The sequence below is a fragment of the Megalopta genalis genome, chromosome 2 (genome assembly GCF_051020955.1).
Source record: "Megalopta genalis isolate 19385.01 chromosome 2, iyMegGena1_principal, whole genome shotgun sequence".
NCBI classification, from domain to species: domain Eukaryota; kingdom Metazoa; phylum Arthropoda; class Insecta; order Hymenoptera; family Halictidae; genus Megalopta; species Megalopta genalis.
The window spans coordinates 41288184-42441616 of NC_135014.1; the positions used below are offsets into that span (position 1 = coordinate 41288184).

At 37.7% G+C, this 1153433-nt stretch overlaps 4 protein-coding genes and 10 long non-coding RNA genes across 24 annotated transcripts; 8 read left to right on the forward strand and 6 right to left on the reverse strand.

Annotated features, from left to right (window-relative positions):
- Positions 1 to 34621: 34621 nt before the first annotated feature.
- Positions 34622 to 294337, reverse strand: zfh2 (Zn finger homeodomain 2). Of its 6 annotated transcripts, none has more exons than XM_033468677.2 (7): positions 293346 to 294337; positions 293252 to 293282; positions 212909 to 216264; positions 206527 to 209378; positions 202955 to 205693; positions 201707 to 202154; positions 34622 to 45642 (listed from the first exon to the last, which is right to left on the reverse strand). In XM_033468677.2, exons 3-7 carry the CDS (start codon positions 216057 to 216059, stop codon positions 44897 to 44899), a joined length of 9936 nt encoding a protein of 3311 aa, XP_033324568.2. In that variant the 5' UTR covers positions 216060 to 216264; positions 293252 to 293282; positions 293346 to 294337; the 3' UTR covers positions 34622 to 44896. The 6 variants fall into 6 exon arrangements, with proteins under 6 accessions (XP_033324568.2, XP_033324569.2, XP_033324570.2 ...); XM_033468679.2 differs by adding an exon at positions 83838 to 83908 and having other exon boundaries at positions 45475 to 45639; positions 293252 to 294337; XM_033468680.2 differs by adding an exon at positions 83838 to 83908 and having other exon boundaries at positions 45505 to 45642; positions 293252 to 294337.
- A 12000-nt stretch (positions 294338 to 306337) lies between these two features.
- LOC117219494 (uncharacterized) lies at positions 306338 to 309328 on the forward strand. The gene is made up of 4 exons (XR_004490033.2): positions 306338 to 306511; positions 306728 to 306858; positions 306930 to 307004; positions 307180 to 309328. It is a non-coding gene; the product is annotated as an uncharacterized LOC117219494 (long non-coding RNA).
- Positions 309329 to 309593: 265 nt separating this feature from the next.
- On the forward strand, positions 309594 to 310971 carry LOC117219495 (uncharacterized). Its single transcript, XR_013032842.1, has 2 exons — positions 309594 to 310328; positions 310682 to 310971. It is a non-coding gene; the product is annotated as an uncharacterized LOC117219495 (long non-coding RNA).
- Positions 310972 to 334274: 23303 nt separating this feature from the next.
- On the reverse strand, positions 334275 to 585492 carry LOC143258893 (uncharacterized). Its single transcript, XR_013032847.1, has 5 exons — positions 585093 to 585492; positions 558532 to 558599; positions 469690 to 469740; positions 381930 to 381965; positions 334275 to 334671 (listed from the first exon to the last, which is right to left on the reverse strand). It is a non-coding gene; the product is annotated as an uncharacterized LOC143258893 (long non-coding RNA).
- Positions 386377 to 419796, forward strand: LOC117219496 (uncharacterized). 5 transcript variants are annotated; one of them, XR_013032844.1, is made up of 7 exons: positions 386377 to 386641; positions 393656 to 393910; positions 394587 to 394779; positions 397050 to 397234; positions 405503 to 405671; positions 413947 to 416658; positions 418878 to 419796. It is a non-coding gene; the product is annotated as an uncharacterized LOC117219496 (long non-coding RNA). The 5 variants fall into 5 exon arrangements; XR_013032843.1 differs by lacking the exon at positions 397050 to 397234 and adding an exon at positions 402575 to 404266; XR_013032846.1 differs by lacking the exons at positions 397050 to 397234; positions 413947 to 416658 and adding an exon at positions 402575 to 404266.
- A 24731-nt stretch (positions 585493 to 610223) lies between the features above and the next one.
- Positions 610224 to 614007, reverse strand: LOC143258894 (uncharacterized). Its single transcript, XR_013032848.1, has 2 exons — positions 612987 to 614007; positions 610224 to 612140 (listed from the first exon to the last, which is right to left on the reverse strand). It is a non-coding gene; the product is annotated as an uncharacterized LOC143258894 (long non-coding RNA).
- Positions 614008 to 616973: 2966 nt separating this feature from the next.
- Positions 616974 to 628202, forward strand: LOC143258895 (uncharacterized). Its single transcript, XR_013032849.1, has 2 exons — positions 616974 to 626672; positions 626776 to 628202. It is a non-coding gene; the product is annotated as an uncharacterized LOC143258895 (long non-coding RNA).
- A 164282-nt stretch (positions 628203 to 792484) lies between these two features.
- On the reverse strand, positions 792485 to 824590 carry LOC117219420 (CYFIP-related Rac1 interactor B). Of its 2 annotated transcripts, XM_033468575.2 has the most exons (8): positions 823956 to 824590; positions 803959 to 804156; positions 801262 to 801398; positions 800883 to 801107; positions 798929 to 799263; positions 796932 to 797011; positions 796673 to 796799; positions 792485 to 795416 (listed from the first exon to the last, which is right to left on the reverse strand). In XM_033468575.2, exons 3-8 carry the CDS (start codon positions 801344 to 801346, stop codon positions 795279 to 795281), a joined length of 990 nt encoding a protein of 329 aa, XP_033324466.1. In that variant the 5' UTR covers positions 801347 to 801398; positions 803959 to 804156; positions 823956 to 824590; the 3' UTR covers positions 792485 to 795278. The 2 variants fall into 2 exon arrangements, with proteins under 2 accessions (XP_033324466.1, XP_033324465.1); XM_033468574.2 differs by lacking the exon at positions 803959 to 804156.
- Positions 824591 to 838331: 13741 nt separating this feature from the next.
- On the reverse strand, positions 838332 to 1038192 carry LOC117219431 (tRNA dimethylallyltransferase). Its single transcript, XM_033468595.2, has 9 exons — positions 1038032 to 1038192; positions 984557 to 984697; positions 983756 to 984045; positions 921111 to 921246; positions 861358 to 861473; positions 842986 to 843082; positions 838961 to 839074; positions 838695 to 838880; positions 838332 to 838608 (listed from the first exon to the last, which is right to left on the reverse strand). The coding sequence occupies exons 1-9, from the start codon at positions 1038146 to 1038148 to the stop codon at positions 838471 to 838473; spliced, it is 1335 nt and encodes a 444-aa protein (XP_033324486.2). The 5' UTR covers positions 1038149 to 1038192; the 3' UTR covers positions 838332 to 838470.
- LOC117219432 (uncharacterized) lies at positions 844382 to 846482 on the forward strand. Its single transcript, XR_004490017.2, has 2 exons — positions 844382 to 844668; positions 844739 to 846482. It is a non-coding gene; the product is annotated as an uncharacterized LOC117219432 (long non-coding RNA).
- LOC143258896 (uncharacterized) lies at positions 886893 to 890479 on the forward strand. The gene is made up of 3 exons (XR_013032850.1): positions 886893 to 887206; positions 887309 to 887401; positions 889942 to 890479. It is a non-coding gene; the product is annotated as an uncharacterized LOC143258896 (long non-coding RNA).
- On the forward strand, positions 920065 to 922217 carry LOC117219433 (uncharacterized). Its single transcript, XR_004490018.2, has 3 exons — positions 920065 to 920321; positions 921061 to 921378; positions 921462 to 922217. It is a non-coding gene; the product is annotated as an uncharacterized LOC117219433 (long non-coding RNA).
- Positions 1001660 to 1003892, forward strand: LOC117219434 (uncharacterized). Its single transcript, XR_004490019.2, has 2 exons — positions 1001660 to 1002092; positions 1003472 to 1003892. It is a non-coding gene; the product is annotated as an uncharacterized LOC117219434 (long non-coding RNA).
- Positions 1038193 to 1047486: 9294 nt separating the features above from the next.
- Positions 1047487 to 1109743, reverse strand: Myc (bHLH transcription factor Myc). The gene is made up of 3 exons (XM_033468663.2): positions 1109192 to 1109743; positions 1100865 to 1101644; positions 1047487 to 1069696 (listed from the first exon to the last, which is right to left on the reverse strand). Exons 2-3 carry the CDS (start codon positions 1101637 to 1101639, stop codon positions 1069092 to 1069094), a joined length of 1380 nt encoding a protein of 459 aa, XP_033324554.1. The 5' UTR covers positions 1101640 to 1101644; positions 1109192 to 1109743; the 3' UTR covers positions 1047487 to 1069091.
- Positions 1109744 to 1153433: the final 43690 nt, after the last annotated feature.

Sequence of the window (1153433 nt, forward strand, 5' to 3'; positions counted from 1 at the left end):
AAAGAACAGATTTTATACATCTATAACTAGACAATGGATTGTATGAATTCATGAGAAAAATGAATGCATCCAATGCAAGACAGAAAAAACTATTCAAGAATTTAAGAATACCGTGAAAATACTTTCACCTCAAGAAAATAAGTAAGAAAGAAAACGAACTAACACTTCTATACCATGCAATTAATGTAATTTCTATTTTGCATACAAATTCGCGGTTTAGTTGGCACAAAATGAATGGGTGCAACACAGAATTGCGAGGATAGTAGAAAATGTGAAAAGACTGACGAATTATTATTGTCTTATTACTTATTATTACGCATCACTACCGTTCCTTACAAATCGACGTAGAAACTGTTTATCCTGCATAAAAACCCACACTCCGAAAACAAGAAAAGAGATATAAAAGACGATCATTAGATAGAATAATTCATACCCAATAACGAGACTCAGGTTTTCGATTGCAATCCCGATTTAAAGCGTGTTATCTCAGTTCCCAGTTGTCATTGTACTTTCAGCCTTGGAGAATAATTTGATCAACGGCGAAGTACGATAAAGAAACTTCTTTATCGAAGAGATTGCGAGAAGCGAAGTTCGCGTACGAAGCTCTTATACTCGAAGCCATCGTTTAATCTTGTTTCGGCAGGAGGGCAGGTTGTTGCGGTAAGAATCGTCATCGAGTGACAGTGGATGTGGGTCGTCGGTGGATTTCCACTGTTCGTTCCGAGTGGTGTTTAATCTTTCCGTATTAAATCGGACTATATATTACGCGACGGGGATCGGTTTCACGGTTCGGTGCAGCTGATACGAATTCAAGTTTGCCTCATGAAGGAACTTCTCTCTGTTCGATTTGATTTCATAAAGCGGGCGAGGGGCTTGGGCGTGCGCGAGGAAAGAAAGCTCGACGACGTTAACCGGGAGACATGAATGAAAGAATAAAGGAAAGATAAATCCCGGAATTTTAAGCTTTCGTTCGGCGCGAACTACTGCGGGACAACGAACAGAAAGGAAGAAACGGGGAGAGGGAGGGTCAGCGGGAGAGGGCAAGAGGGGGAGAGGTAGCGAAAAGACCGAGGGGGATCCCCGATGGTATGGGGAGGGGAAAAATATAATGGTGGCTGACAGAGAAGGGGATATATCATCGATGGATATCGAGTAGGCAAGTTGATACGTGAGATAATAAGGCGTGCACGGATACGCCGATGGAAACCGCACGCGGCATTATTCAAATTGAATCTGGTAAGAGTTATTATTGGCGGGCAAGTCGGTCCGAGTTGGTTCATTCCGCGGGCGCATTTGCGAATACAAGGAGGAAAAGAGGATCTGTAGGAGTCAGGTAGAAGTAGGCGGAGGTGGAGGAGACCAGGTGGAGGGAGGAGGTGGAGAAGAGGAGGTGGTGATGGTGATGTCGGTGGAGGGAACGACCTCGCCATCACGACCTCGGCGTATGATCCGCTGCAGTATCGCCCGATGACCCTGGTGTCATTACACCTCACTTCGGACATCATTACATTAATGTCCATCCTCCTTTTCTTCTCTTCATCTTCACTCCGATACCTTTCCTTTTCGCTGGTCACCGCTCCTTCCCTCGAAGGATACTTGACACAGTTAGTGTCCCGATCCTTGAACAGTCGATGCCCTTGCGCGCCGGTCCCAACCTTACTCGAACGACGTGTAAGGCCATTCTGATTGGTACTTAACCTTCGGGTCTCTTTATTTTTTTCTCGTTACCACCTGGTCATTCCTGTTTCCATTGTGTTCCATTCTGAGGCACTTCGGAGCACGCATCGCGCGATTTTTAACGAGTACGCTACCTTCTACCGGCCAACACGCCCAGACACTTTCGGCGAAGCAAGCTGAAATTCATCGACACCAACCGTTGCCTTTGGATCGGAATGCTAGAGGAATAAGGTAAAAGTACCTATTTATGGAACAGTTCTCAAGGGGCATAAGATTATCATCGATTTTATTACAAATAAAAAGTATATTATTGTCGAGTATTTATACTACTGTTCGATAGATCGATGTATCTGGTTAACGTAATGAACTTTAAAATATTTGTTTAATATGAATACAGAATACAGTAAAATCTCTCTATGTAATTCGAGTGAATTAGTGAAGTACGAGAATGTATCTATTATGGAACCTTATTCGAATAAACATATTTTTTTTACAGCTGATTGTTACATAACATTATTTGTGTGAGTGAATTTATAAAGAACAATGTTCCAAAATATGGTCAGAATTTTTACATCCACTTTCATGTGCCCTATTTTATTGCATTGTTTGTGCTACTGCTCAAGAAGGGGTTACATTTAAGCGGTGTGTGTGTTTCATAATAGATACTGTTATCTTGCTGGGGTTCCGTTGTCGCTATTTTCCGAAGACGGAGATATTTCGGGTTCGCTGCGTTTTCTATTTGATGTAATGCATCGATGACGATCATTTGGTGATTAATCTCTGAAGTTGCTTTCGTGAATCAAGTGATATAAACAATTCAGTGCATATATATATTCTTTTCTTAATTATAATTACACTGTTTGGAATTTTGTAGAAATTTTCTACAAGTTTCCTAGCATCGGTATTAAATGCATGAGCACACTTAATGTTGTAGTACGATTTATAAATTGAATAATTTCGTTACATAGTAATGAGTTTTATAGAATGTATGTAATCATTAGGCATACAATAAGTTTCATATAATACCATATGATATACCATTCTATAAGTCCTTTTGAAATTAAGTTTTTTCGTGCTTTAACAGTAAACGATTTATATAAATTATTAAGTTATCTTCACTGATTCAACCAATAATAAAAAATTAATCTTACGGGCCCATTTGAAATGCCCTTGTCAATGTTTCACCCCTTCTCTCCATTCATTTCAAGAGAATTCAGAGTGAATTAAATTGTGTGAAAAAGTGCACATTCAACCCTTTGTACTTAAGACTATTTTAATTCCAAAATGAAGGCATTTGTTTCAATCCACAGTATTTCCTATTTGATATGATTATTTTTATTTGATAATATGAAATTGAATTTATTATGGATTTGACAATTTATCGTATACAGATAATAATGTGAAAATTGTTTTGAAAATAGTGTAGCAATTTTTAGCGTCGCCCCAGAGTCACCACTCGAGTGCAAAGGGTTAATAATATTCGAAGATCAACATTAATTATAATCCAGAGGAGAAAGTAAAATAAAAATGTCATTTTAGAATGATTCAAATACCATTCTCATTTAACTGTATATGTATATTAACTTCATCTACATAAAAGCAATATAATTGAACAAATAAACACGTTATAACCTGAAGTTTTAAGTGCAGTAATGAGAAATACTGTGAAAAGAAAATTTGTGAACGGTTGCAAAATAATATTAATAGACGTTATTTCCCAGAACTAAAAGAAAACTACTGTGAAAAGTACCGCTTGAGTTAATAAACGATTTCTTAATTAAATTTCGCGTTTCTATGTATTTTAAATAAATCTACAGGGAAAAGAAATCAGAAAGTGACATTTGATCCACCCTGTATAATTGATCTCATCTCCGCCCAGTGGGCACCCGTCCGAGATTTCGCTGTCAATCAGTCCTGGTTTTCTAGTCGTCTGCGATCTCTCGCCCCCTCGCATTTTCTTGCCGGTTTTTTCTCGTCCTTGCTCGGCCAGGCATCCTGCCGAGGTGTTTGGACCGCAGACCACACCGAGTCACGCGCTGTAATAACCCTCCGCAAGGGTGAATACGGTTACCGTCGGGTTAAAGCCCCACGAGTTTCGTCCTGGCCGCTATACTTCGAGTTTTTACGGTTCATAATTCAGCCGAGTGTATTTCAAACGCCTGCCAATGCGGGACCGTAACGCCGATGCGCGGCCGTCTTCGCTCCTTACCCCGTCGCCGATTGAACTTGGGCAACCCCGCATTACGAGGCGTCACTTCGGCCCCGAAGAGATTTAAGGTCTTCCCATGTGACGCGAAAACTCGTCACCCACGATTGCTTGGTTATTTATGCACTCCGCTAGTACCGGACGTTCGGAAATTAGTTACGAGCTCTGAACGAATTGCGCGGTTCTGGCGGCTGTTTACAGCCGTTTCAGGGGGTATGTCCCGCGTTCGACAATGAGGGTCAGCCGTAATGAAATATACTTTAGGGTTCAATAAATCTCGGCCGAACAATTTGTTGTATAAAGAAGAGAGAACTGGCTGCCCGATTTTGATATGCGCCGGACGCGGGAACCGTTCCTTTTTATTCTCTCGCTTTGTCTTGGCCGCGGCGGCCTCTTCACGCTGTTCGAAAGTTTGCGTTTCGTGACTCAAAGAATTTATTGCTACTACGTGGTTCCGCGATCCAGCTAACCTTCGATTACATAGTTGAGCGACGCGATCCTCGGGCAATTTATTGCGATGCCGGTGATATTAATGAGGCTTTTGTTTAGCATTTGTACAATCAGGCATGGGACAGAAATGGGTAGACGCGATTTAAAACGATGTATTGAAAGAATTTTAGAATATCGACACAATAGTGTCCGATTATTCGAATCAATTAAGGGAGAAAGAAATTGAATTCTGTTCGAAAGACAAGTTAAATAGGGAATTTAGTTTCTCTAGTTAATTCCCGTTTCTTGCAATGGATGCAAATCATCATTATTCGAAATGTAGCTCGATTAAACTTGTTTGAATAACTATGCGTGAATAACAGCTTTAAAGCATAGCGATCAGGGAAATAATATTCTCATGAAAAAATGCATAAATATTTTGTAATTCAGTTCCACGTTTGTATCACTTAGTTTAGATCTCGTTAAAATATTAGTGAGTAAGAACTATTTAGAGAAAGTAGCATATTACTCATTGTTTGACATTGTAATTATGCTCGGACTATGTCGTATGCATTCATTTTGTCAGAGTTAATCATTTAGTGACAATTTAGGTGCAAACTGTTATCACACTATTATTTATGTGCAAACAGTGGCACTTTTTGTTTCTAATATTAAATTTTCATTAAAAAATTCATTATTTTTACTAACAGCGGTACGATATTTCACTCGATGCTTTCGTTATAAATCCATTCTCTTATAAAATATGAAATAATATTGTCACAGAGAAGTTAAAAATTCTCCAAAGATCATGCTGTACGTTAAAATTTTAAGTAACGTTAGACACAGAATCATGGATATAGACTTGGAATTGTTAATTAGAATTGTTAATAATATCTTCGAATATGTATTACGATTATTATATAATATATATATTATAATATATCGATTGATTTTTCAAGTTTAGCAAGAAACGAAGCTTCGCACGAGTAATTCTCCGTTATACGTCCGTCGTGTTTGAGAAATTGAACCACTTCCTTCTCGATTGCCGCACGAATTAGGTCTTACTCCGAATAGTATCATGGCACCTGTGCTTATTATTCGATCACGACCGGATAGCCTTGTCTACAAATTTACGATAAGTGCAAGCACAGAACGGCTCTCGAATGGGAATGCAGGTGATCGATAAATCAATTGTCATAGCGTATAACTATTGAACGAACACCAGGAAAAAGATGTTTCGTTACTCGTGGCAGCGTGTAACTGTATTAGGAGCAGTTCGGCCCAGTGGATCAATTTCAATCTGAAATCCGCATGTTTTACGATTTGTTACGGACGTGTCCACTATTTTTTCGAGATCCGCAAGTCAGTCGAGCATGATATTTAATTGATTGTTTCAGAATACCAGCATACGATCAGTCACGAGTCGACTGGCAAGGTACCGTGAGCTGATCGCGTTGCTTTGCAATATGCTTCAATATTCCACGCGGCACACAATGCACGTACGCTATATAGATGTATATGTATATATACACACACATATATATACATATATACATAGAGATGCCTCCGAGGTGTTACGGCATAACTCCGTCATTATATCTGCGGCGGCCGTGATCGTCCAAGGAGAATTATATTCAGATGAGAAGGAAATCAATTCTAGGATGGAATCAGCGAGCCTTCGATTAGAATCGAAGCAGAAACGGGAAATGCAACGGGAACTGGATGATATTTTAGCAGGTGTTTCATTTTTCAGCGTTACCGATTTCACATATTATTTTCCGAGATGAAATCGCAATCTGCGCGGTGAACCTGCGTTACGTTAGAGGATATTCTTCGATAGAGGCGCGAAGGATTTTAGAAGCTTTCCTCTCGAGTCGCAGAGTTTGAAATCTTTTTGGAATGCATGCTGTAATAATACAATAATACAATAATACAATAATACAATAATACAATAATACAATAATACAATGATACAATAATACAATAATACAATAATACAATAATACAATAATACAATAATACAATGATACAATAATACAATAATACAATAATACAATAATACAATAATATAATAATACAATAATACAATAATACAATAATACAATAATACAATAATACAATAACACAATAACACAATAATACAATAGTACAATAATTTGTATTAGTATTTTTATTAATATTTGCTTTACTTTGATCATAGAAAAGCGTCGGACAATAAAGCATACTTATTGAGCAAAGAAAAAATACAAGAGTTTAGTGGACAAGAGTAATGAATTAAATCATGACTATAATATAGTAAAACTAAAACAGTAATAATATATTTATAACTATTGATATTAAAATTGGAAAAGAAGTATCTCAGTTGATTGTTCGAAAGCAAATGTATGTTCTGATGTAGAAACATAAAACATCTTTCTTATTTCTATGTTAAACAATGATTTTAAATACACAGTGAACAAATTTTTGAAAACTATTTTTGTCGAATAAAATATTATACTAAGCTTACGTTTAATATAATTAAGCAATATTTTTTCTCGCGACTATTGCAAAGTCAAGGAAGAATTGTCGCAGTTGGTAATATTTCTAGAATGTAGGAAATGAATGAATGCCTCAGAATTTTCCTGCTTATGAAATATCGACAGAAGAATTTATGTGAGTATTTATGTAATATGTTATACAGGAAGAAATTCATGTCGTTTCCCTTTGCCGTGCCAACTTTCTCCATGTTCCAAGTCTATGTGAACTTACAATTAGATCAATTCGAACTGCATCATGCAGACTGCTAGATCACATCAAGGTTATGAATTTCGAGAGTGGAATAAATCTGTTTGACTCGATTGATGCTTTCCCGCGAGAACTTTGAAAAATGCAGTTCTAATATATACTACAAACTGTATTCAAAAAACACCATATTGTACAAGCTACAAAATATATTATTTTAGTAAATGCTCATTGTAAAACTGAGTCTTTTAAGAAATACAAGAATCTGGAATTTTTTAATAAAGCACACATGAAGTAATTTGTTTGTTGGAAGTGAAATATTGATAAATTAATTTTAACTATAGAATGTAATTGTCCAAAAATTATTATTGAAATCTTCATGTATCATTTTCTACTTGATAGTTTTATCCCAAATGATGGTTATGATGGTTCAAATTTATGTCACCTAATCATTTAAAAACACATATGATGATGTAAATTTATTTAGTTCAAGTGGAAGTAAGTAGAATAAAAGTACGTAACATAGCTCAATGTGCCTGTGTATTACTCACCGTTTCTACTGCCATAGAACGCTAATCTGTATTATTTACTATTCAGAGTTTTTTTGTTACCCATACATAAGATTTGTCGGACTATCTCAGGAACGTCTTTGTTCGACAATGTATTTTTTATTCCTTAAAATATCAAGGTTTAAAAATTGTAATTTAACATTTCTTAAAGTTCTACATATAGTGCCATGTCTGTTCTTAAATACAATATACTACAAGAACATGTTAGAATATTAATCAAGCATTGAAACAAAACCTTGAATGCTTCAGAATATATTAAATTGAATTTAATACATTGGTTGTCGATTTAAAGAAAAAAATCTGAAGGTCACAATATTGATTTTACATAAAATCCAATCCATATATGGAGGTATATTTGATTCGTGCTACTTTTTGTCCAAACACAGCATTATTCAACCAGTTAATACCAACTTCAACTCAAGCTAGAAATTGTTGTTAATCTAAGTTCTCTATTCTAGTTTTAAGTTCTACAGTCCATCTGATCGAAAATTAGTGCAAATGACCGTCGAAGAGTATCATCAGAATTTCGAGATGCTAGGCGAAAAAATTCGATGACCACGCAACATTCTACCCTCATTTTGCTCTCTTTATTTCCATTTACTGTTCTTATTCCGTTGATCTCTCGTATTCTCTGTACGGTGTTTTCTTGTTCCAAGTCCGGCGCGCACCACTTAATTGGCGATAAAACCTTGCGGCCTCGTAAAAAAAAATCTCGCCTACCCCCACATTGTATTAATTAGGGCCCTTATAATACCTTAAATAAGGCGCACCTTAGTTATGGGTTGGCCGAGGCGAGTTGCGCCGTGTTATCTCGCTGGTTACCTCCCCACCGTGTCCATCTTTCTTCTTCTTTCTTCCTCCTGCGTGTACGAGATACCTGAACGACCAATTATCAGCCATAATATCATCGAAGCCCGCTGGGCTTGGATTAATCGTATCCGGTTTTCTATCTTGCGGAAAAAGCGCGGTGAAAGAATTTTGCTTTGCAGAGAAAACGCTCGGGACGGTTCTAATAGAATGTATTGGTACACGTTGCGACGTGACTTCTTCCATAATCTTTGTTCCCCGGGCTTTTTATTGGGTTCCTAGAAAGGCGTAATTGTCAGACCGGAAAACGGTTTTAAATACTCCCGCCAGTGCACTCCTTATTTTATTAGAGCGTATGCTACGCAAATGTTCTCCGTAATAATACTCTGTTCTGCGGGAAGATTGCACCGGAAATATAGTTTCGAACAGTGCGCCATAATCAAAATTCTCGAAGCGAACGAAGGCCGACTCGACACGTTTCTTTCGATTAAATTATTTTATTGGGTCGGCAAGAAAGTAATTTCGATGTTGAAACAACGATTACTTGGATTCTTCGACACTATTACTAGAATTTGTAGTCACATTAATTCAGTTAGCTGTGATATTGATTTATTTTCGGGTTCTATCAATAAATATAGGCAATCGGCTCTCAAAATCACCAATGTAACCTGATCAAAGTTAACATCGTATTGTAAACGATTACTCAAATCAGACTTTCATTATTCTAGTTTTGTATGTTTGATTGTTATTTTTTCATCTGTTTATATTGTACAATAGGGCTTTATGGCTAGTCCAATAAATAAAATAAAATAAAATAAAAATAAAAAATAAAATAATTATGACAATGCTCTCTTGGTGTGACAACCGAAAATATTTTCTTGCCAATAGTTCGAAAGTTTTTCAATCTTTGGTATTTGTTTCGAGATTACGTAAAGTAGAAAAGGTATCGTAATTGCTGAAGTAGAAATTTGTATATTGAATTTTATATAGAATATTGACACATTCACCTTGCGATAATGAACAGATTAATTCAGGGCAATTCACAACATCATTAATTGTACATTGTAAACTATGTTTAAGTAACAATTTTGTTATCCGAACACTTTCGTTTATCCCAATTGGTTAGGATAACCGAAGTTATAAAGCAAGTAATATTGATGCAATATTTAGGTTTTAGCACTTTATGTTAGTTTAGGAACTTTGATAATTTACAATTAAAAATTATTGTACCAGCAGCGAACATTTGCAATCAGAAACATATTAGCGCTATGCAATTGCGAAAGGAAGTTACTATTTCGGTCTTGCATTGATATGCACAGTTAACATTATAAAATGTGCATAAGATCTAACGTCTAAACTATTACCATATTTATTTACGTATGATAATAGTTTAGATGAAGATAACTATTTCAGATGGAAAAAGATTCATTTTAAGTGTTCGTTTGCTGAAGAATCTCAACTTAGTGTGTCTTTTAATTGCAACAAAAATTAATACAAGTAAATGAGAAATATTATTAACCTTTTGATAGAACTTTGCAGTCTCTCTGGATCCCATAAAAATTTTCCACAAACCGAGCATTGCTAATACATTGCAAGACGTTTACACACACAAACTGTTTTCACCATCTTTTGAATGTATAGAGATTCTACAATCTGGATGTATAAAAGCATCGGGGCACACATATTCTACGATATTGTGTTAGAACGATTCAAACTTTTTACTCTCTGAAAACGCGATACCATTTTGGAGTTCAGTATGCAGTATTTTATAGTATCCAGTATACTATATAGTATGCAATATTATGTGGTATACAATATGCATTTTATAATGCAGTATTTTTTATATTGAAGAATTATGATCAAGATCAAGCTAGTGCGAACAGTTTACAGTAAATTCTTCCTAATTTTCTTTCAGCTTGTAAACAAAAATGGACAATTTGTAACTATAAAAATGAGCCCCGAGGCTCGAATAATCGTATCTTCTCTATCCAAATTGCCCATTTTTGTTTACAATCGGAAGGAAAATTGCGGAGAATTTCTTCTACTCGCAACAAAGATCTTTCTAAAGATACATCGACAGTAATACACGTCCGAATCAATCGACTACCGTTCCGCAACTAATCCCGGTATTAACGTCTAATCATTTTTGAATAATAACAGCCGAGAGTTCTAATATACCGGATAGATTCGCGATGGTAAATCCGAGTACAAGTCTGGGGTCTAACCCTCTCGATTCTTGGGCGTTAACGGCACGCGCTTGGGTGGGACTGGAATCAGAACTTATTGAGCCGGGCTCCTTTCGTTCGATTTTTATCTGGTACGACGCCGCATATAATTACAATTAAAAGAGATCTTGGTCGATAAGGAAGAGGACCAGCGTCCACCTTCCTTCTTGGCCGCGCAGCAACCCTCCCTTTCTATCGCCTCTTACGGTCCAGTCGATATATCCACCTATATGGTTAAGGGAAGGCCAGGGGAGGGCGGATCACGGGGGAGGGAAGAATGGTGGCATAATATCCGCTTGAACTTAAGTTATATTCCTCCTCGTGCAGCCGAGATATCGGTGCGGAGGTGGAGTTCGGTTCGAGGGTATGCTAATTCCGGCCTCGGGCCACCACGCAGCCCTTAATAGCCAGCTGAGCAGCTCTTATGCCGGCAACTAGCGCTCGTACATATATACAGAGAGGGACGAACAGTATCTCGTAGTTATAGAGGTCTCGGAGTCGATGGTACCGTCGGCGAGAATCACCGGTTTTTCGGAATGTTAATGTCCTGGTAGAGAGGCGCCCCTACGGACTCATGGAAGACGATTAGCGCCCGTACGTGTAATTGGGATAATGCGTGGACTCTCCTATTACTTATTTTCCAGGTATTCGGGGGAGCTTTTTATCGTATTTAAGTGAAGGAGTTTAAATGGCCGTGTTCGAATACCTTCGGGGATTCAGAGTCCTGCGAGCGCGAGCGCGAGCGCGCGGGTATCACGATCGCCGCACCGATCGCCGATTGTTCGCCAAATTATTGGACATCGCCACTTTGTATCCCTTAATCCGTCGGGGTCTTCGCGGTACGCGTCTCGAGGTATACATTACGCCCGGATCCGGGAACTTTTACGTTTTCTGGGGTCCACGATAATCCCCGACTCGCACAGCGATACCTTGAAAATTGTCTCCCCGCGCGACTTCGGTCGCGATTTTTCTTCCCCGCTCGACTTCTCTCTGTCTCTCAGCGGTTGCGTCCCGTCGCGTCGCGTCCCGTCGCGACGCGGCCGCAATTGATCGTTATTTATCGACTAATTCGTCTCCATTTGGAGAAAAACATCTGCCGTTTCGAAACGAGCCCTTTCGCACCGCGAGCTACGACCGGCCCACGGCGAATAATTCTTAGAGAGAACGGTCCCGACGCCGACGAACGATTCCTACCTCATAGGCAGATAATCGCCTTTGATTTCTCTCTTCGATTCCTGTTACCCTCCCCCTCCTCTCCCCCCGGCCGTGGCCCGATCGTTCCGCAGCCCCCTCCGTCGCCACCGCCCCGTACCCTCGCCCTTCATTTCCTTCTACTCGAGTCCGTGCGATCGGAGATCACTCCCTTCTTATATAATTACCTTATTTCCGAATAATTGGCCAATTTATACTTGAGTCCCAGCTGAAAACAATCCACCTCTCTTGCTCTCTCTCCGACTCTCTCCGTCCCGCTCGATCCCTCTCGATCCTTCTTCCCCGGATCGTACACGGTGTGCCCCATCGGGCCCCGTAGAGCAGTTATTTTATGTATATGGGAGTGTGATTAGATCAGGCCTCGTGTCGGTGTGTGGGTATGATAATTCTGCCCGTAGGGCTTCGTGGCGCAGTCTCCACCTACGCCACGCACACACCACATATTGCATCTCTAGGCTTTCTGTCCCGCTCCGGTCCTCGCCCTTCTTCCTGCCCTCCTTGTCTCGCCTTTGTCCGGCGCAACGGTGTTCCTTCGCAGTTCTCTCTTTCTCTTTCTCTTTCCCTCTCCTTCTCTTCGCCCGTCTTTCCGTCTCTTTCTGTCCCTCGATTCTGCAATTCTATGTTCTACCGTGCGGTAACATTGTAATCATCCGCGTACCGTGCATTTTTGCGCCGGTAACCGTGCCGTGGTCGTTTCGGCTCATTTGAATTCGCGCCCCTGCGAACTAGCATTAGGGATCACGAAAAGTGCCGCATCATTCCTTCCAGGCATCGGTATCTAGGATTCCTGGGATTCAATGCTCGATCTGGTTACTGAAATTCGCTTTCGACTAGTCCCGTCCGGGTTCTTGTATTTCTGTAGACTGAGGATTCCCCATGCATTTTCTGCGAAACTGAATAAGTGAAAACTGTGAAGATATTATATAGATTTAGGAATATTCTTATATTTTATGTCTGAATTATTTAAATGATTGAGAGTGGAAACATATAGTTTTATTTAACATAGTTTTATTTAACTTCTGCTCTTTGTGACGGACTTAAATCAGTTTTATTTATTTAATCATGTATTTTGTAATCATTTCTTACTCTGCATAAAAAGATCCAAAGTTTGTGCATATATGTATATTATATTTAGACTCTGTAAACGAGTAAACGAAATATTATAATCGGTAGAAAGATTAACAAATTTTGTAGATGACAGTACGCTATGATAAGCTTGCTAAGGTTATTAAAGGCAGAAACATAGTTTTGTTTCGTGCCCAGCTTTTACAATTGGTGCTGAATATTTCTATTTGGCATAAGGAACTTAGTCTAATTATATACATTTAAATTATTTCATTATCTGTATGTTTTTGTATAAGATTGTTATCACTTTATTAATACATTTAGTTTCTTTAAAGTTTCTACAAGTTTCTACAACAAAGGTGAACTAATAATAACATAGCAATAATTTAATTTATTGTATATACACCGTATTGATAAATATAAAGTGTATATTGTTGTAAGAATTATATTCATATATATTATATTTACATATAAATCCATTTATGTTAAATATATTGCTGTTTAAATCAATTCTATCTTTACGAATTAATTTCAGAAAATAGTAATCGTATTTAGAGTTATTAATCTCATTGGAGACCTCAATAAATAATCCATAGTTACGTTAAAGGAAATTTTGTACAATACATTGATTAATTTTATTTAAGTTTCTCATTGTAAATACTACTAATATTTAGAATTGTGTTTAAACAAATGTATATTTCAGTAACAAAAAATATAATGAACAGTAAGAAATCAACTGTTTTGATTTTCAATTATTTTCGACGAGAATACGTATAAATGAATATATATTACAATTCTACCTATTAAACGATTATAAACAAGATAGTTAATATGTTTATTAGATATAATGCTACAGTTTGCATCTATGTATTATATTTGTGTAGGATATATTTTGCATAACATCGCAATTAATCTTCTTAACATATTCGAAGCAGTATCCCAACGATCTTGATTAGGAATCTGCTGAATCATTCCCCTTGAATTCGTACACTCGAATGAATGCTTGTCTTGTTACTGCTGGTGACGCGTTGGTAATAACTATGGAGGTTAATACATTAATGATTGTCTGTAACGGACACGAACGTTTCATCATTGTACATTTAAAATTCTCATTGAATTTGTGTCTGTAGACTATTTTGTACGCAAAATATTACCTTTTTACACAATTCTCGCTGAGCAATTATATTTATATGCGAGTATTTCAGAGTTCCGAAAGTTAATCAACAAATAACATAAATATTTTAATATGATTGATTATCATAAGAACGTGTATACTAATTATGTAATTATACCTGTGAAAAGTGGAAACATAAATCTTTTCTTACATTTTTTAAAGTGTTTAAATATATTTGTAATTCAGTTCCTTGGAAGGACTAAAATTATTCGATAATTCGAATAATTTTTATATATTTAATTAATTAAACATTATTCGCGATCATTCCTTGCGATAAATTTTTGTCACTACGTAGACGGTTTCGTATTTGCAATCTTAATTTTTCGTATTAGCACCATCTTATCCTTGTCAATGCGTTGTCAGATAACTTCCATTATTCGCTTCAAAAATTAACTAACAATAACATATAGGCATATTAAAAAATATAGTTAAATTGAATAATAATTATTAAGTTTTTTAAACATACATATATGTCGGTAATGCTATCAATCTTATACAGAGTTCTATGAACTCGTATCAGTTTAATATGCGAAGCTTTATAAAATATAACGAGTGTTCAAGGTCTATTAACAAATTGCTTAGAACGATAAATTACTGCAAAGCGTATTCCGCGAATTTATGTAATCCTGAATACAACTCAGTGTATAATTTACTACAGCAAATAATTTAGCACCGTTTCGTAATTTTCGCGTGTTAACGAAATCGAACAAACCGTCCAATAAAATACCAAACAATTCCGCAAATTAACGTACATAAACATTTACCGCCTGCTCGAGCGTTCTCCGGATCTCACCGAGTAACAATGGTATCGACGAATCGCAAAGCCGTTCGCGATAATCCAATCTCGAACTTTGGAAGTGAATCCGCGTTATAGTTTGTCAGAAAGAGATAAACATCGCGCTCCGCGAAGGAGGAAGCATTTACTATACGTCGAATGGCAAGGAACACTCGGTCCCACGTTACACTTTTGCTACTTCCTACTTGGTGAGAGGTTCGTAGAGAGTCGCATAACACGGGGAAAGGTAGAAACACAGGGCAAAGGGAGTCGGCGAAAGATCGCGGGCGGGTAGGGGGATGAAAAAGCAGGACTGATCGGAACGAGATCCAGCGAGTGTAGCAATTAACTGGATGCTTACGAGGGTAATTAGCGAAGGATCGAATAAAGCAGCTGGTCAGCGGAGGAATCGGGACTCATCTTCGTCCCTCTTTCCCTCTCTCTCTTTCTTTCTCTCTTTCTCTTACCATCCCTCTCGGGTGAGCATTTACCTACATAATTATCGTTACGATGATTATGATTGTGCTTGGCCGGATCCAATGGAATCCGCCGGCATATCGCCGCGCGGCAATTTCTTCCTCTCTTTCCCTTCACCTGTATGGACCAAAACTTATTACACTCTGTCCTGAAGTAGCAAACCGCTTTATAAGTTGTCCAGGAACTCGTTGCTGTCTCTAACGTTAGCTGTGCACATAGATAGATTCGTTACGTCTAACAAGGCCAGTGTAAAATCTTGGAGTCAACGATCTTGCTGAAATTTTATACATTTATAGACCTCGTTCTCCGGTTTATGAAAGTACCTATACTATCATAGGGATTGTTTTTTTTTAGATATAGTTAGAATAGTTGTTTTTTAGATATGCATGATTAAACATTCAATACTGGAATGTAATTCTGCGCAACTTAAACCCACGAGCTGATTCCTCTTGTGGCCGCTACCCCCAAGACCAGAATTTAATTACGATAATGAAACTTTAGTATTGACCCTAGAGCGGATCACTGGGGTTGCCAGCGATGTCACAAAATTTTTAATTTGTCTGCAAACGTGTAAATAAATACTGAAACATTGAGGTTATACATTATATAACGTATAAAATATAATATAACAATGATAATATACATAATATACAATATATAATAATAATACATATAATATGTAGTAATAATAATAATAATATATATAATGCATAGATATAATATATAATATATGTTTGATTATTTTATTTGAAAGTAATAAATAATATTTTAATTATTGAGATCTTATTCTGGATCGTTCGCAACTCCACAATGTTACTTATGCCAAAAATAGAAGGGGGACGTTCTAGAATTAAATATCTAAGAAACTATTGAGCGTCTATAATGTCCCTATAATGGTATAAAAATTCGTGAACAGGAGAACGAGATCTAAAAGTGTACAAAACCTTGAGAAAATCGGTGACCCGAAAGCCTTGCATTATCCTTGTAAGAGAGAAGAGGATGCCACGTTTGCAACACGCATGAACTAGTAGGAATGCGGTCGGTAAATCTGTAACTCGCGGTGATCAAAAACGAAACGGGTCTCTAAATACGAGGGCTTGGTAATTGCGACGAACTTGGTCGTTAGGCGACCACGGGGCTAGGTGAAAGTTCAGTTAATTCGATTAGAATCGCCCTCGTGTAGATCCCTGGTCAGGATTCGCCGTGAGCGACTCTCCATCATGGATCTGTTTTACGTTCGGATTATGAGAGGCCCGATCGACTAATCTTCTTTCTGGAGGTCGTGCTTCGTTTGTCGGACTTCCTGGTGTTGATGATTCCCTCGTTCTTGTGCTTCTAAACTAGAGTATTACTTTACTGGTTTACTTCGACTCGCGCGCGCGCGCGCGTAATGTCAATGGTCTATGTTGACATGTTCCCGTTGCAAACACGGGTATGTATACTTTCTTTGTATTTGACGAGATTTGACGTTGCCGCAGAATATCAGTTATTCGAAGTTATAATATCTGTGGTGTTTATCTGTTCCTTATGCGAGTAGTTCAGCTTAGAACGATCCATGCAGTTAGTAAAGATTTTGTCTAACGCTGTAACTAATTGCTCTGTTATCCGAATACCAATTATTTGTGTTGTTCAAATGTCATTCCATCAACTTATATATGAGACTGTACATGAAAAGATCACAGAAATATGTTAACGTTTCATATAGTGCAATGAGTCAGAGTCGTGTGAAACATTTAAAACAAGATCTGTCAAATAGAAAAATAATTCTTTTCTTTCAAAACGAAATAATAAATTGTTCTTTTTTCTTTGAAACTATTGTTACAGATAAATAAGTTTTAACTGTTTCTACCATAAAAAAATATTGTACAGCAAAGAATCGATCCAGTGTAATATTACTTTTTAGTTATCAAAACGTCATTCGAACATGATTCGATTGCAGAGAAGATGTTGTGTTCTGCTTAAGATAGTATGGCAGTTTAGACTTTATAATTAAGAAGATTGTTACACTCTATTTTATAATAAATAACGTAATAATTTCATGTAATTGTGAATTTCATTTTCTTGTTAAAAAAGAGATATATATATATATGAATTCGAGTATCTCTGACATGTCTTACTCTACGAGTTTAATCATGGTTATCATGGTTCTCAAGCTGTTGAGGCTACCTACAACAGTTTCACCATGTATGGATATAATTACATTGCTCAGAGAACAGCTGCGAAATGGTGGTTTTTTGTTTTCAGAAAAAAACTTTTTCAACAAATGACAAACAACGTTGCGATAGACCATTTAATTTCGTTGAAGATCATCTGGAAGCTCCGTTAAATTATCTGGAAAAATGTATTCGTTAAAGAGTGCTTCAACATTTATTGCATACACCAACTTCAAACAAATATTGGATGTTTGAATAACTTTCTGTCGTTTCCTAATAGGTGTTGAAAGAAATTGCAAAAATGGAACATCGTCGCCTTAAATTTCGACGAGCAAACAATGATTTTCAGCTGCATTTTTCCTTCAAATGAAGTAATGAAGGAACAAACCTGTATGTATTTTCGGCACGAAATTCCACATTTTTAGTATAATTAAAGCATCTTCCATTTCCTTTAACTCTGATGTTAAGTACTAACAAACTCGTAAAACTTGTAAAACTTAAGCTTGTTTATAATTCTATCAGATATGTTTCGAATCTTCCATTCTCTATTCTATCAGACTGTCTCAAATCCGCCTCTGTTCTATCAGACTGTCTCACATCCTCAATTCTCTATTCTATTAAACTGTCTCAAATCCTCTATTCGTTATTCGTCCAGATCATCTCAAATTACATGCAAGTACTACAGTAGAGCCTCGACTAACCGAACTGGATTCACCTCGATCATTATTATGTAGATTTTATTTTTAGACCTTTTGCCAGGTAACTACAATGAAACCATAGAAGGATCTCCACCAAATCTCGACTTATCATCTTATCCTACTGTATCAATAATTAATCGAAAATAAAGAGAATTCAAGTATCAATTTCGAAATCGAATAATCGAAGTTCTACTGTATCAGTTTCGACATCTATTGGTAATCGGTAGAAACATACACAAAAACGGTAGAACTGCGATCAATGGTGCATACGATCTCCCAACTCATTATCTAGGCACATCATAAAAGGCAATTAACACTTTAATGGCCACTCACACAACACGTGTGTGATGCTTTAATAATTATGTGGGCGATTGCTTGAATAATTATCACACAAAGGGAAAATATTAAATTTGTTGTATTAAATGTGTTGTTATTGTTGTTGTTGTTTTTGTTTTGTTTCATGTGTATGTTCGCACATGTTGAATTATTTCATGAATTTACATAAATATTGTCGGCTCTTGGCGACGTTTGACTGCGTAGACGTGCGGCCATTAAAGTATTAAATATGAAATCCATAGATTTTATAGTAAAATAATAGCGTAAAGTGTGCATTCCATACTTAATGACCTAATACATGTACATGGATTGACCTCAGACGATCTATCATATATATACAGGGCTATTTAATGTACAAGTTAGCAAAGATTTAATCCAACGCATTATCTATGTAACTGCTCTATTATCCAAACACTCGCGTTACCTCGATTAACCGAGATTCTGTGCCCGATAATTAAAACACAAACGTTTGACAAAACCTCAGGAGCCCGCGGACCAACCGAACATTGAATCGTATTTCCGGTCATCCCGGCGTATCGAGAATACGGTTGCAGCATAGTATCGGTAACTAGGGGAAGAAAGAGTGGTTTTAATGCAGGTATAAACATTCGACGGGCTGGCATTGCAGGCATGCAGCAGAGTTCTCTGCACGAGGGTAGCAAGAAAACGACGGAGGGGGTGGACCGGGTGGCAGTAGCTCTGAGAGATGACGAAGGAGCCTGGGGCGCGGGGTGGTTCCCCGGATCGATGTGTGTGCCCCCGCCCTCCACGGAGAGTCACCCATCTCCCCCTGCCGTCCCTCTCGCCGCTCCTGGGGGTAGTTATACAAATTTCCAAGGGTGCCTGTCTCCTCTCTTCGTTTCCTTCGTTTCGTCGAACCTCCTTTTCTTGGCCCTCCACCGACCTCCACCCTGTACAGGGCACCTCTCACGCTAGCTCCTGAGTTTCCATAGCAACCCGGGGGCGGGTCTTTGCATATTATACTCTGTGTGTGACAAGCCGACTCGTTATGTATGCTCGTGTAGGTGTGGGGAGGTATACCTACCGAGTGCCGTGTCGGTAAGTGCGTGCGTGTACGTCCGCGTCGGTGCGTTTAGGCGAACGGGAAACCAGCGAATCTACGTGCAACGGTGTCTACGTGTGCATCTGTATAAATCTGTGTGGGTGCGTCGGTGCGTGTGTGTTCGTTCGTTCGTCTGTGGATCGCAGAGGGGTTGCAAAGGAATCGGGCGGAGGTGTGAGCAGAGGCAGATGAGGAATTGTCACCTCCGACGGGACTGGAGGAAGGGTAGGAAGTAGAAGAGGCAAGAGAGTATAAGGCGGGGAGAAAAGTCGAGGCGGAGGGGCAAGGGAGAGGAGAAACGTAAATGCGAGGAGGGTGTGCACGGCTATGCCGGTTCTTTGTACTTTACAGGGTTGCTGCAATCTCCCATACCCCACGGCACCCTCTGCCTCGCGAGCGAACTCACCCCATGCCTGAGAATCTTCCATCCTACCTCCCTCCATTCCTCTTTGCTCCGCGTCCTCCTCCTACACCGCCTTCCTCCCCCGCCGCCAACCCCGAAGCTGGAAATTCTACGAATCTTGGTATCTTATATGGAGAAACGAGACCGGCAGAAACCCGACGCACTGTGATTTTTACTGGTCTCCTTCCTACTGAGAACCGCCGCGAGATCCTATGGGGGTGGCTTTGATTTTTTGAAAGGAATCGGAAGTGACGGTTACGCGGATGTGATCCTGGGGGTGCCGCGTGACGCGAGAGGCCTGTGAGCAGACACGATTTCAATTTGGCAGTGTCTACACTGTGCTATAACGTGCCGGGGTTAATGGCACGCTGAGATGTGGTTCCGTCGAGCACTGTGCCACCCATAAACAGCCATGCTTGGTACCGAACAGTTTTCATAGAATTCTGTAACATTTTCATTGTTTCATGGTCAAAATAAATGTTTGTCGTGATATTATTGCCGTAATTAAGACGAAATTTGTATATATTTCATCTTGCTACTATTACCATAAAGCAATGTGTGTCGGTCGTATTTAGTGTTGCACAGTTCTAATGTTAAATAAAATATTTTTGAATATTCTCTGAAAGCAAATGTTTAGAAAAATATGGCACAATGAAAGAAAAGATATGCTGTTGAACATTGCGCGCAATCCTGAAACAGGAACAACTAATCCTTAGCGCAATAATAACGAATCAGACTCGCGATAAAAATGTCATACAAGACCTACTGTATGCATATGAATGTCATTCATTTTTTCAAAATCGAAACGAAATTTGATTCTTTCGTTGCCAAAGTAAGTAAGTAAGATATACAAAAAGCAAGAAGCGCTAATGAATGCAGGTGTGAAAGAAATCGTAGTCCAAGGGGTTAACACTGTAAACGTAATGTAAGAAACAGAAAGCACTAGCATAAGCTAGGATAAGCTAGGTTGAGGAAGAGATAGAAAAGAAAGAATTGCAACCTCCTTAGGGGAATTAATTATATTAATATACGTAATGCAAGAAGTAGAGAGGTTAGTTGCGTCGGTTTGATGGAACAAATGATTTTTACGTCGAGTTCTAGAGCAGACGTTTCTGCTATTCGGTAACGCGTTAAAGTTTTCGCGGGGTGACATGTTTTTCTGGCAGCCCGGGGGTGCGAGCCTCTAATTATAAAATAAAAAAATCAATATCTTACCCCAGCCCGGCCGAGGGCAGAAAAAATAGGGTGACTCCCCCGTCTTCTCGTCATTTCCACTGCCGATTCTCATCCCACAATTCATCCCTACGTCTTTCAGTCGATGCACCCTGGTTGTTTCGGCCGCGGAGCAGATTTTTTCTCGCCCCTCCACGGTATTCGTTGTTTCCCTCTCTTTTCCTCTCTCTCTCTTTCTCTTTCTCTCTAGGGTAGATAGATAGATAGACAGATATATAGATAGAGAGATAGAGATAGAGAGAGGGAGAGGGAGAGGGAGAGGGAGAGGGAGAGGGAGAGGGAGAGGGAGAGAGAGAGAGAGAGAAAGAAAGAAAGAGAAAGAGAGAGAGAAAGAGAGAGAGAGTGGAAGAGAGAAAAAGAGAAAGAAACAAAGAGAGAGAGAGAAAGAGAGAGGGAGAGAGAAAGAGAGAGAGAGTGGGAGAGAGAAAAAGAGAAAGAGACAAAGAGAGAAAGAGAGAAAGAGAGAGGGAGAAAGAGAGAGAGAGAAAGAGAGAGAGAGAGCATAGAGAAATCGAGAAAGATGTTGAAAAGATGGTATGGAGTGCACGCGTAGACCTAGAGTTCGAAAGTGGTATAAGAAGGACGGTGGAATAGCGGGTAACGGGAGAAACTGCACGACTTTATTTCGTTGCGCTTATTGCGTTTCCTGAATTTTTATACGTTGCATGTGGCCCATACTTATGGACTTTTAATACCTAGCTGGCACGTGCTGCGCGCTCCCAATTTCGATATCTACTGCGAATACAGATGCGGGAGTATTTTGAAGAGTAACGCGGTGCTCCTATCGGTTTACAAACATCCACTGCCAGTCGAACGCGTGGTGCCAACTGCCGTAATTAATGAAACTTCCGAACTTCGTGGAAAGTTAAGATGAGCAAATAGGATAGAATTAGATGAATAGGTCAGTTAATACACATTTGTAAATGATTGCAGTTATTGTGTTGACAATAAATTTGTGTTTTTAACCCCTTGACATACTATTCTCTTCGCAGTTACTGCGATTAGAAATTTTTCGATTACCATAATTTCTTAAAAGGGAAAGAAAATTGATGCTTATTGTGTGTGTGTGTGTGTGTGTGCCTACATTTACTTGAATGCTTAAATATTGATGACAAGAGATTAGAATTTTATTCAAATTTTAATGGACAGAATAATATATATACTCAATAAGTTATTACTAGAAATTTTCATGACGAGTCGGACTCGTCAAAGTACGGCAAGGGGTTAAGCACATTGTATGAAAGGATGTAATAATAAATATGAGCATACAAAAAGAGTATAAATTGATTTGCAGGATTCAATGAATTTGACTCCAACGACGTGGTACTTAAAAACGTTTGACAATAAGACTAATACATGACCTGGAGCATTTAGACTCCGAACAACATAGAAAGACTAAGAAGAGAATTTGTGTAAATTGTTTTCCTAAGTAAATAACATTCATGACTTGTAGTACATGCTAAAATTAAATTCATATCAGATTATTTACTTCAGTTTAATATGTATATTGGACGCTACTGGCCACTTACCTTTAAATTAAAATTTGTGCATTTATGAAAAACATAGATGGATGAAATATAAGACAGTGAAAACATTCGAAGGATTTACGAACATCATATAGTCTTTTCAATTGATTAAAATACCATTATTTTTTGCATTCAATAAGGAACAATTGTACTTTACATAAAAAATTCATAGACTATTTCTGATATAAAAGCATACGAAATTTTTAAGAATTGAAAGAATTACTTAAATATCATGGATGATGCTAAAACAGAATGGTTCTCAACGGGATATTGATCATTTGAGATGGATGGCAATGGGGAGAAAACTGTGGCAACGTAATCGTGAAGGGGGATGATTGGAAATTCAAGATAATTGAATGCCCGTCGTATTAAAATATATATAATGATTTATTAATATAAACGATATCGTTTTTCTGAACATCTAATAACATACAAATGTATCACAGTTATACATATGTATAAATAACTGTCTTATAACGTAGAACAATCGTCACATATAGGGTGTCCCGCAGCATGTGCGACCCATTTCAGGAATAGATTCTACACATCAAAACAATAAAGAAGTTTCGTATAGCCATATGTTCTGTTTGACTTTGTTTTCCAGTTATGGCGAGTTTCTCTCTTAACTCGAAAACAAAGTAAAATAGAACGTATGTCCATATGAACTTTTTTTTATTGATTTCACGCGTATAATCTATTCCCGAAGTGGGTCAGACATGCTATGGGAAATATGTAATATATGTAATAATAAATTGTTCCAACAAAGTATCTACAATATTTCTCTCTCTCTCTCTCTCTCTCTCTCTCTGACATTATTGGTTGACTATTTAAACTAAACTGCAGTCTCTTAATCTGCAGGTTAAGGAAACCACGACGCGTACCACATAAAATCTCTGTTTCATCAAGGTCGGTTTCACGTGAGCCGTATACGGGAAGGCAGACGGCGTCGGCGTTGGCGGTACTCAATCAATACATGCATAAATATCATCTCACAGCGGCATCTCCACGTGCGTGTGCTCGGTACACGCGTGCGTGGCCGTCTCCGCGTGAAACTTTCCACGATTTTGTTGAGCGCCGATAAGGGTGGCTGTAGCGATGCCACGGCACATCGATTCCGTAGATTCACCGGCGTCGTTTTTGTCTCGCGCGACGACACATTCAAATAAGTAAGACCATCCTTTCGCCCCTCGGGGCCCCTCCGTGTCACCCAATCCTAGGACCTTGCGTTGCCACCCCTCGGCCGTACGGTCCTTCTTCTTTCGTTTTCTTCGCCTGCCCCCTATCCACCCCCTCCGCACACCCACCTCCCACCGCCCGAACCTCAGGTCGGCCCGTGGGATGGGTCGCGACGAGATTAAAAGAAGAATCAATAGCGCCTCTCACCCCACACCATCGTTGTGCCCCTCACTTCCACGAAGGTGGGTGCCTCCTCTTGCCCTCGAGCACCCCAACCCCCGCAACCTCAAAGACCCTTGCCATATATTGAAATGCTCTAAGAGAGGACTGCCTTGGAACCACCCCACCTTCAAGCTCTCCTGCAACAACCACCACCTACGTAGGTAGCCCTGAGAGGGGTGACCACCCTTTCACCCTCTGCCGGCCTCTACGAACACACTCACTACTTCTTCGAATCCTTCTGGACAAACACTGCGCGAGTAGCGTTTCTCTCTCTCTCTCTCTCTCTCTCTCTCTCTCTTTCGCTCTTTCTTTCCATTTCTTACCCTCCCTCCCTCCCTCTTCCTCTGACTATCTATCTTTTTCTTTCTCTCGTTCTCGCTCTGCCTCCAGCAGCGTCTCTTACCTTTTCTCGGGTCTTTGCCTCTTCCTGGCATAGCTTTTACAAGTGCTGTTCCTGCTTCTGTTTCACCCTTTTCGTCCGGGCCCGCATCTGTCTGTCTCTCGATGTTCTCCGCATAGAGAAAAAGATTTGTCGCATGCTATCGTTGTCCCTTCCCTTCGTTACTCGCAGCTTTTCAGAACGGTCGTTTGAAGGTAGACGAAGAAGGAACACGGACGTTTCCCGCGGCACAGAGGCCAGGAGAATTGTCATTTTCTATCTCCGCCGCTCCTTTCTTTTGCATAGCGAGATAAGGAGATCTTTCACGAATGATTTTAGCGGGAAATAGCGTCGAAGGGTCTTTGAACCCCCTTTGGATCTCCGGCCGGTGACGGAACCGTGGCCAAAGGCAACACTACGTGAAATCGCCACAAAGCTGGGCTGCCGACCGCGGTTGCGATGGTCAGCGGAAGTGCCATTTTCCAAATAGCTTTCACTCAACGCTTGGGAAAGTTTTAAATGCCGTACGCCTACGATGCTTAAGTAATCTGGTATATTTCTAATTATCTCGTAGCTGGATCCTTGATACGTTCGCCGTGAATTCTTTCACGTTCTTTTTAGAAACGGCTAATGACGAAAATAAAGTAACGTCGCAAAATTAATTGATTTACTTTCTCTAACATTTGATTTTTGTATTCGTTAACTTAATAACGTACCTACTAGATAGTTCGTGTCACCTAGCACCTATAAAAATTATAAAAATTTGAGTATCGCGTCCAGATTTAGTAGTCGAAGTTTATGTTCATAGCTTGTTTACTGAAAGTTAAATACTTCATAATGCACATTTAAAAAAAGAATATACTTTCTGTGGATGTAATAATACACTTGAAAATTAAGTACAGCCAGATTGATTATCCAAGATAATTCCTCTAGTTACTCAATGCAAGGAGTCGTCTATGTAGTGTCTGAAAAAAAATATCTCCTCGGTAGTATGAAACTTAATTTAAGGATCGTGTTTTTATCTTAACATGAAATCCAAGTTGCTTCATTAACGATAAATATTAACTATTAACTAATAACGAACTCTAATTTAGCAAGATCCAAAGAATTTTTCTTCGGTATACACGTATTAATTGCGATTTCCAGTCCAGAATTTACTGCTGTTAATTACGAGTAATTAGAACCGTATCCGCGTAACGGATATACGCTGTGTTCGTTTAAAGATCGACAGATTGAGAAATACCAGCGGTCATGAGACAGTCGTATAATTATTGAATGAATCGCGGTTCGTATTGTCAGTAATTATCTAGTTCCAAGGTAATGAACGGACGAGATTGATATTATCTTTAATTAGATTTCGCAACGAGCCGGGTGTCCAGCTGGTAATTAAAACATAAACTCTCCGAATGGGTATAATCGAAATAAAACAAGGAACACCTTCGGATGAATGATTAGGAGTAATTTTTGTAATTATCACGATAATTCCTCGTCTTACATTCTACCGGTGAACGTTAACCTATGAAAGTTTAAATAATTCTGCAAATCGCGAATACATCGGAAAATATTGAACGCCTTGGCTGTCAACGTCACAACCTTTAAAATTGTATAAAATTAAAGTATCTTATATCATCGAACTCTAAAATCGAGAAGTCAAGTTGTATGTACATCGATTATTTTCTCAACGTTCTTACGTTTCGCGAATCGTGATCAAAATGGGAAAATATAATATAATAGATCAGCGTAAAAATGAAATTCCAAATCTGAGCGAGTAATTCTGTCAGCTATGTACATATATGGGTGAAGCGGCATTCGCAGAGTGAAAAACACGTAGAACACGTGTAAAGTCAAAACATATTTCCAGAAACTCCACTGCCTTTCATTCTACGAGTAAAAAGGTGCATACCGTGTGATGCAAACTGATTGTTTAATTTGACTTATGAGCTACGGTTGCATGCGTGGCCATAATAACATATATTTTTTCTCTTGGTAACAGTTACGGCCAAACTTAAGTCTCGAATAATTTCCCGTGAAATCGTTCCGAAGCCGGTTGGCTGTTGCCCAGAACCGGAACACTTATGGGGGAAGCTATTTCCGAAATTACTATCTCAGCTTGCGACTGTGATTATGTTAATGCAGCTTGTCTTAATGATTCGATAAAAAGCATTTACCGTGCGTAAACATGTGTAATAGCGGTAGAAAATATGTATCCGTTCCGATTGGATCATCAGTATATTGATAACGACGATCGAGCACACTATCGATTTCGTTAACCGTACGGATGAATGTGTAGGTATTAGTCGTGAGCTTGCTCATGTTATTATACCAGCGGATTAACGATTGCTGCTCCACTTTTTTCACAACTGACGGCGCAGTTCAAATTCAAAATATCCTGCTGTCGTTTATTGTTTTCAAAATGGCGTTAGAAAACTAGATGCAACACATTATCGCAACTTTTCTATTTTACTTTCTTATAGTCGTGGACAAATTTATACGTGAGCCGTTCACAGACCAAATCGATTAACTCCACTTTTTGAAATATTTTAAATTTAAGTGTAAAAGCACTTGATTCAGTCATAACTTTTTTTATTTATAACAAATTTCCTAAATAATACAGAATTACACCATCACCAACTAAATTTTTTCGGTCGCCGAATAATAAATAATTTATTTCAGTCAATAATAATTACACCAAGGCTATTCTATCTTATTCGTTCCATATGTCTTTATATGAAAGCTATATCTGTATTTATGCGTTATACAATGTTTATTTCAATCTTTATTTTAAAGGGAATTTGGAGAAACAACGTATATCACTTCATCATATTTCTCCACTTTCTGTTTTATGGAGTTAATCGATTTGGCAAGTGAGCGGCTCATGTCTGAATAATTTTCAAAACGGAAAAACTTTTCTAAGATTGGACGCAACGATTTGATTTTTCTTTAGATCATAGAAGCGCTAGATAAAATGCATACAAAATATTTTGCAAACATTCCAATTTTAACCTTTACATAATTTTTACAGGATACGTGTTTAATTTATTCCACTTCTCTCTATTTTCGGCCATAATTTGTGAAAAATTATTTTTGTTTACTACATTTAATTCACATCGAGTTTTCATTTAATTCCGAGATAATTTGAAATTGTGTGTCGCAGTTTTTCGTAAATTAAGAACTTTAGTTTAATATGATTCGTGTCAAACAATCTTGTATCAAATTCTACTTAACACTAGATTATGGCAAATAAATATTGTTATTTCACTATTTAATTTCTGTCAATTATTTTAGACTTTCACACGTTTTATCTACAGAAATACTAACGTGTTTAAAAGAAGCATCTTAAACAATATGTTGAGAAAATGAATAAATGAAATTATAAACGATCCTAAGCACACTTAAGTATGATTTTATCAAAAAAGTCGTTCGAATGTTAAATAGAATAATTAAAAAATAATTAAAAATACGTTCCAATTATTGGTAATTGATCTGAGAAAATTCTTCGAGTGCAAAGTGTGTTAACTTTCTCAAAACTAAATACTATATTAGGCTTTAATAAAAATGTGTAATGATAATGAAATATAAACTACATTATATTAAACACTCTGCGTTATATAATCACTAGACTGAGGATTGTATGCATTTATGTCAGAAATAAATAGATTGGTTTAAAAACAGTGGACATATTTAAAGAATTTAAAGGTACTGAATGAATCTTTTATCTGGTTGAATTATTTTATTTTGCATAAAGTACAATAAACATAAATGACACATTGATAGAATGGCAAATGTTATAAATATATGTCCAATATATTAAACTTCTAAGTTCTATCGCATCCGAAATAAAATGAAAATCATTTACAATCTGGGTAAAAATCTCAAAAAATCGCTTCTCTAATTTAAGTTTCATCGTTTTAATTAAATTGGTCATTTAAACTTGATTCAATAATTATTTTGAAAGTCTGCAATTATTGCGCAGATTTTCCGAAATCGAGCCTTCTCGCTCGTTGAATCAGATAAGGTGAATTTTTTCGAGAAAACTCATTCCCCCCATCGGTCTGCACGTTCGCCGCTTTGAATTCGCCACCGCGGAAATTGCAGTCTACATTTTGTGGTCCGGCTCTGACAAGGTGAATATTTTAGCGGCACCCTGTAGGTTGTTGGTTCTCACATGCATATGCGTACACACGTACACAGGTTGAAGATACGCTTCGGTCAACATCGTCGAAAAATGTATTAAAGGCAAACACATGCATTCTAAGGAGGTTGGGCTCCTTCTCCCTCCAGCATCCCCCCCTTTTCCTTCGTTTTCGGTCTCCACGACATACATCTACGTTTTCATACGAGCCAGAAGGTAATTTTGCCAATCCCTTTTCTGTCGAGCTTTCGTTTACGCACGCTAGATCTAAATATGTTTCTATCGATACGTTTCGCATTAATTCTTTTCGTCCGCGATTTTCTCTTGTGAATTCTTGTATTGCGCTGGACAACCAGCAGGAAAATAAGTCGTAATATAACATAATTACTAGCGGTTCTTCATGCAAAATTGATGTGCAAAATATGCGAAAGTATATGCAAAATATATGCGAATTATATGTACGACATATTCAAAAACATGTAAAATAATGAATATGTATATTTTCATTTATTGCTTGTTGTAATTTATATTACAATATGTAACTATGATTTTTTTTTCATATGTGTATGTTTTCTCACTGAAGATTAATTTGTATGCTGAAAATGTATTTCAACGTCACAAGAAGTAATTGATGTATATGTGTATGTATTGAATAAAGTATATGTGCACTAATATTACATTGTATACACACTACACACATGTACAATAATTTTGACCATCGATCGATTGTCACTTTTGTAACTGATCGAAAAATACATTGTTTTTCTAGATACAATCGTAGATTGTGTCGTTATACTTAGGCAGAACTATATTACCGAATAAAAAGATAATGCAATGATAAAATTAAAATTGACATTACACACTGATATATTACAAATGTACTCTATTATAGTAAGATAAGATTGTCTTTCGTTTTATAGTAACTAATTTATTTATGAATGTACTTTTTAATTATTGACAGTACGATGCTTACTGTACTGTGTAACAGTAGAATATTGTATGTTGTTAAAAATTAATTTCTAGATAAAAACGTGTATATAACCTGTATGTAATAAATTATTTTCCTACATATAACTGAAACAATTTGAGAAATTAACTAACTCTGTTATAATTTTGCTGAGGTAATATTACTTTAATCCTAGAAATCCTAATTTTTAGTAAATGCGAACAAGAATCGTTTAACACAAATTTTGAAATCACAGGTAAAATAATTTTTCTAAACGCTTCGGATGAAAACTAACACATTTCTCATGTTTATTAATATAATTTACTTGATGTTTTGTATAATATTTTATCAATAACTAGCCTTTTCGTTCGATGCTGCTAATTAATATGTATTTGGCCTTTTCTAATTTAATTTTCTATTACATATTACATAAATATAAGTCAAATACTTTTTATTAAGATCAATACATTTTATGAAAAAATACAGCAGGTTTCACAATACAACGATGAATGACAATTTCATATAAAAATATATGTATTAGAACACTTCTATTGAAAATTGTGAAAACTACCACAAAATCAATTTCCCGACTATCTGACTACTTTTTGAACAGTCCCTAAGGAAATGAAATAATACTTATAATATAAGCGGTTTACACGATAAATCCATTAATACCATGAATTTACATTTTACGCAGCAAGAAATCACAGGTAATTTTGTGCTCAAACTGATTGAGGGTTAATAAACGGCTGAGATTTTTAGACAGGTTATCAGATATGATTTATCATCGGCGACAAACGGTTTTCGCTTCGAAAGAAAGTGTTTCCGAAGTAATCTCCGCGGAGCTGGTCGCCACAATCATTTTATTTCGTACTAAAAGATAAAGAACGCTTCGAATGCGCGCGAGCCAACTTGTTTTATGCCCCGCGGAAGATTTGCGAGCCTTTCTTTTCGGATCCTTAGGCTCGCGACGATTGCGAATAAACGTCGGCTCGTTGCGACGACGACGTGTCACCGTGGAATTTGTATTAATTGCATGGAGAACGGCCGTTGTTGGTCGGTCAGCGAAGGGGAGGTCGGAGATAGGAGTTATGTGGCGGAACGAGTTATTATTTACTTATTAGACGCTCGGCGATCGGGGGCGCCCACTGAGGGGGTGTGAAAATGAACTAAGGCCAGCTCGGTAGAAATTAAAAACGTGACTCTACCGCGCGGGTAGCTTCATCGCACGGCTAACGAGAAGATACGACCTGCTGGTAAACGTATATGTAGGTATAACAGTCTTATATGCTACAACACCTGAAGATGTACGTTCCTTATATACCGGGTGCTTGTTCCGAGAACACTGCTCAAGAAGGAATCATGTACAGCCGCATTTTTTCCTGCGTATACTGCCTCTGCATGGTCTGCGCTTTACTTAACACATAACTTCTTTTGGATCATTTTATCGCAGTCCCGAGCGCAAATTATATGACGTTCCTCGCAAAAATCACACACAGTTACTCAAAAATTAACTGCACCGTACTTCAAAGAATTACGTGGAACGCAAAATACTTTTCTAGCGATTTTCAAAGCGATATTTTTGAACAGTTGTCTCTAGATCATTCGTTGCTTAAAATCTTTGTTGTTTCTTTTAAGAATTTTTGACAAGTTTTTGGAAAAACGTCATATAATTTGCGCTCGAGAATCGAAAGAAAGAACAAAAATTTTGAGTAACGAATGATTTAGAGACAACTGTTTAAAAATATCACTTTAAATTGCTGGAAAAGTATTTTGTGCAGTTAATTTTTGTGTGACTGCATGATCTGTGTGATTTTTGAGAAAGTATACTCTTTGTTTTATTTCGAATACATTGGTCTATCATTGCTAGACTCTGCGTATTTTATGCATTTATGTCAGAATTGGGCAGTTACTCGTAAAACAGTAAAAAGTTTAAATGAATTTAATAACATCAATACATAATTTGGAACCTTTTAAAATTATGGAAGATAAAAAGACGTATTTACTTGGTTTCTGTCTCTTGGAATTGACACAGACAAGATTGTGTGTAAAAAGAGCACGAATTGCTAAAATGATTAATAAATGCTTTTTTATAATCATGAATTTTGTAAAGTCACGAAAATTCAATTGTTACATCCGAAAATGTAATAATGATATTGATGCAAATGAATTTATGATCGCAATTTAATTGTTTTCTCAATCATACGTGTCATTTGTTACGTTTATTGTTTTATAAAATTTCTTCTTCGCACCATTCAGGACCATGAACATTTTTTAGACAATGTTATTTTGTTGCGATACGAAGTATAAAAATGTCATACAAACGTTTATATCATAATATCATACAAAGGAATAAACACACACATTGATGCTAAAACCTTTTTCATAAAATATTTTATATTTGATAAAAATATATTTTCTATATTCTCTGATATTGCTTTTCTTATAAAGGATAATTAACTGATAATTTAATTTTGCTGTTGATAGAAGATATATAAAGAACTATGTATCAAACTCTGAGAGAAATTGTTTCGAATATACTGTTTGCTAGATACCCAGATATGTAATACTAAAGTGTTCGATGCGATTGAGTGGAAATGGAAAAGATAAGAGGAAAACGTTGTACGTTCCTGCTTTCGTCATGTGTAGAGGAATCTCGGCGAGGCTTTCTACCATCTTCTTTAGTTTCATGTACATCCATAGCTATTTAGAATTGTACGATGAATAGATTGCAAACGTATCTGAAATTTAACGAGTTTTTCATAAATATGTACTATATTTTTCACATTGTTTATTATATCGTTATTAATAATTTGAACGTTTTATTGAAATTTTAGAGTAATCACTTCCTATTCTGTAATATTTATTGTCATATTTGTCATAATCATAATCTATTATTATTGTAATTATTACGTGCATATTGAAAATATCTTTTATATCATCACGTTGAAGAATATATTACTAATAATACATAACTCATCTTAATTTTCTTCGAAATTTACAGGTGTTGAATTCTTTCTTATTACATTTTTTCCTTCCCTGATCAAAAATCGTATTGAATCTAATAATCCAATTTATTATTCTCTGAGAAGTATATTTATTAACAGATATTTGCTCGTAGAAAGTTAAATAATTTTGCTAAATACGATTAAATATATTTAATGTTCTGATGGCGTGTATTTTATTTTATGTATCACGACGTTGTCAATGATCTATGTTAATTTTGTTCAGAAGCAATTTCAAGGACTTCTTCCCTTAATAGTTGAACAACGTAAAAATAATAATAACGTTTGTAACATTTATTGTAAATTATAAAATAATCTCAAGAGTATAATTCTTCGGATAGGAACAGCTGATAACGTTTTGACGTTTGCAACTATGCAACTGTATTGCAACTATGTTATATTTATATTATAAATTATATTATATTATTTATATATTATTGTATATTATATATTATATTGTATTTGCAACTATGAAAAATAAAAATTGTTTACTTCCGATGTAAAATACAGCAGTACTGTAGTTCCTTGTTTAATAATTTAGAAAAAACGCCGCTAATTGTATATTAACATTATTAAATGTTTTTAATCTCCTTACTGTTTCAAATTACAGATGGTCATTTTCACGACAAATGCGTAAAACCCGCAGTCTAGCAATAACAGAAGACTCGAAATCAATTAACACTTTCAAAGCTCGAGAATCGCGTGCAATTTAATAAAGATCGAGATTTTCCAATAGAGCACTCGAAAAGAGCAAACTCAAGTTCTTCGATATTTCAGAAAAGTTTACTGTTAGCATTTGGAAGAAGGCGTTGTCGTAGGGATGCTTAAGGGTTTCTCGAACGAAGAAATTGGGGTGGTTGAGATGGAGACCGTGCCGAAGGAGGTGAAGAATGCTTTGCTGTCGCAGTCCGCTATCCAAAGGTTACGAACAGCGAGGATGGGGTCGCATGTATTTTATGTGCTGCCTTTATTTCGATACAACAGGGGTTCGATCCCCTTCTAAACCTAATTTGCGTTTCATCTCGCGAGTAAACTCTCTACGAAGACGACGGCGATCCGCCTTTCCTCCTCCTCTTTCATGTGAGAGCTATTCCGTACCCTCGATTCTTTCTCCGATCCATCGCAAAATTCGTCGCGACTCTCCGTGTTTGTCGTATTCCGTCAGCAATTTATTTACACGCGTAAAGATGAAATCTTTTCCTGAAATTGTGGACCGACTTGATTTTTCTTCGACAGACTCTCGCGTTCTCCTAACGAAATCCACGGAGTGCTCGAAACACGTTGCAAACCAGATTTTCACAATTACACTGCGGATTTTTGTGCAAAATGAAAATTTTCTGTATCAATTACTAGGAGTAGATTTTATTTTGATAATTTTAATAAGGTAAAATTAATATTCTTTTAGCGAACTTATTTATTTATTTCGGTAAAATTAATATTAAGCAGCATTTTTTAAGAAATATTTTTGTAATAGTGCATAAAATCGGTTATCTATTTATGATCATAGAGTAAATGTTATAAAGATTGCAATGTTTGACCAAAGTGTGAAATAAATAACGTTTAACAGACGTATAAATCGTCATATACTTCACAGAAGTTGTAGCATTTTAATTTGATCGATTGAGCTTCGCTCACAGTCTCATGCTTGAAACAAATACGTCAAACTACAACTCGATTCTACAGAAACGAGATTTACAATATATAAAAATTATTGTACAATAAGAGATTGTACAATTAAACAACAAAGAGCCATTCAATGTTTCGATCGAGTAGATACAGAAGTACGAAGACGTTATTATTTGAGCAACAATATTCCCAGAGATCGTAATGTTTACTCTGCCAAGCTTATTGCGGAGGATAAGATATTGAAAACGTATACTTACGAACGATCTTCTCTGTCGAATTCGATGAAGGCGAAGCCGTGTCCGCAACGAACGATCGCGAACGGGGCAGCAGCATAGAAAGCAAGATGCGAGTCGTTTGCCAAGGAGATCAATGAAGAAACAATAATGTCGATTTTCTGATAAACTAGCGTTTAATAGAATACGTCGAAGTTAGTACACTTTAGTTGTTGTTGATGTTGTCGATCTTGTTGTTGTCGGGACTGAGAAAACTCAAACAGACTTTGCACGATATTCGGGGACGTGGTACTAGAAAAGAGACGGACTGAGTGTGCGGTAAGGGACAAAGAGGAGGATTGAACGAAATTGTTTGCAGGCCTGGGGTTCCGATAGTTGGTCGTTCAGTGTCGTGGGAGGCGACGCAGAAATAATTCGAGATCGACGGCGATACGATGATTTCAGACTGTCGCGGCGCGGCGACGAAAGCCGGAGAATCGATTACGTCCGCAGCTCCATAGGTAGATCCATAATGACATCATTGAAAAATAGCGCCGGGTCATCGTGGTACGGGCGTTACCTGTGTCGCGTGATACCGCGATATTGGCTCGCTAAGCGCTCGTGTTTCGCGTCTTTATGCAAATTGCCAGGTGAGCTAATATCGGAACTCGGAAATGGGACACTCCGCGGGCCGGGAATCCACGGAATCAAGCCCGGCGTGTGTTCGTGTACAATTCATTCTGCCGAAATAATATGCAACTTTCGAAATATATAGGCTCGCGGGGAACGAGACGATCGAAGCTATCGTCGCCTCCCACGATCGATTAAACGCCGCGAGGTTTGCGTTCGTTTGTCGAACACGATCTACTCCTCCAAAGCATAGTCTCCCTTACGGCTGTTTCGGACGAGTCCAGTGATTTCGTCGAGCGTCGAGTAGTTCAGTAACTTGCTGTGCATGGACTTATTTTTTTATTTAGTAAAACTAGAATAGATCCATTTCGTTCTGATCGAGTAGGCTTCTCCCAATACTGGCTGATAGCTAATGTAACAAATCCGGATGCATTTGTTTAGTCGAGTTCATTCCCGACATAAGAGAAACACAAGATGCCATGCTGGAATTCCAAAGCAGAGCTGTACCAATCCGGACACCTTTCCATGCACTGAACCATTTTTAGTAGCTACTCGACTAACTCGACTACTCGACCAAGTCACTGAACGTGTCCGAGCCAGCCTCAACAGCGAAACACGACGCACTGTGCGAGTTCACGGGATTCGTTAGAACTTCATTGAAGAAACGAGTGCTCACGAGAATGAGCGCCCGAGTAAATGGTTCTTCGACGAATGAGTGATATGTTCGTTTTCTTACCGAAGAGAAGCTTTATTTCTGTCAGACAGTTTTCCATTCGTGGTTTGGTAAAAATTCCTTATCAAAGTCTCCCTGTCGCCTTACGTGTAGGGAAGAAAACGGAATAGAGGGACGCGCGTCCCGTGAGCAAGTGGGAGAAAGTGGGAGAGAAATAGAGAGAGAGAGAGGTATTATAGACTGGAGGTCAGATTCGTTAGCAAGAAAAGCGCATTTCACCGGTTAGGGGAGAATAGTACTTGAAGCGGCAGTAGATTACCGAAACCATGGAGAAATCAAGCGACGGCGGATGGGGTGGGGGGGGGGGGTAGGATTAAAACGAGGTACATCGGATATTTTCAGAGAAAGATATTCTTTGTTTTCAGTATTCTTTTTCTTTGTTTCATTTTTATCTGTTGGCAAAGCCTTCTAGAGTAACGTGAACACGGTGTTATCCTAGGAGGCGTTGTCCTTGGACGACGCGTTAGGAACCAAAGTTTATCTCTTTTTTTCATTTTCTCGTCTTCGTTCGTTCGTTCGTTCGTTCGTTCGTTTCTCATCTTTCCCTCGCAACGTCTTCTTCGGCCCGCTTTCGTCGCACGTCGCCCCTCTCAATCCCCATCGTTCCCCGCGACACCGGCCCACCCCCCGCGGTGATATCTGCATACCGAAACCGTAACGATTGCCCGGCACAACGTGAGATTGAACGCTCGCTTCGGCGGACGGCCGTTTAACAACATCGACACCCCGGAAAAAATCTAGAGGCTCTGTTTCGTCTGACGCTTTCTTTCCTCGTTTCTCTTTTTTGCTTCCGTTTCATCTTTTCTCTTCTCTCTCTCGTTTCGTTAAACGCGGCTAGTGAAAAAACTCGTATGCCCTGCTTACTTCTAGACAAAGAGGTTCATTATTTCTTTTGTTCGCGAGGTCCTCGTACGAGCTGGCGCGGAACACAACAATCCTTACCGAAATGCATCGGTCCCAGCTCGCAGAATTGCTACACGAGTGCTCGCGTACACGCATATCCCAGAGCTGATGCGTGTGTGTGAGTGTGTAGTCCTGTTTACACGTGAGGAAAGGATTTATGTATATGGGAAAATATGTTGCAATTTCTTTTCATCTCTTTAAGGGGAAGGAACCTGGGGAAACGGGGAATCTTCATTTTTTTTTCATAGTTTATAGACTAGATCTATATAATCGTATCGTATGTATATATATATGTATATATATATATATATATCCAATAATATATATATAATATCATTATATCCTTCTTCATCATTTTTATATTTAGTGGTATAATTACTCGCTTAGATATGAAACCTAATAGGAACATGATTGCACCGCACCCATTTGCCGCACGATGTTGGCGCCTCGACGCATCTTCCTCGCCTCTTTCTCTTAAATTCCTATTTTCTTTTTCATTTACTCTTTATAGGAATATCGCACGTAAATATGTGCATCACTGTATGCTCGCGTATATTTATATACGTATACAGGTACAGCCATCTTGTATGGCACGTGTATCGTGTGTACGGTGTGTCCGTGTGTGGGCGACGTGTAATACACCGTGTGTGCATCCGCGTGCGCATTTGTGTGCGTGCGCGAGCCTGTGTATGTGAGTGGGGTGTGTGTGTTTGTGTGTGTGTGTGTATGTGTATCTCCAGTTGTGTACATGTCGATACGTGTGAACGCGCGTTCATTTTTTTCCTCGTCGTTTTCTTTTCTCTATTATAAAATCTAGATGCGCGCGTGAATAAGGAGGTCCCCTATTCGCGCGCGCATAACACATATGGCACCATAAATATATATTTGTACACAAGGGGGCGAGCGTAGGTGGCGGAGATGAACAAGAAAGAACGTCCCGAACGTGTCTCTCTATCTTTATCTCGGCTGATCCGTGGTATCATCGTTATGTATCTTTACCTTACTTGCTTTTCTGTTCGTCTCTGCGCGGTCTCTGCAATCCTCCTGAAACACGTGCGAGGATAAACGCGCGTCGGGAATTAGGCGGCGAAAGACGGCCGCGGCGACGTCTCCGCGTCGCGAACGCGCGGAAACAACGAGCGAGGATCGCGAACGAAAATGGATGGCGGGTGTTGGAGATCGATACAAAACAAAGTCGGAAAAAGATGAAGAAGAAGAAGAAGAAGCCCACGCGTTACGTCTTTCTTACGCATCCCTCCGGTGAAGTTACGAGGCGTGTACGCGCGCGCCCTTTTTTTCTCATCTTACTTTTTTTCGTTCGGTTTTTTTCTTTTCCCATTTAATCCGGAGCCCGTCGGTAATCGTATCGTATCGTATCGTATCCGTATCCGTATCCGTATTCGTTTTCCGCTCGCCTCGTACGTTCTCTTTAGCAGCTTTCTTTTTCATCTTCCTCTTTGTTCTCTTTCTGTGCTCGTGCTCTCGTCTGGACGTCTCCCCGCGCCTCCGCGTTTTACAAAAAAAGGGGCGGGCGCGAGGCGCGAAGCGCGAGGAGCTTAGCGTCGCGGTCCGAGAGGAGTACCTGGATGCTTTTACACTGGGCGACACGACGATCGAGGTCTTCATTTCTTTTTTTTTTTTTTCATTTAAATTGCTCTCGTATTGCGGGTCGGTGCACGGCGCCAACATCGTCGGGGTCTTTGAGCCGGCGTTTCGGACGCCCCGCGTCCCGACGGCGTCTCGCGAGCGCCGCCGCGCGCGACCACGGGGCCCCATAGTGAGTACATATAAGATATACACATGGCAATCTCTCACAAGAATTAGTTGCTATCATTATCAATTAGTATCCGTTATTAACTAATAGTCAATGAAATAGTCGCTCGAACAAATGTACAATTCAATCGACAATAATGCGAACCGCAATAATAGCAATAATAATAGTCGTAGTCGTAATGCTCACAATATAATAGTAATAAACACCCTCTATCGCCATAATAATAATAATAATAATAATAATAATAATAATAATAATAATAATAATAATAATAATAATGATCATGACAGTAATAATGACAATAATAAAGTTAATAATAATAATGATCATGACAATAATAATGGCAATAATAATGTTAATAATAATAATAATAATAATAATAATAATAATAATAATAATGATCATGACAATAATGATTATAATTATAATAATAATAATAATAATGATGGCCGCAATAATAGTCCATTGCAATAGCAACAGAGGTTAACCAATCGTGTTCTACAATAAATACTAGTGTCTCAACATATATCGTAGAAACTCAACGAGATTAGAAAACTGAAAAACTTTCTCGCCGCCGACTACTCTATTCTGTCGTCGAGTACGAACGGTAGGTCTCCACGGGTTTTGCTTTGGTGCCTCGATAAAAGAAAGATCGCCCTTTTGATATTCTTGAACGGTATTCGCGAACTGTATATTTATATTATATTATATCGTATTGTAGTCTATTAAAGATTCCCGAATTTTGTCATCGTAAATAAAGATTTCGTGATCCCGTCGATCGTTGTAAGTGGATCGTGACAAAACGTTCCGGGAAGAACGAGATGTCGGACACGTTCGCCGGGATCGGGAATGACACAATTGACGGTCACGTAACGACGAGAGAAACGAGAAACGGCGGCGGAGGACACATTAAGTCTCACAACATAATTAATATCTTTCTTTCACATCTTTCCATTGCATCTGTCTCTTAATCATTCCTTAAATTATTCGCGCACGCTTATCACTCATTCATTGTTGATTTTAGGAACAGCTAGTAGCGAGGTTCGGTTACTCTATCACGCAATCTCCCGTACTCAAAACTCAAAACGCCAAAACCAGATCCAGTTTTGCGTACACGCGCACGTACGTTACCGCGTTTTGAGAACTTACGCGCGTTTATGCGATATTATCGATTCGAGAACGTTCTCGAAAATTCAATGTGTGTACATACATATATGTATATATATATATGTATATGTGTGAGTGTGTGTATATATGTCTAGGTGGTTCCGCGTGTTTGTGTTTTCGTGTGTGCCGGGGTGTGTGTGAGCGCGCGCGCGCGCGCGTGGTGTGTATACGTGTCCGTGCGTGTCACTTCGTGTCTGTATGCGTCTCGTGTGTTCGAACGTACACAGCGTGTGAGAAGTGTCGCGTTTCCACTTGCGCGTTCGTTGATTTCCCAATGATCATCGTGCAATCGCATGACGGCGAATCAATTAGAAAAATTAATCGTTTGGCGTATACATATACGTGTATATATATATCTGTGTATGCATGTCCGTGTCGGTGTACGAATATGTATACGATCGAAAGGAACATGATATTACTCCTTTGTGCGCCAAAGTGTATACCGTTTCTTAAAAATGTATGTTAAAAAGATCGCATCGTCTTTTGGAATACACACCTCGTGCTAAGATTAGTGATACTGGTTTGAGCGAGGTCCGCGTTAGTGCAACGAGTCGTTCCCGAACGGGGACATACGCGATCGCGTCGTTAAGACGTTCACCAATTTTGTGGAAACAGGGGCTGATCAACTTTCTCCGGTGACGTCTCGCGTGACTTCGGATTATCGGCATGGTGCACGACGTACCCCCTGGGGTGACTGTTAAAATATGTTGTATTTACACTCCCCAGTACGTAATCCGAACTGTGTTGCGCTCATTTTCATGGCTGAACGTTAAGAACCCATTGTTAACATCCCCCACCGGCGGAAAACAAATTTGAAGTGTTTCGAGGGCAGTGAGACGATCGCCGTTATACAATGACCTGTTTCGTAGCGATCGCCCGCGAAAGTGGGATGACAAAGTAACGGTAGAAAATGGTTTCGCGAACGTGTTGCACTAGCACGGGGTTCGCCGAAGTTTGTATTTTCTTAATCGCCATGGGGAGGGCGTTCAAGATCGACGAAACTGCGAGACCTATGGTAACGCAGGACCACTACGATCTAAATCGAATTATCTACAAAGATTAATTAGTCCGCGACCACCGAATAGTAACAATTGTCATATTTTGCGAGGTATCAGTTACAAAGGTATGCTCGATTCGATGCTCGGAATACGATGACCAAGAAAATGGATGGTTACGGAGCAAGACGATGTGTAATCGTGTTAGTCTCAATTCTGAACGATTTCCGTTCGACGCGGTACGACTGTATCATCGATGTATCTCTGTAACATTTTGCGTGTACTTTGTTATGACTGTGTACGTGTGAGAGAGTACTCATACCTTTCCTTCTCGGTATCGATCAACGCTGTAACGTTTTACATAGATAATTAATAAATACGTGACCACATATATGTAAATATAATTGTCGTTAATCTATAATAAAAAATAATGATAATAATCAGAATAATTCAAATATAATATTAATAAGTGCCGTTATCAACGTTACATTAGAAAAAGCATCTTTTACAGACAGGAACCTCGAGTTTGCTTAGTACCTTAGAAATAATTGTTGCATCGCGCTTCGCACGCCCCCTACGACCACTTAAACTTAATTTTTCCATCCGCTTCTCGCCCCCTTCTCCGCCCCTCCCCCCCGGTACCCTCTCTCTTCCTGATTTACTTTCTCAGAAACCGAATCCGTTTGTCGTTTTGTTGTCCCGTTTCTGTACGCCTTTGCTCTGCCGTCGTCGTTCGCGATTCAAACACAACAAGCCCCCATTCTCGTGCGATCGCACCGAACGCGCAAACTACACGTCAACGCGACTCGCAACCGCGACGACACCGTTCGCCGTTGTTTGTGTTGGCATTGCCCGGTCTATCCCGTGATCGCCCGACGATCTTCCGTCAAATGTTCGTTCAGATCATCCGAGAACAGCACGGATCGCCATTATTTCGAACGCGAGAAACACGACGTACGTACGCGTGCATACGCGTCACCGTTCCGGATATTACCCGCGAGGATTCTAGAGCGTTACAACATTATATATGTACATATGAGACATATATTGTGCATACGTATACCCGCACACGTACAATATACATCGCACACACATATATATTTATCTACTTAAATATATATATATATTTTATTTATTCATTTTTTATTCATTTATTCATATATATACGCAAGTATATATATGTATATATATATATATATATATATTTATATTCTCCGCGCACGCACACATACGCCTATATACACATATAAATCTATATAAATGTATATATGCTCGCGCACGCGTGCGTCCGCCAGTCGTCTACCGATGCGTGTCCTTTCGTTTCCCTTAAAAACTATAGCATTAGCTGTAATTATCCGTAACTTACATCCTAATAGTGAATTCATCGTCGTTCCCGAGCAGATCTTTACAAAACCCTTTATCCGCGTCGGTCGAGAGGCGCGTGTGTTTCTCTCTCCTCTCTCTCGATCGCCTCGCGATCCAGTGCTGCGTTCGAGAAACACTTTCGAAATTGTTGAAAAATCGATATAACCAGCGCGCGCCGCGTTATTCTGTGCTTACCTTTGTCGTCTCTAAAGCCGCCGTCCGCACCCGTAACGTCTCTTTCCCTCTACCGTGAAACACTCCCCCGCGTACGCCCACGTCCGTCGATCCTTTTCGTCGATCGGCCCGGCGCGGGACGATCGGTTTCGGCGGGAAGAGAAAAGACGGGACACGACTGCCGGAAAATCCGTTCGCGTGCTAGCCGCAGTGCTCTTTCTCTCATTGCCAGCACTGTGAGCCCGATCGCGTACGTCAGATATACTCGACCGACCGACCGACCGATCGACCGATCGACCGACCGACCGACCGATCGATCGATCGTTCGATCTGTCTACTAGAGCACGATTATTACAGCTAATTGATAGCTATAACTATGATTCTTTATTACTATCATTATTTATTACTATGTTTATTGTTATCATTAGTATTATTATTAATCATTATTTTTCTGTTTAGCGTTATTAAATATAATTTATTAAATATAGGAACCATGTTGCTGGGTTTTGCTTGTTCGTGAACGCGAGCTGTGTGACACCGCGACGGGGCGCGGGGACAGGTCGCCGCCGCCTTGCGTCTCCGTATTATTTTATTTTTCCTTTTTCCATCCGTTTTGTTTCTCGTGTTTTCGATTATGCTTCGAACGCTGTTTCGTGAGAGTGTCGCGTCGTTCTCGGCCAGAACAGAAACAAAGAGGAGAGAGAGAGTAACGTTTAAAATTCGCTACGTCGCTAGCGAAATGTCATACTTAAACCCCACCCAGCTACGGGGTTACCGTGCCCTGTATACGTGTACGCGCGCGTGTCCTGTATGTATCTGTGTACGTATGCATTCATGTAGGCACGTACGCACGTGTACGTTAATTCGAACAATGTCTACACACGCATACGCAGATGCATAATGCGCCGGTGTTCGCGTACCGTGCGACCGCCTAAATGTGTGATCGCGTAATGTGTGACCGCGTAGTGTGTGATCGCGCGCGTGTCCCTGTCACGTGTTTACCTGTAAAAACGAACGCGCGTGACTCTGTGTGTGCAGGTGTGCGTGCGGGCCATCGGTCGAAGTTCACTTCTGCCACCGATTTTTCACGGGTCGCCGTAGACCATTCGTCGATCCACCCGTCGCTCATCCGCGCCAATCCCTCCGTCGTCCGCTTTCGCGTGAAAAGGGACGCGGCGGCGGCTCTACCGCAGTTCTCTTTCCCATTTCCCATCGGTATAGTTTAGCAAAGGCGTTTTCTCAGTGGTCATCGTCCTCGTCAAACGACACGCTCACTCCTCTCGCATACCGTCCGACACGCGGCTCCGTGTCTTTTTGTTCTCGTTCCGCGTAAACCACACATACACACGCACGTAAAAAAAGAAAGAGAGAGACAGAGAGATAGAGAGTGAAGATTTAGATGAATATGTACGTACGTATTCGTAATAATCGCGGCACTTTGCGTTCTCTTTTCATCGTTTCTCTTTTTTTTTGTTCTCCATTGCGAATGCCGTGCCCTCTACCCTACCTCACCGCGCGCCTTAACACGTCTGCCCTTTTCTTTAGTAACTCTTTTTTGCATTAAACTTTTATTATTACTTTACATAGGAACGTTTAAGTCAGCCCACCCCGACGCGTCATCCTGGCGTCGCCGTCAAGGGATGATCATCATCGTCGTCATCATCATCATTATCATCGTCATCATCGTCATCAGCATCATCATAATCAGCATCGTCATAATCATCATCGTCATAATGATCATCATCATCATCATCATAATCACCGTCGTCGTCGTCGTCATTATCAGCATCATCATCATCGTCACCATCATAATCGTAATCATAATCATCATCATTATCATCATCATCGTCCGTCCACTGCTCGTCGTATTCGTCCTGTCCGCGTGAAGCTCGTCCGAACGAGTCCGTCCATCTTCTACCCGCGGCGAGCGAAACAGCGTACTTTCACGGATACAATTTCGTCCCGAGCGTCATCGGTTTCATCGACGATCCGCCAAAGAAAGCTCTACCGGCCCGTGTATCATTATCATCATCATCATCATCATCATCATCATCATCATCATCATCATCGTCATCATCATCCCCCCACCCCACACCCCCAACCCAGCCCCAATCATAACCGTTAATCGAATCTCGTAATTCTCTCAATCGAAGGAACTTTGGTGTACGCGCTGCTCGATGGCACGCTGTTTACAGTCGTCTGACGATAAAAATTAATGGTAATACAACCGACGGTGCGCGACAGTGGCAGTGCGCAACGGAAATGAAAAATGAAAGCAAAGAGGGGGTTCGCATGCGGTCATCTTCGAGTAATTGGTCCACCGTCCACGCGCGAGTACCCGGAGTATCGGAGATTCCCTGGTGTGCCCGGAGCGGAAGAAAAAGCCTCTCACCGACAATATCATGCCTAGGTTGGAACCCTCTCCCCGTTATCTAGTCAGTTAGGAACGTTGTTTTCGTTATCGAGTAATTATCCCTCACAGAGCACCCATCGAACACTTTCTCGGCCCTGTTCAGCCATGTCTCACCGTCGTTCGGTCCCGTCCCGGCCGCGAGACAAGGGTTGTCGCGGTTCGGGGCGAGACGCGTCGCATCCCCGAGGACCTATCACACACATACACATATTCCATCGCACCCTTCCGCGAAAGCTTCAGCCCAAAGCGTTTCGCGCGTTCGTTGAGCAGTCCGCGCGGCAGGTCGGCGAGCACTTTAACGGGCCCCAGCTAAAGCGGCCACCTCCTGCACAAGTTTCTGTCTCTTCACGTCGGGAGCGTTGTTGTTGTCCGGGTTCGCTCTCTCGTTACCCTGAGATTGGCCGGTCGTGCTCTCCGCGGCCGCGCGAGCAGCCAGCAAGGTGATTTGGTTCACGACGTCCTCCATTTCGTCGGTGAGCGGGTGCACTTCTTCGCCGCACTGCGCGCCAGAGAGCCCGCTGATGTTGCCGAACTGTTGTTGCTGCTGCTGTTGCTGATGCTGCTGCTGATGCTGTTGCCGTTCCTGGTTGGCCTCCAGCCGGGCACGGTGCTGCAGCGTTTCAGCGTGACGCCGCCATTCGCTCACGGTGGTGTAGGTGCGTGCCGGGGTGTTGCCGTCGCACAAGGAACAGCTGTAGCGTGACTGAACCAGACGCAGTGCACCGCGACGCTGTTGGTTGCCTAGATAACAGGAACGCTGGTGCGTCAGCAGCGTCGACTCTTGCGGATAGGCCCGGCCGCATCGGCGACACACCAGACACAATTCGGTCTCCACCTCGCGACAGTGCTGCGGAGGGTCGCTCTCGTCGGAACCGCACGGTGGTGTCGGCAGCCGCACCGTCTCCAGACCAGGATGGTTCGGGTCCTGCTGCAGGAACGCCTGCATCAACGAGCGAGGCACCTGGACCTGCGTGCCACCTTCCACGTGCAACGACATCAGACCGTTACCGTGCATCACGCTGCTTAAACCTGGAGCCGCTACTGAAACCAAACGACGGATCGATGTTGTTAGCAAAATTCGTGTTGTCTTTTCTATTATTATTCTGTGATCATGGGGAGGGTAGTCTTGTTTGGGCCGGCATCTAGGTTGAGCCGCCGTGAATTTTGAGAAAAGAAAGTGCTCGCAGTGCTATTAACATTAACCGTGTCGAGCGCTAAAAATGACTGGGATGTGTCGCTTTGCGACTAGACCGAGGATTTTTATGCAAAATTATCTGCACAGATTGCAGAACACGCGAGGTACTCAGGCATTTAGTTCTTTTCTAAATAATTTTAATGAGTGGAAAATAATGCGACAAAGTCTGCAAATTCTTTAAACATTTTCACTGTTTTACATTTGATCTCATTTCTGTCATGGACGCATAAAATTCCCAGTCTATTTGCAACTATTGCAAGATCGAATTTACTTAGATTGTTTACTTAATTTTGATATTGATTCAAATGAATTAATATATTTATTGATTTCCGATAGAAGTATCTTTTTAGTGTCATTATATTAATCATATTAATGGTATTAGTTGTCTGTAAGTTGTAAATTAGGTTCAACCTAAAAGCTCGTTCAAATTTGGTTGCTCTTTAATAGAACATTGTTTATCAGACATACATAATAACATTCTATTAATTTCGAAAATAGAATTTAGACCCATACGTTCAGTTGTCTATAGTAAATCGGATTACTATAGTTCTCCTGTATTTACTTAATAAATATTGAATTTCCTAAGTGAACAATCGTCCGTCCTAGATTTTTCGGATTTGATTTGTCTTTCTGTCGGATTGAGATAATAGTGAAAAATCAATACGATATAAAGATAGATAAACGACTTAGAGTAAATTGCTTGTTTCAGAGCGAAGAATTTAGATGTGGTTAAGAAGGCGAAGAACTAGATAAGTTTAATCCTTATATCCGTACTTGAATGTCCCTGCACTAAACTTGAAATTGTGATTAAAAGTTTGTGTACGTTCTTGTTGATTAATAACACAATTGATATAGATCGTCACTTTCTTGGATAATTAACAACAAACCATGTTTTCAAATATCATAGAAAATGTCGGGTATTGACATTGAAGCAAACATTGATATTAGGATTTAAATATAATAATAAAATAATAATAATAATAAAATTCGTGTCATTCATAATTAGTAAAACAATGCACAATACGTACATGCACAATATATAAATTATTAATATTAATATTTACGTATTAAAATCAGCGAACAAAGTGTCAATTTGGCACAAGGTTCAATAAAATGCTTGTTGGCACTATGAATAATTATTATTTTATTTAGTGTATTATCGAATATTTCAAATAAAAATGTTATCTACGTCATCTGTAAGTTGTTTATTATTGCACGCTGTACTAGGGTTTAATTAAATATCTTCGAATCAGTTTCACGAGAAGGAACAAGGTGAAATCAGTCCAGTGGTATTACATTCCACGAAATCGGTAACCCGAATAAACAAGAATATTTATCAAGCAGTAAAAACGCCTTTCATGCGCTCCCGATTACATCCGCTCAAGCATCTCAAACAGCAATCTTCATTTTCGGTTTCATTGCTATCGCTAATCACAGTCATATTGTCAGTGTCTTTGCCATCATTCCCACTTGTACTTTCTATTGCTATGTTTACGATGCGACTGCATTCACACTCCGAGTGCTTGACTTATCTACGCGCGTAACCACTCGTTTCCAAGTTTTTCCTTCAATCTTCGAAGTCCTAAGTGACCATAAGTAATCTGCGAAATACATTCTAGCGAAGAGATACAAAATAGCTCGAATAGTTTCGAAGCTGGTGCTTGCCTTTGGCCTCTCTAAGACGAAGGTGGCCAAGAAAGCAGAAGGTAGCGTATAATTGATTTGTGCCAACTTTGTCATAATAACGTCGCCGATGTAATCGGCGGAGAATTTATATAGGACTCGTTTCTGCCTCGGTGAGACAGGTAAATTGGTCGCTATTAACCAGGCCGCAGGGCAACGGGCATTAACGGAATAACCGCAACCGGCGCGAGAGAAGAATTCAATACCATTTTCACTGGAGTCGGACAAATTGGAACATACCTATCGCAGATTAATTTTAATTCGATTACTCCTTTTTCCGCTTGAGCTTCGCCCCGATTCCAGACCGTGAAAGAATACGGCACACGGTTTTACAACCGATTCCCGGGAACGAGGAGTTTTCGGAGAATAGTTCGAGATCGGTTCGATTAAATGCTTGTTAACGGTACGGTCGGTGTTCGATGTCAATTAAGCAGGTTGACAGGTTTACGCAGTGACGCGCAGGGGTACAGCGTATATCGTGTATCAGACGAGGAGTCGTTACGAGGCAGGAAGTGTTAATGATACCCGTGTTCATTCGCTGGACGCTCGTCTGTAATTATCAAGCTTCGTAGGTCGTGATCAGCTCGATCCGGAGCAGCGTAGGATCAGTTAGAATATTATTATCGACGCATACTATCGATGCCCTCTAGTCAGCATCCAGCTATGAAATAGAGCTGCGACTTATTATGGGCAGGCTGCGAATTTTATCGCAAAAATAGATGAACGAAGCGCAGAACGGGGTATACGGGTGAAGCATTTAAAAATACTTCTTTCAATGTATAAACGTCATTAAAACACGAAATACATTTTTATCTAATTTCAGTATCATTAAATGGACGATGTAAATTTTTATTTTGCCTAAAGATCCGCAATTCGCTGCAAAATAAAAGTTATTTTCATCAATTGCAACAAACACGGGACAAGTAGTAATTTCTTTCTTTCTTTAATAATTCCAGTGAGCGTGTCCCTAAATACTGTAAATATATTCGTTGTTTTAAATTTCGCCTACACGTTTTTGTCATAATTGCATAAAATTCGCAGTCTACTTATGAGATACCTGGATATTCGAGTCGCCCATATGATACTTGAATAAACGAAAATTATCCGATTATATACTTGGATATCTCGTGCGATAGTTTAGTAGTATTAATTTCTTATTAACTCTTTGCACTAGAAGCCATTTTGATCCTGAATCCAGAATGGTTTTTTTGGATTACAATATTTCCGTTTTACGAGTATATTACTTAAGTGCATTGTATGTACACGTGATTCAGTCTTACGACTCATACAACAGACACGTTTTTAACAGTTTTTAACATATAAACAAATTTGGCAATGTAAATATTATATCGGAGTATGATACAACAATTTTTAGTAAATAAAAGAATTCAACTGCTGAAAATGTTGTCATTTGCAGCCTGTTTCGTGTACTTCTGAATATCAGAGTGATGTCCTCCAATCTTTTAATCATTTACATTAATCGGTATTGTAATCTAAGATAACGAAGAATCTAATATTATAATCATAATTAATATATATCATGTTATATGTATTATAATAATCAATATTATAATCATAAAATATTATAATTTCTACTATAGAGACATACAGTGAATATATCCAACGTGTATAGATCCAAGCTTAGGTTCGGTACATTTGGTTATATTCGAAGGACCTTAATTATAAATGAAAGAAATTAATGATTGGTGTTAAATTAATAATAGCTCTCGTAGCCAGTTATAAGATCTAATTTATGAGGTACTCGGCTACCCAGCTGCCGCGCTCAAAAGATGCGCGGATATCTTTGCTCTCGTGGGTGTCTCATGAGCACTCTATAGAATCGATAGTTAGTAGGGACGATAAACTCGCTTTTGCGTGCCGCAGGAATCGTCGATCAATTTTTCTGGTATCCCCGATCGTAATGAGAACCCCTGACGCTCGTGTAACGTTGTTTGACTAACGCTTCTTTCTGGTACCTCGTGGCTGTCTGGATTATGGTCCGCCACGATCATAAGAGCAAATAATCCGCGTTTTTATGTCTCGAGATGGACGGAATCTTTTTTTCGCGATGCAGGACGAAGGTAAAGCGACGTAATAAGCAAAGGAAGAAAAAAATGTTGGCGTACGAATGGAGGTATCCGCGAGCCAGCGCGAGCCTAGCTCTTCCGAACTTTTATAGGTCGTGGAGTTTCACGAAGAATGTAGTAAATTCATTATAAGGCCTCGGACTATTTCAACCGTGACGCGCGAAGGCGATTGTTAGTTGCTATAATCGGCTGAGTTATAATCTATACGCGGCTAGTATAAATAGCGCGAAATCCGAACCGCGAGCGACGTACCCCATAAAATAACTGAAATTCTACGCTAGATTGGAAGATATTGTTGCGTCGTCGTTAGTCGATCGTAAGGCCGGGGCCTCTTTCTACGAAGGATAATCGTTTCCATTTTGAAACACGAATGCGGTCATTCCAGGAATGATGGCATGTGCTTCAAATATACTCTCCATAATAACGAAGAGTTGGGATAAAGAAAGTGTTCTTCGGACTAGGAGATTTTTTACAATTGAACGGAAACCTTGAATAAGGGTCTGTGTTGCATTTGAGATACGTGCAACGGTGGCCTTTGTTCGTGGTTTCCATTCAATTGTTATCTTGTGTGGAAATGAAATGCAAACATGAAGTGACATACACAATTCATCGAAAGTACGTAATCATTAAATACGTGCATTATCTGTCAAATATGATACCGTATGGTGCACTGTTATATCAATTTGATAAAGTTAAAAGTCACGTGTTATTATTTCATCCAAGCCTGACAACAAATTTCAATTTTTTACCTGGTAATGTACATTGAAATAAGTTATTATTAAAATGATTTATTCCAGTCACATTTCTATTTCTTTCATTAGCTTCTTTCTACATTAATTGCTAAATAAAAATTTATAAATATAAATATTGAATGATCAAATCAATTTCATCTTTGCCGTATTATTAATCAAATTCAATCGCAAGATCTTCGTCGCAAATATCTGGCAATATTTCTGGTTCATAAGTATTTGTAAACATATGTGTCCAAATCCGTTAAATACTTTTATTTATTTTCTCACTTACGTAAAATAAAATGGGAATTCTTTCTACAAGTTTAGATTTCCATCAAATTTATTCGTCAAATTTATTTAGATATACCAAATATATTCTTAACTTCAGTTGTTATTTTAAATAAAATTCATTTACTTGTTCTTTTATGACTAAAATAGATTGTCATACAAATTTGACTTGTAATAAAAAAGAAAGTTTGATTTTACTAAAGAACTGAAGGTAAATAAGAAATAAGAAAAAAGATTCGCAGTTTAATAATTATTTTCGATAAAGGTATTTCAGTATGCTATAAAAGTTCCACGAAATAATCATAATTTATTTTATGAAAACTGTGGATTTTTATACAAGACTTGTCTGCAAGCAATTGCAAGCAATAGTAGGCTTATTTCCTCCTCTAACAATTCTAATCAGATAAAAGTGTATCGAAATTTTCAAGTTTTCCTAACCTAGTGATCACTTTCAACTTTAATTTATTTTGCAAGCATTAACGAAATTTAATTAGCTCGAGTTATAGCCACAACAATAAATTGTGCAACACTTTGAATGTCGCGCCAACCACCTCAAAAATTGCATAAAACGAAAGTATTTTATTCGAAATTGTCAAATACAACAGATTAGCGTACAAATTAATTTTCAAATCTGAGCGAATAATTCAGTCACCGACGTGTCGTTGACGGCGACAGTCAAAGTGTTAATTCAAGATTAAGATATCCGTCGCATCTACGAGCTCGACAGTGGTTGAACAAGAAGCGAGAGAAGACACGCGCGTGTAGTTCGTGTCGTCTAGTCGTCGAAAGGAAGTAAGGATCACTTGACGTTCTGTAGGACTGTCTTGTTAATAGGGTTCTTCTGTCAGCAAGGTCACCGTTGGGCCCCGATGCAACCCCGAATCAAATAATATAATAAGGAAGACCGTTAAGTAATGCGCAGTATCGCAGCTGCCCGATCCGTGTGACACCCTTGAAACAATCGGCTCGACCGAAGAGAGGGTTATTACTCTTAATGAGCACTGGTTATTTCTTTGAGTGGCTCTGATTTGCCCTCCCTTCTGCCCAATCTCTCCTACTGTTCCACGCCTCTACGTACACGATCAACATCGCGGTTATGGGCATTGTGTACGTATTGGCGCACGTGTGTTCAATTTATGCACGTAAAACACATGGAGCGGCACGCACTTGCACATCCAAGGAAGCACTTTTACACGGGCATCGCTCTTGCCTCGTCTTCTTAGAGGGCAGAGGAGCTCATTTGCGTACGGATTGAGATAGTAGTGCTTCGGTACCACCTCGATGTGTGTTTTTGTTTAAATGTGTGACTACGTACGAGATTCTGATTGCCGGCCGCTCCCAAGTCCCAGAGGTTCTCATATCCGACACGCGACCCTATAACAATTCATCGGCACGCAAACTAACGGCACGATTCCAACATGAAACAACCGAACGGTTCGTTTGTCGTTCCACTCCATCGAGCGTACAAAACATCGATTGATTTCTGTCGAATCTCGAGCAACAAGCGGCGATGAATTTTTAGTGGCGCGTCGAGCGCGTAGGTAGAGGCTCCGGTGGTCGTCGTAGAAATTTTATAGAACTGCATTTTAAGGTGTCGCCGGTTTTATTAACAAGCCAGAAAGTTAACGATCCCGGCCAACCCGCCGCGGTTCAGGGTTGAGAAGCACTGGCCCTAAGATAGCCGCGACACATGCTGGAAATTTGTTCGGCGGGAATTTACGAGCGAGTTTCCGTGTCAGACGCAATACCGTGGGCTCCGCTGGTAAGTAGGTATATGTCTGTATATCCTGACAGCTATAAACTCGCATTCGAAGGGCGTCGAACAAAATAATCGGGAATGTCGTTAGCGCCTTCAGGAATTTTAATGGATGTCCTGGAAGAGCGGAACGACAAGGCGAAGTTTGTCAAATTGATTCCGCTTCGCTAAACCGAGCCAGCGGCGTCTAATCGAATTGCAAACACCGATTACATTGAATTTCAGATGAAATTCTAAGCGACCCCCGATGAAGCTGTTTTATGAATACGAAATTTCTAGCGCATCGGAAGTAGTCGAGCAATTACCGAACCGTTAAGCTATTGCATTCGCGAATTGCATTCTGACGTTGCCCGTTTCGACTTTCTGAGCTTTCGATGCGCATCATTGCATTTTGGAAACGTGAATGATCCGTTGGTCATTGTAATCTCACTTCTGAAAGCTAGAGAGTGTTACAAGTTCGTAGCATATTTTTTAAAATTCAATGTATCGGTACAATTCATTTAGGTTCTCGTTTTCTTTGAAGATTAATAGCAACTTTAATATGCCATGAGTAGATACGTGTTCATTATGCAAAATAACAATTTTCTGTACAAATTGCGAGGTACTAGAAACGAATAGAGATATTATTCTTTCTTTAATAATGTTAATTCTTCGTATTTTCTTACTATTTTATTATTTCACTTACTAATTTTTGCCATAATTGCTTAAAATTCTAGCTATAACTCGACTCATATTTAAATATAATAGATTAATTGAAGTAAGAATCGTTTCAATCAGATAAACTAATCGATAAACAAGCTTTAAAATAATATATGTAAATCAAAGTAAACAATAAGATTAATTAGATTCAAGTAAGCATTGCATGAAGCTAACAGAATGTACTTTCTTTAAGGCTTTAGAACTACCAGATAGGTAAAAACGACTTGTTCCTCATTTTTTCTTACGTGTTTATTAAGATTATTATTTTCTAGCATTTTTTTGTTATAAATTATAAATGCTAGCAGATCGAATTTAAATTAAAGTTAAGTAATAATTAGACAAAGTTAGGCAAAATCTTATTCGAATGACGGATAAGAGATAAAGACTAACGAATAAAATTTTATTCCACACCATCGAATAAATGTCCCATTAAATAAAAATTTATCTACAGGAAAATTGATCCGCGTAAGATTTCATTCGAATATGAATTAATCGTATGGGAATTCATACGGAAAATAATCAATTCGAATAAAACTGATAATGTGTCTAATTTTATGATTCTATAAATAATTGTAACTGAACCGATCCTAAATGTGTATTCGTACAATTATATTCTCATAAAATTACGTGAAAACAAAAACAGTCTACAAATATTCGCATTATTATTCAACGAATTTTACAACTCGAATAACTAATTCGAATAATTTTACAATTCGTACGACTTATTCGAATAAAGAATTATGCGAATGATTTATTCGAATACAGAATCATTCAGAATCATCGAATAAGGATTCATACGGATAATTATACTGGATAAATATTTATTCGAAAAGCTTCGCATAATGCACAGCTATGTTGTCAGAGAGTTTGCAGCAGGATTTTTGCTGAACTAAAATAGCAGGACGGTGGTAAGGAAGATCGTTGATTTTCGTGCGATCCCGGCGATCAAGGTGAGACCGAGAAGCGGTGGATCGGCAGATCGGGGAGAAATCAATGCCACGGTCAGGATCGATGCATCCGCGCATCTCTAACCATGGTACGCGAAGTATGCAACAACTGTGCATTCCGTGTGTGCTCGCTAGTCGGTTTCTCACGTGGTGACCAGCACACCGACGTAGGAAAACACGTTGTGAACGTGGGCGTGCATTCCTGCCTTCGTATTATCTTCTCTTCACTCTCTTCCATTTTCCCTCCTTCGTTCTCTATCCAGCGGGCCCCTGTTTCCGTCCCGTTCTCGTCCCCTCTCTCTCTTTCCGCCGATCGCCTTCCTACGAGAGAAACCCTTCCACCACTTTTTATACCGCATCGAGGCCCGTTATCGTGGATACCACGGTCCAGAACGGCTGTTTCACACCTCCGCTCCCGCGAGAATTAGGAAATAAATTAGCGACCGGGCTAATTTCGTTATCTCGGCCGACGCGGGACCCTCCCGCTTGAGACGTCAAGGGACCGATGTCCAAGTCCTCGAACTGCTGCCCGGACACGGTTTCAACCGTGTCCCACCACCAGGATCAATGGCTCTTTGCTCGTTCCTCGGCTCTGTTTATCTCTTTTCTTTCGCGCTCTTCTTCTTTCGCCGTGCGTATCTCTGGATCAGCGAATGGCACTTCGTTAGAAACGGTTCGGTCATGATTGGGATGGCAATAGTCGGCCTCGTCGAGTGCTATCTTATAAGAAAAAAATCGTGGTTCTTCGCGTCCACGATTGCCCGGCCGAACGTAAATGCGATTTTTCAGACGCTGCGGAAGTTTCAATAAAACGCGGCTACAAACGCGTTTCCACGGTCTGACAATGATGTTTCGCTCTCGTGTTTTACGATCGTATTCGATAGATCTAATTGTTTCTGGTCAAACGTCTCGTTCTGTGAAAATTACTTGAAGATTTATTACGATGTACTTGTAAATAAGCAAAATGATTATTTTGATCAGTCTGTTAGCTTTACTGTATTAATCGTGGCATTCCTAAGGATGGGTCAAAAAATGTCCACAGAATTTTAAACATGTATTTTTGTTAGAACAAAAATGTTCTTTTTGAAATTTTTTATATTTTAGTTTTGCATTATTAGATATCTAAATGTATTGTTTAACAATATTGTATAAATATTTATACAGAAAAAGCACCGAGGCTCGCAAGATGGTGGCCAGGTCAATTTTGACTCAGAGTGTTTAAATCGTCGTTCATTTAGTTATTGAATTTTCGGGAATTAAATAATATATAAATTGCTTATATATGAGGAACAACAGAAAAGCTAATAAGTCTGCAAGAAATATCTTGAATAAAATATGTTTTGAAAAATTTCTGAATAAAGTTTAGAATTGTTATAAACATCGTCAATAGTACAGTTGCGAAAATGGTCCACCATCCGAGAATTAAATCGTTGCACTCGAAGTCATTTTAACTCTAAATCCAAGATAGTTATTCTGACCTACGGTATTTTCATTTTATATGCATATAAAATTGAGACTTGTGATCCATGCAACAGTTACACTTTCGACAGATTTTGAAATATGAACAAACGTGACAATGTAAAAATGATTTTGGATCGTGATATAACGTTTAATGGCGAATCAGACGAACAACTCGAGTGCAAAGGGTTTAGAATGATTTGCTTTGAATTAGGTTTGCTAAGTAAACTTCGAGAGGTTCAAATTCCAAACTGAACTAAATGTTTCTATTTGATTGTTCAATCTGAAATATATTTACCGCAACGTTTCAAAATCTCAATTTCACTTCCAACATTGAAGAACGTCTTAAAATCCTTTTTCAGTAACCAAGCAATTTTATGCACATTTCGTACGGAACCACTTAAAAATATTTCTCCCAGGACAGATTCTGAAACAAGAACTTCGACCCAGTTCCAGATATTCATTTCGAAAGTGTTTCAACATTTCCGCTGCCCTAAATTGCACCATGCTTGCATGCATTTTTCGCGGTAAAGTTTCCACTCTAGTGGTGGCGGCAGAAATGTAGAAATGTTCGAGCGAATATAGCGAGAAGCATAAAGTTCAATATAATCTCTTAATCTCCCGAATATAGTTATCCGAAAATCAAGAAATATCTGGCCCGAACAACTCGAGCATCGAATTTCCGGATGACTAAATGTAGCAATTAATAATGGGGAAAGGTAAAACTCTTAACGATGTAATTTCATTAAGGGAGCACGGAGATGGTCGGTAGCTTATGATAATCTGAATAAATAAAGTCCGTTTTTATTGAAAGAGGGAATACCTGGTTCAGGAGGCCACGAATAAATTCGGGAATACTTATTTATGCGACTAAATGGCCGACATTCATATTCGAGGTCCCAATTTCGGGTCGGACCATTCCGAGTCACCTGCCCACCCATTTGACGTCGATACGGAGAACGACATTCGTTGTAAGGGCTCTCTGCACCTCCCTCAGGAAATGTTGGATGTCGAGGATCACGAGGAAGTCGTAATTTGTACGAGAACGAGGCAGCCGAGTGAATTGACGACGGCTTATCTCCCTGCCCGGCCACAAAATCGTTTCGTACGCGTATCGGACAAGATAACGGCGGTGGCGTATCGATAAATTCTGTTAATTAATTATTGACATGTCTCGAGGCTATTTTTGCGTTTGCCGCATGTGAAGGTAGACAGGTCCCTTTCTCTCGAAACTCTTCCTTTTTTCTTTTTTATCCGAGCTTTCCTCGAATAAAATCATGCCCGTCCCGCCAGTGGGCGGTTCAAATTATTCGACGCGTTAATCTGTTTCCCATGTAATCCATTTTCGGTTGCGTCATTCGTTTACGCCGAAATTGTTCGTACTGCCCTAATGCTTTCACTGTCACAACAACCTCGAAAGCTTTAGAAAATTAAATTTGACATGAATTACTTTGTCATTATCCTTATGTTTTACGGGTCTCAATAAAAGTGGATATTAATCAAATATTCGGTCAAAGTGTTAAAATTTCATTCGAGCATATTTCGATTTTCTGAAAAATAATTACAGCGATGAGGATGTTAACAGGTTTGCTACCAGCGTCACACAGGTGTGACGACCACGATTTTGTATTTCACGTTAAGAACGTCGAATTAATTTTGTAAACATAATTATTTAAAATTGTAGCGCATAGCATGATATTTAGAGAATTTATAGCTTCTTTTCGACGATATTTTTATCATATTCTCTAAGAAGATACGACGTATTTAATACGATAAATACAATGAATATGACTGTGTATACTAATGACGCTGGTAGCGAACGTGTTAAGCAAATGACATTTTAAAATTTTTAATTTGAGCCAATTTTGATTTTTTGAAAAATCATTATTGTGAAAGCAATGTTAAGTAAATTTTTTGTTTTTTTTTGGAGTAGGCACGTGTTGAAGTTGCCTTCAGAATTATGGACACGTTTACAATCCCATGCGCGACATGCGTGACCCTGTTTCATTCCTTCAGGATAACAATGGCGATAAAAGTTGTCTTCGTAAACGTCACACCGACTGTGTCGTATTAATAATAAGCGAAGTTCAATCTCGATGTTGAATATTGTTATATGGTAATTTTCAAGACAGCGTTGCCGAGGCAGGTGTTGTTTTTAACACCTGTGCACGATGTGGCGAGTTGAGAGGACTTGGATCAAGAAAAAACTTGAATTACTACTTCTTACGAGTATTTAATAACGTACAAACGTATTAAATATTCAAATATTATCGTCGTTTCTTGGGTTCGTTTTAGAGTATGTTCATTCCTAATTAATTAATTTCTTCTTAATATTATTTGCCCCTTTTCTGTCTGCATAATCAATGCATTATTTTCAGCTAACTGAGATCATTAAAGAAAGAGAGCTGTTTGTATTACTTATTTATGGTTGCGTTAGTATTATTAACGATTTAGTATCCTGGTTCGCAATATATTCTACAGTTTAGCAGGTTTTAAGCAGTGTTCGATCCACGTTTAATCGATGTAAATAATTTGTATCCTGCATACAGATCCGCGATCCACTGATAAGTAGACTGCGGATTTTATGTATTTATGGCAGAAACGTGTAGCTACAACATAAAGTTATGACGGCACGATAATTCAATGATATAATTACACTAGTTTCAGCTTGTTGAAGCTATTGGAGAAACAATTTACGTTTATCTAATTTCTGTTTCCCACAATCGCGTTGGAAAACGTTTACTCTGTAGAAAGATCCGCAGCCCGGTGATAAGAGATCGAGCAGTTCTCGCAGACGATTCCGACACAGGTATCGCGGCGGTGTTCAGCGGCGAAGGAGATACTGTGTGATCAACCTAGACGAAGAACGTTTCTTCGGGCGATCGGGCGAGCGATCCGCAGAAAGCTGGATCCGTATTGAGTCCGCATAACAAGAGGGTGTTGCAGAAGCCAGAAGGTGGAGTTTGCTGTCAGGTACCTGATTCCTCGACCTGTAACGAAGAGGTATATAGAAAGGTCTTCGACCGGTAGCCTAAGTCGAGAAGCAGTCCCTAAAGAGGCACCAGGGTCATTAGCGAACGGAACATTTATCCTTGTCCCTCGGCTCTTCTCTTTCTCTTGGTCGGGTGTTCGCACTTGATTTGCCGTCGGTATCAACGGGTGCCAGGCAGGAAGACCCGTATTATCGAGTCAATTGTCTCTCACCCTCCTCCCCCGGGTAGTTCAGCTGACTATAAAATCATTATCACCCGTCCACCACCACCACCACCGTCACCAACCACCAACCTTTCCCCTACTCCCGGGACTCTTCTCTTCTCGCTCGACGTTGAACGCTCGATTATCCCATTAATACGACGGGTCCGTGTGTCCATCCGTCCCGTCGGATCTTTAATTATTTAAATGCAGAGCAACACGGAGCATCCAAAGTCAGGGGCGGATCACGCTCGCGCAGATTCACCTCGTTATTTTCACCTTCGGCTACACGGCCTGCCCACGAATTCCTCGGGCTCCTTTCACGAATTCGGCCGAACCCGAGGCCGAACCACGGCAAAACTGTTCGCCCGTTGTTGTTTCCTCTCCGCCGCGATAATCATCTGGCGATCGTTTAATACTCCTCCTTGACGTGACACGAAAAACGTAGCGTGTCCCGATGAAATTTTCGACGCCGAATCTGTTCGACGCGTACACCGCATCCCTCATCCCCGTTCAAGCCTGATGGGGTCAAGTGCCGATGGCTATCGCCGTCTGTCGAATGTCAGCGTAATTATTTTCTTAAGATTTTTATACGCGCACGGTTTGTTCAAGCACGCCGCTTGATCAATTGGTTTTCTGTATTGGAGATCAAATCGGTAATTGTTCGGGTTACTGGCGCGCGACTGTTGCTAATGGACTACCATTAATTACTGGTCGTTAGGTTCTTTGGATACACTCTGTGCAGTCTTCCCGTGATGAATGTTCTATGTAATTTGCTAGGCTATGGGTGTATCTCTTTGTGCTCTGTTTGTGTTAGCGTATTTAACGAGATTTAATTTTAACCAGTTTCTTGCGATCTCTGTTTTTGCCGCTCTAAATTTTCGCCACTCTAATCGATCAGAATTAATGATTTGCGCTTTCAATGTTTAGCCTGCACTGCCGGTATTTGATTTAATTTGTGGTGTTTAGGAAATATTTGATCTATCATGATCATTACATGATTTATAGTGTGAATATAATGTAAGTACGAGTAGAGTATGATCTCTACATGACGTTCATATAATACGAATATTAAGTAAGGACAAATAATATGATGTAAATGGCGTTCATGTAATAAGAATATAATGTATGAACAAGTAATACGATCCAAATGGCATTCATATGATACGAATATAACATAAAGTCATAAAATAATATGAAGAGTAAATTTTTATATCACTATATTTTCTCATTTCAGTCAACGTTCAAAGAGTAAAATTATAATCATCCTTTTGATGCACTAAAGTTTGCTTTAATAATTCTGAATTACAATATATTCTCTCAATAGAAATAATCATTTACTTCACTTTTATTTAATTCCTTCGTGAACGTGAATTTGCACTCGCGCGCGCGAACTGCTGCACTGCCCTCATCAGTTAAATTGTCCTAACATTTCTGATCATCCAAAAACTGAAGTTTTTAATTATTAAAATCATTTTTAAATAAGCGGAAACAAATAAATGGAATTACATTTGCTACTCGATGAATATTCTAGCGATAGTATATCGATAGAATATTTTAGCATTGTTTAAAAAGTAAAAGTCACGCGATGTTTCGAATATTTTAAAATATCTTAAAAAGCGGCGAATTGGTAGATGAAACATTTTAACTGAAGATGGCAACGTAGTCCATGCATCACAGCCACAGCATAAGTGGTGAATTGAAAATAAAATGCGGAGACTTTCCAGTGAAGACAGTAATTAATACAAAATTGCAAAAAATCGTCTTTTCAAAGTCAAAGTAATGTTGTAAAAAATGATTGCGTGGCCATTAAAAACAATAATTCGTTGTTACGACTAACCTGTCGTAAAACATGACTTCGCATTAAGATATAAATGCGGATGTTAGGATCGATACTTATTAAAATAAGGTTAACTATGATATATCGTGACTGTTATGACTGTGTATGTGATTATAACCATAAAGGACGTAGACTCGTAACCATCGTTAAGCGACAATTTAATGAGTGAGGCGTGCCGGACGTGGGAAGTCGTCTATCGTGCGGTAATTATTGTGTTGTAATAGGGATTGAAGATAGGAGTGGACTCTGTCATGTGATCATGGTGTAGTGGACCGCTTCAACGGTTCGTGCAATCAGATTTTATGAATTCACAGCATCATATACATATGTTATGATAGAAAGAAAGAAAAGAGAATCATTCTCTCTCTCTCTCTCAATTAATAATTGGCCGCCATCGGCATTCGTCAATTAATTATCTTTAATTGGCATTTTTATTATTATATATGTTGCATTACAGAGATCGCAATATCCATAGCAAAATTTATTCATGACCGTACTCAAATTAAAATTCCCGCTTTGGCTAATGACAGTTTCCTTATGTCTCACTTAAAATTGAATGTGTTCAAATCAATTTCTATTGGATTACATTGCTTTAAGTCTTTAAAAGTCTGCCTCTCAGACGCGGTATTTTCACAAATAAATGAATCAAAATGAAAGAAACGCATTCAAAACAGTAAAAAATTCGACAAACTGAGCTATATATATATATTTAATTCAATGAAGAGAAATTCATCGTTAAATTTCCGTATGAAAATGTAGGGGTTAAATCTAAAAATTTTTTTTTTTGGATAGAAATTTAATTTACATTCGATCTTTCATATAAATGCACAAGAAGAATGAGTTTTCAGTTAACTGTATAATAAGACAATTTAATAACTTTGATGTATTATTTTCTTTTAATAAAGTTTTAAATCCGGAGGGGGAAAATTATGTACATACATACGTATTATTGGAAAGTTTCAAAGATGAAGTACTAAACCTAGCCTAAACATTCGATCAAGATAATGAATAAAATTGTTAAAATAACTATGAAGACGTTTACTGAATATCAGAAATACATACCATCAATCACTTTCATTTATCGTTAATAAAGATAATATTTTAAATTATCAATAATGATTTGTTCGATCGAATACTTTTCGCCAGGAGTACGCACTGAAAAACTAGTCAATATTCTTTTACCGTAGCAGAAAGTAAAATTCGACGAAAGCGCGCGTCAGTCAGCAATTAACGCGGTAACGTAAAATGTTGACACTCGGTGTTCGACGAAAGAAGTCACGGTGCGAAGGCGAGGATGGCCTTCGACGAGGGATTACAAAGAGACACGATAAGGAGACACCCTTTTGCGACATTTCGTTTACCATTCCACGGAGGCCGATTCTTTAATAGACGCCACGTCGGCGGATTAGGTCTCGTTAAGATATCGCGTAGTCGTTAAAAATAATTGTCAGTTGGATAATTAAGGGGTGGAAGCCTCCCTCTCGAGGCCGAGGAAATATCGTCTTGGCTCAAGGAGGAAAACGGTTTTCACTGTCTGCTTCTTAAACCCAACTCCCGAACCTCTTATATTTGCCTTCGCCAGCCCTTACTTTTTATTCCACCTTTACGCACAGCGATCTCCTTCTCGTCAATCTGCTTATGTTCCTCCTTGAGCAGCCCTTTATCCGCGGTCCGTATTTTGTTAGCACATCGTTAGGAAGCACCCAAAGGGGGTGCGCTTTCCTCTTTCTCTCTTTCCGTTCTCGCTTTTTTTTCTTCTTCTTTTTTTTTACGTGCGAGCGGAGAGAATTCTCGTGGCTCGTTACAACAAACGGGCATACCTCGCTTGTTACGCAGATCAAACGCGCGCGGAATGGAATTTTTTCGGTCAAGGAAAACTCGAATTTGCGCTCGCGACTCTTTAGCATAATGGATCGATCGCTGCCAAAAGCGATCTCCGCATAACAATTTAACCCTGTGTGAAAAAGTCTAATGTAACTCGATCCGGTGTGAATTTTATGCGTTTGTTACAGATTCGAGTAGATGCAAAACAGTAAAGCCATTTGGAGATGCAAGTTTTGTAGTACTTTCGACTCTTTCAAATAATTGAAACCAGAAATTGATGTCTGTGTAGTTTCCGTATGTTATAATCAATGAGATTAATTGTAGTGAAGATTTATCTAATGGACATTTTCAAAGGTACTTTTATTGGTTCTTCTACATGTGGAAACACAGAAATACAACATTAGACGTAAGCTGGAACTGAAACGTTCGTTTGAAATTGCTTCTGAAGTACTTAATAAATACTTAATAAATACTGTCACTTACAACGAAAAGAAGTGAACCTGACAAATGAAACAGCAGCTTGTGTAGATTATCAAATTTTCTAGGTGTATGGACATGAATTATAAAGTTTGTCGATGCAACAATGGAATTTCTGAAGTAGATTGTATAATTTAAATAAATATTGCCAACTAAAACGAAAGGTAGTTAATGTGTTGAAGAAACAACAATTTGGATAGAGTATCAAACTATTGGGTTGGCAAGGGAATGCGACCAGAATTGGTTAATCGTAAAGGTGTGATTTTCCACCAGGACAATGCTAGGCCGCACACGTCTTTGTCCACTCGGTAAAAATTGATGGATATTGGTTGGAAATTGATCTTACACCCACCATATAGCCCTGATCTCGCGCCATCGGATTACCACTTATTTCGATTCCTGGACAACTCCCTTCGTGGTAAAACTTTTAATGATGATGACGCTGTAAAATCTCACTTAACTCAGTTTTTGGCCGAAAAGGATCAGACTTTCTACGAGCGTGGAATTTTCAAGTTGTCAGAGAGATGGCAAAAGGTCATCGAACAAAATAGAAAATACATTACAGATTAAACTTCATTCCAAGTAAAAAAAAATTTTTTATTTCATTGAACAAATCGGCGATTGCCAACCCAATAGTATCAAACTACTTAAAAATATGGACATGAAACGCAAGACTTGTCAACGTAACGATAAAATTCCTGAAATACATTTTAATAAATACTGGAGACTAAAATGGAAGAAAGCAAATCTCTCTCTTAAGCGAAAGAAAATTGATTTGTACAAAAGTACGAGAGAACCCGAATTAAACCGTTGTTGATACGAATACGAATGTCAACGTAATAGTGAAACTCTTGCAGTACATTTTAACAAATACTGTCATCCGAAATGGAAGAAAATTAATCTGTTGAACGAATAGAAGTTAAACTGTTAAATGAATAACAATTAATCTGTTAAACGAAACAGCAATTTGAACAGTTTATGTTTTCCAAGAGTAAGAACATGAACTAAGAAGCTTGGCAACCTAACAATGAAATTCCTGATAGAAAGAAAGCCAGGGTTATGTCCGGGGTGGGTTCGTCGCTCGCGTAAACCCTTTGCGCGAAGGGATGACTGTCGGGGTACCATTGTAAATATTAATGCGCCGGGTCTGGGGAAAGAAAAATATTTGAATAATAATTACCGAGGCACCCTCGGCCCTTGTTACGCCTTCGTATAATAAAAAGGTTCGCGGAGCGATGAAGGCGCCCGCGAAGACGGGGTCGCTACGAGAATTTTCTAATTAGGAGGATTCGAGTCGACCCCGCAAACAATGCTAGAAGCACCACTTCCTTCTCTTGGGGAAACACTCAAAGCCCGCCAAGGAGAAAGATTTTAATATCCGAGGCTCCTGCCGTTATTATCACTCCCTTATTACCGTTCGAAAGAGAAAAACAACGAGGTCCGCGACACGAATGAAAATTTTTCGATCTTGTAATTTACGGTTAGACAGAAAGGAGGAAGAAAACGATCGGCAATTTAATGATTATTCCTGGGGTGCTGCTCCGGGCTCGTTTCTTTTCTTCCGTCGTACAGGTGAATTTTAATTATCGCGTCGATAAGGAAGTCCTATCGAGCTCGTCGAGCGAGTAATCGATACGCAGACGTTAATTATCCAGGCTGCCGTAAAACAAAACCAATGCGGTCCCGCGATCAATGCGAGGCAAGTTGCAAATCCGAGTTGCGAGTCTTCCTTTTGCCCAGCGTATCGTCTCGCAGCACACAAGGTTGCATATATGCAGCATCTACCTCGTCCATTTTCTGTTTATGACGTTTCTCGTTGCTTTTAATTATGGAAATGCTAATGTGGCTGCTTTCCAAGCCCGTGCAACGAAATATCGGGAATAAGTTATATTTACCTCGATTAAAATAATTCAAAAGATTTATTTATCGTTGATCGTGTCTTTTAGAATTGTTCTCAGATATGTACGATTGTTTATTATTTGTTATTAATAGCGTGCTCGGAAGACGCAATAAATAAATCGCGTCTTTGTAATCAAAGGGCCTAATCAATTTTATTACCTGGATCAATAAAAGGCATTTATTAACTAGTGTAATATAATGTAATATAGCTCTGCACGAAACAATTTCACAGAATAACAGTGTATTTCGCTGGCCCACTTTAATTCACGAAGAAGAAATTTAATCGGCAAAGTAGTACCTGCATCTTAATTTTGAAAAATGCCGTTTCATGTTCAGTGAAGACATAAAATCGAGCCCGTGCAAAATATCGTAATGCATGCAGGTTACTTGGTAATCGCAACGAAAAAACAGAAAAAACGTAAAACGAACCGACGACTTGAAATTTCCCGAAAAATAATGCAGGTGTGTCTTTAGCGTCGTAAGAATCGTCGTCAACGAACAGAAATTAAGAAATAAAACAGCAGCGGCGCCCTGTAATCAGAATCCTCGAAGGCGTTAATTGGATGAACGGTTGGTACTTATCGCGGGAAATGGAGTTTGCTTCGAGCATGTTAGGGTCTTCTTCCTTCAGCTTCGCGTTAAGAAATTCTGCTGTAACCGAGCATTAAATCTGTCCCGCGATTGGTCGATCCTCGTGACACCGACACATGATTAAAGTAATTAAGCCGGGGCTGAATAGAGAGTGTAAAAGTAGGGCGTTAGTGTTTCCCAGAGGGGATTAAGAAACCCTATCGAGATGGCAACCGGTACCCGTATAATTTAAATTCGCATTTATATACCGTCCTCTCAACGACCCGAGTCGAATTAAGGGTTCTTGAACAACTTTTGCATACTTTCGTTGTATTGTTTCTGTACGTGGCCCTCTCCGACCGATGTGTAGAAGCTTCTCTCGACGCAGTCGAACCGTTTATTATTTCCCCTTTTCTCTCGCTATTGTCTTCTCAAAATGGCACTTTCACTCGTCAGTTGTGTTTATTGCGGTTCTTTTGCTTCCAATTATTCTGGACCTTGCACATTTTAACATCTGCAATTACCTAATCGTTCCCGCTTCGTTTCGTATTTTTCTCCATACCTATGTATTTATGTATTTTTCGAATGTCATTTTTTTTTATTGATATCGTTTCTGATTTTTCTGTCTCATCGAGATAATTTGATATTGTGTGATGAAGTGAAATTCTCACGATCGTGAATTGAACCTTTGCCAGTTTTATTTGTGATTTTAGACGCATTGCTATTGTACAAATTTTTATTCTGTCGATTGCACTGCAGCATTATGCAATGTTGTGTATTTTTTGCCACAAGTTGGACTACCATTATACTACTACTACTACCATTATATTCTCGTTGTAAGGACAATAAGATCATACAATGATTATACGTACAGTTTATCGTACACATTCATATAAAATAGGTGTAAATATGTAATAAATATTCTGCAGCTTTTATTATGAAAAATCTGCGAATGCTGTTATATTATGCATTAATCACTTGCCGTACCATTTCGGTCATAATTGCAATGAATCGTCTGTAATAATTTCTTAAGTGGAAAAGAAAGTTACATATTCATTATATATATGCCTACATTATTTAATTTAATTACTAAAAATTTCCGTCACAAAAGTAAAAATTCTACTGGAATCGACACAGAATATTTTGATAGTGCACAAAGTCCTAAGTTTAATTACAACATATTAGGATAGACGACGATGTCCCAACACATAATTAATTAATCTACAAAAATCTCAAACGTCGCCGACACAGTTGGGCATTATTCGAATAACAATTACTCATTATTCGTCATAAATTATTCAATCTGTACTTATTCGATTAATTTGTATAGATATTGTGAAATTATTCGAACAGCAACGCGAATAATTATTGACACTGTTTTTACGTAATTTGATAAGAATATATTTCTATAAATACATTCAGAGGATCAGTTCAATTTCAAATACTTGTAGAATTATAAATTTTTATCTAGATAATTTTTTGTACGATTGCATATTAATTCGATAGCGTCGAATAAAATTTTATTCGCTAGCGTTTGTCTCTTATCCGGCATCCGAATGAAATCTTTCCCGACTCCGGAACGTCCTACATTAAGAACTGTTTGGACATTTTCTCGTCGATGATTGAGTGTCTCAGAAGAGTGTGCCGGTACCATATATTCGGTAAAAAACGTGACGTTTCAATCTTCGGTAATATCTCGAGTTCGCCACGGAATGGAATAAAGCGCAGACGAGAGGAAGTGAGAAACTAGGTCGTCAGATTTGTCTGGAAAGATTAAGAAGCCCTATCGTGATCAAGACTCGCGCATGTAACTATTAGATGGCTCGGTGCCGTAATAAGCAATGAAGATTTCCAGGGTAGAGGGCAGTAACGTACCGGGCTGTCGGTTGTTTAATTCTCCCCGATATTGATTGAATGCTTGGTTAATTGGGGAATCAGCGGGCCCGGGAACGGCGTAATCATATCGGCTGAAGAGAACCAGCCGGGGCTCGAAATCCTTAGAATATGCAAACGCCGTCGGTGAGTTCAAAGGGGCTACTCGGAATAAATTAAGCAAAGGGGTCACGGTACGTGGTTTTCTTCTTTCCTGCTGGTTCCCTGACAGTCATTAGGATAATCAACGAATTAGCGTTCCCGCGTTAAGGACTGGATAAGGTATAGGGAGTTAGGTGGACAAAGTGCGTCTCGGCACGCGATGCCCCGGAATGGTGCAGATACGACAAACACTCGTCCCTTCCAGATTCGCCTTTTGACTAATTCGACGCCGTTTCACTTTCGCCAATTTTCATCAACTATTTGAACGATCATGTCCATCTACACGGTGTCCCGCAAGTTCTCGAAATTCTATCACGTTTACGGCTGGGAGTTACACCGACGTGTTACAAACGCTCGTAAAGTATTTGAAATTTATAAACAGTCTGCATACGTTTATGTATATTTCATTATTTTGTAAATTTATATACATTGTCTTCATGTGATTTACGATAATTTATTAAGAAAACAACACCGAATTGATGCAAATGCAGAAGACACTACAGTCTAATTATGAAGATTAAACAAGTGAAATTTTAAATAATTATAGGTACTTATTTTTGTATCCTCCTAATTGATTAATTGTTTACACGTGTACTTGCTATGTTTCGTGCTTTTATTATAGCTTCTTAATAAAATATTGATTAATTTCTTAAAATCGTTATTTAATTTTACTTTTATTTGATAACCATTCAAATTTTCGCATATTATTTACGCTGTATAAACTGATTTTCGGGAATATATTCAAAATTGTGCATGCAAAAGTGTTGACAGTGGATAAATAACATACAAAACACTGAAGACGTCAGGAAAATAAAAAAGTGTTGTCATAATACAACTTAATAAATTTATTAAGAAATAAATGTTTGAGTAACGCTTGTTTCTTCAAACGCAAGTAGAAAATTTGTATTTTGCATAAAGATCCGCAGTCTACTAATTAGTATTGTAGTCTATATTTGTAAGAAAGGTTGAAAGTTGTCGATGTATATTGTGACTTATGTCACGAAAATGCCACACGTCCAGATTTAAAGAGCACATTGAATGTAGTCTTGGTTCAGTAATTAAGAAATATGTGTTTACTCGACGAAGAAAAAAAAGCGCAAGTTCGGCGATACGTAAATGTGCACGCGCGAAGGCAAGTTTTTACCCTCGGCGAGGGAGAGTCCCGGAGAAAAAATTTGCTCGGGCTGTGTCCGAAGATCTTCTCTGTAGATAAACCGACCCACGTGGTAAAAGAGCTGAACTATCTCGTCGTGTTTTTCACGCCCCAAGACAGAATCTTTTATTCCGTGGCGATGCGGGGTATGCTCGCGTGTGAAATTGAGCAAGGCGATAGACGACCATGTTAACTTGTACTAATTAAACACTTCTTAACTCCGGCCGGAAACAGTCCATCACGTTTACCACCCATGCGCTAATACGGGTTACGGTGCATGTGCATGTGCACTAAAATATCACTTTGCATTTCGTTCTTATTTCGCTCGTAATAAACGGATGTCTACAGTGAAATTGATTTTTCGAAATTAATTTCGCCGCTATAACATTTACACGCTTATATAACTGTGATAAATGATTTTGTTAGGTTACTCAGCAAATGGAAGATACTTCAATGGTAAAATATCTTCAAATATATTAATGAAACCGAACGTTTCATTGCTATTTATGTATCTTCGTTTCCTAGAAATTTTACCGTCTAGGAATAATAAGTAATTAAGTATATCTACTGTTTGAAAACTGAAGTACGATTTTCTATAACATTTTCTATTACGGGTTTCCAAAATTTTAACTATAATTGTCTAAAAGTAACCTAAAAATTGCAGTATATTATTTTGAAGTTATTTTTAGTTAATTACAGTTAAAATGTTAGAAAATCGTAGTAGAAAATGTTTTCTCTGACTTTTTGAGTTACAAAAACAGCAAAAAGTTAAATTGATTGTAATACGGTCTTCTTTTGACTTTATTAAAATGGTTGAAAGAAAAAAAGATATTTTAGATTGAGTTCAATTTGTTGCAATTAATTGATTAATTATTCTAGTACTGTAAGACTTAAAATCTAACAATAATTACCTCACTGTTTTTGGTAAAATGATATATTATACATTTACAGAAAATGTAAGTTCTATTTGCCAGAACCTTAACTGGCATTAATTAAGAACTCAAATGTTTAGCGTTAATATTATTTTATTAATCGCTGTATATGTAAACAGATAGAATAATCATAGAAACACGACGAAATAAACCGAAGAATTCTCAAAATGCTGCGGATTAAATATTTTAAGATTTGTTTTGACGTTAATTAAAAACCGGCTTACGCCCAACAATCCACAGAAGACTACAAATCAAGATGCCCGCGCAAATTGAACATCCGCCGTTAATTCGAATCAACGTATTCGAGTGCCCGATTCGTTAGCCGAGCGATTAAGAGGACCTGTGGCTTGATTATCAACTCGCGGGGACCTCTTTAAGAATTCCTCCGCTTTAAGCCTTTAAGCACCTGACCATGAAGTCAGTGGTAATTGTCTCGGTGAATCTGAGCGATCCACCCTCGCCGACAGATATGCAAATAACTCGGGGTTAGTTAGCTAATGGGGTTGCCAGAGGTCGGTGTCAGTGAACGGAGTTCATTCATTAAGGGTTGATGGCTTAATTGCCAGCTCGCAGCATCACTGCCACCCTATCAGCCACCGCGAGCATCATCCTACCCTGTCCTCGTGTTTCTCTTCTACCACCTCTTTGGTTCCCTAGCAACAGGTTGCAGCGGGAGGACGTTTGTACAGGCTGTTCTCGGTAAGCCAGGATTCAACTCGTTTGCGCCCTAAATTGAACGGCTAAGACGGCGTTAATTAATTGTCCCCGGCCGGCCTGCCGTCCCGCGACGACAGGAAGACCTCTCTTCCTCTACCCCCGCCGTTTTCCCTCTTCCATCCGGCTCGGTTAATTGTCGAGCACGTCGTTAACGCGATCTTTTCTGCCCTTTTATTTGCGCTCTGGTTTTTAATGAGCTACAAACGTCCGTTGAAATTCGTCGCTTTAATTCTTTCGACGCCACGCTATTCGCGTAATTACGCCGGCTACAAACGTGATTTTTTCGCGAAGTTCGTCGAGCATACTTGGTAGATAGAGTTAGCGTACTGTTAACCCGGTAGTGTTTCATATTATATTGCATTATGTCATATTATATTATATCTTAATAAAGATATAATATCTTATAATATATATCTATCTATATATATCTTAATAAAGATATAATATAAGAATTGATTAATTGACACTTGTACCTTAATATAAATGTGTATTGTATCTATTCAGATTCTTCGTCATCTAATGTAACGAAAAAAAGAATTAGTATCTAAACGGTAGTATTTTAGTAAACTGTAGCATAAATAAAACAAATGGATTTTTAAAACGCATAGCCAGTGAGAACGTAATAAAACTTAAGGTACAGTAACAAAGATTGTAAAAGATGCAATGCAATATTGCAACATCTAATAACCTTGCAGATCAGCAATAACATTATCAATAACACGTGGTCATAAAAAGGTATAAAAATTGAATAAAAAATGCCGTTTAATAACTTCGGGTTGCGAATCCGTTCCGAGGCAAACTGTATTAAACACCACATTGTGGTACAGCAGCGGCTCCTTAATTTATTTAACATTTATTTATTTATTCTGGTCTCGAGCCGCGGAGGAAATCACGTTATCTATCACGAGTAGGATACGTCTTACAAGCGATTTCTGGCCCCAATCTCATTCGCTCGGCTCGGTATGAATTTTGCCAGTGATTTTGCTGCGGACACGAAGTACGCATGAATTTTTCCGATTTGTATGCAACACGGTGACACTGTTGACGCGGGTCAATGTGAACGATCGCGAGTGTCGAGCTTCACGTGCGCCTCGTATGAACGGTTTAATTTAAGGTCGTCCGTTTAATTCTCGGTAGAAAGCCGGCTCGCGACAGTACAGCTGGAATGCCAGCGGACGGGAGAATTAGAAAGAATGCATTTCTGGGATCGAACGATCCGTTATTTTCCACTCGTTCGTCGGCCGGACACGTACTTTTCATGCAATTTTTCAGTATAAATGCCCGATCGAGACCGCTTTAAACCCAGCCTTTGTTCAACGCGGACAGTAAAACCGCTCGGTTGGACTTCTTCTCCGCATATTTCCCTCGGACAAATACTATCATGGCTGGCTAACGTTTATTATATGGAAATCCTCTCGACGAGGGGAATGGCAAACCGATTTAATGCTAGTCGGCGAATCGAGAGCAGTTATCAATTTAGATATTTATGGTTTATAACTGTAATTACAAGGCGAATAGTTATGCAAATTTCGGTGGATTTTTTTCGCGAGAGACGGAATAAGAAGATTCTTTACGATAAAGCTCGTTAATGTTTATTAATGGCAACGTATTATACCAATTAAAACTCTAAATGCATGAAGATTCGCGTAATTTGCCGAAAAGACCTCGAGCTAATTTTCTCGTTTGTTTTATGTGTTGCGCGAAGTAAATGAAATATTATAAGAAATCAATCGTTATTGAACATTCGATGAGGACATAGTCTAGAATTACTTATTTAATGTCTGCAACCTGTATATGAGTATAATGAAACACTAGCAAGACAGTTAAACGTTACAAGTACAATCTCACAAAAGATTTGGCAACATTAAAAATCCTAAGAGAATAATTGTATCATGCTAACTTCAATCTTGAAGTAGGTTATAGTAAAATTATGTTTGAAATAACAAATTTATTTATTTTCTTAAAAATATGTACAGTGGCCAAGGTAAGTATCCGAACGTCGTTTGAAACAGATGAGTATAAATTACCGGGACCTACAAAACGCATTGTTCAGATCTTCGTTCTCCGTAACGTCACGAAAATAAATTCAGATCATTTGGTCCGATTATAAAGAATTTGCTTTTTAAAAGGTTTCCGAATATTTTCACGAGAACTGTAAAACCTGTAAAAACTGTAAAACCGTGTAAGAATATTAGCGTATTCAATGCCGAAACTCGAATCGTTCTATTTTCATTGTTAGAGAGCACTGTGTTATTAACTTTCCGGGTTCCAAATATCTTTGCGAAGGAACAGCACAGCTTTCCGCCATCGGATACGGTCCGCCGTGGAGGAAGAAAATGTGCGGCGGATGAAAATGGTTCTACTTAGGGTAGAATCCAGAAATTCCCATCCACGTGATTGTCTATCAGAGCGCCGGTACGAGGAACCGTGAACACCGTCGAGGGCGGGGATGATTTAGTAATGAAGATATTAACGGAGCAAAAGCGTGCCACAGAATACTGAGATTCAACTATCTAACAGCCAATATAACTCATGTTTATGACTCCATAGCGGCCGCTTCTTCCTGCAGCCTTTGTCAGACCGTGACTCTTTTTCTTTTCGCGCACCCGCTACAGCGCGGGCAATTAATGTCCGAATCGCTGGGGAAACATTTGGCGAAGGCGTTTGCGGTTTCGCGACAATATCCGATGATTCACACTTAACGTTCCACGAGATTAGACTGTTAGAATGGTGAGATTAGAATCTGAGATAACCGGCCGTCCTTTTAGGCAGCTTGTTTCGTAGCTTGTTAAATTGTCGTAAAATAGAAATTTTCTGCGCCAGTTTCAACAAATCGGAGTTACTCAGACATTTTTGTCTCTCGATTTCGTCTGTTCTTACATTGAAACGGCACGTAGTAATCTGTACCATGTTCTACTCGGTTCTAGCATAGGAAAGCAAGAAAACATCGAGAGTAAAAAAGAAGTCAGTCATGTAATTAATGAAACCGAAACTAGAAAGTTAACATTTAAAGTTAGCATTTTCCATAGAAGAAGATATTAGTTTAACTCTCTCGTATTCTAAAAATTCTGGTAATATTCAGTTTGCTCTGCAGTTTCATTTATAAATTTCAAATTTATTTATAAAATTAGAAGTCCATAAATGAATTTGGTTCTCCTATAAACTTACTTATTAATTTTTGTATAATTTCATGTATATTCAAGTTCATTACAAATTAATTTACTACAAATTTATAAATTTTAATTCCTCTATGAATAGATTTATAAATATTGTATTTTGTTCACAAATACATAATTCTGGAATTTATTATAAATTTATTAGTAAATTTAATTGCGTTATAAATTTTATTATGAGAATTTATTTCAATTTCAAAACTTAGTTAGTTAAACGTGTCAACAGCAGTAAACAAAGATACGATGCGTTTTCGAACGATTTCGTGTCGATTTTGAATCTATTGCGATAAAGTTCAAATTGCGAGCGGCGGGATGACGTCTTAATGAATGTAGATCGTAATACAGAGGGACGCCCTCCCTTATAAGGTAGTTTAGGGGTCGCAACGGGACGGAGGAACAGGAAAGATACGAACAGGAGGGAAAAGGTGTAGCGTACAATAAGTTTCAGTGGGCTACATTAGCAGGGTTATACTCCCGGAGGCACTGCTGGCAGTGCGGTATACCTCGGTTATTTTTTGCGATCGTCCCTTGCGACACGCACGTATATGTGGAAAGGGTGATTTTGTCATCCTTCTGTGCACCCCTCTCTCTGCTGCAAAGCAGGAAAAGGGGCACCGACACATCGTCCCTCTCGCTTTTATTGAGTTGTATTATTCCGGAAAAGCAAAGCATATATATATATATTACGTTTATAAAAACATAAATGATATCTTATTTGAACAATTACAATTTGTACAATTTCTCATATTTTTATTACTTTACAGACTAACTAGGAATAAAATATCAAAGAAACTTTTTCTTGAAATTAGATTAACGTATTTTTTGCACTGTTTGTTTAGGGTCTATCATGACTCTGGTATAAATTTTTGAAAGAATCATCATATCAGTTAACATATGTATGTGTAACGGTGTATCAATTATCAGCAATACCTTAGGGTGCAAAGAGTTGATAATTATGTCCAGTTCAAACATTTTTGTTCTAATATGCTGCGGATTCAGAATAATTTGATTCAACTCTCAACTGTATCAGGTTATTGTTATACTGTGCAGCTTTTTTAAATAAGAAACACGTTAACGATTCGCGTCAAACAAACAAAGCTCCATATGTCGGTTTCGAATCGTATTTTCCACGCGTCGCGTTTTCTCACACGGATGATAGAAAGTTGTCCCAGGGGTTGGGGATATTTTTATATTTATGGCGTCACGAAGGGGAGGGAGGATGGTACTAATGCCTGCCCCCCTTTTTTGGTAATAACCATGCGCGATAGTCACGCAGAGCGAGAAGAGTCGAATTATGGGGTGGGTGAGGATATTTCGTGGGGTAAAAAAAAACTTATATCGAGGGGCCGATCATACGCAGCAGGGTAGTATATTTTTTTTAGAATCGACCCAGCTGTTTTTATGTTTCGTACTTACATATTCTTGGTTGATAGATCTGATTAATTGGGTTAATAAATATTACTTAATAATGGTGCACGTATACTACATATATCAATTTGTTATGTTTTAGAGAATATGAAGAACATGTTTCAAATGTGACATACAAGTTGAATCACCGCTTGAAATTAAATCTAAAAAATCTAACTCAATTAATACAAGTAACGATAGAATTTATAACAGCTTCTAGTAATTTTAGAACTTTAAAAATCTTTGTCATTGCTAATAAGTTCAATGATTCGTAAAAATATTCTAAATATTTGTTATAAAACTTAATTGTACTATATAAGATTGCATTATTTTTATTAAAAATGAAATAATTGTACTATATTAAAGTATATACAATATTATGCTCGCTCACACGTTTTCAATTATACTTTCATAAAAATTACCACGATAGGATTCCTTATTCGTCAATTCATCCAGGATTTAATTTCTTGGGAAAAACGTATAGTAGAGACACTGTGCAGGAAAGCTTTCCGAACGACCTAATAATTTTCGGATAGTTATGCTAGCTCGAATATTTAAGTAGAACGGTACAGTACTTCGCATTTACCGGCTGAACATATGCGAACATATCGAGGGTACTATTTTACTATAGAAACTATCTTTACAAAAACGAAACATTTCCTCTTGTTCAATGTCATGCACGAATAAACTTAAGCCAGTTAGAAATAATGACGAGGTACCGCCAGGGGTTGCTACCGTATTGTCAAGGGTAGGCCGATGATAGGTCGCGTACCCGTAATAAGAAAGAGGCTTCGAATGATAGAGGAAGAAGTTCCATAGTTTTTACAAGTAGACAATATTGTATGTTCGAAAATGATTATGCTGTACTTCATTTTCTGTTATTTCGATTGTTGCAACGTTGCTATTCGTATTGATTTCATACACAAGAAGGATCCCTGTAGTAGCATTTCTTATCAGGCGAGTAGTAACAAAACGCAACATTCGAATAAAAAGTAATTCAGCAAGTGCCAATAATGTTTATCAAATTGAATTATTCATAATATTCATCATAATTTCTCGTATTAACGTATAAAAGTGGGAAGTTGAAGTAAAATATATTTCTAACGTTAAAATTATAATTTAGTTAAACATTGACAACAAATGTTGTTACATGTTATTGAAATCATTTCTCTTGCGACTCGAGTGATGGCAAAATTTTTATCTATAAATAATCGTGTTGCATTAAGTGATGACAATAATTATTTTAATTAATTATTATTTTAATTTTACTTTAATTATAAAATGCAACAAACGCGTTTTTACAATCGTATTTGCATTGAAAGTTGTTAACTCGTTTATTAGAAATGCTTCGCGGTTAAAAATTCATCGGGCTCTTATGAATCATTTTTTCCAAATTGTTATTGTACAAGTATTTGCTGGGTAAGAGAAAAAATTAGTTTCCTTGTAATGTTTTTCAAAGATACCTTCCATTATTGGGACCGTACCGCAAGAAAATGCGTACTCATTTTACTGATTCTTGCAAATGTATTCCGATTATATGCCTGCTTTGTACTTTCCCATATCACGGGACACACGATTGCCATGAGTTCTTACGATGGGAGGCGCCGAAAAAAATAGCTTCGTGTCACGAACGGTCATTACAGAGTTTTTTTTTCAAAGAGGTGACGCGTGGCAGAGTCAGGGATAACCCCTGACCTTCGACAAAGCGCGGAAACGGTCATTCGCCTTGAATATCGTGCATTGTACAGGAGCCGTTCATTAACAGATAAAATAATCATCGTTCTAATTTTTCGCCTTTGTATGCGACCCGACATTTTATGCGTTTATTACGGCACGCGTTTCGCATAATGCTGCACGTGCCGTAAGCAAATAGAGAGGTGTGCAAATTGTCAGATTGCAAATTATCACGTTTCTAGTTGCGAATTATCTTTTTACTGTGCAGACAGTGATTATTTTCTTTCGAGAAACAATGTATCCGTTCCCAACTCAATCTGTGATTTCAATTTATATTTATTCTTTTAAATAAATATTGTTATATAATTGGTAATAATTTTCGTTCCAAATAAAAATAAATATAATGAAACATTAATAATAATGCACTATTATTTGTTTATTTGGGCGTTGATAATTTTAAGAGACTGAAATATTTATTAGGAATATTATGCATTCATGAAATGTGGAAATTTATGAAATACAAGAAATCCTACGTGTTACTAAAAATTAATAATATCTTTATACTATTTTCATTACAAAGAATTCAGTAGCTAATGGATGACATTTTTCTCTTCTTTCAGTGTTCATAAAATTATATCTGCGGATTTTATGCATTTATGAGAAACAAGGTTATGTTTCACATTGCGAACTTCAATTTTTTCGATGTCCCGATTTACATCCATGTTTCATATTTAACGTCCCTATTTTGGAACGGACATTTGACACACATTTGGTACGAAAACGGTGTTCCATAATAGGTACACGCTCGTACTTCAGAATGTTATTATTAAATATTAAATAAATATTTCGAAGTTCATTATGTTGTCTAGAAATATTAATCAATCAAACAGTAGTATAACTATTCAACGATAACGTTATTAACACGTTGAACACTTCACGCTCCGAAGGAAAAAAAATTTACGAAAGTTTATAACGTATTGTCCTGAGTGTCCAGAGCCACCCCAATTATGTTTACAATGTTTTAACGAATTCCATCGTAACTAATAAAATGTTATAATATTTTAAAAACAAATTTAAGCATAAGTATAATTTGTTAGTATAAGTATATTTTCTATTTCATTATCTTATTTTATTATTAGTATAAGTATATTTTTAATGTTTGTATCTGTTTACTTTATACTTTATGCTACCCTATATTGTCTATACTCGTCATAGTTGTGTTACAAAGAAAATTACTATAAATTACCTCCAAAATCCTGCTTTAATTCGTCGAAGACTCCGGAAACATAGGCGTGGGTGACGTGGCGTTCAACGTGTTAAGTTGCAACGAAGTCGATTCTAATCTTATACCCTCTGGAAAGCGTCCTAAAATAGGTACTTCTATTATCAAGAATTTGTCGAAAATCGGATAGTGTGTGGAAGGTTTTTGTAAGCGCGGTTAAACTTTATCGGCCATCGTCGCCGAATAAACCCGCAACTCCGGCTATAGTTCAGCTAGAAAGTCGCAGCCGACACAGATGTTTCGCGTGGCTCGTTTCATTGGCAACGACGCATCGTCCGCGAAATTGAACGGGCAGATTATTTCTCTCGAGCAATTACTATCGTTTCCGTTTAAAACGTTTTAATCCGGCCGACGACCCGTCGTGTCCCGCCGTGACATTTTGATACACGTCGGATTCGGCCCACCCAGACACGGTTCTAACAGTCACGAGATACCTCGAGGAACGAACGATTGCGAAAAGACCGGCGGGCGAGCCGGGAAGATGGAAGTGTTTCGATCCGAACGTCGATTTCACGCTCCGCGCCGTCTCTCATCGAACGTGATACGCTGTTTAGTCGATATGTCACCGGGATCACCTCGTGCACCCCGATACACTGGAGACTTTACGGAAAGAATAATTTCAGCTATCTAACAACCTGCATTTCACCTTTCCCGTCACCTTCGCCCTCCGCCATCAGCCGTCTTTCTTTTTCGCCTTATTTTTCCTCTCCTCGTCGCGCGTTCGCCTCGTTTCGCGCTGATCGAACTTCGACAACAAGAATTGCCGGCCCGAAGTTCAAAGCAGAGACGTTTTATTATTGGACCTACCGCCTTTCCTGACACCACATCCCCGCCCCTCTCCACCTTCCCCCCACCCCTCGCTGCTCTTTGACAATGTCCCAGCTCTCTCAGTCAACAAAGGAATTTATTTTTGCAATTCCAGCGCTATCGGATGTCGTGACTACTGACGAGCGATAATTGGATATCCCTCCACTTTCGCAGTCCATCGTGGCTCGTTTATTATACTATTTGTTACCAAATCTTTCCTTATTTTTCGGCAAATCGTGGTTCGCAAGTTCGGAGATAGTTCTTGTGGAATTCTTTAAAAATAATTTGGTGATATAATTTATGTTGAAATCACTTAAGAACTGAAAGCACGTTCCACATTGTCGAAAGTGAAAGATTGAAGATTTCTATTATAAATTTGAATTGTACTAGATTTTTATAGAAATTTGAATTTTAATTGAATTTTAATTGATTTTAGATTAAAATAGATTTTTTAAAAAATTTCTTATTATGTTTGACTTTACCAATGGATGTTTAATAATTATGTAATAAAGAATTATTTGATATTTTTGGTGCAAGATGCATAAGGTTATTGTTATTATATAAAATGGTGCTATGTTATAAATACTTGAAGAATTCACAATAAATTATTAGCAGGTTTGATAATATTGAAATAATTGGCGTAGATGTCAAAGAAAATTCGATCCATTAAGCCAAGCGAGTTAATTCTAGAATTATAAAAGCGTCTGAGCTTAAGTTACAGATTTTTAAATATTCGTCTAGTACTAGCGTGACGATAGTTCAGTTCTCATTGTTGATTCATATTTGTGCGAAGCTATTTTTGGTAAATCGCGGAAAGAGGTTTCAGTAGCAGCTTAACACGGTGAATAATGGAGTAACGGCAATAAGCATTGAAATTATTCTGGAGCTCGATGTCCGTATTGTTTGGTACAATGCGGAAGATTACAAATGTGCATGACAACAGGCAGACTTGACTGTTTTTGGGTCGTGTTAGGGGTCGAGGTTCGTAGCTGATAGGCTTCATGATACGTTTATTTTCACTGTACCTAATTCTTTTCTGTATTGCAGTGCTGATAAGGCTTTTGAACCACGGCTATGATAGTTACAATACTTATGCAACAGTTCATTTTTCTTGCACACGTTTTATCTAATTAGTTCTGAATATTCCTCTAGAAACTATGGAGTTTCGCAAAATTAGTCTTATAAATGCAACAGTATTTTTACATTTTTTAAATGTTTCTACTTGATATATTCTTTTTTGTCATATGTGTATGAAATTTGACTTTGTAACATCCTATTTTAGATGGAAAGATTACGAAATGTGGCAAACTTTTGTGCAGAATTGCATTTTGATTTCCAATTCAGAGAGACTTCACACATCAAGTTGTTTAATTTTGCATATTGATAAATGAATATACTAACCTTTGACAACGTGTCATGTAAAAACTCCTCAACTATAAAGTGTTCAAAATAAAAAAGTGATCAAATATATGATCAAAATATACTCTCAGATTTTGAAGAAGACGTCAATGATCTCGTAAAATCTTTATAAACATAAATTTTGAGGAAAATTGTTCCTCAACATAATACAGTAAATTCTCTCTAATTGTCTATTAGCTTGTAAACAAAAATGGACAATTTGGGAAGAGAAGATGCAATTATTCGAGCCTCACGGCTCGTTTTTGTAGTTGTTGATTCTTCCCAAATTGTCCATTTTTGTTTACATACTGAGAGACAATTGGGGAGAACTTACTATATTTGGTTGTTCAAACTAAATAACATTTCATTTTAACATTTTTCCTTATCAGTGCGTACAAATGAGATGTTTGAGATCATTAACAACCTTTTAAACTTTAGAGTAAGATTCTTTTTAACAACTTTATTAGTTATTATACATAAGATATCTGATAACTTTGTGCGACCAAAGTTGTTTCTTGTCTCTGTTCCATAAAACGACTAAATAAAATCATACAGCTAGTTTTTAGGGCTCGTTATTACGGGGGAGCTTCAATCTTCAAATCTATGACAGATTTAATCATGAAAGAAATTTTCCAATATTTTTGGAGATTTCAATATTCCGACTATTATTTCATGTAATAAAATTATAACAGTCTAAATATTGACAATATTTGTCGACAATCAGAAATTAGTGTTTTTGAAGCTACAGTACACCTCTTGACATCATTTAACCTACGAAAGATAGTTTATGTCCCGAAATATCTGTCACTCATAATTTCTATACCTCTGTTATGGTTTGCGTCAGTCTCGACACGCGACAGGTTAATTCAACCCCATCTAAGCGACGATATTAACAAACCAAGAAAGAGAGAAAAAGAGAGAGAGAGAGATGTTCGACCATTCGGCTGGAGTATTTCCTTTCGGAAGAGGACTCGTGGTGCGCACACGCCCTTAGCAAAGGGCGCGGTAGATCCGCGATACGCTGATTTGCATGGAGGGTGAGGCACGCTCGAGTGGAACCGAAAGGGAACCAAAAGGGAACGGAAAGGGAGGGGAAAGCAGAAAAAAACTTCTGGTCGCGCGACGTAATTCAAAACAACGTTACCGTACAGGTTTCGAGTTTCATAGAAAGATATAAAAAAAAAACGTGCCAAGGGAGAGACTTCGAGGGTAGGCGGGCAACTAATTTGAGGTTACACTAATTTTGCACGCAATGAAAAAAAGTCGCTTGGGGAGGCAGCCGCGGGTACGAGGAAAAAACGCGGACGTGGCTTATGGGGGCTCGAGGAAGTAATTAGACCGGCGATTCTGTCGCTGGGGGTTGGTATGCAGAAACGACCGTGAAAATGGATTACGATGATTTAAGCTTCCGCCGATTTCCAACCGGCTTAGGCCAGTTAGGCTCCTTTTTACAGGGTGAAATGTATAAAGTGTAACACAAAACCAATGTTAACCACTGTTCATCCATTTGTTAACGCTAAACCTACCGAGCGCTAGAAACATTTTCAAATGTGCTGCCTCATGAAAATAGCAATACTGAATTTATTTAGACTTTTCGTAATTTTTATTATAATTTAATACTTGGATTATGCAATTTAATTAATCATATCCTACGAAGGAAATTTCATGACTTGAACAATGTTAATGAAAGAAATTTGAAACCGGTCAAAATGACCGCCACAGTAGGTTTAATGTTAATACAGAAATGTAGAACCTCGATTTTCCGGTTCTCCAATATCAGAATCATCTGTTATTTTAATCATCTGTAATCAGCTCAATCAAAGGCGAATCATATGCAAAACGATTTATTATATAAATCAATAAAGATGACATCTGGCACTTTAACTAATTAATTGTTATATTATTTGAGCATTTATGTCACTGTGCTTGCACTGGATAATCGAAGTTCTAGTGTAAATCCAAAATAATTCCTCCATAATTATTTTTGTAATTGGACGTATGATATTTGTTCAAAATTATTTCATTTAAGTTTTAACATTGTATCGTTAACGCTAAATCTAACAAGCACTAAAAGTGATCGATGTGTGTTATCTTATAAGAATGAGAAGACTAAATTTATTTAGACATTTGGTTATTTTTACGAAATGTTTTCAATCATTTCCTGTAAAAGAGTTTTTATAATGTCAGCAATCTTAGAATAAAAAATGTAAAATTTGTTAAAATGGTCAGCATGGTAACTTTAGTGTTAACTCTGAATATTTTACACATATCTTCGTAAATAACCAGATGCTGATTTTTATTTACCTAATACTGATCACTTCAAAACATTTTCTCAATCATATTTTAAAATTCTTCGACGTGAAATATCGGGACTATGAAATAACTGTATTTAAATTGTACCTGTTATTTTACTTGTAAATATTCTGCCAGAATTGAGGAAGATATTTTTTAAACCGTTAATGAAATAAATTACCGGAGCTGTGCTATCTTTATCGAGAATTCTTACAAAAATTTTATTTAACACTTTTCTACCTGTCCTCATCTATTTTTAAAGTTCTTAATAATAATAATATTATTAATAATAATATTAAACCACGTTTTATTCCAAAAACAAGAAAAAGATAAAAGCGATAGAAAATGTGCGAGAATGTAAAGAAGTTTGTTTACGAATATTTTAAAAATTTGATAGAACCGCAGCTTCGTGCAAGCATGGGCACAGCAGCTCAAACATGTTATTGTCTCATTGCACATGTGGCTACAATTTGCTCTGAAATGGGGAGGGAAACTTTCGAAGTTCCCTTGGCGATGCATTTGCCCGAGCGTTATTATCGTTTTAAAGTTTTTGTTTGATGATACGTTCCATGTGAAATGAACGACATTATAGAGGAAAAGTAGGGACAACAAACAATTAAATAGTTGCTTTAACAGAGAATATACGATCAAGCTGCGGTACGTAACGTATCCAAACTGGCACGACAGTGTCCAGCAGCTTTCCCTTTCACCGACACCGATTAAATAAACAATTGCGTTTACGTTTTATAATCGGTCATTGTAATTTCCTCTAGGTTTCGCGTGTGCGAAGGAATCTATTTATATATTGATTTAATATATCATAAGTTAGATTTCTATTTATACTTTTTAGTAGCGTAACATCGATGTCGCGTTTAAATATTTAGCAGCACTAAAAATAGTTTTTCAAATTGAAGGGCACATTCAATCGAGTTGCAATTGCAAATTAGAAAAGAATTTTCTGATCGGGACACACGGATGAAATTTTTCACAAAAGCATTTTACGTACAACTGTTACATTATCTATTTCTATATATATATATATATAATATTAATTCTACACATATTTACTTCACATGCAGATAAAACTGCTATTGACGCCACTCACAAAAGTACTAATCAAAGTGAGGTGCTGTTAAATGCGCATAGATGCAATGAACAATATCTCAGTATCATTAGTAATTAACAATTCATCTACACAATGTGTTAGCACGTTGACCGCCGACTCAATGACCACAAAAGAACAATGTCTTTAACACTAGATTTACGAAACCCGTCAAAATGACGGGTCACTAATTTTTTAATATTTACGATTATTCATATCGTAAAGATACATTGATGAGTTATTTATTCAATCTATATGTTATTTACAGCAAATGTTACAATAACACTTGTTAAAAATCAGAATAAATGTCTTATTGTTATTTTTATAAACTAATATAAAACAGCTGTTTTTTGTGCTCCATAAGAGTCTAGTGTTAATAACATCAAAAAATTTCAATTCTCCTGTGTTCCATAGATCGTAAGGAAATTCGGTACGATCGGGAAAAGAATTCGTTTGGAAGTTTCCACGAGAAGAGTTTCGTCAGCCAAATGGAGACGATGCGGCAGTCAACGTGTCGAACACGGACAAAAAAAGACAAGACTACCAAAAGGCGTACACACTATTACGCTTCCCATCGGATTACGCGTAAAAAACTTGAATATTTATCATTGTTACTGACCTGTTGATGGCCAGGACGCGACTGAGGCTGGGAGAGAACCTGGCCTGCATGGTCTACTTGCACCGCTGAAACTATCACAAGCATTTGATGTTTTATTCGGTCTTGATGGTGATTCTCGTAATTTTTTTTTTACTCGTAAACTTAATTTTCTGACACACGAAAAAAATTTTTGCGTAAATAACAACGACACAGTGGTCCACGTGCACGAGGAAGAATTTCGTAACCCGCCGCGGAACTCGATCGACTCGAATGCAACTTCGTGAAATGCGTTCGGAAATCGTAACAGGTCGCGTCATTATAATTTCTGAACCGATTCGGAGAAACTACAGAGCAGGCCAGACTCTCTCTCGCCTCGAAACCGACGCCTCCGTTGTGAACATGTAGAACTCTTTTACAGACGTTTCACTCTGTTTGCCACGGAAACTGGCACTCGCATTTTGCCGCGGCTACAGGATGCTTTGTTAGAACAATAAACATTGAACGCTGATCGTTCAAGTGGTGCGGATCAATAATAATCGCTCTTCATTTTCATATCGTAGACGATTGTCGTTTCATTCTTGGCACGCAGAGTCCGGTTTATAGCGAGCACGGAGACGTTTCCGTAACGTGATTTATAATTTGCTATTAAGGAACCATTGAACGCGACGATACCAGTTTGCGGAACATGAAATCTGGATTTTTGACACACAATTGGTTCGCAGATTGGTCGTAATCTATATACTCGTTCATTGAAACACACTTTATCAAATAGTTTTCGTTGTCAGTTCGCCGAATTATCAACTATGCGTGAAACTTCGTTAGGACAAGTCATCGTTTGCACGACGATTCACTTGTTTCATAGTGGTATGAAAATTATAATTGGAAATTAACCTGTTGATCGGGATATGACGACCTTTTCCGTCATGGAAATTTTTACCCACTAAAACCTAGAATGATCGTATGGTAACGCTCCGAATTTGTACGGTTTAGTTTCAAACATCACTATAACGTTTTTTATATGTATGTATTAAATTGGTGCATATGTATGGTGCATATGTCGGATTTTTACAACGTGTTAATGTTGTTATTTATAATATAGTCTCTTTTTCAGTCTTGTTGCGTATTACCAACGTTATATTTTTCCAAAAAGAATTTTTTCAACATTCTGTATTTTTGTCGTTTATTGTAAGTTTTGTATGAGTATGAATACGAATAAAGCCGAGGTTATTCATTCAGCTCTCCTCTAAAAATGGCATATATACATTAAAAATATTTTGGTTAGAAAAACATCTTTTAAAAAAATATATGAAGTTTAAAATTCATATTCATTTAAAAATTCGACATTTCATATGCATCAATCTATTAATGCACTAAGGCTGTCAGAATATACTAAAGAAAACTGTGTAACTAATAATAATAATAATAATAATAATAATAATAATAATATACATATATAATAATATATATATATTATTATTATACATATATATGTATAGTGTTAGAGAAGGTATATTATTTTCACTTGTTAATTATTTATTTTGTCAAAATAATGTAACTTCTCATTACGAAGGAAAGGGCCCCATTGTGAAATAAGTTGAACAAAACTTAATTCGACGGTTGACAGGTTAAAGTAGTTTTTCAAATATTTGATGTCATGGAGTGTGTTAAACTTCTACCGTGTTAAATGTGCGAAGTTATTTGTTGTAAGTATACTGGAGAAACAACAAAATTGAGTTTATTAAATATTTAAATGGGAAGCTGTAACAGAAAGGTTGTCTGTCTGAAACGGTTCACTTTTCTTGTTTGAAACTTCGCGAAGCCCTGACTCTCTTCTCCGTGAGCGAAATACTTCTTCTTGTGGTTGCGCGGCAACACTGTACGTAGTTAAGTATCGGCGTAAGGTAACGCAACCTATAATTAACATGCGGCGCAAAGTGCGCGTATGAAATCGCTGGTCGATAAAAGGTATTAACTAAAGTGTTCTACTTTTGCAATCGTTTCAGGTAAGATCTCAGCCTTCGCGCAACCCTGCCATTTTAATGTATCCGTAGTGACAAAAAGGCATCTAAAATTTAAATTAAAACCAGTTAAGGTCGTATGTTTCTTTCTTAAAAATAAAGCAAACTGTTCGAATAATATGTATACGTTTATGCAAATTTTCGATTTAACCGGAAATAAAAATAATTGATTGACTTCGTCTTTTTTTTTGGAAGGAATTTATTGGAATGACAACTAGTGAAAATGTTCACCAATTCTTGGATGAGTTTTTGGCTTTAGTATTTTACGCACGATCACATTTGTTATGAATGCATGAAGTTCGGTATGTTCGGGTAATCTGGTACGGTTAAAAGTAATAATAATTGAATAATTTTGCATATTAAGTTTTAAGTACTGGATAAACTAGTTATGTAAGTAGTAGTTGCGAAAGAAGTAACAATTTTAACTTTATTATGAAAAAGTGAAAACAACGTGATACATATTAATACATAAATTAATACTAATATATCGTTATTATAATAGTTTGTATACGTTCATTGAACTGAAAGATCAAGGATATTGAAACGAACGTTCGAAAAATCAAAAATTTTTTTGCGAAACCTTGGCTCTATTTTTTATTTATTTCCATAAAAATATTTCCATTATCATCTTAATGTAAGTTAATATATAGTACATTATGATACCATTGTATCAGTGCTCTTCATCAACAATTTGAAATGATTTTATTTTGTCATCTTTCAAACTTTTTAAATCTTATTTTAATACAGGTGGCACTATTATCTCAACAAATTAATATTGATTTTCCATCAAGGATAGTTATAGTTTCTAATTAAGCATTCCAACATATTAAATTATTATTTAAGAAAGTTACCTAGTCATTCAGTTGAAATACCCCATCAGACATTCTTACATTCTTGCATGACTTGAATATGCTACTATGCGTAGCACCATTTTGTGAGATGTGGAAATCACGTGCCAACGTATTAGATTATATTGGTGTATATGGAAAAATATTCGACCGAAATTGTGAATATAAAAAATTTAGCCAGCATAACAAAATACGAGAATAGTTTACAATACTTTTGCACGATTGTATGGACCATAATGAAACGTGTGAAAGTTTAAATTAATTTTCGAAAACTAGAAATAACAATCCGCGATCTTGTACGAGAAGCCACCGAGTTTTTGTGCTTTACCACAATCATATCATTTATGTTTTCTCTATACTGATTCTTTGAATAGGATTCTCAATTTGATTAACACCTATAATAATATTTATGATTTGAATAAATTTTGAGATCAACTATATTATGTTATCAAAAGTTAGAATGTTTAATTTCTGTTTGCTTCGTATGTTGTAATCACATTGTTTTCATTTTCATTTTCATTTATATTATTACTATTATTATTATTATTATTTTTGTTATTGTCATGATATTGAATTTTTGTACAAAAATGAAAATGGTATCTAGACCGATCATGTAAATAAATCAAATTGAATACCAATATTTACGGTGCAAACGGACCTTGAACGTATTAACGTAAAAATGAATCTTTCTTAGTGAAATAATTTGATCGCCCGTGTACATTATAAGCGACAGGGCAGTCGAGGTGTTAACAAATGAAAGGAGAAACAAGCAAAATCCGCATAGTGAATGTCCCAAGTAGATAAATGCTCGTATCCGCAGTGGATCGTCGTATGAGCGGAGTTTACGGTGGCGGGCCCGGGGTAGCCGAGAATGAATCGGAAAGCAGCTTCATCAGCATCGTTTCCGTAAATCATGCGAGGCGAACCTTTCACTTTTATTCCTCCGAAGCGTGCAGAAAAAACGATTCGAAAGAAAGGGCCCGAGGAGGGAGGGAAGAAAAAACGCGAGAGGGGGGGCCTAGGGAGATCACGAAGCAGCAGGGTGATCCCGCGATGGAATTTAGTTAAACAGTCGTCGTCGGGGACGACGACGAGGACGAGGACGTCGGTCGGTCGGTCCGGGTGCTTAATAAAAATCGAAGTCGTATGGTCGCTGCCTCCAACCCCCTCTCACACATACTGCGGCCCGGGAGAGGCGAAGCAAGTGCCACGACAGTACCCTCGGATGCGTCTGTGTTCCCCTTACACGGATTTCACGGGGAAGCGTGTGTTTCCTTCGGGTGACCGTGTGTCTTCTCCCGTACTATCCTACTCGTGTGTGTCCCGCTCTCCCTCTCCTTCTCTCTCTCTTTCTCTCTCTCTCTCTCGTTCTCTCACTCCCTTACCCTCTATGTGTGCGCGTTTATAGCGTTTATAGCGAAGAACGCGAGCGGTTGGCGCGCGCGCGCCCCTTGGCCACGAGTACGGTAGCGATACGTTTCTCCGACAAATAAATAAAACGAAACCGTAAGCGAGGGAATAAAATGTGATTTACAACGGTGGAAAGACAATGGCCGAGGCTCCGCACGATAATGTATGCGGATGGCGCGGACTGGTACCCAGGGATACTGACTTCTGATTGGTCGTGCCCCGACGACAGCGCTACAACGGAAAGCGATAAATAACTGCGAGCAGATAAAACCTTTCTTTCTGCCTTGGGCTTAGCCTGGCCACTCTCGCATCGGGCTTAGCACTCCAGGCTTCTTTCCCTTTCTTTCCCTCTCTCACTCTTTCTCTCATTCCCTCATTCCCTCATTCTCTCCCCTGCCCCCCATTTCTGTTTCTCAGTCTCTCGCTCCCTTTCCCCTTCTTTCTCTATTTCTCTCGCTCACCCTATTTCTCTCCGTCTCTCTATTTCTCTTTCTCTATCTTTCCGCCGGCTCTGCCTCTTCTCTTTCCATTCGCCCCCCCTTTCTCGCTTTTCTTCTTCATCTCGGTCTCTCCTCTCCTCCTCTTTTCGCGGACTCGTTGTCTCGTTGCTGCTTGCACCAAACGATTTCGAATCATGAGGACCGCCGGCTCGCACGAAACACGACAGCCACCGCCGCGTGATACGTGACGAGCTATATAACCCCCCTTTTCCCCCCCGTTTCAACCACTTCTATATCGCAGTTTTGCGAGCTTCCCGACGCGGCCCTGTCGCCCCCGTCGCCGTTGCTGCACCGCCGCTTCGCGGAACCCTCGATTTTGTCTGGCGCATTGTCAATCGGAGTTTCCTGCTCTACAAGCGATCCCACCAGAACGAAAAATCGGGCAGGACTCTCGCTTGTCTCCTGCCGCGGCGCCGGTTCGCTTCGCCCTTATCTTCCGCAGCACCCCGACCGGTCGTAATCTCCGGTGTAACACGGAGACACGGTCACCCGGCCGAGATTTGGTAAAGAACGACACGCCTACGATCGCCCGATTTGCATCACCGACTGTTGTTTTGGAGACCCGGCGACAGTCGTCTGCTTATAAACAATTTTTCTTGCGGCCCGTGTTCACGAATAGAGGATTTCGACACGTCCCTCTGCGTATCCTTAGATGTTACTAGATGTGACAGGGGTTTTAATGGTAATTTCGGAGAATTGTGGCTCGAACTTGACTTTATTAGTATTGCAACGAAATTGAACTATAAATAAGCTTCTATTCGGTATGGCTCGAGTTCGTGTAGATCCCGAGAGTAAATATTGTTATTTGATCATGTAGTTTTTGACAATTAATTACGATTCACTTCGTAAAAATATGTTTATTCAGATTTTAAACAATTTTTATAATAATACATGCCCCAAGAATCAAATTTATTGGATAAATTTTCCATGTATGTATGTACATCTATAACTATAAAGTAGATATAAAAATAGATATAAAATAGATTTAGATGCCCATATATAGATGTAAAATACATCTATAAAAATGATTTCTCCATTCAAAATGGATTTTTTCATTTCTATGTTTCTAAAAAGATTTTCTAAAATTTCATATTAATTCATAAATGTTTCTTGCAAGTAAAGGTTCTCCAATCTAAATAGTCGAAAATTAAAAAATTTGGGACTGATCAAGTGGACGGATCCTGTAAACCTGATGCTAAGGTGAATGAAAAAAGTAACGCGTCTACACAGTGTGTACCTTAAAAAATTTGTTGAAGAAAATTCATAACAAAAATTATAAATGGTAATAAACATGCTCGGTGATAGTTTTGTTAAAGAGGTGCGTTATCCTAATGTTAAAACGATGTATTAAAAGCAATATAAGCGATCAGATTTATTAGAAAAATTATTTATAAAGCGAAATTATTTAAAATGTCAAGTTGGCAAATTGTAATATGACTATTAGACCAATGCCAATCTATGAAGAAGAAAACTGGCATAAATTTAAATTTATTACACCTTTATTCCAACAAAAATGCTTGACAGAATAGTAATAATAATTTGACCATGACTGAAAATATCTTTATGGAAGAGAAATATGGAATCGTTCATGCTTAGCTGATTTATTAGCACTACATTCAACGGTGCGTTAAGAAAAGCTTCTAGATTGGCGTGTCATATATAAACATACTATACTATCAGACGCCATTTAACATTCCTAATCATTGTGCCACAATAAATAACTTGATATATTGCATTTGATAAACCTGCCAACCAAATAAATGTTACACCGCTATATTTTCTAGAACGTGATGCGTGTGATTGATAGTTTCATTTAACCCTTGCATGACGATGACCGGGTCTGCGATGACCTTTATGTGTTATATGTGTAAGAAAATATAATAAATTACTTATTATAAGTAGAGAACAATAAATAGTTTTTCGTACCCTGTCACCTTTCATTGTAATAATATTAGGAATAATCAAAAAATGAATAGATTAATAGAAGTGAAATGAGGCTTTTACATGTACGCGTTCCAGCAAAACGTTGAACGAGTATATGTAGATGCTATGGTCCGTCATGCGAGGGATAAAACACTACAAATATCCCACTTTAACGTCACACTCTTCATCAATAGCATTCTTGATTGCCATTCTTAAACGAAACATTTTTAGCCAAAATAAAATCGAAAACGACCAATTGCGTATACAGAAGGTTAATTATTTAGACTATTTCATAATCCTATGTATTTTTCTGCTTATATTTTTCTATACATTCTTAATAATTATATATATTCTTCTTATTATATTTTGTTATACATTCTTAATAATTCTATATATTTTAATTCTTTTTATATTTTCTTTTATAACCTTAATAACTGTATAAATTCTCTCCTATTTATATTTTCTTATACGTTCTTAATCATTTTCATACTTTTTTATACGTTCTTAACAACTGTTTTTATATATTCTTAACCTTCAGTCTGCGACCTTATTTATACTGACAAAGTAAAATCAAACACAAGACAGTACGCAGAGGGAGGGCAAATTAAAACGCTTGAAAATCGTGAAAATGAATAAATTTCCGTTGTAATTCCCAGCTCGTGTCAGGGCCGTCACGAAAGTTGACGCAGGTTCGCGATCAAGAATGTAAATGTTCCCAACAGTTTCCCCACGTTCTATCCTCGGCGCGGAGGAGACAATAGGCGAGAGACGGTTCGAAGACGATCGATCGTTTACCGGCTCGAGATGGTGACTGAAATTCAAGGGGGATTAACTAAGGAGGGGAGCCTTTACAGAAATATGATATTTTCCCCCACAGTAGCTCGTTAAAAAATATCCAATGACGAGGGCACAACACCCTCAAAAGCGGCGGGTCCCTTGGACGCTTCTAATTTCCCAGGGTTGCCGAGTCTCCATCGGAGCGTTACCTGGCGGTCGTTGACGATTCCCCAAAAAGAGCGGAAAACACATACACACGTATACGCACATGTGCACACAAAGAAGCCGAAAACCCTCGTTTCCCTCGTTTTTCAAAGGAGAAATATCAGGCGAATTTAATTTCCAGGGAAACACACGGAAACGATCGAACGGCCATTTCAATCCCGCCAATGACTTTTTCCACGTCCGCGTCTACGCAGATAGAAACCGGCTGATAGCCAATTTTATAAATCCCCGTTTGGCAACGTGTTGTGGCGCGACCAGATGCCAAAATTTTCTTTTCATCGATACGGCCGATACTGGTATTTAATTAAAAATCGCGAGCTGCCCGGCGCCCGGGACCGGGCGCTCCATGAAAAACATGACTGCGCGCCCGCAGAGAGGGTGAATAGCGAATGCTCGTGGGCGTGGTCGATTCGAAATATTTTGCGCAAACGAGTCGAGCCGAGAAAGGGTGACGGACCTGCCACAGCCCGATGCTATAGAGATGCAATTATTTAAAACAGCAATCACGGAAATGAAAGAGAGGATTGAATAGGAGTCTCCTTCCAAACTGGAGAACGCGCAACATTCGACCGGCCTTCCCAGCTGGAAAAACTCTCTAAAGGCGTTTCTTCCGGGCCGGCGAGCAGCAATGCAAACCAAAAATCAAACGGAATCGGAGAGCCGACATTTCCTCTATTTTTTTCGTTCCCTCTCGTTCCTTGTTTCGCGGTGCCCAAACACTGTCTCGCCACCCCGTCTTTAATCCTCGCGTTTTATTTGCGAATCAGCTCACGCTCGTACGCAAATACGCCTCGCGTTTCGTTTATTTATGCGCGCCCCCGCCACGGGGAAATCGTTTGCCGTTTTCCCCGGGCCTTGTTCCGCCCGCGTACCATTAGCGGGGCCTCCTTCGTCGGAACTATTATGCGCGACTAATGCGCCGGAAAACGTAACGCGCGGAAGGGATTTTTATTTGTTCGTTAGGTAGCCGAAGAACGGCGATCTGATTTTATCCGGTCTCTTAGCTTGTTTGCCAGAAAGACGCGCTGGTAGCGAAATTATTGTATGCTTTCAGCCGTGGCTTGTGTAACTGTATTATTTTGTGCACGGTTGTTACTTTTTCTTCTTCCGAATGGATAACCGTCCGGTCTTGTGTTTTGTTTTCACTGTTCTCCGATGTGCGTTATTTTTTGAATAAGTGATGACATTTATGGTAATAATAGCTCTAAATATTTATGAATTATTTTTAACACACGGAATAGTTTGGAGGATTAGGGAAACTTTTCCTTCGTTCAGGTTGGAAGAAAAATGTCCATAAAAATTTGCAGCTTGTATGTGGCTGTTCAAATTAGAAGTAAATTTATTGTCTCTTGGTTAAAATACATATCGAAGTGCGTGAGGAATCTAACAAACGTTTGAATATTTTTTTTAAATAGTATTTAGAAAACAATTCATCCAAGTCACTGATGTACGTGTATCATGTCCACTAAACAACAAGAACAAAACAGTAATTATTTAAAATCTTATTACAGAAAATAGTAACAAAAAAGCTACATTTCTTTATTTGAAATTTGTTTTAAAGAATGAATACTTTTCAAGTAAAAGAGTAAATTGTTCAACCCATTTATTTAACTTTTGCTACGATTATGACGTATTTCCAAATTTCCAAAGTAAATTACAGATCTTTATGTAAATTACCATTTTCACAGATCATTTCATAAAAATCAGAATAAGATATAAATTTAATTCATCGACAGGAATATCGTTTACCATAAACGTAAAATAAAAATGCAATGAATGTGTTAATATAAACTGATAATTTACTTGTATTTGATTTCAATGGCAATTATTACTATAGTATAAATGCCTCAAGATCTATTACAAGCATTCTGCAACCGGTTCCTCGTGAAGCTTCTGTATAAAATTTTGCAGCTTGAACGAAATCTGACTAACGGCGCTACATTGACAGAAATAAAGAAATTTCCAGGGACGCAGATTTTCGATTGTTAGACGAGCTACGCGTGTTAAGGGATCGGCTGAAATGTTCGCATTGACCATGTCCAGGTTTCCAGGCAGTTTGACGCAAAATCATATTAAGTTTATTGTTAAAACATGATCGATGGACGGCAAGCGATTATACAGATTACGGCGGGCAATCCCTGCATTTGCTCACATATGATAGACACCCCTGGCCGAGCTTGAGAACAAGCCACCACCTTTCCCTCTCTAAATCCGCCCCCGGTGACTTCTACAGCCTTTCACCGGACCCTCTTGAAAACCGGCTATCGCCTTTTGTGTTTGCCACATCGGCGAGAAAGCCACTTCTGCCTTGTATTTGTTATTGACCCTGATGATTGATCATTTTGATTTGATAATAGAGCCTGATAGCATCGACTAAGGGTGGGCGGTGGCAGATAAAAAGCTGACCGTATTTCAAGCGATCCTCGGCGAAATTAGCTTGATGAATGTTCATAACTTCGATTGTCTTCTCATTTTTCATTCCACTAAAATAATCACGGATAATATGCATTCACAAAAATGATTGACTTTGCAGATTCGTTGCACGGTATAGTGTCATTTGTATTGTTCATTTCTTAGCGTGGTGCTCATTAAGATACGATTGTTATGTTGCTGGATCATTAAATAGAGTAGTTGAGTTTATAGTATTTAGTTTAGTTTAAACGATTACCTTGTTAAATCTTAATTTAAATTGACATAACCATTAATTTGACATAACTTTAACAAGCGTATATTCAAAGTTGACGCAAATGCTAATATGCTTACTCTTCTCTGTTTATTAAAATTATTATCAAAATAAGTACATTTCTACTTAATTCAAAATTAATGCAATATAATTAGAAAGTTATTATTTTTCATACAGATCCGCAGACTAATCATAAGACTTCGTAAAATGCAGAAAAACGTTTTCATTAATAAACGACGTTTCTACCAGAGACAAAAAATGACAGTTTTTAAAAGTTCGATAGAAAAAACTCAGGAATAGAAAATTGATTTTCATTCACATAAAGGGTAGTTATCATTAAATTATTAAAGAAAATTTAAAAAAATGCAATGATTAGAAAAAATGAACTTTTATGTGTTGTGATTATTAATTAATGGTTGTAAATGATGGAAACAATTTTTGGTTACCAATAATCAGTATAAATGACGGAAAACATGATCGATGGACGGCAAGCGATTATACAGATTACGGCGGGCAATCCCTGCCTATAGACATTATAAATGAATGTCAAATAAACATTACAAATAAACATTATAAATGAAGGAAGCAGTTTTTGGTTACAAATAAGGATTACAAATACCGAAAATTGTTTTCCGTTACAAATAACAATTATCGATGACAAGAACTTTAATTGATTACAAATAACCATTATAATTGGTGGGAACACTTTTTGGTTATGAATAACCATTAATTTTAAGCAAAATTCAATGGTTATTCTTTAATTTTTTCTCTTTTTGTTTATAACAGTTATAGTCTCTGGTTTCTATCCTACTTTCCATTATATTTCTCTGAGTTCAATTTTAATCAAATAACCGATGCAACGAGAATTCCCTTAGCGCTCCGCAGTCTAATTATTCTACGCGCAGATAATTGAACGCACGAGGGTAAGACGAGTGAAATGAGCCATGGGTATCGAACTTCTCAGATATACCGTTCGAATTATCGTGGCTCTCTCCGAGGAAAATTATCGAGGCGAATAAGTCTCGCCGAGTTTCCCTCCCGGTGGTTAACAAACCGAGGAAGGAAAGGCGGCGGATAAGGTTTACAGGAAAACCATCGCCTTTTCCTGAAAGATCGACGGAGGGAAGGGTATCGAGACTTTAATATTCTTCGACAGTCCTCCCGCCCCTCTTCACGGCGGGGGATTTTTCGTTCTGGCCGCATATTCCCGTCCTCCGCTCCGCGGTTTGCTTCGAATTTTAATAACTCGGGGAATGCTCAGAATCCAATAATGTCCCCGAGCGGCTTTCTTCGTACGAACACGCGCTTTTTCCCGTGACTAGATTCGTCTGCTTATGCGCTACGTGTACGTTACGTATAGCGGAGACTCAACCCCACCCGCCGCGCCCATTATATCCACCCCTGAACGTCCGTTTCGCCCAGATACACGCTCGCGAATTTCTCTCTCTTGGACCTTCTCCCTTCGTCGTACCGCAAACCTCTTACCTACGACCACCCCTCCAGCGGCGCTCCTGAAAATCTCATATTCTGGAATGACGACGCAATTTCAACCCCTCCACGACGACCTCCGCGCCAGTCTTATGGGGGATATTCTTTACACTACAGAAATGATCAGAATCCGGACCTTCCGCGCGGAGTCGATTATGAATAAATTTCTGCTCCAGTTCCCTTCGGTGCCGAATAAGCTATCAGATTATGGAAACGCCGACATTTTTGTTTAATGCGGACGGAATTACATTGGATTTCGGAGAATGTTGCAAGCGAGAAATGTGAGAGAGGTTTGAAATTTGGGCCGCACCGTAATTAGTAGACTGCGGATCTTTATGCAAAATAAAAATTGTCTGCATTTATTGTAAGAAATTGACGTAGAATAAAAATGAGTTTCAATATACTAAGTATAATCTAACAATACTTTTAAATTCTTCTAATTTCTTCACAGTTCTGAATTGAATCGAAATATGAATTCTATATATAAATTCCATATCGTAGAAATTTGGAACGTATCTTTTACGTCGAAATAAAATTCTATCTAGCTATTACAAATATTTAAATATTTAAGTAAATTCCGTGATACAATAAATATAAATTACCTGCCTCGCATAGGTATTTATTATAACATTCAAAGTCCCCAGAATGCCCATTTATGCGTATTCAGTGTGATGAAAATGAGATAAAGCGACGAATTTTTTTACATCAAAGCCGAAATGTTGCAGAATAAGGAAAAAGTAGAAAGGATGTAGCATGAACATTTTTCAACCTTGAAAAGTTGTGTTACATTTGAAATATTCCAACAAAATTATGATTTATCCTGTATCACGTACAGTTGTATTTTTTAATAATACGTCATACATCATTCCTCGTAGATTTTGGCGCGCTGATTTCAATGCCGATCGCAAAATTGATCTAGCACTTCAAGATTTTGAGAAAATATCGATTTAAGTGAGGAAACTGACGAGAACGTACTAAAATGAACCTATCATTATTTCGGCCATTCTACTTCTCTCTATATTGTCCATTTCAATAAAAAGCTACGAAGTTAAACGTCATAAATAATTAACCTCTCAACTTGTACACAGAATATTTTATTAACACAGACAGTTTGATCTGTATTGTTTAAACAGTATTTCATATTGTATGATTATTTTGTATGTACATCCACGTGAAAGTTCTGTTTCTCTAACTGCGACGCTGTCATAAATAGTAGATAATTTGTCCTTGACTGCCGAAATGATTACCGAACACATACAATGGCTATGTACAATAGTGTAGGAATCTATTAATTGATTTATTACTATGACGTAACATCTTACTATTCATCACTATTGATTTATATCCGTGCCAGGCAATTCGACCAACTTGAACGGCATTGAAAATGTCCGGTTCCTATTCGAGTCGCTTGGCTGTGTATCTATCACGTGACTACGTTAACCGACTTAAAAATAACAATTTTAGATATTTAGCAAGGTAATGAAGACATGGAGGATACAATGAAGCAATATGTATGGAGCGTGACGGACGAGGTTGTGAACGAATTATTAACACGTGTACAGAGTGATTCACATAGGGGTGGTTATCTGAATATCTTTTTACAATTTCCGTAATGTCAGTTGGACTTCTTATTTTGAAAGTGATGTAAATATGGGTATTAACTTATTAAAAGATGTGGATAAATAATACAATTTCAATATAATATAATATAATATTCAAATAATATCCTTACTAAGGCTTTCAATGGTATCAATCTTTGATATTAAGAATACAAATATTTCCCACTTGCAACTTATTGCTACTCTTTCTTAGCTTAATACATAAAATGTCACGTTATTTATAAGTGGACTTGGACTATTTTTGAAATAAGCGATCCAATTAATCAATACATTGCATAATATAATTTAAAGACGATCTTATCGAGACACTGAACAAGATCACTGCTATTTTTCAAAATACAATGAATAATTAAATTATTCCAAAATAATTTATCGTACAAATCGCCTAAAATATCGCGTTCACATTTCATTTTTAAGTGAAAATTCTACTAGAGAAATTGTATTATTTTTAATACCATATCGATGTTTGTAAATGCGTAATAGATATTGAACAACTTTTTCCATCACATGGACAGTAAATACAATTTATCTTCTGCATACTCTACTGACATACGTTTAGCGATGTGACCTTGGGATAACTTTATACTCCTAATAAATTCCACATGAAATATCCTTTATTCGGTTATAAAGAAGATATTTAGGTTAACTTATAAGTTGGCCACCCTATGCAATAAACAGTTAGCTGTTGCAATCTCTTTAGAAAGTTACTGCAATTACACTGTATATGTTTAATTTTGTTCATATTTTGTTTCAATACAACATTTTATATAAAATATATAATTTAATCAAGAATATCAAATTATATATCCTTCTTAACCGCTTACATATTCCTGACGAGTATACTCATCATGAAGAATTAAAATTAAACTTAGGGAAATATATATATATATAGAATGGAAAATGGGATAGAAACCAGAGACCATAACTGTTATAAACAAAACGAGAAAAAATTGAAGTATAACCATTGAAGTTTGCTTAAAACGATTATTAATGGTTATCCATAACCAAAATCTGTTGCCATCGATTATAATGATTATTTGTAACGAATTAACATTCTTCTCAAAAACAGCTAACTGGTCAAGTGACTCATTGCATTCACAGTTCGATGCAACGCACGCATCTCGTCCAAAAATTCAGACTTAGTCCAAATCAAGTATTTTGTACCCTATTTTATTTTACCTATTTCTTCAGTCCTCGTCAAATGAAAAAACTACATTAATTAGCAAACCATTTAATAACACAATTAACGTCACTTAAGTGGTTAAAGATCGTTCGAACCCAGCAATCTCCGGGCAAACACGGCCGAGCGGAAACGTCTTAAGTCTAACCAGCAAGTTTCCCCCATGTGTTCGCAAGAAGGCAATAAACGGCAAACTCTAAAATAACACGGGCCGCGGTAACCATAGGGATATCGCGTAACAGCGATCCAAGAATTTCGGCATCGACGCAAGAACCCTAATTTCTAGCCCCCTCCCGTTCGGATCTCATTCGTTCCTCGATTTCTATTTCAACCCTATTCCGCTGCCTCGCTATCTGCGTCTCTCGAGCGAGCCGTTCACGGGAGAATCAGCCCTTCGACGTAGGTGAGATCCATCCGGGATTTTGGGGCACCTGCACCCCGAAGAATAGATTTCAGGGGTGGCGGCGTGGGTTGGGTAGCTGAAGAGAGGTAGGGGTAGCCGAAAGTAGCGGGGATTGCGACGAGGAATCGCGACCGATCGAGTCGGCCGACGACGTTCCGAAACGAGAATGGAGAATCGAGAGTCGAGGAAGAAAAAGAGGATTGCCGGGTCAAGGTGGTTGATGGCAGTTAGACGGAAGGCGCAAGGGGTGCTGGTTGGTGAGCTTCGAGGAATAAGGTAAGGATAATCGAAGCAATCGAACGGCGCCGCTAGCTGGCGACGAGGGCGTTGGGCCGCGAAATGAATTCCACCCTTCCCCGAAGGGAGGGAAAAAAGAAGCACCACCGTCGCGGGCGCGCTCGCACACGTACACACTCGCACACCCGAAACGACGCTCGAGGCTGTTCGAAGAATGATAACGTCGCACTGGAAGGAAGATTTGTGAATACATTAGAGAAAATGCGCAGGGGTGCTGTGGAGGTAGCAGGGCGGGAAGATGGACTCTGAGGGATGGCGAGATCGGCTCCCTTAGGAGAACGACCGGGAATCTTTTTCTACTCGAGTATTTATCTTGCGATCGCGAGAGTTACGACTGTCGCAAGTCAACGAACTTCGATGTGTCCCTCGCTGAGAGTTCGTCCGAGATTGTCGCGCACGCCGATTTAGGGCTCTGCCGAGGGCTGTAGACCCTCAGCAATTTGTGCCACCGTTTTAACATTCAAACCTTCCCCATGAAAATAGCTGAGCAGGTTTAGAATCATTTCCAATTTTATCTAGCAATTTTTTAAACCTATTTTTTAAGGTGCTCCTTCTAGACACATTGATTCTTTTCTATATATTCTATAAACCTTAAGGGAGGCCATAGCATGCTTAAGGGAGGGTCAACAAATGTCCACAGAATTTTAAATATGCAATTTTGTTCTAACAATGTTCTTTTACAAACTTTTTATATCTTATTTTTGCATTAATAGATACGTAAATGTATTATTTAGTAGTATTCTATAATATAAAGAAATATACCTCGAACAGAAAGTACAATATTTGTAGCACTTTTTCTGACGTAGATACAAAATGACCTTCCCTTAAGCAGACCTGAAACCCTTTACTACCTTCAGTGTCATAGGGTTTTAATGAAACTGTGAAGATTTAAATTAGTTATCACAAACTTGAGATTTCAATAATAACTTTTAAACTCTGGGTCTAAATGGACCCGGGACCTCTCGTTAAACTATAAATGATGGGAATTGTGAAGCAAGGAATGAAGTTTTCCTAGAACCGACTACTATAAAATTGTTGGCTGCTTTCCGATTAATCTTTTATTTCACTGATTCAAACTAAGACATTTCTTATGGAAATCTGCGTAAGTACTTCTTGAAATCTCTCTTAAATACCTCTGAGAGTAGAGTGACATGAATAATAGATATCGAATAATGGAACAGTTATTTGATGAAATACCCAGATTTCATTTTCATTAATTTGTACAGTAAATCGTTTTGCACACGTTCTACCGTATAGTTTGTTTTACTATAGGCCATTAGAAATTAATTCAGTGCTAAACTGTCGAATTCTTGCTATTAAAGATTTCAAACACGATTCAAGAAATTAATGTTAATAAAACAAGAACTATCGCTTGTTCTATTCTTTGAAGTTATAATGAATTTAGAAACATTGATTCTTTAAACATAGAAATTCATTTTGAGACATTGATTCTTCAAAGATTGAAATTCGTTTTGAAACATTAATTTTTTAAATATGGAAATTCATTTTGAAACATTGATTCCTTAAAAAAATGAAATTAATTTTGAAACATTGATTCTTCAAAGACAAAACATAATTTTAAATCATGGATACTTTAAAAATTGAAATTAATTTTGAAGCATTGATTCTTTAAAAATTGAAATGAATTTTGAAACATTGGTTTTTTAAAAACTGAAATTAATTTTGAGACATTGATTCTACGAAAATTGAAATTCATTTTCAAACAGTCACTTTAAAAATTGAAATTAATTTTGAATCATTGATTCTTTAAAAATTGAAATTAATTTTGAATCATTGATTCTTTAAAAAATGAAATTAATTTTGGAACATTGATCGTTCACAGACAGAAATTAATTTTGAATCATTGATTGTTCAAACATAGAAATTAATTTTGAATCATTGATTCTGTAAAAACTGAAATTAATTTTCAAACAGTGATTCTTTAAAAATTGAAATTAATTTTGAAACATTGTTTCTTCAGAGATTGAAATTAATTTGAATCATTGAAAAGATTGACTCCTTGAAGTAAATTCATGAAGAATTTGTTTATCACAAGCATTATAGAACATAAAAGAATATCGCAGAGGTTCGTACAAATTCTAGTAACTTCCAATGCCAATAGAATCAAAATTGTCATTTTACCAACGATTGTTTCAGTCAGAAACAACACGTGACAAGATTTATTCTAAAACAATTCTCGAAGAAGTTTAAAACGACTTCAGATGACGCGAACGTGTTCGAATTTAGAGAACGATGGTAGAGGAATCGGGGCGGACGGAATTGCGATCGCTTAAAAACCTTGTTAGCACTCCCCACATCTCTGTCTCATCCCAGTAGTGTGGGACACCTAATTCTTAACTCGACAAAGCGATCGGTTCGATCTAAATTGCTCCCCGTTACTTTCGCTTTTCGAGCAGCGGGGCTGCTCGGAACGTTCAAAGGACACCGTGTTTCGCGACAGTGATAAAAAGAGTCGTCGGTATTACGAAGGTGGAGACATCGTTTCCGTCCTCTATCCCCGTCGTTTCTCATCTCTGTCATTTCTTTTCGCCTCTGCCGGGCTTCTCGCTCGCTTACTCTCCTGTCGAGAGACTGATGGCGGTTTATATTACGCGGATTCATATTACCACCAATTAAACTCCTATACCAGCTCGAGCCTGTGGTGTTCATACGTTATACTGGGGGATATGGGACGTTGGTACCTGGTGCACGGTTCTCCCACATGCTCGTCTTTAACATTTTATACCGGGTGTCTGCGACGATCTCAATCGGTTTAACGTCTTTGCAAATAATGAATATATTTGACTATAATTATAAACACATGCGCATATGCTAACAAATTAGTCAAACTAGTCAACATGACTGGTTTCTGATTACATCTTTTAGAATTATTCTTGATGTTATAAAAATGTTTCTAATAGACATGATTAAAACAGAGTTTAAATAAATCCAATCTTGTCATTGTTGTGAAGCAAGATACAATTAGTCACTTAGGGCTTGGTAGATCTAATGCTAAAAGTCATCTGTATCGGTTTTGATAATGGGATTGGAGAACGTCATTTAAATTTGTATTGTTACAAAAATGTTTACAAAAAGTAGCATCAAGGAAAATAATATTTTCTCAACTCTTGTAAACTAATAATAAAATAAAATCTTATTATATTTTGTATGTTGTATTTTAAAAAATTTTAAAGATTTTTATAACTAGAGATAAAACTTTGCACTTTATTGATATAAATAATATTCGTCTTTAAATTGATTTATGTTCAACGCGTAATGTAGATACTGAATATGTACAAAACACATGATTCTCTAGCACAGAAATCACACTATTCGCTAAAATAAATTTGAATCTGCACTGTTACAAAATAACACAAACAGAAACATCAAGATAACGCGTACGCAAGAGAAGAATAGTGCAGGTATGTAATGGTAAACTTTTTATCTAAATTGCTAGCATTTGATTCTACGTATTCTGCATAAATTAAACAAGCTCCGACGCGTCGCTTTCTCCGAGTCTCTTTCGCGTCAAACTGCAGAAAGGTTAATTTTTCACTGATCGTGGCCGTTGTCGTATTTCTCACGTCTCTATCACGGGACCCATGTACCGTTTCCAGTTCATTATCGCGTTTAGAAGAATGTTTGCTCCTTCGTAAATTACACAGCGACCTTTGCGTGCGACGATCCCTCTTACGGAAGGTCCCTGGGCGAGATGACTTGCAATTATGTACGCGTAAAAGTCGCACTGACGAAATCGACGGAGGATGAACTTTGAAGAGCAAGACCCGATAGCCGATGATTTTGAGTACATTTTTATTCTCAAAAATCATAGACCCGACTGGATGAACCCGGATGAAAGTTCAAGCAAATTAACCGACAAAAATCAGTTGTTACTTTATTAGAAAATCTGAGCGAGACACGAAAAATGTGCAACGCGATGTTTTTCTATTTATACTTTGTAATGGAGGAAAGACATCAAAACGCACTTAATGTACAAACTTTAATTGTTATGTTAAAATAAACTTTATTTGTTTAATGGTTCTTTTCAATATTACTTATTTCATGTGTTATTATTTATAATTTTCATGATAATTTTATACACTTTATAAGAATGAATTTTGTTTAAAGTAATTCTGCATATTTAAGACAACGTTTTCCATTTTTCTTCGACCTTTTTCTGTGAAATCTTTCTATACTGTAGGATTAGTTAAATGCTGTGTTGTAAATATAAAAATTAATCTTCGTTTTTAGATACGATAAAAACTCAATTTCTACAGATCAACAATATAATAAGATCAGGAGTGTTCAACGTCTACATTTAATGTTAAAATCATTACTATAGGTGTCAAAATCAATTGTGAATTAATTTAGGTATGCACTTAAAAGTATCATTCTCTCAAATATATAATATTGCAATACATCAAATACGTTTAAATTTTTACAAAATCTCACAATTATTAAACTATAAAGATACAATAGTAATACGTTAAATTAAATTCATTTGTTTTCACTAAAAACATTACAGTTTGTCAAGTATGTTCAAATTTTTACAAAATTTTGCAATTATTAAACCATAACCATATTCATCTTAACGGTCACACCGAATTTTGAGGCGTTTATACTAATATGATAAAAAATGTTTGAAATAAAAATTAATGAGTACTTCGAGGGGAACAAAGTGTAATAGTAAAAATTTCGAATAATTTAAAAAATAGCATTATGTATTTTTGTCTTTATAGCATCATACTAATTGACGAAAAAACGATTTCAACGGTCAAGTATACAACCCTCGCAAGGCTAAAAAATATGTTTTAAAGAATTACTGACTAAAGCTCAGAATTTTTATAAAAATCGTCAATAGTATGGTTGTGGCGACGGTTAACGTGTAAGAAAATTATTTTTTCAATTACTGCGAATTTTTAAGCTAGGAGTTTTGAAATGTGTACAGAAAAGTAGTATAAAATAATAACAACATAAATCAGCAAAAATAAAAGACTGAGACAAGTGGTACCGTCAAAAGTACCACTACTATATAATACCATTAAAATTACCATTTCTGTCTTATTTTCGCACACACTTTTGCATTAATAGTTACTTACTTTCCTGATTTACATTATATTTATGATTAATGTCACAATTACGCAGTATATAAGAATAATTGCGGTATATTTCATCTGTTCCAATTTGGTTGTAAAGTTAAATATGGAAATATGAGCGAATTATACAATGTTATATTCAGTTTCATTATTGTATATACGCCTGAATTCAGGATTGCGAACATAAAGTGAAAAATAGTACAGGCTAAATGTCTGCAAAAAGCACTGAAATCTTTATCGTAAAATAATTGATAGACATAAAATTATTATTGCATAATGTTACATTGAAATGAAAGAGGCACTTTGGTCTGCAAAGATTTAACGAATGTAACATATCAAATAATTTTCTGTTCCCCCAAAGATGCTAGCCACGTTTTTCGGTGTCACCCGGTGTGCAAGGATGCGAGGATACCACCGCGCGAGAGGAGACATTAATATTAAACGTCCCCACCCGAGCGGCACGAAGATCACCGATAAGATTTTTATAGTGCGATCAGGTGGCGGCGGACGCGCATTGCCAAATCGCGCTAAGGTTCCCTCAACGGCAGCTTTTGCAGTTGCGACCTGGTTGTAGCAGCGTCTCCAGAATGCGCTCACATGGGTTTTCCCGCGCGAAAAAACACTGTTCCGTGGTATCGTTATCGCCGGCAGACAAAGAATGTTCCGATCGAACCGAAAGAAAAAAGAAAGAAAACGAAACTAAATGAAAAGGGAAGACAAAATGTTTTTAGCAAATCGTCCGTCTAAAATTAGCAGGTTGAACAATAGAGCCGAGTACTAGAGAAGCCATCAATTTTCTAGGCTCTACAACGGTACTGGAGCCAGCCAGCTCTCGTACCCCAATTCCCAGAACTCATTTCAATCCGGGAGGATAATTCTACGCCGAAGACATTCCAACGGTCAGTGAGTCCTTCCACATCATGGGCCAGACATTCTTAAAATAAATCTCTCGGCTGCCAACTTACCGAAACTTATTTTGATGAAATGAATTACGCCCGCCGCGGCCATTAATGGGAACGAAACGCATACGCGTTCTAATAAGAGCAATTCGATTTTACTGCGTGACACAGGGTGGCGACGAAAGCAGACCAAAGTAAAAAACAAGGAAACAGAACACTAATAAAACACAGTTGGAACGTGTGAATTTAAATGTGTTGTGTCGATATAGCTTAGCTAAACGCAGTAACCTAGCTAGTATAACCATTCTGTAAATCAATCCGCAGGACAGTAAATGTTTCTTTAAGTAATCGTGCTTTTGCATCATCCTTTAAAATACATCGATGCAAGAACTCTTCGATGAGACGATGTAAGCAACATTTCCTGAATTAATTGTTGGCAGAAATTTTATACCGCTATGGAAACTGAGACTATGTAACACCTAGTTAATTTTTACTTGAGCAGTAATATTTATTCATTTCTTTTTCAGTTCGGACCTAATGCGAATTGTTTTCTCTGTCAACATTTTAATTATATATTCATTAAAATTTTAAGCAGTGGAGGAAAATAGCAAGGCTGGGAATTGAGCTCATGTCTTTATGCTTTTTCTGCGGTTCGCAGGAAATTGTTTACCCGTAAAAAACAGTGTCACCTATCGATTAATTTGTGTTCATTTTGTAATTCATGTTTCATTTTCGCTTGAGCAATCATTTATTAAGTTCTTGTTTAACACCGCTATAATACAAACTATTATTCCTTTTGACAACATTTTAGTTATACAGTGAGGTTGGAAATTACACTTTTGTCAATCATTATTTTTTTCTAGTTCGTAGAATATTGTTCTCTCATGAAAAATGACATCCTTTTCAAATGAATTAGTGTTAATTTCATGTTTTGTGACTGTAATTTGTTACAATGCTGCTAGCAATAAATGTTGCTCATTATTTAACAAAATCGTTTCATAGTTCGTTAACTATTTTTGACGAGTGCACTCATCATAACACGAAATAGTGGCATTTCTTCATGATATATACTTTGATATTCTTGATTAAATTATATATTTTATATGAAGTGTTGTATTTAAACAAAATATGAAGAAAATTAAATATACGGTAATTTCTCCCTAATTCGCGCTCAGATTGCGCAAAGAAATGGACCACCTTGGAAGAGATTTGTCTCTTCTGTATAGTTGTTGACAATCGGTAAAATAATCGTATCTCCTCTTCCCAAATTGTGCATTTTTGTGCGCAATCTGAGCGCGAATTAGGGAGAAATTACTGTATACGGTATAATTGCAGTAATTTACACACTTCTCGAAGTGATTTTGCAACAGCTAACTAATACTTCAAAAATTAAGCTATTGCAAAATTTGTCAATTAAATACTTGAATTTGCATGAGAATCTCCGACGTATTTGTGTAAACGGACTGCTTCTTCTCGCTGCACCTAATTGATTCGTTTTCGGTATCAGTCGAGGCAAATGTTTAACGCAAAATCTGTTTGTTGATAGTAGAATGGAACCGGATAGCGAAGTTCGATTAATTCATACGATTCGATTACATCATGCCGCCAAGGAAGCCTAGAGAGGTACCTATCGGCCGAGACGCGAGAACTCAGCGTAGATTAGCCCGAAGCTTCTTCGGGATTGAAAGTTCACTGGCATTGGGATTATCGTGAGGGCAACGATACGTGCGAATCACGTCGCGAGTCACGGCCCCTTTCGTGACCGGCGCTCGTGAATGCCGATGGGCGTATTCGTGTATACGTCCGAAAGGAAGGATCGATCCGAAAAGATTGAGCCGAGTATCCATACGGAGGCAGTGGTAGCGAGTTCCGTTTCTTCTTCTTCGTCTTCTTTTTTTTTCTCTTTCGGCCGATTGAAAAGTGTGCTGCGATTGTTATGGATCGCGCAAACCGTCAGAGTGAAACGGTGAGAAAATCTCGTCGCGCGATCCCGATAAGATCGCGATCAAATTTTTCTCGTGAACACCTTGTGCCAGTAAAAACCTTGATGCAACTCTGATTTTGTCCTTGAAATTAGATACGCAAACAGAAGGTTTGGAGCGACTGAGAAGGATTTATTTGGTGTGCATAATTGAAGATGCGACAGTTTCCTATGTTAGTTTAATGAGTTGTCTCATTTAATTCGTGCATTTTTGTGATTATAACGAAGTTGGATAATATTGTAATAAAGAGGCGGGTGTAATACGTTGCATTCGTATGATTTGTGTGTAAACTGTTTCGTGTTGTAAATATTATATCTGTTTCAGGTACAGATATTATTTTACAATTTTTACAAGTTCATCGTAATTGAAATATGTGTAATATATACCCAGGTAATTAATTAAATTGGTCAAACATTACAATTATGCAATTCTATACATGAAGGTAAGACACGAATGCTTGAATATTAAATTTGTTTCAAAATTACAACAGAATTATTAAATATAAGAACTATATCAGGTTAATCGGTGATATTAAACGATAAATATAATTACTGTGTTTATTACATTCATTCGAGCCTCCTTATAGTAAAAACTTATCTGATGAAACAGAATTATTTAATGAAAAATGTCACTGCCTGTAAATAGTTAATAATTTCTTCAATAGCTCACGATACGAGTATTACATAAAATCAATTCGGAACAGTGATATATTGTTTCTGCTCCCATAACGAAATAAATCTGACCTGATGATTTTCTTAATCTCGGTGCAGAATTTTCAGATATCTTTTTGTAACATTTTTTATAAGAGAAAAAGAACCGTTGTTCTTTGGGAGCAGTCACGTCGGTAGCGAATGAACAACATGAACAACTACAGAAAAGTGTAACGTGATTCGGGGGAACATTTTACGGGCCCCTCTTTGAATGCAACGTCGTGTAAGTTCGTGCGCCAGTGGTTTAAGCAGACGGTAACAGGTATTGCCAACGCAACAGCGGGACCGTAACATTGTAATCATCTCGGGGGAGCGTAAAAGTCAGTCGTTCGAGCGGACTTTGAAATTTCGAATCACGTCGCGGCAGAAGGTAGTCGTGTGTTCGCGATCCGAGTGATCAATTCTTAATGTAACTTCGTGCTATAGAAGGAGCTACGTAATTTGTGCGGTTCATTTGAATACTGTTGTTATGACCGTCCGATGGGGACCTACGAAATACGCACTTTTTCTCAGCATTCCACGTTTCGACTTTCTTCAACGACGAACACAAACGTAGCTAATCTTTTAATTGACACGAGCCACTGTCACGCCTGCGTGACATCCACAATCCCGTAGTTTACGTAAAAATGTATGAATTAATTTAATTTAATTACACGTTGTTCTTTTAACCCTAGAAAGATAACCATATGATAACGTACGTAAAAGATAACCATATGCTTCAGAGGCGCATGCTTTTCTAAGGCGTCAATTTTATACTAACAATGGATATTTATTTAAGTTAATCTAGTCATTTTAAAGGTTTGGCATTATTGTAAAAATAAAATGCATTTATATTATATTTTTGTATATTTTAAGTAATTTTAAACTTAAATCACTAGACCTCTATGAAAAATTAACAAAAATCAACAGTCTTCGCAGGCGCCTCTGCAACGTAGGTTATCTTTCTCGGGTTAAATCGTAATACATAGAATGATGTCCAGGAAGCACGCAGCTTTGCTTTACTGATTGTTTTGATATTTCTTAATAGAGGTATGTTATATTTAATCAACTATTTAAGCAATGGTGATAAATAACGACGGAAACGATTTGTTAAATCATATGCAACCGCCATTTCAAGACTATATCTAGCCGAACATAGATAAACAATACATTTTGTAAACTTATTTTGTGCTCTTTTTTAAGAGTGATGCAATTCAGCTCATTATGAGAATGTTGAAGGGACGCTTCTCAACCAAATATGAAAATCTTATAGTTGGTCAGTAGAGAACAGCTGTATTGTTCTTTCCAATTCTCATGATAGCGTGCTTTAGTCAACATTAAATGGGTTTTTTTATGAACGATATCGCGACTGTTATTGTGAATAAGTATCGTTAAAATATTCGCTTGTGAAAATATTCACTCTTTTAAAAGATTGGATCAAGTAATTTGAATCTTATTTAAAAGTTGGACAATGTCTAAACGAATTTTGTTCAATAACCTAGTTCCTCTAACATCTAAAAAAATTGATCGTAGTTCAGCTTGTTTTGTGAGCATTCTTCTTGTTCACAAATTGCATTAATAAAGTGAAGTCTATGTATAAGTAGCGCCGCTTCGTCACAATTATGCTACACAATTACGACAAACAATGTATTCAGTACATCAATGGCATTGTTTAGCAAACTAGTTTTTGTTTCATCATCAATTCTCGTTCAATGAAATGCAAATAGATTTAATGATGAATATATTTTATTCTTCGGACTTGTACCTAAAGAATTTCTCCCCAACACGAACCGGAGGCTACGCGCACGAAAAATGGACATTTGTCTGAACAAGGCGGCTGGCTCGAAGCTGTCAAGCAGCAATGTATCATCCGGATTAATACTTTTTAGAAGACGGCATTTTGATAGGCAAACGCATTCATTTATTCGCAACATTGTTCCCGTTCTACGAGCTTCTGCTCCCCGACGAAAACTTTAGTATGCCGCGGCAAACTTTTACTTCGTTTGATAAGTTTCTTCGGTCGCTAAGTCGACCACAGCGTGTTTAGCTTTCGGGGGACTCTGCGGAGATAAATAAGGGGAAGTCACTCGACGAAAAAGAGAAGTAACTTCGAAGTAAAAGAAAGAAGAAGCGTGAAGGTAGGTGAGTAAGTAGAATAGGTAGTGAGGGAGAGACCAAGAAAGAGAGAGAGAGAGAGAGTGAGAGAGAGAGAGAGAGAGAGAGAGAGAGACCATGTGTAAGCGTAAAGCAGGAAAGTGCCCCTTTTGTAGCCGTTGGGTGATAATTTTTAATCAGTGCATCGTAGGTCCATCGTGAACGAGTCCGCTCCTTTGTGCTGCTTTCGCGAGGAACCGAGCTGGGAAAGGTATTGACCGAGACCAAGGGTCCTCTGAAGCGGAAGGACAAAAGTTTCGGGATAATTGGGAGAGGCCAGACGTTCTGGAACCAAGAATGGGTAATCCTATAATGCTGATTTTCAATAGGGTTCGGCGCATTCTTTGCAATAAAATTTCGATGATTATATACGAACGAAACTCGACAATAAATGCTTAGTCCCACCGCCAGTTAATTACCTAAAAATATTTTCTTAAGTATTGTCATGTAGAGATAACAACATTTTGTATTATGACGAGTATACTTGGAAAAAAGACAGTTGACTGGTTATGTTAAGTAAATGAATAAATAAATGTTAGTAATAAAATTTAAAAAAAGACAGCTATTTCGTTAAAACTTAATTCTATATTATAACAGCCACGCATTCACTTTAGAAAGAGATTGCAACAGTTTACTGGTTGAACTGAGTTCATTGGTCGTTGAGGATTCGTGCGACATGGATATCACGTGATACGTTTATTATGGTTAACCATTTGCACTCGAAGAATTTTTTTCACTCATCTATATGAATCTCAGCTATATGAATGTAATTATTCGTGAAGTGTTAAGGAACATTTAAAATAAAATATATAATAATTTGATGTCGGAAACAATGACTCTATTTAAATAGAATTTCACATAAAATTGTATCCCTACGATTGTGTAAAACAAAGATCGTTAATCATGAGATTACAGAAGAGAATGAAGAAGTTTAAACATATCGATTTTAAACAAATTAAAATCGTTGAAGAAATAAATATATGTGTACGTGGCTTCTGTTTCTTGCAACTGATTAAGAAAATTTAGATCCACAGTCTAATGATCAATCAGAATGTCGAGCCATTTGAACACAACGATAAGCACTTTCTTTTGTTAATCATTTAACGTTAATTTAGACAATTACATTGGTGATCAACGAATTTTAATTTGCTCAATGGTTGCCCTTTTAAGAACGACCTGTAGCAGTTTATGGATTTGATTTCATAAGTTGATAATAGTCTGAATTTCCTGATGAAGAGGACATTGTAAAATGGAGGAATATTCCAGATCAATTCGCAGAAGTGTTTAAGAACAGTTATCGCTACATACGACGACCTATCATTTTGATAATAGACAACTATCTCTCTATTTGACAAGTTAAACTCCGGTTCAATTGCTGCACTTAAACTTTCAACTTGGATAAAGCTCCTTGTTAATTCTTTGTTCTCCATGTTCCTATGTGATATCGTATTTCGCACCTACAGAATCGCACAATATTAAATTCCCTTTTATCAACGTGATATTAGAGCGGCTGTAAAAATGAATACTGACGTTAAACAGGCTATTAAACTATCGGCCGTCTTAAAATTGCAATATATCGTAAACGAGTAACATAGTTTCATAATTTAATACCAAATTACTACTGTCATTAGAACTACTAAGCCCTAAACGCGACTAATGCATAATAAAAATTTTTCAGTTGTATAAAACAAGGGTGAAATCAAAATGTATTTGTTCCTTTCATAGCATTAATCGATTGGAAATAACGTAACGATGTTCTTAAATTCTTCCAATGGTTTCACTATTCTATATCTCTCTTGTTAATTTTGCCATAAATGCATTAAATCTGTAATCTACTAATGTATATTGTTTTATAAGAATGACAATATCGAATTTATATATAAACTTCGTACGATTTCTATTATAATATATGCTGGAATAAGGAAGTTTATTTAAAAATTTCACGTAGAAATATTTTTGTAATACCAGAAATCATGAAAGAAACGATCAGAAACCAATATGAAACCAAATGATTTATCTTCTTTTTGATAAATAAGAAGTGTTTGCATGAAATCGTTATTATTAAAGTCCGCATTTCGCCGCATTTATTGCAATCGCAATGAATGGGCCGTGAAGTGTCGAAATACAATCGGATACGTCATATCGAACGATAAAATAATTAAACTGAAGCAATTTAGGGTAAACACAAAAGATCTCATCAGCCACAAGCACGACTAATGGCGAAAAGGAAACCGCCGCTCCGGTCCGGGCAAAAAATTTCTTCGAACCTCCGCAGGCATCATTTCATAGTCAAATTAAAGCTTCCCCCGGCGCGGCGCGGCGCGGCGGTTGGATGAATGCGTTTAATTCAAGGAATGGGAAGACGATTTGGAATCGTGTTTAATCGTCAGGGACGAGCCGCGGATCAGCATTGTTTTGTGGAATTAGGATCGGTTCGAGTGGCCCGGCCGAGAAAGGCCAAGGGACCGAGAAAGAAGATGAAGAAGGGAGGACAGGATGAATTTGTGGTGGAGATGGAGCAGCCGCTGTCCGCATACCTTTAATATCTCCACACAGAGTCCTTAGTAGCTGTTGGACAGCCACGGCGATGACGTGACACTACCGGAGTTAAGTGGCGAAACGCGCGGACAAAAAGCCGGGTGAAAAACCGAACCGAAACCGACGCAGACCAGCTAAAACAAAGGAGGTGTGGAGGTGTGACGAAACGCTGAAGAAGGAACAGAGGAAGAACCCATCGGAACCACCCGCCTTCTTTCGGCGTCTGCGCTTTTTCCGACCAACGTGGAACGCTCCTTCGAAAAATTTCTCCTTCCCCCCCTACTCTGTATCTTTTTCTTCTTCTCATTCCGCTTTGATTAATACCGTAATTTAATTTTCGTTCAACTTAATTGCTTTATAGGTTTTTCTGCGGATTTTGTGCATTTACGATGAAAATGAGTAAATCGAACACAAAACGGTGAAAATATATGAAGGATTTAAAAACACTGTTGCTTTGTTTTCAACTTATTAAAATTATTGAAGACATTTTGCATACAATTTTTATGTCGCATAAAATCCCGCAGTCCAGTTGTAACATTACATTATATTTCAATTTGTTTATTCTTCAGTTGCACTGGCAACAAAAATGCTAATGACATGATATATTTTGTTTCTTGATATAATAGTTATGGGATTATTATTATAAATAATAACGTCTTTTGAATATTTCCCAAAGTTTCACATGACAAACAATTTCGTATCCCACTGGACTGTTCAACTGAAAATATCTAAATTCTATTTTAAAATATATGAATTTCATTTAAAAATACCTGAATTCCACTTAAAAATATCTATATTTTATTTAAAAATATCTATATTTTATTTAAAAATATCTTAATTCCATTTAAAAATGTCTGAATTCCATTAAAAAATATCTTAATTCCATTTAAAAATGTCTGAATTCCATTAAAAAATATCTGAATTCCATTTGAAAATATCCGAATTCCATTTAAAGATATCTGAATTCCATTTAAAAAGATTTGAGTTGTATTTAAAGAGATACCTGATTCCCTTTAAAAATATTAGAACACTAAACAGCATACAACACAAAGTCCCAAAGAAATGACATTTCTCCTGCACGTTTATACTACTTGATAGAAAAGGTTCGCACAATACGCTAAATTACGCAAGGCAGACAAGACGCCCATACAGTACAATAGCATACTTTCGCCTGAGAAAAGTAGTATAAATATTCCGGCGGTATAAATGATACAAGTTTATTGAACGGGCAACGAAATTCGATCAGACCGACGGACGATTATTAGGCTGCCTCGCCTGGGTTGGGATAAAAATTATTTTTCGCCTTGATTGAGATCTCCTGGGAGCGGGTTCGTGAGCCGGTACACACATGTGGGCCACATTACAAGATCCAGCTCTATGAAATATCAATGGCTTATTACTAATGTAATTTTTCGTTCAATGCCCGATGATTGCCAGACAGTCCACCCCCTCAGGGACCTCGAACTTTAACGTAGATACAGTATGGAGAAACTATTTCTTTTTATATAGAATATGTACAGGTGCTGCTGGGACAGTTTTCAGTCCCATATGTAATTTACAAACACTCAGATTCGCACTCGTAATTTTCATGTACCTTTTTAATAATGCAGATTGATCAACGTTTCAAATAACATTTATTTCAAACATTTTCATTATTTTGAAGAGTCAAAGTGTAGTACGTGATTGTATTATTTACTTTTTTATTAATCATCTGATTCCTGTATTAAAATTCACCTTAAAAACCGTAAGTATACTATCCACCTAAATTGAGTTAGAAGTTACAAGTTCGGAATTTATTAATGCTATATTTTTACAGCTGAATAATTATTAACTTTGCGCAATGAAGACTGTCATACTAAGCAATGCGATTAATAGTTATCAAACTGCGAGACTTTATGCAAAATAAAAATTGTTCCAGTCAGTTGTAAGAAATACATACATCATCTTCATTAATGTACATTTGTTCGGATGTTTTTTTCTCAATATTTTCTTTTATTAAATTTTAATAAATTTGCTGAAATATTCACTGCAACATTTCATTCAATTCTGTCGAAATTTGAAGGCTCATAGAATGTCTACAATAGCACTTTTCAAATTTTTTGGCTGATTCAAGTGCTTCATAAAGATTTACCGGCTACGCAAATTCAAATCTTGTAACTTGATATCGTGTGTAAAAAAGTTTCGCGTGAATAGCGTAATAATTTATTGCGCGGGAAAGAGACTCGCGTAAAGAAAGTGCGCGTAAATTAGGGAACAGGTGTATATAGTGGGTGGCAAATGGATTCAAGGCAACCGATCGCCTTTCAGTTTCATTCTCGATCGGGCACGTCGCGAGGGTGAAGTGACAGGGATTAGAAAAAAGTAATCGAAATAAATCCGAGAGGCCGGGGCTCGGGCTCGAGCTTGCATGCCAAACGGCCATTTTTAAAACTCCGCCGGGAAAATAAGAAAAACTCATCAAGTAGGGATGATTGCCGTACCTTCCACCCTTGCGGTGAGCAACCAACAACCCTCACCCACGGGAGCCACCACGGCCTTCACGGTGTTCCTTGTCTGTCATCTAAGCGCTACCCCTCGCCGGGCTCTGCTGAAATTCGCCTACGGGTTATTGTCCAAGTATCTTCGCTATGTTGACCTTCGATAATGAAAGAATATCTTGGAAGAACGGCGCACGAGTGGATCCGGAGGAACGTGGAAAATGTCGGAGATTAATCCTTCGAGAATCGGGGCATGGTTACATTAAAATTTATTTAAGAATTTCGGCAACTTTCACAGTATATTAACCCCTTCCGGTACTTTGATGAGTTTGACTTGCGATGGGGGGTTTTTTTTTTAGTAATAACCTGTTTGTTAAGTATTAACCTTATTCCATTCTTTTAAGTCGAAATAAAATTCTGTTCTTTTGTCGACCATATTTAATTATTCTATTAAATGTAAATTCTCTTTTTCATCTAAGAGATTATTACTACAATCGAAAAAGTTGCAGTCAATTGTAACTAAACTGCGAATTTTTATGCAAATTCTTATTTTCATTTGTTATTTTACAAAAAACTCCAATCGGAGAAAAGTTTTCCCCGTCGACTTAAAGATTACTCATTGTGGTGAGAAAATAAAAATGTTGTCAGATAATGAAATAGAGTAAGATATGAAATTGCAAAAATATCGGACAAATTTCGGAACATTGTTACCCTATTTTTTAATTTATTCGAATTATTGATTGAAGAAATACATTGTCCTTTAAGTATTGTTACTAACAAATTATTTTCAAAATGTTCGCTTTTCATGAAGATCTGCGGTTTTATAATTATGTTCGTACATACTGTTTATACTCATTTAATACATCACCGTTGTTCATTCAGAATCTGTACAATGAATCTGAAATTCCCGTATCACTATTATTTTATAAAGAATTTCAGAAAAGTTTCAATCGACAATGTCCGAATCTACTTTCACCCTTAGAAAAATCCTCAACCGTTTCGCACGTTCTCGTAGATTGATCAATGAAATTCAAATATTTGAATAGATCAAGGGATGAAATAAGTTTCTAATAAAAATTCAGTTATTTTATCACGTTACGAAATAGTCATTGAGGGAGGTATTCTTATTTTACGGTTTTCTCGCACCAATCTAAAATGCTTCGTTAAGGCGCGATGCGAGATAATTTGAAATTCTCTTTGCCCACGAAAATCGCGCAGCGAAGTCGGTCTCGGAGAAAGGTCTCATTTTCCTTGCCCTAAAGGCACCTCAAAAAGCCCGTACTTTTTACGCTCCTGTACGCGCGTCGATCCAATATTTGCCTAAAGGAATTCAGAGAAGTTTGTTCATGAGTCTCGAAGCTGACTGCCTCCCGAGCGCGGCTTTTCTTCAGTCAATTTTCTTCTCGCGACCCTCTTTCCGTCGCCGCCTTTCCTTTTTATAATACTTCCACGTGCGTCGGGGGGTTTCGCGGTCGTCGTTACGCAACGTAATGATACCATGCCGCACGTATAAAAAGACGAAAGAAACTCTAAAATGCAATATAAAATTAATTTCGCAGTCGACGGTGCGAAAATTATTCCATCGAATGCGAAAGTAGTGGAGCAATTTGAAATGTTTTCATAATTAAAACCGTGTACACCCCTGGCGAAACGTTGTCGATCAATTCAATCTAAAATGTGTGTAAAAGAAAATGTTATTTAACAAGGTATTTACAAGACAGAGAATGAGAAAATTTCGAATTTTCTTCAAGAAGAGTTAAATCATCTGTTAGCGTCAACTTGGTCATTTGAAATATGGAACTATTGTTTTTTTTAGAATTTAAAATTTTAAGAACGAGTACCATTTTATTGATATTTTGTTCGAAACTGCGTTAGCCCTTGTTTGTTATGCTTAACCTTTAATGTTCGCTGCAAAGTAAAATATGATTAAATAAGTTTTTTCCAGCTTTGAATTAATAAATGTCCAATGAGAAACTTGGTTTTCATGTTTCATCATGTCCTGGCCAGGGCTAATTTAATTCTGAATGTGATTGAAAGGAAGGCGGGAATATTAATGCGTACGACATTGTAACGAACCTCATTATCATTTCGACTGTCATCGGGACGCGTGAGACGCGAAAGGTGATTTGTAGGCTTAATGCGACTTTCTCTGTGAATCTTGTACCTTATAAAGTCATGAGTAATTATGTAAGGTTTGTAGAAATCGCCGGAAGTTCTTCTCCCATTCCATTTTATTTCTTTCACTTCTGGCTCGATATTAAGTTTCATATTTCCTTCTTGTATCAATCTTGTACCAATTTCCGCCTCGTACCAATGGCTCGATAGTACTTGATTGCTCGCGAAAGTATTTCTATACTATTGTAATGGTATAATTTAAAAAAAACCGGATTAAACGACTTACAATTCTTTTAATGTCAGAGCGACTGCAACGACCAAAATACATTCTGTTAATTTTTCTATCACTTCGAATGGCAGAAGAATGTATTAACCCGTTAATAAAGTTTCTAAAAGTGGCATGAATTGCACTTTTCAAAAAAAATTGTCATTGTCTAGTAAACTAGTCTATTTATTACCTCAAAACAATACAAGTCGTTTCGTTCACTTTCAAAAAGTTATTCTGTTTTAAAAGATGTTCGAATACTTCCGTGAGCCACTGCATACAGTTAACAGTCACTGCAGGAATAGAAGCAATGTTTTCTTGATTCATCGGTATTTTTTTGGCAATTGGCGAACGATATGAAAGCGAATACCGGAAAATTGCCGACTATTTCATTTCTTATCAAAAACGGAACGCGATGGGATAAAGTTAAAATTGAAGAGCACATACTAGAACACGATAAATTAAAAGAAGAATTATCTTGCAAAACCATCAACGTCTTCAAGAGTAGCAACGGAGCAAAGTGATCGTAATGTTTTTGAGGCTTGTTTCACAGTAAAACTTTTTACTGGTGAGAATCCATTCATTTAGAAGAAATCATTTTAGAGAAGCTCGTAAAAGTAACACCTAACAAGTACCGACACGTTCGACTGTTGTCCCACGACATTTACGAGGTAATCGTACGCGACAAAGGGAAATTACGAAATTTTACGGGGTCCCAAAGCGCAATGAAAATGTCCTTTCTTCGAAACCACAATTACAGACGCGTTACGCGGCCTGCTTGGCACGCATTTCCATTTTTTTCGTCGATCATTCGGTCGCCCGAGCGTAAGATTTGCGTTTAAAAGGCATTGCCTCGGCGTTACCGCCCCGTAAAAAGAAGGGACAACAGCAATCCGTGAGATAACGTTGGATTCTTTATCGCGTTTTATAGCCGTCCACCTGGACTCCTCTGTTTTAGGCTTCCAACAACGTTATGTTTTACATTTTCACGTTCCCGAGACGGCGTGACTTTACGAGTTTTCCCATGAGAAGCCTGCGTTTCTCGTTCCGTCCCGATCTCGGCGTTCGCTGCGTGTAAATGGAGTAATTGCACGTGCCTGAAAGCTTTTTACGATTCCGATAATGTAAGTGTCAAATAAATATTAAATAACCGAGCTCTCTGTTTGAGCAATCTACGGTTTGTTAAGTACGCGGTCATAATTAAAAAAAAGTTGCTTTCATTGAAATGTTGCTCGGCGTGTTATTATGAATGATATAGATCCTCGTTTGAAAGAAAAAATTAAAAAAAACAATATTCCACCTTAAATTCCATTAAAATGTTCAACTTTAAAAAGTTCGTATTTCACAAAAGTTTCAATTTACGCTGTATTTGTGTTCGAAAGAAAAAAATAATAACTTTATAGTTGCTATGCCACTATATGCATATGTATGAGTTGGTTAGAATCACAGTGGTATGACTCACATGTTTTTCATTTTGAGAAACAAGGACTATTATTGTTTACTAACATGTGTATTTTTTCTGGCCAAATTTATTGTTGAGATTACACTTTATAGATTACACTTTAAGACGTGAGTCAACATTTTTGAAGATGTCACTGACGTCACTATAATTCTAACCTTCTCACATATCAATAAAACGTATTGGATATTAAAGCAAAGGATTTACGTGAATAATGAAAAATAATAAAACCGTATTTCGACACACTAATTCTGCCAACACGAAATATCGAACTAAACGGTTCTACCAATAAGTCATCTATAGTTACTGTCTACATCGATGACTGTAGATCCAATGAAAAAGCATGATCAACTGCGCGCGGTATCAACGAGATCTCATCTCCTTTTGAATTTCTCTTGACTTCATCGCGGATTGTACTTTTTTCTTCAGCCGGTACCGTGGAAAAGCCAGACTGGCGGCCATGTTACAAGGATAAATCTCTTTTTCTGGTCCACGATTCTTAACCGACCGAAGAAAGGAGTTTTCCCGTCAGTTCTTGTCCAAGGAGGAACCTAGGGGGATTTGAATACGATCGATTCCCAATAAATAAGGATTCTCGTGATTATGGAACCGACTCTTCTACGTGGAAAGCGAATGAGGTTGAAAGGGTACGGAGGAGGTGGGCTTGCTATCTGTAAAAGATAACGAGACAACCCTTGGCGACGGCAGTTGGGTTGGGCTTCGTTAGACCGAATCCCTCTCACGGGTTCTTCAATTTTATTCGAACAACTAGCGAAGGAAGAACGCTGATAGAAAGTATTCGACTTGAAATTCCCGTTGAATTTTGTGAATGATGCGACGATGGAAATTTAAAGAGACATTTCTTTTATTTTGTAATCGATGCACCGATTTTTAAACAGTTTTCTTTTTTATAAAAAGCAGATCATATTAATTTATATGTGTATATGTTTGATTTAATAATTATTATTATTTTTATTTAATAAAACTGTTTGTTTTTAACATAAATGTATTACTGAGGGAGATTATAGGAAATATCGTCGTCTATGTGAAATATCAGCATAGTCAATATGAGAATTTCTTTTTGAGAAACTTTTCAACTGCATTCATTATTATCTCCTGGAAAATTAGAGAGCATTTTGTTTTAGGATGCTAATTACACATTCCCGTATAATTCTCATACGGCAATGAATATTTCGTTACTATATATTTCGATAGCAACATTTATTCAACTGTTGCGTCTTCTGCGAGAATGTCAGCGAGCAATTCTTCCGAATATTTTGTGTTAATACAAAATAAATACTCCACTTCAATGTAGCATAATTTAAATATAGCGTATTCGTATTCAGTACTGATGAGGTACATAAAAAATATGTGAGATTACCGTTATTGCACCCGCGCCCTCAATTCACTTATTTAATCTGTTTAATACATTTTACAAAAAATGTCGATCGTTTTAAACACCTGCAAAGTCACAGATGATATAAGAAGGCTTGAACAACGTTTTACAATTGCTTGTTACTTATATCGTAATAATCAAAATAAACAGAATTTTCATTCATACTCTTCAAGCTCGTTTAAATGTCATCTTGCCTCCTTAAAAAAACATGTCATATTTTGTAGATGTACATCATGCGTAAACATTTGCTGTTTAAATTGCAATTTTAATGAGAACTAAAATATATTCGTAAATTTTAAGATGTATCGAATATTTTCGAGCTCGTTACGAAATAGAACGAACAAATAATTAAAAAAAACAAAAATAATTCTAATGGAAAACTTTCACAAAGTAGGTACTATGTTTCGTTAGTAATCGCTTCATCGATTACATTTTACGACACACTTTATGTACACACTCCTCGAAGTAGTCGCGACAGCTAACTGGTTAATCGACTTTGTTTACCTCGTGAAAGTGTTTATAAAAGCTAACGGAGCAATAAGAAAAATACAATCAACTTGTTTCTAAATCATCCACGACGCCGCAGTTAATTACAGGATGCAGTAAATTTTCTGCAATTGTCCTTTAGCTTGTAAACAAAAATGGACAATATGAGAAGAAGAGGTACGATTATTCGAACCTCTCGGTTTGTTTTTATAATTTCCGATTGTCAATAACTATAAAAATGAGCCGTCTCTCTTCTCTCAGAAATTGTCCATTTTTGTTTACAAGCTGAAAGACAAATGGAGAGAATTTACTGTATTTCGTGGCACGTTTGTTACAATAATAATTCTCCACCATCTCTCGATGGGTTCTTTTTTACCAAGAACAGTAGATTTCTTCTAATACACGCCACAGATAGTTGTACGAAGGACGGTGCCGGATCGGAACCTCGGCGCGCTCAAAAATCGAGAAAGAAGTCTCGCATGATGCATGGTTGTCATTCGTCACGACAGCAACAAAATAGCAAAATTTATTACGAATCCGAGCGACGACGTCGACGACGTGGTCCTCGTTAACTCGCCAGTGCAGCGACGAGTCAACGCGAGACCTCGCGATCGAATTAATTCGACGTTCCGTCACTTCGACGTCCGATCCGCGAACGAACTCCGAAATGAAACTTACGAGAGGGGTGGAGGGGGGAGCCAGCGGAGAGGCACCGCGCGAATTCCTGTGCGATCAAAACGAGAGAAAAAAAGGAGAAAAGCCAAAGAGAGAAGAAGAGGTAACGGAGAGAGAAAGAGAGAGAGTGAGAGAGAGAAAAAAAAGAAACAATCGAATACCTGGTCGGTAAGAATTCGCATCGCAAATCCGTCCCACGTCAGCGGCGCGGACCGAAATCACGAATTCTCGGACTGTTGCGTGATCCGGCGTTGATTTATGACAAATAAGAGAATTCGGGCTGGCTACGCACGTTTCGAGCGGTATAACCAGGCGCGTACCAATAATGAATACGTATAAGGAAGAGAAGGAACCCTCCTCCTCCTCTCCACCCCCCGGCGAGGGGAGAATGCCCGAGAGTACGAGCGTCGACTTATTTGAAATGTAAAGACGCGCCTCTCCTCTCTCTTTCTCACTCTCTCTTCTTCTCTCTCTCTCTCTCTCTCTCTCTCTCCTTCCAGCTCTCTCCCTCTCGCGGGCTCTCCTCGTCCCTCTGCTCGCGAATATTCCATTAGCGACCGTGTGTGCGTGTAGGGCATTGCGCGTGGCATACATGCATAATCGTATATCAAATTATTTATATGTGCACCGGTGTACGGCAATGCGTCTGCGGAATGTACGTGCACATCACATCTGTTAAATGTGCGCGAATAACTCTGTGCGTGTTTTATCGTACGTGTGCGCGCGTGTAACCGCGTTTGCGGGTCTGTTCGGTGTATGTGCACGCGTGTGTCTCTGTCTCTGGGTATGTGTGTGTGTGGATGCTCGCGTATCTACGCGGAATCATACATAAACGGCAGAAGGCGCCATCGGTCAATATTTATAAGCTCGTAGCTCTTCGTTTGTTTAACCCTTGATGGTTTCAAGACCGATCTATCGGGATAAATTCTGTTCGCGATCCTAACTGCTTTCGGAAATTATGTCTTGAAGAGGGATCGTAACCAGTTGGCCGTTTTTCGACGAATATACTCGCAAACGATTAACCATTTGCACTCGGAGAATTTTCTCAGATAAGCTACCGACGATTGAAACATATTTGTTCGTGAAGTAGTAATTGACGGTTCAAATGAAATATGAAATAATAGAACATTGGGTGTAATTGCTCTTTTAACCTCTTGGGTGTGGACGACGTGTACAAGTTATAAAGAAATGGCAATTTTACATCTTACAACAAAAATACAACTTCTCCCACGATTTAGGTTAAAATGCTTGTGTAAGATATTCATGAATTTCACACACTTTGGAGTAATTCTAGAACAACTTGATCTTAAAAAAATAGATCGACGAAGCTAAGATTGTTTTGATACAGACGATATGAAAATAGATTTTTACTTGTAAAACTGCTATAAATAAAAAATGTGCATCGATGAGAAGAATAGAAATAGCATATCAATTCAAAGACGAAACCTATAAATACGTTCTTTCATAAGGATGTGCATTGTTTTCCCCCTTTTTAATCTTGTCTTATCATAATCTGAATTAAGATATTTACTGACATTTAAATGTTAGTCTATGGTACACTTCTGTCATCCATACGTGGGTATCGCAATTATTAATTTAGATCTAAAAATTAATTTGTATAACTTTAATCTAAATCACTATTTTAGTCTAATATTTTAATGTAATATTTTAGTCTAATCACTATATTGATCACTAGGATAAATTCAATTGTAAAGTACAACTTTTAGTAAATACAACATTTTCGATACTATTTAATGTTAGTGCTCGCAGAAAATCATAAGCAAATTGCATATTATAAGTTGACTTGTTAAAATAATACAACTCCTACGAAATATTGTATACAATCTAGATTGTAAAGAATATATATTGTAGACATACATTGTGTAACAATTTTTAACGAACCAGTTACGTATTTTAGTTGAACGATTTCAAAGAATTTAACGATAGTATATATTTTCAGTTAAGCGTATAAGTATAATATATATAGTCCAACTTATAAACACGATCGTAATCAAAAGTATTCGAACTGCAACATTATTTAACAGTATTCAACGTGAAATAGAAGTTGGTTTAATACGAAATTAATGGGAAAGATATTTGCATTTGTAGAGTAGCGGTGCCCGATAATAATAGTTTGCAGCAAGGTAACTCTTTCGATATACTAACTGCAGTCTTTAATTTTCTTTCTATAGCATGTAACAAGCGCTCGATGGTATTTAAATCGAGACTATGTCATACATATGGCGGTATTTTAAGAATGCTATACATCGCCTATAAAATTTGTGTAGCATACGCTTTCTGACGTACTATTGCTCACGGAAGTATTCCAATGTTTAACCATTAAAATAGGCTAAACTGAAATGTTTAACCCCTTTAACCCTTTGTTCTCCACGCCATCCCGGACGTTACCTATCAGCTATAATGATATTCAATTTATATGAATTTGTAGACATCGAGGAACATATATTTGCAACAAAAATCAACATTTTATTTCTTCTAATTTTGTATTCTGATATAATAAACTTTAATGTCCCCTGAGAGGGGACAACAATTATGCATTAACAGAAACAAGATATATCTTAACACTGTATACAATATTTTCTTTATATTTAGTATTATATTTAGCTCATTGTAGTCAAAGATAACCTAATATAATACATTTTAAACCCACTAATGTCGCACATTTGCAATCAATGATAAACTAAACAGTGCTGTGAATAACTATGAGCTCGAAGTAACTTTTACATTTTTACTGATATTTAAACAAAACCTTAACGGAACACCATATTTGTATATTTCTATGTATAGTTAGAAACAAAAAACAAGGAAAAAATGCATAGTATAGATCTTCAAATATCTGAAAAAGATGTTCTTTTAAAAAGTGCTTTTTAAGTTGTTAATAAGCATAAACTCAGTATTGATTTCCATAATTTTTCGGTCAATATTTCGTAGTCTTTCCTTTATTTCCTATAACCTGTAGTAATCGATTAGTTATCAATTAGCATATTTCATTCTTTTCAGACTTCTGAAGAAGATCTGTATTACACGTTTTTCCTTGTTTTTATTTGGGACTATAATATAGGGATATAATGATACCTTTTGTTAAGTTGTTGTTTAAACATCAGTAAAAATGTAAAAGTTACTTTGAGTTTATAATTATTCACAGCACAGAACGTACAATGTTTATTTACTGAACATGTATCATACTGTTCTTTAGTACAAATACAGTTTTTTCACAGACTCTTTTGTCGAGTACTGCAAATTTAATCATCATCATTTCTATCATCTATCATCATTTCTTCATCTAGATCAACTAAAACCTCTCATGAACTAATTTAAATGATAAATACACTATATAGTATTTGCCTTCGTATCCGGCAAACAAAAAGGCATCAATTCCAATGAATCAGATATGCTTATTCGGTGCTCTCGAATAATAATGGTACAGCTTCGGTCGGTATAAATTTGCATGTTGTAAAAAAATGTTATCATTATGCCCCGAACATTGAATTCCAATGTATGTCGTGTTTCAAGGTATCGACTGCTTTCTTACATACGCATCGTTTAACACTTTTTGCCGGCCAATTTACGTCCGCGCCGGCTTCACCTTCGATTGAGGCGGTTAATAAAATGAATACTGGAAGAGAATGAATGGAGAAAAAAAGATGACGAATTCAAATGACAGTGATTTCGCGAGTCTACGATCCCAATGTGTACGTGCGATCGCACACAACCGCGGCGTGGCATTTTCAAATTATTCTGACGTGCACGTGCACCGATGCATATACATCGGTGGATCGATATATCCTCTGTAGTTACGCGCACGAATTATCTGCAAAGCGTTTCCCATTATGATTATGTTACTCTTACGATCCAGATGTTCGTGGCACGTCCGATACAGCCCGGCTTTGTACGTGATCGGTAAGAGGGTGCCTCTGCTCCTTTCGATAGTCTTATTTTCTTTATGCTCGATGGGGTACCGCGGCATTACCAATCGATTACCAAGACCACAGACCAGGTATAAGAATAGACCAAACATCTTATGGACTTTCTTGGCCCAAGACGACTGTCTTAGACGACCTAGAAATTTCAAAAGCTATCGCGACTTTTCCTCGCTGGCGACTGTCGGCTGGCGGACCAATTAACCCTCTAAAGCTCGATGTAACACTAAAGTAACGTACAAACTCATCAGATTTTCTAATCTAATTTAATTTTTGATTCTGCTACTTCTGCTTCGTCATCAAGGACGTTACGCGCCGCAATGTCCAAGATTCACTTCACGTATCAGAGTAAGCTCAATTTTCTTTCCTGATTTTGTAATTAATTTATATCTCGAGATTGATATCTGCTGGTTCCGAATGTATATAAATTTTGTATACACATATACAACATTCGAATCATGGAGAGTTAACGTACATGTAATTCAACGACGCGGAAATTTGGTTTCTGTAAAATTAGCGATATAAAACTGTGTGCATGTGTACTGATATATGTATGACTATATAAAATATATACATGATATGTAATTGTATAAAACTGAAATAAAACATAAATTTAATTTGTCAAGTTAGCTTTTTAATGACGAATGTCGTGTGTTAGCTGTTTAATTAGCACTTCTTCATCCTTAATAATTATACAGAGTTGGTTAAAAAGTAATCTGATTAATGATTAACGATTGTAACTCGTTACTTATTATAACCAATTTATAATAATTCTGTAGAATGTAATCTCATTAATTATTAACGAGTATAATTCTTTAGTTATTATAACCAATCTATAATAATTTATAATAGTTAATGAATTATAATCGTTGATCATTAATCGGATTACTTTTTAACCAACTCTGGTCTCAACTTACTTTCGTTCCTAAATATTGATAACGGAAGAATCAAATTTTGTTTCGATTTAAAAGAATGGGATAACATTTATGTTTAATAGATTATGTATGAAATCTTCGTCAAATCTGTGCACTGATTGCAAGCTTATGGTTTGCCTATATATACTATATATACCTATATTGCCTATATATACTATATTGCCTATATATACTATATTGCCTATATATACTATATTGTCTATATATACTAATACAAAACCGGAATACATTGTCCAAAGTAAAATTTTCTTAGCAAAAGATTAAAAAACATGTATAGTTTCATTTTGCTGCGGCAAAAAGATTTTATTAAGTCCATAAAGCGGGAAACAGAAACAGAATTATTACAATCGCGCGCGTCGAAATTAAAAATTCTACACGACATAAGCATTTGCTAGTACAAAATAAAATGGATAATTTTATATAAATGTTCTTCCACATTAAGGCGTTATATCGAAATTGTGTTGTATAAGTAATCTCGTTATATGAAGATTGCTACAATTTGTGACCGCGTTATATCGAGGCTGTGTTGCGTAAGTACCGTGTTGCAGGAGGATTACCTGTAATATGGAATGCAAAAGAAACGTGTGAATTTAAATGAATTATCCACAGTCTACTGCCGAAATGAGGAGAAGTGCCCAGGTGTATAAAAACGAAATTGTATACCGCTGACTTCGGTGAACCATGAACAAGTTTCTTTCGTTTTTAACATTCGAACGGCGGTCATTCTTGTCATAAATATAACTGGACAACCGAATATGCTACGAATCATTTATAATTTTATTTATTAATTTTGTCAATATGTTTTTTGCGACATGAAGATTTAAATCGGTTCTCGGAGACTAGGGGTCCAAATGGACCCGAGATACACCGTTCGAGTGTTAATACCTTTCATTTGTGTGCTTTATTTGTCTACTTATTATCATGTATTATCTAGAATGTAAAAATTTAATTTTTACTATAAATTCATATTAGTTGAGCATCGATCTAAATGCAATTATTAGATATTATTTTCTACTCCAAAATATTTTGATTTCGAACTATGTGGTGTTCACTGGAAAAGAAGTACTTCTTACTGTTCATTGAGTTGCAATAATAATTGATGCGAATTCCAACGCGACAGTAGGAAGAATAATACGTATTCCATAGAGGGTGATGGCAAAGTGTAACTCTACGACTATGCGTTGCATACTGATTCGGAGCGAATCTCGCATGCACACGCATTATCCGTGAAATTCTTCCCATTATGATTATCCGTTGGCTGTTGTGCGATCTGGCCGCGCGGTACGTTCGATCAAGCTGATCGCAGTACGTGATCAGTAAGAAGGATATTTCTCCACTTCTTGATATTCCTTCTGTGTACTTGACCGCGTAAAGAGATGTCACTGATCTCCGTATTAAGCTTTCCTCCATTTCCTACCTAGTTCTCTCTCTCTGCATTACTCAACGTCCCACGTTAATATTACGCGAAAAGTTCAATCTCCCGTATCGCACGCAGAATGCAAAAAATTTCGTTAAATATTCATGCAAGAATTTTGCTTCATTATTCAGTCCCTTTAACGAAACCGTTCTCGCTGACTCTTACATTTTTTTTTTAATTAAATGTACATTAGTGTGATAAAATGCTTCTCTCTATCTTGAACAACAATCTGAAGGAAACATGATTTTCAGGATATTTTCTGGAAAAGTTAATGAATTTTTCTTTGCAATAAGAATCTCATTTAAAATGTGTATATTATAGAATTCGTAGCAATCTTTTGGAAGCAAGATCTTTGCAGAAACTGTTCCCCTGTAGGATTTTATATAAAATGGCAATCGTTTGACGCGAGAATATTATTTTATTATTTGCTACCAGATCATACATTCGCGTAATCTTCATTAAATTTTTGTATGCAGATGATTCAACTGTGAAAAACTGTCATTTTGGGAAAGAAGATGGTACTCAGAAATTTTTTAAGATTTTACTGCAAAAGAATTCCTACAAGTTGTACAATATATGCCTTTTGACATAAGATACTCGCAGATTGTTAATTAGAATGTTCCTTTTCTAATTTTAGCAATTCTCTAATTCTCTTAATTCTTTCATTTTAGCAATTCTTCAATTCTAGCAATTTTATTAGTTATAAAAATTTAGTTCAATTCTTTAATTTTAATAATTCTATAATTCTTCAATTCCAACAATTCTATAATTCTTGAAATTCTTTAATTCTACAAATTCTATAATTCCTGAAATTCTTAAACATAAAGACTTTCTTCAGGCAATTCTTGCATTAACGGTTCTTCTTACGATTGTTCTCCATAACATCGTACGAATAAAGATAGCCACGAAGATTTCATGAAAGTTGTTCCGCAGTTAAAATTTGTGTCACGGAGCCAGATTGTTAATCGCGATTTTTGATTCAGCGCAGCGACCCGTTTCTTCGATTTCTCAAAAGCCGTTGATTGATCGATGGCGCGGAGTGCCGGTTAATGGGAAAAATGACGAGGGACGGATTTTGTTTGGGAGGGTTGCGATGGGGATGGGGTTCACGTACACATTTACGTGATCAGCATTGACCCTCATCACTCTTCGTTCCTTTTTGGTTAAAAAAAGGGAACGTTTTAAATTTCCTTGACTATTTCGAGGGTGGCCTCCTTTGATCGGGAGAATGTCATTAGGGCTTCCACTCTTACGAGCCCGGTTGCCCCAGGCCGGAACTTCGGGTCGAATCCGAATGTCTATCGACGAATTTGCTACAGAATTGTGCTAACCTAACCCGCTGTCTCGAACACTTTCAAATTCGCCCGGATGACAATATAGTTTCATTGGAAACCAGCGAAAACTAATTTTCATATTTCACTCGTCTCGTTTACTTTCTAAATTATCGTCGAGTTGGTGAAACGGTTTTTTTAATTCTTATACTAAGAAAAACTAAGAGGTCATTTAAGAATTTATTATTAGACTAGAATAACGTAAATATTTTACACAACATGTAAAGAAATATTTTTTTCTTCGTCAATACTTCTAATAAAAGAGATATAAACCGCGTACTGCAGTAACAATTAAATTTTTCGTTTTACTGTTTTCATTTTTATTTTATTTTTGCAGACTACAACGCGCGTCTCTCGGTTTTCAACACTAGTTAAATGAAAATATATGTGTATTGAATATAACAGTTTGATCGAGTCATTTAAAGTCTGAAATCGAAAGGACTGCTTTTTCATAAATCAATTAAATTTCTCATCGAACAATTTCTAAAAAAATTCGTACATCTTGTGGATTCATAAAATTCAACAATCTAGTGATTATAACTGTAAATTATACTTTGATCGAATTTTCATTTTATTTTATAGGACTGCTATATTTTTTAAAGTCAACCTTTTTTCTGTTTCTGTTTTCTAACAATGGATCAGTAAAAATTAATTGAAATACAAACAACATAATAAATACATCACCATTAACGATGAAATGTCCTCCGTTCAGAGCGTATACGATTTTCATAATAAATGCTTAATTTGCCCGATCGAGTACTACATTGTCGAAGGTAATGGTAATTTATTTTCACGAGGTACGGTTATTGGCGTGCCATCGAACGGTTCCCGGATTCCCGGGCAACGAGATGCAGAATTTAAAATCGGCTTGTAAAAACTGCGCGGGACTTGTCCGCGCCGTTACCATAACCCGGGGACAACGTTAGCACGTGGAATCATTATCGTCGCCGAAAGTGCCAGGGGAGGGTATCGCTCGAAGTATTGATTGCCGATCGTGTCGCGCACCCCTGACGTGAATTATCATCAGCGATACTAAAAAAAAGCTCTGAGTCATCGGCCGTTCGATAGTCACCCTTCATCAGGCAACACGGAACATTCGTTCGCCGGTTTCGTATTCCGTATACAACCGTCTCCTCTCCTTTGCATTCTTCGGCTCGTCGGGGAAAGTCCAATATCATTTATCATAATTTATTGACATCGGCGAGATAAAGTGGCTGCTTAACTCGCGGCCGAGCGACCGTGTGCATTAACAATCAGAGTGAACGCGCTCCGGTGATTTGCTCGGTTGAACATTTTACGGTGAGAATCTCCTCTTTGTGCTACGGTCACAGAAATATCATTCTTCGTCTTCTTGTTTCTGCGTTACGTCGCGAACCGTCATCGAAATCAGGAATATTCGCTCGCGCTTCGGTAAATACGAAATTGCAACCTGTAGAAGGTATCGAGGACTTAATTGACTTTTGTTAAATCCAGAATGTTAGATTAACTTTGTATTTTGAACTTTTGTTCTGTTAGCTTCATCAAACATCTTAGCAATGTTATCGCGTTGTCACTGGTTTTGCACTCTAAATTAAACATTCTGTACATCGTACTGATTTCTCAAATTCGCCCTTTGTCAAATTAAATTCATTCGTTCGTAATTATTTGTGATAAAATTCGTATTGATCTTAAAAATTGAATGATATTTAAAAATTGTATAAATAAGTAGGTTATTATTACATAATAACAACCTTGAACTCAATTCATTGCATTTATAGATAAGTGTATAAATTCACATTAAATTTAAAAATTGAATCAAACCGTATAAACGGCTATTAATACGAGTTTAAGTTGCAGAAGGGTGAATTCAGAGCGCGAGAAACTGAATACGATCGACAAAAGGATCAAATTGTAGTGGAAAACCTGCAGCGCGAGAAGAATGTTTAAGATAATAGAAAGCTGATCGGTACTTTCAACAAACGACCGATGTCATAAAATATGATAAATTAATACGACGCGTGGAGAAATTTATCATTTTTTCAATCCGAGGTTTGCCTTTCATTCATTCGCGCCGAATGATGCAGAGTCATCTCCGGCTTCAAAGCGTTCGACTAATATGCTCGTCTTAATTCGTGGCGCGCGGGCACTTCTTTCGTTTTTCATAGCAAACGTATTCAAATTACGGCCGAAGTTAATGGTTTTCGTGTACGATCCGTGAATAAAATCGATAAGCCGCGCGCGCGGCGCGAACGCGCGAACAGGAAGCAATTAGCAGCGGACTTTCGCGAATCATCATCATCAGACGTTACTTTCTCATCTCATTTTCTAAGTAATATTATCGCGGAGAAAATAACGCGCAATGATTTCCAGTCGTACCGCGGTTAAGTATTCCTCTAAGAGCATTAGCAGCGTTTACCGACGCGAGAGCCCGGGACACTAATTTTTCCACTAGCTTTTACAATTCAGCTATTTACTTGTCGCCTTATGTACAGCCGGTTGTCTGTCTCGCCGGCTTTTTCCGCGACGATTTACCACGGCGCGATGCGACTTGTCTAGCGATTACAATGACTCTGCAAGCAGCGTCCGGCTCGCGATAAAAGTTTCGAAGGTAATTGCTCCTAATGACTCGAGATCGCTGCGCAGACGCCGAGCGTGTTGATAGAAACAGTTTGGGTAACCAGTCGTCGATCAACGCCGCGAATCAACCTAACTGGACGTTAAATGTCGATTTTGTCGAAGCGCGAGCCAATTAACGCTTCTACGAAACGTACAGCCGTGAAATCATAAAAAACTAGTTTAAGAAATCAATTTCTCTTTGCGTAAATCAAAACCACGGTGTAAGAAGCAGAAATGGACCGACCTTATCCCTACTTCTGCGATCTTAGAGATTCACTTCTGACACAGTCCGCTAAGTGCTCTATCAAACTTTCGTAGTATCGGTGAGAGTTTCTATTGTGCGCGCGAGAGATGCCCACTGCAGTAACACTGCCGTAGTAGTACCACACTAATACAAATATAATTTAAAAAAATAATGTATCGGTGAGCACCGATGTTTGATTGGCACCTCTCGCAAGTACTCATGGAAGTGAACTTCTAGCGTCACAGAAATTTTGTGGTGAGATAACCGTTGTAATCTTTCCTTCTTACATCGTGATCGAAACTACGTATAGCGTTTTAAAAGTATACTCTCGAATTACTGGATACGCAGAAGTAATGAAGTTGCAGCTTGTTTGTATTTGCGATACGCCAGAGTGTGATTCAGCAAGCGTTTGGCAATTAATACACACCTATACCTTGGTACTTTTTGGGTTCTCTTCCCGGAGTATATCAACCGCGCGTTGTTGCCAACTTAAAAAGACCTGTTCAAAAACGATATGTTAGAAAATTGTTCAGGTTAGAAAATTACAAAATTTTAACAGATCTTTCAAAGCATTTTACGCATTTGTAGAAATAAAAACGAGCGAGTGAAACGAGAAACAGTATAAACATCGTCGTGACTTGGGAATATTGGAGTTACTTTGAAGTTATATTAAAATTATCGAGGAAAGTTATATCAGTTAAATCATTTTTTTTATCTTACTCCAATTTCACGTGCAATTGACTCAGATCATTTTGATTTTGTACGAACGACCTCCGTTTCGATATTACCCGTTGCCTTCCGGTGTCGTAAGAAGAGGTAGCTAATGAAATTGGTACCGTGACTACTATGGTGTATCTCATTGCAGTAGAATGGCAATGGTACCGCAATAATGCATCTAGTTGGTGCGTGGTGGAATTTGTAGGCAAACAATATTATCACTGTGCAACGCGGCTTCGCTGATGGCAGATCTTCGAGAATCTCGTGACAAGTTCAAAACTTCAGAGACAATCGTCAGATCAATCTCGACACAATCTCGAGGAACTGTCACTATTGAGTAACAAGATGATCGCAATGTACGATTTTCTAGTTCGTTCTATTCACACGAGTTTCTCTTTCTAATGACACTTTGATGCGATACGACTGGGGACAGCGATTCCAATCACGAATTAAATTTGTAGACTTCATATTCTTGCTTCGTTATGGTATTTAATCTTAATTTCGACTTCAATAAACTTTCCCTCGGTTAGAAGAAACTATTGCAATTTAGTGGAACTGCGCCACGTCAGACAGCGTTTCGTAATTACTAAAAATCACATGCTACGATGATTAATATAAATTGAAATTATATGAGTAGAATGAGTGTTCACTGTATTAATTCACTCAACTGCCTCGTGCTTTACGTGGTTCTGTAATTAGTCCTGAGCAAGATTAATAATAATGTACGTGTAATATGCTGCACCACATTGGCTCTCTCTCTCTATTCCTTAGCGTGATTGTACTGTTCAGTAGAACGAAGTAAATGACATGCTTTATTAAAAATTTATATTGTTGATGTAATCACTGCATCATGTAGTACATCTACATGCAGGTATAACGATACTTTCCATGTTATGAAGTTTTATTTAATCCTCTTTTAAATCTCTTTTCAATTCCTACACTCAAATTAAGTTTTTAAACATCAATATTTATCTTGGATCAATTTTATATTAGAAACGACAATGTACACTTTACATCATGATACTTTTAGATTACAAAAAGGCAGGCATCTGGAATTATTTCAGTTCTTAGTTTTCCATTCGACTGCTGAATTTTACAAAATGCTTTCTTAGTGAACACCTACGAATTAAGACAGAACTCCCTAAAAAATGTTGTTCGCGTCCTAGGTCAAAGGGTACCAAAAACACAGTGAGTCAGTGAGCGACATTTCGCATTTATATTACAGGTTGCGCAATGGCAGGGGGGTGTCCACCCTGAAATAACTTCCAAATTGCACGTTGCATTCAAAAAATTACATGACTGCTATGGGGCGATGGTATCTGCTGGAAGGTAATTATATTTTCTATATTACATTTTCTATATTCCGTCCGACATGTTACCTTGATTTTTTCATTGAATAATTGTAGTACTTCCATTCGCGGTACAATTAAGAATAAAATCTTGTGATTCATACAACAATTACACTTTCAACAGTTTCTTAAATATAAACGAGTTAGGATTCGACAAAATTTTATTTGGATGCCGGATAATAGATGAAGTCAAACGAACAAGATTCTTCTATTCAACACTATCGAATAAAAATGTATGCGAATCAAATTTTATTCGCATGAGAATTCATTCGAATAAGAATTTATTCGAATTATTGCATCTATTTATTCGAACAAAAAGATAGAATAATTTATGACGAACAATAAATAATTGATATTCGAATAGAATATTCAACGAAAAAGAATTCATTCGGACAATTATGTCATATAAATAATTCGAATAATTCCCAACTCTGAAACAAATTTTATAATGTAAAAATTGTTCTGTGCAAAGGCTTGATATCGGCCTTGAAGATGCGTACAGCACTAAACAATTCTATCCCCAAATGTTCCAACGAATGAACTACACCTAAGATCACACTCTCAATCTCTAAAAAAGATTCATCAAAATTCGCCTCAATTGAATCTTCGGTGTCAGAAAACCCTGAGCCTGAACCTCGGCCGCTGGAGCTCGCGGAAGACAAATAAACCAATTTTCACATGTTTGCGCTGGGAGGAACGGGGTCTGGACATTGATAGCGATCCCACCGGGCCAAGGAGGAGACAAATCACCTGGCCCGCAGACCGACGCAGCGCGCTAGCCTAAGATCCTTACGCGTCCCGCCCTCCCGGATTGTCCATTCAAACTAAGCCCTGCGCGAACCGTTAAAAAAGTCCCGGGTTCATGAAGAATTCAGAAGCCCGGGGAAGGTAAGAGAACGAGGTTGGAGGTGCCGCGACGATGCTGTGGTACGCGGTTTTTCGTTTCAGTCCCGTGGCTTACGGCACCCCAGAGGCGCGGCTTGTCCGACGGTGGGCATACCGAGCAGGCATTACTTGATTGTCTCGTCAGAAACGAACCGGAGGTCCCTTAGCTTTAATCTAACTTCCTTGCCTCCTTTTGTACCCGATATCCTACGTGACCCGGTACAGACGGCCCGCTCTCGAGAATGACGAGGCTCTTACATAGAATGCTCGAGCTGCGACCGCGCTGCTTGACCACTACTAGTGCAGGGGGTTCAACTTATCGTGGATGGATTACCTAAATCCTTTGTTCAAGCTCATATCGCATTTTAGTGGTTCTCGGAGCCAGCTGATCACTAGCGGACTACGCGGAAGACAACCAAGCTCGTGAAAGCGGTTTCGGGCATAATGGGGAATTATTTTGACAATGCATCGTGACGGGCTAAGGAGAAGTAATTGTTTTTCTGATTAGGCGACCATTCATTGGCGCAGATTTAACGGACGACTTTTTCTGTATCTTCTTGCACGTTGATATTGTTGAAGAAAATATGCTGGATGTGGAACTAAAGAGTATAAGGTAATGAGCAATTTAGTGTTTGTATTAGAATTAATTGTGAATTTTCGTATTAAATATACAGCGGTGTGCTGAAAGTAACTCTTTCACGTTGTTATTGATATCTAAAATATTTTTATTTTCTATTATTTTCAGAAATATACTAATATAATGCTTTGTTCAGTTTTTTAAACATACATGACGTCTCAGCTAGAAGAGGCCACCTACAGTGCTGTGAGTAATCATAATCTCAAAGTAACTTTATCATTTTTACTAAACTTTGTATAACTCAATTTTCTATTACTTTTAATATGGAAATATACAAATATGGTGTTTTGTCAAGTTTCTCTTTAAATATTACTAAAAGTGTAAAAGTTACTTTATATCTATAATTATTCACACCCCACTGTACATACATCATGTTTTACTATAATTTACTTTACCAAATTGGATCAATGAAAAGAATTTTACTCGTGATTGAAACGGACCTCTAGTATATATATATATATAAATCTTTCATAAAAGAACAAAGTTTTCATTTCTTTTTATTTATTGTTTCTTTTTAATACTCTAAGGTAATTATGTGAAATACGTAAATAAAACCACAAAATCTCTTATTTATTAATTCATTTCAAGTTTGCATAGCAAAGTCACAATTTTTGCAAAACTTGCTCCGAATTGCTGGTAGGTATAGGTTAGAACATGGCTAACATAATTAAGTGTTACTATCACGTTCATTTTGCAAGGCAAATAAACATCATGTTTGCTAAACAATATTTTTCATCATCATTTTGGTATCAAAAGTTTTCTATTTAATTTATTATTCAGTTTTTATATAGCTTCATATCATTCATAATATATTTTGCCAACACGATTTAAGTTTGAATACGATTACATAGATAGATTTATAGTCGGATCTATTAATACAAGATATTATTATCAAACATGTCGGTTAAGGAAAACGTGGAATACATTCATTAAAACAATCGCTATTTATTTATAATAATTATAGTACATTGGTACTAGATGTTTTCAGACGAGTAAAATGTAGTATCTTAAGACCACACTTTTTATTCGTTTATCCTCTTTAACGAAGTTGCGGATGCCCGTTGTAAAAATTCACGAAATATCACGTAGCCGCCGAACTTCTTTATACATGCGCCGAATCGTACAGCTGGGAATAGCGTAGAATAACTGATAAAACTGTTCGATGTCACGTGGACAGGCCTGAGAGCAGAATTGGGAATGCAAATGGTTCTGGACACGAAAGTATCCGGCATTTTGTAGTCCTCTGGTTGTCGCTAAATGTTTAACAACCTCTAAAATAACGAAACAAAGTTTTATTGACTCTATCATGAAAGGTGATGCAGAAAACAAATTCTGACATGTATTCAGTTGTCTGTATTGTAACAATTGTAATTAATGATCACAAATGGACAAACTATTTGAACGTGCTATAGTCATTCAAAACTAATCTAGACTCGTCGTTATATCGATTTCTTAGTTACATACTGTGGAAATAAATACGCAATCCTTGTTTAGGAATATCAGATTGTAAAATTGTGAATTTCTATCATGTTGAATTGCTTTTGAGAACATATCAATACTTTAAAAATCGATTTTGAGTCACAAGTGTTATTACCGGTTTTTATACAAAATAAAAATGTTCCAAATCAATTGCAAGAAGCAGGTGTCAAATAGAAGTCTTTTATTAATAATTTGAATAAGTCAAGAATAAACATATCCTTAATTTTTTAAAATCATTTACTGTTTTAAATGTTACATACACTACTTGATGCATAAATACATGAGATTGGAACTCTACATGAGCGGAGATGTACATACTTCACAACTTAGCACATTGATTATCACACTTTGTATGATGATAATATAACAAATTTGCAATGCGATAGAACACCATTGCAAGTGAATTGAACTATTAATATTAAAAGTGCAAACAACATTTCGAACTTAATGCATTCATAACAAAAATGGGTAAGTGACATATAAAACTGTAAACGCATAACATGGACTCAGTAATATTGTTATATCAATTCTGTCTTATTGAGCTTGTTGAATCAGAAAATACATTTTTATCGTACTTCTGTTCCTTGTGATCGACGCAAACAATTTTCATTCTGCATAAAGATCCGCGGTCTACTGGCAACGCTGTGAAACACGCCAGTCTACGCATTAAAGTCTCTATCAAAATCAGCCCCACAATTTCCGTTTCCTGTATCAATAATCGAAAATACCACCAACATCTACAAATTGAACGATCTTCGATCGAATTCACAACAAATCGTAGCTAAAACAAGCTTTCCTTAACAGATGGGCGCAGACGATAACAGCTCGGAGGCAACGAATTCGGCAAGCGCTCATTAAGAGCAACAAAGGAACGTTAATTTTCCCGGCGGTCTCGAATAACTCGTCTTTAGCAATCTCGAGTTTCATTATTTAAATCCGAGGCCCTATTCTTCTCGAAATCATGTTAACACGACCGGCATCATTTTTCCCGAGCGGGCTGCAATTACTCGTCTCTTATCTGGGAGGGCGGCGATCCCGCGATAATGTACGGCGAGATGTAACGCGTTTCGCTGCTTGAATATAATCATAGCCGAATAAAACGCAACGGGAAGAAAACAAAAAGGAAGAAAAGGGTCCACGGGGTGGGGGTGGAACGACGAAGCGGACCACCTCACGAGCCCGAGACGTTAATCAGAATATAATACAACCAGTTTGTAGGTGGGTACTTTAATCGAAGCTGCGTTTCGGACTAAAAGGAACCGGACGTATTTAACCGTGCATCTCTTTTTCTCTCTTTCTCTTTCTCGCTCTTTCTGTCTGTGGCTATCTCTGCCCGGCTCTCCTTTTTCCTCTTTCGCGGTCAATTAGGATCGACCGGTTGCGTGGTGACAATTAGCACGATCCGGTCACGAAGCGTCTTCAACCGGATAGCCGTGATTAGCCGGCGGTGACCTCCGATCGCCACCTATGTGTAATTAAACGGTTAACGCACTGTCCTGATTAGTTAAACAAATTAAGCGACGGTGACGCAAGGAAACGTTAAGTGGGAACCAGACCGTGCTCGAAAACAGCCGCCAACACAGAGTCGAACCGCCGATTCTACTTGACCCCCGCCTCCTTACCTCGTTGCCGTCCTTTTAGCTTAACGCCTGACCGTGGTAATTAGAGGCGTGCATAATTAAGCTCCGCTGATTGTTGACACGGACTGTTAGCGACCTCACAACGACTGTCTTTCAAGGGAGCGACTCAATTAGTACTAGCCACGAACGAGAGTTAAAGTGTTTGCCGTTGCACTTCGCGCGTCCCGGTAATTCCAGCAACCGATGGCTGCTTTATTAATTACTGCTCGAAGCCTCGGGTACCGGCGACAAATTACTCCGGTGTGCGAGGACGCCGGACAGGGGGCTAAAAAGGACGCTGCTCGTCGATGGACGGAATTCTTGACGACTAATCGTTGGATAAATATTCGGCGGACACGTGTGCACGCGAATCCGTAAGAGCGTGCGTTCTCCATTAAGCCTGTCGTTCTAATGAATTTGCGGGAACCGATCGGTACACGGCGCATACGTCGGTGGTTAGTGCAATATTTGAATTTTTGCCGACATTCGTAGTTTCTTCTTCTTCTGTTAACACGTTGAGTATCGGATATCTACCCCACAAAATTCCTACGATATCAGAGTCGATTAACCAAAACGTCTGGCGTCGAATGTCAACTCCAAAAATTCTCACGAAACGGAAATAATTTAGGGGTTGGTATTTTAACTGTTTTGCATTTTAAACAGCGTCGTAGGATTCAGTTTGTTCGAATATGTCGCAATAAAAATGAATTTTGAATACTGGTCAAAAATTAGTGCCATCTACAGTGCTAATGAAACCGGGACTAGAAAGTTAAAATTTACCACAGGAAGAATTAGATTAACTCTTTGATTTTCTAAAAATCCTAGTAATATTCAGTTCGTTCAATATATTACAATAAAAATCAATTTCATTGCCGAGTCATGCTAACTGCTAGCAAACCCTTTAAAGTTAACAATAAATGTAATTTTGAAGTCGCATATTGATCTACCGTATCTTTTAATCCAATTTAATTTTTAGTCAATGTTCTATTGTCTCTCCTTCGTAATCGAAGACGTTATACATTCTAATTTTTAACTCTTACTGCTTCATACGTCAAAGTAATTTCAATTTCTGTTTACATCGCAAATTCTAGAGATTGATGTTTGCTGGTTTCGATTTGTAGAAATTTGTTTATACTTGTGTACAAAATTCTGTCTGTAGAGCGTTTTACCAAAAGATTTCGTGTTGGTAATTAAAGGTAATTTTTTAATCAGAGTACAATATTTCTTTTGTCTGTGTGATCTATATTTGTCGTATTATTATCATAATTACTTCAAAATGTATTCCGATTTTTCGATCTGTCCTGAGAGAAAATTTTGAAAATTTTCATTTAACGAATTGGAGAACACTTCTTCGTGGAACTTTGTTAACTTGTTTTTAAACGTCTACGCCGTGTGCAGCAGTTTTCATGCATGGTTAACATAAAAATTATAGTAATTGTTCACCGCAAAAATAGATTAAACAAAGTAATACAAATTACGAATCCACTATTTTCCAGATAAATGATCGTAATAAGATGAAGAAACGAGAGAAGTTGCGCGTGATAAAATTGATTTAGAAGACAGTATAAATATTGCTGTTTATTTACCTGGAACGGTGTACCCTCGACATACCTGATGAGTAATTGTCATTGTTCGTACAGGCATTGTCGCGGTGATAAATGTTCCACAAGGAAACAAAAACGCTACGATTCCCAGATGGAAAGTAGTCACATTCTTCGTGAGTTGAAGAATCAGTTCCACGATACGTATTCAATGTTATTTTTAAAGTATAGGGTACACCGTAGTACGTGACTCGAATAATGGCTGGGTTAAAATCCTTATTTGTGAGCGTGATGATCTTACGATGAACGTGAGATAATTAAGTCTTTTTTAGGATGCTAATAATCGTGATCAGATTTTTAATGGAATTCAAAGAAGGAATGCCGTAGAAATTATTTGATGATTATTCGGGACGCTGCTATGAATATTTTAAACGGTACAGATAAATTCTTACGATGTTTTTGGGAAAGACGTTTGTAAACGACTTGCATAAGTGGTAGTTCTTCTGTTTTGTTGCGGCATACACGATTTGGTGAAGATATAATAATATTTAGACGCTAAGTCTTCGAAGCTAGAAATGAACGATATAAGTTTCATTATTTGCGAACTAACAAATGTCGTTGACAAATTTTTATCAAGATACCTTAATCCTTTACTAGAATAACTATTCTAAAATTTATCAAGATATCTTAATCCTTTACTAGAATAACTATTCTAAAATTTACCAAGATATCTTAATCCTTTACTAGAATAACTATTCTAAAATTTACCAAGATATCTTAATCCTTTACTAGAATAATTATTCTAAGATCGACGCATAAACTTCCGAATTAGGAAATTGAAATATACTTAAATCATAAATGTTCCAATAATTTTGTAGGAAAGTTAGATTAGTTCCATAACTGTTATTTTTCGGTTCTCGATTTCGGTTATATGTAATTATTACCGATATTATATCGATTCTGAAGAACCGAAACCGATATAAACCAAAACCAATAAAGCTGACAACACTTATGAGATCTTTTCGATTCCTCGTAATTGTTTGAGTCAGGACTGACATACATTAACAGCGCGAAACAGTTATTTTCGGAACCTTTTCAATTCTCGGCGTAAACAGAACTGAATCGACCCCGAACCATCGGCGAACTTACGGAACCCGGGAATACCAGTTGGTGGACACAGAGAGACGCGTCTCACATAACCGATTGGATCCTAATCAGATCAGAATCTCGGCTGGCTGTGGCCGCGGCCGGTTCCCGTGAGGCGCGTTAAAAGTCGCGCGGACCGGCGCGGGCCGGCGCGGTTTCCGTCGGGGTCCGGTCTACTGTGCCCTGTCCTCGGCAGTTCTGGCCTCTATTTCTGTCGAGCCGGTCGTTTACTATCGGCAATCTGCATAAGCGTTTAACCGAAGCGAGGCTGAATCATACGCGCGAGAAGAATAGGAAGGCAGCCGAGGTGTTTGTGCGTGGGGGAATGTTCCCGGTCGACTCTCGGCCGGCCTGAAGAAGAGCCGAAGCGAAGAAACGGAGGAAGAAGTGGAACAAGAAGAAAAAGGGTGCACAGAAGAAGGAGGAAGGTGGACCAAGGAAGGCGCGAAGGCGCTCGCCGATGGAGGCGAAAGTTTACGACGCGTCGCCTGGCAGAGTTACCGACGCTACCACGGAGTCTCCGCTCTTTTCACTCCTCCTCCTCCTCCTCCTCCTCCTCCTCCTCCTTCTCCTCCTCCTCCTCCTTCTTCTTCTCCTCATCCTCCTTCTCCTCCTCCTCCTCCGCCAACATCTTCAGTCTCTTTGTCCCACTGTTTGTCTCTCTTGCTCGAGCGTACACCTACGTAACAACACCTCGTACACAATAACGCATCCTGGTGTATCCCGGTAACACTATACATCGTGCGGCGTAACAATGTGCCAGTCCGCTAGTAACGGATCATTGGTCAGCTTCATTGCTCATTCTGCCGTGTGTGTACGTGAAATCGGCCGGGAGGGGGTACAGTGTTTTGCCTGTGATTCATTTAGGGGCCAACCGAAATTTCGGTTGCTTTACGCTGTGCGCGATGATGAACGCTTTTCGGAAGCTTAGGACGATAGCGAACCTCGAAGAACAAGTTCGTTGATGCTCGGTGAGAGACATTCTTTTAGGACGTCCTTTAACCACGTGCGCTATGACCATAGTCTGACGCGTGATGGAGATTTCATATTTAATCTAAACTAAGTAAAGCGTGATTGTTATTCGTTTCACCTTGTTAATGTTTGTTGGTTAACTGTTTTGCGCACTGTTGAACATATCAGGTTTCAGTTTTACGGTTAAAGCATTTGTATTTATGACAAGTAGACTGCGGATTTTTATGGAAAATAAGAATTCCATCCATTAATTGCAAAATGCAGGAATAACATAGTAGTTTAATATACTTTTCTTGACAATTTCAATAACCTAAAAATAACGCAACAATGTTTTTGTATTTTTGAAATGTTCTTTCTGTTTTGCAGTTGATCCACTCATTTTTAACAAAAGTGCATAAAATCCGCAGTGTTCACAGTTGCAGTATGTTGCTCTTAGAATAGATCAATTATATTTAAACACATAACAGTGTACAAACTCGATGTCGATAATAATGATTAACTTTATCAGGTACGTTTTACAGTTACTTCGAAATCGGAACAAAATTTGATTCTTCCGTTATCGAAGTCTAAGAATGAAAGTAAATGAACAAACTAGAAACAAAAATTGTTTTATTCCATTAGGGACATTATATATGCCAAGAAGTGCTAATCAACCTAGTTATAAAAAAGTCACAGTGCAAAGGGTTAGCACTGAAAAAGGCTGTCCCATAAAAATGGCGAATTTGTTTAAACCTTTCGACGTTTGTATTATAACCTGTGCACGAATTAATAAATTCATTTGTCCATTTCCTATAAAAGGGTTTGGTAACATCAGCAATTTTAAAGAGAAATTATATGAAACCGGTCATTTTGTATTGTAGGTTTAGTATAAATCGGATCGTTGTGAATTGGAGAGTTTCTTCAAATAATTATCCTGATTTTTAGACTTTCATATTTAGTCTATGGTCTACTCTTTAGTTAACTGAGTTATGTTATCTATTATACACTTTAGGTATGTTGCTCAGAGTCTATGAAATCATGACAAACGAAAGATGTGACAGGTAAGCGAAGGAGAACCATCGTTCATATACAGGTTTCTGGAAGATGTTCGTTAGAATTCAGTGATCAATAGCATAAAATCGTATCATCAAAGTCATTTCAAAAAGGACTTGGTACAGGTCTAGAAGATCTATGTAATTGGCGTACAATTAGATGTTTCGTAAATCCCTTTCCCTTCTACGACAGTGGTCTTGGACTCCGAGCAGGTAGAATGTCCGCGTGTCCCCAATGTTCCCGTTCCACTGAACTGTTTTATGATCTTTCGAATTCGGGGAAGCAAGTCCTGCAAAAACCAGTGTTGAAAGGGCAAGTGGTTTACGCTGGATCATTGATCCACCTTGTCAGGGGCCTGGCTCCCCGTGGCATGCCAATACAGCGGGTCTATCGTGTTTCTTATCCCCAACCGGGGATCTGCGGCTATCTGAAAACTCGGATGGCACGTGGACGTACGACTTGCTTAGCTATCGGATCCATCTTAGTATATCGTATGCTATTCCCTGGCACGGATGGTTTAGCATAACGAAGATAATATGAGAACGAAGCCAAGGAGTGCAATTTGCAGTGCGGTAAATAAAGGATAAAGTCGGAGAAAAAATCGAAGAGAGTGAGAAGCTGTTTAGAACCAGTCGCTGGCAACGGATCCGACGCGGACGGTCACGCAAAATCTTTCACTGATATCAGACTGCTATGTCATTCGTCATGTTCATCCGTATTAGCATAAATGACTCTTTATGTTTGTGAACCACAATCCACTATTTAAATGTTCGTAAGTGTGTATTGTAAATTGGATTCGCTGGTCTTGTGTCTCTCGCTTTTGTTTTCAACGAACGGAAAACGCAGATTAGCATGTTTCCGTTTATCGGGATGATGTTACGCGATATCACCGTAAAATCACCGTTTAGTGTTTGCACTGTACTCAGGACTCATGGCTCGCTCGTCTCTCATTTTCGCCGGCCCGAAGACTCGGAGTAGCGGTGGTTTAGAATTTCTGGTTTTCTGCAGATTCGTAAAATATTCGAAGGATAATTATTCGAAGAGATAATTTTATGGATGTATTCGAAGAAGCAGAATTATTTAAAAGTGTTATTTCACTTTTTGAAATTCTAATTTCAGTGAATAAAAAATACTTTAGAAGCAGCTGAATTCGTATTTTTAAAGCTAAAATTCTGCAAGTGAACGTTGTACAATTTTATTTTGTTATAAGACTAATTGTAACAAGACCATTTAGTATATTGTATAGTTAGTACAAATATGGTGTAAACATAATTCATTATATTTGAACATTTTTAACCCCCTGTACATATATCTCCATGTAACATTGAAGTCACATACAAATTTACATTTTTTAAATCTAGTTTCATTTTTATCAGCAATGTGGCAAAAGTATCTTGTCCTGTCGCTTCTCCTTATGTTACGTTATGCAAAGCATTTTTTAATTTTATTTTACATTTGGAGATTGACATTTTCTGGTTATCAGTTATATAAATTACGTATATTGGTACAAACAATTCGGAAGATAGTGGGTTAAGACTTTTTGAAATAGTATCCAGGAAAAGATGTTAATTCTTTTAGCATGAACAAAAGCATGCGAGCACCGAAGGAATCGAGTTTCTCCGTGCATTTTTCTTCGGTTGTGTCAACATGCACCGGCTACCGTAATCGGTAGCCCGAGTAAGGGCCCCGAATTTCACGCCACTTAGGAATCTTCGAGGAACATCACTCAGCCACTTTCTCAGGTTACGTGGAAACTTTGAAAGCGTTCCCGATGCTATTGTAATTACATTAGTTTTATGTTAACATATTTTCCAGCATCAATTATACCATGTTTATTGGTCACCTTTGTTTTTAATTGAACTGTGAAAATACATGTACATATATTGTTTCCTTGCCTGTTTCATTATAAGGTCGGATCAGAATCTTGATGAAGATTTCTTACATAATCAACTAAATATGAATTCGATGAATTTATCAAACTCTAGAAATTAAAGTAAGTTAATACACACAAGGGTTCACCATTTTCTAATTTACGTTTAGCGAGATTTTGAGCATACATTTACGAAGAATTAATTCAATTTTGTCTCATTGAGCATATATGATTATAACAATCGCTAAAGATCCGAAGAAATATATTCTCGTCTTTTTTTTTCAAGTAATATAAAATAATTGAAGACGAAGAAATGCTAATCAATGCAGTTACGAAAAAGATTCGTAGTGTAAGAGTTTTATTACCTACTGAACATTGACATGTGCGCGCGAAGCTATTTCGATCGTTTGTCCAAGGAGCGAATCAAGTAATGATACGTCACGAAAATGTCGCAAAGTGCGAACGCGTGAAAAGAAAACGCGTGTTCGCAGCACGACGCGACGGTTCGCCGGCTTCTTGGTTTGCGCGGCTGCTCGTAAAATCGGGCCCGTCTTCGTGAATTTCGGGGCCCGTGCGCGGCCGGGTGTTGCGCAGATGCGCGCCGTGAGGCCCTTAGAGGCGATACGTCATCTCGGTTTCGAGTTCTCGCGTGCTCGCTGCGGGGACAAGCGGAGGCAAAGTTTGCAAACGCAAACCGAGAGAAGCAAACGCAGTCGAAAGGGCACGCGGGCAGCCGCGCATAAACTGGCCAACTAACAACCTACACGTACTCCTCAATACGAACGAAAATCTGGGTGGGGGTCGGTCAGACGGACGGACAGACGCACAGACACCATTAAGTCCGATGCCGGGGCTCTCGGAGGGCTAGGGCTCTCTCCAGCATCCGCGCCGGTACAATCTTCCCGAGGAGTACATACGTGTGAAAAGAGAGGGAGAGCAAGCTCCGGGATAAAGCGAAACGGAGAGAGAAAGGGAGCCGAGGTAAAGGGTTGTAAATTATAATTCCACCGCGAGGAGTCGAACCCTGAGACTAACCTCAGCCAGACTCGTAAAAATATTTCTCTCGTTCGTGGCCGACACCCGAGTTCAAGTCACGACTCCCTACGGAACCGAGGCCGCGAGTCTTTTCGACCATTATCGATCTGGTCCCGCGTTCCGAAACTTCCGACGCTCGATTCCCGATTACTTTGTTCCCGCGATCGAGAACTGTAGGATAGCGGAGCCAGTTACTGTGGGGTGACCAATTGCTGTGCCCTTGGCTCATTTTCGGGCATAATGAACTTTATATTTGTCGAATAAGACGTGTTGAATTTTTTTGATCATAAACGAACAAAGTGAAGCAATATAAAAAAATGTAATTGTCTTGTTCGATAAATATAAAGTTAGTTAAGTTAAAAGTATCTGTTATGAAACACCGCTCCATTGTAACTTCTGCTTGAAACAGTAGCACACATAATACAATAAAAAGCGGATGAAAGCGGATGTAAAAATTCTGCCCATATTTTTGAACATTGTTATCTATAAACTCACTCACGCAAACATTGTCATGTAACAATCAGCTGTAAAATATATATTTATTCGAATACGGGTGTCTCTAACCAAGGACACACTGTTTCATTTTGTGTACTTCAATTTTTTCATTGTCCCGATTTATGAATCACGGGGACATGCTATGAAAACGGTGTTCCATAATAGGTACACGCTTCTACTTTACTATTTTATTCGTATTATTTTTTATTCACATTAACACTGTCCTTACTATTTTATTTTGTACCATACAATTTACCGAATTAATTTTGTGATGACTATACCAAAAGTCGCGGTGTGATTACGTAGAAAACATAGAACTTATGAAATAATTTTTAATACAAATGATTGAAAGATGTTGGTAGAAATGTTCGGTAGGAATTGTGTCAAATAAATATTTCAGAGTTTATCACGTTATCTGGAAGCATCAAACTATTGAACATTAGTATAAATATTCAACAATAACAGTTTTAAGTTACATTAAAGTGATAATCGTACTCCACTTGAAAAGCATTCTATGATGGGTACATTTACCCATTGGGTATATTTACGTCCGAAAACGTGCCAAAGGCGTAGCAATTGGTCACCCCACAGTAACCGGCTGCAGTACCCTAGTTACGCACAGGAAACCGTGCAGATAGGGCCGCCGCTTGTAATTGTCGCGGAGCTAGCCATCCTCGAGTAGCAAGTGAAACGACGGCAGATCGAGGAACGATCCTGGGGCCCTGGATTGTCAGGTTTTACCGGCGGCGCGTAAATCAAAGCTATCTTCCCGGACTGGCGAGCTGGTTCGCGAGGCTTTCACGGTCCCCGTTGCTCCCCCCTGCTCTACCGTTAGTGTCCCGTCTAAGTAATAATTTCGAATTAAACGTTTGAGGTAATGTAATAAAGTCGTTCGGGAGGATAAATTTAGTGCGGTGGTCCCCGTGGCGGCGGCGGGCGTCGGTGGTGGTGGTAATGCTAGCGGCAATCGCGGTGTGTGGACCGGGTCAGCAGAACTTGGGACGGATACAGTTGTGCCGCGGCCATGTAGGTAGGTGTTGGACACCCAGCGGGGTATACCGCGAGTGGGCGGCCCGTTGCACACGTTGCAGAAGGACCCTGACAGAGCGCGACAGAAAAGAAGAACGAACGGCCCGGTGAGAAGAAAAGGGAAGGAGGACGGAACTAGAGGAACGGAGAGAGAGCAACCGCCGAGATAAAGGGAGAGAGCGAGAGAGGGAGGGAGTGTGACTGTGTTATAGCACGAGAGAGACTCTGGTATCTGTATTTGTAGATACCGAAGTCGAACGGCGAGCAAGAGCCAGAGAAGAAAGAACCGGAGGAGAGAGCAAGAAGGAATCCGACCGAAGCACGGTCCCCCTCTCTCCGGCCCTCCCGACACCCACACACAACGACGTCGAGCAGCCGGCCATAACAATAAATAACTCTATCCTTCCATGTGTTACCGCAGGATTCCTCAGCGCGGTAGAACCGCGCCCTCTCCTTCCTTCGAGGAAGTCGCGCACCACCGTATTGCCACCACTTCCATTGCCAATCAGGGGGTTCCCCATGGGCCACCTCTCTGTCGCTTCCTCTGACCCCTGTCTGTCCTGTCCTGTCCTCTCCTGTCCTCTCCCTGTCCTGTCTTGTCCGGCCATTCCGTCTCGCTTCAATCGCGTTACTCCTCGGACCACGGCTTATGATCGGATGCACTCGCGATTCGGCGATGTTGCAGCTACACCCCGCGCGCACCGTCTGCGCCGCGATAAAATGACGTGCTGACTGATCGTGTTGCGGTCCACCGACAATGTCGCTGCGAACATTTGGTAACACGCTCGCGCCGGCTGCTATAAATTCTTCGGGGCGAGCTGCCCATGCACGTTGCACTCATTTCTGCGTGGCCGTGATGCATGAGAGATGTGTTTAATGAAACAATTCCTTTCGAGTGAAATCCGCTTGAAGTTTATCGCTGCCATGTTTCATACGGCTCGATCAAGCGTGGTCGAATGCGCGCCTGTTCCGGGTCGTGTGCATGGAAAATGTTTCAGAATGCTTGCGGGACGATCTTCGAAGTATTATATTTATGGCGAAAATAATACGGTGATATCGGCCGATTCTTTCAGTGTCTTCACAATGAAATTCGCGAGAACTGCAAGTTATCATACTTCGAATACATTAGTGTGCGGAAATTTCTGTTACCCCTTGCGCTGTAATATCATGTAACATAATCTATTGAATACGGATTTCGGAATTCGCTTCTTCTAAATCGAAAGAAAATTCAATTTTTCTGTTGTCGATATTCAACGATTGCAATTAATGTAGTCACACAATAGATTAAAATTGCCTGTACCGTGAAGGGACTTATTAAATCCTCTACAGCTGAGTGCATCGTTGAAGTCTCAGACTGATTTATTATATTTTGAAATCTAATTTCGTTTTTATCCATGATATGACGAACGTATCTCGTTCTGTAGTTTCTCCTAAGTAATCAAAGACGTTATTTAGTCGTGATAACTTCTACTTCACACATCTGAGCAAATTCAATTTTCTTTTTAAATTATAAATTCGTCGTTAATTTCTATCTGTATTTTTTTTTGTACGGATACACAAAATGTGGGCCATATAAAACGAATGATAAAAAATTGTTAATTAACGTGGTCATGGAAAAAATCGAAATATTGAATATCGAATAATATCATCCACGCAGGTCATTGTAAACATACTTAACACTTTACCAGAAACACCCTTCTTAATACTCGAACGGCTCGGGTCGATTTAGACCCAGAGTATAATTGTTGTTATTCAACTATCTACAACTATCACACACACATTGAAGTGTCTAGAAGGGGTAGCTTAAAAACCATGTTGAAATAATCCTGCACTGACCGGATAATAAAATTAACCATGTATCAACGCTAGTTAATAACTGCATCGTATCAGAAATAAACTCAATAATTCTCATTTAAAAATGTTCCCAAAAGAGACGACGAATTTTGTTACTCAAAAGTTTCGCTCCCTAAAAAGTCCCCGGCTGTTGATCACGACATTCGAAAGCCTGTTCCCCGATAGCCGGAATGTTAATCGCAATAATTTTCATTGGCGGCGATCTTCGATACGCGACCATAAGAAGAAACAACCAGTCAGGTCAGTGAGTGTCAGCCCGTCTCCGATGGGTTTAACTAGATCGAACGCCAGCGCGGCGAGAACTAGGTAGTCGAAAGTTTTTGTACGGCTAGTTTCCGTCCTTCCTCCTTTCTCTCGATCTTCTCCTCGGACCGTGCCGATGCCGCCGAGTGGCAAGAATCTGACGACCAGCTTGAGGTACGAGCGCTGCCGCGGAGCAGGCCGGAGAGAAAAAAAGAATCAAACGGCAATAAACCGGGAGAAGATAGGCGATCCAAGGATTCACCAAGGATCCCAGACAGCTTGGAGTCTAGCGGTATGCTGGCTGCAACTTTGCCAGAGTTCTTTCGGCTACTAATAATCTGCTTCTAACGACAGTTTCGAATTCGTTTCTAACGACAGTTTCGAATTTGTTTCTATCGAAAGCGGTGTTCATTCCTGTACCGATGGGGATACATTTTATCAGAAGCTTGCAATTATCCTCGCTTATGAGAATATTATAGAAAAGGCTTGCGATAGTGATTCGTTAACCAGTTGGCTGTTTTTGACGAGTATACTCGTTGTAACAAAACGTAACCATTTCTTCAAGACGAGTATACTAAAGCAGCTAAGCAGTTAAGACTAAGCAGTTAAGAAAGATATATGCTTCGATATTCTTTATTAAATTGTATATTTTATAAAAGAAACATGTACGAAAAAATAAAATTAATTGGAGTAATTTACACACTGTCCAAAGAGATTGCGTCAGCTAATTGGTTAAGGAAAGAGTAATAAATATTCTCTCGAATAACAGTAAAATATAAGGCCACAAATATTGGCCATAAATATTTATCGTCAAGAAAGTCAACAATAGTTTCTTTTTAATATTTTTGATTCTTCTCTATGCGTTTTCATAAAGGATATGAACACACTTGACATAAAGTTTGCAATTTTAATAATAGTTTTCTAGTGTGCACGATCTGCTAGAAACATTATAAAATAAAATTGGATCAATTAACTCCTGCAGTTCACAATTAACGATGTCATGTGCAAGGATATTTTGTCAAGTTTTAGAAACTACGTTCGATTAAATAATGAAATGATTAAAACGTGTAAAAATTTGATGGGACAAAAGATATATACATATATGTTTCGCAACAAATTCTAGCAAATGACGACAAAATCGAAAAGCCAAAGTTCTCGTAACGTCGTAATGCCCGGAGAAAGCTGTGCGATTACTAAATCCCCTAATCAAAGTGCACTTGTTCCAGTTCGACACGCGGAGTTAGTCGCGATACCACGGTAACAATAGAGGTGGTTGTAAGCAAACCGGAAGAACGGCGCTAGATTTGCCCGTCTTGAAATGAACTGCCGTCTGCCAACAATTGTTTAGACACTTGCTTGAACGCAATCGACAGCTTTCTATTATTACTGTACGAAGGCGTTATTAATTAGAAGCAGCCTTATATAGATCTCTCTTGTAATTACAAAAGCACGTGAGGAATGTAAATTAATTGTTATCCATTGTTGTTTTGTTGTAGAAATTGGTATTCGATTATGATATGATTGCCCCTTCGCTATCATTATGTTGTAAAGATAAAATGAAGAATATTGTTGTATACTTTGAAACGAGTGGAAAAAGAAGATTCTAACGCGTTGACTGCCAATTCGACGAATGTTCCATAAAATGAAACTATCTTCGATGAAATAAACAATGAAAAGTTGAATTGTATAATACTGATTACTCTGCTAGACGCTCAATCTTTGCACATTGAATATATTAACAAACAAAAAACTGCTGAGTAGCTAATAGTAATAATATAATCTCTTGAACTAACAAATTAAAAACAAGATCGCTTGATAAATCTTGATAATAAGGACAACATTAAAATAGTGAATATATAGCACAATTTGGAGAACATTTATAATCTTACACCAATTAAACATTGAATATCGAAATAGCAAGTACAATAAATTCTCCCTAATTGACGCAGAGATTGTGCATAAAAATGGACAATTTGGAAAGAGGAAATCGTATCTCAGCCTCAATCAGGAAGAATTTACTGTATAGCGTAATTTGAAGTTCATTTACGGTAAAACAATGATTAAATATTGAATATTGAAATAGTAAGTATATAGAACAATTCGAGGCTCATTTATATTACTACACTAACTGCTTACGAACGATGGTGTACATCTGTGATATATTGGAATAGGTACTTTCCTGTCTACAGAGCTGTGACACAATCATGTCAGAAGCCCGCATGTCTCCTCTACCACGATTCCTGTTTCCTTTTTTTTCGGATGGAGGACAGATGAGGTGTCGGTGGATCAGCGTTTATGCCCGAACCGATCCACACGGAACCCCCCTCGGCACTTGTATTTATTTTAACGGCATACACGCCTACGTCTATATGCATTTAAAATATAGCACAGTTGGGCCCTAGTTTATGAAGGGTCAGGTCATGGAGCGCGGTCAGCGCTGCGAGGAAGGAGAGAAAACGCGAGAGAGACCGGGGAAAAAAGAGAAAAAGAGAGATAAACTAAGAGAGAGAGAGAAAGAGATAGGGGGGTGAGTGAGAAGAGAAACGGGGAGCGGGAGTTCAGGGGAGGATATCGGTGTGAAGGAACCGTCGAACCTTCGCTGGGCCTCGGGCCCCGTTTAACAAGACTCTGTTAATGCGACTCCATAGATCATCTTGTTATGCACTAAATTTGAAATACACATGTACAGGTAAACACCGCGTAAATCATCGCGATAAATTTGAAACTCGATCGATGACATAACAATTTCCCATCGTGTCGTTTCAACTTTTAATAATCGCCGGTCGACGATCGAACCATCTACCGACCATTTCGACGCAGTCGCGTGCTAACATTGCTTTTGAACTGAAAAGGATTAATTACATGAATAATGAGCACCGACAGCTTCTCGTAAACTTCATTTCGCTACTTTCGTTTTCCACGCGGCAATTTCCTGCGATTCGACGATAATAATTACAGTGGCCGGCGATGCTCATGCGGGAGACACTTAAATTTGTAAAACATTATGTTCACCCTCGCTTGTCGAGCGTCATTATGTCATCGTTTTGCGAAACCGGTTCCGCAACGACGACGAGACGCCTGCGATGATTTTTGCGGTCGCACTTTAACAAAGTATAAGTCCCGAATCGATTTCGCGTCCCCTCGGGGTGAGGCATCGTCGAAATTCAAGGAGCACGACAACAGAGGGAAGAAAACGGTGCATCGTAATCGTTTACATCCGCCGGGATTATCAATTTCGTTCGCATCATCTTCTATTCTTTTTCGTACCGTTCCGCCAGCACGGAGCCGCGCGGCCAGCGAGACGTTTTCGCTTTCTGTGCGCCATGCCGGCCCCGGCGACGCGCAGATGGCACCCTATTAAACATGGTCGAAGATCCGTGAGTCATTTGTCATCTCGCTGAAATTGGTCTTCGACCTTCCTTCGCTTTCCGCTCTTCAAAGACAATCCAAAGACCATTAATTCTTCCCTGATCACGGCCGGTATCGACTCGCCCCGCCGAAAATCCAGTCACTTTCTCCGCCGAACCGCGTCGCGTCGCGTCGTTGCGCAATCACCAAATTGATTTATTTTTTGTCCTCGGTCCTTACCTTTTGATAGGGACCGAGGTGGGACGCTAAAAGTTAATCGAATAACGCCCAGCGTCGAAGCGATGATCGATCATGATTACCGTTCATGTCGCTTATTTTTCCCGAATTTTGTTCAAGAAACCGAGGCCACGGCCAGTTTCGTATTGGTGTCGAGTGTAAGTTTTGACAAAATCACAATTTCGTTGGAATGTGTCAAATTTAATATACATTTTCAAGGTTAAAAAATGTTCATACTACATGCTCTCTATTCTTCCCTGATTCTGCAATGTTTCGGCTTCAACGTAAAAAGAGTAGCACTATACGCCGCACAGTTGGCAAAAATAGCCAAAAGGCAGCCAGGACACTATTTTTTGACGTAACGAATATCGATTATACGAGTTGCGATATCACTAGTTAACACTTCAAAGTATAAGTAATAACAAAAATTTGACAGAAAAACTGGTTACAGAACTATTAAAAAGCAAAAATTATCGCCTGCTGTTTTCTACTTATTATCAGATGTGCCAGTAGAATATCAATCAGCGACAACAAATTCGGAATTGAATTCTCATTGATTTTATGTACTTCATAAGCGTTTATTTTATATTTTTCGTTTGTATATAATAGCTGAAATATGTATACATATCTTCAAGGTACTTGTTATTAAATATTGCCTTATTGATATTCTCGCATTTGTTCTCTAACGTGTGTGTATGTGTGTGTGACGTTAATAAATTAAAGTTAAATTAATAGCATTGATATTTTATGAAAGAAAACGTCTTCTTATGGATACAGAATTAATTGAGACGTTGATTTAACCGATTCGAGACGAAGAAATTCGACAAATGCATAGTTTTAAGTCTGTAAAGAATATTTCTTAAAAAATTGCCCTTTTCGTAAAAATAATTCAATTTTCTCATGAACAATATATTAAAACAATAATCATTAATCATTAAAACTGTGGTCAGTGACTGCAAAAAGTCTCCACGTATTTATTTTTAAAAACAAATAATTTTTGTGTATAAAATTTCCTTTTTATTAACGAATAAAATTAAATTAAATGAAATCATTAATTTGATATTAAATTCGTGATCAGCGAACCTAAAAACCCTAATGTGATACTTTTATCTACGCTTTATGTACGTTTATGTACCAAGCACGTGTCTGCAAGATTCATCGTGACCTGGCATGACCCCCACCTTGTGGCTCTATTCAAAGCAAAAACGAAATCGAAAAAATAAGAGTTTAAAAAAAAGGCAATTTCAAGGAATTAAGTTATGTCAATCCCTTTATCGCTCCAGGGATTTATAGCTCATCATACAAAATAGCTCTTTAATTGTACAAAAAGTGGATATAATTGGATAAAACCTAAATAAAAATTGAATTAGGTAAAAAAAGAAACAACTACTATATGTATAGTCGTTATTGAATAAACGTTTTTTTACCGCATTATCAAATTGCTTGAAACACAATTCGATGTGACTTTGGGCAACTCGCAACATGCAAAATATTAGTTCACGGATATGAGAACCCGTATCTAAAGTTTCAAACATTCCCAAAAAATTGAAAATCTGACTTTAATGCGTATTCTCGTGGATCCGTACCGCTGAGCGCCGTGGCGAAGGATCTTTGACCTATCAAAAGTGAAACGGCCTTCTGCGCGTGTGACCTTAGTCCTGACCTGGACCATCTCGAATTCGGCAAACGAGTGCAGTGTCCAGGATACAAGGAGACCAGTGGGTCTGGGTCTTCCTCGGAGGATTCCAAGGAGCTGGTCTCGTAATGCGATATAAATGGAGGCAGGACCGGCCCAATGAAAAGCCAACGGGCAACCTCGGGTAGGAGATATATCAAGATTGGGCTGACGGTTGACTCCGTACGCGACGGGGGGAACGGGTGGTCGGGACGCGGAGGATGGTAAGGTAGTAAAAACTGGATCCCTCTCGCCACTCGGCTCGGTCTTTTCGAGCCTCCACCCTGCCCCGAGCATAATAAGGACAAACCTTTAATCTTGGACTCAATTATAATTTCCTCCCTGGTCGCTGCGCTGGATGTCGCGGACGATCTCCGATCGGTGTGGAGAGTAGAATCGTGGATCGAAAGTGGACCACCGGTTCGCCGGTTTTTGTAATCGGACGCGGGCTCTCGGGGCCCGACCGCGGCCCGGCGTCCCCGGGTCCCTTATCTCGACCATGGCCGCCGTAAATTCGGCCAGTAAATGGTCCCAGTTACGTTATAACGCGTCCGACCGTGAATTTGCGTTCTCACACGGATTATCGAATTGTTCTCGCGATTCTATCGACTCAAAACCCGATCGAGCTCTGCCCCGCCACATTCCTGTAATTTTTCTGCTCTTGAAATCGTGATGCTTATCACCACCGTTTTATTCCAATTTATTCTATCCCACGCGCTGTCGGATCTAAACAGTATAGAATAGCGTTCAATCGCTTCATAAAGGAATTTACAATCGCTCGATTCTGGACCATCTTTATCATACAATTAATTAAGTGTTTAGTGTCGTTTCAGTGGCGGATTTATTTTATGCTGTTTCTTTCTCAGATAGCACGCGACGTCTTAAAGACGTCCATTTTACGTAGATTTTAGGTCTGAACATCTTACGACCTAACTGACTCTGAAATGAGACGTCGCTTTAACGTTTGATATAAAACGTCTTAAAGACGACCCGAACTGGACGTGGTTAGGACGTCTGAAATAAAACGTCTTCGAGACGTTTTCTAATGTCTTTATTGTTTCTTTAAATCAATCAATCAAGTGCTTTTAAATACATATTTTAATGTGAATACAATTTAAATACAATTAATATGACGTCTTTAAGATGTCACGAATGTTCACGAATATGTATTAAAGACGTCTTTGTGCTATCTGAAATTCGATAATATGATTCGCTATCAACGTTTTTGTTAAAGTAACTGATCATTTTCTTCATTGGTTCATTGTAGCACATTTTACTTCAGCCTATTTTCAAACATAAATGCCAACTTATTAAATTACAATTACAAACATTGGAAATTCGTTCGATCTGTTCTTATTATTATTCAACTATTATTCCATTTCATCCGAATGACATCTCTGAGATACCAATAAAATTGACCACACACTGTAATTTCACACAATTTTCACGTTTCCAAATCAGTTCGTATTCCGCGAACCATGAGGATTATTTCTAGTATTTTGTTACAAAAGCTCGTAAGCTGCCTGGGATTTTGCTATGTGTTACAATTTTATATAATTATATTCACAAAATTAATTTGATGTTCTTCATGTGAAATGCAAAATCATGGCCGTCACACATGTGAGACGCTGGCAGCGGACGCGTTAAAATATCTTCGAGCACAAATGGTTAACACCGAAACGTGAATAGAAATAATAATCTTATCACTCGAGTTTCATCGTAGCAATTCGACGACGTTACTGTGTACAGCGGTCCCAAGAGGACATAAAGTGTGTGCGTGATAAATTATTCTTTTGAATCGATTCATGGGGGTGTGAATGGCGATCCGATGACGGGCCGCGCCGAAAAGATCGGATTCGAGAGATTTTTAAATATCGCGTCTCATTTTCGGTCCCTTCGACGGGAGCCAGGTAATCTCGGGAATCGGGGGACTCTTTATTCTTGCTCCCGGGTGAGAAAACACTTTGTCATCTGCGCTTCCGCCGTCGGGGGTGTGCGAGGCCGAGCCCTCTCGAATGGCTATGCCTCGGTGTACACATTATGTTCATTCGGTGTGCGCGAGCGCGTCCCGAAAAAGCAATGCCACCCAGCCAGGTGTGCCCGTAAGGATCCAAGTCGTTACAGCATCCAGAAAACGTACAGTTCCTTAGAATCTCGCTAACAATAGTGTCGTCCGTCCTCTCCAGTCTCAATGGCGTCCCCGCCGTTCCGAAATGGAGCAACGTATTTTACCGAGCGAACGCGAACGCGTGTAAATACACACGCGCGCGTGTGTGTGTGTCGGTGATTTAGCCGCGGAGAAACATCGTTCGAAATCCGCTGGTTTACGAGGGAACGTGTGCTCAACGTTCGGGGAGCCAGTTTGGTTACATTTGAACGCCGCTGCTATTTTATGAGTGGATTGACGCGACCCTCTGCAAGCCTCATTGCCACACGAACGCGCTCGATATTACGAAATATTCGTTGTCCCGGCGAAATTCTTGAGACAATAAACTCCCAGCAAGCCCGTGTAAATACTAAATTATTCTAAACGGCCGTTTTATCCATACCGCGTTTTTGTCTCCCATTTTTTAATCGCTCGCATCCGGGTGCATAAGATTGGGTTCTGTAATCGCAGTTCTTGGGGACCAAATATTTTGTTCCGAGAAGAGACGATTGAAAATTCTTCTGAATTTATTTGCTTCCATTCTCATTCTCTATTATTAGGGTTTACGCATTTATGACAAAAATGAATAGGTGCTATTCAAAGCAGTAGATTAAAAGTGTTTAACTCGTTGGCCTACGATTTCTTGCACTTTTGCGGTAGTTGCAACTTCTTTGTCGTTCAGAAGTTCTTAGTTATTGTGTTTAAGCATTAACTATAATGAATAGATTGCGGATCTTTGTGCACAATAGAAATGTTCTTAATGAATTGTAAGGAATAGAAGTTGAATAAAAATGCATTTCTTTTTCAATTTCTTTTTTAATTTTAACAAGGTCAGGAGAATGTATGAACATCCTTAAATTTTACCATTAAGAGATCAAATCTGCTATCTAATAAATAATGAGTAAATTAAATCATACTTTGAAATTTAAAATAGATGAGTAACATGATCACGAGTCGGACACGATGCTAATTCCAGCTTATTAAAATCGTTGTGGGAAGAATCTATTCAGTTTCAGTTTCTGGCAGTTAATGGAATCTATTTTTATTTTGTGTGAAGATTCGTTGTTTGTTTATTACACAAATGCTGTTAATATTGTATACGTATTGTCTCCATATTTTAATGGGATGATTGTCGTACGTTAAGAAAGTTTGTTGGAATTATTGCTTTCAACACTTTTGCATTTTACAAGGTAAAAAAACGTTTATTTTTGTGATTATAAATGCAGTAACACGTGAACTTATTTCCAAATCACACGTCAATCAATTTATTAACACTAAACCTACCGCTGTCAAAGTGACCGCTTTCTTATTTTGCAATTCTGCAAAGTTCCGAGACTCTTTCGTGGAAAACGCTTGAATAAGTTATGTTATTGGAGCAAGTTTTATAATAAAAACTTTACAAATTCCAAATAAATTCGGTCTTCTCACTTTTGTGAAGCAGTATATGCCAGTTAGTATTACTGCTTGGTAGCACCGCTCCTAGAATACTGCTTGAAAAAGTGTAATCTGCAATGAATGTAATTATTTTGATTCACGAAGATTTCAAACAGCAGTTTTGGACACAAAATTAAATCTGTATTCATTCAACATCGAATATCAAATGTTACACGAATAACTATCTAAAGGTGAAAGCTACAGTGTATTCCAAACAATCTCAAAACCACCAGAAGCAGAGAACTCGCACGATGAACATCGTTATACCGCGATTTTTTAAACATCGCGAAGCACAGTACCTTTTACGTCTTCCACCCAGGCGTTAATCGAATGGTCATTAATGCGAATTAGGCTTATACACTCCCGTTAAGCTACTATGTCTACATACCACGAGTTAATATAAAAATACAAAAATAAGTGAATGACGTCTCTAAATTAAAATAACTGTGGATGGGAAATTGTAACATATCATGCTGCTCACTATAAACTCGTTGTCGCATAATCTTATACAAATTTATTGAGAAAATCTAACCGCCAACTATTCTTAGAAGACTATCAATCGAACGACTGTATGTAAACCGTCGACCGTTGATACAGCTGCATTAAAACGTCTAAATAGACGAAAAGGCGTGACTCCAGTAGGTACAGATATACATGTATATTTAAAATTAGATTATAATCTCCGGCTATCGACGAAATAATAACCGACGTACCGGAGGAACGGCATTTGGAGTAGGGGGGCAAGCTCGTGATTCCACGGCGTCGATAACGTTTCCGCTTATCTCGCAAGACGATTCCCACGGGCACCGGCATAAATATGCGAAAGCAATATCGCCGGCGTCCTATCAATATATTACCACGGATTCTCATTGCGCGCTTAGAGACGTCAGCGATGCCGGACCATCGGGCCGAAGCTAGAGAGAGATAGTAAAAAGAGAGAGAGAGAGGCAGATCCTATCGACACCTTCGCGGTTCTCCACCAAAGCCGCCATTTTCTCTTCATGTATGTGTATGAGGGCCCGCATTGCATCGATAATGCATCGGCCGCCGGTTGTCGGCGAATACTCCACGGACTAATCGATTTCCTTTTGGTGTCGATGACTCGGGGATCGCGTTCCTGTACACCGTGCGATCGTTTTCATCTGCCATTGCCGGAACCCGACATATGCCGATGGAACCGCGGCACACGAAAAAAACCGGGTGTCTCTCGCGAAGATAGTCATTTGGCCCTTTATGTTCCCGCGGCACGCTTGCTCCGATGTTGGCTACCTGTTTATTATTGCCGGCATTTCGCAGACATTTCTGGGAAAAGCAACATCGCGCCACGGCATTACCAACTTCTTGCGCAAAGTAGCAGCCCTCGGGATAATCAATCTGATTTTCGTTATTGAAAATTACTGGATATCGGCCGCACGAAGGTCGGCGAACGAGCGAACTCTCGCCGGTGTTGATTGATCATGCAACGGAAGCGAGCTTTAGATTACATGCTGCCTCTTATTTTACGTCAGCCGTGGAATTTATTCGCGCTGTTAACCCTTAACACTGCGAACATTGTTCCAATCGTTCGGCGATTTCGCAGCGTGGGTTTCAGAGGTAACGATTTCGTTCCGAGAAGAGACAGCCGTCGGTCTCGCGAATTATTAGTAGGCGAGCACTGCCATGATTGGCGCACTCTTATTTAGGATCAAATAACAAACAGACTAAACTTCCTATGTAATTATAGTTCGGAATATTCGGAAGATCAGTTCTTTTACTATAAGAATGCATAGTGTGAATGAATTATTTACTTATTTTAGTCTTATTAATCATTCATCAATCAGTTGCAATTAATGGGACAGACGCATTTGTGAATGGGACAGTGTCAAATAAAAGGTGTTCACAATGGTACGTACGGTGATCGATAGAAAGGAACCGAAAAAAGTTAACAAAATACTCTGAATGAAGATATCTTAAAAATTAATGACATAATAAGCAAAGAAAGTTTAGGGCACCTTTTATGCAGCATGTTTCACTTACCCATTCATGAACTTGGTAACGACATTAAGATTTAACTTGTTTCATTACCATGATAAAAACAACTATCCGATGCTATATGTTAACTTTCTTGAAGAAATACCTGATCGAATGCAATAAATAAAAATTCAATAAATATTAACAATAGCTCACACAATGTTACGAGGAAAAAGGAAAAATATTACTCTTAAGCATAGTCTGCCATAATTGTGTATTAATCGATAGCGGCTTCATATTCTATGCGATCAGATATGCATAATATAGTTACACAAAAAACAAGTATAATTTGATTATAGAAAGATCCGCAATTTTTTTGAGATTATGGAAGACTTTAGAAATTAATTAATTAAGGAAAATGGATCGATTGAAGATGTTTGAAAGTCTTCGATCATAGTAAGCAGAAAACAATATTCTGTGAGACGGACAAAGGTGGCAGAACGATAACAGCTACGGAGCCAGAGATCGTTAAAGCAAATGTCACCATACGCTTGCTACGGGTATGGCGACAATCAACAGGGGACCGTGAAGAACGGTGAAAGCCCATTAATCCTCGGCAGAAGAAATGATTTAGGATCGGTTCACATACCGTCGTCCGTGTGTGTCCCAAGCTATCACAAACAACTAATACAGATTTTCTTTCCCATGGTGTGTCAACTATCTCTGACAATCGACGCTCGAGATTATTTTTCTTGGTAAACATCGACGTCTCAATCGTTACCATTATGTCGCGAATCTTTCTTTCCGTAGACGTCTCGTGGGACGTAGTTTATTTAGCAATTCATTCTCGCAGCCATCGCAAGAGTAACAAATGTTAATCGTGTGATTTCGCTTATAATATTTTTGTATGTCGAATTACCGTAATATGGAAGCAACATTTGAGAGATAATTCAGTTTATTTTTAGGGCGCAATATTCTTCAAAGTTGTTTGCATTAATACCACCATTGTAGCACATAAAATTTGCATACATAATCCTCAACTACTACAATTATTAAAATTTATGTAACAACTATTGGCGGCCTCTCAGATAATTTATTGCGTTGTCATTGAAATAAAAGACGTAAATAAAAACTCAAAATCAATTGTTCATACTTTGCATACTTTGCATCAGTGATGAAGGGATCTAATCTGGATAGTTCGATTGAATAGAAGTAAGTGTATTAGAAACGTTTCTGTTTTTATCACTTTGCCTACAATTATATTATCACTACAAATAAATAAGTAGTCAGTAGAGGTCTGACAGACCAGCAATAGTAGTGAAGGGTTCATGTAAATTCTCTGTTATCCAAACACGGTTAACATAGTTCAAAAACGACTCATTTATTGATTTAGTTTAGCAGTTTGTCCAAGTGACAGTGCCAATATCTGAATCAACCCCTAAAATTGCACGGCAAGTTAGAAGGAAGACGAAACGTCTAACAATAAGAATTCCTAAATTACACCCCTTACGACATAACTAAAAATTATTAAAATCGGATTGGAGTTCAAGCTTCTGAATAATTGCCTCAAGTGTAAAGTAATCAAAAAAGGCGATCACCTGAATCAACCCTTAAAATTGCACCGCAAGTTGGAAGGAAAACGAACTGTCTAACAATGAGAATTTCTAAATTACACTCGCCACGACATATCTAAAAATTATTAAGATCGGAATGGAGTCCAAGTTTCTGAATAATTACCTAAGATGCAAAGTAATCAAAAGACGATCACCTGAATCAACCCTTAAAATTGCACCGCAAGTTGGAAGGAAAACGAACTGTCTAACAATGAGAATTTCTAAATTACACTCGCCACGACATATCTAAAAATGATTAAGATCGGAATGGAGTCCAAGTTTCTGAATAATTACCTAAGATGCAAAGTAATCAAAAGACGATCACCTGAATCAACCCTTAAAATTGCACCGCAAGTTGGAAGGAAGACGACTCGAAAACAAATTGTCTAACAATGGTAATTCCTGAATCTTAGAAAGTTTCGAGTGGTTCTCGAGTGTGTAAAAGCAGTATGAACAAGGAAACGATGCAAATGCAGAAAAGTGTGCAGCTCAACGTGGTTCGCGGCGCGTCAAGAGGGAATCTGTCCCCACCAGCTGAGAAGAGAGAAGAAGAGAAGGAGAGAGAGAAGGATCGCGAAGGTGGACAAGGAAGCGGTGGTGGAGGACGGTGATCGAGGAGGAGGATGGAGGTGGAGAAGGAGAAGGAGTCACATCGTGGACCCTCTCTGCGTACCGAGAGTCGAAGCTCTGTCTCGCGTACGCGAGAACCAATCCCAGTACTTGCGCTTCCTTCCTACCGTGGATGGCGACCACCTCTTTCCAGGGGCGTAGCCGTCGCGATCCCCCTCTCCCCGTGGACGGCATAGATTTTTCACGCGCTCCAAATTCCGCCTCGAGCATCAACGGACCGATGCACTTCATCGAGGAACGAGGGAGAAACAGTACGCTTATTGGTAACGCGCTCAAGTTCGTTCAACTTGCCCGATCATTTCTGATTGGAGCTGGATCTTGACGTGGCTGGGGAGAGATCGTTTGCATCGATTCTGGCTTACCGGACGCAACTTTGGCTATCTTTTAACGCTAGCGGGACCGAGACCGCCGAGATTAACCTGCAGCCGCCGCTTTACCTTCTGTCAATTTCAGACGTTCCTCGCAGGCTACGTGCACTGCGATTGATATAACAAACCACTCCGATCTGTATATAACGAAGCATTCCGATCCACATTTCGGATTTTTAATTCGATAATTCTTCGAACCATGGATATTCTTCATTTTGTGTATTCGAGGAATTCGACCATTTTCCATTGCTTTTAGCTTTGAGTATATCGTAAATTTTTATGGTGAAAATAAAGTTGAGGAAGTGGGAGAGATGAGAGGGCGTTGACGAATTTACACGCAGTTGCGGGTCATTTTCGACGCTGTTTTTAACCCTTCATTGGATGAGCTCTCACAGGGAACGTAACAGCTGATGATTACGGTATTTTCAAAATTAACAGTTTTCTTTTTTAAATCTGTATCGATACATGCTTTAACAAAATTTTGAATTTACGCTTATTCAAGTTACATTCTCTTCATTGTGAGAAACAAGGAGCGTTTACTAACATGTGTATTGTTTACTGACCAAGCTTGTTGTTAACATAATTTAGAGTTAAGTTAATTTATAGTAACTTTATAATTTATTTCACTTGTCTTTTTAACATTCTGGACATCGTTTTAATATTTTGTAACTGGTAGTTAGAAAACTCCTCCAGTTCTTTTGGAGAAATGTAATTTATGTGTGCTTTGGCTTCAAATAGATTTGTTTATTTTTATGCGAAATTAAAATTGCACACAAAATGTGCAACGCAAATAGCACACAAAAATGTCGTTCTTTTTCAGCGATTCCAATGAGATAAATTTAATATATCGATTCTCTTGAATACTTCTAATCTTTTTACCGTTTTCAATTACACCTAATCATTTTTGTCATAAATGAATAAAATCCGTAGACTAATCATTAATCCGGTTCTGTTTTTCTAATGTAATAACTTCATTGCAGCAAGAGTCGTGAATAATGTCTTTTGAACAGTGATAAATGGCCGAGTTAAAGCATTACACTTCCATTGTAGCAGTTGCATAATCCGTCTACATTCTCATTCTCTGAATAGTTTTACGTGGCGTTTTTATATCTTCATTAAGTATCTTCTAAGTAATTGTCAATTTAACAGTTAAACCAGTTTCTTCTTATAATTTAATCTTGACTGCATATCTCCATTACTTCGTAACATTACGAAACAAATCTTGAAGAATCAAAATGTATAAATATGCGAGTATTCGTCCATGTATAAACAGTTGAAATAATTTCATGTTCGATGTCCTGAAATCACGGTCTATCTCAATGAGTTTCTAAGAATGAAAACAATCGGGGAACACGGATCCCGAAGTCGGATCTTTTGTAGAATGCGCGAACACGCAACGAATTACGGAAATTCACGTAATCCGGCGCAAGGAATCCGACGAGAGCGAGCCGATGGTGGAACCGTAGAATGCGGCACGAATAGGATCGGAACGGTCGAGTCGTTTCTCTAAATTTGCGGCGTTTCAATAATTGCCGGTTAAAACAGCACGAGGCTTCGGGAAGAAGCTGGAAGTCGAAAGGGGGGGGGGGCACCGGAGGAAGAAGCAGATAGATAGACGGATGGACAAAGCTGTAGGAGCCCCCGAGTATTCTGTCGCTGACGCGGGCAGATTTACGGGCGGCTCGCCACGCAGACGAGCGTCTCTTTGCGGATTCTTGGGCTTCCACCGATATTATTAGCGATCGTGTCCTCTTTTTGATCCTGGTGGAAGGATGGAACCCCTTTCTAGCCGTGGCCGAGCGTGGATGCGGCGGCGGGTGGTTTTTTTCGTGAGCTGCGCGTATAATGTGCTGGATAGACGTTGCTTGCTCGAAATCCTTCGAATCCTTTTTCCCTTGTTAGGGGCCAGCCGGGGTTTCAACGAGTACTCGAGCCCGTGTCGGCCGGGAGGTGGAGGGGGCAGGGGGGCAGGGGGCACGAATTTATTTCTTCTGCTTGCATTCCGTTTCCTCCCGATCCGTGCTACCAGACGATGACGAACATTTTAATGACATGCAGCCGGTCAAGCATTGTCGTCCACGGACACGGCGAACCCTGTGTTCACGTTTGTAAAATTTCGATACCACCGAATCCCAGCGGCGTCGCGCCACTTATTTCTCCGTCACGGGATCTTTAAACCTTTCCGGACGGGGACTGTTCGCGGGTAGTTCTTCCGAGTACAGTAAATTCTCCCTAATTGACGCTCAGATTGTGCAGAAAAATGGACAATTTGTGAAGAGGAGATACGATTATTGAAGCCTTGCGGCTCGTTTTTATAGTTGTTGACAATCGGTAACTATGAAAACGAGTCGCAAGGCCCGAATAATCGTAGCTCTGAGCGTCAATTAGGAAGAATTTACTGTACTTGGTAGAAAACTGGTATGCGCTTGAAGATTACAATGTGAACACCTATTCATTGATGCATTATTTGAGATACTCATCGACAACTTTTTCTTGACAATTTCAATTTGTGACTTTTTAAATTTTGCACAGTGTGATACTCTTCGAAACAGTTCTTTGTATGCATAAATGGTTTCTCGTTGATCGAGACGTCCCACTTTTGAACGTGACATGGCTTGTGATCGTTCTTCATTCGTTCGATTTCCGTGTATTTCATGTATTTGTTATAATTAGACTGCGGATTTTCTGCATTTATGACGAAAATGAACGTTGTAAAAGAATTGGTAGAATTTAAGAATAATGGTACATTATTTTCGACTTATTACAATTATTAGAAAGACATTTCCATCTAACTTGTGTTTCGTGCAATTAACTCAGACATTGATTACTGTAATCGGTTTCTCAATTTGGACAGATCTATCCACACGCACTCTTCTATTTATATCTTGTGTTGCATTTGTACGCTAAGTACTCAACGTCGACACAATTCTTTTATCCTTCCCTGATAAACAGTACGTAGAATAAAATAGAATAGAATATATCTTTATTTTAAGTGATAGGGATTATTATAGCCCTGTTACACTGTTGTCTTTAAATTTGATACATCTCATCGTTAGTGAGTTATAATCCTTTAACAAATATATGAACTCCCTTTTATCTTATATTTAAATTTTTATAAAAATTAAAGTAAACCTATTTTCTTCGCAGTATTCTGCACTGTAAATTTTCCGTAACAGTAGGTAGATCTAAGTTCTGAACATTAATGCTTATACTGCTGTCCGCAGACAGTCATTTGCATAAAAACACTTTGCGTTACTATGTCGAGTCAGATAGTGACTTCTGCATTAACAATTCCTTGTATTGATGATTTACATTGCATTCGCTAGTAATCTATAAGATGATATATTAGGTCTACCGGAAAGTTCTGTCCGTTTTTGAATTGAAATATAACACAATTTTCATACATTTAATAATATTTATTGTAGAATATACTTTCCATCGTTACTTATGACTTCTTGCCAGCGTGATGGCAACTTGTAAATGCCGTTTTTAAAAAATGATTTATTTTTAGAGGCGAAGAACTCAACTAGTGCTTGGTTGACATCAGCTTCAGTTTTGAATTTTTTTCCTGTAAAAAGTTTTGCAAAGAGAGAAACAAGTGATAATCGGAGGGTGCTAGGTCTGGGGAGTATGGTGGATATGACAGAATTTCCCAGCCTAGCTCTGCGATTTTCTGACGAGTCGCTAAAGCAGCATGTGGTCTGGCATTATCATCGGTAGCCATGTTTTCACGATCGCGTCTCACTTAATAATGACATGAGGCATTTTTGTTGCAATTTATTTAAGAAAGTACATGTGTGTAAATGCAATGATAAAAAGAGATAGTCATATATGTCTCAAATCAACATGTGCACATGGATTGAAACTTAAGGTGACACTATTGGACAGAACTTTCCGGTAGACCTAATATAAATATGTTATATAGGAATGGTTGTATTAGTTTTATCAGCTGTTTTAACCCTCCTAACTTTTTACATTAATGGTGTTCAAGTCACACAGATCCGACTAAAAATGTATATGCATACTTTTGGAAACTGTACTGCAATACAATGTTCTCAAGCTTATGTATGAAAAGATGTAATAGTCAAATAAATATAAGGTGATAATTGAAACAGTTCAGAGTTTAGGTCACACAGATACAACGTAAGGAAGCAATTGAGAATACTTCTATTCATTAGTTTTCGAAAACATATTTTTGGAAATACTTTTTGACTTTCTACCATGTCTTCTTGTTTTAGGAATAAGAGTAAATGGAGACAAGAAGATAAAAGAAACGAGAAACAAAAATTATCTCGTTTTATTAGAGAAATTATTAAGGATCACGGTCGTACATGGTTAATGCCATTCGTTGATCAGATTTAGATATTAATTTGTGCCGCCAAATATCCTTGCGCACATAATTCTAATAGAGAATTGAACAATATTCTTTCATCAAGCTTGAAAACTAATTTGTGTCGACAAATTAAAATAAAACCAAAGAATTACTTTGGTTTATTAAGATTCGTTGTAATAGAATCAAAGAATTAATTACTAGACCGTGGTTTCTATGTATTTATAATTACATTATTAATGAAATTATAAATTGCAATTACGTTGTAAGTGAAATTATAAATTATAATTACATTGTAAATGAAATTATAAATTGAAATTACATTATAAATGAAATTAGAAATTATAATTACATTATAAATGAAATTAGAAATTTAATTGATAAAATTCCATTAAAGACAATGATTGAATGGAATTTCAAACAATAGAAAAAAATTATAAGAATTTGGGAATATCAACATATTACTTAAAACTTTTTAGAAGTATCAAAAAAGGAAACAAATTGCTATGTGGTAGTCTAGTAATAACTCTGATCAATATCAACTACCAATATCAATAAGAGTTTCGGTTTCCTTAACTAAAAAATTACATTAAAGTGGAGAATTGTTTGGACATTGTGATTTAACAATGAACGTGTTAATTTCAGGTGGCTATCGCCGTCATCTCTGACACCGGATTTTTCATATCGCGCCTGTACGAATGATCGTTACACGGAACGGTATCGCTCCTTCTTGTACATTCGCCATTTATTATTTGGTACTCCTAGCAAAAGAAACGCATAATTACACTTAATTCCCGCGGTATTTATTATGCAGCGGTACAGTTGCGACCGACCGACCGGACGTTCTGTGTCATTGTTCGCTAATCGATATCTCTTTGTCTATAGCAATCCAGAGCACGCACATAAGCAACCGCGTTTAATTTCCCGAGAAGTTGCACATTTTTTTCTGAAGGTGCTGGAAGTAATCGATCTCGACGGACTTGAGAATTGTAGTCATCAATACCAGCGGCACGCATGTTGCGAAGTATAACATTTCTGATAGTACAACCAGGAAATCCTTGTTAAAACCTCCTTGGTTTCATTTCTGCGACTACTGCAAATTTAAAGAAACAGTACCACTGAATACAAGGCTCTATACGCGTGCTCTAATTTCAGACAGTTAGTAGTACTCTATTCTTTTAGTCAGTGATCCTACATGATATTGATAAAATCATTGATGTCTTCAGTTGTCGGGAGACTATCGAAGAAATACTGATGGGTAAAATGTTAATTTAAGATATTCATATTTAGAAAGAGCAGAAAATTGTTAACAAAAATTGGATCAATAAAAGTTGGATTTTTAACAATTAAGTTTAAGCATAACTACATCGACGAATCAAATTCATGAAAAATGTTTTCTTTAGTTATTTTAAAAACAGCAAAGCCAACTATTACGGTGTTTATAGCACCAAAGATTATTAGAAATTTATGTTACGGTTACACAACACGTCCGAATAGTTCTATGTCTGACGAGATTGGAAAATATTCTATATTTATATAAATAATATATGTTATATAAATAATATTGTTAAACGGTGTAAATAAAAAAATTCCAAAAACGCGTAAAAATGTAAAAAAAATGAATAAACAATTAACAAGAAAAATTGTAATTGTTAAAAAGAAATTATACTTTTTTGAATATCGTTTAAACAAATAGCTTTCTAAAAAATTGTTTCAAACGACTAAAACTGTCAATCAAAAACACACGTTTAAAAATATTCATTGTTCTACGTCCTCTAGTTCTTGATATGTCTAACAAAATATCTTTTTCAACTTCGTGTTTGAGGGCAAAAACATGGATTATTACAGATGTAAAAAAATACGTGTCGAATATTTTTCAAGAATCTATATTATACTAAAATCCGATAGAAATCGACGTGTTACGCTTGGAAATGTTCTCTTGTTAGAATATTATGGATCGGAAGTGATTCATAAGTTCATCAAAAGCTTATTAATGAGGTCGTTGAAGCTCATTGTTATCTTAAGAAAGGGTTATCGTAGAACAAAACTACAAATAAGAATCTTAATTTTTCTACGTTACACGAAATAGAAACAGTCGAAACGAACAGACGATCTCGGCTCGTCTACGGTAACAAGCCGAAAGTTTATTACTTCATCGCGGGGATGGGATGTCAAACAAAAGTTCCAACAAGCTCGATTCCATGTTTGGCGAAATCTAATCGCGAGATTGAACGAGCGGGTTCCGCGCACGCCGATTCCACGGTGCTGCGCGCGGTCGAACGCGACCGGCTCGACGCGTTCCATTTTCGAATTCACACGGTGGCGTTCGCGATTCTCGCGTGCCCCGCGGAATCTTATTGGCTATTCAGGCCACGATGCCTTAACCGCCCAGGATACGATGCATAGTAGCCATAAAGCATCGAATACGGAGGCCGTAGCCGGGTACAGATCCCGCGAGTTACCGTGTCCCTTACGGTAGGTATTACCGAGATTACAGGCGTGCAGTCGAGCCTCTCCGACCGAGAGCAATGGATGAAAGAAAGGAGCAAACACGTCGTCCCGGCGAAAAGAGCGAGAAAACGAGCATGTAATAACCCCTTCCACCCTCAATCCCATATCCACGTAGTTGATGAGATGGCCCTTTACTCCGCTAAGCAGCCCGACAACACGGGATCCTCTGTCCTATCCTCTCTGTCTCTATTAAAATCCGTGCGAGATAATCGCTCGACCGATAATACGCCGCGAATCCGTGAATCCTCACCAACTACGTAGCTGGGTTAATTCACCGACGCGGGAACACGCCGTTGCATTCCGCCGTTCGCGTTACAAGCACCCGACTAAACAATTTATACACGTTACGGAACGTTTTTATCATTCGGTTAATCTGCAGTTTTTGCATTTACAGTAGAACAAATCACTGCAATTGTCTGGAAAATGAAGAATCTTTTTACGACGAGAGAACCCTAATTTCGCAATAGTCATTTCGAAGTTAGCAGCGACTCGCGATTGAATATCTTTGTACTTGAAGGTGAAAGGTTTCGTTAGGCTAAATCTTCAATGATTTGTACAGAAAATTCTGACGTATATGTTCGGGTAATTGAGGTTCTAGTGTACTATTGCTGAAGGTATGCTCACTTAGGCATGTTCTGTTCAACCCTAGAATGACCCCTCCCCCCGTCGGTTGCTGGCGATCTCACTAAATCTTTAATTTGTCTCCAAACGTGTGTGTAAATAAATACTAAAAAATCGAGGTTATACATTATACAATCTAAGAATATATAATAATAATATAATAATAATAATTTAATAAAAATATAATAATAATACGTATATAATATCTAATATATGTTTTATCAAATTTCGAAAAACATGAATAATATTTAAATAATATTTAAAATTTTATTTTAGGTCACTCGCAACCTCACAATGTTACATATGCCGAAAAATATAAAGGGGTAGTTCTAGGGTTAATATTGTCTCAGGTCAATTGTATTGACATATTCGTTAATAGAACAGAACACAAGCTTCTTGCACGCATATAATATGAGTTATCACGAAAATTGCTCGCACAAAAAATTAAATTCTGAGGTTTATAAATGTATATAAACATTGGATAGTCTATTAATGTAACGTTAAAATGTCATTACAATTTACAAGAGGTACTTACATTTTGTTGCGTTTAGAGTTCTTTTCTGTTTTCTTGCGTAGCTGGTTTTTCAGTGAACTTCCGAATCATCAGTATGAATGCGGTATTCCTAACAGCGCAGACGCGCGGCAAGATTTATGACCGGGAAGCGATCTACCATCGTGGAAAACTCGGTTACCCATGTTTGGCGGAATCTGATTGGTGTAATATATGTGAGGTAATTATTTTGATCACGAGACTTTGTGGGCACGCTGATTGCGGATCCGGAGATCCGTTGGGCGTGGGGAATTGGAGGCCGCTCGTCGTTTCTGCAAATTGCTCTTTGAATGCTCCAGTTATATGCTACACGCCTTTCGAGGTGGCTGCGAACAGCTCTACAAAACCACGAAACCTTTTCAAAATTCTAATTACACTTCTAATGGAAATTACTTAATCAGTTCATACCAACTCTGATTCGATGTAATTCATACGGTGCGAGAAATGAAAACAGCAACGTTTCTTTCGACATTATTTAACGCTGGGAATCGTCAAATTTGAAACGTACTTTTTTTCGCAACGACAAAATATAATATTTTATAAAACAATTGAACCTTTTCATAAATATTGTTACGATTTTATTCAAAAATTTTATTTTACATATCTCACTTATTGAATCGTGTGTGGTGATGGTAAAGCAATTTATGTTAGAGTTCATGTATGAAACATGCTCACAAGCTATGGTTAAACCGTTGTATTGGGTTGGCAACTAAGTAATTGCCGATTTCAGTTATAGATGTCTCTCACTCCCATTTTTATGATATCCGTGAATGTTATATTATAAAATTATTATTATTATTATTATTATTATTATTATTATTATTATTATTATTATTATTATTATTATTATTATTATGTCATTTTTTATTATCCGTGAATGTTAGCAACTGGACAAATTGAATGCAGGAATCAAGGAAAACCGACCAGAATTGGTCAATCGTAAAGGTGTCATTTTCCAGCAGAACAATGCTAGGCCGCACACGTCTTTGTCCACTCGGCAAAAATTGATGGATATTGGTTGGGAATTGATGTTACACCCACCATATAGCCCTGATCTCGCGCCATCGGATTACCACTTATTTCGATCCCTGGACAACTCCATTCGTGGTAAAACTTTTAATGATGATGACGCTGTAAAATCTCACTTAACTGAGTTTTTGGTCGAAAAGGATCAGACTTTCTACGAGCGTGGAATTTTCAAGTTGTCAAAGAGATGGCAAAAGGTCATCGAACAAAATGGAAAATACATTACAGCTTAAACTTCATTCCAAGTAAAAAAAATATTTATTTCATTGAACAAATCGGCAATTACTTAGTTGCCAACCCAATACTACAACAACAAGTCATCCACTAAATCATGATCTACCAGATATGGACGTTTTCAGATTTCTAAATTGAAACAAAATTTAATTCTTTTGTTATGCAAATCTAGATATGAAAGTTGTCATTAGTCCTTGCTGCCGTTTGCATTAATGTGTTTCTTGTTCGCCTACCTTTGTAGGATTTGCTTTCTGATGACGTCTTTACGCGTTGTTTAGCTTGGGTTGTAGGACTTGTTCCCTTATCTTACTAGTACGTCGATTAACACAATTATTGACTTCCGTCACTTTTCGCTCGGTTTTGACCAGGTCTATTTATACTTATTTTCTTCAGACAATTCTCGTGCGCAAATACTTTCAGAGAATGCCATCTATCGATTCCTCTAGGTACAAAAGTAAACGATGATATGCGAGAGAAATTACGAAGAACGACTCAGGGTCCATTCGGACCCAGACTAGAAAGATTGATGTTTGAATGTCAAGTTTCTGACAACTGTGATCTCAATTTTTTCTCATTCTCACATTTTCACCACAATTTTTACGTTTCGTTAAAACTTATAGAAAACTAACGTATCTGGAAGGAATACCAGAGAAAATATATTGAAAGAAAATTGATAAATAAACAGAGACAAATGATCCTAAGTATTACCAGTTACGTTGTCTCAGAAGCCCGCCATTCGAGGGTTAACCAACAGTTATTGTGGAAAAGAAATTGTAGCGCGAAGGGTGAACATGTACAACGTGTACTAATAATACATGGTTGTTACGAAGGGTTGGACGTTAAACGACGTCCTCAAGCCAATACCTCGCAGTTTGTAAAACAAACAACACCAATCGTATATCTATTTAAATAATAAACTCTACTCTATAGATCCCTCTGCAATTACGAAATAATAAAACTGAATTTCGATTCCACGCGAACGAGAAACTTCAATCTTGCAATTCCGGCGATATCGCGCAACCGATATCCATTTTACTTACAAAAGATACAAATGATAGGAACGTCAGAAAATTCCATTTAGAATCCAGGTTCAAATAAAGCTCGTGAGAGACGCGAAATTGTTCCAGCGCGTGGATGTGCAGCTTTCGTAGGAGTTTGATCGAAAGATATCTCACGTCGGGAAAGGAATAATTCAGCATAAAATGGGAAGACGGCAGACTCAGCGGGTACTTGGAAAATAAGTAAAAAGGATTGTAGGGCGAGTTTTCCTCGTTTCTGCCTAACAAGCTGTGCACGGGCTTCCACCCGTTAGTCACGCATTTATACAAGGGATGTATCTCCTTATTCCAACGGCAGATACGAGAGATACCTATCTCGTGGTTATTAATGTATGTCTGCAACCCCCGCCGCCAACCCCCAGCCGCCATTCCCGAACAGACTTTGAAACCGAGAAAGGGCTGGAATGCCAAGAATATTGGAATCTGCGCGAAGAAGCATTTTCACGATGGTTCTCAAATATCCAACTACTGTTCCAAAAATATCTCTAATGAATTAAAATCCTCTACCTTGACATATTCTGTAAAACTCGATGAAAGTAAAATAATAATAATAATCATTAATTAGAATTAATTAAAATTAATAGGATTAATTAAATTCTAATGAAATTAGAATGAAAGAAAAGTTTTCTTCGTCAACTAAAAGATCGTAAAAAGCAGATAAAGATGCTGTAAGATCTTGTTAATTTGGATGTTATCTTGCATTTTATAAATCTGCATGGATTATAAATGCATAATGATCCGCAATTTCAATGTTTAGCGGTATGTGTCAGTCAATAATTTCCAATAGTTATTTTCAACAATTATTTCTTTCCAGAACGTAGAATTACAGAGCAGTAAACACGGCATTTCTTCAAACGTAATGTAATTTTTATTATTGTATATATTTTAATAGGTAATATCATTCGAATATTTATCATGAAGACATGTTCGATTTCAATAATTGTGATACAAACTATCATAATCAAGTTATTTTGACTGGCCTGGCAGTTCAAGGGTTAAATATGATGTAAAGATATTTTCGACATTATAATTGCAGGAAGTGTTTATTGGAGACGTTTAATGCAAACAATCAAATTTCGTCATAGTTGTCCTGAAAATAACAGAGCTAAAGTATGCAAACGCACTCGCAGAACGAGTAAGGAAAAGATATCGCACAATTTTCAATAAGCGTTGAAGCGACGCGCGGTTTTAAAGGTTCGTAAACTTTCATGTTTTATTCTCGTTGTCTATAAATGCAATCAACAGATCGCTACGCCTCTGCTTGATTCTTTTACACGGCAACGTATTTCGTACTTTCTCCTCGGCGGGCATCGTTATACCGCGCGCAGTAATTGAAAAGTGTTTAAACATTGTAATTTATCCTCGCGGCCAGCGCGCTGTGGTAAATAGTAAACTTGTTAGAGGAGTTTAGTTCGAAGATTCGATAAATTAATGATTTTATGCACAGCCGTCGTCGCTCGGCGGCCCAACGGTATCCTCCGAGTGACACTCCCTCGATTGAGTATCGCTGTTCATAAAAATAACTCTGTATTGATCATACTTGAGAAGCCTCCCACCCCGGCCAAGATATGAATTCCTAATACGGTACGCGCTCCCTTCACCCCCGTTGAATCTCTTATCGACGCCGGCAAGCTCGAAAAACTTTGTTACGTTCGACGTTCCTGGCGATGATCCAATGCCGATCACAACCATCTTTAATTCCTTTCTTCGGCTCCCCCGGCGATTCCCATCCGAGACTCCCCGTTATCATAACTAATCTGAAAAAGATACCCGTAAATTCTATTTATATTTCTGTTTATTGCGCTCGGACAGATCACGCCGTGATAGATCACTGTGATTAACCCCTCGCGTTACAACGAGTTAGACTTGTGATTGCATAATCTGCTAAGTATTGTTCATTTCGTCCAGATTAAATCAAAATATGATCTTCTATTTTCAAACTTCATACATGAAAGTGAACTGACACATGCTTCATTAAGGTAGTTACCTAAAAAAGCAGCTGTGTCATTCGTTGTCGAATATTATCATGATTTTTATATTTACTTTTTATTATATTAGAGAACACATTCTAACAATTACGTATTAAATATTTCACTAATAATAACAAACAAAAATGTTATTTTCTTATCGACGATATAGTTGACTAATGCTTTTAAAACTGCTTTTACTTTTATTTTGGCAACTTAGCTGTCTAGCTAATTCATGTTTGTTGCAATGGTTCAAAACAATTTCTATTTTGCATTGGCTCAAAGAGATCTTCATTTACAGTATTATTTTCTGTCACGAGAATGTAACAATAAATTAAACGCTAACAATTTATACACAGCAGAACCTAGTTATGAATAAATATCTCTCATTAATCTGACACCAAATGCGATCCAATTTAATTCTGAAAATATTGCATCGCATAAACGGTATAAAGTAACGCGTCTCCAACAATATTACAATATTACAACTGTTGAACGTTGCAAATGGAAGAAAATTATAAAACATTCGAGTCTATCTAGCTTAACACCAAATCTACAGAGTCGGTCAAAATGACCGAATGCACAGTGTTTCTTTCAAAGTCGCTGATTTTCTAAGATTCTTTCGTGGAGAACAATCGAATAAATTTCTTCATTCAAACATACGATAAAATAACAATGGCGAAATGCGTAAATAAATACAATCTTTTCATAGTCTTGGGGGTCTAATGACCTGTTCAGATACGAACTTTTATCTGAAATTCTCGTTGCTAATAAATTTCTCGGCAAGCAAATTGCTTCTTTATTCCCAGCGACGAAGTTCGCAGCTATTGAAACGTCAGCCGCGTTGCTCACGGCGCGAAACTCAAGGTGAGCGAATTGGGTCTCCTCGGAATGAGTAACGGGCTTGACAGCGCCATTAGAACCGCTGCGGTTCTAGCTTTCAGCTATTTAATAAACACGTGGTTTCATCCTCCTGAGGAAACTAGCTCGACGTTCGAGGACACCCTGCGCATTTGGCGGCAACCGAACGCGAACCAGCCATGGGCGTAGAAATAGGAAAGATCGGCAATTACTTGAACGAACGTTCGGCCGTGTCATTTGATTAGAACGATCCGCGTTACTCCTTTTTCGGTCGGGACGTAGATAGATTGTGCTCCGCGGAGTAACGATTTCACTTCGGGATTCAAGGGTGCAGTCAACGATACCGCAGTTTGTCACACCGGCGCGGCGCTGGAACAACGCCGCGCCGCGCCGCGCCAGCTGAATTATCCGAATAATTGTGGACAGAAGAGCCGGCCGGGCAATCTGCCGCAGAAACAATAATGCCAGGACCGGGTCGTCATTAGCCGGCCAGCGGAGTTATTATAAGCGAGTTAGGACGATGGCGCGCGGCGCGGCGGATCGTTACGCTCTCCGTTGCGCCGAGAAAAAGGAAACGACAGGCAGGAAAACCAGCTCGAAACGGGGAAAGAAAGAATCGTGCGCCCTCTTTGTCGGCCGCGATCGTACGAAAAGGAAACGCCGCTGGTCATTTGCTGCAGTGTCCAGTGATTTTCTATAATCAGCTAAGTTATGCCTGATTTCAATTTCGCTCCAACTAGCTTAACCGGGAATCCTATCGTGCTTCACGTTTACGTTGCTCGTGTAAAATCAGGCGTTAAGCGGATTTTCAATGCGCGAAATAAATTGCTGCGATTTCATGTGAATGGAAATGACACCAGCTTGATTTAGCGTTCTGCATTCTGATATTCCTTACCGCTCTTTCGTACAAGTACTTTAGAATTGTAAATACGCGTTAACGCTTTGACCGCCGCGCCAACAACCTCGAAAATTTCATAAAATTAAACTATTTTATTTAATTCAATTTTTTAAAATCGTCAAGTAAAGTTTTATGACATCAATTGATTCTTCGACATTCTTCATGAAATGTGAATCTTCATAAAATTTTGATATTACAATACATTTGGCTAACGCGACAGTCACAGTGTTAATTGTGAATTTTTGTTGCGATCTTTGAAGTACCAAGTGGTATTTTAATTGTATCAGCAGAGGCAATTAAAATACATAACCGGATGCAAAAGAATCTTTTCTTTACATAAGTATGTAAAATTGTTTATGTACTGCAAAACTGTTTTACAGAAGTATGTAAATCGTAATGTGTATAATTTTTACACGGGTCAATAACACTGTACGTTGAGAAAATGTTTCTGAAGTTTCAACAACAGATTGGAAGTGTTAACAGAGGTACAATCGATTCTACAGTTGCGTGTCACACAAGTATGTTAAAGATCGTGATGCGTGATCTCGTGTCTGCTCATTCTGTCAAATGTAATGAGGCTATTCATAATTTAAGTGCATATGTCGACAATTGTGTACTAGTTAAAAGTACGTGCATTCATCGTAATGAGAAAGGAATCGCGCATTAAAATTGCTGAAATTGTCGTTTCTGTAATTTGCACTTCCAACAATGACTATAAAATTTATGATTACACGACGATTGAACGAAACAGTGTTTGAAGTATTTATGACAATATACTCGTGCATATGATAAAAATATCATGTAAAAAATGAGGAACTTACACGTTAAATTGGATAGATGAAGAACAAGAATTGGATTTCTATTAACTCAGAACATGCACGTATAATAAGTTATGTTGATCTGTCAATTAAAGCATTACTCTTAGAGTGTGAATGAACAATTTTGTTTAATAAATGTTGGTCTTATTTATGGTATGTGTAATATTGAAAAGTACAAGAAAACTCATATATTGACAGAAGTTAATAGTACTTTTACCTTATTTTTAGCGCAAGAAATTTCTTGGTTGGCAAAAGAAATTCATGCTCAATTTGTGTTACTATAAAATAAACTTGCAAAACAGGGGTTATCAGAAATATCCACAAACTAGTCGCAATCCCAAAGATGCTGTCAAGAACGAGAAAAATGAATCTCATGCACCAACCTAATATTTTTTCGTACTACATATAGGGTGATCTGTCTAATGGATGAACACCCTCAGCATCTTTTACATTAAAATGTATACAACCGTTCTATCATACACCTACAGATTAATTAACAGATGTCTTAACGATGCGACGTCCCATAATATTCATGGTACTTATTGTTTTTAAAATCAGTAATTCATATTATCAGCTGTGTTCAATGAAGCTATGATAAATTAGTTCACAAAATATCATTCTCTGGAACATTACTGTTGGTCGTTCGACGTACTTTTCACAAAATCTTAGACTTTCAAAAGTCGCTATCAAGTTGCTAAAATTCTATTCGAGGATATATGAATTTACAACGGACGTTTGAGAACCCATAAGAAAAATAAATCCACATAAATAAATCAGATTACAGGGCATACATTTACAGCAAATTTAAAAGGGTGAGAAAAGCGCTTGAGGCAGTTTCGGTATCCTCGAGAACTGCAAATAATATTGAAAAAGAAGTTAAAACATAAATGATATCTTAATCGCAAATTTTTGGACAGTTTCGTAAGTTTTGGATTTTGTGGATTTATAAACATCCCCTGTTACTATTAAAACAGCTTGCTTACGGTAACACCGTTCAGAGTATAAAATAACGATTTGTGGATGCTCATCTCAACAAACATGCGGTTTATGTGATCGTTGACTGAGCAAGTCACCCTAGTGTACCGCAACACGAATCGCCGATTTTTAAGCGAACTTCGACCGACTTCTACGCCAGATACGTTTCATAATTTCCGTGATTTGTTCATGGGATTCAAGTCGGCCTGCAACTAACCGTGTTTGCGGCATATAGAGCCACAGGCGACGACGGACAACTACGTGGCAACGTCACGTAGCAGAACCGCGGCGACTCTCGTTCGTCGTACCTTCCATCACGGCGCGCGGCGCGGTGGCTGCAACTCGAAAATCGCGTTTCCACGACGCCCGTCCGCTAGTAGACGATAGGAAGATCAGGGTAAAGGACTGCGCTGAAGTGGATTACGTCGGCCGACCGAAGTCCGACGCGGGCCGTGATGAACGGCTTGATGGCAGTCACGTTTCACGCTCCCGAAGAATCAGCGACATGATCGCGGGAAAATTATTTGAACCAGCCAGTCTCTTCCGGTTCGCGGTCCACCGACGAAAAGATCGACTCTCCCGCTGCGCCGCCAGAAGGAAATGAGTTTGCTCTATGGTCCGATTCCGGCAAACCGAATCGAGCATTCCACCGTGATATTGCGGTAACGAGGAAAGAAGCGTTGGTAACGTTCGCCGGATTTTTCCTGTTGCAACGAGCCGACACTGCGTCAGCTTTACTTTCTCGTTTCGTTCCTTGTTAACCAATGGACGGTGCTTGTTTCGGTTTGGACACCGACGACGAAGATTTCGCAAATCGCTAGACATTGGGAAAAGTGTGTACAGTGGAACTCCGCTTGTATGAACTCCGTTTATATGGACTCCGTTTGTATGGATTCCGTTTGTATGAACTCCGTTTATATGAATTCCATTCATATGAACTAATTTTTCGCAGTGTCGAGTTAACTAAATTCTATACTAAATCCTCTTATATAAACGAACAATTATAGTCAGTAATGGACTCCTTTTGCACCATCCTTAGCTAAAATATCTAATTTATTAATTTACCTCTTTTCAGAATATTTTCAAATGTTTGAAACATTTATCTTTTAAACAATGCTCGAATATTCTATATACTTCAAAGAGTTCCAAATGTAATTCCATGTATCTGTCTTCACTTATTCGAAAACGATTTTATTAATTTAAAGCTTCGTTTCTTGGATGATCAGAAATTTTAGTTAGGACAATTTAACTAAGAAAGTTAGTGTTATATAAATCACCTGATTAGGTGAACCAACTTGTCTGGCGACAGGTTTATATAAATGATATTCTACTGTAAATGGAAATGTGTAATGCAAGAACGCGTCAAGTTAGTGTGATGTTAAGTTCGAAGCCTATTGATGGCAACTATTGTTGCAGAAGCTGTTTCTCTAGATCTTGGATCATTGTCACTATTCAATTGTAAGATGACCTACCCAGTGAATGAATACTCTTTCGAGCGTCGCGTCGGTCACATATGGGTATCAATCATTTTTAACTAGGTTTCAAAGTTCATTTTTATTGTGATGTAGTCGAATAAATTGAATGTAACTAGGATTTTAAGAATGCGAAATAGTTAGCTAGAAATAATAGCTACCATGGTAAATTTTAATTATCTTATTTCGGTTTCATTAATCGGGCGACTTTGATTTTATGAGAATTTTTGGTGTTATGTTAAGCTGTATGTTTGTCAATCTAATCATTCTCAAGTCGTTATTTAATTTTCTGGATGTTGTTATCGTAAGCGAGGTGTTGTTCTGCTACTAAGTTTATACACCGCAACGCAATTCTAGCATTTTTTGATAGCCATAGCATTGTTTCTTAAATGTAATATAAGATTTAGTGATAAATGTGTCAATCGTCAATGAATGAACACTTAATAAAATCGATAAATTTTTACAAAATTACAAGGAATCGAGAGATGCAAGACACCATTGGGTGTATAACAGAACTACAGTGATGTCTCCCTAACTGACGCTCGGATTGTGCACAAAAATGGACAATTTGAGAAAAGGAGATACTATTATTCGTGCCTTGCATCTCGTTTTTATAGTTGTTGACAATTCGTAATTATGAAAACAAACCGCAAGGCTCGAATAATCGTGTCGCCTCTTCCCAAATTGTCCACTTTTGTGGACAATCTTGAGTGTCAGTTAGAGAGACATTACTGTACTACATAAATTTTGTTGTCTTCCATATGCCACAGGAAATGTCGAGTCACTGAGATTGTTCATTTATTGGACAAATCACGTTGATTACTAGACTACGGATGTTTATGCAAAATTAAAATAGTGAGCAAGAGTTGTAAGATACGAGAGCTATGTTGACATTAATTTCATACCTTAATCATTTTAATTAGCTGAGGATAATGCAACGGTACTTTGAATTTCTGTAAACGATTTTACTGTCTTGCATTTTATCTGGTCATTTGCACTCGCTCTCCTTATAGCCCATAAAGACTGTCAAATAAAAGTATGTATCCTACATATATTTAATACTATTTCTAATCTCCATTTAACGCTCTTTTTCCCCAAAGAGGTTAAAGGACACCTTTTCAATAATTTTTCATAAAAATTGTTTCCTACGTTCTATGTCTTCTATGTTAATCACGTCTCGACCTTTGCTATAGTTATCACAAAGTTAATTCGGTAAATTTTATGATACAAAATATCGATAAAAATAGTCTTAAATCGCAAATTAGTCCAGTACGATCATTACGTAATCCTTTGTATTACCGACATGTTGCTGCTACAGGCGTCGGATCGTCTAGTCTGTTAAAAAAAACCAATCCGAAAAGTAACAGTCATAGAACCGAAACCGAAACCGAAACCGAAACCGCCATCATATATTATGATGACAATAACCGTTTCACGAACCGAAACCGATATCATAACTGTCTCGAACCCCAGTTAGTCCCTCAGTTTCGGAGCCATTAGATCCGTCATCATTCCGTAGTAATGGTGACAAACGAAGCAGCGGCGTACGATCGCGCCGATCCTCGTAAGATCAGGTTGGCAAGTGCGGCATTCATCATTCGGTTCTCAATTTATTCGCGGTGATGCTGGCCCGATGAAAGTCAGTCCCGCGATTGTCAGTACGCTGAGCTGAACGGAGGTTCGATCTATCGTTGTTTCGGTCCGATCCGGCTCGTTAGGATTGGCTCGGCTGCGATCGCGAGGACCATGCCCGGTTCTCTGTTGGTCTTGCTCCCGGTCTCTTTCTCCTTTCCCCTCTGTCTCCCGTTCGTTTTTCTTTTCTCTTGTCAAGCCCGTTTCATCCTGAATGGTGGCGCGCGGAATGCAGTAAAGCAAATAGGCTCCTCTCGCGGGCGAATAGCTAATTACGCTTCTTGGTATTCCTGTTTCTGGTTAGGCAGGCAGTCAGCAACAGTCGGAAGACCGAGAGAGCGAGAGGGAGGCACGGAAGCCCGGCCAGCTAGCCGAAGGAATTACAAGCTAATCCTGAACTCGTAGGAGGACACGAGCGGCCGCGGTCACCTGACGACGACGAGGAACCCTCCCAGCGTATCCTCTTCCTCGTCCTTCCGACGAGTTAGCTCGTTCGCCCTCTGCCTCGTTCGCACGCGAGAGACACCACCTCTCGTGCTCGAGAGCTCCGCTCTCTCCGTTTTCCCTCCGAGTCGGCGTAATGGCGTTGTTTAATGTTTAATCATAGCCGCCGCGTACTCGGAGTATAATCAGAGTATAATTCAGGCAACAACATCAACCACCGTCAGCCGCGCGGCGTGTTCGGGCCGCGGTAGCCTCCGCAGGCTTGCGATCTGCGGTCGCCGTTCGTTCGGACCCTGCTACGAAGACACCGAACCCGCCACCCGTGCACCCAGCTACGTGTACCTCCTTACCGAGGTATTAGCCAGGATGCACCGCGGCTACTCTTTCCAGCACGCTTACCCCAGATCCAGAAAAATTCAGAGCGTCCTACGGTCACCCAGGCCACCGTTCATCTTCTCGCGGGTCGCTGCAACTACCGTGCTGCTTCAGCCGCGTCATTTCGCCCGGAATTAGTCTCCGCGATGCTTAAACACGATGATTTAACCCTTCAGCGAATACTCCGTCTCCGGTCGAAACTTCTGCCGGAATTTCCGTGTTTCTGTGCGACGAACTCTTGTTGCGTCGCTGCGACATTGAGCCGTTTGTGCAACAGACAGTTTTTGGTTCTTTTGCTTTGTTGTTTTGTATCGCTGTTACGCCTCTGTCACCTGTTTTGTCCTACTGCGTTCGTGTGTAGCGAGTAAGAGGAAACGAATTTCTATAATATTTGCATGAAGATTTAACACTAAAGCTATTGGACATTAAAAGTGACAGATGAAAGATTTAAATTGCGATAGATTTTTAATAGAAATTTAAATTGCAACAGATTTTTTATAGAAATGACGTGTGTTGGTGTATAAGAATGAGACTACTGATTTTACTTACAATTAGACGTTTCGCCAATTTTGTTATAATATATATTTGAATTAAGAAATTTATCGAATCATTTCGTATGAAAGAGTCTTTATAATTTCAATAATTTTGGTCATTTTGTCAGGTACGGTAGATTTAGTGTTAATGATAGGGCGCAAGTTCGTAGAAATTGCTTATTTTGGCGTCGAAGGTACAAATTGACGTCCAGTACGATGATTTAGATTCTTTCAGGAATTCAAGGTTCCTGATTTTTAATCTGTGAAATAAATGGTATTGCAACATGTTGGAAAAATTGTGGCAAAAGCAACAGAAGCTGTGAACGAAGAATAACCTTATAAATAAATTTTACTTACGTCTCTTTTGTTTGTATGTTGGTATGTAATTACAGATTGATAAAACTTCTAATTCTCTTTTTACTTCAAATATAAAATTTAACAAAAGCAATTAATCAAGTTTGTGAGAACCTTGTGAATCAGTGGAAGAATTCGTAATTCTTCACCGTTATGATTTCAGAGTACGTATTGACTGTTTCGCTACCATGCAGATGGCGTATAGCATGGCATAGATTGTGTGTCACATTAATTCTCATTAGAGTTCATCGTGATAGCTGCGTGACAGCGATGATTCTCATTTTATGACTATAAGAATGTCGATGATTAATTAAAATCTATCATAGATTATTAAAAAAGAAAGAAAGTAGGGTTTTTTTTTAAATTCTATAGAGTCATTTCTTTTTCAAATTGGATTTCAACGTTAAAAGTCGAGAGACACGCTTGGAGAAACATTCCCTTGTTTTAAATAATTAATCAGTAGAAACCAAGTGCAGACGTACTGTGCTTTCCAAGTATTATATAGAGTTTCCCTTCACGTTTGAAGTACGAAGAAGTTCTGTCATACGTTATTATCAGCAGGGGAGTATTACGTCAGTCAAGTTTTACTTCATGATGATACTCGCTTATTCTCGAAGAAGAGGATTAGATATTATGCATGTTTCGAATGTTGCGTGACTTATGAAGTTCAGTTGAGCAGTAACGTGTATTGAAACCTATCACAAAAAATGTACAGAACTGAAAAGGCTACATATATTTAATATTATTCTTATATTATGTTATGTTATTATTTTGTACAATATTTTATATCATGCTTAACGGATTGAACAAAATTCAAGGAATATAAGTTTGTACACCGATGCTTGAATATTACTCTTAGCAGATTGAACATTGTATAAACAAACAAAGTCCAGTAATGAAGATAAAGTTTAACAATTATATTAATGATCACGATGCTCTTTTGGTATCGAAGTTATCTTCAGTCTTCAAAAAATTTATAATTTTTACAACTAAAATTAACTAACTCCATTATATATATATATAGTTCAGTATGTGAAATATTATTAAATTATTTAGAGAAAATTGCAAGTAAGGTTCAATTACCATTTACATAAGAAAATTTCAATTTCCAGACATTGCTGCTGTTAGATTATTGAACATTTTGTCACTGGTTAAACACTAATTTCTTTGATGGCCATCTGGATGCAAACATATCTAGTTCATCTCTGTTTTTCAAATCACACGATTTAGATATAAATATGTATATCCTAAGCTCCCATTAAATAGCTAGCTATTCGAAGGACGATTTGCGCTACGAGCGAGCGATGCCGTATCTAGTATACAAATGACAGAGTTCGACGCAAGTGATCTTTGATTGCTTCAACTATTAGATTTAAATGCAGATACCTCTGTATGCATTGTACAATCACTGTTCTTATATTGTACGTTGTAATGTAATGTTACGATATATTACGCTTAATTTGTAAATATTACGAACAACATGAATTATGGATACGTGTGATCTAACAGAAATTACACGTTTAGGGACAACACCCTTAATTAACAAAAAAATAAACTGACATTTGCGACTGCTAGTTCAATTGGTTCCATTTATAGATTCTCGAGACAAGAAAAATATATTCTTGTTATTTTGTTCAATTATAAAAAGAAACGTTTCTCATGACAATTCATGCAACTTAAATATTGTACAATAACATTTTATACAGATTGTTATTCTAATTACTTATTATTTATTTATTTCAAAAACCTCCGATAGATTCACTAAAATCAAATCGTTACAGAAAACGAGGACGCGCGTCGAAATAACATTTTGGCATAAATAATCACCGTGGTGAAAATGGAAAGTTTGAAAATATAATGGCCAGTTGAACTTTTGATCGACGTCAAATACCGCGTATCCTAGTTAACTCAGAGCCAAATGTCAAGGATAATTTCAAAGGAAATTATTGTAACTTCTGCTTTAATAAAACATTAAGCGTCCTACAAGCTTAATGTTAATAGATGCTTGCAACACCATAATGCACTGTCCTGGCTCAGAAATCAATAGCAACAAGGGTTCGAGAGTGTAGAAACTAGATAAAAATATTCGGTATCATCGTTTACCATCATCGAGTGTACTAATGAATAATGTATCATTCTTTTAACGATATAACAATCTAGTTTTAAGACAGTAGATTTCATTCTTTTTCGTTTAACATTAGAACTCTCAAACCAGTCAAAATGACCAGTTGAATAAATCCAAGTTTGAATAAATCCAATCCTGTCATTGTTATGAAACGACATGCATTTGTCGCGTTCAGTATATGATAGTCCTAGCGTTAGCAAAATAGATTATAGAACGTAAGAAAATACAAACAGATATTTTTAAATCGGCTTCACGACTTATAGAGAGTGAATGAAAATAATGTTCTGCTAAGAAATTCTAATTCTATTTTGATTTTAGCAATCATATTTACTTAAACAACAACTTCGCTAATAACGTTTGCATTATACATTAAATTAAAGCAATTCGAACACGACGAAGCTAAATTTCTTCAAAAAGTTATCGCGATGGTTATATGGTGAATTGTATAAAACTGTAACGATATGAAATTTTCATAATTAGCGTTTGATTCTTTTATATTGCTGACTACTCGGTCCACATCGAGATACCGAGCGACTTTACTCTTTTTTGATTGCCTCAAGGTCCATCGGTACTTGCATCGTGCCGAGTCATGCGTGGAACTCCCGGCATCATTGCCATAACTCGTCTCGCCGTGTTGCCTTCGCGGAGTTTATGGTACCATCGTTCTCCGCCCGTAACAATTCGGTCGCCTTGGCATCATCCACGCACAATTGCGGTGAAATTTTTGCGGTACATCCAGTCGCGTTGGAGCGGTGATGAATTATTGTCGCAATTTTTATTAATTTCGCGGAAGGAAATTATGCTGAATGGCACGGTCGGCTATCATTTCTCACAGAATGGGGTTGAAAATAGAACGCACACCACAGCAGTTCAAAATTGGATTCGTGTTGCTGACAAGTTTTGTATCGCCGAGAACATTGTACAGTCATTGAACTTAACACAATTGTACTTCTATTATGAGATCATTATAAACTCAACATAGTTATCTATGCAGCTAAACAACTTTAATGTTTTCCTTCGTAAGTATGTACGTAAATTAACGTTTCTCATACTTCATGATTGTCTTATGTTTCATAGTAAATTGTCACGAAAATGTACTCCATAGAAACATTAAACATTTAGGTTAAACAATTGATGTTTTCCTTTTGTTTTAAGTAACATGCTGTTTGATGCAATGTTTTTATACTATTGAGATAATTGAAAAATATCATTGAGCAAATGCAAACAGATTTTTGTAAACAATCTGAGTATTTTGTTTAATTGCAGTTTGTAATCAAAAAGATTTCAAAAAGACTTTCGTTATCAGTTGTACTCAATGAAATTAACCATTACTGAATGATAAAAATAAATGATGAAAATACAATTTTATACTTGCGGCAAAAACGAAGATGTATGAAATTTTGAAACCAGCAACAAGAATTCACGAAATCAAAATTTTCAACGAATAAAACGATTCATACCTTTTACAAAAAGAAATTAAGATAGAAAATAACTAACATGGGAGAATATTACAAACATAATCGATTTCGCGACATGATCATATAAAGTAGCTTTTCTGGTTAATCCATTACGTATGTATTTTTCATACTTGTTCAAACAACATTTATTCTTCGAAACAAATTCGATTACGAAAGCTGAACGAACATGAGAAAGTGAAAAATGCTGCGATTGCGATAAACCGAAAAAAATGAAATCATCACATCTCTGCCAATTTACTGCTTTCCCTCGAGCGCCATAATAAAGACGAATCACCGAAACGATTCGTTTATAATTCCGCAGAAAAGAGAAGGATATCTCGTTCGTTGGTTCAGCGTGTGCGAGAAAGGTTCCTCCCGCATTCCAGCGGAAATAATTACGCCGCGGCGAGGGAAAAGTGAAATGAACAGCGATTCGCGGGCAAAAAATCGCGGCATTCTCTCTGTCGCCTGGAACCAATTTTTTTAACGAGTTTCTCCGTCCGAGCAATCTTCGATCGCGCTACTTGGACACCTGTCGACCGTCCCGGAATCGTTTTCACGGCGGCGTCGAGGTCACCGAAAGCGGCGCGCCGCGACGCTACGAGGAAGCGTCGCGTCGCGTCGCATCGTCGTCGTGGCCGTCGTCGACGAAGAGCCAGCCCGGCGTGTTGGAAATCACGTGGCATGTTGTAGTCAAGCATTAGAGTGACCGGTAGCCAACCGGTGAGTTTTTTGCCGGATTCCAGTAGCGCCTTTGAAAAACTACAGCGGAGGGAAGAGTCGTCCGGCCTCTATAGTTCGCTACTTTTACTAGCTTATTCACGAATGGTCTCGTGACTCGTTTCACGCCAGCTCCTCTCAGCACCTTGTCCGACGCAAAGTCTACCTGAGCCAAGGGCCGAAAGAAATTCTTCCAGGAATTTCTCGTTACGGCGCTTGCGTTCGGCGAAAGTAAACAATCCCCGGGAACAGTTCACTGGGCACAGGTCGAATTCTAGTTTTCGGAGCGTCTTTTTAGATCTTTTGTGTTTCGAATTCCACGTATTTTTATTTTTTATTATAGTTCTTTTCTTAGCGTTTTAAAGCCTCCGAGACTCTTTAGCACCTGGGTCGCAATCCCAGCGGTTGCAACATGTAGACAAAGCGGAAACAATTTGACACCATCAAGTCAGTCAAAATGACCGGTTCCATGTTTTTTATTTTAAGGTTGCTGAAATTCTGAGATTCTTTCATAGGAAATGTTTAAATTGTTTCTTAATTCAAGAAGATATTATAACAAAAATTACGAGAAGATTAAATAATTTCAATCTTGTCATCGTTATGAAGCAACACACGTTAGTTACATTTTAATTTAGTGTTAACACTTCGCTCTCAAACGGCGACTCTAAAGCGCCACTAAAAATTGCTATACCATATTAGATGACAATTTTGTCAGTATGAAATTTGCTTATATTTAAAATACTGTGAAAACTGCAAGCATTGTACGTGTCAATAGACTCAATTTCATATGCATGTTGCAATAAATCATACAGGAAATACTGTAGATCGGAAAACATATTTTGGATTTCTAGTTAAAATAGTTTCGAGTGTGAATATCATCACGTGGTCATTTTGAATTTTTAGGTTTCAGAGATTATAAATCAGAAAAATCAGAATTCTCCTTGGAAATTTTTTTGAAAATAACATTAAATAAAGAGAAATGTTTATCCAGACTTAAGAATGAATTTTTGCGCAAATATTATCGATATAACAAATTTGAAAGTTGAAAGAATTCTCTTTATCATACACATTTTTCTTCGGTTTTTTATTTTATTCAGTAAATTATTTTAATTTTATGGGATTTTCGACGTTGCTAGATTGAAAATCATAGTATTGATAAAGAAAAAACTGTGATACGATAATTAATTTGTTAAGAAACATCATACAATGGTATTTTGAACTGAACTATGTTTTCAAATATTTAAGTATACTTGCATCACATTAGTGTTTTAATGAAAACGGTAATTTTTAAGTATATTTAGGCATTATAAATGTATTATTACAAAGGCATTAAAGATGTTTTCTAATTACAATTTTCAAAATAATCGTGGATAAAAACGTACTGTAAACATACTGTACAGTTTGTCTTTTCAGTGCAACTAATTATTCTGTTACTTGAATAATACTTGTAGAATACCAATATATTCGACTTTCATGAACACTGATAAAAAAAGATTTTTCATTTTTGTTTGTATATAATTGATTAACAAATTATTGACACTTCTGACGAACAATGAACGTACTATAGGTACAAATTATTTCTCAAAATTTCTAACACTCCTAATCCAATGCAATAAATCAAATCACACATATCTTTTCAATTTTATCCCGAACTACGAGTACTACCGAAACCAAACAATCTACATAGACAGAGAATCAATTACCATTTATGGTTGACACTGTACATAACCATTTTCCGAAGAATTTCAATTTCGCAAAGACAATCATCTGATACACAGTTCTCGACACAAGAATACAAATATTAATATCAGGCTGCGGATTTTAATCCAAATTCTCATTTTCATGCGCGATTGCACAAAAATTAGAACTAAACAAAAATGTCCTTCGCCAACTAAACGATTGCTCGTTCTTAAAGGAAAATAACAATGCTGTTAGACTATTACATATTACATTACTATATTTATTAATATATACGTTCTCCTGCGTTACCACAGTTAAATCTAGTTATTATTATACCGTGGATTTTATGTATTTGTAACAAAAACGAGTTGGTCTAACACAAAACAGTAAAAACATGTAAGATATTTGAAAATACTGTTGAACTGTTTTCGACTTATTAAAACGATCAAAAAATAAGATAAATATCTATACGGCTCCTGTGTGTCTTGCAATTAGTGTACACAATTTTTATTTTGTATAAAAATCCACAGACCAGTTTACACAAAACAACTTGTGGACGATCGTGGCTCAACATACGGTGCCTCCATCGTTCTCCCGACCGCGTTTCCCCAAACTGTGATCGGATCGATAATCCCGGAACTCAATTAACGAATAAATCCGCAGCCGGGCCGAACGGTTTCCATATTTTTTACCGAAAGGAAAAAGAGGCATCGACGACGATTACCGCAACCCTAGGGTGAACTCTCAGCCCCTGTAGCAATATTTTTTTCGCCTCCCTTCACCTCGGATCCTGGTCGGATCTCTGTACCCCGGCATGAGTCACATAATAGTTCCTCCATGTCGGGCCCTAATGATTTATGCCTCTGGCCGAGTTTTATGTATTTCTGTGCAATGCGCGAGAGACTGCTGCATTTTTTTAGGTTCTCACCCCGTTGTCGGGGCGGTTCGCCGACGAAGGGAGAGGAAGACCGAGAGAGAGAGAGAGAGAGAGAGAGAGAGAGAGAGAGAGAGAGAGAGAGAGTAAGAGAGAGAGTAAGAGCAAGTGAGAGAGGTAGGCGAGGAGGGGAAGAGAAACGATCAAGGGGGAAGAAGAACCATAAAGCGTTGCGGGACCTGGTACTGCTTTTCGCTGCTACGGCTAACTACACTGCCTATATAGATCGATATAATTAATAGCTCCGCCGTGTATCGGGTAACATATGGCCTGGGACACGGCAGAAGAAAGGAGAAGGACATGGAACGCGGACGGTAACAGAGAGAAGGGGGCAGGAGGAGCTGGAGAAGAGAGGAGGTGGAGACGTCGGAGGAGGAGGAAAAGGATGCAGAAAGTGGGAGAGACGAACGGATTCGAGATACTCCTCCGCTGCCACCACCTTAGAGTCGACCGTGCGGTCCTAGCGCTGGAGCCAAAGGGATTAAAGGCGAATAAACGAAGACCGCGAGGGTTCCCGACGGCGGTAGAAGAGAAAAAAGAAGGGTCGAGTGCCTCACGGCATGCTAATTCTTACCTGGTGGCGTCCCCAAGGCCCTTCCACGGGAGATCCTCTACCAGGTGAACTCGTTTGGGCTGTCGATTCTACGACCGCTCCGGACGCTACTGTGATTTCAGATCGCGTGGGACGTTTCAATGTAAACACGGTATTTGCGACTACGAATAGACCGACGGGAGTTCGTTATGTCCGGAACAAAGATGTCCAAGCCGCCATACACCGCATCCGGAATTCACGGTTCGCTTGTACAACTCGGTTATTCGAATTAATCGGAAGAATGTGGACGTTCGAATAATGGAACGGTTACTCAGGCACAATTCCAATCTTACGTAGGCGAGGATTCTTTGACCCTTTGTTCTCGAAGAGCTTTCTGGGATCAGCTGCCAAAAACCCGTACACATTTATTCGCTATGTTACGCTTTAACATTTAGAACTATAAAATTCATCGTAATGACTTTCCTTAAAAGTTCCTGATATTATAGAAATGCTTTTATGATCAATTTTTATATAAACTTCTTTATTCAAATATATATTATAATAGAAATCGTACGAAGTTTAAATTCGATCTTGCCGTCGTTATAAAACAATGGACATTAGTGCACTGTTGTGTAACGTTCAGTGTACTCTTCAAAACAATCTAAAAGAATTGACTGTTTAAATATAATTTGATAAAAGACCGTATTCGTATAGATTTCGTGACAAGAAAATTGTTAATTTTAAAAGTACCATAATTATCAGCAGTTTTGTTGTGTCTTAAATAATGTAAAACTTAAATATTAAGTAAAGTGAACAATGTGTCCTGATCTTTTGTTATATGCATAAGCAAATTCTAAGTTTGATGTCGCTGATAAGTTAAATCCTTACTAATAGTGACAATAAATAATGTTGCACATGGGTCGCCTTAAATTGTGTAATTTACATGTGACAACGGATAATAAATGATTGAAATGTTCGGTTAACCGAGGTTCTACTATACTTCGTTTTCCTGCGACTGGTGTCTAACTTTGTCCCGCGAGAGACTTCTAATTTCGCGTCGAACTCGACCACGGAACGAACAGAAGTTGGAAAAGCAATTTGTTGTATAGGGTGGATGTAATTCTGATTTCTTGCTACCCCTCTGTCGGACAGAGTTTTAGATTCCATATTCGAAACGTGTCTGAATAAATGAAAACGTAATCAATTTTTATCCTCGGCTTGAGTTGTACACCGCGGATGTAGTTCGTGCGGGTAGCAACTCTTCCACGAGCTAATTTATGGAATCGGGAATCGAAGGAAACTTCTCGTAGGCTATTGAGAGTTCGAAAACAATGGATGCTATAACTGTAGAGAATTTGCTGCTAGGAACAAGACCTTTATTAGGTTTTTAAATACTGTGTGAACTAATAAGACGAATTGTATGTGATTGTGAGATTAGCAGTTCGAACAGCATTTTGGTGTTCGTGTAACACTTGAATGGCTCGGTTCCACTTGGATGCAAAGTATAAATACTGTTATTTGACTGTCTAGTTTCTCGCAATTAATTGAAAATTTCATACGTTTCATTTAAGTCTATAGAAAAACTAACGCGTCTAGAAGAAGTATATTAAAAAATGTAATGAAACTTGATGAATAGAATTAGTAATGATTCTAAGCATACTCGAGTTATATTTTTGTCGAGGAGACCTGTCGTTCGAGAGCTAATGTGTACTAATATATTAATATAAATATTATAACTAATTATTAATATTTTCACGCTGCCAAACATTTGCAAGTATCCTCAACATTTTTGAATAACTTCAAATGATATCTTTGATATTTTGCAATTTCTATTCATCCATTCCGGAGGAATAGAGAGTAAAGATTAGTAAACCTTTGAATCAAGATAATTTTCGTCACTATCTATTGTTTCCTAAGGTTTTACACGCTGAATAAACAGATCCTCCGTCAAGAAAGTACACAGAGGATTACGAGGAAACACATGAAAAGCCTCGCATCAATCTAGCAAACATTCAATGAAAAAACAAGGAATTTCAATCCTATTTGTTAAATATTTAATTATACATGTTGCAACAGGTCAAGGAGACTATGAACCAAAATGTAAATTAAAATAGCAACTGTAGATCGTGCTTAAACGACTTCTTCAAATGCAATACCAAACTTCAGATATTCTACATTTGTAAATCAGGCAACGATAATCTTCTCACATAAGTCAAGCTGTAGTTTGTGTTATGACAATATATCGCCGTGACAAAAGCCTAACACAAAAAGTTAACAAGAATTCTTTTGTTAATGCTATTAGATGTAACGATGTCATATACAATACACCTTAGATAAATTTAGTATTTATCTAAACTTTACGTACAAGTACCTAGAATAGAATATAAAAACCGTCATGTCATAATCAATACAATAATGAAACTACTGCAAAAATAGATCAGCAAGTATTCGTACTCTTTATGTGAATTCATGTGTTTGTGATTAATATATGTATATGTAATATAATATTGTATAATATTAATATAATGTATAAAAATTACCAATTGCTAATGTTGAAGAACAGCTAATTATTTGAATATAATTTAAATTCCAAAAAACAATCATCATATATTTGTAGTTCATCGAATGCAATGCATTTTAAAGTCGTTATAGCACTTTTCAAACAACATTGGGATAAACAGTTAACGTGAGTATAATGTAGCTTGTACTAGAACGAATGCGATGACACACGAAAAAAGAAAGGATTATCGGTTGAATAAAGAAGACAATGAAATTGAAAAAAAACGAACGTAGGTTTCTTTCTACCAACTCCGAATAATTGTCGAACTGCATAGAATGCAACGGAGATTGTACAGAGGAAGCTGAAATCTTCAAATTCACGATAGATTCAGTGTATAAAAATTTCCCAACGTGTTTAACCCCTTAATGTACACGAATCGTACCACAACTTTATATCAATTTTAAATCTTGTTCTCACTTGGTCGTTAAACAAAAATTGACATTACTCGATACCATCGTGGTAGAAACTTTTGCGCATGTACAAAAAAATGAAACAGTTTCGAATTCAATATAAAGATCTAATTTATGCGGTTTAAAACTATTCTCTGCTAATTTAGTGTATGTCACGGGCATAATCGTTAAACGATTGAACAAGTTAGAAAGAAAGCGTGTCTTCGGTTTAACAGCGAAGAAAATGAACAACGCGTCGAGCTTCAAACCGAGTCCAGGTGCATCGTGCGTCCTATCGAAAATCGAAAGCTCTCGGTGTTGCAACACTCTTTCTACACCACCGTATATAAATACGTCAACCTCGAGGTATTAAGTTGCCCACGGCAATTCGGAATTCGACCGAGTAATTAGGCTGCATTCGTTCCATCCGCGCGAAGCTACCTCGAAAACGTTCCTCCGTCAAACGTAAAGCTAATTGGATCGTAAACGGTGTTCGTGTAGGGTGATGATTCTTGTTGCTTACGACCCGGCCGGCGTACTCTCGGTTCCGCGATTTTCGTGCGAGCTCGCAGCGCGCCCGGACAAAAAGAATGTCCAACCCTCGAGACCAGTTATCATTTGCATTCCCTCGTCGACGGGGCCACGTGCCTGCCATGCGAGTCGTTTTACACACCCTCCATGCACGCGAATCAACAGCGTCCTTTGTAAGTAAGGCTCGTCGTCCCGCGCTTTGCATAATTTCACGAATCGCGCGTAGAATCGTTCCCCGTTCGCTGCAGAAACGCGTAACGGTATGCCGTGTCGCGACCCCCGGAGACCGCCTCTTCTATTAGCAACACAGTTTTCAAAATAACGCGTGCACACCGGCCCGTTGTAGGTGCCGACACGTGGCCCGACACGAGCCGCAACGGCAAGACGTGCCTCGAAAAGGGTTCGCGTCATGAATTTTTACAAGTCCGTATTATTTCTGCCGAGGCTGTCCCTTGCGAAACTATCCCTTTCTCTCCCCCCGAGGTAGCCCGAAATGTTTTCGTGCACCAATTCAGCCGGAAGAGACGTTCTTTGCCAGGCACGTGACCATGGATCACCTTGAACCCCATCCTCCTTTCGCCGCTTTGGAATCGCATGATACGCTAATTCCAGCCGACGGTGATTTTGTAAAGAGACGCCATAATAACCTCGCTTTAAAATCCTCTTTCATGCTCGATCCTATTCGTATGCTTATTTCGCGGTGAAATACTCTCGAATGTTTGAACGAATTTTTCTGCGGGAGATTCGAAAAATAGGATCGTGATGTAACCAGAGTTAGGCATTAATGTTATTCTTCTCGAAATGTACAAAGGTCACCACCCACCTTGAGGAAATAAACGGGGCGTACCGCTTCCAAACCTCTTGGAACCCCGCCTTACCCTTCCGTGTCTCGCCAATATGTGCCTGCTCCCTTCTCCCACTCTTCCTACCGAGATCCTGCATCCCACCCCGAGGAATGCATTTGATCTGTACTAGGTAATAGGCTCGACAGTATACAGAGTGGTCCACGCAATTGTTTCAGGTCATAACTCCATTATGAATGCATTTACGAAAAAAATGCCAAAAGAGCAAGATAAATGGCTCGAAGAGCACCACATCTGTAGGACCTTAGATTGTTTTTTAACCGTTTGCGTACCAGATGGTTCTGAAAAAACAGGATCGAAGAGCGCAATAGCGCTCCTTCGATAATGTGTCGTAAAAAGCCGAAGAGCGCAATAGCGCTCCTTCGATTATGTGTCGAAAAAAGCCGTAAAACATAAAATAAAACGTTATGAATGAAAATATATATACTATTAATTTAGAATAGGTAACAACAAAATGCAAATTGGATTACTGACAGCGATGCGACGCGCGACGTATACATGCGTCTCAAAGACTGAGCACGTTTCGACAAATTTCGGGTGGGCCGTAAGTCGTCTGTTTCGGCCAAATGCCCTGACTTTTCTCGATACAAAATCTGAAGAGCGCAAAAGTGGCGCGTGGTACGCAAACGGTTAAATACATCTGTGCGAGTGTAATTAATAATTGCGTCATTCCTTTGACATTTTTTCGTAAATGCATTCGGAGTAACGGAGTTATGACCTGAAACAATTGCGTGGACCAGCCTGTAGAGTGTAAAAGCTAAGTTGCCACTACGTCCCGAGGAAATCACGAATTGTATTCCTTAGAATTCATCGTTAGAAGACGATATCTGGGCTCGATGCAGGCCTGTAGATTTTTCAATACATCTGGCAGCCAGGTTTGTCCGAACTTAGACCATCCCGTCAACGAGTATCCGTGGCACGTGGCAAGTCCAGGTATGTCAGGCGTGCATACAGTGGTTCGCAAAAGTATTCGTCCAACTTTTAGAACGCAGGAACTTTTTTAAAACTGGACTGAATAATTTGGATTTTTTTAGATAATAAAGGGACTAGTTTACTAGATAATGACTGTAATGCTTCTTTTTAAATTTTGCTATTACTTGGAATGATAAAAGGAAATAGAAAAGTCTCATTTCTTAACTTTTTTATCTGAGCCTATAACGAAAATTTAAAAAATGCGTTTTGTAGATCTTGATAACTTATATGCATGTTTTGATAATTTTATCGGAATCGTTTGACGTTGTCATAAGTTATGACAAATTGAAAATCGGAAAGATTGCAGATTTATCACGATTTTAACTCATAACTGTAAGAAATCTGCAGTTTTTTTTATACCTTTTAACGCCTGTAGCTCGGCTCTGTAAACCAATTTCGATCAAATTTTCAGCACGCATAAAAGTTACGAGAAAGGCATTTTTTAAATTTTCGTTATAGACTCAGATGAAAATGTTAAAAAACGAGAGTTCTTTTATTTTGTTTATCATGCCAAGAGATAGAAAAATTTAGACTACTAGTTTCTCTATCATCTAATTAGTACAATACATTTTAAATCAAAAGCTGTCACATTAAAATAGATATTTGATATATTAGTTGTACAAAATTTTAATCTTAATATGTTGTCACAAATGCGTTTTGCTTAATATCACCAGTTAACCATTTCGGCATGTTATAAATAATTTCTTTTAAATATTCTGAATAAGTAGAATATATTCTTATTTATTCGAGTTTATTCTTCATTTTTATTTGAATAAAAAACAATTTCTTATTCAAATTAAATTTTATTCGAATAAAGTTTATTTGGGATAAATTCGTACGTGGATAAATTTATATTCGGTTGAATGTTTATTCGATAGTGGCGAATACAACTTTATTCGTTAGTCTTTGTCCGTCATCCGAATAAAATTTTCCCCAACACTGAAACTAATTTATAGAAGACATGCATATTAATTTTTATACTAATATTCTCTTTACGTGCAACCGGTATTATCATCATATCTGCTTTTATTGACAATGAAAATATTTGTCGCGTCAAGCACACGAATAATTGTAATGATGGATACGTTTCTGCCGGTGATGTGAATGTTAATAAGAAACTTGGATCGCCGCCATCTAAAATGACTTTCATCCACGGATTTCACGCGTCGGATGTTTACGCGAAGGCTAAACAAAGGATTATTAGATTTCCAAGGAATATCGAGCCTTTGTCGCGACGCCGGTACAAAGGATACGAAGACGGGGAGGCAAAGTTGAAACGCGGCGACGGCTCGCCGTCGCTAAGGAATCAATTTTCCGAGTGAATATCCGAACCCTTTGTTCTCGTTTTCCTTGAATGCGTCCCGTTCCATTCAGCGCGTGAATCGCGTCCTTTAGGGAATTTCGTGGCGATGGTGTCGGTGGCAGTGAACGGGCCCGTCAACGCCGACCATGACCGTGTGTACAATGGTTCCCGCAACTCGCAATCATCCACCTCCCCACGCATCGTCGTGTATAGATCGGTTCTATTGTTATACCGGGGACGCCTCGAAAAAGTGCCGCGACTAATTACCGGTCGGTCGATCGACAAAACCTTAGAAAGTCGGTTATAAGTCACGTAACAATTACGAAGTCATCGTTGTCAATAGCTGTACAAGATGGTTCTCCCTCCCCCCCAACTCGCACTACGAATCCATTGTTTTTTCTCTGGTCAATGAAATTTCCATTGTGGATCTGGTGAATTAAGTAATTTTGGATTTCGTAATTAAATCCATGTAGAAAGATTTGTTTAATTGATGTGATTTCTTACGTTTAAATCTATCGGACAGGTTTCAGTCGTCGTGAAGTTCAAAAGCCCTGTACTATAATTTTAAATGTATAAGTACTGGCGTGTAACGTTTCACATACGAAATTCTTTTATCTGGAATATGACTCAAATTATTGGACACCTCAAGTCTTTACAATTAAAAAAACTGAACTAAATTCAGTTCATCTATAATTTTACGTAAATTCAATAACAATCTTTTTACATTGGATTCAATCCTTTGAATTCGTATAATATTTATTTACGAAGTAGCATTATTATAACCTTCGTAACTCAATATTTATAACTTAGCAACCTATTATTCGTGTTTAAAACGTATTACGCAAATGTCATTACGAATATTGCTATGAAAGGCATTGCTATAATTGCATTTATAAAACACAATGAACATTCTGCTGTGTTACATTTAGTATAATATTTATATGTTTAGTGTATTTGTATTTAGAATATGGTTATTACGAACACCACTGTATTCCAAGCTAAATAAATTCTTATTTGGAATGAACAGAAACACTGTTTTTAATGCATTTGAAATACTGTAAGAACAATAACTGAGAATCTACATTGCCCGCTGAATAGCCGGAGCCCCGTTTAATTATCTCTTAATACGCAAATGCGAGGCTAACTAGAATTGTATTTAGCGCTACATCATACCGACGATCTCCAATCGAATTTCCCATCGCGTAATGGCCGCCAACCCTTTTGTTACGAGAACTGTTGCCCCGTTTCGCTTATTGTCCCCCGTTTTCCGCATGTTTTTCGCAACGCGGAATGATCGCTAATTGAACAACCACCATTTTACCGCACACACGTTCGATCGGTGAGAATACTGTGAAATGTGCTCCATTTTGCATCGGACACAGTCTATTCAATCAGGAACGTGCCATACACGCGTTACCTTCGCCGACAATTATCATAATAACGGTAGGTTCGTTACTGGGCTCGTAGGCTCGTCGAACATGTTGCTTCTGTAAGCTCGCGTCGAATAATTCCGGTGTTCACTTACCCGAGAAGGGAACAGCAAAACAAAAAAAATCGGGCCCTAGTGGATGAAATAGAAGGAAACGGATGAAAACTTCAAATAAGAAAAAACCAAAGATTAATCTTATGATACTATAGCTTTATTTTAGACTAGAACGGAAAAATAATATAATATTAATATAAAATAATAATAATAATAATAATTAATAATAATAATAATAATAATAATTAATAATAATTATTAATAATTAATAATAATAATAATAATTAATAATAATAATGATAATAATAATGATAACTATATACACAAGAATAGTAGGACCGACATACATAACATTGTTTTCTGTTCGTGTGCATCTGTCGTGTATCATGTGTATGCATCTTTTGCGTAATTCACGCGTGTCCCAAGCGTGAACGTGGGAATCGCGCGTGTGTCGTGTGAGCTCGTGTGTCGGTAAAGGAAAAAAAGCGAGAAACGGAGCCACACCCTCGACGGCTGCGGATACGAGCTCGCGGGAAACAAGATAAATTGAAGACGAGCCAAAAGACACAAAAATAACACGAGAAATAATAATAATAAACGAAGAATAATGAAAAGAAAGAACCGCGAGAACGTTAAGCGCAATGGGAAATGGACGTGCGTCGAGCCGCTCGAGGCTGAAAGAGACACTCGGACGAGCGAGTCGTTTCCGGCTGAGTACCGGGGCCGACCGAGAGTGTGGCTATCACAAAAAGAAACTCATAAATAACTAACGCATAAAATAATAATAGTAATTAGTACTAGCCCTGATTAAGATCGATGTCGTCGTAATGGCAAATTGGAGTCTTTTCCTCGCGACGACGCGAAGGGTAGCGAAAGAAGATACGGGTCAAAGAAAACGAGACGCGTAGGGTTCATGGATGAAAATGTGGGTGAGGGGTGGTGAGGGTTAAAATGTATGTACGTGGAACGCATCGTTTGTTCTCGAAACGATCGCGTTCCTGCAGCGATCACGTGCTCCACGGAGGCCAGAATCGGGTTCGTTCTTACTAAAAGGGGCCCCATCCGGGCCTCGGACAACAGTGAGCACGGCTCGCCAAGTATTTACAGCGTACGCTACGAGCACATTTAAGAAGGTTTCCCACCGTGTTGGGTGACACGGTCTTGGAATGGCTTCGCGGATAATGACGACGATGATGACGATGATAATAATAATGTAAAATCGAAACAGGGAGAAACAAAGGTGTAGGGGTGCGCGACGAGACGGAGCGACGCTTCGCTACGCTATGTAGGAATTAAGGGCAACGTGTATTCTCCGTTCTTTCTGGCTATAGTATAATGCATCAAACGCTTCGAGTAATAATCGAAATGGATAGTACTAAGAATCCATTATAAAATATAATAATAAAGTTCGTAATAATCTGTATCTCTCTAGTTGCGACGATCGTTACGTTTAATAGCTAAAGCTCGTTGCACGCGTACGTTCTCTCCCTCTCTTTCTCTCTCTCTCTCTCTCTCTCTCTCTCTCTCTCTCTGCTCACATGCATGCTTTTCTTTTTCCTTCGATCTTGCTCTTTTTCATTTTGCCTCGCTCATTCTCACTCTCATTTTCCCGATCTCTTACTCTTGTACTTGTTCGCTCTTGGTCTCATTCTCTCTGATGCTTTTTTCTTCCACACGCTCACGCACACGGAACGAACGCGGACACACAACGCAGACATACTTTCGATCTTTCTTCCGTTCGCCCCCTCGTATTCTTGTTCTACGCTAGAATAGTCATCTGATAGGAACTTTCAGTATTGCCTAGCTCTGGGTATATAATATTCGCACTATATATGTAAAGATCTTTCGAAAACCTCTCTGTATATTAATTCCATACAGCGTCGGGCCCCCTAGAGTATCACACGGGCCGAATTGTACAGGTGTGTGTATACACGCGGTAAACAAAGAACACGTGCACAACATACAACGACGTAGCTCGCGCAAGTTCGAAATTCAATTGTCACGTTTAAAAATCGCAAGAAAATAGAAAAAAAGGAAAGACGAAGAAGAAGAAGGAAAAGGAAAAGAGATTCTTGCACTTTCATCAAGGCAGTCGTTAGAAAATAAAACGAAGAAGGTAAAACGAATATAAAACGCATCCCGACGTTCAAGATAATTAAAAATAGCGTCCTCGATCGGCATACGATGCACGATTGGGCGAATGTGTGTGTTTCTTTTTTTCTACAATATGTGGATCCTCGTGCGTCAAATATGCGAATTTCGAACGAGGCGCGTGTCGATCGGTCGCTTACAAGAGGTCAGCGAGGCACTCACCGGGCGTGGTGGTAGCCGTACTAGGCGTTGCGGCACCCGGGTGTTGTTGTTGCTGCGGCTGGAACATCGCCGTAGGGTGAAGGAACAAGGATCCGTACATCATGTTTTCGTCCGATTGCTGCTGCTGGCCGGCTTGCTGATTGGTAGCGCCAACCACCGACGCGTTGCCCATCCCCGCGGCGGCGGTGTTCCCGGTGGGGAGGATCGGCGCGCCAGGTGTCGGCGGCACCAGGCTGCCCTCCTCGACGGCGACACGCACCGACTCGATATGCCGTCGCGAGAATACGTGCTCCTGCAGCGGCGACTTCGCCGAGTATCGGACCGAGCAGAGTCTACACTCGTCGGGCCCGGTCGGGCCGCGATGCGGTTGCACCGCCGAGCCTTCGGCTGGCAGGCCCGCCGCTAATCTGGCTTTCTTTTCCTTGGCGCGGGCGTTCTGGAACCAGACCTACAGTCGGCTCGATTAGATCGCGGGCTCATCGATGCACACCGGTCCGGATCGAACGATCTACCGAGATTTCGAGGATCGAGGATCGATATCTACTGAATTTGCATTGCTTCCTAAATGTCCACCGACCTTGAAAATGAAGAAATTAAGAAGATTTAATAAGAGCCGCATGGGAACGTTCGTTGTTCGACGGTCTCGTTCTTTTCTTTTCCGACAAGAAAGAACCCATTATTGCTCACGATATTGTCACTTCCGGGTAATGCAACTTCTCGCGCGAAGAGTTGATACAGTTGACTAAAAATTACTGTTCGCGGCGCATGAAATATGTAACGCAAGGAATCGTTCTTTGCCTCGTTTCACTACGCAAATTACTGTTTCAAACTGTCGTTATTACGTTGCTTTACGTCGCGCGGCAGTATCGACAATGATCATTATCAGTACAAAAGAACTTTTCTATAGTTATTTAAGACTATAGTCGTATGAGACCGTCATCTAACCCCTCCGCTATTCGTCTGCACTCACTTGAAACCGTACTATTCGAGACTGCATGACAAAATTTATTCCAAGCATATTTCGATGCAACATCCGACACCGCTATTCGATCTTTCAAAGTTTCCTGAACATGCGACGATGAACGAAGTATTAAACAAACGATTTTTACAAGCAATAAAACCGTGCAAATTCCCATACGTTTCAAGAGTATCCGTGAAACGTCTAAAGTTCTTCGATCCGGACCCACTGAAGGACTGAAAAGCGTTCGCGGCTAGCAATGATTCTGACCGGTCATCCGGAGTGCTCACCTGTACCACGCGCTTCGGCAGGCCTATCTCGCGACCGAGCATCTCGCATTCAGCCATGGTTGGTGTCTTGTAGTCCGAGAACAGCGACTTCATCACCTTTACCTGAGTCGCTGACATCTGAGTGCGATACCTTTTGCCGCTGGACTGGCCGGTTCCACCACCGGCACCGGTTACAGCCGGCACAGCAGCGCTTCCAGTTCCCACGGAAGCGGACCCCTGCCGCGAGCTCTGAGTGCTCGAGGCGGGACTCGCTGGACCGCTCTCGTCGTCCAAGAACTCGGTGGTCTCGCTAAGGCTGTCGTCGTCGCAAATGCTTCGTTCGGAGAGGTCGGTCAGCGGGCCGCAGTCGCTGCCGCCGCGGAAGTGCATGCCGTGTTGTTCTTCGAGGAGGTTGCTCAGCCCGCCGAGACTCAGCTTCATCGGTCGGCTGAGATCGACCGGTTTGCTCAGGTCCAACGGGGACTCGCCGCTGTTGTTGCCAGAAGCCTGGTGGTTCGTCGCTTCTTGCTTACCGTTGCTGGCGTGGGCCTGCAGCTCGCTGATGTATCGCTTCATGGACTCCTCGTAGTACTTCTTAAGGGAGGCCTCCATGTCGGTGTTGAATGGAGGGAACAGCGGCGGCATCATATTGGGCGTGCTGGGGTTCGAGGGCGCGGACTCCATCGAGAGCTCCTCGTCGGGAATATTGTCGATGTTCACCTCGCCGCGGGCTACCTGGTCGGCATGCTTGCTGCTCAGATGAGATTCCAACGCGGACTTCACCTTGAAAAGCGCCGGGCAAAACGGGCAGCGCTTGTTGATCACCTGGCTGTGCGCGCGGAACTGACCCTTGCGCTCGCGAGCGCGAGTGTTTTGGAACCACACCTGCACCACACGTTTCTTCAATCCGACCTCGCGTGCGATAGTCTCCAGCATCTTTCTAGACGGGTTCGACTCGACCTGGTATTTCTGGTAAAGATAGTCCAGTTGTTCCGGGAGAATTGTCGTCCGCAATCGCTTGTCCTTGGGCTGCTCGCTGTGTTCGGAGTTCGAGCGAGACTCGCCGCCTGTGCCGTCGTCGAAGTCATCGTACTTACGTTTTCTGTCTTGCATCATCGCGATCAGGGGATGAGGGGTTTCGGCCGCTACGCCGGTGGTAGCATTGAGGGCTTGTTGCTGTAGGATTCCGAACGGCGAGTCCGGCGGGTAGGCGGGTGGAAACAGGGACGGGTTCATGATATGTACTAGCTGATGCTCGCGCCACAGTTCGAACCGTCCGAACATCAGGTTGCATTTGTCGCATTGGTAACTCTCCTCCTTGGACTCGGCTTGCGACTGAGCCTGTGATTGGGACTGCGACTGAGACTGTTGCTGTTGCGGTAACTGTTGTTGGGGCTGCTGATGCGACTGTGTCATCGTCTGTTGTTGATGGTGAGGAGATGCGGTGGTGTTCAGAGGCTGTTGCAGTTGCTCCGTGAGGGCTGGCGCAGAGGATGGGTTGTTGGATGTGATGTTCGTGGTGGTCGTCGTCGAGCTGCTGTTGCTGTCCTCGGAACTCAAGACGGCTGCGACCTGGGCTGCAGCTGCCTGCGCCTGCGCGCTTCTCTTCGCATCCTCCTCCTTGAAGCAATGGGTTTTCTGATGTCTGATGAGCTCGTAGTACCGTTGGAATACTAGCAAGCATTTCTTACACTGGTAATTCAAGCCTGGTGTTCTTTGGAATCGGCCGGACCCGTCGTCACCTTCGCGATTGCCTGGTGTCACTGGCTCGGCGGCTGGCTGATTCTCGTATACCTTGCGCGCTTTCTGCCTAGCATTTTGAAACCAAACCACGATTACGCGTGGACTTAATCCGAGAAGCTTGCTCAAGTACTCGAGGTCGTCGTCTTTTGGGTACGCGTTGTTTTCGAAAAATTCTTGGAGAACCTTAATCTGGTAATCCGTAAATCTTGTTCGATTCGCTCGTTTGCCAGAACTGTTACCCGAGGAGCTGTTTCCGTTCGAACCACCACTGAAGGAGTAGTCCGTCGGTCCACGGCCGGGACTGAGAGATCTCTGAGGTGTCAAGGTCAAACCTGTTATGGAGCCAGGTACCACTCCACCTGGGCCAGGGTTGGGGCTAGCAAAACTCTGCGGGCCCAGTTTCGGTGGTAACATGGGGATGCTCGGCGCGCTTGTTGTCGTTGAAGAGTGTGACGAGACGTCATGGTGCATCGGGAATACGGAGCTCATACTGAGTGCTGGAGAATGAGGGCGAGATTGCTGACCACCCGAGCTTCCAGGTGAATGATGTTGCTGCTCTTCCTGGTGCTGGGACTGCTGTTGAACGTGGCACTGCGGTTGCTCTTGTATCTCCTGCTTTATCTCGGTGGTCTGAGACGCGTTGACGCTCGTCGTCGACGGAGGCGGAGATGCCTGTTTGTTCGGGCTTTTATCGTCCGAGGAACTGTTACCGGATACGCTAGAATTTAACGGAGTAACTTTCGCCTCCCCGGTCTTCTCGTACTCTTCGAGATTCAACGTGGTGCTCGGAGGATTGTTGAAATTATAGGGGCTGTCTTTGTTGCGCTGGCGTTCTTTGAACAACGTATTTCGGAACCAATGTTTTATTACTTTCGGGGGCAATCCGCTTTGCGCCGCCATGTCTAGAATCTGCTCCTCGCCCGGCGAATTGTTAATATCAAAATGCGCTCGTAGGATTTTTAGCTGTTCGTCTGTTATGCGGGTGCGCGCACGTTTCTGAGAAGCAGCTGCACTTGCCTGCAACACGAAAATGTGCATCTGTTCTTTCTCTGCATTTCTGGCTGCGATTAATCTATCGCGTTGGCGTTGCTTTAAATTATATAGGAATCATCGAAAATATTGAATCTGTTACCATTAGTAACAATAATTTGTACATTAATTTCGAAACACGCAGTAATCAACGATCACAGTAACAATCGCACAAGCGATACTAACACTTGTCAATGAATAGACAAGTAAATAAAAGTTAACAGTCGTTTTCATATAAATAAAATAATATAATAATATAATATCTGTATTCTCTCTCTCTCTGTTTGAATGTGAAAATGACACCGAATCGGGGAAGCGTACATGCATTTTCAATTGTTAAACAAATTTTTAGAAAGAGTTAGAAGTATCATAATATTTGTCATGTTATTCTAGACAATTTGCTTTCTAATTTAGTGCATCTCTTTATTATCACATTATTTTTATTTTTATTTGCGATTTTTAGTAAATCAAGAACGAATATTTTTCTTAGAATATCTCTAACTGTTGGATTCCATTTCTTTAATATAGAAATGACATTCCCTCAGTGACCATAATCATTATTTTAGAACAATTTATCAGGAGAAACATACATTTCCTATAGCTGTTCACGTCAGCATTTATTAAAAAATATCTAACTCATAATTTCTATGGACACATTAGTAGAAATCCCTAATTACCAAGATTAACGTTGGTATCATTAAAACTTTGAACGCGTGAGGGTTAAAGTATCACGAAAGTTTACACGAAAACTAGAAAAATGACCTAAGGAACAGTACTGAAGAGAACGTAAAACAGCATTAGAGGATTCAATAATTACTCACAGCCGCCGCTTGTTGCTGTTGCAGAGCGAGATGTTGTTTCGCCAGAAGATCGGCCTGAGCGTTGATAGGTGGATACGCGGTCGCAGCGCCATCGTAAGGCGGCGGCGGTAGCATCATAGGTACGAGAGGTGGTTGCAGATTCATTGCGGCCAAAGCAGGAACATTCAACCCGAGAGGAAGGCCCATCATGCCCATCATCAATCCAGGATATTGCTGAAGTTGTTGTTGCAACTGAGAAGCCGCCATAGCGTTCAATGCAGCCTGCATCTCGGACATCTGTTGAGCCAGCGTCAGCTGAGCGTGCTGTTGTTGTTGCTGCTGCTGTTGCTGCTGTTGCTGTTGTTGTTGCTGCTGCTGTTGTTGCTGCTGCTGTTGCTGCTGTGAATGATGAGTCTGAGCGGACGGTAACACGGTGGCTGTAGTCGAATCGGTGCTCGACACGGGCGTGTTGCTCAACGCAGGAGTAGTTGCGGGTGTAGTCGACGTTGCTTCCGGTGTCTTGGTGATGCGTTCTTTGTTCTCAGCGATCTCCTCCTTTTCTTTCTCGCGTTGTTCCTTGTCGGAGCTGAGATCTTGCGGCTGACCGGACGCGGGGGTGGAGCTTCTGGGCGCAGACGACGTGGACGAGGACGTCGCGACGGTGACCACCACGCTTTTCTTTTCATACTCGCACTTGAACTGTTGCGCGTACTTCTCGAGAAACTCGCGGGGCACCAGATCGCGATGCACCTCCTCGCAGTGCGCCTTCAACACCCAGACGCTGCTGAACTCCTTATTGCAATGCTGGCAAGTGCTTCTGGTCAGTTCCGGTATAACATCGTCGTCGGTCGGTTCCTCCACCTCCTCCTCCTTCTCGCGGGCCGCCTGAGCTGCGAGTGCTTGCTTCTGCTGTTCCTGCTTCTGTTGTTCTTGCTGGGCCTGGAGCGCGGCCGCAGCCTCCTCCTCCTTCCGCTGGCGCCTCTGGTGGTTCTCGTTGAATTGCATCACAAGATCGAAACCGAAGCTCTCCAACAGATGCTTGTACATTTGCGACGTTTTGTGACGTGGCTGCGACAGGATGTCCTGTGTCGTCTGCGAAGCGTGCTGCACGCTCTGTTGCATGTGTTGCTGCGGCCCGGGCGTCGTAGACGTCGGCGGCGGTGTTTTGGCGGTCGTAGACGGGACGAGTTGCTGCGACGCTGCCAGTTGTTGAAACAATGCCAGTGGATTGCTGAAAATACAATACAGCTGTTGGTGCGTGGCAAGCTGCTCCTGGTTCACGAACAACGCGCTGCATCGGGGACAAGACAGCATTCCTGTGCTACTGGTGTTCATGTTAACAGGTGGACTGTTCGGGCTGGATGGGGGCGGCTGCTCGATCAACGGTCGCGCGAGATCTAATTGCCCACTGGCAGCGAGATCTGGCAGTTTGCTGGCTCTTGTCTGATGTAACACACTTCTCATATGAATGTCTAGGGTGCTGCCCTGCGAGTAAGCTACTTTACAGATGTTGCACTTGTAGGGTTTTTTATCTTGATCCTGCTGGGAATCCGGCGACTCTGTCGGGCTGGCCGGCGGCACCACCGATATCAGCGTGTTGTTGTTACCCTGCTCCTGCATGGCCCTCTTCAATTTATGCAAGTGACTCACGCTATTGTAGTGGACCAACAGTATGTTCTTCTGAGTGAAACTCTCCTTGCAGACGTCGCATTTGTACGGTCTGTTCGGGTCCAAGTATTTCTCCATCGGGTAGGACATTTTCTCTCCCTTGCGGTGCAGCAGCGTCTTGTTGTGCCCGGTCAGGTAGCTCTGCCGCGTGAACGCGAGCTTGCAACGATGACATTTGAACTTTCTGCCGGGATCATGGTAGGAGTCTTCGGCGACCGGTTGGCTGTTTAGGTAGTCTTCCAGGAGACGCTGTTCCTTGTGCATCGGCGATGAGTCGCTCGCGTCGCTTTCCTCCTCCTCAGCCTTGCTGGCATCGTCTTCTACGCTCTGCTCCCCGCTCAGGTTCCCTTGTCTCCGAAAGCTCTCCTCGGTGAGCGCTTGAAGAAGCGGGTGCGCGTGCAGCAGACTCTGCTTGTACTGCGCCAGCTCGTCCTCGTGTAGATCCGCGTGAGTAGACTCTAAGTGTCTCTGAAGTGCCTGCACCGAGCGAAATGATCGACCGCACAGAGCGCACTTGGTCGCGTCCCTTATCGCGTGATACTGCGAATGCTGCTGCAATTTTTCCAAGGTCTTGAATGCCAGGCTGCACTGACCGCACCGGTATTTGTACACGTGTTTCTCGCTGACCGCCAGCGTGGGCGTCGTCGCCGGATGGGTCTCCCTGTGGTGTTGCTGCAGTTCTTCCAGGGAGCGACAGATCCGGCCGCAAATTGTGCACCTCGTGATCTCCTCGATTTCGTCGTTGCCACCGCGCTCGTTCAACTCCTCCTCTTGCGGCGGTTTCGTGGTGGTGGTTGGCGACGTCGGCGTCGTCACCGCTGGTGTCGACGTGTTCCTAGGGTTATTGTTCAGCCAGTGGCTTTGGTCAACCAACAGGAGCAGTCGCTGCAGACCGTCCGTGTTCACCGAGTGGATCTGCATCACGTGCTTCTCCAGCGCGGATCGCTCTCGGAATCCGTCTTGGCACAGCGGGCACAACAGGTCCGGCGGTGGCTCCTCCTTCACCGTCTCCGCTTTCTCGTCCGTGTCCTGCACATGAGCCACCTGCAAATGCTGTCTCAATTCCTCTCGCGATGTCGGCTGATAGGTGCAATACGGACAGGAGACGTCCTCGTGCTCGTTCTCCGGTTCCTGTTCCGTTTCCTGATCATTGTCCGGCTCTTGCTTCACCTCGTTACCGCATTCGCTACCTTCTTCCCGTCGTTCTATAAAAATCGGAAAGGGGCTCACTTCTATTAGAAATTTATAACTACGAATTTGTAACTACGAATTTCTAACTACGAATTTCTAACTACGAATTTCTAACTACAAATTTCTAACTACACATGCGAACAGAACTCAAAGCAGAAAATCAAAACATCAGAAAAACAGAAAAACAACAAGCAAAAAAACAGGAAAACAGACAAACAAAAAAATAGAAAATCAGAAAATAAGAAAATCGAAAAATTAGAAAATGTTTTTGCGACAAGCGATGATTAATAGCGTTTCTTTGCTAAAAAAAAAGAAAAAAAAAAGAAAATTATGAGAAAGCTTTGCTAAGCGTTAAAATTAATATAACCTTGACATTAGTTATCTTCTTGTTGTATTTCTTGCCGCATCATCTGCTTAAAAATTGCAATGAATAGAACTGTTTCGATTGTAATGATTTCTCAGAAGACGTGACAAATTTACACTCATTATGTGATACATTTACTTGAATGTTTAAATATTGATGATATTGGTGATGACGACTTGTTGACGGGCAGCATGGGGTTGAACTCCTTGCCACTGTGCAAAGTGCAGACAAGTTATTACATTGTGAAGATATAAACAATCAACAAAATCACTGTTAATTTTCAAAGAACAAATAAAATATGTACAACAGCAACAATAAATACTCAAAGAGAAGTCTTCAGCTATAGTAATCGACACGTTTAGGTTACTATAGAATCAAATTCCGTGTAGTTTTGTTTACAACTGATAGTTTGCTGTTAATTTTAACATGGTGTACAAAAATGAACATTTTCGACACATTTTACTCTTTTATCTTCATAAAGGCAAGAAAGCGGCCGAGACTCACAAAGAGATATGTGAAGTTCATGGCGTCTACTGCCTTGTTCTGCTTGACATTCTGAAGTTGATGATGACAAAATCAAAGTCATAATTGAATCGAATCGTCATATAACTGTACGAGAGATTGCAAAAAGGTTAAATGTATCACAAATCACAATTGAATATTACATAAAATGTCTTAGACTTGTTAAAAAGTAAAATTCTCTAGAATCTCTAGAATCAGTATTAGCGGTATGCATTTTAAACGTAATGTAATCGATCCCTTCTTGAAACAAATTATTACTGGTGATGAAAAATGGATCGTTTACAATAACATTAATCGAAAAAGGTCATGGTCCAAGCGTGGTGAACCAGCACAAATCATATCGAAAGCTGAATTGCATCAGAAAAAGATCATGCTCCCTAAATATAGTGGGACTATAAAGGTGTTGTGTATTTTAAGCCGCTTCCAAGCAACCAAACGATCAACTCAGATGTTTACTGCCAACAACTTATGAAATTGGACAACAAAGCAATCAAAGTAAGAAGGCCAAAATTGGCAAATCGCAAAGAAATCATGTTTCACTACGACAATGCGAGATCTCACACATCTTTAGCAACACGTACAAAATTATTGGAGTTTGGTTGGGAAGTGATGTCGCATTCTCCATGTAGCCCCGACCTTGCACCATCGGATTATCATTTATTTCGAAGTTTACAAAACTTTTTAAATGGAAAAAATTTCAATAATAACGATAGCCTCAAATCGCACTTGATTGAGTTTCTCACTGATAAGAATCAGAAGTTTTATGAACGCAGAATCATGAAATTACCAGAAAGATGGCAAAAGGTCATCGAACAGAATGGGAAATATTTGACTGATTAAAGTTCATTTTTTCTATAGAAAAAATTGAGTTTTATTTCACATTGAAATACCGAAATTACTTTCCTTCCAACCCAATATTTGCAACGTATGCATAAAGGAAACATTGTAACCAGTTCGAGTACGATACCATCGTTTAATATCTCTATGAATTATTAGTTTGGTTGTTTAATCAGCTTAGTAGCAACTTAACCGAATAATCGTATTTGCGATAGAGGGGACACGATAAAAAGTTTCCATTATGTCGCATTAAGGGAAGCAGTTTTAGCAGCAATGCGGTGCGCGAGTAGAATGATATGTCGTGGTGTGTAGATATCGCAGATGCTTCCTTGACTCGAGTAACAATGCCGGCGAAATTACAGATTGGCAATACAAAATTATCGATGGTTCGTTCCCGGGACAAGAAACGTAGCCCGGTGGCGAAAGCAAGACAAGAAATAAAGAACGACCGCCTATTCGCGTGGTCTGGTATTGTCCGAAACCGCATTTACATCGAACAGCGTCAGTTGCGAGAACACAACGGAACGAGGCAACGCGTGCTACTGGTTTTCTCCTCGTATACGTACGTCCTTCCTCATATATTTATGTAAGTACAGGCCGCCGATATAATAACGCTCTGTATTGTGCGTGGCGCGGCACACGCCACGACCATATGCCACGCTAAATTACTGTCATTGCCTCTTAATTACGCGATAATCGATGAAAACACTGAATTCACGAAGGTGTTCTTAACGCTTTCTACGACGCTAGGTTTTCCTTAGGCCGAGGCTTTTCATAAAAACAACTCATTGAAACGCCGGCTAATCACCCACTGAATCGTAATAATTTGATGACAGATGGCCGCTATTAAGCCGAGAAATTAATTCGAGCAAACGCAGGCCGTCCTAACAAAAGAGATGTAATGTTTTATTCGAGCCGCCGTGAAATACAAACAAAATGTTCCATGGCATTATTTTTAAGGGGAATGCTGATTAGTACGACTATGTTGTCCGGAGGTTGTTAGACACAGCGCCGATAATTAAAAATAACGAGCGCAGCATTGTCTCCGCGTATTATTCGAATTTCGGAAATTGCGAACGTTACCGGGCTCCCAAGTGTTAGGACGGTACAGATACCTGTCAAGAAAAGCGATTGAAGTGCGTGTGCGAATAAATGATCATGTTTACGTTTGAAATCCAATGAGCTTCGTGTGATTTAAAGACATAAAGTGTAAGTTAATTCGGAGAGTCTTGATCGAGCTATTCGTCGCATACGGAAATTTACATGTGTAAACATATCCAATATTGGCACTGCCTAAGATTCACAAAATCCAGCATTTAATTCAGTGCACCGCCATCCCCTTTACGTAAGGTTCACGGTGAACAGGGGCCGTAATGTGTTTCTTGTGTTTTGATCGATACGGGATGTACAAAGAAAATAAAACATTATTCGTCGTGAAAATAAGAAAAGATCGGTGCTTCCATGAAATGACATAACCAAAAAGCGAAAGACATTATTCGAATAAAAAACAGATTTTTGACCAGCAATTAAATGTTATTAACAGCAAGCTGAAAAATAAATCCCAATTATTTTCACCATCGCATAGAAGCGTTTGTCGCATAGAGGCATTCGTCAGACAGAAGCATTCGTCGCATACCTTAGATCACCTGAAGAAGATATATACAACAAATTCTAAAAATAGCGTAGATTAATTACATAGCAGTAGCTGTTACGCCAAATCAAGAAAACAAAATGAAACACTTTGCCATTCCGCTATTTATAAAACAAACTAAGAACTAGAAGCGAAAAGACGTAAGAGGATAACTAATCTCGAGTACGCACCACTGTTGACACTGGTAGCGTTCGGGGTGCTAGGTGTATTTGGACTCGATTGTTGGGCGGGTGGTGCATCAGGATCGCCGACGACCTGAAAAACGTCGCCGATATCGGTGTGCGGTGTTTCGTTCCCTTGGATTCCGCTCCGCCGATGAAGTTGATGCAGTTGTTCCATTTGCAGGTGTCTCAGGGAACGAACGTGCTGGAGAAGAGGCAACCGGTGTCTCGCGCTAAAACCGCATAGGGCGCAATGATAAAGCTTCGCTTGGGTGGGTACGTTGGTGCTGGCTTCATGCAGATGACGAAGAAGGAGCGCGGCGGCTTCGTGTCTCGGGGACGCGGCATGAAGGGCCAGTTTATGAGCGCTGTTAGTGTAATAGTCGCACGCGTGGCAACGCAATTGCGCGGTGCTGGTGGGCGATGCCAAGTACTTCAACTTCCACTCGTTCCTCGGGCCGCCTTCCTTCACATGGTTCACGTGCTGCAGGCGCTGCAAATGCTTGTCCGTTTTGCAGTGGAGTTGAAAGTTTGCTTTTAAATTAGTTTTATAGGAACAAAGTTTGCACACAAAGTGGCCGGCTACCAGCGCCAGGATCTCGCCCTCGCGCGTTCGCGTTCTGTCTACAGCCAGATGGTGGGTCAGGGCTTCGAGGGAGTCCGTCGCGAAGTTGTTGCAGACGCAACACTGATAGAGATGGGACGGGTCGGGATCAGCCGGTTCCGGAGGAGGATCCATGCTGTCCGGTGAAAGTCCGACGTCTCCGCCAAGATTTCCCATCGCGCCCATACTCGCCATGCCGCCCATAATTTCCGGTGGGAGCTGCGGTGGCAGCTGACCACCGGTCATCATTTGAATCAATAGGGCCTGATTGTAAGCCATGTCGGCCAGAGCCGCTTCGGCGTGTTGGGGTTTGTCCAAGCCTCCCAGGTGCAGCAACTGCTCGAGTTGCTGTTGGTGCTGCTGTTGCGCTTGTTGGTGATGATGCTGTGCTTGCTGATGGTGCGACTGTAACGCGGACAAGGTCTGCATGTGTTTTACGTTCTGTTGCAGGACCAGCATGTTGTGCGTATGCTTTTCACTGGTCATGTGTATCCTTAGGTTGCGCGCAACGTTGGTCTCGTAGTTGCAAACGTCGCAGCGAAACGTCGGCTTCGGCTTGCTTTGGTTTCCGGCTTGGCCAGCGATGTGCGGACTGTGGTTCTGCTGGTGGTGCGGACTTCTCGTTGGCATCGGCGCGTCTTGCGAAGAGGATGGATTGCTGGCGCCCGAGCTGCCGCCTCCGCCTTGCTGTAACTCCTGCATGTTATTCAAATGCTTGTCGCTCTGCATATGAATGCTGAGATTGCCCTTCGTCGTGGTAGAATAATTACACACTTCACACCTGTAGGGCTTGTAGCCGCAAGTGTAAGTCTCGCCCCGCGCTAACCTAGGATGCGGTTGGCCAGCGATGCAGTATATGCAGGACGTTTCGCTCTCCGGATGCTTCTCCTTCATGTGGATCTCCAGGGTTTCCTGATACTTGTAATGCCAATTACATTTCGGACACTTTAACGTCTTGCACGAGTTTCTACTGTGAATCCCAGCTAACGGCCCTCCAGGACCCGCTAAGCGGCTACTGGCGAGGATCAGTTCACATTTCGGGCACTCGACGCCGCTCGGTCTGCCTTGCATGTGTTCGGGACACACGCCGATGGTGGTGCCCGTCAGGAAATTCGGTGGCTGCTGGGTCAGGGCAGCGTAAGAAGACGGCGAGCCTTTGGTCGATGAACTTGGCGGAGGTGGCGAAGTGTAATGCATAGTGGCGTCCGGTGCTTTGGCCCAGGAAGCAGCGCTCACCTGCGCCCCGGTCCATTGATGTTGCTGCGTTTGCTGATGATTGTACGTTAGAGGATGATTCGAATGCGACGTGGGTGTGGTGGGTGTGCTCGGCGATGGCCTCTGTTGCTGTTGCTGTTGCTGCTGTTGGGGACTGCTCGGGACTCCGGGCGTGCTCGCGGGCGTGCTGGACGCCGTCGGTGGCTCGTGCTCGTTGGATTCGGCGCGCTGCTGTTGCTGTTGGCTCTGCATCTGCGCGGGCGACGATTGCGGACACGTGGAGTTCGTCACGGGCTCGAGAAAGCTGACGAGCGGCTGCTTTCCTCTGCCCACGGCCTGGATGATCGCCGATGCCGTCGAATGAGAAAGTACTTGTCTCTCGTCTTCCATCAAGGTGAGTTGATGCTCGCCCTGGGCGTGCGCCACGAAACTTTTCGCGTACCCGAAGCTCAGTTTGCATATGAAACACATCAAAATAGGTTTCACAGGCACCGAAGCGGCAGGCGGTGGTGGCGCTGTCGGGGGCGGAGGCGGCTGTTTGCTCCCCTCTGCGCTTCTGTAGCTGATCACCCGATAGCTGTGCATTACAGGAAGATCGGGATTGTGCTGCTGGGCCGCCGAACGTTGCTGTTGTTGTTGCTGCTGTTGCTGGTACGCCTGATGGGCGTACAGTCTCGACACGTAGTACGCGCTCGCGATTTGAGGAAATACTAAAGAATGAGGAACAGAGACACCGCGGCCGTCTACAATGCAACCGTCCGGCAGGGAATCATCTTCACTCAGTTCGCTCTCGCCCTCGATTATGTACGCCGAACCGTCCGGGTTATAGACGATCTTCCCATCGAATTTCTCAACGTCGCCGCCCGTTGGACTTGGGCTCGGGCTAGGACCTTGCTGCTCTTGCTGTTGCTGGCCTTGCGATTGCATGGTCATAGTAGTAGTCGTAGTGGTCGTAGTCGTATCCGCGATCGGCGTGGGCGTTGGTATGGCATCGCGGGTGCAGGGTTCTGTGCCCGAGGGTGGACTGGCCGTGCGGGGGTGGTGGGGCTGATGCAGCGCAGCCCCCGCTGCCGGGGGGGACCCGCCCCCTCGACCCCCCTCCTCCTCCGGGCTCATCTCCTGCTTTTGCTGCGTGTACGGGGAATTTTGAAAGGGCCCGCCGTGTTGCTGTTGTCGCTGCTGCTGCTGCTGGTGTTGCTGTTGCTGATGATGGGCCGCCACCAGCTGCTGGTAAAGCTGATGCTGCCCGATCGCGTTCGACGTTTGCTGTTGAAGATGCGAGGGAGGAATGTTGTGGTGCTGAAGGTGGTATTGGGGGGGATGAGGCTCACTGGAGGGCATCACCCCAAACGTGAGGCGGGCGCCAGCCTCACATCACCTACGGCGCCTGCGCCTACACTCTCTCGACTTACTCTTCTTCTTCTCCTCCTCCTCCTACCAAATGCTGCGCTCCCCACCCTCTTCAATCGCAGTCTATCGGTAATCGTAAACTCTTCACGATCAACGGACACTTTACTAGCTACCCCGACGCAACCCCAGGTCGTACCTGTAACACAGAACAATTCGTCTCGTGAAAAACGTCTGTCTCGATAACACAATGCGTCATTAACGCCAAACTTACCGAGCCGGACGTAATGACCGACTTCACATATTTTGTTTTCTATCGAGAAGATTCTTTCATTGAAAATAATTGAATTGATTTGTTCATCCAAGCATGTATTATAATCAAAATGACGGAAGATCTGAATTCTTACCGGCAGGCTCAGTGTTAACACATAACATTAAAGTGAGCTAATTAATGTTATCGAAACTAGAACGTGCAAATTTACCGTAGGGAATAGTAGTTTAACTGGTTTGCATTTCGAAAAGAATGAGTTTCAAAACCTAATTAAACATTAGCGACACCTATATGTGATCGACGCGGTACTCGACGAGTGAATTTTACCATAAAGATTCGAATTGGAAAACCAACTCGCTGTGTTCACACGGGTACAGAACGAAGCTAGTCTTCACAATAAATTGAACTAAGTTCGCGCAGTGTTCGCGGTTCGCGTAGCAGTCTCAGATTCGTTTTCGGTGCCGAGTATTCAGGAGATCTCAGTTCGCCCGCTCGAGAGGGAATGATTTCGCGAGGAGTATTATGAGATGGTCTAGCCGGTTAATCCGGACAAACAGTGCCGGCTCCGAGGACAGTCAAAAGATAGTGAAATACGTAGAAAATGCGGCAAGCTGCGTGTACAGAGGATCAAGCCAGCGATGGCCCCGGGTCGGTACACAACGCCGAAGAGAGACTCGGCATGGTAACACAAGGCATCCTGTGTTCGGATTACCTGGGCCCTCGGTGGACCCAGCTGTGTTTGCGGCCCGACCATGCTTATCTATCGATTGGTTATTGACGTCTCTCTTCTGCTTGCGACCACCAGAACAGAACAACCATAACGGAAAGGGAGATCGCACGGTCAAATTCGAGGGAATGAATGTAACTCTTGTGCAGGCTTAGATTAAGGCGTTCTTTTCCCGATACCCCCCATCTACGACTAGTTTTTCTAGTCGTAAAACGACAAATTGTCCGGTTCCGCAAACAGATAACGAAGACGTTACGAGGACTTTGAAAATAGCGCCGCGAGATATTCCCTTTGGAAGCATTCATACGTTTTCTCGACGGGCACCCCGACGATCCTAGATTAGCGGATGCGTATTCAATGATCTAGTCGGCGACTACGCCGCAGTCCATAGCCGCAGATTATCGTGTTCGAAAAGACGAACGCACGAGGGTTCGCGGAATCTAACGGACCAACGTTGAAAAGAGTGGGTGTATTCGAATTTATGCATTTGTGGACGCGCGCGTGTGCGAGGGCACAGCGCCGCGTGACAGACCTCTGAATCCCTCTCATCCCGTGGAAGCAACCGCGGGATTCTTTGCCCCCTCCCCCGCCCGATCGCGAGCCGCAGTTTCCTTTCTTGTTGGCTGCAAGTGCACCGCTGGACATCATGATACATACGTGCACGGTATTATGCGGTCTCTCCTTCGCTATCTTTATTCGCCGCTCGCCCTTCGCCTTTCCCTCCTATCAACGCGGTTATAATTCCGCGTCTCCGGCGACGCCACTTTTATAGTGCGTCGGGCCACCGCAAGCGATCGTTTCCTCCGATTATCCTTGATCTAACCGCCCGGAATAATGTCAATCACGCGGCGGTCACGATTATATTTAGCGAATTTTCTTGCCCGCGGAATCGCCCATGAGAATTAATGCTCCCCAACTCGATGTTCGGCGATCAATTATTTCCCTCCCGTTCCAGGTCGAACGGTAGTTCTTTGTGATCCGTGTTAGAGTCAGAAATCTGGTTTACCCGTATACACATGTAACCGCGACATCTGTGTTTTGTATTTAACACGAATGTGAAGCGTTTCTTGCAATTAGTCTAAAGGTGCGCGTTGTGAGTGTCGGTCGTGTTGTTAAAATATCTCGAGTACGGGTCTTTCGTAGAAACGCAGACACGTTCTGCTGAAACAACCAGCGTCCAAGGAATCATTTAACACAACAACCGGCGCTCGTGCAATTCGGGTTAATGCATAAATTATTGAGGACAGAAAAGAAAATCGTACTTCGATTCCGAAAGCAATCGACGCGTGAGAATTTCGATGCACGTTCGCGAAATGCATGCAAGTATACGGGTGTATCGTCGTAACTAAATATCAGGATTGCTTGAAACGTTAGGCGAATCAATTCGTCTGTGGGAAAACTTGAATGTTTGCGGATAACAAGTTCGGTTCTACCGGCTGAATTCTTAACACCGAAAAAAGTTGCGCGGCATTGCGACGCTAATTATATCCAGATTAAGCGTTTCGGCTTGTCGTTCGCCGAACGTGTAGATCTGAAAGCGAATAAAAAATCGAAAGAGAACCACGACCGTTATAATAACGTAATTTATAACGACATTAGCACGGCTCGTGTAATCGTCTACGAAAAAAATATAGGTAACGGCGATACCGGCTAGATTAGGGCTCCACTATTGTGTAACCAGAAACATCTGCCAATCTAACATCACCTGCCCCGAGTTACCTATTTCTAGCTAATTTATCACCCGCTTCGACGGTGCTAGGAACCAAAGGACGGCCACAGACGAACCCGACTCGATCGGGACTAGATCTGAATAGAAACCTCTACTTTCATCAGTCCTTAGCCTTTCATTAAAAGATACCATCTTAACTGCTCCGAGACCATGCGAATTCTTGATTATAAACACGTGGCTGTTCCACTGATTCGTGCCGATAAACCCGCCAATGTTCTCTTCGTTTGCATCGAGCGAAATTTCCTCGCCTAGAAAGAATGTTCTGCTGGAAGAAAGCTGGGAGCTCGTTGACTCCGAAGAGAAATGGACGCGGCGCCGATTTAATTAAACCGAAGATATGTCGGCAATGTATAATCGTTTAAAATCAATCTCCATTTCTTCATTTCCCTTCTAGAATTTTATTCTTCGACTAGACATACTGTATCTGTGACTGTACCTACCAATTATATAAATAAACTGTGAATAAACAAGCTGTGCAATTATTTTAGTATGTAGCTAAAATTCGTTTAGATTCAGTTGAACTGTGGATATTTCTGCAGTGTTTCATTATTTTAAATCAATCCTCATTTCTTCGTTTTCCTTCTAGGACATTATTCCTTAACTACATAATGGTGCAAACAAGTCATAAAAAATTATTTGCATCAATAATCTGAGCGTGCCAATTATAAATATATTATAAATAAAGAAATCATGCAATTATTTTAGTATGCAGGCTAAATTGGCTTAGATGTTAGCGTCCGAAAAAACGCGTTTTTCTACGCAAAGAAAGGAATTTCATTGTATTCGAAGCAGCGCTAAAATTTTATCGCGTATTTGCGACATTCAGAGTCGATTCGTGCAATCGAACTTCTGAAAAACTGGCTTCCCATGATCGTGATCGGGTCGGGTATCTACGAAAGGAAGAAACCTGTGTTCCCGCCTTTGCAAGAGCAGCGTATAATTTGTAATCATCCTAGAAGTTGAGGAAAACACCATCGGATAGTCTGATGGTGCGACGAGCGACGGATCATTACGTGCATCCAGGATTCATTAAGCCGGGGTATCGATTGCTGGTACCTCTACCTTTTCATCGACGACATATAGAAGACTCGTTCTTCCGCGAAACATAGTTACTGCTAATGCGATCGATGAATTTGATTACAGTGTTCTTATCGGCCACTGTCGAAGATTACTGAAGGTTACCGCAAAGACAGGCCCGGCCTGTCCACGATTAATAATGTACAAGATTTTCTAGTGGCTGCGGGAACCGATCGCGTGAAGCTTCCTACGATTAGTCTGCTTCCTCGAATTTACACAGTTCTCTGGATAAACATTCATTTCGATTAGGAACCCTATCTTAATCACGCGAAACCACCAGCTGCGCCCCGGTCTCGTTCTGCACGCTTCCCCTTGTACGTTTCTCGAAAAGACAATCGTTTTGCGGATACGTCACCAATTTTTATTGAAACTATAGTTCTCCGGACACATTCATGGTGTTAACAATGCATGTGTGTCTTCTTCTTATTTCTTACATTCTTATCGAAAGTTTAACAATATATTTGCTTCATAAGGATATGCAATGGAGGCATCGAAACGTTAGTTAGTTCAATTCTTGTTTGAAACTTCAAATCAGCAATTTATGTTTCACTTATCGTGTGAAATTTTAAAGGAAATTGTAAACAGAAAGTTACATACTTCAACAAGAAAGTGATGCCCTCTCAATCTGAAAAATTCTCTAAAGAACGCCTTTTTAAAGATCACGTTTAAAGTTTAAGAAGATCGGAATGTTTGTGTCACCAAAATTAGCCAATAGGGGGAGGCTGTGTAAGAAATATTTTTTTCGAAAAATGTTCGAATTACAAGAATCGATTTGCCTAAAAAATCGAAATCAATGAATCGATAATGACGAGAAACGTAGAAGACGAGAAAAACCTACACATCAAATAGTTTGCTTGATACTTTTACTAATAACAATTAGTTCTCCTAAAAGGCAAAAATCGAATTACAATTCTCACGCGAAAGAACCGATTTCAGAGAAGATCGGATGCGAAAGAAAGAATCCGAAAGATTGATCTTTCAAGCAAAAGAGTTGGTTTTCTAAAGAATCGAATCGAACTCGAGCATCCCCAGTTTGAATGGTGTCCTGCGCGTGTCGCCGGCGCGCAGAGACAACGGTCTCGCGGCGGCAAACAAAATGGGCGACTACAACGGTGGACGCGAAACATAATCGTCGCTTGGGAGAAAGTCGAAATGAACACAGGTGGTTGATGAGTTTGTACCGAATGACGGGAGGGAAAAACACGGGCCGGGATACGGACGGGACAGAGATAGACGCAGAAGTGGACTGACGGTGTTCGGTTGGGGGATGGGTAACAGTTAAACATTCAGCGGACGACCGCGAACGAGGCGCACCAGGCTTTTGTTTGTCGCGCCGTTTCACCGGAAACCGAACCGATGTATACGCGGCTTCTCACGCGAAAGTCCCTTTTGTGTTTTCTGCCGGCAGAAAGAATCGAACGGCGGGCCCCGCGGGGCCAAAACATGCCCGGATCGGTCGCGCGTTACGTCGCGGCACGAAATACGCAAGATGCGCGCAATTATGGCCCCCCAATTATCTCGTACGCGTCTCGTTATTTATTGAATATCGTGCCTGCTTATTTCTCAGGCGAGCTTGCGTGCCACCGCAGCGACGAAACGAAGAATCGAGAATAACAGAAATAATCGTCGTTCGACGTTAATTGCGCTCTCGAACAGTAGCAATGACCGATGGTTCGTGTCAATTAATGCCCTTCCGATCTGTTCGACGGCCTCAAAATTTCTGTTCCCACGAAAATACAATTACATTCGGACGAAATTTACACTTACAGTGACTTATATTTTCTATTTTTGTATTATTCTATTTGTTCTATATTTTATTAATCGATGTGATATCTTTAATTTATTATATTTATATTATATTTATTGTATTTATTATATTTATTATATTTATTATATTCATTATATTCATTATATTCATTATATTCATTATATTCATTATATTCATTATACTTATTATATTCATTATATTTATTATATTTATAGAGGAAAGGTCTCCATATATCTTCTCCTAACCCCATGCACTGCGATTTCTTTCAGCGTTAAGTAATTCCCCCGTAGAACGAGACAATATTTCTTGTAATTCTCCATTTACTTTCATTCCTAGGTTACCATAACAGAAGAATAAAATTTTGTTTGGATTTAGAAGAAACGAATAACCAACTATGCACGAAATCTTTGTCACAAGTGTGACTCATTGTTACAGCGCAAGGGGTTAACACCGATAAACGGCTGTACTTTTGGACGCCAGTTTTTATAAGTACTGTTGGCCAAGACAGTCGCGATACCGCTTGCTAATTTTTCTACCATCCGAATTAAATATCTCCTCGATGTAGGATTTACACACAATGTATATCTCCTTGTACCCTACCGAACTGATCGTAATGATGTATAGTTGTCCCCTCGCTCAATTAACGTAGTCTCGGGCCCACCTCACAACAGTTATCGAGGAAGATAGGTGTTCCGAGAATCGTCGGACGTTATCTTTCTTAGGGTCGCTCGCTTCTTGAGTATATCAAAGACGAGAACGAGAAACATAGGGTGTGAATGAGACGGACGATAAGATTCCTCGCTGTGTGGAAGTGGTGACTGTGAAAAAAATGGTGAGAAAATTAGTATGAAACCTCGTGCGTTTGCTTGTACGTTATTTTGTGAAGTTTAGCAACCAGTTGCGCGAGAATAATATTTAATCCCTTGCGTTGCGATTGTCACAGACAATTTAATTTAGCGCAACGAAAGTAAGGAAAAAATTCTTAACATAATTGTAGTTGTCGTGAACAAAATTTAAAAATTATTTACGTTCCTTTTTGATGTTGTTTATATCCTAGTAATTCGTTATAGCTATTTTAGATAGAAAAAAGCGAGGGAATGTATCGATTTTAACAGTTAAATTCGAGTTTTACACAGAAAATGTTTGCGGGCGAAACTCGTCATTTCAACTTGAGAGGTTGAAAAGAGGTTTCTGAAAAGTTCATTGTTCTGTTATGGGAAATTCTCGTTTCAATGAAAAGGGCTTGTTTCCTCGTTGGTTCGGATACGAGAGGCTCTATTGTACAACGGAGCAACTATTATCCGTGCATATTGAAGAACCACTGGCAAGAAACCCTGGCAAAATCTATCCCGTAATCCGTTTAACGATATCGATCATTAAACGTAACACTCCGCGACTCCGTGGCCACGATTAATCTCTCGCCCTGTTCCTTTCATTATTATCATTACACCGGCGACTTTCTACTTAATACCCGCGTACACTGTCCGATAAGACCTATCGAACAGCCGAACAAGTTCGAGCGCACGCATCGAGAACAAGCCACGGGGCCCACGCGTTGCGAGAACTCGAAACGCATCGACGTGAAACGGTCATCGATCCACGATAATACTTCGTCACGGAAACTTCTTGCGACTGTCAATTAATGAACGGAGTATAGGAATTATCGAATCGACGGCAGCAATTTCAGCGACCGGGCTCTGGAGAAGTTTCGTGTTCGAATCGGAGATTTCTCAACCCCGTTTTCGGTGCTCAGGTGAACCTATCGTAATTGTTGGAACATTAATGACAACTGATCGCATTGCCATAGAAACCTTGATTGTCAAATGGTAAGCGTACATCGATTACTTATTCATAAAGATATGTTGTCTGCTTTAATTACAAGATGCAGGAACTGCACAACTATTTATTTCATTTCTCAATCATTTTAATCGGTTGGAAATAGTCCAATAGTATTTTTAAATTGCTCAATGTTTTTACTGTCTTGTACTTGGTTAACTTGTTTTTGCCACAGATGTATAAAAACCGCACATTACTTTCGAATTGCAGATATTCGGATAAAATACAATGTTGGTTAAAATTCACATTTCTTCGTTTGGAGTTGCTCCAATTGCAAAGACTCTCGTGTAGAAAATAATCGAATAAACTTCTCAATCCAAGGTAATAAAAATAGCGAGAAATTTAAATAAATTCTGTCTTGTTAGTCTCGTAAAGCAACGCACGCCGGTCACTTTTATTAACATTTATGTTATATTATATTAACGACTATGTTGAATATTATATTAACTACTTTTAGTAGCAAATAACAAGAAAAACAATGTTCAATTTCCAATTTGTTCAAAGTTAACGTTCGATTGAAAGAAGAAAACTTTGAACTCTACACAAGTGCTACTAGCTCTCGCGAATAAAGAGTAACCGAAAGCAGTGTGAAACTGTTACATCAATTACTGCCATTTTTACACAGCAGTTTAAAACAATGCACTTTCATAAACATCCTTGAAACCTGATACCTCATTAAACGATACGCACGCTTCGATATCAAATCCGTTATTCCAGATTCGATCTACTTCTAACCGAGCTCCGCGATGGAATTAAACTCTACGATCCTGCTTTCGCTGCAATTTTTCCTCTCATTTGCTTACGATTAAGCAATTCTTTGTAATCTCGCGAACGTGTCGAAACAAGCTTGGTCGCGGCTATCGAGGTTCTGCCGCAGTTAATTCGCGGGGATACTCGCGGCCAATGAATTAATCGATGGCTTTTCAATTGCGCGAGCGCATCCGCTGTTTGCCATTCGCGATGGCCGTTCGCGGTCGAACGAGAGCAGGAAAACCGAGACAGAAAGCGAACGAGAGAGAGGGAGAGGGAGAGAGAGAGAGAGAGAGAGAGAAATAAAGCGAGACATATGGAGAAAGAGAGAGAAAGGGAGCGGGAGAGAGAGGGAAGAATGGTAGGGGCAGGGAGTCGCGACGAAGGGGGGTGAGCGAAGAGGAGCACGATGGGAGAACAGAAAGAAGAGATTCGCTCGAAGACAACGGTAATAAGTGAAGGGCAGAGCACACGGAGGAGGCGCGCGTAATTTACGTGCAACATGGATCCGGGCGGCGTTTAATCCGGCGAAGGAGCTGGCGATTATGAAGTTAGGTTGGGTTAGGTGGTGAGCGCAAGCAGAGCCTCTTTGTGATATCAATTAAGTATGATTTGCCCTCTTCGAGCGGCGAACGCTTTCGCCTCCTTTCTTTCCATCTCCTTCTCTCTCTCTCTCTCTCTCTCTCTCTCTTTCTCTCTCTCTCTCTCTCTCTCTCTCTTTCTCTTTCCATCGTTCGATGCTCTCTTACCCCCGCGGGGTAACCTGGAGTTTAACCTCATCCCTTATAATTTTCTTCGAGTGCACCGTGAGAAACTTGCCCGTAACACGCACGCGCACGCATGTGTAGCCGAAGTATATTGGCCTGCTCTCCCGGCTCATCCGGCGGTCACCGATTATTAGATTTCATCGAATTTTCGTCGTACACTCACGTGGCGGCCCACGGCCGTGCCCCCTTCGGACGCGGATCCGCCAATTAACCCGGTTAACGTCCTGGCCCCGCAATTAAGCCAATCCGTGAGAGGAGCGAATTCCAGGATCCGCGGGATACGCATGCCCCTTTCCCGCCTACCGGGCCTACGATCGTAGGCGGAACGAAGGATGCCGAACAATGCCGCCTCGCGGATCACGAAACCGCCTCTCTCGCCGGTCTCCTCTTCCATGGAACTTTCGTCTCCGATCGGGCAACACCGTGGCTGATTGAACGCCGCGGGAAAATTCGTTTTCCAATCGGGTGGTGTTAGGCGCTAAGCTATCGTCCTGGTCAAGGTAACCGATTAAACAGCTGCTTTTGACGAGTATATTTATCGAAATCTCTATACGAAATTTCTTTCTTTTACTTCTTCTTTTGTAACAAAAGGTGTTTTTCCCGTGTACATGAATAAATCATTATTATTATTATACTCGTGATGCCTAAAAGTAGTTACAATTTGTTGTTCAAATTGCGATTTTAGTGAAAACTAAAATACATTCGTAAATTGGAAGATGTTTTGATGTTTTGGAGACCAAAACGAAATAAATCGAACAAATAAAAAATATAAATAATTATTACGAAAAGACTGTAACGTGAACAAATAATTGTTCTTTCGTTTGCGACACATTTTAGGTGCACGCTGTTCAAAGAAGTGGCATCGGCAAACTGGTTAAGAGTGTTTTCTTTCGAGGGAAATGACTGCGAATTTTATAAGAAATAATTAGACATTACGATGAAAACGAGTAGGTGAAATATAAAACAGGAAGAAGATTAAAACGATTTAAAAGTATCGATGTATTTCTGGCATCTTATTGTAACTATTAAGGGAAATGTAAAATTTTAATTTAACGCCTACTGCTTGTAAATATAGTGGAATCAGTTTTTAGTTTGCATAAAGATTCGCAGACTAGTAATACATAGATACAAACTGTATAGATAGTAATACAAACTGTAATAAGTATTAGAAGAAAAAAATAGAAAAACGGAACATAATGGAGTTTGTCGTCAATTGTTTCGTACAGGATTATTTGATGTGTTCGGTGTATGAAGTTACTTTTTAAGTTATCACACTGATAAATTCTATTTCTTCTATTCTCTTGTAATAATCATTAATATATCAGGATATTAAATAACATCGCGTATAAAATTAATTTGTCAGTAAAGACTGTCTATCGGTGTTTCTTTCAAACGCATACGTTTAAGATATTATACATATACGGTATTGCCAAATGTTTTAAATGCAAAAAGACGTACAAATTAATAAGGTCTAGCAGGATCTCTATTTTCCATTTACGATAAGTAATCATTTAGTTACCAACGAAACGTTCCCTAAACTCTAATTTTTATAAAATTAAATCAAATGCCAGCTGTGCGTTACAATTCCAAATAAACACACGTATAAACAAAATTGAATTATTTTCACGCAGAACATCAAATGGCGTAGCAACCCTGTTAAGAAGGGGATACAGTAAATTCTCCCTAATTGACCCCTAGCTTGAAAACAAAAATGGACAATTTGGGAAGAGGAGATACGATTATCAACAATTATAAAAACCGCAAGGCTCGAATAATCGTATCTCCTCTTCCCAAATTGTCCATTTTTATGCACAAGCTGACGGTCAATTAGGGAGAATTTACTGTATCATCCAACGAACGCGTGAAACCAGATTGGAAACGAAGTGTGCGAAGACCCGTTAACCCTGCGTTCCCCGCAATTGTCTAGCCGCCGTGCAAAAATACAAAAGTTTCGAAAGGAAAAATGGCATTCGTTTATCGAACACGACATCGACACCCATTAAAATTCCACGGTAGACCACGTAAATCCGAGGAGACCGGCGGAGTTAAAAGTGCCTAGGGCCATCGAGTGGAGCGATGCGCCGCTGCGTGACCCCACGAAATAATCCCGTCACGTAAACTCGTGTGTACCGCCGGTGGTAGTACCTACAAGCGGCACTCGACGCGTTAAGGAAACCCTCTCTCGAATTCCCGAATTCCATCGGCCAGTCGGTGTTGGTGTCGGCCCGTGGAAAGGGGTTCGAGGAGCGTAGGGTAGAGAGAGTTCCGTCGTCGATCGCCGCTGGGAAGTGTTTTTGCTTCGACGTCGACCATGTACGGGCAACAACGGTCGCAGGGGTGGCTAATGACAAAATCAATGCAACATAATTAGACATGGCGACTACGTAGCCGGCTAGCTAGCCTGCTGGCGAGCGATTCGAGTGTCCGTGTGTGCGTATCCGCCGGCATTGTACGCGTTCACCTGGACATTTCTGTTGTCCGCCGCTTAAGCCAGGCGGGAATTATTCGAAGAAAACATCGTCTAATGCGATCGACAAGGTTTTCTTGCCATCCGGAGCCACCGCTCCGCCGATCCCGAGCGTTTCGATCCTTCGCGCTGGGAACGCGCAAAATTCTCCAGATAAAAGCGCGTCGATAGATCCCATAATTCACCGCGCCCGATTTTTTATCGAGCGGTCGCGCGTCGCTCGATCGCAGTCCAGCACGTGCGAACGATACTGATTGGGTTCGTAGTCGGTTCGATGTGGGGCGCTAATGATCTCAGTTAGCGGATGTCCAGCTTCGAGAGGAACGACTCCCGCTTGATTTATGATCCGCGCGGATTTCGGCGAATCGGCAATAAGGCCTGGTTCCCGGCTCGATACTATCCGATCTCGCTGAATAATTCACATTGTTCGAGAAGCGTAAAACTCGGCCGCTGGAGTACGTGTATATCACCGGGGGCGTGGGCGTGCGAAATAACGGTGCTCGGAGGAGCCTCGTGTACGAATTAATCGAGGCGAGGCATTCCTATCTGTAATATAATCGATAGTTGTTCGGCCCCGTTCCGCCGCGGCGTTTCGATTTCAATAATACATCTAATTATTATTTTCTAAACGCTCGTTTGAATATTGGATCGGTGGGAACGCGGTGCCTGTCCCAGACAGCGACAGAACGCGACAGAATAAATATGGTGTGAAATAAATTTCTAAGAGGAATACTAAATTGCGAATCGATTTGCCGGCGCATCCACGAAAGCCGACATAACTTTCCCGCCAGCGCGGCGGAGTAAGGAAACGGCGCTATCGGTGGAAACGGAAAACAACAATATTACACTGTCGGGGCGCATCGCGAACGTCCACGTCGGCCGACTGTTTGTCGTCGAGGCCCGGCCGCGCTCTGCCCGAGAACTCGGTCTGGCTGCGTTATTTTTTGCTGGATAAGAGGCGAGCGCAATCCGCGATGCAATGTGCCGATGGCATCGTCCGCTTCGATTTTAAGAGAATCCGTAGGTAGAAGCGCTTTATGTACGAGCTCCGGCGCGGCGTATGTAGAGCTAATTATACCCATGAACACAGGGTTGCTCCGATGACGCACACGTAAGGTCGGAAAACATTGATGAGTGACTATATACATTGTGCAGTACGTTCTATGTATAGTATACATTGTATACTATGTATACCGAGTTGCGGTCAACGTTACGTGTCGGAGACAAAATGAAGAAGCCTTTCGTGCATCGTCTTCGCTTTGACACCATCTTTCCCAAGGACGATCAAATTATGCATTTGTACGCGTACAGTGCCGGAAAAATGTATTCGGACACCTTTAAAGACGCAGTGTGTCCTTTTTGAAACTGGACCAAACGACTTGAATCTTAACACTTTATCGTCCGGTCGTGGTTGAGGCTGCCACTCAGTAAGGACTGGCTTAGTCGCGCGCGCATTTGCTCCCAGTACCGGCTAAATTTTCGCTATTCATTGTGTTGTGCTTATTCCTTTAAAAATAATAATAAATAATAATAATTATTATAATTATAATTCATAAGGATATGGGGAGGTCAGCATACAGGAGGTCAGCTACTAACAAAACAGTAAAGAAGCGAAAACCGTCGATAGCTAAAAGTCGATTAATAGGCTATCGGTCGATAAGCATTGGCAATCGAAAAGCCGATTAATAGGCTAGCGATCGATAAACATTGGCAATCGAAAAGCCGATAAATAGGCTAGCGGTCGATAAAGTGTTAATCTAAACGACAGAGCGACTAATCCATCAAACAATAACTTCTTTATCTGATCCTGTAACGAAAATGAGAGTAAATGTGTTTTGTAGATCTCGGTAACTTATATGCATGCTGAAAATTTTGTGGCGGCTACCTCCAGACTCGACAGCAGATGGATTCTCTTTCCCCGCTAGTAACCGACCGATCCGCCTCAATTTGGACAAACTTTGTCCGTTCTTACGACATCCCAACGTCTAAGGCAAGGAACTGCTAGAATAGCTTCACTGATGAGTCCTCTACCGGGTCACAGACGAAACGCTTCCCCTTCCTTTTTTCTTCCAAACCTTCGTCTTTTCAGCAGCCGTCAAAATTTCATCGAAATCGATTGACCTTGACACACGAGTTGGAAACAATTGAAGATCGCGAAGATCGCAATTTTATCCCGATTTTTTGACAATTTCAACCAATAACTGTCAGAAATCTGCAGTTTTTTAAAAAATTTCCACGTTTGTAGCTTGACTCTGCGCTGACCGATTTCCATGCAATTTTCAGCATGCATATTGCATGTTACCGAGATCTACGAAACGCATTTTTTAAATTTTCGTTATAGGCTCAGACAAAAAAGTTGAGAAACATGTGTTTCTTATCTTCTTTTGTTATTCCAAGTAATAGCAAAATTGAAAAAAAACGTGTCATTGTCTAATGGACTAGTCGCTCTATCATCTAAAAACATTGCAGTTATTTAGTCTACTTTTAAAAAAGTTATTGCGCTTTAAATGATGTCCGAATAAAGTTCGAAAGGGCACATTAAACAATAAGCTACGTCACTTAGAATAAGCTAGCGTTATGTGGTCTCCTCGCCAAAGTAGATATAATTCAACTATCTAATGTGATTAAATAAGTAGTAAAATGATTAATTTCTTGAAAACTGTGGATTGTCAATTTAACAAGAATGAACATTTACAATTCAATCGTACAGCAACACATGTCGGGGATGTTCATTCTTATTCACTCGATACTCTGCAGTTTTAAACAAATTGATCATTTTATTACTCACACGGAACGAACAAATAAACACTCGCACGACAGGGGAAGACCGAAGCTGACGAATGACGTATGAGACATAATTGTTAAACAATTATTACGCGGAAAATTTGAATCGAAATTAAAACCCTGCGAACTTATGGACCGACAATTACAATAGAACACTGAAAATACTCGTCGCGGTCAACGTTACATGTCGGAGACAAAATAAAGTTGACTTTTGGCTTCTCGTCTTTTCTTCGACGCCATGTTTCGGTAAGGTGGATCGAGAAGATTCGCGTCCGAAAATTTCGAAGAACGATCGAAACGATCGGAGGGATCGAAATCGACCGCTGATCGGAAGCGGCTTTATACATAGAACGCTGGAAATACTCGTCGCGGCTACTCGTGCGTGTCCGTAAATTGATTTAAATGCTCCACGCCCATATCTGTCTGAACCCGTGGGATCGCTTCGCGAGTCAACGGCAGATCCATCAACGCCGGTGTGGTAACGCGAGCACCGTGTACCGACGCTAGTTACAAAAATAATCTTGCAGCGAATAATATCGAACCGGTCGCTACAGCGAGCGCAAAAGCTGATAGACGCATCGTGCTCGCGAGCCTCTGTCCTGATTCCGTTTCGCACTGCGTATCCCTGCGGTTTAGCGAAGATCGTTCTGCCCAATTTTCGATGAGCATATTAAACCTTGATTTTATCATGTATATTTTTCAGATCAATGTTACTGTATGATGGAGACGTTATTTTTCGTTTTAGTTATCAATAATGAGTTGCAATTTTAAATTAATATTATTATATATATATATATTATTTATTTATTTTATATATATATTATTTATTTATTTTATATATATTTTAATATTATTATATATTTACTTGCTGATTGTCACTTCTATCAATTACGGTACAATCAATTATTCGTAGCGTGATTGCGATGCTCTTGATTTAATCCCGCATACGTGACACATGTTTTTTTTTTAAAAAAGCTGCGCTGCATCGACTTTTTTCATAGAACCTTCGATGGAATCAAATAAAATCTAAATTAACAGAAATAAGCGTGTACATATTATAACATTTACACTTAATAAAAAACCGTCACCACTCAAAACGAATTATAAGTATCAACAACAAACTATGACTATATCGTTTAACGTTTAACGTTATTCGGATATAATAATAATAACTGTTATAATAATTATTATAATAACAATAACAATTCAGATATATTTTGTAACCGATAATATAAATTTTTAACAAGCTTTGGAGCTATACATACCGCGGTAGTTGGGCGAGTTACTTTTTAAAATAGCCGAAGAAGATGCTGTACGTATTAGTGTGACGTCATGACCACGAAAATATGTTTCACGAATTTGGATCGTCGATGTATTAAAATAAGTTCTTATGCTGGAAATTAATTGTTAAAAATCCTATTTTTAGTCAACGAACCTAATATTGCCCCCCTAATATTCAACGATCCTATCTATAACGGTGCTAAATCGGCGCTAAAATTTCGTACATTTCATTAATTATGAATATCCTAAATCAACATTTATTCGATAGTCTTTCACAACTAAAGGCATTGACGACTGTTTCAAATCATTCAGAATCATTGGTTAAAAAAATGTGTACTACGATATTACATCCTGTATTTCTAACAGATATAAGCCAGAACCAATCCACCTTGTAACTATACTATATATACTGTACTATACTATATGTATATACTATACTATACTGCCACGTGTGTATTATTTTCAACTCACTGAAATTATTGAAGGAAGAAAGAAATTTCTATTCGACTCATGTTTGTTGAAATCGATGAAGATAATTACTACTTTGCATAAAGATCCGTAGAAAAGAAATGTATTTAGTATTCGAGTGAGAATTTGCTGATTTGCTGATGCACGCTGTGAATAATACAGAGAAGATCCTTGTTCCCCACTTTTGAGACACACTGTACGGTCCTGCATTACGGCTAGAACATGTAATGCTCGTAACCAGGTACAGCGAATAGTATAACGATGAAATTACTTGCAAGGCATAAACCGATAGACGGACAAGCCTCGTTTTTTCGGAGGTCGTTTAACGCGGCCGACACAAAATTTATCTGCTCAATTATTGGTAGCGGAGCAGAGAGATCGCGCTGGTTAGAGCGGATTACGCAAGCGGATATCCGTGTAGCATCTCTGCGGCGATAGCAGCGCAAGAAAAAGAAAACGCCGCGGTATCAAAATTCTCGCCATTGAATTCGCTCGGAAAAATCCGGGATGCAAATTGAACGGAGACAAAAAGACGGCCGGCCTCTCGTTTTCTTTTCGCTCCGACTATTTTCTCTGCGGTCGGCGATAAGCCCGAGCCAGACCGGCGCGGCGCGGCCAGGCGCGCAAAACCTGTTAGCAGCAGCGTCGCAAGAACGCTTACGCACTTCCGGAAAGGGCTGTTCGGTATCAAGTCGTGTTGTGTCGCGGCGGCCTCATTAGCAACCCACCTTGGCTCGCCCACCCTCGTTGCCATTTTCCAGCCCTGCGATGCGTATCTCACCCTTTACGGTGAAAGCACGCGTCCGCGGCAATGCGCATACCTCCGCGATTGTTATACGGGCAAGCGCGAACAGGATCCTTTACGAGCGACCGAGGAAGGACGGAGCTGCGAATCGGCGCTAATTAAAAGGGAGGGAAAGGCGAATGAAAATTCGTTCCACGAAATAAAGGGGAAGTGGCCGCAGTGAGCATTCGTTTTACTGTTCGCTGGATGTTTGCTGCGCTTTGTTCGTCGCGCGAGTCCTTAACACTTTGCCGTAACCGTTTCATGGGTTTTCGACGACCAATGATTCTTCCCCGAAGAATTCTTCGTCGACTTTTCAATGCGAATTTTCGACGAAGAAAGAACGTCTAATTTTCAATGTAGCACAGATGCTGGGATACTATTGGCGAAATTCAAAATGATACAGTCATCAATTCAAGCGTTGTTTAGTTTGTGGTATTTAAAACGATTTGAATCTACTTCGATTTTTGTATAGTCTATAATATGAATATAATGTAAGTGAGTACAAATAATCAACAATTTTAATGATATTCGTGTAATACGAATATGATATAAAACAAATAATGAATAAAAAGAATATAAAAAATAAACATTTCTTATATTGTAGCAGAGTTGGGAAAAAAGTAATATGATTGATGATTGACGATTATAATTGATCAGTTATTATAAATTAGTTTATTAGACTATAACTCTCTCGTTAGTTATTACAACTAATTTATAATAATTTATGATCATTTGTAATAACTAATGAGTTATAATCGTTAATCATTAATTATTATAATTATTGTGAATTAATTACAATAGCTAACGCGATATAATAGTTAATCATTAATCGTTATAAATTATTATCAATTGATTACAATAACTAACGAGTTATAATCGTTAATCATTAATCAGATTACTTTTGCATTTAAAATAGAAAGAAATTAAAAGAATTTAAAAATGTCAGTGTCTTATATTGTGTCTCACTATTTCGTTTCTATCTCTTGCAACAAATGCAGACGATTTTTATTTTGCATAAAGATCAGCAGTCCATTAATCAACATATTCAACTGGATTATAGCTTTTCACGCTGAATTACCGATTGTAACAATTATAAAGATGAGCCGCGAGACACCGTACCTCCTCTTCCCAAATTGTCCATTTTTGTTTCCAAGCTGAGGGTCAATTAGTGAGAATTGACTGTATTACCAAGTTTGGTACTGTTCCGTACGGGTTTCCTTCTATAATTTCTTGAGCAATTAGCGCCGTCCGCAACACTTCTGTGAGTAACGATTAAATAGGTTCGCGACAAATGCGAAATACGGCGCAAAGAACACGGAAAGCTGTTCGGGATCGCGGGACAGTTAATAATAAAGCGGCAGATGAAGAAACTAACGTTCGTCTATGGAACCGACGGAATGATCATCAAATTCCTGAAGCCGAACGAGATCGTTAAAGCAGACGCTCTGCTAGAAGAACAAGAACTCCGTACGTGCAGGGATGCTCCGTTCGGTCCGAGGGGATGCATAGGTAGAAGTCGCGTTCATTATTTCAGGGGGATCAGCGTGAAAAATTCTGTGACAGATCCCGAGAAGTGGACGAAGAAAAACGAGGAGAGAAACGACTCGACGAGGCCGAGATATGGTGGTGATCGTCGTTAATGAAGCGTCAGTTTGCGACCGAGAAAGTATCAATTGCGACCGTTCGGTTCCAACACTTGATTCTCGTGAAGATAATATTTGTTTACGTCCTCTGTTTTCTTCTCTTTCAGCTACAAATTTTCGCCGAATTTTTTTTTATTTATTTACTCAAGGTTGCATCAGCTTACTTTGCCATTAGCGACCACGGTGTATTACATGTTATATATATATAACTTAATATATAATATGGTACAGCTTATATAATAATTATAGGCTAATCAAGATTACAAAAGATCAACAATATTATTCTATATATCCTCATATAGTTTAATATCTTTTAGGTAGTTTGTTATTCGTTCTATATATTTTTTGTCGTTTAGGAATTTTTTTTATGTTGTTAGGAAATTTTTCTTTGGTTCTAATATTATTCTAGATAGGACAGTCCAGTAAGAAGTGTTTCACAGAAATCGCCGAATTAGCGTTTAAATTAATAGGAGCTCATTGAGGAATAATTGTTTTATGGCTCCGTGTAACTTTCGAGGCTTATTTATTCATAGCGATTTATTATGTGCTTTAATCTAATTTCATTTGAACATTGTGGATAAAATGAAAATAGATTGAAACACGTAATAAATCGCTATGAATTCGTTGTTGGAGCCAAGTGTAATTATCATTCTTTTTTAAATAACTTTAATAAGTTCAAATTAATACACCAACATCCTTAGTTTTTTATTTATATTTCCACTTTATATTTCATCTATCCACTTTAGCCATAAATGCATAAAATCCGCAATCTAAGAAAGTTGTGTTAATCGTCGTGATTTTCAATTGCTACTTTATACATGAAAATAAAATGTTTTAAGAAATTACAATACGAACCATAAAGAGTTTAACAATCAGTATGGATATAATTAATGATATCTACATATATAGAATGCGCGAAGTTTGCTTGGCAATTGAAACGTCCGTGATCATCGTTTATTCAAGCAACAATCTTCCGTTAAAAGCATCGTTCTTCTATCGTGAATCATACAAATAATATTCTGCTAATAACATTATCGAGCCACGTGTTGTGAATCGCGTGTAATGCTAGTAGCAAACACGTTTAGATTAGAATCGCTGCAAGCAATACGCAGACTTGACGGTGACTCGAAAACGTAGCGACAGATTTATTCAACGATCAGATTTTATATAATCAACAAGGTTTATTAAATAAATGGATCGAGCACCTTGTATAGGCTGAATGCAATAGTGACTCTTTGGCGCCGCGCTGCGTGTTCCTTGCATATTGCCTCTATCGGCGAATGCGGGCACATTGTCTGGCCGCGTTATTACTAATTATTGACTGTCCTTCGAACAATTGTCACGTGTACGCTCGTAATCTTCTCCATGGATTCTCAACTTTCAATTACATCTCGTGTAAAGCAGCCGTTCGTTTGACTTTATCTTCGTGCGACAGCATCTGTCAATTCGTCGCAATTTCGGACCCTCTTTCGCACCGCTGATTCAGAAAACGTGATCCGTGAAACAGAAATTCGCGTTGCTTTCGATTACAGTATAAACTCGGGTAAAAAACTCCGTGGTAATTTAATAACAAAAATGCTCAAAAATTCACTCAGACACGAATGTTAATCAAATTGGTCGAACGGCGCCCGTCTTCGAGACGATCGAGAAAATATCCCACCGTTACGATGATGTTGCAACTATTTCAATTATTTCGTTTCAATTTTCTAAGCGGAGGCAAATTCGCAGGTGTTTTTGTTTAACCGTTAAACGAACGCGCAGGTTTCGTTTTCCCACGAATCATCGACTAGCGCCCCTCTCTGTCTGACTTATTCCAGTGATCTGTACATCCGTGAGCAGACAATTGTACGTATCGTATCGTCGGATGTTACTATCCCTGAAACTATCCCTGCGACGATATCCTGCAATTGTTACGCCTCCTGTACCTAAACAGTTACTTCGTCGTTGGGACTAAATTAGGGAAGCGTTCCCCACGTGGATTATCCGGCGACATGCAACCGTCGGACAATTTCGGAGCATGTGGTAATGATCGGCAGTTTGCAGAAATCGTCTTCGACGAATTTCCACGGAGATTGCGGAGCATTAGGAACACGTTGCGAATAATTCGACGATTTTTGACTGAATTCGCTCACGGTAAGGTCAAGAAAACTGACTTCTAATAATATTCCTTTATTACCCTGCGACATCCTGTTGCATACGTATCGAATTCGAATTGCTTATCTAATATATAAATCCTCGAAGACATTCTCATCTCTCATTAATCACTCGTTAGTTTATTTATAGAACGCAAAAGGCATTACGAAGGCAAGAGGAAGAGCACAAACAGCATGAAATGGAGGAATTTATACGGTAACAGCTCTGACATAATTGTTAAAGATAGAAGGTAATAGGAGATTATACGACTCATTAATGTAACAAGGATTTTTAAAGAGCATTACGAACTTTTATTGTTCCGATGATATTTCAAAATACCCTTTTCATTGAAACACGACTATAAATAAACATACGTAAACTGTTATTTTCAATTGTAATTAATTTCTATTTATACGTACAAGTCACACTCTGCACGATTTTGAAAGATTTTAGAACAATTTGGGACAAGGTGTCGAGTAGCCATGTTTATGCAAAATAAAAACGTTGTACATCACTTGCAAGACACAGGAGAGCTGCATAGAACTTTCTTTCTTTCGTTAATAATTTTAATAATTTGAAAGTAACGTATTGGTATTCTTAAATTCTTTTTATCTTTCCACTGTCTAAAATTTGACGCATTAAATTTTGTAATAAATGCATACAATTCATAGCCTGGTATCGAGACATTGAAACTTGTCGAGACAAAATGTAGTGCCAGCATGGTTGCTCTTTGCATAGCTCTCGATTAGAAGACAAACGTAGAAACGGCACAGACGGTGGCAGATATAAAAGGAAAGTAAAAATGTAGCAAATCATACGGCAATGGGACACCCGTTAGCGGCGCAACAGCGAAGCGATGTAGTACTCGTCGTTCATAGATACGGGTTGGATAGGGGGGTATTCAATTATTCATATACCATTAGTTGGCGAGCATGTACCGGGTGTATCGTATGTGTAGGGATTCACACTGGGTAACTCGTTTCGTAAGGACGTCTGTAATTTTCCTTGGAAACAACGTGTCATTATTAAGTCAGTCTGCAGCGCATAGGAAGGATAAAGAGAGGCAAAGAAGCCACCGTCGATAACGCCCGATGATAACAGACTTCTCAACTTTGCGATCGATGTATACACAGTGAGTCACACGTTAAATGATCGATTCTTGCCTAACCCACCGGTAACTGGAATCTTTGTTCGCTACTCGATGCGGATCGCTCGATTTCGGTAGCTAAAGTCCAACGGCTGACACGTCCAAGAAAATATATGCATAGATCAAACAGGTTGCCTCTTCGTTACACTTAATTGAACTTTACTACATTAATGTACACTGATATCAGGTTTTTTCTAAGCAGTGAATTATCGTGTGAAAGAAAGCTGGAGTTTGAGATTCGCGATGAACGTGTTATCGGTAGACTCTAGACATCAAGCGTTTATGACAAATGTGAATAGGTGCAATACGAAACTGTGAGGACATTGTAAGAATTTTAGGTTACTGTTACGCTATTGTTAATTAAATAAAACCATTAGGGGAAAGAATTAATTTTCAATTATTTTTCTAGTTCTTATAAGTGACTCAGCAAATTTTTATTTTATACAAATGTTCGCAGGCTAGTCATTACATGCTTCTACGATGGTTTATGCAGCTCTCATATTTATGAATGGATAAATACAAGCAATAAGAATGAATAGAAAATATTAGTGTATCATAAATAGACTGTGGATTTCATGCATGCGAAGAACGAGCTTCCTACTTAGTTTACATTTATGCAATTAATGCAAACAATTTATGTTTCGTATAGCGATCCACAGTCTGGTTATCGCTGGTGTTTTCTCCTTAGCATATGTTGAGAATGTCAAGGTTATATTATTCTGCTTCATATAAAATATTTCTCACAAGAGAGAATATTTCCTCGATGTCGCTCTCGGACCTGATTCTGTCCATTGAATTTCAATTACTCTCGACACACATATTCCTGCTATTAGTACAATGTGCATCGTATTTTCGAACGGATCAACGAAGGTTATAAAAATGAACAGTAAATGTTACAGTGTGCCACGAGGAGCAGAATATGTAATATGCGCGAAGCGTTGCCGAAGAGACCTCGAAATATGACAAAAGGGAGGACCGCGGAGGCGCAGGGTTTCGTCGAGCGTGAAAATCCTGGTCGGTGTACGCAACGCCCACGCGATACATTCGGAATTACTCTCTGGAAGGGATGAATGGACGAAGATAATCCTATTTCGAAGGTGGGACGTGAGGAATGTTCTGGTTTCCTGTGTTCCTCGGGGTTGCGTTCTCTCGTCGCGGAGAGGCCGCCCTTATCGAGACGTGGGATCGCGTGCGGTTAGGGTCGCCTACGCCCGAGGAAACTTCCTCGTTCGGTCGGAAGATACGAATCGGCCGTGATCCGATTAATTAATTCGTACGATTAATTGCCCGGCCTCTATCTCGATGGATCTTTGGCGTCTCTGTAAGCATTATGCAGACGTCCAGAGCGAGAGGAAAGGGACCTAGATAAGAGACGGAGCAAGAGCCTCGAAGGTCGCGTGGGAGGGTTCCGTCCGCCAATGGACGTCTTCCAGAGGAGACACGGTCATCTGGAGCACGACGCAAAGAAACTAAAGGCGATACCGAGCGTATCGCCCTGCAATCCACCCACGCCAACTTGCAAATTCATATTTCCAAGGTGTGTCACCGTGGTGTGTCGCGTGGGTGGCGAACTTCGGCCTTCTTACGCCGTAGGGGACCGCTAACAATCAACGAATTGCACTGCCTTTTCGAACGTTCCCGAAGGTGTTCGATTTAATTCGCTGGTTACTGAACGAGAGTCGCCGTTAACGAATTACCTGCCGGCCGGAGTTGGGCATTATTCGAGTGAAATGCTATTCGAATAATCTATCGAATAAATTGATCGAATAAAATTTTAATCGACTAATCTTTCGATAAAGTTTTCGTCGAATAACGATTCGAATAAATTTTTGAAATAACATTTTATACGAATAACGTTTCGAATAAATTCTATGACTGATACTTTGGCTAAATTCTTTGAATAAAGTTTTATTCGAATAATGATTTGAATACTATTTCATCCATATAACGTTTCGATTAAATTCTTCGAATAAAATTTTATCTGAATAACGTATCGACCAAATCCTTCGAATACAAATTCTTCCGACTAATTTTTTGACCGAATTCTTTGAATAATGTTTTATTCGAACAATGATTCGAATAAATAAAATTTTATCTCATTAATATCTCTTAACAATCATTTTATCAATCAATTTTAAATCATTTCTTCGAATGAAATTCTTTTTCGAATAATACAAGGTGTCCCATAATTATGTTAACACTCGGAAAGAGCTGATTCCTGAGGTCATTTGAAGTAACTTTTTCCCTAGCGGAAAGGAGTTTAGGAGTTATTAACGAAAAAGACTGACCAATGAGAGGCCAGCTCAGTTGGCGCAAGACGGTCGAGCCAACGAGCAGTCGAGTCAACGAGCAGTCGAGCCAATGAGCAGTCGAGCCAACGATGAAACATTTGTGGAGTGCTACAGCCTGCTCTCTCCACCAGATAGATTTTCCTTTCTTGCAAGTAGTCGATTAACTTTGCTAGAGCCTTACTGAAAAGTCCTCTAGCGGAACGCCGACAAAACGTTTCCCTTACTTTTTTTTTATATTCCACGATCACTCTCGACAACATATAACTAGTGAACGACGCCAACACATAACCTCCACAGATTATTTTAACGTGTATTCTTATTGAAATTACGTATTTTTAAATAGATAATGTTTAGGGTAAAATTAACCCCACATGGTTCAGAGGATCACTTTCTTCACCTGAATAACAGAAGGTTAATAATATTGTTACGCCATTTTCAAATTATCAAAATTATTGCATGGAACAATTTATTTTTATTTTCTTTTTATTTCTTAACATCTCTACAGAAAATTTTTATTTTGCAGAAAGATCCATAGTAATTATTATAATCCGAAGTTATTTATTACAGGTCCCGAAAAAGTCTATGTTGAATTAGTCCTCTAGCAGAACGCCGACAAAACGTTTTCCTTTCTTTTTTTCTATATTCGATGCCAACACATAACCTCCACAGATTATTTTAACGTGTATTCTTATTGAAATTACGTATTTTTAAATAGATAATGTTTAGGGTAAAATTAACCCCACATGGTTCAGAGGATCACTTTCTTCACCTGAATAACAGAAGGTTAACATGTTCCGTGCCGAGCTTTTTTTACTCGAATCTTCATACTTTGATATTTTACTAAAACTTGATGTATTACGTGCAATTATTAATTCTCGTACACATAACAACGTAACAAAAACTTATCAACGCCCATTCTTGCGGTGGAAATTGATTCTTCGGTTCTAAATTTCTTGTAAACAATTTGTTCAGTTCACTAAGTAAACATGCAAGCGTGTACCATCGATGGTACACGTGGCACGGAACGTGTTAATAATATTGTTACGCCATTTTCAAATTATCAAAATTATTGCACGGAACAATTTATTTTCATTTTATTTTTATTTTTTAATATCTCTACGGAAAATTTTTATTTTGCGGAAAGATCCGTAGAGTAATTATTATATTCCGAAGTTATTTACTACAGATCCCGAAAAAGTCTATGTTGAATTAGTAGATAAGGAACTCAAATATTGTCCTTCCGTTTACCCAGTGGTTTCGCCGTGTCGAAAAGATATCGATCCCTAGACCGATAAATCTACGCATGTCTACTCACCTTTTCCCACTCTGTTTGAACATGCTCGATTAAAAACTTCAACTCGTCACGATAGGAAAATTCGAGGAAACATAAATAGATATCGTGTATCGAACAGCACCGAAAGAACTTAATTTCGAGTTTTCTGACATCCCCATTTCAGCTAAATGAATGGAGTCTACAGGAAACGGAAGCTGATAGAATATCGGCTGCCGAGGCATAAAATAGAGATATGTCATTCGTAATTACATCAGCCAGAGGGAAACGTGTCGTGCAATATTAGAGACCGCAAACTAAAAATGTAAATCGCACGCTTACGTCTTTCGATATGTTTTACGATACGGGCGTCGCGTAATTTTTTTTAATAAAGTTATATCTCACTGTACCGGTGTAGACACACGTGATCGGGATAATGAACGCAACTGCGCCAGAATCCGTACAATCGCATTTCGAACGTTTTGCTGGAAGCCTCTGAAAAGACGTCTTATTCCATTTTCAATTTCTTCTAATTTATAATACAGTGGCGAACTATGATGCCATCGATGTCGTCTTGGTCGCGAAATATTCAAAACATCTTGAAATTAACGAATACATTTTACTTTTCAATAAAATGGCAATTTAAACGGTAAATTCTTTCGCGCGACGAGTATACTCGTAACAACGCAAGATATTGCCATTTCTTCGTGACGAGTATGCTACTGTTCTCAGTTAAGATGTTTTACCTGCTAATTCGCCACGTGTCTTTTACCTTTTAAGCAAACCTAGACTGTTCCGTATACTTCGTAGAGTTCCAAACGTAGTTCTATTTATTCGTGTTGATTTATTTGAAAATGATTTTATTAATTTACAGCTTCTTTTCGCGGATGATCAGAAATATTAGTTAGGACAATTTGAACAAGAAGGATAGTGTACTCTTCAGAAAACACGCGCAGTAAATCCTCTCCAATTGTCCCTCAACTTAGGAACGAAAATGGAAGAATTTATGAAGTAGAAGCTCGAATAATCGTGTTTCCACTTTCATTTCTGTTTACATTACTGTAATTAGTTAAGCAGCTAAGAAAGAGTCTTTTGATAATTGGCAACTAAGAGACGTGAGACCTGTCAATTTGTCTGTAACGGTAGGTTTTGTATTAAGGAAGACAATGCCAGAGGACAAAATTTTCAAGCTAGCAAGTCTCACTTCATCCGAGAAGTGGCCCCCTGCGCGTTACCCTCGCCGGATTTAAGCGTTCAGGCCGAGGTCATCGTCGGGTTTACCTTTCCAACGAAAGATTCTCTGAATGGACCTAGCTGCGTCTCACGTTGAGTTTTCCCCTGAGCTTATTTGATCCGACTGGACAGAAATATCCGATAGTAAAATCGAACCGTCCCTGAACGTGCAGGTCATCCTGCCAGGTGTTGTAGTTGGCTCGTAAAGATCCTGCGGCTGACTGGACGCAGTCATTGTGTCCAGTCGACTAAATACCCGAAAAGCACCATCCGTGTTTCATCTTCGACCAGCTCACCGTCTCTCCTCCTCTTTTTCTTCCTCCCTCTTTCGTTCCTTTTCAAGCCTATTGTAACACGGATCCTCCCGCATCGCGGCGGAGATATAAACACGCAAACCGGGATCTACGCGGCGTCTTCGTCAATAGTGAAAGATGAATCCCGCTCCGTTCCTGGAAAGAATCGATCGAACCCGATTTCGTTTTATTGTTCGGAACCACGACCGGATTCCAGAATCGGTCGGACAATTGTCCCATGGTGATCTATTGTCGGCCACGTTCAGAAATTTTCTGAGGGTCTCCGAGATTTTGTATAATTTCTGAAGATGTGTCTCCGCAACAGTTCTGCTTCAGTCCTCGGTTCTTTCATTTTTGCTTTTCATTGTTCCCTCGCCTTTTTTCCTCCGACAGTTTTCTTTTCCATTATCTCGCTGTTCGGTCCCGAAAAATTTCCGGTTTCTTTTAATCACGCGAAATTCCGTTTTATTCTCTCGTCTTTTCTCCCGGTGTTCGTCGCGTCTTCGCGAAACAAATGTAATGCGATTGGATTGACAGTAAATTCTCCCTAATTGTCCCTCAGACAATCGGTAACTATAAAAACGAGCCGCGTGGCTCGCAGATTAATTCGAGAGAATTCATTGTACTTCGATCGACCGCGGACGAAGGGAATTTTTCTACGACTTCGTTTATTTGAAATGAAAAATTAGGAGATGGAGTACCAAACAGTTCAGGAATCATATATGCGTCTGAGTTTATCTCAGTAATATGGAAATCTACTATTGAAATTGTAGTGTGGACCGAGCAAACGCGAAAGTTCGGGTATTTCCTCCCGCGAGGACAGGTGAAGCGGCGACGCGTCTGCGTCGGTTTCGTCGCGTAACAACGGAAACTCTGTTTCTTTCGACTGGTTCTATCCAAATAATCTTACAGATTACATCTCTACATACGGTATTACATCTCCTCAGCGTACAGCGCAGTCAACATTTAACATTGTAGAAATAATACAATAGACGCAATAAACAATTACAAATTTACTTTCTTGTGATTATACTTTTTGCGATCACTTGTTTTTGTGATTAATTGTGATGCTTTACAATTGTATTATTATATTTTTGTTATCGTATTCAAAATACAATCATTCATTTCTCATCATCTTAGCGAATTGACAGCAATGAAATAGTATTTTCAAATTGTTTAAATGATTTTGCTATTTTGCATTTGATGTAATAATTTTTCTCATAAATCCATAAAATGCACAGTCTAGTTATAATACAAATGTCGGAAGGTCTAAATAAATTCGTCGTCATTCATCAAATGATATCAACAAAAAGGTATCAACTATTTTCAAAGAAAACCGTGTTCAAAAAATCCCACTAATAAAACTTTAATAACAAATAAATTTAAGCAAACACGAGAAGAATCGTTTGCAACAGTTCGCGCAACATTCGAATTTCATTTGCCCAGCTAAGCGAGATATTCAACGTTCCGAGTCTTTTGTATTATCAGAGATCTCGGCATTTGATGACATTTGAAGCAGTTTCGACGGTAGACAATGCGCAGAAACGATATCAAGATCACCTTGACTTTTCGAGTTGGCAACAAGCAGCTCGAAAAGTTGCCAAATTGCAGCTTCGATTGGGTTAATAATATATCACGCAGCCTGCACCGACTCCTATTAACCCCGGCAATTATGTTCCCTCATTAAAGGAGCAAGAAGCGGTGTAGTGGTAAGCGAATGCAACCCAGAATACGATCTCATGCTGATGAACCCACGCAGCCACCTATACGATGCTCTCGAGTGACGACAGAGCGTCCATACGTCCGATCACATCCCTCTCGGTTATTACCGTAGTCGCGTATCATGCTCTAATATGTTAAGTGCATCTGTTTGCTTCTGATACACGCAGTCGAAGGACAATCTTGTAAATTCCTAACTCTATATTCATCGCACACCTATTAAAAGCCTTCTTCACGACTGCGAACGAAAAGGCTTTCTAATTTCTTTGTTACATTACCTCCAAAAAAAGCAAGTACTTATTAGCAGACTGTGGATTTTATGTATTTATGTAAAAATTTGCTAGGAGGAATACCAAACAAGGAAGGCATTAGAAAAATTTCAACATTTCCTTACGTTTTCTTACATTTTCTTCAACTTTTTGAAGTTATTAAGAGCAGACTACTACTACTACTTATCAGTCGATTTCTAAATGTCTGACTTATTTCAACTAATTCTAACGTACTTTTCATGTATATTAAGAGGCAAATTGTTCACCAGCAATTTAAGAAGATAAATCAATTTTAAATTGATTTGGATTTCAATAAATTAGATTGAAACGCTAGATTGAAACTCTTAAGTGAGGATGTTTCAAAAAGCGCACGATACTAAGGATACTGTCTACAAAGAACTGGATTGTGTATCAAAGACTAAGGTCGTCAATATGCCAACATTCGTTCTCAAAGGGTTAAAATAATTTTAATCGAAATGAACTCCTTGCATGAATGTAATATAACTTAACCTATGCGACTGTAATAATTAAACTACGAATCTTTGCGCAAAATAAAAACGGTCCGCATTGATTGTAAGCTGCAGGAGCTACATACTTCTTTTTTTTAATAATGTTAATAAGTTGAAAACGATACAACACTATTTTAAAATTCTTTGAGTGTTGTCGCTGTTTTACATTTGATTTATACCGTTTTCATTATGAATGCATAACTTGAAACGATAAGAATAACGAGATTAAATCGATGCGAAAATTCACTAGAAATCTAACGATTGAAAATTGACGTAAGTAGTTGTCGGTTATTGTTGCCGCGTCGAAATCGAACGTCAATTTCACTGAGTTTTTTCGATGGGTTCGGTTTCCGAGTAGTCGGTTAAACGGCAAAGCGGCGCTCATATTTTAGCTGTCGAAGAGTGGCGAAACAGCTCGCAAACGTTTCAGTTCTTGCATGGGCACGCTCCTCTCAAGTTGACGGACATCTCTTAAAAGGTGGAAAAAACGGGGTTCCCGTGGAGCGATGTAATAACCGAGCATATACAACTTCTGTGCGTAAGACGGTGGCGTGTCTACATTGATTTGTGCGCACTTTGTGAAAGGAAGGTCGCGACAAGCGTTCTGCTCGATGGAATCCACAACGGGCGCGCGTGTACGCTTCTGCGTCCGTTCTTCGAGAAGATCCGTCGTCCCTCATTGTGTTCGGGCACCACGAATTCGAACCTCGTAAACTATCCATCACTTACGCATCGCGATCTTGGCAGTCTCTTAGCGAAAATTGTTTCGGAGAAATACCGGAGACGAAGTAGAATTGGTTGATGACTGCGCGGACTTTATGCATTTCTGACAAAAATTGTTTGATCAAATACAAAACAGACAAGCACTCGAAGAATTTATAAATACTGTTGCGTTATTCTTAGCTCATTGACGTTATCAAGAAACGAAGCAGACGTCTGTGTAGCTTCTGTACCTTGCAATTAGTGCAGACAATTTTGATTTTCTTTCATGCAAGGTTATCTGAAAATCTGTATGTATAGTCCAATGTTTACAAAGTTTGATCGATCTTCCATGAAACATGGTGTAGATTTCATCGAAGTAAAGAGATTTTTATAATATATTAATTTGATGTTACGTGTACGTGTGAGTAGCTTATTAGAACACATGCACTTACGGGCAGATGTTAAGAAACTTTAAATTTTTAAGACATATCGTTGAGATTTCAGTGAAATTTCGTATTTTAACAAATATATGTCTTGTTAAATGAAAGGTACATATTATTGTGAAACATACAACATATTATTTTACTTAATGCACACAGCAAATAAACGGAAGTATTAGATTTTTCAGGCACAAATAAAGAAACATCTCGGAAAAAGACATTATCCGAGGTTGTAACAGAATTAATATTGTCATCGACACAATAGAAATCTTTATTCTTTGTTAAGAAGATTCGCTACAATCAAAAATGTGTACCTGTGCAATACACGAGTATTGCGAGTATTAGAATATCAATCTGATCGACTACGTTGCCATAATAACATAGACCAGTATCATTAATTAAAACATGAACGAATATGTTTAATTTATTGCTCCACTTCAGAATCAATCTAATCTGGAAAATTTGATTCGATTTGAATCCGATCATTTTAATTTATTACAATCGTGTAGATTATAGATTAATGATTAATACTTTTCGTGCTAGTCTTCCTAGTTAGTCGAATCGCGGAGAAGCGAAAAGAAGGTGAGGACCACCGGCTCGAACAACTTTCTCTGACACCTAATATGTAATTATAACGCAACCTTCGGGGCAAGTTCCGAGCCGAGCGAGACAAACGTTCGATATGCATTAAAAACTTTCGTGTAATTTAGTTTTACGTTTCATTCGAAATTCGTCGGCCGCGATACCTCGAACGCGTTGTTCTTTCGAAGTACACGGAAAAAAAGCTAGTCAGGTAATTGAAAACTCCTCTGTCCTCCTCGGTTGCTGATTCTACTTATAAAGTGTGCAAAAAGTTGAGAAAATTACAGGTGAAATTTATCGTTTTTGAAAATAAGTATTTGACGATACCCTGCGCTCTGTGCAATGCGCTATTGGAAAGTTCGAACAATAGATAACGGGAATAGGCTATAAAGTTTTATTAATTAAGGTTGGGATGGTAATTATTGTGTAATGCCTTGTTACCTTCCTGTTCCTAAGGATGAGTCCTCGGCAGGTAAATAACTGTCATCGAACAGAAGCGAGAAAGTTACAGGGTCCATTCACGTAGGTACAGCAAGATAAAAAATAAACTGTAAGTAAAAAATGGATAATTTTGGAAGAGAAGAATTCACGATTGTTGAGATTTGTGACAGGTGTTCCGAAAATGTTTCGCAATACAGAAATGAGGGGTAGCTGAGGTCATTCTAAGTAACGAGTTGTTTACGAGTTATTAACGAAAAACACTTCCCAAACTGACCATTTTGGTTTACAAGCTGAAGGAAAATTCGGGAGAATTTACCGTATATGTAATTGTAGTGGAACGTTACTATATATAATAAAAAAATTTTACACACTTCCAACACTTCGTTACTGGGGTGGACAATTTTTATTTGAGATAAAGATAACAAATAAAAACAACAAATACTTACCTCAAATAAGATAACAAATAAGTTTATTTGAAATAAGCATACATATACAAATAAATTCTGAAATATTATTTGAGAAATAATTTATTTGTAAATACTTTTAATGTTCAAACTTTGTCAGTATATTCTATGGCACAAAGTAAGAAAAAAATGTTATGTAAACATAACAATATTATATAAATATATTATATATAATATAAATATATTATTATATTTATAATAATATATATATTATATTATTTATAATATATATAATATAATATATATATATATATATATTATTTAAAATATATTATAATAATATTATATATATTATATAAATATATTATAACAAAAATTCGTTTAATGAAATGAAGGAGAATAAAAACAAAATTCGCACGATCATAAATTCGATCTTCGATCGATGTCAATCATGTATAGTCAACAACGGTAGACATTTTGAAATATATTAATAAACACTGATCTATTCAAACCAGTGCTTGCAGTAACAGCAAGTTGATTACTATTCCTATTCTGAATTTTTGTTATAACTTCTTAATAAAGCTCTATATGACCTATGTTTACATAACATTTTTTTCTTACTTTGTGCCATAGAATACACTGACAAAGTTTGAATATTAAAACCTGGGACATCCTGTATACTGCTTTTTACATTATTGGCTTCTATATATTAATATAACTAATATATAAAAGCCAATATGTTTTTATATATTAATATAACTAATATATAAAAGCCAATATGTTTTTATATATTAATATAACTAATATATAAAAGCCAATATGTTTTTATATATTAGTTATATTTATTACTGGCTCTTAATACAAAAAATACAAAAAATTGTTATTTGTTATTTTGCATTGCTGCATCACAAAATTGAAATTATTTGGAAAATGAATTATTTGAAAATAATAAATTTGTCGAATATATTCATGAACAAATAACATTATTTCAAATACAGTGGTAGACCAAATAAGAAACAAAATAAAAATTTTATTTGAATAATTATTTGAATAATATTTTATTTCAATAGTGTCTATCCCTGCGCTGTTAATAATAAAGAAAATTAATTTCAATTTCGTTTTAATTGAGAATTTTCTGAAATTATACTTTCATGTGAACTGTTTACACGTGGCTGCTAAAACATGTTTAAATAAATTTCGGGTTCTACTGTAAATTCTTGTTCAAGATTCTCAATTCGTATTCTTGAATCGTAATGAAAATAATTCTAGTTTCTAATCATTCTAATTGCAAGTAATTCTATTTTATTGATGAACTAGAAATAATAATAAAATGTTCAACACTATTTTCACCAAAAGAATCAACCGACACTGTTCAAAACTTCAATTCGCCGTTATTCATACCGAAGAGTTCAAAGGACAACTTCAAAAATTTTCATTTAAAATTATTGTCTAACTTTCATCACTTTTCATAATGATTATAAAATTAATTTGGTAAAATTAGAAAAAGAAAGATCGGTAAAAATAGTATTAAATGGCATGATAGTTAACACTTTATAGCGTTAAAATAGAAAAATAGAAACACAAACAATTTTGATAAATGATCCAATGGATCATTTCGTGCGATTATTCAATCTCCTTTTCATTGGGTGTCCAACGTCCCTACAAGCGTTACGCGATCGTCTAAAATGGCGGTCATAAAATTTGATAAATAGAAGCGGAAGTTATTTTTAGATCGAAGCTAATATTACACGGGAACGAATAAATTCGACCAGAATACGAAATTAGAAATAGAAACCATGAATGCATAAATATAAATATATCTACGATATTCCGAAGCAAACGGAACGGCGGAACGTGGAAAAGAAAATACGTGAGTGCTAGACAAAATACGACTTCGCAATTACGGAGGAGGCAAAAATCCGGCGAAAATTCCTGCGGCGATTAAGAACGAAAAGGTGCTGTATATTAGAACGTGACACCGAGCTCGACAAAAGTCAGCTAATGATTCATATAAACTTCGAACGGTGGAACGAACTAAAAGACCGATCTTGTTTCGCCACAACGATTGATCGATTTCATGCATAAGGTAGCTGAGAACTGGTTCTGTGTTTGCAGCGTGAGCTCCGCGAGTGTGTACGCTCCGTTCGAGTTACATTCTAAGCTGTCTATTCCCCGAATCAGCCGAACCTCTTCCTCTCTTTACCCTCGCGATCTCTCCAATTAGCAATTAACCCTGAGTGTTCGCTATAATGAGAAAGTACAGTCGAAGAAGTATCTGCATTATGTATTATTTTCATGGCTTCACACATATTATACGACTATCAATCAAATTACATTACATACTCGATTATATTACAAATATCTTAAAAATGGTGAATGTATAATCGTTTCTAGAAGTACTATTTATAGTGTATTCAATGAAGTTTAAGATTTACATTATCTTACTAGTTTTGCATGTCAAACGTGCGAAAAGAGGCAACGAGAATAAATTTCTTAAAGGGTTAATAATGTATAAATTTTATTCTATGCTATTATAATTATATATATAAAATAATTTGTGTATAAAGACTATAACTGTATAAACTTGAATAAATAATTTCTTTCTGTATGCATAATTTCACTTCAATGAGTGTAATTCTCAGTCAGCGAAGCTCGCAGAAAACCTTCATTGCGTATAATTCTTCAAAGAAATCAAATTACACCGAACAGAGTTTATATTTTTAAGCACGAATGCTTTTCGCGGGTTACGGTGCACGCAACAGAGTCAAAATTTCTCACGGAAGAACCCATCAAAACCGAAAATTCGCTCGTCGAGTCTCGACATCCGTGTGCGCGCGTTAACGAAATCCTCGAGCGGCCTTTTCGCGTACTCATAAACAACGGAATTATTTAGGCGATCCCATTTGCATCCTCGGCGCAATATGCATTATCCAAAGCACGATCGAATGATTCCAGGGAAAAAAGCAAATTTTCAAGCGAGAATCTGTTCAAATTTATTTACATTAGCCACGAATAACGCTATGGAACCGAACGGCCCTGTAAAAATCCGTTATCACTTAACATTAGTGTTCGTTAAAATTCGTCCTGCAGTTTTACGGTCGGCGAAGATAAGGATTATTTTTGTAGTACGTTTCGAACGGCGAGAACGCGCATTCCGTAATAACAGTATAATAATCCGTCGCGTATGATTAGTGATAATATTTGAACACGGTCCGTCGTGTCGTGATCCCGGCGCGGCGAACAGCGGCAAGCCGGTATCGACGATCGAGCGTTACGCTTGAAATCGCAAATGGACGGCCGAGACACGAAAAAAAGCATCGTCCACGTGGCGGTGGTCACGTAAATTAACCGCATTCTCGATCAAACGCGAAACTTCTAATAAAGAAACATGATGGGCGCCGATCAGCCGGTGCAGAGCGACGATGTCAATAAACGTCAGCCTGATGTATTCATTGAGAGATACGAGGAGGAGAAAGAAAGAGGAGCATCGTAAAATGACAATGGCCGATAACGTCCGTCCGATCGGAGACGATCGGCGACTCCGCCGCTTAATTAAACAATCGGTCAACCGGTTTTCCGCGAGCGGGCTGGAGCGGACGCGGCTTTTCCAACAAATGATCGAGCATCGATCGACGACCTCGATCCACTAAAGGCCGAGCCGACGTCGATGAAAATCGGGCAATGATTCATGCAAACGTCGATACGGGGCAGAAGAGCTCGATCGTTCCACCATCACTCAGCCGATCTTGTCTTCGAGAATTACGATTGGCGAGTTCCCGAGCGGTATGCGCGTGCACACGCGACGAGGACCTTTGTGTAAGCGTTCACGTTCAGTCGATCGGCGACACATCGCAAGCTCCTAGTGTTTTAAATCACCGACAGACACCTCAAGGCTGTCGGTCGAACCCGCTGGGCGTCACTTCCACTGGATTCACCGAACGAGTAAAAGAAGCCAAGAAGAGGCCGACTGCTCGCCTCGCCTCGTCTCGTCTCGTCACGCCGCTCCTCGCCGAACCGCTTCGACTCGGCGTTGTCGTCGTCGTAGTCGTCTTCGCCGTCGTAGTCGTCGTCGTCGTAGTCGTCGTCGCCGTTGTCGTCGTTGCACTGCACCGTTCGTTTTCAAACAATCGTCGTTGGACATCTCGTCGCGAGCCACGATACAACTGTCAACTAACGGCGTTCTTTTAATTTTAATGCGCGGATCGTTAGATTGCGGAACTTGCGGTGAATATCTTCTGCAATAAATGCCACGCGGACTGTAGCTTCTCGTTCAACAATTAAGATTTAAACAGAACTTTTGGATTATAGTATATTTAAATTTCGTGGAACACGTGCTCTTCTTTAGACAATTTGATTTATTATAATAACAATGATAGTAACTTCATTGCATCAACGGCATAAAGGTATCTATTTTGTAGTTATGTAATCAGACTGCGGATATTTGTAGAAAACACAAAATTTCTGCAAAATGCAACAAATTTATTTCATGTCCTAAGTATTTTAGTAAATTGGAAATAATATTATAATAATTTTGAATTCTTCCAAGATTTTTACTGGTTCGTGCTTGGTCCGTCAATTTTTGTCATAAATACATGAGATCCTCAGTATAAATATTAGTAATACAAAATAAATGAAGTAAATAACTTGAGTAAAATTGAGTACATAGAGTGAGCAATAATAAAAATATCAAGACACAGAATTGAAAAGGAAAGTGAATATATTATAAATAAATAATAGAGAATGAAACAGTAACGAGATCAGAATAATAATAATAATAATAATAACGTATAATTTTATATAGCTTATACAACGTGAGTACCAAAAACAATAGAGAAAGTTAGTTAAAAAGGGGGTGGTATTTATATATTGGTGTACAATAGCATAAACTTTCCAATTAGGTCTACCAAATGTAGTTTTGCAAAAGTCATACAAGTAGAGTATAAAATATAGTATAAGTACAGTTTAAAATATGACAAATAATGCGTAAATAAATTTCTGCAAAACTGAAGTTTTTGTAGCAACCTCGTGCGTTGTGTTATAACTAGACTGCAGATCTTCTACATTTACGAGAAAAGTGAGTAGAGCGAACACAAAACAGTAAAAACATTTAAAGAATTTCAAAATAATATTGTAGCGAATTAAATTCACTGAATAATTCTATTACTAGACTGTGAATTTTATGCATTTATGATAAAAATTGTACAGACATTAAGACAATTCAAGATTATCAAAATATTATTAAGAACTCGCTAAAATTATTAAACAAAGTATTACATTTCTATCTTATTTTTGTTTGTTGCAATTTATAAAGAAATCTTTTATTTCGCATAAAGATTCGCTTGTTACTGATAGGTTATGTCAAGAGACAGGGAGAGAGAGAGAGAGAGAGAGAGAGAGAGAGAGAGAGAGAGAGAGAGAGAGAGAGAGAGAGAGTGAGAGAGAGAGAGATAGTATTATTTATAATCCAAATTAAGAAATAATTCGATTCAGTTATGATAAAATTCGCGATCAAAAGACCGATGCATGGAAATTTTGAAACGGCCTCCGAGGTATGAAATTTAATTCTTGACAAGTTATGAAAAGCCGTACAGGGGCTCATAGAGACATTGCAATGGAAGTTTGTGTCGGAGTGTCTAGACGGCACCGGCTATATCATTGGATTTGTTTGTATGACTGTATGACAGTCCCGCCAAAGGTTTCGTCGATAGAGCAAAATAATTAATGGTACGGAGCTGGTCGATTTGTTTCGATCAATAAAAAAGCTTTCGTGTGTGTAACGATTGATAATTGTCCGATAGTACCATTTTACGTAACGACAATTAACGTGCGTGGCTGCAGAATTAACAACTGGCCAATTGAAAAATGAAGTAAGGGCTGCACGAACTACACGAAGTTGTAGGCAACACATCGTCGCTTCGTATTTTTCCCGCATTTATTAAGCAGTACTCGATGAAACGTGTGGTGATAGCAATAAGCCTAACACATTACTTTCGCAGAAATTCTCAATGAACGATTACATATTTACACTTCGACTGCCGTGTCACGCATACGTGGGTGACAGAAAACGTGCGAATGTTGAAATAATAATTGATGTATAACACACACTGAACATTTCAATATCGATTCGATTGAACGAAATACTTTCGACTTATTTTGGAGTTCTTAGCGTGGCAGTCAAAATGTTAATATAATTGTTACGTTCTTCTTGTAATTATCTTTAATAATAAACTCTCAGCTTTGTCGAGCTTGCAATGGTGTTTTGGGGGTCTCTCCTGACCTACACAAAATTATATATTCTATAAGAATCGCAAATGCGAGGTCTCCCGAACATCAGAAGATTTGTCTTTTCCGATGTATTTCGATTTTCAAAAAGATCTCTTCGTGGTCTGAGAATCGAACCGCTTCAGGATCGAACACATCGTACGTATAAACGACAAATTGAAATTTAAAGAATTATTAAGACCGGCTTTGAATAATTCGATCCGCAGGTTTACAGGTAACGTAGGAACTGTTTTGTTATGCTCAGCTTAATCTTCCCTAGTTTACGTCAAGGCAGCGTCACAATGCTGCCGCTGCGAGATTAGGATTTAATTGGCTCTAACTATCGTTCCTGGTCTCATGACATTAAACGAAGGAAGCGCTATTGTACGTCCGCTCCGATTTGCGCCGTCTCATCGTCAGTTTAAGGATCCGCTCCGAGACGTCTTCGCGAACAGTTCGTTCACGGCTCCGACCTTTACATTCGTACAGCATGTCGAACCAATCTGGTCGCGACATCACGCGCCAAATATGCGAGGTGTAGCGGGAGAGTAAGGAAAGGTGGGAACGCGGAGAGAGAGAGAGAGAGAACGAGAGACACGGAACAGGGGGGGGGGGGAAGAGAGCGAGAGAGAGAGAGCGTAAGCGGCGCCCACACCGAATTGACGCTACATCATTAAGTCACAGCACCGGAGGTCGCTGTCTTCGGACAAGGTTGCTACAAAAAATCCGAACATTTCGATCTCACCACTCGAATATTTAAATAAAAACGAACAACCTAGATAATCCTTCGAAAAATGCGGCACCGAAACAGGTTGCTTTTAGGAGAAGAAAGATGACTGCCCGCTTCATTCGGCTAAACAGTTATTATAATTACTGAAAGTTTTGATGATGAGGGCTGTCGAGCATCAAATGCGACGCCCGACAAAATTAGATTTACTTCGACATCGTAGAATTTTTATTGCACTGTGCGCTCGGATAAAGAAGTTCGTTGAACCAATTCTAAACGCGATAAAATTCCATATTTTCGAACTTTGTACAATTTCTACTATTACGTATACTCATCAAATTCAATTTAAACGGGTCTAACGACAACATTGAATTTGCTCGAATTTCCTACAGTTTCTATTATAATGTATACTTGCTAAGGTAAAGAAGTTCGTCGAATCATATCTAAACATAACTGACGACAAGAATCAATTTACTCTAACTTCGTTCAACTTTAATTGTAATATATGCTTGGAGAAAGAAGTTCATCAAACCAAACCAAACATGATAGTTAGAACTATATACTTAAACTAGGTACAATTACTGCAGTAATAAATGTTGGAACAAAGAAGTTCATCGAACTAAATCTACATGCGACTAGTGGCAATCATTTACTCAAACCTTGTGCAATTTTCACTGTGACATATGCTTGGACAAAGTAGTTCATCAAACTATAAAAAAGATCGTTTTACTCAAACTTTGTACAACTCGTATTATGACATATGCTGGAATGAAGAAGTACGTCAAACTAAACCCAAACGTGTCCAACGATAAGATTCGTCTTTCTATTATAATACAGACGAAGAAGTTCGTCGAACAATTGTCATAACATCATTGCCTAAGAGAAAGATTCGAAAAAATGTCACTTTGGTAAATTAGTCCCAACGAAAAGCACAGTCTCGATCCACAAAATGAGCACAAAATCTTTCCAAATCTGGAAACCTGTTCAGAGCAGTGACCAAATGTGACAAGGATGAGGAAGCATAAATCGCATGGCGATTAAATCCTTTAATCGTTGTTTAATGAGTACGCGAACAATTCCGCGAGTCGGCGTACATTTTCGAGGATTTAGTCACGAAGGACGGGTAAATTGTACATGTCCGGTTTAATTATGGCGAGTCGTCGCTTCGAAGGAACGACGCGGAATGGTCACGATCCGTTTCTGCGAACCGAAGAAACCGCGCGTCTCTCGTCGTCTAGACGCGAGAGTGCCGGGCATTAAGCCGTCGCTGTGACAGCCCGGGAAAATAATTTAAGTCCGCGGAAATTCATTGATCAATCAACGCGTTAAGAGGCCGAAAGTTACGTGTTTACGTTGTTACGCTGACGCGAATCCTGGCAAGACGGAAAAATCACGGAACCTCGATCGCCGGAGGGGTTGGCGGAACGAACGCAATGCAAAACGTGCCAGACCAGTTGTGACATGGAAGGGGCCCGAATGGCTATCTGCTGGTCGGACACATCTTATCCGCGATCTGATCTCTCACCCTGTTACGAACGAACGCGTCGGGGCCACGACCCGTGATGTTCGTTTCAAGCATTTTTATCCTCGTGCCAATAACAAAGCCGTAAATGTTATAGATACAGATAACGGAGAGACAAAGCTCTGCGTTTGTACATCCCTTCTCTTTACTTCGTTGTCGGTGAAAATGCGGGAATACGTAATTCTACCCAAGGAATTCACGCTAAACCACCGTGCAGGTCAAAACGACCGATTTCACATTTTCTCTTTTAAAATTGTTGGAATTACCAAGACCCTTCCATAAGAAATAACTGAATACATTTCTTAAATCAAGCATACGTTATAATAATAATAATGACGGAAGTTCTAAGTAAATTCAACATTGTCCTTCTTATAAATCGATGCATTATAGTTATGTTTAGCACTTGGTAGATTTAGCCTAAAGGTAGATCAAACCTAAATCAATCCTCCTATATCAGAATTCTTTATTGTTCAATTGGTTTTACATGCAATCTAAGGTAATCGATATAAAAAACAATTCAGTGTGTAAATCAATAAAGATGAAGACATGAATTTAAATCAAATGAACAGTAATACAAAGACATTTAAAAAATTTGAGAGTAGTTGTATCATTTTATTTTTGTATCATTTTCGACTTGTTAAAATTATCAAGAATTGCATATTTGATTTTCTTAAAACAAATTCTTCGGCTATATTTGTTATCAAACACATAAATCCTTCCCCGCAATTAAATATTCGTTTTAACGAGCTTTATAGCTTGTACCAGGAATTGTTACACTAATACAGTGGTGTAAATAATTATAGACTCAAAGTAACTTTTACATTGTTACCGATATCTGAATGAAAACTTAATAAAATATTATATTCATATATTTCTATATCAGAAATAATAGAAAATAAAAATATACAAATATGATATTTTGTTAAGATATCAGTAATAATGTACAAGTTACTTTGAGTCCATAATTATGAACACCATAGTACGTATTTCTACAATTAAGTAAAATTACTTTATCTCTAATTCGACGAGTTTACATATAAACTACAACATGCACCACACATATCACAACAAAATAGAACAATTCGAATAGGACTCATTATAACACAGTTGTTCGAAACGAATTTATGTTCGTATTTTCTTGCCGTCGTTAGTAAACGATCAATTTCGAACGCAACAAAATCGCGGTTAATTAAAATTCGTCGAACGCCAGTTTTCCAAGAATTTTCGTGAGAACATCCGAGCCACTTCTCATCGACGTACACGAGACCGCGGTGCTTGTAATTATATCTCAGACAGTACAGGGCGAGTGAATCGATAGGGTCGTCGCTGTGCAGTCATCGTGATCCACATGGCAGACCCACAAAACTCGTCAGGACAACCGTAGAAGCGCAAGCCCTCTCTCTCCCTATGTACGACTCGTACTACGAAGAAGTATAGCAACAGTCCGCCTAATGAATGCGAGGGCACATCCGATACCGTCGTAGCAAATTAATCCCGGAGACTAACGAATCAACTTATTTGAATATCCTCTCCCCTCCCCCCCGCTCCTAAGCGATCACCGGTCCCGCCAGGCGTGAGTTGATTCGTCTTTTCTCGGACAAAGAATCGCATGCTAATTCGGGGGAACTGAAAAATTCACCTGCGAACCTGGCCAGGAACGTCGTCGCTATATCATTCGGACACCGAATTATTTCGTTTCGTAATGCGATTAAAACACGTTCCATCGATCATTTGTTCTTCGAGTCCCCTTTAAATACTTCTACTGTTTCATAGATTAGATCTATTATGACGTCGTAGCATTTCTATTGTAGTGCATGCTTAGATAAAAATGTACATCAAATCGAACCTAAACGCGACTAACAAAATTTAATTTTTTCAAACTTCGTACAATTTCGATTATATTGTATACTTGGATTAAAAAGATCATCGAACTAAACTTGTACATGGATAATGATGAGATTGAATTTACTATAACTTTGTGGAATTTTCATTAGAATATATGCTACGATAAAGACGTTCATTAATACTTTAATGGCCGCTCATCTACGCAGTCAAACGTCGCCAGGGGCCAGCAATATTTATGTAAATTCATGAAATCATTCAACATGTGCGAACGTACACGTAAAACAAAAAGAAAACAACACATTTAATATAACGAATTTAATATTTTTCCTTTGTGTAATAATTATTAAAGCAATCACCTACATAATTATTAAAGTATCACACACATGTTGTGTGAGCGGCCATTAAAGTGTTAATCCAAACTTAAGTGCAAGTAGCGGCGAAATGTGCATACGTTGGAATTAAATGTGTACAGTAAATTCTCCCTAATTGATCCTCAGTTTTTAAACAAACATGGATAATTTGAAAAGAGGAAGTATGATTATTGTGGAATAAGAAAGATATCGTTTATTAATAATAAAGGATTTATCAAATTTGTCTTACTGCATTCCGCATAATCTTCCAACAAATTATTTTTATTGTTTGTTAATAAAATATGTGATTTCTTATCACAAAAGATTGCTCTTCATGTTAAAAAAAAACAGATACATACATTAAGTAGTGTGTTTAAAATAATTTAAAGAAGGAACACAGAGTTTTCACCCATAAAAATACTGTCTTTAAAAATTCTAGCTTTTTGAACTGTATTTTATTAATTCCTTCATTTTTGCGGTTACTGGACATTTAGAAGATAATAAAAGTTTAGCAAATATCAATAGTAGAAGGATGATTTTTTGACAAAATGTCACTGAATTTCTTGATCCGGACCACTGTGCGGCACCGGCTTCGACCGTGAGAAGCGACGGCTTCGTGCCGCGTTCGGAACAATGAACAAGTTACGGAACGTGAACTTCCCGAATTTTTTGTACTACGTAACATTGATATTTTTAAGAAAAACGCTGTTCATCCTTATTTTAGAATGTTTGTAGAATATTTACTAAGTTTTGAAGCCGAAATACTAAGTATTTAACCGTGACAGCCGTTTTAATTATTAATTGAGCCGTTTATTATATTCTTGTTTCAAACAGAATATATCTTGTTCCAAACAAAATTCAACGAACAATTCGCAAACCTAATTTAATAATAAATCCTGTTAAAGAGCATGAAGGATATGTTTGTTTAAGAATTGTGAAGAATATCATTAATAGTAAACTCACTCAACTTACCCGAATTTTGTACACTTTCTGTTGGAATATACACAGTGCGACAAATAAGTTCGAGACTCGGACCATATCTTAGTAACTAATAACGCCATCTATATTTTTAGACCGGCGTTTGAAAGTTTTGACATTCCTCTTTCCGGTAGTATCAATTTTGGTTCAATCGGTTGATAAATAGCAAGTTTCTTGTCGATGTTGAAATACTAACATGGAACACAAAGAGCAGTTATTAGATTTCACGCAAAACTTGGTAAAAATGCATCAGAAACATTCCGGTTGTAGCGCCGGCATCAAGTGTACGGCACTTGGTGATGGTTTGAGTAGAGCAAATGTTTTTCTATGGCACAAACGTTTTTTGGGAGGCAGAGAGAGGTTAGAAGACGATAATCGTGAAGGAAGGTCAACTTCAGCTCGGACACCCGAAATGTTTGAAAAAGTGCGTGAATAAAAAAATCGAAAAATATTCATATATCTTGTTTTAATGATGTTTTCCTTGGCCAGTCTCGAAATTTATTTGTCGCACTGTGTACATACGCTAGGGTAATGAAATTCATTAACCCTCGAACAGCGAACCTTTCTGATAAAATATACGGTGAGTGTAGAAAGTATTGGGTTGGCAACTAAGTAATTGCCGATTTCAGTTATAGATGTCTCTCACTCCCATTTTTATGATATCCGTAGATGTTATATTATAAAATTATTATTATTATTATTATTATTATGCTATTTTTTATTATCCGCGAATGTTAGCAACTGGACAAATTGAATGCAGCGGTCAAGGAAAAGCGACCAAAATTGGTCAATCGTAAAGGTGTCACTTTCCACCAGGACAATGCTAGGCCGCACACGTCTTTGTCCACTCGGCAAAAATTGATGGATATTGGTTGGGAATTGATGTTACACCTACCATATAGCCCTGATCTCGCGCCATCGGACTACCACTTATTTCGATCCCTGGACAACTCCCTTCGTGGTAAAACTTTTAATGATGATGACGCTGTAAAATCTCACTTAACTCAGTTTTTGGCCGAAAAGGATCAGACTTTCTACGAGCGTGGAATTTTCAAGTTGTCAGAGAGATGGCAAAAGGTCATCGAATAAAATGGAAAATACATTACAGATTAAACTTCATTCCAAGTAAAAAAAAATTTTTTATTTCACTGAACAAATCCAACCCAATATTTGTATACTGTATTATAATTGGGCAAAATGGTCTAAATTTTGGGGGGATGTTAGAGTGATTAATTGACTAGATAAGGGCTAAAAAATTATTTTCAAAAATTGCAATTTGTTGGTATGACAAAAGAATTAAAAAATGATGCTTTTTAACTTTTTTATCTGAGTCTATAACGAAAATTAAAAAAAATAAAATAAAAGAATAAAAACGATGACAACTTTTCTATTTCTAATTTTTTGCCATGATTCGAAGGCACTTCGGAGGCCACATGACGCGATTCGAATGCAATTCGAAGGGCACGTGACACGATTTGAAGGAAATTCAGAGGCCACATGACACGATGCGAGGGCAATTCGGAGGCAACATGCCTACGATACCTAGTACCTACCATGTACCTTGTATGTTTTGTACCTTGTTTTTCTTACCCGACTCACACCTAAACAGGCCGTTTTGTATTGTCTTTCGGGAATTCGCGTCGCGTGTCGCATCACACGTTTGATCGACTCCGTCGACCCTTAGCGTCGACGTAGCAATAAATTACATAAGCGTAGGACTAGCATAGGGAAATTCATAACAACCCGAAATTTGACATTTCCGGGACAAAATACTGTAATGAGGGAAGTGTTCTGAAACTAATGTATGAAGATTTCCCTTGGATAATGCTCAGAATCATTATACATATGTGCAGATAATCGCATTTAATGTGGAATATTATATATATATATATATAGTTCATGTGCCGTATTTTTGACGTGACAATTAATAACAAATATTTCACCTTAGTAAACTTATAAACAATGCACTATTTTAAATTTTAAACGACAACTTTTTTGACCGGGTGAGGTAGCAGGACGAGGCGATTTTCGCAGATGTGTCCACTGTCTTACAAGGTACAATAAAATGATCTTATATACAAATTATCTTACAAAAATGTTATATTATGATAGTTTATCTGTATTTACACTTTTGAGAATATAACTTTGCAAAAATTACGATCTGTATTTTAGTTTCGTATGATAATTTATATGATAAATTATCAAATTACAAAAGCATAAGACCAAGATGCATTCTTGGCTTATCTGGACATATATCGCATTAATAGGTCGTCTCATGTCTTCCACCTGGTTTGTTTCGACTAGAACTAACTTTGCAATACTCCTTTGTGCCAGTAAGAATTACATGGTGCTTTACGTTTATCCGAATTTCGTCAGAATTGAAGCTCGATCTCGCGGTTGTCGAAAATCTACACTCAATTTTTTTATCAAAACTTTTTAAAAGTGCAAATATGTAAGTTGCTGTTCGTTTCTCTGCCTTTTTACTTGTTTATAGAGAATATACGAATTAATTAAATAAATTTCCAATCCCCAAAAGAATAGTTTGCCGTAACCATAAAAAAAAAATAATCATAAACACCGACTGTCGCCTCTAACTCCTGCCGCGCGCGAGAGTCGCCTCTCGTCCGCTAAGGGTTATCAATTAAAATGCATGAAATGCACGAAATATTCTCGAATTAATATATTAATTTTAGTATATTTACGCGAATAAAGGGATCATTACAGAAAGATAAAATATTGAATAAAAAAGCCATCTAAGAGCTCTTTATCCTTTCTTTGGATATGTGTTCCCGTCGTTCCCCGCGCGACCCTGTCCCTTTTATTTCCCCCAGTGTCCATCAGCCCCAATACATCTTTTTCTTTCTCTCTGATGATTTTAATCCTTCTTAGCGCATATCCACGAGCACGTCCGCGCACACATTGCAGTCTCGATGCCCACGCACAATGGGCCCTGATTGCGGATTAAAGATTAGGAGACAAAAGCATTGAAGACCGGAGCCTTCGGCCATCTTCGCCAAACAAATGGGATCGATTTCGATTAGGCCTTTACCGCTACGCGTCTGTCTCCTCTATCTGTGAATTGAGTGACGGATGAAACTGCATTTCGCTGTATCTCGCCTTTTAAATTGTTCGAATCAATTTCGATGGAACCTTACATTCAATGAAATATCATCTCGCATCGGGCCCGTGAATTTCGTTCGCAACGCGCCCAAGTTTTCGAAAAACAATTCTGTAGCTATCAGACAAGATGACGTACGTTTTACGTCTCGCAAGAATTTAATACATTTTCCGGTCAGTGAAACTCTTGGCGCAGGGATTGAATGTTTAGGAAATTACAATGTCTATCAGCAGTTTTCTATAATAGTCCGTTTAAGATCGAAAAACAGTAAATGGGAATTTTTTAACCGGTTAGCTATTGCGATTTCTTTGAAATGTGTAAGTTACTGAAATTATACTGTATCTGCTTGATTTTTTTCATATCTTGCTTAAATACAATACCTTTATAAAATATATAATTGAATAAAGAATATCAAAGTTATATCCTTCTTAACCAATTAGCTGTTTTTGGCGTGTATACTGGTCATAAAAGAATGCCAATATTTTGTGTTATGACAAGTACACGCGTCAAAAACAGCTAACCAGTTAATAAACATCGCAAAAGCGACAGTAATTTTATCTATAATTCAACAAAATTTTTGGATTAATTGATTATTATTGGATTGATTAATTATTACGCAACTACTTCTTCCGAAATTGTTATTTAAAAGAAAAGTAAAGAGGTTCTTCTACATATAGATCAATTATTGAAAAGTAGTAAATTAAAAATGTGAACTTTCATAAAAACGAATGAATATGCTTTGTATTTGAAATGCAAAGATCTTTTGTTTTTAGAAGGGAAACGAGTATGTTTCTCTCATGATATTTTGGTCTAATTTGTTCACTGACTAGTTAATTTGTCATTCGGTGCTTGCTATCGCCTTCCAGTAGCTTTCCGTTTGCTTCTTAATTCAACGAAGCACTCTTTTACTGAATCGTGTCACTCATACTATTCATTACTTGGCTTTCCATGCATCTTCCTAACTGTTCGTAATTGAAAAGTCACTCAACCGAAAGGTTAAATACTTCTGACATTTTGCGAAGTTAAAGTCTATCTTTGGACGTCATCTTCTGGAGCAAAATTCGTTGCTCCAGCTAGGTACTCGATACAATATATTTCGATTGAATTCGACAAAGAGGTGCCGACAATATATTATACAAACATATAAGTAGACTACGAATCTTTATGCAAATAAAAATTTCTTGCATCAATTGCAAGATACAGAAGCCAGGTGCAAACTTTTTTCTCTTTTAAATAATTTTAATAAGCCGTAATTAACCAGTTAGCTGTTTTTGGCGACTATACACGTCGTCACACAAAATGTTGCCATTTTTTCATAACAAGTATACATGTCAAAAACAGCTAATTGGTTCAGGAGGATATACATATATTTTTGTATTCTTTATTAAATCACCTATTTTACAAAAGTGTTGTATTTAAACAAAATGTGAAGAAAATAAAACATACAGTGGATGTAGAAAGTATTCGTACACCGATCAATTTCAAACAAAACTTCGTGAAATAGCAGTTTACTAATAATTATTTTATAAACAATGAGTTTGTACATATTTTCGGAAGTCTCTAGAATAGATACTATGCAAAAGAAAATTTGTAACTTGCATAATTTGTGAAATCAACAAGAAAAAATAAAGAATCGACAGAAATAGAGAAGCTTAACATATCCATATTTTTAGTTTTTTTAAAAATTGTTTCGCTATTCCACGTTTCGTCTACACATTTTTTCCAAAAATGCATTAAATCCGCAGTCTACAATAAAAGGAATCGTAATAAAAGGAACGATTTATCAATAAAAAGAACGATAAGTCAATGATGTCCAAACCAATGAAAGTACTCGATCTTGAATTAAATTGATCAATGAAAACAGTTTTGCTTCGAAACGAGAAATTCGAAGCATAGAACCGACCAAAGTCGATGGCAAATCGGGAACCGGTCGGGTGAAATTCGCTCTAGAAATTCGTAGTCCTATCAGGCACCTTGGAACACTCGAAGGATCATTCGATCCCGAGGTCGCCCCTTTCGACTGTTACAAATCGTTCGCATCCGGCTTCCGGATATCCGAGATTACAAGGCATTTATTAGAGGAACTCGCGAAGCATTGCAATGGGGCGAGAGTGCAGCTCGCTTCGGCGTGCATGCACACGTGGACAGGAGATACTGTGCGCCGGGACGCGGACACACGTGGCTCGTAACTTCGTCCGTCTGTTCTGCCATGACGGGACTGACGATGAGATACCGCGAGTGGAGAGTTTCAGGCCCATCCGAAGGAAAGGCCGGTGTGCGCTCGTGACGAGAGGTAGGAGGAGGAAGAAGGAGGCTGGATAGTTGGACGAAAGGTGAACGGAGATGGAGATAAGCGCCGTTGGCCCGCGGCTGCGACCGAGAGAGAATGGGAAAGAAGAGAATGCCTAGGATCAAACGTAGAGACTGAGGGAGAGAGAGAGCGAGAGAGGGAAAGAGACTGAGAGTAAAAGAGAGAGAGAGAGAGAAAGTGAGAGACAGAAAGAAGGAGAGTGTGACCAACCGACAACTATTGTCGCCGGCGTAAAATATTGTTTTCCATGCCAGGCACGGCGCGTATGCACGAATAACGACACGTCGATTAATGTCCGCATCGCCAACCGCACGCTCGTCTATTAATAGCGGCGCCGACACGAGATTTCTAGGTGGTGGCATCGAAACCGTTTTAACCGGACAACCCCCCGAGAAAAATCGGTCCCCGAGCGCCGGCCGAGGCCCACGATCGATCGTGATTCACGATTAGAAAAAGATTAATGTGTGCCGGAAGAACGCGCGCGGCCCTGCTCAAAATTGGTATCTTAATTTCCTCTCTTTGTGGAACAGGATATGTCTTGTTCCTCGAGTGGACACTTCGATTTATTCCAGTGATACTTGCTGTAATTACTTGCTGTAATTTCAATGAGGTATGCCGTTACGGTAGGACCTCGATCGTTGCTTGCCAGGGAAGTGAATGCGACTATCAAGGTTTCAGTAACTAACTAAGTGACCAATGAGATGTATTGGGATCTTTCATTTAGAATTATAGGAATATACTATGTAATATGATATACTATACAATATGCTATAATATATACTATAATATACTATACAACTATACAACAGTCTATAAAAATTTATACATAATTTCTACAGAACCATGTGTTAGCACTTTATCGTCCGGTCGTGGTTGAGGCTGCCACTCGGTAAGGACTGGCTTAGTCGCGCGCGCATTTGCTCCCAGTACCGGCTAAATTTTCGCTATTCATTGTGTTGTGCTTATTCCTTTAAAAATAATAATAAATAATAATATAATTATTATAATTATAATTCATAAGGATATGGGGAGGTCAGCATACAGGAGGTCAGCTACTAACAAAACAGTAAAGAAGCGAAAACCGTCGATAGCTAAAAGTCGATTAATAGGCTATCGGTCGATAAGCATTGGCAATCGAAAAGCCGATAAATAGGCTAGCGGTCGATAAAGTGTTAGGATCGTAATATGACAATCGATGACTACAAAAACGAGCCGCAAGGCTTAAATAATTGTACATCCTCTTCCCAAATTGTCCATTTTTGTGCACAAGCTGAGGATCAATTAGGGAGAATTTACTGTAGTTGAAGAGCGTTACATTTAAATTCTGATAGCGTACTAAAAAAGATCAGTGATTCGTATAATTAATTTACAGTATTGAAAATTCTTTCTAAGCAATTGCATTAATTTTTTCAACGTTCGGTATTGTGGGCTAGTATGAAGCTCAGTAAATTCTTTCCAATTGTCCTTCAGCTTGTAAGCAAAAATACACTCCGTTTTTATTGTTGTCGATAATGAGCAACTATAAAAACGAGCCTCAAGGCTCGAATAATCATATCTCCTCTTCCCATTCTTGTCATTTTGTTTACAAGTTGAATAGTATTTTTATGTCGATTATGTCTTATCTCGATTATTATATCGAGACAGGCGCACTTTTTACTATTAATGAGATACAATGTTTTTAAAATTAAATTGTATTTACAATAAAAAATCTAATCGTAGTGGATTTTTATATAATCGTAATAGATTTTTATAGAAACTTCAATTGCAATACATTTTTAATTATAATAAATGCTTAACATGAAATTTAATTATAATCAATTTTTATTATAAATTTAAAATGTAGTAGATTTTTAATAGAAATTTAAATTATAATATATATAGGGTTGGTATTTTAGTGGAGAAGTTTTATAGTTTTAAGTAAATTTTACTTTAGATCTACTGCATGTAATGGAGATTTGTTTTGGAGTCAATGATACTCTATTTGACTCAACGATGCACAACAATTAACCCTTTTAATCGATCTTGAGAATAAATTTTATATTTCTTGTGTCAAGGTTATATCAAGGTATTTTTATATTTCTTATGCGTCCACATTTACTTGAGTGTTTAAATAGTAACGATTGAACAACAAAATATTATTTCGACTTTAAAACAGGGTATGACATCACGAGTCAGACTCGTTAAATTATGGCAATGGGTTAATAACAAATAAGATATTTGTATTTTAGTTTCTGTTCATCGGCACTTATTCCAGCGGCAGATTAAGATCGGGTCTCATCTCGCAACTGTAAATACGATCTGGCGACTTTGCAATAGCTCGCAGGCCGCTACGTTCGATCGCCGAATATAAGAACGTATCCGCCGCCCGACTCCGTAAATCGTGGCCGCTAGAAATCTATAGGTATCGCGTGCACGCAGCGACTTTTGGCAAGAAAAAGAAAAGGAAAGAAATGGGGCTCGCGCACCTGAAACGATCCGCAAATTGCAGTTTATGTGTCGCGGAGTGTCGGGAATGCGAATCTGTTTTGCCGGTTAACCGTCACACGTTCGCGGGTGCCGTTCCACGAGCGAGATTCCACGAAATCGTTCGTGAGCTTCCATTTGGAATTTCGTACGTTTCTTGGTCCGTTCCTTATTTCAATTTTTCGTGTTCGGCCCGAATCAGCGATTCAACGAAGCCGCGCCGATCGATCGCCGCTCCGAGCATCGATTTTCGCTACGTGCGAATCCTACTGATTCCGAAATCGATTCTCCGTTCCGGTATCGTTCGAAGTCGGAGCCCTCGCAACATGGCAGGGATTTACGATTCACCTCAAAGAATCGATTCTCGAATCCATTCAGAATTGATTTCTCTGCAAAATAGAAACTAAAGAATTGATTCCGGAAAAATCGATATGAGAAGAATCGGCACAAAACAATCGATCCTTCTTATATTATAGTTACAGTTTCTTCCATAGTTATTGTTGGTTATTTAGCACGATTTTGTCACTATTTCTATGCCATTTATTGTTTGCTAGCCTTTGCTTGAATGTTTAAATATTGACAACAGCAGAGTAGAATTTTATTTCGACAGAAACAACTAGTACAACAACCATATTTAGCAGACCATGTTCCAAAACTTCGTGACGAGTCTGACGCGATATTGAAGGGTAAGGAGTTGAAAATCGAAAATGTGAAACAGGATTTCGTAAGAATAAAAGAGAAAATGATCGTGTAAAAAGTACGAGACCGAAATAATTTATATATCGAGCAGTTTGTCTGGTGTTTTGGCCAGGAACAATTAATTTTCCCATGAAAGAATGGATTCTATGAAAAATCGAATACCAAAGAATCGATCTAAAAGATCGATCTCTAAACCAAAAAAGAATCGGTTTCATAAGGAGTCGAATCGAAATTGAACATCCCAGTTTCGCGGCCGGTTCCATCGGCTTTCACACTCCGACCGGAAATCGGCACAATTAAATCGGGCCCTGTCGGGCCTGTCCCTTTAATTTTTCACATGCGCGGGCTAACACGACCCGTAAAAATTAGAGGAGAATCGAAAAGATACAATTAAAATGATTGAGAGGCCGCCTCGGGATCGTTTTCGTTGCGACTATTCATCAGGATCACTATAATTCAGAGGGGCGAAATATAATTACGTTAATGACGGAAATCTTATTTTGCAATTATCTGTATCACATTTAAACCGAAAATTCCGGAGACCCTCGTTGCCGCACCATATTCGGAACGTATCCTTATTGCTCCGGCCGTATAAAAAACTAAATTATCGCATTCCTCAAATTACGGAACGCCGACGTAACGTAATTGCGAATAATTTACATGCGTAACGAAACTCCTCGGTAGCAATTTCGTTTGTCGGCGGTTAATAGATCATTTTCCAAATGTAACGCATCTATCGTGCAGGTAAATTTTATGTTTCGACGAACGCAACGCGTTTAGAAAGTATTGAATATGCGATGAAACCAGTGAAAATATTTCACCTAACAGGGAGTGGTCCCTAGGGTTGACGCTCATTTTTTGACGAGATTTGGTACAGTGATAGAGCTTGTAAAGTTGAATTCAACGATACCTGGTTTTGGAGGCAGACGGATTATAGTTTTTGAAATAGTTAATGTTAAAGTTGCTAATAAAAGACTAGAAAGAGGCGCTGTATTACGGCGCGAGTTATAAGAAATACAAATACGGTAAATTCTCTCCAATTGTCCCTCAGCTTTTAAAAAATGGACAATTTTAGAAGAGGAGATACAATTATTCGAGCTTCATAACTCGTTTTTATAATTCTTGACAAGCAGCGACTACAAAAACTAGCCGCGAGTCTCGAATAATCGTATCTCCACTTCCCAACTTGTCCAGTTTTGTTCACAAGCTGAGGGACAATTGGAGAGAATTTATTATATTTGCAAATAATATGCTTCTTAAATATGTTACATGTTTTATTATTTAGTATTTTATCAGTTCCTTTGAAATAGTAATTTATCTGTATATTAAACGAAGTAATAGTTTATAAATATGGAATTGATTTTACAAATAAATGTTTGCGTTTACATTGAGTGCTGCACTTTTTCTAGAGGTTTATTTTCCCTCATCAATATCAATTGTAAGAAGCAGAATTTCAAATAATTCATAGAAAAGACACATGGAACACTATTTCAAACAGTTATTTCCAGTACACATCCTACGAAAATACTATTACAATTAATAATTTTCTTTGCCACGATGTAAATTCTATATATTCTATCAGTTTAACATATTAATCACAAAACTGAACAGTAAAATTTACGTTAAGCGTTCAAAATTTCTGCTTCAAATTCCTTCTGCTTCAATAGGGTAAGTCTGGGAGAATTCGAGCACTTTTTGAAAGAAGTATCATATTGCTGTGGTTTTTCAGAATTTTATTGTATAAACCAAATTACAGCAATGTCTAATTTTACGTCGAATTAAAATATATACTACTGTAAGTGGACGATCTCATCCGCATTAGCGGGTGATTCTTTTTTTCTATATTTCCCTTGTGTTCTTCTTTGTCTCTTAATTGTATTCTCTGAACTATTTATAATATTTGCAAGTTGCCTACCGCTTTTTCTGACCACGACAGTTGCACTTGTTTGTGAAAATACGGTAATGTCTTGCTAAGCCTAGCGGAATTCTTTGGAAGTTAAGCTATTTTGGTTATCGTAATTTTGTTCCACGCATTTCGTAAAACTAGTTTCAACTAATTCGTCGACTTGTATAATTGATTTTCTACCTTCAATAAGAATAGTTTTAATTCTCCTTTTTACAGTCCTCTCTACCTTTTTCCCTCCGTGTCCACAAGTCATAAGCATGAAATTCCATAAAACAGTTAAACATAGATGTACGTTGCATTTGGAACCGATTGTCAAAGAATTTTTTGTGATCCCGAATTTTCCTTATCTGACGATGATTCAGTACTAAATACAGCATCATTGTCAATGATATTCATGTGTCGTCTGATAAATACTGGATGATCTTCATCGGACTCAGAATCAAATAAAGAATCTTCGGATCTATTACCGCTAATGCGTCTAATTCTAAATCCTCTAGTAGAAGAAAGCACAAGCATTATCCTAAATGTATCGAAATCTACTATAACAGCCCACTGTAACCTGAAAATCATAAAACTGTATCACAAATAGTAAAAAACTGATTATTGAAATGCAAATAAATAAGTCGTTATTGTTATATAAACCCAGAGCTATTATGTACGCTTTTTTTGTTTAGTAAACACCGATAAAAGCAAAGATAATGTCAATTGCAGACAGACAACTTGCAAAGCATTTACTTTGATATTTCAGGTTGATAATGCTGCCAACCGTCATCAATATTGTTATTGGTTATCTCAGAGACATTATATCTTGTGAAAAAACTAAAATTATTTGGTAAAATGTCGATATGTCAAGCATGTGACCTGAAAGTTACACGGGCCCATAGAGGATTAATAGACTTTTCAATAACTGAACTGCATCTAAGAAAAGTATGATCATTTAAATAATAATTTTAAAGAAACCTGTTACATTATATCAGTCTAAATAATTTTATAAATTACAGATAAGATTGTTGTAGCTTTTTAATAACTTTTTAAAGAAGTTCTTAAATGTTGGCCTTTGAGTATAAAGAAAAAACTGTTAAAAAATTGCTGGTAGATAAAGTGGCGAGCTGAACGAAAATAGAAACGTACATGAGCAGCGCTAATAGATGTAAAAAAAGAAACAAAGAATTCGGAAAACAAAATAGATTTGGACGCTAACCATTTGCAGACAAAAGACGGAGCGTTTTTTTAATGAAGGAACAGAATTTTCTCCGCACCCATGCATAACAGTATCGCTATCGCTTCGGTATCGGATTTCGCTGAACTTATTAAATTCTTTTCCTACTGTCAGAGCACTTCGCGGGGCTTCGGCTCGAATGTTAATTCACAATAGGAACCTAATAATGCAACAAAAAGGACGACCATAACCGGTTGAACCCGGAAAACGTGCTCTCGTGACTTAAGCCGCGTTTACAAATGCAAATCGCAGCATGAGGACGACTTTCCACGAGGATTAAATCACGGTACCCGTTTCTTTCTTCGTTTAACTGAATTCTTGAGGCTACCTGTCGGTTTCGCGGGGTGTAAGCCGTTATTAACAATCGTCGAATTGTGATCTCGCGCAGCGCCGGGCCGCTGCGAGCTCTGGTCGTTCGATTCGATTTCGCACGAATGTTTATCATCGTGATACCAGCATTCTTTAATAACAGTGCGGACTCGCATTGTTCGCCGGAACATATCGAAAATATTTATCAAACATGCGAATCTTGTATAAACGTATGCTTCGGTAGCCGTGTTTGTTTCTCGAACAATTCGGTACACGTGGTTGTAAAAACGAGGAAGAAATAAATATTCAGCAGCAAGAATGAATATTTACAACACGTCGCTCATAATTTCTAGCACAGCTTGTGGGGTTTTTTTCTTTCTTTTTTTTCTTTTTTTTTTTTTAAAGAAACCAGAGACACATCGGTGGTCGTAATAGCTGTCCACCATAATCACTTCAAACTTATGACGTCTGTATGCACGAAGTAGGGTGGTCGGATATTACGACTGTGGGCGTACCTCGGGTACCTTATTGCGGAAAACAAGCCATTAAAGCTGCAAATTTATGTCAACAATATCCGTTTTCCCGGAAGATATATGAATGAGTAATAAGACGAACTTCTGAAGTGCATTCCTCATCGCGAGAAATTGTGGAACGTAAAATTTCATTATTGGTGACAAATTACATGCAAATAATATTGATAACATAAAAACACAGACCAGCCAGTGTAGTTCTAACACAATCACCTGCAAACAAATAGTTATTTCGACTACTAATGTAAAATTAACACTAGTATAACAATTTCTTTTACAATTCCTGATACTCAAGTTTTATTAATTTTTATTAACTTTTACAAAAATTTCTTTACTCCAGAGTACCAATCTTGCCATTGTTATAAAATAATATGCATTGGTCATGTTTCGGGCTCGATAGTTCTAGTATTAAATACTGTTAAACCTTTGAAATGAAACTTGTTAGTAACACTGGGTTTACGGAACACGTTATTTGGACACGTTATAAATTGTTTAATTTATGATATCTAATTTTTCAAGTTATATAGATACATTTATGAAGAATTTATTCAATAAATTTGTATTCATTGAACATATACTATAATACAAAATTGTTAAAAATCTGAATAAAAGGGTAATGGAACCGGTATCAGTGTCTTTGGTTTGTTTTCGCGCAGAAGTAACTTTATATTTATCAAATAAGACATATTAAATTTTTTTACACGAAAATAAAGAAAATAAACCGCAAACATTCTAAAATTGCTCTACCATTACATGTTTGGTTAGACCCTATCATACTGACCCCAGAGTATTATAGTATCGCCTGGTCAGCATATCATTAATATTTAAATGTGAATATTGAACAGATGAATATTGAACGATGTCTATAAGTGATCATGATTATACACTGACATTGAACACCTAAACATTATATCTTTTCAACATAGACGGCTATTGCAGTATTTCTTGTTAACTCACAAAGTATTAAACGGTGATATCAATTAACTCCTTGCCGTACTTTGACGAGCCCGACATGTCGTAATACGTCGTATACTTATTGAGTATAGTTGTTATACTTTCCTTTAAAATTGGAATAAAATCCTAATCTCTTGTCACCAATATTTAAGCATTCGAGTAAATTTAGGCGCACAATAAGCATCAATTTTCTTTCCCTTCAAAGAAATTATTGCAATCGAAAAATTTCTAATCGCAGTAACTGCGAAGAAAATGGTATATCAAGGGGTTAACAGCCCTGAAAGCGATCTTTTTAAACTGCGGCTATTTCGTCCGTTTTTGAGACGGAAGTATGTATCTCGTTGTACAGAAATCTCGCCGGACTCTGTATGCTCGTAACAACTTCGTAAATAGAATCATTTGCAATGTAAATCAATACTGCTATAAATGAAATTTTAATTGCCCATACTGCACTTTCCGTCAGAATGTATTTAGGATTATTTAAGCATCACCAGGTAAAGCATCTTGTTGCGCTATGTTAATTTGTACGCTATTCTTACAAACCGCTAACTAAAGGGCTTCAGCTTGTAAATAAATATTACTATTGTTGTTAATCCCGAAGCACAATAGGTCGCGGCGTTCGAAATTTGCTGGGCGACGAGCGCGGGAAATTCGGAAGACGAATGTCAGCCACGAAGCAGTTCACACCTGATCGAATACCGTAGGCCTTTCTTGCAGTCCACGTCAAATTCCGTTCGTCGGCCAAGAAATTCGATACTTATCGATTGGGTCGCGCGTACGACGCGTGACAGGAATTGTCCGTCGCGTCGCTTTGCGTCTCGTCGTGTCGTGTCGTGTCGCGTCGCGTCCCCGTGGAACAAAAGCGTCGCAATTAATCCGAATGAGACGCAGTCGTTTCGTAACGAAAAAAGGTCTTCTCGCTCTCGGCGGGAAGCCCGCCGAAACGCGATTACGCCGTAATCGGCGGGTAGAGCCGAAGCGTGGAATTATCAGGATTTAAGGAGGCAACAAAGTGCGTTTTTACGAGGGTCCGTCCAAGGATGGCCTTTAAAGTCTACCATACTCGTATTCGCCTTCATCCCCCCTCCCCCTCCCCACCTCGTCGTCGCCCCACCCCGCCACCCTTAGGTCCCCCAACGGACCGTATATAGGTATGTAAACGAGCGGGCCTGTGTGCGTGAGCGCGCGAACGAACTGGGCCTCTCCGACTGTGTACGTAGAAATGCCGGAATAATCGCCGCCAAGATATAATTAAGCCACTAATGACCACCATTCGCTGAGCGGGTTCTCGCACGACCGCTCGCGGTAATTATCAAATAACATAAACACCTTCGGGAAGGGACACACAATGAATCAAATCGGTGGCCCCCTTTCTAGAAGGCCCGCATGGCTCCACTAATCTCTCCGGCTACGTCGAAACTATTTCAACGGGCCTGGTCTGCTCGGACACGGAACATACATCGTTACAGTTATCTATAGCATAATGTTCCAAAGGTGAGAGAATAACACTGCCGTGCGAAACTTGGGAGAGTGTCACGTACGAAATGAATTTGGTGTGCAGGAGAGATCGTTTTAAATGAAATGTTGTCAAATTGGAAAGAAACTATTCTTATTTCATCTATAACTGCATTTATGGCAAATACGGTAATATTGGAAACTGTGAAAAGATTGAAAGAAACTAAGAATGTTGGGGACTGATTTCAGCTTGTTGAAATTATTACAGAAACAAATAAAATTATGCTTGGCTTGTCTGTCTATTCGAATTGATGGAGAACATTTTTATTTTGCATGAAAATCCACGGTCTATTTATAACCTGACAAACTTGATTTAACGGAAATGGATAGAAGACGAAAGGAAAAATAAAGGATGACACTAATTTTTGAGATCGAGTTCTGAAATTAATTTTCATCTGAATTACTAGAGCAAACTGAATTTTACTAGAATCTTTAGATCACAAATTAGTGAAAATTAGAGTTGAATAACATTTTATTCGAATAACGAAGACTAAGGAATAAAATTTGATTCGACACTATCGAATAAATATCCAATCGAATACAAAATCATCTAGATAACAATTTATTCGAATACGATTTTATTAAAACAACTCATTCCAATAAAATTTTATTAAAATAACAATTCATTCGAATATGAATTTATTCAAACAAGAATACATTCGAATAAATAGATAAAATAATTAATGACGAATAATGAATATTCGTTATTCGAATAAAATAATCTATATGTCCGAAACAATTCGAATAATGCCCAAATCCGGTGAAAATACTATTCGATATGATAAATTTTGATTCTCCAGTTGCAGTTTCATTAATCGATTTGATTGCGTGGAAATTTTAGGACACTCGACTTCTTAAATTGGAGACTGACAACACAAGAAAGTTCACGTTCAGATTGATTTATTTATAGTGATAGGAACTGCATGCTCCTTTTACACTGTTACAACACAAGAATAATCATTTCAAAATGTATTGTATACTGCACGATATAAATTGCACAACGATGCACTAATCGAAGTTAAACCAAAACGAACGCGTTTGCCATTGTTAACGACCGCGTCATAGAAAAATTGAAAGGTTACAATATATAAATAAGTAACATTAAAAATGATATCTATGAAAGCATATCGTGACTCTCACAATGAAAGCGTTCTGTACGATCAGAAAGAACGGCGCTGTAACGGTGTAAAACGAATATAACATGATAAATATGATGTAGGATGTATGAGAACAATACGTCTCTATTCCGCGGCGCGTTGTACAGCCAGATACCAAATTGCCACTTCCGCCACTTCATATTTTTGTGAGTATTTACATACAGTCTCCTCGGAAAGTAAGTTAACGATCAGTATATGCAGGTAGAGTATAATAAGGTATATGTTCAATAATGATGTTAAATATTTTAGATATGCATTTTTTTAATTCACTTCTATCATACAAATACAAATAAAACAATAATTTAACTTTATCTTTATATTTAAACAAAAATAAATGAAAACTGCATATTTTGTACACTGTCATAGCATCGGAAAATAAGTTAACGCTTCCAAATTCGTAATAAATATTATATATTCTAGTTAAACTAATAACGAGTGGGCTATCCTTTCGCTTCTATAATAGCTTTAAAGGCGATTTGGCATACTGCAAATTAATTTTTTACCGACATCTGTGCGTATATTTTCCCATTCCGAATTCAACGCGTTTGTACAAATATGTTTGTTTTCTCTTTCACTTCTTGGCACATTTCTTTTCAAATGATCCCGTAGATGCCTTACTGAGTTCAGATCTGAGCTTTGTGGGGGCCACTGTAGCAACTGAATATTATTTTCTTCAAAATATTTCATTGTAATTTTAGCTTCACGTTTATGATCATTGTCCTGTTGAAATATAAAATAGTTCTCGAATTTCATTTTAATCGCAGAATTAAATAAATCTTTTTTTAAGATGTCTATGCATCTAATTGCGGTTAATTTATCATTAACGATTACTAAGTTCCCAACTCTCGAGGATTGGAGCATCTCCATGTCATGATCGATCCACCGCCATGTTTCACTGTCATCTTTACATTGCTCTTTTTAAACGCTTCTCCCGGTTTTCTCCAAACATACTGTCATCGCGGTTATTATTAAGAATTTCGGACTTTGATTCGTCGCTCCATAAAATATTTTGCCAAAATTCGATCGGTTTATTAAAATGTTTATATGCCAACTATAATCGTTTCGCTGCGTTAACTTTTGATATTAATGGTTTCGTACGGCATATACAACCATGATATTCAGCTTCTGTAATCCTTTATCTTATTTGTGCAAGTACGACAGGTAAATCTAAGGTTACTTTTATTTCTTTCGCTGTCACTAACAGATCTTTTTTTTATTTCCCGAAATATTATCCTAAACGCCTACTTTTGATCAATTATGCTTGTTTACGATTGCTGACAATGAGTAACCAGCCTTTCTCATCTCGAATGTTCTTAATCTCGCCTCTACAGATCGTTCGCCCCTCTTTGTCATTTTCTACGGAAATATCATACGAATATTGATGATAAAGGTTAAAGGCTAAAGTTTATAATTATACTTGTTAAAAAGGTCTTATGGTTTAGCAAAGGATTCAATTAAGTATTATTATACATACAAAAATACAATCTATAATATCGTTAACTTACTTCTCGTTGTTGAAATATGCACGGATAATTGAAAATAAATAATAATTCGCCAAAAATGCTCCAACCAAGTGATCGTCCGTTTCGCTAAACTTTAACAGTATAGAGACAGCGTTAACTTACTTTCCGAGGCGACTGTATCTGCACCCATCGTATTGTTACCATTTGTGAATCAGCTTGTGCAAGAGTTGCTTGTGTTTATTTATTTATTCAGAAGCATGCACTCGACCGCACCCGGAGCAATCGTTGATAACACATTTATGTTAATTATCCATGTTCGTTATATTGTTACAACTAAACGTGACTTTTAGGTTGTTCGACACAGTTTGCTTACGAATTGCAAATATAAAATATCGTTCTCTAAAATCTGTGCACTTTCTATCACGATATTACGTTTTCGTTCCATGTACAACATCGGTTTAGCTATTCGATATGTAGTTTTAACACCATTATGATTTTTTAAACCGAAGGATTTTGGAGTAAGTGACGTAATAGACGAAGAGAATTTTTATTGAATAATAAAAAGTAATGAATTCCTTTTTCTTGTACTTTGAGTAAAGAAGTGAATAACTATTTAATACAATTAATTTAGAACAGATTATTTAAAACAGCTATTTATAGCAACTACGACAAAAATCTTAGAATGTATTAACTTAATTCATCGCAAGTCTATCAGTAGCCTTTCTCAAGACTGAGTTTTTCATCTGAAATAAACTCGAAATGGTTTTATTTATAGAATACAGTTACAACGAACGAATACAATAGAGAACAATTATTCTAACTTTTTTATTTCATATTAAATTTATCCTAGATTGTGTGGAATCATTGTATCCAGTAACAATTGTGCTGTATATTTGGTAATAATAGTTTGTAATATATATATGTGTATGTATCTATATCAATATATCAATCGATGTTGGAAATGGTTGCTATAACGAACGAGATTTTAGAACGAATTCGTTCTTCACAGAATACCCCAGTATGATTTCAGCCGAAATCGTTACATTATATTAATCCAAATAATATATTGATTATAGTTTAAATTGGTGTCAGTTTTTATCAATATTCTAACAAATTGTTGAAGTTTGCTTCGAAAAAAAGCTATTGAAACACAGCCCGTAGAAAAAAATGCTAAAGTCGCGTTTACCGACTTTACGATTTATTGCGCATGCGTGTTGCATGTCTGTAAACAAATGGCAAAATTGTTGTTAATTCAGGATGAAAGTTCGCGCGGCGTACACGCTAAATCGTGGCGTATTAGTGATAATGCAACGCAAAAACCGCAATTCGTCCGCGAGCACTCGTCGCGTGTGTCGAGCGTTGCCTCTTGATGAATGTTCGAGAGCAAGATAAGAGTATAATCGTTCATGTGGCCGATCCAAAGAATGCTAAGCGGTATTTAATTCCAGCACTTATACAACTGACTCGCGCCATTAACAGCACGGCTGCGCGACTGATTTATATTAATCAAATGAACGCTGAATACACGCTGTATTCGGAGAACGCTACTCCCCGACGGTTTTTAGTTTATATTGAGGGATAAAGGAAGCTCGTTAAGACTTGTTACGAATAATTAATTCCTGGCATGAGCCCGGACAAATATGCCAGCGTAGACTACAACAGCGCCGGATTACACGGATTTATAATCAAGCAAGCACGAACCGTTAAACAAACGTGTTTTACTGCCGCGGCACACAACGCTGACAAAACTGGAGAAAATATCGGAATTAAGGCTAACGTGAAAAATTAACTCCGGCGCGAGCTGCACTGCGAGTTAGCGCGGTATTAGTTGTAGGATTATTTCTTGGGTCGTGAATTAAAACGAAGCGGAATTAATTTCTCTCGCTAATATTTCATTTCACTGGTTAACTAGTTAAAATTTGTCTGGTGTGCGAGTATGCTTGTTAATAATTCCGTGAGAAATTGCCATTTTGTAGAGATTTTTTACATTCTGTAGTTATCTCAAGGATGCATATAGTGCTCGCGCTTTTTATACCGAATGAAAAAATGCTGTTACGTTCGCGAAGTGCAACGTCAAACTAGTTACTCTACTGAAAATTAATCTGCAATATTCCGAGAACATATATAGAAACACTTCAATGAACTTCGCACATTAAACACGTTGATAAATCAAGAGAGATTCGGAAACTATACTGAACGAATTATTTATTTTTAAAATTAATTTCTAACTCGTTAAGTATGTATGCAAAATATGAAGAAAATAAAAGTATACAGGATGATTCACCTAAATAAGCCATCTAAATATCTCCTCTAATTGTGGGGGTACAAACAAAAATTTTTACGTTACTTCAATGGTTTGGAAAAACCATCGTATTGCAACAAAAATTTTTTTTCTAAGGTTATTTTTTTCGAAGTTTTCAAGGTCATCGATATTTTTTGCGTACAATTGTGTAATTTTTTTATTGCATCGTGTAACTGATGTAAAAATATGTTTAGTTATGTACATTACATGACCTTGAAATGACCTTTGAGATAAAAAATTAAATGGAAACAACAAATTTTGGTCTATCGAGATTTTAGAGACGAAGACGTCGATCGGGAATCTGTAAGTATAAATACACATGTTTACTATCATGAAACCCCATCATGAAATTTGTAAGGCTTTTTTACGAACCTATTTTTTAAATTGTCATTTTAATAGATGTTCGAAATGATGCCCCTCCACATTGATACATTTTTTAAAATATAACCAAATATATATATTTAACCTGAGTAACACGTAGTCTAAGTTTGGTCCCATCCATTTTGTACACCCTGTATGTACAGGGAAATAGGGGGTAGCTGAGGTCATTCTAAGTAACTTTTTCCTTAGGCGAGGGAGAGAGAAAGAAAGAAAAAGAGAGAGAGAAAAAGAGAGAGAGAGATTGCAATAGCTAATGTTAAGAGTTTCTCAAGTGATAGCACTTAGACAAATTCTTTTAATGAAAAGATTAGCTAGATAAATCCCTGATGCTACGACAAATTTTGTAACCCAATGACGCGATGTAAAATTGATGGAATTGCTGCGCAAGGTGTCAAAATTTCGAACAAAATTCGGGCAAATATTCACGGAGGATCCCATAGCGGCCATCGAGTAACGAACGTGAAAGGATTCGAGTTGTATCGACTGCAACCCCGGATTCGCGTTGGTAACTGACCAGTCGAAGCACGTTCACGTAAGCCGCGATAATAGATTATGATAATAAACGGCATTGTGCCGACATAAAGGCACCTAATACAGGGTCTCAGTCATATTCATGGCTCTCCCTCGTTGTCCGGTAACACGGACACTCGCGGAGATATCGTAAAGAACGCGGCCGCTTATTCCAGGTAGATTTCGAGCAACACGAAGAGATCTCGAAAACTGGTTCGATAGATGCCTTCCGAAGTATTTTTCTTTCAACTGTTCCTGCGCTCGAAATCTATCGGGCGAGCGTAAAAGTCTCGATTGCTTTCTAATGGATGCTGCGGTCATTAATATCGTGGAAATAATAGACAATCCCGTTCGGATACGTGTACTCTAATTGATCGATGTTCGGAACCAAAATCGGCCGACTCGAGCGAACCATTTTCCTGCGAATGAAAGCCGAAAGTGGACAAACGCTGCACATTTCTATACGCTCGCGCGTGCAAGTTATTTACGAGCCAGAAACATCTGCCTTCCCAAATGATTGTGCAATCGAAACCGCATGCCAGAAAATGAAGAAAATTATTTCGCAAAATGCTTTAAATAACTTTTTACTAAGTCGAGTGTCGACGACGTTCGTTAGGTAGAATATTAATAATTTCAGTCGAGTTGTAACTTGGAATTTTCAAACCTTTAGGTAGTTCACTAAGTAGAGATATAAGCGTTAGTATATCGAATTTATAACGAAACTCTTTCAATTTGAAATACACAAATTTTCTCTTCTCGATAACTAGTTAGTAAACAAAATCTACACATGCATTAGACCCACATGCTTCGACTATCTGAATCTTTGATGTCTAAATTAGCTATTAATTACTAGACTGCGCAATGTTATGCATATATGACAAAAATGAATAGGTCAAATTCAAAACTGAAAACACATCAGACAAATTTAAGAATGTTATCACATTATTGTTGATTTATTATAATTATTACAAGAAGAAAAACATCATTATGTAACTTATGTTCCTTACAATCAACTTAGGCAATTTTTATTTTGCACGAATATCTGTATTCCACACATAAATAGGCTAATCTAACCATTAAATAATGTGGTCCATAAGCAACACTAATTATTGCAAAAATTAGTAACATCTTAATGTAACGCAGCATCCAACCAATAATATTAGAACGCAGCGATAAAGTGAAAAGTGCAATCACAACAGCGTGGGACGAAGTACAAGAAACCATACGACGAAGTCTGATTGGATGTATGCAAAATCGAATATATGAACTCACTAAAAATAGAAGTGAGCCCACGCATTACTAACTTATTGTTATCATTTCATTTTATAGCATTTTGCGTTGAATTTTTGCGCAACGAAGTGTTCAATTCTACTGGTGCTATAGTTACGAAACAAGAATAAATTAGATCTTTTCTACTCTTTCTTTTTTTTTTACTGAATCAAATTTATCGCTTTTTAGAAAAATATCGTTTTTCGATGCACTCTCAGATATAACACACCATTCATTGTTATATTAACTACAATGTATAACAACTGCAAATTTTTTAGTGGTTTTACAGTTACGAGGCGCTTATAATATCGCTTATAATAACCATTAAATGATGTGATCTACAAGCAACATCAACTACTGCAAAAATTAGTAAAAATTTAATCTATTCGCTGCATCTAATTACTATTTCTTATTACTTCTCCAAATTAGGATAATCGCTTCTCTACTGCAAGATCGCTTCTCTTCCTTTCCATACAATTACCGCTAAATGCCGAACAAGTTCTAATCACTGTAGCTCTGTAAAATGAATCATAAGATGAACGGTTTCGTTAGAATTCAAGCTTCGTTTCCCAAGCACCAGCTTAATAACCAGGCGATCAAAAAGCACACCAACAAGAGATACAATGTAAGAAGCTGTGCAAGTTCTTGCGCGCGATCCACTTGGATCTAGCCCCATAACCAAAATGGAGTCCCGCAACTCTTTCAGCTGGCGTCGACGCGATCCATTCGGAATGCAGAGACGCGTCGAAACGTGCCGACAAATCGGACACATGCCCGGCACGTGTTGCGTCAATGGTTTATGATAATACGCGACATTGGGTAGCGCGCGGTCCGCGTTTGCACGCGTAAAGGCGTAAACGTGGCTGCCGGATCCCTGGATCGTGGATCTATTCCCATTGTGATCGCGGCGAAGGGCTCGCATCGGGCTCGTGCGTATTCCTCGCCTCCGGCCTTCTCCCTCTTTCTTTCTCTCTTTCTCTCTCTCTCTCTCTCTCTTTCTTCCTGTCTCTCTCGCTCTCCTCGAAGATTCTGCGCGACTTTCATGCAAATCGAAACGGTAACCGAGGAGCGCGAGAGAGATCCTGGGAGCTTTATGAATACGTGATCAGGGTGGCTCGTGTGCCGTTCAGGAAAACCGAGGCCAGACACGAAATAAGAATTGGTAATCGGGAATGAAGTAAAAGCGCTTATTAAAAGCGAGACGAGCCAGGCACCGGGAGAGAGGGAACGATTGTCTGGGGGCCTCGACGGTGTTATGCAAATGCCGCGTCGCGGTGGCTGGATTTTAGAGACAAAGGGACGAAAAAACACGGGGAAAAGATAAGCACCAGGATCGGTGGGGCTAAACGATAGGGGGCGGAGATGCACGAAAACCAAAGCTTCGACGTCGCGGATAGAAAATAATCGGACGTAAGGTTCGCGATGCGTCCGCGCGGCCACGCGAAACTAACTCACGCTAGTTGATCAATCGCGCTTATTTCTGGGAGCCTCATGCAAATCCGTCGTAACGGGGAAGGGAGCCTCTGTTCTTTATGAATACGAGAGTAGGGTGCTTCGAAAGCCACCGAAGAACGAAAGCCACCGAGAAGTAGGAGCAAGCACGAAACAGGAATTCTTAATCAACAGTCGAGTCAACCCTTCATCACAAATTGTGCTTATTAGCGAGGAAGGTCGTTCGATGTACAATATCGTCTCGGCAGTAAATATTCGTCGCGAAGAGCACTTCTCTCTTCCCCGCCTGTCTCTCCTTTACCGATGCTGGCAATTTTTAAAGGGACAACGGCGACGTCGAGGATGATTTAAACGGAAACGGATCGGATAATTTGACGATCGTTTACATAAATAGCGGCCTTTAATTTCACGATGAAAATGGACTCTTCTTCTCTCTCTTTCTCTCTGTCTCCCCGCGTTTGTCGTTTCTTTATCGTGGCTTAGATGTTCCTTTCGGAGGCATACCCGCCGCTTCGGGATAATTATCAAGGACTCGTCGGCTTTATCGTACTCGAATCGTCTCCGCATTAAGTTATTTGGAAATTGCGTTAATAATAAGTCGAATTATACGGGAACTCTCTGATATACAATACTGGTCTCGAATAGACGTCAAAAGGGTGAAAGATATATCTCAGGACGGAGATTTACGATGCTTCCTAGCCTGGCTAGAAATGCAAAACGAAAGTCTTTCGGGCGATAATGACCAATGATATAAGAGTTACAACGACTCGAACGGCTCTGGCCACCCACTTCGAGTTCCGCCGCACTTCGAAACTTAATCGGAGATGTTAAAAATTTACGAGCCGCTCGTGTCCTCGAACGCTCTTGCCACGTTCTTTTAAATGAAGAAGCAAAACTTCAAGATAATCACGCTACGTACTTGCGAAACACCGAATCACGATTGGAAGCTCTTTCGAGACATCGGAATGACGGCAATTTTCTGTTCGATAAGACAGAAAATTTAGTTTCGATCCGATTTGCAGTAATTCGTTCTTGTAATAATAATAATAATAATTATTATTATTAAAATAATATAAAATATAAATATATATATAAGACAGAAAATTTAGTATTATTATTATTACAAGAACGAATTACTGCAAATCGGATCGAAACTAAATTTTCTGTCTTATATATATATTATTATTATTATTTATTTAGTATTAACACGGGACAAAACTTTTTGTTACAAAGATAAAGACAACAAGTTTGTGGTTGATGGTTAAACGATAACATCAGAGTAAGATAAAAACGGATGCATCGAAGTTATGGAAAGGTTAGATTCGTCATATCGCTTTCGTGACAGTGCGTTTAAAATCGAAAAGCGAGTTAAACAAGAAATCCGGAGTCACAATAACGGTTGGCATTGTTACATTATCACGATTTAGACGATTATACATATTTGGCAAATATAATCCTACAAGTCGGAAGAATCTAAATGGAATGGTTTCTAAGGCGAGTATGAAAGATTAGCAATCGTAGAACTTCAGAAGATGTGATCAACTGATTAATAGTACTACGTAGAAACAAAAGATCTGCTGTTATTCGACATTCCTCAAGAGGTTCGTTAATACGAGATCTGATAATACATGGGTATAGTCATGGCAGTAAACAGACATTGGTGTGTTTCTATAATAAGATTTTTTTTTATATTCGACGAAACACTCGCATAATAACAGATGAATATGTGGAAAAAAGTTTAAATAGTTGGTTAGAAGTATCGTTAGTTATTCGGTTATTATTAGACTGTGGATTTTCATATGCAAGATAAAAATTGTTTGCATTGATTGCAAAATCCAGAAGCTATGTAGATACATACTTCAGTATTATATAACATTACATCCAGTATAATATTATTAAAAGACGAAGTTTCTACAACAGTATGTTTAAATTCTTGAAATGTTTTCACTGTTTTCAATTCGATCTACTTATTTCTGCTACAAATACATAAAATCCGCGGTCCAGTGATTATATTAGACGCACTGACATGCGATACTGCCTCGAAACTGTTTCGTGATTTGGTAACGTACTACGCGTTTCTCGGACAAAATATTCGCGTTGACCGTAAACTTTTAACCCGACAGCATTCCACCGACACCTGGGAAATCTTTTTACCCGTCTACCGCCACACCGGTCCGAGCGCCTTTTGTTTCTTTTTTCCTTATTTCTTCCAGATGACCATGGTCGTCACGTCAATTAACGCCGTCCACGGTAAATGTGAGCCGAAGAATGAACACCCTCGTTTTTAATTGAATCGGCGCAAATCGAAAACCGGCCCCGAAACCCGGCACTCGGGGTGTCCATTAAACGGTCGATCGTTTCAGATAGAGAAAGTAGTCAGGGCCGTTTTAATGGACCCTGATCACCCGAGATAACTGGATTACATTTCGAGTCGTCGGAAACACATGGCCCGACTAATTTCGGATTTGGTTCAAGCCGGAGATCTTCCCAACGGAACCCGTGTATTTCGTGCGAAATCGTGTATTACGATGACACGTCGGTAATTAACGGTCCAACTTCGGCACAATCTTTCTCCCGATTAAAGCGGGTAACGAAAATATGTATAGTATTTGAGCCGCGGGATTCTGAACGTTTAGAATGCCAAGCTGAATTCTATGGCTATAAAAGAAACGCGCATCACGGTTTCAAAAAGTTTTAGTTTATGCATTAATTGAGCTGTGGAATATTGGATTTGCCTGTTTGTCGGAGGACAAGTCGTGAAAACGAATTCGATAGGCTCAAGACTATAGTGCAATTCGAGACACTACCAATGCGAAACATTAGTGATCAGAACTCTAAGCGATGATATCTTGATATTGAAATCGTGTGACACGCGGTTTCTTTGCAATCGCAGAATTATTTTCAGCCACAAAGGATCTCGTTCTCCGAACATTTTCCAATATACGAACGCTTCGCGGAACGCTCGCCGCGTACGCGTTCGCGAGGATGATTAAAAAGAAATAGTTGAATCGATTACCCGGCTCGCGAGAGATATGCAAAAATTCCATTAGCGTGTCGATATAATGTAAATTACTAACACCAAACAAACTCGTTCCTTTTTCGACGTGTAACTGATTTATAATAATGTCCCGGCATTCTCAGCCGTGCATTCGGCCCACGAACTTCTTCTGGAGGGGGGTTCCCTCTCGGCCAGACGGTGTCAATATTTTAAATCAATTAAATCCGTCAAGTGTAACAGACAGTTTATTTCGAATTTAACGCTGTTAAATATTTATCGAGCCAGCCGGATGCGCGCCGGCACAGTACAAATTCCGCGCCGGCTTGATCGAGAATTATGAAATCACGAAAACCGGCGCTCTCTTGGAAACATATATTATCGTTTATCGTAACAAACCGTGGAGATTCAATGAAAAGCATCGGAGGAATTCGGGATTTGACGCCTTTGGGACATTAATGTTGACAAAATTATTCACGCGTGCCTTCTCGAAGAATTAAACACACTGGCGCGTACGAGTATTTCTCTCTTTTTCTCTCTCCTTTCTCTCCCTTTCGCTCTCTCTCTCTCTCCCTCTCTCTTTCTCTCTCTCTTTCTGTCTTTCATTCTCGAGATTTCACCTCGATAATAAACGAAACGGTGTGCATTCCGTGAGGCAGCGACGGCCTTTTCGTTCCGAGCGAGACGAAGATCTATTTCCGGCTACGTTGGTGGCCCGCAACGGTGATTTCAATGCGCGGCGTCCGGGTCCGTCGGATTCGGACTCGTTAGCGACGCGCCGATGAGCCCTCGTCGCGTCAACGACGAATCCAGACACCATCCCGTTCACCGTGATCTGAGAATTCCGTCATGGAATTTCGCGAACGCGATCGTTCTTTCAATTACAACGCGGATATATTCCGTGCGCGGTTGCACTCGCGCGTAAACACGAGTCGCCGCGAAACAAGATAATAAATTATTACTATTTTAATTGCGCTGCGTCGACCGTTCTTCCGCGAGTCTAAATTATGGGCCGAGTGACGATAATATATTATACCGAGCGATATTCCCTCCACCAATCGCTAATGATTTATCGCGCGAACGACTGGGAACTGTTAAATGCATCTCGGTGATATTTCCTACGAGAATGCGAGTGTTCGTTGAACCTGAAGCTCTTTGCGCGGGACATTAGAGCCAGCGAGGATCATTTACTTTGTATCTACACGCTTTCCACCACGGCTACACGGCCAAGACGAAGTTTATATAATGAAATTGAATATTAAATGGTCAGAGTGGTACAAGTTGTTACCGATGTTTCGCCTAACGGACTGCTGCGAGGCACTTTCGGATTTCGAAAAATCCTAGACCTCGTGTCAATTAATTTCTGCAGGTTTTCGCGACGAAGATTGTGTTCGAGATTGGAGAGATTCTTTTCAGAAGCGACTGCTTAATTATTTCAAATCGGACACGATGTCTGATAGGTTTGTTAATGTTAGCGATCGGTGGAATTATCTGATGAAACGGGACTGCGTTAATATGCTCAATATCGCTAGATTACGGATCTTTATGGAAAATAAAAATTGCCCGCATCAATTGTTAGGAACGGAAGACGATTAGAAATTTAATTCTTTCTTTAATAACTTTAACTAACGAAAAATAGTACGTTGATGTACTGAAATTCGTTTAATTTTTTCACAGCTGTAAATTTCTCTTACTCAGTTTTGTCATGAATGCATAATATACGCAGACCATACATCACAGATGACATAAACGATCAACTAAAACTTTGAAGCAATGACAAATGTTATTTATCACCGGTCTGCGGATTTTATGCATTTACGACAGAAATCACTAGGTCCGAGTTTGAACAGATTGAAAGTATATAAGAACGCGAATATACCAGTTTCAGTTTCTTTACATAATTAACCCCTTGCATTGTAATATCGTGTCAGACTTGTGACAAAATTTTGGAACATATTCTAATAGATGTGGGTGTTATTCACGTCTTTTAACACTAAATCTGTAATGGCGATCGGAATGACCGGCCTCACAGTTTTCATTTTCAAATAGTCGAGATTATGCTCACAATTCTCAACACTAAACCAACAAATTTTTCATTTTAAAATCGTTAGAATTATACACTTTCGTGGAACATAAATCAATTTCATAAATACATTATAATAAAAATGGCGGGAAGATCAAATAAATTCTGTCTTGTTATTCCTGTAAAGTATCAGTGTTATTTTTAGCATTCGGTAGGTTTAGTGTCGAGGAACGGCTGAAAAAATCCTGCATTCAGCTTTATATTATAATAAAAATGATGATGAGTCTAAATAAATTCACTTATGTCATTCTCATAAACCAACACACGTTAGTCACTTTTACAGATCGACGAGTTTAGTGTGAAACCGAAGTCAAATTTTATAAATCTATTATCAATATCTAATCGTCAATGTAAAGGTTGGCGTATACTAAGTAAAATCTTTTTTCTAGTGTACGAATTTGTTAGGAACAAAGTAGTGCTAAGCAACGTGATTATAAAAGGAACCATATTGCAAAAGATTGAAGAAAGTCTATTTGGTTTCTATTTCTTGCAACTGATGCAGAGGATTTCTATTTCTGCACAAATATTCGCTGCTTGTCATCCAAAATTTCTGCTGTCAATAAACAGATACCGCAAGCAGAATGTAGTCAGATTCGACTTCGAGGATAAATGGAGTACACTTCTGTTCGCCTAATTTGCTCCTAAGCTAGAAAATAGTGTGACTTACAAGCTACCGGGTATTAGGAACCAGAAGCAACGGTTCTCCAAGATCTTCATCATAGAGTCGCTATTAGCGGAACGATTTTTTGCAAGCTTACGCTGCTCGAGTTTCTATTTTCGCCCGGGCGAATCGGCTGTCCAATAGCGAGCGTTAACGAGCCGGTGAACGGTGTTTCTTTAATTAACCGACTTACGAAATCGCTGCTACCCGCGGACCTCGCCAGGATGGATCGAAAAGCTAGCGCATGCAGTTCATCGATCTAATTAGTTTGTGAAACGGGCGTGCGGAGCGACCAGTAACCGAGAAAGCAGTTCGAGGAGAAAATGCGCTTATTCGTGTACACCGATCTCGATTAATTAACCCCTCGGGATTGTTCCTATCCTTTTCTTTGGCGGATAAACAAATTACGGCAATGTTACTGATTAGCCGGTCGTTGGACAGAAAAATGCCAACGATGCGGTCGCGTTCGCTTCTTTGTATCGGTACCAGTTTCGAGCGTTCGCATACTGTTTCAGTGACTTCTGGCTCTTGCGAATTCTCGATTCGCGAATTAACCCCACAAGCGACTAGACCGTGACATTCTGAAATCAAATATTTTATACACTGTGTAATTTAATTTATTTTTTCACTTTTATTATCCCCTTTCCATACCGTTCTCTTCATAGTTACAATGGTTAGAAGTTTTTCGAACGTAATAATTTCTAAGAAGAAAAAAGATAATTTATATTTATCGTGTGTCTACATTTACTTAAATGTTTAAATACCGATGAGAGGAAATCAGAATTTTATTCAGACTAAAAAAGACGGAATAGCATTCATATTTAACAATCTTCATCACTTGTCAGGCTCGTCAAAGTATGGCAAGGGGTTAAATTAAAGACAATACGTTATTTTCACTTCCTTTAAATAAAGAATGTACGTTATTTCCACTTTTTTTAAAATAAAGGCGCTAGGTTAAAATCACTTCTCTAACCATAGAATAACTCAGCAAACCATTTAACACTCACCATTCAGTCTATAGAATTAAAAAATTGTTATTCGAATAACAAGGTTCTGATCATTTGTTTAACTTTTTACGTGTTGCATGAAGGTATATTAGAAAATCAACGTGCTAGGAGTAGCTTAAAAACTACGTTGAAAGAACTGATAAATAAAATTATAAAATGAAGTTGAGCATAGTCAGTTATATTGTTGTCAAAAAAGTCCGCCGTTCAAGTGTTAATAAAAGAAAAACGGTGGACAAGCTTTAGATCGGGATCGTTTAAAGGGTTAAAATTCACAGGATTCGATGGAGATTGTTAAATTTTTAGTGCTTGATAGAAAAGAGCGCCAAGGAATCTGTCGAGAGTAAATATTACGAGGCTGGCCACTGAGTCGACCCTTGCACAGGTAATCTTCCGTAAATTGGATTGAACTTGACACCCAATTAGAAGAGGAAACCTGAATCGTGATATTTATAATTTTGTTCGTCGGTTAATAAGTTTAGTTTCGGAGTACATTGTCACATGTAAGTGACAGCTTCCTAGAAGGATAAATTCAAATGTGTTTCAGTAATGTTTCAATTTTCTGCACAGCTTTACCAGTGCCGGAGGATCTGTCCCTCTAAAATTTGAGTGAATCGAATGAAAATCTCAGAGTTCGGAACAGTAAATTGGCCACGGTTCGGACGTCGTTGGTTTCTCGTTTGCGATAAATTTCGAGATTCGTTCATAACATTCCCCTCGGCCGAGCGGTCTAGGCAATTAGACTTTCTAACGCAGGCGCGAGAGCGGGGACCGGGCGTATATCAATCGCGGTTAATTAGTCGCCGGGTGGAAGGCGCGTTGGTTCGTGGGCGACGAATAAAGGCCGGGCATGCGCACGCACGAGAAAACATCGGCAACGCGATACCGTTGACCCCAATGGTAAATTGTTTTTCGAGAAAGCTCCGCAGATGCAAACTGCACGCCGGTTTAATTAATTGCGCACGCACCACGGACAACACGGGCCCGGAGCCTACCCGTGAAAGCTCCGCTCGGTACGCCTCGGCTCCGATTATTTACGATTAATTAACCTCCCGTTCGATTTAGAGAAATAAATTCCCGGCGATGTCGCGGCATTTTTCTCGGCTTGACTTTTCTGACCGGGGTCAAGCGAAGCCGCAGCACGCGAGACCTATTCCTTCTTCTGCCGTTTTCCGGAAAGGGGACGCTGGGAAACGAATGGCCATCTCCGACGAAAGAAAGACCAGCTACAACGTTTTGGCAACGAGCGACACCGAATTATTTGCTGTTTATGGAAACACAACGTGCTCTCCCATAGACCGGCCGCTTAACAATGGCTTCCCGGAACGGATAATTCGTTCCCGAGGATCCAGGAACGCGGCCCGACTGACCTTTAGATCTCCGCTCCGCGGCTCCTTGACGGATACCACGAGAAGCAATTGAATACTTTCCATCGTGAAAACCGGCGAGCTCGATTCACGAGAAACCGGGAAGAACTGTCGACCCTGGCTCATATCGGTGCACTTCTGACCACGTCAAAGAGAAACTAAAAGGACCAATTAGGGACTCGAATGATCCGGAGATCCCATAGCTCTCTGCGATTTCGTTTCCTTCGAAGAACCGCGGTGAGCAGATCTGCCGAGGTGCTCGGGCCACTCGTGTTCTCCAGCGCTAATTATCTGCTCTTCTACCTCGAGGAACGAACAGCGTGCTCGAGTGCACGCGCCAAGATGCTTCTCGTCGCTTCGGATCGAGAAACGGATCAACGGGTCTCGCGGGCAGAGTACCTGAAATCGGTGCGTTACACGCGCGGCCCCGTAATCCTACATCAACGATTCCACTCGAGCCTCGAAACGCTCCAAGTGGTTGACGTTGCACGCATTCTGACGGACGGATCCGATTGTATCAGGCACTCGGCATTCCTCGGATTTTTTCGCGGATCTTAATCGGACTCGTCCACGCTGGGCGCCGTCTTCGCGTGAACCGGTGTTGGTAAACAAAAGCCTGGATATCTAAATCGCGACGGTGTATCGCGCCTCGCCGGCTCGAGAGGCCCCCTAATACCGGTTCCCTTATCTGCACACGAATCGAAATCTGGCGTGTCGCACGCGTTTCCACTGCGTTCCCGGCCCCGATGCTCGCTGCACGCACCTCCGAAGCACGAACGTTTGCGACAACAGCTCGTAACGACGACGGAACCGGTTGAAATTTCAACAACAAGGAGGACGATCGTGTCGAACTGACGAGGACCGCGAGGACCCGATGCAATGCTCTGCGATTCCAACTACTAGTCCCCGATCACGTACCACAGACAATTATTTTAAGAATGCTCCGACTGCTCCGTTTCATCGGCGACAAGAACGTTCGAACTTGGCGGCAAACTTGGAAATGCGGACTCTAAACTGGACACTAGATTCATCCCTTTCGGATGGTGGATTTGCAACTAATCTTAAAACAAGTCGAATAGATAATACGATTCAAAAGGAGATGTTTAACCTTCACGATTGCCAAGACTGTTCAAAGAGTGACTATTATTACAGGTATTCACCTATTCACAGAGTTACAAAAGGTGAAATTAGGTGAGCACAATAGAAGCGGAAACCGAGACCAGCAGTGTCTGCAGTGCCTGCTTAGTAGAAACATCTTGTCGGAATACAGTAAATGCTCTCTCCAATAGTCTCTCAGCACGTAAACAAAAATTGACAATTTCACAGGAGGGGATACGATTGTTCGAGCCTGTCGATTCGATTTCATAATCGCTGATTGTTAACGATTATAAAAACGAGCCTTCTCTCTCCAAATTGTCCATTTTTAAATACAAGATGAGGAACAGTTGGTGAGAACTTACTGTATTCCAAGAGTTAACCGCACCATTTTCCCTTTTCTGGTCCCCACTTAACGTCTCTCACTTTCTGAAGCACTGAAGGAAGTACCAAATTGAAGAGAGATCTGTCTATCGAGCGGGAGCTCCTGTACAGACATCGGTCCACGGTATTCGAACGAGAATCAAGGTCTCCTACGAAAGAGATCATTTGCACGGCGGACGTCGGATTCGCGAGAGTTACGCGAGTCTTGCGCGATTATCATAGCCTCGTTGATCGTTTTGGAGCAGCGTTGCTGGTGAGAGTGTATATCACTGAGACGTCGACATTCGATGTATGTCGCAATTTTTCGTGGTAGTTACGTAATTATCGGACAACTTGTACACCACATCGATTCGGTCGCCACCGCGAGACCTCGGCACGATGCACCATCATCGGACCCATCGCTGCTAGGGGAGCCCACTACGCGTTTCAGCATTAGCATACGTCACAGCACATGGGACGACATTGGTCCTGTCGATGGTCGAGGCGAACGAAGCGAACGAGCCGAACTATCCTAGGGACCACTTTGTCCACTTTGACCACTCGTCATGTGAAACGATAGACCACGTACCTGGGTTCATATCCCGTGTGCTGCCAGATTTCTGTAACCAGCAGTTGCACTGTTACCCCTCGACGCACTGTACTCTTCAAGCACGATATATTACCTTTTCCAACGAACAACCAGCGATCAAAGGTCTCGACACTTTTAGCCGCGCGTCTTCTCTCGCACCATAGACCGAGGAACAAGGAACTTGAACAGTGGAGCACCTTGATTATAGGAACGCGGTGAAAAATAGGAATTCTAGGTTTCAAAGCACAACACACAGTTCTCGGGTTCTCCTTCGAGCCGGCTTGCCGAGGGACAGTCACCCTCGGGAATCCGGAGGACTTGGACACCACCGGCTTAACTATCCTTTCAGAATTGTGCGCGTCCCGACACTTCGACACTCGTTGTCCAGAACGGCGTGTTGCAGACGTAGGATCTGTCGTAGGCGATGGAGGTGGCGAAGGTCGATCATTCGAGGTCCCCGGTGTTTCCGGTCCAGCGATTTCCTTCGGTGGCGGAACCGTGTTACTAGCAACTGATTCGCCCGTGTGGTACACTGTGAAATACACCGCGCCACCGAGACCCCGAGGAGGTAGCAGCCAGTAGGTAGGTGTGCGGTCGAGACGGGCTGCTGAGCTCTTATTCCCTGGTTCCGGCACGAGTTCCGGGTGATACGACACGTCACGGGCCAGCCAGTGGACACGGAACGAGTCCAAGCGGTACGGGTACTACGGGTACAGGTCGCGCGCACTGTCAGGAACCACCGTGTTTGACCTCTTGTACGGATCACCGATTTCTTCGCTGGCACACACGCGCCGCGCGAACCCGATCTCGAACTCGACGATAATCCTTGGCGAGCGTGTGGCGGGTAGCCCGGCTTGCAGAAAAAAAGCCAACGTTCACGTCCGCGTCCAACCCCTCGATAAACGCAAACGATGCAGGACCCGTGACGAGGGGGTGGTAAGAGTGCGTTGCTCGTTGCGTGAAAACGGCGGCGAAGGCTCGCCGGGCTCCGCGGGTCTCTCTCTCTCTACGCACAGAATAATATTTTAATGAAGGAAAGACCGGCCAGCGAAGTGCCCACGTCGGGTCGCGCTGCCGAACTGCTCGCTTCCCCGCCCCTCCGCGGCCAACCGCTTCCACCCCTCCACCGGCGCCGGGTCCGCCGAGTGCGCTCCGTGTCCGGATAATCCCCACCATGCGGCTCCCTCCACACCGAGCTGTGCTCGCGCACCCCTCTCCGGCGTGGGCTTCGCGGCAGCTGCGCCGCGTCGATGGTGGGAGCAAAGGGGCGTGACCTATTGATACGAGTGGGCGTGGCCTGTCGAGCCCTGGATGCTGCGCCGTCTCTGCTTGGTGGGAGATTTCGCAGCGCCGTTCTCCCTCCCAGCAAAGCCGGCTGTCCCCACCACGCCGCGTGGAAACGGCCGGCCAAAGACAGCGCTTCGGCGACAGCGCAGAAGCTGAGGACGACTCCGCTGAGACACCGTGCCGCCTGGTGGGGGAACAGGCGCGAGTCGCCGCGCCGCTTCTGCCTTGCAACTTCCCGGATATTTTTCCGGTAAACTTTCCTCTCCGAAGGGTAGGCTCTCTCGTTCTCTCTCCCTCTCGCTCCCTCTTTGCTCGCCTGTCCGGACGTATCGTCTGCTTGACTCGATCGAAGATCCAGGATTTCCGACGGGAGGAGACGCCGGTAGACGTCTTCGTTGCGTATACTTTTATTCTCTTCTTTCTCATTTTTTTCTTCGTCTTCCCGACGAGCCCGACGAGCCCCTGTGAGAGTTTATCGGTGTGCCTGTGCATGATATTCTCCTTTTCAGGACCTGTTAAAATGTGACTCGCGTCTCCGGCCGTTCAAGTTAGATCAATTCCGTCGAGTTTCGGCCGGGGTGGCAAGTGCGTTTTCGGTGTCTAGTCGCGTTCTCGTTACCAAGGCGTGCTACCTCTTCTTGCTCATTTTACCGTCACCTATCGCGGCCCATTTTCTTTTTCTAGCTGTCGCCATCGACCGGCAACTTTTAACTGGAGACCTGTGCCTCCCAGACTGTTGCCTCCAACGATACTCCGTTTTCAAGTGGTTCGTGGTGGTAACTAGATGGAAACATTGTCGGATACGATTTTGTATAAACGATGCAAGGTTGTTTGCTACGATTCTCGTATGGATTACAGAATGAAGAAATGTCAGTTATTCTGCTACTCGATATAGAGCCTAGGGTTACCGCCATTGCGATTTCTGCTGCTGCTGGCTATGGACGGTATTTCAAGAAACGGTGACTGTGAATATCGCTTCTCTGACTTCAATTCTCTGACAGATGCCCGTTTTTACAGTCTTTTCGTGCCTGAGGAGTTAGTCTGCTTTAGCCAACATTTAAAGCGTACCATTTGTATACATTTTTCTTAACGAAATATCAACTGTGCTGCTTTGTATTTTTATTTCTGATTTGAATTATTGAAAGAAACACGCGCCACCCGTTCCTTAAAAAGTGAGAGAACACATTTGAGTTTTATGTTATTGTTTTAACGTGCTCGTAGATCGAATTTGAACGATCGCTGATAAACCTAACTTAATTTGTTCAATCAACTAATGTACGACTAACCATTAACACAGCAACACGCGTTCTGACCATTTTTAAGAACTTTAACGTTTTATGCGAGCAACGTGATTTAAGTACAGGATTCGTTCGTTCAGTAAATTGCTACAGTATTTTTGCTACCCATTTACATGCAGTATATGATTTCATTAGTATCATCTTTGTGTTCACAAATTGCCTAACTTGTTTATTACTTATTATTATTCCGATTGAGATACACCAATTCGATATAGCATATAAAAATCATACATTCCCAGATTGTTCTAGTTAGAATGATTCGAATGATCTAGTATTCGAAAAAAAGTTGTTTGCTTTAGACACAAATTTTAATATAGAAACACCTGTCATTTGGAGAAACTTAAAACGATAAAATCAGTGTTCAATAAATTTAATAAAGCGATTGAGCAGCAGGACTGTTCGTTTTCGTGAACAATCGATCAAAAGCCAACGATCATGATCGAGGAGGGTTGAATCGGCTGTTCAAGGAGCAAGCGGCAAGAGGGTGGAGAGGGAGGGAAATCTGTGAATGGATGGACCGAAAGGGAGAAGGCTCCATTCGTTCAAAAAAGGATCCCTGCTCTGTCTTTGGTCAGTTTTACTGCACTTTTAGGATTCCAGGATCCAGGAATGCCCTTCGGCCAGGTGTTTCGTCTTGTAAAGGGAAACTCATAAAGTGACTTTAAACCGATTTCTCCTTCCGTTCCACAAAATCACTTTTTCTGTCGGCCGAAGACGCATGTCTCTTTTTGAAAACACCGAGCCTGAACTGTCGGCTATTCATATTTATTGATGAATTGTACTGTCGGAGGTGATTGCACAATGAATACTTTTTTTAAAAGAATCTACAGACGTCTACCTTTGAACACATGGATGCGAACACGATTTAAGGAAGATTTATTTATGATCCCGTATTTCTTATTAAATAAATCTTTCGATCATAATAATGGAAGTTCGATGTTTGGAAAAGAAAACCGAAAAATATATTTGTTTTTCTTAAATTTTTATGTAAACCGATTAGTGTTTTATAGTCATTGTCTCTACGATATTCTTTTTTTTTTTAAATCAAACCTTAAGTTTGTTTTTCGATGATTTTAGTAGTTTCTAAACTTCGACGAAGTTGATTACTACGACCTCCACTATCCGAACCTCCAGTGACTGAATTCGATATTACCTAAATACGTGGTGCAGTAAATTCTCCTTAAATGTCCTTCAGCTTGTAAACAAAAATGGACGACTTGGAAAGAGGAAATACGATTATTCGAGCTTTGTGGCTCGTTTTTATGGTTACCGATTGTCAAGACCTATAAAAACAGGCCGCATGGAGATCGTATCTCCTCTTTCCAAGTTGTCCACTTTTGTGTACAAGTTGAAGGATGATTGGGGAGAATTTACTATACTTGCGAATCGCTGAATCTCAGACAATCTTAGCCCTTTGGAAAATAGGCTATTAAATAAAACGATGTGGAATACTTTTCAATATAACGATGACTTTATTTTAACGAACGAACAAGGCACGTCTTTACCGTATGACTGGAAGATAGAGTGGCGAGTCAAAGCGAACCCCGTCATGCGTCCACAGACCCTATCGGTCTGATGATCGAAGCTCTGTTGCCGTTTAAATTATTTTCACTATTCTATGGTTACAATCTTCGGGACACGTAAAAGAAAAATATTTAGACTAATTCGATTAAATCTTTCACCTATTTTATCAAATATGCTTGATGCAAAATGTATCACCGACGCAACTGCAGTGACTAAATTACACTTCCTAAAACTTCCTATACTTCCTATTGACTCATTGCAACTTGATACAAAAACGTATAGCACAATTAACACAATAACTATAGTGTTAATACTAATACCATAACCAAACCGGTCGAAATTTTTTGTTGTTTATATCCTGACTGCAGATCTTCATGTAAAGTAAAAAATAATTACAAGATGCCGGAACTACATAAATATTTCTTTCGTTTCTTAATCCTTTTAACAAGTTGAAAATAATTCAACGGTATTTCTAAATACGTCAAGTGTTTTTACTGTTTCCTACTCGATTAAATCATTATTAGACTGCAGATTTTACGCATTCATGGCACAAAAATGAGTAATTTCAATTTAAAATAGTAGAGAGATCAAAAGAATTTAGAAATGTCATTGTATTATTTTCAATCTAATAAAATTATTAAAAGAAGAACGAACTTTGGATTAGTTTCTATTTCTTGCAGTCGACGTAGACAATTTTTAATGTGCATTAAAATCCGCAGTTATTGCGACGAATGTACAAGATCTATGTACATATATCGATCCGATAGGAGGTTCTGGACCCGGAACTTGTCGAAAATCGTTCGTCAGATCGGCGGGAAGTTCCTTATCGGGACTCGGAGCTAGTATAACGAAGAAAAAATGGAATTTTAACAGAGGCGAAAATGGCGGGGCGTGCGTGGAGAGAGGTGGCTCGTCGGATGGTACGGTTTTATGGGGTCGTCAAAACGTTCCGCGATTCTCCGGTATGCGCCCGGGCTCCATGCATTCCTCGTCGCCGCTGAGGCACTGAGGAGCCTGCTGACCGTGTCCTGAACTATGAGAAATATTACAAAGAGTTAAACAACGACACGGTAGCCGGCGGTCGTTCAGCAAACGGTGGGAAAAGGTTACGCCAAAAAAAGCCAGACCAGCGCCGCTGCCGGTGCCGCCGCCACTGCCACCGCCGCCGCTTGGGAACCCGAAACGATTCTATCGTGCTCTAGCAGAACTGGCAGCCGTAAAATCGAATTACTATCGTTTTACCTCGGTAGCCTATCCGAACGATTTGCGAGGATCTTCCCTGCTACGCACGATGAAGCGTTGCTTGTGCCTCGAACGCTTAACGTTCGGCAGCGCGGGGTAAATCCTATGGAAATTTCGCCGGGCAGTAAAACGCGGTTTCTCGGCATCGGAACGAGCTCGCGCTTGATTTCGGATGATCGTAGACAGTGGGAACAGACGGATACAGAGCTTGATAGAGACGGTAATGGAATTGTTCGCAGGCTTTATGCCTCGAACTTTGAATTCTTTCGGTTGGTCCACTCGCTATGGGATCGGCAACTGTGGTCCTTGAACAGGTGTTACTGTTCAGCAGATATTAAAAACAAGAGAACGCATAAAATGTATAAAATTACTCGTGATTTCTTTCGAACTTTGCACATTAACCTTTTGCACTACGAGTCACCTTTGTGATGAAGATTTCATAGACAACCTGTTAGACACGAATCTTATCCACGTCTTCCAAATCGAAGTAAAATCGTACTGCAAGGTGTTAATAACTTCATGGATCTGCCTGCTGTCGGTTTTGCACAAAATGGATCTTACTAACAGTCAAGATCAGTTTATGGATTTTGCTGCAACTGTCAATAAGCTTTATAAAAAATTGACGTCGACTTTTGCGTTGAATGATATTTAATTGTTGTACCTTTTTTATTATTAGACTGCAGGTGATAGGTATTCATGATAAAAATGAATAGTTGCAATTTGAAACGGAAGGACGGTTAACCCCTTCATTGTGCTTAATGATTTTACGTTTTAATATCTATTATCCGAATTTGTGAAAACTATTCACTAAAATATATTATTTATAAAATGATTGCGACAGTAATTTTTACATCGAAATTAAATATAGCACGTATTGTACGTGTTGGGATGACAAGGAGAGGAGAAGGTAGATACTCGATGTTGTAAATCCATCTATGGTAGAAACAATACGCAATCATATTTACGGCAGAGTCTGCCAGACTCCGTGTCCGCAGTTAAGGGTTAAGAGACTCGTGTTGATCATGCCAGATCATTTTTCTTGTTCATAAAGATCCACACTCTACGTAACATTTTATTGCTTTATTCGAACGGTTCTCGCATCATCCGCGCAGGCTTCAAGTTGTTATTCGACGGGCAGAATGCAAGTTGTTGTCGAGAAGACTAAACCTCCCCTTTATAAAACAGTGTCGTCATTAGCCGTTGTGCCCGCGAACGTTATTATTTAGCAGGCTAAACGAACCGTCACGTTGCGCGCGTTTTCGCGAATAATTTATCCGCGCCGGAGGCGTAACTCATCGCCGAGTGGAGCGCAGGTTGCGCGGTTGTCGGCGAGCAGCGTGTATCCAAGAAACGGAGTTGCCGAGCAGTCGCGCACCGGGGCAAAACCTGACCTCACCCTCGCCCCGGTTTTCGAGCCTGAGTCCGAGGTCCGTCAGAAAATTACGTGGTCTCACGCGCATGCACAGAATTCGGCCCGGCCTGGAAGGGTCGTCCTAGTTGCGTGTGCATCGAGCACGCACCCGACACAACAGGGGTGGAAAACAACCCTCTCGAAGGACATTCTGTCGGCTCGTTCCCCGAACGACTCGTGAGACGCACGCAACGCGTCTCGTTACCAGGTGAATGGTTCCTGAAGGTATCGGAGAGGATCCGGACACCGGCCGGCAGCGGTTGGGGGAAGGGAGAAGCGGCGCGAGAAGCCTGAACCTCGAGTTCAGGGTAAGAGAGAAAGGAACAAGAGAAAATGAGGCGGAGAAGAAAAGTCTGCCGGAGAGAGAGGCGAGGAGCACGCACTCGGCTGCGCAACTTTTGAACCGGAAGGAAACCGGACTGACCAGACTGCCGGGCGCCGTTCATTTCACCCTTCTTACTCGACGAACACGAGCTGTCGACCTTCTTACCGATTCCTCCGTGCTGGCCGGTTCACCAACGGATCAGATCGTTGCGACGGCTATTGTTGTAAATCATAAATCTCGACTAACTGGTCATGATTTCGGTGGTCTGCGACCGTTTCTCGTGTCGGGACACGGTAAATAAAGCGCGCGCGCGCACGTTTAAGAACACTCGTCGCGCGACCAGCTTCTCACAGAGTTTGAATTTCAACTGTCTTTTCGCCGAGCGGATACTGATCCCCGTCGTCCAGCTTTCGATTCTATCGCATTGGCCCGCGAATAAGCTAAAACACCCCTCAATCGTGTCCCCTTCTTGAAACAGTAACACAAACAATCCAATAAAAAAAAACGATAGAACACATGAAAGCGAACGTAAAAATTCTGCCTATATTTTTGAACATTGTTCTTCGTAAATTCATTCACATAAATACTGTTACGTAACAGGCAACCGTAAAAAAATGTTTATTCGAATACGAGTGTTTCCAAGCATGAACATACTGCTCCATACTGTGTACTTAAATTTTTTCGTTGTCTCGATTTATGGTACACTTGGCAAACGCGTTTCATTTCAAATGCCCGTCCCAAAATAGGGACGTTAAATATGTAACACGTGGACATGATACGAAAACGGTGTTCCACAAATAAGTACATGCTCGTACTTTCATATTAAATAAATATTTGAATATTTATTGCGTTATCTACAAACGTAAATCTATTGAATAATAGTATAGTTATTCAAGAATAACACTTTTCAGTTGTAATACAATCCATAATGATCTTACACTCCCCGAAAATCGTTCCACAATAGGTACCTTTACCCCAGTCAAAGCATCGAGCTCTCTTTACTGAACCTTTGTAACAGAGGTGCGCACGCATAGGCGCAACGAGAACCGCACCATTGTTATATAGTATTTTATATACACAACTTCAAATTTAGTTTAATTAATATAATTAAATATTAATAATAAATACAAAATAATAAATTAATTTAATAATGAAAATGAAATATAATAAAAGTGCATTAATAAAAAGTATAACATTTGACGAAAATTTCGGAATAAATCTTTGAAACTATCACACCTATTAAAACTTGCGTAATATGTTATTATTATCATACAAACGTGAAATGAAGAATCAAAATCAATTATTCTTACTTCACGCACTAATAACGAGCAGATACGAATTCGGTTCAGTAGAAGCAAGTGTATTAAAAACATTCCTTTTCTTACAACATTTCTGGCAATTATGGATAAGAACTAAATATGGATAGGAACGAATAAGTAACTAGTAGCGTAAAGCCTGAATTCTGTGAGATGATGATTGGTCAACTGTGAACGATATTTTATACTGGCCAATTTTGTTAGTCATTTTAACAAAATTCGTTGAAAAAATAAATGAAATAATATGAAAAAATCGAATTGAATTTTCAATGGAAGCCGCACTTAACGAACAGCCGCGTTTGCCCATCGTTGCTCAATAAAATCAGTTTGCAACCTTGAAATCGGAGGCTAGAAAACGTCGATGACTAGTTAGATCATCGACCGTACCAGAAGGAGAAGAGTTTCTCCGAATTTTTATAGACGGAAAGTTTGGAGTTGAGTGTGCTGTTCAAGGAAACGGAGAGGAAACTAAGCAACAATTGTCCAATAGTAAATCGACTTCGCGCGCAAGAGGATCGCGCAGCTTGAGCTTCATTGTCCGCAGTTTCTCCGGCTGTTCGGTCCGCAGTTATGAAGATGATCCTGATCTTTTTTTTTCGGCGGCAGGCCTCCAAGAGCAACAGGAAACGAAAGCGGGATAAAAAGAGGTGGAGATGCTACGAGAGAGAAAGACAGAATTTTGGCAGATTCGGTTGTTGTTCATCAGGTAGCTGGACCTGGTGGTAGAATTGTTCGACACCAGCAGGTGCTGGCCATCGGCATTCAAAGTAAAATATTGTTCTTACGTCCCCGTGGCGGCGCGTCGAAAATGCCCGGAGGATTTCACCGGTCTTTGCCTAGGGAGAACGACTATTTTTACGTCTCACGGACATCCATCCCTCTAAGCCTTCCATTCTTTCTGTGGAAACAGCCCGTTTTCCACTACCTGTTAACATCACTGGCCTTGCTGGTACTGAGAAAACCGCCGCCCGAATGGTCACCACCAGTCGTCCCCGGGGTCTCTCTCAGTTTTTAAATAGACCGAGGTCCACGCGAAGCTGCACGTTCCACGATTCTACCTCTAATGAAAATAACGGCGCGTGACGTATGAACACATCAAATTAATTACAATAATTCCATAATATTCAGGTGGTAAATTATATATCATTTAAATTATCGCTGCACGCGTACTATAATTACCTTAATATTACGGTAGAGTGTCGATGTTTATGTAAATATCCAGTTCAGCGAACTATTTTGCATAACTCGATTCTAGCGGAAACGTCGACTGTTTTCTAAACAATTCAGCAGCGCGGTAAGTAAGAATAAACCTTCAATGGAAAAATGGAATTCGAACGAAACTAAACCGCTCGAACGTGGAACGGGACGACCGCCGCAGCTAAAACACAATGCTACTTGTTCGACTGTATTTCTTCTATACACCTAGTGGAAATAATGCTCGCCCGAAGAATTCCAATGCGAATTAAAAGAAACCGACGCATTTAGTCCGGACTGGAGCTCCTCGGTTCGGCTCGCATAACTCGCGGCCATAACTCGGTTTTCACACTTTCTCCGTGGTCAGTAACATTGGCAAGCAGCTTTCCATTCGTTCATCGAAGCAAGGTTCATTGTTCGAAAACGTGGAATCGGATCGCACGACCATAAGCGTCGCACAGTGGAGTAAAGTGACGAAGTTCTGTTAAAATCAAAGAATTTCTCATAGAGGCGGAACCCTTTTTTTACGACATTGTCATAATTATTAACATCCCTATAGCGGTGCAAGAACTCCGCTCGGAATTACCAAGCAGTGCAGGAAATAATTTTCTTCACGAAATGGACAATATCAATATTGCAGTTTTTCATTAAATTATACTTTTGTTTATAAATATTATAATAAATACATCACACCAATTGTTCCGTACATGTATGAGTGTCCCAAAGTTATTGCGCGAGCGGGAAATGAGGGATTCCTGAGGTCATTTTAAGCAATTTTTTCCTTACCGAAAATGCAATCCGTGTCTTTGTTTATAAGTTATTATCTAAAAACAGTGACCAATGAAAGCTGAGCGCAGGATCTGCATGGTGGTTGAGCCAGCGACGGAAGGAGGGGACTACGCCCAGGCTCCGTGCCCCGTTCGAGGCAATGAACAAGCCTCGGAGCGTGAACTTTCCGATTTTTTTAACCACGTGGCAATAATCATTTTAAGAAAAATGCTGTTCATCCTTATCTTAGAATGTCTCAAGAACATTCAGTAATTTTTCGGACCTGAAATAATAAGTAGTTTAACTGGAACAGCCGACGGTAACGAATAGAAGAACGTCTCCGAGCAAGCTATTCTAACGTTCACTTTCATTGCACTATCACTAAACACTGATCACTTATTCGATAATAATGTCGGACGAACTTTTTCTATGAGACACGTTCCAAGTTCACACCGTTAAAAACGCGCAACGCGTTTACTCCAAGGATGCTGCAAAGGGTTCAGGGGAACGTTACGAAATGTGTCAACGCGGCACGCACTTCGGTGCGAACTTCGTATGTGTCTCATAGAAATATCGGCACTTTCTAGAGCCACACATATTAAACCAGGAAAGTTCGTCTGGAATTATTATCGAACACGTGATCAGTGTTTAATGATAGTGTAATGAAAATGAAGTAGCCTGCTCGGAGACATCCTTCTGTTCATCATTGTCGCATACAGATCAGCTGTGCAATCCATCGTACATTGTACGAGGTCAATGCACTCTTCCTGCACATATTTTCGAGCAAGAAGTGGATTTTCAACTTATTAATAATATTTTTCGCATTTCTCAAACAAACAAATCCATTACGTCCTTTGACGAGGTTATTTATCAATAAAATAGCTTTGAGAATTATTTGTCGAATTCTGTTCGGACACGGAATTATTTAAATTAAAATATCATTTACGTACTTCGACGGAGTTACTCTTATTGTTAATTTCACTGTACGCGCCGCATACAAATTTCACATGGTAAACATGAGATGTCATGCACACCAGAATGTTAAAACGGCTGTTACGGTTAAACTACTTATTTTTTCGGGTCCGAAAAATTACTAAATATTCTTGAGATATTCTAAAATAAGAATGAACAGCGTTTTTCTTAAAATTTTGGAAGTTCGCGCTCTGTGACTCGTTTATTGCTTCGAACGAGTCACAGAGCCTGAGCGTAGATCCCCTCTTCTGTCGCGGCCAGGGGCGGAGCCAAGTTCCGCTCGCTGGCCAACCACGTCGCAGTTTCCCCTCTCGCCTCTCATTGGTAACTGTTTACGATAGTAACTCGTAAACGAAGCAGCGGATTACAATTTCGCTAAGGAAAAAGTTACTTCAAATGACCTCAGGAACTCCTCCATTATAATAAATAAATAAATATATATATATATATATATATATATATATATATATATATATATATATATATTATATTTATATATGTATATTATTAATTAATTTTATAAATATTAACATATTTATATGTGTTGTTACTAATTCGTTGTTCATTTGTTGTTAATTGGTTTATCGCTTAGATATTCAATACATGTAACTTTCAGTTATATTTTTGTTTATAAATGTTAAAAAATAGACTCTGCAACTTATTGTATGTTCATAAGTACACACATGTAATGTTTTAATTACCTGAAATATCAGAAAGTTGGGTAAAGATATACGATACCAGGCAGAAAATCTTTCTTACCGCGTTTTCGGGGCAAATAGCCCACTTCGCGTCGGCGCGCGCGCTCGCGTTAAGCCGTGAGAAAAACGCGCGCACGTGAATGAACAGTTAGGGCTAATTGGTGGCGAGGATGAAGAACGAGATGAGGTGGGAGAGAAGAAAGATCCGGACGGAGAAGAGAAGAGAGCGACGGCGGAATGTGCGGCCGACAGGATGCGCGAATGTTGTTTAAAGTCTAGACACAATGTAGGACCCCCGAATTAGTGGGCTCGCTGCGCTGCGGTGCTTCTACGGTAATTAACAAAATTAGCCGCAATTAGAGAGTGCTCGGTGGACCGGCGCGCGGACCGGCGTGTCCCTTTTTCCTTTCTCTCGGGTTTGGTCGGCGAACGGTCAGACGATTGGAGCCACGACCACAGTGGGACGGGAGACGCCCTCGAGTGGCGCGTTTACGCCAAGCCTTAATGACTAACCACATCGGTCGAAAAAGTATCTAAGCACGAAACTATGGGGAATCGGGCATGATCGGGCTGTGATTACCATCTCTTGGCTCGAGGGCCACGGCGGGGGTGCGGGGAAAAACCAGCGCCATTTTACTCGGCCGATTGAACGTTCCGTTCCGTACTGATCCTCGTCCCGTGTCTGTTTGTAGACGACTGACTGATTGGATCGTCTAGTTATCGGATTTGATGAGATCATTCTTGCGGCGTGATCAGCATCGTAAACGTCGTCGCACGGCAAACGGTAATATATTTCGGTGGCATTGTGAGAAATGTACCGATAAAATACGATATGTAATTCCGTTTATACGACTGCGCTTCGCGTTGCGACCGGCCAGCGTTAATTCGCGTTTTTGACCGGGAACGTGATAAATTTTCTGGAAAACTTTACCGGCACCCGGACACCGAAAATGCCCGCCAGGGGCAGTGCATTTAGGGAAAGAGGGTACGCAAGGAGTGGAGGCAGGCGACGCATGCGCGGGTGTCTATAAGTCCCCACTCAGTGGCGTGGGGCATCTACCTAAACGCTTGTTCGTCCCTTGTCTGTCGGACTTATTCAATTTTTGGTGGGTGCTTGTGTCGTGTTCTTCTCAAGAAGTGTCATCCTTCGTTTTCACCGGACCAGAACTTAGTTGTCAATAGTGAGAAATTCTAAGTAAATCCTTGTTAATTTTTGATTATCAAGGTAAGTTATAGCAATTGTTAGCATTTATGTAAATAAGCGAATTTTACGTTATCTATGTCAGACTTTATACGTTGTTTGAGATCTCGTAATTTCTGTGCAGATTAATTTTATGATAACAATTGTAGGACATATTTTTGTTAAATTGTTTCATATTTTATATGGAAGGGTCCATCATTTTTAAGGTACTTTTTTAAAATGTTGTTCAATCTTTTACAGAATACTTTTATAATCACTTTGCAGTATTTATCTTAAACAATGTTTCCTTAAAATTTAATAAAAATATAGCAAGATTTGTAAACGTTGCATCCGATGTACTCTGAAGGCTTCGAAAAATATAGACAAAACAGGTGAATTAAAAAATGTAATCCTATATCATCAATTAAGCATAGAGGGTTTTCAATAACTCGATTTTTTATAGAGCGGTGATGTTTCGAAGGTACAAGACACGATATGGCTGTGAAAGAGGCTGCGTCATAAACAACAAGAACATAAGGTAAGCAGGGAGACAAACATTTGCATGTAATAAAAATTCGGCATTTCATATGCACCAGCGTAATAATTAAGACCGGAGCAGTTGTAATTAATACAGTTGCGAAATAAACGTGCGAGAAGTTAAGAAAACATCGTGACAATAAAAGTGATATTATGGTAGCAAACGTGTGGAACAGTTCAATGTTCTAGAAGCGATCTTCTAAACTCCAGCTGGCCGATAGCGTATCAATAACGATCGTCGTGGATCGCAGTGGCAATGGATTCCAGGATCAAGGACGCGGGGACAGGTTCCAACAACCTGCTAACCATGAGGCGCATCGTCAAGTGACACCAGTCACTGGTCAGTTCCATAACTGTGCACCACTAGGAAGGCATAAAGAAGCGTGGACAAAGTGTAGAGAGTGGGATAACCGAGAGCGGAGGGTCCGACGACCCCCAGTAGGATATTCGATGAACGCGCAACACCTGCGTTTTCGGAGATGACCATGAACACCCCAAAAACTCTGGGTGAAACTGACAGGACAATATACCACCCGCCACCGGCTGACCATTGTCTGTCCAGGAATGGTCTACGGATGGTGTCGCAATGTCACATGCAGGGAAACACTGGATACAGCATTATTATTTGCAGGCGTGTAATCCTAATTCTGTTTTAACTGCCAGGGAGATAGATAGGCAGTATCTGCTCGGTCAGAGCCCAGTTATTTATTACCTTTGTTTACACTGGTCCATCCGCAATTAACACAGATCAGTCCCGTACCGGCTGGGACCGACCCTTCGATGGGCGAACAACCTGTAACCTCCCGATGAAACACGCGCTAACAACCTCTTCGTGGCTCTATTGGCTAATTGAACAGCTGAGAGGCTGCGAGAATTGTGTCCCAAACTTAAATATCTCTCGGACCTGTCTACAGGTTACTTTCAGTCGTCTCCTTGGACTATTTATTACCAACAACAGGAAAAATCTCTGCTCGATCAGTCACTCTGCGAGTTTATGTGTTTGTACTGTGGATCACCGTGTACGCCGTGTAGCTGAATTAATAGACGGACGAAAACGTTAGGACGACTGGATTTCTGGGTAATTGAACAATCAGTTTTTTCTAATGCTTAATATTATTCGTTTAGATTAAGACAACGATCACTGTGAATTTGTTTAAACATTTTCAAATCTGTGATACATTTTAGTAATTGTAAAAGAAGCGTAAAAGACACGCAAAACATTAACACTAAAACTACCGAGCCATAAACACGACTAATGTGTATTGTTTTATAACTGGATTTATTTAAACTTCGCATGATTTAAATCATAACATATGCTTCAATAAAGAAGTCTACCTAAACATTTCTCCTGGATATATTTGTATAATATCAGGAACTGTAAAAGAAAAAATTAAAACGTAGTCAATTTGACTGGTTTGATAGTTCTAGTGTTACACTACAACAATGAGTCAAATTGGTGAGATTTGTTTTAATTCGAAATAAAATTTGATTCTTCAATCATCAGAATTTAGAAAGGAAAGCAAAGAATGGTATAAAAGAATCAAAAGTTTATATTGTTCTATTAACCAGTTAGCTATTGCAATATTTTTGCAAAGTGTGCAAGTTACTGTATTTGTTTGATTGTCTTCATATTAAGGACTCTAGTGGAATTGGTGGACTGTACGGTAAAAAAGACGCTGGTGTAGTAAAACTAAATATATTTTAACAAAAGAATGATGGAATGTGATGATGTATCGCGAAGCTGACGAATGATACGATCAAGCGATCGATTTATGGCTATACAGCTGTAGCTAGGTTTGCAAGCGCAATAGAATTACCAAGCATAATTATAAAAAGTTCAATCGACAAAAGACTCGCCGCGATCGAATTAAACGGCTCTATTTATTATCGTGGGCCATCGATTAGGAGAGGTAGAGGAGTGAGGAATTTGAAAATTGAAGGGACTAAGCAGCGCTGACATTCGTGACAGTTGCATAGGTTCAATACACTAACGAACAGCGGTGTGTGGGAACCAAGGAAATTAGGTAACGGATTTGATATTGGGATTGTTGGAAGGATGGCCCAGTCGACACACACATATTGACGATTGTATACAAGCTGGGTCGTTCACCTGGGCCGGTGACGAGCTCGTTGAACAGCTGACATTGGCACGGAGCACAAAAACAGACTCCGCGCTGGTGTTTTTGTTCACCGACCTAGGTGATACCGGTAAATGCGATGCTCGTGCTCGATTTTTAATTTTAATTTTAGACACTTCATGTCTTGTTTAACTATAAAATGTATTGATATATTATTAAAATATATTAATATTTTATTTAAATATAAGATATATAATTTAACCCGAGAAAGATAACCTACGTCGCAGAGGCGCCTGCGAAATAAACAACTGACTGCACCGTTTTCATAGAGGTCTAGTGATTTAAGTTTAAAATTACTTAAAATATAAAAAAATATAATATAAATGCATTTTATTTTTACAATAATGCCAAACCTTTAAAATGACTAGATTAACTTAAATAAATATCCATTGTTAGTATAAAATTGACGCCTTAGAAAAGCATGCGCCTCTGAAGCGTATGGTTATCTTTTACGTACGTTGTCATATGGTTATCTTTCTAGGGTTAATAAAGAATATCAAAGTATACATATATCCTTTTTAACCAGTTAACTGCGTTTGACGAATACATTCGTCACGAGGAAATGGCAATATACTGTGTTATGACGAGTATACTCGTCAAAAATTGCTAACTGGTTCAGAACGAAGAAGTGCTAATCAACGCAGTTATACAAGAAATCGTAGCATAAGTGGTTAAAATGCAGCTATGCATTTCTCGTGGACGTGACTCGTCTGGAGAAAATATTTCAATGAATTGAAAATTGAAAAAACTGGAGCTAAATTCGTAAAACGATTTCCGAAAACGCTATTTTGCCATCGGCGAATATCCGGACTGTTTTGACAAACAGTTTTATGAGAGACACATACGTTTTGATAGCGAATGTAATGGACACCTCCCGAGTTCGTTCTGTCGGTGTTTCGTAGCGCTGGTGGCAAAGGAAAGGTAAAAGTCCAATCAGGTGTATAACGATATAATGCCGTAACGTGGTTGGAGCGTAAGATAATAATAGTTTATAAGAGCATGTGTGTATTTACAGCGTGCGGTAATCCTGTTTACGGATCGGGCACATAAACTGCAATAGTGCATGGCCGCATAGTGCGTACGTGTTCGCCGCGACCGCGACGTGTGAAGAAAAAATACTGAACGAAAATAAACGCATAAAGAATACGATGCAAAGATAAATTAGTCGTTTAATCGACTGGATAGAGGTGCGTAACAGTTCTATAATTCAACAAGGATTAGACGTCGGTGGCATACATAGGGTCGTGAAGGACCCATGTTTTGTACAGTAAATATTTGACGATTGGTGTAACTTCCATATCTTGTGCATGTTATTAACCATTGGACGGCGGTCATTTTTTAGCATTTATGACAGTCACGGCTAGATCCGTTCGAATCGTTACGATTAATTTTTATTCGTATATTATTAAAACCTCTTTCTTTCATTCGTTTCAATATTAATAGTTAACGATTACACATGACTGTCACAAAATTAGAATGTAGGTGGAATGTTTGTAAACTCTGGGTCCAAATAAATATTGTCCAATAAATATCGTTTCAGCGGTTCTGTGAATTATGGAAAAGCGAAGTTTGGCGAAAAGGTCGATTAAGGACGGAACAGGTAGTTGCGAAAATGTGTCCATCTGTTGGCGAGCGTTGGAAGTAGTGTCACATTGGTATTTAATTATTTAGTTTCGACCAATGAACACGTGGAATACCAAAAATCGACGCTTAAAGTTACTTCAAAATTTAATCCTAATAATATAGTCATTAACAATATAGTCATCCTAATAACGTTCAGTTTGTTCGAGTACATTATAATAAAAATGATGTTTGAGAATTGATAAAAAATTAATGTCACTCAACGTGCTAATTAAAATTTTTCCATGTTTCATTAAAATCTATAGATCTATATATCAGATATCTATATATCTACATATCTATATCATGCAGAATCTAAAACCTATATAAAAATGTTGAAAAAAGTTGAGAAATGAAATTGTAAATAATCTTTCGTACCCGTTTCACGTTCGTGCGTGAAACCATTTTTAGACGTCTTGACTAAGGTTTTGATAGGTTTTTCGATTGAATTGAATAATTGCAAAGCTTAATAAAGAACGCAGTTCAATGTTTTCATCGAAAATAAATACAAATAATACCATGACGAAGCGATATTTTATAATTATCTGGTGCGAGCGAGATCAATTTAAGCGTTTCATTTTATTCGAAGATATGAAATGCGCTAAATCTTGCAGTAGAACGTTGATTTCATAAGATTTTGATTTCTCGGTATTTCTAAACAATACCCAATCCCACGATCGATGCGCAAATTCAAAGTCCGAAGGTGATTCAGGAACACGAGTGGCAACTCGAACATGGACATTTTGTCGGCAAACTACATATCTACGTTGCGAGCAATTTGCCATTAGCCCTTCTGCGTTGCGACCACAGGGCATACTATGCGTGATGAAAAAATAAGCGGAAACAGACGGGGGAGATTTTTATTTTCCGAGAGAAGGAATACAAATTCACCGGCTGCATGCGTTTACTATTTTATGAACAAAATCGTTCACGTCCTGAGCCTTTCACTACCACCGACTAAGATCGCCACATTTTATTTTACGTTGATCGATGTCATTGTCTGAGTAGTTTAACAGTAAACAATTGGCATGATCAAATTCATTATCTGATTCGAAAAAAGGTATGCACAGCATTAAAATTAATTCTTTCTCGAAGGCTGAGTTGGACGAGAATTAATAATACACATTACACGTTCCTTGAGGTTCGCGTATAATGTACAAGAACGTTGCGTTTGTCGTTAATTTAATAATTGCACAATGAAATTTGAATATCACCTGGATCCACGTTTGATAATTTATTTTAACGATTAAAGTTCGAAGGCGTCCTCGATATTCTGCTGTTTTCATTGATCTCTTTAAAAAGTAAAATACAAAGATTGACTGTACGCTATAATTAACATCATTTGCATCGATGAAAAATTGCTGAGTTTTAAATAATCTACAATTACTCCATACATATTCATTATCATCAATAAACATAATTCGTCCATTAACTTTGCGCGCACTTATTATTTATAGAATTGGCCGCATTAGCAATTTCAATTGTTTACGAAATTTGTTGACGATCTTCACGTAATTTCCAATCAACAATTCCTGTCTGAAATCACAATGTGGATAATTAATTTAGCACAATTTATGTAGAATTCTATTTCTCCCCCATTACAAGAGCTCGTGGCCCACTTATCTCAACCAAACGCGTAGAAAACGATCTAATCATTTATCATCGTCGCTATGTCATCTTTTACTAGCATCCACCTAGACCCCCCATAGCCGCTTCCGGATGTCTAATCAGCGGGACCACGAAATTCCTCAGCGTCGAAACTCTATCATTAATCCTTCGGCGGACTGATCCAAACCAGGAACAAGTTCGTTTGACATGTTCAGTTAGCCCTCTGTAGACAGTGCTTGCTAATGAGGTTTTTTAATACCCGAATAACTCCAAAAACGTCTAAGGCAGCTTTTCTATCAGGAGCCAAGCAAGATCTTATTAACTCCTTGCACTACGATCTCATTCATAGTTGCGTTGATTAGAACATCTTCGTCCTTAATCATTTCCTTTACACTTCGACTGTCGCGCCAACAACCTCAAAATAAAGTGTTTGATTTAATCAAATTGAAATTAAAGAATAAATTTGCAAGACATCAATTACTTTCTCAATATTTTTACGGTTTGAGGATCCCAATGAATATAAGAAGATCTAAATAGGTTAGCGTGAATACTAATTTTCAAATGTGTGGAAAAAATTCAGATTTTGATAATAAGAGAATTAAATTTTGTTTCGATTTTGCATATAAATGAATAACATTCATGCATAGACCAGATTACACTGGTCTACAAAATTTGGCTCATTTTTCGATACACAATGTTTAATGTGTAATCTTAATAGTATTTTTTACTCTGAATCCAAATATACAATCACGCAGTTTAATATTTGATAATTACTATAATCCTATATATACAATAAATTCTCAAGGTGTAAAACATTACCTAAAATGTGCTATTTGTTGATTTTCTGTAATATTTGTCGTCTGGAACATCCCATTCGAGTTCCCAGCAGTAATATCAGCCAACATATTAACACTCTATTTGCAAACAAATATAAAACTCCTGTTTCATTTGAAACAGTGAGTTTCAGTGATTCGAAGTGGAATTTCATCGAAACCGTACGCGATAGGAAAAAATGGCTAGAAAAAATATTTTCTGTAACAAAAATCCCGTTTACCAATTGACGACAGGAACCACGCCGCTTGCAAATTCAAAATGATCTCTTCTATACGTATATCAATTAGCACATAATGGCTCCTAATGGATGCACCGGTCAGACTCATTGTATGCGAAGATGCGAAAAATCCGAGTTTGCTCAGTTTCGTCACGGTTGTAGATCTGAAACGTTAATGTGTTCCAGCTGAAGCTAGACTACTTAGCCCTCGCGTCAATGACTATACATACGTGTCCAGAAAGACCAAGCTAACTGCTTGCCGACCAGTGAAACGCACATAAACGCGGTAGATAAACGTAAGGGAGCATTGATCGTCCGTTGCTCCTCCATTCACGAAGTTGGCGGTTATGGCTGTACTTATGTGCTTAGGTGCACATACACCGACTGTGTACACGTTTGGACACACGCGATGCGATTACTCGCGCGTATGGCCGGCGTGCGCGTGTACGTACACAGGCTTACACGAGCGTGTGTGCGAGCACGTGCGAGCGTGTAGGAGCGTGTGCGCGGCGAACGGGTGCGTGTGTTCAGCCCCAACATAGGCGCCAGCGAGTCTTGCTACGGCCATGCGTGGTCACGGCACATGCACGGTAGAATCGTTTCGGGGTCGGGAGAATAGCCCTGACCTTCCTCAAGCCCGCGCCCGTAACTCGCGATAAAACGAAAGGACGATGACGTCACTGGTCCTAGCATGTCACGCCGCGGCGGATCGTTCAGAGGCTTCGCGTTTTTCGCTCCTGAGGAATTTTCTACTCCTTCGATCCACCCGCTTTCTTCCGAGACTGTTCACCCCTGCCCGTATTATTTTTCTCACTGCTGCAACGACTACAGCTTCACTGTACTCGACAGGGTAACACGCCAAGAAAAATAAACTTCCTTCAAAATTGTGTCACTTTATTGTTCTTCAATATTTCTTAAGGTAATTTAATGAATTAAGTTGAAACTGGGAAGTTAAAATTGATCGTAGTGGATTGTGGTTTAACTCTTTTTCATACTAAATATCCTAGACAAAATCAATTTGCTCGAATATATTAATTAACACGTTCTGTGCCACGTGTACCATCGATGGTACACGCTTGCATGTTTACTTAGTGAACTGAACAAATTGTTTACAAGAAATTTAGAACCGAAGAATCAATTTCCACCGCAAGAATGGGCGTTGATAAGTTTTTGTTACGTTGTTATGTGTACGAGAATTAATAATTGCACGTAATACATCAAGTTTTAGTAAAATATCAAAGTGTGAAGATTCGAGTAAAAAAAGCTCGGCACGGAACGTGTTAATTAATTAATAATATAAATTAGTGTTACTCAAATGTAAACACACAAAATCAGGACAACTCGCTTAACCCAGTGTTAATAAAATGAGGTATCACGTACATTCCACATTTTAAATTGATTGTAAGCTTTTAATCAATCCCTGTGCCAGGTTTATACAACATTTTTAATTGCCATCTTATTCGAGTGAGATTAATTGAATTTGTTTGGTTTGAATTAATGAGCGTTTACTTGCTTTTGTATTTTCAAGGTAAAAGTTTGCGCTGCACCAGCACAAAATGTCCAAAGATATCGATTTTTATGAAGTACGTGGTATAACATCGTTTCAAAGAGAGTTGCAACTGTATATTGCAAGCACGCCGATATTCGCTCGAAAATAATCGTGTCATAGATAATGGAGGTCGTTAAACCATACAATATTTTCCTGCAAAACTTCCATGCCAACTTCGAACAAAGCTATAACTTGGCTGACAGTTTCTGGAATTGCCATGTACATGGTCTAATTTGCAACACTTTATGCTTGAACAGTTAACACACGTCACCATTCCGATATCAACGAATGTTTCCTTGCAAATATTAAAAAAGAGAGACGTTTTAAACTGGTAATTAAAAAAGAGATGCATTAACCGGTGACGTCGAGTTATAAATTTGTATAATCTCATAAAATGCAGCGATTTGAATGAAACATGAAAGACCGTACTAATCTGGAAGACCATAGTATCTATTATTTAATAAAGTAAAGATAGAGTCTAATATTTATAAAGATAAGATAGAATGGTTCAATGTCAGAAAAATAATCGAATGTTACTCAGACAGAATGGGTGCCCCATTGGGTGCCTCTGTCGGCGTTGATCACACGTAGTTTCAGCACTGCTGCATCGAGACAAGCGAGCGAGACCACGCGGCGGCAAAACGCTGTGTACGTGTTGCCGACAGATATTTTCTCGACCTATAGTGATTTATAACCGCTTCGACACTTTTTCTCGATAGTTTCATCTTCCGAAATCTTTGCAGAATCAGATGTCGTAGTCAGTTTTCTCCTTAGGTAAACAACTTCTCGTAAATATGCAAAAATATTGCGTAGAAAATCCGTGCTCCGGCGTTTTTGAAGGTTTGACGGTCATTTGATATCATCTACAAGCATAAGTTATTATAAATATCGATACCGACATATTCAGGAACCTTTTCTCTATCTTTTAGACCAATGCTAAAAATCGCACATTTTTGCAAAAACTCGTGTTTTTCGAAAACTGGGGTTGATACAGCAATTCCGTTTTCGGATGCGTGTTTGGGAAGTGATGCTCTACAAAAATCACACAGTGGTTATTATTAGGTTTTGATTTGATGAATAGTGTTATTTACAAATTAATTGATTAAGTAAAATATATAAGACCAGACTGTTTATTATTTTCAAACGTATTAGTTTGAACGAAACGGGAAAGAACGTACTTTTTATTGTTCATAAATACGTTGATTTGGTGGAAACGTGGAAGATCTGGACTAAACGATTTGAATTTTTTTTCAGACGATAGAGGGACCAGCTTGTTAGATCATAATCAAAATGCTTTTTCTTAAATTTTGCTATTGCTTAAAATGACAAAAGAAAAGAAAAAAACTCTCGTTTTTCAACTTTCTTATCTGAGCCTATAACGAAAATTTAGAAAATGTGTTTTGTAGATCTCGGTAACTTGTATATGAATGCTGAAAATTTCGTCGAAATCGAATAACGCAAAGTCAAGTTACAGCGTTAAACGATTTAAAAAAGTGCAGATTTCTCACACTTATCGGTTAAAAGTGTCAAAAATCGGGACAAAACTACGATTTTTGTGATCTTTAATCGTTTACAGCTCATATAAAGGTCAACCAATTTCGATTAAATTTTCAACACGCATATAAGTTACCGAGATCTACAAAACCCCTTTCTTAAATTTTCGTTATAGGCTCAGATAAAAAAGTTAAAAAACGAGGGCTTATTATTTTCTTTTGTCATTCTAAACAGTGACAAATCTAGTTACAATCTAGTATACTGATCTCCCCCTATCATCTGAAAAAAAATTGAAGTCGTTTAGTCCGGTTTTAAAAAAGTTATTGCGTTTTGAAAAGGGCCCGAATATTATCGGGAGTCACTGTACGTTTCACGATCAACATGTAAACGCAGTGGTTCGATTAAAATACGAAAAGTCACACCGTCAATTTAATGAAACAAGGTACATAATCTACGTATAAACGCGGTTGTTTGATCGGACGTTTGAACACAGATAAATAGTTCAAATGCCTATCACATAACACTATTGGGCCTCATCCAATATAGCAGATTCAATTTTAAGGTAATTAACAATCGTAAGATAGCAATGAACGAGGCAGTTTTCATTAATAATCTTCATAGCTGTGCACCTTCCTCATTAATACCAGAGGAAATAATGTGGATATATTGGGCCTAGTATTTATCTGTTGGACAGACCGATCAAGAGATGGTCCTAGCTCCGACATTATCGTAAATTCCTCCGAGCCGATTACGATGACCAGGTAGAAGAGCGGGCGTGAAGTGTCGATCGTGTGGTCTCGAACCGGTCTGTAGGTGTCTGCGCGTCAGGTAACCGATGCAGTAAAATGAAATTACTTGAGTACGTCCGAGACGGATACAGGGGGCGAAGGGGGGTGAGCGGGAGGAGACGGAAGAGATAGAGAAAAAAGAAGAAACGGGGAACGGAGAGGGAGAACGCCGTTCGCCTTTATGTCCTCGTTAACGGTACCGGATTTGCCTCCAATTTAAAATCTCGCGGTGAAAGCCTCAAAAAAGTGGAGGGAAAATAGAAGTGGAGGGACAGAAATAAAGGAAGAGAAAGAAGTCACAATAGAGCTTCCTTCAAATCCGATTACACCGGACGCGGGAGAGAATACTTTTAGAAATGTAATTTTTATGCAAATTCTCGTTTTTATGAATTATTTTCTAATTATTTGAAGAACGAAAAGATTTCTTTTTTGTTGGTGAGAAACATCTTTATGGTGAATATTGAGTAATAAATAGTCCGCGGATTTTTATGCAAAATAATAAATATCTGTGCATTAATTGCAAGTTACGGATGCTACACAGATGATACAGATGATACAGATGCTAATGCAACAGGATTTTAATTGTCCTTTAAATGTTTTTACTGTGCTGTATTTGATTTACTCGGTTTTGTAATAAATGCATACAATGTGCTGCTTAAATAAGAATATGTCAGTATGCAGATTGTCTTGTGTTTTACAAACTTGCATATAGGCATTATAAATGTATGAGAACTCGCAGCCTACTTATCACTACCATCTGACAAGACAAGTTAGCCGTGGCATTAATTATTTGTTAATACTTTAACTGAACCCTAAACGTGATTATTATTGTATATTAATGACAAGAGTAAATTTATTTAATCATTGTACGATTTCTATTATAATATATGCTTAAATAAAGAAATTGATCTAAAAATTTGTCGTAAAAATTATTATAATATCAAGAACGGTATGACAAAAGATCAGAAATCAGTTACTCTGACTGGTTCTGAACTGGTTTAGTCATTTCTCCCTAATTCGTGCTCAGATTGCGCACAAAAATGGACAATTTGGGAAGAAGAGATTCGGTCATTCGAGCCTTGGTTTTGTTTTTATAGTTGTTGACAATCGGTAACTATAAAAACGAGCCGCAACTGAGCGCGAATTAGGGAGAAATTACTGTATGCACTGGTGTTAATATGCATGCCATTTGGCGATTAAAAAATGTGCAGATACCATAAATGTATCGAGATTCGCAGACTACTTATTACTAAACTGTAGATTTTGCAAGATACAAATTTCCTTCATCTCTTATATTCAATTTTTCTAATCTTCCTATGTTTTAAATTGCAGCTATGCATTTTTCTCATCAGTGCATAAAATGCATGGTCTACTTATTACCAGACTGTGGATCTTAATGTTCAAAATTAATTATGAGAAACGTAAGTCAGATGAAAATATCTTTTATCTTTTAATAATAGTAATATATAATAATGTGATATATAATGTAATATAATAATAATTAATGTAATATATAATAATATAATAATGGAATATAATAATGTGTAATGTGTTATCTTTAAATAATAGTAATAAAAATAATGTGACAATATTTTTTTATTCATATACTTTTTGATTCAAGCTAAAATCTCTCTCGCTACTGTTATTAAAAATCTTACAGTCAGCAAACTTTTGAATTTGAAGCTAATATTAAAAATAGACAGTCCGTAGATGTTCCGATGAATAAACTGCTCAATTCTCAGAACTGGTTTCGTTAAGGATTCACAGAAACGTGCAAGTAGAGAAATGCCAAATGCATCGATGGATAACGTTAATTTAATAATCGACAGATTCTTTCCGCGAACCAGCGATCGGTAGGAAATTGTATGAGTGCTAATCCTCTGCGTCAGGACGTTTACGATGAACACAGCGAAGCCCCGATAATCGCTCGCGTGTCACAAAGGCGCGAAGGACGTAACAGAGATACAAGCTCGATACGGTATACTACAGCCTGATCTCCTCGATAAGGTAATTACAAAATGCTAATACACAGAACTACCGGACTGCGTTCTTTACGCATAACTCTGCCCGCCGTGTGTTCATTCAACAACTTTTCAGAAATCCAATTTTCTGAGCAATCTTATCTAGAACTAGAACTATTAAACCAGTCAAAATAACTGGCCTCTATCCTTTTTCTTTTACGAATCCTGATATTACAAAAATATATCCACGAGAAATGTTCGGATAAACTTCCATATTCAAGCCTACCTTATGATAGAAATCGTACAAGTTTTAAATAAATCTAACCTCATCATTATTATAAACAAATACAGTAAATTCTTCCTTTCAATTTGTAAACAAAAATGGACAATTTGGGAAAAAGAGATACAATTACCCAAATTGTCCATTCTTGTATACAAGCTGAAGGAAAATTGGGAAGAATTTATTGTACAGTGTTAATAGATTAAAATGTTCGTCAGTTTTGCTTTTTTATTTATTGCTTGGCAACGAACGATAGCGAGTAAATTCTTTATGTGACAATGTTAGGAATAGTTGTAGCATGCTTTTCGTTGATCATCTTGTCCACCCGATTCATACGAAACGTGCAAACCTTTTTCATTGACACCGCTGTTTTTCTCCATTTGAACGTGTACGATTTTTGTACAAAATTATTTCAGATCGTTTTACATTATACTCTTAACATTGAATGAACACAAAAGTATTCGCTGTGAATTTTTAACTAGGTGATATAATAAGCATCCTCTCCGCGATAAAGACTCCAAACTGATATCTCCAGATGCAATATTTTAAGAAATTTTTGTCACCTCAATGACCGTACTTCAGCATTCGAAGACTCAATATCCCCGAAGATGGCGTAACCAGGTCGACGGAACGTCCGCGAGAGGAACATTTAGAAAACTGTTTGCACACCTGAAAGGTAAGATTTTTGGAATTTACATGGCGAGCCAAAACGCCGGACCCGTTCGGTTCGATGCTCTCGTATGCCACAAGCCCTCTTAAATTCCTGCGCGTCCTCGGTACAATGTATTCGCATTGTTGAACGATATCCTCGCCACTGGACATTAAATATTACAAGCGAGCAAGCTCTAAATTAAACGCGGGTTTAAGCCCGGCCAGATTAGCCACTACGTAATGCATAAATACGGTGCACGGGCACCGGTGCCTTGGTCCAATGTAATGTCGGGACTTACGAGCACTGTGTGTCCCGAAACACGTTCCTTATCGTTCCGGTATCTCGTGCAATGCCGATGTTACAAGTTCGTATCGAGTGTCATTAAGTGTGATTATATTACCCCGCCTGTTCACGTGTATACAAAGAAAGAGCAAGAAAGGGAAAGAGAGAAAAAGAGAGAGAGAGACGCGAAGGTTCTGAGCAGAAGACACAAGGGGGTGAGGATTCCGTGCCGTGTTGCCAGGAGAAAGACAGAGATAGAAGAGAGAGAGAGAGAGAGAGAGAGAGCAGAGAAGCCGCTTTTACGTCGATATGTAATTTATTGCTATATCCGATATTAAAGTATCGTGAATAAGACGAAGGGATTGGCAGAAGGTTTACCTGCAACTTTTTCCCTTTTCTTACCTTCGCGAGGACCCCTATAACCTGCCGCACGCGGGAGTTTCTTCCTCCCCCTACCTAAGAATTTTTTTCTGCTAAATGTATCTTTTACTCCTCGTTTTTTCTTTGTCTATTGTTTTGACTGCTCAGACAATTCATCCTTTCTCTCTCTCTCCTCTCTTTCTCTCTCTGTTTTTGTCTATTGTTTTGCCTCAGCGATTTATTGCGCATATTTCGAAACTTTAAAGAAACATTGCGTGTTCGCTGGATTTCAGACTGGGATCCGTTCGATTGTTTATTAATAGACCGAAGATCTTTTTATGCAAAATACAAATATTCAAAGTCAATTGTCAAAAACAGAGAATTGTCAAAACAGAGAAATGTATTGTCTCTGTTAATAATTTGAATTAACGACTTCAAATTAATAAATTCAGTAATATTAACGACAATATTAACAACAATCACAGTTTTGTGATTGTTGTCATTAAGTATGGAATGCATGCTTTACTCTATAATTTTACTATAAAATCTATTCATTTCATATTTAATGACCTGATATTTCACCCGCTCAGTTTTAGTATGAATGCAGAAAATCCGCTGTCTGGTTATTAATGTATTTATTGTCCTACCGGGGTTGAAATACATATTTTAGCTATTTTATTCAGTATTTAATAAATACAATTTATCTGCTAGATGATTCGAGTAAATATAGTAATGAAAATATTTACTTCAACAGAATTGCCAGAGTGCACGTTTAAAAAACATAGAAAGTGTTTCGATGTGCCAATAATTGTGCAGGAGCGATTGGACAACGATTATACAAAATTTACAATAATGGTTACATAGCCTGTCTCGGAATGTTTACGCAATAATTGCATAGTTACAATTTAGGTTTCCATGGCTACGATAGCACATGTAAATACAAATGCAAATAGACTTTCACAAATTGATATAAACAAATTTGTACGCACAGAGCTACAAGACAGAGGCTACAGAGAGTACAAATAGGCTACTTGAAATGTATCTACCAACATTGTCCACGGTGAAAAAAAAGCGAAAGGTTTATCAAAGAAAATGATAATCTGTGGAGAGATTTTGTTTGTTCTTTTATGATACAATAAAAGAGTGCAGGAAGCGCAAGTTTTTGACGACGGCCGGGTGTAAAGGGGCAGATAAGGCGTGGATAAAACTAAAAATTATAGTATTCCCCCGTTTCCTGGCGCCATGAATGAACCGAGGAACCTGACTTTCACCCCGAAACGCACACTCATCTTCTCTCGCCCCTGGTAAAACTAACAAACCGGTGGCCCAGCCGTCCCTGTAATTTTTTAATTACGAGGCCACGTCTCTCAGTTACTTAGGCCCGGTGACTTGCAACCGGTGTCTAGAATCCACTCCCTAATTTTTAATAACACCTAGCACCAGAGAGCCGGTAATAAGTTTGTAGGCGGTTCTCGGAGCGTTTCGAGGCAGGGGCGGAAAAAAACAAAGCACCAGGACGAGGTGGAATGGAAGAGCGAGTGGGCACACCGGAAAACATATTGGTAGCGTTGAATTATGACCCATTTCGTGCTGGATGGTATATTCTCGGGCGTTGAATAAAGAGAGGCAGGATCAAGACTTTTTTTTTATGCTTAACGTGGCGTTAACGTTGCAGGTTTGATATACATATTATTTAATGCACTTAATATTATGTACTCGAATGGCAGTACTACTAAACAATGCTACATCATTTTCTAAAATAACTTTTACATTATTAAATTGTTTTATATTTGAAGAGTTATTAAAGTTTTATGTTTCATATGCATGCAATACAGAAACAATACAAAATCAAAATACTATACGTTGGTAGAAATATCTTAGTTTTGTTGTTAAAATAGCTTCGAGTGTGACGGATTAATTAACTACTGTTTATAAGTATTTTGAGAAAAATGGGTGGTCAAAATACAAAACAATATGAACATTTAATGAATTTATAAATACTGTTATATTCTCTTCAACTTATTGATGTTATTTAGAAGAACAATGAATGTGTACGTAGCTCCTGTATATTGTAATTAATGCAGACAGTTCGTATTTTTCATGAAAATTCGCAGTCCAGATATTACTGTTATTTTTATGAGAACGTATTATGGTAGATCTGTGAATAATATTTTAATATCAATAAATGATATTAAATTGGTATCTGTAATTTTTATTGTTTAGTGCAATCTAATAGTCTCACTTTGATTACTGCTAATTCAATCATTCACTACATCCCATACGCAGAGTATATGAGTAATATATTAGGTAAATGGTTAGAAAAAATAGAATTGAAATGTTTCTTTCGCGTTAAAAACATTTTTGTTTATCTATCTTAAGCATAATTTTCATTGTTCGATATTGATCGTGTAAGTTTCCATGAGACAACAATCATAGTCACAGCTTTATTGAAAGAAATATTATTTATTTATTACTATTTATTCTACAGTTTATAATACAGTTCAAATAAATGTACCGAGTTAGGAATCTGTATGGGTCAAATTTGTCGGGTCTCTAGCTTCAGCTTGTGTCAGCTGTGTTCGCATGCAAAACGCAATCTAATGTAATTGAATATAATTCATAGTATGATCTTTCTGACCGAATTCGCAATATAGAGGTCATGATTGAATAGTGAGCGCAGGAATAACTAGGCAGTGCACAGCAAATATTCATATAATAGTTATTGAAAGTAGTAGTTGCAAAATTTAGTTTATAAAGTTATCTAGTGTCAATATCTTTTATACATTTTCCATTCTCAAATATCTTTTATGAAATAAAATTTATCGTAGATCAATAAGTATGACGGTTCGTCGATACGTTTCTCCTTCTTGATAACAATGATCAAATTCCATATTTTCATCGATATTCAAACAAGAAAAATTGGATTCGGTGAAATACTGAAAAACTCACAATTAGTTTTGCTGCGTAAAGATTATTCTGATGATTTTGTATTAGAGCATATTATTATATTGTATGCGTACTTTCTATGCTTTAAAAGCGAAATTTCCTTCAACCAGTTAGCTACTGCGATCCTTTTGAAAAATATATGAGCGGCTGTTATAATATAAAATTCGAATGGAATAACTATTTCATTTTTTAATTTCGTTACTAACCAGTTCGTTGATTTTGACGAGTATATTCGTCATAACACAAAATGTTGTCATTTCTTTATGACGAGTGTGCTCGTCAGAAACAGCTAACTATTTGCTTGAAAAGAATGTAGAAACGCATGAACACGATCGATCAAATCCGACTCATCGAAAGTTATGTAATTTTAACGCGGTGCCGGAGGCGTTAAAATACAATGGACGAGTAAACTCGTAAATAAAAGTGCCGGTAAGAAAGAAATTGGAGCAAGATGTCCGGCATTGTTCGAATCCACGTGGAAGCGTAAGATAGAACAGCGACAGCCGGCCGGGCAATACTCGAGCTTTATTATGCGCGCGATCCGTGCGCGTTCTAACCAAAGCTTATGAATAAATATCGCGATTTCCGTCGACAGAGAGATCGAAGCCGAAACCTAGCATCGATGGCGCAGCAACAGAACGGATCGATAAAAATTCGTCTCGTACAGGCAGCCGCCATAAATATTCCAATAAAGGTCGACCGTGCGTCGTCGAGCCGCCTTGAGAACGTTTCGTCTCTGTCCCTATATTCAATGCTCGCCGAGGTCCTGTGGCCGGCGATAAAAATTTTCCAACATATTTTTTTCGCCATTCCCTTGTTCCTCTCTGTCCGTTGTACTCGCGCTTCGCAACAGTCTACTGGATGATCGTGTCAGCATCAACATGTTCCTTCCCTTCCCTTTGAATTGTCTCTGCGGAATCGCGTCTCTGATATTCCATGGCATCCTTATTCACCGAAATAGCGTTCCTGAGACTTTTGCAGTTAATTTTTACCGCTGTACGAGTTGCGCGCTACGATTAGAGACTAAAATTTTCGAGATGGCAGCTTAATCTATTTAGAAGTTTGTAATTACTAGACTGCGGCTTTTGTGCATTTATAATAAAAATGACCAGGTAAGACGATAAACAATGAAGACGTTAGAACAAATTCAGAACATCGGATTCTCCTCAATTTATTCTAATCATCGAAAGAGAAGAAATACATTTTCATTTTGCTCCTGTTCTCTGCGATTGATTCAGACAACTTGTGTTGTGCATAAAGATCCGCTGTTATGGCAAAAATAAACAAACTGCTGGAAATGCCGGTTCATTATTAACAGCTCGTTAAAGTAATTAAGAAAAAGAATAAGTTTGTAGTTGACTCTCATTCGTTCTAATTAGTTCAGAACATTTTTATTTTGCATAAAATTTTGCAATCTAGTGATGAAGATTTCAGATAGGATCTGTTAAATATGAATATTCTCTTCTTTTACGTCAATATATACGTTCTGCTCTTCCTTCAATCCAAAATAGAAGCATTAAAATAAATGTAGCGATGTATTAAATATTTTCCTTTTCATTTTCATATGTATGAAGTTTTTAAAGACAAAGTATTTTGAGTTATTCGAGATAACCTTTAAAGCGATCATAAAAAAACTAAAATAAAATAGTTATATTTTCTCCTTGATATCGAGTAACTTTTGTACTTAAAAATGTGTGCGTCCCAAAAATGTGTTTCTTCAAACACCCCGTATAACTGTAAAAAAATTAAAGAAACATGTTTTCAGAAAAGAGAGTCACCAATGAATCACTTCATCTGAAATAAATAAAAAGCAATAAACCATTCGATTGTTACAAACGCGTTCTGCTTCATTCCGTGGTTTCGTCGGATTACGTAATAATCTGTAGACGTTTGATTGCAGACGTTAACAGGCTTCGGATAATTGGATCTAGCTTCGATTAAGAGATCGAAAAATTCCTCGCAATATGCAATGCATAATAATAATCGTAGCGGTGGAGTGAATGAGAACGAGAATCCAGTGGCATGGAAGTTTGATTTGGAAAAAGGGCCATCAACACCGGCCATTGTCCACACGTCAGTTGCCACGCTCGACGGTTAAACACTGCGTTGCATTATCAGAGCAGATACAAGTGTCGGGCCATAAATATTTCCGCGTTACAATAAAATTATCCACGTAAGCGTAAACGCATCGAAAAGGATCGAAAACCCGACGACACGGTTCGTCGAACGAAACAACGATTGCGTAACGCAGAAATCGTTTTGAAAATCAATTTACGATCGCACAGTCGAATCGGTCAGCCGTCCCATTCAATTTAAATATTTAACGGAAGAGAATAATAACGCTCCATTATTCGCGGCGATGCAGTATATGTTGTGTGCCTCCTATCGGCGGCTATTATTAATGTTACCATTTACCATCGCTGTTGGCGCAATTGTCATCACACCAGACGGTACACGGCACTAATTACCATCACGTCGGTCTATTGTTCCACTTAAAGCTGATTGTTATCGTTACGCAAATTGCAGCCAATGTAGTGTGCGTCAATAATGATTTCGCACCGATATCAATTTCGTCGGGAGCGACACGACGCGATATAGGAATGCGTGGCCGTTTGCCAGCGATTTTTCTTATTGTTAACGACATTCTGATCGTTGTTAAGGGGAGCGCGAAATACTTCTCCGCCGCTACAGGACGTAGAATAAATCGCCGGCTACGTAATCGGACAAAATAGTAACTGGATAATGTTTTGTTAGATTGAAACGATCGATCGAGGTCGATGCGCTCCACACGGCAGCAAAATTAAATTTGCAAATTACTTTTTCATCTTGCAGTTTGCTACGTGTGTTATACTGCTCTTGTCGATGCAATAAATTACTATATGAAACGACTCGTTAGTCTTAAATATATGGTGTTGCCGTTTAGCAACGCGATTGTTTCCAATGTTTTAAACATGGAAAAGGTGTAGCGAAGTCAAATAAAATTATAACAATTTTCGAAATCTTTTTAAACAGTTTTCATAATTTACATGTGCGGAGAGACTTTGTGTTTCAATGTTTTTACAATATCATGCGTTTAAAAATTTACTTGTGAATTTAGAAAACGTGAAACCCGATCATTAAAATAAAACTCGTTTTAGTTGGCACGTTTGATATAAATATTTTTACCGTGGCGTTTACAATAATTAGATCGTTAACAATTTCTTAACATTATCGAGTCTATTGTATTGTTAGACTTTTAATTCTCTTTGTGAAAAATAAAAATTCTCTACCTCGACTGCAACAAACAGGAGTTAAATAAACATTCATTTTCACGCCTTAACATTTTTAATCGGTTGAAAATGATCGGATAAACAGCATTGTTAAATTTTAATGCATTTAATGTGTTGTATTCGACCTAGTCACTTTGTCATGAATGCATAAACTCTGCAGGCTATACGTTATAATACCAGTGTGTGTACAATACTAATTGTTAGCTGATACTGATCAACCGTGTTACGTCTTTCGAAGAGTTTATAAATCACTGAGGATTAATAAATTCAAGTAGGAGAGAGAACGCAGAGAAAAAATGTAGCTTGGAAAATAAATCTAGAATGATCGACGCGACATGAGGGATATAAACACTGTTGCGCATACGAGTCGAACGTTTTCTTATCTGTCCACAGCAAATAAAATAGTGTTCGCCGTATTAGGTTGGCTATAAAATCCGTCACATTTTTATTCAGCGAAAAAATAATTTTTTAAAGAATCGCAATCACGATCCTATAACGAAGATAATTTATAAAATCGAACTGGCAAAACATTTGTAATAATCTGTCACATCGTAAGAAATGAAACATGAACTTTCCACTATTTTATTAAACAAGAATTCGCAGAGATTTTGTCACTTTTTCGTATTGAATAATCGTGTTATACTGTATTTGATAATATGAAATCAAATTTCGTCTAACAAATTGACTGCTGTAACAGTAATCATAAAAATTCGTCAAAATCGAAGTAATTTATCAAATAATACGAAAAGTAAGAAGCTGCAATTTATTAGGATGATTTTATTTTCTGATCCTATTCTTTTTCAATTTCACATCTGAAGTTTTCAAATCTGAACAGATCATACGAATCACACGTAGGTACGGATGGGAAAATATTAAAATTTCCGATAGATAGAATTGTCTCTCAACAAATTGGATGTAATAATTACATAATTTTTGTGAGGGATTCGGTAATTGTATTACGAATGTTACATTCTTCGGTTGTAATTTATTCGATGACAGCAATGAATATTGTTCAAAGCAACGTGTGCATAGCGCATGCACGAAGTTGACAAAAACGTTCTTGTACGTAGGATGTGTCTGCAGCGAGTGCTGCGACGCGAGTGGACGCTGCTTGGCTCGGACAGCGTCTCTTATTAGCCGCTAAGGCGTCGCGACGCCCTGGTTGCAGAAAACTCCGCGAGATGGGGACGCCCGTAAAGCTGACAACCACGAAATACAAGGCAGAACGAAGCGTCGCGACGCTCGAACAGTCACTAAGTTTCCCATTTTTGCTTGCTCCACTTGCATACGTTGTCACTGGAACGCAGTGAACCGGGAAACTGCATTGCTTTGTAAAGTTTCTTGAAAACACAACATACCGAGGCAACAGCAAACATACAGTGATGCAGGTATAGTATAAAGTAACACCTTAGAAGCTACAGAGATACAATGCAATAGTGATAAAATAAGAACTTTTTCGATAAGAGTCTAGTCTTGCTGTTTCTTGCGAATAGATTACAAAGATAATTGTATAGAATGAATACAGATTGTTCAAATTAATTCTAGTAACTAAATAATAAAACGATAAGTCCGATAAAAAATAGAGTTTTAGTTCAAACATTGTATAAAGACAAAATAAATTAATCTATACGATCGTTATAGTTTCCTGTTATAGTTATTTTCGTACCAATATGAATGATAATTGTAATCTACAATATGAGCCACATGTTGATTATGGTACAGTTAATTGTAAATCACGTGATTAATTGCTAATTACCTCGTAGTTAATGTGATCAAGTTGAGAAAAATAAATTTATAAATTAATTAATTTTTATAGTTTACGATTACTTGTGAAGATGAAGAACAATCTATATTTTATGCATTTGTGGCGAGTAGCTGCAATTGAAAATAATAGAAAGATTTAAAAAATTAAAAAATATGAATATACTATTTTCAAGCTATTGAAGTGGTTAGTAAGAGGAAGAACGTTTTATCTTATTTACAGACAATTTTTGTTGTGCATAAAAATCCGCCGCCCGACTACGACGATCAAAACAATACTGCGAAATGATAACTAGATTGGGAATCTTTATGGAAAATTGAAATTGTGCTCATCAATTTTAAGAAACTGGAAACAAATAGAAACTTCATTTTTGTTTTAATAATCTTAACACATTCAAAATAAAACGTCGATATTCTGGAATTCAATGAATCTCTTTTCACAGTTTTAAATTTAATCTGCCCATTTTTATCGTAAATACATAATATAGGACAGTTACGAGTGAGAAACAATTCCTCAATGACTGGATCATCTATTTCTAACAATTATTCGCATTCCGTTCCTAGCAATCACGGAACTTGGAAAACATTCACACTATAATACAACGCACGATATCTCCCATGGAAACTGTGAATGAAAACTACTTAAACAAGCAAATTAGTTAAGTCACGGCAGAGAAATCTCGGCGAGAGCGTCCGAAAAACGTCGGTTCAGCTCCGTCCGGCTCTGGGCGAGCAAAAAATATCGACATGCGCTTTAACGTACGCCTCATATGGCTGCCGAGTGCATCTAGACTGTCGCTATGGGAATATAAAAGGGAGCTACAATGATAGACAGATAACTAGTGGAGGAGAGAGGATGGACACGGGTAGAGGGGCGAGGGGTTCGTCGCCAGAGGAATCGAAGAAGGATGAGAAGGTGTAGGAGGAGGGTAACAAGGGACCAGGAGGAACGAGCGGGTACAAAGGGAAGAAAGATCGAAGGAGATGCTTGTCACCTCCTACATCTTGCACCTTCGCGCGCGGGGTCTACACGTTTTTCCATTCTACATACGCCTCCTTTTCCAGCAGCCCGCGGATCCCGTTCGCTCCACCCTATTCCGCGGGGCTGTCCTCCACCCTGCACCCTCCAGCCCCGTGCTCCACGGCGTCTTCTCACCCGACGCTAACCGTCCACCCCCTACACACAGAATAGACAGAAGGAGAAGAAGAAGCGAGGGGATCGTACCCGCCGCGCCGGAGGAAAAGGTGACCGAGGAAGATCGGTGGAGGGGATGTGCTTGCTTCGAGCATAGCTAACTAGCTGAATCTGAATCAATACTTACTTCCTCCCACGGCCGTTTCACCATCTTTTTCTCTTTCGCTCGCTTACTCGCTCCTTCCTCGAGCCCCACCGCCGCCCCTCAGGCCCTCCTTTTTAGCGAAAGGACTTTCGGGGTACCCCCCTGCACATACCTCTCGCCGCCCCGTCCACTCTCTACTTTACTGTCTTTCGGTTTCTCCTTGTTCGCCAGCCGCCCGCACCCCGCGGACCCACCCTACGCCCTCGCGTTTCATCCCGCCACCCTCGCCTCACAGTGCTCCCACCCTTATCGGCATCCTTCTTCCCTTTGCGAGCGGCATTTTTCGATAGTCGTCACGTTTGATCAGCCGAATTCACGCTTCCCGCGGTCCTCGCCCATTCCAGATTTCGTTTGCAAGCCTTTCGCGAGGAACTGCTCTTCGACCTGGCCGAGCGGAAGATCGGATTCTAGTGGAGGACGCGCGTAGCTGGAAGTTTCTCGTTCTCCGGGATTTTGGTAATGAAACTGGGATTGCCGTTGCTTGATACTCGCACGTCTAATATCGGTGAAAACAAGATGTCTGTAGTCATGTATGTAATGAGTGTTTCATTGATTTCATCTGTAAACATGAATTTATTTAACTCGTGTACTATGTGGGAAATATGAACAAACTATTTTACCATTGATTACATCGAAATACAGTTTCATTTGTCCGTTGTTTACACTAATCTTATCGAGCACTAAAAATTACTGTCGTGTAATGTTCTATAAATAGAAATGGCAAGACTGAATTTATTTAGAAATTTCATCATTTATGTCTTAATGTATGATCGAACTAGAAATCTATTCAATCATGCCCTAAAAAAGAGTCTTTATGATGGAGACGTTGTAGATAATCTTACAATTAAAAATGTAAAACAGGTCAATCTGACCGTCGTGGTAAGTTTATTATTAATATTTAACACTATGACAACAATCTCAAAAATAACGTAAAAATAAGTATCTTATTTACTCAAAATAAAATTGAAAAGTTAAGTGGTATGACACAATAAAATTAAGTAGATGTAATAGATCAGTGTAAAACTTAATTTTGTAATCTGAGTAGATAATTTCATCACCCACATGGGTGACAAGAAATTGTGTTCAGCGTGAAAGTAAAACTAGACATACAAAATCTAATAATTGTAACTGTCACGAAAATGACACAACGAAATATTAACAGAGCCATTAAAGTAAATAGCATCGCCGGATGCGAATGATGAAAATCCAAGGAAGTACTTCGAAATGCTGAAACAATTTGGAACCAGCCGCGATTATTACCCTTCGAAAAGTGGATTGGTATATGTGGCAGGGAAAAGAATTTCTAGAAGGAAAAGAGAAACTGTGTGCGGAATGGATATCAGACAGTTTTGGTTTTAGTCTAGCTACTTTAAAATTCGAGTCTCCTCCTGTGGCATCACGATCTACTGACTGCCGCGACTCAAGGGCCGATTCGAGGGGTTGTTTCCCCTTGACAACCTACCGGCATCCCCTCCAAGGTTTTACGACACCGTTCCACCACAAGGCTCTAAAACACGGAGCTTATCTCTTAAGTAAAAAGTACAGGAAATCCAAGCTTCGCGCAGATTTCTCTTTTCACGGTGGAGCCGAATTTAATTTCAGCCTCGAAGTACATCGACGTTTATAGGAAATTTTTGTATTTCGACTTTCCGAAGTCAACTTCTGTTTTATGGAAACGAATCTGTTATTAGAGAAATTGATTCAAGACGAATATTGTGCAGAATACCAAATTTTTCTATTAGCTATCGCACATGTTATTGAAATTTTCATTTTAGTTTTCCATAAAATAACGTTAAACAATCTTTCATGTTCTTTAGAAAAATATGCATCCTAATTAATATTGTTTATTTTCTTTGGCAAGAGAAACAAATGTTACACTATATTTAAACTGCGTTACTACGTTTTTAAGAAAATACAAAATCGTTATACAAAATAAAAGTTATCTTCATAAAATCAAGAAAAAATAAAAGTAAAAATTTCTTTATTTATTTAATAATTTCGGCGAGTCTTTAAATTCTTTAAATATTTTCATTGTTTGAATTTTCACCTATCCACTGTTATTGTAAATGCATAAAATCCGCAGTCTAGTTATGATACACTCATTGCATGTTAACATCCTCGAATACAAAAACACATGTCCACTCTGGCGAATGACAAGATAAAGATATCTATCTTTCACAATTTCACAGTCTACCAAAGAATCCAATAATACACCACACAGTTTCATTTCATAAATCGATTTTCCGTTTTCACGTTTATCTCTGTTCTGTTTTTCTATTATTTCTGTTCTTTTTAAACCAATACATATTCGTTATTCATTGCTTTCTTCGTAAATAACAATTAAATTCCATTTCTAAAATCTCGATCAAACTCTATCGAGTCTAAAGAAAATTCTTTCGACAGTTGCGATTATCTTATCTCACAAGAGGCGAAGATTTCTCATCATAGATCTCGCTATCTGCCGTTTCCTTGTTTACCCATCAGTGTTAGCGCACTTCACAGATACTAAACTACTCGATTCGAGCCTCTGTAGATTAGACGGCGGGGATTTTTGCATAAAGAAAGCTATTAATCTCGTTCTCTTTGGGAATCCGAGAACCATGACAGAAACGACGCTCGAGCGAAATGGAAAAGCGAGGACCCGGTCGAATTCATAGGTGAGATTACAGCGACTTCTAACGCGGTCGTTTCGCTGCTATCCACCCTGCTCGCGTCCGGCTGATCCTCCTGCTGTATCTGGAAGTCTGTGGGCAAAGCTGGGAGGAGAGACCGTTCTTCATTCGAGCCGCAAGGGTTCCGTGGATATTATAATTCCCTGGGTGGTCGCGGCTAATTGTGTTGCGTGGGTGTGAATATGGTTTATAGTTCGGCGGAAAAGCTGGCCGCGGGCCAGGCAAACGAGCTCACGTGACGTCACGCGACGGAAATATCCGAGCGGGCTAATTAGGCGAGGCACCTCTCCTCTTACGCTCGAATGCAAGCGGAACTCATGCGTCGCGACGTTTCTGCAACGCCATGACTGGAGATGCGTGCCGCGCGTTCGGATTGCGTGTGCTTTACAGGAGGTCGCCTCCTCGAGGAACAAGGGGACGATAGCGTGGATAGCGAAAGGCGTCGAATTGCAGGAGCATACCGATGTCACCGCCTGGATGGCAGGATCGATTTAATTACTCGGCCGGTTCGCGCGCGTTCGAAACGATCCTGCTCCTCACCCTGGACGCATTCTTCCGGTCACGTTTTTCGAGGGTTTCTTATTTACTGTGTTTCGAGGCTGGTCGAACAGATAACTTCATGTGCACCGGTTGGTCGACTTAGGAGGGCGCAGGAACGGTTTTTTGAGGAAAGTCTTAATCCTTTGATACAACTCGATATAACGCAACCTCGAAGATGTTACAAAATCGAAGTGTATTTCATTTAATACTTCGATTAAATGGAGAACTCTTTAATTCAGTGAAATTTTTGGGGTTCTTGGTGTGGTAATTGAAGCGTTAATTAAATTAAAATTCAGAAGTTCAATTGTGTGATATCGATTACTTTTTCATCATTCTTACGCTTTTTGGATTCTAATAAAATTAGGACGATGCAAAATATTAGCCTAAAAATTAGTTTTCAAATCTGAACAAATAATTCTGTTATCCATATATTATTAAATAATATTATGATTTAACGTTATCGTTTATTGTTTTCCTTGTTTTATTTTATCCTGTTCGGGATCATTTGCGCAGTTGAAATACAATTTACGTTTCTATAGAACATATGTTAACAGTAGTTAATTAAAATAAAGATATATGTATACTTACAGGGTTTTACTGAAATATATCATTATTAATTACCAAAAGCTGTTTAACGATTTATTTGTACATTAATTATTGAATTAGTGATTGCACATTATTACAAAGATTTAAGACTTGTAACGATTCTGCATGGAATCATAACATCGACCCGTGTGCATAAACATAAACTAAATGCTTGTAATTAGTAAATACGTAGTTTACTGCTAGTACCTACTACGTAATAAAATTCGATAAATATTAGTTTTAGCTATCACTGTTTTTAATAGGAATTTTTACTTGTATTCGTGAGAGAAATAATAAGTTTCAATTATGTTTATAATTGAATTAAGAATACTGAGCGAAATTCTCTCTATTTTAGAAATGAATTTATTACAAACAGAATTTCTCATCAATTTATAACTTATTCTAGACATTTTATATATGTATAACGCATACATATTACGAAGATACATTGTAAAGTGTTCAATGTAATGGTCATGATAAAAGATGTTAAAAATATCATTTCTAGTCTGACTATAAATAGTATACATTTTCTAATAACTCCACTTTCTAGATCCTAATAACATTTGCGATGATTTACTTGTCGAAGATTAAGCAGAAGTGTACTTCAATGTAGGAGACTAGTTGCATTAATTTCAACTTTCACACAAACTGACAGGACTGCTGTGAAATGGAAGTAACTCGGGCTCGCTTTCGTAGAATCAGTTGTCCTACACGAATCAAATCGCCTGTCATTAATATGACCATGCGGCATGTAATCTATCCTTCCGTCACACTAATCGTCCGCAGCATGAAACATAGAAAAAAGAATGGTCAAAACCAGCGCTGCTCCGACTATTACAGCTTCCCTTCACCTTGACTACTTAGCAACTTAAATAGCCTGCGCGTGTCGAGTGCCGAAGAAGATAAAAACCATCGCAACGCGATAACTAAACTACGGATGCTTATGCAGTTATAGTAGATTCGATTCTCTGCCGTATAGTAGGCAGCTTAATTGATGATTTTTATTTAATCCGGAACCTAATAATATCTTGAATATATTAAACGAGTCCTCGGCTGTTTCTGGTTTCCATAAAATAGCCTGTAAAAACTTGTAATTGCGCAAGCATCCGCAGTCTAGTCATAAATGTTCCGCGCGCAAGCTTGTCGTATATAATACTTAATAAGCTACTTCAGCATGTTTCAACATGTCGAATTATTAACAATTATGATTGATTACGTGAAGCTGCTATGGGACAGCAGTGATTAAGGCTCAAATGTTTTATATGTGTAGGCAAGAAATAAAGCATGCTGACTGCTGTTATGTTGCTGATTGTTTATACAAATTACTTTGCATACTGAGTGGTACATTCATTAGTGGATTTTATATATTTTCTGCAATTATTTCTTTAAACGATCTAAGAAACGGTAACCATTTTATTTGATTCCTGTTCCTTAGAACTGATGCTAACATCTTTATTTTGCATAACGATATGGAATCTACTCTTTAGCTGCTTATGAAGAAGATTATGGAAGATAACGATAATAAAAATAGTTACGAACTCCTTATAAAACATAAGAAGATACAGAATAAAAAAAGGTGCTTGATATTTAGATTATGCCTTTTAAAACTGCTTCCAGGGATTGCTGCAGCTTTACAATAAAAGTGCACATCATCCTGCAGCACTTTATCAAAATCCCAAGGCAGTAAATCAAGTTAGTCAGAAATTTATTAAGCAGATCGAAGGATCTGCTTAATAAATCGAAGTTCGAAGTCCAAGGAAGGCACAATAAACACGTTACGAGTTACATCAAAACTAGGACTTGCACGATGCAAGGCAATACGATACTTGCAGAAATATTGTCTCGTTCTTCGAAAAATATTGATAATATAATCTTATCTTGCTCTTGTTTAATTCCTAGAATGGAAAATATTAAACCTGTATCGCGATTTTCTTAATTTTCCTCGATAATATTGGTCTCGGGTTAATATCTTTTTCTTCTCAATTACCACTTTTTCACAATGTAAGTTCAATACATTTATCGGCATTTTTTCATATTATAGGATTTTATTATTTCTATACTATTTTCCATATTATTCTATATAATAACGACTTTGTAAAAGTTTTGAAATAAAATTAAGTGAAAGATTTAACCAAGCATTTCTGTATGTAACAACGTAACCGAAAATTACACACTAATAGCATATAATTACTAGTTCTCTACGATATTTTAATTGGCACACAACTTATCTCTATTCATAAAATATCCAGTCCATGTGATTGAAAATCAATTAGTGTGATTGGAATTAAGAAAGTAGACAGTTGGTTATAAAATAAGTCACAATTGGGGAATTCCCATCACGCGAGGCTATATCAGTGTCGATTTTGATGTTTGCAATCTTTACTGGTCGACTGCGGATTTTATGCATTTATGATAGAACTGTGCAGATCGAATGCGAAACATAAGTATTTCAAAATTCTTTTGCATCATGCTCAACTCATAAAAATGATTAGAAAAAGAAATAGATACCTACCTAGCCATTGTGTCTTACAATTAGTGTACACAATTTTAATTTCGCATAAAAATCCGCAATGAATGCATCAGTTCTTTTCTACAAGATGAAACTTCATTCTTAAAGTAAATAATAACTTCTAAAAAATAAGAACGACTTCAATTCATTAAGATAAGTACGGCATTGTGTTTAACGGTATTTTGATCCTACTGAAAATTCTGAAGGAACCAAGACCAAGATTCTTACGAGACAACGAGTATATTATCTAGCGTTGTTTGCGTTCTTGCCCCGGAGAATCTTTATCTCGCATTGTGAAAATTCTTTTAATTCCTCGTCCCTCTTGATATTCCTTGGTTTCTCGAGACAAGGCAACACAATATCGATACCATTCTAGACCCTGTTCCAACCCTAAACCGCAGATCCAATGAAACGAAAGACTTCCTAACTGGCAGAGCAGTCAACAATAAGCGAATCAAGAATCCGCGGTGCCTATACAAGGTATTTATAAACGCTAATGGCGGAAACATAGTGGGAGATGTTGGTTTGTTACAGGAAGCAGCTCCAGACCGCACGGGTCTAAATGATCCGCGACGAGCCTCGTATGCGAATAGACTGCTCGCGCCCGCGCGGGTTCCGCTTCCTGGTCGACGGTTGATCAAGTCGTAGCAAAGCCACCGAGGTCTGTAATTATTCAACGCACAATCGCACTTCTGTCAACCGATACCGAGAATCCGGCCGGCTCCTTCCGGGCGCGATTAGGGTGAAGAAAGAGCAAGAGAGAGAACGAGAGCGAGAGAGCGAGGGAGCGAGAGAGAGAGAGAGAGAGAGAGAGAGAGAGAGAGAAAGGTAGAAAGAAGAGGGATAGGCGGTAGAGCCCACGCGCTTCATTTGCATCGGGAACGATGTCGCTACACGCACCGGTTCCCCTTACGGGCACGGAGCTGTGTAATTAGCGGCGTGCAGCAATTAACCGGGGAGGCATGCGTGCGTGCGTGCAAGAACCCGGACCGCTCGGCGTCGGGCTCGCTCGGGCCCCCGAAGGAACGAGGCAAGACAAGCGGGATCCCGTGGAAACGGGGCCGCGAAGACACCCGTTTCCTCGAACAATGTAAAGCGGCGTGTAAACGGTGTAAATAAGAGGGGTGGGCAAGCGGGCGTGACTGCGTTAAGTCAAGTTAAGTCGAGGTTAACTCCCTTAATTACCCAGATTTAATCAAAGCTTCGGGGTGTGTGCGTACATGAGGTACAAGCATAACTAACCGGAGGAGAGCCGGCGGAACGGGGTACGAGGAGGATACGGATGGGGAACGAATTACGGGGGTAGGGAAGCGCGCACGCGAGCTCAACAAGAGAGGAGAGCGAGAGATATGGGACTGCTCGCGACTCCGCTTCACGGTTTCTCCTCCACACTCCACAGTCCATGCCACGCGAGAAAGGCGTCACGGGCCGGCCCGGCGGTGGTGTTGGTCGACAGAGCCGAGGCTGTGTGCGAGGCGTCCGCGCGATGCAAGCAGAAGGGTCCGCTCGCTTACTTAACGAAGATTAATTGCGCTTAAACCAACCGCGCACGGCCTCGTTACGGCTGCGCTGCTCTGAGTCTCGTTGTTGCCGCGCATTCTCACGTGACCCCACGAAATCTTGACCGTGATCGAGGATCGAGCGGGGCCCGGTATGCGCGATTTAAATTATTTCGCGCGACCGACTCTCGCTTGTCTCCTGCCATCTCACCCTCCCCTCCCTCTCTATTTATCTCTTTTTGACTCTCTTTCCTGTCTCTTGCCGTCTCGTTCCCTCGCTCCATTGCTCTGCGGCTCTGGAGAAAGTGGGGGCAACGGAGCAACGGAGCAAGCGAACGACAGAGCAGCAGAACAAGAGTGCAACAGAGCAAGAGTGCGACAGAGCAAGAGTGCGACAGAGCAAAAGTGCAACAGAGCAAGAGTGCAACAGAACGACAGAGCATCGGAGCAAGAGTGCAAGAGTGCAACAGGGTAAAAGTGAAACGCAGCAAGAGTGCAACAGAGTAACATAGTAACAGATTCATTTATCTTTTTTTGACTTTCTGTAGCAATATGTACATATAAATGCTAACCGCGATATCTCTTATCTGATTAATGAGTCAATACGAAAATGTAATCACGTCACTAGCATAGTTACTCATTCCTTTCTGCATAAGCGAACTGTATACAAGTGACTATTTTCCATTGCTCAAAAACCATTGGGAACAACTCTTTCTATCTTTCTTTCTCTCTTTCTATTTTTCACTCCTTCGCTCTCTTGCTCCCTTGCTATATTGCACTGCTGATCTGTTGCCGTCTTGCCCCCTCTCTATTTTTTTTATGAATATGTCTCTTTAGAGAGTACATACGGGTTACCCTTATTATCATTATACTTCGGATCTGTATGCAAAATAAAAGTTATCTATGCAGAACATAGGAGCCGAGTACTGGTTTTTTTCTTTCATTAATAATTTTATTTATCAGTTTTCTTTAATCTCCACACCATAAATGCATAAAATTCCAACATTTGCTAAAAAGGTAAAAGATACGTAATGTTCGAAATATCTTAAAATATTTAGAAAATGACAAATTAGTAGATAAAATATTTTAACTAAGATTTTTAGAAATTATATGCGGTATTTATCTAAACGTTTTCTTTCTCTCTCTCTCTCTCTCTCTCTGTCTCTCTCTCTCCCTGTCTCTCCTCCTATTTCTCATGTTTTCCCTCTTACTTCGTGCCCTCGTGTCTAGAACGATGGAGACGCGTCGCAGGACTCGTTTAGCCACGACCAGAACGCAGCATCTCCTGGCCCATAGTTTTAAGCAACGTGATTTATACGGTTAAATGAGACGCCGCGTGGACCAGCCGCGTCCCGGACGCGCGCCGCTACAAGAAAAATGATCGGGAATACGGTGATGAAGATTAATGACGATTAACTCCGGACGACCGCGATCGGAGATTCCGGCTAAGCGGCTGCACGAAATCCGATCCAGCCATGAAATTTCGAGAGATGGATTTCTATTGTACGGCACGGACGACCGGCGAGAATTTGTGTGAACCACCGGATCGATACACTCGACAAAAGCTCGAAGAGGTCCCCGGAGGAATTTGGAGTTCGAGCTGGTCACATCGCTGCTAAATAAGTGTGTTTCCGAAAATGTTTGCCTGCGTTTACAGGAAAATTGCTGACTTCTTTTCAATAGATGTCGGAAATGCATGAGCAATTTTTTTGTTTACAATTTATTTTGATCAATCTGATATTAGAAAAATGAATAACCGTTTAACTTGATAATTAGATAGTGGTGGTATATGAATAATGTTTGTATTTATTTAATTCTGTTTGAGGTTAATAAATCGAGAAATTGACGAATCTTTGTAATCATGTAGATCAGAAATGTTGTGTTTTTGAAATATGCTGTCAATGTGTTTAATTGTTAAAACTATATATACATGCGTTTTGTTCTGAAGTAAGAATGAAATTTAAATTTGGTTTAACATTTTTACCCTTTAAAATTCCTTGTTGCTGCTTAATATTAGTTACTACCTGTTGTTTGTTACAAATATTCATGCAATTTGTGACCATTAAAAACCGTCTTTAAAGATTTACAGCAAGCGTAAATTAATTAATTAAATTTAAATGTAGGTGATCTGTATTATAGCTAAATATCCCTACTGCTGTTTGACATAAATTATTGTTAGACATTTTTATTATGGATATTCATTTGTAAATACTATAAATCAATCCGTAAAGATTTGCAACAAGCGAGAACTGAATTTCTCTGTCCCTAAAAAGTTCTCTATGTATGATCACATTGTTATATTTATCGTGCAGTAAGTAAATATTAAAAGATCACGAAATTATTTTCATATAGATAACGTTATTCAACAAACATACAAATTTAAGGAAACTACGTTTATAAAACTATTCAATCATCGTCCAAATGATCTCGAACAATTACGCAACCTCGTCTTTCGCAAGCATGAAATTACGATTAATATACACCGGAGTGAATGGGTACGCTATCAATGAATCGTAGTTCTTCGGATGAACGAAAAAAAAAGAAAAAAAAGAAAGGAATAAAGTAAAATAGCCAGTTCTGTATAGGTGCTAGGTAACGTCTCCGTGATAACAATCGCACCGAGGTAGAGGGTGGAGGATGAAGGTTGGAGGTGTAGGTGAAGGAGGGCGGCAGCCCGACCGAGGGCCGCTTTTGTTGTGTATAAAATATTATTTCGCCGAGGCCGGGCATTCATTCGGTAGGAGCTTTCCTTGAAAGGCGAGCTCAAAGATTAAGGACTGCTTGGACGGTAGGATAATTATCAAGAATGGAAGAATTCTGAAAGCGCGGTTCACCGAGACAAAGATCGGGGATGGGGTGCATCTCGAGCAAGTTCCTTACCCTAGCGTTCGGTTTCTCTTAGCCGCGTTTTTTAATTTTCATTACGACGCATTATCCGGATTTTTCGTTCATTACTCTTCCATTACGGTTCCCGCTTTTTCGCGAGCCACCGCGGAAGTTAATTTAGTAATATATAATAACGCTTGTTAATCGTCGAAACAGCGGCCGGCTAACAAAACGGATTAAACGCAAGGCGATAAAATTCGTCCTGGGATAATTGAACTCTTCTCCCCCCCTCTTTATCAGCCGCCGGCGGAATATTAAAATAAATGGCGGAAGATATCCCGTTATTATACTTTGCTATTGGTGTGCGGGCTTGTAGACTTCCGCGACAGAATATCGCGGCAACAGCTGCCACCTCAAACGGCCCGGGCTAATAAGGGCGAGGGGGATAATTATACGACGGCTAATTGCCCGACATCTCGACTCACCTCAAGACATAACGAAATAATCTCGAGGCTCCCTCCTCTCGTTCTCTTCATCCTCAACTCCAACCCCGTCCCCCGTTCTTTTCTTCCCGTCTCGCTGTATTCTTAACCGAGAAGCCACCCCCGCCAGGGATTCTTTTCTCCCGGTGAAATTAATTCCTGTTACGCGGGCCAGAGGCTAAAACCGCGCACTTGATGAGCTTGCTTAGTCATTGTTGCTTCTTTATTGCGACCCCAAGAAATATTCGGAATATCCACCGGTTCGCTGATAAACGAATACTGGGATTAGACACTTTAATCAGCCGATTCATTTAAGTAATCGCGATGTCCATGGCACGAGGAGAATATTTTGTTAATTTCTCATTCTTCTCAGGCTCATTTACCATGTCGATATACTTATATATACATCGATGGGCTTGAAAAGTGTACAATTTTTAAGGATCGTGACATGTGTGTGGAAGAGAGCCAATTATATATATAAAAAGCTATTACATATACAACTAAAATTTATATACCAACATTTGTCGTCGTTACATTATTCAGTCACAACAGTTTCGTTTTATAAATAGTAATGTTCAAGTTGTTAATTAAAACTGGAGATCAGACGATGCAACCGTGTCATTCGCGAATTTTCGTACAGAATATTAATTTTTTAAATCAGTTCTATATCATGAATTCTTTTGACCAAAGTACAATTTTACATTTCAGCCACTTTTGTCATGAATATATAAAATCTATTCATTATCAATCTATATCAAACTGAGACGAGAGCCAAATAAACTGATTTAGAGGTTTGTGATTAACCTCCACACTTATCCTACGTATCTTTTTCTAATGTAGAATGTAATTATCGATCTTTACTTTTATCTTCCGATTTTAACATTGAACTGTTATGTTTCCAGTCAAAAGCTCAATAGACTATATGCAATATACGTATTCATCCCAAATAAATCAATTGATAGCGACTGGAAAGTAATTATAGTTAGGAAAGAAGTCACAGATTTCAACGCCACATGCAGCTACTTAAAATTCGAACTTGATTAATCAATTAACCACAGGTTCAAAAGACCCTTCGAACTTGATAAATAGATTTACGCGAACATCCCTTAACTTCTTGGTCCTTGATCATTTCTCTGATGGAACGAGACACTTTTTGTCTTCTACATTCCCATTCGCTTTCATGCCTAGACTTTGTTAATAGATGAATCAAATTTCGTTTCGATCTAGGCAAAATTATTAAGCTCATGTCGTTACGTGCAAGGGGTTAATAATTCACATGAACTCATAACGTCAGTTCGTCGACAAAGCAACAAATAAGTAATCACTACTCCTGTCAGAACATCTTCACCAAAAATTCCCTTAGCAGAATTAATTATAGAGTTATAACGGAAACAAAACTGAAATTTTTATTTTCGTCGAGTTGAGGCATAGTTAAGCGATGAGGGAGCGGCTAAAATGTAGTAATTCCCGAACGAGTCCCAGCGCCGGATTCTTTCCGTCGGGCCCCTCGAATTCTGGCAACCGAATGGGTCACCTAGCGAACTCGCGAATGTTAGCTCCTAATTCCGAGTGTCTTTCGCGGCGCAGCACGCAAGCCGGCTTTCCTTCGCCGCGTTCCAGGATTCCGACTGCAGCGGCACGCTCGAATCCGCTCGAGGAAGGTTTCACGTGCAGAAATGCAGAGAGCCGTCAGCAATTTCACGAGAAACGATTCTCTCTCTCCCTCTCTCCCTTTCGGCCGTCCCGTTGCACCGAAAGGACTCTGGGACGCGCATCCGCTGGCATTATAATCACAGGGTTCGCGATGGTGGCGAGGGCGAGCGGGGTGTCGGGAGGTAAAAAGGGAGAGAAAGGCGGTCTACCGAGAGGATCATTTTCGCGGCGATAATTAGGCAGTGAGTCGCGCGGGTCGCACCGGTTACACGATGAAAAATAACGAGGAAATGATTGCTGCGAAGAATCTCGACGCAAGTCTCGTTTAAATAGCCAGCCAGTGGAAAAAGAGGAGTAAAAAAACGGAGAGGGAAAGGGAGAGAGAGAAAGAGAGAGAGAGAAAGAGAGAGAGAAAGAGGAGTAGAAGAAGACGAGCAAGTACGTGGGACAGTTTGTGGAAGGGATGCTTAGCGGCGGACTCATGGTAAGGAGAGAAGAGTTTTAGGGGTGCCAGCGATCACCTCGCGGTGGCCCGAGGTGATGAAGAAGACGGCGACGCAGGAGGAAGAAGTTAATTAAGTAATAAAAAGTCACCAACCGTGGGGCTTTCTCGAGACTGCCCCTGATGGGGTGAAATTAAAATAAACATCCTTTAAATGAGTCGCCGCTACGGTATCCGCCCCCGCTTAACTAGAGCTGCTAATTAATTCCAGGCCCGTGAAACCGAGAGGAACAAAAACCCCGGGGGTTGAGAGGACTCTGGATTCTGTCCTGGCGCCGCCGGAGGAGAAGCGGAATGGGGCTCGGGCAGAGGGTGAACCAATGGTGTATTAAACACCGCGAAACCAGCCGCCGTCTGACTCTTTAATTAGCCACCCCTAAAGTACCGCCAGGAGTGTCGAGGGTCGGTGTCGAGCAACAGGTGAGATGCAAAGCAAGGGTTATTCTTGGCTTTAGAGCTTCGAGAGACGACGACGGAGGGTGAGTGGCCAACCCCGTATCGTGAATATACCATGGCCCGAGGCTGCGGTTCAGAGATATTACACAGAGATAACAGCCACGAGGTGAAAAGTCAAGCGCGATTGTTCCAATTCGGAACCAGGCTCTTTGCGGAATGATCGTTTCTTTCTTAATCACTGCGGCGACAATTGGAAGATACGCAATTTTCTAGGAATTCTAATCCTATCGCGTTTCATTCTATTCACATACTGACTAGACTTTTTTACAGTTGAACTGCCGAATCCTAAAGCAACTGGCGTATATCGTTTCATAACGATGACAAAGTTATGTCAAGTTGTGACAAGCTTGGATTTATTGAAACTTTGTACGATTTTTAGTATAATATGTGCTCGACTAAATTCTACACGAAAATGTCAAAAGCCAGAAATTTTTACTAGTTTCATAGTTCTAGTTTTAATAATTTTCCTAGTAGAAGGAGACAATTCTTATTCCTTAGCCATCTACGTTTACTTTTAATATTTCTTTTTTCTTTTTAGATTTTAATCAAAATAGAATCAGGTTTTATTTCGATTTTAGAAGAAACTAGTGACATTCACATTTAGTAAATTATGTATGAAACCTTCATCAAGATTCTGACTAGTTATTAACGTGAAAGGGTTCAGTTACGAACGTGACGTTATTTGTATGTTCTTATCTGTAACATTCAGTATGCTTTCAGTACGCAGAATTTTTTTTATAAATGAATGAAATTCTGTTTTAGATCGGCTTTATTTTAGGTTAATGGTTTTCTGTTTCTTTTATGAAATAAAGAAAAACGAAGAAGTTGTAATTATTCTGGTTATAAAAGAAACTGTAGGACGAAGGGTTAATATTATATGTATGTATACATTACATGTACGTATATTACCACAGCACAATACAATTTCTAATATGATAAATACAATTTCGTTCAATTTTCTTGTTGAAACTTTCGTGTCTAAAATTATATGTATATTTGTTTAAGCATCCACTGTCTATTCTTATGAATAAAAATATTCGATCACTTCATTGATAAATGATTTTTGTTTCTACACTGGCATGAATGGATGCTTATACTATAACCACTACACTGTGTATTGTGTACGTTTAAGATAAAAATGAATAAATAAAATACACAAAACAGTAAGAAATTTCAAAAAAGTGTAACAAATCTTTGACACTATTTTCAACTTATCGTCAATTGACACAGAAAATTTGTATTTCGTACATGCAAAATAAAAATGTAAACACTCCTGAAATGACAGACTTTTGTATGTTTCACTTCGTGTGCATCTCGATTACCATTGAAACTGCTCCAAGAAACGCCGGCGGAAGCGACATGATTGAAAGGAGAACAATTTGCGCGTCGGCTGAAACGGGTCGAAGTGTAACCGAAAGAGTGTCGACGCTAATTAAAACCTGTTGAATAACGGCTCGCGATGCTGTGAAATAAACGTGTTTGTGTTGGGAATATCGCAACGGAGAAGGGTTGCGGGACGATGAATATTCCAAGATTGAATCCACTTCGCGAAAGGGTTCGCGGCTAATGAAAAGTACATTATGAGCGGCGAAGGTATCCAGAGGCGACGGCGGGCGGATGGTAGCGGGGTGACAATCGACGAGAGACGAGATCGGCGGGGGTTAAATGCGATAATTTGTGTGGGAGGGTGAACGTGGCTGGAGACGATAAACCCTCCGCCATTTAATTACGCTTAAAACATGCATTAAATATTGTCGAAGGGTGAAGGCATCGGAAGGGTTGAACCCTTGGGCTCGTTAAATGAGCAGAGATTTTCCCTCCTCGACATTCATCCCTTCCCGGGTTAGCAGAGTGTTACGGATTTGTAAGTCCATAAAACAAGAGCTCTTCTCGCGTTCGCCCGATTGCCACCGTGTCGTTCCCCACGTCAGCTTTAAAGTGCTTAATTATCAAAGTGATGATGTTAGTTTAGTAATATTAGACAAACTAATAATTGAAAAACAATTTTATACGGTGATATTAATCTTCGCGTATTCTTATTTTATGAATTAAATTAACGAATTGTTTAATTGGCATAACAAGGCATAATGATTGATAACGTAGTGGAATTAATATATTTCTATCGACCTTTGCTTCCAAATCAGTTCCTGATTATAATTATTTATTTAGAGGTCAGCCATCGGGGCGTAACACATTTCATGTGATTATCTATCATTAATTCCCTGGTCTGCATTGATTATATCTATGTTCGTTGATTGGCGTGCCTCGTATTTATTATTCTTTTCTCTCTAATGTGCAATTTTATATGTTTTCTCTATTAATTTTCTCCATTAATATGCAATTTAGTATGTTCTTTTTACTCAATAAATTATACACTCGTTTAATAAATTTATTATGTATTAACTGTACAATAAAATTAACTAGAATTCAGTCGGCTGAATTTTAACTAGAACCCAGTATTGATATTAACCCCTTGCACTATAATTTCGTTCACAGTCACTTTTATTCTTTTTCTTTGTCATAATAAGTTTTTACATGAGAATGCGAATGTATATTTATTAAATTTTGATAATAGAAGAGCAAAATTATTCTACTCAAGAGACATGAATAACAACCACATTTAGCGTATTGTGTTTCAACTCTTCTAATAGGCTTTGTAATGATCGAACTTCATAATTTTCATTAAAACACCAATCTCACAAAAAGAAATTCTTTATTATTCAGTCCAAATAATTTATTCGATTACGGATAAAGACATTGCCGTTTTGAATAATATTTGATGATATTCTCAACTTTTGACTATAAAAGAACGAGTAGATATATTAACGAAACCATTGTGCCCCTAATTTTGACAAGTCCTTTTTAATCGAGTGGTTCACAATGTACGATGAAAGTGGAGAATTGAGAGATTGTGTGGTAGTGTTGGGCCGGGAAGAGACAGATAGATTTGTTGTCCATATATTCGCCGACAGGGGTGGCGGCGTCCCGACGCTTTCCCAAGGCGTCCTTGCCGGGTATTAATTGTCTCTGTTGATTCATTTGATCGTGCTCGGGGTTCCCAAGCGAGTCCACCGACGCGACGACACTTTCGATACGAACGTCTTTTACGAGCGGCCTGCTGCAGTCGTAGAACCGTCCACTAGTATTCCTCCCCTCCTCCTATCCCCCGTCTAATTCACGTGAAAGCGTCTCCCTCGATTAAAATTAACAGGGTGGACGGTGCCAGGCAGGTGGCTTCGTTAGGGTACCGTAAAGTGCCGTCGTCCTTTGAATTTCAAGCACCATCTAAGAATCTCGTTAAACTCCATCACTGTTACCCAGGATAATTGAAACTTCACGGAAGGGTTACCTGGCTAATTTACCTACTCGCCGCTCTCCTCTCTGCCGATAATGTTAATTAGATTTCCGGCGATCACGAGGTTAGCGAATTTTCTCGCCGCATTGAATTTGTTTAAGCAAGATAAACGGCCGGACCCGGCGAGACCGTGCCGACGACACCGCTCAAACTTGTTTAACGAGTAAATTCATCGAACTCGTGGCGGCCTGTCAAAATTCATTCAGCGTACGGATCGTTCTGATGTATGTGTTAATATTTCCTTGCGCCGGTACTAAACACACGCGAGCCGAGGAACATCGTTATTTTGATTTGCGACGAACCTGAAATCGAAGTTATCGGCAGTGGGGAATGCAGGGGAACTTGAGTAGGCTGTAGTTTCATCGTTAAATTAATGCGCGGATAAAATTTTCATAGCGATTATCCTGACTTTTGTATTAGGAAACGGCGAACAGGCTTTCGCATAGCGGACCTACAACTTCTTTTACCGGCTGCAAAGCCAATTTGTCTTATTGCACGAGTTTGCTGCGCAATCATTTTAATTTTCGCTGGAAATCCGAGTCAAACGATCGGCATGATGAATATGATTTTGTCAGTCGAGAGAATTGATTTCGGTGAGAAAGGGACGTCTGAAATAGTACCGATAGACACGGAAACATGAAGGATTAAATTCGTCGCCGGAAAGGGGGGTCAGATTAGAGGTTTCCAAATCGGGACAATTGAGTGCGCGCGGCGCAACCGCTAATAACTCATTTCCGGCGTTTAAAAGTGATACGTGCGTCCCGGCGCGGCGTATGTACACGGCTCTATCTCGTTACCACGTTCATCAAGGAGATCGTATCATCAATATTATTATCCTCGTCATTTTTCTTTTGACCGAAGGAAGTGCTATCAATGGGAATATTCGGAGCGCAGTATCAGCGATAGATTTCATGTGCCCATTGTGTCGACTACGTGCTCCTAGCCAAGGCCGACCTCATTAGAGTTGCGTGACCTAATTTTACTAATTCATTATTCTTTGTAACACATCTTTGCAAGCTTTTTGACACGTGTCAAATCGAACGTATCATTTATGAAATCACACTTTTTCTCGGAGAATTGACTTTTGAAACAGTTTTTCTTGTTGTAGATTACAATAATGTTATACTTGGGTCATTCGTACGTCAGACATTTCTAATTTCTGTTTATTATGCAATGTATCATTCTAAATTATTATTTAGTGGCTCATTTCGTGTATCATGAGTATACATATATAATTTTATTAATTATTAATTAATAATTTAATTAAAATAAAAAGCTGTAAAAACTAAACACAAAATTGATCTCGACGATTCACATTATTTCATATAAAAACAATTTTGAATGATTTTCTTAACTCTGTTGTAGATGTTCCCCAATTTATGTTCTTTAAATTCAAAGGTCGTGTACACAATGTTGAATTGTATAAATTCATTATAAGTAAAACACAGTGACAAAGTTAGTAAAATGATTTCAATGATGAAGATAATTTTCTTTACATTTTTACTTGTTTGTATCGACATTTATTGATGCATTTATTGATGTATCGACTTGCTATACCACTATAGCTTAAGGAAAATTTTAGTTCACTGTGCACAATATCGTGGTAGCAGAACATTGCGAAAAAAGTAATGAAGTTTGTAAATTAAGTTTGTAAGTGAAAGATTATTTTTAGAAGAACATTATATCGCGAACGAACTAAAAAGTAACATTCACATGGAATTTTATTGACACATACGCTGATCAGTGAAAGTGTAATAAAATTGGAGAACAAACTGTATTTTATATCTTCCCAAAGGGGAAAGAAATACGTGTGAACCTGGTGTATCCTCAAAGTCCTGCAGTGTGTACTTTGTAACAGCGATTCGAACTTGTTCCCCAAGTTGAAAACGAGGCTTTGACCCAGCTTTCGGTGTCGGTTTATACCTATCCTTTCCCAAATCAAAGTAAAAGGAAGCAAAAAATTACAAGCACACTATTGCACATCTACAGAAGGTTCGACAGTATTATTATCCTTCATTTTATATCTAATTTCACATTTCACACCTTCATTATGCAATTGTAATTTTCTGTAATTTATCGAAGCTTCAATATATCTGAATTAACTGTTTGTGTTATTGTTGATTGCAATTCACAAACAATTGTACAGTACCAATATACTGCTATTTTAAACTTTTTCGAACTGTTAAATTGAGACCCGTACCCGGCGCCTATTCTTTCCAATTTTTATTAACCCAATGATTGGAACTTTTTCGATTTCACGGTCGAACTTCGATTATTCGCTCTTTCAGTATTAGAACTTTCTATTGTTCAAATATGTTTCGCATGCCATTAGCACAATCTGAGGCAGTCCGTATGCAAAACGAATCACTGTACAAATAAACGGTTCTACATAACTCGTATAATCGAAGTTTTACTGTGATAATTAGACTACGGATTTTAAGCACTTACGGCAAAAATGAGTAGATAGAATTCAAACCTATAAGGCTTTGGGAGATTTTAGAACACTGTCAGCCTATTTTTTATGTACCAGCATTATTAAACCTTTGCACTCGAAGCTACTTTAATTGTAAATCTAAAATAATTTTTCGGACTTATAGTATCTCCATTTTGTACGATAAAGTGCATTTTATGCATATATATGAAATTGAGTCTTGTGACTCGTGCAACAGTTATACTATTAACAACTTTTTTAATTCAAACATTGATAACATTAAAATTATCTTGGAACGTGATATAACATTTTCAGTGGTGCCTCAATTTCACCAATCGAATGCAAAGGATTAAATGAAGAAATACATTTCTATCTAACTTCTGCTTTTTACAGTTGACATATGAACATTTATTATATATTATATCTCTGCATTCACTCGAATGCTTAACGACCGAAATAACATGCATACTTAACAGATCATTACTAAAAATCTACCATTCGGTGATATTCAAAGTGCAACAAGGAATTAGGAAAATTCGATGCAAAAAGTTTCAAGTTTGCAGAAAGATGTGCAGTCCATGTATCAACGCCGGCTTGGTACAATGTCAGATTAATTAAAATAAAGTAAAAGGTCTATGTATCAACGATCCGACACGATTAAAGATACGAAAACCCGGCGATTCGAGGGAACCGTGTAGCAACAAGCAAAACGACGGGAACAAACGTGTCGATGAAGATCGAGCAATCATTCACCGGTTTATCGCGCGGCCAGGAATATTTCTACGGGCTAGGGGACGACACGTCTAAAGTCTAGACGTCGACGACTATTCCTATCTTGTTCGGGACCTGGGCTGCCGGTCCTTGGCCGATCGTACTTTCCAGCACCTCGCAGGAACGATCGGTCTGTCCGGTCGCGGTGTCGGCGACTGCGGCCGAGGCGAGGGAAAAATAAAGATAAAGCCTGAGGAATTAATTAGGACCGGGTAATCAAGGAGATACCGCATGGGACCTAAAGGTGGAAACGTGAGGAAGGCGACAAGGCGGAGGGGTCCGGGGACAAAGAGGCGAAAGAAGAGGTGGAGGAGGACAAGCACGGCAAAAAAGGTGCGAAGGAAGAGGCCGCGTATAAATATTCACTCCTGTTCAACACTGTTCGGAACGACTCGCTTATCCCTGGATTGAGCAGATCCTCGGCCTGCTCTCTCCTACATCCTCTGCCTCCTCCTGAATTCGAGCTGGAAATTCGAAATGCTTCGTCCGGCATTTTATTTCGTTTTTTTTTCTTCGACTTCTCTTTCTTCTTCTTCTTCTTCTTCTTCTGCTTCTTCCTTCTTCTTCTGCTCCTGCTGCTGCTTCTTCGGCCTCCTACTCGCACTCGTCCCTGCCCGCCGACACTTCGTTTCTTCTCGTTCGGCCCGTCCGGCGTCCTCTGCGGCCTCCTTGTCCCGTGGTCGCGGTCGTTTCGCTCGGGCAATACGGGTCCTGATCTTCGCCCGTGAGTAACGGCTATTCCAAGAAGTTGTTTCAGATAGAGGGCTAATTTGTTCGCGTGCTCTTCCCGCGCACCCCGTCCCAGCGGCCACAAACATACGGGACCGAGGTGCTCGACGTGTCTTTTTCTCTCTCTCTCTCTCTCTCTCTCTCTCTCTCTCTTCCTTCTCTCCCGTGACCCTGCACTCGAGAATATTTCTTAACGCAACATGTCATTTCCATTTTATTGGGTCGAGCCGTTAATGATTTTTCTCATGGACGAGTCCTCCGATTGACCGCGACCTGTCCCCGAGATCGGTACGCACAGTGGTGATACATTTTCTCAAAAAGTTGGCCGAAATTCGTAACTTCGTTCGATTTTTACGAAAATTGGTTAAATTTATTAAATTCGCATGGTTCACAGACTGTTGAAATGTGTTATCAGAAATGGAGAATCCTGAATGGAAAATTAGAAGCATTGTTTTTATAACTTGTAATTTGTGAATGTCGATAATTTTATTATATTTGGCTATAATTATGTAGTTGGAATGTAAAATTTAATATGATAATCTGAATTTCAAATCAGTTTTGTAATTAGTTATGATAAAGATGCTTATCTTACCCATTTTTTAAAAATATTTAGTATACGATTGAGAAGACGGATAGAAATTAATTAATTATAATACGACTAATTATAAACAAAATGATCATAAGCAATATAATAATAAACAGCATAGTCAATTATAAATATTGTTTGATTTAAAGTATGCTGTGATATGGAAAGAGCTATATTGAGTAAAAATAAGCTTAATATTCATAATATACAATTATATTTACAAATATGCTTAAAAAAAATATATATATATATTATTTAACTGTAAATATATACGTATATTTACAGATAAATAATTACAGTTAACTAGAAAATACAACACATTTTGTTCTTTTCGCCACTTGTTAAGTTACAAACGAAATGTAGTAAGCCTTATATGTTGCGTGTTCAGCTTTTGATATTAGCAATTATGAAATTCATTGAAAACTGTATAATATTAATATTAAGATGGGCGATATCCTTAACATCATTGACGGAAGGTGAACATAGTTGCGTAACTTGTTTTTGAGAGTCTGATGCTGTATTTTCTATTGTAAATAATTTATTTGAATTTTTTTTTTATTTAATTTTTCTCTTCATCGAAAGACGCCCCATATATAATTATTTGTTCACAGATTTTTAAAGAAAATGGAAACAGTAAACGGAACGAACTTATAGGGCGTCCTAATTTAATATTTACCTTCAACTTTTTTATTGCAAATTTCTGAACGATATTTATCAGGTCTTTTAGCAAATGGGTTCTGAATAAATGTGGAACCTCGGTTACTCGAACTGATTATGAGGATATGCACGTTCGGATAGTAGAATGTTTGCTTAGGTGATAGATCAAGACGTCAGTGATTCGTGCAGTAAATGGTGTTGCATATAGATGGCCTTGAGCTATTTACATGCGAACCGTGTTTGAATAACAGATATCATATTTTTGGATAATCGAGGTTCTATTGTCATTAGGTATGCAACGAGGTGACTCATTAGTACGGATATAGCAAGTTCATATTTAGGACAGTTTGTCTCTTAAAAAGAAGATTCATTTCTCTGAGCAATCTGAGCTTTGCAATTGACACGCATAGATATTTATTTGAAGATAAACAGTTTATGTTTATTTACAATTTTTATCGCATTAATGTTTACGATCCGATTTTTCCTTCCAAGGAATATGGCGTAAACATTATTTTACATTTAGTTCTATTGGTTTGTATCTAATTTATATAATAATATTTTCAATGTTTACGGGTCTCTTGTTATGCTCATGTCTCGACGGAGACATGAGTGGATACTTCTGTTGACGTCTCACGTTAAACGCTGAATCTAATGACGTACGTTCTTCTGATAAAAAAAACAAATTTATTCTTAGTTGCAATTAAGTAAATTACTGAATGTTGCATATACATTTTTATGATTTCCGCTGTTATGAGTCAAGTTAGCCTCTCTCATCTTTTAACGATTCATTTCACGACTCATTTACATCGATCAACAGAACTGGCTGATCATTTATATTATGCTTACGTAGTTTGTACTGCGCTCAGTTTTAATCAGGCACGTAAGTACTGTATATTAATTGTTGTACCGTATTTGTTTACCCCAGAGAATTCGGTGTTCGTTTAGAAACAAATGAGTTAGCAAATAAAATACACGAAGCACCATGGTCTTTCTACAAATGAAAACATTGATCTATTAAACTATAAACGAGTTTGTTTCTAGAATAAAATACTAATCAAACGTTTCGAATTTAAGAGAAAATACCCGGTAGTATTCTGTTCTAAATTTTTGAAAAAAATCTTTCGCATTTCTCTAAAGATTACAGCCCGTAATGTTCGAATAACATTAACGAAGTTATGTTCGAAGAACGTAACAATCGGACAGATTTCTGCATAAACGATACTTAATAAAAATTAATACAATAGACTTTCTGCATAATACTGGTTACGATTACTCGAAAATTGATTTCCCAATCTAGAATAATTATATAGATAAAAAGTTATTCGAATGATGCCCGACGCTGCCGTTAAGAGATCTATTTAGTTCACAACGAGGCCACCGATTAATCCGAGCCGCTTCCGCGTAACGAAGTACGAATACAAAGCGGTTGTAAAATGCAGAAAAGCGTGTCCAGGATTTAGCGGGAATTCCCTTATTTACTAACTCCCCGACGACACCCGTGGTACGTAAAAGCTAATTAACCCGCAACCGACGCGGGGAACCAACCCCGCGAGTTCGCATCTCCGTGGCGCTCGACCATGGGCAAAAAGGCGAGATGGACCGGACATGAGCTAGAATGAGAGAGAGGGAGAGAGAAAGCGAGAGAGAGAGAGAGAGTGATGAGAGAGAAAGAGAAAAAGCGAGAGAGAGAGAGAATGAGAGAGAAAGCGGGAGAGAGAGAGAGAGAGAATGAGAGAGAAAGAGAGAAAGAGAAAGACAAAGTGAGAGAGAGATGGAGGTCCAGAGAGAAAAAGAGATAGATAGAAAGCGAGAGAGAGAGAGATGGATATCGCGAGTGATAGGAAGCGAGAGAGAAAGATGGAAATCGCGAGAGATAGGGAAGCGAGAGAGAGAGAGATGGAAATCGCGAGAGATAGAAAGCGAGAGAGATGGAAATTGAGGGAGATAGAAAGCGAGAGAGATGGAAATTGAGGGAGATAGAAATCGAGAGAGATAGGAAGAGAGGAGGAGAGGGCGAGAAAAAAGCGACAGAAGAAAAGAAGAAAGGAAGGAGGAATAAAAATGGAGCGGTACGGTATTCGGGCAGTAAATCCGCGCGAACAGGTCGCACTAAAACCGCACGTATGACCGTAAAAAGGAACCGTAAATGGCCACGGCGAAGGTGCGTGAGCGTGGCTGCAGAACCTGGTGCATCGGGCCGGGTCTACCGGGAGTGTGCGGGGCCCGCGAAGGATTTCCTCGGCTCGGCTCGACGCGTCGCGTCGCGTCGCGGCGACGAGGTTTTCCGCGCGGTGACAAGGAAAAATGCGGGGGAGGCGCAAACCGACACCGCTGTTTTCGGCCGCCACCGGCTGCGAATATGCCCGAGATATTCGCGAAACTACGCTCGGAATGTCCGGCTCTCGTGTTTACCCCGGGCCCCGGCTACACGCATATTACAATGGCATATCTGTTCCCCGGCCGGAAAACAGGGATGCCGGGGGTTGATAACAGCGGCGGGGGGTCTGGATAACAGAAGGAAGAGGTGGTACCGCATGAGTTATTAAGATTCCGGCGCGCATGCTCACGGTTCTTTCATCGATTCATAAGAATATCCTCTGCCCTGCTGGCCATCTACCTCCTCCGCCACCCTGCCCCTCCTTTCTTCTCCACAACCTCTTTCTTTCGGCTTCAGGGACGTATCTATCGGCTGCATTATTTACGACGGTTCGATGCGAGTTATTGGAGATTCTCGTTGTGTAATTCTTGACGGGGAGCGGCCGCGTTTTCGAGCACCAGACGAAATTCATCTTCCTCTTGAATTCTTTCGCGGATTTCGGATAGGAGCATCGATGGGAATGCATCTCTTTCGGTACGTGATAACTGGGCTGCGGATTTAATGCATTTATGACAAAAATGAGTAGGTAGTACAGAGAACGGTGGAAACATTTGAAGCGTTTAAAAGTATTATTGCATCATTTTCAACTCAAAATGATTAAAGAATGAATGATGGATCTATGCAGCTTCTGTATTTTGCAATAAATGCAGGTAATTTTTATTTTGTAGAATGATCCGCGGTATAGTAATAACTAGACCGAGGATTTTTATGCAAAATAAAAAGTGTTTGTATTAATTACAGGATACGGTTTACATTTACAGTTACATTTCTTTGGTTAATAATTTTAATAGATCGACAATAATGCTACAGTATTTTTAAACTCTCCAAATGTTTTCACAATTTTGCTTTCCGTTTTCTGACTTTATGCATTCATGATAACATTAAGTTGTTGTATTTGAATAATATCTGACTATTGATGCACAATTTCCATCTAGTGTAAATTTTTAAAGAAAGAAAGAAATTCCTAAGTGACTCCTGTTTTATGCAATAAATGCACAAAATTCTGCACAATGATCCGCAGTATAGTGATAACTAGACTGCAATTTTATGCATTTACGGCAGAAGACAGAAATGGTAACATTACTTTCAATTTATTCAAACTACCAACCCTTCCCTTCGAGTGGTGACTTGATGCACCACTAAAAAGTGTTATATCATCACATTTGTTTATATCATCGTATTTGTTTATATTTAAAAACTGCTAAAAGCGTAACTGTCGTATGAGCCGCAAGAGTCAATTTCATATAACACATGAAATGTGCTGCAAATAATGCAAATACCATAGGGTGGAACTATTTTGGATCTAAAAATAAAACGGCTTTGATTGCAAAGCCTTAAGAATAGTTGCTTAGTTATAGTGCTGGAGTTAATTTTTATATATTATTGAGATTACCTTCGATTAAGGTATTTACTAGTGAAACACGTTTGGATAATAGAGAATCCCGATAGAGGTTCGGATAAACAGTGTTGCAATGTATTGCAATGTACTTAACGTTTGGCTCGAAGCAAATTTGTATGTCAAAGGTTGCTGAAGTTGAAGATTCTAACTGGTGCACTGGTGCACTACCCTCTTTAAGAAGTATGGAACACTTATTGGGTACCATTCAAAATCAGTCAGTATCTTGAAAGGGAAGCGGAGCCGGTTACTGTGAGGTGACTAAATGCTGTGCCCTTAGGTTGCTTTCTGGCATAATTAACTTTATATTTATCGGATAAGACATATCCAATTTTTTTATTAAAAAATAAACAAAGTAAAGAATAAAAAAGTTTAACGCGTCTTATTCGATAAAGATCAAGTTAATAATGCCAGAAAACAAACCAAAAGCACAGCAATTCCACTATTCCACTACCCTATTGTAGTTATAAATTGAATGAAGAGACTTTTCAATTTATCATTCAGACCCTTTAGAATATATAGAACAAACTAAATTACTGGTTATAATACTTCTCTTTAGAATCATTCTACAGTATAAAATCCACAATCAGTCTCAGGTTTCTTGCATCATTCCATTAACTTCTTGAAATTTTAATAACCAACAATAATTCACTGTTACTTGTATAACAGAAACACCTCGAAATAAAGGATATAAAGTTCAGAAAAGAAATTTCACGTAAGAAAGAGAACTATCGAAAAAGTCATTCTCCTGTAAGCAAGTTGCAGTAAACGGATACGGCATCGACAATGTGCATCAAAACCGTCATGCGGCTGGTTCACAACTAACATATAAAGCCCGCAGTATGCTTAACGAGCGTCCCTCATTAGCATAGGACTAAAATAACGAGGCTCGAATTAAGTAGAAAAATTACAATAAAACGAACAATAAAAAAAACATCAAGCCTTTTTATCCAGATGTTCCCGCGCGATACCGCTAGTACACGCGATACGCGTCAGGCAACTTTGAAAAACGAACATTTTCACGTGCCCGGTACGGCAAATTTATTCCGTTTCTCGTTGCGCGGGGCGATACATACATAGGCAAGAAATGTTTAAAATAATGCGCGCGTGCTGCGCCGGGGTCGCTGTTTTATCGTGTTAAATAAGAACGCCAGTTATAAATCCGAATAAATCGCGTAGCGAGTATTTAAGCGTGCGTTTCACGGCAAACGGGTCAAACGATCGATCGCGGCGAGCAGGCGAGGAATCGATGACGGGTTTGCCCGCGTAAACGATAATGAACGTAGACGGTAGTTTCGGGCAGAGGTTACGCCTTCTTGAGAAACCGGTATGTAATACCGGACGCTCGCTCCCCCCTTTTCCCTCGCTTACATCACGTGGGTGTATGAAACCAAGTACCCGGGCCCCCTTTTCAAAAATCCCGTGAAAAACACCGAGCCTGCCCGGGACCCATAAAATCTTTACGACTGAAATATTCTGCGACCGATACCGACGAATCCAGTCATTGTCTGTTCGATATATTGTTCGGTAAATTCGAAACCGAGCACTCCGAAACGAGTTTTACGGATGGTCTAGTTAATGCCTCGTCGTGACACGTTCTATTGCGAATAAGAAAGCTGGCTATTTTGATCTCGACTAAATATATCAATCGCATCATATTTTCCTATTTCCTTCGCACGATCGTCCTGCCGGAGTCTACTAATGTGATCACGCAAACATCTCCGGTCTTTCGGTATTTGTGAAAGTCAATTTAGGCAAATGTGTGAATATGGTTGACAGCGAAAGATAAGATTGCAAAAATTACTTCGGACTTCGCTGGAAATTTCACGTGAACCTCAGAAAGTCGAAGAATTGGAGCCGCACATATTATATATCTCAAAACTAACGAAGATTGTTATTTAAGATTTGTATTTACTTTAATTTGTTCGGGCAAAAACAATTGGTGTTTCCTGAAAATGCTAGCAGATAGACAAACAAGTAAATCTTGAAACCTGTTAAGCATGCTTAAAGGTGAGTCAAAAAATGTTCTCAAAATTCTAAACGTGTACTTTTGTTCTAACAATATCTTTTTATAAATTTTTTATACTTTATTTTGCATCAATATGTATCTAAATGTATTATTTAACAGAAACGCATAAATAAATATACCTCGAACAGAAAAAATAATACTTATAGCACCTATTCCTCCATGGATACAAAATGACCCTCCCTTAGGAGATTTACTCTTGTAATACCTTAATTAAACAAAAATCATAATAGAATCTTGTCGCTCTTCTCATCATTTCTGCAAATCTCATAAACCCATGGTTGTCAGGTTTTGCTTGAAGTAAAGTATTTCACTGAATATTAAATACTTTTTTACATCGTCGAGACATTGAGAAAACACAATAAGAATTACTGCTCAGTCTAACATATTCATTAAATTCAAGTGGTATTAACAAAAGACAATTCGTCAACACAATGCTGAAATTACTCTGATAAAAATTTCTGAACATAGCTAAGTAAAGAACTATGGCGTCCTTTTTTTATCTGCAATTGATTTCACAAAATCATATGCATTATGTAATATCATACGCTGAATATAAAATACAACTAAAGCAGTTTTTCTAGCACTCGTCATCTAGCACCGTAAAATATAAATAAAATAATTTATCGTGTACCGAACAGTTCCTTCCAGTTACGCAGACTAGATAAAGCAATGAACACGTTTCTGCGATCGCCTCATTGGCTGACAGATCGTTTCTCCTTCTCCTCATTTATAAGACTAAAGCGAAACCAGGCTACCTTCATCCATTCCGCGAATGTGGTGGAAATAGCGATGCGCTTGTAAGGAGATCGGCAAAGTTGCAATTTTTGAAACTATTTTAAAATTAGGAAATTCTCTTCACTAGACATTATAAACATATAGTTCGTGTGATTATAAAATGTCGTTAGTGTTCGGTAGAACTCCATTTATATGAACTCGGTTGGAGGCAACCAGTTCATATAACCGGTAGTTTCATACTTATAATACCAGCTCATTGATTATTCCCACTACAGTAAAATCTCCTTACTTGACGCTCAGATTGTACACAAAAGTGGACAATTTAGGAAAAGGAGATACGATTATTTCGTGTGAAACGTATATATACGTTTCGTTGCCGATTGTCAAGAACTATAAAAACGGGCCGCAAGGCTCGAGTAATCGTATCACCTCTTCCCAAATTATCCATTTTTGTGCACAATCTGTACTTGTAGCTTTTTGTTCAAATAACCGGAGTTCGTATTTACATAAATGGATTTAATCAAACATCAAAAGAAAACGTGCCGAGTTTACATTTGTTTCCGTTTGCAATACAAGTTTTCAAATGATCGTCAGTAGTTCAGTCAGGCTAGTGGAGCCGATTACTGTGGGATAACCAAATGATGTGCCTTTGATTTGTTTTCGGACATAATTAACTTTATATTCATCGAATAATACATATCAAATTTGTCTACTCTTTTATTTTGTTTATTTTTGAATAAAAATATGAAATACGAATTGAATAGCTAATAGCAAAAACTGTTGCAAAATATGTTAATAAAATATCAAATGTAATTACCTTATTTATTATTGTAACGGAACGCACAGAGGGGCTTTGTCCGATTCGGGTTCAAAGAACCCAGGATGTTTAGGTTGGGAGATAAGGACTGGCCATGCGGTGGAGGCTGGCCTTGCAGGGACGAGCCGGGCCGAGCCCAGAGAAAATTAGACCGTTGACCAAGAAGGATCGCTTGGGCAGCAGAACGGGAAAAATCCAAACATATATTAATAAAAGTTTACAGTTCAGAAGTGGGATACACTCGCGTGTTGGGTGTCGACCTGATTATTCGAAAGTCGTCTTCGAGTGAATAATAAGTGAATTTGACGAAGTGGTGGAGATGTCGAAGAAAGTCTGTAAGAGACGATCAGAGTCGCCGGACAGCTGCGAACGAGAGCGAGTCCGAAAATCGAGTCGACATCATAGGCAGCGGTCTCGGAGTTCACGGAGAATGGAAAAACGTAGGGACTCGGTTACGAGGCCACAGCCATCCACCCACAGGAACCGATCCAGAGAAGGACGATCGGACGGAGGAAGAAGCTCGAGTATGGGTGACGGTACCTCGGGGATTGGTGAGTCCGATTTTGCGAGATTGACGGCAGCTCTGACAGACGCTATTCGAGCAGGCTCTAAACGTGCTAAGCAGGTCGCGAATGATAAGATCATTCCGGATTTTGATCCCGAGGTTAGAGACGCGTCGGTGTTGAAATGGCTGCGAAAAATTAATGAATTAGCAGTAGTTTGCAATTGGGAGGGGACAGATAAGGTTTTTTACGCGGTAGGTAAATTGCAAGGGATTGCCAAACAGTGGTACGATAGCCTTACGAGTCCTCCGTTGGTGTGGGACGTGTTTTCGGAACTGATTAGCAGCCAATTTGCTGGGGAGGAGAATTTTGGCAAACTATTAGAAGTTGCAGCCGGGTACAAAAGTGTGCCGGGGCAAAGTTTGCAGGCATATTGTTTCGAGAAATTAAAAAAAATTAACAAACTAAATCTGGTCGTACCAGAAGAGAAATTAGTTGAGTGCGTGGTGTATGGCATTCATGACGACCATATTAGGATGAATCTAACGGTAGCGAAGAAAAAAACAATTCCGGAACTAACGAACTGTTTAGATTCGCTTACGATTGAACTATCCAATAGATCGAATGTTACCAAAGGGAAAAGAGATTTCTCTGACCGGGAAGGTATATGGAATAAAGCGAGACGAGTCGAATCGGGTGTATGCTTTCACTGTGGGAAAAAGGGGCATATAAAGTATAATTGTCCACTAGATATAAAAAAAACGACAGATATTGGCAAGGACGCGGGGGTAAGAAATTCCGTGGGAACAGGTGGAAATGGTGCTTTAGCAAAAGGTAGAACTGATGTGAAATGTGGGTATTGTGGTATTTCGGGCCATACAGACAGTAAATGCTATAGGAAGCTACGTATGGAAAACGCAGGAAAAGGAAAGAGTGAGAGAGCATGACTAGACAAGGAAGGGGCATCGGTGTCGGGCGAAAACATCGGGAACCATCGGGCTCAAGCATTAGAGGTGAAGGTCGATCCTTTGGCTAAATCTTTGAAGAAATGTGTGGTAGAGTCTATGGAGAAAACATGCACGATTGATTTAGGGAGCGAATGTTCGATAATTCGGGAAAGCTTAGCACGCCAGTTAAATTTGACGTTGAAAGACACCAATAAGGTGTTGTCCGGTTTCAATAATTCGGAAGTGGTCCCCATTGGACGCTCTAAAATCAATATATTTGTTGACAATATACCGTTTAAAGTTAGGGTGTTGGTCGTAGCGGACGATCAATTGTCAAAAGAAATTATTATCGGCAGAGATGTATTAAACAAAGCGGGGACCCGAGCGATAACCGATTCTTCGGGTGTTACGTTCACATGTGGTGATTATCGCAGAGAAGTGTTGGAGGTAAACATGACTAGTTATGAGGAAAGAAGACCGATAGTGGAGACAGATATCTGCTGCGATAGTAGTGTTGGAGATAAAAGTCGATTATTGGAGTTATTAAACGAATATCGAAATTGTGTAGCGTTAAATTATAACGAATTAGGTCGGACCTCGGTAACGGAACTAAAAATTGAATTATTAGATGATGAACCGGTCTTTCATAAACCTTATCGTCTCTCGCAGGCCGATAAGGAAATAGTTCGTAACATAGTAGAGGAATTGGAAATGAACGGTATCATTCGGCCGAGTACGTCGCCCTACGCTAGTCCGGTAGTACTCGTAAAAAAGAAAACTGGAGACACGCGTATGGCAATAGACTATCGGGCTTTGAACCGAAAGACCAAACTTATGAAGTTTCCGTTGCCAATTATTGAGGATCAGATTGATCAACTATTCGGGAAGAAAGTATTTACGTCTCTCGATTTGAAATCAGGATTTTATCAATTGCCTATACATCCCGATTCGATAGGGAAGACGGCGTTCGTTACCCCAGATGGACAGTGGGAGTTTTTGCGTATGCCGTTTGGTTTGGTTAATGCTCCTTCAGTTTTTCAGGCGATGATAAAAAGGGTAGTGAAAGAACTAGCTCTGGTATACATCGATGATGTATTAATAGCATCCGAGGGTTTGGAGGAGGCATATGAACAACTAAAAGCAGTCTTGCAGGCTTTGGGCACGAACAATTTAACATTAAATTTGGCTAAGTGCAGGTTTTTCCAATGTAAGATTGATTATCTGGGTCGCGAGATTTCGGAGGAGGGAGTGCGACCGGGGTTGTATAAGATAGAGGCGGTTTCAAGAGCTGCCGAACCACGGAATGTGAAGGAGGTTCGACAATTTTTGGGCCTCGCTGGTTACTTCCGTAGATCCATTCGGAATTTTGCCTGCAAGGTTGCTCCGTTAACAAAGTTGTTGCGCAAGAACGTGCCCTGGGAATGGGGAACGAAAGAATCTGAAGTTGTTAAAGAGGTAAAACGGATTTTGGTCGATAGGCCAGTGTTGGCAATCTACAGTCCATCTTTGACTACAGAGGTTCACACTGATGCGAGCGCGATTGGTCTGGGTGCAATATTATTTCAGAAACATGGCGGGGAAAATCGTGTAGTAGCATATTTCAGCCGAAAAACTACGGTCGAGGAGCAGAGATATCATTCGTACGACTTAGAGACCTTAGCAGTAGTGGTAGCTTTGAAAACGTTCAGGGTTTATCTTCTAGGCATTAAATTCACGATAGTAACAGATTGTAGTGCTGTGAGGGCCACTGCAGCTAAGAAAGACATTCAGCCCCGGGTAGCTCGCTGGTGGATATACATGCAGGACTTCACGTTCGATATTGTCTATCGCCCGGGCACTAAGTTGGCTCATGTAGACTATTTGAGTCGGAATCCTGTAGAATGTTGCGCAATTGATATCACTGAGGCAGAGTGGATCAAGGTCGCTCAGTTGCAGGATCCCAGTCTCGAAGTGGTCCGGAAAATTCTCGAGTCGAAGGATATACAGCCGGAGACTAAGCAGTACTTCGACAAGTATATACTTAAAAAAGGAGTCCTGTTTCGAAAAACTGAAAGGGGTAATAAATGGGTTGTACCTAGTATGTCTCGATTTCAGGTAGTAAGATATTGTCACGATGAACAAGGGCATTTCGCGGTCGATGGAACGTTAGAAAAAGTGCGGGAACATTATTGGTTCAAGGGGATGAGAAGGTTCGTCACAAAGTATGTTAAAGCGTGCCTAAATTGTTTATATTATAAGAATCCCGGTGGGAAAAAGCCAGGATTATTACATCCAATAGAAAAAATAGCTGTGCCATTCCACACCGTGCATCTTGACCACGTTGGGCCTTTTGTTCGTAGTCAAAAAAGGAATACCCAGGTTTTAACGGTCATTGATGGATTCACTAAATTCTGTATACTTGAGCCTGTTCGTGACACTTCATCCAAGAATGTCTTACGCGTGCTGAGCCAAGTAATCGCAATTTTTGGGGTACCGTCTCGAGTCATTACCGACAGGGGGTCGGCTTTCACCGCAAAATCATTCGAAGCTTTTTGCGTTGAACATGGCATGAAACATGTATTGAATGCGGTGGCTACACCACGGGCAAATGGACAGTGCGAGAGGCTGAACCGTACTCTGCTGAGTTCTCTTGCAGCTACTTGTGCTGGGGAAGCAGAGGATAAGTGGGACGATAAGGTGAAGCAGGTACAAAGCGCTATTAATTGTACCACCAACAGGACTACCCGCAAGTCTCCGACGCAGCTGCTGTTTGGATTTAAGCCACGTAGTTTGGCAGGGGCCAAACTATTAGCGGAAATCCAGGATACGCTGGATCAGTTGGATCTGCAGGAAATGCGTGGAGCCGCAAAAGCTGCCACGGATGCGGATCAAGAGAGGCAGAAAAAACGTTTTGACGCAAAACGCTATGCACCTCCGAAGTATGCAGTAGGAGATGTTGTGATGGTCGCTGCCAAACATGGAGCGACAGGGGAAAGCCGAAAGCTACTGCCTGTAGCGAAAGGGCCGTTCAAGGTGACTGCAGTCCTACCTAACGACCGATATGAGGTTCTCGATCTTCGGGACATGAGGAAGTCGCGTAACAGTCGTACTGTGGTCGCTGTTGACAGTATGAAACCTTGGGTTACGTTTGATGCCACCCAATAGACGACGGCGAGTTGGCAATGGGCGGCTCCTAGTGCAGGATTCTGTGCAGTAGCACTTGGTCGGAGTATGTTACCCTGAGCAGTAATTTCGGGTCAGAATTACTTGTGAGTGACGGGTGCATGCGAGGCCGGGACCCAGGTCGAGTTCGGATTATCCTAGGATAGGGAGTCGTCGACCCTATCTGGTAAAGATATTCGAGCGGAGGCTATGACATGAGGCCGAGTTCGGATTGTCTTAGGGTAGGGAGTCGTCGACCCTATCTGGTAAAGACATTCGAGCGGAGGCGTTGACATGAGGTCGAGTTCGGATCATCCTAGAGTAGGGAGTTGTCGACTCTACTCGGTAAAGATATCCGAGCGGAGGCCGGGACAGGTAGTCGGAGTCAGGACTGATGGGGTTGAAGTGACCAGTCGCTCACTTAGCTTTGTCTCAGTCTCTGGCAAGGCTAGCGACCGTAGTTTTGTTTAGTCACTATTTTGCTTATGCATGTCAAATGAGTTGTGGTTGTGCTGTTTGACTGGGTATTTGTATCAATGGGAGTCTGACTGTCGGACGGGCCTGATCACCCTGCGTCGCTGTCTGTAGTCTCAATCGATCAAGTACCGTATGGTTAACGAATTGTGGTCTGTACTAATTTTTTGTATTTATTGATGGGTTACAGGATAGATTCATGAATTACCTAGGTGAGATACCTATATTATCATGTGTATCGTCGAGGACGACGAAGTGGTCAGTCTGGCCGAGTGTAACGGAACGCACAGAGGGGCTTTGTCCGATTCGGGTTCAAAGAACCCAGGATGTTTAGGTTGGGAGATAAGGACTGGCCATGCGGTGGAGGCTGGCCTTGCAGGGACGAGCCGGGCCGAGCCCAGAGAAAATTAGACCGTTGACCAAGAAGGATCGCTTGGGCAGCAGAACGGGAAAAATCCAAACATATATTAATAAAAGTTTACATTATATAAAATTCTAAACTAATATCTTACGAAAAAAATTTAGATAAAATGGGAAACCATATAAATTTAAAATAAAAGAAATGAAACAATTCTTTTCAAAGGGGATTTATATAAAATATTCCTCTTAATATACGCAAATCTTGAGAATTTAAATTTGCATGAATAAATCTGCCAACATGCATAAATATAAAATATTTAAAAACAAGCACGAACAATTATGTACATGACAACATCCTAATTCGATATAACCTAACCATAAAATTCTTATAAATCCTAATTGACCGAATGTTGATAAAGCAATTGTTCTCTTAAAATTTATTTCATAATTTGCAATAAAACTTTGCTGTGCATCTAGAAATAATAAATAAATAATTCAATGTATTGTTATTATCATAAAATATTTTATTGTGAAACGGATTAACAAATACATCCTAATAGTAAATAGAAGTTGAAACAATTATTGCAGCAGAAAGTCTTGACGAAAGAAGTAATCATATGCCCTTCTTGTAGTTGTAGCTAAAATTAATATCAATACTATTGGGATTATGGCTTGCATTTTTTCTCAAATAAATATGATATTAATTCATTTACTTAAAAAGCTTTATTTTACTTTTATTTGAGAGAAGGTATATGTACGAAGATGACTAAGCGACCGAATTCAATTGAGAGACCGACAACTGAAAATCGCCTGCTTATATATACCCTTTTTGGTGTCGTCTTCTCCACCAATCATAGAAGGTCATTCATTGCGGCCTGTAAGATCTCGTATACAATGTATTATATACGCGGTACTGGGATCACTAACAGTCAGAGCGCGGTGTGTTCTAACGACACCGGCGATGGTATATCACGGTATCTTAGATATACAGTTTACATCACCGTCGGTGCGTGCTGACGGAATCGGCGGAAACGTAATCTGATATTTTCGAATCTCAGTTCAAAGTAAACTATAGATTAATTTTTGTCCGAGGCTAAAGTTTCTTTTTTCAACAAATACAAAAATTAATCCTATACATAATCCTATACATAATATTAATGATCAAAATTCATTAATTGAAATAATTCCAATTAATATTCACAGCAATTGGTCACCTCACAGTAACCGGCTCCACTACCCTAATAGGAGTTCAGCAGAAGTCCACTAAATCTAGCATCTCCCAAAATTTCGTTGCAATAAATGGAGTTCAGATAAGCGGTGTTCTACTGCATTTGATGATCGGAGGTGGTCAAAGAAGACCCACAACAGGCAATCGATGAGTTCGTGAACTGAAAATAAAGCCGAGGAAAACATTTATCGGACGGTACAACACTAGCGACGCAAAATTGGGCGTTCGTGCAGACTTGGTAACGCAAAGAAAACGCGGCGCATTTGCAGGGTTACTGATGGAAAAAAAGGTAAGAGCGAGCGGGGGTGGAGAGACGTGGGGTTCGGGGATCGGGAGTGGTGAACGCAAGGAGGAGTCGGTGGAGATTGCTAGAGAGGGGGTGATCTATGCGTTTAATTAACCATAGAGACGCTCCTACCAACTCTTAGCCGCTCTTAGTTCGAGCACGGCCAAGGAGGTTGCGGAGGGACAGGGTGGCGCAAGGATAAAAGAGCGAAAGAGCAGGAAACCAAGGGCGGAAAAGAAGCAGGAGAGAGAAAGGATTTAGCTATCGCCGACGAAATTAACTCCGGGGAAAAACTTATAATGTGTCTTCCCGGAAAAGCAGCTCGAACACCCCGCTCTGGCCTGGGACACGGTTCGCTCGCTGCTGCATTGAGTGCATTCGTCCTGGATAATGGATTTCCGACATAATTAATTAGCAGCTGAGATACGGGCGCCTTCGGATCATTGTGAATTATCGGTCGCCTCGATTCTATAGAGAAAACTACGATTGTAAAGTTTTACGAAAATTCGCGGATTCTGTTAGTTGCGTTGTAAGCAGATTTTATGCACTTGTGCATTCAGATATAGTTGATGAAATTTGGAACTGAAAGGTTCAACGAAATTAACCCCATTTTCTTTGCAGGCGTAATGATTTGAACTTGTTTTGTTGAACAATAAAACTTCGATCCGTACGAAAGCAATGATGAAATTTGGCGCTGTTTTTGATGAATATATTCCCCATGAAGGGGTGGCAATATTTTTTGTTATGGCGAATATACTCGACATGCGTAAACTGTTTAAATTGCAATTTTGTTGAAATTTAAAGTATTTTAGAAAATTGTAACATGCCGCATAGTAAAGCACAAGTTCATGGTATTAGTAAATTAGAATACGAATGAGAGTCTGTATTTATTGTGCCACGGAAAAATTGAACCTCTCGGAAGTAGAAAAATCAAAAGGTTCAAAACATGAAATTGTTCAACTTAAACCTTTCGTTTGGTGCAGGCGAGAGCCACGTTATTTAACCTCTTAAACTTTATTAAATTCGAAACTATTTTTCATTTTTGACGTATGCACAAGAGTTTATAGCACGACGAAATCGAATAGTGTTAATTGATTTTTGACAATGAATAAAAACAGACTTAAAAATTTATTTATATTGCATTAACACTAAACGTAACTGGTTAGCCAAATCTTATAAAAATTATAACATTGCGATTACTTAGACTTTTAGTAACTTTTATTATAATAAGTGCGCTTGTGTGTGAATACGAAAATGTAGCCGATCATTTTCCATAAAAGCAGTCTTTGCCATCTCAATAATTCTAAACTAATAAGTTGGAAACGGATAATTTGGGTGTTAAGAATAGTGTTAAGAGTTTAATTTGTGGAATATATGAAAAATTTGATCTAACATGATCTTCCCACGATTTATAATCTGAATATAATGTAAATATAAAGTAATATAATCTATAGACTATGGATTTTCATGCAAAGTCAAAATTGCCTACTTCAATTCTAAGAAATATCAATTATATAAATAGCAAGTTCGTTCTTTCTTTAATGACTTAAATAGATACAAAATAATGCACTGACATTTTTCAATTCTTTTCGTCTTCCTAATATTTTAAATCGCAACTATTCAATCCTGCCATAAGCGCATAAAATTCACAGTCTAGTGGCCGACATCCATAGAATACGGACATAATATAAAGTCATAAAAATAAAATTAACATTTCATCTATTATATTTTTTATGTCTGTGAACACTGAAAGGATTAAGTATCGCATAATAGTACCAAATCAAAGCAATCTTGGTCGCAGACAAATAAGAGGTCACGTTGCAACAATATCGCAACCGTAAATCTTCTTCGGATCACTATCGCGTCTTGTTGTCAAACCTCGCTCACCTATTTTAAAGAGCCTCGTTAATGTTCGCATTCGACGGAATCCTAGATTTCGCCTAGCAATAAACATCTCATCACGTAACTCCATTGTCACGGCGGCAGCGGCGGCAGCGCGTCGGTGTTGTCTGGCCCGTGCCAAGAGACGGGTTAATCCCGTTGTGTCCGACAATTGTTAACACATGTACATTGTTTACGAGTAGCGGACTGTAGCGGACTGTATCGGGCGACGTGGATTGTTCCTGCCCCCATGTTTTCGCGGCGCCCCTGGCCCCGGCGCTCGGAGGTCGGTGGTATTTTGAGATTTCTTTGGCTCTTGTCTCCACCGGCGCGGCGATTCCGTTTCCAAGAACAGGGTGGTTAATGAGACGCCCGCGGACAGTTACAAATGAGCGATAAGCCGCGCGCGTAGGGAAATTCCTCTAATAGTTGATGGGAATTTATAGCTGCCGGTAGAGCCGGTCGCTGCGAGTGTTTATGGATTGATTGGCCGTGAAATCGGATTTAATCAATCGCCGGTGTTCCGCGCGTGTTGCGCGCCAGCCCTGAGTTAATGAAATCGAGCGCATTGGCAGATCACCTTTCTCTCGCGACGACGCGGTATCAATCCGATCTTTCGTTGCGTTCGTTTCGCCGGCTGATAACGTCGCCACGGACAGCTGGGATGGGATTAGACACGAAACGAATCAGCATGGAAGCATGAATTCGGAAGAGAACCGACGAATTTCAAAGGTTTTCCTGGAATCGAGATTCCGGCACGATACTCGACTGCGTCGACAACCGTTCGTGGTTGCCGAGGGGACCGTGCGTCGATTCGGGCATGACGGACCGGCAGGCTAATTATTATAATTACAGGAATTCAGGGTGCGTAATTAGGCCACGCAAAGGACAGAATGGTCTTGCGTGTTCACGTTCTTTCTTTGCGGTACCGTTCCGCTGGGGTTTCCTATCGTTCCAGAAATTGTTTCGTTCCTTCTCCGATTTCCATAAATAGATGACCAAATTATTGTTGAACATATTTATTCTCGACGTGAATTTTAAGCAAGCTAATTTTTTAGGCACTGATCCGTAGCCTCGGACAAGTATCTGTTTTTCGTTCTGAATCACACCGTACGCTCTACGGCTGTCATAACTGCCCAAACCGTTTGTTAATTATCCCAAACCGTTACGGACACTTTCTCGATTTTTTTCCAGAACTTCTATGAATCCTTTCGTCGCGTTCTGCCCTCATTCTTATTCTGCTTACATCTCCATCTTTCCTTTCCCTATTTTTTCAATTCTTTCATATTTCCTTACATCGAATCTAATTTACATTACTGCTATTCTGATTGTTTTGCATTTTATTTTAATGTATTTCTTACCTCTTATTCATTTATTATTATTTTTTCTCTATATTCTTTTAACTCATTTATAATTATACTTGTGTGATTTGCTTCTATGTCGTCTGCGTTACAATGAGTCGTTCCGTATATGTATACAAGTAATTTATTATTGTTGTCATTGTCTTTTGTGTACACAAGTATTTATAAAGAGGAAAAATAATGTTTCCATAAACGAATACAGTAGAACCTCGATTACAGGAGCCTGAGATGTTTGAACTCGCTAAACGTGTTTCCATTATCTAAACGTTCGTGTTATCTTAATTTTCCCACATTTAAGCATTGAATAGCATTAAACCGTGATAAAGTAATATAGTTGTATTGGTTTTCCTGTGCACAGGTATTTGATAATATCGGAAATAAACGATGGTGTTTCCGGATAATGTGTATGTATTCCGAAATGGAAATTCGCGACACGCTTGAGAGATGTAGTTAATTGACAACGAAATAATTCAACTATATTACCTAAATCCCTCTCTTATAAATGCATGTAAATCCCTCTCTTACAAATGCATGTAAATCCTTTTTCATAAATATATGTAAATCCTTTTTTATAATCTAACATTTCTGACCATGGTGCAGCTGACACGGATAGACGCCATAACGTAAACGCGTAAAAACCTGCTAAGCATAAGAGGTATCAGCATAACTTCTGATACGACACGATAATTTATTGCTTGCAGTATAGTTAGCGGCCCCCGGTAATGGATGAAAATCTAATTCCTGTTTCGGCTTTCTTTTTCAGTCGACTTTCACGATGACTCTTTTCTTGCTCTTCCAATTACAGATCGGAATTGCTTCCTCGGTTGATTGAAACGTCATATAAATATCCCGGGCATCGATATTACGTTCGCGAAACAATTACGCTTCTCATTAAGCTTCCTTAATGTCGAATAACTTGGCTCAATTACAAGGTCATTCGCATACACATGCCATCTTGGTTTCCGCGCAGCAATTTGAATACGCGTACGTGTTACTGTAAATTGCACAATCCTTCGCAATCGCGATTAATTAGTTTTTATCGGTCGGCACCGGCACTGGCTCCCTCGAACTCGGAACGAGTTCTCGCAGGAACTACCAACGGCACCGATTTTTTTGCTCGCGGTTTCGTTTCGTCTTTTATTGCTTCTCTTTTAATTCATCATAGAGACTGACTCGGTCCCCTAATTACGCGTGACAGAGACCTTAGGCCGCGCAGCAGATTGCGTGCGTATGCATTTCTGCGCCGGTTTGTCGGTGTATACCTGTCCGACGAAAAAAAGGAGAGGGGGAGGGAAAGAGAAAGAGATAGAGAGATAGAGATAGAGAAAGAGAGAGAGAGAGAGAGAGAGAGAGAGACAGAGAGAGAAATAAAGGAAGACGAACGAAAGACGGAGAAAGAGCGGACGGCTGGTGGAAGCGACGAAAAAGAACAAGAGAAAGAGAGAGAAAGAGATACGTGTTACCTGTGTTCACGTGTCATGTACACGGTGTAAACAGGCATGTCGTCCATGCGCTCCCGTATGGAGCAGGAAGTGTCTCGTAATAAAAGAGTGACTTCCGTTGGTGAAACAATACCGGTCGCAGGATTACCTCGTTCTCGGTTCGCTTCCATCCTTTGGACGCATGAGCTCATTACCTTATCCAGCCACCATTAATCGCTGTCGAAACTAATTCAACGCTGACTCGTCTGTCGTCTGCGTTTTGACTCTGTTTCGGATTAGCTCTTCAGAGGCAACGGCTCGCGTTCTCGTCCTTGCAGACCGAGCAGATGCGCGGTGCGTAAAGAATCGCCTATCGTGGATTGTTTAGAGCGAAGCTTTCGAATCAGGTCACCTTAATAACTCGATTGTTTCTGCTGATAGAAAGGCGTCCTCGTGAAAGGTGTTGCGTGATTTTTAGTGGTACATAACTCAATATCAGCCGCATTTTCGTGGGTGGAGGTGTAATGCGAACACGAAAGGTGAATGCGTAGTTTTAAACGAGTTATATTTCCTCATTTGTCAACGGTGTTTTATGCTTAAATTACAGGCTACTCAGAAAAAGTTTATTTTAGAATTTAATCGAATCTTGTGAGCACATGGTTTGGACGCTACGGCTACCCTGTTCTGAACGCGACTAGTGTATATTGTTTTATAACAATGACAATATTGGATTTAGTCAAACGCCTTCGCTTATAATACATGCTTGAATAAAGGAATTTTTTTTTTTTCAAAAAGTTTCTCATAGAAAGATTTTTATAATTTCAGTGATTCTGTAAGAATTGATTTGGTTAATCTAGTGTTAAATATCATACCCGGTATATTTGACTTGATTTTTTTTTAATTGTAAACTGTAGATGGTTCTATTATCCGAAATATTTGCGACTTACCGAAAGAATCTCAATATTAATAATTTTTTAAATATTCTATATACAATATATTTTTAATATTTCATAACTGGTATGTTCGAGAAGCTGTTCCCATTGCAGTAAAAACAATAATAAAATTATGTGATATACAGTACCAGTATTAGGCTGCCTTATAATTAATGGAAAAGAGCTTTCGTTTTGTTAATATATACTCAGTCATCAATTAACTCTTATTGTCGTTAACAGGTAGACATCAATTTCGATCAAGCCTAACTAAAAAATCATAAAGAGAGTTCGAATCTTAAAGCACTTACAGCGACTGCAGGTTCATAAAACGCGAGAAAACGTGTACATTCAAGTAACTGAGTTGCGTTATGATTTTATGATTACCGCTAGAAATTTTCTAATCGATGCAAGATACGCCTACCTTCCTCAAATTTTCATCAAATGATTAATGAAAATGAACATTTGCATCAAGATCCTTCAGTCGTGAACTATAGAGGTACAGTTATCTATCCTTAATTAGATAAAGCAAGCCGAGCACTATAATAGTCCTTGTACGTTACTATTAAAATGTTAACAAAATTCGAAGCCTAGTCATTTAAAATATTTTCTATAAATGTTTTGTCATGAAACGTTAACCCTTTGACATGCGAAATTCGTGATGGTGATTTCTAGCGATAACTTGTTAAGTACGAACGTTCTTCTGTTCTTTGGAGTTGGAATAAAATGATGTTCTCTTGTTGTTGATATTTAACACTAAATCTACTAAAATCACTGAAATTATGAAAACTCTTTCATAGAAAATGATTGAATAGATTTCTTAATTCCAGCATACTTTACAATAAATATAGCGAAAGATCTAAATAAATTCAATCTTGTAATTATTATAAAGTAGTACACATTAGTCACTTTTAACCCTTTACGAACTCAGTCCGTAATAGTCACGAACTTACGTATAAACATATAGCTTAAACAAAAATTGTTTGAATTGTATTGTATGTATGTACTGCATTGTATATATATGTATGTTTATGTATGTATGCATGTATTGTATTGTATTATATTGTATGTGTTGTATGTATGTATTGTATTGAATGTATTGTAATGTATTGATTGTATTGAATGTATTGTAATGTATTGTACTGTATGTATGTATTGTATTGTATATATAAATAAAAAAATTCATTTACTACTTGAATCCACTTCTTTCACATCACAACATAATCAAATTTATAAAAAAAACAGGTAGACATTTTTTGAACCGATCTCGTTAAATTTTCAGGTCTAACAAGCGGTTAATGCTCGTTAGGTCAAGCGTTAAGCATGCAAGTAATAATTAAAAGTTACGAATTTTCGCTTTTCTCAAAGAAATTATCACATCAAGGAAATTCGCAATGGAATTGTAAAAATAATAAAGTGTTAATAGAAGTAAAGGTCTGCACGAAATGAGTACCCGGAAAGATCCTGCGATGCTTTATCAATAATTCCTAAAAACCAGTGAAGGAAAAGTAGAAACGGATACCGGGTGTACGCACAAGGGTTAATCGATTACATCGTCATGAAAACCGTGCGTTCAGTGTAACTTCGGAAACGACGCGATTAATAATTCCAGTATTGTGGTTCCATTAGTGGCTTATAGCTCGGAATTCCAACAAATTAATGGATTTTCACGCGAGGTTGCCGCGGGTAGCGTAGCCGCTATCTCGAGTGCGCGCGTACAAGCATCGGTTGTAAAACAAGCCGCGGCAAGTGGCAGGCTTAAACTTCGATTACGGTATGTCCCGTTTTGGAAAGCGTGTTGAAACGGTTTCGCGTGATCGATGCTTTCGGCCGTGCCACGAATAAGCGGGAACGCATAATCGCTTAATCCAACAGCATCTCGGTACCGTGTAAACGGCCCCGGAATCGTCCCGGCCCGATAGAGAGCTACAGACGCGTGGAAAGGGACGATTCCCGGTGAGGTCTATTGCTTTATCAGTGCAAATGGGATGCCAGCGTGTTTCCATTAATTCAAATCGCGGGGTAGAATCACCGCGTGGAATGTCCATTAAAGACAAGCGACGATGTCGTTAGCCTGTCCGTGGCAACGTACTGCGCCGACCGTATTGGAAGAACGGTGTTCCGACGTGCAGACCCGAGAAAAATCATGGCCAAAGAGAGGGTAGAAGCTGTTTTTCCTTGTAGTAACGGTTTTCAGCGGTGATCACCGCGACCGGTAGATCGTCAAGCGTGGATAAAGTCTCCGAGACAACAACAGAATATGCGGTTCCCGATAAATAAAAGGCTCCTAGGCTTTCTCCTCGATCGACGACGATGCTCTCGCGGACCGGAGATTTCTCTGTTCCTGCGACTATCAATTTCATCGATGGATACGTTACTCCCTGTTTGCCGGCTTGCTTATTTTCGTGATCGCGTAAGCTGGCGCGTCAGACACTTACACATTTATTTTTTATGGCTAATTTACTTTATGACTGATATTTTTTGTATCAATTAGAAGAAAGTAATGAAAGTAACTGCATCTCGAGTGGAGAAAACTCGTAAGAATTATTATATCAATAATATTGTGTATTGATTTCCAAACTTGGTTGTTATTCTTTTAAATTAGGGATGCAAAGTCTGGTTTCAGTCCTCGTGCAAAACGTTCTTGGTTGATATTCCTTCATCTTTGTTTTACACTTCAATTCTATCGATTGTGTTTTATTTAGTCTTACACTTCGATCAAATACATCAGATAACAACACAATGGTGGAGAAATGAAACATTTTACGGGATCTGAAATGTTAAATGGATAAATTTAAGGGTTGAGCCTAGAAATATACGAAACAAATTTTTTTGTATTTGCTTCTAGTTATTCGTATCTTTTAATTGTTGTATTACTTTTCTCCAGAATAGACAATTATTGTAACATTCTGTATCGTTCCTCACGTTGTATAAGTACTGTTTCGAAAAACATTGCATGATTGTCAACTGTGAGGTGCCACTAAGTTAGCGAAAAATGAGTACTTCGTTAAACACTGTAGTTCATCAATTATCACATTCTTATTAAGCTACATTGTGAAGATTATTTGTGTTAGTGTCGCTCAGCGCCCTCTATATTTTTCACAATTAATTAAAAGATGATTTTATGAGGAACAGTTTTAACAAGTTATCAGACATAGCATGCGACTGTGACGTAACTGTATTGTTTGAGTAACTATGAGAGAACAAGGAAAACGATGTTTATCAATTTCATATGAAACTATTACTGATTTATAATTGAAAGTGTAGTAGAATCTCGTTATGTTTGAAATCTGTATACCTGTCTGTTATACCTGTCAATTTATATAAAAGAAATTAAATGCAGTGACTATTCCAGTATTCGAGCACTCATGTTACCTTGACTAGTTCCGATAAGTGAGGATCTATTCTAAACGCAAAGTGTGTTCGAGTTCTCTAATATGTATAGACATAATAATCATTAAAAAGTGCCTGTCCCTAAAAACTCGCATTTTCATGGTCAAAAGAATGTAAAATAAAAAGCCATTATTGCATCCAACAATGTCTCCAGTAAGACAAAAATATTACAAAAAGGAGGTTGCTTAAAATTTTCGAATTTCTTATTTCGTTCCTATCAGAGATCGTGAAGATTCGGGTCAAGCAAGACCCAGAGCCCGCAGCAAAGGGGTAATCGAGCCAGACGAATGAGAAATGTTAAAATCTGCTCGGACGAATGGTGTTCCCTTTGACCAATTTGTTCCCGATAAAAGGAAGTTCGAGACGGTTTCGACTCGCGTCTTTTTCGTCGTCGCGGTCCAGCGTCAGCTTCTTCAATCACCGTTGTCGCCGTGGTACTCCGTTTTAGGGGGGAACGAAAGAACGCGGGACGAAAAACGAGCGCACTATGACTGCCAATGATCATGCAAGTTATGATTCGGTTTGACGAGGGGGACGGGGCGGCGGGGTAGAAAAAAAAGGCCGGGGAATACGAGGAAGGAAACGAGGCGAGGAAAAAAGGCAGGACGCGTTACGCAGGTACTTTGGTGCGGTTTTTTCGCGCCACGCGTGAACACGAAATCGTTTAATTCGAACACAGCGAGTCGTTCGAGAGGAGACGAAGATGCCCGTGAAATGGACGTTCCGGTTTATCAGTGCGCACGGCGCGGCGCGCCGCGGCTTGTTTCCATTAATTTGCGTTGCAAGGCAAACTCGTGCCATCGGAATGCTCGTCCGAGTCGTTAGGCCGTGGAAGGCGAAACGAACGTAAGCTAATTTCGCTACATTGTTGCTGATGTACGAAGTCCGGGAATGCGGCGGCGAGATCGATATTGAATAAGTTATACGGCCAATGAATTACACACTATTACACATTTCGGCTGACAGATACGTCAGCTGATACAACGTCGCGCGCCTAATCAAGAGGAACCTTCTTATCTCTGTGGCCGTTTTAATTTATACGTGATTGTTGGACCGCGCGCGTACATGCGAACCTGTATTCTTAAAGGCGGATGCGGAGAAACTGAATTCAAATAAAATTTTATTTGCCGCGTTAATAGGTCCAGAAAATTAAAAGGAAACAAGAATTCAGATTCTAGCAGCGGTTGCAGCGATCTTTAAAAACAACAAATTCCCACAGATTTACGGTTATTGATTCGCACGATTTAATAATCGTGTTCACAATGTTATAAAATTTTATTCCGACGTATTTTATAAAATAGTGGAGGAAATGCATACACGTGTACTTGTGCTTGTACAACCACGGCAAAATTACTTTGAAATTGTTGATCATAGTTGCATGACAGACAACAGTGAAACCATTCAATAATAAACTACTGATTATTATTTTGTAAAATGGATATTTTTTTATTTTTATAAAAAAGATTATATATATATATATATACAATAACATTCGTACATTATCAAGTTGAGTGAGAACTGGATTTGCCCGCTACATTGTCAAAACTGCCGGAAGTGATATCTGTCTACAAGGTGTTAATTGGAGAAGAATCGAACAAGTACAGTCGATCACGAAAATATTGGGACACTTCGTAACACAGAACCAGTTTTAAAACAATGGACCAAATGACTTGTTTTCTTTGTAATGTCAGTGTCCAATTTGCTGAACAAGCATCAAAAAATGTTTTACAAATTCAAAAATGGTTGCAATGACAAGAAGATAAAAAAAACTCATATTTTTTAACTTTTTTATTTGAGTGAACAATTAAAATCACTTGGACCGATATTATAAAATTGATTCCCTGTTGAAAAGTGTCCAATTATTTTCGCGACAGTCTGTAAGTAGAGCCGTTTTCGAGTAACTTGTCTCTGAAGAAACGAAATGATTCATAGCGAAAATATTTATTTTCATTCGTCCGTATATAAGTTCCGTTAAGAATTCATCGCCGTAAATATTAAATACTGCCAGTATATTAAATACCACATCCATAAAATATTAATTTCCCTCGGACTGATTGATTACTAATATCAGAGATCCATCAGTATCTAGTAACGCATTATGATGGATTCGTATTCGCAGAAGCGCGAAGCGAGCGTTCGCAGGGTATTTTAACGATGGACCATAGAAAATCCGCGAGGGACGGCGCGTATACATACATATAAGTTCTAATCGCTGGATGGGCTGAAACGCATAAAGATAATTACGGTTAATCCGCTAGAATAATGGGAACGGGACGGCGAGCGTGTTCAATTGAATACGCGGCGAACGGAAATATTCATTTTCCGAGAACGAAATCATTTATCGTCACTGGCGTAAGGCCGTTAGACGCGGAAGAAATTTTGCCGCAAAGGAAACAGATGCGTACACTCCCGCTGGCTTCTTTCCTTTGATATTTCTTTCTATCTCGCGACCGTGTTCGCGTTCACCGAGCTTCTACGATCGCGCTCATGCGTGAATATGGAATCGCTTCATTTAAGTCGCCTTGCTGCCTGTCATGGCCGTGGAAAGAGAAAGAGGAAAGCCTGCTTTCAGTATGCTCCGTCCCAGATGTTATCCGAATGCCAATATTCCACGGAATAATTAAGCGGAATCGAGGCTGTTCGCGGCGCAATAAATAATCTTCTTTACAATGGTATTCGTTCATTCGTTCTATCGGTTTAGCTCTGGATCTTCGAGGTGATATTTGAACACGAGCTTGTAAAGAGGATAGCTTTTTTAATAATTGCGTTCATTTCACTTGCTATGTTTATGATCAAAATTACCAGATGAGATAACAAACTATATACACGTTGAAAATACTTCAGATTTATTGCGATTTATTAAAATTATTGAGAGTAGGAATTCATTTTTATTTCATTTTCGTTTGTTATGTATGAAAGTCCACAGTTTAATTATTATTCCTAGTTTTATGAAAATGTATTGTAGGAGAATGCGATATTATTAAATGAACATGTTTATGAGATGCATACTTTATAATTTTATTTTTAGCCCCTTGACATATAATGGCGAGTTGGGGTCGTCATTCATTTCATGCGCGACTGTAGACTTTGACGAGTCTAACTCGTCAAGAGCTGTTTTCGGCGGACACCGTGCAGTATATTATTAGATTACTCAGTTGCTTCACTCGTGCGTCGATTCTGGTTTGTTTACAATGTCCCACCCTCTCACTTTCTCGATAGTATCAATAACAATGTTGTATCCACAAATCAGCAATTCAAATTTCAAAGGAATTTTTCAAAGAAATTTTTCTCTTTCTCAATTTTCACATAACTGTCCAGTTGAGTCAAATTAAATAGTATTTTTCGGTCGCATCAAATTCCGTTTTATTTGTATGTCAAGAGGTTAATAATCTCAAAAATTCTGTATATTTAATTTTTTTTATAATTAGACTGCGAGCGTTATTCAAATATAGAGATGCGACGAATTTGAACTAAGGTGACATAAAGTTTGATATTTTTTCCCTCTAGGACGTTTAGTCAGTCTCGAATAGAACCAATTTCGACTCACTTTTTATTTATTAACATTAAGAATGAAAGAGAGAACGAAATCGTTTATTCTAAATTTCGTATCTTTGATTACTGAAGTCATAGAGGTACTTAATGAGAAATTATTATATAAATTAATTCTTTTACGCACAAATTACAACGAAAGTATCGCTCAATTTTATTATTTGCTATTTCTACAGTAAAGAAAAGTTTTTACAATAAACCTCTAATAAATATATCAGTCCAGAACTATGTCGTTAGATTTATAGTATTTACGAAAGTTGCAAGACATATTAAATTGTACGAGTATAGTAAATATTCACAAAGATCGAAGGATTTAAAAAGTGATGTATTTAAAATTTTGAAAGCAAAATAAGCTTCCTTTGAAATAATTCATACCAATATTTTTCGAACGTAACAGAAAAAGAAAAGTTGTAAAAATATTGTGGAAAAGAAAAGTAGATATATTGATCACAAAATGATACATATAACAGAAAATAAAGCTAACAAATATATCAGTTTCAAACCTTACAGCTATATAAATTAAATAGCAGAGAATATAACAAAATTTTGTACATACAAAAATAATAATTGATATAGTTATACAAGTAAAAATTATTTGGCACAGCGAGAAAGCACAGCTATGATGAAATCAGCCGTTCCAAAAGATAAAAAAAATTTTTCTTCGACGAAAATAGTCATCGAAAATTTAAACAAACTATACAAGATTGACCTTTTTAGTTAACCTAAGCATATAATCGATCCAAAACCTGACCCGTTGCTAATTTCGCGAATTCATCCAGAATACGTATTTCGCAAGCACATTTTGCACAGAACTGCAACGACGCGCGAAAGTGCCAAAAAAGAACGAAGAACTTCGATTTGTCGAAGCCGTCCTTTAGCGAGTAAAAGAGACCAGTTGGACGGTGTCATCGTTCGCGGCGGTAAATATCGAGCGGGATCTGCGTAATCGCGGAATGGTCGCGGACAAAATGCGGCGCGGAGCGGATCGAAGCGATGCGGCGCGTTGCGGAGCGGTGCGGAGCGCATCGCATCGGGTAAGGATAAAGAGATACGTAGGAAAGGACGCGCGTTCCGCTTTATCAGCGCGCACGGCATACCGCGGCGTGTTTCCATTAATTCGCGTCGCGGGGCAAACTCGTGCCGTTGGAATGCCCGTTGAAGCCGAGGAGAGAAGTCGTTAGGCTGCGTGCCGTTCGGCCGGGCAACCGGTTTTCCCATCGGTGATTCGTCGTTAATTCGCCGATGGAGAGTAAGTAATCGCACGCGTACCAACGACCACCTCGAGTGTGTTACACGGTTACGTTCGCGCCGCGCCTACCTCGGGGTTGTTCCGATTTTCCTCGCCGATAAGCCCTGCCCGCGAGAAAAACCGAGAAATTCCATTCACCCTTTCCGGTGAGAATTGTCGCCTTCTACAATCGCCGCAGAGAGTATCTTGACGCCTTCTCGAAGGGAATAACTTTTTCGAAATTGTACCAAATGCTTTGAATTTTGTTGAGATGCTAGAAAGGCCGGTTCAATACTTTATCCGCCAGACCAACGTTCTAAAAAATGTCATCAAATTAAATTATTTAATTTAGTCAAATTGGAATTGGAAAGTTAAGTTCCACGATTTAACTTACTTTTTGAATATTCATACGTTTTGCGGTTCCCAATAAAATTAGGATGATGCAGTAGATTAGCGTGAAAAGTAATTTTCAAGTTAATTAATTTCATGGATAATAGGTAAAACAATTTTGCGATTTTCGCTATTTTTAATTGTTTTTATTTTAGCTCGGGATAACGTTAATAAAATGTAAATACCGAGACTTAAAAAATATATTTTTGTAATTCTGTTATATATTCAGATAAAGGAGTTGGAAAACTACTGTTCTTTAATTTTGCTTGTCACTCCAGTAATTGCAATTTTTACAAAATTTAGTTTATTTATTGTCCAGCAAACTAGTTCGTTTAAGAACCAAACAAATCCAGCTCATTTGTGATTCAATATTTAAAAAGTTACTCCGCGTTTAAAAAGTGTCAAGATACTTTCCGCGACGACAATATGCTCGCGCCAAAGACTGGTTTTATTGTCGCTCAATAACATTTTTCTTCGCCTCCCATTTAGCTCCCTTATCCAGCATTTTGCTTCGTGTTCGATCGATCCGATCGAGCCTCGTCAAACGATCGGCGAAATCATTTTGATGTCCCGAAACTGTAGAACGATCGGAGGTCGAGTTTATCGATGTTTTCGAGTCTCTAGAACTGTCTGACGTCAGTGTCCTACAAAACTGCGATAGAAACTCGATCTTCTATTTGCGACTCTCTTTAAAGGTCTTAAAGTATCGACGGCAACTTCTCTTTATTATCAACAGAACTTTCCAGTATTTCTGGATGCGTTCTTTTTATTTTGATTTGGGTATATATATATAGAGCTGTTACTTTGTTATAGTTTATTTTCTCTATTGAGAATGCGTAATTTAATTAAATTCACGGTAAAAAGTAATTAGAAATTCTATATTGTAATTTCGCTTTTATATAATTATGCTATCCTAGTTTTTTTTTATTTAGCTTTTTTTTTATCTCTGTTCTTATCGTTTCATAATGGGCAAAAATTCTATTTATGAAACTTTTACAGAATTTATTGTATCATAGTTCTATAAATTTAAATTGTTAGTATTTCATGAATAGTAGAAGTTATTTAGTTACGTTGATAATTACTTGCTAAAACGTAACAATTACCAGTTGAAATAAACGCATGAACTCACCAAAGAAGTTCGCCAGCATAGAAGTATAGGCTCCTTCTGCAATCAAAAAAGATACATTTTATTCTTAGTTTCGAAAGTACTACAATATTACATACGACAAATGTTTATAAAATTAAGTAAAATATGAAACAATTGATCCAAAAGCCATTGAACAGTTAATTCAGAAAAGTAAATCTTTACACGATTAATTTACTACTTCGATTTTGCTGTAACTATAATTATTAGAAATGAAAACTGGTATTAAAAACTATGTGAAAAGTAAAGTTCTTAATTTAAACAATCTACACTTCTCATCGAAATATTTAGCTATAGCCTATTAACACAGAATGCAAATAATACTATTTATTAAATAGTATTATTTGCCATATATACTTCGACGAGTCTGACACGTGATGATGATTTCTAATAATTATGTTAAGTTTGAATGCTATTCCGTTATTTTGAATAAAATTCTGATTTCTTGCTGTCAGTATTTAAACATTTAAGTAAATATAGACACACGATAAATCTAAATTGTCTTTTTCTTTCTCTGAAATTATTATAAAAAACTTCTAATCATTAGTTAAGTATCAAAAAAAGCGAGGAAGTGGAGAATAATTAAATGAAAGCACTAAAAAAGTAAGACTCTTATGATAAGAAAAACGTTTAGCAAATATCGTATAAAGTCGTTTAGCGACTATTCTGTAAAAACCTCAGTAAGTTCCAAAATTCATTTCCTAACGTCAGAACATCGACGGATAAATCGTGATCCATAGACTGCGGATTTTTACGCGTAATAAAAACTATTTATCTCATTTCTAACAAACTGTAGTAAAAATACAAATATATTTCTTGCCCGAATAATTTCAATAGCTTACAGACAATATCTTTTATTTTGCACTATTAAGCCTCCCGATACTTATTTGCCTGGCAAGCACATAAAATCCGCAGACTAATAATCTATCATTGAGTTTTCTAGTTAGCAGCGCGAGAACGTGCCGCACGTAGCACAGGCCGCTTATTAGTTTTCCCTTGAATTTTACGATACTCGAAGGGACTTAAATACATGTTCACACTTCGCGGCCCGCGCAAGTGTTTGGCGACCGAAACGTTCTTACGTAGAAACGATCATACGTGGGCCACGGGCAGGGGACAGGCGAGCGCACACGGCCGCGTGGCAAACAAGTGAAACAAGTCACCGGACGATACAAGAAAGACACTCGGACATTATATGCACGCATGCGCGATGAACAGCTCGTATTATTATATTTTACTCTGGCCGACGCGGAAACACCGGGATAATTTGCGCGAACGAGCCGCAATTATTTAAGGGTGTGCATAGGTAAGAAGGGTGGTAGCCGGCTGCTATAGGGCAACGTCATTTTAGCCACTCGCGTTACAGCCTCTATCGATTCACGTCGCCTTCGCCGCGTCGCCATCGCAAAACGAGCTCATTGCCTTTTTTTCAGGGAACTACTTTTCACTAACTAATAAAACCCTCATCTAACAGCGGCTGCTCGCGCGCCCTGGCACTCTGTCTTGGATCATGTGTATGTATATAGTTGGTTCCACACGCTTTGCCTATTTGTTACAGGCGCTGGGTGTGAGAAACCCCGGCCCGAAGTAACAATTTGAATGTTGAGATTACGACAAAGGCTTCTATATCAAAGCGTTATTTAATTATCTGATATTACTTAACCATGGTATTTTCGATTTGCAACAAATAAGGTTGAAGTTGTTAAATAAAGATAAAGATCTGATTTTTCAAAAATTAAACTTTTTATTAAACTCAGTTGCAGTGAGAAATGAAGTAATTACGACCACACAATAAATATAAATGTAAATCTTCGTAATTACAGGTTATTCGTATTTTATTTTTATCTTTTGTAACGATAATTAGTCGCTTCATAACCTTTCTGGTGTACGCAATTTTTACTCTCGACTGACATAAAAATGCAAAACATTTCTTAACACGTTGAGAGTTACGATGGTCGTATACGAGTGACACTATTTTTTGACCAGTTTTCAAAATTCATTTCTATTGCAATATGTTCGAACAAACCGAACTTCACTAGACCGCTTAAAATGTAACAGAGTTAAAATACTATCCACTATGATAAACTTTAACTTTCTAGTTTCAGCTTCATTGAATAAATTACTTCGACTTTGTTGGATTTACAGGGGTGAATTTTTGGCATTCGACGTGTTAATTTATTAACAAGAATGACTAAGAAATATTGATGAATAACGAAGCGACATAATATTGAAAAATGTTTATTTTTCGAGTGGCAATTTGTTAGTTCTAATACTAATTATAATTTGTGTAATAGCAGGACATGTATTTGATTCGTCCACACACACACACAGTTGGAAGTTATTTGTTTAATTAGAGTTTGAGATAGTACATTCGCCAACATTTACCAAACTTTCATCTTTGGTACGTGTATGTAACATGCTGATCAATAAGATGATGCAACAGAAATATGAAGTATTGATTTGAGTTAATTAGTAGTTTCCGTTGATATCAGTCTCACCATGTTCGTCACTGTGTCTTATAAGCGACGAGTCGTTTCCAGTGAATGGAAAATTGAGGTCACGAGACATTGATGTGAATTCCTCGAATACAATTGTTTCCTACTATTGAAAATGAAGGAAATTGTAAATGTAAAACGACTCCATGAATTTCTATATTGATCTAGTTAGATTGAAAACGTAGACTCATTCTTAGAACGTAATGGACGGTTTAACATAACATTTAAGATGAGAAATGCGAGCTACGTCCCACCAATCGTAATAATACTAAATACCAGCAACTAGTATCTAAAACACCTGAATGACGTCTACGCGAAACTTACTTAATGGCCTTGTTATTCGTGCGTCAGTCCGTGATAATAAATTACACACTATAGTGTAATGCAGCGAAGAATATGAAATCGAAGGTTGACTACATCTCTAATATTAACAAATAACTGTACACGCTGGGAAAGTGTCATTTGCAAAGTACTATGGTAAGAAATGCAGTCATTTTGAATGATAGCGATAGCGCATGAAAATAAATTTATTTGTGTCAAATATTGCTCACCGTATTAATGAACAGAATTAAGTGATTGGTTTACATGAAACAATACACAGAGTGTATTCTACATGAAAAAACAAATCGAAAATAAAGAATACAATTTTTTCAGTTAAGGCGTCGTTGTCGCGAAAATCGACTTTGAATATTCACCACATCTAACGTTTTTTGCATTAAAAAAGTAAGTTTGCAACTAAATTACATATCTTATTTCCATTTAAATCCATAGACAGCAACACGATATTACTTATATTGTCCATCTAAACCATTCTCAATCATGGTTACAGCAAGAAACAAAAGTATTCAAATGCCTTTTAAAACGGAACAACTTTTTCAGAACTGATCTAAACGATTTGAATTCTTTTTTAGATGACAGAGGCACCAATATACTAGACCACAGCTAGACCATTGCTCGAAACGAAAAAACAAATGAAAAACTCATGCTTGAATATTCAGAGTCGATTTTCTCGACAATGAAGCCTCGAATTAAAAAAAGGTATTCCTCATTTTTTATTTGCTCTTTTCGCGTAGAATCATTCCCTTCTCGGTTGCACCATCGATGCTGGGACACCCTATATAAATTGTCTTTTAATATAACGTAAAGTGACTTGACAGTCTCGGTACAAGGCTAAACTTCAGCGTCATTATCATCGTAAAGCAACAACTTTCCTGTCAACCATTTTCGGTATGATTTCCCAGCGAAACGATTTTACCAATAAATTTCATAGAGCACATCCTGCGGAGTTTTATCCAGAGAACACACTGTTAAGGTAGGAAGTTTAATGGGGGGATATCCAGTATATAAGTGCTACATAAATAACACCGAGGTCGTTAAAAACTTCTTTACTTCCTTCCTTACTGCCCTTTAAAGACACAGATATAGGTGGCTCGTGTTAAGAATGTACCTACATGCAACATGGCACTTCGTTTCGAGAACATTTCAAGCAATGCCTTCGGAAAACCTTGAAATTGCGAGGCTAATCTTTTTCTGGGTTCTGACGAAGGTTAAGCGTCCCGCGACGCCAGATCCGCGGAGAGCCGAGTTTGTAATCGTTTAGGTGGTCCTGGCGCACGCATCGCGCCGGTTGCGTCGTGTCAGACAGAAACAGTGGCCAGCACGTATGCACTCGTGGAAATGCACCGCGGCTCTAGAAGGCGCGGGGGCGTCAAAGGTGGTTGGAGTGGCTCGGGGGGTGATTATGAGCGAGTAAGTACCGCCGTCCAGTTTTTACCCCTCCCTCCCGCTGACCGGTCCCTCTTCTCTATCGTGGCAACTACCCCCGCCACTTTTGCCACGACTCAACTAAACCCCAACGGATCAATACGCTAAAACATTGCCGCGTCGGGACGCCGGCGTGTAAAACCCGAAAGAAATAACAGTGGCTCGGTGTTTTCCTTCGGTCACCTCGTGACGTCCTGCTGCTACCCCCTACCCCCGCTCCACCCGCGCAGCGCTAACAAACTTCCGTTCGTCGTCCATTAGTTTCCACCACCCAGCCGGACTCCGTCGTTCGGTCACTGATTAAAATTTTGGCTCTTTTGTTCTCTTTTTTAACGCTCTGACTGCCGTGTCACACACAATTGGCTGGCGGAATTGTTTGCTCAAACTTGGAAGTTCGTTTCTACGCTACTGGACTGCAAGATGCAAGGGAATTGAGAGGTTAATGCGTTAAGTGCCGATTACTAACTCCAAAAATTGTTCCATCAAAGTTATTTAACGAGTTAGCTGTTTCGGGCGAGTATACTCGTCGTAACGCAAAACGTTGCCATTTCTTCGTGACGAGTATAAATTCAACTAAGTAGAGCTAATTGGTTAAGAAGAATATATATTTTGAAATTTTTTTATTGAATTATGTATTTTATGAAAGTGTTGCACTTAAACAAATATGAAGAAAATCGAACAGATACTGCAAAATTTAGGGTAACTTACACACTTTTCAAAGCAACGGCTAAATAGTTAATTAGTACAATCGAAGCTAGAAAGTTCATTAATTTTACTATTATGCATTTTAAAAATTCTAGTAACATTCAGTTTGTTCAATATATTAGAATGAAAATGAATATCGAAATGTAGTTAGAAATTAGGGTCATCTATATGCTAACCCTTTGCATTCGGATGTCAAGGTTATGTCAAGGTTAGGGACATAATAAAACAGCTAGTAATTATGGTGATTTCAATATTAACAATTTTGGCGTTATACAATAAGAAGGGATACCATTTTATGCAGCATGCTATTTAAGTAGAGCAATTATTTTCAACATAATATCATTCAATATTTTATTTAAAATTTTACATATTACATTACGAATAATGACATTATTATATCTGGTAGGTGATCACTAGATTGCGTATTTTATGCGTTTATGACAAAAATGAGTAGATCAAATGCAATATAACAAAACACTTTGAAACAATTTTAAACAATTTGAAAACATTATTGCATTACTCCGATCTCATTTAACTTATCAAGGAAAGAAATAAATGCGTACATAGTTCCTAAATCTTGCAATTAATGTAGACAATTTTTATTTTTCATAAAAACCCGCAATCTATTGATCACAGAAAATACTCCAAGTGCAGTGTTCATGTCATAATCCTTAACTTTTACGTCTTAGGTTATTTCGGGAGAAAATTCACTTATTTTTTATTTCAGATATTAAAATTAACCATTTGCAGTCCAAAGTGTTTTCTCTTTTATTTTAGTATTTGCTATAACCAAGTAAGCATTAATTTTCTGTCTTTGTATGTGGGTCGTCTTAGAGTGCAATATTTATATGTGAAACGTGTTCGAGTAACAGAAAATGCAGATATCAAAGGTTCGGATAATCGACATTCTACAGTAACAAAATTATATTTACTTATGTGAATTTATTTTGTCTTATGTATTATTGTATGTATTATTTTTTACTTTGAAATTGTAGTAAGAAGGAAGAATTTTTTGTTTTTCTACTACTACTGTGGTGTAATTTAACATATTTCTTTAGATTACGAGTTTATGAATAAAACATGATTGCTCGAATTAAGTGTACCATGGAAATAGATGAAATCTGCGGGAGGATATTTTGTGCACCTATTTCTGGGAGCGTGTGAGGGCCAGCGCGTGTTTATTAGTTGTAATAAGTTGCATATGTCGTAACATACATTGTCATTACACTGCGGAAGCTTATGTAAATTCACAGTTTTGAATGCAAATATGGAAGCAGTGAGACTAGCCCTTAATGAGGTTACTGCTAAGTGGAGCTTACTGAAGTGAATTTATTATTGTTACGAATTTAGTACTGTAATATCCATAGCGGTTTATTTTTATTTTAACAGCTCCTCTGCTGAAAACTCAGATTACAGTGACCGGGATTAGCTTCTACTTAGGGTTACAATTTCAGATAATATCTCAGATTAATGAGTAGATTGTTATCCAGTTAGTGAACTGTACGATCTGAATTATTAATTTTTTGCTCGATAGTTTATAAAATTTGTAACAATATCCAGTGAACAGGGGGGATTTGCGGAAAGTAGCTAAATAATTAGTAGTTATATTTTTTTCATAAAAATGTACATCGCATTTTTAAAGAAATTAATGTGTTATGTTATTTTAGGTAAAGTTTTTCGGTACATCATTCTATATTGGTCAGTTAACTAATATTGTACTGTCATAGCAGCCTGGTATAGCAATCTGGAACACAACTGGCGGCTAATTGAAATCACATAGTCACTTCAGCCGCACCCTATACATATTTTTAGCATTGCATCACATCTCTAGCCCACATTGGTAGAGATATTTGTTTAGTTACTGAAAACAAAAGCTATATTTGCAGCACAATGTACAATATTTCAATAGAATCTGTAATTCGAGATTTAGCAATTAATTATTCGATTACTAATTACATTTTTGTGAGAATGCACCTGGTGCGTTTAAAACGGGATAACTGAGTTTCCGTGAGTAGGTATGTATGTACTCGTATTTGCAATAGGATAGGTTAACTCGGTTCATCGATTGTTTACTTTCCACGTCGACATTATCGTTCTACTCGTCCGACGAAGTCTCCTCCTACGCTTTACGTAACTGTAGCACTCTAGCTACCACGACTGTCTTTTCCCTACTTTGTTAATGGAATACTTTGATTCGTATCCAGTTTGCATTGAAATGCGAGGAAGTAAATTCGAGTTGTATCACAAATTGTGGTGACAGTTTCTCTTTGAACTGATATTATTCCAAACAGCTGATAAAACAGACTGTAAATTGGAAAGGAATTTTGTATTGTCAATAGAAAAATATGAGCGCAGATTAAAAATGTTTTTTTTTCAGTTAAGTGTTTTCACTGAATTATTCATCTTTAATTTGGTCCTATTATGTTAATGCTTTACGCTCGAAGCCATTTTGACTTCAAAACCAAGATATTTCTTCCAACTGTAGTATTTTGATTTTTCATTATTTTCGTATTGCATGCGTATACAATGGAATTTATTTGCTCGTACAATACTTACAGTTTTAGCAATTCTTTGAACATAAACCAATTTAATAATGTAAAAATTACTTTAAAAAATGATATAACAATTTTTGGCAGTGCCTCAGTTGCCATTCGAGTTCAAAGGATCAATGCAAGGTTATGCAAGTACTTTTGCATTCCTACTGTATATAGCTAATTTCGATTTCGAACTCATTTATTAAATTGCAACATCAATTAAATTGCAAAAAGCACTGACTCTTCGTTATGTAAACAAATATTGAAGAATAAGCGACGCCGTATACTCTTCAGATTTTTTCTTTACTTTCTGCTCCATTCATACTTTATTGAATACTACATTGTATTACAAACCAAATAATAAATATTAAATACTAGTTACATCTAAGAACTGGGTGGAAGTTTGTCATTTATGCTGAAAGAGAATATTTCAATTATTGTCTTTTACATAATTTGCCTCCTTCAAAGTTACAGACAGTACACCGTACCCCATTCCAATCTTTGAAAGCAACTCTTAAACGACGTCCTTATCGGGGGACACATTACACATTTCTAATCAACGAATTTATCACACGACTGCATGTGTACATAATCCTCGAAAATACGGAAATAAACATCACCGAAATGCTTGTGTTTACGATCGATGGATCGGAGCGTTCGTTTTTCGTCGAGCAGAGGAAACGTGGTATACTTTAGATAGCAGGCTTTCGAGGAGCACAAAAGACGGATGAACAGACGTCCGTGGCCTACCGCAACCCACGTAAGGCACCGGTTCACTCGTTTCTTTTCCTTCCTCGGAAACGAACGCGAACGTGAATGTGAACGCGTGCGCGCGTGCTCGGGCACGCACGAAACGTACGCAGGAACGCACATCGGTGCAGACACCGGTCAATCTTATGGTAGCCGGGCTCATGTGTGCCGGACGTAACGTTGCTTTTCCCAGGACGGTCGATATATCGATTGTCGTAGACGAACGATAGACTGGTCGTCGACCAAGAACGAGAGAAAGGGGCCTCGGAGGGGAAGCGAACAGAACCAAGGCTGATGGCCGTGTGTGTCTGGCCTGTGGTCACTTGTTGCCTTCCACCCCCGGGGGCTGACTTTGTCCCTCTGTGTTTGGGGAACGCTTGTCGTTCGACCGCCGACAAACTATCCGCGGCCAGAGAGATCTTTCTCCTGTCGATTGGATCAGCTTCGAGGAATTCCAGGCTGCTGGAAATTCTGGTGTCCACTTTCTTTCCTCCTCACGGCCCGATCGCTTGCCGCAGGTCAGTCACCGGCGATCAACACGTGCCGACGCTGGAGGACACTCTAGAATTTAGGCCAGTGGCCACGGTTTTGGCGGGAAAATTCGGCACGATGGTCAGGACAGATTGAAATTGTCCCATTTCTGAATGAATAGTGGACACGACACTATGCTATTTGTAAACAAAATATGGGATATCGAGGTCAGAAGCGACTGTTTGATTTTCAATTAGGATTATACGTGAACTGTTGCATTCTTAGCATGAAGAATTTCGTACCTAAATCTTACACGGCCAATTATTCGTGTTTATACGAATACAAATAATTGTATTTATACGAAAAATTATTAAATATAAATAAAGTTTTTTAAGAACGTGGAAGAATTTTAGGACCGTTTAGAAACGGTTTTACAATTATGATTAGACTGCGGATTTTATGCGTCTACGACAAAACTGAGAGAACATCAGAAGAATTTGAGGATATTGTTACGTTATTTTCGACTTGTTGGAATTTTTAAAAGAAGACATTTTCGTCTAATTTGTATTTCTCACAATTAACATAGACAATTTTTATTTTGCATAAAGATCGGCAATCTAATTATGACAGATATAATAAGCATATCATGTTGTTTAGTGCACTCATCAGGGTCATTTCTAGGTCATAGTTTTATCGATCTTTCGACTAGTCTTGATAAAGACTATAACTCCGCACCTAAAAAGCAGGTGTTAAATCGCACATATGGTTCCAACAGTACACAAAAATATATGAAATCGTGCCTATGACCTTGAAAAGTATTTGTGTTGTCAAAACACAGATGGGTATATTTAGATGTAATTTTAGCATCTAAAATTTGCGATAATGGTTGCAATAGGAGTTAAACTACTTAAAATGTCACTTTCATCCCCTATTTTATGTAGCTTCGGCTTCCATCATATCGCCTATTTTAGTAAATTTTGCATTAACACTAGACCTACCGAGCTCGAAAAGTGACAAACATGTTTGTTCTGACGGTAACAAGTTTGAATGTATTTAGACTTTTTGCTATTGTTATTATAATGTAAACTTGAATTTATTCTTTAGAAAATAAAAAGAAATGTAGGACTGTTTATTTTAACCGGTACGGTAGGTTTATTGTCAGTACTTGAAATTCAAATTTTCAAAAACTTCCTGTTAGAAACTAAGGTCTTAATTGACGGTAGATCGTTGCGGCATAGAATGGTTAACCCTAGGAAGACTAAAGGGGTTCTTCGACCCCACCAGTTATAAAATGCAGCGAGCTATACTACGATCGACAATGTTATAACGAACAAATGATGAAACGAACAGCTTTTATCGATGAGTCGGAGAAGCTATGGGAACAAAGATAGTACTATGAATGTTTAATTAAACTATTTCTATCTCTTGGCTACAGAAATGACTTCCTCTTCATCGGTACGCGATTCTTCTAACACAGCGAGCGTTATGCCTCCAACTAATATTAAATCGTTGCATTGAATGTTAAGTTTGCTCTAACTTTAGACCGATGGTCTGAAATAGATTACCTTTACGTCCATGTATTTCAATGCATGTACACTAAAATGAACAGTTGCTATAACAAATAACAGACTGGGATCAATTCATGTTATTCTATTCGTGTAGAGTACGCAAAGGAAATTTTGTATCCATACGTTTTTTTAAATCAGTTTTGGAAGGCTATATAGTTTAATAAAAATATTTATTTGTCAAATAAATGATTTGTCAAATCATGCTGAATATTTAGACAGAAATATCCATGTCGGCCGTGATGAATATTTACGGACAGTTAAATAAGTACATTTTTCTAAAGTTACAATGTAGTATTTATTTTCTAAAATATTGGGTTGGCAACTAAGTAATTGTCGATTTCAGTTATAGATGTCTCTCACTCTCATTTTTATGATATCCGTAAATGTTATATTATAAAATTATTATTATTATTATTATTATTATGTTATTTTTTATTATCCGCGAGTGTTAGCAACTGGACAAATTGAATGCAGTGGTCAAGGAAAAGCGACCAGAATTGGTCAATCGTAAAGGTGACATTTTCCACCAGGACAATGCTAGGCCGCACACGTCTTTGTCCACTCGGCAAAAATTGATGGATATTGGTTGGGAATTGATGTTACACCTACCATATAGCCTTGATCTCGCGCCATCGGATTACCACTTATTTCGATCCCTGGACAACTCCCTTCGTGGTAAAACTTTTAATGATGATGACGCTGTAAAATCTCACTTAACTCAGTTTTTGGCCGAAAAGGATCAGACTTTCTACGAGCGTGGAATTTTCAAGTTGTCAGAGAGATGGCAAAAGGTCATCGAACAAAATGGAAAATACATTACAGATTAAACTTCATTCGAAGTAAAAAAAATTTTTTATTTCATTGAACAAATCGGCAATTACTTAGTTGCCAACCCAATAGATCCTTAGTAAAAAAATGATCGGTCCAGAATCGATGAAAATCTAAACAAAGTTCACTATTTTGGTACAATCTTTTATGATCGTCATGTGCTGGATATTCTCCCGGCAACTTTTATTTATTATTAAACCTGAATACACTCGCTGTTCCAATTCAGTGTACGATAGAATATTCATTTCAACAATCCAACTCTACCTATGAACTATAGGCCATCTCCGGACTATTTCAAAATGTTAAACACGTTCTACACGACTCCAGACTGTTACTCTATCAACGCTCCTAATTTGAATAAACGTATAAAGATATATATTAAATAAATTGCAGTTCGTACATTTAACCTGCGAAATGCCTATCTTATTCCGCGACGAACCGTAACCTTTTTGGGCCGCGTGGCACAATGTTCATCAGTTAACTATCAATTCCAACGGTTTGATTTCCCTAAAACCAACTTATTTATTGAACGTAAAATGTTCACTGCCCAATAAGTGCAAGTTGTAAAAATTACGCGTTTATCTTATCTGTTACAGGCGTCCACCTAACGTCCGGCCCCGCTGCCATTCGAACGGCGCGGCGGGCGAAACCAAAATGGCTGGTGCACGGCGTCGTCGCCACGGGAAAAACGGCGAGACCTAAATCACGGATTCCAATCTATACGGGCTGTCAATTATTCAATAATTTTACGTCTTTAGTGTCCCGCGCCGGCGATCGCCAAACCATTTACCGCGACCCGTTCAACCGCGTCCCGGAGACGCGCTCTTCAGATTATCGTTATCGTTGTCAAGGTAAGGTATGGCAAACAGTCGATAATAGCACCCTTACTGTCGTTCGCCTGTTACCTCTCCGAGTGGACTGACCGACATGCAGACGTTCCACAACAAACACAGATGTCTCGGTGCCGTTCAACCAAGATTTTCCTTATCGTTCGTCGAATTAGTGGCCACGATTATCGGGAAAGAAAGTCGCGGTTCGAAAACGCCTAATCGTTTCCCCAACTTTGTTCCCGGCAAAAAGATCTCGCGCGGTGGCAGCATCGTTGCGTGTCGGCTTTTTGTCGGACATCATAAACGTTTCCGGAATTCTCGATGGTCTTCAATAAAGTCTGGCGAACGTAACTGTTCCAGCCGATCATTATTCACGGTGGAGCGTCACACCGCGACCATTTTATGGCCATAATTAACGCCCGAAGCGACGCGACGGTGCTGCGCGGCTATCTGCCATCTTGCACGTGAATCGCCGTCAACGCTTCGCGCACTCTTTTTAATTACAGCCTCCAATTATTTCGTGTCGCATTGTCGCCGTTTTAGTGACTGCTCAGCGGCTACGTATTAAGCGATTTGAACGTTTTTACTGGAAAACCTGTAAACCGGTCGATTTTATCTATTCCGTTGAAAAGAATTGTAGCCTTTCAATTTAGTTACGTTCTACGTGGTAATTAATTTTGGTTTGTCACGTTTTCAGATTATGTTGCCGAGTTAGTGGCCGCTGATCGCAGCGATGATTGTTAATGGCGATGGCCTCGAGTAAGACATTTTATCTGGGAACAATACTTGCCATCTTCGATGTGTCTCGCACTAGATTCGATAGATAGCCGAAGTGCAGTTAACTCTGTCGGCCTGCGACTTTCTACACTTCTACATTAATTAGAAGTCCTGTAAGTAAATTCTTAGAAAGGTAAGAAAATTTATATTATTATTTGTTCGTATCAGTTGTAACGATAACAGATTCGAAACAGATGAAAAACGTCTGTAAGTAGAATCTGTTGAAAATCTTGAAGATCAGTTTCTACTGCAAAGCGAAATAAAAATGTCCTATCGCACATTAAATATTTGTAGAGTAAAAAAGATAACTATACACAGTGTGAGAATTAATTTTTAAGACTAGAACCATATCTCAGCAGGTAGTGGCGACATCTGTTGGGCATTGGCATCCTTAGAAAGGTCAATCATTGTTCTGTCTAACGCACCTAAATTCATGCCAATCGAATGATAAATGACAAAGTCATGACAGTTCTTCCTGACCAACTCTTTAATCGATGTTGAAATTGAATCATGGAACAAAAAGCGGTTATTAAATTGAACGCAAGTCTCGGTAAAAGTGCATCAGAAACATTCTGATTAATGCAGCGAATGTATGACGATGCTTGTTTAAGTCGATCAAATGTTTTCGTGTGGCATGAACGATTTCTGGATGGTAGAGAATTGCTGGAAGATGACCAACATAAGGGAAGGTCAATTTCAATTCGAAAATCTGAAACGATCGGAAAAATACGCGATTTTATTACAAATAACCGCGATGAGAATGATGGAAACGGCTATGAACATCAATCGGGAGACGATTCGGACCATTCTTCGCGTCGTATCCATCTCGATTATCAAGATCTAGATAGTTTGGCACTGTTGCACGATAACGCGCCAAGTCACTTATTGTTCACATTCACCTGATTTGGCCCCGCGCGACTTCTCTTTATTCCCAAAATTGAAATTGAAGTTAAACGGATGCTTTTTCGAAAACATTCCGACCATCGAAACAGCTTCTACACGGGTACTAGAGGCAACACCACAAAATAAGATGAATCATGCAATCGAAACACTTTTGAATGGCCGCAACAAGTGTATTGAAACAAGAATAGATCATTCTGAACAAAACGATACGAGATCTTGTGTATTTTGTTCCTACCGCGTTTTATTTATTTAGTCTTAAAAATCACTTGTCGCACTGTGTATCTTATCCAAAATTTAGTTAATAAAAAATCTACAAGCGGATTTCCCAAGAGCGAGCATCTCTATCTGATTGTCCCTAATGGCACGACAATTGTTTGAAGCGTCGTTAGAATTTTTCAAATTAAGTTTAACGCGAGTGGATTCAAATACGTATCACTTCTGCCCTGGTCGCGACCTTGACCGTTCAGAAACCAACAAAATTGGCAAGAGTGTGCACCAACGGGCCATCATCTCGTTTCTTTCCATTCAATGTGAATTGGCTAATTGTGAGAACCAGCATTACCGCTAGGTACCATTTCCCCTAATTTCCAGAACGATCTGGAACGGTCCCGGTTAACAACCACTAAAACAGTACCGGCGAAACAAGAGCAACAAAAGCTTTCCGCTGTGCAACGCTAGAGAAAATCGTTCCAGAAGATCGTTAGTCTGATTTTCTTCGAATCCCATACCGAGCGACGACGATTGTAGGTAGAAGCCGACAGCTAATGACGTTTCAGCTCGTGATACGTACGTGGGAAACGTAGCATGGTACCGGGGAAGGATTATATAATATTCAATTTTAGCATGCGTGCGATCCGTCTTAATCCAGCCATTACGTCTAATTGGTCGAGATTAGCTAATATCCTTGTAGTGATTAGGCCGTGTCTGTGGCCACGGCTCGTTTAGATTGAAGCCAATTCCCCCGAGCGCATAGTGCATGTATTGACTCGATGTCGGCGCGGCGGAGTGAATCGATAGGCTGATCAAACATTATTATAGAGAGAAACGTAAAACCTTTCTTTTCACGCGTACGCGTTCGCACGCTGCGCATAACTATAGATCCATTCAATTCTCGGTGCCCTTTCTAAATTCTTTCATTCAGAAAGGATCGGTTTAATTGCCTCTCGGTAGACACCTTGCCAGAATTCTTATTGGAAAAGCGCGCGTACCGACAGCTCTTTCATTAACCGCCGAAGTTATTTGTTCTTGTCAAAACGTCGTCCACGTTCACTTTTATTTCAGACCCGCTAAGCTGTTTTCGTAGCAAACCAACGATTAACTCTTCGGAGTGTACAATTTTAAACAAAATAAAAACCCATGTTGCACAGAATGTACAGTTGTGAAAGACAAAGGTTCACTGCACCACACAATTCGCCAACCTTAATCACAATAGTGTCGAGAACTTTTAATGCGTTTTGACTTGGTAAATTTTTGTTTTCAGTTATTTATGCAGTTACCGTTGGTGCGTAGCATTTCTTTCTTCTTCAGAAAAAACTTTAAATAAAATATTAAACTGTACGACTATAAGCGACTCCAACTTTTTGAGATGGATTGAAATATATCCCATCATACATAAAAAGTTAAGCAAAACAGTTTTTAACCCGCCTAACCCCAAAGAGTTAAATGGTAAATACTTTTAATTAGTTTACTGTGTTCTTTTCATTTAGAATAGACCGGTTGATTGTCGTCGTTAATATAAAAAATATGGTCTATGTTGATATATGTAAGATCATTTTTGGAGCATCGATTAAATGCAGAATATTTTTAACAGCTCGGTTTTTTTTTTCATTTAGTGACAACTGGTTTAATTGCTTTTCAGTAGATACATTGGTATTCTTACAGGGAAGATGCACATACCGACAATCCTTTTATCAACAATCGTTATTCATTCTTATTAATGTGTTATCTATCTTTGGAGGAGTATTGTTATCCAATTTACTGAGTTCGTTCATTCAGAAAAGACTGGTTAATTATCTTCGTTATTATAATGCATAAAATTATTATTTCTGTTGATACTTAAGTGACACATGTGAGACTATTTTTAGAATAACCGATTAAATGCAGAATATTTTTAACGACTTGCTGGGTTCTTTCATTCAGAAAACGACTGGTTAATTAATTGGCTTCGTTAATGTCTAAAACATTAATACACTATAAAATGATTAAGTGCAGAATATTTGTAACTACTTCGCTATTTTCTTTCATTTAGAAAAAACTGTTTTAATTGTCTTTCAGTAAACACTTTTACGGAATTCGTACTGGAAAAATGCACATACTAACAATTCTTTCCTCGACAGCCGCTCATTGTAATCAAAGTGTAGTCTAATATTTAATTTATATTATGCAGCTATTTTTCGAGGAATATTTTTAACGTTGCTAACTTCAGTATCATTCAACCTTCTCATGCAATAATATATCAGTAAATTACTTCAAATTTATTCTAATATTGCACGTTCGAAACATTAATCCTGTGAGTTATGAATTGATAGATCCACGATGGGACTTATACCGGATGGTACACTTAATCTGATCTCCTTGAATTACTGGTCAACTATTTGCTGCACGAAAAATATTTCAAAGGAAGTAAGCAATTACCAAAGAGACGCGCGCTGGAGTTATTATTTTATCATTAGATTCATTATGTATCAAGCTTTAAAAGCTTGATAATTTGTTTTCAGCGAAACCTTCTGTAGTTTCAAATGTAATTGAAGGACCACAGGGATCATATCTACGTGTTAATTAATTAAACCCGATACCACAATTTACCGAATGTCCTTGCTGGACACCTTGTAAAGACTCTTGGAGATAATAAAAAAAAGAATTGAAGGGCGTCACCGGCGAGTATCTTACAACACTGCTACAGCTTATATAACAAATTGTATCATAAACATTCGTGTTACATTTGAATTTAGACAACAAATATTTATGTTACATTAAAAGCAATCAAATCCTACGAAACAATACAACATAACAATTCGATTAATTATTGTAACATTCGGTGACCGAAAATAAGAATCAGCATTGCTATCATAATTTTTGCAATAATAATGAAATTTTAAGTACATAATTGTACAGCGAAAACAATCGCAATCCAAATGAAAATCAAATTAAAACGTCAAGGTTATATTTAAAGCATACAAAAATATATAGGACCCTAATCGTGAATACGAGTATTTTTTTTAAACGATTAATCGAATGTAGATGATGTATTAAGCAGAAATAATTGGCAACAAAAGCAAGTCCAAGCGTATCCGTTTCACAGCAAAATACTCCGAGGTTAACAAGATGAATTACGCGGACGTCTCCGAACATTGAAATCAATATTCAAAGACTCTTAAACGAACTTCCTACTGCAATCCATTTTCCCGGTAGAAAAACTAAGCGTCGTAACCTATCAATTATCCGTTATCGGCCTTAACGCGGGCTTATCAGCATAAACTCCGTGTATCCCGCCTTCTACATAGCACTCGTCCGGGCACGTCATATCTTACACGCTAGTTGAAGGAAGAGGAAGATTTCTCCTTTCTGGTTTGTCGGGTACTGTTACAAATCTGGCCCGCAAAAGGGCGGGGATGTCGGCTGTCTTGTAGGTGCTACCAACTGGTCTGTAAAGAACCTATCTCCCTCTCCTCGCCGGGATCCTCCAGGTTCTTGTCTCAATAGTTTTATATTTTCCCCGCTAAAACCTTTCGGGACCGGGTCCGAGGATCGTCAGATCACTCGGTCGTCTCGTCCGCTCTGCTTCTTCTACACATTTCTCCGGTCCCTCTGTCTTCGTTCGTTCAATCTGCCCCCAGCTAGCCCAGGTAGAGACGAGAGAACGAGCGAGATGGACGCGACCAGAGAAAACGAGAGTGAAAGAGAGAAGGATAGAGGTTGATACGGAGAAAGAGAGAGAGAGAGAGAGGAAGAGACTCTCTCGGCCTGTTCGTCGACGCGTGCACACGAAACCGCTCGTGTGAAGCCGGCATTATTATGGACCGTTCACACACGGCACACAGGTGTGTAAACAAGGCGCGTCACTTTCGGCCGTGACAAGACCGCCGCGCCGGGGCAACGTCGGCGAGCGTCGCCGTCGTTTTCGTCCTCACCGGGAATCTCCTGTGGTTTCGCATCCTACTCGCCGAGAAAGATTGCGACAAGGAGATTGACCGGCTTTTCGGGGTGCGAAACACCTTTCGCCGGGTCCGGCCTGCAGATCTGCGCCGGCAGATAACGAGTGAAGAAATAATTAGAGGTGTGGATGTTCGGGAGTTTTAGAATATGCTGTTAATGCTCCCCCGACGAGTTTGCTCGCGATAGCCTGGAAAGGCCAGCGATCACTCGTTTTGTCAGTCCATGACGGTGTTAAACAGTTTTTTTAACTCGTTCGAGGCTCGAACGGCGGATTTCTCTCACAAAAATATTACTGAGCGTGCTTAAGATACTTTGTAATCGTTTATCGATTCTTTTTCAACAGAATTTTTAACGTATTTTCTTTGGATACGATAGCTTTTCTATAGACCTTAATCGTTGCAAGGCGGTGGCTAGGTCAATTTTGACCCAGAGTATCTAAATTGTTCACTTAATCACTTAATATTAATTAAATAAAATTAATTAGGCTGATAAGTCTGCAAGAAATATCTTCAAAAATATGTTTTGAAAAATTGCTGAATAATTCTCAGAATTGTTATAAAATATATATTAAAATGTAAAATATAAAATAAATTAGGAACAAACAGAAAGGCTGATAAGTTTCCAAGGAATATCTTCAAATATATGTCTTGAAAAATTGTTGAATAATGCTCAGAATTGTTATAAAATATATGTATTAAAATGTAAAATATAAAATATATTAGATTAATAAAATAAATTAGGAACAAACAGAAAGGCTGATAAGTTTCCAAGGAATATCTTCAAATATATGTCTTGAAAAATTGTTGAATAATGCTCAGAATTGTTATAAAATATATATATTAAAATGTAAAATATAAAATATATTACATTGAACATCATTTAAATCTGAAAGGAAATAACTTTTTAAATTACGTATTCAATTCACGTTTTAATTGCCCGATACTACTATACAGACGTATTTATTTAATATATAAAATTTACATCCATTTAATAATTCGCAGAACTGTACAAATAAAAGGAAATATAATGCAACATTAGCGAAGGTAATAATTCCTTTCGAGGTTTTATAAATAATGTTGAGGTATAAATAACTTTGTTCCCTTGCTGAATAAAAACTCTTACAGTCACTAATTAATTCCCCCAAAATCAACCAAGAGAACGTTAAAATAACAATTATCCTTTATAATACCAAACCAGGCAACGCAGATGCATAATGACAAAAATTCTTTGTCGTTCGGAGCAGCTTCCCAAACCTGGGACGCTTAAAACGGCCAACTAAAGAAAACGAGAACGAGCGTCTAGGGGCATCACAGGCCCCGGCAAATCGTCAGAATAATCTCGACAAATAATCCCTGCGATCTAGACGCGTCCGCTGCGCTGCGACCTCGGAGTCACACTAGCTTTCAAAAGTGACGGTTGGAGATACAAAAGAAATCGTCCCGTTCTGAATGGACTTTTCCAGGTATTTGACGGCGGAAGATTCCAGCATGGTGAGACAGTGGCGCGGGGAGGAGAAGGGAGGAGAGAAGACCTCGTTGAAAAAGCCAGGAAGAAGAACGGGGCTGTGAAAGGGCGCGCGAGCTCGCTCCAAGGGAAAAAGTAACGCCGAAAGATGTGTGTCAGAGCGGGACGAGGACGTTTCGTGGCCGCGAGATCATCTCGAGAAGCGACGAAACAGATTTACTAGTCCGGCGAAAAAGCTGGGGCCACAGGGCCGTGGCAACTCGGATGACACCGGTCATTCTGGAGCTGGAATGCATTTCCATACATTTAACCCTCCGCGTAGACGTCGTGCTGTTCACTCTTCCCCTTTCTCTCTCTCTCTCTCTCTCTCTCTCTCTCTCTCTTTCTCTGTCTAGCTGTCGTCTTTGCTCTCTTTCTCTCTCTCTCTCTCTCTCTCTCTCTCTTTCTCTGTCTAGCTGTCGTCTTTGCTCTCTTTCTCTCTCCCTTCCTCTCTCTCTCTCTCGCTCTCTCTGTTTAACTTTGTCCTTCTTTCAATCTGTTTCTATTTTCACTCTCACTATGTCTCTCTTTTTCTCTCTCTCTTTCTTTCACACTCTGGCCCTTCTGTTCTCTCACACTACATCTCTCTTATTCTCTCTAATACTTTCTTTCCAAAATACGGATTCTGTGTGCTTCTTTCCCCATTCAATAAAATAATTTTTAAGTGTTTCTAGCGTTTTTCAGTGTTCTTCTTTTTGCACGATTATGATGACTTAAACATTGTGGCTAGCACATTCCTGCATATTTAGACTAAATACAACTAAAAAATGCGTTTCACGATTCCAGGATGAAAGCGTTCCAAGCACACCTGCCATTTTTGACCACTTTTCACAAACTTCTGCTTTCTTTATTTGTCTTGCGATTGAAAATATTTGGTTTGGATACAGCTGCATGTATCGCTGGCGCATATAAATTAGTATCGTTTCCAGTTTTTAAACTTTTTATTTAGCTATTTGTAGTATTTTCTGCTGCTTTTTTGCGGGTTTTTTTGTTCGATCGAAGAGATTTCGCGTGGAGTTTCTCGCATAATTCGATAGAACTTGATAAAGTGCGGTTTCTGCTTTTTGTCCCATTCAAAAGGAGCGATTTTTAAGTAATTTACAGCGTTTTTAGCGTTTTCACCATTGCTCAGCGTTTTTCATCGTTTTCGAGTTTCTTTCACCATTTTTTGTTCGATTACGGTGATTTCAACATTTGGGTTCGCATATTCGTGCTTACTTATAATAAATACAATGGAAAAATGCGTTTCGCAACGTTTCCATTCTGACTCTGTCTCTCTCTCTCTCTCTCTCTCTCTCTCTCTCTCTCTCTCTCTCTTTCTATAGATCGGTCTCTTTCTTTCCGCAGGGTACGTGCCCGTTCCTAACTGGACCCGGATCTTCCTAGAATTATGACAGATAAACTATGCGACGAAGCATAATGCGGTGGCGTCCACGGGGGGTAGTTGCCCCCAGCGAACGAGGACCTCGGACGCGGTTTTCGGGGATTTCAGTAGGCTGATCGGAATTTATCGGGCCATAAGCCAGTTTTATAATACCCCCGACCAGCAGCGCAGCTCGATTTTACGCGTACGCGGTGCTTAAACCGGCATCTAAATTTCGTATCGTTTTTAATGGCTACCTTCTTTCTAATATTTCGTGACAGGTGTTCTTAGCTGGAGCCCTCTACCGAGATATGTAGTTTAATTTCGCGCCCGGAAGGTGTGGCTATAGTTATTCCGGTAAAATACGTTGGCGTAGGGCCTGTCAAAATCGTGCTATCAAGTCTCGAAATAAACGCAAGCGAAAATAGTGGACCTATCGAGCACGCTGATTCAGAAACGTATTTAGTGGGTGGAATTTCTGATAATGTACGCTATCAAGCGTTCCGAACATATTTATGGACATGAATTTTGAGAAAAACTGCCAGCGTGTTAGAAACTCTGTTACCTTTATGCGACAATTATTTTTTTTAAATTATTAATTGACGCTTCCGAGCAGCTGATTCTTTTGGAGTATAAAAGTTATTTATTATATATATATTGCTCCGCACATAATGGAATATTTAATTTTCGTAAGCAGACAGAAAGTTCAACGTTCAGTTATAGTGTACTTGAAGTATCGAACAGAAATATTTCAGCAGAAAATATTTTAAAGTATACAAGCATTTAATTAAATTGGTAAATACATACAGTAAATTCTCCCTAATTTTCTTTCAGCTTATAAACAAAAATGAATAATTTGGGGAGAGGAAATACGATTATTCCAGCCTTGCATCACGTTTTTGTAATTGTTGACAATTGACAGCTATAAAAATGAGCTGCGAGGCTCAAATAATTGTATCACTTCTTTCCAAATTGTCCATTTTTACAAGCTGAAGGAAAATTAGGGAGAATTTACCGTACTCTGTGCCTAAATATATTAAAACAATTTTTATTACGAGAAATTGAGTTCCATAATATTAACACTTTGACTGCCGCGTCACCCGAAATGCGGGTGACGAAATTATTTAAAATTTAATTTCTATGCTAATCCATACAAATTTCTTAATTTTATTAAGACTCGCAAGAGTTAAGAACGTTGAAATAGTAATCGATGTCATATAACTTTGCTTTGCAAGTTTAATTTATTAAAATACTTGAATAGTCAATTTTTAATAGTCAATTCATGCGTCAAGCAGTAGCGGGAATTGAATTATTTAGTTAATAGCTGAAAGAAACAATGTAAAATATTTTTCAAAAATTTTAGAACATGTTAATTCGTTTGGTAACGCTTAAAAAGTCGCATTATATCCAAAACCTCTCAGTTCTCTTCAATTACCGTGTCTTATTGATCGAGCGTCTGTCGGACCGTTAATTCTTCGTTAATAAAATCGAAACGCCCGGTATATCGGACGCTATTTAGCAGCTTGATGCGAACAGGGAAGTGTCAAGTATCGGTCGAAACATTCACAATAGAATTCATCCGGAGAGAGACGATCGAAGGGAGTTTTCTGGGAATTATGACGAGTGTATGCTGACTAGTTCCCACCGGGTGGTATCCCAGGACTCCTCCTTATTCGGTAATTAATTATACTCGCCGTCGAAGCTCGTTCGTCGATCTTCATCCGAGATATCGACGGGATTGACCATACAACTTATACTGATTCACTGATGTGAGCTTTTCTCCGCTGGCACCTTGTCCGTTGCCTCTGCTGACACACGCTTACCCATACCCGTACACGCACATCCATATCTACGCGTCAGGTCGGTCGAAGCATAATTAATAAGACTGTGTACGTCCGCGTATTCCGTTCTGCTTGATAAAGTGTTTTTCCTCCTAGCGTCTGCATTCGGAGCGTTTGTTATAATTTCCTCAATTGCAAAAGTTTTAGCCTCTTTTTCAGTTTCTCGTTATTTATATGTGTTTCAAATAGAAATATGTTCCCTCGTTTTAAATTACTTTCTCCTATATGGGTTTTCAATTTTTGAATTGCAGGAAAAATGATGCTAGTTCTAGTGCGATACAGACAGTAAACATAATAATAATAATAACGTTGCTGTTTGTTAGAAAATAAATAATTATGTAAAAAGTAGATTGTAATTATAATACTGCGGATTTTATGCATTTATGACGAAACTGACAAAATTTTAACTATTAAGGAAATTAAAAGATTGTATATTATTTTCTTGCTATTATAATTATTAAGGGAAGAATAATTTTTCTATTTGGTGTTTATCTCTTTCAATTGATGCAAACAAATTTTATTTTGAGTAAAGGTACACAGTCTAGTAATCATTATTCTACATGAACGACTAGGAAAAAAATTAAAATTTTTGAATACTCCTGATATTTAAAAAAAATCAATGCTAAGACTGCATCAACTTCCAATCACATTTCGTGTAGTTATTTGTCTAGAATATTGTCAAGATAGAAAGTTAGATAAATTCAGTGTTGTATATTTTATAGTACAAATTTGTGTAACTATGTGTAAGCATGTATAAGTATCTATAACTATAACTATGTATACATAAAAAGTATTTACAAATCTTATGCATGGTAATTTCGCCGTAGCTCCAGGTCGTGAATCCAATTAAGTTTCTTAGAAACAAATTTGAAAGTTCACTGACTCGAATTTAAAATTTCATCTATTTAATAAATAAAATATTTTGTCGAGAACTTGCCGATCACGCGTTAGTACATACATGTTGTATGAGAATTTCCGAATGATAGACCTGGCACGAACGAGTTTCTCATCCAAAACAATTTCCGAATCTCGCCCACACGATTTAATGCTGCAAATTTTTATCGGTTCCAGGGCATTCTGAAGTAGCTATCGGCGCTTCTACTTCCCCTCGCATCGTACATTAACCTTTGCAGAGACTTGTACTGTTTGTTTGACCAGTACCGTGGATCGCAGTTTCATTTGAGCGATTATCTGAGACGAACACGTGTCAAGCTCAAATACACTTTTCATCGTTTTCAAGGTACTATTATTGCAAAATATAAAACGCTGTATATTATCTAATGGAGCTGTTATTACCCGAAAAAAGTGGTACTCGAACGGTTTCATTGAAACGATGAATTTTGCATTCTTCATTAAAGTGTTTCATTCAAATTGTTGAAATTATAAAGACTTGGTCGTAGGAAACGATTGAAAGAATCTTATAACTCAAGCATACATTATAATGATAATATTATTTTATGATAGTTTAAATAAATTCAGTTTTCTCATTCTTATAAACGCATGCCTGTCATTTAACGCTTTATTTACCAGAAGCCTATTAATAGGCCTTTTATTGACTTAGTTATACCAAAAAGAAGCTCAATAACTATTTTTTAAATAATTGTTTCAAAAGAAGTTGTTGTATTACTTTATTCTAATCAATCTGTTGGATTATGGCAGAAATTACTGCCACTTTAAAACAATTTTTTAAAAAATTCTCAATTGATCTTCGACTTTAAAGGAATCATAAGAGAGAGAAAACTGTCATGACATTTTTCAATTATGTATAACTGTAACTATAAAATTATTAATATACATTACATTCTCAGTGATAAGTTTTTAAAAAGAATGTGAATATATGTTGTAAAAGAGTGTGTTAACATATATTTTGGCTTAAGAGAAGATATAAAACAATTACTTTCGTTTTATTTATTTTTATACAAGACTTATTAGATTTCTATACGAAAATTAATAGACTTCGTTTGATAATTTGTTTTACATTCTACCAGAGATACGATGTAAAAATTGAAGCAACTGAACGGTACAAGATTTGGAATCTGGCACAAATTCTACACCACGAACGCATACCGAATGCACGATAATTCGATGTAATTTTATGGTAATTTTCGGGGAATGAGTCAGAATTGATCATCGAATGTCAGACACCTGATAGATGCGTAAATCGCATGGAATATCACGAGTAAATATGTAGAAGCACGAGACTTATTTGCACGAAGTCGCGGCGTTAAATCGAGATACGGTTTATTAAAATACGCAGTAGGTACTCTCTTTCTGAGAAGATGCTGTACCTCGGTGAGAAATAAAAATTGACTGTCCAATCAGAGCTCGGCAATCGGCAAACAGACGGTGACGATCGTAAAAAGGTATGAGAGATGATTACACCGAAAACAAACATATTTATGAGACGTGCTTCTAGAGATTATGTACGTAGAAACTTGTGAAACAAAGGGATTGACAACAACATCAGAAAATAATGCTACGAATAGTTATTAGAATAGTTGCTTCATATAACTTCTGAACATCGACAAAGTTTTTCAAAATTGTCAGGAAGAATTGACAACAACATTGCCGACGTAATTCGTTTCCTAGATTTAAAAATTAATTTTTATGCTAGTATATTTACACTTTTATCTTTCAGAATAAAACAACAAGAGTTGACATCTTTTTACAAAGTTCTTCGAAAGAAACAACAATGCCATCCCCAATTTTATTGGAACAAATTATTAGGACAAATTTGTTCCCAATTATGGGGACAAATTATTCGTCTTCTGAAATTGTAATTGAATATTTTTAGCTGCTGTTGTTGACGAAAAGCTTGTTAACACTAGAACTGCCAAGCTTCGTATGACTTCTATTATAATATAAACTTGCATAAAGAAGTTTATTTAAATATGTCTCATAGTTTCATGATATCAAAAACCATGAAAGAAAAAAATCTGGAAACAGTTATTGTGATTGGTTTGGTAGTCCTAGTATTAATCTTTTACAGTATAAAAAGTACAGTTTGAAGTATGAAAAATATTTTCCTCAGTGAACTAGATTATGAATATGATATATATAGGATATATTATCGATATGATATGATATGATATATATATATATATATATATATATATATATATATATATATATATATATATATATATATATAAGAGAGGACTTCCGGTAAATAAAGTGACGAGTGAACAAAATTTTATATAATTGATGAGACTCGAAAATTTTTGACTATTGAATACAGTAAAGAAATGTACATTTTATGTATTATTTCGCCAACGACGTTAACGAAGTTTGAAATTGCTTGTTGCCAGTAATCGGAAGGAACGGTAAGAAATAATGATACAAGCAATGTTACAATGGAAAGTTTCCGTACCGTGTGCTTCATAATTTTTACGCGACCGGCGCAGCAAAAGAAACAAAAGCACTGGTTCACGGGGCATTAAATTTGTTCCTTCAATTTTCAGTCTTCAATTTTCTCTAATGTCCGAATGTTTTGATTTATATCCCGCTTCTCAGTCAGCGTCGCAGCCGCGCGATGTTGACTCGTTGACCGGTTTATGCCATTATACCGTGCTTCCTCTGATCTCTCTTTCTCTCTCCCGTGCTCGCTTATTCGCGATCCCCTTCCCCCCTCTCCCCCCGTCGTCCCTTTATCGTGTTTCGCGTTTATTCTTAATCACGCTGGATCGATTACGCCGCGTTTCTAAGTGTTATCATTTTATGCCGTGGCGCGTATCACAATGCTGCATACTATTTTAATATCACGCTGCCTGCGATCGATCCTCTCCAGTGATCAAAGCCCCAACGAGACCAGACCCAGAAAAAGTGGCTCGCGGCCGACGATTTTAATTTTCAGACCGATGGATCGATATTAAGTAATTCGACATGCCTCCGGGAGCGTGATTAACGCGAGCTTGCACCAGAGAAATCCCCCGATGTTATCGCGAGCTGCGAGCAACCAATATACCGGGTGTCTTATGGTAATTTACAAACTGAAATTCAATTTGCAAGTTTTATACACGTGTGTTGCATAAACTGCGTTACGTTAATGAGAGATGCTTGAACTTGTTTTGCAATACAACGTCATTTTGTAGGAAGGAAATATCTCCACTTAATGAATTATTTGCTGATATTAATTGAACTTATTAATTCTCTGCACCCGAAGCCATTTTAAGTCTAAATTCAAATAGTTTTCCTAATCTATAGTATTTTCATTTTATAAATGCATACATTTTATGTATATGAAAATGAGTAACTCATTCTCAACTTTTACACTTTCAATAGTTTCTTAAACGTAAACGGATCATAATAATGTAAAAATTATTTTGGAAGTGATGTAACAATTCTTAGTCGTGTCTCTGAGTCACCGCTCGTGTGCAAAGGGTTACAATATTGTATCTTCTTAAAACAGTAGACATAATTCCTTGAATGCTGGTTTCGAAATTTAAAAACATTTAAAATTGATATAATTGATCCACCATTTTCATATAATTGATCTGAACGTCTCAAACTTGCCAGCGTTTCAGCATTTGCCAATAAAATGAAGGGATGAATGAAACGGATTCATAAAATTGTAGTAAATCGGTGCAGGAAGGTGATTTTAGAATTTGCTAAAAAACGATTCGTTAAACGGTTTTAGAGTGGGGAAGTGACGCACGGGAATGCAAAGAATGGCAGACAGAGTGGGATGACAAAAACGCGTCGAAGAAAGAAAGGAAGGAAAGAGGGGGAAACTTTATGTACACGAGCCGGAGCACGGGCAACAGATATACGAGCCATATTACAAACTGCTACTGCACACTTGCCAGGTTTTATAAGGCGTTTAAAATTTTATTCGTTATAAAATTCTCATCGTCCCCGCCCACCTACCACTGTCACCCCTCTCGACCCGGATTCATGCTGAAAATTTTGTGTGCGAGGAGGTCCAAGCAATTCCAAACGGTTGCTTGATCTGCGGCACCATCTTCCACCATCTTCGCTCGACATTCAGCGAAAAGTTCCACCTGATTTTCTGTCCGAGATTTCGCGAATCCATGGACTCGCGATTAGAATCACTGTGGTTTTATCACGGTATTTTTTCTTAATCCCTTTCCAGAATTTTCCTGATATTATTCGAAAATATAATATTCAATTGTATTCTAGTACAATCAGTTATCTCGTAAACTAAAATTATGTATTTTACAATTATTTATTTTTTTTTAAATTTAATACAATTATGTATTTTTCTTTTTGCATAATTTTTATAATATTTCTTGTACAGTGTTTAAATACATATAATACTGATCGGATTTTATGTATTTCTGACAAAAATATGTAGATGCCATTTAAAACAGTAGGAAGATTATTATTTAAAAGATGTTCGTTCTTCTCGCAATTGACGAAGAAAATTTTTATTTTGCATAGTCTACCGAACTGGTCAAATTGAAGGCAAACAGAGCAGGTGGTATCTGAAATATTGAAACATCAGATGAGCTTAAGAATACATAATGCTATAAAATTAAGAAAATTAATTGTTAAAATTAACTAACAAAAAAGCAAGTGTCCATTTAACTATCAATCGTCTATCGATAATAAAACTCATCTCCCTGGTAACATAAATAGAAAAATGCTACGTTGTAATTACCTCCGAACCAAAAAAGTTAATGATCTTATGTTTACTGCAGTTGTTTATTCGCAGCACGATTCACCTTTATCTATGAATATCGCTACTAAAGTTAATTTTCCACTGGGTGATTGAAACGGCTACATTCACTTTTTTTGTTAAGGAACACGAACATCTTCGTGAGGTTTTTACTTCGACTTTATACAACAGCTTGATGGAATTACTATCTTGTGCGGCACGCTACCTTGATAAGTATCGCTATATTTAATTAAGAGCGTCCTTTCTTCTTACTAATGCTAATTACCGCAGTCCTTTAATGCAGGTATTAAAAAAACTGCGGCGATCGCAATGGCGCGTGCGCTCCTGAAGCAAATATTTATTGTCTCCTGTTTTCTATTGTTCGTATCCGCGTTCTTTTCGCTAGTAAAGAAAAATTGATCGTCGACTAATGACTATGAAAGATAGTTTTTTATTTATATCCTTCAGTTTCGTTATCATTTATCTAGAGTATAATTAAATTTCCATTTTTTGAGCCGATTTTGCGAAACAGTGAATAGGAATATTGTTGAACAGAAACAAATATTTATTAAATGTTAGCAACGTTTTCATTTACTGAAAATATATTAAAATTTTCGAAAATTGTCTATTTATATTTTCTCAAATAGAATTTAATATTTATTCTTTAAGAAACCAAAAATTAGTGTCATTTTAATAATATTCGGTCATATTCTCTAACATTCTCTATTATTTAAAAAAATAAACTAGGCATTACTTTATCAAATTTTATGTATATTTAATATCAAACAATTCATCTGAATGTACTTTATGGACATTATGGAAATAATCAGGACAAAGAGATGCTCGAGTAAATTATGTTTAAATAATTGAAATTCGATAAAAATTATTTAAGATTAAAGAACAAAAATGCTAAACAGTGAATGTTCTTCTGTTGACACCGAGTGCACAGGTAAGAGAGGGTGGTTCGATGATTTCTCTTACGATCTGGAGTACGCCGGGGTGAAAAGTGAACGCAGAGGGGTAGAAAGGACGGAGACTGTATAACCTAGGCTGTCCTCGCACCAATGCATTGTTACTGAGTTATGTTCGAACGGCTGCGCCTGAATTCGACTTAATTTTCCCGAGAAAAGAGATTAAGCGAAAATGGCGGACGAGGGAGCGCGACGATGAATGCTGCCGCGCTCATTCTTTCGGAAACCCCTTAAAATATTCGAAACTGTTACTAGGACCGGAACCGTTGCATTCACACTCGTCCAGCTTCTTTCACAACTTTTATTTTCGTCAGTGATCCCTGAACAAATGACACTCGAGCGGCCTACATAGGTCCTCGTGACTGATTAACTTTGCATTACTTCCGCTGTGTTTCTTCGATTCATTCGCGAAAATACCGAGACACTGATAATTATTTCGGTTCTGTGTAGCATTCAATATGATATTGTCTTATACAGGCGTCGGCAATCCTTTTTGGCTTCGGGTGTAAATCAACGAAAATTTGATTATTAAGAAGACGTTTCGGATCAGTGGCATTTTCATTTTAAAATTGCCTTTTAGTTAATAATAAGATACATTTTATTGAGAAAATAATTGCAGTATGTTTTTAAACTTTAAACATAAAAATTCAAAATTATAATTCTAATTATTATACAAACAAATATAATTGTCAAATTATCAAGTAGGTCATTTGGTGACCTACGGCTCATAGGTCGCCGACGACTTGGTCTGGTATAAAAGCGGGAAATAGAATTATTATTTGATTCGTATAATTTTCTCGGTGTTAAACTGCAAAACCAAATTACTGCTTTATGCCAATTGTTCCGTTCCTGCATAAGCAGTCACGAATAGTTAGTTACTTCACTAAAAGTATAAGTTAAGCAGCAATATTACATTAATGAATAAGAAGTAATATTATAATAACTTAACATTGTTTTGGATAAAATGCAGTAACAATTTTCGTGCAAATGTTAGGAATCAAGTTCAATGTATGCGCATGAATTCGAGTTAATTCGATGGTATCGATTACTGTTAAGAAAACATCGAAGTTTCATTAAGTATATTTGCCATGTCATCATTTTATACAAGTTAGTTACAACATCTTATTTAAGAGAGGAACCAATTGATAGGCCATTCAATAACTACTTGTAAAATATATACTTTGAGAACAACTTGTTTCATTATAGTAATGTAAATAATTTGATGGGTTATGGATTATTGTAGATTATGCATGGTTAACAAACATTAAGCTTAGCTGCTAATTTACTGGACAGGTCAGCCTATTGCTTTCCTCTTTCAAAGTACATATTCACGAAACATTCTAAACTATCCATCTAGGTTCCTACCTACTTATAGTATACAGGCTGTTCCAAAAGTCCCCTGTACTTGATCCCATGCAGTCTCTAGTCAAAGCAATAATAACCGGTGTCGATAATAAATTCTGCTAAAAACGACTTATTAAAAGCGAAGCAGATATCGAGTCACATGAATTTTAATATACAGTATGTAATTACATCGGCGATGTATCCTGAAATATGGAGAACTCGAGCATTCCATGGATCAATTCCAAAGAAATGGACCGTTCGAATCAGGAGGAATTAATTCTCCGGGTCCGATGTCGTTCCAGGAACCAATTTAAACATCCAATTTAAAAACGAGCACAATTACACCCCCGCGCTGCCCGCGACTGTTTCAACATTAACCCGTTCTCCGAGCGTGTACACGAAATCTCGAAGGAAATCAAGCGGCGCGGTTCAGCCGTGTCGAACAAAAACCGAAAGGAATACAGTTTAATTCCTGCCAATAAAATTAATTGCGGAGATACTCCTAGAGGACGCCGGCTGATCCTCCGCATCTCTTTTCTTCGGTCTCCGGAGGGAGGCTCGCGCCGCGTCTCTCGAACTACAACCAGTTTCGAACTGTTCGACGGGAACCGGCCGTGGAACGGAGGTAGAAAATGTGTGAGGGAGAGAGAAAGAAAATTAGAGAGAGAAGGAAAAAGGGAGAGAGAGAGAGAGAGAGAGAGAGAGAGAGAGAGAGAGAGAGAGAGAGAGAGAGAAGCCTGATGGAGAGCGAGACAAAGAGAGGGTAAAATATTAGGTTGTTGCATATGAAATATCGAGTTTTTATTACATGCAAATGTTTGTCTCTTGCTTACGTTCTGTTATTGTGTTTGACATAACCTCTTTTACAGTCTTACTGGATACTGCCAATGTCATATTTTACCAAAAAGAACTTTTACAAAATTCTGTATTTTTGTCATTTATTTTGAGATTCGCATGAGTATAAATTCGAAGGACCAGAACCTTTTTAAAAATGGTATTTATACATTAACACGAATGCTATAACATTCAAATTTATACACCACATTATCATGCATTCATTTGTATATAGCGTTCTCATTTCTTAGCGTTTATTTCACTATGGCATTCATTGTACATGTATAACTATTAAAATGTGACATTCCGAGCATTCGAACAAGATGTGACTAATCATAATTTCGATATCATTTTTGCAGGTCATTATAATTTTTATTATCTGTTCAAAACTCGTTGGCAAAATTGTAAAAAAATATAAAGTTTTTACTATTCATTTAAAAATTCGACATTTCATATACGCCAATCTAATAGAAAAAGTGAATACAGAAAGCGACAGAGAAAAAGTGAGTAGAGAAAAAAGAGAAAAACACGAGAGAGAGAGAGAGAGAGCGAAAAAGAGAGAAAGAGTAGAGAAAAAAGAGAAAAAGAGAGATAGAAGGGAGAGCGCAAGGAAACGCAGGGGAAGAAAGAATTACAGAGAGGGAGAAAGAAGGAAGGGACTTACGGACACTTGGCCGCTCAATGGCGCGAATTTAAGAGCACCAGCCGTTACGCTTCTCATTCGTTAGCATAAATTAATTATTTTTCAGGGCAAGAGAGCGACGCCGGTGCCCGATGCCAGGACTGCTCGAAATCGGCCAGAGACCAGTTTGCTCGCTCGTTCGAACTGTTTGCTGACCCGATGCGATGGTTAACTAACACTGCAATGCGGCACTCGTGAGGTGTTCGTAATTAGCTGGCGCTCGAACGCGAGTTTAAACGTTTCATAATTATGCCGAAGTCACGATAGAATCGATACCTGTATTGTCTTGTCGTGTATTTAGACGCCGCAGAAACTTGGTCAGGAGGGGTTGTTCGGAACGTTACAATGTTGCACCGTTTTCGAGATTTTGGATCCATGGGAAAATATTGGTAGTCGTTTTGAAAACGATGTGGGTCAAGTGACAAGATGACGTCTTGTTCTAACTTTTTGGAGAAAATAATTTGATTACAATGACTGATTTAGATCATCCTACCATATTTTGCATGCACTATACTATATCATGATAGTTTTCAGAAAGCATGACTTTGACAAAAATATCGTAAATTGTAATAATTTGTTTGCAAAATCGTATCCGTCAATAACTTAATCGAATTATTAGGGATAATTTTTGGGGATAATGAAACATTGAAAATAATATAAATACAAGTTCGAATAACCTTTTTTAATAACCGATAGTTTTTAAATAGTAATTTGATGGTGTGTTTCGAACGTAGCTTTAGATGTTTGATATCCCGTTCAACATTCATAAAAGGTATACTTTACTATGATACATTTTAATTGGCAGTTTCTTAAAATTTCTTCATACCCTTAGCGATTATAAATAGTTATCAGTTATATTAACCGTAGATATGTTAAACATATTTCTTACGTAAAGTATAAGCAACTATGGTACTAAAGATATGATAATAAAGAAGAAAATGGCAATCGAAACTGTATAGTAAATATTTCAAGAATTACATTTAGTGGCTTTAAAATAGTTACAGAAAGTGATTCCCAGTTGAGATAACAATTGATGGTAATTATGTTTATTTTTCCCATGCTTTACTTAAAAATCAATTACGATTATTTTAGCAAAATATATCGATAAAATGACTTATATTTTTATTAAACTTACTTAGTCTCACATGGTAATCATTGTTCGATAATTTATACTTTACGTATTATATTTTTAAAAATTGTGTCTTGTGTGTTTAATAAGTAAATTGTTAGTTCACCTAAATATTTACTTTAAGTACAAATACTTAAATTTTATTTCAAATTAATATATAAATATATGGAAAAACTGTTGAATATTTCTTCCTTTTTTATTATGACGTTATTTATATTATGTCGACGAGAGCGTTTGTTATTATCTTTCGTATTTTGCAAGTTACGCATTATCACTTTCACGGAATGGTCATCAAGAAGAATTTAGTTTGCGCAAAAGATTAGTAAAACGTGCCTCGGCCATTATATTCCGTTCATTCAATAATTCGCGAACTACCAAATGAAGATCCTTAAGAATGTACACGTCCCTTGCTATGCGTCAAGTATTTATATCTTAATTTTAACAGAAACTTAGAACGAGTGTTTCTGACACATCCCTCATTCAAAGCCGATTTTATCGATGCCAGAAATCTGTCACACGCGTCCTCGATTTTTCGAGGCAATATACATCAGTCACTTGTAGTTAATTCCAACGTCGAAGCGAACTGTTGTTCACTTTAAAAACCCCCAAAAATATCTTCGACAAGAGCATCCGTATCGCATCAAATTGGCGAAACGAAAGGTCTCGGAAAGCGGTGCGACGCGGTCCGCAAAGTGAAAGAGCGGAATGGGGCGAAAAGGAACGAAAGAAAGGGAAACGGGACATCCGGCTCGAAGTAACGAACGAAAATTAAGCTTGATTAATGACAAGCAAAATCGCTCATGGTACCGCGAATTCCGTGGCACCGTCACGTCGCGCGAATTATTAGACCCCTGTCATCGAACGGTGCTGAGGGAGGGACGGGCCGAGCAGTGGAGGGGTGATCGAGAAATATGCGGAGCGCGAGGAGGCGCGTTCGTTTCGTGCCTCTCGAAATCGGCACGGATAGGTTTTGAGGTCGTGTCCAGTTCGTGTACGGGCGCGCGCAATAAGCGAAGTGGACTTAGATTGGGCTAATTAATTAATGCGCACGTCCTGTCTCGTTCCACCTAATTATCTCGCTTGTCAGCCCGACCGCCGTTCGCCACACCGTTAATGCGTGTCCTCCCCCTTCGTCCCCTCGCGCATTCCTCTCTCGTCGTCACGCTCTCTCCCACACCTCTGATCTTTCTCTCTCTCTCTCTCTCTCTCTCTCTCTCTCTCTCTCTCTTCCTCTGTCCAACGGCGAGCTAGCTCGCCGCGCCGTCAGCCTGTCTTTTTCTGTCGTAATTATAATCAGGCTAATTGTGACGTCAGGCAGGAAGCTACACCTAGAAAAATCGCCTGACGTCCATACGCCACGAGATACCGTACCACATCCTACGATCGTTTAAGCGATACCGATCTAACGTGTTTAGAGATTCGTATCTGCGGCGGCGCTGTGGGTACAACTCTTTCGCTGCGAGTCGTGTCTAGCCCTTGGGCACACTGTGTCGTGATTATTTAAATATTCCGCGACACGAGAGGATGTGAATCACACCTTTGAGCAGGAGGCTTGGGTCTACCGTGTACGCTGGTTCGCGAAGTATTCGCACGGTTGCGTTTGCGAGTGTGTGTTGTATGAAGTACGCTACTGACAAGATAGTACATTGGGTAATTTTGTTGATTTTCACATACGCTTACCGACGAAAGTCAAGGAACATGCTACACAGATGTATATTCTTGCTTGTAGTAAACCTTTCTGACGTAGGAAAATATTAACGAAAAATATTAATTTTATATTATTTTTTAGTTATTAATTTTTTTACTCAAATGTTAACGACATGTAACATTTCTTAACTTTTGTTGGTAAGTATGAATATGATAGAATAATACTGTTCTGGTATCGTATATCGATGTTCGGTATGCAATAGTTTGCACGTGTTCAGAGTACATATTTCTTTTTTACAGTACAGCATCTTTTTTCTTAAGTTTATGACAAGTTTTCATAGACTCGAGCAAATAATAAACAATAGAATTGCCGGGAGCAAATGCGACTAATGTATATCGTTTTATAAGAATGACCAGATTGCATTTATTATTTCAATTTCGCACGGTTTTTATAACAATGTGCGTTTGAGTAAAGAAGGTTATCTAAAAAATGTACATGGTCAACGCACGTGCGATTGTTTCTTTAAATTCATCGAAGATAGGATGTCTGATATTACGCAGGATAATTGTTTGCGTATGTTTGCACGTAGAAAATATTTTGTACCATAAAATTTACCATAAAATTTTTGCAAATGTAACGATGTGGTTTATGCAAGGAGTACGTCGGTTTTCCTAATAAAATCGTGATTTTTCGTTCGTAAACAATTGACGGCCTACTGGAATGGAACGTTAGGCTCTCCTGTGTTCGTAAATAGCCTCTAATCTCGCGGTCCATTAATTTCGAAGAATCTATACGCAGGTCTGTTCTCGTGGTACGGTGGAAACGTTACGGATCACCATGGAAAGGTGCGTCGTGTCTGCACAATAAACTCGAATTCGAATCCTCGATCAAACCGTAGCCACCATAGGGAAGAATCGTTCTCGATTCCTGCGTGCGCGTGTCATTACTAACGATAATGTATAAATTTATTATGCGCTCAATGTATACAGAAAATTAATCGTCTTTGCTATAATATTGTCTGTGATTATTAGACCGCGAATTTTTATGCAAAATAAAAATGGTCTGCATTTATTGTTAGATATAGGAGCTACAAAAATATTTATTTCTTTTTTTAACAATTTTAAAGAGTTGACGGAAACACAATAATATTTTTAAGTTCTTTTTTATAATCAGTACAACAGACTTTAACACAGAAAGCTACGCCGCGACGGAATTTTCTTTCAACGTAGGTCAATTTAATAAATCAAATCTTTTTTTAAACGAATAATGTTGAAATAGATTAAATGATGTAACTGATTTTTAAGAAGTGACTTTTAATTTGCCAAGGTTATTGTGTGTAGCCATTAATGTATTGCGAGGCCGTTAGTTATGCGTCTAGTTGGCCAAACGGTATAAATAAATCGGTGTAAAAAGAAACGTGACGCATGTTTAGTCTACAAAAGCGTAAGTTATGGATTCAAGATTAATCCCGGTAATACGTTTGAAAATAATCGATGCTCGTAGCCTGTGTACACGCGGAGTTTCTTATAAAGTCGAACAGAAAAAACATTCGAATTCAAAATCCATGTGTTTATTATATAATTTTCCATTAACAAATAGAATTTATAAATATTTGTGATAAGAATAAAGATGAGAATTAGACTGCAGAATAGTTAAACGATTTATTATTAAGCTGTGGATTTTATGCTTTTGTAGCAAAATTAAGGAGTGACAATTTAATAGATAGAATAAAAAGAACTTTAAATGTCAATATCTTCTTTTTAATCCATTAAAATTATTAAAGGAAAAAAGAACATCGTATTTCTCGCAATCGATGCACATAATTTCTATTTGCCATACAATTTCTTAATCCACTTCATATGTTTCTTAATATAAAATAGATCAAATTACGTTGAATTGTATTTAAAGATAGTTTAAAAGAATTAAAAAATATGTCAATGTAGTTTTCTTAGTCCCCTAAGATTATTAAAGAAAAAACTTTCTATTCTGTTTCTACTTCTTGCAATCGATTGACACAGTTTTTATTTTGCATAAATATCCGCTGTTTCAAATTATACAAGAGATGAAGTGATGTTCCATTCCATGAAAACCACTCAATTTTTCCTGACTTTAATTTCATGGGATCATTCGAAAGCAATTGCTCGGACTTCTCGGGAAAAAGCAGCACGTTAAGCGATGTTTAGAGGAGCGTAAAATATATTTTCGTGTAATTTATTTATAGAATTCGATTTTCCGAGATGCTCGGGCACTGTAGATGAGGCGAGCGTCCCGCGTTGCTTGTCAAGACCCGCGAGCTGTCTGGAATTCGAATGAATAAACACGAATCGACCGTGTCCAGGAAGAATGGCAAAAGAACGGATCAGGTGAAGAGCGAAAATGAATTATGGAAGAATGTGGCGAAAAGTGTACCGTGCTTCGATTCGCTCACTTGTTTTCCCACGAGCTGCGTTCTGGAACGAGAACTTCGAAGATGCGTCGGATAGAACAAAATTCTCTCACCCGTTCGACTTATGGTACTTAGAACTTAATTTAGGTCGATCAGTTGCCAAATTAACCCCTCAACGAGGTACGTATTTCGTACAAACCTATATCTTTTAAACCTTAATAAAAAAATTAACGTTATAATCTTAATAACATTAACATTATGATATTAATTTTATATATATTATTATAAGATTAACGTAACATTACTAACGTGTAAATACATCAATAAAACATATATGGCATTATTTATTATTATATGGTATGTCTTGCAATACCGGCGTTGAGGGGTGAGAAATACAAATTCTCCTTGAGAACTATTCGTATGCTTTGCAAGTAATGATTAATTTCAGATCATAATTTTATAAGTTTCGGTTGCAAATAGAATTTCTTAGAAACTTGTAAAGTTTAAATTCAATACTGCATGCAAAAAGGCTAACTATGTTCTGGGTTACAATAAAATACTGGAAAGCATAGATTGATGTTACGAATACGTTTGAATTTTCTGACTGCAAATCTTTCAATGAATTCTTCATGACTGGAAAATTTTTTTATTCAAACTTCTACACTTCTACGATGTAAATAATGACCGTCGAAGTTATAAATAAAAGATTCCCTTAAACAAATATAGCATCCAATAAAGTGTAAAACAAATCGAGGAGCGCCAAGTATAACGTGTAACGTTCGCATTTCTTCGACTGCGCGTCTCAAATATAGCCATTGCAGAAGGCAGTTTTATCCGTTCCAGGCAAATACGCTAATAAGTGACGAGCGTGAGGAATAACGGCGAAAAAGGGAGGATTTCCGGCGGACTCGGGCCTAATTCCGCGGAACGCGTTCACCGCAATCAACCGAAATTATGCGCCGTGGGGTAGCGATCAACCGATCCCGCAAATCAAAAAATCTACACGGAGGCTGTTCGAGCCAGAGCCGATGAACCGAGGGGTGATAAAGACTCGGTTAGATTGGTAGAATAAGGAGGCTGGTCGATTGGGCGATCAGCTAGGTTCGGTGCTACCAAAGCATCGAGGGTAGGAACAGGTAGCCGCGTCCGGAACACTGGCCCAGATTTCCTCTTTCACCCTTTCACTTGGTGTACATAAATCGGACGACGAACGAACATCGGTCGACGAGGGTTGCGCTGCCGAGGGAGGGGTTGCTTTAAAGACCGCAACGTACTTTAATTGTATCGAAGGGCGAGAGCGAGAAAGAAAGAGAAAGGGAGAGAGAGAGAGAGAGAAGTTGGTCGAGGAGGAGAGAAACGTTTCACAGAAGGGGAACAAAAAGAAAGGAGAAGAAATAGAGCGGAGGCTCGCCGTGTATCATGTATTTTAAGGTATTTGAGCCGTGCCAGGGGTGGTAGTACTGTTTCTATTATTGTCTCAGAAGGGAAGCAGCCCCTTCGTTTTCGGATCCCCGGCGCACCTATTCAGCCCGAAATCGCAGATCTACGAACTGATCCATGCGCATTCATTCTCTCGGTCGTACCTGGCTGAAACTGAAGTGACAACTCTACGTGTATCTGCTTCCTCCGACCTGGTGTATCTGTCTGGACCAGCTGGGGGACAATGTCGGGAATTAAGGGCACAGGTATTGGTGTGGGAATCCTGAGTGAAACACAGAACCGCGTTTGACTCTCCTAAGAATGCGTACCGACGCCAACCGAAAATTCTTCTCCTCGTGTAAAGCGAAAAGCTGGAACGCGGATTTCGAGCTACTTCTCGAGGGGGAGCTCCACGTTTTTCTGCGACAACGTCGCTGCCCATCTGCTTGCCGGCAGACTTTTATTCAGATTTGACCCTCGCTGGATTAAGTCCCGGCGAATTGGTTTGCCATACCCTTTTCGGAAATGAAACTAGAAAGCTGAGATTTGTCAGAGTGCTATTTATTGTTTCGAATATTCGTCTTCCAGAATCGTCTCTTTATTTCTTTTGATATTATTTGATTTATTTGATTATTTGATTTATTATTTGATTTTCAAATTTGGTGAAGTGGTTGTGCTATGGGCGACGATGAATATTTTTTTATTTTTCATTTTAAGGATTAGACTCGCATCGATATAGTGGTCATTAGTGGACTGCGGATCTTTATGCAAAATAAAGATTGGAGAGTCTTAGGAGTCAGGCACAAGCTTTTTTTGTTTTTAGTCATTTTAATAGATTCAAACTGATAACATCAACATTCTTAGTTTCTTTTAATATTTTCACCGTTTTAAATTGCGCCTACTCATCTTCGTCTTAAATGCATAAATTCTGTAGTCTAGTCATTCGCGACGTGTTCTGTTGGTATTATTCTGTTGGTATATTTTTCTTAGTATTCTGCACGAGTGATATAATACACTTTTTAATATTTTGAAATCGTATAAACAATTTAGAGAGTTCATAATTTATTGTTGTCGACATCAATCGAAAATCTAGCAGAGAAAATGAATAACAACACGTTATAAAAATAATTGGTACCAAGTATTTTAAAGCTAATTTAGATGCATCGTCTCTTACATTTTGTATCGAGATTCATTCAAAAGATGCCTGTCAAATATTAAATGCTTACTTTAAGAAAGGTGCACCAAAAGTGTAATTTATTCTTTTATTTATCTTTGAATAAAAAAAATTAATATGTCTTATTGTATAAATACAAAGTTAATTGTGTGAAAATATGTTTCAAAAATTGTGAAAACAAACCACGTGCACAGCAATTAGGCACCCCACAGTAACCGGTGCCACTGCTCTAATGTTTTATTCTTCGAACTAAATATATAAACTGTCACATAGTACAGTCAGCTCCCTTTTCGAACATACACATCTATTTTTAGCCAGTGCCTTTTTCTCCAACGATTTTATTCCGATTATCCATCGAATCGTTTGTGCGGGTAAAATTTAGGGGTCGCGGATTATCACCGAACGGAAAATGAAAGCGATGTGTGCAGTGATTGGAAACCCTCCACTTCTTCGTATGCCGGTCAGGTATTTCTTTTTCACTGTGCCCCATACGTTAGGGAGTAACAAGTGCACGCTTTACATGAAAATTAACGATGCAAAATCGCGGGATAGGCTACCAGCGGGAAATTTAAATTTGAATTCAAGCCGGCCTCGGGTCGCGTGCTGCTATGGATCTAGGGCTGAATTTGCATAGGGAAAGGTACTGGTGGTGCGGACGGAAACATAGGGCGCCCTTTAGAAGAGGTGTGCCCCATCGACGCGTTTGATTTCTCGGATACGCGTAACGGCTATCACCGTATAAATCATTTTCGATTTCGCTTTCCTCGGGCTTTGTAACGGTTATTCGAGTCATGCGCTGGGCTATGTGCACGTAAACGAACATATGCGACTTTCGCATAAACGACTGGGGAAGACGTTGAAAAATCGCACGCGTAAACCTTTGACAGATGCGTTGATTTTTGCAGATTGTCGGTATAACGTTGCTTCTTTCTGCCGCGTTTCTATATTATTTTATTCCTTTATTGTTATTTTATTCCTTTGAATCCAAGTCAAAAGTCGTTGGATTGTTATAAAAACTCATGGTTGTGGGAGACAATACGTTAGACATCATTGTATTATACAATCTTTTTATCATGCATGTTTTGGAAAGGTTTTTGAGAAATTGTTGATATTTAAACGATTATAACTACGCAAGAAAAACTCGGACAGTAATAAATATATGTTCATTTTATAGTTGCAACACTCTATCGTTCAATTGATCTTAAGATGTTCCTGCATGATTCGACGACGAACTAAAGACCTACTTCTTTTTTTTAAAACACTGAAATCTGAAACGTTTCTAATTAAAAATTGTAACTTCTCCTGAAAAATGATTTTCTAAAACTTGTTTCTAAAAGACGTTTTTAGGGAAGACGAATAGGGAATAATTCTAATTTTTGGTCTCTCTCGGTTACTTTATGTCCGAATTAACTCCTCATATCGTATCTTCATCAATGTTAATAATTTTTCAAGATTTGTTCGATTCTTCTATTTCATTTGCACGTTTTAGAGATAACTTTATTATGTATTTGATGTCATTGGGAGGTATCTCATATTTAGCCTTAGGACTCTTCTTATAACAAGGATTCATATCCATCAATTAATTAATAATAATATTAATTTAAAGCATTCACGGCGCACCTTACATTATTGTAGCGAAAATAATGTGCCAGGTTTTATGGAGTCATTGCAAAGGGAAATCTGCAATCGTCAAATCTGCGATGGATTCGGTTTCGATAAAACTGTTCCATTCGACTAATTTTCTCGATTCCCTTCGTTCGAGGAATGTCACAAAAAATCGGCAGCGCACGTTTCAGCGAAGCCGCGCGATTGCCATCTAATTAAACGCATATTTCTTCGCGCGGTTTTCAAGTGGTTCCCCGACTCTCGTTAAAGATGGAAATAAATTCCGCGCGCACGTTCCAGCCTCTTGTCGGCGTTCCCGACTACAATTATAATCCCGGGAACGTTGCGCCAGTGTATCTATCGCGGCATGCAAATAAATCAGGAAGCCACAAAAGCGCGCGCTACTTCCGGCTCGTGTCTCCTGCCGAAAATTTGAATATTTTCTTTCCGCCCCGTCTCAGACGGCCCTCTCCTCTTCTCTTTTATTTTTCCCTTCGGACGGGAGCCTCGGATGCGCAGGCACGCGTCCAAAAATCGACGATTCTAATTCTAATCTCCACGCGACGAATTTGAATAATGTTCTTTTTCCTCCGGTCCGAGCAGTCCCGCTCGTGCTTCTGCAACGCGGAACGCGCGACGGGGACACGCGACCAAATTTGAATTTTTTTAGTCGATACACGCCGTAAGCCCTCCGCTGATTTGCATCGTTTTTTTATCCCTGCTGGCTGCTGGAATCGCGCGTGCCAGAATAAATCTCGATGCCGCGGGATTCACTCGACGACGTCGCTCTTCGGGATTAATGAAAATCAGCCCACAGGTCTGATCTTGCCAACGTGGAGGCATTTATAAACCTTTCGAGAAATTCTGACAGCGTAAAAAGCATATGTGAACACCGATTATAAAATTATTTCCTTTTTAATCGGCGGTTTTACGTTGCATCAACAATTAGGTTACTGGCGACGTTATCATTAGCTGTTCATCTGTTAAGTTTTCTCTGTCGATTTGTGCTTATTACAAAAGGGCGTAGTACTTTTGACAGGTTGGCAGTAGATGATTTGTTGCAGTTTTCGCACGATGAAGCAACATTATCTGTTAACACGTTGATTACCACCTCGTTTTACATCATTTATGGGTGATATTATTCGTCGATCAGACTTAGAGATTTTATGTTGTGAGATATTCAAACACGTTTTATTTTATTAGAGATTTCTAGCATGCAAGAGGATTAAAGAAACAATCACTATATTCAACAGACAAGATTCTGAATCAGCAGAAAAGTTTCCTCCTTCCGCTAATACTTATCTCAAGTAATTATCTCAGAGAAACATTTCCACATTCATACATGTTTCTAATATCTTTACTGTTCCAACCTATTTTTGCCGTGGATGCATAAAATCTATTAGTATATTAATCAGTTATAATTTTCAAGTTTCAGTATCTCCATGACTAAATCGCTTTGAAATAATGGTATTTTTGCAACCATGATGTAGCAGCAAACATGTTACTATTTGACCTGTTCGATTTTTATCGATTTTCAAGGGATATCGATATTTTAGATTGATATATTAGCATAGCTGCTACTTCTTCCATTCATTAATTTTTTCGTGATGATGATTAACGTATGGCATAAATCTGCAAGCATGATTTCCGTGTCTAGTCTTATACTCAAGAAGAATAATTCAACGAGGAAAATGATGCAGCTTTTTAAATAGTACATATTATATCTATTATAGTACTGATTATATCGATACTTTTTAAAGACACGCGGGAAGCAACTCACGTACAAATTCAAGTATGCGAACGTTAGAAGTGTCTATTGATTTTCATTCGATTATAGCGATCCGGTATTTCAAAGGTTACATATGAAGCACGGGCACGAACAACCTAGCCACTTTGAATGAATTGGTCATTCAACTGTGGTTGCGTTTATCAAGATCGATGATAAAAAACTAATATTATAGCTGACTATAATATTATACCTAACCCTTCGGTATTCACTACGCCAAATGAAAAATTTTACTTTCTATTCGAATATTGTATCTTATTTATTCCTTTAATTTATATTTCATGAATGCATCTTAAAGTTTTCAACTATTTATACATATTCGAAGTGAATATTAATGAAACACATAGACGTAAATTGTGACGACGAAATAATCAATATGCTGATGTTCGAATAAATATGCTAGCAGAAGTGTATTAGCAAACCCCTTACCAAAAAAACTTACCAAAACCCCTTACCCAAACTTACAAAAAATGAAATTGTAACCCCCTTAACACTAAACCTATCGAGCCTTAAAAGTAACTACTGTTGTTTTATAACGATGAAAAAGCTGTATTTATTTGGACTCTTCGCCATTTTAATTGCAATGTATGCCCAAATTAAAAAACTTAATCAACTATTTTCTATGAAAATGTCTCCATAATTTCAGCTAATTTAAAACAAAAAAACTTGAAACCGGTCATTTTGAAACCTAATATTGTAGCCTATTTATATGTTTTCTCACTTTTAAAAGAACGCAATTTAGGAATCGAAAGACTTGTATCACAATAAACTTAACACTTAGATTGTCACGTCACGCATACGTGGGTGACAGAGTGATTTGCTCAGATTTGAAAATTAATTTGTACGCCAATCAATTGTATCTTCCTAATTATATTAGGATCCGCAAGACGTGGAAATGCTGAAAAAATAAATGCTGCTATACAACTTAACCTATGAATTTTAATTTGAATAAATAAAATACTTTAATTTCCTGAAATTTTTCAAGTTGTGGCGCGATGGACATAAATCTCGCCACACAGACACATTAACACATGTACGAAAAATACAAAAATTGTCGCAATCTGCTCTTTTTTATCCCGAAACAATTTCTGCTAAACATAATATGTAACTCTGACAACAATGGCGTATCACCTCGCATGAGGGATGCCCATGAAAGATCGATCTTTCAAAGATCGCTTCTAAATCGGCATCCCTACTTTGCACCAGCATTCACGGATATTTCGATTCCGCTGAAAACAGCGTCAGCATCGCAAAATCGTTTAACGCCTCTCTCGAAAAATTCATTGTTTTTCCGTCGGCGCGAGCCTAGCCGACCGATCTGCGAGCGTGTTAAGTCAGGGATCTATCGCGACATCGTCCGGCGAAATTGTGCGAATAAACCGACGTTGAGGTACGCCGATCGGCGTGCCCGATAGATTCTCCGTCGCCGCTGTAAACTCGGCGTCGTTACTGTCACCCACGAATCTTGGGGTAACCCGTGCACGAGTTGTTCCGGCCGTCTCGTTCACGATCGTCGCGACGATCGGCTCTGAAACTGTCCCGGAGGCTGCGCGACACGATGCATACGCTTCGGCCGCGCAATTATTGTCATTGTCACCCACGAGTTTCCATACTCGTCAGCAAACGGCCGAGTAAAAGTCGAGGAGTATCGGAGGCCTCGCGACAGGTCGGAGTGCAGCGGCTCGGCAGGATCGGGAAACCGGCCATCCATAGTGGAACGAATGGGTATGCATGCTAGGTGGAAAAAGGTCGTACATCGTTCTATCCTACTCATTAGGAATTCAATTATGTATTATTTTGGATCTTGAAGTCATGCTTTTACGAAGATTGGACTTACGAAGATAAGATATACAGTAAATTTTTCCTAATTGACCCTCAGCTTTTTGGGAAGAGGAGACAGGATTATTCGAGCCTAGCAGCTCGTTTTTGTAGTTACCGATTGTCAACCACTGTAAAAACGTGCCGCAAGGTTCGAATAATCGTACCTCCTCTTCCTAAATTGTTTATTTTCGTTTCCAAGCTGTGGGTCAATTAGGGGAATTTACTGTACACAAGAAATGTCCACTGAATTTTGAACGTATGTTTTTATATTTTATTGTTGCATCAATGGGCACCTAACTGTATGATTTAACAGTATTGCGTAAATACATATACCTCGAACGGAAAAAATAATATTTATAGCACTTTTTCTTACATGAATACAAAATGACCCTTCCTTAAGCGCACCTTAAACCTTCTAAAACTTCTAATACTTTAAGCGTTATAGGCTTAATAAAATTGTATAGATATTACGGTACGTATGTAAAATGTATAAACTATTTAAATATAACTATATACATATATGTAAATATGTTATATTGTACGTATACAAGGTCAGTCACCTAACGTTTGCATCTAAAATATCTTCGGCATCAAAGATACGTCAAATGTTTTAAGGACAACGTTGAATGATTCAATGGAGCTGACAGGATGCCACAAAAAAATATTTATTTTCATGTTATTTATTTTTAGAGACATTGAGGTCACTTCCATTTCTTAATAGCCCCCTTCGTCGTCTCGTATAGCGAACGAATTTGGTCAATTTTGTGTGTATTTCGGGTATAATAGAGAGAAAATTGGGTATATTCAACTTGGTCACACACACAGACACACATTGAATTAGATATAATATATTATTTTTATATTACAGTTATAATAGTTATAGTTCTAATTACACATAGTTATACATAAATACATACATACGTGTTATTTTATATTATACATATTAGAAATGTTTATTGATTATATTGTGTTGAAAAATTCCAATATATGTCTTTCTAACTTTGGTTACGAAAAAACGCTCTCCAAATCACCGTGCACTGCGGAATCGGCCGGTCGTACGTACGACAATTATTACTATCACGGTCCGAGGATCTCGGTGGAAGTTTGCGAGGATCGCGCGGAAAAAGTCGCCGAAGAAACCTCTCCTCGGCGGGCCGTGGCACGCGAAACGATCGGCCGTTTCGAAAAATCGGAATTGCGCGATCGATCGACGGTTATTGCGATCGACGAGCATTCGGGAAGCGGACGCGTTCTACCCACGAGTCGGCGTGGCGACGTCGTCGTCGCCGTCCTCGTCGCTGCGCATCCAGCCGAACGCCGATCCGGGAATCGATTAACCGTCGCGATTTTTCTTCTTCCGCGCGGACAAATTGCCTAATAAGTTATCACGGTTCGTAACTGTCCCGCCCGCGAGATCGAAGCCCGGTCGTATAACACGCGACCAACGCACGGAGACCCTTTGCCACGTATACCGGCTCGAATCTCTCTCTCTCTCTCTCTCTCTCTCTCTCTCCCTCTCTCTCCCTCTTTCTCTCTGTCTCCCCATCGACGATCGTCTTTGCAGATCGCTTCCTACTGTTAAGGTCTACTAATGCGCGGCGACGTTGCCGGAATATTTATCGTGCCTGCAGAAAAATGTAAACGGCCTGTCCTTCGATCATGGGATACGGAAATGATGGATCTGGAAGTTAGCGTTATGGATTTTCATATTAACCTTTTGCATTACTTCATTCTTAATCCTAGCACGACCGCACGGGGTTGTCGGCGAACCTACAAAATTTTTGTCTGCAAACGTGTAAATACTAAATCATTCATTCATGTATAAAATCTCTTTTACAAGTTTGTATTGATTTTGCATTGCTTTTCTTTGTATTTTGAAGATAATAAATAATAGTTTAATTTTTAAGGTTTTATTTTGGGTCGCCTGCAACTCCACAAGGTTATTTATGCTGAAAAGTAGAAGGGGTCGTTTTGGGGTTAATAATTCCCCCGATAAAACGAGCCAATTTTTGATCTTATTTGTGTATATGTCATAATGTAATTTCATTCGTAGAGTTTGATAGCAGACAAATCAAATTTTATTTTGATTTAGAAGAAACGAATGACGTTCATATTTAATAGATTATGTGAGAAAACTTTTGGCTTCATTGCTCAAATTAGGAAGATTATTGCACGCTCGCATGCTATACAATGAAAATGGAAAAAGATCTACATAAATTTAGTCTTGTCATCGTTATGGAGTAACACAGATTAGTCACTTTTATTGCTTAGTCACTTTCATAATCATAATGGCAAAGTAAAATGATAATCAACCGATTTTTATTTTAATAAATTCCTGGTACGTTGATTGTCTTTACTTACAGTGAACGATACAATGCTGATTTTTGTGCAGAACAAAAATTATTCGTATTAAATGTAAGATATTGTAATTCATTTCTCTCTTTAGGAGATCTAATAAATTCCAGATAAATGTATCCACGTTCATAATCATTTTTAACTGTTCTATTGTTTAAAATCACGAGCACTCATTTGGATCGCCAATGCAGAAAACAGATAGTCTGCTTGTTATAAATAATACAGGATACGTTACTAAATTAGTAAATGCAGTCTCTGTGAACAGATTAGGCAAACGTTGTTCGATATTATTCGTCATAAAAATCACGGAATTAATAAGAGTATCGTAAAACAATTTATATACGACGATGGACATGTAAAGTAAATTCGAAGGAAACAAATGTGTTATTTAAAACGTCGAAGAGGCTGATCATCCCTTCGACCGATGTCGAGCAGGGGTTAATCGCACACGACACCTTTCCACAGATTTCGCGCGCGTTATGTGGAGAAAATCGGTCGTGTTCGGTGTTTTACGGCCTTTTTATTATCTTTCCGGTTCGATCGATAAAAATAATCGAATCTTACGATTCGAGGTGGACGTATACAGAGAAACATTTCACGGATCATCCTTTGCCGGTGATGTTCAATAACGCCGAAGACACGCCGAAGAAAACTATGCCGTCGTAAAAATTTCACATTGCAGCGGGGAGAGGCTGAATTCTTGATCAGCATAAAGTACAGCGGGTATTAAATGCAAAATTGTGTATATGCCACCCGTTGTGCTCTTTTTGTTCGACCGGATGCTGAAAACGCTTCGAAGCCCAGGCCCGGGTGATAAAGCTGCGTTCCAACAAGAAATAAAGGAGATCGCGAAGATCTCACTGGCAAATCCGAGATCGTCGATCGATCGTTCGGAACCCCCGGCAATAATTATTATCGTTGCCACCCACGAGCCGACCTTGCGTCTTTGAGCAAGAAGCACTTCGGCTTCGTGCCGGGGAAAAAAGGGGGAAGAAAAAAGAAGACGAGGAAAGAGAAAGAAACGACGCGAAGTCGAGGCATTTACGACAAGGCGCGTTTCCAATAGTGCCTTCTAAGCTTCCACTCTCTTCGTTCCTCGTCGTAACCCGCTCCTCTTTCTTTCTCCGTCGCGAGACGGCCCTCCGGTGTTGTGTGGGCGAACGAGCGACTTTATTGGCCGGTCCACAATGCGACATTTGCAGCTTCGTGTCTCGTAGGGTCGCTGGTATAACACGGTCACTTCTCGGGGAGAAAAAATTGCTGTGGATTACGTAGTCCCCGGCAACGGACCCGTTTTTCTCTGGATCGGATTGCTTTCAATAAGCGGCCGCGCAAAAACCACTTGCAACTGCAACTAATACGCGCCGAAGTTATCGGCCTGGCCGAGTTCCATCCTGCGATCCAATTTACCTCCGTCGATCCCTCCACTTCCAGACCGCCCAATTATTTCTCAAATGTTTACTCTCCTCTTGCAAGTTTCGTCTTTTTACGTAATAATATTGCAATTTATTTTTAAAAGGAATCAAAACGTGACGTGCTTCGTGATATAAATAGAGAACACAGTGATGAATAACCTTGACAGAGATAAAATACAAGATCTATTCGAATTTATTAAAGAAATCGAAATCCTGAAAGTTATACGCTGTAACTATATGCAGTTGATGCGACGTAAAATCTTTAATTAAAAAAAAAAATAGAAAATCTTGCTGTTTATTGCGGTACAGCAAACAGTAGCAGCTGTTGTGCATCACATGTCCCTTGTGCGGTGACTGGCGTGATGGATGACTTTCTGTTATACCTCAAGTCCGTTCTTTCAGAAAAACAGATTGTTAACACTAGATTTAGGTAATACAATTATTTTTTAGATTAAAAATTTTGTGGGGTCGATAGGGTAATTTTTCAACATTGTTTCACCAAATGAATCACTTCAACTTTGTGAAATTTTTGTGATCATAAAATCAGCTAACAGTGTTTAAATGATTCTTCAAGCTTGTTCATTTTGTTATATAATTCGTTCTTATTATTTTAGAATATGCCGACTATTTGTGAATAGTGACAAAATTCGTTTTCTGGTTACTGTTTAAAATATAATCAGGTAGATGCATTCAGCTTGTGTTCATAAAAGCGTTAAATTATAGTGCTTCGATACCACCAAACAGTAGTATAATTCGAATTAATTTTAATTATAGTACAAAGATAATTACATCTGAATAGATTTTATGGATTTACAGTAAAAGAAATATAAAGTAGATGAAGTTAAAATCGATAATAAAATTAAACGAATTCAAAGATCTCTTAGAAGAATAGGAGCTTCTACTTGTTTCTTGTTTTTTGCAGGTGACGCAGACAATTTTTATTTTACCTGAAAATCCACAATCTTTTTACAAATCTTACATCCAGTGATCCGTAATAAATATCAGTTATTAATTACATTATTTATTTTCATTTATTTATTTATTCTTTATTTATTTTTGTTTTGATATTTTGAGAAGTCTATAAATATCAAAACAATGAAATTTCCATTCTTACAATTGCCACAGAAAATTTTTATTTTACCTAAAAGTCCCCAGTCGACGAAGTTTTCCGATTAACCAATACGCTCTTGACCAACAAAATAAATTTTTAACGCAGTTCAATATTAACGATTGGTATGTGAATTGCAGCTCCGCAACGACGTCATAAAGGAAAATCTATTAGTTTCCCACACTTTAGTCCCCTCTACAGCCTCCGCCGATTTTAATATCCAGATATGATGGCCGCCTCGCGGACAAATAAAAGATGATGTAGTGATCCTGTTGACCGCCTTGTCTCCATAAAAATGTCCTTCATATTAAGCATTGATATTACGAACAACTTGCACACTTGGAACGTGTTAATTATTGAACTGTGATTGAGTTTATCAAGATCGATGATTCTAAAAATACAGGGTGTCCCAAAAATGTCTCGCAACCCGAAAATAGGGAGTTCATGAGGTCATTCGAAGTAACTTTTTCCGTAGCGAAAATGCGATCCGCGGCTTTTTACGAGTTATTAACAAAAAACACTGACCAATAAGATGCAAGCTCGACTGGCGCGAGGCGGCCCAACCAACGAGAGCACGAAGCAAATTGGCTCGGCCGTCTCGCGCCAGCTGATCTCGTCTCGCATTGGCCATTGTTTTTCGCCAAAAGTTCGTAAACAAAGCCGCGGATTGCATTTTCGCTAAGAAGAAAGTTACTTCAAATGATCTTAGGAAACCCCCATTTTCGGAATGCAAGACATTTTTGGGACACGTTGTATAACAGTCCGTTCGGTATTCTATCTCCAAAATGAGCAATTTTATCTTCTACGTATTTGCATGTTACGTCTTCTTTGTTCCCTTACTTTTTATTTTCTGAATGCAGTCTACAGTTTCTTACTATTATAGATATTTGATGCTAATACTAATGAAGTACATTTAATACTTTAAAATTTTATTTCAATCAATTTTAATCTTTCTTGAGGTTACATTACATTTTGCATTATATCATATGTACAGAAAGTTATCAACAAGCCACAATATTCTGGACAGATAATTTACAACTTTTTAGGAACGTATAAACGACGCGACAAGTCTCTACTGCGGATTTATGAAGTGTAACGCTGTTTGAGAATGGAAGAGAGTAGTCAATTTTCTGTAATTTTCAGATGAGGGTGGTTCTCCGACTTTCAAATAACAGGCTTTGCCACAATACGTGGTCAATGTCCTGTCTCTCGTATTCACATTGACATTTAGGGTCGGTTATAATGCCTATTCGAGCGAGTCAGAAAACAAGATTACAATGGCTTGATCTACATCTATTATCGTTGTTACAATTTCTCGTTTTCGATTTAAACCCGCATACCATGATTTACGGTTTGTGTTGTGGAATTGTTGGAATTAGTCGAGGAATTAGTTAATTCCTCTTTGGTGATGGTGTCTCAAGTGTTTTTAATTGCTGTGGTTCTCGCCATTTCTTTGAGGTCTCTAAAAACTACTTTAGAAGAGATACATTTAATCGAAACTGGAAAGTTAAGATTTACCATAGAAAATATAATATTAGACCAACTCTTTTGTGTTCTAAAAATTCAAGTAACGTTCATTTTGTTCAACATATTACGATGACAAACAATTTCGGTTCGATAGTACGATACATTCTTTCCACCTTCAATAAACTATTAATTCAAACTGTTAATCCAAAACAGCAACGCAAATTTTACGAGATTCGAACAGCAAGACCACGCGTAGAAGTAAAAGACGACATAGCGATCCTGTTGACCGCCTTGTCCCCATAAAATTGTTGTCCCCCAGCGGTCATAGCGGTGTTTGTTAAACTTTCACCGGTGTCATGGCAGTTCGTGTCCAAGTTCGAAACGACAGCGCACCTAGGCCACGGTGTATCGGTGCTCCAGTGAGAGGAGACTACAGAAAGAAGGGTAAATAATCGTCTGGCAATGGCCGGCCAGTCTGCCCCCGTGATCGTCGTTTACGCTGTGCAAACGAACGCCCGAAGCCTTACGGATTCTAAACACGAGATATCCCACCCCCTTACCGATTGTTTTCCTCCGCTACGAACTCTATTTCCCGGCTCTCGACACGACACTAATTGATAGTGTGTACCGGAACTCTTTCAGCCTATCGAACCAGAAACGTATGTATGGGCAGCAGTAATTTTCTTTGAATATTAACTCGCGACGTGATCGATAGTCCGCAGATGTTTATGCAAATCCCCATTTCCATAAATTTCGCAGCGGCAGAAGTTAAGTGGAGTTTTCTTTCTCGCCGCGCCAGCCTTGGGTGATTAAATTGAAAAAATTTAATGAAGGAAAGTCATGACGGCAAATAACAGCACAATTAATTCCACTTTCTTCGTGCAACCTACGAGGATCATGGTCTTGCGTGAGCGACGCCGCCGCCGGAGCTATACTTTTATCAAATTCTACTGTATTATATCAATTATTTATTCTAATTTCGACCACTTTAGCTGTGGTATACGCGTTAAAATGGTTCAAAAATACGAGAAACTTTGTTGTTAACCGTCGGGCACCTTCGCTGTTTATGCTCACGTGAGTGGCTCCGTGGACTAAATTTCTGCTAGATTCGAAAACCGCAAAAATCCGTGCAGGCTTTATATTTAGAAATAATTGTTTCAGAGAAAATAAGACTGATATATCTTCGAATAAATTAAAATATAATACAGTATTTATTATATACCCGATTATATATTTTATTTATTTACCCGAATATTACGTATGGGGCAGAAATCTACGAAAGTACTCAAGGGTTAAACACATTACTCTCGTATGCGCTGATGGTGAGCTAAAAATGACTTTTATCAAATTCTACTGTATTCTACAATAGAATTTACAATAGAATCTACACTGTATTCTACATTATAATGCGTTAAAATGATACAAAATATAGGAAACCTTGTTGTTAAACACTTTGTTTCAGTAGACTCTGACGACATGCTAAAAATGAGTTTTATGAAATTCGACTGTATTATAAAAATTGTTTATTCTAATTTTAACCACTTTACCTGTGGTATCCGCGTTAAAGTGATACGAAAAATGAGAAACTTGTGGATTTTATCGTTCCAAAACCATAGATTGTGAATAAATGTGAAACATTACGAGTAACGTGCGAATGAGTTTGATAATCAGAGAATTAGAGAATTAAGCACTAAGAACAGAGAGAGTATTGATAGTGATGAGAGAAGAATGAGGGTACTAAGAATGTCGTGTAATTAATTATATATTTTATTACTGTATGTGTAATATTTAATTATAAATAAATCCTTTATTGTGCCGAAATCCATTCACAAAACTTCGTTGTCGAACGTTTTGCTCTCGCATACAGTGGAAGATAAGCAAACTGAAACGAAATCAATTCACTAATCTAAAAATTCTGCTGCGCGAGCAATCTGAAGCGTTTGAAAACCAAGAAATTCTTTCGAACCTACGCTTGTCATAAAGTAACTTCGTTTTACGAAACAAAAGTATCAGCAAAAAAAGCGGCAATCGCGATTTTTCATGATGCGACATCCGAGGAGCGTATCTATGTGACGCGAATCGCGCGACGTGTAAACTTTAAAATGTTTAATTGAAGGTTAACAGCGGCACTCGACTGCGCCACTCTCATTTCTACTTTATGGAGAAATAATTATCTAATAATGACAGCTCTGTATGCTCTCACGATCGCCGTTTACAGTTTTGCACCATGCAAGCGCAAGCTTCGTGCTTTACGGATTCTAAACACGGAATTCCCCCCTCGGTTTGCTTCCCTTTTACGCCGCCGGTTTTGCGTTCGCGAGGGATCGAAGGAATAATACACAGGGCTCGGTGCACGTGAACAAATCTACCGGAAGACTCGCTGCTTTATACAGATCCTCGCCGGTCGACGCCGGCCCTGGCCCTTCCGTATCAAAAATTAATAGAGACAACTAAAGTTGCCTTCGCGGTACGCAGAAAATGGCCGGGATGCCCGTTAGAAAACCTTTAATCTTCCCTCGGTTTAATATGCATCGCGTACATTATTCGCGTGCACGTAGAACGCACACGTGTGTCTACGCGCACAGTTACGTAAGTATGTACTTGCGTACTAGCGCGCGCAAAGAAACACGCCCAGCAAGTACTCGTACTTAACCCAGCCATCGCGAGGTATCATTCACTACTATTTTCCCCGGTTAAGTCCGGTAATTAGGCAAATAAAGCTGCCTGTCAGTGCATCTCCGCGATTGTTGCAAGTGCCTCCCAGCGGTCACACGTAATCACGCGTAGTCACATTTGCGTGAATGCATTGCGGCCCAGTGGAGCCGAGGGCCGGCAGCGAGAACAGAATTTCCGCGTGCAGGCACACGCTTCCTTCTATGAATCTTCTCGAATGTGTTGAGCGTTCGGAGATTCAATCTTGCAATGCGTTAAATATGATACCGAATGAATTGCTTAATTGGTTATTCATTTTCCGAATGCCGCGAACAGCTCGCATTGCGGCAGATTTTATTTTGGATACAATTATATTATATATGTTATATATTATTATATATTATTATATTATATTATTATTAATATATTGTTATATTATATTATTATCAATATATTATTATATTATATTATATTATCAATATATTAATATATTATTATATATTAAATACAATTTATCGTGGATACAAAATTGGATGCAACTATATGAAACTTTACATAGTATTCGATCATAGACATCGTAATTTAATTCAATTTAATTTCATCTAATTAATTGATATACACGGGTAAACGCTCAGTTTTACAATGACAGAAACGAAAGCATATATTGCATGAAGAAATCGACGAATTGTTCGGAAAAGTGCGAATTACTTGAAAAATGGTTGCACTACTTGTGTGCTTTATTTGATAAATCGTGTCAATTAAATGCAGGATTTGTTCGAGCATAATTGAATAATTCGAAAATTTTCGAGGTGAAAATTCTATCCTGCTTCAAATACCACGAAATCTTCCAAGCTTTTGAGTATTCGAGTCGTTTGAATTTTTCAAATGCCTGCATTTTTTTCAACAGTTTATTGATTTTGAGTAAGCTCCAAAAATTTAAAGATGAAATTTAAGTACTCACATATCTCTAGCTTCGAACCGCTCGAGTACCAATTTGTCAAATAATTACATCACCACTGGATACTAGACATGACTTCATTTATTCATTTGATAATTTCAATGGGAAAACCCTTCGTTACATGAGACAAAAAAGTGTGGAAGTTATTAAAAGAATTAGCAGACTTAAACTAGGAGACAGTATTTTTATTTATTTATTTATTCATTTATTTAATTAATATAGGAGCGAAAAACCCGCTAGTACACATTAGTCCCCAAAATTACGCGTCATATAAATTAATATGCAATATATTTTGCAATAATAGTATTTTAGAAACGATGAAAAGCATGTTTGAGCTCGACGCGTGCTCATCCGTGATGATTGCTCAAATCAAACTGCGATACACGGTGCTGGACAAACAAACAGCACAAGTAATAATGTACGATGCGAGAGAAAATAGAAGCGTCGATAGTTGCTCCAGAACGCCCTGAAACCGATAAAATCTACAGGATTAATCGTCAGGACGAGATTTAGAAATTATTTTGGATGCTAATTTCATTCTATATATGTATACATGAGTCTGCACGTTTACAACTATTCTCAACGCCTTCCATAATGATTTTTTTTCATGACCGTGTTCATTAGTTCATTTCTCAATGCTTTCTTCCTTATGCTTTTCCACTTATTGTAATCTTTCTTTGTGTTATTTTAATGATCTCATGCTGTATTCTTTTCTCCATATTATTCACTTTTTTCACTTCAGTTAATTATCTTCATCACTTCTAACTTATCTTTTTATTGTATTACTCCTTTTTTTTCTTTTTTATCGACATGTTTATGTGACATATTGTCATATTATTGTAACACAAGAATTTTGTTCCTATTGGTCAAATAAATATTCTTATTATTATATTCTAGTCGAATAAATCCCAATACAAGATTGCAAGCTTGAACAATGTTTTATTTATTAAATAGATGAAATTAAACTTTCGCGAGCCATGTAGGATCAAATTAATCCCAGCAGTTTCAAAACTGCAGTATTTTGTTAGAAAGTGCAAGCGAGTGGCCTGGGTCTCTGCGTAGCTGAAGTTAAGGCGCTGCCGAATCGTGCCGCGACGTTAGTCAAAAGTGAACAAATTTTTACGTATTTCTTATTAACAATGGTTGTGTACATCAACGGTAGTTTTATTGAGCCCTGTTCTTATTACAAAAACGATGAAACACAATTTTAACGTGTAGCCTTATTGAAATTATGTATTCATAGGTGCATAATGTTCAGGCTATATTTCTGCTGTCCTTAGTTAAAATATTTTATCCACTAATTTGCTATTTTTCAGAATATTTGAAAATATTTGGAACATCGCGTGCGCTTTCACCTTTCAAGCAAAGCTGGAATATTCTGTACACTTCATGAAGTTCCAAATGTCATATGTTATTTCAAAATTATTCTATTAATTTAGATCTGATTTCCTTGGATAATCAGAAATATGAATTAGGACGATTTAATCATGGAGGACGGAATTAACTCCACGCGGTTCAGGGCGTCAGTTTTTCCAGCCGATTCGCGATTAGTTAAATTCGACTGGAGCACTCGCAGAGCTCTAGGTTGGATCGCGGTCCCCGACTGGCTACGCCACTGAGCAGAAGTAAACCGTTTACAGCATTGTACAATTATCTACGCCGGGATTCCATGGTCCTGCCACACCTACACCTACGCCGACGTCGCCCCGAGTGGCGAAACAGGCGCGGGTCTCGCACGGGTACGCGCTCGCAGGAAACTGTACACGTCCGAATCCTCACGTGTGTACAGGCGAGTTGCGGCTCGGGTTAAGTTAAGTATAATGCGCGGTCGTGCAGCTTTGGGGCCCGGAGGCGCTAACATGAAAATCGTATGGTAATGGGGCGCCGTGGCTCCTCCAGCATGGGGTCGAGCCCCTGTAGGAACCTAGGCAAAGCCCGCGGTAAGTCTAGGTTTCTTCCTAGTATTAGCGAACGAAAGGCCGAGCGTAGTAGGAGAGGAGCGCCGAGGAGAAGCGCGGAATAGGCTGCGAGCAGGAGGAAGAGAACTTACATAGGCCCTCTCTCGAGGAGGGTCTCCGGGCTCGCGTGCCTCTGATAATTATACGCTCGAACCGAGTCCCGGGAGGAAAGGAGACCGAGCAACCCAGCGAGACCAAGACCAAGGGGTTGGGGGAGGAATAAGGAATATCGAGTCTGCGGTTCGACAGGGTCGAAGTTGACCGGCGTCTAATCGATTCGCCGCCTCGCCATGGAATTTCTTTGAGGGTGCCCCGCGGCTACTTTGCATCCACCGTGCCCGGCATCCTCGAGAAAACTTCGTGAAATCTTACGTGCACGCCGCCATGCCAGGGTCCGGAGCTCCTCGAGAACCGGGCACCCGCAACGTGTTCCCGTGGTTTACAATGCAAACTTCGAATCCAATTTTGTATTCGTGCCGCGGCGGGAACACGAAATCTGTAATTGCGCTGCTGCACAAATGTTGGCTCGTAGATGAAGTCTTATTCGACGTAACGCTATACACTAATTGCGCTATCAGAACGTCCCGGGAAATCCACTTTCTGGATGGCGGACGTCCATGATGTCTTCGTCTACGGAAACGTCGAAAATTGCTACCGGGTTACGCTGGGTCAGTACTTTCATGACTTGCTTGCGATGAGATCTTTCTTAGCTTCGTGACAGGATTTCGTCTTTTACTAGGGTAACGATAATTAGACCCTTTAATCGCGAGCGAGTGTCCTGATTTTTCGGTATGAAACCGCTTCTTCGTCTTTTCGATAAATTTTACAATATATTTAGAATACGAATTCCACGTGCCCGTGGTTGGAGGATTAATTGTTTGAGGCAACTAGTCACTTCAATCAACAATTGTATTTTAATAATATCGTACAGAGGCAGAATTGATAATAATCAAATCAATAAGAGTTCTGCAACTGTAAAGTCAGTTTAAGAATTGTTAGGATAAAATGTTAGGATAAAGTTTACTTCCATTTGTAGATCCTTTTCGATTCAAGTTAATTTTCGTATTTTCTATAATACAATTTTAACTAGCAAATTGAAAACTATCATCAAAAACTATCTATCAAAAACTAAATCAAATGAAAAAGTACTTAATTGCATTCTTTTGTTGCATATTACAAAGTCTAATACCGTGTTCGTGATCCGGTAATCAAGAAATAGTAAATTTTATGAAACTTTATGTGGCAAATGTTTCCTGTAATAATTAAAAAGTGGAAGCTATATATTTTATTATCTCGAGTTAAATAACGCCGAGGCATGATAATCGAAGTAATTAAGGTCTCGCAAGAAATATTAACTGACTGTTTTGTAATTATAATTGCAGGTTATTACCGTAATTAATTGGTTTCAGTAACTCTTTCTTGATACGCAACTGTGGGATAGAGAATTACGGTTCACTTTTTTCTTTTATAATAAATCAATGGAACCTGTAAAGCCGACGGCGTCGGTTCACGTGGTTACGCGGAGTTTTATGAAGTACGATGTCCCCGATTAAAATGAGAGCAATGAAACAAAACGCTTTTAAAGTCACGAAACCCATTTACATTGCATATAACGAATTTCGTGACTCCGCGACGGGCACGAAAGAACAAAGGCAAGGCGACGGCCAATCCTTAAAGTTACACCAACGGGTCTTCAGAAGCGTCGAACATTTCCAAAGTAATTTTCTAATTGGCGATTCGCCGAAACGGGTGAACTTAAATTAAACAAACAACTATCTACGTCTGGCCGTTATTAACGTTCTGACGTCGTTATCCGCACAAACTAAACATGTACCGAAATATTAAACTTGCGAGATATAATTACAGTCTTCTGAACACAAAAAAAATAGATAAATACAATAAACATGAATCTTTCAATGCTAGTTTTGCGAAGAATTTCAACCTTATTGAATTTTCATGAATACTGATAATAAATAAACTTTACTTTAGGTTAGCGATGTTTATTTAGTTTATTTAATTTATTTAATTAAAGTTTATTTAAAGCTTGTAAATAAGAATAGAAATTTCACTTCTTATTGTGTTAATTTTTCTACGTATCGAGGTTATTCTTTTCACGGTACTCGAGCTTCAGTAAGAATAAAAATAATTTCACCGCAGTAACGTTGCTTATCGATCCATATCAACGTTGAAATTCCGAAGAACGATTACATGTAAATAGTTATTTGTTTAATTTAGGTTCATCCGCTTCGCCGAATCGGCAACCAGAAAATTATTTCGGAAATACTTTTATCATCTTATACAATATCGTTCTCGTACGTGTCTTGTGTAGAGCACACTGTGCAGTGCATTTAGTTTTTTACTGGTGGAGACGTTTCAGAGATTTGAAAGTCAACTTTATTTTCTTAAGCCCAGTTCCGCACATTGGCTTTACCGCCTCGCGCCAGCCGAGCTCACCTCTCATTGGTCACTGTTTTTCGTTAATAACTCGTAAACGAAGCCGCGTATTGCATTATCGAAAAGGAAAAAGTTATTTCAAATGACCTCAAGAATCACCCTGTATACACATTGCGAATAAGAGATTCTTTATCAGAAGCATCGAACAAAGCAAAACTAGAACATGGCGGATGAAAACATTGTAGGATCCATGACCCGAAAGCACGGAATCACGTTTCCCATCGAAGACGTCGTAGTTTCACCAGAGTCGAGATCAAAAGTTTCCGGACCTTCGATAAAATCGTTTTTCATAACGATCGGTCTCGCCAGGAGAATCGAAGCGCAGCCTTCGGCGGAATGCGTCGTTATATTAAGTCCAAGGAAATGGCAGGAGACACGTGCGCGTTAATCAAGCGTATGGCGTCGCGTCGCCCAGCAAGGACGCCGTCGATCTCCACGGGAACGATCCCACGGAAATCGGAAACAAGGTTCCGACCGGTAGTGTCAACAGATTTGCCCCTGATAGTTGGCTGCCGCGGGTCGGCGAGAGGGGCAAGAGGATCGGGGGTGGCGAAAGGGCAGCGAGGGGTTACAGATCGATCGAGAAGCGAGGGGGCGCGGGTCGAGTCGGAGCGATGCAAGGGTGGGCTCACGATCAAATATTAAGTCTTATCTGGCGCCGCTTTACCCAGAAGTCGCTTTTTCTCTCTTTCCGTTCGTCTTCTCGTATCTCTTCCCGCTTCGTCTAATTATCCCCGCCGACGACCGACGCTTCTACAACCTACCCCCGGCGGACTCCGCGACCCCGTCCATTTTTACTCTCCGCTTTCTCACCCGCTCTGCGAGTCGCGACTATTCTCGTTCCTCGAGACCACGCACATCCTGACGCACGATACGACCGAATCGAAGAATTTTGTACGAAAACCGAAATAAGGTGACAGCACCTATTATGAAACACCGCTGAACTGTGACTCCTTCTTGAAACAATCGCACAAATAATAGAATAAAAAATAGATAGAACATATGATAGTGGATGTAAAAATTCGACTCATAATTTTGATCATTGTCTTCATAAATTCACTCACACAAATACTGTTATGGTACGAAAACGGTATTTCACAATAGGTACACGCTCGTACTTTAGAACTTTATTTTTATTATTTTACATTCATATTAAATGAATATTTCAAAGCTCGTTATGTTATCTAGAAACACTAACCTGTCGAACAGCAATAATCTTCATCACTGCGTGTGACTCTTGTAAATGTCCAAACGCTGTTAAGCAGTAATTAAATGTAAAAATTTTTTTTAGAATTAGTCGCTGTCTTCTAATTCAGTATTATCGGATTCATTTAAGCTCATGTACAAATCATTAAAAATTCTTGATTGGATTGAATTTACTTACTTATCTTACTACTTTGTAAAAACTATAAATTTAATTTCATAAAAAACTTTTTGACCCGTTCTGAGGCAACTTTTGAAAACGAAAAAATCCCATTAACATCTCAACAAAATTTGGATCGCTTGACCCAATTATAAAGCAGCAACCCAAATATACAGCAGCTCTTTGCTGCTATATATGTAGTTTGATCATTGCATTTTGGCGAACCTTTTGGAAGACGGTACCACGATGCGATGTAGGATACGTAGAAGTACCGAGTTTCTTACTCTATTCATTTAAGATCCACTTCGCCCTCCCAGTACCCCTTTAGCTCTCTAACGCGCTCTATCCTTCGATCGTCGGACGTTAATAGCCGCCACCGTCCTTCCCTCATTGCCGCCCCATTCTCGGGGGACCGTAATTAAGAGGAGGAAAGACGCGTCTCGAGTCTATGTGGATTCATCAAAGAAGGACATTGAGGCAAGGAATCCTACGCAAAGAACAGTTTCTCCGTTTCCATTGGCGTGATCCGTTCCACCTTTTCATACCTCGATCGCGGAACGCTATTTCCGTCTTTTCTCTCAATTTTTCATTTCCCGGAGACCCGATCACCGTGGGCGTTAGACGTTTAATTGCTACTAGATAACGACTCGATCCGGCTACGATGTTTAACATTTCGCCCGGTGATTTGTCCAGAGATTACTTACTAGTTCGCTTTTTTACAGACATAATGCAGTAACATATAGAGCGTGGATCCTGTTGCTTGATCATTTCCAATAGTCGCGACCTAATGAATGATCAAAGTGTATCGTTTATTGTCACTTAATATTTTAAATTATATATAAATTAATTATTTGAACAGAAGATTTGTCTTAGATCTTCCTCTTACTTATGTCAATAATTACCAGAATGCAGATTATATGTATTTATGGCAGTGAAAAGATGAATAGAAACGAAGAATCTTGATGTATTAATTTGAACTTATCAAAATGATTAAAAAAGATAAATATATTGTGCTTGACTCCTACGTCTGACAATTAATACAGACAATTTTTATTTTGCATAAAGATCCGCAGTCTAATAATTAGACTTTGTCAACAAAATTCGACTAATAAAATTAAATTCACTCTCGTGTGGATGAGTTTCTACAGATCATTTCCATATGCACATCTTTCCATCAAAATGTACTTTAGATGCTAGGGGGGATGGGTAGATACTTTTTGTAGAGTTGAAGGAACAAAATTAAACTGTAATCAAACTGTATCTATTTTAATAGAAGATCGTAGATATTTTTACGAACTTCTGTTTTGCATACTGAGAACGAGCAGACTGTGAAAAGCGTCCACCCCCAATGGGGGAAGCAGCATTTTCAATACTCATTCTCAGGATATCGACACGACTGTACACGCTTATTTTCGGCGGTCGTATTTCTTCCCGGCAGAATCGGAATTGCGTATTCGGAGGAAGAAACAACAGGCAGAAGATTTCAAAGCGTAGGGGGTTGGTAGATGGGGTGTAAGCGGCGGGTCGACGCGTCCTCGTTACGTGAAAATGAGGGCGAAAGCGTTTCGAGGATTGCGATTCGATTGAAAATTCTCTCAGGTCCTGGGATCCTTGGGGTCGGATTGGTTGGCGCCAGTGGAAAGAAAGTTTTTCTCTAATGACCAAGCCGAAGTGGTTACCGTTAATTTGGCCACCCCCGTCCGGCTCCGCGCGTTCCTCCCGCTACTTCTTCACCGCAGTCGTCCCCCTATCGTCCTCCTCCCTCCTCTCTCTTTCTCCCTCTCTCTCTGTTCTATTTTTCGTACACCCGTCATTGTGTTTATAGGGTGACCCCAAAAAACAACAACAAAGACGGAACGAGGTACCGCGAGTATCCGAGAGAATCGAAGCGAGATAAAGAAAGAGGACGGCGCCTAAAGATCGTTTAACAGAGACACTGTCAAAGATTGACGCGTTCGATCCTGATCGATCGTTATTCCCGAACAGCAAGGTTAAAGCCTGATGTGTTTTGCATAACTGTCAGGTCTTGGCTCCGCGACCAGAAGTTACGAAAGATATCGTCGTTGTTTTCTGTCTTCCATCGCACAGCACACGAAAGTCAGCGACACCCGTCGCGATATCGTACACAGAGCATTAACATGAAATGTGGTGCCAGCGATGAATAATTTCTTCGTTTCGGATGACACGTTTTTGCTTCTACACGCGCTAAAAAAAAGTTTAATTTCTGATCGTGGATGGTCGATCGTTTCTGGGTCCTTTGATTATCCAAACTCATCAGGAAAACATAAGTTTAGACTGGAGATTTGTTGCAAAATAAACATTGTCTGTAATAATTGCAAGGAACTAGATGTAAATACAAATACTCCTTGAATTATTTTCAATAATTTTAACCCCTCGCAATACGATTTCTTTCACAGCGGTGTTGAGTTCTAGAACGAGACAAGTTTTGTTTCTTGTATGCCAAAATTGTTTGCTTCAACTTCAAAATACAGTAACCAAGCACAATTTTATTAATAATTTTAATAATTCTTTCAATATTTTCACTATTTTAAATTACAGCTCTTTTTCGAGATCCCGTTTTCTAAATTATTTCCGATATAAATGTATCAAATCTGCAGTCTAGTTATGAGTAATTAATTCATGATCGAGTTTTGTATCACCGAAATAAAATGTGTACAGAAATTGTAACGAGATTAATTTTAATTTGCTTCTATTTTATCGGTTTTTTGATGTTATAATAATATTATGTATAAAATCATTCTATTCAACTATGTAGAGAATTCTAATTTTACATTTATATGTTGAATAGAAATTTACTCTTTATTTTACATTTTGTAGACTGAAAATACACTTCAAGTTTTACTAAAATGATTTTATTTGGAAATGTAATTTTATGTTCATCCTTACAAAATCATGGATTTTTAGGAAACGAAAAATGATTTTCTTTAAATATTTATAAATGTTTACATTCACTCGTAGATTTCGATCATGAATCGAGTTTCGCTTTAGAACAAATAAAGAATATTCATATTAAATAGATGAATAATGAAATATTCATCATGAGTCTGACTCGTTGTTATAGTACAAGGGGTTAATATGTTCAGACCATACAACAGCACGCCTTTAAACGTTTCCACTGTCCTGCATTCCATCTATTAATTTCTGCCATAGACGCAGTCTTGTCAATGATTACTCCGGTAAAACTGGAACGTTTCGACGGTGAAATCTCTTGCTTTAAAAACTTGGTCTACAATCTATGATTAAACTTTGTAGATTAACATCCATTTTATCTTGTACAGTGAGCAATTTTATGGTTCTATCACATTTCTTTTCTATTCCTGTAAACTTTGTTTTCTATCGGAACTGGACAGATGCATATCATGAATCATTCAATGTATTTTATGATCATTTAATGAATAAGTAAAAATAAAATTTAAAAAAATCGCAGTCTAACGGTAACAGAACGTAATAAAAATGCCAGATCTTTACTGATTCGTGCAATAAATAGCGTTGCAATCTATTTACATCGTATCTGGATGATAGAGAATCCAGATATCGAAGGATCGGATGATCGAGGCGGCACTATAGTTCGAGGATGTAAAATATCGAGGTGGCGCGGGCAATTTTTCAAGCCGTTAACCTTGGGCGAGACAAGAACGCCTATCAAAGTTGCAGCGTGGCAGGACAGAAAAGCAGATTTCCGCTCGAAGCGATGGCCCCCAGAAAAGGGCAAGAAGAGGAATAAACGCCCACCCCCGGTCGTGACAGTAAAATTCCGTCGTTGGCCGTGCTATTTTTTTTCGAGCACCGAGTATCGCCTCGCAGAAGCAGCCCGGTTAGCTACAATTCTGCGGGAAAGAAGACGCGGCGGAGTGCGAGGGTGGCTTCCAGAGAAAGATGGAGAACAACAGGGCGAGAGCTGCGAGTATAGTAGAAAGGAAGGGGGTGGCAATGCTCTCACATTCTTTTTGCCAAGCGAAACGTTGCCGGCGGAGGCAGCGAGAGCGTCGCCTATCGATTTTTACTTCTAATGAATTCGAGCTAAAAACCCTCTCCTTCGCCCCACGGCCACCCCCGAGTCTCACTCCTTCTCTCGCTCTCTCTTCTTCTTCTCTCTCTCTCTCTCTTTCTAGCGCGCGTTCCGCCAAGACTGCTGCTACCCTCGTGCTTAGCCACGCTTGCACCCTCTGTTCCATGAACCACGCCAATCACTGCGCAGCATAATTACACCGCCGAGCCAGCCGCGCGACTACGACGAAGTCGTGTTTCTTAGACCTCGTACACTGCAGTCGAGAAAAAAACAACAAGAAGCTAGGATTAGAAGGGGTGGTAATGAGTGCGCGGGGAGAGAACCTGAGTGTCTGTTGCCTTCGTCGAATATCGTGGTTTTGGGAACGGTTTCGGCGTAATCTGTCGCAGAAATCCTAATCTTTTGCAATAGTTTGACGGGTCTTTGTGCAAAATAAACATTTTCTAAGACACCTTTAAGGAGTGGAAATTAAACAGCAATAAATCGATTCTTCTAAAAGTTTTGATAAGATATTGTAACAATGTAATTAAATTCTTCACTATTTTATATTTCAGTTACTCATTTTTGCCAGAACTAAATAGAATTCGCAATCTAGTAATATACAAACTACTCTGTATCCAACAAGCATACTCACGAGAATTGATAATAGTTCAGTTATTATTTATGTTTATTTTAGTCCAGATCAATACTGGGTAATTAACTTATCGAATAATAAATGATAATCAAGACATTTGAGTCTTGTGATATAGGATGAGCCACTTATTGTTAGATTTGTTCTAAATGTTTCCATTAATTAATAGGATATGATTCTCTAATTTCAATTATCCTGTTTCTTTAGAGGATAAAATATATTGTTTTCGTCGAATAAAAGACAGAGAGAGAGAGAGAGAGAGAGAGAGAGAGAGAGAGAGAGAGAGAGAGAGAGAGAGAGGAGAGAGAGAGTTAATTGATCGTTTTCACAAACGCTTAATGATAATGTTACCCACAGATCTGTGTTAAATAATTAAATCCTTATTTAGTGTTGAATGTTGAAAGAAATTTTAAAAATCGTACGTACTCTTATTTAGAACTTGCGCTGCGCGAATCCAACGTTATAAAAAATAAATATTCTATATTGTATAAAGTGTGATAGCCAAGAATAATACTAAATAGGTATCCACGAGGATAACGACAATTTCGAAATGAAAATAAAATAGAAACCAATTTACATTTGTCATTACTAGACAGCGGATTTTATGCATTGACGGAAAAATTGGGTAAATAGAATATATAATAGTAACAAGATCTAAAGAATTAAAAAATCTCGATCTATTATTTTTAATTCATTGAAACGATTATACAAAGAATAAATTTGCTGTTTAGTTTATATTTCATGCAATTGGCGCAGACAATTTGTATTTTGTATAAAAATCCGCGGACTAGTCATTATTGATTATATGAACAAATTTTAAGACACATAATTGTGTTAAAATTTCTAATGCAGAAGATAAAACTATAACTTTCGGCTGTGTCATATATTTATTCTGATATTATGAATGGTATATCAATGGAACAGTCAGCAAAAATCAGTGAGATTTAGTTCACGTCGAGGAAAATCGACTCGAACGTAAGAGAAGTGCGCGTCCGTGAATCATGCGGCGTGAAAATTTCGCGGCATTACAAAATGAGGATGCGAAATGAAAACGAAGCAGATAAATCATCCGGCTAGGAACGGAAACAGTTTGCTGACGAACGCAATCTGAACCGATGCCAGTCCCCCCACCGTTCGAGGCAATTACTGTATTAGAAATGACTTCGAATTTCAACGGAAGGTGTACGCGCACTTGAATTCCACGCGTATATGCACCGTTTGCGCTCTGACGTGTCGGTATGCGATGTAATCACAGTGTTGATGCTCGCACAGGAATTGATTAGTAACTAGCTGCCAGATGCGCGAGTGTGCTGGTGATCGTCGAAATAGTAGCATCCGTTTGCATTTCGAGTTATCGTTCTTTCGTATTTGAATAATTGAAAACGAACGGTTTAGAAACTCTTGAGAAACTGTTCAAGCGAACATACCGGATACAATCGGTGTGTATGATAATTTAGCTAGAGAATGTGAACTTCAATTAATTTAATAAACTTCACGTTGAAAATGAGAAGTATATATATATATTTAATAATTTTCTTGAACGCAGATATTTATGCAAAACACAAATTGTTTACATTAATTGAGAGATACAAAAGCCAAGTACGATTTCTTTTTTTTCCTTTAATGAGTTTCAATAATAGATTAGATAATAAAATAAGTTCAAGTTAGTAAATCAAACATCCTCGGTTTATTTTAATTTTTCTACTGCTTTAAATTCATTCATTTTTATCATAAATGTAAAAAAATCCGCACTCTAGTTATGAGTAATTAATTTTTGTTATCAATTGTACACACAAATTCTGACTACAAGATTAATCAATTTGGATTCGCTTGTATTCTATACATATTTAAATGATATAAAAATTTGATGTTGGGAGATGCATTTCTTGAATGTATTTTTGTAATAAAACCACTTTAATTACTTACGCAGCGAATGCTAATATGTATTTACATTTATAAATATTAAAAATGATGTTGATTAGAACTTCTTATATTTAGAGAGTACTACTAAAATGATTTATTTTTTATTGTATTAGTACTTTCAATATTGTAATAAATATACAATTGTACAATTGTAAATATAATATACAATATATATATATATATAATATACAATTGTAAACAAATATAAATTGTATAATGTTTGCAGTTTAAAATATTCTATTTTATATTCGTGATTAAGAAGTCATGATTTTCTAGAAAACGAGGAATAATTTATTTTAATATTTGTAAACGATTCTAATTTGTTAAGAACATCATGTTATAATGTTAACTCAGTACACTTTCAGTATTGAAATGTAGAAATGATATTATTGTTATTGTAAATGTATGATATTAAATGATAATATAAAGGATAATATGATGAACAATAAACATTTAATATTTGCAAAAACCTCTCGAACATCAGCAGAATAATCCGAAAGTTCAGAAGAAAAATAAAACCTGAAATTCTGAGTGCAAATCTCAGTAATATCCAATGAAATAAAAAAATGGAGTCGAAAAAATCATACAAAATTAATTGGAAAATAATATGGAATCGATTGAAGAATGTTGCTATTAATTGAATATTAAATGTTGTCTTCAAACGTCTGCCGAATGCAATCTTGAAATACCAGATGTCCGGACGCACCGTATCATCGAATCAGAAGAAAGCGGTGGGGTTAATTCGAAATGGAAGGACCGGTTGAAGAATGTTGCAACCGTCAAGCAGAATTAACACGGCTATTGAAATCGATCGGCTCGCCTCCTTGACCACCCCTTTGCCGTGGAAAATAAAAACCCGACCGAACTTTCAGAAGCGCCTCAGGGTGAGAATGGCGCATAATGCGAAACCGGTTTCGAAATCCATCCCTTAAGGAATCGCTAACTCGTTCGAGTTACCGCGGCGCAATTATCGGTGAAACATTGAAACAGACTATAGGACATAGTCTATAGAAAATGGACTATTATACGCGAGACGTTGCCGAACCCCTCTGGCCGGGGGAATGGTAATTTAAATGAGACCGTGCGAACGAAATATTCTGCGGGACTAGTTTTAGGTTGCTTCGGCTACCGGCGACCCTCTTGCGATTTTGCCTTCGAATGTAGACCGATCGCTGGAAGTTACAATTCTTTGTTGTACTGTGCGAAAAGAACATCGGGTCATTTTTCAGAAATTGGAACAGATGGTCACGATCCAGAAATCTGTTAACACCTGCGGCACTGATAACTAGGATTTAAATGCAAAACACAAATTGTCTGCATTAATTGCAAGAGAAAAGAGCTAAATACGAATGTATTTGTTCTCTTAATAGTTTTAATAACTTGATACCAACACAAAAGTACCTCGGAATTATTTTTATGTTTCTATTGTTTTGCCTTTCATCTACTAATTTTTGTCATATGGCTGTATGTATGTGTTTGAATGACACAATTCTTTTATCAAATCCGTTTATTTACTTATGTTTCATATTCTGCTAATGGGTTTTCTCGTAAATAAATATTTTTATCACAATTTTATTCACGATTTAATTAGTAAGCCAAACCTTTTCAGGTTTTACGAGCTGTAAGAGCGTTTTAAATCAGTGTCTTATATTATTAAATAAGTTGTTCTGATTTCGTGGGACTTTTATGGACATTGAAGCGACAGTTAACGTGATAATTCTGCAAGTATGTAAAGCGGATGTGTAAACTACGCTTGCGAAAGTGTTAAGGACGCGAAAGAAGTGATTTCACTTTGGAATATAAAAAAATCTTGCGCACCTGTTCCGACGATACGAGAAATCCAAACAGTACGAAATAAAATCGAGCCATTCTATTTCGATCCGAGTTTTTGTTGAATCAAGCAAGTTTGTTTTGCGATGCACGCGGTTTTACATTGACCAGGCAATGTTTTGTCTAGAATTGCGTTAGAAAACAATTCGTGTAGCGTCCGATCGTACGGTTTTTTTAACCGGGCGCAAAGCTGGTTGAAACAACAGCGCAAACAAATCTGTACGAGACGAACGAACAACTTTATTAAATATGAAAAATTCGCGATGATGTATTTCTTTACATTGATCTTATGTCTTTTATACAAAGAAGTTTCTGCCGAATTCGAATTGCAATGTGACGTTCCGATCAGAATGTTCTCTCATTTATCATCGCAACGTGTTCACGAATTCCGAAGTGACCGAAATCGTGTCCTCGGATAAATGAAACATTCCGAACACCGAAATTATCGTAGGAAATATTGTTTTGCATAAAATTACCATTAATGGAGTACAGAGTCCGCTCTATCCAAAGTATTCTCACTAATTAACATCGTCGTGTATCAGAAATACCTGTACTACTTTTAGGAACGAAATGCAAATTGGAATCGACGCTGAGCAGATTTTTGTATTTAACTTTATGGATTATCGAGTTTCGTATTTTTGAATTCGTATCGGCGGATGACCAGCAACGAGATTAATGCGATTGGATCAATGGCGGAATTACAATCGGGCGAAACGGCAATAGGTATCTAGGTAAGAGAACATGCAACGAAGATTATGAATTCAGGTTGGCGTGGTTTTCACGTCTATACTTATTTGCGGTAATCGATAAGTGACTTGCATGTCACGATCGCCTATAAAAACGCAGTTGCTTTACACGGTCAAAATATCGGTGACCATTTCTGGAATAGAATGAAATTATATCGAGAAACAAATCTGACACACTTTAACCGGATGTAGGTTGCATCGAAAGTGTTAAATTCTAGTGAAATTGGTTCATTCGATTAGGATTTCAAATCTGATCGTGCTGAATAAGTATAACGAAATTTGCTTACGTCGATAAATATATCTATACCAAAAAGAAAAGAAACGAAACAATTTGTAATTCTTGAGAGAAGATTAATGAAACAGCCTAACAATATAAATACCTATAAAATTACAATAGTAACATCGTAAAAATATAATAAAGACAAATTTTCAGAATTCGCATGCGGAGCTTGGTTTCAACAATTTTTAAATAAATTAGAAAATTAAATTCAAAATATCCCTTCAGCACTTCGCAGAAACGGCACAATTAATTTCCTTACTTTTTCAATATCACGGAAGACATTTTGCACATCCAATCAGCGAAGAACCATTGCGACAGACGTTTAATTTGTTCGATCAACTGCGTTTCCACCGCCGGTAATGGATGAAGCGGTGTCAGGCGTTCTCCGTGGCATCCATAACCGCGTGCTCGCGCAATTAAGTAGCCCCGAGGGAATCGTGTGTTCGACGAAAACCTGCGCGTTACAAATCTTATAAATTCAGGAAGGTACGGTGTGTTCCTTGCTCGCTGATACGTACGCGTAAAGCGCGACGTCGAGTCGCCTGCGGGTAATCGGATTTCCCAGCTCTGCCGGACAACGATGGCAGCGATAATGGAATTACCGTGGGGTCAGCACTTAATTACCTCGATGTATAGTCGACCGCGTGGAACAACAATTCGTTTTCGCCGCAGGAGACACCGCTCGAAGACGTTTCAAGACGCTCAAAGATGCTCGAAGATGCTCGAAGATGCTCGAAGACGCTTCGAGACGCACCAAGATGCTTCGAGACTCTTCGAGATGCTTTGAGACGCTTCGAGACACTTCGAGATGCTAAAAGACGCTTCGAGATGCTACAAGACGCTTCGAGATGCTACAAGACGCTTCGAAATGCTTTGAGATGCTTCGAGACACTTCGTGACAGTTCGAGATGCTAAAAGATGGTTCATGATGCTGAAAAACATTTCAAGACACTTCGAGACGCTTCAAGGCGCCACCGAAGACGTTCCAAGATGCTTCAGGACGCTTCGAGACGCTTCGGAATGTTAAAAGAGATTTCAAGACGCTTTGAGACGCTTTGAGAAGCTTCGAGACACCACCGAAGACGCTCAAAGACGCTCAAAGACGCTCAAAGACGCTTCAGGAAGCTTGGAAACGGCGCTCGATTCGCGGAAGAACCGCGTGACCCGGTTATGCCGATTTCCTTCGGGTTCTCGCTAATTTTTCCTCGTTTACTTTCCACCCCCGTTGTCTAATTCCGCACTGCGATACCCGGTTCCGAGAACAGATTCCTATTCCAGAACCCCCGAGTCTCCGCCTCGGCAAACAGCATGTTTAAGTAATTGCGACCGGGTGGACATCGACCGGTGCGGTCTGTAATCCGACGCTGCGGAAACGGACGGAAACCGATCTAATCGATCAGTCTTTATAGTCGATCCCTTCAACCCCGCTTCTTATCTTGATGTATCGGAAAATCGCGGGCATAATTTGCACGATTTTCTTTGTGTCTAGTCAGCTTGAATAGGGGTGACGAGGTATGCTTGGAAAGTAATGAGCAGGCTGCGGATTTTATGTACTTATGACAAAAGTGTATAGGTCAAAATAAAAACCATGAAAAGATGTAATGAATTGCATCATACCGATGTACTATTTTTAATTTGTCATGATTGAGTCATTTATCAAATTAGGATAACTGTTCAACAGTTATTAATTTCTATTTTTTCTTTGTAATACAAAGGGCTCGATCAGTTGAAATATTGAAAATAAATAAAAAAAGGTTACTAAAGGCAAAATTAAATATCCATTTATCTTCTGTTTGTTACAATTGATGTAGACGATTTTTATTTTTTACGAAGGTCCGCAGACTGGACGTGTACTTTGGTAATAAGCTACGGTTTCGTTAAAAAATGTATATTCGACGAAGTGTGGATATTTACTGAGTGTTTAGTTATTTTATATTCGTAAATCTAGGATATTTTTAATATTTTTGTGTGACGACATATAACAGTGACGTGTTACCAAGATGACAAAAGACAATTTTTGAGGGAACTTTATAAGTTGTTCAAAATCTGCTTACGGAGAAAATTCTTTATCAAGATCCTTTAGTATGTTTTTGAAGACCTGACAGATAAAAACAAATTGAAATATGACCAAAGAAGGATTTCTTTTTATTTCTATAAAACAAATTGTATCTGAGAGATTGCCATTTTGAAACTGTGAACAATATCGAAGCTGCTATGACAAACCAGCTAAAAACAGTTCCAAAACGGCATTGTTACACAAAGTGGAAACAATGCTTTTGGTACTATGCAGTTATTCAAGAAAGTTACTTTGAAGAGGACATCGTTTAATTACATATAAATAGACTAGAAAACTTTATGCAAAATAAAAATTGTCTACATCTGTGTTTCGAAGAACAGGTGTTACTTAGAAATTTTTCTCTTTCTTCAATCACAATTTATCAATTTGAAAATAGTACATTGATATATTATACTTTAATAACTTTAATTGATCCACTTCTTTAATTGCACCTGCCAATCTTTGCCATATTTGCGTAAAAGCCGCAGCCTATATAAGATGTATGAGATTGATCATAAGGAACAAGTTTAATTATTTTATAAACATGCCTTATCCATTATACTCACGTGTAAAAAGATCCATCATTTTCTGTGTCGGGCAAGTACGCACATGTAAAATATTTTTGCATCATTGGAATAATTAACGTGTTCTTAGTCGATACTATAAAATCTGCTTCGTAATCTTATTTCATAACAAAAATGCCTGTTCACGTGTTAGTTTTTTGTAACGAACAAGTAAGCAGGCGTAATATATAGTTGCAAAACTGATCTAATTAATGAAATTCCAATCGTTCCTTTCAAATCTGCTTGGCAATATTGTTACACGGTAATAAATCTTAATTAAAATTTAGTTGTAATTACCATTGGATATACTCAGCTCAAGCAAGGGTGCGTGCTATACTTGTATGTATGAAATTATGTTATTTTCTATGTGTTGTACAAGTTCATAAATAGTTATAAGATATTGTTGTCAGAGATCGAATTAGTAAATGAGTTTCTAGTCATTATTTTGAAACGTGCTTCGTAATGTTATTTCACAACAAATACGTCGACGAATATGTCAGCACTAATTGGTAAGTAAACCCATACAAACCTGTTCCGTATTATTGTTTCACAATAATGTAGCATTAAATCTTGCACATAAATTACGCAATCTTTGCTCATTTTAGTTGACCCCTTCGACCCTAAGATTTAATAATGTAATGAGCCATTCTAGAATCTTAATTATAATGCGCATAATCGTTGTTATAACCTGTTGTTTATTGAGAGTTGTTTAAAGAGTATCATTCAAATATCCGAATGTGTGTTATTTTGCGGCGAGCAACAGATGTATATCGATGAATGGAATCAAATTTATATATATATAAAATAACGAAAGCACTACACCTCTACTAAAAAAACCATACCAAATTGAATTATACGATAATTATGCTGCATAACTTTCAAACAAAGCTCTTTAATATTCTATAACTTTGACAATACAAATTATGGAAAATCCCTGACCATCTAACTTTTGTTTAAGTTATAATAACCAAAACGTTTGTGCAATAATTTGTTTCTAGACATTAACACTAGCCAAAATGGCTGGTTTCCAATTTTGTCTTTTAAAATTCCCGATATTAGAGAAATGTTTTTGTATGAGAAATTAGATAAATCCCTTTTATTAAGTATATTCTAATTAGTCTGTGGACCCTTATGTAAAATACAAAATAAAAGTTAAATAAAAATATATTTCTAATGACGTTCTAATGACTTTTAATGATCTTAACGCAATAAAAATAACTTGACAGTATTTTCAAACTCTGCTTGTGTCTTCACTGCTCTGTCTTTTATTCAATCATCTTTATTATAAATGCATAAAATCCACAGTTTAAGTTTAAATAAATCCAATCTTGTCACTGTTATAAATCAATCTAGGAAGATTGCATTTCGGGCTCCGTAGTTCAAGTGTTAATTAACACTGAACCATGTTTAAACTTAGAAGATGTATATTTAATAAGAACAGGGCAATCATTCGGTTCGATAACGTTGATCAACATAAACCGGCAGAAAAAGTGTAAGTAAGCACCGAAGGATGATTGACAAATACACTGTTCTTAGGCACTTAGCGTTTCGTTGGAAGGTATGTAAAACTATAATCACTCGTCGCAGATAATTCACACGATGACATAAGATACGTGTAAACCGCGGTTACGGCGTCGCATAAATTAAACGATGTCGTAGCTGCTTCTGATTTGGCCTCGTTATTAATTTCGCGGTCGATACAGATCGAATTCGCTCGTCGGGAAATATACACGCTAAGAGAAATCTAATGGTTCTTTTCTAATATCCATGTGCAGTTGTCTATCGATTGCTGATGGTCGATCCGGTGCGCGTATGAAGCGATTTCGCGACTAGGCAGCCAGAGTTGTTGAGCCCGATGATTCTCTATCGAACGTAGATGATCGAAATCGATGTCGAAGGACGGCAGTCGGGATTACACGACGGCCGCTGCCTTCCGGGAACGTCTAATCGATAGTCTTCGCTGCTCGACCTGGGCCATGTTTGCACACGGATCGAATTTGTTAGCGGTAGTTATCCGGCAGTTCTTCGGCGATAGTTTCCTCTGTCGCTTGGACGTGTCGCGAGCTCTAACGCGTCATGCATCTTAATAACGGAGCTGCGATTTTAAACCACACCTCAGCGTTTAATGCTCACTATCATCATTTTGCACTATTCACTGATTTCTTTGGTGAATGAACACTCTATGACCAGGAATCATCTGTTGTGAACAGTACTGTAACGATTTGTTAGGATTGAATAGATTTTAGACGCACTTTTAAAATTCAAATGAAGGACTCTTTATTACTTTATACATTTGCGCGTATCAGGTGTGTAGATTATACAATTTACTCAACGACTAAAAACTGAGGACAAAATTTGACTATTATGTACAGGCGGGGACCGAAGAAAACAACAGAAGAAAATACAGAATACAGTAATTTCTCCCAAAAATGTCAAATTTCGGGTTGTTGTGAATTTTCTTGTGCTAGCCCTACGCCTATGTAATTTATTGCTACGTCGATGGTAAGGGTCGACGGAATCAGTCAAGCGTGTGATGCGGCACGCGACGCGATTCCCGGAAGACAATACAAAATGGTCTGTTTGAGTGTGAATCGGGTAATAAAACCGCGGAGCTATAATGTACGTGTCATCGATTCGAGTCATGTGGCCTCCGAATTGACTTCAAATCGTGGCACGTCGTCTTCGAAATGTCTTTGAATCGTATCATGTGGCCTCCGAATTGCCTTTGAATCGTGTCATGTGGCCTCCGAATTTCCCTCGAATCGTGGCACGTGGCCTCCGAATTGCCTTCAAATTGTGGCAAAAAATTAGAAATAAAAAAGTTAAGTCATCGTTTTTATCCTAGCATTACGACGTATTCATATTAATGTACACCGACATGCTGAGCGTTACCTTCTTTCGCCGACTTATATATTTTATTTTTATAATTATATATATTTTTTTATAAAATATATGTAATATTTTTATTATATTTATTATATATATAATATTTTTATTAAATTTTATTAATTTTATATAAATTTATATTTATATAAAAACGAGCAGCGCGGCTCGAAGAATCGCGACTTAAGATTCTCAGATCTGCCTGTTTCAATACCGACCACCAAACATTTCTGGGAGAAATTACTCTATATAGAAAATATAAATAATCTCGAATATATAGGAAAGGCCCGCGTTGTTGGCTCTAGTTTAAACTTAAACTCTAACACAATTTTTTAAAATATGATTTCTTGCAACCTGATAAACTAATGATCTAAAAATAATAAAAAAGTAAATTAATTCTCGTAGTTTTTTCATATGGCTTTAAATATATCAATAGCTTTTATACAGAAAATATGTATCTCGTTTATGTGAATCTTTCAATATATAGCACCGGCAAGGTTATTTATATAAATTTATATAAATTTATATGAATTATAATATGAATGTAAGTGCAAATAATATGATCGGAATGACGTCCGTATAAATACTAACTTAATATTAACTCATAAAAATAATACGAAAAGTTAAATATTTCTTCTATTATACCTTTTGATCTTAGGTAACACTGAAAGGGTCAATTTTTAGAAATTCTTTAAAACGTTTGAAAACTGCTCAAATTGACCCACGGGGCAACGGGGAGCAACAAAGAGAAGTGAGGTACACTTCACCTTGAGTGTAGCCACCTCGTTCTCTTTCGATAGTGTGCTCGGAGTAGGCGTGGTTTACTTGCCCTTGCTCTTGGTGGCGCCAGAACACTGTTCCATAAAGTAATTCAACAAGAATACCTAATTGTTCTGTTCCAAAAAATTGTCAAAAAAGACAATTCTTTAAATTTCAAGGTCCGGATATCATCTTCAAAAATGTTCACAATATCAAAGTCATTTAATTAATAAAACTGAAACTAGATAACTAAAATCACGATCACAGTAGATATTAGTTTAACTCCATTGCATTCTGGAAATCCTAGTAACATTCAATTCGTTCAATATATTGTAATGAAAATTAATTTCAAAACCTAGTTCAGTAATTTCTCCCTAATTCGCGCTCATATTGCGCACAAAAGTGCACAATTTGAGAAGAGGAAATACGATTATTCGAGCCTTAAGACCCGTTTTTATAGTTACCAATTGTCAACAATTATAAAAACGAGACGCAAGACTCGGAGGTAGGAATAATCGTACCTCCCCTTCCCAAATTGTCCATTTTTGTGCGCAATATGAGCGCTAATTAGGGAGAAATTACTGTAATTCTATTCCATCGTCACGATCACATGCAAAGCACTGAAGAATATATTATTTTTACAAATTCCGTATCACTTTAATAGACCGTAAAAATCAGCGTACGTCGATTGGATAATGACTCCGGCGACCGACAGTTTCCGACTCGGCAGTGTAAATTTTCAAAAAACGTCGATTCTTGGAAAAACATCGAAAATTAACCATCTATCCTTAGCTAATTCAATCTTCTCATTATGACTACTTACGAACACAAAAGACCATATTATTTTTGCAAACTCCGTATCACATTAAAAGACCATAAAATCACCGTGTGTCGATTGGATAATGTCTCTCGCGAGAGGTTGTTCCCAAGTCGTCGGTTTAAAACCGCAATTATTTTAGCGGAGACCAAGCAGAAGATCGGTCGCGCCTTGTGTAAGAGACAGCGTCTATGAAAACGTGTGGTTAGCAAAACACCTAATGCTAGTTTTCAGCGGACGACACGGCGAAGCGAACGAGGTGTTCACGACGCGTACGGACGATCTTCCTTCGATTCGCTCGCTGTTAGCGATGTTAGCATCCGTCAAAACTGGCTGCCTCGTACCTTCGAGATCACGCAGCCGGCGACGCGACGAGCGCAACGCCGTTGCGTGTGCGTGTAATCACGTGATCACGTAACTATAGGATAATAACAGTCGGCGCCGGTTCGTTACAAATTAATAATCGACCCCGTGGCGGGAGAGGGAGCACGATGGGAGGCATGTTGCGGAGGAAGAGAGAGATCAAGAGAAGGAGAGGCAAAGACGAAAGAAAAAGGGAGGGAGGGAGGGAGAGAGAGAGAGAGAGATAGTAAGAGGAGACTGTCTCTGTCTTTCCCTCTCTTTCTTGATCTCTCTCTTTCTCTCTCTCTCGCACTCTGCCATCGGGACCCTGTGATTTCCTAACTGATTTCACGGCGGAGTTGCCAGCCTTCTCGCACGTATTTCCACTCGCTCGCATTCTTTGTCACGGGAGGCTGTGGCCCAATATGAGCGCGGATTTTCACGGTGGAATTTGCTGGCTTTTGTCTGTGCAGACGTGAGAAACATTATAAGAAAGAGGGCACGATGGGGGCTCGATCGAACCGATCGAAAACGGTTCGAACGGTCCGCAGGGTCCACCGGAAGGTCGACATTCGATATTCTTGCCGATACATGGGGACGAATTTCTGGGCCCCACCACCTGCCAATCTCTTTTGTAATCGTTCTCGTGCTCCTCTCGTGACCTCGGCCTCACCGCTCCGGAGATGTGCGCGCGCGGTGATGTAAGACGCTCGGTTTCGGATCAGCCAACAATTGTCCCCATTATCTCGCGACTCCTCCAGTGATTTTCGGTCGTGGTCGTAGTCGTGGTCGTAGTCGGTTTCTTTTTTTTAACGAATCGCACACGTGAAATGAGCGTGTCGGATCCCTAAATTGGCAACCGTAATTATATACACAATGGGGCCCTCGGATACTTTGATCCTTCGGTACACGGGTGAATGGAAATGGCGCCAATCGCTGGCTCCGTGGAACCGTTTGTTTATACTTTTACTCGTGAACTCTTTCTGTTTGTACCAAGTTTGATCGCACGAAACAGCTGCAAACGAAAGAAGGATTTATTTAATTTTGTCTCGCATCCATTATATGGTTCAGATCAAGTTTTGATTTATACCTAACATTTATTTAATATTACTGATTTAGATCTAATAGTTTGTATTTAGAGTTTTGATCTCTATGCATGTTTCTAAGATACGAAAATATGTACTATAAAATCTGGAGGTTAAAGAGAACTTTTAATCAATTAAGAATATTTCTATTGGGGGGGGGGGGGGAGTCTGTTTTCATAAAATTAAGTATGCAAATGGCAATCATACTATATCCAAAATTAATAGTTATATTTCGCGATCTATACTTTTATATTATGATTGATGGCGTTTTTTTACAGATACTTATCCTCTCATATTACATTTCATGCTCGCAATCCTGAATTGAAATACAACTATATGTATGTATAAAAATGCGAAACTAGTGTACAATTAAGCTATGTTATTGTGTTATTTTATTCCTTCATTAATGTATAACAAATCATGAAACGTTCATTCAAAAAACTAAATAAATCGACCGCAACTGCTTCGAACACTTGAATATATCAATTTAAGTCATGTTAGAAATCGCTTTATTTGTCTAAGCTGAAGATTTTTCATAAATTAATGAATCACAAAAATCTAGTAGCACATTTTTCTCTACCACATTGATACGAGGTGTCTTGTCACGTCGACGACATGGAAATTCCCGGCAAAGGATCAGGAAAGAAGCGAACAAAAAATTGGAATAACACGAGAAGTCAGTTGGAAGAGCGATAACAAAATTGATCGAGGTATAAAGTAAGGACCGAATGAAAGCAATGGAGACAAGAGGAACACGATTCGAAAACGGTGAAAGAGAAGTACGAAAGAAGATCAATCGATAGGGAAATATCATTGAGGGGGAACGAGCCAGCAAGGGTAAAAGGAGAGCACCGAGGAAGACAATATCGAAGAAAATCACGAAGAGCAGAGGGTTGAAAATGCATAGGGGATGCTGCACTCGATACCTGCACTCTTAAAGGACGGCTCTTCGCTTCATTGTTTGAGATATGCCCGTAGGCGATGGTAAGTAAAGAATAGTTGAATCTTTAGAAAGCTGCGTGCATTATATACGTATTTAAATTATTTAATTTTATTCCTCAGGAACTTTGAATTACTTTTATGGCATAATAGGGATGATGCTTTTTCAAATTAAATTGAAATATAATCATCATTTTATCGTGAAGAAAATACACTATTTTAAATATATTATTGTAAATTCATTATTTTAAATTTTTTCATTATTTTAAATTCATTATTTTAAATATGTTATTTTAAATACATTATTTTAATTTCATTATTTTAAATACATTATTTTAATTTCATTATTTCAAATGCATTATCTGAAACACATTATTTTGAATACATTATTTTAAATATATTATTTTAAATACAATATTTTAATTTCATTATTTTAAATACATTATTTTAAACACGTTATTTTAAATTCATTATTTAATACAAGAGATTCTTATTCAAGCTAAAACATTATTTCCATGAGTTAATTTTGATGATTTGAATTGTGGATTTCTAATTATATTTATCAATTTTATTCATGTAAATCATCTATGATTATATTAGCCGTTTTTGGATTCGACGTAATTGTATTATAAATCTCATTTATGTAAATTAAGTATAATTGTATCCATTATTTATGGATTTATTGTAATACATCAATGGTTACTGATAATTCAGTTTTACTATTCCAGGGGTTACAATGAAAAATAAATTAAATAATTACAAGAGAAATGCAATAAAATTCACCCTCCGATTGCAAAAAATATAATTAAAATTTCGTGTAAATCGTTATAAAGAGATCGTATAAAGCATCAAGCACTCTGTTTTGAAGATTGTAAAATAGTAAAATGCAACGAGAAATACAACTTTCTCATTATTGTCTAGACTTAGCAAGTTAATTAACTTTTCTATCCTACTAATACGAAGGCACCTAGCGGCCATCAGTACTTTGGACTTCCAGCATCTGCATAATTTCCCTCGAATCGATTTATAAATTCCGTAAAAATCGACGGCAATCGGTGTTCCGAGGGATTGAAAAAATTTCGGAGCACTCTGGCAATCGTGTGTCGATTTAGCGGCGACGGTGGAGGCTAGGTAGCGACCGGCATCTATGAAAATTGTCGGTTCGGAAACGTTGCCGGTTCGCACGATCCGCGATCTTTCGAATTGCCCGACTCTCTCGATCTCGCGCGGATCTTCTGGTCGATGCACGCTGTTATCGAAGCTATCCAGGTTCAGCGAAATGATCGGCGTACTGCCGTATAGTAATCGGATGACCCGTGGGCACGTACGCCGATGGATTTAAATTGCAAATCGATTTCACTTCTTTGTAGTCAGCCACCTAGTGCGTGCCACCTATCTTCTGCAGGGGACGCGAAGAATCGGCGTGTATGTGGTTTGTCCGTGCGGCGCGCAACATTCCCAGAAATAGTTTTAATCTCAGACGTGCCGGAGACAACGTCGGTCAGCTGTTAATCGGGGAAACTCCATAAATTTCTACTTCGCTCTGGGATCGATACGATCGGTCGATGACTAATTCAACGAATGGGAAAGTAACGCCGCTTTTGGACAGCGGTAACGAGAGCGTCCGTGGAGCGGCCATTTATAACTGCTTTCGATGAATATATTGTCAGCGTAGATGCTCCGATAACTTTTTCTATACACCATTCGATTTGATTGTCTTGGTAGTTCATTTCATCGATTGTTCAGTTATCGATGGTTGCGATTACTTTTTCCATCGTTTTGGTAGTATCTGAATCCATTTAGTACAATTAGTACAATAGTCAATTTAGTACATTTAGTACAATATGAGTGTTATATTTTATTAAGTTATATTTTCGAACATTTTCACTTACGTCTTAAAATGTGGTCTACACGTGCCAAGATGTTAAAACAACAAATGAAACAAATTATATAAGTTACTATAAATTTAGTTTTACTTCACAGATCAGAGTAAGGTCGATTTTTGTTCAAATTGTGATTCGATGTTAATTCATACCTAGATATTGATATTTGCTGGTATCGAGATAAATAAATTCTTTTATACCCGTATAAACAATTCGTACCAATAAAGTGTTAAAAACGTACAATTTGATATGTATAATTGATAAAAAAATCTTTTGACACTGTAATTCAACAAATTTAATTCTAATTAAGAATGTGGTGAACTTTAGCAAGTATTGTCGTGAGAAATTGACATGATCATTTTATTGTAGCGTACGTTATAACTTGACTATTTTTCGCTTCGCGTTTCCAATCCGTATAAAAAATGACTAAAAAGCGACCTATTTTTGAAATCATTTATACCGATTTCATTTTGGATGCCGCGTTTGCTTGATTACGTCGTTTGTAGACTAAACAGGAGCACGGAGTAACAGGGACACCTTCATAAAATTCGCCAATCCACAACTACGTAATCTGTTTATGCGAGCATGCCAAATATCTTTGACGTCTGTGACAGGGACGTTGAGAGCGAGATACGTCGAACCGTAACTAATTTGTTAGCAACACGATTGAATTTTGATCAAAAAAATTCAATTTCCGCTTTTCGAGGTGATTTGCATAATCAATGTAATTTGTATGATAATTCGGCATTAATAACGATTAAGATATAATGCAGGTAATGGGGCAGATACATTTTGGAACCCGAGCTTGCTCGGTCTCTTTGCTGTCTCTCCTTCCTTTTTATGCCATATGTCCGATATTACAAAAGCGCTGTTGCTAATTATATATCCATGTCTTAAAATCGCGTCCATCCGACTTAATTACGGTAAATCATTTTTGTATGTAATAAACCTCCTTTTTCGACTGAATAATATGTATTTATGATTTTATTTCTAAAAGACGATAATTACGCTATTACTACCTCCGAGAAAACAAAGGTATAAATAAGATTAAATTGCTTTACTTATCCCGGCCGTTTTAAACGTTTCATTCCAGTCAATTAAATGGCTATGAACTTATTGTAAAGGAAACACTTATTTGTATTCGTTGAATTTGTACTTAAGATTAAGGTTCGGCCGACTTTAATGGACAATCGAATTAAGAATCGTTTAAACGTAATTAATTCCTTGTAACTCAGCATCTTCGGAGGCTTTCAATTTAGCTTATTTCTATGCTAAGTTTACGCGTCGATTTGCAATGACAATTTCCGTCGGTAATTTGCAACGCGGCTTCGAATTTGTTTGGAAAATGTAAAAACGTTGGAATCCAACGAATGAGTGACCGTGCAATTTTCGATTGAACCGAATGAAATATTAACATCGTTCGCGAATTTAGTTCGAGCGTCGTTAAATAATTTTTTCATTCTCGTGATTAAGGCAGCGGCAATTACTCGAATCTTGATTACAAAACATCGTACGATACTCCTGCGGTACTCTTTTATTTACGCGATAATTATGCTTGCCCCCTTCTAAACTTCGCGCGTTCCTTTTTCGCCATCGTTGGTTTTCATCTTCAACGGCCGAGCCCACGCCGCCGGTTACGTAAACCAGCTTTTTAACAAACAAAACCTGCGTTAATCACTCGATAATGGCGGATAATCGTAGTGCAATTAAAGCGTTTCAAGCGAACGCACGGAATGAATTAAGTGCATTGGATTTGCTTAAGAACATAATGACGGTGTGTTCTCCGTTTACTCTTGGCTTGTTCCAGAAATACGCGATCGATTTTCAACCGGTATTGGAACTAAACATTTTAACCAAGTTAAAAAGAAAGTTATCCGATGTTATAGAAGTTCTAAGAATGCGGTGTTTCAGACCCGACAACCTGATTGTTCCCGGTGCAACATTTTGAGCCGTGTTAGACGCAAGTCGAAAGGAGCTCTCTTTATTCCTCTTGCGCCTACAATAACCGTCATAAACAAAATCATTATGCATCGTATATATTTTGCAAAAAAAAATTGGCACCACAGGCATCTCGTAAACTATTGAATCGACTGACTCGTGCTTTTATATCATGCTGTGACTACTTCTCGTCATCGCTTGTAACTCGCTGTTCAAAATGCATTTCCTTCTACCGCCCACGCAACTTGCAAACTTAACGGCTCCTTTCGAATAGTACATTATTAATAATATTTTATTACGTGTAATTAGTAAATTTGATTGGCAAAACCGTATGAAACATCTGTATTTGAGAAGTCTTTGTTTTTACAGAACTTATAAGGAACATTGATTCATCTTACAATGCTGAACGTTAATGGTAGCACTTGTTATATAACTTTACGATGTTTACATAACTGGTGACCAATATTTCTTCGCATTACGACAGTGGACACGTTTCAACCGTTTGTTTCTATAATAATCATCACAGGTTCAGAGTTTTAAATACAGTAGAGTTTAGTGGAGGAAATTATTTTTTTATTTTTATGTCATTTCTTTGAGTCTTCTTCACTGATCCCTATTGTATTTTAAATTCCGAAATTAGATAGAATTCGATTGATCAGAGTAATTGCCTAAATTGCATTGGTTTTTCTGCAACATAGGAATGCAATAGCATGCAATGCAATAGCAATTTTCTGCTCATTTCAATTCGAACGCGTATCTTGAAGCAAATAAGTAGTTTCATGTATTTCACTGAGATTGATAAGAACACCCGTTTAATTCTCTTGATGCACTTCCATGTAATTAAAGTTATTTCGAACATCTCAATAGTAAGCATAGGCAATAAAGTCATAGACAAAGATGAGCACAAGAATCACGTAATTCTAAAATCAGATAATCGAAACGAGACACGTTGCCACAGCATTCTATTCATTGTTCTTTCTAATTTAGAACAAATTAACAGCTAGGCCATGTGTTAGTTTCTTTTTAAGATTGCTATAAAAAAACCGTTCAATATTTTTCAAAGTTTTCTGCTTGATTAAAGACATTAAACCTATTGATTATTAATGAAGAATAATTTCATTCAAATGACTATCACGTCGAGCTTGACAATCACCTATTTTTCAATACATTTTCGATTGTTAGCGACTCCATTTCCCACATAGCTCGGTGGCTATTTCCCTGAAGTGATTGAATTATTTTTGGACTGTTGCAGCAACAACGGCCATTAACAGTTCCCCATAAAAAATAAGTCCAACGGCATCGAATCGCAGCGGAATATCAATCGTTTTACGAATAATGTGGCACGTTGCACCGTTGAATTAATTTTTTTATAATTAATTGATAAGTTTACTCTTTTTAACCTTTTGAGTCCTACGCAACGCGATTGCGCTGATTAGATTTTGTGTCGAAAAATCCTAGAACATTTGAACGCTATGGACAACTAATGGTGCACTCACAGACCGTCGAAGTAGCGCGCTCAACTTTACTGGCGCACGTATATCGCATAGCTGCATTTTTTATTGTAAATGATACAACTAACACATTTTGTATTTCATTGTTATCTTCTCAATAATTTTTATTGAACAAAACGTGAAATATTTATGCACTAATAATACACATATTAAGACAAAGGTATCGCGCTGTTCGGCATTTTTCGACCGTGTTTATTCAATGATCCCTGGGACTCAAACGTTTAATAAAGCAAAAAACTTTGAAATATATTAAACGGTCATTTTATAACAATTCTAAAAAGATATCAACAGATGGTCCATCCTATATAAATTGTTTAAAAAAAGCTGGTCAAAAGTACGAAGCGATTCAGCAAATGTATTAAATGTACGATATTGATTACAGCTCGAGAATCCATTGAAAACAACTGATACAGCAAAGGGATGAATCCGTGGATCACCGCGTCCCGAGGTTCTTAAATCATCAAGAACAAAAATACCAGTAAAGACAAAGAAGAAGATAATTCAGGGCCGACGGGGTTAAAGCAAGCCCGTTTAGGTTTAACTGCCGGCTAAAACGGAATCCGTTAAGAAGACAGCGTCGGGATCGACGGTGGCCAATAAATCCCGGGTAAACTCTACGCGGGATATTTCACCGGCGTAAGGTCGCGTTAACAACTCATCGAGGAGCACTATTACGCGTGACATTCTAGATTACCGGTGCCAATAACCTTCCAGCGTGTGATCTACGGTGGAGCCAGTCGGGAGGTGGAAGGATCCGTCGCAGAAAACCCGCGTACGACAAGTAAGCCCGTTTATTGTCGTGCACGACAAAAGCTCGAGGTGTGTATCGGGGCCCGGTTGACCGTAGCCCAACAATGAAACCCCGAGAAAAATGATCCTTGTCGAGGAGACGCGGAGGCAGGGCCCAATGGGTTTCTTCGCGCGGCGCTTAACGACGATTTCGATCGTTTACGACTTTAATAATTTAGGCACGGCCCAGCTCGCGAAGCTCGACACGTTTTCGGTCGTAAACCGCGCGACTAAATCCGTATTTATGGGGAAGAAGAGGTAGTCCGGCAACGGGGCGCGTCTCCTTCATTCTTCGCGCTTCTCGCTTCATAGTCTCTCGCTTCCTCTCCCGTCTTCCCGCTTCGTCCCGCTTATTCTCGCTCGCCGCTCCTCCATTTTACTTCTGTCGCTTTCGTTTCCCGTTTCTCTATTTTTCGTTCGGAGCCAAGCCGACCGACTATCGTCGTCCCGTACCCGTAACCCGTGTCTCTCGCTCGTATACGAATCGATCCGATCGAGAATTTGTTTCGATGCGGACGGCGGCCTGCACCGGGCTCGACGTATTGATTCGTTTCCTACGTTTCACGCATAAATCATGAACGATGCGCATGTTCCGTCGTCTCGCGAACCGAACGATAATCGCGACGATTAGGCAGCGGATTCTCGGCGGCTGTATTTTCAGATCTGCTCTCCGATTTTTGGCGTTTGAAACTCATCGGATAATTTTTGCGAAAATGATAACGATCAATCGAATGCGCGCCTCGAATATCATCGCAGGTGAAAAAAGTTCGGTCTAATTTTACAAATACTGAATATTTTCTGAGATTTTTCTCTTGAATTGTTTATGTTAACTCTTACATTCGATTAAAACAAAATGTAGCGAATTCTAATGTATTTGAATAATATTGTTAGAGAATTAATTAATTAATTTAATTTATCATTTCAGTAATGTTACGGACGCTTATTTCTAGTTGCACATTGTCATATATATTTTAATATTGTGCCCAATAATAGCTACTGGTGTGCGAAATTTTATGCAAAATAAAAACGTTCCAAGCCAACTGTAAGAAACGGAAATGAAACGAAAATATGTTATTTCTTTCAATCATTTTAATAAGCTGAAAATAGCGTAACGATTTTTTCTTAAATTTTGTCTAATATCTTCCATTTTTTCTATTTCAGTTTTTGTTTTGCATGCGTGCACAAGAACTTCTACTACGAGGGAATCGAATAACGTCAAGTTTCTTTTATATTAATATTTATATGTTAAGAGATTACCTCCTCGCCATCGAATGTGTTTCTCACAGTTACAATGATTAAAATCTTTTGGATTGTGGTTAATTTTTTGTTAAGAGAATGCTTATATTCACTTAAATGCTTAATTTTTTATGTACTTAATAATGAATATGAATAATATAGACGTTGATAAAAACGAAAAATAAAACCACTACATGTAGGTACCAATAAAGTAGGTATATACTTAATTGATCTAATTATTTAATAATAATAATACTAAGAAATGTAAATCGCTTATAATATAAGAATGAACAACGAATATTTCTTACGTAATTATTTTATAAAATGAATAAAATGCATATAAAAAAAGGTATAATATTAAAGATGCTACGACTGCAAATAATCTGCACGAAGTTAAATCAATAAATCAGTTTTTAATTTTTGTTACATATTTTACGAAATTAATATTTCATTCTTTTTCTAAACGGTATTAACCGATTTGATATCTCTTTGTAAACAAATAAATGCCCATCTAGCACAAACGAAAAAAGTTTGATATCACGTCAAGAATATAAAATAAATAATTGCAGACACAGAAAGCGCGACAATTATTCAGATTAAACAAATGAACGCACACCAAAAAATCGTGGCGTAATTTGAGCCAACGCCAAAAATGCCTGGTGTTCAAAGAATGTCGAAAGCATGAAAATACTCGGTACTACTCCGCGAAGAATCTAATGTTACCTTCCAACATTTATAACGGCATTGGCTCGTTAGTTAAATAGAAGTTCGTATTCCGCATACGTTGCAATAACATCCACGTATAAGTTCCCCCCGGCGCTGAGCCGAGAGACATTTTATACGCTCTTTATATTCACTGTTCACGACTTACCGAGGACGCAGACAGCAGAACTCATCTACGCTCCTTCCGCTCCCTTATGCCCTGGAACAGAAACACACGAGCGACAGTGAGCACGAACGCCGATCAACCGTTGTGTGAGTGTGAACATAACGAACGCAGCCCCGGCGAACACTAATGCCCATATCGTGCAAGTGTGAATTCACGAACTGGACTATGACGCTCTGTACCGTCAAACAGGTCGCCAATCATCCTCGAGATCCTACTGCGATAAAGCCGGGGCCGATCTAAAAATTATTCAACGGAATTCTTGGCTCGACCGAACACTAATTGTCAGGCGATTACGATACATCATCTGCACGCTTCGATTTGATTGCTGTGGACCTGCGCGTGTCATAATCGGCCGACAGACGAATAAATTCCGTGCTAACGCGTTGACTTCTGCATGAGTTTGTTCTACACTCGGTTTGATATTTCATACTCGGGAGACTTGAAATGCATCTGCGGATCGATTCCACCTGCTAAGATTTATACATGAATTTCTGCGTTTACCAGGTTACGATGTGCGGGCTTGTTACAATGCTATGTCGGGCTCTTTATGGGAAGTGGTAGTTTTGCGTTAAATTGATTTCAAAAATTCCAAAAGTGCATCGCTTGTTGTAACATTAGTTGTGCTTACACCGCGGTGTATGAAGGAGAGATAGACAGACTAAAGTTATCCCACCACAAAATTTCTGTGACACTAAAAGTTTACTTCCACGAACTCCCACGACAGACGCTATTATATCCATCGGTGCGCGCCGATACATTACTTTTTCAAATTATATTTATCAAGTGTGGTACTACACTGCTGTAGTGTATCGTAACGGGTACCGAACAGACGCACGATTGTAACTAATAGGGAAATTTCTCTCGGAGCACCTAGCGAATCATATCAGAAGTAAATCTTTAACTAGTCAGCTGTTTTTGACGAGTATACTCGTCATAACACAATATGTTGTCATTTCTTCGTGACAAGTATACTCGTCGAAAACAGCTAACCGTTTAAAAAGGATATATGCTTCGATAATCTTTATGAAATTATATGTTTTATAAAAGTGTTGTTTTAAACAACTATGAAGAAAATCGAACATATAGGGTACTACATATAAAAATCTAATCTGCGAAAGTCTTCGGAGGTCAAATCTTGTTTCATGCAATTGATGTAGACAAGTTCTATTTTGCATTAAAATCCGTAGTCTAGTTATAAACCGTACAGCTTAAAAATCAAGGTTAAAAATATGACAAGATTAGATTTATTCCTACTTCATTCGATTTCCATTCAAATATACGTTTAACAAGAGGTCTTGTTTATCGTTTCGGCAGTCTAGTGTTAAATAAAAAGCAAGACTTTAACAATGCTCGCGCCTCGCAGATTAAACTGTGCACACTCCTTAAGCGTTCAGTTTAAATGTAGAATGATCGAAAACCTGTTCCACGCTTATTCATCTCGAAAACCAAGCACGCCCTGACAGAGTCCGTAATCATGACGAGAATTCCTTCGAATCATAGGTGGTGTGTGTACCGACGAATCTAATTAAAAAAACAATCGTCCATTAGGGCAACAAAAGCGCATCGCCCACGTCGAAGGAAAGAATAACATTGCCGCGACGCGGTACAGCAGCCGAAAACAATGTCCGAGAAAGAAAAGGTTCTTGATCTAGCAAATATTTACAGCCCCGACCAAGGAAGCGGTCCTTTAAAAATTTCTCAAACGAGAACCGGCAACAATGGAGGGATAAGGGCGTCGCGCGTCCTAATCAGCATAACGCCGTGAGATCGAAGAATGCTTAAAGACAAAGGGAACGCTGACGACGAAAAACAGGATAGGGCCGAGGACCGTCGACACCGAGGGTATAATTAAAGCGACGTTAATTAATTGTTAGCACAACAATGCATCCGTGTCGGAGGCAGGGATGTGTACGAGCGTGGAGGGAGGATGGCCGGGCCCCGGAGCCTTCATAAATTTACATGTCTTTCGTCGCGAGAATCATTTTTTACAGCCGTTAGGAGAGTGTCGGCGGTTGGTGTGCGTGCGGGGAGAAGCTGCGGACCTACAGCAAAGCATGAGCTATATTACGAGTCCCCATGGTGTTGCTCATAATAACCATCGATGTCTCTCCGTGGGCATGGGAGCAGCCTCGAGGTTCGATCTTGTTATCCGGCCAGGTCGCGATCGAAATACTTTAATTCGATCAATTTTGTAGCTCGATAATTATGGTAGTCTCGTATCCACGAGCGGCCAGACAACCACCACTGTTATTAACAAGTGTTTATCGAATTTTTCAGTCGCCGGGAACCTGTCGGAAAATGCCTTATCAGATTCCGTATCTCGCTCCGAGGATTTCGAAAAATCCGACGCTGTTCCTGTGATTTTTTCTTCGTCTCGCAATTAATTTCTTCTGCTCGGTCGTTACTTAATTTTACAGTGCACTTCTTAAATATACACCACTCGTCGTTGCGTTGTTATTTCAGTTGTTTTTAGCGACTGTTGGTACGAAAAGGCGCCTGTGAAATTGTAAAAAAAGATATTCAATCACAGGATCGATTATATTATAATCTGAACAGCTTGAATTTTTTAAGGAGAAATTTAATTACGTTTTAATAACACAATTTGTCATCTAGGTTAGGCTGCAGATGTTTAAGCAACTTCGCCTTTTTGTACACTGAACATAACTATGTGATCAACCAAGGTATACACAAACGTTGAATTCGATTAAAAATAAATCTTTTATTGCTAGTTATTAAAGTTTTATTGCGACTGTAATTTTCATTTATTTCTTAAATTATATATATATATATATATATATATGCATTTATATCATAAGTATTTTGGGGATCATTATGGAAATTCTTATTGCCATATATCATTTTACAAAAACCAGAATTAAGAAAAAGTATCCTTCGTTAAATAAAAAAAATACTCATGGTGAAAATAAAATAAAAATACACGTCTTCTCGTATTGTAAAAATTCGCTCGTACAGTATGCTGATACCGTTTTACCGAAAAAACCTGGGACACCCTGTATATATTCAATAATATCTAGTAATATTAAATTGAGTGATTTAATTATTTAAGTCCTTTAAGTAATTAAAAGTTTAAGCGGCAGATTAAGACTGTACTATGTTACGTTGCGTAAGGTCGTTTATCGAGATTTTTTTAAATCTAGCATTACCATGAATATTACAATGTGTGTGAATGGAAGAATACGGACATGGTAAATAAATTGATGTTGACGAAAAGAAAATTTAATTGTTTTGTTTTTCTGTTATCATTAGCGAAATATTAAATTACTAGTCAAATATGTTCTTCAATATAGTATAAAGTACGAAGTAGTATAGTATAAAAAAAAACAGTATAGTATAAAAAATATCCTAATAATATTCATCAATGATTTCATAATTTTTTTTATTCATGGACGATTCATGTTATACTGTAATCACGATAAGATATCGTTGCCATCAATGATATTCTAATATGAGAAGCCGGCCAGTGTTTCGTCAGACAAGGTGGGCAGTATACTATTTTTTCGCGCAGTGAATGTGACCCGTGCATTCTGCGGTCTTTTGGTAACCGAGGGTAACTATTTTCGTCAATAGCGACGCTGTTTGTTTGAATTTCGAAAAATTTCGCATAATGCTCTCAGCATACCGGCCAGCCGTACTAAAAGAGATACGCGATCGTAACGTGAGACCGAGACGTGGGTGGTTCGTTGCACGAGAACCGATAGGCAGTTATTTTTAATGTTGCCCCCGAGCGTAGCAAGAAAAAAGAACACGTTTATAATCGATACAGGTGCTACCGAAATTAATTCGATGCTCTTCGATCGCGAAAGATAAACGCTGCCGCGTTCCTCGAGGACGAACGATTCGAAGAACAATTATTTTGTATTCAATCTGTAATGTGCAGGTTGATGGAAAATTATTTGCGATGTTTCAGGCACAAAGTACTTGCTAATCAGAGTTCAACGCGTTAAGTGCCGAAAAATAACTAACAAATACCCTCAAAGTCAAAGTAATTTAATTATGGCTAGGTTTATGGAACACTAAATGTAGCTGTTTTATATTGCTTCATAATGATAACAAACATATATTTACTCAAATTTGTAGCGATTTTTATCATAATATATGTCGAATGAAACAAATTTATTAAATTCCATTGAAACGTATGTTCATAATTTCAATAGTCGTGAATTATACAAATTGAAATCTGTCAAAATGACGCATTTGGTAAAGCTAGTGTCAATTAAATTGAAACCAAAGGACTAAAATTTATCATAATGCAAATTATTATCGTAATTTATCAAAAAGCAGTTTTTTTGAAAACATTCAAATAAAAATGAATTTTAAAAACTAGTCAAAATTTAGTGTCACCCACATCTGATCAACGAGGCACTCAACGTGTTTAATGATTCATTTCAGGTATTTTAGCATTGTTAAAGAAATGATTGCCGTCACGATGTTACGTGGTGCAGGTTATATTTAATATCAAGCAAACGAAGTGAGCAAGAAATTATTTTTCTCGTCGACTTTATTTTAGTTGTCGTGAATAAATATTTTCAAGTGAAGGAATGTACATCTGAAAACACAGTAGTATCGAAGTCTTCCCAACAATCCGTTAATATATGACCTCGTCTTACTGCTCAGACAAAACACCTGCAACACCTGTTTGCAATAAATCTAGATGCTTGAATTTCTTTTTTTCATTATGAAATCGAAATGCATAGAAGACTTTCAACCACTATACAGTAATATATCGCCAAGACATTTAATACACCAATAAGATTTAATTTTTAAATAAGACATTTAATTTTACAAATATTGAATATTTTCTCCGATTATTCTTTTGAATTATTCGATTTTACCGTAAAATATCAAATGCAATTGAATAGTGTTGTTAGAAAATTTAATTATAATTGCAGTAACGATGACTGTAATAGTGATTTTTTCACAGTTACTGAAATTACAGAAACATTTCTATATTTCTACATTAAATTGTTTGACAAACTTGTTTACTAAAGTATGTATTATTATAGAAATCGTTCGAAGTTTGAGCAAATCCAATATCATTGTTATTAAAGAATAAAATAATATCTCTTGGAACCACGAAAAACCCTGTTGGAAGAATGGAATTATTAGACCCGGAATGATCCAAAAATGCTTTTAAGTGCGCGTAACAATGCAGCTCGCAAAAAGCGCATACCGCAGGAGCAGCATCAGGCATTCAACCTTTGACCGACAAAGTTAAAACACCGTGATCGTTAACATCGTCGCTCATGCCCGCGGAAAGAAGTGGCCCTTTCAAGACAATGTTACCGGTCAGTCTGGTCGAATAAGGTAATGTCGTGTCCAATAAAGAGCCACGCGACTGACATGTTAGTAGCAGCGCTTTTATTACCGTCTTTACGAAGCTTTTCGGGTCGGTCCGGCTGCTCGTCGTTGATCCAACAATCACCGATCTCGGCTTCGAAAAGCTTCGTCCCGGAATTTCGACGGAGCCTGGCCCGGCTCACCTACTATCGGGCATATTTTATTTACGATGTCCTGCATTATCATCGGGCCGACGCGCGCGGCATTGTGGGCTACGTGTGCGTTATTGCGGGAAGAGAAAAACACATAGAGAGAAATTTATGCGTGGGCGAAACGAGCAACCGAACCGCACAAACTGGACGTATCTCGCCTCGCCTCGACTCGAATTAATAAACAGCAACAAATGACCGCCTACGTCCGCCCCTTTCTCCGTCACCGATTTCATCGTTCTGGTAGTCGATCCGTAAAAGATCTCCTTCTCTCTTTCACTCTCTTTCTTTCCCTTTCTTCCTCGCGTTTTCTCTTTCCCTCTCTTTCTCTCTCCCCACAGCCTCCTCGTCGCACGAGCTCGTGCGCGCGCGCGCGCACGTTACTCGAGCCTCCCTCTTTTTCCGTCATCCTCATTTCTTCCTCTTCATTCTTACTCGATCCTGGACCGCCCGCGGTGACCCTCCCGGAGCCACCTGGGTCCTCTGTGGATCATTTGCACGGCGATCGTTACCAATCCCGAGACACCGGGCTCCTTGACTTTCGAGGCGGAATTTTTTAGAAATTTTGCCGGTGCTCGGAGCTGTAATTACTAAACTGCGGGTTTTATGCATAAGACTGACTAGACGGAATAAAGAACTATAAAATCATTAGAAGAACACGATGATACCTCCGCGTAACTTATTAAAGTGACTACAAGAGAAGAGACATATCTATCAGATTTACGTTATCTACGATTGACTTAGGCAATTTCTATTTTGTATAAAAATCCGCAGTCTAGTTATTGCGTTCGAAATCTTAGTATCGAGCCTAAACCGTTCATACGATGCAAGGTTTTTTGGTTGTCACTGATGATCGATCTTAAAAGCAATTATTTCATTTATTATAAGAAAACTGTTTCGCTTTTGGTCACGAATTTTTTGTAGTACATTAAATAACATCACCATATTTGTTACTAAAAGAATTTTCAATAAATATAAACAACTACGATAACAATCATAAAATCGTTAGCATGTTCTCAAGAGCTATGTGATGCAACGTTCGTAAAAATTTTTATTGCCGTTTGATATTTTGTATCGTAAGAAAAAAAGTGGCATTAAAAACTACGATTACCAGTTACAAAGAAGATATTTTTCTTATTTATCTTGTTTCATGAAAAAGTAATTGGCATTAGTATTCTACTGAAGTGTAATTATTGTGAATGTTTGAGTCTTTAGCTTTCGTCAATTCATTCGCGTTTTATAGTCCCTTATTTAGATAACAAATAAACAATGTTGATTCGATCGAAGCGTCCATATGAAATGTTTTCGCAATTTAATAAGAGACCACGACCATCTTCTTCCAAATAATCCTACACAGAGCTATTAAAACTAATAGTAAAGCGCCAAAAGATCTTCAGCCACAGTCACCCAAACACTTTCGTCTGCAATAAGCAAATTACCGAGCAATTTTCGCTCATTAAATACGAAAACTATGCGTAAGCCATCATCCCGTATTAAGTTGGTTCCATCGAAATTCAGCATCGAAGGGTAATCGCCTCGAGTTATTTCCCTTTGTGGAACAGAGGACGTGGGCACTCGCACGGCACTGAATAATTAACTCCGCTTTGCCGGCGCCGGTTTTATCGTAATTATCGCGCGCGCGGTGCCCGTTGCCGCCAGTACCGGCGCGATCGATCGTAGATCGTGAAAATGATCGACGCGACGCGAACGCCGGTGGAGATACCGCGCCACGCCGCGCCGCCTCTGCGCTCGTCACGGAAAATAAACAAGTTACCCCCACGTCGCTATTCAAATCGCCGCGGTGCGGTATCATCGAGTTTTCCCAAGTTTTTGTTTCTTAAAAAGGATTAATGACTACGTACGAACTCGCGGTCGTGTGATCACGGGCGAAGGAATCACGGGCGGCTCATTGAAAAATGATCGACATAAATACACTAATGATCGTTAGTAGCTACACGTTTAACAAATACGGACGAATTGCGTATTCACACTCGAACGGCGGACCTTTTTTGATAAAAATATCACCGATTGTGTTTCGGATTATTTACAACTTTATCTATATAAATACTGCTTATAGTACTGGGTGTTAAAAATGACTCGTCTGTATTGCCCTGTACAAATTATAGTATTGAATTTATTTAGATTTTTTCCAATTTTTATATTAACCCCTTGCCATACCATTTCCTTCGTTCTTAAAATGATAAGAAGTTTTTCGATTGTAATGATTTCAAAGAAGAGAAAAGATAATTTATATTCAATTTATATTATGTTCACATTTACTTAAATGTTTAAATACTGATAACAAGAAATCAGAATTTTATTCAGACCAAAAAGGACGGAATAGCATTCATATTTAAAAGGTTATTATTAGGAATCTTCGTCACGTGTCAGACTCGTCTAGGTATGGCAAGAGGTTATGTATATGTATGTCGGGATGAATAAATTTATTGAATGGTTTCCGGCGAATGTGTCTTTATAATTTCAATATTTGTAGAGTAAGTATTATCGACCCGGTCATTTGACCAGCGATAGTACGGTAGTGTTAATTTAACATGTGAAGAATAAAATTAAGTGTTAAAACACTTCTTAACGCTGAGTCCACCAACCATGATAAGTGGCTAACTTGTGTTGTTGTATAAGAATAATGATGATACTTTTATTTCGATCTTTTGTTATTTCTATGATAACGAATGCTGGAATTAAAAAATTTGTTCAATTATTTTCTATGGAACGGTCTATACAGCTTTATTAGTATATCTGATATACCTGCACTGATAAGTAGCACTTCAGTAGAAGACACTGATCTGGATCTCGAAGTTGAACCTTTTAACTTCTTTATCATTAAAATCTCGACGTAAATAAAATATATATATATTTTATTCACGAATAGAAGACTCAAACGAAATTATATACTAAATATACTAGACAGCTCTATACTCGTACAATACTAACCATAATAAAAATTGTGTTTTGCTTTATCAGTGAAATTATCATCTCTTTTTTACAGCTAATTTGCAAAATCCTTATTTATCTCAATTTTAAGATTAATGGATTTACTTCTTTCGAAGCCAGCCGTCCGTAGTTTAATAACATCTATTGCGATTATAGTTTGTGCTCGATTAAACAGATGTCCTCCATAACGAAAGCAAGCTGATTATTACGAACGAAAGGCAAGTAACATGTTTCGACATTCGACATATCGACGTTTAAAGTTCTGATCACTAATTCTTCGTATCATTCGTGATTTAAATTGCATCTTCTATTTTGAGCTCAACGAAATTGTTTCCACGATTTCCGTTCCGGCAAATACGTAAATTCTATATTCTAGAGCCGAATGAACGTATTCGAAATTTTTCGAAATCCCGACATGCGGCGTTCTTCCTTACAGCCCTAGAAATATCGGAAGCAATTCCCAAAGATCGAGCGCTACCGTTTCACTGTTAAAGCACCGTCACGGCGGCACCGGTTCAGCAAGTTTGACATCGAGTCTTGGCTCGGAGTCGATACTGTCAGAGATTGATAATTCGCAGCGAAACTTTACGGAAATACTTAGGCGGGGAATAAAAGAAATCTATTCAAGGGATCTCCCGACGAGGCGAAGACCCATTGTACTTCTCCGGGACCCGAGTTGCGAAATATACGGGCGCTCCGCGGAGTCCAGGCGGTTGGACAAAAACTTTTCGAGGAAATATTACTTATCGAATTTTCTCGAGCGGTGAGAATTATCAAGCCCGCGCGAGAGCACGCGTGCGCCGTTGTCCCGGCACGGAGCACGCCGAAAGAGAGAGAAAAAGAGAGAGAGAGGAAGAGAGAGGATCACGTTTGTAATGTAAATACCGAAGCACGCGATAAATAATTCCCAGTACGATCGATGCGCGAACGGTCGTTAAAGCGCGACAGACCGCTCGTGGTTTGGAGAGTGAACACCGCGAATCGCCGGTGAACGCCGGAACGTTGACGCTCGACACATCCAAAGACGATTCGTCTTTGCCTCGACCTTCCACCTTCCCGCACTTTTTCACGAGATGCTCGCCGGACGGGCAGCCGAACGAGCGGAGGTGGTATTGTGAAATCGTTGCGGAGAGATAATGACGGGCGTAGAACGGCCCGAGGACGAATTTGCATAGGTAATTACCGCGGCACGCCGTTAATAACTAATTAATGAGAGATGTCCGGCTGGAGACTAGCGTATGGCGCAATCGCCTCGCCTCGCCTAGCAGCGGTTGCCTCGCGTCGCGCGAGTATAGGCGACTGTTAATTGATCGGCGATTAATCACGCTCCCTTATCAACGGTTGCCTATCGATTTCGTGTTCTTCACCCGTTCGCCTTATAATTACCGCCGAATCGACCGGCGTCACGGAATGTGTCTATAAAAATGCTCGATTAGAAGTTCGCCCTCCCGGAGATAATACAAAAAAAGAGTTGGCCACCCCGCGACCGAAATGCTATTCGAAAGTTTCGAACGCGGGTCAATGGAGGAATATTCCCACGGGCTCGTTGGAATGATAAATTAATAAGTTTGCGTAAACCGCGAACGCCGATAAATTTGTTGACCTTTTCTACCCTCGATGTTTCGTTCGACCCGAGCCGTTTTTCACTGGAAAGGACAGATTCGTTCCTGCGCTCGAGGTGTTTCGTTCACGTTGCAATATTTAGGCAAGGATTTCCGAACGATTCTCGTCGCTCGTGTTACGGCCGCTCGCAGCTCGACGTTTGATTAATTGTTTTATAACATGGAAACGTTTCTAATACGGGATCATGACTAATGAATACTTAGAACATATTCGTCATCGGCGGAAAAATTTAATGAACGCTTAGCATCGGCGTCAATATTTGAAGCGTATCGCAATTGTCGGAGTTTGATAATCGCTAGAAACCGTGGAACAGAGATTGCCGTAGATTGCGAAACAACCGGGAGGAAAAAATAGGCGCGAGATGTTCGATCATTAATTGTGTCGTCGAAAGCAAAAGTTATTCGAACGATTTGTCGGCGTTATTTTCGCCACGTGATTAATTATAATCGTAGCATTTTATGCGAATCGAATACTCCATATAGTGGGCAGTTTAACAAGTGGAACATCCTTGGAAAGTGAAATGTTTTATTTCGATTGTACAGTGGATCGAGACGCCAAAACATAAAACGTGAACCCGCGTTCTGCCGTTACGCGCCAGATCCAATCAATTAAAACCGATATAAATTAGGAAACAATTAATCGTAACGACCCTTACCATCCCGATTACGACATACGTGGAAAGATTTACAGCCGGGCGGGTCGCATAAACAGCACTAATCACGTCGCTAATTTCTCCCACAGGAGTCGAATGATTTATGGGAATCCCCGACGTTTCGTAAATATTCGTGGCCGAAATCAGGGCGCCTTTACGACTACTACAGTCTGGAACGTTGTGCGCGTTGTGACGGCCGGGTCTCTCCTAGGTATGTACACGTAGAATGTTTTCTTATTGACGCGCTAGGAGCGCCGCAATGTCGCTGCAGCTGATGAGAGACTTATTAGTTCAAGGTTGCCACGGTAATTCCGTGGCTGATTTCACGCCGCGCGAACCGCCGCTGTCAGGGCACTACTTGTCAGTATCTGCCGATCGTGCGACGATCAATTCCGATCAAAAAACCGGAAACACACCGATTAATAATTCAGCGGATCGGAAAAGATTTCGCGCTCGAGCGTGCTTCTCGACGGAACACGAAGGTCAACATCAACGATCTAATCGCATCAGCGATGCTAATCGTTGACATTATTAATGAGAATCTCGTTTCCTCCAACTTCCGATCATTAAACACTCTCGAAACTCGTACGGCTGAAGTTACAGAGACAACATTCGGTGCTAAGGTGGTCGCCTAATCCCGAGAAACATGCGCGCGTGGTTTTCGCAAAGCGGTACGCTAGGCTCGTCTATTTAGGGGCAAGCGGGGAATCTTACTCTTGATCGAGGGTACATCCGAATCGTGCGGGGTTCTTCTCGGCGGCGTTCCAAGGCAGACGAAGAGCGTTGTTTCGAGATCTTCCCGCGGATCGGTCACGTTCACTGCGAAGCCTCCGAGAGGATCGAGCCGGGCACGGTGTTCGCGCGCGTGCAATTCGTCTCGGTTTCACGCGGAAAAAACCGGCATGGACAGACGGCGGAATAGGCGGTCGGGAATCGAGATCGGCGAAAAAATCGGGTGAGCGAGAGAAGAACGACCGGGATGGCGCTGCCGTCGACGACGACGACGTACGACGACGGCGACGGCGGCAGCGGCGGCGGCGGCGGCGGCGACGGCGGCGGCGGCGACGACGAAAGGCGTCTCTCGCGCGAGACACACACGTGGTGGGGGCGTCTGCGGCCGCTACGGCAGAACTAAGGGGTTGTTTGCCCCGTTGGGGGGTCTAGAACGGCTCCGTCACCCCACCAGCCTTGCTATTTTGCATAGGGCCTGCGCGCCGAAGGCGGCACACACCGCCACCCACCCTCTTATTCCGACCTGCAGCGACGACGCTCCATCTCCTCGAGGAGTCCCTCTTCTTCTATCCCCCCAGTCTCGTTTCGCGTGGGGGCCAGACTTCGATTTGTCGAATCCGCGTTTCGCGGCTCTCTAGACTCCCTCGGAACGGAAAGAGAGGCTGCATTCGTCCTTCACCCTCGAGAGACGCGAAACCCTCTCGCTCCGTCTCCGTCCGTCTTCATCTCTCTTACTCTATATTCCTCTCTCTCTCTCTCTCTCTCTCTCTCTCTCTCTTTCTTCATCTTCCTCTATCTTCCACTATCTTTCTCTCTCGCTTACTCGCTCTTACTCTCTCTTTCCCTATCTTAGTCTCTGTTGCTCCCTCCCCAGCGTTTTTTCCGATCCCTCTGTTTCGTTCTGCCCGGGCTGGCTCTCCTGTTTCTGTCTTCCTCCGGACGATCCGTTCTGGCTTGCTCTCGAGCTTCTTATTTATCTCGTTGCGCCGGTACAAGCTCGTCTCGGTCATTTCCACTATGGAAACGAAGATCGAGCCGAGGAAATCTTTGACCTCGAGGATCTCGGCTCGCGGAGAGTGCCGGCTCGTAAATTGGAGATTGTGAGGTCGTTACTTCCTGTGGAGCATCTGTTAAGATCGCCCAGAGGGTGAGTGTTTGTCTTGCGAATATGAGATTGAGTCCAAGGGACTCGCGGTGGAAGAATATTGAATCGGTGATAGCTCCTAATGGGATAGAAAGCAATGAATATAAAATAGGACGGGTCTTTGTGCTTCGTTCGCAATTTAATTATCGCTGGAAACCGAACGCCGCTCGCTACGACACCTTCGTTGGAGAAAAACGGTGTTCTACGGACCGCGCGCCGAGTCGCATTCTCGCGATCCAAAAATTGCCGCGCGACCCGAACGCTGCGAAATCGTTTCGGAAATTACAATTGTTTGGGCCCCGGCCGATAGAGCAGGTCCCTGCTCGTCCGGGGCATCGTAAATCGGAACCGGTCGAAAGACGCTTTGATAACGGCTCGAAGCCGCCGATTCGAGTGCTCGTAAAGCTTCGAGTGGCTTAACGGAAGTGAAATTATCGTGCTGGAACAGACCAAAATCCACCGGCCGTGGAAGTATTATCGCGGGGAAAAATCTTTTGGTCGGTTTCGGGTTCGGTAGGAGTTTCCTGATCCGGAAGCGAGCTGACGAGACTGCGGAAAGCCAATCAACGACGCCGGTGTTCCCTTCCCGGCGGCGTAAAGGGTTGCGAATCAAGGGTTGGCTGGGAGCTAGTTAACGCCTCCGCGTAATTAAGCAAAGCAAGTGCGTGGTATGCACGGAGGAAGGTCCATGCTCCACCCAGGCTTCAATGAGTGAGGACAAGAGTGGTTGAACCCTCTCTCTGTAGAGAGGGCGACAGCCCAGCAGTCTCATTGGAGGTGGATTGGTTAGCGCATGTATAATTAGCGCGAACGGCGAGGAGGGTGTGAGGGGTGGCCAAGGGGGGTAGCAGAGAGAGGAATCGGAAGAGGAGGAGAGAAACACAGAGTCCCGGTGGAGTACAGGGTGGAGCTACCCTGTCGGCGCATGTGCCAGCATCCCTTGGAACCGGAGATATAATGTATTCATAACGTAGCTGCTCGACGTTCTACCCTCTCCTGCGCGTTCATCCCTCTGTCCGTCGAAACCCATTCCCGATTCACTGTCGTGCAGCATTCCGGACTGACGGTCGATTAATTGCTAGGTTCTAAGAACGACTGGCGCCGGGAAAGGCTCTAGGCAATATTCGATTCCGGGAAACTCAGGCGTAATTTCGCCCGCTGGAGATTGGAACGCTGATCGTACCGGACTGGCGCACCTGTTGTAAAACTTCGCATGCCCGAAATCAATCGGATAATTGATTTGTACGCTAATGGCTCCTTCAGTCTCGATTCGACCCGGCGATAACGACTTTCAGACAATAACGGAAGTGGTGTTGAGCGAACCGTGCGATTTGTTCTGTTATTTAGCGTGCCTGAGTTTTTTTGTCCAGAAATTTAGGATTGGCATTAGACGAGTAGATTGTACAGCTACTAGGTGTCTATAAAATTTTTGTTTATTGTACTTCGTATACGATAATGCTTTTAACATCGTAGCAGGTATACATAACGTTCGTTCTTTGAACATCTATGACATACTGAAAAGCTTGTCATTGCATGCGCTGAGCATTTCTACTTTTTCTTTCTTGTATTCAAAAATAGCGTATGAATTGTTTCACTGTTTACACTCGTTCTGATGAATTAGCGTTTACTCTTTTTCTCTAACAGAAAAGTGTTCGATTTTTACGTGACTTGACTTTATGAGAATAAGTGATTACTATTGATAGTATTATTGTTATTATATTCTGCAATAAAACGTGCACTTTGAAAGTTAGAATTTCAAGTTTGAATGGTTTTCCGACGAGACCATGTTTGTCGTAACAGATTGCAATTTTACATGTGTATCTGCAAGTTCCAAAATTTTAGCTGATTATTAGTAGAAGAGTTTCTGCACATATACACGTATAATATATTTTATCGTAGAAGAAACGATGAAATAAATGTCTCTCTACTTCTCTAAATATATCCTTTCGTATTCACAATATGCAGCATGTACAATTAACTAAATCAAGTTTCATTAGAATTCAATTTTATATAAAAATCTATTTCATTCATATTTAGAATTAACTACAATCTAAATTTCTATTAAAAATCTATTAAAATCAAAAATTTCTATTAAAAATCAATTGAAATTTAGACGTCTATTAAGAATCAACTAAAAATTAAACTTCTATTAAAAATCTATTATAATTCAAATTTATAATAAAAATTCATTATAATTGACACCACTCCTATTGAAAACCAAGGAACAAAAACACACAAACAAACAAATTAACTTACTTGTTTTACAGAGAACAGAATATCTCGATTTCAGAAGTTCGATTGCAAAAGTACTACGCTCTGCTGATAGCTTAAAAACTTGCGCGCAGTGTCAAGGGTTAAAATACGCTAGAAATAAACCGTTTCGCTTGATGACAGCTTTCAGAGCTTCCTCTCGACGAATGATAAATTGTGTAAACTGCTGTTCCGCAGCTGTCAACGAACCGAACGAGACTTAACCGTAAGCAATAGTTACTCGTCGCGTGCAATCGAGCTGGTCGCGTATGCAAACCGTCGTCCTAACAAGCAGATATACAGCCTCCGGCTAAAAGACCAATAAAGCCTGGCCCTTATCCAGGTAAACGTGACAGGATCGTCGCCCTCGTAAGAGAGTATCGCGCATCGAAGGAAGAAAGAACGACCCTCGAACGTGTGCCGTGTATTTTGGTCCGGATCCTAGATAACCCGGTGTGCTTTTCCGGATGCTTGAACACGACACATGTCCCGACCGTCCAGGCTTTTCCCTCCACGTCCGAGGACCGAGGGTTTGCCGACAACCGCTGGGGGTGGCATCGTGCGAGAGGAAGGAAAGCGCAGGGGTAGAGCGTTCTGCGGTTTCACCCCCGAGGACACGGTGTCATTAAGCACAATTAGGGACTAGTCTTGGCCATCAACACGTGTACCTAAGCTCTTCCTCGACGAGTCCGTGTGCTTCTCTATGCACGATCGTCCCTGTGGCTCTCGTCCCGCGAGCATCCCCAAACCATACCGACTGCTTTCTCCTATCGCATTATTTCTTTCCTTAATTTCGTTTCATTCCCCGCCCCCTTCCGTCTCGTTCGCGTTCATCCATATATACCGGTCTCTGCGTTCGTGTTCCAGCGGTACGTTGTTGCAGCTCGACCATGCTACGTACGATTACTCCCGTTATACGCCTTTGACGCAATTATAGCAGCGCCCTTATGACGTCTCGTTAACTCCGCCAACCCCCCGGAGGGTCGCTGCATTACCGCCGCGCCATCACGCCGGAAGCCACGCCGCTCTGTCGTGATGGAAACTCCGCTCAACGGTTCGAAATTGAAAAATATATTATTTAGAACGCTCCCCTTGCTCTGCGGCACCACTCTATTCTTCCATCGAGGGCATTATTGCGGATCCGCTAATTTCGAGACGCGGTGCCACGATTTCGTTTCCCTTAAAGCGTTCACTGCGTCATTAGCGTCTTCGGCGACCTTATCTCGACGTCACGGGCTCTTTACAATTTGCAAAAATTAATTGCGTATTTTTGAAGCGGAGATCTATTTCTACAGCCTCCTACTTTTCAGTTTTGTATTATTCAATTTTGTTTGCGTATCATTCTAATGTATTTGATGATTTTAGATAGCGTAGTAACTGTTGCTTTAAGTGAGGGCTTTATTGAAATAGTATACATATTAACGCAATGGATTTTATCGTGTCTTTACAGATGGAGTGCTCTAGAGCGATTGGGAGAGTTTGAACGTTTAAACATTGCAATTAGCCGTTTTTTCATTGTTTTAATATAATCTAGGTCCTTCGCGTTTATCGGTGATTAATCACTAATTATGTAGTTATTCGCGTAGCGTTTAGATAGCGACATTGCTGTCATCGATCTTGTCGGTCCCATGACATTAACGAATTTGTTTACTGTCATCATTTTCAGATCACCGTTTCCTCGTATTATCTCTACATACGATTCTTTTTGGAACAACAATTCTGCAGAATCCGAAGCGTTTCATTTCGATCTAGCCCAAGTAGTGCAATACGCAGAATCGAAGATAAGAATGGAGATTTGCGAGGAAAGAATATCTTCCCCACCGAAACGGAGGGAGGCTTTCCAACTAGAGCAATACGGTGGAAGTTCGCAACGATTGCGAGGGTATCCGTGCAAATTTAGCACATTCGCGGGCGCGCAATTACGGGAACATACGCGACTAAATTACACGTCGAAATTGTTTCAACTTTGAATAATTGCGCCGATGAAAGGCCGGGGGCGAAAGTAATCAGCGAAATGGACGCCGGCGTAGTCAGTTTCGCCGAACAAATTGATCCGGATAGGCAGAAATTTGCAGTAAGATGCGTGATAAACAACTCTGTTCCGTTTCTATTGTTCTATGAAAAGCGTCGTTGCGCCGCGGCGGTAGTACGATTACGAATGCAGATAGCGATAATGGCACCTAGAACCGTGTCATGCTACCCTGCAACAATTTCCTGCAGTACGGATGTTTAGCGGAAGTGGTGGGGTGTAACTAGAATGAGAACTACGAGCGCCGCCGTCGATTCCGTTAGAAATTCATCGGGCCCACTTGAGACGTTGCCTTGATACCCTGTTGAGCGTGTCTATTTAAATATTTCACGGGTTACGCCTTAATGACGAAACGCCCATCGATATCCACCGTGAGACATGCAACAACCATACGGAATTATATTGTGGAACTGGAAACATCGCGCGACCCCTACTTAGTCGAACGGAAACCGCAATTGGTTATTTAAAAATTTAATCGGTCGGTTTGTGACTTAACAATGCTTTCACGGTGTTTCATCGGATATCCTCAGGCTATGAATATTTTTGTACATGTAAAATTCACTTGTTTCCAGAACATTCGCGGTATAAAAATATACAATATACCATCGGTTCAGGTAATTGCTCGTGTGCAATTTTAAAAGCACTTATCTTTACACTGCGGAAAGTGAAATTATCGTTGGTTTAAGAACTTCTGTAGGTTTTCTCAAATGATTACTAAATATTTCGTTTCATGGGAATGAGTGGGTTGGAATCATAGCGGTGAGACTCACATTTTCCTCATTATGGGAAAGAAGAAGTGTTATTGTACGATAGTGTTACTATATTAATAATAAATTACCATAAATTGTCACGACGATTTAGGGTTAAGTTAATTTATAATAACTCTATAATTTATTTAAATAATTTTATTATAATTATATATTATATTACTAATATATTTATAATAATTTTATAATATAAAATTATATAATATATTATAAAATATTAATATATTTATAATATAAATCTTTTTAACATATTGGCACTCATGAGTTAATTTTAGGACACGAGTCAAATTTTCAAAAATGTGACTTACGTCACTATAATTCTAACCCAATCAAATGTATTTTTATTAAAAAGAATTTATTATAATGTACGGTTTAACTATATAACTGATCGTTTGAACAATTTTTGATTGATAAGAAATTCTCCAATTCATATGACACGATCTAAAACTAAATTTACATGTGATGTGCATTAGTTGTGCATTTCCCTAGTCAAAATATCATCGAAATGTTTCAGAGATTTTCTGTATTTTCTTACCCTATTGCTTCTTGAATATTATATCATTTTAGAAGAACGTGAGCGCAATACCGCACCTACCAAACCAGCCAAAATAACTGGTTATTGTAAAAACGTTTCTACGAGAAATTTGTAAACAAACTTCTTTAATCCAGCATATTATTATAATAGAAATCGAACGAAGTTTAAATAAATTCAATTTTGTCAGTATTATTAAACGATATACGTTAGTTGTGTTTAGGACTCGGTTATTCTCCAATGTTAAATATAATATTCTAATTTATAACATTTTCATAATTTTGTTAGGTTCCGCAAAACGCAAGAACGTCGAAACTGCAATCGACGTTGTACAATTCAACTTTCCAATTTTAAGATTTGGTCAATTAAAATACTTGAATTTTATGACGATTGAGAGGCCGCTGCCACGGCAGTCGAAGCGTTAAACTGTTTCCCTTTGGTCTCTTATCGTACCGAGTTTATAAAACACACCGCGAGGTGTATAAACATATTCGCGGCACGAACTTATGGAAGATCAAATATTATGAAAGAAAAGTAACAGCTAATGAAGAACGGGAGACAATGGTCTCCAAGGTCGGCCGTAAACGCGGAAAATTTAATAATTCCCATAGCGGCATTTAGGGGGCGTAATAAGCCACGAATTTAACCCCCGGACGCGCATATAACCCGCAACATTTACGTTGCGCACGCAGACGCGTACAACGAACCACACTTACATTTACGCGACAGCGTTTGCTCTTTCAGGGTGGAAAAGAGATTGCTGACCATGGCTAGATGTTTTTAATAAGCGGTCGACCTACAGCTTCTACTGGATATTACCCCGACAGTCGAGGCGTCGCACCCCCGCAACACCTATCCACGGCGTTCTTCTATCCTGATGACGGTTGGGACTGGAAAGCCGCTAAGGGAGACTGTAAGAGGGTGCTCTCCGTACAGTATGGCCTCTAATTAACTCACACCCACCTGGCCAAGGTGCACGGTGTCCCTCATCGAGAGTAGACGAGGTTCACGAACGCTAGACCGACCTTCCTACCTCGTGGGGGTAGGTCGGCTTCCACGGTCGATGCACCGACCAAGGGTAATAATCCGAGGAAATTCCATTATACCACCGCTAATAATTCAACTGGCAAGTTTATAACGTCTAGGATACGCGCGTACCAAACATACAACATATTGTGTTCTGATATCAGAAAATTCTCTTTTGTATTTCCCGCGATATCCAATCTGTGCAGTCGTTCCACGGGAAGCAACATGACACTTGCTTCCATTTTGTACAAATGTAATGTAATTGTTTTACGAGCCTGTGCTGAAAATTTGCTTATTTGAATGTAAATTAGAAGAGTTCACTCCGGAAGAATTCATTAACACTAAACGAACCGAGCTCTAAAGGTGACCGAGGTTTGATGCTTCACAAGAATAACAAGACTGAATTAATTCAAAGTTACGCCACTTTTATTCCAATGAACGCTTGATTTTAGAAATGCGTCCAATTGTTTTCTTCGGAAGCGTCTCTACAATTCCAATAATTTTGAAACTTAAAGTGTGAAACCAGTCATTTTATCAAACAAATCTTTATAAAAACAGTCTTACTTGTATGATATACAGTTGTATTGCGATTTATGTAATCCATATAATGGTCACAACGTTTTTATTAATTTGTTGTGATTCGAGTTCGGTTAACTCTTTTATGGAGTTGATGAAAGAAATTGTAGAGTCACGACAGTGATTTATGCAATTGGTAAAACGAGAAGATGTTTGAAGTGTACGTTCGAACGACTTCTTTTTCGAAACAGTTTTTACGGGTGTGTAGAAACGCGTAGGGGTGTTATTTCGTACGGCCCTGAACTTTAGCCGCGATTAGATCGTTGTAAATTGCAATGTGGTGCACGTCGAGCATATCCATTGCCAATGGCCGAGCATTTCCATTGAATATTCTTTTCATGAATTACATACCGAAGAAACGTTCTCGCGCCTTCGTCGCGATAAAGCGTGACGAGAACTCCAGATATGTACAACCGCGCTAATGTGCGTTTGCACTCTAATCACGAGGTGGGATGAATGGATCGACAGACGAAAAATATCGTCATGATCTCGACAGCTCGCCGTATATTTGCGCTGTGCCGACAATGTTCATGCATTTATGCAGCTGCGGATTGGTAACGCAAACGGTCATACCGCTATCTGTGAGCCATTAATTTAAGACATAGACGATTATCATTATTTTCATAATAAAAATAATAATAAAAATAAACAAATTCATACGATAAAATAGAAACATGCGATAGACATAAGGAAGTAACATTATAATCAGTATTTTCGGAAACAGAATTACTTGTTACTTAAGATTGAATTTAATCTTTGTCTAAGAAATAAAACAAAATTGTAAGCTACAATTTTGTAAACGATTGACTTCGAATTAAGATTGTGCAGAAGAAATGATTGATTTTTTCATCTGCATATGCATAATTTCATTACCAAGTAATGCAAAGTCTTTAGAAAGAACTGGAAACCCCAGGTTTCTTACAGAGCTGAATGCATTGCACAACTTTTTTTAGCGTAATCGATTATGCGCGTCATTTCCATACTCAATATTAGTCTGTTTTCTGTGACAGTCATATTTTCACTTCCATACTGTCTTCGCATATCTGACTGCAATTATTAAATAGTCTTAATAATGCAAAGCGCAAACACATTGCATATTTCAAACACACGTTTCTGTATAATTAATAAGATAACTAAATAATTCAAGCCCGTTACAAGAATAGCAGCGTACGTCGACTTTTAACTTGAATCGTAATTAATTCATTCGATAATAGCGAATATATTATTCAGTAAACACAATTTGAATTTAATTTCTGTTAGTTTAGAAATCACAATTTACGATTTCTTTCCGTTTCAAATGCTTCAAATGTATAAATGCTTAAAACATTTCTCGGCCGTGAAAGTAGTATTAATTGGCAATGTTATTTAGCACAATAAGTAGAGTGCGCACAGAATTAATTCAACATAACTCTACAAAAATGTTTCGGAATAAAATACTTCTTTCTTTAACATTACCGTGTATAAAATAACATTTTTAAATATCGTTTTAAAATTTATTTTAACAAGTGGAATATTTTGTTCCCACTGTTATGTATGCGATTCGAGATAGAGAATAGTTACTCATTTAGATTTTTCGACCGTCTATCTCTAAAGCACTTTGCATGTAAAATGCACCCTGCACATCTGTTGCAGCTGCTTTTTCTTCTATCTGTTCTGTTATAATAGATGCACATTATCGTGTTCTTGAGAACGTGTCAATTTTTGAAAATCGACTATGTTTTAAATTAGTCAATGCCACCAATTTTAACTTTTTTATTCCAAGCTATTTTCAAATGCAAAAAAATTCCGAAGGAAGTTCACCCATAATTACTATCGCCGGTCTGCAAAACCGCTACTAATTACTTATTCATCTCTGGTGATAATATAGTTGCAAGAAAAATGGTAAAAAAGTTTCGTTTTCAGTACGCTTGCTTCTATTCAATCGAACTTGGATCCAGTGCAGTCGAGGAAATTAACTACGCAAGGCGACGCATGCGCAGGGAGTCCAGCACAGCGACGTGGGGCGTCTACCGGGCGAACATTACAATTCTGAACTAAGATCAGACAGAGGCTCTGCGCCGCGTCGCCATGGTAATTCAAAATTACAATGTTCACCAGGTAGACGCCCCACGCCACTGAGCGGGACTCTATGCGCATGCGTCGCCTTGCGTAGTTAATTTTCTTGACTGCATTGCTTGAATCCCTTCATTGTTGACGTGCGAAGTATGAACAAGTGATTTTGATTTTTTATTTACCACTTTCATGTCACTAATAACGCAATAACAGCAGCGAGACCACTAATAGTGATCACGCAAATTTTAATAGATACAGTAGTTAAGGGTTAATCAAAGAAGCAATTAACGTAAGAATACCGCCTTAGTTTTGTTAGTACAGTAATTTCTCCCTAATTCGCGCTGCAATTGCGCACAAAAATGGACAATTTGTGAAGAGGAGATACGATTATTCGAGCTTTGTGGCTCATTTTTGCAGTTACTAATTGTCAACAACTATAAAAGCAAGGCTCGAATAATCATATCTGCCCTTCTCAAATTGTCCATTTTTGTGCGCAATCGCAGCGCGAATTAGGGAGAAATTACTGCATCTATGCTTCAATGCTTCCGAAAAATGTTTCAAAATGTGCCGTTCGAACAGCTTTTAACAATGCATATTCAAAGACAAGATAATCGAAGCGTTAAAGCGTTAAAGCCCGAGCCCCCATTAATAATATCGGATGCACGGTCGGTTTTCGCCCGCGGATCCCGCTCGACGACCCCCTCCTCGTTTATGCACTAATGTTCTGTCTTACTTAGTCGGCTGCTCAATAGATTTATCATTCTATTCGGAAACCGTTGCTTGTATCAGCACTTTTCGCCCGCGGAATAGCTCAGGAATTTATAACAGTTATTTTCCGCGAAATAATTCCGCCGCTCGCGTAACGACCGCCGCGCGGCTCGGCTCGGCTCGACTCGGCTCGTCCCGACGCGACGCGACGATCGTTTTTAGTTTTGATAAATTATGTGAATCCGCGGCGGCCCGCAGATTTATGGTGGTCCGGATCGACCCGGAAACACGATCTACATCGTTAATTAACGTAACAGTCGTGATCGGTCACGCGTTGATACTTCTTTTCGCCCGCTCCCTCCCCCGCTCGAGCCGAGCTTTTTCTTTCGTTTTCTTATCCGTTGTTCCCTCCACGACGGTTTCGCGCGGAACCGGCGAATCGCGAGCGAGCAGCGCCGAGCGAAATCAATATCATCTTCCACCTGCCGCGATTAATTACGTGTTGGCCGGATAGAGCATTTCCATGCATCATGTCGTCGTAATTAATGTTTCGTCCGTCCCGAACGCGAGTAAGGCATTACCGACGACGATCGGCCGTGCTTCCATAGTTTTCCGCGATTCGGACTTTCATAAATGCCCGATTGCGCAACGTGCCTCGAGATGACGCGAGGTTAAACGCGGATACGTTAAACCTGGACAAATATTATATTTATTAACGGCGAGGGTATTGTTAGCGTTCGGCGGATCGCTGCGACTGATTAATTTCGTTGAATAATATTTTACGTATTGCACCGGCATTTAACCTTTCCTTTAACGATCATCGCCACGTACGGTGGGAATATTGCGTGGAACAGCTATTTAGCGTTTTGTGATAAATGTGATTCGCTATTAGCGGAACTTTCTAAACACGGAAATAATTGTTGTGCGCGGCTGCATTATCGATGAAACTGTAGATTAGATCGGATTTTCATTGCGCTTCTTGCACGCAATTTCTGACGTTTCGAAAGCGGCCGAGTACACGAAACGTTGCTTCGTGCGATATTCGTATATTCCGGAAAATTCGAGCATCCCTGGATGTTGTTCCTTTCTCGTTTCTCTTCGGTTTTGTGTATTAGTTTCAACTAATATACATTGAAATATTGTTCGATCACGTTTAACTCATTAAAATTATTGGAACGGCAAGCAAATGTTTACGCGACTTCTGCAGCTTACAATTGATGCAGGTAATTTTTATTCTTCATAATAATCCGCGATTGTACAATTAAATTCTTTATACGTGTTGTTTTTCTAAAGACTTCACGAATAAACTAATATCATACATGTACGAAATTATATTCAGTAAATATGTGGAGAGAGAACTAATTATTACATTACAATTATTCTCAAAGAACTACATTAAAAAATATGTTGAATAAATTAATAAATAGAATTATAAATGGACCTAAACATAGTTTATTACATTTTTGTCAAAAAGGTCCGTCATTCGTGTATTAACTGGTTTATATAACTCCCTATTTGGATAATTTTGAATATACCCCAACTTTTACCTCGCAAGTTGTGAATATTATTAAATTAGAGAAACGGTATTCATAACTGAAGGAAAATGCTTTATTAAATCAAGAATATTAAAGTAATTTGAAGTGTTAAAAAATATAGTGAAACCCAAATGCAATTGTTCTTAAAAATGCATATTCCGAACAGTATGTAGAGTCGTTTGTAAAGGAAATTGTAATGAAGAGTTCGCGTTCTAACGCAAAACCCTGTAATCCTCATTAATAAAAAGTTGCCAATGATACATAAATTGTAAACCCTCAAGTAGTTACATAGTTATCGTTCCTTACGCTTTGATTACGATGATCACCGCGGCCCATCGTAAACTATCAAGTTTACGGACCTCTCCCCCCTCCACCCATCTATCTGCATTGGATTCTCCAGTCTATCTACATTAAGCTGGTGTAATGCAACATGTAACGCAACACGGAATTCACCAACGTATTAGAAACATGTTATTAACTTAAGGTATTGTATACATTTAGGTAAGAAATAATAATTTTTTTTGAGATATATCATCTCTCTAAAAATATTATTGACCCACCAAACGCGTGCAAGTTTTAATTAATCGCGGACTAGTTTTATTTGTTATGCAGATGCATCCTAAGAATTAGATTAAGAAGGATATAAAAAAAGAAACAGTTTAGTTTTTCTTTTGGTAAATTTTACAAAATATTTAGAACACGAATTCCACGTTGGAAGATTAAGAAATATGTAAAAATAATAATTTTTATTAATTAACATTCTGTTTTACCGAAATTAAACGACTCGAGACATCTTTCTTTTGCAAATTGAGAAATACATTTTATTTCGAAAAGTACATTTTTCTGAGCTTTTGAGATTCTTTATAGTATTCTGTATAGTCATAAGCATTCTTTCGTGGTCATTAACACTCGGACGACGAACCTTCTCGACAAAGATATAACTGAATGTGCTTAGGATTACTTAATTTAATTTATCAATCTTTTCCAACATATATTTTTGAAGGTGTTAAGGTTTACTTTAATGAATATTAATAACTTCAATCTCACCTGTTACATATATTTATATTCAATTACATGCAGGATTTATATTCAATTTAATGCAGGAATGCGTATATTTATGCACAAGTTATGTTTTTTGAATAGAATATAAAATGATATTTAAAAGTAACTCACATAATTACATTGAATTTAGCCTCTGATTTTATTTCCGCCTTTACTGCCTGATAATACCATTCAAAGAGAAATTGATCCAAAGTAAATTTTACACGAAAACTTGATTGGGTCATAAATGACCTGTAAGGTTTAAAGAGAACACAACGTTTTCCAGTTAATCGATCAATCACAGGCCCACGAAACGGTAATCCTCAAAACCCTTCGGCTGGCAAGTCGGCGCACGGCTGCTTCATCATTTTTAGTGTCATCGATAAAGACCGAAGTGCGTTCAATTAAGCAAGAGAAATTGTTTGCGGGCACAGCGTCAATGGGAGAAAATTAAGTCGAATAAGACATAAAATGGTAGTAATCTTAATAACGAAGCAACACGAGATTCTTCATTACAGTGAACTCCTGAAAATCCAATCAAATCGAGGCTCGTATCGCCAACCATCTCAAATACTTATGCCGGTAAATCGTGGCCCGGTCGATTTTAAATTCGGACCTGGGGGCCGTTACTTTCGGGCCGGGCCAACAATTCGCGGAACGATTAATCATATTAATTGCACAGAGTCCGGACCAAACCGGCATGCGAAGGACCGCGCGCTTAAGCTGCTTAATTATAAATTGTAATTAGCGCTCGTGTGGCTACGCAGCTTCGATTAATTAACGGACTGGCCCCCCTCCTTTGTCCACCGCCAGGGACTCTTAATTATTAATTGCCGGGACCAGGAGCGCGCATCTGGTTGCTCGTTGCGACACTTCGTTCCCTCAAACCTTTCTTTATTTCTTCCTTTCTTTCTTTCTTTCTTTCTTTTCTTCTTTATTTCTTCCTTCCTTTCTTCTTATTAACGCGACGATCGCGCACGCCTTCTCGCATCTACGACTGTTAATTTGTTTCAGACGGATATCCTCTATAGAATTATCGTGTTTTTATATTTGTACGGGTAGAACCAGATTTTGCACACCGGGATTGTCGTTCTTTATTTATCGAAAGTAATTTCTGGACAATTCTCTCTTAACGCTACGATCACCACGTCAACCACCACAAATATTTAATAAAATTAAAGAATTTCATTCAATCAAACTAGAATTGAAAAGTTAAGTTCTATGACATTTATTTCATTTTCGACATTCCTACGTTTTCCGGATAATAATAATAAAATTTGGAAGATGGAGTAGATTAGCGTACAAATTAATTTTCAAATCTGAGCAAATAAGTCTCCAAATATGGGTGACATGGCAGTCGAAGTGTTCAAACAACTTGTGTCGTCGTTGTAGATGCAGTAGTAAAGTGACACGCTTGGAAAATTACGAAGATAGATACGATGAGATGAAGATGATACGATATATTTATCGATACACTATAGCTTCACTGTGAGAACGATACTCTTTGCAAAATACAAGAATACACATTTTTAAAGCAAATTGCATAGTATCTCTATTTTGTTTTCCGCGAAAAATCTAATTGTGTTCTTTATTTTAGGTTTTATGAAATAATAAGGATACAAAAAGATTCATAGTTTATTCTATGGTTTGTCGATAAATTTTATGGTATTTCATTTACAAATACAGTCGAAACTCGGTAAGTCAAATTTCAAGGGAGGAGTTAATATCTTCAAGTTGTAGAACTTTCCTCTTATCAAAGTTTCCGAATAAGAGAAGTTTAACACAAACGAAAATTTGACTTACAGGAGAGCGCTATAAATGGGTTAATATTATTTGAATCAAGGAAGCTTAAGAAACAAATTTAAGTTCTAGGAAACAATTGTTGTACGAATTCGTAGACGAATTTTAAATAAAACATGAATCATGTTCTGCGATTTAGTAGTCTACATAAGCTAATGTTTGTTTAGCATCCTTATTTTATCATAAAATCTACTTCACGAAATTGATTGGACGGTTTGAAAGCCAATCAGTGCAAGTCTACTTTTCTTTGAATATTAGTTACGCAGTGAAATCGCATCTTTATCATAAGATCTTTCGGTCGATAAATCGATGTAGTCGATTTCTTCATAAATGAACAATGTATTGTATTGCTATGTATAGCAATACTTGCATTGATCACAGAATGACTAAATAAAATTGTTCAAAAAACATTGATATTTTTCTTTTACTTCTCTTCTGGTTAAGTTCATTTGTATCTCATCTTGTAATAAAAATTGTTTGCATTATTAAAAAAACATTGATATTTTTCTTTTACTTCTCTTCTGGTTAAGTTCATTTGTATCTCATCTTGTAATAAAAATTGTTTGCATTATTAGTGGCATTATTATTTTCTTATAGCTAATTCAAAAAATTCTTAATTATCTCAATTTTATCTCGATTTTATCTCAAATAATGTAATTTCAGAAGTGATCACAGGCATGAAAATAATTCCAAAATCAAATGACACGTTACTTGAAATAATATTCCAAATAATGTTATTCCAAAAATGACCACAGACATAGAAAAAGTTCCAAGATAATATAACACATTGTTTGAAATAGTATCTCAAACATTGTTATTTCAAACGTGATCACAGGCATGGTGATTATTATAAAATAAAATGATACATTATTTGAAATAGTATTCAAACGAGAACACAGGCATAGAATTAATTGTAGAATAAAGAAACGCATTGTTTGAATAATCTTTCAAATAATGTTCTTTGAAAAGTGATCACAGGCATGGAAACAATTATGAAATAAAATAACACACATTATTTGAAATAATCTGTCAAATAATGTCATCTTAAAGGCGTCCAGATCTGTTATCGATATCGTAGCAATTGGTCATCGACGCTTGAAAATCTGATTGCAAAAAGACAGTCGGACGCCGATACTTTTGCGGAGCACTGTACACGATGCCGGTCGGCTCGGCGTGGCTCAGCTCGTCGCGGCGCGGCGCGGCGCGAAATCAGCGCTCGCTCACGAACGAGGCACCGTATTGCAGGAGGTAGCAACGAGTTAAGATTGTAGCCGGCCGAGCTGCAAGCCAGACAGCCGGTGCGGTGCCTCGAGATCTACTCGCGAGATCGAAAATACCGCTCGCGGCATTTCGTTATATACGTGTCCGGCTGGTGCGGCCGAGGGAGGCTTAATTATCGGCTCGGGGCCGCGGCAACGACAACTCGCGCGACACTCGCCGGACAATTAACGGACCGAGTGTTTACAATCTAGCGCTTAGCGACGGCAAGTGGCAATCAAGCAGGCCAATTAATGAGCGGCCGGCTTCGCCTCGAACGTCCCGGGCTTAAATTCCTTAATTTGCGGCAATTATGCGCGGCTCGGTAATTAGCCACGTTCGCTCGACGAAGGGCGACGTACACGTTTCTACATACGTACGTGACAGCCTGCGCCTGCATCGGCCGCGGAGAAAAAATTCATCCGGTGACGATACACCAGGCATTACGCTTCTTTCTCGACACCGTTTATATGGCACAGTTGTGCAACTTTTTAACAGGTTCTACAATTTGATACGTGGCCTGCCGACATTTTTTTGAACACGTTCTCGCAGTACAGGACGCTGTCCCTTTACCTTTATATTTACGTTTAGTTGCTTCGGAAACATGTGGACACGTCAATTTAATATTTTATATATTTTTACCATTTCAACAAACGTATTTTAGTTACAAAACTGAACAATAAAATTTATATTAAGTGTTCATAATTTGCTCCCGCTGCTTCAATATGTTTACGAAGCCTTTTTCAAAAACCGTTAATGATTGTCGCACACTCGTTTATTGTAATTTCGTTCGAAGCATTTTGCAAAACTAGCTATAACTTATTCGTGAATTTCAATGATTGATATAGGGGATCTACCTCCGATAATAATAATTTCAATTCTTTTATTTTGCCGCCCTCTCTACCTTCTTTTTTTCCCGTATCCGGTAATTTTAGCCGAAGAGTCTGTCGATTGTTTAACGTTCCCAGTTATCGCGAGTGTAAAAAATGTCATTTTACAGTAATAATTTCTTTTCTTAAATTTATTTTCTCTTATGCACGCATTATTTGAAACTATTCAACAAATTCTTTGTTTTCTCGTCTTGTTTCGTTGATGGACACCAGACTGAAATTTAACGATACAGATTTAATAGTTCCCATTCGATCATTCCTAGGGTATTCATGTCAATAGCTATCTTGTGGTATTAAATGCTACACCTGAGAATGCATCTGTCGGAAGCGTGCCTCTGCAATCACGACTTCCTTAACGCTTCCGCGTCTCACTCACAGTCTACGCGCGCGTGTGTGCGTTTGTCTGCACGTTTTAGCGATTGCAAAGTTATGTAGAAAAAGACGAAATGCCATATTCTCGAGTGCTCGAAACGAATTCCAACATGTCATTCTTAAAACGAGTTGCCGGACGATGACACCATGATTCTGTTCCCAGAATAAAAAGGAACCAATGAAATGGAAATTCTAGATCTCCCATAAAGTTTGTTACTTTTACCGCCTTTTTAAATATCGAATAGAAAATAACAATCTCAAGAAAATAAATATCGAGAAATTTTTGTTATGAAAACATTGAACGATATGCTTGTAATCAATGTTACGATAATATTAGTTATATATTAAAATCAGATATTAAATTAATATGGATACTCTCTTTCGTAATCTTAAAAAATGACGTTCGCACTTCTACACCCAATTGAATTGAATAAATAATCACTTTATTTAAACAATACCACCTAAATATTTATAACATAGCATGTTTTTAAATGTGATACGTTTAAGATAATTCTCTCAATTGTAACAAAAGAAAACTTCAACAGAATGGACATTTTTATTAACAAGTTATATTAACAATTAGAGGATACTAAGTTCTTTAAAACTTGATCCTTTGGACAAAATGTTTTCATATTCTCCTTTTACAGTTACAGAAATTACAAAAATGTGTATAAAAGAAGTTGTTTGATAAATTTTCTTATTCAAGAATATGTTTTAATTTTACATTGTTAATCTATAAATAAAATAAAAATTGTCTAAATCAGTTGCAAGAAACAGATATCAAATGAAAATGTACTTTCTCTTCTAATGAATCTAATAAGTTGATCCGTTGCATTCGGCTATCACCGATACAACGATACTATACATGTATATTCATGTCAAAGTGACATTTCTTTTTAATTATTACTTTTTTCATACTGTAAGAATTTACTTAAAAATACGTAAATGAAAACACAAAATCTTATTTATATTAATTCCTATGAAATTTCACAGCAGTATAATTTTTGCAAAATTTGCTCCGAGTTGCTGATAGGTATACCAAAAAAATGTATCGAATGTAAAGGGTTAAATCCCTCTAATATCTTTATGATTTTATATTTGACTCCTTCATTTCTTATATAAATACATCAAATTTACAGTCTAACTATATCAGATTACATAGAATAATTAATAGAAGTCTTACAAAATTTCAACAAATCAAATCTTACCATTGTCATGAAACTGATATACTGATCACATTTAGGTTTCGGTAGATGGTTCCAGTGTTAAATTGCATTTTCTCCGAAGAGAGCATGAAAATATCACGCTCAGGATACAATAACGCAAGGAGAGCGATCAAGGAGGATTCAGAAGGATCGGAGGAACATCGTGATGCACCGAGACCGTTGTTTATTATTACTTTAAGGTGATACCCAGGATGATCAGCATCGAAGGCCGTTCATAGTCCCTAAGTTACTTGAAATTTATTTCACTGAGTTCGCGCGGGATGATGTCAGCTGACTGGACGAGACGGTAAATTAAAGGTACCGACGACATTGCTCGTAAAATCCTCGCCCACGATCCCTCTCGTACCCGCAGATCGATCCCCTCTACCTTCGCGCGAGGAGAAGAACAAGCTCGGCCAGCGAGAACGAGTTAAAAGTGCGTATGTATCCTATTTTAGTGTCGGGATAATTACCATACGAAAGTCAATGCTGCCAGCCAATTATTGTGAGAATAATTGAAACGCTTCCAGTTACGAAAAGCTTCGACTACGCGCGAAGTGTTAGCATTAAAATACTGGCTGCGGGCAGGTGTGCTTATGCGATCTCCTGGCTGATGTCGATTATGGCGTGACTCTTCCTTATTTCGATTCCCGTATGAAACTTTAGCTGTCCCATGTTTCGTATATCACTTTTAACACGGTTCATTTATTACGGAATCATTGGCGATTTACGAACTATTTGTTGAACAGCAGCGAACGACTGTGGGTGTTTATGCGAATTTGGTCTTTCAAGCAGAGGTGAGAAAAATTCTGGAAAAAGAAAAAGTTAGTTCTATAGATCCGTATCAGTCTTTAGAAAAGCACTGTCGTCATAGAATTTAATTATTCGATCGTGAATTTTTATGAAAAATACAAATTTCCCGCACCAATTGCAAGATACAGGGGTCACGTAAACATTTGTTTCTCTTCCCAATAATTTTATTGATCAACAATATTTCTAAATTCTTAGAAATATGTTAGCTACAGATTTCGTTTCTCGAATTTTTTAATAGCTTCTATATAAAACAATAGTTATGAAAATTTTATTTTTAAATATTCTTGCCTCTAAAATGATAATTTTGAGTCAAATAGAATTTACATTATAATAAGAACAGATATTTTCAACAAAAGTCATCAATATAATATCAATATATTGATAAGAGTCATCAATATGTTCTCCTCTCATGCCCTTAAATTCAATTTTCGAATTTTTATCCCTTAATTTAAACATTTCTTTGACTGCAAATACTCGAGTGTCTTCAAATTCATAATGCACTTATGGTATCGAGCTATCATTGTCAACAATAGGTGAAGAACTTTTGGGAAATTGTTTGCATCAGATTGAAATCGATGAATCAGACGTAGAAGATGCCGAAGACGACATTAATCTACGTGCCGTCCGTAGAAAAATTGCAGAATATAAATCAAAAATGATTCCTGCAGAAAATAATTTATGAGATTATTGGGAAGAAAAAAATTACTTATTTACTAAATAGGAACTCTAAATATATGCTGTAGATGCAGCCGATATTGAAATACCTTGTGCCTTTTTTTCTTGTTGTGACATGGATGCGCTACGGTAGAATGGCAAAATTTTAATAGCGGATCTAAACTTCGAAGCCAATTAGTGGTAATTAATTTTACGATAGAACTGAAAAGCGCATTTTTTTAATTTTGAGGAACGAGAAAAAAGGTGAAGGACAATACGTGCGTTGGTTCGCAGATAGAAAAATGGTAAACAATCTACTGAATAACAGGGGATAAAGGAGTTGATAATTGTACAAAATAGAAATGAATTTACATTTCGAATTAATTAAAAATTTGCCGATACTAATGAAACATACGATCGGCAACCATTCGACTAACAATAAATGGTTGCAAAGAATAAACTAATTATACTTATTGTATTCACGATAGAGATCCTAGAGACTCCTAAAAATTGCAAAAGCATGTTTCCTAATTCCATTTCGATTCATAAAGCGATGCTCAATTGCGAGAAAAATAAGCACGTGCCCAGAAATCGATTTTTACAAAATCATGTCTGCGCTTCATCATATCCCAGTTCGATCGAGATAATTACAAAAACTCAATCATAGTGTCGCGTACAATTAAGAAGAGATCAAGAAGTCATTAGATGAATTCTCGTAGTGCCAGTTAAATTTCAATTTCAAGCTTCGTTCGTTTGCATTCGCCTAAATATTTATAAACTTTTTCACCGAGCGGTTTTTCAACTCTCTTATGTTATTAATGGCGATACCGCTTATAAATCATTGAAATATCGATGTTTTCAAAGCCTTAAAATGTGAAACGCTTAACTTATTTCGGTCTTTAATTTAGTATTCCGCGTGGTGTGAATTTAATAACACGTTTATCGGCAATTTGTATGCGCCGTGGCTAGCGAGTCAAAGATTTTTTATGAATGAATCATCTTCGAACGAAGAGGACACCGGCGTTTTCTGGCCGAATCGTATCGGCCTAAGACGACGGTCCTCCTGTTTTCCATTAATTCGCCACTATCGATTAGAGGTGGATTAAAATTCCGGTAAATCCCGCTCGGCAGTTAGGTGTCGCGCGAAATAACGAATTCTTCGAATATTCATTGACTAACCGATCACGCTATTTATCGCGGTAATTAAATATTCCGCGATGGATTTTCCAGCGTAAATTGCTTCATAGGAACAAGAAATCCGCGCGCGCACGCGTGATTGTTCCTGAATAAAAGACGCCGAAGAGAAAAAAACGAAGGTGGCGATTTCTAAAATAATCGAGCCTCCCGCCGCGGAGCAAATTTTTGACCGGCACAAAAATTCTGGAGCGAGGTCGAGAACACGAAATTACGGATGACACTATACATATGTGATTCCAGAAAAAGAATTACTCACGTCTCGCTCGCCGCGCCACAAGCGTTTCCTACTCTTTACACGCGTACATAATTTAAAGGTGGCGTAATGAACGCTCCGGGTTCGGGACGGTGTTAATTGACGAGGAGACGATTACGGAATATCATGGACACGATGATGGTTCGTTAGTCATGATCTGCGTCAGTTGCTGTTCCTGGAGGACGGACTACAGACGGACTGTCAGATGCGCTGGCAGAAACCGACATTTTGTATCGTAATTGAGACGCAACTCGAATCGGTGCACGAGATTTGTTTCAGTCGGATCGTACATCTTCGACAAGCATATGCAAATCGACAGAAATTCCGATGTCTGTTTTAACAAAATCCAGAGACATTAATCACAGGCGAGAGAGCAACATCAAATTTCTCTGTATAGGAATCGTTAAGAAATGTCTGGCCATTTGTTGAATAGTCGATAAACTTGACTAAATGCGATTAATGTATGTTGTTGTTTTTTGAACATTTTACTTATTCATGTATGTACTTATTTATTAATGCTTTAAACGAGATGGTTTATTTAGCGAATGCGACATAAACTACTTCAGATTCTATCACAAGATGGTATACTCTGGGCTTGGTCTCTCCAGAGATTTTATAGTTTTTGTTAATAGATGTCGTTCCGATCATTACTTATGAATTTATGAGAAAAATGAGCAGCTGTGATTTTATACGGTACAGTGATTCAAAGACTTCAAGAATATCGAGATATTATTTTCAACACAATGAAACGATTCATGCAAGATATATCTATTTATCACCTGAATCTTGCAATTCGTGTATATCTATCTTGCATAAAGATAAACAGTTTAATCGTAATATAAATAACGTATGCTGAAGAAACAGATTCATAACAAAATTTTACATTTCAAAATTTCACGACTAACAACAGGACACTTTACAGATCTCATTTAATAATCGGTAGGGTAGTAGATTCGGTTATACTATGGGGTAACCAATTGCTATGCCTTTGGTTTGCTTCAGCCATACCTTACGTTATATTTGTCGAATTAATAAATTTTTTTTATTAAAAAGTAAACAAAATGAAAGAATATATACACGTACATAACTACGTAATTTAATTAATGCTCTCTCACACTGGTGAAATAAGTCGCATTTTATTCTGAAGACAATCGTTATATGTATCCATTGCCATCTAGACAGATTATAAATAAAAACAAGGAGATTTAAAAAAATAGACAAAATTTTTTATAATGTTTTGGACTAGTTTTGCAGTTCTAGTATTAACAAAAATAGAATGTATCAGTCTTTACGATTAAATTGAATACGTAACAGTAAACAGAAACGACGAATTCACATGATACAATAGGCTATGAAGATTCATTTATGTCCGTAACGATTAATAATTCAACAATGGTTCAATAAATGACTGTTTCCTAAGAAATGATGTCATTTTCACGAACGTAACACAGCATCGAATCTTGTTCGGCTTTATATATTATTTAATGGAAAACGGTGCTCAGTCATGTTGGTTGTCTCAAAGATGGAGATCGGCGTTGATTAACGCCGGTAAAAAATAAATAGCCCGTGAATAATACGGAGCAGAGGACAGAGAGAAGTCTGGAATTCGAGAGCAGGAGGGGGAGGGTGGAGAACTGGCAATAATATTTAAAAATAGAGACGAAGAGTCCGCTGACGATACGAAGGAAATAATAATAATAATAATATTCTCTGAAATTAAGCCGAGCCTCGAGACACACAGGAAAGTTCGCTGGCTGGCAAATTCGAAATGTTTCGCAACAGGTGTTGCGGAAATTTGGTACGTTCGTGGCTGAAACTTAAGCCGTGCAATCGTGTAACACGAGGGAAACACTTGTTGCCAACAAGTTTGAAATTTACCGCGCCCTCTGCGGAAAAACGTTCCGGCGACCATTGCGCTTATTTTTCAGATGTTCGACAACCGTTAGCGGCAACAGCAACACGTACGCTTGTCTTCGAGGATTGCCGAGTGAAATAATAAACGCTTCTACTTAGTGAAATTAAACTTAAGCGACATTACGCATTTGTATTTAAACTTAAAATTTTTTAATTCGAATTTAAAAGATTTGTTCGAATTATCAAATTCTCGTATTTACGATATCTGCTTAATTAACGACTGTGTTATTGGATCCATCAGTGAAAAATAAAACATTTTCTATAAATGATAATTTTGAATAAATTAAAAATCTCTATTCCGTGTTAATACCGTATATTATATTTTACGAAATTCCAGGTATATCTTTAATATAAATTATATAGAAATGTTATTTAAACTATTTAGTGAATTATTCTAAATAATATACTATGTCCGATATACTTATAACAAAATAATTAACTCAAATAACTAATATGAAAGCATATTAAAGTAGACTAAATATTTTTTACAAGCATCATAAACTTTCTTAAAAATCGTCACCGCCTTATTACATACAATTTATCAATAAAATTTAAGATGAATACATTAATTAACTTGATTAGAGTCTTCTTCTGCTACAGAAAAAAAATGTAACTGATAGAATTAATTCAACTGAATTTCTGACATTTCGTAACGTTGCTTGGAGTAAATAATGGATATCATCCGTCTTACTGCCCTATTTTAATTATCCAATGATACGGTTGTTAATTACACGACGCCCGCCTTTTTTAAGATCTGTTGTGTATACATACTGCAAGGAATCACAATGAAATGTTTTCACGTGCTAAAAACAACTTCTCCATTCCCACAGGAATCGGCCGCGCATAAAAAGCGAACGGCGGAATAATTGCTGGTCGTTAATTTCGCCCATAACACTTGGCAATAAAATCATTTACACCCAGGAACAGAGACGCCCGTTCCTTCATTATGATCCACACAAATCGCTTTCTCTCTGTGAATCGTGTTTTTCGGCGTGACGAGTTCAATTGTTTTTGCTGGATCGTTGGATCACGTTCTTTCGAGTAGCGGATGTTCCTTGCGACTTTGTAGATCGCAGAACGTTCTTTCTCTTTGCGGAACATTATTATCTTTTTATTATATGAACGAATAGCGACGGTCTTTTTTAACGTATTGCATTTTACACCTTTGTTGTCAATCTGCGTTAAGGATTAAATTATTATTTACATAAAATACAAGTAAGCATTTATAGATGTTATTGCAGTATATGTATACATACATATTATTAGAGAAACAGAATTATTATGGAAGATTTATATACACTCTTAATTTATATACAATGTAATTTTATACAAGTGGCTATTGCGACAACTATGAATTTATTGGATTGTACTTTGTATATTCAAAAATTAATAATATAAGAAATAAGGTACGCCCAGTATTTTACTAAACACTAATTAAAAACTAACTAAATAATTAACTATTATTGTCATGTAATATTATGGTGTACAATATTAATTAAGTATTGTTAAGTATGTTCTGCAATATTAATTTATAGAAACGTCATATAATAAAATACATTTCTAATTGAAAGAAGACAACTATAACCGAAAAATAAAATTGCATGTTCCAATGATAGTATAATATTTAGATATGATCCAATAAATTAAAAATATAGTGACATTGTATTGGAACATTGTTAAAAAATGGTAACTTTACATTCGAAAACATTTTATAGAATTTTCCAGATTTTCATGGTACATGAAAGTAATTATTATGTAAAACAGTAATAATATTTAAAGGTACGCTAGAATTAAAAAAGAACTTTGAACAAAGCAATAGTGTTAGAAAAATAAGTGAGAAATACAAATGGGGACCACGAATGTTAAAAAGAAAGTTCCTTCCTTCTATAATCTTAATGAATAATAAACGCATAAAATCCGCAGTGATAAACAATAACCTCGAAAGTTTATATTATATTTACAGAAAACGACCAACCAATCAAAATGAAAGCCTCTGGTCAAAAATGCCCATAAAAAATATCTGGTTCGAATCATTTGTTAATTCTACGAATCTTTCTTTTCCTCCCACCAAATTTAAAAGTATCAGTCCATTGGCAACGGAGAACGCATTGAGTCACAATCAAAGAATGCGGAAACAATATTATCAAACAGAAAGAAACAACAGAATAATTGGTATCGAGTGGCGGAGTAGCAAGAACAAACGTTATATCCTATCACTATAATTTCATCTCTCATCTTTCACCAGGATCCATTGACGCCACCGGTAGCAATCGGTTGACGAAGACAATAAATGCAATCCGTGCATTCCGTAACGCGTTCCCGATCCGGGCAATACCGAAAGAAAACGTGGGAACATCGCGTGTGCGATAATTCGTTCCTTTATCTCCGCTTCGGAATTACGCAATGGTCGCTTCGACTGTTGCCGGCTGCGACGCGACGCGGTCTCGTGAAAACGTTCCTACCGGAAGTGCGTACTTTAATTAAACGCTGTTTCCTGTCTGTCATTAACTCGGTCCGTTTACGGAGCAGAGCGCGATTAGAGCGTCGTGTTGGCGGGCATTTTGGAAGCGGCGACCATCGGCGCGATTTCTCACCGCTCCGCACTCTGTTCTCCTTCGCGGCATCTCCACGGTTGCTTCTGTGCACGGCTATCCTTCGCGAGGACGTTTCAGTTATCTGGACGTTGTTTATTTTTACATTATGCGGGGAATTACGTTAGCCGGTCTTTACGACGGTTAGTGTACCAAGGAAATTTCTGGCAGCGGCGCGTTTCTGGCTGACGTTTCGCCAACTAAACACGCCGGGGAACGATCCGCGCTCGCGTACTTGAGCTATTCATTCAAACCTGGCACGACAGTATTTTCGTGCCGGTCGCATTATACTCCCGCGTATAACAAAGTCTTAGCCCCGTTACTTTGTCTGTTTCTCGGTTAATGGGACGTACTCGAAGCTTTTCGCGTAACTTCGATGACCAATGGCCGTGTCTTCGCGGGACCAGGGATTCTGTTCTGGCGTCTAACCCTAACACAAACCCGGTTAACCAAGGACGGCTACTGTAATCCCCCCATACTAATCACGACGAAATGGTTCTTGAATTCTAGAAAGAATGAGCGCGTCGCAAAAGAAAATGAAAAGTCAACTGATCAATCTTTCGCCTTTTTTCCCCTCTACGCCTTGTTCTTTCAGGCACACGCAACATTCGTACTCTCTATAATTAGCCAAAGTATAAATTTCTGTGCATCAAGAATAACTCGTCTTTCTAGGCGGTCTTTGGAAGTTTGTAGTGTTTCGTCTGTTTACGTTTCAAAGATCGTTTTCAAAGGTCGTTAATCTGGGTCGGTTAATCTGGGATGATCAATTATTTTATTCTTTCATTTTGCGTTTTTTAATTTAAAAAAAATATAACATGCCTTATTCTATAAATATGACGATAACTATGCCTGAAAGAAAAACCAAAGTACAGCAATCGGTCATCTCACAGTAACCGGCTCCGCCACCTTATCTGGCACTCGAGCGATCGCCAGAAGTAGGCAGTCGAATAAAGATCGTTGTGAAATAAATACTTCTGCATAACCCACCGCCTTCATTTCCACGCCTAATGTCCCCGCATTTCCGTACGATTCAAAATTGATTCATAGATAAATTCGACCGATTTGCACCAAGGCACAATTATAATCGAGAAGTTCAAATTCTGTATTCGAAACTGGCTCTCAGCGTGAGTTGCAGAGTTTCGTTTCATGGGTTGCAAATGATTGGACGGCGGATCTTTATGCAAAGTAATAAACGTCTGCATCAATTCCAAGAAGCAATAGCCAATTCGAAGTTCCGTTCTTCTTCTGCCAATCTTAATATGTTGCAAATAATGCGTCGACATTCTTAAATTCCATTAATCTTTTGCACTGTTTTATATTCCGTGTGCCCATTTTTGTCATAAATGCGTGCAACCCGTTGTTTCCAAACGATTACAACGAATGTTTTGGAGACTTTCGACGATAATCCGTTCTTACCAGGTGAACACCGGGTTATTGTTGGGCATCCAGTTCTCGAAACTATGTGCACTACAGGGATTATTGATAACCGAATCTGATACGAGTGACGTTTATGATATCTGCAAGGAACCGCGTGCGTTAGCCGCGAACACTGCCGGATGAAAATACGCGTTTCTTTAACTGTTACCGGCTCTCGGTCAATTAAAACCGGCCGGCTTAATGAAGAACGACGTCTGAAATCAGGCGCAGTTATTCCCGAGTGCTCGGAATAGTACGTTTCCATGCACTAGTGCGGCCGAACGCACGCGACACACGTCCGGTGCCGGTTTTTATACTGTCTCCTATGAATTAACGATTATAGTTTATATTAACAAATGATCGATCGCAAGGTGCATGAATTATAGTCGATCGACGTTGTTGCAACAGACGCGATTGCGGATTCTACACAGGCGGATGGTACGTGAAGGGAAACGCGCGTGTGTCTCGATGCTCTCCCACCTTTCCATTCAATTATATCGGATGAGCAGTCATACTGTTCTTTGAATGCGTTTCCCGCTACCAGTACCTGTCCCCACTCCGCCGAGCTTGACAATAATTAGGCACGAAAGACGATTACGCTCGATATTTTTAACCCCGCATCATTCGGTTCAGTAATGTTTCGGCCATAGTCGCGTGGGACGCTATACAAATCTCTTATTACACTTCGATTTATGGTTGCTTTGTAGTTTACGTCAATTATCGATTATTATTAACTTTGTTTTTTTAATTCATTTGGAACTTTACTTGGAATTAATAGAACTAACTGTTTACACAATGATAAGTAGGTAGTACGAACTCCACCCTTATCGTTTTAAAAATTTGTTAAGTTATTAAAATGATTGCAATTAACATATTCATAGATGATGAATAATAGAATTAACGCTACATCGATTTGCAGTTGCGGACATTATTGTCAACGTTGAACGAAATCTGCTTGATAACAACTTTTCGAATTGATATAATTGTTAATTCTTCGATGCGAAACTGTATTTTTATTATCATCGCAACACGTTTTGTGAAAGTAGAGGCAGTAGTAGTCTGTGTATTGGCGACATTGGAAAAAACGGTCATCGTGTGTCATTAGGTGTAACGGTGGTTCAAGTGGTCACATTAATATGGCCAGAGACTGGTAAGTATCGACAAATACAAGCGGAACTTAAAAATGAGAAAGTAGGTTCCTGGTTGTACCCAATTTTCCATTTTTCCAAGTGATCTTTTAATAAAAATCTTGTTGGTCAATTAGTAGATTTATTGTAAAAAGCAAAACTAAAACTGTTATTATTTTTTTAACGATATACATGCTTCTTTACATTGCACGATTACAAAAATAATCGCAGTCTAATTAGAACCTTTTAAAGAGCTGTAAAATTAAGTATAGCACTGAACATGCTTACAAATGTTGTACGATATTTCCTTTGTGACAATAGATCGGTTACAAAAAGAGATGTTAATTATTAGGCATGCATGTAAATGCTACGAAATATTTATTAAAAAAGCGTTACTTCCAAAGACCGCAGCATATCTTTTTATTAATATTAGACATACATTGCTGTAGTTGTACAAGTAATTTCTCAATGCTAAGTCTACGCCACCATTCAATTCTGAACTACTATCAGGTTAACATGTAAACGGTGTAATTTGTAACGTTAATTTCGAAGTTCAAAAAGTTATTTATAAGTCCTTAATTAAAATCTATTATTAAATTTTTATTCAATTTCTCACTGCTTCCCACCGATGCCAGTGGAAAATAAGAATCACAGAATCGTTCAGGATACGAAGGGTTAAATTAATAAAGATGGCGTCTAAAGATGGCGACAGATATATTTTGAAGTCAGATCGTATTGCACAACAAGTATAGTGTTCGACGGAATTTAAACGGGATTGATTATAAAAGCAGCAGCATTCCTATGCTTCCAATGATTCAAGAATCGCAAGTAACGATAAAATTTCAAAAAACACAGCAAACGTACCGGAATGTAGGCGAGCTTAGAACTCCGTTGAATCAGAGGTTATTTAAACACATCGGGCATCACGGTAGTTACTTGTCACTTTCCAGAAACTTGCACAGTGTTCCCAATTCCAGACGAATCCACGGATAGATCACAGTCACTGGCTCTCCGAGCAACGGACTTCGACTTGACAATTTGTTAATTCACCGTTAAGGTAAAACATCATCCATTCATTTTCCTTGTACTTATTCTACTTGTCACTAGCTAGCGATTACCTTTGTTTTTTCGAACGCAGATTATACGCGTACACATCGTTATTAGACGTACATAACATTTATATGTAACAGAGCATTTCGGAAATCTACAATTTCCCGACAATACGTAATCTTTGACTTTTCGTTGGCAACTTTTTCTTACAATACTGTTACCGTACGATCATTAATGCCGGTGCCGAACTGACCTACCCGTTTCACTAAGCGTTTCTTGCCTGACAATTAACACTGGCATGTTATGTCTACGTTCCTTGTAAAAAGCGGGACGTGGTACGCCGACACTTTTTGCCACGGCCACCAATCGCCTTCGCAATGGCGGCAAAGTTTCAGAAAATAGTCTCGATACCGGGATCCCGGACGATCAATGGAAAGAGAGAGAGAGAGAGAGAAAGAGAGAGAAAAAAAAGGAAAGAAGACACACCAAAGTTTTCCAAGAGACGTTTTATTCACCATGCACTTCTATTTAGAACACTCGGAGACCACAAACTTCTCCTACGCCGCGTTGAGATAGACAACGCGTCACGAGGACAGTTCCGCGACGTTCCGTGTTTACCCGTTCAACGCATCGTCGCCTTCGACTTTGCGAAAGATCGTTTCCGGAGTTCGATCGGCGATCCGGGCAATTCGTGATCGTTGTCCCAAAATAGCTGGTCGATTTCCATGGCAAAAGTTTTCGCGGTCGAATCGTCGACAGACTGTTTAGTAGGGAAACGGCCGCCTAGAGGACACTGGCTGAAAGGCGCAACGTCATACGGGGTAGAGACATTGGCCTAGGTTGGGATCACCACGTGATGACTACGGTGACGTAGGCCAGCTCACCCATTCGGAGGGCGAACGGTACTGTCTTAGGCTCTCGAATGACGCATAGCAGTCCGAGACCGGGTCTCTTTCGAAGATAATAGACAGGATAAGTTACGCTTCTCTATTGGCTAGCGAGACGTCTAGTTAGCAACCGGGAATTTTCCAATGGAAACTTCGCGTTGTTCTAGCTACTGTCTCTCTGAGATACAGGTTCCAGGCTGTCACGCTCGCGAGACGTCAACGTTCTCCGGAGCGATCAGTTTCACCGAGCCGATAGCGGCTCGGGACATGTATCCAGCTGCGGACAAGTGGATGAAGCTCGGCAGAATCCGGTGCTCTATAAAGCGGCGAAAAGGCGCGCGATATCTTGGGTCACTTCCACGGCGCTCAACTCACGTGGCGGTATGGTCCGCGAGTCCTCATAGACAGCGAACACTTCCTCGAGGATTCGGCCAATCAGCGGCCAGGCAGAGTACCCCGAGAAACGATCGTGACCGCTCGTTGGCATTCGGCCGCGCTCGGTAGTGGTTCGTCTTCGTTCCGCTCACGTGTGCCGCGTGGTCGTCGACGCACGGTCTGTGACCACTTTTCGAACGTGTTCCCCCGAGGACAGACCGGAAGACGACGCGACCGGAACCGTCCAGCCGAGCGAGCCTGCGACCAGGACGAAGTGGACGCCCAGGACACAGCAGCACCGTGATCCTGGTACACACACAGCTTCCTGGTTTCCACGCGTGACAGCACGCGCTGCTTTGCATCGAGCGTGCGCCTCGTCCAGCGTCCGACACGATACTACCTCTCTCCCCTTCTTCTCTTTCTTTCTCACTCTCCCTACGCCCCCTCCACGGAGTCCGCTAGCTGTCTCCCTCTGGCCGCGATTTCTGCTCGAGTAGGAACGACGTGGGGAGAGACTGGTAGCCGCTCATTAAACAAATGCCGCGATGACGTCAGGAAGTATCGCGGTACCATCGAAAATCAGTGTCGTGGCCAAAGACAGTTATTGATCTGTAGATCCTCCCCGAGCGACGAGCAGACGTAGCCACCGGCTATGATCCGACCGACTGGCTCCATTTTTTTTTTTTTTTAGAAGATCTAGGGATTTAGATCTCTTCTGTGAGCGATGTTCGATCTATTCTAACTTCGAATTACGTAGGATTAATGTTTTCTAATTATAGATTCCGAAGATCTACTTGGTCTTCTTTATAATCTTGCTATTTTTAATGTTCGCTCATTTGTTGCAGCAAGGTTTTAGATGAAACGAGTGTAAATGTTTTGAGTTGATGTAATTTTGTAGCAAATACTAAATTGATGTAGCATAACAAGATATTCGGTGTCACAAATGCTCATTCAGTCTTAATTCCTTGTTTTAAAATGGTGTCTCAAAGACGCCATGGGATGTCAAACTTGACTATTCTTACTTTTTGTCACAAACTAATACATGTAACAGCAACTTAACAATTTTGAATTGATTTGAAAGTAGTACCAGCTATTTCATTTTATGCTGTAGTTTGAAACATTGGAATTGCAGAACAAGGAGTTCTATGACCCCTTCTATGACTTATGACATTATTGATGTGAAATCCACTTATGCAAAACGTCAAATAATGCATTACCAATGTTAAGAGTATGAAAGAAACTATCAATTTACAGTGTGCAATTAAGATATGCCTCTGTTGGAGTTCTTCAGTTGAGTTTTGGAAGTCCACTGGCCAATAAAAAAATAAAAGGATTCTTCTGTAGTGGTAATTTTCAAATTATAAATTTTGAATTGTTGTTTTGGAGTAAATGACCAGTATGGCTTGTATTGTGAATAAATGCCTCCTATAATCTCATTATAATCTCATAAATCTCTTTTTTATTCATCAAAATATTTGATTTTCATCATACTAGTTTATTTAGATAGTAATAGTTTTTTTTTATTATCAGTAGTAAAATTTTAAAATTATTTACTTGTGAAAGGAGGAATAGAAACGGAGGAGTTTGACAAGATTCATAACTTCAATCTTTAAGGCTTTTTCATTGTGTGAATTCATCTTTCTTATGCGAAGACGAGTTTTGTTTCATTCTACTGTATTTCCTTAGATTTACATGTTTCTTTCCTTATGCTGTAGGTGCTCCGCTCCTTTTTCCTTATTTCTGTGATTGCCATACTCTCTGTACGGCTAATCACTTTTCTTATGTAAGAAAAAGAGTTATAGTTTAATAAACTATTATTATCACTAACATTTAACTGCCCGGACCATAAAAGAACTCTTTTTATGATTACGCTTACAAATACGCGAGGCATTAATTTTTCGTTAAATAAAAATCAAGAGATTAATTAATAGTTTCTTGTATATTGATCCATAACTATGAAATGCCTTTTAAGCGATCCCGGCAAATAATACGTTACACTGAATATGATTCTAAGGACACTAAAATCCAAACACAAAAATCATTTACGTAAGAAATGCTTTCATTTTGGTATCCAACTACACACACAGGCAAACGTATGAAATTATTCGCATATTAAAAATAAAAGCAACAATTACGCCTGCATCCGCAATCCGTTATAGAATTTTATTGACCAATCAATTGTTTCAAAACGTTTTATCGGTGACTTTAAGCACGCTTCCGCGATATTTTATTTGATAAGACAAATAGAAAACAGGTTCTAATCGAAGCATTCTGATGTCATAACTTCAACATCTTCTGTTGCTTTATTTTCTCACGTGTGACACGGGCTTGAGTAGGGATTGGTAACCGTTAATTAAACAAGCATTACGACGATGTCAGATAATATTCGCCAACCAGTACTGGTGCGACATATTCACGCGTTGCAGTTACCACATTAACGTTAGAGCGATAAAAATATAGATTGTGGACATTCATGATTCAATCTTAATCATTAATATGCACAGAAATATATATTTGCGAACATTAATGATTAGACTGCGAATCTTCATGCTGTATAAAAATCTTATTTCGTATTTAAATCATTTTAATAATCTTCTAATGTTTCGCGAATTTGTCTTTAACCTATCCGCGTTTGTCTTAAATTCATAAAATCCGCTGTCGTTGTTAGAAAAACAGAAGAAAATATCTTTTGAATAGCACAATCCGTGCAACGTTTTCTATTGGGTACAGTAGTACTACATACTTTATCTGTAGTTGTAATTATTTCAGAACCTGGATTATTCAAAGCTGCGATACTTGAATTCTTCATTATCGAAACACAGTGTGCATACTTGTATGTAATTTACATACAACATTACCTATTGCAAAAGCAGGAGAGATTTAATCTAGCTCTTTGATTGAGTAACTGTTCTATTATTTGATTGTTTCTGAGAAATGCTATTGACATGTAACCGTTTCCACTAAGGGAAAATGAAAGGGAGAAGACATGGAGCTACAAGTAACAGGGGATTGCCCGTAGTCAGACTAGAATATAATTACTGCAAGTGAAAAAGTATTCGGACACCTTCTAAAACGGCATGGCTTTTTTAAAATCGATCTAAGCGGCTTGAACTTTTTGGAAATGTTAGAAAGATTGGTTTACTGTACTACAATGGTTGACATTTTCTGTTTTAAATTTTACTATCACAGTAAATTCTCCCTAATTGACGCTCAGATTGTGCACAAAAGTGGACAATTTGGGAAGAGAAGATACGATTATTCGAACCTTGCGGCTCGTTTTTTACGCGGCTCGTTCGATTCTTAACAACCGAGCCGTAAGGCTCGAATAATCGAATCTCCTCTTTCCAAATTGTCCATTATTATGAACAATCTGAGCGTCAATTAGGGGGAATTTACTGTACTTGGAGTAGCGAGAATTTCATTGTTATCATTTGATGCACTGTCAAGCTACAGGTATTGGAAGATGTAAAATGCTGCAGATTTTTTACAATTGTCGGTCGAAAGTGTCAAAAATCAAGATAAAGCAGCGATTTTCGCGATTATTAATTGTTACTCGTAACAACGTCAACAGTTTTCGATGAAATTTTCAGCATGCATATAAGTTACATTGTTTAAATTTTCGTTATTAGCACAGATAAAAAAGTTAAAAAACACGAGTTCTTTATTTTTTCGTCACTCTAAGTAATACCAAAATTAAAAAATTTATTTTAATCATTCGCCGCTCTAACATCTCCGAAGAATTCATTTATTCCAGTTGCAAAAAAATTATGCCGCTTTAAAAAAGTTATACAGTTTTAAAAGTGCCCGAATACTTTTGTTCCCTACTGTACATTCGTTCCGTTGGTATATCTAAAGTAAGAAAAACCCGGCGAATTTACGTTACAACACAATAGCATGTAGAAGTCTTTCGAAACCCGAAATCTCAGTCCGACGCTTATTTTTCCATCGATATGGAAAGTAACGCAGTTACTGGAAAACTGTGTTTGCCAGTACGAAAAGCTTGAGAATCTTTCGAAAGCTACTCAGTGTCGGACTGGCGAATAACGATGACCACGACCACTGAGAGCAATCCATGCCCAGCGTATCCGATTTGCGTTCGAACCGAGAGAATCGAGAGAACGCGGAGAGGCCGGGCGGCGTTCATTACACAAACGTCTCGATGACGTCAGAAATAACCGCACTCCCCTTGGAAAGTACACGCGTAATTCACGGCTGGGAATGTTATTGATTCCCCGGTGCGCCAATTTCGCGAGTGTGTTTCGACTTCGCGAAGAAATCCGTGTCGGACTGCCGACTATTGATTAGAAACCAGCGATGTTCGAGCGGTGGATGAAAACGCTTCGTACGATTTCCGTCGTAGGCAGGCCGGGACAAGCAATTTGGCTGACAAGGGAATTGAATTCTAATTCGCGGAGGGATTTGAGACAACCGGCGATTCCGCGTAAAAGACGAATAGCCGAGAAAACGTGGCGGTGGGTGGTCCGTTCGGAAACATCCGTACCTACTTGGAAATGGATTTTGCCGCGTCTACCATGTCCATTGCTATTTAAAGATGAGGCATACGACGTTGTACTCCGTTCTTTTTTCTTCGTTCGACAACGCCCCTCCCGCTCTCTTTCTCTCTCGTGCCAACGCGTGACTAGCGAGTGGAAAACGCCGTGAGTGCAAAGACACCTTTCACGCGATACCATCGTAATAATCGGCGGGGTGAAAGGTCTCGGTACCTAAGGCACGGTTTCGTATGGCCGTTTTGTAACGAAAGATATAATAACGGTCCACAATTACTTTAAATAAGTCACTGACACTTTCCGCGGGCTTGAGTAATCGCCCCGTGTATTGAGAAGCCGTTTCGTTTATGCGTTTGTCCGCGAATCATTTGTCCGCGTCCGCGGCGGACAATTAAAAAGTGGAAATTAATCGTACGAAAGTTTATTGGTAGCAGCATCTATCTGGCTGTATTTGCCTTGTATCAACGACAAAGATCTTTCACAGTGTTTACAGAAGCTTTTACACCGAAATTTATTTTTGTGATGCTACTTACTGTTCGTCAATGTCTCTGGTACACGAACAAAAATGTAAATTAATCGTGCAAGACTTTTAGAAAATTTCTTTGGTAGACCGTCAGTCTTTGTACTAGTCACGAGAGTTTGAAATGATTTCAAACATGATTTCAGATATTAGTAACATTTATGTATCTTTCTATTGCTAACGTAATTTAACCCAACGCCGGTGCGGTTCATAAATTTTTAAATTATCGACTTGCTTCAAACAAAATTACAATAATAATTATAATAATAATGTATAATCCATATCCTTGTAGTTTTCATAACAAATGTGTTATTTGAATTAAAAGTTTACGTATTTAAATTATTTCTTTAAAAACATTTTGTGCGTGTAGATTGAATACAAAACAGTGAAAATATTTAAAGAATTTGAAAACACTATCGCATTACTTTCGAAGCAACAATACAATTAAGGAAAGAAAGAAATTTCTATGTAGATTTTGTATTTTGAAAATAATGCAGACAATTTTTATTTAATAATAAAAATTTAATAAAAAAGTTTTAATGGAAAACTGTCTAGAGTTTTTAGTAGGAATATGAAAGGATTTTTAAATGCTAATTGAATGTTGGTAATCAGCTAAGTAATTGTTGATATAAGAGTGTGTTCGTTGTACGCTTTGCAACATATCCAAGTAACAGTGTAAAATTAGAGTACCATTTTAAGTAATTTAGTTCTATCGATTGAGTGATGCTGCAACTTTAGTTCACTATTTCAAATCTAACCATCCCATTAATAATTGTTTGTTATACTGCATATCAGCAGTTTGTTCATTTATGTATGTATACATTTTGTACGATTCTTCAAGTTAAGAATGAGATACGGTAAATGAGAAGCGACTGAAATAGAATCTTCCTCACATGTTGCAGCTTTAGACTCTGCAACTTTGACAGTCTTAAATATTGTATTGTACATTATGATTTGTACATTATGCTTCCAATGAAAAAAAGTTATTAAAAAGATTTTAAATATTGTTCTTATAAAACAATATAACTGAGACTTAAATTTAACTGTAATTAAACTGCGAACTTTTATAAATGTAAGTTATTTAGCAATCTTTTAACTTCGGAATTATTTCTTTCTCTGTTTTAAGTTAATTTCTACATTAACTCTTTAATTTTATTATGAAAGTTCAATTCTAACAGTTATATTTTGTATTTGATTGGTAAAACTTCTTACGGAAATAATCAATTTTCCAAAGTATTCTCATTAGTATTAGTATTAGTACAATTAGTATTCCAAATATTCTAATTAATACTAATGAATTTCAAAGCACTAAATTGCAAAAAAGCAGTCACATTAAGAATTGATACTGCTAGTTAACTTTAGAAAATCGCAGGTCAATGGAATATTCTACTATGTTTACATTTAAATCAAGTCTTTGTAAGAGTCAACATCTTTTAATACTAAACGGTAAATTTGTTCACAAGTACGTTAACCTTTCCAAAATAGAATAACTGTCACTGACCAACCAGAATTTTTTCCCATTTCTAGGAAAGTAAACATTTGATGCATAAATATATCGAATGAAGGTTTCAGTGGATTTATAACTGTTTTCGTAGAACAAAAAAGTTCGAAGTCAAAAAATAACTTTTCACATCGGGACCAATCGAAAACTTTAACAGTTCCATGTAAACAATTATAATTGTTACATTTTCTACTCCTTGTAAGTAAAGAGTGTTCGAGTTATGATTTAGAAAGTAAAAACGAAAGAAGTGCTTCATTATTACGAAAGCAATTAACGTTAGGTTGAGAAGCATGGGAATGCTTGACATATTTGCAAGCCGTTCACCTACATGTACGTGAAATTTTAATTTCTCGCAATCACAGTCTCAAAACATGGGATTGCCATATACTCCTATAATTGAGTAGAATTGTTAGCCGAAGGAACTCGCATAAATACTATTCGTAAGTCTTGAAGCATTCATTTCCACTGACTTGAATGAACGTACACCTTAAACAGAATCTGCTTGCCTTGTCTGTAAAAGGACGAATACATATCGGAGGGTTACATTCCGTATGATAAAAATCTAGAAGCACTGTTATTATAGAGCCGCGCATAGACAGTTTCACGAAAATATCGTGACTCGCATGAAATTAAATCGTACATGCATTCGCGTACAATTTTCTTCTCCGGCTGAAAATTTCCTCGAGCGACAAGAATTACAAACCGGAAAGATATGCCCGCGCGATAGTATAGGTAACCGCACCTACGGATACCATACGTTTGATTGTCAGGTAACGCGCGAGTTACTGTCATTTGTGCATTTTTTTTTGACCCGGCGACGCCTAGCCGCGTAATTATTATACGAAATAATTGGACGCAGGGCCGCGCGGCTAGACAAAAGTCGCTAATTTATGAAAGTCGAAGCCAGAAACATTTGTTTTCCCGAAATAACTGGCATCCGCGTGTCCTAGATACCCAGCCGCGTCTTCGAGTATCGCGGGAGTAATTATTTTGAATAAATGGTTGGCCTCCTACGCCGGTGAGCAAAAGTCGTCGCGGAGTTAACGTCGAAGCGCAAAACATTTCCAACCCGAAATAGCTGGCGTTCGCGTCATGTACATCCCAGCAGTACGCTCTAACTTCTCATTGTTTTTCTTAGATCGCAAGGTCGGCTGAACTCTACTCCAAAAATGCAAAACGAAGGATCCTGCCTTTCGTCCCTTCCCCATTTAGACGGTCAGGATTGCGAAAATTCCTCCATGTCAGATACAATGGATATCAACATAATCATAGTTCTCGCACAACAAAAAGTTATCCGTTATTTAACCCTAGAAAGATAACCATATGACAACGTACGTAAAAGATAACCATACGCTTCAGAGGCGCATGCTTTTCTAAGGCGTCAATTTTATACTAACAATGGATATTTATTTAAGTTAATCTAGTCATTTTAAAGGTTTGGCATTATTGTAAAAATAAAATGCATTTATATTATATTTTTTTATATTTTAAGTAATTTTAAACTTAAATCACTAGACCTCTATGAAAAATTAACAAAAATCAACAGACTTCGCAGGCGCCTCTGCGACTTAGGTTATCTTTCTCGGGTTAAGATCGACATCCTGATGACTGTTCAATGAACGAAAAGTTCTCTAAATTCATATACGAGCGTATTAGTTTGAATTATAGATCGATCTTTCATTCCTGGAAACAATGTTTCCGTCATTGCTTAATCTATTTTACAGAATTAGAAATATACTAATTGAAACGACGTATCAATAAGGCCATTTTACTCGTTTAAAAAGAAGTTACTCCCTACTTGAAACTGATGTCCTCATTTTGAAACGTGAAGATTACCATTCAACTCTGACAATTTGCAAAGAAAATGTTCTTTGGATTTTGTCACTATTGAAAACAATTGTGATTAATTCGTTAATTTAGAAGCTTATTTATTTTCGTGCGGTCGCATTAACTGCGGCCACATGGTTCACACTTAACTATACGCGAAGACTTATATTCCGGATTATAATTAACGTGTTATTATATCTCTTAACATAGAATCAGAATTCCTAGAATCAAATACATTCCGATTGGCTTATCTTTTTAAAAACTGGATCGATTCAATTACTTTCGCGAATCCTATTTTGAAATTGATAAATTTCAACTGTTGCTGCCAAAGTAATAACGCAAAATTATTCAAAGGTAGAGGAAGAAGCGGCAGTAATATGTAATATTAATATAAAACGTTTCAAATAATTTTGTAGATTTTGAAACATTCAGAGATGCATGAAAGTTGCATTGCACCGCTGGCGTTCTATTTTAGTTTCAGCTTCAAAATGCACCGTTTTCTGACAGATTTTCGTCAGGTTCTAAAGGAACGATCACTTTCATATGTAATAAATCCCATCAAAGTCGGCGCAGTTTTTCTCGACTAGTTAATGTCGCGATATTATAGTCTATTATTTGTACTTGAAAAGTGTTCTATTCTATCATTTCAATGTTCATGTAACAGCTGTCATTTAAAGATTTTCTGTCCTTGATGTTCAATAGGTGAACTACTGCAGGAATCCGAAACAATAAAAATAAGTTAGACTTAATTTTAAAGTATCTAATTATTATAACGGATCTCATTCTCGGTTCACTAAGATATTGAAGAATTGTATAATGTAAAACAGTTTAGTGAACTTTACCAAACCTGTGTACATATCTGCTTAATTGTCTCATTCACCCAATTTCAATAAAATAATAAGCAAATATGAAATTAATACCGTACCCAGCTTTATCTGTTCCAGTTGCCGTCTAAAGTTGTAAATTTGTACAAATATCCAGTCGAACGATACCAATACTGCCACCGTGCTACAATCTCATTTCCCCCTCCCTCCACTTCAGTTATATTTGTTCGTTGGCCGTGCAATAAACACATACTGGTATCATTATCATCAGTCCACTCAGCTCTAGTAATGCTAGCAGTTTCAAAGTACCGAGTACGAAGTATCCTTTAATAACCGACAAATTGCGGTACTCGGGTAAGAACGATTCCACCGGAAGTCAAGCGATCTCTTCCTAATTATTTCAACGGTGGTCGATTTTCAGGCATATAATTGTCATGTAAAATCGCAATGAAGATATCGCTCGAAGAAAGTAGGAGATGGGCTAAGGGTTAAACGGTTAAAAAGGGGGATTAACGATCATCATTAGTCGGCGGAAAGGGTAAAAAGAGGCAAAACCGAGTCGTTCGGCGGAGGCAGGAACGAAACGGGGGCGGGCAGAGGGGCCAGGGCGGGGTGGAGGAGGCAGTTTCGCGAACGAGTAATTTGATCGAACGGGGCGAATTAGTGACAGAGCGAAAGCTCGTCTAAGGAGAGCACGTAGGAGGAGATACCCTCATGCTATAAACGTTCAGTTCAGAATTAGCGTGGCCAGCACATGCTAAACATTCAATAAAGCGCTCGAAAGCCGTCCGGAATAATCGTAATCATAAATAATCGGGCCTAAATATACGTCGAGGCACGGTAATGCCCGTGAAGCTCTCCCGCGTACCAACTGCTGTCCGCGAACCGTTAACGCGAGCGGAAATCGGTCGGCGCGGACCGGAGCTGAGCGAAGCGGAGCCGAGCAGAGCAGAGCGGAGCGGAGCGAAGCAGAGCGGCGCGCCGGTACCCGTTCGATTGACGTCTTTTTTCACGTTTGTCTCGCTGCTAGACGATTGTAAAAACTAAATGGCGTGTTGGGACAATCGCGTAATGAATCGGTAATATCGGCGCCCGGCGACCAACGACAAGTGGCGCAGAAAGTGACGAAGCGATCGTGACAGGAAGTTGGGTAGAAATTGAAGAAACGGTTTGCACGCAATCACGATATAAAATTAGATTGCGCTTACCTTTGTTTCTAACTGACACGCTTCCTCTACACGGTACGCTTCGATCGTTTAAGGATACGTTCTCCCCTATTCTGGTTTCGGTAGCTCCGCTCTTCGTTCGAACATTATGGCTGCGATAATAAAGTGGAAGCTAAATGAATATATGTAGTGTGAAAAGTTCCTCTGTATATTTCCGCACTTTTTTACAGTGGTTTCACATGGATTTATTCGATCGAATAAAATTGCGTGCTTGCGCAACATGTGTTACATTTGAGAAATAACTAACTGAGTTAGAATTCGTAATTGGTGGTTCGATAAGAAAATTGATTCGATCAATTCCTACGAACGTATTTTCACGAAATGTACAGAATCATTCGTCTGTCTTTTATCTTATTTTATTTCAAATTATTCTAAACATTTGGTTTAGCTTCGTAAAGTAACGTATTCGTTTAGTGTAAGAGGAATTGTAAAAACAGCAGGAATGCAGAAAAATGAAGTGACTATGGACTTCTAAAACTCATCATTTTTTAAAAAATTGTAACAGGTTAGTTACTAATGAAAATTATGATAAAGTTTACATATGAGGCACTGCAAATGTACATATATACACTAACAAAATCATAAGACTCTATTTTATACTTGAATGACTGAAACGTGTCTGTCCAATACGCGTAACTTCTGTTTTTTATAAACTTTGACAAGCTTCCAAACTTTTATCGATTTTTCATCTGTTTACTCCATATTATTTGAAAATTATATGTTAACATTTTAAAAAATGCAATTATATAGACTGTACATACACATTTACGTATTGAGTTAATAGATACGTCAGTCAAAGTGTAGTTGACTGTAAATTCGTACAGTTTTCTCACTGGCACTTGTGGAAATTATGTGTTATTCGATTTAAATGTAATATAAAATTGTAGATAATATTAAACAAGTATTTTTGTATATCACTTACATTCAGAATATATATGAGTTACATGCTCATAAACTTTCTATAATTTTCTATAATTTTACTGTACGCACTTCGATCTTTATGTAAATTCTAAGACAATGAATCAAAAAGCAGATGACATTCCATACAAAACCAATAATAAACGTTAAACCAAATTGTCCTGTGTAGCATGTTTAAAAAACAAATATCAACATTATATCTTGACACAGAGTGGAAATCGCGTTTTGTGTCATGAGATAATGGCTTCTTACTTTCAATTATAATCAATCTAATTTTGTAAAAATGCATCTAGATGATTTACTCAATTCTGCATTAGAAGAAAACGCTTGCACAGACATTTTTTTCTATTCCAGACAATTTCAGCTATCGAATTAAACGGAACAATGTTCCAACCCAATATTCTACCGTAAAGATGACTGCTTCGCCACTAATTAACAGACTTCCATCACTGAATACGAAAATACCTTTTGCAACAGATGTCTCTACTTTTTGTCGGAGGTAATAACAGGAGTCCGCCTCGGACCTGTCAAACAAAGTGCTCCGGCACCGCTGAAAACGCAAACACGGTATTATTCGCCGGTGAAAGAAAGTCAGCCGAAGTCGCCCGGTAGGAAGGAGCCGACGCTTCGTCATATGTTTAACTAAGCGAGCTCGCGATCGCCATTAGTACGTAATAATGGTTAATGGTTAGGTTTAGCATGTTCATCTCGCTGCAACGTGACGCTGGCGCTCGTTGCGCGCAAACGGACATATGGTCGGCTGGCTCGGCCGATTAGACACATTTGCATCACAATGCCGAAGTCTGCCCACCGCGGCTCACGGTTCGCTCTCTTTCTCTTTGTCTCTCGCTCGGTTCCGCTTCTCCCTCGTTGCTTTATTACGTGCGCGTACAGGGTGTAGCCTGCGCCGGCATAATGGCACTTAGCCGTGTGAGTGAGTGAGTGAATGAGTGAGTGAGTGAGTGAGTGAGAGAGAGAGAGAGAGAGAGAGAGAGAGAGAGAGACGGGCTGAGAGAAAAAAAGTGTTGCAGCTTTCGGTTAGCACGGCAGGCCCGTTTGTTTACGCGAACCCTTTAAATCTTGCTCACCGGATCCGTGAACCAAGTGTGCTCCAAGAGTCCTCCTCGACTGTCGACGTTGCTGCCGATGTCCTGCGGGTACCAGGATCGATAGATACCCGAACGAAAGTGAAGTTATTCGAGTACGACCCGATGCTTAATGGCTGGGAATGAAACGCTTTCGGGACCGTTCTTCGCCAACGGGATTTCGTTTTCTACGTGCTGTTTCTGAGGACTCTTAACTGACATATTTTAAATGATTAGGTACCGGAAAGAAGATCGTAAGATTATCGAAATTTTTTGAAAATCGAATGAATCGATTCATTTTGTTGCAGTTGATTATTGCACACTTTTTTGAGCTTAAAATCATATAGGATTTCTTATTATTAAAGTGCAGATTTTTGTGTAAAATGCAAAATAAAAATTGTCTGCGCCAATTGCAACACGTAGCAGTCACGTGCAATCTTACTTCTCTCTTAAATGATTTTAATAATTTTTAATTAATGTGTGTGTATCAACATTTTTGGTTTCTTTTAATTTCTTCACTACTTCGTGTTTCACATATACATTTTTCCTATAAATACGTAAAATCCGCAGTCTACTTATCATGAATGACATTATCCTCTTGCCTTATTTGCCAATATCAATATTTATATGTATATTATCCATGTTAATTCTGTGAAACATATAGTTGTTAATGACTTCGTGGTTAATAGAAATTAAAATAAATTAGAATAAACTATAAATTAATAAAACTATATATATAGAATAAACCATAAATAAATCAACGAATATTGATTTGGAAGTTGTTTTAACAAAAAAAAACCATACGAACATTTTCTGGTACTGCAGTTTTTCATTCATCTTTTATTTTAAAAATTCTCAGTTCACAAAAATTCACAATTTGGTTCGTGAAATGTACTTCTGTCATTCAGAGTCAGTGTATTAAGAGAGTTCGCTTTCTAAAAATATTACATTGTGTTTTATCTTTAGTGTAATAATAAATGTAATAATTAATATAGTAATGAGAAAATGGCATTGAGAATATAGTTCTAAGAAATGAACTTCTGGCAACCAAAATCCAATTTCTTAAAAACTAACATTTCGTTCTCTACGTTCCTCTGCTTTTTAATACAGTAACAAATAATTGATATAGTGGTGTAAAGATGATATTGAGACTTTAAAATAATAAAATTGTATATTTTTCATCTGCAATTAAAAGAATTAAATATACGTTTCTAAAATTGCCCTTTTTTAGTTCAGATATGTAGGTTCGCATTTCGTAAATGTGAGTGATCATGCGAAATAGGATCGGAAAAAAAGAAAACAACTTCGAGAAAAATGAGTTTAAAATTTGAACATTAAGTATTACTTAACATGTAGAACTAGCTTACTAATACTATCAGTATTAGTATATTCGACGTTCGTATATTCAGTATTAGTATATTAATATACTAATATTATCAGTATTAGTATATTAATATACCAATTATTCATAACAATATACTATTTGTAAGTATTATATTATTATGGTATTACATTATACCAGAAGTAGCAAATTAGTCAACATGTTCAGCAATACTTAGTGGTCTAACTTTGAACTCATTTTTCTCGAAATATTCTTTTTCCTTCCCTGTCTCTCTTCGCATGACCATTCGCAATATTTTCTTATTATGAAACTGAGTGCTGATCAATGATATTTGTAGGTCAAGCAGAATTTGGTTCTTGTAAAATATGAATAATGCTAAATATAGGAACGAGACTGTCTGACCCTGTGGATACGTTTGAATGTGTAATTAAATTATCTCGTCGATTTTCTCAGCGTGAGTGATATTTATATTCTCGGCACCGAGTACTTCTTTAATACAAGAGACAATAGTTAATACTGCTCGGTAATTTAGGAAAGCATATGAACACAATTTCACAATATTACTAACTATATTTTCAGACGAGTCTCAGCTATTAAATCTTCTAAATATACATTTAATGAAAGCATCAATTGATGAATGGGATATAAGAATTTAATACAAGTGCCGAATTCAATTCAAATGTTCAGCAACAAAAATAACATTTTTGTGTTCACTTTAGAAATAAACCTGCTGAATGTGAAAAAATAGATACTTTGACCATCGTATATCAACCTCTACGTATTTAGAGAGGAGGAAATCTTTTCGAAAATACTTTGCATAAAATGCGATGCCTTGACGCCTGCAAGGTCAATGTCTTTTTTTATCTTTGATTGTTTTAGACGACCAGAAAAGAAATCTATAAAAAAAACAATAACATATAATATTCCAGACACATTCGATCATCGATATAAATTCTTTAAATTGAACATTTTTTATCGTCTTCTGCATGTTACAAGTATACAATGTATGTAAAGACCAGCCATTTTTTCATAAAAAGTGACGAACATTTCTAAGAGTATTGTAATCTTTTCGATACCTGTTATACTAACAAAATTCTATGTATCTGGAATACCAATAAAAACCGTGTCAAAACGTTTTCAGAAAGAATTTTCAAATAGTAAAGAATTCTGTTATTTCTCGTTGTTTTGTTCTAAACGGAAAATAATGAAGTATCCGCTGAATAAATAGGTATCGCACAAAACTTTCAGATGAAAGAGACCTGATAGTGCTAGCAGCGCGCTATAGTACGAAAGGAAAATGAGTTCTCACGTTAGTCTGACACGTTAACAACGATGCGGCCAGTAATTAACCTCGAATGAATCGTTCTTCGCGATGTGGCATTACATTAATGCCTTAATTAGATATTTCAGTGGAATTACGAGACCGAGTTGGTACTTTATCTGGCCATCCATTACGGCGGAATTCCGCTACGTGTCAGTGCGCATCCCTACAAAACGTCGTTTCTCAAAATTATATACTCAGTCACGCTATGCCTATTCAAAACATTATCCAACACTTTTTTTTTGTGTTGCATCGATGATTTCATCAGCACTGCGGTGAAAAACCTCTGCAACTACCACAGACGTGACTTAATTAAGATATCGCTCCATGGTAAATGCGCACGGTTCGGTAACATTGTGTCGCATGAAAAATGATGTCGACGATATAACAAGAAAGTAGAAGCTGAGCCTAGGATTTGACTTTTTGCTTGTCGATTTGGTTCCCGTGATTTATACGTTGCCTTCCTGTAATTGTAATTTATTGAACCGCTTGCGAACGTGTCGTCATCCCCACTATATCTCGAGGCTATTTAATAGTTACACAGCCTTGGCGACAATGAGACGATCGCGGAGCCAAGTCAACTGCTTTCTAATAACCGCGCTGCGAATCTTTAGCGACAAGATTATAAAATGTTGTACGTACAAGATAATATTGTATGTCAATTTTACGTAATTTTTAAATTAAAAATCAAGAGATCAATCGTTCCAAACGTAGTAAAATTGTCGGTACATTTTATTCATCACTATTTTCTTCAACAAAATTGAATATATATAATATATATAATAATAGTGAAGTCTGTTGTGTAAAAGATATTTAACTAGTTAGTTGCTTTCGACGAGTATACTGGTCATAAAGAAATGACAATATTTTGTCTGATGAAGGATATAGACAATGGTGTGCGTATTTATGGACTCAAAATTATAAATATCTAAAGTACATTGTTATTGATGTCTAAATGAAAACTTAACGAAATATCATATTTATATGTTTTTATTTTCTATTATTTTTAATGTATAACTATACAAATACGATGTTTTGTTAAGTTTTTGTTGAAATATACAGGTTGTTTCGACTAAAGGAGGCCATCTACAGTGCTGTGAATAATTATAAACTCAGAGTAACTTTACTTTTTCACTGATATTTAAAGAAGAACTAAAAAAGATTATATTTGTATATTTCTGTATTAGAAATAATGTAAAATATGACATTTTATTAAGTTTTTGTTTAAATATCACTAAAAAAGTTAAAATTACTTTAAGTCTATAATTATCCATGCCGTTGTATACTTTGATATTTATTATTAAATTACATATTTTATAAAAGTGTTATATATAAACAGAATATGGAAAAAATCAAATAAATACAATATAATTAAACTAGCTCACACAATTTTCAAAGGGACCGCAACAGGTAACTAACTAAATAAAATAAATTTGATTAATAAATAAATTTGATGAAATAAGTAAAAATAAGTAAATGAAATACAAAAGAGTAAAAGAGCTTCAGAATTTGGAACTTTCTTTACATTGTTTTGAACATATCAAAATCATTCAGTGAAGAAATACATCTTGATATTCAAGCATTTATCGAGAACATAAATAACAGTTTAAATAATAGCTAAAGTATATGAAATTAAGATCAAGATTATTCATTACTTTGAATAATTTTATTTTTCTTAATAAAATGGCGTCCTTCACGCCTCCCTGAAGAGACGAATCGACGAGCGACAATCCTTGACATAACCTTGACAATAATGATAAACGATGAGCAGTTCCTCGACTAAAATTGCTGTGTAGCTTGTATGTCTAATTTATTAAGTCGCGGTAATTAGAAAAGTAATTAGAGGTCATTAATAAAGAACAACAGCCTGTGTTCGTTTCAGCGAGCTAGGTATCGGGCGAATAAGCGATAAACGAAATGGAAGAGGTCTTATTATCCGTTAACGAAGCAGCGAAAGCACGAAATATCCTTTTATTCGATCCGCCTGTAACCCGAACCAAAAATTAACAAGGGTTCACTGCGAAACAGCCTGCTCTAATATCCCCGAGCGTAGTCACCACTTTCTTCTGTTGTCTTCGCATCGATCACGCCAGACTATAAATGTGACGACAAGCGTTTTCTCCTTCTTCTCCTTTTTCGCCATCATCCCTCCTCTGGCCAGCGGAGCACACGAAGAACCGTGGCGAAGGGTAGACCGATAGAGGACTATGGAGTAACCTCGAGTTAGAAATTAATTAGAAAAGTGCGGAGATATGGTCTTGGATACCGGCCGAAGTGGAGCGGTATGGGAGAGGGGGGCAGGCAATCAACGAGCAGATGAATTAATGGCCATGCCAACTACCCCTTCGAGATGCCGTAAGAAGAAGGGCGCCCTCAAAATACGCCGTTGTGCAGGCAAGTAGATTCTTATAACCGCTATCACCACTACTATCGACGCTCCACTCCCCCGCACTCACACGGATGAAACGGCCGACATCGTCGCCCTTAGTCCTCGACCGGTAACATTTCGGAATCTATTGGCCGATTTTCCACTTGGAAATCTCTTTTCGTCGGAGAAAAATAATGGACACTTTTGGCCGCTACTGGTCGGAGACAATTGTTCGTATTCGGTCGAGAGTTATTAATGCAACCTTCGAAATTCAAGCGTACGATAAAGACCGGCAACGGGGAACATTTCTTTAAGGAGCAAGCCCGAAGAATTACTCCTTGTTTTCCTCGAATTCCTTTCTTTGGACTCGCGCTGGCGATGCTTTGCTTTTCAATTTACAGAACGGCGCTGCAACTACTGCATTCTTTATCTGCTACACATATTTTTCTGCGATTGTTTATTAAGATTTCTCATTCAATAAAGAAATTCAATTTAAATTCATTTGTAATTAGAATTTATAAAAAAGATTTTATATAATTTTATATAATTCAAATTTATATATTAAAAGTAAACTCGAATTAAAGACTCCATTACAAATCTATTAGAATTTATATTCCTATTAAATACTCTAACATAATTTATAATCCTATTAAAACTTCTATTGTAATTTATATTCTCATTAAAAATTCTATTATAATTTAAGCTTTTTTTTTAATAAAATCTTATTATAATTAAATCCACCCTTAATTAGTTCTGATTAAAATCCAAATTTTTATTAAAAATACATAATTCAAATTTCTATTTAAACTTCATTACGATTTAAAACTCCCACCTAAATTTCATTTTCATTGATTACATTAAAGTTCTTCTTGCATTCATGTAGAGCTACATTTTATTATTATTATCTTAAATGGAAGGAGAATCTGATGAACATTATTGACTATTTCTTTTAAATTATGATTGTTATAATAATAATTTATCATGGGATTTATTTAACCTTTTATACTTCTACTTTGTGCTTAACGTTTATACTGCTTATTTTTGTTTATGTAACCTTAACAGTTAAGGCTCTTAATGCTATGAAAAAATATTTGGGACAGTAATCATGAAAATTGTTGATCGCGTCTTTTTAACACCAACTGTACCGAACACTATAAGTGACTAGTATAAGTTCCCTTATAAAAATTACGAAATTAAATATACATAGGTCTTCTGCAATTTTTAATTTAATATCTGTTCCAATGTATAAATTTATACAATAATCTCCAGTGAAAATATCTTTATAACATCAATAATTACAAAATAAAAATTGTGAAACCGATCATTTAACCGTTAACACGTTCCGTGCCGAGCTTTTTTTACTCGACTCTTCACACTTTGATATTTTACCAAAACTTGATATATTACGTGCAATTATTAATTCTCGGATACATAACAACGTAACAAAAACTTATCACTACCAATTCTTCCAGTGGAAATTGATTCTTCGGTTCTAAATTTCTTGTAAACAATTTGTTCAGTTCACTAAGTAAACATGCAAGCGTGTACCATCGATGGTACACGTGGCACGGAACGTGTTAATAGCACAATTACTATTAATCCTATTCCTCTAATGTTTCGTCATTATAAAAACTTTGAACATGAACCACTAAATATGGTTGTTATTCACATGTTTCAAACCGAAATCCAATTTTATTCTTCTATCATAAATATTTAATTGTCGAAGGGAAGGTTAGCATAGAATAAAATCTCATATAGGAATTCGTTACAGCAAAGAAGTGTTGATCATCCTAAAAAAAAAATCGGAATGCAAGGAGTCAAGAAAACTAAACAATGCACGTCTCAGAGGAATGTGCACAATGCCTCTCGAATCGGTTTCTTCGATGGTGCATCGACCTTTACAGTATCGAAGTGAAATTGCAGCCGGCGAAGAGACTTTAGGCAAAATTGTGAATTCCACGACAATGTAAAAGATGGAAGGATCCTGAAATATGGAATTACACGTTGGCCCACCTGTACGTTTGACTTGAATGTCATAAGTGCTGGTTACGGGGTATTCGCAATGCAATTGAAGCGAGGGTAATGCTCGCAAGGTCCCTCAATATTTCATGGATAATTTCTCCCCTCGAGAAGCGATGCTACGAGCCCGGAAGCCATTGTACGAAAGAAGGAGCAGCGAAATCCTCGCATGTCCTGTCCATTGCCTCTCGGCCAACGGACCCAGGGGTGGTTAATTCATTATTAAGTAACGTCTGAATGCGTTTAATGCGACCCCATGAATGTCACTAACGGACTCTGTTCTCCCGTTTCGACGCCTTGACGTAGCAAAAACATCCGCACGGGATACCATGCCACCAGGTAGCTATTTTTTTCCTTCCCGTAAATTGCATGCATTAATGCTCGTGCTATCTTTTGAATGTTCGACACTTGCATCTTATAACTGGAATCTTGTATGCTTGGTTCGATAACCTCTGAAAGAGCTATTCCAATTTTTCGATGAGTTTACTTAATTTGTAGTAACTTTATAAATCATTTCATTTGTCTTTTTAACGTTTTGGCGTGGATAGTTTGCTTTTGAAAACGTAAGTCAAAATTTTCGGAAATATGACTTATGTCATTATGGTTTTATTGCATTCAATTGCGGATTTATATTTTAAGAAAATTTGTAAATTGTGGTTAACCATGAGGAGTATAAATAACACTATAAACTTCAATATATATTAAGACAAACTGAATGAATTCAACGATAAGATGAAACGCAACATTTAATTGTACTGAGCGTACAATCATTTATCTATTATTAGTATAAATGATATTGCTTATTTATAAGAAATAGGAATCAAAGAAAAATTTATTTTTTCCTTTGAGAATAATAAATTATTTTTGTCTAAACTATGAACTGTCAATTTCATGCATGCGCACACGGAATAAAGCATAGCGAAGAAATTACTGTCGGCAGTGATTCGACGAATGCTTCTATTATACATCTCAGCCCGAAGAACTATTACAGACACGTTCTACGCTGATCATGATTTATGCGAAACGGATCCCGGCTTACGCGGATTTACTGTATAAAATTACAGATCTACGCGGCATTGGGCACCGCGGCGGATCCCTTCGAACCATTCGGCGTAATTCCCATGAGCACTGGCACAGCCTCCATCGCCGAGCGTTTACCTGTTTGCAACACAAAATCTCGTTCGTCAATCTTCGCGATCAAAGACCTGCACTCTCGCGTGGTCCCTCATTTTCTCTTGGATTAATCGATTTTAGTCACGAGCATGTACGTGGATCTCCAAGAGCATCAGCTGCCCTTCGAAACGAACGGCACGTACGAGCCAGCGAAATCGAGATTATAAAGCGTTTATAGCATAGCTTCCCACCTCAGGGCGCTCGCTTCTGATCTGCATAAAAATAGAATAACACGGCTGGGAAGGGGAAGGGGGAGCCGGGACAGGCCGAAAGGGGCAGAGGAGATCCTTAATATGAGATCAGATTATGATTTTGCGGGGGAGTCTGCTGGCGAGAAGATGGAGAGAAAGTAGCGAGGCCTTTAAGAGTTCCACCAATGTGGATCGCGGATCTGCGTCTTGTTCCTTTATCTACCTCTCTTTCTCTTTTTAACGTGTTTCCCTCTCTAATGTCCCGTGGTAATGTGCTCGTTCTTATAATAATTGCGTGGAAAAGACATTTTGTAACTCGTGTGTCTGTTTCACTAACTTCTTTCGGCGACCAGCAGATCCTTTTGCAAGATTAAAGCTTTTACGTCGATTATATTGAACAATGATAATGTATTCTTCTTTTAATAGCTCTGAAATGTTAGAAATAACCTGTCGTGACTAGACAGCCGGCCTTGTGCATATATTGCAAAAATTGAATAAGAGAAATACAGAACAGTGAAAATATTGAAAGAATTTAAGAACAGTTATATTATTTTCAATTAATTAAAACCATCGAAAGAAGAAATACATTTAGCTCTAATTTTATATACAATTTCTGAATAAAATTTGTATCTTGTATAAAGATTCACTGTCTAGTGATGACGTTGTTACACTTTACTGATGTTTTCACTGCTCTGTATTTTATCGATTAATTTTTGGCGAATGTGCATAAAATACGAAATCCGGTGATGAGAAAAAAGAGATGTCGTAATTACTTCGACGTAATGGGACTTTATTTTGTATAAATAATGTTAACCAGTATCTGTCATATACATTTAAGTTCTATGGAAATGTGAAGAATACAAGAAATCACGATGTCCGCATTATAACAATAAAGAATGTTATAAAATTAATACATACAAAGAAAAGCGTTTTAGTGTACAATGTTTATTACGCCATTTAGCACGTAGAGAATAAATAATGTTAAATATACGTAAAAAAGATAAATGTAGAAATAATGTAAAAATAAATTATGTTTTAATTTGGTAGATTCTTGTATCATCTAACAAACAAAAATATATCACACTATGAGGCAGTTTAACATCGAGAAACTACTTCACTAATTATTGTACTACGAATCGTCGTACAAAATAAAAACATTTTCCATCATTTTCTATGAACTATAACATCTTTGTGTCGTTTACTGTACTTAGGGTAGTGACGTCGGTTATTGTGCGGTGACCCAATTGCTGTGCCATTTATTCGTTTTCGGACACATTTAACTTTATATTTCACGAATAAGATATATTAAATGTTTTATTCAAACATAAAAAAATGCTCACTACCTTATTACATTTTATCAAATAGCAGTGTAACAAATCACTAACGATGTCGACGATTGAAAACCTCGGCAAGGTTCGACGACAAATCATCGGAAGAACGTGCAGAATCGGCGTCGCATAGTGGCCATCAGATGACGCCAGGTTTCGGGGGTCGAAGAAATATAATACAATTGCGTGGACTAGGCGTCGGCCGCGAAAAATACAAGGGGGACGCAGGATTCAGTGGAAGGTAGCCCCGGTATACATTCCAGCCGGCGTATAATCGAAAGCATCGGCGGCGCATATACCGCGAGTCGCATTATCATTGCCTCGAAAGCGAGAGTGCGTCGTAACACCCCGTGAAGCCGAAATAAGAAATGGAAGAAAACGAAGAAGAAAGAGAATCGAGCGTGCCAGTATAATGGCGCCGAGATGCGAAAGGGCGAAGCTAACGATATATCTTGGACTATTGTCTTGTGGGCCGCGACAGTCGCGTCCATTATATCAAGATTAACTCTCTTATTCCCTTGGCGAAGGTATGGAAGGGCATATAAAAGTACACAGACTCCCGAGGGAAGAGGTGGAGGGCATGAAGTGGGTGGGGGGTGGCTGGGCGACAGGAGGGGGCAGGGGAGCAAAAGAAGGCTGCAGCCCAGGCCTTATAGCGCATATACACAAACCACCCACACTTTCGCGTGGAATACGAGAACGACGACAACGACAACGACGTGGACGCAACGCAGAAGTGGAGGAAGGAAAAGGAGACGAAGAAGCAGAAGAAGCAGAAGGAGAAGAAGAAGAAGAAGAAGAAGAAGAGGGTCAATGGTGTGTTCACGGTGTTCCCGAGACGGCGCACGGGAACGGGGGTGTATGCTAGGCATTCGCAGAAGAGGACATTATAAGGAGTTATGAGGTCCTGCTTCATACGTGAGCATCCTTGCCTCCGTCTCCCTTGCCACACTCTATCCTCCCACTATCCCTCCCTTTTATCGTCCCTTCCTCTCCTCGCTTCTGCCTCTCCTCTCTTCCATCGGTACCGCGGATTCTTATATACAAGATCTGCGGTGGTTCTTAATATCCTCCCCTTTTAGTGGCTCGCTCGGACTGCCCTCGAAGTCGATCCACGGAGCATTTTTGCCTGCCGCCTTTTTTTCCCCGGCCTGATATTGAGTTATACGCGCGGCGTATTTATCGTTCAAAATCCTTCGGCGGGACTCTAAAACGAAATAACGCCGAGGAGGAGCGGTAAAAGGAGGTTGACCTTCGTGTAGGTACTTGTCCGGGACAGCGTCCAGGAGAGATGAATGAAGGGACTAGGGAAGATCGACTGCCAGTGTGCGACTGTGCACTCGGAAATATTCCGCGCGCCGAAAAGTATTCGTACTCGGGTGTATGCAATTGATCCTGAGAAGACTAAGGATCTGCACAATTCTAGTCAAGTTGATTCTAGTTTGACTAGGCTGCACATGTGCATGGAACATGAATATTTTCTTAATCAACTGTAAGACACAGAAGTAGAATAAAAATTTGATCGATCAATTGAACACACACTGAGGTAAAATGAAAACTTTCTTACTCAATTGTAAGACACAGAAGAGAAATCAAACATTTCTTACTCAAATGTTAGATACAGAAGTGAGATAAAAATATTTTTAGTGAATTATAAAGACACAGAAGTAAAATAACAATTTTCTTGATCAATTATAGACACACTGAAATAAAATCAAAAATTTCTTATTCAATTGGAGGACGTAAAAAAGTAAAACAAACATTTTCCTAGTGAATTGTAGAACAGAAAGGTAAAATCAAAATTTGATAGATTAAGTGAACACTCACTGAAGTAAAATACAAAATTCTTACTCAATTGTAGGACACAGAAATGAAACAAAAATTTTATTAGTCAATTATAAGATAGAGACGTAAAACAAAAATCGTCTTGACCAATTGCACGACACAGAAGTGAAATCAAAATATGTTTCTGATTTTGATAATTGCAATAAATTAAGGATAATGTAAGAATTTTCTCAAATTCGTCTAATGTCTCCATTGTTTGATGTTTCACCTAGCCAATTTTATTACAAAAGCATAAAATCCGTAGTCAAAATATAGCAATCTGGAAAAACAATGCATTTGTAATACTTTCTATTTGCTGAGCGATATTAGGATAGAAACTCCTAACTGATATACTTTCAGGGTTGATGAACACCATAGTGATTTGTACTATTTCAACGTACAAGTAGATTCGTGGAGAAAATTTGTATCCATTTAATGCGATGAGATACAAGTTTTTTATAAGCTAAAGAGCTACAATTGTTAATAAAAAATACAGTCATTACGCGTTTACAGGAAAATGGGTAATTGAGACATATCACGTTAAGTGGTTAAATACATCAGAATAATTTACAGACATTATCATCAATGTATAACAACTACAATAAACCCCAAATGAGGTTTCACAAGCTTAAATAAACCGACAATTATTTTCAGCTTAATAAAATTCATTGAAGAAGGGTGCCTAATTCTCTTGAAATGAATGCAACTTTTGTATAAAAATCTTGGTCATAGAGATAAATTCTATCAACTAACGAGACTTCATCCCTTCACCAAAGGGTTAACCCATAACTGTGCCAGCAAAGAAGTTGTAATAGTTCAAACAAGTGTTCAATGAAATTGTTCATAGTAAAGGGCACGATGTTAATTCTGCATGCACATTTGTTTACGGGGGTACGAGTGCGAACGGTTATTGCCCCTGCCATCCATCCCAGCGCAGGAATGCGATTGCGGGCGTGTTTGCAAAGGGCCGTCGAGAGATCGAAACCGAAAGAATCTGTGGCGAGGTCATGACCCAGTGAAGTCCTCCCATCGAGAGCGGAGCGAACCGATGCGAAAGGGGTGGCTATTAGATCGACTGAACTGGATTCTGGTAAGTTTTACAGCCCAGGGTTATAGCCCTCCATGACCACGGCGTAGGATCGCGACGCGTGTACCGACACAAGGTCGGAACCACCACCTACCCTCGAACTAGAGCGGTTACAATAGTGATGGCGATTGCGGTGGTGGTAGTGGTAGTAGTAGTGGTAGCGGTGGTGGTGGTGGTGGTGCTGTAGGTGTAGCTACAGCGTACTGGACTGTACTATCCTCGTGGTAGCGACAGCCCCACTGACTCTTCGTTTCACCCTCACCTATACTGAGTGACTGGTACCCTTTACCCGCCACCCATGGCTCTTCCCTCTCTCCGTCACTCCCTTTGACCTCCGCTTCGTGGTCGACCTCCAGCTAACATACTCGATCCGTAGTAGTGTACCACCGGCAACCATGAATGGGGACCACGTGTCGGTCTCTCTCTTTTCAGAGTTGGTTCAATGCCGCCGAAAGCACAAGGAATCCCATGCGTCGTAGTATTTTCGACATAGTGACGTGATCCCGTGCAACCGAAGCTTCTCTGGCTTTCGTTTGCTTGCCGTTTCCCGGAACCACGCTCGCCCAGTTTAGAAGGCGAACGAGACCTCCGACTCTCTGTCTGGACGAGTTCAAAACGTGTATTTAAAAATCCAGATCGCATGTTGACGTTCGTTAATTTTCAATTGGAATCTATATTCAAGCAAATACCTAGAATGTTTATGAAGAGTCTGATCGGTGTATTATGTTTGCGATCATTTCTCTCTATTGGGGTTCGTTTTGTGATTGTTTCATTTGTACAGACTTTGGAACTGTAAACTGTTCATTGTTGCACTTTATTTGGATTCATCAAATATATTTCATCGTCAGCTGTTGTTATCTTCATTCAATAAATTATACAAAACGTTACGAGATGTCAAAAATAATCGAAATGTTTTTGTTGAAATAATAAATAAACAAGTACGATATTAATTACGAACAAAATTCGTTTGTATCAAGTAGCCCACGAGCATGAATTTTTGTAGAATATTTTACAATGAGCGAAGCAATTTAAAAATTTTTACCATCCATCGTTCATTGCGTAAATAATGAAGAAATATCTTTAAATAATTGATTACGTCACAAAATAACATATAATTAACGAAACAGGATTTTATATCGTGACGATTAAAATGTGAATGACAAAATTAATTATCTCTTTTATTAATGTATCAAGTGAAACCATTTTTCTAAAGTTTTTGCAAATTACATATATCCTCAATGTTACACGTTTTCTCGCTCAAGATCACGTTATCTGTCAGTACAAACCAAAACAAAATTTCGTTTAATTGATTACGTTGATCTACCTAGACAGAAGTGACCGTTTGGTGAAACTGTCGTCAGTAAAATATGAAGCTCGGTCGACAATTCAATTATACCGTGTCGAAGGGAAAACCCAAACTGGCCACGTACCGAGAAACTGGGGCGAGAGGACTAGACAAAAGAGCATTGTGGTGGATCTTCTCTTCCGTGAGGTATCACCGGCACCCTAAACAACGGCTGCGTGAGTGAAAGAAGGGAGATTAACGAATTCAGGGGCACCTCGGTATTTTCACGGTTGATTACGATGCTCGCATTGTCTCGTAGCTCGTCCTCGGATAGAAAACGAGGAACATGAGTAAATAAGATAACTGATCGGGATTCGAGATAACCTTATGTTTTCCATGGTCGTAGGAACGTTAAAGATTTCGTCGCTTTATAGTCGTATCCTCTATGTATCTTTTGAAATCAAAATCGTTGAGAGAATACCATATTTATCAGCCGAAAATTAATCTTAAAATTTGCATACACTCGATTGTTTTCTTACTGAAATATAAGGATTTTTCTTTTGTTCGACTGAAATTATTAATTTGATAATGTTGATTAAGAAGATCTGGTGTCGAATGAAAATATGTATATCTGTGGTTGCAAGGAAGAACGCTACTAAGAATGCTTACTCGTCCTGTTTTTCGATTTGTATTAACTTGCTCAAATCTCGTATCTTGTATTAAATTATGCATTAACTTTCGTTAAATTGGATTGTTTCATTTCATTAAATAATATAAATATTGTGTATTCACTTTTCTGATAAATAATACATAAATCCTATATTCCACGAGCTCAAATAATAAACTGAAATGTTTCGAAATTCAGGCATGCAATAATTTTCCTTACAGTCACTGATACAGTGGGTAAAAAAAGTATTCGCACGCCTTTTGAAACGCAATAACTTTCTTAAAAGGACTAAATTAAAAACTCTAAATGAGTTTAAAATATAAATAAACGACTTAAAAAACTCTAAATGACTTGAATGTTTTTTAGATGACAAATGAACTAGTATATTAGACAATGACTAAAATATCTTTTTTTTTTAATTTGCAATCACTTAGAATGATAAAAAAGGATGAAAACTCTGGTTTCTTAATTTTTTTATTGAGCCTATAGTAAAAATTTGAAAAATGTCTTTCTTTCTTATATGCATGCTGAAAATTTTATCGAAATCGGTTGACGTTGTTACAACAAATTAAACATGGTAAAAATCGCAGTTTTGTCACTATTTTAACCCATTACTGCAAAAAATTTGCAATTTTTTAAATCTTTAAAGCTTGACTTTGGATTAACTGATTTTGATCAAATTTTCAACACGCATATTAGTTACCGATATCTACTAAAGGCATTTCTTAAATGAACAAGAGTTTTTATTTTTTTTTTGTTTTTATCATACTAAGTAATAGCAACATTAGAAAGAAGCATTTTAGTTATTATTTAATGTACTAGTCTCTCTATCATCTAAAAGAAATTTAAATTATTTAGTGCATAGATAAGGAAACAATTATAAAATATCTAGCGTGCACAAAAAATCGTACAGATTGGTACGTGTAGCACTTCGTGAGGTCGTAGGATTAGCTAAAAGCTTGGAGAATGGGGTTCGGTATAAGTAGACAACCCGCCGCGAGCAATTCAAAATTTCTAAAACCAGGGCAGTTTTGGTAGACAAGGGTTTCTATTGAGTCGAGAAACTTCCTGCACAGAATAACAATGCGAACATAATATAGCCGTTTATATTTCTGAAACTTCCCTGTTTACTACGATTTCTCTGTGATTCCCTCTGTTCCGCGTCGCTCGCACGTTTATGCCTTCCTTTCTCCCGGCCATCATATTTTTATCGTGGACATATTCACAGATAGCGTGAACCGTGCCAGGTAAACAACGCGCGAAGGGAGTCGAAAGCTAAATGGAACTGTCCGGGGGACGAAAACTACGAAGACAAAAGGCCAGCGTGAATTTTCACACGCCTCGGCAGTTAACGGCGAAGTGTACGCGAGAGAGGGAAGGAGAAAGAGAGAGAGAGAGTGAGAGAGAGAGAGAGAAAGAGAGAGAACGAAAGAAAGTGGGAGAAACAGACAAAGATAGAAAAAAAGAGAAAGAAAGAGGGAGGGAATTGAGCGACGTTAAGGGTGGTCGCCCGTTGCGACATGGACCGGTCATCACCTGGTCAAAGAAATGAGACTCGGTACCACGTCGTCGACGGTACGTTATTGCATAAATTAATTCGCCACCCTCGGAGACCCTTCTTTTAATGTCCCCCTCCTGTACTTGAAGATTTAAGAAGGAGCCGTGGCAGCTGATGGGAATTCTTACGATGCCACTGAATAGGACCGAACACTGATGCGTCGCGTTGACCATAGTCCGTGCTGAACGATTACGACAAGCTTAATTATTCTTCCTGCGAGCGGCCCATTGTCATGGAAATACGTGTTTGAAGAGACGGAACGGAGAGCAGCGATATTGAGAAGACGTACGAGGTGCTGATTCAAACTAGACCAACGATCTTTCACGATTATTCACCGTACGAATTAAGAACAATTTTATACTAATTTTTCATCTAAATATATATTTTGAAACTACTGACGAATAGGTTTGTATTGCCGTCCTATCTTGTTATATCAACTATCTTATCTACAAATGTCTTGTTTACTAATTTGCCACTTTTCAGGATATTTGAAAATATTTGGAACACTATATGCTTTTTACCTTTTAAGCAAAGTCAAAATATTCTACATACTTCGTGGAGTTCCAAATGTAATTCCATTTATTTCTTTTCACTTATTTAAAAATGATTTTATTAATTTAAAGCTTTATTTTTTATTATTAATTTAAAGCTTTATTGCATTATATATCTTATCCGATATATTGTTCACTTTTTCAATTATTTGAGTCTTTGATGTATGATCTAGTTTTCTAAAGTAAATATTTTTGGAACTTTAAAAAGTTCTCGTTCGTAGAGCGTTAATCTAATAAAAAACAGGATCATTTATTAAATCAAGACATGAACAATTTGTGTTTACTATATAAATACTTTTATTTTGATCAACAATGATATTATTTTGATAGACAATAAAATTAATTCAATATGTTATTGGTGCTTAAGAAACTAACATCGAGATTTACATAACAAATAAATGTTTTGTATTATTTCTCAATCTAGTACAATGCAAAATGACGTAATCTCTTAAATATTACTTTGCATTATTTTACACTATTCTTGGTTGGGAGACAATAAATAAAATTTATTGGCTTTTAGTTTGTAATGTACGTAAGATACCGTCAAAAGAAATTAATAAATATGATTTCGATTATAGCTGTAACGAGATTATGATCAACATTTCATATTATCTATAATCTGAAATACTTATTACAATCATCATAGATTTAATCGGAATCACCTTTTACTGTTTATTTCAGCAGCGTCCTGTATGCATTGTAAATTATGTTAAAAACCACTGAAAAGGAAAGATTTGCATGTTCTTTAGAGAATCGTGAATGAAGAGAGGCCGCCTTTAAAAAGTTGAAGTAACACTTAAGATTCTTTTTAGATGTTCGAAGGAGAGCCCTTAAGTTTATCACGGATTAAAGTAAATGGCTTGTTAAAGACATAGGCGTTCCGTCTTCGTATTAAGAATGCTGATAAAATTCTTTGAAGCTGCCGTTCATTAATAATTTAAATGTGGCCTATAATTACCGTAGTGTATGCAATAATTATAGGGCGAGGAAAGGTTGCATGCGCCCCTACTATAATTAAGATATAATTGTCGCAGAAATAGAGCTGCTCCTTTATTTCTTAGAATTATTGCTAATGCGTGCGGCTATAAATATCGATCGGTAATAATTGCAATTCTTATTAACTGCAACGTTCGTGTTTCTTTTACTTCGAACGAACACCTTCTAACTTTAAATATGTACCAGCTACTCCAAAATATTTTCTTGAATTGAGAATATTTGTTGTTAGATAATAAACTAATTAAATAGTTTACGAATCAAAAATAACAAGACTAAATAATGTATGAGTCAAAAATAACAGAATTCGTAGTACTTCATGATATAAAAGTGCGCCTTTAGTTGCAAATTCAATATTCCTTACATGGAGAAATGCAGTCCTTCTGCTGAGTCAAGTGATAAATAAGTCTCTTTTTGCATCTGTTTTACTTGAAGCTAAGATGCTTCGCTATTAACATTAATTTCTTATATGTCTCATGTGAAATTCAATCATTTCTGTAAAATTAAAAATGTCGTGTTTCTACTACATACATTTGATATTATTAGTAAACAGATATCGATTCAAAATAGTTAGCTGTAAAATTTGATTAAACTACAAATTCTTTGTGAAATTCGCCTCGAAAAATGTAAACTTAAAATTTTTCCATTTTCGCTAAATAAATTCTGTACAGTCTCGGATAGATAAAATTCTAATGAACCACAAATTCTTCGTAAAATTCAATTGAAAAAATGTGAAATTCAAAAATTTGTATTTCCACAGGATAATTTGTACATTATTACTGGACAGATATTATTAATACAGAAAAATTTGTCACAAAATTATGGTAAATTATAAAATCCGTCGTGAAATTCACCTGGACAAATAATTCTCGTGTGAATACGTGTCACTTTGACGTCCCTCATCAGTTAATTTTTCCAGGAAGCGCAGCCTACAGAGATGTTTTCCTCTAGCTTCCCCTCTCCCCCGGGGCTTTCGGAGCACTTTGGAAACTGTTTCTCACGGTGGCCGAAAGGAACGGTCCAGCAGGTAAACCTGATTGTGTCGTTCTCGTCGATTAGTTCGGGAGTTTTCCAAAAATTCGGGATCTACATTATGCTCCCTTTGGTCTCGTGAATATCGAGCTTCTCTTTTGTGTGTGTGTGTGTGTGTGTGTGTGTGTGTGTGTGTGTGTGTGTGTGTGTGTGTGTGTGTATCGTTCTATCTGCATCCCCTTTATGCACCTTTGCCAGACACCTGCGGTGCGCTCCGCTGCTCGTCGAATCATCGTAATTTGAGATTCCGCTGGATTTTCACCATTCGTGTTCCTGGGAGCGGACTTCGAGGACTTTCTGTCATTCGGAGCGAATGCGAATGCGAATCCAATGAAACGAGACAACAAGATGGATTTCGCGCGATCTCTGATATACTAGCTTTAACAGTATTCGATCAAACAGCTTGCTGCAATAGCATCAGAAATTATTTATGTACCGCACGGAAAATGAAAAATATCGTCCATCGTGTTGTACAATATATGAAAACACTTCGTATTGTCTTAAATTGAACACCTGATTGATAATTTACTTGCGATGCAATCTTTAAATTATTGACATTTTTGTGTCATGATAATTGTTACCGTTTTCTATGTTGTTAATTTGTCCTTGTTTCTGAATTCAATATTGTGTTATTCTTAGCGTTTTCCGTTCTCAACAAATAAGTTCTGTTCATCGAAGACAAAGACTGTGTGTGTGTGTGTGTGAATAATAACAGCTAAGTATCTGTTTATAATTATTCAAAAATGAACTTATTTATTACTTATACAAAAGTGAACAGATGTTGTTACATTTTCATCTAACTTATGTTTCTTACGATTAACCTCGATGATTTTTATTTTGCACAAAGATCCACAATCTAATAATAACTATTAGATTCCTATAATTTATATTTTCGGTTAAAGCCATGTAATTTTGCCGAATACAAGAAACTGTGACAACAGTTATTTATGTTACAATTCCGTATTCATTGAAAGGATCAGATTTACTTAAAACAATGAAATAAAATTTATATAAATATCCACATACTAATTGCGTTTTACAGTAACAATATTCATTGTTTATCTCAAGTTCTCTTTTTTCTTTTACGCTAAACACAGATTCGTGATCATAATGTTGCTAGCAGTCGCAGCAACAGTTAAGGTTTTCCGTAGAAACGATGCCTGAGTCTGTTGTGATGACAATGGCAAGAAACGAAAGTTTTGAGATGCAGTGGAGGAGGCATCGTTCTCACAGAAAAGGCGGGCCCGCATTATTTACGAAGAGGAAGTCGTCGATGTCGCATCGTGACTGGTCAAAACACACCAAGTTTGCAGCTCCGTCGAGAATAGATCGATTCCCCGGATACCGATAATGATCTATCAGGGACAGCTAGACCGGCGATCACTGCGGGTCATTGTGTACGCGTATCTGGCCGGTGAAACGCGTGAATTCGTCGAAAATCGCGCGATTTCGGGACAACAAAGCGGGAGACCGAAGCTGTGAAAGAGGGAAGCGATCCATCTTTGGTATTCATTCGGCGAAAGAATGAGCCGTGGGAGACGGGCTAGGTTGTTCTGGAGGAGGGGTGGACACAAGAGATGATGTCGGCTGTAATAGAGAGCGGAAGAGCCGGGAGAGAGAGAGAGAGAGAGAGAGAGAGAAAATGAGGAATAAAATTAAACTCGGAATGAGGAGGGGGGCATGGACCAGAGGACGCGTTACGGTGGACACCAGAAACGATTGAATCAAGGAAGGTGTCAACCCCTATTGTACACCAAGACCTTCGTGGGCTGGAATTTTGTTTTACGTTGCAACGGAACGCCGAATCATGGACGGCCATAATGAGTGGCTGGTGAGCGCATTGTCATGCTAATCTCGCCATGGGGACCATCGAGATGCTCCTCTCCCTGTAGTTTAGGGAGGATCAAAGACCAAGGATCTTAGGTGGACAAAGGGACGGCCGGTCTCCCCCGATCCAGTCGCCCTTGGCTACGAACTGATTTTTATATTTCACATTGCTCTCCGCCTAGGTGAGAAAGGTGAGATGCAAACGATTACGGTGAAAGCGGAAAAATGTTGACATTGAGGAATTCCGAGTTGACAGTGACTGCGCTTCTGACAAGCTGACGTGGTTCTAAAATCTGTTCCTACTCTTTTATGTCCGATGTTCGAACAGAATGTGAGAATCGATTTTACGTGCATTGAAGAGAAATAATTATTAGATTATACATTGAGGGTATACAGTGAAACCAGGAATTATGAGAAAACGTGCTGATTAACATTGTTGCTGGGTTCAGAAAGATTATTTGAACGATATATCGTTATTCGATAATTAATTTAAATTTCCACACGTTTCAGTAAGGTCTTAGGTAGAAAAATTGACGTGTCTAGGAGAAGCACCTTGAAAAATATCTTAAACAAATTCATAAATGATATTTTAAACGATCCTCAGTTTAAATTATATTCAGTTATCTAATATATACAGTTATCAAAATCTAATATACATCAATATTATTATGAGAAATTTAATATGAGTTATTTTAAACGTGAAATGAGATTTTATCAAGTTACCTCCACAATATGTTTCCAATTTTCTAAGTCGAGATCTGTTGCAGTGAAAGTGTAAATCCTTGCGGATATCAATTAGTTTGCATATTACGGAATCATCGAATCGAGATAATTAAATCTGTTTACTTCTCGAAATTGCTTATTTTTCTCGGTTTAACTACCAAAGAATTCCTCGACAGACGTCGAAAGGAAAAATAGGGATCCCGAACGATTAGACAGAGGAAACGATGATTGGTAATTCAGCGCGGTTCACGTGATCTCTGTAGTTACATAAGACCGATAGGAATCTTCTGAGCAAATAGCCTCGATAGCCCGGGCGAGAACCAGACACCGTCTTGTTCAGGTCAAACAAAAGCAGCGACGTGTCTCGGATCGGCGTTAAAAAAGTTTCGGATGGAATCGGGCGATTCTTTCGTTCCCCGGATATCAGAAAATCGAGATCGGTGAATGAAGAATCGGGATCGAGGGGAACGGGAAACCCGAGGACTATTAGCGTCGAATGATTAAAGAACATAGCACTTGGTTACGCCCTTTTTCTAAGACTTCGGAGATGTCTCTGGCGTGAGCCGTATTCTGAAATTCGAGGTGACGAATGAATCCGAGTAATTCCTTTTAACAACGATCGGTCTCGGTCAGGTGGAGAAATCTCGGCCATCCTAAAACCTGGGGACCGTCAGGGACGTACTTGTGCGTCGAAACGCCCGCTCTCGGGCTCGATTCCAAAAGAAAATTGTCTGGCCTATGAATTATAAATTGCTTCATTTATTTAAAATCGTATTAGTCACTTCGTAAAAAATCAGACTGCTTATGGTGTGTAATCTTAAGCATTTGTATTAACACTAAACCTAGCGAATACTAAAGCTAAAAGTGAGCAGCTCGTTGTTGTTCTACGAGATTGACAAGACTGAATTTATTTAGACTTTTCTTCATTGTTATTCTAATCTATGCTTGAATCAAAACATTCATTCAATTATTTTCTATGAAAGAGTCTTTACAATGTCAACAATATTAAAATAAACACGTAAAACCGGTTAAAATAACCGACACGATATGTTTAGCGATAATTAGCTTGTTTATGATAATATTAATTAAAGAGCTTACGCATTTACGACAAACATGGATGGGAGAAACACAAACAGCAAAAATGAATTAAAAGAATTTTAAGATATTGTTAAATTATTTTCAGCGCATAGAAATAAATTTCTGTTCCAAGTTCTTGCAATTAAACATTGCACAAACTCAGAATATGCAGATAGAACTACGTATAAATTAACAAAATGAACTCAGAGAATAAATGTCTTTAATATCTCTTTAAAGGAACCAAAACTTCGTTGTCAGCTATTATTGATGCAAAGTAGCAATTAACGTCGTTACAAACGAAAGAAGAATAATAAAAATTGTCGCGGAGTGAAATCAAAGATAATTAGAGAACGAAAATGTCAGAGATCGGACGAGATCGTTAAATGGTCGAAATGAATCACCGTTGGTCCAGCGTGAGGGCGTGGTGCCGGCTGAAATACACACACCCCTGACTACGCACCCACACGTGCAGGTAAACTCCTGCGAAGGTGATGCCAGGTGTGCGAACCTCGAAGGGTAGCGAGTCGGTATTTCTTTCTCCTCGGAGGCTTATTGTTGTTTAGTTTATGTAGGCCTGACCCGACCGGTCGCTAAACTATTTGTTTACTAATGACGAATTGTCCAGTTCCCGAAGTCCTTCGATCCCAACCTCCCTACTTTTCTTTTCTCGTATGTTCTCGTCCTTTTCCGCCCACGCGTTTCGTGTCCCTGGAGATTCCGGTCGGAAAAAGCGTACACACATTACGCACAACAACAAAATCGGCTCACATAAAGGCCAGATGAATGTACGCCTTCCCTGAATTCGGTGGAGCACTGCTGCGCTGCTTGCGTTCGGGCTCGTCATGAATTTCGTATGCGTTTCTTGCGGATCGCGCGAGTTTGGAAATCGTGAATAACAAAGAGGGAAAGTGTGACCGGAAAGGCGAGATTCTTTGTTAATCGAAATCTGATCGGGATTGTTAAGTTTGGGGAACTTTGGTTCGCGTCGATTCATTAGTTTGGCTGCCGATCTTTTTAGTCAATTGTCAATTGAATTAAAAAAATTAATTTGCCGATATTTTTAATCGATTGCACGACACGGAGAATGGGACACAAGAGAGAAATAAGAAATAAGGAACGTAAGAAAATAAGACGCAAATTGACGAAAATGTAAGAACATTCTTATATTTTTCCGCCTCATAGTTTTGCACTTCGTTTAGTAATTTCAATCATAAACGCATAAAATCTGCAATCTTTTCATTAACAAAGTGCACATTTCAAAATTGAAACTTCCTGATTTAATTATACAAAATAATAGAGTTACATAAAAATGTATTTCTCCTTTTGTTGCGTCCAAGAAACTGAAAATAACGTAACAACATTCTTGAATTCTTCTAATGTCCGCACTGTTCTGTGTTTCGGTTATCTATTTTTGCCACAAATGCATAAAATCCCCAGTCTAATTATTAAACATTTAAAGTCGCTGTTATTCCTCCTGCAATTGTAGAACACTTTAGATTTCGTTGTCAATGTATATTTACTTGTTAAACAGTGAGCTGTACACTGAGGATTAAAATAAATTATAGTATACAATGTTGTTTATTCACGAAGATAAGGCATACATTTATTTTGCGATTTATTGGTCAATTAATTAATAGAAGTATATTTCTGTTACATTGCTCACGATTGCAGTGTTTTAAATGCAAAATGTTTGCAGACCAAGTAATAATTGCTTTTTTGAAAAGAGAATGTTGTTTCTTAGAAATGGAATTATGTTTTTTGGTAAGTCAGAAGCAAGGAAACGCTAATTGCCTGTACAGCCGAGGATGTATATTGCAATCGCGTTTCTGATTATTAAAAGATGTGAACAATAAGAAGACGTCTGCTGTTGTCGGACGACAGAAATTACATGGTTTTAAAGCGAAGGAAATGAAAGTCTTTAAAGTACAAGTTACCACGGCTAAGATTTTCGAAACTGAAAGTCGATGAAGCAATTACTTCATTGCGTTTCATGGTGTTTCCGCGTCGATGAAGCAATTACTGGCAAGGAAATCGATCGTTAATTGCTCATTACGTATGTGCCGTCTCGGCCTCGTATGTGCGTGCGATTATTTATGATCACTTGAAATTGCAAGTGCCTTGGGCACATGAGTTTGATGCTCTGAGAAACGGCAAAGCAAATAAAGTAGGCAGGACAGTGTTGTGCGCGTAATTAGAGGCACGTAATTATAGTACAGCGCTATAGTAAACGGTTTGCAACGTTGAAACGCACAAAACATCGATAGCACCATTAAGTTGTTCTGCGATTCGAAGAGCAAAAGGCAATAGGAACATTAGGAACGTGGGAACACCGTGATCAGAGAGATCCTGTTAATATTACAATCTTGGCAAGACGAGATCGGACATATGCCCAACTTATTTTCTTTATGTTCATTATCCTCCCGCTTGTTTCATTTACGCCAATGAAATAACGTGATTAAACTAAAACCTTATTACCTTTGTTTAAACTGATTTTACGATGCAAATCTCATTACATTTTATTGGCTACGCGATACCGGTCGACTGAAATTTTATGTAGCAAAAATCGGTATTAGTCGTGCAGCCAAACTACAAAAATCAAAATGTATCGGTCGATAATACTTGTACAGAATTAACAAAAGTATAATATCGTTTCGCAGTTTACAGTCTTCTGCAAATTGTACTGCTACTCGGTTAAAATTTTCAGCTTTCCAAATTAAAAAGAAGATACAAATTTAACTGTTATTTGATTGTTTAAATAGAAAAAATCGTTCCTTTTCATTGCGTATAGAGTAGTGGAGCCGGTTACTGTTGTGCGGTGATCATTTGCTGTGCCCATTTTGTTCAAAAATAAACGAATACAAAAATCGAATATGCCTTACTTGATAAATATAAAGTTAATTATTCCCGAAAATGCACAATTGGTCATATTACAGTAATACTATCACCAATAATGATCTACGAGTTACACTCGTATGCATTTCTATGCAGCAACAATTTACAATCAACTTTTGGGATTCATCTTCGTTAACAGTCCCATTCTCGAACCGATCGTAGAAAAATAAGAGTTATTAAATTAACATTTTATTGTTGCAAATACGTAGGCAGCAAGCGTTTGCGCAAACATGATCTTTTGGGAGCTAATTTGCAACCAGCTTTACCTTCGTATTCAAATGACTAGAGTACTAATTATCCTAATTTCATGTACATCGTGCACGATGAATGCAGAAACCGTGGAGCCAAGCGATAAAGGAATCTCGCACAATTAGATCCAGCAATTTTTTCGCGTTGTTGTCGGCCGGGCAACGAGAGGAAAAAGAGCGAGGAATCCTGGAAACGAGGACAACTGTTAGCCGCTTTCGCGCGAGTTTATCCAAGCTGAGAAGGCATGGGTCCTGGAGGAGCCAGCCTCGAGTCCTCGGGCTAGTCGCGGATCATCCATCCAGCCAATCGGAGCTAATTGGCCTCCATGGGTAATTACGCGCAATTAGGAGTAGACCGGCCTGGCGTCCCGTCCTTCTCGTCCTTTCTCTCGCTGGCTCGCTCTTTTGCTTTCCTCCGGGCCCGACTTCTTTCAACGAGAAAACCTATACATCGAGGATATAGATTGGAGGGAGCAGGACATCTGAGGCCGCCGAAGTGTACAGAAGGACGGAGAGGATCGTACCGGGACACGAACAGAGCCACGCCATGCTCCGGAGCCGAGTGGGGGAAATAGAAGGAACTAACAGATAGCCGGCAGGTACACAAATTATCCGGCGACGAAAAAACAACGGAACAGCAATTAAATAATGCTACGTCGCCACATAGTAGTATTCCCTACCGCTCTCTAGTTTATAACGGGTGCTCCGAACGGAACCGATGCTGCTCGCTTCCGGTCGCGTAACAGGTATTTGTAACATGGTCATTGTCGTGTTAACCGCTATAGAAGTTCCACAGAATTTGTCAGTTATCTCGTAGAACAGAAACTAGGAAAATAAAATTTATCATGGTGTTTATTACCTCGATCGCCTTGCACCTTGTTGATCTAAATACTTGGTATAGTGAACGTATTAGTAGGAACGTTATGTTTTTAATTTTGTACATGTAATTGCATCACTTATGTTTGATGAAGAACAAGGAGAAATTCTTAGCTAATTACTGTTTGCAAGGTTATGTCAAAATAACCTTGCATATTAATATTGTTCGAAATAAAATATTATTCGAAAGTGTTCATTATTATTTATTTTCTTAATACAGTTCGTAGCATCATTATAGTAATAATGCGTTACGTCCTCTAAATGATTTCTTTTGCTGCTGTTTATTATTACTAAAGCGTTTTTATCGAATGTAATCGTTTGTGAAATATTGAAACAATTTGGGACAAGCAAATTACGGACTTCTTGAATATTATGTTAACAAAAGCATTATGACTTAAAATAATAACGCTTGTAAAATCAATTTCTCTACAAAGACGTAAATTATTTGATTGGCAGAAAAGGAATTTATTTTCTTGCCAACATAATATTTGAATTTGTACTTCGCAAATGCACGATGTCGGTAATGAACGTGTAATACTAATAACAAACCTAAAGATTTTACGTATTTCGGTATCTTTTAAGTTTTGCAAAATACAAGAACATTAGTCGCATGAATAAACGCCGATAATATTTTCAATTTATTTTTACCGTTACAATTATTCTGTTTTCATATAACCACTAATTAAATTGTAGATTCGCATGAAGATTTACAGGTTTTTGAAATACATTTAGATTTTTATGTAAAACGACGATAGTGAATGGTGTGAGTGATGTCAACAATAATGAATGAGTCAACTTTGGCAAAAGTTATACATATATTCCTCTCACATTATCTGTCAATAATAATAACATCAATAAATGTTAATAACACTAACGCTAATAATCAATGTTTTATAACGCAATGTTGACAGTAAAAATATGAAGCTACGGACAGTAGGAAATGTGGATCTAAAGATCTATGGAGCACCCGTTACGTGGAGACATCGAAGCCGCGTCATAAGACACTATGTGTGGCGGTCGGGACCGTTGCATTAGAACACAACCCAGCTCATTACCGCTGGCACAATTAAGGCCCAATTTCGGGGTATAATGGCCGTCAATCTGGCCGCACAAAAAGTCCGCGGTTGCTCTGCTCGATGGAGAGTTAGAACCGTGCCGGTGTCCCGGGTCGGCTTCTTCTTCAGCCTCTACGAATCTAGTTTTCGTGTTTGAGAGAATAGCAATTTCTGATAAACCTGTATCCTCCATCTAATTTCAAAGAGTGGCTAGAGAAAAAATCACTTTGATGCAGCCGTCTTAATGAAAACGATATTTTTATGAAACTTGTACACGATTTTGCAAAATACTGCTGGAAGTAGAGTCAAAATCAAAGTTCAATTTGGAGTTGTTTAAACTAGCGTTATCACTCAATATAGTTGGTTGCTGAAGATCTTCTTTAACACTAGATTTACGGAGCACAAAAAACAGCTGTTTGATAATAGTTTATAAAAATAACAATAAGACATTTATTCTGATTTTTAACAGGTGTTATTGTAACATTTGCCGTAAGTAACATATAAATTGAATAAATAACTCATAAATGTTTCTTTGCGATATGAATAATCGTAATATAAAAACTTCGTGACCCGTCATTTTGAGGAGTTCCGTAAATCTAGTATTAACACTAAAACTGCCGAGCACTAAATACGTCTTCATAAGAAATACAAGACTGAATTTATTTAGACATCTTATAATTTTTATTATAATTTGTGCTTTAATTAAGAAATTTATTCAATCATTTCCTACAAAAGTGGCTCTATAATACCAAAAATGTTTAAGTAAAAAGTGTGAAAATAATTTAAATAATACACATGGTATATTGGAGTTTTCAATAGAATTAATTTTTGCATGCACATGTAAGATAAGGCTTATGCATTTCATTGAACATAACAGTTTGTGTTATTGCACTTTGCTCTTTATTCACCTGTAAAGTTAGCACATTTTTCAAGATAGAATGCACAAAAATTTTATATTTATATTTTCAATAAAAGATTACGTTAACTTACTTATTTGTTGGCATATGCTATTATCTTTTACTTTAAATATTATCCGATCTTAAATATTAACAATTGCGTCCATTTGATATAAACAGAATTTTATTTAAAAAATGAAGGGTATATGCAGGAAAAAGACCAAAAAGTAAAGAATTGCTATTTGCAATCAAAAAATGACACTCAATTTGACAGAAAATGCTTCGAAACACGAGAGAATTGTCGTTGACTGCAGTGAAACCGACAACTATCGGGCAATAAAAGCTTGCTAGTGGATATTTACAGTATTTTATAATCATTTTTGTTACATAAAAAGTCACAGCGGACAGGCCAGCGTGAAACATCGGATGCACAAATCCAGCCGGCGAACATTTAGATACAACGTCGACAATTTTTAAATTCGACTTTATCGGAATTTTTCGAAATCGTCGTCTATTTTCAAATAAAAGGGAGTAATTGAAGCGTAATCGCGCGCGTAACGCGTCACGAAGTGTATTTGTAGGAAAAAAAAGGATCGTCGGAAAATCACGTTGTTCGTGAAATATGAATTCCTTCCTTTCAATATCGTTCGAACCAAATTCGATTGGCGAACGCGAATCGGCGGCATTGACGGCGAAATATTCGAAAACTGGAGAGCACGGGGAGACTGCCGCAGCTATGGATCGGACAATAGGATCGCATCCGATTTTTGCATGCCAATTTCGCGCCCGGCATTGTGCCGTAGACAATACGCCAATAATTACGCTAAACGGCGACTATTCATACGCCCATTCGACCGGATTCAAACCGCCTTTCCGTATCCATTATCGTCGCGCGGCGCAAATAATCGTTCCGATACTCGTTGCTCCCGCTTTTTCATTTTTTTTTTAAACGCATGTCACAGGTAGCGTCGATTATCGATTGGTAATTCGAGTACGTTTTGTTCGATAATGGCTAATGAAATTTCTAACGCTGATATTTTCTCACTGAAATTCCCACGGTCAAAACTTTATCAAACATCATTCAGCAGAACTTTCTCACGATAGAATTAACGCAATTGTTTATTGTTCTTCATCTCTTTTTAATATGATGGAGGCCAAGTGCACATTTGAAATGCAATTCCTATCGAAGAATACGTTCACACCTTTTGAAATGCTATTACTCTTTTAAGGCTGGACTAAGCGATTTATATTTTTTAATATTTGATAGAAGAAGACTATGATCAAAATAGTTTCTTTAAATTTTGCTATTACTTGGAATGACAAAAGAAATAAAATTTTACGTTTTTTATGTTTGTTAGCGGAGCCTGTAACGAAGACTTAAAAAATGCATTTTGTAGATCTCGCTATCATCTAAGAAAGAATTCAAGTCCAGTTTTAAAAAAGTTATTGCGTTTTAAAAGGTGTCAACATACTTTCCGACGCGACTGTTCTTACATTTTCCTAGAACATAAAATTGTTTTTAATAAAATGGGAACTTGATTAGTTCAAAGGATAATATAGAATTAAATGGACACAGAATTAGCTTAACGTTGGAACTGTACATCTTATTCCAGTTGTTTCAAGCATATAATTTCCTTATGTACATAATCGAAAATCAGACTATTTCCCAAAACTATGAAAAATCCTCAACAGCAACGGATTCAAATAATTTCAATAAATCTCTAAATACTATTGCGTACAAACAAGGATATTTCATTAATTATTTCTATTACATTTTCAAACATTTTAACCCCGGGTCTGTCCTGTCCCAGATTTGTTTCTGGTGTTAAAAATATTGCACCATATCATTTTCGTAGATTATAAAAGGCAATTGAAGAGGCATCTCAGAACCGAATTACTCTTTATCCATTAATTTTGTGAAACAAACTACATTCACCAAAAAAAGGAAGAATCACAGAAAAGTGGTTTGGCTGGAAGCATCGCATGCTCCATCCTTTACACTCACAATAAATAATCTCGCTTCGCAGGAGCGTGAAAAGAAACCGTCCGGTCGACAAAGGGCAGAATTTCAGAATGCTTGTTGCGCGGCTGCCCTTGTAACATCCCCGGATCTGTCGATAAAATCTTTGTGGGGTGGGGGAGGGGGGTGGCAGCGCGTTAAGCAGGAATGCAGCAAAGGAAATGGCAACGTCACGTAACAAGCGGCAAACGAATTTCCATCAAAACTACTGCGTCGCGTCTCTGCCGTATCATCCGGAGAGTCTATACATACACACAGTCCGGTGGTGGTCGTGTTGCGCGGGCGCGCTCGCGAGCGCATTTGAAAAAGGGCGGGAGAGGATCGGTGCAGCGTGCAAATCGGATTTCCTTTCGTTAGAGTAGTCGCTCGCTCTCCCCGGCCACGGGAACGATAGCTCGGTCTCGCTCTCGCATCTCGTTATACGGCCCTTGTAGAAGAAAGTTTACAAAAGAGAGACAGCGTAGTCTGCTTACGGAGGAACGTAAGGCGGAAAGAGGAAAAGGATCTCGGCCGGGGCCGGGTGGAAAAGAGGGTGGAAGAGAGGGTCCGCGGCGCGGAGCGGAGCGCATCTCCCTTTTACTCGTAGAAAAGAAGGGGCCAGAGGTGTGAGCTGCGGCGCAGGGCTAACCGCTCGTTTATTATGCATCGAAATGCCAGCAACGATGCCACGCGAGTGGACAGGACGTTGTAAACGCTCCGCAAAAATGAAGTAACGGCCGGCGCTGCTCTGAGTGATTCCGCGTCGCTCCGGGCTATAACGCGCGGTACGGGCCTCCGATGCGCTTGTTCCCCGGCCGGCCAAGGACCACAAAGTCCTTTTCTTTTCGCGCGAGCCCTCGTTTTATCGGTAATATGATTCCTATCGATTCTTCCGGGAGAAGATCGTTCGCCTCGGCCGCTCGTGTATCCGACGGCGCTCAAACGATTCCACCGCAAATACTCCGCCGGTTAACGAAATTTAACGCACTGACGTACAGTCACCTCGGGAACCGAGGCTGATTGGACTGGAATGTCGGCACTTCCGCCGGAGTGCTTCGAAAAATTAACTGACGGAACTGATTCGATCAAATAGACCTCCGAGAACACTAAAAGATGTACCTATTCTACTTTTAATGGATTATTTAACCCTTTGCACTCGAGTGTACCTTGGGCGGGGATGTAACGAGACTGCTGATGATTATGGCACTATCGGAATGAAAAGCTTTTCGTGTGGTCTGTATCAATGCAATATTGTAGAAAATTTTATTTCAATAGGGTAATATTCTTTCTAATGTCATAGCATTTTATTTTCTATTCGAAACGCTAGTTGCTACTTCGTGAATAAAAACGTTCCAGTTGTTCGTAGTTAGGTTTATATCGAGGTAGACCTCTGTAAAGACCGAAAAGTATACCCATTGTCATTTTGGTAAATTATTTGATAGGTAGAGGTATGTCGAGGTAGATCTCGACCTAACCCTGACCTAAAAAAAAACCCTGACCTATGTGAAGATTGAAAAATGTATAGTAAATCACAACCAAAATCGTACATTAAGTACATATAAATGTATATTTATATTCGAAAATATGCATATAATATATATTTATATTCATAAATATACAACATATAAAATGCATATTTATATTCACAAATACTCATATAATGCATATTTTAATTAGAACCACATGCAAACCATTTCTCTAGCTGAACACTGTGTCAGATATGACAAATTGTTGTAACTAGACTGCGGATTTTATGCAATTATCATAATTCGATTAAGACAAAAATGTATAGGTACGGATTAAAGAAGTAAACAGATTAATTGATTTTAAGAATGTCAGTGTATTAGTCGTAGCTTATTAAAACTATTAAAGGGAGAGTGACATTTCTGTTCAACTTTTGTCTTCTGGAATTAATGCGAACAACTTTTATCTTGCATAAAGTTCCGCAGTCTAGTTACAATGAATTATAAAAATTTCTCTGACACCAATAAGTGTAATAATAAGTTTTCATTGCATTTTTGGTTGTAAAATAAGTTGTTCTACCGTACCATATCTATAAGTAACAACGTGTGCGAGTTCACCCATTGCACTTTCGAATATAATTTACAAAATATTGATGTTATTCACTTCATTCAAATTGAAATAAAATTGAATTTCTTTGTCGTCAATATTTGGCAATTACTATTAACGTAGATAATCCAGAAATATAAATTTTCCTTTTCGTGTAGGAACATATTATATTAACGAACAAGAAGTGTTAATCGACGTAGCTGTGAAAGAAATCGTAATGCAAGAGATAAAATGGTATTACGTTTTTTAAAAATTTAATCATGTACTAACCACAGCAGTTTTATTTATTTATCTTATTGGGAATGAAATTATTAATTAATATTGCATCAACTATAAGCTTATTAGCGACGACGCAGGGCTCACTCGATAAATGATAGCCTAAACTAAACCTTGGATCTTTCATTTACTATAAATTAATAATAAATTTATTGCCTGCACTTTTGAAAGCCTGAAACCATTTCCACGAGAAATGGTCGTAAACTACTTCGCTCCTCGTAAAATTGAAATTTATTTCACAATGCCATGGAAGCATCGATTCAGTCGCGTAATTAGAAGCTTAGCCGTGGCTGTAATTAAGCGATAACAGTAATCTTAACCCACAATGTTGGAATAATTTCCAGCCGATTTACAAATACTTTGTTTACTGAAATTGTATCGAAAAATGCCGGCCAGCGAGAAGCATTATCAAGGTTATTTTGAATTTCTTAATAACGCCATTTCACCGGAGTTTAAACTATGCATTTAGTCGCTGGAAATGAGAAACCAAGCGTATATTTATAATCATGGAATGCTTTATCTTGACACAATTAACGTAATCATTTATTTGCCGGATTGATCTTCTGCACGAAGAGCTGGCGTGCAACATTGTTACCAGGTCGTTTACGATATAAAACTGCATTGATTGCTAAGTGATACGTACGCGAACGCTTTAATAACTAAACTCGGCCTACGCCGATGCACGGTGAAAGATAAGTCGTCGTGTATACGGATAGGTGTGTCGCGTACGATCGGTAATTACTTCGATTGTCAGGTCAAATAATTACCGTCGGAACAGAGAACCGCGCTGTTGATTAATCACTGACTCACCGTTCTGGGACTAGCACGGCCTTCGTCCTCCTCCCTGTTTCTGCTGACGTCACATTTTCGACATAAATCTGAAACAAAACAAAAATCGTCTCATTATACACCACTGCCATAACTACCATTGCCCAGATATCGAAATATAAACCTTATATTCGATTTACCAAGAACAATGCAACTAGCATGAAACAGTTATTATAGCCGTGCGAACTTTTTCTTTTTAATGTCGATGACTCAACTGGTGCGTTTGCAAAATTTACAGTGAATAATCAAATAATGAAAGCATTAGAAGAATTTTATAAAAGGTTCTTATATTCCTGTAAATTTATTGGAATTATTAGAAACAAAAATACAGTTTTATTTTAATTTTATTCCGAGAATGTTTTTATTTTGCATAATGATGTACCATGATCACCCCGATTTAATGTTGGACCATAAAGACAACAATAATCAACAATATTCGTCAAATATTTATATTAATATACAACCAACATACAAAACTTGATTAATTCCCATTCACATTTGTTTATGTTCGTTACAAACATTTTTTAAAGAATGAAATATAAAGTAACCATCCTATTAGACTTAACGTCACAGGAACACGTAAAAACATCCTAAACTTTCTAAGAGATGCTAATCTACGGTATTCGCATACAAAAACAAAATTAACATCCTAAAGAGTAACTTGTTTAAGATAAATGTCAAAGAGCATTGAAGAAACAAGAAATATAAAATTATATAATATTAAAAATAATTATTATTTATAAATATCTATTCAGGTAAATCTAATTACTACTATTTGAGGCCATAAAAAAGAAAAAGATGGTGCATTATAAGGAGAAAGAGAAAAGAATGTTAGAGATAAATTTAGGCAATAGATATAGGAAGCAAACAATGGGAATGAGAGTGATGAGTGAGTGAATAAAAGAAGTGAAATGTTAAGATAGAATTGTACTGGTTAGGTTTGTGCAAATATGTATACATTATTATTATTATTTTTATTATTATTATTATTATTTTTATTATTATTATTATTTTTATTTTTATTATTATTATTATTATTATTATTATTATCAATTACTAGAATGCAGATTTTATGCGTTTATGGTAAAAATGGGCAAGTGAAATTTAAAACAGTGACAAGATTCAAAGAAACTAAGAATGACGACTGATAATTTCAACTGATTAAAATTATTTAAGAAAGAAACAAAATTGTACTTGGCTCCTATACCCTTTATTTGATGAAGACAATTTTTATTTTGCATAAATATCCGCAATCTATTAATTGCTACTATTTAAATCTGTCTAAATAGAATTTCGTATAAAATTGTATCGACACAGATTTCACGAAACAACAAATTTTAAACTTGGAAATATCATAATTGCAGCTGTACAAAGGGTTAAGTATGCTTCTACAACTAATTAATTCTAACTCGTACTTTTCTGCTACCCGCCAGAGATACGATAGAAATCGCTAAAAATATAGAATTAATTTCCGAATTTTTTCTAGAGCAATGCGAAATAGTCACACTGAGCGGTACATAGATCCGGCGCTAACATGACGCAACAAAGTAGCAGACATTATAGCAGCCGGAGACAAAGTGCAGACTCGCGGCGGAGGAGTCTCCTACGGCGATAATATACTGGCAGCCATCACCGGCGTAACGAAAGGGTTAAACCTCGTTCGAGAGGCGCAAGGCATATGATGCCGAGGAACGAACTCATGACACGTCGCGGGGGCACCGGGAACGAGATCTTCGATCACGGCCGCCGGAACGAGTACGCACCGAGCCGGGGCATACACACCGAGATCTAATTATCCCCGTGGCTGTCGATAAAAACGATATTAATTTGCCTCGGTAGATTGGGCGAGAAGCGTGTCGGCGTACCTAGTGTTTCGTCGCGGCGGAGTCTTAAACGCTGGCCGGGGTTTTTTCGATTACAAGAAACGAAAGCAGCCACCCGGTATACGTGTACCGGTAATTCAAGCAGCGGTTGCTCGATGAGCGTATTCTATAATTAGTACCGGCGAGGAAATTTTTATTTTCGTTTAAACTTGAACGTCCTTGCCGGCAAACCCATCGTCATGGATTCGTATATTTTTCTCTCCCCTTCGATCTCCGCCGGCTCGCGATCCAGCCGGCTCGATAATAATTATTACCGTCCGACGTATTTTTTCACCTAACGTCGTCCTCCGCCGTTCTGGATTAGGTCGGCTGCGTGCGCAGTATCTACGACCGCTAATTCTTCTCCGGCGATCAGTTTAAAAAAGAAAAAGAAAAAACAGAAAAAGAGAAAGAAGAAGATGCGAAGATTATAAATAAATTGACTCACAGCCACCACGATACCGCTACCGAACACCGTCGTACGACCACCTGGCGCCTTCTTTTCTTCTCCTAACTCTCCACCTTGCTCCGATCGAAAATAGCCGGCAATCGTTAATAACACGATTAATTTCTGGGCTGAAAGATTCATGGCGGCTATAAATAAAATATGTTGCGAGACAAAACGTTTGAAGATCGTCCGCGAAGTATGTATAAAGTCGCCGGTTCTCTTATTTTAACTTCGATTTCGCTTCTATAAATTCTTTGCCCCTTCGCTCATTATAGTACATTCATCGCATTAATCTTGATATAATGCGTCAAAATGAACGGGTCAGGCACCTACCGTGTTTCATTTTTATTTTCATGCTTTGGAACGACGTTCTGTTTCCTTTTATTGATAGTGGCAATTTTGCAGAAGTCTTTCTGACCTTCGTCCTATAATTATCGGATCGGGCTCTCCGAAACCTTCTGCAATTTGAAGAGTAACGATCATTTTTATCGCAAGCAAATGTTAGCCAAGTCGTTACCTTTAAATAAAGTTCGCTTGTTGCAAATAACGCTTAATAAATTTACTTTCTAAAAAAAAGGACGGCGTGTCGAAGTTCACGTTGCCTGTCACAGTTTAAGGTAGCGCTGACCCCTTTTAAAAGTATCGTGACACCTGCTGGTGTCGCGAAAGGAACGGTTCCTCGATGTTACATTAACACGAACACGTTTCTATAGATACGCGTACGAGTATGCATTTGTCTCGTTTAAAAGTCTGCATGTTTCAATGCAAGCAACTCTGTCAGATCGATTTTTTAAAATTCGTTAAGTCTTCATTGTTATCATGACGAAATAAGAGACAACTAAAAATTTGTTTCTTCCTGTATTTTATTAAGTTAAAAATAATACACCACTTATTATCTTATATTTATTTACCGAATTATGTCATGAATGAATAAAATCAGTATTCAATTTGGCAGACGTTGAATATACAAATAAAAAGCAATATTAAAATCTGTGCTAAAATAATTAATGCACGTACTTGATATAATTTAAAAGATCATTCCAGATGAAAGTATCAATAGTTTAATTTTCCTATAATTTCGTTAGGTTAAATTCGTTATTTTATTTCCAGTAAATATAATATTTGTGGGATACAAATATAGTTCTTACATCCATGAACATATTTGAACAGTTTATCAAGACATGAAAATAGCAAAAGTATTCGAACAAACTTAGAATAAAAAGTTATGGACATGCAAACGAAGTTAATCATATCGTTATCATTGTTTGTAAAATATCGGATATCTAATACTGTACAAGTCTTTCGTTATTTTTGCATCAATCCGATGGTATTAATAGAACCCTGATTCACGGTGATGTCCGACGCGTTCTGTCGATCCTTTAACAGTCGAGACGGTATTATTCACAGATACATGGTGACAACATTAATATTCAGAGACTACAAGAGAATAACTTTCATTTAAATTAGATCAAATGGCTTGAGTTTTTTTTAGGAAATAGAAGTTTACTAAATGATGTATAAAAGGAATCTTAAAGAAATCGCAACTGGTTGAAGTTGTGGAAAAGATATTAAAACTTGCTCTTCTAGAACTGTTTCATTTTCAACTCTATTACAAAAATACGTTTTGCAGTTAATAAATATAACATTGCGTCTATTATACTTTGAACGTCCGCATGCCATTTTTACTTTGAAAGTGTATATATAATTGCATCATTTAGCATTTTATTCTGCTTCTATCATAAGCTATATTTTTGTATTTGAGTATAAATAAAACCGTAAAACGTGGTAAGAAACTTTGAAAGAATGGACAAGACGATTTCGATAAAAATGTATGAATGAATTCTTATTAAAAGATAAATATTTTTTCTCTATATTTGACATAAAAATTTTTTGTACGTAATTTCTCATCGTATGAGAAATAATTTGGACTTGGCGGCATGTAAACTAGAAATACTTTTGGTCCGCGTTAAGGGTTAAAAATATAACAATTGAGAAGAAATAAATTCAAACAACATTTTGATATGAATCTAAAATAGAACTTGAATTTGTTAGTTTAACAAAAGGTTTTCAAACACAATGGGAAAATTGTATCCCACTTAATAGAAATAACTATGTATAAAGAAATTAATTTCAGGTAAAAATGCCCTTTCATACACCATGCACGGAAACCACATTCTATTTCCTTCAGCATAATTTTTGCAATTCTGTCCAACTGCGATCGTGTCAAAATTTCTTTTACTAATTATCCAGCAAAGCAATTTTTCTAACTCCTATTATCTGGTCCATCATAGAAAAAGCTATTCTCTTCCAAAAGATGTCCGAATATTAATGGTAGTCAGTGCGTGTTTCCGGTGACGAGTTTCACAAGCATCTTAAAAATAATGTCGCCGCCGTTACTCGTTTCGTCGGCCATGATACCGGCAATGCCTCCGATGATTAGTGTTTTTGGTATTTTTCGCAAACGACCGCGGCTAATAACTCGTGACTGGAAACTCAAAAAACGCCCATAAATCCGCGCAGGGCGGCAAGGCGGAGGGGTGGGGAACGAAGGATTTTGTTTTCACAATTTAGCGATCGCTATTTTTAATTCATCCCGCGTAATTTCGAGAGGTTCAGCCTTGAGTGACTCGATGAGATTCATGCTCCGCTAACCGGCCCGGTCAAAACTATTCTCTATGTATTACACGCGCTCATACATTTTCATTTTGAGGACGTGCGTCGAAAATGAAACAACAGTCGTTCTACGAAGCCCGTGATGGGCTCGTCTCTTCGGGTAAGGGAACCCGGCGTGCGTGGATAAAGAGAAGGAGAGAGGCTAAAGAGAAGACAAATGAGAAAAGGCGCGAGAGATGGACGAAAAAAGGATGGCCGAGGGGAACGTCTTCGAACGTGCCACGGTGCCGCGCTACTTTAGTTAATTAGGGGCAAAATAAGACAATGTTCGCGGTCCGACCAGCAGATTCGTTTCCCTTGTCTCTTTCGCCTCTCCGTGGCTCCCTCGTTTTCTGAATCTCATTCGACTTCCACCCCCCGAACCACCTTTTAAACGTTCACCTTTCCTGTTCTCACTTCCCTCACTTATTTGTGTTTCCCTGTGTTTGTTTAATCAGACGTCGGACTCAGTCTTCATTACTAGCGCTAATTTATCTACCTTGTCCTCCAGCTCTCTCTCTCTCTCTCTCTTTCGCTCTCTTTTTCTCTAACCTTCTTTCCTGACGTACAACCGTCTCGAAAAAGGACAGTGGCTCACAAATTGTCACAAATAACTGGATGCCTCGGTTCTTCTTCGACTTGAAACCTAGGTTTGCTACGCAATCAAACTGCTAATTCTTATGCGATTTATTCAAATAATATAAAAATAATACAGTAAGAATTTTAATAGGATTTCAATCTATTTCAACTATCAAGGTGTTAACCCTTTGTGCTCGAGTGACGACTCCGAGACGCTACTAAAATTGTTTTATACAACGTTCCAATATAACTTTTATACAATCGAAGTTTAAATATCAAGTATTGTTAAAAGTGTAACTGTCGTACAAGTCACAAGACTGAATTTCATACGTGTAAAATGCTCTTTGATGTATAAAATAGAAATACAATAAGCCAGAAAAATCAGTTCAGATTCACAATTGAAATGGCTTCGAGTGCAAAGGGTTAATAAAATCGATTGTTTTATCGTTGATTTTGAAAGCCATCGAAACTAAATTTTCTCATGCTCGCAATCTTCTAATAATTGTCTTGATAATGAATAAATAATATTATGAATGAAAAATACCGAAATTATAGCTTAGCAGTTAAATAAAGCAAATTCTATTGCATTGTTTGATAAACGTTTGATAAAGGCGAACAGTTCTATTGAATTCTTCTTTTCAATGATTTAAGATGAAGAAAATAGTTAAGCATATTTAATTTATACCTATATAATAATAGTAATACAAAATTATCTTCAGAAAAGTAAAGATTAAAATGGGTTGACGTAACAGAAATACACCAGAAAATTCAGTTTTGCTTCAAGAATATACGTACGGAAGAAAATATACAATTTCCTGATTGGCAATATAGAGCGTTCATTAAAATACCAAAATTCGTACATTGGAGCGCATTATTCAGTAACAATTTCCATAGTCCATTCGGCATCTGGCAAATGAAAAGATACATTTGCATAGAAATTTTTCTGATTATACAAACGGTACTTTCATGTTAATTTCCTAACGAGGCAACTGGCTCACCGCAATTTCTTTCAACGTACTAATTTCTACTAGGGACGTTTAGTCAGTACGATGAAATACTTTCTACGAGAGAGGTCGCGGTTAAGTGACTGTTTTCCATAATCCTTCGGGACGTGTGCAGCATTAACACAGAATTTGGAATTAGCAAACCGTGAAAGGATTCGGGGACGGAATATTGAATTGCCTGACGAATAGAATCGCCTCGAATACGAAATCCCGGGGAACAAATTAACGTGCGCGTTAAATTAACTTGGCCAGTCGTCGAATCAACCACCGGGTAGCACCGTAACGCGTCTTCGCAGAAAGGACAAAAGAAAGTTCGATGGCGGGATGAGAAGAAGCGTCGTACAAGGGGCTCCTGGATATCGGCGGCAATATTCGTTAAGTCCTGCTAAGACCCTGTATGCGGTGTAGTTCGTTCATTCGGATTGCCAAGTCACTTGCCATCCTTCTTGCTCTCTGATTTCCTTCCCCTGGCTCCTTCCTTTCTCGTTCTACAGAACGCGGGATCTCGAGAGGAGAGGGTGGCGATCGTTTCTCCGCTCTGTCTTTCTCACCCCTGCCGAAGACTTTCATCGAAGATGCATCTATGCTCGAGGATTAACGTGTCAATATCGTGTTTGTTTAATTTCGTGATTTCCTGCCTGCGATCTAGACGGCCGCCACCTTTCCACGTCTCGAGCGACGGATTTATTGCTGGGATTTCAAGGGACGAGTTTTGCTAATGAACTGCTTCAGCCCTTTGAGGGTGAATGCCGACGATATATCGATGACATCACGACTGTACACCTTATATTGTTCATTTTTCCCGTCGTTTAAATGTTTGATACATAAGTTATCTTTTTAAGGAAAATATTTGTAGAAAAATTTTTGAAAAATTTTGTTTTGAAAATACTCGCAATCAAAGGGCTGATTTTAGCACTGGAATATTTTGGAATGTATCGATGAAAAATGGAACAAGTTATGGAACATAGTGTTGATATTATTAATTATTAATTATTAATTATTACTAGAATATGGATTTTACTCCTTTGGTGAACAGAACGAAATATTAGAACAATCAAAAGAATTGAAAAGTATTATTACCTTTGATCTACGGAATTTCTAATAGATGCAGCAAATATTTATTTTGCACAAAAATCTGCAGTGTTATTACTATTATTACCATTAATTATTTCCGCGTGTTTCTATGTACATATAATAAATATATTTGAACAAACACTTTTATGCTCACGTTGCTCAAATATTGTACGATAAAATAATTCTTGAGGGACACGTATTTCTAAAATTGTATTTATTTCCTTTAGAAAATCAGATGCTCTGAATTATTTATACAATCGTTGCCAATTTAATAAGCGATTAACGATATTATTGAAAACATTGTACATGAAAATTATGAATCATGTTCAAATTTTATGATTGCAAGATTACAATAAAGATATATAATGATAATAATATTATTTAAAGGGTAAGTAATTTAAATGTGAAATTGTCTTATTTATTTTGTACAAACTGTAATTATAAAAGAACTGCGCTAATAAAGAACGAATATGTAATTTAATGTTTTCACTTTTCCTATTATATTTGTAAACAAATAGTATTTTCAGTAGGAAATATAAACATTTTTCAATAAGAAAATAATATCCTGGTGTACATTCAGTCATAGTAATACGAAAACGAGAAAATCAGTCAATCTTCACTATGCATAATTTTGATTGAATGCATATGAACGAATGTTTTATCATAATAGTCGTGACGTTGACGCGTCTCGTAAGTCTATGCGATTACGAGAGAACAGTAACGTCATTTTAGCCGATTCCCATGCACATAAATACTTCCACCATTCGACTTTCCACTTCGTCAAGGGTGAGTCTTTTGCTTTATGAAATTCTTTCCGGCTACGGACACGAGAGAATTCTATTAAAACGCATGAGAAGCGTATTTTCGCAATTACAAATACAAAAACGAATACTTCCTATAATTACACGAACGATAATTAACTTTATTGTCGTGAAAATTCTCCATGCAACTAATGTAATTTATGAAAGAAACATAAATCTTAATAACGCATAATTTACCAACGGATAGTAGAAAATAAAAGTTGCATAAATCATTTTCTAGTTTCTCATAATGGATTTAGAATATTATCAACGTTCGCAATAACATTTCTGTGGTGCTCATAAACAAATTTATATTAATGGTTGTTACGGTCGCTGCACTTGGAAACTGCACTATAGTACAATGTTTTTAAGAATATTACAGAAAAGAATATAATAATTAATATAAAAGTACAACTCGACTCCGATACGATAGTGAATAAAAAGTCACATTAACACATACACATAATAACATAAATAAAAGTTGATAAGCATTGAAGAAATTGGGATACTAATTACAAAATATCGTTTTACGTATTCAGTAACAATATTGTCCACGTAACGAGCCAAATGTATTAAGTTTTAGCAACGAACGGACGCGTGAAATGTGACAAATCAACGATCGGACAACAGCGGCAGTCGATGGCATTTAAAACCATAGAATGAATCCCCATCCCATCAAGATTACACTCTCAGCACTCTGGGAAATGGGGGTCTTTATTGCAATGCAATGTAACGGCCTGAAGGTCATTGTTCAACCGTTTTTAGGGTTCGAGCAATGACCAGTTCCGCCGCGCATGAGAACGGGCTGAAACAAAAGCTAGCAAACCTGTTGGAAACAATCGGGCACGGTTCACCCCTGGTCGGGGCAGCTTATAACGCTCGGAGGGGGATGAACAGTTGGGTGACTTTTTTTTTCGTCTAAGAGGAACTGCCGCTGTGCGACACTCGCAACATGTGTGTCTTCGTGTTGTCACAATGAGATTGGCCGATCATCGTTCCACTATATTTCATGGCGGGCTTCAAAGCTTGCCGATCTGAGACGAATCTTTCCATTTTCCCATAGGAAAAATCAATCATCTTACTGTCGACTATCTCCGCTCATTATCCATTAACGTTATTTAAAATTTTTCTTCCGATGGACTTCAACATGATAAATGTTAATACCAAAATTGTCTGTTCATCTCTCTTTGTTCTGAAAACGATTGAAGACTCTACTATTTCTATTTATCAATTTGTAAATTAAAAATGTTGTTACGGAGATATCGTCTAAAGAAGGCGCATTATCCAGGATCTATATTCTAGGCTTCATTTCTACATAGGAAAATTATAGTCCGCGTTCTTTTATCCGTTCAAGAGTGTTTCAGAATGGACTTTATGTGTAACTATATGATTTTGCCATTTCGTAGAACAATGTAACGCCGATGTAACGCTTCATAGATTGTAAAAGAACTTTTAATATACAGTAGCGAACATATATTTAAGATCACTTGAGAAACGGTATAACTTTTTTAAAATTGCAGCAAATGACTTCAATTTTTTTTAGATGTTGGAGGAACTAGTCTACTAGACAATGACTCTAAAACCTTTATTTAAATTTTACGATTACTTGGAATGACAAAAAAATTAAAAAACTCATGCTTTTCAACTTTTTGAGTCTGACTCTATAACAAAAATTTAAAAAAATGCATTTTGTAGATCTCGGTAAGTTACATGCATGCTGAACATTTCATCGAAATCGGTTAATGCAAAGTCAAGTTGCAAAAAGATTTTAAAAACTGCAGATTTCTCATACTTATTGGTCGAAGGTGTCAAAATTCGCATTAAAACTACGATCTTTAATTTCTTACAGCTCCTGTCAAGGTCAACCCATACCGACGAAATTTTCAGCATGCATGTAACTTACCGAGATCTACAAAATGCATTTTTTAAATTTTCGTTATACAGTCAGATTCAAAAAGTTGAAAAACATGAGTTTGTCAATTTTTTTCTCATTCCAAGTAATAGCAGCATTGAAAAAAAGTATTAGAGTCATTGTCTAATAGACTGACCCCTCTATCATCTGAAAAAAATTCAAGTCATTTGGTCCAGTTTTAAAAAGGTGGTCTTAAATATATGTCCGCTACTGTACTTCTCTGTAACACCGGAGGATAGTTCATAAAATTCCAGACTATAATCAATTAAATCTAAATCAATTAAATGTACAAATTCTTCGTTTAAAAATGGAGTACTGTAAAAAAGATTACACACACCTGTGTAAAAGAACTGTAAAAAAGATTACAGTTCACATAAACTGCCGCTATTTCAGGAACAGTGAAAAAGGTACCAAGTTGATATCAGAAGGATATCGATTAATTTTAACACGACCATCGTTTCTCTCGTCATTTATCTTCGCTGCTTAAATAATCGATTATACGCAACATGCCTCCATTACGAAATGTTAAAACAATTTAGCAAAACGAACTTGTTAGCTCCGTTCGTGGACTCGTTGTCTAAAAAAACAACGTGCGGTCGAATTAATTTATCTACCCAGTTAAGGGTAGTTTCACCGACAGAATCGTGCACCTAATAACGTTCAAAAATCCTAGAAAATTTGAAAAACTCGTAGATCTCCGATAGGTCAAAGCTCGCTGGAAGATCCCGTGATATCGTTCAACTCCGGCACATTTTACCCTATCTCGGCCCGACTACTTTCTATTCGTTCTATGCTTGTTCCTCGTATTTCCCTCGTTTTCCGTCTTCCTATACAGTTCTCGGCGTTCTTACTTTCAGAATGAAGCTGGGGAAGGATGCGGGGTCACTGCAGTAGCAACCGTGAAGGAGTGGTGAAGTGTGCAGGGAACCGGGGGGGTAAGGAAGTAAGCTGGCCGTGTGCGGGAAGGGGCCGGGGGCAAGGAGGGTTGGTCAGTGCTCCTTACTTAGAGGGTGGCGAGTCTGTTCTTAATTAACGCTCGCCTCTTTTGCTGCACAACCCCTCGCCACCGTGGCACCGTAATGAGGCTCCTCGAGTATGTGTACCGCGTGTGTGTGATATGTAAGTGTCGGCGGGCAGAGCCGGCTGTGTGGGTGACCTAGATGAGACGCGCCCCCGTCTAGCTAATTCTTTTCTTCCGCGCTGACCACTAAAGTAAGTAGATGGTCGTGCACGAGGCATTGTCGTCGGTGTGCGAGCTTCCTAGGTTTTTGTGCCGGACCTACCAATGCCTGGAAACATGCACACGTACAGGCTCGTGGCTCTCGTCCGTGTAACCATATTCCTCCGGCATCGTGGAGCTTCGACGTTACCTCGTGAGAGTTACGTGGACGTAAACACGTAGCATACCTTCCGCGCATTAAAATGTATCGCAATAACTTGCTCACCCTGTCATTATGTCTTGTGTATTAGCAGCTGCTGGATCGAATGTCACCAGTAACATGGAATTTCCTATTGCGCAGTTATTCGCGGAGCAGAAGAGTGTAGCCGGTGATCGATCGCATTCTCTAACGATTTCTTCTAGCTCCTCATTACAATTAACCGCCTCTCCCGGTCACCATTTTCTCGGAACCGTCGACGACTTTTCGCGAGGTTCTTCGACGCAGAAAATTATGGAATTGTGAGTTTCGTCGAAGATAATGGAATTTTAGCTTTTTCGAGACATTGCTTCTTTTTGATGTTAAAGCGTTCTTTGATGGGGTTACTCTGTTGGCTGTAATTACTTTTAGCTAGTCGTTACGTGATACAAGTATAATGAAATATTGTTTCGTTAACCGCGTTTTATATTTAAAAAAATTTGATGATCGTTTACCGGAGTAATTCGATCTTTTGTAGACTTTATTGAAAAAAGAAATCAAAATACTCTGTAGTTTACAAGATAGAGATCAACAAATTTTTATTTTTTCCCAGCTTCTTTCATTTTTTCGAAACTCATTTAGTGTGCGAATGTAATAGGACGCAGGTTCTTGACATACCTTTTGATAGAATTAATAATTTAAAAGACACTTGAGAGTAACTCGATGATCAATTATTTCAATGCTTGAGAATCACGTTTTCTCATTATCCGACCAAATTCAAATTTTACATAAATTATTTTTTTTGTTAATTGAAACAATCCTAGAAGATGCCGCAAAAATAATTTAGAAAGTAATTATCGTCAAGAATAAATGAGATCCACGCTAGCTTATACAAATTGAATCATTATCAATAAAATTTTGCTATGATCCAAATACGCCAAGATTTTTTAAAATGTACTTCCGTCATTACATTTTATTCAAATAAAAATATAAATAGGAAACTATTCAACATACATATTGCATGTAAAATATGTGAATTATAAAAACAGTTTGCATACAATTTATTCGATAGTGTGTCTAACAAACGATTTAAATATACTGTATGAATTCATAATGAGAAAATTAACTGAGAATACGTTCCAATTTCATATCCAATTTAATATCTATTCAAAATATTTCTATCTACATATATTAATCAAACAGCACTGAATTCTTTCCATCAATAATAGCAATAACACAAAACAACGTAAAAAATAATGATGTAGAGACATAATAGATACAGTTTTTACATACATTAAATTTATTAATCGATTCAACGAAAAAACATCGAATTAATTCCTGCATGTAAGTAACTATTGGTCTTCAGAACCTACGATCTACGAAAATCCGTCTGGACATTACATCTGGCGCAAGAGAGAGTATTTTTAGCAACAAATTACCACATCATGAAATCTCAAATCATTCCCAAAGATTAACCCTTTGCACTCGGATGTCGTCGATACGGCAACGCTATATTATTATTTTATTCATACTACAAGGTAATTGTGTAAAATATGTAATGAAAATCACAAAATCTTTTCTCCTACAAGATTCCACAGCAGTGTAATGATTTCTATCAGAAATCGCAATTTTTGCAAAATACCAGAAAAATCATCCGAGTGTTACGGGCAAACGCGCATCATAAATTATTTTAATAACCGAGCAACAGAAAATCGTTCGATCGTGTTGGTCAGACAGGAAGGCAGAACTTCCGTGACAGTAGAATTTCCTCGGCCTGGGAACGCGTAGCCGGGACGGCGCGACACATCCGTTTCGAGTTGGGCGTTAAATTCTAAACCGTGAAATTTGGTCGTTGGTTTCGCACGGCAACCGACGCGGCGCGGCGCGGCACATTGCGGCGAAAGACAGAGCCGGGCCCGTCACGAAGAAATGAAAAGGCGGGCGGACGATCGACGGGCCCATTCTTCAGTCACATCCTGGGCCGGACCCACCTCCGGCCCCGTCTTCCACGCCGCCGCCCCGTTTCGTAGCGGATCGCGGCGTGGATAACAGCAATTAAGCCTTCCCCGTTAATAGAGACGATTGTGATTAATTATCGGATTTAATGACCGGCTACTTGTACTTGTAAATATAGGGACATCGGACGCGCATGTGGGTACACCGTAAAAATTAGAGACCATGATTCCTCGGTGCACTCCTCCCACACTCCTTCGGAGACCACCTTCCTCTACACCCTCCGGTTCTTCTTGTTCGCTCCTTCTTTCGCGTCCTCGTGTGTCACCGGTACGCGTGTGCGCCCGCCAGAGAGAAACGGCCCTGTCACACTCCGGTGATCTTTTAACCAGCAATCAACTAGGGCTGTGGGATCGACCAACTTGGTATTGTAACAAACCTAACCTGACGTAGATACGCGCGACTATTCACGAGCAGAGTCACTTTCCACGGGCCCTCGATGCCGGCAGACAACTATGCCCGGCGCATCAGCCATTCCCTTTACTTTGAAATGCCCGATAACGCACGCTTCCATTCGGTAGAATTTCTCAAGGGCTGAAACACCTGATTCAGACCTCGTTAAACTTTCAGGATGCGTTTGCTGCGCTGCGGCGCGCCGGGACGTACCTGCATCGCTGTTTTTCCGATCAACTAGCCGCGCAGATACATAACTCTCGTGCCAAATGGCAAAACTGATGGACAATAAATATTGCGAAGATGGTCGTTCGCTGAAATTAATGTATTTTCGTGCAACATTGTTGTCGTAGTTTATATCGTATTTATTAGCGTGCCAAAGTATTTTGGACTTTTTGAAGATGCCCAACCGCTACGCTCGATAATTTCCTACGAGATCGTTATTAGCTTAAGCGGTAATTAATTGACGGAAATTTAGTACATTGCGTTGTGTGATCTTTTATATTATATTATTTTTATTTTATATTACTTTTAATTTTTTATATTACTCAGCAATAATATGATAATAAGAATATTAGGAATTTTGTGGGCATCGAAACATAGTCCCATTTCACAGTTCGGACACCGATAAATTGATTTCTTTCTTTTACTGGTTTTGGTGCTTACAACGCATCTATCTGTATTGCGGTTTTGCTTTTTTACCTGTTGCAGGTAAAAAAGTATTAGTTATCTTCGTGCAGTATTTCGTTATCTTCGTTCTGCTGAAGTTCATCTAATACAAATACTGTGTTCTCTTGCTGAGCATAATCACTATCACTGTCTTCCAAAGAGATTTCTGTTCAAACGTCGTCGTTATTCTCAAACACTACTATTAATTCAGTAGTGGATGAATTTTCCGATGCCATTTCGTTAGAAACAGTAACGAAACTATAAGTAGGAGAAATGAGACATAGTTTTTTACACAAATAAGATCTAATGAGCATGCATGAAACGATACATACTACTTAGCACGAAATATACTACCAATGAAACCAAAATATAGAAATGTTTCAAGAAACGTACGTGTGTACGTCGAGGCGGCTCGAGAGGTTAAGACATACGGATTTTTTTAGTATAGACAAATAGAATATCTCGTTCCTGCAATTAATTGCAATTAATTAATTCCTGCGATTCAATTATCCGGTGCAAAAATAAACTGTAGAACGTTAGAAACGCATAAAGAAACCTAAAGAAGATCATAAAATCCAAGATTAAATTGGATTTAAAGCATAACGCCTTTTTATGTTTGAAATAGTTTGTTGAAGAAAATCATATAATTATATCTCTCGTTAAAATATTTTAGTTGTGAACTATCGATGTATAAGTGCTATCGTCGTATTTATAACTTCTATTACACAAGTTCACTGTGCTTAATTTGATTATTTACTTAGCGTATTTTTAACTGCTGCATTCCTTAAAATTCCAATAGCTGCCAAGCGATTAAAAATACCCCATTGAGAAATACTCTACAGTTTCAGGCGGAGTAAATGTATATTAGTACGCGCGTGAAGGTACAGAAAAATTGTACGTTTAGAAAATGATCGGATATAGGAAATTATTTAAACAGTATTCGCAATATCAACTGGCCAGTGCATATTTGAGTATTGTGCATACACGCAAGATGCCAGCGCGGGAGGGCGTGAGCTCACGTACCAAAATTAACTCTAGACTCTTGGCATTTAAAAATAATTGGTAATTATCGGAATTATTAATAGTTCGACCGGGCTGAGCCGGCGATACGTGGAAGTATGTAAATAAGTATGAATTTATTAGTAACGTAACAAAACGTTTTAAAGCGTGACGTGCTGATGCGTCAATAGTAATTTTCGTCGATCATACGTCGATTAAACGGAGCTATTACCAGTTTACTCTAGAAATGATTTCAATGATTTAATTTATTGTCGTTTCATACATTCACTTTTATGCCCTTTTAACCCTTCATTTTATCGAGTTGCGATGAAAATTCACAAAGACGATCTAGAAGATTACGGATGTTGTCAGTTTCTGTCGAACTAAATAAAATGGTTGATTTTTGAAAAGTTCTGGACAAAGGAATTTTAATTCTTCTGACAATACTGTCAGATTCTGTTAATGTGTATCTATTTATTTTTAGGGGAATGAAATACTTGCATCAATTTGTAGCACATTTACAATAAATTGATAGTAACAGTTCAGAATTAAAACGAAACAACAAATTCTTTTAGGAGTATTAAATAGAGTAGATTGGAGTGTATTAATAATAATAGTAGTAGATAGGAGTATTAAATAGAATAATGCGGTGCGACCTTTGTCATCGATGACTTAACAATCAATACCACTTCATAAGTAAATGAAACTATATCAACAAAAATTGATAATTAAGTATTTCGAATTTTGGGAAATAGTAGTAAAAGTAACTTCCAACGCTGTCTAATATAAACGGACTGATAAATGAAATGAAAGCTGTAATTTTTTTACGTCACTCCGATTCCAGGAACTCGCAATGAAATTCTTCATTTTGAAGAACTAAAGAATACCGTTTGTGCTATTGAACTCGGCGAAAGAAGCTGAATGTGCTTTTTTCCTTCGACGAAGAACCGAGTCGTTCATCGAAGTATCGATTAGTTCGTATAATAATTATCCCCTCTGCATTAGGGACGGTTACCCCCTCTGCTATCCTAAACGAGCCTGGCAGTCTTATATTAGACTAGACTCTACGAGGGGTAAATAAACGCGTTGTTGCCCGATACCAGCTGCTACATTCTTTGATCAATCCTTTCCAGTCATGTTAATTAATTATTTATCCGCCTCGTGAATAAGTATTAACCGCTCATAGCGGGACTAACCAGCTGCATGTACACGATGGTTTCTTAGAAACTAACAACCAGTTCTACCGACTAATCAATTCGCGACTTCCATGAACCGCTTTACCAACACACAAGTCAATGATCCACGAAAATCCGTCTATATCCGGGGTATAACGTCACAGTAGACCTTTATATTCTCAGCGACAAATTACCACGTCGATGAATTCGAAATTTTTGTTATTATTTCTATTGTAATTTTTATCAGTAACAATTAGATTGTAGATCGTTTGTGCGAAAACGAAGTTATCCATAGATTGCAGAAAATTTCTAACAATTACATTAAACTAAAATTTATTATTAATTCTAATTATTTAAGAATATGATGGCTGTATACCTGTATTATTCTGATGCTTTCATTGCTTTGTGTTTCATATCCAGAATTTGTCAGACATATTAAAACGTAGTTACTGATCTTCCACTTCATTTTAAATAAGTATGGGTATACTAATTCTGCAACAAAAATGTATGGACTCTTGTAATTTTTATATCAAAATCAATTCGCGCAGGATCCTACACAAAAATTATGATAAAATTGCTTTGTTTTTCTCATAAAATGGTAGCATATTAAATTTCACAGTAATAATATTCACGTTGCGAAACATAGATTATCGCAAAGTGAATGCTAGCATAACCCAAAAGCTGACTGTAAAAATTGGCATTATTCGAGCAAAATTTGATTCAAACAACATTTCGTACAAATTTGTCGAATAAAACTTTAGTCGACTAATCGTTCGAATAAATTCTTCGAATGAAGTTTCATTTGAATAACATTTCGAATAAAGTCTACTAATAAAATACTACTAATAAAATTATATTCGTTTAGCGTTATTCGAATAAAATATGCTCAACTCTGTCGTAAATTTCACGTTTACAAAGTCACGGACTCAGTTCAAAAAACTGACGAAGGGTACGCGAATATTCTTATATAACGTATTGAAGATTTCTCGGAGGCGAAGTAAAGGAGAATTAGTGGTTAAAAATTAACAATTAGTCACAGAGAATGCCGGGCTGAATAATTAACCAGACAAGATGAAGTGGAGCGGAACCCCCTTTTCTTGGACGATCCGCGAGACGAGCTAGCTTGCACGAGGACGAGCACGACGAAGTCGGTGAAGACGACGAAGACGACGAAGTCGGCGAAGACGGCGAAGACGACGAAGACGACGAAAACGACGACAACGACAGCCAAAGGGAAGAGAACGAATGTGAGTACAACAACGCGAATGGCGCTTCGTACAGCTTTCGGATCCGGGATTCGTGAACGCACCCGCGCTTTCGCTCGACATGCCGGCTTGTCGGTGGGTGGGTGGGTGGCGCGGTCGGGTATTTTTGTATCTAATTATAATCCTCGGGTGAGGGAGCGAGGCAATCGCCTAAAATTAGAGCATATAGTCTAACTGGTACACGTCGCCCGCTATTTTATATTTTCCCGTCTCTTTCGCTCCCGCGATCAACGCGTTTGTTCCTTTGCTCGTTCTCGCACCCTTTTTCTTCTTCTTCTTCTGCGAGCAGCGTCTCGTCGCGACTCGTCGTTCATCCTGGTAACCGTTTTATAGTCTCGCCCCACTATGGCAGCATCGACCAGCTACCGGCACCTTCTAGTCGTCCCGAAAACGCGCAGTCACTCTCATTAAAAGTTTACAGAAGTCATTATAACCGAACCAATAGCATCGACCGGCGAGCCGTGCCGCGCGCCGCGCCGGACCGAAATACGGTAGTGTTTCATTACAACGGCGATCATCGATTATTTCGCCGATGTTATCGGTTGAAACGGGGGGACCCCAGATATTTCTCCGACACGGTGGACAAAAATAGCTCCCGTGATGGACATGATGTAGTGCTAACTTCGGATGTGATCGAGTGTTGTATATACGTTACGCGCTCCTTTGCTCATTTGCGTGCCGAATGTATATTCGCTTCGGAAAATTTTCAACCGCGCTGAAAGAATTCGCTGATTTCGAAAGATCTTCGGAAGCTTGCGAACACGGCGGATTAAAATTTGAGGCAATGCGTACACGTGTTTATAATAAGACAAGGCTCGTCCGCTCCAACAAACGTATAGTTTATTAATAAGAATTTTGACAAGCGTCTATAAATATACCAGCGTTCGGGACGCGTTGTACAACGCGCGGCGTTTCGAACTGCCGAGGCGGTTGAAAAAATTCTTGCGTAATATCAGAATGCAATACGCCGACACTTAAAATTCTATTCCTCAGAAGTGCCTCGAACTCGGGCGTGCTACAGCTGCGGGAAAAGTTTTGTCGATACATTGTACGCTGGCAAAGTTTTAATTTATTCCCCTTTTTCCCCTTAATGGACTTGATCGGCCGAGCTAAAGAGCATGCATGTAATGCTAAATAGTTCAGGACGAATGGTCGATGATATCGATGGGGACGACAAAACAGTACATCGCCTATCACGACGCTCTATTCGGAGACGCGACGCGACGCGAAAATAGAAAAAGAAAAAAGGTAATGATCCATAGTGAAACAATGACACGAGTGACAGGTTGTGATTAGGCGGCATGGAAGAATAATCAGGATAATGACGGGTTTACACCCTCTTCGGCTGCAAAGAAGGGACCCGATACAACGACAGCGGAGTGAGAGGATGGCGGTTGCACGGTTTGTCGAGTTAATTGTCGTCTAGCGTGTCGATCCGAACGTACCCCCGTTTGGCTACACGCAAATGTCACTGCGAGGCACGAGGAAAAAAAAGAAAGTTCCTCGTCGAGCTCCTACGACAATTAAAGGGAAAAGTAGACTAGTTGTTTCGTCAGTGAAATTGCGATGCTTCGGAGAACCATTGCGGATCGGCGATAAAAAGGGCATGATTTTTCGCTAATCGATATACGAACAGCTACAATGGCCCACAAAAGTGTTCGTACACTTTTTAGAAGCCGATAACACTTTTTTAAAACTCGACTGAATGACTCGAATTTTTTGGAGATGTTAGAGGCATCTAGTTTACTGTGCAAGGACCAAAATAACTTTTTAATTGTACCAGTGGAACGACAAAGAACATATAAAATCGAGTTCTTTAAATTTAGAAAAACGCATTTTATAGTTTTTCGAACAAAAACTTAAAAATCGTGAGTTTCTCATTTTCTTTGTCATCCCACTAGCAAAATTAAGAAAGGTTAATTTTGATCACCGTCTAGTTGACTAGTTCTTCTATTATCCACGAAAAATGCAAGTCATTTGGTCTGTTTTTAAAAAAGTTATTGCGTTTTGAAAGGTGTGCGAACACTTTCGTGGACCACCGGCAAGCAATGCGAATGATAATATTCTAGTAATATATAGAGCTTCTAAGTCGAAGCTGATACGGAATGAATCGTGCAGTTAATAAGATAGAGGACGTTTTATCCAAAGAAACTAATGGACAATTACAATAATAACTATTTTCTGATATTTAACCAGTCTAACATTACCTCATTATTTAATTTTCGTTTAGAAGGATATTATAAACGTAGACTGTCTTTAAAGTTTTGTCATTATTTTCTAATGGTTTATGTGCATTTATTGTATCAGCTATTTATGTTAAACAGCTAATTATAACGTCTATCTATTGCGGACTTGAGCTATCTGATGCATTATCATCTCGTTTCCAAGAATTTATTCCTAGTATCATGCTATGATATAGTGTAGTGATTAGCAAATAATGGACGAACAACTTACTACTTAAGTTATACTATGTAAGTAGCAATGTTTCTAAATATTTGTATAAGTAATATGGAAATATATGAATTAAATGATATATAATGTTGCTATATTCTGACGTGTCACACAATTGTTCTTGAGTCAACTGGCTTCGTTATTTAATATTTTGCAATAAAATCGTTATATATTCCATTTAAAAAATTGTTCAATAATTAAACACACAAAATACAAAAAATACTAGTATTTTTTAATTAAAAGTCTTCATGTGCATCTTAAAATATTTCTTCTATTTGTAAATTCGATAAATGTTACCAAAAAATTGGAAAAATTAAGGATGGAACAGTAAATTTCAAGTGATCAATTTTGAAATCAGCTTTCACAGGAACTTCGATTGTTTTAATACATTCTATCGTATTAACAACTACTCACAGCCAGTATTGAAAACGATAATATTTTGAAAAACACAAATAATTTAATTTTAGAAAAAGCATTGCAGCTGTTGAAATGGACTGAAAATATTTTCTTGTCATTTTCAGATTTTAAAGCACTTTTCTTTCCAGTTATAAAAAAGAATGCTACCACACCCACAACAATAATTCGTATGCTAACAATTCTGCGAGCTGTGAAATTTTTCCACACGCGACTTATTCATCAAGCCTTCCTCAATCAGATTATCATCTGTTTCTGCCATTTCAACATTATTTAGCTAATGCAAATCCTAAAGCATTGTAGAAGGTATAGAAATCTTTCCTCAAAGGGACCGAGTTGCCTGACAAATGATACGAGGTCATTAACCCCGTGCACTACAATATTTAGTCAGGCTCCTAATGGAGATTTCAAACACGATATGGATATCATTCTTAAAATATGGATATCATTCTTAACCAGTTGGCTGCTGCGACCTCTTTAAAAAGTGAGTACTAAAATGTATCGCAAAAATTAAGCGATACAGCAATGACTAACGAAGCACTTGATTCACACTATTTACAGATTTTTTATAAAAAATCTGAATAGTTATTATGATAGTTATGACGAATAGTTATTATGATAACTCTTCATATTTTTATAATCGTTCGTTTTATATCGTCTTGCCCTCCGAATATTCAAATCATATTTATGACTATATTTTAGTTTTCACTAAAATCGAAATAAACATCTACGTTATCGATGTTCAGTTATTTGAATGAATGTGAGCATTGATACCAATTGTTTAAATTTTTTAGGAAGTCATTAACCATAAATAATGTTTACTCATCGCAGCTGCAGGAGAAATCGTCGGCCAAGGTCATTTAATCATTATTTACGATTAAATAGAGGTTTGAGAGACTTTCTTGTAAAAGAAAGGAAAAACTTATTTGAAAATTGTACCGACTTAATTTTCGCGCCTAATATTCATGACCAGCTTCTCGCGCGGAGTTTATCAGCATCATTTCGGCGATGGATTGGCGATGGATAAGAAAAGAAAGCAACGCCGGAATGAGAACGGGCGGCCGAGCCGCGCGCGAGCTTGAAGTTTTTCACAGTGTGATCAAAACCGCTCGAGATAATCGCAGGTTCGCAAGGTAGCACGATCTAACTCGATCCCGGGTAGATCCTGGCTCGATGCCGGCGAAGATCACCGGGCATGCGGATAATAATCGCTGATTGGCATCGATCGAAAGTCGTTCCGCGGGTTCTATGGGAAAATCGACTGACACGTGACGATTGTTGAACGATCGACAGTCGGCTCGCCGGGTACGTGACTTCGATCCTTAATCGCGACGGGAACGTTAGAAAAAGAGGAATGACTAGGAAATTTATCCGGCAGGAAAACGCGGATAAAACGATAATTCGTTTGGGACGAAAGCGGTCCCTGCCGCGGCGGTGCCGCTCGCGCGGCGCGCGGCGCCGCGAGAAAAACTCGGCGCAAAATTCAGTTTCACCGTTGATTATTAATCCCGAATCCGGTTTCTTGTAACGCGATACGTTTCCATCGGGATCGCGTCGCGACGGCGGGAACAGCGAACGTTATCCGCCCGATTGTGCCCAGGCCGCATTAAATATTCGTTCGCGAGCGCGGGTCAGGGCACGATTGTGTGCGTCACAGTTGAAAACTTCCACTTATCCGTGTTCGGGCCGGATACAAAACTATGCTAATCGGCATGGAACGTGTCGCGGCTGCGTTGCAAAAACTCAAGCGGATGCGCAAAAATACTGGGTGCTGGTTGGTGGGTGGATGGGTTGTTAAATAAACAGAAAACAGACAAGGGCACAGGTGTAAAACCATTTAAACAAATTTATTTGGCGAAACACAACGCTACAGGCCCACCGAAGGTCGGTGCAGGTTTAAGTAGATATTCTAGCATATAATCAGAGAGGTTATAGACAGACCAGAGACTATTAAGATTCATTTACGAACCAAAAAACGGGACGTACAACGCAATCTATCGGCGAACAAGCGATTACCTTCTTCGCGTGAACGTTAACCCCTTGCCTTTATGATTCATCGAAGTGTTTCATGGTTGATAATTGATGTGCCGTGGCAACTAACAATTTTACGTTCGTCGTAAATGTATGTACAACCCACTACAATAGTATTAGGACACTCATAGAAAATGAAATCAATTTGGAAAACTGATAGGAAATTGTTATCATATATTCAATTGATTTCGAAGTTAATTATATTAAACGAGTACATATAGGCGTATATTTTACATTACAGTAAAGATAACGTCAGTTTTATAAAAGAGAGTTAAATTTTCTTTTCATCCGCGTTTCATTAGTTTTTCTATTATTTCTGTTCCTATTTGATTCCATGCATTTTGTACTATGTTCCACACGTTAAGAATACGAAATGAACTCAATGTGCGTTTTCAAGGAACAAAATGCAATAAATGGGTAATCGAATTTCACAAGTGACAAACACTTGTAACTTAATAAGCATATACTTTCGACGATATGACACCCTGAAACTCTCATCATCTAAACTGAATGAAAAATTACAATTTATACTAAGTAAGAGGGTGCCCTAATACGTTTGAGGCGGATGTACGTCTATCCTGAGAGCTACACATTGACCCTCATACTTTTATTTCCCTGCAATTGCATTAATAGATTCGTTTAAAGTCTGAATAAATTGTAAGCGCACGGATATCAATATATCGCGTAACTATTTTCGAGGAACGTATGAGGCTCAATGACAGAAAGCCTGCGTTTCGTTTCAGCAGAATTGGACTATATTTGTGTCCGTTGATGTGCGAGATCTCTGTCGCGGATCTGGCACGACATTATAAGGCAAAGGGTTAAATACAGAAGCGACGTATGTAATATTTGTTGCGAGAAAGACATCTGCTTGTTCGGCGTACACGGAGCATACATAACAATGATCACGACCAAGCAAACGTACAAAACAGACTGACGGACGACAGTTTCGGCGAGGAGGGGGCCGGGGATTTTTGTTAGGAACGGGAAACTGGATCAGATCGGAGTGATGAACGCAAATTGAGGCCTCGCTGAATTTCAGATTTCTCGAAGCGCCGACTGGTCTAGGCCATAAGGACATCGTTAAGATTATATTTAGGCATCGTAAAAGAAAATATGCGCCCGTTGGAGCCAAGTCGCTCATTACGCGAGACAGCATTAATGTTGCCGTGCAACCGGCGACTTTTGAGCATCGTATACTCGTGTCAAAATATATATAGTTAGCAATCTGCGCAGTAAATCGGTGCAATACACACGCCGGAATTCAAAATTTTATGCAATTAGCTGGCGAACGATCTTGCGCGGGACACGTTTTATCGTCTGCGGATCTTTTTGAATGCGCGTCGCCTCATTAAATTAGAAATATCATGTTACACGCGATTTATCTCGTCCCGCGCCCGCGAAAGAGTCTAATAATTAGTCGGGCACGGTCGCGTCGTCGCGACCAATTTTATTTACTATCAATAATCATGTCACCGTGAATACGTTCGAAACAAAGACACGTAGCGCGTGTTTCACAACGATGTGCCGCAGTCGTGATTCTCGAAAAACAACACCGTCTGCTGCTCGAACGTTTCTTTGGCCGATGCTATCTCGTGTTGCTGTATACTGCAAACATCGTTCATGAAAACAATTTGTAGTTTCTTGCCACCGCTTTCAATTTTGACGACCAAGCTCGAGGACACGAACGAAGTACTCGTTGCAAATGTTCTCTTACGACGACTAGATTGGATGTTCAAACATTTACGCACGTTTGCAAAGTAATATTGGAGATTAATTCGGTGTAGTTCTTTAATCAAGCAAGTGATTAAAACGAGGGAGACTTGAATGGAACCTCGACGAAAAATAATCGCGTTGTGCTTATATTGCTTCACAGTGATTACTTTTTGGAACAACTTAATATCTTTCTTTGGAGATACAAAAAAGGAAGATGCGAAGGTAGAAGTTTCATTGACTTTATTCAATATAGCAAACATACTCGATCTTCATAACATCATACGAAAAACGGCAAAGAAAATATTTAACGAAGAATCAAGAAGAGGTAGCACGAAGTAAACTTTGTCAAAATAGGTTAAACTGTTGTTTCAAATCATCGTTCGTGAATTAAATTAAAAGACATTCATGTTATATTAAGATCCGCTGCCCGGTGACAGTAGAAGGGTAAGCGTTTCAAAACACGCGTCAGCAGACATGGTTCTCCGTTCGTAAATGTTTCATTGTCGAGGTTAGGAGGGGTAGTTCTCCGTTGAATCGATCAAAGATTTCGTCGAACATCAAGTATGTTGCAGTATACACGAGCCGAGCAGAGATTTAACAGTCGAACGGCCGACCTTTTTGACGAAACTATAATTGAATACGATTAGGATCATTCACTAGACACGTTCCTTTTTCTATATACTTGAATAAACCGTGTGAAAATTTAAATTGATTGTAAGTCACCTAATAATACTCATACTCTAGATCGAAATGGAATCGAGCCCTACCGTCAGAGTGTTAAATCATTGTTTTCTCGTCTCGCCGGCAAAGTACAGACCTTCGAATTTATCCGTTTTTGATCATATCAACGAGAAATCGAATGAGTTGACTACCTCATGAACTTGTCTAACGATATAAATGCCCTGTTTAATTGATAAATACTTCCAGATTTCGAACGTATGATGCGTCGTGAAGGAAGGGGCTGCGCGGTGGTTACCAGTCTCGCGGTGGCGCTAAGAGGAACCGCGAAAGAGCGAGGGTACATGGGGAAAGAAGATAATGGTCCATGGCAAGGAAATTCGGAAACAGTGAAATCCGCCGAATGGCCAGAAGGGGTTGGTCGCGAAAAATCGCGAAGGGCGGGTCGCCGACGAAGCGATGGTATCGGCGGGAAGTGCGGAGAGAGGAAAGGGTGACGGTGTGTGTGCCGAGGGGTGGGGGGGCTAGGGGGAGGGGCAGGAGGATGGTGGCGGAGTAGGGCCGGCGAAAACGCGGTATGCAAAGCAGGCGGCGAATTTAAACGGTCCTGCGCAGAACGAATGGCCTCACCTCGTGCTACGCTCTCCCGTTTCCTTTCTCATTCTCTCCCTTGTGTCCGCAGCACACTCGTGCGGCGTGTCTCTGGAGGCGACTCCGAGCATCCACACAGGTATGCACGCGTCACCCGCGAGAGAGCGAGCGAGAGAAACGGAAAAAGACGGAAGGAGAGAAAAGGGGAAAGAAAAAGGGGGTGGACGATAGAGAGCGAGGCGGGAGTGAGAAAGACAGAAAGAGAGAAAGAGTGTGAGAGAGAGAGAGAGAGAGAGAGAAAGAGAAAGGGGAATGGGCAGGGAGACAGAGAAAAAGAGAGATCGCGCGCGCGGAAAAAGAGTAAAAGCAACACCGATGGAGATAGAGAGAAAGAGAGAAAGAGAGACGCGGACAAAGACAGAGAGAGTGACCGCTCTCTGGCTCTCTCTCACGTTTCCTCACCCGTTCTCTCACTTGTCTCCCCGTGGCACACGTGCACGCAGCGGAACTACGTTCTCCTGTCACCAGAACTGCCGATGCGCGCGTACACGTCCTCGGACGAGCCGAGTCCAGGTGAACACGCGGCACTCGCGACGATGATCCCCGGTGCAGTATCCGGAGAACTGTGGCTCCTCGAGGACCGCCGCGTCCGAACGAGGACGTCCGTCGCCGCCTCTAGCTTCGTGGTTTCCGTTGCCGTCGTCGCCGTCGCCGCGCCGTCGCTGCCGCCGCGTCGGTTCCACTTGGACGTCGACCACACGACGACGTTTTCCACCGGGATTCGAGTAAAATGGCTGCTCTCGCCGCTGCGGCGCGCCTGAGCTTACTGGCTTGCCTCCCTTCGTTTGGGTCTCCACACAGACAGACGCCCGCGCTGCCACGCGTGTGTCCGTCCCTACGTCCGTGTGTGTACGTGTACACGCGATGGTGTGCACGTACGTCGGGGGCGCACACGCGCGACGCAGCCACACGGCCGCGAGCGTCTCGCCGATACACGTATATAGAGTCGCTTCGACGGTGGTACGAGCGTACTTAGCCATGTAGGTGCATGCACGCACACGCAATCCCGGCTCGCCCCCGCCAGCCACGCGCGCACGTGTCTGCGCGCAGAACAGCTGAGCGTGAGGGAACTTGCTTCTTTCTTTCTTTCTTTCGTTCTTTCCTTCTTCCTTTCATTCTTCCTTAGGGCCTTTCTTTCGCCCCTGCTTTCGCTAACTTCGACGTGGCCACACTCGAGCCGCGGTCGCCGATTTTTCGGCGGAACCTCGGACGCTTGCCTCCGACACCGACTGTCCTGTTTTTGTTTATACGAATTGAAAATATCGCTGATTTCTTCCTCGGACGATCTCCGAAAGTATTCCGAAGCTAGGCTTGCCCGTGGAGGGTGACTTCATGCGATGGGGTCGGTTTCACTTTCGCTGCCGCATACTGGGCGAGGGTCGCGTCAATCTTCGCCGAGAACGATGTCAGAAAGTGAGAGCGATTGGTTTTACTTCGGCTGTGGGTCGTTCGACGAATTCTTGGATGCCGGAGCTGACGATGAAATGACGGATGTCAAATGTTTGTGAGGATGATCTTTTGGGAAATTGCTTTATGCAGTTATCGCGTGTAGGAATATAGAATATATCCCGAGGATGAAGGTACGAATGTGAACGAGGTGTTTCTGTATGGAAATACTGGTCGAAATTGTAGAATAGAATTTTTGTATTCCAGGCGACGTTTTTGAGAAAAATGAGCTGGAAGATCCGTCGGGTTCACGTGTCCTAGTAGTCGTAAGAAGTGGAACTGGTAGGTCATGAACAGACGCGTCAGCCAATTCCTATTCAATGGCACGCGCGTTCGCCTAATGTTCAATCCCAGTTTTCTCGAAAACCAAGTCTTTGATGAAAAACTTATACATCACGTTTTCGATTTATTTTTTGATGTAGAATCATCGCTCTGTGATTTTATTGTGATTAAGTGATTTCACTACAATATAATTACACGAAATACTCGCTATGATTATCGACTTTTTGCTAGCTTTCTCAAATGTTTTGTATATTGTCGTGATGACAATATATTGACTTACAAATTAATCAGTTTATTAAATATATCTTCGAACGTTGACAGTTGGTTCTAAAAATATATTTTTTAAATGTTACGATTGAAACAAATGGTAATCTACGAGAACATGACGTTTCTTATCCTTTTTACTACATTTTAAAGTAGAATTGCTTATTTCGATCGTGAAATGGTGTTTTCGATCTACTTCCTCAATTCAAGTAAATTTTGTTAGGGGACGTAAACAATGGACAGTGTTTGATTAATTGCTATGATGACATACCAAATTCGTAAAAGAACGACGAAATATTATCATTTAAATAATTGCATCGTTTATCTGAAGTCAATTAAATGGAATTCATTGTTACACTTACTATTTGAGCATATATGTATAATAAGCAGAAATATGTAATTGTAAAAATCAATTGTATTCTTTGTTCAAAAGAAAACACTTCTTTAAAGCACAATAAAATAAATGAGTAGTATAAATTCTACTGAATTTCTATCGCTTCGTATTTCTTTTACGTCAGTAGAGTATGGAGAATAATTGTGGAAAACAACCATATATAATAATACGTAAGAACCTCTTATGACTCGCATCCCATTCTACCGCCAAATTCTGGGTCTCGTTTCCATATATCGCACCCTGTTATTAGGATCCATCGCTCTCTGATGTATGTTCATTTCCAACCTTTTCTTTATTAAAAATGTCTTTATTAACTCTGCGAAGGTCGTGGCGTATTTTGCAGTCATGCAGAGAGTATTAATTTCTTCTTTTTGCAAAAAAAAATACTTTATAAAACAACATACGATTATTGTATATTTGCTGCTAAGTTTATACATTTCTATAAATACAGTAAGTTACGTTTTCGCATATGTTGCGTTTATGGTACACATTTATCTACAATAATAGTGATAACTGTATCTAGCTTTTGCATCATATTTTCTTTATCCTTACTTTGTAATGACATAATAAAAATGTTATTATTCCTACATTTTATTACACAAATAAAACTCACCATGCCGTACGAATTACCTTTGAAAATATAGTAACTGGTGACCTACATTTATTTGTACGATCTGACAGTGCTAACGAATGCATTCGTTTGAAAACAAAGAAGCTCTAGATTAATCGTGTGCTTTCGATAGTTATTTTCCAAAACATCATTAAATTAAGAAAAATATTGGATTTCCATTTTTAAAGAAATAATAAATAATTATTCTAAAACTGTAGAATGAAAAACCATCATATTTTCAGCTTTTTCGCGCTTAATCCATTAAAATAATATTGTAGAATTAATAAAAATTTCCCTTACACTTTCCTCAAATCTAAAATCATCTTCGAAAAAAGAAGATCGCGTTTAACTAACTAAGAATAAGTTACGTGCAAAGAAATCTAGGAATGCAGCAATTAACTAGTAATCGCGGATATGCTATCTCAGAGGCAGCTCCGTTAATGTGTTAATTAACACTGTACACCAGCTTTCATTCTCCCCGTAAGTTTTTGCGATATGAAAGAATATAATAACTTTATTTTACCAGCGGATAACCTTGGACGGAGACCAATTACAATCATACATTAATAAATCTCGAGAAAAAACATTTCCACGTCCCCGATCACAAGTTAATTATCGTTTTCGCGTCTCTCGGCCACGCTTGAGCCCCACGACCAATCTTCCGGCGTCAAGTGTTACGGAATCGGCTCCGAGGAATCCACCCGCCACCGATATGTTTCTGGGAATAAAACTGATCACGGTGTAGAGAAAGTTCGATTGGCCGACGTCGCCTCGGAAAGTTGCTGCTCATTCCTTTATCTTGTATTACAATACCGCGGCCGAAGTTACGACCTCGTCGGGGAACTTTGTCCCGCAATGTTATCTGAAGTTGTCCGGGGCATCGTTAAGGACACCAAAGTGTCGCGTAAAAATCCCACGTACCGTAAATCAAAGATCCGCGTTATGTAAAAATAGCACCCGGAATTTCTCATTTTAATGATCCGCAGGCTCGTGGATTCAAACAATTATTTGTATGAAGTAGGCACTATGGTAGTGGAGCCGGTTACTATTGGGTGACAAATTGCTGTGCTTTTGTATTAAATTTTTTTATTGAAAAATAACAAAACAAAAGAATTCTAAAATTTAGTATGCCCTATTCGATAAATATGATTCTTTCGTTGTTCAAATTTAAGAATGAAAATCAATGAAGACGTATGAGACACGAACACTGTGTCGTTCAATAAGGAAATTATAAACGACGAAGAAGCTGATAAACGTAGCTACAAAAGAAATCGTAGTGCACGGTGTTAACAACGTCAACCGAATTCGATGAAATTCTCAGTGTACTGCGAGACGCATTGTTTAAATTTTCGTTCCAAACTCAGATAAAAAGTTAAAAAAACGCGAGCTTTTCCATCTTCTTTTCTCAGTCCAACCAATCGCGATCTTTCAGTAAAATTATATCGACATTGGTTAGTGAACTCATCCCGCTAGCATCTCGAAAAGATACCGGTCACTTGGTCTAATTTCAGAAAAGCTATTCCGTTTTTACACTAAACATACTCAGCAGTAAAATTGACAGATATGCATTGCCCCGTAAAAGTGAGAAGCTCCAGTTTATTCAGACTTCGTATACCTCTCATTATCATTGTTATTCCAATAATATAACTTATTCTGTCATTTCCCAAGAAAGCGTCTTTATAATCTTTATAATTGTAAAATGAGAAATGTGATTGGTTCAGCGTTAAATTGTTTTCAAACACTTTCGTAAGCCACTGTATATGTATTGCCTCGACCGGACACTACTCGTACCGTTGAAAAGCACGTAATTTGTGTTTGAATTACAAATTCCAGGTACTCTTTGAACGCGATGTAAATAATCGCTACGCGGACCGTAACGTTTCTCTGTGCTCGCTGATTCCCGGGTTCCTCGCGCTCCCGTTTAATTAGATCGGACGGGATCGATGCTTGGCACCCGGGCGGACTTGAGCAACAATGCTTGCAGCGCCAGCGCGATCTGATCCGCGGCGGACACGGGATTGCAGCGGACAGCTAATGTAGCAGCGAACCCGTTTGCACGGCATCGGCCGAGGGAACCGAAAAATCCGCGCGCACGGAACGCGCGACCATAACCGGGAAGAGCGAAATGCTTTTACGAGGCTTCGAACCCGGGAACCTCGGCTCGTAACGCAGAAAGCAACCCAGTCAACCGAGTTGCTTGCTTTTCTGCATTCTTACGACACGCCGCTGCGCGAACACTATGAATATGCAAATTCGCGAACAAGGATAACGAGTGCGTTGACCAGAGTATTAGTAGATATCAGCTCAACCATGTTTTCGTTATTGACGCGAGAACGTCCACGGCATGGTCGGACGCGGCGACGATTTTCGTCCCGATCCAGCGCGATCTGCTCTGCGCTTAAGCTAGTTTTTCAAGCAGTTTGCGCCGGAGTACGGCGTACGGGATTAATAAAACCCTCGCCTTATGATTGCCTTCGTAATTGCACTCATCAGAGCTACTTTATCGGTTATAATTCGCCGCCAGCAAGAGAAATTCTATGTTCGCGCCGGGAATCGGAAAAATTCACCGATGCTCACATTGCTCGAGCAATCGGTGGTTCCACGGTTAAAGAAACACTGATAACATCGATAATAATTTCTGTTTACTTTATGCGATTTCTTTTCGACGCGAGATGCTGCGCCAGTCTCTATGTGGGCATTTTTTCGATCGTTACTCGATGTGATCGCTGTTCGGAACTGTACGCTCGTGTTTGTTCGATTTTAGTTCAAATCTTTACTTCTGAACTTACAGGATATTATGTAAGAAGGGGCTACCTATGATGCAGTGGAGTGTAATCTCGTACCAAAAATTTTGATAACAATACATTTGTAGATGGATTTTTCGTCAAATTATGATAAAACCACGACAGATGTTACACCCGACATTATTATAGTCTGTATTATAAAGTGAGATAGTAACATGAAGAATGTCTCATTAAAAGTGGAACCAAAATATTGTCTCTAAAATATTGACACAGCTTGAAAGGTAGCATTATTATTTCCTCAACGTGTTCTTCATTCATTCGACGTGTCCATTCATTGACAGAAATATTGAGAGAATTTCTTGAAAGGACGGTACCAGCAGCAAAACATTAATATTTTGCTTTCATTTATGAATATTATTAACCGAAAGTTATTCAAAATGATCGCTTTTGACATAATCCGATTCACGTTCCCATTTCCGTTACAGAACATACCGTAATGTACAAAGTACACAGATTCTAAAAAATGACCATTAAAATTCACGTTGCAGAAATTGTTCCGTGCCGACACCTTAACGCAGCGCAGCGAGCAAAAAAGAACGCCGGTCGCAAACCGATTCAACAGCGTTCACAGTTCTGCAATGTAAAAGTTATTTTTCCCGTATTATTACAGACCGTGCACCTGTTCCACCACGCGAGAAGTACATTTTTCAATATTTCTGTCGATCGTCCACACTCTGGTGGTTCTATTAACGTTAATACCCTAAGTGCCTTAGTTCAAATTACTTTCATACTACGCGACCTGTAGAAAGAGAGAGGCGAAAAAAAGGACAAGGAAAACAGTACACCGCAGCAGGCGAGTTCCACCTCCTCTGCAATTTGATCATTTATAACGATCAATTAAATTTCCTGCGCGGCGACGATAATTGACCAACGCCATCACCCATGTACCATGGAGTCGAGATAATCTCTGGTGCAAGTGTCGATAAATGGCGCATTCGCGTGAACGTGAACGCAGTCTCTGTACCGTGCTATCATTATTTTACGAGATACGCTTTAAGCGTAATAAAATTTATTGTGCTTCCTCCCCACTATCATCGATTCCTTGGCCGGCCTCGGCACCTGGAGAGAAAGAAAGAAAGAGAGAGAGAGAGAAAGAGAGAGAGAGAAGAAAAAAACGGTTCGAGCACGACATCTCCTCGCAAGTAAACCGGAACCGGTAAACAGATTTCGCGGGATTCCGGACGGTAAAGCAATTGAAAGAAAATCGTGTTGTCGGTGAAAGTTACCACCATCATGCGGATGCCCCTCTTATTTTATTCAATTATATGTATAATGCAGAGATACGGACAATTTTCGCGGTACAAACGCTTTCGCGGAAACCTGCCTCTTGCTCGTTATCGCGGGATACGCAAGGTGGATCTTTTGAGCGAATCGGTACACTTGTATCCTCGCGATACAAGCACCTCTTCGACGTGTCCTAGATCTTAACGAGAACTATGCGGTGTCATTAGATACGTATAGAAGAAATGCTGATACATGCCGATCTGATTTAGTCTATTACGGAGCTGATTCGATTCATTGGATCACTTTAACCGCAGCGTCGTCGGTCAAATAATCGTTTTGCAAATTGTTTCTCTCTACAATTATTAATATTATAAAGATACTTCCACCGGAGATCATCAAACTAATTTATTCGTTCGAACACATATTAATATGAAAATTACGAAAAGTCTAAGTGGAATTAATCTTAATAATTTTATAATGCAACACGCACTAGTCGCGAGCAACATTTCGACTAGAGTCGCTTTTACGTCGATAATAAAAGATGTTATATAAATCCGGGAGTTGAACTGGTTGAAACAATAAATCAAAGTAAATCTTGATTTATATCCTTTCGTTAACAGATAGCTTTTAATATTGTGATCAGTTGCTGCGTGGCGGCCCGGGTAATCAATATACTAAGATAATTTATGTAACTCTTGATTTTTTAATCTTTTACTTGCGGGGGTCCTTGGAATATTAAGAGTATTGTTCGCACGAGAAGAAATGATGTAATCAAAACCTGTGAGAAATTTTGTAGCACCGACTTTCTATTCTTTTGTTCCAATTCCTGCAGCATACTGTGGTTCGGCAAATGCGTAATCGCTAGACTGCGGGCTTTTATGCAAAATAGAAATTGACTGCGTTAAGTGTACAGAACAAGAGTTAAACAAAGATGTATCTCTTCTTTGAACAGTTTCGACAGCTTCATAATAGTGTAGAGATCCTGAAATTCTTCTGATATCTTCGTTCATCTGTATTTCACTTAGTCAACTGTATCATGAATGCACAAAATCCGAAGTCTAGAAGAAACTTAATATTTGTATATTTATTTCCTCCGAATCTCTCATAGAGTGATTATTAGATGCTGTGGATCTTTATGCAAAATAAAAATTGTTTTAGTTATAGTATAGATGGAAAAATGTCTTTCCTATTTATTGATTACAATGAGTTGGTAGCCATGTTACAGTCTCTTTAAATTCGTGTAATATCTTTACAATTTTGCATTCGAACCGTTCAGTTTTGTGATAAATATATAAAATTCACGATCCAGTAACCGCTTAATACTTGCGTACCGTGCCCTCCGAATCATAGAGTGATTATTAGATGCGACATTTACGCGAGATAAAAATTGTCCAATTCAATTGTAAGAAACGCAAGTTAGCTGAAAATGTCTTTCCTCTTTCAATGATTAAAATAAGTTGAAAATAATCTAACACTCTCTTCAAATTCTTCTAATGTCTTTACAGTTTTGTATTCGACCATTTTGTCACAAAGACATCGAATCCACGGTACACAATTACCGTAAATTACTGTCAAATAATTACAGTGAATTCGTGAAACGTAAAATTTGTAAAATATAAAATCTTTCATTCGGGTGTTCGTGTAACAGAATAATCTTGTTGTCGAAGCATTACGATTTCTTTCTCCCTGTTAGTTGAGCCGGACATATTGTCACCTGGTCGAGTGACTTAAGCCGTGTAGAAGCTTAAGTAGTTCGTTAGGAGAGGAATTTGCGATGTTCTACATTGCTGGAACAATGTTCTAAGGTGCAGACGAAGTCGAAGGTGTTTGGCTTCTCGCGCAGCACAAGCAATAGTGCCGCTGATTTCCGCGTCGCGACGCTCGCGACGAGCTCGGCGTTGTAACACGGTGCTGGCCACGAGCACGCGCGACTATACAAATCAATATTTTCTACATATCTCACGAGGTTTCCCTAATTGGCTGCCAGCTCGCCTCGCAACACTCGAAACTCTCACGCCTCCTCTTTCGAATTCGTTTGCTTGGACCTCCTACCTGACACCTTTTGTTAGCGAGCGTTCGCACAGGGAGAAAACAAATCAATCGGCGATCCCGAAACGAAATTGCCCGCCAAAGAGCGTTATTCTCTATTCCCCGAGAGTCCAGAAATATTAATATTTGATATCATGTACCTTTAATTAGTTCGACATCATAAAAGGAGATTACAGCCACCCGCAATTACTTAGTGGAGTATGTTGAGCGGATTTCCAGCAATATTAAAGCTTGATAGCCAGCATTCGAACTCTTTACGAGTGCTCCGAGAAACACGAATAATAATCGCGGGTATAGTTGTATCCTGATTGAAGCATTCACCCACACGTTCACCGTAACTTAACAGAATTTATGTGCATACATTGCGCTGCAAATCAATAATGCTACATTACTGGAGAAACTCATCAACCGTACACATTGCGATTTTCTAGACGAAGCTGGTCATATTTAACTATCACTGCTTCAGATTTACGTGTAATTCGTGCACTTTTACAGAACTTTGCATTAACAATTTATTCTGATGATAGCGTTGAGACTGTTCACATTGGCAATGCTTAATTTACGTTGACATGTACACTGCTTTATGCATCAATGACAGAAATATGAAAGTGAAATACGATGCTGTAAAGACAGAAGTAATAATATTAGGTATAGATAATGAAATGACCAGAAGAAGAATTACATTTTTAATAACATTTTTAATTACCTTCTGTATACGATCGTTTTTCATTTCGTATGAAGATGTTCATTAATAAGGGAATGTATGTGAAAGTTGTTGACGGCAATTGTTGCAGTGTATAATTGTCAGGGCTAACTGTAGTTCAGCGTTTTCCGAAGGAAGGAAGAAGTGTCTCGCGAGAAATTGCAAAGGCTCGTCCACGTGGTGAACGAGTTCGGAGGTATTATGAAATAAATCTCGTTATTGCTTGGTCGAGGAGGAAAAGCAGGCGGTCAGTTTTAATTAAAGAACTCGAGGCGTCAGCTGCTCCTTGCCAACGGCTCGCTGGTTTCCCTTCTTTTCCTTTTTTTCTCTCCTCCCGTGCATTGCGACCGATATCGCCTACATATGTGTCGTACAACTCACGGTCGGAATGAAAAACTCGGGGAAAATCGGCCGCGAGAGAGAACGATTCTTCAGTAGACAGAGGATGAACAGATCGACTTCATTGATGACCGCAATCGTTGTAACTCAATCGGTCTCGCGCGCGTCGTCATGTAAAGAAAATTTTGCTCGACTGCATTACGAGTCGGTGCTAACGTACAATTAACATTCTCTGCGGCCAGTCGTAAATTGATATCGTGCGAATGTGATATGGCTGCTGACGGCTAACACGAGCTGTCAACGAGACGTTCATACGAGATAACCGCTCGAAAATCGGGAATATTCAATTAGGGCTAGGGAAAACCCATACAGTGTTATCACACTTGCATAACAGAAACACCTATACGTATGCGAAACTTGCAAGGGATACCGTGATGTGACATTTACTCATTAATGTCGCAATGGGCTGTTCAAAAGTGGTCAATTGTCTTTCTTAAAAGTCTAATCTAGAATTCTCCTTTCTCCAAAATCTCTACCTTCTCGTTATTGAGGAGTAATTTGTAATATTCGGCAGCATAATGTCTGTCACAGGGGCTTCTGATGCAAGCGTGACGTCACAAGATGGCCGCTCGCTGGCAGATTTTCTCAAAATCGAGAGATTTAGCGTCCGTGTAACTAAACTAAGCAAGAGAAATCCTACCCAAAACGTATGCAAAGCTGGTGTTATGTATGTTTAGTTGATTTCTTACTTATTTGAAATGAAATTTGACGTCTGAAAACACCGACTCGTAGTTCCGACATTCTCCGCTGTTGGCGCTATCGTTTGTTTCTGAGCGGTGACTGCACAATGCAATCTGTGTATCATTTGTGTGAAACTTCGATTCAATTAAAAAAGAACATTTCAAGCTATGCCTTAAATAATTTTATGATTAAAAAAAGGTGCATCGTCCATACAAACACAAATTATACTTAAACCACGTATTGATCAAACATCTTGTTAATATTAGCTTAATAAATAATAAAATAATTATCTAAATATATAATAAAATCTTATTAATATTGTCATGTCAAAGTGATTCGAAAATTAATTTTTACATTAATCTATTATGTCTTCCTAATATTGTACAAAATTATTATAGATATAGATAATGTCATACACACATATTCGAGGTAGCGTAGCAGTCGAAATGTTAATTCGCTAATTCTAATGACGGTCAAATTCTGGTCAAGGACAAATGCAGCCTTTGCACCCTTAAATCCGAAGTAACCATAGATCATTGTCGACTAGTGTCAAGGTCCGTTATGTAAATGAATCGCGCGTGCGAAATGAAAAAGCAATTTAACGCGGATCGATCATTTGGTATTTACGGCGAGGAGTATTTGTAAGGAGACACGTGCTCGGGGCGAGGACTAGACTCGATATACTGTTTTTATTATTCGGGCGGATGTGCTCCAGGAAAGCGTGTGCTACATCATAGACGTAACGTTTTATGGGTCGTACGGGTGACCTTATGAGGCAGACACGGTGAATTCTCCAAGGCTCCGACAGAGATAATATAATCCGTTATGCCGCGAACTTACGAACTAACCGGGTAACCAAACATGTCGTGGAACACAATAAAGTACCGTACCGCCGGCATGGAAAGCGGACGTAATTGACTCGGTAATGACGAGGTAAACGTACAGTTCAATTAGGCATCGACTGGTGCGCCGGGCACAGAATACGTGTGTAATTGCAGGCACTCGCAGGTACAGAGATAATTACTTGGAACATTCTTGCGTTGAGAACGCGCGGAGAATTGCCGCGCGGGGAGGCGAAATGTACCTTCGCGAATTGGAGCAGAAGGAATGTCTAATCAGTGGCAAGGTGGTCGAACCGCGCCATTAGAAATGGAATTTAATGACAAACTCAGCGACCGCTCCTTGTCCCAGAAACCATTTCCTATCGTTGCAAACGCGTATCGGGCTGATCGAAAAGTAATGCCGACTTTGTAGACGCGCGAGTAAATCATTTCACCACGCTTGTGTCGTTTATTTAGTCGAGCATGTAATGTCCACTGATTTCAGCGATTTTGCTGCAGCAATCTGTAAACGCGTGAACTTCGTATCCGATCTTTAATGTAATAAATTTTCAAATGACGTTTTCAATTTTATGTACATGCCCAATGCAATAAATTGAGTCGCATCCGAGGAATAGCCCGCTATCTCTTTGACTAAATATTTTAGATCGCCGAAATTAGAATATTGTTTCGATGAAACGGGTTTAACGGGGCGCTGTTTATCGTGTTATGAGCAAAACCGATTCTACTTCTTCCCTAATGGCTATCTAGTCCACTGTCGTGAACTACAGTCGGATCACATGACGGCAGAACTTGGGGCTATCATCTGCACGCGACTATTAAGCTTTATGCAATTAATAAAGTAGTCAATCAGCCGCGTAAGACCTCCCACTTTAGATCATGGTTCTGATATGTCTGCAAGTCGTATCTCTACGTTTAATATCGATTGATTTCATTACGTTTGCTCTGTGATACGTAAAATCTGTTATTCGTTGACAAAATACAACTGCGTACAATTTTGGTGTACAACAATCAGTTTCAAGTTGCAGCGAAAACCTGACTTTTGTTACGTATCTGTTGGAAGATGATACTCGAACGAGAACGTTTAGAATTTCACAATTACAGTCTGAAGGAACATTGATTGTAAGGATGAGAAAACGTATTTTCGTTGTTATACATTATTAAATATAATAGTGGAGAATGACGTGTGGTTGGATAATAAAGCAGTTGGCAAACGCACTTGAACAAATAACTACTTATTTCGAGCACGGTAACACAGAAACTGTAAAAGATACAGCATCTAGCTTAGACTGCAGGTGTAATCAGGTATACTATACACACGTTGGAAAAGCGGAAAGTCTTAATAAACGTGCGCACAGTAATCATGTTCCAGAGTTGCAAGATGTTTCCATCTATGAAAGTGTCTTCTTTCGTCATACACCCTGAAGCGTTGTCCCCGAAGGCAATTCAGAGTACATTAAAGATGAAAACCGCTTGTTACTCACGTCTGCTGTAACAAAATAATAAATTTTATTGCTGGTGAACTCGATCGAGCCATAGCCAATCAGTAAATTATCAACAAGTACGATTTTAGTTATTCTTCAATAAAAGCAAATCCGAATTAAATACTATTGGCATAACTTATGAGTTATTATTCTTGTAGATTTTTATATGAAGTGAAAATGTCGCGTACCAACTGCAACGTATTCGAATCAAATAAAAATTGGTTTACTCCTTTAATAATTTTAATAAGTTAATGAGGATATATCGATATTATTAATCCCTTGCACTCGGGTGGTGACTTTTAGGCATGTTTAAAAGTTATCATGTTGCAATTAAAAATAATTTTTACGTTACTAAGTTGGTTTGTATTTAATAAATTGTTAGAACTTTGCGAGTAAATACACTAAACTTCCTAAGCAGTAAATGAGGAACGTCATGTCTAATAAAAATTATCTAGATCAGATGAAATGTCTGGGTTTTGGAACAAAAATAGCTTCAAGTGCAAAGGATTATTCCTTGAAGATTCTTTAAATTAAATTATTATATTATTTATTAAATTATTATATTATTTTTTAAATTATTATTCAATTGCAATATTCGACCTTGAAGAGTTAAATTCCATTAATCTCTTTGTTGTTTGAAATGTCACATACTAACTTTCGTCACAAATGCATAAATCCTGGAGTCTAATTCGGATGAAGTCAGCTGAAACCACCGATATCTGTGCATAGGGGAGTCTCAGCATCCCCTATAAGCTTCTAGGCGACTTTCCAAATTTCTGATGTACGCCAATTCATCAATCGGCGATTAAATCCAGACTAGCCACTCTTTCCAAGCTGGTACACCATAGAAGGCACCCTGTTCATCCTACAGGGTGGTGATCCCGGTTACCCCAGGCCCTAAAGCATTTTATTCCGACGAAGCGCCGAAAGGGCCCAGAGGCTCTGGGTCCAGTAGCGCAGTCGCTTCATTAGCGACTTTTAATTTTCCAAAGCGAAATCCTTTGGAATCGTTCGGAAACGACTGGTAGGCGTTGTCACCGGCGACTAAAAAGAGTAGAGGCGAGTAAAATAAAGAAAGGAGAAAAGAAGGAGACGGGTACAGCAACAGCAACAGCGCGGCGCGGTAGCCCGCGCGCCATTGTTCCCTCGGTTCTTTATTTCTCCTCCACCTCCTCGTCTTTTTCTTCTGTCCTCGCGTACCGTGGCTTTATTGTGTTTGAGCTCAACGCTCGACTCTTTTGTTTTGTTTCGCGCGCCATTAGAGGGGCTAATTGCCGCTCATACGCGATCGCCTTTTGTTTCCTCCTTTTGCCACCTTTTCTTCTCGATCCCTCTTACCACCTTTGCTGTGTCCACTTTGTGTCCTCGTCGACCGCGAACGAGGGGGCTGAGTCATACCTCCTTTTTACACCACCCTTGTCTCTCCTTCGGTCCTGTCCCGAACACCACGCTCAACTTGTCATTCCGTCTTCTTTCTGCTGGGAAACGATCGCTTTTTGTCATCGTCCTCGCCCCCCCTCTCTCTCTCTCTCTCTCTCTCTCTCTCTCTGTTCTGCTTCTTCCTCTTCCAGACGTCTTCGCCTTTCCCGTTGACTTTCTGTCTTAACGCGATTCCGCCTCTCGCTTTCCCGACGCGTTTCCCTCGATGAGAGAAAGCTCGGTGCGTTCAACGCAAAGGGGCAGGATCGTTTTAACGCCTTAACGCCTCGATAACCTCCTCTGTTTCTTCCTCTTCTTATCGGCCGGCAGCTTACGGTAATTGCGCGTATCCAGCTATGGTCGCCTTTGACCAGACCGACGCGGAATTGCGTAACTGGAATGAACTTATCGCGTAGATGGATCATAGCCGATTAGATGAGACGATCGATCTCGATGCGTCCCGTCTAGCCACGCTGCCGGGAGACGATCGAACGTGAGACGATTCGACGATCGACCATGGCCAAGCAGCTCCTTGTCGCCATTGACAAGGTTTCTTTCCTTTCGGACCGATGCCCCGAGCAAATTAATGACAAATCGGGATGCGTGATCGGAGTCCAGCCATGCGTTACGCCTAGGCACACCGTTCGGAAATAAAACTTCACGGTTTCAGCTAATGTGACATGCGATATCAGGAAGTGTGTTTAATCACATTGGAATGTGCTGCGAGTTCTGATTAATGTGCAGATCGTACACTCCGGTGCAAAAAGATAGCATTTGCGATTTCTGACCTTTCCAGTTACGTATTTAACGTTCGTACTTTATTGTAAATTTATTCTGATATACTTAAATACATTTAGTACAGAAAGACAAAATTTGTGGCTTAAAAATTAGAATGTATGGAAACAACGTTACTTCGACATTTTGTAGCTCCATTTTTGCTTGTTTATCTGCTAATGAACGTTTTGGCATGTATTTACATAATTTACGTAATTTACGTAATTTACATAATTTGCATAATTTACATAATTTACATAATTTTCATAATTTTGACATTTTTCATCATTTCCATAATTCACATAATTTACGTAATTTTTTAGTAATACATGTTAAGTAACTTGGTATTTATTCCAGTTTTTGCTACAATTTCTCTTGCAGCAACAGATTTTGATGTATTTCTTAAAATTGTATGTCGTTGACGATCGATTATCGCCTTTGATTTCTCCACTTTTCTCCAAATTCTTTGATATTTCTGAAGACATAGTAAATAATTGTGCAACAACGATTAAGCAGTTTCACAATTTTACCAATGGAAAATTTGGCAACAGTTGAACACTATTAAATATCATGCAAACAGTTTGATAACTCGGTACTAAGAAAAAATGTGTAGTTCAGCTACTGTTTTGGCGCAGCACAAATGTTTAAATTTTTAGCATAATTTTTAGCTAGTGGACGTCCAAGTAAAGTCAACAAAGTCATACAATTATTTCTGTCACAGACCGTACTAATTATGATTGAACGTGATTTTCTTCGTTTTGTTGATGTAAGTAATAAATATACTTTTGTGAAGAATGTTGGCTTATGTTTACGCGCGTACGGGACAGGTAGAATAAAATTTTTGAAAGTAGGTGTATAATTAAGAAGTAGAAATTAACTATTCGACATTACACATGTTTCCAACATTGTAGCCTGTGTCAATCAATCGGCTGATGAAACTATCTGCAACGTTAGCAATTTGCTGTGAAAGCTTCGACAACTGTAATTTAAAGGTACATATAATGTTTTTTAAATAAACGGGTACCGGTGAGTTGCATCATCTAACTAGTTTAATTATTACTTGCCAGCAATGCAAATGTGGTATGCGAAAACGAAAAAGAATTGCTAACCAATGAAAGTGCAGCTACGTGCAACACCACTATGAAACAGTATACATAGTATATCTGGCAATACAAAAATTTCAATTGTCCTTGTTTCACATGATCACCTGTAAAACAATCTATCATTTTATCATCCAAGGCTCATCATCTAATTTACAATAAAAAAGAGATATTTAAAATGGCCAACCGCTTCTGTTTTGCTCGTTCGCCATTGTCGTTTTAGTTTACAATCGTACTGCGATCAGAGTTTCTGTACCAAAGACTTTAATCCGCGAATAATTAAATGAATAATTGAACAGGGTAAAAACCAGTAGACTTTGAAGCCCGTTGCATTTACAGAAAACGTCGCTGACCAAAAACTCACCTAACGAAAACTGTTTATCGAGGTAGCGAGCGACTCTTTAATTTTTGTTTCGATCAATATCTTTTTAAAAGCCCGGATTCGCATAAATACCCGCAGTCCATTTATTAGTTCGCGAGAGAGCCTGTCGCGATGAATTATTCATTCTATACCGTCTCGCGAAATCTTTTCAAATTATGAGGAAGAAAGTGTGTACGCGCGGTATCGTTGTTCATAAGTCCTATTAGATTTACGGCGGGTCTCGCGGTAAACGAAGGAAATGAACAAAGCAGAAAAGTAGGCGAGACGGGGGGGCAGCGATAACGAAAGAAAAAGAAAGCGCGGAGCGAGGGAAGCCCGGGTGATCAGTAGAGAAAAGATCCGGCAATGTGATAGACGGTTTTAATTCGGTGGAAAGTTAATAATTCTGGTATTGTGCGATCCTTACCGACGTTATTGTTTCCCTGCGGGGCCTCGCAGTCGCGCCAAAGACCTCTCCTCTCATTCCGCTTCCATTTCTTTTCAACCGAGCCGAACAATGAGAAGAAGAGCCACTCCGGTTTCTTTTCTCCTTCATACAGTATATATGTATACACAATATAGGTGTATGTATACATGCATGTATATATATGTATATATACATATATATATTGTAGCTTAATTATTGGCTTTATTATGATTTTGTCCTTCTCGCCGAGAGCTTGCTCTGCAGCGGTTATCATGTCGCTGGGACAGCGAGCGAGGGAGGAGAGAGGGAACAAGAGGCAAGAAATTGAGAGAAGGAAGACGCATTCGCGATGACAATACGTCTCGTTTCCTTTTCCGTCCTTTCGCTCCTTTTTGCACTTACGGTTATTAAAACCAAGATGGAGGAGAACGTTGACCGATCGGCCAACTTCATTATTAATTTCGAGGGGTCCCGACAACGACCATCGACACTCTGGCTTTGTTCCGTCAAGGTCACGCGTGGCGATTAACCCTCTCGTGACTGCGCTTTAAAAACGTTTCGAGGGTGGCTGATGAAAGGGACACCGAAGTCGCTGCGCGTGGCCCCGATGCGATGGTGTCGTTTAGCGTTTGTTTTATTTATTCTGTATACCTTGTTAACTCGAGAATGTGCGTTTCTATTGTTTCCCAATGTCTCTGCACTTCCCGAACCCGGAATAATTATGCTATTGGGGATACACTGAAATTTCGTAATTGCACTGCACGTTATAAACGATGATAACTGACTGCATCTTTTCCAAGTATCTTTGGATGAACCGTTTAACCATTGCAAAGAATGTTTGTAGAAATATTATTTTTCCTTCCTCGTGATTATTTATTTATTTATTTATTCGTTATACAGGCAAAACACCCATTAGGACACAATATGGAAAGACATCTGTTCAATTGCATTATCTTAAATTGTGGATTTTTATTCGAAGGCATTGAACTTCCCTCAATTATTTTATTATCATTTATTATTATTCATTCCTCAAGTTTTTATATCGAGTGACCGATATTGAAAGCGTCATTTAAGTCCTCCGGACATTTTTCTTGAGCGTTCTCAATGCGTAGCGTTTCTTCGTAGGCAAAAAAAAATCAATAAAGCAACTCATTCGGAGATGACATTACATTGTCGGTCAGAATGAGCTACAAACAATTTGTTTGTTGCGTGAGCCTATCAGTTTCATAGAAAGTTTTATATATTCTTGTGACTGACATGTTCAATATAAAAATTCATGGAAATAATTTCTACGCTTCGTTATAATTGATACATTTTACGTTTACTCCAAGAATTATGAAGGCACGATTTAATGAAACAAAATGCAAGGAAACGTATAAATTAACGAGGTATGATAACATTTTTTATTTTCATTTTATAAGCAATGAAGGAAATTGACGAAGGAAACTTTTTTTGATTACAATTTTCATGCAATGACGTACGAGAATGAGAATTTGCATTAAAAAACCGCAGGCTATTTATTAAATATCTTAACAGCTGACATAAATGGTTAACTACTATTTCTTTAACTCTGCAGATGTTGCGAATTATCTGACAGTTGCATGCAAACTCTTTTTGTGAATATTTTACTGGTTCACAGTGGTATATTTATGTTTCCTTCAATAATTATAGTATATCGATATTTTAATAAGGTTTTAATAATATTAAGGAAATATTTTTTATTCGTAAGCACAGTCTTCCTTTTATAGAAATTGGTATTGCGGCATGGACGATAAATGACATGTGTGCATCTCTGAAGTGTAGCGAGACCTTCGCGGTGTAAATTATGTTGAAAAATTATCATATGGTACAATTTATTTTAATACAATAAAACGATTGTTATGTGGATGCAGTACAATTTCGTTTCTATTCAATTTCTTTATTAGAATCGCAAAATGTGTATGGTCGTTGTAAGAGTCATCCAACATAGTCATCGAAAGAAGTAAGTTGGTTGAAAATTGATAGACATAAGGTACTTTTATAATCCCATCGTTCGTAAACAATGGTTTCCACATACAGTGGTGTGTATGTAAAATTATGGACTGAAAATAATTTTTACTTTATTACCGATACCTAAACGAAAACATCATATTTATAGATTTTTATATTATAAATAATATAAAATAGAAATATACAAATATGGTGTTTCGTTAACCTTTTCTTCAAATGTCACTAAAAATGTAAAAATTCCATATTAAGTCTATTATTATTCACACTAGTGTAGCTCAGAGTAACTATTTAAACAAGTTGTCAGACGAATATTTATCGAGTACAATAAATTCTCCATAATGGACGCGCAATTGTTTGTGCATAAAAATGGACAATTTCGGGAGACTTTCTATAGTTACCGATCGTCAACAACTATAAAAACGAGTCGCAAGGCTTGAATAATCGTATCTCCTCTTCCTAAATTGTCTATTTTTGTGTACAATCTGAACATCAATTAGGGAGAATTTACTGTATTCCATAAATCGGAATTAATTTTAGCGACAGATAAAAACAAAGTAAAACTGTTACCAACAGCATTTGTTGGCATACGTGTTATTCATGTTTTACGGATCTGCGTATGCCGGAAATGCATAAAAAATGCGCAATCTGGTAATTGCGGTGCCGGTGCAAGGTATGACCGATTTTCCGCGAAGCAATTTGAAAAGGCGAAAGATTGGCGAGCAGCGGCGTTATGGTTTGCGCGAACGAAGGGTGGTAAGATGTAAACAGAAGGGCTGCAACATGGTCGGATGGGTGGTGTGGCGTGGTTCGAGGTGGATGAGGTGGAAGATAGTGTTCGCTGGTTCGGGGGAGACGACTGGAGCCTGAAAAGGAGGGAGAACCATGGCATGTCCCCCGTAATTATAGCAACAATAAAACAATTTTGATAATTATCTCAACTAGTGTATGGGAACACACGACATTATGGCGAGCACGGGTACAGAAACGGAAAGAGAGAGGAACGACGGTGAAAGAGAGTAGGGCGAGGCGGCGAGGAGAGGAGAGACGAGGAGAGAGAGAGAGGACACAACGACTGGGGCAGAATAATGACAATAATTACCATTTATATGCAAGTGCCGTCATTACCTGCACACGAGCAGAGCACGCATTCAATTTCGTATCTAATTTGAATAATTCAAACAAATCTCTCCTTCCTGTCCTCCTTCCTCTGCACGCTTTATAATCCCAATAAACGCGATGAGACATCGACGGTGATTCGCTTTTTCAGTACTTACGGTGACTCCTTTTTGCATTTACCGTGTTCCACGATTTCCCCGGTCCGACTAATGAGGAATCGTCATTTTTATGATAATCATGCCGCGACTGTTATTCCAATTCGTCGAATAAACAACAGGGAATTATTGTGTACCATACAATTATTTCACTTTACGAGATACCAGAAAATTGCGGCCGCAATTGGTGTATTAGAGGTAACGACCAATGTTTACATACAATTTGGTTGTAACGATTCACCGATACTTTCGTGTAATGTGTCTCATGGAAAGTAACGTGTCGCTTTATTTCACGTGTGCTGCGTGACTATTTCAGATTCCCTTCGTTAAATCTCATTGTTTTCGAGCACCGATTAATTATTGTTGTTTCATAAGCAATCAAATAAAAAGTGGTAAAAAATATACGTATACGGTATTTCAAAAATTAAGACTAACAAGTTCTAGTAATCAAAAAGTTTCGTTGATGGATTTGTGAAGCAAATATTTAATTTTTAATAGCTATTTTAGTGTATTAACGACAGCTATAGGTATTTTTGCATGTAAGTGCAATACATGTATTAAATACACATTTATTATACAACAAACAACTGACAAAGTTACCGACTTCTCAAGATATAATGCTACTAAATGTATGTATAATTTCTATTAGAAAAATTATACGTTAAAAATTATATTTTCAACTTCTCTTGATTATTATAATTATTTGATTAGTCTGAGGAGACCCAGATAATTGTATGGGTAAGTATTGCAAGAAAATTATTTTATTTGATGATCTAATATTATTTATTATGTAAATCCATGCTACATTTTATTGTTGCCATCAATAAAGAAAGAATACATTTGTTTCTGCACTGTAATATGAAATAGTTTTTTACAAAAATTAACGTTGAAATTTTAGGAAAATCAAATCTGAACGTAATCTAAAACAGAATGCGGTAAAAGATATTAGAATAAGAACTTAATATACCATCAATATTCATAATCATTATGTATAAATGCTTGTTAACAATCACCGTATCATTCAAGAAGAGAATTCAACCATTCTATTCGAATTAGTCTTAGAAATTTTCTGAGATCATTCATAATTAATCAACTTCAAGTACCGAACAAAACTAGCAAATATAAATAGAGAATCATCTATGCAGTTATTTTTTAGGACACTAGATTAAATCAAGAAAACCCGAAACTGTGTTTCGTTTCCTATTTATGCACAAGTGGTTCTGCCACAAGGGCGTCGAATGACGTCAAGTTTCTCTTCATGATCGCGTCAAAACAAATTAAAAAATTGATTTACAGTTCTGGAATGACCGGTCCAGATGGGAACGATTGCACGTTCAGGGGTTAATGAAGCGACGCAAACAGAAACGGATAAACAGCCAGGATCGTCGGTATAATTCAGACACCGACAGTGCCAGCTAATTGCCAAACGGTGTCTGTTCCAGAAATTCTATCACCTCCCAATGATTCGAAGACTCAACCCCTCCGTCATCGCTGAATCCCCATTTACCTCTCGACCGCGCAATGTTTGCGCGCAGTCATGGCACCAGCAAAGTGGCCCTATCAATATTAATCGCAATATTTGCCCGGCATGGTCTTCGTCGCACTCTCTATTACCAATTAATCCGGTCGTGCGAAGTATGCTGCGAACAAGCAGATAGGCCATAACGTAACGAAGGGGGAGAGGGGCGAGAGAAAGAGAGACACGGGGACATAAAAATAACGGAACAAGAGATGGATGGAGAAAGAGAGAGAAGAAGTGTTAGGCGATGGAGATTGACGAAAAGAGGAAGAGAGAGAAAGAGAGAGAGAGTGAGAGAGGGAGAGAGTGAGAGAGGGAGAGAGGGAAAGAGAGAGAGAGAGAGAGAGAGAAAGAGACAGAGCAAAGGAAAGAGAAATAAGGAAAGAGAAAGAAAGAGAGAAACGATTCGTCGTCGGGTTAGATATTGTGTCAGCCGAGTCGTCCAGCATTAAAAGTAATTACGACGTGATTGACCGAGGGCCCGCTGGCCGAGGGTGAGGCGACGCCGAGGGGGAGGCTAAATCATCGGAGTGACGCACGTAGCTCGTTGTTGCCTCCCAATTATACAATCAGCGAGACCCGTGGAGAGGGGAAGGAAGAGAGAAAAACAGCGAGAGGGACCGAGAGGGAAGGACTCGGCCGTCGCTGAGGAAAGAAGGAAAGAATACGTTTGGATCTTATATCTCGTGACGGACGAAAGACGAGAAGAGACGGTGGCGGAATTACGTCAGGAACGTAGTGGGCAGTCGTTGAGGTTGATGAAGATCGGTGCCATCGCGATAATAATTGCGAGTCGTAACCACGAGTAATGGGAATGGATCGAGACATTTCGAGATCCGAGACCGGCCGATCGTTCGCGCGCGGCCGCTCCGTTCCGCGGCGCGATCGTTCGTCGCGCGTGAAAATTCCCGATCGAAACCGATCGGAAGACCCGTGGCCGGAAGCCGCGGGAAGCCGCGATCCTCGCAAATCGCTCGAAACCGAATCCGAAGCAGACGGGAACCGGGAAGGACCTCGATGAAATAAGACTGGGCCGATATCGTGATCATTATTGTCTGTTATAAAGCCGAGCAAGTTGGCCTGATGCAGCTGCCGTTTCGTACGACGATGACGACGGTGGTTTATAAGTCGTGATCTAGAAACAAATGAGCCATTGTGGAGGACAATCGTTCCGTTAGGGATGGGAGGAGGACCAAATAGGCATGAAGAATTGAACGACTAAGCTGGCAAGAAGGAGCAATCGATTTCGGGATGGTTTCCATCGTATTGCGACGGCGTGCTGAACTCGTCGTTAAAAAATCTCTTACATATACTCCGTGCTCCGTCGCCATTCAAATCTTACTTACGATGCAATCGCATTTCTGCCCTCCGTGATCGTAATTCCACGGTGCTTTATACGTATTTCACCGAGTTACAAATAATTATTATTTATTGGCCAACTTGCCGATGTTACTGCTATCTTTACGTTCCGAATATTCTCGAACCGCAGATTTTATGCGACGAAAACGCGCACGTCAGATAACAATAGAACTACCCAGTTCAAACCCGATTAAAGGATGCATTGTTTTGTAACAACGACAAGATTAGATTTATTTAAATTTCGTACGAAATGGATGCATCAAACGTGCAGTAGTCAAAACTTTAAAAGAATTTAAACATACTATTTACGTATTCCGAAACTCGCTACAATTAATAAAAGACGGAATAAATTTCTATATTTCTTGCAATCAATGTAGACAATTTTCTTTTCGCATAAAGATGTCTAACACTTTTGTAATACCAGGAACCGTGGAAGCAAAGATCAGTTCTAGTGTTAAATAAGTGAATAGATTATAGGAATTCACACACACGAATAGCATGTCATCTTCAGCTCGTTAAATATTATTTAAAAAAGGGTTATTGCAATCTAATTATTTATTTATTTAGTGATCGCAACGGGAAACCTCTTACGAGAGACAAAGAAATGCAATTTTAAAAGAATTAATAGTATCATTAGCTTTAACATTTGGATTAATCATGTTCACCTGAGAACAGCATTCGAAGAATTCTTTGACCATAAGTTCTCCAAGTAAAACTTTACGCGTCAAGTTTTGAAAGAATCAAGTCTAAAAAAAAGTCGAGCATACTTTAGTTACCAAGACACAGGATACACAATTTCTACCGATCTTTGGATCACAGATTAAACTTGTAAAAATGTGAAGAAAATGCACACGGTACAGCACATTGTGACAGCTACGTGTCCGTTGCGTTTCCAGAAATCGGATTGAAGTGATTAAGAAGAGTTACGACATGATATGGACAATCAATGTAATTATAACACAATGGCGATCGAAAAATTGCACATGACACCTGTATACAGCCGGTTCGACTATTTAGTGAGCATGCAATCCCGGAAGAAAGCGAGACAATAATGTTTTGATCTTGTTAGCTGTATTGTGCTATCGAGCAGCGCGGTGCGCGCCCTTCATCTGAAACACTCGATGCTTGAGCTTTTCGCGCTATGAGGTACGTGCCAGTCAAGAGACAAAGGCCCGTGCGAGTTGGCAAGGGTGACTTGGTATGACGATCGTACAATAGTTTCTATAAAGCCTTTTCTTCGGAGCTATAGTCATTAATAGCACGGGCCCGCTCTTTCTTCCGATCGTTCATTCCGTTATTTTACTGTTCCACTCAACTTTTGAGCCTTTTCAACGCAGCACACGAAGGCTTGCGTCGTGATAAATAGTATTTTGCATGACACAAGCATAATTAACGAACTAGCTTTCATCGCTGGAGGATGCTTTGAAAGGTCTGTTCGCGGAAAGGAACGTATTCAGGTGAATCCCTATGGTATTGGCTGGGTCCATAAATTCGTGCTGATTTTCGTACCGATATTTCTATCGATTCTCTCTATCCATTTTATTAGCGGCTATTATGATTTATTGTTTCTTCTATTACTTCCTGAAATCGCTGTAGAATAATTATAGAATTGCGGTGACGTTTTTATTTAGACATATCTGGTTGCTGTTTCGAATAATATTTGTGCTTGAACGTTTTGCGCAGAATCAAATTTTAGACTGCATAAACTTGTGTTATTTTATGCAACATAATTTACAAATTGCAATGCTGCATTAAATGTTATTGCCATAGGGTTAAATACGTTTATAGCTGTAATGCAGCTCGGTATCAAAATCCTTGGCAATATCAACGGGTATAATGGAGTACGTAATGAAACAGAGCATGAAATTGTGGAATTTTGTGGATAATGCATAATTCGTTTTTTCAATGATAGATTAATGGAACATGTATAGGGAACATGTGTAGAGAGTTTACTACATATTACAGTACAGCATTAATTACTATAGCATATCAAATTTCATTAACACATTTACCAAACATTCGATAATTTAGAAAGAATCAATAAAAAACAAAATGTATTCTCAAGTATCAACGATTAAATCGCATGCTTTACACGTATGCCATCTGAATGACTTAAATAAAACACTGTAACAATATTTGCGAATTCATTTCAATTATTTTATTTACTTTAACCCCCTCCAATGTACATCTTCGAACATACATGTTCATTATTTACGTTTTCCAAGTCTGGTTTTAGTTTTTCGCTGGAATTCAATTTTTTCATCTTACAAAAGAATTTGTTTATCGCGACTTACAGTAACCTCTTGCCACCATGTATATTTTTGAAGTATTATACTTTTTGTTCTGACTTCAAGAAATGTATGTTACAGAAGATTAACTCAAAACGATCATTGCCTAAATAGAATGCATGCAGTCTCTGTAACCAAAGAAGAATTAACGCCAAACCTACCGAGCTCTGAAAGCGACTAACGATTGTTGTTTCACAAAAACAAGACTGAATTGATTGGAACATCGTCATATTTATTATAATGTAAGCTTGTAGAAAGGAACTTATTCGATCCTTTTTTGAGAAAGTGTTCTCATTTCTCTGTCATTTCGACCGGCATGGTTTAGCGTTGATAAAGACAGAAAAAAGCTGCGTTGAAAATCTGCATGATCAACGAATAACAGTTGACAGTTACTTGGCCGCACTAAAAAATCGTCGTTAGGTGAAAGAATCTTGTTCAAATATCGCGGCCGGCCGACGGAAACTGCTCAATCGCGATTCAAGTTCCGTATTCGGTAAGGGATTACCGAGGAACCATAGCAGACTCAGCAAGTCGCGTCCACAGTTATCCAGCCATCAACGAGACGGGTCCGCGGTTTGAAAGGTGGGCGCCCCGCGTGTACCCGACTGGAAGTACGACCCTGCGCGTTAAAATGTATCGAAAAGAGACAGATATATGTACGCGGGACGTATTTATGGGCATGAGCCCAGTCAGAAAGGAGAAGGAGACAGAAGGAGGCGATCGGTATGGACGCGCCGGCGGATCCGGGCTAGGTCGTTCAACCAACCGGTGAACCATCGAACCATCCGAGCGACCAGTCCGCAACGGTCGGAGCACCTTACTCTTAACAGTCTGTACCAGGGATAGAGGAGAGGGGCTCCGGCTCTTCGTGGACAGGGAAAAAGGAAACGCGAGGGCAAAACGAAAAATGATCCGGTGAACGAGAATATTAACGAACACCGTCCTCAACAGCCACCGACGACGCCCGGTCACTTTGTGTTTCCGTGCAATTGTGAATCTGGCATAAAGAACTAATCTCGAAAAGAAACCACTGCGAACTGTATCACGGTTCTCCGTAACGGTCAGTCTTGATTTTAAGGTGTGCATCGCTTAACCACTTGCACTGGAACCAGTCAGACTCGCGATGAATATTTCATACGTAATTATTATCTAATTCGAAATAAAATTCGTTTTTGCTGGTTTCTAAGAATGAAAGAAATTGAGAACGTACAAGGAACAAAAATTGTTTCATTCGAAAGGAAATGGAAATTGTCAAGAAGAAAGAAGCGCTAATCAACGCAACTGAACTTCGAGATAGTGCAGTTCGTTTGTTCGTTGTTTAATCATTTTTAGGGTAATATTTTTGTCGTAATGGATATTGCACTTTAGCTTTACAAATGTGTAAAACAATATCGTTAAGAAATGATGGATGTGGTTCAGTCTTTGCAGGAGCAATGTCTTATCTTGTGTAATGCGAAGTTTTACAACATCCTGTCCTTAATGACTAGAAATATACGATTCTTGGATCTGCCTTAAGCCAGAGTTACAAACGTTGCATCCGATTGCTGATATTCTATAATGGTCAATTTAAATCATTTGTTAGATTCAATAAGAAGACGAGAGTTAATTTAAAAACAAAACGTCCAGGACTATGTAAAAGAATTAATACTTAACTGCCGCTGTCGTGAAATCGTCAGGAGCCTCCGTTTTGCAGAGTTAATGACGTAATTATTGTATCCTACTGTTTAAATCCTTTTCAACTATTTTGTGTCTCAAAATTCGTTTCTGAAATAAATCTCCGTACAGTTAAACATTACACAATAATATTGTTACGACTATTGACCGAGGCTGTCGATATCATGTTGTTATCGATACATTAAGTAATCTTGGTTGCTGCGTCATTTTGGAAATGACGTTGTAACCGGAAGAACACAGAGTGACACAAATTCTTTCTCTCTGAACAAAGAGAATAAGTTTTATATTTAATACAGTCTTCTTTGAGACATTTTGACAGTTCTGACGCAAGTTGAAGAAACAATCTGTACTATAGATCATTTTATTAATTCTGAAAAAAGTAAATAATCAACTTTAAATCTTGTCTCACCTTAACTTAGGCGTTCGTTATAAAGAAACGATTTACGAAATTAATTGTTTATTGTTCCATCTTATGCACTTTTTATCATCGTGTCAATTTGATATCAAAGGACAGATTATGCTCTAGAAATGAGGGATGGCTGAGGGTTAATTATGCCGGGGTCGCTCACACAGCAGTATAGTTACTGAGTACAGTAAATTCTCCCTAATTTTCCTTCGGTTAGTAAACAAAAATGAACAATTTGGGAAGAGGAAGTACGATTATTCGAGTCTCGCGGCTCATTGTTATAGTCGCCGATTGTTGACAATTATAAAAACAAGGTGCAAGGCTCGAATCTCAAGGTATCTCCTCTTGTCGAATTGTCCATTTTTGTTAACAAGCTGAAGGAAAATTAGTGAGAATTTACTGTAAATCGATTAGAAACGAGACACCAAGAAGAACACTTCAAAAAAACCGATGCATCGTTGCTCAGTTAGACCTAGTCCCGAAGCGAGGACGTACGAGGAAGTTATCAGATCCAGAGGGGCGTCGTTTACCGTTGGCGATCGTTGAGTTACTCGGCCATTGAGCTGATTAAGAAGGTACAATCAAGAAGAAAGCACTTGTCCGTTGGAGATGCCGAAATCAATGAAATCTCGGCGACCTGTTCCAGCCCGAAATCGCAAGGTGGCCGATCTGGCATCCCGCCCGCCGGCTCGTGGTACCGAACGGGGTCCGCCGCGTTCATCCTAGTCGAACGTAGCAAAATGGTGAAACGTGTTGTCTCAGCATCGAATCGTAGCACGCAGACTGCAGGACGCAAAAGGCCGTGCCTCCCCCGGGCCGGGGCCGTCCGTCCATTCCTCGATCTCCGGAATAATATTCCCAAGTTTTTTTTACAGACCATGTATTCAGGAGAAGAGGAAGAAGCCGACGAAGAAGAGGAGGAAGAGAGCGGAGACCGGGGCACGAGCAGAAGAAGGGGAAGAAGATAGGAGACGGCGAAGGCGCTCCACCACGGAGAATTGAAAATGATGATTGGCGGTAAGCGGACTGCCAGCAGTGATGGAGGAGTAGGAGCGAGAGGTGTACAGCCAGAGAGAGAAAGAGAGGCGAGGAGTACTAAATAAGAAAGCCACGAGGGGGGACGATGGAAGCCGGAGGAGGACATCCAACCTAACTGGAGGGGAAGAGAGACCACTGGAAGGAAAAAGAGTCGGGAGCGCGCGAATTAAGTCGATCGCAGTGCGTGGAACCACATCCTTCGCGCCCGCTACCTTCGAGAATATCGCTTTTCTTTCATCCTTTCCCTCCTGCCCTCTTTCGACCGCCACGCCGACCTATCCTCTTCGTCGCTCCCCGTCGCTGATGCTCGACGCGCGTACCTCTTCTTTATTATCGGCATCAAGCATCGTCTTTTGTTTTATAATAACCGCCATGGCTGCGGTCGCGGCGTTCTCGCAGCTCCTTTTGCAATACCGGGGCACCAGCGCCTTCCAACTACTGAAAAGAGAAAAGATGGAACCAAAGTAAGGGCCGGCCGGGGGTGGGCCAGGGCGGACACCGCGATAAATTGCTGGCGACTGGATTCGCAAGCTTCGACGTTTCGACTATTGTTCGGATCCGCGACACATCTGTTGGCGCAACGTGATCCGAAAAAATCCACGGTCAACGAACGGTCGCAAAAATTTGGTTTAAACTCGTACGTTCTTTTCAGAAAAGTAGTTATGGATTCTTTTTTGAAAATATGTGTTACTCTTAGAGACCTTTTTCGAAAGTGAACTTACGAAATGGGTATTTTAGAATCTGTGTTAATGAATGTTCTACGGAAACGAGTTATTAACGTGTTACAAATAAGCTTCCGACTGTGAATTATCTACATAGAATTGGGTGGGTTAGAATCATAGTGGCGTAAGTTACGTTGTAAGAAATAAGGCGTGTTATTGTATATTAACATGTGTATCGTTTATTGACCAAATTTATTTGTTAACGTAATTTCGAATTGATTTATTGTAACATTATAATTTAGTTCGCTTGTCTTTTTAACAGTTTGGCATGTATCGATTACATTTAAGGACGTAAGTTAAAATTTTCGCAAATATGACTCATGCCACCATGACTCTAACTTACTCACTTGTTACTTCGTTTAAAGCAGGAACCTCTTAATAGAGATTCTATTAAACTTTATTTACCGGAACCCCCTATTGATAGGCTTTTAAATTATTGAACTGTGTCTAAGAGGAGCTCGATGATTTTGTTTCAAATAATAGTTTCAAATAAACTTGTTCCAGAACTTGAATCAGATTATTATAGATTTTGAACAATTTTTTAAAGAAATTCTTGACTGTCGTGTTTGATTCTGAAAGAATTATTAAGGAATTGCTAATAGATGAAATCGACTGTCATCGATATCTGCTAAGAAGAGGATCAAGTTCAGAAGAGGATCAGAACACAGGAATTCAAGTAATCTGGAAAAACCAAGTTTCTTTTCTCAAGTTTCGAAGAATAGGCACAAGTAGTAATATTTTAATGATTTTATTTGCAACGTATTTAATGTGCATGGTTACGGTTAATAATAGTGAAATAAAATCGGGACGATGAAGCAGTCTAATCATAGTTTCATAGCCTCCTCTTGCTCGCAACCCCCTCGTCGAGGTTATGTGATCCAGTGTAGTTGTTCGTACAATTTGTCATTTGGAAAATCTAGACTCGAAATAAAATACTTAAAGACTGGAATCTCGAACGCCACTAAATCTTGCCAGCGCGCACTGGTGGGTGGTGGCGCACTGGTTGATAAACTACGATTTAAATTGTGGGCACCGTGATTGCGCTCGAACCTGTTTATCACCCGGGCCTTTATTAAATATTCTGTGATGCGGAGCATGTCGGGAGGCGATGACCACTTCCGACAGAATTATGTGGCCTCTCTCTCTCCCTTTCTGTTCGGTCTCGAAGACGAGATCGAGCGGGCGGATAAGTTCGTGACACGCAGCGACGCGCAGGGCACCCCTTAATCCGGCAATAAAAACCTCGGCTCACGTATATTATTTTATTTAGTTTCCTAAACTGCCGCGGCTTAAACGCATCCATAATTACCGGCCGGTACGTGAACTGCTTAACCTATCGCGCGTTACGGACCCCCGAGTCCTCGAAACCCTGTGCCCGTTCGCCACAAGACGCGCCTTCGATCCTGTGTACGTACGGGAATAATTTATGCGTGCGTGGATTTTAACTCCCACGCCAGCAGGGTATAGCACGGGAGATTGTCCGTGCCCACGATTGCGCGTATACCTGTCCGACCTGGAAGAATTATCCGTGTCCACTCGCGACGAGCTCCCGATACGGTCGCCTCGAATTCGGTCCAATCGACTCCGTTATCTATCAAGGATAAAGCGTTGAAAATTCGTGTCACGATCCAGCGTTCTGCATTACGTTGCACGTTACTGAATCAGGGGCCCGCTATCGGACCGACGATGATCGAGATCGAAATATTATAAGATGTGCTGTTTCACTAATTACAGTGACGTCTAACCGCAGGTTACAAGAGAAATAAATGATTTGATCCGCTGATGACGTTTTGAAAATAGATTGCGACTGATTTTTGGCGACGTAGAGAAAGCACCTTGATAGTTGAATGATGTTGATTGCATATTCGATATATTATTGTAATCTGTGCGAAACACATGTGTTTTTACCTAAATGAGACATTCATATCGATAATAATTGCACTGCAAATTTTATACATTTCTGACGAAAATGAGTTGACCGAATGTAAAATAGTAACAACATTTGAAGAAATTTAAAATACTGCTGTACTATTTTTAATTCTTTATGGCTATTAAGAAACGAGATGAATATCTATGCAGCTCCAGTATCTTGTAATTAGTGCAGACAAATTTTATTTTGCATAAATATCCGCAATGTAGCGATAACTGCGTATCTGTATACATTTATATAAATAATATAATACTTTCATTATATTTTTACTAGAAGGAAAGTTTTAGTTTACAAAAAAAAATATTTCTATTACTTTGACTCCCATCAAATTACATATTAAAATTGTAATCTGCATAAAAAATTTATTATTCGTAATTTTGCTGTCTACTGCTTCATTTGATTTGTAATTTGATAAGTTAACTCATAATCTACTACTTCGTCTTCATTTAAATACTAAAAATAATAATTGCTTTGCTAAACAGCATCTTTTTATTGGAAACATGATTGACTTTCACAAAGTTTAATCATAAATGTAATATGAGATGTCTAGTGTTACTCTGTTTAGTGTAATATGCAGCCAATTTTATTGTCACGCGTTTATGTAAATTCTGATTTCTTTAAATTATTTAATTAAACTCAGAAAAAAGATTTATCTCGCCGACTAAATGTCGAATGATTAACGTTTTTATTCTTTCTTGATTCTTACAATTCAAACAATTAAAATATAAGGAAGAATAAATAGGTTCGTGTCATTAAAATTTGCATTTGAATTTCCAAGTTCATAGCACAAATTACAGCTCGGTAAATGTGTCTGTCTATTGCCATCAGTTTTTACTTGTATTGCAATTATTCCACACAGATTTCCTACATCTGTTCAAAGTGCTGAAATAAAGTAGATGCACCTTATTCTATTATATTTAATTCTTCTGCATTTATTTTTAACCATTTTTAAACTGACCATGGTGCATAATATTTAATTTAGAAATGTTTCAGTACTATTTATTAAAATTAACAATACTTTAATGCATGAGTTGTGCAGCGATTTTGCAATTTTTAAAGAGATCATTGAAATTCGAAACAATTATCACATAAGTTAGAATATCACATAAAGATTTGTATGACGTTTATATATATTTCTAACACGAAACATTCGAAACACTTCTATAAGTATAATAAACATTTCTATACTCGCTTGTGTAACAGAACTATCTATAACTATCGTGTTATAGAAAATTCATATGTAAACACAAGCACTCCTTAACGATCTTTTAAATAACAAAAGACACGTTTAGACTTTCATGCTTTTATGACAAAAGCGAGGCGCTAGAATATACAATAGTAAATGCAGGTGATAAATTCAATTACTTTCGAATAAAAAAAAATATTGAGAATGAAAATCAATTTTTATGCAACTGCCATTTGTCGTAATCAAGATAGCGTAGTTTCAGTTTATATAAAAATACATGCATACGTATAAATTTCGCGTTCGTGTTTGTACGCAGCGCAAAAACTAGTTGCGTAACGTAATTAGAGAACAGACAGCACACAGCCATTACTCAGACTTGATCGAATGCAAAGAATTTTCAGTTGGCACACGGCTGGTGCTTCCTGTGTTCTTAAAATGCTAAGTGTTTCTAATTACTCCGCGTCCTCCGAATGACCTCTTTTAAGTTGCGTCGACGGCTAGTAAAGTTTCGCGCCATAAATACGCGCGGAGCTCGCGTTAATTTAACGGCAGCCATAAACAATATCCATTTGTGCGCATCTATATGTATGTAAATCAGTCGTAGCACAGCGCGCGCAGTTTCGCCCGTTGTCTTTCCGAGCGCTTCATTTGCTCGGCGAAAGAAAAGACACCGAATCGACATTAGCTCCTCTCGCGCGCGGAGAGCGCCGAGAAAAATGAGCCGCGTCTGCTCGGGCCCAACTACCGTGTAATGGCTGTCAGTCTGCCGGAGATGGCAGACACGGCGATCGTTTCGTCGGGAGGACGAGCATCCTCGCGGAATCGCGCGGCGCGAACGGAACGCAATAAATCGGCGGGCTCGCGCGATTACGAATAACGTGGAAACGGGCTGTGCGCTCTTGTAGTCAAAACAACGGGGAGAACGAAACCAAACGAAACGATACAATGGTACCGAGCAAACTCGTTCGTGTAGACCTTGCAATTTCGACGAATTGCGAGCGATTACCGGTCGCAAGGGCAGCTCGAATTTTCCGTTTGTTTGAGTTACAGTGGCCGTGGTGGTTGCTCCGGCCCCCCGAGTTAATGCCGCGAAGTGGCTTGGGCGTTGCGAGGTCTCCAACAAAGGAGAGAGAAGAGAGGTGACCGGAGTGGAAAGAGAGTGTTACACGGCAAACAGTTCGAGGAGCGAGCAAGAGAACACGACAAGAAGAAATTAGAGGGTTCGAGAACGGAACCAACAAACGCGATGCTAGAGGAGGAGGAGAGGAGCCCGCGCCGTTGTTCCCCGCGTATTACCTGTTCGGCGTTATGCCCAATGGCTAGCAATTAACACTCAAATGAACTGCGCGGCGGTACCCTCGAGAGTCTTGCCCTTTCGCCGAGGCTTGCTGCTGCTGCTGCTGCTTTCGCAGGTCCTTTGTTGAAACGTTTCTGGATCTCTCTTTCGCCGGTAGACAATGGCGATGGCTATTCCGCGCCACGATTTTTCCGGCTGCCGAATAAAGTGGGAGCCCGGCCAGAGGGGGGGAAGAAAGATGGGGGCACGCGGGAAAGAGTGCTAGCGCGCACCTCTCCGGCCAGACCCACTAGAAAGAGGATAATTCCCTGTAAGTGGATAATGCCTCGACGGTGCTCCTTGCCTACGCACCCGGGATCGTACTCCATCTCCTTCGTCCTCCTATTTCTCGATCCTCCTTTTCTACCGTCGTCGTTTCGCATGGTAGTTTTGTGGCTGGTGGTTGGAGGCTTTGTAGTTTGGACCCCGAGCCTCCGTCGCTCTCTCTATCTTTTCTATCTGCCGCGCTATCTCCCTCTTTCTGGAGGATCTTATTGTACGACTCGCTTTCAAAGTTCCACTCGTTGCACCCGGACGCGCCACCACCGTGGAATTCGCGTTTTTCCTTCTTCGCCCCCCTCTCCCTCTCTCTCTCTCTCCCTCTCTCTCTCTCTCTCTCCCTCTGCCGACGCTGCGCCCCGTTCTCGAGTTTTATCGCGCGAGATACCCTCGCTGCCGTTTGCGGTTCATCCTCCAATTATCCCTAATACAGAGAATACCGTAGAGCGTTATTATTACTCCCGGTTATTTCGGATTGTTGCTCCTCTCCCGGGACTTTCGTTTGCACCACGTGCTTTGTTGCCGGGCCGACCGAAATTCGGATGCGCGGCTGCATAGCGGAAATTGTATTCGCAGCTTTTACTGCGCGCGATGCGATGCTGGGAAATATTGTGAGGCGCCGCGAAAATTATCGAGATACTCGCTTCTTATTGCGTTTGCGTCGAAAGCATCGTATGTGGAACGCGTAATTGCAAGCAATATCTTTTCTGAGCAGAGAAAGTTATTTAAACCGACATAATAGATTCGCTTGGGTTATAAGACGCTATCGCTGAAGAATAACTCAGTATTTGTCTGCACGAACTACGAGTTCTTTCGTTATGGCGGATTTAATTAACTGCTGAATATATGTCGATCCTATTAAATTCATCTTACCTTTCTTCTGTTTCATATATCACCTAGTCAATCTTGTCAGAATTGCGCACATAGATTAGGCAATGTTCAAAGTTACTTGAAAGCATCATTAAAATCGCACATCACAAATGCTCTCAACATTTGCACACATTCGATTGCAATCTGATGTGAACGATTGTATAATTAAATTCGATTCTTAGCAAGAGTTATGTTCAAAGCGCACCAAATAAACGAATTTCGAACTAAACGAATCTTACAAATACACTTCCTACATTATCTTCTTTATTCTGTATATATAATTTTCCGTACAAAAAGAAAATTTAGTCCAAGTTAATTGTGAGAAATAAAAATGTATTTCATTTGTCAAATTTAAATAACTCGAACATAATACAATCATATTCTTAATGTTGTGACAGTTTTGTGTTTTATCCTCCCATTTGCGTTAGAAGCGGATTAAATCCACTGTCTACACATTAATACGTGATATACGACATTTTACTTGGAGGCTATACAACATTTATATACACCGTTGTTACACTAAATCAAGAGCGTACACTTTAATTACCTGCAACTATTAAAAGGCCCATCAAATTGAGTAAACGTTCAGCTCACGTACGAGCACTTTTATGAGCCGCTATACATCACGCAACGCAGTCGCCTCGCGCTTTAATCAAGCGGTTTCGCGAATGTGTTCCTCGAGATTACAATAATTGTTGCATTTCGAAGTAGGCATTCGAGTACGTGCGAAACGTCGACGGCGCGCGTACGTTTGAAGTGGAAGCGAAGGCGTCGGTGCTGTTCTTCCGCGGTTTAAGTGCACGTTGCAGTCTAACGTAATATTTTGTACGGATACAGGTCTCAAAGCCAAAGAACGGCGAGGGTCAAACGATACGCCGCCCTGAAATCTACATTTATCCTTTGAATTTTATAGGCTGCCGTCAGAGCAATTCTGTGGCTCTCGCTACAGCTTCGCTTTAATGGTCTTTCCTGTAACAGCTAAATACTCGAACTGGTGAGAACGAATCGTCTACTGAGTTTTTTGTTCGTCGATTATAAAGACTTTTACGACACTTGAATCTGTGGATGGTTTTTATGGTCGTAAACGTTATACCACGATCGGCATATTATCAGGAAGTAATGACAGCGCCGGGTAACTTGCGCTATCGTATCGGCTGTATTTCAACTTTCGATGAAAATTTGTAACGCAGACAGCATAAAGTATTTACCTAAATATGACTCCAATAACAGTCGGCGAAGTTTCTGTTTAATTCATTTACCAAATTATGAATTTCTAATCAATCGTTTCATCCAGCAACAAGATTATTTGCTCATTTAAGCCTTCAAATGATAAAAATTATTAATAATTACTATGTGTAATTCAAATGTGAGTTGTAAGGGCATATATTATGATACCTGTAATTTATTCGGTGCATTTTCATATAACAATCTCACGAAACATTAAATTATGTGATACTTGAAGTAAATACTTCTTTACGTAATCACAAATTATTCTAGTGTTGTTAAGTTGAACATACAATGTAACATCACTGGTATCATTTTCAGAATATCAAGGTAATATGTAGACTGCGAATTTGAGTGCAAAATACAAATTCTCTGCACCGATTGCAAGATGCAGAAACTGCATAAATATTTATTTCCTTCCAAAACAATTCTTTAAACGTTCTCGCTGATTTTTCTTTTATCTACTCATTTTTTGTGAAAAGTGCATAAAATCCGCAGTCTGGTAATATCCAAATGAAGCATATTTTTGCTTCCAGTGGTTTTCATCATTAAAAATGTGAAAAAACTCTTGACAATATTTCTTTTCCATCCAAATTGTCCATATTTAAATACAAGTATTACGAGTATACGTAAACCTGCATGATGCAACAGGATTTAACCCTACCATTTTCTTCACAGTTACAATGGTTAGACGTTTCTCGACGATAATAATTGCATAAAAGGAAATCTACATTGACTTGAATGCTTAAATATCAACGAGAATACAACAGAATTTTATCCCGACTTGGCAGAACGGAATAACATTCGCACTTAGTAGGCTATTACTCGTCAGATTAATACAAGCAACAAATCTTGACTTTCCAATTTAATCACCTCGACGATCGCTGGCGTCCCAATCAACGCATTAACGCTCTCAGGAAATTGGATTTATCTATTTTTAGCTGAAAGAGAGCCCAGCCGGTGCTCGTTTTCGAGATCACCGCGGAAAGGAATAATCATCTCGGATCGGCGATGATCCAAGCGTTCCACGGGAGACACGTAAACATCGCGCCGGCATCATCTGGCTTCTACGAAAGATAGTGGAACAAGGAAGTGAATCCTGTGCCCGTCCAGGTTCCCCGGCGCAGTAACGAAACAACAGAACAATACGACGCGAACGAGGGAGAAGGAATTGCTTCCTGGATGATCTAGTCGAAACTAACCGGAGATCTCTGCCGCTGTCTTTTCCGGATCCCCGCTCGTAATCGAAAACGATCGGAAAAGCAAAGCGTCTCGCTTTCGGGATCGGTTCTACGCTGCTGGTGAGAATCGGTGGCCGGCCCATGAACTATTCTCATGGATGCCATGGTTCGTTGTCGGAAAAATCCATAACGTTGGCCACTAGTAGGCGAAGCACAATCGTATTGGCTCTCGTCCCGACGTCCAGCTCGCGTCCGAGATAGCGTTCGCCTCCGAGGAGAGTCCATAAGCCAAGTTTTCGAGGCGCATCCTAGGGCAACACGCGTCCGTGTCCGCGGTCGCATGCGAGTATAAGTATATCCACGTACGCCGATGACTGGGTAGACGGCCAGGGGACAGGGATCAGCGGAGACCACGGTGAGCACAGTTTTGTTATGAGGATCGTATAATATTCTAGTCAGACTTGCGGCTGTACAACGGGCATCGGCATCCGCGGGCTGCATGACAATTCGTCGGATTCAAAGCGCTGGGTAATTGCCAGTTTAGCCAATCATTATAACGTGTACGCTGGATACACCGCGAGTCAACAAACCTCGAATAACCGACGGTCCGATTCGCGGATGTGATTTACGGGGATGCGCTATAAATCGAATATGCGCCTACGAAAGCCTCGCCGGATCTGAATTATTTTGTTCGTACGTCGCACCCTTCGGTCTTTAGCGAAACGTTAATCTACGCTTTCAAGATGCTCGGAACGATCGGCGTTTACGACCAGCACCACTTCGTCGCATAGACTCCTGCGACTTATCCTTGAGATTGGTTCGTTGAGAGACCGATTGGCTTAACGCGTTAAAATTTTGCACTGCGAATTTGGAATGTACCGATTTTTCACTTCAAATTAATGTTTCGGTAAATAAAATTCGTTTGGTAAATTCATTGCAGTAAGATTCATATTAAATGGCAGCCAATTTTTAACTATGAAAGGGTTAATTTTAATTGTAAACGGGTAAAATTTGATTTACAAAAAGATGAATAAAACCGGCATCGTTGAGACAGCCGCTAATTGAAAAATTAAACTATGAAACAAATTGGAACATGAAACAAATTGTAAGCAACATATAAAACAAAATGCCATCTGCAAGACGTCTGTAGGTGTATAAAAGAATTACTGTACACATTTTAACGTGAAAACTGTGTAACAAACGTTACCTTTTCATATAATACGATAAAAATGTACATATGTACATTCACTGGAGAGTGATCATTCATTGAAAAAGTCCAATGTCGAAAATGTTATGAATTGCAATGTCTATGAGAACATTGGACTTTTTGTGATAGAATCTATCATAAATGTAAAGATTGAAGCTTCCTCTTTACGAGTATCTCCTCAAACTTGGTGTACCATTTTTTTTTACCGTTTTGTAAATCAAAATTGACGAACGAAATCAAGTGGGAGTACATCTTTTATTCAAAAGCTTGGTAAAATGAGCAAAACTCGTATATAAAATTTTATGAGGTCGTTACGGGGGTAGATGGAAGGCGTGTCTTCAATTTGCCATCTGCTGTATCATGCAGAAAGAGTCCAAGTTCATTGTTATAATATAATTTGCAGATTAACTCTTAGAATCTTCCTTTTTCGTTTCCAGTTTAAAGGAGGTATTTTTTAGCATCATTCATGGTTATAGTGGATGTTATCTTAGATGATCACGTTTAGAGTGATTCTGTAAAATATTTAGAAGAACGGTGAATATCACGTTGTTATCACACAAATAAAAATTGAAATTTTATTTTTGTAATGCTCAAGCAAAGATCAATTATAATTGAAATGTAGACAGTTGAAAAGAAGAAATTGAAATTTCTGATCTAGCATTGCACTAGCGTACAGCCAGATAGATCATCTTTGACGGAGACATTTTCATACCAACTTCCATAGAAAAACATAGTTGGAGCGTATAATGAAAAAACTATTTAATTATATTTGTTGCAAGTTTACCCAAATGAAATGCAATTAGCGGTCAGTATTACAACCGTTAAAACTCGAAGTTAGGTAAACCACGATACGACAAATTGCTAATTACAAGGCAGTATGTTGTATTTACGACTACCCACGCATTCTAATTAGACACTCAAATAGAAATTTCGCATGTGCGCCGTTATCTGCAAAGCTTGCCATTGTTCCGTGGACAATTTTTATTCAACTCCAACTTCCTAACAGTATAAATCCATTGTTACACGCATTCGTCCCGAATAATTAATACACCAAGTACGACAATCGATTCATCTCAATCATTTTGAACAAAAATTCGAAGATATCTATTCTTGCCAGTTCACTGAAAAATAAAAGACTATTACTCACCGGCAACCAATCAAGGATTCTAAAGCAGCACCGAGCATTCGGACTGCTGGGTCATCCACGTATAATAGATGCAATTTATTATCCCAATTTAAAAATCCATCCTGATTAGTTTGAAAAGTTTGTCAGGCTCCGGGATGCTCCAGAAAGTTAGAAGTATTATTACAGTGATAAATCTTAGCCCGCGAGTTCCCGTTCTATTAAAAACGAAGGTTCGAACCGTATGAAATCTTTACGAGCGCCGGCCCAGCAGTCAAACCGTTAACATTACATAATATCATTCATTTCCATAACGTGCTGAAATACTGCACATTATGCAAACGATTCGGGACGTACGCATATAGTGTGTTCATTAGTCATGAAAATTATTGTACTCTCTAGAAAGGACTGCCGGATCGTACGTGTTAATGCATTCACGGAACGTATGCCTGTGCAGTGACGTACCGAGTTTCTGTTTCAGGAACCATACAACGTTTCGCGGAACACAACGGCCCGTAAGCACGGTCGTGCAGGCGTTAAAGATCTGACGCCACTAATGACGAAGTTTGGTGTTCGTCCGTTGACACTAACTGATCACGAAAAGAACCTGGAAGAAGTGTCAACGATTCGCTGTGTCATCCCGTCGATTTGATAAATAGCCGACGACCTCTATGCGATATCGATTCGAAATATGTATTTCGTTCCTCGAAGCAGTTTTAATTAAACGCCGCTCCGAAGATCCACGTTCTTCCGCGTGTCCTCGATTTCATTGAGTTACTTCGTCGAATTTCTTTCGCCGATTGCGAGTTCCTTGCGATTAAAATTAAATAAGAACGTTTGCTCTTACGTGTTTCTTATATTTTTTGTTAATTCACATGGTTCCTTGTATTTTATAAACTTACGTGTCTACAGTTTATCCCTAAGCAATGATGTTGAATACACTCGGCTAAATAGGGGCGACTGAGCTTATGCCTTTCTGGCATAAGACAGGTTGAAAAGTTTGGTGTATTTAAAATATCTTTTTATTAAATTTCAGCTGCAACATTTTTGCAGGATGTTCTATGGAGTCTTTTTCGCAATGCAAGATTTTATATTACAAACGGAAATCAATAGATGAAATACAACGTATCGTAAAGATGGTAAAGATTTAAATTACATTGTGTTCTAGCTATAAAGACGATAGAAGAAGAAACGAATTTCTATCTGACCCCACTACTTGCAGTTTCTGCATACAATCGTTATCCCACAAAGAGAGGTTCCAGATACAATTAATAATAGGAACTGGCTCTAAACTTACATTCAGCCACGTAAAATTGGTTACCGCGAAGCAACTAGCATCAGACATTTTCAGCAAGAATTTGATAAACCGTGTTGTGTCAAAGGCTACGCGAATCGTGTTCAGTTTCGGTGCATCAGCTTCATTGAATCTCGGCGGAATAATGCTTCCCGGCATCATCAATCGCGAAACCGGGTTTCATACTTGGGTCCGGTAGCGCATGTTCATAATATTACCAGCGGAATACCGACAGAGCCGTAAGATTACGCGGAACCAAAATACCCGCACGCTCGCGTACCAAGAAATCAACGTCCGGTACAAGAATCTCGGTGCGAAACCCAACAAGGGCCGATCGTGCAGGCGTTAGGGATCCAATGACGCTAATGACGCGACCATGTGTCCGCATATTGACGCTAACTGGACTGACCACGAAGAAGGAAAGCAAGAAGGATACGAAAAGAACGAAGATAAAAGGTGTGTGTGAAGGTGGGGCGAGAAAAGAGAGAGAGAGAGAGAGAGAGAGAGAGAGAGAGAGAGAGTGAGTGAGTGAGTGAGTGAGTGAGTGAGTGAGTGAGTGAGTGAGTGAGTGAGTGAGTGAGTGAGTGAGTGAGTGAGTGAGAGAAAGAGAGCGAGAGAGAGAGAGAGAGAGAGAGAGAGAGGCGAGTGGATGGAGCAGAGGTGGCGATGCTTTGCAGTACCACGTAGACTTGTGCGCGGAGGTAACAGAGGTAAGAAACGTCTCCTCGAGGCTCCGGACGCTGAGGAGAAGGTGATGTCGGGCGTGGAGGGGAATGAGGAGGTCGCGGACAAGAGTGGGAGAGCCGTGGCAAAGGGTTCTTTCGAGGTGAGGAGGCCGTTTTTGAGCCGCGGAGATGATTTACCTTACAACTAACAATATCCCTCCTTACGGCCCTCGAGGATTTATTAGTTCTCTTTCTTTCCTTTAGGGTTTGTCCGCAGAGGTGCGAGATAGATCCTCGCGAGAGGGACCGTGGCCGAGGAAGAGGGAAGATGAGAGGGCCCCAGGCTCGAACCCGGCACCTCATTACCCGATAATTTACTACGCGAGTAATTAACTGGGCACACAAACGGTGCCACGTTATATACACCCAGCGCGCATATATACGACCGAGGAATCTTCCCGGGCTCTCCTCGGTTCTGCAGGCTCATATATTACCGTGCTACGTTCTCTCGCCGATCTATTTATCCATTCGTTTGCGCATGATGGGCGTTCGACATGCGAATGCATCGATACTTTCAGGTCGACAATAACTACTTAAATGATACGGAATGGGGGGTAGCGTATGGTACTGAGAGACCGATGCCTCGGCATTACCACGAGGCCCGCGCGCGGAGTTCCATTTCGTTCAAGGAGTTATAAATTTGCGAGTGTGACACGGTGTTCCTTGCCAGTTCGTACCTGACGCATCGTACGTTTACCAGATATTGATGGACATTACGTCGCATCGCCGGTGAATACAATACCTCGGGTTGCGGAGGCTTGGATAAATTAATATTATACGGTTTATCATTGTTGCGAACATCGGCTCGCTTACATGACGATGATACCGCGTCGAAGAATTCTGTGACGTTTCGTCAAAAATATCGCTGCTTCAAAATCGATGTTTGTTTAAATTACGTTGCTTTTGTACAGCAAGAAATTAAGTTAATGGAATTGATTAAATACTTCAGTTGCTATGAATGTTTAAAGTTGAGCGTTTTGGAAGTAGCATATTTTAACTCGACGGAACTCTACCCTTTTTCGAGACGAGCCGATCGTTCTATTTTATATTTTTTCTCAAGCTTTTTGGGAGATTGCAAATCTTCACGTAATTTTCCATTGTTATACGTCATTTTACGAAAATTAGAATTAGAGAAAAGTTTGCTTCCTGAATTAATAGATTACTCGTGGCAAGAAGAAAATAAAAATGCTGCTAAACCTTGCTAACTTATACGTTTTCTTGCAATTTCATAAACATGTTAAGAAGAAAACTAAAGCACTGTTTTTTTTACAATTACTTACATATTTCTTATGATAACACTAGCTTTGATTTTTAACAGAAGCTGCGATTCTTATAATTTCGTTGAAATAATGGTTTGTAACGTTAGAGAGTTATTATCTCGAACAAAAACTCCATTTGTTTTAAAGGGAAGTTGGTAACAGGTACCATTAACTTGTGACGATGATATACAAGTTTCATAAAGGAGCAAAGAGTGCAAATACTTTTGTGATTCTGAAATGAGAGAATACACATTATACAATAAATTTTATAGTATGTTTAATTTATATTAAATAAGCCCACCAGCTAGCAGAATGTAAAATAATGTTGACAACAGCATGCATACTCGATTAAACGAGTTACTTTTAGCAACATAGTGCAGTCTATTAATTTTTGTTAAATTTACGAACCATTTTGCATCCTCTTACCACTAATTGACAATTTTACGAGGCTCGTAATAAGAACCTGGTCGTGTAATGAAATGATGTAATTGCTTCGTATTTCTAATACGACTTCCTTTCGTCCCGTCAATTATTTTTGTATTTTAGTTACCAGTAATGTTATCAGTAACAACTGAAATACCGTTCCGGAGATTGATTGGCGTAGCTATCTAAATTTACTGTTAGCGAACCAAGAAATTAAACCATCGCGGCGGATTAGCGGCGCAGCACTATATCATGCGCATTGTTTCACGAATGTGGATCTTGTTGAAGAAAGGATCGTATAAATTTCCCTTGGCGGTCATTAGCATGGGATTTACCGCGAGTTACTCGCTCGATTCGTAGCCACGAATACGTAAATATGGCTTGGACCATTGAAAGCTTGGCGGTGTGTCGGCGGTACGAGGAGTTTTCCGCGTAAGATGGACGAGAACTGAAGAAAGCGCCATTTATAGGCGCTGCCGAGGTGGCTATCGCTTGTTATTCGTACGAGCCCCGGCACGTTCCAGGATTTTTCATTTGATACGCATTTTACGATTTTTCGCGTGCGACTAGCTCGGTCTCGGCCTCTCTGTATAGTCATCAGATCAAGCTAGCCTGCATGCTAATCGATTCCGCCGGGCAGAGAGCTATGCATGAGGAATGGTTTGCCGTGCTAGGGCTGCGAAATCGATCGGATTTCTTTCAAGCGATCCGAAAGGCGATTAGCAAGTTCAATCCGTTGTCATCGTAATTTTCATTACGGTGCGTGCTTCCCCCATGAATCAAGCGATACGACGCCGGTATACTGATTTCGTTCGAAGCACGTGGACGTGATTGATAACAACGCGCACCGGTACTTTTCCTTTCCCACGGCGCGCTTCGTTGCGCTGCGCGCTGCGTCCTACGCCGGGCGGAGGACGCGCGCTGCCAAACTTAATTTATTAAAGGCAATAACTTATCATTTTCAGTTAATAAATTTTTGCCGCACTCGCCGGATAATTTAACTGCGCATTCCGCGCAGATTAATTTAAGCGCCGCGGCCGGGCTTGTTATGAATACGATAAATATTCCCGTAAATTACAAACGGCGAATTTATCACCTTCAGCCGGGGGTACGGAGGGCGGCTCCGAGGGGACACGGGCGTGAATATTAAAATAAAGTAGCAATGGCGGCGTAATAAATCCCGCTGATTCGCCTCTCGGCCCTCGCGAGAAACAGTAGTGTACCGCCGGTGCCGATAGTGCATCGTCTGCTCCGGCGTACCGACCGTTTATATTGTATTCACCACCGACACATTAGCGAGGAGGATGTATAACGATGTGAAGCGTTCCGCAGCGGAGCGGCGAGCAGTTCGGTACGCGAGGAGAGCACTAAAATAATAATGCCCGCAACTATACGGCCCTCCGGGGCTTGTCGACCACAGGAGAAGGCGCGAAGAGGCGAGATGCGTGCTTAGGCCCGAAGAAAAGGCGTCGGAGCTGATTAGAATGAGAATAAACGTGGGTGTGGATGCGTGTTAAAGCTAAACGAAGAGACTCGGGGAAAAAAGAAGGAGCTACAGAAACAGAAAGAAAGAGGTGGCCGGTGGGAGAGGGGGCGAGAGTGAGAGAGGAGCAAAAGAGATATTGAGAAAGAGAACGAAGAGATGAGAGATAGAACCGAGCAAACTAAATAATAACCCCCACTTTGCCCACCACCAGCCGTCCTCCGAAACTCGAAAAGACCACCCGGTGCAACGCGGGGGAACGAGAAGTTGCGCCGAGCCAACAAGTGGGCTCAGGTGAGCCGAGCTAAGCATTTGAAATGGTAATTACGGGTCAAAACCACCGATCATTGATAAAACGATTTCGAGTGGTCACACAGTTAGTCGGAGCTTCACGGACTGCCCATCAACGGTCCACTCCTCCGCTTTGATTTCTCGCCTTGCCAGCTTATTACGACAGCCGCATTCGTCAATGCAAGTTAAAAAGAAAAACCTGGCTTAAAGGAGTGTTACGGTCTAGAATTTCGAAAAAATCGATTTCGGTTTATTTCATTTTCTCAAAGTATACGATCCTTTAAAATATCTGTGAAAAAACATTTGCTCCAATTCGTAGAAATACCGACGTTGTAGAAGTTTAATCATAAGTATACATTTTTCTATGAAATTGATATGAAAAAATTTAAACACGTTTTTATCGAAGGTGTATTCTTTGAACTGGCGCCAATGACATCTCAAGATCTAGTTGATCGATCGACTTCAAAGGAGAGAACCTTCAGTCTTCGTCTGACCTAGAAATTTTAAAAATTATTGAACTTTACTATTCTTTCTAATATGGTAAATACAAAAACGACTGGAATATCGAAAATTTATGTTTAAAGTGAGATTTTTACTTCATTCCAGTTCTTGCGAGAACAACGCTCTTGCTAATGAAGACACTTCTCCTCCCGATCTTTAAAATTAGCGGATCGATTGGAATCGAGGACGCCAGCAGATCATCTTTTTTAGAAGAGCTACTAAAGGAGTAGCTGTAACTCCTGTAATTTTTAATATTTTCGAACGAAAAAGATGCTTCACATAAATGAAACATGAATAGATATATCAGCGAAATCCCAATATAGAACAGCCTACCATTGAAATAAGGAAAAAATCACAGTCCTAATAAATAAATACACATTCTACACCTTAATACACTCCTTAACGTTCACCACTGCTAGTAGCGGTAATTTAATGATTTTGTTTGTTGCGTCCATCGAAATCGGTTGAAATTTTTAGGAAGCTGATACCGTTAGTACTAAAGAGCTCCGTAGCTAGAATGCACGACAAGAAATTGTTCGAGCGTTTTTGCTGATCGTTTTACAACCCAATGCCGGAATTTAATTGCTCTTTCACTCATGTTGCTCGTCTCGGCCACGACGAATATCGGGCGTCGGTGCATTATGCATACGGGCAACCTGAGAGCAAGACTTATGAAGGATCTGATTGAGTTCTGAGTAAATGGCATCTGGTTAGCCGAGCTGCTAATTAAACACCCACAATGTATACCGGCCCTCGTCCCGACATCGTCTTGCCGCGATACCAACGGCCAGGAGTGAAAGCTTCTTCAAATTAATTTGTATGTTCCGAGAAAAAATTGTTGCCACTCGGGGCATTGTCTTACCGTGCCTCTGCGATAACAATGCGGTCTGCAATTAACTGTTATCTTCTCGAAATACGTCCGCATCGCTCTTTACTGTCTCACAACAATGTTAACAGTGTGATTAGCAATTTATGTTTATAAACCATGGAAAGGGTTTTGACACTTTAGATGTGATTAATTTGTACGTTTGTGGGAAACAGCTTTGTCATTGTGCATTGTCCTATGGTTTATCTGAGATGTTATCTACAATTTACGAAACAACTTGACGAAACATTAAATGACACGGTATCTTTATTTCATATACAAGGATGAATATTATCTCTGAACGATTTATTTTCTGCGAATGAATAACTATTGTATCGTTTCCTTAACGTGATGCTGCCTTAATAAATAAACACAGCAAGTAATAATCGCGATCAATAGGTTGCATTTATTGATACACAATAAAAATTGTTCATCCTGGAAAATTCAGTGAAACAACGGTTTTGTCGTTAAAATTTAATACAAGGATAAATGATGGTTCAACAATTTTGATTCGCGATTGAATAAATATTTAGTTGCTGTTTTAACAATACGCTACGTTAATAAGTAAACGCGATACATTGACGATTCATAATAAATGCAACAATTAGATCCTGCATACAGATAATCTGTAAATGTTGTCTTCCCTGGAAAATTCGTTAAATTAATAATTTTAATGGTATTAAATACCGCATGAATGTTAATACGGTACGCCCGAAGTGTTCGAAATTGTAAGTCTACTGCCAAGTTTCAATATAAAATGACCAGAGGGGAGTACTCAATTGTAATAAAGTAAGGTAGTAAAGTAGTAAATTGTTTACCGATACAAGCGGCGATATTAACGAAATTTCCAGTGGCTCGGTTTAATTATCTCGTGCGTTCGTTGGCCCCATACCATCCCCTGCATCCCGATATCTCGTTTTTGCCAGGCCGAACACCGAACGTCGGTACATTATGTATACGAGACCTCTAGAGACGTGCGCTTATGAAGGGATCTGATTGAGTTCTGAGTATATGGCGTCTGGTTTGCCAAGCTGCTAATTAAACACTCGCGAGGAAGACCCCGATACACAGGCACACAAATCACACACCGGCTTTGTCTTACTAGCTGTCGCGTTCCTCTCCGTTTCATCCTTTCGTTCCTTCTCTTTCTCTTGGCTCGCCTCCGCAACGCTATTTCGCCCTCTTCCTGTTTTCTTTGCTCTCGCTTCCGCTGATTGATATTTAAGCTTGAGTTTAACCCACCCATGATTCCCCTCCTTCCCCTCCGCCACCACCTCATCACCCCCGCCCCAAACCCCCTCAGTCACCCTCATCCATGTTCTACGGGGTCGTTAGCGAGCTGCTGCTCCTGGTACTGCCGCTGCTGATGTTTCTGTTGTTGATGTTAGTGCCTGTGTCGCTGCTGGTGATTTCAGCACACCTGGCGAGGAGACCTGGTTGGTACTAACACGGCTGGTGCCATCGAAGCAATAGCGTATACCTCGATTAAATCCGTCTCGCTCCGCAAGGCCAGCATCCCACCGACGATTCAGCTCTCCGCGGCGTAAGCACTTATTCCAGTTTCTCTTGCTACAACGAAATCGAGGACCGGTCAAAAAATTGGCAATTCTGAGGGAATTACGCACCATGTTTGGGTCTTAATCAGCGAAAGACATATTTGTACCAGCAATTTCTAAATGCCTTAACAGAAACTTAATCCAGCCCATTCGCATCGTTTCTGTTTATATACGTTGCATTCCTCTGTATCAACTTCGTTGAGAAAAGCACACATGCATTCGGTCATTTGGTCGTCACGGAAGAAAAGTGGCTCATTTTTTTTTTAATTGTTTAACACAGAACTGTTCCTTTCATGTACGTGTAACGAAATAAATAATACTGGATTTTATTTTATTTTATTTTGTGGGAAAACAAAAATATATGAAGTTAGAACAGCTTTACAATGATCTGCAGACTCCCTTGTTAACAATAAATATATAAAATTCGAATACTGATGTGCTTATTTAATTTTGCTTCCGGAAACAACTCTCATTTATATTAATTATAGGTAATCGAACGTCCTATGCGTTTCTAGTAGCACGGTTATTGCATATAGGCTAATATTTAACACTGGTTAAGTGTAACATGTGTTGGTTCATAAGAATCACAAGATTGAATTTATATAGACTTTTCGCTATTTTTATTAGACTATATGTTGGAATAAAGAAATTTATGCAATTGTTTCCCATGTAAAAGTCTTTGCAACGTCAACAATTTTAGAATATAAAACGCGGAACAGGTCAATTTGACTGACATGATAGGTTCAGTGTTAGTTTACCTAACTCAGACAATACGCGTGACAAGATTACGGATCTTTCTATAAAATGAAAAATATCTGCATCAATTGCAAGAAACGGTTATTGCACAGGATCCATTTCGTTTCTTCTGAACTTTGATATAACAGTAAGTAAAGATTCTTCTAAAATTTTGGCTATTGTATATTCGAGATATCTATTTCTGTCATATTTTCAGAAAGGTCTATGCATGATTATGCAAAAATGCCAACCGAGACCCAACCGAGAGTAATATGACGGAATATTCCGGATCGTCCAAGGTTGAAAGGTCCTCGATTCGGTGCGAAGCTGCCAGACAATAGAGATCATAAATCTGCATTGGATTTCATCGGTGGAACCGTGACCCCGGCCTCAAAGTCCGCCGCAGGAACATCGGCCCTTAGGATATATACGACTCGCTTTAGCTTTTTACGGCGACGCTTTGTCCAAAGTAATTACACGTGTACGGTCGAATCCCTGCGTACGTTCTGCCACGTACGGGCGGCCCAAGACAAGAGGTGTTCGAAGTCCAATAAACGGTCGAAGACACGCGTGGATTCTCGCCGCTTGGGAGTCACCGTGACTGGCCTGCGTATGTACACGTATATACAGGGTTGCGTCAAGTAGTGTAAAAGGTTCCTGTAAGTCGCTCGGGGAACCCCAGGACGATTCTCCTCGATCCTTCTTGCCGGACAGGCACGTATAAAGCACCTGTTGGTCGGCCGAATCGCATACGTTCTTTGCTTTAACCGGCTTGTATATACGGCGCATTGCGCCGGCCCTTTTTGCCACCGGGAACAGAAATATTTTCACAGCTGACCGAGCATCGGCGAGAGTGTACTTGGCACCTCGTCACCGACGGACATGCTTCGGCTAGATTATATGCGAAATTCCTGATCGCGCCGTTCCAACGGCCGAGGCTTTTTAGTCGGACGTCTCCTCAGAGTCCTGAGCAAAGCTGCTTGTTTTACACAGTGCGCGGAATACTCGTTCGTTATACCATCCTCCACTTATTTAAAACGCTCGGGTGACACTTAACCCCTCTCAAGCTCTTAGAGTGGGCTGGAAACCCGTTTATCGTGTCCAAAATTATTTTCAGCGTTATTACAAGGTTTAAGCATAGTAGGTTATTGAATTCGTCTCAACACCAGCCACAATATTATCAAGTAAACGATTATATTACCATTAAACAAATTGATATGACTTTTAAACATTTTGCTTCTGAAATTTTCTATATTAAAATTTCTGGATAAATGAATATTGATGAACTTCTGTTGGGAACATTCTGTTACCAGGTAATCGGAAATGTGTGAAAAATCGTTGATAGTTTCAGTCCGGTCACAGTCGCATCGGACCGGTTACGGGACACTCTAGTACTGCGAACGTATGCGTGTTAAAATACACGTAGAATTAGACACTGCAGAGGGAACTGCAGCTAATATTTACATGTTGAAGGTCTGAGCTATCACAAATGACAAATCTGAAAGGATTTTTAAGGACTCTTTTAAAATTCTTCTTACAGTTTACATTATGCTTAACTCTTTATATTCTTCGTACATTCATTGAGACATGCTTACACCACCATTAAATAACTGAAATATGAAATGATATGAAAATGCAGCGGATATGCAAATGCGGCATAAATTTGCATTTCAGCATTGCATAAAAAATAACTAAACTTCATTCTTAACCCCTTGCCTTACGATTGTATATTCATGTGTGTGTGTGTATGGTACAATTAACTTTACGTTGGAAGATGTCTGATAAATAATCACGATCAACTGATTAATGAACAAAAAAGATTTATTGTCTCAAAATGGATAATATATTAATAATATTTTTATTTTAATTTCTCAGTGAATGTTGTACACGTAGCACGATTAGCTCTACAATGTCTTTGAGACGTTTTATTTACATTTGGCACGACCAAATGTAACGTCTCTGACACGTCTTGTTGATGTTTGGCCCGGTCAGCATATTATGTCTCTGATACGATTTGTTTATGTTTGGCCCGGTTGACTTACTACGTCTCTGATACAACATTGTAAGCTAAGGGGTTAATATATTTGGTTGCAGGAAAGTAATTTCGGTATTTCAATGTGAAATAAAACTCAATCTTTTCTATACAAGAAATGAACTTTAATCGGTGAAATATTTTCCATTCTGTTCGATGAACTTTTCCCATCTTTCTGGTAACTTCATGATTCCGCGCTCATAAAACTTCTGGTCCTTATCAGTAAAAAACTCGATCAAGTGCGATTCGAGGCTATCGTTATTAGTGAAATTTTTACCATTTAAAAAGTTTTGTAAACTTCGAAATAAATGATAATCCGATGATGCAAGGTCGAGGCTATATGGAGAATGCGACATCACTCCCCAACCAAGCTCCAATAATTTTGTACGTGTTGCTAAAGATATGTGAGGCTTCGCATTGTCGTGGTGGAACACGATTCCTCCAATTTCATAAGTTGTTGGCAGTAAACATTTGAGTTGATCGTTTGGTTGCTTGGAAGCAGCTCGAAATACAGAACACCTTTATAGTCCCACCAAATTGACAGCATGATCTTTTTCTGATGCAATTCGGCTTTCAATATGGTCTGTGCTGGTTAATCACGCTTGTAACATGGCCTTTTTCGATTAATGTTGTTGTAAACGATCCATTTTTCATCACCAGTGATAATTCGTTTCAAAAAAGGGTCGATTGCATTACGTTTAAAATGCGTATCCAAACATCCAGCTTCTTAATAAGTCCAAGACATCTTATGTGATATTCAATTATTGTGTGTGATGCATTTAACCTTGTTGCAATCTTCGTACAGTTATTTGACGATTCGATTCAATTATGGCTTTGATTTTGTCATCATTAACTTCAGAAAATCATCGACTAGAACGTTGGTCATCTTTAAGTGAAAAATCTTCAGAACGAAATTTTTTGAACCAATTCTGACACATGCGTTCTGTTAAGCAATCGACGCCATAAACTTCGCACATCTCTTCGCGTGCCTCGGCCGCTTTCTTGCCTTTATGAAAATAAAAAAGTAAAATGTGTCAAAAATGTTCATTTTTGCACTCCATGTTAAAATTGAGAGAAAACTATCAGTTGTAAACAAAACTACACGGAATTTGTTTCTATAGTAACCTAAACGTGTCAATTACCAAAGCTGAAGACAAAAAATTATAACCTTAACAAATGACAATGCAAATATAACGCTTTCTATTGGTGCAAACCGAAATTACTTACTTGCCAACACAATAAGTAAACTTGCAATTCCAATTTCATAGTTATACACTTGAATTATCTGAGAAATCTAATATTTTCAAATTCGATGTTTGAAGGGTCCTTCTATGAAGAATGTTTAAAAATTAAGTATTTTCGAATCTAAATAAAGACTCACATGTGTAAGTAGACCTAAAAGCTGTAATATAAATCATACCGTATAAACGTGTTAACCCTCTATACTGTCCGGCATTTTTATATAGATTCGAAATAATTTATTATATAATATAATTTAATATATAAATTAACAACGAGTTTGTAATGTTTAAGAAGTTGAATTTGCTCTAATATTTGAAATATGATTTAAAACTTACACTGTGTAACCTCCTTGATCATCTAGACCCTGGAGGAAATTCTAGATTCTAGGGGAAATGACACATCAAGATCCAATATCATAACTAAAAGTGAAATGAAAGACATCACTAAATCAGTATGTGACCTCAAAGTTATAAAGTTACAAAGTTACGGTGAGCTAGAGTAGTGAAGCCGGTTAACTGTGTTGGATGACCAGTTGCTGTGCCTTTGGTTTGTTCATTTTATTTACTTTTGAATACAAAAATATAATACGTCTTCTTCGATAAATACGAAGTTAATTAACAAACTAAAGGCACAGAGAATGGTCACCCCGCAGTAACTGGCTCCACTACCCCATAGAGGGTTTAATTTTGCCTCGCTGCTCAACAAAGTCATGGTTTATGGAACGGAGAATCGGTAAAAATCCGTTTGTGCGGTTTCATAACGATCTCGCGTGAAGAGAGTGTCCAGGACCATCGGCATGTAATAGCCGCGAATTATGCGCAGTTATAGTGGATTTTCTATTATCTGAAATATCAATTTACTGCAGTTGTGCGTGCGAGCGTCGTATTTCTTTCGGAGCAGACGCAACGCTTAATTGGACAAAATAGACGCGCCGCGATCGTATCGTGTACACATGCTTACGTTTGCCGACCAAAAAGATGCTGGGCAACGTGTAATTATATGGTGGGTGTTTTTCGTGTATCCGCGGCATGGCTGTCGTCGAACACGGTCCATTAACAAGTTCATAATTATACCAGCAGCCAGTTATCCTTACGCGATACATACACCTGGGTAATTGATACGAGATTTCGAGGAAGCCGCGTCTTACTCGAAGGAGCAGCTGTTACCAAAAAGAAAAAAATTACAAAAGTATAGTGACAGCACTCCTAGGTACCTTTCTGGCACTGCTGTGTATCGGATTGCTCGGATCACCGTGCGTGAAAGATACCACAAACAGTGTAACGTGCACACGATTTGCCGGAGGGTCTTCCTGTTGAGGTGGCTGGCAATTTATACGTTTATCTCGTTCTGCTAATATTCTTAGGGGCGACAACCGTACCGGAAGTCGAGCAGGGTCGTTCATGACCCGGATGCCAGCCAATGCATTTTATGCAACCTTAATATTCGCGCTTTACCTACGGCGATCGTTTAGTACCCCTTTAAAAGAATGCATAATAAGTGATCTTGCCAAGCCTGAACAATTTATTGGTTCACGTAACTGTTTGTTTCTGATGCTCTCTTTTGGAATAACGTGTTAGAGGTAAACTATAAATAGACACACGCTAGTCACAGTGTGGAACTTACAAAAATAATTTGTTTAGAAACTTGTAAACTGGTTACATTTTGAATTATTTTTTATTATGTTGCATGATATACAGGAAGTATTGGAAATGTTTGTCCAGAAATGAATTTATACGGATAGTTTGTACAATTCCATTTATGATTGAGTTTTTCTAACGAAATATTATTCGAATAATGTCTTAAACCGTTTTCAGAATGTATCTAATGAAAGAAAAGATGATTTAAGTTATATTTCACCGAACACAATTTTCAAACATGTGTATAAAATTCATGCCATGCAGTGTTTTTGGAATGTTAATGAAAAAATAACAATTAATGGATGGTACTTAACATGAATCGTGAACGTAGTTTTAAAATAGCTTCCAATTTAATTTAATTTATTTGTTGTATAGGGACCAAGTCCAATTTGTGTACGTAAAATATAATGGTATAATTAAAACGTAATACGTAATTCAAATAGAACCTGTTACAATTAGTTACGTTAATTTGTGCAATAAATTTTGGGACTGCGTGCGTTGCTCGAATAAAAGAGACAGTTTAAATGAGATCACAGTTTTATAACAATTCATTTACAGATTAAATATTCAATTCCTTTCCACGATTCCACATAAAAATCTAACGAACAATGGTCTCGATTCCATGAAATACAAATATGTCGCAAATATTCGATTGCATCCTGCAAGTGAATAATAGCAGAATGTTATGTCCGTAGGAGAAAAAAGTCATACATATTATTAAACCTTGTATTAGCATCACAAAGCCAACATCTGCAGCGCTGCTTGTAGTTTGTAGATCACTCGTGATCGCGCGTGCTCGAGCAGTACGCGTGCACGTACCTACACGTTAATGTCGAAACGAACGAGCGAACGAACGGACTCGTGTATGCGCCGATTTCATAGTACGTAATGGAGACACAGAATACGACGAATAAGCAGTGCACGACCCGGCGAACGTCGTAATTATCCCTAAACACAGTAATTAACGGCCGTGGGACGAGTTCGGGGGTGTCGCGCCAGCGTTTTTACCCTTCTTTAACCCCTCATCACGGCCATTACAGTTGAGGTTCTGATTATACGCGAAGACAAGGTTTGCGGTGGAGGAAAGGAAGGGCATTGAAAGTCACGACAGGTCGTACGTATGAATTAATTCTACTGAAATAATGAGTGCTTATGCGTGTAGGAAATTGTTCAAAGGAAATGTGGACCGGCGAACGAGGGTTGGACCTACTGGCGAGTACTTCTAATGAATTTCGTGCGACGTGACATATGTGGAAATGCATTTCGATTTTATAATTGTAGTGACGTGTACCGTGATCCTAGCCACCCTTGCAAGCCACATTGCCGGTCAGCAATAATTCATTTCTATGCTATTCTTACGATGACACTTGCTAATGACGACATAATTGTGTTCTTAAGGTTAACTTGTTGAGGATTTTCTAATAAATTTTATATGGCCTTGGCAATTTTAGTTGCTAAGTGATAAGCTATCTCGAACGTCGTCGTGTTAATAATTTTTCTTAATGTTTACCGATAATTGAAATGATCAAACTCTTTGACTTAATATACAATTGTTAATCGACAATTTAATAGGCTTCCAGCAGGAAATGTTAAGAGCGTATTGTACGTTATATAAGACTGAATATTATTGTTTAAAAATTGTTCGAAGTGTTCATTTTTATTATTCTATTTATATTACTAAATTATTAAGTAAAACATTAAACGGTATTTAAAAACATTTTAAACAGCATTTAAAACATTACTTAAACTACAATTTTCACGAATCCGATTATGTTACACATATTCCAAGCTATACATTTTATTTAAACTTGAAACACTTGACTTATACATGCTTGAAATTATTTGTTAAGTTAGGAAGACTATAATATTTGTAAATTGAAATTTATAGTAATTTGAAATTGTATACTGTTTGTATAAAATTGTATATAGTTTCTCAAAGATTGTATAAGTTTTATAAAATTATACAAGAGTTCATACACTTCGAAATAAAAATTAATAATTCATGAATGTAATCGCATATATAGGTACATTTCAAATACATAGTATTGTAGCAGACTCATTTTCCGTTTTAAGTATTAATGAATGTTTAATCCGTGGAATTTACATAAAAATCTGCAGTCTAAGTACATGTACGTATACATTATGCACGAATTTACAATGATAATTTGTTTCAGCAGAATGTGATTCTGCAAAAAATTACGCCACAAGATAAAACGGGTCGCAGCAGACCCAACCAGATTCACGTAGTACCGCGTACGCAAAGCGCTGACGTGACACGCGTAGAAAAAACGTCGGCGCTTGTACATTAAAATCAGTCTCACCCCAATCCGTTGAACGTGTGATTAAATTCATGAACCTTGGCGATGGAACAGTTTGGCCGGGTCCCGGAATCAAAGGAAGAAAAGAACGATGCCGTGGCCAAGCTACACAGTATCCATCTAGCCGTCTAAATACCGGATTTAATCGACACCAGGGACGAATCGACAGTTGGCGGTAATCGCGGCCAGGCTACCGTGGAAGAAGAGGGTCAGCCGGCCGCGGAGTAGGAGGAGGGTGGACGGATGATTGTGCAGAGCACCGCGTATAATTAGCGTAATAAGTAGTTTTTTGAGGCGGGGCCTGCGCAAAGAGAAAACAAAGCGATGGCTGGAAGGCAGCTAATTTTGATCCAGGATCGGAGGACAAAAGGAGTTAAAGCGGGTGTGTACGCCGATAGGGCTTAGGCAGCAAGGGGAGGGACAGAGGAGGAGATGCCAAAAAGAGAAAGCGGCGGCCGACGCACATCCTCCCTCGTCCATTCATTCTTTTTCACCCGGGTCCGCTCGGTTTCGAATCAAAAGGCGGGGGCACCCTTTGGGTCCGCAACAGCCGATTTTTTTCTCTTTCTATCTCGCTCGTTCGCTCTATTCTATCCCCTTTATACGCGGCAGCGCCGACAAAAGATCGGGGTGCGCGCGTGCATATCAAGACCAGGGACGGATGGTGGGGGGACACCCGGCAAATCCCGACAATGAGCCAACCGGTGTACGCGCTCCTCAAAAACGGATTAATTACAGTGTGCCTCGGTAATTAGCCCCGCGGGAACGACCTCTCGCTGGGCCTTCTAGCCGCAGTTTTTTCCATCTTACTGACGGGATCCAACGAGCGCAGCCGCTGCACGCGCATGCGTTTCCATACAGATTTCTCTCTACTTCCGAATACCCGTGTCTCGTTTCAGGACACTTGATGATGCGACATGAAAGTATTTGAACATTTCAGGGACCAAAAATAACAGTGATAGCAAAAATTTGATACGAGAGAATCGTCGATAGAAAATTGATTTTTATTCACATAATAGGTAGTTATTATCGTTAAATTTTAGTGGGAATTGTAAAAAGCGTAATGATTAGAAACAAATAATTTGCATGTGTTGTGGTTGCCAATAGCCATTAGAAACGACGAAAAAGACTTCGGTTATAAAATGACCATTATAGGTGACGAGAATATTGATTCGTACGGAAAACTATTGTCATTGACGGGAACAGTTTTTGGTTATGGATAATCATTACGGATAACCAAAAGTATATATTGGTTACCACGAATCGATATCGATAGATAATACTTTGTTTTCTTAGTAGTATAGTAGAAGCACATTTAAAAATAATATAATAAATGATCAAAGTCATCTAAAAATTACAATGTTACCGAATGAAAAAAGTTCATATTTGTGTTGAATGTTTTCAAATATTTGCAGCATTGTCTTTGTCACTGAATTTACTGTAGGTTTGAAGAAATTTTCACATTGCAACAACTTTTTAAACGCTTCTTCTTTGGATAATTTTATTTTCTACTTTGCAGTAATACAATTTATATTAACATACACCATGAGGGCTTTACACGACCAAACTTCCATAAAATGGACACAAAAGAATTTGAAAGAAAATGAATGATAGATTTCAAATTATAGATTTAGACTATGCTTTTTTACAAAATTATTAGTTCACATATTAATAATTTTACAAAAATTAGGAATTTATTGTTGACATACTTTTCGTAGCTACTATTAGTATCATGACTGTAGAAATAATATTCGAGAAACAGTACATAAAATTCGGTGCTATCGTTGATAAATAGAATGTTATTTGTGTTTTGAATAGACTAGAGATATATGCGGCATAATTTGCTGTGCAAAATATAACAAAACGACTCGTTATGAAGCTTTCAAGTAGAGATAATCAAACATCGATAACACAAAATTAGGACTCCATTATGATTGAAAAAAGAAGGAATATCACCTGTGTCCGATTTCACAGATCGCATTTAATTCTAATACAGATCTTGCAATGTAATATCATATTCTATTAAATCTATTAGCAAATTGTTTCTTCAAAGTGCATCTTTGGAGCAAAGTATACCTGCATCGAATGAAGACATGTATACAATTTTCTTCAGTAAATAATTCATCGCGTAGCAAACGAGACAACCGGCACGAAGTATTGTCAGTAATTACGGAATCACCACTTTTTTTCGATGCGTATAAATAACTCGAATTTGAAATACACAAGTATTAGTACGTCGATTGCTATCTACATCGAAACTTTATTTTTCACCGTCGCGTATAATTTCTCTAGCTGGCAGAGGAAGCTATTAAGGACAAAGTAACTGAAGCGAGCCTGTCGAAGAAGTAAATCACAAGGCAGTGGTTAGCAACATGAAAGAGGCAACTGGTCAGTAATAAGAACGTAGCCGCGAATAGGGACACTTACCCGATATCTGTAACGCAAGAGGGAAGAGGTTCTTTTCTACTCTGAACGCGGCGCAGCGCACGTATCTAGCCAGCTCGCCGGTATTATAAAGTTTAACTTCAGCCATGCCAATTTAAGCGACGGGATTTTTTCCGGTAACGCGATCGAATACAGTGTCATCAACCGTGCGCGTATAGTTGACTCGAGATCGCGATATCTATGTTGTATTAATGCCAACGGCGCATCGCAGCACCGTCATGAGAGGGCATGATAATCAGGTAGGCAGTATACCTGGAATTAGCATGCCTCCGAATCATCGATTTTCTACTTATCGGCTATCTTCGACTTTCCCTCCCCTGCGTCCCTTCGTCCCCGGCCACGGCTCGACGCGACCTCTTACCGGTCATTATACAACGTTCTCTTAGCTCGATGCTCGCGAACCCTCTAACAGAGAGCTGCACTTAGCTGTTTCGCCGCGCATACCTTGCCCCGTGTGGTTGCCTGGTGCCGATGATGAACAAGAGGACGTCGCTTTGCTGGCCGTGGTCCTATCCAGCCCTTGTATCGATACTTTCGATCGTGTTCGCATCGATGATCGCGTGTCCATGCGCAACGGTTCCGCGAACAACCGGCCACAATGGAGGATCGTGAGCGATCGACGATATAACGTGTGAGAATTTTCCGATGCCTCGGATTCGCACCGACGCGGTTCTACAGGAAGACGTTCCGCGGACGTTGCACCCCGTGTTCCCATTGCTTTGAGCCCAGGCCGCGTAAACATTTCGGCTCCGCCATTCATTTATAGCTCATTTCGCGTAAGGGGACCACCTAGGGATTGTAGCTACCGCTTCTAAACAATGGCCACCCTCGCGGAACGCGTTGGCTGCAGCTTAGCAGGATAAAGCTTGATAAAAAGCAATTAGAGAATCTGATACGTAATTGTTTCTTGAAAATTATAAATTAACTCTTGCACCGATAAATCTAGAGCAACAAATTTGGTTAAGACGATGGCCCACAAAATATCTTTAAATGCTTCAAAAATATCGAATGTCAGCGACTATGACAATCACTGTTGCAATTCCTATCATAATTACTAATGACAATCATAGTCGATTACCAGTGTGAAAAATACATTATTAGGGTATTTAATAATGTATCTGTCTCTCGAGGATTTTCGCGAATAGATTTCTAAAATATAAAGTAAATAAAATATATAATTATAATTTAAGTATTCACACAATAAATATTATATTGTATTTTGAATTTATATTTTTATTTATTATATTTACATTGTGAATGCAAATATAGCGCATGGGATAGAGATATACTGTATAAGTCCTTGAAAGTCAATGATAGTATTTAATGTTTTTTAGTGATATTCTTAAATGATCAGAAATCGATTGTGTCGCCCAGGATATAGCACAACTAATAATTGCACAACTATAATTACAAACTAATCCATTTTAACGAGTCTTGGACACGCAGTAAATTTATACTCGAAGAATGACTTTTTCCAAGAGAAATATAAATTTTCATCCAAAACGATCATTGAACGAATCACATGAAGTGCAAAACGCAAAGAAAATCATAAAAATTAATAAGGCTGGAGATATGTAACTGCGCGCACAAAATAGATACGTTTCTAGTGTCAACTGGAAAAGAGACGTGTAGCATAATATTTTAGACGGGCTCTAGGATGCGCGAGAAAAATACGTCTCTATTTTCTGACATGTTGTGCAGGCAGATACCAAATTGCCACTTCCCCTGTTTCATACTTTTGTGAGTATGTACTCCCGCCGACTATGTTCTGCTTTATGGGAAATTGCAGTTCTTACTATGCAAGTATTTCTACAATTTGCGAACAGCGTTACGCGAGGATTACTTGTGCTTTGATTTTACGATATTTTTATGTTCGACGATACAACGGCATAGTGTTAATAACAATAGTCATAACTACAGTGATTTCAGACGCGAATCAGGGGTTCACCTTCGGGTTCGTACTCGAATTATTTCCGTTGAGATTACAGTTTATAGCATTGGTTAGGAATTTCCTTTGCAACTATGTTCGGCGAAGCTATTGTCTCGTTAATAATTTGCTGCATGAGAAGACGATTCCAAGTTGATTTAAAATAGTAGATGCCATTTCTACTTAATAGAATGAATAATTCAGTTTGAAATCTGTACCACGTGCCTGGTGCACGATGTTATAAGGTAACGAGTTCAAAGTGAATTGTTAAACTCCACTTTGATGCATCACAGTCATTGAGAACACTATTAATAGATTTCTGGGACGTGGAGAGCTGACACGTTCACTAGCAGTTTAATGATTTATGGAGACAGTATAGTTTCAGATTTTCTTTTATTATTATTATTATTATTATTATTATTATTTTTATTATTTTTATTTTTATTATTTTTATTATTATTATTTTTATTTATTTATTATTATTATTTATTATTATTATTATTTTTATTATATGAACTAGCCTGTGGAGCTTCATTTAGGTAAAAATTGTTCTCAATTATAAATCTGTAAATCTTGTAATATAATTTTCTATGTATTGTAATCTCTACATACAAATTTTCCACATTTGAAAAATTATAAGCTTTCGCATTATAGACGAGTTTCTAATTTATTTTTTCCTTTATTGCTCAATAGAGGTTAACGATGCACCTGAATCGTAAATAATAACCGTCTTTCTCCGTTAACTCACTCTACATCATTTTAAACGATCTTTAAATTTTGTCGAAGTTAATGAACTTTCTATACAGCTGCGGCGGAAGTAATTTGTAACAGGAAAATGGAATATGGCAACTGACTGAAGTAAGTCAATTGATTATATTGGCCTACACGTCGATTAATCGTTAATTAGACTTCAATGTTGCAATAAAAATTAATATTATAAAGTGACATTTACCATCGCCATTGGGAAAAATACTAATTAAACCATAAATTGTTAATGGTACATAAAAGAGAGTAAAAAGAACATTATCTTGAATCAGAATAATAAAAATCACGTCGTACGATTTCTGAACGTCCGCGACTAATTAACTGTAAATAGAATTAATGATAGGGAACATGTAATTATTTCTTTCAAAGAAGAGGAATCAACGTTACGCAAAGTTTCAGAGCGAAATGTAAATTGATCTTACAAAAGTTCAATTGTTAGAGAACATATAGGGTTTCAAACAGGGCGCCGTACTTTAGTACTTGCAGTACTAAGTTTGATTACTAAGATAAGGAGAGGTCGGAGTTCCACTCTTCCTCCGCTTTTTTTTCATGCAAGATAACAATCACAAGAGAATCAAAAAGAATCAGAGGAATCTGAAATCCGGGAAACTTCCGGCAAGACCCTAACAGTTATAATTAAGAAGATGCTCGGCGCAATGAGAACTTTGCTAATAACTTCAGATGAAACGCCATTTCTCGAGGCTTCTCATGCTGTGGTTCGCGTTCCTGAAGTTTGTTAACTCTCGTAAGCTCGCCGCTCGAAGAGGAAGAGGACCGGGGGTGGTGTATGGGCAACGAAATAAAGGGAGTTTCCCTGCATGGAGTGAGTTTTTGGTGATTAGATTAGACTCCGTTCACCGATGGGCCAGCTGTCCACCGGAATTCGCTCAAGAATCTGCCTAAGTGGATGAAACCAACGAGGAAGATCGCCCGGTCGATTCGTTTCGCTGTAATGAACGGACCGTACGAGTTCCAAGAACTTCTTTATTGCCAAAGTTTCGACCTACACTCTGAATGTAACGATCGCCATACAGCAGTAACAGATGAAAAATTTATCGGGACCCTGCCGCGGAAGGATCTACGTTTAGAGTGGAAACTAATAACCACCCTGCATACCTTAGTCCCAAAACGTGGCCAAAATCTCAATGCGTTCTTTAATTTAACCAACCCTTCAGAACTATTCACGACGTTTATGATCATTCGCGCAATTATTCACTAATTTTTAGAAACATGTTTTGAAGATACTTTTTGTAGATTTTCTAGCGCAACTGCAATTTCTTTAATTTAGTTATTCAGAATTGAGTAATTACACATGATGATTAAAATACATTAGATCAAGATTTCCCGGTAACATTGGTGTACGGGTTAATTAAAAATCGTGATTCTGAATACCGATCCGAATTTAATATTATTCACTGTAAAAATTGGAGAGTAAAAATTACACAGTAAAACTTGACATAAAAGCTTTCAACCGTAATTTAAAAACACAGGAGTCTGATAAAAATGTGTTTCTTTGATCATTTTCATAAGTTGTTCATTGTGTTTTGGAATTCTTTTAGCTTAACTTCTTTAACTTCTTATTAAATCACATCTACTTACTTTTGTTATAAATGCGTAAAGTCTGCAGTTTACTAATAAAATGGAGAACAGTAACAAGATCCCCAAAATCGTGTAATAATTATTGGACAAATTTCTTTCATATTCCACTGTTTTCAGAAAAAACATGCTGCGAACAAGTAGAATGATTATCTTTTATAATAAAAAATTACCATATCATACACATAGCGGCATATAGAAGGTGCCAATTTTTTGAAATGCAATATAAGGGCAAAGACAAAGATACCTATTACAAAACAACAATTTTTTAGTGGTATTATACAATATCTAACTTTTAATTAAAATTTTTAATATATGTGTATAAAATTTTATCCTTTACTTATTATAATAAATCTTGCAATGGGATAAATCGCTCATTTGTAAGAGATGCACATTTCATGATATAACTAAAAATTAATAGTATCAACCACCGAATTTTGTAAAAATAAAGATTGAGAACCATAATTTATACAAAATAATAAAACAGAGAAGAGTAGCCTAATTTGAACCAGTGCCTAGATTCAACCACTATGTATTACACGAAAAAAAATTCTTTTAGCGTTGTCGACAGCACTAATTGGCTATCAATTTCGTTTCAGGTCTAATTTACCTATGTATCTTGAAGAAAATATGTTTGATATTGAAAATATGTTAAATGTTTAATGAAAATATGTTTGAAAATATGTTAAATTTCAAATTATGATTAATCCAAGCACTAGTATAATAAATTCAATTGCTCTTCCTATACCTCCAGATTATTATTATTAAATTCGATATAAATTTATAGAAAAACCGAGATTTTTAGCCTCCCTCAACCTGATTAACCCAACAATTAAAGTAGAGGGTGCAATAGTTACCATTGCAAGATTTATTATAATAAGTAAAGGATAAAATTTTATACACATATATTAAAAATTTTTGTTCTGTAATAGGTATCTTTGTCTTTGCCCTTATATTGCACTTCAAAAAATTGGCACCCTAAATCATTCCTTCTTCCTCGCTACATTTTAACGTTTTGGGGGCACGCTTTGCTTCCTGTTGGTTCCGAGAAGAACCGATCCGTTACCAGACCCCCCGATAAATAACAACGATGTATTCTTTCATATCGAGTAATTCAATTTGCCCCCATAGATTGGCAGCGCGAGATGCGAGATCAAAACGTTGCCTGCCGGTCGGTCGTGCTGAACGGATCGAGGTAAAGAGATCGTGTAAAATTTTGTAATCACTGCGGTGCCCGCGATCGGTCCGCGTAGGATCCGATGACCGACGCGAACGCACATTCCGAAACGAGATCGAGAGTTAAATTTATTCGAGTTATTTCCATTGGCCGGCCGGGCATACCACGAGTCGTCGCAATATCGGCCGGGGGGGAACAGCGTTGGAAGGGAGGGGCAGGGTAGGGCACGGCGATCGATAACAATAATAATGGGAAATGATCGCGACCGCAGTGGCACGTGATCCAATGACTATGCCCAGGAGGCGATGCCTCATTATTTCGATTTCCGAGCAACTAACCAGCGACCTTAGCAGCCTCACGAAATACGAACGCCTCGTCCCCACCCCTTCTCTCCTCTCCTCTCCTCTCCGCTGTTCTCATCTCCTCCCGCCATCGCGCTTTCTTTCTCTGATCTTCCTTCTCTTCGTCATCATCTTCATTCTTCGTGCGAACCCAATCATTCGTCCCGGCCGATCTCTACACCCCTGATGCATTCAACCTCAAATATCTTACGGCTCAAGAATCGGATGTTATAATTGCGAGCTTAACGACGGAACACTCGGAATTGATTCTACAAGGGAACTCGAGAAATCTAATTCAAAATGATCTTCTCCGCCTCCTTCTCCCCCTTCCGATATTGAAAACGATACGGGTCCACGAAGATCGAATGAACGTCGGCGCTATTTTTGTGATGTATTTTACGGTCACTGTTTCATTAGTTAAATATAGATTATTTATTATACAGCCAGTCATGAAAATATTGGGACACTTTTTAATACGAAACCAATGACCTGCTATCTTCATAATCTTCAGTTGTTTATAGCTCACAGCAGCGTTAACTGATTTCGATGAAATTTTCAACGTGTATAAGTTACCGAGATCCATAAAATGCAATTTGAAAAGTTTAATTATTCACTTCAATGAAATAATTCAGAGATATGAGTTTTTTTCTTAATTCTTTTTTGTCACAACAATTTTAATTTTTGCAAAAATTTTGTTCAAACATTTAAGTTATTTGGTCCAATGTTTTAAAATTTACTCTGTGTTAAAAAGTGTCGCAATATTTTCATAACCGAGTGTATATTTTGATACCGAAAAATCAATGTTACGAAAAAGTAGTTTCGCTGCAGATAAAGATCGCTTAATATTATGATTAAATTAGAATTGTATGAAATACGCTACGTTTCCTTGGAAGAGATAACAAAACAGTGAAGATACAAAGAACTCAGATTATGGTAATAATTAAAATGGAGATCTTTATGCAAGATTAAAATTATCTGCATATATTTCAAGAAATAGAAGTTGAATTGAAAGCTACTTTTTGTCATAACAACTTTAATAAATTTATGACAATGTAATGATATCCTTACATTATTCTGATGTTTCTGTTATTTTATAATTCGTCTACGCATTTTTACCATAAATACGTATAAAATCCTCATTCTAGTAATAATTCATCTCAGGAGTAAAAATTCAATTTGTTGCTTAATTTCTGCATCACACAATTTCATTCATCATCTTCCCTTAAACATGAAGTAAATAATTTTGAAATAAATCTCAAATGTGTGAGATTTACAACCAATTCGCGGATTTGTTACATTTCTGACAAAAATGAGTTGATCAAATGCAAAACCATTTAAATTTTAGATAATTGAAAAATACTGTTGAATGATTTTCAACTTATTAAAATGATCAAGAAAAGAAATAAATGTAGCTGCTGTATATTGTAATTAGTGCCGACATTTTTGATTTGCACATTATCTATTTATGACGGTAAATCTTCGAGGTGTAAAATATCGACATTCCTTGATTAGGAATATTTGCAACGTTACTCGGTAAATAAGTATAAGATGCAGTGAATGTACTTTTTAAAAGAATGTTGAACCAAAGGTCAGGTTGCACGGAGCATGTTTGGAAGAATAATCATCGGTTTACCTTCGCCGGTTTTTCTGACTAACGCCGAAATTACACCGAGATTTAAGGATACTCAAGATAATTGCATCGGCGCAGCATCAAGGCTCGGTTAGGCGTAACTATAACAACGCGCAACTCGCGAAGGTATCGTCCTTCCACGAAGACACTGGAATACAGACCTGGCCGTGGAGCCTGCACCTGCTGGAGCTATATGCAATCTTTGCGCATAACGACTCTATCGAGAGGAATATATATTCTTCTGGAGTATTGCATTCCTACGCTGGATATATTAGAATAGAAAGATAGGGGCTCGATATCTCGTCATTGTGAGCAGAAATAAGGCATCGGGATGAAGAAGAATCTGTAGAGTCGCAGAAACGTGGCAAGCAAACGTGGAAATAAAATATTAACGGCGAAAGTTCCGTCGAATACGATAGCCATCAAATGCTATTTTACTTTTTGAATTATTCTTGCAAATTAATTGCAATAAATAAATTATTATTACGAATTGCATTTATGCATTTATGGCAGAAGTGATTAGATGAAATTCAAAATTGTGAAGACAAAAGAATTTGAAAATATCGTTACATTATTGTTAATTTATTAAAAGTATGGAAAGAAGAAATACATTTTTATTCAACTTGCTTACTCATTATGCTTACTTTACTTCTTGAAATTAATGCAGACAATTTTTATTTTGTATTAAAATCTGCAGTCTAGTTGTGTCAAGCTTAATTGAACGTCAATTTCTCATGTCTGCCATTAGAAACAATTGTAAACGTTTTCGTGTTTCTATACAAAATAAACACGAAACAATTTTATTCAGAACAATGTCAATGAAGGTATAATCATCAAGTCATAATTTAGAAAAATTGAGCGAAAGAAATAAGTAATTGCAATGGTGATAAATTCAAGTACCAAACTCTGCGCCAGCACAACATGGATCACAGGTTTCGGGCTGTGACAAGAAAAAAACAAATTAAGTGAGTCAGGTATTCAAGAGCCAATTAACAAATATAATCAAAATATTCAACACGAATAAATCAACACGGATCTAAAAATGGATGTGGTATAAGAATACAATCTTTCCGGCTTTTGTAATTCTACACTGATAACAATAACTGATACATTTTGAGCATCAGTTTCAAAATATAAATTAATAACGAATTCATGATTTAAAAAAAAGAATTTCTCTGATGTGTGTAGGAGAAATTAACGATCACAATACAGTAACCTCCTTGATTACGAAAAGAAAACTACAGAACAAAATATTTTAGCTACATTGTAGCTAAAAGTGCAATTAAATTAAAAAATGTTAGCTAAATTAGTATATGCCTTGTAAGTTACATTGAACTATAGTGAATTAAAATACAGTAATTTCTGCCTAATTCGCGCTCAGATTGCACGCAAGTGGACAAATAAACGATTTGGGAAGAGAAGATACGATATTTCCAAATTGTTCATTTTTGTATACAATTTGAATGTGAATTAGGGAGAATTTACTGTATCCCAAAATATTCGTCAGACACAATGTTGCTCGACCGACACGTTTATTCTGCAAGTTATCGTCCATTTTGGAGCACATAGTGCATAAGGGAAGAACACGAAACTGGTTCGTTGAGGACACGGCAGAACCCTAACATTGTTGCGACCGAAGTTACATTGTACGCGATGTGTATTATTAAGGATGAGAAATGAAAATTATATAATAATGTAACAGGTTTCTCGCCAATAATTTCTCGCGATCCGACGTCGAAAAGTTTGATTGCCAATATCTTTTTTCTCCTACGAAAGGACCTGAAAAGCCCGCGGGTCATGGGTTAAACGGGCCTTCCCGCGACAAGGCCCTCAGGACGCGTTCTCCTGAACAGGATGCGGCGCGGATCCGAGTGGAGCGGAGTGGAGTGGAGTGGAGTGGAGTGGAGTGGAGTGGAGCGGCGCGGCGCAGCGCGGCGGGCCGAGGTATACACACACCGAAGGCTTCGGTTCCTGTGATAAAGTGCTCATAATGTTTTTAACGAGTAAGCTGCGCGTAATTTTATAATTCGGCCGTGGCTGCGGCCCCGTGGTATTTCGAGAGTGGATATAATGATTCGATGATTATGCGGCCATATCTCACCCACGGCTTCGTCCCAAGGGAGATACAACCGTTGAGGAGATCGCCATCCTGTCCGTCCGGATGGAAACAATGTCGGTGGACCCTCCCACGCCACGTACAGGGACTATACCACGGCGAGCCGGAGTAATTCCCCCAATTATAAAATTATTATCCTGCGGTTGGCACCCCCGGGCAACACGCGGGACCAGCCTGGCCTCCACTCTCCTCTCCCGGCCTCGTTCGCCATGTTCTCCGTGTACTCTCTTCTCTTTATTCTTCCTTCCCCCTCTTCAGCCTCTACCATCTTCCATCCGGCTCTCGTCGATCCTCGTTGACTCGCGGATGAGATGCCACGTACGTTTGCCGACGAAGATCTCCGGCCTTCGTGGACGAACGGGATCGTTTTAAATTCATTAACCGATTCCTCGGGTTTACACCCGATTTTCGATCCTACGCTCTGCGTAGTTTTCTGTCGTTGTTTAACCATCTCCACTCGAAGTTGTCTCAACTCCAAAACTAAGACACGTCTTTCGAACTACGATATTTCAATTTTATACGATGACTGTACACTGAGAGACTTAATAGATCCACCAAGTGGGAAATATTGTAAAAATGTCGGTAAATTCTTTCGATGTCTTCACTACTATGTTCACTTCACTGATCCATCTTTGTTATAAATATATAAAATCCGCAGTCTAATGGCGACATTGAGTTTATTTGCTTATATTTTAAGCGATGTTTTAAATGTAACAAAATTTTTGGGAATACAAATTATTTTGAGAAATGATACAGCAATTTTCAATGTCACCACACAGCCACCATTTGAGTGCGAAGGGTTAACGGTTTTAATTCAATTAGGACAACCGATTTTATTCGAAATACGTATTTAATTCGTATCGATTTAACTGTTTGAAGATTTAGATAGATATATTACCTTGCAACGACTTCATTGTTGTGAAGCAAAATTGGAGATCACTTGCCAAGTGGATTTGCCATCGTTAGATCGCAGATTTTATGCATTTATGATAAAAATTTGTAGGTACCGTATTAGACAGTAAACAGATTATGTGTTTAAGAATGTCAATATATCATATTATTAATTTCTATAAGGCTTCTGTTTGTTGCAACTGATGTGAACAATTTTTATTTTGTACAAAGATTTGCAATCTAGTTGTCAATGTTTATATTTCGAATAAGTAGAATAGAAATAAAAATTAATTTCTTCTATGTATCTTAATATAAAGCGATAAGAGTCTAATGATGTTCTTGAAATTTTTTTAAAATATTGACTGTTTAATATTTTATGCATTCATCTTTGTCATAAATGCACAAAACTCGCAATTTAATAATAACAATCTGGGCAATATTATAGGAAAAAGTTATTCTTGTCACAGAATATTAAGCTTTAATTGGTTCGTATGAATGAGTTTTATATTACTTGGTAATACAATATGGAGCATCCTATGATTATCTCCATGTGCATTTTACCCTCATAGTCTTGTTCAACGTTTCTTAAAGAAAATTATAAATGGACAAAAGTTCGTGGTTAATATTTGAACTTATAACGAAAATTCTCTAATGTTGTCAATAAGTAACTAAACATTAAAAGACACTTCAAAACGAATGACAATTGTTATATTCATGAAAAGTACTTCTGGCAACTCAATAAGGATTGATTAATAAAAGATATGCCATTTACATCAATTTACCGCAAACCTATCTGAAAATACGATACGAAAATACTTGAAACCAGACTGATCTACTTAGGAGATCTAAAAATCGCGATGTCTACAATAGGAAATCAGCTCCGGCAAACTTCAATTACCCAAGTAATTGTACGACGAATAACATTAAAAATTCCGGCTGCTGGCAGGGAAGATTGTAAAACGAGAAAACCTAAAAGAAACGGAGAAATAATAAGATGTTTTGGCTTGTTATTCGGAAATCATTACAGAACAACTTCTCCGATTCAAGCACAAAGTTGTGTGTCCCTCGCTGGTCTCCTTATTACAGCTAATTTATATTCGTTTGTAATGCTTGACGATATTGTTAAGGGACCATCGTCGGGATACATCATGCTCTTAAGATCCCGATTTTCAATAGTCAAAGAGACCGGAGGAGGACGGAATACGGGGAATTAGCGGGCAATTTCCTCGTTCGGCCGCCAAGATTTCTTTCTGTCTCACGGCGAACTGGCAGTAACGTTGTCGCTAAGGAGCCATTTATAGGAGAATTTATACCAGCCGTTAGGGTAGAGAAGATCGAGTACAGAAGGGGTGAAAAATAAATATATAACGGGAGTAACCCTTGCACATGGCGATCCTTTCTTAAGTTGAGCTCGTTCATAATCTTGCCAGTAGCTGTTGGTGACTTTAACCGAGCTACGTCTCTGTGTTCTATCGTCTGTAACAGCGTGTGGATACGTGCGTGAAATTCCGACGAAACAGACAGAACACTCGAAGCGGCGTTTCCATTAAAGAATGACAACCGCAGACGGCTAAACGCGTGCCCTCTTCGCCAAATAACAATTAATGTCTCGCGACAAGCGCGACGACGCAGCTACGAAACCAACGCGATATTGAAATCACTGTCTGCTTTTACAATTAACAGTACGCCAAACGTCTCGTTCGTTTTCATTGTTACGATTCTCTGTAATATTACGAAGACTTCTCGCACATAACACATTTGTTTATTAGATAATAAAAGATCTCGCAAGCGAATTATTTATTTACAACTAAACATAAATCTAATCGAAGATCGGTTCATGGGAGTGTGTTTTTCTCACGTCTATCATCAATCTGTTGATCTTTTAACACTGAACCCACAGAATCAGTCAAAATGACCGGTTTCACAGATTTGTTCAATATCGTTGGAATTATAGAAACATTTTCCTGGACAATAATTGAATAAATTTCCTACGACAATTTTACATTATAATAAGAATGACGAAACGTTTAAATGGACTTTGTCTTGTTATTTCTATAAAGCAACTCATGATAGTCATTTTGGGTGCACGATAGGTTTAGTATTAATAAGAAGGGTTAAAGGGAAACATAATTAAGAAGGGAAATACTAAAAATAATAAAGTCGAAGAAGGTTTGAAATTTCTTAAATTTATAAAAATAGTCAGTTTCTTGCTGTGACTTCAAACGTGATAAAGTCTGCAATTTTTTCAAGATCAAGAACATATGCCTAAGTAAACCTGCAAACTATTGACGTACGACAAATTACCAGGAGTATGTTAATCAATGATTAACCATTTCTTTGAAGAAGAGGAAAATTTTTTATTATATGTCTTCGTGCTTAAATATCGATGACGAGAGAATAAAGTTTTCTTCAGAATTGGAGGAACACTCGTGCGTAACAGGTTATTACTATAAATCTCCATTACGAGCCAGACTCGTTAAAGTACGGCAATGAGCAGGGTTAATGAACACGTCAGAAATTAGTCAACTATTCCCGGCCTCCCTTATCGTCGCGAAGTGCACACTCGAAGAATTTCGTTGTCCAGCGTTTCCTGCAAATTGGCGAGCCAGCGTTCTCCATGGTAGCGGCGATCTATCATGCTCATGAACCATTAGCCTGGCCCTCGAACTTCCTTCTCTTCGAAACGAACGACGAGAAATGGTAAAAGAGAAGGAAAGGCGGGAGGCACACCAAGAGAAACAGCACCGGTCCCCGTGGGTGGGGTGCTCCCGCGAGTTAAAAGGACAAGAATGTTTGACAGCCATTTTTCAGTGATCACGCCGAGTTAGTTATCGACCGTCGGGATCTCTCACCCCGGCCGACCCCCCTTGACACCCCGTACAGCGACCCAATCTCAACAAGCCGGTCTTCGTTTTCTATTTCTCCGGGTTCCCCGATGAAGAGAGAAGCTATCTCTCATCTTCTTCTTCTGCTCGGTCCTCCTTTAGCATAGAGTGAGAAATAGCGAGAGAGATAGGGTCTCAGGCCGTCGATTTCTTTTCCACACTGGATGATCCACCCCCTGCTAACCGTGGTCACCAGGCTTGACGAGAGAGTGCTTCTCTCTCTCCCTTCCTACGAGCAAAGTTCTCTAATGCGAGGCATTGTATGTCTAGTTAACAGTGATCCGCCCAGCGCGACATGATTCATTTTTTACTTCCACGAAAAGTTTTTTGATTGATCGGAAATTAGGGACTTTAAATACCACCCCGGGGCATGACACGTTCGAATGGAGATCGTAATCGATCCAGCGGCGTGGAACGAGGGGCATCGACGTTATTTCGTGAGCCGGGCGACGATGCGCCAGCCGAAGGCTAAGCAGTTGTGCATAGAGGTTTAGCTGATTTCTTGGGATTTTTGTATGTTCGTGGACTAGCCAATGTCTATTTCACTACTGGATCGCCATTAGGAAATTGTGAATTAGCGGATGTCTACTTTCATCACTGGGTCGCCACTAGAGAAGATATTGTAATCTAATCGATGCCTTTTTCCATTGAATCGACACAAGGAATCGCATCGCAAACTAACCAATGTCTATCGCCACTTGGTTGAAAATTCCTGGAGTAGTCAATATCTATGTTACCACTGAGTCGTCACTAGGTATCAATGCGTGAACTGGCCGATGTATGGTTGCACTACCGTACGTCACTAGGAAAAAAGATACGATTCAATATTAGCCTCATAACTTTTTAGAATAGTTTAATGCACTTCGAACGGCAAAAGTGTAACATTGCGAGTTTTACTAGCAACAGCGATTAGAGAGATTAATTAAATGAATGAGGCTCGATGGCTAATACAAAAATATAGCATATTAGAAGGAAAAATTAGAACTGTACAAGTTAGGCTTAGGATGGTTCATTAGGTGTTACCAGCGACGTGTTACAGGAAAAAGTATGTAAAATCTGTTGCCTCGTGTCACTGATCTTGCATTTGTTTGTGCTGAGTGTTGCAAGCGTGGGCATGTAATCATCCTCGGTGTAGTTATCTTCATTTTCAGGATTGTATTTATCTATGCCTGTCATTAACGGGTTCTTCTGGTCGTGGCTACAAGATTTTCGTAGGGACATGGCTATGTACTGTTTTACTATTGCAATTTTTAGTTGTGTAATTATTTTGTTGAGATGAACGAGTCTGCATTTAGAATAACCCTTAACAATTTGTTCTATTACATTTGTGTTTTGTTATGATGGGTGTTGGCTGCTTTGGTACATTTTTCATGACCATACAGGAGAGCTAATCGCGCGTATGCTAAGTAGAATGTTCTGTTAAAACTTTTTGTTTCTTTCGATCAGAGAATATCGAAGTCGGATTACAGCCCGATGAGGACCGAATTTTTCCTCCGAAAATTCCTCTAAAATTGATAGTGAGTTTAGAGATCTAGTTTCTCGGAATCCCTATTGAACAAGATACCCTACTTGAACATGAACACAGGAAAAAATGTTCGTATTAACAGTATGTATAGAAGTTCTGCTGTTCGCGTTTTCGACTTCGCCGAACGAAGCTTCTCTTCGTTGCTCTTCTTCTGGTTCCTCCTGTGCGGCAATTGACGAGCGCGAAGCACTGGTCCCGTGGCGGAGGAGCTTCTCTCTCGCCGCAGCCCCTCGATTACCCATAAATCTGGGCTAAAGGTTTTGAGACCAACGACTTAAATGATGGACCGTCTTTCTTCCTTTCCTTCCTTCGGGTGATGCTCAACGGCAGGATCACCTTGAGCAACCGCGAATGGAACGCAAAACGCCTCGACCTATCGTGCACTTTTACGGGTTCCCCCGACTGTCGGTAATTACCGGTATTCTTTAAACGCCAATCATTTCCGAGGCGTCCGCACTAAATCATATAAAATCGAATACCGCTCGTTCCCGGCGTAATAAATAAATTATATCTTTTTATAGGGATACGGCGACGGGCCCGGGCGAAACGTTGAATGGCACGCACGCGAACCGTGGCGTCGTCTGAGGAAAAAAAGCTTTCGAAGCGACAAATTCGAAATCGGCGTTGACGCGATGATAGACCCCGGCATTGAACAAAGTGACATCGACCGTCCACGAATATTGAACACTCATGACGATATTATTGAAAATGATTTGCAAAGTAACGACAGTGATGGCGGCGCAAGTGTCGAAGATAATCACGAGCTGCGAACTGGTCGAATCGCGCGATCGCTCATTCGAAAGTAATCAGGCGACCTGATTACCGCTGCTAGAATGGTCCCAAGATTTTTTATTCCCTGTCTTGGCGCTGTAAAATTGTCATTAGGGTGTCCAGTACGTGACAGGATGCTTCAAAAGTTCGTTTCTTCTTTGATTTTGGGAGACATTGACGTGACGCGAAATGCCTGAGCAGTGGAGAATATTTTCAGTCATTTAATATCCTTATTTTATTATTTCTACACGAGAGAGTTTGTAATATTGCAAGAGAAAATTGTTGTGCTTGTAATATATTTCAAAGCAGAGATGGTCAATTCGTTTCGATAATGGTACATATTATGGATAAATATTTATTTATCCATATACAATTAGTTTCGATAATAATATATATTATGGATAAATATTTTGTTTAATAAGATTCATAGATGAATTGAAACCGAAACTTATTGTCAAATAATACCATTAATAACGCTATAATTATTTGTTGAAAATTACTTCGTCAAATATGGTTGCCATTCCCTACATTAATGTATTACCACTAGCAAGATAAATTATTTTGTCTTCCGGATATTAAAAGATAGTCCACGAAAATATTTATTCAAATAAAGATTCGAAAATTACAAATTGATTGACTCAAAAATTAACGTTTCAAATACATTTCACATTGCACTTCAGTTGTACATCTAATGTACATCTAATGAATACATCATAAAATTATTAACAAGTTTCTCAATGACTCAGCTAAATACAGCTAATGATTATCTTCTAGGTCAGTTCGTAATTAAAATTACTATTGCCATTTATAATTGGTTAAGAAAACTTCGTCGTCTTCAAACCTTACTATTTTTTAAAGACTTAAGTGGTCAGATGGGATAATTCCATGAATTTTTTAAAACAATTGATACGTTTCTGAATGAAATTTTAGTAGCATTAAAATTTTATTGAACATGCTATACCGTTTTCTACATTCTATTGAAAAAAAAAATGTTAAATTACTACCATTCAAAAAAATATATTCGGGTACGTCGTTAATCGCCCGATTACAAATTAATACGAATATTCGTAAATAAAATCTTAACATACGAATGATTTGAACGAACCGGAAAGTAAACATAAATATAAAAATTCCACACTTAAAACTGTGACAAGTTGAAACGACAGTTTGAATTCAATTTCTCAGAAGTCCATCGGAGTCAATTACCAGAAAGATCTGTCACGTAATCATAAGTCACAGGAAACAGTTATTGTACGCGGGATATCGTGAACGGTGAACCGCGAGGTGCACAACCTTCGACATTAGACGTCAATAGGTTCTAACGACCGCTAAAGTGATTCGAAGTTTTCAATATTCAAGAGATCCCGGCCGATAAGGTATACGACAGTTTTACAATAAATCTTCGTCGGCGTTGGTATCGTCCGAAAAATCTTTTCCATTCCAAATATCCGCTGGGTGCCCGGCCTATCTGCCCCCGCTCCTCGACCGTTGCTGAAGAGAGTCGATCACACGCAAGGTCTCGCAATTAACGAATCAGATACGGCGCGACATCAAAAAGACAAATGACCCCGTGGAGATGGGAGCGGATAAATGCGTTCTTTTTTTCTGGCCCCCGCGCCTCCCCGGCCTGTGCCCCTCTTTTTCTTCGAGCTCGCTCGCGCTTGACGAGTATGAATCGGGGATCTGATAACCGAAGAAACGGTTCGACCGTCCAGGAGAGTGTGGGGCAGTTGAGAAAGACGAGAAGGTGAAGAAGCGAGGCACCGGGGATGAGGATCGGGATGGGGGATGGCGGACGAGGGATGGGGCGGGGTGCCAGGAACTGAAAGAAGGGAAAGGAAAGGTGGATGAGTATGAAAATTATTCTTTGGATGCGCGTACGAGGCGCACACTTGTCAAGATGGCGCATGGAATTAATTAAATTAAGCCTGCACCTCCCTCGAAGAAGATAACCCGACTGACAAAGATGACGATTCCCCGGGCTGATCGAACGAGGAGAGAGAGCCGAAACGATGCCGGCAGGGGGAAAACGAAGACCGAGAGGGATCTTCGGTTCGACATCGAGTGCAAGTCATTCCAGTCATTGGTTGCTCCATAGGAATCTTCGTCGTTAGTGTGCACGCGTTCGAACGATCGGCCATACGCGTGTGGGTGGACGAGGTGTGTTTTGACGTTTCATGCCAGGTATTCTCGTTCCCCGACCCTGTCGTGTCGGAATTTGTGGGGTGCGGAACGCTCTCCTCATCAGTCTCATCCGAGGATTTCATCTAGTTCGAGAAAGGACATGAGTAATCTGTTTTGAATGCTCAATGACTCAAAATCGATCGTTTAATTCTGTATGATCAATCCTTATCCGTTAGTTACGAATAGTTCATGTTATTAGTTAATAGTCATGGATTGCAATTAATTGGACGCGATGCAATGGGTCATTAACTGTGAAGCGATGGCCGCAGGTTTTTTATTTTTATGTTATATAATATAATTATATTTATATTTAATATATTTACATTTAGTTTATACATAATTAATAGTGTAGACGCGCGCGTACTTTTGTTGAGTATTGATGATCGAATTGACTTACTCATTCGTAAATTTTAATAACAATCAAGTTCTTCACTATTTTGAGAAAATATTGTGAATTCGTAAGAAAGATTTGATTGACACTGTAATACTTAAAACGTGAAAACTACAACATAATACAAAAGACAATTAGTCATTTTGTTATACAGCATGAAAGCAGAAATCCAGTCAATGTATAGTGTTTGTCTTAATTTGTGAGCGCATTCATAATTTGTAACAATGATTATTTTTAGTCGTTTAGAAAATCACTATACTGTATACTATTACACATTTGTGGTTGTATTCAAATTTTTTAAGTACGAAAACACGTGTATATTAAAAAAGTTATTATTACTGCAATTTTATCTGGATCAGAAACGATCTTTCAGGCAGTGAATGGAAGTTTTCTATTATTCTAGTAGTCATTAAATCAAACATGAAAATGGGAATTTGTATAAACAGACTGCTCATCATAGAATAACAGTTTGTAGTATTGCTAAACGAATATTCGATTTTTCTATTAAAAGTCTATCATCTACATAAAAATAGCATTATTGGAAGAAACGTTGAACAATTCTTGATTAGCATTAGATACTTATGGTTGTCTCGGAAGCACCGCGTTACCTGTAAGAACGGCTCGCGTTCACATAATCAGAGAGGATACCGTCGGCCGAAAGAAGACGCGAGAAATTAGCGGAGGGCCTGTCCCAGGATATCACGGTTAAACGATACGTACCTGAGCAATGCCGGCTTGTTGACACTTGGCCCCTGGATCGCTAAATCGCTTTGGAGTTAAGCATCCGAAGGCCTAAACGTCTCCCCCTGCCGAGAGCGAGAGAATAATGCGGAAAAGAGAGGCGGTGAGGTGAGGGAACGGGCCAGAGAGGTGGAGAGAACTCGTGGCCCTGTGGTTCCTCTTCCTGCCTCGTTGTGGTGTTAAACAGAGAAATACCGAAAGAGGGACGGAGCGTTATGCGAGAGGAACGGCGAGTTCCTGAGATAAAGGATGCAAATGCTCATGCCAGCCATCAAAATCTAATTAACCAGCGAAAGAACTGTGTCTGGGTGAAAGCCAAAAAGGCTCGAGGAAGAAAAAGAACGGACCCAGCCGAGGGTTTAGCGGGTTCGAAGGTGTCGGCGACCAGTATGGTTCCCTTATGCATATGCCAGGTCCCTTCTTCCACCCACTCCTGCGTCTACTTCCCTACACCGTCGCTTTAACCTCCTTCATCCCGGGTCTACATGGGGTGAGAAGACCAGAACAGAGAAATCTCTATAGCAAACGTCGTTGCGAGCCGGGTTTATGTCGGTCGCCACATATAACACCCTACAGCATGAAATTCGTCGGCATGTAACGGGGGTCTTAAATTTCGAGTGTATACTCCTGAAGGAAGTCTATGGAATCGAGTCATGCTTAAAGTTTATCTACGATGGCGCTCGTAGGTTTATTTATCGAGGTATATATCTCAACTTCGTCGCGTGAAATATGGCCGGTTATGTTTCACACAATAGCCGCTATCGCATAAGTTCTCCGCGAAATAATTTATATTACCGGACCGCTACCGCGACTTTATCACTGCCGTCGGAAAATCCTCATGGATAATCGCAAATTGGGTCGAACTGTTCGAAATAACGGGCGCGGACTTCTTCGAACTGGAGCAGAACAGGACTACGATAGGCTATCGACTAGAGCTGATACTTAACATACTTTAAAGGAATACGGTACGGTTATTCGAATCGATCTGGAAAACAGCGTTCGGATAGTAGAGCAGTTCCCTCTTGCCAAATTAAATCCTTAATAATTCTTACTGAGAATCGTGATACAGACGAATCGTCCTAGATTGGGATATTTAAATATGTTACGTGCTTGAATAACAGAGAATTCAGATATCAGTACAATCATTGTTAATCAATGTCATTGTATAATTGAGATTCTACTATAACTACATATTACATTTAATTACACAAATGATTGTCCCCAAAAGTATTTTCTTTTTATGATTACTAAACCGACAACTATTTCATAACAAAATACCTAATATATTTATATGAAATATATATAATTACAAAATACTTTGTCACTTTCTATTCAACAATTATAAACGACTATCAGTGTACCTATGAGTAGTCCACTTTTTTTTGCTATATCCAACAGATAAGATCAAATGAGTGGCAACTATAGATCGTATATGACAATAATTTTACTAAGAAGAAATTATTTTTCATCATATATAATTGTTACCATAACAAAATGGGAATAAATACGTTCGCAGAAACGTATTTTAATAAAAATTGCATTAAGAAAATAATATTTTTCATCACGCAATCTTTGCTCTGCTAAAATTAACGAAAGACGACCATCGATTAAACAGTTAGCTCTTTTGACCTGTATACTTGTTACAATACAAAACGCTGTCGTTTCTTCGTGATAAATATACTCGCGAAAAACAACTAACTTAATATATATTTTGATATTCTTTTGATATTAAATCATATATTTTATGAAAGTTTTGTATTTACAGAAAATACGAAGCTCAAACATACACAGTATAATAACAGAAACTTGGTTAATTACAGAAGCTAATTGATTAAACTACAGTAGCACCGAGCAAAGGATCTATGAATCTTGGCGAAAGATCCCCGACCAGCTGGACCCAATCAACGCGAGAGAGTGCAGCCTTCGCGAACGGTAAGGTTTTTCGGCGCGAAAGCGTCCCTCGATTCTGGAGCCGTTTCGGATGCCGATCTCTGGCCAGGTGGACCACGAATCGGCAATCGAAGATCGAAGTAGTTTCCGATGTCAACGACTGCGACCTCCGACGTCTACCGCGGCCTGTTTCCAAGGATAATTCGCGATTCATGTCGGCCGTAACTCTTCCTTCTCTTTCTCCTTAGCGGTGCTCTCGCACTCGCGTCCCTGCCCGGAATTACAGGCGGATTTACAAGGAGCGGCGAATTTACAAGCCGGCCAAGAGTGGCCTTTCCTGTTCGCCGGTGCCCAGCACCGAGCCCTGAAATCGTTGGAAAGTACCGAAAAAGCAGACCGCGAGAGAGCACAGTCGGAGCGGGCCGTTCGAAAGAAACGGCTCCGATTATTTCGAACACGTCCGGCGCTGCGATACAAAAGTCGCGCCCCGCGGACGCTGCACGGGACCCTAAGAGCCCATTTCGCTTAAGAAATGATGAATTTTGCCACTTTGCTGGCCCGCATTCTCGGACACCTTGAACCTTTGCAAATGGTTCCCTGGAAAGGCTTTTGAAGCTCGGGGAAAAGATGTCGTCTGGGGATGTTCAAACACAGCGCGAATTACCAAGGTTTCTGTCTAGGCTTTTATTACTGTACGGAATAGCTCAAATGCAAAGTAGTCAAAACATTCAAAAGATACGAAAACGGTATTATTGAGTCGTTCGAAATATAATTTCGTTTTTCAAAAAAATTTCATTTTCCAAAGGGGTTAAAAAATGATTCAGTACTTTGTCAATAAAAAAACAGGACTTCTCGAAGCATAAGATTTCAAAGTTACCAGAAAAATGTCAAAAAGTAATGGGACAATACATGATTACACAATATTTTACATAATATTTAGTATTCTAAAGTTGTGCAGTGGTAACGCTTTCAATAAGAAAAAAATGATTTAACGTAGGCAATAATTGGTTTTATTAGAAATGAGATTGTATTAAATAATGGATATACAATTTCTACTTTGTAATATTTGATAGTTCTCTGGAAAATCAATATAATGGACGAATTGTAGAAGAATCAGACTTTAATGGAATCTGTGTAAATTATTGAGCCAAGATTATAAATTGATATATTAGTCATTTTCGTATTACGTGCAAAGTATTGTTAAAACTAAATTAACCAAACATGTTGTTCCCTGTTTAACAGTTGTGCATATCAAAATTTGAAGAACGGATTCTTTACTCGCATAATTATAGTAAAGGTAATATAGTAAAAATATAATAATTATATAATAATATAATAATATAATAATATAATAATATAATAATATAATAATATAATAATATAATAATATAATAATATAATAATATAATAATATAATAATATAATAATATAAATATGAAGTAATATAAGTCAAGATTTTTATTGCAGTATTTCATATAAATCATCGCCAATCACATCCAACACTCTAAAAAGTTTCGAACAACAATAATCCTCCCAAGAGCTATGTTTCGTCCCGGCGAAAGCGAATAGAATGCTGACCCTATAATTGCTCAATTTATTGTCGTGATTATCGTAATTCGAGACCGACGATCGCGAACGAGCAACGCGGGAACGCAGCGAGCATCAATTAAATACGAATTGAACAGAATCGCAGAGGCCCGAAAAAAGCATGCCGCACCACAAACTTCTTTGTATCCCAGCAAGTGATTCTTTTTCAGAAACGACTGTTGCACCTTAAAAATTACATCGCAGCGAGTAAAACACGATCACCGTAATGGCTCACTTTATCTCTCGGGCTATTGTAATTTTGTAAACGCCGAACGTGCTGCTGCCATTAAGCTAACACGACCCGCGATATTAATAACGAATTGCATTGTTTCTTTTTGAAATTCTGCGCTTCACGATGATCACTATATAACTGCTCTTACATTGTTTGCGAGATCGAGCTGTTACCGCCTCCATGGTTTTATTATCATTTTGTTCTATGCAATAATATATTTTGGAATTTGTTATCTGCTTTATCAAATGTTAGTTTTTATATTTTAAATAGCAGTATTTTTTTGTACTTTTTGTAGATCGCTGAGTGAAGTATACAAAATTTTAAATTAATCTGAAGATGGTAGTTTATTACTTTCTTCTATGCTTCATTTCTTCTATTAAATTTCTTTTATTTCGGAGTTTAGTATGTGCTTTCTTTTAAATGCTGTTGCCTTGTCATTTGAGCTAAATATAAATGTAGAAACGTTCACATGTATGGATCCCTAAATTTGAAATAATGGCTTCATTATCTCCTGTGCAATCAAATATTTTTGGATACTGGTCATGTTTCCTTAAATGCTTCTGCTTTATTTCTTGTGATCAATACAAATAAGAAAATATTCATATTTGTAGATCGCAAAAGGAAGTGTACAAAACTTTCAATTAATTATAGATGCAGCAACGATGCAACAAAACTAAACACCATGAAATCGCTTTAAAATCAAGCAAAATTTCCAACTGAATAAAAGCGATGACTGCTTGCGAAATAATCTATAAATCGCGATGAAACTTCAATAGACAAAACCCCGAACCCACAAAAAATAGCCGATTCGGTGTTCCTTCAATTCCATGGACAATCGTCTCGTGAAGGCGTATCGCGACAGATTATCGAGCATAAAATGGAATTTCACTTTCAGCCGCAATAAAAGTACTGGGAACGTCTACTCGTCGATGCCGCGGGTCCGTATAAATCGGCATTAAACGATGAGGACGGGACTAAAAATTTCATCAATAAAATCCTCGTTTTTGTTCCTCGCTGCACCCTTTATCTCCTTCATTCTCTCGGGCGCGAGACATCGACATTGTCGCGGCGAACACCCAGTATAGTCGCGGGCGTCCTAAAACAACAATGGAGGCATTAAGATGATCTACGGCCAAGTCGCTTGACCCTCTCTGATTCAAAAAAGGTGTTCGAATCCACTCCGCAACGAAAGAGAGAAATAGAACAATTCGGTTGGTCGGAGGGAGAAGGAGAGCCGCGCGACCAGCCCGAAAGAAAAAGTGAGAGAGGGCACCGGGGCTCGTTTGTGTGGGTGTCAGCTTAATGTTCCCGGTCAGCTGTGTTCGTGGCCATCGAACGGCTCAAGTGTGAGTCCAGCCTTTAACGTCTCCTATATATATATATGCGCGCGTGAGCGTATTTTTGGGCCTGATTAAATATATATTAGGAGCGAGAGAAGAGCGCGAACCAAGGGTGGAGAGGGGGAACCACCTCGCGGCGGGGGGTGTGGTATTTTTTCAAGAGAGCAAGCAAGTAAGGTATTCGTCGGCAAAGGGTGCGGTCCGAGGATGGTACCAAAGTCGTGATCGAACATGACTCTTAATGACGCTTTTTTTCTTGGCAAGACTCGTGGCTCGTTCTTCGTGTCAATGGCTCCGGCTAATCCGAAATTAATCAAGATTTCGCGGAATTAAAATGCTCGGACACGTGTTCGATTTGCGAACATTTCCATTTAAAAGGCTCGCCATTACACCGATTATTTCTCTGGCTTCCTTTTGCATAGTTTCGAGGAAAGTTGCCGAGTATACGAATTTGTTGCTGCATTTATGGTATGCGTAAATTTTTAGAATGCGACAGAACGTATCAACTGGCAGTCTAATAGCATTTTTGTTTTCCTTCTACAATGAGAAACCTTTTAGTTGACGTAGGAAACTTTTCCTCAATTTTGATTTTTATAAAATGTGTGACGATAAGTATTCGCAAAAAGATCCTCGGTTTAATTGTACATGTTGTGAATTATGGAAATCCGGCAGTATGTTGTATACTTTTATGAATCATGTAATGAGAACAATAATTAGACTGTGGATCTTCAAGAAGTACAAGTTAGATAAAAATTGCTTTTTCTGCTTAATAATTTTCATAAGTTACAACTATTACAACAGAAACCCCAAATACTTTTAGTTTTCTTCAATGTCAACTGTGTGTGTGTGTGTGTGTGTGTGTGTGTGTGTGTGTGTGTGTGTGTTTATTGTTATATTGCTTGCAAAGCTATCTATTATTTTATTTTATATTTGTTATACATGTAACAAATTGTAAAACAATTAAGCCTAATAGTAAGCAATATCATTTTTACTTACACACCCTTGTATATTGAACATTCTTCCTCCTTTTTTTGCAAAGTCTTTCAATTATATCACGCGACTGAAATTAGTGTGCATATAATGAATAATGAGTATTAGATAATGAATGACATCAATTAATTTTCGTATGAATAAGCCGGAGATAAATAAGAAATGCTTCTAGCGACAGAGTGCTTCAGTAAGAGAGGAAGGAGAATATTGATCATTAGTTTTACGCTGTCATTAAAGAGCAGACGAATATCGTTAGGAGGGACGATGTAGGTCACCCTACAGTACGATTTCGCTTCTCTTCGTTCCGAAATATGAGGAAGGTGCCCTCCCAAGTAGTGATGACGGTGTCGCGTCTCCGAATTTATCTTCAGCTCATTAATAAGGGACGACAACCATCGATAAGGAAGTAAAGACTCGGCTAGAATGGGCTAAAATGAAAGACACGACAAACGAGTATCGGCGGAAACCCTGCAGCAGGTAGCTTCTTTTACGAGCAGGATATCCTAATCGCGTTCGTTGGACATCAGTCATTATCGAGCTACCGGGTGCCCGAGAAAATATTCAACTACCCGATCAATTGTACACATTGGGACTAAGTTTTCTGTCAAGCGAAAGATTTTTTAAGAATTTTTCACACTCGAACATAACGGTAATGTTCACTTTAAAAGTTGTTACTATATTTCTCAAATTGCTATCGTATACACTGTGTCAGGATTAAACGTTTTATGTGCATTCATCTTTACATAATTATCATTTTAAACGCAGGTGCGAAGTGAATTCATTAATCACGTTCAGTATCACTATTAAAACGATTTTGATTTTCTTTTTAATTCAACGAACAATTATTACACCTGTTTGTGTTATTACATTATATAAATATAGGATACATTCCATTGACATAACTGCAATATAATTTTGCGATTAAATTTTATTTGCAACAATTTTATTTCTCCTGGTTGCAATAATATTTTAGTTACGTCAATTTTATCTGTCTTGCTGCATTTGATTTGTCGTTATTGCAATAAAATTTTAGTCACGTGCATTTGATTTGTCTCTGTTGCAATACAATTTTAATTACGTCAATTTTATTTGTCTTTATTGCAATAAAATTTTAGTCACGTGAATCTGATTTGCCTTTATTGCAATAAAATTTTAGTTACGTCAATTTTATTTGCCATGTGATGACTCGTAAAACGTTCATAAATGAACAATCATTTTTATAAACTCTTAAGAAAAAATTGTTAGACTTCATATGAAACAATTGCAATACATACATGCAATATTATGTTGAACATATAATATTATTGCTGTATCACTTCTTCGAACAAATAAATAAAAGTAATTATCAAATTGTGAGGAGAATCAAAATTTCACTTACCTAAAGCTTATATATATAGCAGATACGATAGCCAAGAAACACTTAATTAATTTCGGGATAAAACAAACGATTAATCACGTCTTCCCATATGTTCTGAAGACGCACAAGGAAATATATGCATTGTTTAATCATACTGGCTTCGAAAGAATGTTACGTGGTTGAAGATAGTAAGAGGGAAAAGAGAAAGAAGCCAGAGAGGTTCATTGTAGCCCGGTCCCTAGTCAGATAAGTCATAATAGTGACTCGCCCGACGTTGTTAATAGTCAACGGAGGATCACGGCGAGATAGCGCGCTAATGCACGCATTTATTTGAAATATTAAACCACGAGAAAAAGAGAAGGATGGGGGCAGATTCTCTTCTTGTTCTTCCCCTTCCCTCGGGATCCATGACAGCGGGAGGAGAGGCTACGGGAATGGAAAATTATAAATGACGATAATTAACGAAGATCTTAACCGCTCACTCCGTGACTACACGGTCGTAACTGTATGCATCCAGAAGTACATTGAAAGTTTACCATGTAATTCTTTACTTTGCTTGCTTTCGAAACCCTTGCGTCGAATGCTCGCCTATTGTTACAATTGTAACAGAAAGTGTACCATTCGAATACAAATTGAAAAGTATCTACAGTCTCGTGTCACTTGAAATTTTATTTATCCAAATAAACAAGAAAGTTAGGCGAGCCACAGCAAAGAACAATTACTTCATTGTAATCCTAGCTAGATGACCTTTCTTGTCTAATAGAAGCCTGTGATGGTTACTGATTGCTCTGATGTTTCGTACAATAGTTTCTAAGCATGATGTAATGAGTAGACTGCGGATTTTATGCGTTTATATAAAAAATTAATAGATCAGATACAAAATAGCAGAAACATTTATATAATTTACAATTATTATTGTATTACCATCGACTCATTTAGAACGATTAACGCTTTGACGGCCGTGCCAAGAATCTCAAAAATTTTATGAAATTAAAGTATTTTATTCAATTCAATTAAAATTACAAAGCGAAGTTGTATCGCTTTTTCCAACATTTGTATATCTTGCGAATCTTAATCAAATTAAGGAATTATAATAGATCAGAGTAAAAATTCATTTTAAAAAATTAAATGTCCAATAATTCTGTCAGTCACACATATCGGTGACGCGACAGTCAATGTTTTAATATGATACACATTATTAATAGTGCAAATATGATATACTCGATTAATAATATAAATAGGATAAATTTTGATAATAATATTATTATGTGTAATAATGTGTATCACGTGTGTAATCACGTAATCACGTATATGTCCCAACGGCCGTCAAGGTGTTAAGAAAATAAATGAATGTTTCTACATCTTATAATTAATGAAGACAATTTTGATTTCGCATAAAAATCCGCAGTTTAGTAATCAGCTGTTAAAGAGACAGAAGTTCTTGTTTCGCAATACGATTCCTTGTCTGTTTCGTAGTAATTATTGGTTCTTAATTGACTTTTTATAATAGCAAAACGCGTCTCTTAGTCTTACATCGGTCGCACGAAGCAGTGACAACACAAACGCGCCTAATAGAGTATAATTAATTGCCGCGGCATAACGAAGCCAAGCAGTATAAAAGAAATTCTTCGGGCAAACGATAACCAAGTGCCCGGCGTACACGCTAACGAGCGCACGGAGCAATTAATAAATTTCAGAAAATTCGAGGAATCGTTCGGACCGTGGCTTGAGCACACAAAGCCCGCGGCTAATTGTTTCTCTCCGTCTGCGTCGCGTATCTTGGCCTAAGAGACGAATCTCAGACGGGCTGATCGAATCAACGCTGAATAACAGCGACGCCACTAACTCATTCTTCCTCTCTCAGTCCTTCTATCTCTTCCCTCCTAATTATTAATGTGCTCGGACGAACGGATAATCCTCACAATCATCGTCGATGCATTCAAGTCCCTCTCTTTCTCGCGCGCTCTCACCTTCCCGCTCTATCTCTCGTTATTGAGCGTGAGTGATTAATTAAGAACATCTCACGACCTGATGATTCGCCATTCAATCCCTCCTACGCTGAAAACAAACTTTGAATGCGGAGCTCGGGGGCCTGAATGTCTACGGCCAATGAAATTACTGTTTACCGAAGGCGCGTTGTTTGATCCGTTATCAATCACGGACACGATCGATCCGGGGCCGAACGTTATCATCCGTGGTATCGCTCTAGGTACTCGCGGAACTAGACTACGATTTGTCGGTGTTGACTGTATGAAAGTCGTTGAAAAGGACCTTGTGCACCACAGTTGCATCCCGACGGGGAGTTCAGCCGCACGGAGGACCTTGATACAATGACTCGGGAAAAAGGGGCGACGACGAAGACAACTGATACAATATTCATTTACTGCTGCGTGCGCCTATGTTTCATAATGTCACGGTGGAAAGCGAGCAAAAAGAGACAGATGAAAGAGAGTTGCATTCAAATGAAGGAATGCCGGGGGCGGCGGACTGTGGGGGGAGGATAGGTGGGACCCCGGGATGACACTTCTCTTAGGTGATTTATACTCGTTGGTCGAATGACCATCATCTCGTGGAAAGATCTACAGGATCTCCGAGTCGCTTAGTTAGACTTCGGCCGAAGGATAGTTAGCTCCTAGGACGGCGAAAAATAGTGGGATACAAGAGAGCCTGGACGCGTAATGGGCGCCTTATGTAACGCGGAACATATAATTCCGTGGTACTTTCGTTATTCGCGGCTAACACTATCATTCGTTTAAGCGTTGATGATCATTCCAAGCGTCGTGACTCTGCGTTCCGTCCCTGGGTTTGATGCACCGAAAGAATTGAATTAGTGGCCTTATTCTGTCGTTCTGTCACATGTTTGTAGTTATTAGATTGTAGATCTTTAGGCAAATTTCCAATTTCGTAATTGCTTATGGACATTAAAATGAGAGAATTTATATTGGTAGCTAGATGATGTTTGTAATTGACCCTAAAACGATCCTCTTCTATTTTTCTATTAATATGTATTAGATATTGTACATTATACATATATTGTTATTATTATTATACATATGTTATATATTATACGTTACTAAGCTTCACGTATTACTATTTATTTACACGTTTGCAAATAAATTAAAAATTTGGTGCGGTCGCTGGCAACCCCAATGAGTCGTTCTAGGGTTATAAGCAAAATTATGTTAGTTACTCTATGTTAGTTTCTTGGGTTTTATAAAATTATATATATATTATAAGTCATTAAAAATTAGAAGTATACTAATTATTAGGCTGCGACATTTTATGCAAAATATTTCTGCAACATACTTGAAGAAACAGAAATTGGAATAAATTGTATTTGAAAAATTTTTTTATAGTTTCATAGTTTTTTCATAGTAGTTTCATAGTTATAAGTACAATGTGAATTTTTATGCATTTGTGACTTAAAAAAATGTTGGAAATGTATTAGATAGAAATTTCTATAAAATATAATGTGATCTTGATCTATTCTTTATGCAAAAAGGCTCTTATCATTGAAAATAATATTCCAATTGAATCTGCTTCCTTCAAATTCATTCACAAAAATGTCAATTTGCAAGCGTTGCAACATTTATATGTATCTACACCGAGTTTGATTTGTTTTCTGTATGACGAGTTTTATTAGATTACAAATAAATACGAAGTTATATTGACCATGATTAAACTTTGTACTTGAATTATTCTGTTTCAAGCAATGTGTTGCATGAATACATGAACTTCATATTCTGCTTATTACAAATTCTTGCAAACCATTGAATAATGCAGATATTTGAGAAACTATTGTATAAACTTTGGGTCAAAGATATTTATAAAAATTAATTACATTACAACTTTAGATTAAGAATCTAATAAAACATAATAGAACATTATTTGAAATTTTATTTCAGAACCTTCGGAACTTTTTTAAAAATGAAACATTTTACTTCCTTCCCATGAAATATAATATTATTTCTAAAAATATATCGATACTTCTCTCTTAATTAAAATAAATAATTTCTTATTTTCTTCGTAAATTTCCTTTATAATAATTACACTGCGAATTTTATGCATTTATGAGAAAAATGAGTATCTGCAATTTGAAACAGTAAAAAGGTTAGAAGCATTTAATGAAGTATGCAGAACACAAAATAAATAATAAGAATAATTTAATTTAAGTTAAGAGTTAAAAATGTATAATAAGATGTACGAAACAAGATGACGTCTTTTCGTTAATAAAGATCTTTTAATGACAGTCATCTGCGAATTCAAAGTGTCACATAATGCAAAAGCATTGGATCTTAATTTTCCCATTGCATTGTAATAACTTTCTTCAGTATAGTAGCTACCACACAAACGAAACATGAGGCTTACTGAGGTCAAGTTTAACTACATTCTAATGAATTTTTACACTACGTTTAAGGGAATCGTGTATGTTCGACGGTGTACATAATGCAAAAGCGAAGAAGGAGAACGCGCTTATGTTCCTCGGTGCAGCAAACGAATTAGTACAGCAATTTGTACATGGTTACAACTACTAGCGCGGTGACAATACTAAGTGCGTATTCGTCGACGCAAATAATGTTAAAATAGCGCGGGGAATACACTGGCATTGGCTCGAAGCTACTTTTCTCATTCTACCGCGAGAATAAGTACACGTACGAGTATTCGCATTAACTGTGTAAATAGCTACTCGACTTACAAGTGGTTGGATAAGGATTAGTGTTTTAACGCCAGGAAGTAGACGGGAAGAGGGAAATAAACGGAAATGGCGTCGCTAGTCTCGAGTAGCGGCAACCGGATTTTTGCTATTTCCCTTCGAACTCTTGTGGGACACTTTTTGAACCACTACATAGACTCAGACAGACGTCTGCTAATTTCCAGTTGGAATATCCCATTATTTCGATAAATAGAAAACGTTCGTAATTTTAAAAAATATTATAATGCATAATAAATATAAATATTATTATGCAAATTAATTTGATAAATGTCAATTATGAATTTCGTTCGGCATTCTCGTTATCATAATAAATTCTATTATAGATTACATCAATAAATCTCCTTTTAGATTATGAAATAAATCTATACTAATAGATTCCAGTAACCTTGGTTTGATGCACTTAAGAATTCGATTCAAGAATTAATTAACTAAAAGCGTTATGTAGGTACTTCTTTGATGTAAAATATTTTTAAAATGCACTAGATATTAAGAGAAATTATTCTAGGAAATATTGGAGACTATTATTGAAAGTATCAATAAAATAAGGTGTGTGTGTGTGTGTGTGTGTGTACGTGCGTGTGAGTTTCTTTTATTGTAAAATGAATGAACGTTTAGAAAATGTAGCTTGAGATGTAAGAGACAGAAGATACTTGAATGTGGATGGATAACTAATTTGATCTGCCCGTTGATTAAATATTTATTGTTAATGTTATTTGGTTTTCATCATTGTTAATCCAGCAAATATTGCATAGTCTAAAAATTCTAAATAACATTATTGAACAAAAATTGTAAAATTACTGCAATACCCACATGTCATACAAACCACATACTAACATATGAAACACTTATCAAACTTGTGCAGGAACAGTGACTTTTATTTACTCAATAAACGCTTGAAGTTGTTGCTTAGAAAGTTTATAGCAAGCATAAATTACTTGAACTTCGAAAGCGACGCGATATAATTTTGATATAAACATTGATACGTGGACCTTTAGAAGTTAATCAATTTCTCCAATCACAGTGCTCTCGTTTAATAAATGTAATAAATGCAATGAATGCAATGAATGCAATGAACGCAATGAATGTAATGAATGTAATGAACATAATTAAATTAAGTGGGTGTAAATTACTGAATCGTAAAAGAATGTGGAAATGGTAGAAAGCTGCTGTTTACTAGAGTATAAAGCAGTCCGTAAATAACGCAGATTGCGAAAGTGACAATATCGTGGATTATGAAAGTTTAAAAACCATAAATCTTTACGCTCGATTTGTGATCATTTTTCGCCAGCGACATGCTTCCGTGATAATTCGTGAAAGTCTTGAGAAAGTTACGAGAAATTAGAGGAAAATCGTTCTGCGGTTAGGATCTCTCGTTTGACTACACGCATCATTGATTATTAATTTCAGGTCTTTCGCAGTTCGTACCGTGTTTGCGATAAGGCTATAAACATTTTATGGTTGTCTAATTTACGAAATGATTAATGGAGTTTTAAATCAACAGAACATAATACGAGTTCTTAATGTTTGGTCCATGCGTAACTGTCTCTCAATCTATCATCGTTATATGCAAATTCAGTAATTATCGCAGAAAAATCTATCTATAACATCGAACTTCTATCGTTACCAACCATCGGAAAATTACGCACTTGAACGAGATTATATGAAATGATATTATTCATAGAAACAGTTAGAACGAATGACTTGCTGCGAATATGTGTCTAGTCACAAGAAACTCTAATTATTACCTGTACCTTTGGTATCGTAAATTCATTTATAGCTTTGTATACAATGTCTTTGTTTCTGTAAATATACAGGGTGGATCATAGAACATGGTCAGCATAATTTATTCTGCTGATAATGATCCGACTGGAAATTTTTTTCAGCTAAAATAACATGGTTTAAGTAGAGCTTTAAGGTGATTATGCCAAATTTTTGGTCAATCTCTTTTTTCCGGAGTTATCAAGGTCACTTTCAGTTTTTTATAGGTTAACCTACAATTCTTCTTTTTCCATCTTTTAGGGGATGCTGAGACGAATTCGAAAAGCATCACGACATATAATTTTTTCCGAAACTAAAAAAAATTGTAGGTTTACCTATAAAATACCTTGATAACACCGGAAAAAGGGTTGACCACAAATTAAGTACAAGGTTTTTTGTACGGTACATGGTTTTCTTAAACCATGTTATTTATCAAAAAATTTCCAATCTAACCAGAGAATAAATTAAGCTAATCACGATCTATGATTCACCCTGTATAATATGCAGGAGTATGGGTGAATTTAAGGTACAGTTGCTTTTAAACTATACAAATTCTGTTAATATGAAAATGTAGAACCATTTGTAAAAAAAATTAGATATTGAAGAACAGTAGTGAAATGTAGTGAATTATGTATATTTATATTATCTTGATTAAGTTATCCTTGATTTTTTCGTGTTTATGTTTATTAAAATGAATTTTTTTTAAATATTACTATGAAAGGAGTATGTATTTGAGCAAACTGTTATTTTAAATTTTTGTTAAGATTTAGTCTTAGTAATCAGTTCAGATCATTTACAGATACAAAAATGTGTAAAAGAAAATTTTTGTGTAAGAATCCAAATGAACTTAGCCATGCAGGTTATAAAATCCTTTGCACTAAACTTACAAATCATTTAAAATGACTAAAAACCGAAAACATTTTGTCATGGTAGGTTAATGTTAAATACATCTGGCTTGCTAGAAGAAAATACTTAACATTCCTGTTTTATTATACCATATAGGACACAGTCCGTAATACTATTATTAGTATTATACTAATACGTAATACTATTATTATTATTATTATACCATAATACTACTATTTTATGATTTTATCTGAATAAAATTTTATTATTTTCATTCACACACTCACTTGCACTGTTCACTTAATTTTTGGAAACATCGAATAAGATAAAACGAGCCTGTGATCTCATATAAAAGCAGTATTAATATGTTAACTGTATTGCAACATCGGTGCACATAAAGCATACACAAAAACATAACAATTTGTTCAATAATATCAGAGTAGAAGAGACAAGATAGATTCAAACGAAGTTTAACTCACCGAATGGAATCTACTGAAAGTGAATTTTCAAGTTTGATAGAAACATCAAAGTGCTAAAGCCCATTGGGTATCTCATAATTTCGTCGACTGGTGTAAAACACGATTGACTGGCACCGCAGCAGCAGAGTGAAATAATTTGCGAGCGGTTCCAAGGCAGCAGGATTAAAGACTGTTTTTCAGAGCTACGTAAACGTCCGCCCGAATCGCATCGGAAAGGTCGTTTCACGTGCCAAAAGGCAGAGGCCTGATTTCACAGTCATCGGTGTGGGAAACACGTCGAGTTTGAGGCTAACGAAGCTGCAGGCATGTGTACACATAAAGTCGATGTTGAGAGATCGCGAACCGTGAATCAGAGACGGAGGAAGAGGAGATTGGGACGAGTGGGACAGGACGGAAAGCGAAGAGGACAAGACGGAGAAGAAGAAGAAGAAGAAGACGAAGACGAAGACGACAACGACGACGCCGACGACGACGACGAGGACGACGACGACGAGGACGACGACGACGGAGAAGAAGAAGAAGTGGAGGAGGAGAGAACCGGTGCCACCCTTCGAAACAGAGCCTTGTCTTCGTCTTCGTGGTGTGCAAGCTCGCGCGCCAACTCGCGAGGGTAAACAGACGAAATTATATCGAAGAAAAATTACCCCGAGATAATAGTGATTAATGATCTCCTGCCACGCGCGCGTGTGCGTGGACAGAACTGTGTGCGTGTGTGAGTGCGAGCGTGTGCGGTTGTCGGTACGTTGATGCCCGGTAAAATATGATACTTGCTAAACTCTACACCGTCCCACCCCACCTCCGCTATTGCTTTTCCCTGCACTCTCTCTCTCTCTCTCTCTCTCTCTCTCTCTCTCTCTCTCTCTCTCTCATTGGCAAACCGACTTGGCCATCCAACGCCGCGTCGTCGTCCAGTTTGGCGACAGTCGAACGAGCCCGAAGACCGGGCACCGTCGAACGAGACGCGCCAGTCGAGGAATTGGCAGAGTGTAATCTCCCCTAATTAACACATTAAGACTAATCAGAGCCGGCCGGGTTATTCTCGTCCGAGGGACCGCTCGCCTAGATTTAACGTTCCACCTAAATTAATTCTAATTATTGCCGTGCCTCTGGCGAGTCCTATATTGGGAGCCGCGTCGTTTCGCCAGTCGAAATCGCCTCAATTGGCCGGGCATTAATCTTCTTCGTCTGCGAGCACTTTGTTTCAAAAAGAACCAACTCCGTCGGACTAATTACATCGTTTCGTGAAATTCGAGCTCTCTGACGCGGCGTGAGTCGATTTTTACCACGGGCCCACGAGCCGGCGAGATTCCAAGACCCCGAGAACCGTGCTCGCGCCGCTCGAAATTTTTGTCGGAATCGTCTAAACTATAGCTCTTACATATGAGAAGATAGCGGATTTTTATGCAAAATACAAATCCTCTATATTATTTACAAGATAAAGAAGCTATATAGGTATTCCTTCTATCTTTGATTATTTTATTCAATTGAAAATAGTTCAATGGTAAAATTCAAATTGCATAAATGTTTTTACTGTTTTGCATTGGATACATTCATTTCCGTCATAAAAGCATAAAATCCGGGTATCTCATGAGATATTACCTATTAAAATAATTTAACTGTAAAGAAAGTTCTCGGTGTTCCCAATTTTTTAAAGAACCAGATGATCCATGATATAACAATTAATTGTATTTAAAACTATTTGTATTATTATAATTATATTTTGTTTTATTATAACTATATCGTAAAGCAAAAAGAATCTGCGGTCAAATATATTTCAGGGTGCTAAGAATATTTTCCTCAGGAACCTAGATTATGTATCAAAAACTTTAATGATCAATGATCAATGAAATATGCAATATATCGTGATCATTTGTTTTGTACATGATCCAATTATATGCTTGCAACTTCAGTCAGCGTCAGTGTCTAGACATTCGCCCTGAAAAGTTAAAAAAATATATAAAATTATAACTTTTTATATATGTCCTATTAATTAATTTTCTCTATTGTGCACTCTTATCATTTCTTCACACATATTATAATTTCCACGTCACAAAAATTTTGAAAACTTTCTATTATATATAGATTTACGTTTAGGCTTGGTATCCTGGGTGACATTCGAATAACTTTAATTATGAAGAAAAAAAGTGAATAGTTAGTGTCGAAATAGATGAACTGAAATTTTTTATGCAAAATAAAATTTGTTTGCACTAATTACAAAATGTAAGAGCAACGTTGATACTTTACTTTGTAACTTAGTAACTGGAATGAGTTGAAAATAATCTATTTTGAAATTTTTTAAATGTTTCTTTGTCATAACTTTTGTCAAATTTTTGTCATGAATGCGCTAAAATCCGCAGTTTACGCAATGGCTACTCTGGTACCCCGGGTATACCTTGCAAGCGCGAGCGAAGGTACGAGCTTCAACCTAAACGCGCGCAGTTTTCGTGGTCAATGAAATAAACAGCTACTTAGAAATAAATCCGCCTCCGTGCAGTGCGCAAGCGCCGCTCTCGCGATAATTAATAATCGTCGGAAGATCCTTTGTACACACGAACGAGTTTCCGAGAGGCCTTCGTGGACGAGCATAATAGCGACCATACGAAAAAATGAGAGCTGAAGATCACCGTCGAGATCTGACCCGAGATAGTTGGTCGGGCCTTATACATTCAAGCGTGCCGGAGGAGCGAGTATATCTCTACCTATGTAAAACACGTGCCCAGAAAATATTTAAACCAGTTCCCTCCTCACTCTCTCCCTCCCTCTCTTCCACCCTCTCACTCTCTCGCTCTCTTTTCTCTCCGTCTCGATTCTCTCCTTCCCTCTCAGTCAGTCAGTCATTGTCATTGACAATTCAGTCGCGGAACGTTTGTTTTTACCACGCGAAACGATACCACCCTCCTCTTGCATCAAGCTGCTTTTATTTGTCGCGTTATTTACAATCGTGCTCGTAAGACTTATTTCTATGTGAATTATGCGGCGACCGTGTTGCACATATATTTCGTACGTGATTTGTTCTACTGATTGCATCAAATCGCAGTAATTTCCAACGTGGCCGCTGCTGTGTGCCGCTAGATAAAGCTACGAGTTCGCGACAGTGATGGAAAACAGGACTTCGTGAAATTATTTCAACTCTTGCAATGTTTCGAAAACCACAAATCTGATTGCTATTAGCACGTTAAATATTAATCCGGTCACATACGCGTGACGCTAAATTTGACTGTTCTCTTTTTCAAATTAATTTTTAATTCGAAATCGAATTCTTCTACGATATTTAGAGTACAAGAGAGTTAAAATTCGGTCGTGTAGGAATTCGTGGGATCGATTTGCGGTCCTCAACAAAGTAATAAGTATCGCTTCGAATAAAATATGAAATTAATATAACGTTGGAAGTACCATAGTTACCAGTAATTTATTTATGTTCCCTGATAGGGGATGCAAAGGGTTAAAATTGCTGACATGCATTCAGTAAGTATTGCCTAAACGTTAATTATAATAATATTAGAAATCTTGTTCATTGGACAGGTATTCTATTTTTCTTGTTCGCTGGAATAGCGATACTATTTTTTGAAATTTTGAGGTTAATAGAAGAACGTTTGGCCACGTTCGTTTTACCGCGTATTCTGAAGATTTATCGTGGTCGGACGCGGATGTTGTTAGCAAGTACAGAATTCGTCTCCGTAGTTGCACAGCTTGAAATTGGTAACGTGATTACAGATAGCAATGGACACGTTCTGTGATGGTCTTGTTGAGTGACGGTTCGCTGCTGTCTTGTTCCATCGTATTCGCGCATCATTATCTTTTTTCTCTTGTACCTGTGAGACTAAAGCTGAACCCTGGCTATCCCGAACTATATCATTTCGATTGTTTATTTTGTCCTTCTACGAAACATATTTCTGTAAATTATTGGGAAGAAGCGATGTAGATAACAGATTTAGGAACGATTTAATCATTTCGAATCTCTAATAGCATTCTAATAAATTAGATATTTTTTGAGGCACCAAGGTTTGGAATTATTAAACTTCCAAGTATTTTTCAAAGTTTTTCTTTTAAAGCGATCATTATAATAATCATCCTCTAAACAATTTATTGAATCTAGGTAACACTTGCTTTAGCAATGCAGATAATCAATGTAATTAAATGTAATACAAATTTCACTGTTGCGTAAAGAACGCTACAATATCTATTTATCGTTGTAGAATAGAATACAATACTAATATTTTGAAGAACATTATTTTACTGATCCTTATATTTCATCTTTGTTTTAATTTCATGATAGAAAAATAATTGATTCGCAGTGGAACATGTGAATGTTTCACAAGCACTCACAACGTGACCTTCTTTCTGAAGGTGAAGACAGGTCGAATCTCGCATTAACATGATCGTCACTTGACCACCGATTAAATTTAATCACGAACGATATTGTTAATATTCCTCAGGTGATTGATACAATTCGAATCATTATGCACCAACCTACGTCTCATTTACACTAGACACTCATAATTAACAACGTCGTTCTGACGAGACACTTATTCTTCTGATAAGTACACAGAGGCCACGATTAAACCTATTACGGAGATCAAAGATCACGTGAAAAGGTAAACGAAATATTTATTCAATCTGTAAATTACTCCTACTTTGACGTCGTTCTCTTGAAATAACACATAAAGAATAGCAAATTGAACGCAATGGGACTCGTTCACAATAGAACTAACGACTATTTGCGTAACTTACCTTCGAAATGTGATTATTGTTCCAAAATACTATTATTTAAATAAAAGACACTATTTCTCAGTGTATTTGTTACAATATTTTCTACGATTCTCAATGCAATAACGTATTTAAATGGAACAAACGTTGTCTTTGACATGGCTTGTTATTTAAATATGCAACAAAATTATGAATTTTCATAACATTTAGCATTTTTATGTTTAATAATGTATTACATTCATTGTACGATTTATGCCGAGCAAGGAAAAATAGATAAACGATGAGAAACATTACATCAGATCTGTTTCATGTATCATAATAGAGTATGTTTTTAATACGTTGCATACTCCAGCAGTTATACAACCTAACGATGCCGGAGTTCAGCTTCCATAAAATTACACTTTTCCGATGACAGATAATCGTTTGTCATTATATTCAGAGGGACAGATGCATCTACCAATTTCTTAACTAATCAGCGTAGAATTAATAGAGAATACATTAGAATCACCGTACTTACGGATGACTTCTTAATTAATGGTCATTATTCTGTTCCCGCCATTTAATACCTATCGGGAATATCAGTCATAACTTCTTGCCATTACGTAATTATATTAAATCGCAATTGCCCTTCAGGGAAATTACGATCAAATTTATTTTCCTTCGAAGTTGTTCAATTTGCTTGTTAATATGCTTTCGTTCGAGGAATTCCGAGTCGGGTAACAATTACTTTAAGTGGGACTTAAATTTAGTCTTTAATTAACATTTATCCCGAGTGGCATAGAAATCGACTAGGTATTATTAGAAAATTTTAATTAATCGGCGCTAGTTATATTCTTGCGCTGTAAATATACAACTGGCGCTATAATTTTGGACGCAGTAGTGTACCGACTGCCATCTATGGGGAGATTTATTAACTAGTTTCTTGGATAGAAAAACCTTCCCGTTTACCACGCGCACGTTTTATAGCAAGACGTAAAAAAGGATACTTTATACAAACCGATGATTAAAAAATAGCGATAGTTGTTAAATAAGTTTTTATATATTCCCACGATGTCTTCGGTTTCGTATATTCTATCCCTTGGATGATATTTCATACATTGCATAGCACAAATTATTTTTACATATTATTACGATTGCAACAGAGCTATTTCTTTGATACTGTATTAATATTAATAACTTTTATTAAATATACTTTCATAAATTAGCAGAATCAATGGAAACATGATTATCGATTTTGACTTAGTTTCATTAGTATCATTCACGTTTTTGCAATAATGTGTAAACGTTACGTAAACAAGTAGAATGTGTTTAAGTAAAGATTTTCTGCAATAATTAAATAATATACATTAAAATGCATGTAACTTTGTGACTGTTATTTATATTGTATTTAATATATGAAGATATGCTGTATTAAGAATTGAAATGTAGTATTTCATAATTAAAACAGTACTTATTACATAAGTGGCGGTCAATTAATATTAAATGACCGCTACAATGACCCTCAAACAGTAGCAAACTTTTATAAGGCGAAATCAAGTAGAGATCGGAAAAATTACTAATTTATATTGATATCATTATTTTTACTACAATGTACATTTTCTTATAAAAACAATATTACTATATTAAAGAAGAAGAATCGTAAACTGAGTGAAAATTATACAAAACTTTATAACATAATTCTAGTAAAACATGTTAAAACATAGTTAGATTATTAATAAAATGCAAGCAACATTTTTTATATTTTCTTACTTAAATTCGTAATCTTTATTTTCAGATTCATTGCTTCAATCTAATAAATAATGTGTGCGAATGTAATTTGTTGATTAAAGGGAATACTGATTTTCCTTGACATTCTCTGCGCATTGAATTTTAGCAATTCTCGAGAAACTTTTACTGTATAAAAGCTCTTCATTAGGGTGAAAATATTACGAACTCTTTTGAAAGCTATTTCTTTCAACGACAGCTATTTCTTTCGACTTTTTAAGGCTCTTGGACATAAAAAGAACCAGTGACGTTTCTGAATAATTCCTTAAAACCGCGAGGAATGGTAGCCTGCCATTAAGAGCTAGGACGCGAAAGACATTTTAGCCAGATAAATATTTGAAACGTTCCCTGACAGTCTTGAGAGGTTCATTACGAGGGATTACACGACTCATATCGAAGGACTTAGAATTCTCCTTTCGCGCGGCGAGACATGATCACAGTCTTTGAAACTGATTCGAGCGTAGGAAATTAGTTCGCTGAGCTTTCATTCTTGAATTTTCAATGGCCGCAGTAATCACCCTCTTCTAAATAACTCTTTTCAGAAATGGACGTTTCCAATTTAAGGTCAATCCATTATGTGCTTCTAGTTATTGCTCGAATATTAATTTACTACTGACATCTTTACTCACGCTATCGCTTATTGATTTGTAAATAGATCTTAATAAATCTTATAAGAAGTCTTTAGATATAGATGCAAAATACAAATTTTCTATGTTGATTGTAAAGAATATAAAGTTTAATTAAAATGCACATTTTCTTCTAATAATTTGAATAAATAAATGAAAATAGCATACAATATTTTTAAATGCATGTAATACGTTCAGAGCATTTTTATTTTACCTATTTGTTTTTGTCACAAAGGCAGGAAATTTGAAGTACAATTATGATTTATTATATAGAGCAATTATTAGATTTATATTAGCTCTCTGTTAAAGAGTATTTAAATCGATATAATAATAAATAATTCTTGTAAGTTGAAATAGTCGACTATATATATATATATATATATCGACATGTAGAATATAATCATATTTAAAATTTCATCGTCAGAATATTTTTTCATGAACTCATTTTTCTTTTTGTCCATTTCAAAATGCGAAACATTTACTCATTATACGAAGTATGATCAAATTTAAAGCGTATACTTTCTGTACTATTGAATTAGTTGCATTTATCGCAGAGAGTCTAGAATTGTTTAAAACAATTACACAGTGTCAAAATAATTTATTTTATAAAATAGATTGCGAGAATTTGTCTACACTAAAATTGAAACAATAAATAATCTCATCACTGTATATACCGGCTCGTTGCATAAGTCCAATTATTTAATTTGAGAAATTTATTTTTTCCAAGGTTGAAAACTATCTATTGTTTGCATCGAGGAGGAAGTGAACGCTTCGTACATGTCCTTTTGCCCGAATTTAATTCACTCCGCAATTCCATTCTAACAAAAGAGCACGTCCGAAATATTTGTTTCTATCAATTTGCATAGTTCTTAACATAAAACAGCAGGAACTCTCAACAAAGTTTGAAAATTCCGGACACACATTTGCAACAAGGTAAGTGAGAGACCACGGAACTCTCTGTAAAACGTAACGAATTCTCGACACAAGACTATGGTAAAACACGAGCAACAGGGCCTAAAACATCAATCCAACGGAACGCAATATCTATGAAACGTCTGTTACATTAACTATGAGATCGAGTCATTCATATAAACATACCGCGTTACAGGATACATCATAATAACGTCGCGGGCCAGTAATATATTTAGGAATTATGCGAGCACAGTGTAAGTCGCAGCCGTGTAACCCGACGATTCTTACGTCAATCGTATGCGAAACTCGGCCGAAAAATCCGGGATACTTTATCTCGTTTCAGTCAACCTGGATTCGTGTTAACACGATATTGTTCGGTAGGAATGTCGCGGGTAGTTCCGTCATTACACGATACCCGATGCACGCCGAATATTTAATACATCGCCGAAACCATCCATTAGCCCGGCGAACGTTGTCGTGGTTGGCGCACAGTTTTTCATTTCTCGAGATGTTGATATGCATGCGCCGGTGCAGCATGTGTGTACAGCCGAGCAAATGCGCAACGGTATACGACGACCGTGTGCGCATACACACGTGTGGACCTCGAATTCGACACAGCTAAAATTAGCATCGACGAATGCTATAGGACAACACCGTCCGGGTAATAGGCATTTAAGGTTTAATGTATGCATTGAAAACTATTAGGTATTCAAATACTCAGATTGCATTACGCTACACTATAATATCGGACTTCCTTCGCTGACTGGCTTCGGCGAAATTGCCACTATTATTCTTATCATATTTTATTTATTAGTCGCGTTGACCTTAATCCACTTTAATCATATCGATAAAAGCGTTCGTGAACCGTGATTCTACCGACTGTACAGGCCCGGAGCATTTACGGGCCACCGATTCGTTTCGTTGAAAAAGTCGCGGCGTAACGTTGAGATGCTGCGCGAAAGTAGGCTTGCGTAAACACGGTCAATCGATGTAGAAATTTCATTATATTGTCAGAAGTGCAAGTTGCATTTTGCACGAAAGTATTTCGTGTGGATCGCCACGCACGTTTCGCATTCTTCTCGACTCAATTTGCCCTCTTCTAAGGTAATTCATAATGTTATTAGTTGATCGATGGTGAATCGTATTGCCTTTTGCCAGGAAACCGCTGCATCGATATTGTTTTATTGGAAGACATAATTGTACGAGCTTTGTTCGATTATTATACTTATCGTTAGACCGCGAGATTTATACACACACACAGCTACGCGAGTTCTTACGGACTAATTAATTCATCGCAATTAGAATCGTAATGTATCAAATGTTTTTACTCAATTACATTCTATAGAACGAGTTAAAATCTTGGAAAATCCTACGATACAAAAAAATGCTGAAAATATGTAATGCGTTTAGTTATATATTTGTTATTATTTATAGTTTATTTTAGTTTATTATTTATAGTTCATTGCTATTTATAGTTTAGTTAACGTCCGAACGATTTTATGAGCGCGAACAGTGAAAGTTGAATTCCTCATAGAATCACGTAAACGATGAATCACGGCCAAATATAAATTAACTCATATGGCAACAAAAAATCACAGATTCTTGAGAGAGCGGTTTATCTAGTTAATTCGTGCGCGTACCGCGTGTTTCCGTTCGAACGGGAACAGAAAACGATGGAGTGAAAATGTAGGAAGTATCGGATTCATTTTACTAAAACGAGTTCATAACTTTTCCGTTCTGCAAACCATTGCGCGTCTTTTCATATTAATATTTCAGTTTCCGTTTGCACAGAAACACGCACGAAGCAACTAGATAAACCGCTTGCAAACGAACGAGATTCCGTCGACCCCCTCGGCAAATGAGAAAACAACCGCCACGAAGTTAATTAAGCTCCGGCGGTAGCAACTTTGTAGGGTTTTAAGAGTTCTTGTTGCAGCGGGGGGTGTCGATTCGTAACGAACACAGCGGCGAATATCAAACACTCATTGCGCGTATCGTGGTGGTAATTTTAATTAACACGTGTTGTTGCAAGAACCTGCGTGAACTCTAATACGAAGGACGCCGATTCTTGCGGAGGCCTTTGGTTCCACGGGGTCCGATTCGATTCGCTGTTACAAAACTCGTTACATGACGGCCGGTGTACCGAGGCCTTCTTACAAGACAGTGGCCGTGCTCGGCGTTGAAGAAGGCGTTTCGCTTCATTAGCGATAAGCCCTTTTTCCTCTTCATTACTGTACCGACGAGTTTTTCTGCGCTGTTCGTTTTTGACTTCACCCGCCCCGCGACTTTATGGTCCTATGTGCATTCTTTGTTGATCGTTTAAAACCGGGTGCAGCGCTATCATTAAGGATAAATCATATTTGAGGGGTGTAACGGCCGAATGTTTGCGATGAACGTAATGCACTTACAAGATCTCGTTACTTATGGCCTTCTACATTTTCATCCTGCGTTTCACATGTTCCCTGACGACTTCTAGCTTCTTCTTGTCGGACCGTTGTATATAAAATTGAATCGTAAATTACTTCCCGTCTTGTTTTCGAAATTTCTGTTGGATAACGATAGTTTACGATTCTTGGAATATTCTGATCTATCGTTGAATCGTATGTTGTTAAACGTCTGTACGGTATGACTCTGATTTATATTTTATGGAAAGAAAATCAAATTAGCTTCATGCGTGCTGTTATTTGAAGTTATGTTACGTGACATGATGCTCGGGAAACTTACGATTTTTTAAAAATACTTTTTCACTTGTATTCTTTCAATAAGATGCGTTATACTTAATAGAATATTATAATGCTTACGAAACAAACATTTATAGTGGACGTGATAGTGTTTTAAATTTTTATTTAAGTAGTATTTACTATATTTTTTTTTTCTTTTTTTAGTAAGACTTGATTTAAATTTAACCACATAGAAAAACAATAGCAGTTATAAAAATAATAAATGATACACTGTGTTTCTCTCTTTAAAAAATTTTTAATACTTTATTAATAACGTCTACATGAGAAATACAAGGGAATAACCATTGTTAGTATTGGTACATTGTAACATTAGCAATATAATCGGCCAAACTACTTAATCATGGTAGATCTTATATATTCCTTTATTACATTAAACTAAAAAAGGTTGTCAAATAAATCAACAAACACAATGTTTCTTACAATAAAATTGATTATAAAATTTCGATGTCTATAATTAAATTGCTGATCTTACGTCTTCGTTAAATTAAATTTTTAAAAAACAATATAAATCAGGGCATCTGTTGATGAAATTTTTAAAAATAATTAATTAAATCCTTTCTTGAAAATAACTTTTGAATTGACTGACATTTTATACTAAAATTTATCGATACTTGTGTTGATACGTAGTTGGAAATTGGACTGATTTACTATTGTTAATTATATCTCGTCGTTAAATAAATTAGCAAATTATCTCTCGCGGTAAAACAGTCCAAAAAATTCGAACAAAATGTAAACAGACATTTACATTAAAATTCGAGATGAATGAATACAATTCGTGGAAGGAACGGTGGTGTTTCAAACGTCGAGTCGGTCCGCAGGCTGGCAACAAAGAATCGTATCCTGCGGTAAGTGTGTCGAGTGGTGTCGACAGTGGAATGGAACATCGACGCTGTCCGGCAATTAATTTCGCGGGGTTTCGGCGAACGGGCTAGAAGAAGAATCGTCGGAGGGATTCCTGAAACCGAGAAGCGATATCGGATCTGGCCCTTTTCTGAAAGCCGCTCTTTTCCGCCCGATGCCGATCTAATTAATAACGGATCGGCGCCTGATCCCTTGCCTCCTGTCCGGCTCCTTCCACCTCTTTGCCGGGCCCCCTCGTGCTCTTACACAGTTAGAGTCCCGTGACTAGACGGCGCTCCGATTTAAATTGAAACGTTCGAAACAAAGGAATAGTGGAGAGCGCACGAAATTAAACAACCTGCAATATCTCGACCAGACTGTGCCACCCCACAAAGGCGCGTTCACACCCGATTAGGCAGGAGGTCCACATGCTCAGGAGTGATAGGGTGGGACGTCGGATGAATCTATCTGTCGGTAACGCAGGAATGTCTAATAACGAGCGTACCTCTCGCTTCGACAGGCCACTTCGTGCACCGACTTGAATTCGTCGAAAGAGATAGGAATTGCACCGACACGCATGCATATGTCGAATTCCGATAAAAATGAAGTTTTGACCCGGCTGAACCCTAGCCGCTGCCGAACGTCCGAACGTTCCTCGCACGCGTCGAGACCGCGCACCAAAATCGCACGAGATCTAATCGACTAACGGAAACAATATGCAGAAATTAAACAGATACGAATACGCATTTTACACGATAACTCGCATAATATTCAACCATTTTACGAGGGATTGCGTTTTATTTGTAATGTTATACTTCAAAAATGTTTAAATAGCATTTAAACAGAGAATTCTGAATAATTTGCTGCTTGAAAATATTTTTCGACAAAATACAATGCCAACCATGACAATTATATTTTGATTAAGAAGCAACGTAAGTTGATTCTGCGTGTTTCGGTTTCTTTCAAATATTTTTCAATGCAAACGATAAAAGAACAACTTTATTCAGGAAAAATCTTTAAGGTAATTGTCAGACTGAAGATATTTATGTTCAAGTAGCTACAACACGCCTGTTTTTCAATGAAAGCGAACGCAAAACACACTACACCACACTACAGCTCGCAGGAAAGCCAGGGATTCGACAAATCGCGGGGTGAGAGAAAGATACAAAGGATGTGGATAATTACACTGTTTAATGAATGTAGCATGGGCGTAAGCAAACATCCGTTATGGCGCACTGGTCGTTCAGATGATTACCGTAGAGCTCCATCAAATTAGTGGACGTGCCGACGCCTACTAGGCAACGGAGCGTGCACAATTTCGCCGTGTATCGATGCAATTAGTACCTCCGAAAGCAGAACGATAAAATCTTTCGAGGTTCTGGCTTCTTGCGTTCAGGCAGCATGACGTATCTATTGTCTATAGCGCGGCTAAATTGCACGGTTTTCGAGGATTAATTGTATCATCCGGGCATGGTGAAACCGGAGGCTAGAGAAATTAAAGTTAACTCCGCAATCAATCCGGGGAGACGGAAACGCGTTACGCGTAGCTTTGTATAAGAAAAGTCGTTCCGCGAGAGGATAAGAGAAACCGAGGCGAGGGTCGGCGAATGAAAGGAAGCTGGAGGGTGGGTCAGATTCCAGGGGGGTAGAGTTTTTAATCCGGCGAGCCGGCCCCCGTGTAATCATTCCGGTTTTAAATTAAAGAAATAAAGGAAAGATCCCGGCGTGATGGAAGGTACGGGGCGACGACGGAACTCATTTGCACTTAAAAAAATGACGAGCCATAAAACTAACACCTGGAGAACGCGGTGAATCGACGACGAGGGGGAGAAGCCGGACGAACGCAAATACTTAGGCTGACGAAAGAATTTTAAGAGAGGGACAACCGTTAATAAATGAACGGCTGCTTTATCGGCCGGAAGCGATTCTGATCCCAACCATTTCTTCTTTTAAATCTTTAACGCTGTACCTGCCAACGTCTTTAATCGGATTCTTAATTGGTGCGATTTGCGCTACATTAAGCCCCTTCCTCCGACTGTATTTATTGTCATTAATGCGCCCGGGCATCTTTCGCACTCGATTTCGCACGCCTCCGAGAAATCTCCGCCTGCTGATTGCGAATTTTCGTGGCATCCGTGGTGAAGTGAAGGGTCTTTGCTTTATTTTATACTTGCGGAAGAATTTATACAACAAATTCACTGTGTGAACTATTTTTTTTTATCGTGGCTTTAATTTTTATACAGATCTCTCCGTGTTTCGGCTATTAGTAGACTGCGAGTCTTTATGCATTTGTGATGTGTGTAATTTTATAAAATACAAGACAGCATCTGTATTATCAGAAATTAACCCCTTAAGTGGAAATGCCGAGTTTCGAGACTGCAAACATTTTCTTGCCTTCGTTTTCTATCTAAAATTGTGCCAATATTAGCAAATAAACAACATTAAAAAGTAATTTAAATAGCTTGTAAATTTATTATAATTTTACACGAATTTTACAAGAATTTCACAAGAGTTTCAAAACAATTATGTCAAGAATATTTTTCTTAAACATGACATCATTCAATTTTTATCAAATAGCATTGCTTTATTAATGTAATAGTGTCCACATTTATATAAATATATTAAATAGATCAGAAATACTTTAGTTTTATTTTGTGATAACTCCTCGCATAGAGTTACCCTAAATTAAATTGTCTGCACGTTTTTTCGAAAATAAATCGTATGGGGAGGGAATAAATATAATAATAATAATAAAATTATAATTTTAGTTTTTATTCTATTTAGCACAAGAAATTATTCTACAATAATAAAAGATCTAATGATATGCTCAATCTTTACGTCCGTACGTTATCAATATATCGAAAAAACTCGACAAAAACCCAAAATCGCCGCAAATTCCGTATTATTTATATAGAAGTACCACCATAAGTACACTGAATTTCTGCCTGAAACTATAGGAGTATAATCTTTCCAATATCTACCACTAATTAAAGCACATGAATCGATTTTGAAAGTCGCTGAACCTTGTCTTCCCCAGGAATTAAGTTTCTCCGAACACCCTCATTATTTCCGAACAAATTCCACAGAATCCATTGTCATCGTTAAAACCGATTCACTCCGATCGCGTTCTCCGAAAGAGGAGTAGCGAAAGGGCTGTCGGGAGCAGGTTAAGAACCGGATGAAAATCGGTAGCACGCAGCCCCTATCCTCCCCGCGCCACTGACGAAACATCGCCGGAACATAGACGGTAGTAATAATCGCAATAATCACAATCGCACCAGAGCGCGAGCCAATTTGAATATGAATCCAAGTGCGAACAATGTCATCGCGAGGTTGGTTGGGGGTGGGTGGGCACGGGGAGAGGGGAGGGCGGTAGGTATGGCAGGGGTTTATACGTGCCGTATCTCCCCCACAGATCGACTCCTGCCCGGTACTTGCTAACTGTCCGGGACTGTTAGTTAGTTAACTGGCCCGCCATGATGACAGTCACGTACTAGAGAGAGCATTCGAATCCGGAACTCTCATCAGAATCAGCGCTCGCTACGTTTAACCCGATAATTAAACTCGCCGCCACCCTCTGGCTCGTTCCATCGAGAGAGCCTTCCGCTGTCCCTGTCCCTTTCACCGTGCTCACTCGGACCGTTTCGACGAGGGAAATCGTGCGGTCCGGAATTTGCATTCACAGATTTCGTTTTCATCGGCGAGCGGACGTGTCCGCGTCTCTAATCCGGATTATTTCTACGGTAGTCACTTCGCGTCACTTGTGATTCATTATTCGAGGGGCGGGCGACACGCCGCGCAGCGCGGCGCGGCGCCGCGACGCGACGCATCGTGCCGGGGGGATGATGGTTACATAGTGTCGATTATTCTCTGATTACTGCGGAATTAGGTGCGAGGTATTAAATCCGGAATATTCCCCTGTAACCGGATACTCGGTATGGAAATGATCGGTAGTCGATTTAAGACGGTGTTAGCCGACGTTGCACGATAACGATTTTCATTGTGGCGTTCGAATCCAATTTTTGACAGGTTCGCTGCTAGGGGAGATGCACCGGTTGCGGCCAGTGCGCCCTTTCTGATCATCTGTATTATTATTCATATTTTCTTTTTGGTAGTTGGCCACAATTCGTAGCGACCGATAGAACTTCAAAATAGTAAATAATTGTTTCTAGTGGATATGTACAATTAATGAAGAGGAATATGCAGTGCAAATAAAATGAACAGCGAAAAGGGGAAACTAAGAGAAAGCAGAAAAATTGAAGGAAAACAAATTAGAAGCAAAAAGAAGGAGATTTGAAGAAAAGAAAAATATGAATGATAAAACATAGAAGAACAATGTAAAAAGAATTTGTTAAAATAAGTTAAATAGATGCACTTTTACGTTAAGATTATGTGTCATTATATGTTATATCACCAAGATCTTCAAATGCGAAAAAGTAAAATATAGAAATTCGATATTTTTGTAAACATTAGGTTGCATTTTAATCGCTCATATCCTTTCGCATTACACATTTATAATACGCGTAATATTAAATTTAGGACGTGGCCAGAGATGATATTAAGCATGGCCAGGGCTGATGGACAAGTGACCACAAACGGTGAAAAATGCGTATTTTACTATTTTTGTACTTGTAATAATTCTTTAATCATTTTGTTACTTTATTGCAAGGTAGGCATACAAACGAAAGATATTAACTGATCTATTAAAACTTTTACATTTCTTACGTGATACAAGACTAAGAAAATTTGCGTTGAAATTCCTATAAATTCTTAATGTGGCCATACATACATAACCGGTATGTCTATCCTATATTTATTTATATAGCGAAATATTTAAAATGAGGTGCAAATGGAAATGTTGAGAACTGTCGTACATTAGTAAAAATTATAAAAATGCGAACCTGTGTAATAATCTATCTTTTATTTATGTTAATAATGATTAAACTGTAGATTTTGTACATTTATGACATAGTTCAAGTAGAAAACTGAAAAGACATTAGAAGGATTTGCGAATATTATTACATCGTTCTTAATTTATTTCAATTATTAAAATAGGGAACACATTCTCCTCTAACTTATGTTTCTTAGAATTAACTTAGATAATTTTTGTTTTTGCATAAATATCCGCAGTGTAGATATTTGCGATATTTATATTTTACACTAAACAATAAGAATTAATTCAAGCATTTTCATTGTGACAAAAGTGGCGAAAAATCAATTAATTCAGTCTTATTGCATTACAAATCAACACACGGATTAATCACTACAATAAATATTAATCTGTCAAGTATAATTTTGCTGGCATATTCATCTAACGACCGAAGTGGGAGAATCATTTCAAAATAAAAACATAACAATCAAGCACGCACACACACACACACACGCACAATTATTATCATTAAGAAATAGAAGTAGATCGGACATGTCTATGTTGAAAATTCTGTTTTTCATTCAAGCTTAGCTGCCACACTTATAAATTTAATAGAACTCTTCCAACGCTAATACTAAATCGTCATCAGCTGAATATTTTTTATCCACGTACAAATGACACAAGGTATGCTACTCTTTTTCAAATGTTTTTCCTCTTTATTATTTACTCATATCATATCGCAGCATGATACGGAGTCTCACTGAATTCCATCAAGCACAAACTACGAAGCAAAATTTGTTTTGTGAGACACGTATTTGAAAGTTTCCATTGTAACGCTCTAAACAAATCTCGACTCGAATTACAGCACTCGAGGCTCCGGCAGGTCATCAAAGCTATCTAAAACAGTTTGTGTTTGTTGTCCCGTAAAGTAATCATCGTAGTTTTAATAGGAACTTAGAGAGGATAGCTTCTTCGAGCCGACGAACGAAGGCGAGTTCGTCTACACGAAAAGTGAGCCGGTGGATCCTATAAAAGGGTCGCGTGGCTGAGAAACATTCGCGAATTGGATGGTTAGGCATCGCTAGGCAGTGGCGATAGTGGTGACTGGCCCCAACAATTACATCCGAATAAAAGCAAATAAAATCCCTTTCTGAAAAGGAAGGTGGGGTGGAGGAGACGTCTGGGTGGGATGGACGGTTCGTCTAGCGGGGGCGTGTGGTTAAAAACAAGACTAGACCAAAATAATGGTTAGATTCGTTCGAAGAGATAGTTGCCAGGGGTAATGGAAATAAACCGTTTAAAAATAGGACTTTAGGCGGCCGATTCGACCATGGTTCCGTGACTGCTACCGTTATGCTAGAATTCACATGTTTTATGTGTTATCCTTACGTGTTCATACTTAGGTCTAACGGTCTTGATGCCCCCGGCTTCTTTCATTGACTTTTCATTTAGTTCGCGGAGCAAAATTGTCCCCGAAGTTTGTATTGCTTGCGTCAGGCGATGCGGAAACTTTCCCCTACCAGAAAGAAATTAAACGTCGTACAAAATAGCGTCGGAATTTATTGCCGGGAAGAATTGCGGTCGGGAAAGTGACGTTTCAAAATTTGGAAAAAGGGTTGTGGAAAATAAAGCATAATCGACAGCGGAAAGAAACGACGAGGGCAATTGGATAAAGAACAACTGTCTACATCTGTCGGGTGGTGCGGGAACTAACCAGTGGCCGGCACCCTCCAGGCAAACAATGAGGGGTTGGTCTCGCCTTGGACCAATTCTTCGGTGTTGTCGTTGTTCCTCCTGCCCCTCGAGGGAACCAGGCAAACACGGCAATCTAACAAACAACAATGAGGAAAGTAGGATCAACTACGGTTTAAACGTTCCGGGAAGAAAGACGCAAGACATATCTAACGCAGCGACGGCTAGTTAGTATGCATAGTGCGGGAGTTCGCTGGGAATGAAACGTCAACCCGAGACTCGTCATGCTAGCCTCGTGCTTTCGTCCTTTCGAACGACTTTCATCCGCACGGTTCCCCCATTTCTATCCATGCTCGCTCGAACTATCCTTTATTCGCGTGTTTACGGCAACGACGTAGATCGTTTCAACCACTTACTGGAAAACTGATGGGCCTTATAATAAAATACAATGTCGACGTGGCGACGACGACGACGATCTGTGTCTTTTCGTTTTTATCGTCATGAAACCATTTTAGACGAATGATCGTAAGACTTATGGATATAATAGTTACGACATGATATTCAACGGGTCCTATCGCGACCGGTTAACCCTTTCAGGACCATACGATTGCTAAGAGTAAATATTAGTACGTAGCTGTTTATTTTATTTTTTGTTTAGACGTAAAATAAATAAAAATCATAAGAAAAATACATAACAATGTGTAGCTTTTTTTAGAATTTTATGGAAAATATTTTTTCCAATGGACTACGAAGGTAATAGAAATTATGATCAGGCTTATTACGCAACGTCTTTTATTTACTGGTTTATTATAACAAAATGTTAATTAAAATAATGCAAAATTATGAAATAAAATTACTATACAAAATGATGCGCTAATTATGATATTCTGCGAAGAAATTTCTTTTGGTTGTGAAGTAAAGATGAACATTGCACATAGTACATACATTATGCGTCCTATTTTCTATGCGGCATTTAGCATAATTTGCATTTGTCATTTTTTCCGCTTTTTGCATGTTGTATGTTAACAAATTGCGTTTTGTACCAAAAATAGCCAATAATTAAATACAACAATCGTCAATTTTAAAATGGGGAAAAATGTTTCCCTGAAACAATTGGTTTCACTGAAATTATGGAAATGTTTCGATCGAACATGATGAAACATACTTCTTTATTCAAGCACATTTTACAATTAGATTACTGTGGATCTTCAAGCAAAAATTGTCTACTTCAATTGAAAGAGACAGATGCCATATTCACATTGAATTTTCTCTTTAATTCTGAACTTAACGAGCCAGTCAAAATGACTGGTTTCATATCTTTTTGTTTTGCAGTTGCTGGAATTATAAAGACTTCATTGAAAACGATTTCTTAATCCAAACATACGTTAGAACAAAATTGGCTAAATATTTACATAAAGGCAGTTTCTTTATCGTTATGAAACAATACACGTTAGTGTCGGATTAATGTTAATAATTTTAACAAGTTATAGTATTCCACTGTTTCAAAAGTCACCTATTCCTTTTTGTCATAAATGCATAAAATCCGCAGTCCAATAATAAGAATCGCACAATACCTAAATGAATTCGATCGTACCATTTTTATAAAACGGACCAGTTGCTTTTGGTGCACGCTGCATTTACTACCAAGCTTTACATATTGATGCGCACACGAATCGATTCACTTTTTTAAGAATTATTTTCTGCATAATAATGGATAGATTCTCGCGAAACATAACCGGCTTTCTGAAACACTGTAGCACGAATGGCAAGAGATCCTCATCAATTGTGAAAGGGTTAGAAGGTCCTACGAAGACGAGGGTTCCGTGATCACTTGACGGGATCACCATTACGTTAGAACGCCAATTAGGGGTGAACAGGCTGCAGGGCACTGGCTCACGCATCAGAGGGTAGTATCGCTTCAGTTAGTTGGTTAACAATGCTAATAATAACTCAGAGAGGCGGCGAGATAGAAGAGAACCCCTTCACTCCCGTTCGCTATGAGAGAACGGAGCTTGTTCACTTTGTTAAACGACGAGGAATCATGCTACTCGCCTCGTCGACACGCTCTGCATGCGTACGCAAAAGTCAAAAATTAATGTTCCCACAGTTCCTGTATATTTATTAAATGAACTTTAAATTACCTTTCGATTATTTCATAGATTTGATATTGTTTCCAGAGTAAATCAAATTTTCAAGTAATCTATTGTATTAAATAATAGATTATAATGTGAAAGTACTCAGTATGTACCCACTTATTGGTTCTTATTAAAAAATTAATTTACCATGATATATTATCGATATCAAAAGTTACCAGACGCTAAATACTTAAAAGGGTATGTTCATCAGACTGTGGATTTTATGCATTTATGAAAAAAAACATGGCGGAAAGATTAAAAGAATTTAAGGGTATCGATGTGTTAGACTTATTTGATTGAAACTATTAAAGAATAAGCGAAAATTCTATGTGTTTGATGGTATTTCTATGAGGAAATGTTTATTTTGCATATAAATTCGTAGTCCAGTAATCTACAGATTCTTATCCAATATAAAAATCTTTCAAGTCAATTGTCAGCAACAGATCTGTTCTTTCAATTGTTTTTGTTAAGTTGAAAATAATCTAACGATGTTCGTATTTCACTTATTCATTTCTGTCTAGTAATCACTATGACAAATCTCAACTTTTCTGTCATCAATATCGAAGCACTCAACAATAAGCATGAACTTAATTTTTCTTCCAAGAAATTGTTATAATCGCAACAATTTTAATCGTTGTAACTGTGAAGCTAGCAGCGACAACACTTCCTCCTTGGTTAGATTGTCCTAACTAATATGTCCGATTATCCAAAAAATGAAGCTTCAAACTTAATAAAATTATCTTACAATGAATCATAATGAATGGACTCATAAATAAATAAAAGCAAATAAATGGAATTTCATTTAGACCTCTACGAAGAGTATAGAATATTCAAGCTTTGCTTAAAAGGTAAACGGCACGTGATGTTGCAAATATTTAAACAAAAATCTGGAACAGTTGCAAATTAGTAGATAAAATAGTTTTATTAGAAACGGCAGAATACCATACGTTATAATTGACAACCATCGCGCGTTTCTGGTATCGCACGCCATTTATAACTATACCAGAGTCTGAAGCAGACAGGGTAATAATGCAGAGGACTCGCGTCTCCCCCAGTTCGCACACTTTGTCTTTGAAAGTCAAAAGGCAGCCAGAATTCCGCGGAAGCTCCCAGGCCGGGGCTGCGAAAGGGGTCGATTCTTGAATCCAATTAAACCTCATTCATGCAGGGTTAATTATCATCCCCGCAGGTTATGCACGGGTATGTACGCGCATATCGCGCCTAATTCGGCCAATCGGTACCCAGCGGCAGGTCGTTAGTCGCTTGTTTCGAGTATAATGGCGAGGTCGCGCTGTGATGCGCATTACGATCGTGCATGATTTTACACAGTTCGGCTCCATTGTAGCACCGTAATCACGTGATTTCGTTAGCGATCCTCGTTGTTCATTCCCTGCGCCACGCTCGTACGTCCCTGTTACATTTTTTATACGGTTTAATCATCGTCCAGCGAGTTCCTCCCTCGGAAAAGTATAATTAAAAGCGAATCGACGCACTAATGTACCCCGAACCGAGAGAACGAAGGATCCCGTACGCTCAGGAATATTCGCGAAACCATTTTTACGAGAGAAGAAAGCGTGGGGGACCAGCAATTTTCGCAGAAAGGAACGATTTGCGCACAAATCGTAATCCTCTCCGTTGACCTCCTTATGAATCACCCTACGAGAGAGTATGTGTGCACAGTGCACACCCAAAGACGATCTCGTAGTACATCTGACTGTCCTCCTGGACACTGAGGACTGATCTAGATGGGTGTTAGCAAAGGGGACATCGAATCGAAGTAGCAGGTGCAGGAATGGGGAAGGAGACAAGATAAATTCAAATCCGGGACTCAGAAGTCCCGAACCGCAAATCACGTTCCACTCCTATATACGTATATACATATATGTATATATGTATATATATATATATAGAGGATCATCTCTCTTTGACGCTGGCCAACCCCTTACACGGTTACACCCGTAGCTGTCATCCCCTTACTTATCCATGTCGACCAGTAGACGATCGGGACACGTCCGAGACTCGATTTCAAAAGACACGCAAGATCTATAGCTACATTGCATGCTAAAATTTGTTGTGACGTATCCTGAATAAACTGTTCGCAATGCAATAAATTCTCCCTAATTGGCGCTCAGATTGTACATAAAAATGGACAATTTGGGAAGAGGTGATACGGTTATTCGTGACTTGCGGCTCTTTCCGAATTGTCCATTTTTGTGCACATTTGGATTTCATCGATTCGAAATTCAGTGAAACTTCAGCGAGCGCTATGGGCAATCCTTGAAACGATGCTCTGAATAATTTTAATTGGTAAACCATTAAACCATAAACCTTAAACCCTTTTAGTGTCGGTCAACGTTGTGTCGTTGTTGACTATCGTTGAGAAAATGCTGTTTTCTTAATATTTTTAATAAATAACAGTCTTATTTCTTAGTTCTCCTTCTTTTTTAAATTTTCGTACTAATTCGTTTCTTACCACGATGAATGCACGTATTTTGAACTGCAAGAAAATTGTCGCCACGTAAATTAAAACTGAAAATAGTCTCATTGTGTTCGACAAAATGGTTAGGCATATATTTACATGATACGCAGCTCTAAAATCGATTGTAATTCCGTGCGCATTTCGAATTCCGAATTAAAATTTCACACACGCGTATCAAAGATGTGCTATCATCGATTCATGCAAGAAAGAAAATTCCATTGTTACGAATGCATACAATAGAAGCTGCTGAATATCATAAACAATCAAAAGTACTTGAATCACATTTTCAAGTCTTTTTCGAAACGTTCTAAAAAGTGTGAACGCAATGAACGCGCCCGAATTTGCTGTCTACAGTTGTACAGCTAACATTTTTTTTTTATTGGAAATCTGTATGTTTTTCTTGCGCTCGTGTACACATGGTTACCCGCACACGCAAGATGGCGCCTTTGAAAAACCAGCGATGCAGAACGCCATGCACGAACGTCATGACAAATTCGGGATAAACAAATGCGACAAGGCAGAAATGGAAAATAACTTGGCTGATACAGATTGTCGTTGCTCAAGGGAGCAGATATAGGTGCACACGTGTGTGCGTGTGTGTACGTGTGCGTGTGTATGTATGGGTATACAGCGGAGCCACGGGAATATGAAAGTAAGCAACGAACGACTGCAGTTACAGGTGCGTCAGGCTTTCGCTTTTTGGCCCCGGAGAAGGATAAGCCTGTCTCAAAAGAATTTGTTCGCACTGCGACCGCAGAATTCCTTCCGCTGCGAGCAATACAAACTATTTGGAGTACCGTTATAAAATAACACGCATGCACGCAATTTCCTCTTTCTTCGGCAGAAGTATAAGGCAGAAGGAACGAATTAAATTCAGTTAAGGCTGCCATTGTGCCCGCCGACAGGAAACTAACCGATCATTCTGTTCCGTTTTCGGCTGCCGCGGAAATGGAAACTGTTATATATTACACGGAAACGGCGAACTTGCGGCGCAAATAATTAACACTCTGGCGTAAAAACTGATGGCCTGTGGGGAAGTTGATCAATTGCCGGCTTGTGCGATTTATATTTTCGATTATTATTTAAGCTATATATTTGTGTGTGTGTGTGTGATAGCATTTCAACGAAACGAACAGTATATGCAAATCCATGTTTATACATGGTGTTACCGGACGAGTAGTAACTAATAATAAACGTATTATCCACGCATTTTCAAACTCCATTTTCTCGTGAACGAAGCTTCAAACGGAAAAATGTTATTGCATTTTTCCGACTTATTTTCGCACGTAAAATCACCACATGTCCAATGGTACCACCCGTGCGGTAACACCCTGAATATGTAGGTGTAGATATGAACGCGAGAAAATTTCAGCATACATTTAAAAATTTTTTCATAAGTTCAAAAGTTCATAAAAATGTTTCTCCAGGAAAGCTTCGATTATTGTAGGTTGAACTTTATTAATGAATTTAGTAATGGATTATCTACTTTTATACAAAGTAATAATTCTAATAAGAAACGGGATCAAGACAGAACATGATCTTTTATTTAATATTGTCAATAAGTTCGAAGCAATATATCGACATCCACTTTCAGTTTAGTTACAGATTTAGAAAATTCGCTGGTTAGTAGCCAGCTTATACCAAATAAGTATTTAGATAAGTTGCACTAAAGATGATACTACACTTGTATTCTCAATGTAATAAATATAGTCGTCTATTTTCTTGTTTGTACAAAATAGATAACATAAAGTTTTAGGTTTACATATACAGAGCAGTGAAAATTACTATTTCAAAATGCCTTTAATACTAGATTTACGGAGCACATAAAAACAGCTGTTTTATATTAGTTTATAAAAGTAACAATAAGACATGTATTCTGATTTTTAACAAGTATTATTATTACAAGTAACATTTGCCGTATGTAACATACAAATTGAATAAATAACTCATAAATGTATCTTTACGATATGAATAATCGTAAATTAACCGTCATTTTGACGGGTTTCCTAAATCTAGTGTTAAAAAGCGATTAACATGAACAATCGATTTACATTTTATGCAAGCGAAAAGTATGTGACGAACGATCGTTCCCGCTTTAAACACCTCGTTCGATTTTGCAGTTCCTGCGAGGACACAGAATAGGAATTGCGGCGAGCGTGGAGTCAACTTTTGAGCGATCGCGTATATCGTGGAAGGGGTGCAATATTTAGAGGGCACGGGAATCGAACGTGTGCCATGCCATCAATATACATGATGTATACACCATTCCGTTTGACCGTGAGTGTGGTCCTTTCGCGCGAGCCTGCGTACACGCATACGTGTCCTAAGGACACATGCATGCACGCACATGCGCGAACGATATCCGCGGTTACCAAAGTTACGCGAAGGTTCAGACGGAAACTGCCCCTGCTCTCCCCCTTGCCATCCTATTTCCAGAGGGCCAAATTTGCATACATACGACGTCACACACGGCCCGCTTTAATATCTCCGGTCACGGCTGGAAATTAAGTCCCGAAACCCAAGCCGATGCACGCGGAACAGTTGGACTAGCCAGCCCTATTCGTGATCGCGTTCGCTTCCGCTGTTTCACGCTGTAAACGGGACTGCTAGAACGCTCGGCGTGAGCTGATAACGGCCACGGGAAATATTGTGGCTATCAAGCGTCCTTTGGTCCGCTGAGCAATTTATCTGCTAACGGGTTCTTCGCGCTTTCCAAAAACCGTCGCCGTTTCTGACATTTTTACACTCGCAGATCCACCATTATGGAGGTACAGTAATTTCTCCCTAATTCGCGATCAAATTTCCGCAGAAAAATGGACAATTTGGGATGAGGAGACACAATTATTCGAGCCTTGCGTTTCGTTTTTATAGTTGTTGACAGTCGGTAACCATAAAGAATAACTAATGATCGTATTTTCTCTTCCCAAATCGTTGCGCGAATTAGGGAGAAATTACTGTACTTGGAACTCTGTAGAGCCCGTAATCTAAGAGTCCCGTAATTATGTTTCAGATCATTCGTTAGGGTGGCATATAGTTCGAAATGACAAAATCAAACAAACGAATTCTTCATACTTTCGATGAACAGTCACCGTTTGTGATATTTTCACACTTTCAGCACTATCATTATGGGGAAACCTGGAATATTTTCGAGCTCTCAAACTGAAACCCGTGTACCATCATATATTCCAGACCGTTCATGAACGTGGTAGCATAGTTCGAGATAACAAAATAAGACAAACGAGTTCATCGCGCTTTCGAGAAACAGTCGCAGTTTGTGCCATTTTTTTCTCACTCGCAGCTCCATCGTTCCGAAAAAACTTTGAACCTTATAGAGCTCGAAGCTAGAAGCCGCATATCTGTGTTCCAGATCATTCATCAGGATGATAAATAGTTCGGGATGAAGACATTAAACGAACGAGTCCTTCACGCTTTTCAGAAACAATTGCTGCGTGTGCCATTTTTACACTCGCACTTTCACAGTTGCAAAAATCACTCGAATCCTTTCGAGTTTTCAAATTGGAAGCCGCGTAAGTTCTACGTCCACAAGAAAGATACATAGTTCGAGATGATAAAATCAAGCAACCTAATTCGTCGCCGTTTCAACCATTTTTACACCACCGTTACAGAAAACCATCAAACCCGTTCGAGCTCCGAAACTAGAAGCCACATAAGTCGCGCAGTTCATCCATCAGAACGGTACACAGTTCGGTCAGGAAAGATGAAACAGGGTTGCAGCCGATAGTTGACACGCTCGAATAAAATCGTCGAGATTTATGATGGCCCGTCATCGGGTTCGATGCTGCCATAAGTAAATGTTTTTTAGCTGTCGCAAAAACGTGCACGCTCGCGGAGCGTTTAATGATCCATCGGGTCCTGAGCATTCTATTAGCGGGCGCTTCTTCTGTGGCATTTAGCCGGTTCAATTGAAAAATGCAATCGACGCATGGCAATAGCTAATGGACAGCCGCGGGTACAAATGGCCGATCTAGATTCTGGAACGGTCTCGTATGACCGTGGCATTCTTTCCCCGATGCGTATCTGCGCCACGATCTCCGGGCCCCGGTGATCTCATCAAGGATACCGATCGTTTGTGCCGCTTGATGAACGATTTAGATATCAACATCGGTTCTCGGTGCGCGGGAAGATTGATTATCGCCACGGCTAATAACCCTACGGTCAGTAGAGAGAAGACGCCGGTAGGAAACCTGCTCGGCCGTTTAGCCGTGTAACGTACCACACATGACTTCATACGCGCTGGTTATTAAGTCGCCGCGTGGCATTGAAGACAAAGAGGACGGCGTTGATACATCATCCAATCAACCGATTCATCAAAAATTCAGTGACCGAGGCTGGAAATCTTGACCGGCCGACCGACCGACCAGTGCGGCGCGGCGCGGCGCGGCGCTCGCAGAGAGGAGACGATCAGCAATGAGATTTCTAGTCCGGCAAACCAATATTTCTTGGTATTCCTTCCACGTACTTCCAGCGAGACCGTAAATCCTGTCGCCACTCACAACGTCCTCGGCTCTACTCGGCGAGATCCTAAATACCAGGACAACGAAGAGAGGACCGCGGATCTCCAGCTGGGCCCCCGAAGGATCCCTTCGACCTGCGCCACACACGCGTAAATACACACAGGGACGTGTGCACGCGTAGGAGACGTAGTCGACATATAGAAGGCGCACGGGCCCCAATGGCTACCATCACTCGCTTTATAATTCGCATATTCCTTTCCCCTTGCGCCCTCTTTCCCTTATCTCTCGTCGGGATCTACCGAGGGCCAAGGAGAATCCTCCTTCCAACCTCTTTCCCTTCCACGAACGGTTCTCTATCTCCACCTCGCCCCCTCGTGTCCCCCCATCGGACCTCCTACCCTCCGCGTCCCCTCGCCCCCTAGCCTCCTCGATCTCCCTCCTATCGACGTGTACACATCGTCGCGCTGCCCGTTGTTTCTAATAGACGATTTGAATTTTTGAATATATTTCGGCTCCTGGCTCCGCTTTGTTCTTGCGATCTGTCCCCGTGTTTCACCTTCCATACACGCTCCCTTTCGGCACTCCGACATTCTACCCGGTCACGTTATTATCTACCGTGCCGCTGCTGCCGATGGAGGCTATCATCGTCGTCTTTTCGGTGCGCCGGCAAGCCCAGGAAAAGGAGTCAGGCCACGAAGGGAATGATTTTGAAATATTTGTCGCCGCGCATAAATTTGGAGACGGCGGTCTTGCATACTTAAATATGGACCGTGTCTTCTCTCTCTCTCTTCCTCTCTCTCTCTCTCTCTCTCTCTCTCTCTCTCTCTCTCTCCCTCTCTCGTTTCAACACGAAGCTCTCTCTCCTCGCTCGTCCCTACCTACCCAGGTCCACATCCTCGACTCGTGCTCCGAGCTGCCGCTGACTCTTACCTCACCGATTCTTTCCTTCCTCGTTTTTCCTCTCCTTCTTTTCGGGTCCCGACCTCCATTGTCTTCGGAGCGCTAATAAACTATACCGGGGCCACCCCGTGCAGATACCCATTGCCGTTATTATTGTTCCTGCCCGCGAGTACGAGGAACGAATCGAGCAAGATTCTCTCGGCCCTTGTGCGTTACGGAGCTCGAAATTTTCGATTGATTGACAATCGCCGCGATCGATTCGATAGACCTCTTCTCCAGGACTTTTGTCGCAATATTATTTATTCCAGCGACGAGCTGGAAGCTTGGATAATTCAAAAGTTTTTCAGCTTTTCCACGCCTTTACACGGGCAACCGCTGGATTAATGGCATTGCGCGAAATGGCGGAAGATCGTCAATTAGAGCCGCGTGTGTTTATTGTCGGAGACGTTTAACACTAAGCATTCTGTTAACCCGTTGCACCCGAAGCTATTTCAATTCGAAATCGAAAACGTTTTCTGATCTACAGTATTTCTATTTTATAGGATTTGTTGCGATTTTTATGCGTATGAAACTGAGCCTATTGGCGAGTACAATATTTTTAATTTTAACAGTTTTTTTAAATATAAACGAAACTGATCAGAGTCGCCACTCGAGTGCAAAGGATTAACATGACGAAAGTGGTACTTTTTTGGTAAGCCAATAGAAATAATATAAGTGTTTATTTAGGGGAAAAGGTGTGCGTTCTGAATTGTCTAATTGCCACTTCAAATCATAAGCTAGTTGTGTTCCCCAAATTTAAATAAATGTTTAATTACTGGTGGTAGAACGATTAATAGAATTGTAGAGTCTACTAGGATCTTCAAAGGAAGGAGAAAATCACTCAGCAATCACTCACTTATTGCGATAGATGCAATAAACTTTGATTTTTCATAAAGATCTGCAATCTAAGAATTACACAAGATTTTGCAATTTGTCCACAAACAGAAAAGGATGTAAAAACTAATATGACGTGTATTTCTTATTTGAAAAAATCTATAAGTAGTAGATTGCGATAGAAAAATGTTTAAGAAAGTCTAGTAAATTTAAATTCCCTTCAGAATGTAATAAAATATATTTGCATATCGATTCGTACTGTAATAATTAGCCATAAAATGCATAAAGAAGGGAACGAGAGGCATCGTAAAGACGGGGAAGGAAATTGACTAAAAAAGACTCGATTGCCGTATCTCGACGTAGGGACAGCCGTGCGAGTAATAAGCATAAATACCTCCCTAATCGATTAACTGCGTTCTTTTAATACAACTGCCGCATTATGTAGAGCGCAGAGTATCCGTAACCGTCGTTACACGGTCGGCCGTTTCCGATTCCGACGATCTCATGGTCCGCCTTAAGCGTTCGGATAAGATTAAATCCCTAGACGACGTTTCCGACGACGTGGTCTGTCGTAGCAGGCGTTTGCAATCGAGTCACACTTAAGAAGACGCGCCGGTAACATTATATCTGCCGGAGAGCCTTGTAGGGAATCCGGAAAATTAAGATTACCAGATAAGACCGGGCGGAATCGGCGGCCGTTGCTGAAGAGCTCTCCGGCTACGACTTCATTCTGAATACAGTTTCCCGGGGGCTGCACGCAGTCGTAATCATAATCGTGTAACAGTCGTAACGCCGCGCCGCTTCGGTAACGATCAATCGATCGAAAGTGAAGAAAGAAGGAAAGTAAGTAAGAAAGTAAAGTGATAAGGAAAAGTAGGTAGAGAAACGGAAGAGGAAATGTAACAAGGAAAGGCAATAAAGAAGAGGAAGGGGGAAAGTAAGAAGGAAAACGAGGAAGAAAAATGGAAAGAGAAAGTAAGAAAGAAAAACAAGAAAGAAATGTAAGAAAGAAAAGAAAGAAGAAAATGTAAGAAAGGAAAGAAAGGAGAAAAGTAAAAAGAGAAAGTAAGAAAGAAAATGGAAAAGAAAAGTAAGAAGGAAAGGGAAGAGGAAAAGTAAGGAGGCAAAGTAAGAAAGAATAGGATGAAGAAATGTAAGAGAAAGGAAAGTAAGAAAGAAAAGGGAAAAGAAAAGTAAAAAGAAAGGGAAGAGAAAAAATAAGAAGGAAAAGTAAGAAAGAAAAGGAACAAGAAAAGTGAGAAGGAAAATTAAGAAGGAAAAGGGAAAAGAAAAGTAAGGAAGAAAGGGAAAAAGAAAAGTGGAAGAGAGGAATTAAGAAGGAAAAGCAACAAAGAAAAGAAGAGAAATGAAAGCGTAAAAGTAAGAAGGAAAGGAATGGGAAAGGTAAGAAGGAAAATGAGAAGAAAGGGATGCGTAAATGTAAGAAGGAAACAAAGAAGAAAAAGGGTATCCGCCAATAGGTGGAAGGTGAGGATCGAGTAGAGTGAAAAAGGGGAGCAAAAGGAAAAAATGATACGGGGGTAAAACGGGAGCTGACTGTAGCGGTACGCAAACTTCTCTCTACATTAGCTTTCAAATAAAAAGGATGCCAGGTGTAATATGAGAATCTCATATAGTAGTGACTAAGATCTAATCTGCTGTGTCCGTCTGCGGGGGGAAACACTAGACACAGAAGGAACACTAGCGGACAGGCGGATGGGGCCTACCAAACAAGAATCTCGAGCTACCTTCTCGGAATAAGGAGTCTCGCGGGTCTTTCGAGGTCAGCATCCTCGGAACATTACAAAATTTCGCTTCCTTACGTCTATAAATCCGACTGTTTCGCTCGAAGCTTTTCGAAGACTCTATTTAACAATAAACATTGCGCAGAGAATTTAGTTTTCGCATCTGTCTCTAGAGGCGTCATTATTATCATCGGAATGAGATTCAATTAAGAAACAGTTATAAGTAGAATTTTATTTCCTCTTTCAATAATTGAAGTAATTGTAGTAATATTAAGTGTAGCAACTTCTGACACAAGTGCATAAAATCTACAGTGCAGTCGTCGTTTCAATAAGGATCATAAAAGCAATCTGTAAATTTTTAAAGGAATTTGTTGTACGTACATTCTAAACATCCTGCTTGTATTATTGCGTTTAAAGCAATTTATTATTATATATTATTCATTTTGACATTCAAAATTCTCTCAACTGTTAAATCAGTTTGTAGTCTTCATAATTAAATATTTTCGGAGTGTGTCTTTATCAATCTGTAATCCTGTTCGCTCGAATGGCGATTTTGAAATGCCCATTAAAATTACGATACCAAATATACTTGTATCTAATAAATTGCTAAACATTTAATTGTGAATATAAATTCACCTGAATTTCGTTTTACCTTTATAAAGTGCTCAAAATCAGCTTTCCTGAGTTTAATAAAGTTTAGAAATATTAGAATTAAATTAGTTCTGAGAAAGAGTTAATCAAGCAAATTCATTAATTACTTTATAAAAATAAGACCATTTCAAATTATCTGCAAAATAGCTTGTGACTTTTAAAATAGAAATAACAGGAATCGACCAGTTAATCGTAGATATTGATAAGTATCTTATCCGTATTTATTATGCTTCACGTGAAACAGAATATTTTATTCATAAATGTTTCTGTCCGCCGTGTTGACCTCAGTGAACAATTCTCGTAATTTATTTGGAGCGCAGGTAGATACGTCAAGTGCAAACAGGTTCATCTTATTATACGGATTACAAAGCAACCGAATTCAACCGTGCCGCTATCAAAGCGAACATAAATTACAAGCGTTGCTTAAATTATCCACTATACCGAAGTACACTCGTTCGAGACCGAAATCGTTCGCTTTCCAAATGTTACGGTGTGTCCCTTCCGTCACAAATAAATTCTGAAACTGGTCCCTTCCGCTCATGGACAATTAAGCGACCGGTGACAAAATTCGAACAGCAGGCAAGCGTTTCGTGAATTTTCTTCAAGTAATTGCCCTAAACCTGCTTCGGAGATCTCGGCCCCATAAAATTTCGTAATAACGACTAAGTGTTGTTATTTTAAATACGATTTAATACAATTCTTAAAGTCATTAGGCTCTCGATAATTAACAATCTAGTTGTGTCCGTATTAGTCTTTTCCCCAAATATGGAATGTTCATTCTAATTGAAACTAAGTTCTTACGTCATAATGTTGTATAAAAGAAATTTATTAGGTTATAAATAATTTACGTTTCAGTACATCGGCTTCATTTCTCGATGAAAATAAACGAATATCTTATTCACATTGGAATGATAAATGTATTTCCAGAAATCGAAATTATTACTCGACCTAATTAACACTAGAGTCACAATTACAACACGAAAAGTGAACTCTGATTTATACTGTTTCTGTTACGTTAAATGAAACTCGTCGGTTAATTCCTCCAAGTCATTTTAAATTGTAATCATCCGGTTAAACAAGAATTAATTTATCACATTCATTTTCATTAAAATATGCGATTACCCAAACATCTATTTGAATTTGAAGCATTCTTTCTAATTCTTTTGAGATTACAAGTCAAATACGTGATTAGTCAAAATTTGATTTGAATTTATTCTACTTCGTTTCAAATTACAAATGAAAAAAAAACATGTGATTAGACAAAACTCGACTAGAAACAATGTTTCCAACTCGTTTCAAATTACAAATAAGTTGATCAGCGTTAACGACTCGCGACGCAGCAAAATGTTCAACGCAATCTTTTAATGTAGCGTAATTCTGCTATCTTTAAAAAGGCGATATATTTGAGCGAAATAGGAGGCATTAACAGGTAGAACGATTTTGTTCTGAGAATAAGGGGCTTCTAAAGGCTGAAAGGAGCGAGGGACGACATGGTTGCGTGGACGAACGATTAAGTAAATAAGAATCGTTTCAATTAGCATATTTCGCTGGCCGGCTGACCATCGGGGTGCAGTGGATTGTAAAGGAGACGAATAGGCTCGTAGGCTCATTGCGTAGAGCATGCTTGTGAGGTGCCAAGGGGGATGAATGGAAACAAAAGACCGATCGGTATCAACGCACACACGGCACCCGTCACGGTTTCTGGCTGACCCTTTCCGAGCAGCAACGGAGCGTCGTGCGTGTCGGTCCTTCGATCGTTATCTGTCATTTGGATCGCGACGAAAATTCATGAAAGTTCGCCTTGCTCTTTTGTCACTGACAAAGTCCATTAAACCGACGGCTATACGGCTACGTCCACCTCAGGCATACCATCTTGCATTCCCGTGGTACTTGCCCGATAATTTCGCAACCATCGTATCACGCAATGAAATTTTCATTTTCTCGATCAGTCCAATTCTCATTGACAATTATAATATCACATCTCATACTTACATGTAATGTTACATCTTCGTACTTACTTTGAACTATTCTTTATGTAAATAATATATTTTACAAAAATGTTGATTATAAACGAAATATGAAGGAAATCAAACACATATAGTATAATCACCGCAACTTAGATAACTTTTGAATGAATCTACTTGATTGAATCCGGAAATTATTCTTCGTACGGAGCAAGGAATATTTTTACCGTAATTACAACTCTACCGGTTTTTATACATTCGCTGTTTATAGTATCTTCTTAGACTGAATTTTAATAAATTTTCATACGGTTCACGGTTACTTTTTACCAGCGCAAGCATTATTAAAGGAAATGAAACTCTAAGCGACTCCGATTTCTTTGCCCATAAAAATCGGCATTTGCATGGACATGATCTAATAACTACGTCAACGATAATTATAATAATCCAGTAATTGCGGATAAAGAGCTCAGATTAATTTCTATTACCTTCATGAACCATTATACGTCTTCCCGAGCGTCTCGTTGATTCTCTTGCTTAACGATCCGCGTATTTAATTACGAGTACAGCGTAATTAACCATTCATATTAAAGCGAAGCACTGGGTACACGAGCCGATCAGTGTACGCTCGTAATCGCCTGCAATTATGAAAGCGGCGTGCACTCGGTTCGATATTTAAGCGACCCCTGTCGATATCAATTTCTCTAACATGCGCTGATTAATGTCCCGCCGTAGCATCGCGAAATTATGAAGACACTGTATATGCAATTATATCGTGTACCTGCAGACAACGTTGCACAGAGAGAGAAAGAGAGAGAGAGAGAGAAGGAGAGAAAGATTCTTATGGATCTGCATGCGCACTGTTCTACGTGTGGTCGAAAAATCGTACATGCACTCGCGATATTGCACGTGCGGGTACAACATTGCACGTGCACGCACCTCCGAGTACATCATCACACCAATGCGAGTGCACGGATGCACCCGCCGGCAGGTCGCCCCGCTATGCAAGTGGGAGTTGAATGGAATGCTGGTAGGAATGCACGGCTCCTCCCTGCAGGGCGCATGGTGCATTATAGAGTTACGAACTCTTCGTTGCAACGGGTGGGCCTGGCGATTTCGAGGCTCGCCTCCCTTTCTTTTTACGTTCGCGCGGCTTTCTGCACGTGCTCGTGGAATGACGACAACGGCACGAGGCGAACACCGAGTGCCTCGGTCTCTCCTCCTTTTTCCTTTTATCGGGATTTTGACAAACGCGCCGTATCACTTTAACAATTATTCACCGCGACGGAAATCGCTGGGTACTACAAGCGCCGCGGCGAACCTCGCGTCGAAGCGCGAACTGCGGAGCATTCGAGGACGATCGAAGACGATAACCGTGTGACAAGATTTCGAAATATCTTTGTGGTCTCTGAGAATATCTTATACTTTAATTTGTTGGTACGACGGGGAAAATGTTTTGGTTCTTTTGTTGAATATTTTAAATAATGTTCAGTCTCCGTAGCGACGTGTAACTTTGAAATCGTACTGATTTATCGTGTGTTGACCCTTTGGGGATCGATGTCGATGTATTGACATCAGGACCGTACATCTTATTCGAACAGTTGTAATTTGAGCGTGTAATTAGATTGTGTAACAAAAGATCAGGTTATGTTGTTAACTTTTCTTGTTATTCATCTTTGTTCACGATTTGTCTGCGATACATGATTTAGCTGTCTGAGGAAAATTAATTTAACTCCACTTTCAGCCACAATGTGACGAAAGTATTTCGTTATGTTGTTTTTGCTACATAGTCAAGGAAGATATGCATCGCGATTTTCAATTTTTACTTTAAACATAAGAGTAAGTATAGTTTTTATAAACATTGCGTCGTTAATCTGTGTTCAGAGATTGATATCAGCTGATTTCGAGTTGTATTAATTTTCTTATATCTATGTAAAGTATCCGGATCACGGAGTTAGAAATAGTGGCTTCGTTATTAGTACAAGTCGTGTAGATTTTTAGAAACATATACGCATTGGTTCATAAATACTCGACCACTCGAATTTTACAAAGAAAACGTACGGTTTCTTGGGAATACATTTTGCATCATCTTGAATACGTTATGTCAGGATAACCATTGTTTATGGAGCTTTAATATTTCGTAGATTCCAGACATTCGATATTTCCAAGGATTTTATCGTTTACCATCGTGGAAACTTCACATTTTGTTAGTGCAATGTATTAGGTGTTACTATCATACATAGTTTTTTTATGTATTTGATATGTACGTATTACGTTTGATATGTTGTAGGTACTTCAGTTTATACTTGTCTGGTTGTATCGATTCTATTGTATAATGTTTAGTTTCTTCTACATTATTTTACTACTTATGAATAAACTTCGTAACTATGTTTACAAATTTTTATTATTAATAAAATGTTTTATTGATCACACTTACAATGCCAGAAATTCATGAATACATTACAAAGGAATTTTAATTAATATAGTAAGAAGAATGTACTTGTAAAGCTTAAATGTCATTCAAACATACTAATTTATTTTCCAAATTACTGTTATAGTTATGTAAAGATCATAAATAATCGTTTGTACGAAAAAGACCACAAGATTTTTTCACAATGAACATGCAATAATTCAACCATAAGCTTTTTAAACATTTTAAACAGCAAGTCTGATGGAAAAATATGGCGATAAAAGATTAAAACAATAATTATTTGAAGAGAGCTCGTTACCATTTGCATGAAAAAGATAACATCTTCGTAAAACAGACATGCGAAATTTAAATTGCTGTCTATCTTAAATATTCTCTAAAAGATTTTCTAACAATAAACACGCGATAACTAAACTGTTGTTCGTTCCGATAATTCTTAATACCAAGTTCGATGGAAATATAATAATAAAAGCTTAAAACAATAATGTTTCGAGAGAGAGCTCATTAGATGAGTGCATGAATTGAAGCAGCCGGTGGGCCCTCGCGAGCCCTTTTCTGAAGACACCCGTTGTGCACTGGTGAGAACAGTCCAAACGGAATGAGTATCTGGCCTGTAACATCGTCGGACTTCGGAGCATTTAAAATTAATTTGACCGAAACAAAGCGCGATCGATCAATAAGTATTGTTGGCACAGTCCGACGAGACGATCGACGAACGTCACGTTGCGAAGGGTCGGGAGGAGAAGGTAGGTGTGGGGCGCCCCACGGGGTTTCAATTTTTGAATTTTCGGGCCATTAATCTCGAACGTCACCGACAGCATCGAAGTGTGCGTGCATCAGGAACGACCATTGTTCTAATTCAAATCAGCCTGGTCCGATCTCTAACGCTCGGTCCCGTCTTCGGTTCGTTCTTTCTCGCTCTTTATTTTCTACGTCTAACGTTCGGCCGCGATACGTCCGGACGAACGTCCATCCGTCCCGTGATGTATTATAAGAGATTCGTTGCCTCGGAATCATGCATTTCGAACCCTATTACGCAAGATGCGCGAGTATTGCTAACCCAATCTATCCGTCCTTCTCTGGTTCCGTCTCGAAACCCCTCCGGCTATCCAGCCTGGTATCGCTCTTATTGGAATTTCAATAGATGTCTATACAAATCGCTGGAAAAACGACACTGCGCGGGAACCTTGACATTCGAGCGTGTAACACTGGAAGAACGTTGAAAATTAATAGCCTTTATCATTCAGATTTCGTCGAAATTTATTCGTCCCCAGCTTCGGACGTCAATATTTCAATTGTTACCGCACTTGTTATGCTCGTAGTAAATGTCGAGACTATTCTCTACGAGTTCAGTGTAGATAAGGCCGCGCATAAGTCTGTGCTTATCGAATAAGATGTATTATGAGGTGTATAAATGAGCGACGCCTTTCTCACATTAAGATTTGCTGCTTATTTCGAAGACAGACGTTAACAAATGATTACTGAATTGTATTATTCATCATTCTCCGACATCTCGTGCGCTCTTTAAGTGCAAACGTATACATTTCATTCGGTTTTACACTCGAAAGCAAATTTTGGGAATTTATATTTCTCAATATAACTTAAAATTATACTTACAATTATTACGAATACGAAATGATTTGTAAGATGTTGTATTAACACTCGATCACTCAATAATTTTTCGTTACATAAACCGCAAGATATGTCGGCTTTAAAGTACATGCTTTTTTATTGAAATAATACTTATACTACTTAATGATTTTCTTGAAATGTAATCAATACACCTGATCTAAATAAGTTTGATAAAAATAGATATTAAAAAGACAAGCAAAATCAATATATTATAAAGCTGCTATATGTTAACTTAACTCTAAATTACCTTAACAGTGAATGGTTAGCAAACAATAAACGATATACTCGTTAGTAAATAATACACACGTTAGTAAAGAAAATAATCCTTGCGTCACGAAATAAAGAAAATGTGACTTATGCCACCGACTTACCTGAACACCTCAGCTGTTGACTGGTTTGATGGTTCTATCGTCAACGCAGATTAACCAACTGTCGTTGGTAACAAGCTGCGAATCCTGCTGCCCATTTTCGCGGACAATTCGACGAAAATCCGACCGAGAGAAAAATTATGGCGACAGGTCGCCACTATAGTGTCAGCATATTTCTGAAATGCCTGACCCGCGGACGAGCTCGAGATTGATCTGCCACAGCTAACAAAGGGAGGCCGTGGTTGTCGTACGGGGGGAAATATGAAACGAGTTAACGACTTTTTGGCCAGCTACGTCCACACGTTCTTATCGAAATCCTTCCTGGAAAAAGTGCTCACCACAGAAGAGTGGCTCTTCGCGGCAAGAGTGATCTCGCGAGACAAGAGAGTGGGTCCACTCCTGTCCAGCCACTCGAAATTAACCGGTCGGCTACCCGTCGTAACCGGCGTTGATACGCGCCGAAAATTCGTCCGCGGTCCGGAAGCCGAGCCTGCGTTTCTTTCGACGGAATAAACTCGACTCCAACGTTTTTGATTCAGGAATTGCTGAATGGAACCGCTTCTGGCTAGCCGCGAGGACCGGGTCCAGACGGGCCGGGCCGGGGCTCTTAACGGGCATTTCGGAGCCTTCCACGCACCGTGGCCCCGCTTTTATCCATAATTTCATCTTAATTTCAGACCGGTGTCTGCGGTACCACGTCGCATTCCGGTTTATGAAATTCTCCGCGGCATGACAGATGGTTCCGGCGGCGTCGTACGTGATTCTCTCCTGTTACATATTTCCTCTCTCGCCTAGCCTTTTCCTCTTTCGGCCTCTTCCTCTCTGTATTCGCGCGACGCCGCAGAGTGGGGTGAAATGACAAAATTCTGTCAAAATCAAAAAAATGTTTGGTAGAAATGACGCAAGGCGATGCTATTTTTTATGTAAAAGCTGAAATGCAGAATAAAGGAAAAATAGAGAGAATGTAGCTTTTTAATCTCAAAAATTTTTGTTAAACTTGAAGTGAACAAAATCGTGATTTATCCAATACCGTGCACATTAGGAATTTTTATAATATTTTATACATCATTTTCCCGTAGACTTTGACACGCTGGTTTCAAATCCGGTAGCAAAATGTATCTTGCACTTCTGAAATTTTGAAAAAATATCGATCTAAGTGAAGAAACGAACGAAATCGCGGCGTTCTCGTTGAAATAGTGTGACAACCCGCTGATTATTTTTCAAAATCTTGAAGCGGTGCATTTCAGCTTCAACGTAACGAAAATAGCATCGTTTCATCTCATTTCTATCAAAAGTTCTTTGATTTTGACACGACTTTGTCGTTTCACCCCACTGTACGCCGCTTCGATGCTGTTCGACGCGGGCTTGGCGCGGGCTCGCCGCGTACCGGCTCGGTTTTCTTTTCTCGCTCCCGCCTTTTTTTCTGATCGTCCCGTCCGATTGCGCGCCTGGACCAGCCTCTCCAATTCGGTCCTCTCCTCCACCTCCTAAGCTGACCGCCTTCTAACGCGGCGCCGCCATGAATGAGGCCGAGCGTGACTCTTGTAATTCAAATATTTGAATTCATTAGGCGAGCCACGGCTGTACTGGCGGCCCCCTTCGAAATCCCTCATTCCTCCTTTGCCATCCCCCCTTACGATCTCCGCGATCCCTTTTTCCTTCCTTTCCAGATTTTGTTCCGAGTCCGGCTTCGAACTCCGCATGTAACAGGCTCCCGCTATTAGTGCTCGCCTGTTTTGTCGTCGCGTAAACGTGTCCGTTACATGCGTGCCCGATTTCACGTTTCGTACAGATGGGGGAATAAAATGTACATGCTTTTATGGCAACACCGTGCCTCCATACCTCCCCCACACCACGCATTCCGGCGTTCACTTCGTATGCAGAGGTTCGCTCGGATTTCGGAATCCTTCGTCCCGCAGGCTACCAAGCAAATCACTCGTGCCGCCTGATTTCTGTTTCCCCTTTGGCTTCTGTCGACTCTGCGTTAACCCTCCGCGGGCCTTTCGCTTGGAAACTTATAAATTTTTCGTTCGGCTGTTCACTGTTCCGAATACAATAATTTCGCCCTAATTCGCGCTCAGCTTGCGCACAAAAATGGACAATTTGGGAAGAAAGGATACGATTATTCGAGCCTTGCGTCTCGTTTTTATAGTTGTTGACAATTGACGAATATAAGAACGAGCCAGAAAGCTCGAATAATCGTACCTCCTCTTTCTAAATTGTCCATTTTTGTGCGCAATCTGAGCGTGAATTAGAGAGAAATTATTGTAGTCGGATATGGCTCGTCGCAACAATTTGTTTAAGACACATAAGGGGCGGGATATGAGCTAATTTCTCAGTTATAATCGAACGGTCATACATGCGAAAAAGATTTGAAACGAATAACGTTATTATTTGTTGAAAAGAAGACAATAACGCCATTCTTTGTGCATGATTAGTACACGATGAACACACGACACACACGCGCATACGTACTCACACACTCACACACTATAGGAACACATTGTAACGAGTCGTTAGTCGTGCAAAAGCCATTGCATCAGATACACGGAAATATGGATACTGATATCAGAATGATCGCCAAAATTTTTTTCACATTACGTTCATTAAGATCTTTTTGTTACAGAAAAGATCACTTTCAATTTTATTGAACAGAATCAGCGTTGGAAAAACGCTGCACTTTGAAGATAAGCTTATCTCGTTTTAGTTTTGCCTAGAGTATTTAGTACCTACCGTTGTTTAAAACACGTTTAAAGAATTGTCACTGACGAGGATTTTGTAAAGTATCGAATAAAACAAGATACAAAGTTTGATACACCTTCACCGAAGTTACAATAAAACGTCAATTATCCAAATTCATTAAGAAAACATGAGTGTTCGGATAATAGTTCAATTATTATGTTACAGTGCTAGATGTAGTCTTTATTAACCTGTATAATAAATAGACGACTGAGAAGTCAATCAGTGTAAGTCCATTAATCTTAAAATTGAGATAAATAATGATTTTGCAAATCAGCTATGAAAAAACAATGCCACTAACAACACAAAGCACAATTTTTATTATAAAATGACGTACGAATGAACTTAACCAGAAGAAAAACAAAAAAAAATGCTGCCGTTTTTGTAGAAAAAACAATTCCCTCTAAACAATTTTGTTTAGTATCTGCGTGGGTAAATATAAGTGCTGTTATCTATTGTGTATTTATGAAAAAATCGACTAGATTGATTTAGAGTGATTGGCTTCGGGATCGTCCAAATAGCATTGCATACAGATTATCTTTATTTCGACAATAAAGAAAGCAGATATCCGAGGCTCAGATAATCGAGTCTTGCTGTGAAGTCACATTGCTTTCATAAAGTTTTGCAATCATGTAATACAAAATATTAACTAGTAAGAAAAGTCGCTAACATCGACAGACTTCAAATCAAGCAAGGAAACTAAAAGCACAGAAGTACATTCGCCCGCGACTCCGACATAAAAGCACACGGTACCACTTAAGAGCAACGAACTCCATCTCGAAACGCGTCGGGGTCGCGTGCTGCTTGGAACCATATAAATTTGATATTCAACAATTTTTCACGGGACGGCGTGCAACAACTGCGTTTTACAAGCTACAAATATTATTTGACAAAAAATCGGTAGCGTGATAAACGAGGGCAATATCTTTCACTGGAGCGGGCGGCTTGTGAATATTCGCGACACGGCAGAGCCAAGCAGTTATTTAACGTTCGCGTAGCGTAGAGTAACGCGGACATTTCGTCCTGGAAGTATCCCATACGTCTCGTCACCGTGTTACGTTCAGTTGCTCGTCGAAGTACGTGCGAATGCAAGTGTACCGTTTTTTATGGAGACAATTGCATTCCGTGGGTAAGTGTACATGGTAACACGCACGAACCTGGGCGGCCGCGATCGTGTTTTTCCAGCGGATCGTCCCGGGACGTGCCTAACGAGCTAACGCGCTCATTAGAAAATTCTGGTGGCCGGGTTTGCATTAGTAATCGAGCGATAGCCTCGGAAATGTTCCTCGTGCCTCGAAACGATACTGCATGGTAGCCGACCACCAGCTGCGCCGAGTCATCGAGCTGAACAGCCGGAGAGAACTTCGCGAGAATCCCGATGTCCCTTTCTTTATTCGAAAGTGAAGGAATACTTAGCGCCAGGTGCAACGCAGTTCTCTAAGCTGGCGAACTATCGCGGACTTCGACGGTCGCTGCGAATTCCTGTCACGCGCGCAGAAATCGTTCCACCGACTAAACAAAAAGAACCGCGTAAAAAGATGATGTTTCAATCCACCGCATGGGCTACGCTGAAAAATTTATCTTCGATTTCACGGACAATATACATATTGCAAAATAGCGTTGACAATGGGATGACTCTACAATATTCCGCGGACACGCTGACTTGCCTTATCAATTATTTTACTTCGACATCTTGCGTCGCGTTTCCTTTCCCAGCTTCTATTTTTAAATTACCTAATCTTTTATCTCAGGCGAGGCTGGGTCTCTCCGAAAGTGAAGCGTCGATGATAGTTTTTGGTTATTTTAAAGGAATTTTGATATAATGAATTTACACCATAAATGTATATAAAATGAAACATGGAGATATCCTACTCAGTACTATTTTCCATAAATGATAATAAATGTTTCTTAAATTATTTTTGAAGAAATCTACATCATGAATTTGCATAAAATAATATATGCAAATGGTTACTTCAGTAATTGTTATTCCCCTTAAACGTGTTATTTCCTCAAATGTTTCTTGAAAAAGGATAATTGTTTACGTATTATTTAATTTCAACAATCTAATGTAATCTTCACAATTTTCGTAACCTATTTGTACTAAAATAAATGATACATGATAAATTCAAATTATTGTTTATACATTCAATTATTGAAACAATACTGATCAGCAATGTAAAATATTGAATACTAACAGTTATTTGACTATAATATTTTTAGAGATACTCTGTATATTTCTAATGATACTCTGCATATTTGGAGATGCTCTGCGCATTTTATAATATTCCATAAATTTTGTAACTGTTTAAACATGTCTATAAATTGTGAAAACAATGGATCATGCATGATATCGGCCACATTTGTACGATCATGAATACGATATTAATATACACATCCGTCCCGAATGCGTGGTCGCAGAAATATTTAGCTTCTTGTCAACTCGGCTGCTTCAGGAAATGGATTGTGTATCGTTTTTTCATTCCGTCATTGTTCTGTCAGCATCGTTCCTTCGATTCACCTGTGTTTTGAGGCAGACTGTGTACCGTAATGATCATGATGAATGTTCAACCTGGAAGTAGACTCTTCATGAAGATGTTAATGGCGATTGACGGATGCTTTCCGGTGGTACAGGTGGACGTAAAGATGAATCGAAGATTCATTGAATATTCCGCCGCATACATTCTAAAGACGTCGAACTGAAAAATCCACATCTTTTTGTGGTTTTGTTATTTGTACACTTATTTGTCGAGATTCGGAATAAACATAACAATACAATTTTTGTGTACGAAGCAGGCTCGAATGATATACAAAAATATTATATTATAATTTTCCAGTTTTCTTGATTAGGGATTAATTCGACTCATCGAAACATCGCTATTTATATACGCGTATTTATTTACAAAATTAAATAAAATTATATACCCACTTTCTGTTTGATCAATTACGATTAAAAATAGCATGGATGAAATATGAAATTCGACATTATTTTGTTTCCTTAAATATCATTTTTAGATTGCATAAATCAGTGTTACAAATTATTAACAATTTATTATACAATTTAATATAGTTTAGTCATTTGAAAAGAAGTTAAATTAATTCACTGTGCTTTTTTTTATATCATTCTTAACGATGTGCCATTTTTGTTATTCATCACTATTTTTAATCTAGATACTGCAATGTTAAATACTGAAATAAAGTATACACTATGTACATATATATATACAAACATTTTTAGAATTATTACTGCATAGAGGTATACAGTCAAGATAAATATTTATTAAATGACCTTTCATTTTTATTATAGAAATTTTCACACTGTACAAAGATATTATACATTTAATATGAACAACTTTTGCAATTATCACTCCTTAGATGCATATATTGACAATTAAAATTTCTAAATTTTTATTGAGTGGTCCACCACTTTTGTTCCAGAAACTCCAATAGTGTTCAAAGAAATTATACATTTGATACAAACATTTTTACAATTATCACTACGTAGATGTATACAGCGACGATTTATATTAAATAACATTATAATATATTTTAACAAAAATCTAAGTATCATACGTAGAAGTACAGTATAAAAATGGTGCTTCCTGTCGCAGTGGGATTTAAATTGCAACAGTTTAAAATTTGCCTCTTCGAGCAGACCTTTTTCGGAGGTCAGAGAATAACGGACCGTAATGTGTTAATACGGTATAATTCGGCCGATGGGATCGATGGCACCCACATAAAAGTAGAAGGGGTTTCTCGAATCTCTTCTTGTCAGTCGGACCGCTTCTCCCGGTCAGATCTTCCGTCTCGTTACACACGTGTGCGGTGTAACTACTGTGTGCGGCTACGGGGAGTCCTCCACGTGCAACAATCTCCAATACGTATCGGCAGGGTATGCATAATAAATGAGAGAAGTACGCGTCGGTTAGCGGTGGTACCCGTTAAGCACCATGTTCCGTTTTTTATCGAACCGGTCATCTCTAATTCGGCGTGGGCGATACACTTTTCCTCGTACTCCACATTGGGCGACACGATGGTACCTTTGTCGTACACGGCCACGAGAGGAACTTCAAGTGAAATCACTGGGTCTGATAGAGTGCTCCGAAGAGACACGGTAATCGACGGAACACCTAAAACGGTTTTCCTTCGCATTTATCACTGTTTTCCTCCGTCCTTTATATTCATATATGGAACCACCCATGCTGAATATTATTAGAAAATGATGTAATTCATCATCTTAATGGACAGTCGGTAACGTTATCCGAGAAATAAATTTTCTGGGCGTACGAAATTAAATTATAGCTTTCCGAGTAGCTCCTCGTATGCTTCCTCGATGAAGCAATGTGGGTTCAAGCTTCTTGTAAAATTCCCTATATTGTTTATGGTCAAGATTCATTTAAAACGTTTTTTCTGATATTCGGCGAAAGAGTTAAAGGTACGAGTTCACACACCTGTGTTTCGTGTGCATAGATATCGAGGAATGAATTACGCTTCGTTTAATTAATTACGAGCCAGGCTAACAATTACATGCTCAAACACAAAACTATAGAGACATTAGAAAAATTTAAAAATATTTTTCAATTACATAATACTTAAACATTCATTATTTTGAATAAAAATCTGCAGTCTGCTAATAATTTCTTTTTAAACTGATTCAATTCCATCTCAGATTTCCGTTTCAAACGGAGGAATTAATAAAGTTAACTTGTTAATCTTTCCATTGATTTGCTGCCATTATATCAATTTTATATCAATGAACAAGTAAAATTATGGAAACAACTGTAAGGTAATTGAACATTGTTTCATTTATTTTACTTATTGAATATAAATTAATATTTTAATACCGTTTATTACAATCAATTGCTTTCATAAAAGATTATATTTTTTGGGAACAGGGACTATCATTCACAGACAGACGTCTTACTTTATTTGACATTATTCGATCGAATGGTGTTATCTACGTCGCAGATGCAAGCTAATAATTGTTTAACGCGACACCAGGCTCAGGAAAGGGGTGGTGTACATTCATCAATAACGATGATCAACACCACTGATATTCCCGATCAGGCACTGCCCGAAAAGGAGAGCACCGGTCGCCGTGGCCTAATAACACACCTCGGCTGCAACATTCTCGCCCCCGTAATAATTGGTTGCCATGCTCGGTCGCCATTCGAAGAACGATGAAGATCTCCCGTCGTTTTATTTCTAGTGCATTCATAACAGAAGTGGCACACTGTGTGGCCATAGCAGCGTCGTATACTTCGCACACCAGTTTCGCGATTTAAAAATCCTTGTTAACTGCCAGTATAGTTTCTCCGGGTGAATTATCGATCGCCTTATTTCGCTGGAATAAAAAAAGAAAGTGTAGAAATAAGTAAATGAAATGTATGAACAGCGTAAGATCATTATTTTTAAACATATTTATACATATTTATACATATAATTACTTATATATGTAAATTCTAAGTTCATGGTTTCAAAATTGAACAGTATAATTTTTATGCTGAGTTTATTAAAACTAAAATGTGGGATAAATTTGTTTTATTCGATAAAAGACTCCTTGTGGTTAAAATAAAATAAAAATATTATTTTTTCATGAGAATAATAAATTCATAGAGATACAGTCTAGTAATTATTTAACTTCGACACCACTTTTAAAGAATATTATGTTTATCAAAACAACACATATGATTCCAGTATAAATTTTAAGCGATGGTAAATAATTTTTTGGAAATTTACTGGTATTTTCAGTCAAATGATTTTCTACAGAAACTTAATATTAAATGATACAATACTAAGTATAAGATGATAATAATATATTTATTGCAATGTTTACTATGAGTAAGAAGAGTACATTAAAAATAGCAATTTATGATCAAGTCATCTAGTTAGATTCACTTCATTTGATCCATGTCTGAACATTGTAAAGTATACACAATATTTTTTTAATTATTAGAATGAATCTAAATTAACCTACACATTGGAGTACAGAAAAAAATGTCACTTTGAAGTCAATTGTTGTCAATTTCAACGTATACAAATCATGAATACCAACATTATACACTTCAATAATGAAAAGTTTCATTTGAGATGAACTCTTTTGTTTTTGTTCGACTGTGTGTGTTTAAGAACTCAGCATACCTGTCCAGAATGTAAGATCACTAACGAGATGTAATTGATAATTGAAAATAACGAGAGAGTATCTCTCGTTAAAAGTAATTACTTCGCGTACGTGAGGTTCTACAGTAATTCTTACGCGACATGCAAATCGCAACTCGAACAGTTTCCACGGCTCTAGGTCGCATGTTTCTAACGTTTAATGCACGAATAACTCTGACTTGAACCGTTCCACGTGTTCTGCGGACCGATCGTTGTCAAGGGTAGCAATGGTCGAGCTTTAGAGAATGGCTGATGGTACGTTCAGAAAGGTGTAAGTTTACTCGGCGCGGCGCTCGCGGACTAATTTACAGAGATCTTATTAATGCGCGGAAACGTATGTGTCCAAGCCAGGGGAATGCCGAGTAAGGCTGACACCGCGTGAATTTAAATTGTCCTCTTAAACGAGGGCGCCGGTTGTCTAGCGGGAGGATCTCGCTCACGTATTCGGACACGTTTCTCTTGGGGACTTGTAGACTCGTCGGTATGATTGCGTGTACACATGTAGAAGCCCCGGTTAAAAGAGCTCGGAAACGGTTCTCCTTGTACAACGGACGAACAGACGATCGTCTGTGTGTCATTCATGGGGATCAGCTCGTTTACGATAAATATGTCATTTAAATGATACTGGTTTCGTATCGCTCGCATCTTTCGCGAATTCACGCTGCCAGCCTCAAACCAAGTCGAGGCTTTTTCGGTTGTCTCCACTTCGCCGTCATACTAGATTCCATAAATCAATGGTCACTGTTGCGGAGGACGCTTTTTTCGGGGATTTTGTGCGTTTATGGCACTTTTGATCGTCCGACACTCGACAGAACTGAATATTTCCAAAAGTTCAAGCGGATTTTTAAAAGACGTTTCTTCGATTTCGATTCATGTAAGTTAGTTCATCGAAACCTAAAACTGTATGCAAGTTTACAATCTTGTTGTTAAAGTAATATCTACGACCGCAATTATTTATTGCATTTATAGTTTTGTGGAACGTAAATACTCTAGTTGCTTGGGTTTTATAACTGCAACTACTAATTATTCTTTAGCAAACTGTTACTTCGATGCAGCAGTTAGCTCTCTTATCATATTCTGGTTACGAAAATATTCGTTCATGAGACATCGTCAAAATTGTGTTAGAGTATACAAAGCCAAAATATTTAATGACTATAATATATAACATATTGAATCATTATTATGTTCTTAATACGAACGATTTAAAGTACCTAAATAGAATAATAAAGTAAAAATAACAATATTTAGAATCCTCATGTTACATCTTTGTCTCTCAGTGGAAATATCTAAAATAATTATTTATAGATATCGTTACTGAACGACGTGGCAGTTCATTGTTTCTCATTTAATACTATCTATATGTATATGTTCCCAGTTTCTGTAGTAATATTATAAAAACAAATCAATAAATGATTTTCACATAAATGTACTAGGTTCTTAAAATAATATTACATAAACAGTTTATCTCCTTATAAAGTCTGTTACGTACATTTTATCTTCAAAATAGAGCACTAAATATCGCGTGGAGCAATTTCGCGGTGCTTCTGGCATAGGATCATTAGATGTACGTACATCACGCTATTCCCAAATTTTCATTCTAGAGAGAGGACAATTTCCACTCGCAGCCCTCGAGTTCCCATACGTCAGCGATACCATGCGATTCACTTTGCGCGTGTGCGTTGACATGGCTGCCGAAAGTCAGGCGCCGCAACGCGTATGGTAACGCGACCTCAAATCCCCAAAAAGCCGTAAGCAAATTTAATCATTGAAAATGTAACGTTTACTAACGTTTCCATTATGTTTTGTTTTAATTTCTGATATAGATTTCAATTTTCCTAAATGTGTACATTTGATGTTACGTCCTTATATTTATGTAATCGAAACTGTTTTTGATAATAATGGAATTTACTATTTCTAAAGTCTATAGAAACAAGTTTCATTTTGCTCGTATATCTATTCTAATGTTTATGATTATACATTGCATCTTATTGCATTATATTATTGCATGCTATTTAATTACAGTGTCATATCGAAGAATCCACGTTCAAGTAAAAGTTTATTGCATTCACGCGTTTGAACGTTTCGAAAGTATTTTAGAATAATGCAAACAGATAAATTAATCATAAATATGATCGTATAACGATTGTTATTATTGTTCATTAAAACTTTAATTTATCTCATTCGTTTCTATATGCTTTCACAAACAGTTTCATTGTTTCAGATCAGCATTTACCAAGAAACTATGAATCGATATACCCAAAATCAGAAATGACAATCAAATTTAGTACAATTTTGTTTCTTCTCTATCGAAACGATGAACCAAACAAATATAAACCTAACTAATTCCAATTTCTTAAGATCTCTCTGAAAAAACGTACTCATCGTTTTCTATCGCAGAAAATACATTTCGCCTTGCATCTTGTGATTTTAGTTCGATATTGCTACAAGACCTGCCTCCAACCGGCGATACTTCAAAATTCCCTAAATTCAGAACGTTCCATTACAAAATATTGGATATGTATTACATTCTACAGAAATAACTCCACTTCTCGCTCAGTCTCAGCGATAATTACATTTATAATAGTAATAGGTAGATAAAACTCAAAACAACAAAGACGTTAAACAAATTTAAAAGTATTAAAGAAGGAAAATCATTTCTGTTCGATTCTCAGTACCTTCAATTGTTGCACAGAACGTGTACCTCGTATAAAGATCCACAATTTAATGATCACGATAGAAATTGTTCCAGTATGCTTCTGTACCTGACTTATTAAACTGCTATTGAAGATATCCTTCATTTCTAAAAGATTATGCAAATAATCATCGCAAGATAAAGCATTCACTAAAGTGAACGTCCCCTAACTTCGGCGAAATTAATAGGTCACTTAGAAAGTAATTTCGTTCTTCAAGCAAATAAGAAAAAAGACTTATTAATATTTAGAGTGATTAAATGATGCATTGATCTCTTTGTTCTATAATTTTCTACCATCTTTCTGGTAATTTTTAATTCCTATGCAAGTAGAAGTCTTGTTCCTTATTGGAAAAAAGATGTTCAATTTCTCGTAGATAACAGCTTTCCAATCAATCGAATATATATTACAAATTCAATGCTTTCTAATCTGATCATTTACATTCGAAGAATTTTCTCCGAACATCTACTAAAATCTTGAATGTAACGCTTTAACACTAGACTTACCAAACCAGTCGAAATTACTACTGAAATTATAAAGATGTTTCTAGGAGAAATCTTTCTATAAACTTGTGTATTTGAACATTCATTGCAATTGAAAGTGTCTGAAATTGAGTAAATTCAATCTTATGTTTATTGTAAAACAGTATGTACGCGTTGTTTCCAGCTCGCTAGTTTCAGTCTTAACGAAAACATAAAATTATATAACGCTGCAAATAATTTGGCTATTTAACACGTTATGTGCCAAAGCTCAACCCTCAAAAATTCCCACAAAATTTAAGTAATTTGATTTACACTTACTGCAATTTTAAAAACTTTAAAAACTTTAAAATAAAAGATGCGAAATTGGTCATTTACACCAGAAACTGAAACTAGAAAGTTAAAATTGATCATAGTGGATATTATCTCCTTTCCATCCTAAACAACCTGGTTAAATTCAGTTTGAATACATTACAGTAAAAATGAATTTTGAAAATTAATACAAAATTATTCATATTTATATGAATATGTTAAATAGAAGCTGAAATATTTTAGTTTCATTTGGTACTAACTTCTCGCATAGAGCTGCGTTAATAATTACATTATTAACCAAATTTATCCTATTTACATTATTATTTATGTACATCATAATTACACTATTAAGGAAGTATATGATAATTACACTATTTTTACACTCTGGCTACCGTGCCACCTATACGTGGGTGATAGAATTACTTAAAATTTAATATTAAAAAATTAATTTTTATGCTAATTCATTATAATTTCTTACTTTTACTAAGATCCGCGAGGGGTAAGAATGTTGAAAAACTAACCGATGTCATATAACTATTTTTTGCCTATTTAAAATTTAATTGCACAAAATGAATTAATTTTATGAAACTTTGAGGATTTTGACGCGGCCGTCAAAACGTTAAATTGTCTGCACACGTACGTTTCTTTGAAAAGAAATCGTAAAGCAAGGGGTTAATTAATCGCTGTGTTATTTTCGTTGGAAACCGAGTGTTTCTCGCGTTCCTGTTCGCGCCTGGTATAGTGACCGATTACGAGATCGAAGAATCGGTGAAAGAACTCGTGCCGTTCCGCGATCGTTTCTCCGTTGGCCGCGGCGTCTGAGGAAGGACACGGCGCAGGAGAAGAAGCCGGGTTCTGCCGCGTACCACAGAACCCGGGAGGCTGCTTAGCACACAAAGAAAGTTCGAAAAGTCCCTTCTTGCCAACCTTTTTGCCCTCCCCCCGTTCAGCTTGCTCCTTGACTTCGCCGCTTGAAGGAGCGAAGGTTTGTCCTCTGTCCCGTTTCCTCCCTCTTCCAGCATCCCCTCGGTCCTTCTCCAGCTCCGTGGCTCCTTCTCGCTGCCCTCCCGCATGCTAATGCACGCACGAAGCGCAACTGTTCTCGCGGCCCTCCGTTCCTCTCTTGCGTTCCTCCCGGTTCCCCTCCGTCTCTTCGTTTATTTGGCCAAATTTGATTCACCAACGAGATCCGATCTGACATCCCGATCGCTTCTTGTCCTCCGGCTCTTCTTTCTCTGTTCCGCCGGCGGCCTTGCATCTAGCGTCTTCCCTGTCTCTCTTCTTTTCGCCCTTTTATCCCCCGTCTCGCTTCATCCTCATCCTCCTCGTCCGCGTCCTCGTCGACGTCGCTGTCGTCGTAGACAGTTTTTCTTTCGACACCGTTCTAGCTCACCGCTTCAGCGTCGCTGGCTGCCTCCGATTCGGTCCATCGAATTAGGAGCTCGCTTTTTGGTGGTCGGCTGCCTCAATCTTTTTTCACCTTCTTGCGCCACCGTGCGCCGCCTCGTAATGAGCAAGAATTTTCCGTGCTGGCCAAGCGATATGACGTACAACCGACGACCGCTTCTGCTCAGACTTTTTTCGGTTTACTCGGCGACGATTGATTGCCGGGCTGCCGTTACCGTGTCCTCCAGAAAGTTTCGATCTTGCAAGGGAATCGAAGAAATCAGACATATTTCGCTCTAATTGATTCCGGCAGTATTTTCTATCGCTTTTTGAAATCTGTCTTGGTAATCTTAGTGTATTCAATAGGCTTCTGATTGCAAATTAATACTGCAATATCGCGAAGAGATTAAGGAGCTCGACACTTTACCTATTCTTTATAAGTATATCGTTTATATGTATATTCATTTATATTCTTCATAACTATTTTTCGAAAATATATTCATCACCTATTATTTAAAAGTATCCTTTATGAGTATATTCATTATATGTTCTTTATAAGTAGCCTTTATAAGTTTATTTGTTATATAATATTCTTTATAAGTATTCTTCATGAGTGTATTCATAGTTTGTTCTTTACAAGAATCCTTTAAATGAATGTGTTTACTCGAACGCAAAAATTACACCAACTGGGAAGAAAATGTGTAATTTCGGAAGCAACGTAACTATTCGTAGCTCATTTTGTATCTTGTTACATCGAAACACAATTTCTTAATGTTTCTCTAAATAATAATTCATTCATTCATTCATTCACAGTAAAAATAAGTACATCAAATTTCAAACTGCAGAAAGATTAAAAAGATTTTAAAGCATTAACACAACATTACTTCGAATTCTACAAAATTCTTCAAGAATGAAAGATATTTATGGACGTCCCCTGCTTCCAACAATCGACGCACTCAATTTTTACTTCTCATAAGCTAGAATTAAAATTATTTTAGTCTGAGTTTTGGTATAAATTGAATTGTAAATAATTAGGTTAAATCACTTTTGTTCCTGTTGATTTTTCAACCAAAGATAATCACACTTGTTGTTAACTTTTAAGTGCCATACTATTATTTAAATCAAGTGCAATATTTTAAAACATTGTTGTGTGTTAGTATAATATTTAGAATAATTGTTAAATACTGTAATTTTTGACTTATCAATAGCAGATGTTACCAAAGCAGTATGTACAACATGTACATTTAACGTATTCAATCCCATGAGCTCGATACAAAAATCTACCAATTTTATTTTTAACAAATAAATAAACAAATAAAGATCCGCAACATAAATTGTTTCACTATGTTCCCGCAGGATTGTAACAGTTACCGTAAAACTCGTTCAATTTTCAAAGACGTCGCCAATCTCGACATTCGCAAGTTCACACTTTCGGTATTATCGATAAACATGGCGCAGCTTCGAAAATTAAATAGGCTGCGAATTTTCTGCAATTGCGTGTTCCAAAAAAATGTTAATGGAATTCTTGCCTTGTTCGAGGTGGAACGGATACGGCGCAGTACTTTTGTCTCGGATTCGTATAAATTGGACCGTGAAAATCTGTATCTGGGATCGGCAGTCGAATAATAAGAGATAAGACGAGATAGCGCCACCGATTATGAACGCTGCGCACGGGCAGGGCTTGTTCGTTTCGTGCGAGGCAAAGCGTTGCAAACCGTTTACACTTAACGAAGCCATAAATACCAGGATCGAGAGATACAAGCGATTGTACACGTGGTGCAAGTTCGAGGTAAAGACGGAGAATACCACAAATGCGCGCTTCTCCGGGCCCATTGTCCGCCGCGTTTAAATTTGAATCGCGGGGAATCTGATCGTTTATTGTTTAAATTTGTAGACCCACTCTTAATTTGAATTTAAGATTATTCGCTGGCGCGTTGCGAGACGATTTGACTTGGTGATGGTCGCCAGCTCGCCTTCCTATATTTATCCTCTCCGTTCCTCCAGCCGGACCGATATTCTCTGTCTCCCGATCCACCGTCTCTTTCCTTTTCTCTGTCGCATTCGTCCCTACTTACGTATACCGTTTGCCATATATACGGACATATATCGATGTACTTCTGATTTGTTATACCCTCTCCACGACGTATCCGTTCATGAGCGACCGCCTCACTTTTTTTACACGACTAACACTCCATGCGATTGTAACTCACTGCGACAGACACGCGAAATATCCGGCCACGTAGATTTTTAACTTTGTTTTATAGCTGCGGAAGAGCCTTTTTTTACTCGACTTCGCCGGCGGGCTTTCGAATTTTCAACTTTCCCGCCACCAAAGTATAATTGAGTCGTTTGCACGCGCAAATCTTGGAACGCCTAAGTCTCGAACAGTTAGAGGCGCTCCGCTGCGACGCGATATTTCGCATATCTAGAATAGAATTTCAAATTCCACTTTTTTACGAGGTGTTCTACATTAGACAGTTTCTACAAAGACGGGGAAGATCTTTTAAATAGCGACGTAAAACTTGAAATGTAGGTACTACCGCGCGGAGGATGTTTATGCAAATCCCTTATTTACGGTGTTTCAAGGTAGAAGAGTTAAGGTGAAGTTTATTTCTTAAAAACGCGTCGATATTAGATCGCTCACACCGTATAAAATTCTGTTGAATCTCGTGTTTTTGCAAATTGATGATATGGATTTAGACATTTGGTAAATTTTACGTGGTCGTCGAGATGTATTATTTGAATGAATACTTGCTAAGGATGTAAAATTTAGATAAACATAAAATCGAAAGTTAGTTATAGACATGTATTAAAAGAATGCAATTACATGAAATTTAATGGAAATAGTTTTATTATAATATAATAGATAATTGTATTAAATGCAATTAAACTTTATAGATATACAAAATATATTTATATATTTTATAATACAATCTTCTTGGATATTTCTTTACATTCTTAGGAATTCTATTATGATTGCATTCAAATAATGAAAATTGGGTTTACATTGTTTGAATGAATGTGCTAGACAGGTAAATTAAAGTCGAACGTAAAATGGAATTCTGAACAGCTTATTGTAAGGCTATTGCATATGTGCATTAAAATATCCACTGTTTATACTAATTTTAAAAACGAGAAGTTGAATAATAGTTGTTACATAGTTTCAATAAAAAAGTAATACGAAAATGCCTTTAAATCTATCGAATTTCATATTTTCTATGTTTTTGAAAATTTTAACTACTTCAGAATTCTGTAATCGTTGCATTAGTCTGAAGAAAATTGTGCCTATGCTTTGAACTATGAGCATGCACATACTTTGAGTTAGGACCGTAGATAAAAAAAGATAGATAGGACATACGAAATTACATCTTTTCTTTTTTTGAAAATGTTAAGAATTTAAGAATTCTATATGACCGTTGCATTGGTCTGAAGAAAAATGTGCAGGCACTTTGAAGACGAGTGTGAAACATAAATAAAACAAAGAGATAAGACAATATGAAATTATGTACAGATAAATTGCAGATTTTAGGCATTAATAACAGAAATGAGTGAATACATTTTGAAACAGTACAAGAATGAAAATAATAAAAGGATATCAATAAACAATTCCTAACTTTATAAAATCACTTAACCAAAAAGATCATACAACAACTTACAATTATAATTTTGCATAAAAATCGACAGTGCAATCCTAAATGGCTGCAGTTAAAACGCGTTCCATAACTTCAAAAACTAGAAGGAAGCATAGTCAACCAAAATTGTATTTCCCATAGTAACAGTTTCGCTGCAAACCAAGCAAAAACGAAATTAAATTCTCCCAAATACCTCGACTCGTCCCAAAAGCCTTCCAACCTCTTCACAAAAATTCCCAGCCTCGTGCATCGCCTCCGAACCATGTAGAGACACCTCGAGCATCGGCGTCGAATTTCAGTCGCCAGCCTCCGCCGCTAAATAATATATAAAACGCGTAACAAGTTCCTTTTCTCACTCGAGCCGTCGAGCGGGAATATTATTGGCGTTGTTGCTCGGTCTTCAGAAAAAATAGGATCCCAGAAAGGAATAGGTGGAAGCCGAAGCGGGCGTACAGTTAGCATCGTGGCTCGTGGTCAAGCCGTCCGCGGAGTTGGAGCCGCGCGTTTCTCCGTGGCAGAAACTTCTCCGGGGACTGTACTTATCTACATGGCATACCAAATGGGGATTCACCGTGGCGAGTCTCCGGATCTCGTTGACTGACGTTAGTCAATCAAACCGGAGAAAAAACGCTCACCTTGGCGGACGCTCCGGTGAATTCCTTGGATCGGCGCTCGCGGTCGCAGCACCCTCGTCAAAACGGCCACCGATACTTTGTATTCCGGCCGTCGCGGAGCTGCCCGTTCCGAGGGATTGTCATTAAAATTCGAACGTCATTAAGACATGCCGCGGAACCCGATATCCGCGCGAATCCGTCAATACCGGGAGAACGGCCGGGCGATGTTTAGCCGATCTCGTTCCACGATAATTTTATTACGGTAATTACTAGAAGAGAAGCCTGATGAAATGCAAAACGGCCGGATCCGGGTCCAGAGAGAGAGAGGAGGGGGAGGAGGAACGGCCAGCCAACTGGGATCCCAACCGGAGGCAATTTTTCAGGGTGTCTCACCTATCTATTTACCATGCAGAGAGGAAAAAAAGAATAGGGAATGGGAACAAGATGACGAGCCGCCTCGGTTTTTCCTAATTGAATTAAAGTTTGATCGTTCGACGACCGTCTACCCGGCTTTATGCCGACGTCCACGCCGGAATAATGGAATAATGGCGGAATGGCGAAAGGTGGAGATCGAGATCGGAGAGGATCTTGGTGGCGCGGGTAGCAGGTGACGCTGTCTACTCCGCTTGTCCCTTTCTCTTTCCTTTTCTATCTCTATCTCTCTCTTTCTCGCTCTGCCGAGCTCTTCCCGCTCGATTGGAATAAATTTAAATTTAAGCGCGCGCATCTGTTACATCCCCCGGCTGGCTGGTTAATTAAGAACACTTAAATGGGGCTGCTTCCGTGCATATCCATTATTTATTATATGTATAGGATAATAGTTACGGTTCAAGATTATACGAATTTCGCGACCGTTCCGTTTATGCTAGAAATATTAGATCGCCTGTGCGGTGAACACAAAAATATTTCGTAAGAGGAATTAAGACATTACCTAGCAAATATACATGTATTATATGAATATTGAAAACGTAATGTGCTAACACGTTTCACTTGTCGGATGTTCGGCTTGCCATTTGCTGCGGTTAATATGGTGTAGGAATTTGGTTTCGCACATTACCACTTAATTGGTGAATATGTTTAATAAATTTTTAACTCACTGTGTGAGGCGACTATTTTATTTTTTATTTGGAGATAGTCGTATGTATAAAGTATGTACGATTGTGTGTTTCGAAATGTATAGCGACTTCCTTGCAGCCTTTATGTCAATTCTACACATTTTTCTATGCTCCATTAATATGACAGTATTGGTGAAAAGCATTGGATGAAACCAATCAAGTGTCTATAATTATTACCAATCATTAGACTGTATATCTTATGCTTTTATTTAAAAAAAAAGAACAGTAAAATCATTCGAAGAAATTAAAGTATTGAATTATTTTTAGCAAATTAATATTACTAGGACATGAATTTAATGTAGAGAATTTATTTATTAACGATAAAGGTAAATACAATTATTAATCTCATTATAATTATATATATATAATATAATATATATATATAATATAATATATAATATAATATAATATATAATATAATATATATAATGATAGCATTAAAGTAAATATTTTTGCAGACTACAGAATGAGAAAATTTCATACTGAAATTTCAATGATCCTCTAACGTACTGCACAAATTTTTGGCTGCCTCTATTGCCATCTTCATTGTTCCAAATATTAAAAAATATTCTAATGTGTCGTTTGCTACGTGAATTCTTTCACAATTCTCCCATAACGATAAGCAGTGTATTATTTTGTTCTCTGTAAAAAGACAAAAGCATTTATTATTCGATTAACTATTTCTACTTCTATTTGTAATTGACATTCAACTAATTCTTTTAACGATCATAATTTAATCATCATTTAAAGAAGCAATTTAGAAATTTAATTGATTAGATTTCAGATCATGTTGATTCATTATCAACCTATAAAATTTACATCGACAGACAAGTTATTGTAAATTAAGAAAATAATGAGCCTTGAAACAATATAAATTATAAGTAAACTGCATATTTTAATTTAAAATAAACATTCCCTACATCAATTGCGAAAAACAGAAGTTAAATGATAAGTCCTTCCTTGCATTTACATCAGAATCCAAAAATGTGTTACCGATACTACAAACAAGTTATTAATTTGTGACGTTATTTCAAGCCACAGATTAATCTCGAAACAAAAGCGTCGAATAAAACCGAACTGACCGAAACTTCGCACGCAGCGTATTTTTAACAATCGATAGGTCGGTTTCGTATATTCCGAGGGAAAAAGATGAAAGACTGAGGGCGTTCGGTGGCTGTATCGAGTTTTCAGTCGGTTCGTTTGTTGATGGCCCCCTTGATTCGACGAAAGGAATTAAGCGAATTTATCCGGCGAATTATTCATAATTGTGGCCCGGCACTTTGTGCGCCGTTCTATGGCCGACAGACGGATCAAACGACTCTTTTGCGGGTTAATTCGATTGCCGCGAAATTTGAATTTGAAATCCGCACGGCGTTAGTCTCGCGCGCGTCGATTGGACCGGCGATTTTTCACCGTGGCCGCGGCGAGGTCAATATTTTCGAAATGCGAAAAAGCCAATTTGGTAGTAAAATTTTCCGGCGGTTGCTTTCGGTTCTGTAAGAGGCGAAAAAAATACGGTTTTGTAATCGCGCTGCGCCCGCGAACACTGCGATCATTTCCATCGAACCCAGTCTTTCCGGAAAAATCCAAAAATTACGTACACTCCAATTAAGCATCGCTACAGCATCTGGTTCGAATCCCTTATACTCGTAGAAAATTTTGTGCAGAATTCTCGATCTCCGAGATAGTCGGATGTACAGCAACAATATTCCTAAACCTTTTCTATGATTTTCTTTACTCGCGAAATGTTATGCTTTCAAAAAAGTGAAGAGTTTCTCCCTTAACTAGTTTCTGAATTACTGTACACTCATTAATATGATTTTTATATGTCTTTAGTAATTGTGTACTTTACTTTTCGTTAAATATTATGTTCCACATTACCCGTTCTTTTTCGATTAGTGATCTTTAGTTTCGTGTCATTAAAATCAGTACTGTTATCTCTTAACGATCCAATCCGTGTCGACAAATATGTCTAAACGTTTTTAATTAGATCAAATTTAGAGGCACCTGGGGCAATAGAATATTTGAAATTATTATTTATTAAATTACATAAAAAGACGGCAGATGATTCGGAGATAAATAAGTTTGATGAAGAATGAGACCAGCTCATATAAAGTCCATAATTACAAAATAATTACGTATAATATTTATAAATATCGAATTCAAATTTTACTCAATAATGGTGTTATTTGATTCCCAATTGCTTCTGTTCTCACGGAAATTAATGAAACAATTTTCGCCAGCTTTTGAGCCCAAACGCGGTACTGTGCGTCGCTGGAAGCTCAAAACGAACAGCTTCACGCTTGTGAATCGTTTCTCATTTTCGATTGATAGACGATTTCTCAAATTTACGGAAATAAAGTGGAACGAATGGTTTGGCGTGACTACTCGGCCACAACCACGACGTCCATCTGTTTCCATTAAGCATCGCCATTCTTTCGTACATACATAACGGTTCCACAGCTTCATTCGGAACAGCCGTAGGTGGGGTCACATGGGGACCTAGTTATTTACCTGTATAAATATGCACGGGAAAGTTGCGCGGCCGGCGTGAAATACGAGGTAATAAAAAGTACCGTAAGTATTTTCAGAAGGATCGTCCCGGAGATACGAGCTGGCTACAGAAAACAGGAGCAGAAAGGGGAGGACGGCGAGTACCGAGGGCCGAGAGGGGGGAGGACACGCTTTTAAAAATGAACTCGGTAACTTTATAACTTTTTAGAAGATTACGTCATTAGGCACCGGCAGACGTGGCCCCCAGGTTTTAATAATTTAAACAACATTACCCTCGCGCACCAGGCCCGGATAAATTAAGCCTGGAAGAAACGAGCCACCGTTTTTTCTGCTCACTTGCGTCGTGCTGCCGCATGAATCTCTACCTAATTTTCGAATCAGGGCGATTGTCCGTGATATTACACCAGGAATCCGTTCTCTCCCCTGCTCGGAACAAATTTTATTATACCTGCAGTTTTATTTGCATTTCTGCAGTTTTCAAAATATATTTGAAATTATTTCGTTTGTAAAATATAATACAGCTAGGTACAATTTAAAGTCATTATTTTCTTGGAATAAGGAAAACGGGGTCTTTACTTGAATCCCAATCTTTTAGTTCATTTTGTGTATACTTAGATACGCTAATAGTTAGAGGATAAATTAATAAATAGAGTCGAAAACTTCTGCAGACGAATTTTGAGAAATGTCTATGTAAATTGAACTGAAGTAGTTGTCGCGTACTGTGTCTGTTTAAAACTGTCCGTTTTCACTGCGAGGCGTGTTGAACTATACACAGCACAGATATCGCAGTTAGGGTATAAATATTCTGTTTCCATCGTTCCTAAAATTTCTCTGTAAGTAAATATTTTATTAAAAATATTACATTCTAGTATTAGTAAAATAAAATACATCATCCTCAAAAATAAATGTACTAAATATACTTACTTTTAATAAACGTTCCAAGATTGAAAGCTATTTAAAATTAAAAAATCATAGTATTCGTTAGAAAATGTTAAAATAGGTTAGAAATAGGTTGATAGAGATCGTTTTATATAAATACGGACAACATTTAATTTCCCATTGAGAAGAGTACTTGTTATTAATGTTTCTTAAAGTATTCGTTTTTTAGAATTTCGAAACGTTACATATATCATAAATGCATTATGATTTGCAATGTAGTGATTATATTTGAAGTATGGAGTACGTGTAGACGCTTCAACGGTGGAAGCATCCTCTTTGGTTACTTTTGTTTCATTTTGGCGATGTAGAGAGCAGGCGTCAACAGGGTCGTTCGTCAACTTTGAGGGAACTGTGACAGTCTGACGAGGGTATAACGGATTATATTAGTTAAAGAGAAAAAAGGAGTATCATTGGCCAGATGAGACACTTTCTGAAATGAGCTCTGCTTCTATTGAAAAATATTTTTCCAATTTTCTACCAACTGCATTAACAATATTATATTTTATATATCCAAATTTATATTATCGGCAATAAAACAGCTTTTCGAAAATTTTCCATCAAATCTATTGATAGTTATGTAATAAAATTCACTGTAACGTTTAACTCTAGATAAAATCAATCGTCGGTATTATTAGCTGCATGGATGAACACTGGAGAATATATATTGAAATTCGCGGGGAGTGTTCAACCAATCGAGAAATTAATACATATAGCGTTATTAGCGAAGTTATTACAAATAATGAAATTTAGCTAACCCATTTTATCGGATGGTCTGTTCACCCCTTTGCCATCTCTTTTCAAAATTTCAATCTCCCGTGGCGCTGGATCTGGACGCGCGTTCACGTTTGTTACGCGAGATTGGATTTAATTAAGGATAAAATTAAAGCTGGGCAAAGTAATTGCGTGATTAGCTGTGCCGAGCGACAATCCAATCTGCAGATTTACTGTGTGGCCCATTGGGGCTCCTCTTGAAGACGCATTCAAGCAATTTGCATGGAATCTCCATGCCGATTCGTTTGCTGTAAGGGAGAGACCTGCACGGTATTATGAGGAAATACCACATTCAACGTTTTATTGCTGAACACTTACTTGTTTAAAAAATCTTTTGGATTTTTGATTAGCAATTGCTCAACAGCAATATGTACTTTTATTAGAAACTTTAAGCCTTACTTCCATCTGTACCTTTTATTTTGATTATTTTATAACATTTTTTTCTAACACTATTTTCGAATAAATTTTTATTTTACGTAGAAGCATTTTCTTAGTGCTACGTATGAAATTATTATATCTAACGTTTACCGCTGTTATACCAAATGTATTGTAATAAGACAATTAATATTTTAGAACATTTTAGAACATTCATCTGTGTTACTAAATTGAAGATGTCACAAAACTTAATAAGTGATGCAATTAAAAAAGATATCAAGGCATTTTTAAAATGTTGAAAATTGGCAAAACTCAATCAGTAAATCATACTAATTTTATGCAAATATCAGACATCAGACTATGGTCTATATATTCATATTTATCATAAGGTAGAATACTTGGTGGCACATAGTTTAGTTGCTTATCTGTAAAATAACCTTGGTAAATAACCTTTATCAATCAAGGTTAATTGTCGATAAGTTTGTGCATGCCATCATGAAAGGAATTTATGGTTTAAAATCGTCACTTAAAACAATCAATTTATACTTACATCTATCTCTCGCAACAGAAATCAATAATGTTCTAAAGTTACATGAATACACAGAATATGATTAAAACTAGACCGCAAATTTTATGCACTTACGACCGAAGTTACAAATATAAAATTTAATTTAATTTAAATTTTTAATTTAATCCTTCAATAATTCGTAAGAATGATCGAAGATAATCCGAAGTATGTATTTGGTTCTCAACTTTTTTTGTCAACACAGAGAATTTTGATTTTCCATGAAGATCCACAGTCTAGTCATAATCAGCTTTTATGCGCTTACCGTACACTCAGCAATCAAATATCACCTGAATTTCTTCCATAATTCTTAACAAAAGTTTCCAAAGTACATCGTTACAATTATTAATATACGAAACAGTACTGAATCAAAGTATCGTCATTAGGAAATAGACATAGCAAAGTTTGCCTGTTAACTATTCCTTAGTCGGTAATAACGTTAACAACGCAGTGAAACTTGTTAACGGCGTACAATAAATAGACGTCGAGTCATTTCGCAGGGTGGCAAGGGGGTGAACGGTCCAGAGAGGATCACGGGTGCTCCGGTTCGTATGGTCTTCTCGCGCAGCTACAACGATGGAGGAAACCCCAAAGGAACCTCCAATCAGACGGTCCGCCTTTGGTCTTTCTAATTAATACCTTACCCCGCGGAACGGGGATGAAGTGTGCCCGAGGAAACGGCGAGATATCATTTGTTGGTGGGCGTCTTAATTAATTCCCGAGTATCCGCCTTTGGTAGCCTGGCGCGAAAGGGGCAGGGCGTGGCTCTCCAGTAGAAACAACTGAGCGAGTGCAGTGCTGCCTTCTCTGCCCCACTGACCCCCCCTGGCCGCTCTCTCCCCGTCCAGACTGCCCCCTCCCTCCCAACCCCCCTATCCGGCGAACCAACACCCCCCTTTTCGCGTCCTCCTACCCTTCTGGTCCGTTCCTTCCACCGGCATGGCTGTCACGTGACCGGCCGGCAGCCAATCGACGCCCGCTAATGAGCAACGCTGCGCCGCAGTTTAATTAATTGCACACGATACTGCACCGGTAGGCTCGATCCGCAGTTGCGCAAAATGCACCTACCGGCAACAAACCGACGTCGGATTCGCTGGACGCCTCTCTTCGCTCGCCGAGCCGTTTTCAATGGATGCACCGCGCGCTGCACCGCGCCGGTTAGAGACCTCGCAAATGCACCTATCGATGATTGTTCCGCGATAATGGAACACGGACGCGGGGACGCGGGGGCACGGGTTTGATAACTTCCGTATCGCTCGGTCCGCTTCGCGCGGCACATCATTTTACCCCAACGCGACGCGACGCGACACGACGCCTCCAATCGTCACGCTACATTAATATCATTTAATTATTCTTCGCAACGGAGCCGGAAACGAGGCTCCACGAATAAACGTGGCTGACGATCTGCTGCTTCGCTTCGATTAGCTTTTCCAAGTGTCTCTTAGCTTTTATGACGAGAACTCGAGATCAGTTCCCGGTTCCTGTAAATAGTCAAGATTTCACCTTTCCTTTTTCATTTCGCAAAATGTCAATACTTCGATTGCTAACAGCTTGTTGTACAATAAACGACTGCTGAAACCTAACTACTTTGCCTTGATATTTGAACAAGATAAACTATTTTATTCTTCACCACATATCGTGTTTCAATCTGAAATCTCGAAGTTAAATTGCCAGGTGTTAATCCACGTTCGTATTGGTTTGTTCGAGATTTCAGATTGAGCTGTAAGTCGCGATGAAATTCTTTCTATTATCGATCTTTAATCCTCCCAACAAATGTAGACGCAAGAGGAACTGTTATTTTCCTTCCAGCAAAATCTTATAAGGGTGCTATAGTTTAGAAGCAACAAAAATCGACATTTCAACTTCAAAATGCTATAATTTTTTTAATTATTAATTCTGTTTCCTCCCTTGTGGTTTTGTGATAAATAAACGTATACTGGTCAAAAATCTTTCTTATTTTCTTTTGCTCCAGATAAATAGAACGGCCGGAATCATGGCAACCATAAGGATTTTTAATACATAATTTCTCAGGAGGTTCTGCATTATCACCACCAACCTTGACTATTTCTCGTTGTAAAAATTCGTAAGCATTGTTGAAAGAGTAACAAATTTATATTAAAAATGCCGATGCAAAAAGTTGCATAGTTTCCTTATAAACAAAAATGCCGAACACGTTCTAGACTAGAATATCCCCTAAATCCTCCGCTGTCGTTGATTCAAGATATCTCACAATTTTTCTCGAAAAAGTGACACTGTCATTGGAAGAATGAAATTAACAATTAATTCAATATACTTGGAAGTAAGGCATTGAGTTTTAATAAAGGAAACGATGTTGCAGAATGTTCAAATTATATTCTCCAAATTTTAGGTCTCGATAGAATTGCTAGTTTTTGAGTGACCACTGAGTGACCTAATGCAACATGCGTGTTCCGCATCGGAAGTGTGACAGCGGAGGGTTAAGAAACAATCCTGGTACGAAGTAAATAACATTTCCACCCTCGGTACAACGACGACGAAGAACCGTATCCTTGAAGCGGGTTTTTAACCGAACCGTGCGCTCGAGAAGTGCATCGATCGCTGGAAAACCGAATACGCGGCAAATGAACTTGATACGGCCTACGCGCAGCGACGCGCAATTAGTATTGAAGTGTCATGGTATTCATTTAACACAAAGGAACGGCAGGTCGTACGTGTGCCGGCAGAGGCACTCGCAACCTGACACCTACGTCTTGTGTAACGTGGGCGTCGCGTGTGATTCTTGAAAAAGAATTCTATCCGCAGCGAGAAATTCCAATTCGCCGGGCAAAGAGGAACGAGTATAGGTACCTGCATCCCTTCATTCCTGATGAAACGCGAACACACGAACCGAGAGGATTTCTATGTGCTCGAGCGCGACCGGCCGGAGTGTGCGCGTCGCGTCGCGTCGCGTCGGTTTGACGTGTATAAAGATACACAGGACCGGTAAAATCTACTTTCCTGTCCCGGGCGAGCTGAAAATTGATCCGGCATCGGCCCCTGATATTTGCTCTACACAACTAACCCTTATAAACGTAATTCCTGAAATTGCATTCCACGATAAAATAAATTAATATCCGTTCGGTAATGCTCGCGCATTCCCTGGGGTCTCGTCGATGACTCTCCTCCGGTTTACGGTCCCGCGATCCTCGCAGTTCAAGATCCACCTGGCGTCCCCTGACACGCCGAGAAGCCGGCGCATCACGACGCGTCGCCTCGCGGCGGCCACTAAATATGACTCCGCGAAAGGATGCGTTTTATATTAACGCGTCGCGCCGCCGCCCCGCTGAAATACCTATAAGTGAACCGGCCCCGGGTATTGGATTCCCGGCGGAATGATACAATTCCTTCAAACGCAACAAAGTTAAAAAGGATTCTGTCACATCCACGCATTTCTCTTCCAGCCACTATTGCCCGGCCCTGCAACACGTACACGCGTTAACAGTCACGCATACAGATGCGGGCACAACCACGAGCGCATTGCTACATACCGATGGTATGCATCGAGTGTCCTTCTATTTCCTTAAAATTCCGATGGATCGTATGCCTCCAGCCCCCGAGTGTGCTCCGTTCGCCTCGCACGCAGACAGGCGTACACACACACACGAGCGCGAGGGCGCATACATTGAGGAGAGCGCCGGCCCCCCTCCACACGTGATCGGCGCACACACGTGCAGACTCCAATCCGCACATTCGGCTCTGCTCGTTAGGCGTGTGTGCGTCGCGCACACAGCAGAAAAAAGAAAGAGAGATCTCTCGCGAGAAGAGAGCAAAGACGAGGGAGACGAGGCACCGGGTGGGAAGAGGACAAGTGCGCGCGAGAGGCCGTGGCAAGAAGAAGAGGACGAGGACGTGGAGGAGAAGGAGGAAGAGGAAGAAGAAGAAGAAGAAGAAGATGAAGAAGAGGAAGAAGAAGGTTGAGGAGACGAGAGGACGACGCCGCCGGCGGTGGTAATGGTGATGGCGAATGGCGATGGTGGTGGCAGGACGCTTTCCTGTGTCATTGTATACGTATCTGTATGTACGTGTACCGGCGCGTACGTGTGCCCGAGATGTATGTGTATAGGGATTCCAGTTTAAAAATACAAATGGAGTATCGAGCTTTCGAGGAACGTTCCGCGAGGGGTGGCTGCTGGGAAGCGGGTGGCGCACAGGGGCGGGCGAGGACGTCGATGGGCACAGAGGTGGGGAAGATATTTCAAAAATCGAATATTGATCAGAGCTGCCAATCCTACCCTCTGTAATCCATATGTGTGTGTTGGTCTTACGTATCCCTTAGGTGCAGCCAGTGTCTGCGCTCTCGTTTTCGTTCCTTCAACTTATGCGTGACTCTGTCATCTTCCCACGTTAATGCGCGTCTCCCTACGACTTATCTCTAGCATTCCTAGTACGTTTTATTGGACCAGGATCCTAAATAATGCAGGACAGCTTAATATCTAATCACGTATTTAATGACTGAATGTATAGATGTCGCTTTTAAAGATCAAGTTTACAATTTGTGAACGGGTGTTTATAAAACGGTACGTTACAACGACCTAAACTACGGCTTATATTATAGGTACGTAAATGTTAATTAGAATTAACAGGTGGCGTCGATTGTCCCTTATCAATAATAATCGGCACCAGTGTCATCGATCTCGTCGTCACATTTGCATTCGTCTCGACGGCACTGTATTGCAATACACTTCGCGCTGAAACAGGAAGAACAATTAACTGGTGATGGAGATTTCTAATAATGACCTGTTATGTATGATTATTATCCTGTTCTTTTCACTCTGTTCTCTTGAATATTTAAATATTCAAGTAAATATAGGCAGACAATAAATATACATTTTTTTCTCTCTGAAGAAATTATTAAGATCGAAAAATTGCTGATTATTGTAATTGCAAAGAAAATGGTAGGGGAAGGTTTCATAATATGGTAGAACCTTGAACATCTGAGCTACATGAATGTTTGAATAATAGAACAGTTACTCAGCCAGAGTGCCAGGATTAACGATTGTACACAATCGTTTTGCGTACAAGTTGTCTTAGATTGAAGTGATCATACATGAAACGTATTTGAATAACAAAGAATATTCTTGCACTGAAGAACCTGATAATCAACATTCTATTGTACACTATCAATCAGATGTCATAATATAATAGTTATTGCTCAAGAAGCCAGGTGAATTTCATGGTTTTATAAAACTTACAATGTCACAATCGTTACATTTACAACTATGAATTGTTCTCTTTTCAGTATCAGGAATCTAGTAATTTCATCTACACTTTTCAAGTTTCAAATTATTACTTAGCATCTTTTCATTATAACGCCCGAAATGTCCTTCTATAATCATGCAAACGAAGAAATAGATTTTCTTGAGTACAATATAATTCGCTGATCATCGAACAGTAGATCTTCATGCGAAACAAAACTGTTCAACGTCCATGAATTCTTTCCGCCGTTTCATACTTCTCATTGTGTTAGGAACGCAGTCTAGCGATCCGCAGGTCTCATGCATATATGACAAAAATGGGTATCTATATACATAATTTTAAACAGGAGAAAGTGTAGAAGAATGTAAACTTAACGATATATCACTATCGATTTACTGCGATCGCTAACAATAAACCTACCGAGCTCTACAAGTGGCTGACGTATGCGACAAGTTTATTTAAACGTTTCATAAGAGAGAGACTTTATAATTTTAATTACTATAAAATAAAACATGTGAAACAGATAGTTTTGACCGGCACGGTAGGTTTGGTATTAGAGAAAAAAAAACCTTTCTGTCTCTCATTCCCTGTAATCGACTCTTAAAATTTGTAATTCGCTTAATGATCCTTAAATCGCAAAGGAATATTTTCGGAACATCTTCGACTTCCAGACATGATCACAATTTTCGAATTTGATCTGTACTTGCAAGGATAATATATCGCGCATGAAAATCGTGCGGATCGGACACTGGCATAGCTTATTTTGCACCTGGCTCTCTGTCTAACGCGCATCGACAGCAGACACTGGTTTTCTGCAAATGCCCGATCGTTTCAAGTGTATTCGTGAACGTACACCACGAGAACCGGATGCGAGCATATATAGGGGAAGGAGGAGAGTGAGAAAAAGTAGGAAGGAAAATAAGGAAGGAGGGGTGGCTCTCTCAGATTACTCACCCTTATATATGGGTGCCGCGGGCGAGAGAGAGGGGAAGGGATGAAATCTTTTAATGGCAGCCATCCAACCGCTCTCCCTCCCCTTCCTGCCCCACCGACGACCACCTCTCCTCCACCTCCGACGGACTTTCCTTCGCCATTTCCGTATTAGCTATTCTTATGTCCACGAACGAATGCTATCCCTACGAAGGACACCCTTCGTGTAATCGCATTTTAAATTACCCACGTAGGTATACCGGGTGTACATGCCTGTAAATATATACTCGGCTATGTAAGACGGAAATAGTCGACGGGAAGATCGAATGTCACTATACACAGGGGTCTATATACCCGAGACGTACATACCTTGGAAATAACCATCTAAGTTATCATGAACTGGGAAGTGCGAATACATTAACTTTCGCAGTTAGAGTTCCGCGTCGGATAGTTTCATCGTCGACCGCATGCACTAGAGAGAGAAAAAGAGAGAGAGAGAGAGAGAGAGAGAGAGAGAGAGATGAAGAGAGAGAAAGAGAGGGGGAGAAAGAAAGAGAGAAGGAGAAAGAGAGAAAGAGAGAGAAAGAGATAAAGAGAGAGAGAGAAAATTAGCGGATGCGAAACTTGTTTCTTAATTAATCAGAACGTGCGGGAACGTCGGCATTCCGACGGTGACGAAGTTATAGTTCGAGGGAAAGTTGCATCCTGGAGACGGTCTCGAGGCAGTCGTCTCCGACGAAGAAAGCTCTCGGAGGCTGAACGAGACCGAGCCGTCTCCTCGATCCGAGAGCGTCGTCTAGCTAGCGGCGACGATTTATCCCGCAGAGTGTCGCAAGAACCCAATTGAGAGGATCGTTTAAGAACGCAAGAAAACGGGCCGTTCTGGCTTCGAGCTTAACCAAAGCATTACCTCTCTGCGACCGGTCTCGGCTTCTTCGTCCCAGCCGATCCCCGGGCCCCGTTAGTTCCGCAAGTTCTTCCCTCGCGGAGACAAAACACCGGCGTCTCGTGTGACGGTGCAAAGAAAACAGTAACAAAACACCCCCCTGGATTTCCAAGTCCCGTCTAACAAACGAGTCATGGCGCCCGCGTCCCGACCGCCCCCACCGCTGCGACGCCTCCCGTCTCCGGCTCGCATAATGGGGGAGAGGGGGGAGGGTGATAGAAGTGCGTGTGACGGTGCACGAGCCTAGGAGCCACACGTACACAAAGAAAGATGAGCATCCACGCTCGCGAACGTAGACCCCGAAGGAAAAGCCGAGGTCCTGGAGGAGAAGTAAATCCATATTTTACACCACCACCACCGGCAGTTTCATCTCAGCCCCACCAGCACCAGCGTCAGGAGCACCACCACCACCACCACCGCTAGCATCGCTGCCACCACCGGTGCCGCCACCGTCACCACCACCACCGACGCCTACCCATCGTCACGACGCCTTCGCTTATTTCGCTAGTCTGCCAACCTCTCTTCGGCTCCCTAGCTGGCACCTCCACCGCCCACAACTTACATACATCCCCTCAAAGATCACGCGCCCGCTCGAAACCCGGGAGGGGTTAAGTCCAGTTGCTCAAAGGGGTTCGAGTACGTCTTTGACCGGACGCTCGTCACCGGTCCATTTTTTTGTCCTCCTCTCTTCGTTGCCGTCGCCGTTGTCGTTCTCTTCTTCGGCCTTCGAAACGCAACAATGACGGGGCCGTTGTAATATCGGCCGCTTATTGTGCCGGAGGGATGGATGGATGGATAATTTATGGAATTTCATACGCTCGATATTGCCGGCGAACTTGCGAAATGTACCCTCCAAAACGCCTAAGACGTGACTCCGGGTAATTGAGATCACCGGGTCCCATGTGTCACCGTCCTCAGGCTGGAAATAAACGATCAGCTGGAATTTAATCGATGCGAGACGATTTTAGATTTCTTGAAATGCTGCTTTATTATGTGAATGTTTAGGAAACGAACAAACTCTCTGCATTAATTTATAGGAACCGGGGACTAACAGGAGCTTGTTTCCTCTTCGAGTCATCCTAATAAGGTGAAAATTGTATATTACTGATCTTGAATTCTTTTAATCTTTCTTCTGTTTTATTTTTGGCATAAATACGTGTATGGTGAACGGTATTCTGTGTCCTAAAATATAAGACTGATAAAGAAACATCTGCAATATTTTTGTTCATACTGCATGTTAATGAAATCTGATAATTTAGTTAAAAATAATTATACGCTATTTGCAAACAAGTTTCGTGCTTGATTGTTTCTATATGAGATTACGATAAGCCTGTTCTAATTTTTTACCTATTTTTGGAAAGATGTTCTACGTTAAATATGTTAATAACTTCAATAATATGTAATTAGATTATTATCATCAAATACTTGTCTGCAAATATGAGTAGCTTGTATTTATAAACTGTCTTACGGTGCAAGTTTTAAGTATTACTATTTTATTGAAATCATTTTTTTGGCTTAATTGTTATTTGGAATAGAATTGTAACAGTATTGTAAGTATAATGATCTGAACATTGATCTATTTAAAGAGAAATGAATGTGTCGTTAAAATGTCACTAAATTTATACCATTACCTTTCCATAATAACAAGAACTTAGAAAAATTAACAGAATTTTTTCCATATCCCAGAAAGTGTCCAATGTTTATACTTTAATCACAGGTCCAAAATTATTGCATTCGAATAAAATGTTTACCTCTCAAACGAGCCTTGAAATTCGTAGCAAAAACAACATACATTTTAGATCCCATATGTTAAAAATACAAATACCCAACGGTGCCTTAGTATCGTGGCAATATTTAAAAAAAAATATTTGGCAATATTTTAACACTCGGTTAATTCACTTAATTTTCGCGTGTTACATTAAATTCCACAATAAAACTAACGTGACCAGAAAGAAGTAACTTAAAAACTATGTTTAAAAAATTGATAAATAAAATTAGAAATGATCCTAAGCATAATTATAATTAGAGTTGTAATTAGACCGTTATAGTCTGCAACGTCTACACGATCTATAGTCTGTACGGTCTATAGACCGTAGATATTTATACAAATTCACATTTTCATTCGTGATTTTAAAAAATTTGGAATTAAAGAAAAACTATTATTCGTCGACTAAAATATTACTCATTGTAAGAATAAAATGAAATTACATCTTGTTAATTTAGACGTTGTCTTGCATTCTCAAAATCTTCACGCGCCATAAATGCACGCCGTTCGAGCGTGAATAAATTCTTTCCTAGAAAATTCGTTCCGCGTTTAAATATTGCAACAACCCATCGGTCCGCGTTCTAACACGTCGCCCAACAGTTGACATCGATATTAATTGTTAATGCTTTGTGTCAACACAGCCGGTGCGCTAGTAGTTAGTCCAGTTTCGGTATAAGCCGCAGTTAAAATAGAACTGGACACTGACCGATCGCCTGTAGACGACTTGGATATCTGGTCGCCGGTACCTAACGAGACTTCTAGATCTAGATTAATTACTCGGTGCTCGCGTATCTACAGCAGAAACAAGATAAATCGCAACCGACTACCCGGAACCGTTGGAACCGATGGGGGAGGTAGCATAAAAAAGAAATAGAGGAACGGCTGCGAGAGAGGTCGGTAATCGTTAACACCGTAAAATCGACACATGGGGTCGTCGCAATCGGTCGCCGGTAAAGATCAATAATTCGATCTCGATATAAATTCGACATCGGGGGAGGGGATCGTTTCTCATCCGCTGGGGTCGCAACCACGCTTCATGGATGGGGTTGAAACCGATCGCCCTTTTTTTCATCGATCACCCTTCTCCCGCCCGATGCATCGCTTGCCACTCGCGTCTCTAGAATCTAATTTTACCGGCGGCACGTTGAAAGTATATCGAGAAAATGTGACGTAACGTCGATACTTCGTACTTAATAATTTCCGTTTTATTATTATTATTTGGCAGATATCCTCGACCCCTCGATCATTTGATGCAACGGAGTCCCGTTAACGAGCATATACTGAAGCTGACGCTGTGATAAACAGTTTATTAACGTTCAATTCGAGCAAATCAATCATTAGCTTCGGTGAAAATTTTGTCTACAGTATTTTGTGGACGAAATGATCTACATCGATTTCAAGAAACAAGCGTTATTAACCATTTTAAATCATCGAGAATAAAGCAATAGTATTAATCAATTTTTCTAACGTTCTCACTGTTTTGTACTTGACCTTTTCATTTTTTTCACGGATCTATAAAATTAATAATTGAAATTGAAATTAATGAAACGAATCTAAACGCGATAATATAATAGAAATTGCTAAATTGATGGAACGCTATAATTGTACGTGAATTATATATTTTGTTACTGAGTGCTCATAACTGTGGCTCTCCTCGAATAAAAACTGATCGCATACATCTAACAAACTAGCTTTTAGTATTTTATCTATAATAAGAATCGTTATTGATATCTTAGTAAAACCAGGAGTTTACGATACCCTCGTAAATAATCGACTCCTTGCTAGCCAGTAACTTTACAGCTACTAAAAATTTAAATTCAAGAAACGTTATACTAAATAAGTCGCAGGAAATAGCAAACAATAATGCGATACAAATTACCAAAATCGACGAAACCAACTCAATTTATTTCTACGTATAAATAAACATCAAAAAGTCACAAATAACATGATGTAAGAAATGTTAACATTTTAATAAATTTTTACATTTACATCACATAGTACATAAATTCTCCGTAATTGACGCTCTACGTGAACACAAAAATGGACAATATAGGAAGAGGAGATACGATTATTCGAGCTTTGCGGCTCGTTTTTATAGTTACCGATTGTCAACAACTATAAAAACGAACCGTGAGGCTACCACCTCTTCCCAAATTGTCCATTTTTGTTTCCAAACTGAGCGTCAATTAGGGAGAATTTACTGTTTACGTTTTAAAGCCTTTAATTTCTCATTTGCAGTTCTGTGCACGAATAAATCTTTCTATCCAGTGTAAATGTTCGTATCCACTTTAATTGTTTGTACAGTGATCCATACATTCTCTGTCCAACTGTAACGTGGCGATTGATACATTTCCGAAATTAATTGAGCGACGTCGGTAATCGTGTTGCAGTTTCGCGCTCTGAAACTGATATTTTTTCCACGCACGTTCGCGGTCCGTAGCGTTTCGAAAGTTTTCATCGAGCTGTCGTGAGACATCGCGACGGGAATACTGGAAATCGGATGAGCGTTGAGCACCGAAAATCCGATAGTCGCGAGGAGAACAATGGCGTCACGATGCTCAATAAAAATCGCCATGTTTTTATTACGCAGCCGAAGGGCTCGAGGAGCCGAGAGGAGTGTCTGATGAGTTGACTCGGGACTCCTCCTCTGGGAAATACTCATTCTTGCCCCCATGCTGGCCAGGGTCGTGTAGCAGTTGTCTCATTTATGATACACTGTCACTTTTCTCATCAACGATTCTTAACCTCTATCCTGGACGCGCTGTCGAATCACAATTCTCCTACTCTGTCTGGTCAAGAACGTAATTCCACTTAAACTCGCTTCTACACGAAAATCGCTTCCAATTGACTAAATCAAGTTTCGTATGACATAAATAGAAATAAACTTTTATTTATAACCACATCTGTAGTGTCGTACAAATTTTAAAGTCTGAAATGCGTTTAGAATTTCGTTATCGTTAGTAATTTCCTAGAAGAAATAGAAAATTTACATTTATTGACACAGTCAGCATGTGACACTGTTTTTAATTAGGTTTAGAAATTTATTGTTATTGTAACATATTGAACAAATTCGTATTAGGATTTTTAAAATACAAAAGGAGTTGAACTAATATTTTCTATGGTAAATTTTACCTTTCTAGTTTCGGTTTTATTAACTGAAGTGACTTTGATATTGTAGAAATTGTTGGAGTTGTTATTCGACACTTAACGTGCTAAATATTGATGAGAAAGTCAAATTTTATTTTACTTCACGTGTCTCTTTTTTAATACCAGACCGTAACGTCACGGATTTCCTGATGCCATCTTAATTTTTTAAACTCACGTCGCATCGGTTACCGCATTCGTCGAAAAGGGCAATCACTTTTGATTCAAAAATTTATGTTATCCACTCTATCCGGGCATAGAGTATCGTCTCGTCACAGAGTTACGAAGTCAGTCATTTCGAAATAGGAATTGGAAGGGGGTGTTCACGAATGCTACGAAGATGGAGCGGTAGGGCAAAGAGGGTCTTCCATAAGAGGAACGAAACGAAACAGGCAAAGGTAGAGAGGTTTATGAAAGCAAAACGATAGCGAGACGTGCGTTGCATATCTTACCCCAAGAAAACTCCTGCCAACCTCTTGTTTCGTCTTGACGTCTGCCGGTCTACATATTAACTTCTATAAATCGCCTCCGGAAAAAAACTGCTTCCCTCGAACCTGCTAATTCGACACTTACAGTCGAACATTCCAAATCGAAATATTCCATCAAACATTGGATCGTGAAACGTTACATTAATTAACCCTTTGATGACAAATGCTTCCACATTGATGGAATTAAAACTACATATTTTATCCCGGAAATTGCTAAGTTCATTATCTATGGAACAAAAGTTCATTCTTCCTATTGATTGTATATATTTTCTGATAATTACTCTATAAAATATCTTACATTCTTTCATACCAAAAGACTAAGTTTCTTTCGACCAATTCAAGACAAATATACGGGTATTATTGTTCTGCTAAAAATAATTCCTCAATAATTCAAAATAATTTCTCGTAATTACTCTCTAATGTCTTGTATTCAAGAAAAATATTATTGCTGTTCCAAAAAATTCTCGACCACGTTACCTAAAAAGTTATCAACAATACGACACGTCTCTATTTTGGTGAATCGTCCGAAATGACAGGGACCGTAGTTTGTTACTTTCTGAAAGGCTCAGAAATAACACAACAGCAACACATTGGACGAATTAGTCACGAGAGGGTAGAGAGACTTTTCGGAAAACTTCTTCTGCCGACACACGTAGGGGACCATGGTCATCCATAAAATCCGAAGGGTACGGGCGACAGCCACCCCTTCTCCAGGCAGCTTCGTAACCCGAATAAACTCCCGGCACGAAGCTAATCATATTTTCTAATCCAACGCTGAAAGTGGAGAGAATGGCGCGGATGGAGGAGGGAAAAGCTCGCGTTGCCAGCTATCATATAATTTTTCCGACAAAAAGCACTTACGCTTCCTCGTCCCCTGCTATAACCTATCCACCCTCTTGGAAACATGTTTCGCGCTGGACGAGGACAGAAAACTTGAAAGGAAAGAGGAGAATTTATATTGAATTCCACGGGAAAATTTTACAAGAGCTTCATAGGCGTTTAACACCTAAAATCTAGAAAAACGATTCTGTTAGCGTAACCGCTTCTCTCGAATAGCATGACATAACGCATTCTCGAGTATAGCAAGACGCAATCATTTTGAAATTCATTCTTTCGACAATTTTCACATAGTTAATTTTTGAATTCTGCATTTTGTGACATCGTTCTTCCTATAATTTTCTATTCAATCAATCGCGGAAACGTGCATCCTTTAACCTCTCGTGCGAGCTACAGCCTTGAAGAGAATGAACGCGAAGATGAACTCGTGCCGCCATCTGTGAACAAGAACGCCGCGCACACCTTCCTCCTCGTTTTTTCGAGTATGTTGACCGTTCTTCAACGCTGATCGCCGCACAGCGACCGTGAGTTTCCGCCGTCGAACGCGATCTACATTTTCGACTCCAATACGTTCACATGCCATATTTAAACAAATTTTCATGATTTCCTAGAGTAGCATTGGGAAGACGTTAATGACCGAAGTGTCTCCGAATTAAAGAGCAAGGTTATATCAACGTCCTGCAGCCGCGGTTACGTTAAACGGTCCTCCTCGCAGTCGTTCACGTCCAAAGAAATTAACGGGAGTAATAATCAGCAAACTCTTGAGACCTTTGAATCTCTTTGAAAGAACTCCATGAAGAAGAAGTTACCCCGTACCGGGCGCGGAACGTGTAACGAGCGAGCCCGAGGGTACGCGAGAGAGGACGAGGGGTCGAGGGGATGGTGGTAGTTGGCCGAGGAGGGAAATGTGTCGGAGGGGGTGGCAGAAATTAAGTCGGTTCCCCACCTCGGCGTTCCTCGAAACGACACCTCTTTTTCCTCCTCTTCTTCTTCTACCGGTTCTTCCTCTTCTCCTTGTCGTGCGCTGGATTCTGAAATAAGCTTGCCTCCCTCCTTTCCCGCAACCCCCTACCGAGCCCCTACCCCGGCCGTCCCCCTACCTGTTTCAGTGACTTCGAGGACCTTTCCACACGAGAGCACACGCATGTGCGCACCCACACGACGCCGCGACCGGTGTTCCTGTTCCGCGCATACGTGCACGAAATCCCCTAGAAGGGTGGAGGACCTGCGCGCGAGGGGTAGGTGGTACCAAAATGGCCGAAGCCGCACCCACAGCACGCTGGTGGGGGCGAGTCAGGGGAGCAACGGCTGGTGGGGGATTACACACGACGACACACGTGCGCGGACAGGCCGGTGCGGGTGAATGACTATGTGTTCGTGAGCTGTCCGGGTGCGCGATACACGTTGATCACGGTGTAATCCCGAGGATACCCACCGGGAGGATACGGTCCTGGGCATACCTATGCGCCATTCGAAAGGTGTGGCTCGGTTACCGGGACAATTAGACCCGCTAATTACCGCGGCTAATTAATTAGTTAATTGCAATCAGGGAAACTCGCGACGGTCGTCACGAGGGCAGCCATGTTGTGCCGGTGGCGAATCGAGGGAGATACGTGCAGGTAACACGTTCCGTTAACGTAGGAACCGTTTCGCAAATGTACGAACGCAGGTTTTGTAAATTTATTTTTGAACAGCTGTGACAGGTGTCGATTACTGCAGTATCGAAAAGCATCTTTGCTTTTGGAGCGTGTGGATATTGCATAATTACGGTGAAAGGCTTTTGAGAGCCAGTCGTACGGTAAAAATGCTTCGCAGAAGCGATTCGGCGGACTGTCAGTAACAAACAACGTGGCCAAACTTAAATCACGTTTTTCTTAAACTCGTCGAATGCGAGGAAAGTTTCGTTTCGACGACGTGGGTGGGAGACCGAAGGGACACGGGGTAGGGAAGGGTGAGGTCTCGTCGAACCCCTGAACAATTGCCGCTTCAGCAATAGTACGAAGGCAATATCGTTTTCCCCGAGAAAGAAAAACATGCAGATTCGATCGATCGCGCAGGAGGTCGAAATTCCAGCGTGTTCTGGGGGCTTCCTGCGGCAGACAGAGTGTCCTTTTTTGTCGCCCTAAATGTCCACCCTCCTGCCGACAAAAAAAGGACACGGGAGACTCGCACGGTCCTCGATGCTCGTGGGGATGGTGAAAGGACGTGTGTGCCTGTGTTATTTTTTCCGAGGCATTAAGCTTGCTTTCCTGAGGGTAGGGATGGCTGCCCGCCGATAGGGATGAGGTATAGTTTAGTTTAGGGATTCCGCACGAAACACAGTCAAGGACTCCACTCCTCCGATGCGCGCCTCTGTTCATTTCGCGATAGCCTCCATCGTCTCGGAATGTTTGCCATGGGATTCGGTAATGTTACCCGTTAGGGCTTGATCTCCGTAAAATCGTACCAACTTCGAAATTACTCAACGGTACGGTGCAGTTTCGGTTTAATTAGATCCCATTCGATTGAATCACATATGTTCCATGAAAACCAACGTTTGCGTTCGTCAAAATGTGGACGGATCAATAAATTGAGATTATGAATGTTGGCAATAATTGATAAACAGAATCTTGTACTTAATTGTAAGGTTATTTCATAATTTTTAAACGATTTAGGTTTTTGCTTCACTGCAACCATCGCTAATTGGCTCATGTATCATACGTTATTATCAGTCATAATCACGTTTGAGTGTCGATGACAGGAGCTACAAAAAAAGAACGACAACAGATGATTGAAAGCAGAGAAAGTGGACGCTCAAATTTTAACGCAGCATTTTAACGCAGAACGATGAACGTGTTAATGACACTTCGTTGTTAATTGCAACGTTTCATATTGAATATCTGACCGAATATCGAACGTGTTAATAAATTCACGAACGACGCTTCATTGTCAATTACTTCCTTTCGTATTTAAATCTCTCTAATAGAGTGGGGCTAACATTTAATTTAGATAATGAGTAAGGTAATGAGTAGCTCGAAGGAAACAAATGCAACTTTTCCATTACCAACCGCGGATTTCGTCCGTTACAATGGAGCTGCCGGAAGACGAAAGGAATTAGCAGGGCGGCCTTCTTGTAATTACAAATATGTCCGCGAGTTAACTCGAAGTCCGTAGCCATTGTTCGAGAAGCGAATGCAGGATTGTCAAACACGCTGGCGCAGTTTTATACGGCCTGTTGTCCGTGCCAGTACACGAACCAAGAAGACAGACTCGATTTCCATTCATTTATTTTCACCGCCATTTCATTGATTGCCATGGCTCCTCCACGATCGACTCCTTCTTTGGAGTTTCCTTCACTCTAATTCCCGGCTTCACTGTAATCACCAAGAGTGCAACCCTCTTCATCTGGTTCCTTCGTTCGGGTCAAATTCTCGGTAATCTATCCGACAGTATTTTTGTCCCGCGACTCGCCCCTATCACGCAAATTCTTCTAGACAAAAAGGAAGTCGCCGTTTACTCGGCGTATACTCTCAATACGCCGTTCCCCGGTGAGGAAATATTAAAGTGCCCGAAGTATATTCGGAAACAGTTTTGTCTCTGGAAGTACCGGAAGGTGCAGGCCACGTCTTCATTTGACAATAGAGATTCGTACATTATACATCTGCCGCATGTTTCAGTCATTTGGCAGCTTTCCTCGAAAAGCTTCATATCTTCGGACATTTTAAAAATGCTCTCGCTGATTGCACCGTGCTGGATCATTTAGTCGATGCTTTCTGCTCGTACGCACGCTCTGAGGTAGTTTCCCGTATTTTATCTCCAACACAAGTATATTTAACGTGCAAGTATTTTTAGTTTACGAAAAGACTTCGCGGGGAAAATGTATACTGGAGTTTTCATTGGCTCGTTTATCACTAAACTGCGGATCTTTATGCAAAATAGAAATTTGGTGCATTCGTTGCAAAAATAAGGAATTTCATGAACATATATTTCCGTTTCGAACCATTTTAATGATTTATGAATGATATAATCAAATTGTTAAATTTTTATAATAGTGTCAGTGCTTTGTGTTTCTTCTACTCACTTTTGTCATAAATGCATAAAATCCGCAATCCAGTTATCATTAATGATGATTTGAATATTGGCCGTTCATAGGTAGTCACTTTTATGCATGTGTATATTTTATTGCACATTTAACATTTATATAACGGAACTGCTGTTAATTATGGTACTGTGACGATAAACAAATTTTACCAATAAATTTTGGTAACATTGAAATCATTTCAAATGTTATATCATTTTATATTTGGTTTGATGCTTATTATTTTAAGAAGGGTCGCGTTCGAATTGATGATACATGATCTAAGCAAATTCTCAGAGTGCAAAGTGTTGAAAATTTACGTATGCAACAAATGCACAAAGACCTACAACCTACTTAAAACTATTAATTCATAATTAACGTCGATTAAGATTAATGACAATCTTAAAGACGATTTTAAAAGCTATCAAATTTAGGATCAATGCGATACACGTAAGCATTTTCAATGACTGCGGAAACAACAACACAAAGACTGGTATAAACGTTGATTACACCACTTTCGATACATCAATTTTTCGCCGTGAATTCAATGATTGTTATCAATAATAAACAATGAAGCCAAACAGTTTAACTAGCATATACTATTGCTGCTCCGATCCAGATGAATTAATGTCCGTACACCAGAGTTCCCTCCATTAATCAACGTTAACTCTGATTACCGTGCAGTTACGAAACAAAAAGAACAATTGGAGAAGGACAAACACAGAAATCCCGAGGGATCAGTGCTCATTAATATCTGGCCAGGGCGAAATGTGTTTTTAGCAAGAAAAGTCACGTATAGCGAATAAATGGCCAGGAAGAGGTGGGCCGGAGTGGTTTCGTAGGAGGGGTTCGAGCTTCTGACGTTAATGGCAGAAGTGGGACGCGGCACGGGAAATCTACGGAAAAAGGCAATTTATGGCGCGGGACGAAAAAAAGTAATAGTATGATAATGAAAGGAACGCAGTTTCTGCGTGTGCGCACGTGTCCGCGCGTTAACTCGCTTCCTCGAAACAAACGGCGAACAAAAATGATGAAAAAAAGAAGAGGGGGAAGAGAGAGATAGAGATAGAGAGAGGAAGAAGATAGCGCGGCGCCCTTTCCCCCTCTCTGTCAACTCGACGTTAGGGGGTTGACTTCAGGGGTGGTCGAGCGTGGTCCACGGGCACGACTAGAACGGCACAGGACAGGGGAAAGGGAGGGAAGGGAAGACAGCAAGGATAAGGGCAAATCCACGCTTATGAGGCACGCCAAGACAAAAGCCTCCATTTCGGAAGAGCCAATATACGACTGGGCTGCAATTCGATATAAATGCATCTGCGCTGATCGTAACCTCAAGGAATCTTAAGCGGGAGAAGGACGAAAACGGTTCCAGGGAGGGAGACGGGCGGAAACGGGATGATCGTGGGAGGATTAGAGGAGAACGCGGACGTCCGAGCTTGGGACCGAAGGGTCCATTTATATGCTATCTGGATTAATTAGGAGATAGACGGATTACGAATTTCCTCTTCCGCTGAATCGTTTCCTTTATCCTAGCAATACGTGGAAAAGCTCTTACTAGGAAAACAGATAAATATTTTTGTTCATCAAGCAAATAGAATCATGACTTAGCTGTATACGTATGTGTATGTAGTTGTAAAACTGGAGGCAAACGGTTACTATTAATAGTATTAACACATTATTGGCCCTCAAATTGGTCATAATTGGTATACATAGTTAATCGTTCATTTTTAACAGCTGACTTTTGTTGACGTATTCGTAAACCGAATTTCATTGGGATTTACAGTATTTAAAAAGGTTGTTGCAGGTTGATGCTGATTTTTGGTTTACCTTAACTAAAATACTTTAGTTTTGTTGGATTTTTTCGGGGTAGTTCGACGGCAGAGTTGGGCACGTTTGGAGACATTTGACTAATGACTAAAAATATGACTAACATTAATGTGATGAAATTAGTCATTAGTCACAAATCATTTTCTCAAACGAAACTGCATTTGTTAGTCATGTTCGACAAAACAACCTTCGTTAATTACAATTACATTTTAGTCGATATTTACGATATAATCATTCGGCAAATTGAAAATAATTTTTTGCTGGTATTTCCTCGGAGATCTTTATATTTCCATAAGACGATTTTACAGTTTTTTTCGAGTACATCTTTAACATAAAAATAAACAATTACATGACATTGTGAAAAGAATCACGGTTTAACTTTTTCATTTTTAGTTTTTTTTTATATACAAATGTATTCAATAAAAGTGTTAAATACAAAGTTATAAAGTTTTAATGGTTGGGACGTAATTGATTACATTTTGTCCAACTCTGTTCAACGATCAAAGTGTTTGCAATTTTTCTATTACTCTTTCTAATTAAATTGCATTTAATTATTCTTTATATTCCGACAAAAAATATAAGCTGCTAATGTCTTAAACGATAAGATCTGGGTTTACACTGACCCACAGTTTAAACGTACTATCGAAATTCTCATTTTATAAAAATGTGTTTAATTTATTAACTGTTTGTATCGAGTCCGATAAAATTTCAAAAAGTGATAGGTTTTAATACGTGTTAAGAAAAATTATTCCTTAATGATTTGAACAGATCTAGCTATTATGTGAATAATAATTCGCAAAACTATGAACCACAAAAAAAAATAGCAATATGAAAATCTTTTCCATCCCATGCCACCAAAATTCGTAATTTTTGTATAGGCAATAAACAACCAATGTATTCATACAGATATATAAATTATCTCGATCGGACTATTGTTTGTTCCGCCATTTCTAAACGCATTCACTATAGCATGTTAATATTTTAATTCATCATTTCTCTCTAATTCGCGTTCAGATTGCACACCAAAATAGACAATTGTATAACCACCATAATAGACAATAGACAAGTAATTTGGCAAGAGGAGATACGATTATTCGAGCATTACGGCTCGTTTTTATAATTACCGATTGTTAATAACTATACAAACGAATACGGAATAATCGTATCTCCTCTTCCCAAATTACTGTGAACATTCTTCACCTCATGCGTACGAAACAAAAATGTTACTAATCCTGCTACTACTATTTCGAAACAATTGCTTCAACGTCATTTACATAATATTTTTAACCTAGTCGTGTCGTTATTATTTCAAAAATGCTTCCTTTAAGAAAGGTACAGGAATTCTTAATTACTCATTAGAACAGTATTTATCTTCCACTAGCATCTAATCAAACAATTTGTAAATATGCAAAAATTCCGCAAAATCGCCATACATCTTAAAAAATCTCCAAGATCATAAGGACCGTACTAAAACTATTCTAGCAACAATGACAGCAACGATATCCACGGTTCGAAACCGACATCTCCCGAACAAATCCGCGTTCAAATTCAAGATTCTTTTCGGCGTTTGTTTCACGGACGTCAGTTTCGCGATACGGAGTAATTTCAGCAGACAAATGTACGGTTGCGGAGCACGTGAACCCGGGCGACAGAACGCGGCCATAAAGGAACGAACGCGAACCGAACGTTCAACAATCACGGCCGCTCCCGGGTTTTGATCCCGGCATAAATCTAACGTCACGACATCCTTCGCTGGTTAGTCAGTGGCGCGAGGGGGGAGGAGGAGGTAACGGCGACGGCGGCGGCGGCGGGGTCAGCACCGGTGAAAAATTCCTCGCGATTTTCCTCGCAGTTTTTCGAGGGAAGAGCCATTTTTGTTTGCCGCTTATTCCTCGTGGATATAAGTCTTTGCAGTGAAGCCAGTGGAAGCTAATCTAATCCTCGAGTGTATAGTCGGCTCAGCGTAGATACAGGCTTGCATCGGGAGATACACATGCGAGAGGACCGCGCAGGAGAGACACAAAAGTAGAGAGAAGACGTTTGTGTAATACCTAAGAAAGGTTTACTCGTACTCGCACACAAGAGTCCGAGTGCGCGTTATACCTAAAAGTGTACCGTACACGCACGCGTGTCCGTGCATATGTGCAGGCACGTGTGAGCTGTGTGCGCGAGGGTTCGGCTGTGTTTGCGCGGGTGTGTGCGCGCGTGATGAGGGTGGCGTAGACAGAGGGAAAGGGGATAGGAGGAAGACGTGGATCGGGAGAGGGTGGCACAGCCAGCAATGGCGCCCCACACGGGCGTTTATTATTATGATTATACTTGATATCCCCTGCCCAAAGCAGGGCCAGCCAGCCATCCAGCCAGCCAGCCAGCCAGCCAGCCAGCCAGCCTGCGAAACTTTCCCTCCTTTCCTTTCCGATATTAATATTATTTTTGCCCGGGCGTAGCGGCCGCCATATATCTCGCTCTGGGCATAAAATCCATTCCCCGTTCCCCCAACCACCTATCCACCTCGGAGCCGGCTCTCTCACCCCCTTCGGGCTGAAAGGAAAGAGAGAGAAGAAGAGGAAGAGACGGGGGGATCGCGAAAGAGAGAACAACCACCTCCTTCCCCCCGTTTCCGTCTCTGTTTCGCTTTCGTTCCCTCCACGGCCGGTCTCGTTTCTCGCTTTGCCAGCCGCGACTACGACCGGGTTCTATTATTAATTAATGGCGGACCGGCCATTTTCTCTTTTCTGCATCCCCGGGTCCTTCGTCGGACCTGGCCCGGCGCACTCCTCTCCGTGAATCCTCTTCGGGGCTGATTAACGTGTCTACTACACGCCCACCTCCCGCGTCTCCGCGGACAGAGCTTGCGAGCGAAACACGCGTAAGCCGGCCAATGAACGCGCGAATCGAGCAGATCGGATTCTTAAATATGTATGAATAATTCCCGAGATAGCCGGGGATATTCTGTTTGTAGAACGCGGATATCCCCGATACAGTGGAGTTCAGCCGGGGAAGTTCTCCAATTCATACCTAAGCCCGAGGTCAACGACCATCCTTCCTCTTCTCTGCTTTCCAATCTATCGGATAGCTTCTTTTCCATTTCAAAATTTTCTATTTACGTCCCCCCCCCCCCCCCACCCTGCCCATCGCGCGCCATTGCCGAATGTTATTATGCCGGGACGCGTGTGGCCGCATCGTTTTATATTAACCATGGCGACGGTTTTCCAAATACCGAAGAAATTATTCGTTGTCGGCGGCGGCGCTCGCCTCGGACACCGGATCGACAGATGAGTCGGTTGTCTTCGTGGAAGGGCGCGGGTGGTTTCCGGGCGGCGTGTGAGAAATTTTAAACTACGATCACCTCGAGGGCAACCCGACGGCGGTACATAGGAAAGAGGTAGGAGGTCGGAGATGGTTTGTATGGCTCGAGATCGACCCAGAAGACGCCCATCGCTAGGTTCTACGTGCAGGACATCATAGGACACGGGGGTTGAGAGAATTGCTCATTTGTTCGCCATAGTGACGGGGCCGGAGGATGCCCTGTAATGTCCTACAGCCTCCTTCTACCTTCTACTCCTCCTACTACTGCATCTCCCTCTTCGTCCTCTCCTCCTCGTCGTCGTCGTCCTCCTCCTCCTCCGCCTCCTCCTCCTCCTCCTCCTCGTCCTCCTCCTCCTCCTCCTTTCTCTCGGCGTACTCCTGCTCCTCGTCCTCCTTCTCCTTCTATACCATTCACCGTTCTCGCTCCTCCGCCGTGGCGGTGTTCGATCGAAATTCAATTTCCACCGGGCTACCCCTCTCACCTACCACCCCACTTCTTCACTACGCCACCCTCTCTCTTCCCTTCCTTCTTTCGCTTCCTTCTCCCCCATTCGGGAAACCCTGAGGACCCGGGAAAGGAAGCCACCGGCTGCATTCCTTGCAATAAATTACGCGGCTCAATTATTCACGGGAATCTCCTGCGCGCCTCTGTTTAAGACGGGGATGTTCTTTTTTCGCGTCCTCGGACCGCTACGAACCTCGCGCCGGGAACGCGCCGGGCATTTCCCAGCTCGCTGCTGTTCACGTACGGCTAATTTTGCAGCTTCCTCGTCAATTCGAGGCTTCTCGAGTGAAACACTGCAGCGGCGGGAGGCAAACTTTTCGGGAGAGATCGAGAAACCTGGCATACATTAAATTAATCGCGACAATTTGTTTGAATTATATGTATGCTCGAACATACGAGTTCGAATGCTTTTTGAGTCCTTTGTTGTAATATGGTCTAACTTGGGTGCTATGTAGAGAATTCGAAATGTGACATCTAGATTCTGCAAATACTATGAGTGTCAATTATACATGTTCTTTGATAGATAGAATTTATTTTGTCATTAAACTGCAGGTGTTTATATAAACAGAAAGTTATTTATGTTAATTGTAAGAAACTCAAGTAGAACGAAAATGTTCTTCCTCTTTAGATAATTGTAGTAAGTTCAAAATGATGTAACAGCATCCTTAAATTCTTCTAATGCATTTACTTTGTCATGAATGTATAAAATCCGCAGTCTATTTGTCAGCATATGTTAATTCCAAGTGCAGTAAACCCTTAATTATCCAGACTAATTAGGGAAACCTGAGTGTTTGAATGATAGATCACTTGCTTTGTTAAAATTCTTTTAAAGAATTGTATCGTTATGTACAATGACGGCCATACATGTATCTTTTTCGATGACAGAGGGGCTAGTCTATTAGACAGAGTATACTACTTTTCTTAACTTTATTATTTCCTGGAATTACAAAAAAAAATAGAAGCTTAAGTTTTTCAACCTTTTTAACTAAAGCTATGACGAAAATTTGAAAAATGTGTTTTGTAGATTTTAGTAACTCGTATGCATGATGAAAATTTCATCGAAATTGGTTAGCTACAAGCGTTTAAAGGTTTAAAAAAGTGGAGAATTCTGACAATCATTGGTCGAAGGGGTAAAAAATTACGTCAAAACTGCGATCTTTGCAATCCTTTATTGTTTACAGCTAATATCAAAGTCATCCAATAAAATATTCACTATATAGTTGAGTAGTTTAGTAGTTTAAAAAAAATTATACCGTTTTTTAAATGGTCTGAAGTATATGGCCGTCACTGCAGATACGTATTTAACTAATAAAGAATTCGGGTTTCGGAGTTATAATCGAGTTTCTACAGTTAATGTGTATTCGTTATAATTGCATTTAGTAACATTTTAAAGTTATACATTTTCTTTGCCAAATTAATAATGAATATTGTAACTAAATTAAAAATTATGCAAAGTGCATAATGTACACATGTTCACTTGCTCGTCGTAATAGTTGTCCTTGAAAGAATATAACCATTATATGATAATTCTTACTCCAATATTTAAAAACAATATCTAAAACAAGAAATATATCTGAAATGTTCGATTTGATTTCTCAATCTGACGCTACGTCTTTCATGATTGAAAACAATCGGAACATTTATTAAAATTAAAAATTCAAGGAGCGTTTTGGAGAAGAAGAGTAGAACATTAAAATGACAGAAAACATATACAAAATAACTATTAATTTCTTGCAATATTGAAGCGGTTTCTTTCAAAGATTCCGCGAATACTAATGATTCTGCGAATTCTAGTTGTCAAAAAATCGAAGCATCCAATTTTATTTATTTAATAAATTACATCCTATCGAAGCCTGCCATGTTACGCATTCGCATGGCCGAGTGCTTTACATTGAGATGAAGCCATGGAGAACCGACCCACCATCAAGCCAACCCCACCCACCCGGGATCGTAGCTATTTAAATAGCTTTTTTCCAAGGGGAGTTCGAATGAACCCCACCCTCTCAGCTGCCTCCATTTCGGAGCAATGCACTAGTTACTGCGAATTCCGGGACCCTTCCTAAGTCTAAATTATGCAACTACCGAAAACGCCGCCATTTTCTTTGCGGAAACGTTTGCTAAATGCGACTGTTCCCGAACGTCGACATTCAACCCTTACCCAATATCTCCCAATCAAATATTCTCAACATAAAAATTACCCGTTCCAAACATACAATTCCCACAAACAGATAAAACTTATTTCCCTTGCGATTATCGTATTTCCTAAATCTATGATTCAAGCGATCGACCATCATTCGCGACACTTTAGCCGGCGATATCGTTCGTTGTCGCGAATGGGATGCGGCGAAACCAGAAAAAGCTAAATTTTATGCATCATACGATGCGATCTATAACGAAATGTACGGGAGTCCAATACATAACGCGCGCCGTTCTAAGAAGCGTCAAGAAACAGTGGGCAGCGGGGGCGGAGGCTGTGGGGGGGGGGCCATGGGGGTGGCGCGTCCTTTACACACAAAAGCAATAACGCCCTGATATTCTACGCGGATGCGAACTGTGTTGTCTCGGCCATCCGCCTCGCCATCAGACCTTTTCGCGAGACCGAGTCTTTACTGGGGGCATACGAGGGTGGCCGCAGAACAAATACATTAATTTCACTCTCCACCCACCATCACCACCCTCTGTCCCTCCCTGGCCGTCCCACGTAAGCGTGAGCCTTCTCTCTTTCTCTCTCTGTCTCTCTCCTTCCATCCCCCAATCCACACGCTCGCGTGTTCCTTATTCCCGGTCTCCTCCACGCTCGTATGTATATATGCACGCATACGGAAAGCCCGTGCGTGTGCGGGCGCACACGTAGAGCCGGCGAGCTACCACCTCCATCAGCGGATATACACACACGGACAGGCGCATACGTGCACATGTGCCAATGCGCGTCCTCCAACATATAAGTAAACGGGGTGCAGAGTGTATGAGGAGCGGCGGGTAGAGGGTGGTGTGCGGTTACCATGGAAACGCCCAGTCCCTCTCTTATAATTATATGGGGAAAAATGGCTCGCGGACTTTTACCCCGCGTTACACCCCCGCCCCCTTTTCGCTCTACTCTTTCCTCGCCGACTCTATCTTTTTCTCGCAGCCGGTCTCCTCTCCCCTTTTCTTTTTCTTCGCGCACTATCTCCGCACTTTCTTCTCCAACCTCATCTTTCGCGTCCCGTTCGTCTATTTGCTCCTCTTCCTCCTGTTACTCGTCCTCCTTTGAATTTTTCTTCCACCCCCTATCCGAACCTTCCTCCGTCCCCGCCCCCGGTCCGCCGGTCTCTTTCCACCCCCGGACGCCACCCTCCACCCCACCCCCTCCCCCGCCGCCTCATCCTCATCCTCCTCATCCGGTTTCACCTCGTCGTCTCATCGCACAGCGGCACCTACTTTGCCCGCCTCGGGAATATTATGCTTGCACCTCACCAGGGTGACTGTGTAACCATCCTTAACTCGCTTTAAGGCTGACTGCTCTACGTCTCTTGGATTTCACGTTACTTCCGAGGAACGTCAGCGCCCAGCTCTATATAGCAACTTTCAGAATTCCTCGCCGGGACCGAGGAACGAGCCCTCGCAGGAATTTGCGCGGAAAATCAAGGTGACGTCTTAAGTGGTCCACCGATGTGATTATTGTTACGTTAGCGGCAACCCGGCTGATCCTCGCCGAGAGTTCTCCGCGGAAACTGCAGGCTAATGGCCGATTCTCGCTGACATTCGCCGCGGTTCGCTGAAACCATTCGTCTTGACTGCGGCTCAGAATTAATTGTGCGCGCGTTGGAAATCGCGGGTTTGTCATCAGTTGTTTTCACGCAGCAAGATTTCATGAAGTTGCAAATCTTGTTTTGAAACTCATTTGTTTCATATTATAGTTTTCATAAATGCGTCATTGATCTGATCTTTTGAACGGTACTCTTAGTTAAATGATAGGTGAGAGTCTAATAAAAATGATATATGCTATATATAGATACCTAAACAGAATTACAAGATGAGAATCGATGAGGTTTTTTAAGTGGAATGCTGATTACATGTTGATTGGAGTATCGACGAATTTTTTTACGTTATTAAACTGTAGATATTTATTTATTTCTTCTTCTATTAACTTTAATAAGATGCAAAGTATAATTAGTATCTTTTGAATTCTCAAATATCTGAATAGGACCTTCATTTGCCATATTTATAATTTCCTAGATAGTTTCCATTTTTAAGAGTGAAAATTAATAATTCAAAAAAGACACGTTGAAAGACACCACTTTGACATATGCAAAACATGCAAAATTGTAGACCTTGAGAAAATGCGCTTTACATATTAAATACATAAAACTTATTGTAAACATATTTCGAACTTTGCTTGCTTTCAATCTTACAGCATTTAGATTCTTAACAATGTAATTAATTACTTTCCATTTTATATTAACATGCTTGAACAACATCGATAACACTGCCGAAGTTCTATGGATCTGCGTTTCAAATTTGGGACTTATAAAATTTGATAATGGTTAATTACAAAAAGTATTCATTACAGAAATATTAGTATGAAATGTTTTTTGAGTAAATCTAATTTGATATTGAAAATTACTGTATCGAAACGGATCTGCCGGTGAAAAGAAGATTGGAAAAGGATGAAGGCAAAATGACAGTAGTAGGTAGAAAGAACAGAAAGAGAAATTTCTTACGAATAGGTAGTATCATCGGTCAGCATTTAGTGGCGTTCTGTATTGGATAAGAAATTGGCGTTGCCGATGCAGTCAGAAAATTCTTATTTCAGATACATAAGGATCTGAGTGTCACAGTGTAATATACAGGGTGTTCCACAATTACTTTAACAGCCGAGAATGAGGGGTAGATGAGGTCATTTGAAGTAACTTTTTCCTTTGCGAAAATGCAATCTGCGGCTTTGTTTACGAGTTATTAACGGAAAACACTGACCAATGAGAGGTAACGGCGCGAAGTTCGAGAGCCCGCAGCACGAGGCTTTGACAGATTGTCGGGACGGACTCGAGCCGCGTTCGAAGTATTGAACAAATCACGAAGCGAGATCTTCCGGATTTTTGTTTACTACGTAACAATGATATTTTTAAGAAAAACGCTGTTCACCTTTACTATAGAACGTCTGAAGAATATTTTCTAATTTTTCGGACCCGAAATAGTAAGTAATTTAACCGTGGCGGCCGTTTTCATTTTCTAGTGTGCATGACACCTTGTGTGTAACATATGAAATTTTTAAGCAAGGTGTGCAGTGAAGATTAACAAAGTACGTAAATGTGATATTTTAATTTAAATAATTCCGTGTCGGAACACAGTTTAACGAATGATTCGCAAAGCTATTTTAATAAATAATAATCGTGTTAAAGGACGTAAGGGATATGTTTGTTAGAGAAATATGAAGAATATTATCAATAACCTTGACATAACCTTGATATGTCAAGGTCATCAAGGTCATGTAAAGGTCATATCAAGGTCATGTAAAGTTCATGTCAAGGTCATATCAAGGTCATGTAAAGGTCATACCAAGGTCATGTAAAGTTCATATCAAGGTCATGTAGGGGTCATGTCAAGGTCATGTAAAGGTCATGTAAAGTTCATATCAAGGTCATGTAGAGGTCATGTCAAGGTCATGTAAAGGTCATGTCAAGTTCATGTCAAGTTCATGTCAAGGTCATGACAAGGCCTCATTTTCGGCTGTTAAAATAATTGTGGAACACCCTGTATGTATAATATACATAACAGAAGAGAACTGGCTAGATAGATTCGACCACATGCATGTGACATTATTAGAAGTTTCGGAAAACTTATATTAATTATTTCAATTATGTGAGCCTCACGTTTAAGCTCCAGCTTCTATTTATTACATTAAGCTAAGTAAAATAGTTCAATTTCGACTTCGTCTCAAAATATTCTGCTGCCTTTCCACGTATTCATTTCATAATCAATGATAAGACTAACAAAATACTGAACATAAACAAAGTAGATACTTTCAACGAATATTGCTTATTGATTATCGCATCATACATCAAAAGTGCTCCATTAACACTAAAATTACTGCTGGAAACAAAGCACTCTATTTGTTTCGCAATTTCAAGACTGCGCAGTTAATTGTAAGAAACATTAGTTAAATAAAAATCTCTGTCATCTTTTAACAATTGCAGTAAGTTAAAATTAAGGTAACAATATCCTGAAATGTTTGTAATGTCTTCACAGCTTCGTGCTTCACTTAATCAATTTTATCATAAATGTATAAAACCTGATATCTAGTAATTACTAAGGTCATAACGAGCTTTCCGTAGAATACTATTAATTGTCTTAATTAATTCACACCATCTGTCGATCCTTGTCAAAAACGCGTTATTCAACTCTGCTCAACGTCTCCACAATGAAAGAAATATTTTTTCGGAAGATGCCTTTGAGGTGTTCGACGATGAACGAGGCCTGAATCGCGGCGAGCTTATCTGGCGATAACTAACGCTTTACGGTCAGCATTTAACGGTAGTACGTAACAACGGGTCATCGATACACTTAGCAAACTCTCATTTCAGATAACGGAGCGTTGCCCGAAAGATAGAAGATTGTACCTGTATATTTCGCTTGTATTCCGCACACAGGCTCGTACGCGGAGCCCGTGTCCACTCGGGGGTGTCTTCGACAACGAAGTAGGAGGGTCAACGACGGCAACGAAAAAGAGAGAGGGAGCATATTGCTCCGAAGTAATCCTACTTGATCGCGGTTTTCGGTTTCTCCCACGTGCTTGTGCCTCTGTGTCTGTACGTGGGTGTGTGCGTGCATGCGTGCGTGGTGTGTGTGTGTGTGTGCTGCCTTGCCGAACAGCTGTGTGTCACGGGGCGCAGGTATAGGCGCCGGCATGGCAGTCCCGTTCGTGTGTTCATCTTATAGAGGAGACTAATACTGGTGCGTGAGCGCTCGAAGGATTACTGCCTTAGGAGCCGCCCTGGCGTTCATCGCTAACCCCGCACCTTGCGCCGCAAAGGGAGGACGGGGGCGTCTTTAAATACCCTCGGGATGCGAGTGTCCTGGACGCCGGGAACGTGTCCTGACGACAAAAAATATAATTTCGCCTGAACACCGTCGACCACCCTACCCCGCTTGTCCTCACCCCTTTCCACGGCCACCCACGATCGAGGATTAGATGAGTTCGGACGAAAGCTCGATACTTGTCGTCTACCCAACTTCAATTCTCGTCTTTTTAGCTATCAGTATCTCAAACCCACAGAGTCCTTCTCAGTGTTACTTTCTATTTTGGAAATTAGATAATTTCCGTGATCATTAAGCAAATACGAATAACAGTCGGATGCATAAATTGAAAGAAGATGCAATTTGGCTTGCAGGGCAACCGACAAATAAATTTTAGACAGAATACAGGTTATGTGAAGTTGATTATCACTCACTGTTGTCATATCGTTAACCCTTTGCACTCAAAGCTATTTTTACTCCGACATCAAGACATTCATTCTGAACTACAATAGTATTCCCATTTTCTAGGATTATTTTCATTTTATATGTATGAAAAACATTTGCTCAAACAACACTTACACTTTTAACAATTTATTAGATATTGGATTCTAATATCGCAATTATTATTTTGAGAAATGATATAGCAATTTTGAATACAGGCAATAATTTTAATGGAAACCAGCTACGTTATCACTTCTTCGTCTATTATAATTTATCTAATGGAATACGATAATTTTTCTTTTTTCTTTCATCCCTTGGTTGGTTCCGTTCAATTTATAATCAGTAAATAACATTCATGGTTAGTAGATTGTGTAAAGGTTAAGAACTTATTTTCACTTATGGTGCACCTATCGTCGATTTCTTTCTGCAAATAAGATCGTAAATATTTTTTGTGAAATATAGAAGGTTATTTATTGAACAATGTAACGATTGTTAGAGATTATCCCACAATTGCTTTTCATAGCAAAGAATAGTAATTAATGTCAAAGAAGAGGAAATTCAAAGATTTTATGATAGTGAGCTTGCGGGCGACCTAGAATAAAATCTTAATAATTAAATTATTATTTATAAATTAAAAATTTTGTGGCGTTGCCGGCAATCCCAGTGATTCGTTTTGGTGTTAATCAATGTTCGATAATTATTCACGAAAATATCGGTGAGTTATTCGCGAAACTAGAAGCGAAATATACGCGTAAAATGTCGGAAATCGGTTTTAAAGCGATCAGCCCCGTCGATCTATCGAGAATCCTCTGTTCCGGTAGGCCATGCGAATGATTAGTCGATTTAATGAAATAATCCCCTTTGATCGACATCCTTCTCTGACCTTTCCGCCCCCTTCGGCCCTCCTTCGGGATGCCCTGGCATCCACAAAGGGAAACACTTGAACCAGAACGTTTTAATTGCGAGGCCCGCAGCGATCTCACTGTTTCCACTTCGCCTGCGAATCCTCTACTCGATCGAGCTACCCAAATCCGAAGGAAATACTTAAAAACTTATCGAAAAATCAAGGAGGGTGATACCCTCTTTGATCGTGACGAAAAAGGGGTGTCTTCTGTGCGCGTGTTTCCCTCTTGACGAACTACTTTTCAGTCGACCAACTCCGCCTTGTCGGGGTTGTCGGTGAACTTCGGCTTTCCCCGAAAACTTCATTTTTAATCAATAAATTTAATACTCCGACTCGCTTGACACTTTCGGGTAACTGGATCTCGCCTCATAAATATGCAGATCGGCCCGCCATTAATTTAGAAACGGGGGCTGTCTGAACTGACGTAAATAGCGAATTAAGGAAGCGATAATATAAATTAATGATCATTTCGAAATTATTCTCAATGCTTCCATCTGTTTCGACAAAATCTGTTTCTAATTCACTCCTATTCACTTACACGCGAACGCAGCGACTTTCATTTACTGTAATTATTTATTTATTTACTGTCATCATTTCTTTATTTACCGTTATTATTTCTTTATTTACCGTCATTATTTATTTATTCGCCGTTATTATTTCTTTATTTACAGTCATTATTCATTTATTCACCGTCATTATTTATATATTTACTGTCATTATTTAATTACGTACTGTTTTTATTATTTCCTGCATACACTTACTTTATTTATGTGGCCAATATCGTTAAAAGCAAATGTTTCAGTACAATTCTACAATACAACAAATTTATAATTATCTAACATTATACACATGTGTTAAAAATATTGCATAATTTGACCACGAAAGAAGAATATCTTGAACCATTTTTCATGGCATAAAATGTTTCAAATAGCTGAAACAATACGTTATCGTTTGTATCCCTATAAAAAGAAATTTTCACTTCCATCTTTAGCCAACAACGTTCTCGACTTCGTTATCTCAAGATCGCGTATTGTAATCATTGCTTTAAATCGAAACGAAATGTGCTAATTGCATAATCTCGGTAATAATGAAAACTCAGACTGTGCAGCAGGAGACAATAAAAACGTCTTCCGATGACAATAAAAAGCCAGAATATAATTCTCCGTAGTATAAAGCAGACCGCGGCCGAAGAAGAAAGAACGGAGGCAAGGAAGGGACTACGGGGATAGGAAAAATATTAATAATTATGTTAATGTCGTAATGCAAGATTCGACCGAGAGACGTCGTAGGGTAGGGGTGGTCCTCGACGTCAGAATATCTCCTTAGTTCCCTCCGATGGGGCTGGCTCGTCGGGGGTGTGTGGGGGTGGGGATAGACCTTCGCGTATTTTTATCAATATCTCGCGAGTTGCGCCTGCGCATCATCCAGCATCCCTTCCGACGAACTCTCAAGGTTCACATGTAGAAACAGGCAGAGGGAAGAAACCGAGATAGAGCAAGGGAGACGAGGGAGAAGGAGAGAGAGAGAAAGAGCGAGAAAGAGAGAGGCAGAAGGCGAGGCAGAGGAAAAGAAAGAAAGAAAGAGAGAGTAAGGGTGGTGACGAAGGGAGAAAGAGAGCAGGCGGTGGTGTGTATCAGAGGCTGGCGTGCATGCGTGTTCGCTCCTAATGAATGTGTGCACCGTGTGTGCCGGAGTATTGGTAAGTGTGGAGGCGCCTAAGGACCCCCAGGACAAAATGGAACCCGCTTATACCCCGTCGCCACTGCAAAGTGCATCCTCGTCCAGAATTCCCTTTCTTTCCTTTCATCCTCCTCATCGTCTTCTCCTCCTCTTCTTCTTCTTCTTCTTCTTCTTCTTCTTCTTCTTCTTCCTCCTCTTCTGTTCTTTCCACTGCCTCTTTGTGCTCCGTCTGAGGGCTCAGGTATTCCCTCATGTGAATTCAAAATCAATGGAGCTTCTTGAGATAATTGGTACGCCGGGTACGGGTGTATTCCGAAGCGTCTTCGAGAGGGAGATTCACTTCCACGTCAGTCCTATTCCGAAAACGTTAACCGCAGCATCGATCTAACTGCGCGTCGAATTTTCCTTGTGCAATTTCGAAATTGCACGTACGCTGTTTTAATTTCCATCGCGATGCGAGAGAGGAGAATGATGGATCTATAGCGCGATGGTGATCACACTTTGCCCTAAGCCTTTTAATTTTTCTGCTCCGTTTTCGTTTCCATTCTCCGCGCTTTCCTTTCTCCACCGTTCATTCCTCCGTTGTGCGGCCGGAAATATCCTTATACGAATACAAAGTCGGCGAAGCTTTTCAGGATAATTGCTGCTACGGGACTCGAATCCAGACATGAATATATTTCGAGCATTCGAAGAAAGATTTTCCCCGTAGCCAAGAGGCTGCACATTGTAATCTTTTCTTTTGAAACGTTACTGCGAGTAGGATCTTGTTCGTTATCGTTCATGAATATGTCCTTGCGACAGAAAAGATGGAATATTTGGGATTTATAAGAATCCGCGATGATATACATATAACGTTTTACGCGCAGCTCCTTTTGTATCGGCATTATTATTCGCGCAGTTGTCTCCACGTGAGATTCACGTTCGCGTGAAAATAAAAACCGTCCGCAGTATTCTCACAGAAAATTCGATGTCTTTGTTCGTTATTACTATGTTTTGTTAATTCTATATTGTGGGAAATTAATTTAATTTGGTAGTTACTTTAATTCCGATAAAAGTATACACTTTATTCTGTCCCTTCCAGCCGGGCACCGTGTTTTCTTCCTTTGTACTAGCGTTCGGTACCTCGCCACTTTAATTATGAATCACTGCCGTTATTTACTCTTATTTATCGTTATACGAATCCGCTTGATATATTACTTCGAAACTTGTAACTATTATTCCTGTTTTTGTGCCCCGCCTGAGATCTATTATTTCCCCGTGACAATCTGCTTTCTCTCCACCCTTTTTCGGCGTTTCAGACGTTTCCCAATCGCGAGACGTATGTGCTCGCGGCTTCCAACGAAATAATTCACGTGTTTTGTTCTAAAATCACTACACCATATATATTCGCATTGTCGAGGCCGTTTCGTGTTCCTATATCCACTGATTTCAGCAATATACGAAGGAAAAGGACATTTTGTATTTTTAATTCTTAATTCCGAAGTGTTAAGAATTAATATTTGAATCAATTTATTTCAAGGTTAAAGAATTAAGCATAATTTTCTTTGATAACTTTAATATTTCGATTAGTGATAATTAGATCCTTTATGGATTCTTTATTCATTTCTAAATGTTGTTTTATATCACTGTTAATAATATACAAACTCTTTGATATTTTACTTTGATATCGATTGCAATAAACAGAAAATGCATGGGCATTTAATCCTACCTTGAATCATTTTAATCAGTTATAAAGAAATCAAATTGTTCAATTCTTCTAATAATGCGTCACTGTTTTCTGTTTCAACTACTCATTTTTGTTTTAAATGCATAAAATCCGCAGTCTGCCGATAATAATAATAATTATAGGAACTTGCATAAACATTTTGTAATTTATTTGTCTCAGTCAGCATCGCTACATTGTGACGGGAAGAAAATGTTGATTAATTTTAGAACCATCACAAATACACATAATTTAAATGCTTTCATTCCTCAAAATGGTGGACTGACGTAGTCACAGGAAATCAAGAAGAGGTTTACTTAGAAATTCTTCTTTAGCCAATGTAACTTTAGGACTAACTACTATTCAAAGTAATAGTAATTGAAACAGAAACATCTGCAATAGATGTGTTTGTGAAAAAATTTCGTTTCAAGGGAGAATAATTTTATGAACGTCAGAAAATCACATACAGATCAAACTCATCTTATCTCACTGGAGTTCAATCATCGATGAATTAAAACAATTTTCTAATATCGTATAAATGCTGTCTCCAGAATCATACGATCACTTAAACCGGAAAAGATCATAAAATATTCCGTTTAAAGTATCTAATTGTTCAAAATCAATTAAAACGAATATCTCAAAATTCGCACAACTCGAGACTGCGAAAAATATCTGGCAACGAACACCAGGAACTTATCGAACCTTTCCTCATTATAAATATCGTACATCGAGCATTGACTTATAACAAACTAGCAAATTCGTTATAAATTGTTCCAGCTAAGGAACTCGACTTTCCAAGTTTACATTCGACAAGCTATAAACCAAGAAAATTCGCCGTTTAATCCGATGCCACGCAACTAGTCACGTTCCACCGCATATGACCCCCAATTAAATCATACCGGAGCATTTCGCGACCGCCATAGAAGTGGCCTGAGAACCTCATTTCCCTTCATCTTATCTTAATAGAGGCAATCATAATATTCAGCGTCTCCATATTCATTTTCGTCCCGTGCGTTTAACTGTGACCATTAATATCCGCAAGAAATCTCCGGTATACCATGCTAAATACGTTAATGGCGTTGGAATCACGGGATCGCGGCACCTGCTCCGCGCAAATTGCTCATAAACACCTGTCCCAATTATCATTAACTCGGTAAAATTATCTTGATTTCACGAGCACCGACGATCCCCTGGAAATTGCATTTCCTCCTGGAAGATATAACGCGGATGTATCAAGCATGTACGTGTATATACAATTTCTCTCTCCTCTCACTCACTCTCCCTCTTTCTCTCTCACTTTTTCTCTCTTTCTCTTTCGGTCTTTCTCCAGCATCAGCCGGATCCTCTTTGGCGTTCTCGCTCGCTGCTCGTGAGAGATAGATATTATTTTCAACGTCGTGGCAGAAGCAGGGATGAGCAACGGCAGAGGCAACGGCGAAGGGTGGGCAGGGGTGGGAGGAGGTTGCTGGCGGTAAGGGGGTAGCCCGGGTGTTTTGCAGTGCGAAATACCCTCCATTACACCGTGGGCGACGTATATAAGAGATTATTTTTCTTTTCTCTCGCCTCCTCCCTCCTCCGTTCCTCTCGCGCTGCCACACTTTCCTCGTCCATGTTTACCTTTCTTCCCTTTACCATCTCTTTCTCTCTCGAAGGGCACCATCGACGTGCCAGCAAGTCTCCGGCACCGTACCGTTGGGCGGGGTGTCACGGGGGGAGGAGGGGGTAACGTCCAGAAATGCTACGGTTCACTATTCTCGCCCCGCCCGTTCGCCTTTCCTTTCTCTTTTTCCAGAAATTACGGAAAATTAGTTCTATGACGAGGCCGCTTCGTTATCCGACTCATCTTGTCGGGACGGGGATGTGGCTCGCGAGACGGAACCGAGGGCCGAGGAGTAAAAGGAAGATTGACACGAGGGAGAGCATAAACGACAAACGAGTTCGCGACTCGTTCACGAATGTTTTAATCTCGAGGGAACCTGGACGCAGGAAAGAAGCATTTTCTTTTTAATGGAAGCCCGGGAAGGTTGGAGGGTAACGAAGTCGATGCCCGGATTCCTTGCCCTCGAATTTTTCAGCGGAGCTTATCCGCTGAAAATTGGACGGTCAACGGGAATAAATTTTTCTAATCAACGTTAAGAATTTTATGTCATGCACCTAGAGATTATAACTCGTTGCTCCATGCTTGATTATTTTGTATTATTCATTGAAACGGAGCCGGTAATTTAGACGACTGTAGTAGTATAAAAATAATGTTGGTCCGATTATTACTGATTCGTAAACTGTATACAGTTCATTCAAATGTTGACTAATTCTCTGTGTTCTTACTTTGGGAACTTTCTCAAAAAGTATTCTCATGAAAAACGGATTCTCTGCATAGAAAGTTCCACGAAAATAAATTTTTTGGAACTGTTTATTGAAAAGGTCGCTACAAAGTAAATAAAAAACTGAATTATTATATGCTAAATGTGTTCGGCAATATGATGTAGCATTGTTTACGAATTAAAGAAACGGTATGAAAATCAAAACATGAGGATAATACTTTTTTGTTAGTAACATTGAATAAACAAAATCAGTTCAATTTTCCGAGCAAGACATTTCCTAGATTTGTAGGGCTTGAATTATTTTTATAATTATTCAGTATAATCTTCAGTGCTGAAAAAGCACGATCGACATGCGTAGCAGGGATGCTATTAATACCTAGTGTTATCTTGTGAAAATATCTAATTTTATGTTTCCTATAATAGATTATAATTTTTTACATATAACCAGAATAATCACTTAATATTGTTCTGACGTTATTTATTAAGTAATATTCTGCAACTGTTATTATGTATCGCGTCTTTTTTTATATTCATCAACAAAATATCTGTTTCTGTTGCAGAAGAACTTTTATTTACAAATTTTATTAATTTCAGTCGAACCAAAATTTTTTATCTCAATAATTCTTTCACGTATGTTCTTATTGACGAACCTATAATATGAAAAATTTTCTCAAAAAATACTGCATGTGATAAATTCCAATGTAGGTTTTGAACAAGTTTCGGAACTTTTCGAACCCTGCGTGGAACGTCTCGTTTCTCTGTCATAAAAACTTATAGATAGGATACGGTTAGATCATTTAAAAAACAAAAGACGGTACTATTTTTGGAAACGATATCAGTCCCAGAAAACAACACTTACAAATGTAATAAATCAAAGCAACAAACAATCGGGTGCACGAGGAACAAACCAATCCTCGAACCGTTAATCGATCGCTTCTCGTAGGATTGATTTCCTTACACTATCTATCCAGCTTCTCGTTTCACAGCACTTACGACACATACCGTATTAACACAACTCTGCTAGAGATATTAATTTACTGAACAACGATTGCAATTAACACCGGTGAAAGTATAAAATAAAACAGAGCCGAGATGAAGTTTTCCAAATGCTCACCGTACCGAAGTGAGCCAGGTGAGTGACTGGCTGGCTGAAAAATTTTGCTTTCCTAGCTACAGGGGTACAGATGCTGGCCCATAAAAAACGATCTCTACCCCAGGCACGGGTGCCCCAAAATAAAAAACGTTCCCCTCCCAGGAAAACCCTTGTATAAAAACCGAAGGGGGTCACTCACCTATCCAACCTGGGTAGCGAGCGATTCGACGTGTAGTTTTTCACTTACGCTGAAATCATTTCGTTACGCAGTGAAATATATTTTATAACTTAGTTAGATCGAAATATCTTCTGTTTAGGATATTTTTAGGATATTTTTAAGATATTTTTTTTAGATTTTAACTGGGGACAGAGTGAGAAAGACAGAATGAAAGAAAAGAATGAAGAGAAATAAATATGTAAAACAAGTCCAAATTTCATGGCTGCAAATCTGAAATACGGACATTAATAATAATAGTAATAATATTTTCTATTTTATAATATTTACTTATTTTATATCGATATCAACGCCTTATAAGATTACCCTGCTTGCTCAGTATTATTAAAATTTTACTCAAGTAAATATAAAACATCGTTTACTAGGCTGACTGGACTGCACATTGTCTTTATGCATTTATAAAAAAAAGATAAATAAATCAATTGTAAAACATTAAAAATAATTCAATTTGAAGATGTTCTTGCATAACTTCCAACTGATTAATGTTATGAAAGAAAATAAATATTTTTATATAGTTCCTGTATCTTGCAAATATTGTATAAAATTTTTAATTTCTTTCAATCCCACTCGCAAAAAGCACTGCTTGTTTTGCATTTTTTTATAACGAATTTTTCTATAACGAATCGTGATGTTCTTTATATATATGATTGCAGCATTAAAAATGTACAGCGAGTAAATCATAAAACTGATTGTGTGTCCATGGCTTATACCCAAACATTCTGACCCACTGTCTCGTTCGTTTCCGTTTCTACGATTGCAGTATATAGAACGGTACCCCAAGACCGCGTGCCCCAGGTTTTTTTATTCTCACGTTGTTACCCCCCGCCCCTCACCACGCACAGAATTTACGAACCGCTGAGTGGTTTCACAAGGCCCCACACTGGCCGTCATCAAATTCTCGTTATTTCTGTCCATCCGGGATTAGGGGATTTTTAGGATTTTTTCTCCAGGAAAAAGTGTATCTCGATAGGATTACACGAACGGCTCGCCAGAAAATGACTGGCATTCGTATAATTCGTAATCTCCGGACGAAAAAATTAGCGGTGCTGGTAATCGTATATTTACATATGGAAATCTCGTAATCTGTAGCCAAAAACTAGACAAATTCGACAATATACAATGTTGCTTACTTTCATCGCTTGAAAAGCTATTTAAATAATTATTAATAATTTTAACATAAAATTATTGTACTATTTTGTGGAATAGCTCGAATTTGGTACGTAATTATACAGATGATTATACATATGATTGTAATACATATTAAAATCTGTATTAATAAAATATTTTATATAAAAATACTGAATGATTTACAGATCATTCACATTGTAACACAAGATCATTTAAAACTTGTGTAGACAACTACAATATGTAAACAATTTTGAAGCATCAATATTTAAATAATAGGCTAATAATTCAGAGCACTTTTGTATGTTTTTAGTGAAACTTAAAGAGACTATAGTAAGTAAGCATCTGTTAATCTGTAGCTTCATAAAATGATATAAAATTTGTATACGTTTTCTAATTTATATTGTAGAAGTAATTTCGCAATTAGTCATTATATCGTAATTATGTATTTAATTAGAAAATTCATGTATGGATGCGAACGCGAGGGAAATTAATTCTCCGATGGAAAAAATTAGAGTAACTTCAGATCGGATCGTCAAATTCGTTGAATTTCTCCGCGCGGGATTGTAGGAAATATATTTCCACCGTTTTGTAAAAGAGAGAACCTCCTGAAAGAAAACGATTGGTTCAATGGGAGGTTCGTACGTGAAACGGAACGTGATCGTGTGTGCGCGAAGCAGCCGATCGGTTTCGGGAAATTTTTTTGCGAAAATAACGGTGTTCCATCGATAGAGGACAGAGTGTGAAAAAAATGGGAAACATCTGTCGGTCCTCGATGTCTATCGAACACTTCGACCCATTTCGCTGAATACCAGCATTCAACGCCGTATCCCTGTCGAAAAAAATATTTGGGAATGACTGTTAAAACGACGTGATCAGCTTATTATTTAAACAATTAGTAAACAACCTGATTTACTAAACATTTCTAAATATAAAAATAAAATGAAGTGCACTATGTAATAACAGTGGTCACATTAATTTATTAAAACTGCGAATCCATTTTTCTTCCGGCAATTAATTATTTACATTACATTACGACTTTTATTGTTGCCTTGATAAATATAAAATATGTAGAACGTCTATAATTGTGTCGTAACATATGAAAGGTCGGATATTGTTGGTTAAATTCATTTGAATAAGTTTTGAAGAGTTGTTAAAAATATGAATAACAATTTTTAATTAAACACTTTTTTATCAATCTGCTAATAGAAATGTAGCATATTCGTTGCAGAAAACAAAAACTGCATAGACATTTAGTTCTTCTCTTGATAACTGTAATAAGTTACAAATCATGATGATTTCTTCAAATTTTCTCACCCTTATTCTGTCCTATGTTTCACGTACCCATTTTTGTTATAAATGCACAAATGCGTTCACTTATTCGACACGTGACACAAAAATTAAATGAGACTGCGGCATGCCACTTTATTCTTCGAATCTTTGTACAAATATTTAAAAAAAAGATAGTAATTAGGACCAACATGTTATTTAATAGAATATAGTATGCATGCAGCATATGTTATATTGTAGGGTAATAGCAGGAGAGTGATAAGTGTTAAATATCGCAGTCACCGATGTTATCATACCAAACGAACAATTTTCATGATCGGAAGGACACGATCGCGTCAAACACCAAGGGGAATATGCCCGTACGAAAAAAGCAGGAAAAAACTATTAGATCCGGTGTGCTGGGGGAGGGGGTGTGCAACGGGCACTTTTTCGTGGCGGGGGTGAGGTTGGTTCTCATGAGTTTCCAAGTCGGGAGGGAGTGGACCTCCCTCGTAAGGTTTCACCCTCGAAGGACTCGCGTTGCCTTCCACGCTCATTTCATAAATTCTAATTTATCGTCCGCAGAAAATTGGATCCGACTAATCCCAACGATGGATGCCCGGCTACGTTCACGTATCCAGAACGAAACGTCGATGCTTTCGGACACCTGGATAGAAACGAAATGGTGCTAGATCGTTCCCGTCCCGATTACTATCGAAAATAATTAAACAGATTCACTTTCGTCTATCCGGGCGTCAATTTCGAAAGTCACTTATCTACCTTGCCGTTGATTGAATACTCGTTCCATTCTGGAATTTTCGTAAAAATTAAAAGTACGAAATCATACTAGGTCGTAGAATAATGAAGCAGAAATAAGAACAAATAGTGTATCTGTGTTTGTAAAATTATTGTACGTTGAAACAGATCAATTTATCGGATCAGTTTTCGTATCACTTGAATCTTTGCATCGTTCACGTTGAGACTGGTTTATTTACGAATAAATGTGTATGGATCAGCTGGTTGATTGAACTATCTTTACGTAATTAGATAATCACTAATAGATGTGCACTGCATATTTGGAACATCGATGTTACAATTGCAGCGTAAACCATTTTATATCGCAAGCGTATACATTATATTACGATAGTAATAGTACCAAACTGAGAAGCATTATTTTATAACTCTTTAAATGTGTTTACTATGCTTGATTACTATTGAACAAATTGATTTCATTTAACTTACTTACTTTTTTTAACTATTTGTATTTCTCAAATTCTTCCACGTATTCTTCTTGTAAGAAATAGACCTAGCGTGTACCTGATACAGTAATTTCTCCGTAATTCGCGCTCAGATTGCGCACAAAAATGGACAATTTGGGAAGAGGAGATACAATTAACACTAGATTTACGGATCCCGTCAAAATGACGGGTCACTAATTTTTTAATTTACGATTATTCATATCGTAAAGATACATTTATGAGTTATTTATTCAATTTATATGTTACTTACGGTAAATGTTACAACAGTACTTGTAAAAAAGAAATCAAAATAAAAATGTCTTATTGTTACTTTTATAAACTAATATAAAACAGCTGTTTTTTTTGTGTTCCGCAAATCTAGTGTTAATCGAGCCTTCTGTCTCGTTTTTATAGTTGTTGACAATCGTTAACGCGAGCCGCAAATCTCGAATAATCGTATCTCCTCTTCCCAAATTGTTCCATTCTTGTGCGCAATCTGAGCGTGAATTACGGAGAAATTATTGTATTCCGAAACTTCGTATACTTCAAATCGAAACCACCGTGCAACGAAAGTAACATTAATTACACCAATGAAGAGTAATTTACGCCACGTTTGATAAAGATAAGTATGCAGATCGAATCAGCCGACACTCAACACGAAAAAAGCCCGTCTCGCTCACCATAGTATAACAACAATTTATACCGGTATGATTTATACCCAATTTACATTCTACGCGTCACATCGAATCTCGCGTTCGCAATTTCCAAAGGTAGCGTTCAAAAGTAATAAATTACGCGGTTAATGTATTCCAGAGCCAGTGCGACCTGTCTCTGAAATATCATAATTCATAGCCGCCCAATTATTTCGTGCGAGTTCAAGAAACCCTCCGCAGCGCTTCACCGGCGTAACGGGGTTAAAGACATTTAACGCGTGTCCTTCGATTAGCCGCCTCTCCCTCTTCTGCATCACGCTGCTTCGCATTTCTTTTTTTGTCTCACGGCGAGAGACAGCGGCCTATTTTTCTGCGCCGGGCCAATTTTCGGATGTGCAAACACAACCCATTGTCGTAGCGCACGCGCCCTTAGCTCGATCCTTTTTTCTCTCTGTCGTTCCGGCGACGGGTAACGCCGTCAACCCCCTTCGCCGTCTCGCTCTTGCAACCCGGAATCACGATGCTCCGTCCCGTTCGCCCTCCGCGGGATTTAAATATGCAAAACGACTTTTTTCTTCGCCGCGCGAGACCAGGATCCTTCCCTTGTTTGGTCCACCGCGCCCACATAATTACCGGGTGGCGGGAAAATAACCGGCAAAAAACGATAGACGTGGCGCGACGAGGAGAGAAACTATAGTCGGGCAAAAAAACGCGAACGAAAAAAGGCGATATCGCAATTAGACTGGTTACAAGGGTGCACGGCATCCCGCAGCGTGGCGAAAGGGGTGGCGCGTCGCCACTGTAAACTCCGCATTATGCCCGCGCGACGCTATACTCGTGAGGATTAATGGATAGATACTGTGTTTTTTTTTCGTTTGCTATGACTAACTTGTTCTTCGAGTAACGTTGCGGTTTATAACGGAAATGTCGTGCAGCGGTGCACACTTTAATTTACATCCGCACTGGCAGGAATTAACGGAGTTTTTGCTCAGAGTTAGGCAAAACGTAGTCTGATCAATAATGATTAGTTATTCTAACTGATTTATAATCATTTATGATTACTAACAAGCTATAACCGTTAATCATTAGCCAGATTGCTTTTTGCGAATGAAACGGATATTCTAAATTATATTTTATATTTATATTTATATAAAAATATTTTATTAAATAATTATTATTAAAATACGAAAAGGTAGTAAATGCGAGACACGCACTCTAATCTATTGCAATGGACATAGAAGCAATTAAACTGAATTAATAAACTGAAGATCGCATAAAGCCGTGCCGATATAACTATTATAGTATCGAAAACGCATGTCGATATTTCAGATCACTCTAAGCCCAAATCCGTACGCTTAAATTTACACGAAAACCGTGCATTTAAAATTATACGACCTACCACTTATTAATAAGTGGATTACGAATTTTATGCTTTCATGATAAAAAATAAGTTGGCTATATTTCGGGACAGTACGAAGAATAAGAGAATTTACCATTACCTACTACATGTTATTAACAACTCACTAAAATTATTAAACAAGGAACCTTTGCTGCGAGTCGTTCATTTTTTTGTAACATGGTTTTTCATGACGTAGTAGGTAGAAGACTGGAGACATGCTGTCACTTGAAAATGTTACGAATTTAACACCTTCTAGCGGTGATCATATATTGTATAGTTTGTTTTGCAGAATGATAAGCAGGGCTGGAGAAAAATAGATTTTTGAAATAGTTTGTATCTTCTCATGTAATATAGAATTTGACAAATAAACTTTTCTTGATGTAGTAATTACATATGGAAATAACATTTTTAAATATATTTACGTAATATTCGTATGTAATTACTATTTGAAAAGAAGCTTATTCTATATTACATGAGAAAATACAAATATTTATAGTTCATTTACTATTCCAAAAATTTATTTTTCCCTCAGTTCTGGTGAGAAGACATCATATTGATGTACGTCACTAGTTGAAGATTAAACATCTATAAATACATTGGACAATTTTCTTGTGAACATAAAATATATAATTCTTGTATTAGTTCATAATAATTTTATCGTCCATTATAACTTATGTCGTGTGCTATATCATGACAAGGTTTATGTATTACTCACCGATTTTTCCTAATGATTTGTTGCACGAGAATGTTAGTAAAGGGGCAAATACTTAAATATGTGATATTTCAGAATGTAAATTTGAAGCTAAAGAAAGTACAAATGTTAATGTAAATAGGAATGCAATCGTATAATTTTTATCTTACGAAAGATTCTCATACTAAAAGTAAAATATTTTGTACAATTAAAATACGTCAATAAAAAAAAAAGTATGAAGTTACGCAATGAAATTATTCTACAACTGACAAAGACTACTACATCTGCGTAAAACAAATTAACAATAATCATACATTTACTAATAACACAACGATATGTAACTTATTATTATACAATACTCATAAATTCTAAACAGTTTTAAATATTAATAAACAACAATATGCATACATGCAATTATTGAAACATATGTCAATAGAATTATTTTGTTCAATGTAACCACGTCAATTAAAAAAACAAATAACACATTTATATTATTATGGAATGAATAAATTATTCAACACCACTCTGCCTCACTTCAACAAATAAAAGCTACGTCAGAATCGGTAAGATTTGCAAATGATCGGTTCGAAAATGAGCTCACGCAAGAAATTAAAAGATTGGGTGTGTCGAACGGATTAGTCTCATTATTATTCTCGAACAGTTTCCGTGGCGAGATGGGCGAAAAGGAAGGACTCTCGGAAGATTAACGAGCAACGAGCCCTTATGAGCCACTTTGACACCACGAAAATCACGAGAGACACGAGTAAAAACCGCAGAACGAACGCTAGAGAAAGAGAGAAAAAGAGAGAGGTGTCTAACGAAGAAGAGAAACCGCTGAAAAAAAGATGAATCGCGAGAAGGTACTGGATATCGCAATTAAACAGGCCGCCAACCCTACAAATTGGGGGTTGAATTTTTTTTAGAGCCACCGGGAGGGGTTGCTCGAGCCCTTAAAACATCGTGGACCGATCCCGACAAGATGTGGAGGGGAAAACACCGTCAGGGGGAACCCGCGGCACGGAAAAAAATCCATAGGGGTGCCTGACTTTCCTTCTCCCTCGGCCCTAGCTTTTGAGTTTGAAAAAAGGAAGCACGGTGGTGCCGGTAATGCGAAAGTCGGGGGCACATGGCTCGACGGTGGAACGAAACTGTGCAAGGGTGGCACTGATGACGGTGGTGGTCGCGTTAAACACAAAACAAAAGCCGTGCGACTGTCACGGACGCCTTCGAAAACATGGCCGCGTTCGTCGCCGTTGGGAACTCGCGGCGACCTGAATGCTTTTCTCGAAGCCTAGTGAACGCAAAATAAAGGAGTGAACAGTTATGCACGACAATTGCATAATACATTATATTGTATGTAAATGAAGAGCACATGACCAACTATTTTTAACACTTTAAGTGTCCAATATCCACCACAAAAGTTCCAACAAAAGCATGCATGATAATTTAACTAATGAAACCGAAACTAGAAAATTAAAGTTTGTCATACGGATTGATATTTAGTAGATTGGATTTTAGTGGATTGATACCTAGTAAAATTCGGTTCATTCAAATATATCATCATAAAAACAAATTTTGACAACTCTATCTATACTGATTGCAATAAGTTAATGACAAAATTATTTTTTGGTAAAAAATTTCTAGAGAAGCAAAGTACAATTACGAAGACAATTATGTTTTAAAAACATTTTATTTCAATAGTAGTATTTTCACTAGTATGTAGTAGGAAATATTAATTTTAACTCTCTCATGATTAAAGAAATATTTTACCTCGTAGAATCTCTTTGCATTGTTTGTAGTAATCCTTATCTTATTGCATAAAATGTCTTTTTTAATGATAAATGTTATAAAATTTTGAATTTTCTGTTCGATGCGACATGTGAACTAATCGGAAAAGCATAAACGTTCGAAAAATAGAACAGTTGAATTTAATAATAAATAATATTGTACAGTAAGGTATTCGAAAAGTGTTCGGATAACAGAGAATTCAAGTTTAAAATTCGGATAATCGAGATTCAATCTTATTGGAGAATCTTCTGTACATTAATATACATATACAATACAATATGCAATACAATACATATACAATACATATACAATAAATTAAATAGTAAGGCGAATGTTAGTGTGTGCCAGACCATAAAACTTTTAACGACTTAATAATTAAAAATTTATACGCGAAGTCTCCCGCATTTCTAATGGCAGAAAAAATCCATAGAGAGCGACCGCGCCCTTCGTATATAATAGACGATCTTTCCTTCCCGTCTACCATCTCATCTCATCTCGTTCGTTCGCCTAACCTCTGCCTGCTTTTTCTTTCTATCCAACCTCCTTGAGCTTCCGCCCACCGACTGCAACCCACTTTCAAATCAATATTTAAAGAATTGCGCCTTAATAACCCCCTTGGAATCACGTAATGGCGGGCTTTGACCTTCCTGAAACCACCTGCAGACGAAAGTGCAAAGTTCGAAATGAAAGTGTCGAATGATTGTGCAGAAAACTATCGTATCGATAAGCGAGAAAGCGATCAGCTATTGTTACTACGAATGGTATATAGAAAGAGAATTATCACCACAGATTATTAGTATGAATGATATATAGAAATAGATGTAACACCACAGACAATTAGTACGAATGGTATATAAAACTCGATTTACCATCAGAGACATTGTTAGCTGACAGACTTAGGATCTGTACGGACATTGCATCTTATGAGCTTATCTGTCAGTTTTAGGGGCTTACCATTTCGTATCACGCTCAGCGTTACCGATAGTTCGCGAAAAACTAGACACGTTAGCAAGAAGCGAATATTCTGTATATTCTATTTCTACTACTAGTGCTGAAGATTATTTGGTGGCAATAGGTATATGTATACAGCGCGGACATTTATATGATGGAAATAATATTTATGAATCGTTTATTACAGAAATGCGATATAAAATGCAATTATTTTTATGGATAGTTGAGCAATTATTTGAGAAAACCGAAATTACATTTGCAACAACCCAACTCTACACGGAGAACGTCCCGGGACGTCTCTGACACCCTAATATAATCATTCATTCTCATTCTAAGGTACATGTTAGTTCCTGAAATCGACTGACAATTGTAACGATCATTGCGATTTAATTGAATTCTAATTGAAAGTTACATTCTCGGACGAGATTCCAATTGATTAGTAATACTGTAGCGCCGTGCTTTTACGACGCCTTTTTGAGGCGCGGGGATCGAACGTCAACCCTACCGGGGTTGTAAGGCCCGGGCTTCACTTGTTTGAAGACGCGTCGGTTTTGTAATGGTTATCGGTCCGATTGACCGATTTCGAATGAATGAGCGATTGAGTTCCCGAGTCGAATGAGTCTCCGGTTGCGACGAGTGAGTCTCCGAACGATTGCGACTGTTTGACGCACGAGTGAGACTCCGGGTCGAGAATGTATCTTTTTGAAGGAGACTGTAAGAATAATAATACTGCTACTAATAATTCCTCGCTTCGACTGCTCGCGTTTTTTATACCTTTTTCCCCACTTGAGATTCTTGAAGGAACCTCCACCTCCATGCCGGGATGCACTGATTGGTTTTCTCGAAAATTACGATTTCCCAATCAGCGTCTTCCGAACGTTTTCGTCACCACCCTCTCGTACCGTCCTGCACGGGCCTTGTCTTGAAGAGGGGTGCGACGCGTAATTGCGTGGTTGGGGAGGTCCTCTGGGCCTTGAGATGTCATCCCCGCGACGGTTGGGACTAACTTTCCCAAGACGCGTTCAAAAATCTCAAGTGTTATTGCGGGAGGTTTTTTCGGGCCTTTTGGATTTACGACACGTCGCGATCATTAGAAAAGACGGAGACACTGCCCGGATGTTCGGCAGCTGCCAAAAAAGGTCTCCGTCTCCTCAGATGACCCACGCTTGTCCGTGCCATAAACCCTTCGCGAGAGAGGTCTACGGGAGGTTCTATGTGACGGAACAAATACTAATGATTCTAGAATAAATACCATTTCGATAGAGTTGAATTTTTTAAGACTCTTGCGAGCTTCCATTAAACCGTTTCATCCGATTAAAATAAAAAATGAACATTCTATATATACATATTCTACACAAATCCACGTTACATGACATATGTAGATCGCATGAAATATGTTCGTTTCGAGCTAGTTTCGATTTGAAAAAACCGACGCAAAATCCACTGCCTAACCACACACACACACACACGATACCCTAGTCATTGCCAGTTGCTATTATTATTAAATACCGTCCCATGTGCCGTTGCTCGCACCCTCTCGAGTAACGATTGGACACTCGGAAGGATTCGAGCAACAAACATGAAACCTCGGATCTCTGAAAATCCTATCTAATAAGAGACATATATTAGTTCCTCGGGCTAAGATTTTTCAAATTCATTGAAAAATGTGTACGTTTAATTATAATTTTAAAATATGTTCAAATATGTTTAATAGTTTCATAATAATAATTTCATAGTAATAATTTCATAATAATAATTTGAAAATATGTTCAAATATGTTTAATAATAATATCATAACAAAAAGAGACACATTTTGGACTTTCATGATGTATGCTTTACCTATCGTGAAACATCTTTTTGCACGCGATCTCTAACGCAATTAGGCGGAAAAAAGTTATTCAATATATTAGTTATTTATTACATTCGTATCATGGCAATCGCGTGTTATAAAAGATTAATCTTTGCAGTGCAAAGATTGGGTGCAGAAAGACCCTGCCTAACTAGGAAACAAATTACCGCTCAAAGGATTGCCGGGCAATCATTTGGTCACCGTACTCGTCAAAATTTTCTACAATTTCTACGTAATAGAAAAGAAATGTTACTCTGAATGTTCACTCACTACTTGGTGGGAGGAGGGAGCTGCGTTAGAGTCCTGGAACAAAAAGAAAAGCACAGAGATATTAAACTATGTCCAACATCGTTCAAGAAATTATTCATTTCTACGAACTATTTCATGTAATTTGCATATTGACGAAGATTATACTTAAATCCCTTCCTCCTTGACGAAGCCCGACTCGTTGCTTTTCGAGCTCAGCCATCCACGTAGTCTCCAGATCTGTAATAAAAGCAAGAAATTCAATTAAATTCAATCGCTATTATAAATGCGAAAATGGATTATGTGTTATAGGTTATAGATGCTTTGTGTGCTGATAAAGATAACACTTATGTACATCGGCGGCTCGTCGACAAGCACGACCGCGTTGCTTCTCGATCTCTGCCCCACATGATCTGATTTCAAGATCTGTAACAATAATACGAAATTCGATTAGATTCAGTAGCGAAGCAATGTGTAAATAGATTAGGATGAATAAAGGAAGGACTACGACGTACCACACGTAGCGATGCTTGTTGACGCGACTGATTCTTTCCTTCTTAGATTTTGAGGAAAATTTGTGCAACGGTCAGCCGAAAACCCGTCCGAATACGGTAACCGAAGCTCATGATTAAATTAACCGAAATATACACGGCAGATTTTCAAACAAAATTAACTTTGGCCAATACAATGAATCTGCGACGAAAATCGCGACGATACATGCACCCTGTATCGTGTTTTCAACAGAACGACTCGTAATCAAATTCTGCCTTTCCATTATGTTTTCGAAATTGTGGTGACACGCAGAATTAATTAGGGTAGCGGGTGACCTCGAGTCGGCGCGAGGAATATAACAATAACAATATTTCCTTGAGACAGGTCGAAACTCGCTGCTCGTTTACGACTCATGGGTGGTGCGATGATCTCAAGCACGAAATTAAATGCGATCTCAAGCGCGAAATATCCCAGCGACCCACTATCCCAATGACCGAATATCCAACTGATCGACTATTCCAATGACCAGATGTGTGTGTGTGTGTGTGTGTGTGTGTGTGTGTGTGTGTGTGTGTGTGTGTGTGTGTGTGTGTCGACTAAATATTTCAGCAATATAGTACCCCAATAATAGAATTTTCCGACATGTCAAACTCGCGATCGTGGCCTGCAGTCTCCTCGCTCCACTTTTTCGACAGGACAACTCGTAATTAAACTCTGCTGTTCAAGTTACCGCATTATGTTTTCGAAATCCTCGTGACGTATTATAGCCACGCCGTATTAATTAGGGTAGTGGACGATCTCGAGTCGACGCGAATACAACAATAACAATTGTTCCTTGAGATAGGTAGAAATCCGCTATTCGTTTACGACTCCTGGAAAAAAGGCCAGCCCATCGCCCGCAATTCTTTCTTCAGATTTACCGCTCCGATCCCTCTAACGTGTTATCCCGCAACGTAATACTGTTCGCGCGGTGCCACAGACGAGTACGTACGCGTGCTTCGTTATTAGAATAAAAGCTTTAATTCGAAAAGTTTAGTTTCATTGACACAACACAAAAGCAAGCTAAGAGACCACAGACAGAGCAAAAATAGAAGCACGCGTTTACTCGTTTACGGCACTGCATGAACGGTATTATATCGCGGGATAACACGTCCGTGGCATCGCACAAGCGGCATTACGTTGCGAGATATCTCGTCTACGACATTATACGAACAGTATCGGTGCCGCGACATACAGGACCATGGGAGTGAAGAGGTTAAAAGCTGATTTTAATTGCACAAATCGAACTCCTTTCATTAATAAATTTATCATTTCTGTCTTCTTAATATTTATAACAATTCTGTAAAATGAATTATGTGTGCATTCCAAAGTTTTATGCGAAGGTCAGCAACCACTTTAGACAGCTTTTCGATTAATTTTTATTATATTCAGGGTATCGCATAAAATCGCTCGTAATCGAGAAATGTGGGATTCCGCGAATTGCATTTGCGCTAAGGAAAAAGTTACTTCAAATGACCTCTGGAACCCCTCATTTCCCGATTTCTGGTGACTTTTGGGACACTCTGTATATGTGCGAATATCAGCATATACATATACGGGAACACATTAACAATTACGACATTACAATTGTTTATGCCTTTCTTAATATTGTCATACCAGGAAATAGTATCTTTCGTATTAAAACGAGATGTTTATTGCACAAAGCTTATTATGAGAAGATATGTAGATGGGAAGAAATTTGTTAACATCATTTATAAACGACAAATATTTAAAACCCTACTCGTGTTCTACAGATCCCTTGGACTAATATACATATTTAAATTGTCGGACAGCATATACATATGTATGAAAATTGTAATTAAAGAATACGTGAATTAAAAATTTCAAAATTGTTAACAATTTAATATGTATAAAAAATTAAAAATGGATTTTTGAACAAATCAACCAATAGCTACATAATTGTTTAATATAAGCATGGCAGATAAAAGATGTAGCTTCGCTATGCAAAGCCGACGAGCAGGAAAGAAATCGCTTGAACGCTTTTTTCACATGCATCGATAGTTTTCGTAGGGATATAACGCAGCAATAATGTACTTTTAAAAGCTGGCAACGCTGTAAATTTAGCCACCTGAGAAACACACACTTTTCTCTGTTGCAGTCAGATATAGTTCACTAACTGACCGTTCCATTTAGATAGAGTCCGCTATCGTACCACAGCAGTTTCTACAGAGTCGGTAATTCAGACCCTTAGACAAAAAAAGCATTACATACAATGCTGTACGGATCCTAAGTCTGCCTTAGTACGGATGGTACATAAAAATAGATTTACCATCAGAAATGATTAGTACGAATGGTATATAGAGAAATATTTTCGCTACTGACAATACGAATGGTATATAAAAATAGATATGACCAAAGACAATCAGTACGAATGGAATATGAAAATGGATTTAATACCACAGATCGGTACAAAAATAGACAAAAAGACTAATTGTAAATTCCACTTTTCGTCTGAGGAAGTATTTTCTCAAATAATATTGAAAATTGAAAGAGTTACGTGAGCGTTAATGAATCGAAATAAAAGTTGAATTAAAACGTTCATCTTTCAAGAGTGACTCGATATTTCGAATTCTATTTGTTATATTTATTTTAAACATTAACCGCATTGCTGACAGGTAGAATTATCATATATAATAAACAGCTAGAAATAATAAAATCAATGAAATTACCAATTGCGATCCGCTGAAGTCAGTAAAGCAGGATATTCGTTAGTATTTAGTTCAATACAAATCAGACAAACGATACGACTGGATATTTATATAATGTATTTTATTAACTCTTGGGCGTCTACAGTTTCAGTTTCAAGTAACAATGTTCGTAAATAGATAATATAGCGCATTAATCGTAAAATGTTAATAATAAGTTTTACTGAAACATTCCAAACCGAAACTCTGTGCACAGCGTAATAATTGTTACTCCAGTACGTAATGTTAAAATATAACAAAATCTTACAACATTTCCAAAACTTTCAGATTCTGTTGCAACTAAAGCAAATATAATATATACATAAAAAAATATTTACAATACAACAAGAATTCCTGATTTCCTAATACAAAACACTATCTGTTTTAGAAGTATAAAAAAGATCCTTCTCTTATGAATTATTAGAATATCGTTCCACATGTTTGAAGGTTTATTCCTCAGGGTATTCATACAGCACATTACAATAAATTTTGTTTACAAAATCTTCGCATGTTTCGATCGTTGCGCAAAAGTTTTAGTGCCGAAGCATACGTTGAACTTCGATCTCATATTAACACGTGTGTAAAAGTGAATGTATCTGCGTTAACTATGTCTGTAATGCTTTCTCTCCCGCTGATACGAATGTGTAACAACTTCGATTGATCGTCTTCGAAAGAATGATTAAGAAATAGTTGGAAGACAAAGATGGGAAGCATGTGTCGTTATAAAAATATTCAAAGTCGAAAATGTAAATTTAATAAAATACTAATCTTTTAAAAATTGTTTCCGTGTTCGAATTCCTGTCTTTCTCCTTCATCTTTTTCGGCGAGAACGTTGTTTCGAAAAGGTAGGAAAATATTCTGCCCTGTCAGCCCCGATATCAAATTAATTAGATGCAACTAAGAAATTAATGTTTAGCTTGCTAAAAATACGATTAAATACGTCGAAAGTTCTTTAAAAAAAAAAAATAGAGCAAATTAAGCAACGACGTAAGAGACGAACAATCGAAATATTTCGACGAAAACAGTTTTGCACAACTAAATTCTCATGAACGTTACACTTTTAATATATTATAATCCATAAAAATGAACATAAATTCGCAAATAGGTATATCTACTCAAAAACAATAACAACACAGTTATCATAAATATCACTAAAGAAAGATTGAAAATACAATGAACACGTAAGAAATTCATCTTTAAAAGCTGTTTTGTTCTTTCGCTTCCATGTGCCAAATACCAAATTCAAAATAGTTTATGAGATCCCGTACGTTGTGAAAATGTTATATCAATCTTATATATTTAATTCGTAACGATGCTTCAAAAATTCATATTTCAATCCATAAATAGTTGAACCTATCAATTTACTGTTATACCTATTATTACGAGAGAAATGATAAAACCGACCAAGACAGCTTTCGCAATAGGATCTCTTATGTATAATACAATGTTATAACATTGGATACAAATGGTAAAAGTCTTGATACAAGAAAATGTAGACAGTTAATTGATTTCATACGCTTAAAATCTGTAAACGTGCACTTAAAAAGAGAGAGTGTAGAATGCGACTGCCAGCGCAAGGAATTACATCGTTCCAGTGAAGTTTTGCTTCAATCAAATGCATTAAAATCGCACGACCTCTTCCGTCGAAGACGCAGATAACGTCCCCGGATAAAAATCATCGTAATAATAAATGCGTAACAAAAGCAGTGATATATATTAATAATAATATCTTTGGTTTTCCATTCTCTATTATGCGGAAATCATATTAAACGAGAAGAGGGCATTTCTAGAAGGATGCTTCGTGCAGTGCGTATGCTCGTTGCGAAATTATCTGAAACTCGTCGGATAATAACGCAGCAAAATAACATTAGTCGTCCATGATTTTCACTTTCGATCAATGTCCACGCCCCTATTTATAACAATTTTCCTTAACGTTCGCACGCCCGTCGACGAGAAGCAAACGCATCGCTTAATCATTTTCGTTACGTCTCTTTGGTGCAACTGCAGCGTCGGTATTCTACTTCCATGTTTTCAAATTTTATTATGAAATTGTAAAAACACGCGCGAGATCGCTCGCCGACGGCCGCGCGGACAATTAATTACAGCTTCCCGCCCGATGACAACCGTTCAACAAAGAAAACAAGAGCTAAAAATCTCCACAATATATCTACAACGTTATTAAACCTCTCATCATAACAGTTACTTGAATGCTCGCGATCGGAATTACCCTAAGTATGCTATTGATATGCTGTAATTAACTCGTTTCTCCGTCTGAGAGAGCAATAATATTTGAATAAGTGACGTCAGTCGGGTGAATAATACTTCGGTGACGGTAATCGAACTCCGAACGAACGCAAAAAGTCGCGGTAACCTTAATCATAGTAGCAATGATCAATAAGAATTCATGTGGTTGAGGAAGATAGCGAATACCATAATAATTCCTAAACGCGCGCGTTCCTTCGCGGCAAATAAAAACGCCGCGGCGAAACGGTTCCAGCAATTCCTCCAACGATCAGTCGTCGCTTTGTATTCTTTTCGTTTCTTTTGTCTTTTTTTTTCTTTTTGTTTAACTTTCTTCTTTTTCTCGTTTCTTTTCCTATAATTTTCTAGCTTCTCTTTCGTCACAGGAAGTCGGCAGTTTTCGGGCAGCTTTAGACTCGGTTCGAAAGACTTGCGTTTTCTGGTCCACCACCCAGCCCGCGATCAGGAACAAGGAGATTGCTTGGGTCACGTGGAAACTCGAGGATATCTTCTTCAACGTCCTCGTGGCGATACAGACAAGATGCACCACTCGTTCAGGTTCCGGAAGAGTAGCAACCAGCTGTCTCAGGTTCTGATACAGCAGCCGCGTTGTTTCGGTAATCATGCCGCTAGCAGGTTTTTTATGTTCTTCGGCGTGTTGTCCTCGTTCAGATGCTTCGTGGTATAACGGAGCGCGTTTAATAGACCCTCGCTCTTGCAAGGTGGTTGATCCTTTAATAATTTTACACACCCTTTAACCTGTCGAACAAATGGAATTGTTAATAATCCTGTTCTCAAGTGGCTGATCTTCCGATATGATATACAGACTTTCCACTAAAAATTAATCATTCTGTAAGTCATGTTCACCTTTCCGCTTTGTAGATCATATTCGCCTGTTTGCAAAAAGGATTAATTTTCAGTGCAAAATCTGGACGGTTGGACAGGGGTGATCCGTAACCCGCTGACAATCGTGTTCGCATCGACGAACACTCCACTAACACAAATTCATCGATACCTAACTTTACTGATTATATTTACTACACATTTAGATTATCAATAATCATGTATTCGTCAATATTTAAAGAGATATATAGATACAGCTATCGCGACACGTTATAAACAATTTCACTGTTGACACTTTTTCAGTCTTTCAATCTTTCTAGTGTTTCAAATAGCAACTACTTATTTTTGTCCTAAATGCATAAGTCTAACAATTATAAATAGATGTATATCTTATAGTGCTCTTTAAGAAGTAAAATACTGAAGGTAATAATGAAATTTTTTAAAATTATTCAGTTAAAAGACTTCAGGTAAAAGACTTTTAAAAGCTATTAATTAAGTTAAGAAATGCAATTAACCCTAAAATGAACTTTTTTCAAGTAAATTTCAGAAGCGAAAAGTCTCATGTAATTCATTTATCGGTAGATTTTACCAAATTAGCAAATGAAAATTGATTTTGTTTTTCAACATTAGAACCACTATCTGATAATAAACAATGATCTAGATCTTTAAGTAATGATATATATGCATGTTAAGTAATTATTAGTTTAAAATTTTAAGAAATCGTGCAAAACTAGTCTCTAACTTATGTAGAACATTATTGTAAATAACAGTTCATACATTAGAGACTGCGAATTAGTATTTAAATAAAGCTTTTACAATACGAATGTTAAAAATTACGCAGAAATAGGTTTAAGAAGATATTGTTTCTAATCTAAAAATCGAAGTTCTATTTTATTCCAATTCGTTGCAATCGAAGTAGAACAGTTTGACAGTTTAATCGTTGTATGTAGATTGGCCAATTCGAATTAAAAATGGATGCAATAAATGTAATATATAAACATTTAATTTATATTGAACAATCCCATCTGTATTGAACAAATCCCATAAAAGTTTGAAATCAGTTGCCAACATGATCCCTATGCAGGTAAGATTGTCTTCGATTTGTTAACTGAATCGTTAAAAATACTTTAACGATTTCTGTTTATAATTGGAGTAACTCGATGTATACTTACATCAACATTCGAACCCTTAACAAAGGCACCTTGAGGGTGAACGTGATCATAAAGGATCACTAATCCAACCATCACTCTTAGAACAAAGAGTTGAGTTTCTTCCCGTTGGAACTGCGCCAGAAGATTGCTAAGAGAAATAATACACGTCAGTTTAAACCGAAACGATAAGTCACTTCCTCTTCCCGAAAGCTTTGTATTCTATTTATGTAACTCGAGAATGCTTTTTTACGTTGAATTATCAATGAAGGATTTTACTTACGGATTTTCTAACATTCGTAGGCAAACTTTCGCCATAGTACCAAGAGTTTCCGTGATATTTTCGCGCGCTACGTCTTCGTTCTGAAATAATAAACACGCGATGTTACTTCTTTAAACAAGAGCATTGACCTGTAGAAATAATGGAACTGGGTTAACATAGTGTAATCAATACATTACGAAGTGATACTAACAATTAGACAGCGGATATTACGGAAAAACTGAATAAATCAAGTGCAAAACAGTGAAACCATTTAACAGATTTAAAACCAATGTTCTATTGCTTTCAATTCATTAATATAATCGAGGAAAGAAATATATGTTGTTGTAGCTTCACTATCTTGCAATTAATACAAGCGATTTTCATTTTGTAAAAGATGACATAAAAGTGTAGAAAAACGTTAAATATCATTTAAACAATTCATATCTTTCACGTGGTATTTATATTTGGTTTAAATATGAAACGGGGAATCCATAAATAAAATTTTAAAGCCTTAAAATTCACAATATAGTTGTATAATTTAGAGAAACTTAAGTGATGCGATTATGATATTAAAAAAATGGTTAAGTAGTAATGTAATGAAATGTAATGAAATATTAATGAAATGATAGGATTGAGAAATAGTTAGATATGTGCGAAACACTTTTTGATCGATACATAACATCGACCGCGTATTGGACGTGTTAAAATATTTTTAGTTGTCTATTTTTCTAACTGGAAGATCGATGTGGTTTACCAAACACATGTCCTAAACACTTCCTGTATCTTCCCAATGGAAACTGTATCTGTGCAATTTAAACGGATCTACCATTAGGCTGTTAAATGTTCCGAGAAGGGTTGCAGTCTGATTCATTTCATATAATGGATTTTAATTTTCTACTTGAGCGCACTTAACTATTTTTATATTGTACTGTTATTCTCTTTATCCGAAGGCAGTTTTGCCTGCCAACGCAAGTTCCCGCGCAGCTAATTTGTATACTTGTTTCCTTCAATCGAAATGATTGCAGAAGCATGAAAATTAATCTTAAATCTATCCAATAATCTAAGAAGGAAAGCAATTGTTCTTAAAAACATTATCTCAACGTTACAAATATTTGTTTGGTAAACGTAGTACGTAAAAGATAACGCGATATCACTTCATTACGATGTTCTCTTTAGTTGTTTGTGTAGGCTATTCACGGTAAATTCTCCACAAAGGAGCCTAAAAATATTTCAATTCTGGTATAAAATAGCATAGATAAAAATAGGCCGTCAGTGAACGGTTAAGAATGGAAAGCTCATCGCCACTCGACATATACGTTTATACGAAGAATAGGTTCCGCAACAATGCTGTCTCGTCCAATATTATACATACATATAGCGAAGCGAATGAACTCATTTGAACCGAAACCAAAATAGATCTTCATTGTCAGAGACATCGCGAAAGTGATATTTATAAAATAGTAAAGCAGCGACTTAACCAAAGAGTATCGATTTCGTCTCGTTGCAATTAATTTGTGAACAATTTACGGAATTGAGATTTATCACGTCTAGACTGCTGTTAAATAAATTAGATTGTCAGATCGGATCTTCGTAGCCAAAAATCCGCAGACTAAGATAAGATAAAATAAAACAATTCCCTACATTGTTTCAGACAAACAAAACATAAAATCGACCCATTCATTCGCTTCAAAATTCAAATAAGACAATTCAACATTTCGTGAATGAGTGCACAAAAATTCAATCAACCGATTATTTTCTTTTCAACGGACTGCCATTGAATAAAGCGCTATTCCATTACAATTTATTCTACAAAAATATTCCACTTAGTATCCACTCGACCGAGAAGAATCGGAAATAAGACACGTAAATATTAATGGTTCGTTTCTAAACGGCGGATACTTTGGATTCCACGTAACAAGAATGCAGTCTAGCATAAGTTGGCGTCTGGTCAGATCAATAATCGCCGGCAACGGAAGAAAGATAGGAAAGTACAAAGAAGAGAAGTGGGTACCACTTACGTCCATCAAGAAAGTAATGCTTGCGTGACTCAGAACGCGAAGCATGGGTGTCGCGTGGGCGTAGAACAAGGACATTCGGTTGGCAAGCTCATTCCCAACCACGAGATTCTTTTCAGCGGTGTCCTGCCTCGTCAGGGATGCTCTGGTCAACGTTCTCCGGTAGTAACTGAAGTCGTTCTGGATCGCGGGGGTCTTCATCTTGTGCTCGTCAAATTTTAAAACGAATTCCAATATCTCGGCCAGCTGTTTCACCAGAGCCTGTTGCGTCTCCAGATGCTGGGTAGGAGACAGGTTCCCTGAACATAATTGACCCAGGATCTTCGGCACCACCCTTTCTGGAACAGTCCAAATTGCCACAGTGAATGAAACTAATTTTATTTACTTATTTATTTATTGAGCATCAACGGGCCAAATGCCCTTCTAATTTCTCTACAAACATTCAATATAATAATGCAAAAGTAATAATACAAAAGTGATAAAATTAAGATAATGGTTACAATGGTTATATTAGCTTATGAGCTAATAAGCTTATGAGCTGATAAGGATAGGAACCGAACCATAATGTGGCATCTCGTGAAATTTTGCTGATCACCTGGATGAAGATAATACATACAACAAATTCGCATATGTTGGTTTAAAACATGCTAACAAAAATAATCTATGTCTCATATGTAGAGTTTCATTGATACACTATGGATTTTTATACGCAAGTGTGCACATTAATAAAAATTATTAATATTTTGATTTCGCTCTCATCATGAGCAATTTTTTAGTTATAGAATTTTATAAAATAAATGAAAATTGACACGGAGACATTGTTGAGATGTTTCTCTGACTGTAGCTTGTACATTGAAATTGTAAACGATTGACAATCCTACTAAAAAACGTAGTTGTATAAAAGTATCGTTAATTTTCAACTTAAAAATAAATTATCAATCAATTATAAAAACACTGCAAATAATTTACTAGGTCGATGCATAGAAAATATTAGTTTCACTAATAGGTAAACTATCGACAGCAGTTAGTGGCGAGAATTTATAAATTTCGCAGAAACATCTGTTTTCTATACGCGTTTATTGACTCATTAATAGCGCCGGCCCGCTTTGGCAACTTCCGCGGAATTTCGAATAGAGGCGATAAATTCTTCGGAATTTTGAAACGGCTGGAAGTATCGGTTGTGTCGATGCGATGCTATTGGATTTTCGATCACCGGCGTATGTCGGAATTTCCCAGCTAAACAATTCCCAGCTGTACATCGCTGGCGCAATATCGACGTTTAACTTGGTACGTTTTTATCTGGCCCCAGCGAGTGACAGCGTAATTAAAGCACGCTGCAGATACCTCTACATGAAAACGAAAAAAGGTTTCCGCTTTTGATTTGTCTGGTCAAGAAGTCGAAACGGTGGTTCACCCATTAAAATTGCTAACAGCCCATCGGAATTTCGATTCGATATTGTTGGCACCAGAGAAATGAATTTAAAAATGTTACACGATAGTATCAAATTTTTAAATTAATATTTCACGATGTATGAACACGTTTTCAAATAGATTTCACCGAAACATTCGAAACAAAAATTGATTTCCAAGTCTTTTATTTATGCACAAATGAAAATATGTTTAACCCTGGAATTACCAAACCGGTAAAAATGATGATGGTGCGACATGTTTTTGCACAGTTACTGAAATTATAGAGAAACGTTTCGATAAAAAATTTTTCTTTTTCTTTACTGGAGCATATACTATAATGTTATATAATATATAATTATTGTTATAAAATGATTTAGAGCTCGGTAGTTCCAGGGTTAAGTATAAATGGGAAATGAGATGCAAAGTGGAACAAAGTTAGCACCGTGTTTTGAATGTATTCGAGGTAGCAGTACCTTTGAAACTGACTGTTCAGACGGGAAACAGTTTTTTCGAAATTGCTGTTAACAGGAAAACGAAGGAAACTTACCAAGTTCCAAAGAAAACTCATAGAATTTTTTCAGCTTTGCAACAAGAGGAGCCACGGTCAGATAGGCTTTCCGCTGACACTCTTCCGTGGCCTCCGAAATCGCTTCCCTGATTTCTTTGCCGGCTCCTTTGTAGCACTGAATCTCCTCCAAGATAGATTCTGAATTTTTCAGAACTCTTTGCACCGCCTCAAAGGTCTCCCGTTCCATGTCGGAAGGTTGTGCGTCTGGAATACGATACAAACCGCTATCATTATCCGGCCGGTGCCTATCGTTTCTGAAAGGCTTCCAAAGCCCCATTCGAAAATATTCCCTCTTCCGTAGGGAATTTAACGAGCGCTTCGAGAGTTTACCATGCAAGAATAAACTAGTTTAACTTACTTTCGAAGTCCAAAAAGACGTCATACTTTTGAGGCGTGCAACAGGTAGACTCATCCCGAGCCAGAAGACTTAAAAGCTTGCCCATCTTCGGTTAGAGAGTTTCTCTGCTCAAACGTTCCTTACAGCATGAAAGGCATCTGGATTGAAAGGAAAACTCTTTCAGTAAATACTCGACCGCACGAAACGCGGAGGTGTCGCGTTAAATCGTTCCGCGAAACGCGTTGCTCGCGAAAGTCACTCGCTAATGTCACTCGCCGATGTCACTCGGAAAGAAGTACAACGAACCGTAAAACGGAGACGAACGATTAACGATGCGAACGTGTAATTTATCGGTGGCCTGTCTACAATAAAAGCTGGAAATAGTAGCGGATCGTTGACAGATCCCGTAAATACACCTGTCTACCGAGAAACGCGAGAATAAATCCCGACGGAGTCGCGCTCGAGTGGACTTTCGTTCAGCGTTTCGAGCTTGCGTCGTTACCGGTCGGAGTCAGAACGGAATTTGAATTTCTGGCCCGATCCCTAAACCGATCTGCGCGGACATGTCGAAGTGTTAATTCCAGACGAACTGCGTGTATGCATGCGAACGCGTGCACGTACACAGGCGTCCGGACTTGTGTATGCACGCAGAACGAATGAATTCTGTGAACTCGTGAACGAGGGACGAACGTTCTGTTCTGCTAATTCGAGTCTGCTAAGTCAATGTGTGCTGACCTCACCTGGCACGATAAAGAGTTCTAAGGACCCTCATCTCGCACGATTACTGATTTCGATGGGCTCTCGATTTTCGTTTCCGCTTTTATTCGCGGACATTAGCAGAAATTACGCAATCAATCTAAAAATGTTACTATCGTCCACTCCACAGCTTCTGCATATTGGTATATTGTAAATGAAGTTCTTACGCTTGTTGCTCTAATAAAACACTTCTAAAATTGCTATTTTTTCATAACAACTATATAATAGAATATAATTTTAATTTTGTTAACGTAGTTTTGTAATATTTTCCAATTATCGGTTTTTCTTTCGAGCATACTCGTCATAACACAAAATTTGTCTTTTTTTATGATAAGCATACTTGTCAAAAACAGACAGCTGGTCAAGAAGGATATATGTGTGCTTTGATATTCTTTATTAAATTATATATTTTAGGAAAGTGTTGTATTTAACCAACATATAAAGAACATCAAACTTATACAATGTAATTACAGTATCTTAAATACTTTTCAAATAGATTGCAACAGCTGACTGATTAATTTTTATATATGCTATAAGTAGACTAAGTCTAAGTTGATTGTAAGAAACTTAAGTCAAATGAAAATGTTTTTCCTCTTTTAATAATTTAATAAGGTGTACGTACTATAAAAATATTCATTTTTGTCAAAAATGCATAAAATCCACAAATCCACAATAATACAATCTTAATGTAAATAGTGAAAGAATCTGTAGAAACAAAAATACGAAAGCTTTGTTCATTAAGATTATTATCTTCGAACAATATCGTACATTGAAACAGATGTCATGGCAATTAGACTGCGAATTTCATACGTTTGTGACAAAAATTAATAAATGAAACATAAAGCAGTAGAAAGATTAAAAGAATCAAAGTCATGTTATTAAAATTACCAAAAGAAAAAGAAATTTTTTTATTTTTCACGCAAATCTGCAGTCCAATGACAATGAACTAAAATCTAAATTCAGATCTAATCTCTACGATAAGGATTCCATATCAGATTCACTCCGACGGTAATGCAGGGATCAAACAGCGTTATCTCATTGTCAGCTTTGTTAGCTTTTTACGATAACACGTGCAATATTACGTCTTGTCGTTAGAAACCAAGGAAAAAAACCGACAAGATTGTTCCGCAGTTGCGATGCAGTCGATGTGAATCATAGAAATTCGTCGAGTAGGATTTATCGGATGAAGCGACCGCGATTGACGTTATTGGAGCGATAAAACCGCGATAAACACTGGCATTCGGTGAAACCACGTCCGAACCGAAAGGACAACGGTCGGTTTTACTAGATCTAAAATTGTGCAGCAGGAGATTCCAATGTACCGGTGAATGTCTCCGTTATTTTTAGCGGGGAAGTGTACGTACCGCTAACGAACTTCCCTCGTCACTTAGAGCCCCGCATAGTGGCAAGATAGCCCCGCGTGAAAAATTCATTAATCCACGCTAAAAGCTTCCGATAAAGTTGATAAAAGGCCAGCTGATACAGCGCACCCGATGGAATTTACTTTCCCTTATCCGGCCAACGTAGCGCGGATAAACCGACCATCGGCGCTGTTCGTACGGATCGATCACACTTTTCTTTCACGAGGAATCGGGCACAGTTGGAAATAACTTCGCACTGCGATTGGAATAAATGTTTGCACGATTCCTCGTGTGATACGGCGCAGAGCTGAACGCGAGGCCTGCACTCTGTCTTCGTGCCGACGCCGAAGGGGCTGTCAGGATCTTTCCCAGCGATGTCAGCGTGATCGGCCGCGCAAACATAGTTCGAACGCACCCCCGCAGCAGCACTTCGTTGTTGCGTGGCTCAGAGCACTGCGAAATTTTCACTGGGGCGCGGCGGTCACGAGTTCACAGAGAGAAGGAACAGAATCACTCGGACTCATGGGATTGTTTCGCGAGGGTCGAGCAAGGGGTAGTAAATCGAACGGAAATTGACGATTTCTGCCGGGTCTAGACTCACCGTGGTGCAGACTTGCCGAAATCGCAACCGGCAACGCCAATACATGATGCTGGCAGGTGCACGTCCTAGGGTGGTCAACAAGTACGCGAACGGAGTGCAACAACTGTCATTCAGCGGACCGCCATATTGCCGTTCCCGATGGGGGTTAACGTTGTGTAGTGGCGCGGTTCGAGACCTCTCCTTATTTGGTAAACTACCCTGGCGGCGGCACGTTCGCGCGAAAAATCAATGGGGGTTAGTTCGCCCGTTTACCCTCGGGGTGACGCTGCTGACTACTATTTACGATCGCTTGAATCTCAGGGAAACTTTTCGTTCGGTCAGCTGGTCGATTATTGATTCGACATAGAGAATATTGTTCGGAGGAATTTATTGAGGCTTGAGAAATATTTTAGGATTTTACTATCGTATTTTTGTTCGACAGAATATTGACAGAATGATCCGAAAATGGCGCTCGTTTGGCGGCACTCGACCGCAGAGCGTTGACACCTCGAAACTGATTGTCTTTTACGTTTGGATCGATGAACGTTAACAAGGTTTTGGAAATCTAGTTGGATTTGTAGTTATTTCAGAAATAGTCTTCGTTTTGTTAAGACGATTCCGATATGATATTTAGAATAGATATTTAAAACTCCACCATTTGCAGACGATTCTCATCGATGATCTACAAGTAATTGTAGCAAAATTTCGTTGGAAAAATGATCGATAAACGTTTATTGCTCTCTGATTGTTTTATTAGCGAACTCGGGACTTTGTGCATTAATAGCTACTTGAACGTGTGTGCGAAAGTTTCGAGACATTTCTATTTTTATCCGGGAGATAATTTTGCTATTAATAGAATTATGATTTTAATAAATTTATAATATAAGACGGGAAGTAATTGCAATGCCTGTAAATTAATCCATGAAAACCTGGCTTGTACAAAGACCTTCGGTTTATTTGTTAATAAATATAGAAAGTAAAAAGATATCGTTATTTTAAGATAAGTTTTGTGATCATTGAATTGCCACGCTATATTTTTCTTTAAATTAAATACCTAGTATATTTAAGAAAATTATACATACATTCGTCTTCCCAGAAATGTTATATGATAACAAATAAGTATCTTTACTAGTTAAGATTTACATTTACAATGATAACACTGCATAAAATTCACAAATGAAAATCAATAAATTGATATGAATATTTTAATTTCTGCGACAAAGAAGTTTTTATATAATATTACAAATAATATTTCAGTACAAAATATTTTAGTATCATAAATTTCAATTTTATTTGTAACGTTATACCTTAATATAATATATCATTATGTAGAAAATATAAAAATAATATAATTACTAAATTTTGTATATTAAAGTGTCTGTGCTTAAAGAAATGAAACCATTAAAATTTTTATTTCAAATAACTGAAAGATAAGTTATTTTTATTGATTGGAAGTAAATAAAATGGTTGCAGACTCCTTTTGCAAATATACATGCAGTGTCATCGCAAATACGGAAATTTATCTGTGATGACTGCATCGGTATATTTGCGAAGCACGTGGGCTCTGCGGGTTGTACTTCAAAATATGGTTACTGATTTAGAATTTCTCGGGAACTGGCGGCCAACTGATCCATGAGGGGGTACGCTTGTTTTCGTGGACCAACGGGTTGCCGGTAACGGTCAGAATGGAACTTGAAAGGGCAGACAATATGGTTGAGGTTGACTGAGTTGCTCGGAATAAATCGTGTTTAATGTTTATGTAGCTTTACCGAGAATACGCGGTTCATCTCCTTTATAGGTTAACGCTCGAGGAATAGACAGATGACATTGAAATGACATCCCATTTATAAGTTATCGGAAAACTCTCATACTCGTTCAACAACTCCAGATACTTTGTGAAGAGAGACAGAAGCTATTCAATGACTAACGTTGGATAGTTCTACGGAACAAATGAGATTTAGAGATCATTTTCTAGATTGAGTTGTACGCGCGCGTACGAAATTACATAGAAAAGTTTAATATTTTATTAGAAGAATATATACAATTAAAAACGAAAGTATATTAACACAGATAACTTTTAATTATATGATTTACATCTTGATAATACAACGATATTTAATGTATTTATTTAATATTTCAAGTGTAGTCCATTGTAAACGTAATAGCTTATAATCAACAAATGTAATTAATGATGGTAATTTCTTATTTAAAGTCGTCGAAACATTGTTAATATTTTAATAAATTACATCAAAAGCTATATAAACTGAAAAGTTGTATATGTAGGGTGTGTTTGTGAGAATGATAAATGATAATGATAAATAAAAATTAAATAAAATTATTAGATCATAAACAATGTGCAGACTGAAATTCTATGCACTTGCAGCAACTGCAACTGCATGAAACTCGCAATTAGTGGAAGAAGAGGTTTCTGTAACGTAACATCTTTACGTAACATCTACATTTATCCCGGTAAAAACATTGCTCCATGATTTATATACGAATTATTTAATCTGCATCATTTTCAATAACTTCATTTCATCATAGTTTGAAATACAAGTTTCACACATATAGTTGTATATTTTCATTTACAGTTTTATCACTCAGATGGAAATAAATGTGTGCATAATATTCGTCGCGCACGAAGGCTTCTATTAAATGACCCAATAAAATAAAGTATTTAAATGTCGTCGCGGTGTCGCGATTTTACACCTCTTTCAAGCTCACTATTGGATAATCGTCGGAAACCGTGGGGGGGAAGATAATCGGCGTATATTAAAGGCCTTTTTGTACATCAATTCCAGCAAATCAATCAAGACCCTCGGTACCTCCCACCATGACCCCCCTGTATGAGTTCCCCTTTCCCTTGAGCAACCTTAATTCCATCGTTGCGATGACGAACAAACCTACAATGACGCTACCGATGACTTTCAATATAACACGCATTCGCATGCAAATATCTGAGCGTGTGCGAAAAATACCAAGACGAGTGATTTCCGTTTCCGTGTGCACTTTCCACTTCTCAATAATATTACAGACTATTATGGAACATTCTTTATTCTCTTTATTTGCGTTAAGTTGTTCAGTTCTGTTTTGCTTTGTATGCTATAAAATATTTTTACCTAAATATAAGATAGGTTTTTTTAACAAATTTTCAACGACTGTGCAGAAATTCGAAAATTTGCACGAATATTAATATAGGAACACATAGATATCAGTTTCCGAGGCTAGATGTTGGCAATTCTTGTTTAAAGACGATAAAAATAGCACTCTCTTAATCAAGAGACTGTTTCACTTCATAAAACTGGAAAGGGGACGATGTTCCTAATAGGCACCAAGAAAAAAGCATAAAACTGGATGTTTAGGTCGAAGTGTGTGCAACAAGCCAGTCGTATAAGTGTCTTATTTTTAGAGATAGGAAAAACGGTTCAGACGAAAATTATTCGACTTTGAGAAGATCATGATACGACGTCGGTTTCGTTTCTAACAGGGAGCAACAGGAATAAGTTCATTAAATGACGCGACAAATATTTTATTGACATCTTGTAGAATCGTTTAAGATAGTTTACAGTTTCAAAAAACTAATTTATTTGTAATCTAAATATCTAGAATTTTTAGAGAATTGCAAACTGTTTTAATCGTAAATGATTATATGCTTTTAATAGCGGAATACAGATTTATAAAGAACTATCCGCATTTCCTGCATGTTGCTCACTCTTTGTAGGAACTCATTCTCCGATACACTTCGATATAAAAATTTGACGATTACTCTACTTCAATTCGATAACTTCGATGTTAGGTGTTCTAATCGTATTGACACGGTGCAGCTGCTGATAGAGTAAAACTTATCACTCTAGTTCAAACCTGTATCAATAGCAAGAAAATCCATCAATCAATATCTGTATTTTCAATTCTTTGAAAGAATTATATATTTGCACAACCAGAACACAAAGGATCCATTTATCAAAACAGTCACAATTTTCGAGACTGCACATCTTCGTACAAAACAGAAATTTTCTATGGAAATTATAATAAATAGGATATTAATAAAAGAATTTGTTGTTTCTTCAATTACTTTAATAAATTGAAAACGATGTGTTGATATCCTTAAATTCATATTCTCACTGTTTAAAATTTTATCGAATTTCTTTTTGTCTAGTGATCATTATAATTATTCGTATGCATTCCAAGCACCTCAATGATGACAACAAATTCTCCAAATTTCCTTCATCAAAGATTTCACAAACACGTTATCCGAAAATAGTTTCCCGGACACGGATATTTTTGTCGTTATTACTTCCCAGTGCATTAAATTTTCCCTATCTGCACCTGTTTCAGACTCAACCGAGTCCAATAAAATCCAGAAATAATTAAAACGGCCATTAATGCTGAAAGAAGTTGTCGCGTGATGCGTCTCGTGGGAAGAAATCAGTTTCGAAACGGGTTTCTGTACTTTTATCAATGAGAAAAAAAACCGATTTTAATAATCTGTGGTCAATTACGCGAGCAACAAGCGCGGCCGCGTATACAGTGACTCACAAAAGTATTCGAACACCATTTCAAACGAAGTAACTTTTTTAAAATTTGGAGCCAATGACTTGAATTTTGTTGGACATTTTACAAGGACTACTAGTCAACGCCTAAAATATGTGTTTTAAACATTACAATTAGTCAAAATGACAATATATAAAACAGACAAGTTTTAAACTTTTCCATCTGAGCCTCGAACGAAAACTTAACGAATGAAATTCATATAATAATAATTCATCAAATATAGTGGAAATCGCAATGTTTTAGAGACTTTTACATCTTGAAATGCTTGTAACTGTGTAACTGTGTTATTATGTTTCTGATGAAATGTTTACATTCTTTAAATTTTCGTTTTGTAGATTGATCGTGGAACTATTGTATGTGGCGATTGTATATAACAATTGTATGTAATAATCGTATGTAATAATCGTATGTAACAATCGTATATACTGATTGCATATAATAATTATATGTAATGATCGCATATTCGATGGTAGTTACCAGAACCATCACAAAAACGATGTTCAATGATCATTATGTAAAATATTATAAAACGAATATAACATTAAACATATTTCGCTAAACCTTCCAGACCTTAACTTCATTAAGAAAGTTTCAATATATGAGTTATTTATTTTTGTATCATTCCAACTAAGTGCAAAGTTGACAAAAACTGTTCAGGCATTATCTAGTAAACTTGCCCCTCCAACATCACAAAAAGATTGAAATCGTTTGTTCTAATTTCGAAAAAGTTACTTTTAAATGTGTTGGAATACTTTCGCGAACCACTGTGGATCAATTGTCGTTGGTTTCCTGTGTCAGCGTTCTTAATCGGTATACCTAACCGATCACGTTCTAGAAAATGAGTCCAGGTGCCAGTGAACCCATCGATAGAAACTATGATCGCAGTAATATCCTATTTCGCTATTCCGCGCGCGGGTTCCACGCAGTCTGCAAACATCATCGGGGCTGTCGTTGCATTCGACGCGGCAGCGGTAGATATCGTTAACGACACTTCTCATTCCGCGAGTACAGTGTCCATAGAACGCGGAGGAGCAGCCTTGTAGTGACTCTTTAAGCGCAAGCACCACTCGTCCGCGGCTGGCAAGTCTGAATACGCAACACCGTGCGTGCTTAATAAGGCAAGCGTGTACGAACGCAGCTTAAATACCAGGGAAGCACGTAACTACCTACGTCTAGCGATGGGTATTCGAGACGTTCGAGCATGTCCGAGCCTACCGTAGGCTGGACTTGTAGCTACTGGTCAAGCTCTGCTGTCGACTACGCAAAAACGATCGAAACAGGTGTTTGGATTTCCTGGGCTTGGTAAAAATAAATTGTAATTGTAATGTATAAGATATTGCAATGTTAAGGATATTGTAACGTTAAAGGTATTGTAATTCATAAGGTAACGGAATCGATGTTTGATTTTCCTGAGCTTGGTAAAAACCAATTGCAATCGTAATATAGGGGTGACCTGAGCTAAAAGTTCCGGGGTAAGTTTTTCCGATGGTAACATATTTCAAATAAAAAAGAATCGCGTTATGCTTTCAATTATTTTCACTCCACGTCGTCAACCATTTTAGTAGCGTCCGCGACAGCGAATTGTGTGGTTTTACACAAGATAGCAGTCACATATCAAGTATATAAATATTTCGCAGTCACTATCTTTTTGTCTAATTCAATTATTTAATGTCAATATCGTCTATTATCCTGTTCTTATAAATCAAATAACATTTAAGAACATGTGTTGCAATAGCAATTATTAGAACATTTGAACATATAAACAAAATATTTTCATACATTGCTCAAGTTGTTCCTAAATTATCATAACATTAGATTATTATTTTCATCTTACTACATCAATATTTATGCCAAAGATAGTATATTTTTTTCTTTCAAAAATATATATGTGTTTCTGTTAATCTGAAGTTAATAAACAAACTCTATTTATAAAATTGTATTTCACTTCATTAGAGAATGAAATGTCTTACTAGAAAATAATATTTATTTCTTAGTAACAATTTACCCCAGAGCGTTAACAACATACCCCACGAAAGAGTAAGAAGTTCTGTTTGAGTTTCAATGAAAAACTTATTGCAATATATTAAATTTGAGATGACAATCTTAAAGTAGAACAAATTTGATAATAAATTCGTCAGAAGTGAAAAAAGTAACTGTATTATTTCTTAGTCAATTTGTATGTTTTCTCAAAATCGGAACTTTTAGCCCCGGTCTCCCCTATAAGATAATTATACATAAAAACCATTCATCTATAATAGATGCTCCTCACTGTACATTTTGTCACACATAAATGGCAATAAAATCACAGTTCAATCAAAATAAAAGTACCAAAGAGTTTTGTTCTTGTATTTCACGTTTAGAAATGTTTGAATGACACACAAATAATGTACACGATTTTAGACAGAAGATAAACTGTCGTACTGTTCAAACAGATGACAAGAGACTGCAAAAGATTGGACAATGGTTGCACTTTTTGCTTACATTTCTTGATCAGTTAGTGCCGCCTTGTAACTGATCCTTGGATAGCCAGCTTTCTCCAATCTGGTTTTCATGACAGAAATGGGTAGATCAAATATCTGGATAGCAAAAGTATTTTAAGAATTTCGGTATTTTTTCATGTCATTTTCAACTCGTTAATATTGTTGAGAAAAGAAATCCATGTTCATGTAGATTCTGTATCTTGCAATTGATGTAGGCGGCTTCTATCTTTTTTAATCTACATAGTTGCTAAACTGCTAGAGTTTGCCATTTTGTTTCAGAAATAAAAATTGTTTACAACTATAAGCATTTTATACTACGTAAAATTTATAATATTGATTTTTCATTTGAAGATCAACTTGCATACGTTCATCAGCGATAGTTACATAAAGGATTCTCAAGTCACAAAATATCCATTTTTATTCTATATTTTAGTCTTACAAAATTATATTTTGCTCTTTCGTTCATATTTTCATATTTAAGGTATGTATGTAACGGTTGAAAACAATAAATAAATTAATTGCAGTCAAAGGAGAATCAAATTTGCAACGAAATATAGAAAATAAGAGAGATTAAAAATATTTTGTTGTTGTCTGAAAGGACAGCTGTTTCCATTATTAGCTATTTATTGTGCAATAAGTAACTTGAAGCTTTAGCCTGCTTAAACTTCGACTCCAGTTCAAACAAGTTCAAACACCTGCAAGCAGGTGGCAGGTCGATCATCTTGATACTTTGGAGCAGCAGGAAAATGATCACAGATAATTATCAAGATGATCCAATCCGATTCAAGATCCAACCGACTTGAACTGATTTTCACCTACTGAGGCTCAAGCAGACTATTATAAAAAGTTGAAGTGGATGGAGTTCTTTCAAATCCCCACTGGTTATAATATTGTATAGTCTGCTTTTTAATGTTGAGTAAACCATTGTTTCAAATAAAATTGGAGAGTTTTGTATTCTTACTTAAGAACTTAGTAAGTTCATCATATAATATGTTTTAGTTTATTGTATATACGTGATAGCAATCATTTTGTTTGGCGGTTACTAGAGACAGTAAAGCAAATGTATTTTATTGCAATAGAATTTTTTAAAATTATTTTTATTACTAAGAAATCTTGTAAATGTGTATTTAAAATTCAAGATTAATAAGATGAACTAACAAGATTGAATGTATGAAGACAATGCAGATGTTGTGTAATTTTATCATATGTGTTGGAGAGATTTATCAAGGAGATTTATTCATCAATTGTCTTATTCAATTGGTTTATAACTTTAGTAGCTCAGCAGTGAATAGTTACGGTATTAAAATATACTTAATTTACCACAACCTCGTACATATAAAATATCATTTTAAAATACAGAACAATATTGAATATCGCACTCTAAACTGATTTTGAAATCTTTTCAATTCCCAACATCTATTTAATATGAAGATTAAAATCCAATATCAATTTAATATGATCGCATACTTTCAATCTCTTATGTAAAAAAAAAAACTTGAAAAGTGTATTATTTCATACATACAGAATATTAAAGAAATATTTTATTGCAACTTCCAGTTTCGAGAACGTTTTAATATTTTGTTAACTTCCCCCTCCACCTAAAAAAGAAAATCTAACTCCAATTTGATCGAAAGCAATTTATGTATTTATCTATAATAAGCAAATCATTTTGCTGAACCGTTCAAAGTTTAAGTCGCCAGTATAAAGCGTCAGAAAACCCATCACTACTTAACAATATCCAGCTCGCATATCTACAGCGACGCGTTTCGTTGTGCTCGTGTGATATGGTAGAACATGCTCCCTGCTGGACGATATCTAAACCTGGTTAGCTATGCCTTCCGCGGCTTTGACCTGCTTAACAACTGGGCAAATTAATTGCGGAACCTGGTGGGCAAGAGGAACGCTGCGGACGTGCGCGCTGCATTAAAGATTATGAGACTGTTAGCTGCAAAACCTTGGCTACTCTACGACCGGCAAGTGCAACGAGAAATAGATCTCGTTAACTTTCGTCTAGGATGCGTGCCTGTTTCGTTTGACTACCAGAAAGTATTACGCAAAAAGGCTCTACAGGCAGCGGAACTAACTTGTTTCCTTTGTTTAAGGACGGCGCGTAATTTCTTTGTTGGAACGGGGTCAATATATTCATGCTTTTAAAAGGCGTTGATTATGAGGCGGAACGCAAAATTGAACGGCGTGCAACCGGCCTCAAAACCCGACGGATTACCACCGTTAGAGCATGAATCATGCGTCGGGTTGCTCTGAAAGGAAAGTGGAATAAAATGATTAAATTCCTTATCTTTCGCCTGCAAAACATCTTATTCACTGCTTACCGTTTCTTCCCGACGTAAATATTTATGCGAGGTATGTGAAACTTGATAACGTTGTCGTGACACTATCCTTAGAATGTCAAGTGCTGTTTTGCACAACATTTTACAAATTTTAATTTTTATATTTCTCGTGTCATTAACATGAGGTTTGTGAAGCACTAATGTTGCCTTGTAACAAACGTATATTTATACATATCCTTAGCAGTTTTTATTGCAATATAGATGAAACGAATTTATTGAATAAAATATCCATGCATATACCGTTACAATAGCAACAAGCTTAAATTAAAATATTTCGAACGCGATAAAATGACTAGTATTAAATTGTGTTCTCTAAAATCTTTTAATATCATCATTCAATATGTGAAAAAATATGAAAAAAATACACGTAGATGTTCTGGATGAACGTTACAAAATTATTTACATTTTTAATATGTTTCTTATATGATTGAAAGTAATAAGTATACCAATAAGTGACATCCTTTTTTTGATGCTACTAAAATATTTCATTTTATTCGACATTTAGATCAGCTTCTCAATAAAAACACTAAATATTAATAAATTCAACTGGTATTCTGGCTACGTAATAATTACATTATATATTAAATATAAATCATTTGTATATTAAATGAAGTTGCTACCATAAATAGTTCACACTGTAAACTAATCACCATATTATACGTTGCTTCAAGAGCTTATACTGAATCTGTTCGGTGACATGATCAGACGGAGGATTATAAAATCAGAATGCCCACAGGGCAGGTTATGGATTTTCGATTGGGCCGAAGTAATTTGGTAGAACGATTTTAGGTACGGCTAACGGGGGTAGTGAGATATTTTATTTACCGATCGGTAGGGTGGAATCATTTAGGGAGTAGGAGCTGCCCTGTTCGTGGTAACGGGCGATTGAAATCGACGTTTCCATCTGATTTTATCAGAAATTCCACGATTAACCTCGCAGTATTGCGGAGCGATAGTGCATTTCTCATAAAGTAAAGGATAGTTCCTTAATATCTTTTGCAGAGAAAGTATTGATTCTGTACTTGATTCGATATCGATAAACCCATCACTAGATATACGCGTTGTTTCTAAAAACTACTATTGAAAAATGTACAAATTGAAAATTGAAGAATGATAGCGCTGCTGACAGCTAAAATAAAACGATAAAATTGTTCATAAATCAAGGATAAGTAAATACAAAAATAATATAGTATGAACCAGTTTCGCATAAATATTTTCTGATTGAATACTTAATTTACTTTGTTAATTAAAAGAATAAATCGTAAAGAACTATTACGAAAAGAGTTTCTTAACGAGAAGTTCAACATTTTTGTTTTCAAAAGGTTATTTCATGAATGAATATTTGCTCTGATTTAACTCAAATTATTTAATTAATATCAAAAATTTAACGTCTAGACATTTCTAAACTCCTTTCACGTGTCACGAAATTGTTCGTTTCATTCATTAAAACTTCACTCTTCGGTCAAAGTAATGCTCTGTGTTAAGGTAATTACAGAAATAAAGGAAAGAAATAATTATATGTAAGTATGATTGAAATATTCAATAACGAATTTTTCCTTGCATATGTTTGATATAATTGATATAGAAAATGCTATAAATCTTGTTACAGGTATTCTGTAAGAAAAGTGTTATAGGTTCGAGTATAAACTTAAATGAATTAAGATTTAAATACGCGATTACAACCGAATCAAACTCATTCCCATCACCATAATGTTACTACTTAAGCTTAAAATATGTTGTTTCATAGTTGCATTTCTTGTTCCACTGAACAATGAACGTGTAATAAAACCGGGTTGTTATTATTATAATCTTTTCAACGAAGTTCCTGCTCCGAAGTTTGATACAGCCGTTACGTGACAGAGGCAGATTGCGGTAGCTGTGAAAGTCTCACACGCGATATGCTTATTTTCCATGGACTATCACATGACAACGATGAGAATGAAAACGATATTTCAGAGAAATTGATCTCTGCGGAGTTTTAATTGTATGTACTCCTAAGGAAAACCGTATTCTTCGTTATCTAGATGGAATAGAATATAAGGTGTAAACGCGGGGAGAAAGTGTGAAACCCGCATTTAATTAACTAACATTAGCACATGATCCCGTTACGATGTTACCTAATAAGTAATTATAGCTTTTATTTCGAATTTCTCATAAAAGTTAATTTACAGTGCCGAACGAAAGTATATTGACAGAGCTAGCTTCAAATTACATGGTTACATATAAATATAAAGAATGAGTTAGTGTTTAGTTAATTTCATTAAATATTGTAATCATTATGTCTGTACTTTTTGTATATTATAAATATTGCAAATCAAATGAAAACTTAACAGTATAATATTATTATAGTAAACTTAACAGTGTATTATTATTGAATTAATTTATCTGATATTTTACGTATAGCTTGTTATCTTTTATTACGGCTATTAAACAATTTAGCATGTATTCTACATACTTTTTTAAGTGTTTTTACATTTAATTTATTCCATTCTGGTAGAAATATAATGTACGCATAAATCTTTGGTGATTAAATAAAAAAGACCAATAATCTGACAGTATCGATAATTGCATTCTTGTAAAAATGGTTTTGACTAGTATAAAATTATTTTCCTTTTTGATTACAATTAATTAAGATGCAGTATTGCATAGTGTTCCAGAATTATAAACATAGTAATTGCGGATTTTTAAATAACCTAACATTATTTTACTGCATACATTTATATGCAGTTGTATAATTAAAAATCAGGTTTCAGTAACACTGTGCGAGCGACGGTTTATCAAAGCTCTCAGTTTTCAGAATATTGGAAGGTGGATTACTTTGGGTATGTTATAAAATATACCTCAACTGTTATTAACGAAAACTGCATATTTATAATTTGCCGAACATTGCGATCGCGTGTGTTGGAAATTCTATATCGATGTTATGTAAGCCGTTATTTAAGGTAGTTACATGCGACAGAAACCGCACGTATTCCACATATTTTTACGGTTGCTTACGCCACTGGCCAACCAGGGGCGGAGGGAAGGGATATCGTCATATCCCGGACGAAGAGAGGAAACCCCCAAGCAAAATCCCCCTCTGCTCGCATACACGTTCGCTTTGACAAACCTCTGCATGCATGCCTGATTGCAAATGAAGCAAAAAATGAGTCATTTCAGAGCGGGAACAATTAATTCGAAACAAGTGGTCGATAATTATCGGCGAAGAAAAAGATAACTGAATTGTAAAGTAGCGCTCTACAAGTCTGCCGTGGTTGTAGCATCTTCGAACATCAAATTCCTATTTTGCAACAGAGATACATTGGTAAATAAATTTTTAGAAGAAACGCATTGCTATGAAGTGATTGTTTAATCCTTGTAAAGTGTTAAGAAAATTATAATGCTTGTATTTTCAGAATTAAGATCACTGTATATAAACGGTGTATATAAACTGTTAATATTCAATTAGTTTATATATTTTTGCAAAGAAAGGTATTATTTAAAGAGAAGTCCGATCTTGAGACAAATTCATCCGAATGCAGCAAGGTTAGTATAAAGTTTAATATGTATGTACATCTAAATTTTTATTTTAATATAATTTAATTTCTACATATTTCTACATATTTCAATCATTTTAATATCTATTATAATATATATTCGAATAAAGAAGTTTATCTAAAAATTTGTCAGAAAAATTTTCATAGTATCAGAAACTGTAAAAGAAAAAATCAGGAATATATATCAGAAATATATTTTGACTGATTTGGTAATTCTTAATTAAATGAATTTGCTTCATTTTTAATTAATTTCTTTTACGAGAGGAAATACATAAAAATGGCACAACCGAAGTCGTAGAAACCAGTTTCACACAAAATGGGACTATCACAAAATGCACAAGCATCAGAATGGAAAACTAAACAAAAGATCAAACGACAAGTGAACGTATTTACTTCGTATTAACATTGTCATAATGTAAACTCGTACTACGGTCACTTGTTACTTAATTTTATCGTAGATATTCACAGAGGTCGACATTAAAGTAATTATACGCGCAACTAACTGGCATTGTACGTTAGCAATTAACCGTTCTTTGCTTTAATTTAGTCGCAGCCCGCGACTTCACTTCTACAGAAATGGTCTCGATTATTTTCTTACGATTAACAGAATTACGTCATGGTAGACAGGCCACGCACGTGTGATAGTATTCCCTACACACGTGACCACGCCACATCCGCTTATTCGCGATACACTGTACGAAGGATATAAGTGTTTGTTCACATGCTTACCCATATATCGAAGCGCCTACGGTGTTTAAACAAAGCATTTGCACACACATACCGCGTCGCGCACACGGCGAACACATTGTGCTGTGAAAATTCTATTACTCTTTCAATTATTTTTATCTTTCCATCGGCGCGAGCATTTATTTAAATGAAACCTCGCATCGCCGTGGGCGGAACGATAAAAGGGAACATAATGCACTCGTAAAGGCAATGAGGTGTAAGGGCGGCAGCACGCTTCGCTCTGCGAAATTAAGAAACTAAGATAGCTACGATTCCGTCTTCTTTTCTTTATCCGAGCATAAAGGGCCCGAATAAAAGTCGGCAACCGAATGTGACCGCATAATGAGCACCGGAAACCATATTTGGCAGCTCGTATCCTTCTAGATATTTCTTTATTATACCACTTGAGCGTGTCCCGAAGAAATTATTCTACCTTTTTCGTCGCTTGCGCAAGCAGGATGTCTAATGTATTTTATACTTCAATATCCTAACATGAGATTGGGGAGTACACTCGCCGACAAAAATCTTTTCGTACAGCATTTTTACGGGAAATTGTTTTCACAAAATTATATAAATCTAAATTATTACTTGCGACGTCGCATCGCTCGCCACTAGCTGAGCGCGGCCGCTAGCAATCGAACATTTGCTTTCCTAATCCTCTCTCGTAAACTTTTCCTTTACGACAGCCCTAATAAACATCAAATGTGCATCCGAACTCCTGTCCTTCCCTAATCCTCAAAAGAAACTCCCTTTAAAACACTCTCAATAAAACGATTATCCGAACCTTCGCACATTTCGACTCGCACAGACCTTTCCTTTCTTCCCCTTCCAAGAGAATTTCATCTTTTCCCTTCTTATGACTGTCCTCGCAATCACTATAGAAAAGGCAAAAGGCAACTCCGTAAGGGCAGTTAGTTCAATCACTCAAGTCGAGTCAGACACCCCAGTCGGTCCGGTCAGTCCCAAAAACTCTGCACATCTTCACACTACGCTAGCCGCGCCCGCGCACGCTCATAGACAGAAATAAACACTAACAGTAAAGACAAAACATTTTGATTCACTTCCATTCCCCGCTAAATACTTATATTTATTTGTTATGCAAATAATCATATTTGTTAGATTTTTTAAGAACGAGTGAATGCATTAGATTCATCAAAATGTAGACTATCGAATCGATCATTTGTGGATGACATATGGTATCATTTGTCCATATTTAATAATTCATTTAACATTTGCACACCAACTGGATTTTTTTAAGATTCTTCTAGAGAATAATCCCCTGCACTGAATAATAATAAATATTAAATTTTTAATCTCCTTTCATTTATTTAACTGGGAAATTACATCGGTCGAACATTTGGGTCATCCCAATTACTATGTTAAAGTTTAATTTTGCAGTTTCGGACTCATTAACTAAATTATTTTTATTTCGTGTCGGTTCGTGCTACTTCAACAATACCTAATAAGTACAAAGACTAACAAATTGTATATTTATTTTTTGAAAAGTGAAGTGCTGTAATAAATGTATTAATAAATAATATATGTATTTAATACTTTCAAGAGAACAGCCAAGAAGAATAATGAATAATGTTACAATTTTAGAAAAAATATTTAAGTACTTCATTGGTATTCGTGTTTCGATAAATTTGTTGGCAGTAAAATTCAATTCAGGAAATTCTGTGTCAGATTAGTGTACTTAGTGCACCGAATAATCCACTAGAATCCTACGAGAGTAAAATTAATTAAGGCCTCATGGAGCCAAGGTGCACACCGATGTGCATGCCAATGGAATTCGATCGATGAAATTCTCCGTATTTAGCTCATAAGTGAATGCAACTACTCGGTTCTATTACCGAGTCAAAATCAATACTCATTTTGCATGCGATATGTACTTGAATGGAAGTGTGATGCGACAGAAATGCGTCTAATAATGTCTAGGAATTTCTAATCTGTGCTTGCAATCGTCCAGACGGTAATTATGATATGTGTACTATGATATTTTGATAAATATTCTATTATATAATATCATCGGTGACTGCACATTAATTATCTTATCATTTTATATATCATAGCTATTTTTAGGTATTATAACATTTACAAGTTTAAGTGCATGTGGTGAAAAAACTCTGAACTTTTTAATTTTTATATCTGATTAAACAACCGTCGATAATTATGCAATCGGATAGGAACTGATTTCCTTCACGAAGAATCACGAGACGTTCAAATTACATTTGAAATTCTCAAATGTTTTATTATGATGCATAAGTAAGGAGAAAATTTAAACGTGAAAATGCATTAAAATGGTTTTCCTTAAATGAAACAGTTTCTCTGCTGCATTTCACTTCGCATTAAATCTCGCTTTACGTACATTCAATTAAGTAGTCTGCATAATTGATGTATGAAATTTTAATTGTATGGAACTTCTGCCTGAATATGGGATTCAAATAGAATTAATGTATCGAAATGAATTGTTTCGAGCATTAGTGCATACAGGGTGTCTCGTGATTGAGAACTTTACGTCATTGCAAAGGAATTTTACGAATGGACCACAAAGTAATATTTCTCTGAATTTTTAAACATCACTCGAACATTCGCAAATCTGTGTTTGCATATCACATACGCCAATATGTAAAATTGCATATTAAAACTCTCACACACCTTTTTCTAATTGCTAATAAACGTACATCTTGAAACAATATGAACTTCTGTTCTAATTAGGCTTACACTTGTACGTTAATTATTAATAAGACAATCTATATAAAAATAATGTCTGTCCAAATTAAGTAGTCTGACGACCAACAACAATGCTAGTTTCTAATGATATTGTATGTCTTAATGAAACGTTAATTGACTCATGATGCTTTATAATTAACGGTAATTCTTAGTTTTATGAATTTCTAATCTACAATAGATCGTCCCGAATCGGTATGTAAATTTAGGAATCTGCTCTCACAAAAGAATAGAAACATTTCACCACGATATGAAAATTGCGAACCTTAATTGGATTCGGCACACGAGATATAATCTGTAACTAATTGTGAGGCGGCAAATAGAAATTTTAATAAGACACTCGAACATGTTCGCCAGTTCATTGCCGTGTTTAATTAAGTGGAATTTCGAACGGGACCACGGCAGATCAATAGATCGGTCGAATTTTTCGGCGGCGCGCATTCAAGGTTCCCTTTTTTGGTAGCCACAAATGAGCGGATGACCTACATACTCGCTAATTGGTTGATAGAGAGCACCGGCAGGATTACAAATAACGCGCTTCGATAATCTAGCTACGTATTCTTACTCAAGGATAAAGCTAAATTTAATTTCCTTTACACACTTTTTCTCCCATCCGCCCACGCAACTTCCTTCTTAGGGAAAATAAAAATATGCTTCCGCAATAAAAATATTCCTATGAATCACAGGCGTTCGAAATTAAATATCGATATTAATAGAATAGTATTTCAATCTATTGACGCAGCAGTTGACTCGTCACTTTCAAATACGAACATCGTGAAATATTATGCAATTGCGTAAATTGTATAATTTCTCCATATTATGTAAATTGAAATTATATCCGATTTAGTGAACTATAATATAAAAAATTCTTTTACTTATCATCAATTGAATCTTATGCTGATAATTTTTTGAGAATGTGTTTGAAGGTGTAACATTTATTGTTAAGATTATGATTCTACGCATTTAGGTGTAAATCCAACTTTGCAAGTCACGAAAACTTTCTTAACACTCAATTAGTGTTTCCTGGTGCCTTCCAGCAATTCTACAAAAAACATTGATAATTGGACGAATTCCCATAATCCTATAAAACTGCACATTACTTTGTGAAACAATTAGAGAATGTTCTATCTCGCTCCGTCTCTTAATTGAAACGCTAAAAAGTTAGTGTAACAAATCATTCGAAACAATGCTCGACCGAAATAAGTTCCGCGCACGCGATTAATTAATCAGTGTACCGAAGAAAATTCGTCAGAAACAACAACCAAAAGGTTTGTGTAATGAGTTCCATGTCCATTCCCGTTCTCGGAAGGCGAACAAAGCGAATTCCGAAAGCGATAAACGTACGCTGTGCGGTAAAACAACGCGGAAAAAGGAGAAATTAACCAAGCCAGATCGCAATTAGGCGTAATCAACGATAATTATCTTGCAGGAGAGAGAGAGAGAGAGAGAGAGAGAGAGGAGCGAGCGAGTTTCCTCGAAGCGCCTGAAAATAGGAAACCCTGAAAATTCCATGAAGGAGACACCGTAAGGAGGAAATCGTCATTGCGAAACTCATCATCATGTTTTCGCGATTCGTCCTCGAGCGAGGACGTGCGATGAAATCGAGCCACCGCGTAGCCTCGCGCGAATTGCATATTACGCTCGTTTTGAGTTTCGCGGTTTCCTTTGTCAGTCGATAAAAAGTGCACGCCGTGAAAGCTGCACCGTGTGCATCTGGCATAGAAGTTCCTCTCTTTCTCTGTTTCTTTATCATTCTCTCTCTTTCGCCCGGAGTCCCTGGACAGTATCTTCGCTTCTTCGGAAGGTTGATACACGCTTGATTTCCACGCGGAAATGAATTGCGCGCGACCCGAAAGGGCCTTCGTGTCAGATTAATTCATACATGCACGGTTATTATGAAAAACGGCGCATATCACAGTTTCTAAAAGTTTTAGTTCATACATTAATTGAGCTATCGAACATAGGATTTACCGATTTATCAGAAAACAAATCGTAAAAGCAAATTCGATAAGCTCAACAAAATATCGCAATCGGAAACCCTACTAATGAAGGATGAAAAAGGTTCTGAAACTTTTTGTCATCTTTTGATGGCAGTGCTTATGGAATTTTTTCTTAGAAAAGTTCTTGCTTTCAAGTTCCAATTAGAATGCATAACAAGAAGTTGTTAAAAATAAAAATGTTGAGTCGAATAGAATTTATAAGATGTAAAAATAAGGATTCTGCTAAGACAGGAACAGATATTTGCTTCAAAACTCATCGATATCTTAGTTATCATCTTCCGATTTTATTTCTCTTATGTTCCTATGCTCCAAACTCGTAACAGGACGAAAATGAACAGTTCAGTCGAATTTCATTCGCGGACGTTCACCGGTGTCCTAAATCACTTCGTTCAGCGAACTGTTCATTCCATAAAATTTTATGGAATCGTTCATGCGTGTCGAAAAATATTTTCTTGTTGCAACTGTTCTAGATTCCTTTTTACAGGATTTCCTATCGCATCGTTGGAAATGGTGGAATAATTTCAATAAAAATGACGCGCGATAAGAGTTTCATCATTTTTTAATCACGCTTTCGTTACGTCTACGTCTTACAAGGAAATTGTTCTCCGCCGTTCGTGACTTCAGTTGCAGCATGAATTGCTTGAGAAATACATTTGCAATTCATTTGAAATTTATATAATACTTTTTCCTTCTCGTTATGTGTATGTTGTAATGTAATACTGAGTGGAAAGCTCGTTCTATTTCGTGGTGGAAAGTAATTGTCCTGTAATTGTCACTTTCAGATTTTTATTCAGAAACTGCGATACTAAAGTTTACGTGATATTAGATATATAGATATATAGATCATGAACTCTTTTACATAATTTCTTTTCTGTTCATAATTTGCATTGTTGTTGTCTGTCGATAACATAATAAGGATTATATAAGAAGAATAAGGATTATTTAACGTCAATTTCAAATGTTACTATCGCGTATTAAATACATTTTTATTATAATAACAATATATATTAAATATTGTTATATATTTCATATAAAAATAAAAATCGATTATATAAGAAGAATAAGGATTATTTAACGTCAATTTAAAATGTTACTATCGCGTATTAAATATATTGTTATTATAATAACAATATATATTAAATATTGTTATATATTTCATATTATCGTATATTCAATATTATGGTATATTAAATATCTACTTATAAAATAGAGAAATACAGATTACTCCAAATTTTTTTCACGTATCATTCAGTAAACTAAATCTTCAAATTTGTAAAAAAAAATTCAAGTTCAATGCTAAAAATGTTATTCAAAGAGTATCCGCATGTTAAAAAGTAAAATGCGATATTATGTACAAAACTTAATATATGAAATACAAAACTGTAAAAGCAGAATGAATGAAACAAATTTCATATTATCTTCGTGCTATTATTAAAGAAACTTATTACAAGAATCTATACCATTAACGATAATCGCGATATAAGAATTCTCAAACAGGATATAATAAACTCGAAATTATTTTCGAAATGTTGTCTCTCGAAAATGCTTCCTAAAATGAAATCTGTACCTAAATGAGCAGTTTTTGGAGACCACGGAATGGCGCCAAATCTGTTCGACATCGCCCAACCGATTAAAAATTGTATTTACCTTCGGTCGGATGACAAGAAGGCAGAGCATGACTCAACGGTCGAATTATAATCAGCGTGAACGTGAGATAGCCTCAAGGGAAGCTGTTCAGAAGTGTCGGCATTATTCTCCCTTCGCTCGTTAATACAGACTTCCGGTTGTCCAGGAAGAAGCAGCAGCAACAACCCTTCTCCGGCGGGACCACTGTTTCCGAAATGGAAAGGCTCGTTCTCTATTGACACGAATAACGTTCCGAGTTGCCGCGGCGCGATAACGTTTTATCACTGACAACACGCGGCACAAATTCGTAGAACGTCTCTCAACAGAAACTTCGTTGTGTCTGTCGTGCACGCAGATATATTCGGTTTTATCGCGGTGTCGGTGGTGCGCTGGTAACTTCAGCGGTTCGGAGTGAAATCACGATTCTGCGCCGGTTTCACTCTCGATTACATCTTGTGTTTCTCTTTTTTTCGGTTTTCTATTTATCCTCGTTTCGCGAGCGCAACACGAGCTTCGCTTTCGTGTACAAAAGTTCCAGAAGCAGATCGAAAAGAAAGCTAGGGCAAGAGCGAGTTTCCTCCGGCGGAACGGAGAGATTAGCGGAGGAGAGAATGCGACGACTGCACTCTCGGAGAGGTTGATATAACACTGTCAAAGCAACAGCGCGCTGCAAACGACGAGACAGTTTCACCGAGAGGCCAGTCAGCTGGTGCTCCCCACTCTTGGAACGTCACCGTCTCACCGGCAGGGCAGGGGATTTTTAATTCCGTAAATCATTCTTTAGCGATTTCTCTTCGGATCGCTGCTCGAACAGCGTGTCAGATATAAATTAGGCTTACATTTCGTCTATTAACAAAAGGTAATTCTTTTTATTCCGAAAACCACTGTATCGAGGAATCAGATGCGTGTTGTGCTTGTTAAAGTCTCTTATGCGAGTTTGCTACCATCATTAATCACCGCAAAACACATCTTTGTAATTTAACTGCACGGCTAGTAGCATATAAAAGCAACGTTCACTTTTACCAGGAACTTTCATTACTTTAGAAAATGATAAAGTTTCAGAAATATGATTTTAGTGTATTGAAACTTTCAGAACGTTAAACGTAATTGCACCTGTGCAATGTTTCTGTAAATAGTCAGTATTTTTCAAAACATTTACTGAATAGAAAATAAATATGAGGTAAATATTATATCCTGTACTTAAATCTAATTTATATTGATGTAATGTAAGAGATATTCAAAATTTAATTTTTTATTTACTGTTAGTCATTTTTAGCATATTTTTCCTGTTTCTAATTGATATCAAAAATATTCATTGAATTCCTTTTATTTTTAAAAAGTGTGTACAAATCTTTGGTAGCTCTTATCAAAATTGAGGTTTAACTATTTTTTCTGAATTTCAGTAAAATTATACATTCTATTCTGTTTCATGCGCGTTTATGAATACTATAAATATGTAAAATGTACATTTACTCACGATCGTTTATAAAAACGATTGAAAATATTAACCCTTTGCAGTCGAGTGGTGACTCTGAGGCACCATTAAAATTCGTTGGATCACGTTTTAAGATAATTTTGATCTTAAGAAAATTTAGATTTAAAAAATTGTTAAAAGTGTAATTGTTTTGCGAGCCCCAAGAGTTAAATTCATGTGCATAAAATGTATTTTGTCATATAAAATAAAAATACTATAAGTTACGACAATGATTTTATATTTACAGTTAAAATAGCTTCGGATGCAAAGGGTTAATTAACATAGATTATCGACGATTAATACAAAATCATATTTTCATTTCAATTAAGAAGTGAAAATAATGAACAAAGAGAAAGATTTGCAAGTCTGTTTGATTTACAAACGTATTTACCTTTTGATTGCAACTTGCAAGCTGAATAGAACATATCACAATCAACCCTAAGTCAATAATGTCATTAAAAATGAAAGAGCTCGAAGTATCAGATATGAAATTCCTGAAATATATATTTATAATCTTTTTAGTAAAATAAATAAAAACTGTTTATACTATCCAATGATATCTTTCGAGATTAGATTTCCTCGCACGATTTATAAAAATTGAACCATCATTTATGTGTGTAATATTTAAATAATATTCAATTTAGATTAATACAAAGGAAAACATTTTATATTCAGGAAAACATGACATATCCTGGAAATCATGTCGTACTAAGAAAAACATTTCATACTAAGAAAAGTATTTCATATTAAGGAAAACTGAAACATTATGTACTAGTAAAAGTCTCATAAAATTCTTATACAATACTGTCTACTACAGAATGTGTTAAAATATTTCTATTCTGTACTACTTATTTGCATGACTGTGGAATCTTTCATGAAAAAATGATTCATCGCCCACAGGTCAATCACAGTTTCTCTAAAATCAGTGAGCACGTAGAAACGTGACGTACTACTCGACATGACTATGTACCCTATGCCTACAAAATACTAGATTGCATGTTGAATGTTATCAGAGAATTCCTATTATTTACTCTGTGTCTCATTTGGGAACGCCGTTGTTTCCACTATCTTTCACTATCTCTAAACGCATTTACCTACCTACTATCATAAACAAGGATATTCAATATTAGGTTAAGCAGTACGTATATACTTCCTAAATTACTGAAGTATCACTTCCTAAAATATTGTGATATTCGTTCCGAATTTCAAGTGATAACTGAAGGTTTTGTAAAAATGAATGCTAGCACAATAGTATGTATCAACTACATCAGGGCTCAGGATTAACCTGCACGCAACATTCAGATCGCGAGGGATACGCCTCCTGATTCTCGTCGCTTGTCTCGCTCCCCGTGGTCGTCTCTTTCGGCTCGGATCATCTTAGGAGCGTGTGCCTGTTGCTTTATAGGTGTGTGTAGCATTTAGGCCAGCGCTTCGGCACGCAACATATGGCTCACAGCCGATCAAGGCAACGCGGACAGCGAGACGATGTGGCGGTAGTCAGGAGGCGTAACCCTTGCGGCATTAATATTGCGTGCCAAAGCGTTCCGAGCACTGATTTAGGCAATTATCAGAGAGCGAGACACGCAATGGGACTCAGGAGGCGTAGCCCTCGCGATGATCATGTTGCGTGCTGCTTAATTCCGAGCCCTGAACTGTATCAACTATCTATCAACTATCCTACATATCGTTGCACAGTTTCCAAATATGAATTGCAGGAACATATTTTAAAAGAAAGAGAGAGAGAGGGGGGGAACTAATATTATAGTACATTATTTTCTTTGTACGTAGGCTGTAAAGAAACTTTAGTTTCACTGTAAATATTCACCGCGTTCACATAAAAATGATTGCGTATTGCAGCAGTATGAAACGCTAGTTTCAAATTAAGAAAATAATCGAAAGTGAAACATCCAAAAGTGACGAATGCGGCTCGTTTTCATATTTGTTGACAATCGGCAACTAAATATAAAAACGAGCTGCATGACAATAATCGTATCTCCTCTTTCCAAATTAGACATTTTTGTTTACAAGCTGAATGAATTTAGGGAGTTCTACAAGGGAGAATTCACTGCATGTAGAGAAAAGGACGCTATTGATTTTGCAAAGTAATGAACTATTGTCCTTCTGAAACAAAAGAACCCTGCATCCACCAATGCAATAGAACCAAGCTTATCGGTGGATGGATTAGAAGGATGCATTGCAGCTTGGAAACCACTTTTAAGACTGCGAACTAAGCTGAAACAGTAGCCGTCCGAAATAACAAATTTGAAAAAGTGCGAGTATCGACAAATCGAAGACTCGAGTGTTTTTAATGTGTGAGCTGGTCTTTTCCACATTAATGATACCAGAGTGTAATTCTGCCCGAATACGATCATTTGTTACAGGTTTTCGTTCCACGAATTTCGAAAATTTAAAAAGTCATAAACATATGCAACAAAATGCTCACAACTCTAACTCTGGTTTCGTAAAGGAATATGAAGAATCTTTTGTAAAAATGTTTTAAACAGTGTTTCAAATCCGCATTGAAGCATGAACGATTGAAATAAAAATCATAATTATTAATATTATTACGCGTGACAGAATGTAAGAGTATGGACCAATGAATAGTTGCATGAAGGTCGAAGTTCAGGCTCAGAGTTGTTATAAAATAAAATTCGTTAACAAATTGAAGTCGAAAATAGATTATGAAAGGTTACCAGATACTCATCCAACCGACTGACAGGTTTGTCAGGTTCGACATTAGTTTGACATTACTTGTCTTACTTGTTAAGAGTATAAATGTTGTTACATAACTATCTAACTTTTAGAACATACAAAATATGATGTGTGTCTAGAAGAAACACGTTAAAAAATATGTTGGGAAATATTGACAAATAAAATTATAGGTGAAGACCGGTAACGCCGCAACGTCGCAAATATTTTTGCAAATTATGTTTTGCAAATAATTTATCTATTATTTTTTCTCACATACATTTACGGAAACCAGAATGAAGAAATGATTTTACCAAAAATTCTGTCCGAAAAAATGCATTCTCAGTGGATATTCAAATTCGATTGAAAATAGAAACGTCAATCGGAGAAAGATCATGTGGAGCGGAACAGTTAATATTAGTTATAATACCGACCGATCATATTTATCTACCGCAGGACGTTATCGATTTCGATTTGTCAAGTAATCATTGATACATAATACGTTCTGATGTGGAAGCAATGATTGCATATGGCAGTGGACGGTGAGTGCATAGTCTGGTGTTCAGGTAGCGTGTGATGGAAAATTGCACAGTGCCGGCGCACTGATTAGTTCATTTCAATCGACAAAGCAGTCACGGTATTGTGTTACTCCGAACGAATATCGTAAATAGTATTGTAATGTTCGTCTGAACTATAAGGGACAATGACTCTCGATGAATCACGAGAAGTAATTAGGTAACCAAATACTACTAAAGATATTATCGATGTAATTCTATTCGACAAATTGTAATTGACCCGTACTGAGTTTACTAAACGACTGCAGATGTCCAGTTTAAAAAATCGTGTTTATTATCTTATTACTGTTTAAATCTGTTATCTATATTCCATTGTTATCATCCTTGTAATTTCTTAAAGCAGTCTATACAGAATCTTTGAATGTGTATTATTATTATTTTATTAATATATATGTAGTGTCTGTTATTTTTTAGTCTAAACTTTCTATTTCTAATGTTCTGGAAATCGCCGTGCGAACATTATCCCAGTAAGCGATCTCGTAATTTATCTTGTAATTTGTTACCTACACAGTATTGCAAATTTATTTGTTCTGAAAATATGTTCGCTGCGTTATCATTACAGACAAATTGGACAATAATACAATTTTCGAAGAGTCGTTCGATAATAAATAAAATAAAATAATAGAAAAAATATATATTATAAAATAATAGATCAAATCTATTTGAATATTATACATGTACTCTTATTTTTTAAACCAAATTGACTCACAATATGCATTCACATTTACGATATTAAATGAAAGAAGAAATTATAGGAAATTTAATAAGCAAACAAAATATTATAGCTGCGCCAAATATTAAAATATCTTGATCCAGGAATATTATAATATTCTACTAATTTGTAAAACATAATCTCCACATGGTACGTAAAAGTATTTCATTACCTAACGCTATATATATTAACTGCGCAGCATTCTTGTCAAATCTCTGCGGTTTCTTTACCTCGTCAAGTTCCGACATAATAAGATTACGTTTTGGAAAGACCAAAGTTTATAATGGCAGGATGCATTATGCATCATGTAAAACGTGGTCTGAAACTTCCTCTGAAAATTTTTGCCACAAATATTAAGCGTTAAAACTTTTAAATTGCCTTTTTTTGCGAACGAACGTATGCCACTGTAACAAATCGGTAATGCCTTTATTTAATAAGATGACAAGAGTTGAATCTCCAATGTCGAACATAATTTCGAGGGCGAAATATTCTTAATATTTACGAAGTTCGCGTAAAGGTAAGCATTCGTTCAATTATTTGTAAAAAAATTAATTTGAGAATCAATGTAAATAAAAAAAGACTGTAAAAGCAGAAAAGTATTCTCATTCAGAAGAGAGCATAACGAATTAATGAATAATTTCAGTTGTCTTTGGTCAACTAAGAATATTAAAATTAGAATATTAAGTCGTTTAGAATGGTTGTAGACTGTTGACAGAAGTTGAACATCAAGGAATTAGAAATTTCACTTTCAAAGAACAATGCTCCGAAGTAGTAGCAGCGAAATCAGTAAGGAGTTGTTTCTTACGCGAAAGTACTTCCTTGACGTGCTTCAGCGACCTGCCTTAATGCAATGTGCATATGTAATAGCGACTAATGCACGTCGAGTACAATGACTTCGTACGGTAAACGGCAGGCTGCACGCGAACGATGCATTGTCTTTCTTATAGATTCGTATACTTTCGTGTGCAATTTAAATGCGATACGCAATTAAAATGCATTTACGGTACAGGAAATTACGAAAAACAATATTATCAAATTGCAGAGTACAAACCTTCATTGAACACCATTTTATTATGTCGCAATCCGTGACTGCAAATTGGGGCTCGAGGCTGCTCGAGACTGCTCGAGACTGCTTGAAACTGCTCGAAACTGCTCGAAACTGCTCGAAACTGCTCGAAACTGCTCGAGACTACTCGAGGCTGCTCGATGTTGCTCAAAGCTGTTGCATGCTGCTCGATTCTGCTTGAGGTTGCTCGATTCTGGTCGAGGCTGTTTGAGGATGCTCAAGACTGCTCGAAACTATTCGAGGCTGCTCGATGCTGCTCGAGGTTGCTCGAGACTGCTTGATGCTGCTCGATTCTGCTCGAGACTGCTCGAGACTGCTCGGGACTGCTCGAGACTGCTCGGGACTGCTCGAGACTGCTCAAGACTGCTCGAGACTGCTTGAAACTTTTTGAAAATACACACATACACAACGTTCACGTATTTATTATTATATATTATTTTATTTCGTTAGATGTAACGCCAAATATTATCCTGAAACAATTACAAAATTAATATATATATATATAGTATATTTATGATATAAAACTAGTAATATTTAACAATTTTTCAAAGAGTTTCGCTAGGCACTTATAACTTCATAATGCGTTAATTACTAAGGATACATTAATTGGAAGTATAAACACATCATTTTCTAGAAAAACGTTCAACGAATGTATTTATTTCGACACAAATTGTTAAATGGAAACGCAAAATTTGCATAAACTTCTAGTCATTTGTATAACGCAAAGCAAACTACTCACTTTTAAAGCAATTTAGTGTTATTATTCTTGGTCTATGTATAGTGATATTTTTAATATAATTCTATCGATGAAATTTATCATAAAAAATGTGAATGTATACATTTAGAAGATTGAAAACTTACGATTTCATTTAATGATATACAAGAACAGTATAAACATCAATAAATTAATAGACGATTTATTTTTCCGAAATATTTTCATAATTGTTCATATTTTTATGCAATCAATATTACAATCAATACAATAAACGTATAGGAGTTGACCTAAAATCCAATGTAAATTTTTGTCACCTAGAAATGGGGCTTCAGAAGCATCACTACCATTTCTGTGTCGCAGTCATCGTTACCGATATTTCAAAAATTTGAGAGTCGAGTATTACGTATACCTCATTTGTATTACGGCACGTCTTACGATTTGAAAGATACAAATTCATTCAGCGCGAAACGACAAGGACTCTTTTAAATCTGGAGATAGGAGCGTTACGAACTTCAAAATGTGTGTGCAACGAAGGTGAATTACCGAAATAATTTTTCGAAATATTTGTGCTTCAAAAGTTTTTCTGCAACTCGAGTTCTGTTAGCTATTTTTACTCAAACATTAGATTGTAAAACAAACGAGAGAGTATTAGAAGGTATCATTAGGAAAAAATATTCTTATGATTATTAAACCTCTAGAAATAATAAATTTATCAATAAAATATTTTTGGTGTAATAATTCTTCGACACATTCGCGCTTTAAAAATCACTTTGTATGTCTGACGTTATTAATTATTTCCACTAACAAATCATATGGCAAAATAGCCAAGGCAATGCTTAGACATATCTCTGGCAAACAGAATTATTATAAATAGTAAGAAACCAGAAATAATGAATTAATTAATAAAAGGAGTTTGATTTAATAATATATTTAATATATATTTAATATATTTAATATAATATCTCTGGCAAACAGAATTATCATAAATAGTAAGAAACCAGAAATTATGGATTAATTAATAAAAGGAGTTTGATTTAATAACCCATCGATCGAGTTGTGTAATTAAAATTCTTTGGTATTTAAAGCTCATTGGTATTTTTTATTAAAAAATGTAGATGATACAGTAGTTTTCCGAGCGCTCGATGGCTTTACAAAATTAATTATTAGAAACTTTAAATAATTGGAAATAATCGAAATTGTCGATTACGGCGATCAACGTTATCGACGTCAGTGGGGGTGGTAACCGCTACCTTAAGTTACCTGTTCGACTCAGTGCTATTTAAGTTGCAGCGCGATCACCAGAGGGAGCAGTTTGGTTCCAGGGCATCCACCTTTAGAAGTGGTCTGACCAAGGGTGCACGTTTAGGATGTCCATTGCTGGCCATGCCACGGACTTTAGAGTGCATGCCACGGACGATGCGCAAACTAGAGGAGTGGGTCACGTCCGCGGAGTGGGGGGCATCATTTCTATTACAAGATTCGCTGATAGATTCCGTGACTATCTTCTCCTAATTTAAATGAATTTATTTTTCTTTTCAATTTTAATCTAAATTTACTCTACTTTCTCCTGAAATCAAATCTTAGTTTTCTCCTCAATTTTAAATGAGATTTAATAAACTTACGCTTAAAAACAGATTTTATTTTCTTCAATTTCAACATAAATTCTCGACATTGAAATTAATATTTTTGTTTGTAAATTTAAATCAGGCCTGATGCTTGGATTATGGAAACTTCTTCACTTCCTGTTGCTGCTTCTTCTCTCCTGCTTTCCTTTACTTTCTTCCTACTGTCAATAATGCATCGAAATATGAGTCGCACCCTCTTTCTTTATTAATAATTTTCTCAATTTTACGAATACAGTGACACGTACTTGTTATGATTTATATTTGTATGTATCTAGTTAGGGCGTATTTTTCATGAAATTCGCGTTTTTTGTGTAAATTGAATTGCCATACACTTGTTCAAATTGATACGTATTCAATTCTCAACCGTAGCTTGTCATTATTTTAATTGCAATCGAAACAGATCAATTTTAAATAAGATTTTCAGATTCGTTATTTTCAGATTAGTACTACGTGTGGCGTCGCATCCCTCTACCTGAGCGCGGCCGCTAGCAATAAAACAAGTACCGTTCCTAATCCTCAAAATTCCCTAAAAAACACGCACCCCTAATAAAACAATTCTCCTCACATCTGGACACCTCGACCCGCACGGGACTTTCCCAACTTTCTCCTTTCCTACGAAAGCCCATCTATTCCTTTCTTCTCTTCCACTATAAAAGAGACAAACGCGCAACTCAAAAAGCTCAGTCTGTCCTAAGTTGCTAGTCCTACGACATCACGCTAGTCGCGCCCGCGCTCATCGATAGCAATTCAATAAACTGCATTAATAGTAACCTTAAACACGCTCTCCGATTCGCTAACCTTCCCTTCAGTGCTAAATACGCAAAGTAAAACAAAAATTATTTTATATATGTAATGTTAAATGGTCACTGTACTCGCTGCAGTAGTAATAATTGTGGTGTAGTATTAGTATCGGAGCTGGCCTTGCTGCCCCAACGATCATCAATAATGGTCATGCAGCGAATCAAATTAGCGTTGCGAAAGAATAATAGCGGTTTAAGTTAGTGTTGCAAATGAAAAATTACGGTTTCGGTTATTGATAACTTGGAAAGTGGATTCAAGTTGACGACAGCTTTGTGAATGATATGATCATTTGCCTTGGATAAAGTTTTAGTTTCCATAGCTATTCGAAGTTATATTTAAATGTATAGATTTTAAGAACGCGTTTCTTTTTAAGTAGCATTGCAAAATTCATTGTACGCGATTGACAACGATCTCTAATTCTAAAGTTAGCTTCGCGATATAATTTATTGATCGCCGTTCTCTTATAATTATCGTTGCGATACTTAATGAACGCGTTTCGTTAGCGTTGCGCATACCAAAATGCACACAGCTGTGCATAACAGCAGGTTAAGAGAAACTACGCGGTTAAAACGACTGCAAAGCGTCGGTTCCGTACAACCAAAATGGCTGTCTATGAATTTCGCGCAGCCTTAAATGATTAAACACTATATTATCGTGCAAAGTTGCGAATTTACAAATAAAGCTACTTGGCAATTTTTCATTTTCTATTTATAAAATTAGTTTTGCGCACCCCTCGTGTTCAATTTTGAAATATTTAATTTATATTGTATAAATTAGTGTCACGAATAAGATCGTCGTTCACGGGTTTATTTTGCCGATATTTTTATTAACTAGCCAATTTTGTTTGCTTCAACTAGCCATACTTTACGTATCAAAAGTCTATTAATATACGTTTCAATCATTAAGCTATCTGTAAAAGAAACCCGATATTTGTTACATTATATGCATCCAAGTAAATTGTTGAATTATGAATAAAATTGTTGTCGCTTTGGAAAAATATATTAGGGAATTTTCAACTATCGAATTTCAACAAGAATGATCAGGGTGACCAATTGCTGCGCTTTTGGTTTGTTTCCGGGCATAATTAACTTTAAATTTAACGAATAAGACATATTAAAATTTTTTATTAGAAAATATACAAATTGACAGAATAAAAAAATTGTTCATGTCTTATTCGACAAATGCACAAAGGCGCAGAAATTGGTTGCTTAAGCGTGTTATCCTTGTACGTGAAATTATAGGTTGAGGTAAATTAAATTTTATCCGAATATAAATGTATTACTTAATCGTCATTAGAATCAAACGAAGAGATCTCACGCACCGATGGATAATATTAACGGTAAACTTATTAAATTTATTTCCAGCTATGCCATCGTTTCGTCATGTTTCTTAGTACATACATAATTGCTCTTGCTGATCGCACTCACTAATTGCTCTCACTGATTGCTCTCGCTGAATATTGCATCTCAGAACATTGTATTTCAGAACTAATGTTCTCACAATTAAAATTAATTGCATTGCTGTAAAATCTTGGAAATTATTATTTAGTATGTTGAAAAGAAACGTTAGCCTCGGACAAAAATTAATCTATAGTTTACTTAGAACGGAGGATCGAAAATATCAGATTACATTTGCGCCGACTCCGTCAGTGCGCACCGACGGTGATATAAACTGTATTTTATAAATACAGCAATACATTATCGCCGGTGTCGTTAGAACACACCGTGCTCTGACCGTTAGTGACCCTAATATCGCGTATACAATGCAAAACGCGATGAATGGCCGTCTTTGATTGGTGGAGAAGACCACACCAAAAAGGGTATACATATAAGCAGGCGATATTCAGTCGCCGGTCTCTTAGTTGAATTTAGTCGCTCAGTCATTTCGTACATATACCTTCTCTCAAATAAAAGCACAAAAATAAAAGTTTTAAGAAAAAGAATTTATATCATATTCATCTGAGAAATAATCCAAGCCATAATCCCAATAAGTAATATTAACTGTTGAACTCTGCGAATATGATACTGGCTGTACGTGTCGCACTGTTTCGTGCTTTTCTAACTACAAACTTTGCATCGAAGGTTCCAGAAATTGAAGAGGTGTCGATTTAAGGCTATCGGAATACAACTCGAATATTCGAGCGGCTCGAAATCCGGACCGAGTTGGGACTCGATTTTCGAGTCGAGCCGAGTACAGTAATTTCTCCCTAATCCGCGCTTAGATTTCGCACGAAAATAGACAATTTGGAAAGAGAAGATACCATTATTCGAGCCTTGCGGTACGTTTTTATGTTTGTTGATGTTGAAATTTTAGCCTCGAACAAAAATTAATCTATAGCTTACTTAGTACTAAGATACTAAGATATCGGTTTACATTTTCGCCGGTTCCGTCAGCGGGCAACGACGGTGATGTAAACTGTATATAGTAGATACCGCGATACATCATCACCGGTACCATTAGATATATACATCGTACCCTGACTGTTTGGGGGTCCCAGCGTCACGTATACAATGTGAAACGCGACAAATAAAACGTCTCTGATTGGTGGATAAGACGAACCCAAAAAGGGTATAAAAGAAGCGTTTTTTCTTACCGGACTCTCAGTAGAGTTTGGTCGCTCGATCGTTTTCGCCCATATACCTTCTCTCAATAAAGGAATAAAATAAAGTCCTTTTAAGCAAAGATTTAGAATCATATTCATTTTCATTCCATAATCCCAACAGTTGACAATCGGTAACTATAAAAAAACGAGCCGCATGGCTCGAATAATCTCATTTCCTTTTCCCAAATTGTCCATTTTTGTGCGTAATCTGAGCGCAAATTAGGGAGAAATTACTGTATTCGGTAAAACCGAGCGGCTCGAAAGAATCGAGTAGCTCAAATTGTTTCGAGCGGTCTTATCTTCATGTTTATATAAGCAATGCATTCAAGGGTCCTAGTCCCAAAAGATTCCAACTCAAGTTATTACTGTATAACGATTGATCGTGACGATTTTCTCGGATGTATTTGCTTTTACAACGGATAGATGATGAACATCACAGGCAAATGAAAATTATAAATCGATAGCAGTCCATTATTTAGACAATAATTTTAAGACAAAGCATTCCGCTCTAAAAATTTATATTTTCTTCAAGTCTCGTAATAGTAAAAATTTAAATAAATTAGTGATAACTATCTTATATAGCGTAATGGATAATGCAGCAGATATTATCATATCATATCATTATATTATGAGCGGAAGCGAAGTGAACAAATAATAAGAAACAATTAAATGTCAAAATAAATAATAAATCGTGAAATTTTAATATCTAAATGTAACCAGTTGTTTTGAGTTAGCAATAAAATATTCTATAAAACACTCGGAAGAATAGAATTCCGTTCATACATTTCAGTTGTTTTGTTTTGTAGATAAACATGGAATAACAAACAATAACACAGCATAAACTATAGATTTGAAAAATATTTTGAATTCATAGAACTCAATATTTTGATCATTGCAATGATCATCGACCTTTAACGAATAAAGAAAGAAAACAGAAATAACAAGGAAAAGGAAAAAGTACGCTGAAGAAGATGATAAAATAAAGAGAAGTATATGTTATGTGTATTTATATACACATATGAAAAAAGAAAGGCATTATTAGTACTGCTGAAATATTCGTAAATCTGTGCAAAAATATTCTGGACAGTAATTAAAAATATCTAAAATAAAGCAGCAATATGTATAATATGTTTATTATACGCGAAGAACAGTTTATTCTGATCAGTCGGAACGCTCAATCGTAACGAGCCCCTTGAAATGCGTCCGAATTGCTCGCTTACATTCGAGCCGCTCGATTTCTTTTGAGCTACTCGATTCTTTCGAGGCACTCAATCTTTCAAGTCTCGACTCGAATGGATTATTCGAGCGGAGTAATACCCGATTCGTGTTTTGCGAGTACTCGAACAGCTCTATCTCGATCTTGTATTTGTGTATCTGACACACTGTAACGTCGAGTCTTACGTAGTTCACTAGGTGACTGTTTTATTTAGGTAGAGGGCGCGAGAATATCGCAGATTTTGGTGTGGTCAGTATTTCAGAATATTGGATAGGAAATCCTACTTTGCGCTGATACCTCGTCTGAGGTGCAACTATTATTAATTATAATAGCGTAATCACTTAACATAACCAATAAAATAATAAAACTATACAAATCCAATTTATCCATTCTTGGTAATAAGGAAATCTATGTTCACTGCAGAGGATAACTTACATGTCGGTGCCATTTGTCCACCAGTTTGAGCGTTTCACCGCTACGAATCGTGGCACTGCAAGGGTGGCGCAAAATTCAAATTTTAAAAAGCAAATGATTCTTGCCAATGTTTAAATTGTACGTTTCATTAAAACATTTTAAACATTGATAACTATTACCGAGAGTTATAGAAATTTATTTAACGATCGTGTTGTGAATAATGAATAAACTTACGTTGCGTGACATGTTCATACGTCGTTACGTAATTTTATTGTAGTACTCCATTAGCCGAACTTGTCGGTTTTATTATCTGAACGGTTTTATCCTCTATTAGGTTCGGATGAACGAAATTCTACCACATGTATTTATAATTGAAAACGTAATTTCAACCCACTCCGGTACCTAACTCTCGCATTATTCAAATATTAGGAAATGGTTGCACGAGGATTGGATAACAAGATGTAAGTCCAATAGCAGAATTTCTAAACAGTGAACATTACACACAAGCATTCTACATAAAATAATATATTTTCAAAATATCAAATATCAACAGTCTTTTAACATTATTTTGTACAACATATACCAAAAATGCATCGCCCGTTGAACGTTACATTTGATCACAACAATCAGTATTAACGTTATTAATCTTCATTGATTCTCTTTGATCGTTCTTTCTTCCATTGCTTCCTTTTCTGCTAATTTCTTTTTCTTTATTAAAACTTTTTGATGTTTATTGCTTTTCAAATGTATGCCCCACTGTTCACCAATGAAAAACCTGTCACAAACCTGAAGAAATTCATTGAATTTTGTTGAGTTTAGAAACATTCATTAAAAACGGAAGTAAGAATTTTTGTAAGACAAAGAATACTTACATCGCAGTAATGACATTCTTCGTTACTGCTATCCGTGGTTTTGATATTTTCAATCGATTCGTTCGCAGCTGCCTGCTCAGGCTTTTCTCCTCTTAATATTGCTTCTACTATCGACACAGCTTTGCCATATACAGAATGTTCCCAGTTTTTCACGTCCGTGCAGTCCAACGTATAAATAGGGGGCGTCTATAATTGCAAATAATACATAAATAGAAAGCATTTATGCTCATAATAATTTATGTCATCTTTATTTAAACATCTCATACTTGTCTGTCAACGCGACGAATCATGCGATTACGGATCCATTTTTCCTGCATCTTTGAGTATCTCTTGGTAACAAGTTTGAGATTATCGATTCCTTCTTGCAGTAATTCTTCTCCCTGCAAATAATTGAACATTCGTAATTATTTAATTCGAAGTATTTTATTTGAAATTTATTCATTTATCAGTAAATCCATTAACGCCTGTTCGATGGAAGGTCATCAGATCCATTTTCTTTTTCTAATTATGTAGATTATTATTATTATTACATTCTGAGTATGTAATTGTTTAGCTTTTAATACAACAATATTGTTTAAATTGTAGCTTTCTGATAGGAAATGATAAATCGATTCCGTCGAATAAAAATATTTAAAAATTACGAGACTAATAATAAAACAAATCATGAATAAGGCAAGATCATGCGACGACAAATTGGTGGTCAATTTTTCATGTGGTATACGCATACATGACACAACATGTGGATTGCTTCTAAGATTGGTAAAAAAAAGGTATTTCTTAGAAAGTTTTCTTTGAGCCAAGATATTGGGATGTAGCCAAAGCCGAATTTATTCCAAGAAGTTTCTCCTTATGGTGGTTTAAACAAAGACCAAACTGTCGTATAAATTCATAGAAGTCTGAACATATCAGAATATGTAGTGATTTACAGTGACACGTTGTAACCAGCCCACAGAAAAACTGGCAAATGGAATGTGTTTTTGACCGACGAAAGGACTCTTTGTGGCTGCAGAGTCGAACGTGTTCTCATATTGTACAAATATGGCCGGAGGATTGGGATGTACGGTCGCATTCATCATTATTTCTTAGATAATTCGTTACCACATTGCTGTCTGCGTAATAACTTCAGCAATTTGGTCGTTATTACGTATACTAATTAATTTCTGATCATTATGAATCATTTCTAACATCGAGTTCGAATCTTTGTCAGTTAAATCTTGTACATTGAACAAAGATTCTTTTTTTCTGCTTCTCATTAAAAAAGAATATTCATGAGGCCAAGGAACTCATTTACTCCACTTTGAAAAAGATCGCTATGGTTTACAATAGACAAAAAAGGAGAAATCTTTGCAGTTTTGGCTCATCTCACAATGGACACGTGTTTGCACACTTAATAAAAATATTTTAAAAAATGACATTCCTGTGAGGATTTTTTTGTTATAAGTTGGTATAATTGGATAATATATCGAATGATGTAGAAAGAAGTATGATTCGAAATTAAAATGTGTGTCAAAATATTGTATGGAAATATTGTACCTAGAAATTTGTATTATATTGTAATAGTACATTAAACGAATATAATAAAATATTATTATCAACGATTCCGTTTCTCAACCATGGAAGAATTAATTTTGTTGCAGATAATGGAATAGGCTATGAAACAAATGCATCAACTGACAATGGTGTACAGATCTTAATATTATATAATATTGTCGACTTGCTTAACAAAAGTTTCACATAAGCAACACCTCTTGGTACATTTTGACGTATATATAACATATTAACACATAGCGTATCGGTTACGTGAATCGGCGGCAACGCTTTGAAGCGTTAAGAACGAGAAACATCGACTGACTCCTTTTTAACGTTCTCGAGCCGCGCTATTATCTGAAAATTGATGGTAATTAAGTTTTTATAAAGTTCACTTCGCACAGTCCGTAATGTGCTAATAAATATAAAATTTCAACCAAATGCAGCGATTTTATTCACTAGCCGAGCATTTCGTATTCTCTGCATTCATTTCAATTGCTAATTTAGTCTAGTCGGTATCTGGTCACTTCGGACTGGCTTCTTTTCACGATAACTTGCAATGAAAATTTTTCATATATTTATAATACTTCGAATACCGTTAGAACCTTTCAAAACGTTTTCGTGTACTTCTAACGATGGACGCATTATGTACTTTCATTTTTTCTTGCTCTAATTAAGGTCAAACCACTTTTTATAACGCGTTGCGTGTACTGTCGTTTATGCAATCAACTTGTTTTTTTTATAGAGTAATAATAATAATCTAACCTAACTTCATTACCAGGTGCTATATTTCAAACCTTAAGTACCATACACACATAAATGTACAACTTAACCAATTACTATGGAAGATTACAGAGGTCGCTCATTTATTATACTGTTAAAATTATACTGTTACAATTTATTGTAACTGTTCTTGTTTTATAAAGAGATTAAAGCCTAATTGGGCAATACCGTATAATTTTACTATAAAATATATGCATTTCATACCTAATGACCTAATAAAATCAAATAGAAATTTATTTCTCTATTCAATCATTAGAATAATTTGCAAATAGAATATTGATATTCTTAATATCTTTTAATCTCTCTACGATTTTAGATTTCTCCTACACATCTTTTTTATGAATACATACAATTTATAATTTGCAATTTATTTTTTTATAATTTTATAATTACATTAAAAAACATATGCTTCGTAAAACTCATACATTATCAAAATTGAAACGAAAATGAATAAAAACTAGTAACAGTCTCGTTGATTGACCCACAATTTTAATTGAAAAATAAAATTATAAATGATCCTAAGGGCATTTAGTTACAATTTCGTAAAAACTGTAACTGTCCAAGAATTTATGTACAGAAAATTCTAGGAAGCAGATTTCACAATTAGGAGAAACAGAAGGATGGTCACTGCACTTATAAAGACGTTACGAGCCGTTAAAAATTAATGTTCACAGACTTTTTCAAGTGGCAATATTTCCACACAAAAATGAACACCACCTCCGTCTTGCCCCCTTTTCCCCTAGATAGGAATTACTAGTTTCCTGTGATCGCTATGAGTGTGCGCAAATTTCTAGCTGGCATCGCGTAACGGAAGCGTCAGAAATAGAAAGGAGGAAAATGGGGAAGGAATGCGGAGAAAAAGAAAATTCCTGTATCAAAACCACTCGATCCTCAACGTCCAACAAAAGCAACGACGGTGGCAGCCCTTTGGCAGCGGTCAGGCGTATACACTATCGTCCAAAAGTATCCGCAGGCATGATGAAACTATACGGACCATAATCGAAATGTTCTACTAGCAATGTTGTTTCATTTGTTCAATACGTTGTTCCTTGAATATTATGTCATCACGGAACAACGTGACTATTATTTGTCGGTAGATCGCATTAATGAAACCGCTGCAACAATGACATTAATAAAATTGTTGCAGTGAGACTGTACGCAGTGATGTGCCGTAAAAAATCGAGTTCTGCACGACTTCAGCTATCAGTTCGTTCTTTGTCTTTCGTCTTAGTCACAAAGTATTCCAAATGGTTGTTAACATTATAATTAGTAGATCGCGGGTTTCACGCATTTGTGACAAATATGATTAGGTATAAGTTTTAAGACAGAGAAAAGATTGAAAGAATTTAAGAATATCGGTGTGTTGCATTCACCTTAGCAAAAGTTCCAATAAGCAGCTTCTGATCCTTAGAATCGATGGAAACAATTTTTATTTTACACGACAATTCGCAGTCTAAATACTTTAAATAATCAAGTACGACCTTTTTAGTTTAAATAATCAGGGAAACCCCTTTAAACTTCAGTAACTCTTCTAGACTTGCACCACATAACTTTTAGATACCTAAAACACAGTGTGTAAAACTTATTACGTTTACACATTACCTAGTGGACTAATCCTTCACTCGTTTAATAGAATTCAAGTAGTTTGATCCAATTTTGAAAAAATGATCCCTCTTTAAAGGCATCTTAAATATGATATTCATAAAAATTTATCAATTTTTTTTTGGTAAATTTCATATCCCGTGCATTTCTTGCGAAACTGTCGTAAACGAATAACGAATAAAATCATTTTGTCCAGTTTCCGAAGCAAAATACTCCACGGTGCGCCGTTCGTCTACATTTGTCAGGTGTCCGGATACTTATGGACGGTAGTGTGAAACTTCTCGTGGACAGGGAGATCGGTTCCAGCGGCGCTAATCGCGGTGAATCGCGCGCAGCTGCACCGAACGTGACGACGTTGCAGTTCGCCGCTTCTGCTTACCTTTTTCTCCCGCTTCTCCTCCTCGGGCAACACCAGGTATCTATGGAACTCTTTGAAGCCGATGCTCTGAAAGATGCCTTTCGTGTAGTCCGGTAACCTGGAACATAAACAGTCGCCGAATTGCAGTCTACCTGGGTCTCTTGGTTTAGCTCCGATCTATCATCCCTCGTCTCCCATCTGCCACTTTATTTTTTCCTTTTTCTCGATGACCGACTCCATTGTCCGTCACCTCGATACACGTTCTTCATGGTCTCATTCGGAATTTCAAAACTCTAACGGGAATTCGCTTGATGCCGGACAATCTCTAGTGCATTTTATTAACTCTTTCGTTGTTGAATATTTATGAATTATTGAGAGAGGGAGTGACTATTTTATCATGCAGGTAGATATTTTTATAGTTATTCGCTTTTAAAAGTCAAGATTACTTTTACTTTCATCCATTTCTAACTCTTCCAATGTTGTCTGGAATGGAAAAGTATAGTGCAAGAAATATCTATGTTTTTGGTTAATATTTTTATGACCTTATATTGTATTTATATTTATATTATATTATATTCATATTATATTATATTATATTATATTATATTATATTATATTATATTATATTATATTATATTATATTATATTATATTATATTATATTATATTATATTATATTATATTATATTATATTATATTATATTATATTATATTATATTATATTATATTACGGTAGATCAAACTTTCCTTAGATATCATAAATTAAACAATGTGACTCTCGAATGTACCACATACGAACTAAACATTGAAAGAATTAAGGTATTCTGCTTACTCATAAGCACGAAAAAGATCCAAGTTCTCAATTCAAGTGTGAAATAGATTTTGTTAATTCTCTTCAGAATTTGTATGACTTTCTTGGAAAACCTTTCGTTGAACAAAGAAAGTATATAATAATAAGACAAATGACGCGTTCTGCTTTGTCTTGACATAACCTTTGTATAAAGGTTATATATATAACTGTTGTAGAATGCATAATTTTTGTGCAATTTTATATAATTTTTAATATTTTCTATTAGACCAAAGGATCTAGTGTAAATAACTTTTAAATCATAAATTTAGTAAACGATTGAAAAACTGCCGTCACAAAAACGCTTTCAGTAATCCAATCTAGGCAAACTTTTGCGCGGATCTCGTACAGAAGCCGAAAACAAAAGTCATGCTAACGAAAATCTGAGAAATGCGGAAATCGAGGGCGGCAGACGTTTTTCATCGCGTTTAAACGGCGGCTAGGCACGTTTGCGTCCTCGGTTCTAGTTCTCGAGTGGCGATAGTATCTCCGCCACGAAAGGAGAACTGCATTTTACAGGCTCGCCAGCTTATCACGGCTGGATAGTGATAGCAGGCGAGCCGAGGTCGCGGCGGCAGCTTACTTGGCGGGAAATGTCGGCGTCGTTAAAACAACGGCCACGGTTCACTTGTTCGCACACGTGTCAATGCCGAATGCGTGCCCAGAGGCCACAAATTGTAGATCCACGTGACAGTTTGCGGCGTGTGTTTCTCTGCGTAATCGTCGCGTCCGGGCCGCGCGTCGATTGTCGACACGATGAATTTCGAAAAGTTGTGCTAACAGAGATCGACCGACCTTACGAACACCTCGCGTGTCATTCGAGCCAAAAGCCGCGTTCTTACCGACAATGAGGCAACGGTGAGCAACTGTTTCTGTTACACATTATTGCTACGTGTTGCGAAATATTGCCTAACGTCGATTTGTACAGAGTTTCATTTCAGCTGGTAGAAAATCTAAGGAACATTTCGTTCGTGTTAAAATGGCAATTCTCAGAAAAAGGTATGCTCCTTGAACGTGCAGCATGTATCACCAGACTTCATGCGTTTATGACAAAGATAAATAGATCGAATTCAAAAGAATAGAATGTTTGTTTCGATGGCAATGGATAATACACTGCAAGAACAGTAACAATAAACATCAGACATTCCTACTAACGAATGGAATTATCGTCGGAAGAATGAAATACACAATATTGTGACAGTGTTTACAAATAGTTGACAACATCTGGTTCGCGGCATACCGCCGCGTAAATAGTAAACGATGCTTGATGATAATTACAAATGGACGTGTGCATACGCGACGTATCCACTTTACGTCGAAATAAAGAAAATCATGGGGTACGTAAAGAATGTAACGGAACTGTTGTTTTCCCGCAATTCAACACTAAAATGTTATTATCTAGAATTACGTACTCCAGGCTTATTATTCTCGGTATATTAAATTCACACAACGAGCAATGAACCATTCCTTTATCAGAAGGGTTCACATTTATAGTATTCAGATGATTTTTCGTTTGTTAATTTACAGCATTTTTATGTGGATTTAAAAGGAAGCATATATTTGCCACAGTCGATCGTATAAACAATCCTTTTCTAGTGAATCAGAGTGCTAATTAATACCATGCACAGCAAAAATTATACATCAATCGTTTCGAACCATAAAATATACTCTGCATGCGATACATATTATTGTATATACACATATTGAAGATGCCAGAATGATGTTAATACTTTAATAAAAAAAAAAAGAAGCAATTGTTTGACATTACAAAACATGTCATAAAAAACATTTCAAATTCCTGGAATATTCTGATACTAACTAATCTGATATCATCCGTGTAATGCTAATTACAACGATTATATGAATTATCACTTATCTGAAAATTGCGTTAATAAATACTAATAAATGCAACATTATTGCTTAGCACAATTTCAGTAGTCACAATTCAGTGACTAAGAGATTTATTTGATTTGACGACAGCTACGATAATAAATGAAATGATAAAAAAAATAAGAATTGCTGACATACTTTCAATTGAAGCAATGTAAAATGTTGAATTAAAATGTAATCAGTTTCTGGCCGAGTCTACGTTAGTTTAAAATTCGTAATCGTGTAAATCAAACGACACTTCGTTAATATTCAAGTTCATACATCCGATATGTTAATCAATCAAACACGCTTCCTTTATTATTACCGTTACGCTCGAATTAATATTGTATAATCCCCGTTATTTTCACAGTGAATTACATCAATGTTTGATTGGAGTGGTGCACGTGTCGCCATTTAATCAGTAATAGAATTATCAGTCAATCTTTATATCAAGTGTATCGAGGAAGTCGTTATTAATAAGCGATAATCAAAATGTCAATCACCCGTGATAGGATCGGTATTAATCAGAAATGCGCCAACATTCCTGTTATAATAATAACTATATCAGTGTCATTGGTACGGTATAGTGATCAAAATCATAGTAGCAGCAGCAGCAGTTTAAATTACTATGTCAGTAACCGTCGTGAAGAACACAGAGCAGGTGCTTTTGCTAAGCATTTTCTTAATTTTATATAACAAATTCACTGAAGCTACCGTGCTGATCTTATACGAAAAATTCATCTCACGTTATAACTTGTTGTTTGTATAAGAAATTAATATAATATAATTTGTTCATTGTACAAGAGATTAAGATAATATAATTTGTCCTTTGTAGAAGAGAAATAGCTAAGAGATAGCAATTTAATATAATTTGTTCTTTACATATGAGATTAATTTAATGCAGTTTATGCTTTACACATACAATTAATTTAATACGACTTGTTCTTTTTACATTGATTAATTTAATATAATGGGTTCTTTATACATAAAATTAATTTAATATAAATTGTCCTTTATACAAGAAATTAATTCAATATAATGCGTTATGTACAAAAAAAATGTAAATAAATCATTTTATCCTTTAAACAAAGATATAATATCCTGCATTACAATAGAAAGCGTACATACAATGTATACACTCCAAATAATTAACACTATATTGTACTAAGGATTAACAAATAATAGATGTAATGTCTGTAATACACACAGGCCTATTAAAGCTGGTCTTAACTTTTCGGTAGAACTCGTAATTACTAGTCGCTAACTCATTATAGAATTTAATAGCTATTTGAAGAGTATATCTAGACCGGTCTTTTTCGAATAACCGTGGACAGTAGCGATTTCATCAGATTTTTTTCTGCAACATATCGTGATTACAACTCTTCGTTACGATAAGTACCGGACTGTAAGGAGGACAGAGCGACAACGAGAAAGTCTCTCTTTTTCTCTCTCTGGCTGGTCACAGTGATCGGTATCTGAGAGAAACGCGGTGGACGCGCAAGGTTTAATAGTTGTTTTACACGCTTCTTGTTCAAATTATGACAGCAATAATGGTGAAGCCGAGCATAGCGTAACTAGCGTGAGATGATAGCTCAGAAATTAGTGTATGTAATTATGCAAATATGGAGAATCGAAAAAGGATTCGAAGAGTTTCTTTATTCTATTTGCGGTTCTGTCACACTCAAATGGAAATAATATATATGAGATGGTACTAACCAGTCTACAGATTTCATGCAACATGATACCTCTGATTCTTTAGAACTCTTCGAACTCTTCAAGTGTAATGAAACTTTTTAACACTATTCTGTGACGAGTTTCAAAGAGAGTCAGAAGTGTAATGATGCATAAAAAGTCTGCAGACTCGTCATTATTATCTTATAAGACCTCGTTAAAATGGAAGTCAAAGAATTAACACTAAAATTAATGTGACTGTCGTAGTATTATAAATATGACAAGATCGGATTTATTTATACAATTTTTATTATACCTAGACTGAAAATCTTTATATACTTATGACAGAAATGAGCAAGCGTGCAATATAGACAAAACTTTACAAGAGTTTAAAAATTCTATTGTACTCTTTGAAAGTTATTAAAACTGATAAAAAAGGGAATAAATGTCTGTGCAATATCCACCTATTACGGTCAATACAGACAATTTTCATTTCGAATAAAGATCGTAGTCTTTCTAATTAGACAGCTTGCTAATTAGGACTAGTCGTATGTGCATATTTGTGACTTTTTAAATGAAATTTTTGTTAAGGTAACTGCTATAAACTAGTTTTCTAGTTTTAGATTGTATAAGATTCAAAATGGAAAGTTTTTAGTGGTTTCGTGTCTTTTTTTTAATTAAAGATTGTTAGCCGCCTCGTGATTGTTTAACGGTTTTTCGTCGCTTCGTGGCTTTTACGAAATTATGTTGTGATTTAAATGTACAAAGCTCTGCAGTCGTGTAATTATCTGATGCATGCTAACACTGCCATTGTGAACATTCCCTGGATCTACAAGATCAGTAAGGATACACCACAGAGGTATTCGATTCCTCGCATCTCACTGTGTATGTATATCGGGATATCCATTTACCATCTTGTATCGAAGGATCAGTGTTTGATTTCCTCTGAAGCAGAAGATCGTGTATTGTGTACTTTTTTCACTATTCTATCGTAAATAATATTCTTCTTTTAATTGCGCCATAACTGTTCACCTAACATGAAAATTGTTATGTATAAATAAGGGTACATGCTGTTACCCTATACTTACAATTTTTTTGAATTTAACAAATTGACTTGTATTTGTTTTACGATGTGAGTAATACAATTTTTATATATATTCCAGATTTGAATTTTTTACAGACTCAGTTTTTTAAAAGATTAGCTTGTGTTGGCAAACCGAAGAGTTGTTAATTACGTTTCTTGAAACATATTTAGACATCTGAATGAGATAACCATAAAAAAAAACTGAAAATTGGAAATACTTAAATTTTATTCGCAATAAATTCGCATGAAAATTTTTTAATAAATGTTGTTGTAAATATTAATTAAATATACAGAGTATATATATTTACAACTTTTTAACAATGTGACATACAACGTTTTATGTAAAAAGTAAAGAAATTTTATCATTGAACAAAAACATGCTGAGAACTTCGACTGCGAATTTAGTGCGAATGTAGTATTGTATATATGTACATATGTATACTTATAAATTATTATACTTAAATTATTTCAGATATTGTAATCGATTCATAAATATACATATATACATATTTATAACGTACATGCCATGAATCGATTACAATATCTGAAATAATTTGACGATACATAACACGCATGTGAACATAAACGAATGAACGCAAACATTACAAATGCTCACTTATTCAATTTTAGTCTTTAACATATAAAAAAAAGAAAAATTTATATAAAATCAAATACATGTGGCAATCGCTTCATGACAATTTTTCCTTCAATATCATGTGAAGATCATCATGTAGTCAGTCGTTGAATTCGCTAACAATACTATGAAGTTAAAATTACCTAGTTTCATTTAAAAATATATAATAATATAATATATATATATATATATATATATATATATATATATATATATAACCTTGTTTTATAACCTTGTTTTTTATCGAAAATCAATTTGTTTTTAAATTTAAACAATTACAATTTCTTGTCGGTCAAATACTAATTAATTTTGATAAGAAACATTTTTTGTCAGACTATCAGAAGGGGCTGAAAAATCGTGGTGAGTAATTTGTGACTCACCCTGTACATATGTATATTTCTTAAAATAAAATTAATTTCAAGATATTAAAAGGTCACGTTATGAATTTATGATTGCTCGAAGAATTCTTCGAACAGTATCAAGTGCTTTAAAAGGACACCATCAGATTACGTAAAGCGAAAGTATGATAAAACTGTGATCATTAAGACGCGTTATGTACATGATAACAGAATCCTCCGTCTCTCTTTCTCCAATCTTTTCCGGTTGAGTGAAAACCGCTTGTCGCTCGATAGTGACGGATCGGTACGAGACACTTTTCACGTTGCCGGTAATGAAATTTTACACGCCTCGTTTCGCACGATTGCCTCGTACGTGTCACTCTCCTAACCTGTCACCTTTTTTACATAACGATGAAACATACTATGTCTTCAAACGTAATCACACCGATCCACAAATCGTTTCCGATCGACGGGACTTGATAGGATATTAATTAACGTGCTCATTGTAGATCTAAACTAGCATATTGCTTTATAAAATACAAAAATAAATGAGCCGAAGGTATATATTTTTCATCGGAATGGGAATAAATAAATCAGAAACGAAAATAACTTTTAAATCAATTTCATCAATTTTAAAACGAATAGTTTCAATTATACGAAATTCTGGAGACTCTGCAAAATATTAAATATCGATTTCTCTTCGTAAATATCAACAGATTTTAATTATTTTTTAGTTGATCGTTGAAAAATAACAGATATCTTTCACTAACATAATTGAAAAAATATTTCAAATAGAACAGTTTTGAATCATACCATAGTTTATATAAAATAATATCTTAAAAGTGAAATATTAATATTAATAATTTTAATAAATCAACAATTTAATATTTATAATACGTATAAAAGGCAGCAGTATGTTATAGGATAAAAGAAATTCAAATAAATGAAGTGTTTCAAGAAGTGCAATCCATCATATATATATATTTAGGAGTACAAATACGATCTAAAATAAAATAAAATCAACTAGTTACTATTTGACCTAATATTTTCTTCAATTTTGATGACAGACATTACTCAATGTTGCATTATCTCGTGATTTAATTGTAGAATACCCAAACTGTCACAAAATTGCATAACCGCGATGCTGAGTTACTTTCAATCATGGTGAAAACATTTCTCTTTTCAGCATATTTTGTGAAATTCATTTAACAAACATTATACAATAATTATTTCATGCGTTCTTTCAAATGTAACATGTAGTTCTGATAAACTAATAGAGTGAATTTATTTATTTGCTCACATGTGTCCGATGTACTGTTACCGTATATCCTGCGGAACCTTTTCATTCGATTATTTTTCAATGCCTACGTAATTTGTATTTATATGCAAATTGAATATCTTTCGCTCGTTACAAGTGCCTCCATTAATTGCAGTAGTACCGCTAATCGGCATAAGAAATTGATAACGGCGAACACGTAAAGGCGTGATGCACTCAGAATTCTGATGATTCGTTCTTCCGTAAGTCATGAAAAAAACTAGAAAGATCAGTGAACTAGCGACCACATTCTCTTTTATTTGTTGACGAAGCACGTAATGTTGCTATTACAGTTAATGAAATGATCTGCAATAATTTATTCAGGGGACATTTATGCGAGCATGCAACACATTTATCTCTTGCAACTAGTTTCGAGCATAATTAAACTTCGATTTTTCCAAATCGTAACCTGTTACATTATCGAAATAGACACATGGTAGACGAGAACATATAATTCTGTGGTTGCAAGGAAGAATGCCGCAAATCACATATTTTTACATCCAAGATATTGTCGCTTAAGGTTTTGATTACTAATGCTTGGTATTAATAGTGCTTCAAATTACATAATTTTTTTGAGCTTATCGAATTTTTTTCGTGATTTCTTTTCTGATTAATACATAAATCCTGTATGCTACAGTTAAATTAATGCATTAACTGATATTTTTTGAAATCATGACTTGCGGCGTTTTTCCTTATAGCCACAGAATTAATCCGGAATATTCACCTGATTTGGCCCCGTGCGTCTTCTCTTTATTTCCAAAATTAAAATTGAAGTTAAAAGGATGCTTTTTCGAAGACATTCAGCTTCAACGCGGGAACTAGAGGCAATACCACAAAATGAGCTAAATCATGCATGCGAAAGAGATCATTTTGAATAAAGCATCATGAGATTTTGTGTATTTTGTTTCAATCGTGTTTTATTGAACCAGTCTTCAAAATTAATTGTCGTCGCACCGTGTACGCGAGTAGCGAAATAATTTCCTCAAATTTGAAACTTAATAATAATAATATATATATAATATATATATAATTTCTTTAGTTTTATTACGATCTGTAAAACCTAAGATGGCCGAGAAAGCGATCGATGTCATAGAAATGAATTATTTAATCTTAATTTGATGAAACAATATACTCTAATTTCATACAACTTTGAAGGTTGTTGACGTGGAAGTCAAAGTGTTAAAATGATGTTCCACTTTTCTATTATCAATGTTCAAACATGCAATAAATATAAATTTTTTTGTCTACAAATTTATCACTGGCAAAGATATGCTAATCAACGAAGAATTAATGTAATAAGTGGAACATTTCACTTAAAATGGTAGTGTTATTTAAAAATTACACAAATAGAAAATTATTCGTTTAACGCTGTTATTTTCCAAAGAAATATTTGTATTTTTAGTGTTCTCTTTTTAATTAACGAAAAATTGATGTTATTCATTCGAAAACATCGATTCATTAACGATCTCTTTTCATTGAAGACGATCTGACGAAAACAAACAATTTTTACAGCCCGCGCAAAATATATTCGGAAAGAGAACTCTTGCATTACTCACAAACTTTTTTTTCTCTGAACTTTAACACCGCGTCAACACGTTCATTGCCGATTGTTGCCAATATCTGTATGGTAATAATCGCATATACAGATTTCGCTTCGAAGTATTTATAAATATGTAGACCTCTATTGCATATTCAACGTTCGTTTACATTATCGAAGATCAGATGTAAACCGATTGGGATTCGCAAATAATTTCCCCATGCAACATCCATGTTCTCCGGTAGCGTTCCTGTAAAACGTTATTACAACAACGGTTCGAATGAAGAGAAACGAAGAAAATAGCGGCCACTGTGGAAATTATGAAACAGTTGTATTAAACCTTGAACAAAACCAGAGTTGGGTATTATTTGGATTGTTACGAATACATATTTATATAAAATAATTACTTGAATGAATTTTTAATCGGATATTTTATTCGAATAACAATAATTCGTAACAAATTATTCCACCTATTTATCTATGTAATTATTTATTCTTCATTCGAATAAATTGTCGGAACAGAGATTTTTAAATTATTCAAATAGTAATGCGGATAATTGTTGACCGTATTTATCTTTACGTAATTTTGTAAGATTATACTGACACGAATACATTCCATTATGGGCGTACATTCAGAATCGCTTCAATTTCCACTACTCTGCTAATGATACTGTATGCATATTCAGGCTTCTTGTTATTTTTACAATAACAACACTTTCTGATGCAACATTTGAAAGAAAAGTGAATTGTAAAAATGAACAAAGAAGAATGTAATCAATAAATTATGGAGGAAAGTACTTCATATTCTATCATTTCTATTCAAATCGATTATTTTCTAAATGAATTCCTATACGAATAAATACTTATTCGAATTGGAAATACACTACTATTCGAATAAGAGATATGTTATTCGAACGAAATCTTATTCGAATGAATTCTTACTCGGATCAATCGGTATCTAGATAAATTTTTATTCGATAGCGTCGAATCAAATTTTATTCGTTAGTTTTCATCTCTCATCGGTCGTCCGAATAAAATTCTGCTCGATTCTGAACGAAACAATGGAATACCACGGGAGCCAGGAAATTTTAATTCGCACTTATAATTGCGTCGTCGTAAAGCTTTCATATAATCAACCTGCCGCGGCGCTCCCGTATTGGCATATTATATTAATCACACCTGCCTCTTGCAACTTTGATGTTACAGAGGTGCGACGTCACATCCGGCAGAAGTCGAGCAGGCAGAGCAGCCAGGCACGTGCATTTGCATAATATGAGACATGTTACTTGCAGAAACGCGCGGGTACTAAAGCGCGTAAGGAAGAGCGAAACGAGGGAAGACAGTAGAAGACGCGAGAAAAAAAGAAGGGTTAATAAGTGCAAGGGGTACGATCGCTGCGAAACCGTTCTACCAGTCCGGAGCTTGTTCTCGTTGCATGGGCACAATTTTCGAATGCTCTGGACCATGCTACATAACGTCGAAAACATTGAAATTAGACCTGCGCGGATATGCATATTTATAGATATTCTTTAAAAATTAGAATTCATACTAGTTCTCGATACTGTCGTTATTTAACGCGTTAACCTGTTGCACTGTAATATTGTGTCAGAGTCGTGATGAAGATTTTGAACAGAATTAACTGTACGAAGACGTTATTCATCGATTTTAAATCGAAACAAGATTTAATTGGTCTGTTATTAATAAGATAAAAGTACCTATTATATGAAACGCTTTACAGGGAGTATACGATTATCATCGGTTTTATTACAATGAGAAGTGTTATTGAAGAATATTTATACTGAACATTGGTAAAAAATGTAAGTATTCAAAGATATAAGAAATTTTCTGTTTGAATACAGTGCCCAAAGTTATTTATGATATAAATTATAATAGATTTTTAATGGAGATTGTAATTAGAATAAATTTTTAATTTGAATTATAGTAGACCTTCAATAGAAATTTAAATTACGATAGATTCTTTTATAAAAATTTTAATTATGAACGAATTTAAATACGGGTAAAAAAAATATATGTATGTATGTTTGTTGCATATTTTCTGTTTAATTAACAAAGAGAATTTTGTAAGTAAAGTCGAATAACTGAATTCGAACGATTACGATTTGATTGACTTTAATTGATTTGTCAAAACGTTATTATTTTTGTTAACTATATGAGCATAAAATAGAACATAAGAAATGGCGGTCTAATTTGGTCCTGCAGAAAGAAAAATACATACTTGCAGCGCTATTATATTGTATAATATTTATTGATTATGAATGACAGTGTCATCACTGACGTAATTAACTAGAAATTACAAATTAGGTCGAACCTAAATGCCGTACTGATCCAAATTTGGTTAGTTTACATCTACAGGAACTTTTTATGCTAAATAAATTGAAGGACAGATGCCGCGTGAAAATCAATTTCGCGGATTATTTTACAAATGATGATTCTACATAAATTCGCCCGAAAACATTGAGTAACATGCTAAAATTATAATAAGCCTAACGAATACTGAAAATATTTGACAAGCATTGCTTCGTAAATTATAACAAGGCTGAATTTATGTAACCTTTTCGGCACTTTTGTCGTAATGTGTGCTTAAATTAAATTTATTGAATTAATTCCTGTGAAAGCATCTTTATGATTAGAATTATAAACGAAAAAAAAAAATGTGGAACCGGTGATACTGACAGGTTTAGTGTTAATTCCATTTGTGTACGTTGAAAAGATCAGTATCGCGCTTCTGTAAAGGAAAAAGAAATGGTTCCCTTCGAGTAAATAGAGCGCAATGATAGTATCGGCAAAACGTAAGAGAAAGCAAGATTAATCAGCCGCCTGAATGAAAGCTGGCTCGCTGGCTTCAATTAATTTCTTTATAATCGTGCACTCCCAAACATAATAACGTTCACTTAGGCCGCACACTTGTTAGGCTACTCCCGTTCCCATGGACTTCTTAGGCGCGAATGTAATTCAGTTGGAACCATCTCCCGGCTGGTGGTTCCACGTTGTGTACCACGCACTGCACGTGCCGTAGCGAAACCGACTGCAAATTGGCCTGGCGGTGTAATTTGCATAGCCGCTGGTGCAGCGGCGCGCACACTGCACGCATATGCGACCGGTAATAATTAGCGATAATTGTCAGCGCTATTAAGCATCAATCGAACCACCGGATATTCGAGTGCATTATCGATTTTCGAAACGAGCAAAAAAAGTCCGATGGACTGATCTTACGAGAAAAAATTTAATGCCGTGGAATTAATGATTCCGTTTTTCTTTTTTTCTTTTTGTTTTAAGCGATCTCGTATCTTCCCTGCAGATCCGATCATCATACTCCCGGTGGATTCTCCAATTTGTTATTAAATGATTTTCGAGCAGAGCGTAACCGAGCCTCGAGTAAATTGTGTTATATTACTTTATTACGAGGAAGTGGCTATCAACTTGATGCAGAAATTAACGAGTATACGGAGGAATATGTGAAACAGCTAGTGATCAGTATTCTTATCCGTGGAATTTAAATTTACCTATTCATTGAAATAGTTCTAGCTGTTGGTACAGGTTCATTTCCGTTTCTTATTTGGAGCACGTTGCTTCTTGCAACGAGAGGATATTTTCTTGATAATTGAGATAGAAATTGATAAGTATTTAATCAGATTTTTATGTTCGTTATTTTTAACACTCGAAAGGCGGTCTTTATAATTTTATATTAATTTTATTCAACATATCTCTTAGGGTACTCTTTCTAGAAACATTCGGTTTTCTGTAAACTTTAATGAAACCTATTAAAATTTAATTAATTGTCAGGAACTAGATAGTTACATAACAGTATCCATACGCTGGATCCAGGTGAACGTAAACCCCAAGTAATTAAGAAAAGTCTATAGATTGACAAAAGATGTCTACTACAATTTTACTCGCGTCTGTTTATTGGTAGCCAATTACATTTACGTTAAGTGTTACGAACATTCGAAGTCGTGTGGAGAAATCTATTTTCTAATACTTTACTTAAAACAGATAAATAGATAATAATGATAAACCCAATAAATCCAATATAAAACACAAATTATTGTGTACTAATAAATTGAAACGATTGTAAGAAACATTTTCCTCATCATAACAATTTATTGTTCAGACAAATAAGAGTTAAGTGAATTCATAGTAACTTCATAATTTATTTCACTTGTTTTTTTAACATTTTGACATGTACAAATCACATTTTAAGACAAGTCAAGGTTCTCAAAAATCTGCCTTACATCACTATGATTTTAACCCTCTCAACTGACGATAAATGTAACAACGTAATCACAATTATTTTCGAATAGTCTTCTAATATTAAAATAGTACGTAACTTAAAGAAACCTGATAGCGTTTCTATTACATAAAAATACGTACTTGAATCCATGAATGATTAAAAATGATAATGTACAATCTTCTGTCCTCTTGTATGTCCTCGAAGACAGATTAATTTAAATAAAAAAAATTTTAAGGTCGCACAGAGCTCATTTAGAAATAGGTACATCTAATTCTTCGAAAAAATGAATACATTTCCTACGCAGCGAACAGGCAAGAAATAGTATGCTGTCAAATTAGTCAAATTAATGCTAATCAGCATAAGCTGCGGAGTTTAATGACCTTCTCAAACTATGTCATTCTTAGTTGTAACATTTTGCTCGAACAACCCACACTTTTTTTCTCCAGCTCGTATCCACTATAGTATAGTCATAATTTACGGGAGAGAAATTTCTACTGAGGCATTTTTCAAGATTTTGAAGCGAACAAAATGTTACCAGTTGCGCAATATATACATATATATTTTTTTTCAAGTAATATACTTGTTTAGGTATAAAGCCTATTAATTTTTTCAGAAAAATTGCGTTACTTTTAATAACTAACTATACTTAACCTCTCAAAGGAAAACGAGAATCAAATTATCTTTGTTACAGTAACAGAGAGTATAAAACAGGAAATGGACTGTACAGAGCTAATAAAAACAATAATTCTGTTTTTTGTTTATCGGCATTGCATGTTTTCCCGAACGTAAGCACCGCCGTCATAATACACCGTGCGTGAGTGCATTGATAACTGGCCTTATCGTTGCTCGCCTTTTTTTAAAGGTAAGTCCGCAGTTACACCGGAATATTACGTGTAATATTAATATGTAGCGCTGAAACAAATAGATTTCGAAGCACAAGTTAATAAAGACTAGACACTGTGATGTAATACTGCCATAGTACACACTTTCACTCCTAATTGAATTAATCTTTTTTCAATCATTGTAAGTGTTTCTGATAATTGCCTTTTTCCTCGTAGAGTCAAGCGATATACAGTCGATTTGTACGGGAGGAAATGTTTTCAGAAATAACTTCGATGTTAATATCATTGAATTTTAATGAATATGAACATTGTTGGTGAATATGAATACGGATGTTTACTATGAAAGTGCAAAATATTAATTAAAAGTACAGATGTTCTTCTACAGTTTTGTATTTAACCAGTCAGCTGATTTTGACGGATATACTCGTCGTACGTAAGCTGTTTAAAACTAAAATATATTCGCAATTTGTGAGAAGTTGCGAATATTTGGAGGCCAAGAGACAAAATAAAACGAACGAGTAAAAAAATATGAATAACTATTGCAAAAAAAGCAGTATGCAACAGAACTGTGCTTTGTTAGTCATCAGTACATCGCTTACATTTTGCTGTCACGAGGACGAAAAGAATATATGTATAATTCCAAGGATGTGGACTTGCAGACGATGGTTCAAGAACGATTACCGAAGCGTAGGAAAAGACGAAAATCCCGTTGACATGAATGTGCCAGTTGCCGGATCTTGCATATTCGCAAAAACACACAGAAACTGCGATATGCCGAGCATTTAATGTCGGTTACTTGAATCTCATGGAATTCGATGACACGATGAGAACGATGTAAGTTGAGGCTTCGCCGCGGATATACGGGGAAATACTATTTCGAACACTGTCAACATATTAGAGTATAGCATAAATTATACACAGACTACAGCACACGAACCTCAATTCAATCTGTTCGATGAATGAACACACCTCAATGAATGAACATTTCCCGTATTAGATGAAATGATATATACACAAAAATCAGTGGTTGAAATGAAAAATGTGAAGACCTAAGAAGTGTTTAATCATTTCATTGCGCTACTTTCGACTCATCAAAATTATTAAAAGAAACGATTTATTTTTATTTAATTTCTGTTTCTTACAATCGGCTTTGAAAATTTCTATTTTGCATAAAGATCCGCGGTCTACCGATGAGTTACGATAATGTCATTCGTTGCACAACGTGTACATGTATGTTTGAATGCATGATGTGAAGGTGAATGAGTGCTTAAAATATTTTGCTCAGTTGTTGACAATACATTTTGCGCGTGTCAAAACGAACGATAAGATTTTGATAACAGGTATACAACAAGAATTTTTAGCACTTCAAAGGATTTTTTTGGAATATATAACAAAATTAAAGAAAATTAAATGTTTAATTCAGTTCAAGAGGTATTAATATCTCTCCTGCACATAATGTTTTAATGTTTCTTCATGTAAAAATGTCTATTTTGTTACCGATTTTCTGTCTATATTTTTATACATTATATTGTATCGAACATTATTTATAAAACCTGTTTACGCTAAAAACCTTATCATTAATGAACATGCAGCTTCAACGTTCATTCACTGTCCAGGTCACACTAATAACAGGAGTACCAAAAAAATCCCTTGTTCAAATTTGCCACCAATAAAAACAGAAAAATCTCACGAACCTACACTCTTAGATGCTTTATTAATCAATCGCAGCAGAGATATTAAAAACGGTAAGTCTCATGCACAAGAAACTATTAAAGAGAAAGTTAGCCAAGTAATTCACACTCAAATAGAATACAAAAAAAGGGTAGAAGTGGCTGCATTCTCTTTTATGATTATTATGCAACGCTAAAATTTGTCGATTCTCGTGCCAACGGTTTGTATACAATGACACGCATTAATATTCGCACAATACATATACAAATTCTTGAGAAATTATTCAAATTTATTATGAAAGATGGTGCAACATTGGTTTATACCAACAATCCACGAAATTTAGACAACTTGAAAAACAACAATGAAGCCATCATTCGAGATATTCGAGCTGATTTGTGTGAAAATGTCATAGAAAATTGAGTTCAACGGATCCAGTTCTGCAAACGTAGCCGTGATAGACATTTGAACGATATTCTGTCCCATGGCATTAAATATATTTAGAACTGATATAAATAAATAAATTATTAACATCTCACACAACATTTCTTAACGGAAAAGCTTATTGTATAATACAAGTTCACCGAGATCTACGAAAGGTATTGTTTAAATTTTTATTTAAGACTCGATTGAAGAAGCTAAGAAACGTGAGGTTTTTATTTTCCTTGTTATTCCAAGTACATAGCAAAATTAAAAGAGAAGGTATTTTAATCATTGTGCAGTAAACTAGTGCGAGCCACTATACATCGACACGAAAAACCAGCAATTTCAGAGTCTATTTAAAGATCGCCGTTCAATATTTGCGCGACATTAAAATCGTTATCAATTCCAAGACTGTATATCTTCAGAAAGATCGTTAATGAGAAGGATTCTAGGTGTAGAGGCTTCGCAATTTCTTGTCGATGCCAAGATAACGAGGTTATCGCGCATACGAATTTTTGTTCTGCGTCGCTACCGCGAGCAAAGGATGCGCGGGTACGACGAACTAGTACTTTTCCCCGCGGCTGGTTACTTCCTTTATTTTCTCGCTGGCATCCGGTCGACGCGCTTGCGATTTCCGGAAGCGAGTAAGCTGAGAGGCGAGCAAACTTCATTCTGAAGGGGCCTTGGATCCGCGCCGCGCCGCTTACAAATCGTGCGGATCACGTGCGCGTCGCGCACACGTGACACAGGAATTTCGAGGAACGTAATTCTATAGTCGTGTCTCGAAAACCCGTAGCTTAGGACGACACAATTTTCAATTCATTTCAATTCATTTTCGTCTGTTCAATCCTATTGTCACACCGTGTCCTCCGCGACAACTTGTTGACCAAATAAGTTTTCAGCAGAACAGCTGCGGCAATTGAATTTCCTATCGCGCGGTACTCGGTTCAATTTAACTTTGAAAGGACCTTTGCTTTTGACAGTAATTTTGTTTGGAAATGTCGGTGAACGAGTTGTCTAAACTAAATGAATTTAACATGTTGCATGCTGACAAGTAGTCCGCGGATCTTCAGAAAAAAAGGAAAATTGTCTGCAGTTGTCCTGTTTTATCTGTTAATTATGTGCTTCGAGTATGAGATCAAAATTATCGAACGACATTCATGCATTTTTTTTTTACGTTTTGTAATTTCGTATTTCGCTTGTGCACTTTTTTATTAAATGCATAAAATGTCCACTAATAACTAAACAGTAGACCGTGCAAAATAAAAATTGTCTATATCAATTACAAAAAATGAAATTTAGACACTGATTCATTTTAATAAGCTCAAAGTGATACGAAGATATTCATAAATTTTTTCGACGTTTCATGTTTCTGTATTTCGCGTATGTACTTTTTTAATCAATTACTAAAACAATAATCCAGACTAAACAAAGAGTCATACGAATTACAAGATATAAAAGTTAGACATGAATACATTATATTAAATTAAAAGTAATATAATGATTTTTATGAATTTTGTTGACGTTTTATAATTTCGTACTTCACCTAGATCATGAGAAATAAAACATTTCTAAGCCATTTCAGATAGAGTGCAATGTTTTCCTGGCTAGAAAACAGACTATATACGATAACATAAATAATTATAGACTCAGAGTAACTTCTACATTTTTAGTGATGTTTAAACAAAAATTTACTAAGGTTTGTATGTTTCTTTATTAGAAATAATAGAAAATAGAAATATCGAAATATGATCTTTTGTTAAGTATTCGTTTAGTTATCGGTAACAATGTAAAAGTTACTCCGTGTCTGTAATTATGCACACCACTGCATAGGAGAGCAAAGGCTTAAATCCTGAAACAAGGGGAGCGGTCGCGTGATGTAAAGCACTTACTGATAGAGCTCTTTGCACTTACGTGTTGGTCGCAATCCGTTGCTCGTTGTACCTCCGATGAAAGTCAAGCAGTTCCTGCACCAGACCGGTCTGCACCATGGCATCGACCCTGCTATCCAGCCGCTCCTCGAGGACTGTCTGCAAGAATTTCGGAGAAAGGAGGCTCGAATTAATTAACCGCTCTCTGTATCGACGAGTATCGCCTTTCCAGAAACGCTCCCTCGTCGACCGCTTTCGACTTATCCTTGACCGTCTTTTAGTCGTTTACTTATCGTTCGGTTTCGCTATTCCTTTTCTTTTTCTCATCTCGTTTAATAAGATGCGTTCGCCCGAATCGGCCGGTCAACCGATTTTTATTCCCGGCCGTGTTCCTATTGCCGACCGGTTCTACGCTCGTCTTACTAAAAATTGCAAATAAACTCCCGAGGGTCTCCGTTTTTTATTCACCAATCACTGTCCTATCGTTATATAAGAACATTTCAGGTGACCTTCGCGACTCGAGAAAAAACAAAAATAGTAAAACATGAATTATCGCATCGCGTGATTCCCTTTAGTCGGTTCGTAGAGTCAATAATTTACAAATAATTTTAGGCTTGTGCAGAATTTTCTATTTCAATTGCAAGAACTGGAGCTACACGCGAATTTGTCTATTCTTGTGACAATTTTAAGAATTTAGAATTGATGTGACAATATTCATAAATTCTTTTTATGTATTCATTCTTTTGCATTACAATCATTTATGTATTTACGTGGATTTTTATGCAAATTCTTATTTCCATATGTCACTTTAAATTAAGGAAAAGTGTCTTTCGTTAATTAAAAGATTATTAATTGCAAGACGAAAATAAAAATGCTGTTGAAACTTATTAATTTGTACGTTTTCTGACATTTTAAAAATCTGTTCATGCTATAAATGCATAAAGACCCGCAGTCTAGTCACAAATATACTATGTAAAGGGTTACATTACATTGCTTGAAAGAAAATCACACAGAAATTATAATACTAAGGTGGGAATAAATAAATAATTGAGGATACTCTCATTGAAAGTACTCTCCTATTTTAATGGAGTTCCTATACTTAAAGTTACAAAAATAGGTAGAAGATAATTATTATATCATTTCAACGTTTCCTACCAGGTATAAGAGCATAGTTATAAATGCGAGTTACAAAGTCATTTACAGACCGATTGATAGGATGATGTATCATCAGAAGTTATCAAAAATTTTAAATGAAAGAATATATATTAATAATAATATAACTCAGTTGACAAGAAACCAAGAATTTAATAAGCACTGCCTTAACACTGGAACTGCGAAATCAGCCAAAATGATTTTTTCGTTTACACTTTCTGGTATTACAAATATGTTTCTATTTTTGTTCAATTCAAAAATGTTGATTTAAAAATGTTTCTAAATTTTTAAATAAACTCATTTAATCCAGCAATTGGCATTGTTATAAGACAATGTTATAAAGTAACAGTGCAGATAAAAGCAAAATAACTCCTATTTAATATAACATTTGTATCTGACACAAATGTGAAATTAGAAATCGTCTATCGCTAACATTGTTATTCGCGTGTATTAGCTATACGGCTTGAAACTTGGAGCAACGACTAGTGACACAACCCGGAAGATTTGAACGACATTCCAAACTGATTGTGTAAGTGAACGTGCCACGCAAAAGTGGTTCAAAAAATTCAGAACTGAGGATGAGAAGCTCGAAGATGAGCCGCGAGAAGGGCGTATCATTAACGATGGTAATTTGCGAGACGCCACTGGCGAAGAACCAAAAACAATATGCGAATTACATGCAGGCAAGTTTTCATGCTTTCCCATTGTGACTGATTACAGAAAAAGACATGAACGAATCGCTAATACCACGATGCTTTCGTGTAAAAGTTATGACATATTTTCAAAACTTGTTGCAGAAATAACCATATAATATTTATTTGAGATTTCTCACTGAACGAGCATCGTTTATTTTGGAAAATTACTTTTAAGAAAAAGAGTATTATTGGAGAAGGAAGTTTAAAAAAAAAGAACTGTCGCAACTTTTCTCGTTGAGGAAAAAGAAATTTGTGTCACGGATGAACGAATGAATGATTAATAGAACTAAAGTGACAGCGTTCTTGTACCGTCGGGGCTTTTGTGTCAACCGATACAAAATGCATTTGCATTGTTAACTTCGAGCGTTTGCCATTTGACGCTGGTTAAAATGATTTCTACGAATTTACAGATTAATAACCGATGTCTTCCTGATCGTTCCATTGGAAACAACGTGATTATACTTGCCATCGCTACTCGCATTTTCAGCCCGACGTGCGTTGATGGAAATTCATGGATAGATTAAAATGCAACCCACTGAATGCAAGATAATCGGTATAATCATTGAATGTTAAAAGCATTATTTATAATTAATACGACAGACACTGCTGTATAAAATTTAGAGAAATATTTCAAGGATATCAATATTCTTTATCGAAGACTTAATGTCCATTGCAAAAAGTAATTCGAGAAAAATGAAGCGTTGTTGGTTCGTGTAAATCGCGTCTCGCTTTTAAAGAGAACATCGAAAACTTAAATCAACAAGTGAAACTGTGGTTTCTCTTCGACCTGTACTTTCAATTTGTAATTTATTTTGTGTTATTTGCTTGATATCACGTATATACATACGTCTCTGACACGTTTCAGGATTAAGCTGATACGTTAGAAAGTGAGGACACGTGTCGCGAGTATATAGAACATCTTTTTATACGAAAGAATTCTTAATGTATTCGCTAAAACAGTGATAAAAAGGAATCCATAAAGTTTAGTGAAATCACGATTGAATTTTATCCAATTTTAACAGCACTGTTGTTTATTTAATTGTATCCTTTCTCTTATTTCATAATCATTTTTTCTGTAACATTTCTTGTTTTCAAGATATTTAATTAATATGTTAATTTTCATCTTCCTACGTTAAGGAGATAAAAAAAGGATTTAATATTAAAATACTACAGAAGCAAAGAGTATGTTTAATATAGAAATATTATGGAAGTAAAGAATATATTTAACGGAAACATATTATAGAAATAAAGAATATCATTGATATAGAAATATTAAAATATTTCAGAGGAGAATATGTGCATTTATGTCAAACATAAATGGGTGAAATATAAAACTCTGAAGAGAATCAACGAAAATTATCAAATTATTTTCGATTTATCAAAATTATCAGAAAAAGTTGGAATGCATTTCCATTTATCTATTATCTTCCATTTATCTGTTCGTTACGATTGATTTTGAACCTTTCAATTTGCATAAGTAAGTTTATACATTTCCGCAGCACAAGAATATGAAAATATTTTTCCATCATATTTAATCTATTACATTTGTTAACAAAGGTTATGAATTTCTATTTTGCTAAAATTTCATGCGATTGTCTAGTTACATGTAAAGTGAGTTGTCGAAACAAGCACCGATAACAAATCTGCTAATTTCGAAAGAAAAGAATAATCGTCAACGATCATTGCTTTGGGCTCCGATTATAAAATTTAAGTAAATATTTCTGAAATAAATGTGCAACCTTTTCGAGCAAAAGTGTACGTGAAAGGGAGATAATTATTATAAGAAGATTGACGTTAGGTCACCCCCAACACACAGATGTGACTTTCGTTTTCACGTAGTGATCGTGACAGCCTGCGTCGAAGGACGCATTGCGGTTCGAGATAATCACCGATTCGTCCCGTTAAAAGGGACTCAATATCAATGAACGATACGAGTTACGCAAGAGTTCGAAGGCTAGCTCGTATCATTAGAAAAACCAATGAAGAAAGAACGATACCATCGACATCGGTGGCCTCTAACAAGTTTTGAAATTAATCCTCTTCTCACTTTTCGGGTCTTTCTCTCTCTCTCTCTCTCTCTTTCTCTATCTTTTACTGTTTCTTTTTCTCTTTTGCTCTTTCTATCTTTTTCTCTTTTGCTCTCTCTCTCTCTCCTCTCTCTCTCTCTCTCTCTTATTCTGGCTTTATCTCTTTTCCTATCTCTCTCTTTTTTCGGCTTTATCTCTTTTTCTGTCTTTCTCTCATTCTCTCTCTTTTTCTGTCCTTTTCTCACTCTTTCTCTCTTCTTCCCCTTCTCTCTCTCTCTCTCTCTCTCTCTCTCTCTCGTTTTCTCTTCCGCCCTTTGGTACGGACTCGCTAATAGGTAAAACGCGTTAGGAGAGCTCCGTGTCCTCGAAATCGTCGACGTGCAAAATCCGAGCGGGCAGGCATCTATCGAAGGCGATAAACCACCACGACGTGACTCGTTTCTCGAGTACGCGTTAGAAACAAACGAAAAAGGGTGTCATTCGTTGGAATATTTGCGGGAGCGCGAGGCGATAGCAACGTCACATGTCAGAGACACCGCCGGAATTAATCGAATCGATTCTGCGTGGAATTAGCAACAGCTGATTTCTTCCCACAGATTTAATGCCTTGAGCGTCACTTTCGTCGACTTCGAATTTCGAGATATCAACGTCGATTGGCCATGAGGATTTCTGAAATACTTCTCAGCTTAACCCATTAAGTCCCAAACGATGTGATTATCTTCCGGGATAAAGGCAGAATTGTTACAAATGAATTGCTAACTGAGTTGTTAAAAAGAATTAATAACACAGAACGGATGTTTTCTATTCATGTGATGTTAACGATAATTAACTTGTATAAAATTTGGAACATTCTTTTCACGTCATACGCAAACGTTGTGCAAATTATTTTCCATCACAATAGAAGATTAATATGACGTGAGGCGCTTATAACTATACTGCGGATCTTTATGCATAGTAAACATTTTCTTAATCAGTTGCAAGAAACGCAGGTTAAATAAAACCGTATTCCTACTTTTAATAATTTGACTAAATTAAGGATATAAAGTAAGGACGTATTCAACATAAATGCAACAATTTTAACATGAATGCATTAAATCCACAGTGTATACTTACGTTACGTAAAGATGAACCTGCTTGTTCGATAGTTTTAATAAATTGAAGATAGCGTAATGCGCATTTTATTCGTTTATGATAGAAGTTGTTAGTCGAAAAGCAAAGCTTTGAAGATATTAGAAGGATTTAAAAAATGAAGAAATTCATTTTTGTTCAACACCTGTTTCTTACAGTTAATGCATACAATTTTGATTTTACATAAAGACTCGCCGTTTAATTATAACTCAGTTATATGGATGAATGTGTTTCAGCAATTATGATTTCATTGTTTATGCAAAGTGAAGCAAATCCCTTTGAAGATACATAATTAGTAAACTGCAGATCTTCGTGCATTTGCGGCGTATGCAGATCTTTAAAATGCTAGGAACATATAAATGTACAAGATCTGATAGTATTTTTATTTCATTTTCACAATGTATAATCTTTTAGTTGTCGAGGGAAACTTTTCTCTAATCCCAATTTTTGTAAAATGACGTATACAAATGAGAGAGTGTGCATAAAGATCCGCAATCTAATTTAAGAAACAACGATGTCAAGTTCCTATAGAGCTCACGAATCGCAGATTTCCCTTTATCAAACAGACTTTCGAAGGGAATGCTCCCGAGCCGATTAGAAATTCCGATAAAAAATAAGCAAATTAAACAAATGCGAACGTTAGAAGTTAACGAGAGAGTGGTCCACAGTGTGTGGTTACACAGAACGTGGAAAGTGTATACCTAAAAGTTAGCGTCGACATGTCGAAGGTAAACACCGGTTTAGACATATTCCACCTTTCTACTTGTTCCAACTCCTACTTCTTTTGTTTTTAATGGAAGACCACCGACGTCGCGTTACATCGACATTAATAATTCGTAGTGTGTAGCACTGAAACTGCTCGATAATCAGATAAACTTGAATGCCAAGTCGAGGTAACGATTAATATTCCATTGGCTAATGATACTACTTGATTGATTTCGTTCCTTTAGGCAGTTTTCATAAACCGGCAACCGAGAATGTAACAATGTCCATTGACAGGTATTTAGAAAACTTAAGTGGCACTGAAATATTATGCGATTATACGCTGATCGATCCACACCTGGGCACATTTGAAACGACATTATTTGAAATATCATTTCAAATAATACGTTACTTTATTTCATAGCGATTTCCATGCCTGTGATCCCTTCTGAAATAATATTATTTGAAACATTATTTTAAATAACATGCATTAAAAATATTTTATAATTATTTGAAACAATTGCTTGAAATAATTACTTGAAATAATTATGAAGTTAAACGAATTGTTGTGAAGATTTCATAAACCAAAATCTTTTCGTTGGTTAATATTTTGAGGATTATTTCGTTGCGAACAGAGCATTGCATTGAACAAACTATTACGAAGTATAAAATACAATAAAGTGAAATCGTTTCGTTCATTATTATTTTCAGCAATACTTCTGTTGACCGATTTCAAATAAAGAAATAACGAAGTACTTTATTATTCAAAATCGCTGTGTCTCAAATGAATCGATATTATTTTTCTTTTCAAATAACGGCCGGGAATAAATTATTTCAAACAGTCATTTTTTATTTTTATTTGAAATAAAATATGCCCAGGTCTGTTATTTATTAGTTAAACCAAATTCTTAAACACAAATCTTAAACCTAATACTAAGTGTTTTACATCTATGTAGTTCGAAAACGAAGTTTCTCAAACAAACTTTCCGTAATCGCACTAATTGATGCATACAAATTTTAACAACTGTAGTACAACGAGAATGAAAATGGACAATGAAAAAGAGATCGAAGTTTTGGATTTTCAATGCTGGTAGTACAGTGAAACTAGGGGAACGTGGGTTATGCGGGAGTCCAACGTGATATTTTCCTTTGTGTGGCGACTCGTTCACTCGAATCTGTGGTGAACGCCGCAAGATCAAAGAGGACCTGGAACGGTCGATCCCGGGGCCATGCTAAGCCGTTAGCTAAGTCCCCAATTAACTCGCTGACACGAGAATTCGTAGAAAAAACGAGTCCCGGCGAGATGATCTGGCGTCGGGGCTCCGCACGCAAAACGACTCCTTCGAGGCTCTCCGGTAAACCATTTCTCACGCTCGTCCCGCGTATAAAACGCGACCTCCGCAACTCGTTTCGGTCGCGTTCGCTTTAAATCGTATTTAAATGCCGACGGGAACTCGCGGGATTCTACACGTGCGGCCCGACCCGGTCCGACCCGACCCGACACGACGCGACGCGACACGACGCGACGGTTCATTCATGGGCACCGGCCACGTCAATGACGCAAGATCCACCGGAGTCGGTATTTGATGACCACACGGTACATAACGCTCGACGTGCCACAACTACATTTCACTTATCATGTAGAACCGAGCCCACGTGTTTCCGTGAGAGGGGGGAAGTATGTTGGGGGGGGGGGGGTATGGAGGGGATCTGTGATACGTGGCGAAGGGAAAGAGGGACAGCTGCAGGAGGGAAAAGGAAGGGAACGAGAAAGGAACAAAGAGAAACGTGAAACTCGTTCATGGTTTCATTGTCAGAAATTTTACGGGTTGGTATGCGGACGCGGACTTTCGGAACATTTTTTTCAGGCGTTAACCCTGGAAACGCTGACGATGAAGGACGGTGGACGGAGCACTGTCGGGCTTCGATTTTCACAAAACTTTGGGAGCTTGTGAGACAGACAAAAATGATGCGTGTCGCGTCATTAACGTTCATATCGTTTTCTTTTAAATTGATGAAATTGTGCAGATTTTTTCGTAAGAAATGATTAAATGAGATGTAAGTATACAGGGTGTCCCACAATTATTTTAACAGCCGAAAATGAGGGGTAGCTGAGGTCATTTGAAGTAACTTTTTCCTTTGCGAATTTGCAATCTGAGGCTTTGTTTACGAGTTATTAACGAAAAACACTGACCAATGAGAGGTGACGGTGCGAGGGAGAGGGTCCGCGAGAGAGTCCGCAACACGAGGCTTTGACAGAAGGTCGGGACGGACTCGATCCGCGTTCGAAGTATTGAACAAGTCACGAAGCGAGAACTTTCCGGATTTTTTTAACTACATAACAGTGATATTTTTAAGAAAAACGGTGTTCACCTTTACTTTAGAACGTCTGCAGAATATTTACTAATTTTTCGGACCCGAAATAATATGAAGTTTAACCGTGACAGCTGTTTTAATTTTCTGGTGTGCAAGACACCTCGTGTGTACCATATGAAATTTTTATGCAAGGTGTACAGTGAAGATTAACGAATGATTTGCAAAGCTGATTTAATAATAAATAAGGGACGTAAAGGATTTGTTTATTAGAGAGATATGAAAAATATTATCAGTAAGAAACTCACCCATTTAGTTGAGGATGCATTTGCTGGCTGAAATTCATGATGTCGAAGGGCACTGACCTTGTACAACGTACAGTTGATCTTTCACTGCACTGTCACTAAACACTGATCACTTAATTAATCACTGATAATCCGAATCACTTGTGGATATTTAAGAAAGATCACTGAGACTCGTTCGCGGATAATCGTTTATTCGACGCGTTCGTTCGGAAGTCGACGTTTCACTGCCAAAAAATCGAGGCCTTGTCGTTCGTCTTTCGGCCGTCCGAGGAAATAACAGCCGATACTATTTTCTTCGAAGCGCAGGGTACCGCCAAATGAAATAAACAAGATATGCCGAGACGTAAACTGTGTCCGACCCGCTGTCACCCTGCGCTCTTAGAACGTAATTAATGGCCGTGCGAAGAAAATGGTATCGAGTGTCATTTCCTCGGACGGCCGAACGAAGAACAACAAGGACCCACAGTCAAGGCCTGAATTTTTCGGCAGTGAAACGTCGACTTCCGAACGAACGCGTCGAATAAACGATTATCCGCGAACGAGTCTCAGTGATCTTTCTTAAATATCCACAAGTGATTCGGATTATCAGTGATTAAATAACTGATCAGTGTTTGGTGACAGTGCAGTGTAAGTGAACTTCGCAAATAACCATACCACAGGTTCCACCGACAGTATCCCTCGAATGTTGCGGTCATCGACCTGGGATCAGCTGTTCGTTGTACGAGGTCAGTACGTACGAGTCAGCAAATGCATCCTCAACTAAATGGGTGAGTTTCTTATCGATAATATTTTTCATATTTCTCTAAAAAACAAATCCTTTACGTACCTTAACGCGATTATTTATTATTAAATCAGCTTTGCGAATCATTCGTTGAATTCTGTTCGTACACGAAATTATTTAAATTAAAATATCATTTACGAACTTTGTTAATCTTCACTGTACACCTTGCATAAAAATTTCATATGGTACACATAAGGTGTCATGCACACTAGAAAATTAAAACGGCCGTCACGGTTAAATTACTTATTATTTCGGGTCCGAAAAATTAGTAAATATTCTTCAGACATTCTAAAGTAAAGGTGAACAGCGTTTTTCTTCAAAATATCACTGTCACGTAGTAAAAAAAAAATCCGGAAAGTTCTCGCTTCGTGATTTGTTCAATACTTCGAACGTGGCTCGAGTCCGTCCCGACCATCTGTCAAAGCCTCGTGCTGCGTACTCTCTCGCGGACCCTCTCTCTCGCACCGTCACCTCTCATTGGCCAGTGTTTTTCGTTAATAACTCGTAAACAAAGCCGCGGATTGCATTTTCGCAAAGGAAAAAGTTACTTCAAATGACCTCAGCTACCCCTCATTTTCGGCTGTTAAAATAATTGTGGGACACCCTGTATAGGGAGATCTGTCAAATGAAGACTCATCACGGAAAATACAGTTAAGATGTACATCTATAAATGTCTTGCAGATGCCATTTTGTAAAAATTGATCAACCTGATTAATCAGTTAGCTGTTGTAATCTCTTTGAAAAGTGTGTGAGTTACCGTAATTATACTATATATGATTGATTTTCTTCATATATTTTTATAAAATATATAATTTAATAAAGGATATCAAGATATATATCCTTCTTAACCATTTAGTTGTTCTTGAAGAGTGTACTCATAATCCAAAATGTTACTATTTATTCATGATGAGTTTATTTACCAAAAACAACTAACTGGTTAAGAAAGCACTAAATGAAAGAAGCACTATGAAAACGATGCATAGACATCCTCGATCAATTATGAAAATATTACTCACTTGTCCTTTTAATTCGACTAATAGGTGAGCAATTGTATCGCTTTAGCTAATTTATGTTGCACTGTACTTATGAGTAGACAAGAAAACGTTTGAAATACCAAGGCCTAATGACATTTTTATTTTCTTTTTACAATTAAGAAGCTTTTAGTTGACGAAGAAAACTTTTCTTCGATTCTAATTCTCGTAAAGTGACGTATAAAAATGAAAATTTGCATAAAGATCCGCAGCCTAGTTGTAAGGAATGTTCTCCTTGTTTATAAATCTGACAAACAATGTTCAACTACGTCCAAAAACAGTTTTTTTCGTTTTTCCTGGAAACATACTTTCTGAGCTGTGTCACTTTTGTTGTAAGTATACGAGATGAATAACTTTCTAGTTAAGGTGTTCAAAGTTTAAGATAAATCACTACAACTTTAGTGAATTATCTTTAGCCTCTTGAATTTGAAATTTCTAATCTTAATGATTTCCACGATAGAACGAGACAATTTAATTTCAATTTCTAAAAAACGAATAACATTCACATTTTATATCATGTATGAAATCTTCGTCACAAGTCTGACTCGATGTTATAGTGAAAGGGGTCAGAATGGACAGAATTTATGTTCGAGCAAGTCCAACAGAACCGGATAAATCGTGACTAAATTAGGGAGGATCAAATGATAGCGAGAATGATCGCAGGAGATTTAAAATTCAGTGGTGATCGTGTTAAGTAGTCTACACGCGATGTACAGGTAGCGGGAAAAAGAGAGGCAGGTACGCCGTTACGGTTTTACGAAATTTGTAGGTGTCCGAAGGGTTTGACAGTGATGCGAGTACGAATGGTCAGTTTGATAGTAAGTAGCGACAGGTTTGATCCTGTGTCTGATTAACCCTTTATCCGTGTCAGAGTAAATTGCCCCTTTACAGTCAACAACTTTATTTCGATTAAATGACCAAGTAATGGATCGACTGTGGAAGTTTTAACTGAAAGTTCAACCTGTTTGGAAAGTCCGAATAACCCACTAAATACTCAACGTTTAACAAAGCACTATTTTTCATGTCCACGCATCGCTAGTAGAATTTAAATTGTGATACTGTGTACAATTGTGAACATATTTGTTATTATACTCTCTTTATGTCTATAAAGTATGTACAATTTTTTACGTTTATTTGTGTCAGTCATTTATTTTTGGGCTGTTTCTTTGTTTTACAATGTACAGATAATTAAGGAGATGTTTTTCAAAGTAAAATATTCCATGTTTCATGATAAATGAAATAACGTAAGTGTATTATGAAAAATTATTTAGGAAATAATTCGTTGTGTAAAGCATTAGAGAGAGAGAGAGAGAGAATACATTATAAATAAATGATAATTTGTATTTATTACATGAATTAATATAATAATTATAATTGTCCTTATCCAGAACCATCAGAAATGATTGTATCACTGGAAATTTTTTACATCGCTTCTTACAAACTGGGACCTATACAAAAATAAAAAAAGTTTTTTTTTACCATGAAATATTTAAATTCTGTACACAATAAGAAAAAACTTGCAGATATTTATATATTTAAACGACTTTTAAAGTTAAAATTTCTATATTGTTTCTAAATTCTTACAAAAGAAGAAAAAATTAGTATTTATTGTATATCTACATTAACTCTAATGATCAATTATCAATAATATACAGGTTAAATCTTATTTTATTATAAAATAAATATTTAAAAAAAGAAAAAATTTAAATATTTATATTTAATTGATACCTCATACAGACACGAAGAAACTGATTTACACAAAATCATATCATACAAGTATATTGTTATTATGTTAGGTAGTTTTTAGTAATTTTATTTGTGTATAAACTGTAAATATTGTATATATATATATATATACTGTATATACTCCTGTTTACATTTACTGTAAATATTACCACTATATTTATGGAGCACTAATAGCAACAATTTGACATGAGTTTATAAAACTAATAATAAGATATTTCTTCTGATCTTTAACGAGTGTTATTGTAATATTTGTTGCAAGTAACACATATATTGAATAAATAACTCATAAATCTGTCTTTACAGTCTGAGTAATCGTAAATTAAATTTTGACGGGTTTCGTAAACGTAGTGTTAAGCAAATAAAAATTTCAAAAAAGAAAAAATTTTATCGCGTGAGAAATTAACAAAGTCTAACAACATTTTCATTTCTTCCTAACATAACCTTGACATAACCTTGACATAACGAGTAATCTTTTAGTTGGCGACGGAAATTTTCCATCAATTTTATTAGGTTGTAACATAAATTCGTCCCATTTTTGTCAGTCCAAGATCACGAATACGCTTTGAAACCGTCATGGTGGACACTTTTAACATTTCTGCAATATCACGTATCGTTATGCGATGATTATTGTTAACGAAGGCCTTAATTTGTGCAGAATCTGTCGTCACAAGGCGTTCAGAGCGAGGTGCATCTTTCAAGTCTAAATCCATTCTTAAATTTGTTGAAGCATTTCCTTTACGTTGATTGCATCGTCTTCGTACGCACTACGAATTTTTAGACATGTTTTTGATGCATTTTTTTCTTTTGCTGTAGTAAAAAAGCAAAAAGTGACGAAAATGTTTTTTATCTCCAGGCGTTTCAAAACTTTTATAGACAGTAATAAAGACCGCCGATTGTAAACAGACTTGCGCAGAAATAATCACCGAAACCTAAACAAGGAAAAAAAAGAAGTAAAACACTCGCGCGACGACGCGAAGTTGCCAATGAATCGGCAAAGCATTGTTACGCAATTATGTAACAAAGCGGGACAAACTTAACACGTTGACTGCCGCGTCACCCGTATTCGGGTGACAGCAAAAGTTCTCATCAGGCCACGTCACCCGTAATTCGGGTGACGCTGATTTGACTACTTACAAAGGATTTCCGAAAATATTTCGACAAATATTCTACAGGAGGTAATGAAACTATTGAATTCTTATAAAAATGGTTTATTAAAAAAATAATTCCCAATGTATAACATTAAAACATTCTCTGCAAAGTTGAGGTTGATCAGGACAGCTTGGACAAAAAGTTGTTGGTTTTTTCAGATATGCTCGTGCCTCTGATCGGTCCATTTCGTATCTTTTATTTGAACTGTAGCTTCCTCAGTATCATCAACATTTCTTTCTTCTTCCATGACCAATTCTCGTAAAATCTCGTCAATAGTATCATCATAACATTCATTATCACTAAGATTATATTTATCAGTATCCAAATCAGAATCTGACGATGTAATTTTATTTATGCTTCTCCTTCCGGGAAATCCGATCTCTTTTCATTATTGAAAAAAAATAAGGGCAGAGATTTTAAGTTATACCATTCGGTACTCGGCAAAGATTCCAACTGTTCATGCAGGAACAGAAACAGATATGAATTAACAGCGCACGCTTCCTATAGCGGCACGGGTGGCCTGTAGGAGATTTTGTTGTAAATACGCGTGGCAGTCAACGTGTTAAAAGATGACATATGAAACTAAGAATTTGCATAAAGATCGGAAGTCTGGTCATCCGAAAACTGTACAGGCCGGACCGTAAGGGATACGAATTCCAGCAACTAGACCAGTATCTTCTCCGCGTGATTGCAGAACACCAATAAATCTGACTTCGTATCTTATTTACTAGCGCCGCATGTAACGCTGTTCCAAATAGTTCCAAAGAAACTGGGATCCGTCAGAGCAGTTTATCGCCTCGATACGCTCTGCTCTTTCGTCATTGGCACCGCCGCGGCTTGAAAATAATCGAAGCCGAAGACCGAGAGACGCGGCAAGCAACCCCTCCGGTCCCTTCCGGCATCAATAATTAACGCCATCGTCCGAATATATTACCGTCGCGGTTGAAATAAAAACTGCTAACATAGCTACCGCGTTGGCGGCCCACTGTCAGTCAATTATAGCACCCTGGTCAAAAACGTGGTAGCCTCTCTCAGAATAGTAACCCGAACGGTGAAACGCGACCGGAAGCTCCCCGGTTCTACAAAGTAGCACGTGATAAATGAAGTAGAGGTATCGGTAGTCCCAAGGGCTTCGTCGCCGATTGTCACGGACCTCGACGATGGACGACGACGATGAATTCTTGTCGTTGACTCGGCTAACGCGCCGCGAAGGAACGCGGTCTTTACGTAACAGAAGCGACGATTCCTCCGGTTTCATCGTGGCCAACAGAAAGCGAAGGAACAGAGGCTAGAAACTAGAAAGCCTCGGCCGCCTCGTTGCCTCGCGAATCGTGCCAAGGTCCCTTCAGAAGAAACAAGAGTCGCCGACGAGCTGGAAGGTGACCGCGTGCGAATTTTCACGACCCTGCCCGGGAAGCGGTTTGCACGAGGCTGCCTTGACAGAGCTGTGCAAATTAGTATTTTAGATGGCAAATAGTAAATAGATATTTCATTTTAGATCATGCAAGCATATCCTTGAAAATAAAATATTTGATTTGTTCGAATGTACTTTTGAAAATAAAATATTTTACTTGTTGTGCACAATTTTTAAGTTAATACTTCAAATAGTATTCTATTCGGAAAACACTGAAAATATTCGTAATTCGGAATATTTTACTTATTTCATTTATTATCATGAAATAAAATATACTTTTATTTTACTGAATCACAGTGTAAAGAATAATTATTTTGGTAATTTATAAAGGTAATTTATAAATAAACGTACATTCAATATATGTAGTTCTTTAATGAATACTTCTGAAGACAATATTTGCAAATATTATGATTTCTTACGTTAATCATTGTCATAATTTATTTTCAAGTTAAGAACTATGAACAGTGTTCTACTTTATACTTTATATTATTGACATAAAAATTATGTCATTTTACGTTTTGGATTATCGAAATAAAATATCTATTTTCATGCTTTAGTCTTAGATTACCAAAATATTGGTATTTCATTTTACGTTTCACATTGTTAAAATAAAATATACGAAGTAGTGAATTTTATGCATTTATAGCTCATATGAACAAGTGAGACACGAAATTGTAAAGGTATCGAAGAGATCAGGAATTCTGCTACATTGTTTCGGACTTATTAAATGTATTGAAAGAAGAAACAGATTTTCGTCTAACTTTCATTTCTTACAATTGATTTAGAACATTTTTATTATGCATAAAAATCCGTATTCCATGCTAGATTTTTTCATTGTAAACTCGGTTTGAATGCAAATCAGTGAATGGGAAAGAATACATATATAGAAACGAATTTAGCCCGAGATGCTACTTCCTCTGGCGAACAGATGCAAAGACATGTAGGAAGAAAATAGATGAATGTTAATTATAGATTACTTGCGCTGTATTTCTGATTGAGAGTAACAAGTAATGTAATAGTTATTTACAGTTTATTAAATATTTCTTCATATAAAAGTAGGTATACCCTCTCGAATGCTACAGATTTGTACCTCTTCTCCATAAGGCCATAATTATTATTCATCAAACCATGTGAACAAATATCTTTAAACAGTACCGTACACTATTTCACCCTAAAAGTAAACCAAATTAGAAATGCAGCATTAACTCTTATTGGTCGTATGTCGCGTTCCACGTGACATTGAGCCTGAATATCTGACGTCTGATAAGGGTTAATAAGTCATTAAATTTAGAACAGTTTGCTCACAATAAACGCCTTCGACGATTAAATTATTTGCGCAGATGGATGTACGACACTTAAAGTATCAATAATTTCTGCAACAATCACAAGGATAAGAGAAATATTACTTAAAATATAACAGTCTTCTACATTGTTTGAATAATCAGTTATACGTATAGTCCCGCTGAATGAGTTTGAGATTTTGAGTTTAAGAAATCGTGAACCGATGGTTTTATTATTCTCTCGTTATTTATGATTTATTCGTTGGCCGCAACGAACTATTAATTATATCTTGGGTTAACGAGCTTCGATCCATTATGTTTTATACTTCTGAAGTTATTCCGATAGACCCTCTTACCGACTATAATGGCAATCGTGACTTTGCATTTAGTATATTAAAGATGGCTTCGTCGTTTAGTACGTGTATATGTATGGCGTTAATCATGCGTCTGTTTCTAGCGAACCTTTCTCTTCGCCGTTTTCATTGTTCATAAAAACATATCCCAATAACATAGACACGGTTGTTAATATGTTGTATCGTTATATCGAGAATTTTATGCAGTTGTAGTCCTTGCAAATATTTATTATATCATATCATATATTCTGGAATGCACGTATAATTAAATTATTTCATAATTATGCTCTCGACGAATTCATTACGAAAAGTAAAACAATGATTTCGTACTTGTTATTAATTAATAATTATAATTGATCTTTTATTTAAATTAATTTTTTCTTTCTATACATATATTGCAAAGCAACTTCTACATTTTTAGTGATATTTAAACAAAAATTGAACAAAATATGATATTGCTATATTTCTGTATTAGCAATAATAGAAACTAGAAATATACAAATATATTTCCATATTAGAAATAATAGAAAATATAAATATACAAATACTATATTATATATAATACTATATTAGAAATAATATGAAATATAAATATACAATATATACAATATATTTGTATATTCAAATAATAAAAAATATAAATATACAATATATACAATATATTTGTATATTTCTATTTTCTAGCATTTCTAATATAGATATATATTTGTATTTTCCTATTTTTTTTTTTTTGATTCTTGTTTAAATATCAGTAGAAACGTAGAAGCTACTTTGAGTCTATAATTATGCACACCACTGTAACAAAATTTAGTATATTCACAGATAGAAAAAAACCTTATATATCATGCATAATCTAAAGTCGTTTAGTGTAAAAACTGATACCCTACCATTTGCGGATAGAACACAATCATCAAGTAACATGACAATCCAATAATAGAATGTCCGAATAACAGCCATTCGACTACTGAAGGTTCAGTATCTAAACATTTGTACAATACTACTGGACGAGGTTACGATGAAAACGTAACTGAACGTAACGTAACTCGATGGTGAAACTTGGCCGTCGCGTTATATTAATTAGCATATTTACACACGTCGCTTTCTTCTCTTATAGTAAGGCACCAGGGACATGTAATATCATAAAGGTGCTGCCAAAAGACAGGACAGGATGTTTGCGTATCAACATAGTGGGCGTTACTCTAATCTGCATTTTCCTGTGTGTCACGCATTGTTGATTTAGGTTTCAGTAGCGTATTAGTGATCCTCGGACGAGGTACACACTATAACGGTACATGCGACGAAAATAATACCGCATTAGACGAGCCCGTCGACTCACATTGTTGCAGCGCAACGATGTATTACCTCGTTTTCGTTCTCTCAATGGATTAATTTTTTTGAAAATTCTATTTTGAATGAACAGTCTTAAGGAGAATAATTCTTAAGTGTGAATATAATTATTTTGCACTATTAATTATAAATATAATTGTTTGCAATAATAATTATAAATGCTATTATTTGTAATAATAATTATAAATGTTATTATTTGTAAAAATAATTATAAGTATAATTATTTGTAAAAATAACTATAAGTATAATTATTTGTAAAAATAACTATAAGTATAATTATTTGTAAAAATAACTATAAATATAATTATTTGTAATAACGATTAAAGAATCATGCTGTAGAAGAGTAATCAAATGGGGAAGTTGAAGTTACGCTTTTTCTTAGAAATGCTACAAACTGAAATATGTCTAAAAACATTAAATATAATTATTATTACAAATGTTTTTAGACATGTTTCAATCTGTAGCATTTCGAAGAAAAAACGTAACTTTAGTTTCTCCATCTGATTACTCTTCCACAGTATGATCCTTTCTTAACGATCAAATGTTTTTACACGTCACATTTTTAATAGACAGTCGTAGAGAGAATAATTATTAAGTAACAATATAATTATTTATAAAAATAATAATAATCCTTTTCTTAGAGATGTTTCAGGTTGTAGCATTCTTGAGAAAAAAACGTGTCTTCAGTTTGCCCATCTGATATGCTACGCGAAGATATCTTAGAAGAAACTAAACGATGGATTGTGAAATGTACGATTTATAGTGTTCAAATACTTTTACAAAAATTTTACAAAATAAAACGATAACAGTGGGAAGCATTTCTATAGCATTATATACATAGACGACAAAAAGTTATACGTGTGAATTCGACGTTGTTTGACATACAAGCGAGTGAAAAAAAGGACGTGTAAGGCGGTTTTTCGATCATCTCGATGAGTTTTTTCGAAGGATCTCTGGTATTCGGTGGTCTCGTTGGCCGATCAATGATTAAGTTCGAGCGATCGGGCGGAAATTATAATGCGAAGGTCAACGCGATATCGTACTTGGACGATCTGGCACGTGATTTCTACGAAACGGTGCTGTCTCGCCTACAAAGGAAGAATCGAACGTTCACACCCACGCGTACATTGTGGTCCGCGTACACGGCACAAGTGCGTGTATGTTTACCAAATCAGGATTAGTCGAAAGACGTTGACTTTTTCACCTTCAGACGAGATCATTGATTCGAGGAAAGATCGTTGCAGACGGTTCGCGACGGTCACCGAAAAAAATGCGATCGTGTATGCACGGCCCGACACGATAAATCTAAATTTATCTTCAACGCATCTACGCCCGGGAACAACAACAAAAAAATCGCAGGATAAATGACGCAGCACGAAGTTTGGCAGATTTCGTATCTCTATCTCTCTATTTCTCACTCCCGGGACCGGACGAAAATGAATACAGAGTTGTAATAGGGTCGGCAGTTCGCATTCTATTTTTGCCTTCTGCTAAAAAGTAACCGTGTCTGGACTCTAAGCGACTTTTGATTAATTTACGGATTAATTTCGAAGTTTAACAGAAGTGTGTCTTCGCTGGGTGTCCCGCGTTTCTCTTTCTGCTTCCTACGAATTTATGGGCAGCTTTCTTCAAGATGAATATTCGATGTAACATGCCGAACGGGGCTCATTAGGTTTTAGTAATTCTGTTATGCGCGGGAATCTGATGACTTGTTCGTTAAAGCTGCCTAACTTTGGTTGATGTATTCAGGAAATTACGAGTAGACGCGGCGCTTATCTTGCTTACCAACCGAATTTGACATGGGAAACTAACGGAAATGAAATTTATACAATATCACCGGTGACGTGTAAGATGTTATAAATAGTCTGCAAGTCTGTATACATTCATAATCGATAAAACGTTTGCGAAACGAATAAGCCCAGAAAAGCCAGAACAATGAAAATTTGCATAAACGTCTAGTTCTAACCCTCATTTGCACGTTCCCAGAAGAATTCGTACGCGTCGTTTGACTACAAGAAAAAACATTATTATAAAACAAGTCAAGCACCCATCATTCACAATGTTCGAACGTTTTGATGTTGAAAGTATTTTCGTTAACAATAAAAACAAATGCAACGATAGAATTCGTACATACACAGAGAATATTAACATATACATATGTATATGAAATATTGTGAAACTGATTTGAGGAAAGATTCGAACATCTCCAAACATTCGAGAACTCTATCTCTCTTCTCTATCGTCGTCCTCATTGTTCAAAGTATTAATATTATTTCGACTTTTTTCTAATTATCATACTTTATTATAATTTATAATTATAATATTATATAACGTTTGTAATAACTAAACCGCGAATCATTATGTAAATTCTCATTTTTATACGTCATTTTGCAAAACTAACAGATTGTTGATTGCAAAAATAAAAAATAAAAATATCATCAGATCTTGCTAAATTATATGTTCTCTTGTATTTTAAAAATCTGCACATAGCATACAAATATCCGCAGTCTAATAATGATACATACGCAAAATTACTTCTCTTTTTAAGTCTTTCGACAATCATATTCGCGATTTCGATCAATCGCCCTCCATTGTTTTACAAAATAAATCTCACACTCCCAGCATGTGCTTCATCACATAAATCCCTTCGATTTTCTGGAATTTCAATGATCGTCAACCCGGCGAACGGCGCATTAAAGCGCTACTGTCATAAGTATCCGTACAAATATTTGGCCAAAAAAGAAACGCATTTGTCCGTCTCGCGCGCGTATCCGAAATTTTCTAAGGACTAACGTGTTGCGGTGTGTGGCGTGTAATTTGCAGAAATGATTTTCGTGGAAAATCAGAGCATGCCGACGGCGTCGACGTGGCATTCCGTGAGAATACACAGGCAATTCGCGTCGATTCTCAGGTCGGCAAAAACGAACGGCCGTAGGAAAAGAAGAAAAAGGTGTACAAACGCATTCAAAAAAATTGCTGACCATCAGGAGCCGGAGACCCTCCAGGTCCCGATAAACACTTGAGATGCGCACCGACTAAGTTTCGACACTAATGACATGCTTTCGGCACGTTTCGTGCAGCAATTTCGATAGTCTTTAATTGTCATGAAAATATCTCCGCGAATATGCGCAAGCGGCTTCCGATCGATGCTGGCATTAGTCGCGTCAGATGTTCGAAGTATAAACTACCATTCCTCAACATCGAATTAACCGTCAAACTACGTCAATCTGCGTATTATAATGAAAATATTAAAGTCAATTATCATATTCTCTTAGGCGTCTTTGAGTCTGATTTTGTTCGAACGTGACAGGTCTTCGATGTTTGGCTTTGCTTGAGATAGTTTGCCCCCATTGAATTGACCAAAATTTTCTCAACTTTCAGTGTGTTAGGTTTATGGATGTCTTTCGTCGGATTTTGTTTGCATTGCGTGCCGAAATTTCAACACGGATGGGATTTATTGAAGTATTATAGTCTGATTGTGTGCTTGAAGTTCGTCGATTTTCATATATGTAATACTAAAACATTTCTCTAACATCACATCTGATTACGCAGTCGATAGAAAAGTGTGCAGATTCACTTTTTTAAGAGGAAGTCGATACAAGCAAAAATTGATGTTACAGCATCGATAAACATTTTCGTGAAGTAATAAAAAATAATGAATTCGTATTCGACTTTGTGCAAAAATGTACATATTTCTATGTTAGATTTCATGGAAATACAAAAGTACATTGCGGATTGTTATGCATTTATGAAATATCTAACTTTGCAAAATACAAGAAAACATTTAAATCAACTGATATTAACGATACTTCTACATTATCTTGACAATAGAGGAACATTTGATGGATGAAAACGATTTCTGCCTACACTCTGATTTTTCTAAAATAATCTGCAAGAATTTTTGCATAAAGATCCACACTGTAACGGGTTACTTAGTAATTGATTACTTTAGTTACTTAAACCAAGTAATATGTTTATGCAAGATTATTTTAGAAAAATTAGACTTAGCACAGAAATCTGTTTCTTCGTTCAAATGTCTCTCTATTGTCAAGATAATGTAGAAATATCATCAATATCAGTTAATTTAGATGTCTTCTTGTATTTATTACTTAAAGCTTTAACTTTCACCTAATAAATGTTCAGATAAGAGAGATTGGTATGTTTCACGACTCGAATCAATCAGAAGCAAATAAAAAATGTTTCTCTGTGTATAGACTATAGCAATAACTTGCTGGAATAATTAAATTAAATGAATAATGATACTGTTACGTCATAAACGAATCAAAAGCAAGTGGAACATTTTTTCGAAGTATCCCACGAAATACCATGATCGCAAGGGAAAAAAAGGACACGAGAGGGCCGAATCAATTACAACAAGGCACCCTAAAACGTGTAGCATGTTCACTCATTGGAAAATCATGATTACCGTTATTCTCGGGCGAACCACGAAACGAATCGTTGGAAAATGAAAAGCTAAAATGAAAACAGGTGGTTCCACCGCACTGTTTCGCTGATAGGGATCTGTTCGTCTCGACAAAGAGGAGATAGGGGCCTTTTAATGGCGTCGAGGCGAAATAGAACGAGAAGCACGCAGCCAGGGGGCCTTCCATGGGAATGCTAAGGCTTGTTCTCATCAATGCACGCTGACCCGGTTCTCTATTTTCGGCGGCAGCTCTCTGCGAACCCGCTAGCCCACGATTCCTCGATCAAAGGGGCGTTACGGATACTGCTAGAAATTTGTGCTGGTGTGTTCGTGAGACCCGAGCCGTACCGAACCTAGATCGAGCCAACCTTGGCATTATACTTCACCGTGCTTGATTTTATTTCCAACGAAACGCAACGCGGAGACAGTTGAAAAACCCGCCCGATTTGTATTTCGCACAATCTTTCTAGATACCGAGTATTTTCACGTACAGCGGGCTATCCTACAACGAACTAATTCGTTGTAGAGAACCTCGTACGTTATAGGATATATTGATTGATATTGATATAATACATTACCGGTTGTCATTACCAAGCGCAGTTAGTACTGAATGCAATGATTTCACACAAAATAGAATAAATTTAAGATGAAAAAAAAAAATAGGAATATGCAATTGTACATACTAGAAATTTAATTTATTACACTTATGTGTTATATACAAAAACGTTATGAATTTTACTTTTATTGTATTTCTCTGCGTTCGTTGTAGCACTTTGATTTATTGAGAAAAGCTCGTCGCTGTAGCATTCACTCATTCTAGGATACCACAGTGTAACAGGTTAAAAAAATCGGTTTCTTTTTTGCATACACGAAAAGTACAATTGTTTGAAAATTAATTCTCAAGATTCTACCGTCGAATTCGCGAAAATACGGATTATTTAGTACGGTAGAGTTTGAAGTTTAAACATTTCCAACATCAAAATTGATTGGTCAATTTCGAACGAAGCTTCCGATTAGTGCATTTGAAATTTAAGTGCTTCAATAGATAATTTCCTGATTAATACGCTGACTGATGTGTCATTCATATTTAAACGGCAGAATTAATTGTGCAGTTTAGAAATTTAATTTCTACGCCGATAGATTGACTTTATCAAATTCTCATGAAGTCAGCGGAAGAGTAATTAGTAGACTCTGGATCATTGTGTATTTATGACGTGTGCAGATATTTAAATTGCAAAAGAACGTATAAAAATACTCGTTCATGTATTTGAAAATTTTACAAAAGCGTTGTATTTCAACAAAATATGAAAAAGAAATAAACGTATAAGTATAATTACAGTAACTTAAACACTTTCCAAAGATATTGCAACAATTAACTGGTTAACTAAGTTCTAATAGCATTTTTTCATGTTCTTTTTACGAGTAATCCTTTAGTTAACGAAGGAAACGTTTCTTTAATTTCAATTCCTGTAAAATGACGTATAAGATGAGAATTTGCACAAAAATCCAGAGTCTAGTAAAACTTGTAATTGACAAAAAGAATATCTTTTATAAAATAATTTATGAAGATAACAGTGCCTATAAAATGTCAAATTATTAATAAAACAGCAGCTGCCTATGTCTCGCATACATTTTTTCCACCCCGTATATGCAGGAAGAGTGTGAGTCACTGCTTTAATGTGTGGAACATGGGGGATGCTGTGGTTGCCCGGCTTAATTGCTTGAAATTCCTAAGTAGCAGTATCTCTGAAATTCGCAGTGCATTCAATGGGGAGCTGGGGAAGTGAAATAATATGCAAATCATTATGAATTTAAAATTTATCGCCATTTTTTCCACGTCCTATACCGAATCTCGTTAGATTGTTATTTTCTTCGTACTTTTACTATTATTCATCTTCAATTGAATACGTAAATTCGTCGAAACAAATTACCTGTGATGTTTAAGCATATTTCTTGTGTATTTAATTATGAATCTGCATTAATAAGTCGTATACACACCGTAGATCCATTTATTTATTTGAGGACACTATCGAATCAGTTCTTGTGATGACGATAAGAGCGATTTGCAACGACCAAAAATTTAATAACACTAGAGAACAATTTTGAGATGATATTTCTATTTGATGTCTCCATTTATTTTTTGTATCAAATCATTCTCGTATTAGTAGCCTTTTAAAAAGTTACATTTGTTTATACAATTTCAAACAATAGGTTCAGAAAGTATAATTCTACGAAGTACTTACAGAAGAATTCTTCCTGAAGACTAATAATTAATCCTCTGTAACTCAGTGTAACTTTGAAGTCGCACACCGGTTTATTATAGTTTCGAACATATTTTCAGTTTTAACGACAATGTTTCAATAATATTTTATTCCATTGCTTTCCTTCATAATCGAGAAGATTATGCATTTCTCATATGCATTTCTCATATCAGAGAAAATCCAATCTCTTTATAATTTGTTAACTCGCTGTTAATTTATATTGATTGTTATTTCCCGATTTTGAGTCATATAAAAAGTTTTAACTATGGAGGGTTATCTTTTTGTATTTGGAAAACTTTATAAAACGAATACAGTAAATTCTCCTTAATTTTTCTTCAGCTTGTAAACAACAATGAACAATTTAGGAAGAAGAGATGCGATCATTCGAGCCTTGCACTTTGTTTTTATAATTGTTTACAATCGGCAATTGTAAAAATGAGCCACGATGCTCGAATAATCGTGTCTCCACTTTCCAAATTGTCCATTTTTGTTTACAAACTGAAGGAAAATTCGGGAGAATTTGCTGTAAATAGCTGCAAGAAGGCACAATACGTCCAGCATTTCATAAAACTCTTAGTCACTTTCGCTGTTACCGTCTTGCAATAATTATTCCATTTTAGGTTGAAAGTCCTGTTTCTGTAAAATCAGCTGTACCGATTACATTTAGCACCCAAACGATGAAGCACGGTGTACATTTCTCAGTTGGCATTAGTGTTTACAAACACGATTGATGTATGGTTTACGATTTATCGTCGCACTACATATTTCGTTTCCGATACGAGCTGTCACTATCTATTGATTCCTCAGTATGACAAGAAGATATACTGACCGTAACTACACATACACTGACGCGATTGCAAAGGAACCTCCACCAGATCTATTTCTGCAATGGTTTCGTGTCAGAGCAAAATATCGGAATCGTCGTTCTCCAGACAGACGATGAATTACACAATGAAACGGGCACCGCCACGTGCACACGAAAACCGTGTTAATGAACATCGTAATTACATTGTACAAGTTCATAATAAAGGGGGCGTAACCCTCACATAACACGGCAGTTAAGTTCCAGCAATGTCTCGCGTAACACGAAACCCTGTTACACGAGACTAAAAACGAATGCAGAGTGAGAGGTTACGTTTCAAAGACTAACAAAAGTACACTTAATCTTCTTCATCGCGGTTGCACAACAACATCGCCTTGCGAACGCTCTTCCGCGGTATTTATTATAGATTTCACGATGTCTTACTTCGAGAAATCAGTGATCTAAGCTTACAGGATTTTCTACGACGTACAAAATTTCACACAATTGATACGATTTGTGGAATGAAAAGAAAACTGGTGTACAAAGACTCGTAATAGACATTGTACTTTCAATCAGCTTGCTTTTCGAAGATTTTATCGGAGTTACTTAAGGGTGTATTATAGTGTACTTGTAACTTTCGAAAAAAATCATTTTTTCGCATATTATTAAAGGATATAATTTAAAAAATACATCTGAGCGACCTTACGCGCGAACTCCTAAAATCAACGAAATTACGGTTGTTTGAAAACGCGGCGATCTTATATCATTAAATCATATCATTAAAGGCATTTTTCTCGAAACTATGTTTTTAAGAACGGTGCCCATGATATCTCAAAATCTACTTGACCAATTTACTCAAAATTTAAAGTACGCATTTAGTACATGTCTGACTGCAGCCCCTTCTAGAATCAACCAAAATTTTCCTTTTTTCTATTTTTTAGGCCTCCAAAGTTTAACAAAAGATGCAAAAATCGAATTTCAAGGTATCGTCACGTTTTTAATTACCGACTTCTTTCTTTTGTTCCAGTATCTGCAATAGCCACGTTCATACTAATTAAGGAACTTTCATCTCTTTTTTATTTCAGACAAACAGAATGGCTGGAATCATGGACACTGTGAGGCGACCTTTTTTAAAAATCGACTCTGAGAGTATGGCAGTACAACTAATTTTAATACAAGTATAATATATATATAATTTTACATACAAATAAACCTTGTAAATTTGACTGCAAAAGGTATAATAGTTTCTTTGCAAAAAATTCTGTCAGAAAGTTAAAAACATACGCACTTCACACTAGAATACCCCCTTAATATCATTTGTATTTGTTTCGCAATTACATGTTTTTCAGTAGCAGTAAGCATATCTCTCGCAAAATTAATTAAATAAGTTATTTGGAATTTAGATGAATATTTTGGACATATATGTAAGACTTCATAGATGCAGTGTCATGGAGTTACACGTTATTTATAAGGTCGATTTTGTAACGTGGATAAATAATTATACTCTGCGTGTGTACGAGTAACGTTTTATTAAAAAATCGAAGATGGACATTTTCTTTTATAGCATGTTTCATAATCAAACCTAATCCTCCGTGCACTGGTTAAATCAAGTTCCAACGTTTTTAAAAGTGTACTATTCAGATTGGAAATGTTTAATAATAAACACATTAAATCATTACATAGGAGTTTAGTGCATACCAACATCGTTCGAATCGACTTTCTCGAAAAGCGAAACTTTATGTAAAAAATTTCTTTACAGTTAAGTGGAGCGCACGTGCCAGATGATGTACGGCGGAAGTATTTTAAGAAAGCGAAGTTTGTTGTTTCAAAAAAGATTCTGGAAAATATGAGCTTGGTAGAATGAAGAATATATACGCAGCGCAATATTATGTCTTCCTATATTCCAAAGAGAAATACTATTTAATGTCGCGGGAGATAATAATATTCGTGAATCACAATGAAAGATTGTTCTACGCACACAGGAAAATATTGATATCAATTCGTAATTATACTCCGTCCTACAAACTTGGCCACGGTAATCAAGATATTACACCATTATTTGCTGGATACGTTTTCTCTCAACTTGCAGTTTATTATCAATCCGCTCTTATCGTAATTCGGCGGTCCTGCCGATTCGAAGTTCCTCCCGTGCAGTGTTAGATATCTAGAAATTCAATTCCAACCAACGTCAGCGTTTTTATGACCGTGATCGAAAATCGTAACGGAGATCGCTGCCGTGCGTAATCAGCCACCCACCGCCGACGTAACAATCGCGCGACGCGACAATATCAATCAACTTAGTAGACAGATATTTCAATGGTATTTTGCCACAATATTCACAGCCGAAATTAAAATACGCTGAGAAGAGAACCGAGAACCGAGAAATACACGGCTGCGAATTTTTGCTACGTTACGCGGACTTTTGTGTGAAAGTTGTCGGACATTACAATTAGCTAATTGTCATTATGTCATTGGAACGATGTTATTATTAGAGAAATTAAATATCTTCGAATAAAATCTCAATAACGAATCTGAAAAAAAATAAAAAGTCTGCAGCTTTGTTCTGCAAGCGTTGGCTTGAGGGTGAATGTTGCCATGATGGTACCATCAAATAAATAATTTAATTATAAAAATAACAATATGTTCCCTAAGAGGAATATTTTCAATATTTAAAAAAATTCACGTACACGAAAGTTAGAAAATTGAAATATTCTATTTCAAAGATTCAAAGTTCTGATAGCAAGGATTAGACAGCGGAGACTTATGCAAAATAACAATTTTGTTCAGCAAATGTATGAAACTAAAGCTAAATAAATTAATCAATTCAAAATAATGTAACAGTGTTCTTAAATTTGTCTAATGTTTTCTCTATTTCATATTTCTCTTATTAATTTTTGATTTTTGAAATACGAAATATGCGACTTTTCCCAAAGATACGAAACCTCCTTTGTCTTCATTTCATCTTTTGGGAGAACAAGCGCACGCGTGAGTAATCAAGTATACAGTGCACTGGGATCGTTGTCTTCAAATTCGTGAAATATTAACAAAGATACAGCAAAAATTAGTATAATAATGCATCCTTTACAAGAATCCTATATTGTTAGAATTATGCTTTTATTAATACCGACTATATCCTCCTCGTTACTTATGTTTAACATTTTTTTAAATTTGGCGATGCATTTTCCAAGAAAGTAAAGTGCATATGTTTATTTGTCTTTTATTTTTAGCAAAAAGGAAAGCAAAACTTCTATCAAAATTTTATAAGAATATGTCACAACAAGTCTGCGTACGAAGTTTCATCCCCTTCTCGCTTATAAATACTGCATATTTTTTTTACTGCGTTGCAATTTCATGTATTCATTTAAAGAATAACAGTAATGGACAATTTGAGAATTTATCGTGTATCTACTTGCCAAGGGTAAGACCGTATGGTGACAATAATAAGATTGTAAACAAATGAAACAAGGTTGTAAGAGTAGCACAACTCTTCTTCTGTCATAATTGATTAGCATAATTAATATTTATTAAGTATTAATTAAAAATTTAAGTTAAATAAATATTAGTTATGCTAATAAATGCTATACGACGTAAAAGAGAACTCATCGACAAATTCAGTCTTTAGCATAATCTAACTCTTTAGTTGCCAATTCAACTTCTACTCCACGAAGCTGATTCGTCACTCCATCCTAAAATTTTGTTGTTTGTATTTTCCGCACAGATGTAACGAGTGTACGTTGGTTTCGGGTTCGGTGGTATGCATGGCATTTCCGACAACTCATATGGCAGTAGAAGAACGAGGGATCAAATAAAGGGGAGAAGGATACACGCGAGACAAGGAGCTTTTTATTCGGGTCGAATTCGAGTCGCGAACTCGTGAAACCGACCACGTGAGGCGTACCATGGACGTGAATAAGAAACATAGTGCCAAATCTTTTTTTCTTTCGAGGAAACGGCCCATTTTGTCAATTTTTTTTTTGGACGTGAGCTGGCAAGTTGCAATTTTAAATCAAAAATAACATTAAACAACAATTTTACAAAATACTTAATAGGGTTTCTACCAATTGTTTAATCTCTAAAAATTGTACTCTCTGTCCAATAATTATATTTAAGTAAACAGGCATTTAAATATTATATTTAATAATATTTAGTAAGAATTTAGAAATTAATAAGTAATTAGAAAATAATAAGTAATATCGAACCTGTGTATATGTAACAATCCTGTATTTACTAAATAAACCATCTGGTTTAAAGCATTAATAAATAAATAAATCAATATAAATAGATATCATAATAAATGAATTTCCATCACGCTAGAGAAATATTTTCACGCTTACATTATTCTTGATTGAATAAAATGAATAAAGTATTTTAATAAAATATGTAAAATATATGTTCGTGTATTTTGTAAATAATAAATCACTAATTCTTACAACATAAATTGCAATAACAATAATAATTGAGCAATAAGTAGAGAAATGAACTTTCGTCTGTTCCTGACTGACAGAAAATTAAATCGATCATTTCTGATTGCACTGTATAATAAATTATAAAGGAGTTCTGAAACTGTTCTATTGTTTTTCAACCATATCGCGTGTTTACATAAATATAATTCTTCACACTTTCTGTAACGTTCAATACACAATAAGTTCCGATCGATTGAACATCACTATCGAGGGAAAGAGCAGGTAAAAATTACGCGATTACGAAGCGTAGTTGCTGTCAGACATCTCAGGAAACTCGTTGCCTTCCTCTTGTGATTAATGGAACGATAAATACAAATCAGGAAATGTTCCAAGTTTAAGTTTATTTTAAATTCACGTCACGGTGTTGTTGAAAACACCTGTCACTATTCTTTCAATGAACGACAATACAGCGACAAACATCGAAACGCCATTAGTTTCTTTTGCTACAGAACATTTTGGCAAAGCAGGCATCAACATTTCCAGACATAATAAACAACCAATTAATACACATGCTGTGAATGAAAGAACACATTCAGAATACAATCCAATTAATCAACCTGGCTAACTAGTAATTGACTTCTACCACGATGATTCTAATGATAATTTTTTGAACAATTAAATACATTATACTTTCAACTATAATTTTAATACTTTCTACCGTTATATTCGTCGATGGCGACTTCGTTTAATCAACTTGCAGCAATTGAATGAAACGTTATTGCTATCGTTTATTACTATCGTTATAACTATCGTTATTATTATCTCCGCTGGCAATGTATCGATGACGAATAATTCATTTGCGAAACGAAGCTAATTTGCAGGAAGCACGATGTCTCCTAGATACCTCTCAACGTCGGAGCACCGATAAAACGGATTCCTGCACTAGATATCTCCATTAACAACTAAAAGCTCTAATGGAGACGTCAGATCGAGAGTAACAGGTTCATGAGCGAGTAAGAAACAGCACCGGTCGTAGCCCTTATAATTGCTTTATTAATAGCGTCGGAGTCCGCGTTAAGAACTCGTTCGGACTACGACCACGGAACCCTGGGAGGCTAAGTCTAATTATAAAAGGCGCCATCCATGCTAAATTTCGGTCGCGTTTACGTGGAACCGACAGGATAGAATGATTGGTCGCGAGATCTTCGGTTTCACGCGGCAACACCACGTGCGTGTTCCCCAGGGACAAATCGTGCCACTCCCAGACCCTAGACCGTCTTCCAATAACCCTAAATCACTTTTTATACTGTTGTACTTGGTTTCATTCATGTACATAGTGACGTGAATTATTACTTGCAAAATACACCACGAACATGAGTTTCTGTAGCACTTGACACCAAAGAAATTAAAATGTTTATACAGTAAATTCTCCCTAATTGACGCTCAGATTGTGCACAGAAATGGACAATTTTGGAAGAGAAGATACGATTATTCGAGCGTTGCGTCTCGTTTTTATAGTTACTGATTATCGACAACTATAAAAACGAGACGCAAGGCTCGAATAATCGTATCTTCTCTTCCAAAATTGTCCATTTTTGTGCGCAATCAGAGTGCGAATTAGGGAGAATTTACTGTACTTGTTTCGAATATACTGTTACAATTATATAGATTGGTGAATTATTGCAAATACAAAAATATCTATTTCTCTTCGGCATGTTTTTGAATATACGTCCATTATGTTAGATTAAGATTGACACATTGTATGATAAACATTAGTAATGAAATTGTAGTAATTTGCGAATCTTTATGCAAACTAAAAATTGTTTAATTGTAATTAAATAAAAATTACTTTCTTCCTTTAATAATTATAATAAGTTGAAAATAATCTAACAATATCCTCAAATCCTTTTAACGATCTTACAATTTTATATTTAATCTATTCAGTTTTGTGCATAAAATTATGCATAAAATCCACAGTTTAGTAATTACTATATTGCGACAAAACTGAGTAGTTGCAATTTAAAGTAGTAGAAAGATTAAAAGAATTCGATAATGTCAATGTATTATTTTTAATCTACTAAAATTATTTAGAACAGAAGGACGTTACTATTTAGTTTCTATTTCTTGTAATTGATGCGGACAATTTTTATTTTGCATAAAATTCCGTAATCTAGTGATTACGATATTGTATGCAAATATTATTCATTATCACTTTTCTATTTTTCCGTATAATATTTTTAATATTATTCGAATTTTTGTATTCATTGTTTAAATGTTTAAAAATCTTTCTTGTATCCTTGATTGCCTGGCAACATCAACTCTAGACTGTAGTCTAAGATTCATTAAATGTGGAAGTGAACAAGCACTATGTCTAATATGCATATTCTGCAAAGCATATATGTTTACGTTAAGGTTCGAAATAATTATAGCACTGTCAGCACTAATAAAACAAATATTTCTCACGAAGCAACAATCTATCCGAAGATATTTTTCTGGAATGATTGCTGGGGACAACTGGATACCACCAGATGATTCGTCGCCCAAAGAACTTTGGACTGTTTGAAAGAACTGATCGATGAGTCATGTGGACACATCAGCACGGGATGTGGGAAATTATTTTTAACGTTCGAAGCAACACTTCGTTGCACAAGTTAGAAGCTGTTTCATTCATCCTCGCGTCTCTTTAACATGGACATTGATTCGAAAAGATTTATTATGAACATGTATCTATACGTCACTTTAGAAAGCTTATTTCAGTTTATTTTAGGCGAATATCAAACTGACAAATTGTTTGTTGTTGAAATATGTAAGATTCGAACTTGAATGCACACATTTATTTATATTTCAATTATATCTACAAATTTTTAGACAAAGGCAAAATCAAGATGGTGCTTGTTAAAATAAGCGATTAAATTGCAACGCGCTACTGTGCCTCGTTCTTTTTTAACGCAATCGGTTCCTCGGGATATATCAATTTTCCAGCAACAAATTAATTGCAGAAACGCATAATTACGGTAGTGTTGCGAAGATATTCCGCCGGAGAAATGACCAGGAGATATTCAGAATCGAGTATCACGGTTGCATCGATTTAAAAAATCTTCTAGATGCGAGAAAATGTCTAGTGTTGTTCTGGTGTTAATATATCTTCATGTTAAGCATAAACATTGGTTTCATGTTCTTTAAACTCAGGGAGGATATTCATCGACATTTTGTGTTTAATGTCATCTGAAGGACATCATGTAACAGGTCGTTGAATTCGTATCGACGTTGCTTACAATACTATGAAGTTAAAATTACCTATCTTCATTTAAAAATATAACGGTGACCTTGTTTTCTTATCGAAAATAAATTTGTTTTTAAATTTAAATAATTACAATTTCTTGTCGATTAAATACTATAATTAACTTTGATAGGAAACATTTTTTTGTCAGATCATCAGAAGGGGCTGAAAAATCGTGGGGACTAATTTGTGGCTCACTCTGTATAGCTTGTATTTAAATTGCTGTTACGACATCTAATCTTAACATCATCAAAACTGCATCCGCTTGCATCAACTGGTTACATAGTGTGACTCACATAGCTGAATAGTCATGGATCCTGTCTCATTATACCCAGAAAAAAATTCTCGCGGAAACATAATACATATCTAGGAATAATAGAAAGGATTAACGCAACACGCACTATCTTTAACGACAGCACTTTCTCGCTGTAATGACGACTTTGGCAAACTCAGTTATATGTTTTCACTTTTCAATGGAATTACACTTTTATTTCTATGTTACTAAATTCCATGAAATAACTCCCACGAATTACAGCGCGTAGCGCGTTCAAATTAATATTTGTACATTTACGTTAAGAAACGTGTTACCCAGATGCACGTTCTTTGACGTATATATATATATATATAGAGAGAGAGAGAGAGAGTAAATATTTTTAACACATTAATTGAAATTTTTTATCATTTTTAATTCTGTATATTCATTTTTATTTTCGTAATTTTCATTTCTTTTTCGTTTCCTTTCATTTTTATTATATTTTTTATTTGTCGTATGCGGTGCATAAAACAATATTACAATATAAACAATTTGACGTATGCATCACTGTAATATGTACTATAAATTTAACAAGACATAACACACAAAACTTAAAGAATTTTGTTTAAAAAAATTGAAATTTGGAATTATTTCTTTTAATTCTTTATTAGCCAAGTGCTAATAAAAATTGAAAATTGTGGTGCGAATAATAATATACTCAATATAAATTTTACATTTTAGCGATACTTAGACAAAAACTTAACAAAACATCGTATTTGTATACTCCTATAATCGTAATTCCTATATTAGAAATAATGGGGGAAATAGAAATATACAAATATAATTTGTTTTTAATTTTTGTTCAAATATCAATAAAAATGTAAAAACTACTTTGAGTTTGTAATTATTCACAGCAGTCTAGGTTGACTCCTTTAGCTGAGAGACCTAGCATATTTAAAAGAAAGCTTAACAAAACTACATTAGAAATAACAGAAAATAAAAATATACAAATATCGTATTTTGTTAAGCTTTGTTTAACAATTCTTTTACAATTCCTAATGCTATAAAAATGTCTCTATCAGTAATTTTTATACGAACTTCTTCATTCAAGCATATAGTATAATAAAAATCATAGAAAGTTTAAATAAATTCAATGTTGTCATTATTATGAAACAATGTACATTAGTCACGTTTAGGGCTCGGTAGTACTAATGTCAAATGTCAGTAACAATGTAAAAGTTACTTCCAGTCTATAATTATGCAATGAGAGAATTTCTTGGTTATCACTAACTTATTTTATTGTTCCAGCGTCCTCATACTTTACAAGGAAGCGTCTTTGGTAGTAAAAGAGCGAAACAATCTTAAAAAGAATTCTCCAATAAATAGGAGTCGTTGAACAAGCATGTTTCGCGGCAATTAATCTTCCTCGTCGCGACAAGTGTTTTTGATTCTTTGTTATCGTGTATCCCACAGAGTTAATATGTCATATTATTGATACTAGACGATAACGCAGTGGTCTTATCACATCACATGCTACAGGTTCGAAACATGAGATCGAGTCACTAAAATTCGGACGATGAAATTCATGATCGAGTGGGCCGCATATTTAGTGGAGCATTATCGAGCAGTTTATGGAGCAAAGCGGTCATGCGTGGCCGGTGCAGTCCGACAAATACCTGTGGTGACGCGAAAATAAAGCCGGTAGTTTGCGAAGGCGTGACGTCGCCAGCAGGAAGTGACAACATATCCTCGTTGCGTATCCTAGCGGGCGAACGCGTACACCCATGCGACAGGTGGTGTCCGCGTGGTAGCATCAGGGATTTTATTGTACACTGAAATGTCATTATTCGCGTGGGAATGATTAAATGGGTCAATGTGTGAGCCGACATTTTCGCGTGCTACCGGGCACATGGAAATCCTGCAGCGAGCGTGGTTTCGTTTCAAAATAAACACGGCATTAAATGGCCACGAAGAGTCCCACGATCCTTCAAGAAAATAAGTATGTTACCTGGAATACTTTACAGTGCAATTCTTTTGTCGAAGCTTTTAATTCCGCGATTTTTTAAAATGGAAATTCGAGATTTAAATCTCCAGCCGCGGACAACGTGGAATACGTGTTCTAAATATTTGGTGAAATTTAGCAAAAAAGAACTAAAAATTCTAAACTTTTTAATTTTTAATTAAAATTTTTTCTCGTTTCTCTTTTGATATCTTTTTTAACCTAATTTAGGATGTGTCAGCATAAAAAGCAAATAAAACTACCAAAAAAATAATTTCATACCGAAAGATAAAACTTTTATTGTTACAAAATTATATTTGTGACGTTCTTATATTATAAAAGATTGCACAATACTGCTTCAGTCGAAGTTTTTAATTTTATGATTTTCATAATCTAAATTCGAGCCTCAAAAATTTTAGTTGGAAGTTTCTTTGTTGTTACAAAGTCGTATTAATGGCGATCTATTACTTTAGAAAAGAGCACAGTAACGCTTTAATCGAAGTTTTTAATTTCGTGATTTTTATAATTCAAGTTTGTAAGTAACAAAAGTGACAGTTGTATTTTAGGAGATAGCACAGTCACACTGAAAACGTCCATAAATAACACAAACGAAACAAATTAACAGACAGGCTTCCATCTGAGAGACGATAGTATGTTGAAGAAATAATAACATTTTTGAAGAAGGAATCCACTTTCTAATTTAACAACTATAAAATGAGAAACCGGTTAATAGATACGGGATCTCATTACCAACGCGAATGCGAAAATTGTAGTTAATTAGTCGATGTGAGTTTTTACAGTCATCGTAAAAATCATCTCTCAAAAGAGAAAACAGAATTAAAGTTCTAGTTCCAAATTTCTACATTAAACTTTACTTGATGACATGCTCGATTGATTAACAACATTCGCGCTCAATTGATGAAAATATTGCTTTATTAATGATATCAATTTTCATAAAAAAAGTGTCATTACGATACACTTACGTTTCGAAGAGATAATTAAAGATTGTAGGAAACATTTAAAGAAAATAAGAAACAACCTTCAATACTTGTATTACAATTATGACGCATTTAGATTTTAAAAGGGTAATCAAATATCTAGGGGTACAATTAAAGATAATACGAAACGATCTTGAATATTTGCAAGAGCTTCAAAGGAAAATCATTCGCTGTATAGACAACACGAAAAGAGAAACAAAAAAATGAAAAATTTTTTTTAGATTAAAATCCTTTAATTGTAGTTTGTTTTGCTAAATTTTACAAAATTTTTAGAACGCGAATTCCATGTTGCCCGCGGCTTGAGGATTAATCGGATTGCCAATAATTACACGATCTAACGAATTAAGTGTATTCTCGGAATGAATTTCCTGATTGTTCTTTATCCAACTGTAATCAGTGGCGCGGGTTGAACGTAATCCTGAAATATGCTCGCAGCAGAATCAGACAGTGCTTATGAGAAGATCCCTTGACGCTGTCTGCTTCTGCTGCGAGCATATTTCAGGATTAAATTCCATGTGTATACACACAAAGCCCTCTTCCGCTTCGACACAGTACATTATGTTGTACGTGTACAATACATATTTTCTGGGCAGCCGCATATATCCGCAACAAGCGAGTGATTTTTCAAACGCACGATTCGTCGATGAACGATTTCCACAATATTAATTTTCATGGGAATATTTATTGGATCGTTCCGAATACCTTTCCTTATTTCTTAAGAATATTTCAAAATACAGCTACTCACTAAAATATGCGGACACCTACTGCAACGAAATAACTTAGTCAAACTTGGGCCAAGCAACTTGAATTTATTTTAGATAATAGGAGGGGGGACTATTTCACTAGATAATATCTAAACAGATTTTTGCAAAATTTAAGATTGGTTGGAGGGACAACAAATGATGTTTTTTAACTTCATTTATCTCAGAACGAGGATATATACACAATAAAGAAAAGAAAAGAACAATAAGGAAACATTTTAGATACTATAATATTTCAATGAATATTTTATATCAAACATTTTTATCAATTTTATGGCTTTTCAATTGCAGATAAAAAGATTACTCCTCGGTTAAAGGTACATTATACCATGATAAAACTATGATTGAACTTGTAATCTTTAAAGAATTGAAAGTTTATTGAATATTAATCTAATTATTGCATAGTATTTTTATTATATATATCAAATTTTGTGCTTAAAACTTAAAGCTTTCAGACAGCTAATTATCAAACCGCGGATTTTTTTTTTATGCAAAATAGAAAAGATCCAGACGAATAAGATGGTCAAAAATGCCCGTAGAGGTTTTTCAATGACTATTACACCGTTCCATAATTGACCAAAAAAAATTCGTCTGTGCAAAATCTCAACCCTGTAGCTTGTCCGGGAGGGTTGTTACAGGGTAATTTAGATTGCGCGCTTTTCCACCTATTTTCCTCCTTCGGAGGTATCTTAAAATCTTGAGAGAAATCTGGCCTATTTTCGACAATAGGGCGCATGTTAGAGATTTTTCAGATTTTTCGGTTGTAAACTGTGGCGACAAAAAATAAAAAAATGCAGGAAAGAAAACTGAAAAATCCCAGATTTTTCGAGAACAGAATTTCTTACCCCCGGGATATTAATTCCATCGAAAGGTATTACAGAAAGCAGATTTTGTTTATGATCAGTTATAGTAATTAAACAACTTAAAATTACGCAACGACAAACAACAAATTGAAATGAAATTGGTAATTCCTACGCAATTTATTAAAAAATTCAGCAAATAATGTCTAACACATTTAATATTTAATAATTTCTAAAAGACGAATTCGTTTTATAATTTCTAACACGAAAATTCATACAACAATGTACCTAATAAAGAAATACATTTAACAATTTCCAAGAAAAAAAAATCATTGAATAATTTCAAACATAGAAGTTCACTTATTAATGTACCTAATAAAGAAATTCGTTTACTAATTTGTAACAAAAACAATTCATTTAATAATTTATAAAGCAAAAGCGAACAACTAAAAGGGACAACAAAAAACGATACGAACCATCGCCTAGAACCCTGCATCTCTGGCAACCGATAAGTAGCAACGACAAATGCGCGGAGCCGAAGTGCACGATGCACCGCGGGTGCATCGCAAACCAGTATCACCGGGTTTTCATCGTCGGACAACCTGTTCCCCGATCGAACTCAGCCTTATTCCGGCCGGCTAGCCCGTAACAAGGCGCGCGTAGCAGCTTAGATAAGAGATCGGAGCGTCGTCGGCGAAAACCAAGATCGATCGTTCGTAATTAACCTATCGGCGGATTGGCCGGATATCTGTCTCCGTGCTAACGGTCCAGGATAATTCGCACCCGATGGCTGGCAGCGTCCAGCAAAACCACCGAAACCGTCCCGGGCCTGTTTGACAGCGAGGGACTCCGGTGGTTCGCAGGAAGTGACGACATATCCTCGGCATGTGTCTCAGCAACGAGTGGTCGTGTGTACAAAACGGCAGCTGTCGTCCAAGTCACATTGCTCTGTTCTGTTGGCTTCAAAGTTGCGATTCTCGTTACGTGCGATCGCACGCACGCACGCACGCACGCACGCAAGCGAGTGAGCAGGCGAGCAAGCAAGCGAGCGAGCGAGCACGTACGCAAGAAACTGCGACACCAGGAAGAAACGAGATGCAAACTGTCTGGGAAGGAAGCAGGAAAGAAAGGGAAAAGGTGGGAACGGATTGAAAGGAAACGACGGGGAACGAAGAAGCGGGAGAAGGAGGCGAGGAAAGAAGCGGCAGCCGAAGGAGAAGCCGAAGCCGAAGCCGAAGCCGAAGCCGGAGCCGAACCCGAAGCCGAAGCGAAGCCGAACCCGAAGTCGGCGTGGCATCGCCAGATGCGCGGCACATTTTAATTAACGTCCAGACATCCTCCGAGACGGGTGACCCCGAGCTCAGGGCCATCCGATGACCCTTTTCCCAGCGACCATCTCCCGCCGGTTCTGGGGAACGGATAACAGGAAGTGGCCTCCCCCTGTTTTTGCCGCGGAGAATAAGATTCGCTGGACTGACTTTACGATAATGGCGGGATTACTTTAACGAACTCACTCTTCTTCTCCCTCCTACTTCTCTCTCTCGCTCTCTCTCTCTCTCTCTCTCTCTCTCTCTCGCCCTCCCTCTTTTCCGCGCCTCGAGTACGCGAACCTCGAATGTCAATGGGTTAGATGTTTAATTGATCCGCCGGAATGTGAGCACGTGGCACCGCGTTTCGACACACGCGCGATTCCCGGCATCGTTACGATGCTGAATAACTAATTTTAGTGGAGCCGTAAACCCTGAGAGGTTCGCGACGTTAAGTGCGAAACCGTTGCCTGTCTCGCTCAGTGGCTTTATTATATTCTACTCTTGCCTCGCCATTTATTGCGATTCTTAATGCTGATTGATTTGGTTAATGAAACGTTCAGCGGCGTCGTAAAGCCACGCGAAACGATTCGATTTCGTGAGTCGTCGCGAGCGCGAGGCGTTCCACGGAGCACCGAAATGGTCGTTTTTGGGACAAAATTCAATAATTTCCGCTCTGTTTATGATAAGGACGTGAAACGAGGACATGAAAGTGAGGTTTTTCATTTATATTGAAAGCAATCTCGGTATGGTATAATTCAAGTATAAATAAAACTGAATTTTATTTATAAATGAGTTATTAACTCTTCGCGGATTTTCAGCAGACGAATTTTTAAATGAGTTATTCAAAAATTGAACTTTGTTTAAAACTTTTGAAAGTCATATGCTACACACTTCATGAGATTACTTCGAAGATCGCAACTTATTGCAAACGAAATATATATGTATACAATCAGAAGCAAAACTAAGTCAGTACTTTTTAAAACGGTATAGTTTTTTTAAAACTAGTCCAAATGACTTGAATTTTCCTGTAAATGTTAGAGGGACTAATTTAGTGTAGAGTGACAAAAATACTTTTCTTTTTAATTTTGCTATTGCTTGGAATAAAAAAAATGTAAAATACTCTCGTTTTTTCACTTTTTTATCTGAGCCTATAATGAAAATTTAATAAATACATTTGGTACTTCTCCGGTAACTTATACGAATGCTGAATATTTCATCGAAATTGATTGACCTCGATATGAGCTGTAAACGATTAAAAATCGCGAAAATCGCAGCTTTTCACGAATCTCAATCAAAAACAATTAATTTTTACATATTTCAGTGGCTATAGCTTGATTATGCGTCAACTGATTTCAATGAAATTTGCAACATGTACATAAGTTACCAAGAAGTATCAAATGCATTTTTTTAATTTTCATTATATGAGCCGTTTATTTTGAAAGTGGCAGAAATCACTTTGTTTTTAAGTCGATATATTTAAGGGTTTGCGTTTTAACACGTTTAAAAATATGGATACTAACTTTCGAGAAGATTTACCTGTATTTGTTATCTCAGAATACTGATATTTTTCTCAGTATAAATAATTTCGTATAAACATTAAAAAATCACCACTTTTCATTACGGTAAAGTGATTTATGCCACTTTCAAAATAAACGGCTCATATGCTCAAATAAAAAAGTGAAATACGAGGGTTTTGTTCCAAGTACGGTAAATTCTCCCTAATTAACGTTTAGGTTGTGCACAAAATTTTGGGAAATATTTAGGACGAGGAGATACGATTATTCGAATCTTGCGGCTTGTTTTTATAGTTGTTAACAATCAGTATTACAAAAACGAGTCGCGAAGCTCAAATAATCGTATCTCCTCTCCCAAATTGTCCATTTTTGTGTACAATATGAGCGTCAATTAGGGAGAACTTACTATAATAGCAAAATTTAAAAAATAGTATTTTATAGTCAAAAATGTTTTAAAAAAGTTACACCGTTTTAAAAGTTGTTGACTCAGTTTTGCTCCTTATTGTAATATCAAAATACATACACTGTCTTACGAATACATAACATTAAGAAAAAGCATTTTCAGTCATCGTCTAGTGAATTAGTCTCCCTATCATTTAGAAAAGAATTCAAATCATTAAGTCCAGTTTGAAAAAAGTTATTGCGTTTTAAAAGGTGTTCGAACACTATCGTGAGCGTTTGTACTTATCTAGCGCAGTTCATAAAATCCTCGATTTCACGAAGATTTATACAACATTTCCAACGAATATAATTCCAGGCTAGTACCATAACATCGTACATATGATATTAGCGGATTGTTTTTTTGTCCAAACAAATCATAGAAACATTCGTGGTCAAGTGCATTCGCACAATCCTGTACATCGGCAACCATAAGCCGTTCCATTCCAAGTACATATAATGCTTCCGATGGAATGCTTTTAAACCTCTGTTCCATAGATTGTTCTACTGGAAAATAAAATTTATGCGCTCTACAGTCGATTCTAGTGCATTTTCATGCGCCTTTATACGCATTCCTCGCTTCGCAGATTAATTCAGCTATGTTTCAAGAATTTCGCGGAACATACGCGGCATTCTTTTCTCCTACACTCGACAAAAAGATTACACTTTAATATGAACGCGTTTTTTATTCATTTAACATTACAACCACACACACAAGGTCTTGTATTTGTACAAACTTGTAGAATACTCCGGCATTATCCTGTTGAAAAATTGATGTACTTATCTCCAACAGTTCTGGTGGCGTGGGCGTTTATTCGTTCCTTAATCATCTCTAAATACATTTTGCTATTAATTTTTCCTGTTTTTTTTATTCGTTAAAAGACTTTATAAATCTTTACCAAAGAGAATGATGGCTGTTATTAAATATAAAGGTGGAGCCACGAAATATTAAGCACTAAATATCATTCATTGATTTATTCATAATTTTTAGTTGAATGTACTATCATTCTATCGCGCTATATTTGTATAAAAATTCTTTTCTTCTTTCGAATAAAATTATAAAATTACAATTCAATTCTATTTCATGTGTGTACGTTTATAATAACATTTTGCAAGTTTGTATAAAAACGAAACCTTGGTTATAACCAGAGCTGAGTAATATTTATAGAGAAAATATTTGAAACACTATTTTAAATAATAGATTCTTCAAAATTCAAATAAAATAGTACTTCAAGTAGAACATAAAATTTCAGTAGTTAAAATATTTTATTTGGTAATCCATAGTGTTAATGCATTAAATAAATATTTAATTTTAAAAACGTAGAATGTAAAATAAAATAATTCATTTTAGTAATCTTCTCTAAAGTTAAACCATGAAAATAAATATTTTATTTTGATAATCTAAAACATAAAATAATATAGTTTTTATTTTAATAACATAAAACATAAAAACAAATGAAATTTGTCTTTTTAAATATAGCTATTCGTATGTAACAAAATGCATTTTTTACGTGCATTTTTTACGCACTGCATTTTCAATGCAGAGAAAAAGTATGTATGTACTTTTTTTGTTTTTAAATTACCTAAATAAATTTTCCACTATGATTTAGTAAAATAAAATTATTTTATTTGTTGAAATAAATAAAATAAATAAAATATTTCGAACTATGGCACAAATATTTTCAGTATTTCTCAAATAAAATTCTATTTGAAATATTATCTTAAAAATTTGTTACAACGAATAAAATGTTTTATTTTTAGAAGTACATTCTTTCGAACGAGTAAAACATTTAATTTTCAAAAGTACATGCGTGATCGAAAATAAAATATCTATTTACTGTTTGCCATTTGAAATACTATTTTACCTAGCTCTGGTTGTAACGCGTTAAATAAGCATAAATCACGTCGATTTTAAAGTGCGCTATTTAGGATCGCTTCATGTTTATACAAACGATATTCTAACATCCTGGCAACTCTTCAGCTTTCTGATTACACGTGTTCGACTCCAGAAAGAAAAAACCGAATATTTTTCTGCGATAATCGACCACGCTCAAACGGCTTCTTCTTCCGATGAACTTGTATCAATAATATTGCAGCAGCCTACCCTTGCAGAGATTGCTGATAAAAAGTTGCAATACGTGTGCTTCGATGCACGCTGCAGCATGTTATGTCACCGTCTAGATTCTGAGAAATTCAGTGTTATCAGACGCTCGTGTTATCTGTGATTCACCAAGAAAAACCGATAAATAAGGCAGACGCGCGTAAATAGGCGACGTTAAACATCATTCCAATCTGCACGAGCAAATGCGCGTTCCCAGAAGCTGATTTCGCGGGAACCGATAATACATACATACAATCTAAAAATCGATCGGCAATCCCCATTCAAACCGAACCCCGCCGTTTCGTTCGATGATAGAATGCTCGCATACTCACGCCTATATTATTCAAGGTGTCGTCGACTCATGAGCCGAGCGAAAGAGTTATTCAAATACGGAACTGTAGGTCTTAATCTTGCAATTTTTTCGCACCGTGTACGCTCTGCTTGTATCATCATACATCGGCTGCCTCTGAGATTAAAGAGCGAGCTGTTTGAAACATAATTTCAACCAGAGTTGGACATCATTCGAATAAATTATTATTTAAACAACATTTCGAATAAATTTTTCAATTAAAGTTTCATTCGATTAATGTTTCGAATACAATTTTATTCGAATAATACATCGAATATATTTCGAATATAAATTGATTCGTTGTTCGAATAAAATATGTCCAACTCTGATTTTTATGTTTGTTCATTCAATTAATCTGATTAATTATTTCTTATGATGCAGAAACGCATTCTTTTCGATTTTAAAACAAAACAAAATCTTATGGAAAATAATTGAAAAATCTCCATTACGTTATTTATTATTAACTCTAATGAGCTCCATAGAAATAGTTGCAGAATAATCTTATATATTTGTAGCAATTAAAAGCGTTTATATTATTTGTTATGGACGTACATATATTATTAATAAGTAAAAGGTGAAACATCTTATTACAGTATTTTTAATTTGACTTACTTAACTTTTTAGTACAGTTATGTCAATTTATTATTATTTTAATTCATTTTACATTATTCGATTGTGCTCGATTTTATATGTAGCTAATTTTATTTGTGAAAAATTCTATTTTCATTTATTTAACATTGATATTTCGATAATTTTCACATATACTTATTTTCAATGAAATGTTACAATATTTCATTTATTCGTGTCTAAACGGAAATGTATATTTGAATATTTATATCAAACAGAGATTTTGATTTTACGATTTTCCTCTAGTTGTTCTCCTACATTTTTGTAATGTAAACATTGCACAATCTATTTCCTTTAAACAATGTTGAAAAGGAAGAAGCAGTGACGTTTTTGAACGAAATCAATGCTATTCACTTCTTGTGCGACACTTGGTTGAATGCGAAAAGAATTCAGGAGATACAATGTGAATCGCTTTCACCATGGTTAATCGATTGTCTATATCGGTACACGTAATCTTAACGTTCAATACAGTTCGTGTCGCATTATATTTTACTTCACGAGACTCGCGGTAGTCGCGAATGTACTCGATATTTTGGTAGGAAGTGTTAACCGCAGAATTTGAAATTGAAAATGTTCAGGAAATTGTAATAGCACCTCATCACGCGAGTTCAGTGTACGAAACATAAAGGAATTTATAGTTTCCTTTTCCTCGTACACAGTCGGTACTAGAAACATGCCAATGTTTCGCAACTTAAATAATTTTATGTATTAAAGATGAATTACATTGTAATATCGTCCTTTATTACTTCACAATAACATGCAAATTGATTTGTTACATTAGTTTGTCATTATAAATCGATTAAATAATGAAAGTGCTATTTAGATCGGTGTTTCATGAATATACCAACCGTTAAAAAATCATGTTATTATCTTGAATATAAGAAAACATATACCATATTAGTAAAAATGAATAATATTCACACATCTTAATTTTACCAACAGAAATTTTTTAATAATTAAAAGAAGTATTTCGTTCATTTGGTCTTCATATAATTAAAAATAAATACTTGCACCACGAGCCACAGTCCAGCAATTTCCGATTAAAAAATTTTAAATCATTTGTACTTGTATATCAATGATAATAAAATTTAAAAATCGATAATAAAAGAATAGGAAATCGTATTGCTGATAACGTAATGATAATATCATCAGTTTCATTAACAAAATGCCTGACATTTGTATGCATAAGATGCGTACACATTGTATATCATGAAAGTATATTATTAAATGTATTAAAATACACAACAACTAAAGCACATTAAAATACAAGAATTTATTATCACAAAACTTGATGTTAGAATCTAATCTAAAATAATACACCATGCTCTCTGTATTATTGAAATCATTTACAAAGAATAAAATGTTCCATTTCGTCCCGATTGCTTTCAATTCGTCTGTGCAAAATTTTGCCGAAATTTCTAGTGTCCATTTATTGTCAACATAATTTTAGCTGTTTCAAAATTTGTATTTAATTATTTGGAATATGTAAAATATTTACCAAAAGGACAACGTTTCAATAGTTTACAGTTTACTGAAATTTCTACTAAAAAATGTATGAAGATATAAATCTGCAATAAACTCGTGCGGTCTATCAACTGTCAACATAATTCTCTGTATTCGAAATTCCGAAACGTTGAGAAACACTCGAACGCCTAGGTACTCGATTGCTTCTTAAAATGCAATAGCTTTTTGTGGCCAGTAAACATTCCGTGAATGGCGAAGGTGTTAAAAGGAAAGCCGTCGTAGTTGTAAACGCGGCGTAACGCCTCTCGGTCGTCATTGCGGTTGCACGTTGTCATACTTGCACGTTGGATTACGTTGCCGGCGAGTCAGTCATTCATAAAAATAACGCGGTCGGCGCACGCGGATACTACTACTACGAGGCGCATTCAGCGCCGGCGCGGCTCGATGCAGCACGGTGCAGCACGGTGCAGCGCGGTGCAGTGCGGCGTGCACGTAGTACGGTTGCACGTATGCCGGCGTAAAACGTGCACACACGTAAAAATGCGGATACATTCATGCGGTTATTGTGCAGCTAGGTGAGCGTAACCCGCCAGGAAAGGGGAAGACGAGAAAGCGGAGTCGGAACGGCTCGACTCAGACGGGCCTCGAGCACAGGTATTACGATGTTAATCCACGATAGGTACATATTACGAGACTCTTTCCAATGGGAATGTCGGCTCACAGAGACATTTCGAATGCATATCAGCGATTTTGGAGATTGATCGATTAAAATATTTCATTGATCTCTTTCTGTAATTTCCATTCTTCAAGCCTTGTGGCATTTTCTGCTTACAGAAGCCGAAATAATGTTAGATTCATCTCATTCCTATAATACAAATTCTATTTTTTTTATTGTCATTAGTAGGTAATTCTTCACAATGCATATGTATATTATTATATGCAATGTACATTATTTAAATAATATAATTTTTGTTAACAATGCTAGGTTCATCTCATTTTTGTGATATGATAGCGTGACTTCCGTTTCTGTTTTTTGTTATTAGTAAGTGATTTGCTACAATGCATTTAATGAAACAGATAATTATTTAAATAACATAATTTTTATTAATATGGTTGATATATCAATATTATAAAAATTTAGAAATTTTGTGCGAAATAAATATGGATTCATTTAATATTCTTGTATTTGTGTTTCAAAAAAATTATCATAAATGCAACCAGAAATATTATAGTTGTAATATTGTGTATTTTATTATGTATGATATGTATGCATATTGTACAATGTGAGCAACACAAAGAAATGAGAGAAAAGAAAATAATAATATAGTTTAACTCTAGTAAAAAGTGAAAATACCAAAAACTTTAATGTAGAAATATAAATTGAAATAAAATTATGTTACATATGAACGCACATTTACTTACATTACTTAACGTTATATAGTGTCATCATTTCTTTGTAATTACACAATATCTTCATTGTGATTTTACATTTTTTTCGACTACTTGCTTTCAACTTATGCTTTTGTGAGAATTCATTCAGTAGACCGATACATTTATATGTGTATCGATTTTGCAACTTTTTCGACTTGAATCAGGTACATAATATATGTAATTTTAAAAACCACCAACCAATTTCAGATTTATAAATTCAAAATTGTTAAATTTTGACTCACAGCAATACGCAGAAATGGTTATACTAAACACTAATGATTGATCATCAACTAATTTAAATAAACACAATTAATTATGAATCGATGATTATTCGAAATTGAATTGAAATTTTTATTAACGTTTAAATTGTAGTAAAGTTTTATAGTAAAGTGTATTCTACTAACAAAGTATACTAATAAAGAATATTCTAATAAAAATTGTGTTCTAGTAAAGCACAATTATATACATACAAAATGAATTTATATAAAATTGTATAAAAATGTAAAATTTATAAGTAAATTTATAGGAAGATTAAATTTTTATAGCGTTAAAATAACTAAAATGTTGCGGTGCTTGTAATGATCCTAACTATGTATAGTCTAGAAATATGTATGTAGATGCATTGAATTGGATAGAGATTTACATAATTAATCAAAAATTTTAGAACTATAAAATCGAAATTTTTGAACTTATCCTTTTTGCGTTGCAATAATCTACTCAGGTCACAGAATCCACACCGGTTTAAAAAACCGATGTTATACAAGATCGGAAACGTATCGATCGTACACGAAATCCAAATAAGTTATCGCTCGCGTATCATAAAAAAATCTGAACTAAGCAAGTAGTAAATATATCAATAAGTGATTCGATCAATCCATGAAGCAGATAAGATAAGGCACAACCTCGTATAAATTTTTGTTGGTAGAAAATAATAAAAGTCGTTAATTCGCGTAATTTCGATTACCAGTAGTATTCCACGAAAATATATGTATTTCCAGTTCTCGTTACGCCGAACCCTCCACAATTAATCTTAATAGATCATTACTGAAACGGTTGTAACATACACGTTTTAATACAGTTTCGGGAGCAAGTGCAGCGTGTGCATTTTGAAAAGTGCACTCTTCATCGGGCTTGGAAATATCTTTTCTCTAACTCTAGAAACCCTGTTTTATTCAGATTGAACTACATTGGCGGATTGCTGTACGCAAAAATTCTTTTTCTGAAGATTTCCTGCGCAATTTTAGACAAATAAATACACCTTTCTGTAAGGGTTGAAACATTGAAAAAATTAAAAATTTGTTTTCAAGAACAACCATTACGAAATCAATATGCATATCTTATTATACGTTATTTAAGCAGTATTTGATGAAAATCCAAGCTAAATATCTGAACATTGAAAGATATGGCAACTATTTTCTCAAAGCATCATCTACAGCAACAGATTCATATGAATTGCTTAAAATCATAGTGATTTCCTCATTGTGACAAACGAGGAATAGTATTGTTTACTAACATGTATATTGTTCACTGACTAAATTTATTGTCAAGATAATTTACAGTTAAATTAACTTGTAGTATCTTTACAATTTATTTCACTTATCGTTTTAATAATTTCGCATGTAGATTATATTTTAAGAAATACGTCAAAATTTTCGAAAATGTGACTTGCGCTGCTCTGTTTCTAGTCCACCCATATGTCTCTGTAAATTTTTATCCGAAACGAATTATTTCGATTTTGCGTATAACTTGACACGATTTTGAAAAACCACATTTTCGAAAGAATCCAGCAGTTTAAATTGAAACCCGTGATTTTCGACCCGGGCCTTTCATTGCGAGTAAACAGAAAGAAAATTGCTGGAATAAAAATTAAACAATAGTCAGACATTTCTGCTAAGAGTTTCGGGAACTGTATCTCGGGAAAAACACTTGGTGAAAGAATTCTTTTTCGCAAGATTCCCGTGGCGCGATCGTAGGGAAATGAACGCGCGTCCACTTAAGGGTACATTGAAACGCGGATGTGCGTATTTACATACACTTAAACGCACTTATGCTTCCCGTAATAATTAGTATCCGTTCCATGAATTAACCAGCAGGACTGGTTCCTTTCTCATCTCCCGTCGTCGCGTGAACTTCGAAAAACAAAGGGAACACCGACGAGAACCGGGAGACTCGAACCATTCGGCCCATTCTCTCGCCGGAAGAAAACGAATTTGGAGGCGGAAGATGCGAATCAAATGACGAGCTAAGAACAATGCCACGTAGCTCAGACAAAAGCCACGGAATTGCACATCCCACGAAATCGGCATGAAAAAAGAGCGAATGCGTTTGCAGCTTGCGGTCAAACAGATCTGCTACGCTTCCGTAAAAAATTCGGTGAATGTCGTGTTCCGGTCAGTGCTACCGTTCGAATTAAAAAATTTGCATTACCTTAGCAAATGCAGATTCCTAGTATAATTTTTGTTACATGTGCAAAGAAATGTTTCATCAAATTAATATTAAAAAACGCTTTTTCATTCTCATACAATGAACAATACGTATATTTTGTTCAATATATATATAATATTAACAAACATACATGGTGTGTTAATATTATACAATTTTATAATATTTATAATCATATCCAGTTGTGCAAGTTTCATAAAATCGACAGAGTACATTCTATTACATTCGAAAATTCGGTAAATTACGTTAATGTTTCCATGCAAAATCTGGTATCTATAAAAGTTGTAGTATAATTTATTTAAATTATAAAAATTATAGTGTAGTTGTATAAGACTATAAAAATTGTATTATAGTTGTTTTAAACTACAAAAATGTAATAAAATCGAAATATGCAGCTGCATTAACGAGTTCAACTCAACTAGACATAAGGAAAAAATGGTTATTAATTCTAAAGTCATTTTGAAACTATACAAAAAAGGTATTAAATTTTTTAAGGAAACTCACTTCGCTATGAAATCGAGCGATAGCACTAACTAGGAATTCGACTTGTTAATAATTTGTAGTATGTTGTTAAAAAAAATAATACTCGAACAGGGATCAGCGGAAGGGTTTTGATTTATTTTGAACGTGGTCGATTAAATGTTTCTTACAATTGGCCCGCTATAAGGTTTCCTCTATTAAGTTCCTTGGTGAAACTGTAATTGGATGATCTCATTTCGGAAGATCCCGCATGATATGTAGCTAGAACATCCGTGTGGGCGAAATTACTCAGGCTTTTATTTTAACCCGACCCATTTCCCTCTTGTTCTATGATGCGGACGCATACGCGGCGACAAATTATAGGCAGTGGCAATATGTAACGTCATTAGTCTGTGTGGATCATCGAAAATCCGTACCTCTTTATAAGAAAAATTAATTTGTTCAATGCGGTACAAACACAAATGTACAAATAACAGGAAACGCCTACACTGATAAAAATATTCAAAGCGTAATTTAGTTAATAATCCTTAGCCTATAACATTTGATGTTCGACACCATTATTTTTTACACTAATTAATTTGCATTAAATCATTATTAGAAGATCAATAAAAATAAAGCAAGCGAATTTCATCCTTATGTATTACGAACACTTCTGTGATCCACTATAAATATACGCAATAATTCCTGAGCAACTATATATACGTGCACGGCAATATTGTAACATTATAAAATCATAATGTAACAACTAATAATTTATATAATAAATATTGACGGATAGATAACCTATTTTCGATAAGTTGTCTGTTGCCTCCAAGAATCGCTCCTTTATACCAAAATAAATACTGATAGTTCAGTATCGTATGTGAACATCAGTTCTACAGATAGCAAATTGTTAGATCATACCAGGTAAATAAAAAGTCAATAATTTCCCCCAAAAGTATGCTAAAAACAGGTTTAAGTGAGTATTTAAGACATGCTTCAAGCGAACATCTTCCACTTGTCTTCACGAGTGTTCTGCACCTCTTAAATTACAAATACTCATTTCGATTAAAGAAGTAATGTTAATTAAATGCTTGGCATCCTTTGCAAGCCGCAAAGCTTGTTCGCGATGTCATTATCTTGTATCGTCGAAATGCTAAATGAATATCCTGGTTTAATTAAAAAAGCGTATTAAGGAATTCGTACGTTGTTCGGCCGTCTCTAAGTATCTGTTAATTAAGAAGAAAATATTAAGGTCAAACGCGATATTTTTCCTGACCCGACGCGTCCCTTAATGGAATCGCGCTAACCAATTGTGTCTGTTAATGCGATGCACGCTAATATACATAGGCCTTCGTTTGCATTTGCAGCGTGCGCGTAACTTGCTATTAACCCTGTCATGTGAGGGAAAAGTAAATAAAATTACGACACCCGACGCGGCCTCCCTTCTTCGAGCGCGAGGCGCGCTCTCTCTCTCTCTCTCTCTCCCTCACTCTTTTTCTCTCTTTCTCTCTGCACAATGTTGCGATAAAGGGACCTTTAATTTCAACACGAGACAAGGATGTCATAAATTTGTCCCTCATACATAAAATTCCCCTCGTGTTTCCGCGTGACCCTTCAACGCGCGAAACATGAACGTGTAAACGTAGACGCTTCGTGATCACCGGCGAGCCTCTCAAACAAATTTGCAAACCAACAGAACAGACACGGTTACAGCACCTTTGCTGTGACTAATTTTTATTAATATCTTCAGAAATTAGTTTACAACCGTCGAATTAACCCTTTGACTGTGGAACGCGTACATACTCGCCCTGGGGCATACGTAGGTGTACAACGAAAGCGTGGAGTAGACGTAATCGCATTAGCGTTTCGCTTGTGTTTCCAACCAAACAAAAATAGAAATGTGTGGTAACGAATATATTTTCACGCGCTGTTAAATTACGCTACTGAAAAAATAAGTAGCAATTTATCGATGATAGAAGTAGGCGACAAAGCAGCGTTTGGCGCATCAATTGATTAAAATTTTTGCTTCGATGAAATGATTGACGAAAACGATTAAAGGCATTAATCGTCGAAAAGTCGATGATTGCATTAATTGACTGGTGAATGTAATCGCCAGTCGTTGATTAAAGGCATTAGTCATCGAAAAATCGGCGACTGAATTAATCGATTGATGAAATTAATCGTCAGTCGTCGATTGAAAGAGATAATTAATAACCGTTGACTTTTGGATGGATTCAAAGGATATTTTGATGTAATTCCGTTAAGAATTATCTTTATCATGTTCGTTACTTTAACATATTTTTCTTGATTTCTACTTAATTAAATTTGCTACTTTAGTCGCTAATCGCGACTATTAATGCTAACGATTAATAGTGGTAATTCAATCGTTAGTTGTCTATAAATTTTTTGTCCAATTCTGTAACAAAGTCATTTACAATTGCAACCAATCAGACACAAGGAAATCCTTGTGAATCTTTCGTTCAATCGAATACAGGTAGAATTTTTTAACACAGTTCTGTTCAATGCATCATAAACGATTATCATCTCGTACTTTCTACTGTTACTGAATGTTCTACAAAATGAATACGTTTCTCTGTACTGCATTGTATGTACTAAATAACTATCACGTAGCGAGAACATCGTCTAACATTTATTGGCAACAGTGTTTTAAAATATGATTTGCTCCAGTTTCGTATAACTATAAAAACCTACAAAACTGTTATGTTAAATCATATTTTACCCACTTTGGTTACACACTTCAATTTAAGAATGAATTCTAATGCAGTGTACCATAATTTAGATCTCTTGTAGGTTTTTTCTAGAGAAATTTCTTCCACACCTATTTGCTATTATTTCAAACATGCATAATGTATTTTTCTTCAAGAAAACTGTATGAACTATACTGTAATATCAAGTAATTTTTATTTTTGTTTTCGTTTATCGTGTAATAAATATCAATTTCCATTTGTTATTACTGAAGAACTTGCATCTTTCTTCGTGCATCCAATGATTTATGCCGAATAAATAATAAATAATAAGCAATTAAATGATAATTAGCAAGTAACAATGAAAATTGTATTTATAAATAAGAAATAAATTTTATTTTGTTGCAAAGTTTATTAGTTTATTACAATAAGACACACAATATTATAACACATAATAATAGTTGTTTAAAGAATACATAAAATAATGATACACATCATTTGATATAAAGTAACCATGTATGAAGAACGTAACTATGTATTTCTTAACTAGCGGTAAAGACTGTTGTTACCAACCACAGAGAAAAATAAATATATAAGGGAATAAAAACCCTACAATTATTTTAAATAATTTATTTAGATTTGTATAAATAATAAGTAATTCTTTTTCTCTTTTATTTGAACTTCTAAATGACAAATCGTGATTTATTTAAATGACCATTTAAATGCACGTTTACTTAAACGATGGCCAACTTTAATGTCAGGTGATTCAGCCTGTGTAAAGAAATTCCCTGGAACACAGGAAAGGATGCTCCGTGCAGGTCCATCGAAAGTTAAAGCTCGGGCATACCGATGGCGAGCCGGACCGGGTCGGGTCGGGCCGGATTGGGCCTCGATCGACGAGACGGGCTCTATGGAGCACAACGTCCGAGGCCAATAACGGGAAAAGCAAATCAGTATCGCCTCTCACTCTTTGGTGCGATAGAGGTGTGCGTGAATGGTCGTGGATAGTTCGTGGAAGGGAGGTCTTTCCACCGGCACAGAAAAATCCGGCATTCCAACGCGGCTGCTCGCGAAACGCAGCCAGCGATCCGTGGACGAGCGACGTTAGGCGAGCGCCGTTACTTAACGACGGCCTCTTTCAGGGAAAGTTCATGCTCGGACGTTTTGCCTCCGGATGAACGAGAGAGTACCGTCCGCTCTTTCCGAGGATGAACGGTAGAAAGGGGCGAAAGGAATCCGTTCGCGGCCTGATACCTCCTTCGAAATCTCATTCGCTATACCGGGATGCCGCGACTACGATCTTGATTCGATTCTATGACAGTTCAGAAAATTTGTGAAATTGTTCATTTCAAATCATTTTTTCGATTTCGAACGATACTGTTTTGGTTCGAAGCGGACGCTGTTCGGGACTTCAGCGTGAATCGTTGACTGTCATCATGATGCCAAATCGACGACGAAGTAGTCAAATTTCGAAGTTATTTCTACTCTGATCCAGTGTAGTTGTCTGCGATCTGCGGAATGTAATCGATATCATAAATCTCGATTTCTTAATCTTTGCTTTATTCAAGAAATTGGTTTGATTTTATGTAACTTTTCCGGTTCTCGAACGTGTTGAAATGCTCGGTTTAGACAGACTCGGTGATCATTTTATATGTATATAATGTACAAAATATGAATGTTATTCATTTCTTTCAGATCGAAACAAAATTTGATTCTTCTGTTAACAAAATCTAGGAATTAAAGTAAATGAAAACGTACAAGGAACAAAAACTGTCTCGATCTATTAGGAAAATTATTGCGGAAGAAGTTATTAAGAAATGTTAATCAATATACATAGCTATAATAGAAGTCGTATTGCAAAGAATTGAATATTGTCTTACGAGATAACATCCACGTTTAAGAGATTGTTAATAGAAATCTTCGTTACGAGATGTTAAATGTCCGTTTAATTATCTGACAGACACGTAAACGAATATCTATGCAGCTACAATGCAACATTAAATTCTTATAGATTTATACAATAATAGCGTTGCATATAGACCATCTTAGACTGATCTATTCACATGCGAAACCTGTTGGGTCAATAAAAGATTCAGATATTGAAGGTTCGAATAATCGAGATTGTACTGTAAATCGAACGTTGGCAAAATTAATGCAGGGGACCATTTTCTAAATCGAATAAGATGCGCATTTCTTAAGTGTAACGAAACGAAACGCAATTGCTGTGCCTTTGGTATGTACTCGGGCATAATTAATGTTATATTTACAAAATAAGGCATATTCAATCTTTTTATTGTTTTATTTTATTTATTTTTGAATGATTAACTTTATATTTATCGAACAAGACATATTATATCTTTTTATTATTTTACTTTGTTTATTTTTGAATAATTAACTTTATAATTTATAAACTGTTACTTCACAATTACCAGCTCCTCTACCGTATAATAATCTAAAGCCATAATTAGATTTTTAAGCAAAAGGAGGTAGACAAAAATCAACTTTCACCTGCTGTTGTATTGCACTTTAAATATGCAACTCCGCAGAACAGTTCATTCTAACTCGTACTCCATTGCACTAGATATATATATAATAGACAAGAATGCCGCGATCGTTGCACAATTTTTCATTATTTGAGTACGTCAGCGTGGATTGCACAATTGACGCCTTCAGGGAAAGTTCAGATTTGCTCTGGTCTAGATGAAAGAAATTCTCGAGCGGCCGGTACAACCGCGATACGCAAGGCCGATGGATCGGCTTCCGATTTCGAAACCGCGGTACGAACAGCTCGCCGGTATCTGGAATATGGCGACCTCTCTACTACCGTTCTGGGTTGTCCGCGTCAATGAGTCCGGCGAATTTCAGCGGCTCGACAGCCGCCGATTGATTATGTAATGCCGAATGTTCCGCGGGACACGCGATCGCGACCTCTAAAGTAGCACGATTTGATTTATCGCGTAATAAAATCGTGGAAAAATAAAACTTTCAATCGATCAGTTTTATTGGCCGAACCAAAGGTCCCCAGCGTCCAGTACAGTAAGCGATGCATCGTAAATTCTAGTTATGATCGCGTGTGTTTTGAATCGCGAGAATGGAGAAGTTGACGGTACGAGCTGGCCAATGCTCCGTCGTTTGTGTTGCTTTAAAATTTCCCACGATATCAAAGTCGTTTAATTAACGCCAAACCTATCAAGCTCTAAAAGTAACTAAACGCGTATTGCTTTATAATGATGACAAGATCATATATTTATTTACGTCTTACGCCATTTTTATTATAATTGTATCTGCTTAGATGAACAAATTTATTCGATCGTTTTCTATGAAGGTATCCTTATAATTTCAGCTACTTTAAAACAAAATATGTGAAACCGGTCATTTTGACTGGCTAGGTTGGTTAAGTGTTAATGAAATCGAAGCTAGAAAGCTCACATTTACCATAGGAAATATGTATTAGTTTTACTTTTTTGTATTAACACCGGTTTCATATTTTTTATTTTATAAATATTGAAATCAAAAAGCTGATTCCATTGAAAATTGTTAACTATATTACTTAATTCAGGTACACACTGTTAAAGAGAACTGTGGTGAATTTAAATGAATACATCTTGTAATTTTTATAAGGCAATGCATGCGTCACTTTCAGACCTCTTTATTATTAATGTGTTAAGGAGTTAATGAAGGATTATTAATAGAAATAACGAAAATGGAGACGAATTTTATTCTTAAATAATATATATTGAAATTGTTTTTTAAATTATTATATAATATTATTATTATATATTTTCTTACACTGTTTCCATAGAAAACGAACTTTTGTCATTTTTTGAAGAATTTGTTATAAATGTTATTATTTGACTTTGTGACGATTAATTGAAATTGCACATGAGATCTGTAGAACAACTAAAAGTACCTCAAAAAATATGTCGAACAAAATTAACAAAAAAAATGGCAAATGATCCTCTGTTATTTTTTTATCACGAAGGTCCACCGTTCGAGTGTTAATTACTCGCATTAGTAAAATATTTAATACGGAATTGTTGAGAAGCAAACGAGACAGCTAGAATTGAGGATGCAATAAGAGATTAGAAACTAGAGCAGTGCTTCTGAGAGATTGTTGAGGAGAAGAAATAATAAAAAGAAGTAACATAAGTACTACAGTAGGACAATCCTTGTAGAATTAGAGCAATAAGTAAAAGAAGCAGTGACGAATAAGAGAATAGAAATTTTTGATCACTATGGTATTAAAATATATTTCTTGAACACCTTTTGTAAACGATGTTAACTTAAAGACTCGGAAAGATCGTCAAGTCCAAAACAGTTTACGAACAAAAAGGAAAGTATTTTTACTACCGAGCACTTTTATACCACAATTACGATTTTAGGAAGTTCGTTAAATATAAACAAATCGTGTAACGTAAGAATGCCGTGATTCAAATATTTCACTACGAACGTACACAGGTTACGAGTTCTCGGACTCCAGTATCTCTGTTTGGTACACGGAATGAAGTGTTAATGATAACATGGACGATTAGTTTGGTGTGTCCGTGTGAAAGATTAAATAAACAGCCGAGCTCGAAGGTCTGATAAACTTTATCGTTTATCAACGAGCATAAACTGTGTTATGGGAACGTGGTGGATTTATTTTTAATTTTCGTGTAACCTTCGATACCGCGGTGTAATAAAATTTCTATTAATAAATGTATAAAATATATCGATCGTTTTTTGGATCACGTGAATCAGGAATGGTCACGAGATCAATTCGATGCGCATAGTAAATGATTTTAAAAATGGTTAAGGCCGATTTATATTTCATTGTCAATAAGACATACGTTCATTGGCAAAATGTAAAATAGGTTTTTGAAAAAATTTCATACTGATCAGAGAATCAAACATGATTCATACCTTTATGCAACAAAATTGCATCACTCTTCGAAAGTAGAATTTTGTGATTATCAGGATAGCTTGCACCCATGGCGGTCATACCAACGTTGCCTTACTATAATATCTTTATAGTTTTGCATAACCAGATATAACAATGTTGCAACACCGGTTATTGGTAACGCAAGGATTAAAGAAAAAAGACTGATAACTAAAACATTAAAATTTCTATGCTCATATGTAACACTTTCTATCAGCTTCTCTAATTCATACAGTAGCCGCAGGAACAGTGCACTTTCTACCAAGGGTAGTATAATAAAAGTCTTTATGGTACATACGTTATAACATGCCGTTAAATGGCACATTACTTATGGAACATACGAGCAATTATTAATTTGTCAAGCGGTTTTCTGATGATATTTATTACGATTATTAATGAATTGGTAACGCGACTTCCACTACGATTTGATGTTTCATTTATCACCGTTACAAATGACTCCATCTACGATGTGGCGATTATATTTGAATATGCGGAATCGACCAGAGCAACATTCATTTGCTCCAAGCAGGTTCCAAATGTCACACGTATAAACTATTAAAAGCTTTTGCTAATACCCACTTTTTTTAGATACATGTAGAATTTGTAGAATTTCAATGCCCTGATAATTTTGCAGAATTTCGCTTCTACTATTAGCATAGAGTAAAGTCTGGTTTCCTGCAATCGCCATTTCGGGAAATAGGAAATCAGAGTCGGGCATTATTAGATTAAAATTTTATCCGAGTAATATTGCGGATAAATCCCTCTAATCAAATTTTATTGGAGTAATATTGCGAACGAATTCTTCGAATACAATTTTATTGGAATAATATTACAAATGAATTCTTTGTAGAACATTTATTCGAAAACTATTTTGAATAAATTCTTCGAATAAAATATTATTCGAATAATATTCCAAATAAATTCTTTGAATAAAATTTTATTCGAACTTCATTGAATAAACCAAAATTATGAGAAAAGGACTCCCGATTCCTCTTCATTACGTTATTTCAGTAAATATATCGAATAAAAGTACGAGTAAAATACTATTCGAAATACTCGGCGAAATATGTCTATTTCTATTTGAAATATTTCGTGAATCAAATTTTGTTCGAAGAATTTATTCGAAAAATTGCCAACTCTGCAGGAAGTGATCTAAACGTGCATCAAGCTTCGCTGAACTTTGTACTCTACTGTTTCCTTTGAACTTTTACGAGCTCTGAGCGCAAATAGATGCAGTACTGCAAAAACACCGTCGACTGCGTGCGATATGGAATCGAGTTGAAGGAAGCTAAACCAAAGAAAGGAATTAAAATTCCTGGAGCGGTTCGTTGCTCAACGTTACAACGAACATTTCTCCCGCCACAACTCGAGCGTTAAACCACTCGGATACCGTATTTGTCGCCACGGTATCTTCCCACGTTTGGATATCACGATAAACCTCGTCGCATTATTTAACATAAACCGAGTAAATCATGCGACGGAGCATCGGGCACAGACGGAAGTTTACACGTGACGACGACTCGAGCCTCGTAATAAACGGAATCTGAATGGACGAATTATCTCTTTCAGTCGTTCGTTAACAGCTCCAGCGAGCATAACGGCGGGGCGATAAACTTTATCGTTTATCAAGTAGCGCAATGTTATGAAACACTGTACGATTGCTTCGGCTTGTAGGCTGTGGGTAGCCTTGAAAACGGTCGACCAACGTCCTGCCGCTGTTCAACAGTTTCCGAGGGAAGCGAAAAACGCCTCGGCAATTATCGCTCGACTGCGGATTTTGTACATTTACGGCAAAAATGAGCAACTGAAATATAAAATTCTAAAGAGACATACAAAGAATTGGGTAATATTGCTACACTATTTTCGACATATCAATTTCTGTTTCTGACAATCAGCTAGGATCATTTTTATCTTGCACAAATATTCACCGTCTAGTTATAAACAGACTGCGGATTTTTACGTAAAATAGAAATGGCCTGCACCAATTGCAACACATAGGAGCTAAACACAATTTATCTTTCTTCATCAATATTTTTGATAAGTTCAAATTAATACATCTGCATTCTTAATTCCTTTCCATCATTTTATTCTTTCGAACTACACCTACTCGTTTCTACAATAAATGCATAAAATACCGCTGGTGATTGAAGAAATGCAACAGCCATTGCGCGAAGATGTTATAAAAATATATAGAAAAAAAAGGTGATTGTGCAAAAGGAGTACGGGTGGTCATTTTGCTGATATTGTATTTCATAGACATTTGTGAAAGATCGTACCAAAAGTCACAATCAAAATTCGATAAATTTGTGAAATTTAAACATATTCCATTTACAAGAAACTATCGGTTGCTTTTGTCGAAAGACCTTTTAGACCCAATACTTGCAACGAAGGAGACACGACGTGCACAATACATCCTATTAGTGCAATCGGGTATCCGATCTCCCTTTTGAATAGCATTTGAGATATTTTCTTTTCGAAAGTTTCCCCAGCTGTACGGCAAAGGAGACAACGCGAGTCTGCTCACAAAATAAATCATAAGCCCAGGGGTTAACTCATTGGGCAGCTGGGAACTTCGCTTTCAGGGATTCCTGTGCTGGAATGGCTTCGAAGATTGCCGAGATAAAGGACTCACCCTGTCGGACTGCAGCCACAGTATCACTGAGTTTGGATATCTGAGGCGGCCGCCTAATCCGGAACTACCAGCTGTCCGTTGAGCTTTCAGAAGTTCCGAGTGGGTCACACCTTGCTGGACGAACACTTCCAGGGACCTGGAATCAAACGAGAAGCAAATGTTATAGGGATTCATCATACCAAATGTACTCGATTCCATTCCAAACTTCATTTGCATGGAAGTCCTCTTTACCATGGCTCTTAATTCGAAATTCTTCGAAATTTAATTGGTACGAATACGAGATTATACATTTAATCATATTTTATTAGACAGACTCCAGAATATCTGTTTCATAAAAGTGTTTCTTTTTAGAGAAGTTCCTGAAAGCAACCTTTCTTTTCATACAAAATTACAAGCGAGCAGACTTTTTTAACGAAATAAGCATGTTCGAACGGAGTTTTTTCTAAAAACGGGAGGTACAGTAAATTTTCTTCAATTGTCCCTCAGCTTCCGAACAAAAATGGACGATTTGGGAAGAGGAGATGCGATTATTTGGGCCTCGTGACTCGCAAGGGTCGAATAATCGTATCTCTTCTTCCCAAATTATCCATTTTTGTTTACAAGCTGAGGGACAATCGGAGAGAATTTACTGTAATTATTTAATAAAACTCGAAAATTGTAATGAACCTTTTATGTCTCAAGTTAGTACACTGGGTTTTTGCTACTGACTATTGGAGAGATCGCTAAATTGCTTAAACTATTTATTATGATACGAACTTTATGCGTCTGTGTTAAAAACGAGTAAGTGCAATTTAAGAAAATAGCAAATTTTAAGTAAGCGAAGAATACCAATACATCATTTCAACTTGTTAAAGTTGTTAAAGAGGGATAGAACTTTTTAGATACAATATTTGTTTTGCATAAAGATCCGCAGTGTAATGAAGAATATTTATCTGTTTCAAGATCATTCGACTAGAAATAAATATAGAATCGATTATGCATATTTAATTCATTGAGAGTATATTATGGAGAAGTTCACTTTAAAGTATTTTTAAGAAACAAAGATTGAACACTATCCGCAAAAAGTTAGCCTTCAGGATAAATAATATGCGATGCACGTTAAACTATGCCGACTTTTTTTTAATTTCCTAACACCCCATACAATTCAACGCATAAAAGTAATTTATTTTTAATAAAATAAAATCATGAATCGAGAAAGTGTATTTGTATATAATTCTGATGTAGGAACACGAGGAGAACGAAATTATAAATATTAACATTTTTTAAAACATACCAGATGTAATAATACTACCATATTCAGATGTAGAACTTAATTTTCAATTACGACTACCAGCAAGTAATACGACGATTATTCTGGTGAAAGTAAATACAAGTAAAATATCAGCCCCGAAATATTTTTCATGCTCTCGTTTGATATTGATTTCAGGGATTATATGCGACATGCACCGTAATATAGTGTCACTTTCGTTTCCTTCGTTTTTGTTTGAATCCGAAGGTGCACGAACGAAAAACATGTAATTCGATCGGGTACGGGAATCGGTCTTCGATGAAGAAACTGAGACAGGGATCGGAATTTTTTTACGGCGTTCAACCATGTTCGTGGGTCTTCATTGCGTATGATTTGTGTCGCCGATGAAAACGATACATTCGTCCATCGATGATGAAGTTAACGGTTTCAAAGCGAGATCATAAACCTCTCATAAAATCATATATTTCCCATAAAAGATTGCAAGGTATTGCATTGAACTTAATCAATCTTTAAATTACAAATTACATTTTTCTGAATATTTCTCAAGAAATTTAGCTGAAACCAGATTTTTTTTAAATATTTTAAGAAATATGGAACTTCACAAGAATATCTAACCATGAACCTAAATTTAATCCCGTTTTGAATATTGTAATTTCATAATTTGAGGCATTCTTACGGGAGATTAAATCGCAACCAAAATAATATCAATTATAATTCAAATTCCTATAATTTAATTATAATTTCGTTTTCCATAATTTAATTTAATTATAATTTCGTTTTCCATAATTTAATTTAATTATAATTTCGTTTTCCATAATTTAATTTAATCATAATTTCGTTTTCCATAATTTAATTTAATTATAATTTCGTTTTCTATAATTTAATTTAATTATAATTTCGTTTTCCATGATTTAATTTAATCATAATTTCGTTTTCCAAAATTTAATTTAATTATAATTTCATTTTCCTATCATTTAATTATAACTTGACTTCCCAAAGTTGTCCAAAAATTATACTTATATTAATTTACACATCCTCAAAATTCTCAAACACTTTACGTTGTACAATATTATAACATAAACTCATCACAACAGTTCAGTGTAATCAATTTGACTTATACTTGATGCATAACATTTCAATCATACTAAGTAAGATTCGAAGTACACTGAATTACTTTACTCAAGCGTTTCTCATTAGGTAAATGAGAAACGGCAGAACCGAGCGTAAATGAATTTAACGAAAGCCAGATGAAGTACGACTAAAATCGGAACTACTAGACGGGGACGTGTATAAATTGAGATCACCTTGTAATCCAAAGTACATATATTGTAAAATTTTCGATTTAACGTTATCTTGCATTCGATTGGAGGCTACTGCTCCGGTTCATTCTTAATAGAAGAGGTACCTAATTTTCATAATATTTTTATGGCTTTATATTATATTCGTATGCATGAGTAATGTTTTAACATAAATCTCTCTGAAAAAGATATTTGCGAAAATTGCAATTGGTTGAAATGATAAAAAAAAGTTAAATAAGCTACATTTTTTAACTCTTTAATCTTTTAGCTGATAAAGAAAATTAACATTTAAAAAATATATAAATGATATAAAAATATATAAGACATTTAAAATAAATTCGAGACGTTTCAATCAATTCGAAAAAAATTATTGTGTTCTAAATGATGTCCAAACGTTAACGTCACTCACTGCACGTATTATAAATTGTGAATATAAATTCATGGTACATTAATTTTTTTCATCTATATAAATTAGACAATGTTACACGGTATTTCCATGCATTTTAAGCATAACATTTAAACTTTTAAGTCTTTTTCTACTAACTATTTCGAAATGTCAGAAATGTCTCAGAGTCGTCATTCGAGTGTAATGGATTAATAACGTCCTACAGATTAACAGTTTGCAAACGAACGTTCTCGATGGCCCACAGTGGACCTTATCGAGAGATACAGTGACATTCTGTTATAATTTTTGAACCATTAGAGATATTGTAATGAAATTTTCACCAAAAACATTTAAAAAATAGTCATTTTTAACTTAGATAATTGAATATTTTTTGCATTTGTTAAACGATAATTTTTAATTTATTTTCATTGATATTTTTATGAAAAAGAAAATTGTTCAAATATAATTGTACAGATTATTTTCTGCTTTTCGAATATGTATCGTATAGTGTAGAGATTAACCCTACGAGGCTTCATGGTAAAATGACCAACAACAAGAACGTCTTAAATAAAATTAACAATAACAATTTAATAACAAAAATAACAGCGAGTTTATACAACGCAACAACTTCTCATGAAGATGGAGTTTGTGGTATTGCTCCAGTAGGATATGTGAAATCTTCGGCTAACCACTGTTTGTTACGATGACGAAATATCTTTTCACTGTAATACGATTGAGCCCATTTTTCTTCTTAATTCGTAACAAAATGTTCTTAAACTAGCCTTGAGTTTGCCAGAATTTTCGAGAGAAACGTTCAGTATACCTCGCACATATATCTTTATTTATAAATAGGTAATCACCCAAGTCTTTAGTTGAACTTCTTGAATTTCTTTCTTCCATTATAAATGTCGATATTGAATAGAAACTAAAATATGAATTTCACTAATGCATTTAACCAAACACGGATGAATATGAATATACATATAACAAACACGCTATAACTAAATACACATTAACTATACTGGTATAAACTTAAACTATGAACAAAAGAAAACGATGAAAACTACAGAACAGTTCGAAATTTTCTAAAGTTGCTTCCAATATGTCAGTGTTCACTCTTGTATCGTTTTGAGCTAAGGCAGCCAGGTATTGAAAAACTTAGCCTTATGCTTATCTACAGAATAGCAGAAATATTTCAAATGTTTCGAATCGCAAGAATACTTGGATCTCATCGCGTTTCACGGGGTCCCAATGATAGACACATCGCGCCGCGCTTGGGTGCGCCCTGAGCAGCGTTATGCAGTTGTCTTTAAATGATTATAATTTCAAAGAGCGGGTCATGACGGGTATGATCTTATAACAGGTGTTTACAGGAAACTGTAACGAAAATATTCTCTTTTGCTAATATATATATAAATAATAATATATATTTATTATTATATATTATTATTATATTATATATATATATATATATATATATATATTTTTTTACAATGAAAGATTATCTCTTTCTAATAAGAAATCGTACCTCTTTTTAGTCGTTGTTAAGAATAATAAACTTAAAAAAGAGGATATTTATTATTCTTAGCAACGACTAAAAAGAGGTATGATTTCTTATTAGAAAGGGATAATCTTTCATTGTACAAGAGGCTGAGAGAAAATATGGAACACAATACAGTAATGTCTCCTCTAATTGACGCTCAGATTGTCCGCAAAAATGGACAATTTCCCTCCTCTTCTCAAATTGTCCATTTTTATGCACAATCTGAGCGTCAGTTAGGGAGACATTACTGTAATCAGGGCATCACGAGAAAGGTGAGGAGTTTTGTCAGGTGAAATATCCTACTTTTAAGACGCTCCACTTTAAATGTTCATAGTAACTAAAATATTTATTCAATTTCATTAATTTCTTCAATTCTAAGGTCCATAAGTCTTTGTAAAGCAATACAAATTGTTTGATTATCGACATGGAAGAGTTCAGTATTTAACAGTATGTCACTGAATTTCTCGATCCGGTCCATGGTGCGGCGTGGCGGAACGCCCGTGGAATTCAAAGACCTAGTCGGCGCTTATTTTCGGAATTTACACAGCAGCTTCGTAATCAAAGCTTTTACCGTCTAAACATCCGGCACGGTAACCCGATAATTAATCCAATGCCACTGCCGAACAGACACGATTACTGGGTCAAAGCCAACCCGCTTAGCGCAGCATTGTATCGATTGCGGAGAAATGAGCCTGGAAAATTATAATCTTGGCTCCAGCTACATAACATCGGTAAATCTCCGTTGCCCAAACATGAAAAATCTTCGGGACAACTGTATTTACTAGGGTGGATCTAATCGGTCGAATTGATCGGTCAAATACGAACCGCTTCCCGACAAACGGGAATACAGGTAACTCCACGTATTTACGTATAAATCTATGTTTGTCCTCGGAGCCATTAATTACGGAGAAATGTTGGCTTCCGATGAATTATTGAACTCTCGAGTTCGGGGACTCATAGTGTATTGTAGTTGTTCGTGCCGGTGGAACACATTAATTTTAGTTAACATAAATAAACGACTCCTTTATTATAAATAAAGTTAAGAAAAAACAACAATTTTACAAAAAACCAGTTTATTTTAGTTAACGTAAATAAACGACTTCTTTATTATAAACGAAACTATATAAGAAAAGACAACAATTTTACAAAGAAAACAGATAATTTTAGTTAACATAAATAAACGACGATTATAAATGAAAATAAGAAAAACAAGCAGTAATTAAATTCAGTAGGATGCACTTGGATTCTTTTGTCTTTTTATTTTTAACTTTCTTCGCCACACTCGCACACTCAACAACTTTTTCGGAAGTGCCCCGAGAAACAATCACCGCTCAAGCAATCTCTCGACATTTATACCAACTTATCAATCTCAAACTCATTCATACCAGCTAATCAAGCAATTGTACTCCAACAGTTCACTGCACCTATTTGTATTGGAAATTTAATTTAAGAAAATTTCCTGAAATATCTAATTAATCATACAGTACATTTATAAGTAGTTCTAACGAGAAAACGCCAATGTAAAATTGCGTGCATCTTATAATAAAATGACAAGGAATTATAAATGTATCTCTATTTTTAACAAGAACATCTTCATTTCGACAAATATCTTTGGAAACAGATATTTTTCGAAATATTTTTAGTTAAAATAAAAGTTGCAAGGTATTAATGGTATTGTCTCATGAATAAACGACCCAAAATTATTTTCTATGATGTCAACCTTGTTGTACTGATTTTTGACATCCCAGAATGATGTAACGTTTAACACGTTAAATGCCACGGGGGTCACCGGTGACCGGCACTTAACTTGGCGGTGACACCATTGGGGGCACCGGTGACCGGCGCGCCCAAATTGATAAAAATATATATAATTTAAAACAAATGTCAATATCTAAAATTTTGTATTATTACCATCGTCAATTCAAACAGTGACCCCTGTCGCAATTAACATGTCAAACATGGTTATACACTATAACTTATCTATTGCAGATAATATTTCAACATTATATGTATCACATAAAAGAAAATTCATTTCTGTAAAACCAGCGTGGCATTCAACGTGTTAATCCTATGCTATTAGTTAAGGAAAGATCATATCAGCTTTTTAAAAAATCGAATTTAGCGTGGAATAAAAATAGTTTTATCCAATTGGGTCGTATCTTTTGTGACATTGGTTCCGGCCATTGATTCGGGAATGCGTCCTTTGGAGCATGTGACTTTCGGCTGACGGAGTATGTATTTGCATTTTGATTTTCAGGTTTTTGACTCAGCGTTGTCTTTATCGACTTTAGTGGTTAACGTCTTCGTGATAGGTCCCTTCGGCAGGTGCTCGGGCTTTTTAGTCTGTTGCAATAACTTTTACTTTTAGTCCCTTAATGACGACGAGCAGAAACTATATTAACTTTACATGATCTTGTAAGACTGATATAGTAAATTTATTTATACATAGTAAACGAAGTAAAATAGAAATTTTAAATCTTCTGTAATAAAATGCAAGTTGTAAAAATCTGTTTCAATCAACTTTTATACTATAGTGAAGCCTAAATATTAGAATGTATCTTGCAGATCTGGACAAATTTTATTTCAAATGAAAATAAGAAATAACTATTTGAAATAATTCATTTTGATTGATAATTCATTTGAAAATACAAGTAATATAGATTCATTTGAAATAATAGCAGTTATTTTTTTATTTCAAATATGACAAAAGAAATAATCCTCAAAATAATATACAACAACAAAATTATACTTTAAGATACCTTCACATCAATTTGCTTCACGATTGTCTCAAATAATTATTTCAAATATTTATAAAATAAAATAACATGCTACTTAAAATAATATTTTAAATAACGTTATCTCAAAAGTGATCACAGACATGGCAATAATTATGAAATGAAATAACATGTTATTTGAAATGATATTTCAAACAATGTTATTTCAAATACACCCAGGTCTGGTATCGTGAACATGTGAATAGTTTTACTCCCTTCTGTTTGAGTTACCATTTTACCAATTCAAAATGTTTTATCAATTCATCAGCAGCTCCAACTGATTTCGTGATGCAAAAACAGTTTCAAACTTTCTTTAAACTTTCTCGAATCACGTAAGTTTCAATTAATTTTGAAGAAACGTTAAACAGATAAATAACGGCTACAACGTAAATGAAAAGTAAAGATAAGAACTGTAAAGCAAAACATCGTATAACTTTAAAATAAATATCGTGGTAATTCAAATATACAATTTGTAAAAACCGCGTAAAATCGGGTAAAGAAAGAAAAAAGAAATGAAATACAAGATAGCAAAATAAGTTCCAATAAGTAATGAACAGTTCACATTTATAGACATTTTTCAAAAGGGACGGGAGATATACGTGCTTACCATTTCGGATCGTTCCACATCCTTCCGACGTATAATTTCGATCATCCATCTTCACTACTAAGGAAACAATCGTTATTTCTGGGCTTTGTTATTGACAATTCTTTCTGGACAAATAATTGGTGAAAGTTTCTCGGTTTGAGACTGAAAGATTGATCGATTATCTACGATCGTCTGATTTATTTCTGGTAGTTATGGCAGGCGCGTGTAAAATAATTTATATACAAGAAATTGAACATTAATTAGAACCATCTCGATTATTTGTTACCATGCCACAATTTCCTGTATGTATTCAACACAACAGCGCACTATAAAATATGTTAACTAAAATAAAATCTTAAAATTTCATTGCAAATAATGCTAAACTAAAACATGTCAAATTATTGGAATTGTGTTGTAGTATCCAACAGATAATATGAATCGATGTACGCATGAAAATTTCAAATATGTTACAATTACAATATAACATATACTATAATCGGAGACAATCTGAAAAATGTATACAAATTCAAATAAAATAAAACTGTTTATTTCAAATTTTATATAATTTTGATTGCAATATGTGCACTGATTAAGAAGTTTATTCAAATATTTCTCAAAAAAACATGTTCAGAATTTGAACAATCATTAAAGAACAAGTCAGAAGCAAATCTTAGCTCATTTAAATCCATATAAAAATACAATATTTGTACAAAATTGTAAATTCATTTATAAATTTTTATGCAATGATCTTCCAACAAGTATTTTCGTTCTCCCAAAAACGAATGAAGTAATTTTCGAAGGCTTCAGAGATCAAATACTTAAAACGCTAAATCCGCCTTCGTTTCTACAAGCATCTTATCGAAAATCCGTGCCGATTATGCTCGTCCTATCCCACCGGTTCACGTCGGAACAGCCAAATCGATCTGGCACCAAGCGATCCGGTCACAGTTCAGCCACAGCATCCGAGTTCAATCGGAGCGTAGTCAAGATACGCACGGTTTTTTGAGGAGACCAGCTCAATAAACTTGACTCTTGTGAAAGCGGGAGCTAGATACCGATTCTATCTTGTGACACCGCGGCTTATCACCGATTATGACCCCCGCCACGATGCGATCCGTGTCCCGTTTTGATCTCTGAACCATCCGTTCGCATCCTCTTTTCTTTTGACAAGGCGATCGTGGGACGGATTGCGCAGTCGAGAGAGCCGAGAGTCTGCGCGATCGCTGGGAATCGGAAAAGACGTTGTAGGTGAGAACCGAACGGAAAAACGGACTTTCTCCTGGGACAAGATAATCCACGAGCACCCTGGCCACCAAAGTCCATTGCGTCACCATCGGCATTCGCAGATTTACCGACACTGACAAATTGTTGAGACCGAAGCCGCCAAAGTATCGGCATGGGCTTCGCTTCTGTTTTTTTTTCTCTCCTGTTCGCGACAAACTGCATATCGGCTTACCGGGACATATAATATCGTTAAGACGCGGGCTAAGCACAAGCTGGACATATGTATAAAGCGCGCGATGCACCGTGGCTGCTCTTGTTCCACCCTCGCGAACTCCTTAGATGTTAGAAGCATGTGTAGAATGTAATTAGATTGGACACGTATCCCGATAACTGGCTCTCCGGTATAACGAAGTAAATCATACCAGCTGAAGTGTAACTGTCTACTGAACATTCAGCAATTTTGTGTCGATAGAGTTTACCGTTCGAGGACAAATGTCGACGTATCGACGACATCGGAGATGTGACTTCACCCTTCTTATCCGAGATTTTTCTATCGATACTTCAGTCACTTTTCCACTAAAAATCGATAATATTAAGCTAGAAGATGCGCGAAGATTTTGAACATTGGGACGTACAGTGGCGAGCATATAAATAGCGACTCTTGAAAAACGATATAACTTTTTTAAAACTGAGCTAAAATTTTTGTTAGATGATAGAGAGACCATTCTATTAGACAGTGACTATAACATTTTTTTTAAATTTTGCTATTGCCTGCAATGACAAAGAAATCTCAACTTTTTTTTATCTGAGTCTATAACGAAAATTTAAAAAATGCATTTTGTATACATATATTCTAAATTCTTCGTCAGTATGATGTACATATATGTGTATTGTACAGATTATATAATCATTTTTCTTATTGTTTAAGTCTGATGCGTTATTTTTTATTCTTTTTAATTTGTATTATTTTTTTCATTTGCCGTGTCCACTAAATAAAACAATATTGCAATATAAGAAATGTCTCATACGTTTCACTATAATAAGTACTTTTAATTTAATATATTTATTTAGATATAAAATTTTACTCAAATGTTAACGATATGTAAAGTTTCTTAACATTTGTCGGTAAGTGTGCACCTACAATCCATTTTTACCGATTTATATAAATACAAAATGTTCAGTTTTTATTTTTAAATCATTGTTTTAAATTAGAAATCAATATGTATGTTAGACTCGCATGTATCTTACAGAAAAAACAGAGTTATCTACAGGGTGTTCTGTAGCATATGGGACACGCTTCAACAATAGATTCCACACATGAGCACAATAAAAAAGTGCATGCAAACATATGTCCTGTTTGACTTTGTTTTTCAGTTATGGCGAGTTTTTCTCTTAACACGCTGTATTTCCTCACATTTACAACTGATCTTAACTTGAAAGTCAAAAGTCGAATAAATTGTATGTTTATATGAATTGTTTTATTGTCTTCATTATGTAGAATCTATTCCTGAAGTGGGTCCCAAGTGCTACGGGACACCCTGTGTATTGTAAGGAAGAACGCATAAAAACGTGTTCGAAGTTTAACATTTTTACAACCTCCATAACTCTTACAATCTCAATACATAAAACTTTTGAGATTTCTTTTTAAACGTATGAAGATTGAGCAAATGTAAAAACTGATTTTTGATCCCACATAAAAGGAAACTCGTGCAAGAAACTGTTGCAACTTCATAATAAAGTTCTAGTAAATTGGCAAAAATAAGTTTCCCTGAAGAGTTGCGTTCGCACGTATCATGGACAATTTTATTACAATACATTGTTCACATTTTTATGTGTGCAACATGATGTAACCATACCGATTACGGTTGCAATATGTGTCGGAATTATTGAATTTATAGTTACATATGCAATACAGTACAGGATAGTCGTGTCGAAATGGGTACATAAAGTATGCAACTGTTTTCAGCTTATCGCCGTTGCAAACACCGAAGAGAACAGAATCTTATTAAGCAAAACACTAAAATCGCCTTCGGCTTGTTATTTAATATTGCTGCGCTTTACACCGACTGTTTCGTCGCGCTTCATAAGTTATATTATTTTAACCCCGCGAAATGCTTTCCTCTCTCGGCGGAAGGAAATATCCTTCTCATTCTCTTCGAATTTTATTTTCTGAAAACGAGAATGTGTTCGACGCGCTTTTATCGGACGAGTTTGCCGCCAATTCTCGCGCGTTCGACGTGACATATACGACTGAACAATGTAACCAGTTTATGGTATCATTAAATACAAATACGTTTTGATGTTCATCGGCGAAAGAATTTACAAATCTAATGGGCTTCTTACACCGTGCTGAAGTGCAGATCGATTATTCTAATCTAGTTATTTGCAATTTCGGAGATACGTGTACTGTAACCCTGTTAATAGATCACGTGCACTCTGCAAAACACTGTTCCTCTTTAATTGCGTAGTTTTTCAATCAGGTACATGGAATACTGGAAATTGAATTTCTGAGCTACTACTAATAATCACTACTAATTTCTTTCATTCCGTAATCACTTTAATAAGTTAAAAATAGTTGAACGATATTTTCAAATCCTTAAATGTTTCTATTGTTTCGTATTTGAACTCATTTTTCTTACAAATGCATAAAATCCGCACTCTACTAATTAACTATTGCTTACTAATCCAACCACAGTTTCGCGAAGCTTACATACACGTCTTCCTATTATACTAACTTCTATTTCGAAACTAATGGAAATACTATTACGACAGAATTTCTGTTTCATTCGAATCATTCATCCCTTTGTAATAGAATGTAACGATGCCAAGAAATACATAGATTTACTGGTTCTCGTCCCTTACACAATTAACTGAACATCGTAACGAATAGAGACAATAGCAATTAAACTCTAATGGTTCCAAAACAAAATGACGAACCACCTGCGATCATCCACGCGACTCGTTTCGACCAATAGATCTCCTTGAACGCAGTGTTCACGCTTTCTAAGTATTCAGGCATATTGCGTCTCAAGTTAGTCTTATTCGCATATTTGTTTTTCAGCGTGCTTACATATCGTCAGCTGTCGCGCCATTTTTTGCGCGTGCGTGCTCGATTTTTGCGGAAAATGATCAGAAAGTGAAAGTTCGCAGGGGGGGGGGGCAATTTCAAACGTCAGTATCAATTCGTCGGTTACTACCAAATCTAAAATATGTCCTCCAGTGAAATTCAAAGGAAAAAGATCCTGCAATGAGAGGGTGTCAAATATTTAGGTATTCACCTTGACAGACGTCTCACCTGGAAAATCACATTTCCACCAAACGTAAACAGCTTATCCTCAAAGAAACGTGCGATTGTGGACAATGTAATTTAGCGCAACCTTTGTGCAAAATAGAAAGTTTCTTCTTAAATTGCAACAAACGGAAACAAGATAGAAATTTCGTTCCTTGTTGAATACTTTTAATGAGTTATTAATAATATGTAGATAATCCCAAATACTCTTTATATCTCTATACTAAAATCCATAGTCTAATTATCACAAAATAAAACTAAAATATTTCTGTTTTCATTTAATATATTCATATAAATACAAATTTAAATAAGACAGATTAATGAAGTAATGCTGATATTAAATTGAAAAATTGAAAAATATCCTTTTTAAGTTCCTTTACAGTGAAATTAAGACAGAAGTTCTTAACATAATTGAAATTATTGTTAACAAAATTTACAAAATATTTAAATTTGTTTTCGATATTGGTAATTTTTTAATAATACATTATAACTACAATGATACAACTGTAAATAGAAACAAAGGCAAGAGTTAACAGTTAGAAGAAATTTATATGGTTTTGAACATTTATTTTAAGGGATTAATATACTTTAAAGGATTAAAAGTCTGAACACGCAGCACATTGACTTCTAATCTGCTAAAAGAAAATTGTTCGCAAATACTTTCAGAGTCAAATAAAAAGACAGAGAAGTATGTGGACATCTTAACTCTTACTATTATTTAAACAGAAATCTTTAGTAAACTTGATTAAATTTCATGTATGCTAGTTTGCACAATATTAGAAATCGCATTTAACCAATAATTAATCAAATAACTCGACAATAACAATAAAAAACAATTATATCTCCTTCTCATCAATATATCCGCAGTGTATACTTAAATTGTTCAATTTGAAATTATCAATTATTTACATATATCAATTATTACATACATATGCATTCACAATAGAATTTAGCAATAATCATTTAACAATAATAATACACATTATATTTCGTAGTTTCTACAAAATTGGTAAGTGTTCACATACTTTCCAACGGCAGTGTACATAGGCTGTAGAAATAGCTGAAAAAAGAGGTGCTTATTTGGTTTTATACGTGAACATAATTCTAGTAACGGATTCAGTACGCACACGAGTAGCAAAACGTTTGTCCTATCTGACCCTGTTTCTGAGTTAAAACCGTCTTTACGTTGTATCAGTGCACCATGTTTTAGGTTTACAACGCACCGGTAGATAACGTTTAGGTGAAAAGTTCAAAAATTTATTGAAGTCACTTCTCGCAAAAGATTTGTGTACATTCGTTAAATTCAGCGCAATATTCACTTTCAATTTGGCAAACGACAAATTTGGCAGCCTAACAGAAAGCATCAATAATAATTTTAAAGCGGCTCGTAATAATTTGTATCCGCTTGAAATTTGATCTTTATGACGTACAAATGGTGTCTGTCGACGTTCATTTCGAATTTAGTTTGACATCATAATGATTCGCGCAAGCCAAAAAATTTCTACCTTGAATATTTAACTGTGTCGCGTTCCCAAGGACGCATAATAGCTCAACAATGTTATCAATAATGTTATCAAGAATGGCTTAGCAATATCTAAATCAATTTTGCACATAGAAATTTACGATATTAGTAATATGCAAAATGTTTTTGTTTTCGATAGTTCCTTTATCAGCATTAGAATAGAGAGAGAGAGTGAACGATTTCTATGATTATGAAGATCCACAGTTTCGAACAAATTAGAAGCTGATCATTTTTATAGAATCTGTAAATAGGTGTGTACATAGAACTGACATCAGTCGTCGAAGACGTTGTTACACTATCTTTTGACGAGTATAGTCGTCATGAAATGTTGCCATTTCTTCGTGATGAGTATACTCGTATACTTTGATATTCTTTATTCAATTATAATTTAATAATATTTTATAAAAGTGTTGTATTTATACAAAATACGAAGAAATATGAAGAAAACCAAACATATACAATATTGGCTAAAAATGTTCGAACAAAACTTACACTGTTAATTAATTTCTATTTCTTGCAACCGATTTAAAAAATATTTATTTTGTATAAGAACCTGCGATCACTGTTACTGCGATAAAGATAGAAATATGTTTGTTCTGTTCCAAGACCTGGTTTTCAAATCACGTTAATTATATCATGCAATTATAAATAGTGAGTGTTTATTTTATTCTGCACATTGAAATATCTTCGTTACTTTTGCTAATATATGAACATGTGTCAGGACAACTTTGTTTAGTTCAAAGCCGAGAATATTACGATCCACGTTTTTTCTATCAAAGTAATTTTGTTCAGATATGACGGTCATCGCTATTTTTTGCACATTGACATCTATTTTTTTATAACGCAGCACTGTGGTGCACACCGAAACGAATTCAACGACCATCTGATGCTGTGACCTTTAAATGACCTTGAACGAAAAAATTACGACAGTTTGAAGGCAATCAAGAAATTTGGAAATTTTGATTATTCGCAAGTAGTCGATTTAATTGTGCTACAACGTTTCGGATAACTTTCATAGCTTTGAATTAAGCAAAGTTGTCCTGACATTTTTCTATGTTAGCAAAAATAACGATATTTCAAAATGCAGAATAAAATAAACACCCTATATATAATCCTGTTTTGACTGTCTTAACTAGATTATCCATTTTTTCATTTCCTCCGTGCGAGATGTACCAGAAGAAAACTGGAACGATGAATTACTGCAAACGCAAGAAGATCTTTCGACCGATCCTACGAGCGGTATCGAATAAATCAAGGATCAGTATCATTAGGACACCGTCGATATAAATCCGTAGCAATCGGACGGTTGGCTTGATCGGTGCTCCCAGCGAACGTTCCTCGCGCGTAACAGGAGCAGAGCGTTTAGATCGTTCCGGATGGAAGCCAAAAAAAGAAGGATGAGGAAAGCAACGATAAGGCCGAGTGTAAATTCATCGATAGACCGGAGCTCGGACTCGTTGAGTTCGCTCGGTGATTCGTTATGTCGTACTTTCCCCTATGTTAGATTTCTCGACGCGGCGCGAAACATAATGCAGTTACCGGAAAATATGCAAGGAGAACGTGTGCCACAGATAATGCGAGATTAGAATTTTATGACCTGTTCTGTGCACGGCAAAAGGCCACTTTCCACTCGCATTTTCGTAGCCGGCGAACACCCGTGGCCGCCATAAATCCGTTCCCGGCGCAGATTCATGATACTCAAGAGCGCGCCGCGAAAGGATATTAATAATACTACCGTGAAAATAAGGCGGATAAATTATCGACGCAATTAGTAATCGAATCTGGTTACATGACAGAATCGGAGTCCCGGTTAATCCATTTAGGGGTCCGGCCATTATGAGCCAAATATTTATTGTTCGCCAGTGAAGAGAAACTTCACTTCGTTACCAGATCGTCGTCCGCGCGGGCACTCGCGCGAGCGAACCGGTTGCTGAACGTTCGCGGACTCTTACCTTGCTCCGAAAGAACGTGGCAAACCTTCGTCGAGCAAAAACGCGAAATTGTTGTCGAATCCTCGGCGGTTCGCGATCGAACGACACGTTAATTTTCCTTCAATCGGTTAATCGGGCGCCGGGCACGTTCGCGCCTTTCAGATAAGCACACGCGCATTTTCATCGAGGACACTTTCGGCAGCGTTAATTGACAGTGGACTGCTGACGCTTATGCGAATTCAGATTTCCGATGTTCGGAACAGTTCTTTTTTATCACACGTAAACGGGAAACTTTAGAAGATTCTGTTCACATTTGCATCTTTTGTACTTCACCTTTTTATAAGATACGTTCAATCTTGAGGAGCTCTATTTTCTGAAATATTTATGTAGTCGTGATAAACTTTTTTCGTGACTTTAATCATATGTTTATACTTTTCATAACAATTAGTTGGCTTCATGAAGATGAAGTACATCTGGAACATTGTTAAAGCAGCATATTCTGGCTTCTATAGCAACGTTTAATTAATATTACATATTTTTACTCTTCGTGCTATTTTCCTCCGATCTTTTCTAGTTCATGGCAGAAAAGGAGAGCGTTTAAATTTTCAATGAATATAGAAAATAATAGAACAATAATTATTTGTCATAAGAATACAATTCACTTCATTTTAAAATGTTCAATCATTCTATTAAACAGTTAGCTATCGCAATCTCTTTGGAAAGTGTGTAAGTTATAATAATAATGTAATAATACTTGTACGTTTGAGTTTCGTCATATGTTGTTTCAATGCGACACTTTTATAAAATATAATTAAATTATAATTTAATAAAAAATATCAAAGTAAGTATCTTGCGAAGAAATTTCGAATAAAATAATTGATCAAACCCCTCTTGATTATCGAAATTCATTTTGACGACGAGACAAAATTAGTTTTGATTGGAGTTGATGATTTTTTAAAAATTCAATACAATACATCGACATATTTGATTTAAATCTAAGATCCAACGATAACACGTTGGACACGATAACAAAAACTAAACGACTTGTCCAATTTTTTTCTTGAACATGCGAAAGATCAGTTTTTACTATAAGAATAAAGATTTTTGAAGTTTCTATTATAAGTCCACCTTTACTTGTTTTATTTTCAATTTTTTTAAAAATGTATTTTGTCCCATTCATCAATTGGTTGCTTTGAATGGCTCATAAATGAGACAGTGTAACGAAAGAAAAAAATATTAGTATTGATCTTATAAGTACTGTTACTTTATTCATCGTAAGTACACAAAGAGTGTCCCAAAATTCACGCAAGATTTTAATTTTATGCCATTCGTGCGGTTAAGAGTCGTCAATTAAAAAAAAAAGACAGCGTGACAGCTGACAGTGCAGGGTTATTAAAAATGGAACGCTACACGAAAGAACAACGTGTTTCCATTGTTGAGCAATCTTTTAAAAATATTGAGTCATTTCTTGGTCATGTAATTCCCCGTTTTGGTGATCAGAATTGGCCGCCCAGATCATGCGATTTAACGCCGTTGGATTTTTTTCTTTTTTTCTTTGGGGTTTGTTGAAGACTAAGGTTTATGCCAACAAGCCCACAACCACCTACGCCTTGAAGAAGGAAATTGAGCGCTGTATCAACGAAATTCAGCCACGTTTATGCAAAGCGGACATGTAAAATTTCAACAAAAGTGTGTGTATGTGCCAGCAAAGCCGTGGAGGCCATTTACCCGATATACTATTCCATACATAATCCTATACTGCATACTTCATGAATCAATAACAAAATTCACAATTTTTAATTATAAAGCTATGTTATCAAAATTACTTTTTGCAAGGACACCCTTTATAATATTATAGACTAATTTTAAATTACATAAATCTTGCTTGTGTCTTTGCAATCACACATTTTTGCAATAATTTTCAAATAATTAGAAAGACAATCTTCTTAACCACTTAACTATTTTTAAGATCAATTTTGTATGCGTTTTATCGATAACAATGGGTGCAATTTCTATGAGCAAGTTGTTCTAAAAGTTTTCTAAAATGTGCGAAAATTATGAATATGTTTCACAAGTATTTTAATCTAAGTCGTAGGAGAAGTATGTTTGTTGTAAAATGTAAAATTATCACTTTCTTATGACGTGTGTAAACGTCATTCGCAGCGAAGAGGTTAATGTACGGGGTGTTTCCGGGTTAAATCGCTAAACTTTCGATACAAATTTAGGACTCTAAAATAAACAAATTTTTCCTCTGGAAGTATTTGCTCGCAAATGCTTCTTTCGAGAGAAAGATTGAAAGTTACCGCTGTGTTGCTGTTTTCACTGCAAACAAAGCTTTTTCCATTCGATCCGAGCACCTGTTTATAACACTGAAACATTTAAATTGAGAATAGTGCAAGTGTATAACTGTTATTCATAGGTGTAATGTTTATCTATAACATGTAATAATAACAATTATTATTATAATTATTTGTACAATGAATACAACAATTTTCTTTTGTAATTTACGTGATAAACCTCAATTATTTCGATGGCATACATTACTAAGTCTTACAACTATAGTAGTAAATATCTCTTGAAGAAAGCATTTATGAGCATACATTAACACGGAAACACCCTATATACTGAATACACTTTTCTTACCAATATTTGGTACATATATAAACGGTTTATTTTCCTTAGTTTGCTTCGCCAACCGGGCTAAATGCGATTTAGTCGTATTAAAAGCTTCAGCTGTTGATCTTATCGAAATTCCAACAGTTACAACCTCGTTTACAGCTTCTTTCGTTCTCTCTATGTTAACGCGATTTCGTTTCAAATACATTTTCAATAACTCACGAACTATCTTGAAATAAATCCCAGAAATCTAAATTTACCAGATAATGCACTAACTCGAAATAAACCTCAAAAATCGAAACTCAACAAATAATTCACCGACTTTAAATAAACCTCATAGATCTAAACGTATCGATCTTAATGAAAAGTTGATTGAATCTAAAACTGCTCGCTCCAGCAATGATACTGTTAGGTAAGAATACTTCGACCAAACTTCTACTTCGGATAGGGTGTGAAATGAATGTGAAATGCAGAAACTGAAGATCCGGAAATATAGATCCAAGAACGTACATCTAAAAGTGGTGATCCAAGAACGGTTAAAAGCCTCCCCAAAAATGGACCACGGACGACTTGAAAGGCTTAAATGAACCATGACCGGCAACACTGGAGATCTCGATTCCGAATTCCCGAATTCCCCATCTATCGGTGACTCAATCACACGGTCAGACGGGTTCTAAGAGGTATTTATATCCGGCGTGTTCGCAGCAGTGCCCTTCCATTTCGGCTATCTTTTATCAATATCTCGACTGGTACAAAAGAAGAGTCCGTAGGAGCCAGTGGCCCCGGAGATCGTGTCTCCACGTGGCAATGACAGGAGTACCTGGCTTGGCCAAGGTTGTGCCGAGACAGGACGGAAAAGCCGCGAGTAAAATCTATCCGGTCGGCGAAGAAATCCTGGCCGGCTGCCAAAGAGACAGCCAGACGTTAGTCATCCCGCGGGAGGCTCAAGCAGGAAGAAAGAGAACCGCGGACCGGCTAATAAAAGACAAGGGTAACGTAATTCCACCCGCGCTCCAATAATAGCGTTGCCGTTTAACGATGCTTCCGCCGTTGGCGCTCTTGTCTTTCGGCCTAAGTATTTTCATCGACGATGATTTACGGGGATACGTGAGCGTGTCTGCTCATTCGTTCGGTTCGTTGCGAGCATCGGCACACACCGTTTTCGATGGTAACAAGCGTGTGTAGGGTAGCGGAGCCCGGTTACTGTGGTGTAACCAATTACTTAGCCTTCGGTTTATTTTCAAGCATAATTAACTTAATATTTATCGGATAAGATGTATTCAATTTTTTTATTCGAATTCAATTAATTGTCTGTTTGTTAAAATTAAACATGTTAAGAACGAAGGTTCTTAAAATACCAGACAAATTATTTCAATCTTTCGCTAATGAATTCGCGAAATTTTCTGTGAAATTTGTGAAAATGCTTGAGAAAATGCTGAACGAATGATGATAGTGATGACGATAGTAATGACGATAGTATGTAAATAAATCGCTGTAGGTATGATATCACACTGTTAATTGTATTGACGAAACGTATTAATATCGCGGATGAACAAAACAGCGATCGTTTATTCGAATTTTTGTTTTAACTTTAATTTCAATAGTTTATTTACTGTGCACAGTTTGTGAACTTATTTTTCGCTCGACAGCGTTAGTTACTGTGCCGCTTACCAAGATATTCATTGAATATTATTTTGAAACATTTGAATATTACTCCCATGAAACTCTGCATTATATATTATTCGAGATTATGTATATTGTTAATTTTTCAAAGCAATATGTGTTTGTACCTTTTCTATAGGTTTATTTTTCTCTGATGGATATTAATCGTAACATTCAGATAAATATGGAGATATTATTTCAATTAATAATTTTCGTTACCACGACACAAATAACTATTTTCAATGCGTGCACTTATTTCTGTCATATGGCAAATAAATCTTGAAATATTATTTCACAGAAACAAGAGTATTGCATTATTAACCATTTCCAATATTTTTCCAAATATTTTTACTCAGGTCCGAATTGGCTTCTCTACCCTTCCCCTGGATGGAAAGTAAGAGTCGCGCGATGTACCCTCGGAAGTATTACACTTCTATTACCGACTATTTATGGCCCGAGCCTCGTTCCATGATCCCTCTTCGTTAGTCTCCTTTTCCAGCGCGAATAATGAATCGACCGGGCTCTAGTACGTGCGAGCGCTCGGTAAATCCTGCCGGTGTCTGTCCTCGGGTACAAGACCTAGAGCAAGGATTTTAAAGGCGAGCATAGATTTCCGCTTGAGATTATGGAAATTGGCCGTTGCGTAAGTTGAGGGTAGGTAATCCTTGGATTTAGCAATAATTAGTGGATATATTGCTTGGGAAGTTTGACGGTTTGCTGGCTTATTGGTTGACACAGAAAATGAAACTTGTTGGTAAATATACGAATAGAAAAGGCTACATTTTTACCGCAGCAATTATTTCAGGAAGCTTTTTACAGCTCGTAGATTCTAATAAAGTTTGAGTTATTTGATAGATAGATTGAGTTTGATACAAATGTTGTATTATCCTTGTATCTACACTTCCGTGAACACTTACCACTTTGAATGAATAAGTGATATACAATATGTGTTAATGCAGTCCCGTGAATAATTACAGGCTCAAAGTAACTTTTACATTTTTAGCGACATTTAAACGAAAACTTAACAAAATATCGTATTCGTATATGTTGTCGATAGGCGATGGGTCAATTTTGTAAAATATCCTTGGCCATGAGTGATACAAATTGTATTTTTAGGTATATGAATCTGAAAGAAATGTGAATCACATGATTAAGGTATAACGAAAACGTCTCAGATTAATTAATTTCGATTTCCTACTTATTAAAAATGTTAGGAGATTGAAATTTATCAAAAAAAACAAAAACAAAAAAAAACAGATATTCTCCTCTTAATAATTATACAGTAATCTTTGAAAGTAAAAATATTTATTCCATTCAAAACCGTAGCATTGTGAACGTTTTGGAAAAAAAAATCATCCACTATAAATTCTCAATGTAGTTGTAAGAGCATGGCTATCCTTCAAGCTAGAAAAATTAAAACGAAATAAGAAAAATGTAAGCTCTCAAAATTTGTAAGTTTTTTTAAGAATAGAAGGCGAGATTCTGTCAATTTCAAAATTCAAATTTTCGAGATGCTCACGATATCTAATTTGAGACGATAAAGAAAGTTCTGAAAGTGCTTTCTAAATGTGAAAAACAGGAAAAGGCAACTAGTATCTGCAAACAAATATTTGAAGAACCAAAAATACCTTACAGGTGCGTCGATCGTAGATTAAACTCTAGATAAGAGATTAAAGAATTACAACACAACAGTGAAATTCGATAAGTTTAGTAAGCAACATTTCCTCTTTCTGCAGTTGGCGATTCATATTGAGTGAAACGAGTTTCGTTAGGTTTCAGAAATGTAAGAAGATTGAAATAGTGATTACCATGATAAACCTCGACTTCCCGATTCCTGTTTTATCGAATAAATTGTTTCGTACACGTTCTGACGCGGCAGCTTATTTGTACTTTAGCTAAGGAAGAACTCTTCTTGACTAATAGAACCACTGAAAAGAAATTCTGAAATTTTCTGCTGGGTTACTTGCTGAATATTTATAGATGATGTCGAAGAACGTCGCTTGAAACCTTTTCCCTCAATCGTCCAAATATTTCGAGTGAATTTTATATAAATAGAATCACCTGTCATGTATCTACTAAAAGATCTACGTTTGATCATTTGCATTTCTAGCATCTGATCGTGCCATTTTTTAATTTAACTGATTTCATCAGGAAAATAATAATTCAACCGTCTCAATGCTACATCGTAGATGTTTAAACTTTTATGGTACACTTTGCTGTATAAAATGCGATATAAAAATGTTAAACTAAAATGTGATGAAGTTATACAGGGTGTTCCACAATTATTTTAACAGCCGAAAATGAGGAGTAGCTGAGGTTATTTGAAGTAACTTTTTCCTTTGCGAAAATGCAATCTGCGGCTTTGTTTACGAGTTATTAACGGAAAACACTGACCAATGAGAGGTGACGGCGCGAAGTTCGAGAGCCCGCAGCACGAGGCTTTGACAGATGGTCGGGACGGACTCGAGCCGCGTTCGAAGTATTGAACAAATCACGAAGCGAGAACTTTCCGGATTTTTTTTTACTACGTAACAGTGATATTTTTAAGAAAAACGCTCAAGGTTATATCAAGGCTACGTCAAGGCTATGTCAAGGTTATGTCAAGGATATGTCAAGGTTATGTCAAGGACAACATATGAAATTTTTAAGCAAGGTGTACCAGTGAAGATTAACAAAGTACGTAAATGTGGATATTTTAATTTACATAATTCCGTGTCCGAACACAGTTCAAAGAATGAATCGCAAAGCTAATTTAATAAATAATAATCGTGTTAAAGGACATAAGGGATATATGTTTGTTAGAGAAATATGAAGAATATTATCAATAACCTTGACATAACCTTGATAGAACCTTCACATAACCTTGACAGAACCTTGACATAACCTTGATATGTCAAGGTTATGTCAAGGTTATGTGAAGGTTATATCAAGGTTATGTCAAGGTTATTTCAAGGTTATGTCAAGGTTACGTCAAGGTTATGACAAGGTCAACATATGAAATTTTTAAGCAAGGTGTACAGTGAAGAAGTGCGTATTATTCCTTGAACTGTGTTTGGACACGGAATTAATTAAATTAAAATATCATTTACGTATTTTGTTAATCTTGACTGTACACCTTGCTTAAAAATTTCATATGTTGACCTTGACATAACCTTGACATAACCTTGATATGTCAAGGTTATATGTTCAAGGTTATGTCAAGGTTTTGTCAACGTTATGTTAAGGTTATGTCAAGGTTATTGATGATATTCTTCATATTTCTCTAACAAACATATCCCTTACATCCTTTAACACGATTATTATTTATTAAATTAGCTTTGCGAATCATTCTTTGAACTGTGTTCGGACACGGAATTATTTAAATTAAAATATCTCATTTACGTACTTTGTTAATCTTCACTGTATACCTTGCTTAAAAATTTCATATGTTACACACAAGGTGTCATGCACACTAGAAAATTAAAACGGCTGTCACGGTTAATTTACTTACTATTTCGGGTCCGAAAAATTAGTAAATATTCTTCAGACACTCTTTAGTAAAGGTGAACAGCGTTTTTATTAAAATATCATTGTTACGTAGTAAAAAAGAATCCGGAAAGTTCTCGCTTCGTGATTTGTTCAATACTTCGAACGCAGCTCGGGTCCGTCCCGACCATCTGTCAAAGCCTCGTGCTGCGGTCTCTCGAACTTCGCGCCGTCACCTCTCATTGGTCAGTGTTTTCCGTTAATAACTCGTAAACAAAGCCGCAGATCGCATTTTCGCAAAGGAAAAAGTTACTTCAAATGACCTCAGCTACCCCTCATTTTCGGCTGTTAAAATAATTGTGGAACACCCTGTATATACGTATAATACGAAAAAAGTTACACTCAATATAAGAAATATGATATTTAATATTCGAAATTCCTGTTAAATCTTAATAATTCAAGTAGAAATTGCGAAAGCGTTACGACTAAAGTAACTGTATTACTAAGAAGAACACTAACAATAATTTGTTTCAAATATACTCAAATAACGCATCCTCTGTAATATTGAAGAACGAGTTTAATGATATCTTTAATAAGCTTCTCTTTTAGTGTTAATCACGATATACGAACAGTTAGATTCAACAGATGCCAATTAATCCGTCTGTTCGAGGTTTTGTAGCAATTAAGACAATCTTTTCTTAAAAGATGAGTTTCAGAAATATTGCTAATAAAAGAAGAAACGAATTTACCAAAAAAAATAGCAAAAATTGCTTAATAACTAATGCCCATTAAAACCTTAACATATCTATCAAAAACGAAGCTGTTCACAATAAATCAATACTGTATCAATAAAAATGATTAAAAACAAGTTAACTGTATTCTCAATATTAATATGAAACTGTTTATATTTATGAAAAAGTATTTTATACTATAGATCTTTTCGAACGACATTAACACAATATGCTTAAATGATAAAACAAGTTTACACATGACCAACTGATACTCGCTAGAAAAATACCAGAACGACCGAGTCCTAAGGCTCCACATAATTTTTATTATAATATGTGAGTTTATCAAAAAATATCTCATACAAAGATATTTACAGCTTTCGTAAGTGTAAAAGAAAAAATTAGAAACCAGTCATTTTGACTAGTTCAATTGTTCTAGTGTTGAGTCTCGTATGTTTTATATCAGATCTGGAGAAATTGTATTTGACATAAAAATAAAACAGAACTATTCGAAATCACTTATTTCGAACCGTTATTTTTTATCGCCATTTGAAAATTATTTGGATAGTTCTTTATTTTAATACAGTCGAAAAAAATGATGTTGAAAATAGTAATGAACAAAAAGATTTTATTTTATGAAATCATCACAGCAATTTGTTTATAGGAGAAAGTTGTAAACCAAATATTAAACCCCAAATATTAAACTTAGCTTCATAATTATTTCAAATAATATTTCAAATAATGTTAATTCAGGGGGGATCACAGGCATGAAAATAACAATGAAATAAAATGACCTGTTATTTGAAATGATATATCAAATAATGTCACTTCAAATGTGCCAGAGTTTGTCTTATATCACTGACGTATTCCTCTCTCTCTCTTACACAGGAATTTTACTTTTACTGTTTTATTCATTTTATTAGTACATCAATATTACTTTCGGGGTTCAATTATACATTTTGTAAAACGCCGAAATATATAGGCACGGTTTTAACCAAATTTGAAGAACCTGAAAGATTGACTGGTTCGGTAGTTCCAGTGTTAACAATAGCAAATAGCTTATGTCACAGACTAAGCTCGGAGCACCTTTGCCTTACGATACCCTGGTAATGCTGAGCAATTCTATTAAACAACTAGAAGATCACGTGTTGGTATGGAAAAAGTGCCAGCTCGAACGTTTTTCAGCCGTTACGGTAAAAGTGTTGCTAACCAACTGAAACTCGTGGACACAGTACATTCCGTTTCGCTGTTTCGTTTCTTTTTCTTGTCCTTTATTTTTCAAACGTGAGCTATCTGTCGATACACCTAGTTAGTATAGGGACTACATAAGCCGCTATGTGAACACAGGTGTTTAGCATAGGTGAACTAGTTCGTAGGAGAGGCACCGAACAAGTTTATGAAATAGAGCGCCACGCTGATACTATGCGTGAAAAATGGTCGCCCGAATAGATAAGAGACATACTAATTACTGCGCCGGCCGGCACGAAATTGGCGCGAGCGTGTATAGTTTGAATAAATTACACGTGGCGATTTGCCACTAGGTACAAGGTAAGTATCTGAGCGTAGGAGTAGGAAATGGAATACTTTTGTTTAGGACAAGATAATTCAATGATTAGAGACCGATTCCGGTTCTAATTGGTAACGGTCGAAAGGTCGGTTATCTGACTATACGTGGAAACAATTAACTGTTTTCTATATTTGCGTGTTCTGTTTCATATTTTCCAACGTTGCAGGCTACGAACCTGTGTTGTAGGTTTAATTACAAAACGTAGAAATTTCTTCCTTTTCATAATAATATTAATAAGATGAATGTAATTAAAAATTGTAGTACAACTGTAAAAATTGTATAAAATTGTAGTACTATATAAATTCTTTCTCAGTTAATGCAGACATCACTGATCGGTAAAACATTTTAAGACACAAAAACTAATGATTCTCTGATTCAAATACCTATAAAACTCATATTAGCAATGTCAATCAAAGAAAATGACGTGTCACTATTATGATGTTAGATCTATCATAAATATGATGACGAAACAGAGAATCTGAATATTAAACTGTAAGAATATTAAACAAAATATTATAATGTTTGATGTTATTGTTCTTGAATAGCGCTACTAATAATAACAGGCAATAACAAGATTTTACAAAAACCAACATGCACGCATGGAAGAATTCGCTAGTATGTTGCTATTATAAAATGCCAGTGCTTTAATATAAATGTAATATTAAATGTACATTAACGGTAATGTTGACCGACGATGGCGCCGATGAATAGAAACACGAGAAAGGAAAAATAAAGGGAGGAGCGAGGAGAGAAAATATGTAAATTCTTTGGTGTCACACATGTGACAATTACGGTCGATCAAAAGATTAATGAAGCTGTTTCACAGGTGACACATATTGCGAGAAAATTAATGGAAACGTACGATACAAAGGCTACATTCATTTGTGTTTGTCGCATACCACTCATGACTTCCTCGCTACATTATTACACGTTTGTGTTTCAAAATTGAATTACAACAATGGAGCACATAATATACGATACGAAAGAAACTTTGTATTATCTCGTCGCGCCATTTGAAATTACATTTTGAATTAGTTAGATTTGTGCTTTGCAGTAAAATTGCCAGGATTTCAATCACCATGTACGATTAAATTAAGTGGAACGCTATGCTGAATTACAAATAACACGGTGGATTATACATAATTAGGTGAAATTTTACATTCATTTAGTTCACGACTGTAGTATAATTGACGCAGCTATCTGATAAAATGGCGAATTAGCATTTTGCGATAAGACGCTGTCGAAACTAAGCTTCAAATTATGTACTTTTCAATTTAGGAGAACCTGTGAATCTTATTTTCGTAAAGCAGCAAACAATTTCATTCATTAACACAGATAAAAGGTGAAATCGAGGAATATCTTGAAGTGCAGATGTATGTTCGATATTGCGAAAACTTTTCCCATCTGTTAGTTTTAAAACTGGTTTCTGAATCGAAGAATCTGGTATTATCGACAAATATATTCAATAAAGAAACCCAACACTTCGCGGACTAACTGAACGTTCTTCATTTTTCCCCTTTACTTTTACACATAATTTTGTTTCTTCTCGCACATCATTTTATACGTATTGTAAATTTTGCAATTACTGAGCAATAGATACTAATTGTTTATCGTTTTTAATATTTCTTCATACTAAACTTCCGTGCTCATATTTTTTGTTTTAACGTATTGCCCCCCCCCTTCCACACTAATAACCACAAAACTTAATAAATTACAGTAGTTTATCCAATCAAATTAAAATTAAAAATATCCATTATGCGACAGCAATTATTTTATTAATATTCTTGCGTTTTGCGAATTCCAGTAAAATTTGAAAGATGTAATAAATTAGCGTAAAAATTAACTTTCACAGTCAAAGTGTTAAAATTGTTTGAAATTACAAAAACTCTTTCATAGAAAATGATTGGATAAATTTCGTAATTCGAAAATATATTCTAATAAAAATGGCGAGATGTCTAAAAAGATATAGTCTTTTCGTTGTTATAAATATTGCAATCTAAATACAATAAATTTAACTGCTGAACAGTAGCAGTATTGGAAGTGTAGTATTTACGACAGTATTAGTAGTATTTGCATTCATTCGCGCATGATATTTAAAGGAGCATATTTATTTTTGTATTTTATATTTTTTCAATGAATTTTACGTCATGAATTTTACAAATTTGAAAGTCAACACCTAAGTTTAAACAGGCAAAGATCTTTATTATTAAAAGATAGTTCTAACTTTGTACATTTCACTGTGTACAGTCTGAAAAGAGGATATGCGTCGTTACACTTTTCCATTTCCTCTTTCCCCATTAAACGACGACTATCTTTAAGAAACTGATACTTCGGTAACCTTACACAACTGGAAATATCGTTTGCATTTAAATTCCAATCGGAATATCATGCCATATTCCGTTCTGCAAAGTCAACCGCAACCGCAATCTGATATTCAATATATCGAAGTCACTCAACGGCTAGTAACATTAAGAAGCATGAGAACACCACTTACGCGGTTCATCAATATGTACTGGCTGGAATTCAATTTGTAAGTAGCAGGTAACATTGATGCTCGACAGAAACTGCTGTTCCCAAAATGCAAGTTTGAAATATTATTGTTTCACAGCTGGTAACTGAAAATTTTCTATCGCAAATAATAAAGTTATATACAGTGTGACTGTCACTTCAAATCGTACACCTAGGAATTTAGTCGATTTTCACTTATAAGACATGATAATTGTAAGAAAGGACTAAAATGCATATATAGACATGTAGTTCAATACTTCTTTATTTAATATATAACAACAGTAGAATAAAATTTTCAATAATTATTAGTAAATTAAATAAAATTTGTCGTCACGTATACAACTTGCCCGTCAGTAAAAATCGTACACTATTGGTAACGCTGTAAAGCCGGTGAATTTCCGATTGTATTTTGTTCAACAATGCTTGGAAACAATACAAGTATAATTCACTTATTGTTTTCTGTAAATAAAGAAAATGTGACAAATTACATTAGCGGAGCATCTATTGAAAATTTAACACTATAAAAATGGAAAAAGGTAAAATAAAGTCAGTGAAGTTATTAATCGTAGTAAAAGTACAATCCAAAGTATTATAAAACGACATGAAGATCGAACATCAAATAAAGTCAGATAAAGGTCTGATAAAAAACTGAATGCAGTGAATGAGCGATGAATCATTCGAAAAATTAAAGATAATCCGACAATAAATGTTCCCAAATTGGCACACACACATCAGAAGTATAAGAATATTCAAATATAACAGTAAGTGAATCAAACATTTAAAAAAGTCCTAAGAAAAAAAATTGTCATGGTAGAATTGCATGGAAGAAGTCATTGATAAGTTTGCCGAATAAAAAGAACTTGCAAAAAAATACACGAAAAAAGATTTTACTTTTTAGATGATATAAAAATGATATAAAAAGACCAAATATAGCAAACATTAAGCATTTTAAACCTGCGGTTTTTGGCGCTGGATCTCAAATAGAGTGGAATTTGGCATTTATCGATAACATAATGGATAAATGGACTTCTTTAAATATATTTAAAAATAACTTAAAGCAATATATATATAACTAAAGCTTTCAAATAATTTTAAATTTTACGCTGACAACAATCCGAAGCATAATTCTTACGTGACAAGAAATTGGTTATTGTATAAGTGCCAATATTAATGTGATAGAAAATCAATTCATCGGCAACTACAATCTGTTGAAAATGCACGTGGGACATCCTACAAAATATTAACATAAGCTTTATATATTAAATATATATTGTACGATTTTTACTGACGAGCTAGTTCTATACGTAACGACAAATTTTATTTTATTTACTAATAATTATTAAAAGTTTTGTTCTACTGTTGTTACACATATATTAAATAAAGAAGCATTGAACTACATGTCTATATATGCGACATTTCCTACAATTATCACATTTTATAAGTGAAAATCAGCTGAATTCCTAAATGTACGATTTTAAGTGACAGTCACTGTAAGAATTTATTCTTTATTTGAAGAAGTTACACAGATCAAAGATAAAACACTAGAGTACTGAAGATTCTTTGAAGTTCCCACTGTTTTATATTTCACCCACTGACTTTTTAAACAAATACATAAAATCCATGCGTGAATATTAATACACTGCCTGCGGGACATAGATCGAGCTTTACTCACGAGTAACTGGTGAGTAACTAATCAGTAACACGAGTGAATTTGGAAAAAATCCGCTTTCTAAAAAACATTTAATAATTCCAAAACTGACAATAAGATTTTGACGACACGTATATAACGACAATTTTTAGGATTTCACAGAGGGATTCTTTCAAATATATAACGAAATGAAACAAAATTAAATTTTATAAAAATGTATTAATACCTCTCCCACGTATAGTGTGTTAGTATGGAAATTAAAAAATTATACACTCAAATACAAGCTTAATAAAAATCTAATTGCTCCTAAATCAATGTCACGATTTAAAATTCCGAAATAATGATCTATTTGCTTTTTACTTCAGTTCTGTACACGAGCTGCTACTGTTCCAATTTCTTTAATCGCTAAAAAAAGTTCATCACTCTATAATTTATCGAGCACTCGCCTCTGCACAATATTACACGTTCTTTCGGTCGTGCCGATAATGGCACGGCCGACTTTTCTTTCGGCGCCGGAGCGAAAGAAAATCGCGATACCGATCTATCGATCTCGCTTCTGTTGCCGGTCGGCCGGGTTAATCAAAACTCATTCGCCGGCCCGATCGACTGATCTCCCTCCCGTTGTCGAATCATAATTATCGCGCTCTGGTATCGTTATGGAAGTTATCAGAAGAAACACGCCCCGCCGACGCGTTACGTAAAATCGCCTAACGCCGCGCCGCGTAAGGTTTCGTGAATGTACGCGCACGTTTCATCCGGGACACATGAACGGCCGTGTTCACACGTGTACGCACGTGTCACGGTTCTTGCCGCCCACTCACGGCAGATTTTCTTAGCGGCCGTGTGACCGACCTCGCACGGAAATCTTTTCGGACGACGTAAGGTCGCGGAATCCGGCTACACCTGATCGCATGAATCACGCGCCATGGATGCGTTCAGTCGGGTTATTCTTCGATCTCACTGGCCAAAATCATTGGCTAAAATAATTGACAATTATTTTACTTAACGTGTTTAAAATATATCCATTAAATTATTTATAGTATTTCAACTTGGACAAAAATAATTATGCACAAATAGATGTAATTGTATAGAAATGAAAATAATTATAAATAAATAAAAGGTAAACGCCCAAAAGTTTCCTAAATGGTATCACATACGTACTACCCTTCAAAAGTATTAGGATACCAGCTGGTTTAGTATAAATTGTAACTTTTTTATTCAGTTTAGTTAATGTAGTGTATACACTATTGTGTATACTGTCTTATGTTCAGTATTAAGTTTTATGGCACCGTATTGTCAGAAGTACACATTAAGTTAGAACTGTTTGTTACTCATGCAATTAGTTCAACTATTTATTGCATTTTGTTCAGTGAAAACTTGTGCCGTGTTGATTTCGTATAATATGTTTTCGAAATACGTGGAATATACTACAACATAGGATACATCGACGAAAGGAAAATTTTTAATTTTCTTTCATAAGATTGACTTTATTTTTATTATATTGTAAAAAAATATATAGATATATATGTACATGTTAGTTTGTTACAATTAACTTTGAAATAAATTGAATAAATTATAACAATTTCCCATGGTTTCTCAAATTTATTGAATTTTCTGTGAGTGTTCTAATACTTTTGGAGGGGAGTGTAAGGATTCTATATAGAGCTGATGAGAGGGCGCCTGGAAAGAATGCGGGTACGATTGGCTATAACGCGTCGCTTCACCCCTTCTCACACGTATTTTCAATGTTGCCTTACTGTTGGCTTAGACGGTCACATCTACACACGAAATCGTACGACGAAGAGGGTGAATAGCTGCGCAAGACCGAGCGAGCGCATCGATCGATAGTCCATAAGCGTAGGCATCGGTCTAGAACCGTCGCTGCGGAAACAATTGATAGCGTAGATTGGTACAATGATCCTACGACTATGTCAATAGGCCCCATCAAGACGCCAGGCAGAAGCGTGGAAGATAGGATCGGGCGGAGCCTCCGCTTGTTCCCCTTGCCCCGCAAGAATAACTTCCCGTCAGCACTCAATACACCGACAGCTTCAATCAAATTTTAGGAAACTAAAAGATTCTTTCTTTTCTACCAGAACATGCTGAGAAGAATTTAGGGTCAGTGGAACGAGAGGAATATGTAAAAGACATTTTAAGCCTACCGTAATAAAGTGTACGGCTTTAGTGAATGCTGCACAAAATTTCAAACATCTAATCCTATATTTGAATGATATTTTCAAACTACCGTTGAACGGAGTTAAACGAATAGTATTCATTTAGAAGATTGTTTAAAAAAGATATTATTTGTTATTTGAAAGTTTAAATAAAGGGGAAAAATAATTACATATTATTTATATATTTCTAAATAAGTGATTTAAAATAATACAATTATTTCTTATTTATAAATACGATTTCAATTGTTTCTTATTAATTATCATTTAATTGTTCACTATCTATTAATAAGCTTATTATCAATAATTGCTTATTATCAGGAAATAATGGTTTTCAATCGCTCTAAGCGATATAATTGAGTTTACGAAGAAAGACGCAAATTTTACAACAATATTAAATGGAAATTTAATTATTACATGATTTATTATTTATTACACGATAAATTGAAACAAAAACAAAAATGACTTATTATTTGCTTTTCACCTAAGCCCGAATAAAAAATAACATTTTATTTGCAAATAATAAGTATTAAATAAATTATTTGTGTAATAATTTAAATGATTTTTTAATTAAAAAATTCAATTGTTGTTTGCAAATTAAGTATTAATTACTTCTTCTTTTTAATTCTGTTGTTAAAAGAACGTTGCCTTCTTTCAGAAATTTATTCTATTTTGTCAGAAAATTTCTTCTACGAAACGTCGTTGTTTATATTTCTTATATAAAAAATGTACAAAGTATTACCGATCGATTTTACTGAATTATTTAAAAAATTTGCATAGACACAAATTAGACTTGTCCCAACTTTTTGGAACTAATGGAATCATAGCGAATCATGTCTTATGTTTTCAGTTATCCCCTTTGTACACTTTTGTAACTTTTTCAGTTTCTACACAATTCGAAAAAATCGAAATGAACGTTTATTACTTCCATACTAAAGTGCGTGTCGATAAATTTTCAACAAGAAATATTCATTAGTTTAAAAAGATGAATAAAAACCATGGTCATTGAATTGTAATAATGCAATGAATATTTAAACATTTTATTTACATAATTACGTTTCCTATCTTGAAAACATAATAAATTTTTGTTATTTGTTATGTAATATGTGATTACATAATGGAGCCTACAGATGCACGCATTTATTAACAAAGATATAGATTCTGCAAAACGAAATAATGAATTTTTGAATTAGGATACAAAAGCTGTTTATTTTATTTTTCGGAAAGTAAATGAGACTTCGAATTAGTGACATTAATCGTCACATTCCAAACTTAAAACTCAAATGATTACAGAACACGTTGGTAAAATTCCATAACAGCTTCGTTATTAATATACCCGAATCTTTTTTATCAACTGTCTTACACACCGCGATAAAAATATGTGACAAACCACGGGAGGGAAAATCGTTGCTTTTTTTCTCATTACAGTAGAGTCGAAAAAAATACAGCCGACATACACGAAAACCACAGAACGAAATTGTCAACATATGTTCATACATATACCTAAATCCACGCGTTGGTCTCCGACGAAAATACTCGAGTACTCGGGAAAAAGTTAATACGAACCTTGAGAGAACTATAGCATCATTAGCTTAGATTAAATAATTCCACAGATAACGATATCGTACATTCTTGCAATTGTTAAAGAATTTGCATTTTTAAATATTTCAAACAATTTTTTCAATTCAAGTGTTATTACTAGACCGCGAATTTTATGCATTTATGACCAGATCGAGTAGTTGCAACTTAAAACAGCAGAAAGATTAAAACAATATGAAAATGACAACGTATTGTTTTTAATCTTTTGGAATTAATAAAGAAAGAACTTGCTATATAGTTTCTATTTTTTGGAATTAATGCAGACAATGTTTATTTTGAATAAAAATCCGCAGTCTAGCTACTACTTATTTCTTAATTTATTATTAGAAGACATTCCTCGCCATTCTTTTCTGTTTTGAAAAATGTAATATTGTTTGGTACTTGTATTTTTCTTAGATCGTCAAAAGTCAAGGCAATAAAATTAAATATCGATTCATTCAATATTGTGTTTGCTGATAATATTAATATAATTTATAAAAGTCAAGGTCAAACAAAAATATATAAAAACTAATTTAAATTTGTGTGAAATTGTTCATTTTGTAATAATTCTCTGCGTTTTGTTCTTATTATAATTGAGAGACCATTTGTTGAACGATCGAATGATGTATAAGAAGTGAGAAATTAGTTACATTTCAATGGTATTTTTAACAAATGAATAGAGCATAATCAACACGATCGTAAAACAATACATAAGCTTTCTGTATGAATTGCAGAAAGTAGAATTTAATAAAATCCTAATAATTTTAAATTAAAATAATTGTGAACAATATAGTAACAAAAAATAGAGAGAATATAGAAATATAAATAATAGTATTTTAAAATACGTCTACCGATTTTATCATTTTGATGGAAACGTATCACACGAATGTAACAAATATAACTCAACTCATGTTTTATTTGCGTTCTGCTTAATGATTCACATCAAGCAGATCAATATTTTATTTCGGTTTAACAACATTTAATGTTTGTGTGAGATCGTTTTAGAAAATTTTGAGGAATACTAATGTAAATATCAATAAAACAACGAGGACGTGAGATTGTTTTATTGTTAACGTAATTCAAATGTCAATTATCGGGCGTGAAAGAATGTTTAGAGAGAATGTAGCTCGAGACGCAAGAGTAAATCTATTAATTAAATGTTTGTAGCTCGTTGTTATTTGGTTCACGTCATCATAAAGCCAACAACATTTGCATTCTGCTCTCAATTTACATGGTCAACATTAAGATCACTTCCTATTTCAAAGCATCGATCAGCGAATTCCTGCGTAATTCGAAGAATCGTCGCAATCGCGAGTCTTCGTTCGTGCGAAGAATGCCGGAAATTATAAAACTTTGGATTTACTTGCTAAAATGACACGCGGATCGTAAAAGTTCAATACCGCGACAGAAAGTCGAAACGAAGTTGAAATTGCGCGACGTTACGCGTCATTGCCGACTTTGTTCGCAAATACCAAATCAGAAAGAAACCGTAAAACGTTTGTTAACATTCCTGTTCCTGAATGTTCGTGGAGTCAAGGCCGGTACCTTAACTGTAAAACCGGCTCCGGGAGATGCAACTTGACTCGACAGGGGACCAGCATTTATCCACCAAGTAATTTATAAGTATCAATTTCCGGAACGAAAGAGTTCCCTCAAATGCGGTCGACGAAAAACATTGGACGAATCACAGATGATCGCTCGAATTTTCACTTTACGAATCGGATTTTATGAAACGCGTTGACATATATTACAATTTCTCGACCATTTGATCGATCTTTTAGAAGGCTCAGAAATGACTTGCTCCAGTATCGTAAAATATTCAAGTATTTCCCACGAAACAGTTTCTAGAGTTTCTGAAATTATAAAATACTGTCATCTGGATTGTGACAGATTCGATCCTTCGGTGTTGACGTATTCGTGATAGAAACGAACACGTCTGCTCAGATAAAGCGTAAAATAACGCGATAATTAGCCGTCATTCGTCGTCAATGAGAATTTCAGCTGCGATGATTTTATATTAAGCTATTGGTGATTTTGGTATAAGATTGGATAATTGGTATTTTGGTATAAGATAATGTTAGTACAAAGAAAATTAGACAAAATATTGCACCTCTGAGTTTCTATATTCCAGCTTCTTATTATTTTAAATTTTGCAGCAATGAAATATATTTGCGATATTATTGACATTCGTTCAATTTACACTATGTATAAAAATGTTTGCAACGGAATTTGCAACGGAAACATGTGATACATATTCATTATTTCATATACGTATTACTGATCGATAACCAAGTATTTTACGTAGGAAGCGCGAATGACGCGCGAATTAAAATGTCTCGAAGTTACGAATAAACTGAAGATAAAATAAAATATAAATACAATTTAGCAATTTTCAATATTCAACAATTAGAATGTTACTCCAAATGTTGTTGTAAAAAATGTTTATATCAAGTAAAATATTTTATTTATAATGTTGTACGCAGAACGTGAAATAAAATAGATTGTTCACTATTTAAAGGAACCTTTTTTCGACGACTGATAGAGAGTGACTAAAAAGCAAATGTTTGCACTTCATATAATGATGGCCTATGTAGGTAGTCGCACGTTATCTGATAGGACGATAATAATGCGGACAAAGTATTACCGCGATATCGCAATAATAGTACAATATCGCGCTACGCTGGCGAGATCATTATCACTCAACTCGATGAAAAGGATTTTAAAGTGTTTTAGCACACAAATCATTGTTACCGTTGAAGGTATGTAAGGTGGCACTAGCTTTTGTTACGTATAATTTTCATGCCGTAATTCTGTTGTAGCAGATTATCGCATTTCCTTTCATACCTTTCAAGTGTAAAATACAATAACATAATCGCTAGATTGCAAATAAAGCAATTCGACGTAACAGGAGTTACATAAAAATCGATTACTCGTTCGCAAGGTTTTAGTACCTCGAAAAGAGTCGTGTCATCTGTTTTACTTTTCACACTAATAATTAATGTATTATAAAATATATATATTTGTTTAAGATAACAAAAGTTACGCATTACATTCGTTTAAAATAGAAATTCCGAGATTTTTACGAATGAATTATTTTAATTTGCGCAGACACATTTTGATTTGTGATCGTTATATTTAATAAAAACGATATTTAATAGAAATTAAATGAATTAAGAACCACCATGTTTAATAAATAAATTTTATAAATAAGCATTATATCGAAAGAAATAACAAAAGGATGTAGAGAAAAAGAGATATTCGATTTAAGAAAAACTTTAAAAAATGAATAATCATTATATTTCATGAAAATATAAAGAGGTAATAGGCATCATAATTGATAAATATGAAGTAAATTGTAGCAACACTATGGTTTTTCATTCCTCTAATTTAATGTACAAGTGTAACCTAAACGAAATATTCAATGTTTAAATTTAGATGATCAACGCGATTTCCAAGAAATTAAGCAGACATTTTCCCCTGACCTTAAATGACCCGCGATGCCAATGGAGGGTTAATAAACATTATATTTAATAGAAACAAAAAACTTGTTCCAAAGTTGAACATTTTGCATGCATTAACTTAGTCATACCTTATTTAACATTTCAGATGAAATCGAAATATTTTGTTTTACGTACTCTATGTACTAAATTACCACAATAAAAATAATATTTGGAATAGAAGTTGATAAATAGTATATCATCTATTATTTTAAACGTTACATTATCAGTTATTTCAAACAGGGCATCATCCATTATTTAAAACAGTAAGTCGTCCATTATTTGAACTAGTACCCAAATATTTCGTCCAAAATGTTCAACAGCATATAATTTCGATTGACTCAATCGCATCCCCTAATAACTCCGCGTTTTCCACGGAAAAAAAGACCGCCAGAGACCATTAGCGCACCCCGTAGAACATAATCGCCGACATATCTACGAGCAACTACCCGAAGAAATCCAGCCGTTATTCATGAACGCGGTGTATTATAGGTCACGACTGGTTCGTGCGTCGGCATCGAGGCAATTATGAAAACGAAGGGGTCGCAGTAGTGAAAAGCTCGCAACAGAACTGGCTCCCTTCGGTGGACGATCCCACCAACAATATTTCCCAGGAACTCCCCATTTAATCTTATCGATCGCAAGGAAAATACGCTGCGTCTCGTCACTATGAAACCACCAAAAAATTTTCTGTTCTTACACATTGTGGTTAATATAATAATGAATGAAGCATGCCATATTTGAGACTTCACCGAAAAACGATATTTTTCTAAAAAAAAAAGAAACGAAAGCAGAAACAGAAATATAGAAATATAAAATCAACAGAATAGAATGGAAATACAGAACAGAATAAAAAATGTAATTATAACAATAATTTAGTAATACGTGGGTCCACCTCTGTTTCCAATGTATTCGAATATTCGATTTCGCACACTTCCGATCAGACTTTGCCGTATTGTCTTTTGTATCTATTCACGAAAAACGGCATTTACAGGTTTGGGTCTATGTTTAAGGTAAAAGTACTTATTATGGAACACTTTTCAGGTGGTATAATATTATCATCGATTTTATTACAACTCAAATGTGTTATTACCGAATAAATAACGTAATGAATTTTGAAATATACAAATGTGTGAACAATTTTTCCATCCACTTTCATATGCTTTATGTATCTTTTATTGTTTATGTTACTCTTTCATGTAAGGGTCGTAATTGAGCGGTGTTTCATAATAGATATGCACCACTAACGAATGCGTGTTTCGCTGCGTTTTTGTTTCAGAGTATCATGTATCTTCCTAGAAAGATATATATATTGTGATCGAACCTACGTCGTGCTTGAGTGTTGGAATCGTGTTATCCTTGCTAAACTCCTCATTCGATTTTCGCCAAGCAATTATTCTACCATCTGGATTAAATAAGTTAATTTTAATCTCATCCGAGAATGTTATATTATTCAAAAAACCTTCATCGCAATTAACATATTGTATTGCGAATTCGAAACGCTTGCGTCGGTTCACCTTAGAAATATAAGGTTTCTTCCTCGCTATTCTACCATGATACCCTTTATCACATATAGGTCTCTGTGGACAGTTTTCGTACAGATGGTTTGTTTAATTCTTGAAGACACATCCTTTGTTAATGTGGGAACACTGGTTTTGAGATCAATTTTAATTTGTCTCGATATGTACCCCTCATTGGCTTCATTCATTATTCTTCTTCTCTCATGTCTTACTTTATTACGAAGGGCTCCACTGTATTTATAATTATTAATAATTGTCTGCGCTGTAGCATGAGTCGTTCCTATTATTTGAATCATTCCAATTTGTCTTAACGATTTGCCTTGACAGTATAATTTTACTGCAATTTTTCGTAGAGGAATATAGGTCTCTGATCTTTTGCAAGACAATTGTGTTAACTTTTATTAATAACAGTGACCAATGACGATTATGCGTAACATAGTAACGCGATAACGTGACCTAAAGACGACTGAACAAATTCCAAATGGAAAAAAATACATAACAAATTTCGCAAAACTCAGTTCTTTTGATATTTTGTGACGACGAAATAAGAACATTTTTACGTTTAGTGTGAAATATAGATGAATTGCTCAGTTTTTAAAAAAATTTCAAAAAATTAACTGTTGAAATATCCAAATATATATAAAGCATATATTGTGTTTTTACTTTTGAAAATGTCCGTTACTATTTATTTGCCCGCAAGTCATCATTGCCAACTCAAATTTCACGCTCAATTTTGTGAGTAAACTGTATATATAAAAACTAAAAATTTGTTGGTGATTCTGTAGTTATGCGACGCAGCAACTACTATGTATGAAAGCTGAGAATTATTTGGCAATTATATAGTTATAAGACGCAGCATATAAGAAAATTACCGATTCGCCAAACTCCAGTACTTTCGGGCTTATGATCGCTTACGCTTCGCGGCGGCTTAATGCCGTCTAGACCGGACGGGTCGCGAGTATATTCGTCAAGCGGAATCGCCTATTACGTCCCTTCGAATCGGCATGCGTTTAGGAAAACTGCCTCCGGGACAAGACAGAAATGGGTGGCGGTTCGAGGGGGCAAGACAGGGGTTGGTAAGAGCGCCGGATGGGGACGCGAAAAGTTGGGGGGAGGGTGGTTTGGCAAAGATTCAAACAGTGATTGCAAGGACCTGTCTCAGCAGAGCGCGTCCGGAATATTTCTCCTTACTTTTCCCCGTGTCTGTACCTTTGTTCTTCTTTGCCAACTTCTCTCTATCTACCTTTCGCCCCTTCTCAGACCTCCGCTCGCCATCCCTCGTCGTTGTCGGTACCGCTTTCCTTTTACCCTCGCGCGTCCAGTTCCTGTGCTCCTCTTTTTCACAATCTATTCTCGCCGGAGAAGGACTCGAGCGTATTGACAGAGAGACGGTGATATATTCGGTGACGATTTATATCGCGAAAAAACGCGGGCGCGGCGATATTCTCATATATTAGGATACGCCGAGGCAAAAAGTTGACCGCCTGCGCCCGTGTATCGAGAGGAAGGGATCGTAAGGAATTGATGATAAGCGCCGTGGCTACCGGATCCACGAGAAATCACTTTCGGTAATGGATGTACGCTGCTGGATTTTCTAGATTCTGTTCGGTCTTTTTTCGAATCGTATTTACTCTTTCGGATTAAATTCGCCCTTTCTGGTTAAATACACTGATTCGTGAACAGAGGCATACCAAGCAGAGGATTTAATCTTTATTTCGAATATCTTTTCATTTGATCACTGACGCTGAACATGCGCATGTTCTTAATGACAATTTGGAAATCACTCATGAATTTTATTAAATTTTATACATTCAGTTTTTCACTGGTTTAGTAAGTATGCTTTATCGTTGATTAAATGAGATATTTCATTCATAAAACTGAAAAATTACAAATTAAGTTACATGTTATTAAGTGATAAGAAAATATCATTTCATATTCGGTTTACAACATTAGAGTTGTTAACACACCAATCTCGGGCGAGTTTTATTTGTTGTGCAGATGCATTCTAAAAATTACATTAAGAGGGCTATAAAAAGAGAAACAAAATTTAAAAAAAAGAAAGAATTTCTGTTAATATCGTCTTACATTTCCAGGAAATGTGACTGCTGTATTTAACAAAAAGTAATAAAAGATAACTAAATTGAAGGAATATTCCGAAAACGAATTCCACGTTGCCCGCCATCGGAGAGTTAAATAAGGAGACCTTAGAAACTATTCTCAGAATGACGATTATTTTCAGGTCCCTATTACTTGAAGCACTCGAAAAATTTAGATAATTACATTATTAAATGTAACGCGTTTAATGGACACATATTCGTAAGAAGATTTCATAATTAATATCGTCCAATAATATTAGTACTTTGTAATCGTAGATTCACAGAAAATTACAATTAATAAATTAATTACATTTTCATGAATTTTTCACTATCCCTCTCTCACACACACAATTTTTGAATTCCATCCAGGAACAATGATACAGTAGAACCTCTATTATAAAAACTAATCAGGGATTGTTCGGATAATGGAACATTCATCGAAACAGCTAAATTAAATCTTTACCGATTCGTACAATAAATTACGTTCTACATAGAATCGTCTTAGATCGATTTATTTATATTGTTGGGCGACTTCTCCGAATCCAGTTGCTATAATGAAATATTGCCTTGTGGTAGACAACCCCTAAAGAAATAGTAGAAGATTGGGTTTGCCATGTAACGACCGACAAACGAGATCGGACCGTCGAGATGGGTACCAAATATCTGTTATATAATTACAATTATTTACAATTACAGCGTAGAGTTAATGAAATTCGCAACAATATATATTCAATGCGAATTAAATGTGTCAATCAAAACAATAAAATTATTAAACTATTTTCGTGTTTGGGCGATCTTTCAAAAGTAATCCGAAAAAGTGTTGCCTAGATTCGGACGAATGAATTCTGAGATAGAATATCTTCACCAAAAGCCGAACGAATTAATTAGCATGCTTGTCGAAAGCACAGCTTCTTGCCGCTCATCCTTGTCAGTGTAATTTTATGAAGTTGTCGGCACTAGTTGATAATGAAGTTGCTGACTGAAACGCGCCGTTAGCAAACAAACAATTGCACAAAAAGGCCGGAGATTATAGCCCGCACAAATCGCTGTACACGACCGATTAAACAAACGACTAAAACTTTGGCATACACCTAACGCCACAGAATCTGTGTAAGAAAATTTCCTTGGAAACAGGTTACTTTCAGACCGTTTATAACACTTTCAGTTCCACGTCGCCCAGAAATGAGGAATGAAATTATTTGTCGATGTAAATTGAGACTGTAAATCGCCGGTCAAAATGACCGGTTTCACATTTTCTATTTCAACGTTATCAATTCAAGCGAACATATAACTTCAATCTTGACGTCCTTATAAAGCAATACACATCAATCACTTTTAGAGGTAGATCCAGTGTTAACACTTTAATGGACGCTCAAACATATATATGTGTGATGCTTTAATAATTATCACACAAAGGAAAAATATTAAATTTGTTGCATTAAATGTGTTGTTATTGTTGTTGTTGTTTTTGCTTTATGTATATATTCGCACGTGTTGAATTATTTCATGAATTTACATAAATATTGCCGGTCCCTGACGACGATTAACTGCGTAGACGTGCGGCCATTAAAGTGTTAATATGTATTGCTATAGCACCATTCACTGGATGCTATTCGATGATATATTACAATTGCAGAGCTTCTTAATATCGTTGAACGAAATATCTGCTCCTACAATAAACAAAATATTCATTCTTACGTCACGTAAGATCACTTCCGACAAAATCGTCCGCTTTTGAATACATACAAGATGTTACCTCTAACGCGACGCACGATTTTTCACCCCCCTTACAGCCATCTGAGAGAAAAAAGTTTAGAACAAAAGTTGAATGGTACAAGGTGTACAGTAAGTTTCAATAAAAAATTTCAAAAACTGTACGTTTTCATAGCTAAATCAAGGTCTCCTTGGATTAAATAAGTAGGAACAAATAATGTTTTTTACACCGTATTTTAGAGGACATCGAGACGAATAAATAAAACATTTAACTTCTCGTCGTATTTGATTCTGAGAGTGTGCAAATCATATGTAGTTCAGCTAAATGTTTCACATTTCCACTACTGTAAATGGAGTAACATGTTAATAAAAATCTCGTGTAATATATGTTTTGAATTCGTCTCGATGTCCGCTAAAATACGATGGGAAAATATTATGGGTTCCAATTTGTTTAATCCAAGGGGACCTTGATTTACACTCTGTAGCGTTCAACTTTTATTCTAAACTTTCTTTTCTTCATATGGCTGTAACATCTCCTGTATATAATGTGAGAGAATTGTTCAAAAAAGCTGCACATTTGAAACAGAACCAACTGAAAAGTTACGTAACGTTTCCGAACCTCGGTTAAAATAGCTTCGACCACGTGAAACCGGTGGAAGAGTAAAACGGTCTCTTCAACCATAGATACGGAAAACATTTACGGTGCCCATTCTATGCAACAAGATCGGTTTTGTCAACGTTTGTAGACAACGTTGGCCAACGCTATCTTCTTTTATCAGCCGAGCTGACTCCGGTACACATTCGGGCATCAGCGTTTCGCCGAGCAGGGTTCGATCACACGTTCGTTCAGCAGCTTTCTCGAAAGATATCCCTAAAACGCCGCCGTCAAATAGTATTCTGTATCAGGGAAACTGTAGAATAAGAAACCCGATAAATTCGCTTAGGCCTAAGCGGTGTTCGTGTATCCCTCCGCAAGGTTTCCCTCGGCGTGGCGTCACCGCGGCACCCATTCCGCGCGCGCAATTGCGAGGAGAACAGAATTTATAGCGTTAAGTCGCCGTTATCAGTCCTGTAAAGTGCGAAATAATGCGCACTAAAGATATCAGCATTTGTCAGGGCCTACCACCACGGGCAGATGGGAAACTTAGAAATAAATACAACCGCGACACGTGAAGCGATAGCAACCGGCTGCACCGACGGCCTGCGATTGCCACAGTGAGACACGAAAGTATTCGAACGCCTTTTAAAACGGAATAACTTCTTTAGAATCGGGCCGAGCGTTCGAAATTTTGTTGCGAATTTTGTTGAAAGCGATTAGTTTACAACTCAATGGCTATAAAATTATTTTCAAAAATTGCTATTGGTTGGAATGGCAAAAGAAATGAGAAACTCTTGTTTCGTAACTTTTTTATTTAACCATGTGACGGAAATTTAAAAAAAAATACGTCTTATAGATCCTGGTAACTTATATACATGCCGAAAATTTCATAAAAATCGGTTGATGCAGAGATTGAAAGATGTCAAAAATTTCGAAATTTGTTGCAGTTATCGGTTGAAAGTTGTGAAAAACTGCCGGTCTTGTAATCTTTAATTGCTTGTAGCTCATAACAACGTTAGCCGATTTCGATGAAATTCTCAGTATGCGTATAAGTTACCGAGATCTGTAAGACGTATTTTTTACATTTTCGTTACACGGTTAGATAAAAAAGTTAAAAATATATATATATAATAATAATAAATATATATATTATACCTATCCAACCAATTGTAATTTTTGAAAACAATTTTTTAACCATTGTTTAGTCAATTAATTCCTCTAACATCTCAAAGAAGTTATTCCGTTTTAAAAGGCGTTCGGATACTTTCGTGTATCACTGTATGTGTCAGACCGCTTAAGGCGATATTACTGTCTAAAATGTGTTTATTTATTAAGACTGTGACTTTTTCTTATTTTAATAGTAAGTTGTTTCGTATTGGAATTAATAAAAGCTGTTCTAAACTAAAATAATAGCTGTTCTAAAACAGATGGTCTGCTAGAGTCTGCGATTTCAATCGATCCGCTAATTTTAAACAGCGGGAGGAAAAGTATCTTCATTGGGAACGGTGTAATTCTCACAACGACTAAAATAAAGTAAAAATCTTGATAATTAAAAAGATGAAGGTACATTAAAGATAAAGTTTCGATTTTTAGTACTTTTTCGTCTTCAGTATATTAAAAAGAATAGTTAAACTTAATATTTTAAAAAATTTCTAGTTCAGTCGACAAAGACATGTCTGATGAAGATTCTCTCCTATGAGAATTAAATCTTGAGACATCATGGACGTCAGTTTAAAAAATACACTTACGATAAAAACGCGTTCAAAGTTTTTCATATAAATTTCATAGAAAAGTGTACATTTATGATTAAACTTCTATAACATCAGTATTTTACGAATTGAAGCAAATGATTTTGCACACATATTTTCAAGGTCATACACTTTAACTGTATACTTTTACTGTATGCCAAGTTTCTGGCAACTAATTTCAATTTCCTTATGTTTCTAGAAGGAATACTATAAAAAATATGTTATAAAAAATTGACAAATAAAAAGATAAATGATCATAAGTGTATACTTAGCAGAAAGGTTATTTTCGAGGGTTAAGAAAATTAAATTTTAGAGATCAATGTTTTGAAGTTCTAAACTAATACTCTCTTAACCCTTATAGTAACAACCGGATACCCTTTTGCACATTCTTCTGAAAATATTTTTTGCTCCCGATAAAATATTTCAATGTCCGACTAGACAGTCGTTATTTTGCACATTTCCTATCGATATATGTTTCGAGACTACATTTTATGTTATCAGAGAAATACTAAAATTGGACGATAAAGTTTGATATACGTTTGCTCAATAATCGGTGTAACCTTATAAGAAAGGAAGGTAAGAAGGAGTAGAAATTTTCCAGACAATTAATAAAAATAATATTTTACTGTGGTAATAAATATAAAGTAAATAAAAATGAATGTTCATTTAATTATATAAAAATTATATAAAGTAAGCTGTGCAACGTAGTATAGCTGATCATAGGCTACCCCGGTTATAGAACAACATCGACAATTTTGATTATTGATATACCATGTGAATCGAACCGTGAAAATGTTGATTAACGTCTCTATGAAGCCAGTATTGAAAATCTGTTTCTGTATTTTCCACGAAACTCGGTCCATTATATCGTCGTAACAGTTCCTCCGAGGGGAAAAGGACGGTAGAGTGTTTTCGTGGAACGTTCGAGGACGAGGAGGACGAGTAATCACAGGTGCTGCTAATTATGAGAAATGTACAAGGTGCTAAGCAGCTGCGGATAATGAAACGTGAAATGTTTTCTGCATCTGTTGCAAGGCACAGGAGTTATTTAGGAACTTCTTTCTTTCGTTGATCCTAGGACGTACAATGGTCTGGAAAGCGATACTTTATGGCAAAAACTCAATTTATAGATTTTGATATTTGTACAAAATTTTGTTCTCTCTCAAATAAGGACCCTTTAAAACTTCGACATTCAAAATATTAGATCTTTCGGATAACTTTGCGAATTGCAATTAAATAGTTTAATTATTCCGTACGCGATGCTGAAATGCAAATTTATGCTAAGTTTTCGTATCCGTGAGCAGATATATTTCAATTATTTAATGGCGATATAAGTATATTTTAATCAAGCAATGTATGAAAAATATAAAGTTTGGTACGATACAATTTTTGTACAATCATTACGAAACAGCTTAAAAAATAGTTAACTTCCAAATATTTTCAACCCCTGGCTAAAATTCATAAATCTATTCAATCATTTTCTATAAAAGTCTTGAATTTCAAGTTTAAAATAGAAAACGTGGATCCAGTCATTTGATCGATGACTGATCAAATGATGATAAAATCAAAAGAAGAGTAATCTGGCCTCACAAAATCACTTGAGATTGAAAAATGCAATTTTTCTTGTGAAGTTTTTTATTTAGGAAAATTGACAACACTTCACTTGACTTACGACTATTATTTCTTATATATAAAATTTGTGGACATTAAAATGAACATACTTAGTGCTCTTAAGCGCCATATTGATATTAGAATAAAATGAAATCTTCGTTGAATAAAATTAAATTCTTCTATCAATAACAATAAATAATAAACAATAAAGCTTCGGCTAATTAAATTTCATTCAATTTATTCATCCATATGGAATCACATTAATTTTATCATAATACATACCACCTCTTAAACTAAACAATCATCGCTAAAAATTTCAGTCTTCAATAATTTTGATTATATTTTGCCAACCACATCCTTCGCATAGTACATTCTCACAAAAATAAATATTTTATTTGATATATGAAACGAACATGTGTGTGTGTTACAAACTATATAACAACGCATTAATAAACTGAAACGAGTTTAAAAAGTACAATAGAATGTGTCAGCAGCATACAGAGACTATCTAACAAAATATAGAATGATATGTATCTACATGAAAACAAAAGCGGAGGGTAATCAAATTTGGTCAAACGAAGCTGTATTTCCAAAATAATCATTGCTGAAAGTCGGATACGCGTGCTAATGAATAGGCAGCGAATGAGTTCGCCCATGAATTATCTCGTTTCTACTTCTCGTGAATATTAACGCTGCGTGCGAAACTTTCAACAGCGATTATCGCAACAACAAATTTTATTCTAAGTTCTAAGTTGTTTTCATCTAGATTCACTTCTATTTTTCTAACGAAAAGTTATTAGCATTGTACACCACTTAAAAATCGTTCAGTCTCGAGAAAACTTAATATGCTCGTGCAAAAAGTTATATCAAAAAAATAATTAATGACTTTTCCCTTACCTTTTAAATTTAATTTGGACAGCAGAAAATAATAGAAAAAATTATCGTATTCTAAAAAATACACTGCTCGATCAGAATTATAAATACTAATTGGTACAACATTTGGACCAGTGATTATGAAAATGATGCAAGTCACATATATTTATATTTGATTTCTGAATTTTTAGACTTTTGTATTTGACTGTACTAAAAACTGTTTTCACACAATGGGTTCACGGATTAGCAAAATGTAGGATAATAATAGATCAACTATGTCTTTAAATTTGTCTTTTGTTACAAATCTCTGCATGTAATAATTACGCAATTGTAAATGAAAAAAATAATTTCTATCTTTTGTTTTTCGATCAAATATGCAAAACTTAAGATTCACCTCCAAGGTTAGTGTCAAATGTATAAGAAACTGTACAGTAATCTCATGAAATCATTACGACAAAAAACAAGTAAGAATCTCAATTTTACACTTGAAACACGCTTCACATTCGATCTTGAAATTACGCCACTATAATAAATGATTTAATTATCGGCCGTACGATTTCGAAGATCATTTAGCAACTCTCCCCTACTACGATTTTCAAATTGCTCCACACAGACAGCATGACCGAATCGAAACAAAGAAAACGTTACATGACAATCGACCGGGTCATCTGTTTTAAAGCCGGCCGAGGGAATATTCGAAATTTATTTCTTCGGTGCGGACCGAACGCAAGACGAGGATAAAAAGTAATGACGGGGGGTACGAAAAAGAAAGATTGTGCAGAGAAAGGAAGGAAGAGAGGAAGAGAGAGAAAAAGATAGAAAGTGAGAGAGAGAGAGAGAGAGAGAGAGAGAGAGAGAGAGAGAGAGAGCGTGAAAGGATCATTGGGCGTGTCCAGACAGATCGAATCGAAAACCCGCTACTTTATTAAGGCGGCGGGGTCAATGCTGAAACACCAGCCACGATAAAGACGGGACATTCCATTTCCTACTCGAACGTAAAGTTGTATGACGCGAGGCTGAACGAAACTTTCACATGCTGGCCCACGACATTTCTACGAACTTTCATATACATAGTGCTCATCGCAATTCTCCTATTCGTGTTACAATTCAAAGGGGCTACGATTTTTACGTTGCTATACAGTTGTAGTCGAATATACAGGGTGATCATTTGAAAACTTTAAATCGACAATTGCGATTGCGTAAATGTTTTAATCCACTATCATATAATGTGATATTCGCAAAGCCCCCTAAGGTGATTTGCTGAATTTTATATTCTTTACTGAAAAAATCTGGGCTTAAAATATAATGTGAAGTAGTGTGAAACTCAGCAATAAGTAGCGACTACACTGTATGTGTACGTATTTGTAGAACAACCTTTTTATAGAGGTTAAAACTGCTTAATATAAAAAAAAATTTTAAATCGAAGTACACTCGAAAACAACACATTGTCAAGGCAAATGTAAAATACAAAAGATACTCGATTTCAAGGAAGAAATATGTACAATTACTTTATCTATTCTTTTTTGTCAATTGCTTTATTTTCAGAGTAACTTCGTTTCTTTAAATGGAAATTTATGTTTTTATTCACAGATTTTTATTCTACGCGGAAGAAAAATAAACTTTTACGATATTGGCTGAGATGTACTCAATCACTGAATTTGTATGTACGTGAGAAAAACGATATGCACAGCTTTATTGGAAAGTTTTAAATGAAATAACAATGTTCATTTCATTGATTAAATGGCTTTCTAAATTGAATCGTTGAAGTTGCTGAACTGGTGGTATCAAATTAAGCACCATAACAATATACACATGAGTATCAACGAGTTGCGTATCTTTCGATGTCATTATAATAAAAGTTTGAGTTCTCAGAGCTGATTCTTAGTCGGGCGTCTTCGATGCTTTTTAATTTAGTTTTTAGTTTATTTTATGTTTTCGTTCTTTATTTTTGGTTCGACTTTTTTGGAGTTCATTACATTTAAAAACGAGATCGACTAGCTAAATGAAAACGGTACCTCAAAAAAGAAAGGTGTTGTGTTGTAAAATATTATATCGCTTACAACAGACGTACAGAAAAAGTATTATCTCACAAGAACGTTCTAAAAGCTTCATATCCCAGAACTGCCCCAGAACTTCCTATCGCTTTCGATACGCACAATGCGAATACAGAACGGTTTCGTAGTTGAACAAGCGGCGCGGCTGAATAAGTGAAAGTTAAGTAAGCGATCAAATAATAAATGTTGCCTAATAATATTGGCCCCACACCTTAATAAAAAAAACCTTCGACGCAACCTAAAATTTACGACGATAGAACCGAACTGAACGCTTCAATCTCGAACACAAGAAGGAACTTTCGTCGTTAATTGTTTTGCTTGCAACTTGCCTGAAATCGTTCAACATTTTCCCTTGTTTTTGTTTCCCCAACCTGAAACCAACGTCAGAAATATTACCTGCCCCGCTTATATGAATCAGCAGGCATAGTATTTCGCAAACCATGTCGTTTTAGCAACGAAACCGAGATCAGTTAACAAATTTAGGGTAATAGTACCTAATCTGAGACCTCCATTTTTTAAAGCGTAATTTTCGATTATTATTATTATTATTATTTAGTAATTGTTCATCAGACATCAGTCTATAACAATTTGCCAAGATATTCTTGGCTGTTACAATATTAAATTCAACTAGTTTATTGTTGATCGACCGCTTAATGATAAATGTGAATTATGTGTGACAGTTAATTGTGAACTTGATATAAATGTTAATTGGCGAGTATTGCGTGAATGAACGTTTAGAGAAAATGTAGTTATAAATGAGAGAAGAAGAAATTTGAATGCGTATGAATTTTTTATCGATTGTGGTAATTGACATTAAAAGATGCTATTTTCTATTTGTTAAATGTTAAAAGTTAATTATTATGTAAATTAAATTATTAATCGAACAGGTTACATTTGTGTCAGAGTGTATTCTTATATTTACGTCTTAACCTAAGTTTTCTATAAAACATTGTATTTTACCCTATTCAGTAAGTATAAAGGATCGTGTTTTAAGGCTATTTACAACAAAATAATAAATTCTTTTGATATGGCCAGTATCATAATAAGATAATACAAATGAGATAAAATTATTTATAATAATTTTCGATTAAAAATATTTTTATCAAAAGCAAATATTACAATGTGTTAAAAAATACTTTACAAAATACTGAATATTTTTTCGGGCTCCAATTTTCGCTGGCCGATCGGTTTATAATTCACAACGACGAGACAAGAAGTTCCACAAGGGCGACAGAATCGCTGGAGAAAAATATTAAGGTCGGCAAAAGGAAAATGTGAAGTCCGCGCGGATTCGACGATGCTCTCAGAGAGGAACACGAATTTATGCTCGACCAATGATTATACGACACCAGTTCCGTGATTCCTGAATGGTAGGTCTCGGCTATCTACTTCCGGTGCCAATCAAACACCGTGATCTACATAATTTGTTTAGCATCGGCTATAAATCATTACTCGGAGTGACGGCTTATCTCCAGCTCAAATGATTCAGTATAATTCGCGTTGCTCTATTTCTGTGTATATTAAGCGGATTAAAGCTCGGGCGATCTCACAACAGTGGAGAAAAGATCTGACAAGTCGTTTATTAAACATTCGTCGGTTATTTGTTTCTTAGTACCATTTGATTCGATCGGACAAACAAATGTAACAGTTGCGATTAACTTTCATTCTCTATAAAAATTTTCTACGAAAATAAACAAATTTGGATTATTGGCTAAATGAAAGTTTTTTAACCTAGTTGTCGATATGACGTTAAATATGCATAAAAAAAAAGAAAAAAATTCGATCACTGAACAATTATTTTTTGTACAGACAAATATTATTTAGCCCATAAACATATTTTTTATGGCAAGGATAAAGTAGGTAACTGCGATTAATTGTTATTATTTTAACTGTCTTCTAATATATTAAAAGTTTATAAAGTAAAGATCTGTAGTCTAGTCACATTTAGTTCAGTGGTGATATAATAAACGTTTAATGAAACAGAGTATTGCATAATTATTAGACTGTGGATCTATATGCAAAACAAAAATTTTCGTCGTCTCTCATGTCAAGCAGAAATTAATTAAAAACGTATTTTTAATTATGTTAATAGAGTGAACGCGATACTGCAGTACTTTAAAATTCTTCTTTCGTCTAATAATTAGTCAAATAAACTTGTTTAGCAGCTTGAGATAATAAAAGTATTACAAAAATAATGAAACTAATACATGTAATAGCAAAAATAGTAATATGAATGTGATCTAACAACAAAAAAGAGTATGCAGAGACTGCAAACAAAGTTTCAAATCGCAAATCTTGATTATTTAAACTGCCATTAGCCTTTGGCATATCAAAGATCAATACACATTGGATTAATGGAGTCCGTTTTCTCAGTGGTACAGTCATCGATCATTTCGACAAATAGATCAAAATAACTATCGACAGCGCGCATATTAAATACATTCACTTATGCCAGCGCGCTGGGGAGCAAATTGTTAAGATAGTTAATACCGACGTTCGAAATAAAAAGTAAAATCAAATTTTCTTAGAAGATTTATATTCTGCTAGTTAATACGTTAATTACCAGCGTCACAAATCAGTGACTATATTGATTTTGTGTGCTTCACGAAAGGAAAATCAAACTTATTTCGTGGATATTATTATTACTAAACTGCAGATTTTATGCATTTATTGAAAAAATTAATTAAAAAAATACAGAATAGTGAAAATATTGAAAGAATTTAAGAACACTGTTACATTATTTTCAATCGATTAAAAGTATTAAAACAAGAAATATATTTTCATTTAGCTTTAGTTTTAGCTTTTAGTCGATTAAAAGTATTAAAACAAGAAATATATTTTCATTTAGCTTTAGTTTACAATTGCTGAACAAAAATTTTATTTTACACAAAAATTCGCTATCCAATTATTATTATAGCAGGATACGTCGAAAATTTGTATTACATTTTTGTAGACAATGTGCTGAATTTAATATAATGAATGAAATAATAAATACCGGATGATCCAGTAAGAAGTAGCACTTGAATACCTCTGTTATATTTAGAAACATGACGAGAGAAACTTTATTAACAGAACTTTAGATTTTCATATAGAAAAGTATTGACCTACAATCAGTGTAAAAAGTATTCGAAACCTCCATTTCCCATCCGTTCATCGTTCATCTCGTTCATCCAGATTTCCTTATCTCATTTAGAAAAAGAACAGAAAAAGTATCAAAAATCTAGAAAACATTTACAGGGATGATTACAATCTGAGCGAAAAGATATTCATCGGATACCATAAAAAATTGATAGCTAGAATACTAAAATTAGTTAAAGAAGTTTGAAGAGCACGCGGCGGATACATTGACGAAAAGAAAATTTAATTGTGTTTTGTTATTATTGATAACATATTACATATGTCATTTTTAAAATATATTCTCTAATATAGTTCAAATTAAATACAAAAGTCCTAATAATGTTCATCAATGATTTCATAACTTTTTTTATATAATTATTTTAATTAAGGAAGTGTCCACGTACTTGTGGACGAGAGTGTATGTTGAAAAATGATTAGTTTAGAACAAAATTGGGCATTATTCAGATTGTTTCCAATAAATATTTGTCTAAAATAATTATCCGAATTCATCATAAATTATTTTCTATCTATTTATTCGAATAATTCATTATTCGTATTATTTTTTATTCGAATAATTCTTTATTCGTATTATTTTTTATTCGAATAATTCGGAAAACCTTTATCCCAATAATTCGAAATATGGTATAAGTGAACTATGAAAAAACACTTTATATTCCGTCATTTGTATTCAAATCATTTACTTTCCGTATGAATTCCTATTATGAATTCCTATACGAATAAAATCTTGTTCGAATGAATTCTTATTCGAATGAGACTTTATTCGGATAAATTTTTATACAAATACATTTTTATTCGATCAAATATTTATTCGATAGTGTTGAATCAAACTTTATTTGTCAGTCTTTATCTTTTATCTGTCATCCGAATAAAACCAACTCTGGATTCAAAGATATCTTAACTTTACTAACTGAAATACTATCAGTAAAGTCACTTCTTATCTCAAAAAATAAAAGGTATTCGAGTATTAATTTTTACTGGCCCACCGTACTTAACTATGAAAACTATTAACTCTGACAGCGAACGAGTTAGAACGACTCAAGGTTTGGACAAATTCGTTAAAAAACAATACACTGACTTTCTCAGGTCAAGAATCAGCGATTGTACAAATTGTAAAGCGACAAGAATAAATTGTGCCCTTCGTGGACTCTCTGAAGTGAAAATAATGAGGGTACTGCAATAATTAGCCGCTGATACGAAAATCGTCGACCGTGTCACAAATGTTACGAAAGTCTGAAATTCGTTTTAAAGGCATCTGCCGATGTGGAACCTTACGGAACACCTGCTATAGGGAAGCCTGATTTATAACCTGCGCCCCCAGAAAACTCATTTTCTTCCCTTCGGCCGACCCTTTTAATGCTCCGAGGCCATATCCAAGAAATCTTCTTGGTTCGCAAGGGACGCAAAATTTCTTCAGACCTCCGAAAAATATTTCGAAATTAAGGTACACGTATGTACTCTGAAACGATTGTTTGATTTCAATATATTTGCCCTTTGAACTCGAAAAATTTTCTCAGGTCGGGTACCAACAAATCTAACTTATTTATTCATAAAATAGTGCTAACGTTCCAAATCAAATATAAAGTGATAGAATATTGGAAATAATTATTTTATTTAAACAGAATTTTACGTAAGATTGTATTGATACAGATCATACAAAACAAAAATTTTTAATTTTGTAAATTCCGTTATTGCGAGCATTACATCTCAAATGTTCAATTATTTCTTGTAGAAAAGTGTTCGTAGCCTCAGATGAAAGTTATTCAGTTTTATTTTTCAATTATAAAATTCTCGTCGTGTCTTTACCGTAATTATTTATGACAAGCTATCAACAAATACAATAAAATTGAATTGAGGAAAATTCTTGTGTATGAATACTTTTGTGAACTAGTGCATATCGTAACTAGACTACAGATTTTATGAATTTATGATAAATATGATGGAGAAAATATTGAACTGCGTAAACATTCGAAAATTTTAAGAATGTTGCTGCATTCGAAAAATTGACTAAAATTATTGATAAAAGGAATACATTTTCGTTTCATTTGCATTAAACACAATTTAACTTAGAAAATTTGTATGCATTCGTGACACCTGTAGGTTTGTAAAATACAAGAAAACTTTCATATTGATAAGTCCTAATTGCGTTATAGTTCTATGTTCACTATAAAGAAACATTCTAATTGATGCAAGAGAAATTGTTTACTTCTTCAAATATTTATAAAACAATGAATAGGCGTGAGAAAGTGAAAATAAAGTGCTTCAGAAATATATGAAAACCGAGAAGAAGCTAAAAAACACACAAGATGGAAAGACAGATTAATTATACAATAATTAAGAAATAAATAATGCTGCATTATGACAAGACAGCTAAAATGTAAAAATAATACACAACATTGTAAATTAATTTTAGAATTCGATTTAACATGTTGATTGCCACAAAGCGTTGTCTTCAAAAATTATGAAATCCTAAAATCTTAAAATCTAAAATCTCGCGTGTTCTAATCGAACACAGTAATTACTCCTTAAGTCCTTCCAAATCCTACAAATTAGAATGAAAGATTTTAATTCACATTGGAAACAATGTAGGAAGAATCGTGTGACCCAAATATAATCAAGTGACAGTCATCAAGTTATCACCCAATTTCTAAAAATGCTGCTCCAAATCCGACAACGATATACAGTTGATAACAGCGTGCATATTACAATTCAAGTTAATAAATTCAGTTCGTAAAAGAATTCCATCTAGAAATGAGAAGAAAATTTAGTTTCCCATAATCTGGTAGCCAGTTTTTTAGGTCGACTACTTCAATGGGAGCCGAAATTGAAGGGTCTGTTTTATGACACGGCTATGTATGTATCACTCCCTTCGTGGATATTCCAAACAAATACAAGAAATAAGAAGGGATAAACACGCGAGAACGGGGACCGTTAGGAATAACAAAGCCTACGAAAAAGTAGCGCTGGATCGGTGTAGAGGCGGGAAGAAGTCGCACGATGCAAGTGAAATTAATGAAATGGCTCGCTTCCGGAAGAACACGCCCGTCGGGCGCCAGGAAGTCGTGACACGGTCCTGTCGGTCCACGTGGTGCACGCACGGCCATTCATACACGTGCGCGACGCTACGGTGAATCGTTGTCTGGAGCGTTTATTATGGATTTTTTTCTCTTGTTGAATTTTACTGGCACACATTTGTGAAACTTTCCGAAATTGTTTGTATACAGTCGTTCCATACATGGAATTTTCTATTTTACAAAATATCAATATATACACGGTTGTAATTTCATAAAAACGAACAACAATAAACCTGGACACACTCGTTTTTCAGCACGTTTACTGATTGTTACAATTAGTTGTTTCTTCGAATAATTTGAATAATTTGAAAATAGTGTAACAATATTATTAATTTGTTTTCATGTCTTCGCAATTTTGTCTTTTAGCTATTCATTTTTGACGAAGTGTATAAAATCCGCAGGCTAGTTGTAATAAATAATTGTTGTAATTATTTATGAATGAAGCAATTGAGAAATTGGTGATGTTTAAAATAGGTTCCAGTGTAAAAGTAATTAATTTTTTAATCGATGTTGTGCGTGAAATTAGTGTAAAAGTTTGGGTATTATATTTTTAATAAATTAATAAAATATTAATGTCAACGTATACATGCTAGAATAAGAATATTATGATATAAAATACACCATTATGTGTCAGAAACTAGTTTTTTTCGTCTTTCATAGATCAAACATAATAATTTCCTTCATAACTAATTACTACAGTAAAAACTTCCTCGAAAGTGGAAGAATAAAATTTGAAGTTCATTAAATAAACTTTTAAAACTCATACTTCGACTGATTTATTTTTTACGTTACCTTAAATATGGTTAAAAACTGACTCATTATACAGAAGGTTGATCTAGTTGATGCATTGCCACAGTGGGCCAACACTTGTCCATCAAAAAATGCATAAAATTGAATACAAAAGTGGTTCGTGAATGCACGAGCTATCCAAACCTACTCACGTGAATTGTGTTACGCTGTACATTACGATCATGCTAAAACATGCTACCAAAGGCATAAATATGTAAATAAGAAACGGTCAGTTCAATCGACGACCAGACAAGGATAACCATTTTTACAGGAAGTTGCTTCCGAGTCTTCAAATAGGGCATACGTGATCCAAATAATTTATTAAAGTATTCAATTTCTGAAATAACATGACCGGATGGAGGAAGATGTATCATGAAACGGCTATAAAATAAATTTCTTTCGTATCGGAACATTAGTTCACCATAAAAATTTGTTCCGTTCTTCGAATTTAATTATGTTCGTATATTTTATTTATTTGGACAGATCATATACAAAATAACCAAACACTTGAAGTCTTGAAAAATACTATCACAATTTGCAACTAGTAAAGTGGTTAAGAAAACAAATTAATGCCTATATTCAGATACTGTTCTTTGCAATTGATACAGACAATCTCATTGGCTGTTTATTAAAATTATATTATTATGTTGTTGGTATATCAATGCAAATTACAATTAGTGTTCCAATATGTTTTCTTGAATTGTTGAATTTATATTGCATTGCTTCTTTGAAGGAAATGATAGCCGGGCAATATGACAAAAATATTATCTAAATTGATTGAACGGTTTAATATTATTACTATATTGATAATATCTGATCGATGTTTCAAAATAGGTATATTTAAGATATTAATAATAATGTATGCTTGCATGCTTGTAACAAAAATGAAAAACTGTAGCAGAATTTTATAAATACTGATGTAACATTTTCAACTTACTAAAGTTGTTGAAGAAAGATAAAAATCCTTACGTAATTCTAAAAACCAATGAAGAATGTTATATCAGAATATTATAATAACAGTATGCTTTTTCTCTTAACAATAAAACTACCAAGGGTGGTCAAAATTATAATCATTATAATCATTACCAATAATAATCTAATACTAATAATACTACTAATATTAATCATACTTATAATCGTTACTAATTCTTAATACATTTTTTTTTAAATTTTCTGCGATTTTTCTAAAATATGTAAATATTATTATGTAAAGCAGTTTCCTTCTTTCTTTTCTTTTCGTTGTAAAATTTTATTATGTATACCGAGATTAATCATTTTGACCACTACGGAACGTAGTTTGTTCAATTTTTTCATTCTTCCTTTACTTTCTTCGTATTGTTACTTGACCGTAACAATATATTCGCTTGTTTATAAAAACATATGACGCTTGTATACAAGGTGTCCCAAAAATGTCTCGTAATCCGGAAATTGGAGGTTCCTGAGGTCATTTGAAGTAACCTTTTGCTTAGCGAAAATGTATTCCGCGGCTTTGTTTACGAGTTATTAATGAAAAACAGTGACCAATGAGAGGCGAGCTGGGCTAGCGCAAGGCACCGAGTCAACGAGCGGTCGAAATTCAGTTCTCCTCATTGGTTCGGCCGCCTTGCGCTAGTTGATCTCGCCTCTCATTGGTCACTGTTTTTTGTTAATAACTCGTAAACAAAGCCGCGGATTGCATTTTCGCTAAGGAAAAAATTACTTCAAATACCTCAGAAACCCCCATTTCCAGATTATGAGACATTTTTGAGATACCCTATATACAATCGATATTCTTCTGTTATCGATGCTCTTGCATCGCAAAGAATATATCGCATTTAGTCAGAAAGAAACACTTACAAAACAAAAATATTATTTTGTGCCATAATATTATTAGAAAATTGGAATTCCTTTTCTTTCGTGATTTGCAAAAAAATTCCCACAAAATTATTTGGAAACTATGGGAAAATTTTCACGAAGCAACAAATTATTGGACATAATAAATAATTTGATAAAAAGTTATCCGACTATGGTGAAAGTGATCTAATAGTGAAAATGAGCATCCACCATTCTACAATGAAAGTAGCAGTGAGTTAGTCGATATTGACAGTAAAGATGAAAGATTTCGACGTTTGCATAAAAAAAGAAAAGTCAATGATCAACTTAATCAAAATAATCAATTTTCGGTCAAAAAATAGGAAAAGATATAAAAACGCATGAAATACTATGTATTTTCTTAAATGGCTTGTTAATTTAAAAAACAAGCCGCTCTTATCCCTCTGATAGGTATACATCAATGGTCTGTAAATCTATTAATAACTTTATTCATTTAAAAATAATATTATATAATTATAATAACACTAATATTATATAATTACATGTTTTCGACATTTTTACTTTTTTGTGTTTCACATTACGATTTCTCTCATAAATGATCTGCTGTTTAATTATCACTTTAGCCTTATCTTTAATCTTAAGACGATTAAATTATGTTATTTAACAACCATCTTGAAAGCGACAGCTTTTCAAACTATTATTATCTTAATAAATTCTGATTCTATACTAAGTTTATTTTCACCACTGAAAATGTTTATCAAGTTTAGTGAAAAGTTCAGTTCCGTTATGCATAATACCTTTTCAAAGAGCTTTCAGCTCAAAGAACTTTCCAAAGAAACCGAGCGCAACGGAATTTTTGTATGCACCGGCAATCAATAGAAGCCGACTTCCTATTATGCAGAAAATACGTTCCACTTTCGCGAAGGATTCACGAGAGCAACAATTACACAAACGATCCCTACGGCCTTGAAAGGATCTATGAAAGCGGGACTATATTTCCTAGTCGGATGAAATCTCGCCGGAAGAAAGACGAGCCTAACACCTGGCGCTTGCTTGACCTAACTTAACCTGATTCAAATGTTTTATTGGGATCCGCATCTTTTCACAAAAGAAAGCGTTCACGGAGGCCCTACGCAACGGAAAAAGGTTCGTCGCCGACAGCTGCCTCCGGTGGCCATATTGTGAAAGCGGAGAGGCTTGTCCGAAAACGCACCTACCCTGCCCTAATTGACCATTGTCGATCATGCCGAGCGCTCGAGGTGTTCTCGTGTCGAGATAAAAATCAAGAACCACGGCCAAATAATTATCCTACGGAAATCTCGATCATTTTGAATGCACTTGTTCTCGCGTTGTATGATTGCATCAATTACAATTTCCTTGTTTTTCACGCAATTTGCCCAACGATTTATCTTTTGTGATCTTCTCAATTAAATGTACATGCTTGAAGCTATACAAATTTAGAGATAAAGATACGCAATCGCAAATTGAAAGAATGCGTGTAAACAAAAATTTGGAAATATAGATATAGAGCTGAAGTATGAATAAAGATATAGAGTTGAAGAATGAAAGAATATGTATTGATAAAAAATTTAGAAGTATAGATTTAGATTTAAAGAATTAAAAAATGTATATCAATGAAAATTTAGAAATACAGATTTAGATCTAAAAACTGAAAGAATGTATTGGGTTGGCAACTAAGTAATTGCCGATTTCAGTTATAGATGTCTCTCACTCCCATTTTTATGATATCCGTAAATGTTGTATTATAAAATTATTATTATTATTATTATCATGTTATTTTTTATTATCCGTGAATGTTAGCAACTGGACAAATTGAATGCAGCGGTCAAGGAAAAGCGACCAGAATTGGTCAATCGTAAAGGTGTCATTTTCCACCAGAACAATGCTAGGCCGCACACGTCTTTGTCCATTCGGCAAAAATTGATGGATATTGGTTGGGAATTGATGTTACACCCACCATATAGTCCTGATCTCGCGCCATCGGATTACCACTTATTTCGATCCCTGGACAACTCCCTTCGTAGTAAAACTTTTAAGATGATGACGCTGTAAAATCTCGCTTAACTCAGTTTTTGGCCGAAAAGGATCAGACTTTCTACGAGTGCGGAATTTTGAAGTTGTCAGAGAGATGGCAAAAGGTCATCGAACAAAATAGAAAATACATTACAGATTAAACTTCATTCCAAGTAAAAAAAAATTTTTATTTCATTGAACAAATCGGTAATTATTTAGTTGCCAACCCAATATATTAATAAAAACGTATAGGTAACTGAGAATTTTAATACTGTAATGAATTAATAAATCTGAAAATAACAACAACTATGTTTTCACTCAATAAGTACAGTACAGAAACGTATACTTGCAGCAAATAATTTAATATTTACACATGGAAAACCATCGATGTGAATGAATTTTCGTTATTCCTAAAGAGTGGTAGCAATGAAGTATAATTATTAGCAATGGCGTTAGCAAATCCTATTATTTTTCATTTACATCAATTGTTGCCGGAAAACTCTGTTCTCCCTTTCTCCAATTGATAATTCAAATAGAGAAGTTTAATACAATTACCCAGAGCTCGAATGACAAGTAACTTTCATGCGTTTATACATATAGTAAATTAAGTATAAATATTATATCACCTCGATAGATAAAGAGAAATATTTGAGAGAGAAACGTAATGACAACATTTATGGCTTTAGCACGGTTTAATACAGCAAGGTCGGGTCTATGTGTGTTATTAAAATAGTCTCTTTGCACGAAGTCAACAAGTCAGGGTTTGAAAAACATTAGTGAAAAAATACGCGGCCTCGGATAGCAATTTATGACTGACGGTTTCACACAATTGCTCGTAGCACTGCGGATCATAAAAACAATTTGTATATTTAAGAAATAGAGAAACTACGATTACCGTTTCTTACGGTACGGTATACAATGCTCTCTTAACGTCAGCAGTAAAATAAGATATCAAATATACGAAAGATAACGAGACAATGCAAAAGTTTAAACAATGTTCTTTCAAGTGTCTGACTATTTTTTATTTAAGTACGAGGCATCTTCACATCTTCGGTCATTATCATACACGGTGGATTAGCAATCGATCGCGTTGACGGTATCATTATACATATATTTTTAATATTGATTTAACGTTTCACAAGATCTTGATTTACCAATCGATCACCAGACGTCACGTATGGATAAGATAACATTCCAAACTCTCTCCTCGAATTATTAAATCATTGCTTCAAGACAATTCACGATACCTTATCATAAATTACCGTGTGCCGAGGTTGTCTGTCATTGGCTTGTCAATTTTTGGATGAACTGTTACTTGGCGACCAACGTAATTCTTACGAAGGAAAACCCGTGGAAATGGATTGGAATAAAATTGAATGTTTTACGGTTTTTATAATTGAATTATTAATCTGATGATGAATTTAAAAAACATTAATAAACACTTTTCAAGTTCAGACACGAGATTTTATCATTATTATTACTTCATTTGAGAGGTGTCAATGTGAATCAACCGTGCGTTAGTTTTTTTTTTTTTTTATCTGTACATGAAAATAATTTCTCTGTAGAGTGTATTTTACTATTTGATCATCAAATAAAAGTTTTTCTTACATGCGACACCGTACTATAAAAATTGTTTTCCATAACGTCTTTTTGAAAGAATATTTGGTGTAAGAGAAATTTCAAGAACAAACATAGTGATGTAAATAAATTCTTGTAAGCAGTCTGTTCACGATCTCTTATGCCCTATACTTTTCTTGTTATTTTAGAAACAATTCAATTTTAATCCAAATAAAATGTGCCCAAGCTTGTTCAACACAATAGATAATAAAAGTTTATCACTAGACTGCGGATTTTTATGCAAAATAAAAATTGTTAACACTAATTACAAGATATACGAGCTATGTTCAACAGCATTTTTTAATTTTTTAAGTGCTGATTACAATTTTCTACGTGATCAACTTATTTTTGTCATAATTCACGGTCTAGTTATCACTAGATACTAAGCGCAAGACTTATTCTTATGCAAAATAATTTCATGCACCAAACTGAAATTCATAGATTAGATAACAGATAACGAATAAAAATTTATTCGTAGAATTCATTCCAAAAATGTATTCGAAATGTTCGAATAAAACTTTATTCTAATTGCGCCCAGCTCTGTTAGGATTAAATTAGAAATTAATTTTCTTTTTTACTACGCTTCACGAATTGAAAATAATTCAACAACAATTTCAAATGCATATCATTTCGTTACTATCTCACGTTACCCGAATTAATAATCGTCATAAATGCATATAATCCGCAATCTACTTCCATCACACGAATTCATGCAATTGCTGTTACTTACCGAATGATCTTTCTCCTGTTGTTAGGGTGTAACCTCTTCGCCATTTCAGGATCGATCTCCATCAGTTTCTTGAAAAGATTCTCGTTGCTCTCCTTGCTGTTCCGATCCAATTCGATTTTCAGTTTCTTATTATCGCCGTCGTTGTACGCGTTTTCCATGCACAAATTAACCGACGAGTTGGCAACCATTTCCGAATTAGCAATCAGAATCTTCCAGAGAAGAGCCTCGATGTAATAATTGGTTCCACCGACAATGATCGGAAGCTTTTCCCTGACTAGTAGGTCGTCTATCTAAATTGGTCAAAGCAGATGCATATTCGAGGGAGGCTCAAGGCGACGTGGCACAGAATCAGAGGTCGTTGTTAAAGACCGTGTCTAATTATTAGTTTCATGGTCTTGCGGGTGGGGCCATGCCGCTTCGTTCTAAGAATTCATTTTACGAAGCGTTCCGAGGAAGGAATCGATTCGGATCAAACGAAATCGTGCGGCAATGGACCAGAAGCGAGACGAACGTAGGCTGGCATAGACTAATCGTATTGTACAAGAAAAATCATAAGCAGCGATTTTATAACAGGTTATTTACATGTCAGAGAACCTATCGCGACGGTATGCAATTGATATTAATAGTTCGTTCATAATTATCGCGTTCACGTTGACTTTCGTTTTAATAATATCGAGCAGCTCGATCAAATCTAACTCGCATCAAAAATTAATCTTGATCAGCTGTTATAGATGACTGGTTTAACGTGTGTAATTTCAACAAAAGTAGGTCTGTGCGAAACGAGAAATGTGGAGAAATTACAATGGGTAAGGTCATATCCCGGAATTGCAACACAGTAAAGTCGTGAATTAGGGGGTCTATGGTGTCCACCATGTGATGCGGTGCCATTGCCCTTTCTTCTTTCGTTACTTTGGCGGTGATGATGTCCAGGCCCTTGTACAACTGCGAGAAAACAAACAGAAAAATACCGTATAATAATCGCTAAAAGATTGAGCATATAATTCACTGTTTCATAGTTTAACGTAAATAACTTTTCATACGAAAGAATAAATCATTTTGTAGAAAACTAATTACTCTAACTGATTTCTATCATAGAGTATTTTATAATTACAATCTACAACCAAATAACTGTATCTGTCTATTAACATTTCTCTCATTGTAACGCATTTCAGCTCAATTTTACTTGAAATAACAATTATATTATAATATAAGATAAAATAATTACTACGTCTAAACTAGTACACCGGCGACTATTTCCAAAATAATGCCACCAATTTGCTATATTAATAACGCATTAAACGACGCGTATTAGAAATTCCACTAATTAAACCATAAACAACTAACTAAGACGTTATTAAAACACTAGGTTTTGTTTCATTAATTTGCGAGCAGTTAAATTTAATTGTATCCCTCAAAAGAAAAATCCAACGACTTGATAGTAATGAAAACGCTATTAGAAAATCGATAAAATGAAATTGAACTTTTATCCCCGTTTACTAACTATGTATACATATAATACGTCTGTGCAAAAAAGCGGGCATTTCCATAATTTATTTAATAATGTAACAAGCGTGTGATTTTTTCGAATCACATTTTTCATTCTCACGCTTTATTTATGGTAATCATTTCCTTTGTTGCGAAATTCTTAGTACGCAGTGATTGACAACGCATTCAAGATGCGCCTACCATTGCAAGTCAGGCATTTGGCCAACGATAATGCTGCAAAACATCGGTCGCCGACGACCTAACGATCGACGATCAGTATGTTTTTCTAGTTCCCAGTCGTTAATCCTGCGAGCACCGTATTCAATTATACAAGACGTTGCACAGTGGTATAGTAGAGACTCCTTTATCCGAACATTCATCTTTACAATGTTCTGGTATTGAAACGTTCTATTGTATATCATTGTATTATACAAATGCATTATCAACCAATAGAGAAATTTAATAAAATTTTTAAATAATAGAATGTTTTCGTACCAGGATGTTACAAAAATAAACCTTCGGGGATAAGAGTTTTGAAAATAACTTTCTTAAAATTCCACCAAACAACTTGAATTTGTTTTTGATCGTTAAAAGAATTAATTTGCTAGACAATGAGATAAAGAAATTTTGTAAAAATCGGTAGGAAAGGCTGAAAAAAAGTACAAAAATTAAGTTTCTTAACTTCTTTATTCAAATATCCAATATTATCCAATAATTTAGCATTGCTTTTTGTCTGAATATGCATTATAATATTAGGTACAACTGTATTAAGTATAACTATAAATATAATTTATACTATAAGCATTAAAATTGTTTTGACTGTAAATATAGTTCTATTCTTAAAATGACGTTTTTTATTTCAAACAATATTTATAATTGATTATGCGGTTTATTATTACGTTGATTCTGATCATATATTGTTTATAATCGATCATATTCTTTAATATTATTTCGACGATTAGCGTTCGCTGTTCGCCCGCTTACTATGTTCCCAACCACGCTGCACTTAGGTGTTATCATAATTATCATAATTAATTACAGAAATGGTTTACAATTAAGACCATTATATTAAATTGTATATTCTAATTAGTAAGTTATAAGAAATGAAATAAAGAATAAGTTAAAAGCAAAGGCTATATCGGGTGTCTGACTTTTCTTCGAATTTTCTTTGAACTTCTGATAACATGTACAAGTTCAGCAACTCGAAAATCTATAGATTTTCATTAAAATCGTACGAAACTATGAATCGTGGCGAGCTTCTTGATAGAAAGTACGCCAGTGCGCACCGGATTTTGGAATCGCCGTAGGAAAATAGGGATCGTTTCCACTGATTGTAGAACGAGAGGTCGAAGATGTAGAAAGTTGAATCAGGAAATATCAGACGCCGCGGCGTGCTAGTTATAAGCGTTATCCAGCCCCCATTCTGTCAAGCCGTTTCATTCTAACCCTTGATAAGTGTCACTGCCAGTCGAGGAAGTTAACGAAACGAAATCGCAGGAAGCGGTTAACATTATTTTTCTTATCTTTCGATGAGGAGACTTTTGACATTCTTGTGGCCGGTAGCGATCGCTTTCTACAATGTTCCTACCATAGCACAGCGAAAAAGTAGTACTATCAGTGAAATGGATAAACTCATTTCGCCGCGAAACGTTGAATATTTTCGATGATATAATCGGAGCAATGAAATTCTCATTCCATTTCAATGACTGCTATCGGCTGCATACTTGAGGACATTACATAACACCTAAGTGCAGCGTGGTTGGGAACATTGTAAGCGGGCGAACAGCGAACGCTAATCGTCGAACTTTTAATTTAGGGGAAATCAACCACTTGTTCGTTTTTAACACTTTACTTGCCGACAGTTCACTGTTCTTTTATTAAAGTCGAAATTCAACAGTTAGAAATACTTTAAATAATGATTCAAAAGTGACAAGAATTTCTTTTGAAGTTTTCTTTCAAGATTTCTTTTTTAATTAGAAAATTATATGATGAATACGCGAAAGGAGACAATTTTTGTTTCTTGTAGGTCTTCATTTGCACTAAACTCTCTCATGATACGAATTTTCATATAACAAGATTTCTCGATTTCACGATTTCATGTAACACAACCCGTCATATATTGGGTCGGCAACTAAGTAATTGCCGATTTGTTCAATGAAATAAAAAATTTTTTTTTACTTGGAATGAAGTTTAATCTGTAATGTATTTTCTATTTTGTTCGATGGCCTTTTGCCATCTCTCTGACAACTTGAAAATTCCGCGCTCGTAGAAAGTGTGATCCTTTTCGACCAAAAACTGAGTTAAGTGAGATTTTACAGCGTCATCATGATTAAAAGTTTTATCACGAAGAGAGTTGTCCAGGAATCGAAATAAGTGGTAATCCGATGACGCGAGATTAGGACTATATGGTGGGTATAACATCAATTCCCAACCAATATCCATCAATTTTTGCCGAGTGGATAAAGACGTGTGCGGCCTAGCATTGTCCTGGTGGAAAATGACACCTTTACGATTGACCAATTCTGGTCGCTTTTCCTTGACCGCTGCATTCAATTTGTCCAGTTGCTAACATTCACGGATAATAAAAAATAACATAATAATAATAATAATCATAATTTTATAATATAACATTTACGGATATCATAAAAATGGGAGTGAGATACATCTATAACTGAAATCGGCAATTACTTAGTTGCCAACCCAATAATAAAATTGTAATATGTAAAAATGAACAGGTCATTCCACTGGAACGAAGACGTTGGCTTATAAGTTTGGACGATTCGAACGGCGACTAACGATCCACACTACAAAAGCGTTTTCGGTTTGGTTCAACTAATTATAATTACTTTGTTAAATTATTTCTTTATTGAATTTATATGGAACAAAATGTTCCGATCATACAGCAGAAAAGAGTTGGGCATTACTCGGATTATTTCAAATAAATATTTATTTAAGATAATTATCCGAATTCCTTTTAGTCAAATATTTTTTTCGAATAATTCATTATTCGTCATGAATTATTCAATCTATTTAATAACTCTTTAGTTTTCACATTTTTCCATGAATTTTGCTTCTGACGTACGTCTTACAATATTTATAATAATGCAAAAATCATAATTGTCAAAAGGAAAGTGCAAATTTTTTAATGTGCTAGAACATTGTGATTTATAATTTAGTTGTCAATACATGATTCTACAAAACAGAGCTTTTCGATAACGATCGTCGTCTCTCGACGACAATTCTTGTCGATCTGAACGAAAACTTGCGCGTGGAGTGTGTATACAAGATGTGAATCTGGGAGAATTTAAAATTAATTTTTATATTGCTAAAACGAACTATTAACTCGATGTTTAAATTACATGGCCCGCGGAGATGTTAATCTGGGATATCTGTATCCTGTATCTCGAATCCACAAACTTCCTCCAGCCACATTGATCACTTTCGCAATTAACGAAGTTTACCAGACGCAATAATTAATCTCCAGACACGAACGAAATAATTTATTCGCGAAAAAAAGACAGGTTGCAACACGCACGAAATGGTATAGCAGGTACATATATGTATTCTCGCGTTCAAGGGTCTCTAATGTTTTCGGGAAATGTAATTAAGAACGTTGATTCTCGGTGAAAAAAATCTGAAAGTTAGAATAAATTGATTGACAACGTTCTTCGTTCAAAGTGAGTGTATAGAAATAAATTTTTTCACAGAAGACTGCTCGTGTTATAGCAGATCGTTGAATTCACCTTGGCACGAAATGCAATAATACGAAGTAAACAATATGCAATGCCGTTAAAAAATTGAAGGTAACCACGATTTTTTATCGAAGAAATAACAATCCTTTGAAATTCGACATGTTATCGTGTAAACGACTTTTGCTGGAAACATGTTCTTGTGAGATTAACACAAAATTTACTTATTTTGGGGAGAACTGTTCTTTTGACGGACAATTCGAATGGCTGTGAATCGCAAAAATCTTGCACTTTATATTACTGATGTTCCGTTAAGTTGCGCTATCACTGAACGAACAAACAGGTTTTCAGCGTTACGGTTCGCGCTGAGGTAACTTGAATGGCCGCGTCTTCAACCTTAATTAACCTTTTTTTATCAACGTCTCACTGAACGATTCGCTTTAGAATCCCTTCGAACAGAAACACGAACGAAAGTTCCATTCAAAGACCACTGACGCCAGAATTGCAAAATGATAACACGTCCCACAGCTATAGAAACTTCGATAATTATTTGATCGCATCGTTGCTTATTCATTTTTACGCTATATGTGATCTGATCTTTGTTCTGAATTTTGTTAAAAACAAGCTGTACAACGGAAACGTAAGAATGTGAACATAGTTTTGATAAGCTTATCGTAATCTAACATTTCATATGGCTAGTCTAATTATGATTACTGATAACTAGAATCTTTACGCAAATTACCATTTTCATTAATTCTTTTATAAAAATCTTAAAAAGGAAAGGAGATTTCTGATAGCAACTAGAACATTATTCCTTGTAATGAATAGAATAATAATGTAATTAATTTTTATTCTATACATGTTTACTTGCATTTGAAACAAATTACGTGTGCCATAAATGCATAATAATCTGCGGTCTACTGACAATTAGATTGCGCATTTTATGCCTTTATAAAAAAAAACATAAAAACATCAGAAGGATATGAGAATGTGTTCACATCATTTTTAAAGAAATAAATGATTTGGAGGCGTGAACAATTTTTATGCAACTTCCATATCTTGCAACTGTTGCAGAAAGTTTTTATTTTACACAAAGTTGTAAGGGACGGATTTTGTGACAATCAAAGAGAGATACAGGCAGAAAGCTGAGCAAGTAAAAATCTTAATCGTATACGGCCACATTTTTAAACAATCCTTAATACATTATATAAAATTTTCCACTTAACTTCAATTTCTTGAGCGTTTTTTACATATGAAGTTACGAAAATACGTAAAATTATCGACGTTTTCTCAAATAAGACAATAAATATTTATTATCGTTGCATGATAGTCAAAATCAAGGTCAATCTAGTGACCTATGGTATCGTAACCTTTAAGTGACTTCAAAAGTAAGGAATGAAGTAACCGCGATATGCCCATAAATTAGCGAAGAAGATCTACTATAATAAGCAATTCTCTCGACATTGATTAATTAATCGAAAGTTATGATTCCGAGAGTTTGCTAACTGATAAACTAAATCAACTTAATGAGAAAAGCGTATCACATAAAACACGTGTAATATACTTTTGCATATGATCTGAAAGTATGTATAAATATACATATATGTGGAGTGTAAAAGAATATGAAATTAATAAGTCATTGTTATAATTTCCTAATTAGATAGCAAGTTTTTATCTGCAAATAATTTTTGCGTTCGTACTTCACAAAAACATGCGTTTACGTGAAGTGAATTTTTTCGTATTCAAGGTCACACGAGGGTCACGATACGTTATTATTGAACTGGTCTTGATATTCACTATCGCTCGATGCTGATAAAAAGATACGCACCCATGTGAAGAAAAAACATTCACACTCTTTTTTTTATTATTTTTGTAGAAATATCAAAAGAAAACGCGATTTGATTCCAGGGGCCAAATATCATGAGAAATAAATTTTGCCGAGGTTTTTTTTTTATTACTTTTGTAAAAATATCAGAGGAGAACACGATTTGATTCCAGAGGCCAAATATCATGAGAAATAAATTAAGAGAGATATCTACCATGCTCTTAAGTTTAATAAAAGAAGCGCCTTTTGTATTCCATTTTTTTTAGATCTGTCTACAAAAAACTGAATTTGCATGAACATTCTAAAATTAAGCGCAATTTGAAAATTTAAATGACGAATGAAAAACAGGGCTTGAATTTGACTATAAACTTTTATAAACATAACTTACTTCGCGCGTAAACTTTTCACTTCTGAATTATTTCTTTTTCTGAAATTTTTCAATTTGCTTAACATCATTTAAGGAACTGGAAACAGGATAAATACATATAGATGGGTAAACAAGTTGTGATTTTTAAACGATAAATTTCTTTGGAAGTATTTTAACTTTTTCAAGGAAGTACTTCAACTTTTCAATGGAGTCATGGTGTCTTACTATGTATACGGCAAGATTTCAAAGGTTGTTGATGTTATCTGTTATATCTTAATGCTTCAATTATTGCGTACGTTGTGGCAATAAAAATTGGTGTTGGATTGGGAAGGATTTCTTTTAATATTTAATTGTCAACTATAATAGCATATCCTACTCTTGAGTCTGATTTATATGCGTCGGTGAAGATTCGAATGTAGTGAAAGCATTTGTTGCTTGCTATACAAAAAGGAATCATGGGAGGCCTACGTATCAACGATCACTGCACAAACCACACCTACTAAACAGATTTGGCAAAAAACACATATAAATGGAAGCCGTTCATATCATAAAATCCAATCCTTGAGCCTGAAAACAAAAATGTACTGTTCATACAGAAATGCATGGAATAAAAGTTTCAGTGGATTTAAAACTGTTTTCTTAGAACAGAAAAGTTCAAAGTCAGAAAATAACTGTTCCATCGGAACCGATGAAATTTTGTTTGATTCGTGCCCTGATAAAAAGGCCGCCTTTAAAAACGAGGAAAGCGAAACAAAGTGATTTGTAACGTAGCAAAGTAAGTTCCCGGGGCCCTCGGACGCGTTGCAAACATTTTCGTATTTAGAAAGAGAGCTGATGGATGGATACACAAGCAACTCTTCCTGACCAGAAGTTTATTTACACTTAGATGCTGCGTCGGCCGAAAACGTAATGATAAAACAAACGAAAAAAGAAAGTGAAGGAGGGCAAGTAGCACGTGGAGCAAGTATCAGCAAAGTTCAAGGCGAGGAATCGAACCGCAGTCGTTACATTTCAATAACGAAATTAGCAGCCGCGTTATTACGAGCTCCAAATCGATATTGCTATGTCGCAATCCAATCACACAATCTTCTTTTCGCGTGCGGTCTAATCGACAGTTGTTAATCGCCTAATTAATCGTGAAACGCGCGTAAAATTTCTTCGATAGTCGTCGTTATCGATTTGTAAGCTCATTAATTCCACACTTAAGATCGAATTAATATCGTCTAGCTTTCGAATACGTTGAACGGTGAGAATGTTTCTTTTTTAATTGGCAAACGAAACAGTGAAACGAAGTTTCCAGAAGAAAAACATTATTTAAAAATATGCGATTGAATATGAAGAATGCTTGCTAATCTATTATGAACTTTAACCAATTATGATATAGGTTTTATTAAACTATAAATCGGCATGTGAAATAATCTGCGCCAGTTACGAGAAAGAGTGCATAATTATATGATCATTTGTTTTATGTCTTAATAACTTTAGAGAATTAAAAACAAGCTTTTACTATTTTGTACTAATTGTTGCCATGAATGCACAAAATCGTTATACATTGAAAATTATCGAAAAATTCGTTATGAATTGATGAATGAGTTCATTATGAAGTCTATGAACTTGATCAAATTAAAAATAGAATAAAATGATAATTAGCATTTAATTTTCTTACTGTAGGTTATTTAAGACAAGGTTATATAAGACAAACATTATTGCAGACCTACAAGAAAGGATATAAGTATGTACACTGTAATTTAAAAACCATTGCTTTTTATACTTTAATCTGCGTAAACAGATTCCGTCGAAGAATATGTTGCAATTTACCACCACTATTTCTTATCACAAAACCTAAATTAATTAACCTTAACATTTACGAGTAATCCGCTTTAATCCTTGACACTAATTAACTCAATTATACATATTTATTAAACAATTAACCGTAAGAAAAAAAAGACACAAATATCAAAACTCGAAAGAAATAAAAGAGGAAGAGTGAAATATAATTTTGAAAATGTATGTGAAAGAGCATGAGTTGAAGGTGATCGTTCATCCTTCATCGTCCACAGACAAAAATGAAAAATGCCCTGAAGTTTTCTGAAGCCTCTGAAATTCAAAATGGCGCGTAGTTCCAGCGACATGGTATCATTCGAAGTCCCGACGATCTAGACATCCAGAATTTACGAGCGGGGAATATTATATAATTCTCGGATGAAAAATGTCGAAGATGCATGATTAATGGCATAACGACCCAGATGTTGAAATCTACGTCTCACTCAACGATACCGACCGCGAAGCATCGCTCGTCTTTCACTCGTTCATCATTCCACAGGAGATTCGTCAACGAGGCGATTCTGTCGAGATGTAATCGGGTAGATATCGCGCGCCACATCCGTTCTCTAGAAATCCAGACGGACCCACTCCAAGTGACCACAAATAAACGAGAGACTGAGCAACGAGTGGAGTTCGAGTTCCTAGGCTTCAAGGTCCCCAGGTTAATGGCAAAACAGGGAAAGATAGTGAGCCGAAATACCATTTTGACACTCTGAAATTGCAGCACTTGCGCGAAAAAAAATGGAAATTTTTGTTAATACATACTTACATTTGTGCCAAACAATGACTAATTATACCGGCAAAAAGGAACTTCTATCCGCCGTTTCATTTCCTTAGACACATTTCTAGTTTTCTTACTAAATTTCGTCGTATGCTCTACGGTTACCATAATTGTTTCAATAATCTACTAGTCAATACAAATGGGACTCTTTCTTGATTATTTGTATTCTTGAATATTATTAATCACTGTTCACTATCCTTCAGTCTATCCTTTCATTTTTTATTAATCTTTCTTTTGTATTTTTGTATTTTAGCATATTTTTATTGTACTCATGGGATGTCTTTGTGACGTCTCTTCTTTTCTTTGTAAGAAAGGATTTTAGCAGCATATATAAGTAAAATAATAATAATAATTATTATTGTTATTGTTATATATTCCTTAAACGACAATTTACGTTAAATAACAGTAACAATTGCTTTTGTTTTTACATCACTGAACCTGTACAATTTGTCCCACAGAAACATTTGGTAAATTATTGCATCAAAACAGAAAGTGAAAATATAACACGAAAACACCTATCTCGCTTTGGATGGCATTTATTGTAATAATTCATTTACTGATCATTATACAAAATAAAAATTGTCTAATTCAATCGTAAGACACGGAGATTAAATAAAAATGCATTTCTTCTTTTAATATAATTTTAATAAACTGAAGAAAGCTGAAGAATCTTTTCTAGTTATTGTGTGTCAATTTCTGTACACTGATCTAATTACTGTATACCAATTTCTATGCACTGATCTAATTACTATGCTTCCATTACTGTGATCAGTTCTAGGTAAATACTATATCCTAATATAACAAATCTGAAAAAAACATGAAATATTCCATACTAAATGATTTAGCATAATTTATTATATAATACAAGAATTATATTATATAATACCGAAACATATATGTTTCAATGCTTACGATACTATTCAAAACTGAAACAAAAATCATGTGTAGCAAACAAAAAATGTACACACATTTCAAAGACCAAGAAAGTAAAGATAAATGTAACAAGTGGGGTCTGCCATGGGTCTGCCATCAACGTAAACATCGAAAATGATATGAAAATTTAGAAGACATGAAAACTTAATCCAGTTACAGTACTAAAAAAAAAGAGATAGAAACAAGACGTAAATTTGTTTCAATTACTGAATTACTTCCAATAAAAGAATATATCTAAGAGGTCAATTAAATTATTGTTTTTCTGTAATTTAGACACGTTTTATGAATACATTTTATCTTTTTGCTTTGGGAAGCATTATTTCTGTATTTTTTTCATCTTTATTCTTAAGCATCAAGGTAAAAACACATTAAAACTTATATCAGAAATTTAAAAAATTCGTTTCCACATTTTATAGGTTTTGAGAAATTAAACTTTTGATATGGTTATGAAAATTACAGATCAAATTTTATTGAAAAAAATCAACATCTTTAATTTAATAATATCGATTTTAAGTATAACTGAAATTATTGCGAGACCACAGTAACCAGAGGGGAGCACAGTAATTAACACACTAATCCTATTGTAATTTGTTTGGAAGGTAGGTATACGAGTATTAAAACCGATCGCTCCACGTTCCCTTTTCAATTTGTATCCCACTTTCAAGGAAGAGTCGCCCACTGTGCATAGTTCCGTTGAAACGGTCGGCTCAGAAAAATGGAAAGTTGTAAAATCGATTTTACGAGAACTGGAACGGCATTTTGTCCCACTGTGCAGCAGAATAGGGGGCACCGATGGGAAACGGTCGGGCCAATCGCGCGGAGAAACCGAGAAATCTGCTGTGCTGTAACAGTAACAGTGCTCCCCGTGCCTACTAGTAGAAGGAAGTTCATGCGTTCGCAAGGATCCTGCGTCATGATTTATTGATACCGCTTAAGAGGTATCGCGAGCCGAGACCTCCCACCGATATAGACCGTAATTATCGGAGTTACCGGCAAATCGTGAAGCAATTACGGTAGATGCGTCGATTGAAATTTTATCGCGTGCGCACAGTTAACCGATCCTCGGCAAAGTCTACAATCACCTAGCCGGTATGCAGTCACGCCTGAAATTGATTGGGAATTCGCGTAACGATGGCAGACGCCGCGCCGTAACGCCTCGCTCGTTCAATCTAATTTATTCAAAGCAAATAATTAAAACACGTTTATGTAATTAAAAGCTGCCAGTGCTACGGTCCCGATCGGATTTTCTGCGGAATTCAAGGCTTGCCGATCCTAAACAGATCCATTTTGCTTAACCCTTCGAGAACCACGCAATCGATGAATTTAGCTGTTCACGACGATTTTAGAAATGTTTTAAGACGTAAATACCGTTTTATATAGGTCGTTAAATTCGTCTTGACGTAAGCTATAACATTATGAAGTAAAAGAGGTTATTGCTGTTGTTTCTGTTAATTTATAATTTTAATATTCTAATAAAGATATTTTTGTTATTATCTATTGGGTTGGCAACTAAGTAATTGCCGATTTGTTCAATGAAATAAAAATTTTTTTTTACTTGGAACGAAGTTTAACACGTTCCGTGCCGAGCTTCTTTTACTCGAATCTTCACACTTTGATATTTTACTAAAACTTGATGTATTACGTGCAATTATTAATTCTCGTACACATAACAACGTAACAAAAACTTATCAACGCCCATTCTTGCGGTGGAAATTGATTCTTCGGTTCTAAATTTCTTGTAAACAATTTGTTCAGTTCACTAAGTAAACATGCAAGCGTGTAACATGGATGGTACACGTGGCACGGAACGTGTTAATCTGTAATGTATTTTCCATTTTGTTCGATGATCTTTTGCCATCTCTCTGACAACTTGAAAATTCCACGCTCGTAGAAAGTCTGATCCTTTTTGGCCAAAAACTGAGTTAAGTGAGATTTTACAGCGTCATCATCATTAAAAATTTTACCACGAAGGGAGTTGTCCAGGGATCGAAATAAGTGGTAATCCGATGGCGCGAGATCAGGACTATGTGGTGAGTGTAATATCAATTCCCAACTAATATCCATCAATTTTTGCCGAGTGAACAAAGACATGTGCGGCCTAGCATTGTCCTGGTGGAAAATGACACCTTTACGATTGACCAATTCTGGTCGCTTTTCCTTGACCGCTGCATTCAATTTGTCCAGTTGCTAACATTCACGGATAATAAAAAATAACATAATAATAATCATAATTTTATAATATAACATTTACGGATATCATAAAAATGGGAGTGAGAGACATCTATAACTGAAATCGGCAATTACTTAGTTGCCAATCCAATAATATTGTTGTTGTTCCGTCAGATTTGAAAAATTGTATTTTGGCCATCTTTTTGTACCTGATACACCACTGTGCGCCGTCCCAATCGATGAATCAACTGTTGAAATATATGAACAGTGTACCACGATTATTTTGTTTATTTATATACTCGTGTAGCATTTTTCTAGTACTAATTTTTCTCTTCGTTCGTTCTGAAATATCGTTCGGATATCAGGATCGTTTACATGTCACGAATAGGCTGCGGATTTTGTGCATTGATGGCAAATTTGGATAGTTACAATTTAGAATAGTAGTCACATTAAGAGAATTTAAAAATGTCAATATGTTAATTCAAATCCATTAATGTTATCGAAGAAAGAAATAACTTGCTGTTTAGTTTATATTTCTTGTAATTGATGAAAACAATTTTTATTTTGCATAAAAATCCGCAGTCTAGTGATAAAGATATTGCGTTCATTGAGCATTCTTGAACAATTTCAATGCATTAAAAATAATACATTGACATTTTCAAAGTTCTTTAAATTTCTCTATCACTTTAAATTGTTACCAGTAAATTTTGCCATAAATGCAAAAAATTCGCAGTCTAATTATAATGTTTGAAACTCGTGTTCGTAAAACACACTCTACATAACGCAAAAGTGTTCATATAGCTACTCTATTTTTAATAAATGAAAACGACTGTAAAACAAAATACAAATGAAATATTAATAACGAAACGAGAATTTCCAAACTGCTAAATTTTTCCAAATACATTAAACTGTTTAACGAATCTATAAACACAACCGCTAATGCATCTTTAAGAAGAAGATTGCACATATTCGTTACGTCGAATATATTATAGCTATGACTATTTCGTGGTAGACTAGAAAATGGTTCGAATTGCTTCGCGTTCCTGCCATGTGACGTAATCTAGTTGCTCGTATAAAACCGTATCGAACGTCAAAGGGAAGATTTAAAAGTAAAATCGCGCTTAACAAAAGTACTTTGAATCGTAAATTCGCTGCTAAAGTATTCCGAAATTCCCATGGTACCGATTGAAGGTTAACGATTGAAAATATACAATAACTATTGAATTTCTTTTAAAGAGCCATTGAATTGCTCAGGATAATCGATAATTAAACTCGCGAAATTTCAATGACCTAAAAATAAAAACGAGGGAGCAACGGTGCAATCATTCGTGAGTTAAATAGCCTATCGCGGCGGCTACAGTAAATTCATGGAAAAGAAGCGAAATACGGCTGTCTGTGAAATAGCGTGGATTATTATTCATGAGCACTACATCCGGATCCCGCACATTATATTCACTAATTTGCATTATCTTCGTAAGACACGCGTCAATGAAGCCGCTTAATTTAAATAGCCGATTTCAACGTAAAAGCCGCTAGCCTGCGAGAATTAAACATGGAATATTCATTTCTATTTCGAAGGTATAACTGTGCCTAATATTCGCGATAATATTATTAATTACAGTGACTAAAAAAAAAAAAATATTTCATGAAGCAATCATTTCTCGACGACCGTAAAGTACGCTTCGAAAATTAAAGTATGCGATATTTTATAATATATTCACATAAATAACATCATATAACATATAAATAATATGTAAATAATATCATACAAATAATATTATATAAATAATAGTATATTGATGAATGTATATTTGAATAAGCAATCATTTCTCGGCGATAATAAGTTTACGTTTGGAAAATTAAGTAAAAATACAATTTCTACCTCGAGCTTATAAAGACGCCTAATATCTGCACTTTAATTTAATTAACAACATATGTAAATAAGCAATTGGTGTCGACAGCAACGAAATATTTAAGTATTTAAAGATATCGATCTGGAAATTTCAGTATCCCAGAATTTAATGTACAGTGTTAGAAATTTAATTACTGATGTGAACACTTTAATTCATTCGAACTCGCAATAATTGGTGTCTCGAAATTCAGTTTTTTTTTTCAAGTAGAATTATTCGAAGAAAAAATGCATTTAAACAAAAAATCAGAAACAGTGGATTGGTTTGATCTCGACCTGATTTTTGCAAGTGCCAACGGAATCAAATATGTATGCATTGAATTCTAACGGATGAAAGAAGCATCCTTTATAAGGGCTGCGTGCTACTTGGTTTGGTCGGGAAGGGTCAATAAATCAGCAATGGAAAGAAGGGTCTACATAGAATACTTAATCAGTAGAAAACACGGAAGATATAAATGGCACGTGTACAGACTTGAGCAGCGATGGCATTAGAATTATTTAAGCGCAACCGGGGACCAAAATCGCTTGATTGTGACTGACGAATTATTCAGGACATCCGAAGGATGTGTCCGCTCGTAGGATGTTACGATATCATTCGCGGCTTCCTAGGAGAACTGGGTCGGACGCACCGTTACCCTCGGTGTTTTAATATTCATCAAACACGACCAGCTAGACATCAAAGAACCTTACCGATAGACCCGGGCCTAATCCTCTCTAGCCAGCAATGGATTCCGAAAGTTCGTTTCCAATTCGAAGGAATTTTTATGAGAGATCTTTTTGTCGCATTGCTTGTCGCAGATTACCTAATTAGAGGGTCGACATTATGCTAAATATGTACCGAGAAACCTCGCTTTCAGTGAAAACAGAAAATGCTTGAAAACGGCAGGCCAATTCGGGTTCTCCTTGAAAATGCTTTTTACAGTCGATGTATGCTACACATTGCTGTGGAAATATTTCAGTGCAACGACGTCGTCTCACGAACAGTGCAATGACTTTGTAAAAATTACAAATTAATGAGGATCTTCATGCAAAATGAAAATGTGCCAAGTTCATCGTCGGATACAGAAATTAAATAAAAATGAACCTTTTCTCTTAACAATTTTAACGAATCAAAAACGGTGAGATAATGTCTTGAAACTCCTCTGAAGGTAATGATGTTCCTCGAATCTAAATGTTCTTTCTGTAATTAAAATAGACAAATATTTTCTATGAAATCAAATAAAAGATTGATCGAATAACAATACTACTCGGGAAAACATTGTAAAATTTCGCACTGTCAAATTTACAGATCACTTGAAGACGAAATGTTTACACTTCGTAATAATATTCAATAGCTTTCGTTAAATTTAATTCGTTGAAATGATACAGAGAAAGAAAAAGGTGAATTAGAAACCACACAATTAAAAAAAATCATGTATTAAAGCTGAAAATACCGCAAACTAAGATCACGTTCTTTATTTTATAACGTTGAAACGATTTAATTTATCATGTATGTTTCATTATTTGAAGTTTCATAGCAAAGACGTTTTTTCGCTGCATATAAGTAAATAATTTTTCCTAAATACATATCGTTCATTTCAGTATGACGCTATCGGTCAACAATACAAAACTGGAAGTTCGCCATTAAGATAGTTTTAAAGTATGTATCTTCCAAAGGAACGTCAAGATACAAGCACGTGTCATGCGTTGTTTTTCAAGAAAAAGATACGTTGATTTACAAGAACAGCTTGTCTATACTGAAGTAATCTAACTAACACTATTCTTCCTTGTAAAATTCCCAAGGATGAAATAATAATTGATAAAACGAGAATAGATGCGATAATAGATTCATCTTCAACGGAACATGCAGTTTTTGTTATATGATTACTCAGACTACGGATTTAATGTATTTATTGCAACAATGGATAAGGCAAATAAAAAGCAATGAAGACATCAGAAGAATTTAAAAACATCATTACATTATTTTCAACTTTTTATAACTGTTAAGAGAAGAAATACATTTTTATTTAACTTCTGTTTCTTACAATTAATGTGTTTAATTTAATTTTGCATCAAGATCCGCAGTCTAATCGTTACCTTTAGTTAAACAAATTGTTCTGAATGGTTTGGAATAATTTGAAAAAATAACGCAATTTTCGATATCAACTTTTATTGAACCAATGGTGAAAGTTCGGTCTACGTACGGCGATGTACAGAGAAAATTTTAAGTGACGTTCAGAACAGTCAAACAAGCCAAGGTACTTAAGGGACCACGAAGTCCATCCAAAGTACCGTAAACACTTTGGAAGATGCGGTATCTCTTTGTCGGCTCGTTTTTTAGAGCAGGTATTGCCAGCAAACTGATTTCGACCTCTTCTCGAAAGTGAATGAACGCGAGGAAAATTGATTAATGCGAGTATTATTCAAAGATAATTGCTACCGTTAAACATTGCTCTTCATTAACGTTACGAAAAGTTATTTGCGATTATTAAAGCGCGGATTTGATGCGTTTTTTAAGAAAAGTGAATAGATGAAACGCAACACAGTGACACTCTTAGGCAAATTTTGCACTCCGACTCTATAATTTCTAACTCATTAAAATTATTTAAAACAGAAATGAATGCTTATGAGGTTCCTGTTTTTTGCAGTTAATGCACATAATATTTATTTTGCATAAATATCCACAGTCTAATGATCATGAAGTAAGTACAGGTTTCAAAAATTTAAACTTAGAGATTTAATAAAAATTAAAATGCATTCGGAGTGCTTCGATTTGACAAGAATTCAACTGTATTCAAAAATTATTATTTCGCAAGATCTATATATAGCAGTTGTAGGACAGAGTTCAGCACTCTTCGAATAAAATCTTGTTCAAGAAATATTTCGAATAAATTCTTTGAATAAAGAAAGAGAGTCAGGAGTTCCTATTTCACAATTTTGGTTTATTTAATAAATTTTGAATGCAATTTTATTCGAAATATTCAAAGAATTTATTCAAAAATTATACGAATAAGATTGTATTCGAAGAATTTACTCGCAATATTATTCAAATACAATTTTATTGGAAGAATTTATTCGATATGTTATATAATTAATGCGCAACTCTGTTACAGGGCAACTCTGAATATAACGAACAACTTGATTAAAATGCTGATTAATATAAACCCTTCGTCACATTAGGGTCTTTGCTGTGTTTCATTATTTTCACCTGTGAGCATGCTTCACAAAGGAAATCTGCCGCCAACCGTATTACTCAACTTCAGGCGACTAAGCGAGGTACAAAATTAATTATACAGGATCGATATCCAGCGTTAATCTATGACCAAACCACGGGCTAGCTCGCTGCCGCCACTCTAGCTGCGAAATCTCTCTAATGGTAGGTTCCTTCGCCCACCTCGACTTTCCCAACATCCTCTACGAATTAATTAGATGTTCAATCGAACGATTTCCAAACGCTATTGTTCCGGTCTCACAAATCAAACTCTTAATCGTCTAAGCAACGCACAGTCGTAGATCGACTTTAGATTCACGAAAATCCTTTACTATAAAAAGAATCCAAGAATCGATAATTACACATCGTGCTCGCAAGATGATTACGAACAGATATAAAGTCACTATTTATGATCATTAAACTGTGGATCTTTGCGCAAAATCAAAATTTTGTGCATGCGTTGCGAGAAACAAGAACTGCATAAACAATGATTTCCGTTCTGAAAAATTTTAATAAGTTATAAATAATGTAATCAAAAATTGCTACATTTTTGTAATAGTGTCAGTGTTTTGTGTTTCATTCACACATTTTTGTCATAAATGCATAAAATCCGCAATCTAATGATCATGCTTCATATATGCAAATCGGTGTCTTTGAAAGAAAAACTCAAAACATTTATTTTACTCACATCTTCTCTAAAAATTTATTGTACAATTTCGCAATCGTTTTGTTATTTAGTACGTTACAAGAAATTTTCTTCTAAAAGGTTTTCTCCAATGATTTAATATTTCATACACTTATTCTCTTATGGTTACAAGAGTAATTTGTTCTTTCATTCATTTTTGGTGGATGTAACGAGCATCGTTTTCGTTCGGGTAATTTATAGTTATGAAATGCGATAGTAATGTAACAATTGGACAACACAAATCTGATAAAACTGTTTAAATATTAAAAGTACAAATAAGAGATTAACTTTCGAAAATTCGGAAGAGCTAAATCGTTTACGATAGAAGATCAATTTTACTTGTTTGCTGCTATGAAACAATCTGATTTGTACCAATGACCCGTTCACGCCAAAAGCTAAATACTAACTAATTTTATTCAAAATTCAATAGTGGAATTTTACTCCGACCCAGATTGTCCGACGAATGGTTAATTGAGTTTAAAGATAACTATGAAAAATATTAAAAGACCCAAATTACCATCAGATTATAGTACCATCTTTAATATCCTACAATTGCCTGTTCTTGATAAAAAATATCGACAGTTTTGCAGAATATTGTAGTTGACACTTGAAGAATGTTTGCGCAAAATTTTAAGTCAAAGTGTTTTAAACGCGTTTTTCTGGAAACTAATTCTTCGCAGCTAGTTGACAGGATTTTAAAAAAGTATTGGACCGATAAACTATGAAATTTTAACTACACATTTGAAAAGAAACTTTTCACTTTAAGCAGCTGCTTAAAAGTCTTTTTCTTAAATAATTGCAGGTGAAACAATAACTGTACGTGTATAAAGGAAAACCTCATTGAAATGTTTTATTTCAGATTATCTGAAGGGGAGCTATCATGTCAACCACCAAAACCGGACTATATTTTTACACATATTCAAATGAAATAATCGTGTAACTTAATCAAATTATAATAATACAATGCTTCGGACTAATTAATTTAATAGTTCTTTCAAAAACATATAATTAAAAGAAGACATTTTTAGAAAACACTGAACTAAATTCTATTATATAGTACATTCAATTTGTGTTGAAGAAACAAATTTGATACGCCCAACGTGTGAAAAAAAGCGAAAAGAATAAATTTCTTGAAAAAGTCAAACCGTGTCCCATGTTAGGAACTCATTTTTCAAATCTGTGAATTTTCATACTTTCAGTTTTTTTCCTTTATTACAAAGTATACGTATCTTAATTTTTAAACGTGTTACTTTGAATAAAAGAGTTCTTTTAATCGAAAATTATGATTTAAAAAATAATTAATCTCATATTAGACACCTTTGATCTATCTTCGCGCAAATTGAAGTAATAAAATTGGTCTATCATAACACATATGCAAAGTTTCAGACTAACTCATCTAATAATTCTAAAAAATAATAGAACGTCACTGTTGAGCGACCAGCGCGTTAACTACAAAATATACTCGCTGTCGAAAACATATCATCGTTCGCGAATAATACAGAATCCATGGAGTGGGGCGGCGACTTTTTCCAATCGGACTTTTTCGTTTTAGCCAAGCTAGATCGAGCATTCCGATCACTGTGCGAGGTTGTAACGAGAACGGGGGGTAGAGGGGGCCAGCCGGGTCCACCATTGGAATAGCTACAGCGAAAGGTAAGGGCACCGCAGCAGATTAATCTGCGGTATGACAACGAAGAACAAGCTCGATCTTGTAGGAAGCAGATCGAGACCCTTGAAGTATTCCGCCAGGGTCGTATAAGTTTGAGGTACCTGCACGAAAACTGGTCCAGGGAGGAAGAACGGCGCATACAAACGATCTCGTCTCTCCGCTCTCTCCTCGAGGCGGTCCGCGCACGGTTGCCTTCCCTCTCTCGTTCCGTTTCGTGGCCCGGCGTTATTCGTCCTCCTCCTTTCACCGATCACCTGTCTCCCCTTTACCAACTCGAACGGAATCATACCCCCACACGTATCGGGCATTAGAGTTTCTCACGTCATCCTCTTATCAAGTTTGAAAAAACCGGTCCTCCCTATCCGCGCCGCGCGTCCAGCTTGCGGATTATCCGTGGATAGGCGGATACACTCGGACGCGTAGGTCAAGCCAGACGAACCCAAGGCTAAGTAACTCGTGTCTCGTGGATCTTCCGTGACATCGGGCACACGCTAATCCTTGGGCTAGATTCGCGACCTGTTCTTCTAACCATTAGGTTGCTTCGTACTCCAAATGTGTCGGTGATTTTGAAAGTGGTGTATGTCATACATTTCGTTCTGTGAAATTCAGACTTTTGCGCTCAAGCGTATTAAAAAATATTTTTCTACTATCTGAAAAATATTTAAAATTATTTTAATAAATTTTAATAAATAATTAAGATTATTTTAATTAGAAGCATGGAAACATATCTTTTGAATACTTCAATGATTTATATTATATTATTATTATTTCTAAATTAACAGTAAATCCTGGTCATTGATTTACAACTAATAAAAATGATGAATCATTGCTTATTTGCTTATGCTTCATATATTGTAATTTTATTTGTTACATGTGTGTCGTATTTTCTTTTTATAATAATTACCGGAAATTTTATTTCCGGCTGTCAAACTTTGACGATTCAGGTGAACACTTAGTATATATCAGATAACACATTATCTACCGGCGATCATTTTACAATTTCCGAAAGTCCATAATTTACAGTTACAAATTGCGTGATAAATTTGTTTACTGATACTATCTATTTCAGTCGTATACCAACGAGTTATCCTTGCTGCTTTGGAATTCATTTTTAATAGGTCACATTTTCTGTATGTATCTTTACCTAGTGCATAAAAATGTAAATTGAATTGTGTGTTGAATATTTTCCTGTATGTCTATTGGCATGCGATTCATTATTTATACTATTGACAAAATTTTGAATGACAATACAAATTATGATAAATTATTAATAGATGTTTTAATTTGAATAAATATTTAATATAAATTTAACTTATGGGAGATTTTCAATACAAACTTTAATTAATGTAGATTTTTAATATAAATTTAAATTATAGTGAATTTCTTTCTTAAAACAATATGCAATTAAGCATTACTAAAATGGAGTTCGTATGAACAAAGGTTATTAAACGAGGTACCATTGCATTGTCATTAGTTACATTCGTTAATTTTTGAATAACAGATTTTGTCTAACGGTACATTTTCGCTGCTTTAAATACATTTTTCATCGAATCCAAAATGCACGAGAATTGAAGCAAGACATGCAGTAAATTCTTCCTAATTGACGCTCAGATTGTACACAAAAATGCACAATTTGGGAAGAGGAGGTATGACTATTCGAGCCTTGCAGCTCGTTTTTGTATTTACCGATTGTCAACAACTATAAAAACGGATCGTAAGGCTCGAATAATCGTACCTCCTCTTCCCAAATTGTCCATTTTTGTGGACAATCTGAGCGTCAATTAGTGTATCTGAGCGTCAATTTTACTCCATTTCACAATGAATAGCATATACCATCGACAATGTGTTCAAAATATGGTTTCCCTACTAAATAACTTATTAAAAATGCTGTATCAGAAAGTATTTTCGATATCCTCTTTTAAAGAATAATTCCAAAAGAAAATTTCACACACACACACACACACTTTACATCGCTGAAGTCCAATTATTAATTCACGGTTGAATCCTTAATATTGAATTGCAAGTATTTAAACACTAGGAAATCGTCGTTTCTAACTATCGTGTTATGGAGTAACAAGAAACTAAATATATAACATGTTTGAGATAGTAGAACATGGAATAAATTTACAAAAATGTATCCTTACGATGAGCAACATAACTTTTAAACTTAAAGGAGGAAATCGTGTGTCACTGCTAATATTCACTTAACATGTAAGGGTAACAAGAGAAGGTACAAGTCTCATACTTAATTTCGCGCACTTGCAGGAGGCGCGTACAAGCCAGCCGGCCATTGCCATCGCAAATTCCTGCTAATCATCGTAAATGTTCGACGAGGTATTAGATACAGGTTGGCTGCTAAAAACCCTTTCATGGATCTTATTACATGCATCCTTTTACCTTTCAGACTACTTCTCTCTTTGTTTTATAGTACAATCTTTCATACTAAAATATTAAAACCCTTGAAGCAAGATTTCAAGCAACCCTAAGTACTTACAAGACCGTAAGTACAAGACTCTAAATCGTTGCACCTAACGCCGTTATTATAAATTGATAATTATGAACATTTTGATACAATTAGATGAATAATAAATATTAAAAAGTTTTAATATTTTGTTCGAATTTGATTCAACTGTAACAATTTCCCTGATGAAACGAGACAATTTTTGTTTCTTTCCAACAGAAAAATTAGATTTTGTTTCGATATAGAAATTGAGTTTTGATTGAGTAGATTATATATCGAATACTTATAGTGCAAAAAAATAAATCTTATATTAAAAATTTATTAGAATTAACATAACGCTCATTTAAAAGTAATTAAATTAAATTTCTACTAAAAATCTACTTCAATTTAAATTTCGATTTACATTTCTATATAAATCTAGTATAATTTAAATTTCTATAAAAATCTATTATAATCCAAATCTATGAGAAAATTTCATTACAATTAAATACTGCATAAAAAATTTAATAAACTCAATTTCGCCCCTATCGAAAACATATTGCAATCTAGATTTCTGTTAAAAGTCTATTATAAAATAAAATTTCTATTAAAAATCCACTAAAATTTAAATTTCTATTAAAAATCCACGAAAATTTAAACTTCTATTAGAAATCCATTAAAATTTAAATTTCCATTAAAAATCCACTAAAATTGAAACTTCCATTAAACATCTACTGAAACATTTTCGAACGTAACAATTAAAATCACAGTATCATGCTTGGTATTTGAGAAGGAGATCAACATTGCGAACAAAGCGCTATTAGCAAGCAGACCGTTCCATGCAGAACAGTGTGAACGCAAAATTGCACGTCAAGTTCAACGTGCACGTCTTCTCGTTGCCGCTGCCACGATTGGAGCAGTCGACCATTAGCATCGTGAATTCCTTCTAATTATCGTAAACGTTAAGTGGATCTTAGAATCTACGATGCACACCGAAGACCTTAATGGGACCAGTTTCGCGATTTCTTTTGCGATACGTCGGTCTCGCGACAACTTGTGCTCGTCTCATAATTCTACTCGAATTAACACTCTATCTGTGAAATTTTGCGACAACAGAAAGACCCCTTATGCTTTTAAACTCATTAGCTCACCAGAGGCCCTTAGGAAGAGACGTTTCTCAGACCACCGTTATTTTTATATTTTATGCATCCTCACATTAAAATCTTCACTGTGCATTCTTTTCATCTGTGATTTCACTTAATTGCCGGCCAGATCTGGGCACAATTGAAATGACATGGCGTGAAATATTATTTCAAATAACGCGTAATTTGATTTTGTAATGATCTCTATGCCCGTGATCACTTTTTAAGTAACATTATTTGAACTATTACTTTAAATAACATATTATCTTATTTTGTAATTGTTTGAAATAATTATTTGAGGTAATTGTGAAGTTCTTCCTGTAGATCATTTCGGGATCTAATTATCAGCTCCAAAGCTTGTTTATATTGGCATTCCCATTGACAATTCGACAAGATAACAGAACCAATCTGAGTATGTTCGATGATAAGAAATATTTTTCGAAGCATTTTTCCTGCATTCTTCCGCGCCAGTGGAACGATTAACTTCTATCGTGACAATATTAGATAGATCTAGACAAAAATCTATTAAGAATAAACTTTTTGGAAAACAATATTGCTTAAAGCAAATTGTCTTAATGACTTCTTAAAATCAAATCTTCTTATTGCATATTATTTCAAGGATCATATCTTTATAATGACAGAGTGAGAATCTTGCTTAAAACAAATCTATGTAAAGATTTTTTTTAAACAAAATCCTTTTGTTGCATATTATTTTGTGGATTATTTCATGTCATATTTTAAATAAAAAAGATAACGAAATAACTTATTATTTGATATTGTCATTGTTTCAAATAGATCGATATTATTTTCATTTTCAAGTAACAGCATTGGAAACGACAATTCGTAATTAATTATTTCAAATAATCAATTCTTAATTCCATTTCAAATAAAATTTGCTCGGATCTCTGCCAGCAAGGAATCTGAACGACGTGAGCATTGTGTACACGTTCGGTAGAGAAACGAGAGACCGATTTGTGATTTCACTTAATTGCTGTTAACGAGTAAGAACATTCTAAGCGTTATGATTTCATTAGAAAATGAACGACACCCTTGGGATTTTCACTTAATTGCTGTTAACGAATAAGAATATTGTAAGCGTTGTGAGTTCACTAGAACATAAGCGATCACATTGAGATTGCAATTTTTTTACAATATAATGTTGGTAATAGACAAATTTTTGGATCCATATACCGGGTAATCATGATTGAAATGGCATTTCAGAGAGATAGAAAGTGAAATTTCGATAACTAAAATATTTTTATTTAGTCATTTCACGATTTATGTTCCTTTCTAACTAGAAAGAAACATTCATCAAGACAAACACCCCTCGCCAAAAGAATTAAGACACCCGCTGATTTAGTATAAATTATAATTTTTCATTTAGTTTAAGTAATGTTTTACGTTTGGTATTTAGTTTTATGGCATCGTATTATCGATAGTATAGTCCTCACGCAACAAGAAGGCGCCTTTGTGTTTACATCCCCCTTCTTACTAGCTGTCCCACTGTTGCAACTATCGATCGCTATTGGCCGAAAACGATGACGGAGATCGACAGCGATCAATACTGACCGACAGCTGCGGCAGCGGAGCAGCTAGTAACAGGGGGAATGTAAACACAAAGGTGCCATCTTGACGCGAGAGGAGTATAGACATTAAGAAGTGTTTGTTATTTAGGCGATTAGTTCAGCCATTTATTGCATTTTGTTCAGTGGAAATGTATGCTGAGTTCATTTCGTACGATACGTTTTCGAAATATATGGAACATAGTACAACATGCGTGGAACCAAATCAGAAATAGTAGAAAAAAAAAGTAATTTAAAAACGCAGTGGATATATTGACGAAAAGAAAATTTAATTTTCTTTTATAACCTCGACGTTATTTTTGTTACAACGTAAAATATATCTACCTATTTGTAACAGTTTAATATAATTAACTTTGAAATAAATTGAAGAAATTATAACAATTTCCTAATGTCAGTCTCTCAAATTTATTTAATTTTCTGCGGGTGTCCTAATACTTTTGAAGCAACGTGTATATTGTCTAATTTGTTTCTTCTATTGTTTAATAGATAACGGTTCTTTATGCAAACTAACACTTTCATACGTTATTGTATAAAAACTGTAATCGAGAAAATGTTTCCTTCGTCAATTAAAAGATCGATTGTAAAATGACTACAACATTGCTGTTATACTTCGTTAATTTATATGACTCCTTGCATTTTAAAAATTTGTACACACCATAAATGCATAAAGATCTGCATAAAGATTGAATACTCTTGTAAATTGACACGAGGATCTACAGTGTCATAAAAACACTTTACACTACTACGTTCGATTAGGTAAAAGTGAGTTATCGTTTCCAAGAAATTGTAAGTGAACGGGTATAATTCCTAGTGCCCTCTAAAATAAACCATCTTAAACACGACCACATGTTTTGAATAAAGTCCCACAGCATCCAAGTCCAACGCTTAAGCAGTTTATAGTCAATAAACATTTCTTACAATCTTGATACAGTTCTCGGCATTACTCCCGGACAGTAAGCTTGACGTAACACGGGAAAATCGTTGCAATTGATTGCACAACTTACTCAGAATCGAGGTGTGTTAGTCTTTACAATGCAAAATACTTTTACGATCACGTCAGTTTGAATATCAACAGGATTACAACTGTTCTCGTGTAATGTTTAAAAAAGAAGTTGTTCTAATCGTTAGAACTGTTGATATGCATGTTGTGGTTCTTACGATTTTCGATAAAAATTCGAAAATGTTCGTGATAGGGTTGGTACGTAACATAGACCTGTACCAGAGCTGGATAAAATTAGTATCTCAAATGACATTTTATTTATAATCTTAGATCGTGCATATATTTTTGGAAATAAAATATTTTATTTGTTCGAAAGAGTATGTACCTTTAAAAATAAACTTAAAAAAATGCTTTCCCTCTGCATTAAAAAGAAACATTCAATACACATAATTCTTCAATGAATACTCCTAAAGATAATAAGTTCCATTTGCAAACATTATGATTACGTTATCTCTTTATGTTTTAAATTTCACGCTTTAGTTTCAGATTACCAAAATAAACTATTTTATTTTATATTTTACATTATCAAAAAATAATATTTATTTTATATTTTAGCTGTGGATCACATAAAAAAATAGTATTAGTAATGAAATAGTACTTAATAAAATATTAGAATTAAAAAATAGTATTCAATAAAATACTATTTTATTTAAATTGTAAAGAATCTATTATTTAAAATAGTATTTCGAATATTTTTTTTCTCTATAAATATCACCCAGCTTCTAACTTGCTCAATAAAGAGTGTTCTGTTATTTATTGGACACTTTTTAGAAGAAGTGACTCAGAAGGAAAAACGAAAGAAATAAAGTGTTGTGTAGATAATGTTAAAACGAATATGCATATAGTGATCACACCAGTGAATAATATTGCTAAGTTATAGGAAGTGTGAGAAGCAGAAATTATTCCCTCGATTTTCCGCTAATCAATGCGAGATTACATTTTATAAGAATCCACAGATTTTATCGTTTGCATTATACATGATTTGCTAGCTGTTCCGCGAATATATACAATTTTAAGTCAGTAATGCCCTCTGCCATTGTCTCATAGATTTATCAATGAGGATGTAGTACTGTTATCAACAGATCGTCACTTACAGCTCGCATATCATTACCAATTTTCGCCGGCGTTTATCCCACAAATATGAATTTTTCGTTTGCTCTTTGAGGCAGATTCGCAACTAAGAAGATACTTATTCGTGCAAGTCATGAAATTGCCACGGTATCCGCAAAACGAGTTAAAGTATTAATCATTGTCATGCATTTTTCATAGACACACGACTTTTTGATGATTGGAAAAAATGATACTGTGCATGATAATGAAAGATATAAGAATGCATTCGGTGTCTTGCAACCGGTTATACAACCAGGACAATTCTGAATAAAGACTGTAAATACTTGAGACAATGTTTTCATGGTAACTACCACATTAGTGCTGACAACTGCTTTTAATAATTGGCAATGTCGAGAGGACTATTTTTGCATAATCGATGAAGCTGTTCTTAAGAAGATCGAATCGCTGCACAAAATTTTGGTTGCCTCTGAACCTACCGAACAGTAGGATTGACCAGTGTGCATCATAAAAGTGAGAAGATTCAATTTATTTATTCATAATTTATAATTTTATAAAATTGTTTATAAAATTCTCCATAAAATGCTTTATAATGTTTGTAAATGTAAAATGAGAAACAAAACCTCGTGATAGATTTATTGTTACAGAAATATTTTACGAAATAAAATACAAAAATGTCAGATCTGTCTTTTACTTTTCTCTCTACATGATCCAATAGGCGTAAATAACTGTATGATCTCTATCAAACTTATTGTACAGTTAGATACATACTACCACTGTTAACTATTCTATCTCCCTGAAAAACGGGTGCAGTACTCTGTTGATAGAAAAATTGCAGTAAAAAGCGAGCCCCTATGTCTCGCTTTGCGTACGAGATACAACCGCTTCATAAAATATGAAATATCTCGATCTGCAACTCCATCCGGAAGCAAAAATGTGATACCTTCTGTTGGCGATGAATCACCCAATGAAATACTATTGAAAAAAAACACCATCGGTTACCGACAATAATTTATCGGTGTTCGTAAAATGTGAATATGTACTTCGACAGAATTTATAAATCGTTCCTATTAAATTCAACTGTTAAAAAGGTATTTATATTGCAAGAAATATTGTTTCCATAACCTTAAAGTGTATGTCTTGAGCAAAAATGTCCGACATAAACTGCAACAATATATTGCCAATAAGTTTTGGTACACAGACTTCTTTACGGCGCTTTAGGCTTTATAAAATTCATTCATAGTGTTGAATTGACCTAGATTTTCTTCATCAGCTTATAGTGAATCCTTTTCACTCAGACAATTTCCTCACGAACTTATAGCAACTCGAACTTATCTATTCCCGAACTAGTAAGCCAGGACTCAGAATTGACCAGCACGCAACATAAGGATGGCGAGGGCTACGCCTCCTAACTCCTGTCGAGTGTCTTGCTCCCCGATGATCGCCTAACACACACACCTATACTATTCACCTACGCACACACATCCGAGCCAAAAGAGGCGACCACGGAGAGCGAGACAGGAGCCAGGAGGCGTGGTCCTCGCGATCAGAATGTTGCGTGCCGATTAATTCCGAGCCCTATAGTAAGCAACGCTTTAACACTAAACGGCACCGGTTTCGAAATAACCGATTTCATGTTATTGATTAAAAATTATTGAAATTACGAAGACTCTTTCACGGGAAAAGATTGAACAAATTTTTTAGTTCAAGCATACATTATAGTAAAAATGTGGAAGAGTTTAAATAATTTCAGTTTTATCATTCTTATGAAATAACACAAGTACATATATCACTTTTAGTGCTCGGTAGATTTAGTGTTAAAGAAAATATCGCTGTATAAAATGATAGACCGTTGGAAATAATTAGTTCCTTTAAACAAAATTCAATAAAAATTGGTATTGATGCAAAAACAAAACCTGTTAATTTTGAAAGTATCATAATTATCAGCAGTTCTGTTACGTCTTTGACCAATTTCGAACAAAAATCGAACTACTCTCACAAATGTCCAAATATTGAAATGTATTTGCATAACACACACACACACACACACACACACACACACACACACACACACACACACAAAATTAGTAATTAAAATATTAAAAGTTTGGTAAAGTTACTCGATATCAAATCATCGAAAATTCTCGATTCAATCGAATATCCTTCACCTGTAAGGACCACATACTGCTCAATTTTAGGAATATATTTCCTACATTTTTAGAAATCGTTTTTTTACGCATGAATTTCTCTAAAAAAAGATGAATCACAAATTATATAGTCATGCAATAAAACACCTCGTTGATACGAAACAATCAAAACCACAGAATCTTTTGAATTGTTCCTTTCTTTTAAATGAACTTTTTAAGAAATAAAGAATAAATTCTTAAGTGTGCACTAAAATTATATACATATATATGCTTTTGTCGAAATTCTCCATATTTAAGACATAAAAAATGCTACTTAACACTTGTCAACAAATGACAATGTACATATTGAACAAATCAGCTGACTTTCTAGTAGTTAAGTTGTCACGTACACTTAACACATTAAAGGTGGGAGTCGTAGTACTACGATTTATCTCGACTTCTCATAAATATGTACTTTAAAACATTTTTTGTAATTAGTGTTTAGTTTTTTTTTAATATTTCTTTTAGTTTTAAGAGTTTAAATAAACTTTTTTAAGTCTAAATTTTTTTATGATTACACAAAATATCGCCCGCTCTAGGACGAAAAACGACGCGTTACCTAGCATACTTTCGTCAAGATCCCCCGCCTTTAATGTGTTAATTATAACTAGTCCTCTATCGAAATTTTCAGGCATTAATGTCTACATCTATATGATTCATTTGTCAGTTGATAACATCACCGAACAACTAGTTCAAGATCGAACAACAACATCCCGATTCTTGTCCAAGGCAGACCAGACTGATAGCGCCCCCAAGGTTTTGTTATGTTCACGAAGATGATTTTCGCCTCTGGTACACTGTACTCTACTCGTTTGAATCGTCAAACGAGAAGTCCTCGAATCAATGTCTCGATCTACGATAATGGTGAGCACACACACACACACACACACACACACACACACACACACACACACACACACACACACACACACACACACACAAGGATCTGGTTTCTGGTTTAACACATGGTTAGTGTATTTAATTAACCGGGACATTATCGTGCGCGCGACGATACCCGGTCGCGCAGCAATGCCGCGTGTTATTTTGTTTATCTATTCGGCAGGCAGCGAGCGAAACTATTTTTGATCGAATCAAGTAAAGTCCAGTTAACGATAACGTGTCCTCTAAATACAGGGATCATGAGCACTGCTCAATCTTGGTGCCTCTATAAGGACATGCGTGCAAGAACACCGAGATACGGCCCGATAACACAATCTGCCGCGATTCTCGCCGCGTTTAACCCATTACACCTTGCAATTTGCCGTAGAAAAATTGATTGGCCGGACGAGCGCGGCGTTAACTATCCGTGGAACGTTCGAACGTTACCGTCTTACGAGGATGATCGATGCGTTGCGGCGAATGATACAGACAGCTGCGCTGGATCGCCCGGAAAAAATCCAATAGCGCCGCATACGGATTTTTCAAATCGTCCGCAATCGATTCGATTAAAACTCTCTAATCTGATCGCGGAAGTTCCTGGCAATGATGAAGCGCGAATGGCAATTACAGATAAGGCCGGGTATACTTTGTTGCAACAATATCGACGCGTTGCACGCGAATGCAACTACGAACGTGGCCTTTTGTTTTCCATAGATCCTGCAATTGATACTCCTTATCCGACACGTGTTCTCTTTTTCGTGTGCTCGCTTCAGACGAAGGAAGGATGGACACGAAACATGTACCTAATTGAAGAATGAACGTAGATTGAACGGATAGGGAAACCGACTTTACCAAAGAATTCATCATCTTTGTAGTTTTATCCAGGCACAAAACAGTTATTTGATAAATTTTTGTAGAAAAAATCAACACCCGAAAGTGTCATCATACCTGTAATAACAGTAATTTTTAGAGTTATTGCATAAGAGTTAATGCTGTTAATTTAAATGATTTTTGTTACGAATAATCATTACGAATGATTGAAATTTTTCTTTGCTATGATGACCATTATTATTGAAAGAAATTTAATTTGGTTGCGTTAACCAGATTGTATCACCGAAATTTGGTTGGATTATCAGTAACCATTGTCGATGACTAGAATTTATTTTGCAAGCAATATTAAGCAATATTCGCGCCGAAACATTTTTCTGGTTAATCAATCATCGTCAACTCTGCTAACGCTAACGTTACATCAGTTATGATCTAGAGAAATAAAAAAGGCTAACGTGATTTTATATAGTTACTATACATTAACTAAAGTAGTAAAGTAGCTTCGACTTTATTTTCTAATACTAGTTATTACATGTTTCGTTAAATAAATATTGGAATAATATTATAATTATATTATTATTGTTATATAATGTTACAATAGAATGCAATAATATAATATAATAGTATTACATAATATAACTATAATATTTTATTATTGCAGAACATGTGATATTATAGTATTGTGATGCTATATTATTAATATCATTAACATGTCACACAAATGCAACAATAAAAACGTTAAAAATAATTATTGCCCTGTCTGAAACATTTGTATCCGACGTAACATATTATTTTTATAACTGAACGTAACAATGTAAGTTATCCATGAAATATTCATGAGTTCTATATTTACGGAGTAAATGAATGTAAATCTTCAAATACTTACGGGCCAAATACGAATGTACATTTGTTACGAGACAGATGAATGGAAGGGATTAGATAGGGAATAATAATAGATTAAATAGGTTAAAATAGACTAGCAGCAAGAACGAAGTTATAAACGAAAAACTCGCAATAAGTGTCATTAAGATTGTCAATTAATCTATATAATTTCATGTAAATACCATCTGAGGAGCGACACATAAATTACAGCTACTAATATAATGAAACGATTAAATCTGCTCGAAAGAACTTCTGTCGAGGGATCTGAACGCGTGTAAAATTATGTAACAACGTAACGTTCTCTCCACATATTATATGTATATTATCCTTCGTCGAGCAGGATGAATCGTGAATTACACAATTCCTACAGCGAACGTACAGTCAAGTGCATTAATCATAAAGGTATAATAAACTCTTCCCGAGAAACATCGACTAGGAAAACGTGTGACGCATCTCTGCTGTTCGTGTAAAACATGAACACGAGGAAAAACTTGTTAAGAAGTTATTCGTTTTGTAAGCAAGGAGTTCGAGCTATAACTATCTCTCTCTTCCGATCGTATTTCTAATATCATTGGACTTACAAAAGCTTTAATCGAACTAACGTGAAACTGAATGCAAGTCGAATCAGCAAGAATGAACTTGCTATTTGGTTTCCATTCCTTGCAATTCATGCAGGCTATTTCTATTTTGCATAAAAATCCGCAGTCTAATTATGACAGAGAGACAAATACGAGAGACAATTTCGCTATAAATACCTTGTATTACGAAGCACTTTAAAAATTCTCAAGTCACTCATCGATCAAAATTAAAATTATACGCGTGTAGTAGGTAAAAGTTCAATTAAGTACTCTGTCGCCCTAAAACAGAAGGTCCGATCTGCAAAATTTAGTATAATAGGAATTTCGTAATAATATTATGTAATTTATGAGATCCTAAATCCTGACATAGGACATTAAAACTTGGCACTCATGTAAAAAACACATACAGTAATCTAGAGATACCAAAATGTCAAATTACCAAATTTTGCAAATAACCTTTGTTTTAGGATGGCAGAATACTTAATTGAACTTTTACAGCAATAAATTCACAGTAACTACTAACACTGCTGTCATACATGTATAATTTTAATTTTGATTGATGAATGACTTGAGAATTTTTTAAGTGCTCCATAATATAGGCATTTATAGCAAGATCGTCTCCCATATTTGTCTCTCTATCATAATTAGACTGCGGATTTTTATGCAAAATAGAAATAGCCTGCATGAATTGCAAGGAATGGAAACTAAATGTAGCAAGTTCATTCTTCCTTCAATCATCTTAAAAGATTAAAAATAATACATTAACGTTTTCAAATGTTTTTAATCTTTATACTGTTTTAAATCGTAATTATCAAATTTTGTCATAAATGCATAAAGCCCGCAGTACAGTCATAATTAATTGTGACGAATTGTATGAATATTTAGTCGACAATTTAGGGACAGGATTAAAAATGTAAAGCTAATTACGTTGTTGAGAGAAAATTAGAGAGTATAATGATTGATCTTCAGATATATGCAAGTGTAACAGCAGGTGTATATTAGAATTGAGGCGTATTAATCCAGCAAAAAGTACATATTGGATCAGCTTACGCTACAAACCGACAGCAATGTGCTCGTAAGTTAAATTATGCAATTTTAATGAAACACGTGTTGCTGTAGTTCTACTCCACCATCAAACATACACATCGTCCATTGACATGTGAGAATGTTTCAAAGTACATGCTCCTTAAACATTCGAGCTACTTATAAATTTAAATACGTATACTATCTTTTTAAACCCTTTCTGTAAAAATTAGAATGTTTCATTTTTCGATCAACCATAGTAAATAGTATATCAATATTATACAATTATCTGTGTAAAAATATTTATCACTCTATTATTGCTATGAGGCAATGTTTCTCTCTACATTCATTGTTAAAACTATAAAAGTATTATCCACTAATTCATATGTATTTCTCTCAGTAAAAATATTATTAGCAACTGCGGAATTTGTAAAAGGCGCTAAAGATCATAAAATAATTTTAACAGTATATAATTCATACGTATTAATATGTTGGAATATCTGAATAAATAGCGAATAGCATTCGAACGATAGATACTTTGCATATCCGCATACTAAATGATGATGCGGCACACGGTTTTCCCAGGAAAATTCAGAAAAGTTATGCAACATCGCGTTCTCGGTCCGAAAACAACAACTGATGCCGAGGATTAGCAAAAAGCTGAATGATAATTGGAATAGGGAGCGGCGACCACAAAATCAGACGATGTCAGCCCTTCAATTCAAAAGCTGCGGGTCATTTTAAGCCAGCTGGACTGATCCGGGATTAAATTTAACGTAACGTTAGAAGATGGCTTCGCATGCTCCTATAAAATCATCGAAGCGTCAACCGTGTTAAACCGATGCATTCGTTCTATCACGGATCAATTGTACTTTTATTTTACGCTACCAGCAAGAAATACATTTCGACGTATACGATAAATGTTTGCGTAAGTGAAATTTTAATTAAAATACATAATAGGAAATAACCTTCTCAGAAATATTTGCAGAACAAATCCTCCTACTTTTTACAATTATGTTTTATTCATAAATCAATAACGTTCCCAAATATTTCTAAAACACTCGGAGATTCGATAAGTTTTCATCATTTTCACATGAAAGCAAATAATACATTCCTTTTTACTGGACAAAGAAAAAAAGAGCATTTATTAACTTCTTCATTTTTTTTTATTATACCTTTTAATAGCAATTGCGTTCAACAAACGCTTATTTTGTGTTTGTCTGACATTGATTATCGGATCGTTACTTAATTAACGTACAAAGTGAGGAAGGCCTAGCATTTTGTAAAAGAATTTGATCTTTCTGTTAAACAAGTTTCTAACTTGACGATAAAATGCAGTCGTAATGAAAGAGTACAACATTCGCATTTTACCGATATTTGCATGATCCTTTATCATTATTTGCACTGTGGCATTACGATTATTCAACAAAACTGTAGATGGAAAGCAATCTGTACAAAGTAGGCGGACTACTTTTCAAGGAAACATCGTTACGATTTCGATAACGCGAACCAGGCGAAAAAATAAGAAGTAACCTTTGCGGTGGGCTTTCAGCGCGATTCTGCATCGGATCCGTGGACACGGTGCGAAAAATATGTTTCCCTTTCTTCTTTTTTTTATCTTTCGCGGTACGTGCTGCGGAACATTGTCAGTAAAAAATACATACAAATATACTTTAGCGTGTTTGCATAACGGCGGCGCGGGACGTCGCCGAAGAAACGTAATTTTCTTACGAATATCAGCGAGTGCACCATAACAATCTAGTAAAACGTCGGCCGCGAGTTTCCCCAAGGGCCACGTTGACAAAGAAACCTCGTAAATTTCGCGTCATCGCCTCGTGGATTTAAAACCGGTTGGTCAAGTGGCTTGGCGCAGACGTGACCAGCTGTAATTCACGATTTTTACCGCAATTTTCATATCGTCCGCGACGCGCCGCGCCGGCCACGACTTCTATGTTGCATCTTGCGCACGAATCCCCAATTACGCGTGAATCATTGATCGATCAATTTCCGAGGCGATTTTAATGAATCGATTTGTTTCGGAACAGCGTCGAAGCGCTGCACTCTCGACTACAAGAACAGATTTCACAATTAACGATACCGTAAAACGGTACTTTGTAACTGGATTCCTGTTATTCATGGAAACTTGCAGTTTTTCAGTGGCGACGACGATAAGCCGAACTTTTATCTTCGCGTCGTTAGCTGTAATGGGCTGCAAACACCGTGGAAAGAGAACAAGGAACCTTTTACATTATTTATTTGATTTTTGTCAGAACTTCCATCCCAGTGTAAAATCCTCGAAATCTGTTCCTGAATCTTTAATGCATTTTTCTCGAAGCAGCTTCTTCCCATGTACGTCAACTAATTGACCGAACAGGTTGAATTTGGACAGATATATTCAGTATACGGTATAAGATACCCCGACAATTTTTGGTTTAGGTACCCTAATATTATAGTTATATGAAAATACATTTCATCAAATCAAAATTGTTTGCTTTTTGATAATATCTTCATAAATTTCGCGAAAAATAATAACAAATTCCTAATTTATTCGAAAATAATACAATCTCGTTTGGACGTAATTATAAGACGCTAATGTTAGTCGACTACAGACACTCGTATCTACATGCAATCATGTATTTCGTATTGTAAATTCTCTGCTGCAGTAGTTTCGTTAGTATAAAACATTAAAACATAGTAAACGTTAGTAAAAATAACATTGAAATCGAAAGCATGCCACGTGGCAAATCTTCAACTGAGAAGAAGAAAATAGAAATCCTTCAAAGAACGGTAAAAGGAGAAAATTTTAATCAAATTTCACTAAAAATGAAAAAAAGTAGATATGTATTTCGTATTTTTTTAAATAATCAAAAAAATACTAACTAAATTATGTACCTAAATCGATCATTTACACCAGTGTATGATCTGCTGCCATGTGTACTATATTATAGCGAAGTTATTCTTTGTAAAATGTTTCTGTTAAACACTCTTAATACTACTGGATGTAATTGTAACGAAAATTATTATTAATATTCTAAAAAATTCAAGTACATTCTTCGAATACTAATTAATCAGTAAACCAAATTTGGAATTATAACACGCAATACGTTTCCTTCAAAAAATTGCTTAAGATTGCCTTTTAATAACGATTCGTTTTAAGATTATCTCGTGATGAAGATTTCGTACAGAGTAATCTACCAAATATGAATGTTAATAAATTCTTCTAGATCGAAACAAACGTTAAACCATGTAACACTGACATTGTAAGTTTAACCTAAACTGTAAAATTACATATTTCACTTTTAATTTTTTTTGGAATCACAATTTTTTTGTTGAAACTGTCTTCTTCTCTTCGGCTGTCTTCCTTCTTCCTCTTATAAGAAAGCCTTTCTTCTCACGTATAAACATGCATAAAAAATGTATAAAAATGAATAAACATTTTCTTTACAATTAATTGTTAGATAACAGTATTTGTGCGAGAGAATTTACAAGGAGCAATATTTAAAAATATGCGTAGAATTTTTACATTCATCTTCACACAGCTGCTCTATTTTTTATTTTATTAATTATGCTACTGTTTTAAGAAGTCAAAATTAAGGCAATGTTTCCCGATAGGTAATTTTACCTTATAATCGCAATTAATTAATATCATGAAAAGTTTTAAACGACTCTTCAACAAAAAAAACTCTTCACTACAAATTTTTGCATAGAACGAAACAGTGCGCATACAGTAGGTAATTATTTAAACGAATGTTGCGACAACAACAAATACCGACAATGTTTCCGTGCAGGTGTGAAGCAGCGTGTGTTTTAATTAGCAGTCACGTCCGAGCTCGCGATGATACAACAAACGGATCAATAGGAGGCATCGTAGCTTCCGATATCGATTTAAGTGAAATGCCTGAAGTCCTTGACGTCTAAAGTTAGAAAATTTGATTCGCGGCTTTACGGTATACGAGGAATTCCGCTTTCCGTAACACGAGGCGCCATTCTCACGGGCTACACAGCGGAAGTTTTTCATGCGCGGCACGCAATCGTTTCTCTGCTTGAAACGACCAAAACTATTTTGAATTCAAGGACCACAGTGCGTTGCCGTCCACGGGTTACCGTCATGATAAATTATCAACAAACAATGTATCATCGTGAGCACCAGAAAAACCTGTCCGAAAATGCTTCGACTTAGTCGGCTGACAGTTTTGGAGCAAAGATCGTAATCCGTCGACTAACACGGCCGGATTTATTTCTATACCACCTCAGGTACAAACTGAAGAACTACGATAAAAGGCAAGTAACGAGTAATAACAAAAATGAACAAACGTAATTATTAAGAATCGAAGATCGCGGTTCTATTACTCTCTATATACAGCAAATTCTACCCAATTTTCCTTCAGCAGCGGCTCATTTTTATAGTTGCCAATTATAAAAACGCAGTGCAAAACTCGAATAATCGTACCTCCTTTTCCTCGATCACAATTGCTAAGAGTAGAATGATACTTTTATACAACTATTGTTTGTTACGAATGGTTTAAAACGATTTTATTTTGCGTAAAGTTTTTGGGAAAGTATTTGAATATCGTTGAATAACCAACAAATATTTTGGATAATTAAAAGCAACGCAGCGATATATAAAATAGTAATAAATAATAACGAAAATGAGTAATTATTCAGTATTATTTTTTATGTATCATTAAGAATAGAAAGAAACTTTCATTTAATAATTAAAGGTAACGCAGCGATAGAGTTCCCAGTTTTCACAAAACGGTAAATAATTCAATTATTCAGATTCTGAGTTATGTTCGGGCTGTCAGGTTGTGACGTTCTGGTTTATGCACAAAACAAGTTTCTACCTTAGTTTGACGATCGCATTTTACGGGACTTCTGCGGCGAAAAGTAGATTACCGGATAACAGGTGATCCCGTATGTATGAATAAGTAAACGACGTGTCACACTTTATCAGAATAGAATTTTTCGTTTGAAGATACTTTGGTGACTCGATTTATTGTATTTATATTTGTCATGCTACTAGAAATTATGAGCTATTACAAGCAAATGAATGAATGTTCGAAAATGTAACACACAAGCATTTTTCTTCTCTAATATAAAATATACACTCGCGTTGAGTATAGTAACACTCCTTAACATACGATACAAATTTATATCGTATCAACAAAAATATTGATTTTGTTTTCTAATCTTCTAATTTTCTACTTTTGATTTATTTTTCATTTTTCTTTTATTCATTTTTTATTCTTTCTATTTCCCGTATGCACTAAATGAAACAATATTGCAATATAAATAATGTATTGTATGTTTCGCATATAATTTAATAAGACGTATATTTAATAAAATATAAAATTTTATTCAAATGCTAACGATATCTAAAGTTTCTTAACTTTTGTCGATAAGTATGTATGTGTCCTGAAAGTGTATTAGATACTAAACAATTTGTTTTTAGCTATTTTAATAAACGTTGTATGTTATCTTACGCAATTTAGCGATGTATGAATTTTTTGTCATGCAGACATTATTCGAAATGATTGCCGTGATTTTACATCGACAAGTAACATCGTAAGCCGATATACGGTAATTTTCGCCTTCTTCGTAAACACTAACAAACGAACGGTTTTCCTTATTGCGAAATATTCATCTTAAGTTTGTCTCTACTGTATTTTTCTTCCTGTTTCGATCTTTCAAGATGTCTATTATTATCTTTCCTTACTTCACTTTTCCTTGATCTTTATTAACACCACGACTTCTAAAACGTAAGTAATAGATATTATTTTATACCAACGACAAGATCTAATTTATTTAACATTATTTAATTCATTTCAATTTGATCTGCTCGCTTTTGTCATAAATATAAGAAATATGCAGTCTAATAATAATATATGCTCGAATAAATAAGTTTATCTAAAAATTCCCCATAGAAACATTTTCCAAATACCAGGAATTGCAAAAGGAAAGATTGGAAATATTTTGATTGTTTAGGTAGTTCGAGCGTCAGTTTTTGCGATACAGAGCATTTCTCTGAAATTCTCTCTGGCATTTCATGATTCTTTCAGTGCAAATGAGTGCGTGCGCACTAGGCGGATATCTGCTCGAACGAGAACCAAATTGCACTAATTGAGCACTGAATAGATTGATTTTGACCCGCATTGCTCGTGACTCACAGCAAGACGGGTGAGTCTATCCCAAGGGTCCGTCGAATCATCAATTACATCATGCCTTCTGTTCTATAGCGAATTGAATGTTCGACGAGCAACGAGAGGTACTTCATAATTTTATGAAATCGCTCATGGTTCAATATGAAACACAAATTCATAAGTAGACCGCAGATTTGATGCAAAAATGAATAGGCGCGAAAAGATTAAAAGAAACTAAGAAAGTTAATATCTTAATTCTATCTTATTAAAATTATTTAAGGAAGAAACAAAATTACACTTGGCTGCTGTATACTGTTATGGCTGCAAACGATTTTCGTCTTGCGTAAAGATCCGCAGTCCATTCGTAAGTTTTCAAGATAAATACAAAGAATACGCGTTATGATCGCTTCAAATTCAGTGGTGTTATGATAAAACAATTTAAATAAAATATTTGAGCTGCATTAACACATTATCTACTGACGATGATCTTATGATTATCGAAAGTCTATAATTCACAGTTCAAAATTGTTTAAGAAATTGTTTAGTGGCATTTTTTTAATCATGTACCAACAAATCATCCCGAGTAGCATGATCTAATAATTTCGATCGTAATGTAAATTCTCTCTAATTGTCCCTCAGCTTGTAAACAAAAATGGATAATCGTATCTCCTCTTCCAAAATTGTCCATTTTTGTTGACAAGTTGAGGGACAATTGGACAGAATTTACTGTATCATGTAGAAATAGGATTGTAAGATTTCTCTTATAGCACAATAATTAATAATTGTATTAAGAGGCTCTTGGTAGATAAAGTGTTGAATTGATAAAGCTGAAAACACAGAGTGCTCTAAACGTCATCCTCGCAAAGTAAGTGATATGGTAAATGTATGTACATACATCTTTTCCGAACAACTTCATTTTAAAGTCACTACGGATGAATTCGTTACCACGACTCATTTATTACAATAATTTAATACTCATTTGCTATCTGCTTTTTACAACCGTGAAGTACCAGATTCACGTTCATAAAAAACGAATCGAATTTTCCGATATACGTAATACTTGAGCGGATGATACAACGTGAGCACCTGAAATGGAAGAATTTCTATGCAGTTGCATCAACCATAAAAACACTGAACTTCGAGACTAGACAACTTGCCTGCATGCATAACCATTTAGCCCCGATGCTCTCCTTGAGCAGCGATATCTTTTATCTTCATTTAAGTAAAAACGATACTTCAATACCAATCGTGAAGACATAAGCAACGGTAAATATTGTTTTTATGCATTCCTGACTTCACTTCCTTCTATTTCTTGCGAAATCAAAGTACGAAAACTCGGGTCAATTTGGCCATTTGTACAGCGTGTACAAAAACGGGAATAAAATTAGTACAATTAAAATAAAATCTTTTTGTTGCGTATTATTTAGCCAGTTAACTGTGGCGATCTCTTTGCAAAGCGCCCACCAGTGTGTGTCGCGATAATCAAGCGATGACGAGCGATGAATCAAACGATGAAGCGACGAATCCAACTCAAATTATTTATAATTTTCATTTGTTTGTTTCATTTCGTCTTGACCTCTAAACATTTTAAACATATTAAAATTTACGAATATAATTTAGTTTTCGCCAGAATTACAATTTAGATATCAAATTGTAACAAAATTTTACGAATGACGGATATAATCGTCATAACACAAAATTCTGCCACATCTCCATGACCGATATAGTCGTCAAACACACTTAACTGGTTAAGGGATCATTTCCTTGGTCATATGTCAAATAGAGAAATAACGAAATAATTCATTATTTGAAATTGTTATTACTTCAAATGGTTCGATATTATTTTCATTTCTCATTTTCACTTCAAATAGAATTTGTACAGGTCTGATATAAAATGATACGTTAGAAATAATTGCAATATATGTCAGACTCATTACGTAGACTTCGACAGAATTCGTAAAACATAAACATTATAAACTTCGTTTAAATCAATATAAAATTCTATTTCTTTGTTACCAGTATTTGATCATTAAATTAAATGTAGACATACAAGAAATATAAATATTCTTCTTCTCCTAGGAAATTGTTATCAATGAAAAAGTTCAAACCAACATAGCTTTTGAAGAATTCGTAGGGCTAAGGGTTAACAAGAATTTCGTATGAGATTGCATTGGTACAGATCACAGAAAACAAAATTGTTTAATTTCGAAAGTGCAGTAATTGTCAGTAGTCTTGTTACAGTGAAACTTGTTTAAAATTGGTCTAAATGGTTAGAATGTTTTTGAGATGTTAATTCGGCCAGTTTAATTGAGAACGAGTCGACAAACATTTGTTTAGATCTCAACCGATTGGAATCATAAAAAAATTAAACAAAATGATATTTTGTCAACACTTTTATCTGATCCTAGAACGAAAGTTTTGTATATCTCGTTAACTTATATGCATACTGACATGTTATATTGTAAAAAAATGTTGTACACGTGCCCAATGTCGAAACAAGAAGAAGCAGCGATTATCAACGATTATCAGCGATTATCAGCAATTACCAGGCAGAAGCAAATGTGCAAAAGGAATTTCTGCGCAACAGTAAGACCATTTTTCTCGCAGCAAGTATCATTTACTGGAATAGAGGTCGAGAAAACTGACGGTTTGTTTAAATATTTATGGATCCGATGTCTTCGCGCGGCTGCTCGGTTACATCGGTTTTGCATCCCGAACAACTACGCAGAGTTCCGCACTAAATTGTTATGATCAGAATCCGTTTGGCAGGCCAGAGGAAAGTAAACACTGTATGTAAACAGCACATATTTGCAACAAGAGAAGGCATCTGTTACTAAGGCCGGCCATTCAGAGAGTTGGTGCATGGATTTGCCCTCTCCGCGAGCTGAATACACGAGCCCGAACCGACGACGTCCACCTCTCCTCGTCTACCGGTCGTATTCCCCTCTGTGCTTCATCGCCCGTCGGCTACAGTTGCCAATCAATCGGCACATGCTATTGCTATTACTAGAAGTGAGGGTATCACAGTCGTCGACAGTCGAAATCCATTCAATATTTACAACGAGAATCGATACTTCGACGTAGCAGAGCTGTGCTAATTCGATTACATTGTAATTCAATTTCGCAATTTCATAACATAGTAATTCGATTTACGTTGTAATTCGACTATACAATTCAAACCTCTCAGTTGATTCAATTGTTAATTATTTCAATCACGAGCGTATTCCTAATACAATGCAACTGCAATACAATGTAATTGAAACACAGTTCAAATACCAGACTAGAACTTTGAACGAGCCCTTCTGCGAATTTTCTCTTCTTTTATTTTATTATTTATTATTATTTTAAGTAATTAATGTGATTTAATTACTTATAGTATGTGTCTTGTAATTGTACTTCAATCGCAATTATGAATTACATTTCAATCGAACGGAGATCCGAATTACGAATTACAATGCGACTGAATTATGATTCCATGAATAATTCAAATGTAATTCTGCGCGAAGAATTTATTCGAACAAGATTTGATTCGAGAGAAATACGTCGCGGAAATCCTTGGAATAAAATTTTATTCGAATAAATGTTTCGAATAAATTCGTCAAATCGAATTTTATTCGAAGAATTTACACGAAATATTTTTCGAAGAATTCCGTCGAAATGTTTCTCGAACGAAATGTTATTCGAAGAATTTATTCGAAATATCGTACGAATCAAATTTTATCCGTGGCATTTATTCGAAATATATCTCGAATAAAACTGTGATCGAAGAATTTATTCGAAATATATCTCGAATAAAACTGTAATCGAAGAATCTATTCGAATGAAATTGTATTCGAACAATTCTGCCCAATTCTGCGATAGATAAGGTGTTTTAAAAGAACGATTAGGCAACTACCGGCACGTTATAAAGCGTCAAGATTCAATGGACCAAGTGTTTGAGATACACTACCAACGGGAGACTCTGTAACCCGTATATCCAGTTCATCGACTTCTGCTCGACCCTGTCCAGCGACGTACCATCGATTCCGTCCCTGAAAACGCCGAACCAGAAGGTCTCTGTTTACTGATTCGATAGGCCGGGAATTGCTCGGTTAACAGTGACTGACAGCGTATTATGTCTCCCGGGAGGATTTTATCAGCGCGAAGAGGAGCAGCTCCGTAATCTGTCGATGAAAGATCCCTTCTTCTCGGCCGTTCGATCACGAAAGTGTGGGAAGAGTCTCAGGGGCGGAGCCGCGAGCACCAGGAAATTCGCAGATATTTCTCTTCTTTCTTTATCTTTTTCTTTTTCAAGCGTGTGTGGGCAGACACGTGTACGACTTTGCTCGTGGCCCACCGACACAGCAGCCAGCGGAAGGAGTGTAGTTTATGCACGCAACCGAAAACGAAAACGCGCGTGGACTCAAGACACTGGAGGTGCCGGGGTTACCCAACCAGGCTGGAAAATCTTGTTATTATTAACACCGGCAGCCTCCCGCGCTGAAATCAGACAGCTATTCGCCCAGAACCGATGAGTCAGCTGAGACCAAGACGAAACGGAGGATAGGCGAATAACCTTCGACGTATTTAAAAATCGGAATTACATACATAGTTCTTTACGGCGCGCGGTGGTCTGGGAAATGATAGTCTGCGGCCAAAATCCAATGTTTGAACTGTCATGTGTCGACAAAATTCGTTCTACTACGTATCGTGAATCTTGCGATTACATAAAGCGTTGTAAAGACAAAGATATGGAAGCAAGATTGAAAATAAGTGTTTTAATGACTCGCTACGAAATATCAAAATGCATATTCATGCTACACTTTTATACACGTGATCGCTTTAACCGTTTATTCGTCTCAGAAACATTTTTTAACCCGCAGTCTAGTCATTCCGATTTCAAGTATTTTGTATTATTTTTTGCTTAAGCTTACTTGCTCACGCGACGCTTCAATTTCGAGCAATTTATTCAATTGGCCTTTGCATGTTTACATTGAGTCTACTCATAATGAATAGATATTATATGAATCCATTTCTGTGCTTAATACTTCTCGAGGATACATCACGTATGACCTTTATGCAAGATAAAAGATATCTGCATTGTTATCTGCAATAAACATTTATTTCCTTCCTTAGTAATTTTAATAAGTTGAATATAATACAATACTGTCCGCGGTCTAATTATTGGACTGTGAAGTTTTATGCATTTACTTTGTTACATTATCTCCAATTTATTCGAACCGTTAAGAGAAAGTATATATTCTTATTTAACCCTTGTTTTATTCAATTGATGTAGACAATTTTTATTTCGAATAAGATAAATACAGAGTAGTGAAAACGTGAGAATAATTTATGAACATTGTTACATTATTGTCAATTTTTTCGAACTGTTAAAAGAAAGTATACATTCTTATTTAACCCTTGTTTTATTCAATTGATGTAAACAATTTTTATTTTGCATAAAGATCCTTCAATCTAGAGCATTTTGCAGTTTTTAGCAATTTGATGAATTACTCTTTGGACGTTTAAATTGAGTCTACTCGTAATGAACAGATATTATAGAGAAAAATAAATCGATTTCTGTAGTTCATATTTTGAGTGTCAGTTGTATATGGCTAACAATTTTTGAGAAATACTCATTGCAAGTTATACGAAACCTTGACGGTTCTCCTCAGTCAATCGAATATTAATTGTTTAAATAAATTACAAGCAATATTTCTAATAGACAACAGCAATCTTAAACCTTTGCGCTCCTACGTCGAGTTAGACTCGAATTTCCATGATTCGCATTATATTCATGAATGAATTACGCGGTAAATTACGCAATTACGTGGTACGTAGAACAATTGTAGTATTCCTAGTTCTAGTTAGGTTGCAAAGTTACATACGGAAGTATGCTCGGATTGCGATATAGCAAATACTGGAATAAAAGGAAGAAAATACTTTGAATCGCAAAGGGTTATGTACGAAAAATGTACTGTTGATAAATGTTACTGAATAGGTTCTCAAGGGTATCCATAAAAAGATGAGTCATTTTCACGCTGAAAAATGGTACTTATGAAACGTTCACATTTAAACGCTTTTCCCAACCAAAATGTTCAAGAAATTCTATTAATCTCATCGTTATCAAATGTGACGAACATTTTTACAAAGTGACGTACATTTGATAAAACTCAATACGAAGAAGTCGAGCAAAAGAACAGCTAATTCGTCAATCGCATCCTAAGAGCAAGCAGGGGGGGAGGAATCATGGAACGATAACTGATAGACAAAAATAGAATTTACTTTTCATTGTACAAGCTGGATGGAATATCTTTCATTAGTTCACGCAAGTATTTCCATCGGTTATAAATGACGTTCGAGAAGCGGAGAGATAAGTAAAAATAAAATATTTGAAAAGTTACAGAGTATCGTAGCGTAACGATGACAGAAGACGAGCGGTGAACGCGTGATTTATAGGCGCCTGTAGACGCGCGTGGGCAGACAGCGAGAATAGAGATCGCCGTTAATGTAGAAATAATTAATCGACGTTATATATAATGAATGAAGATATTGGGGGCCGTTCGCGGACACGTTTCGAAATATCTGAAAGAGCAGATCTCGTTGTGACCAACGCGGAAACACGTGATTTATATGCAGTTGGTGGCGGAGTCACGTGTGAGCGGCCGTTTAAAAACAGAAGCAACGTTCGACGAGTTAAAAACAGAGCCAGTGCAAAAATACGTGTGCTCGTACGATAACAAACCGTCGCGGCCGACGAACGCATAGAACACATACGAAACGGGTATGATAGATTTCCCATTTCCAAAAAAATATTTAACATGGTTCTCAAAGAAACATAATAAACCATTTACACGCCGCGAGCGGATTTAAACCGATTTCCGAGCAGCTGTCGCTAAAATTATATGACGATAACAGCAAAATGTTAATAGTTCTAATGATGCTCGTTTGAAATTCGAACGATGATTGGACATTCTGTTCAGAAAATTTTCTTGATAGACTCATCAGGCTGATGCATATGCCGATGGCAATTCATATTATTATATGAGATATGATAGATTCTTATAAATAGAACAAATTTACTTGATTACACTAGTCATTCTTTGTAGGCTTACTTTGAGAAGTGACACGATGGTTTCTTAGATGACCAGACCGCGGAATTTATGCATTTTTGCAAAAATTGACCAGGTGGAATATTAAACAATTAATTAAGAAATGTTTTATTTTGCATTATGATCGACAGTCTAGGTGTAACAATATAAATAATATGAATATTTCATCATTCTATTTTTAATCGAACAAGTGATACATTTTTCATATCTCGTAATTAGTGTACAACAAAATATAAAATTAATAACTTAATTGAAATCGAAATATTAAAATCTGAAAAAGAACTTTTTTTTCAATAAGTCAACGGAGTAAAATGATTTTCTTCCATGTTAATATCTATAAAGAAGAGATGAAATTACAATAAAATTGACGTATTGGACATTTGTTACGATTTTGATATGCTGGAAGCACACTTACCGACGAAAGTTAAGAAACATATTACATAGATGCATATTGTTGGATGTGGTAAACATACGACAGCCCTTAGCATTGAATGAAAATTTGTGCTGTGTCAACAAAGATATTTATTTGATTTTTTTATAATTTTTCAATTTTTTATTTTCGCTTTTTCTATTTATTTTTGTTATTATTTTTTTATTTGTCTTATGCATTAAATAAAACAATATTAGCAATGTGTTATATGCTTTATGTGTAATAATACTTTCAATTTTATTCAAACGTTAACAATACGTGAAGTTCCTTAGTTTTTGTCTGTTAGTGTATACGAAGGTGCACATAGACTCCGCGACAAAATCTGTAATGTATTTAAGTACTTTGTGCATAGGTACGTAAACAACATGCCTTTCTTAGTAACTTGTGAGAAAACAGTCACCGACTGTTTACATTGCCTTCCAGGAATTATGTTTGTTTATGTTAAAACTGGGTGCGACAAAGTGATAGGACATGTTGTAATATTTGAGTTAGTATCTAAACAGCAGTCGAAACGAGTGGTTCTAACATTGTTATTGTGCTTTAAGTGTTCCTTAATTTCAGCAATAATTACTAAATTATTGTTATAAAAACCATGAAAATGGGACAAGTTATTCGATTACACGAAATAAAAATGATTTTGAATTAGGAAAAAGAAGGCATAACTTTATCTAAAATATCAAAGTTAGTGGACGGAAAAGCCGACATATAATTAGAAATTTATTTTAAAAAACCCTAGAAATTAGAGAAAGAGAAAGATCAATGTCGTCCAAGCACTACAAGGGATTGTAAAAAGCTTACAATTCTAAGAACTCCTTAAAATTCAACGTTAACTGCGCATCAAATTACTTGTGAAGCAAGTGTATCTAAAAATATAGGAAAAGTACCACGTAATATTAGAATATTTAAAAAAAATATTTAACGAAGAAAACTGAAAAGAAAGACGCCGTTGACAAAGAAACGCAAAGACGATCAGATGACATTTGCTTGAGAAAATGTGAGATGGAGGAAAATGTGGAGGAGAGTTATGTTTTCAAATGGAAAAAGATTTACATTGAACAGCCTTGATAGCTGATGATATTACTTTCATGATCTGAGAAAAGATCCGCAATATCAAATTAGATGTCAAATGAGAGGTGGCGGCATTATGGTTTGGGGAGCGATTGGTATCAAAGATAAAATAAATGTTCGATCCATAAACGAAAAAATGAAAAGTGTGGATTAGGTAAAACTCATCGATGACGAGATAAGGATACATGCTACACGGTGAAGAGTTGAACAATTCGTGTTTCAACAGGATGATATAGCCGGTGCACACTGCCAAAATTGTAAGAAATCATTTTCATGGAAATAAAATGAAAGTTCCGCAAGGTCGCCGGATTTAAATATTATTGAAAATGTATGGGACTATTTAACCCGTTATATTGTATATAAGTTATATTATATATCTCAAGGTGGGAAGCAATTTCATTCTAAAAATCGCTAAAAATCGCAATTGAGGAAGGTTGAAATTCCATTCCAAGAAAGTTCATAGAAAAGTTGTATAAAAGTTTACCTAGATTATTAGAAGTCGTAGAAAAAAAAGGAGAATGTACACGCTACTAAAGTTCAAATAAAACACCGTTCTTCCACTTAATTTTCATTTTTTATCAACATGTCTTATCATTTTGTCGCACCCGTTTTTCACATAAGTAGATATATTTCCTGAGAAACGATGTAAACAGTGGCCGCTTTCTCACAAGTTACTAAAAAAGGCACATGGCTTACGTACATAAAGTGTCTCCCATTAATAAACACTTAAATAATACAACAAACATAATTTTAAAAAATTTTTTAAAACTAGAATAAACGATTTGAATTTTTTTACATGATAGAGGGATTAGTATATTAGACAATGACTAAACTACTTTGTTACAATTCTGCTACTAATTGGAATGACAAAACAAAATAAAAGACTCTCGTTTTTTTAACTGTTTTATCTGAGCCTATAACGAAAATTTAAAAAATGCGTTTCGTAGATTTCGGTAAGTTATATGCATGCTGAAAATTTCATCGAAATTTTTATTTTCTTTTGTCATTCTAAACAATAAAGAGAAATTTTATTAAATTTATTAAATTTTTAAAATTTAAAAAAAGCATTCATCATAAAGAAAGCAAGTTATGGAATAGTAGACTGGTCGCTAAAAAAATGTCGTTCAGTCCAGTACTAAAAAAGTTATTGCATTTGTCTGAATATTAATGGGAATCACTGTATGTATCAAATCTTAAATACATCACAGATTTTGCACGACTCGGAAAATCGGCGGTTGTCCTATCATTTTGTCGCGGATGTACATAATAGTAATAAACATGCATAATGAAAATAATAATATTAACATAATAAAAATGTGAAACAGAAATCAGAAAAATCCTGAGTTATCAGAACGTTCGACCAAACTTCGCTATCTTCGATGAAAGAGAGGAAACAATGGTGTTATTATTAATTCGAAGGTTGCAGAGTAACCGGAAATCCCACGACCCTCTCTTTATTCATCGTACACTCGAAACAGACGATGTTTAATCCGATCCACTTACTTTATTACAATTATCATACCGAGCGTTTCTATTTTACATTTACATAGCCCGTTGCAGCAGTGACAAGATAATAAAAATTAATCGAATATATTAATAACGTTGATGATAAGTCCGGCCGAGCCGTTCATTAATGCGGAAGATGCATGTAAAGTAACGCATCAATTGATGAAACGCTTTACGTAACTTAATTTATCTGCCAGATAGATTCTTACAATGGGGGTTCTCGGAAACTGTTTGGAGAATTCCCTGGAATTAATCTGCTTTGGTAAATTACTTAGGAAGTTCAAGCGGTAGCCTAATTCTTAGATATTTCTCACCGTTTTTAAATTAACCATTTGCACTCGAGCGGTGACCCTGGAGTATTATTCAAAATTGTCATATCACATTCCAGAATAATTTGTTCCCTATCAAATTTGCATAGATTGTAGGAACTTGTTAAAATGTAACTAAATACTGTAAAACAGAAAAGCTATCTTGGATTTAGAGTAGAGTTTCAAATAATTCTTTTCGATAATACAAATAATTCAATTCGTTATTTGAAAATGCAAATAATATCGATCCAATTGAAATAATAGCATTTTCAAATAATAAATGATTTCGTTTATTTTTTATTTCATACATGGCAAAAGAAATAATTCTCAAAATAAATATGCAACGAATGGAGTTTATCACATCGATTTGCTTTTCATTTGAAAAAATCTTCACAGCAATTTGCTTCGAGGAAGCATTTTGCTTTTCTGAGAAAGTTCATATTTAATAGATTTTTGTCATTATTGGATTATTTCACGAATTTCAGTCGAAAACAGATAATTCACCCAATTTCGACAAAATCTTCAAAACACATTTATTAAATTTTCATTATAGGCTCAGATAAAAAAAGTACATAATTTCTTAACTTTCTTATCGTCCCAATCAATCGCAATGTAAAAAAATTTTTACTCATTCTTTAGAAAACTAATAGGTTCAACGTTCCAAAAAAAATTCAAATCAATTGGACCAATTTTTAAAAAGTTATTCCGCTTGAAAATGTGTTAACATACTTTCCAACGTAACTGTACGTACAAAAGTTGAAATGAAAAGAATTAAACATCTTTCATTAGAAAAGAAACTTTATGTTCTGTTGCAAGGACAAAATAAACTTGAAGTCAACGATTTCTGGAGATTTCAACAAAACGGATAATTGATTTTCCATAAGTGGGCGAAAATGTTAATCCAACGAATCTATTATAATCGCATGTGAAATACCGTTGAAATAAAATATTTCAGAGTTCTTCCAGGGGAATAGAAATTTCGGTTAGCGAAACGCGCGACACGAAGATGACACGGCTCAAGATGAGTGACAAAGCGGCAGAAAGATAATTACGGACACGTCATTTCCGACGAATTTCGACCGCCTTTATGTCACAGACGTGTAATTAAACGTCCCCCATCGTTACTTTAGATATGTGGAGGAGCAGAACAATTAGAGCGATTAACTCGTAGCTGTCTAAATACAGCCGCACTCGAAATTACGGCTACGAGAAAAGTAACAGGATGGCGGGATTGCCCAAAAAGTTTAGAAGTTTAGATCAAGCAGTGTCGGGTATTTCTGTCCGGAAACAGTCATAATTCTGAAGACAGCACGATACGCAAAGTTGGTTGGGCAACGTACCGTCTGTATACGCTCTGTATTTTACCACGGCGAAGTTTTGGTTGGTTTATATATAGGCAACGTTACAGCACCAGCTCGAGAAAACTCGAAAAATTCTCATCGGGGTCTGTCGAGAATTTTCAAGCTCGCCAACTTTTCGGAACAATTAAAAGTTTCTTTCTGACGCTGTCTTCGCTCGTCCAATATCGGATGGGCAACTCTAATTAGCACGATTTTGACGAATATTACGGTGAACGTGAATCTCACCAAAAAATATTCGACGCGCAATGTTTATAACAAAAAAAATCCACAAGTCTGTCTAATAAAAAATGATATATTAAGATATTATATACAAAATATATATATATATACAAAATTGTATACAAAATAATATAATGATATAGCTTAACTGTGGACCAGTTTCATTTTTTTCTATCTTTCTACAGGCTAAGTTATGTAACTCGTTTACCTTCATTTTTCTTGTAACCTACATGTTGTGTAAAAAAATGTTTCGAACGAAAGTTGTTTGGTATAAAGGGGAGTGTAGACAGCAACAATTGATTTTTTGCGATTTTCTATTTTTATCAAAACATGAGGATCGCCTTGAGTTTTTTACCGTAACGTGCAACATTTAATCATGTCATTCGAAAGTTGATTAAAACAACACATCTACAATTTTGTAAGAGAAAAACGAAAATGAAATTTTGCTGACAATAAAATCAAATGTATTAGTGTACTGATGTATACTTCACGACTAAGGGACACATTTTTTTCCATTTTAAAATTGGTGATTGTCGTATTTAATTATTGGTTATTTTTGGTACAAAACGCAATTTGCTAGCACAAACAGAAAAAATGAAAGAATGTGCAAATTATGCTAAACGTCGCACAGAAAATAAGACGCATAATATATGTACTATGTGCAATGTTCGTCTTTGCTCTACAACCAAAAGAAATTCCATCGCAGAATATCATAATTAGCACATCATTTTATATAGTAATTTTATTTCATAATTTTGTATTTTATTTTAATTAACATTTTATTATAATAAATAAGAGACATTGCATAATAAGCCTAACCATAATTTGTGTTACCTTTATAGTCCATTGGGAAAAATATTTTCTATAAAATTTCAAAAAAACTACACATTGTTATGTATTTTTTTATGATTTTTATTTATTTTACGTCTAAAAACAAACTAAAATAAACAGTTACATACTAATATTTACATATTTTATAAGGTATACGACAACAAACATTACTATATAAGAATTTTTCGTACCAAATCATCGCAAAATTGATAAATTGTTGTTAAATTCAAAATTGACAAAATAAGATTGAATGATCCTGGTACTATTATTTTCTTAAAAATAATTATAAATCCTATGTAAAACGTGCAAGAAGATGTATTGATTTAATTCTGGATAAACTGTAGATAAATTCTAGAAAGTTAAACATTTTACTACAAAACTGGAAATGCAACGTTGGGGTCACTCGTGGTCCTAACATGCCAGTTAAAGGTTAAAAATCTGTTGCAAAAGATATAACATAAAAGAATATTCAGTTGTACATATCAAATTAATAATAAACTCAAAAATTCTTAAAGCAGAAGAAATTTTATATTGGTGAATTTATCCATAAATGATAATTGGTATTTAGTTACAACTAATATACGATATTGCAAGTATACATTAACAACATTAAAATAGTAATAAAATATTGGCATGGTAAAGGATGATAAAATATTAAATTCTGTAAAAACTGCTTATAAATGAAAATTACGATGGATTTAATTCCCACAGTCGAATAAACAGGAAATGCAACTCGTGTTCACAATGCAGTTGCAGTAACAGCGCTGCGATAACACGAGGCGCCGATAAAACACTCCGAAAAAAACGCAGATGCACATTAAGATTCGACGAGCAACATTATGCTTTAATAACATGCCACGTAAACCATGCAAATAGGAACTTTCGACTCTCAATAGAAAAACGTAAACAAATCAAAATGTGAATGAAGAAATCTACGATACCAGGAAGCCTTTAACCTATTCGATCACGTTGTTTCGGAGCAGCATGTTCATCGAACGAAATATCTGTCTCTAAGTCATTGACGAACAAATACTTCTAACGAAAATTAAGAGGCTTTTGTTCTAAATTGAAATGACGTCATTAGTTTCGAATAATCGCCGGTAATAAACAATTTTTAAACAGAAACCTAACCTACAATAATTGAAGCAAGGTTACGACGAAGGAAGAACGAATATTTGTCGACTTACCTGCATGCTGTCTGCCGAAATAATTTCCCCGGAAAATCTTCTCGCCATTTCAATGGCCAGACGAGATTTTCCAGTACCCGTGGAACCAAATATCGTCAAAACAGGCACACGCGACATATCGACGTTTTCACAAATATCCGCTGGTGTACGAGACTGCGCGTGCGCCGACCTATTTCCCATGCGCTCCTCTTATCCTGTTCATTCGACCACGTGGTACGGGAAAGCGGTAGATTTCAAAACATTATTTACCTTGCAAGTAAGGATCGATTGAGTTATGTATCTTTTCAAAGTTCTGTTTAAAACATAGACTGCACAGAACGTTTTCATCATACGTATTCATATTACATATTCTGATAGAAACCGATAAAGAAAAGTCCTTCGAAAAAATGTTCCGATAGGAAGAGAACTTTTTCTGTAGATTACAGAATATAAATTGGGAATTTGTTTATAACGAAAAATAGATATTTTGTTCATCGATGCATTGTAAGAAATACCGTACATTATTCAATGAATAGTAGTATACTCACAGAGCTTTAAAGAAAGTACATTATTTTATTGTAATATTGCTTTAATAATTTGTTTAATGTAACTTCTAAATGTACTATGATTAGTATTTACACAGAAAAATTGTTCATATTGTTGTGTGTAAATAAACATATTAAAACATTACAAACAAGTTACCTATATATTTATAATAAGTATAAAATGTAATAAAATATTATTTTCTTTATCAAAATCAGATCATTTACTAAAACATATACTTAATTTTATTTACGATCACGTAATGTTAATTTTATTTACGATTGCGTATCAATCATTATAAAATACATAAAAATGATATTGGTTAAATAAAATAAAAAGAAAAGCATATTGTATTTTATGTAGGAGTTCCAACAAATTTTCAATTTCTATCGATAATAATCAAAATAATTTTTTAAATAGAGAAACTAACAAAGCTAATAACGATAAAGTGTGTATCTGATGTTCGTAATTCTAACAACGATCAATGTAAGAGCACAATCAACCGTAAGTGCTTATTCGACGCGAGTAAATATAAAAAATATTGCGCAATCGAAAAATGATGAAAATCGCAATTCGTTGCAAGTATGTGGCGCCAGGAAAACGAAAAAAAGAATGTCTATACTTGTTACTACTATCATTATACAATGCACTATTGCAACATACTGCAACGTTAGAACCCCGACAATTTCAAACGCAAATCACGTTTACGTTGATGAATGGTGTCAACATTTCGCAGCGCTGCAAAATCAGCTGATTAGTTCAGCTTGAGACGTAGATTTCAGAGCTCCCTGTTACAGAGAAATATGTAACATTGGCGAAATCTGTTCGTAAAAATGAAAACCACTCAGCGCTGCGAAATTTCGCTGCGCAATATTAATACATCGATGACAGTGCACAAGATATCATTAGTAGTTAAAGTGGCAAGAACGTTTACATATTAAAACTGCAGTTCGTGGAACTTTGTAACAAAGTGACGTGGTATTCTTGGCAAACATTGTCACATTTGCATTATCAATAGACTGGAACAGAAAATCTACAAAATTGTATCATTAAAATACTATTCTTCTAGCAGTGGCGAGTATGACGAGTACTACAGTAATGTCTCTCTAATTGACGCTCAGATTGTCCCCAACTGTCGCTCAGCTCGTATACAAAAATAGACAATTTGGGAATAGGAAATACCTCTATTCAAGCCTTATGGCTTGTTTTTATCGTTATTGACAATCGGCGATTACAAAAATGAGCCGCGACGCTCGAATAGTCGTATCTCACTCTTCCCAAATTGTCCATTTTTGTTTAAAAGCTGAGCGAAAATTGTGGAGAATTTACTGTAATTACTGTGGTATTATCTTCGTGCTTCAGAAATACTTCTATACATAATATTGTACAATTTCTATGCATAAACTACATACCAGCGTGAACACATTCAACATCCTTTATTTTTTAATCCATTCTAGAGTAACACGAATGATAACACATTATCGAATTTGTGATTAGACTATGAATCTTCGTGCAAAATACAAATACTCTACCTCGTTTGCAACGAACATGAGTGAAATAAAAATTTATGTTCAATCTTAACAGATTGAATCAATTGAAATTACTGGAACAGCATTGTAAAATTTTTGCCTTGCATTTAATGTGTTGTAATCAACCTACAGAATCTTTGTCATACATGCATAAAATCCGCAGCCTAGCTACGATAGTTCGAATCAAATTCTGATATTGCTTTCCTAACCAGGCGGCAATGATATGTAACATAGAGTTTTCTGGCACAGCTGTTTGTTATCTAAGGTTCAACGAATCTAATTAAATGTACAGGGTGAGACTCGTGACATGTATCTCATAACATGTTCTCCGTAACTATGTATTTTAGACCCTATTTGATATAATACCTTTTTATGTAGGATTCAACGCTTTATCCGAATTCGGGAAGGAATATTAACTGTTTCGTTTAAAAAATTCCAGATGACCTTCGCATCTTGGTAAAAAGACAAAATGACATAAAACTGATTTGAATACTATTTATCTGCCTGGAAACCATGCAATTTCTATATGAAACACTTTTTCGTACGACAAATATTTTTTATGAGTTATTTGATGTCGAAACTCGGCCTCTATATCGTAACAGCACTCAATTTTGGACAACGTTTCCGACACACGTATTATTGTTCGGAATACAGAACACGTATCCTAGATAAAGAGGTGTTTGTACAGCTGACTGTAACTGACTAATTATGTCTACATATTAACAGTTACACGTTACACATATTAACAGTTAAGGATGAAGACGTTTTCACACTTGTATTGCTAACGTTTCCGAGCCACATTCGTCGTACCTATCAACGAATCGAGTATAAAATATGAACTGTATGGAAAATGTAAAACACATTATCGTAAACGTGTAACGAAGCTAGCGAAAATTTCTTTTTAAGTTAAACTTCAAAATCTTGACAACACGTTCAATGAATTGGAAGCATAAAAAAATTGTTACAAAACTTCTAACTGAAACGTGCTTTAGTAACGTGAAGGTAACAGCAGATTTTGTCGTGTCAATAACGTGTGTTTGCTCTACTCATTCAGTCAATGTTAACTATTCGATACAATATCGAAGATAATGGTCAATGTAACGTGCACTCAAATAGATAGCGCAATGGTTTTATAAACGAAATAATAAATACAAAATCATTGTCGACAAGAAAACTAAAAACCGAAGAATCATCTTTTTCCATGAACAGAATTTACTCGTTTCGACAAGATTTATCATTTTTGAACCGTCTTAGACATTGCGCGCACAAGTAAAAGTTACCTCGGAGAGCCCTATTACATGGTGCATGTTTTTATGACTATTTGTGTCCATTTATTATCCTCGCCATTTAATTACCTTGTATAATGTTCACTGCTGTTTAGACATGCGCAGATTTATTCATATGTCATTGTTATCACGTTCCTGTTACCGTCGTTCCCTGGAAACTCTATGACCCAGTAATCGTTATCGAACTCATTTCTCGTATCAAACATTCGGTTGCATAACAATTCGACGACTGTTACTTGTTAAATGACTATCTGGGCGATAGAAGCCAATCGAGTCTCAGAATTCGTCGCCTCCCCTCCGCCAGCTCTGGGGAAAAACGGAAGAAACGTTCGCGGTTTCTTTTTGTCCTCACAAGTGCTGATAAGATAACCCAGCTACACGACATAAAAGTTTACTTTAGTTCGCTCTACCTGGTTGAACGAGATCTCACGATAATGTCCGTCTATGCGGATTCACGCAGTGTAACAATCGAGATGCTCGGCATTTCATTTTAAACTAAAAAGTAACCAGTTACTGATAACACTGACAGATAACCGACAGTATTATCAATTTCGGCGCTAATTGTCGCGGTTCTTTTAATAGTTGCATCCTGGTTGATGGATTAAAATCTGCTAACCCGGACCTTAAAGTGATATTCCCCGAAAGAATGTCGAAACTTCAAACGTTTTATATAATTCGTTCGGAAAGACAGTTAATCCCTCAAGCGGAAACGACGAGTCACGACTGTATTATAATAAATTTTAAATTGCACTTAATGGATTTTTAGTGGAAACTTAGATTAGTTAATTTTAAATAGGGGTGAGAATAATTATGACAGATTCTTATGAAAAACATTACCATAGTAAATTTTTAATATAAATTTAAATTATAATGAATTTTTAATATAGAAATTATAATAAAATATAATAAATTTTAAATAATAAATTATATTATTATATTAATAAATATTATATTATTAGAATATATTATTGGATGAAATTATGTTATTGCTATTATTATTATTATATTATTATAATTATTATTGTTATTATTATTTCAATTATTATTATATTTAAATTATAATAGATTTTTCTGAGCTGACTAAGTTTTTGATAACTTTACTATTAAACTGTGAATTTGATGCATTTATGACAAAAATGAATTTATGAAATTTGAATCAATGAAATTATTTAGGAGGTTGGAAGAAATATCTCCTGTTCTTTACGATTAATACGGAACAGTTAATTGAATCGAATTACTTAAATTACATATTTAAATAATATACAAGTCAGGAAAAGAAAGAAATTAAACATTATCAATAAAAGTTCATGCTTCACTCACCGATCCAACGGACGAAGGAGAAGGGATGTCTTCGAAGAATCTCTTAAATCTAAATTAGCACAGTTTTTTGGGATGGTTCGATGGTCCCTTTCGGGTCTAGATTTAACCTTATTCCCAATTACATAATCACTAGTTCCATCCCGTTTCTCCGGCAAACACTCTCTAATATTTCAGCATTGCAAACTGGTATCCACTGAGTAATTTTCTTCTCCAAGGTGACAGGAACGCCGCATGGGATGAACGTTGACCAATCAGGGTGCGATATTTCTTTAAACGATTGAATTGTCAAGCATCTTCCGTTTAAAGTGCTTTAGATCATCATAGTTTGAATTCCATTCTTTAAGTTATTACTAGAATGCAGGTTTTTATGCAAAATAGAAAAGTCACTTGTAAGAAATCAAAATTAGATAAATATGTATTTTGTCACTTCTTCTCTGGTCTTAAAGTTTAATGGATTCAAAGTTTTCTAGTTGACCTCATTTTTGTGGTGAATGCATAATATCCGCAATCTCGTTCAGTTTATTATAATATATAAAATAGTAAAAGTGAACTTTTGAACCTAATGAAAGATCAGCGTCAGTGTTAAATAAATTTTTACTTCATTGTGGCTATTTCAAATCGGGCAAAACATTTTTAAAGAACTAAATCTGTATTTTATCGTGTTATCTCCATGCACTTAGTGCATATAAAATGCACTTGAGTAAACAAGTAGATCCAGTGGTTGTCAAAGAAGCATATTTGCAAACGCAATAATTAATAAATGAATTATTTCCTTAAGAAATTAATTTTTGCGCTTGTATATTATGCGTTCGAAATTCAATTAGGATTAGAGTAAGAAGTATCATTACTAAAGTAAGAAGATTAAACAAGAATCTTAATTTGTCAATTTTAATTCAGTTAACACTAAACCTGCCGAGGCAATCAAAATGATCGGTTTCACATTTTTATTTCAAAATAGTTGAAATTATGCAAACGATTGAATAAATTTCTTAAATCAAGAAATGGCGAAAGAACTAGCTAAATACAGCTTTTTTGATGATAGTAAAGTAATACACATTAGTTATTTTCAGGACTTGATAAGTTTAATGTAAGATGCAAGATACAGTAATTTCTCCCTAATAGTCTCTGTTACAGGCTTCTTTACATTGTTCCTGTGCTATTCCTACGCCTATATGCGTTATTTCTACGCCTATGCGGCACGCGACGCGGCTCTTTTGACTTGAATTTCCGGAATAACAATTCATAATACAATAACATAACTTTTATAATTTTAACATTACAAAACTGAATTTTTTAAATATATTGCCGATAGTTTTCTAATTAAAATGAGACCAAACATGATATAGTTTGGACAAATATTTCTGATCACATAAAATAAAATCAATCACGATGTAATTGAATAAATATGGTCTAAAGCATGTCGTATTTGGTTTCACTTTAATTGGAAGAAAAATTAGAAATAAAAAAGTTAATACATGTGTCTGATTTGTCTATGTTGCCCATTTTCGATTCCAAGCTGCTGGACTATTAGGGAGTATGTATTAATATTGTGAAACATTCCGCGTAAAAGTAAAGAAACGTGCGCCACGAATCCGGGGTTTGGGAGATCGCTATGAAAACCGGCGAGGAAAACCGGAAGAAATTGGTGACTCCGTGACTCTCTGCGGCCGACTGCAAGTATCGAAAGTGCGAGCCATCGGGTCGATTCGATCCGCGTGATTTATCATCAATTTTACACCCGATAAAAGTTTCTCGACAATTTCACGTTCAGCCGTCTTCGCGGGATCCCCGATTACACGTAGCATTTCGGAGACCCGTTATACATCATTCGGTTTATTGGCCGCCGCGGATCCGTGCACGTTGTCTCTGCTTTCCATAATTCTCACATTTAGCCGCCTAATCGCGGCTGGCCCGGTCGAAATACTCTATTGACGCAACTGTACGGAAAGTTTCCACAGGAAGCGTCAACGTCGAAGGTAAAAAGCAGTCAGATGAAACTATAAGGGAGAGAGAAAGAGAGAGAGGGAGAGAGAGAGAAGGAAAGACTAACGATGCGACGAAGAAAGAGAACAGAGCGATCGAGTTGGAAAAGAGGAAATAGTAGCAAGGAAGTGAAGAAAGGAACGAAAGGAAAGTGAAAGGAGAAAGAAGGTGACATAATAGGGAAAGGGAGAGGATCTGAGGAAATGAATGGTGTAGAGGAAAAGAGGAGAAGAGGAAATGCAAACGAAAGAAAAGAGAAGCTGTTGGAATTGATGCAGTTGTAAAGAAGAAGAAAATGTCGCAATAAAGGAAAAGAGAAAGAAGTCGGATAAAGAAACATTTTTCTTTCAGATCGATTTTATGTAACAATCAATTTTCCTCTACGATTACAGATGTCCTAATAATTTTTTAAAAACTTGGAACTGACATCAGACTGCAACCAATCTTAATATCATTATTAACGAATAAGATAATACAACTTATCCGCAAAGAAACTATTCGCGAATAACATTATTAATATTCATTCATTCAACTAATTATCTAAATAAAAAGTTACTCGAATAATATAATTCGCGACTGATCTATTCATGAATAATTTATTCACGAATAAGGTAATGGTAACTTATGCACAAAAAGATTATTCGCGAATTAAATTATTAAATTATTTATTCAGTCGAATAATCATATTGATACAAAGTTATTCGAACAATGTCCAACTCTGTTTGCAATGACCATTTCAATGCGTGTTCATTTCAATCTTCCGCATCGGAAAGAATTGAATAGAAGATGATAGTAGTAGCTAGTAAAAGAAAACAGAAATTGAGGAAACGAGCGAGTGAAGAGAGAGAAGAAGGGATCTTATATTCAAGAAGAACGAAAACATTTGAGGATAACACCGCAAACAAGTGGAACACCTGAAGAAGCGAAGGCATCGATCTTCAAGAAGATGGAAAAGAGTAAAAGAATAACAGTGCAAAATGAAAGGGGTACACTTGAAAAACCGAGTGTTGGGCAGAGGAAGGGAGGATGAAGTGAGGAAACGAAGAGAAAAAGGAACGCGGAGTGTTGGGTACGAGGGGAGAAGAAAGGAGGGAGAAAATGTCGGAGGAAAAGAAAAAAAATGGCGGAAGAAGTGAATGGCAGGTAGAAGGAGAGTGGTAAGAGACGAAGATAAGCGAAGTGCAGTCCAAAAAGAAAGGCAGAAAGGGTGAAAGAGAGCGTATCTGAACGACAGAATCGTTAGTTTTCGTCGATTCGGGGCACATAACGCCGCATCCATGGTGGCTCTCTCGTTAAACTTCTGCCTTGGCTTACCTTCTCCAGGGCCCGCAGTTTCGGATGCATCCAGCTGGCCATTATCTTGCTCTTTATGGCGGCGAATTAATTCAACGAGCGAAATAAAGGCTCGTAAAACCGGTGCCGGTGGTCGATCGTACCGTTAATCGCCATAACATGATACACGATACGAGTGAAATGATACGGATGGCTGAAATTTGATTATATTTATTTTTTCTCTATTCCGTTGCCCCTTCAGAACGCCATTGCTTCCGGCAATTTCAGTTCGTAGTACCTCAATCTTCGACGACTCTCGATTTTGACGTAACGAAACTCTCAATTTTGATATATATGTATTTGAAAAATAAAATCAAAGAATTGTTCTTAGTAATAAATTTATGGTATTAAAAAATAAAATTATTGGTCAAAGATTAAGAGTTACTAAATGAAAAAGATAATTGAAGTTGTCATGATTAATACGCTTCATTATAATGAGATAATCTTAGAATTACAAATACATAAGATCGAACAATTGAAACTGCTAAATGGAGAATAATTAATAAATCTTGTACATTAATTCATAGCAAAATAGGAATTGAAGAAATTATTGTTGACTAAAAGAAATTATAAAAGATATCCAGCTCATATATTTGCAGATAATCGGATTGTTGAAGTGCAGGGACGAATAAAATTTGTAATAAATTCAAATGAAATTGTAAAAATGATTAATATTGAAGGTGTATTAAGAGATAATAAATGAGTATTATAAAATCAACATAAATCGGTTAAAATTATTGTTTCTAATAAATTTCTGTTTATGCGTTCTTTCGAAAAATATGTTGCGGAACGTTCTTAAAAAATAAATATTATGGAATCAGCATAATAGAAGCTTCATGAAAATAAGTAATTTCAGCATATTTATTTAAAAAAGTACTGATAGTAATTGCAAAAAAATGATGAAACTGTACACTATTTTAGTCTGTCTCTTCAAACAATATGACATTATGGTTAACTTTATATTATATTATAGCGCGGTGATATCGTTCGTAATTAACCAACAGGCACGAATAAAAATGTTTCATGAAATCATAATTGATTAAACTAATAAACTGCTGATCTCTTACAATGTGCAACTTACAGGATATTCTCGATTGTAATGTGTATTCTATATATTCTAATTATTGAAATATATTGTAATATTATAATTACCGTAATATATTGAACAAACTGAATGTTGCCAGGTCTTTTGCAATACGTATGGTAAAACGTTTTAGTTCCAATTAAACCTTATCCGAATTATGGTGGTCTCACCGTAATCCGGAGGATTGTGTTAATCCTCTATTGACTCAACAAGTTTGCAATGTTTCAACGTATTTGCACTGACTAATTTCGAAACACACCAATATTTACTGAAACAATAACTGTTGAGTAATTGGCAATCCGGTTAGGGGTTAAATGAATGATGTATTATGGGAATGGTTAAGGATGGACAGCTCGGGGGGAGTCGCAGGAAAGAACAAAGGTGAAAAGAAACCGTCGATTCAGGTAAATGATAATAGCTTTATTTGTATAATAAGATAATTCGAAATATAAACGTCAAGGAACTGTCTGACCCTTTCTCCTGAAAAAAAGAATTGAAACGTAGAAGACTCTCTCGTTTCGCTAATCTTCCGCCGTGTGTACCACTAACAAAAAGAAAAACGTAGTATGCGCGTCACTCTTGATTTACATCGCCGTTTAAAACTTGATTATTAAAGCTTACCTATCCGAGCGCGAATCGTCGCCTTAACCGAAAGTGTGGTCCGCCACCGACGCACCGAGAAAAGCAAACGGCCGAAGCGGGAATAAGCAGATTTACAACGGCGTCGTCGACGAATTGAAAACGAAAAGAATAAAACTCTTTTGATGCGGTACGTGGGTGCGCGGACGACTTCGCATTGAAAATTTAAGTACATACAACATTTCACTTGCCCCATGCACTCTCTCGCACTTTCGCTCTCATTCCGTTTCGTATCCGCACATTTAGCGTCAACAAATGCTTATCTTCTCTCATCTTCGTCGCACACGTACGCAACACTCGCATGCACGCGTTCTCTTTCCCTTCTACAGTGCATCCACCCGTCCATCCTTAGGGATCCGGCGAGGGTTAGGTCGTTATGCGCTTAATAGGCAAATATAGAGTAAATATAGAGATATAAATATTATTTCTAATAGTATCATTAACTTCTGGTATAAATATTACTTTTCTTATTTATTCATTTCTATCTATAGTATTATATATTTCGTGTGTACGAGCGCGTGCACCTGCACGAACGAGCGTGCAGATGTACGCGCGTCTTCGAAGATCCGTGAACGCGTTTCTTCCCGATTCACCGATGCGTTTCGCTATGTATAGTCTCTTCGTTTCCTTATTAACGTGCGTGTATGGTTCCAATGTGAATGTTGCATTATTATCGTGCGGAGATGACTCTTTAGGTTCCCGCGATCGTTCACGCTTTTCATCCCCTTGCCTGTCCTTATTAAACGTCCGTCGCGTTACCCTCGGCGAACTTGTCAAAAAAAAAAAAAACAGGGCACACGTACTTCATCCGACATCCGAGAGATCGGCCAATCGTAAATTACGAACTGAAAGCCAGCTATCGTCGCGGACGATTATTCAATCGTTAATAATTAATATCAATATTATCGATAATATATTATATTATTGGATAACGATTACACGTTTGCAATGCGAAAAGTGAGCTTACTCGAAGAAAAGTATCGTTCTGTCGTGAATAATTTAATAACAGAAATCGGAACGGTGTCTGTCGACAACGTCGATTCGATAACCAGACCTGCTTTGACGCGGCTGGCCGTTGATGTTGCAAACCTACAGGTTACCAGTCGAAGTTGTTGAGAAAGATTCGACCGAGAATGGGTCGGACTGTCAACGTCACGACTCGGAACGATTATACATCTGGTTGGACAGTTGCGCGTCGTGTTACGTTAACAACTACGAACAACATCGTTTGAGAAAAGAATTCATCTGGCCGACGTGACCGGGCAAAGCGAGATCATCTTGCTACGATGCATCATGTTGTCCGGAGTTTGGCCAGGCATCTCGAATGATAGAGGATGCATAATTAGCGAAGATCACGATCGTAATCGCCTTCCGATTTGTTTCGCGTGCGGTTATCCGACCGAATCAAACTAACCGGATCTAGGGTGAGCGTGTCAATTACTGTGCCCTTGCAATAATTTGATTTATATTTAGTAACAATGTTAATAAATTAAAAGTATCGAATTTTTTAAACGAAATTTGATCTGTAATTTCCATAATCGAATATTATAAAATAGGAAAATCAATTTTTTAAATTTCTGACAATGGTTTAATGTGTTTTCACCTCGATCCAGTTAGAAAAAGAAACACGTTAAAACGCGTTGAAACGCGTTGAAAACAAAGACGAAAACAATGCTTTCCTAAACAAAAAAGATAAACTATTATATCGATGAAATTCTTCCAAATTACAAAAAAAAAAAAACGTAATCGACTTCTTAGCTTACGACTTTCTAGATTACAGACGACTCTAGAACTAGAGCATTGTGCTAGCTGGTGTGTAAGCGATTATGGAAAAGAACAATGTCTAATTGATGCGATCGAAAACGGAAGGCGATCATCGCAACTGTCATCACAGCGTTTTCCATCGTCACCTCTGGCCTGCACCGTTCGAAGAGCAACGCGCGAATCATGATTTGCGAAACGAAGCGATCGTCGAGGTGTGTCGATTTTGATAGGAAACCGGTGTAAGTGTCGACGATCTTGGACAATGCGAGCAGGATGGCCGATCTGTAGGAAATGAAGTATGCACAGGTGTGAATCGAGCAAAGGTGCGAACGCGACGCGGGAAGAATCGAATGCGAGGCATGCATCCGATCCGGTGAATGATAAATGTGCATGGTAACGAGAGAAACAGGGTTGGAGTCGTGTGCGAGCATTGAAAGAGTCGGGACGTGCGAGATAATTGTACAAAGAATCGTTTGTATTGAACGCTGATTTCAAGTTATACATACAATATCGTTCGAAGAACAACTTACTGTTTCGTTTCCTTCTCCGCTATTATCCTACGTAAGTTACGCTCTCCTATACACATTACGTATTTGCAGGATCGTATAATATAATATATTATATAATATTACATATTAAATATTATTACGTTCGAATACACAAGTGAATAATAAAACCGTTATTATCGTTAATTTTCAATTATTCAATAGTATTGCTCGATACTTGATAATAAGATTAGTAGGTATAGCAGCAAGTACTACGATCACCATCCCGCCCCCCACGCCCCACCCCGTTTATCTGTTGCGGTATTGAATCCTGTTCAAAATACATTTGCCGTCAAACGATCTTTTCTTTCTAAGCGTTTTCTTCAGAAGCGTGTTTTCTTTTCGATCGGAACCTAGGCTCGCTCGTTTTCTATATTCTACGGTTGTCATATAGTTGTTATGTGGGAAGCTCGTGTCGTCGGTCTACCTCGAGATCAAATTACGATCCCGTACCGGCCGTAAAATGATCAACCGGAGACGCTATCGAAGTGAGCACAGTACATTCTCCCCAATTGTGACGCTCAGATTGTACACAAAACTGGACAATTTGGAAAGAGGAGGTACGATTAATCGAGTCCTGCAGCTCGTTTTTATAGCTGTTGACAATCGGCGACTATAAAAACGAGCCGCAAGGCTCGAACAATCGAAACTCCTCTTCCCAGATTGTCCACTTTTGTTTCCAAGCTGAGCGTCAATTGGGGAGAATATACTGTATCTGCGAATGTTTTTTAGTGGAACAAACCCGAAAGACACGTGTTACCTGCTCATAAGCCGAAGGCTTTAAAGACATTTGAAGATGTAAATATTTTATGGGCAAACGCAGCTAGCGTTACAAATGCGGCACAGAAAAACTGTACTTCAACGTCTGGAATTGTTCTGCGAGAATATGAATTTTCGTCACGCTAGTGAATGGTAGCATATTCCTGTTAGCATTCGAACATTGCGCAGGATCAGAGAAATGCTAAAACGTAGTGGAAGCATCAACGTTGTCTTGCTCCAAACGAGAAGCTTTCTTCGCGATGCGAACCTAGCTTACATTCAATATTTGTTACACAACAGTAGCAGCAGATCAATCTCTGTCACCTCCGTTACATTTTATATAAGTTTGCCCGCCGTATCTGCAGTCAAGAAGTCGAGATAAGTACAAAATAATCGTGCAGAAAACGTCTAGCGACGATCAACAACAGCAGGATGCCAGAGCATCGAACTGAACTTCCAAGTCTTGGACTAACGAAACAGGGAATCTCTTTCGACTCGACCGTACAGATAAACTAAATCAACTTCATGTTCGCGAATGAACTGTTCAACCTAACACAGAAGATCAAGGTATTACGGTACCAATGTCTGATCTGAGCCATTAAACAGTCACAAAACTTTCGGGGAAGAATTGTAACTCCGGTGAACAATTTGAGGAAGATCAAGATTCCCCGAGGAATACTGGTCGACTGTACTTGTTACCACTCGATGTCGCTGCAACGTGAAATGCCGTTTTCAGCTTACCAGCACGCAATCGCGATGCTACGTTAATTAGCGCCGTCCGAAAGCCATATCAAGGAGGCGTTACTAATTAGCTGTTTATTAGGATACTCTCGAAGGACCGCCGAGGCAATCTCTCGAAGGATGTGAACACTGGAACACGACTGCGATGCCGCCATTGATCGCGCGATCAAGGATAATTTACATCATTGACAACGGGTTTCAGCGTCTATGTAGCCGACTGTTTCGCAAAGGTGTGAACTGGGTGGAGATGAACTCCTGGAGTCTGGCGCTCATCCCACGATGCACCTGTTGTAGAATCCTAGCACAAGATAGCGGAAGGGATTATCAGGGATTGCACCCTGACGGGAATACAATGGAGAGAAGTTATCCAGGATATCGGAGTTGGTGTTGCGCGAGTGCTAATGGACATCGAATCCCCGGCGGTCGATCGTAAACACCGAATGAAGTAAATTCACTGAATATTGAATATAGGTGCGACATATGAATAGTAGGTCAGTTAGCTGTCTCATTAGTAGACTATGGATCTTTATGCGAAATGAAAATGGTCTGAATTTGTTGTAAGAAGCGAGTGTTGCACAGAACTCTTCGTGTATCAATGTTAACAAGTTGCAAACAATGTCTTTAAATTCTTCTAAAGTGTTAACTATTGTACATTTGACATATCTACTTATCCATAAAAACCGGTAGTCCACTCGTTAGGCAGAGTAGGTACAAAGAGGAGAAGCGAAGAAAAAGGTGCCGGAGCAAGATAAAATGATGACGAAGATGTACATACATAATGATGTACACACTGAAGCTCTTACCAACGAGAACTATCGATTGGTGTGAACAAGTACAGCCCCAATCTAAGCAAGGACACCGACGACCTTGACGGTGCAAAGAAACGCCACAAGGTGTGCAGGTAATTTCAGTGAAGATACTGTCCTGCGCCAGGACAAGGAAAAGCAGGTTGTCATGTGCTTGAACGTGAAACCGGGATAGATATCGATACAATGATGCGAGTTCGAGTTCCTTCCGGAAAAAAAGGGAAGCGACGCCCAACGTGGCTCGCGCAGCCCGCATACTGGAGCTCGAGAGACTACTGGAGGAGGAAAAAATGGCTTGGAGGGCATGAAAGAAAGTGACTTAGAGAACAGACGCCCACAATGCCGAAGTTATCGAGGGCACTCGTGCCGCTCGGCACGATCAGCTGGTGCCTTCAGATATATTGGAGGGACCGCGGAAGAATTAGCGCTAGCTGGAAGGGTCTAGGGAGCTAAACTAAGGGAAAATGACCTGCGTATTCCCGGAGGATATTGGGGGAGCAAAAATGGAGGGATTAGTGATTAAGATAGGGGCTAAGCTGGTTTGCGGACGCAGCAGCCCTGGATGACGTTTGGAATACGAGTTCACGGAGGGTTGACTCAACCGCAGGATCCTTCTGATACACAATGCCTCGAAATCCGGAAAACGTGAACAAAATATAAAGACGATCCCTGGATTTAATGTAATATTTATGGTTGAAGGTTCTCATAATCGCAGATCGTGAATCTTTTCTTAAAATTTCAGAGAACTCAGATTCAAGAATCAAAGTATCCTAAACAACGACTAAAATAAGCGTATGCAAAAATTCATGCTTAAGAGTATGAACCACGTTTTCGCGAGATTTGGAACCACCGTTCAATGTAGAGGTTACGTGTTGGAGTATTGGAAGATAACATCCCATGTCGTATCGATATTGAAAAATTGAACTATTGAAGGGAGCAGGTCACACTTTCTTGGAAAGAGTTCTGTTATTAGGTGTTGAGCTATACGGGTTCGGTCCCTATGACGGCCGAGTCCTTGGCCAAGGCAATGCAAAGATGGCGACAGGCGGTTGAAACTGGAAATAGTTTTAAGGAAAAGCACTTTTCCAACCCTAGCGGAACATAGTCACCGATTGTTACGGGAGTTGGTTATGTCATTGACTGACAGCTAGACCAATTTTTCTCAGGGTGCCTACTCTACTAAACAGATGTTCCCTTTTTAAAGAGGAGCCTTCTAAAGAAAGGACCGATCACGTGATGAGATAGCTAGCTTCAGAGCGTAGCTGCCATGAAAATGTGTATTTGTTGTACTGTATTCAGTAATTCCGATCTACCTGCTGCATTCTAAGAAGATGCCTAACAACGAAGGAAGAAAGAGCATCGAAACGGAAAGCAGCATGCAAATACGAGGCGATTAGAAAGAGCGACGGATGCTGCACAGCGGAAACTTGGGATATTCAATGACGCAGACGCAATTCTTGAGAAGCAGCTGACAGAAACAGCGCTGACACAGCAAACCCGGGCTAGACCTCTCATCCTGACCACAAGAGCCGTCGGAATCATCGCGGGCGTCACGTATTATTCCCCTAGGTTACTACAGCGAATTTTCCTCAAATCGAATAAATTTGCTATGCCTTCGATGCGGACGGTCGTGTCTACAGTACTCACTGTTTAACACACTGATCTTCTAAGAAGCGAACAATTTTGTTTAAATATGCGTGCTGTTACATATCTTTAACTTCCACTGAGATCTTAGCATTAGACAAATTTGAACAGTCCTGCAACGATATCGTTTATACGTTCAATCGCTAATTTACTAATTTTTGACTCAGCAGTAGCCTTCTGTCAACGAACGAACGCCTTCCTATTTTGCACAGGTCAACTATTCATTAAAGAAATGTTTTAATAAATAAAATCGTACCTCTTATTGATGAATGAAAAATGGAAAGGAACCTAGATCTGATAAAAAGAAAACTGCGAGGATTGTTTATTACAAATCATTATTACAGTCCTTATTGAGTTAAATCTGTTGTGAAACAAGCGAAGGAAATTGACGAAAAATAAATTAAAGATTTCTTTTTAAAGAAAGAAGTCAATAAGTCTACGTGTACGCAAGTTGACTCAAAACTGTGGTTTATCGTATAAAGACTTCTTAAAGTCTTCTGTGTATAAAGTCTTTATTTGCTCTCTCTCCCATGTGGCGTCTTTCTAGATTACGGCGTAACAAATAATCTGGTGAAGGCAGTGTAGCAGCATTTTGGGATACTTTCATAATGGTTTCGTTTAAACGGATGATGTGAACGATTATTGGCAGTTTCGAAACTTCAAGTTATATGTGTTTAATAAACCTAACGAGACAATACGATGAATGAAAGAGGGTCAACTTGACGAAGGACTTGCACGCATGAGCTTGTAATCTAAATGAAATTAACGTATAACAACAGCGGTATTGTATTCTCATGGTATCATTTATTTCTCACCCTTACACCAAGGAGTTCTTGCGACACGTAAGCAGACTTTTCTTCATCTTACAATGAAAAAATAAAAACTGTAAATATATAGTTGACCTAGCATTATCAGGAGTCGATATTGGAAGATGAGTCCTATAGAAAATTTTTTCGCAGCTATTGCTATAGAGAATGGTGGAACAGTAAGGAAAACAAATTCGAGATGTGTTCCTAAAGCCTGCCAATTTCTTCAGGCATTAACCTGTGCAATCATCAAAAACTTAAATATTTACATCAACAAATACCTTCTGATACAAGTGGGATTTAAAAACGTCGACATCACTGTACGATGAACGCGCCATAAAAATACTAAATTATTAGAAATAACTCTTTCATCAAATCGTCGAACTCCCTTGCTCGAGATTTCCAGGTTAATCAAATAATGCAAAGAACACGTGCCTTTCGGATTGTTTGAACTAAAAATGCAAACTTCGGATGAAGCAGAAACATTTTACGAATGTCGACGTCCTCGTAGTTGTTCCCTCCTTTCGCGTGCCTATTTGAAAGCGGAAAGTTTGTCTACAGCGACAGCAGCGAGGAATAACGTTGAAACTTCGAAATGAAAGAACGTCGTTGAAAGTCAAGCGGAGGAGGACAGGACGAAAAGATTTCGTTTCTAAAACCGTTCAGCATCTTCTCCGTCGAGCGCCGACGAACGACCTTCCAACATATTCCTTTTCTTTCTTCTGTATCCCTTTTTTTTAATTTTTCAGGTGTCTGGTTTTCTTGCAAAAATAAGAGATTCTGTCGGTCTATTTATATATAATATATAATATATAATATAGTATAACATGTGAATATCGCAGTTCAAAAACCTGTTCTGTATCGGGGGCTCCGAATTTATTCCCCTTGCATTTTTCATTACAACTTCCATCGCGATTAAACACGGCCCTCTCCCGCACTCTGCTGCTACCCTTCCTCTCCAAGAAGAAAACACCATGAACCCGCTCACTAATTTAGACGAAACTTCGTAGGCTTGTAGAATTATTCGAGACGGGAACAACGGTGTATTTTACTTTGCCCTAATTTTACTTTACGGGCGAGAAAACTACCTGTAAAGTCAAGTACGCGCTTCCATCTTTCCGCGTGTAACTCCCTGAAGTACAAGGGTTAGGAAAGCAAGTTTCAAAACTTTAATGGTACAATAAAGCGTTGTTAACTTGCGTTATTAAGATTTTAAAAGGCGTTCTTCTCTGTTTCATGATTACTAAAATTATAAGATGCTTCGGACGTGGAAAAAATAATTCGCAAGTTTTAAGAATTAAATTTGAGAAAGTGTATGATCCGCTTTAAGGGCAGTTCCCGCAGTCTTGAAATAAAATCAAGGAGAAATGTGATGCGCAGTTGTCTCGAATCTCTGTAATAAATCTCAAAGGTTCGTTTAAATCGATGAGCAAGGATTTCCGGTGTTCCCTCGTACGTCATTTTCGTTGTTTGATTCTGGTTTCCTATCGTTCATCCACTTAATTAAGCTCTCCTGATCGGTCACTCTCGCGTTCTCTTTCGACACGGTCTTTCGCACTCTTCTCCTCCCTGCCAGCCCCTTCCCATCATCTCCAGCTACATCGTACAAACGTTTTCTTTTTATTTTTCATTTTCTTTTCCAGTCGCAACGTCATATAAAAATAAAGGGATAAATAAAAAATATTGTTTTGCTCTGAATAAAAAACCTAATGTTACGATTAAGTATTCTCGTCAAGAATCCCATCCCACTCCCCAACCCCCTGAAAAAACGGATCCGCTACGCATCTCTTAATTTCTGTCGCTTACAAGCTACACTAGCATCAAAGGTGTGGTACAACTGTACACGGTTTCTTATATCTAACTATATTTATTTATGTACATGTATAAAACTCTCGGTTTCTGAATCTTTCAGTCTCACTCTTCCATCGTTCATGCATTCGTTCGATCTTTTTCACTCTCTCTCTCTCTCTCTTTCTCCTCTTTCTTTCTTTTGTTATCATGCTTGTAGTATTTCTTACAGACACACTTCGCATACCGCGTGTGTAGTTGTCGTTTTCGTGGCATCGTTTGTTAACGCATGCATTGCAAATTAATCGGCAAAAAACGTGCATTGATTCTGTCGCCGGCCACATCGTAAATCGAAAATAAAACAGAACAAAAAATATTCGACAGTGATATATTTCGGAAAAAAAATCGTTTGTCCACAACTATAATACGGGCGGTAGGGGCGTAGTGGGGGGGGGGGGTGAAGGAGACACATTCGTCGCGTGTGCACGCAAAAAATTTACAAAAAAATAAAAAGTATAACTAAAGAGAAGGCCTGGGACGCAAGATTCGCCAAAACGTAGCAACAATGCGGAACCAAGGAAAATGACACCATAATCGTAATAAAAACGAAAACAATATATATTTTCTTGTGCAGACAATTTTCGAGCGAATCTCACGAGCGACGCCTCGAGTCGTTTCTGTAATAATAACAGTGTTATAGTAAAAACTCTAGTTCTCTAGTAGAAACGGGGACGGCAGCCCACTATTATAAACGAGGCGACCAACCCTTCGCCAGATGTCCCCAGATCAATTAACCCTGCTAAGGCTATTTATACGTTTGTCTACATGTCAAATGTACCTCTAACCGCTGCAACAATCGACAGTGCCATCACTGCTGGCAGATTCGACTATAGAAGCTCGGCCCTCAAGGTGGACAACCTTTATGACGTCCTGCGTGGGATCAGGGTTGTCCACCTAAGCGGAGTTGAGTACGCCTGGGCTGGTGTAACTTTACCTGATAAAGACATTAGAAGTATGTACTAGGATAGTCGAGAATTGGCGTCATGAGGGGATATTCGTCAGTGCTGACGTACTCGAGTACGCGGACCGTAACGGAGGTGTTCTCCAGGTCGACGGTGACGACGATGAGGTATGGCACTTAAATAACCCCGAGGTGAAGTTAGTGCCAATTAGTGAAAACGGCGAAGGAAGGACATGTAGATTATGCAATTTTTGACATATCCCCTGGCCCGGGTCACGGGGACAACAGCTAACGGTGACGGAGGCAGAGAGAGCAGCAGTTTATGCGAACTCCGGGGTCTGGTCAACCTCCCTGATTTCTCGGATAGGCTTGTTTCCTTCGTCATATCCGCTAAGACGAATAATAGTATTAATATTGGAGGGAACGTACCTGGAACGTACCCTGGAAGGATACGCACCTTCGACAGGTCAACGTGGTAATGAATCATGGAGCATTCGTATACCCGTTTACAATATGGATGAACCCATGGACACAATGGTGATCCCCACGTTAGCTGATATCTGACATCAAAGGATAGAAGCTTACTGTGCCGATGAACAGGATCCTTTGGCATTTGGTGCTCGCACTTCCGTCCTACGTACGATGGGACCGAGATCTGACCCAAATCTGACTGAAATGTCCACCCGGGATATGGGGGAAGTGCCACTTTTAATGGGCTGGACCAGAGCTGCACCGCACGATCGATTGTTAAGCGATACCAGATGGTGAGAATCGATGACTGGGACAACATGGAGAGTCTCGTTGTTGTCACCGGGCTCGACTACTTCGACACGAAGAGGCCCAGGCCGACGTAATCCGTGGCAGATTTCTCAGACGCAGTTTCGAATAGTGGAAGCGTGCAGCTCAATGATATAGCCTACTCTCTTCACGATCCTGCCACTAACAGATATTGGGCTAAGATCATTTCAGACGCCCAGGTAGGCAAAGGTTCGCGGAAAAAAAGTGGTCTGCGACACGCTTGGGTGGGCGTGGGCAATGATCGCCAATATTCCGAGCACGGAGACCACGCTTGCTGGAATTAGGACACATAGCGGCGCGTGACGTCGCCTAGAAAACACCGAGTGCGGGAGTTTCTGCATTCCGCGGACAGGCCTGGTTCTGATACATGTATGATACTGTGTCTTTCTCGTGGACGGATGGTTGCTTATACACAGTTCGGTCATAGAAAGGACGATGTACAGTTTGAAAGTGTAATTATGAGGTTAGACTTACACCAAATTGGAGACACGAACTGGTGGTTAACTTATAGGAGCCATCCTCGCAACCAAGAGATTGTCGGACTAGTCCGGATAGTGAATGAAGTCCTTAAAAAAATGATCATTCCTAGCGTTCGCAGAAAAAGTAGCTATGCAAGGAGTGGGGTGGTGACACATGCGCAGGGTGTCCTGCACAGCGGCGTGGCGCGTGAACCGGGAGAATATTATAATTCGCATCGCAATCGTAGTTCACAATTATCATGTTCACGCGGAAGATGCGCCACGTCGCACGCATCCCATTGCTTGCGTAATTAATTTTCCTGCAAACGCTGGTCATTCCCAGTGGTACATCCCTGACCCTCACCGCCTTCCAGTACTCTCAGATGGTAAGGCCATATTCAAAGATGACAGAGGCCAGAGAGAGTTGCAGGCCTCCAACAATATTATTTAGGCCGTCAGTTGGGCGTCAGGCCTGACGTGTTCCACAAGGGTGAAGCAAAAGGGGGACGTTCGGTGCCCAAACTGTCCCCCAAAGCACAAATTATAGCTCTACGGCGCCAGATAGACGCGCTATCGATCGACGGGAGGGTGGGGAACGTACCTCAGCGAACAAGGAAGATGTCGGTTCAGATGGATGGGGTCGCGAGGGAGTCGAGAAAGTTGGAGAAGAGAAAACACGAGTCCCGCCATCTCTAATGGAGGCAGAATCCCAGCGTGGTAGGAAATTCGAAACGAACGTAATGAGAACCGTCGCAAGGCCCGAAGTCCTGGAAGAGCATGCTCCATCGAACCAGGCTGCATTCGCGGTTGGGGCTGCCTCAAGGACTCGAACAAGGAGGACTGGACTTGTGAGGGTAGTATTATACCCGAACCACAGTGATTTCCAGGTCTCTTCGCTATAATGAAATATCGTGCTTTGAAGAAGATGTGGTTGGGAATATAGTTGTCGTTGTTGCTTTCCAAGTTGGATCTTACCATGCGACGACTACCTTACTGAACTAAGGAAATTTTCTAGACTAACGTACAAGAAATGTTTCGAATGCTCCCTCGGTAAAGGGGTCCTTAGGTCTTCAGGACAAGCATCCCTCATGGTGTGCAGAAGATTCTCAAGATGGAAACAGGTTTGTATAAAATGGATAGGCCAATGGTTGCTCCCTGCGGGAGTTTAACGTTCTTAGAAGAACATTAAAGAGTTCGAAGGTTACGCTAAAGCATGGCTCGTTTCTGTGTGAAGGAAAATACAAATTTATGATGGCTGGTACCGGCACGAAGATCCAGGTCAATGTCCAGGCACGAAGGCACAATAAGTGCAGGCTAAGGGATTCGTTGATTACCATTTTAGTGATGACAATATTGCTACTGAGTTACGTCTACGCTGTCGAGAAGCACTATATGTCGATGTACATTACGTAAAAATCGGAAGATGCGAAGAGAAGACCAGTCGTCAAAATAGGGAACATGGTAAAAAAAAACGATGAACTATTTGTCAAAATTCCTCTAAATAGGTTTATATGGTTTTACCCCTCAGTACATTATTCGCTGGCGAGAGGGGCAATAAAATGCTAAACATAAACATATTGAGATCGATTAGAAACCCAGGACTTTGGGAAGTGCCTCTCGAGCAGGGAGAGTTGACCAGCACCAGAATAGGATGAGCATAGCAGCAGTCTCGTTGGCCGTATGCGAACACATTTCTGCAGCTTTGCCCAACAGCGTCTTCTAGGTGGTTTCTTCCGCCCTGTGGGACTCACTTCTTAAGTACGGCGCGCAGGTATCGATGGGTAATACCAGATTTGAATGGCGCATTGGGCTCCCGTCAGGATGGTAACGGACGGCAATCCTCGACATACTGCTTAATATAAACAGCCTTCAAGACATGCACAGGATATCTCCATTTATTATAGTAATTGCCGTGCCCTTTTCTAAACTAAAGCTACGAGTCGACGTAAATTGTATCCAAACGCGCAACATCATTTTCATCACACAACCCTCCCCCCTATCTATCACATTCACTCACATTTCCTTCCTTTCTCTTTCTCTTTCTCTCTCTCTCTCTCTCTCTCTCTCTCTCTCTCTCTCTCTCTCTCTCTCTCTCTCTTGCTCTCACTCTCACTCTATCTATCTCGCTCTTGCTCTGTTCCATACAGTAACTATTTCTTATAACTTTTAATGTCTATGTAGCTAACAGGTACTTTGGAGAAGGTGTTGAGCGTCGAAACGACGCTCGTTTCGAATTCTTTTTCTTTTCTTTTCTTAAATTTCGCTTTTCTGTGTTTTCTTTCGCACGACCTGATTCGATTTACGATACACCAGATGATCCGCAGACCAATCTCGGTTTAATTAGGAATCGTGTCCTGTGTGTGTGTGTGCCTGTGTGTGTTTGTTGAACCCGCGAACATTTCTCTCTCTATCTCTCTCTCCCTCTCACTCCCTCTCGTTTTCGCGGCAGCATTCCGCCAATGCCCGAAACGATGAACCTGGTCACTATATGCACGCACAATGTATCTCTGTCATTCACTCTCGCTCTCTCTCGCGCTCTCTCTCTCTCTCTCTCTCTCTCTCTCTCTCTCTCGTCGAATAAAAATTACAAAGTCGCGTATAACATTAATATTACTTCTTCATTATTGTTAATTTTTTTATCGTTTTAGTATACATAGCGCATATGTATATGTAATATAGTTTCCGTGTGCGCTCCCGGGTACATGCACATCCTTACACATAAGAACGGGAACAGAGGGAAATAATTCTCCGTCCCCGAAGCCTCAAATAACGCGCACGCAGCAGGTTACCGTTCCGAACTCGAATCCGCCGGGTAAAAAGCGTCACGCGAACGGGCCGGGCCAGACGACCAAGGCACAAAAACAATTGAAAACGAAGAAAACAAAAAAAATCTATATATGTACGTTCCCACGATCCATCTGCGAGGGTTTGCCCTCTTTCTCTTTCTCTCTCTCTCTCTCTCTCTCTCTCTCTCTCTCTTGCGCGCGCGCATGCTCTCTATCTGAGCAATTTTCTCGAAGAAATGTCTTTGTCTAGAGGAGACATAGAATTTCCAGTCGATTTTTCAAGGAGAAACAAAATAAAAACGAAATGAAGTAGGAAAAGAGGGCCGGGGCAACAGGGAAAACAAAATGGAGTACGAGAAAAATGCATACGTCTGCGTGTAAGTGTGCGTCGCTGTGTATGTGTGTGTATGTGTGTTTAGAGATAAATAAAAGTGAGTCGCAGTTTCAGACTAATCGATCCTAAATCATCGAACCAAGGTTCGGGTACGAATGAACGCTCGACTAAATCCGTAACTATGGGTCCCTCTCTTCTCTCAGTCGACCTTCCCTCATGATTTGGCACGATACAGAGAACTCACAGGTCGGACACGCGAGCAAGTGAAGAAAAAGAAGCGGCTAAATGAACAAAATTGCTATCCATTAGCGTGAAAGGGAAGTTTACCGTCTTCGAAAAGGCGAAATCTATTGCGAGGTATGTATATTAAATATGTATATATGTATATATATATATATGTATATATATATATATATATATATGTGTGTGAGTATACATATAATATATCGTCGAGTTTCTTTCCGTCACATCGACTAACGAATTCCTTATCTTCGTTAAAACGCGGAAGAACTTCGAAACCTAACCGATACATCATCTCTTTTCTTTCTTTCGTTCCTTCCTTCCTTCTTCCTTTCTTTCCACCATATAATTTTATCATTAATACCGAGAGAAGGAGAAACAACGTTCCGTATATAAGCTGTTCCTCTGTTTCCCTCGATCTATATAGCCTATGTACATAAATACAATCGTTGTACGCGAGGTTATTCCCGTAATTCTCGGGGACCGAATTCAAGATTAAAAATTAAGGCGTCTCTTATTATCCTGAGTATATGAACAATGTTCTGTGTGGCAGCCCGACGACGGGGCGTGCCCGGTAATCCCGGTATTCATCTATAAAAACCTTGCTTTTCTTTCATCGTCCTCCCGTTTAAATCTTAGTCTTTTCGTTTCGTTTACTGTGCTTTCGTTCAAACGTACGCGCGCATTCCCGCTCTACCACCGTGAGTAAATGATTCCCCAGAATCGTTGTTGAAGCGTCCGTTTCATCTTCGGTTTATTTCTTAATATCCTTTAGCGACCGCGAGGTTAACGTATAAAAAATCTGTCAAAAATATAACGGGAGCTACGCACCTGGTAATCGCGGACGTCGGAACGCCGAAACTCTACTGTGGTTAATATGTGTAAGGCAATTGTGTATCGTTCAGTACTCGATGTTCTCCATCGGTGAACCGCTATCAAACCGCTCTGTCAAAACGAAACTCCATCCGACGAGTAAACGTGCCGAGCTTACTTTCCGCGATAAACTCCCGGAGCTGCGTTCGATCTTCCCTGTTCCCAGACTACGGAAAGCAGTTCGCGCGATCCGGGATCGCGGCACTGCCGACCACAAGCATCAGGAACACGCTTCTGCTCGTTCGACGATAACAAGGTGATATTTCGACTGCGAGCTCTTTAGTTTCATATCTTATTCGGGAAAAAGCTGGGCCCGAGGAACAAGTACACCGCGTTAAACTCCGTTTCGGATTTCCTATAAAAGCATAAAAACGCGCAGTCTAGTGGCAGTGAATCAATATTATGCAACCCCTGCCGGTCTCTAAAACATTCTACCAGCGGAAAACTGTATTCAGGTACACGTGGATGCCGTTTTACTCCCAAAGTTCTTCGTCACGGATCTCTGCTTGTAAAAATCGATTGAAGCGTTCGTGGTTCGAAAGAACGTTGAATTTGTGTCGCGCGCGTAGCAAGGCCGATGCTATAATATTGAACACGCGGATCATTCTTTGTAGCTCGAAACACCACCTTGACCGAGAAGAAATTATTAAAGCTTTAGAACGATTACCCCGTATCCGGCGGGCGTCCCGGTGCGTTCTCCGGTGCATCGGTCTCGCACACGGGCATCGACCGCAAAGCCGCGAGTCTTTGTTGTGCCGATTAAAGGCGGCCGAATTTAATCGGCCGATTGAAAAAGAGAGAAAGAACGAAATCCGCGACAAGGGCCTTTTCAAGCTACTCGGCAAACGAACTCCTTGACGTGTCTGCGATTGAACCCGCCCCTACCCCGTCTTGAACCGTATTCACCCTGGAACGTGTTCGGAACTGCATATTATTACGCGCTGCGATTATATATGTACCTATATAAATTTCAAGCACTTGGGTTGCGATTCAGGTTTCGTCATCGTGTCGTCTATTAAGTCTTTAATTAACCTGTACTCGTGTGTGTGTATGTATGTATGTGTGTTTGTGTCTATAGTCGGTCCTGTCTCTGTATGCGTGTGTGTATGTATGTATGTATGTATATATATATATTATATATTCATATATATATATATATTATATATTCATATATATATATATATATATATATATATATATATATATATATATATATGTATATATATATATTATATATATTTATATAGCGTATTTTTATTTGCCGCCGTGCATCAACGACCACTCGAACTACGAAATACATTAACATTGTTTCCGGAAGCACGTGCATACGTTTTCGATCCTCGATCCGACTTTACCGATCCCTTCCTCTATAAATCCCGCGCGCCATTGTTGAGCGTATTTCCCTAACGGCCCTCTCCGCAGGGCCGTGCACCAAGTGTGTCCATGCGTTTAGTTAAGTGATTACGTGTGAGAGTTCCTGGTGTGTCGAGATTTTGTGTACGTGTTCCGCGCGCGTGTGTGCTTTACGGTGTGAAAATGTTATATCTTCCGGAAGGTTCCACCTTCCTTTTCTCTATTTCCATGTTTTCTACCTCCCTTTATTTCTCTAGCGCTCGGTAGACCATAAAAAGTATGTATATAAACGAATACTGTTACCTACAAATATAATGAACACATTATCTTGCCTTTTCTTTTCATCGTATGCCCCCACCCCCACCCCCACGAGGGCACTGCACTCGCCACGCGTCCATTACTCGACGCCGATAAACGGATTTCTTGCGATCGGCCGCGACGAAACACATTTATCATTTCGTTCCTCTCGTCTCATTTACATACGCGTCCGTATTTCGTTCGTATTTCGTTATTTAGTATACTTAGATACGTATATGTATATATTTATAATAATATATATATATAATCCCTATCCTAATATACTCTCATCTATCATTGATTCTTGAAATCTTAGTGAATAATCGCGCTCCAATCGTTCACACTCAAACGATTGGTTCACCATGATAAAATGATTAAGAATCATCATTATATTAGCAACTAAATGCTAGAAAAAAACTTGTAACTAAAACTCTTAACAATATTTATAATAATATAATAATAATAGTAGTTATATTGGTGATAATAAGAATTATTAATGATAATCATAATAATAATAATAATAATATAATATTAATAATATTAATGTTAATGTCAATATTTAGTAGCGTTAATTTTCGTCGCGACTCTCTCGCCTCTTTCTCGATCGTCGCATTCTCTCTCGCACGCACGCGCGTCTCCGTATATAATTTTTAATATATATGTATATATGTTTGTATCATTTATGTATGCGTCTTGTATATGCAGATATAAACCTATATGCGGGTATATGTACATATAATATGTACACTATTTATTATATATATATATATATATAGATATAGATATATATATATATATATATACATTTTAAAAGCGTAGATGAGTGTCTCTATCGGTCTCGCGCAGAGACATTTCTCTTCACGTGTAAAACTACGTCGCCGCTTTTCTGTTTCCTTTTTGTTTTCCTCTGTTTTCGTTTACGAGCACCGTGGCGAAGAAATTAAAAAATAAATCGTAGTGAACTTTTTCCGTGTGAACGCGGTATTATCTCAACCGAGATTCTCCTCGTTAAAGCGCGACGTCTCCCCGAAAACGAACTTTGTAAAAATATTGTTCAAATCCCTCTCTAACTTCCCGCGAGCGCTCCGTCTATTCCCTTCTCGAGACAGTTTCAGCAATTGCATCGGTTACGGACCATCTCGCCAATTTCTTATCGACTTTCAAAATCATCCGCGATCCGCATCTTCGATATTGTCGTTTATAAAACCGCGAGCCGTGATAGCATCACCCAGACCTTGTTTCGTGGGGAAATGACGCAAGTCGGAAGTGGAATTGTGCAAATAGAAAAACGGTGGACACGAAGATCTGCCTTAGGTTCTTGCTTTCGGCGGCAGCAATTTCTAGCAGTGACGATACACTATAATCCTCGATAAAAACTGTATTTCTTTCATTCACTAGAACTTTTAATAAATAGAGTAAGTATTGCAGCCGTGTGAACTATGAAAATGCAGTCAACCCATTGCAGCCCTATCCTATGACAAGATTTTCGCGCTTATCTCGCTGATTTCCATTATACTTGTAATTATACCAGTGGTCGTTAAGTATGAAATGCACAATTAACTCTGTAATGTTACTATAAAATCTACGCACTTCACACTCGAAGACCTCATGCGTGTAAGAACATTCGTTCTAAGTACATTTGCTAAGTCACAGATGTTATAGCAAATTCTGAAACGAAATGGAGAAAACACATAGGACCGCAATGAGTTGAACCGAAGTCGAGTAGCAGATACTCGTCTAGGCGAAATCTAGGCCGTATGAAAGGTATGATGAGATCGGCGAGAGACGGTCCCTGGCCCAATACGATCGCTGCGGTTTCCAATAATTAATGTAACAAAAGCTAGCGATCCGCTACGGAGACTGTTTCGTCCGAAATTTTCCTATTGCACCTGGTCGAAGTATCGCGAAACATAGTCGTTTTTACCGCGAGAAAGCTAGGGTCAGGAATGAAACGGAGGCGTAAAAAGGGACTGTAAAAAGTACCTGGTGTATCACGTGTCGGTTATGTTCGTGTTGCGGCGCCGCCGGTTTAGAAAGGTAAAAAAGAGGAAAAGAGGAAAAGAAGAAGAAGAGAAGACAGGAAGAGAACAGACCCGACGACATCGATTCGTAATTTACACTATATGTCCTCTCAGCGGAAAATGTTCGGGAAAAGGACAACTCCGGTGTTCAAGGTACGCGAACGAAATTTCGCGTGTGTCAGCCAGTGTGTGTGTGTGTGTGTGTGTGTGTTCGCCCCTGTGTGCTAAATGCAAACTATTCCTATCTACAGGCTCGTGACTCATTCGTTCACCTACTCTCGCAAATCTCTCATCAGGATACAGCCACAACCAGATGCATCGGATCATGTCATTGAAGGCGCTATTATATTGGAACTTCCAGATCGCACAGCGATCATTAATCGACCGGCAAACAGTTACTATTTAGGGGACAACGATTTCAGGAGTAGAACAATCGCGACTCGATAACGGAGCGGTTACCCAGTCGCCGCAGTCGGCTTTAACCTCTGCGCACTTTTCGCGCGAATAATGGCATAGTGAAACGCGACGTCGCGGCGTGTCTTCGACGTCTTCGATCCGAAATTAAGTTACACAATCGTACAGACCGAGGAGTGAACGAATTTTGTCTTTCCCTCGTCGGCGATCGAAGCTCGAAGGTAAATTCCGTGTACAGCCGCGAGGATTACGAGAAATTACCGTGAATGACAACCGCCGCGCGCATCCTATCCGCCGACGATTCGATCGCCAAAACTCGCACGTTAAGTCGCTCGCGGTCGCGTCGATCAGAATCAAGCTACCTGTCGTGCAGAAGCACAACCGACTCTTCCAGTTCTTCGCAGCGGTTCGCCGTCGCGAAGAAAACTCTTCCCCGGGCAGCGAGTTTTGGAAAAAGAATCGTCGTAGCTCGCGCGTGTGCTTTTCTGCTTTTCTTTTTCAAAAGGAAAGCTATACCTACGACCGGTTCAGCCGTAAGATACGCCCTAAGACCAGTCAGTTGGGAATCGGTGATTGCCAACGCTGAATAAATTCCGATAAGATTCCGGTACTTCTCCGCGCGCATGATTTATTATCGCGTCGAACGAAATTCAAAAATAATCGGAAATCGAACGATCCAACGTCGCCGACGCGGCCGCTCTTGCTCAGGTTCATCCCGAATCCTGGCGACGAATTAGCTCCTCGAATTATACGAGCTCCCCGGATCTCCTCCTCGAATACGCGCCTGTCTTCGCCATCGACGCAGAAACGAGCGACGAGGACAGAAAAAAGAAAAGACGACGAACAACAGTGATTCATTAGGTGCTCGTTCCGATCTCAAATACTTTGAATATCGTTTCATTCCCTTGTAATATATTTTCTTGAAAATATGTACGACGCCGCGTTCCCAGCTGCTCGAAACCGGTCTTAGTCGATAATCTACACGATAAGACGACACTGATCGGGAATTCGAATAATAAAAATAGAATTGACTTTATATAATATATTTGACGTGTGCCATGGCCACGTACTCGCTTCCTTCGTTTTCTTCCGCAGTGTGCATTCTACCAAGCGCGCGCGCGTCCGCGCACGCTTGTCCAAAGAAAAACAAAATCCCCGAGGGGAAGTATCGAAATGTCCGGACAGTGCGTCCCGTCTATGCTAAGCTGAACTCAGTCTTGCGTCCTTACTAATACCTCGTGATCCCATCCCGTCCCAACCGAACCAACCAACCAAACACACACGCACACGCACACACACACACACTCTCTCTCTCTCTCTTTCTCTCTCTCCGTGCTTCCTGCATCTCGAATCGTTTACAAATATAAATCATCTCGAAATCTCTACGTCGGTCTCTTCGGTCTCCTCTAATATTTGGCACCAATTCTTTAGTGTGTTCTCTGCTTGATGTGTCTCGATTGTTAGAATCCGGTTCTTCTTCTTCGTGTGAAAGAAACTCTCGGTCTCTCCGTGGTGTGTTCTCCAGAAAATGTGGTTGATTCGAGACACGGCTGCCCGACGACGGCCGTGCGTCTGTCTCTCTGTCTCTATTTTGTGTTTTCGTGTGTGCCGGGATGACGACGCGTCTCGCGCGATTCTCTGCCGACTCGCGTGAATCGCGGAACAACCGCGATCGCTCTCGCTCCCCCTCGCTTTCTCTCTCTCTCTCTCTCTCTCTCTCTCTTTCTCTCTCTCTCTCTCTCTCTCTTTCTCTATCTCTCTCCTGTCGGTCGCGATCGCACACGTGCGTGTCCCCGGTGATGCGATGCGGTCCGCTCGAGGCCCTTCTCCGGAGACGGTCTCCTACGCGCTTATAGAGACCTCGTCTCCGAACGCCGGAGTGGTATCGTCGTTGCCGATTCTCTTATAATTAGATTCGTACGTACCGAACGGGATAGTTGGTCGGCTGGGATCTGATACGACCAGCTGAGTCTCTCCTCAACGCGTCATGGCGAGACTCCTCCGCAGCTGACTGAGCCTCGCTCGCAGCTTCTCCTGCCGCCTCCGCAGCTCGGTCACCTTCGACACGGTGATCTGACCGATCTCGTTCAACATATCACAGTACACGGCCGCTTGCCTGAGGATCGCGACTTTCGGCGCCTTATCCTTCGACTCAACCGCCGGCACCAGCACTCGCAGCTCCTCGAACGCGTTCCGCAGCTCTATCCGCCTCTGACGCTCCATGTTGTTGTGCAAGCTCCTCTTCTCCGTGTCCAGCTCGTCGTCCGACGAGCTTCTCGAAGTGCTCGGTACTGGGACCTTCACCGGCGGCGGTGGGGGCGGTGGCGGCGGCGCGACTGTCACACATCGACCAACTTTGTTTCTCCTTTGGTACGGTCTGTGACGCGCACGTTTCACTGGCTTGTAGTCCGGCTGCGCTGTCCTCTTCGACGGCGGACGTCCCCGCGGCCGCGGGACCTTTTCCTTAAATGCCGTGTTCACTGTCAGCTGGAAGTGCTGCTGGTCCGCCGCGCTCGGGTACGTCGGCAGAACCGCCGGTCTGCAGGGCTTCTCGAACGTCACCACGTCGATCTCTTCCTCTTCTGCAACGAGCGAAACAGAGACAAGGTTTAATGGCTGCTGCCATTTCACGGGGCACAGTTTTAATTATTTTAGTCTGTTCAGTTTCGAGCAATTGACTTTTTACATTTATCGAATAAGACGTATTCAAAATCTTATTCTTTTATTTTCATTGTGTTAGAATAATTAACTCTGTATCTATATCGACATATTCAATTTTTGTAGAATCTTTTTATTTCTGCATTTTGTTTATTTTCGATGAAAATCACATTTAATATGTTAAGATATATTACTCGCACATAAATGGGTTTTTCTGGTGGATTTCATTTACTTTTAAGCGAAAAGGTATTTTTCTGATTTTTCTGAACACCATTTCTTGTATGTGGTCAGTGAGTAAATTGTTTATTGAAGAGAACACAATCTATAAAATGAAATGTTGTTTATTGAAGAATGCTCAGTGTATCGAATACAGTGTTGTTTATTAAAGAAATCTCAAGAGTATCGTATAACGTGAAATATTTTAACTGATAACTATTTAGAGTAAAAGAATTTCATAATAAACACCGTTTAAAACCATTAATTTATATAATAAATCCACCGACAATTACAACTCTCCCCATATAACACTTTCAAGCAGTAGGTTTGTCGACTGAAAAAATAAACCACAATCTATTTCTAATAAAGTCAATTTATATAATACACAAATTAACAAATGCTATTCATCTAAAACAGATTTTGATTCACCTTTTAATGAAAAGCTTAATACCCGTTTAACACCTGGGACTGTTGAACACCATGACCCATAGATCCACGAGTTCCAGAGAAAATTGATCTGTATAATTATTGCGAGAAAATCGAATGACGGAGCGATGGGTAAGCATTCGAAGTGATACAGCGTCGAAAGAAGCAAGTATGTACCGGCAAATGAAAAGAAAAACTACCAATGTGTGGTTTTCGTTGAACGAGTTAAAATCCTTCGACTTTAGTGAGAAGCTATTAGCTGTCATGGCCGGCCGTAAAACCTCGCTAATTAGTTTGGACGGAACAAGCACGCCTCTGTCTTAACTTTGACGATTCTCCATTCAGGGTGAAGGCCGTCCGCAAACAACGGAAAGATCGTGTCACCGCGCTTTCAGAGAGAAATAGGGAAGACACACACACACACACACACACACACACACACACACACACACACACACACACACACACACACACACACACAGAGAGAGAGAGAGAGAGAGAGAGAGAGAGAGAGAGAGAGAGAGAGAGAGAGAGAGAGAGAGAGAGAGAGAGAGAGAGAGAGAGAGAGAAGCTGCGAAACTCGAAGAGCCAGAAACGTAAAAAAGAGGTTGATGCAAGCAGTTGCGAGCGTGAACGAGATTACGCCGGATGCTCCGTATCGTTTATCTGAAGATCCTCGTCTGCAGCCGCGATTACGCGAGGCGAAAGGAGGAAGAGGAAAAAGATTGCGCGAGGGTATAATAGCGGAATCTCCTTTAGGTGGCTGTTGGCGTAGAGGCGTTCGAAGGGACATTCAATACCGTGGGCGTTTCTGCAAACTGTGTCATCCACAGTGTCTGGCACAATCAGTGGAAATCCGGTTGGTCCAGATTCCTCTCTCGTACGGATACGGGTCATAACTCTTTTCTCAAGGACAGATTCGAAATACAATCGCTCAATGTCGATGTAACGTGTTTCGCGCCAACAGGCCCGGGACCAATTACACCGATCCACCGGCGAACTTTATCGTATCACTATTCGCTCACGGGGATTAACTGTAACCCGGCTCGTAAATTCATCAAACTAATCTCCGTGAAACTTCGAGACAATAAAATTACTACTATTGTTGTTACCTATCTCGCTGCTCGATCGGGCAATACAGGACTTCGATCGACCCAGACACCCGGCAACAATGCGAACGGATTGGAAAAATTCGTCGTGACCAGATTCGATACCGTGGTCTCGAAAATAACGAACCTCTCTTACTGCCGTATTTTTGCAACGTCAAGATTACTATCAATTACTCAAGTCCGAATACTACGATATTATAACACTCCGAAGTGTGGTCGGAGTCGTGTACACATGACTTCGAGAATACTTGAATTGTATGTACAATATATCATAATTATATTATTCACAACATTTATCCTGTTTATATTATTAATAAAATGTATCATAATTACACTATTAACACTTTGACTGACAGAATGATTCAAAATTTAAATCTTTCAAATTATTTTTACGCTAATACATCATATTGGGTTGTAGCTATCTATTTGGAAAACTGGAATTACCTGCAAGAAACCAATAATTTCTTAATTTTATTATTATTCGTAAGAGTTAAGAATGTTGAAAAAGTAATTGACGTCGTATAACTTTGCTTTGTAACATAAAAAAATGAACTTTATGCAAATACAAATTTATGTAGAATAATTTAAGCAAAAATATTTAAGCAATCGCAACACACTATTTCATTTTGTAAACCATCGCACAACAATATAGATCTTAAAATTTTATCAATAGAATGATTAATCATGTATCCATACACGTAAAAACAAATATAATTAAATAATACCTAGGAAATCTAAAACTACCATTGCAGCATTATAATTTTTATTTCGTTTTTCCTTGTGTATTATCTCTTTTCTTGTGCTTAAAGAGTTCTTCGCGTACATAAATGAACAAAATCAATCAATCATAAGAAAGCTTACACAAATTTTGCTCAATCTTGAGTACTTTTTAATATGTAACTTCAGAACACCGGAAATGCTACAAATGAATAAAACCCACAATCTACTAATTAGCCAATAAATGAATGTACTTTTACGCGCGCATGTTGAACCGAAAGAAATGTTTAAATAGGAACTAAACGCATGAAATAATGATTACAATGTATGCACGGGACAAACAGACGTTTAACTAAGTATGCACTTCCTTATCACTGGAATTAACTTCACAGCTTCATTTTCCGTACAATTGGAACGCGATTCATAGCCGACGCTTCACCAAATACGTTAAATATTGAGAAACGTAAGATTACATCGCCATTCGCATCGACGATACGAAACTGTAAGAATAAATTGAAATGAAACGTGTTCACACGCGAGTGTTCCATTCGCCTGGACTCGTTAAAATTATGGATTCTTATCGGCCGCTTCGACTATTATTATACCAATAAAATGCCAGGAAAGTTTCTATTTAAATTACAAAAATTCCTGGCCGGATTATCATGGAAACACGTCACGCTCGGCGTGCAAAAAAGCTTGGTTCGCCTTCCGGTTTCACTTCGGCCAGGGTTTGCGCTGCAACCGCACCGTGAACTTTTAATTAATGCTCTGCAAACTAAGAAACGCCGAACGTCTTTCTCTGTTCAATAACGTTTATTCGCGTGGAATTCGCACGCGACGAAAATCGCGAGATAGAGCCCCCGGTCTCTTCTAACCACGATGTTTCTGCCAAAATAGTTGCGATGTATCGATTTCATGAAACACTTAGAGAATCCATACTTTGAATTCCTCGCGCTACGATTTCTTTCACAGCTGCGTCGATTCTCACTTTTTTTACGTTCGTTAGAACTAGAGTATTGGGTTTTCATTCAAAGATGTAATTAAAACGAAGTGTTAACTTTATTATAATGCTTGAACACGCGCCAAGCGTACGAAGCCGGAACGAACAAAGTAGGTAACAGAATAACAAGAACGAGATTCGTGTGCTCGAATCTACAGTCATGAATGAGACATTGATAAAATGGCAAATGCCTTTACATCTCCAACAAACTTTTGCTTATCGCAAGTCTTTATTTACTTTCATTCCTAGAGTTTCACAACAGAAGAATCACATTTTGTTTCGATTTAGTATAAATGACTGACATTCGTACTAATAGCGACTCGTGTTGATATTCGGACACGTCTTAAAACAGGAATAACTTTTTTTCAAATTGACCGAAATGACTTGAATTGTCTGCAGATGTTAGAAGGTCTAACGTCACTATACAATGTTATAACATACTTTTTCATGAAAATTACAAACAATGATAAGAAAATCACGTTCTTCTTTAATTTTTTTTAATTCGATACTTTAATGACAATTTCAAAAATGCGTTTTGTAGATCTCGGTAACTTACATTCACACTAAAAAAATTTTATCGAAATTGGTTTTTCATCGAAGGTCGAGGAAAACTGCGATTTTCGCTATCTTTAATTACTAAAAGTTAAAAAATGCGAGTTTCTTATTTCTTTCATTCCAGTTAATTGCAATTTAAAAAGAACAATGTAGACATTACCTAGTAAACTAAACTCTCTAACATCTCAAACAAACAAAAGTCATTTTGTCGACTTTTAAAAAAGAATGATCCTGTTTTAACAGGTGTCGCAATATTAATGCGAGTCACTGTGTTTATTTTATAAACAACTCTTCTAGTAGTTCCTTCAATGTAACACAAAAAAGTGAGACACCTCTGTCATTATAGCGAAAAGTAGTGTAAAACGAGGGCAACTGTTTGTTGCTCGTTTGTTTTGTTATTCACGTATCAAGAAGAATTGGGTGTATGGATTTTACTTTATGGAAACATATTTCCCTAGACCATTGTGTATCGAACTATGGGAGAGGAAGAGAGAGAGAGAGAAAGAGAGAGAGAGAGAAAGAGAGAGAGAGAGAAAGAGAGAGAGAGAGAGAGAGAGAGAGAGAGGGAGAGAGAGAAAGAGAGAGAGAGAGAGAAAGAGAGAGTAGTAGTAGTAGCAATAGTAAGTAACAGTTTGAAACGGTTATTTCCGGAATCTTTTTAATCCCTGAAATCGCATATGGGTATCAATAGGCTCAGTCCTCTTTGGGAAAGGAGGCGAAGGCGCGCGCGAGCTTGTAATTGATTTAAAGAGAAGGGAATATTAATTGGACGCGCGCGTTTCAGTTGCTTCCATTTAAAGTAGCGTAACGGGGCCAAGCGGAAAGAGCCGAGGAACGAGGAAGAACCTGAACGAGACGCCGCATACGTTGCGCACAAGTGTGCGGCAACAAATGCAATCTCCCGCCTGCAACACCACGCTCCTCCACGTGTTTGATCGCGCGGCTCGGCGCGGCTTCGCTCGCCGCCGGCCAGACGCTCGAATCTTCCCGAAACTGGCGATCTGCCAGGTCGCCGGTGAACAACTGCGAAAAGGCGCGAAACTTCTAAAAATAACCAAAAGCCACCTAACCGACACGACGCTAGAGGAACCGACGCCGGCACGAAACCACTTCCCCTACGGATTCTTTTCTTTTTTCTCCTGGAATAGCGCTGTTCCTAACTCGACGACACACGTGCCGACTTATTTTCGGTCCCATCTCGATTCATACGTTCCTCCCTGTTCTTTTTCCCCGTTTGCTTTCTTCCTTTCCGGTTGTTTCTTCTTGATCGGTTCCGCGCGCGAGGCCGCGACACTCTCAGGAAGGAAGTGTCTCGTATTTCATGCCACCGTCCTCGCTGCCGATCCGCCGCGGTAACAACTCTCTGCACCGTCGAATGCTTAATTGGACACGGTTCACCGATGTATCGGAAAAAAGAGAGCGGCCGCGAATCGTAACGAGAACACGGAAGCCGATAACGTGGCCGCGATCGGGTATTTGTTCTATGATAATATTCGCGCGAGCAGTTCTACCATGTAGCACTTGAGTTCCTCCAGTTGTTCGCGGTTGCATTCATCAGGCGAAATATTTGGAAATTTCTGTGTGCTCTTTAGAACGATCCCTGCCAGGTTGATAATTGAATTTGTCCAACGCTCTAAATGCAATTGATCGCAGATCTGTGTTCAAAGTAAAAGTTTCCTGATTCAATTGCAAGAAATAGAAGTTAATCTTTTACACTCGAAGCTCAAAATCCAAAATAATTTTTCTGGCATACAACAATTGCTCTTTCAACAGTTTGGCGGGGTCAAATTATTCCCAGTGGTTTTAAAACTGTTGTTATTAATAATAGATCGTTTAATTTCAAAACATCAATGCTTGTTTTATCGAGGTCTGTCCTTATTACTACAACGATGAAACATCTGTGGATGGATAATGTTCAGGATATAATTTAACCCTTCAATAAAATGTATTTCTTCTGTGAACAATTTTAATGAAGCAAGGAGAGAATGGAACGACATTCTTCAAAATTCTGTTAGTAGTTTCATTATTTAATATTTCACGTAGTGAATTTTTTCATAATTGCATAAAATATACAGTCTAGTAGTAAATGTTACGCAATCGTGGCCAACTGTTGCATGTCCTATCTCAGAATTTCTTTTTTTTTATCACATCAGTAATCAAATCGATGAAGGAAAAAGATACAATTACAAAGATCTTACAGAATGTTTACCGTAATAAGAATTCATTGAACAGTTTCTTAAACCACCATTATGAATTTAATAATTGCAAGATGATAGTCTTAAGAACGTTGCTTTACTTCAAAACTGAACCAGTATAAATAGAATTCATACTAAAGTGAAAGTAATTCGAAGAAAGGGAATTTATTCAATGTTCTAGAACGTAATTCTGTACGTTTCCTTGACCGTAAAAACTGTAAATTAACGCTATAGATATCAACCTTCTGACAATCTGGTTTTTCATTAACGTAGTTTGCATAACGAGCCTTTCATTTCCTGATTTCTTGCAGTTTCGACAAATTCGGAACCTATTACAATCTCTAATTGAATGGGAACTTCGAACAGGGGATCTGTGTAAGTAAGGTGTAAAGTTATACTGGATTCGATGGATAGATCGTCCGGACAGTTTCCGATATCATAGACCATAGATCCTTATTCCATTAAAACGTGATTATTCTCATTTCCATGAAATCAAATAATTATTTTATTTCAGGACGGTACTAAACACAACTCCTTCATGAAAAGATATTTTGTATGTATTTTAATTCTAATAGAATAGAATAGAATGTAATAGTTAACTATTAACTATATTTCGGCAAGTTTTCAATCTAATGTGTTTCCTGTTTTCATTTTTGGATGATCGTAAATGTCGGTTAGGAGCAGTGCGGTGACTCGTAGAGTCACTGCACTAATAACTGGATATAAAAAAAATGTAATATAAATTTATATAAATATTTATATCCAGTTATTAGTGCAGTGACTCTACGAGTCACCGCACTGCTCCTAACCAACATTTCCGATCACCCAAAAATGAAGTCATAAATTAATAGAATCATTTTTGAATAAGTGAAAACAAATAAATGGAATTACATTTGAAACTCTATGAAGTATGTAAAATATTCTAACTTCGCCTGAAAGATAAAAGGCAGGCGACGTTCCAAATATTTTAGCCCGTCAGTACTGAATTTTAAATTGAAAACAGGAAACACATTAGATTGAAAACTTGCCGAAATATAGTTAATAGTTAACTATTACATTCTATTCTAAAATGTAATTCCCATTCAATTGTACAAGTGACACTTTGAAGCAAGAGTTCGACGAGAAGTTCTACAATCTTTACGCAGAACATGACGTGGGGATGAACAACAAATTCTGGTATAAATAGACCGAGTGAATGATCGCTCAGATGGCAAGCCGATATTTTCCGTGAAAAATTGGCACGACCCGACCCGAAGAAAGCGAGAAGTGAGAGCATGTGCCACGAGGAACTCCGTCGCGGTTAGATCAAGGTAGCCAGGAAGAGGTCGCCGGCTCAACGTGATCACATGGCAACTGTGGTGCGCGGCAAATGGAAAGTTTGCAGCGGCACCTCATAGGAAAGGAGAGATGACGAAATGGTAAAGTCGATACCGAAAAAAAGTGTCCACTAAATTGTTTTCACCCGAGCTATCGGATGAAATTGATACTCTTTGTCATGTTTTGCTTATTCTACGAACACTCCTTCCAAAGTCGGCTCCCCAACTGATCTTAAAACTCTTCGAGTGACGATCTTGTCCAAGCAGTCGGCGGCGAATGAATTGCATTTACTTTCAAAATCGAAGATCAACAGATAAGAATTTCTTAAACAAATTCTTCAAAAGCTACAATGATCTCATTCATAATTCACCAAATTATTTAGATTAATATAATGTAACAAGTTCTTTTGAAATTATTATTTAAAAGGAGATCATAGAGCTTCTCATAGACGCGGTTCACTCATTGAAGAGGCTATTAATAGGCTTTCAATAATTAAACACCAGGTTTCAATTTTGTAATTTCGATTATCAATGTATTTGTTCTCTGGGTAAATATTACAAACCGCTAAAATTCCGAATAAACATATTATTGTTACTTCCATAACAGTTGTTTTTAGTGCGCCGTAAAAACCTGGCGTTAACGAACGGCAATCGGATACTGTCTCAGGAGCAGTAACTATCACATGTGTCTATAGCAATCATCTATACACTCTCATGAGGGTAATTAAGATTGATTTGCAAAGTTGCGGTGCCCAAAATGGCGCGGACTTAACGAGTCCATTGATTATTCTGACGCGTCCAGAAGCTCGTGAAACGTCAATCAATACTTAGAAAAACACACGCGCGCACACGCACGCACACACACACACACACACACACACACACACACACACACACACACACACACACACACACACACACACACACACACACACACACACACACACACAGAGAGAGAGAGAGAGAGAGAGAGAGAGAGAGAGAGCTAGGAGCTCATGTGTTTGCCAAGAATACGTAAAAATAAATTAACATCTGAAGTTCTAACTCTAATGCTAATTTCGCCAAGGCTGAAGATACCGTTTGCTATACTATCTGAAAAATGAAAGGTTTCTCAGTTGACTAGACCGTAAACTTCTCGATGTCAAAACCTCTGGAGAACTTACGTATGGATACTTCGCGTCCAAAAAACTTCGCAATTATTGGTTCTTTGGGTGTAAAGTGTGTCGATCATGAAATCTATTTTTCCTTCGATCTTTGTCTTTTCATTTAGAAATTCCTATCTTAGAAATCCAGTCGTTTATTAAATATCACGTTGACCTAATAGTATAGGTTTTTCTTATTCCAGATTCTATACCAATGGAACGATATTAGATTTCGGAGTTTGGTAGCAATCCTCATCAATCTGTGAATCACCTTCAACAGTTTTCTATCCATATTTTTATTAAACAATTTATAATAAATCCTCATGAATTTCTTTAGGCTATTCACAAATTTTAACTTCGGTCCAAGATGTGAAGCATAAATAAAAGGCTTTACCTTAAATGACATAAGGGACCTAACTTTTACAGTGGATGATTGAATGTTTCAAGGGGGCAGCACAGTTTGAAATTTTGAAAAAATCCATTTTTTGTTCATCTTAAATAGTAGTTTGAAGTCGTTTCATTAGAAATAAGATACAAAAGATACCAGCTTTTAAAACAAATTATTTCGAACGTGACGATCAGCGGTCGCATTTGAAGAAGGCAGGCGGTGCGTCGTCGCACTGTCAAAGTATTGAAGTAACTTTGTTTTCGGCGGTTATGGTCAGTACCAGGCATGAAAATCAACTACACGAGGCGACGCATGCGCAGGGAGTCCCGCACAGCGGCGTGGGCGTCTCTACCGGGTGAACATAGTAATTCTGAATTACGATAGCGACGCAGAGCCTCTGTCTGATCGTAGTTCAGAATTGTAACGTTGGCCCAGAAGATGGCCCACAACGCTGTGCGGGACTTTCCGCGCATGCGTCGCTTTGTGTAGTTGATTTTCATGTCCGCACTCATTATGGCCGTTGAGTGAGGAAGGCGATGCTTTCTGGTAAAAGAACTATGCTAGACCGTTCAAGCACTTACCTCAGAACCTCGCTAGAGTCAACATCTTTTCAATTATGTTACAACAAACCAACCAATTTTTATGAAATTTGGTATGGTTAGTATAACATTGATTAGACATTGACGATGGAATTTTTGTTAATTGTCAATAATATCGAAAACTATAAACAAAAACCGTAGAAAATGCTGGTATAAATACAAAAGATCAACAACAAATAGTTCACTCTTTTGATTTTTTGTTGCAACTAATATGCTGTTTGACTGGGATCACATACACCGATAAACAATTTAAAAATAATGTCATTTTATTTTTAATATTGTTTCTTGCACGTGTGCTAAAATAAACCACAGAAATTTATGTCAATCAAATATGTCTTCAAACTATGTCGCCCCTTAAAATATGGCGAACTTCGAGAAACGGCTAACAAGGATTTGAACTCTTCGAACGGCCACGCCTGTAGCATCGCAATGTCAGCTCGAACTATAAGAATTTCCCAGTGGTAAAAAAGGTTACTGAACCACCCACGCAGAGTACACGGAGAGAACAACGAGCTCGGTGCGTTAAAAGTGCCGTGGCAGGGAAAAAAGGGCGATATCGACGAGAAGGGGGAGTTAAAGGGTAGCGTGAATTCACGGCAGCACGTGCAATCGCGTAAGAACGACCTTGGGGGTCAGTGCTCTCCGTGTAAGCAGGCCATAGTACTACGTCGACGCGAATCGATCGACTCTCCTCTCTCGTCGGAATAGGCGACCGCGAGACAAGGCAAGCGAGAGGAGAGGGGGCACAAGTTTTCATGATATCGAACGCTCTCGCTTCGCCCGCAGACACGCTTCGGATTGGGGGAAGGAGACCTTTGTCGGATGTGAGTCCCGCCATTTTTTTTCTGACGAATCCTATCTAGCTGATTGCAGGGTTTGATCTCTGTTTCGGACAGGAAGCGGTGAATGTCTCGATGGACGTGTCTCCAGGGAGAAGTCCACTTATTATAGACCACACGCGATTCGAATTATCTGCTGTAATTTACTAATCTAATACGAAGCTGCTTGTTATACCCCTTCAATGCTGACTAAAATGAAAAAATATAATAGAAAGAATACTTACTTTTCATATTATATTTATGATTTTATATCGTATTTTCATCGTGCGTTATAATAGGTTATTGTAATATAATAATTATATAGGATATAACAATACAATATAATGATTATTATATCATAATAATGTACTTGTATTATATTTTCATTATGTGAATGCCATTCAGATTATATATAATACTCAATATCATAATACTTTATTTGTATTATAGACTATATAAACATCATGGTAGATCAAATTTTTCATATGTACTACAAGTTGAAAAATGTGACTAAATATGGACATTCTTGCTACTTTGTGAGAGAGAATACACGATACTAGATAAAATATCTATTAGGTTAGTACTTTATTTCGATTATAGCAGTCTATTTTCCATAATTTCAACGATTTAAAAATCGACGGTTAACAAAAAACTACTTAAAACAATGCATAAAACGAAAGAATTTTAGCATATTTTATTCAGGAAAGCATTTTAATGTATGACACATCCTAAAATGGTTTCAAGAAATTTTCGTTCAATACCGCACAGTTACTTGGAAACCTTATGGACACCCGCTAGAGAAAGTGTTACGAAAAAGTAGTCTGCCCACAATCAGTTTCCAGTTACGATTGCATTTGATTCTCATTATTACCTACAACTTCGTTTTGCAACGCACGCAACAGACATTTTACCGTGGGACAAACCCAACGAGGGTAAAACCCACCGCAACCTGGAACCCTACATGTTATCCGGTTCGCTGTAGAAGTGAACGTATTGTTAGATATTACGATCCAGTGGAAAGATAACTGAAACGAGTATTGATTCGGAAACTGTGCCCCGGCCTGCAGAAATGATGAAAGTCAGTTTGGCACAATTTAGCGGCGAGCCTGGCGTTCCGTTTCGAACGAACAATAATTACCCTTGCGCCGCGATAGAAAGAAAGAGAACAATACCGGGTTACGTTCCTACAAGATACTTGGTAATCAAGTCGTACGCTGGGAAGGGCGTGAAAATTCCATTACTTCATCAATTGGCGGTGGGGAAAGTTAGGCTGCTTTCGAGCGGGAGACGGCGTTATATGGATGACAGAGCGCGCTGGGGCAAGAGGCACCCAAAAAACGAATTTTACAAGTGTTTACCAAATTAAAAAGCAAGTGAACAGATATTGAACATCTTTAAATCGATTTTAAGTTAATTTTTATTCATTATTAACCCTAGAACAACCCAATGAGGTTATTTTGAATTTATCTGTAAACGTGTAAATAAATACTAAAATATTGAGCTTATATTATTATATAACCTATACTGTATAATAGCTTATACGATTTCAAAAATGAGCACCAAAGATGCAAAAATTACTGAAATATAAAATTATTATATACATAAAAACGTAGTTGTTTGTATGCTGTTGTTTTCTTAATTTAGTTGAAGTTGCTGATGGGAATAGGTATACTATGCATGTATTACACTTATGTAACATTTCATTTTGATAGTATTAATTTTTGTTGACTTATGGTCATTTAATAATCTTATTCTCATTCGTAATTCGTAACAAATATTTAATGTGTAACGACAATTCGAGGGGATATTCCCGACACAGTTCGGGGTTCGGTTTCCTCGAATAAGAATCTACGGCTGGGCCGCCACCGGAACGGTTCGGTACGATTCGATACGGTTGCAGCAGGGTTCGGTTCGGTACGGTACGGTTGCGACAGGGTTCGGTACAGTCAAACTGCAGCAGGGGTTTAAGGATAGATTGGTGTAGGGATAGAGAAAGTGTCTGGCTTTTCAGCGGGGGCTCTGCAAGAGGGATGACTTTCGTCTGTCCCGTAATAAAGAGAAGGAGCGTTTGACTTTCGGAGATACCGTGGCGGGGTAACGAGATGACTTTTGTCGGTCCTGGGGAAATTGTAAAGACAGGACAGAGTGGGCGGGACGGGACAAAGCCAAAGGTTCCGAGCTTCTGTGGTCTTTCGACAGCACCTCCGCTCATGGCCCTCGGCTCCCGCTTCTATATTAATCAGCCGAATCTATCTATACCCACTCCCCCGACCGTTTCCAGCAGCGAGAATGCGCTCAAGAGTCGCAGCCACCTGGCGGCCACGGCGTGAAACGGAGTGCACCGCTAGTCTCTAGCAAGAAGCACGAGTCTGGCCGACGATTTCGGGAGTGGATTGGTGTCGACAAAAAGGGGAAAGTCTCGCGTCAGGAACGTACCCGTTACAGGTGGAATTCAGTAATTTAATTGGCGGCATTCTGTAGGATAAAGTCTTTACTTTAACATGCCGAAAGAATTAACTGCTACTAAATGCTATTAGTGTAACGATAAAGTTAAATAATTATAACGATAAAGTCTCATTGTAAAAAAGAAATGATAAATTAGGCCCAAATATGTGATTTCAATTAGAGCATATTTTTTATCACTCTTGGGTGCTTCCTGTCCCATAGTGCAGCGTTTGGCAGCGTTATTGACCTAGCGAGCGGCAACCCGTGCTTCGCGATTCAGTTCTTGCAATCGTGATATCAGCGGGTTGCAGTCATCGATGCAACGTTGGAGGAAAAATTGTGGAGGAAAATGCCAACCATGTCTACGTATTGCTGTGCTCGATACGCTCAGGATACTCGAGCCGAGTGCTAAGCGGCACGGATATGTAGGTCTCCAGACGTTCCATGATGCATTGCTCGGCAGATAACGAGCACGAAAAATCCGCGCAAGCTCGACTAGAAATTCACGCGTGGTCATCATCCGAGTGACCCGCGTGAACTTTCGCTTCGAGTATTGCGCCAAATAGCCATTCATGGATTATCTCGTCCGAGGCACCACGTGTGCCGCTCTAGAGACGCCGAGAAGATACCGAACAAAGTGTGGGTGTACAGCATGACGACGATGAAACGTTGTCTTCTGACACACAGAAAACATCGGCATCGATAATGACGGTTCAAAGTAACAGCTATCTATCTCTCATTACTCCCCACTCCTTTCGCCACCACGTTCTTCTAGCGATCCATGGAAATCCCGTCGAATTTTTAAAGCTGCGTCTATTTAAAGATTGCGGATTTTATGTATTCATTTATTTTATGTATTTATAACCTCTTTCAATTGTTTAAATAATAACCGAGATACCACATGATAGATTTGGATAAATGAAATTACTTTTATTTGAAGACTTTTTTCTATCATGTACAGTTTGAGAATTACAGTAAATTCTCCCTACAAGTTCATATGATGGGATTGTTGCTGTGCTATTCCTACACCTACATACCTTATTGCTACGCCTATGCTAAGGTTCGACGGAGTCGCTCAAGCGTATGATGCGGCACGCGACGCGGCTCCCTTTGACTCGAATTCCCAGAATGACAATTCATAATATCATAACATAATCTTTTTAATTTTAACATTTTTAAACTGAATTTCTGTTTTAATATATTGCTGATATTTTTGTGATTAAAATAAGACCAAACATGATACAGTTTGGACAAATATTTCTGATTACATAAAATCAAATCAATTACGATATAATTGAATGTCGCATTTGCTCTAATTTGAATTGAAAGAATCTCACCAATATGTTCAAAAAATGTTCATGTGTAAAAAAATTAGAAATAAAAAAGGTAAAGCATCGTTTTTATTCTAGCATTGCAAGGTATTAATATTAATGTACACCGGCATACTGGCCGCTGGCTTTTAAGTTTGCCGACTGTCCCGATCTTAGTTCGTTCTTTCTTTCTCTCTCCCTCTCTCCCCTCCTCTCTCTTTCTTTCTTTCTTTCTTACGAGATGTCAGAAACAATAAAAGCGAGCCGGTTGCCTCCGTGCTCCATTTTCGATTCAGAGCTGCGAGACTTCTAGGGAGAATATGTATACTGTATAGCAATGAAATAGCTGAATATTTGGAGATTAATTTCCTTAACGTGAGTATGCGTGAATTTACGTGAATATACGTGAATTTACGTGAATTTAACTATATTCAATATTCTTGAATTCTTCCTACGTTTTTATTATTTTACATTTAACCAACTAATTTATGTTACAAATGCATGGAATCCGCATATCAAATCCTAAAATATCATAATCTCTACAATAAAAACATTTCAAAAGCTTTGTATTCTGTATAGAACCTCGCTTATTGCAACTTTCTGGCCTTATTTCACCGAAAGCTCCAAGAAGTCGCAGCTTTTTGTTATTATAACGTTCACATTTACAGCTAGTTTTAACTGGAAAAAGAATTGGGTGGGACTTTAGTTGTGAATTAGCGTCGAAGTACTTGTTGCCAGTTACTTCTTTTGCTCAACCCAGATGTCTTATAGGTTTTCGGCAATCTTTTATACCCGTCTGAAGGCACTAACCGAATTTCACTGGGAAAAAGAAGTATTCGGACACGAAATTACATTCGCAGAATTCTGGCCAAACCAGTCCCACTATTCGAAGTATCTCGGTACGACAATCCCTTTAACTAAGCCACATATGCGAACGTGACGGCACGTTTCTCTTCCTGGTCACTCGATGTACATCCGTATATAAGGCGAAGCCATAAATCTCGTCGTGCTCAAGACTCTTGACGCTACGTACTAACGGGCGACTCATCCAATCCAGTTACGAAAGTGAGCGCCCGCACGATGTGCAAAACGCGCTCGTGCCCGCTCGAAAGTCACGGAAGAACGCATGCCCGCGCGAGAACATCGCGGACACCATCATCGGCGCGGCGGAACGGCCGCGAGTCGAGCCGACCCGAGGCGCTGCGATTTTTCTGCGGCCGCAAAGCTGCCGAACCGACTTTTTCCCCGCTCAGAGTTCCGCTCACAGCTTTCTCGGTACCCGTTTAGCTCGTAAGTGCCCGAGAGCTAACGTATGATCTTATTGAGGATGATGGAGCCGTTTATATGGAATACCAAGCGAACTTTTATCTCAAACGTCGGTAAATATCGTCGCTTTCGCTCGACTATCTCGGACAGAAGATTCCTTAGCATCTGCTATCCAAAAAGCTGCTCCCAATAGCCGAGCCGCTTACTGTCTTTGAACTCTTTACAGTAATACAGCGTCCACTTTTTGCTCGCTTAAAGGAGGATTTTCGTGAAATGGCATTAAAATTAGAGTCTCTCTTTAATTTTGTTCATAAATAATTAAAAGTTCTATCGCACTGGACGTTTGGGAACATGAAGGGAGACCCTTACACTATGCAGAAATATTTTTTTAACCTATTTCTATTATCTCTTAGTGGATAGTGGTTAAGCATTTGAATCCTATCCGACGATGTTACCGTAATTGGTGTACAGAGCAACAACCATCATAGGCACTAAAACGCAACAAACGACAAATTTATTTAAAGCTAATTCATTGCCACTGAATCCGTTTTAAACGAAAAGTTCGGTAAATATAAAAAGTTATGAGACATTCTGAATCAAAATTTTTTCGGTATAAAGCTATACTTTGAAAAATCTTTTAAAGTAGCGTATATGGAAAATAAAATGAAATGTCAGGTTCAGTACTTGGAGGAGTACCGAATTCTGTAGTAGGCCGTTGGATTCGTTTCTTCGTCAGCTGTGGCGCTATAAAGTCAAAAATACATAGCATTATTAAAAAAAAGAAAAGTTCAGATGACCTCAAGCTTTATATCGAATAAAGAGATTATGTCGAAATTTTTATTAAATAATTGCCTTTTCTTCTCCTCGAAGTACTCGCTAACCTCTGTTCCAAGGATTCTTTTTAGTCAGATGAGTGTAAACGCCTCAAAAATCGGTGTGACCGTTAGAATGAACACACCGTAGAGAAGCTTTTGGCCCCAGGTCCCAGTAGGAGCGATCTATGGCCGACAGGTTGGGAATACTAATGAAACCCCGGCGACAGTCGCGCCGCGAAAGTAGCAACCCCTGATTTAAAGGTTACAGCGTTAACAACTCGAGCCACCCACGCCCAGTTTTCCTGGCTATCGGCGACTGGACTCTATTCTGTTAAAGGGGGAGCCCGATGGAAAAATCACGGACCATAACGCGTTCCTATCCGACGGCGAAGTCCAATTACGCGTCTCGGCGCTGTGTATCCGCCGTGCGCTCGCGTGAGTACACGGATGCACTTGGAAAGCACGCCGCGAGATACTACCTTGGATAACAACCTACGCGAGATACGAAATACGGCGGACGTATCTGGGGGATAGTAGCCAGGAAACGACCCGGTGACCAGACACCATTAAGCTCGGCCCACTCGTCGAGATCCGCCCACGGAACGGGATGCACCGCGTCATCGACGTTGAATCGTCACATCGACTTCGCCGATGCACCGGGCGGCCTGCGCTGTTACCGAGACGAACGGTGGAAACCCATCTCTCTTTCTCTCTTCCTCTTTGCCGCGACGGCTTCTCTCCTCCGCGCGCCGTGTTTTCTCTGCTCGATTGACTCACAGAGAAAATGCCAGTCGCTCGCCAGTTCTTGCCTCCGTCTCTCTCTCTTCCTTCTCTCGCCCTTTCTCTTCCTTTCTCCCTCTCCCTTCCACGGTCTCTGCCTGCTAACTCTTTCCTGCTTCTTCTCGTTCGATCGACTCCAGGGAGTAGGCGAGAGAGCAGCGACTGGCATGCCGCCTCGGGAGAACGAAATGCAATAAGAAGGAAAGGACGACGGGCTGCCGCTCTGATCGAGGAAAGGAAGGAGTGCCTTTGCTGCCTGCCTGCCTGACTGCCTGCCTGACTGCCTGCTGCCCCATAGGGGACTACGGTGCGCGGGAGGAACGTGAAAGAGAACTTGTGAATTGTCGGCGCGCGCGCATGTGTGCGTGTGCGAGGCTACTATCTTTTTCCTTCCAGCTGGCGACCAATTTCGAGTTGCTAATTAGACGATGCGGGATTCGTTCCACAGTCTTTTCCGAGATCTATCGATCATTGGAATGCTCCTTTCGAAAGTTCAACGACTTCATTTCGCTGATTGAGGAACACCGGGGTCGATGTTTTCGGGGAAAGTTTGCTCCGTGTTGAATCAATCGTGGACTATGAGAAAGATTGGAGTTTATAATAGCAAGAGCGGAGAGAGAGAGACTGGAGTATTAAAAGAATGTGTAAAATATGTTAAATACGTGAGAGATCGTATATTTTGTTTCTATATTTAAAGTTTTTATATTTAGGTTTTCAGTTTTAAGCTTTTATATTTAATTCGTACTTATTATTATTCGCCTATTGTAACAAAGCGTTTATCCCGTCGATAAATAAAGTTATTATTATTGCTAATAGTTGTGCACTTTTGTTTCGATACTTTCGGCTGATTTTTAACATTAACTTATCATACCGGTCAAAATGACACACCTTTTCATATTTTTTATTTCAGAGTTGTTGATGTTAGAGTTGTTCAGTTGTGCTCTATAATTTAATTAATTTTTTAATACTAAACTTACCGTGCCGGTAAAATGACCGGTCTCATTTTTCATTTTAGAATTGCTAAAAATTGTATGGCTTTGCTCTAAATCTGTTTGTTTTTTTTTATAAGAAGATTTTAAAGTATATTATAGGGGGCGGAGATTTTTAAACACTTATTTGAACGATAATTGCCGTTCGATCTTGGTTTTCGAGATATTTGCAAAAATGATTGACATAACCTAAACCAATTAATTAATTAATTTCCCCCGATTGATTCTTTGTTTTTGTGATAAAATAAAGGCTTATATAATATAAAGTAAAGTCACTAAAATAAATATTAACTAATTCACATTGCATCGATTGAATAAATATCTTAATTGCAGCATAAATTAAACCGAAAATGGCACAGATTTTAGATAAATTCAGTGTTATAAACTCCCCAAACAAATAAAATCATTCTTATAAGTCCACATACACTCTATTAGTGCTCGGTAGATATAGTATTAAGTATTCAATATGTTCGAATGGATCACAGAGAAAAATCCGTGTAGAGTTTTTCGAAAGCAGCTCGCGTCAACTACTGTCATAGAGAAAAAGATTCTCTGGAAGGTGGAGAAAAAGGTAAAAGGAAAAAGTCAACGAGCTAAACGTAAAAAAAGGTACCCTTCGGCGGCGGCCGATGCCGGTCCACATTCCCAAATCAGGTTCTGCCAGTTTGACATTTCGACGTCCGACCTCCTAATTCTTGGTGCAAGAGTCAAGGCATCCTGGTTCGTCGACCAGGTATTTTACACGCGCGACTCGTTGAAACGTTTTAAACAAAGGGAATCGACTTGCCAAAGACCATCGTAAAATTCGTCAAATCTTTCCTTAACGCTGGGTTTCCGGAGTAGTAACGTCAGCCATTTTATGTTGCTTCGTAAAGGTAATAAACGCATATAACTTTTTTCAGCAATTTTAATCATAATATGTGTCCAGTGAAACATTGACCGAATGTATCATACTTTTTGTTCGAAATTTCAAACGTGAATAAAGTGAGCAATTTAATATGATAATCGAATAACTTATATTTTCATATTAATGAAGTAATTATAATCAGGTTTAGAATACACGTTCTTAGTATGTCATAGGTATCGTTTAATAAAAGTATGATGCAGAGTTGTGCATTTTCATTCAATTAAATTACAATGTAATTCGTAATTCAAATTGGAGAGCAATTACAACATACTAAGTAATTTAGTTGTATTAATTACGGAATCACAATATAATTGAATTAAAATTACGAATTAAAAAATAATATGTTAATAGGTAATAAGAGAAGAAAATACAAAGAACAGACAAAAAGTGAGTATACGAGAAAGAAAATAAAAATATATCACTTGAATTACACTAGTGATTAAAATGACGAGAAATTGAATTAACTGAAAGGTTTGAATTATATAAATGGATTACAACTTAGTTGAATTACTGTGTAATTGAAATACAATGTAGTTGAATTGCGAAATTGAATTAGCACAACGCTGGTATCATATAAAGAAAAAAAAAACGTACACACGGTTCGAAAGTCTTTAGAATTCCAAACGTCGTTCAAAATTTGGACCGCGTCCGTGAACTTAGTGAAGCCAAATGAAAAGTGGTATCGATTAAGTGGAGCAACGGTACAGGTTCAAATGAAAAATAATATTGTTTACGGTGAAAAATGATGTTGATTAAAATGGAAAATGGTACCGATTAAGCTGAAAAATGATACTGATCAGACTGAAAAGTCGATTCGATTAAAATGAAAAGTGTTATCGATCCGAATTCGAACGGTTTCGATAGAACGGGTGGTAGTATCGATTCGGAGGCAATGAAACAAAAGCGCCGATGCGAATGACCTAACACGATGCTTATCAGCAGACTCTCCCACGCAGTTGAGCTTAATGAATGAATGAATGGGTTGCGTCACAGGCAGAGATGCGCTTATACGTACTGCGGAGGTCCTGCGTAAAAATAGGCGCCCACTTGCTCCCGAAGGAAAGGCATAATTATAGACGCCCCGATAAGACCGCCGACCCACTGGCAAGAGAACGTAACGAGAAAAAGAGAAACACCGTGAAAACGGTCTATCGCAGCCTTATACTTACGTAGAATGTTAACTAATACCTTCGAGAGATGCCAAACCCACCTGCGTGCAACGCCGGTACTACGAAACTGAATTGTTTTGCAATAACCAGAAGGACCGTTACGCGTACAAGGCGAAACAGTGTTTCAGTAATACTGGAATATAACCAGTCTCAGTTACTCGTTTATTTTAATAATAGGAAACGATCGAACCCGCGGGCTTGAGAAGGGTAAAAAGAGGACATTAGGAAAAAATATGTCAGATCGTTATATCTGCTGGTGATAGCTGCTGTCCGTCAAAGAAACAGAAAATTGGATAAATTGTTTTAGACTTAAGAACATAGGTGTTTTCACGGGTATCGGACATAAGCAGTCTTTGTGCTCAACACCTACGACACGCATAAATCTTTACATGCTAAACGCTTAATTCATCCTTCCAAGGATTCTGAGAACAAACGACTGTTGTCAGCCTCTCTACAATCTTCGACGACGAATTGTTCGAGGTCTTTTTTCAATGAAACATCAAATCAAGTCACACTAACTTCAGTTACGACGAAGAGACTACTTATTTAGACCTTCCGCCATTTTTATCATAATACAAGCTTGGCTTAAGAAATTTATTCAGTTATTTTCTACGAAAGAATCTACATATTAAGTGTGAAATGCATCGATTATATAGTAAAATTATAAAGTATGCACTTCATACTAAATGACTTAATAGTTTCTGCAATTTTAGAACAAAAGATGTGAAACTAATCATCTTGACTGGCTCAATAGGTTTAGCATTAATACAATAATCTCTATAACCGGAAAAAGATCTTTACCGTAATTTGACAAATTTTAACTCCACCACCTCTTGAAACTAGGAATTTTAGTCTCCAAATTTAAAAGGTTTAGCTCGCTCCAGTCCTTTAATGTTTGCTGTCAATTGCTATTATTCTCTATGTTTGAAACACTGCAAAGAATATAGTAATCCTTCTATAATTGCAACTTTGGAGACCCGAAGTTTCTGCAGTTGTAGACTCATTTACGCATTAACAAAATGACTAAACAAACATGACTAAATCAAACTACAACCGGTGAAAACATTCAAAGAATTAAAGACACTGTTGTGCTACGCTCAACTCATTAAAATTATTAAAACGTGAAATAACTGTCCTATACAGATCCTACATCTTGTAATCGATGCAGACAATTTTTATGTTGCCTAAAGTTTCGCAGCTTACTAAGAAACTCAATCACAAACGCGACCACCGCGAGGCACATTTTCCTTTCGCGGATCGTAGCCGAAGTGAAAATGGTTCCAGGAAGTCCGCGACCATGCTTCTGCTTTTCCGTCGCTTTCGCCGATTCGCCGAAGTCGAAACGCATATTCGGCCGGTTGCCCATATCTGCTGCACCCACTGAATTCCAGAATCAAGCGAGCCCACCCGACGAGGCGAAACGACGACAATGCATACATTTTTATGAGCACTCATAGCCGCCCGCGTTCCAACGTACACGGATTTTCCTGGAAGGTTTTAGCCGGTGAATCTGCATGGCGAATAGAACGAGATTTGCACCTCGCCCCGCCGACCCGTCTATCGTTGGAAAAAGAGCCTGGGCGGGGTTGCGTGCGAATACCGCGAGAAAAAAAGCTCCAGACGTAAGACGAGCCCCGGTGTGTCTTCGTCGGATGCGTCCGAGAGAGATCAGGGTCGTACGAACGCGTCCTCATACCTCGTCTCAACACCTGACGGTCGCGTCAAAAATCTCAAAAGTTTCATCAAATGAAAGCATCTTATTCAATTAAATGAAAATTGCAAAGCTAAGCTATATGATATCAATTACCTTTTCAACATTCTCGCTTCTTCTGAATCTTAATAAAAATTAAGAAGAAATTGTAAACGGACTAGCTACTAAAAGTTTACTTTTAAAAGTTATGTTTTAAATAATTCTGTCGCCTGCATATGGGCGACGAAATTTTGTTAATAATATAATTCTGGCGCAATTTAAACAAAAAAAGAACTCCGCTGAATCGATGTTTATGATTGGAATTTTCGCGAAGTCATGCGTACGTGATTCCGGCCGTCAAAGTGTCAACATCGAGACGCGGTGAAATCGTAGAAAATACGATAAAACGTGATTAGCCGTAATTATATCTGAGCAGCGACGGTTCTTCTCTCTATCGGAGGCCGGCGGTTAGAAAAACTTAAATGTCACGAACGTACCACAGGAGCTGTTATCAGGGAACCGAATCGAACCGTGAATTTCTTCGGCTGGAATAATATGTAAATTTAACGATCGGAGAAATTCCATGAACGGCCGGTCAATTACGAAATCGGCCGTCTAAAAACGAAGAAAAAAGAATTATTGCAGCCGCATATTTTACTTTCGAACGTCCGAGACGCGTAAAGTGGGACTTCGCTCGGCCTTCGTCGCGGTATTACAGGGACGATGAAGATTTCTGCTGGCTTTGATAGACCGGCCGGTGATTTCTAACGCGAGGCTCGTCGCTAGTCCCCGCTCACCGTTCGCCATTCCTTTCACAGCAATCGGCCGCCGCGGTTTCCGCATCCAGTGCGTCACTCGGGTTCCACGTACGATAACCAAACCGCACGCGGATTTTTCCGGCGTGCAATTAGCATATCGGGACGCGGACCGCATGCGGCCGATCCGTTTCCAGAAAACGCCGACCGACGTTCTTCCCGTACCGGGAATCACCGGCGGACTGTCGCTCACGGTTCGAGCTAACGCCGCGCTCATAGGCGTTTACGTAATTAAAGGCGCTAAGCAGCTGCAGTTGGCGCCACACTTGACGCACACGTGTACAGATAACATCGTTCGATCAAAGAGTGTAACGCGACGCGACCGTACCTAGGAAAAATGAAGCGACGCGCGGCCTCTATTGACAGCGCTGTCACGTGCGCCGAACTGTCACGTGCCGCGTTTCACGGGAAAAAATAATTGCCGCGAGGAAACGAAACACATTTTACAGGCGTACATTACGCAAATGATGACCCGCTGTCACGACAACCGGAGACGATACAATATTCCGCTCGCTGAAAGTCTTTAGCTACATCGAGCCGAAACAAGTTTGCTATAACGTTACGCAAACATGATCAGAATTTTTATATTAATAAAGTCAAGATATTTAGTACAGGTAAATATATTTATTAAACTTCTAAAACTTGGTGATTTCTCGACCATGAACACACTTATGAAGACGCAACACGAGGCAGATATCATTTTGGCGCAATCGATATAATTATAGCCTATGCTAATGCCACGCGATAAAATGGCAAAGTTATTCGTTGAATTCAAAAAAGAATCGAGGCTTCCTGAAACTCGTCGTCTCTAGTTAAAAGGTTAATTAAAATGAGTAATAGTTTCACTTTTACCGCGGGACGTCGTGAATAAATGAATAATATTTTTACTTTTACCAGCAGTCATGAATAAATGAATGATATTCTTACTTTGACCGCAGGAAGTCGTTTGGTCAATGAAAGAAATTTTTTCCAAATGCGAAACATTCAACCCTTTGCAATTAAAGCTGTTTTCATTTTAGGACATTTCTGACGACGTAGAATAAGTTGGAATTCTTTTTGCTATTGAAATATGTTTTGCCGATAAACTTTCAGGTATAAGAATTCAATTTGGCATTCTAACTAAGTGTTCCATTATTCGAACATCTGTGTTTCCTGATTGGTTCGAATCATCGAGGTCCTACTATATCTCCATTCTACATCTTCATTTTATATATGTATGTCATGTAACATTAAAATATAATATTTTAGCAATTTATTCCAAAAATCTTTTAATGTAAGAATTGTTTTGAAGTGTGATATCACTTAAATATGATGTTCCCGATATAGTACTTTACAAGAAAATAGTTAAATTAATTTTATGGACATTGGTCATTTTATCATAATCATTTCAATATTTCACAAAGGACTTGCTACATTTAATGAAACGTTTTAAGAATGAAGATGGGCGATGAAAAAGTGGCAATAATGATTGCATTAACCTCTTCACGTACAAAGACGTCTATAATGCCACGGTAAAGTCGACATAAAATATTAATACTCCTAGCAAGTAATATTTCCAAATAAAAATGCATATAAAAATCCTTCCTTAAGCTTGCAAAATACTAAATTAAAAAAGGATTTAATGACACTTCGGAGAGATAAAGAGCGTAGACAAGGAACAAATTACGTCGATTACGATTTTAAAAGAATATTAGTCAAGGAACGGAAACAGTATTTGACAAATCGGTCCACGATTGTCAATGTGGAGCGAAGATGCCGAGGGGGCACTATGCCCGTGTAATACGGTACTGAATATCCCTCACCACAGCGAGCGCGACTGTGGCGCGAATGGCAAAAAGGCTTAACCGCATTCCGGCGACCATTTAAACCGCCGCGGCGGGGTCCCACGCTTGACCGCAAGCAGCGACCGACCGGCCGGCCGGCTATCGATTGACGTCACTTGGTACCGCGTGACCTTCGTGTTCCCGCGCGAGTAACTGCGCATGCTCCGACGATCATGCCTCGCGGTGCACCTGTACACGCTTAGAAAGTCGGAAAAAAGCTGGCGGACGCTGTTAACTTCGATCCAGGGATCACGGTGACGATCGTCATGCTAATATTTATGGGAACAGATCGATCGCAGAGGTCTGTTTATTATTTAAAATATTGGCACTTTGACGTCTACACCCGAGGTTGGAATACTTTCGTCTGCCGCCGGCATTTGCCCTTTAGCTGCGAACGCGACACCAACGTGGTGCCACCGGCAGTTGTCCGTCAGCTTGCCAGCGAATTCAGGGTGCTGCCACCGGGCGGCGGTGTTAATTACCGTGTACAAATCATGATTACGGGTACACTGCAGAGCTTTATATACAAAATCAAAATTCTCTACGTCAGTTGCAAGACGTGCGGGCCGAGTATAATTTTTATTGCCGCTTTAATAAACTCCAATTGATACATTAACATTCCTAATTTCTTTTAAATATCTTTACTGTTCTTCCTTTAATAATTTTAATTTGTTTACATTAATACGTTAATTTTCTTAGCTTCGATCAAGATTTTCACTGATTTTTCTTTAATAATGTTAATAAATTCAAATTATTACATCAACATTTTTAGTTTCTTTTAATCTTTTTCTACTGTTCTTCCTATAATAATTTTAATTTGTTCGAATTAATACATTAAAATTTTTAGCTTTTTAAATGTTTTTACTGTTCTTTCTTTAAACATCAACGTTCTTAGTTTCTTTTAATCTTTTCACTGCTTTCAAATTATGTTTACTCATTTTTGCCATAAATGCATAAAATTCGCGGATTAATTATAAGTGATAATAAATTTGTTTGGTACCATTATCAGCGAGAAGAATTCGGTTTATCTTGCTCGTAATAGTTATTGATAAAAGAAACAGTACTTTGGATGGTAACAGTATACAGTTCTATAAAGTACCAGTGTATGCTAATAAATTGTCGTCGACAATTTTCATTGATAATGATTCATCGTCAATTGTCATCGATAATAGTCGTCGATAATGGAAAAGATTTTCTAGAGACTTATAAACGCCATTAGCCGTAATAATTACAGTAAATTCTCCCTAATTGACACGTTCAGCTTGTACAAAATAATGGACAATTTGGGAAGAGGAGATACGATTATTCGTTTTTATAGTTACCGATTTCCAACAACTATAAAAACGAGCCGCAAGGCTCGAATAATCGTATCTCCTCTTCCCAAATTGTCCATTTTTCTGGGCAATCTGAGCGTCAATTAGGGAAAATTTATTTAAATTTTTTTTTTATTTCTTGACTTCTTTTTACTTTGATTATAACCAGACTGTGGAATTTATTCAAAATAAAAATTGTCTGCATTAATTGAAAAACACAAAGGCTATATAAACATTTCTTTCTTCAATTATTTTATTTGATTGGGATTAATGCAATAGCATTTTTCAAGTTTTTTTATCTATCTACTGATTCTTGACATAAATGCATAAAATCCGCAGTCTAGTAATAACGATTATACTTCCTACTGAATTTGAGCAAAGACCATGAACCGTGTTCAGAGTTGTGCCTAAACAACCCTGACTTCTGCCTTGCCTCGAAAATTGCTCTATTTAAAGCGCACTCGTTTAACTGAACGAAATCGTGTGGCTCGGTCATCGCGCTCCAATAAACAAGGATGTTGGTTAGTTAAATTGGAAGCACCGAAGAATTAGGTGCGGACCGAAGAATTAAGGGGAAAAATCAATTTTTAGCGGTGATCGAACCTTGCATCTACTTGCCACGTGCTACGAGAACTTTTAACTTTAACTTCTTCATACTTGTCATAATTATAATCGTCACTAACCGGTCCTATCTTTAAAAATATTCACCATAAAGTTAAGCCACTAATGATCATTATCGAAAACTCGACTACGGATTTTATGCATTTATGACGAACATGAGTTCGTCATAATGGCTCGACATAACTCCACGATTTGTAACTTATTCAAGTTGTCAACCCTTTGCACTCGAGTGGTTCCAAAATAATTTTAGCAGTATCAAATTTGTTTATGTTTAAAAAAAAAAGTTGAATCGTGTAAAATGAAAACAGGTCAAAAAACATGTTTTGTATTTCAAATTAAAATTGCTTCGAGTGAAAAGGGTTGAAGAAGAAATAAATGTCTACGGAGTTTCTCTTTTCTGCAATGAACGTACAAAATTTTTGTTTTGAATAAAGACCGCAGTTTACTAATAACTCTAATTTAGTAATTAGTCAAAAATGTCATCATGTCATTTTGCCCTTCCTGGTGCTACCTTGACATCGCAAAGAGTTAAAATCGAATTCATTATGGATCATAACTTCGGAAACGTCTATTACTCGTAACCTCGCTCGAGAGCAATTTTTCGAAAGCTCACTTGTGACTTGCACTTCCTACGCAAAGAATACCGTAGCCCTTCGTACGCTGCGTTTCCGAATGATTAACACGCTTAACGAGGTCACGCTTTTCCCGTGGTTTCACTGACCCGTCTGGCGGCTGTCAGAAGTAGCTATTTGCAAGTTGTGCCCCTGGCAATTACCAATTACGGACGGTGACAACACGAAGGCCGAATTCGTGGTGTGTCCGGTCGCACAGTAACGTCTTCTTGATCCATTAAGTTCGGACGATCAGGAAACGGCACACTTTAGAAGACCCTATCGACGTTCCCCGGCCGGGAGTTCTCACCGTCTTGTCGCACGAGCGGTTCACTCGCTGACAAAGCTTATCTCCGCCGGTCATCAGTCGCAATCAATTAAACTGCTCGATTTAATCGTGATTGGGATAATTAAACGGATAGCTTGGGAACGGTCTCGTTCCAAAAACACGCGGACGTCGTCCACGCACGATTTTCTACTCGCGGATGGACGCGATAGAATGATCATTTTTCCAGCGGATCGGTTCGCGTGGATCGAGTTTCTCTTTGGATTCGCGGCGGATCGATACGAGCGCCACACGGCCGAAGAAAAATAGGCCAGTGAGTGGTAATGTCGTTCAATTTGATATATAATCGGAAGAGAGCCGGCGTAAATGTTTGGTCACGTGCAGGCCGATGCAAGTATGCACGTGTGTGCGCCGTCGACTGTTGCGCGACTCTTTCCTGGTCATGCTCTCCTATCATACGAACAACGCACGCCACACACATGGCCCGGTGACAGTCGTTTAAGCCGTGGCACAGCGTACGTGTCCGTGTCTCTATCCAGTATCTATAGAGCGTAGGATGTCGCCATGTGGCGCAACGTATTTTCAGGTGGCGAGCGGCACAATTTTCGCCGACTAGACGTTAGAGGCACCGACTAGACAACGCTAGAGCACCGGCCCCCGACGCGAATTATGCGAGCCGCGCCAAACCACCTCTCCCGGAATCACTATAGTTAGACCCAGTGAACAAGACACGTGACGGAAGAAGTGCTCGCTACGAGGAAGATACGTGACGTGCCCTGAAAATGCACGGGAACTTCTTGAAATCCAATCACGAAGCCTTCGCAGACGAGACAACAGAACTTTCGAGAAATTCCAGCGACGGACGCCGGATTTTTCTGCGCGCGTTGCTGAATAGTTTCTGCGTTCCCCCCGCTTCTATGACACCCGCGATATGATCGCGTTGTCATTGCGTTCCTGTCGTCGGATCTTCGATTTCACAAGACAAGTTTGATCGAGCCAGTTACACATTACGCGGCTCGACCAGTGAACGCACGGTACGGTCGGTTCATTATTTTTCGGAATGCAACGCGCCCGTGTTCGAAAGGCGATCTATATTGTGATCGATCGAAAACGAGCACGAATGTCGCGAAGCTGGTGTTCGAGCGACGATTGCGACTGCGTTCCAAGCCGGCAATAATTTGTATTGTTTTACACACAAACGTTTGCTCAACCTCGACACGCATTTGATATATGAAGCTTTTTAACGGCTGCTATCGATGCAATAATAATCTATCAAGCCGTCTCTTCGTCGATGGCAATCATTCTTCTCATTGAAAGCAAACGAACGTCGCGCACACAGCAATTAAATTGCATTTACGGTCTGTGTCTAGTATGCGTGGCGTCGTGTCCTTGGTAACATTAAGTTAAAGAACGTCCGTCCGGGGGATTCGATTGTATCTAAGAAAAATAACGTGGAAATATTTAAGAAAGACGAGACGAGACAACAGTTCCTGCTCGCTGCCGTCGGTTTAAATGGACTTCGGCTTTCGAGTGCTCGTCTCGTTAAGGATACGCGCATCCGTTAAAAGAATTATACCTATGCTAACAAGTCGGAGACGAGGCTTTGTTCGAGACAAAAACATTAGTTTGAAAATGTGAGAATCGCGGGAGCCAAAAAAAGTCGAGAAACCCCTCTTTTGTCCCGGTGCTTAGCAAAGGGGGGGAAAAAAAGCGAAAGGTGTAAAAGATTTTCGTGACTCCCGTTGTCTCCTCGACGCACGCACGCACGCACACGCTGCCAATAATGCTGCTCGTCGAATCAGCGATACCAGCCGTCATTGTTTGTGCAATCTATGCATCCGTTCCGCAAAGCATGGCAGTCGGTTCCAAGGCGAAAAAATTCTCACGGTTCTCTTTACTCCCCGGAAAAATACCACTGACCCGAGAACGTTAGTGTACCGACCTCCGAACTTGTTTAAAACGAGTTTTACGATTGTGTTTGTATTCAGCCGTTCCTTAGCCGGTGACGAATAACCAACCGCGATTAGCATACTTATGCGGGTACCCAAATTCGGCGAAGTGCACACCGGAGAGTGCCGTGCCGCCGTCAATTGCACTCGATTAAGAGGATCCTTAGTTCGACCTTGCTGTCTCCGTTAGGAGGGTACAAAAGAATGAGGCAAATAAACGCTCTTGACGATCTAAAGGGTGTGAGATCGAATGATTTTCGGCCGGGAGGGAGACTTTCGGTTTTCGACTCGGAAAAAAAAAACGCAACAAGTAGAGCTTTTACTTCGGTTATTGTTAAACTGTGGACCTTTATGTGAAATCGAAATGTTCCCAGGCAATTTGTAGAGGACAGTGGTGAAATCAATGTTCAGTGTTTATTTAACACTATTTTTACCGATAATTTGTATTATACAACTTACCGTATTAATTTTAATAATGATTATAGCAAAAGTCGAGAATTGGTCACGTAGAAAATAATTTTTATTAGTAATTATTAAAAGACGTCTTTTGGTAAAAGTAACGTTAACAACAACACGTTAGTTGCAATTGCAAGGCATAATATAAATGTTATAATATGATGAAATGTGAAAATATAAATGATCGCTTTAATAGAACGTCGAGAGTGAAATCCGCGTAATTGTGGAGCTTCTCACCTCCCCACGAAAACTACACACATTTTTATGCATTCTTGTGTTATCAATGCATGTGCATAGTATAATGCATTTATTACATTTAATTTCTGTATATAATGAAAGTTAATAATAATTTCAGTGCATAACGAAATAAAAAGGCAATTTGTGCGAAATTAGTATGCACGAAAGAATCTGTACTTGTTCTTCCTCACCCCACTTATTCGCTATGATAATATTGTGAAAATATGCTGAATTGATTAAAAAAAAAAAAAAAAAAGAAGAAGAAGGCAAAGTTGTCGAAAAATGTAAGATGAAAGTCGTACGGTTAAATTTACACGGTTAAGCCCCACTCTTCTCCCAACATAGTACCGCGAGCTCTGCGAGACCTCATCTCGCTAGATAAGGACAGAGTATACATAGTTATAGTCCAGTTGGAGTAAAAAGAAAGGAGACAACCAATACGATGCTACGGCTGGACAAAGTAAAAATACAAGAAAGAAAATTGTACTTTCGATACTCTCAGTCTTACTTTTATAATTATAGTACCGATGAATGGCTAAGGTGTTCTTCTGATTAAAATGAGATCGAACACGATATAAACTCGACTACGTTTATCAAAAAATTTATCATCACAGACTGCTTATTAATTAATCCGAAAATAACTGAAACTCATGCAATTTTTATCGTGCTTGGACTAATTTCAATTAGAAGAATCTTAGCTATACAATGATGCCGTAATTATACAGGTAAGGCGATAATTACTCAAATGAAAAATGTCCTCTATTAAACGTTTAAAGTCTTGAACGTTGAAATGGAGTAACGTTTTTAAAATTGGATGAAACGGAAAATGTCAAAAAAATTGTTTAAAGCACGTTTTTTAACTTCTTTATCCGAGTATGTAAAAAAAATTTAGCAGATTTTAAGGACATGAATTTGTTGAAAGGGATGACCTTATTTGTTTTGTCGTTCCACCTGATTGCAGTGTTTACAAAAATTATATATATATTCCCTTACATTATAGTGTCATCCTCTTATCAGTTCTTGGAAGGAAAAGACATTTCACACGCGAGAATTCACATGTTGGCTTCCGGCTCGATGTAAATTTAACCGTGCACTACTGTAACATGTAATAAATCGGATGATGGCTCACCGGAATCGGAGGGTGTCTGCACGCCGAGGTGTTCCAGATTTTTGCAGATTGGCTGATTGAGGTGATAGCAATGATCACTGAGGGTGTTCCTGACATTGATTTCCTTGTGCACTTGACACTGACTCTTATCCTCCTCTTTCCTCCTGTCGTGGAACCTGACCAGCTGACCGGTGACCTCGCTCACTGGCACAGCCTTGATAATCGCCTCTGACATACACTCGGACAGTTTCTCGTGTATATTGATCTGATCGTGTCTGAAGAAAGGGCCATCGTCCTCGGACTCTGTATCGGAGGAGCAGCTCGAGGTTTGCGGTGTTTCCGGCCTCGTGGAGTCGCCGTCGCTCTCCAAGCTTTTTGCGCGGCACTGTTGCTGGGCCTGCTGCTGACTCGCCGACAACGACGTCGTCGTCGGTGTGGCACTAGCTCGGGATATCAATAGACTCCGTCCCGCCGGTATTCTCTTCTGTATCTGCGAATCCTTCTTCGCCGGTAACGTCCTATTGTGTTCTTTGCTGATGCACAGACCTGCCCACATGCAATCGTGATGACGCATCTTTCGCGACCCTAGACAGGTCATCTTGTCGTATAATAACTCTGGAAGGACGCACTCGTCGAAGGTGCGCTCGTGATACATCTCCGAGTATGTGTCCACCACTCGATCCATCGTGAGTTCCAGGTCGAACTTCTTCCATATGTCGTCGGACACCACTGTCGTGTTGTCGGGGGGCTCGTATATCAGGCCCACGTCAGGGCATTCCCAAACAGGCACCGGCATTTTGTCTGAAATGATAACACACATTTCTATTGCATTGCGATACACTTATTATTCACTAATTGGGTCACCTAAAGGTGACCGACACGTACCATGACCGCATTAAATAGCTATTTAATTTATATTAAATACAAATTATTATTAAATTTTATTATTACTATTATTAAAAAGAAATTATATCGCACTGTGACCTAAATGTTTAATTAGCTATCTGTATAGCTATACAGATAGAATTTAATTAGCTATACAGATAGCTAATTAAACATTTAGGTCACAGTGCGATATAATTTCTTTTCATATTCATTAATTATTAACGCAGCTACACGATTTCCAAGAAGCTTCACCTCAATTAGACCAATAATTATTGTTATTCGACTATCTAGTTTCCAACACACAACTGAATAAAATTTTCTCAATCGGTTCATTAACTATTATCTAAAAGGTGTATCCTCACATTGTGTCTGTCACACGTCACGCATATAATATTTCATTACATAAAATAATTCAGTTTCACGAAGTTCTCGTAATTGTCTGCAGTCAAAGTATTAAAAAGTATGTTGAACAAAATTGCTGAATAAACATAGAAATTATCCGAAGTATACCCAGTTATATTTTTAACAAAAAGACGTCCGCCGAGTGTCAAAGGATTAAATAGACTGCGAGTCTTTATGCAAATTCTCATATGCGCAAGTTAATTCAGAAGCATCGAAACGAAGATAATTAACCTTCAACCGGTGATCGATTGTACTTCATCGCGAATTCTCGTTCGATTTTTAGGACAGAGAATCTGACAAAGTATTTTCGAATTTAAACATTTATTCTTTTGTTCTGTTACATTAACGGTCGTGAATTTTCATAAACCAATAAAAGCTGCTATAAAATTTACAAACGATAGACACAATCCCGCAGTAACTGCTCAAAGGTCGAATATCTTGTTTCCCGCCAAATTTCTGACGCGTTATTTCGCCACGAAAATGAAGAGAAGTGTTTGAATTTGAACTGCAATCGGTTTATCACGAATATAACACATACGTGTAAGAAGCAATAAACTTTCTATGATGAGATACTTAATAATTTCTGAACGATTATTAGTGTCTTGCACAATTCAATGTAATCGACATCTAATGCTATTAATATAACAATCTCTGAACTACTTATGTAATCGTGCAGCATTAGATGATATTTGCTAAAAATGCTTTTAAAATTTTTATTACAATTCACTATTTCCTGTTTGCCATATTATCACAATTTGGCGGGAAAAACGGGGAACACCCAGTATATGCTATACATTTCCTTAAGCGTGCGAATCTTTTAACCTGCGAATCGCGTTATCCGCTCAAGAGGTTGAAACGCGCATATTTTGTATCGATTATTTCGATGTGCATCCATCTGCTTCCTCCTCCTTTTCGATGTTGCAACACGTGGCTTCACGTCGCGGTAATAACGCCGCGGCGCGGCGGTATTGCATCGTGTGTCGTAACGCCTTGAGCATTATCAGGAGAATCAACGAAATGAATGCAGTTGATGCTATGAAAATATGAACAAAGGTCGTGTCGCGGCTGTTTGTATGCGCGTAGATTAAAAATACACGTCCTTCGCTACTTTCGCGACACCAACATACAGTTTTTGCTGTGCTCCGGTGAAACCGGGGTACTCAACGAGGCACCGAATCGATATCGCATGGTTCGATGGGATAATTTGTCTGAACGTCGGATACCTCGTACTCGCGTGCGATCTCTAACTCGACCATGGACTGGTAACCTGCCGCGACGAATCACAAACGTCCGAACATGCGACAGAACGGAGGTCTCGGAAAAAACCGGTAACGCGTGCAGCAACAAATCAAACATTCTATACCGAGATGCGACAACCTGCAATAAATCACGGCTGAATCCCTAGACGAGGTCATTTTCGTTTACCGCGTGAGACCGTTACGACTATTTCTTTCATTGGTGGGGTAACTACCCTTCGCGGTGCATTTTTACCCTCGGCCGTCACGGTGCAGTCGCTGAGACGCGTTCAACTTTTTCAAAACCGGTGGCAATTCGGTTACACTTATTGCTAGACCACTCAAAGAAATTATTTAATATTTTTTACAAGAATTTAGGAATACTTTGTTGCATTATTTTGAATTTATTAGAATGATTATTAGATGCAACACATTATCATTTATCTTATTAGATTGATTAATAAGAGGCCGTATTTTGAGTCTGACTCATTATGGAGGATTTTTAATAACAACCTGTTAGGTATGAATATTATTCTTTTACGTTTGAATAAAATTTATTTCTCTTGTTACCAATAATTAAGTATTCAAGTAAATGTATGCACACAATAAATATAAAGTTTTGAAATGAGAAAAAGTTCTAATTGTGAAAAACGGTACGGCAATTGGATATTGGAGGAACACACACTCTTGTTTAACTTCTTTATCAAATCGACCGGCAAAATTTCTTTAATGACTTAAAAAAAAAATGCCATATATGCCCTTAAACACAGAGAATTAGTAACATTGATTTCAGGGGCAAAGTTGAAATTTCGTTGTATAAAGAGAAAAATCGGATACAGTAGAATCAATCTGGGCAGTTAAGAGTCAACCTAAGTCTAGCAGAAATTACTCTTTAGCTTCGTCATGAAGTGAGTCATAAAATTGTTGCACTATGTTGCCCTGATACACTTGATGGTATTTTAATCCATTCAGCTGAAAGAACGAAGTAGATTCGTAGTACCAAACTTGCGCCAAGATGCTCAACGCCGAAAGAGTGATTCTGACACATGTTTTTGTGCGTCTCGTCACTCCACTCGGTCATTATTTATTAACTAACTTATTTGATCACTAAATCTGCAATTCTACGGAATGTTCACAATTTTGTACACTGAATAAATATAAATTGCAAAGTATCATGAAGTTGTAATTTTTCTCTGTTGTACATTATCAATATTTCCACGATTGTGTCTCATTGTGTCAGAAAGCGCCGAGATATTTTTACAATGAATTCGACGTGCCAAGACCATCTATAACCGCATCGCAGTGAACATTTAGTTAGATAAAGCTGCAGTCGCGAAAGCGTCAATTATAAGAGCTGAGGAAAATCGCTCGAATAGCTTGAAAAAGTGTCTAATACATTGCAATATCTTCCGCAACCATTACAGCTCGCGCGCGAGTGAACTGATCAACCGCGATTCACACATCGTGCATATGCTAGACGCACCAGCAGGCCGGCTAGACGTAAAACTATCTTTAGGTGAAGTCACTCTGCAAAGTGAATTATATGTATAGCGATACTGAGAAGAATTAACGGTAGTCGGTGATACGAGGAAATCCCGATTCTTTCGCAAAATGACGCATCGTTTTACATAAGACGCCCAGTGTGTGTGCATAGCTCGATCGCCTCGTCACGACGCTTTTAGAGTGCAGTTATGCTCTGCCAGAAGAAGGAAACGCGTCTGGGGCGCCGGTCACGCATCGAAAAGTCACACGGAATGACGCGACGCCCGCAGGTCTCAACCTCAACTCCTTCGGAATGACTCACGGTTTACAACGAAATTCGCCAGGGTGTATCGCTGTCGCGTATCTACACGCAAAGAAAACACACCGTTGATTTTTATTGCCGGTATTATAGCGCAAACATTACATCCGCCCGATTGGGCCCACCTCGACGATCACGAACCGGCGGCGACCGTTATCTCACGTTCCCGCGCGCACAGATGAACCACCGTGTTTCAATTAATTGTCACGCTACGGCGTTCTGACTGTTACGAATATTGTCACTTTCAGAGAAATTGCACTATTCGGAACACTACCGCTGCCCGAGATATCTTTCCAGAAAGGTTATAAAGCATTATCTTGTTCGAAGCAAACAAAGAAATCTGACTTGAATTAGGCTTTACTTAAAATGACACTTAAAACGATTTTCAAGTAATATTTCGGAGAAGAGAATATTTTAAAAAATATTCTGAATTGCTGACGTTACGAATTCTTTAACAATTCGTATATTTCTAAGAAATGTCACATAACCGTTCTCTAAACATTACTACATCAATTTACGATTTGTGAATAACATACGGAGAAAATTTTACATACTATAACTTTAAAAAAATATTTATGCATTTTGGTTACATAAGAAATGAATCAAATGAAGACCGCTAAATGCTACTCGAAAATGTATATTTTTTAAGATATTTTTAATTTTATACATTAAATTTCAGTTGGTTAACGCAATACATCGTCAAATATTGAAACTGAAATATTAATATGGTTGGCTAAATATCGATACGAAGAAACGTGAGATTTTTGTAGAAAAAATAAAAAGATTTACAAAATTGAATTTAGAAGTAACTGGGTGGTGAATAGAATTAGAGAAAGTGGTTGAAGAATTGGAAAGGTACCAGGCATCGTCGACAGAACTATTTTGACAGCCGGACAGACAAAGGCGTTTGACAGTTAACCGAGTCGTTCATCGTGAGATTCATATCAAAAGCCGGCGAAGAAAAGTAAGCAACACAAGACACAAGAAGAAAAAGTGAAATAGGAGGAAGGGAAGGCGGTGAGCTTTGTGGCTCGCTCGCCCGTGAAAAACGCGAACCGCTGAAAAACAATGATACATTAGACGTTTCTCTTTGACCCTACTTCGCTGCTGAATCGAACAAAAGAGAGTCACTAAGGGGGGAAAGAGATCACCTTCCTAGAACGGCCTTGCCAACGAAAGAAAGCATCCCGCATGTTTCGTGTTACTCTCTTCGCAGAGAGGAGAAAAAAAGATAAACTTTCGTTAGATCGTCCTAGAAGCGTCGTGTCGTCGAGCGCTCGCGTAAAAACCGTTACTCGCCGAATAGTAAACAGAAGACGAATGTTTTCACAGAAATATCTCTAATTTCTTGCGAAAATTCCTTCGCGGTTCCTCAGAGACGAGTTCGAGAAATGAAAGTACTTCTCTTTGTTGATATAATTCCTTGAACACGAAAAAGGATCTTCTGTGTTAAATATTGTTTATAAATAATATAAACACATCAACCGATCGCATCTCTGTTCTTAAGACGAATTTTTTTATGAAAGATTGATACGCCACTGTTGACAACGGTCTGTCACGGAAAAGGACATTTTTATTTAAAATGAAAATTTGCACTCTCCTATTTTACACCGTTTTAATATACAGCGATAAGAGCGGCAACTTCTCAGAACTCTTTGAACACTTTGAACTTCTCGCGGCATTCGGCTCTGACGGAAGATCTGTTCCAAATGTGTCGCATTTTGATACAATATTGCGAGAGGCGGCGGCGACTCTGAGGAATCAAGGCGACATTCGGCTTTTGACAGCAATCTCTTTCACTAATAATTATCTATTTGACCGTACATCACTAGCTTCTCAAGCAATCTGTATGGGAACGCTAGAAAGAGGGGCGTGTCCCGAGGAGGCAAACTGTGTGGATGGTGCAGCCGCCCTTTAAGATTCGCATTATTTTTATAAACACATTCACTTTCGGATTATTTATGTTGGCAATTGACATCAAGATCGAAACAACGAATGTATCAATGAAAAAAAAAATCGTTTAAAAATAATACGTCATCGTGGAAAGATCCGAAGAAAATGTAACACCGGTCGACCTGTTTAACGCGTTCATGAAAGCTGTTTACAGAATATGGCGTTCGAAAACATCAGCAAAATCGAATGTCTCGAAAGTAAATCTCCGAACAGAGAAAAATATAATTCCTACACGCCCGAAGAGTTTTCTCGATTACGCCAAGAAGTTCCGCGTCTCGCTTTCTTTCGCTAGAAAAATGATCGTCCTGCGTGTTCTGCCAGTGAAATAAAAAAATGTCAAACAGAATTTCTGTCTAACACGGATTTTGAAACTGAACAAACCTTTCCGACGGATCCGATAAAAATGGTAGTTAGCCCGAGCTGTATACGGAATTCGACATTCCACATCGTCCGCCGACACGATCGATAGATTGAACTTATCTCATATTAGAACTACAGTCCACATATCGGACAGAGAAACCGGTCCAGCATCGGTTAGGTGGTGGTGGTGTGTTCACTAACTTCCGTCGAACATTATCGTTCAAGCGTGTAACAAGCCGACAGCTTTCCTACCGGCACTATAATTAAGAGCGGATTTCTTCTAAGGATGAAAAGGCGCGATACGGTAAAAGTATAATGAAAAATGTCCCGGCCGGCCTTCAAGCAAACACCAAACGAATTCCTAAAAACTAGAACCGGGAGTGCGGATTGATATGTTGCACGACATTGCGATAGAAAGTGCAATATGCCGGGCAAACTCGCTTATCTCCGCTTGACACACATATTTTCGCGTACATATCGATCCGTGCAAAACGATGCAACATTTCGAAACGAGGAAAATGTCCGCGAATCGATCTCTGTCACCGAAACAACCGTCAATCAAAATCACGGGATCACAAAATGGCCCGCGAACGTATTCACACCTTCGCGCCCGCCATTTCACGCGAAAAAGGTTCTAGCTACGCTATTGAAAATAACGCGCTTGTTGCCTAGAAACCGATACGTTCATTGTCGCTTAAAAATGTAATATTTAGTTGTTCGATACGTGACGCGCGTTCGCTACCGGTATCATAAATGCCGACTCTTTACTCGAGCAAAGTCAAACGAATTATGGAATTGTCAAACAGAATTTGAAAACAGATATCTGACACAAAATGTCTGTTTCCCGCGTTATGGAATTCTACGATCGTCCTTCATTGAATATCCCTTCGCAATTAACAAAAGAAACGTTGATCAAACAAATGACGCGAGTAACGCGTTGGGAAACATTTTCACTGTGTTAAAAATAAGTTTGTCGATTTCTTGTACGGCGGACAACGAAATCACGTTTGCGCGCGATGCCGGCCAATAACCGCATAGAGAAGTCGCGTATTTTATCAAATGTCGTGTACGGATTTAGTCCGTTCGATTATTCGACTCAGGTGTCGCACGCGAGAAATAGTACGCGGCGTGATTTTCACGTCAAAGTTCAAGCGAACGAATGCATCTGCAACTGAAATGAACTACCGAGTATTTCATAACACTATTTATAGACAAGTATGATTCGACTGAATAGGCCAGCAGCCAGGAAGAAATTCGCAAGGTGGTACACAAAGTATTCGCAGGATTCCAGTTTCTCGGAAACCGAGTCTCTCATCGATATTAATACACCGCGGGGCGAACTATCGACTCGAAATGATCGGCAAAAATGCACCGCCTACCTATTTTCTAACGGAATGCTTCGGCCGAAGAGCGTCGCGTGCTACGGCGCTCGAATAAAAGCGTCCTAGCATGTCTGCTAATCTATTTGCATCAATCTACGACGCCACGGATTCGAATATTTCACTCGCGCTTGGTTTTTCTTCTAAACCGCACTTGCGATCGAGTCACGGGTCAAGTTTCACAAAATAAAACGTTGAAAAGCTTGGGAACCGGTGTCGAAACGGCACCGCGAAACCGGCACAAAGACGACACCGGTGACAGAAAAAAGTTCAAGAACAGTCCCGGTCGCGGGGGTAGAAAAATTGGTAAAATAGTTTAGGCACTGTACAAACCTATCGGCCACTTCGTGTTGTAAGCCAGGAGAGAAATAGTATCCAGTATGGAACACACTTTGGCGCGACTTTGAATATCGCGCGAAAAAACTGAACTGATACGAGGTAGGCGCGTGTCCCGCCTATTCGAATTTCGGAATATATTCCTCTTCTTCTTCTCGGTTTCCGGTTCACCCACTGTAGACGAACAGCAACGGGCCGAACGAATGATTTCGCGGCACTGAATATACGCGTCCTCCTCGGTCGTGGTCCTTCCCCGGTGTCCGTACAAAACTGACACGGGAAAGTGTCTTACGGTAAAATGATCCGTTCAAGCGATTCGGTCGCGTGTGCTATCGCCGCGTTCGGCCATAAACGTTCCAGTCGTTTTCTTTTATTGTCGAGATTGCTGTACGAAGAGAAACTGCTTCTGTATTCGACCGGATAAAGAAAGAATTTCATTCTCGGCGCGATCTGTACGATAAGCCGGTGGCTCTAACTCTGTCCCTGCGCACGCGCACGGCGATCGGCGACAACCCAACCTTTACTTTAAGGCCGGTTAAAGGCGACTGAACTGTGCGGCTCGTGTGCCTTGCATCTTCCACGGGCATGCCCACCGCTCGAGACCCGGCACCAGGACCGTGCCAACTACCGCAGCGCCCCCGTACCCGAACTAAAACGCTGGCTATTCGTGCGAGTATTTTCTCTCGTATCGCTCGATAATCGCGTTGCTACTTAGGGCCACTTCGAGCGTGCCTCCTCTGTCTCTTGCCGCCATTCACGTTACAACTTCCGAATAGACTGCGGACCTTTCCAACATGTCCTAGCACGGAAAATAAGTTTTCGAGACGAATATTTTGCTATCCGCATTTTTAAATATACTGCTGTTCTAGTAGAATGTCTTCTAACAGCAGATAGAACGTATTTTTATTGTTGCGTTTTAGCACGTTTTATACAGTCGTGTATTTGAATTTATCCGATTTAGCAGCCGAAAGTATGTAGGCTCGTAACGAAACTGAATAGATCAACAGGAAAGACGTTTGAGGAATTTAACAACGATATTGTGTTATTTTTCAAATAAAATTATCAGCCGCAATTAATGCGGACAATTTTTATTTTGCATAAAATTCTACGGTTTCTTCTAGTTAGAAGTAAGTCGCATAACACATCAGAAAAATAATTATCTATGACTCGCAGCATAGGATCATCTATTGCACAATATGTGACAATGTGTAGAAATACAGTAACATGTCGCAATAAAACAAGCTTCTTGTTCATAATACAGCATTATTATACATACGATTTTACGACGTAGTTTCCTAGAAAATTTGCACGTTGCATCTGCAATGTACTGTATCCGTTTAACTGTATCACCAATGCTTGATAATACGTTAACAATATGCTTCGTATCTTTCACGATTATATGTAATGACTAACCACATAAACTGAAATAATTAACACTTTCTATCTTGTATTATTCTACTTTTATCTATCTCTATTAACGATTTCGGTGTTTCAGAATTCTTCGTTCTATCTTATGGTCATTAAAATGGTTCCTATAAAATTATTTAACGATATTTATGTCGATATTTAGCCATATTTTATTTAACGATATTAAGGCGATGGAAATGGGATTTTCAAGAATCTTGCCAACGTAAAAGTTTATTCCAATACGATCTCACTATTCATATAGACGTTGTTTATAAACGTTACATGACGAAGAGTTTAATGAAAATGGAATTATTCGCTAGCAGTTGCAAGTCGGTTACAAATAAGCTCAAAAGTACTGACTCAGCGAAATAAAATGAAACTACGCTTGGATTTTTATACATCATGAATACATAAATTTCCGCAGTCTGATAATTGACTTTCATGTATTGGGTAGACGGTCCTGTTACTCATTCTAATACAGCATTCTTTTCCACACATTCCTCCACAGCATGCGGCTGAGAGCCACATATTATGGTTTGATGCACACCGGCTCGCATACGTTTGTCATGGGAGAAATATGGAAGCCGTATATGGAGCAGGATTCTGTTTCGCAATCTGTCGAAACCTGCGCGGATGTAATACCACAATCAGTCGTTTACCATGATAGAAACAGCACGATCAACGCCCACTCGTTGTTCTTCGAACGCGATCGATTGGTCCTTGTACCAGTAACGAAAATTGTCTACAACGTTCATTCCAAAAACCCATAATTGTTTTGAACAAGGATATGGTGAACTGCAACTGGGTAACCGATTTACCCGAGCATTCACTTAAAGATTAATAAACTAAATACGCTAATGAAATATAATGAACGCCGCGCTCGCCAAGTATATTTTCTTTTATTACGGGCTTCCCCATTTACGCAATCAAGGACTGACACAGGTATGCGTTATACTTCCGGAGCTTTATATGTAATCCAATAATAACTTCCTCCCGGTACATTTATTTCCAAGGCAACTGAAACAATCGTATCCCCATCATTTCGTGTATATTGTACTTTTTCAACCAGTGGTTACGTAATGGTTTACAGCTTGTTTTAAAAATGGTACGCATTTGTCATGAAAAATTAGGCCCAGCTGTCTTTGAAGCAACGTAATCGTCTTTGTAATTTCGTTGGAAACCCATCGTCGCGTAATTACGGCAGAACCTATCGATATTGTCCTCACGATTTTCGATAACGCTAGCAGAAAGACCCCGGGACTTTCGGTATTGATTTCCCGGACGCCTTCTTTTCCTTCGCAATTAAGGCGTCGCAAGAAAAAGAAAGCGCCGCCGCTCTGCGCGCAGATTGCGCATCCGTTCGAAACGCTCGTTAAATGACAACTTTTGCAGCAAGAACGAATGTACACACGCTGCCTAGAGAGGCTAGTCGTAATGTACATACGTAGCCCTTGACACACAATGTTGTGCAATTCGAAGCAGCGCGGAAAGCACTGCTGATAGCGTCTCGTTACGTCACTTTCAGCGTCAAGGGCTAGACTTAGAGATGTCCCGGCGAACAATAATTACGAGTTCCATCAAATTATCATAACGTTGTCATTCAAATTCCACTTTATTCAAATTCGTCGTGTTACTAATTCAATAATATTTTTCTACAGTTATAGCAATGGTTTAAACACGTATCGCAAATTCGAGAGGTTTTACTGAACGTGTATTTTTATTTTAAAAAACTGTTGCGGAGTCAGTGACGAAATTTATTGTCTCATGAAATTCGAGATATATAGTGTTTTATCATTTTGACGATTTTCTCGTTACGCGGGGCGATGAGCTAGTGCGATACGACACTGATCGAAACCGTACGGGTAGCCGCGCCCGCCCGATTCTCGTAGCATAATGATACTTATTTTGTGAACATTACGACAATTCGTTTGGAAGAGGCCGTTGGGCTTCTCTACTTTGTTTATCGAAACTTTAAAGGAACGATGAACGTCTGTCGTAGCATACTTCGAGAGATATTTAGCATAGAACGTCGCTGTCGCGGACTAGTTTTCGTCGCGCATATCGAGCGCTGCGGTTACGGCGGCATCGACGCCTTAGTAAGGGATCCGAGTTGACCGCGTTCGAGTGTCGCTGAACAAATTCTTGTTTGATCAGTCGTCGCTACTTGATATACATATGTGCGTTGTGCGAATTGTTATATCCATTTTAATTATCTGCTTAAATCAAAAGTACATTTATCAGGGACCCCAACTGTTGTAACCAAAATGGAAAAAAATCGTAGCGTAATAGATATTTGTTCCATTAAAATGTTTTTCGTTACATGTAACGATTATAAATAACGAAAAAACAAAAATTATTTAATGGAAAATGTCATTTATATTCATCTCGGATGTTCAATATCAGATTCTTTTGTTTCTTATCTTTTATATCAAATTAAGGGTAAAAACCGTAGTACACAATAAAAGAGACACACGAAAAAAAATAAAATAAAATTGAAATAAAAATAATAATATATTTTATATTCAATCCCTCCACTATTTATAAAGTAATTAAGAGTGAAATATTCTTTTACTGTTTCACTGATGATATACGTTTTTCAACGAACAGTCTGATATTAAAACAACGCTAAAAAGTAACAATTACGGTGCGTTTAATACAATTAATAATACGTTAATCGTTTTAAAAATTTGTACGTACATATTTTTACATTAGATTCTTTATGATGTTGAAATCGTTTTATTTTTAGTTAAAGATATAACGATCGTGCACAAACATGTGATTATTTACATTTTATCTTTTATGAACTAGGTTTATGAAAGCATATTACAGATAAGAGACGAGCCTAATGATTTTGAACTATTTTTTTCCACCAGTAACCCTGAATATAACTTACATATATCTCTTGGGAATACTATGTTATTTATGCATAGATATTAGACCAAAGAAAAAAGAGGGATGAGTGGTTTCCTATTACGATGTTCGCAGCAAAAAAGTGGGACCAAAGCGAAGACCGATCAGCAGCTGGAGGTCAGATAAGAAATTTAAAGATTGCCGAGTCAATTCGGCTGTTAAAACTCTATAGAACGTCTTCCGATAATATTATTCTGTTCATTTTTACAGCGGATTTATAATTTCGCTTAATGCCAAATCATTTCGCTGTATATTGTTACTTGCGAAACAGTTCTGTCGGAAGATGTTCGAATCTTATGAACAATGTTAGCGCTGCGAGCTACACATATTTCGGAATAAAACTACATAGCAATGTCAGTGAAAGTCTGTAAATATTGACAAACGTTCGAGGTGGTCGGTCCTTTAAGGTTTTCGTATTTAAGTCAAAATCAATTTAAAACAGGGCTTTGTTTAGACTGGAGCCGTCAATAAGAAAGAGGTGAAGAGGCAGATCATCCTTGACAGTTCACACTTGGCTGGTTCGTGCGGAAGCACCGCGGCACTGTCGATCTTAAGTCGGTTTGAAACCCGATAACTTTGAAAATCGATCCAGTTTCGGAGGCTGCGAAATTGTCTGAATCTAAATCAGATGAAAAGCTAATCTCGCAGGAATCTGATTTCTTCTTCGACCGAAAGTTTTACGGTTTACAAACACGAGCAGTTCGACACGGGTAAAATACAGGCACACTCTTTTATCGAAAGTTTTCAAATTCGTCGTTTCGAATGAAAATTGACAGCGGAATTTTCAGAATATTTTACAATAATATGAATTTTTCTCATGCTATACTACCGAACTATAAAAGCACGAAACGCAAGAATTTCCGATGTATTAAGAAAGCAGCTGGTTAGAAAATATTTTCAGGGACAACAATACAGGACCTTTCACGGCAGCTTACTGCGAAATCACAATAGTTTGCACAATGCTACGGAATATTTTAAGAAAAGCTGCGAGGACAATTGATCCGGATACTCGGTTTCCAACAACAGTTTACCTTCACTTTTAATACAATCAACCTTGCATATTCAGTTATTGTTAAGGAAAGACTTCTTTTTCCTTTCACCGCTGGGCGTTTCTTTCGCCTGTGCAAACTTAACAAGTAGACTTTGTGATATAATAATGATCCCAACCCAGCAATGACACTGATTTATTCAACTTCACAAAGTTAAAAAGTTTCTTTCGAATCTCAGATTTAGAGCAGTTTAAGTGATTAATTATTTTTATTTGATCACAAAAATCGTTGTTCATTCCAAAGAAATACCTGCAGAATGTCTAGTAACGACAGTTTTTGAAACCATCAGATGCGTCTCCTTTGTAAGGGTTGAAAGCATCCACTTAGAACTAAGCTCTCGCAAACTAATTTATGTTTCATTTTTTCATAAACTCATTAGTCGATAGTCAAATCGTTTTCTGAACAATTTTCTGCATCAATTGCAAGAAACGGGAGTTGAATAAAAATCTGTTTCTCCACTTACCAATTACAGCGACTTAGCTTTCAGACAACAAAGACAAACTATTCTGTATTTCACCTAAAAATCCGCAATTCATTCGTATCGTTCAATGAATCTGCCGTTAATTTGTTTTACATTTCGTCGCATTTAATCGTCCCGGTGGTCAAAAATTTGCTTTCGTTACCGCAAAGCAGATCGCATCGGGTCGATTGACTTCAGTGGAAAGTAGCTTGAAGCGCAGATGAAGATCTTCCTTGGGTTACAATGTCACGAATCGATCGGCGGATCCCGGGTTATCCTCCGATAGCTGACGGTCAATAGAAAATTGATCTTTCAGCCGGCCACTTCTTGAAAGGATATTGAAAGAGCTGAACCTCGCCGACAAATCTCCCGGGATCGCCTGTCCCCACCCCAAAGTAACTATCTGTCGGTGCATCTTTTTGTGATGTAATGGCGCAGGGACTCGGGGAAAGAGAGAGGCGACGGGAGTAGGTAGGATAGGTACGGTTGATGGATTATTCTGAACGCGTCTTTGACAGTACCGTAACGACATTCCACGGACCAAGACAGAAGTCTTTCTTGTTCAACCGTGACTCTACGTACTGCGGGGAAAGTGTGGTCGCCTTATTAATTCCATTTCGTGTAACGTATCAGCATGGCTGTAATTAACAAGAATGTTTTATTCTAGACGATGTGTTGTCTCGTTAACTCCTTCCAATTGTAGTCTACACGAGCCTAAAATCGTAGCGGTGATTCCACCTACAATTCAGTCAATGTTACATTCAGTTAGATTCCGACAATCGTACCGTCGGCTTAGGGCAATTTAGGCGTTCGTTGAATCATTGTTTAAAATCGTTGGCCTTCTTGTTGAACCCAATTAAACAGGTTGCCTTATGACAAAAATTAATGAAATTTGAAACAGTGAAGCAAAAGTATTGTAATTGAACACACATCTATGTCTAATTTTTATCTTAAGAAATTTCTATAATATTTTCCAGCTGTCGATTTACGATTGACGCAGACAATACCAAAAATTGAATAGATAAATGATACCTTCGGAATACATATCGAGTGAAAATGGACACCATCGTCCAAGGGTTGAGCACTAATCAGATGCCGCAACTAATTTATATACCACAAAGCATGGAAAAAAGGTCCCTTGGTTTTCGGTAATCGGACTCACGCGAGTGATAATTTCAAAGTTCAGCATGATGTGTTTTGTCGTTCGTAGTTACAATGTTTTATCCACTTTTCAGGATATTTAAAAATATTTGTAACATCACGTGCCTTTTACCTTTTAAGCAAAGCTTGAATATTCTATATGCTCCATAGAATTCTAAATGTGATTCTATTTAGTATTTGTTCTCGCTTATATAAAAATAATTGTATCAAGTTAAATCTTCATTTTTTGGATGATCGGAAATGTTATTTAGGACAATTTAACTAAGGAGGACAATATTTCTCTCCGTCCGACATGCATATATATATAGCTGTGCTAAAATGAACAAAAGGGAACTTGGTTCTTAACGTATAGACCTGATGGGGTTGAAAATTCAAATCCGTGAGATTGGCAATACAAATGCGAGAAAACAGGCACCCTTGGATTAAGATCATTCGATCATCGGTCAAAGAGCAGGATCTGTATCGCGGACATTTGCAGGACGCCATGATTGGTCGTGAGGAATCGAACCATGTCGCCAATATGGTACGTCGCGCGTACTATGCCACTTCGATCCGTGGAATGATTCCGATTTCGATTCCTTTCATTCATTAACCGCGCTCGCTGCGAGTGCACTGACTGACAGCAAGAAGTATCCTCGGCCACGGCAGACGGAAGATAGTGAAAGGTAGAGGTGGAGGAGGATGCGGGAGTGTAGTGGGAGGTCGAGCTGGTGACCGCATGCGCGACTACTCCACACACACCCTCCACAGCATTTTCTCTGCCGGTGCCTTTCTCCTCTTCTTACTTCACACCTCTTCTTTTCGCCATCTCGTGTGAATAACCGAGTGGCAGATGACTGCGCGTGCAAGGTCAACCGGCGTCTGCCTTCATCCAGGAGATTTGCCAGTGATGACGTCATCGGATACGTCGTCGATTCCTCCGCGAGGAGCTTACGCGAATTTCTGCATTCGCGCGTAACCTTTTCGTCCCCGGTTACCGGAATGGCCCCTGCCTACAACCGCCACCTTACACCTCCGAGTGCCATTGTTTCGCCCACCCCTCCGAGCCCACGCGATTCCCACAGCCGCGGCCGGAGAAAGTTCGGCGCTACCGATCATTTGAATTTCAAGGCAGGTTTCGCGGATGAATTGTATCCATGGCTTTTAGCCACGGTGACATTTGGCCGCTGCTTCTCTTTAGACGCGGCCGACGTTAATTATTGGCAGTCGATCGATAGAAAGTGTTTTTCTTTTCCAATGCGTGCGTTTAAAGTCGCATCACAGGTTATTAACGAATATTCTGTGTTTGAATCTCTCTCATTCTAAGGTTTGTTATTTAAATGAGATTTCTGGTGTGAGCTGGGAAAAATAGTAGTTTAAATGGTAAATAGTAAATAAATATTTTATTTTAGATCATGCATGTATTTTTGAAAATAAAATATTTTATTCGTTCGGAAGAATGTAGTTTTAAAAATAAAATATTTTATTTGATATATCTTTATTTTTAAGATAATATTTCAAATAGTATTTTAAACAGTTCGGAATATTTAATTTATTACGCATTATAAACGTACATAAAATATGCATTTCGTTACACGCTAATAGCTGTATTTAAAAAGACAGGAAATTTAATTTGCAGACATGATTTTTTATGCTATCTCGTTTTATGTTACGTTAATCATCTTCACAATTTATTTTCAGTATTCTATCTTATGTTTTATGTTATTAAAATAAAGACTATTTTATTTCATGTTTTAGATTATCAAAATAAAATATTTACTTTTACGATTTATAGCTGTCGATTATCGAAATAAAATATTTTATTTACTGAAATTTCATGTCCAACTTGAAGTACTATTTTATTTGAATTGTGAAGAATCTATTATTTAGTATATAGTATTTTCTTTATAAATATTACCGTGTTACCTATGAATCAGATTATTGCCCAAAGAAGTTCTTCGTTACTAAAAGCTTCCTTTAAGCCTGCTGGCATGTAGAACATTCTTCCCGCGTTTCTTAGTGTTGAGCGATCGTAAATAATATAATACTAAACATACCAATTGCGGTAAAAATAATAAGAAGAAAGCAGTATTAGTATGGATCCCATCCCTTGCAAGAGCCCAGGGCAACTAAATTGCAGACAAAATGGCCAAATCCGCTTCAAATCTGTCTACCTCCAATAATAATAATATTCAAATTTGATCTTCGGACTTCGAAAGGTTTAGTGAGAATTTAATGAGAAAAATAATCCAGAATGGGACGATTACTGGTAAACCCATGCATAGTCAAACATCTATGAAAAGACTCCATTGTCTAAAGTCAATAAACGTGACCAACCAGTTTTAGTGGTAGGTGTTTGTTCCCACTGCCAGTCGGTCTTTCGATTGTTAAGCTAATAGCTGTCTCAGGAAACGGTTCTTCGGGGAAAGCCTCTTCGAGGATTCCGATCAAGAAATTTTATTGCATCGATTGTATGCTTATACGGGGTTGGAAGATTGAGGGTAGTTTTCGATTAGTATGGTTTCTAATATAGGTTCGCGAGTTTTGTGTTTTGGAGGAGCAGATAATGAAAAGTTTCTCCGGAAATGAAAGATAACTGTTCACTTCAGTCACTTGGAAGTTTCCGAGCACTGCGACATGCAACAATTGAGTTTCGGGATTAACGTCGCGGGTTGACAGTTTTCTGCTGCTTGGCTATTGCAGAATGTTCACCGCATTGCAGAACTGTAAACGCTGTAAATATACAGCGCACCGAGATCTTCGAAATGTACTTCTAATGGATTTAACATAGTTGTATTTTGTATGTCATCGCGTAAATAGCGTCTGCGAATACGAAAGAAGAAGGGAAGTAGAAGTTTTAGAAATACATACAGTTGCCCACAAAAGTGTTCATACATCTTTTAAAACGCAATAACTTTTTTGAAATTGAACTATATGACTTGAATTTTTTTTTAGATGTGAATGAATGTTGGATCAGATAAATTCAGATAAATTGATATCGTGTATAAAATGTACCACGTAAATTGTGTTACAATTTATGTATCACGTAAAAAAGACACTCGCATCCAAGATAAAAATTCAAATATCTATTTTCTGGTATTTTAACGAAAAAGTAAACATTGATCATCCTAGACTGATTTTCATTTATATGCCACGTAAAATATTACGATCAGTTCATAGGAATGAAACTACCACTTTTTAATGGCCTCGTTTCGAAATGGTACACTAATGGCTTAATTCTCAAGTTAAAATTAGTAGTGTTCTATATGACACTTTATCATCTTTAGTTCCAGTGGGTTCTATTTCTTTTTCAGGGTTGTAACGATCTCAAGTGGCACGATGCTCCAACTTTACCGCTAGCTTCGACTTTTACGACGAGTTATTAGACGATACCTACTACTTTTCTTCTATAAGTGTGAATGTATATGCCGTAAAACTATCAACGATAGTCATGTAATGTATTTTCTCTTCCGTTAATCTGACATTTATGTACTCGAATGATCTTTTTCATTCAAAAGTCGTCACGCATTTTTACTCCAGAAAACGTGCCAATTAAAGTTGAGTAAAAGCATAGGAAATCCTATAATTCTTGTTATCCATAACTGGGCCGCGGAACTTCAGGAGTTCGTGGCTGCGTAAAGCAAGGAAACTATCATATATTATCATATATTATCATATCTTGTTCTCAAGCAATCATGTATTGAGCGAAAGAAATTTTTCATTTTTAATTTGATTATGTTTCTCTAGTACTGAAATGCAAATTACTTTGAAACCGTGATATTTATTAAATATTTTTTAAATAGAAGTATCTATGTACATGAATAGGATAGTGAAGCCGGTTACTGTGGGGTGACCAATCGCTGTACCTTTGGTTTATTTTCGGGCATAATTAACTAAATATTTATCGAATAAGATATATTAAATTTTTTTATTCTTTTATCTTGTTTATTTTTGAATAAATAAATTTAATATGTTCCATTCGACAAATATAAAGTTAATTATGCCAGAAAATAAACCAAAGCCACATCTATTTGATCGGCTCCATTACCCTATACGTATATTCTATAGAAAGAATTGTCATTAAAATCATTATAATCACAGCGAATTATTATTGTTTAATCTGAATCTAGTTTATTGAAAACATTTGTAAGAGTTAGCGTAATTCTAGTATATGCAATGTAAAATAAGAAATGAAATACGAAATATCGCTTTACCAGTTCTGGATTTTCTTTTGGGCAGTTGGTTGTAACTGCAGGTATACACCTAACGGTCCAGGATAGGAGCACCCGTAATAAATTCCTTTACTACCTGCGGATTAGTTGTTCGCACCACGGAAGTAGCCATTGTCGGTTCAGTCCGCTCCTTTAAATAGGTGTCTAACATAAACTTATATAGAGTGTCCCAAAATTATGGTACTTCCAAGAAATGAGAGGCTCATGGGATCATTTGACATAATTTTTTCTTTAGCGAAAATTCAATCCGTGGAATTGTTTACGAGTTATTAACGAAAAACAGTGGCCAACGAGAGGACAGATTAGCTGGCGCGTCAATCAGTAGAACTGGGCTTCGACCGTTCGTTGGCTCGGCCGCTTCGCACAAGCTGATCTCGCCTCTCATTGGTTACAGTTTTTCGTTAATAACCCGTAAACGAAGCCGCGGATTGCATTTTTGCTAAGGAAAAAGTTATTTCAAATGACCTCAGGAACAATTTATTTCCCGCTTGTACAATAATTTTGGGACACCCTGTATAGTTTAGAATAGGCGGGACCCGCCAGACCCTTTTTCCCTGCCCGCGTCTTGCCTAACTGTGCTGAGGAATCTCGGGGCTGGAGTCGTACTAGGGCCATTGTTAGATAGCTACCCTCACAGTACGAAACCGATTCGTTTTAGGAGAATAGTTATCTGACAGAGATCCTAGTACGACTCCAGCCGCGAGACTGTGTATACAGATAGGCAAGATGCAGGGAAAGTTGGGCAAGAAAGGAGGGGCCTGGTGGGTCCTGCGTATACGAAACTATAGAGCAACTGTCGAGAGTTTTATTTTTAAATGAAAACCCGTCTTAAAGGTGCAGTAGTACATTTTTTGCGAAATCGCATTTTTTTACAGCGACCAGACTATGTATAGCTTGCACGGTTGATTGATTCCAATGATTTGCAGTATTGTACGTATCTGCCAGAATCAAGGGATATTCCTGCTACAATGTTTTGCCATCATGGCTAAAAAAGTATTGGGCAAAAAACGGGCCATTGCAAAGGTGTATCAATGCGCTTGATATGAAGACGAAAAGAATAAAGAGCAGTGTCATGAAATATAATTTTTTACTCGATGAGTGATTGATGATGTCAAACGATTATTATATGGTATACAGTGACCAATAATTATGTGTAATTATCACTGTTTCTCATGTGAAATTTAATAATTTTTCATACTTCATTAGTAAACTGCAGATTTTACACGATAACGACGCATAGGAGAAATAAAACACAGTAAAAATGATCTTAAAAAATTAATAAATGCTGTTAAACTATTTTCAACATATTAAATCTATTAGGACAGAAAATAAAATTTTACTCCAGTCTAAAGTAGAAATTTCTTATGTGTATAACTTATTCGCGAAAAAGCAAATTTTACTACAGTTTGTCATAATTAAAGTAAAACATTCTCATTTTTGTAACTTATTGGCAAATTGAAAAAATTTTACTCCACTTTGTCACAATTAAAGTAGAAAATTTGTATTTTCATAATTTGTTGGCAGAGAATAATATTTTTGGTATGTAACAAGTAAATTGGATAGGTTTGTCACAAGTAAATTAGAAATTCCTTATTTTTGTAATTGTTTATACAAAAAAATAAAATTTTTCTCTAGTTTGTCGCAATTAGAATAAAAAATCCTTAGTTCTATAACTTATTGGACGCTTTTAGAACAATCTCGCGAATGTATGTATCTCAACATCAGCAGATCCAACGAACAAAATCATTAATCCAACAAGATTGTAAGAATTTATCTTCGTGACGTGTCAACGTGTTATCCGAATAAAGTGTTGAAGTTTTTATCAATTTCATGCGTTAACTAAAAATGCGATAAAAATGGAAGGGAAGAACTAAACTGTCTTAACATTCACATTCATTTTTTTTGAAGAAATATGCAGTTGGATCTATAAAAAGGGCTGCATTACACCAATGATCAACCACAATGCACTGCTTCTCACCCTAGTTCCTCGTCAGAAATATTTGACGAATATTAGATAACATTTGTTGAAATATTTTAAGTTGATGTAACGATAATGGAAGTATGGGACTTGAATGATAACGCGGTGGTCAGGCGCTAATCTCTTGTGTATGAAACTGACAAACTTAGAAGGTTACTGCGATAACGATGTTAGCGTCTCCTATTTAAACTTTCATAGCAAGTGGGACTGCCTGATCTATATCTTTTCTTAGAATCTTCGCTCGTATCTCCCAGTTACAGTAGGTCCCTCAAATATGTTTTTTTTTCTGAATCGTTAAAGATAATACAATATTTTTTCTTTCCCTCCCATCGAAATATGGTTACAGTCAGGGATAAAAAACGATAAAACACCCTATGTTCCATCGTGTTTCGATATATTAGCTGACGAAAATGTTCATTTTACAAAATCAGCTACAGACTGTGCGCCTACAGCTGCACGTATAGCGAAGATTATACGTTTTACTCCTTTCTAAGAAATGTTATAGAAGAAAACGTAAATATTGCTGTCCGCGAATGGGACAAGATTATATATAGTATTTTCACTAGTTAGTTACAATTCTACATAGAAAACGTCAACATCGGATATCCTACGCAGTCTTTACCTTACAACATTTAATATGTATGTAGTTTAACTTGTATAGTAGCAATTGTGTAATAAAGAGTGGGATATAATAAAAAATTAAGTGCATGCGAAATACATACAGCATTAAAATTGTTTAGTGAAAAGTATTCAATAGCAAAAATTGTTGAGATCTTAAACAAAATCCGAATAACTATGGAATAAAAAAAGTTCTGGCCGACCGCCAAATTTAATAGTGCGTCAAAAACGGGCAATTTTGCGGCTAGCATCGAACTCGAAGATCACAGCAAAGCAAATTACAGAAAGTGTTGGTGTTACAACAAATCTAAAGAACATATGGATAGTTTTACGATAATGTGAATATCTGAAACGAAAAAAAATCGCGGAGAAAACCCCGGTTGACAGACCTACATAAACGTGTTCGATTAGCATTTGCGGGAAAGTATATTCGCAGGAAGAAAAAATGGCGTAATTTAATATTTACTGATGAAACAAAAATTAATATGGATAGCACTGATGGTTTCAATCATTATTATCATGATTTGAGGGTAGAAAATTTAATATTAAGTCGTCGACAAATGGGTGGCGGTTGAGTTATGATTTGGGCTAGAATTGGTTACCACGGAAAAACGGATTTTATTAGTAGAAAAAATTCCAGTTATTGATTGGCCATTAGGATCCCCGGATCTCAACATAATAGAAAATTGTTGACGAGAACTATTTATACCAACGGTCCACAATTTCAAACTGTTGATGATTTCAAGAAATGTATCGTGCAAGAATGACAGAAATTACGACATAAAAACATTAAAACAACTATACAAATCTTTGCCGAGGCGAATGATTTTCGTTATAAAAAATTAGGACGGCTTTACAAAGTATTGAATACTATACAAAACTTGAATTCTTCAAACAGTAAACTTCGACAACTTCAAACAGTAAATTCTTGTTGCAAATTCCATTTCCCAACAGACATCTTATCATTTTTTCCTACTAATTATATTAAATTATTACATTTCTTCAGATAAAATGGCACCGAATATTGACATTTTGGATTATTCAATTAAAACTTCTAAACAAAAACAGTGCAAAACCTTACTTCTGATATACATTAGACAAAAATTGGAAAATTAATAGGGTGTCTTATCTTTTTGTCCCTGACTGTATTATTCACACATTTGAGTTTACCTTCTTATACATTCTTTGATAGAACAATAATTCTAATGAAAATTATAGTAAGAATTGATTGTGAAATACAATTTACTAGTAATTAGGCTGCAGATTGATATACAAACTAAAAATTGTCAGCTAATTGTTGGATACGTCGGCATTTGTTTCTTTCCTTAACAATTTTAATGAGTTGAAATTAATAGAATAAAATTCTTTAAATGCTTCTACTGTTTTGCATTTACTTCTAAATGCCTTAAATTTTAATAACAAGATATATACATAAATTGTGAATAATTACTTCGCCAAATCCATAAAAATGAAGCCTTATTTTTCAGATTGATTGGACGAGGAATATATTATTGCTCACTCAAATTAATATTTGTATTTGTATAAACCTCTTTTGAGATTTTACTAAAAATATTTTCTATTCATAAGAAAGAACAAAGATTATTCTTGCTGGCTTGGGTTCACCAGGCTTTCCAAATTCGGTAAATTCACGACCTATTGGAAAATGGAAGGATTCCAGAACCCTGTAAACACGACACCGCAGAGGATCATGCAGCCGTGTCCGACGAAGAAGCTGAAAAACCGAGAGAAAGACGGAAAGTGGAATATCGAGGGACGCAAGTAGGTGGAGCTGATTCTTTTTTCAGCACATGAGGCCACATGTCGCATCGTAAATCTCGAAATAATCGCTTCTCGGTTCATTGAGATTCGATGACGCTTCTCGGGGGCCGTTTCTCAAGTATCCGGAATCAGGTAGACGGCACTAGCTACAAGGTTACCGTCACAGGCATCCAAGGCAATACTCAGAAAAAGGGTTTCCGAATTTCGCAATGACCTAGCTAGCCCTAGTAAATGCTGACGAGGGGAACCGCCGCGCCGGAGAAAGAGTAATGGAGTCCCTGGTAAATACGACGCCTTAGAATTTGACCGTGGAGCAAATCTCAAGAATATAATGCTGTGTGAAACCTTCGACGCGAGATCCGTGAGTTTTTCGGCTGTGGACGTATAATACGCCCGGATGTATTATTAAAGTTATTAATAGGGATCGGAGGAAGTATTGGATTTCGAAATACTCGAATTTATTATCGGAGATCGAACGCCGATAATTTTAGCATTTTTCTTAATTTCGTTGTCTTTGTACTTATTACATACAATCAACAATATCAGTGGCTATATTTAGTCATTAAATCTAACAACTTGATTTAATAACGTAATTTAATAGGTACATTTATTCATTAAATCTAACAACTCGTCATAATAATTTAATCAGATAGTTATATATATACATTTATTCATTAAATCTAACAGTTTGATGTAATCATTTAATTTTATGATTATATTCGTTCAGAAAGTCTGACAACTGATTTAATATTTTAATTTATTAGTTGCACTTATTCCTTCAATCTAATAATTTCATTTGCTAATTTAATTTAATCATCACATTTAAACAATAATCTAACGGTTTGATTTAATAATTTATTTTAATACTTACATTTAATTCATAACTTTAACAACTTAGTTTAACAATTTAATTTTGTAAAGTTCGTGTACGCTTTTCGTTTCGTTCACGATTAAACTAATTAGTATAACTGTGCGCTATCTTCAAATAATAAATAAATATATTTTTCTTGGAAAAGAATTTGTAAGAAATAAATAAAATACACCGAGATTATTTGATTACCTTCCTTTGTTTCTAGAAGGACGTTGACATATCAGATATGTCAACCTCACAGATATTGTATCATGAAGAAGTGCAAATAAAAAAAGGTGCATTTAAAAAATTGTAATTCCTTTATATTTGTTTTTTATAAAATGTATCTAAATCTCGGAAACGTGTCGATAATTAGCGATTTCGAGCGCAATAAATAAATAGAATTGGACATTAATAAAGTGACCCGGGTTACGTCTCTTTTGTCGGCGCCAGATTATCTCGTATAGAAGTACATTCCATCTATTTGGTGGCTGTTTCTAAGAAAAAGGGTTGCTAAATTCCACAGCGAATCGGTCGATGGAAAAGGAGAAGGGGGATCGTATGTATGTGTGTTCCCAGAAATATCTCTCCTTTTTTAGATTATTTACCTTCCCCGCTTTCTATCGGTAGACAGGTAATATGCGTTACATGGTAGACCCAGGTAGTCGACGATAAGGTAATTAAACATTCCACGTGAATCTCGCAGTCGCTTCGCACCTATCTTATTGTTGGCCTCGCGTACATACCTTGATTCATAGTGATTACTGACTACACTGTATCACTTGAAATTTGTCTGGTTTTATGAAACAGTAAATCCAGCAAATTTGTCTAAGTTGTTAATAAATCTAGATAAAAATTATGCTCGCGATCTTGAAGAACGGGTAACCCCACGTTCCATCATTCATACACGTGCCTGATCTCTTCTTGTTTCATCTATCAAAGAATTTTCACAATGGAAGCACAACATAAAAAATGCTTGATTTTTCTATGAGAAGGTTTATCGAATAAAAAGCAACAACGATCGTTTCCCAATAATTATCAGTTAACATAAAAAAGGCGATTTTTTCAAAAGAAGACCATAGTTTCTCTTGTTTTTTTATTGTTTTTCTTGAACAACTAAGCCCGATAGTGTTTAACGGAGAATAAATAGTTGACGAGCAAATTTTATCACGGTTTTATCACGTTTTTGGTCAAATTATAGTTCCCGCGGTTTTCGCTCGAACTTTTCCAACGTTTTGAGACCACGCGCAGTTAAATTTAACTCGTGAAAGATTATGAGCATTACGTGTGAATATCCGATGGGGCGCTTAAAGTTGCTCGTCATGCGTAATGATTCAATCGTAACGTAATGTGTGCCCCGCAAATATTTATAGTGATAAGGGAAATTAAAATTTACTTGTAAAGGCTCGCGCCGTATCGCGATTTTCGAACACGCACGGCGCATGCCGGAGCGCGAGCGATCGTAAAACACGTAATTATTCTTCTTACCGATTAATTCATAATTTCCTCGAACGAATTCATTTTCGTCCTTGGGTCTCCTTTCAACATTTAATTTCACGTCTTCGCCGGTAGTGAATTACCTCCCACGGAGCTCTCGTGTAATTCCGTTGTTACATAACACTCAACGTTCTTGGCAGATATGGTGTTACCAGTAACATAACAATAAATATCGCTCTCCTCGAAATCGCGTTGAACGTGAACGACATGGGAACGTTTAGGTATATGTATAAAATCGCTCGATATAATACGTAACAGTGTTCACACATGCGTACATCGCACGGCTAACGTGATTCTCTACGTTCCATCCTCTAAACAAGTAACAAGGAAACGATTACCACTTCGTAACATTCAATCTGCACCGTAATAATCGAGGATAATAAAGTACCATCCATGTCAAATTACATCAAAGGGATTTCTCGTTTCTTCCGCTGATGATATCGATTACGATTATCTCATTTTTTCCCTCCCGCGCGACTTAATAAGGATCTCCGGGAACCACTTATTTTATTACAGGTCACGTACAGGGTGATACAGAACAAACACGAACATTAATTTGCCGGAGCTCTTTGATTTTAATCGGGTTCTTTCTATTTTGTCTGCCGCGCGATTGGCCACTTAACATCACAAATTAAGGAGAATTAATTTCGTCTGTAACAGAACTGCGATAAAATACATAAATTTCTGTTGCTTTTTCGTTTACTCGCCTAATCGTGGAACATCGTACAGATGTATAATTACCCACCAGTTTCTTAAAACTAAAAATTAGTTAAATCGATTAAATAGTAAATAAAATTGTGTAGCAATATTCTGAAATTGTTATGAAAAAGATCTGAATATGTACAACTATTCTTTCTTCGTTTGATAATCTTAGTAAGCTGTAGTTTATTCGCACTTTTAAATTATTTTAATCTGCCTGCTTTTTAAACGGTGTTTACTCATTTGTACTATAAATCTATAAAGTCTATACTGTATGTACAACTATTCAAAATTGTCACATGATTGAACATTTTTTAAGTAAACTGTATAGAAAACAAACATTAAACAGAAATGTATTTTTGTGCACCAGCATTCGCAAATTCTTCTAATTTATTCGTAGCTTTCTACCTCATCTCTTTATTTCTCTTCGAATCCATAAAGTGCGCGATCTACTATAAAACTATGTACAGTGGCTTCTGAAAGTTTTCGTACACCTTTTGAAACGCAACACATTTTCTAAAACTGAACTAAGTGCCTTCAATTTCTTTTAGATGATAGGACTAGTCTACTAGACGATGGATAAAAAGCCTTTTATTAATTTTGTTATTACTTGAAATGAAACGAAAAAATTAAGAACCCTTGTTTTTTTAACTTTTTTATCTGAGCCCGTAACAAAAACTTAAAAGATGCCTTTTGTAGATCTTGGTAACTTACATGCGTGCTGATAATTTAATCGAAATCTGTTATCTAAGAGTCGAACTACAGGCGTTAAAGGATTTTAAAAACTGCAAATTTCTTATAGTTTTTGGTCAAAATCGTGATGAAACTTGCGATTTTTGCAATCTTTAATTTGTTGTAACAACGTGAACCGATTTCAATAAAATTTTCAACATGCATATAAGTTACCGAGATCTACGAAAGACATTTTTAACATTTTCGTTATATTAAAAAAAGTTAAAAAGATTTGTTTTTTTTTTGTTATTCCAAGTAATAGCAAAATTAAAAACAAGCGTTTCAGTAATCCTCTAGGTAGACTAGTCCCATTATCATCTGAAAAAAGTTCAAGTCATAAAAGTTTTACGAACATTTTTGTGGGCCACTGTACATATAATAGATAATAACCAGCCATTCACGTCAATTACGTGCTGATACTTTGTCTACCAATACAGTAACCTGAAGAATTCCATAAAGAGGAAACTTTTTTAATAACATGAAAATTGGAATAATAATGTAAGAATTCATTAACACAGCAATTAAAACCGCCACCCTTGCACAGGTGACACAGTAGTCAACGTGTTAAATAAATAAAAATTAATTGCTCAAATAAGTTCTACAGTTTCATGTTACATCAGCGTTACTAACGAAGCAAGAAATTTCTGCTGCCAGAACCAGAAACCAATTTCGACTGTGGCACAGTTTTAGCCCCCGCGTAATCCGAGCATTTCTGATCTCCGGAACGTTTTCTCTTCAAACACCCTGTACATATGAGATAGCACCACTCTACTCCTCGCGCTGACCTTCATCCTATTAAACCATAAACTACTCCGGAGTCTGCCATGGATAAAGTTTCTGGGCATATCTCATTGGTAGCAATGCGATCTTTGGTTGCCGATGGTGCCTTAGAAAAAGTAGACACACGACACCTCCGGATAACCCTCGGTCGAAGGCAAAAAAAAAAGGAGAAGAGAAGCAGGTCACCGAGGGATGGTAGAGGGTGAGTGGTGGCCGGTGGAATTGCTGCTACACGACGTTTCCATAAATGTCGTTGGACTTCCAAAAATAAACACATCCACTCGACACGATGGCATGACACGATTTATTACCATGTGTGCGGTGGCGGCAAAACGACTTCCCCGCTTTCGATGTTTCTCGGAAGCACCCTGGTGAGACGGAGAAAGTCCGCGTCGATGGAGTTTTTTCGTGAACGCTTTTAAGGCGATTTTACGTAATAGGCGCCGGCAAGTAGAAGCACCGCGGAGAGATAAGCTACACCGCTCTTTTTCCGGCCGGTTCCGATTAATACGAGCAGTAAACGCGATGCATTGGGTGGATCGATCCCGCACACAGGTTAATCAGCTATTAATGAACATTCATCTGGATATTCCGAAATACGAGCGACTTTACATTTTTTAATCAACGAACGAGAATTTATTGCTACCGTCCCGCCATGTTCGATGCGTGAAAAGATGTGACATCTGGTTGCAGGTGTTGTTTTTTTTATTGAAATTAACCTCTCCGTTTACGTCATATATTTGTGCGTTGATGGTAATCTCGAGTATTGCTGTTACTTATTGTAACCGGTTGCAAATCACTTTCAATTGCACGTCTGTTAGCTTTCCTTGAAACAGTTCGTTTTCGACGAATGTACGAAACACGAGTTCGGAATAATTTCTTAAGCGTGTGTTCAGAAATAGTAGATCGTTAACAAATAATTGCAACATGTATATGCACATGTTATATAAAAATAGACTTGCTGTAAAAATAGTTCAGGAAAGGAATATACAGATCATTTGAAGTAACTTTTTCCTTAGCGAAAATGTAATCCGCGGTTTTGCTATCGAATTATTAACGAAAAACTGTGACCAATGAGAGATGAGATCAGTTCCGCTGATTGGCCCGGCCGCTTCGCGCCAGCCGAGCTCGCCTCTCATTGGTCAGCAAATGACAAGTTAATAACTCATTAGCAAAACCGCGGATTGCATTTTCGCTAAGGAAAAAGTTACTTTAAATGACCTCAGGAATTGCTCCTTTCTGGGCGTTAACATAATTATGGGATACTATATAATTTCACTGAATCGGGAAAAGAATATTGAGACCTATTAGAGAAAACAAGTAACTTCATTCGCATCTACAGAAAGGGGTGTCCTTAATTACTGTAATCGTTTCTACATATAATATATCAATTGATTGAATTCAGATGCACATATACACTGATTACGAGTGATTTAAGCTTGCAGATTCGTTTAATTTTAGATTGTTACACTATCATCACATACACTTGGCTGCAGATTGTACAAATTATAACTATAGTCGTAGTCAATAAAATTGATAGAACTATTTTTTATCCATTTTCTATGAACATATTACTATGTGTTGTCTAGGCAGCGGATTTTTATGCAAAATAAAAACTGTCTGCATTGATTGCACGATGCAGGAACTACATAGACATTTACTTATTTCGTTGTTCATTTAAATAAGTTCAATTTATAATGTAACCGTATCTTCAAATTCTTTAAATGTTTGTACGGTTATAATATTATCTATATCATTTTTGTCATAGATGCATAAAATCCGTCGTTTACTGATGTCAGTGTTCTGTGTTGGGTATCTGACGCTTATTTGGTATCATTTATGCCTCTTTATTATAAGTTCAATATTTAAAATTGATTTCAAGTTGACCTAATTTTCTGGATACCCACAATAAATTCGACAATTAATTTTTTATTACTTTTCTTTAAATATTAATATGCAATATTAACGTGTGAATATATTAATAGTACATGAATGTATAAGTACACCATATTAATGTACGAATGATCACTGTAAGGTGAAGCGTCATATTAAGATAAAACTGTGCTTTGAACACACGTAAACAGAGATGTTGAAACACGGTCATGGAACACAGAGATGTTACCATCCACCTCCAGAAGCTTCGGAACCACTATCGTTTCATTAAAACGGTATTACAATAAGCTTGCTATCGCGTGCAAAATGATAGACTCGCATCATTGAATGATCCGCGTTTCTACCATGTTGATACGGCGATTTATCTTACATAGCAGCTAAAATTAAAGGAAACGAAAAAAAGAAGCACTCCACGAGACACGTTGCTGTTTATCATTGTCCCTCAGTGTTATATCAATGTCGAGCCATAGCATCGAGGAGCAGAGGCGAGAGCAGGCACGCGGAACGATTGCTACTAAAGGAGGCAAACAGAAAAAGAGGTACAAAGAGAAAGAAAGAAGAAGAGCGGCAGCCATTCGATCGTGGAAAAGTTCAGAAGTTGCCCGGAGATAAGAAGTCACCGGCCACTATCTCGGCCGGCTTTTGATTTTGGTAATTAACCAGTCACAGAATGTCTTTATCTCGAGGATGCGTAATGCCGCAGTGAAATCGCGCGCACGTTTCGACCATTCGGCTAACTTGCAGGCTCGCGTGATCGGGAATCGAACGGGGAACGATGGTGTGGACGTTACACAAGGACCTGGACGATTGTAGTAATGTAACCGATCGTAAATTCAGTTATCGTTACGGTGCTACTTGTAGCCTCCTCGCCACGAAATCGTGGACACGAACTAATTGGTCTTTGAGTTATTGAGGTAGATAAAACACTTTACTAATCCAGCTACACGAACCTGGTATCGCATCGGTTCAATTATATCTGAGGAATCGTGTAACCAACTTTGCCAACGATTGAATTTCGGGCCAATTGAACTGCTGCTCTTTTTAAAGGGACTCGTATCTTTCAGCCTGGCGTGGACGCTGAAGAAACGGAAATGTGTTATATTGAAATAGAGAACATGTAACGTATTGCAGTAGGACCTCTGTCATCCGACCTTCGTTATCGAAATACTTTTATTTCTCAATTCAAGATTAAATGGAAGAAACTAGGGCAACTCTTTTCCATCACGATTCATTGGGAAAACTAGTAAGCACTTGTTTTAGCGCTATAACTAATTGTAAGTAACAGTTTGAAATGGAAAATTTTTATAAGTAAGTATAAATATATTACGATCTACACGGGCAAACATTTTTTATACCGTATATACATTGTCACAAATTTGTGTTATGATTGATATCATACGACGATTTGTAGATAGAATGTTATAGATATAATATTACAGGCTAACATTGCTTTATCTGATAATCGTACGATAGAAATATTTTACAAGCAATTCATGTGTAAGACGGGGTAATCATTAATCAAAGATTAAATTGTATACCATTTAAATACGATTGAAGATTAATTTGGCGTCGTCCGTTTCATATTATGTACCTTCAAACTCGTCATTTGACCTTCTATTATTAAACATTTATCCAAAACTATTAATTCTTCTATTCTGTTGATATCCATAAATAATATTTAATAATATTTGCTGACTATTTTAATCGAAATTAATAATTTCTTGTGGGGTTGATCGACACGTTTCTGGTTAGCTGTAGTCAAATTGAAAGCAGTTGCCACAGGTTTTTATCATTTCAAATGCGAAACTTGTCGACAAAGTTTCGATTCCGATGACGCGATAGGAAACTACGAAAAGGCCAAGCCCGGGATTTGTCAAGTGTAAAGATCGATCGATCCTTGAAATGTCAAATCGATAACGATAAACTAAGACAGGTAATAGATGAAATTGATTTATACCAATGATTAGACGTTCGTATCACGTTAAAGGATAATCTCTTGGTAGCCAAAATGAATAAAAAAAAACAGTTTCGGGGATCAATTTTGATAAAAGTCCTCGTCTCACGATTTATAGAACAGATCAAAGATATATCGAAATACATTTGAGAACATTTGATACCATGCACGTGTGCAGATAGCTACATTGTAGACAAAGTTAAACCTGATAATCGTATCAAGTGCCCAGTTGAAATTATCGTACCTGCAAGTGCCTTTTAAATCGTTCTCTGTAAACTGATTATTTCGTGTATGTATCTCGAAACCTTCTTTGACGATTATAACTACACTTTGTGCTTTTACACGTTACATTTAACATTTTAATTCCCAACTTAACAAGGTCAACAATTCCATAAAATCAATGTAAATTACTTAACACGTTAACACATCCACTGCCAGAGCCTATTTTAAAGAAATCTAGTGTTCTAGACGCCAACAGTGTCTTTTTAAAAAGTAAATAAATAATAATAAGTAGAAAATAATAAATAAATCTTTTTCTTCTTGTTAGTAATGAACCTTTACAGATGTGTCTACCACGAAATATCTCGTAGTTGGCAGTGAATAGGTTAAGTACCGAAAATCAACCTCAAAAATTCCCTGAAAATCAATTTTATTTAATTAATGAAACTGAGATTATAGAAAGTTTAAATTTATCATAGTGGTTGGTACTTTAACTGTTTTATATTTTAAACATCCTAGTCAAATTCAGTTTCTTCGAATATGCGATATTAACCTCTTCTGCGGACGACGACTATAGTATATGTCATAAGGAAATGGCAATTTTACATTTTGCAACAAAAATACTTCTACGATTTAGGTTAAAATGCTTGTGAAACATATTCATAAATTTTCAGAATAACTCTAGAACAACTTGCCGAAAGGAACAGCACCCAGTGCGATCGATAAAACACATACAAAATTGATTTTTAAAATAAATCGATGCAGTTAAGTGGCCAATACAAAAATTATTGTCACGTAAACATTAAAAATTTTAGTTACCTGTGAATATTGAATACTCCTTATCGAAATCTATTAGTTTCGTCAGTACAGATACAAATATACTAATTTCGACATAAGTGACACGACAGTAAACGTGTTAAATTTACACTCTATACTACACATTTCAAAGATGCTTAATTCTGTTCACGCGGCATCGCAATAGGATTATGGCCGCCGCTATTTTGAAAACTTTTCGAGAGGAAAAAGAGGCAGTAGGAAGCAATATTTTGAACAATACAGAAACTGTATCATTACTACGAAAAAGTGTTACAATTTAGAAAAACCTACTGTCATGCTCACACCGTAAAAAAGGAATTCTCCATGGGAACGTTATTACAAGCTCGTACACATTTCTCAATCATTGTCGTTCGAGTTCTTTACTCGTCTCAATTGTGACACGAGGCGAGAAACTTCCGATTGGATATTTCCCTACTTTTCGAGGATGTACCGGTCGTTACATTTTAATTGTCCGCTTATGGTGCACCACGACGGCGGAGCAAAAATAAATGGACTGAACAACGTGCAAATGTCCGAGCGATTTCACGTCCGAATAAGGACGCGGGGAATTCCGTACAAAGAATCCTCTCTACCTGCCCGGGAATTTTCGACCGCGTAGAATCCAGAGAGTTTCTTACCTGAAAGTTAAAGCACTGTTATACGACGACCTACAATATTCTGTGGTACACTTCATCGGCGTGAAACAAATAAAATTCATAGTTTCGTAAATGAATATTCTCGATTAAAATGACACGTGTATTAAATATTATTCAATAGAAATTTTGCTATCGACAGGAATGTATTATTGAAGGATATGCAAATATTTTTTGTATATTAATATATAAATATATTAAGAGTAGATTAATGTATGAATACATTGGTAGCATATTGATGTATGAATATATTAGTAGCATATCAATGTATGAATATGTTAATAGTACATTAATGTATGAATATGTTAGTAGTACATTAATGTATGAATGAATTAGTAGCATATTAATGTGTGAATATGTTAGTAGCATATTAATGAATGAATATGTTAGCAGCATATTAATGTATGAATGTATTAGTAGCATATTAATGTGTGAATATGTTAGTAGCATGTTAATGTATGAATATGTTAGTAGCATATTAATGTATGAATATGTTAGTAGCATATTAATGTATGAATGTATTAGTACCATATTAATGTGTGAATATGTTAGTAGCATATTAATGTATGAATATGTTAGTAGCATATTAATGTGTGAATATGTTAGTAGCATATTAATGTGTGAATATGTTAGTAGCATATTAATGTGTGAATATGTTAGTAGCATATTAATGTATGAGCGATAATTGTAAGGTGTATGGTCACGTGAAGATAAAGCTGTGCTTTGAACACACATGAACGGAGATGTTACCATGCACCTCCAAAAGCTTCATAACCACTATCGTTCCCATTAAAACGGTATTACAATAAGCTTGCTATAGACTCCCATAATTGAATGATCCGCGTTTCTATCGTTTCTATCGACGGAAATATTTTATTGAAGGATATGCAAATATTTTTAGATAATGTAACCAACAAATCCGCAATAATCACCCTTATCTTCATCGCGTCGTTTTGTATTTGAGTAGTTGGATAAACACTTTGAAAAGTACTCGTCAGAAACAGCTAACTGGTTAATTAGCGAAAGAGTCCGCAATATTCTTTTGAAAGAACCTTGAATTTAAATATTCCAATAAGATGAAATACATTATTGACATATTATTGACACAAGTGGATGTTAAAATAATTAATATTCGAAATGAAATTTTGTGCAGTGATTTCAGAAGTTTTCCTTTGCAAAATTAATTTTTCTGTTCGAATCTAACCGGTCTATCACAACCTTACACAATTTAGACATACGTATATACATATATAATTAATTGATAATATTGATTCTTTAAATGTATTTAGTAACATTTCTCTTTACGCAACAACTCGTCTACGGAACAATAGCAATGTCCCGGCTTATGTTTACAATGCTTTCGGTAATGTTCGTCGTAAACCACACAAGTACAAACAGAGAGGAAATTAAGAGTTAGGATATAGAGTTTATCGTGATCGCAGGATGCGGTGTACCGGAGAATTTGATGCATTAAATTGCACATTTAATCGCAATAAACCAGAGTCAAGCGGCAAAACGTACAAAAATTACAGGATACTATAATTAGGTCGGAAGCACAGTAATAGTAATGTTGGTTCCGCCATATGTCAAGGGCATGGTATCTTAACATTTTAATTTATTGACCGTACCTTGTCGTGGGCCTTTATTGAAAAATGTAACCTCTGCGTTGAATAATAAATGAGGATGAACAATTAATCCGCATACACTGTCAATTAAAATAAAGCGTATAATCAGTATTTTTTATGCAATGCAGATTGTGATATAAAAATAATTATGATCACGATTTTTCTTTCATTCTCGGCGATACCACTTCCTTGTACTGATTATTGTTAACTTTTAAATAGCTGCTAAAATCACGAGGAATCGGAACATCGGCGAACAAACCACGTCTCGTAGAAATGTAAATAGTTTATGCAATTAAAAAATTATTAGGTTAATTAACAAAAACATTTGTGGTTGTTGTTCAATATTTCAGTATATGATAGATTCTGACATCAATGGTTTTTAAAGACGTCTTACTTTGTTGTATTTCTTAGAAAAAAACGAGTCTCCATTTTTCCAGTCGTGGAAAACAACTTTGAAAAATGAATGATGTTCGATGGAAGCAAAGTTTTCAGGCATTAACACGAGTCCAAGTTTACTATTGTACAACTATTTTTTACTGCATCATAAAAGTTTGAATATCGATAATTCTTTTTGAAAATCAGCGTGTTCAAACAAATGAATCATCGTGAAACAATATATTCGGTCGTGATTATTGTATGAACTTTTACATCTGACATTTATAGGTACGTTCTAATTGCAAACCATTAACGACTGCGGTTACACCGGCCACTGTAATTTAAAATATTATGGCATTGAAGAGTCATCGACATTAAGGGGTGCGCACAAAGGAGAGGTCACAATGAGCAGCCTACCCTCGAGAATGAAATTCGTGATTCGAATGCGTCGAGCGAAGCAAGTTGACCGAATCCTATCTGTTGGACAAAAAGGGGGAAAAGCTCAAGAAGGCTTCACCTACGCGGTAATTAGGAGTCTATATTAATTACCTAATTAAGTCGGTAACAATCTTGATACCCGGCGCATCCTGCCGCGCTTCGTTAAAGGTCGCGATGCGCGTCAGCGAAACCGAAGTAGGGACACGGTGCTTGGAAAAAAGGAGGGTGCAGATACACGAGCTGGAACTCGAGGTGAAGTTAATGTACACACACATGCGCGTACACATGCTTACACACATACGCGTGCTTACCCGCATACGCGTGCTTACACACGTACACGTGCTTACACAAATAAACATGCACGTAATACATACAGCATTTACTTTCCACAACGGTACCGGCGCGGCGGTGCATCCTCGTCGCGTGTAGGAAGTTTGCAGGAAATCGTTGTGACATCGATTGAATATTAATCAAACTCATTCTTAGCATTCGACACGCGACCCGATGAAAATTTTGACTTTGCATGAACAATCTGTAAGCGTCTTATTACGCGGTTTTTATCGATACCGAAAGTAATTATACGTTCGCGTCGGATCGAAGTAAAAAAGATATAATTTGTTGGTCGCCGAAGCTTCTTCTTATTGCCGAATAAAAACGTCAGATTAACGCGTCGGCATCCGTAACATCATCGCCTGGCCATTTCTTATTTTGTCGCCCGTGTCCCGGTTCCGGGCCAGAGTGAGAAATTGCAATTTTGCCGCGAATCGTCATTTCGGCTGAGAAAGTAGGCGTGCAATTCGAAAAAATTCTGGTTCACCGACTGATGATCGCTCTCTCCCCAGTTACTAATGAGTTCACGTGTCTCGTTCCGGCGAACGACCGCTAATTTCTGCTCATATACATACGTCACACGTGCAATCGTGAAATATAAATTATAACGGCCCCTTACATGCGTAATTGCCGATTGTAAAACCTGTTCCGTATTGTTGGTGTTCTCGGTGTCAAGCGTTCGATACGTTTCGTGAAGAAAAAGAAAAATGTTTCTGATTATCGCCGGACAAAATTACACTTTTAGTTAAGACGTAGCGATATTCTTTAGACGTAGCTTACACTTTTTGAGATTAATAGGGTTTATTTAAAGAACCTTAGATTACGGGTCTCTAAATTTTCATTAGAAAAGGGGAAAAATTCCAGCATCACAGGCCATTGTCTAAAAGTCCTTTTCAAAATCCGTAGTTAATGGTGTCCATGACTCAGGCTTTCCCTGAAATGACTAATGTACCTTTAAAGTATGAGTACATGTATGGGCAAGTACTAGGTGAAAGAAGAAATATCGGTAAATAAAAATTCACGGCTCTCTGAACTTAACTCACCAGATATTTTCATTTATTTTTATAATTACGCGAGTATGAAAAAGATAGAGGCGATGTGAATTTTTTAATAATTCTATTTCGTACCATGGCCATAGAAATACCGAATATTTGTGCAAAGTTTCGTGGTAATCGGTCGATCAGTTTTTGAGAATTCGCAGACACCATTCTGGAAAACACAGTTTCGTGAAAAACGTGTTTAAAGTTTGTTGTACAACCGTTCGCTTTAAGAATCTATATCTCGGCTAATTTTACGAATTCCGTCAAATGGTTATGCAAATATGTTCTCGAGGATTCAAATTTCAAGAAAACGCAATAAGAAAAAATTCAGTTCTTTCCCCCTCGAATGACATTATTAAAAGAGTGTGTCATAGTTACGCTGTTAAAGAAAGCGTATCGTAATTATGGTATTAATACGTTGACTGCTGTGTCATATGTGCGAGACAGAATTATTTAGAATTCTGTTTTTAAAAATCAATATTTACACTAATTCATTATAATTTCTTAATTTGATTAAGATTCGTAAGGGATAAGATTGTTGAGGAGGTAATATAACACGTCACATATAACTCTGCTTTCCAATTATGATTGAATTGAATAAAACACTTCAATTTCATGAAATTTTAGAGGTTTCTGACGCGGCCGTGAAAGTGTTAAAACTTGTATTAGAATGGCGACGAGAAACATCGCAGAAGTGTCGAAAGCCGAGAGGGTTGACGCTGCTCGGCTAGGTTAGGGTGCGCGCAGAATTCATTTTGCATTATCGCATCGGTCCGCTCTGTCATTCAGGTATTAAATCCGCAATGAAAGTATCTCGGTATCGCGGGGTCGATCGTCGGCCCGGGCCCCATAAAAATAGAATCTTTCCATTGGCGTCCATTGAAACGGACCCATTTAATTTCAATCGAGCACGGGGCGAACCATGAAAACATTTTGAAAAAGCTCACAAGAGGATCCCTAACGAATCATCTCTGTATACGCATCGTTCACGTATGCAAAATGCAGTTCCGGGTGAGGCACGGTTGGAAAAACAAACGGGGTGCAGGGAGAGGAAACGGGAACAGAATGGTTGAGAGAAAGAGAGATGGATGTACTGGTTACGGAGCGAGGAGGAGAGTAGCGGAGCTGGAGCGGAGGGCGCGATAGAAAGGGAGAGCCAGTTGTCCGGGTCTATACAGGTGTCGGTCTAGACTCTTTATATTCCCTATAACGTTAACAATAAGTAAGAAAGAGGAGCAAAGAAATGGCGAGAGGGGCTCGAGGGGAGGGGAGGGAAGGTGAGGCTACCGGAGGGTGGAAAACAAGAATGGAGAAACGAAAAAAGGAGGAAGAAAGGAGTATAGCCGAAGGAGGAGGAGGGAAAGAGTGGCGCAATTCAGGCCAATGGGAAAAATGAGGCGCTACGTTCGGCAGCATAAAACCAGTTCGAAATGCATTATGCCATCCGAAGATTGTGCGCGAGCGCGCTCGCTCACCGACGCGAACGCAACATGGCCGTCCGCTCGCGGTGGTGGTGGAGCATCAAGAATAAAGAACAAGATATAAAAAGAAGACGCCAGTCTTCGCCAAGATAAAGGAAGGTCAAAGTAGAAGGTGAAGAGCTAGGGTACGTATAGTCTTCGGGTTTTGCGGTATATCTACCCGCGCCCGCGCTCTGAAATATTACGATGTTCATTAAGAATCGATTTTGTGGAATCAGGATGACTAACGCGTGATTAATGGGATGTTTGTTACTACCATTCATCTTAGTTCGTGTCACCGATCAGACGGGAATATCTTCAGACGGTGTCTACCAATTCCCTGGCCATTACGAGTCTCGTAGTCTTCGCTCCTACTGCTTATTCAATCTTCGATCATTTTTACGTGCGGAGCCCGTGGTAGCTGAGACAGGTGGATCGATATATTTTATGGAAAAATTAATATGTTGTTCCAAGTATAAAAGTATTGAACGAAAGCAAACTTCAATGAAGAACGTAGAGGAAAAGTACCATTTTGTTAACAATAAACATACCGTGGTTCCATAATTTTTATTTGAAAATTGTCGAAATTATAAAGAGGCTTTCGTAGGAAATCATTGAATAAATTTCTTAATCCGAGCATACATTGTAATTAAAATAGCAAGTTGTTTAAATAAATTCAGTCTTGCAATTCTTACGAAGTAACCCATGTTAGGCATCCTTTGTGTTCGGTACATTTAGTATGAATCATGTAATTCGAGTCATGAAAGAACAGTTTATTTCGTACAAATCTTGTAATTAAATATTTTTGGTCGTTTGTTTATGCCCTATTCTTTGTACAACAATGTAGAAAACATTTGATATTCGATCCAGTATTAATAAGGTTTTGATGCAAACCGCATCTTCATCTTTGTCTTCAACATCTGCTTCCTGTTTCTAATCCTTTGTACTTGGAGCTATTTTCATTTTAAAAGGACCTAGGTCACTTTAGGATGTAGTATATTTCTGTTTACACACTTGTTTTACGTTTCGTGCAGATGGAATCGACTACATCTATTTATGAACTTTTTTTAGTAACTTATTTTCAAGTTCTTTTGTTCTCGTTGATTTCAACTCAAGTATTTTGATTAATTTGATCAATTTTGATTAATCTTATCCTTATTTAAAAAATGCCTTAAATTAAATTATGCCAATGATACATATCTCAAATTTTTCTATGCGAAATTTTCAAATAATAATTCTAACAAATCTCTTCATTATCAAATTTTTATCGGAAGTCGAACGAAAGATTGTGCCTAAACTGTACAAAACATGAGTTAAATAAAAATGTATTTCTCCACTTAATCGTTTCGTTAATTATTTTGATGGTAATTAAATGAATGATAATCACGGTCATGTAAATTAACGGTAAAATAAATAAAAACGCACATATTCAAAAACAAAAATATAATGTATATTTTGTCCAGAATATAGGGTTCATTTATACGAATCAGATGTTCGACTCTCCCTTCGGTAATACCAACGATTAAGAAAATAAAAACTTCGTACGTAAAATTATTTGTTAGAATTTACGGACAAAACATACATTATGTTTTCGATTAAGAATGCGCGCGTTGTCATTCATTTTCTCATCAATATCCACAACGTATGTACATAGAGGCGTGCACTCAATTTCGTGTCACAAGAGTTAAACAAATTTCTTATCATTGTCAATTACAAACAAACAGTGCGTTTTATCTAAAAATGTCTATACGAATTATTTATTAGAATTTACGAACAAAACGTATATAACATTTTTTTTTCTGGAATACGAGCGTTTTGATTCATTTTCCCGCCAATATTCGTTATAAGTGACTAACCGTAGGTATAAAAGTGCATTCGAAAAACGGCTCGCGATCGTGTTTGGTGTCGTCCCCCCAAAAAATCTGCTCAGTGTTATTCGGCCTAGCTGATGGAAAACCAGTTTGAAATGCATATTGCGCCGCCGGTCGTGCCCGATGTGCGCTCGCGTCTACTTGCCTAGGCCCGGCAGAAGAATAAAGACGGAAGAATAAAGGATCGGGAATAATAAAAAAGGAGGCAGTCCTACGTCGAGGATAAAGGAGGGAGGCAAGAGGGTGAGAAGAGCAACAAAGACAGCCGGATTGAAAGGGAAAGTCCGTCGAGAGAACGCGTCGTCGATCCACGTGTCTTGCAAAAATACGTTGCACGTAGCGGACGTATCGGTTTGTTCAGCGATGCACGGCCACGGCGCGGTGCGGTGCGGCACGGCGCGAGCGTCCGTCCCTTTTTGTATTTCGTATGCAGCCGCAATGCGTCGCGTCGCCGAAAATAGCGGGGAATCGAAAATGAGAAAAAAGAAACGAAGGGAAATAGAGGAAGAAGGATCGCCGCGCGGATTAAGCGAGGGACAAGCGCGTCCTCCGGAAGTTTCGTGCGACTCGCATCGACGAGTCGCTAATCGAGTGGCACATAGACAACCGGGGTTCTTGACCCCTTAACCTTCCACAGTGATTTCGCGGCCCCACATGCTGCCCGAACGTCCGAATCAATCGTCTGGCTTTTTTTTTGCACGTCGATTGCAGATACCAGTTTCGCGGACGACGTTGCCGATATTTTATTCCCGCGCTTCTTACGTAAGCTATCTTTGAACGTTCTTTTCGTAACAGACCCGCGAAGTGAAAGAAAGTCCCGTGATAATTGATCGAATTCCATCAGCATATGGCCTTGTCTTCATTTTCCCGTTCCAATTTTTTAGTGTACGAATTAGTCATTTTTATTACATCCAATGAGAAGATCAATTTTAACGCTAGGTTTTTACAATATTCGTCGATATGACGGGTTAGAAATTATTTGAATTTATAATTACCGAGACGGTGAAAGTACATTTGCGAGGTATTTATTCGATAAAACACCGAGTTGATATACTGTAGCGACTTTTATAAAGTAATTAAAAGAAATAGTTGCCTTTAGTGCTCCGTAAATCTAGTGTTAAAAAAGTAGGTTTAAAAGTAGTTGCTCCGTAATTTGTGTGGATCCGTCCGTGGCTGTCATAAAATTGTCAAAAGGACTGGTCACGCGAGGGTTGAGAACAGGGAAGTTGCTTGTTTGCTGTTTGTTTTCCAATAGCGTATTTATCTGATATTGAACAGCAATTATTAAACGATGGGAACTAAAGTGTAAACAACGAGTCAATATAGGGGTTCCCCTATACCCCAATACCTATTCAGGTATTGATTATTATATCACTCCTGCTAATAAATATGTTCATTTCTTTAAATCCCGTAATCAATTTGACGACACTTTCGATCGTGCAATATTAATTATACTTTGTGCAAAACTCCCCTTTCGCAAAAGAACAAAGTTTTAATTTGAAAAGATGTGAATGCATATTTGAAATAATACAAGCAGTCGAAGATAATACATGAAACTCAATTACAGCATTTACAAATTGTGAACTGCGATAAGGGAGTAGACAATAATACATCCGCTTTTATTTTCTCTGCTGAAACGCGTTTATTGTAAGCTATCAGATATAGTTTCGAACGGTAGTTTGCAGGCAATTAATCTTTTCCTACTTTTATTTCACTGCTGTTCACGCTCGTTCGAGTTCTGCAGTGATAAAAATGTTAGGTAGGGTCTTTGCCAACCTGAAAATAAGTGAGGGAGAATGGTGCGAAACACTCGGAAGTCATTGACTTCGGCACCTTGGAAACCTTCTGAGGGAGGAACAGCTTTTGAGCATAATTCCATTTAACTCGACGCTTTCTTTAATCGATCTCACCTTTCGTCATTCAGCTGAAACACTTCAACAGTTTTTTCAGAGAAGAGTAACGTTATTTAGCACCTCTGTGCGATTCTTCAATTATGGTTCACGGTCACGCGCAATAATTCTGTAATTTTCACATACGAAAATATCTAAATCACCAGGCATTAATGAAGAACTGATGTAATTAATGGAATTTCAATTATGTGTCAAAAACTGACGTTGTCCTCCTGAGAAAGTGAGAGCATTTATTTCATTATCGTGCTTAACGATATAATTCAATTTGGTGTCTGTATTAAAATTGTACACATGTACGAAATTCACAACTACGTCACAAAATAAAAGTAATCTACGGATTATGATTAGACCGCGGATTTTATGCGTTTAATAAAATGTTTAAAACAATGAAAATACTAAAAGAATTTAAGGACATCTACTTTTTATTTTTAACTCGTTTAAATTATTAAAGAACGAAAGAAAGAAATATTCGTCTAAATACGATGTTTGTTTGACAATATACAGGATGTTTCATAATTATGTTAATACCCGGAAAGGGGTAATTCTTGAGTTCATTTGAAGTAATTTTTTCCTTAGCAAATATGCAATCTGCGGCTTCCTTCACGAGTTATTATCGAAAAACAGTGTCCAATGAGAAGCGAGCTCGGCTAACGTTAGGCGGCCGAGTAAATGAGCGAAACTGGGCTTCGACCGTTCGTTGACTCGGTCGCTTACCGCCAGCCGTACTCGCTTTTCATTGGTCAGTGTTTTTCGTTAATAACTCGTAAATAAAGCCGCGGATTGCATTTTTGCTCAGCAAAAAATTACTTCAAATGAACTCAGGAATCGCCCCTTTCCGGATATTAACATAATTATGGGACGGCGGCGTTTCAAGTGCAAATAATAATAAATCTCCAGTTTCATTGTAATTTTGTGTTATTTAAAATTTCATCGAAAATATATCAATTTTATAAATGTTACAAGAAAGCGAACGACTGAGAATTCGTTCTTCAAGAATAAAATTACTAAAGGGGAGTGTAAGAATGTCATTTCACAAATGGAATTCCATAATAAAATACTGTAAGAAATTCGTTCAAGAACTGCAACCATGTATTCCAGGATATAAGAAAAGCATTTCTTGTATTACAAAAACTCTCGATTCTACATTCGAGGAACGAATTATTTGTATCGCGCGCGTTCTGATTCGCTTAATACTTCTGTTTCGAAGTAAAACGCGTAGAAAAAATTGTTCCGACTGATCGCGTACATGTTCCGATTCGTTGTACGTTCAACCTGCGGTACGACAAATTTCATGTCACAGCCGTATTGCGGTCAAACACGATCGCATCGTACTAAAAGACCACACATGTTACGATTATCGTTCCAACAGTCGTAGAAATGAAAGCTGCACAATAAATCCCGACGAGGAACGAAATTGTTCAAAACTGTAACGTGTACCAAAATGTAACTTTGCGAAAACGATATTGTGTAATCGATTTCTTTTTACACGAAACTTGCTTTTCTTTTGAGAACGGCGAGAGGAATCAATCAAATTAAAATACTTTTTGGTATTTATCTTAAAAATGTTGCTCTTGTGGTTAATTTTTTGTGAACAATCGTATCATTTGTAAAATATGTTAGACATTCAAGTATAGACACAATAAAACTATAATTGATTCAATTTATTTTCAGAGAATATTACTATTTAGGTTATAAGTTGAACGCATACTTTATGCGAAATAAAACTTTCCCGATTGTGAAAAACAGAAATGAAATAGAAGTAAATTTTTTCTTTCAATACTGTTGTTCCGTTAGGAATAGTGTAATAACGTTGTGAAATCGATCTTACGTCTTAACAATTTTGTATGTTAGCTACACATTTTTGCCATAAATACGTAAAATCCTCAGTCTAGTTATAAGTTGAATGCGGAAAGAACCATACATATTAGATGAAATAATAATTTAAATAAAAAATATGCTTCGTTTCACATTCTTTGAAACTATCGTTGATATCAGCTAATGCAGAAGCAGGATGTAAATATCTTTATATTTATCACAGTCACAGTGATTTAATTAAATGTAATTTATGACACGTTTTTAAGCTTGTTATATCGAAAGATATAATAATTAAGAGAATTAAGAGAATACAAAAGAAAGACGAAATTTATTTACAGAATTCAATAAATTTGTCTCCAATATGGTGGGAGTTAAAAATTTATTGTATGCACTGTGTATTGTATAACAGCATTGTTGAGCACTTAAGTAAATGTAGACACAATAAAAGTATGAAGTGTCTTCTTAGAAATGATTACAATTGCTAAATGTTTAATCATTATATCTGAAGATAAAGCTGCGACAAAGGATTAAGCAGTTAACCAGTTAGCTGTTGCAATCTCTTTGAAATGTGTGCAAGTTTCTTCAATTGTGCTGTATATATATGTTTGATTTTCATCATGTTCCGTTTAACTGCAACATTTTTCGAAAATATATAATTTAATAAAGAATATCAAAATATATATCTCCCTTAATCAGTTAGCAGTTTTCGACGAGTATCCGAAGAAATGACAATATTTCGTGTTACGACGAGCATACTCGTCAGAAACAGCTAACTGGTTAAAGAATGCTGAAATATTAATGGCAGCCACTGTACGTGAGTCACGGTACATTTATCGAGAAGCCTCTCCGATAGTTTTAACGAGTGCTAACAAGGAAACGTCAGCGTTACAGGTCGGGAATGCGTGTTGTACGCGATCGAAGGACGATCAAGGAGGCGGCGCGCGGCGCGATTTGAAAGGACGCAGCGAACGCGAGAGGCAGCACGGTGCCAACTAGTAGGTACGTTGTGCACGGGTCTAAGGACGCTGGAGAGAAAAAAAAGGCAGAAGGAAAGAAAGAAAGAAGAGCGAGGAGCAAGATGAGGCGACCCCAACCCCCGGCAAATTTGAAAACGGCGTGCACCGTGTAACTTTCCCACTGTTCGGGCGCGAGGAGAGCGACGTATGGCTCAGGGCAGGCGCGCGAATACGGTGCCCTTCGTCGCGACGAATTGAAAGAAAGGAGACCCTAAAAAAAACTGGTTCTTTCTTTCCCCTTCGTGGGTCCGGGCCAGCAGCACCTGGCTCGTCGGTCCGTGCTCCTTTACAAGCCGGAGAGACCTTCGATCGGATCTTGAATTTCTTCGACGGCCACGGCGGCACGGCGCTCTGACGAAAATTAATCGGCGATTAGCCTAAACGATAACGTTCAGCCTAGTTACGAACACCGACGCAACCGGGGCCACGCGGCCATTACGCCGGAGACCTTGATCGACCCTCGTTTCTCGAGGTCGGGTGAAAAATGTGCCGACTGATTTTCCGCATCGTCGATCGAATGTCAAACAACGGCAACAAACTTCGAATTCGATTTGACACGCACGATTTTTCCCGGTAATGATCTTCGATCATGGGGTTACCGGTTACCGCGATTCTGCAAGTCTGAATGTAGCTATGGTAGTATGGTCATATGTAGAAGTATATAAAATCACATATAAAATCATATGTAAAAAGAAGAATAAATAAAAACATAACTATTCGCAGTAATTACATGATCAAGCGTTTATCACTGTACTAGTCAAATATTTTCGGCGATAATAGAACAAATTCGTTCACTTGACTTATAAATTGTAATTTGTACAGTGTCAAGTTATTAGTCAAACCTTTCGACATAATTTAACTTTTAATTCTTAATCCATGCCTGTTAAATAGATTCTAGATATAAAATTGTGATAGTGTCATGTAGCGAAAGCTACATGATACTATACAAACTGTACAACTATTTGTTAATATTATGAAAATAATAGGTCAAATAAATGAAAGATAATAAAAAGAAACTTTACGTCAAAGAAGAAACAATTGATTGTATCTAAAGTAGCATTTTTTTTAAGTAGTTGTCGAAGTGAAAGAAATAAAGAATTAAATAAAATTGCTTGTATTAGACTTTTTCTTTCCACTACTTTACGTTAACAATGTTACGTATTATATGAAAACAATGGAACAGTCGGCAAGAATATAGATATCGACTGACATCAATCTTTCTTATAAACCTTTGTTTGCGATTTCAAAGAAACAAACAATAACTTTTGAGGTCTATATTATTTTTTTGAAATCATGTTATGATTAAAACTATTATTAAACCTTTATATTATATCATATATAAATGAAGTAATAGATGTACCACAATATAATTAATCTAGTAATAAATAAATAAATAAATATATATATATATATATATATAATCTTTTTTTTCAAAATAAACATTTCCAAATTAAAAATTTTTAAAACAAATATATATCGAATAAATAAGGTTACATAACACGTAGGAAACCGTGCTAATAAAAGTAATGAAAGTTGCGTCATGCGCCTATTGTATATTTCATTACCGAATCCACGACGGCGGTAATCTTTAAAAGGAAATCGTTGGAATACTATCGGAATTTCGTTGTGCGGCAGATATGCTAATGATGACACGCAGCGAACAGATAATCATGACGGTTCATCTCGCGTGTTTATTCCCAATTATGTAAATTACGCAACTTTCTGATCAGCCCGTAGAAACTATATTCAGACACGAGATCGCGATGCCCTTATTGCTGCCTCGAATCAGAGGTTATTTTTAATGATATTGCTTCTAATTACATGCCCGGTTTTATAGAGTCATAGGAGCATATAAGAATGCCTGCCGTGGTCTCGTCCTGAACATTCAGCAAAAAACCCAGTGATAGATTCGCCACGGTTCTGATAGCCAGCGAAACGGATACTGACGTTGCAAGAAATTATTGTATCTTCGGCGCGCATATGCATAAAGCTTTTAGCATAGATACCGTAACTGTTCCCACATTTTATACCCGCACCAACAATATGGGTACTTGCATGGAGGTTCCTTTTATTCCACCACGGAGTCCTTAAAATTTTGGAACAAAGGGTGAGTGTGCATTTGCAATGCTAAGCGTCGAAAAAATTCACGGAGTCATGGCACGAGCAGGAAAATATTATTGCAACGTACGTTAATGCTTCTTGAAATCGTCGAATAATATTATCAATCTCGTTTTCGTGGAAATATTGTTATCAGTAGGAACGTTTCGTCGAAGGATAAAATTTTTCTTAGTCAACGTTCGATCAGTATTCTCGATATTTTCGAGAGATTTTGATAACGTCAATATCGAAAAAAAGAAACGTTTTCAGAAGCTTCTGACCAATATTGATCACGAGATTTTATTCATTTATGGCAAAATTAGGAAGTTACGATTCAAAGCAATGTAAAGATGCATTTCAAACAGAATTAGCAATTTATTAGTTTTAATCTACAAAAATGATTGAAGGAAGAATGAACTTGCTACTTGGTTTCTATTCCTTGCAATTGATACAGACAATTTTTATTTTACATACTGATTAAATTATTTTCTACTGATTAAAGTCGTTCGAAGACGCGGCTAGAAGAAATATAATTGAAATAATGTTGCTTTTGATTATAACGAAGAAATTTTTGTCTTTCTGTACACGTGACGTCACCAGGTGCTTAGTAATACTGATCTACGGCTGAAGAAAAGCGAGTACGATGTAGAGCATTCGAAAATATTGTACAAAGAGAATCTGGTTGGATCTACAATGCGAGTGATCAAAATGTGTTTTGGAGTACCCCGCGGCTATTCATACATGTTGAAACGTAAAACCTTGCCGCGATCTCATGGTTCGTTTATATAAACCAGTCATTTCGAACACTGTCTTCAGAGCCTGCCGAGGTTTTTTGTTTGTAGATCGAAACCGGACTAAGCGTATCGCTGATAGAACTAAATTGAATGACAGCAAATTCCTAATTCATTTACGAATAAATGTGAACAATAAATATTGCTCAAACTCTTCTTAGTTTTTGTACTGTTAGATACAGAACCGACTGAGCTTTCATTTCTGCTATACGAATAATTTATAATAAATCGAAAAGTGACAAATGATTTCAGGACAATATCAAAATGACAATAGTTTTGAAACAATAACTTCGTTCGTTTACTGCGTTTTTCACGACTCAGAAGCAATTGTTTACCATTTCTTTTTACAAAATTTCACCAAAATCGGTGCATCACCGAAACCACAAGAAGTTCTTTGTTCGAAGTTCTAACGGTCTCTGAAGACCGTTGTGTCGCAAGCGATGTTCACAACTATGTAATCGATAACAGTCCTTACTGTGATACGAAAGGAAGTACAAATGGAAAAGCATTTTTTTTAGTACCTTTTAACGGTGTACGAAATAGTACATATACTAGGTGGACTACAATACTCTTGTAGTCCACTAATCCTTACGACACTTTCATAAAAAAAATGATCTTTATTACTCTGTATTTTCAATTCATTTCTTTCCTTTCTGAAATAGAAAATTGTGAAGACAAGAAGAATTTAATTATATATTGTTAAATTATTTTCAGCTTATTAAAATTATTAAAAGAAACAATTTATTTGTATTTAATTTCTATTTCTCAGAATCGCCTTAGATCGTTTTTATTTTGCATAAAGATTCGTAGTCTACTTATGACAGTTGCATACATATAACTCGCACATTCAAAATGAATTGCTATAAGAACAAATTCAAAATTTGTTTTTAATCGATAGAGAAATACTTACAGAACTGATTGAAGAATAGAGCGTAGAGAATCAGAACCGATATATTATATGTAGACTAAAATCTTTTCGGCCCATAACAGTTTAGAGCCCATTATTTCGGTTCTTCATAACTGTTCCAGTCAAAACCTTTATACTATAACAGGTATTAATAGTTACCTTCGAAACAGTATCAGTCACTTTTACCATTGCAAGCTATAGTTATTGAAAGTAGTCAAATTCAAAAATGTATATGTTAAGATTGCTGGTAAATAAAATTAAACCGAGACAAAATATTATTTTGTAATGTTTATTCCATTCTCAGTAATTATGCACACGCTGATGACACTATTATTGATAAAATAGATCATATTTCTATTAGTAACCATACGTAACAAAAATTGATCATACATAATTACTTTGGTTACTAAATTATAGCTTCAAATTTTGAGTTGCATATTTTTAAATTTTTACTAAGAACTCTTCCAAATCTTTTCGAAGAATTTTTACAATCTTTTTAACCTTAACCAGTTACACTAGAAATTTATCGATAGATGCCTATGGCGAATCCTTCTAAAACAGTTATTTACGAGATTACCAGTGTGTAAAAAATCTCTGTTATCCATTCTGTTCGATATTTTATCGAAGAACTTCGATATTTTTTATATTCTGACTAGTTTAGTTATATATTTATTTTCTTGTTCCTGAACAAAGGGGACGCGCGTAGTACGTCATTCCAGCGCAAGAGTTTAATTGAGATCCACTTATATTACCTCTTCCTTTGAAATACTCGCTCAATAGTAATTGTTCAAGCCTAATAATTGGAAAGTCTACCTTCGAATCTCTACCCGATAGAAATTTCTAAAGCCGGGCCGCACAAGGATATCGGATAATACTATATCGCTTTAAAGAAATCTAATATCGAATTAAAAAAGGAAGAAAGAGGGTGTTCTTCTGTTTGGTGTATTGTATAACACATTTCCTAGGTATCAGAATCCGTGAGATCGACATGGCTGACCCGATCGCGTCGTTGTAGAGCGTAGAATATTTCTGTACGAAGATCACCTGGTAACCGAAGATACCTGCGGATTATCCTAAGTCAAGGCACACGTTTTGAAAAAGAAGGATGATCGGTGAAAAGGGGTTGGATAACCTTCGGGAGCATCTAGAGCTTCTTTGAAAACGTCTAAATAGCGAGCGTGCGAGCATCCTGAACCTCTTGCGTTTCCTGTTCGAGGTCGAGCCTTTTGCTCGCAGGAGGCCATGAATGGCTGTCCTTGTGTCTACCTAGGCTCGGAGATGCTCGAAGGACCCCACAACGGGCCCCACGACGATGCCTCAATGACTGATACTCCCCTCGAGGCGGCGTGGCCCGAGGAGATCAAATATTATAAATACGAGAAGTCTCAGTGCGCGTTGTTTGGGGTCCGGGGCTTCTTATCGGTTTCGTTTGATAACTGCATCCGGCCTTATCCTAGTACAAATAAAGGGTCCACGGCTCTTGGGATTGCGAACACTCTACAATGGCATCCAGTTGAAACCACTGATTCGATGTACATTCGTACATCCCCGGCTATGAATTATCGGGAATATTTCTATATTTAGGACCACCTGAAATACTCGTCTTTGAAAGGACGCGTTTTTAAATTGCCGTTGATTCGACCTTCGAATTTGGAATTTCATGTACACCTGGACAAGATTGTGACGCGTATTGCCGATGACCTGAACAAGCAATTCGTATTGCTTATGTACAGTGACCCACAAAAGTGTTCGTGCCCCATCTAAAACGTGAAATTTTGTTGAAACTGGACGAAATAACTTGTATTTTGTTTTAGACGATACAAAGACTGGTTTACTAAGTAATAACTAAAATACTATTTTTTTAATTTTGACGATGGAATGAGAGAAAAGATAAAACACTCACGTTTTTAAACTTTTTTATCTGATCCTCTATCGAAAATTTAAAGAATGTCTTTTGCATAATAGATATTGGTTATTTCAAGTAATAGCGAAATTAAGAAAAATATTATAGCCATTGTCTAGTAGACTAGTTCTTCTATCATCTAAACAAAATTCTAGTGATTTGCTACAGTTTTAAAAATGATATTGTGTTCTGAAGGGTGTACGAAGACTTTTGTGGGCCACTGTATATATAGACTGCGGATCTTCGTGCATTTGCAGTTGTCGACAAATACAGCGTGGAGCGGAAGTATCCATGCACCTTTTAAAAACGGTATAACTTTTTTAAAACTGGTCTGAATGACTTGAAATTTTTTGCAAATGTTGGAGAGACTAGTTCAACTCTTGTTTTTTCACTTTTTTGTCCGAGCCTGTAATGAAAATATAAAAAATGCATTTGGCTCTTCTATTATTAGATTTACACAGTATTATAAATGCTGAAAATTTCATTGAAATCGGTAAATAAAATAGTATTTTAGTCATTGCAGAGTGAATTAATCCCTCGAATATTTACAAGAAAATTCATGTCACTTAAACCAGTTTAAAAAAAATTATATCGTTTTAAAAGATATGCGGACACTATTGCTCCTTACTATATATGTGAACACCTTTTAAAACGGAATTTTTATGTGCATTACCATAAGAATACATTCTTAAATTTAGGCGAATAATTTCGTTGAATTTAATATGGAAAAATTCCTTCATGACAATTTAATAAAACTTCTGATCGTTTGTTTACAAGAAAACAACACAAGCATTATTTTGCAATTTATATTTCGCGGTTTCAGCACACGAACGTGCATCGTGTATGTGATAAGATATTTCGAAAATGCTATAATAATTCCACAGAGGTTTATAGCAGATAGCAAAGATGTCGAGTACGTGTAATCGTAAATAACATTTATAGAGCAACAGTAGGTTTGTATGTTTAAAATATACTATTATATTAACGGACTAATA

Bases quoted from the DNA above. Each gene is read 5' to 3' on its own strand.
- Myc (XM_033468663.2), bottom strand. From the start codon at position 1,101,639: ATGCCGGTGCCTGTTTGGGAATGCCCTGACGTGGGCCTGATATACGAG. The intron at 1,069,697-1,100,864 runs GTGAGCCATCAT...CGCTCGTTGCAG, and splicing joins GCAGACACCCTCCGATTCCG to AAGAGGAAGAGATCGACGTG.
- LOC117219420 (XM_033468574.2), bottom strand. From the start codon at position 801,346: ATGGGCAAGCTTTTAAGTCTTCTGGCTCGGGATGAGTCTACCTGTTGC. The intron at 801,108-801,261 runs GTAAGTTAAACT...ATCGTATTCCAG, and splicing joins CGTCTTTTTGGACTTCGAAA to ACGCACAACCTTCCGACATG. The intron at 795,417-796,672 runs GTAAGTATACAT...TTTGTTCGACAG, and splicing joins TTAAGGGTTCGAATGTTGAT to GTTAAAGGGTGTGTAAAATT.
- LOC117219431 (XM_033468595.2), bottom strand. From the start codon at position 1,038,148: ATGTCGCGTGTGCCTGTTTTGACGATATTTGGTTCCACGGGTACTGGA. The intron at 921,247-983,755 runs GTAAGTAACAGC...GTTTGATTCCAG, and splicing joins AACAGGAGAAAGATCATTCG to GTCCCTGGAAGTGTTCGTCC. The intron at 838,609-838,694 runs GTAAGTATTCTT...GAATTTCTTCAG, and splicing joins AAGAATGTCATTACTGCGAT to GTTTGTGACAGGTTTTTCAT.
- zfh2 (XM_033468677.2), bottom strand. From the start codon at position 216,059: ATGCCCTCCAGTGAGCCTCATCCCCCCCAATACCACCTTCAGCACCAC. The intron at 209,379-212,908 runs GTGCGTACTCGA...CGATTTTTATAG, and splicing joins CGCTACCAGTGTCAACAGTG to AACGACGGGAAGAAGGTAGC. The intron at 205,694-206,526 runs GTGAGTAATTAT...TTCGTGTTGCAG, and splicing joins AACAGCAACAAGCGGCGGCT to GCAAGTGCAGCTGCTTCTCA.